This window comes from Chrysemys picta, chromosome 2, assembly GCF_011386835.1.
Source record: "Chrysemys picta bellii isolate R12L10 chromosome 2, ASM1138683v2, whole genome shotgun sequence".
In the NCBI taxonomy this organism is placed as follows: domain Eukaryota; kingdom Metazoa; phylum Chordata; order Testudines; family Emydidae; genus Chrysemys; species Chrysemys picta.
In genome coordinates, this window is record NC_088792.1 from 230,885,968 (window position 1) to 232,039,400 (window position 1,153,433).

The 1,153,433-nt window shown below is 41.3% G+C and overlaps 6 protein-coding genes and 1 long non-coding RNA gene across 24 annotated transcripts; 4 read left to right on the plus strand and 3 right to left on the minus strand.

The window, feature by feature from the left end:
* Window positions 1–7,832: 7,832 nt before the first annotated feature.
* COPS5 (COP9 signalosome subunit 5) lies at window positions 7,833–28,651 on the minus strand. Of its 2 annotated transcripts, none has more exons than XM_008175540.4 (8): window positions 28,486–28,651; window positions 27,812–28,046; window positions 22,552–22,680; window positions 19,825–19,890; window positions 17,684–17,769; window positions 13,562–13,673; window positions 11,982–12,130; window positions 7,833–9,019 (listed from the first exon to the last, which is right to left on the minus strand). In XM_008175540.4, the coding sequence occupies exons 1-8, from the start codon at window positions 28,581–28,583 to the stop codon at window positions 8,935–8,937; spliced, it is 960 nt and encodes a 319-aa protein (XP_008173762.1). In that variant the 5' UTR covers window positions 28,584–28,651; the 3' UTR covers window positions 7,833–8,934. The 2 variants fall into 2 exon arrangements, with proteins under 2 accessions (XP_008173762.1, XP_005311431.1); XM_005311374.4 differs by having other exon boundaries at window positions 28,432–28,649.
* Window positions 28,652–33,032: 4,381 nt separating this feature from the next.
* On the plus strand, window positions 33,033–173,344 carry CSPP1 (centrosome and spindle pole associated protein 1). 3 transcript variants are annotated; one of them, XM_065585719.1, is made up of 32 exons: window positions 33,075–33,161; window positions 33,855–34,081; window positions 36,429–36,592; window positions 39,386–39,497; window positions 42,900–42,996; window positions 50,467–50,567; window positions 51,357–51,380; window positions 54,578–54,658; window positions 66,904–67,005; window positions 71,736–72,181; window positions 76,417–76,508; window positions 78,339–78,432; window positions 79,725–79,782; window positions 89,286–89,458; window positions 90,877–90,995; window positions 100,324–100,402; window positions 100,676–100,796; window positions 103,753–103,900; window positions 108,557–108,709; window positions 114,644–114,756; window positions 116,676–116,825; window positions 118,272–118,424; window positions 121,331–121,435; window positions 124,500–124,566; window positions 128,586–128,706; window positions 130,540–130,682; window positions 131,886–132,026; window positions 138,843–138,889; window positions 143,950–144,013; window positions 156,056–156,165; window positions 156,915–157,065; window positions 172,338–173,344. In XM_065585719.1, exons 4-32 carry the CDS (start codon window positions 39,396–39,398, stop codon window positions 172,562–172,564), a joined length of 3,582 nt encoding a protein of 1,193 aa, XP_065441791.1. In that variant the 5' UTR covers window positions 33,075–33,161; window positions 33,855–34,081; window positions 36,429–36,592; window positions 39,386–39,395; the 3' UTR covers window positions 172,565–173,344. The 3 variants fall into 3 exon arrangements, with proteins under 3 accessions (XP_065441793.1, XP_065441791.1, XP_065441794.1); XM_065585721.1 differs by lacking the exon at window positions 33,855–34,081 and having other exon boundaries at window positions 33,033–33,161; XM_065585722.1 differs by lacking the exons at window positions 33,075–33,161; window positions 33,855–34,081; window positions 36,429–36,592 and having other exon boundaries at window positions 39,384–39,497; window positions 42,878–42,996; window positions 130,537–130,682.
* A 10,645-nt stretch (window positions 173,345–183,989) lies between these two features.
* ARFGEF1 (ADP ribosylation factor guanine nucleotide exchange factor 1) lies at window positions 183,990–354,879 on the minus strand. 3 transcript variants are annotated; one of them, XM_065585718.1, is made up of 40 exons: window positions 354,605–354,723; window positions 311,200–311,256; window positions 292,130–292,160; window positions 285,098–285,254; window positions 283,709–283,855; window positions 273,567–273,746; window positions 268,887–269,163; window positions 268,171–268,284; window positions 267,143–267,315; window positions 265,677–265,810; window positions 255,335–255,569; window positions 248,321–248,420; window positions 248,034–248,173; window positions 247,807–247,915; window positions 246,330–246,531; window positions 244,909–245,020; window positions 243,899–244,104; window positions 243,728–243,812; window positions 238,854–239,025; window positions 236,537–236,688; window positions 228,697–228,825; window positions 222,744–222,902; window positions 220,947–221,097; window positions 213,944–214,034; window positions 212,709–212,749; window positions 212,449–212,618; window positions 210,426–210,577; window positions 210,086–210,258; window positions 208,855–209,015; window positions 207,746–207,876; window positions 205,312–205,441; window positions 203,324–203,459; window positions 203,099–203,237; window positions 196,926–196,998; window positions 193,907–194,036; window positions 188,994–189,133; window positions 188,335–188,503; window positions 187,551–187,689; window positions 186,346–186,463; window positions 183,990–185,416 (listed from the first exon to the last, which is right to left on the minus strand). In XM_065585718.1, the coding sequence occupies exons 6-40, from the start codon at window positions 273,603–273,605 to the stop codon at window positions 185,252–185,254; spliced, it is 4,947 nt and encodes a 1,648-aa protein (XP_065441790.1). In that variant the 5' UTR covers window positions 273,606–273,746; window positions 283,709–283,855; window positions 285,098–285,254; window positions 292,130–292,160; window positions 311,200–311,256; window positions 354,605–354,723; the 3' UTR covers window positions 183,990–185,251. The 3 variants fall into 3 exon arrangements, 2 of the variants coding, with proteins under 2 accessions (XP_065441790.1, XP_005311429.1); XR_010598896.1 differs by lacking the exon at window positions 311,200–311,256 and having other exon boundaries at window positions 207,757–207,876; window positions 354,605–354,879; XM_005311372.5 differs by lacking the exon at window positions 311,200–311,256 and having other exon boundaries at window positions 354,605–354,879.
* Window positions 354,880–385,192: 30,313 nt separating this feature from the next.
* Window positions 385,193–494,349, minus strand: CPA6 (carboxypeptidase A6). 4 transcript variants are annotated; one of them, XM_005311370.4, is made up of 11 exons: window positions 494,021–494,349; window positions 441,745–441,820; window positions 430,796–430,920; window positions 425,253–425,367; window positions 421,520–421,621; window positions 420,512–420,616; window positions 407,034–407,144; window positions 406,688–406,778; window positions 394,671–394,873; window positions 388,330–388,414; window positions 385,193–386,688 (listed from the first exon to the last, which is right to left on the minus strand). In XM_005311370.4, exons 1-11 carry the CDS (start codon window positions 494,134–494,136, stop codon window positions 386,501–386,503), a joined length of 1,317 nt encoding a protein of 438 aa, XP_005311427.2. In that variant the 5' UTR covers window positions 494,137–494,349; the 3' UTR covers window positions 385,193–386,500. The 4 variants fall into 4 exon arrangements, with proteins under 4 accessions (XP_005311427.2, XP_023967764.2, XP_042701180.2 ...); XM_024111996.3 differs by having other exon boundaries at window positions 430,796–430,939; window positions 494,021–494,158; XM_042845246.2 differs by lacking the exon at window positions 441,745–441,820 and having other exon boundaries at window positions 430,796–430,939; window positions 494,021–494,275.
* PREX2 (phosphatidylinositol-3,4,5-trisphosphate dependent Rac exchange factor 2) lies at window positions 481,705–876,581 on the plus strand. Of its 5 annotated transcripts, none has more exons than XM_065585714.1 (40): window positions 481,705–481,820; window positions 673,253–673,324; window positions 673,400–673,522; window positions 674,992–675,096; window positions 682,921–683,022; window positions 684,492–684,653; window positions 697,096–697,229; window positions 700,241–700,344; window positions 707,876–708,025; window positions 713,064–713,208; window positions 720,451–720,551; window positions 728,684–728,787; window positions 730,226–730,275; window positions 730,937–731,012; window positions 732,639–732,711; window positions 737,983–738,125; window positions 738,227–738,319; window positions 741,398–741,546; window positions 745,302–745,387; window positions 748,157–748,293; window positions 753,266–753,383; window positions 754,405–754,589; window positions 757,803–757,964; window positions 761,972–762,194; window positions 762,635–762,842; window positions 769,679–769,858; window positions 773,107–773,201; window positions 774,275–774,357; window positions 774,732–774,822; window positions 776,611–776,739; window positions 790,659–790,700; window positions 795,374–795,591; window positions 800,098–800,200; window positions 803,041–803,184; window positions 807,634–807,748; window positions 838,234–838,300; window positions 841,027–841,217; window positions 860,545–860,647; window positions 872,124–872,191; window positions 875,953–876,581. In XM_065585714.1, exons 2-40 carry the CDS (start codon window positions 673,268–673,270, stop codon window positions 875,996–875,998), a joined length of 4,665 nt encoding a protein of 1,554 aa, XP_065441786.1. In that variant the 5' UTR covers window positions 481,705–481,820; window positions 673,253–673,267; the 3' UTR covers window positions 875,999–876,581. The 5 variants fall into 5 exon arrangements, with proteins under 5 accessions (XP_065441786.1, XP_065441784.1, XP_065441785.1 ...); XM_065585712.1 differs by lacking the exon at window positions 481,705–481,820 and adding an exon at window positions 596,857–597,336; XM_065585713.1 differs by lacking the exon at window positions 481,705–481,820 and adding an exon at window positions 596,857–597,336 and having other exon boundaries at window positions 738,043–738,125; window positions 875,953–876,133.
* A 9,990-nt stretch (window positions 876,582–886,571) lies between these two features.
* Window positions 886,572–890,976, plus strand: LOC135981160 (uncharacterized). Its single transcript, XR_010598123.1, has 3 exons — window positions 886,572–887,251; window positions 888,545–888,709; window positions 890,829–890,976. It is a non-coding gene; the product is annotated as an uncharacterized LOC135981160 (long non-coding RNA).
* A 26,467-nt stretch (window positions 890,977–917,443) lies between these two features.
* On the plus strand, window positions 917,444–1,152,647 carry C2H8orf34 (chromosome 2 C8orf34 homolog). 6 transcript variants are annotated; one of them, XM_065585723.1, is made up of 15 exons: window positions 917,444–917,996; window positions 972,875–973,022; window positions 977,061–977,192; window positions 984,730–984,858; window positions 992,743–992,771; window positions 1,003,320–1,003,492; window positions 1,012,451–1,012,617; window positions 1,076,521–1,076,656; window positions 1,102,800–1,102,885; window positions 1,107,581–1,107,654; window positions 1,123,812–1,123,932; window positions 1,130,836–1,131,323; window positions 1,139,484–1,139,577; window positions 1,144,952–1,145,011; window positions 1,151,608–1,151,929. In XM_065585723.1, exons 1-14 carry the CDS (start codon window positions 917,928–917,930, stop codon window positions 1,144,990–1,144,992), a joined length of 1,887 nt encoding a protein of 628 aa, XP_065441795.1. In that variant the 5' UTR covers window positions 917,444–917,927; the 3' UTR covers window positions 1,144,993–1,145,011; window positions 1,151,608–1,151,929. The 6 variants fall into 6 exon arrangements, with proteins under 6 accessions (XP_065441795.1, XP_065441798.1, XP_065441799.1 ...); XM_065585725.1 differs by having other exon boundaries at window positions 917,788–917,996; window positions 1,139,508–1,139,577; window positions 1,151,608–1,151,737; XM_065585724.1 differs by having other exon boundaries at window positions 917,788–917,996; window positions 1,076,521–1,076,647; window positions 1,151,608–1,151,737.
* The last annotated feature ends 786 nt before the right edge of the window (window positions 1,152,648–1,153,433 follow it).

Here is a 1,153,433-nt window from a genome sequence, read left to right on the forward strand (position 1 = left end):
ACGACAGGATGGAATTCTTGATCCGGTCCTTCCTGCATTAAAACTGCTCCCACGCCTCGCTCGGACGCATCTGTGGTTACTTGGAACGGTTTGTCAAAGTCTGGGGCCCTTAGCACAGGGTCAGACATGAGTGTTGCCTTAAGCTGGGTAAAGGCCTTTTGACACTCATCAGTCCACTGAACTGCATTTGGCTGTTTCTTTCTGGTTAGGTCTGTCAGCGGGGCGGCAATTTGGCTGTAGTGGGGTACAAATCGCCTATAATATCCAGCCAAGCCTAAGAAGGATTGGACCTGTTTCTTAGACTTTGGAACCGGCCACTTTTGGATAGCATCCACTTTGGCCTGTAGGGGATTTATAGTTCCTTGACCCACCTGGTGCCCCAGGTAAATCACTCTGTTTTGGCCTATTTGACACTTTTTAGCCTTAACAGTTAGTCCTGCCTGCTGGATGCGCTCGAAAACTTTTTCCAGGTGCTCCATGTGCTCTGCCCATGAATCAGAAAAAATGGCCACATCATCGAGGTAGGCAACTGCAGATTCTCCCAATCCTGCTAGGAGACCATCTACAAGTCTTTGGAAGGTGGCAGGTGCATTTCGCAACCCGAAAGGGAGTACATTGAATTCATACACCCCTGCCTGGGTGACGAAGGCTGACCTTTCCTTAGCGGGTTCATCTAGTGGTACTTGCCAGTACCCCTTGGTTAAGTCCAAAGTAGAGATGAATTGGGCATGTCCCAATTTCTCCAATAGCTCATCTGTGCGTGGCATTGGATAGTTGTCAGGACGAGTTACAGCATTTAGCTTACGGTAGTCCACGCAAAAGCGTATTTCTCCATCTGGTTTGGGAACTAGAACCACTGGAGATGCCCATGCACTATTAGAGGGGCAGATTATACCCATCTGTAGCATGTCCTGGATCTCCCTTTGTATAGCAGTTTTGGCATGAGGTGACTCCCGGTAGGGTGGGGTTCTAATAGGGTGAGCATTACCTGTGTCAATGGAGTGGTATGCCCGTTCGGTCCGTCCTGGAGTGGCTGAGAAAATTGGTGCAAAGCTTGTGCACAGCTCCTTGATCTGCTGTCGCTGCAGACGTCCAAGGGTCGTGGAGAGGTTCACCTCTTCCACGCCACCATCCTTTTTTCCTTCGTAGTAGACACCTTCAGGCCACTCCGCGTCATCTGTTTCCTGGGCTGTAAACTGGCAAACGTTTAATTCTCTGGAATAAAAGGGCTTAAGAGAATTAACATGGTATACTTTAGGCTTTATGTTGGAGGTGGGGGAGGCTATGAGATAGTTAACAGCTCCTAGGCGCTCCTGGACCGTGAATGGTCCTTCCCACGACGCTTCCATTTTATGAGCCTGGAGCGCCTTTAAGACCATGACTTGGTCTCCTACTTTGAAGGACCGTTCTCTGGAATGTTTATCATACCAGGCCTTTTGCTCTTCCTGAGCATTCTTTAGGTTTTCTTTAGCCAGGGCTAAAGAGTGTTGGAGGGTGCTTTGGAGGTTGCTTACAAAGTCTAGAATGTTAGTTCCTGGAGAAGGCGTAAACCCCTCCCATTGCTGCTTCACCAACTGTAATGGCCCCTTAACCTCGCGGCCATACACAAGTTCAAATGGTTAAAACCCTAAACTGGGATGTGGTACAGCCCTGTAGGCAAAAAGCAACTGCTGTAACACTAGGTCCCAATCATTGGCGTGTTCATTTACGAATTTACGTATCATGGCCCCCAAAGTTCCATTAAACCTCTCCACCAGGCCATTGGTTTCATGGTGGTAAGGGGTGGCAACCAAGTGATTCACCCCATGAGCTTCCCACAGGTTTTCCATGGTCCCTGCCAGGAAATTAGTTCCTGAATCTGTAAGGATGTCGGAGGGCCAACCAACCCTGGCAAAAATGTCTGCTAATGCCTGGCACACACTTTTAGCCCTGGTGTTGCTTAAGGGTACTGCTTCCGGCCATCGGGTAGCAAAATCCATGAAAGTCAGTACGTACTGCTTTCCTCTGGGTGTCTTCTTTGGGAAAGGACCCAGAATATCCACAGCTACGTGCTGAAATGGGACCTCAGTTATGGGTAGTGGCTAGAGAGGGGCTTTAACATGGTCTTGGGGCTTTCCCACTCGTTGGCACACCTCACAAGACCGGACATAATTAGCAACGTCCTTGCCCATTCCCTCCCAGTGGAAGGACTTCCCCAACCCGTCTTTGGTTCTGTTCACCCCAGAATGGCCACTGGGATGATCATGGGCTAAGCTCAAGAGCTTTACCCGATACTTAGTGGGAACTACCAACTGTCTTTGAGGATGCCAGTCTTCCTGGTGCCCACCAGAAAGAGTCTCCTTGTATAGAAGTCCTTGTTCTACAACAAACCGGGATCGGTTAGAAGAGCTGAGAGGCGGTGGGGTGCTCCGCGCCGCCACCCAAGCTTTCTGAAGGCTGTCATCTGCTTCCTGCTCGGCCTGGAACTGTTCCCATGATGCTGGAGACATCAGTTCCTCCTTGGACTGTGGACTGGGGCTTGGTCCCTCTGGAAGCGATGCAGGTGCTGGGGCTGTTTCCATTGACTGTGATCCACTGTCCGCTGGTGCACTATGTGGTATCTCAGGCTCTGGCTGAGCCTCTTGGGTAGGGTTATCTGCTGCTTCCGCCAGGTCAGGCTCGCTGGTGCCCTCTGGCATTGGAGTTGTAGACGGGTTTGCAAGCGCTGGACTCAGTGCTGGCAATGGTTCTGGTGCTGGTTGTGTTGCCAGTTCCGGTTCTGGGACTGGCTTTGGCTGGGTGTCTGGGATGGGATCCACTACGGCTGTTGCAGTCGTTGGCAGGGGATCCTGTTCCACCACCTTTGTCTGGGTCTCTGGTAACACAGACGGGGCCCTGGTGGACGGCTCAGGAACAGGGATGGGGGTGAAAGCTTGCTTAGCCTGGCTGCGGGTGACTATTCCCACCCTCTTGGCTAGCTTCACATGGTTGGCCAAATCTTCCCCCAGCAGCATGGGAATGGGATAATTGTCATAGACTGCAAAAGTCCACATTCCTGACCAGCCCTTGTACTGGACATGCAACGTGGTTGTAGGCAAGGTTACAGACTGTGACACGAAGGGTTGAATTGTCACTGTAGCCTCCAGGTTGATGAGTTTGGGGTCCACTAGGGATTGGTGGATAGTTGACACTTGGGCCCCAGTGTCCCTCCAAGCGATAACCTTCTTTCCGCCCACTCTCAAGGTTTCCCATCGCTCCGAGGGTATGAGAGAGGCATCTGGGTCTGGGGATCTTTGGTGTGATTGGGGTGTAATGAACTGTAATCGGTTGGGGTTCTTGGGGCAGTGAGCCTTTATATGTCCCAGTTCATTACATTTAAAACATCGCCCTGCTAAGGTATCACCGGGGCGATGTTGTTTGGTGGAGACTGGTGTGGTGGGGTGAGAAGGCGTCTGGGGTTTCCCTTGGGATGTGGGTGGGGCCTTGGGTTGTCCCCGGTGGTAAGGTTTTGTTTCGGCTTGCCCCTTCTGATATTTGCTCCAACTGCTACTAGTTTTTTTCTTTTCTGCCACCTCCACCCATTTGGCTCCAATCTCCCCCGCCTCAGTTACAGTTTTGGGCTTCCTATCTAGGATGTACCTTTCTATTTCCTCAGGAACACCCTCTAAAAACTGCTCCATTTTTACTAGGGAAACCAGATCTTCCAGAGATTTAACATTTGCTCCTGATACCCAGGCATCACAATTTTTGTCAATGTGGTAGGCATGCCGGGTAAATGACACATCGGGTTTCCACTTTAGGGCTCTGAACCGCCGACGTGCATGCTCTGGTGTTAGCCCCATTCTGAGTCTGGCCTTGTTTTTAAAAAGTTCATAACTGTTCATGTGTTCCTTAGGCATTTCAGCCGCCACCTCTGCTAAGGGTCCACTGAGCTGCGGCCTCAGCTCTACCATGTACTGGTCTGCAGCGATGCTATATCCAAGGCAGGCCCTTTCAAAATTTTCTAAGAAGGCCTCAGTATCATCGCCTGCCTTGTAGGTGGGGAATTTTCTGGGATGGGAAGTGGTACCTGGAGAGGGGTTGTTGGGATGGGCTGTTGTATCTGGCTTAGCCTTTGCTACTTCTAGTTCATGCTTCCTTTCTTTTTCTCTCTCCTCCATCTCTTTTTCTTTCAGCTCCATCTCTCTCTTGTGGGCCTCCTCTTTGGCTTTTTCTTCTCTTTCTCTCAGCTCTATCTTTTTTTCTTTCAGCTCCATAGCTCTCTTGTGGGCCTCCTCTTTGGCTTTTTCTTCTTTTGTAGTCATTTTCCTGTTTTCTTGTGCTGGGTCACCCCCTCTGCAGTTGATTGAAACTGGAAAGCTCTCAGCTCTGGCTGCTGCTGAGTTAACAGAGACTTTCTAACTAGCTACTCCCGAGGATGTAAAAAGAAAAAAAAAACAATTCAGCTTGTAAATTCCCTTTACCTTGTCTTTTGTTTGCTCATTTGAACACTTCTCTTAACAAAAGACCTTGTTAAAAAAACTTAACACCTCTGCCTTCAGGCAAGGAGAGATAAGATATGCATCTATCTCCAGCTCTGCTTTCCAAGCAGCTAGAAGGAAAAAAAAAATCTCACTGGCTTTTGGGTTTAAAATGATCCCACCGCTCTGCCACCATGTCAAGGCTGTATCCCCACTTTGAACTTTAGGGTACAAATGTAGGGGCCTGCATGAAAACTTCTAAGCTTAACTACCAGCTTAGTTCTGGTTCCGCTGCCACCATTTCAATGGATTCCCTCCCTGGGAAGCCTTGAAAAACCTTCACCAATTCCCTGGTGAATACAGATCCAACCCCCTTGGATCTTAAAACAAGGAGAAATTAACCATTCCCCCTCCTTCCTCCCACCAACTCCTGGTGAATACAGTTCCAACCCCCCTGGGATCTAAAACAAGGAGAAATTAACCATCCCCCCTCCTTCCTCCCACCAACTCCTGGTGAATCAAGATCCAAACCCCTTGGATCTTAAAACAAGGAAAAATCAATCAGGTTCTTAAAAAGAAGGCTTTTAATTAAAGAAAAAAGATAAAAATCATCTCTGTAAAATCAGTATGGAAATTAACCTTACAGGGTAATCAAACTTAAAGAGCTCAGAGGACTCCCCTCTAGTCTTAGGTTCAAAGTACAGCAAACAAAGATAAACACTCTAGTAAAAGGTACATTTACAAGTTGAGAAAACAAAGGAAAACTAACACGCCTTGCCTGGCTATTTACTTACAAGTTTGAAATAGGAGAGACTTGTTTAGAAAGATGTGGAGAACCTGGATTGATGTCTGGTCCCTCTCAGTCCCGAGAACGAACACACTCCCAAACAAAGAACACAAACAAAAACCTTCCCCCCCCCAAGATTTGAAAGTATCTTGTCCCCTTATTGGTCCTTTAGGTCAGATGCCAGCCAGGTTACCTGAGCTTCTTAACCCTTTACAGGGAAAAGGATTTTGGAGTCTCTGGCCAGGAGGGATTTTATAGTACTGTACACAGGACAGCTGTTACCCTTCCCTTTATAGTTATGACAACTACTATATCATGTTCACATGCAAAAATACAGAGGATTTCTGAAAAGGCTATATTATACTAACATTTTACATAGATATTTGTACTGTCATAGAATATCAGGGTTGGAAGGGACCTCAGGAGGTCATCTAGTCCAACCCCCTGCTCAAAGCAGGACCAATTCCCAACTAAATCATCCCAGCCAGGGCTTTGTCAAGCCTAACCTTAAAAACCTCTAAGGAAGGAGATTCCACCACTTCCCTAGGTAACCCATTCCAGTGCTTCACCATCCTCCTAGTGAAAAAGTTTTTCCTAATATCCAACCTAACCCCCCCGCCCCACTGCAACTTGAGACCATTACTCCTCCTTCTGTCATTAGGTATCACTGAGAACAGTCTAGATGCATCCTCTTTGGAACCCCCTTTCAGGTAGTTGAAAGCAGCTATCAAATCCCCCCTCAGTCTTCTCTTCTGCAGACTAGACAATCCCAGTTCCCTCAGCCTCTCCTCATAAGTCATGTGCTCCAGTTCCCTAATCATTTTTGTTGCCCTCCGCTGGACTCTTTCCAATTTTTCCACATCCTTCTTGTAGTGTGGGGCCCAAAACTGGACACAGTACTCCAGATGAGGCCTCACCGATATCGAATAGAGGGGATTGATCACATCCCTCAATCTGCTGGCAATGCTCCTACTTATACAGCCCAAAATGCTGTTAGCCTTCTTGGCAACAAGGGCACACTGTTGACTCATATCCAACTTCTCTTCCACTGTAACCCCTAAGTCCTTTTCTGCAGAACTGCTTTCTAGGCATTCGATCCCTAGTCTGTAACAATGAATGGGATTCTTCTGTCCTAAGTGCAGGATTCTGCACTTGTCCTTGTTGAACCTCATCAGGTTTCTTTTGGCCCAATCCTCTAATTTGTCTAGAATTTGTCACAAAACTTGAGATCAGCACTTACACAGCAAATTCTCACTGATGACTTGAGTTGTGTTTCCAAAGAGATATTTAGGATACAGCTAAAGAAAAATCCATTTTCTAATGTTCCGTGCTTAGTATTCTTGCTTTTTGTCATATATTGTATTCATTCTGTGTGATAAGGGTTGCATGCTAGAATGTAGAGTTTTGTGAGCTCTCGTATGGGAAACACTGGGGAAAGAATTACTTTACCCAGTATCCCAATACAGTTGCTGTATTTTTCTTTAAGTTTTCTAAAAGGGACTACATACTGTGCAGCTCTGAGCACTGTGTCTGCTCCTGCGCAACCTACCGTTGCCAGTGTTAGGTCACAGGGTAAGTCCACGAAGACACTTATGACTGACCATCTTGTGATCGTTAAAGATCCCATGGCATTTTTTCCCGACGGAGAAGAATTTATGCTGGTGCCCTGACTAAATTTAAGTCAAGTAATTACACTCTGCCTAAGCTACCCCTAAAGTTCTAATTAATTTCCTTTCCTAAAATGTTGCTCTTAAATATTTGCTACATTTTAACTTTAGAGATGCCTGAATTTTCCTCATGAGTGACATAATTCCATTTTATAACTTTCATATCTGCTTAAACTACACAGGAATCCATTTGGATGGAAAGCATTACACAAATGATAACTATTAAAAATTCCCAGACAAAAGACTGACATCAGGACATAGTTAAGGTTGAGAGTGCGTATCAATTATGTAAGGTATAAAGCTTTACAGGATGTTACATGAAGCATATTGTAAATTATCCCCAAAATAAATACTGTAAACACAGAAAATTCAGGATTAAGGATAAACTTAAAAGAAACCTAAACATCTTAAAGTATGGAAATACAGCATAAAGGCACCCAAACAAACTTAACTTAGCCCTGCAGTAACACCACATTATAAGCATACAATTATGATTAATGCACTTTAGTGTTTATAGTCCTAGATTAGATTAAATTGATTTTTCAAGACACTAATTTTTCCATCTTTTTCCCCGGCATGAAACAAGTGTATGTGACAAGCAACAGAGGGAGGGCTGGAAAAGGATAATGGTAATATTATATGGTTACATAACCTATGTATAACTAGACGGCTTAACTGCAAATTTGTTATTTGACTACTCAGCTATGTCTTACATTTTCAATTACTGTTTGGAATTCTTAAAAAGTCAAGAAACAAAATTTAAAAAGGCAACACATTAAAGTGTAAAGAAGGACACACATTCAGCCCTCTTGGAAAAGCTTTGTTTCCTAATGGTGCTCCCTCACTTTAAATGCAAATTATGCACTCAGCAAAAATGGAGGTTTTGTGCATTTGCAAGAAGCCTCTGCTTTTCCTTGTTTTTTTAATCAAATACACTTATTTTTAGTTAAGTACTTTAATACACAGTGCACTAAGTACATACAGCATAAGAGTCTTCCAGAGAGAAATTGCATGGAGATCATCTCAAGCATGATAATTTATTAAGACCTAAAACTTTTTAATAAAAAAAGAAAAACTTCACAGAAGAGTAATATTTCAACTGCACATCTTTCTCTGGATGTTTATTTTAGTTTTAGCATACACATTTTGTTTGCCACAATCTTCTTATTCATAAGGAGGTTAATGACACTGTATTATACACATATAATAGAGGTACATAAAGGCTTTCAAACACTGAATTATTGGTCTTTCGTAACTGCTGAGCTGTATGTAAAGAATAACTAAATTTTATTTTCTAATCATATCTGGATGACATTAAGGCATTGTGTACTAATAATTCTATCACTGCCCTGACTTCCATTCATTTGCCACTCTTTTTTCTATGAAACACAGTAGGATATTAGCAAATAAATTCCACTGCATGGCTGCAAGATATTCTTACAATACATGAATGAGAATAGCCCCCCATTGAGTCAATCTGCAAAAATAAGCTATTAATGTTTCAATTAGAACTTTGTTTAAAAAACTAACCTAAAGGGATTCAAGGTTTCAAAATTAAAAGAAGAGTTGGGAAAGCATATTAAAATTATGTTCTTAACAAAAATGGAATTTCTTAAATTAGCTTTATTGTCTCTCTAAACTAGATGAATTAGAAGAATTATTCTGGGGAAACAGCAGAAAATAATTAAAAGCTAGAAATAAGTGTTTACAAAAAAATCACTTCCTCATTTTTTTTTATTGCAGATTGATAACAGATATAAATACTAAAGAGCAGCATCTAATAACAGTCACATTTACTTTTCTTGTGAAACTATTATCCAAAATGGTTGTGTTTTATAATAGAAAACAAAGTTTACAATAATTTTCAGAACCATCTGTTCTTTAAAACTGGGCAAAAAGGTGGGAAAGATGATTTAAAGTACTACAAATTAGCTGAATAAGTATCCATTCTTACTTTAATTCCAAAACTGAACATGTCCAAAAGAAAGAAATAACCATGACTTTTTCAGCCTTGGAGATGCGTACCAGCTGGCGATGCGCCTCAAGCAATATTAATTTGATTAAACAGTTTATCCTTAATAACCTGAGACATCAATCCATGTATAGCTTCTATGGTGGTCTTGCAACTGAAAAACAAGCATAAATTCAACATTGGCTAAACACCGAACTGTCACTGTATAAGAAGTTATTCAGCTGTCTCAGGAGTTCGGGGTGCCCATAACCCCATGAATCTTCACAACTGTCCAGATGTGAAAAGTCACACAGCAATTTAGTTGCTGTTGCCAAAAGCTATTTGTTATCTAAAAAGGTAAACTGACAAGCTCTTTACATGTCAAGAACCGATTTTAGACAGTACTTTTTGTCCAACGGTTTAGGACATTAACCTAAAATACAGGAAACCGAATTCAATCCATTATTTTAGGTTTTAATTTAACTATAGTAAAGGAAATTTAAAACCTTGAACTCATGTAATAGAAAATCAATTCCAATACTTTTTTTTAAGCTAGTGTATATGTGAAATTTAGTATGTTTGGCTAATGGTATTAGCATAACAAAACAAAAACACCACCCTCATTTACCTCTAAAAGAGTTATAGTCTATATTTGATCAGTTCAAATCCCTGTAAAATTAGAAAGGAAAAACTACAGTACTTCACTGAAGCCATGTCACTGAAGTGACACAGTGGATTGAAAAAGTTAAGTGTTCTTTTTTGTGACCCACAAGAACTTATTCACTCTAGAGTCTAATAGCTTTTTAAGCTTGTTAATCAAAATGCTATGAAAATATGAAAGGACAATAACTATGCCAGAACCTATAATGACCACACCGTACAATAAGTGGTGGGGCAGCCATCATGCTTGCTGGAGGAAGAAATTTGAGAGGCATGGTATGATTTTTACAGCAACTTTAGAGCAGGTTAGCATGGGGACGCTGACCTATCCTTTCCCCCTAGGTGACCGGAAGAGAGGGGATACTATATAGGTCCATGGACCAGATTAGCCAAAGCAGTGTTTTTTTTCCCTGCCTTCCCCACAGCAGGTTGGCATGGAGGGGGAGGAAGAAGGGGGGTAGGGGGCGCCTTATTTGGGTAAAACATGGAACAGAAGTTAGGCTACAATGTCAGAACTCATTATGTAAATATGGGGTGCATATCCAGTGCAGGTATTCCATAGGGAATGGATACAGTGGTCAGATAAAATGGATTTGTGAAAGATTTAAAAGAGGTATTAGTTAAAAGCACAGAAATGGGGGGCTCCTATGACTGGCACAGCTGGGAACCAACCCCCCTGCCTTTATAGCCCCCACAACCCTCATTCAAGAGGTGTGTGTGTGTGGTCCCAGCTGCAGGTTGGCTGGGGACCAGGATGGAAAGGGGGGAGGGCTGACGGAAGCCCCCGGATATATATGAAAATGATCATGGAATTCCCTGAACTATACACTTTTATCTGCCGGGTACTCCCAGACTGTTAAGAATAAAGTTGTGTTCTAATTAAAGCACATCCAGTGCCTCCTGTCCTTCCAGCATAGCTGGACAATGATGAGTTCTAGGAACACTTATTTGGAGTAAATTATTTGAAATGCTTCTTTCTTACTACACAACACAGGATGACTTTTCATAGTTTGTAAAGCATCACTGTGCAACAGTTATATAGTGCCACAGATATACTTTATATGTAACCATATTGGAGATTAAATCAAGTGGTAAAAAAAATTGATTTGGTGACTGATGAAAGCTAATTAAAAAGAAACAGGTGATCACCCAAGAGCTTCACAGCCCAAAAAGGAGTTTGGGTAATTATTTAACCAATCATAGGAGCCCTTCCCCATTCCGTTCCTTTAATAAGCACCTCCTTTTTAAGTCCTTTACCAGGCCATCTATCTGGCTCCTGGATGTCTTCCCCATGGAACACCTGCACTGGACATCTGCCCCACACTTACAAAATGAGTCGTGATATAGAGTCTAACCCCCTTTCCTCTTCACCATAATAAGCCAATATGGTTGTGAAGGAAAAATTCCTTCCCAGCCTGCCTAAAAAAGAGTGACTAGCACAAAACCCACAGCAGGTCCTAACCAATATGATATTTGTCACCTGGAGGGGAGGGAGAGTGGGTGCTGCCTTGCTTGCTGCGTGGAGGAAGGTCTTCTAACGCCCTAACCTGCCTTTTTTAAAACCTTCTGCACTTATGTTCCCAGATGAATCAGTGTCGCTCACACTGACCCCCCCCCGCCCTTTTTGCAACAGCTTCTGACTTCCTTCCTCCTCCTATCCATAAAGCACTGCTACCCCTCTTTCAGCAAGCCATGACAATGTCAACCCTCACCCGGCCACCCCCATTTCAGGTGCAGTGTAGTCATTTGTGGAAGGAAGTGTTTTAAGCAAAAGATGGGAAAAGGCAAGTCCTCAGTTTTTTAAAAGACTAACCACATGGTTTAGACAGAACTGTAAAATGCTGTATAGAGAGATGGCAAAAGTCCTTAATTTAATGTATATTGATTACTTATATTTCTCTCCTCTTTCCCGTTATTGGAACCCACTTGCAAAATAAGAAATGCAATGCTCAACCTATGCTAGCCTTTTGCATTTGACAAATTTCCTATATTTTGAATGGACTTTAACATAGATATTTTTGATTAAAAACAGATCAACTAGAAATACAGAATTGGTTAACAACTTTAGTGGAGCCAACACAAAAGTTTGAAATGTCATTTTTATGATGCCCACCAAAGAAATGCCACGCTGAAGCAGGTCAAAAGTCCCTAGCATCTTGACTGGATGCTTCAGAAAAACACACAAGATTTACAATACATAATAAACCCAAAAGGATTTCTTCAAGGCTTCAGTTAATAAATAGTTTATTCACTGTAGTAAATACAAAAATTGTAATTGCCCTTGTGATGGAAATAAGAGTTATTTCTATGTTTTAATTTCTAAATTACAGCAGTGTATTTTTTTACTCTGACTCCTCCAAAATGCTTAGGAACTGGAGAATAATTCCCTACAGATCATAGTTTAAAGTATGTGAATTTAGGGTTTAAAACAGAATAGTATTTCTTACAAAAGAGAATCCAGACATGTATTATCTCACCTGTCCCTTGTTGCTTTAGCAAGTTTGTCTTCTGATTTTCTGTCATGTGTCTCTAAACCCAACATGAAACTCCCTCGGCCCAGCTGGGCTTCTGACTGTTCTAACTTTTCAGACAAATCAAAGACTTGGCCAGTTGTGTAGTCAGCATTCTGTTGGAATAAAATACTATTAAATGTATTATAGATAGAACTGTAAGTCATGTTCGTATTTATGCACAAAATACACAAGTAAGCAACCTCACAAAATACCTTTAAGTCTAAGTAGTGCTGGGCTTAGCTTGGCAGACCAGTTGGAGCTCAACAGATTATACACTGATCTAAATCTTGGAGTACCACAGATGGTGGGATATGGAGTATCTCCGAATTCACAGCTGAACAATTGAATTTAGAGTCAATGGTGGCAGCAGAAGATGGAGCCCAACACAGACACAGCAAAGTCTTGACTTCATCACTAACGTGTGAGGAAGCATTGAAGTCTCCTGCTCAACATGTAGCATCCTCCAAAATGATGGAAATTCTCCTACTTGTCCCTCCTAAATCTGCTCCTTGCCTGGTATTTCTTCCTACAGCTCATAGGAATATATAACTACATGTCTACAGACTAGGTTCCTACGGACTGCAGGAAGTATTCAGTTTTCACAGGTTAAAGTATTCAACCAAAGCCGTATTAGCATTGCCCTCTGTTCAATTTATGCAACCTCACTGAGAATAATGGAGATTATTCTGCTCTAATTTACAAACTATGCAATACAACAGACTTGCACAGGTATTACTGTGGGCAGAATCTTTTACTAGGCATGAAATGCAAGCTGGAAAAAGCAAAGTTTGACTTTCAAATCCCTATTCAAGTTTGCAGGATTGGAAGTTAGGAAAGAAAAATATTTTTATTTGCAAATGCAGCAAATTTGATTTGGAATAATCGAGAGAATAGGGAGCCTCACAATATCATTTTACAGAGTTGCTTTACAGAGTAAAAACACGTATTAAAGACTGTGTGCATTCTACCCCTGTGACTAAAATAATCACTGTGTGTTGGATTTTTATTGAAGAAAGTAAATGAGATTTTAATCCAAAGTAAAAAAGTATGTTTATAACAGAAATACAATGGATGCTAGTTATCTAGTGGTCAAGTCACAATTCCTACTTGAGGCACATGGTTACAACAACAACAAAAAGTCCCTTTTTAAAGATATTAAATATGGCTTAAAGGAGTTATAATAAAATTAGTAACACCACCAATAATATCTAGCCTATATATCTGGTAACCTTTAATGGATGCTAATTACTACTGTAAGGGGATACTAAATGTTATGAGGGTTTAAAAAATAGATTTAACTGAAACAATGAGAACAAACTAGTTAGCTTCACTTCCTGGTTATCAAACAGTAAAAACAGAAAAGTTTTATTTATATTCATGAAAACTTTCCTCTCTATTATTTGGTTTTGTAAAACCTGATGCACAGAATCTAAATCTGGAGTCAAAATTACTCAGCATTAAGCAATTTGCAGCAGAGATCCCTGCCTCTAGCACCAAGGAGTCAGAGGTACCTGCATTCTTAAAGGATATGCTATTCTACTTACAGTAAGCAAACTAGAAGAACTGAGTGTGTTCACCCAATATTTGTTCCACAATAGTTCAAGCAATTTACGATCCAAAGATGATTTGAAGTAGGAGACCTCTAAAGCATAATACCTATTTAAAAAAAACAAAGCAAATTTTTCAAAGTTAGCTACCAGTCAAAGATGTAGGGTATTTTACAATCAAATCCTCATGGTCATAGGCATCTGAAAAGGAATAAATAGAAAGTAAATGCATTTCTCAAAAATGCAAAGACTAATAGAACACCGATGTGACAAATGACAACGTTTTAGGGTCCAACAGTAACACACATTAAGATCTACACCATCTTCCAAGAATGTTTCTCTGAGGAGGGATTTCCCTCTTGTGTCTAATGTATGCAGTTTTAATAGTTATAACTAACCAAATGCTGTTTTCTTCATTCACTTAGGGTCGGTTGTAACACAAGATCTTTGGGGTCAGCTACTGTCCTTTTAATAGTGTTTGTATAGTGCATATTACAAAGAGGCCCTGATCCTGCTTGGGACCTTTGGGTGCTATCATAATATTAGTATAATTTATATATAAAAGTAAATTGAAATACTGCTGGAATGTGATAAGTGGCAATGTTGGATAGTGGTAAGCTTAACAAAGAGCCTATTTATCCCTTGTTATGCATCTTACATGTTAAGAAGACAGATTTTCCTGATATTACAGAAATCACAACTAAGGGTACGTCTTCACTTAACGGAGGGTCCAGCGGCAGGCAATCGATGTTCTGGGATCGATTTATCGAGTCTGGTTAAGACGCGATAAATCGATCCCGGAAGTGCTCGCCGTCGACGCCGGTACTCCAGCTCGCCGAGAGGAGTACGCGGCATTGACGGGGGAGCCTTCCTGCCGCGTCTGGACCCGCGGTAAGTTCGGACTAAGGTACTTCGAATTCAGCTACGTTATTAACGTAGCTGAATTTGCGTACCTTAGTCCGAAGTGGGGGCTTAGTGGGGACCAGGCCTAAGGAATAAGGAAGATAAGCTATCCTGTTTTGTTTTAAATACATGATTCCTATTGCATCTTACAAGATAGCAGTACATGTTGCAACCCTCTCTGCTGCTCAGATATTCATTATACTGAAAGTAAAAAATATAAGGTTCGGTATTTTTAAAAAATACTTATTTCTTTCATTAAGCTGTTTTAGAAATACAGATGTATATAGAACGCTTTGCCAATTGAAGAACATATCCCCTTTCCTATTAGTGGGAATTCAACCTAAATGTGTAAATCAAAAGGAATCCTCCTGCCCTCCCTAGCTCATGCCTTCTATAGATTATCTCTTTTGATGTACCCACTCTGAAGTGCTTGCAAAATGGATTGAGGCCTTCAGGAAGAGGACAAGAAATCAGATTTGTCAAGGAACAAAAAGGCTGCAATAGGACCGGGGAGAAAAGAGATCTGTTCATTTGTTTTTAAGTTTTGTTACAATTTTTCAAACATCTGTTACAAGCAATTCTCAGAAGGCTGTTGGAGGGTGGAGGATGTGATGCTCCTGAAAAAAGAAATTTCATGTAGGATTTAATAAAAGGAGAACCTGACACACCCGTAAGGTAATCTTCACTTTAAGCTATGCAAGAAGATTTCTATCGATGTACTAAAGGCATCATACTGGGAGTTGGAACATGAGGTACAATTTTTTGGGTATCAGAGAGGTGAAGTTAAGTTAAATGATTGCTAGGCTTCCTGTTCTTGTGTGACTACTACAGCATTTACACGATTTTATTTTGATGCAGCTATAACTACCACTTATACGTTATCCAATTCAAATTACTAAAACATCATTCTTTTAAAAAAAATATTGCCTGTCTTTCCTCTGTCACTGCACATAAGTTATTTTTGAATAATTTAAATTAAATTATTTAAATGGCACAGATCCACTAATCCATTAGCAATGATATATTAACCCTACTCTTGGGAGACCTGTTTGGTAAAAATCAACCATATTAGGAAAAATGCATTTATAAAGTGAAATCTTCTAATGCTGACCAATTCAACAATATAATGAGCTAGAAAGCCAAAATAATAAGAAGTGAGACGGGGGAAAGTCAGCAACAAGAGATATGAGTTATATTAAATGGTCCATTTTGGGGAGACATTTTTGACGTTAAAATTTGCTTTTACAATTAACCCCCTCGTATTGGCTTTGTACTTTTCATGTTTTACTTTGCATTTCCATAGCATCTTCCATCTGAGATGATCAGAGTCTTTTACAAAAATGGATTAATTAAACTTCATACTGTTGTGATGCAGAGAAAGATCCTTACTTTAGAGAAAAATGAGGCACAAAGGTGAATTGCCCAAGGAAATCTGTGGCAGAATCAAAATTAGATCCCTGATCTCCCAATTCGCAGGCCTGTGCTATAATCATTTGACAAATAAATTGGTGAATAAACTAGTAAAAATAAAGAAAAATGGTGCCCAATTTAAAAAATCACGGAAGTGTGTGTGTGTGTGTGTGTGTGTTAGGTTATATATCTACAAATATACAATTGAAGAAAATTTTAAAATGTAAAGTAACATGCCAAATATAATTCCTTTTAAAAAATTAAATGGCAAAAGGAGAGACATTTGCAAAAGTTTCACATTTGTAAATTTACAAGCTAAATGCTTTTTCAACATTAATTGAGGTGCTTATCATTAGGAATTGACACTTTAATTAAGAGAGATGGCATTTGGTATAATACACAAAATCTATTTAGCATGCTCTTCCTCAAAGACAACCTCTCATCTAAGTACTGTAATAGAATAGCAGTCAAAGATGAGGTAAAAGTGCACCCACTGGGACTGATGTATAGATTCATGGCTGAGAAGTGTTGGAATGCAGTCACTCCCCAGGAGGCGGGGGGAGGATTGGACATGTGTATAAGATTATAAAGCAGTAGCTCTGCTTTTCTACCCAGTGCCCACTGGCATTGCCAGCATACCAGGACCCAAACACAGAAGCTCATCATTAAGGTAGAAAAGAGAAGCCTAAAGAAACTGTCACTAAAACCAGTATTACAAGCCCTGGTACAAATAGTAGTGGGTGGAAACGACTATTCTAATCTTCTGTGGTACAAATAATTCATTCACATCGCAGGAGAAGGAACATCAGAGACACCACAGTGTTAGCAACTCCTCACCCAACAGACTAAAGCATAGTGTCTGCAATTTCAACCCCTCCTCTTTTTTCATGGCTATCCTCCACTGGGGAAGACTGGAAGTTCTCTTCCGTAAATCTTTCCATGTAGCTTCAAGAAAGAGAATGACTTAGAACAGATACTAACTAGCTATCTGAGAAGGAGACTATTATGGTAATTATGACATTTTTCAGAAAATTGAAAAATTCCATTTATCTGAGAACAGATTAAAAAAGGTAATGGTAAATTTAAAGAAAAAATCTAATGCAATGGAAATGCACAAACAATCACACTTCATCTAGAAGGTTTGCTTTATAATGACTAGCATGTAACTCATTAATTCTAGTGAGAGTTGTATGCATAAGTACCAAATGTACCTAAGGGATAATTTGCTCTCCCAAGTGAATGGGTGTAAAGTAATATTTTACATCAGACATCATAAACTGACAATAATATGAATTTATAATAATTTTGAACACTGATTCTGAGTTCAAGAGTTCTTAAATTGGGGTTGCAAACTTCAATTGGGTCATGAGGACAGGTATGGAGCAAAAACTGCTAAAACCGAATGACCTCTAGGACTAAAAGAAAGCAAATTAACAGGAGAGGAGAAGCAGCTCTTTTCCTGCCTCTTTTGATGCTATCAGCCCATTCTCCTTGCAGCAGCTCCTCTTTCCACCCCTTCTACACTCTGCTCCAGAGAAGCAATGCTTGAGGATGGCAAGATGCTAGCTGTATTGACCCAATTGCTCAGAGCATTCATCTGGCTCACTGAAGCAGTGTTCCCCAAACCATCTCCCTGCTGAATGACAGCTGGCAACACTTCCCCATAAAGCTAGCAGCTGAAGAAAACAAAGGCTTGTAGTATTTGGGTCACTGCAAGAAACCATGGCACTTCGGGCCATGGTAAAAGGTGGAGAAAGATTGAGACCTTCTACTTATGATTCAGATAATAATTCACGTGTTACTTACTGTTTACAGTGTACACCAAAGTCTTCTATTTTATTAAGTGGAATAGTCTGGTATTCTGAAGGACCTTCATCTGGAGGCTTAAAGCCCTGAAAAGTTAAAACAAACAGCAACCACCACAGTAAGTGGAAAAGTGATACATACATTTCTTCATGCAAAAGAAAGAAGTCATTTTAAGACTGCTTGCAAATGCTGTTCAAGTTCCCAATTAAGACAACAACTTCCATAGGGAAAACAGATGGCCCAGCAGACTTATGGATTTTGGAATCTTCTCTCTTGATCCCTGGTTCATCTGGCCTGGGTTAATGGTCATTACTATTTGATGGATGTGCAGAAATGTGTAGGAAGTGAGTTGCTGGTCTCAGACCAGTTCTCATTGGGCAGATATCCGCACCATAAATGGCCATATCGTTTTCTCTTAGGGCAATGATGGAAGGGGCATGGAGGCCAGACTACTCTCTTCATCCCTAGAAATGATTGCGCCAGAACAGGATTGACAAACATTAGCACAGTAGTGAGATGAACCCTGCACTACTATTGCCCACCTTGTCCCTATCCCAAAACTTCAGTCTCCAATTAAGTCAATAGCAGCTTTCACAACCACTGAATTGGCAAATACCACCCACCTGAATCATTTCCATTACTCCTCTTAAAACATTCTGCTAAAATGAATGTCTAACTGTGATTTGGTTTTTAAGTTCAAGTTACATTTCTTCTTCCTGTTTAGTGCACTGGAAGTATTTATATGAGATTTTTTTGGTTCATACATGAGTATTTGTTGTTGTCAGAAATTATTTCCTTTTGTTTAGAAAAATAGTCTATGCAGATCTGCTGTTCATTCATAACAAAAAGGTACTGCATGAATGCAATGGGGAATTTTTCACGCATATTTTTACAATTACAATGTGATGCCGGATTGGAGTCTTCTATAAGACAATAATGTTTCTACTTTCTTACAATAGGATCCACTAGCCCAGATTCTCATGTCCAAACAGAGTCCTTTTGACTTCACCTGTATTCTGCATGAGTGTAAAGGTCCATGCTAACAAATCACATTGCAGAAGTAGGCCCCAATCCTGCAAAGACATGCTTAATTTCATGCACCGTGAGCGATCCTACTGAAGTCAACAGAACTACTCATAGTACATAAGAATGTGTGTAAGTCTTTGCAGGATTAGGGGCTTAACTGGAATTCAAGAAGGTGTAATTATACTTGATTATGTATCAACTAAGTTATACTTTTATTTCTCTATCATCGATATAAAAATAAAACTCGACTTAGGAAAATTTTATTTCAGCTTTAAATAATTTCAAGTTAAAATAAATATCTTAAGCTTGAGATGTTATTATTTTCAGCTTAAAATTTCCATTTCAAAATGTGGTATTTTATTTTTTGTTTTATCCTATGACTCTGACAACATTTCTTTGAAAAGACTGTCAAAAATAAAAGTAAAAAGAACGAGGAGTACTTGTGGCACCTTAGAGACTAATACATTTATTTGGGCATAAGCTTTTGTGGGCTAAAACCCACTTCACTGGATGCATGTATGAGATTTTGACTCTTGCTTTTCTCAAAGCAATCGCAATACAGATTCCCAGGTTTAAAAAAATGTGCAGCCAAAAGATGATTTTTGCACTAAGTCATAGATTTACTATTCCTTCTTCCCTATAACAGTCCAAATTCTTATAGATCTATGCCACAGAAACTTTAGAAGTAGCACAACTATATTTAACTGCTGCAATTATGTTGCAGCTCCAATATCTAAAAATACATTTAATACAACAGGGAATAAAACTCTGTGGGAAGAAGACTATAATTCAACCTCTCTAAACACAAATAACACATAAAGAAGACTATTTAAGTAAGGAATCCTGAAACTGAAATCAGATTATTTACCAATGTTATTTTTCTTCTAAGAGGCATGCATAATATGATGATATTTTAATACTTATTGTAGGTTAGAAAAAAAATTACATCTTTTGCTGAAAAAGGAAGATACAGAATATAAAAAAGGAAAAACAGGTCAGATTATGTGCTTTTCAGTCTTAACAGTGACCCTTAAAAATGGGATCCATGCATTTAGTTATATACAGTTTAATAACCTTGATAATAACCATATACTTTTTTTAACCTTAACTTTTACCTTGGGATATGTTCTAAAAGCTCCAAGATTTACTTTTCCTGCAGATATTGTTCTTGTTGGATCAATCTGTAAAAATATAGGTGATTTTTGATATATGCAGATGGCATACTTATTGATCTATTTTAACTTTATAGTTATTACACTGAATCACTGTAACTTGAAAAAGTTGCATTATGTTCTGTAATAAAGCATAGTACTTTTGTAATTGACATCAGTTTATACGGAGCACTCATGAAAAGGAAGTGGAACATCAACAGCTGCCTATTAATCCAATTTATCTACATTAACAGAATGGTAAATATCAGTCTCAGCAAACCCTGTACTATAGTGTGTGATAAAAATGTTACCATCTGTCAGTCAATACATCGGTGATACGTATTGCTTTTAATTTTAAGCCCCCCCAATAAATTAAGGATGGAAAAGACCTATTAGATAATCTAATCTATTTTGGGGATAGGTCAGGAGGATAATGCAGGATTATTCTCTACAATCCATTTACTGGTGCATTGGCCAGTTTCATTTTACTAGTAAAACTGAAGGGGCTTCCAACATTTCCTTGGGAGACTATGCCACAACATAATAGATCTTAGTGTCCAGAAGTTTTTTCTAATATTTGGTCTATACTTTTCTAATTTAATCCCACAATCCTAGTTAGACTGCCAACTATTCCTTAAATAATTCCATTCTTTTGTTGGTGTTTACACTCTTTAGTAGAGCAAGTGATTATATAAGTTGTTGTTTAAACCAAAGGATAAATTTTTATTTCAATTGTGACCTGCAGTCCTGAGGCGTTGGAGGGCCCAGTGAATTTCCTCAGAATATATAAAAAAAGAATTGTGTACAACTCTCTGATGCCATGTCAGTGATTTCACTGATAATGCATGTTATATAAGGAATACCACAGTTTTGCCCGGTGTCCCTTACTACAGAAGTTTGAGAGAATCACAGAACTAGAGTTTTTAGGTCTAAGGCAGAAGGCTCAGTGTGGGTGTAGTGAGTCGGTGTGGCTCCCCTCCTGCCCAGAAGAGGGACCAGAGTGGGTGGGACCACCACCGCCTGTCCCCGCCCCCCGGAAGTCAAGGGGCGGGACAGGAAGTATAAAGGCCGGCCGCCAGAGCTCGGTCGGTGGCCAGCCACCACAGGGAGCAGACGTGCGGCCGGGAGCTCCCGGCCAGGAGACCGTTGAAGACCGAGGCCTGGACCCTAGCTGGCCTGAGCTACCCCGGGCCCGCTACGAGGAGGAGCCGCCGGAGCCCGTCCACGCCCGCCATTGGGAGAATCCCTGGGAACCGGACCCCACTAACCCTGAGGGTGAGACTGGACCCGAACCGCTTCGCCCCTGCTGCTATCCAGAGGAGCCGCCTGAGGACCACTGGCCGGACTTCCCGGCAGAGCTACCGGACTTGCCGCCGAGCCCGGGCAGAGAGGAGCCCATGCAGATGGACTGGCCCGATCCCGGCGCATCGAACGAGGTAGGCTTTGAGGGGGATCACGGAAGTAGCCCGGGGGTAGCCGACCCCGGTCCGGCTGCAACTGAGTGTGAGCCTATGTCAGTGTGTTGCGGTCTGGATACCCCACTGACCAGCAGCGGCAGTACCCGCTGCTAGGGCCCCGGGCTGGAACGCAGTGGAGTGGGTGGGCCTGCGTTCCCCCCGCTCACGGGTGGCAGGCATCCCCCTCACCCAACGCTCGGCTACAGAAAGCCTAGGCGTACCTTACCTGAACTGTTTATCCGCTCAGCCCCTGCATACAGGGCTCTGAACTATTTGCTCGCTCAGCCCCTGCAACAAGGGCCTGAGCTACCTGTGTTTGCCCCGCCCTGATCCAGGGCCTGGGCTTTGAACTATTTGCCCGCTCAGCCCCTGCAACAAGGGCCTGAGCTAACTGTGTTTGCCCCGCCCTGATCCAGGGCCTGGGCTTTGAACTATTTGCCCGCTCAGCTCCCTGCAAACAAGGGCCTGAGCTAACTGTGTTTGCCCCGCCCTGATCCAGGGCCTGGGCTCTGAACTGTCTGCTTGCTCAGCCCCTGCAACCAAGGGCCTGAGCTAACTGTGTTTGCCCCGCCCTGATCCAGGGCCTGGGCTCTGAACTGTCTGCTTGCTCAGCCCCTGCAACCAAGGGCCTGAGCTAACTGTGTTTGCCCCGCCCTGACCCAGGGCCTGGGTTCTGAACTGCTTGCTCGCTCAGCCCCTGCAGTCAAGGGCCTGAGCTTTAACTGTGGTTGCTCCGACTCTGCACCAAAGAGCCGGAGTTTCGGGACTAACTGACTGCTTGTTCCCACAGTAGGGAGTCGGTGTGGCTCCCCTCCTGCCCGGAAGGGTCGAGCCCCGGCTAGGACCTACTACAGTGGGCTATTCAATTCTTTGCTGAAGTAACAAGCATGATTTCTAATCTAAGATTAGAGAAAAGTTTTTAACAGACTACACCTGGAATGATGCAGTGAATGAAAGCTCTCCAGTCCCAGTGAACAAATTCGTTTGTATACCATTGTCTTGACTTTCTGTTTAGCCCAGAAAGCTTGTCAAGGGAGATATACTGATCTGAAGCCTGGATTCTACCCCCCCCCCCATAAAAAAATATACTATCAGAAGGTTATTTAACAGAATGTATAGAGATATATTGATAAAAACTGCAAGTAAATATTTTCACATCAACACAAAGAAATTAAGTTATTGGACAATTCTGTCAGTGTATGGAATGCTTAACTAATAAACTTCTAATACTTACAACCACTGCCACAAATGGTTCTTGAAATTGCTGATTAAGCATCTGAGTACTGACATCAATCCCTGAAAGCCAGCAACCATAGCCAGGGTGGCTGTGGTACCAGCCAATTGCATTTTCTAGACGACCAACCTAATGAAGTAAAGGGGAAAGAAATACACATAGTTAAAAGTCTCTGCATATAATGAAAGTGACAGATGCCCTCTTTTGGGCTTTTAGCATACTGCAGATACATTATGGGGAAGAAAAAATGCAAGTATCTACATGCACTACTATGTCAAGTTTCAAACCCATATGTTTATTAAATAACTTAAGCCTTCTCTGGTTAAAATGTTTTTAGAAGTCATATGGCACAAAGTTATAACTACACTGATACTAATGACTCAATTCCTGGCATCCAACAACTGTTTTTTCCAACATGCAATATCAGAGGTGCATGCTTTTGGATTTATACAGGACAACCAGTTCTGCCAAATATAGACCTTGTAACAAGAAACTCAAATCACTAAAATAATAATACAAGACAGGACACGCAGTGTCTGATTTGCATCCATTGTAATCAATGGATGTTTAGCCACCAACTTTAAACAGAAGCAGGATCTCACTTAAAATAAAAACATCTTTTTATTTGCTTTACAGTTTACATGCTTAATAGATAAAGATAGAAGAACAGATCATTTACACATCACTACATTCTTCTAAGGAAGAGTAATACTTTTTGGTCTTATTAACCCTACGGGTAAGATCTGATTAAATGAACACAGAAGTCAATGTCTCCATCTGATATAAGGGGACACTATGAACTTACTATCAGTAAATTTAAAAAAATTTAAACTAATTTCAGATATTACAGGTTGAACCTCTCTAGTCCGGCACCCTCGGGACCTTACTGGTTCCAAACCAGAGAATTTGCCGAACCATGGGAGGTAAATGCAGAGTGCCAGCGGGTCTCTATTAGCACGGGAAGAAAGGGTGTGGGGGTGCTGCAGCACCCCCAGGCTTTGCAGCCACCGTGGCCCCTCGCCTAGGGTCCTGACCCCTCACCCGGGGTCCCAGCCCCAGGTCTTCCCCTTCCCTCCTGGAGACTGAACGCTGCGGATCAGCTTTTCACATCGCTCTAGAAGCTCTGGGAGGGAGGAGGAGGAGTTGGTAAGTGCGGGGCCACTGGCGTGCGAGAGGCACGGGGGAAGGGGGGAACTTGGCGCCAGTGGATGCTCCGCACCAATTTTTCCCTGTGGGTGCTCCAGCCCTGGAGCACCCACGGAGTCGGCACCTATGCCAGACCACAGATGTTGCTGGACGAAGGAGTGCCGGATTAGAGATGTTCAACCTGTACTGCAAACATCCTTCAACCAGGGCCTATGAAAGCGCATGCACATGAGCTCCTCATTGAGCAGCGAACGAAAATGAAGTCATCATAGTAGTGCATGAGACTAATAGCAAAAGCGACCAACAAAATTAAGAAGCTGATTATCTATCAAAGTGTTCAACAGCACAAAGTAAACAGACTGCAGAAAAAATGTCTTTCCCACTCTGTTAAAAGTAACCTGTAAGATTATTATAAACGAATTGGCACTAATTTTTCAGATGAAAATGTAATGTTCACATTAGCTAGATTACTGTAACAAACAAATATACAAAATACTAATATTTTTCAGATACACATGCATATATTATTGACAAAACAAGCTAGATTAAAAGAAATCTCAAAATCACCTGCTTAAAATGGGATAGTGAGGTACCTAAAACAGTCTGAATAAGCATGAAGTTATATTTAAGACGGTAAGAAAATAGCATTCTGCAATTTTGTTGAGAAACCACAACTTTTAAAACACACCACAACCTGTTATAGTTACTGCAAATTTGAGTGACACTGCAACCCACTCACTCAAACTTAACCCAGATGCCCCTCTGTCACGACGCGATAACAGTGCTGGGTTTACAATGGCGCCATGGAGCCTGGCCCATGCTCAGAAGGGGCCCCTGCTCTGCTTGCACTATGCCCTGAGACCTGCCAACTCGCTGGCTTCCCCCACCCCGCCCACCACTTGCTCGTCTCTGCCTGCCCGCCGAGGACTCCTCTCCACCTCCTAGCCCCACCCGCTGGCTTCTCTCTGCCCCCTAGCCAGACCCCAGTGCACTTCCGGCTCCAGGCAGTCTCTGCTTCCCACCACCTGTTGGACCCCACCTGTCTTCCTGGAGCTGAGCCGCCTGGTACTGGTGCAGAACCCTGGCCAATCTCGGCCAGTTGGGAGGGAACAGTGTGGGGGGCTTGACTGGGCCCCCCAGGCAAGTGGGTCCTGAGGGAGGCTGGCTGGGGTAGGCCCTGGCCTGGCTTATCGCTCCACTCCTGAGGGGCCAGAGCGATTCCCCGCCCCAGGACCTGCACTGGCAGCACAGCCCGGCAGACAGTCGCGTCCCAGCAGGGCGTGGGGGAGGGAGTGTCTGGAGAGCCTGGGAGTGCGGGGGGCGGGGCGCTATGCAGGGGCAGGGAAGATGTGTGTGTGCTGGGGCACTAGGGAGTGGGGGTTCTGTGTGGGGTGCTGGGAAGTTGTGGGGCTGTGGTGAGGGGTTGCTGGGCAGGGATGGTGTTGTGCAGGGCGCTGTGCATTTGTGGCAGGGTTGGGGGGGCACTGGGCATAGTGGGTCTGGGGGGGGCTCTGGCCATAGGGAATTGGAGGGCTGTTCCAGTGTTGGGTGGGGGGGCTCTGTGGCGTGGCATGGGCCCACTCCCGAGGGGAAGGGGCATGCTGGCAGCACAGGGTTGGGCGGGCCACTGTGCAGCTGTGGTTCATAAACAGTGCCATTGCACTGGGCTGGGCGGAGCAGGGCCACCCATGCCAGGCCATGCCCCTGGCCAGCTGCTCGCTCCAGGGACCGACCCCCCTCCCCCCACACCATGCTCCATTGCCTCCATGGGGGCCCACAAATATGTTTGGCACCAGGCCCACAAAAGGTTAATCTGGCCTTCCCGACAGGAGGTGGATGAAAAAGGCAGGGCCGGGCACGCACATGGATTGGGGCAGAGATCCCTGGGGAGCTCACCCCACTCACCGCCCAGGTGCAATTCCACCTCCACCAGGTGGCATGGGCTAGGCCTAATGAACACCAGCAGCAGCTCCCGTGTGACCTGGAAGAATTCACCTCCCACGGCTGCCCAGTGAGTGGGGCTTGTACTTCCCACAGGGCCCTGTGCCCTGGGAGAGGGGAGCCTGGGTGGTGCCAGCCCCCACATGGCCTCCAGGGGTCTCTGAGCTGGGACTGGTTCTAGTGTCCAAGGGAAAGCCCACTACCCAGAGATAGGAGAAATGGAGGAGGGGGGTATCCAGCCCCTGTTGGAGGGCAACGGACCCTACTGCCAACTCAACAGCCATTTCTATTTTGGGGTTTTTTGTTTTAATGGTATTTGAACTGGCCATACCAAAACAGCAAATTAAAAAAATTACAATTTTTTTTTTACAGCCATGGTTATATTTTTAGTAAACAAAAATGACCTCTAGTGTGCATGCTCTTTTCTCATACATTATAATCTAACCCAGGGGTAGGCAACCTGCAGCTCGCAAGCTGATTTTCAGTGGCACTCACACTGCCCGGGTCCTGGCCTCCAGTCCGCGGGGGGAAGCTCTGCCTTTTAATTTAATTTTAAATGAAGCTTCTTAAACATTTTAAAAACCTAATTTACTTTACATACAACAATAGTTTAGTTATATATTATAGACTTATAGAAAGAGACCTTCTAAAAACATTAAAATGTATTACTGGCACACAAAACCTTACATTAGAGTGAATAAATGAAGACTCAGCACACCACTTCTGACAGGTTGCTGATCCCTGATCTAACCCAATTTGCAATTTATATTGAAATCTATAAATCAACAAAGTGTAAGTATAGCAGGAATTCCATAAGAATCCCCTAATCCTGCAATATGAGCTGCATCACTAACTTTAGTAGAACTCTGCACAAATGAAACTGTCTGCCCAATCACATCAGATATAGTTAACACAGTAAAACCTTTTAAGTATAGACAGGGCCTTACTAAAACTAATTAAACCAGGAGAACTGGATGAGATCTAATACTCATTCTGCACCACAGGACTATCAAGCTTTCAGTGGGAGATTAATATAAAATAAGTATATGATGTGGTAGAAGAATATAAGAGCAGCTCCAACCTGGGACAAGCTCTCCAGATCTACCAGAGATTTAGGGTACGTCTATACTTACTTCCTGGTCCGGATGTAAGCGATTGATCTTCTGGGATCGATTTATCGCGTCTTGTCTAGACATGATAAATTGATCCCGGATGTGCTCGCCGTTGACGCCGGTACTCCAGCTCAGCGAGAGGAGTATGCGGCATCGACGGGGGAGCCTGCCTGCAGCGTCTGGACCCGCGGTAAGTTCGGACTAAGGTACTTCGAATTCAGCTACGTTATTAACGTAGCTGAATTTGCGTACCTTAGTTCAAAGTGGGGGGTTAGTGTGGACCAGGCCTAAAGCTCCAATTCTGTCTGCAGTGAACCTACTGGAAGATCAAGTCCTAAATGTGAATGTAACATGGGAACTTTGTATGGGGGAGGAAAGTACAACTGTATTTCACAGTTGTTAATCCTTCTTTCTTGACTCAAACATTCATAGCTTATAAAGTGCAATTACTAGTAAACAGCACTGACAACTATATACTCCTTTATTTTTATTTTTTCTTCCCAAATGAATTTTAGAGGTTCTTTTGATGGAAAACAAAAAGATTATCCAAAAAGAATAAGCAGATAAACACTATACCTATTATGTATATGTTATATAGCAACCGGATAAGATAGTTGTGAAATACAAAGATTTAATGCTTGACACTAACATTAATTTTTATGCCACAAATAATTGTGTTAAATTTGTGAAGAAATAAGCTCTTTTGCTATTCCATTTTTGAGCAACCGACTGCACCCATAAAAACATTTCCCAGGTGATGAGCACAAATGTAAAGGAAATTACACTCAATTAATTGGTGACCTAACTCTGAATTTGAACTCAGATCTACAAAGGTGAAAGAACACTGCAATATTTAAATATGATAAACAAAGATATTAAACATACATGAGAAAAAAAAGAGAACTATCAACTTTTTATTGGTCCAGATCTTGTGCATGGATATCCTGGTGATGGGAACTTTATAAAAAACCTAGACAGACTATCTCAAAACCCAGTGTAAGTTACAACAGGATTTGTTGTTATTGTAGCGCCAATAAAACCACATAGTTCTTTTTATTTACCTGTTTTGCATTTTCTATATATGCAGCCATGTATTCATATGCAGCAGCCTGAGCATTGACTCGAGTTTCAGTGCCTTCTACCGGTAAAGCAAAGCTGTCCATGATAATCATGGTTTCCCCATCCACTTTCCCAAGCATCAGCCCCATCACTTCCAGATTGCCCCCAGACCGGGCATGCATGACCATCTTCAGCAGGGCCAGGGCGGAGATCTTGCAGTATCTGAAGTAGTGGTTGCTGCAAGAAAAAACGGAGAGATGCTAGCAAGAGGCCAAGTATCTGATCTAAACAGACACAGGAAACACATGCAAAATACAGGTGAGGAAGGGGGAAGTAGCTGGGGTTTATTATAACAGGGCCCCATCTCAACCCCCTCCCACCCCGGAGTCGCTTTGGTTCATGACCCAAAGCATCCCGGTTGGCCAGCCCCGCTGCATCCCCACCTCCCATGGGCCCCGTTGCCTCTCCGGGCCACCGCTACTTCGCCCCCATTACCCTGAACTCCCTCCCGGGGCCTCGCGTCCCAGGCCCGCCTCGCTCCTTGCCCGGGTATCCCGGCCCCGGCCCCGGCCCCGGCCCCCGCCCAGCCAGGCCCAGCCGCCCGCCCGGCCCCGGCTCTCACTCCTTGGTCCAGGGTTTGGCCGCCAGGATCTCTTGCTGCTGCTTGCGGTCGTACTTGTAAATCTCGTCGATGCTCTGCGCCTCCTGCATGTTGTTGGCCAGTTCCCAGCTCTTCTGCGCCATCCCGCTCCCGGAGGCGCCCGCCGCCGCCATCCCCCCACCGCCCCGCGCAGCAGCCGCCCGACCGGGCCGCCGCGCAAACCAAGTGCCGCGCGGGAGAAGGGGGGGCAGCCCTGGAATGTCCTAGAGCAGCTGGGGGGAGGGTCGGGAATGGTACATTCCGCAGGGCCTGAGACAGCCTGGTTAGCGCGCCCTCTAGCGACCAGCCTTGGAAGTGCCGTCCGAGCTCTGCGCAAAGAAACACGCACGGCTGCGAGCAGGGTGATGCGTAACTAACGCAACACAGACGCTCAGGTGGCTACGCAGGTGCGCTCACGTAATCACACATACAGGACTGGTGTTCGCGCACGCATGTGCAACACAGCGATGCTGAAATCTGCAAATTAAGAGTTAAGACCTGGGGTCAAGAGTTGCTAAATCTCACGATTTTTATCGTGAGTCTCCTGGTATTTGGTGTGGTAGGGCTGGTGTACGCTATGGGGGAGGGGCTCGATCGATCTAAGTTAGGCAACTTCAGCTACATGAATAACGTAGCTGAAGTCGACATACTTAGATCTACTTACCGTGGTGTCTTCACTGTGGTGTGTTGATGGGAGACGTTCTCCCGTCGATTCCCCTTGCGCTTCTCAGTTCTCAGGGCTGGTCTACACTTGTGGGGAGGGGGATCGATCTATACTCTCCTGTCAATTCCCCTAGAGCTTCTCCTTGAGGTGGAGTACCAGGGTGGACACTAGAGCGATCGGCGTTTGATTTATCGTGTCTATACTAGACATGATAAATCGACCTCTGCTGGATCAATCACTGCCCGTGGATCCAGCTGGTAGTGTAGACATGCCTTTGTTGAGCTGGAGTACCAGAGTCGAGGCTAGAGCGATCGGTGGTCGATTTATCACATCTATACTAGACATGATAAATTGATCCCCGCTGGATTGATCGCTGCCTGTCCATCCAGCCAGTAGTGTAGATATGCGTTTAGGTAAAACCCCAGCTCCTGAAATGGGAGTACATGAGAAGCTCAGCTTTCATTTTTTAAAAGTATGTTCTAGCCCTCCTAGTTGTGAAGAAAAGGTTGAAAAGATGACCCGCGTAGATCCTAAAGGATCAAAATCCAGAAGGTAAGAGAATCCCCTGCAATTTTTTTTAAATATGATTTTTAAGCCAGTCTCATCATTTGAAGGGGGCAAGTCATGAGTTTTAAATGCTTGTGCAGTTGGCAGTATTGAGGGATGCAGCTACTTCACTTATCCCATGAATTTAAGTTGCTTGGAGAGGTGTAACTTGCATGAGGTGAAAGTAACTGAAGGAGGAATATATCCCATGAGTGAAGTGGCTCCATCCCTAAACTGTTTATTTACAGACTTTCTTATTTCTGAGGCATTTTTTTGTTTTTAGGTAAAAGAGTTATTTTATGGAAATTATAAATCATTTTGTGGCCCCAGTCCTGCATTCTGAGCCTTGTGGCCAGGCTCCTATATTCCTGAAGAGCTTTGCTGACTTTAACAGAACTCCCCACAAGCACAGGGGGATACCAGTGTGAATCCAATTGTAGGATCATGGGCTTTGTGTGGTAGGTAGACTCCACTGACACATTTTCAATGTTAACTATTTCCTAACAATGGTTTTTACTTACTCATTTAAATCTCTCCTTGAACTATATTTTTAATAGGAGACTTCCATTGTTGATCTCCTATTACTCTGCTGTCATGCATCAAACCTTCAGGATTATATTGTATCATTTCAAATTAAAATCCTCTGGGTACCTATTGTGGTAGTCAGGAAACAATTGGCCCAGGCCCACCCAAAACTAAAGGCCTGCCCCCTCAATTGTGGGGGAGGAACCACTGAGCCCAGGCCACAAATGATTACTTGGGACAACAAATGAAAAAAACAGGAACAGTGGTAAAGGTCAAAGGTTAAAAATCAGAGATTCAGAAGGGCACATTAAACAGAGAATCCCCGACAGTGCTCACTGTTCCTCAAAGGTGTCTAAGGAGTCAGTGGCTATCTCTCAAAGGATTTGACAAGGGACTGGAATTAGTTCCCACAGTCACAGAGCACCCTCTGATTGAACATCCTCCCCCTGGTTAGGTGGATAACCATATTGGCCAGCTCCCGGAGGAGGTTGATGAGAAGGTCTTACAACTTTGTGGGGCCATAGCTAGGGTGTGCAGAGATAAAAAGGTGAAAGAAGATGTACAGCTAGAACCTCAGCAAGAGGTTCTGGAGGAGCCAGAAGAGGGTTGTAGCCTGATGTACACTACATAGATGTGTGCCAGGATCTCCCTCTTACTGCAGAAGGGACGGGTATCAGGGCATTCCATGAACCATGCCAAATACTTCTGTGTTCACAGTTCCATGGAGGAATCATCAGTTAATATCCCAGGTGGACTGTGGAACCAGAATGGAGTACCCACTGGCCCACCGGGTCTCCCCGCCCTCTGCAGGTGTCAGCAGGTCCTGCCAATTGGTGTCAGGGTGGGATACAAGGGCAAGAAAACAGATGGTATGGAGCACAAGCATGCAGATGTTCTCTGGGCATAGTTTGGAGGCAGATTATCAGCCTTCTCGTGTTATGTGTCTAGGTGCTGGGTGGCTTGCAGGGCATGGATCCAATGGCAAGCTCCAGAGAGCAAGGGGTGAAGGGTGGGTGGGTAGCACTCTCCCGCAGGATCTGCTTGAGAAAAAAGAGAGAAGTGGAGATCAAAGCTGCCCTCATGTCCTGGAGCTAGGGAGCCCATTCATCTGTGTGATGGGGTGGACTAGGCCCAAAGGCCTCCTGGAGGCCTCAGGGTTCTGCCACACCCATCCCAGGAAAGGAGCAGTGGAGAGATCCTCCAAGCAGGCTGGAGTGGCTGCAGGGGAAGCAGCTAAAATCAGGGCCCAGGAGGGCCATATAAAAGGAGCTGCAGAACAGTACAGATCAGTAGTTAGTTGCTGCTTAGAGCTGGAGAAGAAAGGACCGTAGGCTTGGCTGCCTGGAAGAACAGCAGGGCCAGCGACAACTCAGTGTGGGCAGGGATGGGGGAGCACTGAGGGAACTTCTGGGTAGCTGCTAGGACTGAGCCAAAGACAGTCTGCTGGCAGGGACCAGAGGAGTGAGATGTTCCTGGCTGGCTGCTAGGACTGAGTAGGGACTGAGCCTGGGGAGGGCTGCAAGAAGATAGTGTGTCCAGGGAGGAAGTCCTGAGGACACAGCCCCATACCAGGGCTGGACTATCTAAAGACCAAAGCTCAGAGAGAGTTAGAGAGAGAGACACCACCCAAGGGGTACTGAGATAGGCCCCAGGGGACTGTATACCCCAGAAGAGGTTTGTGCTAGTTAACATGCAGACAGCATGTGACTCGGCCAGAGCGCTGTGTCACTGAAAACCCAGCTGAGAACCACCGAAAGAGGTCATCAGAAGTAAAGAATGCAGACATGTCCAACCAGAAGGGGGCACTTGCGAGAGGTGGATGCCAACCCTGTTACAGTCTGGTATTAAACCGGACTGTCATCTTTCTGAGAGATTTGTCCCCATCCAGTACTAGGACAAAACCAGATGGAACCTCACAACCACCATGTGTACAAGGTCATGCGGGCAAGGGTGGGGTGGTGCACTCTTAAAGATGGCACCCCGGTGTGGTGCTCACCGACATGGTTGGCTTATGTCATTCCCAGAAATACCAGAATGACTGGTATTCCTGGAACATGTGAGCAGTTACCTTACCTGGAGCACATGATGGGGAATATGCAGGATGAGCAACTTCATGCACTGGTTGGGGGCCACCCAATCCATCTGACTGTATTCCAAAACGTCTTGGAGTCTGGTGATACAAGTCAGATCTGTCTGCCAATGCACCAAAGGGGACTCCACCACCTGCACTCAAAACTATGGATTGTGATGTAAGGATTCTGTCAGAAGGTCTTTCCCCCTCAGCATCTGCTACGGACCTGATTTCTGAGACCAGCTTCCAGATCCTGAAGAGGTTCTGGTAAAAGAATGGCAGCTCAAAGAGGGCTCTGAGGCTGCCCCTTGGGTGGAAATTAAAGAGCTGCCTATTGTATTGGAGCCCTTGGAAGTGGGGGAGGAAGGCATGTGACAGCACACTCCATGCTGGACAAAATCCTCTGAGTAAGGACTATGTCTGTTTGTAAAATGCCATGCACAGCTAGCTGGGGGGGGGGGGGGGGGAGCGCAAGGTGGAAATTTCGCTTAGGGCGCGAAACTTCCTTGCACCGGCCCTGAGAAAGGGGTCCACTATATGGAGTATCTGTGTGCAGTAGCCTTGTCTGGCTCTCTCTGTGTGTGTCTTCTGTGTGGGACTTATGTGGATGGGGAGGGAAGGGGTACCCTGTGTATGGGGTGTCCGGGGGGGGGGGAGTTCCTGTGTACGCGGTGTCCCGCGGAGTAGGGACTGGCTCCCGGGCCCTGAGCAAAGAGACACGGCCCCACGCTGCCGCTCAGGGAGTCTGGTCCCGGCTCCCACGCAGCAGGGGGCGCTGTTTGTAGCGGCTCAGGCGCGGCCCGGCTGCGGCAGGTCTCCGGAGGAGGCGGTAAAGTGTGAGAGGCGGGGCGGGAGCTAGCGAGCTGCCGCTTGCAAACCCAGCGGGTCCGAGAGCGAGCGCCAGCCGTGACAGGGGCCCCGGTCCCGGTGGCTCCTGAGGCGCAGGGCAGGGCGCAGGGACCCCCCGGCTCCCAGGCCTGCGGGGCCGTAGTTCTGCCCCGTCACCTGCCTCCTGGGGCGGGCTGGCGGGTCTCCAAGGGGGCTGCCTGTGTCTGAGGCGGGGGCTGCGGCCCCTCGCCGTGAACTGCCCCGGGACGGAGAAGCGAATACCACTGGGTTTGTGCCCCGCTGTGGGGCGGGTGGCACGGGGCTCTCTGTGCCCCTGCGGAGCGGGCTGGGGGTGTGTGTCTGTGCCCCTCGGGGGGGGTGAGGGAGGGAGGCCTCGCTAGGCCCAGGCTGAAGCCGCAGCAGTTTTTGTTGTAACCTGGTTGCCTAACAACGCTGAGTAGCGTCTTAAAGAGGCAGAGCCCGAGGCCGCCGGCGCCGCCGCTCTGTGCGCGAGGAGCGTGTCCTGGCTCGGGACTGCGCTTTATCTGTCCCCAGGCTTCACTCCGGTGCCCGGCTGCGGCTTGTCCCCTTATCGCTCTAATACACTGTGTCAGTTTTTCGCAATTTGTATCTGCGTGGTTTAATAACTCGGCATTTTATTTTTTTGTATCTCCCATCACACTGTGTCACGCAAAGTGTTTATTTAACTTTGATTGTCGTATTGCAAACAAACCCAATCTAAAGCTGCATAATACACATTTATTTTGGTAGGTTTATATGAAAGATGCTATCTTGAACTGCTTTACAGAGTTGTATAGTAGCAGTGGGAGTTGGAAATTAAGAGGTATAGGCAAAGGAGGAAAGAGTGGTTTTCAAGTGAAATTTAAAAAGAAGTGGAGAATTGGAGGGAAAAGATCCAGGAGGAAGCACCTTACTGATGGAAAGAGCTGCGGAAAGAAGAGGCTGTTCTTATTACTGTTCAAAGGGATAGAGGGGAGGCAAGTACTAACAGTTTTGAAAAATCCAGAAAGTATTGCTGAGAAACTTAAAATAACTTTTTAATGTAACAGCTCTGTGGCCATATTATCTGTAAATGCAGTGACTAAATGTGGCATCAAACTGTGGTAAACATGTTTTTTTTTTTTTTTTTTAATGTATCAGTTTTTTTCCCCTAACACATCCTCTTGGGGATATTACATAGAGTTGATGGGAATTGTGATTGTCTGTTCTCTTTGCATAGTAGCACTCTTCCTGCTGTACTGTATTAATGGCAGTATAGTATACATAAATAGAAATACAGGAGATCAGCTTGGATTTTGCTGGTCAGTTTTCTTCTTTATAAGTCTGGCACAGACTTGGAAAAAGGTGTTGAAGGGGGAGAAAGAGAGAGGGAACATGTTGGAGAGACTCTCCTTCACATAAACAATAAAATAGACACAGTGTACATGTAGGTGCCTTCCCAACATCTTAGTATAGTGAATCTTGTTTAGGCACCACTCCTGCATAGATGTGTGCCCATGCTTAATTTTAATGTGCAGTCCTATTGAAATCAGTGGGACTACTCAAGTAAAGTCAGGATTAGATTGGAGGGTTGGGGCCTTAGCTGTTAGAAGGAAAATCAGCCAGAGTGTTTCCCTTCTTGATTATTTTCTTGTTCTCTGCTCTATGTCATGCTTTATATATCTCTAAATTGCACTCCACTAGCTGACTCCTTAATTATTATTAGGTATCACTTATGCAAATTTCCTTTTTTTAGATGTTAACATGTTTGCTCTTCGGTAAACTAAATATTACATCGAGTTAGGTTTTTTAGTCAATAAGTAAACATAGCAGCAATTAACATGATACTTAACACTTACATAATGCATTACTTCTCTGAAGTGTGCGCTCTCTCTCTCTCTCTCTCTCTCTCTCTAAATAAAATAATTAGAGGCATAGATGTATGCTATCAGAAAATCATTTTTATAAGAGTATCCTTTAAATATTATCTTCTGAAATATATTTTAAAAAAATCCTTTAAAAATTAACAGGTTTTTCTCCTTCCCTGTTTTATGTTTAGAAGGGTTTTTGGTTGGGCCTGAGAGCAATACCACCAAGTATGCTCAGATCCCAACTTTGCCTTTCTCTCTGCACATACCTGGCTGGTGATTGCTGCTGCTTCATTTTTGGCTCTGCTTCTGTTACTAGTAATAATCTTCCTGAAGGGTCTGGAAAAGTTTGTGTATGATCAACAAAACAGTGAAAATGGTGATACACAAAGTGCTGTCAAAAGCACTAATTAAATGGAGGGAAAAAAAAGCTTTTTTTTTCTCTAGTGTATTTGAGTTACAGTAATTTGTGGTCCTGATACCAGAATAAGCTCTACTTGGGATCTCTGTAAACCACATGGAGCCAGACTGAAGTTAATGGAGCTCGGTGTGATTTTAGGGTCTTAACAGCCACAAAATTCTTTGCAGGATTGGCGCCTACGAGGTTACTTATAATTCTAGAAAATATTTTCAGATGAAAGTATGATTTGCATGTTGAGGGTGTCCCTTTAATCCTCACAGCATCCCTGTTCAGAAAGTAATTTACTTTGATATCTTTTGGCTAAATTCTAAATTTTTCTTGAAAGGAAAAAAAATTGAATGCTGAAAAAATGAAATTGTGTGCTTTTTCTGAGTTTTTGAACTAAAAACCAGAAACTATTAAAAAATGAGATGACCTCTATAGGTGCTACTATAGATCACAAAATTAAATAGAAATAAATCATTCACATTTTTATTAAGCATAAATATTTTCTGAACCAATGTATACAACAACCCTCAAAATGTTAATAGTTTGCTTTTGAAGAACAAGTAAACTTCGTTTTCTCCTCTTCTTCTCCTTTTTTTTCTCTCCTCCCACCCTTTTTTTTTTCCTGTACAACAAATCCTTTCTAATAATTTATTTGGCAGTTGGCCCTCATGCTTGTTTCACAGGGCTTATGAATTCATGCTCATTTTAAAAAAGGTCTACCAAGGAAAAAGGAGTGAGCTATAAAACATCTAGATATTTCCCCAGCCAAATTCTGTCAGCCATCCTTCCTTTTAGCCACGTGAAAGATAGCATCCTGAATCGACAATGCTAGTATGTCTGATTAATTTGTTTTACTCAGAGTGGAGTTTTGAGCTTTCTTCACATTCAGTTGAATACTTCTGCAGTTAAAATATATCTGAATAGATACCTTGCCTTTGTTTTGTAATTCTTCATGATGCTTTTCAGCAATCTCTGTTAAAAAGTTAAAAAAAAAATTAGTGTGTTCATATTATCTTTATTAGAGCTTACTAACATCCATTTACCAGTTTGTAAATTCTCTTGATCCAGGTTTGGCATCATCACACTATTGTGCTGTTACTTGAAACAGAACTCTTTGGAAACAATCCCAGTGTTTATACATGCTAGTCTAAGTGAAGGTCAGAAATTCAATTGCCACAGTCCAATGAGACTTCTTTTGGTGCGTGACTAGCGCTGCATTGGTATTCTTGCAGGTGAGTATGCTGCAGTGGATAGTTGGTGTGAGCAAAGGTGGAGTACTAGGGAATTTACTATGAAAAGTTACTTTTTCCATTCAAAATAACTTTTGTGATTAAGTGATCCTTCTGTAGTGTTGCAATGCTGAGTATAATGTCTGTATATGGCTGGGAACATGTTCTCTTCAGGTTACTTTTATCCTTTGACTTTATTAGTATGCAAAACTAATGAGATTAAGGATTTAGGACAATCAGATGGGGAATTTATTTCAGAATTGATTGTCCTATATCATTAGTAAGACAAATGGGTTGTCCCAGGACTGCCTCATTTATGAGAACCGCATAATATTTTTACAATGCTAATTAAAGATTAACATATAACTAAAGATATTGCTTTATGCGAAGATTTTACTGTAACTCAGGAGTCAATATTTTTTTGCTATCACATTACACTGGACATACATTTCATTTCTTTCTGCATTGTCACTTTCCAACTGTCTCTTCTCATTTCATATTTTTCTTTCCAAATGTGGTTTTTGTTTAATCGCATTGAATCTCACCCCTTAAGGCTTTGCCCATTTTTTTTAACTTTCTTGGCCCTTTGATCAGGATGTGCAGGCAAATAAATGATGGATACATGGGTAGAGCCCTGCACAGATCCGCATCTGATCCACGATCCGCAAACGTGGTCCGCGGATATCCGCATCTATATCCGTGGATATAAAGCAGATATCCGCAGATTTGTAGTGCTCTGCACATGGGATGGATTTAAATGGAATGTCACAACTTCATTAATTTAACACTGGGAAGAGGTGCTGTATCTCCTTTACCTGTGCTGACATTCCAGGCATTTAATTGGGTGCAGTGTAGGGTTAAAGGGCTCCCACTTTGTCACCAGTACTTTGGGGAGGACCTGCTTAGGCCCACTCCTAGGATTCAGATCACTTTTTATTCTAGGGATGGGACAGACAGGATGAGAGAGCAAAGCAGCTAACCTGGTCTCCTATCCCCAGCCAGTGGGAAGATGATGGATGGCGGTCTTGAGGGGGCAATCACTTTCTTGGAGCGCATGCGCTCTCACATTTCCCCCCCCCCCCATCCTTCCTTCAGAGCACTGCCTTACATCCCCCTGTTGACTGTCGGGGAGGGGGTATGTTCATTTTCTGTCTCTGCTAGTATAGTCTCAACAGTAAGCTTACAAAGTGAATTCTGTGCCATTTATACTTAGGCCCAGATACTGCAAACACTTACCCATGTGCTTAATTTTACTCCCTTAAATAGCTCCTTTGACTTCAATGGGCTATTAAAGTGATTAAAATTAAACACATGAATAATGTTTGAAGGATTTGGGATTGTAATTATCACAGTCAGTGGAACTACTTGCATGAGTAAAGATTAGCAGGATTTGGCCTTGTGTGCGGTTCATTGGCTTTCTTTTCATACTTTGCTTTTAATTAGATTGTCATTTAAATATTCTATTGAAGAATTGACTAACCTCTAACTATTGGGCCAAACTCATCTCACATGTAACTTAATTGAATTTGACCTATTTGAATTTGTATTATGATACTCCTTAGAGGCATAGGTGCTGGAACTAGAGGTGGGGGGTGCTGTCACACCCCCTGTCTTGAAATGGTTTCCATTATATACAGGGTTTACAGTTTGGTTCAATGGCTCTTAGCACCCCCAGTATAAAAATGTTCCAGCGCCCCTGCTTAGACGCCCCAACTGAGATCAGGGCTGCTATGTACTAAATAGACATTGTACTAACATGAAGTAAGAGAAGGTCCCTGCTCTGAGGCGCTTACAACTAAATGGACAAGACAGGCACTGGGTGTGTGTGGGGGGGAAAAGAGTTGGCAGTCTTCTCTTGTTCTACAAAACTTATTTTATGATATCTAAATCAAAGCAAAGTATGAAAAGAGCCAATTAATAAACTGCACTTGAGGCCAAATCCTGCTAACCTTTACTTATGCAAGTAGTTCCATTGACTTTGTTGGGAATAAGGGTTTATAGGGTATTAAGTTATAAAGCTACTTCTGCAAAACTAGTAACAACATTTTAAAAGTTGGGCACTTTGCTTATTGAACATATTAAGGTCCTAAACTTGCAAATATTTATGCATGCGCTCGAAGTTAAGTGTGTGTAAGTGTTTGCAGAATTGAGGTTTAAAGCAACAACATTGAACTGGAGCTTTATTACTCATAAAATAATCAGTTATTGGAACACAATACAATTATAATACATCATATCAACTACAGGCTCTGTAATGGGTCTCTTTCCCTACCTCTTTGGATCATGTTGACTAGTAATCTTGATGTTTTTCTCCCCTCCTTCTATAGGTGGAAAATGTGGGAGGACATGGCATTCCTGTGATCTCATTCCCAATTTAAACTGCTAAACTAATCAGTGCTAAATATTCTTTTCAGCGATTTTAGCAGTTGAAAATCTGTCATATTTAGGAGCTGCTCAGTATTGTTTTCTTACTGGATTAAATTATTTTGTTAAAGAAAAATCTTTTAAAAGAGAATAGAATAATCTATATTTGAAAAAAATTATTGGGACGGTCTTTTGGAATCTTAATTTCTCTCTGAAGAGAAATTTCAAAGGTTGCAATATTTTAGATCAGATATCTCTAGGGAGGAGGTTGTCTTTTAACATTTTTTAACGTTTGCAACTCTTAGGCAGATCAGTGCAGTAATTTGATGACTAAATTGAGTTGATTAAGGCTATTAATAGTTTAACTGATAGTAAATTTCTGCTGATACTGAAGAGGAACCATATTAGTACAATGATATGTATCTTTCCTAGAATTGAAGAAATGATGGCAAATGATTTAGACCAGTTTATTGAAGATCAAAAGGCCAAGTTGGCACACGACAAAGCAGAACTTGAAAATGATCCTCCTTATATGGAGATAAGGGTAAGACTACTACATTATTTACCTATTTCCAATAGTTTTATTGTTGGAATTTTGATTTAAGTCTGCTTCTATTGTACTGATAAGAGTTTCTTCTTTTTAAAGGTATTGTATTACTGAGTTACCTGTTGTAAAATAATTTCTAAGGTGTCTTTCTCCATCTTTGCTTATAGGGACACTGTCAAATCAATTTTGCCCCCACATTTAACTTTTTAAATAAACATTCACAAATGTGAATACCAATATAAAAGTTTTCATGGCTTTTCTAAATTCGAATGGAAGCCAACCCAAGAATTGCTCTCGTACATGAGAACCTCAAAGTGAAATTGCCTAGAAATGAATGTCTGCTTTCATTATCCAAGCTTAACGAATGCAAAAAATAAACAGTACAAATAAGTAAATAATTTTTTTATGGTCAGTTCAATAAGGTACTATTCATACCACGGGTAAGAACACTAAAAATATTAAATTTTTAACCTGATAGTTCTTTCATTATTACTAGAATATATTTTTGAGTATTTTGTGTCTCAGGTATTTACTGTTTATTTAGGAGCACACTAAACAATGTCAAATTTTTTTGCTTTATTTAAAAAATATGGTCATAGGTAAATTTTGTTAATGTTTTTGCCATGTGAAATTTATTTGCTGTTTTATTTTTGTACAAATTATCATAATCAGGGATTGTCATTGTTTATTCAAAAACTTTTCACTTAAACAATACTTCAGAATTATTTCAAAATAGAGGAACCCCCAGTGTTGTTAAGAAGTTGTAGTTAGCATTGCAGCATCGAGACTCCATGAGGTATCAAAAGTATTTTTTCTTGTAAAAAGTACCGATAAAGTCCCCAGTCTTGCAAATATTTAAGCATGTGCATAACTTTACTGACATGAGTAGTCTCATTGACTTCAGTGGGCCTTCTTAGATGAGTAAAATTATGCACATGCTTGTGTTTGCAAGAGTAGGGCTGAATTCATTGTTAGAGATGCATCTGAATAATGATATGAGCTGGAACATGCAGGTACCTATGGGAGGATGTCCAATAAATGTTTTTTTCACCAATATTGCTCAAAAGTTTCCAAACATATACAATATTTTGAAAAGGGTCAGAAAACTAATTACTTGCCTTACCCCTGTTGACACCCTTGCTAGCTCCAGGGCCGGCTCCAGGCATCAGCTTAACAAGCAGGGAGAGGGGCGGCACCTGCACCTTTAGGAGCGAAGGACCTGCCGCTGAACTGCTGCCGCCGCTCGCAGCTTTTTTTTTTCTCCAATTGCCGCTGCCGATCGCGGTTTTTTTTTTTTTTTTTTTGCTTGGGGGGCAGAAATGCTGGAGCCGGCCCTGGCTAGCTCTGTAGCTGTGCATTGGTGCTTATAATGTGATTGGATACTGGGGCTACATGTGGGAGAAGGTTCTCTTTAAAAACTTGGGCTGGCATATCCCTTGCCCTGTTTGAATGCTGGGCACCTAATTCTAAAGCTATAAAGATTTGATAATCTTGCAGATCACCTTAATTTGCTCAGTAATGGGAGTACTTACATGGAGAAAGTTTTATGCCTTCCTATGATTTCTATGACTCTATCCTAACTATTCTGAATCATGCCCTTGATGAAGAGAAGGTTTTAGTTAGTCAGCATTGTATGTCTGCACCTGTTGGTTCTGACCTATAAAGCCCTATCTGGCTTGGGGACTTGCTTACCTCCTTTGATATGTAAGAGAAGGAGTTGCTAGTAAGTCTTTCTTTGAGTCAGGTTGAGACTTTGGAATTTGCCATCCTACCTAGTCTGCATATTGACATCTAGGGCCCACTGCAAAACATATCTGGTCAGATGTTTGGGGTGGGTTGTGGTTTGGGTATGTTCGCAGATTTGTTTTATTCACAAATAAACATTCCATTATGGATGTTGCCAACTCAAGTATTGCAGTATTGCAATGCTGAAATTTGAAATAAAATGTCAAAACGTTTGTAAGCACTTTTATTGTCCAAAATGACGTGTGTTCAGAGAGAATCTTCCATTTGTTAACTAGTAGTATTTAATTACAAATTCACAGGTTGCAGCTACTGTCTGCAGAACACTGAGAAATAATCCACACATCAGCATGATAAATTTCAATACTAATTGACTGCAGTCTTGAACCAATATGCCTGGCTATAGATGCCTCAAATCATGTTCTGAGACAAGGATTTAATTTAATCTTTGTTGGAGGGGTTTGTCTCTCACTTCCCTAGAGCAGTATTTCAAATGAAGGGAATTCACTGCTTTTCACTTTTGAAGGGGGATGCAAAAATTAGTTTGGGGTGGGGGTGTTGACTGTCTTTCAGTTACCAAGTCTAATAATTTTTGGTACTTATTGAATTGGTAGCCAATGACCCTCAAATGCAAGCCCTACTTTAAAGTTAAGTAGTTTACTTCTAATTAAACTTTCCTTTCCATCTCATGCTTCCCATAATCCTGCCTGCAGTTGATTTTAGGTTCCTGTTCGCCTATCCTGGGACTCTTTTCTGGGATGGTGGGGGAAGGTTAGTCAGAGTTCCTGCTTCTAGAATACGTTTTTTTGCGGTTCACCAATCCTGTATTTATTCTTTCCCTTCCTCTGCCTGCCCTCCTCTGTTTGTCTCTTCTATTTGTCTCTTTGCTGTGTTTACTATTTCTTATTGCACCCATTATCTTTCCCCCCCCACCCCCCCTTCCTGGTGTCTCTTGCATGGTCCTCATGTTTTCTTGCGTGATTATGTACCCATGATTCTCTATAATAGCTTAATGTTCAGGGTGGTGAGAGGAGACAGGCTTTCATCTTTGCCTCCCCTAAAGTTGCTGCCTAACCTCTATTCAGAGCAGCTCCAAGGAGTGGGGTGAGATGAACAAGTCATCCCTGTTGAACTGTTTGGGTGGGTATGGGCGCACAGTGGAGACACTGGTCTGAACTTGACCCACCATGCCCAGATATTCATTTAGCACAGTAGTTTTCAACCTGTGGTCTGTGGACCTCTGGGGGTCCACAGACTAAGATTTCCAAAGGGGTCCACACCTCCAGTCACATTTTTTTTAAGGGTCCACAAAGGAAAAAAACAGTTGAAAATCACTGATTTAGCTGATGACTAGTCATGGTGCCAAGTAAGGTGGATCAGATCTCTTGGGAAAAATACCGAGCATGGATAGGCTATGAAATCCCTGTGAGTACATAATCAATTTGAAGTGGTGTTGGGGATCAAATGTAGCAGAGTAATTATTGCATTAATACAGGAGCTACTTTTTAATATCCATGAAATACACTGTCTATTACATGTATTAAATAAATAACCAAAACCTTCTGTTTTCCAGTCAACAGTTAAATCATGTTTCAGGTATGTTATGACTATTTCCCTTATCTATTCTTGCAAAGACCTACATTTTTTTCTTTTCAGAGCAAAGGTGCAGATAAGCTTTCTGAGACCAGCAAAGCATTAATCTCTATGGCTAAAGAAAATATACCACCAAACAGTCAACAGAACTATCTTCTAGGTATGATATGTTTTTAATATATAGCATTTTTAGGTGTAGATAGCGAAGTGCTATCTTAGAGATCTTTGCACAGCTAAGAAAAAATGAATCCTTTGGATTCTTAATTATAGGAGTGTCACAACAATTCAGGCACTTAGTGTTTATATCCTTTTAAACATCTTGAGTTTTTTGAGGTTGCATTTGTCCTCTGAAAGTTAAAGTTAACTCAGTGTTTTTTTTTTTTTTTTATAGAAACAAGGTGGCTGAGGTAATATCTTTTATTGGGCCAACTTCTTTTGAGCTTACACAGAGCTCTTTTTGTGTCTTGTGCTAATGTCCGTTTGCCAGCCTTTGAGAGAGGGTTTGTCTGTTTTTATTGTGTTCAGGGTTGCTGGAAGAAAACTGTATATTGGGATAGCATTTCAGGTGAATCGCCCCTTCAGCTTCCTGCCAGAAGTTCTGCATCTGTGCTTGGAGCTAGAGAAGCAAGATGCTTTTTCTGTCAGCCTCTTAGGATAAGGTCCTGTCCTGTCACCATGGCATGGCTGATAGGAACTCAAACAAATAGACTTAATCTCCTGAGAAGCCTAACAGGGCAAAAGTCATCTAGATGGATGTCAGACTTAGAACTACAGTGTGTTTCTTTGGGTTGGCAATGGCTGCTAACAAAGGAAACATTGAATCTCTGGGAGCAAGCAATGCCTCATGTTATTTAAATAACTGCCCCCCAGCCTACTATGATCAATTGCGCCCTTTTCACATTACAATTTTAGCTAACTTTGTAACCAGTTAGTAACATGGTTGACTTTAAACATGGGTTCAAGACTTTCAAATTTGGGGGCATAACTGCTCTTAAGTCAATATGTAAGCTCTTAAATAAATGGCTTGATTCTCAAAGGTGTCAAGTGCCTACAACTTCAATTGAAGATGACAGCTGAGGATGCTCATCATCTTTGAAAATCAGGCTATTTGTGTAAAAGCTTACATTTGGGCAGTTGTGTGAAAATTTTGGCTATAGTTTGTGTGTGCACACCATCTGGTTAACACTAAGTTACTAAACATTGCAGCCAACAGTTTCACCCTTGCCAGATGCCTTGTTTTGCATGTGATTGTGTTTCTGAGACTGGTTAAGAACACTTTCTTTTTGCATTATGTATGGACTCTCTAACCTTGCCTGTGGTAAGACATGTGCTGCTGATGTTGCTCTTTGTGTTTTTCTTTTGGACAGTCGTATCGCTTGCTGAGGTGCGGCATTCTGATTTCCCCAGAATGTAACAAACAAACAAGATTAGGCAGTATGTTGGATACTACATTATAATTACAATTGTTCATCCACTGCTTTGAAAGAGAGAAGCTGAAGAATGGCCAAAACTCAAACCATGTTTGTTGTAAATTGTGGTCAAAGTGTCACAAATTGGTTACAAAAACATGGTTGTAACTGAACTGTGAACTGGGCCTTAGAGTGGCACTGATGGCTTGGGCTGTGCACTCTCCTGTAAATACGACATCAGATGGGCTGAGAGATTTAGACTCTGAATAAGCATGGAAAGTTGGAGGACACCCTCAAGTTCCTGTCAAGAATGTGGAGATGTCCTTTCTTCACCTCCTTTCAGGGAAACAATAATGCTGCCATTAGCATTTTCTAATTTTTGTGTCTGAGTAAAATCAGATGTAAAATTGCTTCTTTAAAATAGAGAGCGTAAACTGCAAAAGTTCTTATTCAGTGATGAATGTTAATAACGTCAGCTATAACAGCAGATGGCACTGCTGTCAGTGGAAATTATGTCTCTGTGTGTTTTTTAAAGAATGTGAGGACTTGATAAGACCAAAAAGCCACAAGGATATTTTTAGTTTCAAAATGAAATAATATTTCTAAAGTGCCCCATGTCATGGTGTTGCAGAAATAATTAATAGCAGCAATGATAAATGGGTAAACAATTAAAACTTTATGGACTATAGTACCAAAACCACCTGAATAAAGGGATTTTTAAAAGTAGGGGGTTATGAACTTGGGAGCAGATCCATGTGGAATGAGTTTTACCCCTTAGGGCCACCACAGTCTAACATGCAGTGGTGGCATCAGTGCGTAGGTATCTGTCAAGCTGATGCTAAAGGAGGTGGTGCCAGATGTAGCCAGATAAACTGGTCTTGTTAATTTCTAAAGGTAAATTAAGTTCCCTAAATTAAACCAATATTTAGTATTGAAAAGTAATGGTGTATATTTCAAATACACATTCATATAATACATGGGATTTCTAATCTTGGCTGTAGCACCAACTCTATTTTGTGGCTTTGGAAATCACTTAACCTCTCTCCTAGTTTTCCAATCCATAAAATGAGGCTAGTGATACTTACCTTCATCTCAAAGGTGTTGTGAGGATTGATGTTTTTTAAGTGCTTTGTAGATGCAAGAGCATTACTCTCCTTTCACTCCTGTGTTCAGAAGATAAGTGCTTTTGTAATGCCCACAGGTGTACTAGAAGCTTAACAGAAAACACTTAAGACAGGCCCTTGCTCTGAGGAATTTATAATCTAAATAATAGACATGACAGACAAGTGAAATATAACACATACAGAAAAAGTATGAGGAAGGACTGTGTTCAATGTACAAGTCTCTCCCCAGCTCTTGATTGTAATGTTAACTAGTGAATAAACTATTTATATTTAATTTCTTATAGGTACTGTGTCAATTTCAGCACTGAAAAAAATAATCATCAAGCAAATTGTGATGACTCCAGATGTGTGCTTGATTGAATGATAATTTCGAAAAATAAAATGTGAAATCTTGGCCCCATTGAAGTCAATGGCAAAACTCCCTTTGATTTCAGTAGGGCCAGAATTTCACGCAGGAGTGATTGTACATAAAAGTATGGTCTGTTTAATCATGTGTTGACTTTACATTAATTATGTTAAAAGAGAGGTTAAAAAACAAAAATATAATATCTTGCCTACATTTTAAAATATGCCTACATTTAAAAACAGAGGACTATGTATTATTGTCATTAATGTTACCCTGTATGAAATGACATCATTAGGAATGACCTAAAATGACAATTAAGTGTTGCTTGTCACCAGAGGTCAAGGGTAAACTTTTGTGTAGAAGACAACAGATGAATAAGTATGTGCCTCAGATTTTTTGCCACTTTCATTGTTGATCAGTAAGTTAGTTTACTATAGTCATTAGTGTTTTATTGAGTTAACTGTAGAAACATAAAATATAGAGAAATAGTACTGGTGGACTAATTATTTTACTCTTCCTCCCCCCACCCATGTCTGTGATGAGGCCCCTTCAGTTTCACTAGATATATCAGTAGTATCGGTTGTTAATGTGCATTAATGAACTGATTAATACATGTATCCACTGGATAGATTAAGAACTGTCACAGGGCATTGTACTGATAAGAGCTAGTAAAGATTTTATTTAGTTTAAGTGTTAGGGTCTTGAGTGTTCGGTAAAGGTGCATCTGACGTATATTTCCTTTGTTGCCACGAAGCTGCTAATGACAATGATGTACAGTATAGTGATAACAGTGGAATTCCTAAATGTCTATAGATTTGTTACAGTAACAACATGAAAATAATGCCAGTGACACACTAGCTATTTCTTGTGTGAGAAAAAGAATGCAGTCCAAGTAGTGGGGTAAAAAGGTAATTTATTTAATAATGACTCAGTAATTTATTTAATAATGACCTGTTTCAGCATGATCAGAAGTTATATTTATGCATGATATGTTAGAGAAAAATGCCCACGAAGACAGTGGGCTAAAAACAAGCTCTGCCTATGATATTATTGTCACCTCTCAATATGGCATAACAGATTGTTTGGGCCAGATTCTGATCTCTCTTATACCCAAATAAATTTGGAATAACTCCACTGAGGATCATGCCAACACTTCTGGTTTAAAAAATGGAGAACAATGAAGTTGATCTGGACTTGCGTGTAGATCAAAATCTTATCTTTTTATGTTCAACAGCTGGGCCATACACTGTGATACTGGGAACTCATTTTTGTGGCTTGGTGATGTTTTGTCCCATCCTAACCCCCTCCTACCAATAGATAATTAAAAATTAACTAAATTTTAATAAAATATTACTCCCATTCCAGATACTGTAACGATAGTATAATCATACTCTTGTTAAAGTGGACAGTTACATACATTAATTCAATTAAAAAGAAACTCAGCCTCCTGATTCATTGTTGAGGCAAAGTCCCTCCTTTAGCAGAAGTAATCCAAAGAGATGATGAGAATCTTCTCTGCCATGACAGGGACTCTGGGTCCCTGTATGTGGTCTGTGATGGAATAGAGGGAAGACCTAGCGTGAGGACACTCTCTGTGGAGGTTATAATTCCAGGGGTGATCATAAAAGGAAAGAGACTAAAAAGAAGTGGAGAGTCTTTGTAGGGGACCAGAAATGCTTCCGGTCCAGAGAATGAAAGTGAAATAATTCCAGAGTTTAGTGGAATCGGCCACCTCACATGTAACTTCTTATCTTTTTTTATCAGAAATATTTCCATGATGTCATAAAGGAATAAGTTATAACATAGTGTATGTCATTGCTATTGTCATTGTCATTGTTATGCTTCATGCAGGCACAGAAGTAGTGAACTCTGTAACACCACATGACCCAAAGTGCCTTATTACTGTAAACAGTCCCTCAGATTGGTAACAAAATGTACTCACTTTGTTTAAACAAAATTAAATAATATAGATTAGTGGCCTGAAAGCTGCTTTAAACGCCAGCTAGAATACAGCTGACATCTTCAGCTCTATGTTATGCATCCCCGTCCCGTGAGGGTGATACATGGCCTGTGGGGCCATTATAAATTGATGTGATTTAGAACAGCTCTGAGGCTGCTTTAAATTGCAATAGAGGCCAGATGTAGGGGTTTTCCTCTTTGCGCATTTAGCAGTGTGTTTTCAGTCACTTGGAAAGTGAAGTTATTCAGTACAGTCATGCTTTAATAACTTACTTATAAAGTAGTAAAATATATTTGTAAAAGTTTATTTAAATACACTTTGAAGATGTGACTTTTTTTTTAAATTATTGCCTTTATTAGTTCAAAGGTTGTCCACTGCATACAGAGAAGACCTTTAACAATATATTGAGTAACCATATGCATAAAACCAACAGAAGTGAAAGACCAAGGCTGTGACTCAAAGTAGGACTCTTTACAAAATTAGTAGAAACATAGTTTTAGTATTTTTGCTCCCATAGGCCCCTCATAGTCCAAGCCTCTGTAAAAAGAAAGAGTTCTAAACGTATCCAAAACCATTATTTTCAGAATACCTGTCCAACCTGCCCCTGCATAGGCCCTCACTACAACTATTAATAACCGTAGTAAACTCCTAGGTCGCTATCCAGTTGTGATTGTTATCTTCAGAGTCTTTCTGGATGGATAATCAAAAAGATCACCTAACAAATAAAATGAAACTTTAAATACCTTCCCGCCCATTACCTTAGACTTTGTGACAAAAGACCAGATTATGATTTCTCACTGGTTTTACACTAATGACATTTCATTGGCTTCAGAGGATTTACTGCTGTAAGTGAGAACAGAATTAGGCCCAGATTCCGTAGATTTTATTTTTAAATTTGGCATTTCCAGGTCTCAGTTTTTTACTCTAAACTGCTAGTTACTCTTGGCATTTTTTTTTAAGCTGATCCAACCTTAAATTCGCAGGCAGCTGAAATTCCTTGCTGGTTGGCTGCTGTTTCTATGGAAACTATGGTTAGAATAGCTTTTAAAAAAAATAAGTGGAGGTAAAAAATTTTAAATAAAAAACACTTACTCTTACCTTATTTTTGCCAATCTGTCCCACCTTTTTATAAAAACGGAACCAGATTGGCTAATAATAGCCAGCAACTATGGATGGAAGCTCACCTGTGCAGCTCTCCTCTGTAACCAGCAACTGAAATCTGTAAATGCCAGTTTGAAAATAACAAACACAAAAATGTGTTCTGATATTCTTCTCTTTCTGAGTCCATACTTAACAGATGGCGGATTGGCTCACAAATTCTGACTGGATTGGTTATGCCCTAACCTGGCTCAGCTGGAACTGCCATAAGCCAATCATGTGCATCCTTTCATTATGCCATTTTTTTCTTGTTCTTTCTTTTATAAAGAAATAACGACAAAATGAGTTTTAGCTATCTAAAGTACAAACAGGAGAATGTGAGTCCAGGATTAGTGATTCTTAACATTTACATAATGCTTCATGTATCAACACACTATACAGACGTTAACTAATCGTCACTATGAGTAACTGAAGTGATGGAAATAAGGCAAACAGATTTGCCTAAAGCCACACAGTAAATCAGGAACAGACCTGGGAATAAAATTTTAAAATTTCTTGCTTCTAGTCCACTGGCTCACTCCAGTTAGACCATGCTGAACTCAAAATACTTTCAAGGTTATCACAGGCAACAATACTTTACAACAATCTTCCATCCCCTCCCCATTGTAACTAAAGGATGATCAATGATATAGTGCCGGGGAAGAAAATAAAAAGCTTTGTTTACAGGAGAATGATTATATTCAGCCCAGTATATAAATATATGGACTGAGAAGATAGATAAAAAAATATTAAGCCTTCAAAATTTGGCTCTAGGTCTTGGTCTGTTACTTGTCCTGTTAGTTTAACTTTGTGACATTCTCTCCGTTTTCTTCAGATGCCAAGTGAAATAATTATTAGCCTTTTGAGGCAAAAAGATATTTCTTTCTAATTTCTCAGAATCAGTTTTGATTTCAGAGGACACTAAAATATATTTGCTACACAGATTAGTGTGCAACAATTTCAAAATCCTAAAACAGTCTTGAAGCAGGGCTAAATATGAATCTGTGTCACAGCATATTTGATAGTCTAAGAAAGAGAATTCAGAACTTTAGAGTAGAATGGTTGAATGAAGAAACAGCATTGCTTCTTGTGGCCGTGAGTCTCTTCAAAATTGTGTTGGTGCCAGTATATATGAGTTTCATACTAAACAAGTAGAATGTTATAAAATACATTCTCTGAAGCATTTGATATTGCATAACAAACAGTGTGAAATATCAGGTAATAAATTCTTCGTTTCTACACTAACATTTGTCCTAAAGAGAAGTGATTTGCATCAAGATTAAATATCGAGTATAGAGATTGCATGGAGTAATGTAAAATATTGCTGTTTTAGAAATGTTTGCAAACTTATCCTTATGAGTTCAGATTGTGGTAAATTTGCTTCTAAAGCAATGAAATATAAGTACCAAAGGGGGAAAACTCTTTATAATTAGGAAAAAAAACAGGCACTACATTTTCATAATGCTTTCTGCATGATTGTTTGCAGTTGATCTTTCATAATTTAACACACGATTACTATTTGAATAATTTAGTTTTTTTCCTTTGTGTTACCTGGTAAAAAGCCAAAAATATCTTTTCCAGCAAGTAACAAAACTCTTATTTGGACTGTTTTGTATTAATAGAAGGTGAATAAGAATTGTATTAAACTTTACAGATGAATATGGCTTGAGTTTGCCTCTTGGAGATGAATATGAAAGAAAGAAACATAAGCTAAAGGAGGAACTTCGACAAGATTATAGACGATATCTTTCTCAGGTAAAACCTCTTTGAAGTTAGTCTCTGATTTTAACAAAAAACAAAACCACCATGAAAAAGCCTTTTGAGAAGACAGAATTCATTCTGAGCTGTGACAATTTCAAAGACCTGCTTCCAGAATCAAAGTGGTTTAAAATGCTAACACCATGATGGGCTATATGTTCTAGTCTTTCACAGATCCTGCTGTTTTGAGATTTCAAATTACTATAATACAACTTGATTAAAAAAAATATATATATTTTTTAATTTTGTTTGCTCTCATCTTTTTTACTCTTCTTGGGTATTTAACATGTCAAACAGGTATTTGCTTAATACATGATTACCCTTTTATGATCTTATAACTCAGGTAAGAATATTAATTTAGCCAATATAGTGCTTCAGTTCTTCAGCACCTTTTTACAGTTTTACCTATTTGATTGTAAAGAAGGCTGTTGCTGTTCTGCTTAGTACCGTGTATGAGATGCCACTGTGATGATTTAAAACTTAAACTTGTATGGAAGAAGCTTGGCACAATTTTCATTTTTGTGTGTGTGTGTGTGTGTGTGTGTGTGTGTGTGTGTGTGTGTGTGTAATATTCTAAATCCGGTTTTAATTTCAGATTTTAAATGTAAAATGAAAAAATTAAGTTTAATGTAATTTTTGCTGTGTGTTTAGTGTCATTGCTTGCCAGTTTGTTTAAAATAGATGAATAAATAGGTTTCTTTAAAAACTGTTTTTTTTTTAATTGGTAAAATCAAATGTTTTTAATGGAAGACACTTTATGAATAGTCTGTTTTCCCTGACTTTTAGGGTATTTCACAGGCAAAAAGAAAGGTAGGGTGCTGGCAATATATTTTTTCCACCCTGCCCAAATTAGCTTTTTGCTTTGTTATAATCAGGTTTGTGCAAATGAAATGGATTAAAAAATCATGATTTTTGTTTGTGTTTGTGTGCTACTGTTGTGATTAACAGTACTTGTATGCTTGCTTATTGCAAGATATACTATGCTTATTATTTCCCATTAATATAATTATACCACATTTATTGATTTCTTCTTTGCATTTGCTATCATTGCTATATCATGCTGACTCCTCAACCATTTGTTTCTTATGGTAGACAGACTTGCTACAAAGCATGCTCCCCAGTCTTCATCAATTACATTAGACAGGCACCATACATAAAGAATTTTTTAATGGAACTTTCTGAGATTAGTCAAGTTTTTGAAAGAGCCCCCAACTACAGTATGTGAAGAAAAAATAAAAGTTAATTTTCAGGGGCTTTCTGCTCCTTTGCTACTATAGATGTCTCTTCAGTGAGGTTAAACTGACAGACTACATAGTGGAACAATGGAACTGACTATGCATCAAACATTGGTGCCAATGCGCAAATTAAACAAACTGAAAAAAAAAAATCTTTTAGTTACATGTAATCTTAAGCATTAATTATAACTATAGTATGTGTGGACAGAATTGTGACCCTTTTTTTTTTAATTTTAATTTTTTTAACTTAGTGGTGTCCCTTTTAAGTAATTTAAATTAAAGCTTCTTAAATAAAGGAGTGATGAGTGACATGGTAGAAAGAGCAGCATTAAAAGATTAAATGCAATATGTGCTGTGTTCAAATTATTCAAATTACAGAATGTTTTTATGTGAAATACTAACTTACTGTTTAATATATTCAGTGTTAATAACCTCACTGGCACGCAACAGAATTACTATATAGCAGTAGCAACTGTAATTACTGGCCTTTTAATCTCTAATTTAAGTGAGCTTTTGTAAAACAATTAGTTTTTTTTTCTTGGTTTAATTTGAAATTAATATAGAATTTTAATTTAACATTCTAATAATGAAAATCTTGATTTATATTGAATTGCTTTATTTTTGTTCAAAACATCAATATACATACATTTTTATTTTACTTTTATATTTAGTATTTTGATTGCAAGAATTACTGTTTGTTAATTCCATTCCTAATTGAGGTTCATTTAGATATTAAGATTTTCTTTTGTCATACATATGTTAGCCATATTAAACTTTTCAAAGTTGGGGGAGGAGATTAGACCTTGGTCTCTAATTTCAGTCTCCAAAGTAAGGTAATACTGTGATTCTGAGCAGCTCTTGGAGTATTTTAGTTGGGAACATCTAAACTGTATGCTTATCTAGAAAACAAAATTTTCATATCAATTCTGACTTTCTGTAAGCATCTTTTTAAAAATGAGAAGTTTATCATGAGAGCTGTTTAAAATTTGGCAGTAATCAAATATTGGTAAGGATTACAATGAATTCATTAACATTTTCCAGACAAAAATATCATTCATCATTCTTTCTGTTAATCTAGCCCAATTTCAGTATCTGGGTATTTGCATATAGAACCTCAGAGTCACAAACACCAGAGTTATGAACTGACCAGTCAATTGCATACCTCATTTGGAATTGGAAGTACGCAATCAAGCAGCAGCAGACACACAACTCCCAAAGCCCACAAATAGTTTAGTATTGTGTTTAAATGCAAACTACTTAAAAAGGAAAGTTTTTTTAAAAAAAAATTGACAAGGTAAGGAAACAGTTTCAGTGCTTGTTTAATTTAAATTAAGGTAGTTAAAAAGCAGCATTTTTCTTCTGCATAGTAAAGTTTCAAAGCTGTATTAAGTCAATATTTAGTTGTAAACTTTTGAAAGAACAAACATAATATTTTGTTCAGAGTTATGAACAACCTCCATTCTCAAGGTGTTTGTAACTTTGAGGTTCTACTATAGTTAACACCGCTAAATCTATTCATTTGTAATTGTGAGGTATGATTCATAATGATATAGATTTAGACTGGAACAGATGGAAATTGTCTCATTTGTTTGTGCCTCTGGGGTTGCACAAAACTTATATACATTATAACAAGAAAATTATGCTAGTGAAATAGGACAGCAGACATGGAAACACACGCGGACAATATTTTATTAAAAATGTTGTGTTTTATAAAATAAATAGAGGATACATTGGAGATGATTTTAGGGCAATCCGAAATAACTTTGCTAAAGGAGGCCAGACAAGGTGGGTGAGATAATATCTTTTATTGGACCAACTTCTGTAGAGCTTTGTGTTGCTCAAAAGCTTGTCTCTCTCACCAGCAGAAGTTGGTCCACTTACAGATATTACCTCATCCACCATGTCTTTCTAATCTCCTGGGACTGACACGACTACAACTATTCTGCATACAATTTAGGGAGGTCACTCACTTTTGAATTTGTAAGATTGGAAGGGCTGACATAGACATTTTGGTATGCTGTAGAGTACAGATATTAGTAATATTGATATACAGAGATATTAGTAATAAAGCAGATTCCCGTTGCTGGAATAGGAAGCATGGGCATATGTTCTTTAGTTGTTGATAGTGAAATTCCTTTCTCCTTTTCGCTCATCAACAAGGTAACTTCTTGGAGGATTCTTTCATTCGCTTGTATTTTAATAGAAGGTAATAATGGCTATATGTAAACTATTTTTAAATGAGAGGCAAATTCATATAACAACCCTAAATAACTATAAAACAAAAGAATACAGAAAAGCTATAGCAAACATTCAAACTGGGATAATTCAAATTAAGGCTAACAGCCCATCATTAATACATAATATAGAGATAAAACCTTTTACCTGCAGTTTTGTTGGTTTGTATTCCAAAAATATCCTACATTTCCAAAAAGTGAAGATTGCCTTTCATTTCTCTTTTATTAAAGTGGAGCAAATTGCCCTGTCATATTCCAGAAGGTGTAATTCTTAGATCCTGTGCTGTATTTGCCAAGTAAAATTAGATACACCTCTACCCCAATATAACGCTGTCCTCGGGAGCCCAAAAATCTTACCGCGTTATAGGTGAAACCGCCTTATATCGAACTTGCTTTGATCTGCCAGAGTGCGCACCCCCCCCCCCCCGGAGCATTGCTTTACCGCGTTATATCCGAATTCGTGTTATATCTGGTCGTGTTATATCGGGGTAGAGGTGTAGTTCAAAACTTATTGAATAATTCATTTTGTTTTATACAGAAAAATTATCTGACAACAAATGAAGTAGATCCATATACTCAGGGACTATCTCTTCCTATTGGCGAGAGGAGGTCAGCCAAGGTAGGTGTGCAGGTGTAGATTCAGTAAATATTTTATATAACTAATGAATTAAAAAACCTGAAGTTTTCAGTGTTGTGCAAAAATAGACTTTCCAGTTGACAATAAAAAAACCTGCCAAACTTTTTATCCACTTCATATATGAACATATTCCTTTATTGTTAGGTCAATTTTAAATAAGGTGAAGCCTTCTAATTCTATAATAGACATTTTCTGATTGATTGATATAATTACCAAGTTTCTTTTTCCTTGGGTAATCCAGTACACTGATTTGTAGGTAATGAAATGGTCAAATTTTACTTTTAAGAAGAGCTGTCCAATTAATCGCAGTTAACTCGTGATTTAACTAAAAAAACTGAATCTCAGTTTAAAAAAACCTAATTGCAATTAATCGCACCACTAAATAATAGAACACCAAGTTATTAAATTTTTTTGCATGGTTTTTCTACATTTTCAAATATATTGATTTCTATTATAAACAGAATACAAAGTGTACAGAGCTCACTTTATATTATTTTTTATTACAAATATTTGCGCTGTAAAATGATAAACAAGAGAAATGGTATTTTTCAATTCACCTCATACAAGTACTGTAGTGCAATCTCTTTATCGTGAAAGTGTAACTTACAAATATAGATTTTTTTTTTTTTTTGGTTATATAACTGTACTCAAACAAAACAATGTAAAACTTTAGCGCCAACAAGTTCACTCAGTCCTACTTCTTGTTCGGCCAGTTGCTAAGACAAACAAGTTGGTTTACATTTATGGGAGCTACTGCTGCTTGCTTCTTATTTACAATGTCAGCTGAAAGTGAGAACAGGCGTTTGCATGGCACTTTTGTAGCCGGTGTTGCACGGTATTTACGTGCCAGATATGCTAACCATTTGTATGTCCCTTCATGCTTCGGCCACCATTCCAGAGGACATGCTTCCATGCTGATGATGCTCGTTAAAAAAATAATGCGTTAATTAAATTTGTGACTTAACTCCTTGGGGGAGAATTGTATGTCTCCTGTTCGGTTTTACCTGCATTCTGCCATATATTTCATGTTATAGCAGTCTCGGATGATGACCCAGGACATGTTTGTTTTAAGAAAATGTTCACAGCAGATTTGACAAAACGCAAAGAAGGTACCAGTGTGAGTTTCTAAAACTAGCTACAGCACTTGACCCTAGGTTTTAAGAATCTGAAGTGCTGTCCAAAATCTGAGAGGGACGAGGTGTGGAGCATGCTTTCAGAAGTCTTAAAAGAGCAACACTCAGATGTGAAAACTACAGAACCTGAACCACCAAAAAGGAAAATCAACCTTCTGCTGGTGGCATCTGACGCAGATGAGGAAAATGAACATGTGTTGGTCCGCTCTGCTTTGAGTTGTTATTGAGCAAAACCCATTATCAGCATGGACACATGTCCCCTGGAACGGCGTTTGAAGCATGAAGGGACGTATGTATCTTTAGCGCATCTGGCATGGAAATATCTTGCGATGCCGGCTACAAGAGTGCCATGCGAATGCCTGTTCTCACTTACAGGTGACATTTTAAACAAGAAGTGGGCAGCATTATCTCCTGCAAATTGTAACCAAACTTGTTTGTCTGAGCGATTGGCTGAAGTAGGACTGAGTGGACTTGTAGGCTCTAAAGTTTTACATTGTTTTATTTTTGAATGCAGATTTTTTTGGACATAATTCTACATTTGTAAGTTCAACTTTCATAATAGAGATTGCACTACAGTACTTGTGTTAGGTGAATTGAAAAATACTATTTTTTTGTTTTTTACAGTGCAAATGTTTTTGTAATAAAAATAAATGTAAAGTGAGCACTGTACACTTTATATTCTGTGTTCTAATTGAAATAAATATATTTGAAGATGTAGAATATATTGATATTATTTATTTGTATTATCATAGTGCCTAAGAGCCTTAGTAATGGTACAGACCACATTGTGCTAGGCACTGTACAAACAGAACAAAAAGAGAGCCCCTGTCCAAAAGAGCTTACAGTCTAGTCAGTTTTCAAGTACTCTGCCAGTTGCACACTTTTCCACATACATGTTTATGTATGAAGAGCAAGACATACAGATGTAGCAGTTCAGTTACTATAAATATATGAGGACATAATACTTAAGGTTTTGTATATTAGCACATTATATATCCTTTTTTTTAATGGTGAAGAATCTAAAGACTGCTAAAATATGGCAGGCTTTATAGCACTGAAGTATTATGAATATGCCATAACTGCTAATTTTACATCAACACTTGAATATCTGTAACCTCTGCCATGTGTAAAACCTGCTGGGTTTTAATATTCACTCTGTGTTGAGGTCCCTGTTGAGCAGTACTGCCAACTTTGTGTCCTCTTAAAGCTATCTCTACTTTATCTTTTATCCTTCGATAGCTGCTTGCTAGTTTTTACATTGTCCTGCTAGAAACCACAAAGACCAAAAGATTAAAAATGTAGCTGTTGTGAACATCCGCTTCATTCAATAAACTATTATCAACATGTCAGACCCATGGTGATAACTCTACCAATAAGTGGAGTTGTGAATTCTGCTTGAAATTTTACCATGGAGTGCAACTGAATGTATCTGTAGTGTTTGTATATTATTATCCATTTTGACTGTGGGAGTGAGGGAGCAAAAAATACTGCCAAAGGTGGGGAAAATCATGTTCATATGACTAGTATATTTCTTATTTTTATTTGTATTACAGTAATGAAAATTAGGATTGGGCCCCATTATGCTAGGTGCCACAAAAGACAATCCTTGTTCTGAAAATCGAGGGCAATAATCTCAGGAAAATTTTTTTATCTGATCACTGTTTATTTTCCTGCTGTTGCCTCTGGAGACTCAGTATTTTATTATCAGTTGACATATTTCCATTTATTTTAAGGTGTGAGGGGGGCTGGCCCTGACTCTTGTCACTCTCAGGAGGGTAAATCCATTTTTATCTGGGGGGGAGGGAATCGTGTTTCTTTCTTTCTCTCTCTCTCTCTCTCTCTCTTTCTCTCGTTCTTCATCTATCATACTTATATGGCTCCTGTTACCACAGTATGTAAATAGCCTCATAACACCCCTGAGAGATGTAGGTACTCTTAGCCTTGTGTCAGTTGCCCATCTGTAAAATGGGGGTTAAGTGACTTGCCCAAGGTGTGATTGGGGTCCTGGGGGGGCACCCTCAGATTGCTCAATCTGGGCAAACCCCAAATAATGGGGCAGACAATCCCTCAAAATTGTAGCTTTCTAATAAATTCTCCAAACCAACAACAAAACAGCTTCTACAATGCCTTACTGGTTACCCAGAAGCCAAAAAATACAGTTCCCTTAAGCAATCCAGCCTTGGGCTCCCATCCAGACAGCCAAATCAAATATGATAAGGTTTACTGAAAATCTTGTTCATCATATATAAAGTTGTACCAATCCCAAAGGATCGGACACATTATCCACCAGGTCAATGAATATTTTAGATCTTACACGCTTACAGCCAATTCTTATTAACTAAACTAAAATTTATTAAAAAAGAAAAGAGGGAGCGAGTACTGGTTAAAAGTTCATTACACGTACAGATATGAATAAAGTTCTTACGTCAGTTTCATAGTAGAGATGGTGAGCTTCAGTGTTGCAAAAAGTTCTTTCAGAATTCATTCCTTAGGTTATAGTCCAATGTCCAATATCAGGGTGATCCAGACAAACTGGAGACCTCAGTCTTGCGACTTAAATTTCCCTTGACGAAGCTTAAGGAGATCTGAGATACAGGATCAGAGTTCTTTTATAGAACTCTGGCAGGTTATTGATAGCCTATTGACAGCAGGTATTACTTGGGTGAAGTATTGTGGCTTTGAAGTAAAACCACCTATTTCCTATGCATACACAGGTAACTAGTTACATTCATCAGCACAAGGTAATTATCCAGTAAGAAGTTCATAGACAGTTTACCACAAACGTCAAAAAGAAATATAGACAATGATATTGTTACACCCAAGTTCCATCTAAATGTTACAATTCCCTTTTGATCTCTGAATCAATAGAATATAGTAACAGATAGGAACCATCTACATGGTTAACATCTAACAAGATATAAGTAAACAAATCCATTAGCATTTACCTCTAATTCTCTGCCAATACAGGTTTGCATTTCAAAGCTCTAGTCTCTCTAACATGGTTTTGTTAGCTATTTGTAAGAAATAGCCTTAATTACCATTTACATACAGTACTTCTCTAATATGTCTCTAAAGGTTGAATTTGGGTCATGTAGCCTGTTAGTTGCTTAACCCTTTCTGGTTCAGTGTCACATAAGGTCACCAGAGGAAGTCTGTGGAACAGCGGGTACTTGAATCCAGGTTTCCCACATCCTGTGCTTGCACCCTAACCACTGGACAGTTTTTGTGTGTGTGGGTACAGCCTATTTCTCCTGTGCTCTCATAGACTCCCTTGATGGGCCCAGGCAGCATGGAGGAGGAAGCTGTCTAATTTGAATGTAGAGGGGACAAAAACTGGACTTGCTGGAGAGTGGGGGAAGAGTAAAGTGGCGCAAGGAGCCTAAGGGGGTGGGAGCTGGAAACTGGGATTGGAGGCTGGCAGGTGGAAGAGAGGGAAACTGGGAATGAGAGTTAGTTTAGGGAGGACTGCAGCTGGCTGGGCAAGGAGATTGGGAGCTGGAGGGTGCATGTCTGGGAGCCAGTAGATCAGTAAGGAGTCTGAGGTTGGATGAGGAGCCAATGGGGAGGCAGGGATGACTTTGCAAGGAGGTGAGGGAAGAGGAGAGACATCTGAGGAGGAACTGCGTGGCAGGGTGAGAAGTGGGACTGGCTGCATAAAAAGACTTGGATAATGAACCTGTGGGGCCGGGGGAGATGCAGATAGTGGGCAGGAGCCAAAGGAAGGAGATGGGAATGTGGGTGGGGGTGAGAGAGTGATTAGATGAGGAGCTGGAACAGGGGAACTGGGACTGGCTGGGCAAGGAGACTGGGGACAAAGAATTCAGGGGTGGGGAGGACTTGAAATGGTTGGACAGCAAGACTGGGATGGGGAGCCTGGAGTGGTGAGACAAGGACTAGCTAAGCAAGGAAACTGGGATTGGAATGAGAAGTCTGAGGAGTGGAAAATGTGACTGGCTATGTGAAGAGAATGGGATTGGCATGAGGAGCCAAGGGTGGGGAAGAGACAGGACTGGGACAATGGCAGGTTGGAGGGGATAGGGCAGAAAGTCATGTTTGGGGAGAAGACTGTGACCATTAGAGAACTCTCCCCTCCAGAGCCTGGAATGGAACCCCAGATTCCAGTCTCTCAATATTCTTCTGTCAGCAGATACCTGTGAAACCTACTGGTAAGTGTCCAATCCCATTTTAGTCCTTGTCCACATAGAGCGTGATGGCTTACTACTGCCATCAGTTACTCCGTTATCTCAAGTGGCAGAGGTCTTTGTAGTCGGTCTAAAGATTCCAACCCTGCTGATGTCCCATGTAGATGTCAGTATAATGCTACATGATGGAATATCTGATTTTTTTCAATTTGCTTTCTTAAAAACATAGGAAATTACGCACAAGCTGCTTTAAAAGAACATTATTAAGGTTACAAAGTCAAGCACTGAAAAGTTAGGAAATACCAGAATCAAGGTTGCCTGTGCAAGGTCTTGTTCATCCACCAATACCTCTGTGTCAGCACTTAAAAGTAGAAAGAAGAACTGTTCCAAAGATGAACTCAGATGCAGGCCACCTTACCTAGCACCTAGCAAGAGACCAAAAGACTCACCATAACTTGCCCTGGGCTCTTTCCTTGAAAGGTCATAAGGTTGTAAAGACTTAGTTTTCTTCGAGTGCTTGTCTATATGTATCCTATTATTTATGTTCATGCACCAAGTGTACTTGAGTTCAATTTGTTTTGGCCAGCACTGTCTTCTGGGGACTATGCCTACATCCCAAATGTCCTTGTGTCTCTGACTGAAAGCATAAAGGATAAGGTGACCCCAGTCACTTCTGAGTTCCTTCTCACCATGCATGACTACGAGCTGGAACTTGGAGTGTCCAAACTTGTTTGCTCTCTGTGTGGCTCTTTATGTAAGTAGTTGTATATAATTAGGTTGTTGTTAGTCAATCTCTCCATCCAATCTCCAGTACAACTGCCTCTCCAGCAATACATAATATCTCAAAGAGTCAGTCATATCCTCCATCTGCATCCACACTCTTTGCGCCTCATGGCATGGACCCTGGCTGGGTAACATCAGTGGAGAGTATCTTAACTGAAGTGCAAAACATTCTTATCCATAGTAGAAAGGACTCTCAAGGGCATGTTTAATCTGGCAAGTGGAAGAGATTTATTGTCTGGGCACAACAACACCAGTTATCTCCATTTCTCACTTAGATACCAGACATACGGTGTTACCTTCTGTTATTAAAGAACTCTGGATTTTCAGTGAGCTCCATGAGGATTCACCTGGCAGCAATCTCCGCCTCCCATCCTCCAATTTAGGGGTATTCCACATTTTCACACCCTACAGTGGTTTGGGTCCAAGGCCTTCTGAGGGTGTATTCCCCAGTCAGAGAACCTCCCTCTCCTTGGGAGCTAAATATTGCACTGATGTGTGTTTATGTGCCCACCCTTTGATCTACTATCGACATGTTCCCTGTTTCATCTTTCCATCAAACCAGCCTTTTTGGTAACAATAACATTGACCAGAAGGGTAAGTGAGACCCAAGCATTAACGCAGGGCATCCAGGTACAGCTTTTCATAAAGATGGGGTGTCATTGAGACCTCACCCAAAATTTATACAGAAGATACTCTGACTTCCATTAGGGATGTAAACGTTTAACCGATTAACCAATAAGCTTGATGCTTATCTGTTTCAGCTAACGATTAAACTCCACTGCCACCGCTGGGCATCCCAGCTGCCACTGCCTGCACTCAGGGACCCCCACTGTTGCCTGGGCCTGGCATCCCGGGGTCCTGGCTGCCAGGTGCGGCGGCGATGGCAGCAGCAGGGATCCCTGGGCATGGCGGTGGCAGCAGTGGAGCCCTGTGCAAAATGTGGGGGTGCTGCAGCAACCCCCCACATCTAGTCCCCTGGGGGGTACTAAGAGGTCTTCCGGGGGGCAGTACTCTAAATCAGTGTTTCTTGACATGGGGCTTGCAGCTGCGAGGGTGGTCATGGAATGGGTTTAGGGGGGTCACAAATGCAGGGCTGGCATTAGGAGGTGGCAAGCAGGGCAATTGCCTGGTGCCTGACGCCGTAGGGGCCCCCCGGGAAGCTAAGTTACGTGCTTGAGCTCTGGGTGGCAGGGCTTGAGCTTCAGGCAAGGCTTACAAGTGTAAAACAGGCTCAGTATCACACTGAAATGTAAGTACAGTACTTATATTCCAATGGATTTATTTTATATTTATATGGTAAATATGAGAAAGCAAGCAATTTTTCAGTAATAGTGTGCTGAATTTTGTATTTTTGTCTGATTTTGTAAGCAAGTAATTTTGAAGTGAGGTGAAACTGGGGGTACTCAAGACAAATCAGACTCCTGAAAGGGATACAATCATCTGGAAAGTTCTGAACCACTGCTCCAGACTTTTAATAGCTTATGGAGACTGGATGAGAGGTCACACCATTTCAACATAAAGACTTTTTAACTGGATTTTTACTTGTATGGGTCTGTGCTATGAATTAGCTAACATAGATCCACCAATGGGAGTGAGAACGCACTCTGTGAGAGTGCAAGCAGCTTCTGTTACTTCTTTGAGAAATGTTCTAATACTAAAAATATGTAGGGCACCTACCTGTGTTCAGTGCACATGTTCATCCAGCATTACACCATAGTGGTAATGTCAAGGCCTGATGTTCATTTTGTTGGGGCTGTCCTAAAATAATTGTTTAGGTAGAATTCCAGTACCCACCTCCTGTAATCTAGGTCACTGCTTGTGAGTCACCATTAGTAGAGTATATATATTGACAAGTACTCGAAGAAGAAACTATTAGTTCTCTTACAGTAATTGGTTCTTCAGAATGTGTTGTCTCTATATATTTGATGACCCATCCTCCTTCCCTTTTACTGTGGAGTCTGATAACACCTGGATTCTGGTGAAGGATACTGGAGAAGGAATTGTGGGGTGGTTGGGATGTCACACCTTTAATGCCCTCATTTGGAGGCATAAGGACACTGAGGGTGCAGACACGACTTCCAATGGATACTGTTGGCCAAAATAATCTGAACTCAAGCTGTTGGGCGTATGTGCACCAGTAAAGGAGCATATATGGACGACACATCTCGAAGAACCTACAATTATTGTAAATTGAGTAATCTTTCCTTCTAGTATCCTGATACCAACATCTAAGGTGGCACTGGTGATACCATCTAAACCTAAGAACCATGCTGCCCTTGGTACCAACCCTGACACAGAGTGCTCCTCTGCACTCAGTGCTCCTCCCATACTGACTACATGTGTGGAGAGTACCCTCCACCTCTGTACAGACTACCTCTATGATACTTGTTGTGTTAGTACTGGCTGTCTCTGCACCAAAACAGTATATTGTACTGAGCAACTTGTCAAAGGGTCTGGAACTGAAGTAATTGGTGCTGGAAAGGCTCAGGGAGGTTGTTGCAATGCTCCCAGCCATAGAGTCACCGAGCTTGCCAGGAAAGGTGTCTCCTGTACCAACCTCCCCTTTTCACAGGCAAGGTACTCTGGACAGGATTGCCCTTCCATTAGAAGAAGTATACTCTTTTTCCTCTTCTGCTGAGTGCGTCAGAGAATTATTCCCTGTACGTTCTCAATCTACCCCCGTGGGCAGCTCAGTGGGAGCCAAAGAGTGATTCCAGGGAAGATTGAGAGTTGGTAGAAAGAAGTTAGAGCCTTCTAGGGACCCCACCATTTTTTGTATCCCCTGAGCTGTGCTCCAGCACACTATTCTTACCAGTAATAGCTGTGGCCATGCTGGACCCCCTGGGGTGTTCAGCCCTACTCCGGGAAGCCACCTTCATCCATTGTGTATAGGTCTAGGTCTCCCTCACCTAAGAGGCAGATTAAGCCTCCTCAGTCACCTCAGCTGCTTGAACCTTCAGCTACTTGAGAGGGGAGAGGAATAACCATTTCTAGGGAAAGAGTGTCTAGTTCTGGCTGCAATATCCTCATCTTCTCCTCACAAGCCAGAGAGCTCACATACATTGGCATCTGTGGGCATATTTAAGGTTTTCCAGCACTTAATAAAGCGGATTGTATGAATCTTAAACATTCTCCTGAAAGCTGTTCATGAGGAAAACCACAATCTCTTGGACATACTGCACTTGTCAACTCCAGGGAGGTTAACCATGCCAATACATGAGTCTGCTGGAACCTGCTAAATCCATCTGGCATACTCTGGCTTCTGTTTCTGTCACATGCAAAGGAGCAGATAGAAGATATTGAGTGTGCAAGAAGGGATCTGAATATTTTACACTCATCCTGTAGCCATCTTTCTTGTGCAAGCAGTACAAGAAAGAACAAAATAGCAGGGACCACTAAAATGGATCCAATTTAGTGGTCCCTGTGGGGGGAAAAATTCCCTCCAAATTGGTTCTTTTTGGCCAGAAGGTATACTAGTCTGCAAGCCTTCAGATGACAGTAACAAATTATCAAGTGCTGCTCTCTACATATGACTTTTTAGATGGGGGCGCGAGCTGTCTAATTGCACTGATAAATTGCCCAAGAAGCACCAGGCATTCTCTAATGTCTAAAGTCCCTAATGGCTGAAGGTCAGCCAAGTACACACACAACTTTGCAGACTTTGCTGGATGCCTCAGCAGCATGTACAATGACAACAGCAATAGAGTCGTCATGGCTTCAATGATCCCCTAGAGAGGTCCAGGCAACAATTGAGGACCTCCCAGTTGAAGGTAATAAACTCTTCAGCAGTGGCACTGAAAAAGCCCTCTGTACTTCAAGAGATTCCTGGGCAGCTCTGGTCTTTTTAGTGCTTGAGGTTTCTGAGTCTTAAGAGGAAACAGTTGAGACAATTCTATGATTAGCCACTGAGATCTTCGGAGCTACCGAGGAAGAAGCAGAGATTCTACAGGAGGTGACCTTTTGCTGCCTCCTTAGCTGCCCTGCTGTCTGGGACTTCAGATAGGTTCCTGAAAAAAGGTAGTAAGCCTGCCTATTTGAAGTCTCCATGTTGGACACCGAGGGTATGAAGATCACGGTTGCCAAAGGAGTGGGAATGGTTTAAAACAAAAAGTGTCCTCTGGTTCAAGGGCAGGGCTTTTATTCCCACTACTTTTTAATCTTTAAAAAAAAAAAGGGGCTGAGGAAGGGGGGTTGAAAGCCAATCCTCGACCTTTGTCTCAAAATCTTCATCCACTTCTCCAGATTCTGAATGATCATCCTAACTTCTGTAATCCCTTCATTTGATCCTCAGGACTGATTTGCAGCTCTAGACCTGCAAGATGCCTCCTGTCATGTTTCATATCTTCACAGTCAAGCTGAAAGGGCATATCAAGCAGAGTCCTGCAAGGATCAGTTCTGGGTCTGGTTCTGTTCAGTATCTTCATCAGTGATCTAGATAATGGCATAGAGAGTACACTTATAAAGTTTGCAGACAATACCAAGCTGGGAGGGGTTGCAAGTGCTTTGGAGGATAGGATTAAAATTCAAAATGATCTGGACAAACTGGAGAAATGGTCTGAAGTAAATAGGATGAAATTCAATAAGAACAAATGCAAAGTACTCCACTTAGGAAGGAACAATCAGTTGCACACCTACAAAATGGCAAATGACTGACTAAGAAGTAGTACTGCAGAAAGGGAGCGGGGGGTCACAGTGGATCACAAGCTAAATATGAGTCACTAGTGTAACACTGTTCCAAAAAAAGCAAACATCATTCTGGGATGTATTTTGCAGGTGTGTTTTAAGCCAGACATGAGAAGTAATTCTTCCACTCTACTGTACGCTGACTAGGCCTCAACTGAAGTATTGTGTCCAGTTCTGGGTGCCACATTTCAGGAAAGATGTGGCCAAATTGGAGAAAGTCCAGAGAAGAACAACAAAAATGATTAAAGGTCTAGAAAACATGATCTATGAGGGAAGATTGGAAAAAAAATCGGTTTGTTTAGTCTGAAGCAGAGAAGACTGAGGGAGGACATAACAGTTTTTAAGTACATAAAAGATGGTTACAAGGAGGGAGGAGAAAAATTGTTCTCTTTAATCTCTGAGGACAGAACAAGAAGCAATGAGCTTAAATTGCAGCAAGGGCAGTTTAGGTTGGATGTTAGGAAAAACTTGCCTAGGGAGTTTGTAGAATCTCTGTCCTTGCTCTTAAAAATCTGCAGGTTAGACAAACACCTGTCAGGGATGGTAGATAATACTTAGTCCTGTCTTGAGTGCAGGGGACTGGACTAGAAGATTTCTCAAGGTCCCTTCCAGTCCTGTGATTCTATGAAAACAACTGGCTCACAGTAGATACCTCAGGTTCCTACTAGGAACATCTCACTACCAATGCAAAGTCCTGGCCATCTCAAGTGTTGTCACCAAATGTCTGATGATAGTTGCAGCTCATCTAAGACGACAAGGAAGCCAGGAGTATTCTTACCTAACCAACTGGCTAATCATAACTGGTGGTCAGCTCCTTTCAAGCAATCCTGAAGTTCTCTGCCCCACCAAGTTTCAAAGGCAATAAACAGAAATCCATACTCACTCAGACTCAGAGCACAGAGTTCATAGGAGCAGTGTTACTCTAGATCAGCGTTGGCTTACCTTCCAGAAGAGAGATTTTAAACAGTAACAAACCTCATTAATCAACTTCAACCTCACCCAAGAACAAAAGTGAGGCTGCGTTTCAGACTTCTAGGATAAGGTTATCCTAGGGTTATTTACTGTACAGTAGCTGTGGTTCTTTGAGAGATGTTGTCCATGCAGATTCCATGATCCACCCTATTTCCCTGAAACTACTTATATGGTGTTCTGTATTAGAAAAAGAAATGAGGGGCAGTTGTACACACTCTGCCCTTTATGCACACACCTTTTGCATGGTGGGGTGGCACAAGGGCACGTTGGTGTAAAAGTGGCCTGAGTGGACACTGCTAACCTTAAAAAATCTGATGTCATATGCATGAATGAGGTGCATGTATACAACCCTAACCCAATGACAAACCAATAAAAACTAAATAACTTCAGGCCCTATTTGTACATCAAAAAGAAGCAAAAAAGAAATAAATTATTATTTTAACATCTCCTGCAAAGTTAAAAGCCCTCTCCCTAAAGCACAAAGTTATGAAGCACTTTCCAATGTCTGTTTCAGGAGAAACTGCGGCTTGAAAGAAACAGGGAATACAATCAGTATCTCAGGGACAAGGAAGAGTGGAATGAAAGGTTAAGGAAAATAGGAAGGAAAAACACAGAGGTAATACAGATTTTGCTGAAGTCAATTCAGAGAACTTAAATGAGATTAAGAATTTTTCTCAATGTCAGTTGTCTAATTGTTCTGGAGGTTTTACGTATGATTAGGGTGACCAGACAGCAAGTGTGAAAAATTGGAACGGGGGTGGGGGGTAATAGGAGCCTATATAAGAAAAAACCCCAAATATCAGGACTGTCCCTATAAAATCGGGACATCTGGTCACCCTACGTGTGATACATTCTAAGTCTCTTCAGAAGAAGAGCAGTAAAGAATTTGTGTTTGCTGATTAATATTCCTCCTCAACACTCACCCCTTTTTCCACAGGAAGATAATTTTAGCAATTATCACTGTTCTGGAGCCATTTTTGCTTCTCTGATTAGTCTCTGTCCCCCTAGTACCCTTGTTAGTTGTTTCTTTTTTGAGAGAAGAGGGGAACTTATTTTAAAGCAAACTGCATCAAGGTACGTGTATATTAAGTCTTTACTCACCCTTCCCCCTCTTGACGCATGTGGTATCCCTTGTTTAGACTGTAATCTCAGGAATCTATCTTTCAAGTGTGTGTGTGTGTGTGTGTAGGACCTGTCACTATAAAACGATCATAGACAGAGGAAGAATATTTCTTAGTATTTTAGGCTTTCTTTTTTTATATCTGTAGATATTGTAGACAATCTACTGTCTAACACAGCACAATAATAAAATATATTTTAAACAAGTGTGAACAATTTAATGTTTCTAACATAATATAGCCACACTGGGTAGATTGACCCCAATTTTGATTTTTTTTTCTGTCAAGTTTGCCTTATTACTGGTAGAAATGGAAAATGTGGCATAAAGTATGACTTCTTACCTAGCATGCTTCCAATGTTAAGGACACAGTTAAATATATAACTAGTTAAATGAATGCAAAAATAAATATAAAGCTATATGTTTTTTAAAAGATATACCCACACCCTTATCCATCCCTTCCAACTAAGTATGTGATCATGGGTAATCTGTGTGTTGTCCTGTAAAGCAGCCTATGAGTTTGGCTCTAAAACATGGTCTTACTGTCCTTACACAGGTTATGTCTACACTAGCACTTTTGTTGGTATAACTTATGTTGCTCAGGGATGTGAAAAAAACACCCCCCTGAGCGATAAGAGTTACGCTGGTGTGGACAGCACTGTGTCAGTGGGACATGCTCTCCAGCCGACATAGCTACCATCACTCGTTGGGAGTGGTTTAATTACGTCGACGGGAGAGCTCTCTCAGCATAGAGCGGCTACCCGGGAGAACTTACAGCGGCGCAGCTGCATCTGTACAGCTGTGCTGCTGTAAGGGCTCTAGTGTACGCAGATCCAAAACTCTCACTGAAGTTGATAGGAGTTTTGGCTAAATAAGATTTCCAAGAGCAAGTTTTATGTTTTTGTGGGATGCTTAAAAGTCTTCAAAGGGTAAAGTTTTAAATTACTTCCCTCCTGGGAGAGGAGCCTCCTGCGTTGGATTCACTTAGGGGCCCTTAGGTACCTTACATGCATTAGAGAGAGAGAGAGAGAGAGAGTGTGTGTGTGTGTGTGTGCATGCGTGTGTAAGTGACCTAATATATACACACACAGTGATTCCATGAACTTGGTAAATGTAGGAAAAAAAACTATTAAGCCTGTTGCCTGGGGAATTCAGCCCATTCTCACACTTCAAAAGTCCTTCCTCCAATAAGGTGCAGGCAGTCTGTAAGATTTCCTTGCTGAGCAGGAACACCTTTTTGAGCCTAAATGGCTTCCCTTCTCTTCCTTTTTCTCTGCAAGTAAGTAAAAATATTGCCCACCCTTCCACACAAACACTTTGTGACTAACTGTGCAGGGTCTTTTTCTGATAGTTTTAGTCAGTTTGAGAGTAAAAGGCTAGTTTGTTCTCCAGGCACTAATGATGTGTGAGATCTTTTTCTAGTAGATTTGGAAAAAAGCTGATCATCTTAAATGTGCCATACTGCCCATTTAACTATCAAGTGTTGAATAGGTTGGGTATATTGTCTCTTTTTATAATGTCTTGCTTTAGTAATCGGATAAAGATCAGCACGAGTCATATCAATGAATAACCCTGGGAGAGAATTTCCAGTATCCATCAAAGAGTCTGGTCTGTTGCCATTAAGAAAAAATTGACAGGTTATTCCCTGTACCTTATGTTTGATGTGAGAAATACTGGTTGCTGGCTGTTATCCGCAGTTCTTGTTTGGATAGTGCTGCTGGTGCTAGGTGTGTCCTTTCCTGTGAAACTTAAGTTTTGTGATCTGTGCCATGATGGCTATAGTGCAGTGTTTTTGTGGACTGTCTTTGCAGAACAGTTGAAAGGGACTCGTTTGGTGTTGAAGTTCCCAGGTATATATGGATTCTGGAAGAAAGATTTTTCTCTTCAAAAGAGGTGTCCTTCTGAGAGCTTTTTGGAGGGTCTCTGTGTGGGTATATTTATAAGTACTTATCCGCCAGTGCATTGGATGAGATTCTAGGATGAGAGTTTAGTTGAGAATTTTACTCCATCTAAAGAGATATGGTCAGAAAGGCATCAGCCAGACATCTTTTTTTATGTTGGAATCCATTATCTAGTCCTTTCTGGATTCTGAGAATTATACATGCTATAGGATAGTGGACAGAACTGAAACTTACATTGATGCTGCTGAGGCTTCAAAATTCCAACCCATGGTTCTCTAGCTGCCTGTCTCCTGGATCTTTTGAAAGACCCTGCAACAGAATTTATAGCACCCTCATCCAGTGATGACACTGCTTTGTTGTATACTTTGGGTATCTGAAAAGAAGGCATTTTGTCTTTTAGGCTACTGTAGAATCTTGTGTACAGTCTGTGAAGGGGCTGTCTCCTGTTAAAGTGTTCCCATCTTTCCAGGCTGATAATTTCAATCAAATCTATTGAGAGGATCTGAGGATTTTTTTGTGAATTTTCTCTTGGGTCTTGAGAACTCTGCTCACTTTGTTTCCACACTGGAAATATAAATAATCTTCTTGTAGTTGGCACAAAGAATTAGGCAGAAACAACTAGTCAGGGTTTCTAGGTCTGATTCCTCCATGCCTGAGCCAGAGGAATTAGAGGAATATGATTCTCTTTAATTTGCTTTTAGGGTTTTTTTCTTATTTGCTATTCCTGAAACTCTTTTTATTTATCTGGGAGAAGGAAAGGCAATCCTGGAAAGACATGCCACCTGTTCAGAAGATTTAGAAGATCTAGAAAGAATCAAAGCAATCTCTAAGAAAACTTTTGGGGTGGGGAGAAAATTTCTTCTTTAAGGTCCTCCTTCCCCTTGTGCTTTGGGAGGTGTATTTTCTTGGGTCTCTGAAGTGTGAGCACATACATGAGGACATGAAGAAAGACTTCAGGGAAATAGTGTGAAGGGGCATCTTGCACCCCAGAGGTTAAAAGGAGGTGGGAGAAAGCTGAGAGTAATTCTTGATAAATTGCTGCTTCTTTGCCCTAACTAAGGGCATCTGCTTCAGAACTGATGGGGCCCTCCATAATCCCTCCAAAGCCACGACTGGAGAAGAGGCAAATTTGCACTGATTTGACAGCCCCAATGGGCAGGCACTTCCTGGAGTTCTGGATTCTCCTGGTGGGGACAGGCTTTGACAGTGCATCTTGTACTGCTTCAATAGGATGGGCCACTGTACTGTGCTGTGGGAGGTCAAGGACTGAGTTTGTCTGATATGTGGTCCAATTGAGTGTCGCTGCTGCACTCCTTGCCAGCTCTGTCCTCAGTAGCATCTTGGCTGCAGGCAGTCTTGTATTTATTTTGAGGCTTGTCCACCATTTTGTTTGGTACTGGTAAGGGAAGGCCTCATGCACCACAGCAGAGCTTGGAGATCAGCTTAGCCCCTTTTTCTTAAAGTGACTGAAACTCTTTGAGAGATTTATTTATTCTTATCTATCAGTTGTATTTATATGGACTCCATTAGCGGCTCACTATCTTTAATGTGTTTATCATCTAATACCTCCTCTGAGGTAGAGAAATACTATTATCTTCATTTCATGGATGGGGAACTAAGGTACAGAGAAACTAAGGCTATGTCTACACTATATCATTTACAGCAATGCAGCTGAACCCCTCAAACTGTGAACAACGTAGGTTATACTGAACTAATTTGTAGTGTAAACATAGCCTTAGTGACTTGCCCAAGGTCAGCGGTGGAGCAAGGAATGGAACTAATGAGTCACAGTCTAGCTCTCTAACCATTATACCATACTTCCACTTAGTCACAGTTTTTGCAGGGAAAAAATAAAGGGTTTGTGAACCCCAAAACCATGTTCTGGTCAGACAAAGGAGTATCACAGACTGCCGGAACCTCAGTGTAATCAGGACATTTGTGCATGTGACAAGATATAAGGGTTAACAAGCACTATGGAGTCCCTCTGCCTTCAAATCGGAAGGTCATTTCATTATCTAAACTGAGTTAATGGGAAGCCTGTTATTGAGGACTGCTGGCCATCCCATTGTCAGTGAAAATAAATGATCAGGTAAGAGGAAGAGTATTGTTTTTTCAGCAAAATTTTCCCCAGCATTTAAGTCCCTATTTAAGAGGATGTTTTTAAAATCCTCATTTGGGGAGAGTTTAAAATTAGGAGATTATCATAAATGCAGAATCTAACTATTGCTGAAGCACTAATGGAAAATGTGAATTATAAAGAGATGATAAATGAAGGTTATTACTTTCTTTGTAGTTGTATCTTTTAATATTGTTTTTTCTATTAAACAGCATGAGACAGAAAGAAGTAAAAAATCTACTGCTATTACTAGAGTCCAACCAGGACTACGTTCACAAGTACAGCCCTCTCGTGTAGATTCAGAACCTCCAAAGAAAGATGCTTTTACTTCCACAGAAGCTTATGAAGAGCTACTAAATAGGAGGCGACTGGAGGAGGATCGATATCGCAGACTAGACGATGAGGCTGAACTAAGAGAGAGAATATTGCACAAAAAACTTGATGAAGAACTGGACGTTTCCAATAGAAAGCATCACAGGTTTGATAGCAAACCTGATATTTCTCCTAGAAGACATCACAGATTTGATGAGGATCGTCATTTTGATAGAAGACATTACAACTTAGACTATGATCCTGAAATAAATGAGGAAATGGACCCTAGATTTAGATATGAAAGTGACTATGACAAAAAGCCTCTGCGGGTGTTCCATGCTGAAAGGTATTTTTAAATTCAGTTTTCCACTTCTTTTCTTTACTTCCTTAATGCTATTGGTAATGGGGTTGTAGCACTAAAAACGATGAGTTAGTCAAGCCATAAGGGGTTATCGTTTAATGATACTGAGCATCAGATTTGAAATACTTAGACTCCCTTGAATCATAGATTCAAACTCTAGGAGGGTTGATTCCGTTGTGGATCCTTCTGAGGCTGATGCTTTGAATTCTGTGCTGTGTATTGTGTGTGTATCTTTTAGGTGAGACCTGAGAAACGGAGTCGTTCTCCCCCCCCCCCTTTTTTTGGGGGGGGGGGTGGATGTTAGACCCCCATGGTTTGTTTCCTAAGATTAAGGCAAACTTGACCAAAAATTTCCTTTTCCCTGCTATTTGTGTTGTGTGTTCTGTAGTGACTGTCTGCCTGATTGCTGCTTCTGCACTAGGGCGCTCGCCGGGGGGATTCTGGCGGCGCGGCGCTCGGCGGGGGGGGCGGGCTCCGGCGGCGCTCGGGGCAGGGGGGGGTTTCCGGCGGCACGGCGCTCGGCGGGGGGGCTCGGCGGGGCAGTGCTTTTTTTTTTTTTGCTGCTTGGGGCAGCAAAAAAGTTAGAGCCAGCCCTGGTAGGGAGGAGGGGTTTCGATTGATTAGGAACTGGGGAAACTTTTGGGAAAGGGGGAGCCTATACAGGAAGGATGGGCTCCACCTAAACTGAAATGGAACCAGATTGCTGGCGCTTAAAATTAGAAAGGTCGTAGAGCAGTTTTTAAACTAAGGGCTGGGGGAAAGCAGACAGGTGAGGAGGAGCATGTGGTTCAGCCATCCCTTTGGGGAGGATCTATAAATGGAGATTCCCTATGTCCTAATAAGGAGAAGAGGATGGAAGATGATAAAATACAGGTAGGATTTGATGAGAAACAGTCAAATGAAAAAAAAGTCCCATTTAATTACATCATGTAATGGCAGGCAGCTAAAAAGTGACAAGTTTTTAAAGTGCTTACACACCAATACTAGAAGTCCAAATAATAAGATGGGTGAACTACAGTGCCTTGTACTAAATGAGGATGTTGAGATCAAAGGCATCACAGAAACTTGGTGCAATGAGGATAGTCAATGGGACACAGTAATACCAACAAAATATATTGGAAGGACAGAATAGGTCGTGCTGGTGGGGGAGTGGCACTATATGTGAAAGAAAGCATAGAATCAAATGAAGTAAAAATTTTAAATGAACCAAACAGTACCATAGAATCTCTATGGATAGTAATTCCATGCTTGAATAATAAGAATATAGCAGTAGGGATATATTACAGACCTCCTGACCAGGATGGTGATAGTGACTATGAAATGCTCAGGGAGATTAGAGAGGTTTTAAAATAAAAAAACTCAATAATAATGGGGGATTTCAACTATCCCCATATTGACTGGGTACATATCGCCTCAGGAAGGGATAAAGTTTCTTGACACCTTAAATGACTGCTGCTTGGAGCAGCTGGTCTTGGAACCCACAAGAGGAGAGGCGATTCCTGATTTAGTCCTAAGTATCAGGTCCAAGATCAGGACCAGGATCAGGTCCAAGAGGTGACTATAGCTGGACTGCTTGGTAATAGTGACCCATAATATAATTAAATTTAACATCCCCATGTCGGGGAAAACACCACAGCGGCCCAACACTGTAGCATTTAATTTCAGAAAGGGGAACTACACAAAAATGTAGAGGTTAGTGAAACAAATTAAAACGTACTGCACCAAAAGTAAAATCCCTGCAAGCTGCCTGGAAACCTTTTAAAGATACCATAATAGAGGCTTAACTCAAATATGTTTACCCCAAATTAAAAAACATAGAGAACCAAAAAAGAGCCACCGTGGTTAAACAACAAAGTAAAAGAAGCAGTGAGAGGCAAAAAGGCATCCTTTAAAAAGTGGAAGTTAAATCATAGTAAGGAAAATAGAAAGGAGCATAAACTCTGGCAAATGAAGTGTAAAAATATAATTAGGAAGGCCAAAAAAGAATTTGAAGAACAGCTAGCCAAAGACTCAAAAAGTAATAGCAACTTTTTTTAAGTACATCAGGAGCAGGAAGCCTGCTAAACAACCAGTGGGGCCACTGAACGATTGAGATTCTAAAGGAGCACTCAAGGACGATAAGGCCATTGCAGAGAAACTAAATAAATTCTTTGCATCGGTCTTCACTGTTGAGGATGGGAGGGAGACTCCCAAACCTGAGCCATTCTTTTTAGGTGACAAATCCGTAGAATTATCCCAGATTGAGGTGTCATTAGAGAAGGTTTTGAAACCAATTGATAAACTAAACAGTAATAAGTCACCAGGACCAGATGGTATTCACCCAAGAGTTCTGAAGGAACTCAAACGTGAAATTGCAGGACTACTAACTCTTGTCTGTAACCTATCATTCAAATCAGCTTCTGTACCAAATGACCGGAGGATAGCTAATGTGATGCTAATTTTTAAAAAGGGCTCCAAAGGAGACCCCAGCAATTACAGGCCGGTAAGCCTGACTTCAGTACCAGGCAAATTGGTTGAAATTATCGTAAAGAGCAAAATTGTCAGACACGTAGATGAACATAATTTGTTGGGGAATAGTCAACATGTTGTTTTTTTGTAAAGGGAAATCATGCTTCACCAATCTACTGGAATTCTTTGAGGGGGTCAACAAGCATGTGGACAAGGGGGATCCAGTGCATACAGTGTATTTAGATTTTCAGAAAGCCTTTGGCAAGGTCCATCATCAAAGGCTATTAAGCAAAGTAAGCAGTCATGGGATAAGAGGGAAGGTTCTCTCATGGATTGGTAACTGGTTAAAAGATAGGAAACAAAGGGTAGGAATAAATGGTCAGTTCTCAGAATGGAGAGAGGTAAATAGTGATGTCCCCCAGGGGTCTGTAGTAGGCACAGTCCTATTTAACATATTCATAGATGATTTGGAAAAAGGGGTAAACAGTGGGGTGGCAAAATTTGCAGACAATACAAAACCACTCAAGATAGTTATGATCCAGGCAGACTGCAAAGAGCTACAAAAGGATCTCTCAAAACTGGGTGAGTGGGCAACAAAATGGCAGATGAAATTTAATGTTGATAAATGCAAAGTAACGCACATTGGAAAACATAATCCTAACTATACCTATACAATGATGGGGTCTAAATTAGCTGTTAGCAATCAAGAAAGAGATCTTGGAGTCATTGTGGATAGTTCTCTGAAATCATCCACTCAATGTGCAGTGGCAGTCAAGAAAGCGAATAGAATGTTGGGAATCGTCAAGAAAGGGATAGATAATAGACAGAAAATATCATATTGTCTGTATATAAATCCATGGAATGCCCACATCTTGAATACCGCATGCAGATGTGGTCACCCCATCTCAAAAAAGATATATTGGAATTGGAAAAGGTTCAGAAAAGGGCAACAAAAATGTATAGAACGGCTTCCGCATAAGGAGAGTTTAATAAGACTGGGACTTTTCCTCTTGGACAAGAGGTGACTAAGGGGGGATATGATAGAGGTCTATAAAATCATGAGTGGTATAGAGAAAATAAATAAGGAAGTGTTTACTCTTTCTCATAATACAAGAACAAGGGGCCACCAAATGAAATTAATAGATAGTAGGTTTAAAACAAACATAGGAAAGTATTTTTTCACGCAACACACTGTCAGCCTCTGGAACTCCTTGCCAGAGGGTGTTGTGAAGGCCAATACTATAACAGGGTTCAATAGGGAGCTAGTAGTTTCTTGGAAGATGGGTCCATCAATGGCTATTAGCCAGGATGGGCAGGAATGGTGTCTCTAGCCTCTGTTTGCTGGAAGCTGGATTGGGTGACAAGGCATGGATCACTTGATGATAAACTTCATTCCCTTTGGGGCACCTGCCATTGGCCACTGTCAGAGGACAGGATACTGGGCTTGATGGACCTTTGGTCTGACCCAGTATGGCCGTTCTTATGAAGCCCACTTTAAGTATGTGAATAGTGCAACTTCAGTGGGATTGCCTATGTGCTTTCAGTTAGTGCCTGTGATAGCTACACATGTTTCAGGAACAGAAGAATAGAAGAAATCCACATTTGATGGTTGGCCCCTTCCTTATTGTAATAGCCACCACCTGTAATGTCATCTACAATTTCACAAGAGCTTTCTCTCATAAATGGTTCACATAGTAATTTAAGTGTATGTTTTATGCTTCACACTGACTTTTAGCCAATATTTTAAGTTTTGAACATTTTTTCTTTTACAGAAATTGGGCACAAAGCAATTCTCCAACTAATGAACAGGCAAAGTCCGCCACTGGTAAAGAGGATGTTCCATATGCAACAGGGCTCATTCTTGGTATGTATAAAAGCCCAACTAATGATGGGTATATTGTGATATATAGTGCTTTTCTTCTTTGAAATGATTGAGTTAATTTATTCTTGCAATATACTCCTGATATTGGTAAAAAAGCATTGTTACATTAAAAAAATAAAACTTAACTTCACTGGACTTTCGTAGCACCTCCTCTTGAACATGCAAACAGTAACTGCTTGTGATGCATTTAGTAGAAGGGGGCTCAAATGGATTCTCAGATTTCTGTAGGTCAGTGAACCACAATGGAGATATGTTTATTTCCAAGTTTTGTAAATCTGTTAGAAATTTTACAGAGTTAAAGTTATATAGGACTGAGTGGCGAAAAAGTGGAAGATGTTTGTAAGATTTTCTTGTTTTGTTTTGTTTTTTTACCATTGGATACCTAATGACTTAACAGGTCTTTAAATTAATGTTGTATACTGTTGGAGAGCTGAAGCAAGCAGGTCACCAATTAAAGCTGTTACTGGCCCATCAGAAAGAGTAGAAGTCTTTTGGGACTTGATGTGTAAGTCCTGTACCTTGGCTAATGTCAGAGGTGGGGGTTGAGTTTCTTTTTTGTGTGTTAGTGCAAAAGTGCATTTTATGAGGCACAGATTAGAGTGAAACGGCTAAGGAATTGCATATTCTTACTCTATTTCATTTTACAGGCACACACATTGATAATTTTATTTAATTTATTAATTAATTAATTTAATGGAGATACCCTGTCTCCTAGAGCTGGAAGGGACCTTGAAAGGTCATTGAGTCCAGCCCCCTGCCTTCACTAGCAGGACCAAGTACTGATTTTGCCCCAGATCCTTAAGTGGCCCCCTCAAGGATTGAACTTATAACCCTGGGTTTAGCAGGCCAATGCTCAAACCACTAAGCTATCCCTCCCCCCATAAGATGAAATGCTTATGCATGGTATTATAATGCTTCCTGCCCAATCAATGGGGAGGGAATGCCACAGTGCCTGGAAAAAGACTAGGGGTGGTAGTGTGCGAACACATGCTTGTCAAGATGGCAGCTGGCCCATCCCCCTCTTCAGGTCCTCTGCCTCCCCATTGGCTGGGGTTGGGAGGACTGGGCTGGCTGACTCTTGTGCATCCTTTTCTCTACTTAAACTGTCTGAGGCTTTTCAAAAGCCTCTTGTCCCGGTTAGCTGCTCTGCCCTCCCTCCTTAGTTGTAGCGTAGGAGCTATGTTTTTCAAGTTGCTATGACAGACCTGTTTGGGAATCAAATCAGGAAGGAATTTTTCCCACTGGGCTAAATTGGCAGAGTTACAGTCTTTTTTTTTTCCCCCTTCACCTTTGATACAATTGACAATTGCTCCCTCTTTCCAGGGAGGGCCTGTGGAGAACTCTCTGCAGCTTTCACCAGAGACCTCCTTTAATCTCATGACTCCCAGGTAGCTTTCAACTGCCCTTTCCCTGCCTTTTTTATTTTTGCAGAGGTGGTGTAGCAGTGTCTGTCCCAGACCTGAAGAAGAACTCTGTGTAGCTTGAAAACTTTTCTTTACCAACAGAAGGTGGTCCAATAAAAGATATTACCTTACCTATCTTGTCTCTCTTCCTGACTGACCCTCAGGCAGCTGTTCCATTTATGTGGTTCAGGTGGCTTCTCTTAAACCCAATTAGGAGGCAGCTGAGGAGTCACAGGTGCACTGGTCCTGCTCTCTCTTAAATGGCCAATGTCACCCTGTGACACGCACAAATTGTATTTGTCTCTATACTTTGCCTTCTTGTTTTTATTCATTTGAAATTAGAAGGTGTTGGAAGACAAAGATGTGTATGTTTTTCATGGAATGTTTATGCTTCCTACCTTTTCATTAGGCGGTCAAGACCGAGAACTTATTCAGAGAAAAAAAGAGAAATACAGACAAGAGCTAATGGAACAGATTGCTGAGCAACAGAGAAATAAGAGACGGTAATGGAAAACCATTGTAATTTGGACAAAGACTTAGTGAAAATTAAAGTGGATTTTATGATTGTGAAATGTATGCAAAAATTTCTTTTAAAAATAATGTAAAATTATAGTAGATATCTTATCTTGTATAAAGTGCACATTTTTCATTAAAACTAAATTTAGTTGGAAGCTTCTTCACCCTTCAGAAATTTACATTTTTAAAAAAAAAAGTTCTTTTACTGTTTGGAAACTTTCTCTTTTCCCCATTTTGCACCCTGAGGTTGTTTGTACTAATACTAGACATCTCTCACTGTTGTATTTTTATGACTGTCATACAGTATATAACCTATAAACCTCAAAGGGACCACTTTAAATACTTTTTATAGCTTTGGTTCCCTTTTCTTTGTAGTATATTTCTAGAGGCTTAATGATAACACTTATTTCTCTGTTGGCTTCACTGCTGTTTGTTTTTCCTTTGTTTCTTAAGTCAGGTTCTCAGACAAAAGCCCAAGTAAATGGGCTCATAGTTGAGTGGCAAGACCACAAAAAGTCTTTTTTTTTTCCTCGCACATGGTACACATTTGATAAGGGATCTGTGATATTCTTTCCTGTTCCCCACATTGGAAAAGACGTCTTTGACTTCAAAAAGTTTGCAAATTTCTAGCGTATATAGAACAGTTAAACATAATACTTTCTTGTTTACTTGTTCTTGCTTTGCTGACCGACAGTCTGGATGTGTCAAAAGGAAACAAAAATCTTGGTGAAAGGGTGGGGAAAAAAGTTGCTGTTATCAGAACTGTGAGGACATTCCTTTATCAAATTAAAAATTTAAGAGGCAGACTAAGCCGGAGATCTGAATCCACAGTACAGTGCTTGACATTTTTTTGAATGCCAGTTTGGATTTGAATATGTTTATAATTATCTTTCATATCAAACTTCTGACTGTACTGTGCAAAAATGTTTACTCCCAAGAAGCGTTGGGAAAGATTATAGTGAAAAAACAAAGAAACAAAAAGTATTTCATTGTTCATATACCCTGGGATACTGTTGTTATGACTATGGCATTGTCTAAAGGTAATAAAACACCAGTATATTCTGCTAAACCTGCATTCTGTTAGACTTAGTCATTTTGTTTTTGAATCAGATGAGGTGTTATCTCGTGTTACCTTATCCACAATAAGAAACTCCACTTTTATAGCTAAGTAAGGTAAATTAGGTCTGATTTTAAAAACAAAACAAAACGTAAAGAACAAGTTTAGTGATTTGTTCAACAGCTCGTTTTCTGACTTCAACCTGTTAATTTTTTTTAATAGTGAAAAGGAACTTGAGCTCTCAGTTGCAGCTTCTGGAGCTCTGGACCCAGAGAAGGAGGTAAGAAATTTTAGTGTTCCGCTTTTCATTCAAACAGATCTTTTATTAAATAATATGTGTTTAACAGTGAATCGTTGTGCCGAAAGAAGGATTTTATTGTGTGCAAAAGAAGGATCAGAAAGGGATTTCCCCCCTCCCTAGTGTATTCTGGAAGGGTTTTCTTTTTTTTAATCTCCTTCCTCTGAAGCATCAACAGTCGTGGCTGGAGATGGGACATTGGCTGGCTGGTTCTTGCTCACATGCTCAGGGTCTAACTGATACTATAGTCATTTGTGGGGTTGGGAAGGAATTTCCCCCTACCTCAGATTGGCAATGACTTTGGGGTTTTTTTTTTTTTTTTCACCTTCCTCTGTAGTGTATGGGTGAAGATCACTTGCTAGGATTATTTGGGTATATTTCAGTTAATCATTTCCCTGCCATTGTGGGGGACCTTGAGCACTAGTGTACCTTGGTCTCTCCTGTTCTCTGTCTGTGGCACGTCATAGTCTAATCTCCTGTAGGTTGTAATACTTTGGTCTCAGTTTGGTTGATGGCTTAAGTGTGCTGGTGCTAGGTAGTGTTGGTGGCCTGATATATACACTAGGTCAGAGTAGATGATCTAGTGGTCCCTTCTGACCTTAATCTCTAAGACTATGATAAGAAGAAAAATGATGTCTCTTTCCTAATTTGGCATTAGTGACAATAAAAATAAACCTAAGTCAAAGCTATATAAGAGAGCTGTTAAATTTGGTGAACACATACTCTGCTTAAAGGGAAAAGTTGGTATTGGAATTTTAAGACATTTGCATGGTGGTGCGACTACAGGGAATAACATGCTGCAGGCAGTGTAGGTCATGGAAGAGACATGTTTAATGCCTGATGGTAACTTGTATAGACAAAGGTAAGTCAGTCTCCTATGGGAGTGTGAGGAATGCTGCTGACAATATTTGCACTCACCTACTTCACTTTTTAATGAAAAAAAATCCATCTATTATGCAGCTAAGTCACCTTTGTAGTACCAATTCATTGTTTCAAGTTGCAGCTGTAAATATTTTTACTAGTAAATGTAACATTTTTCATATTATGACAATGTATGCAAAATGTTATATAGCTCTACATAAAATATCGATGATTTTGCTTTAACTCTTACCTGGGTAATATGGAATTAGTGCCATCTCCATCATTTTCTATTTCATAAGCAAGATGTAACTAGTTTGATTATCACCATAGTTATTGTGCTTTGCTAAAACATTTTTGCTACCACTCAAAGAAAATGTTTACTGAGTGTAGTAGAATCCTTTTACTGGGGATGTCATGATGGATGGCTCTTTTTTCTGGTTAAGTAAATTTGATTAACACAAGACACTGTTTTCTGGGGAGCTGCAAAACTGCACCAACCCATCCCATTACTGGAGAGTTCTAGATGGAGGAGGAGCTATCTGCTGTGGGACAGAGTCTGTTATGTGCTCAAAATCAGAGGAAGGGATAGCCCATAAGATACCATGTATTGTGGTGCAGCATATTCTAGTGGCACAGTTAAGGTTGTATTAGGAGATCTGTGTAAAGGTCGACTTTTCTAAGTTCTCTTATATCAACATGCTTAGTTGGATTCCTTTGACATTTGATGTGCCTTGGGAGGGTGCTGGATACCCCCAGGAGGAAACCACATTTGGAATCATTTAAGCTAGGGTTCCTGAGATACAAGCCCCCTCACAATAGCACTTTTTAAAAAAAAGCTAGATTTGTTTTTGTTTGTGCAAAAAGCAAACAAAGCTAGAGATCAAAGTATTGATAGTAGGTCAAAATGGTCTCAATCTGTCGAGTTTTACCCAAGGTAGTGCATGGCACCACTAAATTTTATTTTGGGAGGGTAATGTAACAAAGTGTTTGGGGAAAGATTAGATATGTAAATATTTCTGAGAGGGGCTGAATACTAGAGGTGGAGGTGTTGGGGGCATTAAGGTCAGGGGTTTGGAGTTGCTTCGAGGAAAGGGGTTTATGAGGAGGAGGATAAATGGGGATGGAAGGGGAGGCGAGAGAGTTTAGGGGCTCAGGTGACGGAGGCATGGCACCCCTGCTCTGCTAGTGCACCCCAACCCCCGTGCACTCCCATTTCTGCCATAAGAACATAAAAACAGTCCATCTAGCTCAGTATCCTGTCTTCCGACAGTGGCCAATGCCAGGTGCCCCAGAGGGAATGAACAGAACAGGTAATCAGCAAGTAATTCATCCCATGTAGCCCATTCCCAGCTTCTGGCAAAGAGAGGCTAGGGATACCATCCCTGCCCATCCTGGCTAATAGCCATTGATGGACCTATCCTCCATGAATTTATCTAGTTCTTTTTTGAACCCTCTTATAGTCTTGGCCTTGACAACATCCTCTGGCAAGGAGTTTCACAGGTTGACTGTGCGTTGTGTGAAGAAATACTTTCTTTTGTTTGTTTAAAACCTGTTGCCTGTTAATTTCATTTGGTGACCCCTAGTTCTTGTGTTATGAGAAGGAGTAAATAACACATCCTTATTTACTTCCTTCAGTGTGACCAAGGACCCTGTACCCCCAGCTGTGTCAGTGCTCACCAACCCCCTGCACTCCATAGCTGTGCCAGTGCTCACCAACCTTCCTGCATCCCCCAAAGTCATAGTGGGGGGAATATAGACATGTGAATGTTTCTTAGGCGGGGTTGGTGTAGTAATTAGAGGGTGGTGGACTAGTGGAATGGGAGGGAGAGGTTTGGAGCTGCAGTGAAGGGAGGGGGATGGATGGGTGGGGAGAGAGTTGGGGGCTCAGGTGAGAGGCTTGGGGGAGTGGAGGGGTGGGACAGTGGGAAGGAGGAGTGGCAGAGGGGCTGGGGGGAGAATGGGACAGGGGCATCTGTTATCCCCACATTCTCTCCTTTTGTGTGTGTGCACCCAGATCTGTGGGGCTCTTGCCCCTCTTTGGGGAGGTCTCAGCTCCCCCCTTGCTGCCTCCCATATGTGTGATAGGATCTGGGGGGGCCATGTCCATCAGAGTTTGGACCATCCCCTCCCTACTCTCATCATGTGAGCTGAGTTCTGGGTGGAGGGGGTCTGGGTCTTTTGGGGGTCTGAGGCCTCCCATGTGAGCCAGGATGTGGGGAAGCCCTGCCCCTTTGGGTGGGGAGCTGAGAATGGGTATATTTCATGCATATCTCAGGCTCTAAAGCACTCAGGAGGGGATGGGAACACACCCACTGAGATGAATGAAATAGTTCACAGCTCTTGGAGCTATTGTATTAGGTTGTATTCATCTCCATGGGGTGTTCTAATTCAGCTGAGAACCTCACACTGAAGTAAATGAGCTACTTCATATCTTTCAGAACTTCCTGTGCTGCAGATTGTTGTGTAGAGGGCCCTTTCCCTCCATCATTCTGTCTTTCCTGATGGATATTCTAAATGCTCTAAAATCCACATGCTTTCATGGATTTTCTTGAAATTTGCCATGCCTTGTGGGAAGAGTTCAGGATCCTCAATATGGTCTCCTAGACATCCCTTCAGTCCGCCGGCTTCAGTCAAATACCATTCCCTGGTAATGTAGACATCCATCCAGGAGCCAGCTAGAGTTGGCTGGCCTACCCTAGCTACCCATGCCTCTACTGCCAAGAAGGCAGAGAAATGGTACTATGTCCCAGCCCAAGGGGCAGAATTTCTGTTTCCTCACCTTGCTCCTAGCTCTTTACTGGTCCAGGCTGTTGTGGAGAGATTTAGGCAGTACCACTCCCAATCTACCCTGACTAATAAAGAGGGCAAGCATCTCGACTTATTGGGAAGGAACGTCTTTTCTTCTTCTAGCCTCCAGTTCAGGATAGCCAACTACCAAGCACTAATGGCTAAGTATGAATTCCTGAATATTTCAAAATTTGCACACTTTACTGACCGTTTCTTACAGGAGGACAGGCCTCGCTTCCAGGCTCTCATAGAGGAAAGCAAAATGGTTGCCAGAACCACTCTCCAGTCAGCAGTAGATGCTGCTGATGCATCTTCCAGGACAATGGCCACTGCCATCATAATGCTCAGGGAGACGTGGCTCCATGCTTCGGGGTTTCCCAAGGAGGACCTAAACTTTGATAAGACTCATTTATTTAATCAGAAGACAGAGGAGTCCTTACACACTTTTCCAGGGCCACCCTCCGCTTTCTGAGCATATATACACCTGCCCCAAAGAGAAAATTTCAAGGGTAATCATACAAGCCTAAACTGAACAGCAGTTCTTACACCAGAGACTTTGTAAGCCACCCTATAAGAGGGGAGGGTTCAAAAGACTTGCTTCGCCACACCTCTCACAACAGATTCATCATCTCAATTTTTGACTAAATGTTATTTTTGAGGGAGCTTGGGAGCTTGAGAGCTGCAAACCACTAAGTACAACACTTCCTGACTCCCATGCACCCTTTAGGGAATCATCTAGCTTTCTTTTTCAACACCTGGAGTAGAATAACAGACAAATGGGCGCTGAGCGTTATGCATTCTGGCTATATGACAGAGTTTGTCTCTTCCCCTTTAAAACCCCCTACCCCATCCCTTTTGGGGGCCACTTTCACAATAACATTCTTAAACAAGAAGTGGAATATCTTTTACAGTGAGCAGTGGTAGAGCGCATTCCTCTTCAGTACTAAGAGAGTAGTTTTTACTCAATATACTTGCTGGTACCCAAAAAGGATAGTTGGTGACCTCCACCATCTCAAACACTTTATTCACAATCACAAGTTTTGCATGGTCACGTTGGCATCTAAATTCCATTCTTGGAAAAGGACATGTGGTTTACAACTTTCGACATGAAGGACACCTACTTTCATGCGGACATCCACCCTGCTCACAGTCGCTTCCTCCAATTTATTGTGGGCTGTGACAGAGCACTGTTATTAACATCTGTGTCAGTGACATTGCTGCAGCATGAAGATGGCTTCAGGGTTCAGCTATGAGCAATTAAACTTTCTGTTGGGGGATTATGAGCACCTGGGTGGTAATCACTGGGCTAACGGTGTAATTGAGAGGAACAGGAAGCAATGAGAGGTCAGAAGGAAGCTCAGAGGATGAGCCTGGGCTGAGGAGTGAAGACTGCGAGGAAGCCTTCCCTTGCTTAAAGCCTGTATTACACTGTGATAATTTGTAAGAAAAGAATAAATTCATACCTTGGTGAAAGGGCAACAACCTGGTGTGTGTTTGTGACCATGAGACCATCTGAACTGGCTAGGCAGTGAAGTACACAGGGTAGCAGTGGAGACGCCCTGTGACACAAGCTCAGACTACTTTCAATACAGAGTACTCCCTTTTGGCATTGGTACTACCCCCAAGGTCTTTACCAAGGTGTTCTCTATAGTAGCAGCCTGTATCAGATGCTGTGGTTTCGCCATTTTCCCTTACTTCAGTGACTGGCTCCTTGGCGCCAAGTCATGCCAAGTGTCACAACCAGAGCATGGGCGGTATGACCTAGGGGTTGAAGCAGGAATAGGGACTCAGGCTGGGTCAGATACCAAGAGGTCAGAAGCCACGGCAAGCCAGAGGGCAAAACCAAGAGTCAGGTGTCAGGAGGCTGGCAGTGTCAGGTTACCAGGAGATCAGTAGGTGGCAGTAGGACCAAATATTGCAGGGGAAGCAGTCCTAAGCAGGGAGAACTCGGTTCCATGCACAAGTTCCTGTTCCTGGTTTAAATAGAAGCTGGGGATCGACCAGGGCCCCCAGTGTTCCACCAATCAGAGCCTGAGACTGGAGTTCTCTGTCAAAATTCAGCTGCTATTCTGGCAGCTGATAACAGATTACTAGGTGGCAGGTCAGCACTGCCTAGCTCCTAAGAGCTCTGTGGACCAGCGTTCAAGACCCATGGTCCCTGACACCAAAAAAGCCCATGCATTGACTTTGACAATGCAACAACTCCTCTACTCTTTGGGGATCAGTGTAAATACTGAAAAATCCATCCTCACCTGAGATATTGGCCTTTCCTTAAATGCAGTCCTGGCAAGGGTCTGCCTGCTGATCGACAGGTTTCAGGCTATGAACGATATCATAAATGGGGTTGCTTATGATCTCCAAGTGCCTATCATGACTGACCTCTCTCTCTCTCTCTCTCCTATGCCATGTGGCCTCATGAACTTATGTCATGCTATTTTCATGACTCCACCTTTTGTTAGCTACAAGTGTGGCTCCAAACTGACAGTCCATGAGCACTATAGTGACTGTTCCCACCAAAGTGATATTGTCCCTGTTATGGTGGAAGAATCCATGTTAGGTATGCATCAGTGTTCCCTTCCTTGCCTCCACACCAGGCAGGGCAGTCATTACCATGTATCCCTGTTGGAACATCTCGAGAGTCCATCCAGGATACACATCTATGTTCTAGAGCTGTGAGCAGTTTGAAGATTTTGCGAACCCTTTCTCCCATTCATTCAAGATCACCATGTCCTCATAATGTCAGACTAATTCATGACTGTCTTTTATATCAACAAATATGAGGGAGGGAGATTCTTCCCCTTGTGTGTAGAAGCAGACAGTTTGTGGAATTGGTGCATCAACAATCAGATTACCCTATTGGCAATCTAACTCCCAGGAAACCAGAATGTGCTAGCAGAGTCTCTCAGGCACTCAACACTTTGGTGTTGATCATGAGTGGGAGCTACATGACTGTGTGGTGAACAATATTTATGGTAGATTGGGGACCCTTGCCAGGGACTTGTTTGCCTCCCAAACAAATAAGAAATGCAATCCAGAAAGACTTTGACAAGGTCCCACACCAAAGGCTCTTATGTAAATTAAGTTGCCATGGGATAAGAGGGATGATCCTTTCATGGATTGAGAACTGGTTAAAAGACAGGGAACAAAGGGTGGGAATAAATGGTACATTTTCAGAATGGAGAGGGGTAACTAGTGGTGTTCTGCAAGGGTCAGTCCTAGGACCAGTCCTATTCAACTTATTCATAAATAATCTGGAGAAAGGGGTAAACAGTGAGGTGGCAAAGTTTGCAGATGATACTAAACTGCTCAAGATAGTTAGGACCAAAGCAGACTGTGAAGGACTTCAAAAATATCTCACAAACCTAAGTGATTGGGCAACAAAATGGCAAATGAAATTTAATGTGGATAAATGTAAAGTAATCACATTGGGAAAAAATAACCCCAACTATACATACAATATGATGGGGGCTAATTTACCTACAACTAATCAGGAAAGAGATCTTGGAGTCATCGTGGATAGTTCTTTGAAGACCTCCACGCAGTGTGCAGCAGTAGTCAAAAAAGCACATAGGATGTTAGGAATCATTCAAAAAGGGATAGAGAATAAGACAGAGAATATCTTACTGCCCTTATCTAAATTCATGGTACGCCTACATCTTGAATACTGCGTACAGATGCGGTCTCCTCATCTCAAAAAAGATATACTGGCATTAGAAAAGGTTCAGAGAAGGGCAACTAAAATGATTAGGGGTTTGGAATGGGTCCCAGATGAGGAGAGATTAAAGAGGCTAGGACTTTTCAGCTTGGAAAAGAGGAGACTAAGGGGGGATATGATAGAGGTATATAAAATCATGAGTGATTCATACCCTTTTGACTTTGAATATAGTTGGTGTGGAAACAGGAAGCTAGTGGCCAGGAGTATTGCAGTAGTGAAGCACTTCATACTCTCTGCATGTATCACAGTTAAAGAGGGACTGAACAGTATTTGTTGTAAGAGCAAACTCTCACAACCAGCATGAGTCTGTGACACACACAGTGACCTGTACACCACTAATTCAACTGAGGGCATCCCAAATAAGTAGAATTACTATCCTCATTAAGTATGCCATTGAATATTACCGGGTTTAAATTGGCTCTGAGAGAGGTTCAGTGTTTACTGGTTAAGTAGAGTGTGTGTGTAATATGCCTACAATAGCAGGCCCTGGCCTACACTTAAAATTTAGATTGACCTAGCCACCTTGTTCAGGGGCATGAAAAATTCACACTCTTGAGTGCTGTAGTTAAGCTGACCTAACTACTGGGGTGGCGGCTTACCTTTGTTGATGGAAAAATCTTTTCTGTTGATGTAGGAAGTGTCTACACTATGTGTTGCTGTAGCACCTGTAGTGAAGATGTGGCCTAATGCATTGTTGGTTTAAAAAGTAAATTAATAAGCTGTCTCTAGGGATAGAATGGCTAACAGACTTACTGGGTCATAGCCATGTCTTGAGTAAAATAAAAGATGCTGCTGGGTTAAAATCTAGACCTGATAACTTTGGTATGGGGCTCTGGGAACACGTAGGGAACAATTCTCAACAAGCATGTTTGTGTGAAAGGCTGTTTTAATATGCCACTGATGAAGATACGAAAAGGTAAAAGAGTGTAGAACGCTTTGTAATTGATTTAAAACTAAAAGATGTATAAATGAAATCTTCTATTTGATAAAAACCTTTTGTAATTTTAAAGTTAAATATAATAAGCTTAAATTATTAAATTGTTAAAACCTATTAGAATTTAACAATTTCTTTACACCTCAATTCTCCAGTTCTGTTCATAAATAGATGAGTACTAATGTCATTGTATATACTGTCTTGCAGCTAAGTGATGAGGAGGTAAACATCTAATATATTGCTGTTATCTCAAATACTTATATACCAAGTTGGTTATATAATACCCAGTTGGTTATGTAGTATTCAACAGCTGCTGGCACAGGTTGGTCCATAAATGCATGTTTAGTGAAGCACCTTGGTGTTAAGGACCAGCAAAATTGTTAAATAAATTCAATTTTTCTTTTGAAATAGTTGAATAATCTTTACTTTCTACTAATCAGTTCATTTTTTAAAAACTATGAAAATATTTCTAAAGTGCATAGCAGCTGGAAGGGAACTGTCTTCTGGGTGTATTAGGATAGTTTTGAAACTGGCTTGCATGCTTTTTACATTTGCATGTTATCTTCATTTTTCTACTGAGGCTACCAATTATCAATAAACATTTAAAAAAAAATTAGATACAGCAATTTAAAAAATATATATATAAAACTTCTTCGTTGATTTGAAAATCTAATAAAAATATAACAAAGAATATCTCCTATTCCTTTCTCTTTAAATGCTAGTGTTCTGAAATGTTTATTGTTAAAAGTCTCAATATTTCTTTCTTTTGCAAATTGAACTGTTACAGAGCTAGTATTTTTCTTTGAAGCATTCTTTCAAGAATTTACCTAAACATAACAGGAATGAAAATGCTATCAATGTAGAAATCTGGCAATTTTAAATACTACAGTATATAGACCACTGAAAATATTTGTATTCTGGACATTGCAATCATTTATTTCTTAGAAAATCCACAAAAGTTTGGTTTTAGAGAGACACTGAAAGTGTGTAAATGTAGATTTAAGTGTATTTTTAACTATTTTGAAAATTTGTATTTATTTACTTAAAAATCATTTAAACAGATGTGTACATTTGCTTATAACTACTAGAAATATGGGGTGTTCAGGAGGGTTTGGCACTGTACACAATTGAGGTTCAAAATATTTATGGCTATGGACATAATAAATTAACCATACTTTTTATCTTTAGCCTAACAGACTGAAGCAGTTTGGTTTGACAGAAAGAGCTTCTGAAGAGAAGGCACCGCCTGAAAGGCCCAGAGTAGCTTTCCAAACTCCTGTACCTGCACCTACTATTTCACCAGTGAATGAAGACTTTCACAGAGGATTATCCAACACCTTTGGTGAAATAGTGGCTCCCAGGTGCTTGTCTATAATGTTTATTTTGTGACTGTATGTTTGATAAGTTGGTTAAATAGGACATCTGTGGTTACACGGATTATTACCTTTCAGAATGTCTGCAAAGCAGATCATTGTGGTGCTTTTCCTTTCCCTCCCAATAATTAGCTAAGAGTGAAAGCAAATATTTTCAAATTTTTATTTTTTAAGTTAGTGAAAAAAATTATCTAGATAAAATAAAATAAACTTTTAATGAATGTGCTTATTTCTCTAGACCCCATTTTATGTATTTATTTATTTACACGCACACATGTGCTTATTTGTGCGCTCTCTCTCTGCCTCTCTGACTGAGGGTTTGTCTGCACTGCACGATTAGGTCGACGTAAGCTGCCTTGCGTCAATCTAGCTGTGGAAATTTCTTTACTTAAATTTTGGCTCTTGCTGACATAAGTGCCTCTCTACACCGATATAGTAATGTTATCTCCCTGAATGGCGTAGAGTCATGGTCGATGTAATTAGGTCAATGCTGTGTCAGTGTAGACACTGCATTGCTTCCATTGATCGTTAGTGGCCTTCAGGAGCTGTCCCACACTTTCAATACAATCAGTACAAGTGCTTCTAGTAAGGATGTGCTCTGCCAACACAAGTGTGCGCCCACACAAGCAATTTAATAACTGTGGTGGCTGTAAGCTGACATAAGGTAGGCTGACATAATTTTGTAGTATAGACATAGCCGTAATCTTTTCAGGTGTACATTTTTTGTTTTCTTTTAGACATGCCTATTGATTGAGAAATTTTGGGAGGCTGTATTGATGAAAATCATAACACTTTCTTAGTAAATGTTTTCATGGAGTTACTCAGTCATGTACTGTAGATTTATTACATCTATCTAGGCATTTTCATATTGTGGGGCATTTAAGTGAGATGAGTGTATGATATAAAAATCGAGGCAGTACAGTTTCACAATTGAGGCTCTATGTTTTAAATGTGAAAGGTATATATTACTGTTTCCCTGTTAGAACACTAGACATAAAGGATATAAATCTCAAATTTAAGAAAAGAGGACTCAGTCTTGTGTTTCATTTGGAGATTGTGGAATAAACAGTCCTAATTGAGGACCAGATTGTGCATGGATCTTAAATGGTTGAGCAATATGGGGAGGGTACAAAGAACCTTCTCACTACCCACACCTGGCCTGTGTAAGGGCTAAGTAGGATTGCAGCCCTTGTGCATGGGAATGTGTGTTGTGCAGGGCCTGCTTGATTAGTGCTCTTCAGGGGTGTGCTTACAAGGCACAATCAAGTCTTCAGTGAGAAGTCTTAACTGCATTAATTCTAGAACTCTCCCATACAGTGACTTCTCTGATTTTTTTTTTGCCCTGCTTTCTCATTTAGTAGCAGAATAAAATATTAAAAAGGCCTTATTCCTTTCTTTTGATATAGGATTGCACCTCTGCCTCCACCTCCACCCCCAACTTTGACAGACAACTACAGAACTCCCTATGATGATGCATACTATTTCTATGGGGCTAGAAATCCTTTGGATCCTAATCTTGCGTACTGTAAGTTGACTGCTTGGCAGACATCCAACCAATGAACCAAAACAGAAGCAAAAAGTTATTTCCTGAATGGAAGAAGAAACAAAGGGAGAAAAAACAGTTGGAAATAGAACAAATTGTCCTGGTAGCTAAATAAAACCGATAAAATGAAGGAAAATGTCCTGTAACACAAATCTATTTACTAGTGGATTTAAAAATCAATTTGTATCAACTGTGGGGGATGACTTTCAAGTCCATTGACTTTCACTGTAAATCTCTTCTCACTGTGAAACCTAACTGCTTGTGATTTTGGAGTATTTTTAAGATAGTGATAAATACTGAGCCATTTCTTTATGGTAGAATTTTCTTTATGAAAACTTTTCTGCAAGAAATCCTGTTATGTTTGAGGCCACAGATTCTTTTAATTTTAAAAAATTATAAGCACAGTTTCTTTACATTATGTGGACGTTAAAGTGGGCTGATAGCTAAGTTTGAGACTAGCTTACTGTTTGATAGCCATTTATCTAAGTGCTCTAAAATTCACATGCATAATTGGATTGGCTTGAAAACAGCTGTGCCTCACTGAGATGGGAGTGGGGTTAGTGGTCCGAATTTGAGGTTGTGTGAGCAAGGGGCTCCCAAGATACTGCCCCCTTAAAAATCAAAATGTTATAGTTCTTATAACTGTTACATGCATGGGGCTCAAACTCTGGCTCTGATCCTTCTCAATCTGCTATAACCTGTTTGGGATTGATTTTAGCTATTGTACAAAACTCCCCCACCCTTTTGAGGAAGTTTGAGTGACGTTGATAAGCCAAAGGAAGTCATTGGTGCAAATGCAGCAGGATGAGGTTTGTTGCATACCAGAGGGTTTGCAGGCAACCTGAGGTCAGAGTAAGTGGGTGATTCAAGCTGACATTGTGTGCTCATAGAACTTCAGCAGTACCCAGGTACTGTGAGTTCAAGTCCTGCATGGGGCAGCTTTCTGAAAATGTGTATTATGCACATTAATTGCTCTCTGACTACTTTCTGCAAATATTCTTCTGGAAGATGTTCCTGAGAGCAAAGTTTCTGGTTTAAGAGCCAGTATTTCAAAGTCCAAATACTCAGATTTTATTTTAGAACGATTGCCAAGGATAATAGCTTTAATTTAGGCTATATCTACACTAGCACTTTTGTCGGTAAAACTTTTTTCAGTTGGGGTGTGAAAAAAATACACCCCAACCGACATAAGTTACACAGACAGAAGTGCTGTCATGGACAGCGCTATATCAGCAGGAGAGCATCAGCCACCAACATAGCTACTGCTGTGTGTTGGGAGTGGTTTAATTATGCCGATGGGAGAGCTCTCTCCTGTCGGCATAGAGTGGCTACATGGGACAACTTATAGCAGCGCAGCTCCATTGGTACAGCTGTGCTGCTGCAAGGTCTCTAGTGTAAACATAGCCTAAGTAGAGGGAAGATGGGAGAATCTAGTAAGCAGCAGCATTAGAATAACATAATCATGCTGCATGCCTCCTCACCCATTTCTAATACCATTTCTTCTTCGAGTGCTTGTTCATGTCCATTCCAAACAGTTGTGTGCATGCCGTGTGCATGACAGCTGGAATATTTTTCCCCTACCAGTATCTGTAAGGTCGGCCTGGGTGCCCCCTGGAGTCGCGCCCTCATGGCGCTCAATATAGTGCCCTGCCAACCCAACCCCCAGTCGGTTCCTTCTTACTGCCTGGGACGGCTAGCTGGAACTCCCCGTTGCTCTTGCCTCAGCAAGCATGTGCTTCACAGTATTGTGTGTGTTTATAGTTAGATTCAGTAGTTGTTTAGTTAGTATAGATAGTTTTCTCTCAAGTATCCTTTGGGGGTTCCCCGGCTCTGGGGTTTGCCTCGGACTTGGGCTTTAAGCCGTGCTTAGACTGCGGCAGGTTTATGCCGAGAAGTCACCTGCACACTCTGTGCTTGAAGTGTCTTGGGGAGAGTCACCTTAGGGACCGTTGTAAAATCTGTAGAGAGTTTTGCCCCAGAACCCTCAAGGACAGAGAATAGCGCCTCCGAGCGCTGCTTATGGAGGCAGCACTTTGGCCTCAGTTGAACCCTGGCGTGATGGACCTGGCCCCAGGCGCTGCCTCTTTGGTGCGCAGCACTCCGGCACCGTTGACATGTGAGCCGGTGCTGAGGAAGGACTCCTCTAAGGACCTTTGACGCCTCCACGCACAGGTCCGAGGCATTGGTCAGGCATCGGTCTCATAAAAGAGAGAAGGTTGACAGAGCGTTCTGCAACCAGGTCTAAAGACCAGGTGGCCAGCAAGCCCACATCAGGTGCCCAATTGGTGTGGCCTCCGTCGACTCCTGCCCCAGGAGAGGTCGAGTCGAGTCCGGACCTGCATCGCTCACCAGTCCGCCGCCACGAGGACCTACAGCTTCCCTCAACACTGAAAGTGTTTGAGGCAGCATCGAACTTCCTGACACTGACAGTGCCTCCCTCCCCTCCAAGGCAGGAGAGGTTGCTGGCACTGGTTCCTGGCCCAATCCACTCTGTGGACAAGTCGGTGATGATGGTGGCGATGAGGTATCATTCCCTGTGAGCCATTTCCCGGCATCGGTGGTCCGTGTGGGGGAGCTGCTCCAGTCCCCAAGTTGGCATTGCTCATTGGTGCTAATTGGCTCCGCTCCTCCATGGTCTTCACAGTCGGAGACCTCGGAGTTGGAAGTGGAGTCATCATGCTCCAGTAGGAGCAGAAGATCCCACTCCCATCATGACTGACAGCCCTACCCAGCACAGTGGCCAGGATAGTGGCAGGCTTCTCAGTGGCCCTTCTGAACACCTTGGGCCTATTACCAGAGCCAGGGTTCCGGACTGGCATTGGTGGCTTCGGCATCCTTTGGAACACCACACATGCCCTCCGCACTGCTGCAGGGGACCCATCTGGCAGCTGCACTGAAGTTGATGATCTTGGCACCGACTTCTGCGGCACCAACCACGAAGAGGGCTCCATCTGCGACACCACCAGCGACGCTGACCGTGGCACCATCCACAGCACCAGCCACGGCTCCAGTGTTCCTTGCTCCTAGGGACCCCAGAGGGGCCAAGGGCAGGGAGCAGGCTCTGGTACCGGCTGCCATCTCATCCTTCTCATCTCTGGATCAGGCACTCACTGGCTCAGCAATCGCTCTGGCCTTAGAAGACAGCAGGGTCCTACAGCAGCTACTGAGACGGGTGGCCCAGAACCTGAACATTAAACCTGTGGAGGTGGTGGAGGAGGCCGACCCGATGGTCAACATTCTTTCCCCTCCATGGCCATCCCGTATCACACTGCTAATGATTAAAACCATCAGCGATGCCACAAAGACCCTGTGGCAGATCCCCGTCCTCATTGCTGCCTGCTGCCAATATGTACAAGCGGAGATACTTTGTCCCTTCAAAGGGGTACGGACACCTTTATACGCACCCCCAGACGGATTCCCTGGTAGTGAACGCGGCCAACCAGGGCTACCAGGGGCCCTCTCCCAAGAATCGAGAGGCCAAAAAACTGGACCACTTTGGGAGAAAAAATTATTCCACAGGGGGGTTCAGCTCTGTATCGCTAATCCCCAGGCAGTGGTTAGTGGGTACAATTATAATACTTGTGGGGCCATGCAAAAATTTGCAGAACTCCTCCATATGGACTCTCGTGAGGAGTTTTTTGCGCTAGTAGAAGAGGGCATATTAATTTCCTGTGCATCCCTGCAGGTGGCCCTGGATGCAGCGGATGCGACATCTCACACCGTGGCTACCAGGGTGGCCATGAGGAGGAGTTCCTGGCTGCAGGTCTCTACTCTTCCATATGAGTTGCAGTAGACAATCCAGGATCTCCCTTTTGAGGTTCAGTCTTTGTTTTCCAAGAAGACTGACTCGTCTGCACAGCCTCAAGGACTCTTGAGCCACCTTGAAGTCCCTTGGCCTCCACACCCCTGCCACCCAACGGAGGCACTTTAGACCCCAGCCCTCTCCGAGGAATTATCAAGCTCAGAGTATGTAGGACGGGTCGCACAGGAGAAATAGGAACTCAAGGAAGAGACCTCATCCCTCCTCTGGCCAGGGTTCTGGCCAGTCTAAACTCACCTCAGGCCCAAAACTGGTCTTTTGAAGGTACACCCAGAGGCAGCGCACCAGTGCAAAGACTGAATCCATCCCGCCTTACCTTTTTGTCCCGTCTTTGTTCCTTTCTGCCATGCGTGTGCCCATATTACGTTGGGTGCTCCGCACGATAGAGAGGGGATATTCACTCCAATTCTCTGCCCTTCCATTCCCCTTCCCCGTCCCTCTTCAGGGACCCCTCTCATGAGCAACAGGAGGTGCAATCGCTCCTCTCACTGGGGGCAGTGGAAGAGGTTCCTCTGGAGCAGAAGGGCAAGGGCTTCTATTCCCGGTATTTCCTAATACTGAAAGCCAAAGGCAGGCTCAGGCCCATCCTAGACCTGCAAGAGCTCAACAAGTTCATGAAGAAACTCAAGTTCTGCATGGTCTCCTTGGCCTCCATCATCCCTTCCCTGGATCCAGGGAACTGGTATGCCACCCTCAACTTGAAGAACACGTACTTTCATATAGCAATCACACCATACCACAAAAAATACCTCCTGTTTGTGGTGCACAACAACCACTTCCAGTTCAGTCCTTCAGTTCGGCCTGTCAGCGGCACTGTCAAAGTTAGACTCAGGACTCATAGTTTGTCGGACCACTCTGTTTTATTAGCACAGCGCTCTGCTAATGCATTCAGATAATGTGATTCCCCCATGCAAGATTCAAACAGTCTTATTTATACAGATAAAAGGGTGCGAACTAAACAAAGGGACAGAGAGAGCAAAATTGTAAAATTTGCCTGGGGCACAATATGCATATCTGCTTCCTTATTAATTCTTATCGATCTAAGGCTAATACGTCAACCGCCCTTAAATGGAGCAATTGATTAACAGTTAATGTCTGCTTTCCTGACACCTGGATTGCAGCATTTCTCATTTCTACTTAAACGTACATACAGCATTCTTTAATGCGTTCTATTTCTTTAATATAATTCATTTCACTTTCACAATACCTTGAGTGTTTACCATGCATGGCAGTCATGGCTGCGTTTCTGCACAGGCACCGGGTACAGGTGTTCCTGTACCTCGACGACTGGCTGATCATGGGCCGCTCCAGGGCTCAAGAAGAGGTGCAAGTTGGATTCATCATTGCAACATTTGAAAAACTGGGCCTTCCCCTGAACATGGGGAAGTCCACTTCGTCCCCTGTTCAGAGGATAGAGTTCATAGGGGCAGTGCTGGACTCAACCCAGGCCAGGGTGTACCTACTGGAATTGAGCTTCCAGGCCCTGGGCAACATCATTTAGAGTCTCAGGCAGTTCCCCACCACCACAGCAAGGAATTGCCTCAAACTCCTGGGACACATGGCCGCTTGTACCTGTGTGGTGCAACATGCCAGGCTCAGACTCCAGCCGCTTCAGTCATGGCTTGCCTCAGTGTATCGGCCAGTCAGGGGCAGTTTTGGACAGGCTTGTGACTTTGCCTCACCTGGCCCTCAACTCCCTTCTGTGGTGGCTCAATCCATAGCTAGTGTGTGCAGGGGTCCCCTTCGTCAGCCCCCACCCGACACTCTTGTTGGTTATGGGCGCATCGGACTTGGGCTGGGAGGTGCACCTCACAGACCTCAGGACACAAGGCCTCTGGTCTCAGGCAGAGCTCGCTCTCCACATCAATATCAGAGAGCTCAGAGTACGCCTGGTATGTCAGACTTTCCGAGTCCACTTAAGTGGGAGATGTGTATCAGTGATGACAGACAACACCAGCTGATATTCTATATCAACAAATTGTGGGGGAGGGAGGGTGTGCCAGGAAGCCCTCATGCTGTGGGACTTTTGTGTTGAGCAGTCAATACACCTGCAAGCATCATACCTCCCTGGAGTACAGAACGAGTTAGCGGACTATCTCAGCAGGTCGTTCCATGGCCACAATTGATCCCTACGTCGCAAACTCCATTTTCCATCAGTGGGGCTTTCCCCAGGTAGACCTCTTTGCCACACGGCATAATAAGAAGTGTCAGCAGTTCTGCTCCTTCCTGAATCACAGCCATAGCAGACGTGTTCCTCCTTCCCTGGAGAGGCCATCTCGTATACGTGTTCCTGCCTACCCCTCTCGTTCACAAGGTGCTTCTCAAGATACAGAGGGATCGAGCGGTGATAATATTGATAGCCCCAGCCTGGCCCCACCAACACTGGTGTACATTGCTCTTGGACATGTCTGTGGAAGCCCCAGTCACTTGGCCGCTCTTCTTGGACTTGATAACTAAGGATCACGGCCATCTCCAGCACCTGAACCTTGAGTCGTTACACCTCACGGCATGGAAGTTCCGTGGTTATACCCAGTGGAGCTTTCCTGCTCGGACCAGGTTAGACAAGTCCTCCTTGATAGTAGGAAACCCTCCACCAGGGCTACCTACCTTGCCAAGTGGAAGAGATTCTCAATCTGGTCGGCACAGCATTGTTCGTCCCTGACGCTCACCTCTATTCCACTCATAAGGGACTACCTTCTCCATGTTAAGCAGCAGGGACTGTCCAGGTCATCAGTAAGGGTTCACTTGGCCACCATCGCTGCCTTCCATCCAGACGCAGAGGGCTGGTCGGTCTTTGCCAACCCTATGGTTAGCCGTTTCCTCAAAGATTTTGACAGGCTATATCCGCAAGTTCGACAGCCGGTCCTGGCCTGAGACCTCAACGTGGTCTTTTCCAGACTCATGGGACCACCATTTGAACCACTAGCGATGTGCTTCCTGCTCTACCTCTCGTACAAGGTAGCGTTTCTGGTAGCGATAACCTCAGCCAGGACAGTGTCTGTGCTCAAGGCCCTAACGTCAGAGCCTCCTTACATGGTGTTCTGTAAGGACAAGGTTCAGCTCAGGCCCCATCCGGCTTTCCTCCCGAAGGTTGTCCCCCATTTCCACATGAACCAGAACATCTTCCTCCCAGTGTTCTATCCTAAGCCACACGCAAGCGGCAGGGAGCAGAGGCTTCACTTGTTGGACATCTGCAGAGCGTTAGCCTTTTACATTGAGAGAAAAAGGCTGTTCCAAAAGTCTGTGCAACTTTTCGTGGCTGTGGCAGACAGAATGAAAGGTCTTCCAGTCTTTTCTCAACGAATTTCGTTTTGGATCACGTCCTGCATCCGAGAGTGTTACAAACTGGCAGAGGTGCCTGCCCCTCAGCTCACTGTCCACTCCACTGGGGTGCAGGCTTCTTCAGCAGCGTTCCTGGTGCAGGTTTCCACCCAGGAGATCTGCAGAGCGGCGATGTGGTCCTCCATACATACTTTCACCATGCATTATGCGATTACCCAGCAGGCCAGAGATGATGCAGCTTTTGTTAGAGCGGTGCTCCAGTCAGTGGACAACTCTGACCCCACTTCTGTAACTTAGGCTTGGGAGTCACCTGATGGGAATTGGCGTGAACAAGCACTCGAAGAAGAAAAAACGGTTACTCACCATCTCGGAACTATTGTTCTTCGAGATGTGTTTTTCATGTCCATTCCAATACTCACCCTCCTGCCTTGCTGTCAGAGTAGCCGGCAAGAAGGAACTGAACGGGTCGGCAGGGCACTATATTGAGCGCCATGGGGGCGGGACTCCAGAGGGCGCCCAGGCTGACCCTACGGATACTGCTAGGGGAAAAATCTTCTGGCTGTCCTGCACGTGGCGTGCGCACACCTGATTGGAATGGACATGAACAACAGTTACGATACTGCTAGGGGAAAAATCTTCTGGCTGTCCTGCACGTGGCGTGCGCACACCTGATTGGAATGGACATGAACAACAGTTACGAGAAGGTGAGTAACCGTTTTTTCTTCAAAAAACAATGGAAATTCACTTTCCATAAATTTTAGTGCAGTGCCTGGTACCCTTCTAGAATGCTGAATACATATATGCTTAAATCTCTGAAAATCAGAAAACAAAGGGTTAAGATGCACATTAGACCTACACCACAACCTTTACTGTGCCTTCTTTCAACCTCCTCTAAGGCTACATCTACACTACGGGGGGGGGGGGGAGTCGATTTAAGATACGCAAATTCAGCTACGCGAATTCGACGTATCGCAGCCGACTTACCCCGCTGTAGGGACGGCGGCAAAATCGACCTCTGCGGCTTCCCGTCGACGGCGCTTACTCCCACCTCTGCTGGTGGAGTAAGAGCATTGATTCGGGAATCGATTGGGACGCGATAAATCGATCCCCGAGAGGTCGATTTCTACCCGCCGATTCAGGCGGGTAGTGTAGACCCAGCCTAACAGACATCACAGTTCTCTATCCTTGCAGGTGATATTAACCGCTGAAGAAACACAGCACTGGAGGATAGTAGGAGAAACTGTCAGACCATGTCCTCACTAAGGCAAACCTTATATTTAGGGCTTGGTCTACACTAAACCCCCAAATCGAACTAAGGTACGCAACTTCAGCTACGTGAATAACGTAGCTGAAGTCGACGTACCTTAGTTCGAACTTACCGCCGTCCAGACCCGGCAGGCAGGCTCCCCCGTCGACTCCGCGTACTCCTCGCGGCGAGCAGGATTACCGGAGTCGACGGGGAGCACTTCTGAGTTCGATTTATCGCGTCCAGACTAGACGCGATAAATCGAACCCAGAAGTTCGATTGCCTGCCGCCGAACCAGCGCGGTAAGTATAGACAAGCCCTAGGACAGACTTAATGAACAACAGTTGGCTACATCTGGCTTATACTTGACCAATTCTGCTTTGCACAAACCATCCTAGAGTTTCCAGATGTTAGCACCTCTTGATCCTTGTCCTGAGGACTCCCTCTGGAATGTTTCCTGCACTTTTCTCTGCACTGAAGTACACTGTCATGTATGCTCCTAGGCTGCTACAAATCCCCTCCCAATAATAGACTATTCTGCTTCTCTCCTTGTCCAGCTCTGTAACAGCACAGAAACAAGGGGCAGTTGGAGTGCATGCAGACAAGTGAGGGAATTCAGTGTTGTGGTACAACACATAACATAAGATGGCAAATTACTTATTCCTCATGTAAGCTTATTATAGGGCTGACCTGACTGAAACATACTTACAGTACATCCTCCACCCAATGACTTTTGCCAGCTCTAGGGAACACAGTTAAGATTACAGGTCAGGACAGGATGGTAACTCTGGATTTCATGGTTTTCAGAGGTTTAAGTATTAGGTTCATTTGACTTTCTGGAAAGGGTGCTCAACCTTAATTGTGCATTTAGTTTTTGGGCAGTCAATTATATTTTCATCTACATAACGGAAATGTGTGTCCATGTCCATGCTAGATTGAAATGGCTGTCTTTTACTGTTTAGATGGCACAGGAATGCTGGGAATGCAGCCTGCACCTAATATTGAGGATCTTCCAGGGAAAGTACCAGCAGATCAGGCTGTGTAAGTATTAGCTATGTTCATTTAATATTGTTTTAACTTCTGGTGTATTTACTAACAGGGATACATCTTTGAACCAAGAATATTAAAATAAATTCTTCAAACTTCTGGTCATGAGTTTCTGAAGTATAATTTAGCATATGAATTCATAAATGGATACTGAAAATAACAGAGGCTGTGAAAAAAGAAAAAAAATTCTCAAGTTTCACTTTTGTGTTTCAAGCAGGAATTACTTTTTTTTTATTAATTTTCTTTGTATCTGTTTTTTAAATTCAGAAGTAACATTGGCCAGAGAAACACAGGTGATAGACCCAGAGGTCTAGGGATATTTCCTGAAGAAAAACCAAAGCCCTTTAAAGAGTCAACTTTATCTTATCAAGAAGAATTGCAACAGCAGGTATTAAAAAGTTTGTTTTCTTACCAGCTAGGTATGCAAATGGAGATCTGAAAGTAAAACTGTGTTCATTCTTGTTCATCCACTGTCACCGATAATAAACATTTTGCAGTTGGAGCTTAGCTTACAGTTCAGTTGATAATGTATTTTGTGGAATAGAATTCAGCCCACTCTCCCTTAGACATGTGGGTTCTGTGGTGCTTGGTAAAACTTTGCTAGTAAAATTGAACCAGATATGAGTCTGAATACAAGCAGGAACAGGTGGCTTTTGCCACTTCCATTTTCCTGACCATAACCATGCTTTAATACTTCATTGCAAACTTTCAGGTACAATGGCAAAGAGGAGACCAAATATAAATGTGCCCAGAAATGTGGTGGTTGTACTGTTTGGTGTACTATTAAAAAGCCACGTGTAACAGCAGTGTAATCAAATATGCCTTTATACCAACACAGCAGAAAAAAGATATGTTCTTATTTTCTTTCTTGACTAAGTCTAATGTGTATTCTAGATCAGTCAGACTTCACCAAAGCACAGCATCCCGTTTGGTTCAAAAGACACTTAATGACCACCAGTGACCTTTACCAACCCTTTTCTTCTTTTGAATTTTGAAAGTTTGCTTCTTCCACCATCTCTAGTTCATGACATACTTCTAACCGTCAAAAACTTGTGGTGAGGGATTGTAATATAAGTTCTTCTAATTGAAAAAAATACATCATCATCTTCTTTTAAATAATGAAGAAATTAAAGAAGAAATGGGGGAGGGAGGAAAAATCTCCCCTTTTGATGGTCTATGTGAAAAAGGTATTGAAGCAAACAGGGACAACAACTGTTTAGCTTCTTTCATCCTCCCCAAAGCCTTTCACAGATTGCATTTCAGTGCTGCAGTTGGTATACAGCCATCTCTGAGGTGAAAGATTGTGGCCAAAAGGTACACGGGATTATTATTATTCAGTCACTGAGAGAACCCAGCACGATAAAGACAAACGAAAAAGATACTGTCACTATCTTGAAGGACTTGCAATCTAAGTAAGAATATGACTGTCAAGGGGAGGGAAAAGTGTATTACAGTTACAGCAATGAGAGCCTGTGGTAATTTGGGTTTGTTGCACATATCTTGGTGGTTAAAAAAATTATTATCAATAGCTATGATTTTAAAGAACTAGAGTAGTATTGGTAGTTCCTTGGAAGGGGGGGCACATGAAAGAAGGGAAGTAGGGGAGACATGGAATGAAGGTGAATATATAAGCAAAATAAAGGTCAAGGGAGAAAAGGAAGGGGGTTTGTAAAAGGATGAAGGAGAGAGCGAGTGTGTGGAAGGCAGAGAAGGGTAAAGAAGGGCAATAAAGAGGGGTTGTGTAGTGTAACAGAAACAGAAAAGAGAAAAACTATAGAAAAGTCTACTTGTGGTGTTGTTAGGAAGCTGAGACTATAAAGGCTCTTCTCCTCATGCCCAGCTTGTGCTTGTCAAGGACAAGGTCCTTTTATTAAACTGCTTTCAGAGGGGAGCTGGAATTTTGGCTTTGTTAAGAAAAAATCTATGGAGAACACATTTATCATTAAATGGATGCTGTCAATCTGGAATTTAATCAGTTTCTTAAGGATTTGAAGTAGTTTCAGATACTGCACTTATCCTTCTGTTTTTTGGCAATATTTATTGTTTCACAATCATGATGATATTTAAAAATGTTTTCTCCCTCCTTGCTGTATGAAAGACCCATGCAAAGAGATGAAACTGACCCTCTTATCTGATTAAAGGAGAAACTGCGAGACTGGTACTGTCAAATGAACAGACTAAAAATAGAGAGAATATTTTTTCTTGAATCTTTCAACTACAGCAGTATTAGAAATAATGTGTAAACATAGTAGGTAAAAACATTTGGACAGAAGTGTGGTTTTTAAGTTGATGTCTTTTTGATCTTTCAAAACTCTGTTACACACATTTTGCAGAGGTTAGTTTAATAAGATCTATCCTGCTGTCTGTGGAGGGAAAGAGAACTGAAGCAAAGGTGATATAGAAGTGAGGCATCAGCAAACATATCACCCCATGGCTGCACTATTTTACAAATGGTAGAGTTGTGTAACTTTTTATTGGGATTTTTATTTCTATCTGGCCACTAGTAAAACCAGATTGTATGTTTGGACTGATGACAATTTAGCAAAGTTCTAAGGGACCCAGAAAACTTTTCAAAACATCTAAAATAATGTTTAGGTTTCCAAAAAAATCTATGATAAGGTCTGATAAACTAGGTCTTTCCAGGGGTTAGAAGCAAGTGCTTGGGTCCTAGTGGAATATTGGCGATCTCTTATTTTCAATGGCATAGTTTCCATTCCTATTCCTGTAGGATCACAAAATCGTGATCCTTTAATCTGTGATTGGTACGAGACAGGGGTAATGGCTGTCCTAGACTTGGAAGTTTTGTAGTGCGTGTGTCCCTGTGATCTATTTGTTATCTATATGTGTGAGTGTACCTTATGGCAAAGGTGTTTGGTAAAGCTGTACTCAGTATGTGGTTTGGAGAAGTTGGCTATGAAGTTTTTGTGACTAATTTGATGTGGATACCTAAGGACTGGTCCACACTAACCCCCAACTTTGAACTAAGATAAGCAACTTCAGCTACGTGAATAACGTAGCTGAAGTTGAAGTATCTTAGTTCGAACTTACTGCGGGTCCACATGCGGCAGGCAGGCTCCCCCGTCAACTCCGCATACTCCTCTCGCGGAGCAGGAGTACCGGTGTTGACGGCGAGCACGTCCGGGATTGATTTGTCGCGTCTAGACAAGACGCGATAAATTGATCCCAGAAGATCGATTGCTTACCGCCGGACCCGGAGGTAAGTATAGACGTATCCGAAGAGTACAAAAGAAAACAATAGCACTCAGCTTGCTCTGAGTTCTTTACTTCCAAATATATTTATTTTTATTAGAAGTTTGTGTAACTGAGTGTTATCCTCTCTTTAGATAAGAGAAAGAGAAGAACGACGCAGACGAGAGAAAGAGGAAAAGGAACGATATGAAACCAAGTTAGAAGCTGAAATGAGAAATTACAATCCTTGGGGAAAAGGAGGTGGTGGGGCTCCTCTCAGAGATACAAAAGGAAATCTTATAAGTATGTTTGAAAATAAGGGTCTTCTCTTTAAGACATCTATTGTTTTCTTCTCTTTAAGTTACTAGCTTTATTCCGACAAACATTGTTATTCTTTGTATCACATCTTTGGTGTATATGGCACTTTACAGGAAAGGAAGAACACTTGGCCAGCGCCCTTAGAAGCGTGCAATCCTAGGAATCAAATCCTGTTTGCTTTATTTAAGGGAATGGTTTCATTGGCTTCAATGGAACTATTTTCCCTAGTAAGAAGAGCAGGATTTAAGTTGTCCATCTGTTTGGGATTAACAAGAAATGACAGCAGACAAGGGGGGTATTGCTTGTGTATTAATTATTCTGATTACTTAAGAATTCCCAGTTAATACTGAGGTTTGCTAAGTTCTTGTTCCAAGATCAGACACACTGTTATTAAAATTAAAGTTTAATTGGGAACCCTGATGTGCACTGTTGCAACACACACACTTTTTGAATTTGCAATAGTTTTATTAACAGAATTAGCAAAGTTACAAACACTCCAATCCTGCAAGGTAGGTAGAGATACTACAGAATGTGCTCTGAGCATCTATATGCTCTCACTATCCCTTCCAAAAGGGTTAATTATCCTAACCGCCATCACTACCACCAGTGGTCATCATCCTGGCATCTCCCAAGAGTTACATCTCCCAAGGCACACAGGCTGGGATACGACTTTTATAATGTGTTATGCTGACACCACTATACCTAATGCATATTCCATAGGGGTTTCTCCCCTTTTCCTTATTTGTATTTCCTCACCCTACTAATGTTGGGGTGCCCTTCTCCCACAGATTAGTAATCTGTTGACCTCAAGTTTATTAGCATATAAATTAGTTACCCTGGCACTCTTATGGTCAGACATCTGCTGATGATCCTAACTTAAAATATCCCAAGCTGATATAAGCTAGCATCTTGTGATTACTTGGTGGCAGTTTAGTCATTACAGCGTTCTGTCTTGTGATATCTTATGATCTAGGGTTACTCCTTGTTAGCTACTTATGCTAAGGCTTTTGGGCCTGATGCTTTATTTGCTAAACTATTGTCTTACAGGCCTTGTAAATTCATTCTATTACTGCCTTAACTTATACCCATGCCTTACCTAGCAAATACTTATAACTATAGGCTACAGGGGCAAGAAAAGGCAACCGAAAAAGTGGAAAGGATTGCTAGATGAAAAGATTTCCAGTACGTTAGGCCCTGTAATACCTATTTGTGTGTTTGGTGTGATATACTTTAATTTTAAATGTTTCCATAGGAGCAGTACATTACAACAATATCACTTCTAATCATGGAGCCTCTACTTGGGACAAATAGACTAAGAACAAATCTGAATGAGTCCATAAAGGGAAGTGGAATATTATTTGAGCTTGCCCACTGTGATAGCCTTGTAAATTGTCATATAAAGACAGTCAGATACTAATAATATTCAGCATTTATTTATTCTTTGTGTTTTGCAAAGTACTGAGTACTTAATCATCACAGTACCTTTGTAAGAAAGAGATGGAGATAGACAAACAGGGAAACTGCAACACAGGGAAATAATTTATCCAAGGCCACAAAACAAGTCAGTGGCAGGTCTGGGATTAAATTTCAAGTTCCTAGGTCCCTATCCTGAGCTCAGTCCTCCAGATCAGGGTAGCTGAGAATGGTTGGGAAAGACACAAGTTACATTGTTTACCATGAGCTCTTGAACAATAGTTTCTGTATTAAAAAAACAAAAACAAAACAGAACAAAACAAAATACCATTAGAGGGAAAAAAAATTTTTTTGTTTGACTTTCAGCAGGCCCAGTCAGATCTGTTCACCTCAAAATAAAATGCAGTAGAGGTCAAATTCATTCCAATACAGAAGGTCTCCTATACTATTTGCTATTTGAGCCAAATTTTCTGTCTTCCTCTCACAAGACTGCAGAGCAGCTGTGGAGCCCCTTCGTAGAGGTTGCTTTATCTCAGTGGGTGAAGTAGCCTTTATGGGCTTGTATATGGTCCTCTCTGTGAGGAGAGATTGGAAGATCTGCATAGAAGAATACTACCCCTGTTTTCACCGCTCTTATTGGCCTACCTGCACACCATTCCTTCCTGCCCTCAGTGCATTATTGTGCAGGAATCTCTTACCTAGCTGACCCTGCAGCCATGGAGAAGAGGGGTGGATTTGTCTGTACAGACTTAAGTGATCCCTAAGGCTTTCTGTGGGTAAATTTTACTGTAACAAGCACTTTTTCTCAAAGAAGCCTAATTCCAACAATGTATTTTCATGCTTCTTCACCGCTTGGTCATTTAACCAAGGGGATAATAACCTGAGTAGCACTGTTAGCATCATGTCTAGGTGTTCTTGTAATGTGTAAAAACTCAAAGGTAGGGGTTTTGTATTTTTTTTTTCTTGATGCACTGAATGCCACTCATGAGTCTTCAAAATAAGTGAATGTTTGATGATTACCCTCAGGAAGGGAAAGTCGGTTCTTCTAATATAAGTAAACCTCCTATTCACTTTAATGTACAAGTCAATTCCCTCTGTTGTTTCAAGGGTTTGGGACTGCTCAATATGTAATATTGAGAAATGCCCGATGCAAAGCACAACATGGTAAAGGAAAAATTAATAGTTGTGGCTCAGAGCATGTTATCATGCTTAGTCTGAATTAGTACTTTTATAGTGCTCAAAATTTCAACTTGCAGTTCTTGTTTCTCCGTGCAAAAGTATATTGACCTAGCTGTTTGGTTTAGGTTGAATCATATTCTGTTTGACTCTAATTCTTCTTGCATTTGAAGTGAATGCCCAACAAAAAAAATGGGAGAATTTCTGAAGTCTGTGTGCATTTCATTATTATATCAAAACTTCAATATAACATTGAGTTAGAGTACTTGATGACCTCAATATAAAATACAGCTGAATTCAGGACCAAAGCAGTTTGTTTGGAAATTAAGGCTAGCCACTGTGTGGCTAAAATATAGATTTAGGAACCTAAGTTTTAGGTTCCCAGTTTCAAAATTTTTGGCCATATCCACAGCTTTGTGTGAAATGACATGGCATACCGTGTTATATGTAAATATGAGTTATTACTCCCATATATATGAGTTACTTTCTATTGTGTATTGTGTTCCTTTTTCAGCCCAGTGAAAATGTCTGACTTGGTTTGTGTACTGTGTTTATAGTAATTTCTAAATAGCTGCTTTTAAGAGAAGAATATGATTTAAAATTCTGGGAATATCCAGCCTTAAGTATCCAGACAGATTAAAAATGGTCAGTAACAACAAATGCAGCTGCCCTTAAAATTGGTTTTAGTTTAGCTATTACTCTTTTCCAGGTATATGATAGTATAACAATTGCTCATTTGTGGCATTCTCATAGCACGTGATAGGTTTCCATTTATCTTGGCAATTTCTCCTTTTTGCCTTGTAAATATTTTGAAAACCTATTAATTTTTAAAAACATTATTGGAGAGAATCATGAATTCATAGGTTGGTAGGCTGCTTTGCGGGATCCTTATCTACCTACAGATTATATTTTTAATATCTCAAATTAATTTCAAATGTATTCCTTACAGAACTGCTAAAAAATTGCTCATAGTCTGGTTAGGTGCGGAAATAATCCGTTAGCTGGCAAAGGAAAACCTGAATTAAATCTTGCACTGTTAGATAAAACTGGCAAATGTTATTAACTAGTTCTACTAGAACTTCGCTCTTTGAACTATAGTACAATAATCTCTCACTTTGAGATTTTCTGCTCTGATTTGCAGCAAGGGGACTCAAACTGATATTTGAATAAGTAGCTCTGTAGTGCTACTATATTAAGATTAGTAGAGCCTTTTGCTAGTAATTCTTTGTATTGGCAAGATTTGAGCCAAAAATATTAACAGTGGACAAGATTTGTAAAAGTGATTGATGGTTTTGGGTGCCTCCGTTTTTCTGACACACCTTACAGGGGCCAGTTTTCAGAGGGTGGGGCATTTTCACTTTCTGAAAATCAGGACTCTTTAAAGCGTGTCATATTGGGCACCCCATAATCGTCACTTATGAAAAATTATCAAGTGTCTTTGTAGTAATGAATATAGCGCCTGTAAATTATGTTGAAAAATCTGTAAAAATAATCACTAGACAAATTTCAGACTTGGTATAACCTTGAGGATACCACATATTGTGAATGTATGTTTACATATCACAAAGCAGAAGCTGGATTATTAAAGAAGGTGAGAAGAACCAATTAACATGAAATGATGTACAACATTCAATGTGCTTAGGAGAAATGAAATAAGCAGCATAGATACTTTGATTTAACATTGAGTATTTTACAACCTTTTTAACAGAGGAGTATTTTGGAAACAAACACAGTCATGACACAATGGGTCAACTGCGTCATGCTTCAAGCTTTTTACCCTTGCTTTTTGCGGTGTTTTCTGCTTTTTGCTGTGAAGGGTCATTGCTGACCCTTGAGTAAAAAGTCGTTGGTAATTTATTTCCTTGTTCAGTAAGCTCCAGGTGACCACTTTTCTCATTTGTAGCTCACATCATTGTTGTTTTATTTACTCTTTTGTTCCCGTAGTTGGTGTGTCCTGAAAGTAGACCTGGTGAAATATTTCTTGTTTTTGAAAATACACGTGCCTCTTGTGGGAATAAAATATTATAAATATCTGTTTCCCCTCTCCTTTAGCTGACTTGAACATGATGCACAAGCAAAATGAAGATGCGTATCATAACCCAGAGGCAAGACACTATCAAGATAAAAGGGCTATTGTATCGGTTGACCAAAGTTTGGCCTCCCCAAGACCTGAGAACACAGAAGCATCTACAAATAAAATAGCAGGTTTTTAAGAATACTATGTTATCAGTTATAAACATTAATAGGTTTTGATGGTCAAAATTCTCAAGCTATTGTACATCTCTTTTTTCTGTCACCTCATAAAACTGTCAATCATGCATGCTGTGTGAGGCACACTCCCACCTCTTTCCCAACAGTCCTCTTGTTGTCAGAGGCTACTGGTGTGGTGCTTCTGCTTTCTCCTGTTGATATCACTCGGCTGCGTGCGTGTGTTCCCTCTGTGTGCTGCCCCAGCTCTGCGCAGATAGCTGACACAGCAGACCCGACGAGAACCCCCAATGACCACAGAGTCTAGTAAGGTACAAAGGCACCTCGGCCAGGTTTATTGCGATCTTGGACACAATTGCAGTTCCCCGTAGATTACTTAGTCTACCGGGCATACTACTAATAGATGCCTCTTGGCAAGGACCTGGCTCAGTGGCGGGACTTTCTACTGCCCCCGTGGCCGGACAAAGACACCACCCCAGGGGTACATTTTTATACACCGGTACAAACAAGTTACACACCACTCCTGACGTATTGAGGTGCAACCCCTCTTCGTAGCAAGGTACAACCCCTTTACGTAATAAGGTGCCGCCTCGCACCTTGTACCTGTTGGTTCGATCAAAACAACTCTATCCATCATTTTACCCTTTTGCCCCTGTCATTGGGATGGGTCGGTCTGTTCCCTGTTATCTGTGGAATGTTCTGGTTATAGTGTATCTTGGTACCATGTTTATACTGTAACTATGCTAAATGAATATGTATTTCTGCAACATCAGCCCTTTCCTTGCCAACTTCTGTGAGCAGGGCCTGCCTCTTGCTCACAGCTTAACTTTGCTTCATATTAGCGAAGTCTTGACCATTACTTTAGTTCAGGCCTCATACTGGGCCTTCATTAGGCCTTTACTTTACTACATTGCCTTCACGTACTACACCTCTTGCCTTATTGTTGTTGGAAGCTGTAGTGGGTTAGCAGTGGCCCTTCCCTTCTGGGTCAGTGGGAGGCCACTCCGCCTCACTACGTCAGGGTGCGTTGCTCACGGTTGGGGAATCAGCTGAGTCATCCCCTCTGAGTCATTGTAGCTCTGGTCGGCAGTCCAGGTAGTGCGATAGGCAGTCAGGGTCCCTAGCCCGCAATCAGGACAGTGAAGGGTCGATGGCTTGGACCTATGCTCAGGGCTGAGCAGCAAACCAACAGTTCAGAGGCCAGGCCCTTAGGGCAGGGCAACAAGTCCTCTGGGCTCAGGCCGGAGTAGAGCACCTAAACACAGTGTAGGGGGGCTCGTGCAGGGTTAGGGCGGCCAAACACAGTCTTTGGGGGCTCAGGCAGGGTTAGGGCCCCCAAACGCAGTCTAGGGGGGCTCAGGCAGGGTTAGGGCCCCCAAACGCAGTCTAGGGGGGCTCAGGCAGGGTTAGGGCGCCAAACGCAGTCTAGGGGGGCTCAGGCAAGGTTAGGGCCCCCAAACGCAGTGTAGGGGGGCTCAGGTAAGAAAACCTGTCCTGGAGGCTCTAAGACTCTGTGAGGTTGGGGGTCCAAGAGCTCTGGCACCAGTCTGAGCCCGGAATTCTGCACAGCAGTGAAACAGCCCTGCAGCCCGAACCCCGTGAACCTGAGTCGGCTGGCCTGGACCAGCCGGGGGTGTCTAGTTGCTGTGTAGACATACCCTTAAAGACACTGAGCAAATTAAATGTTTGAGACCAGTGTTGTTGGCTCTTTGTATTCGGATGCTTATTGCTATGTGGGATTTCTCTGTAGTTGTTTTTTAGTCAAAGTGATGGGGGCTGAAGTTTTGATGTTCGAGGCAAGGCAGAAGCTTTTTTCATAGGTTATGGAGTAAAGAGAGACATTATGACAAAGGGAAGTTATTTAAAAGTAATTGTTTGTCATAGTCATGTTGTTTGTCCCACCCCACCCCACCATTTGCTGCTCTCTTGTATTCCGTCTTGTAGTAATATTTGTTTGGTTTCTTTGAGAGTTGTTTGGGAAATCACTAGACCAATAGAAAGCCATGAAGCAGAGTCTTTTATGTTATGGGGATGATTTCCAGTTTTTTGCCTTCCACTTTCTGGTAGATTAAATCATATCTTTTCCGATTAAGGAATAATGTCACAGTATGGGGAAAAGGAGATGATCAAAACACAAAGTTACAGGCCAATAATTTCACTGTTGATTTCAGCTAAATCCCTGTCCTGTTAATTTTTAAAAGCATGTTATTAGAGTATTTCTTTGAGGAAAAAAATTAGATTGGGTATTTTAAAAAAATCTCCTATTGTGCAAATTCTTGAGAAAACTGTTTTTTCCTGGAACCAGTAACTTAAAAACACTTTAACTCAGCGAATTTTGTTTGCTGTATATGAGATTTGAAAAACTGAGTATTTACTTTGTTTACTTTGGGATGGAAATTTGGCAGTGTTTTTATGATTATGTTAAAATGGTAAATAATAATGGCAGGCTCTTAATTGTGACAACACTGCTTGGTGGTATTTAAAGTCAAGCAAGACAATAGAGCCCTAAAGTGAAATTCTCCCATGCAGAGAACCTGAATAGTGCTAATGTACCGTTTTTGTGGGACTTAAATGGTGTATACTGTATAGGCTTTAATCTGACTTTCCACACGGGTGAATTTTCCATTGACTGTCATAGAGAAACAGGTATATTCAGTTAAATTGTGAAAAGTTTTCTGTTGCATATAGGTTCTTATATGGTGCTCACCACTGTTCCTTCATCATCACTGTATTTATGATTCCACAAGAGGAAAACTGAATATGAATTTAACATTATAATGTTTTTGGTTTAGAAATTAGACAGGCATAGGTTGTATACAAGTTTAAGGTTAGATTGTAACAGCAGCCTGTGTATGCAGTCAAAAGGGAATACATGGGATTTGACTGCACAGGAGCTACACAGATCTTGAATCTGGATGTAGGATGGGGTGTGTGCAGAGAGAGCACACAATTAATGTGGCGGCTTTGTGCTTAATATTTCCCTCACTCCTCTAAGCGAGTGGATGGGTGGGGAACAGATAGAACCATTACTCTTCCACATACTGTCAGTGCACCATTCAACTAAGCAGGCTGGATGTGAGTGGAGGAGAATGCAGTATCTGATGAAGGGCCAAGGCATCATATCTTACATAAAAACGGCCATACTAGGTCAGACCAGTGGTCCATCTAGCCCAGTATCCTGTCTTCTGACAGAGGCTAATGCCAAGTGCTTCAGAGGGAATGAACAGAACAGATAATCCTCAAGTGATCCATCCCCTGTCTCACATTCCCAGCTTCTGGCAAACAGCGGCTACGGACACCATCCCTGCCCATCCTGGCTAATAGTCATTGATGAACCTATCCTCCATGAACATATCTACTTCTTTTTTGAACCCTATTATAGTCTTGGCCTTCACAACATCCTCTTGCAAAGAGTTCCACAGGTTGACTGCACTGTGTGAAGAAATATTTCCTTTTGTTTGTTTTAAACCTGCTGCCTGTTAATTTCATTTGGTGACCCCTAGTTCTTGTGTTATGAAAAGAAGTAAATAACACTTCCTTATTTACTTTCTCCATACCAGTTATGGATATTAGACCGCTATCATATCTCCCCTTATTCGTCTCTTTTCCAAGCTGAAAAGTCCCAGTCTTATTAATCTCTCTTCATATGGAAGTTGTTCCAGACCCTCTGATCATTTTTGTTGCCCGTCTCTGTACCTTTTCCAGTTCTAATATATCTCTTTTTGAGATGGGGTGGCTAGATCTGCACGCAGTATTCAAGATGTGGGCATTCCATGGATTTATATAGAGACAATATGATATTTTCTGTCTTACCTATCCCTTTCTGAAGGATTGCCAACATTGTGTTTGCTTTTTTGACTGCTGCTGCATATTGAGTGGATGTTTTCAGAGAACTATTCACAGTGACTACAAGATCTTTCTTGAGTGGTAACAGTTAATTTAGAGGCCATCATTTTATATGTATAGTTGGGATTATGTTTTCCAATGTGCATTACTTTGCATTTATCAACATTGAATTTCATTTGCCATTTTGTTGCTCAGTCGCCCAGTTTTGAGGTCCCTTTGTAATCTTTGCAGTCTGCTTTGGACTTAACTATCTTGAGTAGTTTTGTATCATTTGCAAATTTTGCCACCTCATTGTTGCCTCTTTTTCCAGATAATTTATGAATATGTTGAACAGTACTGGTCCCAGTACAGACCGCTGGGGGACACCACTATTTACCTCCATTCTGAAAACTAACCATTTATTCCTACCCTTTATTTCCTATCTTTTAATCAGTTACTGATCCATGAGAGGGCCTTCTCTCTTATCCCATGACATCTTATTTTGCTTAAGAACCTATGATGAGGGACCTTGTCAAAAGCTTTCTGAAAATCTAACTACACTATATCCACTGGATCACTCTTGTCCACATGCTTGTTGACCCCCTCAAAGAATTCTAGTAGGTTGGTGAAGCATGATTTCCCTTTACGAAAAACATGTTCATATATGTGTCCAATAATTCTTTACTATAATTTCAATTGGTTTGCCCAGTACTGAAGTTAGACTTACTGGCTGGTAATTGCCGGGATCACCTCTAGAGCCTTTTTTAAAAATTGGTGTCACATTAGTTCTCCTCCAATCATCTGGTACAGAAGCTGATTTAAATGATAGGTTACATACCACTGTTAGTGGTTCTGCAATTTCATATTTGAGTTCCTTCAGAACTCTCGGGTGACTACCATCTCATCTTGGTGACGTATTACTGTTTAATTTATCAATTTGTTCCAAAACCCTCCTCTAATGACATCTCAATCTGGGACAGTTCCTCAGATTTGTCACCTAAAAAGTATGGCTCAGGTTTGGGAATCTCCCTCGCATCCTCAGCTGTGAAGTCAGATACAAAGAATTCATGTAGTTTCTCCGCAATGGCCTTATCGTCCTTGAGTGCTACTTTAGCATCTCGATCATCCAGTGGCTCCACTGGTTGTTTAGTAGGTTTCCTGCTTATGATATATTTAAAAAATTTTTTGCTGTTACTTTTTTGAGTCTTTGGCTAGCTGTTCTTCAAATTCTTTTTTGACCTTCCTAATCCTCTCTTCTTCTCCACCTGCTTTTGGAGAACAGGATATCCAGGGGAACTGCAACTCTGAGGGGTATGTCTGAGTCAATCTTCCTTTCAAGTGCTGCTCCTGGAGCACCACAGGTCTGAGCTAACCCTTACTTGGGGTAAGGGTTAGAGTAAACTGTCAGCTTAACCCTTAATGATATCATTTTTCAACAGACTAACCAGAATGGCTGTGCTGAAAAAGACGTTAAATTAAAAATTCACAATACAGTATGCTCGTTACAGCAGAGGAAGTTGACTTACTGAAATCTCTATCACTTGATTCTAATCTATGCATTTTCTGTAGCTCATCATCCTGTTATCTGAACATTAGTCTAATGAAGATGTGTTTTTGTGTTGTTTTTTTAAATTATGTTCTGTTTTTTAAAAATTTAGTATGTTTTAAGAACAGCTATTGAGTTATATTTGATAAATCTGTTGAATGGCAATCACAAGCAATGAAGTGTTGAACTTAGAAACTTTTTTGTCTAATTTAAAAAAAAAATAGAGCTGTAAACCCTGGTGTACATATGAAAGCAGCTGTATAGATTTGGTTGTGGCAGACTGTGTTTTTCATCATAAACATCAACATACTAACGTGACTTATATAGTCATTTATTTGTTGCTTGATATCCTAAAATCCTTTACTTATTTGAATATTTTTGTACAAACTCAAATAACTAACTCATATTAATTGAACAGTGAAACTCATACTAAATTCTGCACATAATTTGGATAATGTGTGTTGTAAACTACCATGGGAGATAAATGTTTGTGTTTCTTTCATCTGGTTTTCTGTCTCAAAACTAGTTTTGATTATATTTGGAAAACTATCTTCTTCTAGGTTTTACATTTGCACAAACCTCTCCCTATGTTCGAGGTAACATATTTGGTGAGCCACCATCTGAACAACAACTTATGCGGCAAGAGGCGTACAAGAATTTTCTTCGTTTGCAGGTGATTGCATGTGCCAATATTACCCTGTTAAGTAAAAAAACTCAGATGCTTAAATACAACTTATCAAGGATTTTATCCAATACATGCTTTTCAAGGCCCCAGTCCTGTACAGACTTATGCATGTGAGTAACTTCATGCAAATGAGTAGTCCCATTGAATTTCATGGGAGTACTCACATGCTTAAGTGTTTGTGGGATTGTGCCTGAATCTGCGAAGTCCTATAAACCATCTGGAATCAGAAAATCGATGCCATTACTGACTGACCTAAATTCTGTTGTGTTTTTAAACATTTTTTTTTGAGTCCCCAAAGTGTGCTAGGAGCCTCATAAAAACGTGAAGGCACAGGCCTGGCCCTTAAGAATGAACAGTCTAAATTCAATACAACACAAGTGAGCATCATAAGTAGACAAAGAGGAAGAACAAAAGCAGCAATAAGAACCTAGTTATTTTTAGTAATGCATGTACACAATAGTTCTGCTAACAATTTTTTTTGTTGTGTAACATGTTTTATAGTGTAACAAACCAGTGGCACAATAGTTAAAAAGAATGGAGAGGAAAAATGGGGAAAAAAAGTATGTTGTATATTATCATGTATGAAATTAATGTTGTTTGACCAATTTTAAAATTGTACCATAGTTTGGCGTGGCTCTCTGTGTGAGAAGTGATTAAGTTTTTTTGGGTTTGAAAAAAAAAAAAGAGAGAGAGCTTTCAGTGTTTTATATACATCAAAAAGGTTTAAAGACTATTCAAACAGCTAATCTAAACAAATCAACAGTTAATTGAGCCGTAGTACAGGCAGGTCCTGGAATTCCCTTGCAGTTGCCTTGTATGCTCCTTAATGCTACAAATGCAGGGTTCAAACATCTACAGAGTGCCGCACATGTAAACAAAAGGAACGAAGAGTACTTGTGGCACCCTAGAGACTAACACATTTATTTGGGCATAAGCTTTCGTGGGCTAAAACCCACTTCATCAGATGCATGCAGTGGAAATTACAGTAGGAAGACGCGCGCACACACACAAAACATGGAAAAGTGGGGGTTGCCATGCCAACTCTAATGAGACTAATCAATTAAAGTGGGCTGTTATCAGCAGGAGAAAAAAAACTTGTAGTGATAATCAGGATGGCCCATTTCAAACAGTTGACAAGGTGTGAGTAATAGTAGGGGAAAAATTAGCATGGGGAAATAATTTTTAGTTTGTGTAATGACCCATCCACTCCGTGTCTTTATTCAAGCCTAATTTAATGGTGTCCAGTTTGCAAATTAATTACAGTTCTGCAGTTTCTGGTTGGAGTCTGTTTTTGAAGGAGGTTGAAGTGTTCTCCGACTGGTTTTTGAATGTTATAATTCTTGACATCTGATTTGTGTCCATTTATTCTTTTGCGTAGCATGAAAAAAAAAAACAGTCAGAGAACACTTCAACCTCCCTGGACACTCAGTTACAGAGCTAAAAGTCACAATTCTTCAACAAAAAAACTTCAACTAAACTAAAACTAAAAACTATTTCCCCATGCTAATTTTCCCCCCTATTGTTACTCACACCTTCTTGTCAACTGGTTGAAATGGGCCATCCTGATTATCACTACAAAATTTTTTTTTTTCTCCTGCTGATAATAGACCACCTTAATTGATTAGTCTCGTTAGAGTTGGTTTGGCAACCCCCATTTTTTCATGATCTGTGTGTGTGTGTGTGTGTGTGTGTGTACTTCCTACTGTATTTTCCACTGCATGCATCTGATGAAGTGGGTTTTAGCCCACGAAAGCTTATGCCCAAATAAATTTGTTCGTCTCGAAGGTGCCACAAGTACTCCTCGTTCTTTTTGCTGATACAGACTAACACGGCTACCACTCTGAAACCTGTCACACATGTAAACATTATTCATTGGACCACTAATGAATGTTAGCTTTGTTCTCTAGATTGAGGAAAAGAGACTCAGGGAAGAGGCAGAGCGTGAAAAACTTAGAATTGAAGAAGAAAAAGAAGAAAAGCGGCTAGCTGAACAGAGGACCAGAATTCAAAAAGAATATGAAGAGGAACAGGAAAAGAAAAGAAGGAAAGAGGAGGAGGTATGCTATCTAATTTTAATGGCTTTTGATTTTTTTTCCTTGCCCCTAACCAGCACATTGAAATATTTGCATTTTGCAAACTCTAAGGAAGCTCATAAAATACTCTGTGTCAGAAACAGGCTTGTGGAACCTCACTGGAAAACTAGAATGTAGATGGGGCCCACAAGTAGTCAGCAAAATCCTTCCACTTCCCTGAGTCTTAAAAGAACACCATCAATTTGAAATCTAGTCAGATTTTTTTTTTAAAGTTGAAATATAGTCAAGTATTAAGTCTATATCTGGGCCTAATGTCAGTTTTTGTGGTCTTACAATTGTTTTCTTATTTTAAGAACATATTTTTTTCTTTCACCTGTTGCTGTGTTAGCACAGAGGAGATTGATCATACAAGGGGAATGCAGACTACTGTCAAATTCACCAAGTAAACAAACTGAAACATAGGGAAGTCTTTTTTTTCTAATCTTTTAGTTGTAGAAGACTTTGGAAATACTTGTCAATGTAGTAGGGGGAAATATTGCAGACGAAGCATGATTTTTTTTTTTTTTTAAAGTTGGCAATGTTCCTTTAGACAAGGCTGGAATACTTATTTTTGAAAAAAAGTGGTAATTTCTTGACATTTGCCCTGAAACAAGTGGTAATGAAAATTGTTATCGCGGTGTGCAATTTTAATGTAATTCAAAATAAAAAGCTTAGATGTATTTTTCAGTTTTAAAAAGCTGAATTAATTTGATTGTATTTCTTTCCATAGTTAACTTGGGATAGATAGCTTGTGACCTTATGTTATGTCGCTGTGCAGGGAAGTAACACCTCCTCTAATCCTCTGCATGGCTGTGTAAAACCTATGTAGATCATAGGCTAGGGCGTGGCATGGACCACAATCCCAGCATTCAAGATTCTGCCCCCTTGCTCCCATTTATGAGCAATGTGGTGGGGTGGGGATGGGAGTCTTGTCTCAGTCTCTCTCAGCAGATTAACTAACAGAGGTGGGCTGGTATAATGAGGGAAATAAACTGCATCCTGTAAAGTATTGTTGCAACTTTCCTCCAGGAGCAGGGAAAGAATTTTGACTGAGCAACAATTTATTTTTGAGGCTCCTGTGGGGGTGGCACAGCTATGTACCATTGTTTACTCAAGGCTGAGTTTTAAAAGCCTCTGAGCCTCAATCTAGCTCTGAATGAGACCAATGCATCCGAGGTGAAATCCTGGCCTTTCTGAAGTTAGTGGGGGTTCTGCCATTGACTTCACTGGAGCCAGGATTTCACCTCAGATGTTTTAGAGGTGTATGGCAAAAGTTCTAATTTGAAAACTTTGTTCATTAGATCATCTGCATGTTGTTTTTTCCATTCATATTTATCACTCGTATATCATTTTAATTTTTCAAGCAAAATAAAAAAACCTTTAAAAATATTGATTTTTCGTTTTTTTTCACCAACAATATTCTCTTTACAGCAAAGATTAAAAAATGAAGAGCTAATTCGATTAACTGAAGAAAGACGAAAAGAGGCTGAAAAAAAGAGGAAAGAGGAGGAAGAAAAACAGAATGAACAACTTAGACAATATTATGAGCGAGAAAAAATAGCAAAGATGGAAGAGGAAAAAAAGGTGGTACACTTTAAGGACTTTCTAAAGTCTAAACATATTGTCCTATTTTATTTTTAGTAAGACAATTGCTAGAAAAATTGACTCATGGTAATAAACTGCAACTGTTTTCTAGCAGCTGCTGAAGGCCCTGTCTTCACTAGTCCTTCCTTTATATCTACCAATACTAGCAATGGTGGGAAATTTTGACAAAAAAGTCTATTATATGCACAGAGAGACACGGTGGGTGAGGTAATGTTTTTTATTAGACCAACTTCTGTTGGTGAAAGAGACAAGCTTTCAAGCTTACACAGAGATCTTCACATCTGGGAAAGGTGCTTAGAGTCTCACAGCTAAATACAAGATGTAACAGATTGCTTATCATAAGATATTAACATGTTGCAAGAGACTATTCCAGGTGAAGTGGGCAGTTAACACCTCTGCAGTCAGAGGACAAAGGAGAGTTAGTGGGTTACAGATTATTGTAATGAGCCATAAATCCAGTGTTTTTACTGAGACCATGATTTTTAGTGTCGAGCATAGTTATGAATTTAAGCTCTTCTGCACAATGCTTTCAAAAGATGAGCCTATTTCCTTTGAGTTTGAGAACTGACAGGTTAGATGTAGAATGATCATTTTGTGAAAAGTGTTTGCTCACAGGTAATATGGTGTTTTTGTCTCTTTTGTCATTTTTCTGCATGAGTTCATTTAAGAGCATAGTGATTGTCTCGTTTCAGTCACATGGTTGTTATTGGGGCATTTTAGTGCACTGGATGAGGTACCCCACTGTGACAGGATCCCCAGAGTACAATTTCTTATGATAAGCAATCTGAAACATTCCCCCTCCCCCCCCCCCAAGCGCCGCACCGCCCCGCTGTAACAAACCCCCCTGGAGCGCTGCGCTGCCGAAATTCTCAGGTGGGTTTGTGGGGGATGAAGTTGTAGAGTCTCTCTGAGTTTTTGGGGAAGGATTTGATGCTATTCTTAAATTCCTGGATGAATTGTGGTATGGGTTCTTCTTTGAGTTCTTTTTGGAAGGTTGAGTCAGAGAGTTGTCAGTTGGCCTTGATGATATAGTCATCATGGTAACGGACTACTATACACATAGTATAACTGGTCAGAAAATGTCTCTCCTTATGAAAAAATTTGATTATTTTTTAGCAAAACAGTTGAAAACCAGAATAGCTTGATTCAGAAATACCTCCGTGGTACCTCCTGGCAGTTATAGATTGGATGTCTTGTGTCTCCAGTCTACTGTGTAGGCTAGGCTCCCTGGTCTTTCATGGTGTATGTGGTCTACCCTTTTGGTGAGATACAGATGCAAGTAAGAACACAGTAGGATAAATTATGGGCCTAAGAACATCCTTTTAAATTTGAGATTTGATTGATTTGGGTCTAAAATTCTTACCCAGTTCCTTTCCTTTGCCCTGAATGATGTAAGAAATCCTCCACATTTAATAATAGTGGACATTATCTAAGTGAAAGACAGTTGGCTTATGTCACAGATCCAGTCGGGTTCCTCCTGCCGGCCTCCCACCAAATGCTGTGATGAGAATCCAAGCCTCTGGATTCCCAGGTGCTTTAAGCCTTCTGGAGTTTGAATGGAAATCCAGCCACTGCCCCAATCTTGGAGTCCATAGGGACGCGCTCAGGCACAGGCCTGCTATCTAGCATCATCTCCTGAGAGGCAGAACCCACTGTCTAGTTAGTTGCCTATCCCCGTTCATGTGTATTGCTGACCTTTCAGACTTCCTTGACTCACACCCTACCACAGAATCCCTCCCCAAAGTGTGAGCATTCTGGTTCATAGTTTAATTCTCTCTGAAAGCATGTGATTGTGTGTGTGATCTGCTTCACAACAGATGCTTTGCCCTAAATGTAGCACATTATTGCTCTTTTAATTAACAGACAAAAAACAAGAGAGTACAGATCACATATAACACGACAAATATCCTAAACCCAATATCCCTTTCGAGCCATCTGTGTTCAGGAGGGTCTCATGCAGGCCCTGTGTACTGGATTGGTTCTCCCTTATCTTGAGCTGGAAAAAAGTGGCCAAAGACTGCAAATAAATTAGCTCCTCGCTTTTTAAAAGTTTCCAGTCTTCTCGGTCAGGTAACTCCCTTGCCAGTCTTGCCAACTTCCCCAGGAGACTCCAAGGCATCCTCTCCTGTGACAAACCAGGTCTCCTGGTTAGGAGCTATCTTATTGTCTAAAGCAATCACATTTCAGTGGTTCAACATTTTAAGTCAATGACCCTCTTTTGTTGTTTGTTTGCCACCAGTCTTTGGAATGTCATCTGAACAGGGAGGCAAACAGAGGAGGCAGAAGCCTGTACATTCAAAATTAAGTTTGGATCTTGATAAAGATACATACAGAGAGTTCATGATCTCACACAGAATTCATAGATTACACAGACAGATTCTCAATTTGTCATAGATTAATTTCATTGTGTGTGTGTTGGAGAAATATTTTACAAAAATGTGGTAGATTTGAATAGAGGGGAAAAAAGAGGATATGTGACTTAGTTAATTATAAGATTTAAAAATAAATATAACATGCATACATTTTATAAAGGTAATTTCTATAAGTACAACACAAAATGCATCTAAGAACTAATTAAAAAAGGCTGAAATCTTTATCATGATTGTATGTAAACAAAAAAAGGCAACTATCTGTGTAATATTTTTGTTAAAACAAATAGTTAAACATTGAAAGCAAAATATGTAAATGCTAAAAATAAAATAAAAGAAAGTCCAAGCAAATGAAATGATATTAAAATACAGCTGATGAATATATTAGAAGCATTTTATGAAGGATTAAAAGTTTCAGTAAGCTTTTATTTTAGCCAGCTCCTCCTTTTAATATAATAATTTATTAAGCATGAATAGGAAACTTGTTACAATCTTGTACATTTTCCTGATTTTCAGTTTTCAAGGCAACCTTCTCCTGTCATTCCTGCTCTTCAGAACAAGTCCTTACAGAAGGACGAGAGGCCTCCTTCTGTTGAAAGCCATATGTCTTATTACACGCAAGTATGATTCTTCTATTTCAAACTTAATAATTAGTGTACAAGTGGTAGTGTGTGAAAATATCAGTGACCAGTTACAGTTTTGACAGAACAGTGCAAATAATTTGTGATGCACTTGCCCTAGCAAGTGCTGTACCTTTGGTGTGCAAACTTTTTAAATATTAAAGTATTTTTTAAAAATCATCTGCTCTGTCTAAATTCTTAAATGTATTCTGGATATATTCTTTCTGAAGGGGTCAATACCACCTTTCTATTTTATGTAAGATATATAGACAATAACTGAGATGATGGAATGCCTTTATTGCTAAGATAGTGCAGCCTACTTCTGAACTGACATTTGTTGTAAGTTCTCAAGTTCTCCCTTGCATCATAGAATCACAGAAATATAGGACTGGAAAGGACCTTGGGAGGTCATCTAGTCCCTGCACTGAGGCATGACCAAATAATCCTAGATAATCCCTGACAGGTGTTTGTCTAACCTGTTCTTAAAAGCCTCCAATGATGAGGATTTCACAACCTCTGTCCCCCAATCTTCTTTTCTCAAGACTAACTATGCCATTTTTTTAACCTTTTCTCATAGGTCAGGTTTTTTTAAACCTTTTATCATTTTTGTTGCTCCCCTCTGGACTCTCTCCAATTTGTCCACATCTTTCTTAAAGCCTGTGCCCAGAACTGCACTCAGTGCTCCAGCTGAGGCCTCACCAGTGTTGAGTAGAACAGGGCAGTTACCTCCCATTTCTTACATACAGCATTCCTTTTAATACACCCCAGAATGAGATTAGCCTTTTTTGCAACTGCATTAGTTTATATACTTTTAACCTCCTGATACTTTTCAGCAGTACTACCACTTGCCAGTTATTCCCCTTTTTGTAGATATGCATTTGATTTTCTTTCCTAATTGTAGTACTTTGCACTTGTATTTATTGAATTTAATCTTTCTGAATTTAGACCAATCCTCTAATTTGTCTTAGTCCTTTTGAATTCTAAACCTGTCCTCCAAAATTCTAGCAATCCTTCCCAGATTGGTATCATCTGCAGATTTTATAAGAATACTCTCCACTTCATTATCCAAATCATTAATGAAAATATTGAATAGTATTGGACCTAGGACAGATCCCTGCAACCCCACCTATGTCCTCCCCAGTTTTACAGCAAACCATTGATAGCTACTCTTTTTAAGTATAGTCTTTCAATCAGTTTTGCAGCCACTTTATAGTAATTTCATCTAGAATTACTAGATTACTACATTTCTCTAGTGTGCTTATGAGACTGTCATGTGGAACTGTATAAAAAGTCTTACTAAAATAAAAATATATCACATCTGCAGCTTTCTCCTTCCCCATCCAAGACCAATAACCGTGTCAAAGAAGGAAATTTAGGTTGGCTGGGTATGCTTTGTTCCTGACAAACCCATGTTGACTAGTTCTTGTCATCCCACAATCCTCTAGATGCTTACAAATTGATTGTTTAATAATTTGTTTCAGTATCTTTCCAGGTATATGAAGTTAGGCATAATCCCCTGGGTCCTCTTTGCACCCATTCTTAAAGATAAGTTCTATGTTTGCCCTTCTCCAGTCTTTTGGGATCTTACTTGTCTTCCGTGAGTTCTCAAAGATAATCACTAATTGTTCCGAGATTGTTTCTGCGAGTTCCTTAAGTACCCTCGAGTGAAATTTCATCAGGTCCTGCTGACTTCAAGACATTTAATTTATCTAAATATTCTTCAACCTATAATTTCACTATTTTGGCTTGTGTTCATTATCCTTTGTTGTCAATATTAATTTATCTTTTTAGTCAAGACTGAAGCATAATAGGCATCACTCAGTCTTCTTGATGTTGTCTGTTGTTTTCTCTTCTTTCCTGCTAAATAGAGGTCCTGCACTTTTCTTCATCTTTCTCTTGCTTTTATTTCTAGAACTTCTTCCTATTGCTTTTTATAATCCTTGCTAGGTATAACTCATTTTGTACCTTAGGCATTCTGATTTTGTTCATGTTTGCTCATGCTGTTCTTTTGTACTCATCCTTAGCAATTTGTTGGTTTCCTCTTTTTTGTAGGATTCTTTTTTGATTTTCAGGTCATTAAAGAGCTCCTGATGGAGTTATATTATCTGCTCTCTCAAAGAAGAACTTGACATTAGTTTCCATGGTTGAGGTAACACTTATCCGTGGAGCGATGGTTGCTTTTGTACCCATGTGTCTCAAGGTATAAAGAGAATTGAAAGTCTTAAACTAATTCAGTGTTCAATAGAATATATTTTACATCAAGAGCTTGGATGCATATTTTCCTGTATAGATAAATTATTTCTTAACAGGTAATATCACAGTTTCCTCCTTCACATCTGTCATGGATGCTCTTGCACAGATCTGGAACAGTCCCTGGGAGGACTCTTTCAATGTGTCAACCCCGTTAGGGTCACATTCTCACTGGGGCAATCCACTTGGCTTCACTGTCTCCTGGCACCAAACCTCAGAGCCTTCAGCATCACTACTTCACGCCATGAGTTCCCTTCAGTGAGTCCACCTGAGTGGGGCACCTGAGGGAGTTACACACCCAATGGGGTGCGGAGTGACTCTCAGCCAATGTTGTAAAAGCAGGAGGGTTTATTAGATGTCTGGAACACAGTGTAGAAAATCCTTAGTTAACATGGAGAACAGAAAGTTACAGCATAGTCCATGTGGGTCAGTTCCAGAGCTCTCAGCGCCTCTTGAGTCCCAATCCAGAAGCTTCTCTAACAAGCTCTCTGGGACAGGGTCTGTCTTTTATTCATAGGTTTGTGCAGCATCTAGCACAGTTGGGCCTTGTAGTCCTTGACAGGGACTTCTAGATATTACCACAGTACAAATAAATGATGATGGTGATTTTAGTATGTATTTAAATAGCAGATTTTTTTAAGTAATAGAGATGACTAGGGACTGTCAGATTCTCATTCTCTCTCCCTCATTCTGCCAGTAGTTTCAGTATGATCAGGCACCAGATATTTTTAGGTTCAGTACTTTTTAATTTCTCATCTGTCTGAAGTGCTTACTTACTGTTAAGTATGAAAATGACATATTGTTATATTTGTTAGGATATTCCACAATCCAGAGTTCTGTCTCCTCCAGTCCCAGCTAGAAGAAACCAGATGCGTGCATATGGTTGGTATTCTCTTTATTCCATGATAGCATAACTAATATACACCTTTATATATGTTAATCTCCTGTTTCTCTGTTGTCTTCTTTTCTGATATTGACTGTAATTATCTTGTGGAGAGAAAAACTCCGACACTTTTAGATCCTAAAGATATCAGCAAATACTTTTATTTGAATTTTTTCTAACAAATATTTTTTTCACATACCCTAGTGGAAAAATTATTGATCTTTTGTTTTCAGATATTGGCAATTTATTTTGAAAATCATCCTTAATTTAAAGAAGTCTCATGTAAGAAAATGCATTTGTTTGCATGGTATTAGCACATTAATATTAATCACGCTTCTGCTTTAGAGTAGAACATGATATGAGTATAACTAGGGCTACTGTTATGAAATAAAGAAAATAAATGTGTGCTGGTTATAAGGAAATTTTCTTGGTAGTGAGATTGATTAGACCAGTGGTTCTCAACCTTTCCAGACGACTGTACCCCTTTCAGGAGTCTGATTTGTCTTGAGTACCCCCAGTTTCACCTCACTTAATAACTACTTGCTTACAAAATCAGACCTAAAAATACAAAAGTGTCACAGCACATATTACTAAAAAAAGCTTACTTTCTCTTTTTTACCATATAATTATAAAATAAATCAATTGGAATATAAACATTGTACTTACATTTCAGTGTGATACTTGGGCCTGTTTTTACTTGTGAGCCTTGTCTCACAAGTCCTGCCGCCTGGGGCTGAAGCATGTAACTTAGTTTTGGGGGGGGGCCCTGTGGTGTGGGGCCCTGGGCAATTGCCCTACTTGCCACCTCCTGATGCCAGCCCTGCATTTGCAACCCCCCTAAACCCATCCCATGACCATTCCCAGGATTGCAAGCCCCAAGTCGAGAAACACTGATCTAGATGAGTTGAGTACCCCCTGGAAGACCTTTGAGTACTCCCAGGGATACACGTACCTCTGGTTGAGAACCACTGGGTTAGACAGTGGGATTGTCTTCCAGTAGAAGGTGCTAGAATCTTTATTTGGGACAGTTGCGACTACAGTGAACATAGCACTCCAGAATTACTGTAGGGAACAGTCCTCCACTGGCAGAAGTAGACTAGACTATCTAATAGCGAGTAGGGCTTTTCATTTGTGATTTCTGTCGTTCTTGTTCCCAATACATTTTTCCATTTATAAACTGTATATTTTCTCTTCTTCTGAGTTCTATAGAATTTGGAGTCCCCGAGACAGAGTCTCTTGCCCTGCACCTTGTGCAATCATTTACACCAGCACAAAGTGGGTGTGAATTGATACTATTTAATTTGATACTATTTTACAACTAATTTGCCCTGGTGTAAATGACTTACACAGATGTAACCCAGTAGAGAATTTGGCCCATTATATGTAAGATCACATAACTCTGCAGTTGGAAGGATTAAAAATAGTTTAAGGGCATGTCTAAAATCTCTCTGAAATCTGTTTTTCTATAAAATCTGAGGCATATGTAGAGTACAAGGTGGTCTGATAAGGTTCTTGTTTGAAATGAGCTGTGTAACTCACTGTGGTTTCACCACTTGAGTAATGTGGCTGTGCCAAACTCAAGCCAATAATCACTTTATAATCACATCATTCTTTGTACATATGTACTGGGGGAATGTCTACACTACAAGTGCTACAGTGGCACAGCTGCAGCTACATTGCTGTAGTGTAGAGACTTAGTACAGTGACAGAAGGGTTTTTTCCATTGCTGTAGTAAATCCACCCCCTCAAGAGACGGTAGCTAGGTTGACATAAGAATTCTACTGTTGACCTCACTGCATCTGTAGTGGGAGTTACGTCGACTTAATTATATCACACAGGGCATGAAATTTTTCATAGCCTTGAGTGATATAGCTAGACCAGGCCTCATTCAAGAGCTAGCTCTGAAGAGCTGTGTTTTCTCTCCTTGTTTTGTCACTCCACCGTTCTCCTTTACAATTAGCTGTCTTTACTCATGTTATATATATACATTCCGTTGTAAGCTACTCGCTGCAAAGACACTTTTTTTACTTTATATTAAGAAAACAGGGCTGCATTTTAAAAGATATGTAGGTTCCTAGAGATGCAGATAGGTGCTTAGAGGGATTTTCAGACACATGTGGGTGTAATGGGGATTAGGTGCCTCTCTGTATTTCTAGGTGCCTGATCTATAGTCTTTTAGAGCCTGCTGAAATTTTTACTTTGATCAGGTCGGATCAGGTAGGCAAATAAGACACAACATAAAGAGGAAGGTTTTAAGTACTGGTTTGCAACTTTTAGTAGCTAACCATAGTAACAGGGGTTTGACTGGGTACAGTGTAGAGGAACACCAAATGAGAGAGAGTGCTATCCTTATCCTAACCCTAACCAGAAGGTTCAGCCCAGCCCTCATGTGGGAAATGAGGATACATAGGAGCTAATGTTTGTGCTTGAGACTTAATGACCATGCATCTTTGCTGCAAGCAATGTATGGTCTAGTTTTGCAGCCTTCTGGGATCCATTCTCAGATCTACCCCAAGAGTTGGGCCCTGATACCTAGCATGCCATGAACTGAACACCTCTGCATGTGGCAAAATTCCTTCCTGACCAGAAAAAGAGTTTGGCCAGATCCACAGCAAAGCAGTGTAATCACTAGACATTTTTTTGGGGGGGGGGAAGAATATGCTAAAAATTGGGTGACGAAGACCGTGACCTTAGCTCTGAAGGAGTCTCATAAATCCCAGGGGGAGACAGAATGAACAACAAGCTAATTTTGCCTGTTACCTGTTCAGTGGCAGTCCAAAAGATAGAGGCGCAAGGTCCCAGTCCTCCTGGCACAGCTTCCAGGCCCTACCTTTCACTAACCAGACTCCACACAGAGCAGGGAGGGCATGTCACGGTTAAGAAAATAGTAGTTGTCCTTTCTCCTAACCCCAAAGTCAATCAGGATGCTGGGGGAGGAACTATTGCTTGCTGGTCTAATCAAATTAGACACCCCCCCCTTGCTTATACAAGATGGGACATTTCTGATTGTTAATCTTGGATGCCTCTTACAACTCTGTAATCGGTTCCTTGGGATGTCTCTAAATATAAAATCTATACTAATTTAAAATGTATAAAAGGCTGCATCTTGACCATGTTGATATAATCACTAGTACTGTAGCTGAAAGCCTGTGCTTTGCATGGGGTTAATCATAAAGTCATATTTGTAAAAAGCCAATAATGGCTGAGAACTTAAAAATTGGACCATAATAGACTGTGAATCCCAGTGATGGGATTGAATCTGGTGATATTCTAAATACAAAGAGCTCTCAACAATGCTTGTAGCTGTTTCCCTCTCTTCACATGGACTCAACAGACATTCTAGTCTTCAGAGTGATGTTTGGGGTTATTGTATGTGCTGGTTATGTTGTGAGGGTGGTTGTGTTGATTTATGTTTGGGGGGGATAGTACTGGGACTTTTGTGTTGGCTTGTGTGCGTGACAAATAAAGGGTGTGCTGCTTGAGGGACTGTGTTTTGGGGTTATTGTGTGTGCTTGTTGTGTTGTGTTGGCGGTTTTGAAGAACTGTGGCAATTGGGCCAGGCAATCCATCATCTGTGCAGTCTCCATCATATAACCAATGAAATTGTTGCATGCAAAATAGCTGTAGAGTAAGAGTGGTTGGTTGAATTACTTCTGGTATCACAATGGTCTAGGACTCTTGGCATGGCATAGATACATGCCTTGCTGTGGCATGTGTGTAATTTGTACAGTCAGAATGACTGGGTACTTAAAAATTGGACAGTAACAGACTTCAAAACCCAGTGGTGATTGAACCTGGTAGTATGCCGAACAAGAAGGGCTCTTGACCATGCTTGTAGCTATTCCCATAGCTTTGCACTGACTCTACAGACATTTTAGGCTTCAAAGTGACACATGAACTGACATTCCTGCATTTTTATTATATGTATTTATTTTTACACTTTAGATTTCTGAAGTGGCCAAAACAAATAGTGTTCCTCTATCACTTTTTTTTTTTTTTAATTTATGTTAAATTCCAGAGGAAAGAAAGAATGTGATAAATGAGCTGTCAGAGATGAGGAAACAGCTCCGAAGTGAAGAGCGGCGACTTCAGGAACAATTGCTCAATGTAGTCAGTGATGATGATGTAGCCACTACAAGGTGAGATGTTTTTAAATACACACTTCTAAAGCCAGTTCTTGCACTATGCCTAAAGCTATATTAACCTGCCAGAACACACTTGAGCAAAAGCAAAAATATGAAAACAGTTACGGGATTAAACTTGCATACAAAATGTTCAAACTCTTTTATAATACAGCATTACATTGTTGAGCATAACACCCTGCAAAATGCATAATTTAGGGTGTTCTGTGGTCCGTGCTTACAGGATAGGGAACTCTATCCTGGGAAGCAGTGACTCTAAAAGACTCGTGGGTCAGAGTGAATAATCAGCTGAACATGAGTTCCCAGTGTGATGTGGCCAAAAGGACTAATGCAATCCTTGGACGTATAAATGGCAATATCTGGCAGGATAACAAGAGGTTCTATTACCCCTGTATTTGGCACTGGTGTGACCACTGGTGGAATACTGTGTCCAGTTCTGGTGACCAAAATTCAAGGAAGATGATGTAAATTTCAGAGGGTTCAGAGAAGTGCCACAACAATTAAACAGTTGGAAAACATGAGCTATAGTGAAAGACTCAAGGAGCTTAATGAATTGAGCTTGTCAAAGAGAAGGTTAAGGACTGACAGGATCGTAGTCTCTAAATACTAAATGTGGGGAAAAGGAAGTTTGATAATGAAGAGCTTTTCAGTTTAGTAGGCAAAAGTATAAGAAGATACCATGGCTGGAAGGTGAAGCAAGACAAATTCAGATTAGAAATGAGCAAATTTTTAACAATAAGGGTAATTAACCATTGGAATAGTTCACCTAAGGTGGTTGTGGATTCTCTTTCACTGGAAATGTTCAAATATATCTTTTTAGAAAACATGTAATATGCTCTTGTTCAAACAGGAATTAATTCAGTGAAGTCCAATGGTCTGTATAATGCAGGAGATCAGACTAGATGATCATAGTAGTCCCTTTTGGCCTTATCTATGAATTTCATTAATATATGTTTTTTCAAAGGAATTATCCAGTTGATATTATCTATATCTATTGCCTTCTAAACCTAAGATTTTAAGACGAAAATATAAGTCTCTGATGCCAGCTGGGCTCCAATTTCCATTTCTTGCAGTAAAGCACGTGTTTGCACCCGGAAAATACAACTCCAACATTAGTTCTTATGTCTACTGTTGAACATTGCTGATACTAGTTATCATTTCATCTGAATTTAAATTGAAATAATAGATTTCTCCTTTTGTATGTCTTAAATATAGAAAATACTTGACCCAACAAATAGCTTCTTGTATTTTTTTTTTTTTTTTTTTTGGTTTGTTGAGTGTTTACATTCCTTCAGACATACACTAGAATCTTGCTAATTCACATTTCACTAGTCCTTTTTCCTCAGGCCATAATGTGTGTACAAAGCCAGCAGTGTCTGTATAATAGCCTACTGCTGTAGAGAGGTATGTTGTTATGAATACTTCATTACAAAAATATACCACAGAACATTTACTAGTGTACTATATAACTATACTAACATAAATTATTAGAACTGCACTGGTTAAATAAATGAATTTTGCCTTATCCTTCTTTTATGTTTTGATTATTTGCAAATCTCATCACATAGTAATCATAGGACCATCCAGCTCATTTCCATGTCATCAGTGTGAACTTAGATACCACATTGCCTCCATTTGTAATACACAAAGAAATTTAATTATTTTTAAAACTGTGTTCAAATTTCAAATAGTTTTATTATTTGAGTGGCAGGATACAATATCCAAGTAATAGTCTTCACTTGGAGTAATAGTGAGTGACATGTTCAAATAAGTTATGAATGAGGAACTGTTAGTGAGACTGAATGTTTGGTTTACAAACTTTTCAAGCAGGAAAAGAGATAAAAATGTAATGGATGTATTTGAGATGGCCAGGCTTCGGATGCAAGCTCCAGTCAGACGACCTTCATCAAAGGGTGCAGCTGACCCTGTCAATGTTCAGAATATCAGGGAGTTCAATGAACTTAAATACACAGGCAAGTGGATTTTATCCTTTCTGATTGGAGGTTTATTTGTATCTCTTAATCATTTCCTAGCATTTAAAAGAAAATTCAGTAATCCTTCTCACAATTGCCCTTAACACAAACACTATGGACAGGGTCCTGGCCCTCACTGTATCTTCTTTTCCACTGGCATTCTGGTTTAACTAAACAATAGAGGGTCCTGTGGCACCTTTAAGACTAACAGAAGTATTGGAGCATAAGCTTTCGTGGGTGAATGCATTCACCCACGAAAGCTTATGCTCTAATACTTCTGTTAGTCTTAAAGGTGCCACAGGACCCTCTATTGTTTTTTACAGATTCAGACTAACACAGCTACCCCTCTCATACTGGTTTAACTAGTGAGCTGAGGAGTCCACTGCCTGCTACACCATGGCATAAGTAGTATGGCCAGGGAACCACTATATCCAGCTCATTCCTGGCTGCTAAAACAGCCCCTTGGAATGTTTTTAGTGGCATTGTATAACACATTCTGTGTTGTTTTTGTGGAGCATTTATATCAATTTGCAGTGCAAAATATTTTGGTTCCCCAAAATGATGATATACTTAACTTCCATTAAACAGGAAAGCATATGAATGTTTCAGCAGCTTTTTAATGCACTTGTGTGTGCAATGATCCATTCACATAAAGGTGCTGAGAGGTGTTTTTGAAAATCCCGAAGTGGCTTTGGAGCACAAGTCCCAGTGAAAGTGTACAGGATTTGTGCTCTTAAATAATTTAGGCACTTTTGAAATCCCACCCTCAGTGTCTGACAGCAGTTTACACCTGACACATCTGTGCTTTCTTATTAACCAAAAGAAGAATCACCACAATCAAAATTCACTGTGTCAACCCTTTAATTTAGTTGTTGTCATTACCATAGAATCATTGAAACTCCTAATCCAACCACTACTAACCATCCCAGGTATTTATACATTGTTACGGTCTTTGGGTTTGTTTGTTTTCTGGCAAATTGAAGTTGCTTAGTTATTTTTTTTCATTTGATACACTTTACCGCCATCTATAAATTATTTTTATGAAGTGGCATTTTAACATATTATTACAAACCATCCACTTTTTTTGCCATTATTAGTTTTGATAGTCCTAGTGCTTTTAAATGCATGTAGTTCGCATTTTTGAAGTAAATGTTTCTGAAATAGTGTTGTGATGAAATTTAAAATTCACAATCTATGCAACAGATTCAGAAACACGAGCAGACTTGAGATATATGTACCCCGACCCCCCAAAAGATGATCAAACCTTAGAGATTCAACAGCAGGCATTGCTAAGAGCGCAGCGGAAGAAACTCAACAGAATGAAAATGAGGAGGGATGCAGAAGGTAAGAAAAGAGTGACTTGAGAGAATGAAATGTATTTTTATTGGCTTTGTTTTTGATATAACTGTAATAATCCTCAATTATAGTTTTAAATTTCCTTTAACTCATTGGCTTGCTCTGAAGAATGCATGCAGGTTCACAATAATTTGTTGGAAAACAGAAAGGTAAAGCTACTGTTGAAGTTCTATATATTTTAATACTACATAATAAAGAAAAAGCCAGTCTATCTATCTGCACTTCCATTGTTAGAGTGGATGCTTCCCCTTGGTTCTTTGGGAGTAATTTTATTGTGATTTCATGATTATTTTAAAAAATATAGCAGAAGTTTAGGGCAGTTCCTGTTTCTTAAAATCTAAAGAGTCGTAAATGTCTTCCCTTTCTGGAAGATGAGTTTGACAGAAGTGACTGAAGATGGTCTTCAGTCATTAGCAGATTAGTTCTGCAAGGCAACAATACTGCCACACTCATCACAGATAGTTTGGAAACCAAGAATTATTTAGACTGAAGTTAGTATAGCTAATAATGTGTCTCTGACTTTTGAACAAGAAATATGCTGAGGAATAGTGAAGACAAAGTTCTGCTGTTTTCAGTCTCAAAACCAGCCTTACACTGCAGGTCCCCTTTTGGAGTATTGAAGACAGTGGGGCAGGTCCTTAGCTGTATGTATCTAGCGATCTGAGGGCATTCTATAGTGCCCCTCAGTGTAGTATTTATTGTCATAACTCCATTGAAATTCAATGGAGGATTTGTCTCTGTTTCTTGTTAGGTAAATTAACTTTTTCACCTTCATTCATTTTCTGTATGCAATAATACAAAATGTCTTTGAACCAATCGTCTGCCATTTCAGTACCTTGGGTCTTAGCTTCAAAGCCATCAGTGGGTTAGGATGCAGCTTCATAAGTGACCACTTCTCCATTCCATGATGCCCTAAAACAGTTGACCTTCTCTGTAAAAATGCAGTTGACAAAGCACATGAGACTTGAAATCAAATTGTACTCTGAGAAATTTTAGCTGTGGAATGAGCTTTCAGGGTCTGACCACTTTCAGGCAATGTTGCAAAATCCTCCTCTGCATAACTTGGTTAATTGGGAAAAAGAAAGAACAAGAGAAACAGATAAAAACAAAAGAGATCCCGATCAGACCTTCCTCTAACAGAGAAGGGAGAAGAGCAAAAGACCTATGAAGTACACTAGAAGCTTTGCTATACAGATCTAATTGACTTGGGAAGCAATTAAATACTACACTGAGGGGCACTATAGAATGCCCTCAGATCGCTAGATACATACAGCTAGAAAGACTAAATTAGTATAGACTTTATTTCCTGCATGGTGGTAGTTTTGAGGCTACAGCCTTCATGAAAGAGGGAAGAAGACCCTACCTGAAAAACAAGTAGTAATCTCACAAATTCTGCATCTACACCAAATCTCAACTCACTTGAAATGCCAGAATGAGTGCTGCCTGCAGTAGATTGGATACAGGTCGTCATAACATAATAATCCCTCTTTGTTTCATACTGTGGATTCAGTGACATCATCTAAATGTCATCTTTCTTACATATTTTAGTTAGTTAACATTATTGATATTCATTTCTATCAGTAATGTTCAGAGAAAATGTCCATTCAGGTGAATGGAGCAGTTCTCACCTCTGCCAGACCTGTCGTTTCAGGATCTCTGAAGACTCAGGTAGACATAATGGCATTTGCTTCACAATTTTGGAGGTTATTTTGCCACCATAAAAACTAGAGACTTTTTGTTGTAAAGAATGCTCAGATTCTGGAATGCAAGGCGCATTATCACAGGCAAGCTGTTACTTATCTATCTGCCCAAACTTGTCCAGCTCAGCTCCTGGGGAGAAGCCCTTCTCATAAAAATTGCAATTTGGAGTTTCTTGCTGACCTACAGTGCCAGTTGCTAAAAGTTTGGAATAAATGCTAGTAAAGGCTTTAGTATTCCTGCCACTTGTAGCTTTTGTTGGGGAAAAATAGTTCTTTTGCAACTGTCCTAGGAAACCTGTATAGTATCTTACTCTACAAGTCATCCCAATATGACTAAGGGTGACCAAATTGATCCTGAAGGACAAAAGTTGTGTTTATTGCGTGATAAGCTAAAAATATGTTATGCATTAATGAGGAAGATGATGAATATTTCTTGGGTTTGTTCTTTCTGTGACCGGCTTTTCTGGTGTTCATGTACACTATAACTTTTATATACAGTATATAAAAAAACAAACGTATATAAAAATACACTTCGTGTCTTAAATTGTGACCTTCTTGGGGCAGGGATCTTTTGAACTGTAATATTTTCCCAATCAGATTAAGTTTCTGATTAACAGGCCACATTGCCTTTGAGAAAGCTCTGATTTATCTGGAGGAGTGTGCTTTGCCAGCTATGAAAGACAATTTTGACTCATTCCATTAATTTGAGTACAGATTGTCAATTTCTTCTCTTGCCAATTCTGAATGGATAATGTAGTTTTAAATAACATTAATCTGAACAAAGCCAGATGTTCCCTTCTCCAGGGCAGTTTAGATTGGCAGACAAGTAACTAAACCCTGAGAACAATTCTGGGAAATCTCTTTATTTTTAAGCTGCTTCATGGTCCTTTTTTTTTTTTTTTTTTAGAATGGATTGACCCTCATTTGGTGAGATTTAGTGTTCAGGGAGTTTATGGTTCCAGTTCATATGATCCAATGGAGAAAGTCTCTTGGTCCCTTTCTCGTAGTGAAAGAACGATGTCACTCTGGCTCACGCCTCTGGGTACTGCGGGTGGCCGGTGAAGTGCTCTACTGCACTTGATCTTAGCTCACGGAGACTGGAGAAAACCAAAGCCCACCAATTCTTTGTCCTCCTTTATCTTGTGACTTTCATTGTCCATCTTCTATTTTACACTTACTTATAGTTTGTTACTGTCACTTCCTACTCTGTAGTTCTGGACAAGAGAAATATGTGTTCTTTGCCTTTTCTCTGTTAATTTTCCAATTAACCTTCCTCAGAGTCAAATTCAACTCCTTTTTCTCGAGTGAAAATGGATCAGATGCTTTTCTTGTTGTCTCATTCAAGGGAAAAAGAAATGAGTGATATAAATATATAGTATGAAAATTACACTGCTGTTGGCTCTAGAGGCAAAGACAGTAATTCTAGAGATTCTGCTAACATTGTTGGGGGAGCAACAATAAAAAAATATGTGGCTGATGCAACTCTTATAAATAAATGGAGATATACTCATCTCATAGAACTGGAAGGGACCTTGAAAAGTCATTGAGTCCAGTCCCCTGACTTCACTAGCAGGACCAATTTTTGCCCCGGATCCCTAAATGGGGCCCCCTCAAGGATTGAGCTCACAAACCTGGGTTTAGCGGGCTAATGCTTAAACCACTGAGCTATTCCTCCCCTCTTCTTTATATAAACATTTATTACTGTATTTTCCCTAGGTTTTTAAATAAGAGAAACATTTTAAATGTTAGCTGCATCTAACTAACACATTTCTAAACATATGACAAAAGTAGTTTCAAATGCTACACTTGCCCCTGACTCTTGGCAATTTTTGTCATTTTGCAATCTCTTTCCTGCTTTTAATTGTTTTCCTTTCCCTTCTTACTGTGTGAGAGTGTCATACAAACAGGAGAGCTGAGTGAATAATGGACAAGTTTAAGGCTGTTTGTGACTTTTTATACTTAGTCTCATTCTTTTTAAAGTTTAACCTTAAGTTACAATGTCCTGGCTTTCTAATATTTGAGATGTTAATAGTCCAACTTTTTTTTCCCATTCATTTAACAGTGCTTTGTGAACATTAACTCCAACTTACCCAAGTTTTTGGTCTAAGAATTCCTTTATTACTCCTAAGTTCCATTTGGCTATTTTTATATAGTAGCTATTCAGATTAGATAGATTTTAAAGCCCTGAAGTTTAAGTTTAATCCTGATGACTAATAGAATATTGAGTATGGCTATCCCTTAAGATCCTACATCTTTTTTTAATTCACCAATTTATTTTAGATAAGTAAAACATATTTATTTCATTTATGAAGAGTGGGGCAAGAAAACAAAAATATTAATATTATAGAAGTGGAAATCATCTTTATTATAACAGAATAATACACTAATTTGAGTCCTTTGGCACATCTTGGAAGGTTAACTTTCTATTTGAATTGCCAATTCAGGGTGCAGAATTAACTTAGAGATGGATTCCTTTGTTTGAGCTATATGATTAGCATATTTTAATTTAATTTTTTATATTTTATTTGCACTTGTTAATGGGAATGCTGCAGACACTGATTTTAATTAAAAGATTTGTGTAAGATGTAGTTTTAAGGCTTTAAACATCATTCTTCTTCTTATGTATATTATAGTAGTGCCCAGAGGAGCCCGGGTTAAGATCAGAGCCTTGTTGTGGTAGGTGGTATACAGACCCAGAGTTAGACAAGGTTCCTGCCCGGAAACTTGTCTGTGAGAAGACAAACAATACATTAAGAGCAGGGTAGAGGAAGACTATTAAATATTTACAATTTCTGTATACCTAAATACACTGTTCTTCTTTGAGTACCATTTCCTATGTGCATTCCACACATGGGTACTCATGCGCAATGTCTTTTGGCCTGCACATGTTCTGTAGCTCTTCTCGTGCTTCCGATTAAGAGTGTCAGAGACAGTGAGATTGTCTCTGAGTTCCATATCAATCAAAAAAATACCTGTATTTTTTCCAAAACCTTGCTTTTCCTCTGAAGATAAGAGACTTCACTCCATCAATATTCAGCATGCTCTGGCATTCTACCTGCAAGGAACCAAACCCATTAGGAAATCACCAAGACTTTTTATTGCTACAGCAGAGAGATATCATGGGCAAGCCATATCCTCCCACTGCTTGCCAATCACCCACATGTGGAATACACATAGCGATCAGCACTTGAAGAAGTGGAGGTTACTTACTGTAACTGGAGATTCTTCAAGATGTGTGGTCCCTAGCTGTATTCCACTACCTGCCTTCTGTCACCTCTTCTTCTATTGGATTTGCGGTAAGAAGGGGAACTGGAGAGGCATCCACCCACACTGCCTCTTGTACCCTCAGTTGGGACCACGAGAAGAGCTACTGCACATATGTGGACCAACAGACACTGCTTTGAAGAATTTCCAGCCTTGTTGTGCATGCATACCCATGTGTGGAATACAGATAGGGACCACACATCTGAAAGAGCCTTCAGTTACAGTTAAGTAACCTCCTGTTATATGAATGTTTGGGTTTTCTTTTCTCTTCCTTTTTTTTTTATAAATATCAACTTTTCCAACTGTCCTCAGCTTAGCCATCATGTTTCCTGAATAATTGTAGGCATCATGGTTACAAGTGATGTTTGAGAAAAGATTTGTAGGAGGGAGGGGTGAGTAGCCTTACAGATAAGTTCAGGGATGGTGTGCCATGTATTGTAATTTTAAAATAGTTAATAGCTTAACTGAATCGTTTTTGAACACCTGATATTGTCATAAGTTTCCATATGAAATTTAAAGCCACCAAACATGACTTTATAGAGAAGAACTTGGCAGGGAGATGAGTTACTCCATGGCACCCATGCAGCAAATAATACAGTTTTAAATAATGTTCTGCAGCAGGTTCTGTACTTATGGGCGTGTACAAAATTCCAAATTTTTGAGCTTAAAACCAAAAATATACCATATCTAAAACAAGCTGGCTAAGTAAAAAGTTAATTTATTATTTTATGAAAATTATATTAAATGGTGTATTCTCTCAATAACACTACCGTAATTGCATTAAATGAAGACAGTATGCAGTTCTTGTGGTAAGAAACAGTACTTCTTACCAGCTACGTGATTAGTTGTTGTTTATTATATGTATTACAGTAATACCAAGAAGTCCCAACCAAGATCACTGCCCCTCTGTCAGGCGATGGACAAACATAGTGAAAGCCATTCCCTACTCTAAAGAACTTACTGTTTAAATAGACAAGTCAGGCAAAGATTGGGAGGGATAACAGAGACATAGAGAGGTGAAGTGACTTGCCTAAGACCAGAGAGCAGGTTTCTTGGTCCTGGTTCAGTTGCCCTATCCTCTAAACCAAGCTGCCTCCCCAAAGGTTAGTTACTTTCCATATTGTCCGTTTTGATGCTCTATAATAGGAAGGTCACATTGATTGTTACTACCAGGGTTGTCAGAATCTGCTCTGAGGAACCCAGTGTAAATTTGCTCTTTAGTTACCAAATAAAGATTTCTGCAGCAGAAAGTAGGTGTGTTTCCAGAAGTTGATACAATATAACTTCTAATGCTAATATCAGATTAACCTTGAATACATTTAAAAATCTTGTTAGTAAGTACAAAAACTGGTTAGTCTGGACATTCCTATAATAATCCTTAAGTGTATTTAAATTCAACAGATGTCTTGCACAAAGCCAAGAAATAAACAAGTTGTTATTAATTTGTTTTGCCACTTAGAAATATAGTTTTGATATGCAAATATATTACATTTTGTTCTTCATTGGGAGAGACTTGTGAATACACATTTGGGGGGAATGTTTTGTATTTGTAACAATACCAGATTTCCTTCAAGAGCCGTTTGAATATTTACATTAGGTCCATCTAGTGACACTTAAATTAATATTAAGACAGCTAAAGCAAATTTTGCATCAAAATATTCCCAGTTTATTTATTAATACAGTGAATATGACTGTAAAGATAAGACTTTAATAAGGAGTGATTCATTGTGTCCATATTTGTGTAACAATATTTTGCTAAAATGTTTAAATATGTTCTTGTATAATCAGTGTTTATGTCCATTACTTTTTTTTCCTCCCTGGGCTGTGATGGCTACTATAGACCATGATGATTCTGTTCCTGACTTTAACCCACGAAACATGGGACTGGTAAGAAGAAACTGAGCTCCCCTTCCCTCCTCTCCCCAATATGCTGTTTTCATTTTGTTCAAATGTGCAGAGTGTTGTGGCTTGTAGTTATGTTAATTTTGGACCGAGTGTACATTAGAGTACTATTGAAATAGAAAACTAAATTTAACTAAGCTTGCAATCTGTCTGGATAACTGGCAAGCTAGAGGAATAACAAATAGGATACTTTATTCAGGTCTCTTTGCTGAGGCAGGAAATAAGCTCCATGGCTGTATATCTTAATATATACATATGGCTGGATTCTTCACTGCCTTTTACTTGGTATAGTCACGTACATCTGTGCAAAGTTAGGAGTAGAATACTGTACCTAGTGTGAGTTAGTGGAGAATGCTAATTTGGTAGAACTTTACACAGTTATATATGACTAAACAAGGTGCAAGGCAGTAAAAAATCAGGCACTGTTTCCAACAAGATATACAAGAGCCATGGAGCTTATTTCCTGGTTCAGTGAAAAGAACTGAATAAAGTGCTATCAAATTCCAATTCTCCACTAATTCACACTGGCCACAAGAAGTGCAATGAAGAATCAGGCACTTAGAATGTCACTTAAACTATTATCCTTGCATTGTCTCATGATGTATAGCTAATAGAGCAGTTATGTATTCAGCATAATGTTAGTAAACTTTGGTTGTAAATAACTCCCTGAAATTTTCCTTTGGAGGGTTGATTTGCAGTAAATTTGCAGTTTCCATTGTCTCTTTCCTCTTTGAACTCCAAATTGGTAGACATTATAGTGATTCTCAACACAGAGAAATCCCTTTACAAAACCAATTCTGTAATAAATTGTTGCAGTTGCCGCCATGTTGTTTATTACAAGTTAAACCTTTAAAGTATGTAATAAGGATAGCATAATAACAAATACTAAGCTATGTTACAGTTGCATAAAAGTACATTTTTTGAACTCAGTATTATCAAGGACTTGATGTCACAGGGGATTAGTAAAGGATTTTGAATCTTTCTTGTCTAGATCACTACTTTAAAATACAATCCAAAAGTCATGAAGGATATTCAGTATCTTATGTGAAGTAAATTGCCAGTCTGGGTTTAATTCCTAATGAACATGGGTTCATGTTACACAAAGAACAGTCACAACTGACACCCATGTAGACAGTTTTAATAGAGAGGATTGTTGTGGAAAATGTCCAAAGTATGAATTGTATAAGGAAAGTCTCAAATATCTTTAATCCTATTATTTTTGCCAATAGAATAAGACTGAAGCACATTTGAGAGCACTGCACTGTTTTGTAGATATAAAGAAGACTGTAAATTTCCAGTGCTGTTCAGTGTTGTTCTAGCTGTGTCAGTCCCAGGATATTAGAGAGACAAGGTGAGTGAGGTAATATCTTTTATTGGACCAACTTTTGATGGTGAGAGAGACAAGCTTTCAAGCTACACAGAGCTCTTCTTCACATCTGGGAAAGGTACTGAGAGTGTCACAGCTAAATACAAGATCAAACAGATAGTTTAGCATAAGTAGTTAGCATATATTCTAAGGGACCATTCAAGATGAAGTGGTCCGTTAACAATCCTGTACTCATAGGACAAAAAGGGGTGTTAGTAGGGTACAGATTGTTGTAATAAGCTGTAAATCCAATGTCTTTATTAAGACAATGATTTGTAGTGTCTAACAAAGTTAAGAATTTAAGCTCCCAGGCTTATCTTTTGAAAGTGTTGTGCAGGTTTCCAATGCACTAACTACTATGAGGGTGAAACCAGGAAATCACTATGCTCTCGAATGAACAGGAAAATGACAAAAGACAGAAACACCTGTGGGTGAACACTTTTCACAAAGCGATCCCTTTATATCTGACTAGTCAGTCCTCATCCTCAAAAGAAACCTGGACAACGGTTTCAAAAGTCGAGCCTGGGAGCTTAACTTCATAACTTTGCTAGATGCCAGGTCTATTCTACAGGCTTATATCGGTATAATTACTTCGTTCAGGGGGGTGATAAATCCACACCCCGGAGCAGCGACGTTATACCAACCTAAACCCTGTTGTAGATAGAGCTTCTGCAGTCAACATAGCTACTGCCTCTCAGGGAGGTGCATTAACTATTCCAACAGGAGAATCTCTCCCATTGGTGTAGGAACATCTTCATTTAAGTGCTATAATGGCACAGCTGCACCGATACAGTGTTTTAAGTGTAGACCTGCACTTAATAAAGACACTGGATTTATTGCTTATTACAACAATCTGTAACTCACAAACCTCCCTTTTTGTCCTATGACTACAGCTATGTTAAGGGGCCACTTCACCGTGAGTGATCCCTTAGAATATGTGCGTTAATAACTACTTAAGGTTTCTCAAACGGGGTCGTGACCCCTCAGGGGATCTTGAGGTTATTACATGGGGGTCGTGAGCTGTCAACCTCCACCCTCAAGCTGGTGGCTCTTTTTTGGTTCTCTCACTATGTTTTTTAATTTGGGGTATACATTTAAGTTGAGCCTCTATTATGGTGTCTTTTTAAAGTAACCATGCAGCTTGCAGGGATTTTACTTTTGGTGCTGTACCTTTTAATTTCTGTTTAACTTACCTACTAATTTCTGTGTAGTTCCCCTTTCTGAAATTAAGTGCTACGGTGTTGGGCCGCTGTGGTGTTTTCCCTGCCACAGGGATGTTAAATTTAGTTATATTGTGGTCACTGTTACCAAGTGGTCCAGCTATATTCAACTCTTGGACTTGATCCTGTGTTCCACTTAGGAGTAAATCAAGAATCGCCTCTCCTGTTGTGGGTTCAAGGACTAGCTGCTTCAAGAAGCAGTCATTTAAGGTGTCAAGAAACTTTATCTCTCCATTCTGTCTTGAGGTGGTATGTACCCAGGCAATATGGGGATAGTTCAAATCCCCCACTATTATTGATTTTTTTTAATTTTAATAGCCTGTCTAATCTCCCTGAGCATTTCACAGTCACTATCACCATCCTGGTCAGGTGATCGGTAATATGTCCTACTGCTATATTATTATTATTCGAGCATGGAATTACTATCCATAGAGATTCTATGGTATAGTTTGGTTCATTTAAGATTTTTACTTCATTTGATTCTATGGTTTCTTTCACATATAGTGCCACTCCCCAACCAGCACGACCTGTGTTGCCTATTATATGTATATCCTCACATAATATGAGGCACTCTAGTTCACCCATCTTATTATTTAGACTTCTAGCATTAGTATAGAAGCACTTGAAAAGCTTGTCACTTTTTAGCTGTCTCCCATTACATGATGGCATTGAATGAGACTTTTTTTCATTTGACCATTTCTCATCAGATCCTACCAGTATTTTATCATCATCCATCCTTTTCTCCTTATTAGGACATAGGGAATCTCCATTAATAGATCCTCCTGTAAGGAATGTCTCTGTCCGAACCATGTCCTCCTCTGCACATGTCGGCTTTCCACCAGCCCTTAGTTTAAAAACTGCTCTACAGTCTTTTAAATTTTAAGTGCTAGAAATCTGGTTCCATTTTGGTTTGGGTGGAGCCCATCCTTCCTGTATAGGCTCCCCCTTTCCCAAAAGTCTCCCCAGTTCCTAATAAATCAAAACCCCTCCTCCCTACACCATCGTCTCATCCACGCATTGAGACCCTGCTACCATGGAGGTCCTGGACTTCAATCTCTTACCTAGCAGCCTAAATTTGGCCTCCAGGACTTCTCTCCTATCCCTCCCTATGTCATTGGTACCTACATGTATCATGACCACCGGTTCCTCTCCAGCACTACACATAAGTCTGTCTAGATGTCTCGAGAGATCCACAGCCTTCTTATCAGGCAGGCAAGTCACCATGTGGTTCTCCCGATCATCGCAAACCCAGCTATCTATATTTCTAATGATCAAATCGCCCATTACTAATACTTGTCTTTTCCTAATAACTGGAGTTCCCTCCCCCAGAGAGGTATCCTCAGTGCGAGAAGATACCACAACATTGTCTGGAAGGAGGGTCCCAATTATGGGATCGTTTCCCTCTGCTCCAGTTGGATGCTCTCCTTCCTTGAGGTTTTCATCCTCCTCAACAGCACAGAGGCTGTCAGACAGGGGGTGGGACCATTCTACTGTGTCCCGGAAAGTCTCATATATGTACCTCTCTGTCTCCTTTAGCTCCTCCAGCTCAGACACCCTGGCCTTCAAAGCCTTTACACGGTCTTTGAGAGCCAGGAGCTACTTGCACTGAATGCACACATACGCCACCTGCCTATTGGGCAGGTAATCAGACATGCTGTGTTGGGGGCAATAAACTAGGTAGCCCCCACTCTGTTGCTGGACTTCTGCCTACATTATCTTTTTACTCCTGAAGTTGGTTCCTTTGTTGAGGTTTTGTTTTTATCAGGGTTTTTTTGTGTGTGGCTTACGTTTAAAGAAGTTTAAGGAATGTTGCATGTATCTAGCCCCCCACTCTCCCACTCCCCTTCTCAACTCCCTCACAAAACTCCCATTAGCTGCTCCTGTTCTCTAGCTCCTCTGGTTGCTTAGGATCGGGTTTTTTAAAGCCCTGGTCTTCCTGAGTAGCCCCGCCCCCTGGTTAAGGGCTGATGGATGCTGAAGGGCGTAGGGATCAAAGCCCTGTTAATAAGCTCTCAGCCTTGCCTATCAGGCTGCTTGGCTCAGCACCCACACGTTCAGCACACCATCCCCAAACAAACAGACCACATGGCATATTTCAGTCCAGCAGCAAGCATACTACAACAAACAAACACACACACAACAGACATCAAATTTACCCCAAGGGTCACGTAATTGCTCCTCCCTCACCAGGAGAAGTCCGTCGCAAAACTCCCATTAGCCGCTCTGTGTCGCTCAAAAGCTTGTATCTCTTACCAACAAAAGTTGGTCCAATAAAAGATATTACCTCACCCATTTTGTTTCTCTAATTTCCAGTACCGTCAATCTGGCACTTTTCAGAACCACTAGAATACTAATAAACAAACCAGCAAGCAAAAAAAAAAAAAAAAAACCCAACCAAACAAAACAAATAAAAAAACCTAGTACAGCTGAACTGAGTGTCTTCTGTTTTACTTTTTTAGTTCAGAAATGAATCCAGTGATTTCTTGAAAAATTCACTATTGGAATCTGAGAGTGCATTCATTGGTGAGTTTACTCCTCTATATTTAGCAGTATTTATGTTTATGTTCAACATGACATTTGATATGGTGGTATTGTTGTTCTCAAACAAAGTGATTATGCTGCTATTTTAAAAGTCTCAAACCAGTAGACTTTTCCAGTGGAGTTGGTAATTGTCAGCACTAATTCTATGTGTTGGGAAAGTCCTCTCTAACTTAAAAAGCGGATGTTAATGTAATCACCTACTCCTTTTTGTCCTCCTTTCTGTGCTTTGCTTTTCATCAGTGCTGTACTATATAGCTCTATTTTTACTGTAATGATTTTCAGACCTTAATGTGCCATAATAGCTTGCAGTTTTATTTTAGACATCGTATAAGAATTCTTACTTGTCCTTCAATCAAACAAGACTTTGGTAGTTGAAGTTGGAAATGGAAATGAAATGGAAACAGAACAAATAGCCTAAATCCATTCTCTGTTATATGTACTACTAATTAAGATTAACAGGGCATTCAGACTAAATTGATTCCCCCGACTGAAAGTTAGCATTGTCTTTTATAAGAGCCACATCTCTAGCTGGACCTAAATTCCATTACATTGTCTCCAGATTCTGCAGCATTGTGATGCCACTGAATGAGAATTGTCCATAAGCTTCATTTTTATAAAGAATTAAAGTTTTAAAATGAGTTAAATATTACGGCTTATTTTGTTATCAAATTCCATTTATTTTATGCTCTCCCTGCATTTTAAACTTTCAGTACATCAGATATTTGTATTGAAATTGTCCAGGTGAACCTGGATGTTTTGGCAAGTTATAGTGGACAATGGGACTTTTGGCACCTGGGGAGCGATGGGAGGCAATTTGAGATTGTGGGATAAGCAAGTTATCTGGATGTTTCTGCTAAAATGATCAGCAGTGAAATACATAACAAAATTGATAGATAAATATTCTTTTGTTAGATTTCATAGGGCTTGGTCTGCACTTAAAAAAAAATCAGGCCCTGCAGCTGTGCACCACTATAGTGCTTAAGTGAAGAACCTACCTACACTGTTAGGAGGGGCTCTTGAAGGTAATCTGCTTCCCCATCAAGCTAGTGCTCTCTACCGGGGGTTAGGTTGCTTTAACTGCGTCGCTCACTGGGGTGAATTTTTCACACTCCTGAGCAACCTAATTTTTTAGGTAGACTAGACCATAGTAACCTATTGAGGTGAATGAGGCTGTTCTGAGCTATTGTTTCATGAAGCTCCATTAGCTTGTGCTTGATTTATATTTGGAAGATTGATCTTCAAAACTAGGATGATTAAAATGTGTATACATGTGTATGTTTATGTGTATATTGTAAATGAGCTTAGATTCTGTAGCACAGTTCTTTGGCAAGGGTAGGGCAAGATGACAATTCTTCAGCAAATGCTTTATAATCATAGATAGAGGTCTACACCGTTATGCAAGATACAGAACAATTCATTCAGCAGATTCAGTTTAAAACTACAGGTCTTCCATTCTGAACTGATGTAGTACTCTAGGCCGCCCAGAGGATTCAGGGGGCCTGGGGCAAAGCGGGGGAGCGGACCGAAAAAAAGGCGCCACCCGCTGCGGTGCTTGTACTTACCGGGTGGCGCTCCGAGTCGGCGGCGGGTCCTTCAGTTGCTCTGCATCTTCGGTAGCACTGAAGAGCCCCCCGCCGACGAAATGCCGCGGATAACCTGGAGCGACTGAAGGGCCCCCCGCCGCTGAAGTGCTGCCGAAGACCCGGACCGCCGCCGGGTGAGGCGCCTCTAGCCAGGAAAGGGATTCTCAGACAGGACTCGTGGGGCCCGGAGCCTGGGGCAAATTGCCCCACTTGGCCCCCCCCCTCCCCCCCCCAGGCGGCCGTGGTAGTACTTAAAAAGTCACAATCTTGAAATCAGCAGGTCAAGAGTTCCTTCCATCAGTGTTAATGTATTTTGCATAAATGCAAAACTTGGGGATTCTTGATTTCTGGCTCAAAAGGGTTAAATAATGATGCACATGCAATCACAATTTTAAGCTGCCTAGATCAGATACAAGCTTTTTCTACTCATCATGCATCACTTATTATGGCAGATTACTTTCAGCGTTGTTCTTTAAAATGACATGCCTCCACTTGATATCTTAGAGGATTCTATATAGAGGAATATTTGTGACGCACATTAGGGTTACAGTCTAGTATGTGCTTCTTTAAACCCTTGATATCTATGTGTAAAAGTGAAATTATATTTTTCCTCTCTGTTTGTCATGTTCATTTATCACATCTTGTTTCAAATTAGACTGTAAGTGCTCAGGACAAAGGCCATGTCTTCCTGGAATTCGTATACAGAACTCAGTATAACAGAGCCCGTGACCTGTTTGGGCCTTTGGGTGCTGGCCAGTATAGCTGTCAGCAGGAATACTTTCTTGGGCATAAGGGTGCCACAAATTACCGTTTCCTATCACCAAAAGGTCAAAAAGCCTGCAACATTTATTCTTTATGACATAGAGGAAATATATAAGTTTTATGCCGGTAGATTGTTTTATGAAGCTAAGAAACCCTATTTATTCTGTATTACCCCCCACACCCAACCTATGGGTAATCACTGCCTTTGGCTCCAGGTAAGGGGGAAGAAGGGTGTCAAGTTTTTTGTCAAATGTGAATTTCACATTAGGAAACATTCAAACACATTGTGTTAATATATAAATATTGGAGAGCTTGATATAATCTGACATGAGCAGGGGCATGCACAGGATCTAATCAGTCTTTTCCATCTCTTTGATTCTATGAGTAGCCTGCACCAATCTCTCCTCACTCTAGGAAATGTTATTTATTATTTACTTATTAAGTGATAAAAGCATGCTCAGGGCTGTACCAAATGTAAATATTGAGAGTACTTGTATAGAAGACAGACATAGAAAGACAGAGCACCCAGAAAATTCTGGAACAGCCATCCAAGAGGAGCAACGGGGGCAAAACCTTTAGCTGGCTTCAAGACTGAGCTTGGTAAGTTTACAGAGGGGATGGTATGATGAGATTGCCTACAATGGCATGTAACCTATCTGCGACAGCTAGAAGCAAATATCTCCAATGGCTAGTGATGGGACACTGGATGGGGAGGGCTCTGAGTTACTCCAGAAAATTGTTTCCCGAGTGTCTGGCTGGTGGGTCTTGTCCACATGCTCATGGTCTAACTGATTACTGTATTTGGGATCAGGAAGGAATTTTCCCCCGAGTCAGATGGGCAGAGACCATGGGGCACAGATCAATTGCAGGTTTAAACTATCGTCACTGGTGAATTCTCTGTAAGTTGAAATCTTTAAATCATGATTTGAGGACTTCAGTAACTCAGCTAGCAGTTACAAAACTGGATGGATGACGTGTTGTGGCCTGCGATGCACGGGTGGTCAGACTAGATGACCACGATGGTCCCTTCTGACCTTAAAGTCTATGAGGATGCCCTGGGAAACTCAGAGGAAGTGGTCACACTTTTTAAAATCTAATAATGCTGATATGGAGATACTCTGTTTTTTGTCTCTAGATGGAGTATGTTCCGAAGAAGAATCTAAAAGTCCAGCTCAGAGCAGGGAATGTGTTTAACAGGAACAGTACACTAGATTTTTAGTTGTGGTGACATAGTTTCAAATATTAATCAATATGTGATATCTAGGCAGATGACCAGTGAGAGTGAATTTTGTGGTTTTGTTATAATCCCCATTTGTGCACATCCCAAAACCACCGTACAACAAGCAAAGGTCAGAACTAGTATGGAGGGCATGCAAGTCTTTTCTCCCATTCATCTGCACTTACCATGTCCTTATAATATTGAAGAGCAAATGCCTGTCTGCTGCGTCAACAAGCAAGAGAGAGGAAGATCTGCCTCCCTGTGTGCAGAAGTGGTAAGCCTCAGGAAGCGGTGTATCAGCAATCACATCACCGTATCAGCAGCCTGCCTTCTGGGGAAGCAGAATATGCTCACAGACTTCAGCAGACACTTGAACTCACCCACGAATGGAAACTTCACAACATGGCGCTGCACACCCCAACCAGAGAGCTATTCACTTCTCAAACAAACAGCAAATGCACCACGTATTGCTCCAGAGGAGTCCCAGGTCACCGCTGCCAGAGCGATGCGCTGCTTCTTACCTGGTCAGACCAGTTCAACTATGCCTTTTCTCCGATACTGCTCCTGCCACAAGTTCTACACAAGATCTGACAAAACATAGCAAGGCCCCCTTCTGGCCCAGACAGTTCTGGTTCCCCAGCCTCCTGTGTATATCATTTTGCCCATCTGTTATCCTCCCAATATTCCCTGGGTTCCTGACCCAATGCAATGGCAAGATCAAACACCCCAATCCATGACCACTCCACCTCAGGGCATGATATTTGGGTGGGCGGGATCCCTAGAACATTCATGTTCCTCATCTGCATGAGACATCCTCTCTAATAGCAGAAAAGACTCCACTAGGAAATGTTACCTATCTAAATGGAAATGCTTCTCATCTTGGACACAACAAAGAGGCGTCTTACCAGAGATTACAGATATTCCTCTCATCTTAGACTATATCCTATCTTCGAAGACCTCGGGTCTATCCATCAGCTCCTTATCAGTCCGCTTAGCAGAGATTAGTGCATACCATTCACCTGCTCGAGGCTACTCGATTTTCACATACCTACTAAACTATGAATTCTGGAAAGACTTGCCTGCCTACTCAGAAGAATCCACCCCAATAGGACCTGAATCTCGTTCTCTCAGTGCTAACAAGACCCTCCCCCCCCCTTGAACCTTTAGCTACTTGCTCCATGTCCCTCCTGTCCATAAAGTTCACCTTTCTCGTAGCTATTACGTCAGCAAGAAGGGTTGGTGAACTGGGAGCAATGATGGCAGACTCTCCATAAACTGTATTCTGTAAAGATAAAGTTTCTTTGCGTTATACCCCAATTTTATCTCCAAAGTAATTTTGGAATTTCATCTTAACCAATACATTAACTCACTTGTGTTCTTCCCAAAACTGCATGCTTCCTCAGAAGAACAAAGACTCCATTCCCTTGGTGTTTAATAAGCCTTGGCCTTTTACCTGTACAGAACAGTACCAATCAGGAAATCTTGGAGACTGATTGTCGCCATAGCAGAGAGCATCAGAAGGCATGCCATCTCCACCAGGAGAATCTCTACATGGGTATCTGGATGCATTCTACTCTTCTATCAGTTCTCAAACCTCCCTCAACCAAAGGCTTCTCTTCAAGACGTACCCCTCCTGGACATCTGCATAGTGGCCAAGTGGAGTTCATAGATTCTAGGACTGGAAGGTACCTCGAGAGGTCATAGAGTCCAGTCCCCTGCCCTCATGGCAGGACCAAATACTGTCTAGACCATCCCTGGTAGACATTTATCTAACCTACTCTTAAATATCTCCAGAGATGGAGATTCCACAACCTCCCTAGGCAATTTATTCTAGTGTTTAACCACCCTGACAGTTAGGAACTTTTTCCTAATGTCCAACCTAAACCTCCCTTGCTGCAGCTTAAGCCCATTGCTTCTTGTTCTATCCTTAGAGGCTAAGATGAACAAGTTGTCTCCCTCCTCCTTATGACACCCTTTTAGATATCTGAAAACTGCTATCATGTCCCCTCTGTCTTCTCTTTTTCAAACTAAACAAACCAAATTCTTTCAGCCTTCCTTCATAGATCATGTTCTCTAGACCTTTACACATTCTTGTTGCTCTTCTCTGGACCCTCTCCAATTTCTCCACATCTTTCTTGAAATGCGGTGCCCAGAACTGGGCACACTACTCCAGTTGAGGCCTAACCAGCGCAGAGTAGAGCAGAAGAATGACTTCTCGTGTCTTGCTCATAACACACCTGTTAATGCATCCCAGAATCATGGTCACTTTTTTTGCAACAGCATCACACTTTTGACTTGTATTTAGCATGTGGTCCACTATAACCCCTAGATCCCTTTCTGCTGTACTCCTTCCTAAACAGTCTCTTCCCATTCTGTATGTGTGAAACTGATTGTTCCTTCCTCAGTGGAGCACTTTGCATTTGTCTTTATTAAACGTCATCCTGTTTACCTCAGACTATTTCTCCAATTTGCCCAGATCATTTTGAATTATAACCCTATCCTCTAAAGCAGTTTCAATCGCTCCCAGTTTGATATAATCTGCAAACGTAATAAGCGTACTTTCTATGCCAATTTCTAAGTTGTTGATGAAGATTTTGAACAGAGCCAGTCCCAAAACAGAGCCCTGCGGAACCCCACTTGTTATACCTTTCCATCAGGATTGGGAACCATTAATAACTACTCTGAGTACGGTTATCCAGCCAGTTATGCATCCACCTTATAGTAGCCCCATCTAAGTTGTATTTGCCTAGTTTATTGATAAGAATATCATGCGAGACCGTATCAAATGCCTTACTAAAGTCTAGGTATACCACATCCACCGCTTCTCCCTTATCCACAAGACTCATTATCCTATCAAAGAAATTGGTTTGACATGATTTGTTCTTTACAAATCCATGCTGGCTATTCCCTATCACCTTACCACCTTCCAAGTGTTTGCAGATGATTTCCTTAATTACTTGCTCCATTATCTTCCCTGGCACAGAAGTTAAATTAACTGGTCTGTAGTTTCCTGGGTTGTTTTTATTTCCCTTTTTATAGATGGGCACTATATTTGCCCTTTTCCAGTCTTCTGGAATCTGTCCGATCTCCCATGATTTTCCAAAGATAATAGCTAGAGGCTCAGATACCTCCTCTATTAGCTCCTTGAGTATTCTAGGATGCATTTCATCAGGCCCTGGTGACTTGCAGGCATCTAACTTTTCTAAGTGATTTTTAACTTGTTCTTTTTTTATTTTATCTTCTAAACCTACCCCCTTCCTCCCATTAGCACTCACTATGTTAGGCATTCCTTCAGACTTCTCAGTGAAGACTGAAACAAAGAAGTCATTAAGCATCTCTGCCATTTCCAAGTTTCCTGTTACTGTTTCTCCCTCCTCACTGAGCAGTGGGCCTACCCGGTCCTTGGTCTTCCTCTTGCTTCTAATGTATTGATAAAAAGTCTTCTTGTTTCCCTTTATCCCTGTAGCTAGTTTAAGCTCATTTTGTGCCTTTGCCTTTCTAATCTTGCCCCTGCATTCCTGTGTTGTTGTTTGCCTATATTCATCCTTTGTAATTTTGTCCTAGTTTCCATTTTTTATATGACCTCTTTTTATTTTTTAGATCATGCAAGATCTTGTGGTGAAGCCAAGGTGGTCTTTTGCCACATTTTCTATCTTTCCTACCCAGCGGAATAGCTTGCTTTTGGGCCCTTAATAGTGTCCCTTTGAAAAACTGCCAACTCTCCTCAGTTGTTTTTCCCCTCAGTCTTGATTTCCATGGGACCTTGCCTGTCAGCTCTCTGAGCTTACAAAATTCCGCCTTCCTGAAATCCATTGTCTCTATTTTGCTGTACTCCCTTCTACTCTTCCTTAGAATTGTGAACTCTGATTTCATGATCACTTTCACCCAAGCTGCCTTCTACTTTCAAATTCTCAACGCGTTCCTCCCTATTTGTTAAAATCAAATCTAGAACAGCTTCCCCCCAGTAGCTTTTTCAACCTTCTGAAATAAAAAGTTGTTTGCAATGCAGTCCAAGAACTTATTGGATAGTCTGTGCCCCGCTGTGTTACTCTCCCAACATATATCTGGATATGTTCTATTCACACGTTTGCGAGGCATTATGCCCTGAGACATGACTCTGCTGCTGATGCCTCCTTCAGGACAGTGGTTCTCTGCTCAACTCTATCGTCCATCTCCTTGTACCCTCCTCCTACTTAGGTACTGCTTGTCAATCACCCATAGTGCAATACAATAGGGACCATCACTCAAAGAAGAAAAGGAGGTTGCTTACCTGTAACTGAAGGTTCTTCGAAATGTGTGGTCCCTATCTGTATTCCATTAACTGCCCTCCTTCCCCTCTGCTTCGGATCTTCTCTGATTCCCGGTGGACAAGGAACTGGAGAGGCAGTCGATCTGCCCCACCCTTTATCATCTTGCTCAGAGGCACAAGGTGAGCCAGGGCGCATGCACAGACCAAAGGACACTACTTTCCATTTCTCTGGTTCCAGGCGTATGGTGTGCATGCATAATCTCACTGTGGAACACAGATAAGGACCATGCAGGTTAGTAACCTCCTCTTTCAGAGCCAAAGATGTTTAAAGTAACAGGTTGTGATAAGTAGCAGAGGTGAAGTAAATGCTTCTATTCTCGGTTCTTCTGTTAAGCATGTGATTTTTATCAATATACTGTGGAAATATTTCAGAAACTAAGAATAATGGTATTGTTATGTATAGTCACCAAGAATACTGGTGTTTTTAAGGTTGACTTTTAAATGATATTTTTAGGTAGAGAGACGAGGTGTATGAGGTAATATCTTCTATTGGACTAACTTTTGTTGGTGAAAGAGACAAACATCAATCTTACACAGAGCTCTTGTGGCTTTTATTTAAGACTTAAGTTAGCTGGCTAAGTATTATGAAATCAAAAAGTAATGCAAAACATTCATAACTTATTTGTTTCAATTCTTCTTTCCATGTTGTTTGAAACTGTTACAAAATGCTAAAAAAGGTTGTGAGAACTTCAGGTATGCCTGCAACAAGGTAGTGTCTCCCTTGACATAGTGTCATCTCCTAGGCCAGGACAAAGATGCCCCTCCTATGACTTCTCCTTTTATACATTGTTACTGTCATAAACAGGCAGTTAAGGGTTAATTCCTCTTTTACCTGTAAAGGGTTAAGAAGTTCACAATACTTAGCTAACACCTGACCAGAAGGACCAATAAGGGAACAAAATACTTTCAAAGTTGGGAGGAGGGAACACAGTCCTTTTGTCTGTTCTGTGGGTGCTTTTGCCGGATGGGGAGAAGGAACCATCCCACTCCTAACGGGGTAGTGAGCAATTAGAGAAGGAATGTATTAAATTACTTTTATTTCTATTTGTGATTTCTTTTTGCAAAATAGAGGGAGAATCAAATTAGGTTTTTGTGTAACTTTAAGGTTTTGCCCAGAGGGAAATCCTCTGTGTTTTGAATCTGTTGTCTGTGAGATCATCTTGCTTTCTAATCTCACAGAGGTATTCCTTTCACCCTTTTTCTTTAATTAAAAGTCTTCTTTTAATAACCTAATCGATTTTTCCTTGTTTTAAGATCCAAGGATTTTGGATCTGGGCTCACCAGGAATTGGTGGGGGGAATTTTCTTGAGTCTACCCAGGAAAAAGGGTATAGAGACTTGGGGGAGGGAAATTAGTCAAGTCCTGCCAGGAAAGGGGGGATAAGGACTGGGGAAATATTTGGGGGAAGGCAGAGTTTCCAAATGGCTCTCCCTCAAATGTTTTTTCTAAATATTTAGTGGTGGCAGCGACTGTTTTGCCTAAGCTGGTAAAAATAAGCTTAGGGATTATTCATGCAGGTCCCCACATCTGTACCCTAAAGTTCAGAGTGGGGGGACGGACACCTTGACCGTTACAAACCAGTTGCATATTACATTCCAGATGTTGTTACCACCTTGTACCCTATAGTTCGAACAAGACATTTTCATCCTTATCTTTATGAGGAGTCTGTGTTCTTGTACCATCCTTTCTGGTCAGGAATGTGCTTACTTGGTTAGGTGATACTTAGATGTTACAATTCTGACAAGGCCTATTTTGGTTCACCGCCTTTGGTTCGTACTGTTAGCCATGCGTAGCGCTCTACCAAGGCCTACACCAGATACCAAACTTATGTTGTTGGGCATAAAAGGCGCAAACCAGGAGCCTGAAACAGGCAGTGGAGACAAGTTTCATACACTTTGTGTGTTTCAAAGCAAAGGAGGGATTGAAAACTGTTGTTAAAGGAAGACAGGACCATCATGAGAAAGACATGAAGGACATAAACACCACTTGAGGGTACATCTATACTAGTCAGAGGATACACATTTGTGACTTGATCCTGATAGAATAGTTTTGGGGGGCTTGTTAACTTAAGTGGGACTTAACATATTATTATGTAATCAGGCTAATAACTCAGATATGATCAAGAAGCCTGATTACAGAATGTTGTTAAGGAACACAATCACCCATAGATCTCCCTTATAAACAGAAATACCAAAAGCGCCAACTGGCAGAGGGCATAAGAGGTGTACAGGGGTTTACAGGGATCCCCTAGGTCTGATGTCTGCATAATAGTGAGCCAGAGGATGTTATGTGAAGTCTCTACTAACAGCTAGTAACACATTGGTCATCTTAATCATTGCAAGATGTCTGTATGGATGATATTTAAATAGTTATCTGTTGTGACAGACCCAGACCAGTGGGGTACAGGAGTCTGGTAGAGGGCAAATTTACTGGTCACTTGATGAGTAGTTTTCTGTTCCCTGAGTGACCAGAGCAGGGGCTGCACTAGTGTAATCAGGAACCTGCTAGAACCAGTTAAGACAGGCAGGATAATTAAGACACCTGGAGCCAATTAAGAAAGTGCTAAAATCAATTAGAACAGGCTATCTAATTAGGGCACCTGAGTTTAAAAAGGATCTCACTTCAGTTTGTGGCGTGCATGCGAGGAGCTGGGAGCAAGAGGCACAAGGAGCTGAGAGTGAGAAGACATATTGCTGGAAGACTGAGTAGTACAAGCATTATCAAACACCAGGAAAAAGGTCCTGTGGTGAGGATAAAGAAGGTGTTGGGAGGAGGCCCTGGGGAAGTAGCCCAGGGAGTGTAGCTGTCGTGCAGCTGTACCAGGAGGCACGCTAGACATCTGCAGTCCACAGGGCCCGGGGCTGGAACCCGGATTAGAGGATGGGCCCAGGTTCCTCCCAAACCTCCCAACTCCTGATTAGACACAGGAGGAATTGACCTGGACTGTGGCTTCTACCAGAGGGGAAGGTTCTCTGAGCTGTTACCCGATCCACATGGTGAATCTGTGAGGCGAGCATATCCGCCAATAAGCGCAGGACCCACCAAGGTAGAGGAGGAACTTTGTCACACTGTCTATATTGAAAACTATGTTCTACAGGTATGTGAGTTAAGACAGGGCACCAGAAGGTGATTTAAACAGGTTCTGTTTAGGCAGGGGGTAGTAGATGCTTATCTCTCTGGTTAGTCAAAGTGTATTTTGTGGCTTACAGTTTAAGACTTTTTACATTACTGAGCCTGATGCTAATGAAGAGATTGTGAATTCACATAAGAGAAGATCTGCAGGAAAAAACAAACACAGCAGGGGGCATCGTGTTTGCTTAAAGATAATGGATTTTTGAGGTATAACTTGTAGGTACTGAGGTACACCCAGAATCCTTCACTGAGGAGAGGAACTGTCAGTGTGTTCTGTCTTGCAAAAGGAGGATCACAGCCAACCTGGCTGGAAAACACTGCTAAGACTTTAGGTGAGCTAAACTTCATTAGACAAGACAGCATGTTGTTAATTAAGTCTAGGCCCTAGAAGGCATGTTATGATTTTATTTTGTGTGTAACCATTTGTTTCCAGTATTTCCACTTGCTATTATTTTAATGTCTAGTCTTTGTTAAATAAACATTTGCTTGATTTCAATGTAAATGTAAGTGTTGTGGGTTAAATGGAGTGGTGATCTGAAGGGAAACTGGTAAGCAGGTGTGTATTGTTCCTTTGGAAGCAACTCATCGCTCCAGGAGGATACTTGGAGAGCTCGAGGGTTGGAGTGTGCCTATCACTGACCTGTAGAGAGAGAGGAGGGCCTGCTTAAGCCTGGAAGGGAGTGCTTGTGTTGCCCTTGGCCAGAAGAATTGGGGAGCTTACCTCTGACAGGTACAGCAAGGCTTCCTCATGCTAAGGGCAGCTGGTAGCGAGGAGCCTTGCTGGGTATTCTGAGAAGTATCACACATACCCATTACATACAAGTCATTGTTATGCAGTATCACTAAGCTTAGTGGTTCCCCATGGGATGTCCTGATGAAAGGTATTTCTTTGTTTAGTGTATCTGTGTCAAGTTGTGTGCGCTATATTAGCACTGCGTGTTTAACAACTAAATGTAATCAGACTTATCACAGTGGTGATTTGATTTTCTTGAGGAATTTGTTCACTTTCCCTTTTCCAGGCACTAATGGGGAAACCTTTCCAGCTTTCGAAGAAGTTAATTTATCTTCACAGCCACCACCATCTGCAAGGGAGAGGAGACGAATAAAGAAGAAAGCAATGGAATTTACTGTATGTATGAAATGTTACTCTCCCCACCCCTGCACCTCTCTTCTGCATTTGAAGAAGAAACCTCAGGGGTTTCTGAGAAGAGAGACTAATATGAGTAGTGGTATGGAAAAACTGTTGTATAGAGAGATTGAGAAGATTGGGGTTGTTTACTTTACAAAGGAGACTAATAAGAGGGGACATGATAAAAGTATATAAAATAATGATTGGTACAGTATAGAAAAGATAGATTGGGAAGTTCTGTTCTCTCTTTTATAACACAAGAACAAAGGATCAATCAATGAACTCAAAAGGTGACAAGTGAAATCTGATGAAATCCTTTTTTTTTTTTTTAACATGATATTTAGTTAAACTGTGGAACTCATTACCAGAGGATGTCATCGAGACCAAAAACTTAGCAAGATTCAGAAAGGAATTAGACATTTATATCTACAGTTACAGTAGCTAATGCTTGGAAGAGATATTAAACCTCTTTTTTCAGGGCAAATTAATTTCTAACTATTAGGAATTGGAAGGAGATTTGCCTATTGTGGAGTTTCTTGCATCTTACTCTGAGACATTGGTATTGGCCACAGTCAGAGAGAATACAGTAGACTAGATGACAATTACTGTGTTTCTTATTTCAATAGGTGACATATTATATGGCTGTAGATTATGTGTATATACATAATATAAATGGGTTGTATACCTAGTGGCCGTTCGGCAGGAGTGTCATATTTACTGAAATCTTCCCATGTTTTCTAAATCTGCAGGATGATGTCCCTTTTAGCAAGTCACCACCACCACAGCCTGACAGCTTCTCTTTGCACTCAAGCTCCAGTCTCGATGTTGATCTGCTGAAAGCCAGGAATGAAGAACGATTACGAAGATTAAATGAGTTGCAGAAGAAATCTGTTAACCTAGGTATGACTTTGTTGGATGTTAAAGCTAAAGAAACTGATGTTAACAGACAAACTACTTGTAGACTAAACAAGAAGAAATTGGCTAAGACAGTCAAATTAGATTATTTTGACATAATTTAATACTCTACATCACTGGTTTGCTGGAAAATCAGTTGATAAAAAAGGTTTTAATTGAAGTTTGTTGCAAGTTTTGAGAGGTCAGGGATATAATAACGAAAATGAAAGGATATGTGATACCAACTCAAGACGTGTGTTGTGACTAGGATAGTGGTGTACAACCTAATATTTGATGCATCTGTGAAAAGAACTAAAACCCTTCAATAAAACCCATAATGCAGCTGGCCAATTGAGCCGTGAATATGGAAGCTATATTCTTTTTTACCCCCTGTGGAGCTCAGCGCATGCTATGAAGCATAATGTTTCATTACTCTAGTCTTGGCACAAGTACCTACAGATTATGTTGGTGATAAAATTCTCAAATTGCAGTACTGAACTCGGAGCTGCTGTCACAAAGAATTCCACAGGCTGACTTTATGGAGAAGCATTTCCTTTTTGTTCTGAAAGTGTCTGGTTTTAATTACATGTACTGATTTGTCCCCCAGTCAGTATGTTGGGACATGCTCAGTTGCGCTGAAAATACTCTTTGGCATAAGTCTCAAATCCCATCTTCGAATATAAACTAATCAACATCCTGTCTAAGCAGTTTTAAAACCAGTATTTTTTTTTATTTGACAGCCATTATTCAGAAGGCATCCCAAAATGCTTTACAAACTGTATGTATTTGATTTTGTAGCAAATGGTACTCTTACAACCAGAGTTGTTCTTGTCATCACTGGCTCACTGTAATTTTCATCCAATAGAGCAACAGTGGTGGAAAAACCCAGCATGCTTGACTTTTTGTGCTTTTACTCTGCCTTCTATTCATTTCTGTCTTCTTTGCAGCTAAACTCTTTCTAAACCCTCCTTATGCCATACAATTCAAATACATCTTCACCATATTCAGTCCTCTCCTGTCTATCTACCCAACTTCTTTTCTTGTTCAATCACACCCCTCATGGTTTCACTTAATATTGTGTGAACAAAGTTGCTATTAATTATATACAACTTGGTTGGTCTTTTTTTTTGAGCCAGTCTCCACCTTTTCTTCCTTTGCTACTTTGACTGCCGTGTCTCTGAATGAGGGTCTTCCTTCTTATTATCCATTTATGTTAACTAGTAGTATTTTACTAGATTTAAAAAGTTGGATTTTACAATGGCATTTAGTGGACTCTAAGCACAGCCTGTCTGTCTTTTAGTGATTGTCCACGTGGATTCCATTCTTGGTGCCCATGAGACTTATGCATGCGAGATCAGATTCTTTTGGCCAGCATTGTCTTTGTGACCCCCTCCCCGCTCCAAGTCATAAAGGATGGAGACGGTCCAGCCATCCCTTGGCTCCTTCTTTTCCCCTATGGCAGCAAGATGGAACCCTTGCAGTGTCCACCTGCTTTCCTAGAGATAAACACTGTCCTGTTACTGAATTGTTAGTTACGAGTAAACTGGTGTTAGTTGATAATGTAGATAAGGGATTCCGAAATTGCAATATGCATACCCCTGAGGGTACGTGAGACATCTCTGGGGACTATGGGGAAGAAATTGTGTAATGGTGGTTTTTATTTATTAATTATTTTATTGATTGCATTTTCATAATAGGCTACTCAAATGAAGCTTTAAAACTCTGTGGGAATTAGTTATATAAAATACAGTAGTTAATTTACTTCAAGATGTACCAGTGAGAACAGATACCTAGAGACTCTCACATACGGAGCCCTCACCTCTAGTCACTGTACAGTGCGTGTTCAGTTGCCCAGCAACTGTCCAGTCTAGCTGAGCTCAGAATTAGTCCCTTCTAATGGATTTGAGTATTTCTGCTCTCACCCAGTGCCAGGATCTCTGGTTGTAGATGCTGTCCAGGAGAAGTCCAAACAACAAGGACATCTCAAGCCAACAACTAGTGAGAAGGACCCTAAAAAGTTGGTCTTATTTGGATGTAAAATCTACTTATCACCCAGCCTCCAAATGAGAGTAGCTAATAATGAGGTACTTCTCACAAAGTACAGTTACTTCCACTGGGACAAGCCGTTTCAATTTACAAGCAGGTTTCCTATGGAATATAAGGAAGAGTTAGAATCTATAATGAACAAAAGGCAGCTGGTAGCTTGCATGTCCCTACATGCAGCTCTAGGTGCATCCAATACAGTGGCACACATTGTGGCCACATCTGTGGTGATGAGAAGATAGTCCTGACTACAAGCATTTGGGATACCCAGAGTGGTTTCAACCACTTGAAGCTCAGCCAAAGATATCGAAAGTAAGAGCATGCCTCCGACTTCTGGGACACGTGGCCTCATGCACCTACTTAATGTGATTTGCCAGACTTCACCTACCCTCCGTTCCAGGGTGGCTGAAATCAGCGTATCTACTCACGAGGCACCAAATGAACATGGTGGTCATGGTCCCTTAAAGCAGCCTCTCCTTGTTAAACTGGTGGAAAGACCCTCATCATGTGTGCAATACAGTACCCTTTTCTGCATCTCGACCTACCAAAACTGGTGACAGATGCCTCCAAACAGGTTGGGAGAGCTCATTGACATAATCTTTAAACGCAGGGTATGTGTTTCCCTCAGGAATCTCACCTATACATAAATGTCTAGAGTGGAGAGCCATCCATCTGGAGGTATAAAACATTTCTGCTTTTACTCCATGGTCCACAGTCCGGGTGCAGACAGACAGACACCACAGTTATGCATTTTATCAGTAGACAGAGAGGAGCCAGGTCATCTCTGCTCTGTCAGGAAGCTGTTTGACTTTGGAATTGGTATATTCATCTCCAGATCATATCACTGGCCCTGCATCTGCCAGTCATTCAGAACTCTCTAGCCATTTACTTCAGTAGACAGTTCAGATAGCCATGAGGAGTTGATCAAGGATGCAGTGTTGCAGAACTTTTTTCTCAGGTGGGGTTATCCATCAGTAGAGCTACTTGCTACAGACCAGAACAAGAAATGTCAAGTGTTCTGCTCCAGAGGGGGCTCCAGTCCTGGCTCCCTGTCAGATGCCTTTCTCATCCCTTGGATACCAGGACTGATACATGCCTTTCCCCTGATTCCCATGCTACTGAGGAAACTGAAAGATTTGCAGCATTGGCCAGACAATTTGGAATTCAGATCTGGTGAACATCTCAATGTAAGCCCCAAATACTGTGCCTGCTCTGTCTGACATAGTCTTGCAGACCAATGGTCAGATCCTGCACCTGGACCCCAATCTGTTACATCTGGCAGCCTGGATGCCAGCTGGGTGACATCCACCAAAAGCTGTGCCAAAATTCTACTCCAAAGCAGGAAAGCCTTAAACTAGACTTAAAAAAGCTAAGGAGAAGTTTTTTGTTTGGGCATCTCAGAATCAGCTCTCTCCTTTGACATCACCCATTTCAACATCTACTAGCCCTTAAGCAATCTGGAGTTTGTCAGCTCCATAAGGGTATATCTAGCAGCAATATATGCATATTACCTTCTGTAGCGAGGCGGTGGGATGCCCCACTGAGGGCCGAACCTCCCCTAACACCAACGTGGGCGGAGCCACCGGGGCCGGCGCCCACCCCTCAGAGGTCACGGTGCCGACCTGGAAGTATAAAAGCCTGCCTGCAGAGCTCAGTGGAGAACAAGCCGGCGGAGAGAGCAGACATCTGTGGCCGAACTCCCGCTTGGGAGACAGCAGCAGACCGCGACCGGCCTGCTGACTCAACAGGCCAGCCGAGCTTACCGCTCGCCTGTTACCCTGAGGAGGACTGGCCGAGCCTGCCCCTTTCCCGCTATCCTGAGGAGGAGCCGAGCCTGCCCCTTTCCTGCTATCCTGAGGAGGAGCAGAACCTACCCTTCGCTACCTACCCGGAGGAACTGATACTCGTGGAGACCACCGAGGACACCTGTTCCCTATATCACTTTCCATTAAGATTGCTGTTTTAGTAGCTATTACATCAGCGTAGAGGATATTCGCACATTCACGATGGGTACCCCTTATACAGTGTCTCATAAGGATAGGGTTACTCTGATGTCTCATCCCAAGTTCTGGAGTTGTTTGAGTTCCAAATTAACCAATGTATTCATCATCTGGTTTTCTTCCTCAAGTCTCGCTCAACCCTGGGGAAAGGAAAATTTCATACACTTGAGGTAATAAGGGTCTTGTCAAACTATCTTAACAAGATTAAATTGTTCAGGAACACACCTAGACTGTTTATTGCCTTTGCTGAAAGGATTAAGGGTGAGGTATTTTCCTCAGAGCGATTATGAAAATGGATCTCCAACTGTGTAAGAGCAGGATATGAGTTACCGGTATTTGTTAGAACCACCTGCCCACTTTAGAGCTCATACTACTAGAGCTAAGACAGCTTCTGCCACCTGTTTTGAAGAATGTCTCTATTTCTGAAATCTGTAGGGCAGCTGCGTGGAGGTTGGTCCACACCTTTTCAAGATACAACTTTTTGGTAGAGGCTTCCAGCTTGGATGCCCACTTTGGTAGAGATGTCCTGAAGTCATTGTTTAAGTAGGACTCCTACTACTCACTTCCAAGCAAACAGGTCACCACAGTTACAGTAAGGTAAGTTATCATTCCTTTTGCAGTTAGCACATCAGTTCTTCCCTTGTTAGGAAGATATAATGGATCACTTCATTTCCCTGGCGATGCAGCCAAGTCAAGGGTGGGTAGTAACAATGTTTTCTTCAAAGTAAAGCTTTTTGATTCCATGTAACAGTTAGAAATAACAGCTACAAGAAGAAAATTTGCTAAAGAAGGGCTGTCAATTGCTATTTGTTATTAATTAACAAAAATGAGTAACTGTATAAGCTTTACTGCTGGAGTGTTTTTCCTGGGAATTTAATATAGAGTAATCAGATATCGAAATCCTTTTTCCAAACTTCTGTATTTTTTCTCAATAGGTTAGTTTTTTCATCACCAGTTTCTGGACTCAATTATTTTGACCATCACTTTTATAAAGTCATGGTCAGGGTGAGTAAGTGACCAGACTTGGTCTTTTTTCCCCCTAAAATATATTTATCTATAGAAACAGATATCTTTGGAGCCTCCAGGGAGCCCTGATTTTTTTTAAGTGAGAAACTTTGTTTTCCCTCCTGAGATTTTCTTAGATCCTCAGTACAGGATGGCCGCTCTGAAAGAAAGGTGCAATGCCTGTGCTGCCTCTCCCACTTGATGCCATCATCACTTCCTCTGGCTTTGGATTGGGTGGAGCCTGTGTGACGTACCAAGAGGGTCCTTTCTGAGAAGTCTAGGCCTGATGAGTCAGAGGTCTGTGCTCTCCCCTCCTTTCAGAAGTAGGAGAGAGTTTCAAGATCAAAGGTGGAAGGCTTAATTGTAGCCAGATTACTGAGGTGCCCTGCAGCACGCAACCCCTCTCTTTCTTTGTAGGCCTGGATATAAGTAACTTGCCTCATTTCTTAGTGGGCATGACTGAGAAGATAAATGGATCAGTAGGCTAGAGACAGCATGTCTTTACTGGCTAAGATACAGGGGAACACTCTGGTACCATTTAGAATAGACAAGATATGCCTGTAATGTAAGATGAAGTAAAGAGTATGTGTGCCTGCACAGTGTGTGGTCAGAGCATGCTGTACAGGGATTGGTTCCTGCAAAGCAACCAAGCCAGTCCAGAAGCATATGATGCGCAGTGTATAGTTAAGGATGTATATGTTGTTAGTCTTGGTAAAGATGTTATATAAGGTAAAGTGCTTCTGTGTAACTTTATAGTGTGGTATGCTCTATATCCACCCCATACACTTTAGTCTGATCAACTCAGTGTAGCTTTGCTCTATACCAAATAAAGGAACCTGAGTGATAAGACTGGAGTTGAAATGAGTTCTTGGGGAACCGAGTGGAAAAGATCTCGGGGAAACCCCAACACTGTTCACTGTCACTTGGGGGCATGGGGAAATCTGTTTTTCCCTACATGATTCTTTGGAGCTGTCCCTTATTTATGGTGGTCCTATTTCCTACTCTTGCCAGGTGAACCTGAAGCAGGGAGAGAGACTAAGATGTGAGTGACTTAATAGATTCTTGTTAAACATGACAAGAATTGAACAGAATCTTTGGTTTAGAGCCTGTTTTGCTTCAGGGATTTTAGTGAGAAACAAACCCTAATAATCTATACATGTTAGATTGTATGGTGTGTCTTTCCTGCTCCCCTGGCCCCTTTGTTTTATGCAGTGCTGTTGTAGCCATGTTGGTCCTAGTATATTAGAGAGACAAGGTGGGTGAGGAGGTATCTTTTATTGGACCACCTTCTGTTGGTAAGTGAGACAAGCTTTCAAGCTTCACAGAGATTTTCTTCAGGTCTGGGAAATTCATGCAGAGTGTTAAAGCCAAATACAAGATGGAACAGATTGTTTCGCATTAGTAGTTAAGACATATTTCAAGGGACCATTCAAGGTGAAGTGGCCCCTCCAGTCATGGGGAGGGAATAAGAGCAGCTGGAGGGGGGGACTGTTCGTGTCCTATAGATTATTGTAATAAGCCATAAATCCAGTGTCTCTCTTCAGTCCATGATTTTTACTGTCTAGCAAAGTTATGAATTTAATCTCCCAGGCTCGTCTTTTGAAAGTGTTGTGTAGGTTTCCTTTGAGGAAGAGAACTGATAGGTCAGATATAGAATGATAGCTTTGTGAAAAGTGTTCACCCACAGGTGATGTGGTGTTTTTCGTCTGTTATCATTTTCCTGTGTGAATTCCAGAACTTCACTCCTCTGATGGTTAGAAACCTTCGCTTAATTTCAAGCCTGAACTTGTTGATGGCCAGTTTATATCCATTTGTTCTTCTGTCCACATTGGCGCTTAACTTAAATAACTTCTCTCTCTCCCTGGTATTTATCCCTCTACTGTATTTATAGAGGGCAATCATATTTCCCATCTGTCTTCTTTTGGTTAGGCTAAACAAGCCAAGATCTTTGAGTCTCCTCTCAGAAGGTAGGTTTTCTATTCATCGGGTCACCTAGTAGCCCTTCTCTGCACCTGTTCCAGTTCGATTCATCTTTTTTAAACATGGGAGACCTCATTTGGAATACCATGTGCAATTCTGGCTCACCAGTGCCTTGTTTAGTGGTACTAACACTTCCCTGTCTCTACTGGAAATACTTTGCCTGATGCATCCTAGGACTGCATTAGTTTTTTTCATGGCCATATCATATTGATGGCTCATACTCATCCTGTGATCAACCAATATACCCAGGTCTTTCTCCTCTGTCACTTCCAACTGATAAATCCCCATCTTATAGCAAAAATACTTGTCCCTAAATGCATGACTTTGCACTATTAAATTTCATCCCATTTCTATTACTTCAGTTTACAAACTCATCCAGATCTTCTTGTATGGCATTCCAATCCCCTCCCAACTTTGTGTCATCCACAAATATTATTAGGACACTTGTGCCAAGGTCAGTAATAAATATGTTAAATAAAATTGGTCCCAACACTGATTCCTGAGGAACTCCACTAGTAACTTCCCTCCAGCCTGGCAATTCACCTTTCAGGATGACCTGTTGTAATCTCCCCTTTAACCAGTTCCTTATCCACCTTTCAGTTCTTATATTAATCCCCATCTTCTCCAATTTAACTAATTATTTCCCATGTGGAACTGTATCAGATGCCTAACTGAAATCCAGGTAGATTAGATCTACTGCATTTCCTTTGTCTTAAAAAATCCATTATTTGATCAAAAAAGGAGATCAGGTTGGTCTGGCACAATCTACCTTTTTTTAAAACCATGTTGTATTTTATCCCAATTACTGTTCAACTCTATGTCCTTAACTGCTTTCTCTTTCAAAATTTGTTCCAAGACCTTGCATATAATTAAGGTCAAACTAACAGGCCTGTAGTTTCCCGGATCACTTTTCCCTTTCTTAAAAATAGGAACTATATTAGCAGTTCTCCAGTCATAGAGTACCACGCTCGAGTTTACAGATTCATTAAAAATTCTTGCTATTGGACTTGCAATTTCATGTGCCAGTTCATTTAATATTCTTGAATGGAGATTATCTGGGCCCCCCAATTTAGTCCAAAGAAGCTGTTTGAGTATGACTTCCACCTCAGATGTGGAAATTTCTAAGTCTATATCCTTGTTGCCATTAGCCACCCTGCCACTACCCCTAAACTCTTCAAAAACTTCATTAAAAACTAAGGCAAAGTGTTCAGGTGTTGGGCTATGCCTAGATAATCTTTAATCTCCACCCCATCATCAGTGCTTAGCGGTCCCACTTCTTTCCTTGTTTTCTTCAGATTTATATGGCTATAGAACCTTTTACTATTGGTTTTAATTTGCTTTGCAAGGTGCAACTCTGCTTGGCTTTTGGTAGTTCTCACGTTATCCCTACACTTTCTGACCTCCAAGAGGTAGCTTTCCTTGCTGATCCCTCCCATCTTCCATTAATTGTAGGCTTTCCGCTTTCTCTTAATCACCTGTTTGAGATGCTTGCTCATCCAGCTTGTGCTGCAACCCTTCCCTACAAATTTTTTCTCCTTGCTTGGAATGCAGGCTTCAGATACTTTCAGTCAAAGTTGCAGAAGCTAATTCCAACCTTCCTCCACATTTGGATACTTGAAATCTTCAGTCCAGTCCACTTCCCTGAATAATTCTCTTAATTTTTTTAAGTTAGCTCTTTTGAAATCAAGGATCCTTGTTGCAGAGATATTTTTGTTTATCCTTCCACTTAGTTTAAATTGAATTAGCTCATGATCACTCAAACCAAGATAGCCCTCTACAATCAATTCTTTTATGAGGCCCTCCATGATAGACACGCAGCCTTAGTCTTAACTAGTTATGCCAAACAATCTGTTCCATCTTGTATTTAGCTGTGACTCTCTGAGTAAGTTTCAAAGACCTGTGTAAGCTTGAAAGCTTCTCTCTCACCAACAGAAGTTGGTCCAATAAAAGATATTACCTTACCCGCCTTCTTTCCCTCTCCCTTTTGTCATTCATTACCCACTTTACAAGAAAAGCTATTGAGTAGTTATTTCTGTAACCCCTGAAGGGTGGTAAGAAATTCCTAGAACTTAGATGTAATATCCTCACAAGTGAATTGGGAGGAACAAGGAGTAATGGAAGAACTGGAGTGGGAATAGAGGAGAGAAGACAATTTGAATAAGGAGCTAGTAATCCGTTGAAAGTCCCTTCCTATAACTGCCTCTTCTTCTTTGATGGTTCCTATCGTATTCCACTGAGGGTTATACACGTGTGCCATGCATCTGGAGCTGGAACTTTTGAAAGTAGTAGTGTGTGTTGGTCCATGCATGCACCCTGGATCCGTCTCATGGTTACATCCAAAGTGATAAAGGGTGGGGTCGACTGACTGTTCCCTCGGTTCCTTCTCATCACAGCACTGTCCAAGTCGGAGCCTCTTCTGAGGAGAGGTCTCCATGCCCTTGTATTATGTCGTCTCCTCGGAGGGTGTGTTTCCCCACGCTAGACTTGCCTGCTTTGGGCCACGTTCCTGCCCGGTCCCCTGAGGCTCCTGTTGTTCCAACATTCCGACAGCATTGCATTTGAACCAACCTCTGATTTCTCAGGGTCGGAGGATTCGGACGGCGCTCAGGCTCCGCCCTTCCTGTACTGCTGGTATGACTACTCCAAGGCCCTGCCAGCTCAATGGCAATATCTTCTCTTTACACAGCACTAGGGTCATTGGTACCCTGCTCGTGGGGCCCATATCAGCATCTGTCGGAACTGCTGGGATGGCTGTACTGGGGATCGTGGCTGCAGTATCCACCACTGGAACCTTCCCGCTCTGCTCATGAAGAGTCTCCCGTCTGCCCCCTTCAGCCATCATTGAGCAGGCGTTCCAAACTGCTGTTAGAAGATGTGTTGCTTTAGTCTGACTCTGACAGTACCTCCGGAACCTGAGTGCTTCCCTTTGTCTTCTCTGGATACTACGGTGTCCTTGACTCCCTCCTCGCCCCTGGACGACTATCAACAATTCCAGGATCTGCTCCATAGGGTGGCTAGTGCCCTCAACATTCCACTGGAGGAAGTGCAAGATAAGCAGCATCAACTAGTTGATATCTTGCATACCTCGGTACTGGCCCAAGTGGCCCTACCAATCAACGAGACCATCCTTCAACTGGCCCAGACTGTCCGGCACAGTCCAGCCACTTGCACACCCACCCCCAAAGGGGCAGAGAAGAGGTACTACATGCCTCCAAAGGTGTGTGAGTTTCTTTTTCACCCACTACCCAACTCCCTCATCATTCAGGAGGGATGGAATGGGCCCGTCAGCAGCACCCACATTCCACCGCAGCAGATAAAGAGGGCAAACGCCTGGACCTTCTGGGCTGCAATGTTTTTTCCTCTGCCAGTCTCCAGTTTCGTATTTCAAATTAGTTGGCTCTGTTTATGAAATATGACTTCCTTACCTACAGCAAGCTAATGGATTTCACAGACAAACTGCCCCAGCAGGATCAAGCCCGATTCCAGACTACCCTAGAGGAAGGAAAGCTGGTTGTGAGAACAATGCTGCAGGCTACAGTGGATGCAGCAGACACTTCTTCGCGCACAATGGCTATGGGGATTGTCATCTGAAGAGAGTCCTGGATACTCCTGAGGGAGTTCCAGATCACCATTGAGGGTCTTCCTTTGGATGAGTCTCATCTCTTCAATCAAGAAGACCGTTGACTCCCTTCACTCCCTCAAAGACTCTAGAGCCACTCTTTGATTGCTGGGGATTGACACGCTGGCGCCTAAGTGCAAGTTCTACTGCCTACCGCCGACTCAGCGATTCAGAACTCCCAAATTCTTCCAACAGCAGTCCTGTGAGCCTCCTTGCAAATGGTAGAGGACCCAGTGACCCCGTCCCTCAGGTTCATCATCGTCATAACCTTCTGCATCTCGTGACCAATCTTCATAGAATTGTTATTCCTGAGTACTACACTTTGAGAGCGCTAACCATCACGCTTTATACCATGCACCTGAACCACCCCCTTTGCAGGGTGCCTAGCGCTCTTCTTAGCAACTTGGAGTTCGATAACAGACAAGTAGGTCCTGGATGTTATTCGACATGGCTATATGATCGAGTTCAAAACACTACCTCACCCACATCCCCGCCCCGACCCCACTTCGGGGATCACTCTCACGACAGTATCCTTGCCCTAGAAGTGGACTCCTTGGTGCAAAGGGGGGTGATAGAACCTGTTCCCTCAACCTGTCAGGGAGCGAGGTTCTGTTCCACCTACTTCCTAGTCCCCAAGGAGAAGGGTGGGTGGCGACAGATCCTCTACCTCTGCTGTCTCAACTGCTTTATACGAAAGCCAACGTTTTTTGTATGGTCACGCTGGCAGCCGTCATTCCTTCCTTAGAAAGAGGCATGTGGTTTACAGCTCTCGATATGCAGGGTGCTTACTTTCATGTGGATATCCATCCTATCCGCAGATACTTCCTGAGATTCATGGCAGGTCATAGTCACCTCCAGTACAGACTCACCACTGCTCCACGAGTCTTCCCTAAAGTCGTCTCGGTAGTGGCAGCCCACCTCTGGTGTCAAGGTGTCCTTATATTCCCTTATCTCGACGACTGGCTGCTGGTGGCCCGATCAAGAAAGGAAGCTCGAGCATCGACCTCTTATGCTGACCCCCAGTGAGGAGAGGAGTGTGAGCAGCATAATGTCGAAAAAATTTACTTTGGATCCCACTAAATCCCTAGAATTCATTGGGGCACGCATCAACACGATCTCATCTCATGCCTACCTCCAGAGGATAGGTTCCAGGAGCTAATTTACAGGGTGCTATTCAGTCCTTCTGTCCTAGTCAGGACCTGCCTTTCTCTTCTTGACCACGTGGTGGCTTGCATTTACATGACTGCCTTCGCTTTTGCTGCCTACAACTGTGGCTCCATAGGGTCTACTTTCCCACGCAACACTCTATGGACTTTCTACTCACTCTTTCCCATGAGGTTCTTTCCTCTCCTCCCTCCACTGGTGTATGGATCTGAGTCAGGTTTCTATTGGGATACCATTCCTTCTGTCTTCCCCTCCCACCACAATTATCACAGACGCATCATCTGCTACAGATGCCTTGTTCGGAGTGGCCCATGTGGATGAGCATATGACTCAGGAGACATGGACTGCTCGAGAGGCCCGGATGCACATCAACATCCTGGAACTTCATGGTTTTCCAGAGAGAGAGAATGTTTCTCCCAGCCATTCCTGTCACATCCTCAACATGTCAGACAACACCACCATCTGCTACATCAACAAACAAGGGGGCTTGGGATTGGTGCATTGCCCACAAGATCCTGTTGTCGGCAGCATACCCTCCCACCACTCAAAACATGATTGCGGACTCTCTCTCAGCAGGAAATTTGTGACCGACCATGATTGCGAGCTTCATGGTGCTGTGGTCACCAGCGTTTTCAACTGTTGGGTGACTCCTACCAGGGACCTCTTCACCTCCCAAACCAACAGCAAACGCACCCAGTACTGCTTCAGGGGAGGGCTTGGTGCCCTTTTCCAGGGTGATACCCTAGTCCTCCGCTGGTTGGATCAGTTCAATTACGCCTTTCCCCCTCTGTCGCTTCTGCTATGAGTCCTGCACGAGGTCAAGTGGGAGAGTGAGATGTTCTTTTCCAATAGCCCCATTCTGGCCTCGCCAGTTCTGGTTTCCCCTTCTCTGAATGTCAGTGCACTTTCACGGTCACCTCTCCCAGATGATGGAACCATGGAACAGAGAACAGCCACACTGAACAAGGCATCCGTAGCAGTCTTGCACAAAGGCGTAATGGGAAGAGAAGGTATGTACTGAGCGCCATGTGACTACCTTACATATGTCTGTAAGAGCATGTCGTGAAGCTCAGCTGTAGTTGGTTTGTGCTGTCATGGAGCAGGCCCATATCCCACAGGGCAGAGACATCCCTGATAACTGGTAGCAGAGCATAATGCACCCTGACACCTACTTCGAAATCCTCTGAGTGGAAATCACTTGCCTCTTAATGTGTTCAGTTATAGCGACAGTTTGGGGGACTTCCTGAAGGGTTTCATCCACTGCAGGTAGAAGGCCAGGGCCCTGCGGATGTCAAGGGAGTAAAGGCACCTTTCCTCCACTGAGGTGTGAGGCTTTTGAAAGAAAGAAGCTAAGTGTATAGGCTGGTTGAGATGAAAATTAGAGATAATGTTAGGAAGACACTTGGGGTGCAAGTGTAGGGAAACTTTGTCTTTATGAAATGCAGTAAATGGGTGGGGTGTCGGCCATCATGGCCCCTAGTTCACTAAGCCATCTCGCAAATGTGATACCAACCAGGAAGGCGACCTTCATGGAGAGGAGAGAGAGAGAGCACAAGGCCACAGGTTCAAATGGTGACTTCGTCAGCGTCTTCAGGACAAGGCTGAAGTTTGCTTGGGGAGCGATGGGCTGAATAGGAGGGAAGCTTCAAAGGAGGCCCTTCCAAAACCTGGAAGTCAATGGGTGAGTAAAGAAAAAATGCCCTTCCAGCAGAGGGTGGAAGGCACTGAGAGCAGCCATGTGGACCTTGATGGAGTTGAGAGGCGAGGCCAGACATCTTTAGGGAGAGGAGGAAGTCTAGAAGAGGAATGTCCACTTCCTCAGGGACAAGACCCTTCTGCTGGACCCAAGAGATGAAATGCTTCCATTTAGTCTCATAGGATCGCTTTGTGGACTCTTTTCTGCTACTCGAGAGGATGTTCTGCACTGCTAACAAACATTCTCTCTCTAATGAAGATGTCCATCCAAAACCCAAGCCCAGAGGTGAAGAGTCTGGGGATCAGGAATGCCGAATCCTTCCACCTTATTGTGTGAGTAGCTCTGGGAGAGGTGGCATTAAAAGTGGGGAGCGCGCTGACATGCAGAGAAGAAGGGGAAACCAGAACTGGCGAGGCCAGAATGGGGCTATCAGAAATGACCGTTGTGCTCTCCCATTTGACCTCGTGCAGGACTCATAGCAGAAGTGACAGAGGGGGAAACCTATGAACTGATCCAACCAGCGGAGGACTAGGGTATCACCCTGGAAAAGGGCACCAAGCCCTCCCCTGAAGCAGTACTAAGTGCATTTGCTGTTGGTTTGGGAGGTGAAGAAGTCCCTGGTAGGAGTCCCCCAGCCAACAACAGGATCTTGTGGGCAATGCACCAATCCCAGTGGTGAATTGCTTCTGTGTAGCGTGCAGAAGACCTCATGCCCCCTTGCTTGTTGATGTAGCAGATGGTGGTGATTTTAACATTTGAATTATTTTTAGCCAATGTCCTTTAGAATGCTGGATTTTCCATAAATTAACTTAGCAGTTATAATAAACTGTTAAGACTGACTATATAGAAAGCGTCTCTGTAGATTGTTTGTTTTAGAACATTGTGGATTTTCAGTTTGGGATATTTCAGTTTATTAAAATAAAGTTTCTTCACATTAATACCACCTGTTGTAATTCCTTATACTTACATGAAGTATGCTTTTTTCTTTTTTATTTCCATGTACCAATAGCAATGAGTTCCTTGTACCAGATTGTAAGAGCAAATCTTTGGGAGAGGGGAGCATGTGATGTAAACTAATAAAATGTTGTGAGGCCAGTTTAAAATATATAAAACATCGGGGGTAGCCAGTTAGGAAGGTGAGGTATAGACATAACTTCTGCATGCAGGGAAGTTAAACCCACTCTGCATCAGGCCTGAAGTATTTTATTCTCCCTCGGGCTGAAAAGAGATATGTGTATATAGGCAAAAGAAGATAGTGTTTGGCAACACGTTTGGTTTTTTTTTTATAACCTTGGAATGCTCCTTTTTTATATCAGACTCATTGACTGACTTTTCAGTGGGGTGTTTGACCCCAGTCCACAAAAGCAGGCTCACTATCAGAGAGCAAGAACAGTCCTCAAGGTCAACCATCAGGTATGGAGGAGGGCTTGTGTATTTGCAACCCAGTTCTGTCCAGTGACAGTGAGCATTTTGAGGCAGCAATTGTTCAAAAAATCCATGGGACATTGGAGAGCATCATGACCAAAAAAAGACTTTCAGTAACTTCATATCTACTGAACCTTTAATTTAATACAGATATAGCCTGTTCCTATACAGACTTGCTGCATTTGAGGCATGTCATTGATAAGTATTTGGGTGATAACAGGTCTCTCATCCTTTATATCATTAAATAAGTAGAAGGAATAAACATTAAATGTAACAAGAAGGTTGCATTGTGGTGATGGGATTATTTTAAAGAGGAAACTATAAGCCTGTTTCTCCTCCTCCACAGGTGATGATATTTCCCTGGGAGATGCTGATGACATTTTGAAGCAGTTTCCATATAAAGGTGGCAGAAGGCCCACCTCTGTTGACACAGTAGCAACAGACCCCTGGCTGCGACCTGGAACATCAGAGACCCTGAAAAGATTTATGGCTGGGCAGTCAAACCAGGCTAAACTTTCTTCTGAAAACACATTACCCTTTGGTTGGCAGGGACTGTCAACTGCACATGGTTAAATAAATCTATATTGAAACCAGCTGTGCCTTTAATCATAGAAGGAATGTTAATCACAACTGCACTTTTAACATGTTCATTTTATGTTCTCTTGTAAGAATAGTTTTGTAAATAAATATTGTGAGCTACATGTATAGTTTTTTTTAATGAAATGTTAAAGAAGCAGAAGCTGTAATGTAAATGATTTCTTTAAAAGGGAAAACAGACTCTGTACAGGATGTTTATTATACCAAAGTAGGGAAGTGGAGGTTTTTTGCACTCTTTCTATAAGTTACACTGGTCAGTATGGTACTGATATTTCCAGTCTTAGGTTTGAAGCTTGTGTGAATGTAGTATTAGATAAAAGAGAACTTTTAACATAAAAACTAAGAATCTAGAATGATTCTGCCAACATCATAGCATAAACGACAAAGCTTATTCCTTTTACTCAAGTACTTCATGTGATTTTTTTTTTTACCTCAATGCAGCAGTAGCTATTTAAAAACAGTGATAAGGGATTGTTGTTATAGCCTGTATTTGTCCAGTATTCAAGAGTTACTGAATCACTATTATGGGATCTACATGGACAAAAGATTTATAAACAATTGACCATTGCTGTTCCACTTACTAACATTTTGCTTTCTTTTCCCAATCAATTGTGTGCTAAAATTCTAATTATACATTTCTGCTTCTTACTATTTGTGTTGATAATGCAGATATTGTTGAGTGAGAATTGTTAATTTTTAATTTATGGTCATGATTTAAAACAATTGATGAAAATAAATTATATTTTATTACCAAAATTTAAAGTTTTCTCCACCTTTTTTGGAAATGAGGGTGAGAAGTCTTAAAGAAAGGCTTAGCTTCTATAGGTACACTAGCTTCTGCCTATGGCATAAAGGGGGGGGTGTCCAAGGACTAGAAAAAAGGTTACTAACTTTTTTGTAACTGTTGTTCTTCAAGATGTGTTGCTCATGTCCATTCCACATTAAGTGTGCATGCATTGCATACACATCCGCCGCAGATTTTTCCCTGAGCAGTATCCATCGGGCTGGCTCTAGCACCCTCTGGAGATATGCACTCATGCACTGAGGGCCCCAGCCAGTTCCGTACCCTCTCGGTTCCTTCTTTCTGGCTAACTCCAACAGAGGGGCAGAAGGGTGGGTCATGGAATTGGCATGAGCAGCACATCTTGAAGAACATCAGTTACAGAAGCTTTTTCTTCTTTGAGTGCTTGTCCATTCCACATTAGGTGATGCACAAGCAATACCTTAGGAGGCGGGCTCAGTTCATGGACATGCGGATTGCAACGCTGCTCTACCAAACCCCTCATCGTCTCTAGCCTGCTGAGTGATGGTGTAGTGGGATGAAAAAGTATGCACTGACAACCAGGTTGCTGCTCTGCAAATATCCTGAATTGGGACTTGGGCCAGAAACGCTGCTGAGAAAATTTGAGCTCTCGTCAAGTGGGCGGTCAAGAGGGCAGGAGGTGGGGCAGCTGCCTGCTCATAGCATATGCGAATGTAGGAAGTGATCCAGCATGAAATCCTTTGGACTGAAACTGGCACACCTTTTATTCTGTCTGCTATTACCACAAAGCGCTGCATGGACTTGCGGAACAGTTTGGTCCTTTCTATATAGACGGGGCACGCCTAATGTACATGTGGAGACGCTGCTCCTCCATATTCTTGTGTTGTTTCAGGAAGAATATTAGCAGGAAGATAGCCTGCTTACTACGAAACTGTAAAACCACCTTCAGGAGAATCATGGGGCAGGCGCAAAGTTGAACCTTGTCCTTCAAGAACACGGTATACTGGATTTCTGACATAAGGGACCGGATATGAGATCCTCCTGGCTGAGGTAATCGCTACCAGGAAAGCAACCTTCCAGGAGAAGTATGACAAGGGGCACAATGCCAGCGTTTCAAAGGGAGGGCCTGTAAGTCTTGAAAGGACCAGGTTTAGATTTCACAAGGGAATTTGGTTCACAAATCTGTGGGTATAGTCTCTCTAAGCCCCTGAGGAAGCGAATGGACATTGCGTGAGGGGGAAAAAAACTACCTACCATCCACTGGAGGGTGGAAGGCTGAGACGGCCACTAGGTGTACCTTAATAGACAAATTGGATATGCCCCAATGTTTCAGATGAAGCAGATTCTCCAGCACAGACTGGAGAGGTGTCCTAGCAGGTGAGAGACCTCATTGGGATGACCACACAGAGAAACACTTCCACTTTGCAAGGTAAGTCACTCTAGTAGATGGTTTCCTACTACCTGTAATACCTGGAGGACTTGCTCCGAATAGGCCAGTTCTGCTGGGTTTAACCATGAAACTTACACGCCGTCAGGTGGAGGGCCTTGAGGTTTGGGTGGAGCAGTTTGCCGTGATCTTGTGAGATCAGGTCTGGGAGAGGTGGGGAGGGAGTGGCATCGGGGTCATTACTGACAGGTCCCCATAATGTGTTGAACCAGTGCTGGCATGGCTATGTTGGGGCTATAAGAATAACCTTTGCTATGTCTCGCTTGACTTTGAGTAAGATTTTGTGCATGAAAGGAATGGAGGGAAATGCACAGAACAGGTGCTTTGTCCAAGGGAGCAGGACAGCATGTGTGAGCGAGCCTGAGCTGTGCCTGCATTGAGAGCAAAACTACTGATGCTTTCTATTTTGCTTGGTTGCAAACAGGTCTACAAGGGGAGTCCCCCACCACTGGAAGATGGCCTTGGCTATATCGGGGTGAAGGGACCACTCGTGGTGAGAGGAGAAAGATCTGCTGAGGTGATCTGCCAGATTGTTCTGAGCTCCCAGAAGGTGAGAAGTTTCAAGGTGGATCAAGTGCTTCACGCCGATTCCCACAAGCAAAGTGCCCCTCTCTGCCTGTTGATATAAAACATGGCTGCCATGTTGTCCGTAAGGACTCTCATAACCTTGCCTGCAATCTGGGGTAAAACACCTGGCATGCTGGGCAGACCACTCTGAGCTCTCTGACATTTATATGTAAGGAGAGTTCCTCCTGGGACCACAGACCTTGGGTCCTGAGGTGCTCGAAGTGAGCCCCGCAACCTACTTGAATGCATCCAAGATTAGTCATACTGAGGGTTCTGGAATGAAGAAGGGAACGCCAAAGCCTACCAACTGGGAGTCCCTCTACCAATCTAGAGAGGTGAGGACCTGGGTGGGAACTGTAAGCCCAGAGTCCAAATGATGACCTATTGATGAGTATGCCGAGGCCAGTCATGCTTGAAGGGCTCTGAGGCATAGTCTCGTGTGCTGTACTGCTTATGTGCACATGGCCATATGACCCAATCATCTGAGGCAGAAACGGGCTGTCATGATGGGGCAGGCCTTGACCTGTGATATCAGGGATGACATTGTCTGGAAGTGGGCCGCTGGGAGGAAGGCTCTGGCCTGGGTGGAATTGAGCACTGCACCAATAAACTATCCTCTGAATGGGGTTGAGTGTTGACTTCTGCTCGTTTATCAGCAGGCCCAGTGCTCGGAGGGTAGCTTGAACCAGGTGGATTCTGGCTCTCACCTGGGCCTTGGACCAACCCTTGATCAGCCAGTCGGTCAAGGTAAGGGTAGACTTGCACCCCTCACCTCCTGAGGTAGGCCAGCATTACCACCATGCATTTCATGAAAACTGAGGGGCTGCTGACAGGCCAAAGGGGAGGATGGTGAACTGGTAGTGGGTCTGGTTCGCGATGAACCTGAGAACTTCTGTGGCCCCAAAATATGGAGGTGTGAAAATAGGCATCTTTTAAGTCGAGGGAGGTGTACCCGTCCCCTGGATCCAGGGAGGGAATAATGGAGGCCAGGGAGACCATGTGGAACTTCAGTTCCTTGAGATAATGGTTGAGGAAACGCAGGTCTAGGTTGGGTCTGAGATCCTCTTTGGCCTTCAGGATTAGGAAATAACGGGAGTAAAACCCTTTCCCTCTCAAGCTCTGAGGTACCTCCTCCATGGCTCCTGCTCGGAGGAGGGCTTGTACCTCCTAGGCTAAAAGTTGCTTGTGAGAAGGGTCCCCTGATGGGAATGGGGAGTGAGAGGGAAAGGTGGAAATAAACTGTAGAGTGTAACCTTCCTCCACCATAGTCAGCACCCAACCGTCCGAAGTGATGGGGGCCCACGCTGGGCTGAAGTAGGAGAGACTGTCTGAAAACAGAACAGGAACAGGATCCAGTAAAGGAATATAATGCGCTTGGGTGCCAATAGCCATGGGAACATATGGCTGGCTGGCTGGGTGCACGACTCCAACTTAGACGAGTCATCCTGTGGGGACCATGGAGGAGCGGTACCTGTCAATTCCACTGGCCTGTGCCATAGGGGTCGGGGAAATGGTGCTGGAGCAGGGAAGTCTTAGCTGACATCAGCAAGGTTGGTTTCCCTCTGAATGGTACTGGAGGACCCAGTATCTAATAGGAACTTGTGGCAACATGCTCCCTTCTGCTCGTCTTCACCGCCGGTGCCGGCTCTTGTTCTGCTGGCGATGGTGGTACTGAGAGCACCTGTAAGTCCCTGTCGACAAAGAACACCTCCAGGATGGATGGCACCATGATCCTGCTGGCGCCACAATGTCCCCCCTGCACCAGACTCAACGGTGCCTGCGAGCAGGGCAGAGTTGACTGTGCAACTTATGGAGGGGGACAGGGGAGTGGCCCAATGCAGAGCACCCCCTGCTGGGCTCCCCATGCTTTTTCCTCAGATCAGGGAATGTCCCCTCATGAACTGCTGCTTTGTGTGCCAAGAGTCCCGTGCCACAGGAGGAGCACTCTGTATTGACACTAAGGTACTCGGTGCCACGTCCGACCAGCTTGTCTCCAACACCGGTCTAGGTGCAGCTTCCTTCGGGATTGACTTTAACCTAGCCTCCTTGTCCTCTTCCTTCGTACGAGGCTTGAACTCGTGGAAGATTTGACAATGCTCTTGACACTTCAGTAGCTGGAGTGTGGGTCACTTACCGGCATGGGCTTGCTGCAGGCAGCACGGGGTTTGAAGCCCAGAGACCGAGGCATGCCCAGCTCCAGGAGCGGAGGATGCTCCGTTAGACAGATGCAAGAGTCCAGCTAACTATTGACACTGACTACCAAGAAGACAAACTGAAGATACAACAAGAACCGCTGAGAATTGCCTTGCGGTCCTGTTCCAGTGACCATCGTGGGTGGTAAGAAGGAACTGAGAGGGGGTGGAGCTGGCCTGACCCCATATTACCAGCGCATGAGCACGTGGCACCAGAGGTGCTAGAGCCGGCCTGACAGATACCACAGAGGGTAAAATCTGCAGTGACTGGGCATGCAGCCTGCACACACCTAACCGAGAATGGACATGAACAAGCACTTGAAGAACCGACACATACTAAGTACCAGCAGAGGGAATGGTAGAGAGGGGTATGGTCAGGTGGGATGGCATGGATTGAGGTAGGATGTCTCAGATGGTGTCAGTTTTGCCTTTGAAGAAATCAGCAAGAGCTTCTCTTGCTGTGCACCCCCAAGCTCCCTGTCAGAGCATTGGGAAGGGACAGGGCTTAGCTGCCAGTTTTAAGCCAGCTACACCCTTGACACCAATTCCAAGCCAAACTGTGTTGTTGTTTGTTCTTGGTGTTCTAGGAGTGCTTAAAGTCCCCAACCAGTCTTAGGTAATTTCTGAAGTTTCTACCCTGAAGAGCTTCTAATCTAAGGCTATGTCTACACTATGAGCTAGAGTGTGAATCCCCAGCTCCCAGACACCTATTACCTGAATGAAAGCTAGTGCGAGTATAAAGAGTAGTGTAGCCATGCAAGTATGGACAGCAGCAGCAAGGCTGTGTATGTACCCACTGGTTTCAGGGAGGTTTGTACTTAGCATGGCTAAGCCGCGCCACCGCTAGCACTGTAGCTACACTACTATTTATACTTGCACTAGCTCTCATCAAGCTACCATGAGTATATGTGTGTGAGCTGGGAATCGCACCCCTAGGTCATAGCACAGAAGTAGCCCTAGGTAGGTCTATGTTATGGAGCAACAGCATGTTTCATTTTGAACTGTTCTACCCAACAACTTTGCAGCATGGAGACTGGGACGACAAGGACAAGTGCAGAGTCCTGCACTTAGGACGGAAGAATCCCATGCACTGCTACAGACTAGGGACCGAATGGCTAGGTAGCAGTTCTGCAGAAAAGGACCTAGGGGTCACAGTGGACGAGAAGCTGGATATGAGTCAACAGTGTGCTCTTGTTGCCAAGAAGGCTAACAGCATTTTGGGCTGTATAAGTAGGGGCATTGCCAGCAGATCGAGGAACGTGATCGTTCCCCTTTATTCAGCATTGGTGAGGCCTCATCTGGAATACTGTGTCCAGTTTTGGGCCCCACACTACAAGAAGGATGTGGAAAAATTGGAAAGAGTCCAGCGGAGGGCAACAAAAATGATTAGGGGTCTGGAGCACATGACTTATGAGGAGAGGCTGAGGGAACTGGGATTGTTTAGTCTCCAGAAGAGAAGAATGAGGGGGGATTTGATAGCAGCCTTCAACTACCTGAAGGGGGGTTCCAAAGAGGATGGAGCTCGGCTGTTCTCAGTGGTGGCAGACGACAGAACAAGGAGCAATGGTCTCAAGTTGCAGTGGGGGAAGTCCAGGTTGGATATCAGGAAAAACTATTTCACTAGGAGGGTGGTGAAACACTGGAATGCGTTACCTAGGGAGGTGGTGGAGTCTCCTTCCTTGGAGGTTTTTAAGGCCCGGCTTGACAAAGCCCTGGCTGGGATGATTTAGCTGGGAATTGGTCCTGCTTTGAGCAGGGGGTTGGACTAGATGACCTCTTGAGGTCCCTTCCAACTCTGATATTCTATGATTCTATGCTAAAGCTTTTGTTCTGAGCTTGCTGTGATAGTCATCCAACAATTCCTGGTGCCATTTTGTTCCAGCCCGTCTGCCTACTCACTTCCTTTTCATCCCATCTCTACTGGAAGCTACTTGGTTGGTGTTTAACACTTCAGTTCCGCACAGCTCTGCAAAACGCCATTAGAAGATGTCCAGCACCTGGTGTGCTGCTAGCCAGTTGGAGGCGCATGCCAAGGCTCTCGCTAACTTGTGGCGTAAGTACAGCAAACAGCATGATTTTGGGAGAAGTGTTGGAAATGTGCAGGTGGGGATAAACTGAACTGGTGTGCAGTGCAGGGAGCACCTCAAACACTTAAAGACCCTCTACTGCAAAGCTAAAGGATGGCAACAACAGTTCCAGGAACTCCCCTGCTATCTGGCCTTATTAAGAGGAGTTTGAGCAGTTGCTCATGACTGCCCTGAGCCCAGAGGCCTGCATGACATACTTTTGAATGTAGATGATCTTGATGATGAGACCAGAGGGAGAGGGATTGCACCAGAAGAGAAGGTGGATTCTGAGGAACAGACCAGTGCTGATAGCTCAGGAGCAGCCCCTGTGGCCAGATGGCATCCTGGGTCAGTTCTGCTAGGACTCGTTCAGGGATGGGCCCAGAAAACAACCTGGAGTGAGAGAGAGAGGGGAGCAGCAGCAGGAACTATATCCACAGCTAGGCAAAGTGGGTCTGCCATCTTCATTATTACCATAGGGGAAATTGTAGCAGAGGTGGGGGAGGGATTTCTGCATTATGAGTTGTTATGAAGATTACATGCAGTGTGATAGGTTTTGCTTCAGTTGAGGGTGGAAGTCACAACATTTTCCTGGTGCCACTGCTGCACCTCCCTATGTGACCCTGAATGAAAGCCAGCCAGGGGAGAAAAATGTAAACACAAAACAGATTACTACCTTGGCATTTTTTAAAAAGATGCAGGATTACAGACTGGACTAGCACATATACTGCTGTCTTTGTAACTGGCATAGCAGAGGAATGGTAGGTAGATCTTTACTAGCATTAAAATATTATCTCAGACTGCATGATTTAAGACCTAGTGGCTGAATTAAGTAGAAAAGTCCCTTGTAGACTGTCAGTAGCATGCTGTCCAGATTGGGGCACAGGGAAGGTAAGGAAGTCAGTTGTGCTTGTTTGCAATCTTCTGCATTCTTGTTCAGCATCCTGTTAGTGTTTGCCTGAATCTTCCCTCACTCCTAGCAGGTGCTGTTTGAGAATTTTTCATGCAGAAGAAACTCAAGACAGATAGTTTCTATGTAGGGCAGACTTCCAATTACTCCAGTGGTAGCTTGCCCGTCCTCTTGATTCCTTAAGACTGTGTTTAGTTCCCACTTGATGAAAAGCTCCTTTGCATAGATGGGATTCCAACAGTAGTCTGGAAAATTTAATCCTTACAGTCTGTGATTTCCAGACCAGTAACATCCCACAGCCTTCTCCAGCCTGAACTAATGTTGAAACCACTACTAATACCAGGCCCCTGATCTGACTGGGACATGTTTTTTGGAGGAGGGGTGTAGGGCAAAATTTTAAAAACTAATTAAATCTGAAATTCTTACCATGGGGTATCTTTGGTCAGGATACATTGCAAGAAGGAGCTTGTGAATAAGCAGTGTATACAGATAACAGAAAAGCATACCTGATTGATAACCGTATCAAACTGTGGCTCTGCCTGATTACAGCATGTAAAAGGGGGAGGGGAGTTATTGGGGTCTAGGCCCCATAGTCATAGCCCAGAAACCTATTGTGCTAGGTGATGTACAAATCTTTCAATTTTTACCCCATCACCCCATGAAAAATTGTGCTGGTTCATTTTCTTGGCCAGGCACTTCTACAGGATCCTCAACCAGGATGGGAAAAGGAAGAGTGTCACAGATGACCTGGAGTGGCCAAAAGTGAAGGAAGATAATGATAGTGGTTTTCCTCAAACTGACCAGAGGACTAGGCCTCAGGCCCAGATCTCCCCTAGGCTGCAGCCTTCAGTACCATCCCCCATGCAGCTACTGGAAAGCTCAGGAGCTAGGTGGGCTGGGAACAAGTCCACAAACTAGAAGAGATAGATGTATCCTGAGTACTGCACCCCCCAACAACCAGAGGTGGAAAGAGACCAGGAGGCATTCTGTTCCACAGCCAGCGAGACTGGAGCCTGGCCTTCAGTTATTTATATTATTTTACACACTTGTAAGTAGTTATTGATGGACAGACTACACCAGGTATGTCTTCAGGGGCTGTATTAATTAGTTGATTTGACGGTACAGTACCTGTGTGGGTGAGTGCTTGGCACCTGTCTGACTCTTCATTCTTTCCTAAAAGTGTCACATTCTTGTAATCCTATAAAACCAATAGCAGTGGTAACCAAATAAATGAACATGTACACAGCAGAACACACATCCCCTCACCCTGTGATGCAAGTATGTGGGCACACAAGGCATCCCTCCTTTCTCATGCTGACTTGGACTCCAATCGTACTGATGAGATGTGCTTGGCCCTCTGATAGTGTGTAGGCCTGCTACAGAAACTCCATGAGCTCATACCATGTGAAAATTCTTGCCTTTATCTTTAGATGGGCAGAGTGCAGCATCCCCCAACAGTACAGCTAGCACTGACTACAAACCCTTATCATCCTGCAACTGCTAAGTGTGCAATTAACCCTTTTTGCCAAGTGCTCTGTGGTCAAGGCAGACTCTCATCCCCTAACAGTGGGCCCAGACCCATTGATGATCATGTCAATGAAGGGGAGGAAAGGTAACCACAAGCTTTCAGCACCCTGGCATCATGCACTTTTCCAGTACATCCCAGGTTGGTGTTCATGAACCTGCCTCTATGGCTGACCAAGCTCTGCAGAACACTGTTGTGGTAATCCTTTGGCTCGATATTCACTTGATCCTTATGCTTAGCACTCCATTTGCTGCAAGCTATTTATTTATACCTACAACCCATGGGTAAAGCACAGTATTAAACCTCCATAACCCCCACAACTTAGCTATGTAACTGTAACAGGCTCAGGGGGGGAGTTTTTAGATGGCAACAGCCACCTGCTTCTGGAACAGCATTGCCTCCCTCATTTCACTGCTCCATGAAAGTCTCTTTCCTACTGTGGAACTTCTGGCCTCACTGTTGGTCATCCCATCCTGGTGTGCTAGTTGTCCTGCACCAGAAGTGTTGATCTACATGGGGAGAATCTGCATAAGCTGCAGCAATTGAGGGGATTCTGAGTCCTGCCCCTGAAATGTCATCCACAATCTTGCAGAACATCAATCCTGCTGCATAAGCAGGTCAGACACAAACAACAGCAGCTTATCCAAGGATTATGCTGGATCCATGACTTGGCCCCACCTTGAATTAACAGATGAGAAACATGTAGCGCAGGAAGTTTAGAAGTGTTGATGGGCTAAAACCACTTCCTAGAGCAGCTTTAGTTAATGAGATAATCTGGGATATACCCCAAAGACCTAGAGCCTACTCTTTGTAACTGTTTCACCAGTGTGGATACATGTACAATTAGGTATGGGTCATGTGGTGCTGCACCATGGATGATGGGAGAAGAGCTTAGCTAGTACTTGTCTGCTTGCGCATGAATTAGGACACAGCTACATACTGTAATATGGATGTGATGGTGCACCCCCAAGGCTTTATGGAAATATGCTTATTAATGTATATATGACATAACTGGAATATGTTTTATGCTACATATGCCATGTAATATCTCTGTAAAGGTTATGATCTACTGAATCTATTTCTCCTATTTGTATGCATGTATCATTTTTGTGTTTGAAGTTATGAATATTGGCTGTGTAGTTGCTTGATTTCTAAGTAACCTTAATAAAGCATTTGGTCAGCTTCTTGAGAAAGGAATGTGCAAAGTGAGTGTCCCCTTAAGGACAATCAATCTTGGAAGGCTCTAATCCACATAAGAAGTCTACCTGAGGACCTTCAGGGTAGCATGTAAACAATGGCTGCTGCCTGTAAAAAAACCCCAGAGTATGTATTAATACCTGGGGGGGAGGGGCAACCCCATTGGGAGTGGAGCATCTGAGTGTTAAAGATAGGAACACTTCTTAAATTGCTTTCAGTTAAGTCTGCAGCTTTGGGACACGTGGTTCAGACCCTAGGTCGGAGTTGGAGCAGACTGGCGTGTCTGGCTCAACAAGACAGGGTGCTGTAGTCCCAAGCTGGCAGGGAAAGCAGGGGCAGAAGTAGTCTCGGCACAACAGTTGGCAACCCCCAGGGGGTTTCTGTGATCCAACCCGTCACACTGGACATATCCTCAGAGGCAAGAAAGACAAACAACCATAATGTGTATTTCTCTTTATCCAACTACCAAACACATGCCCTTGTTCATTTTGAGTGCCTCCTTCCACTGTAACCCATCCCCACAGGGAAAAAAGCCAGCCTTATACCAGAGGGAAACAAGCCATTAAAACCCCTAAAGTCTGAAGCTATGCTCCTGGCTGCATCCCCACTCCCACTCAGAGTGATCATATTATTTCTTAGAAGTTCAGTATATTTAGCTTCATTTGTTAAAAACAGAATGAAGAGCATGAAATGTCAAGGAAAACAGTGAAACAAGTAGGTGCAGATTACACTGGTTTGATTGCACTGATGAAAGAATTCAAAAACTTTATTGACCTATAACCTGATTAGAATATGCCAGATGAGAACCAATATTGTACAGAAAGTTGTACAGAATTTTTACATAGAAAACTTTACATATCTGTACCATATACATTTTGTCCATCTGAAAAAATTTTCTACATCCACTGTAATACAGAATGCTTGACAATCTTGTCTTTAACCATCAGGGCACAATTCACAGTATGAATACATTTCCAATAAATTTAACCATCCCCAAACCATGCCAGATTTGTTACTTTAATATATTCAACATTAAATTCTGTACATAGAGTGAAATCTACATCAAACAAACAAAAAGTGACAGCAGACACAACCTAGACTGTTTGCAGTGATTCAAGTTCCAGTCCTTGAAGGATCATCATATTTCAATGGCTCTTTATATTTAAAAGCCCTAAAACAAGTATATTACAGGTAGTTATGTCAGTGGTGAGATTTTCTACCTCTGTTCTTGACAAAATTCAGCAACACTAACTTTTGGGCTACAACAAAACAAAAATCATAACTCAAAAAAATAAACCCAAACTTCTAGTGCATTTGGTAAACCATAAAATGTTATGGGTTTTTAGCAAATCAATAAGAAAATACAGAAACAAAACAACGCAGGAAGAACTGTATAGTGTTTAATAATTTATATTACAGACCTGCATCTCTGTACATTTTTCACAGAAGGATGATTACCAATGTCTCAGACCGCCTGAGTGTGCAAAAAATTTTAAGAGTAAGAATATCAGACATAGTTGCTAAATACCTTTTACCATGAACAATAATTTTCCATTCTTTTTTCACTATAAACATTTTATCCTTCAAAATCCAGCTCTCCTGAGTTGTACTTCTGGCAGAAGTTCAAACCTTTACATATATAGTTCTTTGGGTACGTTTTAATTTCACACCCGCCATAAACATCTGTTGCTATACTGCTATCTAGGACAGTAAAGGATATCGTAGCCCATGCTGACAACAGGACCGTGCTAAAAACTGACTCTATGCTCAACATGAGCCAGGAAAGAGAACCAATAGAGATAATCCATCAGAAAACTGAAAGGAACTGGAGTGTTGCAAGCCTGAATTACAGCTGTAAGTATCTGTACCATTAACCCTTAGATACATGTTGCCATACAAAGAAACCGTTTTTATGGCTATCCAGACAAAGCCTCAGGTCCTTTTAAATAGCCAAGGGATGTAATCTCGTAACAGAGCAATATTCAGTCAGCGCTTGCTACTGCTTGTTTGTTCCAGGCTCCTGCTCTGGTGGTTGGGATATCTGAAAAACTACACCAATCCGCAGGAAAAACCTTCGCAGAACGGCTCGAAGTTCAGGAATTAGGTCAAACTGCATAATTTCACACAAGAGAGGGTAGTAGAATGAGGCATGAGCTTTGAACTGAGGGGGAAAAAAATAAAGTTATTCTATTATACATCAACCTTCACAAGCCTGTTCTTTAGAGTGTAGGATTTCAAATACTATGCATCAAGGTGAGACAGACACAAAATGATGACAAATGTTAATGGAGTTCAAGTACAATTTTATAATCGGGCTGTTGGATGAAGGCTCATTGTATGTGACGTATTTTGAGGTATCCTGCAGTGGCTATATACCGTATCTACACTTTTTGTTAAACTATTGCTCATTCTGAGAAAGAAGGGGTTTTTCCTTTTCCACTTAAGATTTGTGCACCTTGTCAGCTAACATCTGCTGCATGGCATCAAATTTTACTAAACCCAAGAAAGTTTAGTGGGGTGTGGGGGCCGCGGAGGTCTCAGATGAAAGTACAATAATTACTTGCTGTACAATTGCTGAAACATTCTAATTTGTCCAGAAGATTCATTCCAAAATTCATTATTACACATAGCATAGGAGTATACAGGGACTGGGCATTATGGGAAGAATTAGAAAAAGAACATATTTATTAACCACTAATCCTTCCCTCATAGTAGCTATTTGTGGGAAACAACTTTTAAAGACAGTCCTCAAGGCAGACGTATCATGTCTTCATGTTATTTCATCACAGTATGCTCGTCCTCCCTGCCATACTCATCCTCCTCTCTACTGTCTGTCATCATCCCTCATGTACTGTCTCAAATTAGACAGCAAGTTCCTAAGGGCAGGACATTTTCTCAATTGTCTGTAAAGCAGCATGAACATTTAAAGGTCTATAATTACAAAGCCAATATATCATCTTAGTACTTTTTTGGCTTCATGTTTTCAAAGTTTTTTGAGCATACCAGTGTTCGCATAATAAAACTTGGACCCAGTTCTTATTTGCAGTACTGCTTATTTTATTTTAAAATATCTTTTATGCAAATACTTACCCTTTCATCACTTATCTTGAGGACCTTAGTCAAGAATAAGAGTAGTAGATTAGTCCAAGCTTCCCGGTGACTTTCTGATGCAAGAGTAAGGAAGTAACTTAGAGCTTCACTGCAGACACTATAGAGAACATAAAATTACAGAAGGTAACAAAGTGTTTGCAAATGCTATTGTAACCATAATCAATACTGAACGAGCCCCTGGCCAGAATAGCACCATTTTGGGAAAGGGAGTGTAAGCCTCATTAGCCAAAATAAATGAGAAGTGCCCTAAAAAATGTAAGTAGGGGAGAGAATCTCAACCCCCATCCCTGTTCCAGTTTTGCACAACTGGTACTTTTACCAGTCCTAGGACTGTAATATCAGGGATGCTGCCGATCAGGATTGAACTGGCCTGGCAAAGTGAGGTGCCTGCCCCAGCCAGTGCTATCATGCTCAGGCCTATCATATTTTCTTCAAATATATTACACAAAACAGTAGTAGCAGGCTCCCTCAGAGGTGTTAGAAAATTATAGAAGTAGAGAGATACTTAAAGTACTTCTATATTTCATATAATTTCTGGATGTGATAACAAACCTCACACAGATTTATGTGTCTTTCAGAGTCACTGTATAGTCTGTAAATCTGAGTGCTATCACCACCATATTTAAGTCCTATATTGTTCAGTCACTTGAAAGGGTTTTGTAGACTAAAATTTTTCTTCCAACAAATATGAGAGTTCAGAATAATTAATAACCAATACCCCCAAGAGGCACTGTGTGTCAGTAGGTTCCTGAAGCTCAGTGGCATCTGGGTCATTTCCTACAAGTGAGAGTATGTAGTGAATTCTCAAAGAAAAATGGTGTCTATTCTCAGATTCATGTGAAAAGTTGACCTCCTGTCCCTCTTTAACAAACAACAGCAACAAAAACTTTAGGAGCAAAGGAAATTCCCCGCCCCACCCCCACATGGCACACACCAGGGTTAAGGCTGACACCACCCTATGTTCTGCCACTTTTGCAAGGTTTTATGGACAGGGCAGAGAGAGAGCAGAGATCAGAAGAACTGCACTCTTCTACACCACATCAGGCGTTTCAGCTGTAACTTTCACTGTACTATTTCCTTTTCAACACTATATAAACGTACATATAGCAAATCAGATAGAGCACATTAATGTGTTTCATGTTTAAATATATATTTTAATGTTACAGCTATTGCAATGATCTTACTTCAGTAGTCTTTGCTGGACTTCATCCCATGCACCGGTGCGGCTTTCATCCATGTACATGCGGAAAAGAATGCGCAACCCACAGGCCAGGCTACTAGTCTCCTGTTTCAAAAGATTAGGCTTTGATTTGCCTTTAAAACCTGGAGAAATGTAAGGAATACATTTAAATTTGTTACTTTCATCTTGAACTTTCCCTTTGTACTTCTATCTTTTAAAAATGCTTGTTTGCCAGTACGCGGCCACTACAAATTACCCATTTATTTAGATCTTGCAGCAGGTAGCGCCATAGGGCAGTGCTGTTGTTTGGGGTCTCTGTCTACTACCATAATCATTTGCCAGCTGTTCGCGGCAGGCAGCAGGTACGGAGAGGGAGTGGGAGGAGTTGATTTGCGGGGCCCGCCAGCAGGCAGGAGACGCTGGGGGGGAAACTGATTGGGGGGCTGCCGCTGGGTGCTCAGCACCCACGGAGTTGGCGCCTATGTTGCTCTTGTTATAAAAAAAACAAACAAAACTAAACTATCACACATTTTTATTTTATCTTTTTCCTTTTCTGAAAGGAAAGTTTCTTTTAAAAGAAAAGAAATGTCAGATATTTAAGTAACCAACCAGAAAAAAATCTCCATTGAGCTCTAAGACGAATATACATATAGCTAAGGCTAATTCTCTAGGCGGGTGGCTCCCTAAGGTGATATAGCAAGGGAATCAGCTCAAAACACTCAACTGATTCGGTTCAAAACACAGTAACATTGTTTTCTCAAATATTTTTCTAAATGGAGGTGACCCACCTGCTTTCCAGAGAGCAGTTCTTTGTTCATTGTTTGAATTAAAAGCTTTAGCAAATCTGTGAGATTCCAGCAAACAGTCCAGCAGTTTGAAAAGCTGTTGCGATGTTAGAAAACGATACATTCCTTGATCTTGTGTGTCCACATGAACATCGAAGTCTACTGCATCTCTCTTTAAAAAACAAACTTAGAACAGTCAGACTCAGAACAGTACTGTTGGTCATGGCAGTGAAGCTTTGCGATATCAGTCATTAACAACCAATTATGCCAACTCAAGGGCAAAAGACTGTTGAAATTTGATTGTTCTATAATTTCTCTTTTAAAGACAGACACTATGAATTATGCCCCTTACCTTATTTCTAGCCATACACACACTTAAACTTAGATCTGGATAGAACAAACAAACAAGTAACAACACATACGAGGTAAGGAAATTTCATCACACACTAGTAATATCTAAATTTAAGCCTCCACAAAGTGGTCTGCCTCTGTGGGGGGAAGGCTGAATTAATGTAAGGTTTAACAAACACTTTGGTTGCTTTGTTGGAAATTATGTAATTGTTCTAAGAAACTATTAGTTGACTGAAGTCGCAAGAGTTTATGGAACTTAATCTACCAGTGAAAATCTTCCCAAAAGGCTAACACCAACCACTCAAACTTACTTGTGCTGCTGCTAGATTCTCTGCATCTTCTTTTTTACTGGTTGCTGGGAAGAACACAATGTTGTCGATAGTCTGAATAAGCTCCAGTTGTACAACACATTTGATTAACAGAGCAGCAAACAACTTCTGTTCTGGAAATTCTTTAAAAAAATAGAAAAAAATAAATCAGCAACATTACTTATTCTAGCAACTTTAACAGTTACTCAGGCAAAAAAGTAAAGTACAATTTAAATTTGTAAGTAAGTTATTTTAGTGAAGACTTTCAGGATAGACCTATACTTAAAAGAATGTAATTGCATGGATAGTTAAAACCAAGCCTGAAATGTAAAAATTCATCCACTGATTTATCACCACACACACAAAAGTTTGTCAATATATTTTATAATGGGGAAGGGTTTTTTCCCCATCTTTTCAAACCTCTAAAATTGTTGAAGGGTTTTAGTTCAGTTTATAGGAGGCAGGTGTCCATCACCACAAAACTACCAACTAAGTTCTGGCAGTATTGGCAGAATAGCCAGAACTCAACAGGCAAAGTGATTGTCACTTATAAAAATGGACCCTTTCAGACTAGCATTAAGATACATTTGCCTTCTCTATACTGGAAAATACTCGCAAGTTAAATAGGGTGATTAGTCACTAATACGTCAAGCATCTAGACATACATTTGCAACCAAGGTTCTAGAGGCATGCTTTGTAACATTTGTTAGCTCTCCTCTGGACAGGAATGAAAAAGTTTTGTTCTCAGCTACTGTTAGCTTAAAAAAAATTAAATTCAAGGAAAGAAAGATTAAGTTACTAATCTATAATCCTTTTATAAGGAGTCAAATACTGTGTTTAAGAAATCTTGCTTTAAGTTACAAATTTACTAGCAACCTAAAGCAAGATTTTTAAACGCAGGGTGAAATCCTGGCCCCATGGAAGCCAATGGGAGTTTTGCCATTGACTTCCAAGGAGCCAAAATTTCACCCAAGGTGTTTTTCTCCTTATAAAACTGTTGAATTCTTGCCCTCACCACAGAGAATTAAAAATCATATATCCATTAAATAATATCTTCAACACAGCGTATCTCAATCTTTTTGTGCTGGCGACCCCCTTTGGACTTAAAAAAAAAATTGTGACCCCCCCCCATGCTAAAACTTCAAAAAATTGTGACCCCTTACCTTAAATATCAATAAGTAAATTATGAATAAGAAACTAATATTTCAAACCTATGCAAATATGTAGAGTGATTAAAAATTAATCATGATTAATCGCACTGTTAAACAATAGAATATCATTTAAATATGGTTAATGTTTTCTACATTTTCAAATATATTGATTTCAATTACAACACAGAATACAAAGTGTACAGTGCTCACTTTATATTTATTTTTATTACAAATATTTGCAATGTAGTATATTTCAATTCACCTAATACAAGTACTGTAGTGCAATCTCTTTATAATGAAAGTTGAACTTACAAATGTAGAATTATGTAAAAAAAATAACTGCATTCAAAAATAAAATAATGCAAAATTTTAGAACCTATGAGTCCACTCTGTCCCATTTCAGCCAATCGGTCAGACAAACAAGTATGATTACAATTTGCAGGAGATAATGCTGCCTATGTCTTGTTTACAATGTCACCTGAAAGTGAGAACAGGCATTCACATGGCACTGTTGTAGCCAGCATCGCAAGATATTTATGTGCCCGATGCGCTAAAAATTCATATGTCCCTTCATGCTTCAACCACCATTCCAGAGCACATGCATCCACGCTGATGACGGGTTCTGTTTGATAACGATCCAAAGCAGAGCGGACCAACACATGTTCATTTTCATCATCTGAGTCAGATGCCACCAGCAGAAGGCTGATTTTCTTTTTTGGTGGTTCAGGTTCTGTAGTTTCCGCATCGGAGTGTTGCTCTTTTAAGACATCTGAAAGCGTGCTGTATGCCCCGTCCCTCTCAGATTTTGGAAGGCACTTCAGATTCTTAAACCTTGGGTCGAGTGCTATAGCTATCCTTAGAAATCTCACATTAGTACCTTCTTTGTGTTTTGTCAAATCTGCTGTGAAAGTGTTCTTAAAACAAACACGTGCTGGATCATCATCCGAGACTGCTATAACATGAAATATATGGCAGAATGTGGATAAAACAGAACAGGCGACATACAATTCTCCCCCAAGGAGTTCAGTCACAAATTTAATTAATGCTTTTTTCCTTTAATGCGCATCATCAGCATGGAAACATGTCCTCTGGAATGGTAGCCGAAGCATGGAGGAGCATATGAATGTTTAGCATATCTGGCATGTAAATACCTTGCAACACCGGCTACAAAAGTGGCATGCGAATGCCTGTTCTCACTTTCAGGTGACATTGTAAATAAGAAGCAGTCAGCAGTACCTCCAGTAAATGTAAACAAACTTGTTTGTCTTAGCAATTGGCTGAACAAGAAGTAAGACTGAGTGGACTCTAAAGTTTTACCATTGTTTTCTTGTTGAGTGCAGTTATGTAACAAAAAAAAAAATCTACATTTGTAAGTTACACTTTCTCAATAAAGAGATTGCCCTAGAGTACTTGTATGAGGTGAATTGGAAAATACTGTTTCTTTTGTTTATCCTTTTTACAGTGCAAATATTTGTAATAAAAATAATAATATAAAGTGAGCACTGTACACTTTTCATTCTGTGTTGTAATAGAAATCAATATATTTGAAAATGTAGAGAAACATCCAAATATATTTAATAAATTTCAATTCATATTCTATTGTTTAACAGTGCGATTAATCGCAATAATGTTTTTTAATCGCAGTTAATTTTTTTTATTTAATTGAATGAGTTACCTGCGATTAACCGACAGCCCTAATATAGAGTAATTTGTTATTGTTATTCTTTGCAGCTAGCAAATATGTATGTGTGCTTTTCAGCGAGATCTTCTTGTGCAATGGATAAATGTTTAAAGAGAGCTCAAGTAAGTACTTTGCAGAATGAAGGAGTGAAGAAAGCAAAGTGCAGAAAATATGATTGCAGCTATTTAATGTGCAGTTTTACAGCAATCAAAAAATAAACCTCATTGTGTTGTGTGTAGTGAAGTGCTAAGTGCTGAAAGCAGGAAACCTTTGAAATTAAGTCAGCATTTGGAAAGTAAACATCTAAAGTTAAAGAACAAGCCTCCTAAGTTCGTTAAAGAGAAAATGGAACAACTTGAATAGCCAGCAACCACTGATGCCGAACACAGGGAATGTCAGTAAGAATGCTCTTGAAGCTTCATATCTCATGTCACTTTGTATTGCCCAAACATGTAAGGAACATACAATAGCTGAGAATCTCATACTTCCTGTGGCATTAGACATGGTTACAAGCATGCTCAGCCATGAAGAGGCAAATAAACAAAGCTATTCCTTTATGAAATGATACAGTTTCGAGGCATATTAATGAAATGGCTGATGACATTCATGAGCAGTTGAAAGAAAAGTTAAAATGGAGTGAATTCTTAGCTGCTCAGTTTCATGAATCAACAGATGTTCCAGGATCAGCACAGTTCTTAGCTTTCCTTCGATACAATTCAGATGCTACTGTTGAGGAAAACACACTCTTCTGTAAAGTGCTGCCTAGCCACATGACTGGTGAATATCTATTTAACATTTTTGCTGAAGCTACCAAATTATTTTGAAATCGATTGGAAAAAATGTATTGTTATATGCAGTGACGGTACCAAAGCAATGACTAGCAAGAACAGTGGGCTTGTTGCAAGATTAAGAACAATTATGCTGCATGCAATTTGGACGCATTGCTTCTTACATTGGCAAGCACTTGCTGTGAAAGGAAAGCCTTCTGAGTTGCATTACTTGATGAGTCTGTAAAAGTTGTGATTTTCATAAAAAAGCCTATTTCTATCAGCTTGCCTGTTTGTGATGAAATGGGTGCACTTCATAAAAGTCTTCTTTTGCACAATGAAATGAGGTAGCTCTTAAGGGGAAAAGTGTTAAGCAGACTTTCTGAATTGCAAACTGAAGTACTTATGATCCCACAGGATCAAGGGTCTCCTTTTGCTAAATCGTTCTGGGATCATTCATGGTTTCTTCAATTGGCTTACTCAGACATCTTCAATCATCTCAATGAGTTAAACATGAGTTTTCAAGGACAGCACAAAACCATAATTGTGTTGGGAGACAAAGCAAGAGCCTTTGAAAAGAAGCTTGGAGCCTGGTCTGCTCGGCTTCAGAGTGGAAACTTCGAGTCATTTCCTCTGTGTTGCAAATTCATTAAATCAATTGCTGATGAAAAGAGTGTGGACATAAAACAATTAAAAAACATTATGATTGAACATACACTTGAACTTAAAAAGAAGCTCCAGGACTACTTCCCACCTGACGACGAAGAACACGGCAAGAGGTGGATAATTAATCTGTTCAACAAAAGAGAAGTCGAGTCTGCCGAACTTGCAGGAAGCCTCCAAGATAAACTGATCTAGTTTTCATCTGACAAAAAGCTTCAGTGTTCATTTCTTTCAGAAGATGTTTGCATGTTTTGAATGGCTTAGAAGCATGAGTATCCCAAACTTGTAACTGAAACTTTGAAAGTTTTAATCCCGTGTACAACACCACATTTATGTACATTGGGATTCTCATCAATGGTTTCTTCAATTCAACGCAACATAAAAAAATTTGCTGGTACAAAGCAAGCACAAGTGTCTCATTCCAGGACTTTGTAAGACTCTTAATTTGTAAAAAGTGAACTTATAGTTCGTTTCTGTGTAAAAATATACTGTGATTTGGCACACAAATGTTTTTTCGTACCTTTATACTTGTGACCCTCCTAAACCCATCCTGAGACATCCCCATCCCTCCCCCCCAGTTGAGAAACACTACTTTAACAAATACAAAATCCTCTGTTCTCAAGCATTCCTCTTTTTATTTAAAGAAAGACTTACTTGCTGTAGGTCTGGTTTTGCTGATCTCTTCACTTGCTGTGGACCCCACAATGGGCTGAATTTGGTGTCGATCTGAAGATCTTGGCTGGACAGTATCATGAATATCTACAGATTTCTGTGATATTGTATCCTGAAAATAAAATAAACAGTCGGTACATCAAATAAACTGAACAGAAGCTCACCAATGGGTCAACTTTCAATAAAATGTAACTGTAATTTACTGACAATAATTTTGAGGAGTTTTCTATTTCATTATTGTGATTATTTAAAAAATATAATATGCACTATAGCAGTTTTTTGGGAGAAGACCAATTCAAGTAATAAGGTTCACCAAGACAAGGATTGACAACTTCTCAAATACGTGCATGTAGAGCAAAGTAATATAATCAAATAACTAAGATAAAATATGTAATTATATATTGAAATCAAGAGAATACTTTGCACTTACAATCATTTTTTACCATTTTCAAATACTTCACTGGACCATGTACTAGCATGTTAAGTAAAAGCTTAATTCACGTTTCACTGGATTAACTAAAATATATTAACTGTAGTATAATTCTGAAATCTGGCATTGCTCTATACCTTCCTTCCAAGTGCTTTATTTACAAATTCTTAGCCCCACCCAGCGAAGCATCATTCTCCAATATATAAATGGGTGAAAAAGAGGCATAGAGATGTAAGTGGCAGATCTTGGAATGCTTCACATAGCAAGAGTAAGCGAGCAGTATAATTGAACTTTAATCTTTATTTGCTTCAAGTCCCCTGAAGTCATGAATGATCACCTCATGATGTGTGGTGGGTATAAATCACAGAAGTCTACTGCAGCAAGATGTTGGCTTGGCAGATGGAAGTATCAAGTAAATGCCCTATTAAATATTATTATTATTAATATTGTTATTTGATAGCTAGCTGCTTCAGCAGATTTCTGTGATATGTATATCAGGAATACTAAAAAAACAGGGGAGTCACAAGACAAGAGCTGACAAGATAAGATCTATGACTTGGGATGACCTGAAAGAAAAGCGGCTACATTATATGAATAGCTTCCTTATTCTTGCTGGGTTGAGTATTCTGCATACTAAATTGAAGAATTTTATTTTATTTTTTCACTATTTGTTGGTCACCATTAAGACTACTCCCTGCCTTTCATTTTTAAGTACTCTTGGGAAGAGATAGAAATATAAAATTATGTAATTTAATATAGAAATAAGAATATTCTATCATTAACTGCTGAAGTAGTTTATATAGATGTGTGATTATTATTTCTTTCAATAAGCAAATATTTCCAGTGTCTATTGTCCAGTAAATGCAATTTGAGACTATGACGATTTAAATCTAAGTATACGACACTTACAAACAATTACAGCATACCAATAATAGTAACCAGGATTGGGTATTCATCAAACAGTAGACAACTCCTCTCCTCATTTTATATGAATGCATGTTTGATTTTATACTATTGTGTATAATACCCAGCACTGTTGCACTCAAAACACTTAAGGAACAATCTCAAGACAAGAGGGCCATTCAGATGCAAAATAAAGGGAGGCAAAGTACTCTACTGGTTATGGAGGAATGGGAGTCAGAACTTCTGGATTTCATTTCCAGTTTTTGCTGATGCCTCGCTCACTGCACGAAACTGAGCAAGTCACAACTACTGTCTCTCAGATTATGCATCTGAAAACGTGTATAATACTTCCTACCTACCTCACAGGAAAACTGTGAAACAGCTTTATTTTAAAACGTTGAGTAAACTTAACTGCTGATTGATCATGAAAATCCACAAACCCCAGCAAACCATACCACAGGATCGAAGGCTACGTCCTCACTGAAAAAGGTACATTTTTTACATTGAGATACCTAACTTGACATAAATACACATTTTTTTTTTTGCAATGAAGACAAAGCCTGAGACTCTGGGCTTTTTATAAAACATCACTGTGATGCTACTTTAATTTAAAAGGACAACAGCAGCTTTTTAGTTTATTCAAATGATCAAGGACTATCCTGTGCAATATTCAATTATTTACATATTGTATAACTTTCAGCTTTATTTCTAATGATTTCAAATGGAAGTTCAAAAATACTGCCATCATCTACCATTTTATATAGTGCTTTTCACTTTCAAAGCACTTCACGCACATTAGGATGTGGCAAGTACATCTAATAACACTGAATGAGAGTATTGGCTAGAGGTCGAATACAACCAGAAATGAAACAGTTCACATTTGTGTTTTGCTATAACTAGACCCCTGAAGAGAAATGGAGGAAGTTCACATCTTAGTGTTACTGTTCTGGACCTTGATCCTGCAATGGCATCCAGATAGATGGACCTTTTCACCCATGCAGAGACTTAGGCCCCCCCATGTCCTAGGAAGATTTACCCAAGTGCTTAATTTAAAAAGCATGAGCTGTTCCATTGAAATAAATGGGACTCAAGCCCTTAGTCACATAAGTATGCAAATCCAAAGAAACAACAGCATGTCAGTTTACACCATCAAGGCTTAGAGACTAGATGGGCTACAAACTTTATTTTTAAATGAAAGTTTATATTCTTATTATGAAACACAATCTGTGAGAAACCCCCCAAAAAATCACTGAAGTGCAACGATTTTCTGTGATTATGCACTATGGATTTTATTGTGCTAGCCTAGCTAAAAAGATAAATGCACTCTTATTTAAATTAAATCAAAACAATGTTATCGTCCAAGGAGCCTGGCCACCACTATCTATGGGCGTTATCAGGAATGTGCACATGTACTGGAATATAGCTTACCTACTTCTGCACAACACAATGTATGAGCACTGCATAAACAGACTGAAAAAACACTATTTCTTGGCAACGGAATGTGTTTTTTTGAAGTACATTATCTAGAAAAGCATTTCCAACCAAACCACATCAAAATTTGGATCTAAACTAAGCACATTTTACTTGTTTCATACAACAATGTATATTCAAGGGAAACCCACGAGAGCTTTAAAAAAAAAAATTAAAACTCATTTTTATAAAACATACCAGCTGTTTCTCTCTCAAAGCAGATGGAGATACAGGGCCAGCCTCTCCACCTGTCGGTCGCCAAGTCAACAGCCTTGAAAACACAAAGAGCACACACTCAGCTTTGAAACACAAATCACACATTTAGATACTTACATATAAGACACACATTCGTATGCAATGGGTGCCCTGTGTCTAGTATTGTTAGAAATGAAATTGATAAAAGGCATAAAAAATGGAGGCAAAAATATACTCTGTTAATAGATACTTCCAGAAATCTATAATTTAAATACTGTTTTTGAAATATAGTTTGTTTCAGTTATGAGCAAGAAATAAAAATAAAAAATGTTTACTTCACACTTTTCCAACTATAACTACTTTAGTTCTTAGCTTTAAAAACAAAACAAAACAAAAAACAACCTCTGGTGTTATTTGTAAACTTTATAACTGATACAGAGCAGAAGCGACAGTAATACTTTGTACTTCCTTAACTTCCACCTTAAGATGTCAAATCACTTTGCAAACACTAAAGAATATTCTTGTGAGTTATTTGTATTACAGCAGTGCCTGGATTTCCTAACTGAGATCAGGGCCCCACTGTGCCAGGTGTTGTACATGCACATTGTAAGGTCTTCAGAGAGCATTACTACCTAACTAGACAAGACAGATAAAGGGTCGAAGAAGCAATGCGTCCAAATTGCATGCAGCATAATTGTTCTTAATCTTGCAACAAGCCCACTGTTCTTGCTAGTCATTGCTTTGGTACCGTCACTGCATATAACAATACATTTTTTATTTAATAGAATTGGAACTGAAGTCCAGAGAGATTAAATGACTTGACAAGACAAGAACGGACAAGAATTCTATGGAAGAGCTTGGAATTGAACCCAGATCTCAAAAGTCCCAGTCACAAAAGTCTTCAGGCAACACAAAGCAGGCACAAAGTTGTCACAAAGGAGTAGCTGGGAACTCTTCTGGGATAGAGGTGGCTAAAGCCAATGTAGTTGGTTTTATGCTACCCAGTCATCATCACTACCTGTGAAAGGAGGTGGGAAAGAGTGGGCCCAGAGCATGCTGCACTCTAACAATTCTCACTGGCATAATGGCCCTAGGGAGCTATTAAGTGCCTGCAGAATTTAAACTGTTCTAATTTTTGACAGGAGCCCGTTCCCAGCTCCTGGCCAGTACCAGGATAAGAGGAGGGTCAATTTTGCCTCTATCAATCTCAGCTATGCCAAACTCTGCTTTGGCACACCTGAGGGTATGGCTTCATCTTAAATAAAATTATAAATTGTACAGATTATATTATTTCTTCTGATTTGTAACAAAGACGACTTCCATCCAGGCCTCCAGAATCTGATGCCTGTGACATACTCAAAAGTGTGTGCACATGCCTGGTGGGGCTCATTGCAGGATTTTTCTACTGTCACCATGTTGCATAAGTACAGGAGCAAAGGTAGGGCAATGATTTCTGCAAAAGCAATTGAGATACTGAAGAATTAATAACCCAATGAATTTGAAAGCATGCCAGGACACCCATTTTACCTGGCTACCCACATGATTCTTCACAAAAGTGATAAGTAATTATTTTAGTTATCTAAGCAAAGAGCTTCTCAAAGAAAGACAAGTAGTATCATTTCAGGATTGTTTAATCACTTTTGAAAACAAAAAGTACATCTACACTTGGAGCTAGCGGTGGGATTCCCAGCTTGAGTAGACCGTCTCTCACTAGCTCTCATTGAGCTAGCATACAAAAAGAGTAATGTAGCATTGGCACCGGCAAGCGGCAACATGGGCTAGCCACCACACATCCATCTCCACAGAGTCTGGGTGGGTTTGTACTCAGATTGGCTAGCCTGTGCCACTGCTTGCAACTGCCCATGTTACAGTGGCTACATACTATTTTTAGCATAGTAGCTCGATGAGAGCTAGCGAGAGTATGTCTAGCCTAGCTGGGAATATCACACCCAGCTCCAAATACAGACATAGTCAAAGAGAGCCTGTCAAACACTGGCAGATTCCAGTACCATGTATGAAGACTCACCTATTAAATAACTTTTGAAGCAATCACAATGTTTCTCATACTTAGAGGGATATAAAATACAATACATAAAAACAGGTTTACTGAGTTGCCAATATTAAAAATAGTGTGAGGTAAAGTGCTGGCTGGTTCAAAGGTTACTGACAGAATAGTCTTGGGGTACGTTTCCACTGAATCCAAGACATAACTGCAGCTTGGGTAGGCATACCCTCCCTAGCTCTAATCCAGCTAACATGGCTAAAACTAGCAGTGAAGTTACAGCAGCACAGCTTCAGTGCCGACTAGCAACATGACAATGTACCCAGAAGGCCTGGCTGGGCTTCTTCACTGCTAGTTTTAGCTGAGCTAGCAAGATTAAAGGTACCTATCTGAGTTGCAATCACACCTTCATTTGCATTTTAGTCATATTCTTATTTTTAAGGCATTGGGTCAAATGCAGTCAGTTTGTATGCTGGAAGGCACCTAGAGTTAATACTGAAGTCATTACACCTGGAATAAATGCTAATTTATTAACTAACCACTTCCACGCTATTAGCAATAAAGCCCTTGCCCTTGATGCAACCATATATACCTCTGTGCTCTTTGCTTCTGCCTGCACTTCAACAAACAGTATCGGAACAAGGAGAAAGGAAGAAAGAGTATGTGAAGTTTCAGAGTAACAGCCGTGTTAGTCTGTATCCGCAAAAAGAAGAACAGGAGTACTTGTGGCACCTTAGAGACTAACAAATTTATTAGAGCATAAGCTTTCGTGGACTACAGCCCACTTCTTCGGCTGTAGTCCACGAAAGCTTATGCTCTAATAAATTTGTTAGTCTCTAAGGTGCCACAAGTACTCCTGTTCTTCTTTTTGCAGAGTATGTGAAGTTACTCAGAGCAGGGAGGGGCTGTTTTCCTCATCCCCAGGCACTGGAGCAACATCCAGAACAAGCTGTGTTGTCAGGGCTGCACTGTAGAATAGAAAGAGGAGAGAGCTGAGGCTCTTTGTACAGGCTCTTTGCTGTGAGGGCAGGAAAAGCCCCAGCCCAAAGAGGAGAGATAGGACAGAAAAATATGACCTGCATGAAGAGGAGACTGCAGGTCACAAGAGAGCTATAGCAAAAAGGCCCCGCTCCCATTGGAAGAGGAAGGAAGCCACAGGCATGGAGGGAGAAAAATAAGATAGCTTAAGGGCATAGAAACAGCAGAAAAACAGGATGAAAACAAGGAGCCTGCAAAGAGAAGTTAATTTTTGAGGGAAATGGAGTCAGTATTTCCACTAACCCTTCTAGAAAGTCTTAAATTTTGCTGAGAAGACATGGCTAAAATGAAGAGGTCATTTTGAGCAGTTTCGTGTTGCATCAGGGTTGTCAGTAACAGTGATGGGTACCAAGTAAATGTCCTCATATGCCCTGGAAGATGAGGCAGATGACATACTGATCAGAAGACTGTATGTAAAAATACCGATAAAACAGATGATGTTTCACTGGGAAGGCTGCGCATCTCCACAGAATATAAATGGGAACACAGGAATGCTTGTGATAATACAAAAATTTCAACCTATAAAGCTCAAGAAGAAATACAAAATGAAAACCTGAGGAAACTCTGACAGAAGACAGACAGGAAAAAGAGAACGGAAACATATGGAAACTGTGGTAGAAAAATCACAACATTCGTGGAAAATGTGTCCAGCCAGAAAAGCAAAATATCATAAATGTCACCAAAAGGGAAACTGAAGCATTATGCAGGTCTTAAAAGCAGATGCTTAGGCTAGGTCTACACTACGGGGGAGGGGGTCGACCTAAGATACGCAACTTCAGCTACGCGAATAGCGTAGCTGAAGTTGTGTATTTTAGGTCGACTTACCTGGCTGTGAGGACGGCGGCGAATCGACCGCTGCCGCTCCCCCGTCGACTCCGCTTCCGCCTCTCGCTGTGGTGGCGTTCCGGAGTCGACGGCAGAGCGATCGGGATTGATTTTATTGCGTCTACCCTAGATGCGATAAATCGATCCCCGATAGATCAATCGCTACCCGCCGATCCGGCGGGTAGTGAAGACATGCCCTGAGTAGACAATGCAAAAGAACCAGCATAAGAGGTCCACAACAGAAATTGTTATGGAGCAGCCAATGTCTGATTGTATGAATCCACAGAACAGTGAAGGAGCTTAGTACTTTGGTGAAAATGAAGACTTAACGCATTCTGCTAGCACAAGTTCATATTAAAACTGTACATGGTAGCTGACACAATGGGTTAGTGTGTTTGGCTTTTCACATCTGGAGACAGAGGTTCAAATGTCACTCTCGGTCACACCAACAAAAGAAACAGTGGTGGTTTCGTTCCAGCCACATCACTTCTTCACCACACAATCTGATGCTTTGATAGCATGTGAAATTTATTATTGGTTTAGCTCAAAGAGTTGTATTATTAAATTAAAACCTGAAACATCTGGGAACTGGCTGCCTTTCTGTGGATTTTGTGTTGCTATTGGGTGGCGTGTTGAAGAGGTTTCTAGCCGCTAAAGACAGGGCAGGGTGAGATATTTGTGAGGTGAAAGTCCCCCCTCACTGCAATTCCCTCTGCACTTCAGCCTGAATGCCGCATGCATCCCAGCTCCCCCACTATCAGTTCCTGATCCCTCCACTGGGCCAGGTAACATCAGGAAGACAAACCTGGGAAAGGAGAAAATGGTATTGAGCCAGCAGTCATGTGCAGGCCCAGCAGTGTTGTTACATGAGTCAGGACAGAGACAGTGAGACTTCAGAATGGGCAGGGAGTTGCACACTCTGGCTTCATCTACAGTACACCCCACTGGTGGCGGTGTGTAATGTATGTTTAGCTATTTGCCAGCGTGAAAAGCTCACTATGTTCACATTGTGGTGTGTGGCTACAAGTGTCAGTGAAAGGCTCCGGAAGCAGGGACACTGTGGGGAAAGGGTTCAGCAGCTCCTCACTGCTAGGACCATTTGTTGTGGTGAGGAAGAACTGGCAGAGTCTTTCCCCACTGTTGGCGTCTTTCACTGAGGTAGGAAAGGCTCCAGCAGTGGGAAACTACACTGCTTAATGGTGAAGGCATGGCTTGGGCAAGTAGGGAGTCGTGCAGGGCATGTACTCAAGTACATACCCACACCCTTCAGGCATTTCTTTACTCTAGTCGCCTAAACTGTGCCTCACCATCTCCACTGCTATTTATATCTCTGCTGAGGTGTTACACAGATATGGACACTACACACTGCCGAAAAAAGCCTACAGTATAGACGCATCTTCTGGGAGGGATTTGGGGTTGGGAGGTGTTGGAGGAGTTTAGTCTCAGATAACAGTAACAGCGATTTTCTATTTTTTCACACCCCATAAGCATGCATGGCATATTGTAGCTGAAGTGGCAAGACCCTTCTCCAAGAAGCTTACAGGCAGAGTTAAGATATAACACAACAAGGAAAGACAATTAAATGTATGAGGGTTGTGAAAGGTTAAAGGCCACAAAAGTGAATGACCAAGAGATTAATGCGTCACACTAAGAACATCTTGTTAATTCCTTTTGGGCCCCCTTCCCTTTATTATTATTATTATTTTGCTTTTTAAGTAAACAGATTAAAATTGGGCAAGTGTGAAGATGATGAACCAACTATTTGGCTTCCCTGACAAATTAAGAAGCTTACTCTAATACACTTCAATTAGCATATTTTATGGCAAAACTCCTGTTACATTATTTCACGTGTACTTAAAAAATTGAAAGGCCTACTGATCAATAAATAAGACAAAGAGAAGAAGCGAATAAAACCAGGAGATACAATTCTTCCTCAGTGAAGCTGTAATTTTAAAAATTTGATTAGACCTCAATAATTCCTGTTAAAAAACCTCCCATATTATATTTCAAAGGTGTTGTGTTTTTTTTTTTTTTTTTAAACACAGTTGATTAACATTTACAATATATATAAAAAGTACACTGAATACCCTTGTTATTCTGAATCAATTTGCTGTTCTAAAAGACCATTTATTTTTAGTCTTCTGTTGACAAATAAGCAACAAAAATATTAAAAACATTAAATATAATATCACAACTTTTTGGTCACCCATAGAAAATGAAATTGATTTCAAACCATGGAGCCCTTATCCAAATTATCTTCTAAAAAGAATAGCCAATACAAATTTTACAATAAAAAGAGGAATTTTCTTACGCATGGGGGATTGTGGTTTTGAAGATATCCAGCATGCAGTTGCACGTTTTATCCCAGATTTCTAGGGTAAACTTTTCACCATTTAGAATGACGACATTCTCCAAACAGTTGGTACCAGATCGTGCTAGCTGTTCATTGTCTGGAATAGAAAATAGTGCATTTGTTTGTTTGTACCCAATAGGGTAAAATGTTAGCATTGTTTAAAACAACTTGGTACAGTCTTACCTTGCTGCACACACCAGTACAGCTGTGCAAATATATCATCCAAGAGGACATCACTAAGTACTTCTAAATACTGGGTGAATACATCACATATTGCATAAAGTGCATGATTGCAAGTAGTTGTCATCCATTCAGCTTTCTAGGAGAAAAAATAATAGCGAGGTGTGTACTACTATAAAGTTTCTAATGTATCTTATTAAGAATGCGTGAAAGTCTTATTTTAACTTGTAGGCAATTCCTGTTCATCTGTGGGGGAGCTATTGGGTACTTGTTCCATCTGCACCTCTTTCCTAATTTCTATTTTTAATCCCTACTGCTATCCCTAAACTAAATTGCAACTACTATCCACAACAACATGTAATGCTGTATGGATTTGTCAGATAGGGTGGTCTAAAATCAGTCTCTCCACTTTTACCCTGCTTATTGTGAGGTTAAGAACATCAGCTTCACTAACCCATTGATAGCATAAAGGAAGAAAGCATGAAAACCTGATCCCAAGGAGAAATTAAGTAATGTAAATGTGAAGAGTACCTGATATAAGAAATGTAGCATACAGTAACTCCCTTTCTTTTTGCTACTATTTGAAAACAATGTAAAGGCTATGTAAATCATTAATGGATGCTAATATAAATTTAGTCTCACTAAATTTAGCTAACTTTTCTACATCTTAATATATTTGACAAAGAAAAAGAAAATCTGGCCTTTCACAAATCAACTCTACATATTTTCCAAAAGTAGTTGATATCTTGACCATATTTATAACCTATTATATCTGTTACCTTAGGATAAAAAGTATATGGCACAGCTGAAATGTATGAAATAAGCAATTGCTAAATTACCAGAACCAAGATGATCTTTCTTTAATGCTTTTAAAAGCAAGTGGCACCCCCCACCACCTCAGAGGTGTGGGGGAGGGTATTGTCTGGGCCTCCAGGGAGAAGAGGGCTCTTTGGTTTCTTTTAGGATCTTTCCATTTTATCCTGCTCATGGGAGCTCAGCTTTCTCATGGATTTGAAAGGTGGGATTACTGCTGGGGGCAGCATCCTAGCTGACTGGCTGCTTTGAGGGTTGCACTGGAAGCCCATTGGTTCCCATGTTCCAAAGGAGAGGGCACCCCACACTCCTAGCCCAGAACAACAGCTCCCACACCTGGGGCTTGGGGAGGACATCCTTGAAACTGCTGCGGAAGTTGCACGAGTTGCCTTTTTAAATTGGGGAAGACATTTTATTCTCACTGCCAGAATGGCCAGCAGAGGAAGAGTTTTTTGCCTTCCCTACAGCAGCTCAGGGACCTAGTGGGTAAGTTAGAAGTTGCAACTTGGCAAGTGTCCAGTGCAGGTACTCATTCGATAGGGAGTCTGGTTCCCTGATAACAGGAATTGGGAGCTAGAGAAAGGTTTCCCCTGATGAAACTAGGAATGGGATAGGAGCTCCTGAAGTCTGGTATGAAGAGGTGTCAACCTCTTTTTCTTCAGCCCCTTATAACCTTCATATGCATGCCGTGCAGTGAGATCCCAGAAATGGGCTGGAAACATGCGACAGGTACCCTCCACCAGGTGAGCAGATTATGAAGAAGGATTACTTGCACTGAACAGGTTACTGACAGATAGTTCCCAGATGACATCAATTAATAAATTTGCGGCCTAGTTCAACCATATCCCCTGTGTCTGATCTTTCTTCCTGCAATTACCAATTCCTAAACTATTCTTCCAACATGCAAAATAAGGATCTATTATAACCTAGTACATGGAATTATAATCCCTCACTATACAGATGTGGTTTACAATACAAATAAGAAGAAAGATCCTGAGTATGTTCAACAGAACAGTAATACAATTAATTAAGGTAGTCCTAGCAACAAGTGAAACATTCTGATTCACAAGACATACGGGTGTGGCTTTATGCATGAGGAACATTTTTCCCCCTAGCTGTGAATCTTATGAAAATCTCTCCCCCTCAAACTCTGCCCCCCGCTTTTTTTTTTTTTTTACCTCTGTCTGCTGTTCTGGCAGTTTCATGTTGTCAAATATCCTGAAGACAATCCTAAACAAATCCTGCCACCAGTGTTTTTCATAAGTATGGCCATATGTTTTCATTATTTCAAACATTACCGTTAAGCCCCTGCAATTAAAAAACCACACAAGTATGAGGAACCATAAAAAGAAACACTATATGCCACAGATGTCACACTGCTACACTAATAATAATAATATTCCAAACCTACATGAAACACATTCTATACATTGTTTTTATTTTAAAAAATGAGTGGTAAAGTCAACAGGTTAAAAAAATATATTTTTAGAAATTGAAGTGGCACCTGGAAAACAAAGCAAGCATTCATGAGCACTTCAAACTGAATAGGATTTTTAAGTTTAATTTCAAGGGATAGAAAACTGAGGACACAAATTTCACTGAATAAACTCTTTATAATTTTTTGTAACTTGTCAGAATTTACAGTAAAATATTATGAATGGAGGTACCCACAAGGTAAATCAGTGTATAATTTGTTTTAAAAAGTGAGCTTTTCCAAATGCTACCTGAAGCTAGGAAATATTCAAGGTGACTTGTAAAAGGAAAAAATTGGGTTGTGCCCTTTTTGATTTTCTGTGAAGAACAGACAAGATTCTACTTATTTTTTTAATTGAGAAATTCAGGTCTCATCTCCCCCCCCCAGGAAGACTAAGGATGCCTAGAGAACTGGGAATATTGTGACATGAGACACCATGCATCTGAAATCTAATTGAGAGAGAAAGTTATTTTTATTAAGATTTTTTAAAACTTTTCTAATAACACATTTAATGTAAAAATATTCCAGAAACAGTTAAGAAGAAAGTATCTAGTAAAGATTCACCACCTCTCACCCTTTTAATTAAGGGCGGGAATATTTCCAGTCAACGTCTTTGACCTCCAACAGGTCATACAGCACAAATAAGGAAAAGAAGCCTTCACATTTCTGATACTTTAAAATGCAAAAACAAGCATACTTTATTTTAAATACCAGGTGTTTATACATTAGAAGGAGACAATACAGAGCATACAGTCCCATCTTCCTGTTCAGGTCATCTTTTAGCTACAAGCAGCAGCAACTCATTTACAAACCCTCTTCCTTTCATCTATTTACATTACGAACATTAAAATTAAATGCATCCCAATAATGAGCCCTTCAAGTAAACATACAAGCATCTCTTTCAACATTTCTTGATTTTTAGGGCTGTGCCTAAATTTGGCTTTACAATTTTCTTTCCCAGTCTTTATCACAGGTATATAGAATTATAAATTGTCAAATACATTTGTATAAGTTATTTGTTACAGTTACTGGAATTCTAAACGTACTTTTTGTTACATTTGAATCTGAGTTGTTTCCTGTTAGGGACAGTGAAGAATTAACCTCAAAAATCTAAAATATAGTTTACTTTTCTATTGCATTATTTGACACAGTGTAAACACACTTCCTTTACGAAAAAGGAAATCCAAACATTTCATATACATCATTAAAAATTTCAATAAATATAAAAAAAACACATTACAAGGGCAGACTAGCATTCAATGAAAAACAATTAGATTTGTGTGGGAAAGTACTGTATAACTTTTCTCCCTTTCAATCTCTTTCTGCAATCAATTACCAATTTGCAGACCCCATTACAATATCTGCCCTGGCTTGAAAATAGTTTGCAAATACTCAAAGAAAATATGCAAATTCAAGTATTCAACAGAAACCAGAAAAGGTTCCTATAGGATTTTGTCATAATTTTCTATTACTATTAAACCTGGTTATTACACTATTTGTTCATAGTTGTTTAACAACAACAAAATAATGGGTAAAACTACCAGGGGAAAAAACATATTAATCTAACTAATTTCCTATTTCAACAAGAGTTCAGAGCATACTGATTGTTTACACAGTTGGCCTACTGTGTCAAAATTAAAACGGAATGATTCTGACTAATTTACAACCTCTAACATATGGAGGGAAAGTTACTGTTTTACTTTTACTGAACAGGCACTAAAATCAGCACTGGGTTTGACTATCACAGACTTTAAGAGAGAAACAGACATACAATAGAAGCCCATATCATAATGTCAAGTATTTCACCTATAGTATGATAATTCTAAAAGCATGTATCCATGTTCAATGGATCTTCATCAACTTAAGTAACAAAGCTAACTTAAGTCAAAAGTTTCTTCAGAGAAAAAACAAGATTTTTTTAAATTAACATTTCAGCATGTTTAAAATGTATTTATAGCACTTGCCTATCCTCCCAAAGTGATAGCAATTAAATGAAATATACAAGTTTCTGATTTTAGTCAGATCAGTTATGTTTGCCAACAGACAATTACCTCCATCTGTTTTAAAAACGTTTTAAAGGCTCATAAACAAGAAAAACAAACCACTTGAAAATTTAAATTACAAATACTGTTTGTTACCTGGTTCTTACATCTAATTTGCATCTATTGATGATACAGGATAACTCAAAGAGAATTGGGAACCATCCTCTCACCCACACCCTGTCTTCAGGAGCTACATTCATATCATCACTTGTGTATTCCTTGAAAGCCTTGAGAAGCAAATACAGGATTAATGTAGCAGAAGCATAGTATCATTTACAAGTTATAAACTTACTATTTTGGTGGAAGGTAAAAGTACTAAGATAATATTAGAGTAAATGTATTAACTAAAGCACAATTTAAGTACTGTTATGGATATTATATTAGAAAAATTGTATTCAATATTTTACAATCTGGTATTAAGGTTTATAAATGATACCACAAAATATGGCAATAAAATTTACCTTAGCAGCTATACTATGGCCAAGGTAATCTAAATGTTTTTTAAAATTATTCTTAGAAAGGTATGAAAAACAGATTTTGCAAGAAACAACTGCCTACTCAGCCACCATTTGTAACTTTTAATTTAACCTCTCAGTCTCCTATTCTGTCCTACAGAGACATCCTTGAGGATAATAATATTTTTTTAAATTGACACCTATACCTATGCCACTATATCAGGGGTCGGCAACCTTCAGCATGCAGCCCATCAGGGTAATCCACTGGCAGGCCGCGAGACATTTTGTTTATGTTGACCGTCCACAGGCACGGCCCCCTGCAGCTCCCAGTAGCTGCAGTTCACTGTTCCCAGCCAATGGGAGCTGCGGGAAGTGGCGGTGAGCACATCCCTGTGGCCCACTGCTTCCCACAGCTTACTCTGATGGGCCACGTGCCGAAGGTTGCCGACCCCTGCACTATAGGTATGTTAGCAAAGGGTGCTCCTACCATAGGAACAGATACTGAGAAGTTCCAATCCCCAACAGCTCTCATTGAAGGTCCCAAGAAAATTAACCAACACGAAGTGCAACTTGTTCAAAGCCTACATCAAGATATTTATAAACAAATGTGCAGCCCATGCCCTCTCCTGGACTTTAAAGTCCCTCGTAGAATTTAAAGCCAATTTTTTAAAGCTGGTACAACTGCACATTTTTATGTTATGAAAGTATTATTAATTTAAATACTTATGATTTAAAAAGTATGGTTTATACCTGAGGTCTGTCTGATACATATTTTGCACAATGGCGAATGAGGCGGATTGCTTCCATGCTTGTGTCTGGAAAAGCTGCATTGCATGCAAATTCAGACAAACATTTTACTGCATCCTGGAAAGAATCTATGGTGGCTGGGAAGTGTTTTTCAAATACAATTGCTGGAAAAAATACATATATATTAAAATTAACACATGGGTCCTTCAAACATTTTCAAACAAAATGTCAATTGTCCCCTAAAATAATTTTTAAAAGACCAAGATGCGAATCTAGCATAGGAAAAAGGGAAGACAAAAGTGAGAGAAATGGCTGAAGAGATTTGTGTCACTGCTTGGTTCTGTTAAATGTGTAATTATTACAAAAACCAAAAATATTCTGTTAAGAATTCATACAGAGGGCACTGTATTCTTATAATATATTTTAATTTCACACCCATTCACTGATGTAGTCTTCTAAAGCAATGAAAGCCTGCAATTAAATGAGTTAAGGCTTGATATTTAGCACTATCTATATTTAAACACATTTTTACTAAGAGTTGAACAGCATCCCCCAGGACGGGCTACAGCATCAGGAATCACTTGTAGGCCTTTCCCCCACCCCATATTTGTGGTTCAATTGTATTGGCTTTACATATTCACACTTGAGTTGTGAATCACCGAGCTTTGAGAACTTTTTTGAAAGACTGCCTGTTGCGGCTGCACAAGCAATCCCTTTTGGCATTGAAAGCTTGGAGCCAAGACAATAAAAGATCATACAGTCCCAACTGCTTCACTTCCTTCTTTTAAAACAGAACCCTACGCCAGAACTCAGAGAGCAAAGGGAAGGTGTGCAGGTAATGTGATTATGCAACATACTTGAAGAAATATATCTAAAAATTTTAAATTCACAATCAAAAATGAAAAAGTATAACTTGTTTAAAAAATTCATTCTCTCTCAATAGTTGACTTTTCAGTCTAGAATAAATGTTTATAGCTCTATCATAAAACTTATGTGTAGAGTACAAAGACAAATGACAAACATGTTACTTTATTACTTTTTGAAGTATATATTCTTAGTAAACTACAAATTTTTAAAAAAGCAGTAAAAACAGAGAAATATTGTTTTAACATGTATTTAGGAGAGTTCTGCTAGGCAAATAATAAAATTAGAGCAAACTGAAAAGAACAATGAGCTGTTCATTTGCTTCCACATACCCCGTAGTGATATCTGTAAATTATGCCTCAGTACTTACTGACAATGTGCCCTGTAGTTTGAAATGCAAGTTCCACTATACTTTCATCCTGATCTGATGCAGCCAAATGAAACACTGAAAATATATTCTTCCAACCTGAGCGAATGTTGGCAGCTTGAGAGTTTACCATCTGTGCTATGCACCGTACAACCATGTCTCGAATGGTAGGAGACCTAAATTATAAACAAAATGTTAAATAGTAACTGAAGCTACTGTACTGATTAAAAAACAGAACTTTTCTAAGGACCAATTTCATTTTACAGAAGCAATTCAAACAAAATAACTGATTCCAAAAGCTGGTGGTTATGTTCCCAAGTGATTCAGTTAACTGCACAATTACCTGTTTCTCTTCATTATGTGTTCAAACGGCCTTAAGAAGTCCTTCTGGAATCGGAAATTAGCAAGTTCTCCTTTTTCTAAGAATTTCATTGATAACTGCCTTAAGGAATCTACTGCAAAAATAGCTACATCTTCATTCGGATTGCAGCCAACCTAGGAATGTAGAAGTAGAAACGCATGTTGGCATTAAAACTGCATTTTAAGAAATTAGTCTGAATTGTCTTTACATTTGAAGATGGAAACGGAAGAGCAGAAATCACAAATTCAGAACTGAAACTTACGATACAAAGTTAAAAATACGTTATTAATTTAATCAATTCCTACCAGCAGCATGGCTCAGTACTTTACCAAATATGTTTCTCTCTTCCTAACCTATCCAACTTGTATTTTGAAGAACACATCCCAACTTTTAGAGCTCTCTAAAGATAAACGAATGAGCTCATTAGAGCTACTTCACGAGTCAAAATGATAATACAGCGGACCCTTGCTAGAATGCGCATCTATATCAGGCGAATTTGCTTATAGCACGGGACCGTGCATGGATCCCAAATTTAATTACCTTAATTGGAATCCATGGTAACGCAGTCCCCGCGTTAGCGCGGGACCGCGCATGGATCCAAAACCCCATGTTCTAGCGAAGGTCTGATATATTAAAAAACACAGAAGACAAATAAGACATTTAATTTAGAACAACAGATTAACTCAACACTGCAAACAGCCAAAGCTGAGTTAAGAAACACAAAACATTTTTTACAACACTCAATGACAGCATATTACCTCCTACAACAGCCATTTTTAGATCTATACCATGATTAGGGCCCTACCAAAGTCACTGTCCATTTCAGTCAATTTCACAGTCACAGGATTTTAAAAATCATAAACTTCATGATTTCAGCTATTTAAATCTGAAATTTCACGGTGTTGTAATTGTAGGGGTTCTGACCCAAAAAGGACTTGTGGGGGGATCGCAAGGTTATTGGGGGAGTGGGGGGGGGGTGTCGCAAGGATATTGTAAGGGGAGGTTGCAGTACTGCTACCCTTACTTCAGCTGCCCACTCTGAAGGCAGCACCACTGCCAGCAGCAGCACAGGAGAGCGGCAGCTGCTGGCCAGGAGCCCAGCTCTGAAGGCACAGCCACCAGCAGCAGCAGCGCAGAATGAAGGATGGCATGGGTATGGTATTGCCACCCTTACTTCTAGGCTGATGCATGCAGAGCTGGGTCCTCAGTCAGCAGCCACCACTCTCTGGCCACCCAGTTCTGAAGGCAGCAGCGCAGAAGTAAGGCTGGCAATACCATACCATGCCATCCTTACTTCTGCGCTGCTGCTGATGGTGGCTCTGTCTTCAGAGCTGTATGGTATGGTTTTGCCACCCTTCCTTTTGTGCTGCCTTCAGAGCTGGGCGGCCGGAGAGTGGCATCTATTGGCCGGGCACCCAGGTCTGAAGGCAGCGCCCCGCCTGCAGCAGCACAGAAGTAAGGGTGACAATACCATGACCCCCCCTAAAATAAACTTGTGACCCCCCTGCAACTCCCTTTTGGGTCAGGACCTCCAATTTGAGAAAGATGATCTCCCCCATGAAATCTATTAAGTAGAGGGTAAAAGCACACAAAAGACCAGATTTCACATGGGAACACCAGATTTCATGGTCTGTGATGCATTTTTCACAGCCATGAATTTGGTAGGGCCCTAACCATGATTAACAAGTTGGCCAATTTATACCACTGCCTTTGCATTTAGTACAGAATATATCAGCCTTGTGAACAGAGAATAACTAGCCAGGTTCAAATATGGGTTCAACAGAGCAATATAGATGGCTTTAACCCTTCTACCGTAGATTTTGTATTCTTTTTCCTTTTCTTCTTTAGTGCTCTATTTTTATCTATTCTAAAGGATAGTCAGTTAGAACTGAATTTAGGTGTAAAATTTTTCAAAATTTAGTTTTGAAAGGGTTTTAAATAGATAGGAATCATCATTTTCTGATAGTGTGAGCAATTCAAATGGTGTAATGATTAGCAAACATACCTTATTAAAATGATCTCCAATAACTTCCCAGATTCTAGACCACTGTAGTCTTATCCGACCCATGTTATAGTAAGAAATCTCTACTATCTTCTGCAGACTAAACATTCGAGGATGGGTGGCAGACAGCAGTTCATCCATAGATACGGCACAAAGCCAACGGACAAAATCCACTGTTAAACGATCAGAATTCATTTAGTATTCTTTCCAAGCTTTATCAGAAAGCTACTTTGTAGATTAAGATAAAAAGTGATAAAACTTACCAATAGCATTTCCATCCAGTCTTGTAGATCCTGTAAATATTCTGAAAAAATTCACAATTTATAAGACTTTATTTTTTTAAAAAGTGGCTTCTTTTACAAAAAATAATTTATACCACAACTATTTTGCTACTGTGTTTTTGCCCAAAACAGATTTCTAGCTATGACAAAATCTAACTGCCTTAAATACAGCATTTAAGACTCGACAGGTAAATTCTCAAAATCTGGAACACTACCAAAAATGTGAATCATGATTTACTATACTTAGTAAGATTTTAGAACTGCTGTCCCTCAGCGAACTTCAAGAGAAGGTAAAGTACACCAAGAAAAGCAGCATTTTAAATATATAAATCAGAAAGTACTTTTCATTATGCCAGAAAGATTTGGGTCAATATTCAACATTTACAAATGACACCATATGATATAATGTTGACCAAAGTATCTGGTCATAGCAAATATCCACAACTGACAACGGTCTTGTGTATTATGCCTAAATCCTAGGGACTCTTGCAGTCCTTGAAAGGAATACCACTTTGAAATACAGCTATCAATTTTGACAACTATTTAGACACTGGGGGCCTCAGACATCTCCATATAAAACAGCAAGATTTATTAAAGGTTCCTGTCTGATCCAGTTTTGAAAATAAAAACCAACATACTCCTGTAAGATTCCACTTTACTTTTAGGGAACAACTAGAACGGTAGTAAATATCAAAGACAGCATTCTTATAGATGAGTACTAGTCAGGGGGGAAATGGAAGGATTCAGTAATTGGGTAGAGAAGCAAAAGTGTTTAGTGTCAGTAGTTCTCTCTCTCTCTCTCCATAAAGGAGACAAAAATCTATACATTTTAACTTAAGTATTTATTCTTAAATTTATATAGAGAATCAAGATGGACCACACTTTGTACAGCAACAGCAGTTTCTTTTACACCCCTCAGTTTTCCCCCTGCAGTTATTACTAAATATTTGTAAACAGTTTCTGCTTCTCTTTTCCCTACCTTCCTTCTACCTTCTGCTATGATGAGCAACTCCTGCTGTGCAATAACACAAAAACAAAATAAAACAAAAACAAGCACCTTGTGACACTGCAATATGGTGATGCAGATATAGCATTTTTGTAATTACTGAGAAACCAAATAACCTACTTATTTTTTCTATCACTAATTGAATCTACTGTATTCGCGTACTGTGAAAAGTTCATGAGGTATCCAACTGGAAGGAAGTTAAATACTGTACCTGTCTACAGCAACAACAACACTTTGGGAACTAGTTTCTCCAATGGATTCCTGAATACTCGCTATCTGCTTCCAGTCCACATTTCCTCCAACTATGGGGAACAATTAAAAAAGAAAAGGGAGGGGACAGAAGGACAGAGAGGAAAGTATTTTTGTCAGTATCAAAAGAATTGAATATATTTGTATTTACAATGAAAGCAAGTAGACCAATTTTTTCCTCACCTGTTAAATTGGTCATCTCATGGAGTTGGGGTTGCTCCCCCAAACTTGCTTCAAGAAAATTCTCTCTCCAGATTCCACTTCTGTTGGAACCAAAACTCACAGAAAATACTTCCAAAGATGCAAAAAACAGCAAGAGTCCTATGGGATTTTAAAGTTACCTTTTCTGTTTTTTGCATCTTTGGAAGTATTCTCTGGAAGTTTTGGTGCTGAAACTGGATAATTAGTAATAGCGTCTGGTGCCTGGAGAGAGAATTTGAATATTCTACCAGGAGCAAGTGAACAGAGCTATCAGGATTGGTTAAGGGCTACTCCATGTGAATGATGAAAAATTAATCCCTGAAGGCAATGTCCCTAACATCTACCACCATAAAATACAGAGAAAAATAACTACAAATAAATGAAAATACTTATTTTGCGAGCTAGAAACTGTGGCCAAGATTTTTTAAAAATCAGCCCCTAAATTAAGGTTCCTAAATCCACATTTAGGGAAGTTTCTGAAAATCCTGGTGTCATAACTATAAAGGGAAGGGTAACAGCCCTCCTGTGTACAATATTATAAAATCCCTCGTGACTCCAAAATCCTTTTACCTGTAAAGGGTTAAGAAGCTCAGGTAACCTGGCTGACACCTGACCCAAAGGACCAATAAGGGGACAAGATAATTTCAAATCTTGGTGGGGGCGGGGGGGAGGCTTTTGTTTGTGCTCTTTGTTTTGGGGGGAGTTCGCTCTTGGGACTAAGAGGGACCAGACATCAATCCATGCTCTCCAAATCTTTCTGAACAAGTCTCTCATATTTCAAACTTGTAAGTACAGCCAGGCAAGGCGTGTTAGTTTTAGCTCTGTTTTCTCAACTTGTAAATGTACCTTTTGCTAGGGTGTTTACCTCTGTTTGCTGTAACTTTGAACCTAAGGCCAGAGGGGGTTCCTCTGGGCTCTTTAAGTTTGATTACCCTGTAAAGTTATTTTCCATCCTGATTTTACAGAGATGATTTGTACCTTTTTCTTTAATTAAAAGCCTACTTTTTAAAAACCTGATTGATTTTTCCTTGTTCTAAAATCCAAGGGGATTGATCTGGACTCACCAGGAATTGGTGGGGGGAAAAGGAAGGGGGGGGGGGAGAATGATTAGTTCCTCCTTGTTTTAAGATCCAAGGGGTTTTGGATCAGTGCTCACCAGGGAGTTGGTGAACGAGTCTCTCAAGGCTATCCAGGAAAGGGAGTTAGCCTATTTGGAGTGGTGGCAGCAGACCAGATCTAAGCTGGTAGTTAAGCTTAGAAGTTTTCATGCAGGCTCCCACATCTGTACCCTAAAGTTCAGAGTGGGGAAGGAGCCTTGACACCTGGTCAAAACCAATAAAAACCAGAAACATTGAATTAATATTGCCATGGTGTCTTATTAAGGACACTACTCTTAGGCACTGCAACACAAAGAGAGTGTTGAATTATTCTAAAATAATCTATTAGAAAAAGGAGCAGAGTCAGAGTTCCAAGGCCAGAAGGGATCACACCAGATCATATAGTCTGACCTCCTGTATATCACAGACCACCCAGCACCCCCCACACTAAACCCAACAACTAAAACTAGACAAAATATTACAGCCCACAGCAGACTAAACTATTATGGGCAACACGTGGAGAACAGGAGGGACTGAACTGCACCAGTACCCACAGTAGAGTATTCAATGAAAGCCAAATTTTTCCAGTTTTAGAATTTGGCAAATAGAAAATTATTTACCAGATATGTTTTTCTCTTGAGTCTCCCAAAAATTTGTCACTTGGGGGTTTCCCCTTTATGCCAAGAAAGTAGAGGCAATTCAACCGTAATAGCTTACCCATTTGGTTCCTCACTCTTCCAAAACTGAACAAGAAGCTGTAGCAAATTCTTATGTGAATATTAATTTCTTAATTTTCTATTTAAAAAAAAAATGTATATCACCCTCACTAGCTTGCACAAACTAAGTGATTTATTTGTATTAGTGAAATTGATGTAGGTCCAGATTGAGAGAGACCATAATGAAAGAAAGAAAAATATCAGGCAATATTTTCTATTCTTTCCCAAACGGTCTCCCCTCAATCTGTCACAGAGGAAGGATTAAAACAATAAATAGATGAAGTGATGAGGGAAAAACAAAAATAGTGAGAAAATAATATGGAAAATAAGGATTGCAAGTTTCGCTTAGGAAAAAACAGAGTTTATTTTGAGACCACTTAATTTCTTTAAGGTTTATTTTCCTCTGAAAGGATGTGTCTGCTGTGGTAATTGTGACAAGGTGGATATTCAAGACCAGGTGGCTGCTTTACAAAATTCCTTCAGCTGAGGCTCTAGTTGTGCGTATAGTATGTTTTTCAACAGTGGTTTGACAGCAAGTACACAAGCTTCTACAATGCAATACCTGATCCAGTTAGAGATGGAGAATTTAGAAGTTTTGGCTTCTAATAATTTTGGATGAAAAGCTTAAGTGACAATGGGGACTAACCAACCCAGTGATTCAAAAGGGAGTAGAGAAGGCTTTAAAAGAAACAAGTTTACGTCCTATGGTGGAGAAAGTTTCGGATGGTGGCTTGACTTGTTTTGCTGCCTCCAGAAGTCTTAAAATGTGGGGGAGCAATACCAGGGGAAAATCTCTACAATAAATTTGGAACCTTCTATGTTAAGGATGTGAATCTCTAAAGAGCATATACTTCGAGATACACATATTTTAGTGATACAAAAGAACTATAGGACTGGAATTCTAAAAATCTTTGAATCGGGTCACTGGGCATGTCCCTAAACCAACTGAAGTATTTTCTCCAGATTACAGAGTAGCCTTTCAGGGTAGTCAGTTCTCTGGACGTTGCAAGTGTTTCAGCCACTTTGAGAACTTGATTTGGTCAGAACTTTCCGTTTCAACATGGAGGCTGTCAGGTTTGATTAGCTTGGATTTGGGTGTTATAGAAGTCTCTTAGTGAGGAGATACAACCTGTTAAGAAGCTCTGGATGAGGTAGCAGGGACATCTCTGTCAGGTCAGAGAACCCTGTCCTCCTCTGGCACTTCGTTGTTGGATTTCTCCTTTTTAATATGGAACTTGTGGCATAAATTGTTGGTGGAAAAGAGTATGGCATGTAGTTCCATGAACAAGGCACAGCATCAATTCCAAAAGTTATAAGGTCTCTTTTCCAACAGAAGTGCAGTCTCATCTTCGCAATTCAACTTGATGGAAAGAGCTTACCTTCTGGGAGTCTCAATGTGCCCATTATCCAGAACAGAACTTTGTTTGCACAACCCCTTCACTTGATTTATTGCTTACCTGCTGAGCCAGTCACCTTCCCATTGTATATGTCTTTGTGAATACAAATTAAAAGGATAGAGGATGTTTGACCCAGGTGAAGGATATGCAGTGCCTCCCTGTGAAGGGACAAGCTTCCCATTCCTGTTTATTAATGTACAGTATGTTACTGTTGCATTGTCTGACATAATCTGGACATGGATTTAAGGGAGGCTTTCTTGGAAAGGCTACCTGGGTTAATCTGGTAGCACTTCATTCTGGCAGATGGATGTTCCTTTTCAAATCCATGCCACACATTAAATGACCCAAATGTAATGCCTGAACTGATCACTTTACTGTCTAGTAGGATGCGGCTGTGGAGTCCCCATCATACGTAACCTTTGCCCTTTGATTCCACTAATGGAGAGAGGATAGTACAGATTGTGGAAACCTAGTTCTCCATGTCTGCAGATGGAATCACTGCATGTGCCACTATGATCAGAGTGTGATCCCAATACAAGAGACCATGATCTTTGGAGTTCTAGTAAGAAAAGGATTAACGAAAGGTTGGCCCTTTAAATCTAACATAAAATGTAGCTTTTGAACTTCTGTGAAAAAAACTATGGCCTATAATGAACCTGTCTGTATTCACGCAGAACTAGGACAGTGAAAACCTGCCCCTCAGAAGAAAAAGTGATTATGGCTCTACTGTATATTCTTCATAGTAAGGAAATGATCAGGAAGAGCCTGGGCTGTTCTAGACCTCAAGAGGCTGAACAGGTCCATGCAAAAAGAAATTTATTCAGAGCAGAACTCTCCTTACTCAGGAGGCCTTTTCAGACAGAAAACCCAGGAGGTGATCTGTTTACTCCATTTGACCTGGACTGCCATGATAGGAGAAGAGGAACATGAAGAGAAAGCTCAGTGGATGGTCAACTTGACAAACAAAGCACCAGAAATTTGCCACCTCTCTCCCCCACACAAAGGGCAGAGGGGGAAAAAAAAAAAAAAAAGAGAGCGAGAGAGAGCGAGAGAGAGAGAGAGAAGGTTTTGCCTACTGTTGCCCCAAAATAAGCATTATAAATCATGACACTAATGGATAGGGCAGGAACACTTAACTGCCACTCTGTTTGCACAGCAGGAGAAGTGTCACAAGAGCAAAAGGGGTATTTGCCTCTGGTATTTGCAAGAATGAGGTTCAGTTCAAAACGTGATGGGCTGGAGGGAAGAGGTCAGCCTACAGAAAAATTCTTTTAGTTGATTCTTGTCAGAACCACCTGCCTTGGGAATGTTCTCCTTTCATAAAGGAAGCGTTGGGGAAAAAAACACAATTGTTAAACTTCTAGGATTTATTAATAAAAAAACCACACATGTCCATACATGCATACTGTGGTGCAATTTTTAATTTTAGACTTTTTTGTGGGTTACCACAGTTCTCACCTAGAAGGGAGAAACTTTTCTTAAGAGGAGAAACACATTACTCAAACTTGGGAATTCATTCTGCACTCATGCACAGATAAGGAAGATTGAGAGTCTCTACAGTATCTTATTTCTGAGTTCTCCTGCATGGGATTAAGAGGACTCAGAACTCCCAACTTTTCTCCAAGGATATGGCAGAGTATTTTCAAGTTTCTGTTTACTTTTAAACTTCTTTTCCTAAATCTAAATCTTTTATCACTTACTCCACTGGGGAGGCTGATGGAGGTCGTTCCCCGCACCCTCCCTCCCCCAATGCAGCTGGTGCCATGGGCTCCCTCCCACCTCTAAGATTCAATCAGGGATATTTATGGTATAAGTCATGGACAGGTCATGGGCTGTGAGTTTTTATTTCTTGCCCATGACCTGTCCATGACTTTTACTAAAAATACCTGTGATTAAATCGTAGCCTTAGACATAAGTATTTTTCCTTGAAAAAAACAACAACAAAAAACTATGCCTGTATAGATGTGCATACATACTAGAATATTGAACAGGAAGAATACTGCTGGAAAGCAGTAATGTCAGAAGAGACCTTGAGTGACTGTGGGAAGCAAATTAAAATGCAAGTTTGCAGTGTAAGAGAATAAAACCAAAATAAAGGTAAATTGATTTGAACTTGCATGCTTCAAGAGAGGACTATCCTGGGCAGTGAAGCTGTAAACTCTCTTTTACAGGGACTAGAATACTGTGTACCTCAACAATAGCAAAACCTATAGCAGTGTGGGGAGAGTGGATGGAGGCAGATCACAAAGGGAGCCAGGGAAAAGGATTGGCTGAGGAGTAAGGGCTGATATTGGGCTATGGAATAGACTGGGATGACAGCCCTCAGACCCCTGGCTGGGGAGCAATGCCAGGGAGCTAGTAACAGAATCATAACTGCTCCAGGAAAAGTGTTGCAAGACAGAGAAATCTTTAGCCAAGACTAAAGCTTTCACCAGACAGTGTTGAAAGCTGTTCTCATGAAGCAAGAGGGAGTCTGGCATCATATTAAAATCAGATTTAGAAAAATCGAACGTTTCTGTTTAATGGTCTGCCTGGGTGCGTGAGAAAGAAAACTGGGCATTGTAGTATCTACAACCTTCATTTGTTTCCATGGATTTACTGTTTTACTGCATTACTCCCCACTCTCAAACAGATTTCTTGAACTGCAACCTTAATTTTAATTTCGATTTTTTTGATTATTTGTTAAGTTTTTTTTTTGGTTATGGAATGGGTGTGAATTCAAGAAAGTTTTATTTTCAATTATATAAAAATGTTCCAACATGTTGCTTTTAACGGCTTTATTTATCTAACCTTGAAGATGACACATCTTCTAAAAAATTATCAGTTTGTCTAATTAATCAGAAATATAACATCCACTTTTTATCATAATGCAAAAATAAAATACCTCACTGATGGCATGAAGTTTAGCTCTCAAAACTTTACCTTTTCTATAACAAAGTAGCCACTTAAGTAGGTAACAGATTAAGATAAATAATTTAAATCAAGTTTTAAAAACTAATCATTTAAATTATTGTAATTTAAACCAATCCACCTTGCATATTTCTCACAAAAGTCCACAGGGTGCACCAATCAATCTACATTCATAAATCTACACCCCAATTTTATTTGTATGCAAGTTTGGCAAAACAGACATATATTTGGTACAGCGAATTAGCAATATTGCTCAATCTAGTAACACAATACCTTTAGTATGAAGTACTTTTGTGATCAACTACATTTTAATTTCCTCTAAGAAATTACTATAATATTAATAGATATTGCATTGAAGCCATTTTATTCCATTTTCCACCTTGTATCCCCCACAAAGAGACAATAAATCAATAAAAAGTATTCTTAAAAATATTTGAGTAAATATCTCAATCACAGTCCTGCATTTGTATTAGCAACAGCAGAAATGTTTTTAATAAATAAGAATTAAAATGACTTTTTTCCATAATTATGCCTCACTTCAATAAAAAAGCCACTGGCAACCACAAGCTGAGAACTTTATTCAAATATTATACGTCCATACGAAGCTGGATAACTAAAATACTTGGAGCATTCATATCACTCACCTAATCCCAGGCCCACAAATTCATCAGGTGCCTGATCCTTTGTTCCAGTAAAAGAACCTTCCCTGCCTCTCACTGTCCCAGAGATGTAACGTGGTTTTACTCCAGTTCCTATTAATTGTGCCAGCTCAAGTTGACTAATACATTTCAGAATCTAAATTAACACAAAACACAGAAACCACTTAAAAGTGAGAAGTGGATTTTAAAAATATTTAATATCCCTGTTCTCTTTTATAAAATTCTTTATGAATGGGCAGATTTCAGGGTTTTCAAAAATAAAATTCTCATTTACACACATACATACTACACACCCAGACTATATGTGTACACAGAATATGAATGTGTACATATAAACACCCACTCTATATACATACATACATAGCACATACATACTCAAAACCCACTGTACTCCTGAGGGAATTGTGCGCTGGGACATGGACTTGGCGGTGAGGTTACACCCAACCCTGACACAGCGCAAGGACTTGACCTTTCCCAGAAAGGGCCTGGGGCCCTGGCACACCAGGTGTGGGCAGGCAGGCTCAGCCCAGCAGGATCAAAGTGTGGAGGAGCTTTGTGTGGGGGGGATCCAGATGTGAGGAGAGAGGGTTCTTTTTGAGGCCGTCTGGGTGCAGGTGGGTCCAGGGGAGAATCTGGATATTCAGGGGCTGGTTGGTGGGGAAGGGAGAGGGGGAGTTCTGGTTGCAGGGGCAAAGGGACTCTGCAGAGGGTTAAGGTGGTTGGGGCTCAGTCGGGGGGTCTGGGTGTTGGGGGATGGGGCTTGGCAGGGGGGTCTGGGTGTTGGGGGCTAGGCAGGAGGTCCTGGTGCTGATGGAGTGGGGCTTTATGGGGTGGGGCTCCAGGTGAGGGGGGCTTCTAGGGATGGTCCCCATGCATAGGGGGTGGGGTTCATTGGGAGGGGGGATCCAGTGTGGTTGGCTCAGCATGGGGTGGTCTGGGTCCAGGGGGGTTCCGGGTGCAGTCTGGGAGCAGAGGGGGATCCAGGTGTGTGTGTGTGTGTGTGTGTGTGTGTGTGTGCGCGCTCGCTCAGCGGGGTGTGGTCTGGGTGCAAGGATGGGGGTCCGGACGCAGGCGGGTATGGCTCAGCCAGGGTTCTGGGGCGGGGGGGGGGGGGGAGAGGCTCAGTGGAGTTGTGTGTCTGGGTGTGGGAGCATCCAGATGCATGGGGGTTGGGTGGACAAGGGAGCAGCTTTCCACTGCGGTTAAGGAGCGATGGGGCAGTGTGCGGAGCCAAGGGAGATTTATGGGGGTGGGTCTGATCCAGTCCTTGCCACTCCATGCAGGGGAAGTGTGCTCCTCACCCACCCCCAGCCCAGCCAGGACTACCAGCTGCTGGGTGCAGGGAGGTGGCATTTGGCGTGTGTGCATGTGTCTCTGGGTGCAGGGGGTTGCGGATGAGGCCTGGTACAGTGGAGGTTCAGGGGCAAGAGAGTGAGGCTTGGTGGGGGGTCTGGGTATGGATGCACTGAGGTTGAGCAGATGGGAGTGGGTGTGACCAAGCCCCTCCCCCACCGCAGTGATTTACCTCTTCACTGGCTGCTCCATGCAACCTAAACAATGCACCTGCACTGCTGGGGAGGGGCATGTGGCTGCTCTTGCAGCTCCCATTTGCATCCCCATCAGAAAGTCATTTTTCTGCAGGGAAGCAAAGAAATCTGTGGAGAACATGAATTCTGCATGTGTGCAGTGGCACAAAATTCCCCCAGGAGTAACACTGTATACAAAATCAATGTACTTTCATGTACATACTTTCTTATAGTTAAGAATGAACTACTCTTGTACCTCATGCCAGGAATTTCCTAAATAGTTTCCATCTGTATGAGCCACTGTGATGAGTGTTTTTATTGTGTCAATGTTCTTCTGTTTCATTTCAGTTATGCCAGAACTCACTGTAAGCAAGGTAAATCTTGCTAGTGCTTGGACATAAGCATCTCTTTCAAGCTACAGAGGGAAACAAAAATGAGTTGTTTCTGTTAGTTTACATAACTTGTTAATGTCTAAATATCTTTTGGTTCCTTTATGGATTATGGAGGCATTTGGACATTAATTTTTATTTTGAAATCATATCTCTTATAATAATCCTATGTCCACATAGGAATGAACCAAATATATTAATACATTTGAAAAGCGAGTTAGGAATATAGCACCAGATGTTAGTTCTCTATGCCCACTCTTTGAATAATTGAATGCACCACCCATCTATGCAGTAATACGACCTGTTTGGTTTATACGGCCCATATCCCTAGCTTACCCTACATTGACATAGATTTCAACCTCAAATAGCTGGTTGCAAGACCTCAATGGCAACTACACTGAAAAGTAGGGAGACATTACAGTCATGAAATTAAATATTGATTGTTGCTAAACTCATCTACAAAATCTCTTAGCTTACTGAAACTTAAAGACAGTGGAGTTTTCAATGAGGACCTATATGTTACTGAAAAAAAATAAGGTAGGTTTCATACAGTTGAATTTCAAAGCATTATATTAACTTAGAGAAAGAGAGAGGGATGCTTTAATGAGCTATGGGATAAGGCTCTCCTTGTAAAACTGTAAACCTGGGAAGGTAAGGTGTCACATGTAGCAGTCTAAAGCATGTAGTTTTAAGTAATTTCTTCTGAAACCAGACACATTTTGTATTTCAAGTTAAGATAAACAAATATTCAAGACATCCCACCAGATGAGAGATGCACTCTCTGTAAAAAAAAAACTGTAAGGGAAAAAAGAGAACTCCCCAGCAGCCTCTCCCCAGTTGAGAGATACTATTGCCCATGCCCAAGTGCTGCCTTGCCATGATCTGCTGACAGACTTTCACCAGAACAAGTCCTCAGAGAGAGGATCTAAGAGATATTTATTAATTGAAGGCAGAGACCTACATTATGTATCTGTGTGTTCAGAAAAAGAACTACACTGCTACCTTGATATAACGCCACCCGATAGAACACGAATTTGGATATAATGCGGTAAGATTTTTTGGCTCCCGAGGACAGCGTTATATCGAGGTAGAGATGTACTATAAAATGAACTTGTTATAACCCAATTGGTGAGCTCTAGAACATCTGAGTATAGGAGCAACTCTTCCTGGGTAGGTGAGTGACTGACCTACCTTAGGCCTGGTCCACACTAACCACCCACTTCGGACTAAGGTACGCAAATTCAGCTACGTTCATAACGTAGCTGAATTCGAAGTACCTTAGTCCGAACTTACCGCGGGTCCAGACGCGGCAGGCAGGCTCCCCCGTCGATGCCGCGTACTCCTCTCGCTGAGCTGGAGTACCGGCGTCGACGGCAAGCACTTCTGGGATCGATCTGGGATCGATTTATCGCGTCTAGACAAGACGCGATAAATCGATCTCAGAAGATCGATCGCTTACATCCGGACCAGGAAGTAAGTATAGACGTACCCATACATGCAAACAGAGTAGAGCTACAAAGTACAAGAGAAGGGGTTTCTACATGTGTATAACTGATGTGTGTGGATGGCTTATTCATGTAGAGGCCAAAGGCCAGAAACTACATTCTTTGGAAAAGGAAGCTCATTACAATTCCATTTCTCATATGAAGCTATTGCAGGAAATAACTATGAGGAGATTAGAATTGATTTCACAATGAGTATTTGTGGTTATAGCTCCTGGAAAGAGGGTGTCTTATAAATCTGATTTGGATAATACCGGAGGACATAACTTTTCCCTTTATCTTTTATATAAAACATGGACCTAACCTGCAGAATTCCATCCCTGCAAAGTCAAGAAATAGATATTAATTACAAAATGCAGCAAGCTGTTTGGGAATTTATAAGGCAGGTTTTTAAATAAAAGTTAAAGAGCAAAAGAGCTGGAATAAAATGAGCTACAAGCAGAACAAACATCCATTTTGTTGAGTATAAACTAGTATCTTTTCTGTATTTGTGAAAATCCTCAGATAAGAAGTCAGCAATGGCCAATTGGTAGCAAACAGAAATTCTGTGTGGGTTGCAAGGTTTATAAAAATTCCAGTGTATATGAAGTCTAAGGACTTACTACTAAGTTATTTTATGTAGAAAATACTGGCAGCAGTATCAGACCCTCGTATAGCTAGATTTCCGATAAACCTGTGGGATTACATAATTCAATGGGCCGTATTCAATACTGACTGGCATTCTACTTTACTCTGGGCTTAGGCAGAGTGAGCACAGTTCAATCAGAGGAACACTCTCCCGTGATACAATCAGGTGAAGAGAGATTGCTGAACAAAAAGACTCAGCAGTCAGAGTCAGATCTCCCATGAAGAGAAAAGCAGTAACAGAGGAATTTAAGGCACTCTCTTCTCATGGCAGATGTTCTCTTTTCCCTCATGGAATGGGAAAGAAAAAGAGTGATGCCTTCTTCTTACGAACCACCACTACTATAGAAGGGGAGAAAAACAACAAATGAACCCACCCATCAACCAAAAAGGATAGGTGAGCTGAAATACGCAAATTAAGCACAGCCCTTGAGGACCCCAGTCTGGAAAAATCATGGCGCAGGGTTGAGATAACTGGCTCTGTGGATACGGAGAAAGCGGTGGATGTGATATACCTTGACTTTAGCAAAGCTTTTGATATGGTCTCCCACAGTATTCTTGCCAGCAAGTTAAAGAAGTGTGAATTGGATGAACGGACTACAGGGTGAATAGAAAGCTGGCTAGATCGTTGGGCTCAACGGGTCATGATCAATGGCTCGATATCTAGTTGGCAGCCGGTATCAAGCGGGGTGCCCCAGGGGTCGGTACTAGGGCCGGTTTTATTCAACATCTTCATTAATGATCTGGATGATGGGATGGATTGCACCCTCAGCATGTTCCCGGATGATACTAAGCTGGGGGGAAAGGTAGATAAGCTGGAGGGTATGGATAGGGTACAGAATGACCTAGATGAATTGGAGGATTGCGCTAAAAGAAATCTGATGAGGTTCAACAAGGACAAGTGCAGAGTTGAAGAAGCACAGAAGAATCCTATGCTCTGCTACAGGCTGGGTATTGACTGGCTAAGCAGCAGTTCTGCAGAAAAAGACCTGGTGATTACAGTGGATGAGAAGCTGGATGAGAGTCAACAGGGTGCCCTTGTTGCCAAGAAAGCTAACAGCATATTGGGCTGCATTAGTAGGAGCACTGCCAGCAGATCAAGGGAAGTGATTATTCCCCTTTATGCGGCACTGGTGAGGCCACATCCTGCGTAGAGTTTTGGGCCTACCACTTCAGAAAGGATGTGGACAAATTGGAGAGAGTCCAGTGGAGGGCAACAAAAATGATTAGGAGGCTGGGGCACATGACTTATGAGGAGAGGCTGAGGGAACTGGGCTTTTTAGTCTGCAGAAAAGAAGAGTGAGAGGGGATTTGATAGCAGCCTTCAACTACCTGAAGGGGGGTTCCAAAGAGGAGGGAGCTCGGCTGCTCTCAGTGGTGGCAGATGACAGAACTAGGAGCAATGGTCTCAAGTTGCAGTGTGGGAGGTCTAGGTTGGATATTAGGAAAAACTATTTCACTAGAAGGGTGATGAAGAACTGGAATGGGTTACCTAGGGAGGTGTTTTTTTAAGGCCTTGCTTGACAAAGCCTTGGCCAGAATGATTTAGTTGGGGATTAGTCCTGCTTTGAGAAGGGGTTGGATTAGATGACCTCCTGAGGTCTCTTCCAACCCTGATCTTTTATGATTCTATGATCTGTATAAGATATGGAGTGAAAGCCCCAAGACAGACTTGTGTTACAGCATCAGATTCACTTTAAAACCACAATAATGAAAAAAAACAGATTTTAAAAATGAGATTTTATTGTGCTCAGAGGTGAGGCTGCATGGCTCACAGAACTGTACTGTTCTGTGCAGGAAAAATCCATAAAATCAGAGAGACCCTTCCAGCTATCAATGTTATGATTTTATCATGAAGCATAAAATACTGACTGTTCTTAGAAAGTGATCTTGGGTAATAACCCATCTATAATTCTTCAACAAGACTGACACATAACATGAGAGCACCAGTAGGAAGGTGGGAGAAAAATTTAGCATGGAACAGACAACATATTTCTCCTCAAAAATTCTTATAAGGGAAATTTACCAACCATCCCTACATCCCCAAATAGTCTTGTGTCCAAAATGGGCAATACTTATCAGAATCTTGCACAACAGGAACTTCCTAGTCTAAACAAGAGAAATAAGCACAGTATCTTAGAGATCACTGAGTGGTAATTGTTGGCAAGCCATAATTATTTTAATGGCAACCAAGATACAGAACTCTCAAGAACCGGAAGGTAATATCATGGTCCTCACTTAAGAGGGAAAAGAAGCAAAAAGCAATAAATTTTCCTTTAAGACTGAGGATCAATCATCCAGATTGATAAGCAGAAATAAGCAGAAAGCCCTGAATGACAAGGAGCAACGTACAAAGTGAATGAGACAAATCCCTATGTTTTGACAGTATCAGAGGGGTAGCCATGTTAGTCTGAATCTGTAAAAAGCAACAGAGGGTCCTGTGGCACCTTTAAAACTAACAGAAGTATTGGGAGCATAAGCTTTCGTGGGTAAGAACCTCACTTCTTCAGATGCAAGACGTTTTGACAGTGGCCGATTCCAAGGAGCTGTTCCTCAGTCTATATTGAAAATTCTGAGATGCTGCTTTCAGTCAATTATTCATGGGCCATTAGTCGCTTTTCACAATTTAAAGTTATTTATGCTGACCATCTTGCCTTTCATGTTGCCAATACACTTGGTCAAAAGAAAATATGTTACACCATACGGAAGCTGCAGTGTTTTATTCTCTAATGGCAAGATAGATTCACTGCTGCCCATAATACTTTTGAAAATGGAAGACGTTGGTTTCTGCTGAGAGAGACTCCTACACACCTATTGCTAGTATGAGAAGGCAATTATTAACTGGCAAAAAAGTTATCAGGAGGAGATTCCTATTTTCAGTAGGTGATAGCGTAAATGTGTCTAGCTTAGGGATCACTTTTTTAATAATTAAAAGTTTATTTTCTATTTTCAGTGGACTCATTTAAAATTGTGATGTCAAATTCGGCCTTCATCCCAACCACCAACATATAGTCTCAGATTATGGCAGATCAGTACATTTATTGGCCATTTCCCTATACTGGCAGAATATTATGTTCAACAGCTGAGAGTTTAAAGCCCCCAAAAGAAACTGATTCCCAAGTTTAATCAGTTTTATCCACGAGAGCCAGTGAGTCTGGAATTCTTGACATCCCATTTAATGCGAGATGCATTTGTGCATTATATTTGGAAAGACATTCCCAGTCCCAGAGAGTTAAAATGATATCCAATTACACAAGTTTCAGAATAGCTATGGTATCTCTCTAAAGTTGAGCATAATGTTTCCATCAAGGTTCAGTGAACTACAAATTTTCAACTACACAATATATTTGAAAAAGATTCAGGTTAAGAAACAGAACCTTTTGTGGCAAGATTTAAGACGAAAATAAAAAAAAGTTTGTCTGTTCATCTGAAAACTCTTCTTTGTAGTCCTATATATATATATATATATATATGGAAACATGTAAAGTTTTACAAATAACAGATGAAGCAATTTAGAATTTAAAATAAACTCAATACATTCAAAACCAGGTACAGTAATAACTTCAGAACAAGGAAGTCACTGGGTATTACAGTACTTACATCTTCAGGTAATGATGTAAAGAACTTAGTGAATGTACTACCATTCCATTAACAGCACCTAAACCAAAATATTCTCATATAATCTTAACATTACCTGAATGCTGAAAATGCATGCAATCCTGATTGCACATCGTATGCCTTCCAAGCAAAGAGAAGCAACTTCTGTATCATCACAGTCTTGTAGACCCACACTGAATGCAGCTAGGAATGGTGTCCATGCCAACTGTAACACAATAAAACCACACACCTTACATTAATTTTTAATATTCAATCTCAATAAGAGAAAAAACTTCATTCCAACAGAAAAAGTAGTATAAACATCACTGTATCTCGCTGAAAAATAATAAAAAACCAAAATGCTTAATCCACAACAACTTCAGAGTGGACTTTCTACTAAAAAGAAATGGGAAGTAGAAATAGGGAAAAGGAGTAATAGTACAGTTATAAGGCAAGGAGAAGATGATTTTGAACCAACTGCAGTGTAATACGGACACACAGTTTCTAGTGACAATGCAGTCTTGTCCAGAGCATTTTTTTAAATTGTAAATGTTTGTTATCTTAGGCAGTGCCATGGGTTCTAAAAGAGAAAAGCTGTGTGTCAGTTATATATAGTGGATATTGTTTTTATATTATCTAGATAACAGTTCTCCATATGCATACATAATTCTTTGCATAATCAGAAACAAATATATATATTTGTATATAAAAGTTCTGACAATAGCCCCAAAACTTAATTGCACAGTGAAAGGTACAATTCAAATTTGCTGAAAGGTGCCATCCTGACACACACAATTTCAGAGAACTGCTCCCATATAAAGAGTCAGATTGACAAAAAGGTACCTGTAGAGATCTTGAAAAACTGCTCATGAAAATATTTATCCTAGTGTGTGCCTTACTTGTTAGGGGAAGTAAGATAGGCTGCTCTGCTCAGCATATTATTATAATGATTTTATATTATTTAAACAGCATGGCTAACTACTATTTGGCCTTTTTCATATGATAAAAAAAACCCTAACAATACAATAATCATCCCTACCAAGGTGCAAGGGGTGGAGATAGAAGGAAAGACAGTTTTTCCCCTCTCCAGAGAAGGGGATCCAGACATTCCTTCAGTGACATAACTTTCAGTACTTCAGTTTGAATTTTGAATGGATAGAAGGGGAGATTAGATTTCTATTACTTTAGCACGTCTTTTTCCTTTTCTTTTCACACTGAGATTTTCCATAATGTTTATGCAGACAGCAGTACTATAAGTCGTTAAGAGTGTTTCTAATGGGACATTGTTTGCATACTACAATTTTGCTGTTTGGTGTGTTACACATACAGTTAGATTCACATTATGGTAAATTTCTAGAATTTCTTTAAAATGTACCATTTGCTCATTTAGAATGAAAATCATCCCTTATGAAGCACAAGCCCTATTTTGAGGATTTAAGTGGTTCACAGGCCTTGTGGTGGCACACAAGCTGAATTTCATCTGTACTTACTTTTAGCATGATATACAACATCACTAGGTTATAAGTTTCACTACTTCATTAACAGGAAAAGATATGCATACAGATTTGAGAACTTTTACAGAACCTAGATATGAGGAAAGTCAGGATGGAGTGAGCCAATATTTATTCTTTACTACATTGTAATCACTACTTTGAGACGATAATTATGATTCCGATCGCTGGCTCTAAACATTAAGCTGTATTATTGGTTCTTACGATTAGTTAATGACTGGGAATGATAAAAGGATGAATGTCTTGGAACTGAGTCTAGTAATTAGAAACTCAAAGAGGAAGAGATGTATCCACTGGAAGCTCACATTACAGCTTTGGGTTTTTCTCCCTTTAAAAAGAGATGGGTTTTGCAGATATTCTTCTCTGCAAAGTAAAAAGAGGAAATTTTATAAAAATGGGAAGTTTGTTATTTTACATAAGCTATGTGACTGACTTCACATTCCTTAACTTAAATGGATCAATTTCATCTTTTTAAAAATCCTTATGAAACACACACATCCATAAATAATGTCTGTCACAGTTCAAGGCAACTGCACATGTATTCCTACTCTGTGGTCCAGCCAGGGCACCGACTCAAGGCTCCTGGCTTCTCAGCCGTCACCGCTCTTGGGCAGAGACCCACATCTCCCTCCTGCCACGCATTTATACAGGCTGCACTGTTCCCTGCCTACACTATGTTATTCCCAGTAAGCCAGACTCCCTAGACAAACCAGCACCTATTCTTTGCTTTTGCCTCAGAGGCTATAAACAGTATAATTGCCCTCGGTTATAAGTTACCACACAGATCTTTCTAAGCAAGCCTTTTTATAAGCAAGGTGAAAGCATTACAGAGACTACCTATTAAAAACAAGAAAGGAACCTATATGCATCATGAAAAGCTTATCAGAGGTCACCTCAACTCTGAGGTCTTCCAGGTGTCAGTCTTTCCAACCCTTTCTTAAGGATTTCCCCCCACAACCCGGACAGAAGGTTCTGCCCGTTTGTATGATCACAAAAAAAAGGCCCTCATTCAGTTTAAGCTCAGGGTATTTATCGGTTATCTTTGAAGAATCCAATTTGAACCAATTTATGCAAGTCTGTCCAGATGATGGTACTGCTCTGGATGTGTTAAAATCTGAGTGAATTTGCCTAATCACACTGACTGTCCTTTGCTCCTGGAGAGCTGTGAAAGCACCTTTACTTGTTAAGCTCCCCACTCCTGGAGCCCTTCCACCACTATAGGGAAACGGTCTAGCAGGAGAGAAAGGCTCTGCCAGTTCCCCACTGCTGGAGTCCTTCCTCACCACAACAAAAGGTCCTAGCAGTGAGGAGCTGCTGCACCCTTTCCCCACAGCCTCCCTGCTTCCGGAGCCTTTCACTGACACTTGTAGCCACACACCACAATGTGGACGTAATGAGCTTTTCACGCCAGCACATAGCTAAACATACATTACACACCGCCACCAGTGGGGTGTAGTGTAGATGAAGCCACAGTGTGCAACTCCCTACCCATTCTGAAGTCTCACTGTCTCTGTCCTGACTCATGTAACAACACTGCTGGGCCTGCACATGACTTCTGGCTTCATACCATTTTCTCCTTTCCCAGGTTTGTCTTCCTGACAAGCGGAGGGATCAGGAACGGATAGTGGGGGAGCTGGGATGCATGCGGCATTCAGCCTGAAGTGCAGAGGCAATTGCAGTGATGGGGGACTTTAACCTCACAAATATCTCACCCTGCCCTGTCTTTAGTGGCTAGAAACCTCTTCAACACACCACCCAAAGCAACACAAAATCCACAGAAAGGTAGCCAGTTCTCAGATGTTTCAGGTTTTAATTTAATAATACAACTCTTTGAGCTAAACCAATAATAAATTTCACATGCTATCAAAGCATCAGATTGTGTGTGGTGGTGAAGTGATGTGGATAACTGCTTGCTGAAGGCTGGAACGAAACCACCATCATTTCTTTTTTGGTGTGACCGAGAGCGACATTTGAACCCCTGTCTCCAGATGTGAAGAGCCAAAGGCCAGGTCTACACTAACCCCCTAATTCGAACTAAGGTACGGAACTTCAGCTACGTGAATAACGTAGCTGAAGTTCGAAGTACCTTAGTTCGAACTTACCTTGGTCCACACTCGGCAGGCAGGCTCCCCCGTCGACTCCGCGGTACTCCTCTCGCCGAGCTGGAGTACCGCAGTCGACGGCGAGCACTTCCGGGTTCGACTTATCGCGTCCAGACTAGACGCGATAAGTCGAACCCAGAAGTTCGATCGCTCGCCGCCGAACTACCGGGTAAGTGTAGCCAAGGCCAAACACACTAACCCATTGTGTCCGCTACCATGTACATTTTTAATATGAACTTGTGCTAGCAGAATGTGGTAAGTCTTCATTTTCACCAAAGTACTAAGCTCCTTCACTATTCTGTGGATTCATACAATCAGACACTGGCTGTTCCGTAACAATTTCTGTTGTGGACCTCTTATGATGGTTCTTTTGCATTGCATCTGCTTTTAAGACCTGCACAATGCTTCACAGTTTCCCTTTTGCTGACACTTATGGTATTTTGCTTCTCAGGCTGGACACACTTTCCACTAATATTGTGATGTTCCACCACATCTTCCATATATTTCTATTCTTTTTTTGCTGTCGGTCTTCTGTCAGAGTTTCCTCAGGATTTCATTTTGTGTTTCTTCTTGAGCTTTATAGGTTGAAATTTTTGCATCATCACAAGCATCCCTGTGTTCCCATTTATATTCTGTGGGAGATGCGCAGCCTTCCCAGTGAAATATCATCTGTTTTATCAGTGTTTTTACATACAGTCTTCTGATCAGTATGTCATCTGCCTCATCTTCCAGGGCATATGAGGACATTTACTTGGTACTCATCACTGTTACTGACAACCCTGATGCAACATGAAACTGCTCAAAATGACCTGTTCATTTTAGCCATGTCTTCTCAGCAAAATTAAGACTTTCTAGAAGGGTTAGTAGAAATACTGACTCCATTTCCCTCAAAAATTAACTTTTCTTTGCAGGCTCCTTGTTTTCATCCTGTTTTTCTGCTGTTTCTGTGCCTTTAAGCTACCTTATTTTTCTGCCTCCATGCCTGTGGCTTCCTTCCTCTTCCAATGGGAACTGGGCCTTTTTGCTGTAGCTCTCTTGTGGCCTGCAGTGCAGTTGCTCTGCAGAGTCTCCTCTTCATGGAGTTCATATTTTTCTGTCCTGTCTTTTTGTCTCTCTCCTCTTTGAGTTGGGACTTTTCCTGCCCTCACAGCCCTACAAGAGCCACAGCTCTCTCCTCTTTCTATTCTACAGTGCAGCCCTGACAACATAGATTGTTCTGGATGTTGCTCAAGTGGATGAGGAAAACAACCCCTCCTTGCTCTGAGTAACTTCACATACTCTTTCTTCCTTTCTCATTGTTCCGACACTATGTTTCTTGAAGTGCAGGCAGAAGCAAAGAGCACAGAGGTATATATGGTTTCAGAGTAGCAGCCGTGTTAGTCTGTATCCGCAAAAAGAACAGGAGTACTTGTGGCACCTTAGAGACTAACAAATTTCTTTTACTGGGGTATTGGTTTTCATAACCATTTGTCCCCATAACGTGTGGCACTGGTGGTAATACTGGGAAACTGGAGTGTCTAAGGAGATTGCTTGTGAGATTTGCGGTTAGCCAGTGGGATGAGACCGAAGTCCTCCTAGTCTGGCTGGTTTGGTTTGCCTTAGAGGTGGAAAAACCCCAGCCTTGGGCTGTAACTGCCCTGTTTTAGCAATTTGTCCTGAGTTGGCGCTCTCAGTTGGGTTCCGCCAGAACCGCATTGTCACAGTGTTTGTCTCTAAGGTGCCACAAGTACTCCTGTTCTTTTTTTAGAGGTATATATGGTTGCATCAAGGGCAAGGGTTTTATTACGAATAGCGTGGAAGTGATTGAATAATTAGCATTTATTCCAAGTGTAATGAGACCTATAGTACTAACTCTAAGTACTTCCTACTTCAGCAGGAGTTTGAACTGATAATCCCACTCCAGGTTGGTTCAGGAGAAACCCACCTTCTCAGGGAGTACTCTTCTCTGTTACCAAAGACAACTGGTGATCTGCTCTGCATTTGACAGTGTTATATGATAGACAGAGACACATTTGAATATATATTCTTAATCTGGGAGCTGTTAATCTGAAAATCAGTTTTTAAGTGGGGCAAATAGAAGATTGCTTAGATCTACACCAAGGTAAGGACAAGCAATTCAGAACCATACATTAGCAAAGATACATCTTAAACACTAACCTACTGCCCCCATTGCAAACACTAAAAAGCAAGGAAATATTTTAAGTTATGGCATACCTCTTCACTATACCCAAGAGCCCACAAATTCACAATTCCACTAAAAGCAACAGACTATTTTGTCAGAATGAACTTCCTTTGGCCAACGAACTACATACAACAAATTAAATCTCCCTTGGAATGAAAAGGAATTCTTAAGCAGAGAGCTGGGCTGTGTAACAGTTACTGATTGTCATTTGTCATTGCATTGTCATTTCCCTCCTATGCAAATCCCTTCACTCTATTGCCTTCTCTCAACAAATATTTACAGTTTCTCATCCATTCCTCATCCTTTACCCTGCACACTCTCCTCAATTTCTCTTCTACCTTTTTCCTTCCTTGTTTGAGGATGTCCCCCCTGCCATCTTTTTGAGCAATTCCTTTTTAAAGTAAAAAACACTTACTTTAAAAATACACCCCTTTTCTTCAGCTTTAGCTGTAGTAGATAAAGGGCTTCAGTTCCTCCTTTGAAATTAGGCCTTACTGGTGGGCAAAATAATGAGAGGATGAACTATTTCACCCATCACTCCCTTTTGAGGGTCCTTAAAAGAAAAGAAATGTTAAGGGGGAAACTGTCTGCAGAGGCTGTCTGATATTTGATGGCTGGGAAGCAGGTGGACTGGAAAAAGTACGCTTCACTGTCATGGCTGCCACCCGAAGAGTCTCCTGGGACCACAGGATTCAATGTAAGATCACTGGGCCTTTGTTGTCCTCATCCTGAAAGATGTTCTGACTAAATCAGGCCAAAGACCAGTCGACACTGCCACCTCCACTGGCTTTGGCTAAATCCCAAACACCACCTGGGATGTGAGATTTTGATTCCTCCTGTCACCCCTACCCCCCATCATGTAACCTTTTCCTTCTCTTTCCTACACCTCTCCTTTTGCCTTCTGTGTCTGACTTAGCCAGCCATGACTGTATATTTTGCAATACTCCTGTAAGACCAAAAAGGCAGCTAAAAACAATGCCCTACACAGCGCAATACTAGTACAAGTTTGCCAGCTCTCAGAGTGGCTGCTAAGACTGTGTGCCATGCCTGTGTTTTTCTAGCAGCGAGGCTGAAAAAAAATTAGCATCAAAGACAGAAACTGCATTTTCTATCTTTGCTGTTCTTTTCTCTCCCTAGTTGTGTCTGTGTCTTGATTTGTCTTCTAGGAAATAGAATTAAATTTTAAGAGCAGCAACAAGAGCTCTGGCCCATCTCAACTAACTTCTTCTCTTTTTCCCATAAAGGACAATTACCACCATATTTAAAACCATCTAAGAGACTGTCAAACAGGGTTGTGCTTTTCCCCCTCCTAAAACCTTTATCCAGCTAAAGGGAAAAGAGACAAGGGATGCGGTTAAAACAAAAGCTTTATTTAATACTTTACATTTCTAATCCTTTAACTGCCTTTCCTTTAGTTTTTATATCTTTATGAAAAAGTTTAAATGATTTTTAATGGTGCGCACCATGGTATAAAGCAGACCGAGGGCTCTGTATTCAGAACCCTGAACCTTGTTTAAAATTATTATTGCACAGTAACAGACCCTTGTTAATATCTTTGACTCTCTGGGCCCATTTATTCCATCAAAATTAATATAACAGAACACACAAGAATGGAAAAGGAGGGGGCACAGAGAGAAAGGAGGAGAAAGAGAGAGGACAGGTAGGAAGCTTTTAAAATAGATATTAAAAAGTTACTTATGCAAATGAAGACTAATCGTTCCTAAGCAAGATGACATTGACAGGCACAACATCTTTCAGTAAAACAACTAAATGGTGCTTCTTAATATCAACCTGGGCTCTATTTCTAAAACTGTGGCGTTTAGCCCAGGATAAGGTTAAGGTTATAAACTCATGCAGGTAGCACCCCCCCAAGTTATTTAAACACTTCTACACTTCCAGGATAGATTAAGTAATGTGAAATTTTTTTCTTTTCTTTTAAACAATTCTGATTAATTCTTTTACAAAGTGAAACAAAGTCCAATAAGATTTAGATTACTCTTCTAGAAGTTTTGAAGGACCAAACATTACCACTGAAATAATGTAGAATCCCACAGTATTTCTAACAATACCTTGCAATAACAGTATTCCAAGTTAACATTATATACCCATCTAGAATTTCAATACAGAACATGAGAATCTCACCTTGAACATTGGTCTCACATGCTCCAAATGGGTTGCACTAGTAAAAGGTGCCTGAACATGGCTCACTGCTTCCATGAGGGCTTTTGCTGTTTTAGCCATCTGTTCCATTTCCAAGTTATATAGAAGTCGTCTCTGCTTTTCGCTAGCAACATCTATAAACACATTTTTCCTTTTACATTTGTGTTTCAGTCAAGGCTTTCTCACAGAAAGTAGTAAAATAGTAATTTTGTTACATTAATCATTTAAATGCTGTATTCTGATATATTTAGAAACTAATGACATCTAAAAGTTAATGCAAATTTATCTTGTTTGTTTACACTGCAATATAAAATCAAATTACATCAATACACTAATAACAAAAGTATGTGAGTAGTGAAATGTTTGTTTTTTAAATGATAGTTTACCTTAATTTTAGTCTATATAGTGTACATCTATACTTACTTCCGGGTCCGGATGTAAGCGATCGATCTTCTGGGATCGATCCCGGAAGTGCTTGCCGTCGACACCGGTACTCCAGCTCAGCGAGAGGAGTATGCGGCATCGACGGGGGAGCCTGCCTGTTGCGTCTGGACCCGCGGTAAGTTCGGACTAAGGTACTTCGAATTCGCGTACCTTAGTCCGAAGTGGGGGGTTAGTGTGGACCAGGCCATAGAAATAATCTATATAATAAATCAAAGAAATCTTGTGACTGAACTGAAGCAATCTATTTTAAGAAGAAATACTAAGCAAGGTATATGGGCTGGATTAATTTCACAAAGTGGACAGAGATTTTATATCAAACTATCACCACAGCGAGGAAGGATTAAGTGTGGAAAGATAAATATTTATCTCTTTCTCAAATGTATTTGGCAAAGTGCCTTAACACCTTTTCATGCTGGTATTGAATCCTCTATCTCAAAGTGAGGGACAACCCAGAGAGAGTACAATAAAAAGAAATAAACACTTAAATTTTCAGGGAACATTTAATTCATCACAGTTTAACGGCTTTAATGTAAAATAAACTGCTAGACAGAAACAAGCCGAAGAGCAGGGAAAAAAAGAGGTAGCTACAGATGGAGACTTGTGACGTTGTAAAGGAGTTATGAGCAGAGTGTTCTTGGGGGCTAGTTTTAGAATAATTCATTAACTATATACAGAAAAAATGTGGGTAGCTTTATAAAAACAGGATCTTCACATTTGCAGACAATATGAAATCTGAGTGCACACAGTGAGGAACCATCAGATTCAAGAACATTTGGATCATTAAAATGATGGTCCAGAAGACAAACAGTTAAATGTTTTTTAAAATTATTTAAAGAAGGAACCAATTTAGGGAATGTGTGCTAAACGAGCAATCTTAAACCATAATGAAAACAAGATTTTGAGGCGTTATTGTGGGGAAAACTCCATTACTGCATTAAAACAAGATATTGCTATAGGTGATGAACAGGATACAAAACAAAAAGTGATACTGTTACTTTATTATAAAGATCTCATGTGGAATACTGTATACAGTATTCATCACTGTACAACAGCAAAAACTATGCTGCCAAGAAAGTGCTGTGTAGAGCAACAAAGATGACACCTGGACTAAACAATATCAATTCTGAGGCAAGATAAAGTCAGAATAAACCCAGTTTAATTTAACAGGTAAGACTTCAAGGGAGCATAACAGACTTTCAAAATTAAAGGAACTGGCAGAAGGTAATAAATATAGTCATTCAGTTACTGCAGAAGATGACATAACTGAAGCCAAAAAGAAGATGACCTGAAGAAGAGCTCTGTGTAGCTCTAAAGCTTCTCTCTCTCACCAACAGAAATTGGTCCAATAAAAGATATTACCTCACCCACGTTGTCTCAACAAAAAGAAAGGAATTGATGGGTATGGGTAGAGTAAGAAAGCGAGAATAAAATTAAATTTAAATTTAAAGAAGGCAGGAATTTTGGGAGCCAGAGTTCTTAAATATTAAGTTCACAGAAAGAATGATTTAGTACTACATGTAAGAACCTATAAAATTACTTATCATAGGTTCACTTTTTATATGATGCAAAAGAAAGGGAAAAAAAGAGAGAGAGAAAGCAAATTTAACCCCATTTCAGATTTCCTAGTGCATCCTTTCCTGTGTGTTTCTCTTAATATGTATGTTTTTCAGGGTAGGTACTCGTGTATAGTAGGACACTGAGATTACTATTGGTGCTAAACAAATAACTATGCATAGCGACATTAAACAAGAGGTTGTTAGTTTAGTACACCACATTCCTAACACTAGGAGACCACATTATGAACTAAAAGAGCCATCATTTATTCTATGATGACTGACACACTGCAGGTCCTTACTTTGTTTACTGGATTTTGTGGGTATTACTAGTTCTTTTGTTTCCTTCATAGATATCTTCTTCCCTGCTATTTCATTATAGATAGCTGACAGATACTCCTCAGGAAGGTCCTTACTGTCATTGATACCTCTGTTCATCTTAATATACTGCTCCTTGGTCATTTTGTTCTTTACCTGGAAACCAAAAAGAAGCAAACAGTATGAATGAGAGAGCAAAGGGCAAGATTTTTAAATGGATTTAGGCACCTAAACAGACAGACAGGTGCCTAAGCCCAGCAGATAATCACCACTGACATTTTCAAAGCCACATCTCAGGTGTTACCTAATCCCCCAAAGTGAGTAAGTTTCCACCAGTCAACATTTCAAAACGGTCTAAGTGCTGCTGCCACCCCACAGACGGTAACAAGGTGGTAGGACGGTTAGCTCAAGCCAAAGCCCTGGAGGCTCCAAAGCAGAATTTTTAAAGTAGGCAGGGGAATGCTTATCTTGCCAATGGGGCCTGATTAAGGTGACCAGATGTCCCGTTTTTAAAGGGTCAGTCCCATATTTAAGCTCTTCTGCAAGTGTCCCAGCTTTCTTTTTAAAAACGGGCAAATTGTCCTGTATTTTCTATCTCTCCTCCCCATCAGTACTGGTGGGTCCTGCTGCTGGCCCGATCCCTGATCACTAGCTGCCTGCCCACCAGCGGTAAATGGGGGGTCCAGTGGCCAACAATGGGGGTGGGTGTGCAAGGCTGGTGGCAGGGCCGGACACTCCCCTTGCTGGTCTGTCAGTGCAGCACTCACTGAGTGCTGGCTCTCGGCCAGCAGGACCCTGTCCCGTCCCGTTTCCGGCCAGCACTGGCTGTGGGCTGCGGTAGCTTTTGAATGCAGGCAGGCACTAAGTGGCAGCCAGTTACGTGCCTCCTCTGCTGCCCACCCATCAGCCCTTTATGTGCTCCCCCTCTCACTCTCCTCTCCTTGCTTTGTCCCTTCACACATCCCAGCCCTACTGCTCCTACATATCCTCCCCGACAGGGTGTGTTCCGCTCCCAGTGCAGTGCAGAGAACCAGTCCCTGGTTGGAGTGCTCAGCTCACCAACAGCCTCGCCGGAAGGCTCCTTCCTTTCCCCACTGCTGCTGGCTGGGCCGGCACCCCAGGAAAGCCCAAGAACCTCCAGCCCGGGGCGCTGGCTAGGAGGAGCCAAGCCCTGCACAGCACTGTCACGGGGAAGCCTTTCTGCCCCTCAGGTAAGCTCTGGAGTGGCGGGTGGAAGTGATTTCCAGCCTGTTCGCACCCCGACCCTGTAAGCTCCACAGCAGCGACCTGGGCAGAGGCTTAGCACCCTCTTCACCCGCCCCTCCCCTGCCTGGTCATGCCCCTAAGGACCGCAGGGCTGCTCCATCCCCTAGGCATCCTCCCACACTGACCCACCTCTCTGGCCGGTTAGCTGAAGCCCCTGCAGTCAGGTTCCCTTGGCCCTAAGTGCACAATCCATCCTTAAGGCTTAACCCTTCCTGCTTGTGCTGTAGCAGGGGGACAGGAGGTGGCTGGGTTATGTCAGTGGCCAGACTGGAGGTGTTAGCTACCTTTCAACACTGTGTGGGCAGGAAGGGACAAGGTGCTTCCAGCCACATGGGAGTGGGGGGGTGCGGAAAAGATGAATTCTGCCAAGACACTGGCCAGGTCATCTCTCCCCTCTGCCCCTCCTCCCCTGGAAGCAGCTCCCGTCCCTTCCCTCCCACACAGTGCTGAACGGCTGCTGCTGGCCACATTCTGGTGTGTGAACCCTGGCAGGAATCTGGGGAGGGCGGACATGTGACCCTGAGTGCCCCCCACCCCCCGTGTTGTCTCAGGAAGACGCGGCACCAGGTATAGGAGAGGCAGGTCTGTCCTGGAGATCCAGCCAGGCATAGAGGGTGGAGAGGGCTGGGAAGGGAAGGTCAATTCAGTCGGTCGCCCCCCTCATTTGAGAGAGGTATAGGTAGGTGTGTGTGTGTGTGTGTGACACCTCTTCCCGAGTGTGTTGGGGGTAGGGGCGTGTGTGTCACCTCTTGCCATATGAACCCTAACGCCTTAAGATAAGAAGGTAAATAAAAAGAATCCAACTACGCAGTATTTCTTTCTAACAGGGGCTCAGTCAACTTGATGTTAATTTGAACACTGGTACTGCATAGTTCTGATTGCCATTGAACTTGCTTGAATACGAGTAATTTTACCTGGTGTCCCATATTCAGCATAGGGAACTATGGTCACCCTAGCACTAACCCTTTATAAAACCTTTAGGCGTATACTGAGCATGTCTAAGACCTGATACCCATCAGTCTCCACAGCAAGAGAGCCAGATGCAGGCTACTGACAGGCAGAGGACACAGCACATGCACAAAAGACAGGAAAATGTAGGATGAGCATGAGCAGGACAGAGACAGACTTTCAGCTGCTGGTGGACTACCTAAGCAGCTGACTTGCAATAGGTGCCTAGTTCCAGAAGAGGGTTCACCGCTGGTGGATCCCAAGCAGAGAGAGGTGCTTATCTCTGGGCCAGACAGGTACACCAGGTTAGCCACTGAGGGTATGCCTACACTGCAATTAAAAACACACAGCTGGCCTGTGCCAGCTAATTCTGGCTTGCAGGTCCCAGCCTCAGGGGCTGTTTAACTGAAGTGTAGATGCTGGGCTAAAGGTGGAACTCGGGCTCTGGGACCCTCCCACCTTGCAGGGTCTTAGAGCCCAAACTCCAACCTGAGCCCAAATGTGTACACTGCAGTTAAACAGCCCCGCAGCCCAAGTCAGCTGGCCCAGGTCAGCTGCGGGTGTCTAACTGCAGTATAGATATATCCTTTAGGCCAGTGGCTTTAAACCTTTTTTCATTGGCAGACTCCTAAAAAATTTCAACTGGAGGTGTGGACCCCTTTGGAAATTTAGACATAGTCTGCAGCCTCCCAAGAGTCTGCAGGCCACTGGCTGAAAACCACTGCTTTTGGCACTTTAGGACCCTTTCCTTTCCCCACCTCTTTCCCTGCATTTCATTCCATTTGTTGGTGAATTGAAGAAAGTTTGTCCTCTCAAAAAAGCAATTCTCAAAACTGGTACACAGGCAAGTGCAGACTCTTCCTTATTAATTCTCTGTTAATGTACCATAATCCTGTTTTATCCTGAAACATCCCTGTGGTAACAATAGGGTTACCATATTTTGTGCCTCCCAAAGGAGGACACTCCACGGGGCCCCGGCCCCGCCCCCGCCCCAACTCCGCCCCCTCCCCAAAGTCTCCGCCCCCTCCCCTGCTTCCCGCGAACATTTGAGTCGCGGGAAGCCTGAAGCAGGTAAGGGGGAGTGTGGGGGGAGGAGGCGCGGCCCAGGCTGGCCCCGGCCCTGGGGTGCCAGCCCCGGGCCCGGCCCCCGGCCGACCACCCCCGGCCCGCCCAGCACTGCGGTCCCCGGCCGAGCACCCCCGGCACCGCACCGCCTGTCCCCGGCCCCGCCAGCCCGTCCCGGCGCCCCCGAGCCCCCGGCCCCGGCCGAGCCCCCGGCCCAGCCCCGGCCGAGCCCCCGAGCCCGGCCCCGCCGGCCCGGCCCGGCACTGCACCGCCGGCCCGGCCCCGGAGCCCCCGACCCGGCCAGGCACCGCACCGCCGGCCCGGCCCGTCCCCGCTCCGCCGGCCCGTCCTGGCCCCCAAGCCCCCGGCCCGTCCTGGCCCCCGAGCACCCGGCCCGGCCCCCGAGCACCCGCACGGCCAGCCCGGCATGTCCCGATTTTCCCGAACATGTCCGGCTTTTTGGGCTTTCCCCCTGGACGGGGATTTGGAGCCCAAAAAGCCGGACATGTCCGGGAAAATCTGGACGTATGGTAACCCTAGGTAACAATTATATTCTTAGTCATCTCTTAGATATACAGCATGTGTTGAAACTAGAGAAAATTTACTGAAGAATCCCACCAGTTCAGATGAACCAGTGTTACCACCAGTAGGAGCCCTACAGCAGATAAGACTCCCACAGCTGGACCTGTTTTTACCACCAATTTCGTTAAGCCTGTTTAAAGCAAGCATAATTGAAACCATGGTCAAATGGGTCCTGCAGCAGGAGTGTACACTACGACTCCAACAGGGCTAAACATTATTTCATCTGAACCAAAGGACTTTTTTTTAAACATTTCCCCAGCGTAGACAAGACTCCCCTCTCAGTTATATGAAATGGTAAAATTATGTGGGCATTACATGATACTGATGAACATATGCTAGAGATTAAGCCAAGATCCAAATTAGTCAATAAGCATAAAAACAAAACTATTTTGGCACACAAGTTAAACAATCTAATCTACGTTTATTACTTTTTCAAGGTTAAATCAGAGGTAGTACCAAATACTCTAATAATTTCAAATATGGTGAGTGCTGCATTTATAAAGGAGCTGCACTGACTGGGGTCTTTAAGCATAATTTTCCCAAATGGTGAAGTTACATGAATCTCTTTCAGTTTTCAAACTGGATGGAACCAAGGCAGATTTATGATAAAACAGTAGTTAGTATCTGCAAGAATTCTGGCTTTGATTGTAAAACTAGTCATTAAGGAGAGTAATACAATATAAAAACCAGTGGATATAACTCAATTCAATTAAAGCTAAGAAAGAAAGTGACATCTCACTGCAGGAATGGCCTAACTGACTTGAACTGAAAACTTCAGAAGCAAAAGAAACAAAGATTGTGTGTGTTATTTATTAATGTTAGACTTCAGGTAGTACATTAGTATAGAGTAGAGCACAAAAATATTACAAACACATTGCCGTAAAAGTTGAATGTTCTTATGTTAGAAATTTTGTGATATGCACCTAGTCATTTAAAGTACAAGAAATGTTGTTTACAAGAAACCTGACATATGAGAAAGTTCTTTATAGCAACATACCTGTGGGCTATGAAGATCTGTCGTTAACATGATAATTGAGTAAGCTAAGACATATGCAGTGTCTGCACTAGCAAAAAGGGTTTGCCTGAAAAAACAACGAAGCCACATATTACTAATTCGTACTCATTACTCAGTTTCACAAAAACATTAAAAGAAGAAAGTACTGCTTACCCTTGGTTGCATTCTAAATACCTAGCAGCAAATTTCTCCATTAGCCGATCAATTTTCTGAGCCTCTCCTGGAAGACGGAATCCCTCTAAAAACATGCGCAGAGCTGATACGAAATCCTTTCCTGAAAAGTCATGTTGGTCCACATATGCATACATGACTTCTTTGTTAAATTTATCATTGTCTCCCAGGAACTCTCCAACCTGAGTCTAAAATAAGAATGATGAGAAAGGTGGAATACCAAAACAACATGCTGCATTTACGTACAGTACGCAAACTGCCACAGCGTATTTAAAATAAAAAATTATTTATAGCATTAAGAATCCTTTCCTGCACCTAACAGGTAATGTCAATGTTTAAAATACTGTTATTTTTCCTGGCTTCTGATTGACTAAGTCAACCTAGCACAACGATCTGCACAGATACTAATTAGATCACATCCAATGAAAGCCCTTCATATTTAACGCTGCAGAACTTCCGAAGACAGGGTAGGAAAAGGTGGGCTAGCAGCAGATGAGAACTGGAAAGAGTGGCACACTGCACTACATTCCTTCACAATAAGTATTTTGTTCATGTGCAAACAAAAGCAGTTCTTTAAAAAAATATTTGTAATGTTTCTCCACCGGTCTGTAACTAGCATATTTTTATTTTAACCACACAGACCAGAACAGTGTCCCCCTGCTGCGTGCTCTTCTGTCTACCTTTTTTCTCCTCACCTATCAAAAAACCCCTTATGACAGGTCAGCTGCACTGGCCATTTCCTGTTCTTCCCCACCCAGTCTCTTCAGGGGAGGGCGTAGTAAGTGGGCATGCAATGCCCTCTTATCCTGGATCCAAACTCCAGTAGGCCACACAAGATCCAAAGTGAGGATTCCTTCTTCCCTTTACTCCTTTGTATAGGCATAGTACACTCTAGAGCATTCTAACCCTATGCGTTTTATAATTAGTGTAAACAGGTAGCAACGTAAGCACAAATATCAAACAAACTGAACTTAGCAGAACAGTTTCCTTACCGAGTCTAATCTTTCTTCTTGATGCAAGAACTGGGCAATATCTTCAGGAGTAGTGCCAAGCATTCCTTGCTCTTGCAGGTACTGTATTCCTCTCTTTGGTTTCTTATTAAATCTGCATAAGCAATGTCAATATGGTATTAATTATAGTAAACCTCTCTCTCTCTCTCACACACACACACACACACACACACACACACACACACACACAGTCTTACTCGGATAAATAGGACAGACAACTTACTGATATCATAGGTAACATAAAAATACATTTTTTTTATTTGCTAATCGAAGTTATTTTAGTTTTCTTCCTCTGCTAAATTGGCCAAAAATGTAAACAAAGTAGGGACAGGCCACTCTCTTGTCTTTTCTACAAAGATTGAAGAGGTTAGTCTTCAGTAAGGATTTAATATCTGCCCTCAACCATTCATCATGGGATGCCTTTTAGTCTTTCAAAACCACTTTCTCTTGCTAATGATTGCCAGTATTGAGGTACTGAACTGAGCAACTCCCTCTAAAGATGGTCTAAATGCATCTAAGTCCTCAAATCACTGAGCAATACAAATATTCTTCCTTCTCTTCAACCAATGGACTGTTAATGTGGTGTAATATTGTCCACACAAGTCCAGCATGCTGGACATTCAAACTGTCTGGAACAGGAACTTCTGTTCCACATAAATTCCAGAATAAAAAAAAATTCTGAAATGAAATGAAACAATGAAATTTCCCACAGAATGGAAATTTCAAAAATTAGTTAAAAAGATCAAAACACTTCATTTTGATCTTTTCTAAATGCTTGAAGCTCCTTGAGTTACCTGGAGGCCAAAGAACCTGCCAGGTAGGCTGTCATGGGGTGGTAGAGCCTCAGAACAATTTTCTTGTGAAAACTGAAATTTTCCGGTGGAAAATTTTAATTTTACTGAAAAGGATTTTTCTGTCAGAAAACCATTCTACCATACAATTCCTAACCATTTCTAGTGAAGGTCTTAACTATTCTCCAGTTCACATGAGAACAGGGCCATGAAATAACATGCAGAGAATTTCCTTCAAAGGAACTAATATGTAGACGTTTGTCAAATAAAGCATTACAAAAAGTCAATTCTTTTGACTGGTCTATTTATTGTATGAATCTAATATACGTTTTTATCCCAGTCTGGATCCCCTTCTTTTATGCCAGGAGTGTGGCAGAGGCAGAATGCTCATCCTCTCTAACCGTGAGGAAACAGGCTAACACACAGCATTGTTGGCAGCCTCCAAATGGAGCAGTGTCTAGATCTCTACTATGAGAGGAACATCTGCTACATCCAGAGGTTTTTGGATGATGGAAGGAGTAACTGAGGGAAGAGGGGAAAAAACAGGGGAGTCCTCAGAGTTCCAAGAGAGCCTGAGAATCCACCATTCCACAGGTGACAAAGTTCACTTACAAATCTATTCCTTGTTCTATTATTTCCTTCTGTTGCTTTAGGACCTCAAACTGCTCTGGGTTGTCAGTGCCAGACATCTGTGTGCTGTAACTGCCAATTCCTGATGAGGCCGTAGAGTCCAGGGAATTTAAGCTTCCATATCTGTTAATTGTCTCTGGGTGTTTGGTTTCATTACTCTCCTGCTCTGTAGGTTTTTCTTGGCCTACAAAGTGCAAACAAAGGAAACCAAGTCTTGTTTTCAAAAAGTTAAACATATTGTAAAAACTACAAAATCCCAGTTCAGAAAAAATCTGAAAAATAAATTAAGGTTTATAAAGTTACTTTACTGTTATTTAATAGAAACCCGTGCCTAGTGTATATCAAAGGACTCTCTCACAGTATTAAATGTATTTGAAAATGAAGTTTTAAGTTAGAAGTAGTGTTTCTCAATATAATATTGATGGCAGTTATCTTGCCAAAAGCAGTGACATGGATGTGGGATAACGGTCTTTGTACAAGAACTCCTGAACTCTAATCATAAGTATTTCCCCTCTGATTTCCAGGTTTGATTCCCCTCTTTGGTCTGGAACAAGCCACACTGGACAAAATTTTCAAAACTTTGCGCTTAAACTGCTTGGTTTTCAGAAGTGCCAAGCAACTGGTATTCCCACGGACTTCAATGGGAGCCCTGGATGCTCAGCATCTCTGATAATCAGACCACTTTAGGTGCCAGTGTTTAGATACTCAGTTTGAACATTCTGGCCTTCACCTCTCAGTGCCTCTGTTATCCCATATATCACACGGAAATAAGAAATAGTAATAAAAATAATGAGCATTGTTTACGGCTATTATTATTTCATGATCTGTGGCTCTGGCAATTATTACTGGGCTTTACCTTAGAAAACATAAAAAGCAGTCTCTATCCTGATTTAGTATTAATCAGTATTTAAAAATTACGGGAGATTGAAAATCTCAACTCAGAGTTTTATATAAAACAGCCGCTCAGAACTGTTTTTCTAATTAGAAGTGTATTGAAATACAATAGAATTAAGTAGCTTCTGATGTTTTACTAATTCAGGAATTGAAATAACTCAAGATCAGCAAGGTTTAAAACAAATTTTTGCACTGAAAGTTCCATAAGGAATTTAACAAATGGGACATATTGCTCACTTGTTTGTGCAGCTTCTTGTATTAATGCAACAAATAGTGTTTAAGTGCTGCAAGCTTACTAAACCACTGTGGCTAAGTAGGACGTGTTACACTTAGCTTTCTTAAGTGTTTATACAACTGGAAACATTTTCAAAAAGCCTGTATTAGAAACTCAAGAGCTTGTGCATTTTTGTGAATATTAGGTATGACTGCCAAACACCTGAACAGCACCATTCAAATAACCTGATGGATCAGGTTACCTAGTTACTTGAGCAACTATGGTGATGCTCCTGAGCAGCACATCTCCACTCAGTAAATGCTAAAGCATAAATATTCCAGAACATCTTACCAAGGGTTGTCTGAGAATTGGGATTAACATATTGATCCTTACTCCATTCTACCATGCACTTCAAGATTGATACTAAACATTCCAATCCTTTCTTTCTCAAACTTAACTCCTGGAAGAGATTTCAAAAGTTGGAGAACATTTTAATGTACTGAAAAGATTATTTAAAATATTTTATATGCATCATTTCTACAAACTTGTAACTTTATAAAACTTGCCAGAATACCAACCTGAATATTAGTCATGCCAAGTTCTTGGCTACCCCTTCCTTGAGCAATTTTTGATAGGTCATTAACCAGTCTTTCAAATATGTTTGCTGCATTTAAGTCACAGTCATAGTTTACATAAATATCCACTACACTCTGAGCATCTGTAATAATGAAATAAAATGAAATGTTGATAAAACTTAGGTAGCAATAGAAATAGGTATAAAAAAAATCAAAAATTAAAAGATATTTGCACCTGCAACTTGTCTAGTACACAAACATAAAAATCAGAACCAAGGGATTGTTAGTACCTGCACATATCCTTGTCAGTGTTTGTATAACCATCCATTTATGATCAAATGAGCTAGTAGAGGTTTCCAAGATATATAGGAAAATTTCTTTGAAGAAAACCTAGGAATTATTTCAGGAAGAGAAAAAAAGCCATCTATTAAATTTCAACCACATGCAGTTCTTATAAACACATTTTTTTCAATTACAGCTTTTGACTCTGAAGGCTAACATTCTGATCCATGCAATACTGAATGCATATAGATAATATATGAGGCAGTCTCTTGGGGTGGAATATGTTTTCACTCATGATTAGCAGGTTTTACAGTCTGCAGGACCTTAAAAGTCATTACACATATAAATGTAGGGCTCTTTCCAGAAGTAGTTATAGATTCATCAAATCTAATTCCAGAAGGGACCACTATGATCATCTAGTCTGACCTATGTAGCACACGACATGGAACTTCCCAAAAATAATTCTTAGATCATATCTTTTATAAAAACATCTATTCAGATCCAAGAAGACCAGATGCTGGCTGTATTGTGGGACAACTTAATCCAAGAGAAAATACGCTTGCACAGTACAACTGCTTAATGTTTTTTAAAATATCCATTTTCTGTAATAGACTTGCAGATCTGTTTGGGCTTGAGTGGTAGGTGGAGGGGCATTAATTCATAAAAAAGGTCCCCACTTCTTATGAGAGAGATGGCACAAGGTAGAGGAGAAGGATGAGTCCACACGATAGTTTAAAAGTAACAACTCTGACAACCTTCAGTTGAAGGGGGTTGTAGGTGTGTATTCTACAATCCCAGATTACAGATGTTGGACACTTGGCCAGAGAGCACTATCTTTGCCTCTGACTTCTGGGGCTGATGGCATGGACCCTCGCATCTCTATTCCATGAATCTGGCTCTTTTTCCTCAGAACCACACTTTCAGCTTCCTTCATCCAAACTGTTGAGGAGGGAGACCTTTGGCTTCCTAGCTCCTTTCTCTTCCTTTCACAGAGATCCATAATGGAGTAATCAACTAGAGTAGTAGGATTGTAGTACCGAGCATGCATGGCAACTAGATTGGGCAGAGTATGAGAGAGAGGACAGCCCTGAGCTGTCGTATGAAGGACATACTGATGGTGAAATATGCCAACTGAATAAGAAACAGTCACAAAGACTCACAGAACACTAGCACAAGCAGCTGCTCAAGTTACCTGGGTGTGGACAGAGCCGTTAGTTTGCGCCATCTCATAAAATACGAACTACGGCATCAAACTATCTTGCTACTGTCCACTTTGAAATTTCATCTCTCCCCCCACTGGTAGCTATTAAGATAAGTCTAATTTTGCTTTAGGGTAGAAACATCCATTTATTTTGGGAAAAACAGCAACAGTGTTCTCTAAATAATTTTGACAGTAAGCATTTTTTTTAAAGCGAGACTTGACCAGATGTGTAGCACAGATCTCCACCACACAGAGCTCTTTAGAATGTATATATAAAAAACCCAGATCAGCAGAGCTCTCTAGTTACTACTCACAGTAAAGAAAGGCCACTGGGAAGTATGGAGAGATCAACAAACATTAAGAACCAGACCAAGGACTACAGCCTTTTTGAAGTTGATTTTTATTTGATAAAAGCATTATTCAGGGCCACAATACCAAGAGTTTAAAATAAAATAAATAAATAATCACTACCACACTGAACATATCCCTTCCAACTAAGACAACTTGTTTTAACATTTACAGAATCTTTCAAATGCAATACCCACAGTGTTTCCATATTTTGCAGAATCTAAACAGAGCAGCATATATAAGATTAATTTCTTCTCAGACTGCATCCTTATTTGTTATGTATTAGCACATATCCATTGCTCCTGGGGGAATTCTGCACCACTGTGCATACACAGAATTTACGTCCCACGCAGATTTCTTTGCTTCCCCGCAGAAAAATGACTTTCTGATGGGGAAGCAAAAGGAAGCAACAAGAGCAGTCATGCACCCTCGCCAGCAGTATGTTTCGGGTGCCCAGGGCAGCCGGCAGAGAGGTAAATCACTGTGGGGCGAGGGCAGGACTGGGGAAGACCCAGCTGGTGGCTCCTACCCTTCGCCGGGCTCAGCTGCTAGTCCAAGCTGGGCTGAGGAGGACGGGACTTCCTCTTCCCCTGCATAGCATCCCACCCCCAAATTTCTTCCCGGGCTGTAGGAAGCTCTGAAAACTCCTCCTGCACCTGGACCACCCGGACGAGCCACCCACACCCGGACCCCCACTGTAGCAAGCCCCAACCAGCTGCACTTGGATCCCCACCCTACTGAGCCCCACTCCCCCAGCACCTGGACCCGACCACTGAGCCCCCCCACACCCAGACCCCCCGGTGGGACTCCATCCCCCCCATACCTAGACACTCCTCCTGCTGAGCCCCAATAACCTCCACCTGGATCCTCTCTGCAGAGTCCCATTGCACCCAGAACCCTCCCCAACAATCCCCTGTACATCTAGATCCCGCCTGCACCTGGATCCCCCACTGAGACACCTGCAACCAGATTGCTCCACACAGAACCCTCTCAACCCACACCTGGATCCTCCACACTAAGCCCCTCCACACTTGGATCCTGCCTTGCTGAGCCTTCCTGCCCACACCTGGTGCACCTGGCACAGAGGGGCAGAGCCCTGGGGCGTTTCTGGGGCAGGCCCAATCCTTGCACTGTGTCAGGGTTGGTTGCAGCCTCACTGCTGAGTCCATGTCCCCGGTGGGGAGCTGCACAGAGATCTCCCACCTTTGTGCAGCCAGTTGTCTGTGCTCCCCAATGCCATGCTGGAATTTCCATATTTATTTGACAAATAGAATTTGAAGAATTTTAAAATATTGTGCGCAGAATTTTTATTTTTTTGGTGCAGAATTTTTAATTTTTTGGCACAGAATGCCCTCAGGAGTAATCCATGCTGCTAGACAAAGAGTCTGGAAACAAGTAAATGACCAGTTTCTGAGACAGAATCAGTGGAGGTTCCAGTACTAAATGTAGGAGTCCTAAGTATCAGAATTATGGGCCCCAGGCCTGAGCTATGAGGATAACATGAACTTTGTCCTTTCCAACCTCCAGACGACTCTCAGAGGAAAAAAGTCATACACTAAATTCAGTCAATAAGAAATAAAGCTATAATGCCCAGATCTCTGTGCATCCATGAGAACAGACTTCTGGCTTTTGGATGGTCTTTGGACAAATACGTCTGGGGAGAAATTAATTTTCTGAAAATTGTGGTGACTGCTTCTTTAAGCAACCCTCAGACTGATTTTAAAGTCTATTACTTGGATAGCTGAGAGGGTGGGTTTTGTTGTTGTTGTTTTTTTTTTAAACCACCATATGAGAAGACCTAATGACAAGAAATTTTAAATACTTATCTTTGTTCATCACAGGGAAAACCTGATGGCTATTCACAGGTGGGGGGACACTGGTAATAAATCATCCGGGCCTAAACCCCATTAAGTCTCCAAGTTATTATAGCCATGCTATTTGCACAGACCGACAAAGATTCAGATGCTTTTCTCCCATCCCCAATGACCTTTTTTAATATGATCAAATTACCATTACAATGATGATTCATGCATCAGTGGAAATACATGGAATATATGGACCCTTTTAGAAAGATTGTTACAGTAAGATGAGTGAAGACAGAGAGAGCTCCCATATGTGGGTGGAAAGAAAGATGAGATTGTAACCAGACAGATTCTGATTGAGCCCAGAGGCCATTCTGGCTGTTTAAGTGCAATAAAATAGTTCAAAATGAAAAAGGATAGATGCCAATCTGTCGTATTCTTTTTAAATAGCCCAAGTGGAGAGCATCTTCCTCTTAAACAAACAGGTTTCCAAGCCTTCCAACACAATATAGTGCTCAATCTCAAAATCAAGCAGTCAGTCAGAAATTTCACATCTACGTGGAGAATCCTACCCCTGATCCTGAGACAAGAGATTCAGTGTAATAGAAAGCACAGCTTGTGGGTCTTCTTAGCTCCAGGAGCTCACCACAACTGCCAAGCCCAGTCTGGGGCTAATAATTACAATCCGTCCATGCCATTTGGACAACTTATAGGATCAGTGGTATCAAGAGTACACATAAAGGAACTCCTAGCTGAAGTCCAGGAAAAAATACATCTGTCAAAAATGCTGGCTCCTGTGTTTCCTTGAAACAGAACCAGAAACATCTCCCATTTTTCTTGGTGGCAAAAGAATGCAGTGACGATCTACCTTATTTGTGGAAAAGGGAATACAGGCTTGATTCCTTGAGATATCATGCATGGTTGTACTTGCTTGAGGAGTCTTCTAAAATGATGTATTTTCCAGGTAAACACAGAGCCATTAAAGTGATCTGATGATGGATTAATCACTCTCAGAACATGGCAGCTTTCTGAAAGGGAACTGACAAGACTGGCTTCTTTCCTCACAGCTGCTATGGCACAACACCGCAGTATTATCCCTCTCATTTGAACAGTTTTAGATTTGATTACAGGGAAGAACTTATCTATATTGTGCACTTACGGGGTCCCCATTATTGTTGTTAATATCTTTATACTCACAACAACCCTGAGAGGTAGCCCTGAAGGATTCAGCACCTGAACTGACTCCTGAGGTATTTGATTATCAGTACAGATGGTAAGGGAGATAGGGAGGGGACTCCAACATGATGTTCCTCCTGAATGTCTTGAAGAACAAACAGCAGCATATCAATGGTGGTTAAATGTACAGAGCACTTCCATAACTAGCACTGCAGAGGCTTCAGACAGTATTATGAATGGCACGGAATAGTTACCCAATGCCATAAAGCCTAAAAGTCACCAGAACCACCATATACTTTCACTGAGACTAAGGCCTTATAGAGATTACTGCTTCCTGTCTTGTCTTGTCTTAGAATCTGCTCTTTGGTAAGAAAGCTTTAATAACTGTGGTGTCTGTATGGGCTTTGATAAATTCCACCCTTGCTGCTGAGATGAAGATGGATTTCTGTATTTATACCCCAGGGAGCGAAACAGCACGCACATCATTTGAGAACGGAGGACACGGATGAAATGGGATCTTATTCAATCATCAAAATACAAGCAGATTTGTGCCTTGATGCTTGAGGAGAGTAGCCACAGCAGTCAAATGTTTTGACTTTTTCTAGAAAAGGAAAACAGCTGACATGTTTTTAGATAAAACCAAATAAACCTAAGTACCATTTAAGCCACATTTTTTATTCTAAAATTTCTTGCATAAAATACAATTATATTATATTGTACACAGTTTTTAAAATATTATGTTTTGTTTTATGCCCTATACTAGAACTAAAACTTCTGTTTGCATCACTGAACTTTGCATGACAGCAGAGTTTATTTGCAGATTTTGCCACTTCAGAATCTCATCATTATCCTTCATCAATACTGTACACAGACAATTAGAAGATTATATAATTCCCAGTTTAGAGATCTATTCCCAGATTATATACATTTTGTATATAATTTTGCATAATGTATAACATATGCATTATTTACATATAATATATAATGCATTATTACAAGGTTATGAACAGCTTTCCTTTCCTTGAAAGCTAAGATTCTACAGTTCTGTAAATATCCATTTTGATCACAAAATTACCATGTGTACTATACTGTGGGTATATGGATTTCCTATCTTTTATTAAAATCTGTTCATGTATAAAAGAGGTGAAAGTATGCCTTCCCAGAGAATTAACACACATTAACAGTCAAATATGATGGAGTTGTGTTTTTTTGTTTTTTTTAAGCAAATTTGACCGTTGACCAATAACCTGAGCTCAGGTGAGCAGGTAAATAATCATTTGTCTCTTAGAAAGAATTAAGATGATTACTAAATTAGTGCAAATGAAACTAAAGCTATAATGCAAATAAGATTAGGCAAAGAAACTTAAAGGTTATTTTATAAAAGGAGCCTGAAGCCTAGTACTTACATTGAGGCTTATTGGCAGCAATAGTTAAAAAGCCCATGTTACGCCTAATAAGAGATAGCATTAGTAGGTAGCCTTGGGTCAGAAGATTAGCAATATATATATATATATATATATATATATATCTTGTGATAAACTGTCTAGGCTGAAAAGGCTTTATTTAGCCAGCCATCCTTAACTGCATTATATTAAGAATCTTCTATGTGCACAAATGCTTATGACAATTGTCAGAACCCCAAAAATGGGTAGCAGGTATGACAAATATGACAAGAGTCCAAGATTTAATCAAATATGGTCTTGAAAATAGGTGGGTATAAGAAATAGGTGCTTAAAAAGGGAATCAACTTGACCCTCAGTGGGACCTCCATACCAGGATGGTGACAAACTGCAACACTTAATCTCTCCTTAAGGGGAACCCACAGCCCCATGGATTCACGAGTATATGTGACATGGATTCCGATTTTATTCTTATTTTGTTTTCTATATCTGTGATTTTGCTTATATTGATCATGATAGTAAAACTCATAATGACTATGTGGGGTGTTTCATCAATCAACTTCTTCATACTATCTAAGTGCTACCAAAGAACAAATCTTTTATCAGTGACAAATGCATTTTTCACTCCAAATTAATCATGCCACTACCAAAAGGATTTCCTAATAATTTCTGTGTGGTAAGTTAACGAGTCAGAGTACTAAGATTTGAACATTACATTATTTAAAACACATACATTAGAACTGCAAATTCAAGCTATATTTTCTACAAATATTCCAGAAGACTTTCCATACAGAATGTTGGCCTTTCTGCTCTACCTGAATGATGTTTCAAGTGCATTATCAGTAACAGCTAAGATACTATCAGTGACAGCTCCCTTTGTCCTTGGGGGAGAAGGGCTTTGGAGGAGTGGGGGAGAGTGCAGCGGTGGGAAGGTTCAGACCTTCTCATATTGGGGAGCTCAGACTCAGTAGAGAGAAACTTGGTGAACAGTATTTTAGAAAAATTCAGTGTTTCCAAAGTAGAAAAAACATTGAGCTACATGAATATGGTACAGTTAAAAAGCAAACGAAGTCACTGAAAATTCTATAAACATACCTCGATCTGCATCTTTAGGTGTGTCTTGAAGTTTGAGAGAAGTGTGAGGAATATGGAAAGTGAAAGCTCAAAAACTTCTGGAACAGATGAAACTCCATTCTTGGATAATGCAACACAAAGATACTGCTTAATAGCATTTATAAACATCTCATTTGTCCTGAAGACAGGTCCTGCATTCTGCAGAATGGACAGAAGCAACTGCAATGAAAGAATCTTTGATCGCAGCTCATGAGACCTGGAATGAAATAATATATACCAGGTATGAACAAGTTTGTAGTCACAAGTGCAAAACGTGCTTCTGGAGAGTTTTTGTGAGCCACACTATTATTTTATGTTTCAAATACTTGAAATAACATGCTACTGTTTAAAAACACTTTGTTAAAGAAAGTAGCAAAAAAGGTGATCTTAGTTACAAACAACATCAATTTGGCACATTTCAATCAGGCAAAAGTGTGTTTAAGCCCACAGTAGCCTTTTGCAGACCCGCCCCTCCCTCTGCCACCTACACTTACCTACACAATCCCCTCCCCTCCTGAATAGCTGTTTGGGGCTGGACATGGGATGGTTCTCCCCACTTCCTAATCATGAGAGAAAGAGAAAGAATTCTCTTCTGAGTGGTTTGGGAGGATGGGCTTTTTCTCCCAGAAATGGGGACACGGGGGAGAAGAGTGACAGTTACAGAATTCCACAAATTCTTCTTTTCTCCATATGCTCCTCCAGCATGGAAAAATGAATAAGGGATCCTGTGCAGCTAATACACTGCCTGATGTATTTAGGCTTTTTTCTCACCACTTAGCACTTGACACCTCACTTTTCTTTATACACATACATGATACACGTATAGTCAGAGGTCCTGTCATCAGTCTGCCACTTGCTCTACTTAAGAGCAGTCAAACTAAATGGCACACTAATCAGAAGTGCTGCAATAGCAAAGCAGGGTGTGTGAACAGTATACTTGCATTACAGACTAAAACTGAAGAACAATTTTGGAAACAACTACAACACCCACCCACTGCCAAAAAACCCCCAAACTAACAAACAATGAAAAGTGAAGCAGCAACCATAAGATCTCCATGAAAGCTATCCACCTTTTCAAAGAAATTTGAAAAGGTAATATTATATACCTTCTTCTGGAAAGTAGAGATGAGAGGCATAAGAGAAAAACTAATGTAGTTGCTGAAATACTGTGTGCATTATCTGGCATAGCTTCTTAGGACCATTTCTATCAGGTGCTAAGATCCAGAGAGCATGGGAAGTAATGGGGTCCACCATGGACCACCGATGCAATCACAGGAAAATCAATTTGAGAATGATACCCTCAGATAGAGCTAACAAAATAACCTTTGTTCACTGCTAAAGAGAAAAGAGATAACATACCATCACTGCCATAATAACTTGAGAAAAAACTGTTCCATGATCACAAGTTTGGCTGTCAGTTTAAACCTCTACACATTAGCAAGAATCACTGCAGGGAAGCCTCTGATCCCAGTATACCCAATGACATTTAACTGTTTTTAAAGTAGTATTTTCTTAGGAGCGAAGAACAGCACATTCTCACTTCTCAGGTAAACACACTTGACTACTAGAAAGACAAAATTTGGGCCCTGACCAACAGTATATAATAATGGAGATGCAGCTGCAGTTTAGGGAGTTAAGGGACAAATTGCAATGAGTATGAATAAATCAAAACCACTCCCATTTGGACTATAAAAGTCCTGACTGATGTGGCAATTACGTTCTGGTAATTGTCTTGGGAACTAATGCTATACACAGAGGAAGCATGCTGTCTTAAAATTAGAGGTATGAATGTCAGAAAAGTTTGATTAACAATAGACTTTTTGTGTGTGTTTGTGGGGGGAGGAGAGGAACAAGAGAGTATTTGCATCCGTAAGGGTGATGGAATCCATGAAGTGTCCTGGATTGTAGCATGCCTTTCTCTTAGGCATATGAGATTTATCCTTATTTCTGGATGTCTGAGAGAAAAAACGAGCAGGTGGCTCATTATGGAGAGCAAGAACATGAACTTGTGAAAGTATGGCTTATATTAAAGAAACATTTGTTGCTAGTTGCCATTTGTCAGATATAAAGAATACTGGAAAGAGATCCCCAGATAATACTGATCTAGGAGGTACACAAGATATGGTACAGTAACTCCTCACTTAACGTTGTAGTTATGTTCCTGAAAAACGCGACTTTAAATGAAATGTGCTAAGCGAATCCAATTTCCCCATAAGAATGAATGTAAATGGGGGGTTAGGTTCCAGGGAATTTTTTTTTTTTTGGCCACACAGTACAGTACTATAGTTGGGAGGTGCCCCGGCCTTACCCCACACAGGCACAGCCCACTGGCACTGGAGACAATGAAGCAGGCAAGGAGGCTGAAGGTGCTGTAGGCTAGGAGAAGCACGTTGCGCAGCAGCAGCAGCTTCCCCTACTCTGCAAGCACCAGGGGCGGGGGGCTCAACCCCTGGCCCGCCCATGCCACCCCTTCCCCCAAGTCCCCACTTAACCCGCCTCTTCTTCCCTCCCCCTTTACTCCACATGCCGTGTCCTCGCTCCTCCCACCTTCCTCCCCTGACTCCTGCCCGCGGCAATCAGCTGGCTTACAGCGTTCAGGAGGCAGGAGGGAGGGGGGAGGAGCAAGACACGGCGCGCAGGCTCCCCCTCCCTCCTGAACAGCTTGCCGTGGACAGGAGGCAGGGGAGGGAGCGGGGAGGTGCACTGCATCCTCGCTCCTCCCCCCTCCCTCCTACCCACGGCAATCAGCTGGCTTGTGGCGTTCAGGAGGCAGGGGAGGAAGCGGGAGCCTGCGCACCGAGTCCTCCCTCCTCCGCCCTCCCTCCTGAAAGCCAGCTGATTGCTGCGGGCAGGAGGGGGAAGGTGCTGATCTGCACGGTGTGCTGGCAGGCAGGAGGCGCTGGGGGGGGGGGGGCGCGTAGGGGAACTGATAGGGGGGCTGCCAGCTGTGGACAAAGCAGGCAGCCAAATGACGTTATAGCGAAGCATTCCACAACTTTAAATGGAGCATGTTCTGTAATTGAGCAGGGACGTAAGATCGAAACAATGTTAAGTGAGAGGACGTTAAGTGGGGAGTTACTATACAGGGTTCTATCAGTCAAACATCTGAGATCCATAACACCTCTAATTTTGTTATATTTTGCAAAGAGAGAGACTAATTTTGTTATATTCACTTTGAGAGAGACTGGTGTTACAACGTGGCCCGGTACCACTCTATGGTCACCAGTCTGTTGCAAATGGATCCAATCACTGGTTCCCAGGTGCTTCCAAGCCAACTGGAGCTGAGTAAAGTCTAGTCATTGTTTCTAGCTCTGGCACCCAAATAATTAAACTTTAGAACATCCCTGTGACAAAAGGAGGTATCTCCATTTCATTCTACAGGGAAAGAGGAGTTAGAGGTGTCAAATGACTTTTCTACGGTCATACAGGAAATCTGTGGCAGAGCTAGGAATAGAATCCAGATCTTGACTCCCAGTCTTGTGTGCTTTTAACAACAAGGCTTCCTCTCCAACAACTATGTTAATGTTCATGAAGACTTATTTTTCAGTAAACATGTTTTCAGTTTAGTTTAGTTATTTTTTTCCTCTGTTTCTCTTTGTTTTAAACATTACTGGAATTTTCTCTTGAGATATTTGCATGTCTGTTCTCAGTCTTGCTTTTTCACTACCTGATTTTCCAAAACCTTTTTTTTTTTTTTTTAAACTTTAGAATGCTCTAAAGTGAGTTTTAGGTACACTGCTAATCATTGATTTTTAAAATGTTGCAATTATCTTATCCACTACTCCCCCCACTAAAAACATGTTTGAAATGGCTGACAAGCCTTCAATGCTTTAGAACCGGAGATCAATTCCAGGCATTACTCCAAATGTAGGACATCTTTGAATGCCTTGGCAGCTGTTTCTTTTTGTCCCAAATGTCATTTCCTTCAATTTACCCTATGCAGAGAGCTTAATTGGTCCTAATTTGCATGTCAAGGACTCTATGGATTAAAAGGATGGATTCCAAGTGCCTCAGGAGCTACTGCTGCCCTCCAGGAGTAGGTTAACCCATTACTGCCTTTGGTAAACGGATATCCTCATTTCTTAATCTCAGACAGACAGTTTAACAAAAATCTTATGTCAGAATTTAAGTTTTCTTTCTGGCATCTATGCAGACCAATTCCCAAGGAGAGCGAAAACCAAACACCGTTCTCAACTGATATTCATTCCTTTACTCTACACTTCTGTAGTCCAAAATCATGGATTATTTAATTCTTTTGAATTCTTCTAGTGGAGTGTCTTCACCTTTAGAAATGGGAAAACTGCTGGATTAGAGCAAATGAAGAGCTTCTTCTGGTCAGGCACCAATAGAGAAAGTGGCTTTACAATGAAGTTGGAAACTGCTGCTTTACTCCAACTTATTGCTTTGACAGTCTGAAAAAAAATCATTTATTTCAGAAATGAGCACCTATAAATGGCAAGGTTGTTTTTGTTTTTAGAAAATAGATTCCTTTATTTTCCCCGAAAAGAAATGTTCCTTCAAGGTTCTGTCAAGATCTTCAAACTTCCTATGGCATGAATATACAAAGGCTCATGTTCTGGATTAAGGAAGACAGACTTTGCAAGCATTCATCAATTCAGGACCAAACAAACAACTTCACATCTGAGAGTAACAGGTAATTTAGCAGGCCTCATTTCCTTACTGTCCACTTCAGAAGCTTTGAGTATTCTTTAGCTTTGAGGAACATACCCAAAAAGAGAACATTCCGCTAACAGTGCAAGATCTTCTAGACACATGAAACTAAAATACATTTCTAAGTTTTAGATCCCAAAAGGGGAAGCTATATTATCTATGAATTTCTGAATAGAGAGACTATTTGCTCAGTAAAACATCCCTGAACTGAGTATTTATTCTCTGCATACACCTATAGACAGATAATCACAAAAAAGAGATAAATTTGTTGTATAACAGGTATGTCCAATAGGTATCAAAGCCTTTCAGTTGCACATACACTTCAACTAATATCATGGTGTTAGGAAGTATTTAAAATATTTTCATTCATCTGTGTAGCTATGCTATAAAAACAAGAAACACACCAACTTATCTCTTCCAAGAGAAGCATGCAGTTTTCTAGGGGACACTCAAATGCCCAGAAGATACAAAATTTATATCCAAAGCTACAAAACTGAAGTTCTGTACTAACTCAGGTCTGATGAACTCAAATATCAACACATGGCTTCCTTTAAGATTAAAGAAAACAGTTCTCTATGACAACTGGCCCTCTGAGCCAGTCTGAAAACATGGTCTTTTCAATCACCTGTGTTCATCATTTGTCTTGAAAACTTGGAATCAGACTACCAGTAATGTATTCCCTTGCCAACTAAGGTATGGTGGTCAAAGTGCCCAAACTGAACAGCAGGGCACTAAGAACACAGTATCACTGACTTGTTGCTACCAATGCCAGTTCTTCAATGTGAAGAACTTGCTTTTAGATCAAGTAAAATGAGTAATTTCTTGCTTCAACTTGAGTGTACATTTTCTCTCACTTTTTGGTTTTAGATGCAACTGAAGTACAAACAGCATCTCCTTTTGGGCAAAACCACACTGGCCACATAACTGAATCTAGATATTACTAAGAGCAAAGTAATGACCATTGAAACCATAGATATCCTGCATTCTAGCTCTCCAGGAACATTGCTAGAGAGATGAAGTGTTAACACAGTGGACTAGACTAGTTTAGATGGGAGACTGAATACATCCCTAGGGTGCTAATAATCCAGTGTCAAGTTTTACAGCAGAAACAGTGACCATGCAGTCTGGGGGATGGATAACCAGAATCTTATCGTAGAACTTTGGATGAGATAATATTGCAACCTTTTTTCTGATCCTACAAACTATTGTTCTACTTCTTGAAATCACTAGTATCCTGGACTATTCCAAGGTTATGATATCAGCGGTAGCAGCATTTCCTGACTCTGTTCAAAGGCATCTTCTCTCCCTAAAGAGCTGCATTTAGAATTCATCATCACAGGCAATCCATTTCTTTTGTACAACTTCCCTTTAAACTGAATTGGATGGTCAATACTTATTCACACTAAAGAGACATTTAAATGAGTCAATAGGATTTTGAAGTTTTGAATAAAGATAAAACTCTCTCTCACTATATTAGAAAGGATATTATTTTCAAAGAATCTTGCATGCTCACATAGTGGAGTAGCCACACACTTTTCTCAGTATGGTGTCCCATCTTCGAAGATTTATGGGTTGGCCATTATAATTAAACTATGAGAAAGCAAGGTCTGGATACACCGAAAGCCCTAGAATTTTGAAAGAGGGCTTCTGGGGTCATCCAGGGTGCACTGTCCACTCCCTCCCAGTTCTACCCTCTCTCTGCTCAGAGTGGTCCACAACTTTTGTGGCTATTTGCAAAATAAACTGAAATGGGATTAGGGCAACCCATTATGTGGGGTCAAATGGGAGCCAGGAGAATATTAATGAATACCCAAGCACCAGGCATGTGTTTCAGGTTTTGGAAAACATGAGAGATAAAAGAGACTGGGTGGTCCAGATTATTTAATATATTTCCCCCCTCATTTTTTATATTTTCCTATGGGTGAAGACCTAATCTCCCAATATAGTTAAAAAGTCTGCTCTAACAAAACTAAGTTTCTCTGAAATTGAGGGTTCACCCTATTAGACCTGTAGACACTTAATAGGTAGAGGCTTCAACTTGGGTATCTTTGTGTATATGCCCCAACCATTTAACTTATGGATTGGTTAGTTTTGTCTGAAGTAGCCTTTGGCAGCTGGTTCTCTATTAATTCCTTCCCTGTGCTATCCCCAAAGGACCATGATAATCTAGCAGGAATAAAAAGAAGGAAATTTCCTCACTAGTATATATGCAGTTTACAGTTTATTAGATAACTCGCCCTAGCCAAAATCAAAAAGGGGAGATGATTATTCTTTGGGTGGAACCAGATTGAATTTAATCGTCTCGGTTTCTGCTGGTTAGAAATTTGTTTCTGACCTCTAAAGGGAGAGGTTACTTACCCTGTACAGTAACTGGAGTTCTTTGAGATACATGTCCCTATGGGTGTTCCATGTCAGGATGTGGTGCACAGCCGTGCACTCTTGATCAGAGATTTTTGTCAGCAGTGCCTGCGGATGCATGCCATGACCAAGACACCCTCATGCTCCACTATGAGGGTATATAGGGAGGAGATAGACCCACCGCCACTCTGGTTCCTTCTGAACCAGGAAAGTCCTGCGGAAGACTCCAAGGCAGAGGGGAAGGAGAGCAGGCATTGGAGCACCCATAGAAGCATACATCTTGAAGAACTCCAGTTACTGTACAAGGCAACATCCTTCTTCAAGTGATGTCCCTATGGGTGCTCCACATCAGGAGATTGCTGAGAAGCACCTCAATTACAGAGGAGGAGGATTTAGTAAAGTCCATAGAACAGCATCACCGAAAGCCATGTCCAGCTCTGGAAGCAGGCACAAGAGCATAATGCTGGGAAAATAAGCGCACCAAAGACCAGGTTGCTGCCCTGCAGAATCTGAGCAGTATGTTTTTAAATAGGGCTACATAGGTAGATTGACCTCTGGTGGAATAAGCAATCACCCTTAGAGGGGGGCACTCCCCTGAGGTGTCTTAACAGGTTAAGATGCACCCTAGAACCCATTTGGACAATCTTTGGGTGGAAACTGGATGTCATTTCATTTGTTCTGCAATCAAGATGAAATGCCTGGATGAAGCCCTAACAGGGCCTAGTGCTGTCTAGCTATGAGGATGGCTACTAAATTTTCTTGTTTTATTTTGTTTAGCACTTTGAGCAGTAAAGGCCTTGGGGATAAGAATACAGCCATACACAAGGCCAAGGAATGACTATAGCATCTCCCATCAAGTTGCAACTGTGCCCTCCTCTCAAGCAGAATCGCCTGCACTTCAAATTGGATGAAGTCACAAAAAGCTCTATCTGTAGATGGTAAGATATAGGTCTCTGAATACCTTGTTTAGCTCCCATTCATGGTCGATGTAGATATGCCTGCTGAGGAAGTGTGCCACTGTCTTCTGTAGTCCTGGTAGATAATCAGCTAAGATCTGTATGTGGTGTGATATGCACCAGTTCCATCGTTGTATAGAGTCAGCACATAAGGACTGGGATCTGTAAGATGGTGGGAGTGGCATGACCACCTCAGCTGGTGAGGAGGAGGATTTGTGGAAGGTGGTGTTTCTTCTTCCTCAGCTGGCTCTAGCTCATGTGTAAGATCCTTCTGTGGAGCAGGACCAAAGGGCAGTGGGCTGTTACTCCTGATGTGCTCTCTTATGAGATGCGACCCTGTAGAACTGGTTACTATAAGGGGCCCACAGGTTCCAATAAGCTGACTGTGGTGGGGCATAAGGGAAGGGTCAGGACCCCAAGGTTGCCTTGCCAAGGTTGCTGGGTGTACTCAGAGCATACTTCAAGGAAGGGAGGTTGAAAGATGGACGAACCATGTATAGACACCTTAGAATTGGATGACATGTCATCCTGGGGTCTACTGGAGGGGCAAGTGGTGCCATTACCAGTGGTCAAGTCTGCCTCAGATTCTGAAAGATCCTGTAATTTCACTGGTACCATAGCTTGATAGCTGATGGGACGGTACAAGAGAATGATACCAGCTGGAAATGTCTCTCTGTACCCTCAAAGAATTTGTGTGGGGCGGGGGTCTGTATTGGCATCAGAGAATGAGTCACCATTGAAGATGGTAGGATCAGAGGGTACCTATGCTCTGGGAGGTGAGTTGGCACTGGTGGAGAGTGTCTCTCAATAATTCTCTGTAATGGTGATTCAGGCTCTTCCAGGATTCCAAAGTCCTCATGGAATAGGAGCTTGGACTATGGTGGGGATTCTAGATGGGTCCCTCAGGAGTCATTATGCCAGGTGGTACTGGAGACAGCACCGAAGTGCAATCGGTGTGCTTTTCATATCTTGCTACAGAAGATGGTGCTGATGACTATTCCAGCTCAGCGCTGGAGTCCTTGTGTTTCACAGACATGGTGTTCAGTGTTGATGCCACAGTCAATCTAGGTTGTTTACCTGACAGCTTCTCAGTACATGGCATGGTCTTCTTAGCTGATGCTGGAGTCTTGGTACCGGAGGGGATGGGAGTCTCACTGCTACCCACATTGGAATGCAAGGTCTCCTAAGACCCAGACCAAAGGGGGGGGAGGGGGAACTTTCCCCTTCTCTTTTCCCATTCTGGAGAAAGGGGTCTTTTCTTCTTTGAGGGTCTAGACAGTTGTGAAGGGCCCCAAGGACCTACTGTCATACCAAAGACAGTCACCTGGGTTCTGTGAGCAACCAGATCCAAAGTATGGGGGGTGAATCAGACCCACTGGTCTCAGAGAGCACTCCATCACCAAGTGCTCCAGTCTGTCTTCCCTCAATTTCTTACATCTGCTTTTAAGCTTGAGCAGATCTTACATTAGGAGTAGACATGAGTCTCCCCCACGCAGCGAAGGCCACTTGAATGACTGTCGCTGTGAAGGGAAGACCTATAGCAGGTCTGGCAGGGTTTGACACCCAGGGTCTTGGGCATATTCTGTCCTTGAGGCCATGGACTAAGGTCAGAGTTTAAAAAAAAAAAAAGAATGACAATGGATCCATCCCCTCCCTACACACCTTTGTACCACAGAATGAGGATGTCTACGGCACAGGCGCAGCCCTGCAGACAATACTGATGAAAATCTCCAACCAAGAGTACATGGGTTTGTGCACAAAAGGACGCTATTTGAAGAAGAACTGTAGTAAAAGTATTCCTTAGAGAATCTTATGCCCTCATTCCCAGACGACCATCTGAATTTTGATTAGTTTATTTTCCTTTCTACTGTCTGGGGAAAGCAATACTGTTCACAAGTTGCAACAATCTAGAAAGAGTAACAGAAAATAAACTTACAAGTAAAATATTTGTCTTTCAGTCACCACACATTAAAAAGTTATCAAATATTTAAAAGCCTTTAATCAAACACTGGACTTTATAGTTTGGAAGTGGTTTGTAATTAAAAAGTGATGACTTAGTTTACTGATAAAATAATGACTAGATAGAAAAGCACAGGCTTATAAGCCATGTAAAGTGGTTAAAACTTACCAGAGAACAGAGCAGAAAGAGAGATGCTGCCATTTAACATATAAAAAATACATTAAAAATAAAGTACAGCTCAGTGGAAACTTTCAGATGATGTGGCTTTTCTGTCAAAATTGCTATTTGTTTCTCAACAGCAGAAGACCCTTATCATTTGTGTCCATTTTTATTTTTTAGCGTCTAAGTATTTTCATAAAAGAAAATCATGCTGACTTACTTTGGATCTGGTGGCCCATCTGACAGCGGCTTCATAGAGAGTTTACACAGTGACCTGAATACTAGGAAGGCATCCTTTTGTAAAATGTGGGAAAACTTAGCACCAGGCGTAGGTCCTGAAGAATTTCCAGATTCCTAAAGAAGATAACATATTTCAGAATTCCATTTTGCATTAGCAGTGTGTAGGGAAATCCCCACCTCCTAGCAATGATAAGTTATGATATCGTACAAATACAACCACATTTTAAATGTAATTTAAGGTCTCCAGACTAAGTTTTAAAAATGTAGTTTGGCAATTCAGTTAAAACGGACCTGAAGAAAACATTAATAAAACTGCCAACTCGGTAAAGTTAAGTGTCATCAAATGAAGATGTAAAGTCAGAGCCAATAAGTAAAGTGTGGACAGGTCAACTTTATAGAAGACAACTGAGACTATACTGCCCTCACTCAGGGCTCCTAGAAAATAACTTTTAGAAAGAAAAGAAATGGTAACCTCAACTATAATTGTACCAGTGGGTTACATGAGAATACTTACACAGCCATAATGCCAAGGCATAATTTATAATGTATTGTTATAGTCCTTATATATGGTGGATGGCAAAAACTTTTAGAATAAAATAGTCACTTTTTTCTATTTACCAACGTCTGGTATTGCTATAAATGCTATTATTGCTTCTGTAGAGGATATGATGAGTCTTATCAGAGACATATGCTGTGCAACTAAAAGATAACAGCATCTCTTTAAACATTAAAGCATAATTAGGGTTGGAGAGACTATATTTTAAACTGGTACACATTGGTAGTAAACTGCCAATACAGACCTCTGTGCCCAAGCAGTGTGTTTTTTGAAGCCAAAGGGATTCTACACATGTGCAGGGATCCGCGCTGCCAGATCTCAATGCAAGATAGGGAGAGTTCTTTTATTTCTTGCTATTACAAAAGCTTAATATTAAAAAACTGAGGAGTGTATGGCATAGCTCAAATCATTACCATTAGGGCACACTGTAAGGTGCAGGGTTTTTGTTTGTTTGTTTTGTTTTTTTAAATGGACATTTGAAAACAACAGAGAATTGTACAGGGAGAGCTGGCAATGGGTTATATACATTGGTACTGATAACTCTCCAACATTTCTGAAGTTATTTTTACGTTATGGAAGAAGCACCCAGAACATACAGATAGGTGTCCTTTTAGGCATTTATATAAATCCAAAGGAAGTTAAATTCTGTGTTATAATTTGAGCATCTACCTTGTGTAGTGAAAATGTTTGCTGCCCTGCATGTAACTTGCTTGCAAAAGTCTTAAATAGCAGTCAAAGAGGAATACAGTAAATTAAAATAATTAATGTCTGAGATTCCTTTAATGACGATTTATTTTATACAATTGTATTAAAACACGTTGTCTACACAAATGTAAGAGAAACAGATTATTATTTTCTTTACATGCTTCAACATTTATTTCCTTTAGTACCTGAGTGTCATTGGAAGAGACAGATAACCTGTCATCAGGTAAAGATGGTGTATATGCAACAGAGATTGGAGTCCCTGGAATTCCATTTGCCTGAATATTTTCACTGTCACTGCCATCTTCTAAAGTTCCAATTGTGCCATCAGCACTTCCACTTTCAGCAGTTCCTTCTACATCTAATGGGGGAAAAAAAGGTAAAAACCAAAATATCATGCAAAAATATACAATATTCAAATTTAAAATTAGAAGAATTTTTCTTAGAAGTTCAGTGCAATAAGATTAAAAGCGGCATAGGGCCCAATCCTACAAGGTACTGAATTTTATATTACTATTTACCAAAAAAAATTCACAGTAAGTTCACCAAATTCACCCAAAATTGAATTTTTCAGAACATCAAAACCATTCAATTAATTTGAATAGAATTCAATAAAATTTCAGACAAACCCCCCCCCCCACAAAATTCAGAAATGTCAAGTCAAATCAACATTTCATTATGAAAATATCACTCAAAATTTGAAATGGTTTCATTTTGACCCAAAATAAGTTTTGTTTCTGCAAGAAAAAAAATCAGTTTCAGTTTGAAACAAAACGATTTCAGCAGAAACAAAACATTTTTAACTGAGCTATAAATGGACATTTTGAATATTTAGTATTTCATTAATGGTCTGAAGAAGAGCTGTAAAGAACTCAAGTGTAGAAACAAAATGGAAGTGGAGATATAAATGCAGTCAGAAACCTGAAAAACTGATTATAGCTGAAAATTAAGCAAACTATCGCCTAAAAAATTCCCCCTCAGTTAAGGTAAATAGTAAAAAGCCCTCCTCTAGTTCATTTTATCATCAAGTGGTACAGTTTAAAGTGGGCCAGCTGAAAGACTACCTCAGAGAGTAAACATGAAATTAAAATGGTTTAGAATTGTATTTTATTTTAAACATACACAAATGGTTAAAGGACTCCTTAATGACTGCTTAGACAAAGGTGATTGCAGAGCGAAGCTGGCAGTATATACATTTTAAAAGTGATTATGATACCTCCAACTATTATGTTCACCATTTCCTGCACAATACTCTGTACAATATCTTGTGCCTTTTCTTCACATTCATTGTTTTCTCCATCATATGTTCCCGCATCACTTTTAGACAGATCTTCCACACGCACAGACAAAAAAAAAAAAAAAGCAGGAAAAATATTATTGACAAGCACTGACGTCAATCAAAAAGGTTTTAAACACAATATTATATATTAAAAAACCCAGAACAAGACAGAAGTACTGAATGGCTAAATGTACTTTTCTTATCACAGGTAAGAAGATCTGAATATGTTTTGGTAAGGGAAGGAGAGGGGAGTACATTAGTTATCCTTAGAGATAACTGAAGTTGTAATTGTGTAAATTTGTGAAAAATACTTAAAGAATATATGTGAACATTTCAATGGGTTTAGGGTGAAAAAACAAGGTTGACACGTGTACATTTTGCAATATGTGGCTGCACATTTGTGATTGCCTGGGTGCAAGCATGCATGTAGACTGCAATGACTAGAGCAGATGTAATTTATTTGTGACTGAAATATGTTGTAAAGATAAAATGTTAACAGTGGTAGCAAAGGAAACTGATATTTGTACACTATTCTTAACTGTATTTTACTAACTGGAAACAGAATAATCGTCCATTAAGTTGCTCAGCCCTTAAATACTATAAAACTCCACATCCTCTTCCTCCTCACTAAGATCAAACCACACAGTAATTACTTTCTGCTGCTGCAGCCTGGTCAGCTTCTGTCTGTTCATTTTCTGCACAGTAAATATCAGAACCATTTTCTGCTTCTGTATCTTCTTGAAGGCTCTTGTCCACATCATTTGTGCTGTGGTCAAGTTCTCCTTCATGATCTTGGGGTAGCTGATTGACTGTCTGTGATGGAAGATGTCTCAGCTGAGGTGATTCAGGTTCATGATGGCTTAAGGGTGACTGCTGTAAATGGTGCTGTTGTCGGTGTCTTTCCTTTTCCATCTGTTTGGCTTCCTGGAGCTAGAAACAGATTAGGTATTAACCAATACACATTTTGTTAAAAATAAAATGCTGTTTGTGAATTGAAAACAAACAAACAAAAAAATCTAATATGAGCAGTATACCCTAAGTTGTGCTGGATAATACATTTTATTATTAGTAAAATAGTCAACAATGTTCAAATATTCTCTTATTGTATCTATTTACATCCTGCCATGCTACATTAGTGAATGAATCTACTTTTATTGGTAGTACATTTGCTTATGTTGTATTTGTATACCTGCTGTGACCGGGTGAGCCCGCCCTTTAAGAGAGTTAAGGCTAAGCTACACCACCTGTGCCACACTGAGCTTGCCTCCCCAGGTAGTGGAGATGAGTGCTGAAGCTATATGACAGGTAGATCAGGTGACTAAACTAGGCCTACTGGAGGGATAAGAACAGCTTGTGGCAAGTCTTGGAGCAGAACTCTGGGGTAGGACCGAACAAAGAGGGACGTCCAAGGAGAGCAGCCATGGGAGTAAGTACTCTTATAAAAGAGCCGAAGGGCTGAAAGTATAGGAAGAAGTGTAGTACTAAAAATATTTGTTAATGGTTGTATTGTTGATATGGGGATAGAATCACCAAGGGAATTCTAGCACTGGTACTAACCTCTGAATCTTAACATTACATTAACCAAGATTTTTAATACTACAGATTTTACACTAACTTACAAATACTATTTACAAACAGAACCATATAATGCACAATGAGCATGACCTACATTCTGCAGCAAGTGATCTCTATCCCAGACTCTTCCGGTTACAAGCAAAAAGTCTTCAGTTGCTAGACCCTCTCTATGGCAGAATGTGTGTTTTAAGTAATTATATCCCCTTTTTTTACTTACTGATTAAATAATTGCCTCTACCCTTTTTTTAAAGCAATCACTTTAAAAATGGGTTTGAGATGTGTCTCAAGAGTCAGATGCGAAGTGGAAGATCAATTTAATTCAAATGAAGAGAACAAACAGGAAAAGTTTGGAGAATTTAGAGAGACCCCTCGTTTATGGGATGTTAATGTAGTCCTTTCCTGGCGTATGAAGCCTCCTTTTGAGCAACTTACTGTGTGTGAAAGAGCAGGGAAGGAACATTTTCCCTATAAAATGACAGCCATAGGTGTAAGACAACACTTCTGTTTCCTGATTACTACTGGTGAGTGAATTTAACAAGCAAAGAAGTATAGGCCTGGCCCTGAGCATTGGTCCTCCATTCTCTGAAATGGGAGTGGGGGAGTAAGACAATACAAACACCACACCTACTAGCAAAAATGGAAGATGAGAACCGGAAGCGTGCCTCTCTATCGTCAGCCTGGAAAAGGAGTAAGGAGTGATGTCCCCTCCCCACTCTCCCAGCAAGGGAAAGAAAGTGAACAAAGCTCATCTACTGGCCAGTGTTGATGCAAGAAGTAAGGCCCCATTTCTCCCAAACCAATTCGAAACCCAGACCTTCACAATCCTAAACCCAACACTGGTACTGCCCCTAAATCCCAATGAAAAGGCCTCAGTCTTCAGTTTTAGCCTCTGAGTAGCATGTTCCTAAAATGTCATTCCCTGCCTATAACTACAACTACACAATTGATACCTACGAGCAAGTTCACATAAGTGCTCAACAGCTCAGCTGTTTCTTGAACAATAATATCTGACAGCAGTCATACCATGTACTGATAAGTAGTTTCTTTTCAGAAACTAATGAGCAAACTAATGAATTTAGATCACTGGATGACTCAAACACTGTTCAATCGGAAAGGAAACCGCTTGCTAATATTCACAAACTAACAAAAAAAAATACCAGTCTCTTCAGGAAAGAGCAATGAAGTCAAGCACTTCTAGGATCTGACCTTCCTTCTGTTTCCAGTGGTAATTTGCTTTATTAACTGCTTTGCTATCAGTAGCACAGAGCATGGGGCACAAGAAGCAGTAGACTCAGCTCACCACTTTCACTGCAAACCATGGCAGTACTCTGTAGGCATCTGTTAAGGTGACTATTACACACATTAAAAGAACATCAAGGGTGCAAAGTCAAGCATTCAGAAGTTAGGAAATGCCAGTATTACTGTTTGTGCAACCTTAATTTGGCCTCCTTGCACTTATGCATCATGACAGTCATTAAATATGTGATCACACTTTTTTCCCCACAAGACCCCTGCCTCGTCAGTGCACACGATGGATGGTGCTCAATTAAAGAGCAGCTATTCAATATTTTGTTTTCTCCTTAATGCATGCTCAGTTCCTGGTGCTCTGTTATTTTCCTTGTTGGACCTGTCCTGTAGTAGGTGACTGCTGGGTACTCATCTCACTTAGGGCAATTTCCACCCCACCATCCACAATTTCCACCCACCATCAACCTCAGCCTGGACCAGTCCACACAAGAGATCCATTACACCACAGTGCAAATGGTCACAAACACCACCCTATACCAGAAACCTACTGACCGCTATACCTACCTACATGCTTCCAGCTTCCATCCAGGACACATGACACAATCCACTGTCTACAGCCAAGCCCTAAGATACAACCGAATTTGCTCCAATCCCTCAGACAGAGACAAAAAACCTACAAGATCTTTATCAAGCATTCTTAAAACTACAATACCCACCTGGGGAAGTGAGAAAACAGATTGACAGAGCGAGACAGGTACCCAGAAGTCACCTACTACAGGACAGGCCCAACAAGGAAAATAACAGAACACCACTGACCATCACATATACCCAGCTCAAACCTCTCCAGCACATAGTCAATCCTAGAAAACGATCCCTCACTCTCACAGACCTTGGGAGGCAGGCCAGTCCTCGCTTACAGACAGTCCCCCAACTTGAAGCAAATACTCACCAGCAACTACACCACCACACCACAGAAACACTAACCTAGGAACCAATCCCTGTAACAAATCTCATTGCCTATTCTGTCGCCATATCTACTCTAGCGACACCATCTGAGGACCCAATCACATCAGCCACACCATCAGGGACTCATTCAGCCGGCACATCTACTAATGTTATATATGCCACCATGTGTCAGCAATGCCCCTCTCCCATGTACATTGGCGAAACCAGACAGTCTCTACATAAAAGAATAAATGGACACAAATTGGACATCAGGAATGGTAACATACAAAAGCCAATAGGAGAACACTTCAATCTTCCTGGACATTCTCTAACGGATTTAAAAGTAGCCATACGTGAACAAAAAACTTCAGAAACAGACTTCAAAGAGAAACTGCAGAACTAAAATTCATTTGCAAATTTAACACCATTAATTTGGGCTTGAATAGGAACTGGGAGCCACTGGCTCACTACAAAAGCAACTTTGCCTCTCCTGGAATTGACACCACCTCATCAGTTATTGGGAGGGGACTACATCCACCCTGATTGAATTGGCCCTGCCAACACTGGTTCTCCACTTGTGAAGTAACTCCCTTCTCTTCATGTGTCAGTATAATAATGCATGAATCTGTAATTTTCACTCCATGCATCTGAAGTAGTGGGTTTTTTACCCATGAAAGCTTATGCCCAAATAAATGTTAGTCTTTAAGGTGCCACCAGACTCCTTGTTGTTTTTGTGGATAGACTAACACGGCTCCCCTGATACTTTATGCTCTGGGTGAATGAATCAAGATTATGTACTCTATTCTGTGCACTGAATGAGGGAGGCTTTCTGTGGAAAAAAATACTATGTGACCATGTTATTAAGGACCATCACAGGGCATGTGCACAAGGCAGAGGGAGGGGAAGATTGGCATTTCAGAATCTCTGAAAGCTGGACTTTGCAACCATAACATTCTTTTTACATAGGTTTCTCTGTGTGTAATTACCTAGGCTTTTAAAAAAGCAAATTGAAAACACAAATGCTATCATGTGGAATCACACTGACACCTACATGGCTCATAAGCAGGGCTGAACCTTTTGATCCACATAAACCTCTGCCACTTGAGCTAATGGAGTAACTGATAGCAGTAGAAAGTTGTCATCCTCTGTGTAGGCTGACAGCTAGAGGAGGACGTGACACACTTTGCCAGTTGGTTTCACAGTTATTTACTGACACCAGAGGAATGTTGAGATTGAAGGAGTCGGATTCCATTCCAACTTCTGGAGGACAATGTGCTGTAGTATGTGCTTCATGGCCTGTGCTTCACTACATTGCAAAGTTCAAAATCAGTTTCCAGATTACCAAAGAGATGAGCAAAGTTTCTGCTTCAATTCTTTTAATTCATCAGCTAGTTCATATACCAAAATATCAAAAGAACAATCTGAATGATCAATACCATAAAAAAAATTAAGTAGTTATTTATTGAATGAAAAGTTACAAATACCATGCAATCTTGTAGTATGAATAACTAAACAAGTCTATATTTAAATTAATCTTTTAGGTACTATTTTCTAAAGATACTCACTGCTTGGTTTTCCATACGTGCAAATATAACATTCAGCATTTGTGTAAGAGTGGCCTTGGCTGTGGTCTGATTTATGAGATTTTTGCTTGCGAGATAGATATTGTAACATGTTCTTACAGCCTGCAGCACAGTTCCTTCATGAATTTCTATGTGTTGAGATGTTACTGCAGTGAGTAAAGCCTAAAAAAGAACATATTAAGTTAGAACCCTTCTCCTTCTTAAATGAAGCATTGAACTAGTTTAAAATATTTTCCTATGAACATTTCTATATACAAAACAACTGCTACATAGCTTCAGTTACATTTCTTGTTTACTGATAAGTTTTTCTATGGTACTCATCAAGTCATATCCAAGTACCTCACACACATTAATCAAATTATCTTCATAAATACCCCTGTGATATAAGGAAGTATCCTTGTAGCCATTCTACAAATGAAAAACAGAGGGACACAGATTTGCTCTAGGTCAAAAAGAAAGTCTGTGGCAGAACTGGGAATAAAAACCCTAGTTTTTGAGTCCAAGCCCACTGCACCAAACTACAACTATCATTCCACTCCACATGCACCTTATGGCTTTGCAAAACATACGCGACCTTTACTCAACCAGGGTAAGAGCCTTTGGTGATGAGTTCAACAAGGTTTCTCAACAAAGGCTCTTAAGGAAACTAAGTAGCCATGGGATAAGAGGGAAGGTCCTCTTATGGATCAGTAACTGGTTGAAAGATAGGAAACAAAGGGGACAAATAAATGGTCAGTTTTCACAGTGGAGGAAAGTGAGCAACAGGGTCCCCCAAGGATCTGTACTGGGCCCTGAGCTGTTCAACATATTCATTAATGATCTGGAAAAGGGGGTGGACAATGAAGTGGTAAAATTTGCAGAGAATACAAAATTATTCAAAAAAGGTAAGTCCAAAGCAAACTGTGAGACGTTACAGAGGGATCTCACAAAACTGGGTGACTGGGCAACAAATGTAGAGGAGTGCCAAGGTAATAAGTGCAAAGTAACATATATTGGAAAAATAATCTTAACTAAACATATACAATGATGGGTTCTAAATTCACTGTTACCACCCAAGAAAAAGCTCTTGGAACCATCATGGACAGTTCCCTAGAAACTTTCACTCAGTGTGCAATGACAGTCAAAAATGCTAACTATGTTAAGAATTATTAGGAGAGGTACAGAAAATATAATGTCACTATATAAAACCATGGTGCGCCCACACCTTGAATACTGTGTTCCGTTCTGGTCAACCTAGCTCAAAACGGATATAACAGAACCAGAAAAGAGTCAGAGAAGGGCAACCAAGATGAACAAGGGTATGGAACAGTTTCCATGTGAGGAGATACTAAAAATATCAAGGCTGTTCAGCCTAGAAAAGAGATTATATGGGGGGGAGGAGGGGAGGGAGGATATGATAGAGGTCTATAAAATCATAAATGTTGTGCAAGAAGTGAATATTTACCCTTTCCCACAATACAAAAACAAGAGATTACTCAATTAAATTAATAGGCAGGAGGTTTAATACAAACAAGAGAAAGAACTTTTTCACACAATGCACAACTAACCTGTGGAATTCATTGCCATGGGATGTTGTGATGGCCAAAAGTATAACTGGGTTCAAAAAAAGAACTAGGCAAGTCCAAGGAGGATATGTTAATCAATGGCTATTAGTCGCGAGGTTAGGGATGCAACCTCATGCTTTGGGGTAACCCTACACCTCTGACTACCAGAAGGCGGTAGTGGAAGACAGAGGATGGATCCCTCCATAACTGCCCTGTTTTGTACACTCCCTCTGAAGCTCTGTTATGGGCCTCTGCCAGAAACAGAATACTGGGCAAGATGGACCATGGTCTGACCCATGGCAGCTCTAATGTCATGCCCTTAACAGTGTATATCTACAAAATAATGTCCACCAAATAAAAAGCCAAGTAACTTTGGGTGGGAGGGGCTTCACACAAAAACTCAAATTTATTACAACATAATTATCTGTAAATAGATTACAAATATTCTTCTTTGCGCCATTGACTATGCTCACCAAGCAGCTACACCAGACTTTCCCCAGACGCTTGTACAATTGTACCCTTATCTAAAAGTCTCAGGTAGAAATTGTAAGGAGAGTTCTGCATACATAAAATTATTTACTATCATTCAACTTCAGGATAGGCAAATTTACATTTGGTGGCATCTTTTCTTAAGTATACTAAATCACATACAATTGTTATACAAGTTAAAACTGTAGCAATTTACAAATACCTAGAAAATACATTAAAACCTACAACGGAAAAACAATGAAAATAAAAAATATATACCTATTAGCAGCAACTTAAGAGAAAATATTAAAGAACAGTGTCTTATGTGCATAGCCTTTCTCCACCATAGTGTGAGCAAGATTAAGTAGAATTCTTTTGAAGGATTATTCCACTGATGGGGGAGCCAGCAAACTGAGAAAGATATTAAATTTATAAAGTTTGTATTTTTTATTTTATATATTAGATGTTATAAATAATTTTCTTTGGGTTTTCCACTGGATCCCTTTACAAAGCAAGATTCCTTTCATTAAATTACAACAGGATTCCTTTAATTATATCTCACAAAACTGGGTGACTGGGCAACAAAACAGCAGATGAAATTCAATGCTGATAAATGCAAAGTAATGCACATTGGAAAACATAATCCCAACTATACATAAAAAATGATGTAGTCTAAATTAGCTATTACCACTCAAGAGAGAGATCTTGGAGTCATTGTGGATAGTGCTCTGAATACATCCACTCAATGTGCAGTGGCAGTCAAAAAGGCTAATAGAATATTGGGAATCATTAAGAAAGGGATAGATAAGACATGATAGGGGTCTATAAAATCATAACTGGTATAGAGAAAGTAAATAAGGAAGTGTTATTTACTCTCTCATAACACAAGAACTAGGGGTAACCAAATGAAATTAATAGGCAGCAGGTTTAAAACAAACAAAAAGGAAGTATTTCTTCACACAACGCACAGTCAACCTGTGCAACTCTTTGCCAGAGAATGTTGTGAAGACCAAGACTATAACAGAGTTCCAAAAAGAACTAGATAAGTTCATGGAGGATAGGTCCATCAATGGCTATTAGCCAGGATGGGCAGCGATGGTGTCCCTAGCCTCTGTTTGCCGGAAGCTGGGAATGGGCAACAAGGAATGGATCACTTGATTACCTGTCCTGTTCATTCCCTCTGGGGCACCTGGCATTGGTCACTGTAGGAGGACAGGATACTGGGCTAGATGGACCTTTGGTCTGACCCAATATGGCCGTTCTTATATACAACTATATAAAGCTAATTTCTTAATATACAACGATAAAGGAAACCTTATATTAACTTACAGTACATTTTTAGTATACTAAAGAAGTGTAAAAGCTTTCAATACAGGTAATTTTGGATGCTGTAGGACACGTGATACACAAATGATTAAGCCTTACATTGTGCAACTTTTTTTTTTTTTAAGGTGCTTTTAAATGCGAAGGAATTCAGAGCTCTGAATGGACATTCTTTGCTGTTTAGTTTGAGATCTAAATAAACAAATATTAAATAAAACTATGTAGTGGCCCAATGTTGTTTGAATCAATTAAAACTTCTTTAAACTAGATAAAAATAACAGTTGCACTCTTGACGATCTCTCCTTTCTCATGAGAATCAGGATACTATACGGAGGCTGAATTCAAGTAGTCATCTAAAAACAAAACCTGAGGAAGGAGCGCCTGATTTGGGGATCTGCTCAAATGGTTCCATAAAGGCCTGTCCACTAGCTAAGGAAGGATTTCTCCCCCACTCAGAGGTCAAAGAGATGTTTTAAGGTAATTTCAGTCCTCTTCCTGAAGCCAGGTATTTAACTAATCTTTAAAAGGTGAAGCCTGAGACGCAGTTATAAACTCAGTTATTAGAGAACAACTTAGGCTAAGATGAATGGTTCAAAAATTGAAATTCAATACAATTTTCTAGACTGAAAAGCTATAGAAGTGTTGCCGAAGTGTGTATTAAAAAAAAACAAAACAAAAAAAAACACCTCGTCAGACACCTGTCAAAGAGAGGTACAATCTGTCCAAGATAAGGCTTCACAATGTATCTGGTTTTGATTGTCTCTCCATTCCTGGCAAATTTCTATAGAGTGAGGTGCCGTTTTTCCATCATTACTTTTTGATGAGAAGGACTTGTACTATTCTTGATCAAATGAGGAATTCTATCCCGCACTCCCTTATATTTTGGGCACTCAAGTTCAGTGTCTGTCTCAATCTATTCTCTACAACACTGGTCATACAACTACACCTTTGTGTGTCAATTTCCATTTCTAGTTTGTGGTCAGATCCAAGTAAGTGAACTACTGAATTTCTTATTTAAGTCTAGTATCAGAGGGGTAGCCGTGTTAGTCTGGATCTGTAAAAGCAGCAAAGAGTCCTGCGGCACCTTATAGACTAATGCACGAAGTGGGTATTCACCCACGAAAGCTCATGCTCCAATACGTCTGTTAGTCTATAAGGTGCCACAGGACTCTTTGCTGCTTTTATTTACGTCTGTTTTGTCTTTTTTGTAGTTAAACCTGTATACATCAATTTTTCTTTATAATCTTCTGGTTTCAGATGCAGAACACACAACTCCTCTCAGCCTGTGAGAGGGATGATCAAACAGGTCCAGGTAGGCTATGTAGGTTTTAACCAGGATCACATCCGGAGTCTCAAAATTTTCTTCACTGAGCCCACTGCCTCAGGATACACACAGCTTCTTTGCCTTGCTTCAGATCATTAGGTGGATACACCAAGCTGCTCCTTAGCTTCAAATGTGAAAATCACCAGAGTAACAGGCCAGAGGAGAGGCAGTAAAACAGTCAGGTTGATTGACAGCAACTCTTACACTCAACTCTGCTGGGATCAGCAGGAGAGCATCTCTTATACAGACTTCTTCAGATTTTCTGAGATATGTTGGAGACAGGTAGGGGAATCTTCAGCTATCAATTCTTATGTTTCAGATTCTCACATTCAGTTATGAACTCCATATCGTTTTCCTTTACTTTTAGGCATTTCTTTATATATAATTACATAGTACCAAATGTAACAGTTCTACAAAATTCTTGGAGCGATTTTAGCTTTAGCAAGTAAACTGCATGTTTACCACTGAACCAGTTTTAATCCAAATGAAAAATTAACATTCTAGAACTAAATATTTGGTTCTACGTTTGGAGAACTTGCATTCTCTTTTTATACTGAATGATCCACAAAAGGATATAATGCTTACGTTACAATGAAACAAACAGGGACAGGAAAAACAAGATACAAAAGTACACAAAGAAGTGTTACAATGGCAATTTCCAACCTTTAGTTTAAAAACATAAAAAGATCTGTTTGTGCTTAGTAGATTTGGCTTAATGGTTTAAAAAAAAAAAAAAAAAAAAAAAAAAAAGGACAGTTGAGGATGGTTCAAAATCTTGGACTGAATTTTTACAGGGCGAGGCTTTCTTCTCAGTGAAGCCTGACTATGCAAAACACACCAACATTGTTGGGTTAATGCCAGATTTTGTAGTCTTCATTTGGCCAGCAGAAGAGGTCTTTTCCTCTATGAGAAGTGTTATATTCCCATCGTTTAATTGTTTGGGGTATTTTCTGTCACAGAAAGGCAAGGCATAAAACATAACTAGTCCTAACCAGTATTTCTGGCACACTGGTCTTGGGAACGCAATCTGGTTTACTGTGAGAACAACTAAGAGATTATCTGTTACAGCACAATGTAGAAAGCATAGAATGAATCTTGAGTAAAGATTCTGTTAGCTAATCGGCACATTTATCTTTAGAGAAGACAATTAGCTAGCCACGGACCAACTACTGGAAGAAACTTAAGGTCACAAGAACAAGAATTTAACCCATACATAAAGAAGTGCATTGATAACATTTTGTTGATCATCAGATTGATGGCATATTTTATTTTATTATTGCATTTTATGCTTACAATCGTGTCTTCCAAGCCACATTATCCTTAGGGCAAATGGGAAAACAGAAAAATCTAGAAATGGTAAAAAGGAAGCTAACTGAACTTAGATACTCAGTTTTTAAAGAGCTCTACTTCTTTAAATGTAGAAGCACATTGCAATAATGAAACAAAGCATTTATTCTCAATGTTCTTTCTATTCAGAAAAAAGGATGTAATCACAGACACCATATCCTGGGTTCTGTCATCAGAATTCAGGATGAAGCATAATTAGTCATCTACAGAGCAGACCTCTTTCTTGATTCAATTCTGAATGTTACGTTTTTTTCTAATTTGAGTAACTTTTCAATAATCAGCAAGCTGTCCTATTGTCTTCACAAGTGAACCTAACCAGTTCATCAAGTTTCCTAGCCTCAGTCTCCCCTCATAGATGTGAAGGATTGTTCTTTTCAGATAACTGGCTGTAATGCCTCTAGGTATGTACCAGTTTCTCTTGTAAAATGGATTTAAAATCCTAGTTTGATTCTGATATCATAATTTAATTTCACAACTGAAAATTAATGTATTGTATTAAAGCCCCCAATATAACGCACACAAAATACATCTACTTAGTTTTAACAGGGGGCCTTCCACATCCCCAACTCTCAAAACTATACCCACTATGAAAAGTCATCTCTCCCTAAACTGTGATATCAGATACCACAAACTAAGTAGTGTCAGCCAGTCACTAACTTGGAAGGAAAACCATATTCAAGGTTTTCAAAAAAGTATCTAATGCTAAGTTCCAGAGGCAATGTTTAGACATCTAATTAAGTACTGTAATATTCAAAAGTACTGAGCACCCAGCAGTTTCTTTTCAAGTCAATTGAAGCTACTGGGTGCTCAATACTTTTGAAAATCAGGCCACTAATGGCTTGTCTACACAAACAGTTAGCTTTCAGCAAGCTAGCTAGAATGTAAACGTACCCTGCACTAGTCTGCTGTACATTAAATGTATCTGTGCATTCTGCTGCCATGCACTAAAACTTCCAGGTAGCACTTTGCTTTTCCCCATTTCAAAGAGGGATAGATCAAAGAGAATTATGGAACATTTAGTGTACAGCAGCAAGGTCCACACAGACATGTAATATGCAGTAGACTAGAGGTACATTTACACCCCACTTGTCACAAACTAAGTGTGCATATAGATAAGTCCTTAAGTGATGTGGCAAATGAGCAACTGAGTAGGTGGCACTCCACCCTCTCCTAGCACTGAATTCAAGGTCTCAAACTGACAGTGAAAAGCATTGTGCTGAAGTTTTATTGCTGTCCCTTCAGTTTTTCCCAATCATTCCATCTTTTTTTCTAGCTCTCAAAATTATTTTTCTATTAAAAACTAATATGAACCGCTCTGTTTTATTTTCACTCTATTATGAACGAAACCATGAAGAGTATTTTACTTTGAATCAGTCTCAAAAATTAACATACATTGACAGTAAATATTTGCTTCTGCCTTTCTCCTCCTTCAGACACTAACCATGAAGACCACAGGCTTGCACAGAGGTCATTGCATATGTAGCAGATTTAGCAGTCTTATCACCCAATAGATGCTTAGATGCTTTATTCACTCAAACTAGGACGCTGTTTCATTTTAATCTTTCAGCTTATCACTGATAACAGAAAGGTCTCTTGAAAAGTCAAAGGAAATTCTCCTAGCCATGCACTAACAGATGAGGCTATGGGAATTTGTGGCTATGAAAGAACCAAAGACACTCAGCACACAAATATCAGATCCACCCAAAAGAGAAAAGAGAAAAAGCAAGGACATCTGCTTATGGGGCCATCTTTCTTACCACTCCAATTTTCTTCTACAGACATTGATACAGTTCAACTTTTTTTGTTATGGATAATAGATATTACATATGGAAAATTACATAAAAGTGTGAATAGAACTTCAGATTTCAAAGATGAAAACATTACAGAGGCAAGCCATGAATGCTACCTTAGCCCTAGTACAGTGAGGCTGAAGACAAGGCAACTGATACACACATGCCGAGGGAGCCAGAAGGAAAACAGATTCAGAGCAGAGGACCTTCACGCTACCATAAAAAGAAGGTCAACAGGTTCCAATTACTGGAAAATTAATTATTTGCACAGACAGGAAATTATCACACTCTACGTGGTCAGTTACAGAGAGCAGTAAACTTAAAACTGCTCTCTAGACAACAGCAGAGCAAACTCAAGTCAGATTGCAGTGCTGCAACAGTCTAATAGAGAAGTTTGAACTCAAAGAAGGAAGTTGGGAGATACAGAGAGTGAATGGGAAACAAGTGACCTTTGCGGCAAAATAAGCAGGTCTAACCCTGAGAGCAGTGTCTACACCAGTGGATGCCTATGTATGAGAAATATCTATTAGGTAGCTCACATATAATCCATTCATTATTCTTTAGTGTGCCCTTCACTACTTTTCTTCATCATTGACAGATTATTGTCATGGCAGCATAGATGCTCTCCTCCAGCATCACTGTCAATGGCGCTCCTTGGATGACTATTGAAGTGATAAGAAAAGCTCTTTGGCAACCCATTTTATGCAAAATACATGCAGAGTTTACAACAACATTGGGAATAAAACACTGGACTTCCTGAATGCACAAGTCAATGACATAATCACAAAGCTGGCACAGTGAAACACATCACTAACTCTAATGCTCCTACTTGATCTCTCCCTGATGGATGCTCCAGTTCTTTAACATAACCTTTCCCAAAGCTACAACCTTGCAGATACTTTGATTTATAGATTACCTCTCCAGGAACACCTGATAGTTGAAGCACATAACACAGAGACTTTGCAAAGGGGATTATAAAATTACGCTTTGCTTTAAACCAGAGGTTCCCAAACTCCCCGCTTTGGAGATTCATGTCCCATGTGTGCCCCCCTCTTTTTAAGGGGTTGAAGGGAGGCGTTCCTTGTATCCATGGGGGCCAAGGGGAAGGGGTGCCCTGTGTCCACAGGGACTGGGTACTCATCATATGGCAGTTCTGGAAGCCTTCCACTACCTATAGTGGTCGGGCAGCTGCCAAGACCCAGCTCCCTGCCCATCTCACTCCTCTCTCATGCAGTAGAAGCAAATGGGGCTGCGCTGAAGGGCCAGAGAGTTAAAAGGGAAGCAGAAGGATGCACCCTGTGAGTATTGGCACCCCTTCAGGACAGAGCCCCCTCCTGACCATGTCCCTTCAGCACCACTCCATCTGCTTCCCCTGCGCAGGCTCTGTTTGGCAGGGGAAGCAGACAGGGCTCTGAGCCCCAAGGCTACACTGAGGAGGGAGCTCTGTCCAGCAGGGGTATAAGCACCCTGAGGTACAGCCTTCCACTCCCTGCTCACGACTTCCCACCAGTCTCCCCCTAGAGGAAGATAACTGCCAGTTGGTGACACTGGGGGAGCAAGGCAGGCAGGGAATCTGTTCCAGGCAGCTAAGACTGTCCACTGAGACCACCCACACAGACCCACTGTGACCCTAGCCCTTCATTGTGACTGTCTTTGGACCCTTGGATAACCTTGTTGGGGAACACACCCCAAAGTTGGGGAACCTCTGCTTTTGACAGCACATGAAAAATACAGATCCAGACAAAACAATGAAACACCTATATGCCCTTCCCTGTCTCAATTTCCTCACCCCACTGGAAATGTTCTTTGGGCTTATATCAAGTTCTCTGGGATGTCCAAGACCCTCCCATCTTCTCCTCCTGCATACCCTTCTTTTTGGCTTCTGGTCTCTTCTCCTTCTCTCTCTAAAATGTCTAGTGAGAATCCTCCTTTTAGAAAGTTGATGTCCCCTCAGTCATGTGGCCCACTGATCAACCTCATCAGCTGCTTAAAGTCCCCCACCTACAGCAATTCCTTCATCTAACTAGAGCTCTGTTGATGGAGTGTGAATTAAATTCCATCCAGTCGTCTGTAGACAAGGCTTCATGTCATAATCATGACTCCATATGCAGTGAGAGAGAAAAAGGATAACAGACATGTATTATCAGTATGCTAAGAATGGAAAGGAACGCCTTATGAAACACAGCTGGTGTGGGAGATGAAGAAAGCAATAAAATAAAAACTAATTGTGTTTCCAAATAAATACTATGCTTTGAATCCTCAAGGACATGCACATTTTCTTGCTGTCATTACTATAATCATTTGAAACCGCATTTGGTCAGCAATTACCTTTATTATTTGTAGCTGAACCCCTTCGTCTGTTTGAGGACCTTGAAAACAGCCACATATTGTCTCAATAATTCTATCGATTAATTTTTTGCCTGGAGCTGTACTGTCTGGAGCATTTCCAGTCAAGTGCCCATATGCTATAAGTTTCTGAAGGAAAAAAGAAAGGGAAATGCTAAATAAATCCAACCTTGCAATCGAATATGTAGATTCACATTTATGACACAAATGAAGTCAGGATAATTAGAACAGTGCAGTGTATCCCAAATCACAGTACATTTCAAGCATTTGTAGAAAATCCTTCAAGAGCATTCATGTTCTTATCCAACAACTGCAATATCACTCAGTATGAAGTTTATCAATTTAGCTTACCTAAAGCACTACAATTTACAGTCTGTAAACATTTACTCAAAATAAAAACTGTCAACAATTTTAACGGGATTCTGAGACTGACTCAAAAATTATACAGATATTCACATTACATTTTTACCTATTACATCTGTACTATACAATGTCATAATACACTTAACAGAAAGCAAGTTTACAGGATGACTTTCAAGGCTGGCAAATAAAATTGGAACCACTAGGTGTGTTTTGGTTTGCAAGCATTCACTTGTCTTTGCATCTGTGCTTCAAATCTTGTGAAAAGGAAGAGTATTCTAAAAAAACAGAATTCTGTTCTCTGAGCATTCCAGCCATGAGACTACTTGTAAGTCTCAATAACCTCCCTACTCACAATAGAGAGTAGACAGGCAGCATAGTGAGACTGTATGCCCGGTATGCATGTGCCTATGAATACAAATATATGCACTGAGTTCATTGTTCTCAGGCCACCTAGCGGAAGATGGACAGAATTTTTGGTAGACATCTTAAGCTTTTTTTCAGAACAATATTACAGGACCAGGATGGAAAGATTAATCTGCTTTACATGGGAAACATGTCATGGGCTCAAACTAGAGTATTTGTAACCTTTGACTATTTTACTGCAATTATGAAGAATATAAAAAGTTTTACAGTAATATACCTGTTCTGGTAGCAGATGTTTAGCCTTTCAGAGAGTTGTTTTCTATACATGCACATTAATACAAAAGATTGAGGTTTGGGACAAGTTACATTATATATAAATGAGTATACAATTAACTAGTTGTAGTTAATATAAAGTATATATATATATATATATATATATATATATATAGCTAGATACATTTTCTTCCTTTGCTCTTCAAAACTAGTCTACAGTTGTCTGAAAAAAATCATATACATTTTGGTTAGTATGTCCCATACAGTAGCTGAAAAAGACATTCTTCCTTAGTTACATTTACCCATCCCCTTCCCTTCAAACCAAACAAGACTTTCTTTCAGACAGTTAATAAAGCCCAATTGTATACAGACCTGTAAACAATCCAGGGATGTACTAACAATCCTGGGGCACTTAGACTGGCATGCCAATTCGAATGGTAAGAAGTACTTGTCGGCTTCAATAAAGCTTGTCTTTGATTTCACTGGTGGAAGTGTGCTTGAACCAGGCTTTGCTTCTCCATGAGGGGGACTAAACAGAATAGACGTATCATTAGAATGTAACAAGTATCTACACTTAAGAAAGCCTTCCATCACAATATTAGTTTTTCCCTCAATTTTTTCACTTGTTCTTAACCTCAAGAAGGGAAATGATATATTGAAAACTGATTTTTATTAACTGAAACTATCAGAAAAAAATGCAAGAGGATTGTAACTTGCAATAAGCAAAGACAAATCTGTTATAACCCAATAAATATTCTCACTATGAATATAAACTTTGATCTAAAAAAAAGGAATCTTTCAGGTAGAACCAGACAGGTCCCATTGATTCCAACAGTGGATCTTTAGTTGCTCTTGCTGATTTGGAGGCAGGCAAACTTGTTTTCTCTGAATGCAGGTGTAACCCACACACCTTCTGGGTGTGGTGTTCGGTCCTCTCTAGTGGCACTGAGACCACTTAGAGATTAATGAGTCTGCTCTACAGCCTTAGCTAAGGGCCATATGGCTTTTAGCTCATGCAGTTAGCTCCAGTAGTCCCAGGTTCGATCCTGCCCGCTGACTACTGGGGTCTGTCTGTGTTACACAGGCATAGCCCCTCCCACTGAAAAGTCTGCACAACAGAACTTTCAGAGCTGTGAAATACTCCTTAGAATTATCTAGAGCACAACTTGCTACTACAGAGTAAATCGTAACTCAGACAACACTGCTTCTTGCAAAGCATGGAGACTAATGACTAGAACATCATCCTATAAGATCCCTCATATCCTTTTGGCAATGTAAGCATTTGAAAGGTGAGCCAGATCTGTAGACTTTCTTGATCTAACAAAATATGCAGATGAGAACAAAAATGATTATATTCTCTTCCTCTGGCAGGTCCACAGACTATAAGAGTGGGATTCTTACAGTAGTATCCACTTGAAGGACCTTTGAACTGATTACAATAATTATATACAATTTCTTATAAAAACTGTAATTTTTGAACTATTATTTCATGTAGCACCTTCTTTTGAAGGAGCTGTCCACTAATACTTATATCTAATATTTAGTGAAAGTGGAACATTAAGACCAGCCAGTTCTGCTGCATCTCTCTTCATAAAGAGTAAGAAATGCTTATGCCAATTTTGGTTTTTGATGGAGATGTTTTCACTTTAAACTTCTAGAAGACTTAGAGGTCTTGTTGTCTCTGACTGCTGGATGGCACAGGACAAGTAAGGAGGATTTTCTAAAACTTTTGGTGTGTGCATATATCTCTGACAATTTGGACTACATCTTCTCCTTAAGGTGATTTGGTGAGGGGCAAAATGGAAGTGATCACAACTTCCCAAGTTCTGTGAAAGACTATTCATTTTTGCAGATGAAAGCTGAATTTGTCCTCACAACTATCTTAGCCTGAAGAAAAGAGCAGAACTACAAGGAAACAGATACATTTCTTGAAATGGTTCAAATTGATATTTAGGAAGCACTTCCAAAACTAAATTAAAGTACCAGAGCAGGGCAGTACACATTTGTTGTGGAGTTGTTCAAGTAGCTGCTTTAAGGAATTCCTTAATATTCGGGCAAGAATATATTTTCTTTTTACTTTATGTTTCCAGGATAGAGAACAGAGCCAATACTTTGATATCTTATTTTAAAACACAGCAGGGGCTCTAGTTATACAGGTTACCTCTGAATATATTTGACTCTTCACCAGTTTAAGAAGTGAACTGTATTAGTGGATATCTTTCTTGAACAAAGCATGGTTGACACCACCCCAAGTTTCCCTTAGTTCTTAGTCTCCACCATTCCAAAAAACCTGTCTGGTTTTAAGATTAAGCTAGATAAGTTTATGGAGGGAATGGTTTAATGGGATAACATGATTTTAGTCAAACGAACAGTGTGCCATCGCTGGTAAATAGTATCAATGGCCAATGAGGGTCTGGCTGGAGAACCTTGCCTACATGCTCGGGGTTCTACTGATCGCCATATTTGGGGTCGGGAAGGAATTTTCCTCCAGGGAAGATTGGCAGAGGCCCTGGAGGTTTTTCGCCTTCCTCCGCAGCATGGGGCAGGGGTCACTAGCTGGAGGATTCTCTGCTACTCGAAGTCTCTAAACCAGGATTTGGGGACTTCAACAGCAGAGTCAAGGGAAAGGGTTGGGATGGCTTTATGGCCTGCATCATGCGGGAGGTCAGACTAGATGATCATAATGGTCCCTTCTGACCTTAAAGTCTAGGAGTCCATTTGTAGCAGGGTGGATAAAAACAATGTTTTTTTTTGAAAACATTAAGTCTTTTTTTATTTAAACTGGATTTTTTTTTCTATTTACATTTTTTTTTTTTACTAAACCTGTTCAAAATTAAATCTGAATGTAATAGAAAGTGTTTTAAGGCCTAAACTTACTATAATCTCTTTAAATAAAAAATAAATATGCTGAATCCATGAGCCTCTATCAAAAGCTTTGAGTTAAAGGTTGCTTTTTTATATAAGGAAAGAATCAGGGGGGAAACCATCTAATTTTTGAGGTCAAACTTTATAAATAATGGTACAATAGGTTATATGCTGTATTAAGGGCTCGATTCTATGGGAGACCCATGGGCTGTGCTACTGGATGCAAAGGACTGGCAAATTCATCATAGATGTTGGGACCCAGCCTCTGACTCCAGGAGACAACATTGTTCATCTCATCAGGATATCCACTGAACCCATCTGGGTATCTCAAACTCCTATTTTATAGCTTCTTCCTGCTTGAGTTCTGATTGGCTCCATAATATTATGAATATTATGACTCCGCCAAGCACGAAAACTTGCACTCTAGCTCATGGAAAAACACTTATCTACCAGCCTTTACTTCTGGATGGTTTTGGGCACGTGAAATAATGGCCTTGCTGTCTCCTTGCATATGTCCAGAGAGAGATATAAACAGAAATCCATTAGTTTCTCAACAGCCTCTAAACAAATAAAATATTGCAGTGCAGTCTAATGTGGGTTACACAAGCAGAAGTCTCGGATTGTTATTTGGTCTTTTGTTTTTCTGGGGGTAGAGGTATGGCAGGGAATTATGTAACAAGGGAGAAGGAGCAGAATGTGCAACCAGAGAGGAGCAACACTGGTGTCAAAGCAGGACATTGTGGGAAGATGGGACAACATTTTCCAGAGTGAAGCCTCTAGTGCTGATTTCAACACCTAGAAACTGGAGAAAAAAATGTCATAGCTTCAAATCATAAAAAAAGACCCTATTTGGGAATATTTCAAGAAATTCCTGTACCTCTGGGTAAAAAAGGAACTCCTGCCAAATGTAAACAGTGCAACAAAGATACAAGGCCTGGTAGTCAGAATGAAACAACATTATGAAAAATGTTCCTCAGAAAGGAATGACTTAAGATGATGACGTGGACACATTTGAACAATCTGCATCAAATGGTTAGTAAAGAATGCTGCAAAAATAAGTAATGGACTGCTTACCATGTCTTACTATGCTAGCAAATTATATAAGTAATCAACACCGGACTAAAGAGAAATACAGAAAATATGCTGAATATAGGAAACCTATTTCCATAGCCTTGAACAAACTGCAGAAAGATTGCTGCAATATTGCTGATGCTGTTGAAATTCATAAGGAAACTTCCAGAGATACTGAAGAAAGAAATACCCAACAACAAAGTTAAATTGCAGGTAGTAAAGAAGTGGATGGATCAAACGCTTACTCCACCTCATTTTCTTGCCAATATTCTCAACCCAAAGTGCCAGGGTTGATCCTTAATGGATGAAGAAGATGCTTCTACTATGACTTGGGCATCTAATAATCACTTATCAGACATGTCAACCATAATAAATTTCAGGGCTGGGGGTGAACCATTCAAGCAGTACGTTTGCCACTGATGTTTTAAAGAGAGTCACAGCACTGAAGTCACTAGCTAAGCACCTGGAACCAGAGTTTGTTGACGTATTAATCCAGCTTTTTGCAGCAGTAGCCTCTTAAAATATTTTTTTCATTTGGACTGATTCATTCAAGGTTGAGAAATCGATTGGGAGGTGAAAAGGTAGGAAAACATCTCTCTCTTCCAGGCTATGTATAAAAACAAGGAGGAAGAGGATATCTACTAGTTTTAAAAGTTTGAAGGACAGCCTAAGTAACTTAGAAGACCATTGTTTCATTTTCAAGAGAGTTAGATGAGTATGAACTTAAGCTCCAGTCACTTTCAATTTGGCATATTTGAAAATTTTCCCAGATTGACCTGAAATAGTAAGTGTAATTCACGGACTACAATTAATCCTTCTGTTCCTTTAATAAATCATGTGAAAGTGAAACATGCTTTGTTAAGAGAAGTTTATATGTCCGAAACATTAAAGGTTTTGCTTAATAAAACTAAATTGTATTTACAGTTGTGTGTTTAATTAAATTCCAGTTAATTTCCTAAAGCAACTTGACACAAATCATGAGCAAAAAGTTAATTATCTAGTAAATAAGCAATGTAATTCACCATTTTCTACTATACTAAACATGTACCATTAAGAATCTGAAAATACTAATCTAATTAATTAAATAAATGTATAGCTATAGTATACCTTCCTAGATAGCAAAAAGATGTACCAAATCTACCATAAAGGCTGTATTTAGCTGTAAATCAACATGGTTTTAGTGGTTACATCAATCAATGAGAATTCACCTTTCTTTAGAAAATAACTGAAGTACAAATGGAAAAGTTGATTAAAATCGATAACTTCAATTGAGGCTTTCCACTTGGTGATTTAAATCATAGTTTACATTGTGGCTCTAAATCAATCCACCCTGACTAGTACCAATCTTAAATAAGGAGCATGACAGGCATTTCTTGCCCCTGAGTTCCCTGAACTGATTGGGGTCTGCCCCAACAGCAGATCAGAGCCATACAACACCTCAAAGAAAATTTTTCAAAAGATTAATCAGAATGTGGAGTTAATAATTAACTACCTAGATATCCAATGTGAGATAAGAAAAGCAGTTTAAAATGAATTTTGGAGGGAAAAAAAAAAGTTTCTCTGTCCTAATGCTCTGCAAAGGAAGGTCTTCTACCTCCTCTGCAGACAAAGACAACTGATAGCTCTTTGGTAGGAGGGGTACATCCTACATCCATAGCTAACAAGTCTATGTGCCTCCAAAGCAACAAAGGAAACTGAAGAGCCACTATTAGAATCTTTAGACATGCCTGAAAAATATATAAACAAAATAAAAGTCTATTTACAAAATGTTTCATCATAGGTAAGGATTATACGTACACTACACACACAAAAAACTATATACACTCACAAAACAACTGTGTTAAAAACATTAAGGCTGCAAAGCCTAACACTCAAAACTATTAAATGTCAGAATTGAGGTTGCACATGCAATCTGGATGAGACCCCTTTGTGCATATGCATTGTGATACAGTCTTTAATTACATGATCACATACTATTTTTCCACAGGATTCCTGCCTCATTCAATGCACAAGATGGATGATGCTCACTGTATAAAAAGCTATTCAATATTTTGTTCTATCCTCATTGTTCAATGTGTGGTTGCATATCTTAGTTACTGAACACTATTCAAATGTGCTATGAGAACAGAATTATTAATTTCCTCATGGACTTTTTTATGGTACTCATCTGAGTGCTTCAAAAACATTAATTTATTTTCACAACATTTCTGTGAGATGTGGGAAGGGACGCGGACAGAGAGAGATTAAGGTAAGAAGTGTCTACACATTTTAGATCCCAATTTGAGGAGCATAGGGTCTAATTTTTCATACAAAGCAATATGCGATACTTCATACCTTCCAAAGAACAGTTCCCCTTGCCTTCAGTTGCAGTTATGAGTATTCAACATTGCTACAAATCAGACCCTGGGGTCTCAAGATGGACATCCAGAAAACGAGGAACACACAATTACTGGCCTATGAAAAGTTTGGTTTAAGTGACTTGCATAGCATCGCATGGGAACTCTGTAGCAGAGGCCGGGATAGGATCCAAATCCCCTGGGTAGCATTCAACTGCTTTAACCATGAGAGCATTCTCTCTCTTCCCCTGCCTCATTCACAAAATACCATCCACTTTCTGCAGCAAATGAGGCGGGAATCCTACAGACAATAGCCTCCTTCACTACTCAGCTCTGATTCATCCCTAGAACACAGCTCATCCTGTGCACTGAGTGAGGCAGGAGTCCTATGTATCATGTAATTAAAGACTATCATAACAAATGCCCAGTTTGCCAGGGTGTTCACAGATTTGTTGACAGCAGAGAAACACACACTCTAGGAGCTTGGATTCTATTCCAACTTCTGGGGGGAGTGTTCTCTAATGGTCACAAATCTGTCTGCCTCTATACATTCTGCATGTGTCCCATTCAGCCTGTCCTAGATCTGTCTCCCTACCCCTGACTCCTCAACCCAGTGCCAGTTTCTTCCCTTAGCCTACCCAGTCTCTACATCCCAGTCTCCTTGCTCAGCCAGTACTAGCCTCCATCTCTGGGCTCCCCATCTCAGGTCTCCCTGGAGCTTCTCGCCCAGCCAATCCCAGTCTCTCCTTTCATTGGTTGCTCATCTAATCTCAATATCTGACCCTAGGGTCCCATCCCAGTTAACTGCCCACAACAGCCAATCCAAGTCTACCTCCCATATGGTCCCTACCCCAATCTATTCCATCCTCTCCCCACAACCCTCCAAATTTTTCTGCTCACTCTCAGTTAAACGACAGCTGCAACAGACGGGAGCAGCAGTTGCAGACAAGCTCCTGAGTATTATTCATCTCACAAGAGATGTTCAGCACCTTTCAGGATGAGTCATCATATGGATAAATGTTATAATCTTAAATTCATAATAAGTACTATACGAGTGTCTATATGAATATTTTTCCTATTTTCAAAAGACAAATTATTTTTGCTCAATAAGAGGAACAGAATTATTACATACCTTTGTTTTTCTGTTTCAGCTTTTATTTCCTCTGAAAAAGGAAACAGCAAATTAGAATTCTTATCATAAAAGCATAGTTATGGAAATATTAATATGCACAGTCACTTCTAATTTTATATTTGTTAACAGGTGGAAAGTCAAACTTCTATTTGGACTAACACCAAGTTTTTAAACCAAATTTCAGTTTAAAACAGCAAGCACCATCACGAGCAGTTCAAGTGTTTCTATAACTCATTTCTGATGTAATTTGCAACTAATATAGTTATTAATTCAGTATCAAAACCAAGATGAGCTAGATCTCTATTTTCCAAGTTATTTAATATTTAAAGTAGTGCCCTAAACAAAACCAGGGCCACCTTATGTTAGGCACTGTTTCAATATATAGTCTTTGTCCCAAACAGCTTAGACAAAGATATAAAAGGGCGGGGGAGAAGATTGCAATCAAAACAAGTATACATAAAATGTTTTTAATCCTTTGAAGACAAACAACTCTAACATTAGGCTATTTTATCAATCTATGCAATATTCCTGTCTTTGCAAGTCTGGGTTATGAATGAACAGGAAAACTACATTCATAACTTCTATCAGTTTTACCTATAAAAACTCTCACTTGTCCTCTTAAGAAACCAGTCTCATATGCCTGGATGTTACAGACAATTTTTCCTTTATGAATATACAGTTAGCGGCAAACAGCTGCTCACATTGAAGCAATGACCTGGGACAAAAACATACTCCGGTAGCATTTCCACTTCAGACATTATATTAAAATTTTAAATTATTGCAACTTAGAAATAATGGATTTCTTAGGAGACTTGAATCCTTTCCCCATCCTTCATATAATCAGGTCAATGATATACAAAAAATGCTTAATTTTGCCCAGTATTTTAAATGTCTAGACTCTAGACATTGTGACAAAACATTAAACAATTGTGTAGCTAATTTTAAGAAATGTATATATCTTCAGATACCAGACTACTTACTACTCACAACAAAGCAAACTGTAACATCTTTCATAGGAAACACATGGTGTTTACTAGGCATTAAGGAATCTGATTTCTACAGAATTTGCTCTGATTACAGATGGGAAAGACTTTGACAGTCAAATAATAAAATTATATAGGATCAATATATAAAATCTTAATAATCATCACAGAAAAAGAAAGTGATACTAATGTATCATCAGAGCAAAGTTTTCTGTTCTAATCATAAGCATTGATCAAACATGCATAGAGTACTTGGGGGAAAAAAACCAACCAACCAAAAAAAAAAACAAAAAACCAACCCTTCATTCAGTCATGACATTTTTCTTCACTTAGAAATGATAGAAAAATAAGACTGCATTACAATTTACCTTTGAACATGATCATTAACCAAGAAATGATGTAGTACTTTAGCCTCACATGCACTGAATTATTTCAATTAAGCAGCCACCCCCTTTCTCCATAAATGAAATGTATTATTCAGAAGTTGAATTTCTCAATTGTGCACACACTAAATATATACAGTTCAAAGCAAAATTTAAAATGATCACTTCTTTACAAACAGAATCTAATGCACTAAAACTGCCCAAAATACAACAAACCGAAGTTGCTATCTTTATAGTTGAACAATTCTGAGTATGTACAAATTGTATGAACTTTTAGTTTTCTCCTTTTTAATTTCAAAACAGAAATTCTGATTAGCCACAAGACATAGCTAGAGGTTTGACCTTTTCAATAATAGAAAGATATGTACTTCTTTCAAAGTGAACACTAAGATTTATTGACCAGAGGTTAATTATTGACCAAGGTAAACTTGAGGTTGATAGTATCAGACGGGTAGCCGTGTTAGTCTGAATCTGTAAAAAGCAACAGAGGGTCCTGTGGCACCTTTAAGACTAACAGAAGTATTGGGAGCATAAGCTTTCGTGGGTAAGAACCTCATTTCTTCAGATGCAAGAACATAACTCTAACTCAGGAACCAACCCATGCAACAAACCTCGATGCCAACTCTGCCCACATATCTACACCAGCAACACCATCACAGGACCTAACCAGATCAGCTACAACATCACCGGCTCATTCACCTGCACGTCCACCAATGTTATATATGTCTTGCATCTGAAGAAGTGAGGTTCTTACCCACGAAAGCTTATGCTCCCAATACTTCTGTTAGTCTTAAAGGTGCCACAGGACCCTCTGTTGCTTTTGAGGTTGATAAGCACCTAAAAAGACAATATATATTAGCATTCACTGAAATACAAATTGAAGTCAATCATAGAATCATAGAATATCAAGGTTGAAAGGGACATCAGGAGGTCATCCAGTCCAACCCCCTGCTCAAAGCAGGACCAATCCCCAACTAAATCATCCCAGCCAGGGCTTTGTCAAGCCTGGCCTTAAAAACCTCTAAAGAAGGAGATTCCACCACCTCCCTAGGTAACCCATTCCAGTGCTTCACCACCCTTCTAGTGAAAAAGTTTTTCCTAATATCCAACCTAAACCTCCCCCACTGCAACTTGAGACCACTACTCCTTGTTCTGTCATCTGCTACCACTGAGAACAGTCTAGATCCATCCTCTTTGGAACCCCCTTTCAGGTAGTTGAAAACAGCTATCAAATCCCCCCCTCATTCTTCTCTTCTTCAGACTAAACAATCCCAGTTCCCTCAGCCTCTCCTTATATATCATGTGCTCCAGGCCCCTAATCATTTTTGTTGCCCTCCGCTGGACACTTTCCAATTTTGCCACATCCTTCTTGTAGAGTGGGGGCCAAAACTGGACACAGTACTCCAGATGAGGCCTCACCAATGTCGAATAGAGGGGAACGATCACGTCCCTCGATCTGCTGGCAATGCCCCTACTTATACAGCCCAAATGTCGTTAGCCTTCTTGGCAACAAGGGCACACCGTCGACTCATATCCAGTTTCTTGTCCACTGTAACCCCTAGGTCCTCTTCTGCAGAACTGCTGCCTAGCCATTCGATCCCTAGTCTGTAGCAGTGCATGGGATTCTTCCATCCTAAGTGCAGGACTCTGCCCTTGTCCTTGTTGAATCTCATCAGATTTCTTTTGGCCCAATCCTCTAATTTGTCTAGGTCCCTCTGCTTTCCCCTCATCCACAGAGCCAGTTACCTTGTCATAGAAGGCAATTAGGTTAGTCAGGCATGACTTGCCCTTGGTGAATCCATGCTGACTGTTCCTGATCACTTTCCTCTCCTCTAAGTGCTTCAGAATTGATTCCTTGAGGACCTGCTCCATGATTTTTTCAGGGACTGAGGTGAGGCTGACTGGCCTGTAGTTCCCCGGATCCTCCTCCTTCCCTTTTTTAAAGATGGGCACTACATTAGCCTTTTTCCAGTCATTCGGGACCTCTCCCGATTGCCATGAGTTTTCAAAGATAATGGCCAATGGCTCCACAATGACATCCGCCAACTCCTTTAGCACCCTCAGATGCAGCAGATCCTGGCCCATGGACTTGTGCTCATCCAGCTTTTCTAAATAGTCCTAACCCACGTCTTTCTCCACAGAGGGCTGGTCACCTCCTCCCCATGCTGTGCTGCCCAGTGCAGTAGTCTGAGAGCTCACCTTGTTCGGTATAACTGGGTATCTCCATTATGCCTATGGATTTCATGGCATTTTTCACTTTTAAATTAACAGTCTAAAAAGAGAGTAATTCAACAGTCCAGGGAAAAAAATATTCATGACAGATGAGCCAAACAGGGAAATAGTATTTACAGATTCTTACTGATTAGGAAATTAATATTTCTCATTAAACTCACTTATAGCAAAGCCATTTCATAACTCAGTGTTCCCTCTTTTAAACAAATATTAAATTCACTTATAAAAACTATTTTAAGTCAAAAGAATCCTTCCCAAGCTAGATAAAAATTTTGTTTTCCCAAGGATTCTATTTCATTTTGTAATAAAGATACAATCACAGTAACATTAAGCTACTCTTTGTTAATTTTTATGATAAAATTAAACTGAGTTGTATATGTTTAGGGAACAGAGGGAAGCCTGCCAATGTTGAGGAAAACTTAAGGTAATGCTTCCAATAAACAGTGAATGCCAGTTTGAAATCTAATAGCACTACTTGTGTAGTGGCTGGCATTCCTTCTCTTCTCCCAATTAGAAAGCACAACTGGGTGGCTAGTTTCATTAGTGAAAATCCCACCAGAAACCGATTTAACTCTTCAATTCTCAGGATTTGAAAAGAAATGTATGAAATACATACTGGCAAAGGTCTAAACCTACTAGCCAGAGGCCAAAAAAATAAAAGATATGGGGGCAGGCTTAGGGGTAACACCTAGGAAGATGCACTAATTATTGGAAAAGGGGGATTTCTACCAGGCTGCTTTGCCTAAAGTCAGCTCCATCTTCATATCAGTCTGGACCTACAAGACGTCTGATTATTTGAAATCTCTTTCTTTTGCTGGTGGAAGGAGAAACAGCTCTTTTTTCCTCAGTCTTCTTTGGAACCTTCCATTTCTTTACCTCCACCCCCTTTTCTGTGTCCTCCTCTCTATGAATAACTAATTCTAGAGCATTCCTTTCTGCTATTGATAACTTCACCAAGAAGCTGAAAACTAATATACCTGTTACTTTGACCTCCATCTGCTGGGTTTCCAACTGCAGCAGAGAAATCAACCAGTCTTGTCAGATATCCTAATTTTTAATATGAAGTGAAACTAACCTATTAGGACAAGGGAACAAAAAAGTCAAACAGCTTTGTCTAGGTGGGCATCTGAGTGACACTGGGAAGAAGTGTAGTAGTTATCCTGTGCAGTGAAATGACAGGATAGGGAGAGATGGCATCCTGTTCAACTTGGCAGAGACAGAGACAAGATAAAATAGTTTATAAAGGCCTTTAAAAAGTTCTCTCTCTCTTCACAATTAATGTGTTTGGTTTCTAAATCTATATTTGTTTTTATGATTATGTCTAAGTCATGAAAAGAAGTTCTGACCGGTGAAGTTGTGCTAATTAACCACACTGTCATTTTATTGGTTTCAGAATTACAATCCAGAATTTTTAAACCAATTTTATAAATTACATTTCAAAAGCCAGCAGGAGGCATTTCAGTTTTGGACCAAATGGCTTAAAAAAAAGGATCTAGTCCAGCTCTACAAAACTGTTTATTTACAGAAAACAAGCTACATGATTTGTGCAGTTTTGCCACTTTGAATTTTAAAAAATCTAATAGCAATTTATATTAATGCTTTATTTATCCTCCAGAAGTTCATTTCAGAAAGCCAACAAGCATATTGTACAATACAATAACAATACATCAATTATAATGAACAGTTTGTCATAATCAGTGATATCTAACTCCTCTGATATTTTCATTAAAACATGCTTATGTCCAAACAGGGACACCATTTTCTATACTACAGGGAATCAAGATATGGAATGAGCAATGATCTCTCTCAATAAATTGTCATCTCTCCTCCCTTCCTGCTACAGAACAAAGAAGTCAGAGTCTTCAATCAATATCCAAACAAAGGTACCAAAAAGTCCTCCAAAGTGAAGTGACCCAAACCAACAGACTACGAGGACTGGATGGTAGAGGCATTGTGTCAAAGATCTAAAGAGCTTATCACTGAATACACTCTGCCTCTAGGCCCCTCCCATTAAAACTGGGGACTGTTAACTTCTTGTGCCACAGTATCCTGAGAAAATGGGAAGAAAAAGTAAGTTGTGTAATGGAACTCAACAGGAACTTTCATAAACTCAGCAGCCTTTACTCTATAGTATTTAGGCACAGTGGGTCAAACATACTTTGTCGGTTATATATGAGTAAATACCCACCACGCTTCCCAGTCAGTTATTCTCCCACAACCTAAACGTACTTTGGATAGCTGAAAATGGTCTGAAGCAGCACACAGAAAGCAAATTATGAACCCTCACTTTACACACAGCACAACTTGATCCAGATGAGTGCAGTTAGTTTCACCTCTGCATCTAATTTTACATATGGAAGGGCTGCAGAGAGAAAGTGACATAGCCTGCTATTTTTCCTACTGAGACTGCCCATGTGTCAAGCACTCATGCTGGGCTTCTGCTTTAGTAGACATAAAAATACACAATCTGTATTAGACAAAAATAGGAAGAAACTTGTTAATAAAAGTACAAAGGCAAAGAAAAAAGGGGTAGGAGAAAACAAAAAACAAAAAACAAAACAAAAAAAGAAAAGAAAAGAAAAGAAAACTGGAGGAAGAGACCAAAAGGAAAGGGGATGCAGGGGGATCCAAAAACAAAGCAAAACAAAAAAACAGGAGAGAGACAACGTAAGAGGAGATGACAAAAAGTGTTGATTGTAGAAGCTGGTCTGTATACTTGAAACAGCTTTCTAATCATGGTTAGTCAGTCTCTTTTCCATTCCTTCCTAAAAAACACACATGAATATCTCCACTTTATGTTACAGCTCTGACAGCCATTCTGTTCATTCTTTCCATTATGTAGCCTCTGTGCTGTTAGACTATGAGACCTTTGGGGAAGAAATTCTTCTTTAGCAAACTTCTCCAACTGCACAGCACAAAGTAAATAGATAAAAAGGACACAGGCAGATGGGGAAAGAAACAAAAAGAATTACAGTGAGGAAGGGAAAGAACAAATAGTAGTAGTCTCACTATGCATTGCCTCACATTTTATTCCTCAGTGAGAACAATGTAGTGTAGCAAAGAAGTGAGCTGTCAGAACTGTGTGTTTTTGTATTGCTGTAGATAACCTGTAATAACTTTTTCTCCCCTATTTAACCTAAAATAGATCTTGTAGATAGAAGGAAAATTACAGTAAAATTTTGAGACCATACAGCCTGTAGGTCTTTCCTTACGCTATTTGTCTTCTGACATTAGGGTAGGTCTATACTTACCTCCAGGTCCGGCGGTAAGCAATCGATCTTCTGGGATCGATCCCGGAAGTGCTCGCCGTCAACGCCGGTACTCCTGCTCCATGAGAGGAGTACGCAGAGTCGACAGGGGAGCCTGCCTGCCGCATCTGGACCCGCGGTAAGTTCGAACTAAGGTACTTCGACTTCAGCTACGTTATTCACGTAGCTGAAGTTGCGTATTTTAGTTCGAAGTGGGGGGTTAGTGTGGACCAGGCCTTATTGACACTTTCCTAAAATCTTCAGAGGAACTAGAAAAGTTACTATTTTATGGCTGTGATTCTACTCTCAAGCCATGATGGTAGATGAACCAGAATGGTGACCATGAGATATAAGACAGACATGCTAAGGTACAAGCTAATGAAATAAAGCTTTCCCCATGAATCTGAGTGAGATTTCCACAGTAAGGAAAAACACAGTTAGGCTGATAACAGTGAAGGGCCAGATCACCCCTTCTCATGAGGGAACACACACACACACACACACACACACACACACCCTAGGGACTGGAAAATTCTGCTAAATTATCCCCAATATAATTATAGATTTGGGAGTGCAAGGGAAGGAGGAGAGAAAAAGCTGTGGTGGACTGGGCAGGGATTCAGTTTCTAGAAGCCACAGATGTGCTGGAGGCCTGTGGTATCAGAGTAGAGGCCCAGAGCTTCTGCATCAACTCTAGGATTCCCTGCCAGCACTGTTCAGGTGAAGCTACTGAATTATATTGGAAAAACCTCTCAGAGAGTTATATTACATAGAGGGGCTCTGCAAAAAAGCCAATATATCCTCCAGTGGTATTAACTGAGCTGCACACTCTGCTGGGATGGGGACGATGGCAGAGAGGCAGAAACATACATCCCCCTCCCCATGACCCCCATAATACCCACAAATAAATCCTCTCCCCTATAGACAGCTCTAAGGCTATATCTACAGTTAGAGCTGGGGACGTCACTTTCAGCTTGCGCTGTATTTCCTGTCTTCATTAAAACAAAAGATAGCTAATACTACAGTTAATATCACAACAAAAAGTCATATACACTAAACAGAACAAAAATGGGTATACATATTATCTACTATATATAGTTTAATGACTGAACAAGTCAATATGAAAATATATTTTTACTGGTAAAGATACAGAATGATTTATGCTATAACATGGAAAATAATAGGTTAGTAAGTTTATCATCGCAGAGTATGATGCTGGAAAACATTTTCTTTATGACATTTCCTTCTAAAAATGTACATGCTTCATTTCTTCCCCATTAAATTTCAGCAGTTTATAGATGTGTCTAACTGTAGCCATGGTATTCTAGGACAGAAAGCTCCTCCTTGCTTTAAAAGGAAAGTGTGAACTGAGTCCTTGATCCGGCAAAGAGTTGCACATAGGTGCAAGGTCTCTGCATAATGTTAACTTAATATCTAGGCAAGGAAGGAATGAAAGTGAGAAGTAACAGTTTAAAAAATGCAACCTTCCTAAATATACAGAAGGGAGAACTATACAAAGCACCTAGAAAATCTAATATGCAAACAAGAGGGCTACAACCCAAGATAAGAGAGGAGAGTTTGAAAGGACAAAGCAATTCTGAGTCAGTTCTTTTGAGTTAGTGAAAGTGAATGGGTTTCCAGGCAACATGCAATGAAGAAGCATTTTATACAATATTAATAATGAAATAGTGTACATTCTGAAGTGTATACTTTAAAGCATTTGCTTGATTTAGTTGGCTTCTCTATATTTTCTCTGGTTAATCTCTCCAATATCTGAAACTGCCAATATTGCTCAAGTTGGTATGCGACAACTGTGGGAAGGAGAAATCTTTCACAAGTCACCACAGGATTTTCAACATGGGGGGCAATTTCTATGTTGTTCTTTTCATGGTTATGTATACTTGAACACTCTTGACTTGGCAGTTTCTGTAAATCCCTCTGATTTCAAGCTCTAAATACTAGGTGCTAAGCGCTGTACTACAGCTATTATTGCTGCACTTGTTTAAGAACCCTTTGAAATTCACATAGGTCATCAGCATTTAACCAAGTCAAAAACCTTGAATTTTTCATTATGTATTTAGAGACAAACTTAAATTATGCTGTTATTAAACATTTCTACTGTGGTAGTTTGTAATGGAGCCCAACCTGATTGAGTCCTTTATGCTAGGCACTGTACAAATATGTTACAGTCTCGGCCCTCCACAACTAACAATTTAAACAGATTATGCTAAATAGATTTTTAGTTTTTTTAGAATGGAAGTGAAAAGGTATCTAAACAGATACCAAACTTGCCCATTTTATCTCATCACTCTTTGCTGGTACTAAAGCTTAGCACTAGCAGAGAAGGATGCCAATATCAAAAGCCAATCTCCCTGACTAAACAGCAGCAACAGAAGACATATTAACGCTTTGAAAGGGATTCAGAGACTTCCAGGAAGAACTAAAATAATCATAGAAGATTAGGGTCGGAAGAGACCTCAGGATGTCATCTAGTCCAATCCCCTGCTCAAAGCAGGACCAACGCCAACTAAATCATCCCAGCCAAGGCTTGTCAAGCCAGGCCTTAACCTCTAAGGATGAAGATTCCACCACCTCTCTAGGTAACCATTCCAGTGCTTCACCACCATCCTAGTGAAATAGTGTTTCCTAATATCCAACCTAGACCTCTCCCACTGCAACCTGAGACCACTGCTTCTTGTTCTGTCATCTGCCACTACTGAGAACAGCCAAGCTCCATCCTCTATGGAACCCCCCTTCAGGTAGTTAAAGGCTGTTATCAAATCCCCCCTCACTCTTCTCTTCTGCAGACTAAATAACCCCAGTTTCCTCAGCCTTTCCTCGAAAGTCATGTGCCCCAGCCCCCTAATCATTTTCGTTGCCCTCCGCTGGACTCTCTCCAATTTGTCCACATCCCTTCTGCAGTGGGGGGACCAAAACTGGACACAATACTCCAGGTGTGGCCTCATCAGTGTCAAACAGAGGGGAATAATCACTTCCCTCGATCTGCTGGCAATGCCTCTACTAATACAGCCCAATATATCATTGGCCTTCTTGGCAACGAGGGCACACTGCTGACTCATATCCAGCTTCTCATCCACTGTAATCCCCAGGTCCTTTTCTGTAGAACTGCTGTTTAGCCAGTCGGTCCCCAGCCTGTAGCAGTGCATGGGATTCTTCCTTCCAAAGTGCAGGACTCTGCACTTGTCCTTGTTGAACCTCATCAGATTTCTTTTGGCCCAATCCTCCAATTTGTCTAGGTCACTCTGGACCCTATCCCTACCCTCCAGCGTATCTACCTCTCGCTCCAGCTTAGTGTCATCTGCGAACTTGCTGAGGGTGCAACTCATCCCATCATCCAGATCATTAATAAAGATGTTGAACAAAACTGGCCCCAGGACCGAACCTTGGGGCACTCCGTTTGATACCAGCTGCCAACTAGACATTGAGCCGTTGATCACTACCCATTGAGCCCGACAATCTAGCCAGCTTTCTATCCACCATATAGTCCATTAATCCAATCCATACTTTTTAAACTTGCTGGCAAGAATACTGTGGGAGACCATATCAAAAGCTTTGCTAAAATCAAGATATATCACATCCATTGCTTTCCCCATATCCACAGAGCCATCATAGAAGGCAATTAGGTTGGTCAGGCATGACTTGCCCTTAGTGAATCCATGTTGACTGTATTTAAGTAGCCCAAGCAAAAGAGAAGCAGCAAGGGAAATCTGAGCCGAAAGCAGTGCCTGCATTTCAACTGCAAGTGTGGTAATCCAAAGATTCACCATTCCCAGTGTACAGTTCTTTAAGATAACCAAGATACAGAGGACATACATATCACTGCAGTGATAGCCCACGTGCTAACCTAGGTGTTGCCCGAACCTCCCTGCCTTCCACACACAAAAACATCTCATCCAGGAATGAGGGTGCTTTAAGCCTAGGACTCAGCCCAGATTGGCAACCTGCCTACTTCATAGAGAGAAGACAGGCTAATCAAGCCTAGGTGCCGACTGTCCTCCAATCCCTTCCCACAATTCCACCTGGGCCATATTTTCGTTCCACTGGACAGAAAAATAATATGCGGCTTCATTGCTTTACAGAGATATCAATTCTAGCCCAGATAAGATGCTCTCACTGACAGTCAGTGGCATCATGTCTGAGGAGTAAGAATTTATGGGGCAAAAAGAAAAGAGGCCAGATATGAGCTGCGATAGAGATACACAGGAACTCTGCCAATAGGTTAGACTGCTCCTTGAGCAGGACAAGAAGAGCCAGGCTGCTGCTGCGAGGATGCTGGAAAGAGAGGAGAAAATGGCAAGGGACTATAATGCCCATGACCATGCCACAAGGTAGGAAGAGCGACAGTCAGAGCTGGAAGAGGAACAGCAACATAAGGAGCTGATGGACTGACTACTTGGCCCAATGGCCACAAAAAAATGCAAGCCCTTGCACTGCATACAGAATGGGAAATTAACCAGTCAATACAGTTCATGAATGGTCAAATACATGGGCAGATGTACTCATTGCATTCCACCTCCATGCGTCACAGGGGGAAGAACAAGTTCAACATATTCATAAATTATCTGGAAAAAAAGAGATGAACAGTGAGGTGGTAAAATTTGTAGATGATACAAAATTACTCAAGATGGTTAAGTCCAAAGCAGACTGTGAAGAGTTAAAAAAGCATCTCGCAAAACTGGGCAACAAAATAGCAGATGAAATTCAATGTTGATAAATGCAAGGTAATGCATATTGGAAAACATAATCCCAACTATACACTCAAAATTATGGGGTCTAAATTAACTGTTACCACTCAAGAAAAGATCTTGGAGTCACTGTGAATAGTTCTCTGAAAACATTCACTCAATGTGCAGTAGCAGTCAAAAAAATTACAGAATGTTAGGAATCATTAAGAAAGGGATAGACAAAAAAAACATAAGTATCATAATACCACTATATAAATCCATGGTACGTCTACACTTTGAATGCTGCGCGCAGTTCTGGTCACCCCATCTCAAGGCATATCTCAAAATAAATATTAGAAATGGAAAAGGTAAAGAGATGGGCAACAAAAATGATTAACGTTTTCATTCATGACCTTGGCACAAAAATGGGAGCATGCTAATAAAATCTGCAGATGAGACAAAGTTGGGAGGTATTGCAAATATGGAGGAAGACCAAAAAAGCAAACACGAAGATCTGGACAATCTTGAAAACTGGAGTAATAGAAATGTGATTAAATTTAATAATGCAAAGTGCAAGGTAACACTTAGGGACTAACAGCAAAGAATTTTGGCTATAAGCTGTGGATGTGTCAGTTGGAAGCAACAAAGGAGGAGAAAGACCTAAGTGTATTGGTTGATCACAAGCTGACTATGAGCCACTAATGTAGAAGTGGGCAAACTACGGCCCGTGGGCCACATCCGGCCAGCGGGACCCTCCTGCCCAGCCCCTGGCCCAGGAGGCTAGCCCCTTGCCCCTCCCCCCTCCCCCGCAGGGGGGGTGGGTAGAGGACAGAGGAGTTCCGGGGGGGGGGGGCGGTGTGGATTGGGGGGGCAGTCACAGGGCGGGGAAGGGGGGGGGGTCGAATGGGGGCAAGGGTCCCAGGGGGACTGTCAGGAAGGAGGGGGGATTGGATGGGGCGGCAGGGGGCAGTCAGGGGCAGGGGTTCCGGGGGCAGTCAGGGAGAAGGGGTGGTTGGATGGAGCAGGGGTCCCGGGGGGGGCAGTCAGGAATGAGAGGGGGGGTTGAATGGGGCAGCGGGGAGCAGTCAGGGAACAGAGGGGGTTGGATGGGGCAGGAGTTCCAGGGGGGCTGTCAGGGGTCAAGAAGCAGGGGGGGTCTGATGGGGGCAGGGCCACACCTGGCTGTTTGGGGAGGCACAGCCTCCCCTAACCGGCCCTCCATACAATTTCGGAAACCTGATGTGGCACTCAGGACAAAAATTTTGCCTGCCCCTGCACTAATGTGATGCAGCCGTGAAAAAAGGTAATGCAATCCCATGATGCATCGGGCGAGGTATTTCCAGTGGAGAGAAGGAAGTGTTATTGCTATTATACAAGGCACTGGTGAGATCTCATCTGAAATAGTACGTACAATTCTAGTCTTCCACATTTAAGAAAGATGAATTAAAAATGGAAAGGTGCAGAGAAGGGCTACTAGGATGATCTGAAAAATGGAAAACCTACTTTATGAGAGGAGGCTCAAGGAGCGTGGCTTGTTTAGCCTAAGCTAAAGAAGGTTATGGGGAAATAAGATTGCTCTCTATAAATACATAGATAAATAAATAGCAGGGAGGAAGAGGAGTTAAGTTAAGCGCCAATGCCAACAAGAGCAAAGAGATATACCCTGACTATCAACAAGTTTAGGCTTGAAATTAGATTATGTTTTCTAACCATCAGAGGAGTGACGTTCTGGAATAGCCTTCCAAAGGGAGCAGCGGGGGGCAAAGGCAAAAAAACCTAACTGGCTTCAAGACTGAGCTTGATTTTATGGAGGGGATGGTATGATGAGACTGCCTACGATGGCATGTGGCCCATCTACGACTGCTAGTAGGAAAAATTCCCAACGGCTAGAGAAGGGACAATAATTGGGAAGGGTTCTGAGTTACTACAGAAAATTCTCTCAGGTGTCTGGCTGGTGAGTTTTGACAACATGCTCAGGGTTCAACTGATCTCCATATCTGGGGTTGGGAAGGAATTTTCCCCCAGGTCAAATTGGCACAGACCCTGGAGGGTTTTTTTTGACTTCCTCTACGGCATGGAGCACAGGTCACTTGCTGGTTTAAACCAGAATAAATGGTGGATTCTCTGGGACTTGAAGTCTTTAAATTAGGGCTGTCAATTAATTGCAGTTAACTCATGTGATTAACTCAAAAAAATTAATCGTGATTAAAACAATTAATCGTGATTAATCGCACTTATAACAATAGAATAAACAATTGAAATTTATTAAATATTTTTGGACATTTGATTTCAATTACAACACAGAATACAAAGTGCATACTGCTCACTTTATATTATTTTTATTAAATATATATACACTGTAAAAATGATAAAAGAAATAGTATTTTTCAATTCACCTCATACAAGTACTGAAGTGCAATCTCTTTATCATGAAAGTGTAACTTACAGATGCAGATTTTTTTTGGTTACATAACTGCACTGAAAAACAAAACAGTGTAAAACTTTAGAGCCTACAAGTCCACTCAGACCTACTTCTTATTCTGCCAATCGCTAAGACAAACAAGTTTGTTTACATTGATGGGAGATATTGCTGCCTGCTTCTTATTTAAAATGCCACCTGAAAGTGAGAACAGGTGTTCGCATGACACTTTTGTAGCCTGCGTTGCAAGGTATTTACTTGCCAGATATGCTAAACATTTGTATGCCCCTTCATGCTTTGGCCATTCCAGAGGAGATGGTTCCATGCTGATAATGCTCATTAAAAAAATAATGTGTCCATTAATTTTGTGACTGTGTTCCTGGGGGGTGGGGAAGAACTCTATGTCTCCTGCTCTGTTTTACCCGCATTCTGCATATATTTCATGATATAGCAGTCTCAGATGATGACCCAGCACATGTTCGTTTTAAGAACACTTTCACAGCAGATTTGACAAAACGCAAAGAAGGTACTGATGTGAGATTTCAAAAAATTGCTATACCACTCGACCCAAGGTTTAAGAATCTGAAGTGCCATCCAAAATCTGAGAGGGATGAGGTGTGGAGCATCCTTTTAGAGGCCTTAAACGAGCAACAATCTGATGCGGAAATTACAGAATACAAATTACCAAAAAAGAAAATCAACCTTCTGCTGGTGGCCTCTGTCTCAGATGATGAAAATGAACATGCATCAGTCTAACTGCTTTGGATTGTTATCAAGCAGAACCAATCATCAGCATGGAAGCAAGTCCTCTGGAATGGTGATTGAAGCATGAAGAGACATATGAATCTTTAGTGCATCTGGCACATAAATATCTTGCAACGCCAGTTACAACAGTGCCATGCGAATGTCTGTTCTCACTTTCAGGTGACATTGTAAACAAGAAGCAGGCAGCATTATCTCCCGCAAATTGTAACCAACCTTGTTTGTCTGAGTGACTGTCTGACCAAGAAGTAAGACTGAGTGGACTTGTAGCTCTTAAGTTTTAGATTGTTTTATTTTTGAATGCAGTTTTTTTGTACATAATTCTACATTTGTATGTTCAACTTTCATGATAAAGAGATTGCACTACAGTATTTGTATTAGGTGAACTGAAAAATACATTATTTTTGTTTTTTTACAGTGCAAATATTTGTAATTAAAAATAAATATAAAGTGAGCTCTGTACACTTTGTATTCTGTGTTGTAATTGAAATGAATATATTTGAAAATGTAGTAAACATCCAAAAATATTTAAAATAAATGGTATTTTATTGTTAACAGCGTGATTAATTTGTTTAATCGCACAATTCATTGCGAGTAATTTTTTTAATCGCTTGACAGCCCTACTTTAAATCATGATTTGAGGACTTCAGTAACTCAGCGATAGATTATGGGTCTATCACACGAGGGGGTGGGTGAGGTTCTGTAGGCTGCAATGTGCAGGAGGTTGGACTAGATGATCATGATGGTCCTTTTTGAGCTTAAAGTCTATGAGTCTATATTAACTGAATCAAGATAGAAGAGATGCTGCAGCAACAGATTTCAGCAAATGGAAAAGTGTGTTTATTTCTGAAATCTAGTTTATTAGGTGTAAACACCATTTTAAAAATAAAATGCTCATCATAAACCATTGCTGTTACTTATTGTCCTAGAAGTTTTCCAAGACAACTGGTGTAGCCAGCAATGTAGGATTATGGTGAGGCTGTCAAAATCAGTCTTTTATTGACATAACCCATGGAATCTGCTGCAGTTGATGACTGGTATTATGGTAAGACATTTTCTAGTTCAGCAGTAAAAAAAAAAAAAAAAAAAGTAAGGTGCAATGTTAGATTTCACTGAGTAATGATTACTAAAATTTGACAGTGCACATTAAAAAAAATCTTGTATTTCACCAATGCAAAACTATTCAAACACAGTCTTTAGATGGCAATGGTTACTGCTTCTGCACTCAAATTTCAAAAACCTAAATCAGCAGTCTTCTGCGAAGCAGCAGTAACTTCCTTTGGGCAATTCAGGATAAGACATTTAATTACAAAGCTAACAACTGATAATTTAGATGGTCTAGAAGTTCCATTAACTTATTACTCTGTTGAATATTTAATGTCTAGTATGTTGATTAAATATAGTTTATTGTGCACTTTCTATGTAAATGACTTACACAGACTATCATACAGAGAGCAAAACATGGCATTACAAGAGGACAGAGAAGTCTAAAGTTGTAAAAAACCAAGCTGTAATTGTATTACATTTGAAAAACAGTGTATTTGTATAATTTAAAAACCTATCAAAATACATACATGCAAAAAGAGTTCAGGTTGCATATGGAACCTTAATGTGGCATTTTGTGCTTGAGTGAATCCTTAGAATTCTTTTCTTGTATTTATGGAATTTCCCAGGGTATTTTTTTTTAATTGGCAATATTACATGCATATCCTGTCAGTAGGAACTATTGAGATAGACAGCACTGGAATGACCAGACAGGTTAAAGTGTTCTCCCACTGGTTTTTGAGTATTTTTATTGAGTATTCCTGACATCAGGAATCAAAATACTCAAAAACCAGTGGGAGAACACTTTAACCTGTCTGGTCATTCAGTGACAGACCTGCGGGTGGCTATATTACAACAGAAAAACTTCAAAAACAGACTCCAACGAGAAACTGCTGAGCTAGAATGGATATGCAAACTAGACACAATCAACTCCGGTTTGAATAAGGACTGGGAATGGCTAAGCCATTACAAACATTGAATCTATCTCCCCTTGTAAGTATTCTCACACTTGTTATCTAACTGTCTGTCTGTACTGGGCTAGCTTGATTATCACTTCAAAAGTTTTTTTTCTCTTAATTAATTGGCCTCTCAGAGGTGGTAAGACAACTCCCACCTGTTTATGCTCTCTGTATGTGTGTATATATATCTCCTCAATATATGTTCCATTCTATATGCATCCGAAGAAGTGGGCTGTAGTCCACGAAAGCTTATGCTCTAATAAATTTGTTAGTCTCTAAGGTGCCACAAGTCCTCCTGTTCTTCTTTTTGCGGATACAGACTAACACGGCTGCTACTCTGAAACCTTTCATGACAGCAAATGCATAAGTTGAGTTGTATTGAGACTTTAGCCTTATCTACCCTAGGTCTCCTCCCTATGGGATCAGCAGCAGTATTCTTTTGCAAAATCCCCTAGTTTTGCCAAAGCCTCCATACAGCTCTAGTTCACTTATGTATCTGCTCTCCTGTCTGCCGACTTTCCCTGCTAGGTCCTCATTGCGCCTTCTTCCATGCCCAACTTTTAGCCTTCGAACAACCTTTCGCTTTTTGTGAGCCATTCAGCCACTCTCTCTTAAATTCCTCCTTAAACAGCCACCCACCTCTATCAACACTTTCAGAGATGATTCACATACATGCAAAAAAAATCTATTCAAATAGAAACAGAAAATTCTAAATCTGCTCAATCTGCTCTCTGATCTACATTCCCACCCCATCATTTTCTTTCCACAATTCTTCTCCCTACTCTTTACCTTCTGTTGCCTTTCATCTTGATCAGTTATAATGCTACAATACATGCATTAACACACTCTTCTTGAACACCTCCTGCCAGCCTACAACCTACCTCAGGTTCTGGTGAAACAGTCCCCACTTCATGCGTTTTCATTTCCCAAGTGTGCAGTTGGCCATGCTACTTGAATGGGGGCTCATTTTCCTAACTCAATGTTCACATACTTAATGTGGGGTGGGAAAACAGAGAATTCACTCTGCTGTGGCTCAGAAGCACTGTAGCCTGACAGGATTATAGAAGGGGAAGACGGGAAGATACAATGGCTGAAACGTGTGTATTTTGGTTAAATGGCACATGGCAACGTAAGGTCCTGTGCAAATGCACAGACCTAAAGACACCACTGTTCATGATCACTATACAGCATTCAGAGAACCAAACAAGTGATTGTGATGAGTTTAAGAAATATTAATATAAGCAATGTATAGTTTTGTATGCACATACAAATATATAATATTTGTATAATATATATACACACACACACATATATATATATATATATACAGTGTATTTGTGTATATATATATATATATATATACACACACACACACACACACACACACACACACATACACACACTTATATACATATTCCAAAAGATTTAAATTTCTAATTTTATACTAGGATACAAGATATTCAAAATTAAGAACATACCTTTAAAGAATTTTTAAACATTTAGTGCATGCTACTCAAGTTTCAAATCTGAAGCATTAGATATATGCTGCTCCTTGTCAATTTCATGCTTGGAGGCATTACAGGACTAAATGCCAAGGGAACGCAGATTGAGAACACCATACTGAGATAGGTGCCCAGATTTGTTCTGCAATTAAATGTCAAAACCTGAGATCCTTAATGATAAGTGTTCAGCACAAACATTAATTACATTTCATGGCCTGATTCCCCCCAATGAGCATAGCAAGTTGCTATAGGTCTTTTGCTTTAAAACTGCTCATCAATTTAAGTTCTAAATCATGGCTTGATATTTAGAAAAAATAAAAAAGTGAGGCAGTTGAGGAAGAGAAAATACATCTTTGAAGAGATACATAAATATTGCAAAATCGCAATCTAAAATCCAACTTCTGCAGGAAGCAGAGGCATCTTACAACAGTTTCAAATAACTTATTCAAGTTAACGGAAGTGGCACTGACAGGATGCAGGAGAGCTGTGTCCAGCATTTGTTGGCTAGAGGAAGCAACAAAGATCCTTTGAGGATGGCAACATAAGTAAAGAATGATGATAATGATGGAGCACATAGTCCGTTCTAGAAACAGGGGAATAGAATATCCTAATCTCTGCAAAAAAGAAAATTTAAGATAAAGGAGAACCCTATCGGATGATTTTTTCCCCTCACTTTTGATTTGTTATAGGGCAGAAGCAAATCCATTAAAATATATTTCATCACTTGTGCTATCCCACTTAAAATGCAAAGAAACAACGCATTTCATAATTATACACAGGAGTGTAACACTTGTTTTGGGATATATCTATATATATATAGATATAATATATTTCAACAATAGGCAATACTTACTTTGTTTTAGTAATAAATGTTGGGCTCACATCACAGAAAGTGCTCCTGAATTCTATACTAGAATAATACAAATTTATAATCTTAGTTTAAAATTAGAAATACTAATATTTATTTTAAAGAAATTTGACAACTGTTTTTTTAACCATATCATGCAAAATCGTACTAGATTTCTCATAAATCTCTCTCCATTGTTCCATAAACCTTAAAGGTTTTAGGCATCTTCTAGACATGAGAAAATCTGAATAATCTTTACAGTAGAAAGCACAAATAAGGAGGAAGTGATGCACTATAAAACTATTCTAAAAATATTATGGAACAGAACCAACACATTTCATTTGAGATGGTTTACAGACACATCATCCTATTTTATTTCAGTTTTACTGTGTTACATACAGGATACGAAAAGCCAGTGATTAAACAAAATATCTTCTGCCTTCTGTATACTCTTATTTCTTAAAGAACCAATTCCTATAGAACAGTCCATTTCTACTGGATACTAATGAAATATTAATGCTTCATTATATATTAAACAGCAAACATGATAATCAAGTAGATGCAAATAATTCATTTCTATGTTACTGTCACGACTACAGAGCAAATTGCCCCTTACATCCCTGTTAGGCCTGGCTCTCTGCACCTCACTCTGGGTGGAAACACATGATCCAACTATTCTTAGCCCTGGTTTACACTGGAGGGGGGGATCGATCTAAGTTACACAACTTCAGCTATGCTGCCGCTCCCCCATCGACTCTGCCTGCACCTCTCGCAGCACTGGAGTACAGGAGTCAACGGGAGAGTGCTTGGGGATCAATTTATCATGTCTAGACTAGACGTGATAAATTGATCTCCGCTGGACTGATCGCTGCCCACTAATCCGGCAGGTAGTGTAAACATACCCTTAGACTGGATCTCTTAGCTGCAGGCATCTGGTTCCTAATAACATTAACAACATAGTCTAACTCAGTTTGGGCACCCCTAAGGGTTTCTTTCCTCAAAAAGGTACAAAGCACAGAGCAAAAGGTAAAAGACCTACATACATGGGTATTATTTTGTAAGTTCCCCACAGCCCAGCTAACTCCAACTCAGGCAGGCATAAACTGACTGCCTCAACTGCAATTTCTACCTCTCTCCCTCTACGCGCATTTGCCAGGTTGTCAGCTTTTCACCCATGCCCTGGATAGCCTCCTCTCCCAATTGACACAAATCCCCTCCCCTTTGTACGGTTTTGGAGGGTTAGCATCCCCTCTGATCCCAGGCTTTAGTCTCGAGAAGAGCAAACCACTCCAGCTGGAATGAACCAGACAGGTAGTTTCTTCCCCATTGATGGCTCGGCCATTGTTTCCCCCAGGAGCCTTCTCTTTGTCATTCTTTCATTTCCTGTGGGGTTTCCTCCTTTAATCCCTGGCATTTAGGCAGGTTAATATCACCCAGATAATAATATTGCATGCCCCCTCAGTTTAACAAATACAGATATTTTCCAGTTCTCCAGAGTTACGTAATCACATACTCATTAGGTCTTCAGGCTGTAGTTTGTTTTATACACGTCCATTCCCTGAAGAGATCACCTGAAAAAGTTTAAAGTTATTTCAGGTTCTACACCTGCCCACATTCCATGTTAATTTTGGTGGCCTTAAAATAAAATTATCTTTTTTCAAAAGGTGTGTCTTGCTCCCAAATCGCCCTATGAAAGACCGATAGAAATCATAGAATATCAGGGTTGGAAGGGACCTCAGGAGGTCATCTAGTCCAATCCCCATAAAGTTATGGAATTTATTACCTATTTGCATACAAAAACCCCATCTACCTTAAAAGAAGATTAAGGTTGAAAAGTCAAGCACTCAAAAAATAGGGAATGCTATCATCCCTCTTATGTGTATGCATTATGATATAGTCTTTAATTATATGATCAGATATTATTTTTCCACAGGATCCTTTCCTCATTCAATGCACAAGGATGACACATTGCTCAAGGAATGAGGCAGCTGGGTCTTTTTTTTTTAATCCCCATCTGTGTACTTAAGTGACTTCAAAGCACAAGTTCTACTGAGTTCAAACTCTGAGGGAGGATAGCCTGGTCAAAATATTTCTACTCTCTTGACTTCTGGTGGTTACAAATATGGTACAGGCTATTAGCTCATGAGTTTTGTTAGACTTGGTGTTCTCCCAGTGAAGAAGTTAATGGATTTCTGGACATGTCTTTTTCAGCACAGATAAGCATTTTACACATGAAACTTTTTAGTAGAAAAATGTACGTAAAATCTGAAATTCTACTGACAATTATGAAATTAAAGAAACAAGTACAGAACATTCACGTTAGCAGTTTAGATACTCTAAAATAAAATGTAAAGAACTAGCAACAAGTAAAAATAATTTAAGAAAAAACAAAAATTATTTTTGTGAAAATTTTCTCCACCTTGATGAAAGTTACTTTTGCTATCAATGGGTGCAATTAAACAATGCAAAACAAAATTTAACTGTAAATGCAGCCAAAGACAAATCAAGTGCAGCACCACTTCAAAAACTGGGATTAAAAACTTATTTTAAACAAGGTTTTATTTTTCTGCATTCTGTAGCCTCTTTGCCTGCCCAATCACATTTACACTACCCCCACCTTCTGTTTCCGGGGTCCCCACTTCAGTCTCATTTTCTGCTTCTCCACATTCCTTTTGTAGTCTGCCTGAGCCCACACAAGGTGAATATAGGGCTAAGACCCTCCCTAAGGGCCAGCTAGCTTCAGCCTCATTATAAACAATGTGAGGTGGTACCCATCTTCACTAGGGACAGCCTCACTTTCACCTGCTAATGTCATGGGAAAATGGTAGCCATCTTGCTTGAGGCTCCAGTCCCACTAAGGAAAGTAAGGGAAAATATGAATTTGAAGTCAAGTATCAGGAAGTAACGAGAAGCCTTAAAATCTCCCAAGTATTAGAAGACTTGTCTTAAGTCACGTGATTTGGCAACTCTGGGGAGGGCAGCTGCTACTGCTGTATCTGCTGCTCCCCATTCCCACCCCACCCCCAGCCTGGAGCTCTAGCTCTGTGCCTACCACGTAGGGAGCCACGTGCAACTTGGACCATATTCAGTGCAGATAAAAGTCAGTGAGGCTATATCATGCTCAGTGTGATCTGCGGGAATAGGGCATGCTCAATGCAGTTGCCACCAAACTCAGTGGGGATAGAGAATGCTCAATGCAAAAGGAATGTTCAGCGATTCCAGCACCCAAATCGCTAAAAAAAAAAAAAAACACTCTTTAAAAAAATCATTGCAAATAGTGATCAGAGGCTTAACATGCAGGCTTGGTCTACGTTTAAAAGTTTTATGACCATAATTCTGTCAATTAGGGATGTGATTTTTTGCCAACACATTTATACTGGTAAAAACTCTTGTGCAGACACTATTATACCCAAATAAAGGTCCCTTATACTGCTACAGCTTATTTTAGTTCCCAAACCAGAATAAAGTATTCCAATATAAGCACTTCTATATCAGTATGACTATGACCACTCTAGGGAGGTTTTGCCACTATAATTTTACCGGTATAGTTAAGGCAGTAACATGTTTAATGTAGACGAGCCCTCATCCAAACAGTGATGGATTTTCATAGGGAAGTATCTTTTGTTTTTCCTAAGTCAAGAGCTACATGCCTGCCAAATTCCAAGCCCTTACTCCAAAGCATGGAGACACTAGCGCTTCTCAAAGACATTCCGATAAGAATTTAACATTGGTAAAACAATGTATTACTCCACTAACTTCATTCTGAGAAATGGCTGTACTGTTAAAAAATTCAGTTTGAGGCAAAGACCTAATATGTAAACTGAACCTTGAAAAAGTTTGACAAAAAGAGTTATAAGCAACTGAAAACAGGGGCTTATAGTTGAAAGTGTTAATCAACCTTAACTATAGGAGCCTCTGCCAGTTACACCTGTAATGTTTTAAAGATACATATCCATAAATGTATTACTGTAAAGAAAACATCAAAACTAAAATAGTGTGCAAATAGAGAGAAAATAGTCTGTTCAATTTAAACATATGACATGCCTATAACTGTAATATCTAGGTATACGCGTAAAGAGGCAATGAAAAACAATTATAATGTCTTTGAATAACAGAGACCTAGCTATGGCCCTATACCAGTGCAATAGCCTAAAACGGTTTCTTAAAAATATGAACTAAAAAAAAAAAAAAAAAAGTTAATGGTTAGCATAAAATGTTTTTCATGATCCAAGCATGCAAAAAGCACAAGAAGTACAAAAATAAGGATATTCTTATATCTTGAATTTTTTAATAGAACCTCTAGCTACCATAAGCTATAACCCACACATGCATGTCTAATCATAATTGAGTTATATGTACAAAGGTATTTATTTTTATGTGAGCATGTTTTTTCTTTCACTGAGCAATTCCAACCATATGAAAACAAAGAAATAACACCAAGGGTGATATATATCATAATACATTTAAATTCATTTACTAAAATAATCTTAGGGCAAATGAATCAATGACACTGGCAAGAAAATCCACCATGAAGATTGTTTTTTAAAATATATTTTTAAAACAACAACATTCTATCACATGACAATTACTGAACCTTGTGTTTTGTCATTTTTCATTTGTTGAATATGCTCAGCTTTATAGCATGTCTTCAAAGGTTCTTGAGACGTTAGATCACAGTAACACATTTGCTAAATCTAATTTCCAGCTATTACACTTCTTTAGCCAAAATACCCAGAGTAATCTGTATACGCTATACAGGAATCCTACAGTTGTCCATCAACACATCAAATCAGGCAGGCTCTTTATCATCATCTTGCTGATAACACTTCTAAGGAAAAGGAAATAAATATTTGGTGGATTAACAGGACACCTGTCACTTAACATCTCTGAAGATGTGAGGGGAAAATTTTTTTCCCCCTCACACTTTTTTTGTTTGGGGAAAAAAACAAAAACAAAAAGACAAAAATAACTTTTTGAATACAGATATCCGGTCAAGAGCAGACCATCTATAAAGAGATAAAAATTTAATAGGTACAGTTTTTATTATCAGCATGACCAACTGTTGAGCTTTCACCCTCTCCATGGGGTCAATTAAGAACTCTCAATCTTAGACTCTGAAATGTAGGAAGTGGAACGTCCTCATTACCACATGAATGAGTGCTTCAAAAATCAGTATAATAAATCTATAACCATTACATAATTAGCCAACTCAAAATAGAAAAAGAAGTCACTGAACAACTTCCAAACAACAGATAAAAGACCATCCCATTGTTACGGTGCTAATCTGGCACTCTGGAGACGCAAGTTCAATTCCCTTCTTTGCCACCCACATCTATCTGGGCCATGAACAAGTCATTTAGTCTTTCTGTACCTCAGCTCTCCATCCATAAAATAAGAATATCATCTCCCAACCTCTCAGGGGTTTTGAGAGGACAAATTTGAGATTGTGAGGCTCTTAGGTACTATGATAATGGGGACCATATACGGAACTAAGATAGAATAGATGGTATTTGTGACTATGATTCTATCTATCACAAGGACTGAAAAACTGACTAAAAGTTTGCAACAAGAACACTTATATGGCTTGACAATTAACAAAGAACAATACATGGGGAAGTATTGAATTTGAGGTGAAGAGAGAATATCTAATGTGGTACGTCAGTGATCTGAGTTAGTCCCAGTCTTATTAAGTATTTCATTAGTATGTCTAAAAGGAATACACAGAAAGTTAATGAAACTCACAAATGATAATGAAGGAGCTGAATAGTAGGTAGGGCAAAGAAAAACCATGAAGAGGTCTTAGACTGGAAACAAGGGAAGAACACAAAATGAAACTGAACTTGGGAAAAATCAGAGCATATGAAAATAAACATGGGAGAAACAATCCAAAGCATCTGATATTCAAGTCTGGAACACAATCATGCCAGAGACACAAAGTAATGGGCGTGACAGTAGACAGCAAGTTAGATTTGAATTTGTAAAGGGATGTGGCAGTAAAAGAAGCTAATGCAACTCTTTCCCTGCAGTATATCAACCATGGCTCTATGCCACTCGAAGAGATGATGTTACTATATCAGGATAACAGGATGCTTACATCAGTAGGAGACAAATTTAAGTGTAGACACATGCACAACTAGGTTGACGTACATTGACTTGCGTTGATCTAACTTGGCAGTGTAGACCAGCCTTTATCACGGTGTCAGATTTTTCTATTCACTAGGCTATGAAATAGTTTCCTAAAGGACATGAAAGAAGTCCTGTCACTTGGTAAATTTAAAACTGAATGCAACACTAGGGTGGGAAAAATATGTAGGGAATAAACCCGAACTAGCAGGATCAGATAACCTCTTTTCCATCACTAAAAAGCTATGTCCCGAATACTCATTATAAAAAGCATTTTAAAAAAAACTGTAAAGCTAGCTCTGTAAGGATGGATACGCAAATCAGAGAAAATATGGGCTTGGTAGAAAACCACATGTGCCCAACTATCTCATTTGATTGTTGTGGGGCATGCTTTGTTCCTTCCCATTACATACAAGAAAGTGATAAACTGAGAGTGAAAGGAATCTGAATAAGTACTCCCTACCCAGAATTTTTTTATGAAATGCTGACAAGCCTTCAGAGAGTCTCTCTCCCAACACTACTAAATTTTAGCTTCTATTGCATGTTAAAATGCATCGTAAGACCAGACACCTGCTTCTGAAGTCCTGAGTTTGAGTCCCTTTCAAGCGACAAACAGGAACTGTCCTCATAGCAGGAGCTTTAAAGTGTCTGAGGCCTTGTCTACACTTGCAGCTGTACAGCGCTGTGAGGTAAACCTGTCTTCGTACAGCTGAGTAGGGAAAAGCGCTGCAGTCTGTCTACACTGCCAGCTGCCAGCGCAGTGGTGTGGCCACACTTGCAACATCTGCAGCTGTGTTGGGAGCGGTGCATTATGGGCAGCTATCCCAGCATTCATGTGGCTGCAACGTGCTTTTCAAAACGGGGGGGGTGGGGTAGGGTGGATTGTGACAGGGAATGTGGGGGGGAGAGAGAGAGCTGACATGCTCCAAAAAGCACTCTATTTTGCAAGTTCCGAACTCCCGGCCCCCTGATCATTCATTTACTCACTCAAAGCAAGCTGCAAACTGTTTGCTTTTCTCTGTGGTACGAGCTTTGAAACCGGCACTTCCGCCTTCCTGCAGCCAGTCACAACAATGGAGAGGATTGGCCACTTGACAAAGTGATTAGTACAGCGTTGCAAGCGTTTACACTCACACCCGTGAGTCGTAGCCACTCCGCTGCAGCTGTTATTCCTCTTGGAGACGTGGAGTACATGCAGCGGTGTACCCAGGGAGATACAGCGCTGTAAGTGCCCTGCCTGTGTGGACGGTGAGTGAGTTACAGTGCTGGGGAGGCTTTACAGCGCTGTAACTTGCAAGTGTAGCCAAAGCCTCAGAAACATGTTTACCTCGTTCTGAAAATGTTGCATCAACAATACCTTTAAGCTGTCAGAAAGCAGTTGGACACTTTTTGTCCTCTACTGTTTACAAAGTTAAAAGCAGTGTTTGTAGAAAATGCCTTAATTTTTACTTTTACTATTCTGACTGGAAGATCTTCTCACATGTGGGTGATGACATTTTTTCTTCTGTGATGGATTTTTGAACACTGGATTATTTTTTGCTAATACCAGAAAAAGGAATCAGCTTCTGATATAAACAAAGGACATTTTAAATAACTTTGTACAAAATGTGTAGCTTTGGTCTGCAGGGTAACTCTCCCAGTTATGACGCGCTCCTTGCAGATGTAATTGCAACTACGAATGCTATTAAATGGGCAAAAATAGGATACACAAGATAGAGGCTGAAACAGGTTCTTGGTCAAGCACAAAGAACATAATTTAAGGTCTGGTCAGCAAAACTGCATCTTTACAGAGGTCTTTTCATATCAGATATTACAATAAACCTTGTGTCACAGGTATGCAGGGAGAGTCAAAAGGGTTCTTATCTTAGAATATATGACAGATTTACAATTTGAACTTACAATCACAGCTGAATCAACACCAAGTTACATACAGTACTTCTGGTGGCAACTGTCTTGGAAACCAGGGTTTCACTGGCTTATTCAACCTGCCCTACAAAGAAGGGAAGGAGGAAGTCATGCCAATGTTTGTTTAGTTTCTTTGTGATCCATAAAGGCAGCAAGTACTTTTTGAATGGGGAGGTTGGCATTTCCCCCCACCCCCACCAGAAATTCAGGTTCTCTCTATCCTGCTTTACTCAAAAGGGCATGGATTTCTGGAGACCAAACAGAGGTACTTAAAAAGTGAAACCTGAGTGACAGAGTGGAAAGGGATTTTTCATCAGCCTATGTAAAACCCTGTTTATCTGAAAAACCTGAAAAGAAATACAGCAGAACCACAGCAGAACCTCAGAGTTACAAACAACACAGTTACAAACAGACTGGTCAACCACACACCTCATTTGGAACCGGAAGTACACATACAAGAATCACATCAGTTTATGCCCTCAAGGAGTCAAAATCCCACAGTCAACAGAAAGACAACATATTAAAAAGTTAAGCCAATGCACCATCTTGTTGGCCAGCTACATTGCTGTAAATACACATTACTATCTTAAATGCAGTATGGATCATTTAAATATCTGTATTTGTCATGACTAACTTTTCACCAATTTATGTTTAATATTTACTTTCTATACATATTTTAATGTCTATTTATAACCAAATATAAATATGAATTATCCATTTTAATTATATTATCTGTTTTGCATAAGAATTCAAATTTTTCTCATGTAGTGTATAACTTCTGTTCTTTATACATCACACACAGTAACACCTGTTCACACATGATGGATTTTGAATTCAAAAGTAGTACAGTTTCAAATTCATAAAACAATATTTTCATTGCTACAGAATATGTTTTTATATTTTATAACATTGTTATAAAAATGATGGGCTAATGGGTTTTAGCAAGCAATAGCCTGAAGCCAACATAAAAATACTTTTTACTAAAAAGCTAATATAAGAAATATTAAAGAAAAGTTAAAATAAAATATTAACATACTACATTGTATATTACTTATTAAGGATCAAGTTAATATCCAAAGAACCTGGCAACAGATTCTGGCTTCCTGGCTAGGGAACCCTCCTCCCCTGAGTACACTAAAAAGAGTGACCAAATTTCTAAATATCCATCCTCTTTCTAGCACTTCTCTTGTGTACATACTTGGTGTGAAAGCCCTTCCTTTACAAGGACAGCCCATATTTTCTATACCACAATTCCTTAGGAGGAGGAGTCACAATTTTCCAACAATGTGCAATACAAAGTCTGAGTACCAACAAGAAATTAATTTGCTGTTTTGTTTAAAATGTAAATTCCCTTTACTGGAGCAATATGCAAGTAGGTCAGGGGAGCTCCACAAAGAAAGCATTTTGTCATAACATGAATTTCCTCCTGAAACTACCTAATTGCTGGACACAACCACCACATATGCAAGTATGTTCCTTCCCCACAACCCCTTCCTTAGATTGTCACCCTACCAGCAAAAATATGATGGATCTTACTTGGAGTCAAATACCATCTATACTGTAATTTATATTTTTTCCTTTATGAGTTACACAAATTAAAGAAGTATATCCCCTTTCCCATGTATCAATTTCTTTGTCCAAACACCTCTCCCATCTTTTCATCTGGGTCGTCTTCTTATCAAGATCTTTTTCAATCAAAATTGTATATATCTTAGAAATTAAACCTTTTGTTCCAGCTTGCTCCTATGTCAACTCCTCAGAGTGGTTAAAGGTCTTATTTGAGTTTTGTGGGATAGTCTATTGTTAACCCAACTAATTACATCTTTTAATTGTGATGGGTAATAAGTCAAATTAGGGAAAGCTATTCCACCAGACTCTGTAGGTTTATAAAGTACTTTGGAACAAACCCTTTGCCTTTTATGTTTCCATATGAATTTTAATAGCACATCCTGCCATGTTTGTAATGTCATGTCAGGGGTACCAACTGGGATACACTGAAACTGAAGTAACCATTTCGGGAGTATGCAGTGGTGTTGTAGTCTTCTTAGTCCCAGGATATTAGAGTGACAAGGTGGGTGAGGTAATTTCTTTTACTGGATCAATTTCCATTGGTGAGTGTTATGCTTTCGAGCTTACACAGAGCTCTTCTTCAGGTCTAGACATTCCTCTTTACTGAGACTACACTGCCTAGCCAAGAAATTTCATGATTTGGTCCATTCCTTCAAATTTTAGAAAATCAAAAATATGTATTCCTATATTTTAAAAAAATTCCTTTACCCATTTCAATTTATGTAGCTGACAACAATTTGTTTTGACCCTTTGGGGAATATTAAATTCCTAAAAATTCAGATTTATTGTAGTTTATTTTGAAGACTGCTATCTGCTCAAATTCCAAACTCAACTGTTCTATAATTTTTAACAAGATGTTGCCAGCATACAAAGCTATTTTGTGTTTAAAACTAAGAGCGCTTTTGATGCCCTATATAAGGGACTGTTTCTCACATTTATTGCAAATGGTTCCATTGCCAAAGCAAATATGGGGAGGACGGGGGGGGGGGATATTAGTCAAACCTGTTTTGTACCACTCGACATATTAAAAGGAGGGGATTTATGATCATGAACCAAAGCAGATGCTTGAGAATGATATATAGGGCCAATACGTCCCTATAAAACTCATTTCCAAAACTAAACCTTACCAAAATCCACCAGTCTCTCTCAGCATCCAAAAAAAGCAACACAAGGGAAGAACTGCGAGAATTAATGTTATATATCAAATGCAGAGTTCTTCAGCTAATATCAGATAGATGCCTGCCAGTAACAAGCCCAGATTGGTCAGAGTGAATATATTTGGGCAAGACTGACACTCAATCTGTCTGCGAACATGGTATAAATTTTAGCATCCACATTAAAGAAATAAATCTGTATAATGCACAATTGGTAAGCTCTTTCCTTCTTTAGGAATGACCACAATTTTTGCCTCTTTCCATGAATCTGGAATCTCATTTCCCTGCACTACACAATAAACAACTCTGTTAAAATAGGGACCAATGCTTGCTTTAGAGCTCTGTAAATCTTCCCAGAAAAGCCATTGAAGCTTTGCTGGATTTTAAATTCTTAATTACAACTTCAACATTCTCTGTAGCAATTTGGCTATCAAGATGTGATGCTATATGTTTGAATGTGACCATTTATATAATTGATATTGCCACTGTTATACAATTGCAACAAATTTCCAGACCCATGGCAAAGGATATAATAGACACTGAGATATCTCCATTTTGCCTCTTTTCTGCCCTAATTCTCTGGATTGTGGATTTACAACTAAATGGAGCATTTTGAACTATGGACTGAGGATCTTTCCAGTCTTTTGGAAGTTACCAGAGAGACTGGACAAGCCAGCAGCCTATTCCATCACTGCTACAAACCTGATATAAGAACTTTGCAATTATGTGTATGTATATGATCTATTAACCATTATTAACTCTTTTCTTTTATTATTAAATCTTTAGTTTTAGTTACTAAAGGATTGGCATCAGCATGATTATTGGGTAAAATCCGAGTTATATATTGACCTGGCTAAATCCTTGGGATTAGAAGGACCCCAAAATTATTAAATTGATTTTCAGTAACCATTCATCAGAAAGTCCAGTGTGTGGTGGTGTGCCAAAGGCTGGAATACCTAAGGAGACTGTATTTTTGGCTTCTTGTTAACCAGTGTGGCAAGAAAGAAGTTCCTTTTTGTTACTGGCTTGGTATAATCTAATGGTAAAACCACCACCAGTTTGGGGTGAGTCTGCCCTATTTCTCAGCAGTTTGTCCTGAATTTGGCATTCTCAGCGGTGACCCACTGAGGCAAGGTGACACAAGACCTTACATATCCTCTTCTGAGAGCTGAGGTAGTCTCATAGTTCTCAAATATCTATTTGCAATTTCAGGATTTGGACGTTGTGAAGCATAGAGAGTATGGAAAAAGTTAGCAAACATTTCAGAGATCTGTTTGATGCCAGTTACTAAGTTTGCCTTTTTAATTCTGATCAGAATGATGTATTCTGTTTCTTTTTTAACTTAATAAAGCCTATCACCTTTATTGCCCTCTTAAATATATTAAATAAAAGTATTATGAAGTGTTTGTTTATTGTTACCTGTTTCTAACAGGTTAATCTTCCCTCTTATTTCATTTATTTTCTTATATATTCCTTTAGATCCTGTAGATTTATGTCACTTCCCAAAACAAAGTTATTTAACCACACTTTTTTCAAGAGCTCTAATCTTTTTGAGGTATGATGATTTATAAGTTTCCCCCTTAAACAGTGCTTTTCCAACAACCCAGAGAACACTTTTATTGATCCCTCCCTTATCTCCTTTTTTTCCCTATATATTTCTGGAAACTGTCTTCCAGCTCTTGAAGTGCAAACAGGTCGTACAACCAAGCTCTATTAATATATGCAACAAATATGCACTTGCTCCTCCCGAATGCCCTGTGTACAATCGATCAAAAGTTGGATTAACTATCTTGTTAAAATCCTCATCTAGAATAATACCCCCTTCCCTAAAACTTTCTAAAATCCCTTAAAAAAAGGTTAGTAAAAAAAATATGCTTTCCCTTGATTGGGAGAATATAGATTCTATTCATAGATTCATAGATTCTAGGACTGGAAGGGACCTCGAGAGGTCATCGAGTCCAGTCCCCTGCATATACATTGGCTAACGTGAAAAGTTTGCCTTTTAAGGACCCCTTAAAAATATTTCTGCCCTCTGTAACTGAGTTGTGCTGAAACAATAAATGGGAAGCTTTAGCAATGGTATTGCTACCCCTCTTCTATTAGATTGCCCTGCAGAGACGTATGGTAGCTTTGCCCAAGTAGCATTCAGGTATTTATCATGTTTCTTAAAGAGTATTTCATTCTTTTCCCATGAGCAGAGTAACCTTTTCCTTTTGTTGGACTTGTTCAAGTCCCTTAATTTTAACAGTCATGAGATTAATAAATTCACCGGTGAGTACCAAGTCTGATCTCTCCCAGCATATTACCCCTTTCTAAAAGCAGAGAAACAAATCTAGTGGCTGAACTTTGTGACTTTGTCCTCACCCACAACTATTTCACATTTGGGGACAACGTATACCTTCAAGTTAGCGGCACTGCTATGGGTACCCACATGGCCCCACAGTATGCCAACATTTTTATGGCTGACTCAGAACAACGCTTCCTCAGCTCTTGTCCACTAACGCCCCTACTCTACTTGCGCTACATTGATGACATCTTCATCATCTGCACCCATGGAAAAGAAGCCCTTGAGGAATTCCACCATGATTTCAACAATTTCCATCCCACCATCAACCTCAGCCTGGACCAGTCCACACAAGAGATCCACTTCCTGGACACTACAGTGCTAATAAGCGATGGTTACATAAACACCACCCTATACCGGAAACCTACTGACCGCTACACTTACCAACATGCCTCCAGTTTTCATCCAGACCACATCACACGATCCATTGTCTACAGTCAAGCTCTAAGATACAACCGCATTTGCTGCAATCCCTCAGACAGAGACAAACACCTACAAGATCTCTATCAAGCGTTCTTAAAACTACAATACCCACCTGCTGAAGTGAAGAAACAGATTGACAGAGCCTGAAGAATACCAGAAGTCACCTACTCCAGGACAGACCCAACAAAGAAGATAACAGAATGCCACTAGTTGTCACCCCAACTAAAACCTCTCCAGCGCATCATCAAGGATCTACAACCTATCCTGAAGGATGAACCCTCACTCTCACAGATCTTGGGAAACAGGCCAGTCCTAGCTTACAGACAGCCCCCCAACCCGAAGCAAATACTCACCAGCAACCACACAACAAAAACACTAACCCAAGAATCTATCCTTGCAACAAAGCCCGTTGCCAACTCTGTCCACATATCTATTCAAGGGACACCATCATGGGACCTAATCACATCAGCCACACCATGAGAGACTCGTTCACCTGCACATCTACCAATGTGATATATGCCATCATGTGACAGCAATGCCCCTCTGCCATGTACATTGGCCAAACCAGACAGTCTCTATGCAAAAGAATAAATGGACACAAATCAGACGTCAAGAATAACATTCAAAAACCAGTCTGAGAACACTTCAACCTCCCTGATCACTTAATTGCAGACCTAAAAGTCACAATACTCCAACAAAAAAAAACTTCAAAAACAGACTCCAATGAGAAACTGCTGAATTGGAATTTATTTGCAAACTGGACACCATTAAATTAGGCTTGAATAAAGACTGGGATTGGATGGGTCATTACACAAAGTAAAACTATTTCCCCATGCTAATTTTTTCCCCTACTGTTACTCACACCTTCTTGACAGCTGTTTGAAATGGGCCATCCTGATTATCACTACAAAAGTTTTTTTTCTCCTGCTGATAATAGCCCACCTTAATTGATTAGCCTCGTTATAGTTGGTATGGCAACACCCTTTTTTCATGTTCTCTGTGTATATATATCTTCCTACTGTATTTTCCACTGCATGCATCCAAGGAAGTGGGTTTTAGCCCACGAAAGCTTATGCCCAAATAAATTTGTGAGTCTCTAAGGTGCCACAAGTATTCCTCGTTCTTTTCTCTGAGTTCACTTATTCTTAAATTTTTCTACCAGAGGTGTCCCTTGTCCAATTAATATACATTCTGGAATGTTTCTGATAATTCTAGAGTCAAACTTACTTCATTATTAACATAAATCACAACATTAACTATATTTTTATACGTTAGATATACTGTATCCACATTGAGTAAAATATCCTGGATGCTATATAGTCCAGCTTCCATTTAACTACATCCCTTTTCATTATAATCACATGGGTATAATATCCATAACTTATTGTAATGTCTTAGCTATATACTAATCTTGTTCTTCTGTATCTTGACTGTTTCTTCTGTTACGTTGCCTTGATGATCTTTTGGAACTATTCTGGTTTTCTTATCTCACTGATTCCCACTGATTTCTTGGTGACAGGTAGGACTGATGCCTTTGATCCCATTCACATAGGAATAGGCGTATCAGCCCAAGAACAATATCCATTCAGTACCTATTTCCCTTCTTTTGGATCTGAGATAGACTGTGCTTTAAATGGAAGGGCAGAGGTATGTCTAAATGGGAATGCCGTTTGTATTTTACATTATTCTTTATAAGAATTGTGGTCACCTGGTACAGTTCTCTTCACTTTCTAAGGGTTGAGGTTGCCCAATCTGGGGAAAAAAATATGGGCTGGTTAAGAATCATGAGTGGTTCAGCTCTCTTTCTTATTGCCATCAGCATTTGATCCTTGTCTTGACAACAGTGTAGTCAGACAAGCACATCTCTTGCTCTGAAGCCTGGCGAGGCCCTGGGGAAAAAGAATTTGTGACCCTTCTGAATGTGATCTTTTCTGTCCAGTTTTAATATGACATGGAAAATACGTCCAGCAGATTTCTCCCTTCAGTCTCCTCTAGAATACCTTTAATTAACACATTATTCCTGCATTCTCTATTTTCCATGCCCTGCAGTTTAAATTCTATTTCTTTTTCTCTTTTTTCTCTTTTTTGGACTATTTCATCTAGATTAGTAATGCAATCTGATTGCTAGTTTAATCCTGTTTCCACATCTGATATTTTCCCATTAATCTCATTAATTTCATTTTTTATATTGTTAATTTAAGCCTGGAACTCTTTCCTCATTTTCTTATTCATCTTTTCAATTTCTCACAACAGGTCCTTCAGGTCAGCCCCAATGACTGGTGCTTCTCCGCCCACCTCCATAGTTTGTTGCTGGAAGGAGGAGCTACTCTCTTTGTAGCCATGTCTGTGTTTTTGGTTGAACAATTCTTTGTACTGGAGCATTTTTTCCCCCTTCCCAGACATCTAGATCTTCTTGTCTTTCCTCCTTGCTTGTTACACCTCTCAAGATGCTTGCTACTATACTTCCCCTTCATTTGACCTTTCCAAAATGGCCACTGCCACACTCCTCCCCTCAGCCACAATAGTTCCATTTTAATTTGGAATGTCAATTAATCGCAGTTAACTCATGTGATTAACTCAAAAAAATTAATCGCATTTAAAAAAATTAACCGCGATTAATCAGTTTTAAATCACACTGTTAAACAATAGAATACCAATTGAAAAATATTAAATATTTTGGATATTTTTCTACATTTTCATATATATTGTATTCTCTGTCGTAACTGAAATCAAAGTGTATATTATTTTTTATTATAAATATTTGCACTGTGAAAATGAAAAGAAATAGTATTTTTCAATTCACCTCATACAAGTACTGTAGTGCAATCTCTTTGTCATGGAAGTTCAACTTACAAATGTAGAATTTTTTGATGTTACGTAACTGCACTCAAAAACAAAAGAATGTAAAACTTCACAGGCTACAAGTCCACTCAGTCCTCCTACTTCTTGTTCAGCCAATCACTAAAACAAACAAGTTTGTCTACATTTATAGGAGATAATGCTGCCCTCTTCTATTTACAACGTCACCTGAAAGTGAGAACAGGCATTTGCATGGCACTTCTGTAGCCACCATTACAAGGTATTTACATGCCAGATATGCTAAACATTTGTATGCCCCTTCATTCTTTGGTCACCATTCCAGAGGACATGTTTCTATGCTGATGACGCTTGTTAAAAAATTGCATTAATTAAATTTGTGACTGAACTGTATGTCGCCTGCTCCGTTTTACCCACATTCTGCCATATATTTCATGTTATTGCAGTCTCAGATGATGACCCCGCACATGTTGTTCATTTTAAGAACACTTTCACTACAGATTTGACAAAACGCAAAGGTGGCACCAATATGAGATTTCTAAAGATAGCTACAGCACTCGACCCAAAGTTTAAGAATCTGAAGTGCCTTCCAAAATCTGAGAGGACGAGGTGTGGAGCATGCTTTCAGAAGTCTTAAAAGAGCAACACTCCAATGTGGAAACTACAGAACCCAAACCACCAAAAAAAATAAAATAAAAATCAGCCTTCTGCGGGTGGCACCTGACTCAGATAATTAAAATGAACATGCGTCAGTCTGCACTGCTTCGGATTGTTTTCGAGTAGAACCCGTCATCAGCATGGACGCATGTTCCCCTGGAATGGTGGTTGAAACATGAAGGGACATATGAATCTTTAGCACATTTGGCACATAAATATCTTGTGATGCCAGCGGTGCCATGAGAACACCTGTTCTCACTTTCAGGTGACATTGTAAACAAGAAGCGGGCAGCATTATCTCCTACAAGTGTAAACAAACTGGTTTGTCTAAGCGATTGGCTGAACAAGAAGTAGGACTCAGTGGACTTGCAGGCTCTAAAATTTTACGTTGTTTTATTTTTGAGTGCAGGTTTTCTTTACATAATGCTACATTTGTAAGTTTAACTTTCATGATAAAGAGATTGCACTACAGTACTTGTATTAGGTGAACTGAAAAATACTATTACTTTTGTTTTTTACAGTGCAAATACTTGCAATAAAAAATAAATATAAAGTGAGCACTGTACACTTTGTATTCTGTGTTGTAACTGAAATCAATATATTTCAAAATATAGAAAACATCCAAAAATGTGTAAATGGTATTTTATTATTGTCTAATTAAATCACAATTAATCGATTAATTGTTTTAATCGCTTGACAGCCCTAATTTTAATTAATTTAAAAAAATCTCATTGCACTCAACCATTGCCTCTTTACAGCATGAGTGTCCAATTTAACATCTTCAAGCTTCAAGGGCAATTTTAAATATGTTCTACAAGCTGATGGCACTGGCTTCTGTTGCTTGATTTTCTCCCCCCAGAGGCTGTCCTGGGACTAGGATCTGCCAGCTCTCTTTAGCCTTCTTTTTTCTTTTCTTTCTTCTCTGGCTCCACAGGTGATTTTTCATATTTAAGGAACAGATCTGTGGATTCAGGTTGGCTTTGCTCATTTTATCTTCTTAAATCGCTTTAATTTATTCCCCCTCTATCATAGAGTGCTGGATTCAGTCACCATATTCTTTACTGATTTAGCCATACCCCCTCAGTACAAAGAGTATTACAGGGGGCAATAAAATGATGGAGAGCACTTTTAACCATTTGATGAGTTTTTCTCTGTAGTTAAAAGCATACATTTATCTCCATAATATCAAAATGCACAGACAGTTCAATATCCAGGTTTTGCAACATTCAGACTTTATACTCAAAAGATTTCTATTTCATTACACACCATAAGTTCAATAGAACAGTTATATCAAAATACATTTTCAAACAAGCGGCATGACAGCAACTAATTAGGTTTGGTAGATAAATTTTAAGTTTAAAGACACATTTAAGCTGTTGATGTCAAAGCTGCAAATAAAAATAAGTATCAGAACATCACTTTGGACACGAGACCCAAATTTTCAGAATTCCACATGACAAAGTCCATGCACAAAAATCTAACATTCATGTACAACTTCAAAGACTTCAAAAAGTGGGCACAGGGTTACCCAAAGCTATGTTCTAACTGGCCATATGGTGGTCACAGAATCATAGAAGCATAAAACCATAGGGTTAAAAGGGACTGCAAGAGTCATCTAGTCTACTCTAGTCTCATCTAGTCTAGCCCCCAAAGTCATACTTGTAAACCAGCTCCTGATAGTCCACAACTAGTACATTAACATGAAAGATCTGTAAGCAAACAATTTTGCTATGCTCCTGTATTAATTCCAGCAAGAACAGAGTTCTGCAGTAGCAGAGCGAGTCCATGTTATGTCTCAGAGCCATTTTAGGATTATTTTGCAACAGGAAGACAACAGTCCATCTGGAATCTAGTCAACCACTCCGTTAATACTTTGATTTCTCAAATATTTCCAATTTAATTTCTCTAGGAATTATTTTTCAGGTCTAGTAAGACAAAAGACTATTCTCCACTAAGACAAATGTTCTCCAAACTCCCTTTTACTCTTAAACTATACTCTAACAGAAATAACCTATAGCAGGATAAGTAATACTGGTATACTTCTCAAGAGATTCATGGCACTCATACTTCAAAATACACTGAACATAAACACATAACACATATAAGCACACATTGTAGTTTATTACTTAAATGAATGTAATTTATACATACATGAGAAAGTACCACTTGCAGTTCTGCAACAATGCCATGCTGAAAATGACCACAAGAGCTTTAGAAAAATGTTTCACTGTTTGTGTGTTCAAGAACTGATTCACACAAACATATCCAAGCAAAAAGATAAGTTAGGAAATAATTGCAATCACAACATTAAAGGCTAGGTTTTAAGCAAAACAGTGACAAATCTTATCTGATTCGACAAACATCACTTAATTTATTTAAAAACATTTACCTAAATCACACTTCTAATTAAAAGTGAAGCATAAAATTTACTTATTTCACATTTATCTACAGATTGTCATTCCATGTTTAAACTATTAACGGTAACCACAAGTGTAATATCACAGCAATGCCTACCACATGGATACCACACAGATGAATGCAATATGGATGTTTAGATTACATTTCACCTTAACGGTGATCTATGTGTATACTAAAACAAATTTAGTTGTAGAATTTACAACAAGAGTATGTCTAACACTGACATAAAAGACCTGCAGCACAGCTCTCGCTGGCCCAAGTCACCTGACTCAGGCTCATGGGGCTTGGGCTGTGGAGCTAAAAACTTCTATATAAGATGTTTGGGCTTGGGATGGAGCCCAGGGGCTCTAGGACCCTCCTCCCTCATGGAGTCCCAGAGCCTAGGCTCCAGCCCAACCCCAAACATCTATACAGCAATTTTACAGCCCCACAGCCCAAGCCTGCTGACCCCGTCCAGCAGCGGCTGTTTTATTACTGTATAGACATACCCTGAACATCTCAAATCTAGAGAGATGAGAGATTAAGTATGCAGTAGAGGCTGCTTAACTGGGATGGCCTAGGCCAGTACAAATGTTGCCAACTCCTGTGAGGACACTCTTCAGTTTAAGGTCTTGTCTATACTCGTAATGGAACCTAAGTAACTAAATCAGTTTTAACTCATATCTGTAGCTATTTCAGTACAAGTCTGTGTTGGACTCTTATTTTGGACTAAGTGTTCTATTTTGATTTAACTAGTCAATTTTTTATCTTAATTATTTTATCAAGCCTTAAAATTAAACTGGGTCAACTCTGCACACTCACAACCACCTCGTATACTAATTTAACAGCTGGTGGGGGCTAGGAAGAAATGTTGTCTATAGATAGGTTCTACTGCAAGATTTCTTGCACCATTCTCTGGAGCAGCTGGTTCTGTGTACCATCTAGTGCAGGATCCTCTCATCTGATGAAGTATGGCAATTCTTATATTTTAGAGTCCCAGAAGGCAGGACTTTCTTTCTGAGATCCACAGGGACTACAGTCAAAGATCTTTAAAGTGACATGAAAAGGGGAAAGAAAGAGACAGTGTGTGTGTGCGCGCATGTTTATACACCTCTACCCCGATATAATGCTGATCTCGGGAGCCAAAAAATGTTACCACATTATAGGTGAAACCGCATTATATCGAACTTGCTTTGATCCGACGGACTGCGCAGCCCCGCCCCCCCTGGAGCACTGCTTTACTGCGTTATATCTGAATTCGTGTTATATCGGGTCGCATTATATAGGGGTAGAGGTGTACCTCATAAAGAAGCAATAAAATAAAGGCCTGGATTGGGGGGAGATCTTTTTTGAAGGGGTGAGTGTTAAGTTTTTGCGGGGGGGGGGGGTGTTTAACCTCAGAAATACCAGGAAAATGAAGTCCAGTCTTCTCTGGTTTTGCTGAAGAACCTCTTTCAACTGAAGGGCAAGGGTATTGTAATATTTAACAAAGCTTCCTCTCCCCTTCCCCCCACTGTTTAACTAAAAAAGATTTTTTTAAAGTTTTAAATTGTGACCAAGTCATTTCCCCACAACTGGAAAGAATATCGTTCCTTGGGAAATGGCCAAAATAAGCATTTTCCCCTTAAGTGGAGTGTACTCTACTTGTGAAACACATTTCAAGATTCTATAGAGATGCAAAAGACAGACAACACTTTATCTAACCCAAGCAACATCTTAGGGCTCCGCTTCACCTGAAACATCACATACAAATGTAAACATGAATATGGTATTGTGTTAAAATTCTAATTAAAAAGCATCATCCCCTACCCCATGTCCAAGTTCAGACTCACAGGAAACTGAATAAATCAGTTCAGCTAATAATGCCTTTTAAGAAATATTGAGGATAATCGACAGATGAGAATTTAGCAACAATTTGTAGTCTCTCACATTTGTCAAACAAAATTTTTATACAGACTCACTGAGTGACAATACAATAGTAAAAGGAGCCCCAGCCCCAAACACTTTGTCTACAGTAGGATTTCTACTAGATTTAATTCCACTTCAGTTGAATATGTATTAGGAGTAACAGGAATTTTGGGGTCAGTGCAGACAAACCTGAAATGTGACTTAGAAAAGAGAGGTCCTGAAGAAAGATTCTCCAACCAAACTTGCAGAACAGAAATAGAAAAGTACGTTATTCCTAGGAACCTTTTGACTTCTTCAGTAGAAATTGATATAGGAAGTAATTCAGCCAAAGACCGTTGAATGGAAATGAGGGGAAAATAAAGACAGGATATGAATTTTACAATATTTTGAATCCTTCACAGCTAGCCTATCTTAATACAGCACATACTTATTAGATGACTAATATTACTGATACTCCTGGGGAAATTCTGTATCACTCCACATGTGCAGAATTTGTGTCCCCTGCAGTTTTTTTTTTTTTTGGTTTCCCCACAGGATAATAGATTCGCACAGGAAAGCAAAGGGAAGCCATGAGAGGGGTCACACGCCCCTCCCGAGCAGCGGTCCCGATTGAGAACATCAGTTTGGGTGTTGGGAGCAGCCAAGAGAGAGGTAAATCATCACCCGGGGGGGGAGAGGCTGGGTGTTCGTGACTCTGTCCCTCTGGCTTGTGATCACAGTGCACCCAGAGTAGAGGGACAGAGCCCCGGGGTGTTTCTGGGGCAGGTGTGGGGCAGGCCTGGCCCTTGCGCTGCATCAGGTTTGGAAGCAGCCTCGCCACTGAGTCCATGTCCTGGGGGGAGCGGCTGTAGGGCGATTCCCGACTTCCATGCAGCCAGTGGCCTGCACTCTCCACTGGAAGGTAGCCCCAGTGTGTGCGTGCACTCTGACCCCACCACTGGGCCTGCTCTGCAGGGGCATGGGACTGACAGAAGTAGCTATGGGGAAGCTAAAGGGAGCCTTGTCCAGGGGCACCATTTAGGGAGAGCGGGGGGGGGGGGGCACCTGCCCTGCACCCCCCTGAGTTTCACACTGGAGGTCTGCTCGCTGGGCATACCCCAGGAAGAGCTCTTACCTGCAGCACTGCACAGGTAGTCCCCTCCTGCAGCTCCCATGGTCAGTTTCTTTCACTGCACTAGGGCCTCTGGGAGTGGGGCTGGCAAGGAAGGGGGTCAGGTAGGGTGGGAGCACAGGGTCTCCAGTGGTGGTTGGAGCATAGGTTACCCTGTGGTAGGAGTGGATGGGGGGAGCACAGAGGCCCCGGTGGTGATGGGGGGAGAAGAAGAGGGGCCCCAGTGGTGGTGGGGAGGAGAAGAGGGAGCACAGGGCCCCTGGTCGTACTGGGGTGGAAAAGGGGAGTGAATCTCCTGGGGAAAGGAGAAGTGAGGGCATAGGGCTGTGCCCTGAGGGAAGGGGCAGTGAGTGTGGGAGGAGCAGCTATAGGGAAACAGTCCCTGGGGCAAGGATCCTGAGGGACGGGGAGCTGAAGAAAGGTGAGGGGCTAGAAGCACTAAGTAGGTCTTGGGGTCAGTTCACCCTCAGAGAAGCAGGGAGCTTCTCCCTAGGAAGATACTGGGGACAGACCCCACTAAGCTAATGCATTCTATCAACTGAGTAATCTGCTCTCTACCTTCCTCTCCATCTCTCCTACCTTAGGGCAACTTATACTTTGATACTGCAGGGAGGATTCATGTGGGCACAGGAGTTTCTTTAACTCTCTACTTCTGACAATCTTTTTTATGATCTGCATTGTTACAGACATACTTGCTGACACGTATTTTGAAATAAATTACCAAAATAATTGACACTCGTGTGATTATATTGTGTAATTTTGGATAAATAAAATATGCAGAATTTAAAATATTGTATGAAGAATTTTTGATTTTTTGGCACAGAATTCTTCCAGAAGTATATTGAGCTAACCTTTACTCTCCCACTTCTTCTCATCTTTTACATTAAGATTTCAGAGAGAATGAGTGGTTTCTACCAATCAGAATAATTATGCACATCAGTTTTAAATTAAGTCTAGCCATGAAACAGGTTTTCTTTGATTACTTGGTTTACTCACTTAATTTGAAAGCAAGCTGTAAATGCATTATAAAAGGATGACCACTCCACCTCTCGAGAGATTTTACATTTCCTGTGTAATGAAAAAGTGTTTTTCCCCCCCACCACTTCTCACCATAGAGCAGGAGAAAGACAAGATAATCTGGGCATGGATTGAGAAATTTACACCTTTGTCAGCATTTTCCACAACCAGTGTGGATAGAACTTTTAAAAATATCCTAACTGCATTACTAACTTGTGCTTTAGACCAGCGGTCGGCAACCTTTGGCATGCAGCTCACCAGGGTAAGTACCCTGGTGGGCCGGGCCAGTTTGTTTACCTGCCACATCCGTAGGTTCGGCAGATCATGGCGCCCACTGGCTGCGGTTCTCCGCTCCAGGCCAATGGGGGTGGCAGGAAGCAGCATGGGCCGAGGGATGTAGTGGCCGCCGCTTCCTGCTGCCCCCATTGGCCCGGGACGGCGAACCGCGGACAGTGAGAGCCGCGATCGGCCTAACCTGCAGACACGGCAGGTAAACTAACCAGCTCGGCCTGCCAGGGAGCTGCGTGCCAAAGGTTGCCGACCCCTGCTTTAGACTATCCGCTTTCCGGCTTTTAAACAGCCTAGGGTTTAAAGAAATGTTGTTGAACCTAATCACCATTATGTGACTGCATTTGAAACAACCAAAATTACTTCAGAGTAGTTTTCTTTTTTAATGAAAGATTGTTGCCTTATCTATAGAATTAAAAACTAAAATGTCACCTGACTCAGGCATAAGTATTTTTCACAGTTTACTACCTGTTCATACCAAAATACTGGAAGTTATTCTTTGGAAACCACAGAGGATTGATTTAAATTACCGAGTAGAAAGCCTTAATTAAATCGATTTTAATCAACTTTTCCATTTGTACTTCAGTTATTTGCTAACGAAAGGCTAACTCGTTGGTTGATATAGCCATCAAAACATGTTGATTTACAACTAAATACAATAGAACCTCAGCATTATGAAAACCGGAGTTACGAACTGACCAGCCAATCACACTCCTCATTTGGAACCAGAAGTACACAATCAGGCAGCAGCAGAGACTCAAAAAACCCCAAATACAGTACAGTGTTGTTAAATGTAAACTATTAACAAAAAAGGGAAAGAAGCATTTTTCTTCTGCATAGTAGAGTTTCAAAGCTGTATTAAGTTAATGTTAAGATGTAAACTTTTGAAAGAACAATTGTAACATTTTGTTCAGAGTTACAAACAACTTCCATTCCCAAGGTGTTCGTAACTCTGAGGTTCTACTGTAGAGTCTTTGCACTAGATTTTGTACATCTTTTTGCTAGTTAGGAGGGTACACTAAAACTATATATACATATTTCTTTAAGCAATTATATGGCTTAATATTTTCAGATTCTTATTAACTGTACTTTTTTTGTAGGTTAGAAAATGGTGACTGATATATTGCTTATTTACTAGATAATTAACTTTTAGCCCATGATGTGTGTCAAGCTGTATTAGGATGGTAACTGGAATTTAATTAAACATTGAAAACAGCATCTAATTTCTTTTATTAAATAAAACAACCTTAAACATTTTGGATACTTTAAACCTCTTATCAAAACATTTTTGATATTAACTATAATGATTTATTAAACAGAAGGATTAATTGTAGTCAGCGAATTAAACTGTAGTCAGCCTGGGAAAAGTTTCAAATATGCTTAAGTGAAAGTGATTGGAATTTAAACTCCTAATCTTGCCTAAGTCTCTTGAAAATGAGATGGTCTTCTAAGTAACAGATGACCTATTGTGCTATATTATAAGGCCTCACCTCAAAAGTTAGAAGAATCGGGGTGGGGGGGGGGGGTAGGGAGGAAAATCTTTCTTTAAATAGAAAAGCAGCCTGTAACTCAAAAGATTTTGTACAGAGACTCATGGATTCAGCATATTTAAAAGTGTTTTAAGAGATTATAATAAGTTTACACAAACATTTTGTATTAAATTCAGATTTCATTTTAAACAGGTATTTTTAAAAAGAAAAAATGTTAATTTAAACAATAAAAACCCGATTAAAACAAATATTCCATCTTGTTGGAAACTGTTCAGAATATTACTCCTCAGAAATTCTTTAAAGAAAAAAAGAGAAAACAACTTATGCTAAATTCTCTTAAAGAGAAACAGAACAACACTACAATTTGAAGTGGCATACAAACTAGAAACATTCCTTAAATCATGCTCTAGATCTATGCAGTCGAGTTTTTCTTTAGCCATGGTTATGTATGATTATTTTGGCCTAATTCTAGCTGTAGAAATAAAAATAAAGAAAAATATGACAGCACTATTAAGAGTAGATTACAGATTACTGAGAATCAACAACCTGTCACTAGAATGCAGTACTAGAATGATTAGTTTACGCAGCAAAGAGGAAAGTGGCCAACTTTCTACACAAAATCAGTTCTGATACATAAGTTCCTATAATGTGTAAATTTCCTAATGTTTAAAGAAATTGGTAGCAAATCACAAAAGTGGCCCTGAATTTGCATTTCAAAGACAACATTACCACAATTCTTATGCGCCAATTATTTCTCCAATCAGGACTTGAAAAACCCTCTCAACCTAGGGTGACCATATGTCCTGATTTTATAGGGACAGTCCCGATATTTGGGGATTTTTCTTATATAGACACCTATTACCCCCCCCCCCACGCCTCCATCCCGATTTTTCACACTTGCTATCTGGCCAACCTATCTCAACCAGACAAGTGGGTTGAGTTAAGCTGGAAAACCACTAGAGATGAAAGATTACAGAGTGGTCAAAGGAACAGTGGCACTTGGAAAGGGAAAGAAAAGGTAAGAAATACACTTTTTCCAGAAAGGGAGTGAGGAGCTACACAAGCAGAGTGTCAAAAAGCCTCTGCTCTATTACAAAAGGAGCAGGAAACAGAATGGCATAGATGCCACTTTTTCTTTAAGTTAAAGGGGTGAGTAAAAAAGCAGGAACAGAGAAGTGGAGCAACTGAATGCAGAATTCTTGATTTGAACTTAAGAAAGCAACATACAACTCAGGAGATCCAGTACATTCTTGGCACCTCCTGTTCGTCTCTAATACATCCAACAGACTGGAAGACAAAGCTGCTCCAGATCCATCTGATTGCTGACTCTCTATACGTGCTCATGTGTCTCTAAATCCATTTTCCCATTGTTATGGTAAAAAACCTGATATCAACAAAATAAAAGCTTTTAATTCCTATTGCTGGGGTAATCTCACTAGCATACATCTAAATTTGTTTTTACAGATCTACTTATAAGGACAGTAGTGCACTCAAGTATCACATCTTAAATGAAAAGAAGAAAACAACAATAAAATAAATTAAACACAGTCAAGTGTCCCAGAAGTTCAACTAAAATTGTCTTTACTATAATAAAGTTACAGGCAAGTCCTCTCTGCCCTAACATGAAATTCTGCCCATCTTTCAAACTTATACACCTCTACCCCGATATAACGCGAGCCGATATAACACAAATTCAGATAGAACGTGGTAAAGTAGCGCTCCGGGGAGGCGGGGCTGCACACTCCGGCGGATCAAAACAAGTTTGATATAACCGTGTTATAGGTGAAACCATGTAAGATTTCTTGGCTCTCGAGGACAGCGTTATATCGGGGTAGAGGTGTACCTATATAGTGTTCTACTCTGAGGGTATGTCTTCACTGCACAGTTAGCCCAGGCTATGGCCCTGGCATTGCCCCTAACTCTCCTTCCACCCACACAGAAAAACCTCTAACCTGAACTTGAGGATGCTTTAAGCCCAGCCTAGCAGGCATGGTTGAAGATACTGTCTTGAGCACAGATTTTCCTTCACCCCAGGCTGACAACCTGACTACTTTGCAGAAGAACCCATCCTAATCATGTCTGGATGCTGTTAGTCCTCCAATCCTATTCCATAATAGCACCTGGGCTATACTTTTTGTCTAAGTTCTCCTTTCTTTCAGACTTGCTTTTAACCGCATGTTTGCCTGCTCCATTTCTGCTGTACTTCCACAGCAACTGGACAGAGAAATGCCTCTCCTGTGTTGCTGGCTGGCCAGAAGCTGACACTAGCCTCCTAGTAAAATTGTGATGTGATGTCAGTAAGACCTATAAGAGCATTTCCACACAGAAGCCCAGGAAGGACATGCAAATAAATTCATAGAATGGTCCAGTTTAATATACCAGTAAGAACCACAAGATATCCTTCTAGAAATCCAGCCCAGCACACAGGCTATTATTGCACCATTGAGGATGCAGCCATGTCGGTCTGGCACAGGTAGGGCTCTGCAGTGAGGATGCTCCCCCAGACTAGACTAGCCTGGGCTAACTCTGCAGTGAAGACATACCTTAAGTGCTTGCTGCTGTCTGTTATAAAGCTTCATTTTCACCAGTCTGCAATTCAGCCATAGAAAGTTTAGTTTACTGCTATCCACCACTTTCCCAGTGTGCACATGATGCAATATAGCATTCCTTTCAAAACCTTGACTTATTAACCAAATGAGGAAAACTGAAAAAAAAAAAAAGATAATTTTCTTGCTTTTGTGACTAAGTTGTAATCTTATTTCTACAACCTATTCACCTTCTATTATCATCTGAATGTACAGTGCCATACCCAGGAGTGTCCTACAGAATGTGTAGCAACAACTGTATTAATTTTACAAACCTTGCAACAGAACTACCACATCTTTGAGAGGCATAAAAAACAAAGAATTAAGTCACCTTTGTTTAAAAGACACTGCAGTTAATGTATTTTCAATACATGCAGTAAATACCGCATCTTAGCAAAAATGGAATAGTCATATTCAAACTGTAGAAGTGCTTTCCATTTACCTCTCAACTAAAAATACAAAATAAGGACCAAAACTTTATCACCTTGCTCATACAGGTAGCCCCACTGATTTATATGTTTTACTTGTGATTAAATTCACTGTACAAGATTAAATTTAAAAACACTAGTATTAAAAATAGTTGCACAACTTGCCCATGACATTATAAAATAGAACCTATTAAACAGTTATAGTAAATGGGACCACAGGCATTTAGAAAAGGCACAACTGCGAATGCGATAAGGTGAATGCATCCTTCAACTCAAAGTGGAGTTCCAGCTAGAAGCTGCAGCAGACCTATACCAACCATCTTGACCTTCGTCTTGCCATTGGAGTTCTATAGTCGTTGCCGAGAGAGAAGGTGTAGGGCCTATGGCAACCCCTTCCTTCTTTGTTTTACCTAGGCGTACACAGCGTAGGTCTGCGCTCCATGGTGGCTTGTCCTGGTGGGGAAGGACCCATGCTTTCAGCAGCAGCTCAGTCCAAGCAGCCCTATTTAGGGGTGGCCTGCATGCCCCAACTCGGCAAAGCCCCTAGAAAAAGTGGGCTAATAAAAGCTCCCTTCCAACTTCTTCTTCCCTGGCTCTAAACTAATCATTGCTTGTTGGAATTTTCGCACTATGTTAACCGGATTTGAACTAAAAGACCATGAACTTCGGAAAACAGCCATAATTGATAGAGAACTAGATCAACTGGGAGTCGATATTGCACTCATCAGTGAGATGAGACTTTCAGAAACTAGATCATTAAATGACGTAACTACCATTTCTCCTGGTATTAGAAACCTGAAAATGAACCAAAAATATACGTGTTGGATTAGAGGTCAAGAAGTCTGTCCTCAGTGCAAGTACCGCTCCGGTATTTATCAATGACAGGCTCACGCAGCTGGATGTGAATATGAACTCAGGAACCCTGACTCTTCTGTTCATCTACGGACCAACACTTGACTACTCCAAACAGCAAAAAGCTGAATTCTATTCTCAACTGGAACAAATCATAAAGAATGTCCCCATAAGGAACGGACTTGCTGTTCTCGGTGATTTCAGTACCCAGGTGGATAAGAGCAATGGGACACATTATTGGCCAACATAGCACAGGTAGCCTCAACAAAAATGGCCAGCGTGTCCTTGAGCTTTGCACTCTTATGAGCTATAGTTTCAAATATTTATTTTGCTGGCAGCAGCAAGGAATGCCTGCTCAGGACACTGGCATCAGCTTGATCTCATCCTGATCCGTTGAAGAAACATTCACAATGTACTGCATGCTCGATCAATGCATAGCGCTGACCATGCCCTTCTCAGCACCAAGCACATCTTTAAAAGATTCATCATGGAAAGCCAAATGGCAAACCTTGCCTCCACATTACTAACATGAAGGACTGACACTTGTGCAAATTTTCAATTTGCATTTGAGCGTTTTTCTAAAAATGATCAACTTGATTCCCCTGATTCTGATGCTTTGTAGAAAAATTTCAAGAATAAGATAGTGGTTACTGCCAAAGAGGTCTATGGAACAACAACAAAAAACCAACCTGATTGGTTTGCAGCATCTGAACATCTGCTGCTCCCACTCATAGAAAAGAAAAAGTAAGGTCACCTAACTTTACTTCAACAACCAACTAAGTAGAAAACTCTTAAGTTCAAAGAGGCTAAAACTGCAATCCAGAAAACCACCAGAGAATGTGCCCAAAAGTATTGGCAAGAACTGTGCAAAAAGATTAAGACACGCTTTGAAAAGAGGGGACCTTGGTGGTACCAACGATGGAATCAAATAATTACTTGATTCAATTTGTAAAAAGAATGCAAACCTGAAAGCAAAAGAGGGTGCCATCCTGAATGGCAGGCAACAACAACTTGACCAATGGACTGAGCATTATAAAGAACTCAACTCAAAGGATGCCACCATCTGTGATACTGCCTTAGCTGCCATCCCCCAGCTTCTAACAATGCAGGAGCTGGACCAAACACAAACTCTTGAAGATGTAAAGAAAGCTATCAAAGAGATTGCACCTGGAAAAGCAGCAGGCAACGATCTGATACCTTTGGAGCTCCTAAAAGCAGGGGGAGAAAGCTTGCAAGGGATATCCACTCACTTCTCTGCACCTGCTGGGAAGAAATCCTTGAAGTCACTTGGGACTACCGGTAGCAGATCAATAACAACAAGATCCTTGAGAGAACTAACCTACAGTCTATGCAGACTTTGCTAGAGGCTCATGGGTTTCGTTAGCTGGGGCAGATGACGCGTATGCCTCAAGATATTCTCACGAAGACTGCTTTATGGCCAACTCCAAGAACTGTCCGCAACGTAGAGGAACTGTCAAAATTTCAATACAGCGACAAGGTCAAGCAAGATCAAGAAATTCAGCGCTCCCACTGACAACTGGGAGAACCGTGCCCACAATCGCTCAGTCTGGAGAAGCTAGGTTAAGGCTAGTGCAGTCATTGGGAGAGCTATCAGGGAGCCCAGGCTGAGGCCCACAGGTGAGCCAGGAAGCAGAGTGTGCTCTAAGCTCCCTCTGGCAAGGGGACCTGTGGGGAGGTCTGCCGCTCGCGCATTTGGCTCTTCTCCCACACTAGTGTCAAGCACTACTGACTGACTGACTGACTTCGTCGTGTTTCTTTTCATCTGCCAAGATGTTGCATTGCCATATTAAACAGTTAGAGTAACAAAGACCATTATTTCAATAACACCTAATTATCTTTTCTTAAATGTGTCTGGAAAGCCTATGAAACTGTTTACATCAGTGATTCTCAAACTTTCTGCAGAGCTGCTTCTGTCACAGCGATGAAGCATTCGTCAGTCTTCGAACGGTACTCCTGTTAGTTGCAGGCAAAATCGACACTCATGGTTCCCAGAGGCTGTTTAGATCAACTAAAAAATAATAATAAATAATAATAAAAAAACCCACCACCAAACCACACACGCCAAGCTGCAGCAAAATCTTTCTGCATCCTGCATTTCATGTCAGATGCTTCTTCTGTTTCTAGATAAACACATGACCAAATCTGAGAATGACACCAAAACTGGATGCGTAACAAATGTTACAGAAACAAACCGCAAAGAGATTAGAACAGTGAAGACTGAAAGCAATGATTTATTATTAATAATAAAAATATTAATAAATGAAAGATTTCTATACCAAGAGGAAATAAGTACAGATAAAAGACAGTGGATGTGACCAAGAAGCTACACTCATCTCAGTATTGTAAGGTTATTTTCATTCTCTCACTGTAATGTTATCTTAATATCTTTTCCTATAACCAAGTGCAATAGCTGACACAGTGAAAACGTGAGATCAGAAAAGATCTTTAAGTAAGCCACAAGATGAAAAGTTATCTAAACCAGTGACTCTTAAGCTATTTCAACTCAAATGATTATTACCGGTATTTAAAGTACATGAATGCCAGTAACTGAGCACTCATAAGAAATCTTTTATCATATCAGTGTGTACATGCTATACAGAGTGGGAGGAAAAATCCAAAAAAGAAAACCATGTTTATTTGAAGACAGTTGTAAACAGTAATAAAGTTTTTAAAGTATACACTTTAATACAATATTGGTTAATTTTTAGAAGTGTATTTAGTAATACTACATTTGACGCAAAACCGCAAGAATGTTTTCACAAGTCCCTCAAATTAAAAAAACTGGGATAGAAGACTTTTTTGGTTAAAAAAAAGTTACAAATATTACAAAAAAGTAAGATGGACATTATAGTCAATACTGTTAGAACAATGATATCCATTTAGCAGCATAATAAAAAATAAGAACAGAGCAAGGACTATGTGCTGTTTCACTGCAAGTAATTTCAATGCTAGCTACATAAAACTTGCTATGGTTAGAGCGTGACCCTATTTTACAACCGTACCACTTCTCCACACAAGAGAGATGGTATTGCAAAAGTGTGTGTGTTGTTATAGCTAAAGTAAAATATATAAAGGAACTAAATAAACATAGAAAAGAAGAATGAGAAGAAATGGGAGTTAAGAAGAACGTTATGGAAGTCTGATCAGTGCTACTGCTGCTGTGTGAGGATTCTTTCCATGCCCCCACCAGTGCTTAACCACCCTGACAGTTAGGAAGTTTTTCCTAATGGGCAACCTAAACCTCCTTTGCAGCAATGTAAGCCCATTGCTTCTTGTCCTATCCTCAGGGGTTAAGAAAAACAATTTTTCTTTTTTACATACTTGAAAACTATTATGTCCCCTCTCAGTTTTCTCTTTTCCAGACTAAACAAACCCAATTTTTCAATCTTCCCTCATAGGTCATGTTTTCTAGACCTTTAATCATTTTTGTCTCTCTTCTCTGGACTCTCTCCAATTTGTCCACATCCTTCCTAAAATGTGGCACCCAGAACTGCCAACAACAATACTCCAGTTGAGGCCTAATCAGTGCGGAGTAGAGCGGAAGAATTACTTCTCGTGTCTTGCTTACAACACTCCTGCTAATATACCCCAGAAAGACATTAGCTTTTTTTGTGCAACTGATTGTTCCTTCCTAAATGGAGTACTTTGCATTTGTCCTTATTGAATTTCATCCTATTTACTTCAGACCATTTCTCCAGTTTGTCCAGATCATTTTGAATTTTAATCCTATCCTCCAGAGCACTTGTAACCCCTCCCAGCTTGGTATCATCCGCAAACTATATAAGTATACTCTCTATGCCATTATCTAAAGCATCGATGAAGATATTGAACAGAACCAGACCCAGAACTGATCTCTGCGGGACCCCACTCATTTTGCCCTTCCAGCATGACTGTGAACCACTGATGATTACTCTCTGGGAACGTTTTTCCAACCAGTTTTGACCCACCTTATAGTAGCTCCATCTAGGTTGCATTTCCCTAGTTTGTTTATGAGAAGGTCATATGAGACAGTATCAAAAGCTTTACTAAAGTTAAGATATGCCACGTCTACCACTTCCTTCCTATCCACAAGGCTGGTTACCCTGTCAAAGAAAGCTATCAGGTTGGTTTGACACAATTTATTTTTGACAAAACCACGCTGACTTACATCTTCTAGATGTTTGCAAATTGATTGCTTAATTATTTGCTCCATTGTCTTTCTGGGTACAGCCATTAAGCTGACTGGTCTGTAATTCCCTGGGTTGTCCTTATTTCCCTTTTTATAGATGGGCACTATATTTGCCCTCTTCCAGTCTTCTGGAATTTCTCCTGTCTTCCATGACTTTTCAAAGATAATCATTAATGGCTCAGATATCTCCTCAGTCAGCTCCTTGAGTATTCTAGGAGTATTCCATTCACTTGTGCAATGAAGCCACATGCTTGATGCAGTACAGTAAAACTTTACTTCTATTTTTAATATAGTAAAACCTCCCGCAAACTCCTCCCCCACTACACATACTGAAGCTGCCATAAAGATAGATTGTTTCCTCCCTCAACGAAAAAAAAAAATTGTCCCCACAACAACAGTGAATATTTTTCACAGATTAATAGGTTATAAAAGCAGAAGGGACCATTGTGATTATGTAGTCTGACCTGCATGATACAGGCCATAGCATGTCCCCAAATTAATTCCTGTTTGAACTAGAGCTGGTCTTTTAGAAAACATCCAATCTTGATTTAGAAGTTTACATAAATGGAAAAGCCACCGCAACTCTGAGTAAATTGTTTCAATGGCTAATTATCCTCACTGAAAAAATTATGCATAGTTCTAATTTGAATTTGTTTGCTTCACCTTCCAGCCTTTGGATCCTGTTATCCGTTTGTCTGATAGAGTGAAGAGTTCTCTATTATCAAATTTCTATTCTCCATGTAGAGTACTGTACTTATACACTGTGATCAAATCAACCCTTAACCTTCACTTTGATAAACTAAACAGATTGAGCTCACTGGGTCTTTCACTATAGGGCATGTTGTCCAAACCTTTCATTATTTGCGTGGCTCTTCTCTGAACCCCCTCCAATTAACATCCTTCTTCAACTGTGGACATAGTATCCCATTATCAGTCACACCAATACCAAATAGATGTTACATGACTTGTGTCTTTTCCTACTCAATATTCCCCTAGTTATGCATCCAAGGATTGCCTCAGCCCCTTTGGCCAGAATCACACTGGGGGCTCATGTCCAGCTGATTATATACACCATGATCTTCAACTCCTTTTCAGAATCACTGCTTCCCAGGATAGAATCCTCCATCATGTATGTATATGGCTTATATTCTTTGTTCTGGACGCATAACTTTATGTATGGCCATCCTAAAACAAACACTGATTATCTGCGCTTCAGTTACCAAGCGATTGTGCTGTATCAGTGACTGTCCTCTTCATTATTTACCCCTCCCCCAATCTGTGTGCAGGGCCAGAAACCTGGGAAGTCACCCTGGGCATCAACTTCGAGGGGAAAGAATGGGCAGGCACTTAGCCATTTTGGGTGGGTTTTTTGGCTGTTGCCCTAGGCATCAACATCTGAGCTGACAGGTGCTTAGCTGCTCTTCCCCCTCTCATCCTGGGCCCCCAAAAGCTGCTATGCTTGGCCTTTTTTTCTTCTTTTTTTGTGCTCAGCTGCTTGGGGAGTGCCAAAAATATTTTCTACTATGGGCAGCAAAACACCTAGGGTCAGCTCTGTTTGCACATCATCTGCTAAATTTATCAGTAATGATTCTTGTTTTCTTCCACATCACTTATATAAACATTAAATAGTGCAGGGCCAAGAACTGATGCCTGAAGGACCCCACTAGAAACACACCCACATGATTTCCCATTAACAACTACATTTTTGAGATCTATCAGTTAGCCAGTTTTTCATCCACTTAATAAGTGGCATGTTGATTTTGTATCGTTCTAGTTTCTTAATTAAAATGTCATGTGGTACTGAGTCAAATACCTTCCAGAAGTCTATTACAACACCACTTATTTTTATCAACCAAATTTATAATCTAAACAAAAATTTTAAAAAATTAAAAAAAAAAAAAAAGATATCAAGTTAGTTTGACAACATTTATTTTTCATAAACCCATGCTGACTGGCATCAATTATATTACTTCCCTTTAATGAGTTCCATTCCAGCTATTCCATTATTTTGCTCAGGACTGAGTGAGGCTAACAGGCCTATAATTGCCCAGTTACTCTTTTTAAATGCTGATAAAACATTAGCTTTCTTCCAGTTCTCTGGAACTTCCCCAGTGTTACAAGAGTTATTAAAAAAAAAAATCAACATTAAATAGTGCAGAGCACTCTTTGACCAGCACTTTTAAAAATTATTGGATACAAACCACCTGAACCCACTGATTTTAAAATGTCTAGCTTTAGTAGCTGCAGGGTAACATCCTCCTTAGTTGGAATGGAAAGTATTCCATCACCACATGCTATGACTACATCACCTGGCTTTGTCCCAAATGCAGAACACTCATTGAGCACTTCTGTCTCTTTTGTATCATTACTGATAGCTACCATTTCCCTCTAGTAATGGACGAATACCAGTTAGGTTTCCTTCTTTCCTAATACAATTTAAAAACTCTTCATTGTTCTTATCTCTGCTAGCCATAGATTTCTCCTTATGTCCTTTTGCTTCCCTCATCAATTGTCTATAATTCCTAGCTTCCAATTTATATTAATTACTATGAATTTCCCCCTTCTTCTATTTGTTAAATACGTTTTTTGTTTATTTTATAATCTAGTAAAGTGCTCTTAAACAATTATTCCCAGTTATTCACATTGTTCTGTTTAATTCTCTCTCAGAACTGATTTGGCTCATAATTGTTTTCAGCATTGTGAAACTAGCCCCTTTCAAGCAGATGGATATAGATAATTGTTTTGGACTTTATCAAAATGTGCAAACAGAACCATGTCATGATATCTTGTATCTAATCTACCACTAATTTTTAGTATGTGATCAACTCCTCATCATCCATCTAGATGATTTCTAATATAGAATTACCACATATTGGATGCAACACTTTTTGAGTTATGAAATCATCTTCTATAATTTTTAGAAATTGCAATAACAATTTAGTACTGGCAGCATGAGACTTCCAGTATACATCACTCAGACTGAAGTCCCCATGGTAACACAGCTTTTTTTTTTTTTTTAACCACTCCTGTTTGTCAATTTTCATTGGCCACTGAGCAGTAAGCCAGTCATTTTTAAATCAAGTGCTGTTACAGTATTACCTCCAGTGCCGTTTTTTTCTGAAGGACTCCAGGAAAACGTGGCTCATCGCACATCTGATTTCACCAGTCAGAGAGAGAGAGCAGAGTTTTTAAAATATTCCAATTTGGAATATCCCCATACATTAACAACATACCCAGAATCAGTGCCACTATAATTTTAAAAAATGAAAATGCAGGAGGAGGTAGAAAAAGTAGATAGTGAGACTGAAGAACAAAAGGAGTAAAGATAAGAGCAAATGGGGGAGAAAGACAGAAGAGTAAGGAATGAGGTAGTAAGATGAGGAAAAATGTGCTGGTAGGGAACACAGAAAAGAAGATTTCACATTTTCTTTTTCCTAGTCAAAGATGATTCATTGTTAGAAACAGATGCAGTATAGTCACAAGACAACTTTATCATTTAAGTTTAAACATTCCAATTAGCCCTACTTCCGTTTATTATACAGCACTAGCTTCAAAAGTTGAACTTTCTGTGTTACAAAGATGTTTTAAGACAAAGAAATTTAAAATTAGATTCAGAATGTATTGAAAGTCAAGATAAAGAAGGCTTAGAGATATTTTTATATCTTAAATTGAGGATATATTTTATTATATGCAGTGTGTTGTTATAGACGTCAATTCAGGATATTAGACAAGGTGGGTGGGTAATATCTTTTATTGTACCAATTTCTGTTGGTGATAGAGACAGTAAATATGACGGATTTTATTGTAAATACAGAGTTCCAGCTGAAAAACAAAGAGGGTGAAAGTTTCCATTGGTTTTTCATTTTACCAGGACAGCAAAAGATTTGACATGTCTTATCCATTAAATTCTTCCCTACCCACATTTGATCCACACTAACTTCTTATAAAAAATAAACCTAATACAAGACACTGGCTGATCAGAGATTCACAGCCCTTAAGTAACTCTAGAGCAAAAGGAATTAGTATCCCTTTTTCCCTTCAAAGGATTAACAGTGTTATCATTCCAAACAGTCAAGAAATTCCTGAATATAGCGTTCAAGATTATGGAGCCTTATTTTCTAACTACACTTGTTTTCCTCAGTCCTGTAAATCTGGCCAACTGGTAGCACTACATCAAGTCTCAGATGTGGTAGCAAACCTGGAAGATAGTTTACTGAGTCAGTGAAGTCTCAGTGTTACTGATAAGTCTTCGGTCTTAGCAAAAGGGGAAGAGAAGAGAAATCGTAATTACACAGTGCCCCTGCTAGCAACAACACGAATATAGCAAGCTCCTTACTTGACATCTCAACTGGAAGAATATTACAACAACAAATGTTGAGGGGGAAGACAGTGACAATATTAACCAATGAGATTTTGTTGCTTCATGCTATCTGAGACATAAGAAACAATATAAAAAACAGAAGAGTCTAACCCATTTTAATAATCTAGCATTATTCTGTTTGAATCAGAAGAAGCTATTGGGACAAAATAAACCTTGCAGTTACAATTCTTTTCCTAGCAACACAAGAGTACAAGAGAAAAGATATAATACTTAGAATTACTATCTTTCCGATCAAGCATATAAGCACTCTAAAAACCTGGCCTCAGTATCTAAAAATTAACCACTACGTTTAGTAACAAGGTACAAGGTGTCATTTAAGATAAGAAGCCTGCCAGTGTACACAGGAAAAATAACTAACAACTTTGCAAGAGAATTTATTCCAGAAAAGGCACATGATCTAATTTAGAGATTTAATTTAACTGCACTAGCTTTGAAGCGGACTTATTAAATGCTCTACATATTCATGACATAGCCTTTGGTTTTTATATTGGCCATTATACCTATTACTACACATCTATCCAACTATACCTCCCATGCTAGAAGGTGACCACGTGAAAGAGTTCTACAGTGAAGAGGAGAGAAAGGAGAGCAGAGGAGACCCACCCAGCTCAGCTCTACATTCACAGCTTAAGGTGAAGGTGAGCCAACTCTACCGAGAGGTAGGTTTACTCTAGCTTTTTGTCATTTTCAGAGAATTACACTCAAATCATAATTCTATGCTGATATTTATCACTGCAACAATTGCATGATGTGGTATCTATACTAAATGGTCACACAGTGTGTGCATGTGACATGGCACAAAGGTTGAACAGACCTCCCTGCAGGAGGTTCCACAGCCATGACACACCTCACCCAGTGGGATCATAAATGGAGGCCTTGCCAACCCAGACAACAGCATGGATTTTTGTGGATTAAATTCCAGGCAAGGTTTTCAGTGTCACCAGTTCAGCAGAGCATGGAACTTCAAGCAGATGAGTAGTTCTTGTTTTGTTTAATTCTATACTGTTTATTTGGAGTTTACAGATTTAAGATGTTGTAGGGAATATGGCCAGAGGTCATTCTAATTTGTGGTTACACAAGTACTGTATATAAACCACAAATGCCAGAAGGGAATCTTATTTTCTGTGAACTCTCTCTCCAGCTATTCAGGTTCACACAGTAACTCAAAAAAGTTTAATACTAAACATTTTATTTCAATTAAAAAGTTAAAATCCTGTTAACGTGCAACTGAAAAATAATGTAAGGATACCCAAGTAGATTAGGCACACATTTCAATTTACCTTAATAATGTAATAATCTGGCAATATAGTTGAAAAACTGAAAATTACAACCACAAAACGGAAGCAATCATTTGCCTGCTCCCCACTGAGAATAATGGGAGATCTAATTCTATTGTCTGCATTAGGCAGTAAATTAACAGACCATTCAAAAGATGAACACATTCCTGCTAACATTTTAAAAGATATTGGTGCACAAATAAGTAAACAATGTACAGTTCTTTTGTCGCCTGTGTTCCACGAGAAATAGTAAAGGAGTGTGGGAAAGAATATATGAAATGTTCAGGCTTCTTAGAGGCATTACAAACAATGGGATGTAAAAAAAGGGAAAACGTCAAGACTTAATTGACAGTGTTCTGTATGAAGCCCCACACAACTTGGCACACCAAACCAGAATCCAGGTAAAAAGCTTTAATGGGGGGAGGGGGAGTAAGATGGAATGTAAACACCAGACTTAATTCTGCTGGATTAAAAAACCTTAAGAAAACATAGCTATAAATCAAATCATTTTGTGTGCAAGAAAAAAGGTTCAATTTACATTTTAATAACTGGTAAATGAAGATGTTTACATTAAAAGAACCTCATCTTCACTCCCGGTTGGAAGAAAGAAAACTCAATCATAGTTAACACCCCAGAAAATAGTTTCCTTCATTCACGCTTTTAAAGCAACACACACTACAGAGTAAGATTCTAAGAAAAATGTAATAGTAAAGAATGCCAAGCAATATGTAGGGATTAAAAGTAAGGAGTGACAATAGTCCTGTTTTAAAGGTTTTAACTTCCTTTTGTTCACAATAACACCCTGAAATCTCAAAATGTTTTCTTAGTAATTTCTTTGCTTAGCACATGAGTATGCTAAAAGTTTTTTGTTTTTTTAATCTTGTTATTTATACATGTTGGGTTCCTGACACTGACCGCATGATTTTAGAAAAACAGAACAAAAGGAAGACCGAAAAATTGTTTTTAGAAACAAAGATGTAAAATTTACAGCCAGATCTAATATAAGGAACATTAAGTAGAGCAAATATTGGACCCCACCAACCTGACAATTTGAACCAAAAAAATAATTAATTATTGAAAAAAAGCAGAGAGGCTTGTCTAATGGTGGCCACATGTACCTGTATGAAGAAAACAGTGTAAACAGCAGCTGGTTATTATGTGCACTTCAAACTCTTTAAAGATAGAGTCTATTATAATCTTACTGTTTAAGATTCACGGTGTCCCCCCACCCCTTCCTTATGCCTTTAGTTGTTCACTTTGAGCAGTAAATGTAAACAGCTGAGTAGGGACCTTCATATTATATCAGTATTGTATATGTTACACATTTCTAAGGCATCTAAGCATTTGATATTTTTAGCACAGAGCACAGTTAAATAGAAAACATAAAGAGACCAAAAGGTATTCTCTGTCCACCTCCTTTGGTTCCATGGCACACATGTATTTGTTGTTGTTATTAAAGGCTCTCTCCAAAAGGTGGGTCCAAAAACTCCTTGGCTAAAATATTTTTTAGCTTCTGTTTAATATGCAGATCTGTATTAACTACAATATATCCAGCAAAACAAGGACCCAGGCAGAACTAATATTTGGATCAGAGTCACAACGATTTTAATTACAGTATTCTTCTAATCTACTGTCAGCAGATAATATCCTATTATTATATCATTGGCACTACTGTGCTTGGGAAGATCCCAAAATAGTAATGAAAAAGCTTTTTAAAAAATTCATGAAATAATTTAACCAGATCTTCGTGGATTAACTATTCAGACTGACAACAATATTTTAGCTAATTTAAATATATACAATGCATTTTAATAACATTAGGTAAAAGCTAAATCCCATTTAACTAAGAAAAACAAAATCAACTCCTCAGCAGATCACCTGCAGTAGCTTTAAATCATTATGTAAGGCCTCACTAAAGTTTCCTTAACAATTGGTTTTAGCACTCAGCATCCAAAAATCCAAGATGGTAATGTTTTTGGTTTTAGAAGCAAGAAGTAAAAACTGAGATTTACATAATTACAATTAAAAGACTTCTATAATAATATGGAGAGGCAGTCCGAGCTGATAGGGGAATAGATTAGGAATCAGAACATTTCTAGGAATCAACCACATTCCTAGCTCTGCCACTGATGTGGTGTGGGTGAGACATCTCACTCCATGCCTCAGTTTCCTATCTGTGAAATGGGGAAAATGATATTTCCCTTCCTTTGTAAAGCATTTAGACATCTATGGATGAAAACGGCTATTCAAGAGCTAAATATCACTGTTATAATTAGAAGATGGGGCCATAAAAATGTTGAGTCCCCAAACAATCACCCATTAAGGTTTTTATTGCATCAGTCTGAACATTTTTTACAGTAAAAACACTATAATTTATTAATATCATTTGTTCGATTATCCTATTCAAAAGACCCATGAAGTCTTTATATTTTATATATTAGATAATATATACAATCTTGTATTGCCCTTATCTATCTCACCCTCCTGTCCTCTGCCGTCTTCACACCCATGTGTCATGTCTTGTCCCTATTTAGATGCCAATCTTGGAATCAGAACCACAGTTGAAGGTTTCAGTAAAGCTCAACACTGACACAGTAATCAATGGGGGTCATTGTGAGTACGGGTCTGCCAGCACAGATCAGTTTGCATGATCAGTATATTAGACTGCAAGATATTTAGGGCAAAACTGTTTATATTTTTATAGCACCTAACACAATGGGACCAACATCCTGGTAGTAGAATCTGGATGCTCCAGGGATACAAATAAATAATTCAATTTCTGAAATAAAGTGTAATTTCATGAAGTTTCCTACTGTCCAATTAATTCCACATAAGATGGTCTGGATATAAACTCCGTTTTTTTAAACTGCATGCTTTATATTTAGTTTATTTACAACTTAAATAAATTCAGTTAAGAGTAAATGCGTAATCTATCTTGTAAGTCAAATGGACATTATCTCACTTTTGTCTTTTTTTAAAAAAAAAAACTATAACTGAAAGATTAGAGATTAAATACTTTCTTCAATTTGTTTACTGTGTGTGTTTGACAGCAGCTTCTGAATAGCCAATTTCACTATGTCCAATTTCCTGTTGGTCAGAGTATATCACAAAGGAGACAAATATTTTATTTTTAAAAAGGAAAATGTGATTTTAAAGTGACAAAAGTAGCAGAAAGACTCATGAGCTGGTATAGTACATGAAACTACTTGTAATTGATTTTTTTTAAAGTAAATTTCAGGTTAATTATGTCCTTTTAATTAAATCTACTTAAAATAAACATATTACCAAAAATTCATAAGATAAAATCACTTCAACAACACTGACAGTATTGCCAATTTAAAGATAAAAAGACTACAGCCAAACAAATCAAAGGTAGATTTTCTTCCAATTAAATGACACATTGATCTTTATGAATGTGCGGTCATTTCTCAGTCCAGAACTCAGTACCTGGGCCTGTGCTCATTACACCATGATATTTAAGCCAAAATGCATGTTTCATACATCCAACCCTTTTTTCTTCTCAGTATCTCCTCACCTATACAGTCAGCTGTGTCACACACCTAATACTTCGCTCATCTTGAGCAACATAAACATCTCCATTATACACTCAGCTGTCAGACAACTAACACCTCAATCTAGAGCAACATGAATATCCCCACAATGTATCTCCCTTCACTGTGGTTGCATTAACTCTCCAATACATGAAAGAAACCCCGTTTCCTAGCAGCTATTTTTCTCTCCATACACACACTACAGAGGTTCCTTTTAGACAGCTATCGACTGAATCTCCTCCACCCTCATTCTTCCTCTCTATAGAATAGCTTCCTAATTCAACAACAGACATCAATTTTAAACGTGGCCTGAGTGTCATTGTCTCTTGTTTTCCATCATCCCCTTTTCTTTCTCTCCCCTCCCCCTTTATCGCTGCCTGTCACCTGCTCCCTCCCCGGCGGCCTTGTTCTTCCAGGTCAGCTCAGAGCACACACACCTTCTTCTCTGCCTATTCATCCTGGGCTTGTGGGGCCGTGATACCCCGCCAGTCAACCGACTGCATCCTTTCCCCTCGCTGTCAACAAGGGGCAACCTCTCTCTCTCCGAGATCCAAACACACCAGTAGTTGCTTGCAGTGTAATAACCAAAAGCCTTTGGTTCCCCCCCCCCCCCACCCCACACACACACCTCTTTTCTTCCCATCCCCAGCACCACAAACACCAGCACGGCCCCATCTTCTGCTTGATCACAAAGGCCTGTCTTATACTGCCTTTCTATCACCAGCCCCCAGCTAACCCTCCTTCTCCCTCTCCAATCCCTCCATCAGTCCCCTCCACTCCCCAATGCCTGTGGTGCACCCCCAGATCACTCTCCCTTTCCCAGATCAACGAACGGCCCCCACCGCCGCCTTGTCTCCCCCATCACCCGGCTTAGGGAAAGGGGGGCCTGAAGGGAGGGGAGTCAGCCCAGGGGCACCGCCTGCCCGCTCCCTCCCCGGCTCTCACCTAAGGCCACCTCACAGGCTTTGCGCAGCTGGGAGTGATGCGCCTTCTTCACCTCCTTGTCGGCCAGGATCTTCTCCAGAGCCCGGGTCAGGAACATGTTCTTCGTCTTCTTGCCTTCATACATGGGAGCGATCGGGGGGACCGGCCGCTCCCGCCGGGGGGAGGCAGCGGGGACCGGGCAAGGGGGGCACTCGGGCGGCTGCAAGTCCGGAACTGGGGCCGCCTGGCCGCTGGGGGCGGGGGAGCGGAGCAGGTCACCGCGCCGTGAGCGAGGCCCCGGGGACGGGCCCGGCCTGGGCGCTGCAGCCCCGCTCGGCAGGTAGCTCTGACCGCGGCGCTCTCAGCCCCGGAGTCGCCCGCCCGCACCAGCCTCCATTAGCGGCGGCGGCAACAACCTGCGCTCGCCATGTTGGAAGGAAACGACGTCAGGGCCGCGGCCGAAGGGCTGCAGATGAGGAAGCGGCGGCGCGATACCCCAACCCGGCAGAAAGGCGGAGGGAGGGAGCGGGCAGAGCCGCGACGCTACGGCGGCTCAGTAGGGACTCGCCTCCTGCCCGCCCTGTGGGTGCGCTGCGCGCTACAGGTGCGGAGGGAGGGGAAAGGGCTGGGGAGAGCGGGGCGCTGCCACCTGGGAGCTACTTCAGCAAAGGGAGCGGCAGCACCGCCCCCCTCCGGGCGGCGAGCGAGCGACCGAGCCTGCCTTAGGCAGCGCTACCCTTCACTGGGGGAGAGACTCGCTCAGGCTGCTCTGCCCCCTACCACCTCCCTCTTCCGGGGAGAGACTCCCTCGGACAGAGCTGCTCATCCCCCCCAATGTTTCACCCTGGCTACAGCAAGAGAGTCCTTCAGGGAGACTGCCCCAGGTCTCTCCCTGCTTAGGGGATAAAACTCTTTTAGGCAGACCTGCTTGCCCGGCTCTCCCCAGCAGGAGGAAGTTGGGACTCTCTCAGGCAGGCCCTCTAATGATAGAGGTATTTATGTCAATGATATGATGTATCTTCTGCGTTCATACTGTCCCAGCCTCTCAGCCCTTCACTTTGATCTGAGATATAACTCACAGGAGCAGGGGTAGGGAGTGTGTTTATATATTTGCAAATTGTGCATGATACTAATGAGGACTGAGGAGGACCACCAGGACTTTTTCTTATTAATACTAAATAATATTACTGTGCACTTCTAAAGTGGTTTTTTTTTGCCCAAAGACCTCGAAGCATTTTACAAACATTCAATCTTTCTGAACAGTTGCTTTTTCTTTGCCATTGATACCAAGATTACCCTACCCCCTTAAAGTCCCATTTTAAATATGTTATTTCACATTATTCCATCAATGTTAACATCTCTCCTCTCTTTAGTGTGCAGTGAGATATGAAAAACAAAGCCTAAACTAAAAAGCGCTGCTGTAATTTTTTGCACCACTATATGATTAAATGGTGGTTTTTGTGTTTTAATTGTTGTCTATGTTTATTTTCTTAAACCTCATTCCCCTGGGGGTAGGGATGGTATTTTCTTCATATTCTGTAGAAGCATAAGGTCAGCTCTCAACAAATGCTAAGTAACAATAAATAACAGTAAGGCCCAAATTTTGCACTCAGAATTAGTACAAATGTATCTAACGGTAGGATTTGACCCTGACTAAGTCCAGGTCTACACTAGGAGAATTTTGCTGGCATTAGTATTCCCGTATGGTGCTCGTAGTGTGGACGCAGCTTATACCAACAAAATGTACTTTTGCTGGCATAATTTATTCTTGCCCCCCGCCCCCGAGCAAAATAAGATATGCTGGCAAAAGCACACTTTGCTTTATAACTGTATATACTGTATAACTATGTCTATACTAGGGGCTTTTGCTGGCACAGCTACATCAGTCACAAATCACACCTATAACTGTCATGGCTATCCCAGCAACAGTTTGTAGTGTAGACCTCGTATAACCCCAATAACAGTCCCCTGGGGCAAGTAGAAGGTACATAGAGATGTTGCTCACAACTGAAATGTATCTAACTTTGGGACAGACCATAGCAGCTGTTTCAATAGCATACAGAAACATTACATTACAGTCCAGGGCAGGAAACAAATGAAAATACTGTATCTAATTGAAGGTGCAAGAGAAATATAGGCAAGTGGAATGTGATTTAATATATTGGAGAGTGAGCAAGATAATTAAAATGGTTAACACCCTTACTGTTCCAGAAGGCACCATGGGATCTTTAATGACCTCATACAGTTAAGGCTGGGTTTACATCTCACCCAAAGGATTGTACCTCCAGCAGCACAGTGCCCCATAAATGTATTTTGTGGAGTTTGTTAATTACACTTTTTTCTGACTCTGTGTTCACTGAAAAGCCTTTCTCGTACTAAACCAATATGGATATTCCATATGCCAGTCACTGTTTCATACACTGCAGATGTCAAAGTGGCTTTGGCTTTTCAAACCTAACAATGGTGACCAACTGTCAGGACTAAGAAGTCCTGCAGATGCCTTACTGTTTGTTTTACAGAAATCGCCTCAGCACAAATCTCCTTAGCAAAGCCATAAATGGATGGCATACAAAGTGGTATTTAGAAAAGAGAGTTTTCTATTGATTTGTTCAGTCCATTTGGCAGAAGCAGACTATATATTATCTTCATGAAATTACTATACTCTGAGACACCTTCCTTGGTCTTTTGTGTTGTCGATGTTAATGTGTGAGCAATAGCTTTGTTTGGTACAATGACATTTCTGTAGTGAAAGCCTTATTTTGCAGCATATAAGCACATTGTCTATGTCACAGTCTGCACTCTGAAAACTGTAAGTACGGAGAACATCCAGTAGTTGTTTTCTACACGTGACAATTAAATCTAGTTGGTGCCAGTTTCCAGATCTGGGGTGTCTTCATGAGACCTTCCAGTGATGACTTCCTTGGAAGAAGATGTTGGTAATGCACAGTCTTCGGTGAGTGCACAGCTCCAGTAGTCTTTGCCCATTGTTGTTCATTTTTCACACTCCATTGTGGCCAGTGCATAGTGGCCATGTCTCATGATCTGAGCCAACTCTTGTGTTTAAATTTCCCAATAGATAGAGTCGCTCGTCTAGTGGTATCTTACTGATGACGCTGTTGACTTGCTGATAGAACAAGTTCTTCTCTTCAGAAATGGAGGAAAGTGTTGGGTTATGTGTACTGATGATGTTGGCAAAGCCACCTGTGGTATATATTCTTAGTGGTATGATACTTTCTGATGTTGCAATGAGACATTCAACCAGAGCAGAAAGCAGAGAGAGTGAAGAGAAAATTGCAGCAGACCTGACGTACTAATAGTGCACTGGCTTTATCCTCAGGCCCTGTGCCTTATGTCTGTGGTGTCTCTGGCAATTTCGGCAAGGACTGTTTTTGGTTGCAAATTGGACTTTTTAGCCACTTGCAATGCTGCAGCACGACACATAGTAACTGGCCTGCTTTGACGCTTACACCATTGTCTTTCAGGATAGATGGTTTCCCTTATAGACTATGAAGAAAAAAAAAGGTAACTGCATGCAAATGGCACATGTGCATGCAGTTATCCATTTTGCATGTGTAAATGTGTATTTCCATACACAAAGGATGTGTGTGCAAATGTCACAGGTGTAATTTAACTGGCCAGTTTTTGAAAATTTGGCCTCTAGAGTTGTTGCTGAGACTGGGGGCGGGGGGAGGAGGGGAGGGGAAAGACAGCAAAAAAAAACCTTATACTGTATTCCAGCTGTGTTTCATTCCAACTTCAATATACATCCAATACACATTTTTTGTTAGGTTTGTTATATTTTGAATATCTAGTTTCTGTCTTCAGGTTAGAGCAACTTCAGCTCAATTCATTGATTTCCAGAGCATCACCCAGTTGGTGTTATAGATCAACATGCTAGTCAAAAGAAAATCACTAAAAGTCTTTGGAAACTGGGCCTTCCACCCATCCCGCCCTCCCCCCTCCCCCCCACAGAGTTTTTTTATTACTTTTAAATGAATTTCAGTTAACAGTTCTTTAAATAATAAGGGGAAAATAAAGCTGCAATTTATTTCCCTTTTATTCAACATACTGATCTGAGAAGTGTAAAGTAGGTATAACCTTTTGGTGTCCCAAGCACAAGATAGGGCCAGGGGCCACAGTGTGGTGACATAATGTTTTTAACTTCTTCAACTGAATTTTTGATTGACAAGTTTCCTCCAATTTTTGGCTTCCCTCTGGCCAACCATAGAGTATGGATCTGGGTTCATAAAAAGAGTTTTTTGAAAGAGAGCAGAAGAAAGACAAAGATGTCAGTAAGTAAAGTTCCCACTTTTCTCTGAACAGAGTATACGCATACTGAAAACTTACCCCCTGTCTTGGGTTTGGCTTTATTGGTAACTCAAATAATAACAACTCAATAAAAACTTCAACATAAACTTTTTCCACAAGCTTGGCTATTTGTAGAATTTTCCCTATCTCTGACCATTGTTGCCTCTACGAAAAGATTCAGCCCCTCTAGTATCCTGATCAGAGCTAATTGAATCCACTTGCTAGTAGGACTCATATTAGTAATTACACTGTACTTACATGCAGGATTCAAGTAAGTAATATACTCCTAGGGAAGTTCTGCACCAAAATATAAAAAATCTGTGCACAATATTTTAAAATTCTGCATAGTTTATTTGTCAAAAGAACACAATATAATCACATCAGTTTGAGTTATTTTGATAATTTATTTCAAAATACATGTCAGCAAGTATGTCTGTAACAATACAGGCAACAACGAAAAATTCAGGAAATGTTTTTTGACAAATAGATTCCTTATTAGGCATATTAACACAGAACTTTGAGTAATTCATTTAAACTGTAATACAGAAACGTATTTATTGCACACCTCAGAAGCAGTGCAAAGGCTTGGGAGAATCAGAGGTAATGGCGGAGCTGAGGGAGTGGGAAGAAATTGCTGGGAAGGAGCCTGGGAGTGAACCTGGAGGGTTGTTGGGTGTGGGTAGGAGAATTATGGACAGTTTTTTTGGGGGGGGGGAGGAATTGTTAGGGAGTTGGGAATCCCCCTCAAGCAGACCCTGGCTGACCCGTAGTCTCTCCCATTCAGTCAGGCACATGTGCCCCATCCCTTGTGTCCCTACACCGCCACTCAGCCACCCCATACCCCATCCCCATGTGGCCCTTGCACCTTCCCTTCCTCCATCCCCATGTGTCTTTCCATCCCCACTCAGCCCCTGCCCCAGTCTGTCCCACCTCACTAACCCTTCTGAATCCCAGTCTATGTGATCCCCCCCAGCAGCCCCATGTACCCTGCTCTATCTGTCCCCATATCCTATTCCAGGGTGCTGTAAGGAATGCCACCGGCTGCTGACTGCTATGGTGAGCCTGCTGAAATCTGTTCTGGTGCGACAAGCGTAACTGCAGTGCCTCTCTGGCAGAATGTATTTTCTGTGAAGCAAAAATTCTGCGGGGGACATGAATTCTGCATGTGTGCAGTGGAGTAGAATTCCCCCAGGAGTAGAAGATGCACTGCATCTCTTAGGAAACCTCAGCTGATGGACCCCTGTCTGGAGCCCCTGAGAGAAGACAGTAATTGTACTGCTACCACCTTCTTTGGGGATGAATACCTCTCTGTTGCATCTTCCCCTAGATAACATCCTGCTGTGCCCTGTAGGGATGAATCTGGCCAATTAACTAGTTAATTTTCAAAACACCTTTGTAAGGCAGGTTTAAAACGGTGCATGACTGTGCCAAGTTTTTAATATCCTTATATGAGTTATAAAGTAAGAATATTTTATTTTTAATGAAAAAAATCAATATTTTATTTATTGGGAAAAAGTTACTTGCTTTACCCCCTATATGCTAGCACCAGGCTCCCGTAGGGTTCTGTAGCTGGTGTGACATGACCAGCATAATGCATGCCAGGGTGTCTCACGGACTGGAAACTGAGTAGTCTGGATATTTTCAGCTGGAAGAGAAGAAAAAAACTTATACATTGTAACTTAATTTTTATGTGCTGAATGATTCTCTTCTCTTTGATATGTGGTGAATTTAGCACATCAATCTAAAACTGATGCATTTTTTTCAAAGTATTTGCAGGTCACATTTAAGAAGCTCATAATAACAAAAGAAAAGCTGAAAATATTGAGAACTGGAAAATGCTAAATAGGAATTTAGCAGAAAAAATCTCTGTTTAATCTGGAAATATAGTAAATCAGATTAATAACGAGGATGGTTTCAGCTGTTCTTCCCTTCTAGATATTTTAATATCCGTGTTGAAAGGCTCAGACAGAGAGGTCATAAAAGTCATGTGAATTAAGGTGGGAAGCAATGAGACTGGAGCAATAACCATTTTTAACTGCCACAAGGTGATCTTTGAATCTTCCTGATTGTTTCCTTCAGCAAATGCAGCTGGTTATTTCCTGTCAAAAATGCAATAACTGTTATTTCAACATATACATTATAAACTGGGCTTCGTGGATGAAATGAAAGTGTTCAAATATGAATAACAGAAGAGAAGGTTGCAGGGGAGCCACTTCTATTCTTGCCTAGAAAAAGATATTACAGGTCCAACTGTAGTGATTCATTCTAGTACCCTAGTTAAATATTTACTAAATGCATATTAATTAAAATCATTTTTAGAATAGTTTTTTTGGAAACACCTGTGACAGTTTTGATAAGTATAATTTTGTACTCTGCTGCTCTCTTTCAATAAAAGCTGTCATTTTAGGTCTCAGTCTTACTGAGGTAGAGATGAGGGTTGTGAGGGAGCAGTGCTGAGCTACTAGTGAGGCTACTGAGCACAATTCATTGTTATTCATGATCCAATAAGATGAAGAAAGCTAAAGAAAGCAAGTGCTGTTGGCCGGCCAAAATATTACCTAGCATACGTCAAGAGACATTGAACAGCAGCCTCTGTAGGATACTTATTTTTTCCAAACCCTCAGACGCATCTCTGTGTTAGACATTGGTTCTTGTGACTGCTCCTGTTCTCAGTGTCGACATTATGGCTTGGGCAGCAGCTCGGGCTAGCAACCCAAGCTCAGACCCAGGGAGTCAGGTAAGCCCTAGGCAAAAAAGCCCCCCACCGCCCCCCCCCCACCCTCCCAGTGCGGCAGGGGAGGGCGCCGAGCCCGGCCGAGGGCCCGCAATCCCCGACTGGCCAGAGCGCCGGGAGGAGGGCGGAGAGCCCGGCCGGGGCCCAGCTCTCCACGACCAGCTGGAGCGCGGGGGGGAATGTGGCGAGCCCGGCCGGGGTCCCGCTCTCCCCAACCGGAGCGCCGGGGGAGGGCGGCAAGCCTGCTCTTGGGCCGGAGCGCCCCACCCCGCTGCGCCGCCCCCCTCCAGGCGCCGCCCCAAGCACATGCTTGGTGGGCTGGTGCCTGAAGCCGGCCCTGAGCTTGAGAGCCCTAGCTGCAGCCTGAGCCACAATGTCTACACTGCTATTTTTAGAGCACTATCTCAAGCTGAGTTAGTGTGTCTGTCTACCTGGGCTGGGAGGCTCACTCCCAGCTGCAATGTAGACATACCCTGTGAGGCCTGATCCTGCAACCCTTATACACAGGGGCACCCCCAGAATTTTTTGATATGGTGTGTACTGTCGCTTGCCTCAGTGTCTCTCCTGCCGAGTCTACACCATGCTGTGCCCCAAGAGCGGAGACACCCCTTTGGGGCCCCTGTGGGGTCAATGACAGATTCCTGCACTGTTGACTTCCCCCTGCCACAGGAGGGAAGGGGAAGGGGATGCCCAGTCACCCTGGCAACCCTCATCTCTCACAACCGATGAGAGGAGGGGCGACAGCATCAGCCCCAGTAGCCAATTAGAGGGCAGACTCTGTACAGAACCAGGGATGCTGCGAATAACTCAGCTTTCCCTCCATGTGGCAGAGACCAGCAGGCAGTGGAGGGGAGAGAAGGTCTACAACCTGCCAGCACAACACTTCCAGGCCTAGCAACTGGCTTGTCTGTAATCTCAGCCTGCAGAAAAACCTCAGGAAGCAGGGGCGGCTCCAGGCACTAGCGCAGCAAGCGCGTGCCTGGGGCGGCAAGCCGTGGGGGGCGGGTTGCCGGTCGCCATGAGGGCAGCAGTCAGGCAGCCTTTGGCTGCAATTCGGCGGCGGGGTACGCTGAAGGCATGGGACCGGCAGATCGCCCGCAGAAATGCCGCCGAATCCGTGTGACCAGCGGACCGCCCGCAGGTGTGCTGCCGAAGGCCGCCTGACTGCCGTGCTTGGGGCGGCAAAAAACATAGAGCTGCGCATCAGGAAGGGACAATCTGCGCCCCTTGCCACCAGCTTGCCAGCAAAGGGAGGAGACGGCTCATCTCTACTGCCACTGCCTGAAGCCTGCTTGTCCTGCAGCCAGCGCACACTGGATCTGGGATTTTGGATCCAGAGACCTGAGGGTTCCCAACTTTAAAGACAGTCAGTACAGTTCCAGAAGGGAGCTGGCAGTTAGTCCCTCTCCAGTGATCCCTAGGGAGGATCTGCTTGCCTGGATCAGTCTCCTGACCGCTTAGCCAGAAGAGGAACCTGAGTGAGTACCCTGTATTATAGGTAGTTATGGTTTAATTTTCACCACATTGTATCTGTGAAAGGACTTTCATCTACCTGGATCATCAAGACCTGCACTGCCAATTCCCAGTATAATAAACTGTGATATTAACAGCATCTCTTTACAAACCTGCAACATGTCTCCAGGTACACCACCAAGGTACCTGAGATATGGGGGACAGAAAGAATTGAGTGGTGAGAAACACTTTTGTTTAGCAACATTGGGGGAGTGTGTGGTCATGTGTCCCAATGTGCTTGCCAGCATAGCCTTTAGTAATTCAAAATCATTATTAGGGCTGTTGATTAATCGCAGTTAACTCACACGATTAACTCAAAAAAATTAACCATGATTAATCACAGTTTTAATCACAATATTAAACAATAGAATACCAATTGAAATTTATTAAATATTTTTGATGTTTTTCTACATTTTCAAATATATTGATTTCAATTACAACACAAAATACAAAGTGTACAGTCCTCACTTTATATTATTTTTATTACACATATTTGCACTGTAAAATGATAAACAAAAGTGTGATATTCTATACCTGGGGGGGGGCATCCTGGAACCCCGATATTCCTCATTTTTATATAATCATGATCTTACATATAAAGCATGCCTATGTATCTGCTGAAAGTCATTTCTCTATCCATATATGTGTATCACTAATGCATATAAAGTTATGAGAATTGTGTTGTATGGCTGTCACTATGCTGTAAGTTGGGGAATCAGCCAGATATTAGCTCCCCAGAAGCAACAGCAAGGAAAGTAACCAACACCCTGGTGGGGTTTCAAACAACCTGTCAGCAACAATTGTCCAGCAAGGGAGCTACAATTCAATGATTCACCTCCATGAGGCCATACAAGGGGAATTGCTCAACCGTGCCTGGAGACTCAGCAATGCCCCCAGACATGCCTGGACTGGTGCTCCCCAAGCACATGGGATTGAGGTTATTAAAACAGAACACAGTGGCTATATGCTGGGCCTTTCTCCTTCACCCACCTACACTGCAAGCAACAAGGACACTCTGAAGACTCCAACTGAGGGGACTGGCCCAGATTTCAAGGGGGAAATCTGTGTACTATGAACTGCAGTATCCAGTGGGGTGAGAAAAACTGCTTAGTCTAGTTGTTGCCCAGTCTAATAGGGCTGAGAGAATAGACTGCGTGCTTATATTTTATTTCTGTTGATAACTAACTCTGACTTTTTGCCTATCACTTAATATCACTTAAAATCTGTGTTTTGTAGTCAATACATTTGTTTTACTGTTTATCTTTACCAGTGAGTTTGTATGAAGTGTGTGGCAAATCTGCTCAGGTTTTGCAAAGGCTGGTGTATATCCACTTTCCACTGATGAAGCGGTGAACCAATTAATAAATCTGCACTGCCCATCGTGAGAAGTGCAAGATGGTATTTTCCTGAAGTACAGTACTGAGAGCTGAGGAGATTTTGCTCTGGTGCCTCTCTCTGTGTGACTCATGAGTGGCTCTGGGAGCATTCATGCAATCTAGCTGGGTGTGGGGTCTCCACATGCGGTTGTGCTGAACATGTGTCAGTCTGCACTGCTTTGGATCGTCACTGAGCAGAACCCATCATCAGTATGGACACATGTCCTCTAGAATGGTGGTTGAAGCCTGAAGGGACATATGAATCTTTAGCGCATCTGGCATGTAAATATCTTGCAACGCTGGCTACAACAGTGCCATACGAATGCCTGTTCTCACTTTCAGGTAACATTGTAAACAAGAAACGGGCAGCATTGTCTTCTGCATATGTAAACAAACTTGTTTGACTGAGCAATTGGCTGAACAGGAAGTAGGACTGAGTGGACTTGTAGGCTCTAAAGTTTTACATTGTTTTATTTTTGAATGCAGTTATTTTTTTGTGCATAACTCTACATTTGTAAGTTCAACTTTCATGATAAAGAGATTGCACTACAGTACTTATATTAAGTGAATTGAAAAATACTATTTCTTTTATTTGTACAGTTCAAATATTTATAATGAAAATAAATATAAAGTGTCACTGTACACTTTGTATTCTGTGATGAAATTGAAATCAATATATTTGAAAATGTGGAAAACATCCACAAATATTTAAATAAATGATATTCTATTATTGTTTATTAGGGTGATTAATCGTGCAATTAATCACGATTAATTTTTGAATTGTGCAATTCATCACGATTAATTTTTTTAATCGCTTGACAGCCCTAATCATTATTAATATCTCTAATCATTTTAATAATTTTATATTTTTACTGATTGTATGTTTCTCTTTAATCAAATGCTTGCATATAGTTTATGGTTATCTTTTGCTTGTGTGAGTTTGAATCATTTGAGAGTTCAAATGTGGTAGCTACTGCCTTAGTGTGATTAACCCCTTGGAGGCACAGCCAAGCGGCTGTATTCTTTAGCAGACCAGGAGGGGGAAGAGTCGAGCACCTACCAGCAGCACTATGAAATGAGCCTAGGCAACAGAAACTTTGGAACTGTCCAAAGACTGTGAGGTACCCCTGTCCCATTTGCACATTGTACAGGTACTAAGATAGTGCTGAAAGGGGGATTATATTTATATGCTGCACCTGGAGGGGAGCCAGGACTGATAAGGACTAATTGCTGATGAAGCCTAGCTGCGGGAAGAGCTGGGATAGGATAATAAAGCCAGGAAGTGAAAACATGAGGAGGCTGCAGGAAAGGGTCATGCAGTCACTCTCTAGTGGGAAAGCAAGTTGATCAGGGACAAGGCCTTATTAAGCCATGGATCCCCTCCAGGTGCAGCATACAAGGTTAATTGGTACCTTCTGGCCTCTGTTAACCTGCTCTGGACTTGTATAAGGTGAACACCCCATCACACCAGGGTTTATATATCTGCTTGGAACCTAGGATTGTTTACCTGGCTGGGAATATAGGTTACAGCCTGGGTTTCACTTTAACGCAGGCTCTAATCTGCCTACTTTGCAGTTTTGGCTCAGGCTGAAACTCAGATTACAAAACTTGGGTTCTGATAGTACTCCAGGACCTTCCCACAATTCTCTGTGACCTGTATTTTCCTGCCTTTCTACATACTCACTACACCGGAAGTCACCTACCAGTATATATATATATATATATATATATATTTATATATATATACACACACCTGGATGGTGTTTAGACCCTATATGTCATGTGACCTGTTCCAATTCTGCACAGCAGTTGAATAAAATTTGAACAGAGATGCTATCTGGGAGATCCTCATCTCAGTGTGCTGCTAGACGGCCAGGGGCTCATACTAAGGTTCTGCTGGCCCTCTGAAGTGGGGTTGGTAAGGTCCCTGGTTTGGGGAGATGTACCCAAAATCGTCACCTCTAAGAGAGAGGCTGGCAAAGGGAGGCGGGGGATTAAGCAGATGGCAATTCAGTGCAGAGAAAGGATTAAAATCCTGAAGACCGCATACCACACAGCAAAAGACGTCAACAGCAAGTCTGAAAACTTGCCCCTTCTCTGAGGTGTGTGATGGGCAGAGCCGGCTCCAGGGTTTTGGCCGCCCCAAGCAGCCCAAAAAAAAAAAAAAAAAAAAAAAAGCCGCGATCGCGATCTGCGGCGACAATTTGGCGGGAGGTCCTTCGCTCCCAGGCGGAGTGAGGGACCGTCTGCCAAATTGCCGCCGAATACCTGGACGTGCTGCCCCTCTCCGGAGCGGCCGCCCCAAGCACCTGCTTGAGAAGCTGGTGCCTGGAGCCGGCCCTGGTGATGGGTTGCTTGGCATTACCCTGAGCACAGAGTTCAGTGTTGTGCTGGGCAGGATTTTGAGACCAAAAGGGCTTATCTTTAAAACGGGCCCAGAGGGACTGGCGGAGCTGGAAGAGACCTTGGTCGCAAAGGGAGTGGGGGAGCTGGAACAGATTATGTGGAGAAAAGGAATGGAAGACATTCTTGACTAGATTCTATGTACCTGTTCAGGGAAGGGACTGGGGAAAGAACTGGAGAGGAAGTGGCCGCTGCCATCTTCGTTGTTGTTGCAGCAGCGGTGGGGAGGGGGAATTACAGCTTAAGTGGGAGGGTTTTGCTGTTTATGACTAATGCAGTTATTGTTATGGAAGACCTTATGTGTTGTGTGGGGAGGCTGTTGTTATTGTTGAGAGCAGAAGCCACACCATTTCCCTGGGCCCCTTTTCTTCTCTCCATTCCCTCCCTCTGCTCTCCCCCTCATCAGATATGTGTGATCCAAGATGGATTCTAAACAGGGGGGGAAATTACATGCAACTACTGGTATACTGTAGCTAGAATTTCACTGATCTGTTCAGAGCTGGAAGTACAAGATAAGCAATGCCTGCAGATGCAGAGATGCATGTGGCACAAGCATACATGCATTTGTATATATATATATATATATATATGCTGCAATCTACTTTTTCCTCATACTGTAAGGAATATTGAAACATGGTATGAGACAGCCTTTTAAGTCCTACTTTATGACCTTTGGCTGTATTATGTGCCGAGTACTTTAAAAAGTGTCTTGGTACTGCTGGTACTTGGTACCTTGATACTGCTGGTCCCTGTTGGGGAGGCAGGTTGAAAAGGCAGATATGTTGTAAGCAAGCTTCTGCATCCTAGTTCAGTGTCCACTCCTGACTTACTATGCTTGAGAGCTTTTCTTACAGGAGGAACTCAAGATGGTCCAATACCACCCCCTGAGTTTACTAGCCCTCTCCTGATTTGCTGACCAGTCACTAGGCAATGAAACATCTCTTGGCATAGATAGATGATCTTTTGCCAGAGTTCTGGAAAAGTTGTTCCCTCTTTCAGTCTGGTATCTCCAACAAATTAACAAGATTTTCCAGTCTTGAAATCCTCTTCCTGAAATAATATCAGTGGTAAAAGTTCCCTGGTTTGTGGGTAGGGTTGCCAGGTGCCCGGTTTTCGACCAGAACACTCTGCAGGCTCTGGTCAGCAGTGCTGACTGGGCCATTAGAAGTCCATTCAGTGTGGGGTTGGCAGGCTCCCTTCCTGGCTTCACGCCGTTCCCGGAAGCAGCAACCTTTCCCTCCGGCTCCTAGGCATAGGGGCGGCCACTGGGGCTCCGCGCACTGCTGCTGCTCCGAGTGCTGGCTTTGCTGCGGCTCCCATTGGCCAGGAACCATGGCCAATAGAAGCTGAGGGGGCAGCACCTGCAATCGGGGGCAGCACACGGAGCTGCTTGGCCACGCCTCCGCCTAGGAGCTGGAGGGGCAGGTCGCTGCTTCCTGGCAGCTGCCTGAGGTTTGTGCCACATGGAGCCTGCACCCCCTCCTGTGTCCCAACACCGTGCCCCAGCCCAGAGCCCCCTCCTGCACCCAAACTCCCTCCTGGAGCCTGCAACCTCTCTCGCCACACTCCTGCCCCAGCCCGGAGCGGCCTTCTACACCCAAAACCCCTCATCCCTGGCCCCACCCTAGAGCCCACACCCTCATCCGGAGCCCTCACGCTCCTACACCCCAACCCTCTGCTGCAGCCCTGAGCCCCCTCCCGCACCCAAACTCCCGCCCACACCCTGCAACCCCTTCTGTACCCCTGCCCCAGCCCTGAGCTCCCTCCTGCACTCTGAACCCCTCAGCCCCAGCCCAGATCCCACTCCTGCATCCCAAACCCCTCATCCCAGCCCCACCATAGAGCCCACACCCTGCACTGGAGCCCTCACCTCCTCCTGCCTCCCAACCACCCTGACCCAAGTCAGAGCCCCCTCCTGCACCCTGAACCCCTAGGCCACACACCCCAGTCCAGAGCCACCTCCTGCACCCCAAGTCCCTCATCCCTGGCCCCACTCCAGAGCCTGCACCCCCAGCAGGAGCTCTCACCCCCTCCTGCACCCCAACCCCGCTACCCCAGCCCGGAGCCCCCTTTCACACCCTGAACCCCTCATTTCTGGCCCCACCTCAGATCCCACACCTCCAGCCAGAGCCCTGACCCTCTCCCACACCCCAATCACCTGCTTCAGAGCAGTGAAAATGAGCGAGCAAGTGAGTGGGGGGGGGGGGAGAGCGAGTGATAGAGGGAGATGGGATGGAGTGAGCAGGGGCGTGGCCTTGGATAAGGGGTGGGGCCTTGAGGCAAGAGGCTGGGCAAGGGTGTTCGGTTTTGTGCAATTAGAAAGTTGGCAACCCTATCTGTGGGTGCCACCAGAACTCCCAGGCCATTTTGATAGGTTTTTAAAATACAATTATGGACAATTTACCATTGTCTTGGTGGGCTGCTGACCTGAGATGCAGCTGCTTCTGAGTAGGCAAATATGGAGAGATGGAATAAAGGCATACCAAGGAGATAAAAATCGCAACTTGTGGCTTTATTGTGACTAAGAACATCAAAGGGGAGAAACTTTTCTTTCTTTCCCTGGTCCAGAAAATAATATGCTTTTATTGCCTTTGCAGGGCCTTTTACCTCCACTGGACTTAAATACTCACTTGTGCTTCTTGGGGAGAGGACCCTGAACAAGCAGGGGAAAAGAAAAATGGTCAGGAACAACCTGCTTCAGAACATGCAGAAAGGTTTTGGATGCAAGTCAGACCTGCAGTTAGAATTCCAGAGGCAAATGATGGAGCAGGACAGGGAAGGAAAGGGAAGTGAGCGGCTGAAACAAGGAAGGAAGATTGCTGGTAGTGTACTTTGAACATGACAGGGTGATGAGGGAGCAGGATTGACAGCAGCAGAGGGGCTGTTTGAGCAGTTGCTTAGCCTGCTGACCAGCGGGAAGCAGACCCCAGCACCCCTATCTGCCCCTACTTCTGTCCCTGCACAGGCCACTCTGGTGCTCCAATCGCCTACAGGTTCTCCTCCATGCTACCATGTCCTGCAGCCAATGCAGCCACTGGACAAGTTTGGCATGGAGTGAGGAATGAGCCAACTCATGCACTCCTGGAATGGAAATGTACATTGACAGATGTACCCTGTTTGCCCTATTCACATCTAGTGATTAGGGAAGAAGAAGTACAGTGGTGATGTGCAATTCCATTACCAGTGATGTTGACTGCATGACGTTATTGTAGGTTTTGTTTGCACTTTTCACTTCTATAACATTTGCATTCTTTATTTAGTGGCAGATGTTGTGCCCGTGGGGAAAAACAAAACAAAACAACAACAACAAAGGCAGGAAGTGTAAACCAATGCTTTTAATAAAGTCTCATAACAACAACTGATAAATTGATATGTTTATACCACAGGCAAATCACATTATTCCACATCTTCACATTTCCCCAAGCAAAGCTAGGAGGTGGGCACACAAGGTATCCTTTACTTCTGTTGCTTTCCTGGATCTAGCACCAGTGATCACAAGTGCATTTTCTGGTTGCCTGTACTGGGCCCATAAACCAACATTGTCTTCGACTCACTCCTGGTGAAAACACTCCTCCTTCTTGCATGTGTTGCGCAGCATACAGTGCATCCTAATATCACAAATGGCACTGGCATCCAAATGGTTTTATAGACAGTGACATTTTGCCTTCAGTTGGTCAAATGCACATTCTACCACCATCCTGCAGCTTCTCAGTGTTTCAGCAAACCATCTCTCAGGTGCTCAGAAATCAAGGTATGAATCAGGGCAGTAGAGGATAGGATGGGTCTCCTAAAATAATAGTGGGCACAGACATCTTTTGATATCAATATTATTGGGAGGGAATAAAGTCCCTTCTTGTCCAAATAGATAAATGCCAGATCTCCTGAGGTCCCTGGCGTGATGGACCTTCCAGTGTAACCTACACTGTATTAATGAACCTCCCTCTATGGTCAACCAAGATCTGCATACTGAGCAAGTAGTATCCTTTCTGACTGACATATTCATGTGCACTATCAGGGGGACACACTGTGGGTCCATGTACTATTGATGGTCCAAGGACAGTTTGGGAATCCCATTTTTTCCAAGCCAGCTATTATTTTAGGGACATTAGCAATGTTCATCACCCAAGAGTAAACTACAGCAGTAACTGTCTCACAAGTCTCACTCACCACAGCACAGTTGACTTGCCAATTTCAAAATGATTAGCCACCTGGGGTAGCCAGTTTCCAGAAGGCAATAACAATCCACTTCTAGATTGGTGTGACTTCACTCATTTTCTTTGTCTGGCACTGGAGGGCAGGAGCAAATTCTGCATAGCTCCATGAAGGTGCCTTTCCTCATGCGGAAGTTCTGGATCCACTGCCAGGTCTACATGACAATGTAGTCGCACTCAGTCTGTGCTTGTGGTCCTGCTCCAAATCTGTCAGGCAGCACAGGGGGATTCTGTAGCTATTAAAACCTGTATCAGCTGTCTCCACTACTCCATACATCCTGCTTGAACTACTCACCATAGCCTGCCATCTCCTCTTCAAGTTGACAAGCCACTGTGGAAAGGCTCTCCACCATGTCTCATACCCTCTCTCTGTCTCTGGTTGTGGAAATGGTCATTGCATTACAAGTGCCAACAGGTGGCACAAGTCATTGTCCTGAGTTGGATCCAGGTCTTGGCACAGCTGGAACAGAGGTTATGGACAGAAGTGAGGAGCGTCCAGAGCTTGAAGTGCTTTAGTTTACTGAGTTGGCAGGCTAAGAACACTTCTGCACAGAGGTGAAGAAAGGACAAGCAAGTTCTCCCACGATACATGGCGAAAGAATTCACAGAGTGGTGCAGCTTAATGCAGTGTGTAGAACCATGGGCTATACCCCACTTCACACACCATTTATAGTTGCCAGAATGTTCTTCTGTACCTATGCTTTTCTATACTTCCTTTTCTCCTACTCACCAGTGGTCATTTTAGTACTGGGGTACAGCACCATTTCCTTTATCACAAACTATGGATTACTGACTTCATTGACAACAGAACTGGATTCTGTAATAGCACACAGAACGGATGACAGCTTCTTATTCTGAATATTTATTATGTTTACTAATTTTCTAATTTAATTTTCCAATTTGCACATTTTTATAAATATATGAGGTTCTCAGACATTTTTTTTACAAAATGGTAGTTTTTCTTTTATGTTCAGAGGCTACCTTAGACTTACAAGCCTTTAGCGATAATATATTGGAAGTAGGAAAGAGAAAAGAAGAGGTGACTAAAAAAAGAAAACTGATCTAGGGTTGCCACAGTTGCAGTCAGCTGTGTCTCCTCAGCTGGTACACCACAAGTATAGGATATGGGCCAGCTGGTTTGGCATTCTCCTTGAGGGCTCTCCAGTTTTGGAACTCACTCCCCACAGGATGGATTTGGAGCTACCCTGTGGTAACCTATGAATACAGTATGTTGGCCTGGCTATTGACCTGTTTATTGTATGACAATATTCATTTAATTCAACGGGAGTTTGTCTGTAAAAACAGGCTGGAGGAAAAGAGAGTGCCAGTTTTCAGCAAACGCTTAAGATTTGTTAAAGGACAATGCCAGGGTTATTAGCTCTGATGATTTTGCCTGCAGCCAATCTATAAATTTGGTTTTGACCAGCACAGAAAAATGCCTGTGAACACAGAAGAATAAAAGAACTCTGGCAGGATTAAAAAAGAGAGGGAAGTAGTTATTTGGGGGCACCAGACTGACTTAGGACCCTACTGGGGGTGTTTGAAGAGGCTAGGCCTGCCCACTGTCAGGGGATGGCAAGACTTTAGGTAAGATGGACATGTGTGTCGACTGTTTGTTTTAAAATTCTTTTTTTCTCTAATGCTTTGTTCCTACTGCTAGAGTAAACAATGCTTTTGTTTTAATAAGGCTGTTCGGTCATTATACACACCACTGGTTACAGATGCCAGAAGGGAAGAACTGCAGGTGCCTAAGCTCAGTGGGACCTGATGGGTAGAAAAAACTTGATACGCAGGATACACTTGATACACAAGTCCTGGTCTAAGATTGGTAGAACTGTGAAATTCCATCCTGGGAGAGGTAAAGGCATGAGGCCTAAAACCAGAAAGGGGACAGAGGTTCAGCTAGACCTGTAACCACAACACCCCCATCTCTTCATAATAACCAAAGTTGATTGACCTTCACGATGCGATATGAGGACAGTTTGTTTTCCCCAGCTGGGAAGGAATGTGAAGGTTCAGGTAGGCAGTCTTAAAGATCTCAAGTATGTTCTTTATTGTTGGGTTATTGCTGGTTGCCATGGATATGCTGAATACTACTTGTGGCCTGTTACAGGATTGGTCTAATTTTTGGTTGTGTGTTTAAGAATCGTCAATGAATACCTACATCACTAATTTTTAACTGGTGGGTGTATCAATCAAAATAAACAAATATCAAAGAAGTAATATCCTTTTTGTCTGACAATGAATTTCTCAGTGTTTAAAGAATATTATTTATTGGGTATCTTTTTAATAGAAAAAGCCATTTTTTATCATAGATTGGAGAAACAATCTGGCTTCTAACTTGTTAAAAATGTCCCTCATACCTAATTGCAGGTAAGATGATTCCTAGTCAATTGTTTTCCATTTCATTTAATATATTTTAAATTTTCAGCCTTAACTTTTACACTGTAGTGGATGTGAGAATAGAGCAGTAAATTTAGTGTAAATGGACTTGCACAATCCTGGTTGTCATGCTTAAAAATTGACCTTCCTTTGAAGTGGTCCCACAGAAGTCTTATCTTGAGGATTCCAGTGCTGTATTTTAGTTGGAATTTATTGGGTGGACTTAATGTCACACTGCATTGCCTAATATTTATTGTATTCTTCATTGCAAATAAATCTATATATCTAGAGTATCAGCCCTATCCTGAAAACGTGAACAAAGCCCAAGCAAAAGTTTGTACACATGAAAATGCACTGCAATGCAGTGGGGCTGGGGAAAGGAATCATTGCATGGTTGTCTACTGCAGAATATAGGGAGAAAGGCAGCCAACTGCTGCTTTTGTATGTGTGTTTTTACCCATATGGATTTATTCTGACCACACCTCTATTTTGAACAGTATTTATGACAAGAAAGGTTTACTACGAAAAAAGCCAAGAGCACTGTTTTTCCTTACATGTGCTCCCAAAGTCTCCCACATTTCTACAGAAGAAGTGCATTACTTTACCATCTTCCAAATTACCCTGTGGAGCGGCACTGCAGATGAAACAACTGTATTGCACAGGCAGCATAGACTAATCTTCTATGGATTCTCAGCTGCTTTGCCTTTCTTCCTCCCTGCCACATAGCAGATATTTACCAATTTCTGCCCTTTCAAAACTACATGTATGTAGCCTCAGGACATGACCTCAAAATAGGAGGTAGCGTAAGTGTACACATTTGTGTACAGTGGGACACACAGCAAGTGAGGTGTTAGGTGATACAGCATGATACTACACCCATAGTCCCCCTTCACACTAAATATGTAAAAAATAAATTATATCACAGGACTCCTCAAGACAAGAACATCTACATGGGGCCACTTCCAAGACATGATAATTTTTAGGTATTAAAACCTTGATCATGAGATGTGAGATCCCTCATATTAAACAACAGATTCTTTTCTAGATTTTTTTGTTCCTTTAGTCTTCCTTCTTCAGAAATTAGAACTACAATAATTAATATCCATTTACTTTAAGTTCTTTAGGTTAGAGATTGTTTTCTAAGTCTCATGCAATCCTTTTAAATCAAAAATTATTATTCTTTGTTTATTTGCCAAAGTTTGTTTTCTTACTTTTGATCTTTCAGTTGGCTTCTCTGCCACTAATTCCTGTTTGTTCTCTCAGTAGGCAGTCTGACCCGTCTATCGCCTAATTACCCCTCATTATTGTTTCCCTTTCATCTTCCCCTGTATCTATTGGGTTTTCAGTTATTTCATCTCCTGCTAAAATTGTTCTTTTTTTCCAACAGCCAAAAGAATCTGACTAATTCCACTCCATTCAGTGCATAATATTATTCATATTTAATCCAGATCTTTTACACCACCACTAATTAGGCATTTCCTCTGTGCCTGTTCCTTAATCTTCTTAATAATGACTGAAAAGAGAAAACAAACCCCAAACACATTAGTTGGCATTTTCATTCTGCATATTCCCACTATGGAGTGTAATCTTTTTTTTTTCTTTCAGTTTTTAATATCCGGATATACATATAAGTATTTTACTTACTGACATTTTTTAAAAAGCTCTCAGCAGGTCACCATCCAAAGAGGATTTTCAAAGAGACACACATCCATAAGTGTTAAGAAGTAAAACCCAGAAAACTGTCTTATAGCAAACGTTTGTGTATCTTTCAACAGACAAACTAAGCAGGGTAGGGACAGTCTTGTGTAGATTGAGACCTTGATACCAGGTAATAGATGGGATTTTACATAAACATACACAGAGTAAAAAGAAAATATGTTGATTTCAACAACTTTAAGTGATAATATTATGATAACATGTTTTATGTTGAGTGTCTTCTCTGGCTAAGGGTCTGTGTTCATCAGCTGTTTACGCACATTACACTGACTGAGCCAAGTCCTCAGCTGACGTAAATTGACACAGCTCCACTGAAGCCAATAGATCTACACCAGTTTGCACCAGCTGAGGATCTTCTAGAACATGCTGGTGATATGCAAAAAATTAGTGTTTCCTCCCTCCTTTTTAAATTTTTACATTAATTTTAGTGTTTGTATAGGGTGGTGGCCTGACAGCTCTGGAGACTTGAAGTATTCTGTCCTCAAAAAAGGTACACCATGAGCCAGCTTCCCTATATTGTCCTGCCAATGGGCCTCAAAACTGACCTGGAAGAATCAACTCGGGGGATCAGAAAGTAGTTAGTTCTTCAAGCGCAATCCATCCTTGGCCTCTTTTCAAAGACAAGCAGCAAGGTGCCAATTAGTACCAACTGTGGGGGTGGATTCACTGTAATTGAGTAAGACTGGATCCACCAATTCACCAAATAGACAGCAGGATGGTAATAATTGCTGTTTACTTCCAAACTGGGCTACTAAGAGCAAAAAGCAATTTCAGAAATGAAGCATCTTCTGACACCTAGCCACGTCTATGCCAGGGGTTAGTTGGCTTAACTATGGCATTCGTGGGTGTGATTTTTTCTAACTTTTAAGTGGCATAAATACAGGCCTTAAATACAGCCAAGGTTTTAATAGAAAATATCTAAACATTCTGAGGAACCACTCTTTAACTCAAAAAGTCATTTACATCTTGTTATATATATAGTTTTGAACAGGCTTTTTCATGAAGTTCTAATGCATAGCACATTCTTCACAATTTTTCAATCTTGCCAGGTATCCTGAGCACCCTCTGATTACTTTGATTTCACTGGGAGCTGAGTATACTCCACAGCTCACAGGATCAACCCAAAGCAGAAAGGGCATCATTAAAGCAGAGACCGTCGTTTTGTGGTGTGTTTGTACAGGGCCTTGCACACTGGGGTCCAGGGCTAGGGCTCCTAGACACTATGGTAATAATAATACATTATTAATATCAGTAGCAGCTCAGCCTTGCAAATGACCTGCAGGAATATCTTGCAGCAAACTGAGGAGAGGTTTTTTTAATTCCGTATGAAGAAAATATGTTCTTGCAGTATCAGGGATCTTTAGGTGTCTGTCCAAACCAGTTGGACTCATAGGTTTACATAGTTTAGGAGATAGACACTGAGAACATGCTGGCTGCTATCAGCAACTATATGATTTGCCAAGTATTGCAGTTACACTGTTATGTAAAAGCCATTATACAGTACACATTGTACAAAGAGACATCTCATTTGTCTGTGAATGAATCTGCGTAGGTATGTGAGGAAGTTCGCATATTTGTAAGAGATTCATGATTTAAATTGGTTACCAAGGACTAGCATTTATTATAGCTTTAAGATGCCCCTGTCAGACAGTATTCTTTTCCTTTTTGAAATGGATGAAAAGAAATGGAGGAGAGAAACAGCATGATATGGCAAATTTCACCCCATAAGGTATATTCAAATACAGAATTCTTTTCTGACAGTTTCTGAGGAACAAGGTCAAATATAATTCTAAATCTCCTACCACAATAGCATGAATTCCACTGAATTAACCCTTAGGCTGTCTCCCAGGAGAATAACAGTATGTCATTTTTGACAATACTTAGCTCTGTAAATATAATAATTTATTTCAAACTAGGTGACTTATCCCTCAGAAAAACTAAAGATATACCAACTTGCATGTATTAAAACTAAGCAATTTTTGGTTAGTTGAGCACAGACAAATATTCTACACTTAGCTTTTGTTGTTTTTGTCCCTTTTAACTCAAAATCAGCCAAACCACATTTTTGGAAACTAGAAAAAAAAATCAATAACTATATCAATTACTTGGACTATGGCAAATCATGGAACTTTTCAACCTGAAGATATTATTTTTGTCAAAGTTATGACAAGTTTAAAAAAAGAAGTCATATAGACATGTAACTATAGCACTATTTGATAGACCTTACAGGTATACAGTATTTTGATGAAATATAAAAATTCTGATTAAAATTTATACCTGCCCAAATTGTCTCTCTGTATAGCTCTTCATACACAAATTGATATTCTGTGCAGAAATGATAATAGGGTTTGATTAATTATTTGTTTTTAAGAGTATAAAAACAACAATCTGAGTGATACTAAGAGAAGTACTTGTATACAAAGGAATGACATTTCAGAAAGAATGGCCCATAGTCTGCACCGAAGGCAAAAGCACCCACATTGACACCCATAACAACATCTTTTCAGACTAGACTACCTATTGGCTAAGGTAAAGTATATACTCCTAACAGCCTTGAGATAGGTTAGAATAATTTACTGTTATGGGTGTGTTCTGCACCATATCTTCTTTAATGCAAAAAAAAAAAAAAAAAAAAAGGCTGGAAAGAGTATCTCTAAACCTTATATGCACAGAATGGACATTACAAATAAGCTGTGCATCTAATTTCTTTGTTGTAGTGGGAGGACTTTCTTTGTCATGTGTAATGAATGCATTGTCTGCATGGCTTGAGAGTATGACAGGATTTTTCAATTACCATTTGAATATATTAATTATGAATGCATTCCCTAATGTCTTAATTCAAGGGCAGATTCTTCTGTGGTTGATTCAGCCATTCACCCAGGGGACAGTTGAAATGAACTGCAACCTGAAGACATCTAGATTTTCCTGCCTGTCCACTCAGTTCCTGCCAATCCAGGGTAATTAGCAAGGGACCCACGGGGTTACAGATTCACCTGTTCTCTGAAGAAAAGATAGTTGAAGTGCCTCTGTCCCCAGAACTTTTTTTTCCCAGCAATGAGTTGGAGGTGTCATCTCACTACATTCTAGTGACTGGAGTTAGGGGAGATCCCCCAATTTGTAAGTATTTAAAATAAATAATAATTTATAAGAAGAAGACTGGTAGTTAAACCAGGCCCAGAATCTATCCATCTGCCCTTTTGTGGTCATTTGCAAAAGAGGTTAGTTCCAGCCCCAAGGATGTAGAATTTCAAACTTTAAAATTTCAGCTGCAGTCTTAGGCAACAGATACATTCAGCTACAGAGTACAGAAGGTGGGGAACTCATTTACAAGCTACCTTCTGTGGATCTTTTCTTCTCATGGCTGACTAACTTCTTGCCAGGATAGGCTGGCAGCAATCGTGACTTTGTAATGCTAGTGTGGCATGAAAGTCTGCGGATATAATCAACTGGACTGGGAGTAAGGCTGCACACTTATTTCTTCTTGTATAGCTGATCTGAAGAAAACAATTAAGTCTCCATGGGTCTTACACTTTTATCTTCCATGAACATGAAAATTTAATATAAACACATTGACCATAACAAATGCTCTAAATTTTGAGTGTATTTGAAGATCTTTAAACCGAGAGATGATACGCAACTTGTGCTAATTTACCAGATGGATTTTTTCAAAAAGGGTTAAAAGTTTGGGATTCTTTAGACATATTTTAAATGTTAGTTTTTCACCTAATTCGCACTGTCTTAATTAAATGACTCAGATGACTCTCTCTTCTAGTCTGGTATAATATTTGCAGCTACAGTTAGGTGGATTTTATATTTTGAAAAGTATAGATATTATTTATTTAGCTTTCTGTTGAATTGCCTATTTTCCACAGCAGTTGGGTAATGTTAGAGCCACAAGTCTGAGGTATTATTCTGTACTTCACTGTCACTTAAGAACTAAAGGGACATGGTAACATCTAGCTTCCAGTAGTAAAAGTCAACAACATTAAGTCATGTGGCTGGCAAACATTTTTCATAATAGAATTTGATTGTTGTATTAAAATAAAACTGGAAATTAAAAAGTCTTCTGACAAAGCTATATAAGCAGCAATGAGAATGCACACAAACATTATAGATACTCTTATACAAGATAAGTAGTACTTTATTCCAGAACTGGTGCTATTGATTTCAGTGGGACCCAGAGAATAAGGTACTACTCAACATGACTAAATCAGAATCTGACCCTTAATTATTAACCTCTCAGTTACGATGGAATTTCTAAGGTAATTATTAAAAATCACTGGCATAAATAAAAGTAAACAAAAAAATTTGTTGAGGCATGGTCAGTTGGTCTACAGACCACTGGCCAGATTTTGATTTTAGCTACACTGATGCAAATCCAGAATAACTCCGTTTACTTCAGTATTGACCTAGCTGTTTCTTCCCTCTTAAAACAATAAAAAAAAGTTGGAAATCTGGAATCAGTGAATTTATTCCAGATTTACGCTGGTATGACTGAAAACAGAATCTGAATCCTATTCATACTGCTGGTTCTGGCAGTTAGGAAGGTGTCTTAAGTCATAAATGTGACATTCAGTTTGTGTGGTCATTGGCCTCTATTTCAAAAACTGATAACTCTTAAACTTATTTTGAAATATGTTTCTATATAATTCCTCTCCCCTTCTACCTGAAGCATTAACTTCAGTGCTTTTCATAAACTCTTTCTACATTATGTAGATACAGTATATTTAATTCACTGCCATTGCATTTTACAGACAAATATATGTTATGGATATTTCTCAGTAAAAACACTTGTCTGGAGACTATATACTGGTCAAGATTATTTGGACTCTCTAAAGTCTAACATTTGACTTAGTTCGATGTTATGATATAGGCTCCCATTTGATGCAAATTCTTTTGCTGAGAAGGATGGCTTTGAGAAACTTAGGAGTGTCTCCTACATATCAATTAGTTTCTACGTTTTTTTAAAATTATTATTGAAAGTTATAAGTCAGCAGAGTTGGGAAGAAATGCCACTAAAAATCATGGCTAATGGATTATTTTCAGTTTCAAAATCCGTGTAGTTATTCTGTTAGTCAACAAAATTGTCACTTCTGGATTTCACATCATTGCCGTATAGGAGATTGTTGACCACAAGATTAATAATAGCAGAATTCTACCATTGACATATTTGATGTTATCTTGGATGATAAAATATTCTCAGCAAAACATGCACAGCAAAGTAAAATCAATGTTTCCAAAGTTGGTTATCAGTCAAGTTATCTTGTACATGATAGAATGCTAGTAAAGATAATAAATAAAAAGGGAACAGCTGTAAGTAATTACTGAGGAAAGATGAAATGTTCAGCAAGCTTACATTTGTGAGTCAAAAAAGAACATCAGTCTAATTTCAAGTAGTTGATACTGAATTTATTCTTCAAGGTAAAATCTTCTATTTATAATAAACTTTTGATGATTCATCATAAAGTATCATATTATCCATTCGTAATTCAGCACATATAGCCTGGATTTTGCTAGTGACTCTCTTCAAAGATTCTATATGCATTTTAGTGCTCCTGAAATCCCTGTGGGCATGAAAGGATTGATAGGCAGTGAAGTCAGTGTAATTCCACTGTGCAGGGGGAGCAAGATGCAGGGACCCACATAGGAAGTCTCCACTCTCTGAGCACCACAGAGTTGTGTTTTGTGGGGTTCCTTCTATCCCTGTCATACTGGTGACGTGAATGGCTGGCCAGTGGTTCTGTGACTAGACCAATCCACTGAACGATCTCTCCTATGTATGTGGTGCAACAGTTTCTAAGGTTGCTGCAGATTTGAGGGGAGACGTATTACTTCCCACCTTGACCCTTGAAACTCCCAGGTGCAGGGTATGTATTCGGGCTGCTCACGTGCAGCTTCCAGGATGTAGCCACAGTAGCATAAAATAGACTGCTCTTGACATCAAACATTTTTAAATGTCAAAGCTTCTTAGACAAATGTTAAAATGTTTGCAAGGATTTTTTTTTTTTGCAAAGAGGTCAGCTGGATTTTCAATTTTAGACAAACTTATTTAGAGAAGAAAGAATACTTATATTTTTCAAGAGAATTCAATTAATCTTTCACTACTCTTCAGACCAGATGCTGTAGAGTTAAGACAGATGTTTCAGGGGGAACCATGACAGCATAACTCATATAAAATCATATTTTATCCCAAATAGTTCATTCAGACATATAGTGTACCTGCTATGTTTCCTGTGCTGCCCCTGCTCTAAAGATTATTTCATCTGAACCTTGCTCACCATGACAAAGTTCTAATGAAAACCATGAACATCTCTAAAATTCCACATTTGATCAATTAGCTTTTTAGATGCAGAATTAAGGAGAATATTTATTAAGGGCTCAATTGTGAAACCTGCTGTGTGTCGGTGTAGGGGAGTTAGGGGGTGAAAGGAGACCCCTTACTTCCCTGAGTGGGCTACCCTCATTGCCAGAGCCCGTGTGATCATGTACAGAGCATTCTGATCATTGGATCACCAATTAAATTGCCTCAGAGTAAACCTAAGGGGCAAAGCTTTGCCTAATTGATAGAATGGTATGGACTGAGAGCCCAAAAGGTTAATTAGCTCAGAAAAGGCACAGGAAGGAAGTATGGAGTGAGGAGATAGAGACAGGCAGGTTATTGAGAGTCAGAGCCAGGAGAGCTTTCTCAGGAGGGAGTTACTGTCTGTCTCCTCCCTCCTTGGCTGAGTGAGCTAAGGTGGTGGGGTAACACCATCAATAAATTGCACAAGGTGTTTCACCAGAAGAAGGCCTCAGAGCAGTCTGTGGCTAGAACACAGACAGGAATGGGATGATGCCCTGTCATACTGGGGACTTGTCTGGGAGTATAGCTGGCACGAGGGTTCAGTGGCCAGGACCCTGGAGGAGACTCTGCAGTGGCTGGTGGAACAGTAAGAGCAAGTTGCCAGCAGTCATGCCACCTGGAGAGGCAGGTATGCTCACCTGGCAGAAGCAGCAGCAGCAGCAAAAGCACCTGCAGGACTTTGTACTAGGACAAGTGAATGTGCAGCAGCAGTCACTACAAAGGGTGGGGAGTCCTGATGAGGGGGGCAGAAGTGACAATGGGGCACAGGGATGGGGCTTCTCTAAGATGGACCTTGTGGATGACCCCAAATCATAGCTGGGAAGGTGTGTAGAGAAGAAGCAGAAAGAGCTCATGACAAGGACTTGTACCCTTACTTTTTACCAGTGTGAGCAGCAGGGACACGCCAAAAGAGACCGTCCATATGTGCAGTGTGGTTTTCGCCAAGTTCTGTGGTTGGGCTGGGACTTGTTGGCAGGGGACAGAATGGAAACTGTCTAACATTTTTGTGAGGATGGGGAGGAAGTGTTGAAGGGGCCTGGTAGACATGGACTCAGCTTGCTCTGTAGTCTGGCAGCAGTTGGTAAAAACTCACTAGATGATTCCAGTTGTAAATGTGAACATTGCATGTGTCCATAGGGATAAAAAGTGCTGCCCTATGACAGAGGTACCCTTGGAAGTCTGGGGGAGGTTCACTTTGGAAACAAGTAGAGGTAGGAGATAGGTTATTCCTTCCCATTGTGTTTGGCAGTGACTGCAGGCCCTTACCTTTGGGAAAACAAGTGGTTGTTGGGGTGCCCCAAGAGGGGAAAAATATCACCATGATGCGAGGAAGTGATACCCAAGGAGAAAGGAAGAGACAAAACAGAGGTAGCTGCCTCTAGACAAGAAGACACAAGCCAAGATGAAAAGGAAGAAAAGGAAAACAAGGTACTGTAGAAGGTTTTACATTGTATTAGATGGGAGAATAAAAGCCAGGACATAAGGAGAGACCCCTGAGGGGGTTTGGAAGCATATAGGCCCAGTGGATAAAGATAACCTGGACTTGTTAATGGTAAAGATAACCTGGACTTGTTAATGGTGGTTGAGTGGCTATCCTCTCTTCTCCACTGGTGCACGAAGTGGAAAAACCTCAGGTGCATTTTGGAGGGTTAGGAGAACCAGGAACCCTGAGTAACCAGGTGCCCATGGTGTGAGGACTTGAAACAGAATTTTGGAGGCAACCTCCATCCACTACGTGTGACTTCTGCAGGTAGAGAATGGATGGACCCTATCAGGAGGGCCTGGATGATCACCCTGTAGATGGAGGGAGAACCCTGAAAGGAAGCATCTCCAGTAAGGAAGAGAGAGCATGGGGTAAGAAAAATCTTTGTCAGGTAAGGTGAGGGAGAGATGGATGACAGAGTGCAGGGCAACAGCACCTGTACCAGCATTTGGATCACCAATGAAATTGCCATGGAGTAAATCTGAGGGATGAATTTATGCCTAATTTATAGATTGGGATGGGCTGAGGAGAACCTACAAGGTAAATTATCTCAGAAAGTAGAAAAGAGACAAGAAGGAAGTGCTCAAGGGGGAAAGAGAGAAACTGGCAAATTTCTGAGAGTCAGAGCCAGGAAAGATCTCTTGAGGGAAGATACCTTCTGTCTCCCTGTCTTTAGTGAGCTAAGGACTATATGCTTGTCAATACTGAGCTGCACAAGTTTGCAATGGCTGTGGGGAAGATACTCTAAATAAATGTAATGAGATATTTGACCAGAAGAAGATCTCTGAGCAGTTTGTGTCTAGCGAAGAGATAGGAGCAGGACTATGCCCTCTGATGTGTGGCAGTTGTTTTGTGGGTGCTATCCCCCTTTCTGTGCAGTTAGATGAGGAATGGGCAGTACCTTGATTTTTGTCCCCAACTCATTGGCCAGCTGTCCCAGCAAAAGGACTGGTGAAGATTAATTCTTCTCTGGAGGAAGAGAAATGCAGGAGCCAGATCATAACTCTGACTCTCAATCTGGTTCCTTCCCTGCTCTGGGATGGCTGAGCTACATGCTGATCCTTACTTGGAGTGCATGGTAAGATTACAAGCTACCACTAATGTTGCCTCTTCCTGATTAGGTGACTTGTTCTCTTTCTCTCTCCCACCCTACTCTCAAATGTCATTAGTAGATGAACATTGTGAGCTGAATCTTGAATAACTTTCTGCAGCTGATCAGCACCATGACTAACTGGGTGGAATGTGTGCTTTTAGCATCACCATCAAGGAACCATGCACAGCAAGGGGCTGTTACTGCCTTCTCCAAAATGGTTTGTGATCATGGTCATAGGCAAGATTATGAATGGATATATATATATACACACATACATACTTCCTGAGTGCTTCTGTCCTTTGGACTCTAATTAAATCAGCACAGAAGCTTGATTTAATCAAACAAGTCTGAGCTAATATGAATGCTTTTTAGGAAGCAACTGTTAATAATAATAATAATAATTAATAATAATGAAAGTTAATTTTAACATGCAAAAATGCATCTCATGTAATTTAGAGCTTGAATTGGATGATTCTTCTAATGGAAAAATCCCAAACATAACCCAATCTACTACAAAAAGGCAAAATTAAGACTAAGTAAAGAGATTCTGCGTCATACTATAGTAATTTAATTGCAAACAGCTAAATCTAAAATGACTAAGCCCAAATCAAGTATATTCTAAGCAGCTTGAACTAAACATGAAAGGAAAAACAAAACAAAACCATAAACCAACATGGAAAGTTGCTTCCAGTCACAGAAGTGACTTTTGTGTATGTATTTTAACTTGTGTGTGTCGTCTTAATGATATTTTATCCTTAAAGTTATACAGGACTAGATTCTGCCATCCTTACTTCATAAGGATGAAATCAATAGAACTAGTCACTGAAGATGGTTTTATTCCACATGAGTAAGGGCGCCAGAATGCAGCTTCAAGTAATTTATTTGACTTTGTTTATATAACACCATAGGTATCTGTGATGCTATACAGACAAATAAGTGACTTTCTCTGCTCCAAGGAGTTTAATAACTAAATGTGATAGATCAAGGGATGACATTACAAAGAGGGGTTGGGGAGGCACATGGAAAAAATGCTTCATATGTCTGTAGATTTTTATTAACAAATGTGATTTATTTAACACTTTATGACAAATTTAAATTCAAAACCAAAATATTAAAACATATAAAATGTTAAAGATCTAGCAACAAAAATATTATTCTGAAAATACCAAAAAAACCTCTGTGCTTTCAGCATTGTTCTTTCAAATACTGTGTTTCTTCACTAGAAACCTGTCAGCTGCAAAGCTTCCACATTTTAGGTCCCATTCAGTTAAAAATCCATTATCAATGTCTTTAAAACATGTGAAAACCTTGAATAGCCATGTAGCCACAGAGCACTCACTGTAAGTACCTAGAAATAAGAACTCCGATTTGTTGTTGTTCAAGGGCCAAATCCTCAGCTGGTGCAAAATGGTGTAACTTCATTGCCCACAGCTATGTACAGAAGCTGATGATCTTGTCCAAGTCCATAGTCACTGCAAATTATTTTGTTGTTATACATCCATACAGTAGAATATTATATCCATTAATTGTTCTATTATAATTCTTTATTACAGGGAACACAACTTTTAAAATTTATATTTATGCATGATAATATGCTGGTCTCTATTTAAAAATATCTAACTCTGAATATTTAAAAGAAAACTAGGAGTCAAATTCTGGCACTATGTGAAAGAAATAGCCTCTAAAGTGCAGACACATATGGTGAAAAAATCATACTGTTTCCTGCCTGTAGTCTGGCCAGCAGCAACCATGGACCACATATACATTATTCCTACTAGGAGTACAGGGCGTTATGTAGAAGGGCCAATGCTGGGTTAGGGGACATAAGTGCATGAACATGTGAACTATACTGATCCAATGACCCCACTCTGGAATGTTCCTTTGTGGCTCCTGCAGATGCTGTGATTTATGGGAGAATGGAAGGAATTGGGTAGCCGATTGTGCCCTGTAGTTCTGGGTGTGGGTTTCCTTGCAGTCTGCAGTGTGGGGAACCTGCCAGAATTTGGCTCCAAAACTGTATTTGGGACTAGATCTTTCTCCAACTGAAGTCAGTGGCAAAAATTTCACTATTTCAATGGTCTAGAATCAAGACCTTAGTATTCATCCCTAATAAGGACAGAGTATTTAGTTGTGAACAAATCACTGATGTGATATATTAACTTAGTAGGACTTTTGCAGTGTAGAAGTGAAAGGATTTTCACCTTCCAACCCTCCAAGGTAGAATAATTACCACATTTTCTACTGTGCGTTACAGTTTTAAAATGTCAGATTTAGAATTGCAATGACTTGACAGTGTCTATTTAATAAACACCTGAAGTAAAACATTAGCTAAAGTTCTGGATCCCAAATATAACTCTCAATGACACTTCTTTAGCAAATGCATAGTTATATTTTTAACTGCTAGCATGGTCTCTGTACAAGTGGGTTTGATCAGAGTCTCAGGAAGTAAAAATCCAAAATGGCCAGTGTCACGCAGCTCAAATGCAAATGCATAGGGGATGCCATTTTTGTAGGCCCAGTCCATAGAACTACCAGAGCTCACATCTGGGGAAGAAAAAAAAGTATAATGATTTGTTTGAAATATACTGTTATCATAATATTGTATTTAAGACTCTTACTGAGTACTTGCAACTCAGGGCCTTATCTTCCAAGGTGCTGAGCACCCTCATCTCCCAGAGAAGTTCACGGGCATCCAATATCTCATGGAAGGGACTTAGCATCATATATGATTAGGCCCACAGTTAACATGGGAAAAATCTAATAATTATCTTTTATGTAAAAAGCTTTCACACCAGGAATATTTTTCTCTCTTTTCTCCTACCTCATTTACTGAACACCTATAGTATAGTTCAGAACACTGCTGTACAGAGCTTCAAGGACGATGCTGTCCCTGTCCCCAGGTGATTGCAATCTAAGGCCTCAGCCCTGCAAAAGTGTCCATCCATGCAGACCCTTTCTTTGCATGGTCCAATTGACTTCAATTGGACTCTTCATGTATTTAAGAACACATTGCAGGATCAGGGTCTAAGAAGACGAAGTAGACTAAACTTTTCCTTTAATTTTTTTTTCCAAAAATAATTTCCATCCCTTCTCTATTTTCCATGGTTTGCTCAGTGCATAATAACATTTGCAGGGATGGTGGTTAACACTGATAAACCTCACAGAAGAACTGTGTTCCTCATACTTTTTCCTTGCCTCTATATTTTAATTATCATGTATACTTAGATAAAGATTTTTATAGCCTATTTTCTTCAACGTGATCCTAACCATTAAGTCCCAATGCTATACTTGTGATATGGCAAAAGACTGTATAGTTATAACACAATCTTATCACTCTGCTGAAGGACTAAGCACAAAGAGAAAGTGAGTTGTGAGGAAAGGTGAAAAATGCTTTACTGAGCACATCTGTATCAGTAGCAGAGGAAATAAAGAAAACTATCTTGCTATATTTATAAAATGCTGTTTTAAGCCTGTCCTAACTGAGTAAATTCCGTCTTCAAATGGTTGTCAAATCAAAGGGTCCTAGTGAAAAGTTTATATGGTGTTGTAGAAAACTATTGAACTTTTCCCTTACTAACCTCCTGAGAGAGCTCAGCTGACAAACATTTTGTTAGCTAAAACCCAAGCTTTAAAGATCCTTTGCCCTTGGGGGAAGAATAAGCATTTGAATTCAATATCATTTTTTTTTTTAAAAGAAGATTTCCAAATACAGATGCACTTGCTATTATTTATTCTCAATGAAAAACTGGGATATTCTAAATCCAGCTTTTAAAAAGACCACCTCAGTTTCTGAATGAACACCATGTGCAGTGATATCTCAATTACAAGGGGAGAGAGCGAGAGCATGGAAATGTTTACTATGAATTATTTTTCTCTCAATCTCAAGATTTAACTGTTAAATATCCTGTTTTGAAGTTTTCTATTGATCTTTATGTATGCTAAAATTTACTGCAGCTCACTGGACATGTTCCTTGTCTTTCTTCTTTTCTCGCTAGAAACTGTTGCATTTATCTCTGCCATTGCAGATGGATTTAATCAGTTACATCTTCCCCTCTGCCTTCCTCACCTGCCACAATTTGATCAAAGTTCACTTTAGACAAGATTTGCTTCCTTTGTTATAGTACAGGCCGCCCCATATACCATATCTAGGTCAAAGTAACAAACCAGTTTATGAGAGAAACTTACACAAAGTGCTAGAAGCAGGGCCATATCTGTATCTTATACCATAAGCGGACTGAAGAGCATTAACAGCATTATAAGCTGCAGATTCCTGTATATGGGAGGAAACAATAAATACTTTAGATTTCACATTAATTTCTGTAATAGGATTGGAACTTCAACTACAGAACACTTACTCCTAATGCAATACTAGGTCAGATGATCCTCCTAATGCAATACTAGGTTTTATGATCCTGTGGAGCCTAAGTTACCATATTTTCAGGAGAGCTGGCAGTTTTTCAAAGAGACAATATTAAGGACAAAACAGCTTGCTATCTCACTGTGAAGGAAATATAACAAGAGGCCAATATGGCTGCTTCAGAAACTTTTCAATCACCTAAAAATCAAAATGGAACCTTGCAAAAAATGGATAGGTGGACAAATTGCTAAGGATAAGTACAAAACAATACTCAATAACAGAAGCAAATCAGAAAGGCTTTGGCACAAGTACCGTAAGTTACACCTAGCAAGGGACATAAAAGGCAGTAAGAAAAGGTCCTATAAATATATTAAGAGCAATAGAAAGATGAAGGAAAGTGTAGGTCCACTACTTTCCAGGGAAGGAGAGCTAATAATAGATGACACCAAGAAGGCTGAGGTGTTTGAAGCAAAATAGGCATTAGTCTTCTATACAAAAATTAAGTGTGAGCAGATGCATAACACAATTAATATTAACAACAAGGGGGAAGGAACACAAGCTTTAATAGGGAAAGAACTTGATAATGAATATTTAGATAAGTATAGATGTATTCAAGTTGGCAGGGCCTGCTGAAATTCATCCTAGGGTATTTAAGGAATTAGCTGAAGCAATCTCGGAACCATTATCTTCAAGAACTTATGGAGGACTTATGAAGTCCCAGAGGATTGGAGAAAGGTGTTATATTTGCCTATCTTTAAAAAGGGGAACAAAGAGGACCCAGGGAATTATAGACCAGTCAGCCTAACTTCGATACCTGGAAAGATACTTGAACAAATTGTTAAACAGTTAATTTATAAGCATCTAGAGGATAATAAGGTGATAAGAAATTGCCTACATGGATTTGTCAATATGATGCCAAACCAACCTCCTCTCCTTCTTTGTTGAGATTTTTGGCCTAATGGATGGGGGGCGGGGGGGAAAGCAGTAGATGTGATCATCTTGATTTTAGTAAAGCTTTTGACACAGTCCAATGGGACATCCTAAGCAAACTAGGGAATGGTTTCTAGATGAAATTGCTATAAAGTGGGTGCATGATTGGTGGAAAATGTGCACCGAAAGAATAGTTATCAGTGGTTCACTGTCATATGGGGAGGAGGGGTACCAGGGGAGTCTCTCCTGGGTCTGGTGCCTACTCAATATTTTCATTAATGACTTGGATGATGGAGGGGACGGTATGTGTAACAGAGTGCTGGGCAACAGCAGCTGTACTATAACTCTGATCACTGGATCATCAATTAAATTGTCCTGGAGTAAATGGGAGGGGAAAAGGTGTGCCTAATTGATAGATTCTGGGTGGAGTATAAAGGGCTATAAGACTAATTAACCCACGAGCCCAAAAAGTATAAAAGGCACAGGAAAGTAGTGCTTGTGGGGAAAAGAGATACTGGAAAGCTTTTGAGAATCAGACAGGAAAGAGCCTCAGGGGGAGTGCCCTTCTGTCTCTCCACTCCTTGCCTGAGGGAGCTAAGGATTATATACTTGTAAATACTGAGCTGCGCAAGTTTGTAATGGAGGTGGGAACACTGTAAATAAAGTGCACAAGGTATTTGCCCAGAAGGTCTCTGAGCAGGCTGTGGCTAGAAAACAGACCGGAGTGGGATGACATGCTGTTACACTGCAGACTTGTCTGGCATCTGAACTGGTGCAAGGGTTAGATGGCTTAGACAATGTAGGAGACCTGGCAATCATAGGTGCTGGAACTAGGAGTGTGGGGGGTGCTGCAGCACCCCCTGACTCAAAGTAGTTTCCATTCTATACATGGTTTAGGGTTTGGTTCAATGGCTCAAAGCACCCCCACTATATAAATTGTTTCAACACCCCTGCTAGCAATGGTGATGAGACAGCAACAGAAGATGCAGAAGACCCTGCAAAGTTTCCAGCAGTCACACCATCTGGAGAGGCAGGTGTTGCTCACCTGGCAGGAAGAGCTGGAAAAGAGTCTGCAGGACTTTATATGAGAGCAATCAGGCACAGGGACTGGGTCTGTATAAAATGGGTCCCATGGATAGCCCACGTACACTCCTGGGCACCTTTGAGAGGGTGCAGGCTGGAACAGAAAGTTGGGCACTGTGGCTAGCCTCCCTCCACTTTGATTGGGGAAGCTCCCAAGTGGCCTATGTGGCTCTAAATGACAAGCAGTCATAAGACTACAAGGTGGTTACAGGTGGCTATGAGATGGTTACAGGTTAGACAAACACCTGTCAGGGATGGTCAAGGCTAATTTGGTCCTGCCTCTACGAAGGGGGGTTGACTGGATGACCTCTTGGCGCCCTTCCAGCCGTATATTTTTATGATTCTACAATTTAATGGATAAACACATTTTTCACAGCAAAATGATTTTTGTTTGCAGCAGTGTTGTTGTAGCCATGTTGGTCCCAAAATATCAAGGAGACAAGGTGAGTGAGGTAATATATTTTATTAGACCAACTTCTGTTGGTGAAAGAGGCAAGCTTTTGAGCTGCTCTTCAGGTCTGGGAAAGGTACTCAGTGTCTCACAGCTAAATACAAGGTGGAACAAATTGTTTAGCATAAGTAGTTAACACACATTAGAAGACCATTCAAGGTAATGTGGCCAGGTAACACCTCTGCGTTCAGAGGACAAAAAAGTAGGGTTAGTGGATTATGGATTGTTGTAATAAACCATAAATCCAGTGTCTTTATTAGTTACATGATTTTTAGTGTCTACCAAAGTTATGAATTGAAGCTTCGGGACTCATCTTTTGAAGGTGTTGTGCTGGTTTCCTTTGAGGACGAGGACTGAGAGGTCACATATGGAGTGACTGTTTTGTGAAAAGTGTTTACACATGGATGATAGGTTGTTTTTGTCTTTTATCATGTTGTGAGTTCATTTGAGAGTATAGTGATTGTCTGGTTTCACCCACATATTTGTTATTGGGGTATTTAGTGCACTGGATGAGATATGCCACATGTTGTGATAGGTATGTGTAGGGCCCATGGATCTTGAAGGGTGTGTTGATTATTGTATCAATGGAGATGTCTGCAGGTTTTTGCATCTGTTATAGCAAGGTCTGGTACTGCTTTGTGTTTGTGGATCTTGGACTGTGGGGAGTTTTTGAAGGCCAGAAAATGGGAAGATTTCTTTCAGGATGTGTTCTTCAAAGACCATGGGTTGTAATTGTTTAATGATACCCCATATGGGTTCCAGTGTTACATTTTTGTGTGTGTGTGTCCAACAATAGGTTATAGAAAATTTGTTTTGGACTGGGCATGCAGTTCAGCCTATATGTTGCCTTTCACTGGAGCAGAAACTACTTTTTATCCTAGAAGAAATTCCAGTACACTAACTTAGAATCCTGCAAGTGGTCTTTTTTGGTTTATAGTTGCCTCTGTTGGTTTGTAGTGGAAGAACTGTGCTGCAAGAGGTTCCCAGCCTGTGCTCGTTTCTCTCCCAGTCCCATAAGGGGGAGAGAATGCATGGAGCTAGGAAATGAAGTTAATGCTATAATGAGCTCCTGTGGGAAATTCAACAGGTTTGGAGGTGGGAGTGATCCTGTGCAGACTGGCCATTTCCCAGCTCTGCTCCTGCCCAACCACTTACCCCAAAATACAGAGACCCCCCCAGCTACATGCCATTCTTTGAGATCTGTGAAAGAGGGTGGGGGTGCCACTTGGGCCTATTTCTCCTCTGATATGTGCTTGCAATCCACCATCTGAAATACATGTAGGGGAGTGGAAAAATGCTGTGGTTTCACATGGGTGACCTACCACTGAGGAATAATCTTCCATGACATACATCCTGGTGTGGTGTTGTAAGGGAGAAAATATTGATAATTGATATTCAATTTCAAGGTTACAAGGACCCGTATATCAAATAATGCCCCCCCCCCAAAAAAAAAACTGTTGAAAACATTATGGAGAAATTCTATTGCAATATTATTTTAAAAGTAGGATAATATTGTACTGATTCCTGTTCAGATGTGGCAACTGAGTGAAGGTCCATGGTAAATGACCATAATATGCTTCCAATATAAGGGAAACAAACACCTGGATGTAGTGAGTGCACAGTTCTCAGGCTACCAGCAATGTGTTCACTCCATCTGTTTGTGTCACACATAGAGAAGGAAGGGAACAATTTTGAAATGCTTCATATGCTATATAGGTCTGATCCTGAATGATACTGAGCAATCAAAATTCCCAGCGTCTTTCAAGAGCAGGCCCTGAGAACTTGCAATATTAGCAGATTTCAGCAAAGGGAGCTGCGAATACTGAAACAAAGGATTGTATAGAAAAAAATATGACTAGTAAATTAAACTTTAAAAAAACCCTACAGATTGAAATAACTGGTGCAGACATTTACCAAACAATAACTGAAGTCCAACTTCCCTTTAAAGATCTTAACATAACAGGTTTCAATTGAAACTTAATAAGGGAGTTGTCTAAATTGGAGCCGAATATTTATACACGTTGTTACCAATATACTGCACTTCAGTTTCAAAGCATCACTGAATAATTTACCACTTTAACTGAAACAACAGCACACTAGTGTGTAGTGAATTGGACAGAAGCATCTTTGCTTTCTGCTCAGGAATAATTAAGGACCCTATTTACACTAAATGTTCCTAACCCCTCATGCATGTGGAGGCCCCTGGAACAGCTTTCACTTGCTGGCCAACCTCAACACATGAAATCCATCTGGACCAATAAAGCGCTTTCAGTCAACCACAGGAGAGAGATAAATGGGATGGAAGCTTCATTATAATTCTGCTTTCCACCTCAGTACAGCTCTTCACAAAAGTTCAAGTGAGCTGAAATCTTACCATATTTGATTATGATAGATATTTTAAATACTGAAAATCAATACATCTTGAAGCATTGCAAATTAAATGTTTGGTCATGCTGCAACTTCTTATAATTCTAATTTTTAGCTGTTCTGGCATCTTGAATCACTGATAGTTTGCTCCACTTCCCAAGCATGACATCAGACACAGGAAATTTTCAGGAGTTGGAGCAATTAAGTCTTAACAGAAATAGTGTCAGGAAAGATCTTTTAATTGTCCTAATGCCCCCCCCAAATAAATGCTGCTGAGCCCCTCAGTCCATACTCCAGATCCATGCAACTAAGAGAATTCAGTTTGTACTGTATTATGATGGAGGAGGGGTAAAACCTAAGTGAAGCTGGTGAGTATGATAGCGCCCTATGTTCAGGATAAAAGTTAGGAGCTGTTAAGCTCCTTTTTGGAGTAAGATAGCTGAAATAATAGGAGCCACAATCCAAAAAAGAGGCATCGGGAAAGGCTGGTCAGAAGCTGAGCTATGTGGGTGCAGGGGGTGTTGTGGGGTACTAAATGCAAATGCAGCAGGTGGGTATTACTTGTGTCTGTGGACAGAAGCAGATCTCAAGACAAGCACCAGTAATATGGCCTTGAGAGAAAATCAAGAGGGAGAGATCTTTGGGCAAAGTGCTGGCTGAAAAGAGGCTTGGTACAGTAAGCAAAGAAACTGTCCCCTGTTTAATTTTATACGAAGTCTGGGAAACTGGACTTTTATAAAAGCTTTGTAAAGAAACAGGATTGCATGAAAAACCTCTGACTCCATCACCAATTTCTCCTAAAGGAAACAACCCACAAGACCTTAAATATTGGCAGATTGCTCAGATCAAAGAAGGTAACAATATTAGCTCAGTGAGCTGCAATATTAGGGGTTAGAAGCTTTATTTCTGGATGAAATTTAATAGTTGATAGGTTTCTATATTGTTAATAAGTTCAAACTTTAAAATATCAAATCTTTTTTCTGTCAAGTATTTATACCTCTTCAGTTCTTTCAAACATATAGAGATAGACTTTCAGCTAGGTGCATGGGGATTTAGTAACAGCTTCCATTAATATTTAATAATTTATGATAACACTAATTAAAACTCCACTGATTAGCCTATAAATTACTTGATAGAGATTGATGGAAGAAACTATCCCATTCTAAGTGAGTAACCATTAATTCAATTAGAGTAAAGGTTACATAACCAGTATAAGACTGCAAATAGAGCTGAAATAAATATCGCTAAATATGACATATTAGAGAACCATGTCTGCTCTCTAAACAATAACAGAAATAGCATAGAAGGGATGTAATCTCCAAGAACTATTGCACTTACCACACAGCTGAAATTTGGAATTGTTGCATACTTGTAAGAGTATGGATAGAGCAACATCTGAGCATATGCATGAAAAGACAGATAGGCTTTTATTTGTTTCCGGCGTTTGCGAAGAAAGTGAGCTACAGCCTTTACTTCAGGCTCAGACTCGGGAAAGGGACCACAGTACGTATCATCACATGGGTGAAAGGAAGCCCCCTCATCTACACATTGAAAAAGAAAAATAGCAGTGAGTGTTCACAAACCGCATGTAACAGTCTAATTCTGGTTTACCTTGTGCTTATGGAGAAGCCTAAAAAACAGCACACAAATTGCCATCCTACTTCTGAAAACACAGAGAACCTGCTACCTGAAAAGAATGAATGGAAGCAAACAGCCAAGAAATCAGTGGAATAGAATGCATTTTTATCCACTAGGCATATATCCTTGCCACAAAGATGACACAGGCCTCCCCCAGGAAACTGGAATTTCAACTGGCACATAGCAACACATTGACCAATTCAGAACTTCCATTCTTTCGCAAACTGAATTTCACTGTTTACAGTAGGATTATAAGAATCTAGGATCTTATGAGATTACCCTGTTTACTATTGGAGATATGTTTATTTTCATGATTCATTTAATGCTGTAACTGGAGATGAAATATCAAGAAAGTGCAAACTCTTTGGGACTCTGGAAAATAGCTATTTCTTGTAGCTGTAATATTTGACAAGACGTTTAGACAGGATGCTCTTGAGACTTAGATGACTTGGTGGCCATCTGCTCTGCAGGGAGCAAACCATCTGCCCTCACCATAACCACTGCATACCCACGTTTGCTTAAGTATAGCTATCTTTTCAAATCCCAGCTCATGATCTTAGCTATATTCATTTTTGAATCTGCAGTTGGGGCTGGTAACTTTTTTCCATCACTTCTGTAAGTGCCACCCCATTTTAGGTATCAAGCTGAGTAGCCATTACTATTATATTTCATGTTATTAAGGATTCCTGCAAAGCCCTGGTTTCCTTCCACTTAAAGTGAAAGACACTTATCATACAAAAGAAATTTATGAAAAAAGTACTTAAGACCCTGGCAGTAGCAAGGAATATGGTAATCATAGTGTTATTGCTCTGCAGCTCTCTGTTAAAATGTGTAGTTGTCATGTGAAAACAGACTTCATTTACCTCAGGCTAAGCCCAGAACCTGAGCTGAGGCTAAGAAGTGCTCAGTACAGCTCAGGAGGAAGGGTACAGAGGTGACTTTTGCACTTCCTGATCCTGCAGCCTCCTGGCTCCCTGGCATAAATTAGTGCATCCTGAAGGCTTGTCTCTCTAATCCCAAGGAGCAGTTCCAGAAGTCTGAACTCACTAGCATAAGGGATCCATGGACGTGGCCCTTTTTTCTAGCCTTGTCTCCCTACAATCAGGTGGGGTGGCTGGTGTAGGTGCCACTGACATCTTATTGCCACCCTCGATATTCTTGTATGTTGGGGGGAAATCCTCAAATGTCTAGCCTGGCAGGTTAGTTTTAGGCAAAATCTGTGTCCCAATTTAAAAAAAAAACCCAAACCTTGTGAAACTACTGAGATTGTTTGTTGGTTTTGTTTTAAATAAAAATACCAAACAATCTCTCTGTGAAACCCATCAAATTTTTTGCACAACTTTTGCCAAAATAGGCAATGGTAAGAAAATTTTCTTATTCAGTTCTTTACTGTAGGAAAATTGTTTTGAAGAACAGATCTACTTTTAAGGTAATGTAGATTAAAGAGAGGAACTTAAAAATGCATTTCAATAGTGCCTTGACATGACTATACTTTCATTGCCAGAGAGAAATCTTGTCCATAATAAATAAAAACAAGGTGTAACCTCCTGCTTCCAGATAAACCCATATCTATACCATAAATTAGTTTTAATAATGCCTACATGCTGACTGAACAACCCTGAAGAAGGCTCCTCCCTCACATAGAACCAGTGCAGAAAACAGGATGAAGAGCAGGTTCTAGTTTTTCTCTCTCTCTGTATAAGAATATATTTTTCTAAACTCTCTTCTTATAATGAAGTTGTCCTGTGAATGAATGACTTCAGATAATGCAATGAGCTCACTATGAGTTTCCATACTGGAAGTTCTTCAAAGTTACAGACAGAATTGGGGGAGGGGGAGAAATACAATTAATGTCAACTACTATCAAGTGTCAAAGCTACAGTCACAAGGAGAAAATAGAAATACAGTAAATGTCAACCATCTGCCTGATTTTTGTATCCTGCAGTGTTTTATTGAGACAGTCAAATCCTTCAGAACACACTGCAGATGTGCAAGGTCCAAAATAAACTGGAAATGCTGTGTTCACACAGTGTGGAAGTGTTGAAATTAATAGAGCTCATTTTCGTACAGAAGCATTGAGGTGGGATTAAGGGTGAGATAAGGAACAGTACAAGCCCCAAACTTGCTTGCATCTCCTACTTCTGCCAGTATGAGGTAATCTTCTCCACCGCCCAGCTATATAGCAGGCCTTGGGTGGAAATTCCGCCCCCAACTCCCAGCACCCTATGCTAAGTGTTAGTGAAGCCCTTTAAATTGTGTTTGGTTTATGAGATGAGGATTTGTCCCTAAGTATTTGCCTAGTGTTTTTTTTAATATTATTTATATTATAAATAGTGCCTAATGGATCTGCATGAGGATCAGGAGACCATTATGTTAGGTGTTATATGCACACATGTAATAACAGTCCCTGTCCTAAAGAGCTTGCAATCTCTACACTCTATACTTTAAAACTGTTGCCGCTTCTAGTGTTGACTTTGGTTGCCCACTCCATACTTTAACTTAAAGAAATAATTGTGTTTCCCATGAGCCACAGGCTGCAAAGTGAAATTTACTAAGATCACGGATAAATTTCCTTTTTCAGTCTTCACAGAATACAAAGCAACAGAGTAAAATATAGCATCAAAGAGCTACATTAGAAGAGAAAAGAAAAGACGGTGGCACAGCAGTGTCACGTAATTCAAAGAAGAAACTCCTGGTACCCAGCCATTTGGGTGTCACACTTGGGCAGGTACTACACATAAATAGGATTTGTGCTCACAACGTACGTACCCAGAGGCACCCATATGCATTTCAAACTCTGCCTGCAAACTGTAAACACAACCGACCCAATTAAGAAGTTTTAGAATCTACCTTATGAGAATTCACAGTGCAGAACTTTAAGCAGATCAGGACAATGTAAGCATGGAAATATGATAATCCTCTACCTCCACTTCAGTCAGAGTAGTGAGAAGACTGAGCACGCGACTTAGAGTAAGGAACTTCAGAGTTCTAATCTTGTCTCTGTCACTGACTGATTTGTTTATCCTTGGGCAAAATACTGAACTAAGTTTCATTTTTTGTTTCTGAAAAAAATATTTTCTTCAAAGGGATGTTCTGAAGATCAGTAAATTGCTATTTGTATAGAAGTCCCTTTAAGGATGGACTGGGGTCTCAGTAGGGAGCAGTCTATGTATTTGGTAGAGCGAGCAGTAGGACTGAATGAACATGGGGAATGAATTCTGACTTAAGCTATAAGCCCATCAGGGCAGGGATATGTTGGTTTTGTTCTGTATAGAGCAAAGGACATTGCAGGAACTAAATAAATAATAGTCATAATACACAAAGCAGTCCAGATAGCATTGTTATAGGGCAACAAATCCATTCTGCATAGAAAAGAAAGATTTCACTCATTCAGAAAAGACAAATGTCTTCCAGAACCAAGGAACAGGAATTTTTATTTCAGTGCAGAGGTGAGGGGCAAGGGAGTTAAGGGAAACTGAGATAGATCAATTGGGGACTGAAAAAATATGTGTGAGTATTAATAATATGATAAGATACAATAAAATATTCCTCCAACGATATGACAAGAGACCTGCCCACTCCAACGTGAAAGCAATAGTTTCTTTTGTGCACATACATTCGTTTTTCAAAATATCTGTTGCTAGTGGTCATAAATTTAAGCAAAGAATGATGCAACAGCATGGGCTGTATCTTTGGATTAGTTTGGCTTTGCATCTATACCCTAAAATTGCCCTAAATCTGAGGGTCAGTTCTGGAAATCTCTCTCCCCTACATGGGGGATTCTCAGGTTGCATTGACCTGTTATAGCTGCTCCTATACTAACCCCATCCCTGCAGCCAGTGGAGTGAGTGGTCCAATTTAGGGGTGTTCTACACTAGAATATTAGATTAACCCAGCTACATCACTCAAGGGTGTGAAAAATCCACACTCCTGATGGACGTAGTTAAGCTGACCTAAGTCTCCATGTAGACTGTGCTAGATTGATGGAAGAATTCTTCCATTGATCAAGTTACTGCCTCTTCGGGAGGTGTATTACCTGTGACAATGGGGAAACCCTTCCTGTCTCCAATGAAATGCTACAGTGGCACAGCTGCAGCGCTACAACTGTGCTGGTGAAGTGTTTCAAGTGTAGACAAGCCCTTAGTGATCCCAGAGTGGCAGAAAAGCCCTTTGGGGCCACAGGTATCCATTTAGGGCTTGTCTACACAAGGACACTCAGGAAAATTAAACCACATTAAACCCACGTGTGTATGCCCTTACTCAGAATTAAAGTGTCATCAATTAAATTTACCTTAATTCACTTCCAAACTGGAGAAAGCTAAACCAAATTAAGGCCACTTTAATTTTGAATAAGAGCATCCACACCATGGTTTAACGCTGTTTAACTTATCTACTTGAAATTCACACAGTTAGTTAATTTGGATTAATTTTCCTGAATGTCTCTGTGTAAATGAGTCTTAGAGTAGCCTTAAAGTTGCTCTAAATTGCTCTAGAGAACAGCACAGATTTGTCCAAAATCAGGGAAGCACAAAGATGGCCTTTGCCTCGTCCCTCCTAAGCACTGTCGAGTGCTTCTTTATCACAGCTCAGGACATGGGCCCATGTGTTTAGGCTCTAGCACAGGAAACAAGTGGGAAGTAACGGACTGGAATTGGGTTGGAGGGAGTGAGATGGTAAAAGCAGAAATACTAACAAGATAGGCAGTATGGGAGAAGAGGAATGGAAGCAACAGTATAAAATTTAAACAAGTAGATTTAAGGGCTCATAATATATGCAAAAGATGGTGTCAAAAACTGTAAGTGTATTTTACTGGATTTTCTAATGTTTCTGTTCTGTCCTTCCTGATTTGCCATCACTATGATTAATACTGCTTGCCCAATTTACTTTTCTCCATAAAATTTGCTAAATTATGTAGAGATAAAAATAACAAATCACTAGATGGCAGACTGTGGAGCCCTTCCTCCTAGCAACGACTGAGCATTTCCTCATGCAACTAATCTCACCGCAAGTAATGAGACTATTTTTATTATTTGTATTACAGTAGCATCTGCAGGCTCCAAGCTGGATCAGACCCCCAGATTTAGGGCATTCTTTCAAAAAAGAACTAGATAAGTTCATGGAGGCTAGGTCCATCAGTGGCTATTGGGCAGGGATGGTATCCCTAGCCTCTGTTTGCTAGAAGCTGGGAATGGGTCATTTGATGATTACCTATTCTGTTCATTCTCTCTGGGGCACCTGGCATTGGCCGCTGTCAGAAGACAGGATACTGAGCTAGATGGACCTTTGGTCTGACCTCATATGGCCATTCTTAAGTTCTTATGTTGTGCTAAACACTGTATAAATACATAATAAGAAACAATTCCTGCTCTTAAGAATTTACAATCTAAATAGACAATTCAGAAGGAGGGGAAACTCAAGTGAAGACTTACCCTTATTCTAGGCCACACAAAAAACAGGAATAGAACCCTGGTCTTCTAGGTCCCAGTCTAATGTCCTATCTACTATACCACTACTTGAATATATAGGTATGTACCCATTTACATGTATAAAGACTCTACAATCTAGATTATAAAATGCCATTTCCAGTTCAAGGGATCCATTTCTGATAATCTGCTATAATTCATTATTTTGAACTTAATCTATATTAAAGCAAAATTTAGGTCAGTTTCTGTTATAAATATTTATATAATAGAGTTTAAAATTAATCTCTATAAAATTAAAAGTAGTTTCTTTTATAAACCTCCACTAATAGCCACCTTGAACTACTAAAAGATACTTTGTCTCAGCAAGGCCAGCAAAACATCTGAAGTCTCTAAACCAAAACATTTTAGAAACATAAATAAAAAGGGTAGGAATTAAAAACAAACAAACAGATCAGTTACACCATGAGCCTCATTCACCATTGTGCACCAGCTCATTCTAGCAACACAAAGCAAGCGGTAAAACTGGCTTACTTAGCTTCTTAAAGGCCTGGTCTACACTACGAGTTTAGGTCGAATTTAGCAGCGTTAAATCGAATTAAGCCTGGACATGTTCACACGACGAAGCCCTTTTTTTGACTTAAAGGACCCTTTAAACCGGTTTCTTTACTTCAACTCTGATGAGGGGATTAGCGCTGAAATCGGCCTTTCCGGGTCAGATTTGGGGTAGTGTGGACGGAATTCGACGGTATTGGCCTCTGGGAGCTATCCTAGAGTGCTTCATTGTGACCGCGCTGGACAGCACTCTCAACTCAGATGCACTGACCAGGTAGACAGGAAAAGCCCCGCGAACTTTTGAATTTCATTTCCTGTTTGCCCAGCGTGGAGAGCACAGGTGACCACGCAGAGTGCATCAGCACAGGTAACCATGATGGAGTCCCAGGATCACAAAAGAGCTCCAGCATGGACCGAACGGGAGGTACGGGATCTGCTCGCCATATGGGGAGACGAATCAGTGCTAGCTGAACTCCGTTGCAGTAAACGAAATGGCAAAATATTAGAAAAAGTTTCAAAGGCCATGAAGGACAGAGGCCATAACAGGGACGCACTGCAGTGCCGTGTGAAAATTAAGGAGCTAAGGCAAGCTTACCACAAAGCCAGAGAGGCAAATGGAAGGTCCGGGGCAGAGCCGCAGACATGCCGCTTCTACACGGAGCTGCATGCCATGCTAGGGGGTGCAGCCACCACTACCCCAACCGTGTGCTTTGACTCCATCAATGGAGAAGCACGCAACAGGGAAGCGGGTTTGGGGTACGAGGAAGATGATGATGAAGACAATGAAGCTAGCTCACAGCAAGGAAGCGGAGAAACCGGTTTCCCCAACAGCCAGGATATGTTTATCACCCTGGACCTGGAACCAGTAACCCCCGAACTCACCCAAGGCATGCTCCTAGACCGTGAGGGTGCACAAGGGACTTCTGGTGAGTGTACCTTTGTAAATATTACACATGGTTTAAAAGCAACCGTGTTTAATGATTAATGATTAATTTGCCCTGGCAATCGCGGCCAGTACAGCTACTGGAAAAGTCTGTTAACGTGTATGGGGATGGAGCAGAAATCCTCCAGGGACATCTCCAGAAAGCTCTCCTTCATGTACTCCCAAAGCCTTTGCAAAAGGTTTCTGTGGAGGGCTGCCTTATCCCGTGCTAGGACACTTTACCACGCCAGGCCAGTAGCACGTAGTCTGGAATCATTGCATAACAAAGCATGGCAGCGTATGGTCCCGGTGTTTGCTGGCATGCAGACAACATCCATTCCTTATCTCTCTTTGTTATCCTCAGGAGAGTGATATCATTCAGGTCACCTGGTTGAAATGGGTGATTTTATTAAGGGGACATTCAGAGGTGCCCATTCCTGCTCGGCTGAACAGAAATATTCCCCGCTGTTAGCCCACACGGTGGGGGGGAGGGGTGAAGTGATCATCCCAGAGAATTGGATGTGGTGGGGGGGAGGGGGTTAGTTGGGTTTGTGCTGCATGTTAACCCGGAAACCGCAGCCCCTCCTTTTACATTGCAAACCCATTTTAAATGGCCAACCCAACGGGTGCTTGGTATGGGAAATGAGGGCGCTGCTGTTTGAAACCATTCCCACATGTTATGAAGGTTAAAAAAGCCAAAAGACTGTGGCTTACCATGGCTGCCGGCAAGCCGAAATCTGTTGCCTGGCACTGCATGAGTGATCTCTCACACCAAACCGGCAGGCCCTCAATATAAGAGAAAAAATGCGACCTTGTAACGAAAGCACATGTGCTGTGTAATGTGAACAGCAAAATTTAACGTGAAAGAGTGTACCCATTGTTCTCTAAAATGTCTTTTTTAACCACCTCTCCCTTCTCCTCCACCAGCTGCAAATGTTTCTCCTTCGCAGAGGCTAGTGAAGATTAGAAGGAGAAAACGGCGGACTCGGGATGATATGTTCTCAGAGCTCCAGATGTTCTCCCACGCTGACAGAGCACAGCAGAATGCGTGGAGGCAGTCAATGTCAGAGTGCAAAAAAGCACAATATGAACGAGAGGAGAGGTGGCGGGCTGAATCGCGGGCTGAAGAGAGCAAGTGGCAGACTGAAGAGGATAGGTGGCGTCAGATTGCTGACAGAAGGCAAGAGTCGATGCTCCGGCTGCTGGAGCATCAAACTGATATGCGCCAGCATATGGTTGAGCTGCAGGAAAGGCAGCAGGAGCAGAGACTGCCGCTACAGTCCCTGTATAACCAACAGCCCTCCTCCCCAAGTTCCATAGCCTCCTCACCCAGACGCCCAAGAACGCGGTGGGAGGGCCTCCGGCCACCCAGCCACTCCACCCCAGATGATTGCCCAAGCATCAGAAGGCTGGCCTTCAATAAGAGTTAAAGTTTTAAACTGCAGTGTGTCCTTGTCCTTCCCTCCTCCCCCACCCAACCTGGCGTTTCCCTCCTCCCCTACCCCTCCTGGGCTACCTTGGCAGTTATCCCTCTAGTTGTGTGATGAATTAATAAAGAATGCATGAATGTGAAGTAACAATGACTTTATTGCCTCTGCAAGCGATGCTCGAAGGGGGGAGGGGAGGGTGGTTAGCTTACAGGGAAGTAGAGTGAACTGGGGGTTGAGGGGGGGTTCATCAAGGAGAAACAAACAGAAGTTTCACACCGTAGCCTGGCCAATCACAAAACTCGTTTTCAAAGCTTCTCTGATGCGCACCGCGCCCTGCTGTACTCTTCTAACTGCCCTGGTCTCTGGCTGCGCGTAAACAGCGGCCAGGCGATTTGCCTCAACCTCCCACCCCGCCATAAATGTCTCCCCCTTACTCTCACAGATATTGTGGCACGCACAGCAAGCAGCAATAACAATTGGAATATTGGTTTTGCTGAGGTCTATCCGAGTCAGTAAACTGCGCCAGCGTGCTTTTAAACGTCCAAATGCACATTCTACCACCATTCTGCACTTGCTCAGCCTATAGTTGAACAGGTCCTGACTCCTGTCCAGGCTGCCTGTGTACGGCTTCATGAGCCATGGCATTAAGGGGTAGGCTGGGTCCCCAAGGATAACTAAAGGCATTTCAACATCCCCAACGGTTATTTTCTGGTCCATGAAGAAAGTCCCTTCCTCCAGCTTTTGAAACAGACCAGAGTTCCTGAAGACGCGAGCATCATGTATCTTTCTTGGCCATCCCACGTTGATGTTAGTGAAACGTCCCTTGTGATCCACCAGGGCTTGCAGCAGCATTGAAAAGTACCCTTTTCGGTTTATGTACTCGGTGGCTTGGTGCTCTGGTGACAAGATAGGGATATGGTTTCCGTCTATCGTCTTTCGCAGCCACTGGGAATCGTCCCACACCTGCAACACGATTCGGTCCCACCAGTCTGTGCTTGTTTCCCGGGCTCAGAATCGGCGTTCCACAGCATGAACCTGCCCCAGTAACACCATGATTTGCACATTGCTGGGGCCCGTACTTTGGGAGAGGTCTATGTCCCTGTCAATTTCTTCATCACTCTCGTCGCTGCGCTGCAATCGCCTCCTCGCCTGGTTTTGCTTTGGCATGTTCTGGCTCTGCATATATGCCAGGACAATGCGCATGGTGTTCATAGTGCTCATAATTGCCGCAGTGATCTGAGTGGGCTCCATGATCCCAGTGCTATGGTGTCTGGGCTCAAAAAAGCCGTGAAACTGATGGAGGGAGGGAGGGGCAACTGACGACATGGTGTACAGGTACAGGGAATTAAAATCAACAAAGGTGGCTGTGCATCAGGGAGAAACAGAAACATCTGTCACACAGAATGGCCACCCCCAAAGATAGAACTCAAAACCCTGGGTTTAACAGGCCGTTGATTTCACGGAGGGAGGGGGAAGCAAATGAATACAGAACAAATCTGGTCCATTTACTGTTTGGATCCACTCCATCTATCTTTTACATCTTAGACTGGCAGCAGATGGTGTAGCATGACTGATAGCCATCGGCATCTTCTGGGTGCTTGGTAGAAGATGCTGCATTACGATTGCTAGCCATCATCGTCAAGATGGTTCAATAGGACTGCCGGCAGGACTGAGTCTCCAGGAGACAAAACATGTCTGTCCAGGCGCCTCTGACCGAACTCACTGAGGAGTACGACGACAACGGATACCAGTCGTAATACAGCATCTGCTGCCAAAAGGCAAGGAGCTGCTGCTGAATAGCAATGCAGTCCCACGTCTGCCAGAACCCAGACAGCCGATGACGGCTACCAGTCATACTGCATCGTCTACTGCCAAAAGGCAATTAGCTGCTGTTGTGTAGCAATGCAGTACCACGTCTGCTGGCACCCAGATGATATATGGTGACGGTGAGTTGAGCGGGCTCCATGCTTGCCGTGGTATATCGTCTGCACAGGTAACCCAGGAAAAAAGGCGCGAAACGATTGTCTGCCATTGCTCTCACTGGGGGGCGGAGGGGGACTGACGACATGTACCCAGAATCCCCCACGACACTGTTTTTGCCCCATCAGGCATTGGGATCTCAACCCAGAATTCCAATGGGCGGCGGAGACTGCGTGAACTGTGGGATAGCTACCCACAGTGCAACGCTCCGGAAGTCGATGCTAGCCTCGGTACTGTGGATGCAGTCCGCCGACTTAATGCACTTAGAGCATTTTGTGTGGGGACACACACATTCGACCTTATAAAAATGATTTCTAAACAACCAACTTCTACAAATTCGACCTAATTTCTTAGTGTAGACATATCCAAACTGGGTTTACAGCTGCTTTGCATCACTGGAGCAGTGCAAAGCAATTAGTGCATACTCCTAACATTAAAACTTCTTCCTCCATTTTTACCAAATTTCCCAGATAAACTCTACCTTGGGGTGAGATGTGGCACCTGATAAACTTGGTTTCTTTTTTGAGAAGTTAGGAGGAACATTCACAATCAAGCCTACGATATAATGCAGGGGTGGCCAAACTTACTGATCCTCCAAGCCTCAAAGGACAATCTTCAGAAGTTCAAGAGCTGTGGCATGCTTGCTGGGGCTTGGGGCTTCAGCCCCACTACTGCTGAAGGCCCAAGCCCTGGCAGGCATGCCCTGCGGGGCTGAAGTCCCAAGACCCCCCTCCCATTGGGCAGAAGCCAGAGGCAATGCATGGGGGAGCACAGAGGGTCATGTGCCCCCCAAGATTTTTGCCAGGGTTTGCTGGCCCTGCTCAGTCGCATGGTGCCACAGGACCCCCTCCCTGCATGGCAGCTGCTGGAGCTGGCAAACTGGGAGCTATGGCCTTCGGGAGAGGCAGCAGCAAACAGCTGGGAGCTGCAGGGAGAGCAGTTGCTTTTGCTGCTGCCCCTCCCAGCGGAGCTAAAGGAACGGCCCCTCCCTAAAGCTCCCAGGTGTTTGCTGCTGCCTCTCCACATAGAGCTAACACCTGGGGGTTGCTGAGGGTAAGGAGTGTGTGATTTAAGCTATTTGGGGGAGCAAACCTATAAATTGTGTCTCCCACTCTAAGCATGCACCAGTCATCTCTGGCAGAAGCCACTAGCCCCAACATCCTGCTGCAGGGTAGAAGCCCTGAGCTCCCCCCCGCCATCTGGAACATGGGGAATGGGCAGGGGGTGCACCGTGAGCTGCACTTTAACGCATGTGGCTGGTGAGCCATGGTTTGGCCAATGGGACACTAGCTTCAATCTTAACTATGGAGAGGCTACTGCTGCTGTAGAATTTTCTGATCTATTCAGTGCTCTGGACAGTTAAATGCAGGATGACATTGTTATCCACATTCAGGTTATTTCCAGACTTACCACACCATTTCACTTTCCAGTTACGATTAGCATCTACACCATGGCAACGAAACTGTGAGTTCTTTGACCTTGTTTTTCTCCAAAATCGATCCTAGTTATAATTTTTAAAATAATGAAAATAATTGACTACATGTTGATAAAACAACTATGTACATATAACAAATCATCTATGTTGAAGATGCTCAGTGCAGTATTTTAACTTTCTTACAAGTCAATTATATCCTTAGGTTACATATAATAAAGTGGTGGATCAGATCATTACAGCATTCAAATGAGACTTCTGTCTATAGGCATTCCATCTTTTGGATCTTAATATATTTTCAGAAACATTGGCCGAACTACTTACATTGGTCCAGCTAAAATGGTATCCATCCACATTAAATACTGGCATGATGTAGAAATACAGCTGATTTAGCATCCTTCTCATGGCGGGATCACTCTGATATGTCTGAAGAGCCTAAAGGAGGAAGTAAAATAGAAGTAGTTTCTATAATAAACGGACTGTAGGCAGTTAGTACTACCCCACAGTTTACTTCTGTAACAGGGGCTTGGCCTTATTGCATTACTGCTATTTCAACAACTGTGCTTGAATGAAGTATTGTCTGTCCATAAATGAGACTAATAGCAACACAGTAATGAGAATATATTCAGAAAATACTTTCAAAAGGAGATCATCCTATTGTTAGTTAATTTCAAACAGACAGGAGAATACTGGAAACTACTTGCTCTAAACAGAAACAAGTGCATTGAGCATTGGTGAGATGGCTGGGCAAAGGAGCTAAAAGTCAATGGACTAGAGCCTCAGCTGGCATGAATCAGTGTAGCTCGCACTAAGTCAATGAAGCTATGCCGATTTGTACGAGCTGATTATAGCACTTAATATTGGTGAGGTCATGACATATGAAAAGGTATCAAAAGGCAAATGACAATGGTTACATCATATGTGAGACAAAAATCTCTTAAATTCAAAACCATTAACCCAAATTACTTGTCCACTTACAATTGGGCAAATCCTGTAGCCTGCACCAAGCCTGTGTACCATAGGTTGAACCAGTAATTGAAGGTGGAGGAAGCAATTCTTCCCCTCTGCCAGACGCAGGAATGCAGTAGCCCATGCATGTGCTGCATTCCTGAACAGAGTTCTGGTTGGTCTATGTATTTGCAATTCCACCAGCCCCACAGATTCTCCTCCATTGTATGCAGAAGTGTGTAATCCTTGTGTAACTACCACCATCACTGGGCATTAACTACAGTGTTAAGGCTCCAATGCAGTAAAAATGCTTAATCATGTGCTTAACTTTGAGGGAAGAAAGTGTAACACATTGAACATAGGCTACATAGGCATGCTCCCAGCATCTGGCCACCCTGTGCAATGTACCCACATCAGTTCCATTCTACTGAAGGTCCTCAAGGCCCACACAGGAGTTGTGGTGGGAAGAGCAGGATTTACTTAAAATTGATGAGAGCTAAAATTGTTACTCACAAATGCTAGGGCTACAGTATCAGGTCAGGGAATTTAATACCTATGCAGCTTGGTCCTGCAGATGCTCCAAGTGTGAAGCTCCCATTGAAGTCAAAGGATGATATTCTGTGTGATGTAGCTACAAGAATGCTCCCATAAATTCATAGCAAGGGATATTTAGGTTCGATATTAAGAAAAACTCTCTAACTGTAAGGATAAGTACGCATTGTAACAGATTACCTAAAAAGGGGTGGAATCCGTGTCACTGGAGGTTTTTCAGAACACGTTTGTCAAGCGCCTGTCATGGATAGTCTATGTATGCTTAATCCTGCTGCAGCATGGGGAGGGAGATGGACTAGATGATCTCTGGAGGTACCATCCAGCCTCTTCATTTCTATGGTTCTATAATTGGACTTGTCTGGGGACAGAGGTACTGGACACAACTCTTCCTTTATAGCAACCATGTTATTGTTTCTATGAACCATTTTTCTATACTATCTTTGTTAATATTAGAAAGCCACTTCAAGGCTCCCCATCAACATGGTTACAAATCTTTTTATTAGTGACACGGCTCTGCTGGACTAGCAAAAGATAATTTTGTCAGAATGGAAGGCTATGGTTACTCCTGCAGTGATGGCTTAGAAAACCAAGACCCTGATCCTTTAGACTTAAACATTTGCATATTTATGCAAATTGAAGTAAATAGGGCTACTCATACATATAAAGATATGCATGTGCTTAAGTCTTTGTAGGATAAGGGAAATTATAGATGCTGTAAAAGTTCTGCATTGCAATGAAACTCAAAATGTGGGTTAGAGCAACTGAGCATCTCTTCCAGGCTTTTTTGTAGGGAGAGAGGATTTAGTTGGGGAAGGGATAGACTTTTTTGCCGTCTTATGTTTTCTTCTCATTACCAAATGCTATCAAGTATGGTGGAAATCATGTCCCTATAATGAGGATTTCCATGTCAAAGATATTGAGTTTGAAATAGTCTCTAGTTTTTGTTTTCTGTATAGTGTTCTTAGGCTTCAAGTCATATACTGTGATTGTGCTCTTTTATAGGAACTGTTTTTTACCTTCGGTATTGCGATGTATATTGTATTACCAGGTTGACATAATATGATACATACTCCTTAAAAATCACACTGTAGTGCTTTTGGATGTCAGATTCTTCCTCAGCAGGGCACCCAAATAATATTTATAAAATATAAATACAGTACATAACAAAATTGTCATGAAAACTCAGAGAAAAAATTAAAAAGTAAATTGAAAAGGGTCATATGCTTTAAATTATATGAATAGTTGTAAAATGGTGACCAGCCATCTTTGCAGGACCAGGAAGCCAGGGGGTAGCCAGTCCTGTTTAAGTAGTTCCACCCTGCCACACCTGGGTTGGGTACAGGAATTAAAAAGGGGGGAAGCCAAGGAGCTGGGGCTGAAACTGGCTCTGGAATGTATGCCCAGCAGTGGCAGTCATAAGAACATAAGAATGGCCATACTGGGTCAGACCAAAGGTCCATCTAGCCCAGTATGCTGTCTAGTGGCCAATGCCAGGTGCTTCAGAGGGAATGAACAGAACAAGTAATCATCAAGTGATCCATTCCCTATTGCCCATTCCTAGCTTCTGGCAAACAGAGGCTAGGGACACCATCCCTGCCCATCCTGGCTAATAACCATCAATGGACCTATCCTCCATGAATTTCTCTAGTTCATTTTTTTTGGACTCAGTTATCAGGCCTTACGGCAATAAAAAAGGCTGTCTCCATATGTACAAATAATTGAATCAATAAAATTATATTTCTAATAGAGTTAGGGCTTCAAGCAATTAAAAGAATTAATCATAATTAATTGCATGATTAATCGCACTGTTAAACAATACGAGAATACCATTTATTTAAATATTTTTGGATGTTTTTTACATTTTCAAATATATTAATTTCAATTACAATATAGAAAATACAAGGTGTACAGTGCTCACTTTATATTTATTTTTGATTACAAATATTTGCACTGTAAAAAAACCCAAAAGAAATAGTATTTGTCAATTCACCTAATACAAGTACTGTAGTGCAATCTCTTTATCATAAAAGTTACTTACGAATGTAGAGTTATGTACAAAAAAACTGCATTCAAAAATAAAATAATGTAAAACTTTAGAGCCTACAAGTCCACTCAGTCCTACTTCTTGTTCAGTCAATCGCTCAGACAAACAAGTTTGTTTACATTTGCAGGAGATAATGCTGCCCGCTTCTTGTTCACAATGTTCCCTGAAATGGAGAACAGGTTTTCGCATGGCACTATTGTAGCAGGTGTCGCAAGATATTTACATGCCAGATGCGCTAAAGATTCATATGTCCCTTCATGCTTCAACCACCATTCCAGAGGACATGCATCCATGCTGATGACAATCCAAAGCAGCGTGGACCGACGCATGTTCATTTTCATCATCTGAGTTAGATGCCACCAGCAGAAGGTTGATTTTCTTTTTTGTTGGTTCAGGTTCTGTAGTTTCTGCATGGGAGTGTTGCTCTTTAAAGACTTCTGAAAGCAAGCTCCACATCTCATCCCACTCAGATTTTGGAAGGCACTTTAGAATCTTAAACCTTGGGTCGAGTGCTGTAGCTATCTTTAGAAATCTCACATTGGTACCTTCTTTGCGTTTTGTCAGATCTGCTGTGAACAACATGTGCTGAGTCATCAGCTGAGAGTGCTATGACATGAAATATATGGCAGAATGCGGGTAAAATAGAGCTGGAGACATACAATTATCCCCCAAGGAGTTCAGTCACAAATTTAATTAACGCATTTTTTTTAATGAGCATCATCAGCATGGATGCATGTCCTATGGAATGGTGGCCGAAGCATGAAGGGGCATATGAATGTTTAGCATATCTGGCACGTAAATACCTTGCAATGCTAGCTACAAAAGTCCCATGTAAACGCCTGTTCTCACTTTCTGGTGACATTGTAAATAAGAAGTGGGCAGCATTATCTTCTGTAAATGTAAACAAACTTATTTCTCTTAGCGATTGGCTAGACGAGAAGTAGGACTGAAAAGACCTGGAAGCAATAAAGTTTTGCATTGTTTTGTTTTTGAGTGCAGTTATGTAACAAAAAAAATCTACATTTGTAAATTGAACTTTCACAATAAAGCGATTGCACTACAGTACTTGTATGAGGTGAATTGAAAAATACTGTTTCTGTTGTTTATCATTTTTACAATGCAAATATTTATAATAAAAAATAATAATATAAAGTGAGCAGTGTGCACTTTGTATTCTGTGTTGTAATTAAAATAAATATATTTGAAAATGTAGAAAAACATCCAAATATTTAATAAAGTTCAACTGGTATTCTATTGTTTAACATTGCGATTAAAAATGCTATTAATTGCTATTATGTTTTTTAATCGTGATAAATGTTTTTGAGTTAATAGCGTGAATTAACTGCGATTAATTGACAGTACTAAATAGAGTTAGTACAGATGGGGATACAGGTAGCATTAGTTGGGATCTCAGCACATATTGGGATAACAGGGAATGAAATGGTGGACAAGGCAGCTAAAAGCACTGTAAGAAATGGACGGACTGACACAGAAATACCCTTGAGTAAGCAGCAATTCAAAAGCCTAGTGAAGAAAAATTTAAAAGAGGAATGGCCAAAAATTTGGATCAATGAAAAAAGAGGAAGAGGAATTTTTGAATTGTGTTCTAGAGTTGAGGATAAGGACATACTTCAGGGCCCTGATTGGACAAATGAAGTGATTTTGTTTAGAGTACTGACTGGCCATTATGGCTTAAACAATTTTTTTTTCTGAATAAACAACCACAAAGCTGGGCTATGTGCGTGCTGTAACTGATCACCTTTTATGTGTTTGTAAGGGCTTTGGTAAAGGAAGGGAAAAGTTACATTATGTTATTTAGTAAAAATATGGGGGAAATGCGATTGTATTAGAAAGGTGTTGTTACGTCACCTGAAAGACACAGGACAGAACGAGAGAATGTGAACTGCTAGCTATTTAGGGGAGTATAGCTGGTGGCAGCTATAGACTATCCAGTCAACGGGGGGGAAGGGGAGAAAGGCAAGGGCCGGCTGTGGAGGAGCGTAGTCAAGTTGGGTTGTGGCTGGAGAGTAGAGTAGGCTCATGAAACAAGGGGACCGACTCCAGGGAGGCAGGCCCGGGTCTGGTATTCCAGAAGAGAAACAGGGAGCAGGAGCATCAGAGAGTTCCTCAGGAGAGACTGTTAGGGGAGGCAATAGGAACCTGGTAGGGAAAAAAGGTCTCCAGGGAGAAAGCCCTGGGAAGTAGAACTCAGTCAAAAGAACAAGGAAGAATCCTGCAGGAGGCCCTGAAGCAGGAGAGAATGAAAGAGACAAAACGGAAAAATCTCCTGGGAGCTATAGCTCAGGACGTTCTGAGGAACTGTTTTGTAGTTTTGCTTATGTCTGGAAAAGAAAAGTGCCCGTAAAAAGATTTTGGGTCTGGTAGTGGGTCCTTTGTGGGCTGGGGACAAGCCAACATTTTACAGGTTTTTTTTTCTTGAAAATAAAAGTCATACTGTGACTATAAAAGAGAAATAATGCAATGACTTAAAAATGATCCCACATCTTCCTCTGCACCTTAGGCAACATCCAATTTCAAACAGTTGATAGACACAAGGGTAAATAGATTAAAAAAAAACGTGATTGGAGCTTTAAACATGTATCGATTGTACAATATTGAGTCTCCTTTACTTTTTAATGCTTCTCTGTTTTGTTTTGATGATTGCTGTCTTGTGAAATGATACTGAGAGAGGTTTTGGAAGTCAATATAGTCCCAAAGCTGTACTCTTAGAAATCTCAAGTTGAGTCTTAGAATAGACTTGAATGATTGATGTGTTTCTCTTTAAAATGTTTCTTTTAAAACATTTTAAAGGTTTATCTTAAAACTTTGTAACTATCATCTGATTTAAAACATAATGGACCTGGTATAGCTTTCTGACTGATTTAAATCAAAAGTAACTCCTATGAAATAAATAGTTACCCATGTGTAAAACTGGTGTAAGTGACATCACAATAATTTCATTATTTTGAAAAATATTTCTCTCATATACTGTTTTTCTTTTTACAAACTTAATGCTTACAAGACAAGACTGGCTGTGTATTACTGTCAAATGTTATGTCTTGATGGCATCCACAAGGCCTTTGCCATTTTGTCTAACAATCACTAAGGTGTATCATAAGAACAGCCATACTGGGTCAGACCAAAGGTCCATCTAGCCCAGTATCCTGCCAATGCCAGGTGCCCCAGAGGGAATGAACAGAACAGGTAATCATCAAGTGATCCATCCCCTGTTGCCCATTCCCAGCTTCTGGCAAACAGAGGTTAGGGACACCATCCCTATTACTATTATACTATGCTATATTACTATACTATATTATATCAGTATCATATAATGCCTTTTGTAATGTGTATCAAATCCTCAAAATAATGATTAAAGTGAAAAAATACTAAGTGTTAAAACATATATTCTCATCACCATGACAAATACAACTTTTATGTCAACCACTAGTCATTTTTCTCCATTACTGTTTGTACAATGCTTTCAGAATATAAAATAATTATATTTCATATGGCTTAATTCTGTATCCCCCAAGGAAATCAATGGAAGTTTTGCCACTGAATTCACTGAGAGCCAGACTAGACCCATAAATGCTGAATAGTATTAATACCAAAAGAGAAGATGATATAGGAATGGTGCCAAAAATCTGATGGAGAAAAAATAAACAGTGACTGATAAGAGAGGGCCACGTCTTCAGCTGGTATAAACCAGCAAACCTATATAATGATGATTAGAGCTATTGCTGGTTTACCCCAGCTGAGGATCTATTCTATATATAAACACACTGTGCCACAGAAATGCTAGAAGTCACCAAGGCTGCAAATCAAAGAGTATTGAATGAATGAATCTATGCAGTTTACAAAGGAAGGGAATTGATGGAAAATGACAAGGCAAAGAGACAGGGTTCAGAGAAACTTTTAAATTATATACATACTAGTTGGGCCTAATAACCATATCCTGTCCCACAATTCATTGTCTTTACATTTAAGGTCAAGATTTGCTATTTCTGATTTTGGATTAATAATTATTAACACCGACTTAGCCAGTTACTATTTTAGCACTGAAACCTGACTCTGTTGTCGTTTCTTCAGCAATCAGACCATAACACTATTTCTAATGATAGAGGCTTTTAGCTCCTCGCTCTGTGTTCAAACATCAGTCATAGCATCCTTATTGAAAGTAACTTAAGATGTTTGTTATTTTCTGTACATTTTAAATTCTAATCAGGTCTGGCCTTAGGCACCAAGCAAAGCAGCTGCTTGTTTGGTCCCACGTAATTCTGTACTGATTAGGTAAGTCATGGATTAGCCTATCTTCATCTCTGGAGACAACTCATAACTTAATCTGCTTTCCCCTCTTACATCTTAGGGATCTGCTTTTACTTGGAGCCCTACAAATCATAAGCCTGGTGCTTGATCTATGATTCCACATTAGGTAATAAAGTGCCACTTCATGACTCAGATAGAGATCTTAAAACATAGGATCAAACTTTCAAAAGTTGGAGCTTCAACTGTGCCTGAAAAATGTTTGCAAACAAACCTTCCCTGCCATTTTTGGGTTGTACAAGAAGCATCTTCTACTGGCACTAGATCAGAAACAGCAGCTGGAAAAATGACAAAGTATTATGTCCTCCGGGGAAGGCTTAGCAGGAACCCTATGGGAAAACTCCAAAAAGGAGAAGGACCCCCTAACCTAGGTGCCTGAGACAGGTGTAGTCCAAGGTCTAGTGTGCAGAAGTAGCCAAAATGGGACATATGATCATCCTAGCTCTCATGGAATATAGGAGTGTATTCTTCCGCTGTGCAGATGACTCTGCTGAGCAATGATGGGTGTTCTCCTATGTTTCTAAAACTAATCTGTCTTTTTATTAAGAGAGGTATTTATAGAGGTGCTGTGCCTGCAGCTAGCTCTCCCAGCGCTCTAAAAAACCCACCTCCACAAGGGCCGTAGCTACCAGCGCTGGGAGCACTGTCTACACTGGTGCTTTACAGTGCTGAAACTAGCTGCGCTCAGGGGGGTGTTTTTTCACACCCCTGAGTGAGAAAGTTGCAGCGCTGTAAATTGCCAGTGTAGACAAGCCCATATTCACTAGTTTAAAAGCCCCTGTGTGTATTGGTGTTTGAATGTCCTAGTGATGGATAACAAATAGTGATTATCACTGGGAAACTCCTTCTATAGGCACAATACAGCTGCAGTGATACTTTTATTTCATCAAAATGCATTCATGTGGTAAAAAATGAATAGCTGCAAACTGAATGAAAGTAATTTTTACCTTCACAAGAGTATTGTGGGTTGTCATGAAGAAGCAATTGACAAGTTTAAAGCACACAACAATAAAAAACGTATCTCCCTACACTAAGAAGCTGCAGATAATTTTATCTTGCTGCAGAGCAAAGGAAAAAATACTTTACACATTTTTCTTGTTGAACAGAACTGGACTCATTATGGACCAAAAGAGAAAAAACATTAAAAGCACAGGAATGCTTTCCACAGCTACTTATAAAACAATGCCTCAATCATCACATGCCTCATTGTGGTGACAGCGAAGTACTACATTTAACTTTTTTATCATTTGCTTAAGAGTTTATCCATTAAAATTACACTCATAATTAGGACACGATCCTGCAAACCCATGCTACCATGCAGAGCTTAGCTCCATGGAAATCCACTTGCACTAGTGGCTAGTAGCACATATTTGCAGGATCAGGCAGGGATACACATCCAGGGGACTTTTGAGCATTCGATTTGGCTGAGGTTTTGTGTTATAAGTACAAATTTTCAAATAGAAAAAAATATTCAGAGTAAAGCCAGAAGAGAGATCATTTATGATTATCTTCTCTGTTCTGTATAACAAAGGCCACAAACGTGTGTGCATGTGCACACACACACACATTACATTTAGAACAGCCTTTCCAAATGGAAAAAAGAACAGTATTTATGTCAAAAAGGTAGATGTGGGCCTGCACCAAATTTTTAGAGGAAAACATCCCAAACTGTGTAGTGTGGGACCAGCTTTGCACAAAGGAGACCGACTCAAACAAAGAGAGGCATTCTCTGATCAACTGCAGCTGCCTGTGGTTTCTAGTGCATATTAATATAAATAAATATCTGAATATTTAGCATCTTAAATACATAGGACAGTGTTGCTTATTCTCTAGTATTGTTAAGGACCAGATTGTGTCTGGCTGACTAGTGTAAGCAGGGCAGGCAGGAAGGGCAGGAAATCCACCATCTTATGCAGCCAGGTTCAACTGCAATCCACATGCTGTCGGTGTGCTCCATAGGGCACAAGACACCCCAAAGTTGGGAGGAGGCAGGGTCATGACCAGGTGGGCAGGGTGGACTATGCTGCAACCTCTGAAGAGGCGTAGCAGCAGTCACACTTTCCCAGTCTACTGTAGAGCTCCAGGAGAAATTCTACCTCCTTTAGGCAGAATTCCTCCGACATCTGCCCAATGCAGATATGCGCCTAATTGGCACAGGGCTGAGCCCTAACATGCATTGACTGTGACAGCCACGTTACCCAGAATTTAAGGATACATACAGAAACGTACTGAAAGGGTACCTCACAATAACGTTTTATGACATCACTTTAATACTAAAAAAAAAGATAAGAAATAAATACTTCATCTTTCATGAACACAAGTTTAATATTTGTTTTTGTTCCAGATAAAATGCGAGAGGGGAAGGCAAAAAATGGCAGATGACAACAATCTGTCTTTCTTCTATCTACAGAACAGCAAGCAGCTTGATAATGTGGAGAATTACACCACTCTATCAGAACATGACACCTCTCCCCCTTTTCCTCACACTCTGAGGAGTCATCATTTTTTCTGCTTTAGAAAAGGGAGCATAAATTCTGACTCTGGTATATCTACACTGGTTAGACTTTTTATTCATGACTTTCACCTTTTATTATCTTCAATAAGGACTTGTGTTCACTAGAAATGTAGAGAGTTAGAACATGACCTTAAACTAACACAATATTGACTACAACTTTGCTGTCACAGTAGGCAGCCACAAGCTGTATTTAATATTATGTTAATGGGTCATGGGTAAAACATGGTTCCAGTGGGATTTACTCACAACCAGCTGCATTATGTTAAACACAACTTGTCCCTGTGTTCCATGACAGCAAAGTTGTAGTCAGCATCACATTAGTTAACAGGACTCTTCAAGGTTGTGTTCTAGCTCAATGTCATTTTCTAGTGAAGATAAGTCCTTAACTGGTCCTAGAGACCCTCCATTCCACAAGCTGACTTTTCATAGCTGAGAAAGCCTGATTGAGATGCCTTCAGTACCAATCAATGTCTTTCTCAGTTTGGACACATGGGTTGCTATGGAGCCCTCCCCTCACTATGGCCTGAACTTGCTGCCTCCAGTGTTCTCAGCTCTTGAAAGAATGGAGAGTAACTTCTCAGTTTTCTGAAAAGCAAATTATTACAGGGTGACTGGCCCTCTAAGGGGAGATGGACACAGCCCCACTATCCTTGCATTAGTTGGAAGAGCTCTCCTGGCCCTTCCTGCCTGGGGTCAGTATTGAGACAGAGTGTATGGATGTCCAGAAAACTTGCCTCCTAATGGACTGCGTTTTCCAAAACTCAGATTGAACTTCGGAAGGGATGGACTGCCTGCTTCTGAGCTGCATACAATACACACTTACAGAGAGGACTTGCTAACACAAGAGAATTGCAAAGAGCTGAGAGCATCTTGAAACTTGGAGTGTTTCTGGAGCTCTCATTAAAATGGTTAATCGTTTATTGGGAAAATGACATTCCAATCCAAATATCTCAAGTTCATAATTTTTTTGGTTTTGTTTACTCTAGCCAGAAACTGTGACTATAATGGAGTCCTTTCCTGTTGTGCTTTTCTAAAAATTGGGATTACACATTGCACTGAAGAAGGGGGATAGAGGAAATGCAGCATGTGAACAAATATGATGCATGAGAAGGAGTGAGAGACACATTCATACATTCATTTACTCTAAGTAAATTCTGAGCTGTACACATTTTAATTAAGCACAGAAAGCATATGTTAAATATTTAGTGAAACAAAGCAGTCTAGTCTTCAACAGTCTCAAATAACAGGCAGAAAATTATGTATTTTACTTCCTGCTGTGGACTTTAAAAGAAACCTCGTCCTAGTTTCCTAACTGCAAAATGAATTTAAAGCACTAAATTAAAAAGACAGGCACTTGAGGGAGTGCCTCACACTGCTTATTTGCTACATCCTCTTCTCCCTCGTTTCAAGACTGGGACTTGGATCCCAATCCTGCAGGCTGCTCTGTACTTGCAAACTATTATACTAGCATAGAGTCCTATTAAAGTATGCCTTCCCTGCAGAGTAAACTCAGGTGATTGGCGCCTACTTATGAGTAGCAACACCGCAAAGCCATACGCGTGTTACCATGTCCTCACTGGTGCTGCGCTTCCTCACATATATTGCTAGGACTTCTTGAGTCATATCATATGTTTTTTTTGCGCTGCTGAACTTTTCTATAATTCTTTCCCAGTGAATTGTGGGAGAACTTGTCTGTCCTTCTGGGCATGTGGGGGAATTATGGGAAGGCACTGGAGGAGTAGCATCGCTTGAGTGGTTTAACCTGCTTTCTCACTGCCAAGTGGGTGGGTGACCAGCCTGACTGAAAGCCTCTCTTGGGCGCTAGCCTACAGCCCCACTGAGCTACCTGGTGTAGGTTGAAAGTATCATTAAACTTGGGTTTAGAGTATATTGTGTGTGGATGGGAGGGGCAAGAACTGAAAGAGCTCAAGTTAGCACTGCAGTGAATACACTCTTGAAGTTTACAGGGCTATGAATGGATGCGGGGGTCTGACTTTGTGTAGTGCCTTGCAGGATCAGGAGTTACCACAATGCTGATAGGTCGGAAAACCAGAGGCAGCTTTCCTGAGTAAGAGACAGTGTTGCTACAATGTGGGCTTAGAGGAGAGCCAAGGAAAGAGGAAAATGTGTGCGATAGGAAGACACTTGCACTCAAAGTTCCAGCAGTAGTTTAGGATAGTTTGTGTATGAAGGATTTTGAGCATTGTTTGATTCCATAAATCGTGCTGATCTAAAGTGACTAGCGTTTGGCAGGTAAGACCCTGGGCCTTAAATAAAAATCTTGCAAAATTGTCATATGTCTGAACTGAGCCCAGAGTGAGAATGAAAGTAAGTGGCGACATGAAAAAGAATACTGATATACTGGAGCAGGCAAATGAAATGCTGAATTTTAATTGGTTTAATTTCCCTGCCTCATTGTTGAAGAATGACTAAGGGAATTGGAGTTTATTTGTGAGTATGTATGTGATGTTTAGACTCCAGATAAATCAAGGGTTAAGGGAACAAAACATCGAGTGGAGTGGGGCCAAAGGGAAATTAATGAGACATTGTGTGTTCAGACAATCCAGAATTCATCATTTTGGACCACATTCATCCCTGGTGTTACTCCACTCACTCCAATTGAATTACACATGGGATGAATTTGTCTTTTTCAGGCTAAGTTTCAAGGACAAGGATATTGCCAGATTGCAATACACTACTAACAAAGGTTAGTGCTGGGCCTGGCATTGACTAATCTGGACCATTGCCAACATATCAGTCTCCATAGTGTGGGTGTTCTCATTCCAAATCTCTGCCAATACATGTAGGGCATGTTTGTGTCGTGTGCCTAGCTTTGTTTAGGGTTCCATGCAGGGGTCACGGCCCCACTCAGGTTTGGCTTGGCTGTCCCTCCATCAGGGCCGGCTCCAGGGTTTTTGTCGCCACAAGCAGAGGAAAAAAAAAAAAAAAAGCCGCGTTCACGATCAGCTCTACCGCCGCTGCTTCAGTCTTCGGTGGCAATTCAACGGCTGGTCCTTCACTCTGAGAGGGAGTGAGGGACCCGCCACTGAATTGCCACTGAAGAGCCGGGCATGCCAACCCTCTCCGTTGGCTGCCCCAAGCACCTGCTTACTGGGCTGGTGCCTGGAGCCGGTCCTGCCCTCCATTATGACAGAATGGTGGCCAGACTAAATCTGAGTGGTGCTGTGACTCCACGTGCCAGGTCACAATGCCCAGAGCGGGGAACTGCACCCAGCTTTATGTTGTGGGCTGAGTGCAGGGTGAGCAAACTCTCTAATGCTCCTCCCGCACCATGGTCTCCCCTGTGCACTGAGCCCGCAACCCATCTACAATCTTCCTGCAGTGCACTTGTGGGTCATGACCCACTGTTTGGTAAACACTGCTCTAAAGTAAAAATACTGTAAGGCATTAAAAACTTACTTCTTTTACAAACCATTGGCAGAAGGCAGGACCAATCCATTCTCTTGCATGAATGCCACAGTCTATCCAGACAGCTCTCTTGTAAGGCCGTGATCTTTTACCTAACTAAAAAAGTAAATATTCATTGTTACCACAGCAGGTCTTAGTGCTTATTGACATTTAGTGAGCAGCAATAGTAGAAATGAACATAGTTAATTAGCTACAATAGACATTTTGAACTTTTCTTGTAAACCGTTACAAAAGAGATACAGATCTGTTATTTTGAATAGGAATTCTAGGTATCATCCATGCAGATCATTTCAAGGTTACAAACTGGAGAACTGAAAAAGTCACAGGAAAAGTCAGAGCTATCAACTCCTCTTATATTGAAGAAATAAGTCCTTATATGCCACTTGGAGCAGGGCTAGGGTAATGTATTTTGGGGAGTAATTTAAAGATTTTCCTGAAATCAGCATGTCATGTGAAACCAAATTTTAAGAAATTAGTGGGAAAGGATGCAAGGAAAACATATAGAAGTACTAATTTTTCCTTTGTAGGCTTTGGCTAATTTTGAGCATTGAATCCCAGCATTTCATCATTAACAGCTCAACAAGAATTGTGTGGCACTATGTTCAGAAGAGGTCAAGGGTTTCTTGTGGTCCATCCATCCTTGAGGGTACTCATTCTATAAATCAGCTATAAACACAGAACTTTCCAACTCCCTTAAAGCCAAATCCTGCTTACCTTACTCACACAAATAATCCAGTAGATTGCAAAGAGAATACATACAGAGGTAAAGACAGCAGGATTTGACTCTTAACTTTCTAATGTGTGAACTATTTTCTCACAGGCTATTACATTGTTTATTAAGGGTCTGATCCAGGATGGTGCTGAGTTCCCGCAAATCCTGCTGATTTCATTAGGAGATGTAGGTTCTCAGAACCTCTCATATAAATATGCTGTGTGGAATAGGTATTTGAATTTGGTTTCAGGTGTTAGATATAACTGCTTTAACTATTTAATTTTTACCTTTAGTACAAACAGAGGTCTCCCTTCATATGATTTTCCAACAGAGAACATATGAATGAGATCTGAATGGGTTTTGTTCAGACGATACATCCAACTTTGAATCTGAAAATACAGACATAAAATTGCTGTCTAAGTCATTAACACTTCTGGGAAAGAGATATTAAAGAGAAGGGAGAAAAAAAGGCTAGTGAGACCTGTCAAGAATATGTTTTGTTTTCCAGTTGTGTCCTGTCTGTCACTTAGATTGTGAGCAATGTGGGGAAGGGAGTGGAACAGTCTTCTTTGTTCCATGTCTGCACAGTGCCTAGCACACTGGGGCCCGGAGCCTTTAATAGGGTTCATAGGTGCTATTTTAATCCTACTTTTACTACTATGACCCACAGTGTGTTTTTTTTATTTGGTCTTTCATTTGGGTTATCTCTGTGCTCTAATAAATGCTCTAGACCTTTTTGTCCCCCCTTGCTTCTTCAGTAACTTCAGGTCCAGTCTTCCCTCCCTCTAATTCCTCCTTGATGACACCTTACTACAACAAAGTGACAAGTAGCCTCCCCCTTAGAAATCACCAAGAATTTGGGAGGGAGTATGTCTACCTTGAAGACCGCTCCCACCAAAAAGTGGTATGGAGGAAGCAATCTAGTTAGCTTCCCCCTGTGAGGCCAACTGACATTCCCTAAAGACATTAGAAGCTGAATGGAGAAAGAAATCTCCCCTCTGGAAGATGGCACCAGGTAAAGATGGAAAATGGGCTTGTTGGGAGAAGGGAGGGGAGTGGTAGAAGACACTAGTGTCAACAGTTTCATTTTTTGCAGTGAGTAGATAGGATACTGCAACTAAACCTCAGGAGTTGCAGATCCTCACAAACTGAACTCAGTGGTTTTGTTTCTAGTGCAAACTGACATAGGTGGATTTCACAGAGTTCTATCTAACACCCTCTGTGCTGACAGCAGTAGGTTCTGTACTTGCATGCACATTGTCAAATGGAAGGATTGATTTTTCCTTCTTCCTCTCCCTACTCAATGTCTCAGGGCCAGATGCTGAAGAGGCTCTGTACGTGTAGCTTCAGAGGAGGAGAAGCAACAGGCCATGTCATAGTTTAAAAAAAACAATTTTAACAAGAAAATACGCAGACATTTTAAAACCTTAGAGTGTATTCTTCAGTTATTACTCAGAGAACATTCCCTTTGACTTCAGTGAGAGATTCATAGAATCACAGAATCATAGAAATGTAGTGCTAGAAGGTACCTAGTGAGGTCATCTAGTCCAGCCGCCTGCATTGAGGCAGGACCAAGTAAACCTAGAGCATCCCTGACAGGTGTTTGTCCAACCTGTTCTTAAAAACATCCGGTGATGGGGATTCCACAATCTCCCGTGGACAATGATTCCAGACCTTAACTACCCTTTATAATTAGAAAGTTTTTCCTAATATCTAACCTAAATCTTCCTTGCTGCAGATTAAGCCCATTACTTCTTGTCCTACCTTCAGTGGACGTACAGAACAATTGACCACTGTCCTCTTATCAGTTCCCCACACAGTCTTCTTTTCTCCTGACTAAACATGCCCAGTTTTGTAAACCTTTCCTGATAGGTCAGGTTTCTAATTTTTTTTTATCATTTTTGTTGTTTTCTAGATTCTTTCCAATTTGTCCACATCTTTTCTAAAAACGTGGCACCTGGAAGTGGACACACATTCCAGCTGAGTCCTCACCAGTGCTGAATAGTGTGGGACAATTACGTCCTGTGTCTTACATATGACACTCCTGTTAATACACTCCAAAATGATATTAGCTATTTTTGCAACTGTATCACATTGTGACTCATATTGAATTTGTGATCCACTATAACCCGCAGATCCCATTCAACAGTACTATTGCCTAGTCAGTTATTACCCATTTTGCAGTTGTGCATTTAATTTTTCCTTCCTAAGTGAAATATTTTGCACTTGTCTTTACTGAATCTTATCTTGTTGATTTCAGACTAATTCTCTAATTTGTCAAGGTCATTTGAATTCTAATTGTGACTTCCAAAGTGCTGGCAAACCCCTCCCAGATCTTGATGTCATCCATAAATGTTATAAGCATACTCTCCACTCTATTATCAAAGTCATTAATGAAAATATTGACTAGTACTGGACCCAGGACTGACTCCTGTAGGACCTATTAGATACCCCCTTCCAGTTTGACAGCAAACCATTGATAACTACTTTTGAGTATAGTCTTTCAACCAATTGTGGTCTAGGTGAAATTACTATAAGTTGGCTGCACATTTCTGCACATTGCTTATGAGAATGTCATGTGGGACTGTGTCACAAACCTTACTGATATCAAGATATAATTCATCTGAATAAGAGTGAATTTGGCTCCTAATAATAATTTAATTAATACAACCAGTGTCTATTTTTATTTCTCTATTGGTCCACTGAAATCCATGGGAGTTCTTCACATGGAAAGCTTGCAGGCTTGGGCCCTTAGTAGAGGAACCACTATCTGAATACTTTTATCTCTTTGGGCCCCATCCTGCAGACACTTAAGCATGTGAGAAAATTTTAATCACAAGTAGACCTGTGGACTTCAGTGAGACTTCTAATGTGAATAAGGTAACCACGCCCCCAGACTCTGAAGTCAAAAGAATTTAAACCAAAGTCATGTTAACAGTGACTGGTTTAAAACAAAGAAGTTTCTAAGGTAACTATTTAGAAAGGAAAAGGAACATAAGAACGTAAGAATAGTCATACTGGGTCAAACTATTGGTTCATCTAGCTCAGTATCCAACAGTGGCCAGCACCAGATGCTTCAAAGGGAATGAATAGAACAGGGCAATTATTGAGTGATCCATCCAGTCTCAGCTTCTGGCAGTCAGAGGTTGAGCGATACCCAGAACATGGACTTGCGTCCCTGACCATCTTGGCTAATAAGCCATTCATGGACCTATACTCCGTGAATTTGCCTAATTATTTTTGAGCCCAGTTATACTTTGGGCCTTCACTAGATCCCCTGGCCACAAGTTTCACAGGTTGACTCTGCATTGTGTGAAGTAGTACTTACTTTTGCTTGTTTTAAACCTGCTGCCTATTAATTTCATCAGGTTTCCCCAGCTCTTGTGTTATGTGAAGGGGTAAACAACACTTCCTTATTCACTTTCTCCACACCATTCATAATTTTATAGACCTCCATTATATCCCCCTTTAGTCGTCTCTTTTCTAACCTGAACAGTTCCAGTCTTTTTACTCTCTCCTTGTATGGAAGCTGTTCCATACTACTGGTCATTTTTGTTACCCTTCTCTGTACCTTTTCCAATTCCAATATATCTTTTTTGAGATGCCAAACCTTGAAAGAAAATATTATAAATAATAATGGATTTAAAAACAAACTTTAAAGGGTCTATATTTTTATTTTATATAAAACATTTAGAAAACTTGCTGAAAATGAATATGTATGTGTAACTTTTACTAGCATCTCTACTCATCAGGATCAGAATACACTTCTAACTAGATAGGGTGAAATCTTAGCCTCGCTGAAGTGAATGGGAGTTTAGATCAGTGGTCTCCAAAGTGGGGTGCGCGCAGGAGGAGCATTTTATTTTTTTGCTTCATCAGGCGATAGTCCGAGTGCCTTTTTTTGCTTTGGCGCGGCAGGGGGTGCATGCTCAAAAATTTTTTACTGATAGGGGGGCGTGATCAAAAAAGTTTGGAGACCACTGGTTTAGATAAAAAACACCATCTTCATTTTCAACATACTTCTTCCAGTGAGTGGTACACTTCATAGTTGTATCCTAGTACTGATCTACGATTCCTACATGATCGCAAACCACTTTGTTTTTCTATCACTTTCTGTAGATCCGATATGATGATCCTAGATTAAAAAGAAAGCAGCATTATTAAACAGCATGAATAAAATAGAGTGCAGTGCAAAATAAATATCAGATTTAAAGAGAAATACAGCCACAGTAAAATAGTGCTGATGTTACATCATCCTTTTTTATTTTAACAATAAAAGTTTGCAGGCTTATTACAATACATACTGCTAAATAAGTAGTCCAATTGCTTTGAAACACAACAGTGCTTTCAAAAACGGAGGCAGCTTGTTTTTAAGTGAATGAAACAGAATGATGTAAACAACTTAGCCTAATTTAAGTGTTCAAGTTATGCTTGTATGGCAGCACTTATAGCTTACTTTTATACTGCAAAATATGGATGCCTATGTTTTCTCTCCATGTAGAAGTGCTGAACCATACATATAGATACGGGGGGTCAGACACAAAACAACAACAGACTTGGGCACTGGAAATATTCCATCTAAAGCAAAAATGAATGTGTAAATCTTTTCCTTGGTTTATCATGTATAGTTATACTACAGTTCTTCTAAGAAATATTCATCTTGAAGTCAGTCATTTTAAAAGTGTCTAGCAAAAAATGAGAAACAAAAATTGCATAATGTAACCTAAATATACGGTCTCACACTTAGACATAGACAGCAAGAGGGGGCTGGTATTGAAAGAGAAATGCAGAAAAAAGCTTTTCTATTTTTCTGCCAAGACCAAAGAATAGCATAGAAAGATCACTAACTCATGGAAAGAAGTCTTTCCAACATGGTGCAGTGCCGTGATCTCAGACATTCAGGGCCAGATTCTGATAATACAATAGCTTAAATCAGGGGTACCTTCGCTGAATTCAGTGGCGATATGATATGTCAGTATAAAATTAAGAACAGAATCAGGTTTTGAGAATTGTGGTGCTACTCTCTTGAACTGAGTTGCTCTAGCATTGCAACTAATGCCCCCAAGCGTCATTTTTATAAAATGAGGTGATGCTCAATCTTTTTAATTCTTAAAACAGCAATGATTAATGCAGAAAAAAGAAATGCTCTATTTACTAATTTCATAAACTACTAACTATATCACTTTAATATGTAATTAGCATATCAATATGTGTATCAAAGTAATGGCTATCTATGTTCTTCAAATATATATCTCAGGGAAGTAATATATATAATTATGACTGAAGGCTTCTCTACAGTCATATGCACCGCTACCTTGATATAACGCGACCCAATATAACACGAATTCGGATATAATGCGGTAAAGCAGTGCTCCGGAGGGGAGGGGGGGGGCTGTGCACTCTGGTGGATCAAAGCAAGTTCAATATAACGTGGTTTCACCTATAACACGGTAAGATTTTTTGGCTCCCGAGGACAGTGCTATATGGAGGTAGAGGTGTATTTTTAAATAAATTCCAGGGTTATAGCCTTGATTTTCTGAGCACTCTGAGCCAAGGCCAACAAAGCACTTAAGCATGTGCTTAACTTTAAGCATGTGAGTGATCCAGCTGAAGTCAGTGGGGTTACTCACATGTTAAAGTTAAGCACATACTTAAGTGCTCTGTTGAAGCCTGTGTAGAACATTCAGCATCTTTCAGGATTAGGTCCTATTTGTTCATCTCGAAGTATGTGGATTTAAACATAACTCCCCATGTATAGATTTCTGTGTCTCAGAATGAGAATATACTATAGGGTCTCTTATTTACTTTCAGTGAGCACATACTATGTTTACTTATTGCGGCCCAGGGCTCTAACTTCAATTGCAATCGTATGTCAGGGACTGAATAGTCAACCTATACACGGCAGGTACAAGAGCCTGTCACAGGGTGACTGGTCCCTTTCAGAAGAAACAGATCCAGTTTCCCTGTGACTAATTAGCTGCTTGCAAGTGGGATCTCATAGAAGGCACCTGTATCTATAACACCTCAGGCACTGGTTAGGACCAGGCGGAAGAAGAGACAGGAAGTAGTAGTGGTGGGAGGAGGAAGAGGGAGTGGAAGAGATGAAGAAGGTTCTCTGGAGCAAGCTGCATGAACCCCTTACAGAGCAGGAGTTGGGAGCTGCTGTGGGGAAGAGCTGGTGCAGAGAAAGAACTGGAGAGCGTTGGTGGGACAGGGCTGGCTGGAGCTAGGGAATCCTAGTGACTGAAAGGCTCATGTAGCAGCCCCTGATTAAAAGGGAAGATCCGACTCAGCTAGGACCAGGCTGAACATAGAAGAGAGTGATTCTGAAGAAGCTCAGCAGGGATAGGATTCCTGGGCAAAGGAGGCCTGGGGTATGGAACACTATGGGAAGCCCACTCGCAGGAGCTATTTGGGGATCTGTGAACTGTTTCACATTGAGAGTCCTGTGAATGGATGCACTTATATTAATAAATGATGCTTGGAAACAGGGCTTTTATTAGACTCCGAGAGAGATCTCATTCCTTTCCTGGGCAGTGATACAGCCTTTAGTCTGTGGCGGAAAGGATGGGCACCTTGAGTGACTACAGGGACTGAAGAAGGAGAAATTGAGGCAGGACTTGCCTGTATTGCAGAGGTTAGCTGCTTGATGGTGCCCTGGTGTGGTGGGCCCTGTGACAGAGACTCTTCAGTAAAAGTTGATCTGGTGCATAGCCTGTTTTCATGGCCATCTTATTGCTAGCTAAATAAGAGTTTAGTAAACTCAAGGGTCAGATAAAACTATGTATTATAGATGGGGCTGGTAATACTGCCTATTTATTTGCACATTTGCTGAGCCAAACAATAGTGTTCTTAGTGGCCAAGTGGAGCTTTCGGAACCCCAGTTGAATTTGGCGAATGGGCACTCCTCCACAATGTTTATCATTGTTTGATCTGCGCAGCAGCTGCAGCTTGGGTTGTCTTGAAGACCCCAACAGTGCTGGCTGACTGCACAGAAGCCTTGCCCAGTTCAGAATCAGTTAAGAACTGAACCACTGGGCGGCAATGGATCTGCGTTCTTGTCGTGCCACCTGTCAGTATCCGGCACAGTTCAGGAAAGCTAATGATCCTCCTAGCAAGCCGAATTCTGCAAGCTCATCCTTGAAAAATCCTGGTATTGCCACCTCCGGTTATCCTAAGAATGAGCAATCTGAGTCTTACTACTAAACATTGAGGGTTTATCGACAGCCAAGAGATCAATCAGCACTCTTGCTCACTGCCTATTAAAGTCGCCTGACATGTCCCATTATGAGACTTTGTTTTCACTTGCTTATATTTTTGACAAATTTTAACTGTTCTGGTTGAAATTTTACATGCCAGGTGTCTGCCTCAGGCTGAATATTTTTAGAAAGTTTTAGCCAGCAGCTAAGCTGCTTCTTAGGGTATGTCTACACTACCCGCTGAATCGGTGGACAGCGATCAATCCAGCAGGGATTGATTTATCGCGTCTAGTCTAGGCGTGATAAATCGACCCCTGAGAGCTCCAGTGCCACAAGAGCGGCAGGCAGAGTCGACGGGAGAGCGGCAGCTGTCAACTCACCATGGTGAAGACATCACAGTAAGTCGATCTAAGTACGTCGACTTCAGCTATGTTATTAAAGTAATGGAGATATCCTATCTCCTAGAACTGGAAGGGACCTTGAAAGGTCATCGAGTCCAGCCCCCTGCCTTCACCAGCAGGACCAAGTACTGATTTGGAGGTTATAGTGGATCACAAATTGAATATGAGCCAACAATGTGATGCAGTTGCAAAAAAGGCTAATATAGTTCTGGGTGTATCAAAGGAGCATAATATGTAAGACATGGGAGGTAATTGTCCCACTCTACTTGCCACTGATGGAATACTGTGTCCAGTTCTGGGTGCCACATTTTGAGAAACGTGTGAGTGAACTGGAGGGAGTCCAGAATGCAGAGGAACAAAAATGATAAAAGATTTAGAAAACCTGACCTACAGGGAAAGGGTAAAAGAACTGGGTATGTTTAATTTGGAGAAAAGAAGACTGAGGGGGCACCTGAGAGTCTTCCAATATGTTAAGGGCTCTTTACAGTGATCAATTGTCCTCCATGTCCACTGAAGATAGGACAAGAAGTAGTGGGTTAATTTGCAGCAAGGGAGATTTAGGTTAGATATTAGGAAAATCTTTCTAACTATAAGAATAGGTAAGCACTGGAAAAGGCTCCCAAGGGATATTGTGGCATTCCTGTCATAGGAGGTTTTAAAGAACAGGGTGGACAAACACCTGTCAGGCATGGTCTAGGTCTACTTGGTCCTGCCTCAGGATAGGAGGCTGGCCTAGATAATCTTTTGAGGTCTTTTCCAGCCCTACATTTCTATGTAATTAAAAACTCTATCATAATGCATATGCAGAAGGAAGGAATTCGGCATTTCCTAACTTTAGAGTGCTTGATTTGCAACATTAATAATGTTTTTTAAAGTAGTTTTTTGATAACCATGACAACACTTGTGGATCTTTTTTATAGACTTTTGCTGAGACAAGGAACAGGCATATGAATGCAAGAAACTGGACATGTCAATTCCTGTACAAAAATGTAACATAAAAGTTAAACATAATTTATAAAAATCACATAATCATCTCATTTTTAAATGCAAGCAAAACTGCCATAATGTAGGGCCCATAGCAAAACAGCTCTGATCTCAGGCTACTAGACCTGCATACTTAATTGTTTTATATTTGCTTTTATTTTGAGGACTACAAATTTAGTAATTTGAGATCATTGTAATCTATAAGAAATAATCATACTGACAGTTATTTCCCATCAAAGCATACCACTTTGTGAACTTTACAAACATTAATATTTTATCCACACTGAGATAAGTACAATTAACCCCATATAGGACCCGATTCAACAAATTACTTAAGCACACGCTTAAGAATGTGAGTAGTCTATGGGCTTCAGGAGGGCTACTCATGTGCTTAAAGTTACATATATATAACTTAGGTGCCTGGCTGAATCAAGGCCTTAACCACAAGATCACCCTTTCTCTCTACATGAAGAGTATAATCATTTTTGTGGGATGTGATCCTTATTCAGTCTTTGTTCTACATGACCTATATTTTGTGACCAGAACAGAGAGTTATAAAACAAATCAGTGTATTCCTTTATATAATTAATGAAGCATGTGAGCTCTCTCTCATTTATAGTATACTTTTAAGCAAACCCAACCCCTGTTAAGTGTATGTACAAGCAAAACAGACTATAGAATAGGAGCAGTAATTACCATATTTCTCACAACAGATACAATTTTATATGCATTTCAGAGACACTAGTCTGCACTCTAAAGGAGGCCATTTAATTAAACTGTTTGCCTGTGGGAGACTCTGTTATTCCATAAAATGACTGTCTTGTTGTGAATATCTAGCTACCTGTCAGACAAATTGAAAATATGCTGTGCTGTAACAGTATTTTTGAAACACGCTTGGTATTATAGACATAAACCTTCATTAGAGGTCAGATCCCACATTCCACCAGGATAACTCGCAGGAAGTGAAATGGAAGCTTACGTGTATTTGATGTTTGCTTGTTGCAGGTAGGGTAGCAGAATTTGTGAACTGTTCCCTGGAACATGCACATCTGTGACTGTACCCTCTGAGATGTGGAAGATGCTGCTGGGCTGCCACAGGTCCACCTGTAGTGCAGGAACCAACCTGTAATTCATATTTATTCAGTGTAGGTGGGGAAATCCAGGAGATAGTATGGTTGTAATTTTCTTCTATGTATCTAATATGGCATGTTGTTTATTTAGCATCGCTGGAGTACTACTGCTTAGTGCACTGGTCAAACACTATTTACAGTAGTTAGAGAATGATTCAAACTTTTATTTTTGAAACAAAAATGTTTCACTTTCAGTTTAACAATTTTATTTTTGACCTCTTCTTGGTCTGAGCTACCTGGCATCATAATCCAAGAGATGTTTAAATATCCACCACTTTTCTGTATCAGATTTTTATACATTATATAGTAAATTTCTTGTCAAAATCCCTCAAAATCTTGCACATTCCCTCTGTATCAGCTTCCCTATGGTCAGCAACGTTTGTTTTCATTTTTATTTTTCAATAGGGCAATGCAAGGAAAGAAAACTGAGGAGAAATGGAAAGTGTTCAAAAATGTATTAATGTGGTATTTGTAAAATGTATGCTAAAATTCTGCAATGACATTTAGAAATAATATGTCAGAGGTACAACACAAATTTCAATGCAGAATAGGTTAGCATGGTGCTGTAAAATAGGTAAGATTGTGTTCATACTCAAGGGTTATCTATGGTTTGAGTGTATGGTCAGGACACAGTCCTAACTCAGCGCTGAATGACAATATCTAGATGGTGCTGTGCTAGATAGGAAGAGTACTACGTTGCCAAAAAAAATGTATATAGAAAGGTTACAAAATCAAAGAAAGATAATATATACCTAAGTACAAGTGTCTGCACCTCCAAATTAATCTGTAATTTTATTTTCTAAATATAAAAGAAACATAGTATATTTTATTTCTGCGCACTTTAGCACTGTTGCCTCTTTTGTCCCATGTGGTCAGCCAATATTTGGGGCCTTGTGGGATTGTTTCTTCTAGGAGGAGAAATCAAAGATGAGTCAAGTATATTCTTTGGTGCAATTATGTTTATTTACAAAGAATATACACAAAGTCCTTTTCTGCTGAATACAGTAGGTAGAAACAACAGCAAGCTGTTTCCTTCCTCGCTATTTTCAAGTCTGCCCCTCCAGCCAGTTCTATGCCCAAGGAGTTCTGTCTCTCCGCTCCCTCTCAGGGTTATGTTAATGACCACGTCCCTCCCTGCTGGCTTTTTGCTTCTAACACAAACACACACCTACCCCTTGGCTTCTGCATTTGGCACAATCCCAGGGAAATCCCTCAGACCACCTGGTTTAGCCCTGCTCTGGCTTTGCCATGTGATCCATGGCCTGGACAGCAATCTCCTTTTGTTTCCAGTTAACACTACATGAAGGGGCATTGAATTGCTCCTTCCAATTAACCTGAAAGAAAGATGCTTAACACACCAATCGGCTTTAACTAGGTCTGTGATTTGTTTTTAGATCAAAGAGCCATTTGTTGGGCACAATTAACACCTTCCAGCACAATAATAATTATAATTTACTCTTAATATCCAGACTAAGTTGTGTTTATTTATACATTCTGTAGTATATAAAGGTAATGGTTTGCTATACTGGTTTTTTAACTAATAGTTTAACTTTTTAAATGTATTGAATTAGGTGTGGCATTGCAAGTACCAAACCTTTCCTTGTCCATAAGATCATTATAGGATCTGGTTTTCCATGCCTCTGAGGAATGTCAGGTTCATAATACAACTATTGTTGTGATGACAGCTGTTAAAATGGGCTAGTGAAGAGCTTTTACTGGCACTTTTAAGCCTCTGATATTATGTAATTTATTGCCAGTAACAAAAACAACAGAGTTCCTTTCTTCTTGCTTTATTTATGTGCTCTATCAGAGTGCATGCTCATGCCCCTACACATACTCTAACCAACACTAAATTTGTTTAATACACTTTCAAATAAACCATTTCCACAGTCACTAATATAGTCAAGTCACTTCCAGTGGAATTTTAATCACCAAATGTTTTGATTACTTAACTCCCAAGAGATACACTGACTAACAGGAGGATATTTTGGATTTGCATTAACACCTTAGCGAACGGTGGGGTATTATACATGTTCAATGCTGGGAGACTGGATGTCAGTAGGTAGCAATCTGATTTCTCCCTTCTTGCACAGATGAAAAACACTAAACGATGGACACCAACCTATGTGCTAATACTCTGATTGAAAATAATAATAATAATAATAAAACAATGGAAGGCCAAGCTGCAGTAGAGGACAGAAGAAATGATTTAGGCCTCGATCCTGCCAACACTTTCACAGCTGAGTTTCCTCCCAGCATATGAGTTGTCCCACTGAAGTCAGTAGAACTACTTGTGTATGACATTATTCACCTGCAAATGTGTTTGTAGGATCAGGACAGTAGACTGATGAACATCAACTCCTCCTGTCAGGTAAGGCTTTCTAACTTCTATTATATCTGGGTGGCCAAAAATGAGGGAGCCAAAGCCATCTTCTTACTGCCCCCACTCTCTACTATGTAGAAGTGGAGTTTGGAGTTAGTGGTGAATCAGGGCCAGCGCATTTAGAGAGTGAGCACATAGGAGGCCTATGAATTCAATAGGTTCTGAATGCAGTCCTGTCCTGCTGTCCTTAGTTGCACTGATAATGGGCCAATTAAAGGATAAGAGGTATGTGAGAGAGTCTCTAGGGCTTCTGTAAGGACTTGCATGGCAACCAGGAAGAGGCAAAAAGTAATTAAAGCTTTCTTTAATATATTAGACAATAACTGCTCAATAGACTCTCTACTTTGTTTGCTTTTCAGTGAGGCTGGTAAAGAGAAGTGTTACATAGTTAGTGACTCAATCAGTTGCAGTGACCACAGTACCAATTGTAATAGAATACTAACAATAGATAGCTTGCAGGTTCAAGTTGCACAAATCTCTGGGAAATTGTAACATGTTAATGATCTTGCTGCTTTATTGCAACTGGTATAATTTTACACAAGGTTTAACCCTGTAATAAAGATATTTCTTCTGAGAGTTACTGAATAAAAATTTAACTCAATTGTATCCTAAATAAATATCTATTTTTACAGGCATGTATAAGTATCACAAACCTAAATGTATATGAAAGATTTGAAACAGGTACCACATAGGGTCTTCAAAGAAAAAAAAGTTTCTTACTAAGCTTTACAATTCAGACTTGATTCTTATTTCAGAGTTACCTCTGCACAGCACCAAAACATGGAATATCAAACCGCTGAAGCTAGTAAGAGTTTTGCCATTGACATAAAAGAGTGGAACCAGGCCCCCTCAGCATTTGGGAGCCAGCTGAATACTTTCACCTGAAACAGGTATTTCTAGTTGCTGTGTTGTATGAATGCAATGTATGTACTTTGTGGACTAAGTCTTTCCTTCTTTATCTTACACCTTCCTGTTTGTTGCTTTTCCTGCAGCAATCCTTCCCTTCTACCCCCTCACTATTTAAGTTACATTCACTTATGCTCCCTTGCACTCATTCATTCTGATTTATCACGATTTAATTTATTCCAACACCATCATGTCCCCTCTAAATTTGAAACATTGTGTGGATTTCTGATTTACCTGTGTGTAAGTTAGATCAGAATCAGGTTTGATGTCTACAGCATCTAGCTACACATGTACAAGATGCTTACTTTGTCTGGAACTCTGCTAGGGAGCTGCATCCACTCTGGTGTGAATATCTCCTTGGGCAAAGAAGGCAAAGCAGCATTTATACTGAGTGGCTTTTCAAGCAGGCATTTATCCTCTGAAAATTCATTCAGCATTTGCCTTAGGAACTGCAAGGTACCAACTGATCCTTTCCCCGTACAAGGTACTGTCTAAATTCCCTCAGCAGCAGAGCCAGGAATAGTTCAGGGATTACAATGTGAGCAGCTGCTGTAGAGGCAAGACAAATAGAAGGGAATGGGGGTGTGGCTGCTAGGTCTGTTACTTCGGCCCCTTCTGTTACCCCAGGGAGGGCCTGTGCGCGCTTGTATATTTTTGTAAAAGCTGTTGGAGAATCAGGGTAACTCCATCTGTTACACCAGAATTACCATGGAACAGCAGCTGCAGTGCTCAGTTTACAGATGCAACCCAGAATATCTGGCAAAGAAATGGCTAGAAAGTCATTGGAGGAGAGCAGCAACTGGCCTTAAAGGTTCAAATGAAGTAGTTCTTCATTAATGATATTGACCAAAAGGGTCCCATAGCAGATAAATAGCTGATGAAAGTAGGTCTGAGAATCAAAGTAAACTTCAATTGTCTGGAAAACACTTTGGAATGTGGCATTTGTTCCAATCAGTCAACTGGATTAAAACCATTTATCTTGGGCAATGGAGAGCAGATGACAGTGGACAATCAACTGAGATATGTGATGCAGAAGAATACTGGAAGGATGACAAAATGGCTGTCAATAAGCTAGATACATACTGCAAAAAAATTGTGTTTTCTCATTTGAATTGTTAAAGAATTTACTTTCAACATGCTGGATTCCCTAGTCTACTAAGGTCACTTAGTGGTGCAGAGTGGATTTAAAAGTGCTGGAAATATCCAGTGGAAAGTTCCCCTGGTATAGGGGAACTCAGCTGGGATGGAAAGCTAAAGGAGGCAACTCCACCACCACCAGCCACCTCTCTCTGCACCTCTGGCATAGGGGAGGGAGAGAACAAACAGGTCAGGTGTGTTCTAGGCAGTAGGTGTGCACAAGGCAGGGATGTGATGGAGCAGAACCCCCCCCCCACTTAATCCTTCACTGGCATATTGTCCAAGGAGCTTATACCATTGGCAGAAGTTAGAGTGGGTCCCATTCTGCTCTAGTGGGGCTGGGTGGCCAAGGATCAGGGAACTGAGGCCATCTCCCTAGTGCGAACACTTTTAACTATGTCCTACTGCAGTTCTGAGGTAATGGTGAATTAGGGGCAGTTTATTTAGGCCTCCCTTGTGCTCACTCTCTGAATAAGTTTACTAGTGGGAATATTGGCAAAACCAGGGGATTTTAAGCAAGTATTGGAGAATCTGTAGCAAGCAAGCAAGTTTTGAATTGTAAGGCTGCGCATTCTCACTAGAAACCTGATTAACAGTTATGCTCACCCAGTCAACACTCTGTAGTTTGTGTGTCCAGCCAAAGCTATCCAACTCAGTTTCCAATACTGGATACTTACAATGAACTGCTGACAAAGAAGCCACGGGCCAAACTAAAATGAATAATAAATCTGAGGAAGTTGTGATTTGCCCAAGGGCAATTCATGGTCATAAAGTTAAAATGTGTGGAATTAATTAATTGGCATGTATTATTCACTCAGTAAAAACAGTGACATTTGAATCGTGATAGGGACTACAAGCCCTACTCAGGTATTGGTCCGATTGTGCTAGGCTCTGTACAAACACTGATCAAAAAGGCAGTCCCTGCCCCAATCAGCTTCAGATGCTGTGGTTGAAACCAAGACATTTTAAAAATACACTAAAGAAAATAAAAAAGGCAGCAAACTCCAAGAGTACCCTGCTTGGAATTCTTAGTCCAGGCTTCTGTAAGCAGACATTTAAGAAAGGATTTCCTTCTTGTTGGGCTACTCTTGCCACCAAACTATTCTATTAATCCCAGATCCAGAATACCCTTTCAAAACCTGCTCTGAATTGCAACTAGCTGGCTTTGATAGCTCTGCAAGTGACCAGCAGACTTGTTCCTAGGAAAATATAGGCTGCGTCAGTGCCAACCTCTTTCTCTCCCCCCAGTTGCATTTTTTTTAATATCAGGTGTAGTAGCCTACCAGCTTGTATGGCAGCCCTGCCATCTCCTTCAACTTTCCTGTACAGGTAAACTTTTATTTATGTGTTCCTGAAACTAAGCATATAACATAACAGAGTATGCCTAAGAGTGCTGGAAAACAGTGTTCTTCTAATTCAGCAACCCACAGAGAGTAGAAGAAATGCCCAGCTTTACATTATGATTCTTGTTTAGGAAATGTCAGGGTTAAGAACAGTCATTTAAACAAACAAGCAGAGACCACATTCAGCTCCCCAAACCTCCCCCACAACAAACTTTTCCACTTCAAGAAAAATGTTTGTTTTTCCTTGTTCTTGCCTTTGTCCAGGTCAGTGGGTCATACAGGGTTTGTCTACGCTGCAGTTCGACACCTACGGCTCACTCATGTCAGCTGACTTGCACTGCAGGGCATAAAATTGTGATGTAGATGTTCAGGCTCCAGCCAGAGCTCTAGGACCCCATAAGGGGAGAGGGTCCCAGAGCCCAGGCTTCAGCCTGAACCTAAACATCCACACTGCAGTTTTAAAGCGCTGCAGCCCTAGCCCAAGTCAGCATAGGCCAGTCATGCGTGTTTAATTGGTGTGTAGACATACCCATAAGAAGGGGTAAATTTGCATTTGTTTCATGCTCAGCTCATGGATAGAAATCACAAGCACCTTTGGAATGTCTGCTTGAGATAGAAGGACAGTGCTTTGTAGTAGGACAACTAGAGACCCTGCTGTGTCCTCTACAAGGCAGTAGTGTTGTAGACATTTTGGTCCTGGGACATTAGGGATACAAATTGGGTGAAGTAATCTCTTGTATTGGACCAACTTCTTTTGGTGAAAGAGACAAGCTTTTGAGCTACTCAATGCTCTCCTTCAGGTCTGGGAATTAATGGGCCACTTAAACTTGAATGGTCCCTATATGTTTGTTAACTAGGTATGCTAAACCAGTGGTTTTCAACCTTTTTTCATTTGTGGACTCCTAAAAAATTTCAAATGGAGGTGAGGACCCCTTTGGAAATCTTAGACATAGTCTGTCGACCCCCTCTGGGGTCCATGGACCACAGGTTGAAAACCACTGTTCTCTGGTAACAACAACTTTTCGTGGACCTCTTAGACGTAGTCTGCAGACTCCAGGGGTCTGCAGACCACAGGTTGAAAACTACTGTGCTAAACAATCTGTTCCAACTTGTATTTAGCTGTGACATTCTGACTACATTTCCCAGACCTGAAGAAGAGCTCTGTGTAGCTTGAAAGCTTGTCTTCACCAACGGAAGTAACTCCACCTTGTCTCTACAAAAGAGTACACTTGCTTGAGCTGGATGGAGATGAGTCTACCTTTAATTCTGCAGGCTGTACAAGTAGGTCAGAGCCAAGTGATAACAGGTATCTGTCCCAAAGGCTTAGAGGGAGTTGGTCAGGATGAACAAAGAACATACAGGGCCCAAATTCAGAAGCCCAAATCCTCAGGGACACCAGCCAGGAATGGTACAAATGTGGCTTTAAGCCACCTTCTCTCAAGCAGGACCCAAGTTAGCTAGGGGTTGATTTGGTCCCGATGTTGCTAGAGCAACCTGGTGGCTAGGGTTCACTGGAGCACAATGTGCTTTGGCATGCCTCTCCTGGCTCAGTGTGTCCCCATCACTATGAGCTCCAGGATGGGTTCTGTAGCACTTAGGGGAAGGATGGTGCATTGGTTAAAGTCCTAGCCAATAAGTCAGGAGACCTGGGTTCAATTCTGTACTCCACCATAGGTTTCCTATTGGGCAAGCCCCTTTGCCTTTCTGTGCTTCAGTTCCCTATCTGTAAAACAGTGGTGGGGTGTTGTGAGGATAGATACATTAAACATGGTGAGGCACTCAGATACTACAGTGATGGGGGTCATACAAGTACTTAGTGTAGACAGAGCTGGCTCTGTACTAGCTGAAGGCTCCCTCATGCAGCCAATCCTGGACTGACCCTTTAGGACAGCTTTACATCCCATTTGTGCCAGACCTCTGGCCAGAATGAGGCCTTGATTACCCTGAGCCTGCACTGCATTTGGGACTGAGGGAGGGCTTTTAAGTTGTGCATACACCACTCAGAGTAGACTTGGACCCTCAGATGGAATTTTCAAAAACCCAACGCCACTCATTTTAAAGGCAATGGGAGCTTTAGCATTGACTTTAGTGAGAGCACAGTTAGACAAACATTGGATACCTTTGAAAAGCTCACTCATGCGTCTAATTCCTAAACCATCACATAACAGAGGCCAACCTGTGGCCCTGATTCAACAGCGTCCATAAGCACACTGCTAACTTTAAATACAAACTTAAATAGCTTGTTGACTCAGGGGCTAAGTGGCTATACTTTTTGTTTCATAACTTTCTGGCCCATTTCTGTCCTGGTGGTGGTGGGGCAAAACAGTAAGTAAACACTGGGTTTCTTTAACTCCTTTTTTAAAAAAGCACTTGTGTTCCTGAAATAGCTTAAATTACTTGCTAAGGACCAGATTTTAAAAAGTATTTAGGTCCTGTACACAGGCATGGCTGCCCTGTAGTGTCCCCTGCTGTCCAAGCCTCTCTCTGCTGAGGTCTAGAAGTCCAGACATTCAAAACACTCTTTCTGCGGTCCAGTTTATTAGGTCCTGTACAAAGACTTTCAAAACGGACCTCAAACCTACAGTCTTAATCCCAGTTCCAGTTGGTCCCGGACCCTCCTCCCTGAAGGTCTACTATTGCTTTAAAGTTCATTTCTTTTGCTCCACTTCCAAGGTGGACATAGTGCCTCCTACTTGGGAGTCTCTCTGCCTGAAGTTTAGCCTTCATCACAGGCCTTCCCCAATGATCTTTTCCTGCTGAAGACACCTTCTTACTCTGTGCAGATATTTCCCTAGTAGTTGTTTCCTCCTTTTATAAGGCCCAGATCCCATCCCTTCAGCCCAATTGGGCGACAGGTTATCAGTTCAGTTGCACTGGACTCTGCTCCCTCTTAAAGGGACCAGTCATCCTGTGATAGTGCCTAACTCCCTTTGATTTCAATAGGAGTTAGATGCTTAAATACCTTAAAAAAATCTGGCACTAATATACCACAGTAAACCAGGTTATTGTATCAAATACTGAAATAGTGCTGGGCAAAAATGTAAAGTTATTGGTGTTTGTAGTTATTTAATTAAAAGTGTGTTAAATCTGGAAATGATTCTGAGTTTTATTACACTGGTTCCACTTTTTGTCCCCCTCGAGGCACAGAGGATGTGAGTAACATGATACTCAGGTGATATAAATTTACAACCCAAACCAAAAAATATTCAAAGTAAATGCCTCTTAAAACACTTCTGAGTTCTTGTGTTTAAAATGTAGTAATCTGAGACTCTCTGAAGGCCAATATAAGAGAATACATAATTAAAGTAATTTGTACATTACTGCTATAGCCTACAGGTTTTCTTTTCTGTGTCTGTCACGTGTTGATGGATTTGTAGAAACAGAAATATGTCAGTGTCTTGTTTTTTCTTCTATTGTACATGAATGTTTGTTCGTACATTGGTTTCTATTTTCACTTTCTCAATGTGCTATTAACAATCTGGTCATGTTTAGATGCAGTGCTCAAGAATGAAAGTTCTTTCTTTCTAGGGTAGGATTTGTTCCTGCTCTGAGAACTCGTGCACGCTCTCTCTCCGTCTCTCTCTGAATGATAAGTTGGGGTGGGAAGACCAAGAAGGAAGACCATGGTCTGATTTTCAGAGGGGCTGACTACCTGCAGCGCCAACTGACTTCTGCTGGATTTGTGCACTTATGAAAATTGGCTATCAATTGTGGAGGGGTTTGGAAAAAGGCAAAACTGGATTAGTGACTGGTATATCCAGGACTATGTAAACCCACTGACATCCCTAGTTTGCCCCTCATATAGATGGGAAGTGAGGTAGCTGCAGGGGGAACTGCAGCCCTGAGACTTTGAAAGCAGCCAAGCTTAGCTTGTTTCCACAAGCTGGGTACAGGGACCAGGATTTGACCCTGCAGGTGAATATTACTGTATGCAGGTACATTTTCATTTTTATTAAACAAAATCTTCCTTTCAACCTTTTTAGTTTATTACATTGTCCTAATCAATCACTTTCTAATTAACCCGTCAGATTCCAGCGCACCTTGCCAAAATTGTATTACCCTGTTGTAAGAGTTACAACATGTGGTTATTCAAGTTTCTACTGCTCCCACTTTGATGGAGATGGGAGAAGAAATCACTTTCTGTGAGCCTAAGGGAGCATGTAATGAGAGAGTTGGAAGAGGTGCTTTGTGGGGATTGCTGTAGTAGAATAGAGAAAAACACAGAGGAGAACAAAATAAAAATGCAACCAGAAACCCCAGAAGTCCAAGGGAGTTGTGGAGGTTGGCGTTTGCTTTACTTATCTATTTATTGCCACTGGCTATTAAAGTTATTATTTATTTGTATTACAGTAACATCCAAAATTGCTAATTAGGACCAAAGCCCCATTGTCTGACTGGTAGCTACTGTAGAAACATAAACAGTCTTTTCCGTGCCCTGAAAAGCTTACCGTCTGAGACTATTCAAAAGAATCCACCTCCAGGTACCTATAATGCCAGTGTTCAGTGCATGTGCATGGTGGTCCTCTTCCCACATTATCTTGTGTCACAGAGGGCTGTGAGTATGGGGATAGGAGGAAGGTTCTGTGCATACCTTCATCCTTCTCTGAGACCATGGTCATTGCTGCTGGCAGAGCAGTCCCTACCCATTGTTAAGCTCTGCCGGAGAGGCAGCATTCTGGACAGTGCTCTTGTGATAAGCTGATGCAATGGCACTAGGTACAAATAGGTGAAAACTTTGATTTCCCTGCTTTTATTTTCCTTTTTTTTTTATTTTTAAGGTGGGGGAATCTTTTATTTGTAATAGTTGTAAAGAGTTTGAGCTTGGCTGAAATGGGGATTCTTGCCACTCTATTTTAGGCTGAGGCCTCCACTCTTTCTTGTGCTTCCTCTCCTTTCTCCACACGTATTTTCAGTTGAATGTAACCCAGGATTTGAAACAGTCACCCCGGGTGAAAGGCACGTGAATTAACCCATTAAAGGCAGCCCTCAAGAAGAGCACTTGTATTGAAACCACAAAGCGCGAACTCACCGTAAGCTGGTGAAATATGGCATTCAGTGCTTGTGCTTCTCTCTCGCTCTCCGGAACAAGCCGTATTACTTTATCACTGTTGGTAAGAGAACATTGAATTGAAGCTTTAAGGACTTGTTTCAACAACAGGACGCAGAAATAAATCTATCATTTACAGTCCATATTCATTTTGTCTCTTTCTAAATATTATTAAAATAACAGGTGCATCAGAAATCTGCTTTCAAACCTGACCCTACCTAACTGTGCACTTCCCAAGTCCAAGAAGTAAGCTGATTACAGGTGGGGATGGCAGCATCTATTATTAAGGTTTCCCAACACTTTTCATTATAAGACCCTGTTTTCAGTTGCTTATATTTTTGCCAAACAAACCATATGGGCTGAAATTTTCCATGATATGGGTCTGCTTCAGGCTGAATTTTTCTGGAAAACTTTAGCCAAAATGGTACAGACATTTCTGAGAATGTGGATGGGGAATAACACACTGTTTTGCTAGTGTTAAAAAAATTCTGTCAGCCTTTTCTTTGCAAAGCTCTAGAGCTCCCATTCTGCACAGCAGGGACTTGACATTTGGCCTTTGTGTTACAAATGTGCCTTGTGCCAGCCCCATAAAAATCTGCTTAAATGTGGCCCAGTTGAAAGATTGCAGTTCACACATGCTCAGTACCAACTTCTTAGATTTTAGCAGCTTAATTGCCTGAAGATTCCACCTGCACTGAGCATGCTCCAGGTTGGGACTGAGCATGACTTTTCTTGCAGTTGTTGCCCTTGGCTACTGCAGACCAGGCTGGGTCTGGATCTGCATACCTGAATTGAGAGCAGGGAGACTGTCTCTTCTGTGCTCTCGCTAACAATCCTGTTCACCCCAGACACATGGAGGAAGCAGCCTGATTAAGATGCAGAGGGGACAAGAGCTGGTCCAGCAGGGGTGAATTCTTGGGGAAAAGGAGTGGCAGGGGAAAAGGGGCAAGAGAAACTGGGAATAGGAGTTGGTGCAAGGAGGCAGGAGGGAGAGTCTACACAAGTGAGACTAGGACTCACTGTGTGAGGAGACTGAGACTGAGATGAGAGGGGTGAGGAGAATGGGGCTATTCTTTGAATCATACATGCCTTTGCTGTAATATATGGTGTGGTCTGTTTGGTGGGAAGTGTGTGATGAGCCTAGCAGTCTGCTGAGCAAGGCTGAGAGCTTCTTAATGAGACTTTGAGCCCTAATCCCTTCATGATCCACTACCCCAGGAGTGGGCAAACTTTTTGGCCCGAGGGCCACATCTTGGTGTGGAAATGGTATGGCAGGCCATGAATGCTCACAAAATTGGGGGTTGGGGTGTGGGTGGGGGTGGGGGTGAGGGCCTCTGCTGTGGGTGTGGGCTCTGGGGTGGGGCCAGAAATGAGGAGTTCAGAGTGCGGGAGGGGGCTCCGGGCTGGGGTAGGGGGTTGGAATGTGGGAGAGAGGGGGGAGTCCTCCGGCTGGGGATGTGGACTCCAGAGTGGGGCTGGGGATGAGGGGTTGGGGCTGCAGGAGGGTACTCTGGACTGGGACTGAGGGGGTTTGGAGGGCAGGAGGGGGATCAGGGCTGGGGCAGGGGTTGGGGCATGGGAGGAGGTTGGGGTGCAGGCTCGGGGCAGCGCTTACAGCTCCCAGACGCAGCAGTATGTCCCCCATCCGACTCCTATGCGGCGGCACGGCCAGGCGGCTCTGCGCACTGCTCCGTCCACAGGCACCGCCCCTGCAGCTCCCATTGGCTGCAGTTCCTGGCCTATGGGAGTTGCAGGGGCGGCGCTTAGGGCGGGGACAGCATGTGGAGCCTCCTGGCTGTCCCTACGCATAGGAGCTGGAGCAGGGACATGCCACTGCTTCCAGGAGCCACAAGGAGTGGGGCAAGCCCCCAACCCCACTCCCGGGCTCAAGCACTGGAGCAGGGCAAGCCCAGGATCCCACTCCCCGGATGCGGTCCCGGACCATAGTTTGCCCTCCCCTGCACTAACCCTTAATCAGGGGGCAGGGCTATTCTGGTACAACAGGAGTTTAAAAAGCCAGCTCCTAAGCAACCGGAAGAGCTAGTGAAGAGGGAAGTTTTGCGACGGAGTTTAGCGAGGGAGTGTGAGAGCCAGATTACACCCAACATTCTCTAAACTAAGGTCAATAAATATCCCTCCCACTGCCCCAAAAAAACAAAACAAAAAGCTGGAGTAAAAAGAATGCAGGCAGAAGTCCAGTAGCAGACTGGGGGCTATTGAGTTTATTTCACTGAATGCAGCATGTGTGATTACCTGCCTTGTGGACAGGTAGCATATGTGTACATTCGGTGCAAGGAGCTCATGGCCCTCAGACAAGACATCTAGACAGGCTTATGTGCAGTGCTGGGGATGAGCCAGTGGTCATGGTACATGGTACGTGTACCAATGACATAGGGAGGGATAGGAGAGAGGTCATGGAGGCCAAATGGAGGCTGCTAGATAAGAGACTAAAGTCCAGGACCGCTATGGTAGCATTCTCTGAAATGCTTCCAGTTTCACATGCGGGGCCAGTTAGACAGGCAGAACTGCAGGATCTCAATGCGTGGATAAGATGATGGTGTAGAGAGGAGGGGTTTGGGGAAACTATTGGGAACGGAAGGGTGGGCTCCACCTAAACCAAAATGGAACGAGATTGCTGGCATGTAAAATTAAAAAGATCAGAGAGGAGTTTTTAAACTAAGACGTGTGGGAAAGCTGACAGGTCCAGAGTAGAACATGGTTTGGACAGAGACACCCCATAGGCAGGGGTGAAAGTGAGCTGGTACAGGCCAGTACAGTGTACCAGTAAGAAGCCCATACCGGCCTACAAGCTTTAACGTCCCCGTCCCTTTTGCCTCCCCCATCAGCGGCCCTACCGGTAGGGTCCGTACCGGCAGGGCCTCCGACGGGGGGAAAGGGGCAGCAATGTTAAAGCGCTGCCGTGGCAAAGGACCCTGCTTAAAGCGCTGCCGTCATTGCCCCTTTTGCCCCCCCAGCCGCCGACGGGGTGGGAGGGCAAAAGGAGCAGCTGCCCCGGGGATGGCAATTTAAAAGGGCCTGGGGCTCTGGCCACTGCCACTGGCACTGTGGCAGCAGCTGGAACCCCAGGCCCTTTAAATCGCCGCTGGAGCCCTGGGTGGCGCAGGCCAAGCAGCGCGGATGGGCTGGCTGTGGGACGCTGCCCCCCCCCCCAGCTCCGCCTCTTCTGCCGGAGGCCCCGCCCATTCCGGGGGCCAGAGCCAGCCCTGTACCGGTAAGTCTTCGAAGTTACTTTCACCCCGCATTGATTACTTTTCACTTATCAACACTGAATTTCATTTGCCATTTTGTTGTCCACTCATGCAGTTTTGTGAGATCCCTTTGTAACTCTTTGAAATCTGCTTTGGACTTAACTATCTTGAGTAATTTTGTATCATCTGCAAACTTTGGCACTTCACTGTTTTCGCCTTTTTCTAGATCATTTATGAATATGTTGAACAGCACTAGTCCTAGTGCAGATCTCTGGGGGACACCACTATTTACCCATCTCCATTCTGAAAATTGATCATTTATTTCTACTCTTTGTTTCCTTTTCTTATAACCAGTTACTGATTCATGAGAGGACCTCTGACTGCCAGATGCTGGGACTGGACGTCAGGGGATAGATCACTTGAAAATTGTTGTGTTCTGTTAATTTCCTTTGAAGCACCTGGCATTGGCCACTGTTGTAACGCAGGATAGTGGGCTAGATGGACCACTGGTCTGACTCAGTATGGCCGTTCTTATGGGTTTTTTTTTCTATTACTTCTGCATTTCTCCCCTCGCCTTGTGTTTTCTTGAGGCGTTCCAGGATCATGTCTGCTTCCTTATTATCCAGGAAGATTATGCATCAGAGTGGCCTTTGCTGAGGGGCATTGTGGTTCCAAAGTAGATGTGAACCCAGATGCCTAACTGTAGTCTCTGGAGTTTCCCAGAATAGTGTATTCAGTTGGTCTCAGATGGGTCACCAGAGAGTGAGGGGCGGGGGATGAGTGCTGCCTTCAGAGCATGCTCCCAACTTCTGCCCAGCTCAATTGTCAGGGACTAACTTAGGTTTCCAAATGTGATGTACTGTCACTAGAATACGGGGCAGGCTTGTCCCTGCTACAGGACTGCTTTATCTGTATCTGGGTAAATAGTTATTTAACAGAAAAGGTGCCAGTTGAATATGTGGATAGTGCCTGGGTTCCATAGGACCTATAATAAGTGGTGGTGTTGTGCAGTGCAAATGGCTTTCTCTAGCTGCTCTTTACACCATCTCTTACCAGACCCCTCTTCCTGTGTGAATGACTCTTCCTCCTTTTGTCTCTTCTCTCCTTTCACCGTCTGTTCCTTTCAGTTTGTCTCTATCTCTTTGTTTCTCTTTCCACCTTTTCATTTTGGCAACATCCTTGCTGAGCATTCCTTGTACTGCGGACCCAAGTCCTGATATCCTTATTCAGGCAAAGCCCCCAGTGACTTCAAAGGGTTCTGTCTGACTCTAAGGTTTGGCCCATAGTTCCGCTAGTGCCAGTACTATTTAAAAAAATGAACCTGGCTCAGTTTCACTCTGCTTCTGTTGACACCACTGGCTCAGTGTGGTGTGCTGGAATAGCAAAGGGGTAATCTTATACAGGGGTTCTCCTGCTTGACAGTGCTAAAAATTGGGAAGAAGAGATGGCAGGGGTTTGGGAAAATTACCCAAAGTTTAACTTTCCAGACAGATGAGAGAGAAGGATATTTTACAAAGGGGTATGAACCTCGGCGTACTAGGAAGGCTGCACTGTATTAAGGGAAATACGTTTCCCAACTTCACTTACTGTATTGCACTAATTCTCTTTGCTATCACTCACTTCTTTCTAAATATCAAATAGCTATTTAAAAGAGTACTGGACAGACAGGTCTACTGTGTACACAGGACAGATTCTGTAGGACTGAACTGCTTAAAGGTTATGTGCAGAGACTGACTAAAATCTCCACTGGCTGAATATAAATTAAATAATAAACATTTATCGCTAGTTTCTGGAAGTACTGGGGAGAGGCAGAACATATGGAACAATGATTTCAAATGTAAAATAGTTAAACCTGGATTCAGTAGTTGTTACAACTCAGAGTGAACTGATATTATTTAGGTGTGGTTTTCCTTTTCTTTAAAGGACTAACATGTGTAGTCTAAACTGTCTTTTGGATCTGGCTCAGTGGCTATGTCATGCCTGACTTGATTAAAGACCTGCCAGAGAAGGGAAAATGTCAATGGTGACATGGCTGATTGTGACAGATTAATTGCTTGATACATTGCTGGAAAATTGCTGTGGCCAGGGCTTCTCCTAGAGAGTGCAAAGAAAGCACTTTAGCGTACTTCATACTGTCAGGTTTTTATGAAATGATGGATAATCCAACCTAGCAATCCAGTTTCATTTTTGTGAATGTAAGATGCAAAGTGACAATTAATTCCTGAAAACAGTATTTTAATACCAGCTTTTATAGCCAAGTCAAAAGACTCAGTAATTCTCAAGAAGCATTCCAGCATTGTCCTTCTGAAAAAGAGCACAGGTATCAGACTCTGCAGTGCACCCAATACCTACCCATCTGTAGTGGGGCAACGACTCACCGGTGTGGCACCTCCTGCTGGTCATCCTGGGAATTAGCTCTTCCAGCCCAGGGAACCCTCTACAGGCCAGTGTCTTGCCTGCCACTGGCCCCCGTGTCCCTCCCGGACCATGGTGCCCGTCTCCCAGGGTTCTGCCTTCTGCAGTCCCCCCGCAGTCTGGGTCCCCCCCCAGAGGAACCCCCAACCCTCTATCCCCACCTTGCCTCAGTGGGGCAGACTGCAGTCTGTAAACCACCCATCATCAGCAAGGAGGGTTGGACCAGCTGCCTCTGCCTATCTCTAGGCTGCCCCTCTGCAGCCTGGGGCTTTGCTAGGCTGGAGCTCCCCAGCTCTCTCTGCTCTTCCCCAGCACTGCTCCACCCTAGGTACCCTCCTCATCTTCCCAGGCAACCAGGTCCTTCTCTCTCAAGGAAGCTAGCGAAAGTGTTTTCTGCTGCTTCTGGCCCACAGCCCTCTTATAAGGGCCAGCTGGGCCCTGATTAAGCTGACCACAACTATGGCTGCTTTCCTAATCAGCCTAGCTTTCCCTACTGCAGCCCTCTCCAGGGCTGCTTTATCTCCTTCAGGCAGGAGCGGGGTGATCACCCCGCTACACCATCAAAGAAAGCAGTCCCAAGGTTGATTTTTGGCTCCAGATCCTTTGTACTAACAACAAATCAAAATGTTCTATTAAATACTTTCTATGCAGTCACCCTTACTATAACACAATGCATTTAATGTAGGGATTCAAAAGTCTACCACGCATACCAGCCAGACAACTAAATCTATCAGCCATGGGTTGATGTGGGAGATATATGGTGGATCTATCATAGGCTCATAGTCAATGCCATGGTGAGATTCCCAGCACGTACCCCTAGTTGCTGAGAAGAGGGAGGTGTTCAGGGATGATTATCTGAGTGTGATCTCTGGACTCTACTAGAGAGCTCCATCTTTCATATTGACCTCTGGAGAGTGGATGTCTGATATGTGAAAATCCTTTCCTTAGTCTGGCTGTTGGAAGAGAGAAACATCTGGTTTTTTACTTCTTTGCCCTCCTGGATGCTCTGAATCCCCTGCCTTTTAGGGGGGCAGGGAGCTCCTCTCCCCTATGAATAGTTCCAGTGTTGACCTTAGATTCCCCAAGCAACAATACACAGAAATTGATATGATTCTGGTCAGTTTCATGGCTGCACAAGAGCTTCAGATTAGTGAAACTAAACAGAGTGGTGTTCATTACATATTTGAAAATCTATGAACAAAAGAGATGCTGGAACTGTCTGCCAATTCAGGAAGTTGGCAATCCATTGAGTTATGTTGCAAGGTTATCTCTCGGGGTAGCCGTGTTGGTCTGTATCCACAAAAACAACAAGGAGTCCGGTGGCACCTTAAAGACTAACGGATTTATTTGGGCATAAGCTTTCGTGGGTAAAAAACCTCAGCATCTGAAGAAGTGAGGTTTTTTACCCACGAAAGCTTATGCCCAAATAAATCCATTAGTCTTTAAGGTGCCACCGGGCTCCTTGTTGTTTTTAAGGTTATCTCTGTAAGCATAAGGGCTAGAAACGTCTTTTTTTAAACAAACAAACAAGAAAACTTATATTTTGCAGAAATTGATGGTGTAGGACCTTACACTTACCAGGACAAGTTGTCCATTTACCAGTGGGGAACAGGCGAGTGGAATTTTCAAACTATGATTTAATGGGCTGAATTGAACTTGTGTAAACACAACTGAAGGCATTTGCATACCCTTCTAAGCAAACAGCAATACATTAAATGAACTGACTAGAAGAGACTGGTGGATGAGGAGCAGAATCCAGGCCTTTGGCTTCCCTGGAGAGTGCTCTGCTACTGAGCAAAATGAATAGCTCTGTTAGCTGATGCCAGCTCTAAACACCTTTTTTCTTTTTTTCCCCTCTCTAAGAACAGTATAGAAAATGATGGTCTGTGTTTGGACTATGTGGGATGTGCTCTGTATAGCAAATGTCTGCAAAGACAGATATTCCCCCCCCCCATGATGTGAGAGTAGAGTTATGTTGACCACTTTGAACAGACCAGACAGATTCAGTGAAATAGTACTGCATAATATACACACATGTGAAACTTTTCTGCTGGAGAGACAGGACATTAACTTCATTTATGTCATTTTCACATTTCCTGGAGGAAAATTTTTTTGTTGTTTTTTGTGTCTAGTGCCAACTCTGATCAGAGCCCCCTGCAAAACATATTTAAACAGCAATACCAGTACAATTCTTTAGATATGGTTTGAGGGACAGCATGTTATGAATCAAAAGCCTAAGGAGATATTCTAAATGAAAATAAAATCCTACTTAAAAGTATTTGTTCCTAATTGGACAACGAAGAATGATAGCTTTGAAATGATTTGGTTCTTACAAAACTACTACACACAACTGGTTATGCAAGACGGGAGGTGCAAGATTGAAAGATGCATACGAAAAAATATTTACACTATGGGAGTCTCGAAGGGAATATACACGATTCAGCTGTGATAAAATGACCAGTTGCTTCATTCCTTTTCTCCCTGTACTAAACACTTTTGCTTGACAAAATCCTAAGAAAAATTGTCTGCTATGGAATTACTTTGTATCTTTCAGTTATTGGCACAAAGAGTTTCAGAAATAGATTAGGTTTAAAATAAGTACTCTATATAACTGCTCTGTAGGAGTACTCTTTTTTTTAATCTTAATTTAATTTTAGCCCAAGGCCAGTGCTTGGAAAAGGTTACTGGTCCTAAAAATATTGGTACTGGTCCACCAAAGATTTTGCTAGCCCCAGCAGGTCATGAAATAGGGCCTTTAAAGTGTGCGTATCATCTAATTTAACACAATTCATTGCAGTATTTTTGCTCAGCTACGTATTATCAACTGTATAAAGATTCAGAAATTTCACGAAGTGTTAGAGTATTACCGTCTTCTATACCTTTGTTTCCCAAATCCTGGGTCAGCCATACACTAGTTCAGCCCCCCGGCATGAGTTAGAAAAGCTTGTAGACTGCTCTAAATTATGCTGATTGACAATGTCCCCAAGGAACAGTTACGGGAGCAAGGGATTGCAAGGATGCCTGGCTGCTGTAGCCTACCCCTTTTCTCCTGGGCTGGGCCGGCTCCAGGGTTTTGGCCGCCCCAAGCAGCCAAACAAAAAAACAAAACAAAACAAAAAAGCCGCGATCGGGATCGCGATCTGCGGCGGCAATTCGGCGGGAGGTCCTTCGCTCCAAGCAGGAGTGAGGGACCATCTGCCAAATTGCCGCCGAACAGCTGGACGTGCTGCCCCTCTCAGAAGTGGCCGCCCCAAGCACCTGCTCGGTAAGCTGGTGCCTGGAGCCGGCCCTGCTCCTGGATAGGCCCCTTTATGCTCCTTGCAGGGAAAAGTGTGTTACATAGCAGCCTCTCTATACCATTGGAGATTTCCCCATGAGGTGATTCTTCCATGACAATAAGAACAGAAGTACTTGTGGCACCTTAGAGACTAACAAATTTATTTGAGCATAAGCTTTTGTGGGCTACAACTCATTTCATCAGATGCATAGAATGGAACATGTAGTAAGAAGATATATATATACATACAGAGAACATGAAAAAGTGGAAGTTGCCATCCCAACTCTAAGAGGCTAATTAATTAAGATGAGCTATTATCAGCAGGAGAAAAAAAACTTTTGTAGTGATAATCAAGATGGCCCATTTTAGACAATTGACAAGAAGGTGTGAGGATACTTAACATGGGGAAATAGATTCAATATGTGTAATGACTATATGTTCCCTTCTATGCATCTGATGAAGTGGGTTGTAGCTCACGAAAGTTATGCTCAAATAAATTTGTTAGTCTCTAAGTATCAGAGGGGTAGCCGTGTTAGTCTGAATCTGTAAAAAGCAACAGAGGGTCCTGTGGCACCTTTAAGACTAACAGAAGTATTGGAGCATAAGCTTTCGTGGGTGAATGCCCACTTCATCAGACGCGAGTAATGGAAATTTCCAGAGGCAGGTATAAATCAGTATGTTATCAGTAGGTAACAAGGTTATCTACATACTGATTTATACCTGCCTCTGGAAATTTCCATTACTCGCGTCTGATGAAGTGGACATTCACCCACGAAAGCTTATGCTCCAATACTTCTGTTAGTCTTAAAGGTGCCACAGGACCCTCTGTTGCTTTTTAGTCTCTAAGGTGCCACAAGTACTCCTGTTCTTTTTGCGGATACAGACTAACACGGCTGCTACTCTGAAACCTTCCATTACAATCTATCTTGGCACTTGGGCAGCTTTGACCCTGCAGTGTGAGACAAAGTGGCTGCAGCACAGCTAAAGCTTTGGGACAATATTTGTACCTCCACTGTGGTTACCGCTTACAGCTAAGGCCCAGTCTGACATTACAAGGAGTTACTGTTTCTGTGTTCAAGTTATGCCAAGCTACTCCAGTTAAGTGGAGCAGATATTGGCCTTTAACTTCCCCCACTTCTAATTCAATATCTTCTGTACTCCACTTGCTTGGCTGGCATGTGGGAGGAATGCTGAGGAGGCAAAGATGTGATTGTGTGATGTTTATTAATGTAGCAGAGATGACTTCTTTGCAAAGTGAATGTGTATCCCAGTTGCCCAGCATTTCCCAACTGCTATGTGTGCATGGAGGGATGTGCCAGATTAGTGCAGCTGGAAACAGGACAGAGGAGTTGATCACTGTGGGTAGGAAACATCAGGGCCCAGATATTCCCTGACTTCTTCTTTGAACATGTGTCTGCTGCTGTGTGTAAAGCAGCAAGCAGTCCCTTGAAGGCCAACTCTCCCTTCTCCTGCATTAGGTTGTCCCAAAAAAGCTAGTCCCAGGAGCTGCTTACATGTATGTGGTGGTGATGGGTTCAGCCTGCCAGCTCAACCTCTCTTTTTGTGGCATACAGACCACCCTTGTGTAGGGCTGCCAACTTTCTACTTGCACAAAACCGAACACTCTTGCCCCGCCCCTGTCCCGCCCCTCCTCTGAGGCCATGTCCCTACTCCATCCCTTCCTAAGACCCCGCCCCCGCTCACTCCATTCCCTCTCCCTCTGTTGCTCGCTCTCTCCACCCTCACTCACTTGCTCATTTTCATTAGGCTGGCTCAGGGGGTTGGGGTGAGGACTCTGGCCGGGGGTGTGGGCTCCAGGGTGGGGCCAGAAATAAGGGGTTCAGAGTGCGGGAGAGGGATCCGGGCTGGGGCAGGTGGTTGGGATGCAGGAGGGCTCAGGGTGGGGGTGCAGATTCTGGGGTGGGGCTGGGGAAGAGGGGTTTGGGGTGTAGGAGGGTGCTCCAGGCTGGGGGTGGTGGTAGAGACGAGGGGTTTGGAGGGTGGGAGGGGGATCAGGGCTGGGGGCAGGGAGTTGGAGCACAGGAGGGGGTCGGGGTGCACACTCTGGGTGGCGCTTACCTCAAGCAGCTGCCAGAAGCAGCAGCATGTCCCCCCTCCGGCTCCTACACAGAGGTGAGGCCAGGTGGCTCTGCATGCTGCCCCATCTGCAGGCGCCACCACCACAGCTCCCATTGGCCATGGTTCCCGGCCAATGGGAGCTGCAGAACCAGTGCTTTGGGCGGGAGCAGCATGCAGAGCCCCCTAGCTTCCCCATCACATAGGAGCCGGGGGGGGGGGGGAACGGGGACAACACATGCCGCTGCTTCTGGGAACCGTGTGGAGCCATGGCAAGCTGGGAGCCTGCCTTAGCCCCGCTGCACCGCCAACCGGACTTTTAACAGTCGAAAACTAGTTCCAGTCAAAAACCGGACACCTGGCAACTCTATCCTTGAGTGGCCCCATATGGATGCCACTCTGCCTCCACACATAGCATATAGCCCTAGATAAGTGGAGGAGAGAAGGAAGGGAATTATCTGGTGACCTTGGGCTAGGGTGACCAGATGTCCCGATTTTATAGGGACAGTCCCGATTTTTGGGTCTTTTTCTTATGTAGGCTCCTATTACCCCCCACCCCCATCCCGATTTTTCACATTTGCTGACTGGTCACCCTACCTTGGGCAAATCACTTAGTCTCTCTGTGACTTAACTCACCACCTGTAAAAAGGCAATAAGAGTGCTTCCCTACCTCACAGTGGTGTCATGTGAATAATACTTTAAAGACTGTGAGGCACTCTGGTGCCAGGTAATGGAGGGGCATATAAATACCATAGACAGATAGCTGCAAATGTAACTTTTTAAAAAAGGCATGCATGGTAGGGTTTTTTGTTATGTTTCTTTTCTTGACTAATCCTTGGAATGCTGTGTACGTGTGCACAGTAGACCTTTCTGTTCACTTCAAAGGTGCTGCAAACATTGGTGGGGTGCTGTGGAGGACTTTAGTTCATTCTTTAAGCTTGTAAGGACTTCAAACTTTCTGGCAAGACTTAGGTCATGTCTACAGCGGGGTTATTAGTTGCTGAAAGAGCTACATTGATGTAACTGCACCAGGGCAAATTGTGGCTTGTATCAGTGCAGTTCACCTTGGTTTGAAACATCAGGGCCAGGTTTGCCACTGCCTCTTGGTAAAACGCTATAGAAATGTAAATGTTACCTGCTTTTGCTGTTGCCACAAAAAAAGAGGCTGAGGACCATTTTTTGCTGTAACATAATCTCTCCTTCTACAGTTTTCAGTAGTATTACACTGGTGTAATACTGAACTTGGGCAGTGGTGATTCACAGCCATTCCTCAGCTAGGCCTCACAATGCCGTTAAGAAGAAGGCAAATATCAGGACTCCTATATTGTATGTAGGGAAAATGAGGCTTTGCTGGATTAGTGTTTTAAACTGGCCACCTAAAAGATATGACTACTTTGGAGCCCTAACTTTCTTGTCAGTTTTTCCTTTAGTAAAATGAAGTTACCACCCTGCCCTACGGCCATCTTGGCTTTTTTAGTATATTTCCTTGGGACCTAAAATCAAGCCAAGTCTGTTGACAGAATATAACTTAGTACACTTAATATTGTATAAAACCGTCAAATTTATATTTATCTGACAAATGTATGATGATGTAAGGAGAGTTTATATTAAGGGATTAATGATATTTTTTGCAAAGATTTATAATCACTTATTCCAAACACTTTAAGATTGTCCATCTCTTGAGCTCATTCCTCATATACGAATCTTCAGAGGTTATAAAGAAGTTGCACAAAATTTCTTTGGATTGTTTTCCTGAAGCATAATCCATATAATGTTATACATCCTCTGAAGCTTCATGTACGCAAAGTGATCTCAAGAGGTGGAAGAGGACCTAAAATTTTGACAGCTCATTAGAAAACTTTTGAATGCTGTGCTTCTTTTCTACTGAGTGTTCTAGATGCGTACAGCCTGGAAATTGATATTTTTCAGGTATCGTGGGTTGCCAGTAGTTTTGAAAGTATTAAAAGGGAGATGAGTGTCTCCTACCTTACAACATTTGAGCTACATAGTTATCTACAAAATGAAGAAAATACAGAATTCTCTTGTTTGGTTCCTTCGTTGCTCCCTTAAGATAAAATTTAAAAACATTCTTTTTAAAATGGAAGTTGAAATTCTCCTGTAATCCCATGACTCTAGGAGTTGGGGCTTCAAGAAAAACACAAAATATTGCAAAACGTGATAAAATTGAAAGAGTTGCCATTGCCAATTACCCAGGTAATTGATTTACCATAGTGTGTTTCTTTAAAAAGTGCCTACATTAAAATTATCTTAAATTCGAATCAGGTAAGGTACTTATGATCTGTTCTATGAGACCCAGTTGTATAATACATGAGTACTGGGGCCAAAATGTTCTTTTAAGTATTGGCGGTTTATACAAAAATCTTGATTTATAGAGGATGAACGATGTTGCCTTCGATTTACATGATGCAAAGTTTTTGTATAAACTGCAAACATCCGAAGACGGGACTTTTTTAGTCTGAAAATTTGTAAATTATGTGCCACTACCCTATTATTGTATAAAATGTATCTGCCTTGTTCACTTTTCCTCAAGGACCAGATGGCTCCCAACATCTGTGTCTTTCAAAAACACCATTGGCCAGATTCTGCTACCCTTTCTCACACTGGACAATAGTTTAATATGTGTTGTTTTTCCATACACAGAGCGCATACACCCTTAAATCTTAATTACTTTTCTTTTAGATCAAGAAAGAGCAAAAATAAAATCTCCATAAGAAGAACATAAAGGGTCCCTGTTAACTCAGAAGGGGTTGTATTAAACTCAACCCAAAATAGTTGACTGTCTCTGCAGATAAGAGTCCTTAGAGACATAAACTGGTGCAGAACTTTGCATACCCTAATTTGGGCAAGATGTGTCTCCAGCCAGCTAAGGTGATGTGTGGGGAGGGGGCAAGTAAATCACGTGCCTTCTGCTTGCTGAGTTGCAGTTTGGCTTGTACTGAACATGCTCACATGGACTGAGCATGCTCAGTAACATCTGTTGAAGCTGCTGCCCTCACTCTCCCCCACCACTATTGGCAGTTATGGGTTGTCTCTGCTATCCAGCAGTGTTGCAGCATCAGTTCCCATAGAGCTTGGTTCTGTGGGATGCCTTGTGTGTCTAAACTACATATGAGTTGTCTGACAACTAAAGGTTAGCATCATGTCACTAGTTGTTTGAAGGACATAAGGCTAGGCAGACAGCTCAAACCTCCCAGAATTGACATGTCACCTTTTTGTGTATCAGTGAAACTTTTACATTGTAATACTAAAATGTTTCTTACCAGATGATATTATGACAAGGTATAACTTTAAATACAAGGCAAAATGAGAAGGAAAAAATAGGACAAATGGCCAGAGCTCATTTTAAATGCCTAATCAATTTGGCTCAACTTACACTGACTTCCCATCTGAATGAAATATCTGGTCTAGCGATAACCACAGCTGAGCCAAGTGTATCTAATCAGACACAACCTTGTCCCTGCTGGAAGGTCAGGCTAGCAACAATAGCCAAAACATTGGCCCCAAATTAGACCTAAGTGACTGGTCCTTTCATGGAAAAAGATGATCATTTGTTCCATACCAGCTGTTTCCTACACCTGCTACCACCAAACCTACTACTATCTGGGATTGTCTTTCATTTCCTTGCAATAGTATACTTCATTCAGCATAAGAGATCTGGGAGCCGAATATAGATTTGCTAGGGGGGACCGTGTATTGGGGTTACTATTTTTCCTTCAGAAAGTTGTTTTCCTAAGTAAACATCCCTTCCCTTTAGGTGGATGTCTGTGATATGGAGTGGCCCAAGTAAACCACTAATGTGACTTTATGTATAAAGAATTTTCCCTGATGAGCTACTCGACCAGTTTAGAGGCTTCTTTACAAAACATGCAACTGCTGGTCTCCTGATCTGATGGTGATGGGGTCTGTTGTTCAGAAATAATCCCGGGGAGGCTCCTGAGTGGAATTTTGCCATGAGATTAATTTTGTCTGTAAGGCAAAGCAAGAGGCCCTAGAGCAGACATGCCAAAAAACACAGAAGTCAGGCTTGGTTTTGGCTTAATTGGCTTGTGAGTTGTGTTTTGGCTAGTTTTTGGCTTGTAGCTTGTTGCTTCTGTTTTTTTGATCGGCTCCCAGCAAGCAGGGGCAAGAGGCAAGCAGGGGCAATGGGGGAGAGATTCAGGGGTGCACAGCGGGCCCACCATAGTTCCAGACTGCACGCCGGGGGGATTTAGTCACATAGAGTGTTGGGATTCTTAGGGAGTGGCTTGTTTTGGCCTTGTTTTGAAATGGGATTAGCTTGATTTTTGGCTCATTGTGAAAGTCAGGATGCTTATTTACTGTGTGAAAATTGGCAACTGTACCCTAGAGAGATGCTGTGACATACCCAGGGTACAATCCAGACTAATGAGTAGCTGTTTTACTCCTGCCCTCCAACCTGGGGTGCCCTTTACACTGCTTTGCTGCTGTAGCTTCCAGTCCTGGACTGCTCACAAACAGCCTCCTGAATGTAAATCACTCCCAGTTATGTCTGTGTGTGTTGCAGCCAGCCAGCCACACCTGGCCTCTTACTGGCCTTGTTTGTACTTTATGGTGACCCCATCACACTCCCAGTCATAGATCTCCCCCCAGAAATGTATATCCTGGACTTCCCAGAAATGTATATCCTGTACTCCAGGACAATACAGGATTATATAAAGTCTAAGTTTAATTAATAGAAATGATATGCACATGTCCTGTTACCCCAAATAGAATTTTCTAGACACTTCAATTCAAACATACTGGATTAGATAAAATAAATGTATTAACTACAAAGAGATTTTAAGTGAGTAAAAGTAATGAGGCATAAAAAGAAATGGTTACAAGTAAAATAAAGATAAAATGCAACTAGTGCTTAACTTAACAAACTACATTAAATTCAAAGCAAGGTTTTCTTTCACGTTTTAGCAGATTACTGGCCAAAGTCTTAGGTCAGGATCCCTCTCCCAGTCCAGTGCTGCTTTCCTTGTCCTTCAGGTGCCATTGATGCAGTGGGCAGAGAAAAAGAGAGAGATGCTTTCTTTTTATAGTCCTCTCCCCCTCTCTGAGAAGCATCTCCAGCTGGGAGCAAGGCAGCAGGCAGGCTGTGCGGATGGGCCGGGAACTCCATGCTGTTTATTTGCTAAAATGTAGATTTTTCACCTATGCCCCCTTTCCTGCCAAAGAATGGCCACTTAGCAGGTAATTGCCTGTTGGCCTTGAATACAACTGGCTGAGGCGTTAGTCTGCCCTTTGTCTCTGAAGAACTGGTTTGGCCCACTCCCTGCACTTGGAACATATGTCAGTAACACCATAAAGTGGAATCATAACTTGTACAATGTTGCCACACAGGACAATAATGACCAGCAAATAATGAGTTTTCAAATGATACCTCACAAGGCATACTTTGTACAGATTATTACAAGAGTTTGCAAGGGATTAATATAGGAATACAGCCTATCACAGGTGCGTGATCAATACTAATTTGCTGGATTAGCATCATAGGGTTTAAGGACGGAAGGGACTACCAGATGATCTAATATGACCTCTTGTGTATCACAGGATACAGGTACCACCCGGCACCCTCACACTAAATCTAACTAAAATTAGACCAAAGTATTACAGCCCTCAGGAGATGAGTGTTATGTGCCATAAGAGAGACTGAGGTGCACCAATGCTTGAGGGCCCTGCAATGGCAGGGAAATGACTAAGTGAGATATACCCAGATAATCCTGGAAAGTGACAGACTGCAGAGGAAGGCCAAAAACTCCCAAGGGCTCTGTGAATGTGACCTGGGGGAAAATTCTTTCCTGATGTCACATAGGAGAATCAGCTAGACCCTGAGCATGTGAGCAAACACGAGCCAGCCAAGTATCAGAGAGCATGCTCAGTGCCACCTCAGAGCACTGTCTCACCCTATCCACTGTCCCAGCTCCAGCCATGGCCATCTCTGATACTTCAGAGGAAAGACGCGGACACACACACACACACACACACACACACACAGAGGAAGAAATCCCTCCTGGTCCCTGCATGTGGCCAACTGAAGCCTTGAGGCATGAGCTTTTAGGAACATAAGACATAAACTAGAAGTAAGCCCTAGGGTTGCTGAGCCCTTCCTTCTACCATCACAAGCAACCCCATCATACAATCATATTAGTAAATTTGTTCAGCTCTCTCTTAAAACTAATTATGTTGTTTGCCCCCACAATCCCATTGGGGTGCTGGTCCAGAATGTCACTCCTCTGATGGTTAGAAACCTTCTTCTAATTTCCAGTCTGAATTTGTTCACGGTCAGTTTATACCCATTTGTTCTTGTGCCATCATTTGTCCTTTAGCTTAAATAGCTCTTCACGCTGCCTGGTGTTTATCTCCTGATGCATTTATAGAGAGCAATCATATCCTCTCTCGGCCCTCTTTTTGCTAGGCTAAAGAAGCCAAGCTCTTCCAGTCTCCTCTTATAAGGTAGGCCCTCCATTCCCCTGATCATCCTAGTAGCTCTTCTCTGCACCTGTTCCAGTTTGAATTTATCTTTCTTGAACATGGGTGACCAGAACTGTACACAGTATTCCAGATGCGGGTCTTACCAGTGCCTTGTACAATGGTATTAATACATCTCTATCTCTACTCAAAATGCCTTGCCTGATACATCCTAAGGTCACATTTGCCTTTTTCGTTGCCGCATCACATTAGTGGCTCATAGTCATCCTGTGACCAACCTATGTCTCTCTGCCTTTGTTGCTGCCAACTGCTGCTTCCCTAGTTTGTAGCAGAAATTCTTATTATTAGACCCTAAGTGCATGACTTGCACTTTGTACTATTGAATTTTGTTCCATTTCTGTCACTCCAGTCTTCAAGATCATCCAGATCTTCTTGTATCATATTATGGATCATATACTGATGCCCCCAACTTTGAATCACCAGCAAATTTCTTTAGCACACTCCTACTTTTTGTGCCAAGCTCATTAACAAAAATATAGAATAAGATTATCCCAAGACCGATCCTTGAGGAACTCCATCATATTCTCCATCAAGTCCAATCGTTCTCCTTTCAATCCAATCCATTGCCTTCTCCTCTTTAGCTAGTTCCTCATCCACTTTACAGTTCTTGTACTAATCCCCATCGTCTCTAATTTAACTAATTATTTGTCTGCTTGATTTTTTTCGAACTATTTTTGGAGTACATAATGCTTTTAGAGCTGCAGTCTGTAAAACTGTCCCATGGGCAGAAGTTTTCAAAACTACTGAAAGGATTTAGAAGCTTACTTGCTATTAAAGTGAATGTGAATTGGGTTTCTAAATCCCCTACATGTCTTTGAAAATCTTAACCTATTTTCTCAGAGGGGGAACGTGAGGTTGTCAGGGTCAGAACCAGAAAACAAAGAGGGACCAGCTGCACATTCTGCCTACTGCATTTACAGCTTTTTCTTTTCTTTTTTCATTTTTTAAAAATTCCATTGGAAACAGTTACATGTATTCCATTGCTGGGCTTGCTACCCAACCTGCAGCTTTGAAAATCTGAAAGTGAAAATGCCTTGATTAATTGTCCAAGCTGAGAGAAATACACAAAGGAAAAAAAAAGGAGAAGAGCTGGTTGGAAAAATTCAGATGAAACCTTTTTTTTTTTTTTTTTGGATTTGCCAATTCTTAAAAATCATTTTTTTTTGTTGAGACAGTCCAATTTCATTGAAATTCCGGCACACACCTGGTTTCCTGCCAGCTTGGAGCCTGGGCTCCCTAGTTGGAGACTCCTGGTCATTCAGGATCTGGGGCAGCCCAACATATGATATCCCTTTAAATCCCAGACAGCTTCTTCTTTGGCAGAGATTGCCAAATTGGATTCTATTTTTAGAGTCAATAAATGCAGCGATAGTATATTTAAAAAGTCCTAATCTCCCACCCTCTATGGAAGATTGGACACAGCATCCCCTAAAGCCCATGAATACCATATTGTACTGTATGTTTCCCAGGAAGAGCAGTCACAGGATAGTCACTTGAAATTGTCCCCTTCTGTTTCTGTATTATTAATTTGTACAGTTAGTAAATTTTTATTCTGAATGATTTGATCTGCTTGGTAAAATAAAACCTCTTTCAATGTTTTCACTATAGTTCTTGAGGATGATGTCTGCCCAATTCAAGGCAGAGAGGTTGGAGAGTGAAACAGCTGGAAAATTCTTAGGGCAAATGTGACAAATCTTAGCGGTAACTGGTTGCGTCTTCCTGACACGTCATTGAGCTCTAGGTGCAAGCTCTTATGCATGTGAGTAGTTCAATTGAGACAATGAATACTCACGTGCATAAAGGTTTGCAGGACTGGGACCAAAGAGTCTGTATTAGTTACAGTACTTGGCACAGAAATATAAATCACTGGCAAGTATGTGTGAATGGGGGGGGGGGGAGAGGGAAGGTGTAGGAGGAATTGTGTCATACACATTAAAAGAAAGTAAACGTCATGGGTTTCACTTTAGTTTGAACCTAAGAGTGATCATTAGTGTCAGTTGGAAAAAAATTCACAAATTTCAGCATGGTAGTTGAGACTTTTCAATGGAATAAAACAAAATGTTATGAAACATCATTTGTATCAAGCTCTGTGAGATGTGCTAAGCTACACAAACTATCCTGTCATGTCCAATTTACTGTCTCCTTCAGCAGGTTGATTTTGTGGTTTTTATCTCAGTGACTCACTACAAAGCATGATACACTCTATGGATAAAGGAAAAACAAGACATTTGCTTTTCCAATTTTGTTAGAGGACAGGAATCATGAATTTCAAAGCAGGTGAATTGCATCACAACATTTTATACAGCAAACCTAGTTTAAGACTTGAGTGTGGAAAACCTAGGGCCTAATTATACTCTGACTTATATCAATTTAACACACTGGTATGATGCCATTGATTTCAGTTGTTACTCCTCAATCTTGTTAGTGTTAAGGAAACACATGGGGCCCCTTTATTTTAGTTGTATGACAGGACAATGAGATAGGGAGGAATTATCCCCCGTTACAGATGGGGCAAACTGAGACACAAACAGGTTAAGTGACTTGTCTACTAATGATGTGATCTTGAGGAAGAAACTGTAGGTCTCCCTGCAAGGACTTACTCCTGAATGAACCACTCATGGTAGGAATCACTAAGGTCCCAGTTCTGCAAGTGACTGATCAGTGCACTGCCCCACTGATTTCAGTGAGGCTCTACGTGGGCACAGCAGTCACTTTTATTATTTGGTCTCAGACCTCACTTCTGTAAGCTGATATGGGTGGGTAGACCTCTACACCCAAGTGGATCCACGCTGACTGCAGTGGGCTCTTCTGCACAGACACGCAGTTCTGCCCATGCAGATCAGCTTGCAGCATAGGGGCCTATGCTCGATAGTGTTTGCAAGACTGGGCCTTTAATTCTCTGTACCTCAGTTTCTTCATCTGTAGACTGGAAATAAGATGTATTTCACATGGGTTTTGTGAGGCCCTGATCCTGCAAAGACTTACAAGCATGCTTAACTTTATGCACTGAGAGTAGTCAAGTTGAAGTCACTGGCTTCAACTTATCAGTCATTGACTTCAGTGGGATTACTTACATTTAGGGTTGCCAATTGTCTAATCGCACAAACCTAAACACCTTTGCCCCACCCCTGCCCTGAGGCCATGCCCCTGCCCAGCCCCTTCTGAGGCCCCGCCCCCTCACTCCATCCCCCCCTCCCTCTGTCGCTTGCTCTCCCCCATCCTCGCTCACTTTCACCGGGCTGGGGCAGGCGGTTGGGGTGCGGGAGGGGGTGTGGGCTCTGCTGCTTCCGGGAGCCGCGTGGAGCCAGGGCAGATAGGGAGCCTGCCTGAGCCCTGCTGGGCTGCTAACTGGATTTTGGCCTTTTAAAATCTCCCGGATTGCCTTTAATAGTCACCAGGAGATTGAGTCCGATTCTGGGAGACTCCTGGCCAATCCGGGAGGGTTGGCAACCCTACTTACAGTGTGAAAGTTAACCACATACATAAATCCTTCAGGATTAGGGCTTTAATATTTGCAATGTAGAGGTGCTGAAAAACAAAATAAAAAACATTGACAATTTCAGTTTATTGTCCAATTTTTGTTATGGATATCGCAATCCAAATTTTTCAGTATCTGGGCATTAGATGTTAATTGTAATAATAGTAGGTTTAAAAAAAATCACAGAGAAAGAGTGACTTTTAAGTTGTGTCCCTTTAAATATTTTCTTCATTACATTTTTAATAGGGTCTGAAAGTCAGTACAATAGTTACTCCAACCCAGTATTTGCTTTGATAGCGCTTCATTCTGAATGTGCTGTTCCTTTTTAAGCCTTTTAGTATTGCCCAAATATGAGGTTAAGGATTGCACCCTGGATGGAACTTGTAAGGTCAGCTGTATTTAACAGTAGGAGTGTGGAAGAAACATTGCTTATTTTGCTGCAGATGGAGTTCATTAACATTGGCTCCAGCAGGGTCTGAGTAGCTTTTGTGTTCATCTTGCCCAGCAGGAGACTTCATTTTGTCAAGCCCTTATATGTTTAGAGCAGCAGATTTAGGTTTTTTTGATCCTGCAAAAGGATCCCCATGTGCAGAACCTTCTGTTCATACCGAATCCTGGTGACGGACATGGAAGTTTGTGCAGGCCAATTCCTTTGCAGTTTTAGGGCCATAATCTACTCTTCAGTCAACTGGATCCACACTTGTTTTGTTTTTCTGTGCTAAAAGTAAGGAATTGGACAGCTTGCTATAGGGAGGTGAAATGGAAGTCTTCCAGTGGAAGGGTTAGCGGTGAGCCAAGGGAGTTCTGGCCTTGTGGTGTTGCTGTCTTGCTGTTACTTAGCAGGAAAATATATTTTTATTACTATTATTCATATTATGGTAGTACCTAGGGGTTGAACAGACACACAAAAAGACAGGATCCCAATTTGAAAGAGCATACAGTCTAAAGCATTGACCTTGCAAACTCTTAAGCATGTGTGAATCAAACTGACGTCAATGGGGCTACATACATGCTAAAAGCTAAACTGTAAGGGTTTGTAAGCTTGGGGACTAGCTTCAAACAAGGTGCCACAAATGAGTGTATAAAACGATAGCTAGGAAAGGAAGTGGGAGGGAAGAAGACAGTAACAGTAATAAGATCACAAAGTTACACAAGATTGCTGAGCATAACTTGATGGGCCCGGATTCTTTGCATTTATAGCTGTGTGTGTGTGTGTCTAGACCTCATTAGTCTGGCTGATGTTGCCAGGTATAATGGCAAAAATAGGTCATGAGTAAAGGGTAGATTGCACAATTTAGAGATGGAGATGACCTGTTGGGTCATCTAGGTTCACCTCTGTATATATCTGTTTTGTTAAAAATCATTATCTGGCCTATGGTAATAACTATATATATGGGGAGTGCACTTAGCCAGGCTGGGGCTTGGGTTTTACTCTTTAGTTGTCAACCGTAATTTGGGTGATATGAGTGGGGTCCCTCGTAAGCGTCTTGGTTTTGCCAGATGCCCTGACAATAAATGGTGTTATAAACAAAAGCTCTTCCAGGTGAAAGTGTTTTGGTCTGTTTTTCTGAATTTATGATGTATGTCTTAAATGTAGCTCGATTGCCTAAAAATAGCCGAATGCTACAGCTGCCCAATACAGCATGTGGCATTGCCATTGACTTTATCAGAGATCTATAGGAATGCATCATAAATTCAGAAAACCAGACCAAAACAATTTTCATATTTGAAAATATATTGTCAGATTTGACACTCCTTTTCAGTACATGTGTGAATCGGTTAGTGTGTGCAGTTTGTTTTTACAAGGCTTTTTTTGTGTGTGTAAAACAACCTCAGCAGATTTTTTTGGCCACCAGCCACCTTCTTCCCTTCCCTGAGCACTGTTTCTGAATGCTTGGGTGTTCCATTTGTTGGCATCCTCTCTACCACCTAGTTCTGAATGTAGACTTCATTTGCTATCTAAAAGTCATTCATCGTTCCTCTCTGATACTGCTGTTTTATGATATGTGGATTTTTAATTGGTTATACAGGTTCTCTTTCACTTGTTAAATAATATTTGACTTATATTTTCAGTATAGGATTTATAAATGACTGACTTAATCTGCTGGAAAACAATTGTCATAGGAATGTGTTGTGTATTATTCTGCATGTCAGAATTTTTCTTTATGAAGGTGGCCCCTGGTCATGCAAATACATAAGCATGTACATAACTTCACTCTCAGGAGCAGTCGCTTGGAGTACTCTCGCTGACTTCAGTGGGCAACTCACTTCTCCTGTCTGTACCTCAGTTATAAAAAGGGAAAATAATACTGACGTCTCTGTAAAATGCTTTGAGACCTACAGATGAAAAGCACTGTATACAAGAATTATTATTATTATTATTATTTTTTTAAAATGGGATGACTCACATGAATAAAGTTACACCCATTTAACTGTTAGCAGGACCAGTGTCATAATGTTTAATTCTCCCCACACTGGGGCAGGCTTAGGCTCCGACTTCCAAAGTCTTTATGCACGTGAGTAGTTGGTTGAACTAGTGGCATGTGCATGAGTCTTTGAAGGATGCGGCCTAAGTGGCAATTTACCCCCAGGCTCTTCACCTTCAATTTAGGGTGATGGTGTTTTAGAACAGGAAAGGCTGGAAAATAATTTTGCATGCACCTTTTATATTTTAATGCTTAAAGTGCAGAGAAGTGCAGCCTTCATGAATGGGAGCAGTACTTACATGTGTTGGAACCTAATGGCTTAGCCCTGGGCAGAGCCTCTTTAGCAATATGTCCTGGGGGCTTTACAGGTGTAAGATGCTTGTGGGGCGTATATAGCTGGCTAGTTTTAGGGGGTAAAGCCCAGGGAGTACATGGCCCACTCTGCTGGGAAGACAGCCAAAAAAGTCTGACAATTTGCTGTGGACTTTAATGGTGGTAGAACTAGTAAAACTCCCACCTGTCCCCCGAATAGTATTGACTCCTGTTGCAGCAGGGGTCTGGAATGGGCAGCCACAAAGGTGGACTGGGGCAATGGCAGCACAGGAGCCAGCCATGCTGGAGGGCAGAGAGGGAATGCCATAACTAGCTTGGACCAAAACTTGCTGTGGATACATGGGGAAAGTGGCCCTGTTTCCTTCTGTGAGGTGGCTGTCCTTGTTTAACTGAGGAGGTGATGCATTTCTTCTCCTCCCAAGGATATTTCGGTGGAAAGGAATTTTCAGAGCTACTGTGATCACTATATACTCAACAGAGGGTTTGCTGAAAGCTTGTTCTCAGGAAGCCAAATTCATTGTATCACAAACTGTGCATAGGCTATTACATATTCCTGTTGTCTGGCAGCTTTACTTCTGGGCTATTTGTTTTATTGGCTTTTTCGGCCGTTAAGAGAACCAAACTTCCTGTTTTATGAGTCCAGAGCTACTTGCTGTTGGGCATTTTATAACAAGCTTTGCACTAATGTTGTGCAGTTTAGTAAGTTTCTCTCTATCAGTTGAGAATGGTTTTTATTCCTATCCATCATTAGATTATATTTTACATAGTTTATATTTTAAAAATATATAATGATGATGAACAGGGATAGATAAGATTACCAGATAATAAATCAATTGGCCCGTCTTGATGATATCTCTTACCACAGACATGAAACAAACATTGTTTCTAATAACAGCACAACTATAAGGCTGACTTACCCTTTGGTAATCACAATCCATTGTTGTTAGTTAATGGTAAAAGATTCATGTTGCATATTGACATCATAATTTGTTTTTAAACTTTATGTTCTATATGGATTTAGAACTAGATTCTTAGCTGGTGTAAATTCCCATGGCTTCCTTCAAGTCAACTGAGTTATTTCTGTTACAGAAAGTGAGAATCTGGCCTTTAGGTTTTTATGCCTGCTGACAACTGTGATGTGCAGAAGTTAATGCTGAATGTTTATTGCCCTGCAATCCAGGAGTCTGTTATTGGTATGTATTTAACATTTACTCAACCTTTCACAGGAAAATAAATCTCTCTGAATTACAGCAGTAACGGTAGCATTATTAACCATGATGCATGACTGTTGGCTTTTTCTGTTCTAAAATCCTGATTTGGGGGTAAATATTGGACATCTAGGATTAGGAAGTGACTACAAGTTTGGTGCTTACTGTGATAGTAGACGTGAATGTTAGGATCATTAGATGAAGGGATACAGGAATGATGGTGTATGTGCAGGACAGTGTTATGACAATATTGCTGACCTCTGTTACTGTGTGGTGTGGGGCTTCGGCACTTGTACCCATCCTTAGTGACGCTGATACTCAGCTACTCCTCAATCAAAAATAAACGGAACAAAACTATCCTTTAAAAAGCAAGATCAGTTCCCCTAAACAAAAAATAATAATGTTTGTTCAAAGTAGGGATCTTTCCTCCCTCTTCCCTTCTTTTGTTTGTTACACTTGTGCCTTTGCTTAAATTAGGCCCAATCCTGCAAACACGTATGCATATTTAACTTTACTTATTTGACTACAGTTAAGTACCTTTGGAGGCATTTGCAGGATTGGTGATTTAGTTTGTAAAAGCACTTTCAGGCAGGGGCCATGTCTTCCTTTATGATGTGTTTGTTAGAGTTGGTTAGAACATTTTCAGTTAAATTTCATGGTGTTGAAATATGTTTAATTGAAGCTGATATATTTTGTGGTCACAGGGCAGTTTCAACGAAGTTTTCATCAAAGGCTTTTTGGGTCCACGGCTCTCTTGGGAGAAGCGGTGGGAGCGGGAATGTGTGTGACTGACTGACTGACATCTGGTGATTAGGCCACTGATCTGGGATGTGGGAGACCAGGTTCAAGTCCCTGCTGGCTGCTCCACCTGACTTGGAGGGATCTGGGATGAAAAACTTTGCTCTGAATGAAGCAAAGCAGAGACTCGAAGCTGGGTCTTCAGGCCTGTGCCCTAATCTCTCTCTTTCTGATCAGAAGTGATCAGAAAGCCCTGGACCCAAAAACCTTTGGTAATGGAAAAGCTCAGGTTTTGATTTTAAAATGGACTTTTGGATACAATTTGGTTTTCACAGACATTTGAAAGATTTTGGGTTTGTTCCAATGCGGCATGAAAACAAACGTTGAAACCTCAAACGTTGCCACAAAATGGAATTGTCCTCCTCTGGACAGCTCTAGATTGTACAGTGGCTCGCACAATGGAGACTTGGTCTGAGTGTGAGGCTCCTTGGTGCTACAATATAAATAATAAGAGAGGGGACTGTATTAGTGATTATGTGACTCCAGGGGGTAGGCACACTGAGGCTGCAGCAGGAATAGTAAACACGGAGGGGTTGCCCTGTAGCTGCTGAGCTAGGGTGACCAGATGTCCTGATTTTATAGGGACAGTCCCGATTTTTGGGTCTCTTTCTTATATAGGCTCCTATTACTCCCCACCCCCTGTCCAGATTTTTTCACACTTGCTGTCTGGTCACCCTATGCTGGGTTGGCTTAAAAGATTGTGTGCCCTTGTCCCTTATACAGCCACACAAAGTCCAGTTGTTTGGGCTTTATATGGCAGTTATGAATGTCACCTTTACATTGTATGTTAATACTGTGAAGGACTGTTTGAGAAGAATGCTATAGTGAAGCTGATCAGCAGTATCCCATGTACAAAAATGTACAAGCCTACATTTTGCTAAGGCATTGAATTTAGTTTATCTAATCCTTTTATGCCTCTTTTGTCCTTGTAAAAATGGTAAAAGCCTATCTAGTCTTTGATTTAAAAAACAATAACACATCCCCTTTCAAGCTATAAAGGAATTACTGGAAAGGTATTGCATAAAGAAATGTTAGATTCCACACTTCTTGTTAGCTAGCTCGCTTCCATAAAAGCTGAGAGTATTAAAAGTCAGATCTCCAAGTTTGCAGATGCCACTAAATTGGGAGAAATAGCCAATAGTGAGAGGGAATGATGCAGTCAATGATGGAAATTAAAGTGGCCACTCCAAAGGATGGCAAACGCAAGTTGAGTTTGTTAAATGTAAAATGGATCCAGCCTCAGTAAAAGAAGAAGAAACTTCAGATAAATGGGAAAGGAACAAGAGCATAAAAAGAGAAAGATTAAGGTGATTTTGCAAAAGAGAACTCCTGAAGGTTTTTAGCTCTGTTTTTTATAAATTTACACTGTACAGTACTTTTTTGGGAAAAAATGCTAATAATGCTGAACATTCAGAAAAAATAGTGAAAACTAAGTGTTTTTAAATGGAGGGATAAAACGCTGTAAATCTACCATCAAATGCTGAAACATCCATATATGAACGGTTGCACCAATAAAGCGTCAGTTTTTATGGTATCTCTGCTTACTGGGACTGCAAATCAAAGGCCTACGTTCTGTTCCTAACTCAGGCCATGGCCTTGCTGTGTGAGCAAGCACACTCATCTGGAAAGTCAGTGCAATAAATACTTGCCTTCCTTGCAAGAGAGTTACAAGACTTAATTTATAGTGTGTGTGTAAAAATTACTTGGAGACCCTCAGATGAAAGGTGCTATGGGCCAAGTTTGCCTGCATGAAACCACAATGATTGGGGGGCCTTGCATCTGGGACCTACAGCGCGGTTGGGATAACAGAATACAGACATACACACGGTGACAATGTATGTAAAATCTGCACTGCCACTACTATAGCCTGAGGAATGTAGTAGCAACTGTGACCCCTGAAGGAGTTATAATGGATCCATGCATTATGACACCATCATTTATTACATAATCACATGCTGTTTGTTCTAGAGCAGTGGTTTTCAAACTTCTTAGTTGTGTACCCTTTTCCAAATAATGTAGTCTGCTGTGTACCCCCATCTAAGAAAGGGTCATAATAGACCTATGATTAGATTGCCAAGTCTTACTAAATAACATGTGTTGTCCGCCATTACGGGATTTTTCTTGTGTACCCTCAAACAGTGCACAGGATGGACAGTGAACAAGGCAGAGGGTTGTAAAAAGAACAAGGAAGTTCTCTTGTGACCACAGCACTGGACTGGAACCCACGAGAGCAGGACACTGTAACTGGCTATGAAATAGATCTTCCCATGTGATGCTGGCCAGACTATTGTAATGCACATGCTCTTCAAATGTAGCTTTACCTATGTAATGCTTGATATATGTTGGCTAATTATTAAGTCAAAGTAAAGAAATTGAATTTGGCTACTTGAAAAGGAACTGCAGGAACACAAAGGCTGGCTTTGTGCATGAGACAAATCTTGTCCTCGCAGTAATGTGCTAATGTAACAAGCTGCCCCCTTTTTCTATCCCCTTATGCAGGCTTCGAAGTTGGGCCCTACTGAGCCAAAGCACGGGCCTCTACCACTTGAGCAAAATAAGAAACTTCATTGGCTGCTAACAGTAAAAGGCCATCTTTCTCTAGTGGACCAGTCACTAGAGAGTGACATCACCCAACTTTGCCAGTGTATTATGCTTACTCTGGGCACTGGACATATGAGTTCCAATGTCACTCCTGAACCCAGTGCTTTGGATAGGGAATTTTCCTTCTGTGACAACTCCAACAATAAACTAGTATGATGGTTTTTTAGTCGTTTTCAGATTGGTGAAGAGGAAATCTAAAATCTGTCCTCTTTGCCTATGAAATCTTAGAACAAATGCATGGGATGTAAAAGCGGCAACTGAAGTAGTCTGAGCAAGAACATTTAATAGTGTGTGGTTGGGGATTTCTGACTCTTCACTCCCAGACAAGAAGCTGTGAACAGTTGTGCTTAGTTTATAAATGTGAAGCTGCCAAGCTCAGGCAAGTCTATATCTTCTCTTAAATCTTCAGCCCAATTTCAATATTTTTTTAGGACTGTTGGAACATGTCTTTAAATTTCTTTAGCTCATTGGTGGTAACTTGATTCCAGTTATAGTGACTTCAAAAGTTAAAACCTGTCATAGACCACTCTTGTTATGGGGGAGAAGAATACCCCCACCACATTGCTGTCAGCTGTGACTCCGATACAACTTCTAAAGGCTTGTTTGGGTTTGTTTTTTCTTTAAAAGGGAGAGGTGAAAAAGAGATCTATTGTAAGTGAATGCAAGACAAACAATATTGCACTGAATACTAAAAGTGTGATTTTTTTTTTTAATACATGGGTACCATAGAGGCATGTGGTCATACCCTGCTAAAATAATATATCGAGCCAGATATTCCTTTGCCTTGTGCAGATATATACATCTGTGCAAATGAACCTATCCACTCACACCAGTGGTAACATTTTACACCCATTTTACACAACTGTAAATGGCTACACAAGGTGCAAAGCTGTGGAAAATAGGGGCCACTATGCTTTTGGCCAGATAATCTCAAGGAGGCTATGTTTGCTGGCTATGCAGTAAGCTAACCTACCCAGAGCAAAGACCAAAAGACTCTCCAAGCTCCATCTACACTATAACACTACCAGTGGCTCTCCCATCGGCTTAATGTCTCCACCTCCCATGTGAGGCGGTAGCTATGTCGGTGGAAGGAGCTCTCCTGCGGACATTAATCACACCCCTGAGCGACTTAAGCTATACTGAAGTAAGTTGTAGTGTAGACAAGGTCTATGACTTTACAGGTGAAGGATACCTAAATGACTTTTCCTCTCTGCTTATATCCTCCAAGTTTTTTCATTGTTTTCGAAGACAGGTAGCCCACCGGGGGGCTCAGCTTGCTGTGTCCACTGGGGAGCTGATGCCATGTTAATTTTTGCAGTCTCCTCTCCGTCATGACAGTTAAGAGGTCGTCTCCCTCACTCACTAGTTTGATGGTTTTGTTTATCTTTTCTATAAATGTACTTTCACTGTCTCTCCTTGCTCAATTTACATTGGAGACGCATTCAAGCAGATGGAACCACATTCTTTGTCTAGGGTGGGGTGACTTAAGCCCTCCTTGCCAAACACATTTTTAAGAACATATTTCCAGCACATTTATAAGTTTTTCTATATCACCTGTACATACACCCTGCAATAATATTAATGACTAGTGTGTTACCAGTTTGCATATTGTACCTTATGTGACACCTTTTGGATACAGGTTATAACAATAGTGAGTTTGAGTACACTGAGCTGGTCAGGACAGCTGAGACTCAGTACTAGATACCAGGAGCCTCTTGCCCTATGGCTCTGGGGCACTCTTAGAGTGACAACCATATCCTTGCTTAACCAGAGAAGAGGTGGGTGAAAGTATAAGAGCCCACTAGCCCAATCTGTTGCCCTTGGAGATGGGGGGAATGAGAATCTTGGGGCCATGATGGTTCCTCTTTGCTGCAAGATAAGTGTTCCCTGATTGCTTGGCTCCCCTTGTGGCAAGAGGCTGCATTATTGGCTGTGAGAAGGAGCCAATTCAGCTGCAAATAGCCAATTGGCAGCCCAGGGGTTACTTTCATTAGCTGTAGCATAGTCAACCCTCTGCAGCTACCCATCAGTCAGCTCCTTCTCCATTAAAAAACAAAACTGGGGTTCCATAGCTGTGATATTCATAAGGCCAAAAAACTAGCTCTGTTTCTTCTCTTCTTATCTGTAACACTGACCCCAATGTTCATTCAGTTCCATTATACAAATGATACATACACACAGCACAACTTAAACCTGCCCTTATTTAAGTATCTTGCTGATGATACTATAGTTAACCTTAACACGATCATTCCATTCCATTATAAGGCCCCCATACTGTAAACACTTATGCACACGAATGATTTTACACACATGAATAATCCTATTGAGTTAATACATGAACTTAGTACCATGCATAAATGTTTGTAGGACTGAGGTCTAAATCTCTTTACCTGTTGCCTATAGCTTTCTTTAAAATTTACATTTGGAATTAACTACTCCGGTCAGTGGTCTGGGTCTTTTTGGACAGATTGAAGAAAATGCACTTTTTGCACTCCAAAAAAAGTAGTCTCTCTCTCTTTCCCTTCACTTCTCCACAGACGTGGGTAACTTGAAAACGGCTAAGCTTTAAAATATGGCATGTCTGTAATCCTCAATGAAGAATGTGTGCATTGCTAAACTTGAAAATATTACAATTAGAAACTATTGTAATCTGTGTATTACTCATAATGAAATCAGCATGCTTAAAATCAATTTATTGGTATGGTCCTCCAAATTATAGCCTTGATTATGCAAATATTTACATGTGCTTGAAATTAAGCATGAGTAGTCCCACTGAGTTTAATAGAACTACTCACATGTTCAGAATTAAGCACAAGTGTAAATCTTTGCTAGATGAGGCCCTTAATGTGCACCCAAGTATGAGTATGTCTGCACATGCATGCTGAAATACATAGCTCTCCATTCATTTCAGTGGTTGCAGGTTTAAATAAATAAGTGCACGATGGGTGAAACTTACCCATATGCAGGGGGACAGTGTAAGGGTTAAGCACCATTTAACCTCCACTTTTGAAGATTTTATTAAGACTTGGTACTCCTCTGATGCCCAGAGCTGCCAGAGAAGCTGTCTTGGTCCCTGCCACAAGTTAGATTGGCCTCAAGTAAGCCAAGAGGTTAGTAGGCATCACAGATTGATTTAATATTTATACTGATAACAAAAACACCTTATCACAATAGAAAGGGTTTTACACCACTCCAAAGAAGCCTGGTAGGTATATAAAGAAACTTTCCCTATGGGCAGATTATTCCATCACTGCAGGCTTTCATGCATCTTACTCTGAAGTAGTTGGTATTGGCTACTTTGGGAGATACGATACTGGACTAGATGGCCTACTGATTTGATCCAACACTGTAATTCCTGATCTCATATGTTCCTTAAGTGATTTCTCTTTCTAATGCTGTTTTAAAATTGGTATAATACAAATTGCAAAGAACATGTTTCCTTGTGGAGAATCTCTCAAACCTCTAAAGCGGTGTAGATAGAATTGTAGAAGTGTAGGACTGGAAGGGCGATCCAGGCGAGGACCGTCTTTGGTGTCCAAGCACCTCCATTTGTTAAACTTTTCAGTACCTTTATTTTTAGTGCATTTGTAGCCCATTTCACGACTTTGATGCACGATTTGCATACATGATTTATCCCTGTCATATAAGATGATATATTTATACGCTAAGATATGCAAATCTGTATTTATTCATGCACAGCACCCCGAGCCCACTGCCCCCCAAGCCCAGCACTGCAGGCAGTTGCCTGGGTCACCTGCCCCTAAATCTGGCCCTGGGGACTTCAGTAGATCATCTAGTCCAGTTCCTTGCACTCAAGGCAGAGCTAAGTAATAACTAGACCATTCCTGACAGGTGTTTGTCTAATCTGTTCTTAAAAACCTCCAATGATAGAGATTCCACAACCTCCCTAGGCAATTTGTTCCAGTGCTTAACGACCCTGACAGTTAGGAAGTTTTTCCTAATGTCTAACCTAAACCTCCCATGCTGCAATTTAAGCCCATTGCTTCTTGTCCTAGCCTAAAAGGTTAAGGAGAACAATTTTTCACCCTCCTCTTTGTAACAACCTTTTATGTACTTAAAAACTGTTATCATGTCCTTCCTCAGTCTTCTCTTCTCCAGACTAAACAAATCCACTTTTTTCAATCTTTCCTCATAGCTCATGCTTTCTAGACCTTTAATAATTTTTGTTGCTTTCCTCTGGATTTTCTCCAATTTGGCCACATCTTTCCTGAAAGGTGGCACCCAAGACAGGACACAATACTCCAACTGAGGACTTATCAGTGCAGAGTAGAGCGGAAGAATTACTTCTCATGTTTTGCTTACAACACTCCTGCTAATACATCCCAGAATGATGTTTGCTTTTTTTGCAACAGTGTTACACTGTTGACTCATATTTAGCTTATGATCCAGTATGACCCCCAGATACCCTTCTGCAGTACTCCTTCCTAGGCAGTCATTTCCCATTTTGTATGTATGCAACTGATTGCTCCTTCCTAAGTGGAGTACTTTGAATTTGTCCTTATTGAATTTCATCCTATACAGACAATTTCTCCAGTTTGTCCAGATGATTTTGAATTTTAATCCTATCCTCCAAAGCACTTGTAACCCCTCCCAGCTTTGAGGTATCATCCGCGAACTTTATGTGTACTCCTATGCCATTATCTAAATCACTTATGAAGATATTGAACAGAACCAGACCCACGACCAATCCCTGTCGGACCCCATTTGATACACCTTTCCAGCATAACTGTGAACCAGTTATGTGCCCACCTTATAGTAGCTCCATTTAGGTTGTATTTCCTTAATTTGTTTCTGAGAAGGTCACGTGGGTCAGTATCAAAAGCCTTACTAAAGTCAGGATATACCACATCTACCGCTTCCCTGCTATCCACAAGGCTTGTTACTCTGTCAAAGAAAGCTATTAGGTTGGTTTGACATGATTTGTTCTTGGCAAACTCATATTGATTGTTATTTATCTTCTTATCTCCTAGGTCAGGGATTGGCAACCTTTGGCATGCGGCCCATCAGGGTAAGACCCCTGGCGAGCCAGGCGGGTTTGTTTACCTGTTGCGTCCGCAGGTTCGGCCGATCGCAGCTCCTACTGGCTGCAATTCGCCGCTCCAGTCCAATGGGGGCTGTGAGAAGCCACAACCAACACATCCCTTGGCCTGCACCACCTCCCGCAGCCCCCAATGGCCTGAAGCGGTGAACCGCGGCCAGTGGGAGCCGTCATCAGCCGAACCTGCGGATGTAGCAGGTAAACAAACCGGCCCGGCCTGCCAGGGGGCTTACCCTGGCGTGCCATGTGCTGAAGGTTGCCGATCCCTGTCCTAGGTGCTTGCAAATTGATTGCTTGATTATATGCTTCATTAGCTTTCCTGGTACTGAAGTTAAGCTGACTGGTCTATTATTCCCTTGGTTGTCCTTACTCCCCTTTTTATAGATTGGCACTATATTTCCCCTCTTCCGGTCCTCTGGAATCTCTCCCATCCTCCATAAGTTTTCAAAGATAATCGTGAATGACTCCGATATCTCCTCAGTCAGTTCCTTGAGTATTCTAGGATGCATTTCATCAGGCCATGGTGACTTGAAGGCAGCTAACTTGTCTAAATAATTTTTAACATGTTCTTTCCCTATTTTAGCCTCTGATCCTACCTCATTTTCACTGGCATTTACTATGTTAGACGTCTGAGCTCTACTAACCTTTTTGGTGAAAACCTGAAGCAAAAAAGGCATTTAGCACTTCTGCCATTTCCACATTTTCTGTTATTGTCTTTCCCAATGATTGAATAATGGGCCTATCCTCTCTGTGGTCTTCCTATTGCTTCTAATGTATTTGTAAAATGTTTTCTTGTTACCCTTTATGTCTTTAGCTAGTTTAATCTTGTTTTGTGCCTTGGCCTTTCTAATTTTGTCCCTACGTGCTTGTGTTGTTTTTTTATATTCATTCTTCATAATTTGATCTAGTTTCCATTTTTTGTATGACACTTTTTTGAGTTCCAGGTTGTTGAAGATCTCCTGGTTAAGATACAGTGGTCTCTTGCCATACTTCCTATCTTTCATATGCAGTGAGATATTTTGCTCGTGCCCTTAATAATGTCTCTTTGAAAAACTGCCAACTCTCTCAAACTGTTTTTTTCCTTAGACTTGCTTCCCATGGGATCTTACCTACCAATTCCCTGAGTTTGCTAAAGTCTGCCTTCTTGAAACCCATTTATCTTTATTCTGCTGTTTTCCCTCCTACCATTCCTTAGAATCATGAACTCTATCATTTCATGATCACTTTCACCCAAGCTGCCTTCCACTTTCAAATTCTCAACTAGTTTCTCCCTATTTGTCAAAATCAAATCTAGAACAACCTCACTGCTAGCTACCTTCTGAAATAAAAAATTGTCTCCAATACATTCCAACTACTTGTTGGATAATCTGTGCTCTGCTGTATTATTTTCCCAACAGATGTCTGGGTAGTTGAAGTCCGCCATCACCGGCTAGTCCTATGATTTTCATGCTTTTATTAGCTGCTTTCAAAAAAAAGCCACATCCACCTCTTCTTCCTGGTGGTCTACAGTAGACCCATACCATGACATTACCTTTTTACCCCTTTTATCCTTACCCAGAAACTTTCAACTGGTCTGCCTCCTATTTCCATCTCAACCTCAGTCCAAGTGTATAAATCTTTGATATACAAGGCAACACCTCCTCCCCTTTTTCCCTGCTTGGCCTTCCTAAGCAAGCTGTACCCTTCTATACCAATATTCCAGTCATGTGTATTATTCCACCAAATCTCTGTGAGCCAACTATGTCACAGTTTTGTATATTCACTAATATTTCTAGTTCTTCCTGTTTATTCCCCATACTTCTTGGATTAATATGCAGACTCTAAGATACTGATTTGCTTTCCCGTCTATAGTTTCTCTTGTCTCTCCTTTGTCTCTGCTATGATTGCCCATGCGCCCCCAGATTCTGACCCTTTGGGTCTCCATGTTTTTTACTTACCTGTGGGCTTTACTTACCTGTGTGACCCTGCCCTTGTCAAACCTAGTTTAAAGCCCGCCTCATTAGGTTAGCCAGTCTATATCTAAAGATACTCTATCTGGAATTGTTTGTGAAAAGCTATTTTCTCACTGATTCCTGACGAGCACAACCTACAAACAGTCTTCCTATTTTCAGGGAAGCAAAGTTTTACTTCATAATTGAGGCACACTCTGGTTTGTCTTATAACTGGTCAGGAAATGTATTTTATTTTCAGTGAAAACAAAAAAAAAAATGTTTTGTCAATATTTGTTGTGCTTTCCTGGTTTTTTGTTTGTTTGTTAAATATTTGTAATCTCTTCAGCTTTTGAAAACTGAATTCTTTTCTGAATGGAAAACTGATAAAATCTCTACACAGAAAGTTCCATTTTGTTGAAAAGACATTTTTCCTAAAATTTTGAGTGCAAGTTTTTGACGAGTTCTAGTTGGCAGCTGTTTTGTTCATAGAGAAAACTGGGTTAACAAATAGGAGTGGTGAAATCTGAATGCTAAGAAAGTCTGAACATACTCAAATGAATGAAATATGCATTGTCAGCTTTACATTAAAATTGTATGTGAATTGTTATAGTTCTGAGTGAATGCCAATTAATCTGATGGAGTATTTTCCTTAAACTTCTCAATAAAATATTTTAACAAGATGACTAGTACAGAATAGAACTTCTAAGGATCTCTAAGAGAAGAGAAAATTCCCTATAGTTAGGGATTGTAGATTTTTAGTTTAACCTTCTGTGTCCCTAATTTTTTGTTTTTTAGTTAGGTACTTAACAATTAAAAAACTCTTCAGTTCTTTAAGGATTCTGTCCCTTCTAGTATGATTCTTTTCATTTGTTGGGACTTGTGTTGGTTATATCTGGGTCACACATACATTTAATTTAAATGTCAGCATTATATTAGTATGTAGTTGTGATTGAGCTGAAATGACTGGGATTGCACTGAATGACTTTGTAGAGTCTGGAGCAGACATGCCAAACCTGTGGGAAAAAAATGCAGAAATTGGACTTCTTTTTGGCTTAATTGGCTTGTGAGTTGCTTGTTGGCTAGTTTTTGGCTTGTTGCTTGTTCGGCTTGTAGCTTGTTGCTTCTTTATTTTGATCAGCTCCCGGCAAGCAGGGACAAGGGAGGGGGCAAGCAGGGGCAAGGGGCAAGTCGGGGCAAAGAGGGGAGAGAGTCAGGGGTGCACAGCGGGCCCACCACAGTCCCAGACTGCACGCTAGGAGGATCTAGTCACAGAGTGTTGGGATTCTTAGGGATTTCCTTGTTTTGAAATGGGATTAGCTTGATTTTTGGCTCAATGTGAAAGTCAGGGTGCTTATTTACCACGGGAAAGTTGGCAACTGTGGTCTGGAGACTCATTTGTGCCTCAGCATATGCACTTTAATTCTGAAGATTCATCTTCATCTGAAGATGAAGTGCAACAAAAGAAGATACAAGGTCAGTGGCTCTTGTGGATGGGTGAATAACTGTGTTTGGATATTTGTATTCAGAGGTGCTGGTCAGGGCCGGCTCCAGGCACCAGCTTAACAAGCAAAATCAAGCTGGACATGTAAAATTAGAGACAAATTATGAAAATTATGACAAATTTTGACCTAAGTGAGCCATGTGACTGAGAAGTTAAATTTAGTATCTAATTAGTTAGAATGCTCTTGTGCATCTGTGAAATGTCCCTCTAACCATTGTTCTGAAAGCTCTGCTCAAATATCTGCAAGATTAATACTTTTTCATTGATATTTGAAAATACAGTATTCTGGATCATAATTCTTACTACATCGCAAATTTAGCATTTGATTTGCCCATCTCTGGTAATTATGTTTTGTGGGGAGAAGGAGAAGCAGGAAATGTTCTGGCCAGAAGATATGACTCTAGCTTTCTGCCTTTGCAGAAAACCTCTCTCATTTGGTATAAGACTAATAGGTAAATGTTTAAAGCAATGGCAACCAGCAGAGCATGGCACTCCAGAGGGCCCATCAGCAGTTAAAGCATATGGCAGATTCAAACAGCTAATTTAGAGCTGACAAGACAAAAGCCTGTGAAGGCTGCCAAAGAACCAGATGTCTTACGGCTGGAAGACGCTCTCTGCCATGTACTGAATCTTTGCTTCTGAGTTCTCTAATTCTTCTCCCAGGGAGGAAAAGGAATGTAATACACTGAGGCACTAACAACTTGCCACAGTCTGTGTGCTACCATGTTCATCAAAATGTTTCTGATCTAATTTTTTTTAAATGTGTATGCTTAAGGTTGCAAAAATCCTTTATTTTGGTAAAATGAAAAATGCTCTGAAATGACATATATTCTACTTCAAATGGTGCACTGGGCTTCAGTGGATTGATGTCTATTACTAATATTGTTTAATTTACAGGGAGTTATTTGCAACATGGTATCTATGAATTTTTTTGATTTGGTCTAATAAAGTTTGCCCCTGTGGCCAGATTATATATAATATAATTTGTACAGCTATGTGGTGAGGGTGAGTAACCATGGTCACAGGCTGAATTAAAATGCATACCAGTCCCATTCACTGGAGAATTTTATAGGCTTTGGATGGACATTCATGATTACAGCCAACTGACCAAAACCTGAATTTGCTGAGCTAGTGTGCCTCTAAGTAATTCACATTTTTGAATCAATATCTGCATTTTCTCTACTAGAAAAACAGTATTTCTGTGGTTTTTCAGAAGTGGCAAGAAACAAAGAATAAGTCAATAAAGCTTTTCATTTTACCTGAATAAACAGCAAAATTAGAAGCTTGACGGAAAAATAACTTTTAAAAAACCTTTCTGAGGATAAAACTAAAACACTAGGTTCTAGGTGTCCTTTACTCTTTTTTAGCTGTAATCCATTTTTGGAACTTTGTTGTCTTTGACCCTGATTCTGCATGAAGAATTCCCATTTATGTCAATGGATATCCTACATGAAAAGAACGTGCACAAACTAGCTCTGTGGGTCTTACGCAGGAAAAATGTCCATGTATTCAATAGTGTTTTGTTGGAGTGAGGACTATAGGACTGCATCTAATAGGTGTTGGAAAGTTAACAACATAATACATGTCCTTAGTCTTTCACTTTAAAAGAACCCAAACCAAACAAACACACAGCCCGATCTTAATGGCCGGTCATTTTTTGTTTTAAACCTTTTCATAAGACAAAGGTACTTGCAGTGTCAAGGGATAATAGTTTGAGTTTAAGCAGATGTGATATTCATGAGTTTACTTAGTTAAAGAAATGTATTACTAAGAAATTTTCTACATGTAGGGCCTGATTCTGATTTCACTGGTAAAGCTCCCCTGCCATATCTGCATTGTGCCCAGGTTGTCCTACTAGTATTCCAGATGGTGAAACAATATATTTGTATTTTGAAAATTACAGTTGAGATTAGGACTGAAAGGGGGCTCCAAAAACTCAGAGGGATGGAAGTCATAGATGTCAGATGCCTGGAGGCTGGCTCTTCTTCTGGAGCCAGTCAGCAGGCACAGCAGACAGTGAGAAGAGTACACAGAAGTGGAAGAACATAGCAGGCTACCTGTATTTAATTTGTTGCATCCTGGTCATTCTCAGGTTATGAACATTGTTCAAGCAACTGTGCAAACGTCCTGCTACTGCCACATTGGACCTTGTTCTTGCCTGCCTTCTGCAATCCTTATCCAACCTTGTACCTGACTCCTGCTTCACTCCTGGCCTGCTCCTCACTCCCACCTTGTGCCTGTTCCTCCAGTTCCTTCCCTTTCACCTTGCTCCTGACCATCATCTACCAATCTTGGCTCTGATCCCTGCCTCCAACTCCAGCTCCACCTTAGGCTCTGGCATTTGGTATCTGACCCCCACCTCTGATCCTCAGCTTCAATTCCTGATCCTGACTCTGACTACTCCCTGGCTCTGGTATTTGGCAGTTGACTCTGGCTCGGACCCCTTCCCTGATCTGGATGCATGCTTTGCTCCCTAGACCTGACTCCTGCTCAGATCACTAGGCCAGACCGCCTATGTCCCAGTTCCTAACAGCTATACATTTTAACTTTCTGTATGCAAGTTGCACTTGTATATGTTTTAGCTTACAATTTGGAAGGTTTAAAATACACTCTCTTATGACAAAAATATTCACATATACATCCTCTGAGGTGGTGCTAGATTCATTTTCCTCATACCTGATGTCTTCAATTATCTATAGAACAAGTCCAGTGTAGGCAACAGTAGAACTACTTTCTCCCACACTTCTGCCACCATGCCACAACCCTGACTTGGTTTAGGCATAATTCAGTCTCTGTGTCCAAAGAGTCAAATTTGGGGGGAGGGGAGAGAAGGTAATGGAGCTCTTCTAAGCTCTGTCCACAAAATAAAGCCCACACATGTGAGGTCCCAAAATGAAATACCCCTTGTGATACAGGAGGGCCAGGGAGAGTGAGAGAAGGGAAGTATATAAGACCTAGGCTAATTAAGGAGTGGTTCCCTGTAGAGTAGGGAGGGTTGCTATAGGTTAATTGGAGCACCTGTAGTCAATTAAGGCCCTGTTAGCAACCTAATAAAACCCCCTGCTTCAGGCAGTCAGAGGAGAAGGAGGAAGGACTGGAGTGTTGAGGTGTGTTGTGAGACTTGAAAGATCAGAAAACTGGAGTAAGGGAGGCCCTGCCCCAGCAGGGGAGGGAGAGTTCCTCCCCCAGCCTTTAAGGACTGAAGGTACCCCCACCCAAGGGGGAAGAGGGTAAGAACCTGCAGGGGTTGAGAGGGGCTGGGGTTTAGAGTAAGGAGCAAACCAGATCCCTCCCCTGCTTCCCTCCTTTACTAGCTTCTTGGGCTACTAGTGGGGCCCTAAGAGCAGGGGCAAGGGGTGGCCTCTTAGCCTCCCACCAAGAAAAGTACAGGACCCACCGTACTACGTTGGCCATCTTGTCACACCCTTAAAGTACAGGCATTTAAAATATGATCATGTATATGGCTTAGCTCCCCTTCAGTGGGGCTTGAAATATGCTGATGGCTCTCCTACTTTTCTGGGGCTGGTTTCTTTTCCCTCCCCAAAATCAAAAATTAAATGGCAATATCCTCTTAACACCATCCATTTGTGGCACCAAAATGAGAACTTGTTCACAGTAAATTGTGTAGATCAGTGACCCTCTTTCTCATGGGTATTGAAATTGTTAACTAACAGCACTGGGCATCTGCACTAACTTCCTTGAGATGAATGGGCATTTTACTGCTCTCAGCGCTATTGTTCCTGGCTCTCTGCTGACTCACCTCTGCATTGGTTACAGTTGGTACACATTTTCTTTACAGCCATAACCACTAAAGATCTACTTTTTACAAGAGAAAGCTGAGATTCTGGAGACTGATACTGTAGCTTCAGAGAGGTGCCAGCACAAACTGTAATCACATCCCAGCTGTTTGAATCCCATCGATGTCCATGCAGATCATCTTATTATCTCTGCTAAGACTACCAAGCTCAGTGCAAATATTAGTCTACTATCCACAGGATGGAAACCACTAACTTATTTCAGATACAATTTAGTTTCTCGTGCTCTCTCTCTTGCTCTTTTGTAGTAAGGTCCTTGTAGAGATTGCTGCTGGGTCTTTAAACAAACCGATTAGACAATTATAAAGAGATTTTTGCATAGTATTTGTTGTCTTCCATCCCACTTTAAAAACAAATTCCAAAATTGAAATAATTGGTATTAAGTTTGTCTTCTTAGGCAAAACATTGTCATTAATCAGCTTACCTCTTTTGTCCAAAATAACTATTGTTAGGGTTGAACATGATTTACTTTTATTTGTAGGGGACATAAAGGAACAAAGCCCAGTAATGCAATGCTCTGATCAAACACGTAGTAGAAAAACAGACTCTATGCCAAAGAGATTTACAGTTTAAGTTTACAACAAGATGGGAGATGGATGAGGCAAACAAATGGGTGATGACTGAGTGAATGGGTAACAATAAAATGAGCATCTTTTTCACAGCAGGCTGTAATCTCAGCTCACCACCTGCCTAGCCACTAAACTGAGAGCAAGGTCCTTTGAAAATGACAACTGAGAAAATGAGCAGAAGCCTTCTGTGAAATAATTATTGATGCAAATCGCTGAGGGAAACTACATTCCATCATTGAGATATTTGCCAAAAGCTCTGTCCTCAAGTAGCATGTTCATTTTCACTACCACTGTTGCCGGTTTCCTAGCTGATGTTATCAAAGAGCACCTTCCATGTGTTTGTTCCCTGCCTAAGGTGAAATGATGCAGTGTGTATATGGTGTGTGGGGTTTTTTTGGTAAACTGGGTAAATCCTATTTGACTTGTCTAAACCTTAAGAGGGGGAGGACATTTCACACAGAGACAATTGTTCAGGTCCTCTTATAGTATTTATATTACTCAAAGCTGTGATTAATATTCAACTTTAAGGTTGCTGCAGAATTTGTCCCATCAGAGGACAGCTGCCTTCCACATGGCTAAAGGAATATGATTTAGAAAACTATAAAATGAATATTTGGGAGAAAGTGTGCAGTAGACTTTCCACTAAAGAATAACATGTAGCAATACACTACACAATGTCAAAACCAGGCATACAGCAGCGGTGCTTATTTTCATGAATAGGTTGGGTGCTAAAGCAAAATTCAATTAATAATAAACTCCATGCATTTATTTGAATGTCCAGTTAATGTAGGCACATGAAAACATAATTGATTCCTCTGTCACACACTGCAATGCATGTGCAGAATGAATTTATTTCCATGTGCAATCATTTCAATACATAAAGGTGCAGAGGCCTAGATAACATGCATACACTAGTGTACATTTGGTAGGATTGGTACAAACTGTTAATGGCTGTGTGATCTGGGATTGCATTGAAGGACAGAAATTAAAGCTGCAGAGAGCTATTAAACCATCTAGTCCAGTCTTCTGTCAAAGGACCTTATTCCCTATTATGTCCCTAAACAAATTACCCTGATTCAAAATTTCAAGGAAAAACAGACTTTACCCTCTAGATACTCCAGATATATAAACTGTCAAAAAAACAAACAAAACAAAACTACAGTATGCATAAAAACAACCCAATTATGTAGTGATAACATGAGCTTTTATACAGTGATTTTTTTCGTCCTTCCACGTTAAAGGAAAAGTGTACTGTTCCCTGTGCTTCCATTTCCAAAATGGAAAGTGAAGTGACTTGACCAGGTTCACACAAATTTAGTGGTATAGCTAGGAAGAGAACACTGGTTTCTTAACTCCCAGTCCAGTACTCTATCCAATGGGCCACACTCCTGTCAGTTGGTGCTATTAAAAGCTAAGAATGCTGACAATTTTTAAAGGTTCCATCACAAACTCTTTCTCACACATGTTTTTTCTCTATGCAATGTTAGCAATAATGAAAAGAGAGCTTCAAAGAACTAAAAACCCCACGGGCTATAGGAAAGCAAGTCTTGAATGTATCTGCTGGTGTTTATTGTATTTAATGCAAAGTTTCTTGTTTTTACAAGCAAGAAAACTCTACTAAAAGTGAGCATTTGACTGTTCCTCTTGGGCATTATGGCCCTGTCTTGCTCTGACATTCCTTGTGTAACATCTGGTACTTTACTGCACATAGTCTAAAGATAAATACCATACTTGCAATTTGATAAGTTTTAAAAACTACCCTCTTTTAGTTTGGCCATTTATTTAGGTATCTTTGCAAGCAGTAAAGTCCTTTTTACAACAGTGAATTTTAAAAATTCTTTCTTTGTTTCTCTGACGCTTGAGCTGTTTTTTGTCTCTGAACAAGTCATGTTTCCAAACAGGATAGATGAACTATTAATTAGTTATATAGTTATTATTAATTGAGTATATCTTGATAATTATTTCTTCTGTGGTGGTGCTGCCAAAGTGGGTCATCCTGGTAACATGCCTGTACTCCCCCCAGTTCGTACAATTTTTTTGTCCGTTTTTAACAGAGACACTGATCATTTAGCAATTTATCTGCCAATATTTCAGTAACGTTAGATAAACCTGAAAGCTGGTAAATGTTATCACTAATAGGATGAACCTTTTAAAATGCTGAATCTTGCCCCTGATCACATATAATGTGACCATTTATCCTTGAAAACTGGGACTAGTTGTCAGGGCCTAGCCTAGTCAGGCTTACAAGAATATGTTTTTGTCTCATGTGTTTTGTTTTTTTATTGGAAACCTAAGCATTTTCTGGGCATATGAACTGGTGCCATTCACAGCAGGCCATGTGAGCAATGTGTGTGTCAGAATCAAAGAACTATTTTTTCATACACAGAAGCTAACGTACTTTCAGCATAGATAACTGTCTTTAGATTAGGAAAAATGATAAAGAACAAATGTTTTACAGAGCTAGAGAGAGCACAGAGTTAGTTTCTCATTCTTTATGATCCTCCATCTTGAATTATTTCACAGCACGGCAAGAGAAGGGGAGACACTAGCTGTGCAGTGTGTCCCCTGCAGTTTTCCTACTGCAAGCCCTACCTACCTCCTCTTACCCAAGAATTCCACACATCTGGACTGTGCCCATGTCTAGACTATGGGTACTATACTGGCATAGCTACAGTGCTGTGGCAAGGCTGACATAATCCCATGGTGCAGATGCAGCCTACCCAGATGGAAGGGATTTTTCTATCACTGTAGGAACACTGCCTGCTCAAGCGACGATAGGTAGGTTGATGGAAGCATTCTCCTATCGATTTAGCTGTGTTTACGTAGGGGGTTAGCATTCCTATGGTGCTCAGAGCTATGGATTAAGTGTAGAGCGGGCTTAGATGTTATCCTGGACTCCCCCATTCCTACACAGGAGTAACTTTTCTAGGGTTATGATCTTGCACATTCTTCTCATATTACACTAGTGCCTGGTGGCAGGTTTCATAGGCGTTTGTCCATTCTAGTAAAACAAAAAATGTGACATTTGGTCATCAGGGCTTCTAAAAAGTGGACGTTTCTCACCTGCCTCTCCAGTCTTCCTCCCCACTTCTATAGGGAGATTAGGGCTCTATCCTACTCCTATGGAAATGATGGGACTCTTCTATTGACTTAAGTGGGAGGGGAATAGTTTCTTTGTTTTGTTTTTAAAGTAGATTTGTGTCTTTAATGCTTTGGGGGAGAAAAATGAAGTAGCCATGATGTTTACATTTGAAATCCCATCTCTGGTACACAATTTTAGTAGGCACTCTACCTACTCCACATAATGTGTGCACAACACAAAGACTTCCTCTGTACTAAACTGTTGTATGGTCTTGTATCTGAAACGTGCCCTGCTACCTAGTTGTTACTTCAGCCATTTAACACCCAGGGACCACTCTGGTCATTAGTGCTGTCCAATTCTTCTTTAAATCAAAGCTGAAGACACATAGTTTGCCCTTCTTTCTGAGTCATTTGTGTGGCACTGCTGACTGTATTATTAAAGTGCTGGGGGCTGTTTGTAATGCCTCTTGAAGTTTTGATATAGCAAACTGTAAAAGCTGCTGCTGCAGAATAACTTTACTATTACAAACCATATGTACAGTGTGCATGTATTAGCTTTTATGTCAATAGTTTCACTTTGTAAAGCCATTTTTAGGATACAGCACACAGAAGAAATGTTTTGATGTGACAGATTATTCTATTTTTGTCATGCCCCCATTAAAAGTGACATTAGTCCTTCAAGTGTTCTAGAAGCTTTAGAAAAACAATACTGGAAGACATTATCAGCACATGTGCTATTCTTCTTGGGAAGCACCACGCAGTGCAAGAGTATGCAGTAGTGCTGAATAACTTCACAATACAATATTCCTTTAAATAAATGTACTACTGGGGTCAGTTTTTCACTATGCCCTCTAGAGGATCCTGGTTCCTCAAATCATTCAATGTGTTGAGGGAAGACACTGGCAAAAGCAATGTCTTCAGCAGTGACCCTTACTTATGCTTCAGAAACGAGCATCAGGTGTTTCCACCATGCCTGCTACCGTATGTCAGCCTCGGCCATACTCCACCCCAACTGCTCAGGCAATTTTGCTGCTGTCGGATGGTGCAAAATTTCTGGTTTTCAGTTTAACAAAATGCAGCAAGGTTGCCTGCCTTCCTCCTTGTTTGGCAAACTCAGAAGGTGTATATATTAGAATGAATGGAACATATTATCCCCCCTCTGTTTTAGTGAGCTCTGCTGCCTGATCTGAGGGCGCTTTTCATTTCAAGTCCTAAGGCTTGCATCTCCTCAGGTGCTTTGGGATCTTTGGAGTGAGGGACAAAGTAATTATAGAGTCTTCTTTGGTGATGCTCCCTTTGAGAACTCTGCATACTTAAGCCCTGCTTCTGATCTCCTTTGCACCACGATAAATTAGGAGGAACTCCATTGAAATCAATGGAGTTACACAGGTGTAACACCAATGTGAGATCAAACTCAGACCCTTGCACTCAGCTATGCTCAGTGAAGCCATTTACTTTGGCAAAACTCCTACTGAAGTAAAGAATAAATTTGCCAGAATGAGGATTGCAGGACCAGGCTTAACTGTCTTCAGAATTCTGTTCATTACAGGCCTGCTCCTGCAGATCTGAGACCAGGAAAACTCCTACTGATTTCAGTGGGAGTTTTGCCTGCAGCAGGATTTCAGGACAGATTCTGATGTGTGCTTATACAGGTGTCTGGTCTCACTTTGGCAACGGTAGGCTTCTTTGGTCCAAAAGAAAAGGATGTAGGATTCACTGAAAATTGCTTTCTGAATGAAAATCAATATTGATAGGGGAAAAATTATAGGCTAATTGGAAGGGGAAGAGGAAAAAAATGATGGGGAGGGGTTGTTTCTGGTGGGATAGGGGGTGTACACATGACTTACACTGCAGGGGAAATTATCTGTCTATCTCTTGCCTGGCAGCAAAATAAAATGTGCTGTTAGAACAGAGCTAACTATATGCTTTCAGTTTCCAGTGCTATCTGCATAGTCATAAATATTATTTTTGCTTACATTAATCTGTAACTATTTGACAGCTCACCAAACTATGACAACATTGATTTCTTCCTTCATTCTTTGCCTTTTCGTTGTGTAGATATCATTAAACATATTAAATAGTTAAAATTTTAATACAAAAAAGGAATAGATTTTTTTTTTATATTCATAGATGTAATATTGTATAAGGGATGGGAGGTGGTAGGAAGTACATTATCTAGGTATAACTTCTGCAAAATGGGTATAATGAGATTTAACTCAGAAAAAATATTGAACGCATTATTATTTGTATTTACTGTATTTATATAATACCTTTCACTGAGGATATCTATTACGAACTATAATTTCCTGCACAATGTGGTTCTAGGGCCTTGCCTACACTAGACCAATCGGTTGTTCTGTACCATGTGAAATACAAATGATTGAGGGTCCTGTTGGTACCCACCTGGAATTGGTGTAAGGTCTGCTCTGGCCTCCACATAATGGCTGCCTTATGCTGATTGTGGTGGCTGTTGTTTGCCTGAAATTCTTACATCTATAAAAACTCTGTTCATGTTGATTGTGCAGTAGGATTTTATTTCACCACAGCTGGCCAGTATACCAAACGTGTGGGAAAAAGTGTAGAATTTTATTTCCCTCTCTTTCCATATGCCTGTGTCCCAAACCCCTTGATTTCTGCAAAGAAATTTGCTCATCCTTGGGCTCTCTTCTTCCCTTGCAGGATACAAGTAACAACCATTGTCTTCAGTGGGAATTATTCATATCTTGACAGGGAGAGACTTGGACATTAGATTTTTTTTTCAACACAAACATTTATTTATATTACAGTTGGGCTCAGAATTATTCCCTTGCTAGGGGCTTGTGATAGGTGCTGTACAAACACACATGAAGATGTGGGGCAAAATTTTCAAAGTCACTATGTAATTTCGGAAAATGGGACTTAGGAACTTATCTCCAAGGTCTGGGGTATGGTTGCAAGGGCTTGACTTGGTTGTAACTGGTGCTAGTTGCTCTAGGGAAGGCCACAGCCTGCCCCCTATGAACTCTTCCTGCTGCTGCTACTGTTTTCCACAGAGGGAGAGTGGAGGCTGCTGGATTTGGTGCTAAGGGTGGATCCCTCAAGGTTGGGGGTTCTGAAAACAAGGGGTTTCTCCTTTTTAGATAATTTTAACTAAAACTCATCATAAGTGTTATGTACTTGTTTGTTCTTGCAAAAAAATGCATATTTAATTATTGTGCTCAGTACCACGCATAGAAAGTTACATTTTTAAACTTTTTATATTCCTTTTTCATATATAATTATATACATGGGACATTTGAAGAGCAGTGGGATCTGATCTTATACTTCCTAAAGAACAATTCTTTGTGGAAGACCAAATGCTTTGGGACTTCCCTAACCTACCTGCATTGTATTCTGACCAGTTATGTAAATTACAGTACAAAGCACAGCTAAAAATTCTCCAAAAGGTTGATCTAATCCAATATCTTTTTTAGTTAGAGAGGAAACATTCATGGATTAAGCATCACATTTGAAATGCCTAAACTTAAAGGAGCAAGACTTTCAAATTTTGGTAGTACTGATTCCACCTTTTATCCTTCAGGAGATAAACTGAATGCCAGGCGACGACAACGTATGGGGATTTCAGATGATGAGGCATTAAAAAAATCAGAGCTATGTTGCTAGGTGTCAGAGTGGGCCTAGAGCTCCCAGATCCCAGAGATCCAGGCTGATCTCAGAAATCTGTGGGTTTTGAGGCCAGATTTCTAGAAGGGGATGCTTTAAGTACAGTGCAAGCCCTCTAGTTGTGCTCACAGTGTTCCATGATTTAGAAGTTGTCAAAGCCACAGTATGTATGTAGCTTGTATGTTTGTGTATAGCTGGTAAACATGGTTATTTGGGACATAACTCAGCCACTGTGACTTCTTTTGTTTTGTTTTAAACGTAACAAAACAAACCACCCTACCTGCCCGTTTGCCCTCAAATTACAAAATTTGGAAAAAATGCCCCAACGGGAATTGTACGCTTCCCCTCCCACCTTTGACAACAGGATCTCCTCACACCTTTTTCCATAAGAGGGAGGAATCCCCCAGCCATTGTGTGTAAAGCACCATGAGAATAGAGGCACTATACCATAGTATATAGACTCCTTGATGTTTTTGTAGATACAGACTAACACTGCTACCCCCTGATACTTGACATTAAACTATCTGAACTTTAACTTAATGTTCCTAATTTTGCTAGCTGCTGCTCATCTACAAGACATGGTTATGCATACCTGGAATAATTAATAACACCAATCTGAAATAAGCAAACTTCATGGAATGTGATGCATTATAGCCATGTCTATGCATGTCATATTTTAAAGAGTTCTTCTCTTTTTTTTCCAAGTTCTCCTACATGTCTGCCTCAGCATCATTTTTAGACTCTGTAGGTACCTAATTACTTATGAGTCTGAGAACATATGTCATGTAGCTAGCCAAGAAAATTGGCAATTATCAGTTGCAATGCAACTGGTATGTGTGATTGTCACTCTTTTTGGGCCTCGCACTTCTATTGAAATTAATGAACTCTAGTTATAACACCCAACACCCCAGTTGCAAATTGGGGTTAAAACCGCCAAATGTTTTAGCTGATGGATGAGTTTCCTCAGCTTTACAACCCATGCCTCCATTGGGTGGTTTGAGGCAGGATTGCTGGCACTCTTCTGGAAATAACTGTAGCAGAACTCCTCAGAGCAGCATGATGGGTTGGAAAGGTAGTGTCACAGCTGCTGCAGGAGGAGGGGGAATTTGCACAAATGCTGTGTAGCAAGTGGAGGGAATAGAGATGAACTAGGAAGGATAGTGAACTGATTTTTTTGCAGAGGAAGTGGGATGTACCTTTGACTTAACAGGTCTTGACCCGCTGACTGGAGCTGATTATTTTCCCAAGTGGCAGTGGCTATTAGAAAGTCCTTCTGTTCTTTGGCAGCAACAGCTGCTCCTCTTCTACACCTGTCTGCAACTCCATTCTGTTCCCTCCCTGTCTGTTTCCCCTGACATCTTTGAAAGTGTTAGGAAAAGGAGCACATGAGAATATCAGCAGCTATAGGTCAGAGTCCCACCTGAACATCTACAATTGCCTTCCTGCCTCTTGGTGCTGCTTCTTTGAGTTTTGCTACAGCCATCCCCAGAGTAGCACCAGTGCTCCTGCCTCAAACTAAGTCTTTTTATTTTAAAAAGAGGGTTTTTATCCTCAAGCCCCAATTACGGATTTGTTACATTTAAAGCTGTGCCTATCACCTAGATACTGCAATGATGACAGGATACTATAGGTACCTGAATACTTTAGATTGATAAATTTCTTTAAAAGAAAGTGAGGGGTTGGAGGGTGGCAGCATCCCTTTCTACAGTGATCAGAGGAAAAACTGTGTCCCTTTCTTGATTGTTGCTCTTAAGAGCACATCACTAATTCCTGGCCTCTTGTTTTCTCTGGCTGCCAACAAGTTCAGTAATGATAGTCACACCTGCTCAATTGTTGCAATTCTGTATAGTTGTTTATAATCTGGAGTACAGAAAGGATCAGTGAAATAAAGCGATTCTGCCCAAGACCAAGACCTGTTGAGAGAGGCTTCAGAAGTGCAAGAGCTACCTGGCATCTTAAAGGGATCTTTTCAATTTGAAAAATCATATTTGTCTGATTTTTTTTTTAACTTACTATTGTCACAAGTAACACCTATGGCTAGTATAAATGAAAGTAGAGGGGGAAATATTTTTCTAGTTTGTTTGCTCTGTGCATTTGACAGCACTTTGTGACTAGTAAATTTCACTGTTTGTTGCGTACACCCAGATCCTGTAAGCTTATCAGTATTAGGCTGACTTCTGTATGAAGCACCATATTCCTGGATCTTGCTGTGTGAAGTAGTTTGCAGGATAGGGGCTATACGATGCAGATAGTTGTTTGTGTGGGTCTTTCAGAAAGCAACAGGAGAAAAAGTAAACAAACAAACACTTAAGAAAATGTGCTTGTGAAACCACAACAATTAGCAGAGGGAGTTAGGGTCAGATATAATACCTAGGGTTGGGTATCTCACCATTCCAAAAATATTTGGTTAACTGACCAGTCAAATATTCATCAAGTAATATAAAAATGGTCAATAGTTTTAAAGCACTAATTTATTTGAAAAATAACATCAATAAGACTTGTGGTCTTCAATAGGCTTAGCCTTAGGAAGATACTTATGCCTAACTGAAAACTGAATTATTTTAAGTAAGTTGTGTTTAACTCCATTTTATTGTGTTTCACATTTTTTGGAGTTCTAAAAAATGAAAGAATGGTGCCATGATGTACTCAGAAAGGCGCACAGCCTACATGAGGGCATTCTCGCTGGAATATCTGACAATATTTGATTATGATAAAGCAATAATAGGCAGTTAATTGACATTATTTGACTGGCTTGCCAAGCCTAATAGTACCTGAAACTACAACTTTCTCTTTTAATTGACTAAATTTCAACTTAACTGTCTCATTTAAGCCTAGAAGATATAGACAGACATTTTCAATATATTATAAATGTATACAACTGGTGCTCATGAAAGGTGCCAGATTCACAGTTCTGTGAAACTGAACTCCTCCCTAGTTATCTTCAAACAAATGCAGTATGGCCATAATGTAAAGACAATCACCTCTGTGGCTGAGGCCACAGAGAGCCATAAATCCTTCAATGAGCTCCATGTGGGTGGAACCTGGCATCCACACACAGCTTATTGTAGGATCCTGGGTTCAGAGGGGAATTCCGTCTCCCTTTCTATCCCTCTCTGATACTGCCAACAAGAGTGCTTGTTTTTTGGTGCCTGTACCCCAGGGACAATTTGCCTGAGACGGCAAAACAGCTGTCACATGTTAAGTACTTTCTGTCACTACGGGTGACCTAGAGGTGAAAGGCTTCATATCACGTTACCAGTTCCCATAGCCAGCCATTCCCTGGAGCCTAGGGTACGGCTTTTAAACTTTAGTGAATGTGGTTTCAGCAATGGAATTAATGTGCCTAGTCTGACTGTTTTAATAAAATAAAAGTGTAATACAGTTCTTAATTCCAGGGTTACTTGTGCTGATTAAGAAATTTGCAGATCAGTTTTAATGAATTTTATACTGTCTGTGGAAAATACACCATTTTGCTTCTAGTAGTTCCTATGTTTAGCAATCACCCTATTTTTGGTTAGAAATTAATGGATGATGTTACCACATCTATGGATGATAACATTATTTTGGTTAAATACTGAATAAAGATCTATTCTACAACAAGTGAATCTGGCTGTGTATATAGGCCCTTACTGAAAAGTCTAGCATAGTAAGAACACCCAGGACCCAATAGTGTCACACAGTCTTTCATTGATATGTAGACTGTATTGTCCCTTTCTAACACAGAGATCACGCTTAAATGAGGAAAGGTCTAATATTAAATGTAAAAAATGACCAAAATCTATTAAAAGCAAAATTAATCACTTTCCCTGGATGTTTTGGATTTGAGATTTTTTTTTATTCAGTAAGAAAACATGTATATTCACTTGTACAAGAAATGCAAACTTCCATTGGTTTAGAATAAAATGCAGCCTCCCCCTTTTTTTTTTAAATCCTCTGTGTAAAAGGAAAGTTCTTGTTTCTAAATAGACTGGTCATATTCGTGCAATGCTACTGCTTTGGAGGTAGCATTCTTCATATTTGTGTGTGTGTGTGTGTGATTACCAAAAAGAGAACTAGAGCATAATGAACGTAAGATCCAGTGTAAGCCAAAAAGTTAATACGGGCGGGTGTGTGTGAGGAATAGCCATATTCCTACCACTTGCATGACTAGATCTTAGAGGAGAAAGAAAAAGGCGATCTGAGTATTTTGTGGGTGGTTGTTGTTTTAGTAAGTAGGGGTGTTTAACCGCCCACCCTAACCCTTAAGGACAAGTCCAGGAGCTCATCAATCCCCGTGCAAACAGGAGGTGTGAGTAGTGCAAGGAGAGCTAGAAGCGGACTTACCCGGCATAGCGGTTGTTGTAGAGGTAGCTGTGCACTGGCACCCAGGTCTTTAGGAAGAGCAGACAAAGCGGCAGAAGAGCAGCTCTCCGGCCAGTGGGAATCACCGGGAGGTTCATGGTGCGAGGAAGCAGGGATGCAGTTAAGCGCCCCGCTGCAGCAGCCGCGCCGTGTCCAGGTGGCTGGCAGCTCCCATGCACACAAAGCAGCAACCCGTGCCGATCTCCTGGGGGGAAGGGGGAGGTGTCGCTGTTCTGCACCAGTAGCTAAACTGAAGAAGAAAGTTGCGGGTAGGAGGTTGCCTGTCGGCGACAGGAGCCTGGTTGGGCTGTGGCTGGGACCTGGGCACCAGGCACGGGTGAGGTTGGCAGGCGCCCGCCCGTGTGAGCCGGCCCCACTATGCCGCTGGAGTCTGACTTCCAAGGGGAGGGGATGCGCATCCACAGCTGGGGGGGGGGGGTGGGAGTCAGAGCAAGAGGGTGGGCTGCGGCCAGGGGGGCTGGGCGATGGCCGGGGGCTGGTGCACGGGGCGAACAGCTGCACCCGAAGTGTCCCCCGCTGACAGCCTCCCTCTGGAGAGCGAGGGGTTCCCTGGGATGTGACACTGCGTGGTCCAGGGCTCCCTCCCTCCCTCCACAGATCTAAACGGCCTCCATTCGGAGCGTGCCCCGGGGTGGTGCCGCCGATGGATCTCGTGTCCCGCCCCAGCTACCGGGGAAAGGAGCGTTCCCGTGTCACAAGCTGACCCCGGCTTTCCCCTGGCATTTGACAGTTTCACTGGCACTGCCTCGTGCGGTGCACGCCCGGGCCAGGCAGGGTTAATCCCTGGGCACATGCTTTGGAAAGCTCCTGTAGGCACGCAGCGAGTCGATGGCATTTCAAAATGTTGCTGGGATTAGAGCTTCTTTCCCGGTGAGCAAAAGCATTTGACATTTCGGTCAACGAACAACATGATCTGCTTTGTTAGGGCAACTGGGAAACCCACCAGCCGTGCTTTTATTCTGTGCCTAGTCTGTCAAAGCACCAGCCTAAAATAAATCGCCCCGAGACAGGAGTGATGTGTGGTATTATGTTACTCCGGGACAGATCCAAACCATATACTTTAGGCAATACCATGTGTTTTATAACCGGGCACGCCTGACTGCCGGCTCCCCACACCTTACTCTGCTGGTGCTGGCACAAACGAATCCAGCAATGCTCGGCCCATAAAAGAGAGACGGTTAATACACGATAAGTGTCATTGCTGGAGATTATTTCAAGAGCTTGTTAGTCCTGGAGGGGAGTTGGATCAAAGATAAACTTCCATAAAATGTCAATAGTGGAGAAAGGTGATTAGAAGTGGTGAAGGAGAGAGAAAGATGCATTGGACAGTTGTAAGTGCTACCAGAATACTTGGACTTGAAAGGTGCTGGGGTCCAGGAGAGAAACTACAGTAATAACATTAATAGAACATAGCCAGTTTTTAAATAGTTTTAGTCCTTGAGTCCCCCTGCCAAATCTTTACCATTACACTTTCCTATATTTTGAACTGGTTATTATCTCCTTTGTTGCTGTGTGAAAGACCCATGCAAACAGGGGAAATTCAGGGCAAACAGTGGAAACTGTACACACAGGGCTATCAAATGTACAGCACAAGCAAAGAAAAAAGAGAGAAATATTTTCCCCTCAAATCTTTTTCAATTATAGAAATCTCAGAGGTTTCTTGCAAAAATATTGGGTAAAAAGTTCATTGTGAAATATAACAAATTGATCGTGTGCCTTTATGCAAGTCAGTATAGAAATATTAAAGGAATCACAAAGTGTTTCAAAAATACTGACTCCCCACAGCTCTGAGGTCAGTAAGAGCTATAGGGGCTAAATAATAAAATCAGTCGAGATTTGTACATGAGAGAAACACTATTCAATTCCTGTTAATGTTTCATTGGGAAAGGGGGAACTTTTTGAAAAGAATTGTATTAAATCATGCACACTTTGTGCTCAGTGATTGAAAGGCAAGTTAACATTTTCCTTTGTGTCCTTCCATGGTGGCACTAAATCCGAGGCTAATCATATGATAGAAGTTAGAGATGAAAAAGATCTATTAGGTCATCTAGTCCATCTCTCTGCCAATGCAGGATTATTCCCTTTTGTGCATTTACTAGTGTTCATCCATTGAGCTGGCTGTAACAAAACAGTATCCTAGCTCCTGCACAAAGGCTTAGCTTCATTTCTGATGTAACTCTTCTGTTTTCAACAGTTTTAGCAGTAGTGAATTTGTCCATTTGTGTGTGTTCTCTTACCTCTCAGCATGTGATATTGCATGCCTCTCGGCTACATTACTTTACATCTCCTACAGACAAGTAGACACATTTTCTTGCAAGTCTTTGCATTCATTTGTAATAAATACACATAATTTTCTAATATGCTATTTGCATGTGGTACCAATAGGTAATGTAATTTATGCATAACCATTTTAATACAGTGTTACTTGATCATTTTATTGGGCCACATCTTGATTTGAAAAATCCCCATTCTGCTTATTAACTTTTGTATTGTAGTAGTGCCATAGACCTTAGGCAAGAGTGGTACCCCACCGTAGTAGATGTAGTAAAAACATACTCAAATACATCATCTACTCCCCAAAGAGCTTACAGTCTATTTTGACAAATAGGGACAAATTTAGAGGTGATTTATATGGTGGTGTAAATTAAATCTCAGTAAATTGGGATATCTTATATGCTGTGGAGCATGAAAGGACAATATTACAGCAAGAAAAAGTAACTCACTGTCTTACACCCTCCTGTTAGTCATTTTTCTTGCTACATCTCCTTCCCTTCCCTGTGCCACCCCCACAGAGTTTAAGTAATACACAAGTTTACCAAAGTGTAAGCAATATAACATGTTTGCTACTCATACCAAAACCTAGGCTTCTAGGGTGAAATCCTGACTCCACTGGAGTTTTGTTAATGACTTCACTGGGGTGAGGATTTCATCCCTAATGTTTATACTTTTGGAGGTATCTTTCTGCAGCACTCCCTGAAGTACAGTGGAAGAGGATATGACAGTTAAACTCCAAAGACAAATAACAGAGATGAAGTAACACTATGGGAGAATGAACATTTAAAAATTACCCCCTAGTAGCTGTACACTGCAAAGGGTAATACAATCTTGCATGTTTAACATGTATTTAGAATGTATATCTTTCAGCATTGTGGGATAGCTGGGAGAAACCATGTAGCTGAAAAATAGCAAAAGTAGCCACACTAGTGGTGGTAGTGATGGAACTATGGATCCCCAGGCTGAGTATATTCCTGTACTGCCTTCAGAGACTTACATCAGTTCAAAACCAAGTAGTGAAAACTGGAAGATGGAGCAGCTTGATGCTAACCATGTCTCCTGTCTTCAAACTGTCCCAGGGCTTGTCTACATGAGAAGGTGGCACCAGTTTAACTAAATGTGTGATTTTTTTTTTCTTTTAAACCAAATTAGTCAAAACTAATGCAGAACAATGGATGGGCACTCTTACTTGAGTTTAAACCAGGCTTGTTTAAATGGATTAGGAAACTGTTTGTTTGTTAAACTGAAATAAGGCGCTCTTAAACTGAAATAAGAGAGTCCACAAAGGGGTTTTCACTGACTTAACTAAATTTCTTTAAAAAATTAAATTAACCAGTGCAATTTTGTTTTATAGACGAGGCTTTTGTTTATTAAGAAACACAAGGGGCCAAACAGTCCTTAGTGAGTGAGTGCAACTCCCAGTTACTTTAATGGAAAAAATTGTCCACATATTCTAGAGTTGAATTTAGCCCAAAGACCAAAAAGACACTACACAGGAATGTAAGGCCAGGGTTAGTGGGACTGGAGTCAGCTGACCTGTGTCAGGGAACCCTGGGCTTGAGCAAATATACTGCATTTGAACCCTAGGTTAAGCATTTTCTGACCCATGCTCATAGGTGCGGGAACTAGGTGTGCAGGGGGTGCTGCAGCTCCACTCCTGACCCCGCCTGGGGTCCCGGCTGCCGGCCCAGCACTTACCCCCAGCTGTGGCACTAGCCTCAGCCGCTTAGCCCATCCGTGTCCCCCCTTCCCTGAGCCACAGCTCGTGGGGGGGGGGGGATGGGGAGCACAGACAGGGATAAAGGGGGGCGCAAGGTGAAAAGTTTGGCGACCACTGCTTTAGTTTCCTTAGCTGGCTTTCAGCACCCCCACTACAAAAAGTGTTCCAGTTTCCCTGCCTTTGCTTGAACCTAGGGCTCTGGCATCCACACAGCAGTGCACAAACCTGAGTCAAAGCAAACATATCCTAAAGTGCTTAGCCCCTTCCCTCGCCCCTCCAACCCTCAGTGTTGACACTCTAGCCCTAGGAACATGGTGCACTGTGGGGAAAACTCTACTTCCCCCTCCCACCCCACCCATTTCCTAACTGTGGTGGTGCTATTGTTGGACTCAGGTGCCCATAAGGAGTATATGAATAACTAAGCAGCATAATTAGCTCCTTTGGTGGCTGTCTCAGTAGCACGATTGAAGTTTGAGAAACTTTAGAAACAAATGTTATGACAGTGTTCATCAGATACCCTGTGTGTAACTGTGCTATGTCTGCACTGCAGTCTAGCTGGATCAAAGCTAGCTCAAGTAACAATAGCAGTGAAGCCACAGCTGCTCAGATTAGCTCTGCCCCCCAAGGGACCCTGGATACATGTTCGAGCAGCTGCATCCTGTGCTACCTCAGCTTCCCTGCAACTGTTACTTGAACTAGCTTAGATCAAAGTTGGCTCAGTTATGTCTACATGTGCTGCAGTTACACCTCTGGATTTGCAGTGTAGACATACCCTCGGCCTTACAAATTCTCTTCCTTAGTGTGCAGGCAAGTTTTTAGCCTTGGTGGGAATGCTGTGTTGTGGAGTTTTGTTTTGTTGATGCTGTTTCTGTGAGGGAGGTGTGGCATGCAGCAGGAGAGTTTGCTTTCTGTTTGCCTAGAGTCAGCAGAGTTGTTCCCTGGGTATTTGTGGTGCTGAGTGTTCAGAAAGAGGTTATTGCTCATGTGCCATTGTGACCACCTCTTTTCCATGAGTAGTGGACATATGTAAATTAACAAGTTGCAGTAAGACTATACCCAAACTCTGCATCATGGATTTCTCCTCCAATAAGAAGCAGACCCACAAGGCTCTGACATCTGCTACCATTCACAGAGGGTCCACGCCAATAAGGTTTCCCAGATGCAGTGTTAATATTTCCAGCCCAGTGGAAAGTCAATTTTTTCCAGCATTCAGGCATTTTTTCTAACCTTTCAATCCTAGTGAAAAAAATTCATGCGTGAAAATACCAAAAGAATTGCAAGTGTTTCTTCTACTTCCCATTCAGATCATATGTGTTTATTGTTTAACAATACTTTTAATATTTATAGCATTTTTTCTCCTGGGACCTATAAGTGCTCTAAAATCACTAGGAAACTAGGCCTCGTCATCTTTGTGAAGTTAGTATATTTGCATCTCTTTCACAGAAGGGGAAACTGAGGCACAGGGACTTACCCAAGGTCAGACAAAGTCTTTGGAAGATACAAGAATAGAATCCATGTCTTTTGACAGTCCTATGCTTTAACCACTGGACCATACAGCCTCCTTTACTTTGGAGTGGACTGTATTCTTAATCTGCAATGGGTACAAATTATCCCACATAGTCCTTTCTACAGATATTTCTTTAAAAAGACCAACTTTTGGCTGCTCACATTCAGACTCAGATAAGTTTTAACTTGATTTATTTTGGTATATCAAATGCTTCAAACGGGCCCAATCCCCCACCCCCATAGTGTCTTATGCAATCGCAAAGACTGTGCTCAAGATCTAATTTTCTTGTTTGCAACATCAGGGGATGCACTTCAGTGGGTTTATAGCTTAGTGAAGAATGGAAAATAAGGACAATATTTGCTTTGAGATACCATAAGAATTCTGAGTGACTTTTTGAACTAGTGAACATCTATGAAAGTTCCATAGAAGTTACAACGCGTAAAAGAGGATAGGTGTTGATTTTTATTTGTATAAAATAGTGGTTACCACGTGTCCATATGAAACAGGCATTTCTGAAAGAATAAATTCAATAAAATACTGTCGTGTATGACTTATCAAACTACTCATAGCTGCCAGGGTTTTTTAAGAGGACTATCATTATATTGTTGTTTGACTATTTCTAGAGGAATAGAAACATTATGTATAGTATTATAATAAAGATAGGGGAAAAGGAAATGTCTGTCAGCTACAGTTGCAGGAAAAGTTTTTTCAAGATAGTTTATCATCTGGTCATCTTACATTTGTGCTTGGAATGATACCTCTGTCCTCTTTCAAGCTAACTATAAGTAATTGGGCACCAGGCATCTCAGATTTGTACATCATTTATGTAAAGAAAAATAGAACTACATGGCTCTATCATTCAAGTTATGAAAACATGTTATTTTCCTCCTGGAAGCTGGACCTTGTGTGTGTGTGTGTGTGTTTTTTTTTTTTTTTACCCTCCAGCATGGGGCATGGATCTCTTGCTAGGATCATGTAGGTATATCTCACCTAATCAATTCCCTGCCATTGCAGGGATCTTTGGCATTGGTAGCACCTCTCTCCTGTTCTATGTCTGTGGCACACAACAATTTAGCCTATTGCAGACTGAAATGCTTTGGTCTCATTAGAGTTATTGGGCTCAGTATTGTGGTATCTGGGTGAAATGTAATGACATATGATGTACAGGAGGTCAGACTAGATGATCCAGTGGTCACTTCTGACCTTAAATACTATGAAATCTAAGCTTTCAGAGAGAAAATACTCTAAAATTTTCTGCCTAACATTGTTTCCCTCTAGTGTAGATAGGGTCTTAGTCACCAATTCGTTGTACATCCCTCAATATATATTTTTAAAAACTATAATATTTGCAGCACTGAATTTTATTTTCATGTGGATTGACTTTAAAAAACCTAAACTTAGAAATGCACATATCCACCTGTATGTTGGTGGGCAGTTTCACCGGCCAGGCAACGGAAATAAAACACCAACCACTAGTCCTTTTAAGACCCTTTCCTCAGGGCCTGTTTGATTATCCACAAAACAAAGGCAAATAAACTGGAAAACACTAGACACTAAGATAATTTCCAGGGGCTTTCCCCACTTTGGCCAGTGGGGAAAGATGCTTAGTTGCCATTTGATCCAGCTTCCCTTTCCTTTTACATTCCATCCCAAACAGTCATGTGACAGGTAAAGCTGCAAGCCTTTACTGACTGCAGCATCTTTAAAAATCAGTTTTCTAGATAGCATCCTCCAAATCCTAGCTAGTGGGTGTATTTGGGATAGATTACATGATACAATACCACTGAGTATACATCCAGATTAATAATAATTTTTATTTATACACAGTACCTTTCATCTGGAAGAATGCCAAAACATTACCATATACAACATCTAGGGATCATGATCTCAGCAGAAAAGTGCAGCCAATTCATAGAATCATAGAATATCAGGGTTGGAAGGGACCTCAGGAGGTCATCTAGTCCAACCCCCTGCTCAAAGCAGGACCTAATCCAACTAAATCATCCCAGCCAGGGCTTTGTCAAGCCTGACCTTAAAAACCTCTAAGGAAGGAGATTCCACCACCTCCCTAGGTAACCCATTCCAGTGCTTCACCACCCTCCTAGTGAAAAAGTTTTTTTCCTAATATCCAATCTAAACCTCCCCCACTGCAACTTGAGACCATTACTCCTTGTTCTTTCATCTGGCACCACTGAGAACAGTCTAGATCCATCCTCTTTGGAACCCCCTTTCAGGTAGTTGAAAGCAGCTATCAAATCCCCCCTCATTCTTCTCTTCTGCAGACTAAACAATCCCAGTTCCCTCAGCCTCTCCTCATAACTCATGTGCTACAGCCCCCTAATCATTTTTGTTGCCCTCCACTGGACTCTTTCCAATTTTTCCACATCCTTCTTGTAGTGTGTGGCTCAAAACTGGACACAGTACTCCAGATGAGGCCTCACCAATGTCGAATAGAGGGGAACGATCACGTCCCTCGATCTGCTGGCAATGCCCCTACTTATACAGCCCAAAATGCCGTTAGCCTTCTTGACAACAAGGGCACACTGTTGACTCCTATCCAGCTTCTCATCCACCATAACCCCTAGTCCTTTTCTGCAGAACTGCTGCCTAGCCACTCGGTCCCTAGTCTGTAACGGTGAATGGGATTCTTCCGTCTTAAGTGCAGGACTCTGCACTTGTCCTTGTTGAACCTCATCAGGTTTCTTTTGGCCCAATCCTCTAATTTGTCTAGGTCCCTCTGTATCCTATCCCTACCCTCCAGTGTATCTACCACTCCTCCCAGTTTAGTGTCATCTGCAAACTTGCTGAGAGTGCAGTCCATGCCATCCTCCAGATCATTAATGAAGATATTGAACAAAACCGGCCCCAGGACCGACCCTTGGGGCACTCCGCTGGAAACCGGCTGCCAACTAGACATGGAGCTGTTGATCACTACCCGTTGAGCCAGACGATCTAGCCAGCTTTCTATCCACCTTATAGTCCATTCATCCAGCCCATACTTCTTTAACTTGCTGACAAGAATACTGTGGGAGACCGTATCAAAAGTTTTGCTAAAGTCAAGGAATAACACATCCACTGCTTTCCCCTCATCCACAGACCCAGTTATCGCCTCTTAGAAGGCAATTAGGTTAGTCAGGCATGACTTGCCCTTGGTGAATCCATGATGACTGTTCCTGATCACTTTCCTCTCCTTTAAGTGCTTCAGAATTGATTCCTTGAGGACCTGCTCCATGAGTTTTCTAGGGACTGAGGTGAGGCTGACTGGCCAGTAGTTCCCTGGATCCTCCTCCTTCCCTTTTTTAAAAATGGGCACTACATTAGCCTTTTTCCAGTCATCCGGGACCTCCCCCGATCGCCATGAGTTTTCAAAGATAATGGCCAATTGCTCTGCAATCACATCCGTCAACTCCTTTAGCACCCTCGCATGCAGCGCATCCGGCCCCATGGATTTGTGCTCGTCCAGTTTTTCTAAATAGTCCCGAACCACTTCTTTCTCCAGAGGGCTGGTCACCTTCTCCCCATACTCTGCTGCCCAATGCAGCAGTCTGGGAGCTGACCTTGTTCGTGAAGACAGAGGCAAAAAAATCATTGAGTACATTAGCTTTTTCCACATCCTCTGTCACTAGGTTGCCTCCCTCATTCACACTTTCCTTGACTTTCTTCTTGTTGCTAACATACCTGAAGAAACCCTTCTTGTTACTCTTAACATCTCTTGCTAGCTGCAACTCCAAGTGTGATTTGGCCTTCCTGATTTCACTCCTGCATGCCTGAGCAATACTTTTATACTCCTCCCTGGTCATTTGTCCAATCTTCCACTTTTTGTAAACTTCTTTTTTGCGTTTAAGATCAGCAAGGATTTCACTGTTTAGCCAAGCTGGTCGCCTGCCATATTTACTATTCTTTCTACACATCGGGATGTTTTTTTTCCTGCAACCTCAATAAGGATTCTTTAAAATACAGCCAGCTCTCCTGGACTCCTTTCCCCCTCACGTTATTCTCCCAGGGAATCCTGCCCATCAGTTCCCTGAGGGAGTCAAAGTCTGCTTTTCTGAAGTCCAGGGTCCATATTCTGCTGCTCTCCTTCCTTCCTTTTGTCAGGATCCTGAACTCTACCATCTCATGGTCACTGCCTCCCAGGTTCTCATCCACTTTTGCTTCCTGGTTTGTGAGCAGCAGGTCTAGAAGAACTCTGCCCCTAGTTGGTTCCTCCAGCACTTGCACCAGGAAATTGTCCCCTACACTTTCCAAAAACTTCCTGGATTGTTTGTACATCGCTGTATTGCTCTCCTAGCAGATATCAGGGTGATTAAAGTCTCCCATGAGAACCAGGGCCTGCGATCTAGTAACTTCTGCTAGTTGCTGGAAGAAAGCGTCGTCCACCTCATCCCCCTGGTCTGGTGATCTATAGCAGACTCCCACTTCAACATCACCCTTGTTGCTCACACTTCTAAACTTAATCCATAGACTCTCAGGTTTTTCTGCAGTTTCATACCGGAGCTCTGAGCAGTCATACTCCTCTCTTACATACAATGCAATTCCCCCACCTTTTCTGCCCTGCCTGTCCTTCCTGAACAGTTTATATCCATCCATGACAGTACGCCAGTCATGTGAGTTATCCCACCAAGTCTCTGTTATTCCAACGACATCATAGTTCCTTGACTGTGCCAGGACTTCCAGTTCTCCCTGCTTGTTTCCCAGGCTTCTTGCATTTGTGTATAGGCACTTAAGATAACTTGCTGATTGTCCCACTTTCTCAGTCTGAGACAGGAGTCCTCCCATCTTGCACTCTCCTGCTCGTGCTTCCTCCCGGTATCCCATTTCCCCACTTACCTCAGGGCTTTAGTCTCCTTCCCCCGGTGAACCTAGTTTAAAGCCCTCCTCACTAGGTTAGCCAGCCTGCTTGCGAAGATGTTCTTCCCTCTCTTCGTTAGGTGGAGCGTGTCTCTGCCTAGCACTTCTTCTTGGAACACCATCCCATGGTCGAAGAATCCAAAGCCTTCTCTCCGACACCACCTGTGTAGCCATTCGTTGACTTCCACAATTCGATGGTCTCTACCCAGGCCTTTTCCCTGCACAGGGAGGATGGATGAGAACAACACTTGCACCTCAAACTCCTTTATCCTTCTTCCCAGAGCCACGTAGTCTGCAGTGATCCACTCAAGGTCATTCTTGGCAGTATCATTGGTGCCCACGTGGAGAAGCAGGAAGGGGTAGCGATCCGAGGGCCTGATGAGTCTCGGCAGTCTCTGTCACATCGTGAATCCTAGCTCCTGACAAGCAGCAGACCTCTCGGTTTTCTTGGTCGGGGCAGCAGATAGATCACTCAGTCCCCCTGAGGAGGGAGTCCCTGACCACCACCGCCACCTGCCTCCTTCTCTTGGGAGCGGTGGTCGTGGAACCCCCATCCATAGGACAGTGCATCTCATGCCTTCCAATCGGTGGGGTCTCCTTCTGCTCCCTTCCCTCAGATGTATCATCTACTCCACTCTCCGCATTAGTACCTGTGGAGAGAACATGAAAACGGTTGCTCACCTGTATCTCCATTGCTGGTACATGGACACTTCTCTTCCTTCTTCTGGAGGTCACATGCTGCCAATTTTCTTCACTGTCCCTCAGTCCCCTCTGCGCAACCTGCTCCGATTCTTCAGAACGTTGTGCCTGTAGAAGCATATCCTGACGTCTGTCCAGGAAATCTTCATTTTCTCATATGCAATGCAGGGTCGATACTTGTTTCTCCAGACCTTGAACCTTCTCTTCCAATATGGAGACCAGCTTGCACTTTGTACAGACAAAGTCGCTTCTGTCCTGTGGAAGAGACTAACATGGCACAACCTGTGCAGATTACAACAACTGAATGCTCACCTTCCATATCACCTTCCTTCTAAGAGCTTCCTCAGCTGTTGCAGCAACTCACAGAAGCCCGCGAGATGTAAGCCTAAGTGGGCTCTCCGCGAACTCCCAGGCAAACTCCCTCTCTGGGGTAGAAATTGCTCAATTATTTTGATTTTAACATAGTGGGAGCATTTGCTAGGGATACTGCAAACCTTTTAAAATAATAGCATTGCTGTCAGTACTTCTAAAGTTTGCTTTCCTGCTACAATATAAAATTAGTATACCTGAAAAGACTTGAATATATTGTAACTCTGTCAGTGCAGAGAACCTGGCTCTCCTTTGCCCTGGGATACCGAGTGTCCATATGCTGGAATTATGAACACTTTTTTTCTTGGCAACCACTGCCAACTCAATGTCCTGACTTAATCAAGGGCAACAAACGGACTTGGTGGCATATCTGAACTGATAGGGGACATACATAGCCTTTAGTGCTTATCAGAAGTATTGGTCAGAATCCCGTTTTGCCTTCTTCAGCTCGATTTATCTGTGGAGCAAAGAGACTGTCATAGCAGATTGGCTCAGAAGGACACTCCTACTTCCAGGGAAACGGAGTTTACATCCACAGATATTCTAAGAGATTTGTCAGTTAGGTTGGGATGTGTAAGAATTGGGATATGGTCATCTCCTGACCATAGGCACTGCCTCCTCAGTCAGGATCTTCTAATCCAGGGCTTGAGTCAATCTGACAACCCCGAAAAATTGAATAGCTGGAAGATTCAGCACCATCAGTTCTTAGCAAGGAGATTGCTGAGAGCCTGTCTCAGTCAGAAGTAGTTTCCTTTCACTTTTCTCACCTGGAGAAAGAGAAGAGAATTGGTATTTTCTTCACCTCCCTTCCACACATCCTCAAACTTTTGCTGTCAGGGTTCAAGAGACTTCAAGGTGAATTATAGGGAAGTGAATGTTTTGGCAGTTTCCTCAGTTACGTGGTACTGTGTATCATAGAATCATAGAATATCAGAGTTGGAAGGGACCTCAAGAGGTCATCTAGTCCAACCCCCTGCTCAAAGCAGGACCAATTCCCAGCTAAATCATCCCAGCCAGGGCTTTGTCAAGCCGGGCCTTAAAAACCTCCAAGGAACGAGACTCCACCACCTCACTGGAATGGGTTACCTAGGGTTTCACCACCCTCCTAGTGAAATAGTTTTTCCTGATATCCAACCTGGACCTCCCCCACTGCAACTTGAGACCATTGCTCCTTGTTTTGTCATCTGCCACCACTGAGAACAGCCGAGCTCCATCCTCTTTGGAACCCCCCTTCAGGTAGTTGAAGGCTGCTATCAAATCCCCCCCTCATTCTTCTCTTCTGGAGACTAAACAATCCCAGTTCCCTCAGCCTCTCCTCATAAGTCATGTGCTCCAGACCCCTAATCATTTTTGTTGCCCTCCGCTGGACTCTTTCCAATTTTTCCACATCCTTCTTGTAGTGTGGGGCCCAAAACTGGACACAGTATTCCAGATGAGGCCTCACCAATGCCGAATAAAGGGGAACGATCACATCCCTCGATCTGCTGGCAATCCCCCTACTTATACAGCCCAAAATGCCGTTAGCCTTCTTGGCAACAAGAGCACACTGTTGACTCATATCCAGTTTCTCGTCCACTGTGACCCCTAGGTCCTTTTCTGCAGAACTGCTACCTAGCCATTCGGTCCCTAGTCTGTAGCAGTGCATGGGATTCTTCCGTCTTAAGTGCAGGACTCTGCACTTGTCCTTGTTGAACCTCATCAGGTTTTTTTCGGCCCAATCCTCTAATTTGTCTAGGTCCCTCTGTATCCGATCCCTACCCTCTAGTGTATCTACCACGCCTCCTAGTTTAGTGTCATCTGCAAACTTGCTGAGAGTGCAGTCCACACCATCCTCCAGATCATTAATAAAGATATTAAACAAAACCGGCCCCAGGACCGACCCTTGGGGCACTCCGCTGGAAACCGGCTGCCAACTAGACATGGAGCCATTGATCACTACCCGTTGAGCCCGACAATCTAGCCAGCTTTCTATCCACCTTACAGTCCATTCATCCAGCCCATACTTCTTTAACTTGGCGGCAAGAATACTGTGGGAGACCGTATCAAAAGCTTTGCTAAAGTCAAGGAATAACACATCCACTGCTTTCCCCTCATCCACAGAGCCAGTTATCTCATCATAGAAGGCAATTAGGTTAGTCAGGCACGACTTCCCCTTCGTGAATCCATGCTGACTGTTCCTGATCACTTTCCTCTCCTCTAAATGTTTCATAATTGATTCCTTGAGGACCTGCTCCATGATTTTTCCAGGGACTGAGGTGAGGCTGACTGGCCTGTAGTTCCCCGGATCCTCCTTCTTCCCTTTTTTAAAGATGGGCAGAGAAATTGGATCCCATCTCATTGCAAAATAATTGTGATATATTCTTCTTTTACAACCACTTAAACACAGACCAATTGCTCTACAGTGGGAATAATTAGCTTTGATTATGCCTCCATTTGATTATACTTCATTTGAACCTATGAGAGAGAATATCCCCTGAATCTTCTTGGTTTTTAAATAAGAACTTTTAGTGCCTATGACTCTGGTCCTAGGGTGGATGAGCAGGTTGTTCCATGTCACCAACAACAGAGTTCTGTTTTGCCTCTCCCACCCTTTAATATGGATTTTCAAGTTAATGAACACATTCTAGTCTATATAGGGTTTTTATTCTGTGATCATCACTGTAGTATCTGAGCACATTCCAGTAATGCATTAAACAATGTGAATATACATCTGTCATGTTTGTTCTCTCATCCTCTCCCCAAAGGGAGAAGCACACATAGTGGAATGTCTTGTTCTGGTAGGTTTTCTTCTTTAAAATATAAATATAACAGTAACGGGGTTCACTCACCACTTTGGCGCCTCCTGCTGGCTGTATTGGGAATTATCACTGTGCCCTCGTCCGGTGGTGTCTCGCTGCCATCACTCCTGCTCTGGGACCCACATCTCTCCAGGGACCGCGGCATCCTCTTCAGCGACACAACTCTCTGACCGTGCCACCCACTGTGCTCCCCCTTCTGGGGGACCTGCATTCTGCTGTTCAGCCACTTCCCTTAGTGGCAACTGCAGCGAAAAGTCTGGCCACTTCCATGTGGCCCAAGCATCCTCTTTGCCCTTGCCTCAGGGCCTCAGCCTGCAAACCTCAGCAGCCAATCCGGTGCTGTCTCTCGCTCCCCCGGTCCCTGCTTGCAGCACTGCTCTGTCCAGGGTGCTGACAGTTCTTTCAGCCCTCAGAGACACAGTCCTTCCTCCCTGGGCTCTCAGCAGAGAACTGCCTTCCGCTGCCCTGCAGCTCCCTTTTTATATGGGCCTGCTTGGCCGCTCCCTTCAGCCCTTCCCTGATTGTCTGCTGCCTGCGTAGCCTCCCTAGGGCTCTATTAACCCCTTAAAGCCCAATGTGGGGCAGGCACCAAATCACAACAACTGTTACTATATATTTATCAGAGAAGGCAAGGTCAAAGAAATATGACTTGTATTTGGAGCAGAAAGTGGTGAGGTTTGTGATGGTCCTTAGTTTCTGGGGGCATTCATTCCACAATCTTGGACTACCTCCAGAGAAGGTTTTGTCTCCCACACGGATGAGATTTACCCTTATGACTGAGAGCTCCATTGTGCTAGAGGAGCAAAGTTGTGGACCATGGTCTTTGTTCCAGAGCTTTATATGGTCTTTTAGGTATCCTGAGCTCAGGCAATGGAGTTCCTTGAAGATAAGGATGGGGACCTTGAACTTGATTCAAAATTCTATGGGAAGTGAGCACAGAGCAGAGGACAGGTGTATTGTGCTCATGGTAGCCTGTGTTGCTGAGATGTTCTGCAGCATTTTGTACTAGCTGGAGTTTCCTAGGTGCTGAAGGCTTCATGCCCAGGTATATTGCATTGCTATAGGCCAGCCAATAGGTGATGAAGACATGAATAACTGAGGCTAGGTCTTCATCTGTCAGGAGTCAATGGAGTCTCCTAGCCATGCAGAGATGATATAAAACATTATTTATGGCCATTGCTATGTGGGAGCTCAGCATCAGCGGGAAATCCAAGAGTACTCCTAGACTATGGATTGAATTGACCAACTGTGGGTGTGAACCTTCAATGAAACTTGCCCAAACTCTGCAAAACACTTTCCTCTGCCTCCCAGCATCACCTCTGTTTTGCTCAGGTTTAGCTTCAGCCAGCTGTTCTTCATCTATGAGCTGATCTCATCCAAGCACTGGGCCAATTTAGTTGTAGTGGTGTGGTCCTATGTAGTGAAAGAATAGGTAGAGCAGTGTGTCATCTGCACCTTGCTAGCACTTGAGTCCATGTAATCTGACCAGTTCACCTAGTAGTTGCATGGAGATGTAGAAAAGGACTGGAAAGAGACTCAATCCTTGTGGCACCCACAGTGAGAGGTCTGATGGTGGAAGTGCAGTTTCTCATCACTATTCTTTGGGTGCATTCGGCAAGGATTCAAATCATTTTAGCATGTAAGTCTGGACTCCTGCCATTTCTCCCAGGTGATAAAGCAGTATCTCATGATTAACAGTGTTGAGCACTGCAGAGAGCTCCAGGGGCATGAGAATGGGTATCTCTTGTCCATCCAGGGGCATGATTTGCTATGGGGCAGAGGAGACAGTTGTGGGGATGCTGACACAACTTTGTCTGTCCCCCTCCACCAAGCTTCTCTGAAATGATGCCTCTGCCTCTATCCATTGCCAGCATTAGTAAAGCTAAGATTTTGTCATGGTTATTTTTAGTAAGTCTTGGACAGGTCATAGGCAATAAACAAAAATTCATAGAAGCCATGACCTGTCTGTGACTTTTGCTGCTGCGACTCCATGGTTTCCCCCACCACTGTGTTGTCCAGGAGCTGTGGGGTTCCCCCTCTGCCCACGGAGGCTGGGAGCTGCAGGGTAACCATATTTCCCAAAGAGAAAATGGGACACCCCAGCCACTCGCCTGAGGTGTCCCCCTCCCCTGCATGAGGCTGTCACCCGCCACTGGAACCCAGGGCTGCCCAGAGGATTCAGGAGGCCTGGGGCAAAACAATTTCGGGGGCCTCTTCCATTTAAAAAAAAAAGTTGCAATACTATAGAATACTATATCCTTGTGGGGGACCCTGCGGGGCCTGGGGCAAATTGCCCCACTTGCCCCCCCCTCTGGGCGGCCCTGCTGGAACCCTGAGGAAGGCCCCCTCAGGAGTGTGTTACCTGTCTCTGGAACTTTGCACCCCCCCATACTCCCATTGCCTGTCGCTGGAACCCTGCCAGGGCCCCACTGGCTGCCAGCTCCAGAGTCCTGTAGCCCCTAGGGCTGAAGCAGAGAATGTCACGGAGGTATCTGGAAGTCACAGATTCTGTAACTTCCATGACATAAACATAGCCTTACCCATTAGTGTCACTAAAGCAGTTTCAGTTCTGTGTTCTGGCCTGAATCCAGATTGTGCTGGGTCTAGAATGCTAGCTTCAGTTAGATGAGCTTGTAGTTCATCTTTTGCACATAGGACGAGGTGTGAAACCTTCCTGACACTCATCACCCCACACTCACCCTACAGAGGTGGCTGTTGTCCTGCAGGGATGGGTCTAGCTTCTCACTACGGCCCATTTGGCTCTTGCTGCTCACAGATTCAGAGGAGGCTGCCACAGCATCACTTGATGCGCATGTCCACACATGAAGCCCCACCCCTTTCTGATCCTGGTGCCACTGGATGTGGGGAATTCACCTGTTGAGCTGGGCAGGCATGCGGGTGGTGAGATGGCTCAGAAAATTGACTCGGAGAGGGCTAAGGCCCCTTTCTCCATAGCCATTCACCACCAGACTTTGCAACTCCCAGGAGAGAGAGCCTCTTGCTCCGGAGGTGAAGTGGTGCTTAAGTTTAAAACTTCTCTTCTCTTAACTATTTAGCTGTTCAGGAAATGCAAATAGATGTTCTTCTGCTTTGAAGTCTTTAGCAAGAGCAGAGTAGGACACAGTTGCCTGCTGGGTAGAAGTTTAATTTCTACTGAGTTATTACCAACCCAATAGGCTGCTTCTGAAGTTTGTCAAATGTCACTTCTCTTGCAACATGTCCATTGCATGGGCCTAAAGGGCTGAGGTAGCTGCCTGCTATTGGATGGACACTGCTGGGGCCAGAGCTGCTACGGGGGTTCAGGGCCTTCCATGGAACCCAAAGGATCCACTAGGTTTGTGAGTGGCTTTTCCATGAGGGGAGCTCAACTACCATTCTCCGCACTAAGATGATGCTGGAGAATCTTCATGAGGGAATTCTTGCAGAGATGCCCCAGGAAGAATCCCCCTCCTGCGGTTTTCACTGCAGAAAGGAAGGATCTCTCTCCCCATTGCCTTAACTAAGGCCTAGTCTACATGGAAATAGTATATCAGCATAGCTGTCAGTCACGAGTCTGAAAAAAACACACCCTTAGCTATGCTAACATAACCCCTAGCTGTGTGTACACTTTGCTGGTAGAGGTGACAGAACAAGGAGCAATGGTCTCAAGTTGCAGTGGGGGAGGTCTAGGTTGGATATTAGGAAAACTTATTTCACTAGGAGGGTGGTGAAGCACTGGAATGGGTTACCTAGGGAGGTGGTGGAATCTCCATCTTTAGAGGATTTTAAGGCCCAGCTTGACAAAGCCCTGGCTGGGATGATTTAGTTGGTGTTGGTCCTGCTTTGGGCAGGGGGTTGAACTAGATGACCTCCTAAGGTCTCTTCCAACCCTAATCTTCTATGATTCTATTATAAGTGGGCTTCTGTTGACATAGCTAACTTGGTTCAGGGAGGCAGTGTTGTTACCCTGACAGAAAAACCCTTCTGTTGGTGTAGCTTGTGTCTACACTACAGTAGCTATGTTGGTATAGTCTCTATAGTGTAGACATACCGTAAGCAGTAAATTCTTAACTCCCCTCAGGATTAGACATTTATGGACTGTAAATTCTTTCGGGGTAGGGATCTGTTTTAGGAACCTAGAAACTGCCATATTGGATCAGATCCTGGTCCATCTAACCCAGTATCTTTTCTCTAACAGTGGCCAATAATCAATGCTATATAGGAAGGGGCAAAAACCATGCAGTAGGCAGATCTGTCCCCTTGTATTAGGTCTCATCCTCATCTCATATTGGCTTAAGCCCTGAAGCTTGAGGTTTAATATCTTTCATACATGTAAGTTAGCTTCTGCCCACACATATGACCTTTAATAATATTTTAAAAATATTTGTGGGATATGAAGTCAGTGGGTCAAATTCCTTTGTCAGTTCAGAATAACTGTACTGAAATCAGTACAGTTACTGGAAGGTAACATTAGTGTTATAAAGCAGATTGTAGCCCTTGGAGAAACACACTCTCAGCTTTAAAAATATTGTTTAAAAAATCTGCTAAAGTAGATTCTGTTCCAGAACCCCTGATGCATTGTTCAGTCTGACCTTATAGCTGAATTTACCATGTTGCATCCAGCTTATTTAATTGGTTTAGGTGATCAAATATGAAAGCTACTCTTACTGGAAATAATGTACTTTAATTTCCTGCCATCTAGTGACAAACAATGCACTTACAGCTTTTACAGTTAGACACTGTATACTTTTGCACCAACAAATATAAAACTGTATATTGCACAGTTTAGATAGATAAACAAAATACTGCAGAGTCTGGTTTTCATTAGTGCTTAATGCCTTAGTGCAAGAAATAACATTCATGTATTTGACAAAAGATCTTTTCTTTTGATTCTCATATATGCATTAAAAATGTTTATTCACACTTCAGACTGTTGTTTCCAGCTGCAACTTGGCATTGGAACAGACCTGCAGGTTTATAACTAAGCACAAAATAGGTTAAGAAATTCCATATGATTAACCCTGGCAAGTGTACGTTTATGTTGTATCCTGATCTTACTTGGTACATTAGAAATTGCATGAAGAAAAATCCTTGATTGTAGTAAATGGAGAGTACCTACCGCTGGTTACAAGCTTTTCAACAGTATTCAGCAGCCCTGCCAGGAAGAAGAAAACCTTCAGAAACAAGTGAAGGAAATAAAAACTTTAAATTGCAGCAGAAACTATCTTTGTTGAATGATTCCACTGTCTGAACCACAGATGGCATGTTCTGGAGATGGAACAGCAGCATCACACTCTGGTGTTCCATATGGCTCTCTGGCATATTAGTGTTTGATACTGAATCTGCTGGCTTGCCAGAAAGCTCTGTGAGTTGATGTTGTGGGGAGGGAAAAAGGAGATGATCTAATGTTGCTGCTTAAGGTACCCACATACACACAGAAAGCTTTGAGGTTGCTTTCTTAAACCATACAAGGCACATTTAACTGTCTATAGTGATCTGGTCTCACTTAATTTACCTTACCATTATTTTAATCTTTGCAGAGCAACTGTAGACACCTCCCTTTTTGAAGTCCTGATTTCTGAAGGATAGTGTTGAACATTTAGGTGAATTTCTCTCCAGATTTCCCTTTTTGCTGGAAAAAAGAATTCCTTCTTCAAGCTGGGGGAAAAAATCCATACATGGGGCAAATGGGATATCTTGGCCTTGTACAACTTGGCCTTCTCTCCTCATCCGTCTTTCTGCCAGATTGGTCTCATGTCTTCAAGTGCAAAAGGGTCTACACAGAATCTGCCTGTGACTGGATGTATAAATCCTGTGCCAGGCAAGAAGGGCTTAAGGAATTGCTCTGGGTTGGAGTGTCTGCTCTGCTGAACCTGCAAGTCATGTTAAGAATGCAGGAGGAATTAAGGTGGGGGGGCGGGAGAGGGGAAGGAAGGGGAGAGCACAGCTCAGTAGCAGGCAGGTCTGTGAGGACAGCAGAGTGCTCAGCTTCACAGCTCTCAAGGAGAGCCTGGCAGAGAGCAGAGCTTACCTCCTTGGATGAGGGTGTGTCTACACTACAAGCACCACAGCGGCACAGCTGCAGCTACAGTACTGTGGTGTAGGCACTTACTACAGTGACAGAAAGGGGTTTTCTATTGCTGTAGTAAATCCGCCCCCTCAAGAGGCAGTAGCTTGGTTGACGAAAGAACACTTCTGTCAATCGAGCTGCATCTACAGTGGGGGTTAGGTCATCCCAACTGTCACACAGGGGGGTGAAACTTTTCACAGCTATGTGAAAAGCTACGTGATATAGCTAGGTTGATCTAAATTTTAGGGGTAGACCAGGTTTAAGAGAAGGTCCAAGTCCCCTGAGGTGAAGGAGGCTGTATCATATTCCTCTGCTGGTGAACCAGTGGAAATTGAGCCAAGCTTAGGCCTATCAAAGGCTTCTCTGAAGGAAGAGAGGCCAGTGGCCCATCTGGGACCGACTGTCTATTTCCTTTCCCTTCATTTATTTTCCTGCTTTTAAGTTATTTGTTTGTTCCCAGAGACCTGGAACAGGTAAGCATCCAGAAGGATTTGGCTGGAGGTGTGAGATTTCATCCCCTTCAGAATGCTACTGAGTACCCCCATTTGCGTAACCAGACCTGGAATAAGTATACAACCCTGTCAACACCCCAAGGGGGCATTGGTGAAGGCTCAGAACCATGACATGGCTATTCAGAATAGCAGGCATGTGTAATGATCAGTATAGACCAGCAGTTCTCAAACTGTGGGTCGGGACTCCAAAGTGGGTCAGGACCCCATTTTAATGGAGTTGCCTGGCCTGGTTTAGACTTGCTGAAGCCCAAGCCCCACAATCCAAGACCGAAGCTGAAGCCCAAGGGGCTTCAGGTTACAGGCCCCCTGCCTGGGGCTGAAGCCCTTGGGCTTCGGCTTTGCCCTGCCCAGGACAGCAAATCTTGGGCTGGCTCAGGCTTTGGTGCCCCTTCCTGGGGTTGTGTAATAATTTTTGTTGTCAGAAGGGGGTTGCGGTGCAATGAAGTTTGTGAACCCCTGGTTTAGACAATGCCTCCACCAGTAAATGGTACTATATCCCTATGATCTTAGTGTCAAGTTGTCTTGTATGATGTTATGTTGATCTTACCTGGAGGGTTAGCAGGAAGTCCAGTCCTGCCTGATACCTGCAATGTTCCAATAAATCCCTGTGATTCTATAAGTGAGTATTACAACTGGTTACAGCAGCGCTGTGATGGGATATACAAATCCCACATTGGGGAACAAGGGGTTAAGGGATTATTTTGAGCACAGCCAGCCCCACCACATCTTCAGCAAATGCTCCATCTGCTGGAGGAATTAAAAGGCAGGGAATTAGCTCATTTGAGTGGCAGAGTTAGAGGTGAGCAGACCTGCAACCCATAGCTGCAGCACAGCAGAGGGAATCCTAAGATCCTGACACACTTGCCCAAAGGGGCCCTCCCTGAGGGAAGGGAGGACACACCCCAGAGACAACCAGAGAGGGAAGTATCTAGCGGATCTGAGACGTTGGTAACCCGCTCTTACTTATTGTGGTTTGGGTTTCCCCACTAGGGGAAAGCCTTGGACTAAGCTGATCCTGGAGGCAGGGTAGATGAGAGGAAGAGGGCCAGGAAGGGCAGCGTTGGTTGCCAGACTACTGGTAGCCCAAAGAGCCCAGGGTTGGAGCCTGGTGGAGTGGGAGGGCTTGGGCTCCCCTCCCCACAATCCCCTTGGGAGTCAGGAGCTGCAGCCATGACCACTAGGCCACACACCCCAAGGGAGGACTATTATAGGCATCTTCCCCAGCACCTCCTCTGCTCCCTGCCCTGGTCTGGCTTTGGGGGGTGGGACCGAGTGAGCTGGAAACATGCCAGGGGGGAGGCATAGCAGGAGAAGGGCGGAGTCCCCTCTCCCTTGCACCTGCAGGTAACTTTGGCAGGGAGAGCACAGTGGCCCCAGGCCAGGTGCAGGGTGAGGGGTCGTTGGGGAAGGTGCTGGGAGATTTCCCTCTGCTCAGCCTATTAGGGGCATTGCCTGTGCCCCTCCCCTTGCTGAGGTGTTTGTGAAGGCATGAGAGCTCTGGGGAAAAACTATGTTGTGAGCCTCCCCTCCCTAGCTGGGGCTGGCCCAGTGGCACATGCTCCCTGCTTCTGTGGCCCCAGCCTCCCCAGGAGCCAGTAGGATTGAATGCCCTGACCCAGGGAGGTAAGGCTAGAAGGTTTATCCCAGAGGCAACATGTGGAAGGGTCATGTGCCCCCCCCCTTTACATTGTCACCCCCTCCCCCCCCGTATCAGTAGGCACAAGCTGTCTCTGCTTATAGAGTATGTCTACATTGCATTTTAAAAGCTGTGGCAGCAAGTTTCAGAGCCCGCATCTATAGATTCAGGCTTGTGAAGCTCATGCTGTGATGCTAAAAACAATGGTGTAGATGTTGTGGCTCAGGCTGGAGTTGAAGCTTTGAAAGCCCATCCCCCTCCCTGGGCTTTAGAGACAAGATGGGATACCCCTGCATAGTGTTTTTTTGTGTGTGTGTGTGTACGTTAAGGAGGCTGTTCGATAGGGCTCTTCCTGTGCCATCTTGTCCAAGAGATGGCTCAAATGAAGCGGAACCTACTGCACTGAATCTGGAACTGGCAATGCAGAGAGGGGCCTATCCTCAGTGGCAAGCCATGAGAGAATCCTGTATGAAAAATCAGTTTATAAATGGTTCATAACTTGCTGCTGAAGGAGGCTAATAACTGGATAAATTTATGGACAAGATTAGAGGCAGAGTTCAAAATGTGGAAGCAGAAATTGGGGGTTCCTTAAAGGTATCTGCTGTTAATTCCCAGCCCCTGGGGTGACTTCTCTATACCAGATGAAGAACTTCAAGCAATGATTGCTAGTGAAGGGGCTAAAAAAGTGCAGGTGGCGCAAAATTGGAGAGGCAAGCTATTCACAGGCATCCCTTGAGCAGATGAGTCTGTTTCCTGAGTGGGTCCCAAACTAGATGACACTTGCGGGTGATGTGGAGGCAAAAGCCATTGGAGACAGTATTGTCCACGCAGAAGGAAGCCACACCAGGAAAACTGGAAGTTGCTGATGCAGTAGGACCACCATCTGCAACTATTAGAAGGGGCCCCTGTGAAGAGCTGCCTAGATACCTGTTGCTATGTGTCTGGAGACGTCGACGTCTGGAAACCACAATGCTGTTGGACTCAAGACCTGAAATAATCTGATCCATGGTGAACACCCGGTGCTGAAAGGGAAGAAAATTTATACTGCAGGAATTAAACTGGTGACGATTAATTATTAGCCACTGCAGACAACAGAAGCAATCCAGCTCCCTCTGAATGTGGGGTCTCTGCATCTGAAATGGACTCTTGTTGTGGTGACCAGTATTTCTAGTGCTGCTATACTAGGAGTGGATTTCATCTGAAGGCATCACAAGAACTCCTGGAGTGCTAATAGAACCCACCTGTCCCTGTGAAACGCTGACAGACCCTGGTCATCAGCGGGCGGGATCGAATCTGGTACTTCTGGAGCTTAGTGCATGAGTCTCTACGGTATGAGCTAAAAGCCATATGACTCTTAGCTAAGGCTGTAGAGCAGACTCATTAATCTCTAAGTGGTCTCGGTGCCACTAGAGGGGACCAAACACCAAATCTAGGAGGTGTGTGAGTTACACCTGGAGAATATTCAGATTAGATATCCCTAGTGGATGTGGGTAGGAGGAAGTGTGGACCTTCAGGAGGAACTCTTGGAGCCTTGGAGGTGCCTCTACCATGCCTGCGGGGTGACAGGGAGGAACTGCTCCCTGTAGTGGCAAAGAATAAAGCTGCAGTGAAGGCAGGACATCGTGCAATAATACCCCTAAGGATAAAAGATTGCTGCAATTTGAAACTGCCCATATCCACTCAGGATTGTTGTTTAGCAGAACTGTGTGTCAAACATGACCAAAGGGAGAGTTTTGGGAAAAAACAATTTAATATGACTGACTAGGAAGTACAGCTAGTAAAAAAAAAAAAAAAAAAATCAGATCATGGGGATAGTATCCAGCATAGCTGGTGTCTCAAAGCTTTTCACGGGGCAGAGATCAAGAGCTGTGGAGAAGCCCAGTCATTAAAAGAACTAGGGGTTGACTTAATAGAAGCCGCTGTAGAAGGCAATGAAAAGAAGCAATTAGAACAGCCTCTCTTACAATATGCTAGTGTGTTCTCCTGGAATGATGAACAGCTTGGGTGATATGATCAGGTGCAATGCTGGATTTTGCTTTAGTCAGGGAGTGTTCCTGCAAGGCAGCCTCCCCTTCAGATTCCTCTGGCATATCAGGTCAAAGTGAAAGAGAAGCTAAATTGCATGCCTGGAGGATGGCCTGACTGAACAATTTACATTACCTTGGGCACCCCCAGCTGTAATTGGGGAAAGCCCCACAGTGGCGATTACCATGTAGGCCAATGGGGCCTGTGCCCAGGGGCCCTGGCCAATATGGGAGCCCCGCAGGAGTGCCGGCACTCTGGCTCTGCCCCCTGCTGCTCCTTCTCCCCCCTGCCCCATCCCAGTTTCTCTGCCCTGCCCCTCCTCTTTCCACTGAGTCCCACTCCTAGCCAGGCCAGAAGATGGATGGACCCTGTGTAGAGAGTGAATGAGTATATTCTACCCCCACTTTATCCCCCGGCATGGAGCTGGCCAACCCCCCTCTCCCTCTCCCTTTCCCTCCCCTGCGCAGAACTGGCCGGGCCCCATCTCCCTTCTCCCTCCAGCCCCGCTGTGCGGAGCTGGCCTCTTCCCCCCCCACCCCGCCCCCTCTCTCTTCCCCCCCACTTCCCCTCACACAGAGACGGCCCAAGTCACTTGCCCAAGCCCCCTCCTCCCCTGCGCAGGGCTGGCCAGAGTCCTGCCTATTGCCCCCCGAGCCCCTTTTTTGGGCAAAATTGGGCATTTGTCCCGTTTGCTCTTCCCAACTAGTTATCAGTTGGCAAGAGCAAATGGGACAAATGCCTAGTTTTGCCAAAAAAGTTGGGACATCCAGGGCCAAAAGGGACATATGGTTACCCTAGGCCAGAGTTACCCAAACTTTTTTGGTTGCGTCCCCTCTTACCTGGTCCGCACCCTCCTGGGAGCTTGGGCCAGAGCTGGGAGTGGGAGCTGAGGGTCACAGTGGGGCTGGGAGCAGGGCTGTGGCTGGGAGCAGGGCCGAAGGTGTGGCTGGGGCACAGCCAGAAGAAGAGCCATGGCTGGGGCTTGGGGCAGGGCTGGAGCAGACCTAGGGGCAGAGCAGGGATGGGTGACGCTCCCTCCCCATCTCTGGGTGGGGGCTGCCCCAGGCCTTACCATGCACACACACACCCTGAATTTTCCTCTGTGCCCCCCAATGGGGCACATCCCCACAGTGTTGGGACCACTGTTCTAGGCTGTGGTAAAAGCCACCCAGGGAGCCTGGGCAGTGTGGGGAGCCCATGGCCCTCCACCCGCCCTGGGCAGGGGACTGGGGTGCCGCCCAGGGCAGATGGAGGGTCCAGAGCTCCCCACAGTGGCCTGGGCTCCCTGGGCAGCTCTTACTCCAGCCCTGGCTTCTGGCCAGAATAGGGAGAGGTGCCTTGGGGGAAGGAGAGGAGCAGTGGGCAGGACCCCATGGTGGTGGGGACGATGTGGGGGACCCCAATGTTCTTTGTGCCCAGGGCCCCAGTAAATCTTAATTCACCTCTGTTTGACTACAGGAGACTTAATGCACAGATGGTTCAAGATAACTACCCACTTTCCCATGTAGCAGACACACTGGATAAAATGACAGGTCCCCAAACTTTTTTGGTTGTGCCCCCTCTTACCTGCCCCCTCTTACCTGGAAAATTTTAGTAATTTTCATTTGGTATCTGGATACCATCAGATTAAAGTGGCACCTGAGGCTTGAGGAAAAAACTGCCTTTGTTGTACTCTATGGACTGTTTCATTTCTGCAGAATGTCTTGCGGACTCACAAATGCACCAGGTTACGTTTCAGAGGATAGTAAAATGATCTAACTAATGTTTTGAGAGCTGAAGACATCCTCACATTTTTAGATGACTTCATTTGTTTCCATATAACATGGGAGGAACATCTAGTAGGAGTGGAAAGGATTCAAAAGCTTTTTAAGGAGTCAGGGTTTAAACTTGCAGGAAATAAATGTCAGTTTGAGAGGAGTTGCATCACCTTCTTAGGACATATAGTCCATGAGAATAGGTTGGCACTCCAACCCCAGAAACTGAGCATTAGAAAGGACTGGAAGGTTCCTATCAACTTAGAGGAAATACAGTGGTTTGTAGGCCTCTATGGATTCTGCAGGAGACTTGTGAAATATTTGTACAGTGAGCAGTGCCATTATAATACGTAACTAAGACTGTCTAGAAAGAGCAACACCAAAAAGCATTTGAATCACTGAAGGAAGGACTTCTAAATCATGCTGTGCTTAAGTTCCCAGATGCATCTCATCCATTCATGGTAACCTGATATTCCTCAAAGGTTGCTGTCAGATTTACAGTTGCACAAATTGATGCGCTCGGTAGGCAAAGATTGGTGTCTGTTGGAGGTCACAAGTTAAGCAGGAGGGAAACCAAGTATTTAGTTATAGAACTGGAGTGCCTGGCTATTTTGGAGGCCCTCAAGGCCTATTGTTCCTATTTACTAGGGACGGAATTCACTGTGTATATGGACTACAGTGGCCTGCAGTGGCTCCTTATGAAGCACAATCCAGAAGTACGTCTGTGGAGATGGATTCACAACCTCTCTGAATATACCTTCACAGGTCACCATAAACCTGGCAAATAAAATGTGGTTGCAGATGCTCTCAAGCTGGTGAGGGCAGTGAGAATAGACTCAGCGTGGTCTTGTGAGGACATCTGGCAAATACAATCTAAGGACCCTGAGTTATGTTCAGTGGGCCAACAGATCTATCAAAGGAGAGCCAGTCTGGGTAGGTTCTCTAAGAGTATTGCCTCTTAGAGGCACCCAGGGGGTGGTATGTAATTGTCCCAGGTCACTGGGTGGGGGCTCGAGCCGGTTTTGCATTGTGTTATTCGGGTTCTAAACAGAACCCGGCCCTTGTTGCTGCCAACTTAGATGGGGAGAAGGGTTACACATATAACTGCAGCTGGCACTCAACTATCCATTATGAGATTGTTTGCACTCTCCAAATCTAGACTTCCCTGTGACTTGGTGTTGCAAGAAATGGCAAGGAGCGCCCCACCTACACAGATGGGTGAGAAGGCAGAGTCTTATACCAATGCTGAGGACAGCATTCTAGAAGATGGAGGTACAGGTGAGCCAGAAGTGAGCATGCTAAATGCAAGATGCCAGGAAAAAGGAAAATTATGTGGCCATACAGGAAGGAGAGAAGGTGTGGTTGTGCAACTGGAAAAAGCTGCCTGAAAAAAAAAAATCACTGACACAGGGATTAAGAGACTAAATACCTAATCCTTGTTAATATAAAATGCAAGAGCTTGCTCCTTTGTCATGCATCAAAAACTGGTGCACAGATTCATTGAAAGAAAAGGGAGGGCAAACACTGAAGATGCTTAACAACCATCCCAGAGGAATGCAGAAGAAGTTGTAGAGGTACCTCAGCAGGTTCCTGTGGCTAGTAATGGAAGACCGGTTGTGAAGAAGGAATTGCTGGGATGTTCTTGGGACCTTAAGAGGCTGCTGTCTTCAGACAGTCTGTCTCCTCCCTTGAGCCCTATATTCAGTCATGAACACATCACCATAGTTGGATCTAGATTGTCAGTGAATTCAGGGTTCATATCCTCCAGGTCATGTCTGTTTCTTGTGACAAACACACAAATTACTGTACCTGCATGGATGGCAGACTTACCTGGATTTCTAGGAGTTACTGTTTAAATTCTTAGTAGTTGGGGGAGGGGGGGATTGTAATGTTTAGTGTCGATGGCACCTCCACCAGTAGATGGTGCAATATCCTTATTTTAGATTTAAATTTTTTTTTTGTATGGTATGTTGTTGATTTGACCGAGCAGGTTAGTGGGAAGTTCAGTCCTACCTGTGTGTACTGGAGTTGGTACTTGCAGTGTCCCAATAAATCTGTGTGATTCTGTAAGCAAGTATTACACATGGTTTATTAGGCTAACATACAGGGTAAATAGGTGCTTTTTGCAGGGGCTCTGAAAATGTGTTCCTGTTTTGGTGTGCATATTGTTACATGCTTACCTATTACTGTGTATATGCAATCTTTGCATACACTTGTATTTTGCAAACTTTAGCCATTAGCTCTTCTTCTAACTGTACAGAATGTAGTTGCAGAATGCATTGTTTCCCAACCATCTCAGCAGAGGTATTCCATGAAGCCTGTGAGGGTTAAGTATAGTGAGTCTAGGTAACTTGTAAGAACATCAGACTTTTAATCTGAGGGTCCAGGGTTCAACTCCTTGTTTCAGCATTAGTGTATCAAACCAGTTATTGAGCTCAATACAATGATAATAGGGTGAAACTCTGTGGCCTATGATGTACAGAAAGTCAGACTAGATAATCTAATGGTCTGTCCATTCTGGCCTTAAAATCCTGTTCATGCCCCTGACACAGGGCTGGCTATAACAGCAATGGTACTCTAGGCAAAGATGAGATTGGGTGCCTTTGTTTCTTGCACCTTCCCTCCCACCTACACGCCTATTTTAGCAACTCATCTGGTTCATTTCCCCCCCCATACAATAGCAGGGAACCCCTTTTTAGTTCAGATTTCATCAGCTGTGTTTAACTTCTAAATGTGACTCAGACACTTGCAATGGCTGCAGTTGCTTTAGAGGAGGTGCCATGCCATCTACTGCTAATGATTCTTAGTTGCCCATGGATCCACAGAAATGGGAACACGCTTTTAGAGAAGAAGCAGGTAGGCAAAAATCAAAGTGAGTAACTGCAGTAGTACCACTATTGTTCTGGTGTCCCTAAGATGTTGCCCCCACGTGGCTATATACTTATGCTTTTAAGCCACACTTGTGCTAATACTGGTATGCAAGACCTGCAGGGAACATAGTATCAAAATAGCATTTTAAAAACCCCTGTGATGATGATACTGTAAGACCATCCCATCCCAACCCTTCCCTTCCCAACCTTGCCCCCCCCCCGTGCCACGTGAGGCTGTTGCTTGGTCGCTGGAACCCTGCTGGCCCCCCTGCATACTTCAATGCTCCCTCCCCCTTCAAACCTGCCTTCCTCTTCCCTCCCCCGCTGCAGGGCGGGCATCTCCACTTGCCCCTCTGCACCGCACCCCACTTTTGTTTAAAAAAAAAAAAAGTGGGCATTTGTCCTGTTTGCTCTTGCCAACTGATCAAGTCTCCACTGTGGTGGAATGAGCAGGTCTAACCCACCACTATCATGTAGACCGGGTGGGCCTTAGACCAAATGGTGCCCCAGGTGAGAAGTGTCTTATATGTCCCTTCCTCCATTTGTTAAACTTTTGAATATCTTATTTTTATTGCATTTCTAGCTCATTTCATGACTTTGAACTATTTGCATGCATGATTTATCCCTGTCATATAAGATGATAAATTTGCATGCTGGGATCTGTAAATCTGTATTTATTCATACCATATATAAGCAAATAATTTCCTCTAAGTTTATAGAAACTTTTTAATTTTAAGAATAACTGAAATGTACTAACATCAAGAAATTGAACTGTGCACCAACATTGGGTGGACCAGTATTAAATAGTGTTACAGTAGGTGACAGCCTTAGAATGTTAACCCTAGTCCATTAGTTTAAAAGGTCACTTTTCTCACCTTTGCCCTCATTAACTGAAGCACAGCATCAGAGAGATCCATCCAAAGACTGGCCAATGGTATTTTCAAGCGATACAATAGAAAGCAATGTCAGTCTCTTGTCGGCATCATCAATCGATATGTTTTAATGAGCCTCAGCTTCAAAAAGCTGCACTCATCACTCGTGACTGTAACCGGCAGTGTGAGCAGTATCCTCAAAGCTATCCACACATTAGGAAATGTGTCCTTCAGCTCTGCATCATGAATGAATTGGAGAATTTGGAGTGAAGAGTGCTTCCTGTGTTGCAAAATGGGATCGATGTTGTCCAACTCAACATAGAGGTCTTTATCATTGATATCTGAACATTCCTCATGTGTCAGTGTTTGATGAAAGCCCGTACAATTGTTCAAGAGTGTTTTCCTGTCCACCAGCAGCTTACTAAGGTCTTACAACCTCCTCCTCCCCACCCCGGTCTTTTTATGGTGCTTCATTTGTCCAAACCTTTCTTCGATGGAGCACTCAGGCAGTCTCAACGAGCGAGCAAAAAACTTCCCTTTTGAATTTTTCTTCCAAGCTTCCTATCAGGGCCGGTTCCAGGCACCAGCCCTCCAAGCATATGCTTCGGGAGGCACCTGGAGGGAGGCGGCGCTCACCTGGGGAGAGCGGGGCCGCGGCCGGGCTCGCCGCCCTCCCCCCCGGCGCTCCGGCTGGGAAGAGCGGGGCCGCCCTCCCCGGCACTCCGGCCGGCCGGGGAGAGCTGGGCACCAGCCTGGCTCACTGCCCTCCCCCCCGCGCTCCCGGGGGGGGCGGTGGGGGGGGGGCGGTGGGAGGCTTTTTTGCCTGGGGCGGCAAAAAAGCCAGAGCCGGCCCTGCTTCCTATTGCCTCATCTCTGCCCTTGTAACCAAACTATCTCTTCTTCCGATGAACATGAGTTTCCTTGAAGACAGGTTCAACTCCTAAGTTTTTCCCACCATTTCTTTGGCATCTTCAAATCTGTTGTCTCTGTAGGCCACAACAAAATCAAGGCAGCTTCTCATCAAAGTAGTAGTGGTCGTGATGTCCATTGAGTGAGTTTGTAAGGCCTTGCTTACAATGTTTACTTGGAACAGGATATTGTGCCAGACCAGAAATTTGAAGTCAGTGATCTAGTTTGCCTGGCTTTTGCACCTTGTCAGATTCCGGTCTTGGCTTTACTTGACTGTGCCAATTCCATCAGGGCACTGTAAACCTCAGTCACTTCGTACCTTACTTGCCTTACGCTGTCAATGCGGCTCTCCCAGCGAGTGTCATTTAACGGCTTCATGGACAGATTTGTAACTCTGTACATGAGGAGCTTCTACCTTATGATGCTAAAAACAGGACTTTGCAGTACTCCGAAGAGAGAGATTGAATTTAAAGAAGATGCTGCTGCATCTGACCCAACCAGATTGAGGGAATGGTAGCCACAAGGCACAAAGAAAACTCTTGGATTCAGTGCAAGGATCCTTGCCTGGATGCCACTGGTTCTTCCTTTCATGTTCATGTCATTGTTGTAGCCTTGGCCACAGCAGTCCTGAAGCTTTATTTTATTCTCCTTCAAAACATTTATAAACAGTTCTGTTAAGCCTTTTCCAGTAATGCTGTCCACAAACTGGAAACAGATAAAGTGTTCCTTTACTTGGATACAGCCATCCTAGTCATCAACATATCTTACTGTAAATGACATCTTTTCACTGTGACTAATGTCGGGAGTGCAGTCCATTATTACAGTTAATGCTTCGATTTGCTGAGCCAGATCAATGTTATCAAGCATCTTCCTTACCATAAGGTCAATTAGTTTTGAATTGTTTTGCAAGTCTCCTTACAAACTACTCCATGTAGGTGCTCACACATGACAGCATCGTATTTCCCAAGGAGCTCTACCAAACCAAGGAAATTACTGTTCTGTTCAGCGAACAACTTATTCGAGCCCTGGAAAACCAAATTATTCTTTGTAAGGAAGAGGGTAGTTGAGATCAGGCACTGGAGCATGGTCCTCCAATGCTGGGTTTCTACATTAATAATACACTGTTTTTCTGTGTCTTTGCATTTATTCACCTTGAGCCTGGACTCTACCTCCATCCATTTGGAGTAGGCCGTAAAATGGCCGGGTGAGTTTTCACGTTGTTTCAGAGCATCAGCTAAGTTATGCCAATAATTGTACCTGGAAAGTGCAAACAACGATTTGGCATTCTTGTCAAATATTTTGCAACAAAAAGTTGATTTCAAGTAAACTAGCCAATGCTGATTCGATTTGTCACCATTCTCGAGTACTATTTCACAGTATGACTTTGAGAAGTGTCGCTTCCGCTCATTTACTGGAAACGTCATAGCCTCAATTTTACCCAGCCCATTAAAAATTGTATGATCAATATCGGCAGAGTTTAGGATCACCGGCCATAAAGCAGGATCCGATGTATCTAATTTGTAGAGTGCAGTTCTTCTCACTGCTGTTTCTGTCATCACGTAAGGCTGACTCTTCTTTGTCACTACTCTCCTTTTATACCTGCCTCTGGAGATTTCCATTACTTGCATCTGAAGAAGTGAGGTTCTTACCCACGAAAGCTTATGCTCCCAATACTTCTGTTAGTCTCAAAGGTGCCACAGGACCCTCTGTTGCTTTTTACAGATTCTGATTAACACGGCTACCCCTCTGATACTCTCCTTTTCATGCTAGCCACATTCTTCATCATCACTCTCCTTTATGCCACCAGGAAAACTGGACAATTCGCCATCATTTTCCTCACATTTACATTTCTTATCTTCAGGTAAATCTGCAATTTACTTAGAAGCATAAATGATGGAAGTCCTAATACTATTTCTTCTGTACTCGGATGATGGCTACTGCCTAAAGTCTGGTCTGTTGTCCTATTTCAGATATTTTCCAGTCAAATTTGTCCCTTGCTACAAACTAGATTGCAATTGAGCTTTTCACTTCCGATACTCAGCGCCTGAAGGCTTCTTCAGCAGCATATTTTATTTTCAACAGGGGAAAACAGCCAGTATTAGGGAAAGCAAAAGACTGTTCTGCAGTTTTAGAAAGTCATCAACCATTACGTGTTAAGCATGACAAAAGAAGTAATGGTGTTTATTTTATATTGTTGCATAGGTAGGGGTTCAATAGGTATTTCTGGCATCTCATTAAATGTATCCTTTATTAGCTTCTACTTACAGTCTTCAAGTCTTAAAACACAAGTACACTTTCACAATTACACAATAAACAAGGTTCACAATATTGCAGCTTGGCTGTCACTTCTCTTCATTCTTATATTTCTCTGACTGGTGATGCCCTTCCCCTTATATACCCGTCAGGGCATGGCTGACAACATTCTAGGAGGTTTAAGGAAAATGTAGTTGTCTGAAAGGTTCCACGAGATTCTACAAAGATCCACCACATTCTAGGAGGTTAGGGAAAAATGAATCCACATTCGGAATACCTGAAACATTTTACTTCAAACATTCTATTTCCCCTTTTGCCGCTAACAACAAAAACAGTACCTTGAGTCAGCCTCTCCCAAGACCAGCTCCCCAGGTGGTTGCCTGGTTTGCCTGCCCATAAATCTGGCCCTGCATGTAGATCAGTAGATGCTTCCATTCTAAGATATCTATCTATCTATCTATCTATCTATCTATCGATATAGATATATAAAATATTTTTGCTCTAACCTAATTATTGAGGAAATCAGGTCTCTTTCTTTCTTCCCCCCCTTCCCCCCCCCCGTCAAAAATAAGAAAAACAGAGTAAAGTGACAAAACTTTATACAACAATTTTGTTGCCCCCTTGTTTTCTTCCCCCCTACCCACTGGTTCTCAGTCCCAGTCTCCTTGCACAGTCAGTCCCAGTGTCCCCCTGGCTCCTTAACCAGTCTGTTTCCTCCTGCACCTGTTGGTTCCCAGACCTAGTCAGTCCAAGTCTTGCCCCCACCTCGGCTCCTATACCCAGTCTCCAGCCCATGCTCCCAGTCCTAATCTTTCCCCTTTCCCCAGCCAAATTGCAAAAACTGAAATTTGTCAAGGCTTACCATTTAGCCAGATTTGGATGGATTTGCACAAGGATAGCAAAAAGGCACATCGGACACACAGGCGACCTCCTGCCAAATTTCAAGTCCCTGTGTCAAAACATAGAAAAGAATGATTTAACATGGGCAAAACAATCTTCCCCTAGCCTTATTCTCAGAAAATAGCTGAGGTGTTTTGGCTGAAATTCATCATAGTCATTCAGCCTAATGTAGACATCCAGCATGGAAATTTTCATCATAAACAGTTAAAGTTTGGAAAAGTTATAAGCAACTGAGAGCAGGGTCTTAATAATAAAAATGAAGTAATGCACTATATAGTGGGACTGAATCCGCTGTTACTCTCCCTCTGAGCCTGCAAAGGAAGTGAATGTAACTCCACATGGCTATAAGGCTCTGTGTACCCTTCTTTTTGTAGGATTTAGGCCCAACACTAGTTTTCCTCCTGATTAATGTTAGTATAAGCGAGATCACACTGAGGCCCAGTATTCCTGTGCCTGGGTCCTCTGTTTCATTAGAGTTATTCTTACCAGTAACTAAGTGCAAACCAGAATATTGTAATAATACATAAACCTAAGCCCCAAGGAAAGAATAGAAGAATAGTTTCCCTGCTTAAGTTGACTGGGGAAGGGAGAGCCTCATTCTTTGTTGGCTCCAAAGTGATGGTGGGATAAAAGGAACTGAAAGCTCAAATGGTATTCTATTGAATTTGAAATTCCCTAAAGTGCATTCTTCTTCTACCTATTCTGTACATCCTTTTAAAATCTATATCTGTTTGTTTTGCTTCTAGCTACTTTTGAAAGTTAGAGTTGGGCTTTAGTGTCTGATGTGGATTAGAGACTAAAAGCATTCTTGTAAACAGAAATCCTAATCTGGCATTTTGCCCCATAAAGAATTATATTACACGGACATGTAGAAATGTCATCCTTTCCTTCTGAATGCTGGGAGTGCAGCTGTTCCCAAAAGCAAGCTAATAAAAAAATGGCAATACTACAAAGCTGAGGGCTGAGGAAGGCAATCAAAAAGGCAAGATATATTCTGCTTCTGGTAAGGCAAGAAGAAATCACACCACTGGTTTCATGCACCGGTATCTTGAGTGGTTGGCCAGTTGGCATGAGTTTAATGTTTGCAGTTCTGCTGGTTTGCATAGGGTGGAGTTGAAGCTGTATGTCAGCCAATGGGGAGTGGGAAAGGAATGAAGAGGCAGCTTTGGGGTAAGGAAGAGAGGTGCCATGGAACTGGGGAAGATGTGTGAAAAGTACAGGGCCTTAGTCCTGCAATGCAATACACTAGCACAGACCCCCAGGTAGGATTGGGATCTTGTCTATGCAGAGTGAGTGCTGTAACTCTGATCGCTCTGCTCTTCCAGAATTGCTATTCTAGTGGAGCAGTGGGATTCCAGGGTTACAATATTGTGGGGTGGGGCATGCCAGTGTTAATAGCAATAAACATTCACTGGGTTGATTTGGCCTTGTGTGGTGGCAGGGAGTATAGATTATGGGCTGGGTCTAGGGTTGCCAACTTTCTACTTGAACAAAACTGAACACCCTTGCCCCACCATCTGCCCCGCCCCTTCTCTGAGGCTCTGCCCCGCCCCTTCTCTGAGGCCCCACCCAACACTCACCCCCTCCCTCTGTCGCTTGCTCTCCCCACCCTCACTCACTCACTTTCACTGGGCTGGCTCAGGGGGCTGGGGTGTGGGAGGGGATGAGGGCTCTGGCTGGGCATGCAGGCTCTGGGGTGGGGCTGGGGATGAGGAGTTTGGGGTGCAGGAGGGTGCTCCGGGCTGGGGCCAAGGGGGTCAGAAGGCAGAAGGGGGATCAGGGCTGGGGCAGGGGGTTGGGGAACGGGAGGGGATCAGGGGTGGCACTTACCTCAAGCAGCTGCTGGAAGCAGTGGCATATCCCCCCTCTGCCTCCTCCATGGAGGTATGGCCAGGTAGCTCTGTGCACTCCTCTGTCCACAGGCACCACCCCACAGCTGCCATTGGCTGTGGTTCCCTGCCAATGGGAGCTGTGGAGCCGGTGCATGGGGTGGGGGCAGCATGCGGAGTCCCCTGGCTGCCCTACACGTAGGAGACAGAGGGGGAACATGCCAGTGCTTCCAGGAGCTGCACGGAGCCATGGCAGGCAGGGAGCCTGCCTTAGCACCGCTGACTGGAATTTTAATGGCCTGGTCAGCGGTGCTGACCGGAGCTGCCAGGGTCCCTTTTCGACTGGGTGTTCCAGTCAAAAACTGGACACCTGGAAATCCTAGCTGGGTCCTCAGCTGCATTGAACTCCTACTTAATGCAGCGGAGGGGGGAGAAGGCTGTTAAACCACTTTTCCTCCTCCCCAGATTCTGGGAGAGTCATAAAGCTGACTTGGCAACTTGTCTTATTTTACAAGCCTAATCCTGCTGCCATTCAAATATTTGGCAAAACTTCCTTGACTTCAGTGAAACAGGACTGGACAAAAGTGATTGAAATCCTAAACTCTTAGATACTTTGCCTGTAAAAAGTCCACCTGCTAACTGTATGACGGTGAGGAATGTAATTTTTCATAGAAAAAAACATGAATGTTCTCATCTTATCTAGTTTAGTCAGGATTTAAAATACTGAGAGCCAACATATGGCATATGGCAGTGTTGTGTCTGCCCTCCCCTGGTAGTGAATCATGGTTAAGAACCTGCGGCCTTTTGATTCTGCCATTCAGAATAAACATATGTTCAAAATTACTAGTAAATTCAGAAGAAGGGGGGAAAACTGGGTCCCTTTTGATTGGGCTGAACGTGATTATAAACAGAAGTTTCCTCCCATTTTTTATAGACTAAAACACCCTTTTTATAGCTATTCGTTTGAGTACATCTGATATTGTTAAAATCAGACAAAAATAAGAATTACATTAAAACATAAAGCCGGTGTTAAGCACATTGGATCCCATGTGCTTTAAACGCTGGAGTTTGAACCAAGTCTAGGCAAAGCCCCTGTCTTGAGGACTTTAGGTGCATGCTTGGGTGCTAGACAGTGGATTGGACCCCTTCTTTTGAGAGCTCAAACCTCATGGTTCAACTGCCTAGCCCCTGTTACCACTGCTGACGCTCCTCAGCTCAAACACACCCTCTCTCAGAACTTTAGCTGTGTGGCTATTTTGGGCCCACACGTGAACTCTTCAAAGAGCACATGGTAGGTGTAGCACATATCATGAAAAGACTTACTTTGTACTGGATCTGAAGACACTATTACTCTTTACTTAAGCACAAGAAATAGAGTACAGATCATATAGAAAATAACACATATCCTGCATACAATGCCCCTCGCTAAAGCTCACCCTTCCCATGGGCAACTGTCATGGGGCCATGACCCCGTTGGCTACATCTGAGAGCAATTAGGTATTCCGGGTGACATCCTTTAGTTAATTAGAATTGCCACAGCTGAATTAGGAAGAGGCTGCTATGATAGTATAAATAGGAACTTGCCCATAAGAGAAGGGAGTTCTCTGCAGTTGGGGGGTGGTAGGGAGAGAGAGGGTCCTAATGGAGGTTTAGAGTTAGCCGGAAGAGCCCCAGACAACTGTCAGAGTCCCTGGGGGAAGGGAGAGAGTTAGGGAGCTCCTGTCACTCAGTTCTAGAAAGGTGTCTGCCTCTAGAACAGAGAGGCCTATAGTCTGAGCCTGGCTCTGAGGCAGGGAGTAGGAAGGCTGATAGAAAGAAATGCCTAATGAGGGCAAGTAACTGTGAAAGTTAGTTCCCTGAAGAGGAGTAGCGAAACCAGAGACTGAACCCAGCATGGGCGGGGACCAGAGTAGTTGAGTCTGAGAGGCAAGAGTGGGTGCTGGCAAGAGACTCTGGTAAGGAAGAAATGGAAGCCTTGGACCATTTCTTTACGTTGATTTAGTGGCTATTGAAAAACAGTCTCCCCGGAATAAGGGACTGACAGAAGCGAAGCTTGAGTGAAGACTTATTTATATGACAAAAGGGGAAACCGAGGCATGGGATGGCATATGGATTAGTGACAGGGACCATCTAAATTCAGGTAGGCAGGGATCTCCTGTGCCTCAAATTGCTGCAGCAACTTCTGTCTTCTTGAACAGGTGAAAAGTGGATAAAGACCCCAAATAGATAAGCTTCTCCTCCTTTTTATAAGTGTCTAGTTTCTCTATAGGTGACTCTAGGATCAGATTCCACAGGTGATCCCAGGCCTTTACCAGGTGACAAACCAGTTCTCCTGGGCAGGAGTCAGCTTTTGCCTAACATGTCTGTATTTGACTAGAAGTCAGCCCTGTATAACTACCCCTTGGAATTTCAGTCATCATGGAGGCAAAATGACACTGGACAAGACAGAAAGGTGTGCCTTCAAAATATTTGCAGTTTGGTAAAATACATGCAGAGTTTATGGTCTTACACAAATTAAAAAAATTGCACAGACAGATTCCTTAACTCAGTACAGATGCATATAAAATAGCTGGTTGAAAGCCTTCCTTAATGATAACTCTCCAGCTATGATTGGTGTAAAGAGAGAGGTTTATGACTGAAACTGGCAAGTTCCAAACAATGAAATAGCCTAATATCAGGCACTGGGTTGTAAGATTTCTTCCCTTGATCCTATAAGGAATTGTAACTAGTGGAATTTAAAGTGTGCAATCTTGAATTTTTAATAAATATTTATCAGTGCTGAGTTAGACCCTGCTCCTGTAAATAATTAAGCATATGCTTAACTTTGGACTCCAATGGAACTAGTGATGTGCTTAAAGTTAAGCATGTATGCAAGTCTCTGCAGCCAAAGGGTCTATAAATATGAATATAATTTCTATTTAATCACCTTTCGATTTCATTTTTGACAAGAATCCACTGGAGGGCAGTATATAGCAAGAGTAATATCTGGAAATGTTTTGCTATAGACTGAGCTTCAAATTATCACATCTACCAAATAAGCAAAAAGAAAAAGTAAGAGCACACAATATTGCGACCCCAGAGCCTTCAAAAATCATGAGACAGTGCCACAAAAATAATGAGATTTTAAAGATAATATGTTGCCTTCTGGCATTTGAGCTTTTAGGGTGCTTTCTAATCACATTTTCAAACTTCTCTCTCCATACTGTGAGGGCTGTTTTTTTTCTTTTTTTAAATGAAAGGTGGGATTGTCATATAATTGCATGACTCTAGGTGCTGAGGCATTAAGAAAAGCACAAATATTGTGAAACTGTAAATAAAACTGTGACAGTTGGCAACACTGATTACAGTCGTAACAAACTTGATTTTGAATTTTTTAATAAATATTAATCACTGAATTAGGTCCTGCTCTAGCCCAGACTTGAAGAAGATTTCTGTGTAAGCTTGAAAGCTTGTCTCTCTCACCAACAGAAGATGGTCCAATAAAATGTATTACTTCCCCCAAATGGTCACAACAAAATTGTCTATATTACAACTTCACAATATTTGTAAAATGAGGTGCCTGGGAAATGGCTGCAGTATGTTTAGCTTTTGTTGTATATGTGGGCAATGCAGGTTTGAAACAGTCAGGTCCTTTTGCCCAGTTAAAAACCTGAATTCAAAAATTGTTTTAGTAACTTAAACAATTGAGCTGCTTGATTAGAATTTCTCATTTAAACCTTAGCTACGTTTTTGATGTCAGGGTTTCATTAATCAGAAATGAGGTCATCCATGCTTGTGACATTAGTACATCGGCTTTCTGTTGTGATGCACAGGGTGCACCTGATGTGCAATAAAAATTCAATATGCGTTTTTGAGTGAACTATTTGGATTCTGAGCTATAATGGATTGAAATTTATCTGTGAGTAAGGACTTGATTATTTAGCTGTCTTCCCTAATATATGCTGACTTTCTGAATACTTATAATTGAACTAATTGAAACTAAACAAACAAAGATTTCAACTAAAAGGGTAAGTGGCCCTCTGAGCATTTCATGAGCTGCATGGTGCATTTTCTTTGCTGGTATTACTTTTTTCCATAGTAGAAAGTAGCCAGGTAGCACTTTTTGACACCAGATTTATCTATAGTGATATTTTTATTAAAATCTCCCACCAGTGATAGCAAGGGTGATAATGGTATTGTAGACTGGGTGTTTAGCATTTTAACAACTGAGTTATCTAGACCTGCTCCGTGTAGAGCTAGACACTGATAAGTGGGCTACACTAGTGCTCCTGCTGATGGACTGATGCAGGTACCTGGACGGAAGACAATACCTTGACCTGGAGCAGCCCTTCTGTTGATTAAGGTGTTTATACATGATCTCCACTAAGAGTCCTATCCTGCAATCTTTCTGTGAAAGGAAGATGGCTGTGAGACAGAGAACCTTGAGGGAGAGGCTGATATTAAAATCTTTTATAGCAGCGCCCAGTGGTGGGCAGCCCGTGGGTCGCACGCGGCCCATCAGGGTAATCTGCTGGCGGGCCGTGAGACAGTTTGTTTACATTGACCGTCCACAGGCATGGCCGCCTGTAGCTCCCAATGGCTGCGGTTCGCAGCTCACAATGGCTGCGGTTCACAGCTCCCATTGGCCAGAAACGGTGAACTGCAACCACTGGGAGCTGCGGGCTACTGTGCCTGCGGATGGTCAATGTAAACAAACTGTCTTGTGGCCTGCCAGCGGATTACCCTGACAGGCCGAAGGCTGCCCACCACTGCTAGACAGAGGTAGGCACTCCCTTGTGAGGTTACCAGCAGGGTGAGAAATAGGCTGTATTTTTACTGATTAGATGTTATGGGTGAAATCACGACCCCCATTATAGTCAATGGCAAAACTCTCTGGACTTCAAAAGGGCCAGGATTCTACCCCATAAGAGTCATTGGACCAGAAGAAGTTTGCTTCAAAACATTTATGAAGCAAGAGAATTTTTATCTTTCAGTGGACATGGGCTGAGGAGGCAAGGTATGGATGGAGATTAGGTTTTGCCCAGTTTGGTGGTGGCTGGATGCCCAGATCTTGTAAACTATTCTTGCAAGATTTTTGTCTCCAATATAGTAGTTAACTTGTGGGAACAAGCTTGCCCATGAGATCTGGCCAGGGGTAGCCCCAAGCCAGGGACCCTGGAAGTCTGTCCCAAGACCTTAAGGTGCATGGCTCTGTAGCGCCATAAGCCTGGAAGCTCAGGCTCTTGGGATTCGAGCCAATGTTCTCCGGGCTTCTAGGCTCCTTGGCGGGGAGCCTGAAACCCCTGATGTGACGTGGGTGCCCCAAAGCTGCAGACCCTGGAAGCCCTGGTTCCCCAGCAGCCTGCCAGATGAGCTGGCAGGGAATCAGATTGTTTTGTGTCAGAAACCTGCCTGTGATTCAACAAAAGTTCATTGATCTCGACTCACTTTTACGAGACGCTTCAGGTCAATGAACAGGCATTTTTTGCTGAAACTTGGTTTTATCAGAAAATTTCTGTCCAGCTCTACTAATGATAAATCTTTAAGAATGAAGTTTGCTTTCTGGAAAGATAAGTTTATTAAATTTAATTCTGACCTTTTTGGTGCTTGCACAGGAAGGGTCTCTCACTCTCTGGAGGAACTGCTCACAACCTCAAACACACTCTGTCTGCCACACTCGGGTCTTAGAGGAACAGCTCCCGTTACCCAAAATAAAAACCTGAATTGCAATAGTAAAACAAATATTAATACAACATCCAACTCACTTATAACTGTGTGTTTTTCAGTGTAAAATCACTAAAGCAGTTACCCTTAAATCAATACACTAAGTGTTACACCTAGGTTATATGCCAGGACTGAACACACAGCCTTAATATCTACAGCACAGACCTCTTCCATGTCAGCTGTAGCAGTGGATCTCAACCTCTCCAGACCCTTTCAGGAGTCTGATTTTTGTCTTGTGTACTCCCAAGTTTCACCTCATTTAAAAACACTTGCTTACAAAATCAGACAAATACAAAAGTGTCACAGCACCCTATTATTGAAAAATTGCTTACTTTCTCATTTTTACCATATAATTATAAAAAAAATCAGTTGGAATAGAAATATTGTACTTACAGTTCAGTGTATAGTATAAACAAGTCAGTGTCTGTATGAAATTTTAGTTTGTACTGACTTTGCTAGTGCTTTTTATGTAGCCTGTTCTAACACTAGGCAAATATCTAGCTGAGCTGCTGTACCCCAAGGGTAGACATACTCCTGATTGAGAACCACTGAGCGATAGGAGCAGTTAGATGAGGGCAAGCAAGTTTTTGTTCTCTACATGGACCAGTTCATACAGTGAGGCACATAACATGAATTGCCAGTTACATAAATATTTGCGAGAGCAGTGGAGCTCTGAGCATCCAGGACTCTAGGTTTCTTTTTCTGGCTTTGGGAGCAAATTGTGGTCTCATGCTTAGAGATAGAATAGCCAAATTTAACACCACTCTGGCTGGGTTGTTTGTGGAGACTGAATCTAAGACAGCAGGATGTAAAAGCATGAGACTTTACCACTTGGGCTAAAGATATTGGCATGAAAGAAATAGGAGAGTGGAAAACCCAATATAGGGCCTGGGTGCTGCAGTCTCACACTGTTACAGAAGCACTTAGTTTGGAATATTCCTTCTGAAAGGCTGTGTGGAAAAAGTGGATGAGAGGTTTATTAGCAACCTGGGTAAAAATTCCTTACTCTTCTTGATATGACATGCAAGCTCTCAGTTATTTTACTCGTGAAATGAGTGAACAATAATGATACTGCAAACTATGAGATCTTGGCTCATAATAAAGGCTGTGAAAGTCAGAAATATTAGCAGTCAGTGGACTAAACAACAATCAGATGGTTTTCTTAGTTTCCAAGCACAAGATGATGAAAGTCTGGAGAAATCCATGCTCTCCTTCTAATGATAACTGGCTGGAACAAGTACAGTACATTCTGCACATTGAAAGATAGTTTGTTCAAAAATAAATGTAGATAATTTTATAAATTATGGACAGTCTCCCTGGGCTGTGCTTCAGAACTCTGAGAAATTTAGTTCACACACACAAAAAAAAAATGCCATACAGATGTAGAACCAAGCAGGAAACAAGTGACTAATTCTTTTAACCTTGGATACATTCTTGTGGACAAATAATGTTAATTTTATTAATGCTGTTTGAAACACAATTAAGGGCAAAGAAGCATAACATGAAATTAGAAATGAAATAGCGTCTCAGTTGTGATCATTTCTCTGGTTCTGTCTCTGGTTCCTTTGAAATGTTGGATTAAAGGAGAAAGGTTGACATGGTTGTTACAGAAACTCATTTTATACAGGGCATAACTATGTCTGTAATTGAAAGTCTCCTGCTTGCTCAACCTTTCCCTTTTTCTTTTTCTCCTTGAAAGGGATGATTTATGCTGTTGCAAAAAAGAGGGGTTTAGAAAAGTATACTCTGACAAGGGCTCTGATGCTATTTTATAGTGTCTCTTTAAAAAAAAAAAAATCCAACAAACTAACAGATGCCTTGAATGTTTTAAAACTTATTGGTAACCAAATAGTCCATATGCCTCATGGCTAGAGAATTGTAAAATTGGGCTTTGATCTTGATTTAGTAAATGAGTGTCATGAACTCACCAAAAGTGACAGAGATATGTATTTCAGTTTAAGATTATCCATAGGAAACACTTGCATTGTTTCCCCCTAAGATTACTATATATTGGAAAATGTTTTAAAATTAAATATGTTTAACTCTTTTTTTTTAATAAGCAAAAATACCAGCAGTGTATACCTTTGTTTGACATAAGGGTGCAATTCTGCTTCATAGTTAACAATAATACAGTCATGTGTATTTTACAATACCTAGATTATACATTTTAGGCCCCTAATCTGTTGTTTTTTTATGCACATGCTTAATTGTATTCACATAAGTAATCCCTATAAATTCAGAGGGACTACTCCTTTAAGTAAAGTTAGGAATCAGCATAAGTGTCTGTAGGATCAGGACCTTGGTTTCCATTAGATGCTCATGTACTATACTAATGGGTGGCAGTATAAAACCCTAAAACAGACACATTAATATTCTACTGCAACAAGCATGCTATAGTGTATGATGCCAGACAAAACAATATCACCAACCCTCTCCTCCCCCCGACATTCAAAAATCATGATTCGAGTCAGAAAATCATGAGTTTTGCTTAAAAATAATGGGGTGGGAGAGAGAAACTTACTTGAATTTGTCTTCTGGTTTTTGAAGCTTTAAGGTGCATTCGGATCACCTTTTCCAGCTTTTCTCTTCAATTACGAGGGCTAGAAACTTACTTTTTATTTAAATTAAAGCTGAGATTTTCTCTCTATCCCATGACTCCAGGTGTTGGGGATTTTAGGAAAATGAATATTGTGAGACTTATTAAAATCATGAGACTAGCCAGCACTGTGACTAACATACTCTTTCACATTATTAGATTTCCTAAGGCCTATATGCTTAGTAAGGCAGCATAGACAAGACACACAGATCAGCGGGAAAAAGATCAGAAAATTGCCAAAAAAACCCAACACTTTTGTTTTGCAGAAGGACTGTGAAGAGGGAGGAGTGATAAAAGAATCTATAAAATCATTAGATTAACTACTATATGTAATGAACTTAAAAGCTTCTAATATAGATTTACACTGCACATGCCTTTCAATGGTGTGTAGAGTACATACACTACACCAGAGTTTCTCAAACTGGGGTCCTTGGAGGGTACCCCAGGGGGTTGGCAGGCCCCACTGATAAACTGCTCAACTCCTCCCCCTCCCGCTCAGTGCCTCCTGCACGCTAAAAGTCCGGTGGAGCAGCGGGGCTAAGGCAGGATTCCTATCTGCCCTGGCTCCGTACCGCTTCTGGAAGCAGCCGGCATGTCCCTGTGGCCCCTGGTGTGTGTGCGGGGGGCTGGGGTCTCTGCATGCTGTCCCCACCCCGAGTGCCAACTCTGCCCCGAGCGCTGGGAACTGCGGCCAACAGGAGCTGCGGGGGCGGTACCTGAGTGCAGGGGCAGAGCACTGAGACCCCCTGATCCCTCCCCCACCTAGGAGCTGCTGCCAGAGGGATGTGCTGGTTGCTTTTGGGAGCTGCCTGAGGTAAGCACTGCACCCCTCAACCCATCCTGCACCCCAACCCCCTGCCCCAGCCCAGAACCTGCACCCCACACCCAAACTCCCTCCCAGAGCCTGAACTCCCTCCTGCACCCGAACCTCCTCCTGCACCCAAACTCCCTCCCCGAGCTGCACCCTGAACCCAAACTCCTTCCCAGAGCCCGTACCCACACCTCCTCCTGCATCCCAATCCTCTGCCTCAACTTGCTGAAAGTGAGCGAAGTTGGGGGAGAGCGAGCGACAGAGAGAGGGGGATGGAGGGAGCGGGGGGCATGGCCTCAGGGAAGGGTGCAGGACAAGGGCTGAGCGGGGAGACTTGGGGGTCCCTGAAAAATTGTAAATCAAAATGGGGGTCCTTGGGTTGCTAAAGTTTGACTGCACTACACGGTCCCCTAGCACAGTTTAGTATCAGTGTAGTTGGTGAGGCACTGCTTACATGAGTAAAGACATTCCTGATCCCTGTGGGTATGTACCCAGGTATTTATCCTACACAGCACTCTACTTGCTCAAGCAGAATTTCCTCCATCTACACTGCTCTTTTTAGCAGTGTAGTGTCCCTCTGCATCCCTGTTGTTGTAGTCTTTCCACATGGAAGGGCTCCAGCAGTCAGGAAAGGTTCTAGTTGCTGAGTCTTTCCTAACTGCCAAAGCCTTTCACTGACATGAATAGTTACACATACACTGGAGTCATTTCTTTGAATTCTAAACAGCTGTTCATTTTAACTATGTTCATGCCACGTTTTACGTCCTGTCCAAACATTCTTGCAAACAAATTTGTGTTCACATATATTTTTGGGGAAGGAGGTTCTTCCTACCGATATCCATATTTCCACGTGAACAAGGATGTTAGTGTGCAAACAAAATATTAATTTATTATTCATCTATTTAAAAAGTTCTCATTCAGTTAGGAAGCAGAAATAAAACCATTTGATTTGAGTGGTTTTTGTTGTTGGTTTTTAATACAGATTCAGTCTCTGGGCTTCTCAACGCTGAGAAATGAAGTAATAGAATATGACCCTGAGGAGTTGTGATAGCTAATGTTAAATATTCAAGCCCAGATCCTCAGATAGTGCAATCAGCATAGCCTCTCTGAAAGCTGTGGAAAAATGACATATAGCAAGTACCTTATGAGGGACAGGGACATCATTACCACTGCAGTTTTTTGTTAGTGCTTCATCTGTCTCAAATGTTATTCTATCCTACTTTGCTGTTACTAACACAATTCTTTAGCACCTGTACATCATATACATTTAAGACAGATGTTCATAGAGCATATCAATGAGCTCTTGTCCTTGAGTTTTTTCTTGGTTGTTCCCTAAGATGACTCAACTTGTCATTTGAGTCACTCAAATGTTCCTCATGAACAAAGGAAATATTTTTAGTTTCTAAACTGTGTTGGTGATCACGACAACCATTTTTACTTCCGTGGAGTTCTTTCCCCCTCTCTGGTGCCATATTAGATTCTCCACGCTTCGGCTTTTTCTCCCCGATACATTTTATGCACTGGGAAATCATATTTAAATCTTCAATAAGCTTAAAAGTAATTTCATTATCCAAAACAAGTGCTGTTCATGAGTCAGCTGTATGGCAAATTACCAGAAAACAAATAAGGCTCCATAGATTTGGAAATGGTGGTTATTAAAACAGAACATTTTTCTTTTTATCTGCTATGTGCAAGAAAATGTTAATGCATGTATTCGGCAGACACATCTGAGACTATATACAATATTTTCACAGCACGAAAACATGGAACAATTTTTTTATTTATTTTAAGTATGGCCAGGTGCCATATATTTTTACACTTCAATAGGATGACAGAAAGACTGAGGAGGAAATGAGTTGGTGGGGGTGTTGGTTGCACATACCCTGGGCCACATTCAACCCTGGTGTAAGTCCTCAGACTTACACTATATTTATTTGAAGTTAGCCTCATCAAATAGATATTATAGTTTTTAGTTTAAATACATAAAATGACATTGGCCAGAGTCTGTGAATCGCTGTTCACAAAATTAACACCTTAATTCATATTCTTTGCTGTGCGCACAATTTTTTAGTAAAATTAGAATTTTATAAATTTGAAAATTATAAGTGGTGAGTAAAACAGCACACCAATATTCTTACAATGTACATTAACATTTCTTTGGGCCTCTAAGCAAGATATGGTGCTAATTCAGCAAAGAATTTAAGCATGTGCTTAAGTCCATCCCTATTCAGTATTTTCCTAAAGTGTGATCCTGCAAGGGATGGTTTGATGAAATGAGGTCCATGTGTCTAACTTTGAGCACTCCCATTGATGTAATTGAATCCATTCTTGTTTAAAGTTAAATGTGTAGAAGGGTTTACTAGATTGGTCCCTACTGACTTTAATGAAATCTGGATTGGTTGCTTTATAGTAATAATGATAAAAACTTCAATTATTCATGCAGGAAAATACGTTGTGATTTTAGTTAATTTTTTAATACTAATGTATTTTTAAATCAATTTTTACTCTACCTCCTTCCCCTTCAAATATTTTAAAAACCTCTCACTTTTTAAATTTTGGTTTCTCATTTTTTATTAGCTGTTTCTAAAGGGCATGCTACTTATCAGCCAATGTTTGTAGGGGGCTAGGGCCATACTCCAAATCTGACCTGCTTTTCCTTGGCAGGGGAAGTACTTCCAGCTGATCACCTGGATGTGGGGCCAGAGGTCAGAAGACCTTAGGAGAAAGGAGGCAAGGGAATGGAAGGGATTACAGAGATGGTACCAGGGACTAGCCAACTGGAGCAAAAGTAGAGTCTAAAGGTCAGAAAATGGCAAGGTTAGATGATGGATGAGGGAACTGAGGGTACTGGCGCTGGAAGGGGATGGGCTCATTTAATCTGTTAATTGACCTCAATTTAACAGGTGTTATGGTCAACATGCTATTATTTTGTATTCAAATCTGTCTTTAGCTTTACATCTGAGAATTAGTTATACCCTAACATTTCATTGAATAAGGTATGATGGAGACCCTTCCAAGTAAGCAATTAAAATCAGTTTCTTCCTTGCACATTAAATTTATTTGATGTCTAAGGCCCTAGAAGGTTTACAGTGCTCAGGATAAATTAACTAAGGAATGTGGTGATTTAATATTTCTGTCATGAGACTCTACAGCATTGTGGTAGTAATCTGTACTGGTCCAATATCTAACTTAAAGATATATGTTTATATATTTGTACTGCAAATTCTGCCACAATGCTAAAGCATAGCCCCACAGATTCATATTCAAAAGATTTATGATTTAAAATGAATGATGATCATTTATTTTCAATAATTTCAATACAATGGAAACTATATTAGTTCATTCATTCATAAAATGCTGTTCCTATTCACATCCGTCATCAGAGTATTCTGTGTGAGACAGAGACGTTAAATAACTAATGGCCCTCATCTGGGGGATTTGGGAACCATTTCCCTCACCAGACATAAAACAATGCCATATTTTGCAGTGATACCACATGGCTTTAAAAGACCTGAGGTTCACAAAAAGACATGCAAGCATACTGCAAGTATAGTCACGGTGCTGTTTTATAGCCCCACTTAGGCAGAGACCAGCCAAATAGATCTGCAGAGGACCAATGTTGCTGCTGAGCATCTCCTTTTGAGGTACTGAACCCTCTAAGTTGCCTGTGACACTAATGTGAGGTGAGGATGTTTAGCACCTCAGGTGAGGCCAGCACCTGTAGGATCAGGCCCTAAATGACTAATGTATGGACACAGAACTAAAGCTATCTGTTCATTTTTGACACAACTATTTTTTTATTAGGTTGTAACATTTCTGTATACTATTTTTAGCAATGTCAAGTGATGTTCTGTTGTGATTGTGATATTTCAGCAGGCAAATGTTTTGTGGTTTTAATCAAGACATCATAACAAAGCGAACTGAGTTAGTTCTAGCCAGTAACTGAGTTAGTTCTAGCCTTTCAGAAAAAGGAAATTGTATGTCTGGTCTATAATTGATTTTTGGGGGGAACAATATATCAAAGAAGTGCAATTAATTTATTTTAAACTGAGCTGTCACATTACAGTATCTTTCTTTGTGCAGATTTATGTAACAGGCCTATGTTTTTTAAGTAACATGAAGTTTCATGGTGATTACTCAGCAAAAGTTATCTGAGATTCACATTAATCAAAGCTTCTGCAAACAGTTGACTGTCTGCTTAGCATATTACTTCAGAGAAGTATAAGCCAGAAAGAGCTGTTTGGCTAAAAAGGCAGGACACCTACTGAAAAAGATTAAAGAAAGCACATCTTTCAGATATAATCTGAGGGGATAGAGGTTCACGGCCTGTAGAAACTAAAGGGGATCTGGCCTCACAAATCTCTTTGAAATCAGGTCCTTCCAATTGTTTCTCCCTCTGAGCAGCGTAGATTCTCTCAAACAAAACGGAGAGTTGAGAAATACTTTTTAGCTGTGATCCTGAGGTTTGTCACTGTTTGCTACAATTCTATAGATCTGCCGAAGCAACTGTTGTTCTCATAAAGTTTTGCCTCTGCAGAGCCATTCTTTGTTCGGCTATGCCAAAAGAAGGACAGGAGACACTAGATATGGTTTTAATCAGGCCGCAACTTTATTATTAGATGTCTGGGACTACATGGCATATTAAATTGTACAATGCAGGTAACTCCATGATCATTCAATATCTGCCTGGGGGCTTCTGCCAGCCCCCTCTTTTTTTCATCCAGGTCCCTCAGCGAACCCATTGCTGGGATCTTACTATCCCCATATAAGGTGTGTGTGACGGGGCGGATCGGCCCTGCACTGGTACAGCGGTGGTTAATCCTTCCCTTCTAGCAGAAGAAGCCCCATCCCTGAGGCTCTGCCAGGCATGCTCCACCTGGAAGTCAGATATAAAAGGCTCCAGAGCTGCTCAGTCAGGGTGGACTGCAGGAGGGGAAGGAGGTTTGTCACTCTCCAGCAGAAGAGTGGCCACAGATCTGGTTGAATCTGAGGAAGGGGTAGGCAGTGATCCAGGGAGTCCTTAAAGGGGAATGGTGCTAAGACTGTTCAGGCCAGGGTGTTTTGGGAGGATCCCCGCTGGACCACTGGTGAGGAGAACTCGCCACCAACAGAGCCCTGGGTCGGGACCCAGGGTGGGACATGGTCCCCCTACCCCTTACACCCACCTTTAAAAGGGGGTGGCCCCACACAGTGAGGTGGTTGGACTTCGGTCGTTAGGCTGCATTATCCCAGCAGAGGAGGAGAATTAGATGGACTCTGGCCCTTGGGCAACACTGTGCTAACTACAGAGGGGTTTAGAACATGGAGTTGGGTGTAGAGAGGCTGGGTTACCTACTGCCCCCTTGACTTAAGGGGCCGTTGAGGTACAAGCCCCGCCACAGTGGGCTATAAGGAAGGGGGAGGGGGTGTTGGCTCCCTGCTGTACCAATCATTGGAGCCCCTAACATCCCCACCCCCAATCTGCTCCTTTAACAAACATCTCCTTTTTAAGTCCTTTAACAAGCCATTTATCTGGTCACTGTAAACCTTCCCTATGGAGTACCTGCTTTGGACATCCACCCTGCACTTATATAATGAGTTGTGATATATAGCCTACCGCCCTTCCCTACTCACCATAACAAAGCCCCCCCCGAATCCGCTGGGGGGAAGGTGACTCCCCCCCACTTCAGCTAGGCCAATCTGGTGGCAAGGGAAATATTCCTATCCAGCCCCCCTAGACAGGAATGACTAGCATGATGACCACACCTGGTATTTTGCCACATCAAAGGGAAGAAGGGTGGGTGCTACCTCTAGTCTGGGGGAAAGGGTTTTTTCCCACTGGGCTTGCTCCGTTTCAACTCTCCAGCCCTTCCAGTCCCTGGAGATGAGTCAGTGTCACCACGCTGACCCACTCCCCCTTTTGCAGCAGCTTCTGAGACCTTCTCCCACCCTCTGCCTGTAAAGCACTGTTCCCTCTCCCCTGGCAAGCCGGACAACAGCCTCTGCTTAAGGTGTGGTGCGGTCATTCTCCTCCTCTCTAGAATATCTTAATTTTGCAGGAGGCAAAAAGGAGCTGTTCCAGAATGCTGGATCTGAGGGGCAGGTCTCCTAATAATGGCTTTACACTTCTGAGTAGTTTTGTGGCTCATGTGGCAGGATGTGAGATCCCTACAATGTGGATCTGAAAGGACAATGGGTGGGACAAAGGACAACAATCACTTCTGCTCTGGTCCTTGTACATTGGCTAAGAGGACTGGAGTGGCAAAAAGGGCTCTTAAGTCTCTATACCTGAGAGAGGATTCCTTGGTGCCTGCACTGAGGAAGACAATTGTAAGATTGCATTCTGAGGACTCCCTCCCAATCCTGGCATAGAGGAGAGGGTGTTGGGAGGCAGTGAAGATTCCAGCCAGCTCTGTGGCCCACGGGGCAGCCTGGAGATACTTTAGTCCCCAGGGCTGTCTAATTTATCCCAGGGGAGGGTGCAGAGGTGCAAAACAGAATCTCACCCAATGTGTTCAGAGAAAATAAAACTCTGGTAAGGAACCTTATAAAAACCTCAGATCAGCAGTCCATTCCTATTCAACAAAGCACTTAAATGCATGCTTAACTTCATTCACCTACTAACATCCAATTGATGTCAATGCTTAAATGTAGTGTAATTTTAGCTGTGTTGGTCCTAGGGTATCTGAGAGACAAGGTGGGTGAGGTAATGTCCTTTATTGGAACAACTTCTGTTGGTGAGAGAGACAAGCCATACAGAGCTCTTTGACTTGACTCTCTCATCAACAGAAGTTGGTCCAATAAAATAAATTACCTGACCCACCTTGTTTCTTCAATGCTTAAAGTTACACATATTTAAATGCTTTGCTGAATAGGGCTGAATTTAAGAGCATGATTAAATTCTTTGCCAAATTGCAGCCTTTAATCCTTACTGGTGGGAGTACACCCACCAAAGTCAAGAATCATATATGTGAATCAGGTCTGCATGATCATGTCCTTATTTCCTATTTACAGTATAAGGGCTTAACTGCAGCATTTCAGATATCTCAGTGTGGTAACTATTGGCTTTTTAGTGGCAACCTTTCTCATGTTAGGAGTAACAATGGGTGAATGCCAAAGGGTAGAAATTTCAATATGGTTTGGTTAAGTGCCTCTGAACCTTTTGGAACAGGAAAAGTTGGGCTGGATCCTATTCCCATTGAAATCAATTGTAAAATGCCAATTAACTTTACTGGGAGCAGGACTAGGTCCATAATGAGAATGGGCTGCCTAGTGAGATTTCCGGTCCCTCTTAATTTTGGCTAGCTGTAAATCCTGGTATCACAAGAATAGTTTGTCTTGCAGGATTTTTTTTTCCATTTTGTGGAAATATAAGGATATTTAAAATGGAGAAAATATATTAGAAACATTAACACAATTGTTAAAAATACTGTATCAAGAACAGTTCCAGGTTTGGGTTTAACTACTTCAGGGTCTGTTCTTGATTTACTCCTGAACAGTTTAGCCCATCCTTAGCCATCATAACCTAGTAGCAGAACAACAGATTGATTTCTTAACGTTCCGTTGCACTTTAACATATTTTGCAAAGCTTTCCAAAACTGGCTAACGGTTTTGGGTGCTTCAAGTTTGGATGCTCAACTTGTTACACTGTAAAGGGGCCTGGTTTTCAGAACATGGGTGCTCAGCACTTTTGGCAACATGGGTTCCTTTAAAGTGTCTCATATTGAGCATCCCAAATCAGAAGTCATTTATGAAAATCATTTGTTTTTTTAAAAACCTAAGGATAATTTCTGCTATTAATGATTCAATGTATCTTTTAGCTTTAACATTTTAAATCAGGAAGCCAGAAAAAAGGAGAATTCAGCACCAGCAGAGGGAGCGATGCCTGTATTGAGTGATATTTCCTTTTTCTCTGTCTCTTTTCATTAGTGCTGCGGTAGCACATTGAATAGAAAAAGTACAGATGTTGTTCTTATGTGCAAGGTCACTTCTAAAATGGAGTTTTACCTCACCTTGTAGCTATAAATAGGAAGGAAATAAGTATGGTTATTTGTCAAATCAAAACTTTATTGCTTTTCTTGTTCACTATGACATTTTTTGTCTCATGAGTTACTAGATGTCTATTTCTAACCCATGTTGCTTGAACTGATACTCATTTATAGGTTTCTGTTATTTGGAGACTAAATTACTATTCTGAGTAAATCAAAATCTTCAAGTATGGAAGGAATTAAATCAAGAAAATTAGTTATGCAACTTTAAGTTACATTTCTTGCTTTCCTTGATGAGCCGTTAGGCAGAAACACATTTTTTATTTCATCTCAACCTTCAACATATTACTGAGGCCTTAATTCTGCAAAGCTTTTTGTGCTTTCTGTGTGGTGTTGAGTACACTTAGTTCTTACTGAAGAGTTTCATGAGAGCCAAGGCCACTTAACCTGGATTTGATAGGTAGGATACAGGCCTCCTTTTTCATTCTTTCTGGTTTGACTTACTGTGGAAAGGCTAGTTGTCTCTCCATAGTTAGGGATGAAGTCAGTTTCTAACAATAAACTTGGCCTTCCCTTCCATAACTTCACCAATATTAAAATGATCTATCTGAAATTTTACTTGTCTCATTTTATACCATGGTATAATAATTTTTGGGAAAGTTTGTTTCAGATTTTGTGTGTCATTTTAAAGATATGGGGATTCCAAAAGTAAAGAGGATTTCCAAAAATTGAAATCCTTCTGTTCCTTTTTTGGTGCCAGAATTCCTTCTCCTATGAGCTCTAAATTAGTTTTTTTGGCCTTACTGTAGAGAGGTGCATTTAGTGCTTCCATGGGAGAATTGCAGAGCGGTGAGCTGTTTTCACAGACATACAGAAAAATGTTAGTTGTAAACTAACCTACTATTGGTTCCAGGCTGTGTTGCTGCTGCAGCTCACTTGAGCCACATTCTTGCACAAATATTCCTGCTGTCTTATCAGTATTCCTCTGGGCCACTTGAAAGTTTACATGGCCCATCTTATCCAGGGCTAGAATTATTATCATTTTCCTATTTTGAAAGCTTTATTCAAATCGTACAAGAACTTTTATAAAGACAAAGGTTCAGAAAATGAAGAGGCTTTCAATGTGAAGAATCATTTGGGTGTGTGTGTTTTTTTTTTTTGTTTTTTTTTTTTAAAGCTGCTTGTAGCTACAAAATGGTTTGGCCTACAGACACCAAATTTCTCTGTTACGTTGGCCCAGCTACAGAGAAGGGGCTAGTATAGGAAGATGTAAACAGCTATTTTTCAAGTAAATACAGAAAAGCATGTGACGGATGCAGTATGACATCAATAATATATACAATGTTATAGAAATTAAAATATAGAGATTACAATGAAATTGTATATATTATAATTATATAATTTATATACAAACAGTGACTAGGGCAGAGGAATGCAGGAGAACCCCCTCTCTCAGGACTTTGATGGGGTGGGAGGAAGATATCTCAAGATTTCCTCAGTGGAGACTGTATGAGGGAGTGAATAACAGATGTGTTGCCTCATAGTGGGGTTTGTGGAAGATGTTAAAATTTGAGAGAAAATGTCTGTTTTAATACTGTTTATGTTGCTGTGTCTGAATTTTTGAAGATTTAAGGGGGCAAAGGTAATTGGGATGATAGTGGACAGTCACTTATTACATTAGCCAGTCCCTAACGTCACAGATATCAACAGTGTAATTCCAGAGTTGCTAGCATTTAAGGTTTATTAAAGTGCATGAGAGAGCCTTCTAAAAATAATGGCCTGATTCTTAGCTGCATTGCCACAAAGCAGCGCTGAAGCTAGCTTACCTGGCCACTTCTCCTGACATAAGGGAGTCTTTAAATGGTGCAGAACCCATGTAGAGATGCTTGTAACACTCCTTCTACATGAAGTTGGGGCAGAAATATTGACCTATGAAAGCAGAATGTGGCCTGGTGTACCTGCACCCCAGCATTCCTCAGATGCTGTAGGTAGCTGAACTATATTAAATAGCTGGAGGCTTGTTTAGTTGAGTTTTAGATATTGATGTTCTTACAGCCTTCTAGCAAAGTTGGTTTTTTTTGGAAGTAGGATAGCAAATGGTTTTTCTGCTTTATTTAGGGATGCTGTCAAATAAGTATGCGTGTATCATATTGCATATACACCCTGTATCTATAACTATATATGGGTTTTTTTGTTTTTGTTTTCTACAGGTCTCAGTGTTTTTTCCTTTTGGAAAAGGACAGATCCTGCATCTCTTTTAGTCCTTACAAATTGAGAACACAAATATTCTGTAATTATTGTGCAGGTGCAATTTTACTAAGGTACTTAAATATACAGTATAGATGATAACATAGAGAGGTAATTGAAGATTGCTTCCTCAACAAAGTTGCATCAAGGTAATGAATTTCTCTAAAAGATTTTAGGGTTGATGGATTTCTTTTTTAGATACAAGTGACTGCAGATTTTGTCTGGTGACAGTACCAGTCTCCAAAGTACCAGTCATCCAACATCTGGATGCCAAGTTTTTCTTGGATGACAGATTTCGGCATTAGTTTAATTCTCATTGCACAGTAAAACATTCTTTTAGAACTGAAAGGTACCAGTGCAAGAGAAATTACTTGAACTGCCTAGAAAATGAACAATTCCCTGCAATATCTAAAGTAAACAGTAATCATTTACATTTGACTGCACTCTACATATTTGCTGAAGTGAAGAATAAAATCTCCTAGGTCTTCTGACTTTTTCCCATTGGTGAATTTCTTTATCACAGAATGGGTTGTTGCCCTTTATTCCTGAATTTACAGGTAAGAAACCCAGATCCTGGGCTGCAGCAAAGAAGTGCTCAATGCTGCTTTGGGGTAGGGCTACAAGGCAGCTTAAATCCTCCTTGTGTTCCCCTCATCCTGGAATTGTCCAAGTATTGGTCCAGCTCCTGATGAAAATCTGAGCAGCTTTTAGGGAGTTTTAAATTTATTCTGGCTGCCAGTGGTCGCTCATTGGTTCTGCTGTCCAATTAAAGTAACAGAAATGTAGAAATCTGGGGATCACTGGAATACAAAGGCGCCGAGTTATATGCCTGTTCTCCCTTGGTAATAGTCCTTAAACTGCAGACAGGAGTGGGTCACCCTCCAGGGGCTGGATCTGCCTGTGCTGGTGCATAGTTGCTGTAACACATGCAGGAGTTTGGGTGGAGTTCTTGGAGCAATACCTTCACACTTTGGTTAGATGCATTGCTCCATTTCACCTTAATCTTCACTTATCCTTATTTTGAGTGCTCTGAAATGTATCCTCAATCAGAGGATGTTACTGGAAAAAATATATCTGAGGCTGTCTCCTCAAAAGAGAATAGCTAGACTGTAATCTACATCCAAAACAGCAGCTGAATGTAGGTTAGCAGCAGTTTGGGAGGCATTTTTGTGTCTTTGCTATTGGTCCTCCCACATAATCTCAGTACAACCCAGGGTTATATGCAGAATCCTCTGTGACCATGAGGCGGAAATCCAGTTTCCTGGCAGAATAAATGGAACTTCTGGTACAAAAGGTCACAGCGTTACAATCTCATGTAGGGATCAGAAACTCTTAGGGGAAACACTGACAAACAGATGTAATTAGGGAACAGGATCCCAACGACCTTCGACTCACTATGCTACTATAATGTTGTAACAATGATGGTGTTTTTGTATTGTCTTTCATCCATAAGGATTGCCAGGTCCTCTACAGACAATATGTACAGGATGCAGGAATCACTTAATGGAACCACCTATGGGGGTGAAGGATGGTATTTAACAGAGGCAGTGTGAACAGAACACAAGAATAGGACTCAGTAGACCTGGATGGTGGTGGTTGTGGGTGGTGGTGTTGTTTTTTGCCTGACTCTGCTAATGACAAATGGCAAGTCACATTGCCTCTGTTTCTCCTGGTACTCTTTGTATTGCCTGTTTAGATGCTAAACTCTTTGAGACAGGGGCTGTTTCTTACTGTGTTTATATGGCACATAGCACAATGGGGCTTTGCTCTTTATTGGGTCCTTTAATTAATACTGTATTACTGCTACTAATAGTAGCAGCAGTATCTGGGAATATTGCACACCATATTAGAATAGAAAATTAATACAATGCTATCCAAATAAAACGACATCCCTTTCTGTTTGGTTAACAGAATTTTAGAATGAGAGAAAATATTTATTGTGGGAAACCTAATCAAAGAAGGAGTGTTAGCTGGAGAGATTATAACTACATCACTGGAGTTTGGCCAGGACAGAGATGAATACTCCTATTTATGAAAAATTCTATGGGATTTTTAATGACCAAAGTAGGATTTTATTTTCTGTCTCATCCAGTAGCACAGTGTACCTGGCTACCACGATGGGGCATTGTCGATACTGACTCAGAAGGACAGTTCTATTTATTGAATTACTTACATCACTTCTTGCAACATCTTCTCATCTAGTTACTGAGCAGGCTTTCTTCTGCTTAGTTTATATGATTTTGATAAGATTGTAGTCCCAGGCATTGTCCTCAGGAGAGATGTGGAAAGATTCGGACCCCGCATTCAGAAATGGACGAAGTATGACAAAAGAAAAACTAAGAAAAGAACCACTACAGACACTGCCTGCCAACACTGCAGTGGAGAAAACAGTTATAATTGCAAGGACAGAGGAATATAGCTCTGAGAGGGAGGAAAAAATTTCACAGATGATAAGATCAACAAAGTGTCATATTTTGGCAGATTAATATACATACAAGCATAGCCTTTTCCCCCTTGAAATAGAAATGGATTTCCAAGGGTAGAGAACTCTCATTCTACCACAAAAATGCCAAATTTTCTCTGAAAAAAACCTCCAAAGATGTCTGCCTTAGACAAATTCACAGCTGCATGGTATTTCTTTGCTAAATAAGGGCATGCAGCAGGCAAATGGTTATTGACTGAATCTTTTTCTTGCATGTTTGTACCTAAATAAAAAAGCTTTGTTAAAGAGTTAAAGTGGAAAGTATGTTTCAGTGGAGTCCACCTATTTCTCCCCCAAATGAGCAGTTAAGGAGTTCACCTAGTTCCTATTATATTGTCCCACCATTGTTTTTAACCAGTCATTACCATATCACCTGACTTACACTAATCATCAAGGTGAAGTTTGCATCCCTAAAATATACACAAAGATCAAAATAAACTACAGTATGCAGTATGTTTAAGGGCAAATTAAAGTTTTGGTTTTCTGTGAGATGGGGTGATTGATCCACTAGTCAATGGAGTTATATCAGTGATTAATTTACCTTATTTGCTTAACTGAGGATAAATAAGGCCCTCCTGCATTCAAGAATAGGTTTGTCAGTGAATTGTTTGTATCTGAAGAAGTGCATTCCATAAGAGATCATCTTTTTGCCATTTTCACAAGAAACATTTTGCTGCTGGAAATTGCCTTGAGCTGATTTACTGATGTGCCCAAATCTTTTCATCCTGTGTTCTCCAGGTTAAATAGATTTATTGTGCACAGTCTTGTGTATAGGCAATAGATGCCTTATCAGTGCAATGCAGTGTAAATAACCAGAAAACATGGAAATGGTAATCCCCCCTCACCACTAAACTAGTTCAGAAATATTTGTGAAAACCTCAATTTTCATATATAGATACCCAGTCTCCACATATTACTTAAGTGACTGAGAAATGTATTCTGAAAGGGTAGAGGAAAGTGGTAGCTGTTTTCAGTGCTGCAGTTATGTATATGATCTCTTTTTCCATGACAAGGGTTTACTTTGAATTGTACCACAAGCATTGAGTCTTTGAAGCTTTCCTATATAGATCAGCCATTAAACATTATGGCAGCCAGAGGTTTGACTGGTCCAGGGATCTCAGACAACTTTCTTTATTTGCTTTAGGGCCACATTGTTGGTCAGCTGAAAGGAACATTCATTGCTAGTGCTTTCTTAAAAATATTAATCTTTCTGTGGTGAACCAATTCATTGAGTAAAATATGAAATTTAAAACATCATCTAAATAGTCCAATGATCTCTGTTCATGAATTTACAAGTGGTGGGCTGCTTCAGTATGTCAGCCAGGGCCGGCTCCAGGCACCAGCTTACCAAGCAGGTGCTTGGGGCGGCCACTTCAGAGAGGGGCGGCACGTCCAGCTGTTCGGCTGCAATTCGGCGGATGGTCCCTCACTCCTGCTGGGAGCGAAGGCCTTCCTGCTGAATTGCTGCCGCAGATCGCAATCGCGGCTTTTTTTTGTTTTGTTTGTTTGGCTGCTTGGGGCGGCCAAAACCCTGGAGCTGGCCCTGATGTCAGCAGGGGAAATCAATATAGCTATATCTTTTTTTTTTTTTTCTAGGAGCATGGAGGACTTGATGCTTATTACTCCTTATATTTGACTCACTGAAATGCATCTAGATAATTTGTATCTGATGCTTTCAATTTAAATAGTGTGGGAATCTGTCATTGCTTTGTCTGCACAGATTCTTGTAAATTGTATCCAGACTGGTCTAAATGGAATGTATTATTTTCTTTTGAAATGGTAGCAAAGTCCAGACCTTGTGCTCCTACACTGACGTTCTATAAAGTTGCGATGACAAGGGAGCAAAACTGTGCCAGTGACATGGTTTTTCATGCCAAAACATTTCCCTCCTGTCTTTGTGTCTCCAGTGTAAGTGACTCTAAATCCAGAATTAGAACAGTTTTTCTACTGTACTGTGTCAAAAAGTGTAATCTGATAGCTAAGTAATGATAATGCCATATGCCAACTACACCATTTAAAATAATACACTTCTGTTACATTGTTGGCACTCTTAAGACCCTCTTTAAAGTATATTATGTGTCTGATTTTAGTCATGTAATAATTTTGAACTTGTATAATATACCCAAGAATATCCTCTTCCCCTTGAGACATCATTCAGGTGTCTGGAGCCCTGTAAATCCTTTTTTTAATGACAAGGAAGTACAGAGGTTTACTTTTACCCTGACTTTCAGGATTTCTTCATAACGAACAGATTTTCATGAACAGCAATGTTAAGATTAGTAGGTGTATAGTACAGTAGCATTGATCTACTGTATGGTTATGGATACAGTATTTGCTTAAAAAAAAATCCCAACCAACCTCCTTCCCCCTCCCCCCCACCCCCCCAAAATAAGCATAGGTGGCTGGTGGCAATATTCTTTGTGGGGGAGGTTGAGTAAAACTGTCAGGTCCCACTCTATGATGTGCGTGGGTTGTTGCTTCTATCGTGGCCCAGTGTGGAGGAGAGGCCGGTGGGTGGGGGTGAGGGTGGGAGTGTTGGAGAGCCAGCCCACCCTGCACTCCCCCTGTAGTGACATCTCCTGTCCTGTCTGACTGGGCCCAGCTGCTGGCAGATTTTCTGTGGCAGGCTCTTCTGAATGAGGCTAGACATCTGACCACCCTTTGGGGAGGGGGGCAGTTTCTGCAGAAAAATCAAGGATTTAATGCACACGAAGACCAAGGTAGTGGTTCATTATTCATATTATTTAATGTAAATATTACAGTACTGCTTAGAGGCTCCGTTATCCTAGGTGGTGTACAAGCACAGAGGTAGGCATGGTCTCTTTTCCAGATATCTGACAATGCAGAAAGATAAGTGTTGAAGTGACTGACTTGTCTGTTGGGTACAGCCACTGACTCCATTTCCCCATGGTAATTGGGTAGTTTAGTCCTTCATCTAAACCAAATAAACTTCTCCCATTCTGAGGTAAACAAAAATCCAAAGAAAGTCTCAAGAACCTTCACTCATTGGTTCAGTGTCTTCCCTGCACTTGGCTTAGGGTTTCACAAGAGTCTTTTAGGATTGGGCTTCTTCCATGGCCCTTTGGAGACCCACAGATAGCTGCTTCTTTCACCCTTTTCTCCCATTCTTGTTTTCTAGCCCAAAACACCACCCCTTCTTCCCCAGTTCTTTGGCCTTCCCCAGTTACATTCCCCAGTTCTTTGGCCTTCATCTAGACCTTTTCCTAGAAACTCTCTTTAATATCTCTGCCTGCTTTCTCAGCCCAACCTACCGTTCTCCTGGGCTGAACAGGACACAGAGCCAGAGCTGCACTGAAAGGACCACCTTGCCCCAACATATAAAGGGTGGTGAAGAATTTTTATATATAATTTAAATTATCCTCTTTCCCCTAAAGCTCCAGTTTAGAGTTGAGGCATTTTGTTGGAGCGAAAAATAGAGACTTCTTGTTTCTTTTTTTAAATATATGGGAGGTGCACAGGTACTATGATGATGGGAGGCTTAACAAATACATAGATAGAGGTGTCACTTTTGTTGTTTGTGATAGATTTTTGTGAAGAAACAGACAAAAGTACAAAAAGGAAAATGTCTTACAGCTTGGATATATACCATACCCTTCACGTGATCTTCAATAGTTATGCAATTTTACAACTTGTCAAAGCTGCACAAATACAAGTAAATACAACAGATATAACATATTAGGGTCATATTACAGTCAGGGCCAGTGCAAGGATATTTTGCGCCCTACTTTGGCTGCTAACTTAGACGGGCCTGAATACCACTGCTCTGTTCTTGGCATAAGCCCACTCTTCGTAAAATCATGAGCTTGGGGAGCATTGCAGCCCTCAAGAGCCAAAATCTTTGTGGTGGAGTTAAACACAGCTTTGATGGTAAGTAATTTTTAGCAAAGGCTTGGTTGCTGAAATCAAGCACCGTTTAAACTCATGTCCACCTCTTTCCATAGCTGCCTGACCGTTAAATGGTCCCATAGTACATCCATCAAGGTCGCTCTTTCTTTATTACAATGCCAACAAATGTCAGAGAGTAAGGCCTTTATCTTGTGCAAACTCTGCCCTGTCCAATACATTTGAAATAAATTCTTTTGTCACATCAAGCGTAGCCTGAGATCCACAGAGGCATTATTAACTCTAGACTATTCTCTACCATTGGGATTCCTGTAAGCGTTATGACAAATCTCCTTCTCACACATTCACAACACTCCAGATTAATGACGTTCTTCTTCATTAGCAAAGCAAACATAGTGGATATGAACTTGGAGAATTTATGAAGAATTTCTGAAGTTCCCCATAGTTCTGGGCATCATATAGGTTTGTCACAAATCCTAGCTCAACACCACCTCATATCTAGTCACAAGGCTGCTGGGGAGGGAATCCAAGCCTCTGGGACTTGAACTGAGTCCAGCCATTGCCTCAGTTGAGGTCCCTATGCACACTCTCAGGGGTGCAGACTCTTTGTTTAGCAGCCCGTCCTGAGAAATAGAACCTGCTGTCCAACTGCCTAGCCCTACAGCACAGTGCTGACTCTTAAACCTCCAGTACTTAAATATACCCTCTCCCAGAACTCCACTTCAAGGTGTGAGCCTTCTGGTTTACAATTTACCTGTTTCTGAAGGCATGTGGTGATTGTGAAGCAGTTAAGACACTTGAATACTTTGCACAGAAGTCTAACACAATTGCTCTTTTACTTACTCATATTAAGCACAGGAGAGTACAGCTCATACAGAACACAACAAACATCCTAACCACAATACCCCTGTCATAACTATAAAGGAAAGAGTAACAGCCCTCCTGTGTACAATACTATAAAATCCCTCCTGGCCAGAGACTCCAAAATCCTTTTACCTGTAAAGGGTTAAGAAGCTCAGGTAACCTGGCTGACACCTGACCCAAAGGACCAATAAGGGCACATGATACTTTCAAATCTTGGTGGGGGGGGGGAGTCTTTTTGTTTGTGCTCTTTATTTTTGGGGGAGTTCGCTCTTGGGACTAAGAGGGACCAGACATCAATCCAGGCTCTCCAAATCTTTCTGAACAAGTCTCTCATATTTCAAACTTGTAAGTAAACAGCCAGGCAAGGCATGTTAGTTTTATCTTTGTTTTCTCAACTTGTAAATGTACCTTTTACTAGGGTGTTTACCTGTGTTTGCTGTAACTTTGAACTTAAGGCTAGAGGGAGGTCCTCTGGGCTCTTTAAGTTTGATTACCCTGTAAAGTTATTTCCCATCCTGATTTTACAGAGATAATTTTTACCTTTTTCTTTAATTAAAAGCCGCCTTTTTAAGAGCCTGATTGATTTTTCCTTGTTTTTAGATCCAAGGGGGTTGGATCTTGATCCACCAGGAGTTGGTGGGGAGTAGGAGGGGGGATGGTTAATTTCTCCTTGTTTTAAGATCCAAGGGGTTTGGATCTGTATTCACCAGGGAATTGGTGAAGTGTCTCTCAAGGCTACCCAGGGAAGGGAATTAGCACACTGGGAGTGGTGGCAGCGGACCAAATCTGAGCTGGTAGTTAAGCTTAGAAGTTTCATGCAGGCCCCCACATTTGTACCCTAAAGTTCAGAGTGGGGAAGCAGCCTTGACAACCCCTTTCTAGCTCACCCTTTCTTCGGGAGTCCTTGGAGGATCATTGGGGCTCAAGAAAGCAGGCAGGGCTCCTGGTCTCATGCAGGTCTCTACATGCTGAGATGCTTTTCTCTTCTCTTGAGCTAGAGACAAAATGTCCAAAAACACCTGATAGATCAGCTCCTCTGTTTTTTATAACATTTAGCCTTCTATTCCTATTCTATAGAGATTCTTAAACCACTGTACTATCTGAGCATCTTCCAATAGTGCATTAAGCAATGTGACTACACATCTGTCACGGTGGTTTTTATCCTCTCCTTTGGTATAAAAGTACAGAGAAATATTAAACCAGAGGGAGCAGCTTGTGAAGTGGAATATCTTGTTTTGGTAGTTTTTTTTTTTTTTTTTTTTTTTTTTTTTAAACGTATAAATATCCCAGTTGCTATGTGTGTGCTAGAGAAGACAATGTCAGAAAAATGTGCCTTGTACTTGGAATGGAAAGTTTGTGATGGTCATCTGTCATGTGATAGCCTGCTCAGCCTTCCCAGGTGACCAGAAACTCCTGCCAGGTGACTTCATTGCCAGAACAAACTCTCCCCTGTTGAACCAGTTCCCCTGATTGGGAGTCAGTCTATTGTTTAGGGCTGTTCCCTTTAAATTAAATAAGTAAATTAACAGAGATATCTCATCTCCTAGAACTGGAAAGGACCCTGAAAGGTCATTGAGTCCAGCCCCGTGCCTTCACTAGCAGGACCAAGTACTGATTTTGCCCCAGATCCCTAAGTGGCTCCCTTAGGGATTGAACTCACAACCCTGGATTTAGCAGGCCAGTGCTCAAACCACTGAGCTATCCCTCCGAACTAAGAAGTGGAAAAACATCAATGACTCTTTTTTTGTTGTTCTTTTGCCACCAGTCTTTGGAATTTCAGCCCACCATGGAGGCAAACTGAAAATAGAATAGGCAAATGGCTGCACGTTCAAATTGAAGTTTGAAGCTTGATAAAGATACATACACAGGGTCATTCATGATACATCAGTTTTCTGTTAACACTTCAAAATAATTTCATAATATCAACCAGAATTCATAAAAGTTTGTACAGAGTCTCAAATTGTCACAGGGCCAAATTGATGTTAGCAAGTATCTTAGTTATACGTACTGCAACTTTATTGAGGGTGACAGGTCATTGCACTGCTTTAGTGTTAGAAAAGGGACAAAGCCTTCATCACTGACTAGCTGGGAGATGCATATGATGGCCTTACTCAGCCACTTCTTCCAAATTTAAGGTTTGTTCCTAATTTGCAAGTCTGTGTTACCCCAAATGAGTGCTTCTGGATCAGGATGAAGTTGGTATCTCTTAACTAGGATAGCCCACACCCTTTGCACAGCTACCACTGTAGGTACCTTATCAGAATACAAGAACGGCCATACTGGGTCAGGCCAAAGGTCAATCTAGCCCAGTATCCTGTCTTCCGACAGTGGCCAATGCCAGGTGCCCCAGAGGGAATGAACAGGTAATCATCAAGTGATCCACTCTCTACTTCTTATTCCCAGCTTCTGGCAAACAGGCTAGGGACACCATCCCTGTCCATCCTGGCTAATAGCCATTGATGGATCTATCCTCCATCAGACAAAAAAGGGAGCTGAGAAGACTCACAGGCGGAATCAGGTGCATTCATATATGTACAGTTTCTACCCAGTTGGGTAAAAAGGCATGCTGAAACTAGTTTGACATCTGTGACATGATAAAAGCATAATGGTAATTTTGTCAGTATGGGAGTCTAACAACCCATCTCCCTTGTCCACAGAGAATTGATGTTTTTTAAATGATAGTTGTGGGCATTGACCAAGGCCCCAAAGGAAGACTATATTAATGCTATTCAATTTTAAAAAATAAGATGGAGGGATATATACAGGACCTTTATTATGTAAATCCTTCCCCAAACTCAGGGAGAGAGCATGCCATCTAATTGTATCACTAACTATTTGAGAGAGCACAGAATCTGAATTTATCTTCACTAGTTTAATATTTTTCTGTACTTTTATACCAAAGGTACTTAATTATATCACATTGCCTGTGGGAATTCCATTGAGATAGAGCCATACTACATGACAACTGGGAGATTTCTAATATTTCTGATATTTTCCCCCTGTTTATTTTGTAGCCAGATATCAATCTAGTTTTTTGACTTTCTGTCTTGGATATATACAAAAGGGCATTGTCTGCATATAATTTATGCTTCATGGTATTGATTTGTATGCCTTGGATATCTGAATAAGCCTGTATCGCTATTGACCGAGTTTCCAGAGCCAAATCAAAAAGTAATGGAGAAAATGGCCATCCTTGCTTCCCCTGAAGAAGTTGAAGGTATCCAAGGCCATATTGTTGGTTATGATGTGAAAAGTTGGACTAGAATATAGCAGTTGGATCCAGGAAGTAAATATGGATCCAAATACAGATTTTTGTAGGGTAAAAATACATATCTCCAGCCCACCCTATCAAAAATCTTTTCTGTGTCTAAGGCTAGTTTGTCTTGGGGTTTGGGGTCATCATATTCACTGCCATAATTTTTTATAACCTATGGATATTATCAAAGCCATGATGGCCTCTGACAAACCTGATGTGATCTGGACATATGATGGAGCCCCAAACCATCTCTATTCTCCTTGACAGAATTTTTGCCAATATTCTTAACATAATTATTAAGTGAAATTGGCCTATAATTGGAATTCCTGGCTTAGGAATGATGAATATTAGGGCTTCCCTCTGTGTAGCGGGAAGCGTGCCCTTCAGCAATGACTCATTAAACAGTTAAAATATGTCACACAGGAGTTCAAGAAAGTATTTATAAAATTCAGCAGGGAAGCTATCTGTTCCACGGGCTTTCCCCACTTTCATATTCTTCATCATCTCAGTTTACTCCTCTAACAGAGGATGAGTTTCAAGGCTTCCATGCTGGGCTGCAGTAATTTGCGGTAATGCAAGATCATTGAAAAATTAATGTAAAGCATCTGTGGATGGTTTGTGTTCAGTTTGTGCAGACCTTTGTAAAATTTGAAGAGCTCTTTATTGATATCTTTAGGTGATGTAAATAATTTACTATGTTTATCACAGATGGCTGCAATTCTGCTTGCAGAGGTCTTTTGTCTTAGGTAGCTTGCCAGGAACTTGCCAGCTTTTTCACCCAGGGAGTATGTGAAGTGGGAGGTGGGGCAGTGGACAAGCAAGGGTAGTTTGGGAGGAGAGGAAGCAGGAGGTAATAAGGCAGAAATTGCTGGTTCATGTAGCTCAGCAACCCTGCCTTAGTCTTTTCTTCTGCATTATTGTCTTATGGGGGTACAGCTGCATTGCTCAGTGTCTATGCACCTTTCCCTGGTGTCTTGCAGAGAGATGGCCCATTTCTTCCACTTCTGGCATGTGGAATGTGATGCTCTTATTTCACATTTGTACAGTGGTAGTGCTTAAAGGACACCGCCAGATAGGGCTCCATTGTGGTAGTTGATGTACAAACATTCAAATTTAATTTCTCTTTGAAAAATATTCTTCATATCTGTGAATACAGTCCCAGACTAACCCTCAATGGATCACATATTCCAAGGTCCTGATCTTACAAAGGTATATGCATGTAAATAACTATTCACGTTAGTCCCATTGAATTCACTGGGACAATTATTTATGCACATGTAAGTCTTTGCAAGATTGGGCCCCAATACGTTACCTTTCAGTTGTTACTTTGTGCAAGGTTAGCTATATCAAGTGTGCAGTAATCCCTGGTTACACAGACTCATTTCTGTATACTTGTTATGAATTAAATGCATTTCAGCATTACTATCCTTTATGAAGTGTCTAGCCAGTCAGTAAGAATTAAGGATAGCCCGTCACTAATTCTGATGAGCGTTCATGAAGTTATCATTTAAAAGGTACATATTTCAGGTACTGAAATGTCCTTTTCACTTTTGAATGAAGAATTCCATGGGAAAGCTACAGTATAATGGAATGGCAATGAAAAATGTCATATGTGTAAGGTTACATTTAGGTAGCTAGGGAGATTAATAGTCACTTGTAGCTTTAGCTATTCAGAAATGAAGTGTCATATACAGTCACTTCTTCTCTACTATTTAATTATTCCATATTTGCTCCTCCAGACAAACTGTTTCTCATGAAATGCCCATATTCATTCCTTCAAGTAAGATATTCTGTTAAATGGCATAGTAATTTTTCTATTTCAGCCTGTCACTTTAAAACATAATCATGTTGACATAGCATAGGCCCCTTACTTAATAATATGACTGAGCAAATTCTGCCTTGTATGAGGCAGATTTTTTTTTTTTTTTTTTTTAAGTTTAAGGGCTAGCTTATGGTCTATCCTGTGTGTCAATGCAAGGGAGTAAAGGGTATTAAGGTGCCCTGCTACTCCCCAGGTGGGTGCGCTGTACCACTGCCTCCTGTGTGCAGACCTGCTCCCTCCCCCCTATTGTGCCAATGAATGGAATGGGGTCCGGGGGCACAGCCTTGACTCTGTCTCCACAACGCACCTCACCGTGTACTTCCACCAACGTGTCTGGGACCATGTGCTGTGACAGCTGTAGACCTGTCACAGTTAATTTCCTCCAGGGAGCAGTGGAGAGACCAGGACTCCCTGAAACACAGTCTCCCCTTCAGGGGCAGCATAACAACACGTTGCCCCTTGCTATGTGCTAGATAGAAAATTAACCACCTGGCCCTTCATGGCAAAACAGTGGAACTCAACTCATCCCATTAAATCAAAACAAAACGGATCTGCTGACAAAGGGATCTTTTGCCATGTAACAAGGTACTTTTCTGGTATGTAGAAGATGGTTACAGAAACTCTCTATTCCCCTTTCTTTTTTCACTGCCATTGTGATCTTGATCTGGCAAGCCAGGTTCCAACAGCAGCTAACTCCCTCCTCAGTGCCGGCAGCTTCCTTGCAGGCAGCTTCTTTCCCTGGGTTCGACTCCAGTAGTAGAAGCTTAACAAAAATACAAAGGAAAATACAGATGCATACCTGAAGAAACATTAAGGAGCAGAGTGGGTGAGGCAAGACTCTGGCATATTTGCCAACATATGAAAATGTTTGCCAGAGACTATTCTTCTAGTAAGTGGGGGACCTGGAGGTTGCTAAGTTCCCAACTGCTGGAGGGTCAGGTGCAGAATCTGGAGAATTTTAGGCTATTTTCCTCTTAGAATGTCGTGAAGAAAAATACAAAATACACAGGAATACAGCCTTTCAGTGGGCCTTACCACACCCTGGTTTATTTGAAAAATTGTCCCTTGAAAACACTTTTGCTTCTCATTCCACCACTACCTCCCCTCACACCCCATAGGACCATTTTTCTTTGCTTGTAGAATTAGAGACTCCTCAACCAGTGTCCAATGCTTATTGAATCATCTTCATCAGGGCTAGGCTGCAGGAGGCAGAATTAGAAGGTGGCTGTCTGCAAACTGGAGATGAGTCAGCCAGCATTGAGCCCAGGTGAGGAGCAACTGTACTCTCAATATAGCAGCTCTCCAGCTAGTTGGAAGAATTTTCAGTTGGTGGAGACTTCACACATTATATATCTCCTTGCTTGCTCTCTGGCTATGATATGAATGCACTGTATCTCACCACCACACAAAGGTCAAGTATATTCCTTGGTCTCTTTTCCCTTTCAGGACTTGGTTCCTGAGAAGTTATCTGGCAATCTTTTTTCATTTTTGTCTTGATAAATATACACTAAAAAGTCCACTTTCTTTAAAAGTTTAGTTTTATTTTGGGTTACGACTGTGGACTTGGCAGCCTGTGTTCATGATGTAGGGCTATTTGTAAATGTCTCATTTCTCTTTTTAGTTTTAGCTGTTACACTTTGTCTTTCTAGCTTCATCTTTCTTTACCCCAAATACTAGAAAATAAATCCTAAAGTTACCCTCTAAACACACACACACACACTCACATGCGCTAATACGTAGGAAAAACACTATGATCATGTATTTGCACTACCAGTGCTCTATGATCATGTGTTACCCTTTGTACTAGCCTCAGGTGGCAGATGCAAATTACACAATTTACTGGGGAGTGGCCATCTCTCTTTGCCAGAAAAATCCCTATACAACTCCAGAATGCAGAGTAGGATTGATATTAATGACCAGGGGCTTTATATTCTCCTTGAAAGGTGGTGGTTTTTTTTGTTTTTTTTAAGGTGTGACGTGATCTCTGGTATAGCAAAGTTCCTTGCATTTTCCTGCAGGCAGATTGGTAGTATGTGGTTCTACAAGGTGATGTATTTCTACATTCATTGTACCTAGAGACCATTGTGACATATAGTAAATTGAACTATTGTAATGGTCAGAGTCCCCGTCCTTTGACTTCCTTTAAGTATGCCCATAAGGAGGCAGTTGTATAACTGGAACCTAAAGAGGTATTGTGCTGCTTTGATTAAAATATGTTTTGCTGTTTCACGTAACACCAAAAGTCCCCAGAGAGAGGAGTAATCAGTTACTGGACTCTTTTTCCTGATAACGAATAGAACGGGTTGAAATTTTCTGAGGGAACAGTTCTCCCATCAGCAAATGCAGACTTGATGAAATTGAAATGTTTTCTGGGAATGTATTGTTTTTGTTAATATTTTCAACTGGAAATTATTGAAATATTTCATTTTGACATTATAATAATAAACCATGTTGAAATGGTTTATAATAAGAGTCAACTTGTCTTCACTATAATATAGTCAAAATGATAAAATAAAAATGAAGTGTTTTGACAAGACTGTTTTCAATGTTTCTGAAGGAAAAAAATATCTCAATTTACATTTTGTGATAAGTTTTGACTCTTTGTGCCAATTTGGGATGAAAGGATATTTTTGAAATGTTGGAATTTCCCCTGGACCAGAAATTCCATTTCCCAACCAGCTCTAATGAAGAAGAAACTCTCCAATAAGTGGACTCCAGATTGAGAATGATGGCAGGATATTTTCCCTGCACATTACTAGTAGTCCCAGTATAAACTGGGCAGGGATCTCTTTCTGGAACATAATGTTCTGTATTTACTTCTTACTGAATAGCATTTGGTAAAATTTGAGTTACACACCAAACTGGTATGTGTGTTGCTGATTTAAAATAAATTCAAAAACCTTGCTAATTTCCAGTCTTCTAAATGTGATGGACAAACACGCAATATTTGGTTTGGGTTACTTTGTCTGCCAAACATACAGAATGTTACTTTGTCTACCTAAGACTGTCATTATAACTGTTTCTATTGTTAATATCCAACTTCTTTCTACCATATCAAAAATCTCATCTGTAGGCCGCTCTTCAGTTTCCCCCTTTTTATAAACACAGCAGGAACTGATCATTTAACTGATCTTCCATTTTTCTCTCCTGTCTCATTCTCTGCTATGTAATCTTTGTTGAGCAATTTTCTCCTTCATTCTCTGCCTGTTACCAGTACAGTTGAAGAACCCTTTAAAGGCTACTGAAATATCTTCTATAATTCCATATTTCTGGCCGCCTTGGCTGTGCACTCATTCATTTTCTCCTGCTAAATGTAGCACTTGCACCATTAAGTGATAAAAAAAATTTAAAATAATTATTTTAACATCTTATATATTTTAGACAGTATCTGAAGTCTCTTAAGCATTTGTTTTTTCCCTCCACCTCTTAATACATGGATTCAAATGCACAGAACTATAATTGGTTCATCCTTAATAGATGATATCCTTGAACTTTGCTCACTGCAGATTTACTACCTGGACACCTCCAAATATGGAACACTTACAACGTATCTATTTTTGAGACTTGGGTCCATTCATATCTTCATATTTGTGGGGGGGTTTTACATTAAACCAACAAGATATTTAAATTGATTGTGTCTGTGTATCAACTCCTGCTATCTGATCCACTGTCAGCATTGCAATGTGCGAACAGATTCAGTAGGACATCCAGTGAGAAGTAAAAGCAATGAGAATACACAGATAATTATTTCCCTATAAAAACACAAATACAGGTCACAGAAACTAACCTAACCGCCCTTTCCAAACAAACCAATCTGCACATGTTTTTACTTCATTGGCCTCTTTCCATGCAATCTCAGAAATGGAATGGGGGGAGTGACACATCAATGTTTTGACCCCAGTGGCAGGGAAAATTATACCAAGATCACTGCATCAGGAGCTTGACTATGCCAGCTACCCCATTCTTCACCCCAGTGACCTACAGTGCCCTAGTGGCACATAGCACTAGGCAAGACAAGAATCATGTTAATTTTGTAAACAAATAAGGAAAACATAGTAGGAAAATTTTGGAATCAGCCTTCCTTGACTTTCCATGGTGACTATCTACTAACACTAAGTGGCTAGGCAGCTGGTGTGCTGTGACCACAGCTGATTGTAATTATTGCAGCTATCTCATTGTTACAACAGATGAGGATTGTACAAGGTATTTGTCTGTTGTCCTATACTTAGACTCCAGTCATGTAAAGACTTACACATGTGCTGAACTCTGGGCACTGTGAGTAGACCCATTGACTTAAGTGCATAGGGTTAAGCAAGTGTATACGTTTTTGCACAATTGGAGTCTAAGCTTTCTGCAGCAGGGACTCTCTCTTCGTTGTGTGTGTTTCTGGTGCCCAGCACAATGTGGCCTTGATCACTCTAGGCACTACTCCAGTTCAAATATTAAATTAGAAGTTATCATTAACACTATAATATCATAGCTAGCAAAAAGTGACCCTTTTAATGTTCACCTTTCATCTATTGTCTTCTGCTGTTTTTATATTTATTAAAACAATTTGTTTAGTAGAACTGTTTTTTTTTTTTTTTGTATCTGTGGAATGGCTGCAGTGGAAGCAACAGAAGTACTTTATTCTTCTGGTGAACTTGCTAAAGTCTTATCTGGCTGGCATTATTCCATTTGCTTTATTTTTTATTACTATAGTTATGTACTTGATACCATATTTTGCTTCCAGACATTAGTCAGCCAGAGTTTCCTTTTTACTGGAAATTTTTAAATATTTCCTGAAGAGAGTTACTGCATGAAGACCATTTGGTAGGAAGAGAACTACAAAAAGTTCAACATCTTTTAAAACAGGAAATGTGTTTAACTAAACTGTGCTCATATTTAAACATGTTGCCTCTCATGAGAAAATTGTTTTGTCTGTTTCCATACAAGTTGCAGGAGAATGGACTAGACTGGATGCAAAAGGTATAGTTAAAATGGCAAAAAAAAAAAACCCAACCCACAAACCCACAAACCCAAACAAACGAAAAAACCCACTGTTATCGTTGTATAATACACTAGAAAATAATGAAATTATTAGCATAACCTTTAAAATGCTGGCAGAATAACTGGCATTGGACTGACTCTGATATTAGTCCCAGTTTAATCAATTTATTGGGGGGGGGGGAAGAAACCCAAAACTCCCTGCTTCAGACTCATCCAAAAACTATGGAATAGTTTGAAAAATATATAATATACCAATATCTTTAGTTTTTGAGGTCAGTATCCAGAGGCCCAAGTTAGCTGAGCTCCACAGTCTACATTAACCATCCAAGTACAGTTGCAAATTTTCTGTATTTCCTGATCCTCTCCACCCAAGGTCCAGATACCATTCATATAAAACCATAAACTCTCACTACCACCAGGTCCAGATTCCAAACCTCTGCACCTCCTGATTTCCCCATCCAGAGTCCACCTTTCAGACTTCCACTCTTCATTCCACTCAGAGCCAGCCATCCTTATCTTCCTTGACACAGCTGACCATGCTCTTCTTGAAATCTTCTCCTCCCTTAGCTTTCATAGTTCTGTCACTTCCTGGTTCTCCTCCTGCCTCTGTAATTGCTCCTTCAGCATGTTCTTCAGTAGAATCTCCTCATGCCCACTACAGCATTCTGTGGGACTCCACAGGACTCTATTCTTGGTCTCCTTTGCTTCTCTCAATATACCTTTTATCTCTAGGTAATCTCATCCACAAACACAAAGTCAATTATCTCTATGCTGAAAACTCTCAGACTTATCTCTTAACTCCAGACCTGACCTGTCCAAACTAAAATCTCCACCTATCTCTTTGATATCTCTTCCGGGACATCTAGATATCCGTTCAAGATCAACATAGCTAAAATAGAGATCATCATCTCCTCCTGCCCTAGCCTTCCCTGCTCCTTTCTTTCTAAATCATTATGGACAGCAACACCATCCTGCTCGTCACTCAGACCTGTAATCTGGGTATCATCTTCAACTATGGCCTCTCTCTAAATCTTCCTGGGTTTTTTTCTGCATAATATCTCTAAGATATGGCCTTTCTTTTCTGTCCACACATGAAATCTTATCCAGACTCCCATCGTATTGCATCTCAATTACTTCAATGTCCTTCCCTCTGACCTTGAGAAAACCAAACTTGTCTCACTCATGTCTGTTCAGAATGCTGCTGCAGACATAATTTTCCTAGAACATCACTTGGAACATGTCACCCCTCTCTCTTTGCATCCCTTCACTGGCTCCCTCTTTGTTATATCAAACATAAGTTATTTGTCTTCAATTTCAAGGCTCTTCATGACCTATCATCTCTCAGTCAATATTGAAAGGTCAACTCCCACTTCTAATCGCTCTTAAGTTTTCAAACAAGCACCATCATGCTTTCTTCCATGCTAAGTCTCACACTTGAGGTATTCCTAGTAAACATTTGCAAAGCTACTTGTGTGGATAACAATTTGTGCTCTTTCATCAACTCTTGTGCAGCCAGACACTTGTCTCTTACCCCAGACGGTTCCCTATTCAGAGACTTTTTGGGGCTTTTTGTCTTTTTGTAAATCTTCAAACCTGTACTTGGTCCAGACAGTAAACATAGTCTGGCTTCATGGATATCCATTGTTTTCAGTGTTGATTGAGTTAGCCTTGAGACCCACCTTGCCTTGGGTGAAAAGTTTTACATCAATAGTTTTGAAACCCAATATCCTACATATTATATAACTCTGAAGTTATTTCCTGTACAAAAATCATGCAATAACCATGACAATCATCTAGTTCTTAGCTTTCAACAGATACTACACATGACTCCCTTTAGTGAAACATTGAGAAGCTGGTTAGATACAGGGGTAATATCTGTCTGGGTATGTCTGTATGTCTAGCTGGGAATGCACAAAGCTTTAATTAGAGGGTGGGGGAAGGAGAGCATTGAAGGTGTATAAATTAAGACTTATATAGACCTTTAATACCATATGATTGGATTTCTGGGGTGGGAATTGGTTTCATTTCCCTGAAGTGGGTTCATTTTTCAAAAGTTGGGGAAACACTTTGTTTACATATTACTATTAGATTGCTTAGTCAGACCCACTTCTAATCTACTTGTGCTTCATCATGAAGTGAAAAAGTCCACTTGTCGAGTAATCTTTTATTGCCTTTCTTCTCTTATTTGTTAGAGCAAAACAGATAATACATAAAACTGAGACAACACTATATTAGGCTATAATGGAAGTGGGATTATAATTGAAGTCCTTAATATGGAAAGGGAAAAGATTCATCGATTTTTGCATTTTACACTAACAGTAACAGGAATTGCAATATACCCAGGGGGTTGACCGTGTAGTCCTTATTCAAGTAATTTCCAATGGGTCAATCTAGCATTGGTGTAAGTGAGCACAACCCTTCAGTGATGTTACTTCTGTTTATAGCAGCAGTGAATTTGATACATTGTCATTAATGGGAATTTGCTTGTGAAAGTAACGCTAGAGTCGACTCTATAAGCAAGGACGCATGAGTCATGAAGACATGTGAAAACACCACATCAGCTGTTGAGAGTTCAAAGGATACATTTTTTTCTTTTATTACATTCTTGAATGTAACATTCCTGCACGTTTACCAATGGAACATCCTCAGGACATGACCTGCATGAATGCGTGCATGCCTAACATCATGTCTTTAAGATTTACAAGAAGCAATTTCTTTATCTGATGGTGACTGTTTTTCAGTCACAAATTAATAGCTTGAATGCTGAAATACACTCATCCTTCCAAATAATTTTGGGCCAAGAAAGATTTAAATTCTGTATTACTTGGCTTAACATTGTTCACCCAGAGTTCTCAAAGCATTTTGCAAAGGGAGACTACCACCATTGCCTGCATTTCACAGGGGGAGAAACTGAGGCACAGACCGGGGAGTGACTCTAATGTCAAACAAGCAGATCACTGGCAGAGCCAAGAATAGAATTCACATCTCCTGACTTTCAGTTTTGTTCCCTGTCTAGTGGACAATGCTTATAGAACAATGTCTGTAACATTACTTTCAAGTTTTATCTTCACATTTTTCTCCAGTTACTTCTTAACCTCAGAGAAACACCTGTACAGGAAACATTCTTGATAACAACAAACAAAGTCCTAGTAATTGAATGGGAAAGACTCCTCAATGTGTATAATGTATCTAAGACTTCCACAGGAAATCCCCATCATACATTCCCAGGGTTGCTTCCTTACTGCTGTTGCAACCCTCACAGACAGACATGAACAATTGCTATTCTGAACATACCTTTACTCAGACAACTGATTTTTTTGAATGCAATAAACCAGTGTGCTGCCAGTCCCACACAAGGTGAGTGAGGAAATATCTTTTATTGGACCAGCTTGTCTCTCTCAGCAATAGAAGTTGATCCAATAAAAGATATTTTCTCACCCACCTTGTCTCTCTAATATCCTGGGACCAACATGTCTACAACAACACTGCATAGTCCCTCTTATATCCTGGATCTAGTGAGTCTTACCTCTGAATAGCACTATATTACTACTAACCTTTAACCTTTTTGTTACTGATAAAATGATGCTAAACTGAGCTAACAAACAGAGACAAGGTAATTAAGGTAATATCTTTTATTTCACCAACTTCCGTTGATGGAAGGTGAGTACAAGTTTTTGAACTAGAGTTCTTCAGGTCTGGGGAAAGAAATCAGAGTGGCTGAGCTAAATGCATGTTGGGATAGATAGTTAAGCATAAGGGGTGGCACGTTGTAGGAGGTCACTTGAGAGGGAGTGGGCAATAAGAGTTTGATTGTTCTGCTGAACAGATTTGAAGTGGGCCATTAAGGGTTAGCAGGTCGGTGTGTGTTATAGATAGTTGTAAAATGAGTCAATGAACCAGTGTCCCTTTTTAAGTCTACAGTTTTTAGCGTGTAGCAGCATGATGAATTTAAGTTACAAGGCTTGCTTTTTGGAGGTGGTGGTGTACAGGTTTCCTTTGAGGACAAATACTGAAAAATCAGATATGGAGTGATCGTTCTGTTGAAAGTGTTTGCCATGGGTGTTATGGTGTTTCTGTCTTTTATCATTTTCCTGTGTGTGTTTGAGAGCATAGTGATTTGTCTGGTTTCACCCACATAGCTGTTATTGGTTATTTGATGCATTGGATGAGGTACATCACATGTGATAGCCATGCGCAGGACCCGTGAATCTTGAAAGGTGTGTTGTGGGGGGTATTTATCATTGTTGCAGTGGAGATGTGTCTGCAGTTTTGCATCTATTCTGGAAGGGCCTGAGCTTTGAATTGGTGTGTCTTGGTCTGTGGGGAGCTTACTCTTCTGATGAGCTTGATGAGGTTGGGGGTTTATTTGAAGCCCAGAAAAGGGGTCTTGGGACAGATTTCTTTCAGGATGTGGTCCCATCACGTATGGGTTGTAATTGTTTAATGACACCCTGTATGGGTTCCAGTGTGGGGGTTGGGGGGTTGTAGGTGACAATAGAGGGTGGAAATCTTTTTTTGCATTGAAGCAGGTTGTCCTGGGGTATTTGGGTGCCCATTCAATGATGCAATCTATTTCTCTAGTGGCGTGTAAAACCGCCTTCATTAAACAAGGACACACATTTAGGTGTGTAGCCTGGATTTCCTGTTTGGAGCAAATTCTATCTGAGTGCCTGGCTCAGATTTTTTTTTTTTTTTGGTGTCTGAGGGGGCTGCTGGATCTGTTACAGTAAGTGTGTGGTGATTCGTGGTTTTCGTGTGTGTGTGTGTGTGTGTGTGTGTGTGTGTGTGTGTGTGTAGTCCTTTGTAGGGTTCCATTGTTGAAGCTAATCTTGGTGTCCAGGAAGTTGATGCGGGTATGGGAGTGTACTAGAGAGAGTTGGATGGATGGTGGTTGTTGAAATTGTAGTGGAAATTCGAGGAAGTTTAGGTCTTCTGTCCAGAGGATGAAAATATCAATGGATGTATCTCATGTATATCGTTGGTTTCATGGTGCCTTTTCCAGAAATTCTTCCTCAAGGTAGCCCACAAACAGGTTGGCATATTGGGAGCCATCGTAGTACCTATGGATGTTCCCATGGATTGGACAAAGTATTTGTTGTTAAATGTGATGTTGCTGTGGGTGAGGATGAAAGGATGAGTTTGGCAATGTGTTTTGGGTGGATTTCTGAGTGTTGTACATTACCTTGTAGGTATTTTGAGGCAGGCAGCGATGATGTCATGGTGAGGGATGTTTTATGTGGAAATAACATCCATGGTGGCAAGCATGTGTACTGGGGAGATTGTTAATGTTGTGGAGTTTCTGGAGGAAGTCAATAACGTCTTGGAGGAAGTTGTCCCTTCGTGTGTATTTATAACTTCAGATACAAAAATGATACATGCATACAAATAGGATAATCATATTCAGCAAATCATAACTTTTCCAATGACACCTTACATGACCCATCTTGCATAAAATACATCATAATTATGCTATAATCATACCATAATATCACTATGAAGAATATAGGGGGCAATGTCTAATTTCTAGCTGTGAATGAATGTGAAAATTTCTTGTATGCAATCACCCTAACCTTCCATCACATGGGTGTCCAACACACTATTTAAACCTAGTAGAAAAAAGAAATAATTACTTCCACTTTGCTTTAGGTTTGTGCAAGTTCTAAAATTCTTGTGTGGCCACCATCAATCTCATGGCTGGCTGGCTTTGATAAAAGGAGGATCAATGCCTCAGCTTTTCAATGAAGTGGAGTTCCCAGGAAGATTGTCAGTACATTTGTACCCAATTATCATAATAGGTTGAAATTTGCACTTTGCATGAGGAAAACTTAAATCAAAACATAGTAAACATATTACACAAAGGATTCAACAGAAAACCCTAAACTTACAAAAGCAGTTGAAAGAAGTTTTGGAAGAAATTGACAAGTTACAAGCTGATGATCCTACTGCCATAATACTGGTAGAAATCTAGTTTGATCTAATTATAAATAAAGAACTGAAACAGTAAAATTGAAAAATGATTTGGAGAAGTTATGAAGCTTAGCCAAAATGATTGAGCATGAATACAAAGTTTATAGGTTGAGTCCAGAAAAGGAGGGGGGAAAACGTTTGAAATACAACTGACTGACAACATAATTCTAAGTTCCTTCCTCCTTTTTATTTTTTAGTATTCAAAACTGAAGTTTTAGACTTTGACCCCAAATCTATATTTGTGAAGTAGGTTGTGTCAGAGTTAATTGTATCAAAATGATAAAGCTGTGGAAGCAAAATCATGGAAGATTGGATTCAGAATTTTGTCAATTTTTAAAGAGATCTGAATTCTTGTCCAGCATAGTCTAGAATCAATTGAATGTGTTTTGGTGCATTTGTACTGGTGTAGTTGAAATTTCATAATAGGCTAGGTGCAGAAAAAAAAAATTATAAAAAATGTATCTGTATTTAAGGCAGATGCAAATGAAATGTAAGGTTAAGATATTAGTAGAGTGGGGAATTTATTATTTCTTCCTTATGTCGTAGTTACAAAATTGCAAGCTTTTTGTTTTGGATAATGTGTGAGCCCTCTTGTGTTTGAGGAATAAATATGCTTTTCAGGTGAATCACTGTGTGTTTCATTTCAGAAAACTCTTGTTAGGAGGTCTTTATCTTTAATTATTTATGTTGGTGATTTTATTTCCCCCAGGAAATTTGGGGTGGGGGAAAAGTTGAAGGAAAATCACAACAAACCGTAGGCACCCAGGAGAAGTGACCATGGGAAGCTTGTATTTTGTGCTTGCCTTTTTCAATTATATCAGTCCACTGGAATAGGAATTTTAGTAATAATTCTTAGTATTAAAGATTGCTAATTCACACTTTACTTGACTAGATTATATAGTGGGCTAGGTCCTTCAATGAAGTCAATAGTGCTATAGTGATTTACACAAGCTCTGGCCCAGGCTCTCTTTATTTAGTGGAGAAAGCACAAAACTTTGAGTCAGGAGATTTAGTATCTATTTCCAGGTCTGCCACAGAATTATGGGACCTCAGACAAGTCAATACCTCCATGCGTCAGTTTCTCTGACTGGAAAATATCAGTTATGAAATGGTATCATCACTTAGGTGCTTTTGAAAATCTTACCCTTAATGTTTGTAATGTGGTTTCAGATACTTGGATGAAAAATGCCCTGGAAATGAAAAATATTATTTTTCAGTACTTGGGTTATTCCCAACTGACATGTAGAATCTTAGTTTGCATTTCTGATAACCTCCTTAATAGAGAAGGATTTTTAAAAGGTTCACTTTGGCAGATGGTTCATTTTTTTGACAGTAGCAATCTTGCCAATCCATGACATGGTTAGTTTCCACCCATTTATCAATCCCTTTTTAGCTCACTTCTAATGGAGACATAGCTCACCTTTTATAACTTGCTGTGATGAAACATTTATCCCAAGATAACCAAGCTGACTTCATGATGATTTTAATTTGAAATTCTTTTCTAGATATGTCTGTACCACTTGATCAGTAGTCCTTACAAGAGCCTCTGATTTAGGATAGATTTAAAACAAACTATTCTCCAGATGCTTCTCCCCTTCAGAATGACTGGAAATACAATAGCTTCTTTGGAAATCATTAACATAAAATCACTGGAGTATGCCAATTTATGTTCCATACCTTCAACTATAATCCCTGAACTAGCTCAGCTGGCTCTTATTACCTAGCCAAAGGGGTTTATGACAAGGATGATGGGAGGGGAGATAACAGGCTTACCTGCCTTATGCCCCTGTAACATCATAATTTGGACCCTGAATTTACTGTGTCTGTTGCTTTGGGAGAGCCATAAAGGGACTCGGTGAAGCTCCTCAAATCACTTCTTAAATAAACCTCCCAAAATGAGAATCCTTAAAATCAGTCAAAGGTTGCCTTTTGTCTATTTTTTCTCATCTAATGAGACATCATTCCTACTATATGTACATATAACTTTATCAGACACCTGCTTTGTGGTACCTCCCCCTACCCATCCTCCCCACCAAACACATTTGTTAGACAAAGCATGAGAAAAAGTTCTTGACAAAATAGAGACGTCACATTTTTAAAAATAGAGGCTATGGCTTTCTATTGCTTAGTGCTTAATTCTCTACTATTATGACCAGTTGCATCACTTCATGCTTTGCTGTGTGAGATGAAGCCTTGTGCTAAGTACCAGCTGCTCATAATTTAAGCCTAGAAGAGATCTTTAGCAAATTGAATAGTGCCTTAAAATCATACGTGCTGGAAATAGAGGTGCAGCAGCAACCCCTGGTTTGAAGTGGTTTCCATCAAATACAGGGTTTACAGTTTTGTTTAATGACTTTCAGCACCCCCACTATAAAAATTCTTCCAGCTCCTATGCTTAAAATGGATGTGTAATGACTATTTCATCAAGAGATTAATTGGCCATAAACTTTGTTTGTTTTACATGTTGAAAAAAACTGAACTGAAATGTCTTTTAAGCTGTAGTACTAGGGTTATTTTATTTAGGCAGAATGTACTCTTTTTTTGGAGACAAAACTGAAAGATTTAATTAAATAAGCTGTTTAGCATTTCAACTCCAATCTTGCAATCAGACCCACAAAGGTGGATCCTTGTACCTGTGCAGAGTGCCACTGAAATTATTAGGACTCCATGTGAGCACAATTCTTCCTCGAGGCAGATCTGATTTATAATATGTTAGGCCTGAGGGCCTGGTTCTCATTTTTCACCAGTGCCACTTTAGGCTGCTTTGGCAGCGTAAGAGGACTTTAAAATGTGTGTAAATGTGATTTACTGACAGAAAGGTATAAAGAGACCTTAATGTAAATGAGAGAGAGACTCTACAGTACCCAGCTACAAAAAGACGTTGGCACCTAACTCCCAGTTTAGGCACCTAAGTCCAAAATTTAAGTACCACTGCAATACCCAAGAACCCTGCTCAGTTGCCTCCTAAGTGTGGAGGCACTAAAAATCTCACTAAAAATCCCTCATACATAAAAGACCCCATGCTCCCTAAGTTTCTGTTGCCAGGCATAATTGATATAGACATCTGGGCACCCATCTCATGCCTAAGCCACAGTGGGATCCTCAAACCCCGCAAAGATAGGCATTCCCCTACCTATCTTGCCTGCAGGGTCCATGGGCCTGTCTATTTTGTAACATTCAGTTTGGTTATGAGCCAAATAAGTTATCAGTATTTTTTTAAATATTGCAGGGATGATGGTGACATGTTTTCATGTAACATTTCAGCTGTTAGTCCTGGGAACTGGTTGATCAGTTATTGCTCTTTGGTTGATTACAAATAAACCCTTGCTATGGGCAAATAAATTGCATGCTAAGTCCTTAGGGTCTAATTCTGAAAAAAATATTATTGGGCATAGTGCTTTGTACCATGAAAAGTTCCAGTGAAGGCAAAGGGAACATGATATGATGTTTCACTGCAGCTGACAAACAAGTAACATTTCCCCTGAAGATTCATAATTAGCTGCTAGCTATTACAGAAAATTATTAAATTAAACTCATAATTTGAAATAAAGCTAATGGCAGTGTGCTGTGTTTTTCTTCATGCAGGGGTTTGTTGTTTGTAAATTATCCAAAGGACAGCAAGGGTCTTATTCTGCCACCCTTCCTAGGGTGAGACCTGCTCCCAGCCTGCTCAGGAAAAAGCTAACAAGCTTCTCTGGCCTCAACTGGTACTAAATAGACACAGCTGCAGAGCCTGCTCTGCTAGGAGGAAGCAAGCTTAAAGGATTCACCTTAAAAGGGTGAATTTGTAATAGGAATCAGTGGCAACCAGCAGGATGACTGCTTTGTTCTGGAATTAGCTGACTCTTACAACAGAGCCACTGGGAGGAAGACGGCTTATAAACCTCTGCTGCCCACAGGGGCATAAGAACAAGCTGATTGCAGTAGGGAAGGGTTGAAGATGAGTCCTGACTTATGGTCGAGCCCTATTCAACCTTCATAAACAAATCAGGCTGTTATAGACTCTTTTGGAACACTGAGAGACCAAGTGCCCGTATGTTTGGAAAGACTTTTGAGGGGCAAAGGTCTCTAAAAATGCCCAAATGCTACCTAAAAAGAGCACAGCCTATCACACTTTCATACACTAAGCCCAATCCTCAGCCCCATTTGGTTCCTTTATACTGCTTTCATGGCACAGAGAGGACCATAAAGCTGTCCTAAGTGAAGTTAGGGATACCTGTCCTGGAGAAATCTCCCAGTGGAATATAAAGCCAGCTTAGCAACATGGAAGGCCTCATTATTTTTTTATTAAAGATGTTTTTAAAATAAGTTAGTTAAATCAGTGTAGCACCCTCTGTAGAACCTCTTACTTTAGTATGAGTGGTGCATGCTAATTTTTTTAAGTCCGTTCCTTGCTGACAGGCACTACACACTCTCTCTTTCTCTTAAAATAAGTGTCCATACAGAGGTTTGTACTAGTTGAACTAAATGAGTTTTTAAACCAACTTAAATTAAACCAGTCTAATGTGCTCATGAAGGTAAGGACTAAGTCAACCACTCTTGAGCTCCTGCCCAGACCATGCTGGAGGGATGCTGGTGATGTGCCAGAGACGTGGCCAGGGGAAGGGAGCATAACCACCATGCTCCAGTGATCCCTGGCCAGCATAATGACTTCTATGGCAACGATTCTCAACCGGGGGTCTGAGAGCCCTGAGCCCTGGTGCCCCGTGAGGCAGAAGCCCCGAGTCCATGGGCAGAGTTGGAGGGGAGCATGGGGGGCATTGCCCCCCCCCAACTGCAGTGCCTTAACCAGAGCAGGGAAGTCCCAGGGCGGCTCCACCCCCAACACCACCTCCTCTCCCCAAATCCCCCGAGGGCCTGGCCCGGTCAGTGCCGGGAAGCCAGAGCTGGGCAGTGCCAGTGCGGGACAGTTGCTGCTCTGGCTGCAGCCGCGGCGCTCCCCCATCTCCTCCTCCTTCTGTGGTGCGTGGGGCTGCAGCTGCTCATCAGCTACCAACCCCCTTTGACTGCTTGAGCTGCCGGTAAGAGCCACCCGGGCGGAGAGCCTTTTTTTTTTGTGAGGGGGGGAAGAGCCCTCTGAGCACACAACCTCTAGCTACCCCTCCCCCTGCACCCTGAGCTACCCCCTGCCTGCACACAGCCCCCAACTATTCCTCTCCTTGCAAACTGAGCTACTCCCCTGTCTGCACACAGCCCCGAGCTACCCCTCCCCCTGCACCCTGAGCAGTTTTCAAACGTTTTGAGCTGAGCCCCTCCCATTGATTTATAATTTTTGGTTGTGCCCCCCACCCCAACACAGACAGGCTGAGTGGCCTGCTGAGATGAGTTAGGGGGTGGAGGTGGCACTCACTCCCCTGGCCCTGCTGTGTGGAGCTGGCCTGAGCCAGGCCAAGTCCTGCCCCTACAAAATAGAAGTCAAACCATGCCTATGCCTGAGGGCCCCTCCCCGTGCCCAGCAGCTGGAGCTCCAGCACCCCGCAGGGTAGAAGCCCTGTGCCCTCTTCCCCCACCCAATGGCTGAAGCCCAGAGCCCTGAGCCATGCCCCCTGATGGAAGTTTTTACAGCATGTTTTGAGTGGGGGCAAGGAGGTTCAGAAAGAAAAAGGTTGAGAACTCTGATCTAAGTCATTTATGAAGATATTTAACAGAATGAGATCCAAGAGTGATCCCTATGGGACCCCACTTGATATATCATTCCTGCTTGACTGAACCACTGATAAATACACTCTGGGAATGGTTTTCCAGCCAGTTATGCACCCACCTTATAGTAAATATATGGAGATATACCTATCTCTTAGAGCTGGAAGGGACCCTGAAAGGTCATTGAGTCCAGCCCCCTGCCTTCACTAGCAGGACCAAGTACTGATTTTTGCCCCAGATCCCTAAATGGGCCCCCTCAAGGATTGAACTCACAATACTGCATTTGCAAGCTAATGCTCAAACCACTGAGCTATCCCTGCCCTGCATCTAGGTCTATCTAGGCTATATTTCCCTAGTTATGAGAAGGTCATGCAAGAAAGTATCAAAAGATTTACTGATATACCACATCTACTGCTTCCCCATCCTCTCACCCCCCCAAGCTTGTTAAACTGTCAAAGAAAGCTATTAGGTTGGGCTGACATGATTTGTTCTTGACAAAGCCATATTTATTGTTACTTATTTTATTATCTTCTTGGTGTTAGCAAAGTGATTGCTTTATTATTTGCTCCATTATCTTTCTGGGTGCTGCAGTTAATCTGATCGGTATGTAATTCCCTGGGTTGTCCTTATACCTCTTTTTATAGATTGGCACTATATTTGCCCTCTTCCAGTCCTCTGGAATCTCTCCCGTCTTCCATAAGTTTTCAAAGATAATCACTAATGGCTCAGATATCTCCTCAGTCAGCTCCTTGAGTATTCTAGGATGTATTTCATCAGGCGCTGCTGACTTGAAGACATCTAACTTGGTAATTTTTTAACTTGTTCTTTCCCTATTTTAGCCTCAAATCATACCTCATTTTCAGTGGCATTCACTCTATTAGCTATCTGATTGCTACTAACCTTTTTGGTGAAAACTGAAACAAAAAAGGCATTTAGTACTTTTGCCATTTCCACATTTTATGTTATCTTTCCCCTCTCAGTGAGTAATGGGCCTACCCTGTCCTTGGTCTTCCCCTTGCTTCTAATGTATTTGTAGAATGTTTTCTTGTTACCCTTTATGTCTCTAGCTAATTTAATCTCATTTGTTCTTTGGCCTTTCTAACTTTGTCTCTACATGCTTCTGTTTTTTTTAATATTCATCCTTTGTAATTTGACCTAGTTTCCACTTTTTGTAGGCTCTTGTGCCCTTAATAATGTCTCTCTGAAAAACTGCCAACTCTCTTGAATGATTTTTCCCCTTAGACTTGCGTCTCATGGGATCTTGTCTATCAATAAAGATTCAGAAACTAACATTACATTTCTGCTAAAGATGCAGAAACTAACATTAAATTTTTTTAAAGTACATCAGAAGCAGGAATTGTGTCAAACAGGCAGTGGGGCCACTAAGATGATAAAGGTGTACTCCAGGAAGACAAGGACATTGTGGAGAAGCTAAATAAATTCTTTGCATTATTCTTTACTGCAGAGGAGGTGGGGGAGATATCTACATCAGAACTATTCTTTTTGGACAACAGATCTAAAGTACTGTCCTAAACTGCTGTGTCAGTAGAAGAGGTTTTAGCACAAATTGATAAACTAAACATTAATAAGTCACCAGGACCAGATGATATTCACCTAAGAGTTCTGAAGGAACTCAAATATGAAATTGCATTACTAACTGTAGTATCAGAGGGGTAGCCGGGTTAGTCTGGATCTGTAAAAAGCGAGAAAGAGTCCTGTGGCACCTTATAGACTAACAGACATATTGGAGCATAAACTTTTGTGGGTGAATACCCACTTGAAGTATCCACCCACGAAAGCTTGTGCTCCAATACATCTGTTAGTCTATAAGGTGCCACAGGACTCGTTGTGGCTTTTAACTGTAGTATGTAACTGGTTCCTGAAAACAGCCTCTGTACCAGATGACTGGAAGGTAGGAAATGTAACACTGATTTTTTTTAAAGGGATCTGGAGGAGATCCTGGCAATTACAAGCCAGTGAGCCCAACTTCTGCACTAGGCAAATTGGTAGAAACTATAGAAAAGAACAGAATTGCAAGGCACATAGATAAACATGATTTGTTGGGGACAAGTCAACACAGCTCTTACAAACGGAAGTCATTCCTCACCACTCTATTCAAATTCTTTCAGGATGTCAACAAGCACGTGGCTAAGGGTGATCCAGTTGATTTAGTGTATTTGGACTTTAGAAAGCTTTTGACAAGATCCCTCAAAGGCTCTTAAGGAAACTAAGTAGCCCTGGGGTAAGAGGGAAAGTCTGGCTGAAAGATGGGAAATAAAAAGGAGGAATAAATGGTCAGTTTTCACAGTGGAGTAAAGTTAACTGTGGGGTCCTCCATGGATCTGTACTGGGACTTGTGTTGTTCAACATAGTCAATAATGACCTGGACGGACAGTGAAGTAGCAAAGTTTGCAGAGGATATAAAATTATTCAAGTCCAAAACAGAGTACTAGGAGTTAAAGAGGAATTACAAAACTGGGTGACTGGGCAACAAAATGGCAGATGAAATGCAATGTTGACAAGTGCAAAGTAGTGCACATTGGAAAACATAATCCCAACTAGACATATACAATGATGGGTTATAAATTAGCTGTTATCATCTAAGAAAGAGATCTTGGAGTCACCGTGGATAGTTCTCTGAAAACTTCCACCCAGTGTGCTACAGCCCTGAGAAAGGCTAACAGTATGTTAGGAGCTATTAGGAAAGTGATAAATAATAAGACAAAAATATCACAAGGCCACTATATAAATCCATGGTACATCCACACCTTGAATACTGTGTTTGGCTCTGGTTGTCTCATCTCAAACAGGATATAGGGAACTGGAAAAGGTTCAGAGAAGGGCTACTAACATGAACAAGTGTATGGAACAACTTCCATATGAAGAGAGACTAAAAAGATTAGGGCTTTCATCTAAAAAAGACAACTAAGGGGTATGTGATAGAGGTCTATAAAATCATAGATGGTACTGAAAAAGTGACTAGAGAAGTGTTATTCACCCTTTCACACAATACAAAAACCAGGGGTCATCCAATGAAATCAATGGGCAACAGGTTTAATACAAACAAGAGGAAGTACTTTTTCCACACCATCCACAACTAACCTGTGCAACTCATTGCCATGGGATGTTGTGATGACTAAAAGTATAACTGGGGTAAAAAAAGAACTGGATCAATTCATGGAGGATAGGTCCATCAATGGCTATTAGCCAAGAGGGTCAGGGACACAACATGCCTTGAGTGACCCTAACCTTCTGACTACTAGAAGCTGAGTGGATCATTTTATAATTGCCCTGTTCTGGGCACATGCCCTGAATCTCTGGTACTGGCCACTGTTGGAGAGAGGATACTGGCAAGATGAACCATGGTCTGACCCAGTAAGCAGAGCTTGTTCTGATGTAATTGATACATTGCCAAAAGGAAAAATATATACACAATTTCTTAACTGCACATTTTTGGTTCATATATATATATATATATATATATATATATATATATATTTATATTAGACATTTCTCCTAATAAGCTCTTCCAATTGAGAGTGAATTGTTATCACCGTCATTTAGATCTAAAAATGTCATTTTATATTTAATTTCATTTATTTACTTTTTCCAATCTTGGATACAGAGGCAATTCTCCAAAGTCAAATGTTAGTTATAAGAAAAATACAAGTCTGTATCTGTACCATAAACCTGTAGCAGTATGTATCTTGTGACTGGTACAACAATTTAAAGTTGTCCCATAAGCCATAGTGATGGGAAAAAATTGTTGATGATACTTTGACATACCAAGAGTACAATCTGGACTGATGAACAGCTGTGTCCCCTCAGGTCTCCAGCCTGGCAGGCCTTTTTACACTGCTTCACTGTAAGAGCTACCACTTCTGATCTGCTCACACATAGCCTCTAGCATGTAAGTTACTCCCAGTTATAGTATGAGTGCTGCAGCCAGCCACTCGTGAATTACACTGCAGAGCGACACCAGCAAACCCCCAATCCCAGACTTTCCCCCTGAAATGTACATCTTGTACTGTCTGCACCGGTCATTCCTAGACTATACAAGCTCATATAAAGTCCATCATTTTAATGACAGAAAATGATATGCACAAATCCTGTTATCTCAAGCAGAGTGTCCCAAACACTTCAGTTCAAACACACTGGTTTAGATAAAACTATAAAAACAACAGTAACTACAGAAGGATAGATTTTATGTGAATACAAGTAGTGAGGTATGAGAGTCAGAATAGGTTACAAGAAAAATAAAAGTGAAATGCATCTAATGCCTAACCTAAAAAGCTAAGTGAATTCAAAGCAAAGTCTCTCTCCCCATGTTTCAGCAGTCTTACTGGCTGCATTTCTTTCAGTCAAGATCCCTTCCCCCAGTCCAATGCTGCTTCCTTTGTTCTTCAGGTTTTGTAGATGCTGTGGGTAGAGAGAAAGGCAGAGAAAATTTGGGGGGATCTGCTCTCCTTTCTTATAGGTGTTTTTTCAAAAAGCTTCTCTAGCTGAGCTTCAAGAGATAGAAAGTCTGTGTTGATGGGAACCCCAAGATGTTTCTTTGTCAAGATGTAGATTTTTTGCCCACACCCTCTTTCCTGCTGAAGAGTGGCCATTTAAACAGGTGATGGTCCATTTGATTTTGTTGACACATGGCTGAGGCATCAGCTTGCCTTTCATCTCTGGGGAACTGGTTTGTGACTGCATCCCAGACTTGGAACATGTCTTAGTAATACCATACAGTAGAATCTTATAACTTTACATACAACGTTGTCACATATATTTTACCAGGACAATAATGATCAGCAAATTATGAGTTTTCAAATGACACTTCACAAGGCATACCTTGTACAAAATGTATCATAGCCTTATAAAAGGGGTGAACATAGAGGTACAGACCATAACAGATACCCTTGCCCAACATGTGACATTGCTAGAGGACCATGCAGTACTCTGTTGCAAAGCCTAGATATTTTCATGCACAGTTAATAATATTAAGGTATCTTAAGTAAATTGTACTTGCTTTTGTTGGCTCAACTGATAATCTTAACAGTTTTAATGCTAGTTTTTGATTTTATGATGTCACTGACAGCATTTTTTCAATGTTTGATAGTATTGTTTCCACAGCCTTATGTTCCCTGGGAACTAGTGAAACATGTTTGTTGTGGTTAATAGTAGCAGAGTAAAATAAAATAAAAAATTGGCTTTAGGGGTTGCCTTCAGATTTTTCTATATTCTGTAGAAGTAAGGATTTATTTTTAAAGTCTTATGGCTGCAAAGGTACCCCATTCCAATGTTAACCATACATTGTTAACTTGGTGTACATGCAGGCAGACTGAAGACGTGTCAGAAGACATGTTAATTTCCCTTATTTATCTCAGTAGTGTTTACAATCACATAAATGTTAGCCTCTTCACTGCTCAACGTTGTATTAAATACATCCACAGTGGATCTAAAGGTTCCAGCCATGCTGTTGAACCATGTGTGTATCAAAATGATGGCACATGAGAGGATTTCTGTTTTTTCATTTTGCAATAGAACATAAGAATGGACATATTGGTTTAAACCATTGGTCCATGTAACAGGGTCCCACTCACCACACTGGCACCTCCTGCTGGTCATCCTGGGGATTAGCTCTGCAGGTTGGTACACCCACTCCTGGTGGTGCCTCGCCCTCCATCACTTCTGCTCCTTAACCCATGTCACTCCAGGTCCTGCGGAATCTTCTTCATGACACAGCCTTACGGCAAGGTCATGATCTGTGTTCCTGCCTTCGGGGGAGTGAGTGTTGCAGTCCAACTGTCCTGCCACTTCCCCAGTGATGACTGCAGCCAATTGTCTGGCTACTTCCCCAGGACTCTGGCAGCACACTCTACACCCTTGCCTCAGGGCCTCAGCTGGCCTGGAGCTCTCTCTAGCTCCCCCTGTCCCTGCTAACATCACTCCTATGTCCAGGGTGCTAGCTTCTTTTTGCCTGCCAGGCACCCAGTCCTCCTTCCTTGAGCTCCAGGGAGTAATTGACCCTGCTCTACCATGCAGATCTTCTTCTATGGGACTTCCAGGCCCTGATTGGCCACTCCTCTCAGCCCCTCTCTAGTTGGCTGCATCCTGCACAGCCTCCCTAGGGCTCCATTAACCCCTTAAAGGCCAGTGTGGGGCCAACGTCCCATCACAGTCCATTTAACCCAGTATCCTGTCTTCCAACAGTGGCCAGTGCCAGATGCTTCAGATGGAATGAACAGAACAGGACAATTATCAAATGATTCATCCACTGTCATCCAGTCCCAGCTTCTGGCAGTCAGTGGCTTAGGGACACCTGGAACATGGGGTCGTGTCTCTGACCATCTTGGCTAATAGCCATTGATGGACCTATCCTTCATGAACTTATTTAATTTGTTGAACTCAGTTATAGTTTTGGTCTTCACAACATCCCCTGGCAATGAGTTCCACAGGTTGACTGTGTGTCGGGGAAGAAATACTCCTTATGTTTGTTTTAAACCCGCTACCTATTAATATTATTGGTGATTCCTGGTTCCTGCATTATGTGAAGGGATAAATAACACTTCCTTATTCACTTTGTCCACACCATTCATGATTTTATAAACCTCTATCACATCCCCCTCTTAGTTGTTTTATTTCTAAGTTGAACAGCTGTACTCTTTTTAGTCTCTCCTTGTATGGAAGCTGTTCCACACCCCTAATCATTTTTGCTGCTTTTCTCTGTACTTTTTTCAATTCTAATATATCTTTTTTGAGATGGGCAACCAGAACTCCACGCAGTATTCAGGGCGTGGCCATACCATAGATTTATATAGTGACATTATGATATTTTCTGTCTTATTATTTATCCCTTTCCTAATGTCTCCTAGCATTCTGTTAGCTATTTTGATCACCACTGCACATAGGGCAGATGTTTTCAGAGAATTACCCATGATGACTCCAAGGTCTCTCTCTGGAGTGGTAACAGTTGATTTAGACCCCATCATTTGTATTTATAATTGGGATTATTTTTTTCCAACGTGCATTACTTTTCATTTATCAACACTGAATTTCATCTGCCATTTTGTTACCCAGTCATCCAGTTTTGTCAGATCCCTTTGTAACTCTTCTCAGTCAGCTTTGGACATAAATATCTTGAGTATTTTTGTATCATCCGCAAACTTTGCCACTTCACTGTTCCCCCCCTTTTCAAGACCATTTATGAATATGTTGAACAGCACTGGTCCCATTACAGATTTTTGGGGGACCCCACTATTTACCTTTCTGCATGGTGAAAACTGACCATTTATTTCTATATTTGTTTCCTATCTTTTAACCATTTACGGATATGTGAGAGGACTTTCCCTCTTATCCCATGATTCCTTATTTTGCTTTGGTGAGGGACCTTGTCAAAGGCTTTCTTGAAGTCCAACTACATTATATCCACTTGTCCACATGCTTGTTGATCCCCCAAAGAATTCTAATGGATTAGGCATGATTTCCCTTTACAAAAGCTGTGTTGACTCTTCCCCAACATACGGTGTTCATCTATGTGTCTGATAATTCTGTTCTTTTCTATGGTTTCAACCAATTTGCTTGGTACTCAAATTAGGCTTACCAGCCTGTAATTGCAAAATCAACTCTGGCGCCTTTTTTAAAAATCAGCATTACGTTCGCTATCCTCCAGTCATCTAGTACTGAAACTGATTTAAAGAATAGGTTACATACCACAGTTAATAGTTCTAGAATTTCATATTTAAATTCTTTTCAAACTGTTGTGTGACTAAGATCTGGTCCTGGTGATGTATTACTATTTAATTAATCAATTGGTTCCCAAACTTCCTCTACTGACACCTCAAACTGGGGCAGTTCCTCGGATTTGTCATCTGAAAAGAAGGGCTCAAGTGTGGGAAATCTCCCTCACATCTGCTTCAGTGAAGATGGATGCAAAGAATTCATTTCACTTCTTCGCAATGCCCTTATCTTTCCTGAAAGCCCCTTTAGCACCTTGATTGTCCAGTGGCTCCACTGATTGTTTAGCAGGCTGCCTGCTTCTGATGTACTTAACTTTTGCTTTTAGTTTTGTCTCTTTTGCTAGTTGCTCTTCATATTCTCTTTTGGCCTATCTAATGATACTTTTACACTTGACTTGCCAGAGTTTATGCTCCTTTCTAATTTCCTCAATAGGATTTGACTCCCAATTTTTTAAATGATGTTTTTCTTGTTGCTTATCACCTCTTTTATTCTGTTGTTCAGCTTTGCTAGCATTTTTTTGGTTCTCTTATTTTTTTATTTGGGGTATACATTTAGTTTGAGCCTCTATTATAGTGTTTTTAAATAGTTTCCATGCAGCTTGCAGGCATTTCACTTTTGTGATTATTCTCTTTATTCCCTATTTAATTAGCTTCCTCATTTTTGTGTAGTTCGCCTTTTAGAAGTTAAATGTTACTGTGGTGTATTTCTTTGGTATTTTCCCCCCACAAGGACATTAAATTTAATTACATCATGATCTATATTACTGAGGGGTTCAGCTGTATTCACCTCTTGGGCCACATCCTGTGCTCCCCTTACAACTAAATCAAGAATTGCCTCTCCCCTTGTGGGTTCCAGGACTAGTGGCTCCAAGAAGTTCCAAGAACAGCCTCTTGTAGTACACAACTCTAATTCATCCCAGAGCAGGTCTTTCTATGCATTGAATGAGACAGGAGTTCTGTGGAAAAAATACTATGTGATCATGAAATTAAAGACTGTATCCTAATGTATTTGCACAAGAGGGGTGAATTTAGATTGCACATGGAACCTTAATTCTGGCATTTCTTAGCTTTAAGTGTTTGACTTTGCAAACTTAATATTCTTTTAATGTAGCTTTTTGTGTCTAATATAATGCAACTATATGAAACAGACATTATCGGTGAAAGGTAATGTAAGTGTGGTGTAATATTATATCTCTTTTACATATTTCCTGCCAAATATGAGCTGTATATTTGAGGATGACCATAATAGGAGGAGGAATATGCTCTTCTGTCCTCATTCTCTTCAAGACAAAATTGAGAAACCTTCCCATCCCCCAATTTATATATAAATCACATAATGGTAACACAGGTCATGAACAGATTTTAAAAAGTACCTCCTTTTATCTGTTTTAAATGCATTTCCTTTTAATTTTGTTGAGTTTCACCCTTGTTCGTATGTCAGGAGATGGCATTAGGTTGAAATGCCTGACTGGAGTTGTATCGTCATCTCTCGACCACATCTCCTCTTGCTTTTCTCTTTTCTTAACTAAACAATCCTAAACTCAGATTCTACAAATATTTGTGTGTGTGCTTAACTTTAAACACATGAGTAGTCCTCTTGGTCTTATGTAAGTGTTTGCAGAACTGGGACCTTAAGGTTTTCATTCTCTCCTCATATATTGTCATCTCTGCAAACATTTTCTCATGCCCTTCTCTGAACCTTTTCTATTTTTGCGACATCTTTTTTGAGTTAATGTGACCAAATCTATAAATGCAGTGCACCTATTCAAAGTGAGGGTGTACACTACCACCAAAATGCATGTATATATTTTTAACCAGTGTTATTCCATATCCTATCCCTTCCCAGGAAGTCAATTTGAATCATGCTGACACCAAAAAATGCAATAAAAGTAGTGCTTTTTTATTAGGATGGTGATGTTTGTCAAAACAGAAATTGTGACAAAGAGACCTTGTCAGCTATGGCCAAATGTGTAGTTTGTAACTCTTACATGGCCTAGAGTCTTACACTTGGCTGTCCTAGATGAAGCTGGATGATAGCTAGATTTCAGTTACCGCACAGTAACACTGTGTTTTGACCCTAGGTTTCAGAGGTGCTGAGTGCCCTTGGAAAGTGCTCACATATCATGGGATCTGGTCCCTTGTTTGCTAAACAAGTGGGATGCTTGAAGTGTGGGTGGCATTTGCTGAGGGAAACAGTTGTTGAAAGCCCCCAAATGGCTTTGATAGTCTTCTGAAGTTAAGGGGTTCATGAAATAGACTGATAAGATCACAGAAAAAATGGTTCTGTGGTGTGTTGGCCAGTCTATGTAGGAATATTGTGGTAACTTACAGTAATTTGCAGAAAAAACAGGATTATAGTTTTCATAGTTCTTTCCTATGCTTTGCTTTAATTTCTTAGGCTTAGTATAAATTTTTATTATTTAATATTTATATTACAGTAGTATTCACAGTACCCAACTATGATGTGGGCCCTATTGGGGTAGGACCTGTAAAAACAGAAGCAATAAATACAGTTCCTACCCTGATGACCATACAGTGTTTTGTACATGTGCGCAGATGACTTTCTCATCTACTCTAAGGACTGTCTTGACTGTTGGGCTTGGTGCCAGGGCTTGGCTCTTAATCCTTTTTCCAATGTTGCACATTATGAGATTTTATACAAAGTATTCCTCCATTTAAGAATCTTCTCAGAGTATACATGTTTAATATCGGTTTTGAGAGTCACGGATATCTATGAAGAGATCTGTCTTCTAAGTGATGATACCTGTACACAATAACAGGGATACTAATTTTGTTTGGGATAAGGTGCATTAAAAGGAGGAGGTGCATCTTTAAAGCCAGCAAAAGTTTGTTATGTCTAAATTAAAACCCTTCTTGAGGTGACTGTACTAAATGAGAGAAACAAAGTCATGCCTCTGCTGTGGTATGTAAATATATGTCATATGAGAGTAACACCATCAGTTAATAAATGATGACTGTGGCAAATTGCCAATGAAGGACAGACAGACCGACAGGACATTTAACAACAAAAGATCCAAGAACTATACAGTCTCTCCAGTAAAATTTACAGTCTGACAGGTATTTTAGGACATTTAAATGTGTCTTTTACCCCTATGGCTTTGCCAGAGCCTTTCCCTAGCTTGAATGATTGCTTCAGGGTTCTAACAGAAATCGGCTCTGGGGTAAAATTTTCAAAAAAGCCTAAGGCCCAGATCTTTAAGAGTATTCAGGCATTGCACCATTCATAGTTGCGAGGTCTAAGTTACTTAAAAGGCAAAGTCCCATTTTTAAAAGTGACATAGGCACTAAGAGGCTAGATCCACAAAGGGGATTTAGGCTCAGTGTTGCAGTGCCTAACTTTAGATGCCCTGCTGCCTATTGGAATCCACAGCCCTGAGTTAGGCTCCCAGGCCCTTTGTTCAATGTGTGGGGAGTTTGGCATCTAAGAACAGGATTCACAGAGGCCAGCAAGCTCAGAGGGAAGCTGCCTAAGCTAGCCAACAGGAAATGCCTAAACCTTATCCCCCTTAAGGAGTTTTAGGTGGCTAAATCTGGATTAAAGAGAATCCCTTTGGGATCCACAGCCATGAACCTTCTCCTGGAATTAGACACCTAATCCATGACGGTCCTTTTTCATGCTTCCCCTAGTCCAGTGGTTACAGCAGTGAGCTTGGAAGTGAGAAACCTGGGGTTAAATCCCCATTCTGCCTGAGAGGAGTTTAGTCTTAAATGTTGAACTCAAATCTGCCACCTACTAGGTAAACACTCTCATTGCAGGTTTCAGAGTAGCAGCCATGTTAGTCTGTATCCGCAAAAAGAACAGGAGTACTTGTGTCACCTTAGAGACTAACACATTTATTTGAGCATAAGCTTTCATGGGCTACAGCCCACTTCATCAGATGCATAGAAGGGAACATGTAGTAAGAAGATATATATATATCACCTACAGAGAACATGAAAAGGTGGAAGTTGCCATACCAACTCTAAGAGGCTAATTAATTAAGATGAGCTATTATCAGCAGGAGAAAAAAACTTTTTGTAGTGATAATCAAGATGGCCCATTCCAGACAGTTGACAAGAAGGTGTGAGGATATTTAACATGGGGAAATAGATTCAATTTGTGTAATGACCCAGCCACTCCCAGTCTCTATTCAAACCCAAGTTAATGGTATCTAGTTTGCATATTAATTCAAGCTCAGCAGTTTCTCGTGGGAGTCTGTTTTTGAAGCTTTTCTGTTGCAAAATTGCCACCTTTAAGTTTGTTACTGAGTGACCAGAGGGGTTGAAGTGTTTTCCTACTGGTTTTTGAATGTTATGATTCCTGATGTCACTACAGGGTATTTTGGGATGGATCTTTCTCTGTCTCTCCTGTTCAAGCTGTTTCACTTTGGATTAAAAGTGTCACAGGAGTAGGGACTAGATCCTGACTCTCCCATGTCCAATTCCCAGGTGAGTACCCTAGCCATTGAGCTAGAGTCATTTCATTGTCTGCCTGGCATTGCCATCTCCTGTGTTTTGTGTGGTGCTCAATCCAAAAGGCATGCTGGGTAGGGCAGCCCCTGAATGTGCCTCCTGGTTCAGGCCTTGCAGGCAAGATAGGTGGGGGAATGCCTAGTTTGTGTATCCTGCCCTGGCTTAGGCGTGAGATTAGCACAGGGCATCAGGATTTAGGCAGCTGTGCACATGCCCACTATCAGAAATGTAGGTGTCTATGGGAATTTAAATGCCCATGGGGTTAGGTGGCAGCTGAGCAGGGCATTTGAGGATCTAAATTTTGGATTTAAGAACCTAAAGTGGCAGTTAGGTGCCTAAACCCTTTGTGGATCTAGCCATTAGGAGCCTAAGACCTGGTCTACACTTAGTTAGGTTGGCATAGCTAGGTCACTCAGGGGTGTGAAAAAGTCACATCCCTGAGTGCCAAAGTTATGACGACCTAACCCCCAGTGTAGATCCATTTAGGTCAATGGAAGAATGCTTCCGTCAACCTAGCTACCATCACTCGGGGAGGTGGAGTTCCTACAGTGACAGAACCACCCCCTTCTGTTGCTGTCGGAAGCATCTTCACTATGGCAATACTGCAGCACAGCTATGGTTCCATAGCTGTGCTGCTGTAACACCTGTTGCACAGTCAGGGCTTGAGCCTTATTGAAAGTGAATGAGATGCAGGCTCTTAAGTCTTTTAGATGCCTTTGAAAATTTTACCCCCTAGTCTACAGCTCAGGCCTTATGTATACAACAGGATCTTGTGAATCTAGCTTCCTAGTAACTGCTGAATATTTACCTGTGCCTCTTTGTGTTAGTTTACCCTGGCCTGCTAGGCTTGATTCTGCCCAGTGGCAGTGGCTACAGTATGAGGAAGTGGCTGTTTTGCAAACTCAGAATCCTTTTTGAATGACTCTGAAAGTAAGGAAGCTGCTGTTCTTTCTTTCCCACCCAAACCAGCTCTGGGCTGATGTACCAAAAGCTGCAAATATAGCAGAACAAGTGAATAATACGCATTTTAGTTTAAAGAGAAGCAGACAAAGGCTGTGGATGGTAAAGGGAGTTAAGTAGGGAATGGAGAGGGTGGGGGTTGTTGCAGAGATGAGGTGGGGGTGGGGCTGAGTAATAAGCAGTAATATGCAGGTTGTTTTTTGTTTTTTTTTCTCCTCACCCCCAAAGCAGATCAAAGAGAGATGTCAGGAAAGAGAGGCAGAGAATGAGGCACCATTATTCCCCTCATATAGTCTATAGGCCACTTGATGTGGTAGAGGTGTCTGTTTCAAAAATTCAGGCTGATTCCAGAGTTAATCTAGCATCTCTGTGAGGCGCTAAAGGGGGACATGGAATGGATAATCTGAGGATGCTGGCCATAATTCCTTTTTTGTTGACCAATGGAGGCAATAGAGGCATAAGACAAACCAAAGAATCCAGGGTTTTGGATTACTTTTTTATTGCTCCTCATCAGCATCTGTGCTCATATCACCTTTCCCGTGGACAGGCAGAGGTAGCAGTAGATCCCACGGGAATTCTATATTATATCCTATGGTTCAGTTCCCACCCCTGAGTTTTATGGACACCTCCCATATTCCCCTGAGTTCTTCCAGACAATATAACTCTGTGAACATATTTGCATGCTGTCTGCAATGATAAGAAGATTGTTATAACAGTGGTGACCTTATATCAGGAACCCTGTCATAACTCCTTCATCCTAATGCACGCAGGACTACCAAGGCTCTTTGAGAGCAGCGTGATCCCAGGAGGTTGGGTAGGTACTGCCAGAGGCACCATATACAAGTCCCATAAACATGTATCTATACAATGGCCTAGTGTCTTAGCAGAGTAAACTCTCTACTTTACAGGAGACAGAGCCTTCTCTCTGAATGCTGGCTCATGATACAACTTGTGATGGGGATATCTAAATTGTGCACATGAGAGAGAAGAAAACAGAGAGTCACTTGTTCTTTTTTTCCTCTGCCTGTTGGCTGGTGGCTTGGAGGCTGGCTGAGAATATGTCCCCCCTAGCTATAGGGAAGACATTAATATCACTTAGTGGCTCAACAGTGTGTGGGGAGAGGGGATACTAGCTTCTCTCTCCCCCTCCCACTGATGGCAATGGGGTAGGGTGGGATGTTCTCACTAGTTCATCTAGAGGTCTATGTTATCACAACATGATGGGGAGCTGGGAGACACCTGTGATAACCTAGTTTCTGGGTAGCTGACTAAAGGATTCCTCTATGGTCAAAGGTGGTAATGGCACTAGCAGCCCCACTCTGAGCCATGGCACTGGCAAAAGCAAGCATTCATTCTTACAACATACACCTCTACCCCGATATAATGCTGTCCTTTGGAGCCAAAAAATCTTACTGCGTTATAGGTGAAAACGCATTATATCGAACTTGCTTTGATCCGCCGGAGTGCTGCTTTACCGTGTTATATCCAAATTCATGTTATATCGGGTTGCATTATATTGGGGTAGAGGTGTATATGTTCAGTAATATCCAAAATCCTCTCATGACTGTGGCTCCATTGTGCTAGATGCCATACAAACACAACAAGACATGGTCCCTATTTATTATCTCTATTTCAGTAGCACCCAGAGGACCCAACCAAGACCGGGACTGCATTTACTAGACACAGTACAAACATGTAGTGGGAGACAGTTGTGCCCCGGTGATCTTGCAATCTAAATAGAAAAGCATCTGAGAAGAATCAAGTGAAGCTACTTGTCCAAACTCACACAGCAGGTTGGGCCAGGTCTTTGGGGTCTAGGGCTGCTAACAGTCCTATATTATAAGGGGGACATCCCTTATTTAAATAAGATACTGTTTGTCCTGTACTAAATCAGCACAGGACACCTTTTATCACATATTTCAACAAGGATTCAATGCTACTCAAGTTGCTGCTGGTTGGCAACTTGACCTGATGCACAGGGTTACAAAGCCACTCAAATTTTGGCTCGGCCACCCCTCCATCATGCCTAAGTAGCCCCTGGACCTCTGGGTTTCTCCCATATTTTTGAATTACAGTGTTGGCAACCATACCTGAGTCACCTATCCACAAGAAGTACTGCCTCCCAGATGATCTTTGCTCTGCTGCTGTGTTTGCGATCTGATTTTAGACAAGCTGGGGTAACAAGTAATAGGAGGAAAGGAGACTGAGGGTGAGGGTAGGAGTAATAAAAATGCACTGTTCCATTGTTGGCTGTGTGCACAGCTGGAGGGTCCTGGATCATCTGACCATTTAAAGAATTTTTTTTTAAATTGCTATTAAATCACAAATTCAAGAACCCCTTTTACAGTGACCCATTTCCCAAGCAGACAGGGTCCCCTGGCTGCCATTCCTTTCTCTCTGGGGCTGGTGGTGAAAAGGGATGTCTTAAGCCACCCTGAGGGGAGGGGCCCCTGCTGCCACACCTGGGACGCAGGGGAGAGGAGAGCCCCATGCTGCTGCCCCTGTCTCTCTGGGAAGGGGCGGGTCTCTTTGCCAAGGCTACTTCAAGTGTGTGTGTGGGAGAGGACAGAGCCATGGAGGCCCTGTGTCATGGTGTGCCTATGGCCCCAGGTTGCCTTAATCTGGCCCTGGGCACCATTACTGAAGCCACCAGCAGATATCTGACAAAAAATGTTGCCTCCAATAGTGCCTGCCTTCCTGGCTCCGAATACCTGAGGCAGGAGTTGGGGGGAACTGCTGTACTAATGTATTCTCTACCCACTACTTGGGAGATGGGTTTTTTTTTTATGGGAGCCTTATACTCATAGACTCATAGACTTCAAGGTCAGAAGGGACCATTATGATCATCTACTCTGACCTCCTGCATGATGCAGGCCACAAAAGCTGACCCACCCACTCCTGGAATAATTCTCTCCCTTGACTCAGCTGTTGAAGTCCCCAAATCGTGATTTAAGGACTTCAAGTCGCAGAGAATCCTCCAGCAAGTGACCCCTACCCAGCATGCGACCCCTGCCACATGCTGCGGAGGAAGGCGAAAAACCTCCAGGGCCTCTGCCAATCTACCCTGGAGGAAAATTCTTTCCCGACCCCAAATATGGCGATCAGCTGAACCCCGAGCATGCGGGCAAGATTCGCCAGCCATACCCTCCTGAAAAAGTTCTCTGTAGTAACTTTTAATATCCCATCATTGACCATTGTTACTAATTACCAGCGATGGCACATTATTGACCTATTGACTAAAATCACGTTATCCCATCAAACCATCCCCTCCATAAACTTATCAAGCTTAATCTTAAAGCCAGAGAGGTCTTTCGCCCCCACTGTTTCCCTCGGAAGGCTGTTCCAGAACTTCACCCATCTGATGGTTAGAAACCATCATCTAATTTCAAGCCTAAACTTCCCGACGGCCAGTTTATATCCATTTGTTCTCGTGTCCACATTAGTACTGAGCTGAAATAATTCCTCTCCCTCTCTGGTATTTATCCCTCTGATATATTTAAAGAGAGCAATCATATCCCCCCTCAGCCTTCTTTTGGTTAAGGTAAACAAACCGAGCTCCTCGAGTCTCCTTTCATATGACAGGTATTCCATTCCTCGGATCATCCTAGTGGCCCTTCTCTGTACCCATTCCAGTTTGAATTCATCCTTTTTAAACATGGGAGACCAGAACTGCACACAGTACTCCAAATGAGGTCTCACCAGTGCCTCGTATAATGGAACCAGCACCTCCTTATCCCTACTAGAAATACCTCGCCTAATGCATCCCAAGACCGCATTAGCTTTTTTCACGGCCACGTCACATTGCCGACTCATAGTCATCCTGAGATCAACCAGGACTCCGAGGTCCTTCTCCTCTTCTGTTACTTCCAACTGATGCGTCCCCAGCTTATAACTAAAATTCTTGTTCGTCATCACTAAATGCATAACCTCACACTTCTCACTATTAAATTTCATCTTATTACTATTACTCCAGTTTACAAGGTCATCCAAATCTCCCTGCAGGATATCCCGATCCTTTCTCCGAATTGGCAATACCTCCCAACTTTGTGTCATTTGCAAAATTTATCAGTACACTCCTACATTCGGTTCTGAGGTCAGTAATAAATAGATTAAATAAAATCGGACCCAAAACTGAACCTTGAGGAACTCCACTGGTAACCTCCCTCCAACCTGACAGTTCACCTTTCAGTATGACCCGCTGCAGTCTCCTCTTTAACCAGTTCTTTATCCACCTCTGGATTTTCATATTGATCCCCATCTTTTCGAATTTAACCAATAATTCCTCATGCGGTACCGTATCAAACGCTTTGCTGAAATCGAGGTATATTATATCCACCGCATGTCCTTTATCTAAAAAAATCTGTTACTTTCTCAAAGAAGGAGATCAGGTTGGTTTGGCACGATCTACCTTTCGTAAGACCGTGTTGTAATTTGTCCCAATTGCCATTGACCTCAAGGTCCTTAACTACTTTCTCCTTCAAATTTTTTTCCAAGACCTCTCCTCTCACAATTAAGGCTGAGCCCCCCAAGCCTGGGCTGTCTTTGTCTTTTCCCTTGGGTTGCAAGAAGGGAAAGGTGGAGACACTGTGTGGGTTTGTCTCTTCACCTTTTCTTCCCTTAGGCACCAAGAGGACTAGAATCTTGGGTGGAGGGCATGGGTAGGTCCAGGGGCTCCATTTCACTCCCTCTTGTTGGGACACTGTGGTTGGAAATATACCACCTCAATGTGGAACCTAAAAAGAGGGTCTCTGAATATTGTTTCTGGTTGCAAACCTTAAGAGCAGATTGAGAGACCCAAACCTTTCATTTGTACCCACAAAATTCAGCAGGGGTGGGAGGGGTGTCTCAGATTAAAGATCTGGGTTTGACCCCTCTGTAAGTGAAGGTGATATTTGTTTACTAGATATGCACTTACATTTTAACACCCCACATCTACAGGATGGATGTGTTTGTGAAGGTTCCTGTCAGATTCCTGTAGTATCTTCATTTATTATACGAATCTGAACTTCCAAGTGCAATGAGTAATCCTCATGACCTGGACAGATTTAATAGCTCCTTTAAAACAGGCCAACTCCAACCAAACTATTGTGTATGTTTATAGTGTGCTTGGTTGTGTGTGTAATGTTGAATATAAAATATGAGTGGATATAACACGATTACACACACAGAGCCACAGGTATTTGCCTGTACGTGGCAGAATATAAAACGTGAAGCTATAATATATATTATATACATGTGTGTATAATGTGTGTGTTTATAATTATATATGAAGAGGGGGATGCGTGGGTTGAAGAAACCACTTTCTTGACTGCTTATTACAAAGCAATAAACAACCGCCTGAATCCCAGCAGTCTAGCGAGTCTGGGACATTTTAAAGTGAATTCTTATCCTCTGGAGTTGGAGATCTCCAATTAGCCTCAGACTAAAGCGCACAGCGTGTGTGTGAAACAGGCAGTTGCTGGCACGCAATCTTTCCCAAGGTTGTGCTTCCTTTCCTTTTTCCTGAGATTTGGCGCAGGGGGAAGGGGTCGAAGTCACATGGACACAAAGCTTTTGATTAATGTCCAAGCTGCCTGGGCTGCTGCTGAAGCCTTCCAATCTCGCAGTCACACAGAGCGCTCGGAGAGCAGGAGCCAGTGACCACTCATTTCCTACAGGCTGTGCCCTCTTCCTTACTGGAAAAGAAGACACGCATTTGTATTGCTTTGCTCCTCTGGCTCTCAAAGCACTTCTTGAGCAGTGGAAGAGCGAGCGAGACTGGTTAACAGCCTGCAAGCCACGGAAGACCAGCCCCCCGCTATGTAACTGAGTGGGGTCTTTTGTTGTCCCATCTGAACTTTGCTAGAGGAAACACCGAGGCAGCTTTTCCTATTGGTGGCTGCAAACAGCAGAGGAGCTGGGAGAAGCAGGAGCTGGGAGCGAGGCTTCGCTTTGGGGAACAATGACAGAAGAAAGCAAAGGGGAAGGGAAAGGGGAAAGCGGGAAGGACCTGGAGAAACAGCTTCGCCTCAGGGTGTGCGTTTTGAACGAGCTTCTGAAGACTGAGCGGGACTATGTGGGCACTTTGGAGTTCCTGGTGTCGGTGAGTTAAGTTTCACGAAGCTGGGTTCATTGGTGGCTAATGAAACAACAAGTGACTTGTTGAACAGGAACAACACCCCCTTCCCGCCCTCACAGGTTTACCAAGAGGGGGGGCAACACCAAGGAATTGGGGTTGTCGCGTGTGGGGGAGAGGGCGAGAGACCCAAACAAACGCCCTCGGAGGCAGAGCCGGGTGAAATACTTTTCCCTGAGTCAATCAGTTTATTGCAAGTAGCTGTTGTTTTGCTGTTGCTTTAAAGAGACTGAAGCGAAGTGGCTTGTAAATGGCTGGCCCTAGGTGCGCTTTTGCAGGGAATTTACCACGAGACAAACAATTAATCTGGGACTGGCATCCAAGAACAGAGTGCAGTGAGATTCAGGTACACTTTGTTCAACGATCTTTTCAGTCTTCGCTCGTTATCCAGACAGCAGCGCAGTGCAGTCCTTTTACTTACCCCCCACCAGAATACTATGTTTCAAGGGTTATTGTAACAGAAAGAGCCAAGGGGGGTTCTGATCTACAGCAGCTGTTGAGTATTAAAGCCACATGTGGCATTCACCCCTTCCTCTACCCCCATATTCTCCAATTTAAACCAGGCTTTGTAATGTAGTGGTTGGATGGAGAGTTGAAGGAACGGTTAATTTTTTTTAAAAAAACATCTTAGAGTATGTTGCAGCAGTAAGTTTTAGCTTCATTCTGTGTCTTAAAATCAGTGTTAACAACATGATTTATTGTTAGGTTCAAATCAGGTAGTTGCAGAAACTTTTGCTTTCTGATGAAGTTATCCTCTGGTAGAGCCAAAGAAAGTACTGTTTCCACTATGGAATGATAAGACAAACATCATAACATTTCTTCCCATTCCCATTTGCACCAGCATCAACAGCATCACTTTAAGGCCTCTTTGGGATAAACAAATCTCAAGTCATCATCTTAGTTTTGCAGAGGGTCTTCCATAATAGCCCTGACATTCTTTTCTCTCCTCCCCCATCCCCTCTGAAGGGGCAATCTTTCAAACAGCAAACTTCCTGCTTTGTTTTTTTGAGATCTCTGAACTTTCTGCTTATTATCATGGCAAAGGAAATTCTCAACTTGGCTGTGACAAGGAGAATAAAAGCACAGATAGTGGAGTGAAATAAGATCTACAGAGTAGCCTTTTTGTCCATTTGTTTATGTAAAATGATCAGTGGTCCAATGTATTTTGCTTTTATATTTGAATATTAAAAAAAGAGAGAAAGTGGTAGTAAAATTGTATTATACTATGCTTCCATTTAGCAACCATGCTGTGCTTATTGGCACAAATATTGATTTTGAAGTGACTTTGTCCAAGATTTGGTTTTCAGCTCTATATTTAATCTACCTCACAATAATTATAATGTTTACATTTTCACAAGTGACTGGTTATTTGGGATACTCAATCTTTGGGTATCCAACTTGAGACTCCTTATAGGGTTTTGGTTTTCAAAGAGTGGATTCAGTTCTTCCCCTGCCTGATGTGGAGCAAGGATTTGATGTTGGGCCTTCTCACTTCCAGGAGGGTGCCCTAACCACTGGACTATGGGGTATTCTGGGACAAGTTTCTTACACTGAAGCAGTTCCAGAATGTATAAATTATTAAATACCCATTGGAGGAGGGGGAATGGAATCTGGGTCTCTATATACAGTGGACCAGCTTCAAAAGAAGTGATTGAGAGATACCTTCCCCAAAATACCCCATAGCCTGGTGGTTAGAACACCCTCCTGAGAGGAGGGAGGTACAACTTCAAATCCCTGTTCCTCATCAGGAAGAGGTGGGAATTGAACCCTGGTCTGTGTGCTAACCAATGGACTAAAAGTTATAAAGGGGACAGTAGCTTCAATTTCTTCTGAGTTTTTTGCAAAAAAGGGATTAGGTGCCTATTTCCAGGAGAGGGTTCATGACTGAGAATCCAGTGGAGATAGGTGCCTCCCTCTGACCCAGACTTAGGTGCCTAACTCCCTTTGAGGGGTAGGGCTTAGGCCACACCCCACTCATATATATTTCCTATTGGTTAGCTTAGGCAGCTCTCTGCTCAGCATGCTGGCCTTTGTGAATCCCATTTTTCGGTGCCTCTCTAGATACAGAGATCTTGGGCATCTAACCTGGAGCTGTGGATTCCACTGGGTGACATGGCACAAGAACATTAGCCAATGGAAGGCTGAGCACTGTGACACTTAAGACCCTTTGTGGAGCTATCCCTCAGTGCTTTTAAAAATTTTACTGGTTGAAATTAGTAGGATCAGAAAATATTTGCCACAACTTGAGATCCGGGCCTATTTTTGTGAGGCCCACAGAATGCAATGTATTATGCTACGTTTGGAGAGGCAACTAGCTACAATTACAAACATTACAACACAAGAGTCCCTGGTGTATATGGCAAGCTAGTTTGACTAGACAAGATGATGCGGAAATTCAAGTTGTTAAGAATGGTCATATTTTCAGATATATTAAATATAGGAAATAAAAAACTAGCTTGGTAAATGAAAAAGGCCAAAATTAACAGGGAAAATTTGTATGAAAAACCTCAGTGAGGCTATTGTGAAGAAGTGGGAACAAAGACATTTAAACCATGAGAAATTACTTGATGGTGTCATTTTTCTCATTTTGAAAGTGAATGCAATGTTAGTGAAAGATTTGGGATTAACAACATTGAAGATTAGAGTCCTTTGTTTATCTGTAGAACAGGTTCAGGTCTGGGGTGGTTTCCCTGTACTACCCTGTCAATGGACTTCAATCAGGGACCCTCACTTAGGATAAGAGGGTAATTTGTTCTCCAGGCCCATTCAATCCTTGGAATTTTTGCTAAAACTGTCAAAAAGTTTATCAACTGTGCAGATGTTTTTTATGCTATTTGCATGCCCATTAGGGGCGGCTCTATGTATTTTGCTGCCCCAAGCACGGCAGTGATGTAGCCTTCAGCGGCATGCCTGCGGGAGGTCCACCGGTCCTGTGCCTTCGGCATACTTGCTGCTGAAGCTGCGGGACCGGCGGACCTCCAGCAGGCAAGCTGCCGAAGGCTGCCTGACTCCCGCTCTCACGGCAACCGGCAGGGCGCCCCCTGTGGCTTGCTGCCCCAGGCATGCACTTGGTGCGCTGGTGCCTGGAGCCGCTCCTGATGCCCATTACAAACTAGACAGAGGTTACTATCTCTTGGTATAGGCACTGTGGTGGTGCTCATCATTGTGGTATCTGATCACTATTTCACACAGGCTACTGTGTCAGTCAGTACTAACTTTCAGTCACTATCAATTTGGGCTAGATTCCGAGAGGTAAAAGACTCCATACCCCATTTTACCAGCTGCCTGATAACATTTTTTTGTTAACATTCATCGCATATGATTCTGAACAAGTTCCGTTAGGAATAACAATGTCAATATAATTCCAATACTGGAAATTAAATGAAAATATTCAACATCTATGTGGTCATGATGGTGATTTTTTTTTAACATTTTTGGCGAGCTGACCTATAAAATATTCAGGAAGAAATTTTCATGTGGCCATTCTATAACTTTTTAATCAAATGTGCCCTGTTAAGGAGTGATAACACAAGATGATTTGAGCAGCAATGTGATTATAAGGGGGAATGACTGGAATTCTGTACCTGTTATTATAAATCATAGTTCCTGACTCAGGAGGAATTGGTAAAAGAAATGGACAATAGATAACACGGGGTGGGGTTTGTGTGGGGAAATAACATAAATCATAATAGATTTATCAGTCCTAACGTAAAATTCCTTCTAATGTTAAAAGTAAAAACCTGAAAGTCTGAAGACATTGACACACATGCTTCTTCAAGACCTAGTGAAGTAATTGGACTATATACAATAAGTAGGGCCCTACCAAATTCATGGTCCATTTTGGTCAATTTTACAGTCATAGGACTTTTAAAATAGTTTCACAGTTTCAGATGTTTATATCTGAAATTTCACGGTGTTGAAACCGTGGGGGTCCCAACCCAAAAGGAGATTGTGGGGGTTGCAAGGCTATTGTAGGGGGGTTGTGGGATTGCCACCCTTGCTGCACTGCTTTCAGAGTTGGGCAGCCAGAGAGCAGCGGCTGCTGGCTGGGTGCCCAGCTCTAAAGCCAGCATCACCGCCAGCAACAGCGCAGAAGTGAATATTGCAGGGTTTGGACAGTGGATTACCATATGTCCTGGTTTTCACGGCAGCCTTCTGCCTGGGTCAGCGTTTGACAGCTGGGGTCCCAGCCTCCTGCTCGGGTTAGGGGCTGACAGCCACCCTCACTTCTGTGCTGCCTTCAGAGCTGGGCTCCCAGCCAGGATCCATGGAGCTTCCTGCAGCTGTGGAAGTTCCTGGAGGTGGGTCTGACCCAGCTCTGGGAGCAGCCCCCGCAGGGGAAGAGGAAGTCCCATCCCTCCCCAGCCCAGGCTGGGACTAGCAGCTGGAGCCTGGCGCATGGTAGGAGCCCTTGGCTGGAGCGCTTCCAGTCCTTCCCCTCCCCTACAGTAGCCAGATTTTACAGTCTGTGACGTGGTTTTCATGGCCATGAATTTGGTAGGACTCTAACAATAAGGCACTGTAGTCTTAGTATGTATCTGAATTGTAAAATTCTGCTTGCCCATTCACTGAGAATATTTTGGTTAGATAAATAAAATACCTTACTCTCTCAGTCATTCCTCATCCATCATTGTCATCATGGTAAGGAAGGGCAAGAAGACTTTTTGTCTGGGTTGGTAAATGTGTATCACAGTTTTGCCAGGCTGGTGTGTATATTAAGTGAAATACAGCAGAGGTATGTCAAGTTGGGTAAATACTTTCATTACTGAATTGGGCATTGCTGTCACATCTATATGTGATTTCTCATACCTGCCTATTTTTGGTGTTTTTAGCCTACACACATCACAGATCAACCTCTGAGAGGGCCAGATTATATTAAAATTATTCTTTCCTTTTTCTGAGTCTTCTGTGTGACAAACTTTAATAGCATGTCATATATAAATTCAGTTGATACCTAACTAATAACTGGATATTTGGCCCCATTTCAGATAGGTACTTAAGCACTTGCATAACTTTAAGCATACAAGTAGTCTGATTGCCATGAATAGGGCTAGACATACACTTAAAGTTATGCATGTGCTTATGTATCTGACTGAAACATGGCCTTTATTGTTAGAATATTTCATTCTCGCATTTGGAGTTTGAATTGGATGCCAATATTCATTTGTTGTTATAGGAAAGTTAAGTTATGGTAACTAAAGAACACTAATAAATACAGCTAACATTACTGCAAACAATAAACGTTGTTATCATCTAAGGCACTAAAGCATTTTTAAAGGACATCGTGTTTCTATAGCTAAAGAATACTTTGAATTACTTGAAGTTTCTGAGTACTACGTCACCAGCCAATTGGCATTCAGAGTTCTCCAACACTTGGAAGTACAGCACTTTATTTTGCTAATCATGCCATTTCATACAGCTCAAAGAACATTAGAGAATCCTGACTTTTCCAATGAAAGGGAAGACTGTATTTAAAATCTATAAACTACACTTTCCATGAACCCCCGCCCTTCTGGGTGTGGGGGTGGAGGGAAGATTAGTCACTATTCTGGAGGGGAAAAAAATAGGAATGATATTTAATATAATGTCATTGGGAGTTTATGGTAATGGTGCTTTTTTATTAACTTTTGTGGCTTCATCAGTGTTAACATCGGTCATGAGATGACATTTTAGAAAATACAATAGATACCCTTAATTGTCTGTGTTCATTTATATATGATACACTATGTAAAACTAAAATTGCATCTTTTGCTTTAAATATAGAACAGCAAGCTAACTAGATCTAAACTGAATAGGCTTTTTTGGAATGACTTTTCAGGACCCATGTTCCCATGGGCCCCAAACAGCTCCTTTTGGAGTCTAGCAGTGCTTCTCTACACATTAGCCAAAGGAACAAGTTGAAAAATGCCAGGAGTTCTCTCCCCTGAGGTTTAAGGCTCTGGGTGAAATCCTGGTCCCATTGGTGTCAATAGCAAAACTCCCATTGACTTCAGTGGGGCAGGATTTCACCCTCTGTGTTTCTAGCAATGAGGAGCTTGGAGACTGAAATGAGATTCCTCGAACGGTAATGCTGCAGAGTGCCATAAGCTTCCTGGGCCTCTCACCCACAAGTTACTTCTGAAATACTCTTTTACAGTTGTAGTTTGGTACAAATTTGCTAGGAAAAATATTAATCAATTACTATAATAATTAGTGACTTCATAATAGTATGTATAATTGCATTTATATTTTATAAAAGGTTTTTGAATGAATGGAAGGGAAGGATTTTGGCTGGCTGCATTTTTTTGATAAGATTATGTGATTTCCTTTTCCTCTCCTCAGTTTAACTCCCCCCTCTCACAAATTCTATGGCTGCTACATCATAAAAAGTCAAAAGGAAGTGCAAACACAATTACCATAGAAAGTCAGCATCTTTTTCCATTCACTTCCAGTTTCTGCTGTTTTTTAACTTGTCTAGGCATTACAAAGTGAGGAAAAACCTGAATGTGTTATGCTATTCTTAGTCAGGCAAAATTAAATATCAACAGCACCACCTGCGGCCTTTATTAAGGTAAACGATAAGCTGTATTAAAAGTGGTTTATTTATTTCCCCATAAAGGAAAACAGTTGAGATATTTTACAAAGTTTATTGTCAAGAAAGGTGTTTCCTATCTCAACGAGTTAAGGACAAGGTTCACTCGAGGACTGACAATAACAAAAAGGCCAAAGCTTTTAAGGGAGCTGTCTATTAAGTAACTTATTTTGCTTTGAATACACTGGGTTATACTAAACTGTACTCAGTACAGATGTCTCCTATTTTTAATTGGGTTTTCTCCTTGGTCTGTCTTTGCTGTAGACTACTATAAATGCATCTTTGTTGTAATCTGTTTTGGAATGAGAAGGACTGTTGCCCTTGAAAAATTCAAGCCTATCTTCTCTTCTGGAAAATGTTAATATGGGGGAGGAAATAAACTGACTGAATTTCTGGCCTGATGGAGAAAGGGAAATTGGATTTGAAAGCCTCAACCTCACAGAATTTGTCTTGGGTATAAGCTGAGCACTGAAAAAGATACAGAGCAAGAGGACAGGAACAGTTAACTGTATACAGTTGGCTTCTGGCGCCTTCTGCAATTACGGTGAAGTTTCTTGGTTCAGCTATCTAAATTGTTACAACCAGGGTGATAGGTGTAGTGTATCTAGGTATCTAGTTAGCTTTTTGTGAAGATATTTAGGACTGTATGCTAACTTTTTGTATTTATGCCTATGCATTTTTCCCCATCTGACCTTCAAAATGGCTGGGCAGATTCATAGGCTACACAGTGTTGAGCAAATATTCAAGAATATTCGATATCCAGGAGGAAACTCAAACATAAATATAGAGGGAATTCTTTCCTCTGTGATACATTGGCTCAACAAGTGGAACAACAGGTAATATCTCGTACTTCTATAACAGTTTCCTTTCAAAGATCTCTGAATGTTTTACAGTCATTAATAAATTAAGCCTCAGCAACCTTGCAGATGAGGAAGTTTAGGTTCATGCACCGAGAGATTGTGAATTTGGGTCCCAGAGGAGGTTGGTAGTAGAGCCAAAAATATAACTTAAATATCTTGGTTTCCAGCCCTATGCTTTAACTACAAGGCTATCTTTTTTTGTTATGTATATTTGATGCTTAAAAAAATGTTTACCTACTAAAAACATCTCTGAGAGATTGTGTAAGAATCATTTTTCAAAGCCAGTTTCATTCTGTAGAAATTGTATTGCTACCATAATTCCCTGTAGGCTATTTACAAGCCAAGTTATCCATGATACATCAGTATAGGGGCAAAGCTAAGATTTTAGAGACCGCCACTGTTCCTGCAATGAAATAATTTGAGGTCGTGACTGAACTCCTTCCTCCACTTTGTGCTCTTGGCAGCCTGGCTTCAATGCATATTGTATGCCAATCTGCTTTGAAGGAGCTCCTGCCTCCAGCTGTCATTGTCAGGTGTGTGGGTGAAGCCTGCTAGGAAACCAGCTCTGCAGGAGCATGAAGTAGAAGTACCGTAGGATTTGTAGCAGGTCATAGCAGAGGTGCAAGAATACTGCTGAAAGGTAAGTCAGTTAGCCTTGAAGAGAGCAGATGTGGAAATAGCAGAGAGAACAGGTGTTTTACTCTACACTTGTTTCATTGAGGTACAAGAGTAGCTGGTGGAATGTCTTTCTGAAAATGACAGGTTTCAGAGTAGCAGCCGTGTTAGTCTGTATCCGCAAAAAGAACAGGAGTACTTGTGGCACCTTAGAGACTAACAAATTTATTAGAGCATAAGCTTTCGTGGACTACAGCCCACTTCTTCGGATGCATACTTGGGCTGTAGTCCACGAAAGCTTATGCTCTAATAAATTTGTTAGTCTCTAAGGTGCCACAAGTACTCCTGTTCTTTTTTCTGAAAATGGCCGATGATAAACCACCTATTTTCTACTCTTTCCATGGAGGCACTTATTAACATTTTAAAGTTGGCTTTGAGCAGAAGTACTCCTGTGATCTATTAGGTTTCCTCTGGATAGATTTTCCTATATTTTAACTTTGAAATAAGTATTTTGCAATACTCATACTTGACGTTTACATGCTTCATATGTTTAAATGAAATTTTGCCTTGTAATAATAGCTGAAGAACAAGGCCAACGCTACTTGCTCAACTAATTTATGTTAAAGGCACTTTATATTTTATTCCTCCTAAAGATATTGATGGCATATTGGACTGTTCAAACAGAATCATAATCAAGCATAAATCAGTAAACAAGAATTTACATTTGTATTTCCCATTTTTTATCAGAAATAATCTTTGAAGTTTAAATGTGGAAGTTGTATGTCTGAAACAAGAAGCAAAGTAGACTGTATATAACTTCTCTAGATAAAAATACCAGATAAGAAATTAATGTGCTTAGGAAGTGCTCAACATATAAACATACAGTAACTATTGAATGATTCATTGGTTTGTATTCTTGTCCGATAAATATTCTAAATTTGACCTTATATTATTGTAATGATCATAATGAGACTCAGAAAAATGGAACGTGAAAAATATTTTTTCTCACTGCACACATTTTTTAGGATTTTCTCAGTTTCTTGTGTAAACCCAGGGAGCCATGTTTTACCTCTTAATTTGGTCCTCACTGTGGCCTTCTCATAAATTAGGTACTAAAAATGCAAAGCTATTTCATTAAAATTAAATATTGTAAAATGAAGCTGCTGATTTTTTGGACCCCATACAGGTGAGTAACAACACTGGAATATTGCTTCACTATATTATTTGGTTTATTTAAGATTTACCTTACCTAAGTAATGTAAACATACTGCTGATCAAATGGCTAGAAGAAGTGGCACACCTCACATGCTTTATGACACTATTCTAGAGATCTGTAATTTCTCAGCATTGTAAAAAGGGGCAGTTATAAGGATAGCAATTACATATGAGATTTTAATGTGGGAGAAAGCAACTGAAGATCAACACTGTACAAAGTATCCTTTCATTAGAAGGTCATTACAAAGGACCTCATGGGGTAGAAGGAAGAGTAATTGTGGCTCATATCTGAAATGTTACAGGAATTGGTATAGTTGTGTGTCTTGTCAGCTTGAATTGGATCATAAAACATTTAATGCTGTTTAGTTCCTGTTTACGCCATGTAAAAAGATATTTTCTGAGACTCATTTAAAGCATGAAGAAAATTGACGTGTTCCAGTTTTTCATAAGATGTCTCCATAGAAATGGTCATCTTAAACAAATTTACACCAATAGATACTTCTTTCCACTACAAGTAAAAATGCGTTTTGGCCTTTTTCTCTTGCAGCTTCATAACACACAAAGTTGAAAGCACAAATATTAATTTTTGGCACATCCAAATTTGTGGTTTTGAAATAAACTGAAAATTCAGGAAAGTGTAATTTAAAATACTAAGGAACACCTGACTTTGTTTCCCTATAAGAAAAGGGAAATTTTTTTTTTTCTTTCAGCATACCTCCCAACTTGCCAAAGTTCAAGTGCATGTTGCAATGTATGATAAAGACCCAAAATGAGGGTCACTAAAGAATTACCCATATAGGAAATTTAAACTGCTGTGGGATTCATTCTTTTAGTGTAAATAATTCTTTCTATAGCCTCAATTTCATGTTTCTTTATTTTTTATGTCAACAACTTTCAAAAGTATAAGTGAGGAGATGCAAAATTTATATGATGTATATGTGATTTTTGGGACTAAAATGAATGACTTTCCCCAAAATGAAGGACATTTGAGAACCTCCACCCTTGACTGTTCTTAGGTAAGGTGTACTGAGACCCTTGATTAAGGATGTACACACTTCCTTTTCTTTGATTCCTTGAGGTAGCAGAACACAAAGTAGGGGGAAGCTGTCCCTGAGCTTCAATGATGGCTAGAATCTCCTGAAAGACTCATGTGAGTGTTGGTAAAAGTAAATGTGCCAATAAAAGTGCATGGTTGAGTGGTTCATTAACTAAAGTTTAAGGGTAGAGATGACAGAATAGAGAAGATAGATCAAAAAGAGCTGAGAAATTAACCTTCTGGTGTAGGTATGTTGAAAGGCAATCTTAGTTTAGAGAAAAATATTTAAACAGGAAGGTTTGGAATCCTGATGGGTTGGAAGCAGAGATGCCTGCAGAGAGCTATAAGAAGCATCTAGTAAGAGGTCCACAGTGTTGAATGCTGCTTTGATGTCAAGAAGAGTGAGGTGAATTGGAAAAGAAGACTTCAGCAGAACTTCGTGACAGATAAAAATTTCTCTGACTGAAACCATGATTCAAATGGGTTAGGAAAACTATTGTGTACAGTAAAAGGTGATTGTAAAGACAGAAGAAAAGTTATTGTCTAGGTACACCGCAAGAAGGACAGGAGACTTGTAGGTTTTAATCAGGCCACAACTTTATTATATAGATGTCTGGGACTACCCAGCAGATAAAGTGTACAGTGCAGACAAATCTATGCTTATTCAAATCAATTCTCTGGGGCTTCCACCAGCCCCCCCTTTGTTTCCATCCAGGTCCCCCAGCCGACCCACAGCTTGGACCTTACCATCCACCACCCTCGTAAGGGGGTTAAGGAGAGCTATGAGAATGGGTGGAGGGGGGAGGGTTTGGCTCCCAGCTGTACCAATCATAGGAGTCCCCAACCCCCTCCCTCATTCTGTTCCATTATCCAGTACTTCCTTTTAAGTCCTTTACCAATCCATTTATCTGGTCACTGGCTGCCCTCCCTACGGAGTACCTGCACTGAACATCTGCCACAAGGAGGTGCCAGCAATTTGCTTGGCTGCCTCTTCCCCCAACCCCTCTGGGTTCCCACACATCTCCAAATGGCCTGTTGCCTAACAGCCCTACTAGGGAGAAAGAATCCATTGTCCCATGTGTGAGCATCAAGGGGCACCAGCAGCTGCATTGTCCTTGACTGGTACTGCAACAACCACCATCCATGGAGGGCCGCATAGGTGACTCATTCTTTGGATCCTTGAATTGACAAGACTCCTTAAAAGAAAACAAAATAAACAACTTGTAAGCTGGAGCCAAAAAATCTCCATTCCGCCGACCACATCACATTCCGAGGTTCAAGAGAGCCAACAGCATCTGCTCGGGTTCACTGCTAGCCCCTGGTGCAAGCTTACAAAATCTGTCAAATTGGAAAAGAGACAAGGTGTCTGCTATGCCATTATCCAGGCCCAGCACGTACTTTGAAGAAAAACAGATGTTGAAGGTTAAGCATTGTAGAACAAATGCCCTTACCAACTTCATAACCCTGTGCGATCTGGAAGTTTGGAGATTGATAACCTGTACCACTGCCATGTTGTCACACCAGAAGCGCACCCTTTTATTAGCCAGCTCCGATCCCCAAATCACCACCGCAACTAAAATGGGGAAAAACTCCAAGAAGTTCATGTCACGCACAACCCCATTTTGTGTCCAGGTGGCAGGCCATTTTTGTGCACACCATTTGCCTTGATAAAACACCCCCAAACCTGTGCCCCTTGCCACATCTGAGTGGATTTTAACCCCCTTTGTAATAACCATTCCTCCCTCCACAATGATACCCATTAAATCGACTCAGAAAACTTTCCCACACCACCAAGTCTTTCTTCATCTCTCTAGTGACTTGTATGTAATGGTGTGGCCTGGCTATGCGGGCTGTTGCCGCTGCCAGCCGGGCACAAAACGCCCGCCCCGGGGCAATAACCCTGCAAGCAAAGTTCACGTGCCCCAAAATAGATTGCAGTTCCTGCAGCCTGAGTTTTTTAGCCCCCAGTGCTCTCTGGAGAAACCCCGATAGCTCCTGAAGCTTATCCTGAGGGAGCCGAGATACGCCTTCCCTGGTGTCCAGCTCAATGCCCAGGTAGGTCAATGTAGTGGAAGGGCCTTCTGTTTTTTCCTCTGCTAGGGGTACCCCCACCTTTTTAGCCAGGGCCTGAAATGTGTCCAACAGGCGAACACACTCATTTGACCTGGCTCGCCCTGCAAACAAAAAATCATCCAAATAATGCACCACTTGGTTTAGTCCCGCTGACCGCACCACTGCCCAGTGGATTATTGTACTGAATTTTTCAAAAGCTGCACAGGATACTGAACAGCCCGTAGGCATAGCCTTGTAGAAATAAAATTGCCCCTCAAAACAGAAACCCAACAGGTCAAAGTCCAATGGCTGCACCGGCAGGAGTCGGAAAGCAGACGTGATATCACATTTAGCCATTAGCACCCCAGGGTCACACACCCTAACGATACGAACGACTTCATCAATGGAGGAATAGCATACGGAACATAGTGCCGGGTCTATTCTATCATTAACAGAGCCACCTTGCAGATATGACAAGTGATGAATTAATCGGTATGTCCCTGGGGGTCTTCTTGGGGACCAACCCCAGGGGGGAAACTCTCAAATGTGCTAGAGGCAATTGAGTAAATAGCCCCGCTATCCTGCCCTCCTTTAATTCTTGTGCAGTCGTTTTTGAACAATATGTCCCATCCCAGCTACTGACTTTAAATTTTTTGACATCAGATGAATTCTATTTCCTACAACAGGGATCCGAAATCCTGCTGTAAACCCCTCCCACAAGTATGCCCCATCTGCCCTGTTAGGGGAATCCCATAGGAGAATCCTTAACACATCTAGCCTAGCTGGTTTTGGAGCCCGTGCCCATTGCACCACCCCCAGCTTGTCCCCCTCCCCAGCTTGTGCTCCGTGTCCCAGACTCTGTTCCACCCATGGCAAACCTGCGGTTGACACTTGCGCCACCCCCATTCCTGTTTCCTCCCAGTGGTCTTCCCTTTCTGCTCTGGCAAGAACGGGCTGAATGGGTCCCAAAACATGTCTTGCAAACATGCCTATATCTACAGGGGTTGTGAAAACAACCACCATCATTAAATGCCCAGCAAATATTATTACATGCCTGGGGTCCCTCCCAAGCTTGCTGCGGTATGAACAAACCACTGTCTGTGTGCCCTTGTTGTCATCCACTCCAACCACAGTGTGTGATGAGGTATGTCCCACCTTATCCCAATTTGCGTTGCTGCCCTGAATCAAAACTGCTCATCATAATTAAACCAGGACATGCCCCCAAACATATTGTGTGCCCGCCTAATTATATCCATATACTTAACAAAGGCAGGGCACCTTTCTGGGTCGGCCTGTACTATAACACCCGCATAGATTCCCATGTTTTAGGCACCCTTGGTCTCTTGGGCAGCTTGCTGTTTTGCTTGCCTTGCCCATGTTTACTGCCTGTCAACACCTCCCTGTACAATAGGGGTAATATATCCACATATTCACCTCTCAGGATTTTATCTTTAGTTGTACTGAGTAGGTGAACTCCCGTCGGGTCAGCCACCCTGGCATAACTGTACTCAGGACTGCATGGAGGGAGTTCCGCAGAGCCCTCTCCCCCATAGACCCCCCGGGAGCCTCTACTCTGTCCCAGGAGGTTACCTGCCCTGATGGCTGATGAGTCCCCATGTGCCCAGGAGGCACCCTTGCTGGGGGCCTGCCCCTGTCCTGCTGCCCAAACTTGAGCCCATGCTGGGCCTGCCCTGTCACTCTGTGCAGACCCCTCACACCTAGCTGCCTGAAGCTGCTGTAGTAAATGCAAATTAGCTTGCAGCAGCTGTGTAATAGTATCAGTGCCCACACTGAAGGTGCCGCCCCTAGGTGAGTCTGCCCAAGCTTCTGCACCTCCCACTCCTGGGCCCAGAGTATTTACTACCCTGATAGGCTCACTCCTGTCCCCCTCAGGTGAACCCACTGAGTGACTGGTTGAGCACAGTCCCTGCACCTCACTGTGGCCCCTGCAACTGCCACCCCTTCCCAGGCTGGAAGGCCAGATACCACCTCTGCCTCCCATCCCCCCAACCTCTGTGTGGTTTAGATCAGACTCACCCCTGGGATCAGCATTACCGCCATCCCTTGTGTTCAGTGGAAGAGAACTTCCTGGTTCTAGGTGACCTTGTGCCCTTTAGAAGCGCTGTAATGCTGTAGAGAAAACCTCAGAAACCACTTCACTGGCCATTTGCTGCACAGCTCCGCTGACTACCCCATTAATCCACACTGCCTGCCCACCTGTATGCATGGATGCTTCCCCTCGGTCCTTTCCCTCCCTCAGTTCATGAGGCTGCCCTGAGTTATGACTTGGGTTATTAAACACATCGCCCAGGGCATTAGTAGCTCCCGTCCTTGTGAGCAGCTGCTGCTCCTGCTGCAATACTGTCTCCCTTGGGTCTCCTTCCAGCCCTTGGGCTCCATGGGGACTGCCCTGTGCTGCAGCTGCTGCCTCTTCTTGTCCCCTTTACAACAAAGGTACAGGCATCTGAGCAGCGTTTTTGCCGCCCCAAGCGGCGGAAAAAAAAAAAAAAGAAGCCACGATCGGCGGCACTTCGGCGGCAGCTCTACTGCTGCCGCTTCATTCTTCAGCAGCAGGTCCTTCCCTCCGAGAGGGATTGAGGGACCCGCTGCTGAATTGCCACCGAAGAGCCGGATGTGCCTCCCCTTTCCATTGGCTTCCCCAAGCATCTGCTTGCTGCACTGGTGCCTGGAGCCGGCCCTGGCTCTCTGGTACGTGAAACAGTTAAATTCCCTTCCCCTTCCCATGAGCTTTGATTGTTTCAGATGCTGAGAGCCTGAAGCTGCGCTGTCTCCTGACTGCAGTAGATGCTGAGCTTTACTTACTAACTCACCCCCCCATATGTCCTACTTGCAATTTTCCTCTGCTGCCCTTCCCTGCCCCCAGGGCTGGGGGGAACAGCCCCCTGTTTTCCCAAGCTCACCCTTCTCCGTGCCCCTGGAGCCATGCTGCTTAAAAAATCCTGATTGCTGCTTCCCTGGAGACAAGCTGGTTTCCTTGCAGCGCGCCTGGAGCAAAGAGGCTTGCCCCACCCAGGTTTCGTACCTTTATGCACATTCCTGGATGGGGGTGGAGGAAGAGTCATTGCTGCAAAGCTGACCACTGAGCACCCGTTTTTTACAGCAGTTTCTGACCTCCTTCCTCCCCCCCCCGCCCAAAAGCAGAGCTGCCCTTCCTTGGGTAAACCCCAGACAAATTCTGCCCCAGAAGAAAAGTTACTTTCAAAGACTCTGCTGGGAAATTGAAGCTCAGAGATAGGGCCATAGTCAGCATCAGAACCAAAGGAGGAGTTTAAGAAGATGGTATGGAGAAAGGGGCAATTTTAAGAGTTGGGGAAAGTACTAGAGGTAGGCATAATTTACAATGGTCACAGAATATAATAGGTAATGTGTGTGAAGAGGCATTACTAAACAATATGCGGGAAAAGGGAGTTGAAAGAAGAGGTCTCAAAGGACTCACTGAAGTCAAGAGTGGGGAGAGAAAAAGGGGAAAATAACAATTAGGAAGAATGTGGGAGGTGTGGAAGTATAGGAGAGCCTGTTTGCATGAAAAAAGAAGGGAAATATCTTCTACTTAGTAGGAAGACAACTGGAAGGAGAAAGACAAGCTGACTGGGTGAAGAAAGGTGGAATGGAAGAGGGAGCAATGATTATCAGCACTTCTGGCAACGAGGACGGGTATAAATGTAACTTTGAAGACCAAAATCTAAATGATGAGATTTCCAGATCTTGTTGTAGATATGTTGATGGGACATGCATCCACTGATTTTTAGTGTGTTGAGTTGTGCAGCTGATGGTCCATACCTGTATGCTGGAAGGTTGATGAAAATGTGGATTCTGATTTGGGGAAGAAGTCTAGTTTTAGACCTCCTCTTATACAATCAATTTGTGGTATGTGAAAGTGTTGTTTCTCTTTGCATAAGGATCTTCTGTTCTCATTTCCAGCTATTATACATTGAACTTCATAACCTGCATAATGCTTAGTTCTTGAGAATTATGTTAAAAAGGTGCAATATATAATCCTTCTTTTGAATAATATCAAGTTTTTCAGTAAGGAAAAAATATCTTCCGAAATTAAAACATGTACTGACTTTTGTTAAGAACATTTTGAAAATGAAAGAGGTTGTGGAGTTGTCCATCATCATCATCATCATCATACAAGTGGCATTCACAAAGATTCAAGATAATATATTAAAAATCAGAATTGGAGGAAATCTCTCAAATACTCACAACTACTGTATCTAAGTCAGCTCTAGGCCCTAACGGTAAATATCTTTGGTAGTAAGATTTTGTTGAGTAACAGCAGCAAATAGTATACTATAGCTAAACAAATAATGGGTGTTGTAGAATTGATTGGACATTGTTTAAATGTATTTCATACTCTGTCTTGGAGCATTCTATATTTGTGGCAGAGGTGCGGTAGAGTAGATGAACATGGTCCTGAAAACATAACCTTTTCTTTTCTTTCAAAGATTACTCAATATATGTATATTGTCTCCTTTGAAACTGCATGAGATCCTGTTTATTAAGAATAATGCCTGGAAGTTGGTAGTTATAGTCTGACTGTGTTAATTTCGTCCCATATACTGTAAGGCTGTACCCACAGGAAATAGGAAGATTTTTGTCTATTTTTAGTACATTCAGCTATTACAATAGTCAGACTAGCCTGGAGCGGGAGGTAGGAAACATTCCTGTTTTGTTGTTGTGCAGATACTGAAGATTTCTTGGGCTCCGAACGATAGGAAGATCATATTTTCTTCAAACATACTACGAAGTGCAGAGAGATATTTTCTTTGCTTTCATTGTGTTGAATTACTGTGATCGCTATTGAAAAAGCAAATCCCAGTAGGTAATGGATCACAGTTTCTTTCCTTGCTCACATTTCCAGACCACCTTAGCTGTCCTTGTTTCAGTACCTACAAGTAATATAATTTCAGTAGAGAAAGCAGAAACTTTCCTGTTTATTTAAAGTATATATAATACATAAATATCTTGTGAAGGTACTTATTGGATATGTGAATAGATGACATAAAATTGTATCTTACTACTGTGGTTTGCCTGACTCTGTATTATAGGCAAAATCCTGACATCTTCAGAAGGTCTGGGAGAAAGGCTCCAGGGTAGCAGAATATTAAGAGTTCTGTTGCTTATAGAGGAGGGGAAGAAAGGCTGTGCCAGGGGATTCTGTTCCTGATGCAAAGTGTGGAACTATGCTTTCTGTGGCAGTGCTGTGCATATAGGAGACTTGGAGGAGGGGATGGAAGAAAGCCTGTGGATCTGTGCGTTGGGAAATCTGCTGGTCAAATTTTTCCATAATGTAGGAATGCCAGTTATGTGGATATTACTGCAGTAGTGGCTACAGTGAGACACCTCTGGTTTTACATGGACTGGGGAAGGAGAAAGATTTGGTGCTGAGCACCCTTGCAAATAACCTATGTGTAAGGCCTATTCATTCAGATTTTGGTCCAATATATTTATAAGGACTCTCCTGCCTGTCTCGTTATGAGATAATGAAATATTCAGGTGAGTTGTTTGAACAGCACTAAATACCACAAACCACAGGTTTGAGCAAATCTTTGTATAGCCCGCATAGCAAATGAAAGCATGTATACCTGAAAGACTGAAGAAGGAGAGGATTTACAAATATATTGCCAGACATCAGCAAATCTTACTATATTTTGAATAAGTAAAAACAAAAGTTTGCTTCTCACAATAACAATGGTGCAGTCAGTCAGACATTTCATTCTATAGGCTGGATGAAGAAACTTTCCTTAATTTTCTAAATTCACAGTTCCTGTTTAAAGATATCAGTAAAAATTCTGGTTTGACTATTCCATTTTATTTTTTTAGCAGTTTATATTTGTAGTCTATTGTAGGATTTTGTATTAACGATCAAGTCAACAATACGTTCACTTGTTACTTATCCAGTTTCTCTAAGTTCTGGCAAATCAGGACATGTGCTTTTCAGTAAACCATATGCTTTCTAAATCCCTCTGCAGAAAACGTCAGTGCAAGTGATTGTTGAGAATTTAGACACACACAAGTCAGGAAATTCAATTCTGTTTTTCATCTCCATTGTACTAGTAAAGATTTTGAAGTTTGCTTTAGATCTGCAACAATGAATTACCTTTATCTAATGATAGATGATCTTATTTCCTTGTTAGTCCTATTCTGTTGTGTAAATGACATCACAACAGTTATCACACACAGTGTTATCTGAATTTACCTCAAATTTCCCTTAAATTTAGAAAAAAAATGTACTTACCTAAGTGCATGGCGTCTGTTGTCAGATGGTGACACTTAATGACAAACACTATTATGAGTAATAAAATTATTTGTGTGAAATCCTGGCCCCACTGAAATCAATGGGAGTTTTGTCATTGACTTCAGTGGGGCCAGAATTTCACACGCTTTCTGTGGTGGTAAAAGGGAATTTGAAAACAATAAGAGAGATACCAGAATTATTACATTAATAGAATTTAGTCTGTATTATATCATTTTTCAAAATGAAAATATTAGTGAATTTGCACACTTGTAAATTTCTCTTAGAACAAAATTAAATAGGTTGGATTTTCCCCAAATACTTATTACAGTATAGAAAATTAAAAATCTAAAATTACAACTTATAATACTACTTAACATACTGTACATTTGGTATAACATTTTGGATATTTTACTCTTTAGAGAAACTGAAACTTTTAAACTATTCTTAAGAAATCAAATTTGATCTCTTTCAGTACAGCACATTTACATAAATTTGAAAGCCATATGGAAGAGTTCTGACTCCTGATTGCCAGATTTTTTTTAAATGGAGCATTGAACCTTAAAAAAGTGACATGGAGTATCAAATTAAAGTCATATGGTTTTGAAGTTAGTGGTTTGTTTATGTGGTTCTAAGCTCAGAAGAATTCGGATATATAAAAAGATTAAAGAGCCCTTTCAACAATTGAGTAAACTTAAAATATAAACCAAATACCATCCAATTTTCATCATGGCCCTTTTAGTGGTTGATGCTTTTGTAGATACTCCTGCTTTACACAAATTGTAAAATGCTTTCCCGACTGTCCCTCTTTTTTTCTCAGACATAAACTGTTGCTTTGGAATTCATTTGATGTCACCATTTACTATTTACAGCTAACCTTTTAATTTCCCCCTTGCCCTAAGTAGATCAACATTTCTCACTACTGCATTCTGCTTGGGGCTTCCCCCGGTCCAGAACATGGACTACTCCACTTCCTGAACCAGGTAGCTCCACCCACAAAGGATGCATCTTTGCATTCAGCCATTTCCTTCACAGAACACACTGCTTTTTCTTTTAAAATAGTCATCTCTTCCCTACCTCCATGGATGCTCCACTTACAGCAGGATTTCAAAGCTGGCAGTTGTAATGGTTCTTCAGAAGTTGTGTAGCAGGTGGTACAGCTCCAGCAGCGCAGACCTCACTACACATCTTGCTGACTGGAGTATTCTCCTGACAGGGAGTGGTCTCTTCAATGGCACTCATCTTGTGTAGTCACCATATAATATTAATAATTAATTAATATTGATATTGTAGTACGGTCTAAAAGCTCCCATTGAACTGGGCATTGTACAAACATGAAAAGAGTAAGTTCCTGCTTGGAAGGGATTACACTAGCTAGGTAGCTCAACCTCCATAGGATGGGGCAGGCCTTAGGTGGAGACTCGCCAGAAGATAAAGCCTGATAAAGAGAGATGGATGGTCCTCCTCACTGAATTCAACTTTTAAAGAGGCTTACTGGGTTGCTCAGCCCTCCTGGAGTAGTAGGGTGAGGAGGCAATAGGATATACTTTCCTACACTGCATAAGATTTCAGTTCATTGAATTGGATGCAGCTTCCTTCTCCTCCATCCATCTTCAAAGGTAACCAACAGGTTCTTGAGTTCCACAGCTGGCAGTGTGATTCAAAAAGTTCCCTGATGGGGGAATTTTCTTCCCGGCTTTGACCTCAGCCTGATTAGATGGAGCCCACTTCTGAGAGCACCGGAGCTGTCTTTGCTCTTCAGAGCAGGGAGAATACACGCTTATAGGGAATTTATTCTCTCCCCTGTCCCAAGAATAGACCAGGAAGTTTCTACAGGGGACTTGAGGCTTTTGTGGAGGCTATGTCCATGGTCCTGGAATACCCATGGTCAGAATGCTCCAAGAAAAAAAGAATTAAATTCACCGAAAAAGGGGCTGTATCCTTCCCCCTGCCATGAGAATGCTGAAGACATAATTCAGGAATAAGGATAAGCAAGATGCTAAACCACTGGCCCTTCCTTAAGTGATGCATAGATTATTTTGACTTTCCCAAGCATTCATACTTCTTTTGTAGTGATTCTTCAGTCATTTGTATGTTGAAAATGTCCAGACTCCCAGGGGAGTGGTCTCTCTCTTGCTGAAGGAAGTTAGTAGCAACTTTTGCAAGAATCACAACATGGTCTCCACCTATATCTTGGTCATTTTGGCCATAATGCTTTGTTTAGGAATATGGCTGCATGCCCCTATGGTCTCTGATATTTCTATTACTACTACTTGGATCTTGTTATCAGTGTTTCTTATCACACAAAATGAAGAATTCTGTGACAGCACATGTAGTATACTAAATTCCCAACTCAGCAGGGCTGAACTGCAACTTCCTTCATTGGGGAAAAACTGGCTAACAAGGCTGTGAACCAAGGCTTGAAGAATCTGTTTGATGAAAAGAACTCTCTCCGTGTGAATATAATTCCTTTTGAAGTAGGACAGAGGAGGCTTTCATAGCAAGTTGCTGTTTCTGTTCAGAGTTTCATAAGTTCTTCCACCCAAAATCCTAGGAACATGAACAAGTCAGCAGACGCATCAAAGCAGACAAAAGAAACTTCTGATGCCAAAAGCTGTACTCTTCTCTTCCTTCTCCTTCCAAGGGAGGCAGGCATGGGCACTTCAGACATCAGTGAGGGAGGTTGCAGATACTGATGAATGCTGTCTCTGACCTTGTGAGGCTATTTTGTGGGGTGTGAAGCAACAGTACATGGACACAGGTGCATACCCTTTCCCCTTTTTTGCATACACCAGGAAATTCAAGTAATGACCAAGTGCCTGCTTTGTCTCCCCAAATCTCAATGGTTTCAGAGCTAGAGTGGTTCTTGGGCGTTTACTTGCTGCTATTTTTAATATCCAAGAAAGCTGGAGGTGGCTCAACATAGATGTTCATCTTAGAAAAGAGACACCTAAAGGGGAATATGATAAAGGTCTATAAAATCATGAGTGGTATGGAGAAAGTGAATAAGGAAGTGTTATTTATCCCTTCACATAACGCAGGAACCAGGAATCACCAATGATATTAATAGGCAGCAGGTTTAAAACAAACATAAGGAGTATTTCTTCACCAACCACACAGTCAACCCATGGAACTCATTGCCATAAGATGTTGTGATGGCCAAAAGTATAACTGGGTTCAAAAAAGAATTAGATAAATTAATAGATCAAACAGCAGAATATTCTCATTTATGGGGTAAATGAAACTGTCAGTGCTCAATAAATAATAATATTAAAAGTGAGTGAGCTGTGTCTTATGAAAGTGCAGATTACTGGAACTTGACAGAAAATTGTCTAGCTGACATTCATAAACAGTATGATTAGCCCAGTAGGCAGTTAGCTCACAAAGGCAGTGCAATTGGAGTACTCTACACCAGTGCTTCTCAAAGCCGGTAAAACTCCAGTTATCTTAAACAAAGCATATTTTATTGCAGGGCTTTGGAGCAGAGCCCGGAGCTGGAGTGCGGAGCAGCTCCAGAGCAGTGGAGCTGCAGGTTTTTGCCTGGAGCTGGAGCGGAGCCGGAGCACAGCTCCAAAGCCCTGTTGGCAAAGTAGAAATAGGGTAAATGAGTAAGTCTGGTGACCTGATAGGTGTAGTATTGATATTGACCGCTGGGCCGATGAGGACCAATTAAAAGAGGATAGAGGTGGTTACACCTTCTTTTGGAAAGGAAAGCCACCTGAAGAGATGCATTCAAGAGATTGGCTTTGCCATCAAAAATAAGATTGCCAGTCAGCTTTTGGGGCTTCCCATGGGGATCAACGAGTGTCTCATGGCTCTTCGGCTCAAGCTCAGCAACAACCAATATGCCACAGTCATCAGTGCATATGCCCCAACACTTGATGATGAGGAGGACAACAAGGAGCAATTGTATGGTGCTCTTGCTGCAGTCCTCACAGCCATACCTAAGGCAGACAAACTCATCCTTCTGGGAGATTTCAATGCCAGAGTTGGATGGGACTCACAACTCTGGAGCAGCAAAATAGGCAAAGAAGGGGTGGGAAATGTAAACCCCAATGGAATTCTCCTCCTCATCAAATGGGTGGAGCATGATCCACTCATCACCAATACCCTCTTTAGGCAGAGTAACAAATTTACATCCTCAGTTCAAACACTGGCACCTCCTTGACTATATTATAGTCAGAGCTTGAGATTATGCTGATGTCCATATAACATGAGCCATGAGAGGTAAAGATCACTGTTGGACAGACCATCAATTAGTAAGATCAGTCATGTACCTGCAGCTCACTCCACCCCACCGCAAACACCCAACGAGGGAAAGTGGTACAATCTAAGCGAAAGTGGTACAATGTCAAAGCACTTCAGGACCAAGACAGCTGCAAGATGTTCCAGCAACACCTGTCTGAGAAACTCTCTAACTTGCCTGATAACATCATTGACATTCAAGAGCACTAGGATCAACTTAAAAATACCATTCACTGTGCATGTGCTGAAACTATAGGATATTCCACTCATTGGCACCAAGACTGGTTTGATAAAAACAACGAGGAAATCCTAGCATTAATTCAACAGAAAAGAACTGCATTCTATAACTGGCAAAATGATTCCTCTCACCAACGAAAACATGAGGCTTATCACCTGCTCAAAGTAAAAGTCCAAAGGAGGCTATGTGACATCAAAACAAGTGGTGGTAAGAGAGAGCCTCTGAGATCCAGGGTTTTGTAGACCAGGATGACATGAGAAGCTTCTTTCACGCAACAAAAGCTATATATGGGCCAAGCTCCAAAGGCCCCACCCCTTTACGTTCCCAGGATTGCTCCACCCTCCTCAAGAACAATTCTGCAATTAAACAACGCTGGAAAGAGCACTTTGAGAGCCTACTAAACTGCGAATCTACGGTCTCTGAAGACACCATCAAGTCTATTCCTCAATGCTCGGCAATGGAACACTTTGCTGATCCCCCCACCACATCTTCTGAGGAAGTCCGGCATGCCATCACCCAGACAAAAAATCAAAAGGCAATAGGCCCAGACAGTATCCCAGCTGAGGTTTTTAAAGCTGGTGGAACAATGCTCCAACACAAACTTTGCCAACTCCTTGACAAAATCTGGAACTATGAAGAAATTCCACTGACTTTAAGAACGCTGACATGGTTACAATATTCAAAAAAGGGACAAATCTTTGTGCAGGAACTACAGAGATATTGCCCTCCTCTCCATCTCAGGGAAGATACTTGCCTGGATCCTACTAAACTGCCTTCTCCCTCTTGCCAAGGAACTCCTCCCGAAATCACAGTGTGGCTTCAGGCCATCCGGAGGCACAATTCACCTGAACTTTGTGGCACAACAGATTCAGGAGAAGTGCAGAGAGAGAGAGCAACAGCAAGAACTGTTCATGGTATTCATCAATCTAACCAAGGCCTTTGATTCTATCAATCGTGATGCCCAATGAAGGTGCTGTGTAGGTTTGGCTGTCCACAGAAATTCATTTCCATCATCAGACTACTCCATGATGGGATGACTGCCACCATTCTGTGCAACGACTCAGAGACCGAACCATTCGTCATTTACACTGGTGTCAAGCAGGGCTGTGTCATTGCTCCAACACTCTTCTCCATTTACCTTGCTGTGATCCTGATTCCCATCGGTGACTGTCTTCCTGATGGAATCGGGATTGAGTATCATATGGACAGCGAACTCCTCAATCTCTGACGTCCAAACAAAATCTAAGATCACGAGAATTGGCATCAGTGACCTTTAGTATGCAGATGATTGCATCATTCTCTCACACACACAGAGGCCGACCTGCAAAGTACCTAAATCTTTTTGCAGATGCCTATCACAGCCTGGGTCTTTCTCTCAACATTGGGGAAACCAAGGTACTCTACCAGCCCTCACCTACTCTTTGTACTCCGCAAATCACCATCAGCGGCAAACCCCTGCCATACCTTGGCAGCCACCTCTCCCAAACAGCCAGCATTGACACAGAAATTGAATATAGGATCTGCTGTGCCAGCACATCCTTTAGAAGACTATTCAAATGAGTCTTCAATGATAGGGATCTACAAACAGGTACCAAGATCTTGGTTTACAAGGCAGTTGTCATCCCCACCCTTCTGTGTGGGTGTGAGATCTGGGTAACCTACAGACGACAGCTCAAGACACTGGAGTGGTTCCAGCAGTGCTGCCTCAGGAGGATTCTTAGGATCAGCTGGGAAGACCAACACACTAACATCAGCGTTCTCTCTGTAGTCAACCTCAGCAGTATAGAGGTGCAGGTCATGCAATGCCAACTCTGCTGGGCTGGGCACTGTGCACATATGCCTGACACTCACCTCCAAATGCAAGTACTCTTTTCTCAGTTTTAAGTCAGGGAAGAAGGGCTCACAGAGGGCAGCAGAAGCGCTTCAAAGACATACTGAAAGTACATCTTAAAAGGGAGGCATCAACCCAACAAACTGGGAGGACTCGGCGTGGAACAGAACACAATGACACCACCCATACACCAAGCCACAGCTAACTTTGAGGAGAACAGACTTACTCATGAGACAGAGAAGCGACAAAGGAGGAAAGAAAGGACACAACACTCCAGCCAACAACTACAGACGCTCCCCAACTTACACAAGCATTCCGTTCCGTAATGCTTTGTGTAACTTGAATTTTGTGTAAGTCAGAAATGTATACCCAACAATTATGCAAAAAACCAAAACAAACAAAAAAACCCCCTCCTATTTCTAGCTTACGGAACTTTTTCCGTAAGTGCGGATTTGCCTAATTTGGGTTTGTGTAACCCGGGGGGCGTCTGTATGTTTCCTCCAAGATTACACCTGTCACTTCTGTGGGAAAATCTGCAGGGCACGAATTGGGTTCCTCAACCACTTAAAATTTGAGGGATAGCTGAAGAAGCAGTATTTGCTAAGTCAATCACTGAAATCTTTGCTAGGAGATCTTATGCTTAAGTTACTGAACATTGTTTAAGGTACTTGATCATCTGACATAGCAGAAGAAACGTTAGCAGTCTCCCACAGCCTGAAATTTAATTTTTTTTTCAGATGGTCAGATCAGAATTAATTCAAATGATCCCCAGGAAGTCTGTCTGTAAAACATGAGCTCCTCCCTTTATTGGGAACACATTTCTTTGCCTTCTCCTCATAATAGGGGCATCAGGTGACACATGCTCATTACTGTTGATTCTAGCTTTCTCCCCATTATATCTGTTAGACAATGCTAATGATGGGTGATCACTCATTACCGAGTATGATCATCTTCCATGGGAGTCATGGGTCCTCAGGTGGCTAATAAGGCCAATCCTTGAACCACAAGTTCTATTACAATGAGGGCAGATGTTTTCAGGCTCACCAGGAGGCTGTTGACCATGACTGGGAGCCAGTCTTTCCTTTCTTCTGCGCCTCTTGTCCTCTTCAGCTTGTCGGCAAGCAAGTTCAAAATGAAGGGGACCATCACGTAGGACTTCACTCCATTTTAAGTGATCCTGGGCAAGTGTCTCCCAAGTGTCAATGTCAATATTACACTTTTTTAGGTTGTCTTTCAGCAAGTCCTTATAATGTTTCCGTTGTCCACCCACATTATGGTACCCTTCTTTCAGCTGAGAGAAAAGAACCTGTTTTGGGAGGGATGGTCTGACATCCGGACAACGTGACCGGTCCAGCGGAATTGCTGACGGATGATCATTGCCTTAATACTGGTGGTCTTTGCCTCTTCAAGAACACTAATATTGGTGCGCCTGTCTTCCCATTTGATCTTCAGAATCTTACGAAGGCAGTGTTGATGGTGCCTCTCAAGGACTTTCAAGTGGTGTCTATATGTTGTCCAAGTTTTGGACTCATACAACACTGTTGGGAGAATAACGGCTTGATAAACAAGAAGCTCGGTGTCTGTTCGAATGTCATGCTCTTCAAAAACCCTGTGCCGTAAACAAGAAAAAGCTACACTGGCACAACTCAGACGATGTTGAATTTCTGCATCAATATCTGCCTTGATGAAAGATGACATTCTCCAGTGCCATTGATTTTGATAGATGGAGCATGTAATACCTCATTTGGAGAGGGCTGATAGAGCACTTCACTCTTCTTGATATTAAGAGCGAAACCAAGACATGCGTAAGCATTGGCAAACACATTCAAGGTAGTTTGAAGATCTTGCTCAGAATGGGCAAAGATTGTGTTGTCATCAGCATACTGAAGTTCCACAATAGATGTTGTGGAAATCTTACTCTTGGCTTTCAGCCTGCTAAGCCTAAACAGCATTCATCCATTCTGTAAATGATTTAAATGCCAGCTGTAAACTTCCCAGCAATTAGGTAAAGAATGACAGCAATAAAAACCACAAACATGGTTGGAGCGATGATACAGTCCTGTTTAACTCCTGTTGGTATTTTGAAAGATTCACTCTGGGAGCCAATGCTGCTCAGAACAGTCGCTTTCATGTTATCATGAAGCAATTTTAGGACATTGGATGTCCTGATAAATACATCAGTCTTAAAAAGTACAGTCCAGAGGGCACGTCAATTCACGGATTCAAAGGCTTTAGTTAGATCAATAAAAGCCATGTACAGTGGTCGGTTTTGCTCCTGACGCTTTTCTTGCAGCTGCCGTGCTGTGAAGATCATATCCGCAGTTCCATGACATGGTCAAAAACCACTCTGTGACTCCGGTAAAATTTCTTCTGACAGGGGCAGAAAGTGGGTTGCAAGGATCCGCCCCAGAACTTTGCCTGCAATGGCTAGGTGGGAGATACCAAGATAATTTCCACAATCCACTTTATCCCCTTTTTTGAAGAGTGACATTCAGGGCATCTCTCATTTCACTGGGTATCTCCTCCTTTATCCAGATTTTTAGGATAAGCAGGTAAACCTGCCGAAACCTGCTCTGGTCCACTGTCTTTAAAGATTTCAGCGGGGATCCCATCTAGACCTGCTGCCCTGTTGTTCTTCATCTGCTTGGTGGCATTGTGTACCTCATACAAATTGGGAGGGTCTCTGAGCTCCTCCCTAAATGGTCATTGAGGGATTTGCTCAAAGACTTCATGTGCAATCATAGAATTATGGTTAAGGAGATCTTCAAAATGTTCTTTCCAGTGAGACTTGATGGCTTCGTTGTCCTTCAGAAGTGTGATTCCATCCTTAGAGCGAAGAGGATTCATACCATGACAAATTGGCCTATAAACAGCCTTGATGGAACTAAAGAAACTTCATGTGTTGTGGATGTCAGCAAGATGTTGGAGTTCTTGCACTTTCTCAGTCCACCATTTGTTCTTGAGTTCTCTGGTTTTGCATTGTGCTTCTGCCCTCGCCTTGGCATGGGCTTCTCTCTTTATATTACAATTTATGTTGTTCTGCCAAGCACAAAATGCCATTCTCTTCTCATTGATGAGTTGCTCAATTTCAGCATCATTCTCGCCAAACCAATCCTGATGTTTTCTGGTTTGGTAGCTTATGGTTTCCTCACAGGCATCGATGATTACTGCTCTCAACTGGCTCCAATGTTCCTCAATTTCTTCCGGAAACTGATGAGAGCTTTTCTTCTAAGACTGCTTGGAAGTGGTCACGCTTAATAGGGTCCTTCATATCTTGAATCTTCAACTTGCGCCTGACCTTCTTTTGCAGCCTCCATTTGGGAGCGATCTTAATTTTCATTGTGGATCGAATAAGGCGATGAGCAGTCCAACAGTCATCAGGACTTGTCATTGCTCTTGTGAGAAGTACGTCACTATGATCTCGGGCACGGACTATGACGTAGTCGAGGAGATGCCAGTGCTTTGACCATGGGTGTCTCCAAGATGTTTTGAACTTTTCCTTTTGTCAGAAAAGAGTATTCATAATAATAATTTAATGTTCAGCACACTTGATCAGGAGCAGACTTCCATTTGAATTTCTTTTGTCAACTCCTTCTTTCCAGATTGTTCCTTTCCACAGGTCTGAGTCTCGTCCAACACGTGCATTGAAATCCCTCAGAAGGATGATCTTGTATTCTGTAGGTGTCTCTGATAAAATGGTTTCCAACTGAGACTTAAAATCTTCCTTTACATTCTCATTGGCATCCAGTATTGGTGCATAGGCACTCACAATAGTTGCCTGTTGATTTTTGGCGAGCCTCAATCGGAGTGTCATAAACCGCCCATTGATGCCAACTGTCCTCAGAGATGAACCTTATGAGCTTGTTCTGTATAGCAAAGCCCACTCCATGCAATCGGGGTTCATCTATAGATTTTTTCCTACCAGAAGTAGGTGTGTCCTCCTTTCTCCTCCCTCACCTGTCCTTCATCAGCTCTTCTAGTTTCGGACAAAGCAGCAATATCGATGTTAAACCGACTCAATTAATGAGCAATAATGGCTGTATGTCACTCTGGTCGGTTGCTGTTTGAGTTGTCCATCAGGGTACGTACGTTCCAAGTTCCAAAGTTGAAAAGTTTCTTACATTTTCGACCGCTGAGGTGGTAATCCTGCTGGATGCATCTATCCAGCCAGGAAAAACAGAGGCAAGACTATTTTTAGGGTACCTTTTCTAACCCCGTCCCCATGTGAGGTGAGCAGAGTGGATCCTAAAAAGGACTATTCAGTCGTGGGTGCAGCTGCCGAGATGCTTGACCCACCTCAATTCTCGAGCAAGACGACTGTATCACACACCCACCGCCTGTGTGTCTGTGACTAGGAGCTTCTGGATTTCACTGTCCTGTTCCCGTAGCCAATCGCCACCGGACTTTTGACTTGTGGAAGATGCCTGTGTGGGACTTCTTTTAAAGTGGGGAGACTGGTGCACAACAGTCACCACACTATCCTTGACAGATAGAGGACTTGAAACCAATGGTATGGACACCATGACTATTGGAGATCCTCTATCTGCTGCAGCCTTCATCCACCTTCACAGCCATTGTAACATTACACAACAGTTTCACCTCCATTGTGCAGTTATCCTCTCCATGGATCACCACCTTGTAGTGCTGGAGAGGCTTGCATGTCTCAATGACCCCGAGGGCAATGCTGCCTGGAGTCGTGTTCTCCCTTAGGGCCACCCATGGCAGAACAATCAAGGGCGAGGTTCCAGACAAAGTGTGATCCAAGAAGTCCCTAACGGCAGAGCAGACGGAGACACTGCTAATATTTTCTAATTAGCCTCTCTAGAACCTCTCCCCCATCTTCTATTTAGCCATCAGCTTAATAGTTCTAAATACCACTTTACAAATGGCCCTTTTTTCAATAGGCTGTCAATTTTTTAAAAAAAGGAATCCCCTACCCTCATTAGTAAAACTTCAATTCTCTGATAACTCCCAAAAGTTAAGTCTACTGTAAAGTCATACTGACTCATAACGTTAGAATTCTTGCATCCAAGCACAACTATTTGTCACACTGCGTCACAAAAAATCCCACCCTAGAGCATTAAAACAGAATTTTAACCTTCTAATTTATTCTCACTACTTACTATGTTACCTGCCTTTTATCTATGTATCATCTTGTATGATGAAAATTGAATAACCCATTTCATTTTTATCATCAGTTTCTAAACAATCTAAAGATGTTATCACTATTAACCGGGAAAGGAAAAGAACTACATATGTTGCTGGGAAATACACTGATAAAATGTTTCTAATCCTGCTCAAGAACATTAGGAATGTCTGGATTATTTCAGTTATGAACATTTATATTTCTAATTTTTATATATTCTGGGGACAAATTTTCATAAAGGTAGAGGGCTAAATCCTTGCTGAAAAGGGTGTGCATAATTTCAAAAAATGTACATGCAAACTGTGTATTAGTGCATGGAAATGAATCATAAGGCATCTAAATGGCCCCTTGTAGCTACAGATATCCAGTTTGCATGTGAAATTGTGCTTATTGCATGCACAAATATTGATGTGTATTTGTGTATAGTTGAAACTTGTAAAAGATTAGTATCAGAGGGGTAGCTGTGTTAGTCTGAATCTGTAAAAAGCAACAGAGGGTCCTGTGGCACCTTTAAGACTAACAGAAGTATTGGGAGCATAAGCTTTCGTGGGTAAGAACCTCACTTCTTCAGATGCAAGCTTCGGATGCAGTCTATTAATTGGAATTGACTGAACATGGAGAGCACTGTGCTAGGGTTACCATATTTTGTGCCTCCAAATGGAGGACACTCCACGGCCCCCGGCCCCGCCCCCAGCCCCGCCCAACCCCGCCCCCTCCCCAAAGTCTCCGCCCCCTCCCCTGCTTCCTGCGAATATTTGATTCGCGGGAAGCCTGAAGCAGGTAAGGACGGTGTGGGGGGAGGAGGCGTGGCCCAGGCTGGCCCCCCGGCGTTTCCAGCCTGGGTCAGCTCGGGCCCTGGGGTGCCGGCCCCCGCCGACCACCCATGGCCCGCCCAGCACTGCCGGCCCCCGGCGGCCCGGCGCACCCCCCGGCTCCCGGCCCGGCTGACCCGGCTCCCCGCTGGCCCGGCTCCCCACCGGCCCGGCTCCCCGCGGGCCCGGCTGACCCGACTCCCCGCCGGCCCGGCTGACCCGGCTCCCCGCGGGCCCGGCCGACCCGGCTCCCCGCGGGCCCGGCTCCCCACCGGCCCGGCTGACCCGGCTCCCCGGCTCCCCGCCGACCCGGCCCCCCGCGGGCCCGGCCGGCCCGGCTCCCCGCCGGCCCGGCTCCCCGCGGGCCCGGCCGGCCCGGCTCCCCGCAGGCCCGGCCGACCCGGCTCCCCGCCGGCCCGGCTCCCCGCCGGCCCGGCTCCCCCGGCTCCCCGCCGGCCCGGCTGACCTCCCGATTTTCCCGGACATGCCCGGCTTTTGGGGATTTCCCCCCGGACGGGGATTTGAGCCCCCAAAAGCTGGACATGTCCGGGAAAATCCGGACGTATGGTAACCCTAAACTGTGCAAGCTTGCATCTGAAGAAGTGAGGTTCTTACCCACGAAAGCTTATGCTCCCAATACTTCTGTTAGTCTTAAAGGTGCCACAGGACCCTCTGTTGCTCCTTATAAAAGATTGTCCTTGAAAGTTTGGCCCCTAACATTTACATTTAGTAAAAGGATACATTATGCTTCCAGTAACGGTATCTGTAAACTAACTGTTGTGTAGCAACATGAATTCAGGGCCTTCATTTCATATCAGTGGAGAAGGGGTGCTTAAACTTCAAAGAAAGAGGAAAAAATATGTAAAAGTGCACTATAATTTCTATGCTTAAGAAACACTGAGCAAGTGGTATCAAAACTTTGGAGACTTATGGCTAAATATGTTGCATCAAAAATTTAGATGCTACAATCAATACTTGTAGGAAGACTCTCTGTTAAGTGGCGCAAAGAAAGTGGAAATCACTGTCCAATTTTCAGTTGGGAATGCACCCCCAGCATTGAGGTGTTGTCAGCAGGTATAGAACTGTAGTAATTGGCACTTATGCCTATGTATAACGGGCTTCTGCGTCTACCACTCCTGGCAGGGAAGGGCACTGGCTGGGACATACTGGATATTTGCTATCTCCTGTTGATGTATGGTCCCTTGAGGAACAATGTCAGCTAATACAAGGTAGAGCAGCTCAGGGAACCATAATTGATGGTTAATTCTGATTCTCCTCTCCCCCTCCCCCTTCTTCTCATCTGCCCTGGATGGTTTTATGGTGCAGAAGAACCATCCCTTTCTAGCAGTTCCCCTAGTCTCCGAAAGAGACATTTAAACACTGCCCTGCTCTTCTTGAGACTCCACAGCCTTGAAGTGGAAACGGGCATTGGAGCAGCTAGACCTATTATTTACTTTCTCTTCTGTGATGCAGCCGGTTGCTGCTGAGCAGCTGCAGCAGGGAAGGGATGGCAGCTGCTTAGAGCGCTCCCAGCTCACATCAGAACTGCTCCTGGAGTTGATGGAGAGGCAGTTGGGGAGAGACAGTGCCCTTTATTTCTCTCCAGTAGTGATAGGGTTGATTCAAACAATTCAGTTTAAAAATCATAAGGTGCAGCTCAAGGTGCACGCTTACAATTAATAAGAAGAAAAATTGTAGTTGATTATCAGCCATCCTTCAGGGTTGCATTTTAGAGCTTTCAGACCCACAAGTGGTCTCTGGGCCACAGATTGGATACCCCTACTTTAGTTTGTGTTTCAGATTCAAATTTGTCTCTGTTCATCCCCAGAAGATGAGACTACCCATAAGTAAACTTTTTGTGTTTCAGTGGGGCCCAAATAGTGATTTTAATTACTCTCACCTTTGAGGTTCCATAGGTATGGAAGTAAGTTTTAGATTGCTCTTATCTATTTTATAAAATATAACTTTTGTATGTTGAATTTCTAAAATCTAGCTGCCAGATTTATAGATGAGTTCTATTAATTGGAATTGACTGACTATGGAGAGCACTGTGCAGATGAGAGAAAAACAAAATAGATACTTGAGGTCTGAGGAGGAATGTCAATCCTACCTGTCCAAAGTGAATTACATTTTCAGATTTTTTATTTTCCCTAGAAGCAGCCAAAATATCATTAAATCATAGATGTTGTATAAGGCAAGATTTTGTGTGTGTATAAACTGGAAATAAACAACCTGTCTTTTTTTTTTCTTCATATTCTCAATTTTTCTTCATATCTTTATGTATCTTCAGTCTTTTTTCAGTATCCCAAATTTCTCTGACTAGCTTGTCCATAATTTTTCATCTTGTATACATCGTTTTAATTTATTTTTCTCTAATTTTTTTTTAATTTGCTCTTTTCTCCCACTTACCTTTTTTACTTTCGGTGTGTGTGCTTGCTCGTTCACTCTTTCTCCCAGTGTGGGTGAGCTGACAGCTGTGTAGCTTATCAGATGTCTTTGGCAACTAAGGGGAAAACTGAGTTCAGTAAGGACTGTGAATAAAATATTTAACAATTTACTGTGGAAAAGAGTTCCTCACTGCCTTTAATTCTTTAAGAACCTGCATAAACTTCTGATGTATGTTCCTGACCCAGAAGAACCCTGAGAAGTTAAAATTATACTGAATTTCCAAATTCATAAGAAGAAATGTATTGTCTGCTTAGTTTAATTAAAGTATTTACTCTGGAAGTTCAGATTTACATTAGCTAAAAAGAATTTTAGTATATATTGAAGTCTATATATTTAGATAATGGACACTGGAAAATACTGTACAGATAGTGGCTAAATGTTTTCAAAATGCCACAGTTCTGAGGTCTGTTTGCTGTTTATGCTACGTTCATACTTCGATTGCTTGGAAGAGCTAGAATTCAAACCATGCTGTTTCCATCAATAGCATCGCTTCTTGCTATGGATTAGTATTCTGGTTCATGCCAACAATAGTGGAATCACTGCTATATGAAATGAGGGGAGAACAGTGAAGCTAACTGATGAATACTATGGCAACTGCTGGCCCTGCCAATAACAAATCACAAAAGAAGAGTTTGAACTGCTACAATTCTCACTTCTGAACTGAAACATGTTATAAATTTGGGTAACTTTGAATTGGCAGATGTGTCCATAGAATAACCTGCAGGAAACTTCTACAGACAGCTAAGAATTTGGTCAGGAAAAGTGCATTAAGAGTGATCTAGCTGTCTCTTGCTGACATCTATACTTCAGCATTTCTGAAGGTACAGAAATTAAATGCTTCTGTATAAGGCAAACCAGCCAGGCATATTGCAAGAAAACATTATGTGAAAAGCTGATCTGCAGTTCTGTAGAAGAGGAGAGCATAGTATGAGAGATTGTGGCAGGAATGGTGTGTGTGTGTGTGTGTGAGTGTGAAACAGCAATAGACTTTGGGAATCTGGTTAAGGATACTGTCTGGAAAACAGCAAAAGGACAGGAGAAGCTTAGTCTGGAGGTATTTATTGGGAACACATAGCCAACTGGATAAGTGAGAACAAAGGGCATTAAGCATTATAATCAGTGCTTCAATCTGAACCCCTCCCTGTGTTTGAATGAAGTGTTCTAAGCAGCATGTCAGCAAGTGGTAGCATGAGCTTTACTCATTTTAAATTTACAGCCATAGGCACTGACTCTGTGGGTGCTCTGGGGCTTAAGCACCAACTGAAAAAAATAGGGGGTGTTCAGTACCCCTGATGGGCCCGATTAATCTTTTGTGGGCCTCGGTGCCCAGACCATGGCCCCGCCTCTTGCTCCCCCCGCATTCCACCCTGAGGTGGCCTCTTTCCCCTGAGGCCCTGCTCACTGCTTACATGTGGGGAGGGGGCAGAGAAGAACGAGCAGGGGATGAGGGGGTGGAGAGGAGTGAGTGGTGGGTGGGGCCTCGGGGCGGGGCCTTGGGGCAGAATGCAGGTGGAGTGTGTGTGTGTGTGTGTGTGTGTGTTGGGGGACAGAACCACATTCCAGGCACTGGGGCCCCTTCTGTGTGTGGGCCTGTCATCATTGACGCCATTGTAAATCGTACTGAGCACCCGCAAGCCACAATGTTGCTGACAGTTCATTCAGAAAAATATAGTGAGATCTAATGTCTTTAAACTGGGACATTAGTGAAGACAGCTTGTAGATGAGTGCAATGATTTTAATATACTGTAATTAATTATAACGTAATTATGTGGTTTATTACTATTTTAATAATTAAATTAAGATACCAATGATACACATTCAAAACTAGAATGTGAAAGAAGTATATAAATATGCTGAAAATAGCCTCCTCCTCCCACCCACAGACACACACATCTCTTCAAAAGCACCCACCGGCAAAAACAAAAGTCAGAGCCTGTGTTTACAACCCTTGTATTTCATACAATACATTGTTTAAATGTATTATACCATATTTTGTGCATTTTAGAAATTAATATCCCAGCTAAAATATAATGGTGCAAACATTACATAATATGCTAATAGTGACTTTGCTCAATGTATGTATGAACCGTGAACATATGAGAAGATGTTCTTTATTAGTGAATCAATGAGGCAGAGCACATTAATTTGTAATGAACAGGTCATTAAAATACAAAGGTCGAGATCTGTAATTCAATCTCCCTGTATTACTTCAACAAAGATAGTTCTCTATTTTGTAATTGTATAGTGTTATATCCTAATATCGCTTTCTATTAGTAAGAAAGATGTACTGTAATATTCCTATTTGTACATTTTATATTTTATTAAACCAAAATACTCCATCAGGATGCAAGTCTAATATGCTGCATTTATAGTGTTGCTCTTGCTCATATTTAATTGCATAGATTAGTCTAGCGGAAGAAGTATTATAGGTAGTAGAGGTAGTGAACCTATCATTCACATTACCTAACACATTCCACTATAAGTACCTTTTTTCAGTTACTTATAAGTTTCCCAAACTTCAACTGTCCAGGCTGAAAATTTCCACCCCTAGTGGATGTCAGCCTTAGGCCGAATTCTTCTAGAATGTTTAATAAAAAATAAAATTAGGGGGAAAATATGCCTTTTCTCCATGTTCAAAAATTCGTAGTCATTTAATTGAGAAGCTCTACTACCTCTGTTCTTTGTGGCAGGGATTTAAATTTGGCTGGGGAGTTGCCCTGGTATCAGGCATATGCCTTTTGCTATTTTGTCAATATCTACCCAAAGTTGGCTAAGTTTTTAAACCTCTGAAAATAACAGTTTGCCCATGACCAGTAGAGTCATGTTAGAAGCCGGCAGCATTATTCTCCAAAACTCCATTTGCACTGAGCGTATTTCATCCCCACGCAGTTCCTATGTACTGACCTGAATGCGCCTGTGCCATCCCTATGTAGCAACTGAGCATGCCTCATTCCAGAACTGCAAGAGCTGATTAGGACTTTTCTTGCAAGTGTTCCTCTGGCTTCCAAGGGCCACTGTGGTGCCAGGCAGCAGATGTGAAAACAGGAAGAGTGTCTGTCCTGTGCTCTGAATGCCCCCTCATCCCCCAGTAGCCTGTGTGAAGGAGAAAGAAGCAACCTGGCTTGAACACAGAAGGATGAGGATGAGTGGGGAACAGGCGTAGATAGGGATTGATATGAACAGGGATAGGAGTAGAAGAGGACAGAGCCAAAAGACAGGGATGGGTGGTGGGGACAGAAGACAAGGGGAACTGGATAGGAGCAGAGAAAGGGATGAGATGGGGGTGCATGAACAGACCAGTCAGTCTCACCACAGTCCCTGGAAAAATCATGGAGCAGGTCCTCAAGGAAACCATTTTGAAGCACTTGGAGGAGAGGAAACTGATCAGGAACAGTCAACATGGATTCACCAAGGGCAAGTCATGCCTGACCAACCTGATTGCCTTCTATGATGAGATAACTGGCTCTGTGGATATGGGGAAAGCAGTGGATGTGATATATCTTGATTTTAGAAAAGCTTTTGATATGGTCTCCCACAGTATTCTTGCCAGCAAGTTAAATAAGTATGGATTGGATGAATGGACTATAAGGTGGATAGAAAGCTGGCTAGATTGTCAGGCTCAATGGGTATAATCAACGGCTCAATGTCTAGTTGGCAACAGGTATCAAGCGGAGTGCCCCAGGAGTCAGTCCTGGGGCCAGTTTTGTTCAACATCTTTATTAATCATCTGGATGATGGGATGGATTGCACCCTCAGCAAGTTTGCAGATGACACTAAGCTGGGGAGAGAGGTAGATATGCTGGAGGGTAGGGATAGGGTCCAGAGTGACCTTGACAAATTGGAGGATTGTGCCAAAAGAAATCTGATGAGGTTGAACAATGACAAGAGTCCTGCACTTTGGATGGAAGAAGCCCATGCACCGCTACAGGCTGGGGACCAACTGGCTAAGCAGCAGTTCTGCAGAAAAAGACCTGGGGATTAGAGTGGATAAGAAGCTGGATATGAGTCAACAGTGTGCCCTTCTTGCCACAAAGGCTAACGGCATATTGGGCTGCATTAGTAGGAGCATTGCCAGCAGATCGAGGGAAGTGATTATTCCCCTCTATTCAGCACTGGTGAGGACACATCTGCAGTATTGTCCAGTTTTGGGCCCCCCACTACAGAAAGGATGTGGACAAATTGGAGAGAGTCCAGCGCAGGGCAATGAAAATGATCAGGGGGCTGGGGCACATGACTTGCAAGGAGAGGCTGAGGGAACTGGGCTTGTTTAGTCTGCAGAAGAGAAGAGTGAGGGGAGATTTGATAGCAGCCTTCAACTACCTGAAAGGGGGTTTCCAAAGAGGATGGAGCTCAGCTGTTCTCAGTGGTGGCAGATGACAGAACAAGGATCGATGGTCTTAAGTTGCAGTGCGGGAGGTCTAGGTTGGATATTAGGAAACACTATTTCACTAGGAGGGTGGTGAAGCACTGGAATGGGTTACCTAGGGAGGTGGTGGAATGTCCATCCTTTGAGGTTTTTAAGGCCTGGCTTGACAAAGCCCTGGCTGGGATGATTTAGTTGGTATTGGTTCTGCGTTGAGCAGGGGGTTGCACTAGATGACCTCCTAAGGTCTCTTCCAACCCTAATCTTCTATGATCTATACATATCCTAGAGTACACTCCCCTCCAACACTTGGAATTGAACCTAGATTCCTGAGTCTCAGCATTCCTGTGCTGTTTTCAAATAGCTGTGAAATCCACTGGCAAAATGTCTCTCTTCCCCCTCTCTTAGCTGGTCCATACAGCGAATAATGGTCTAGTGCTGGTATTGGTTGTTCAATTATCTCAAGTGGTAGACATATGTGCTGTGGATAGAAAAGTCCCAATTGTGCTAATTACCTATGTGAAAGGAGATTGACCTCACATGATGGAGTTTGTTTTTTCAGTTTGCTTTATTTACAAACGTAGGAAATTACACACACATACACACTAAAAGAACATTACTAGGTTCACATACTTGGTTGCTTATGTTGCGTGACAGACCGAGAAATACCATCAAGATGAGTGTTAGACTTTACTTTGCTTGGCCAAATATTACAAACTTTGCATAAGCAATCTTAATTCTGACATTACCTTTTGAGTGCTAAACTTTACAACCTTAATATATATTTTTTTGAAACTCTGAATACTGTTTCCTCTCAATAGTGTGGATTGGCAGAAATGTTGTCATTTTATTGATCAGCAGGGATCTTAGTTGTCCTTGATAAAATAATCCAAAATTATCTGATTAAAAATCCATGTTTGTCTGCAATTAAAATGAAACACCGAACTTTAGTTTCCCTAGCCACAATATATATAGGTATCAGTTAAGCACAATATTTTATTGATATAGTTATAATTTTTGAAGCCCACCAGAGCATTTCATAAGGCCCGTGGTGGAGCTTGGGCTATCAGTCCCACATGGCAGAGCTTTGATTTCAGTCCCATGCAGTGGGGCTCCCACTGTCAACTCTGCGTGGCAGGGCTTGAGCTGTCACTTATTCAGTAAGTGACTCTGGTATTTTCAATAAAATTTAGTTAATAGATGTTTTTATTTTTTCACAAAATGTAAAAAGTAAAGATTCTTTTTAAAATTGCAAATCCACATTTTTCCATGGTAAATGGATTTCTAGGATCCCTGGTGATCAAAACAAAAGAATGACCAGAAACTCAGTAGCTTAGTATTATTTAACTGCTGCAATGACCTCTGCATAATAATTTTGGATTGGTTTAGGAGACAATTTTTTTTTTAATATACCAGAGAGCTTTATATAGTATACTGAGAACTGAAATAGCTTTAGAAAATTGGATGTTTTTGTCAAAGTTTGGTAAAGTCATATTTCAAAAGAATGACAATAAAATATATTAACCAAGATAATGTAGCAAAATTTATTGTTTTTTTTTGGTGAAATACTTTATTATCCTATTTTTAAATGAATGTTACTGTAGCTAAAATTGATATTTTGAGAGAAGTATTCTAATATAATTGTTTTGAACATTGTTAGTTAAAAAACTGAATATAAATGAAAGGCAAACATGAATATGCATATAAGGCAGCAATAGGGCCTGCCTTTTGATTATTTGTTAGTAGTTTGCTCTGATACCAGGGCATTTTCTAAAATTTCTGCTCTGTAGCCTGATTAATTTCCCATTGACTGCCGTGGGAGCTGGCTTAGGATCCTCTGACCTCGATTAAGCAAAACACTTGGGCTTAAAGTTTAGCATGTGGTTGACTGCTTTGCTAAATCAGGGCTTCTATCGCTAACTTTTTAAAACGGATAGTGTTCCATTAGCACAAATTGATTGATAGATTCTGTGCTAAATTACAGCTCATGTAACCTCATTGGCTAATAATATTTTAATTGGACATATGATAGTTCTTGCCAGTAAATGGAAAATTTGTGAACTTGCACTTTGAAGTAATTGTATGGTAGAATATTTACTTGTTGCATTTTGATAAGCATGCACCTGATGAAAAATCATATACGTTTTCTGTTGGTTGTTGGATGGAGAAACCATTTCCGATTTGACTACAAGACCAAAATATAGGGTCAGCAATGTCTTCAGTAGTACACGAAAAGCACAGAAGGGTCAAAGATCGGTTTTGGCGCCTGTTTATCAAGTACTTCTTTGATCTGACAGTGAAGGAGGGCTGTATCACTATTGGTTCACAAGCTGATTTAGAAAACAGAACCTAATGCAGCACAATGGACAATACAGAGGAGGTTTTCTTAAGTGAGCATACTGATCATGCTGGTTGCCTTTCTGGGTCATGTTCATTCCATGAACAAACAGTTGATTTCCCCAGCCTTCCCAGCAAAGGAAATGGTGAAGGCCCTGGCTATGTTGGGGGGATGGGTGTGTGTCTCATGCCATTTCATTCACAAGCACAAGGATGGCAGTAGGCCCAGACTCCTCATAGAAGTCCCCACACAGCAGCTTTGAGTCTAAATTCATGCCACTGATTAGATGCAAAAGTTCTTTTCATTCATAGCAGCCAATTCGTTCCAGTGAGCAGAGAAACATAACATAAAGTATAGAAAACACATCAAGTGCTTGCCAATTTCTAGGCAGATTAAACCTTTTTTCTGTATTTGAAGTATGCTTCCCATGTAGATTTCCCTAATCATGACTTGTTTTCGAAGTGTGAAACAATAGCACAGTGAACCCTAGTAAGCATTTGGTATGCTTTGAAATTTTGCTGCCAAGCTAATTAATGTGATTTCAGATTGGGGTGGGGAGATGATGCTTATGTTGTTGTTGTTGTTTTGTTGTTTTCATAAAGAAATCCATGTAAAATCTAGAATGTGCCTTGAATAGTAAGTGTAGTTGTATTCAACTTTTGACATTTTCAGGATTGAAAAGTATATACATGTTTTTCTGTACATCTCTAATTAGAGTCATAAACCTGAAACAAGGATATAAAAGGTATTCTTAATGACTGAAAACTCTTTACATTAATGCAACCAAAAATTGCTTCCTTTAAGCACAAAGAATATAGTAATGGGAAGAACTGTTAAAATATTTTTGCGAAGCAAAGTTTAAATTCACTAGCTGGTGAGGCAGCTCTTTACACTATAGGATGAACACAACTAGTGTGTTTGCACTTGTCACAGATGAAGTTGCTTAACAACAGTTCAGATATGTGGGACAAATTCTACTCTGTAGTACCATTGAACTTTACTGAAGTTAATAGGACTCCACAGCTGTAAATGAGAGCAGAATTTGTTTTTTTTTGTTAAAGATCTGCATGCGTCTTTTCCAAGCTTTGTGACTCAGTACATCACACTGGATATATGAGAGATTCAGGCTTAAGGTTTGTCTTGGGCTTTTATGCTTTGGGTGAAGAGAGGCCGGGAAAACAAACTCCAGTGGATTCTATCAGCTTTTTTATGGAATGAAGGAAGACGCACTGCATTCCTCATGAGTGTTTCTTAGCAGTCAATAAAGAGTATGCTTATAATAAGTCTCTTAGCTACTATGTTTCAGATTTGGATGTAGTCATATATTCAGGCTAGGACATGTTTGTGAATTAAAAAAGAAAACAATGGACCAGAATGAAAATGTGTGAGGAAAAATCCTCATGATTTTATTTAAACTAGACTTGATTCATATGTCCCTGCCTTGAAGAGCTAGGAGCCCTAATGCATGGACCTTACTAGGACTGAGCAAGGCAAAAGTGCATGTGTTGCTTACTGTCACCAAAAGAGCATTTGTCTTCCACCATCACACCAAACCCTCTGCAATTCCTTAATATGGGCAAAATAAGAATAGGTGATTTCACACTTGAAAAGTCTGTTCCGATATGTTTGATTTAGCCTTTAAATGCATGTTGATGTGCAAAAGCAAAATTCAGAGGCTCTCTCTGAATAGTGTGTATCCAATGCATAAGATATATAAGGAAAAAAGGCCTGTGTGTGTGTGTGTGTGTGTGTGTGTGTGTGTGTGTGTGTGAGAGAGAGAGAGAGGCCGGAAAAAATCAATACCTGTGACAGTGCTCTAGAAGATTATGATGACTAGACTAATATTCCTGTCTTTTTTTTTTTTTAATTGTAGGAAATGCTCTAATTATTTGTTTCAGAGTAGCAGCCGTGGTACTACAACCCACATCATCAGATGCATAGAATGGAACATATAGTAAGAAGATATATATATATATATATATATATACAGAGAACATGAAAAGGTGGAAATTGCCATACCAACTCTAAGAGGTTAATTAATTAAGATTTAGCTATTATCAGCAGGAGAAAAAAACCTTTTGTAGTGATAATCAAAATGGCCCATTCCAGACAGTTGACAAGAAGGTGTGAGGATACTTAACATGGGGAAATAGATTCAATTTGTGTAATAACCCAGCTACTCCCAGTCTCTATTCAAACACAAGTTAATGGTATCTAGTTTGCATATTAATTCAAGCTCAGCAGTTTCTCGTGGGAGTCTGTTTTTGAAGCTTTTCTGTTGCAAAATTGTCACCTTTAAGTCTGTTACTGAGTGACCAGAGAGGTTGAAGTGTTCTCCTACTGGTTTTTGAATGTTATGATTCCTGATGTCAGATTTGTGTCCATTTATTCTTTTGCGTAGAGACTGTCCGGTTTGGCCAATGTACATGGCAGAGGGGCATTGCTGGCACATGATGGCATATATCACATTGATAGATGTGCAGGTGAATGAGCCCCTGATGGTGTGGCTGATGTGATTAGGTCCTATGATGGTGTCATTTGAATAGATATGTGGACAGAGTTGGCATTGGGCTTTGTTGCAAGGATAGGTTCCTGGGTAGTGTTTTTGTTGTGTGGTGTGTGGTTGCTGGTGAGTATTTGCTTCAGGTTGGGGGGCTGTCTGTAAGCGAGGACTGGTCTGTCTCCCAAGATCTGTGAGAGTGAGGGATCGTCTTCCAGGATAGGTTGTAGATCTTTGATGATGTCCTGGAGAGGTTTTATTTGGGGGCTGAAGGTGACGGCTAGTGCGCTCTGTTATTTTCTTTGTTGGGCCTGTCCTGTAGTAGGTGACTTCTGGGTACTCTTCTGGCTCTGTCAATCTGTTTTTTCACTTCAGCAGGTGTGTACTGTAGGTTTAAGAATGCTTGATAGAGATCTTGTAGGTGTTTGTCTCTGTCTGAGGGATTGGAGCAAATGCAGTTGTATCTTAGAGCTTGGCTGTAGACAATGGATCGTGGTGTGTGTCCTGGATGGAAGCTGGAGGCATGTAGGTAAGTATAGCGGTCAACAGGTTTCCGGTATAGAGTGGTGTTTATGTGACCATCGCTTATTAGCACAGTAGATTCCAGGAAATGGAGCGCTTGTGTGAATTGGTCCAGGCTGAGGTTGATGGTGGGATGGAAATTGTTGAAATCATGGTGGAATTCCTCAAGGGCTTCTTTTCCGTTGGTCCAGATGATGAAGATGTTATCAATGTAGCGCAAGTAGAGTAGGGGCATTAGGGGACGAGAGTTAAGGAAGCGTTGTTCTAAGTCAGCCATAAAGATGTTGGCATACTCTGGGGCCATGCAGGTATGTATTTTTTAAAAGTAAGTTTATTAAATAAACAAACAAACAAACAACACACCTGAGATTTTCAGAAGGAATCTAAGGATGTTTGGAGTCCAAATCAAATGGAAATTCAATGAGAGTTAGATGTACAATTCCCTCAGCTATCTGAAAATCAAAGGACAGATGTGGCAGTGTTGCCCTGGATTTGAGGGGTGTGTGGACTCCAGAATGTAATCAAGCCAATTGCAACCATATTATGTACATTCAGCCACCATGAATTAATTAAATAAAACACCACATAGTTAAGGGTTAATTTGAAGCAGGCTTTTAGATACAAGGTCATATCTAGCTGGCAGTTTCTGCTAATCAGAATGGGAAGAGGGGACAGACAAGTAAACAACTGAGACTGAAAACTTTGGTGGTTAAAACCCCTTAAATCTAGATGCCTCTAATATTAAAAGTTTATTAAAAGTTAAAGTAATAATCCAGTAGTGGTCATTATGACCTATGTGTTTTATAAAAGTTAGTTATGAAAGATTAGTTAATAAAGTGTATTTTGGAGCAGTCCTCTAAAGACATCATAAGACATTTTTCCTGACACCCTTCTTCCCTGGCAGATGAGCAACTGGTCACTGCGAACCTGCTGTTAATTACTCAATACCATTCCAGATGTTAGGTAAATATCTGGGATGTTCTAAACCTATTGCTTATGTCTCTGTGTGTTTAGATCTAATAAACTGCAGTGTTAGACAAGAGCATGTTTACTTGCATTTAATCCTTAATCAGACAAAATTGCTGTGTTCCTATTAATTTATTCCTAACAGTGCCTAAAGTATGGCGAACCGCGGCCACCGGGAGTTTCAAGCGGCCGTCTCTACGGACGCTCAGGTAAACAAAGCGTCTCACAGCCCGCCAGGGGCTTACCCTGAACAAGCCACGAACCAAGTTTGGGAACCCCTGGACTAGATGGTCACCGTGGTCCCTTCTGGCGTTGAAATCTATTAATATAAAATAAATTGCTTAGTCCAAACTATAATATAAAACCATTTTTTTCTACGTCAACATCCTCTATACTCCAGAACAATTATATACAGAACTTGGTCTGCAAAAGCTATTCTGAATCTCAAAATTCTAGCCATATGAAAATTTAGATTTATAATAAGTCAGAACCAGAAAAACAGTTACTATAACCTTGCTTACAAGATCTTGAAGCAGTGCATACCAGTAAAATGTTTCCTTAATGTGACAGTATAATAATGATAGATAATAAAATGGTAATGTAAAATGTATGTAGAAAAGGATAGACTCATAGACTTATGTTTCAATGTATGTGATGTTAAGTGAAGCACATCTAAATTTATGGTTAAAGTTCTCTGGGTTTTGAAGAGCAGCTAGTTTCTTCTGTCTGTCCTGCAATTGGATTCAGTACCATGGAAGACAATGTCCCAATGGGTCTGACTGCAAGATTGTGGCTTTAGGCTCTGAACCAGTAAACTGCTCTGTGAGGGTGGACCCTTGTGCCCACGCAGAGCCCTACTGAAGTCACTGGGAGCTGCTGCATGCTCACACTTTTGAAATCCAGGACACTTAATTAGGAGTCTGAATTCATATTTAGGCATCTAACATTTTTGAAAATCTTGGCCAAAGTTTTCATAATTCAAAGATAGAAGAATATACATATCTTTTCTAACAGAAATTAATGGGAAACTCAAGTTCTTATGTTGAAACTGTTAGATTTTTGCTCACATCTGTTACATTGTGCAGTTAACAAAAAATTGGTTTAAAATAAATGTTATAATGTGGTTTAAAATACTGTTTTATTGTTTCAAATAGTAATTAGTGCATAATCTGCTTGTTCTTAGGCATTTACAAAACAGAGCATCAAATACATTATTAAAAATCTTAAAGTAATTATACATCTGCATGAATTTTTAGATTGTTAATTAGAAAGGGTACATCGGTAGGCAGTATGTGAAGTAATTTTTCTAAATATGATGGACACAACTGGGCAATAACTACAAGTGTTCTGTTGGAAGATGTGTATATAAAGTAGCTTTGGGACATTTTTGCTTATACATGAATAGTAATTTAACCATCAATCAATGTCTTGGTCATCATTTCTCTTAACAAAGTGCGTGTGAACTGTGTTCTATGATCAGATAAAAAAAATTCAGTCTGTTCATTATGGCCTAGTTCAGCATTAATGTGCAATTAGTGTTTTTTCTGTTTGTGTTATAATATATTTAAAGTGTAGCTCTTCCATAAAATGACTAAAATGGCATTGTATTGGATCTGTTTATTGTTTTTCAATGACTTTCAGATCAAATATACACAGCTTAAAAGTATAAAGATGCTTGTTGCCAGACCTACAAACTCAGTCTGTGATCCGAAAGTCAAATTGAGTTCTATTCTCCCTGTGTTCTATTAGATTAATAAAGGTGTTGCAGGCCAAATTCTGTCCTGAGCTATACCTCAGAAATCCCATTGTCTTTAATTTAGGCCCCTTTATAGACCTGGCAACTTATTGCATTTAGTGGATTTGTCTAGGCATAGCTGATTGCCCTGAAATTGGAATTTAGTAAACAATTCTGTTGATGCACAAGGAGTAGAATCCAGATTATTGCCTCATAGATGTGTTGGCTGTGCAGCGCTAACAGGAATAACAAGTCTGTCTCACAGTCTTACGCAGCAGATCTGCTTCTTGTGAATATTCACTGTCATATGATCTTATTTTAGGGATCAAAATAAATTACAATTTGACAAAGATTATGTGACATTGAATACTCAAGGAGCAGATTTGCTGCATAAGACTGCTCCTGTGGAAACAGAATCAAAACTAAGCTGTGAGAGGAGCTTGTACAGTCCCCAATATACCGTTTGGATCTGGCTTTACATTCTAGTTGATAGAAGGAATGCAGTAATTAAGAAACAGTTTGCAAACATCTAGAAGATAATAAGGTGATAAGTAGCAGTCAGAATGGATTTGTCAAGAACAAATTTTGTCAAACCAACCTGATAGCTTTCTTTGACAGGGTCACAAGCATTGTGGATGGAGGGGAGTGGTAGACGTGGTATATCTTGATTTTTAGTAAAGCTTTTGATACTGTCCCGCATGACCTTCTCATAAACAAACTAGGGAAATGCAACCTAGATGAAGCTACTATAAGGTGCGTGCATAACTGGTTGGAAAACCGTTCCCAGAGAGTAGTTATCAGTGGTTCACAGTCATGCTGGAAGGGCATAATGAGTGGGCTCTCGCAGGGATCAGTTCTGGGTCCAGTTCTGTTCAATATCTTCATCAGTAATTTAGATAATGGCATAGAGAGTACACTTATAAAGTTTGTGGATGATACCAAGCTGGGAGGGGTTGCAAGTGCTTTGGAGGATGGGATTAAAATTCAAAATGATCTGGACAAACTGGAGAAATGGTCTGAAGTAAATAGGATGAAATTCAGTAAGGACAAATGCAAAGTACTCCCTTTAGGAAGGAACAATCAGTTATACACATACAAAATGGGAAATGACTGTCTAGGAAGGAGTACTGTGGAAAGGGATCTGGGGGGTCATAGTGGACCACAAGCTAAATATGAGCCAACAGTGTAACACTTGCAAAAAAAGCGAGCATCACTCTGGGATTTATTAGCAGGAGAGTTGTAAGCAGGACACGAGAAGTAATTCTTCCACTCTACTCTGCACTGATTAGGCCTCAACTGGAGTATTGTGTCCAATTCTGGGCGCCACATTTCAGGAAAGATGTGGACAAATTGGAGAAAGTTGAGAGAAGAGCAACAAAAATGATGAAAGGTCTAGAAAACATGACCTATGAGGGAAGATTGAAAAAATTGGGTTTGTTTAGTCTGGGAAAGAGAAGACTGAGAGGGGACATAACAGTTTTTAAATATGTATAAAAGAAAAATTGTTTTTCTTAACCTCTGAGGATAGGACAAGAAGCAATGGGCTTAAATTGCAATAAGGGAGGTTTAGGTTGGACTTTATGAAAAACTTCCTAACTGTCAGGGTGGTTAAATACTGTAATAAATTGCCTAGGAAGGTTCTGGAATCTTCAACATTGGAGATTTTTAAGAGCAGGTTAGACAAATACCTGTCAGGAATGGTCTAGATAATACTTAGTCCTGCCATGAGTGCGGGGGACTGGACTAGATGACCTATGGAGGGCCCTTCCAGTCCTATCATTCTATGATTAGTTTGTACAGTAGTTCTAATCTAATATTTTGTGGGCTTAATGAATGGAAAATTAGGGATGTGTCACCCTCTACATCTATCCATTTTATATCAGAAGAATACAGTCTGAGATCTTGCTTTAAATATTTCTTCTGTAATGCATACAAGCTAATTTGTAGAAGTGAGCTTCAGAAATGATAATGTAACAGAAGTTTTGTCAACCATTTTGTCCCCTCAAAGAAAAATATTTTTTGTTTACTGTTTTTCATGATTTATCAACACTGGTAGAGACAGAGGGATGTTCCTGTCCTCTCTCCATTAAGCAGGTGATGACCAATAAGGACACAAGAATTTTAGTGCTCATTTCTTCCCTTCTGAGCTCCATTGTCCAGTGTCCCTCTCTTCAGAGAGAGGCTCCACTAGGATGGAAGAAGGGATGGGCTCCTTGCTTCCATCTGGATGGTCTCATCACTGCAGCTCTTTCCTCCCTTTCTTATCTGAAAAGGAGGCTGAGAGAGAGAGGCTTTACAGGAGGCACCTGAAGCATGGCAGTAGCACCTAGTTTGTAGGGTTACCATATTTAGTGCCTCCAAAAGGAGGACACTCCACGGGGCCCCGGCCCCGCCCCCAGCCCCACCCACGCCCCCTCCCTAACTCCGCCCCCTCCCCTGCTTCCCGCGAACATTTGATTCGCGGGAAGCCTGAAGCAGGTAAGGGGTGTGTGGGGGGAGGAGGCGCGGCCCAGGCTGGCCCCCCCCCCGGCGTTTCCAGCCTGGGTCGGCTCGGGCCCTGGGGTGCCGGCCCCGGGCACCCCTGGCCCGCCCAGCACTGCCGGTCCCCGGCCCGGCCCCCGGGCCCCCGGCCGAGCACCCCCGGCCCCTGGCACCGCACCGCCGGTCCCCAGCCCGGCCCTCGGCACCGCACCGCTGTCCCGGCACCGCCAGCCCGGCCCCCGAGCCCCCGGCCCGGCACCGCTGGCCCGTCCCCCGAGCCCCCGGCCCGGCACCGCTCCGCCGTCCCGTCCCGGCCCCCGAGCCCCCAGCCCGGCACCGCTCCGCCGGCCCGTCCCGGCCCCCGAGCCCCCGGCCCGGCACCCCTCCGCCGGCCCGTCCCGTCCCCCGAGCCCCCGGCCCGCCACCGCTCCGCCAGCCCGGCACCGCTCCGCCGGCCTGGCCCCCGAGCCCCCGGCCCGGCCCGGCACCGCTCCGCCGGTCCAGCACCGCTCTGCCGGCCCAGCCCCCGGGCCCCCGGGCCCCCGGCCCGGCACCGCTCCGCTGGCCCGGCCCCCGAGCACCCACAGGGCCGGCCCCGCAGGGCCGGATTTTCCCGGACATGTCCGGCTTTTTGGGATTTCCCCCCGGACGGGGATTTGGAGCCCAAAAAGCCGGACATGTCCGGGAAAATCCGGACATATGGTAACCCTAAGTTTGACCCGATGCCTGCTCACACCAGCAGCTGCCTAAAGCGAGAGAGAGGGAACCTGGAATAGTGGGGAGCTGGAGTTCTCAACATACAGGGCCCGTAGCCTAGGGCAGAAGAGGATAGTCACAGCCAGGCTACAGCTTGCAGTACCTAGTCTGCTGCGGCCTTTCTTCCTGCTTTTTTATTCTGAAGACTGAAGGCCTCAAAATATCACTTCACTCCTAGGATTCCAGCTGCTGTTTTCCTTGGAAGCAACTGGAACTAGGCCTGCATGAGTCTAAGAAGGGAAGGAGCGGGACATGAAAATTCCTGTTTTATGATTGGTCACCACCTACGCAAAGAATAGAGAACAGGAACACACCCCCACCCACCTCCAGTCGTATAGTGGTACCATAGGAAATATAATACATATATGTTACTTTTAATAGTCTTTATCCAGAAATATTCTTATGCCATATCATTAAATAAAATGTGCCAGTACTTTTTCTTGTAATGCCTTTAATCTTCACACATTAATACATCCTACTAGTTAACTAACTAATACATTCACATGTTCTTAATATTAAAATTTGTCATGTTCAGCATACAAGCCTATGAGTGGATTCACTCAATATGCCAAAATTCTGAATCGTAATTCAGTTACAGTTCAGGATCTGAAATCTTAAGTATTTTATTAAGAAACTAAAAAACAAGCCCCGGTGGTCTCATTTTATATGGAAATGGTCACCAGCAGAAAACGTATCCATGTGTTTGGGCCCAGTTCTGACTCTTACATGGATTCATTTCCATTGATTTCACTAGAGCTACCCTTGATTTGCACTAGTATAATAGAGATCAGAATTAAGCTCTTAAATTGCCAAATTATATTAACAACTCATACAGAATCCAGCTTAATGAGAAACTGCCAATTGTGGCTATCAGATGGACTTTCAGCGATTTGGTAAGTAAGTATGAAAATTGATTATCAAATCAGATTGCATCTTTTTAAATACAACATTTAAAACAGAATAAACTCCCTACATTTGCCTTCCTGGTTTACTTTGGCTTGTACATACTTTAAACTTACGTTGGTTGAAGGATCATATTCAGAGAATAAGCTGCACTCATACACTAATTTAGATTCAAGAATTTTAGTCTGTGTGTGAAAAATGAAAGCAATGACAACTAGTATGGAAATTTTGCCTCAGTATAATCATGTTAGGTATTCTTATTCATGCAAAAAGCTTAAAAATAGGTTATGAAAATCAGTGTAGTGATTCAAGCAAAATATGAAAAAGAGCATTACCATTATTATCTGTGCAAGATGGAGCTCCACAGGGAATCTGGAATACTGCCTCGACAGTACCAGTCACTGGGCTTTTATATGTTTTATGTTTTACACAAATCTAATCACTCTAACATAATATAGAGAACATATTTTAAATTAGTATTCAAGTGTGTTTATGGAAAATGTATAGCCAAAAATGTAGGAAAATGTTTTTCTTCATTTTTTAAAAATTTGGCCTCCAGCTGTACCCTTTCAGACTGAGAACTTCAGGGCCATTTGGACCCTACAGGTTGAATATGGCACTGCCTAGAATGCCAAATTGAGGGCAGAAGAGAGAAACGAGCAAAAATATACAGAACAGAATTCCTCCCCAACCATATTTGGATTTAATCTCCCTCCTAATTCCTGCATCCATAACACTCACTCAGTGTGGTACTCTGTACCCTTCTAGTGGTGGCTGGACTACAGATAGATGTTGATTTGTTTGTTACAGGTGTGGCTAACAGAACTGGGTCTTTTAGCTCAAGCAGTACTGGTTCATGTATTAAGATCCAGAGGTCCCACATTCAATCCCTGCTGCTGCTGACCCACCCAGGTATGCAGCATAAGACACCCTCCTTCTCTCTTCTGCCAGCTGGTGGGTCCAACTCCTAATTTCCTCTCAACTCCAAAACCCTCTTGCTAACTTCCATCCTCATTCCCACTGCCACCAACTTAATTCCTCCCCATTCTCAGCAGAGCCTAATCACACTCCTAAACATCCATTACAGTTTCAGCAAATTCCTGTATCTGATCAGTCCCCTATTATAGCTATTGAATGGATTTCCCCCCCCCCCTTGAAATACAGGTGTGCATTCTAAATGTAGAAGGTTTAAGAGAGCTTCTCACTCCATAGCTGTACTAACTGTGCCACAAGTTTTTGGCTTGTTCTTCTGTGAACAAAATACTCTCTTTGTATCCTTTGTTCCTTCCACCGCAAAATATCAGGTTAAGCCACAGACCCGGGAAGCTGTTGAAGGTACTAATGTGCCCTGCAGGAACAGAAAACAAAAATGTGTTCAAAGACAAAATCCAGGGCCTGAACCAAAATGGCACCTATTATCTGCAATTCCCACTGATTTAATGGGGACTCACAGGTGCTCAGCACATTTCAGGACCAAACTCAAAATGAGCAAGGAAATTGACAAATTATTTTATTCCAGTAGAAATAAACAATAAAATAAATTAAATGGAATAGAACAGAAATGAATGGGGAGTGCACATATTCAAAGTTGAAAGAACTTAAGATATTGGGCCTATTCACTTCTTGGTCAGAAGGCCTCAAAAGGAACACCTAGGTGCTGCAGATATTAAGAGACTATTCCATACTCTAAAAGTTATTTTTAAGAGAAATTCACAACACGGAGGAAGAGTTTTTCCAAAATACTCTATGCAAGAGAAAACTGGCACATAAATAATAATGAAAATTGAGACCCAGGCCCCAAGAGAAAACACCACTTATCACTGTGTTTCTTATTCTTTCATCATTAGCTTTCGAAGAGGATAGGTACGGTACAGAGGACTGGAGAAAGGTGAATATAGTACCTATCTTTTAAAAAGGGGAACAAAGAGTACCTGGAGAATTATACACCAGTCAGCCTAACTCCGATACCTAGAAAGATACTGGAACATATTGTTAAACTAATAGTAATAACCAAGAGAATAATAGGGTTATAAGTAATAGTCAACATGCCAAACCAACCTAATTTCCTTCTTTGACAAGGTTACTGGTCTAGTGACTAGGGAAGATGTAGACACGATATACTTGGATTTTAGTAAAGCTTTTGACAGTCTCAAATGACATTCTCATAAGCAAATGAGAAAAATGTGGTCTAGGTGAAATTAGTATAAGGTGGATGCAAAACTGGTTGAAAGATCATACTCAATGAGTAATTATCAATAGTTTGCTATCACCTAATTTGCTTATCTAGTGGAGTCCCATAGGGGTTTTTTCTGGGTGCAAAACTATCCAATATTTTCATTAATTACTTGGATAATGGAGTGAAGAGTAAGTTTATAACATTTGCCATGACACCAAGCTGAAAGGGGCTGCTAGCACTTTGGAGAACAGGCTAAGAATTCAAAATTATATTGACAAATTGGAAAATTGGTCTGAAATCAGCAAGATGAAATTCAATAAAAACAAGTGCAAAGTATTGCACTTAGGAAGAAAAATCAAAGGCACAACTGCAAAATGGAGACTGACTAGGTAGGAATACAGCTTGAAAAGGATTATAGTGGATCACAAATTGCTGACTTATATTTAACATGATGCAGCTGCGAAAAAGGCTAATATTCTGGGGGTGTATTAACAATTAACCATTGTTAATTGTCCCACTCTCCTTAGCACTGGTGAGGCCTCAGGTGGAGTACCGTGTCCAGTTCTGAGCACCACACTAAGAAAAATGTGGAAAAATTGGAAAGAGTCCAAAGGAGAGCAGCAAAAATGATCAAAGGTTTAGAAAACCTGACCTATGTTTTAAAAAAAACAACAACTAGGCATGTTTAGTCTGGAGAAAAGAAGAATGAGGGGGACCTGATAGTTTTCATGTTAAGGACTGTTATAAAGAGAATTGTGATCAGTGGTTCTCCATGTCCACTGAAGGTAGGACAAAAATATTGGGGTTAATCTGCAGCAAGGGAGACTTAGGTTAGATACTTGGAAAAACTTGGTAACTATAAGAGTAGTAAAACTCTGGAATAGGTTTCCATGCAAGGCTGTGGAATCCCTGTCCTAAGAACAGGTTGGACAAACACCTGTCAAGGATGGTCTCAGTATACTTCATCCTGCATCTATGCAGGGGACTGGATTAGATGACCTCTCGAGGTCCCTTCCAGCTGTACATTTCTATGATTTTATAAAATGTACTATGAGCTCAGTATATAGTAGGTGGTATTAAATTTGTGAAATAAGAAACAGAAATCTGAGTGGTACATAGAGATACAATGTGTGACACTGGCAGACCAGGTGCCAGTTCATGTCAAGGCCTCAGGCCTCACTAAACACTGACAAATGCATAGCTGAAAACAAGTCTGGCTTACCTATGTGTTAGTATAGTTAAAATAGATATTTGGGTTATAAGAATGTTTTTACTGTATACACTTTATGGAATCCTTGTAGAATGCTGCTTGTATTAATTCTACCTATAATATCTGAATACCGTAAGCTAATGTTTAAATGTTTGCTCTGTAAATATAAAAATGTTTGCTAAGACTGTAAATCCCCCAGTCAGGGGAGAAGCATTAACAAGTGTGAAATATGAGTTCACCACAACAGGTCTTATCTCCTCCCCAACACGAGAAGGTCTACAGATACCTGATAAGCTATTGTGGACAAAAGACTTTGTTGATTGCTTCCCCCCACAGCCCTGAAGAGGATACATTCCCAAGTCATCCTCCCATCACAACTAGAACGCTTGAACAGAAGGGAATAAAAATTCCTGTTAAGGAGAATTTATTATTCCTATGTTGCTTGAACTTTAAGGGGCAAGGATTTCTAAGCATAAGTAAGGAGTCTCCAGCAGTTTTGCATGGGTTAGCCCTAAAGGATATAGAGTTGCTTACTATAGAAATTTCTATTCCCTTTTTGAAGCCTGACTGGAACTCCTTTGTGCGTGTATATGCTTACCTGCTTTAACCTTGTAAATAATTCTTTTTCCAAATTGACTAACCTTTAGTTAGTCTGTTACACAGTTGGCTATGAGCATTATCTTTGGTTTGAGATCTGAATATAATTGACCAAGGGTAAGAGATTGGTCTTTTGGGACTGGAAGTAACCTGAATATTGTTCTGATTTTAGGTGTAAAGCAACCATCTCTGACAAAGTCCAGCTTACCTGGGTGGCAAGGTAGACTGGAATGCGCCAGGGAACTGCCTGTGGCTCACTATTAAGGCTGTTGCAGTGCTATAGAAGTTCACACTGTTACTGACTTGGTGAAATCTAAGTATAGAACACACAAGGAGTTTGGGGTTTGTGCCCTGCCTCTTGACAGTCTCAAGGTTGGCACTCTCAGTTATGAGCCATTCCAGGCAGTGTGACACAATGTGAAATATTTTTGTACCTACCATCAAAAGGATTGTCCCCATCTAAAGTATTGCAGGCTGAGCAACCGTGAGCTTCTGGAACTTCTGACACTGGACTAGAAAAACAGGAGTCTGAGCTGCAATTCAGTTCTCACTCTAGCAGCTGACGTAAAAAAGGGCTGAAAGAAAAATCTAGTTGTTTGAGCAAGGTGGTCTACTCTAGTAGCCTGCGCTTCCATGAGATTTTCATTTGAAGAGAGAGGTTCTGAGATGGTTAAGGTCCCTTTTTTGTACAATGCATACATTTGAGAGAAGGAACATCAGTCCTTCTGTATACCCAAGAGACAAAATAACTCCATGCCCTGAGCCTCCTATTTTAGGATGGTGTCAGGAACTGAGTCCAGGACTGCCAGCTACCAGTGTACTTCATAGGCCAGAATTCTCAGCTCTCCAGGTATTCCTCCCCAGCTAGGTCAGTGAGTTCTGGACTTATTTCCTGAGCTACAATCAGTTTTTACCCTTGTCAAATTCCAGAGTGAGGCATGTCAGATCCAATGCTTCTTTAAGGTAAAGATATGGTGTGGGAGAGGGAGCAGAGCTATAGTAACAGGATTTCAACAGGACTGAGTTCATTGTTCATTTGTCTTAATTACAGTAGTTTCACAACACTTCAGCATGTCAATGATCAGAGCATACTAAGAAGAAGGGAATGGAACCTATATTTTTGCAGGAAATGCCCCAGGGGACTTCCTATTGGTAAAGCCTGGAGAATCTGGTTAATCAGGAATAGGAGAGACTATATTAAAGATCAGCTCCAAAGTTTTCTCTGGGTTTTCCAGGATACCATTGAAGATATAGAGAGTAGACTATGAGCGCATTATCCCTGGAGTAGAAGACACTGCTCATGTGCATGGGGGAGCTGCACTGTTCCTGTGGAGGACTCATTTAAATTAACTGTATGTTGCATCAAACATTTAAGTGTTACATAAATGCTAAAGAAAGAGTTACAGAAGTATTTTTGGCCTCAAAACATTTACTGGACATTAATGCTGATGTGGGCTTTTAAGTCTCTGTAGTGGTTTCCAGGCCTCCATGCTTACCCATCAAAACCAACATCCTTTTCAAGTCATTAAAGATGTGAGGAGTAAACCCTTGTCACTTTGTGTTTAGAAAACATCAGTTTTAGTTACCATGGCAGCAGATCTTATAGCAGGCTGGACCTATGACTTCCTGTCAGCATCTGTATAAGTAGTGACGGCTAGAGTAGGAGCTTGGAGAACCAACAGGCTGTGTATGTAGTCAGCAGATATGTGGCGTCTAAGACTCCTCTAATTGGAATTCCCTTTGCTGAAACACAGATTCCTAACAAAGTTTTGCACAAGTTATTTACAAAGTAGTCAGTAAACAAAATTTGTCTGCCCCAGGATCAACTGTAGAGAGACAAGATGAATGAGATAATGTCTTTTACTGGACCAACCTCTGTTGGTGAGAGAAACAAGCTTTCAAGCCACACGGAGCTCTTCTTCAGGTCTGGGAAAGGTGCTCCCAGCATCACAGCAAAATACAAGGTGGAAATGTTTAGCATAAGTAGTTAGCACATATTGTAAGGGACCATTCAAGGCAGAGTGGCCTTTGACACCTCTGCAATCTTAGGACAAAAAGATGGGGTTAGTGGGTTACAGATTGTTTTAGTAAGCCATAAATTGAGTGTCTCTGTTCCGTCCATGATTTTCAGTGTCTAGCAGAGTAATGAATTTAAGCTCCAGCCTTGTCTCTTGAAAGTGTTTGCAGGTTTCCTTTGAGGATGAAGACTGTATATCTGATAGTCAGATATAGAGTGATTGCTCTGTGAAAAATGTTCACCCACAGGTGATATAGGGTTTTTGTCTTTTATCATTTTCTGGAGTGAGTTCATATGAGAATGTAATGATTGTTTTGTTTCACCCACATAATTGTTATTGGGACGCACTGGATGAGGTATACTACTAGTTTTGATAGATATGTGCAGGGCTGGCTCTAGGTTTTTTGCTACCCCAAGCAAAAAAATGTTTGGCTGTCCCCCCACCCCAGCCCTGGTCTACCCCCCACAGCCCTCTGCTGCCCCAGCCTTGGGCTCTCCACCCCTCCACCTGCACCCCCTGCTGCCCCAACTCTGGGCTTCCCCCTTCCCCCCCACCAACGCCCCCCCCACCCCCTGCCGCCCCAGCCCTGGGCTCTCCCCCGCCAACTACACCCTCCTTCTGCCCCAGCCCTGGGTCACTGGTAAGTCGCTCCCAGGGCGGGTCATTCAGCAGGAATTTTAGATGTACACAGACAGGATTGGTTCCCATATGGTTACAGAACTCTAATAAAGTGGAACAATTTTCAGCTTGTGTGATTGGAAGATATCTGGATGCATATTATAAGACTGTCCTCCATAAATGAGGAAAAGTTGAGGTGCCTTTATTATTCTTTTGTTCCACTCTTTCTTTCTATGGGGAATTTGCCAATGCACTATCACTGTCTTCCTTTTAAACAAATAAAACTAAATAATAATAATAATAAATGGCAATGGCTGTTGAAAATAGCAATTCCAGTCCTAATAACCACTGGGAAGCATTTCTTGCTCAATTTTATCCTACTTTTTCTACAGCAAGTTACAGTGGATCAGTATATTTGATTTGGGAGAAATGAAGTAACAGCTGCCCAAATTGAGCTTCAGCACTCCTGAATTTTGAGGTGTTCAAATCTGGAAGGCAGGTGCTAGACTCCCTTTCTGAATCTTAGCTAAATCTGGAAAGGAAAAGTCTATTTCTGCTTCCATGGCTCAGAAGTGGAAATCCTCCTACGTGCCTGGTACTGTATCTAAATTTGCCCAGGTCCAGAGCCTCCCCTCCCTTACTTTTCATTTTAAATTCTAGTGGGATCCACGTACCTCCCTTGCTAGGCTTCAGATAGAGAGGGGCACTGTCCATTTAGTCCACCCAATTCTTTCTTTGGGGGCTGCAAGGTGAGGTCACACCAGTATCCCTAATCCAGGCTGGGAAATGTAGTTCTTTCCCTGCTCCAGGGCTGGCTCTATAGGCAGGGAGCTAACCAAGGAACTACAGCTCCCAGGGCCCCCTGTTGGTTCTCAGCTCCCATGCGGGCTCTCTGCCGGCTGCCGCCCCTGCAAATGGGCTGCCCCAAGCACCTGCTTGCTTTGCTGGTGCCTAGAGCCGCCCTGAGTATGTGTAGCATCCATGGATCTTGAAAGGTGTGTTGTGGGGTGTGTTGATCATTGTAGCAGTGGAGATATGTCTGCAGGTTTTGCATCTGTTGTTCTGGCAGGGTCTGGTGCCTCTTTGAGTTGGTATGCCCTAGTCTATGGGGAGCTTGCTTCTGATGATGATCTTGGAGAGGTTGAGGCATTGTTTGAAGACCAGAAGTGTGGGTTCAGGAAGGATTTCTTTCAGGATGTGGTCCCCGTTGAGTATGGGTTATATATCCCGGACTTTCTCCTCAGAAATACGTTTCAGAGCATATTCTGTGGTTTCTGAGTGCCTGGCTGTAGATAACAGATTTCTTGGTGTGTTTTGGGTGGTTACAGTACCGATGAAAGTCAGTGTGGTGATCCAGGGGTTTCTTGTCTGTGGATCTCTGTAGTGTTCCATTGTTGAAACTGACTGTGGTATCCAGGAAGTTGATGCTAGTGTGGGAGTATTCCAGAGAAAGTTTAATGGATGGGTGGTGGTTGTTGAAGTTGTGGTGGAAATCTATGAGGGAGTTTAAGCCATCTGTCCAGAGGATGAATATATCATCACTGTATCTCAGGTATATCATTGGTTTTATGGTGCATTTGTCCAGAAATTCTTCTTTAAAGGTGGTCCATGAAGAGGGTGGCTATTCCCATGGTTTGGACAAAGTGTTGTTGAATGTAAAATAGTCATGGGTGAGGATGAAATGGATGAGTTTGGCTATGTGTTTGGAGTGGATATCTGAGGGTTGTCCATTGTCTTTCTATGCCATCATTGTTAGGGATATTGATGTATAAAGGGTAAATCTTTCAGAACAGAAAAACAGCCTGTTTATCTGGGTCTACCTTTCACAAACAGCAGAGAAATTACAGAAATATTAGGTTAGGATAGAGACACTTTTTTTCCAGGACTAAATATGGACAGGTTTTTAGAGTTCCAGAAATGAAGTAAAGATAAATCTTTGCACTGGGAAGGAAGAACTAGATTAATGACAATTCTTACCCAAGCAAGTGGTGAGACATGGGGGCATGTTCTTCCATGAGTGAAAAATAATCCCTAATGTGATGGAGACACAAGTCTAGTGTGTCTGTTAGCATTGGTGAGGGTTGTGTTTATTCAGTCTGTCTCCAGTATCCAATAATATAAAAAAACAGAGTATACCTTGCTTTTGTGTAGATTTGCCCAGCTCTAGGAATCAATCTGATACAGGTGATTGAATAGTTGAAGGAACAGTTGATAATGTTATTTAGCCCTTCTGGTAATCGTGGAAGGCTTCATAAGAACATTGCATCTAGTGGCCTCATCCTGTGGGACAAGTGCATTCAGGCTCAGCAATTTTAACTGGTTTATAGGCATGATGGTATACAAACTGAAAAAAATCCAAGCTATACAGAACTCAGCAGGCTGACTACAAGTCAGTTTCCCATTTGAGAAAAAATTGGTAGTGTGGGGTCTGGGTATATTTTAGTGTAATGTGTCTATTTACAAAATGTACAGAGCTCCTGTTCCCTTGAACAGAGGGGTAACAGACTGCTTACAGGCAACTCCCTTTTACACAGATTGAACCTAGAGAGTCCCATGGCCTGTCACCAAAAAGCAGCTCTCTTAGGTGTCTACCTCTCTTGGACTCTCATTCAACTCTAACTGCTAAAACATGTGATTCCTTGTTTCTGCCTCCACCCTTGACCAAGCTGCTTACCCAAAACTGCATGGTCTGGAAAGGTGGCCTGGCCATTAACCCTCATTTTGTGCAGCTGGTCTACAACACGTGCTGATATACTCTGTTTCTTAAGGGCAGTTCAGTTAAGAGCAAGTTTGTTGTGTTCTTTTGGGAATTCAGGTTAGCCTTCCCTTTGAATCGCTGCATGAGGCCTCCTTGTTCCATTTGTCTCTCAAGGTTGTTTATCTGAGAGTAATCTGTTCAGCGCTCACTCAGCAAGTTACAAATTCTGTCTATTTCTGGACACTTACTGCAGTTCCACTGGGACAAAGTTGGGCCGAGGACTCCACCCTCCTTGATTCCCAGAATGAACTCTGATTTTTCATGTAGTCAGGAAATTATGCTCCCTTCCTTTTGTCCATTCACTAAGATGATAAGGGGAAAAAAAGTGGATGTGCTAATTAAAAGGATAGCTGACAAACCTTCTGGTTTTTTTTTTCTTCAAAAAAACCCAAACCAAAAAAACCCCACCATCATTCTGAGGTGTATTAGCAGGGATGTTGTAAGCAAGACACAAGACGTAATTGTTCTGTTCTATGCTGTGCTGATTAGGCCTCCACTGGAGTATTGTGTCCAGTTCTTAGTGCCACATTTCAGGAAAGATTTGGACAAATTGGAGAAAGGCCAGAGAAGAGCAACAAAAATGATGAAAGGTCTAGAAAACATGACCTATGAGGGAAGATTGAAAAAATTGGGTTTTTGTTTTGTCTGGAGAAAAAAGACTGAGGGTGGACATGGACTAGAAGATCTCTCGAGGTCCCTTTCAGTCCTACAATTCTATGATTCTACGGATATTGTCCATCCCCTCAGAAAGTCAGATGTGTGTGGTGCTTCCAAAAAGAATTGTCCTCCGTCTACAACCTCACTTCAGCTATCAGGAAGGCATACAAGTAGGCTTGGAAATTTACCCTCTCTTTTCTGAACTCTCTCTCTCTCTCTCTCTCTCTCTCTCTCTCTCTGTGAAAGCTATGCTAGTCACTATCCAGAACACTAAATGGAGATGTTTCTGTAAAGGAATTTTGCGGCACTGCAGCTTGAATTTCTCTGCACTCCTCTGTCATATCTGACCAGTCAATCTGCTGCTCAGGCTTCTCCTGGGAGAAAAGTGTTTAAGCAGTTGTCATATTGCTGTGCCAGACTGTAATCTTGTTTTTGCTGCTCAGACCTATTTTTCCTGGATTTTAAACTTCTCTGGGCAGAGATGTCACTGTACAGTTTCAGATGATACAGAGAGTGAAGCAGGAATGGACATTTTCCTTTGTATAAAACAGTTTGCTGTCAATTCCTCTGTTCCAGTCTACAAATTCTCTTTCTTGTTGTTTAGCTGATTACCTTGTTAGAAGGAAGTTGTAGTTTTCTTCTTATCTTTTAAACTACTGCTATATTTTCAAAGTCAAGTGTAATTGCTGTAGAATTCATTATTCTGAGATGACACCCAATGTCACACATACAGATTTCCATTGTCTCTACTTGTTGGTTGGCAGGGTTAATGCCATTATCCCATATTGGAACAGAAGAATTTGCAAAGAACCTTTTCAAAGGTAGGACAATGTCCATTATTTAGCCAGCAGCACATTATGTTCACACGGACGGGTGAATCACAGATTTGTTCCTTCCTCACTTGGCTGGGAGGAGCTGGGAGGAGCTGAGTACTGTGGAAATAGTCAGGCTGACTGTCTAGTTTAGATTTGTGATTTCCTTGCAGCTGATTTTTTGACATGCTCCTGAGGGAACTATATCAAACTCTGATTCATTTTGGAGAAAGATAGTGTTAATGGAGTAAATAGGGAAATCCTATGAAAATGACATCATTAGAGATATTCAGAGTTCAAAATCATTACTATACATCAGCCAGCTAGAAACCTAAACCAGTACTAAAGGTCTGATTCTGCTTGTAGTGGCCTATTTCTTGGGTCCCAAAGGAGTGGAGGAGCACTCTGTGTACTACATTTTGGTTTGGTTAATGGATATCTGATAAGTGTAGTATGTTGTCTATGTGGGTGCTCCTTTCTTCACCCTCACTTAGGAGCACCTCCAACATTACTCCCTTCTAGCTGATGGATTTGAGGAAGGAAGTGCAAATCTTCTTCCCACACACATCCCCCTCTGGTCACCTTTTCTTTTATCTACAAGGGAGGAGTAGTTCTTCAGTTTATAGGCACTGGATGCTTCAGTCCCTGATCTTCCTGGAGCACATAAGCAAAACAGAAGAGTAGTGTCAGTTTGTGATGGGAGGTACAAACCCTGGTAAAGGAAGGGTTAAGGAGCAGCTCTGGGCCCAGAAAGCCACGCCCAGCCACCCCTGCTGGGCATGCTCACAATGGAGGCTGAGTTCAACAGGGAGCAGCTCAGCTCAGTCTAGTCTGACCAAGCAGGATAACAGTTGTGTGGTGCAGGCTCCTGCCGAGAAGCTTCCAGGGCCCCATGTGGCCAGACCCAGGCCCCACCCCCACTGCCAAGCTGCCACAGGCCCTTCAACCATGGAGGAGAGCAACAACGAGCCCTGAGCAAGAGAGGAAGACCCTCCAGACTGTGACCAGAGAGGATTCCAGGGGGAACTCAGAAGCAAACCAGTGGCCTCAGCAGAGGAACTAAAGCCGGGCTAGGAAGTGGCCCAGATGTAGGGCTGCCCACTCCCTGGGCTGCATATTTTGAATTATTATCCCATTGGGGCCTGGGTTGGAACCCAGTGGAGTGGGGAGGTCCTGGGTTCCCCTACCCCTGGTCATTGACTCCAGCCTCTGGATGACGTGTCCATTGGCTCCTGCCACTGGGCAATGCAACCCAGAATATCACCACTAGGTGATAGTACTGGGCATGGCCACCAAAACACCCCCTGACACAGTTACATTTGGCAAAGAATTATACCCTTATTTGGCGTTACATTCCCACTCTGAGAGCAGAGAGTGAAATGCTGAACATCCATGCAGGACTGTATGTGCCTGCTCATCAATTTGCTACAATAGTGATGAGCTGGTGAATGCATTTCCTGCTTGTTAACAAAAATGTGTTTTAAATACAGGTTTTATCATTATAATGTTAACATTTGCCAGCCGATGCCACAGAGTTACCACTCAGCTAAGGGCTGGCACTTCTCTCCTGACAAACCTGATGCCTCTCAGTGCTTTTTGGAATGTTAAGGCTAGTAAGATTTTGGGCTTATCTACACTGAAACACTACAGCGGCACAGCTGTAGCATGGCAGTTGCACCATGTAGCACTTCAATGTAGACACTACCTGTGCCAATGGTAGGGCTTCTCCCATAGGTGTAGATAATCCACCTCCCCTTGTGGCAGTAGCTAGGTTGACAGAAGAATTCTTCCATTGACCTGGCACTGTCTGCACTGGAGATTAGGTTGGCTTAACTAAGTCGCTCAGGGGTATGGCTTTTTCACACTTCTGAGCGATGTAGCTGGGCCAGTCTAACTTTCTGGTGTAGACCAGGCCTTCCTCCAACTGATAGGTGCCTAGCAAATTTCTCAAGCCATGCAGTGATCAGTGCTGCAATTTAATTGTGACTATTTTAAGGATGTGTGCTGTTGGTATTTAAGTGGCCATACCATTTTAGGATGAAAGGGGAAGGTCATACCTCCTTTAGAACTGATGCCTTAGTTGTCTGTCTGCAGAGATAGTGCTCATTCTATAAACCAGTGCATGGCTTTCTTCATAGCAGGAAGCTCTAGAAAAGTATTTTTAAATGAAAATTAAGATTTCTGAAAAACATTTGTGGAAAGTTCCTAACTCTGAAGAATTTTCAGCCTCACCTCCACACTTATCCCAGCTTCTTTCATGTACAAGGGGATGGATAGCTCAGTGATTTGGGCATTAGCCTGCTAAACCCAGGGTTGTGAGTTCAATCCTTGAGGGGGCCACTTAAGGATCTGGGGAGGGAAAAAAAAAAACTAACTGTCAGGGACAGTACTTGGTCCTGCTAGTGAAGGCAGGGGATTGGACTCAATGACCTTGCAAGGTCCCTTCTAGTTCTATGATATAGGTATATCTCCATATATTATTATTATTACAACCAGAAAAGCCAAAATTTAAGAATTTTTTTTTCCAGGGTGAGTTTCTAGAGAATAAGATTAAGTCTGAAAGACAATGTAATCTGGTTTTCTTATTGTTTCTTTCTGACAGGATTTCAGCCTGTATAGCATAGAGCCATCTCTGTGGAGTGCGAGAATGTGTTGATGGTTCCCTGCCTAGAGGCTGATTACTTTTTCTTTGTTAAACCACTCTTTAATTTTAAGCAATGAGATTGCTTATGGCATGTTTACTCTTCAACCACATCTATGGTGCCCAACAAATACAGTGTATTCATTCTTTCTCTGTGTTTGCACTCCCTAGTTTAAAAGAGACCCTGTCTCGCCAAAGTCTGTCTCTCCACCCCCCTGGTGCCCCTCCCCCCAGTTCTGGTGGAACTGTTGATGCTTCATGCCTGGAAGCATGGCAGAGAACATCCCCTCCTACTTCCACATATCCCTATTGTAGACTGGTCATGGGGGGAGGAGAAATGTAAAAGATGCTTCTGTTTGAGGAAGATCATTCTGAAGCACTGGGTCCTGCATGTAGATCTGAACATAGTTAGGCTTGAGCGCAGTCTGACTTCCTCTGCTCCCCCTGGCTGGGGTTCTACTATTGAGGTTGCTCTGTCCCCAAGAGTCTACATCTGAGTCTGTTCCTGTGTAGCATAGTTGTTTTTGTGTGACATGCATGAACAGGCAGTCTCTGAGACAGCCTGATATTGGTGCTTAAAGGGTAAGGATGAGGCTTGGTAGATTACGACTAGGACTTTGAATTCAGTCTAGAAATGAATACATACACAATGGCATTCACAGAGCACTGATATGTTCATGCCAGCTTTTATTGCTCCATAGGTAGGTAGCTGCATGCTATACTAGTTGTAATTTTTGCAATGTATTTATCTTCAGTTCCAGATTGAATAAACTACAGTAGTTTTAGCAAAGACATGATGAAAGCATGGATTGGTTCTCATCCAAGAGGAAGGAGTGCAGCCTCCCAACAACCGAAGATACTAGAAAGCATTCCTCGCCACTTTGTTACTTACTTGCTTTTTGTCTTAACTACTTCTCTTGCCTCCTCCATGTTCATCCTAAATCTCTAGTCTCTAAATGTCAGGGGGTTTGGAATGCCTATACCAGATTATTTACTTGCTTCAGGAAGTATACATGTGTTACCTTCTTCCACACAAGTCACTGTCTTCCCAACCATTTAACAATCAGATAAAAAAAAATTAGTGTCCACCAACTATCTACCAACCGTAACCCAACTTCTTTGATCGGCTATGAAGAGGGTCTTGGATACCGTGGTGATGAGGCCATATGAGTAGATATTGTGGTAGACAGATGTCTGCCTTCTGTTTTATTCTACATAGAGTTCTTCTAGGTTTTCTTTATGTGGACTCTCCACAGATAGGAGTTGTTCTTTCACATGTAGTTGGGCCCTATCCCCTCTTTAAATCATACGTATAAGCATCCTTTCCTGTTTACGGTGAACAGTAATCTGTATAGCATTTTATTATATCCTGTAAGAAGGATAAGAAAAGGTAATAATGAGTTTTGCACACTTACAATGTTTCAACAATTGATAGAAAACTTGCAACAAGAACTAAAACAGGTTACAAAAAGGTAGGATTCTGAAAAAGGGTAATCAGGTACTCTTCCTGATGATGATAATGTCAACAAAGAAATAAAAACTGGATATTTTGTGTATTTTCACAATGGAAAGTACCTTTTGAATAAAATATAAGCCATACAAAATTATTAATGAGGTAATTTCCATGGAAATTGGCTCATGATCATATATGCAGCAGCAAATTCACAGGGCAAACTTCATGACAGGCCACAGGTTCATGTGGTGTTCATTTTATGCTTGCACGTAACAATGTATTGTATAAAGATAACAAACTTTTTATTGCTTTATCTTTCTTGGGCTGTGATGAAGATAGTTCTGGTTGGTATTCAAAGTTCAGTTGCCAGGTAACTGTACTTTCTTATTTGTGTATTTTTATGTACAAAAATGAACTCTGGTAAAATGTATAAATTCTGTTATTTTAAAAACACCAATTTTGAGTTTTTGATTACCACAGCTAATCAAGTCTAGTTTTATAGAAGTAAGAAACTAAACCACTTTTGAAATATAAAAAAGTCTACTTTGGAATTTCAGACATTTACAAATTAAAAAAATTAAAATATCAGCCTATAAACAAACCATCAATCACGACCCTAATGTGATTTTTTTTGTAAGTGGGGATTCACTAAATCCAGCCCATTGTTACCAAAAAGCATTTTTAAAAACCACACATTTTAAATTGAAATTCAATGAATTATTTTAAATAATACATTTTTAGCATAAATAGACTGCTGTTTTGGGTGCAGAACTCTGATTTACTTCAATGTGATTTTTTTGAATAAAGAGGTTGTGGAATCAGATTGTTTAAATTTAAGGCCTCAGTACTGCAATTGCATCCACATGAGTAGTCTCTTGGGCTTGTGCCAAACCTCATTGATTTCAACGGGGCTGGTTGCGTGCTCTGGGGTCTACCCATGTGGATCTGAGTGAAGGATCTGGGCCTAAGTTGGCAATCCAAAGATCAATTCGTCAGCAGAACCATTTACATTTTTGAGGTTGGTTCAATAGTTTAATTTTGAATTAGTTCAGAGTGGCCAGTCTTGATCATTTGTCTAAGGAAAACAGGCAACATTTGGGTGAAACATTCCAAGAAGATAGGCCAAGGAACCAGGTTTTTACTAAAATAAGGAGCAGCTCAGATCTGACACCCATTTTGTCCAAACCACTAGGGGGCAGGAGTATTACCATTAAAAAGTATTAGTAATGACCCATCTCTAATTCCAAGATGTGCAGGATTCAACTATGTGTGAACTACATGCTATTTTGGGAAGAGTTAAACTGCCAGCCAACAATAGATGTCAATGATTTTACTGAGAAATTCCCCACAATCTCAGTTCCTCCATCTGACACAAATGATTCTAGATTTAAGTACTATCAGATGCTATTGCTTACACTTAATGCAATGGGTTTTGAGAAGAAACTTAATTTGTTTCCTGAAGATAAGGGAAAAGTACTTTCATATTTGACAATTTGTTTATAACATTCAAATGTGTTTGTTTGGCCTCCGATCACAAGATTATACTCTATTTCAAGTTCCAAGAGTTAAAACTCAGGCATTCTTAAAGAATGCTGTTAAGTTTTAACAAATTTTATGTAATTTTTAAAAAGGCTTGTTTAATTGTTTATAGGTTTACACTAACACTGTACTTATATGTTCCCAGACCTGAAGAATAGCTTTGTGAAAACTAGAAAGCTCGTCTCTCTCACCAACAGAAGTTGGTCCAATAAAAGATACCTCACCCACCTTGTCTCTCTAATATTTTATTCTGTAATTGTAGTGCAAAAGTCAGTACAATGGCTCTGAAAATGATTCTTTTTTTAAAATAGGTTGTGTTACTCTTTCTGATTTTTTCTGTTATAAGGGCATTCTTCAAATGTAGCATCTTAATGAATTTGTAGCTGGTTAAAGAAATAAAATTATAGTTGAAACCACTTTAAAGCTGTGTACCTATTTACAGAGAGATCCAATTGACATATTTGACTTACCTTGTGAAAAAGAGCTAGTTGTCCACTGAGGTCCTTCTTAAACACTTCAAACTCTTACAAAAATATGGATTCAAAGGCCTGTTATTTTAGTAGGAGTGCTCTTATTCTGTGGAGGAGGGATAGCTCAGTGGTTTGAGCATTGGCCTGCTAAACCCAGGGTTGTGAGTTCAATCCTTTTAGGGAATGGGGTAAAAATCTGTTTGGGGATTGGTCCTGCTTTGAGCAGGGGGTTGGACTAGATGACCTCCTGAGGTCCCTTCCAACCCTGATATTCTATGATTCTATGATCAGGGCAGACATACAGAGGATGTGTGGAACTTCTCTACCTGCATGTACCTTGGGGTGCCTTTATGAATGGATGCACTGAAAATGTAAACTCTGTGTAATATTCTTTAAAGTTTTTAACAAAAAGAAAACAATTATCAGAATATTCAGTGGTATTATGCATAGAGTAAAAGAATTAAAGATTCTAGAGGCAAAACAATGAAGTTTTATAGTTAACAAGTAAGACACAGATGTAACTACTGAAAAATTCAGAACCAGCTTTCAACCTTCTTGCTCCCAAATGTGTGGGGTGTTTAATCTGGGAGGTTTGATTTAAGCTGTTCTACAAGTAGTTGGGTGGAATAGTGATAATAGCACTGGTGGATTACAAAGTTAGGGAGACAGGTGGTGATAATTATTCAGAGCGTGATCCATCAGGGAGGTGCTTTTGTTCATAGACTAGCTTGTGTTAGGGCTTTTGGCAACAATGGTGGAGGAAGGGTAAGCAGTGAGGGGGCTTTGAATTTCAGGTGAAGAATGAGGCATATGAGGTTGAGACAGCCATGTAGTCATATCCTACATGAAAATTTTGGTCAGATATTGGAAAGTGCCTTTATAAAATATTATTTGTGATTTATAGAGATTTGAGTGAATATAAGATTATAGGTTGAATTTTATGGAATCAGTAGTATTGTGCAATTTTAATGTTAAGATTGAGTTCCATTTTGCATTTATAGCTGAGAATCAGCCTTTTGGACATGTATAAAAAATACAAACTTCTCACCACTTTCCACTCTCTTCAGACTTACACCACCTAGTTTTTGATCACAGAATTAATTTTCTCTATATTTATAAGTAAATCAGTAATTAGTTAAAATTAGTTTGTCTTATTAATGGCTCCAAATTGTGGAAACATTAATGCTTCATGCAAAAATATCATTATTTTGTGCTTATATATTGACCAAATCTGTAAATGTGTTTGACCCGCAAGTGCTCTATACAGTGATTGGTAGAACAGAGGAAGTATGACCTCAAATGGGCTAACAATGTCACTGCCCCTAGACTCAGGAATTCCCCTTTGCAAATCCTATCAAATGTCCTACAGAACAGGTTTCCTGGAGGTTTTATGGGGTAGAAAACTTTTGTCCCATGCTCCCCTCTGCCTGCCTTTTATTCTGGCATATGCATACATACAAATGACACCCAGAATTTGGCCCTGAATATTGTGTGAATAATATACAGTTTTTTTTACAAAACGTTTGTAATTTTTTTTAAATCCAACACACTTGAGTTCCTAATTTACATCTAACCACATTAAACATGAAGTAAGCCCATATTCACAGCTAAACTTGCGTAATGAGAAGAGAGTTTAGTGTACATATGTGTACACTAAAGCAGGATTTGGTCAGTTGTGTGTGTGAAGGAGTTAGCACTGAAATGAAACGTATTGCAGATGTGCTAATTAAGTGCAGTTATACTCTGAAAGGTGAACCTATAAAAATGGCAACTTGGGATTCCATTTTATTTGTCTGGCAGTGATTTCCATATCAAGTTTGCTCAGTTTAGAAGAAATAGTTGTTTTAGTTTGCTAGCTGCCAGCCCTACAAACTATGGACTTGATTCTGCACCTTTAACTCTAATGGGATCAAGCCCTAAACCCTGTTTCTGAAAGTAGATCAGTGTTTCTTTTGGTACATATGTCATCACCAATAATAAAGATTCTACTATTGGATCTCTGTTAAAACTTCTGTGATATGGGAGCCAGAAAAGAATCAAGCTCACTTTCGCATATCTGTGTAAACTATGCAGTGCTAAACAGGAGCAAAAGGTAGTAAAAAGTAATATTGGTTACTATCATAAGCAGATATGACTTTGAATACACATGGGGAACAGATCTATCAAATCTGAAGGTTCCATGTTTATAGTCACTTTTCTTTCTCTAATTGCACTTCAACATGAATGTATTGTTACTTTGAGAACTACTATTTATCTTTTGGGTTTTTCCAGTTTTTCCAGCTTGATTTGCCAGTAATGTGAATAAATGAACTGACTAAGTTAGATTTGTCAGTAATAATGTAGCATATTATAAATCCAGGAAACTGCTGGTTTCCTGTGATGGATACAGCAAACCTTTGTTTTGAGACTTTTAATTGTTTATTTGAATTCTGAATGATTCACTGTCAGTGTTATGAGCAATGTAATTTCTGTTCTCAGTGTAAAAATTTCTTAGCAGAAGCAGGTGATATCTGATCAGAGGCAATGTTATATATGTGTGAACAAATTTGTTGGTTCAAAATAACTCTTCTTTCACTGGAAAATCCCCACAAAATAAATACAACCAAATTTTGTCAATAATTTCCATATAATGACACATTTTTTGTAACTATTTTTCTCCTTGTATTATAGTCTTTGTTATGCTGATCAACTTCTTGATCAGCTATCATTTTGAAAGGAGAAGACCAAATCCTGATGTCTTTACTAAGATAGAACCCATGTTGTTGTTTATTTTATATTTAAGTGCTGACAGTGTGCCCAGAGCTTTACAAGACATTGGTAGGTCCCTGCCCTCATGAAGTTTTCATTTTAGAGAGATGGGGGAAAAAATCAAAATTCAGTGGCAGACTCAGAGACAATCTGAGAGCTTTTTCCTTTGTTTATTTCTTTAATAAGGTTAAAATGTGTTAGTATGAATCTCAACACATTTTGTATAAAACACAGAAAATAACTCTGCCTTCTGATCAATGGATGAAGTTCATCCCTGTGCACTGGGTCAGCACAAGGCCTATACCTTACTCAAATTCCACTTAAGCCCTCACTTGATTAAGTAGGGCTTAAGTGATATGTACACCTTCTGGTAGCCCTCTGCACATAGGTAAATTTCACCCTAAAAATCTGTTTCAATGTATTGCTGCATCTGTGAGCCAGCCTGACGTCCAGTCCCTGATTCAGCAACTCACATAAGCATGTACTTAACGTTATGTGAATAATACCATCCTTCTTCAGCAAAGCACTTAAACACATTTAACTTCAAGAATGTGAATGCTCCTATTGAAGCGAGATTTGATGAAGGTTACAGAAATCAAGACAAGATGTAAGGACACAGACAAGCGTTTTTGCCATCTGGACAGAAGAGGTTGGAAGAGATGCTTTACGATTTGGCCCGGAGGAGGTTGTTCTATCTAAACCAAGCTTAGAATGGTTTCAGTGTACTAGAGGGATGAAGGTCACATTGAAGGGATCCAAGATGAAGTAGAATTTAATGCAATGGTAGTAAACTCTGTATTCAGTTAGCTTGGAGGTAGAAGGAAGGAGGGGGAGGAGATGGTAATTGAAGAGAGAGGTAAATTTTAGAGGATGTGGGAGACAAGAACATGCTTGAATTTTAGAGGGGAAGAACCTACAGAGGGTGAGGGCCAAGGAAGTCAGTGGGTATGACAGAGGGGATGAAATGGAGTGTGCAGGTGGAGGGGTTAGAATTTGAGAGCAGGTCAGAAGCTTCACAGTCAGTGACAGGAGGAAAGTGATAAAATGGCTGCTGGACAAAGGAGGGACAGAGAAAATCAGGGAGGGAGAGTTATGACAGATCTTGTTGATCTTTACTTTGAAAAAGCCACTGTGCAGAGAAGGAGGGCAAGGATTGAAAGAGAAGTTGCCACAGGTTTCAAATAAATGATTAGGGGTCATGGTGTTTGGCAATGAATATGGTAGTATTTAAGCAGGATAGATGGGAATGAAGGACTTAGGGAAGTAAGAGCCATTTGGATGACAGAAGAAATGGACAAGAGCAGGATTTAGTCAGTTGTGTGTATGAAGGGTTAGCACTGGAATGAAAAGTATTGCAGATGTACTAAATGACATCTATTCCTTTGGTCTTATAGGCCAGCTGGGACTTGGAACAATTTAGTATCTGTGAAGGTGACGCTAGGTATTGTAGAAAGAAGTTAAGAATATCACTGACCTTGGTTGATGAATTGTGTACTGCTTACAATGCATCCAGTACGGCAGACCAGTTTGGAGAAACAGGTGGTGACTCAGCTGGTGAATTGCTAGAAGAAGAGTCTTTTTGTTTAGTATCAGAAGCCAGCATGATTAGCTGCTGCCTCTGCTGCTGGAACAGGTTAATGGGAGGAGGAAGTGAAATATGTGCAGTGATTACCACAGCTGCCAGTGCTGTCTGAGCCCTTTCTGTCAACATTATTTTTTGTGGCAAAATCAAGGCAACATGCTCCAACAAAAGCTATATGTAAGGCTAAGATTCTGTCATGGATAATTTTAGTAAAAGTCAGGGAGAGGTCACGGGCAATAAAGAAAAATGAATGGAAGCCTGTGACCTCTCGCTGACTTTTACTAAAAATATGCATGACAAAATGGGGAGCCGCTGGGGGGGGGGGAGAAGTGGGGGGCTGGGAGCTTGGACCTCCAGGGTCCCCCACCCTCCATGGCTCAGCGCTGCGGAGGCTGGTCAGGAGCTGCAGAGTCCCCCCCCACCATGGCTCCCGGCACCCCCGATGGTGAGGAACTGGGTACCACTGCCCCCCTGTGGCGGGCGGGGAGCTGCGGGGGGCCATCATGGCTGGGGGCAGCGGGGTCCCCCTGCCACTCGCGGTGGCGGGGAGTTGCAGAGTACCCCCACTGCTGACAGTGGCTCGGAGTTTAGGGGGCCCCGCCACCTCAGGAGGTGGAGGTACCCCACTGCTCCCGGCCGCCTGCTGGCTGAAATCATGGAGGTCTTTGGAAGTCACAGATTCCATGACTTCCACGACCTCTGTGAGAAAATCTTAACCTTAGCTATATGGGGTGTGTGGGGAGGTGGGGAGCTTAGCATCTGACATGCATTAATTACACTTTGCAAAAATTCACATTATTATGCAAATGTTGCCTTAATGTCTGTAAGCTGAATTAGGTATGGCAAGTAGGATTCAAGAAACACCTCTAGACCTTTTATGAGTTTAAAGTTATCTAGATCAACCTTCCCCAGGCTTGATTCTTCGTGTTCTCTATGGATGTGGTGAAAATGCATTTTGAAATAAAACAATGTTCTGTACCACTCAGCATGTCTACAGAACTGTTGGGAATGTTAAGAGAAAATGCAAAAGAAAATATTTCTACTTTGATGTGTTTTGAACTTGAGGAATCTACTATGAACCATGTTAGCTTAGGTATACTTATAGCAACCTACAATATGCATTTATTTCTCTCTTTTCTGGTTGTGTTCTTACAGTTTTTAGTACTTCGTGTTAGATCATTAATGTAAAAAAATTAGATTTTGTTCAATTTTAACATAAAAAAGTATTTCTAGCTTTATTCAACAAGTTTATGTACTGTAGATTTAGGACTTCAGATGTAATACAATGTACATACACAGGAAATGTCCTTAGCAGAAAATATATCTAGTTTTGCAAGTTTGCCTTGGCTATTACTATATCATAAGTGATAGGGTCACAACAATGTTACAGCAGTGTTGAGTAAAAGTTAAAGTGATCTTTTTCCTTCACTTTTCCCCCTTCTTCTGAAGATAAAATTAATATGTGTATGCAGGTTTATAAGTGAAATAAGATTGCTCTTTTCTGTATTAATAAAATGGCCATGTATTTTATTTGTGATCCAGCTGCTACAGTACAATTGAAGTGTTTGGTCCTCATATGCTTTATTAACTCTGCCTTGCAAGATGGCAGCTCCCCCATAGACAGGCAGTCTCCTAAGAAATGAAAAGATGCTGTAAAGAGAAAACTGTTGTAACAGCAGTTATGATCAAATATCTCATTTGATATCCCAATGATAAAAAATCATGACTAAGCCCCCTGAGTCATGAAATTGGCTTAAAAATCATGAGATTTAAGAAAAAAATTGATTTGATTCTTTTAATTTGCCCTCCAGGTTTTCAGCTGCTAAGGGCACATTCTTGAGTTTTTCTCTTCAGTCAAACTTACTTAAAATAACCCCCATAACTGAAACGCTGAGATTCTCACAGGATCATACCTAGATAATTATACCATGACCTGGAATAAAACATCGAATATTGCAATAATCATGGTACATTTATGAGAGTTGGCAACACTGTAACAGTAACGAAGTTGCATACACCACTGTGTGCAGCAGCAGTTAAAGCTTTGATAGTATGATTCATCAAAACAAAGACTTTAAAAAATATATATTGCAAAGTATTTTCAGTAAATAAATTGATAATCATGAATACTCTAACTTAGGTACTTATATGGCCCCATTCTCATAGCACCTCTTAGGGTACGTCTACACTTACCTCCGGGTCCGGCGGCAGGCAATCGATGTTCTGGGATCGATTTATCGTGTCTGGTCTAGACGCGATGGATTGATCCCGGAAGTGCTTGCCGTCGACGCTGGTACTCCAGCTCGGCGAGAGGAGTACGCAGCATCGACGGGGAGCCTCCCTGCCACGTCTGGATCCGCAGTAAGTTCGGACTAATGTACTTCGAATTCAGCTACGTTATTAACGTAGCTGAATTTGCGTACCTTAGTCCGAAGTGGGGGGTTAGTGTGGACCAGGCCTTAGTCTTTAACATCTCTATTTTCCCAACACTTCTGTAAGGTAGGCAGGTACTATTTCCCTGCTGCTACTGAGAGAGAACCAAAGCACTGAGAGGCAAAGTGATTTGCCCAAGGTCTACAGGAAGTCTGTGGTGGAGTAGGGATTGAAATTCAGGTCTCCTGAGTCACAAGCTAGTGCCCAAAACCACTGGACGATCCTTCATCTACATCACAGCCTTTATTTAAAGAAATGTGTCTGAAATCAGGGAGACTAAACATGCCTTGAATTCCAAATATGAAATAGTTGCAACAAACTGCTTGCACACAAGATCTCAAGATCAAGAATCATTCATAGAAATTATTCCAGAAATAATTTTTAATAACAAGTGTATTTGAAAAAAACTGTAGGCTGCAAGTGGACACTTTACAAACAGGAAGGAAAAAATGTTGAGTAAACTATTCATTCTGAATTATTCGCCTAGCTCCACTATATATTTTGATCGAAGGAAATATTTATTGAGGAATAAGGATCCCAGGATACTTCAAAGATGTGAAAAAACTCTTCTGGTATTAGCTGACGCCTTTTTGACAGAGATGAGTGCCAATCTTCAAATCTTCACTGTTTGGGTCAAATCACAGAAAGCAACTGATAGCTAAGAATTTTATTCCTATATAGTATCTATCCATCACCTGTGTTTTAGGCATCTCACATAAAACACAGCATGACCTCTTTTATTTCTTTTTCATCTGTCTTTTGTGTTGTAGTTGTCTTTTCTAACCTGCTCTCTGATTTATTATATGCTACATTTCTTAATTGCTTTGTGGCTAATAATCTGACATGTATAGATTATTTACTCTGAAGTCTGCATATATTTTAATATGTTTAATGCACATGCAAGTCACTCATATATTGTAGTAAGAAAGGGATTAAAGTCAGTGGGCCAAATTCTGTGCTCAGTTACAAATCTAATTAATAGAGTTAACACTGATAAAGAGGTAGAAAGAAATCACAAATGGATAGGGAAGGTGCTTGCTTGTTTTTTTAATAGTAATATAAAAATCGGCATTAAGCATTTAAATGGACCTGCAATATTCCAACTTAAGTGTTCTCTATATCTTGGAAGTCTAGGGGTGTCTGTTTCTTCATTCAATAATAAAAATATTCCTAGTTGCATAGCTTTTTTCAGTGGAGAGAGAAAAACCACTTAGGAATTAAAATGTGTAAGGCATAGCAGAGTAAAAAGGGATACTGTGAATGCTATCCTTCTCCCCTAGCAGGGTTATTTATTGCATCCTCTATGGAATTTGCACCACAGTAGAATTTGGATGAGTTCATATACAGTATACAATGCACAGTGACTTGGAGCTAAGCGGATATGAAGGACATGACATTTTGAACACTTGTGGTGCCAATTTTTTAATAACTAAAGGAGATGCACGTCCATGTGAACACCCAGTGCTTTAAGACTTTAAACTTTCAGTTTGTAAATATCTTCAAAATGTACCTTTTGATAATGAAGTTAATCTGTAGAACTTTAATTACAAACACTTGCTACTTTAAACCTGATTAAATAAATTGTGGAATGAGCCTCATTGCAGGTGTTTTTTGTTGTCGTTTCCAGTTTTTTGTCCAGACCAAATATAAGAAGTTTAAACCACAGTGCACAAGCTTGTGCACCGAGCATCTTGTTTAAATCAATTTTCCTTCCAGCTGGTTCAGCTATTAATACATCAGAGGTTTGTGCATAATTTAGTGGCTTCTTGTGGTATATTTTATGCTTGTTTATAGTAGCTTAAAACCAGCTTTGATTTAGAAATTAGGGGCTCAATTCAACTCATCTTGTAATAAATGGAAAAATTCCAGAGGGAACTGGATTGAGCCTCAAGTTGTGGAAGAGTTTTATCGATGTTAGAGTCTAACAGTTTTAAGTAATCGGAGCAATGAAAGAAAATTTTACTTCAGAGAATTTTGAATTTTTTTTGGCCTTTATTAATATTATACTATGTATTTTAACAGTTTGTTTCATTTTATCTGTTTGACATAGTTTCACACAGGTTTAAATTAACAAAGCTACTAATTAAAAGGAGTATTTGGGTGAAGTTTTGAATAGTGTTCTCATGGAATATTATTTCCATATCCCAATCATAAGAAAATTAGACAAACTAATTAAAATGTATAATGCTTTTGCTCAAGCTATCTTATTCCCTCTGAACTAACCTATATTAAAGCAGTGTACCATGTCCTCACTTGTATTGTTGTCTTGTTTCATGCAGGCATTCCTTCAGAGAATGTTCCAGTTCGCTGCCTCCAAAGTGGATAAAAATATCACAGAGGAAACAGTTAAGGTTAGTTTTTAATTGCATGCATTTTTCTTCTCTGTGTTCTCTTTTTATATTTATTTATGTTTTATTCTTTTACAGATGCTGTTTTCAAATATTGAAGATATTCTTGCAGTTCACAAGGATTTTCTGACCTTAGTGGAGGGGTGTTTGAATCCTGAACCTAATGCACACCATGAAGTGGGAATCTGCTTTCTTCACTTTGTATGCTATTCTTTAATACAACTTCATAGTTAACTTTTCTCATTCCTGATTGTCTTCATTAATTAATGCCATGGTGATATGTGTGTATATTCAGTCATGAGGACAAAATGACTTGATTGCATAATTTAGGTTCCTTTAAGGTCATTTGGAGTTTACACTCATTGCCAAAAAAAAAGAGAACCTTACCATGTCATCTCACCCATTCTTTTCACTGTAGAATAAACAAGCTTTGTTGTGTTCAGCACATTAGCTTTCAGCATCTTCTGTAGTTTTGAACTGTTAGGAATTTTCAGACTACTTGTTCTGAATTGATTTTATTTTTCATTCAAACACAGAGGATGTTTATTTAAAATAGTAAAATTTTACCCAGTGATTATAACTAACCTTTTTTTCCAACCAGGCAAGTGCGCAAGCTCATAGATACTAGGATTTCCACCTGAAATTTTCTTAAGGACCTTGAAGTTAATGGGACATGAGAACATGCTTATCTTTAAGCAGGTGTTTCAGTGTTTTGCTGAATAAAGGCCTTAATGAACACTTCTAAAAATTTGGCTGTAGGACTTTTATTTATGTTCATTAGCAAAAATAAGCCTGAACAATGAAATGCCATGTTGACATGTGAAGCACCTAAAACTCAGTCTGGAAGCAGAATAAAAAAGAGAGAGAGTTTAGTTTGCAAGAAACAATGCATTTAAAAGCATTTTAATATTAAAATTCTCATGTACATATTAATATATTTGCTTGCTATTTATTATTATTGTTTTACCTGCCTTGAAATAGAAAATGCAGAGCAGTGCCTCGGTAAATCACAGCAGATATGTTTCTGGATCTTCTGCAGCAACTATACTCTAGGAGCATTGTTTTCCTGTCTGAGTGCAAGAGCATCAATGTTACAGAGCTTTGCTAAATCAGTCAGGACTGAGCCTAACTCTTTACACACTGTCACAGACCTAAAAAAAAAAAATTGGATCTAATTGGTATCTCTGCTTGGTTCAGCCTTTGGTTGCTAAAGTCTACATTTGCACATTGTGGGACAAAAGATTAAAGGTCAGTAGAATGGAAAGGCTCACAAAAATGCTATCAATACACCTTTTATTTCTTCAAAAATGTGGATCGTATCTGCAAATGCTTGCGTGTGCCAGATAGGTAATGATGTCTGCAAATGGGTAGGTGTGTGTGCACTTTGTTGTCCTGTTTGATTTATTGTAATCCAGCCACTGGAATCTCTCCGCAGATTCTCCAGTGATGTTCACAGACTATTTGTCTTTATAATTCTAATTAAGGGTAGAATTTAAAAATTCTAGAAGTGTTGGATTTCAAACAATAATTAGATATAAAAATAGGAAAGAAGGTGTTGACCTTCCAAAATGCAGATTACCTTAGATTTCTATCCTCTAAAAGTGTTCTTATATTAGTCATTTGGCCTTAATAAAAATCTGAATATACAAAGTATTTCTTTGTCTCTACAGAAGGACAGATTTTGTATCTATGATGAATACTGTAGTAACCATGAGAAGGCACAGAAACTTCTGCTTGAACTTAACAAAATAAGAACAGTACGGACTTTTCTTTTGGTAAGTAAACTTTGACTTGGTATTCTACTTTAATATCTTTTCACTGAATTAGTGAGTTGACAGCAGTGCCTTATTAGGGTCACGTGAGAAATGATTTTAGACATCCTACGATTCATAGATTCATAGATTCTAGGACTGGAAGGGACCTTGAGAGGTCATCGAGTCCAGTCCCCTGCCCTCATGGCAGGACCAAATTCTGTCTAGACCATCCCTGATAGACATTTATCTAACCTACTCTTAAATATCTCCAGAGATGGAGATTCCACAACCTCCCTAGGCAATTTATTTCAGTGTTTAACCACCCTGACAGTTAGGAACTGTTTCCTAATGTCCAACCTAGACCTCCCTTGCTGCAGTTTAAGCCCATTGCTTCTCGTTCTATCCTTAGAGGCTAAGGTGAACAAGTTTTCTCCCTCCTCCTTATGACACCCTTTTAGATACCTGAAAACTGCTATCATGTCCTCTCTCAGTCTTCTCTTTTCCAAACTAAACAAACCCAATTCTTTCAGCCTTCCTTCATGGGTCATGTTCTCAAGACCTTTAATCATTCTTGTTGCTCTTCTCTGGACCCTCTCCAATTTCTCCACATCTTTCTTGAAATGCGGTGCCCAGAACTGGACACAGTACTCCAGTTGAGGCCTAACCAGTGCAGAGTAGAGCGGAAGAATGACTTCTCGTGTCTTGCTCACAACACACCTGTTAATACATCCCAGAACCATGTTTGCTTTTTTTCAACAGCATCACACTGTTGACTCATATTTAGCTTGTGGTCCACTATAACCCCTAGATCCCTTTCTGGTGTACTCCTTCCTAGACAGTCTCTTCCCATTCTGTATGTGTGAAACTGATTTTTCCTTCCTAAGTGGAGCACTTTGCATTTGTCTTTGTTAAACTTCATCCTGTTTAACTCAGACCATTTCTCCAATTTGTCCAGATCATTTTGAATTATGACCCTGTCCTCCAAAGCAGTTGCAATCCCTCCCAGTTTGGTATCATCTGCAGACTTAATAAGCGTACTTTCTATGCCAATATCTAAGTCGTTAATGAAGGTATTGAACAGAGCCGGTCCCAAAACAGACCCCTGTGGAACCCCACTTGTTATGCCTTTCCAACAGGATTGGGAACCATTAATAACAACTCTCTGAGTACGGTTATCCAGCCGGTTATGCACCCACCTTATAGTAGCCCCATCTAAATTGTATTTGCCTAGTTTATCGATAAGAATATCATGCGAGACCATATCAAATGCCTTACTAAAGTCTAGGTATACCACATCCACAGCTTCTCCCTTATCCACAAGACTTGTTATCCTATCAAAGAAAGCTATCAGATTGGTTTGACACAGTTTGTTCTTTACAAATCCATGCTGGCTATTCCTTATCACCTTACCACCTTCCAAGTGTTTGCCAATGCTTTGCTTAATTACTTGCTCCATTATCTTCCCTGTCACAAAAGTTAAACTAACTGGTCTGTAGTTTCCTGGGTTGTTTTTATTTCCCTTTTTATAGATGGGCACTATATTTGCCCTTTTCCAGTCTTCTGGAATGTCTCCCGTCTTCCATGATTTTCCAAAGATAATAGCTAGAAGCTCAGATACCTCCTCTATTAGCTCCTTGAGTATTCTAGGATGCATTTCATCAGACCCTGGTGACTTGCAGGCATCTAACTTTTCTAAGTGATTTTTAACTTGTTCTTTTTTTTATTTTATCTGCTAAACCTACCCCCTTCCCATTAGCATTCACTATGTTAGGCATTCCTTCAGACTTCTCGGTGAAGACCGAAACAAAGAAGTCATTAAGCGTCTCTGCCATTTCCAAGTTTCCTGTTACTGTTTCTCCCTCTTCACTGAGCAGTGGGCCTACCCTGTCTTTGGTCTTCCTCTTGCTTCTAATGTATTGATAAAAAGTCTCCTTGTTTCCCTTTATTCCTGTAGCTAGTTTGAGCTCATTTTGTGCCTTTGCCTTTCTAATCTTGCCCCTGCATTCCTGTGTTGTTTGCCTATATTCATAATTTCCATTTTTTATATGACTCCTTTTTATTTTTTAGATCATGCAAGATCTCGTGGTTAAGCCAAGGTGGTCTTTTGCCACATTTTCTATCTTTCCTAACCAGCGGAATAGCTTGCTTTTGGGCCCTTAATAGTGTCCCTTTGAAAAACTGCCAACTCTCCTCAATTGTTTTTCCCCTCAGTCTAGATTTCCATGGGACCTTACCTATCAACTCTCTAAGCTTACCAAAATCCGCCTTCCTGAAATCCATTGTCTCTGTTTTGCTGTACTCCCTACTACCCTTCCTTAGAATTGCAAACTCTATGATTTCATAATCACTTTCACCCAAGCTGCCTTCTACTTTCAAATTCTCAATGAGTTCCTCCCTATTTGTTAAAATCAAGTCTAGAACAGCTTCCCCTCAGTAGCTTTTTCAACCTTCTGAAATACAAAGTTGTCTGCAATGCAGTCCAAGAATTTGTTGGATAGTCTGTGCCCCGCTGTGTTATTTTCCCAACATATATTTGGATAGTTGAAGTCCCCCATCACCACCAAATCTTGGGCTTTAGATGATTTTGTTAGTTGTTTAAAAAAAAGCCTCATCCACCTCTTCCACCTGGTTAGGTGGCCTGTAGTAGACTCCTAGCATGACATCACCCTTGTTTTTTACCCCTTTTAGCCTAACCCAGAGACTCTCAACACTTCCATCTCCTATGTCCATCTCCACCTCAGTCCAAGTGTGTACATTTTTAATATATAAGGCAACACCTTCTCCCTTTTTCCCCTGTCTATCCTTCCTGAGCAAGCTGTACCCATCCACACCAACATTCCAATCATGTGTATTATCCCACCAAGTTTCAGTGATGCCAACAATGTCATAGTTGTATTTATTTATTAGCACTTCCAGTTCTTCCTGCTTATTACCCATACTTCTCACATTTGTATATAGGCATCTAAGATACTGGTTTGATCTTGCCTCCCAGTTTTGCCCTGACCCTCCTTTCTCTCTGCCATTATAGCCCATGCTCCCTCTTGTTTCCGATCTATCTCCCAGGTCTCTATGTTTCCCACTTACCTGTGGGCTTTGCTCACCTGTCCCCATCGAACCTAGTTTAAAGATGGTCACTTTAGGTGTGATATTTTCAGAGGTAGGGGCTGCCTACATCACACACGCAGTGCCACCTCCTGACCAGTTTACAGACTAACACTGGACAATGTGCCCTATACAGTAACTCCTCACTTAACGTCCTCCCGGTTAATGTTGTTTTGTTGTTACGTCGCTGATCTATTAGAGAACATGCTCGTTTAAAGTTGCGCAATGCTCCCTTATAACATTGTTTGGCAGCTGCCTGCTTTGTCCACTGCTTGCAGGAAGAACAGCCCATTGGAGCTAGTTGGTGGAGGCTTGGAACCAGGGTGGCCCGGCAGCGCCCCTATTAGCTCCCCTAAGTTCCCTGTGCAGCAGCTGCCCAGCAGGCTATCAATTGCTGGGCAGTTCAGGTATCCCTCCCCGCACTGCCCTGTGCTGCTCCTGCCCTCTGCCTTGGAGCTGCTCCCGGGAGCCTCCTGCTTGCTGTGCGGGGGTGGGGAGAGGGGAAGAGGGGTGCTGATGTCAGGGTGTCCCTCTCCCCCAGATCCTGCCCCCCCCACTCCTGTACCCCATCTCCATGGGGCGGGGGGACACAACAGGGCTCAGGACAGAGGGAGCTTGCTGGCAGCTGCTGTCTCAAGTTGCTGATCTACTTAAAAAGGCAGTGTACTTAGAGTGGGGTCAGTGTACTTAAAGGGGCAATGCGCATCTCTCTCTCATACGCACGGTGTGTGTGTCTGTCTCACATGCACCCCCTGGGCACTTACAAAGTGGAGGGAGTGGTACGCTCCAGTGGGATAGCGTGGGTTCATCATCATGTTCAGTTTCCGCAGGGAATGTTTGCAGCCTGTGCCATGCATCTATTGTGTCTCCTCCCTCCATTCGTGCTGCCTTGTAGAGTGTGAGGCTACATTATCAACAATGTGTTAACCCTTGAGGGCTCAGCTGAGTCCTAGTTCATCATTTAGCAGCAAGGCATTCCCTAGGAAATATCCCTCCCTCTTCCACCCTCTGACTCCTCCACCTCAACCAAGCTTCACAATCATCATTGCTGTGTACAGTATTAAATTGTTTGTTTAAAATGTATTATGTGTGTGTGTATGTATGTATGTAAACATGTCTTTTGGCTGGCGAAAAAAAATTCCCTGGAACTTAACCCCCCCATTTACATTAATTCTTATGGGGAAATTGGATTCGCGTAACATCGTTTCGCTTTAAGTACCATTTTTTAGAAACATAAGTACAACGTTAAGTGAGGAGTTACTGTACTCCCTGTTTTGGAGGCAATGCATAATGATGCCAGCCATGTATGGCAGAAGGACTGGAGAGAAAATGGGATAAATGGTGTGAGGAGGGGTATGGAAGGTAATCAGAGAACTGACCTGGAAGGAAATTTAAAGACTGACCTGTGGTTAGAGCCAGGTTTGGTAAAGAAAAATCCAGACTTTAATACTGTGGGAGCTGCAGTGCCAAAGGAAAAAAATGTTTTGCTATGGATTATATATTAGCAGCAACATACTGATTTGGCTTAAACTGAGTTAAATGAAACAGCTACACAATAAAAGTCTTTAATTTTTACAACACAATTAAGCAGATATTTTAAAATGTTAAGGATGAGAGCCCTCATGAATCTTCCATAACAAGATCAGTTTCCTTAGAAACATGGAGTTTCTCAGTGGTTGACATTATTAATTGAAAAGGGAATTTAGTATGAACTGTTTCCTGGATTTCCTCAACTCACACTATATGACACCCTAAGAGGGTTTTTTTTTTAATGTAGATAATGCTATATTAGAACTTTAAATTTCTGGCAAAGGAACATGAGGTCTGAGCTCAGATTTGGGAAATATGACAAACATTTCAACTGAAAACGGTTTAAGTTAAAGAAACTATGAACAAGACATTAGAGTAGTCATAAAATAAGTATAACATCTGAACTGTTGTGATTTTAATTTTTTAACATGGCACATCTTTTCAAAGCTGTTGCCCCACACTACCTGATAGAGTACAGCCATCATGTTTTTGATTGGGTAATGCAACGTGCAGTTTGCTCTATTATTTGAATCTATTGGCCCTGATTCTCTTGTTTCTACGGTCCCTTAACATGAACTTAATGGGCTAAGTGGGAATTTCCCTGTCATAAGGAGAAATCACTGAGTGACTTAGAGTTCTATGCCACCTCTCTTGTCACTAAGCATGTCTTTACACTCCAGTGATTTTTGGCAACTGGAACACCCTCTCACTGTGGACATCCAGCTGCCCCAATTTAAATCAAGGGCTGAAATGTCATTCCCCAACCTGCTCCCAAATTGAGGGGTGCTAACATGGCATAAAGCCATGTTAGTTCTCCCCCACACCACACACACAACTGGATCCTGCACTGAGAGTAACATGAATTGTGGACGCTGTATGTGGTGGTGCGGAACAAAATATACCTAAGAGTGAATCACGAAGAGCTTATTTTGTGAGACAGGATGTGGCTATTTGAGAGATGAGTCCAAACTGAAATCCTGGATCTCTGATCTCCACAAACAGATCTGGATTTGGATCCAGATGAAACTGTTCCTATAATGGTACTGAATCCAAACACTATATCGGAACATGGTGAAATTTGAGAAGATTGCAGAACCTGTGCAAAAAAAATGTAATAATAATCACTATCCCTCAGTAGTCAAAGAACCCCCTCTACTCAATATGCCTTAGAACTTCCCAGTGTCTGTCAAAAAAGATGTGCTGAAGGCCATGTGATTTGGGCTATTTCAGACTGGGGAGACAAAATTATTATTTTTTTAATTCTTTTTTCTTTTGGTTCAGCTACTGGACTGAAAAATAATACATTCACATAAATCTAGTCAAAACCAATACCTTTAATTCCATCTGGAATCCAATAGACAGTTAAAGTAGATCATGGTGCACCAGTGTAACATACTCAGAGAGAGATACGTCACCTAGCAAATGGGTTATCACAATCTGCACTTGGAGATATACCTATCTCATAGAGCTGGAAGGGACCCTGAAAGGTCATCGAGTCCAGCCCCCTGCCTTCACTAGCAGGACCAAGTACTGATTTTTGCCCCAGATCCCTAAGTGGCCCCCTCAAGGATTGAACTCACAATCCTGGGTTTGGCAGGCCAATGTTCAAACCACTTGATTCAGCTTCCAAATGGATTTCAGTTTTACTTTTGTGTAGAGTGCATTGAAGCAGGCCAATCTAGCTGCAGTGAATTCATAGGGAACTGGGTTTATTTAGTCTGCAGAAGAGAAGAGTGATGGGGGATTAGATAGCAGCCTTCAACTACCTAAATGGGGGGTTCCAAAGAAGATGGAGCTAGGCTCTTCTCAGTGGTGGCAGATGACAGAGCAAGGAGTAATGGTCTCAAGTTGCAGTAGGGGAGGTTTAGGTTGGATATTAGGAAAAACTATTTCACAAGGAGGGTGGTGAAGCACTGGAATGGGTTACCTAGGGTGGTGGTGGAATCTCCATCCTTAGAGGTTTTTAAGGTCTGGCTTGACAAAGCCCTGGCTGGGATGATTTAGTTGGGGTTGGTCCTGCTTTGAGCAGGGGGTTGGACTAGATGACCTCCTGAGGTCTCTTCCAACCCTAATCTTCTATGATTCTATGAATACATCTTGGTACCAGGTCAACATCCAAAAGATGCAGTTGCAGCCTCCTGAACAGATATAGATAGATGGAGAACAAAAGTCTTTGTTATTACTGTTATTTGATCATCTAAGAATAATTGGAAGGCTAACCAGGCTCCCTACCTGCCCCCACAGAGTAGCTAAAGATGGGGATACACACATTGTTTTAATTTAAATAAATCAGAGTCTGATCACGTAGGGTGCACTCTGACTTTATTGTTTGATTTCCTCTTTGAATTGTAGGGAGACCTTTCCAATATGCCTTCTGTGTTTGATGGGTAAAGAGAGACCCTACTTACCTGCCTTTTAAAAGTGTGAGCAGTTGTAGGAGTGTTATCAGTCTATATTACACTACTTTTGATTGTACTGGTATGATGTTCTCAATACATAGAGCTTGATTTCATATAGCTTTAAAGTATATCATATCACTATTTCCTCTGTTGTTCCCATTTCTACTACTGCATATACACACTCATTACTATTAGTATTAGGTCCACTTTTTTTTTATAATTCCAACAATTAAATATTTGCCCTAAAGCCATTAGCATATTTTGATTCTCTGAATGTCTTTAATCCTATATCTACCTCTCGCTGAATTGTGTTTGTGAATGCTTCCACCAAACGTTCCATATTTTTCTCTGCTTCCAATACTGTGCTCCTGGTTGTTACCTACATTTTCTGTGGATCATGGCTGAAAAAGTTTATTTAGTTTGCATAATATCAACAATCCAATAATTATTTCTTTTATTTTATATATCTAGAACAGAGTATACCTAAAATGGTTAAATGAGCTTTAGTACTGATTTATTTCTTTAATACGTTCTTTGAAAATAACACTAAACAACTGCAGTCGGGTAATTGTTTTTGTGTGTGTCAAAGTAAAATGTTAATTTACAATTCTAGGCAAGTGTTTGTGTCAATGATTTTGGGAGAACTTTTTTTTATGGCAATTGCCTATATTTTAGAACAGTGATTTCTCATAGGAAACTACAGGAAAGAGTTTAATGTAATGTGTTTCTTTCTTGAACTCTTGTAGAACTCATAGTTTGGGAAAATGTCATTTCCTCATGATTTTGTAATCAAATTAATTTTCTTGCACCCTAGAACTGTATGTTGCTTGGAGGACGTAAGAATACAGATGTTCCATTGGAAGTATATCTAGTAACACCAATACAGAGAATATGCAAGTATCCCCTCCTTTTGAAGGTACTTATATGTTTGCTACCTAGGCCTTTATATTCTGCACATAAAACTTGTTGCTATGCATATTTAAGCATGACAGTAACAACAACCTCTCCCCAGATGAATGATCCCCCAAATAAATATTGGCTTCATGCTTGCACTCATTAAAGCCAATGGCAAGTCTTCCAGGGACTTCAGTGCAAAAAAGATTAACAGGCTTTGTTGGCTGTAAAGCTTTAGCACCTCTCTAGTTTCAGCACCTCCTTTGTAGGGTGATGGCCACCTTCATCATTGTTAAGAGGTAGCCATTAATTTAAACTTCAGTGAATTTAATGAGTTTGATTTCAGTTTGATTTAAGAAGGTGCTTAAATGCTATGATAGGTAGGGATACAATTATTCATTTGCTTAAAGATAAGCATGCAATTAAGTGGTTTCCTGAATCAGTGCCATTATTAGTAAACTAAAACAAATGTCAAAAATGCTTTTAAATAGGTACTGTAAAAGCAGACAGAAAGTATTTTCAGATAACAATGAAATGACACCTGTCTAGTTCATTCTCTCTCTCTGTGTGTGTGTGTGTGTGTGTGTGTGTGTGTGAATAGTGAATGCATAACAAATTTGTGTTGGATATTGTATATCTTTTGTTAAAAAGGAGGAAATGACTTGCATTTTTGAAGAGGAAGCTGCATTTGTTAATTGCATTTTGATTATTGGATAAGTATTTTTTATAATAAACCTTTAGCTTCTAAAACATTGTCAGCTCTGAAAGAGGCACATCTCACTGCACTGACACAGAAGACGGAAGGGACACGGCTTAACATTTAGTCATTTTTTTTAAAAAGTGAGATAAATAATATTATTACTATACTGAACCCTGAGTCACCCAGCCTATTTCTGTGGTTTTACAACCACATTGTCCTATTTTGTTTTATATTCTTTCTTGCTATGTGAGAAATACACACAAAGAACAAAGGAAACTGACTAACAGATTCTACAAGAGATACTTTGAGACTAATTATACACAAAGTATTGTTAAATACACCAAGCGAAAAAACTGCGAAAAATTAGCAAAAAACAATTGACCCTCTTTCAGTTCACAGTAACCTTAGGTACTAATTGTGACAATAAAATAAGCACTTTAAGACATACAGTATGTATGATTTTTGTCATTAAAAGCTGACTGTCCTATAAAAGAGGTTAAAGGTCAACATCAAGACCAACCTTTCCGGGGGAGGGAGGGGATGGGGGGGGGGGGAGAGAGCTGAAATGGAAACTTTGTTTTTGAAATATCACTTATTCTTACTGTTGCTAGTTTGTTTCTCAGAGCTTTATTGCCTTACCAGGATACAATGTTGCAGGATGTAATAGGGTTCCATCTAATAAAAGAGGAGTTTGATATTTACTGTTTAGTTTTAGCATCTCAGGCAATATGAGCCTCCTGGTAATGTACATTTGAGGATCAAAGACTGATGTACTCTTTATGTATAAACAGGAGTTATTGAAGCGGACGCCAAAGAAACACAGTGACTACACAGTATTAATGGAAGCTCTGCAAGCCATGAAAGCTGTCTGTTCCAATATAAATGAGGCTAAGAGACAAATGGAAAAATTAGAGGTTTTGGAAGAATGGCAGTCTCACATTGAAGGATGGGAGGTAGTGTCACCGTATTTCCCATTATGTAAAACAGGGATGTAGTGATGCAGGTTTGCAAGTGGGCAATTATCAGCATATGCAGTACATTACTTTTCATAGAATCATAGAATATCAGGGTTGGAAGGGACCTCAGGAGGTCATCTAGTCCAACCCCCTGTTCAAAGCAGGGCCAATCCCCAGACAGATGTTTGTCCCAGATCCCTAAATGGCCCCCTCAAGGATTGAATTTACAACCCTGGGTTTAGCAGGCCAATGCTTGTGACCGTGACTCACAGGGAACTTCTCATTTCACTAGTAAAATCACAATTCTTACTTAGGATCTACTCTATGAGTAATGTCAATATTTTTGTCTAAGGATCATCAGTGATGCAGACACTCTCAGTGCACTAACCATCTTTCAGAAAAGACAAATTGTCTAGCTCTGGATTTAGGATATTAACCATTTACATCAAATAATAATAAATATATAAAAATCAGTCTGTGCTTTAGCTCTATGGATTACTAACTGTTGTTCTCAGGCTTTGCTCTTTTAGACACTTACTTGAATGTCCTGCCTAGTCAATGGGGTGGTTGGGTGGGGTGGGGAGAGGAATGTATAGAACATAAACTTTAGAAGAATTAACAGATAAGGGATTATCTGCAGAGTGGCAACAAATACATGTTCAGCAGTGTGAATACAACAGCCTTTGTATTTACAGTTGAGTCTCTGAGCTGTTGAGAGGAAGGTGAAAAAAAATCACCCTATCTTGGCCCGTCTGACAATGAGGGAAAAATTCCTTCCCAGTCCCATAAAGGTGACTAGCACAATGCCTACAGCAGATCAAAAACACGTAGTTTTACTCTAATCCCAGGATTAGGAGAATGGGACCTGTTAATCCAGGCATGCAATGGTGCCTCGTTGCAGGGAAAGGGCCCTCAGGCATGCAGGAGCTAGTCTGCTTCTGCTGAGCACCTCCAGCCAGTCAAACTGCTTAACTGATGCTGCCTCTCCCCCAAAATTCAGGAGGAAGCAGGCTGTTATGAGCAGGGCAGGGGAAGAGAAGGGAGAATTGCATTAAGGGGCAAAACTATTTTCCCCCTGATAGTCCAGACAAAGACTCCATGCCCTTGAGGCAGTGGGTGTACCTAATGTTAATTAAGCGTAGCAGAAGATTTGACTCTTTCTAAAAAAGAGCATAGTTATTAATTTTGTTTAGACAGAAGCATCCATCTTTGTGCAGGGATATTTGAACATATCATTTAAAGACTGTTCCTGTGGCAGCATTCTAAATAAGTTTTCTCTTGTTTCCAAAACTGGATAGGTAGGATCTATATTACTACATGTCTTCCATTACGCCTTGAGTCCTGGATTTTAGAGAGTAGTGATTTTCAAACTTCTCAATCCCAGGAACCACTTACCACATTCTGCAGATATTCACAGTACATAGAAAGAAGGAATCTCTCTAAGCACCAAGTATTATATTAATTGGTCATGTGTCTTCAACCTGATTTTACTGCATTCATTTTAGTCTCTTGTCTCAAAAATAACAAGTCATCAGTAGAAAGCGTCCAGAGAAGACAAAAATGATTAGAAATAGGGTGTAGGGCTAGGGTAACCAGACGTCCCCATAAAATCAGGACTGTCCTGATATAATTGGGACCATCCCGATATTTAGGTGTTTGTCCCGCGTCTCGACCGATCTTTGTCCCGATATTTCGCTCCGCCGGCAGCATTTTTTTTTTTGCTCCGCTGGCGGACACTTTTCCCTCCCCTCTGCCCGTGTCCCAATATTTTCTTCCTCTCATCTGGTCACCCTAAGTAGGGCTCATGCAAGGACATATTGTTTGCAGTATTTTGAAAATGAGAAAGTAATGTTGATAAGGCAAAGAATGAATGTGTGAGAGGTCCAATAGGATTAAACTTTCCCAAAGTACAAGAATAAGAGAGAATTCAAAATTAAAGGCAACATGTTTAAAATAGATTTTAGAAATACTATTTTTATTCAAAACACAATTAATGTGTGGAACTCACTGCCACAGGATACCACTGAGGCAGATTAATACATTTGAAAAATTAAAATAAACTAGATGTAGGGATATCTTCTTCAATAATACCGGCTAGCTGGAGTGGTAAAAGTGCTAGCAATCGAAATGCTTCAGAGCATAAATTGATTGTGTCAAGAGAGAAGATGCACAAATAATCCTTCTCACCCATCGCTTCAACTATGTTCCCTCTTCTCTTTGAATCTCTTCACTAGATCCCCTTTTCATTATTGTGCTTGCTTTCAAGATCCTGCATATCCAGCAGATTTCTCACCTAGATCTTAATGAGCATAAATAGTTAAGGAACACAAATATTTTTGCATCAATATTTTGTTTGTCTGAATAATGCAAACAATGCGGGGTTTTTGGCATAAAAAGTTGAGTACCATACCTATTAAATTCCTCAGTCTTTCCACATCAAATATATTGACACCTCTCTACAAATTTAAAACAGTTTTTAGAAGTTACTAACAATATGACTTGGCAGATGCTTAGAGCTTAAGTTATGGATTTAGGAACTGTTGCCTACTTTGACAAATCACATATTTAATCTTTATATATTCTTGCATATGTTAGCAAGGTAATTAATTTGAAGTTTCAGTAAACCACAACTATATAGTTTTAATTTATGTAGCTTTCTAAGAACAGATTGTTCATTAACATTTATTATTAAACAGTCAAAATGAATTATTTTAAACACTATTTTTGTGCTACATCTAGTCTAGCAGAACCATGTCCAATATATGTTGGGAAAAGTTGTTTTAATTGCTTATTTTTTGTGTTTACCTGCAGAACAGAATTTACAATCAACCAGTTAAGAAAATAAAAACTAATCTTGACCCCCACCTTACCCACTTCCCCCAAAACAGAAATGCAGAAAATTCAAAAAGTCTGTACTGAATCCCTAAAGATGTATACAATTATATGCATACCATTGTTACAATTATGCAAATATCCTAGATGATAGTGGGGACCAATTCGTGGAAAACTGAGTTTTTATACTTTCTTTACATGTTTAGGTTTATGCTTTGCACTACAAAACAGCTATTTGTTTTCCCTAATCATTTAGGGGCTTTTCCATATTAAATTTAGGAATGAGTTCCGTATTGTGTTAGTTGTCTATTTTGTCTTGTTTCCCAGGTATAATAATGTATGAGGCCATTATTGCTAGGTCTGTCATATTGTTTTATAAGGTAAATCTTTCATATTTTTTTGGTGCTATAGAAAAATTAGGGACAAATCCTGTTTACCTTAATAATTAAAACACTCCACTTAATTTAATGGGATGGCTACATTTTATTAGTCATAGTAATTTTATTGCTCATTTTAACTATGCCCAGTATGTTAGGCACTGTCCAAATTGGATCAGACAGTATCCCTGCTTTGAAGATTTTACAAATTTATGCCTTAATATTACAATTCATTGCATATGGCTGGATTGCTGTACTTGTGTGTAACTCCACTGACATTAATAGGGCTCTCAGTAGGCACAGCAGTGAATTACATGACATGGAGCTAATTTTGGCAATTACACAACATATAGATTTTGATGAGTCACGAGACAGTAAGGACAGGTAGTGGAAGAAGGACAGGGTGAATGTCTGTACAATGACTTGGTTAGTCAGTGAAGCTAGTGTCCAACCTGAGGGAGAAAAAATAAGTAAGAAAAGATAAATGGATAGAATGAATAAATATCAGACTAATCAGTCATTTTGTGTGAGTAAGGCTAGCAGATTTGGTCCTATTCCTTCTAGCAGTCCTTTGGCTACGAAAAAAATCATCTTGATGAAGCTTTAGAAATCCCTTTAATTTCAAATCACTGGACAAAATTAAAAAAAAGTTTCCAAACAAAGAGTTTCTTAAAGTACATTTCCATGTGAAAGATTTTATATTCAGTGACAGTTGCACCCACAGAGTGAAAGTTGCACCCACAGTAATTAATTAAATACAAGATTCATCTGAGTCCTGTTTGCTTTTTAAATAGTTTTTTTCCTTTAAAATATATCATTAAAGAAAAGTTAGTGGACCAAGTCCTGTGCTGTTATGCAGTTGCAGATCTGGAATAACTCCATTGTCTTTAATGGAGTTATGCTACATTTATGCCAGTGTAACAGACCAGATTTGATTATGATATGACTACAATGTGACGCCCAATCTAGCAAAGTTGCTCATTTTCCTAGAGGCATCCTCTTCATACATAAAGTATGTCTACTCCTTGAAACAGTATAAATGTCAGAGCTATTGTAGGAGGTAACTATTTTAGATAGCTCTGCACAAACAATCCTTGAATGCAATGTATGAGAGTGGGTTTAATTAAATAAACATCTGGTTTTCTATAGAGCCTAAGAATAAAGAGGCAAATGTGTTGGAGGTTTCTTACCAGAAGGAAATGTTTAACACATTGCTTGGCTTTTTCTGGGAGGAAAAAATATTTTTAGAACCCAAGGATGAAAGCATGACTTAAATTCCCATACAAGTGTCATAAAGCTAAGCTTGTGTTTATGATAAAAATAGAGATGTATGGAAAAACAGAACATCTGCTTCAAGAAAGAAGATTCTTAATACAATTACTTTTTCACGTAATATCCTAGATTGTTAAATATATTGGCTTAATTCAGAACTTGTATAAGTGGGTGTCTAAACTGGTGGAATGGCTCAGCAATTAAAAACATCTGTCAATAAAATTTGTGCAAAGGTTACAACGAGAGAGAGAAGAAAACAGGCACACACACAAAATGGTGTTTCATGTAATCAGAACACCAAGTATCCCAGCTTGGTTTCAACCCAGCTTGGTAACAGTTGAATGTGAAATTCTGCCATCTCTTAGGCTTTCCCCTCTTCTTACCACCAAAATAGCTATTTTTATAGAGATTTCTGTATTCACTGAAAGTCTGAAGCTACATCTAGAATGCACACCATGGGCTGCAGTAGTTTCATGCCTCAGTGAAAAGCAGGCCATGTCCATACTGCAGTGTGGAGATACATGAATGGGCTCTGGCAACAGGGAGGCAGCAGGGAAAGGCTCTGGCAATGGGGAGCTGCCAGAATCTTTCCCCACAGCTTCTCTGCTGCCAGAGTTTTTCCATGCTCCTGGAGTGTTTCACAGCAGCGGGGAAACAGTGGAACACTATATTGCTAAAAACAGCCGTGTAGCTGGGAGAGGCACTGCTTGGGTGAGAAGGATACATACCCAGGTACATGGCCACAGGGCTCAGGCATGTCCTTATTCTACTAGCCTAAGCACTTCCTCACCATCTACCATCTCCTTGCACCTGTGCCAGGGGGGCTTGTAGTGTCTGTACTCTACATGCCACTGAAAGGAGTGTGCAATGTAGACGTACCCTGATGGTGTTTGCAGTCCTCAGTCATGCCACATTTTTACCCCATGAAAAGACTAAATGAAGAGTTAATTCCCTTCTTGTTGAACAACTGTGTTCTGTCACAGGGTCTCTGCTGAGGTCCTGTCCATTGACTTGAATGGAATTTCACCCATTTATACCAGGTGTGAATTTGGCCCAGTAGATTTTGGATGAATAACTTTATTTCACAAATAAATATTTAAAAACAACAAATACTGATTCTGAACTTATAGTACTATATCTCAAGTGCTTTATTTAATGCTTGTAAACATTAACTGAAGTACTGTGGTACTGATGCTGTATCAAGTTGAGAACCTGCAGTCCCATTCTACAGACTAGGAATATAAATCCATGTTTTTTCATGGGACTTCCATTAACAGTGACTTTTCTTATGTTTGATCTTACCCAAATAATTTGTCCTGAACCCAAATATTTACTAAAAACCTGTCTTGCTGCTTTTGAATGATCTAAATGGGGCAAAAAAATTGCTCTAAGTTCACCTGAGGAATTTTCCACAAACTTTTTGTGCGTGGACCAATCAAAAATATTGTGATTCTAAAACTTCAAATTTTCCCTATATATAGTCCTTAATGTAGATTAGTATCTTGGTCTTGTTTGAAGGTACTTGCTTTGAAATAAAAAAGTTATTAATTAATTTGTTGAACTTGCACATTGTGTGCATTATTTTCCTTAATTTTAGGAACATGCATCAGGTTGCCTTATTCAGGGTGCTTGTAGGTGCAGGTATTTGAAAGAATCTATTTCCATGTAGATAATGAAAAAAATTATAATTAAAGTTGATTCTGTTGTTTTCACAAAAAGCATTGTTTTGGGATGAACCGTTCTTGTTAGAAATTGCCCTCAACTTTCAGTGGAGGAAGGAATGTTCATACTCTAAACATCAAGATGTTGATTTTAACTTGTTAAAAAAAAACACAACCTAAACCTACAAACCCCTGATAATTAGGAACTGGGCAACAAAAAAGCAATCATACTTATCACAGGGAGAAAAGCCTGGAAATACCCAGTATATCATAGTTTTAAATATCAGAATATTACAGGTCAGGGACTTAAAATGATACCCATGATCAGATAGATATGGAAATATTAATTTAATTTTAAAAACTTCTTACGGTGGGGGAATGTTTTGTCTGCCTGAGATTTTCAAAGGAGCCTACAGGAATTAGGAACCCTATTCCCATTGAGTTTCAATAGGAATTGGGTGCCTGCCTCCCTTGGACTCCATTTAAAAATCCCACACTTTGTGAACCATCAGGCACATACACGGCTTAGCTCCCTGAGTAGGGAGTCAGACAGCTGCAATTCTTTCCTGTTTTACTCAATGTTCATAATGCCCTTCATGTGCCCTCTCCATCCTTCCCTGCACCCTTTGGGGCAATGCGTGTCTCTAGTGGGAGGAAGCAGTCTCAACACTCACCTCAAGTGTGAAGACAATAGTACAGGGTGCACAAGGGGAGGGAGGCGCCTTTCATTCTTTTCCTCTCTCTCCCCTGCATGGATGAAGGTTCTTTTTTGAGTGATTGGATACATCCTTTACAATGTAGCTGTGTGCATATCTCATGCTCTGGTAAGGGTTGCCACCCTAAGGTACAAAAGTCCTGGACATCCGGGATGATCCTGAGCCCATAAAGCTGGACACCAGGTAGCATGTACTGAGCACCCTGACAGATTTCCCAGGACAGCTACTTCAAAAAAGTGATGACTGTGGGAGAACTTGGACAGGTGGCAATCCTAGCAGTCATGCCAGAGAATTTTCTCTTGAGGTACCTGTATTGATGGCTGCTCGGGTGCTTTGGCTTCCCCATGCTCTGAGCTGAGGTTATGAAGGGTGGACTTGCCCTGCCTATCTTTAAGTTCCTTCTTATTGTTGGTGGTCAGAGCATGTTATTGTGCTTTTACAGCCCTCGTTTCTCTGTGAGGAAACAAATCATACATAGTTAATTAGAGTTAGTGGTACTCATTTTTTCTCCTTTGGATGTCTTTATTTTATTTTGGATAGGCAGGCTTGTCTGGGGATTGCCCAGTACCAGGGGAGCTTATGCCAAAGTCCCAAGGCTTTAAGCCTAGCTCCTGGTATCCCAAGACAATGCTTATTAGAGCCCCACACACTTGCCATTTTGAAGTGCCTGAGTGAGGGTCACATTAGAGAAAGGTGTCCAATCTGCCTTGAGTTCAAATCAAGAAGAAAGAAGCAAAAGGAAGAGTGCCTTAGCTATATTCTCATGGAGGCTGTTCTTTGCCCAGCACTGGAGCCCACTTGATCAATGGAGGGGAGCTCATTGACTATTCCCTCCAGGAGTGCTCTCCTAACCTTGCCCATTGACATAGGCTAAAGGAGACCCCCTTCAGCAGCAAGCATTTCTGGATACCCTGTCCTCCAGAAAGCATAAGTGCTCAGTGCACACTCATCCTCTAAAGCCAAAAAGAAAACAGCATAGACTACTCATTCAAAGTCCTTGGTGCGTGACTCCTCTGCAGCAGAAGGACACTCTGGTACTGAAGGTAAAATGCAGCTTTTGGCTCACTACTCCCCAGTACTGTTTCACAGTGCTTCTTGTAGGACTGAACTTTTCAACTGTGGTGCTCACCCTAGGATCATCAAGGCCAGCTACCTCATCAGTAACAATAGAGGATCCATCACCTCTGCTTTCTGCAGGGCAACCATCGATCTTAGCCCTGATGCCAGAGGCCTACACAGCTGGAAAGGACCTGTGATGCTTCTTGGTACTTCCATCACTGCTGATTCAGGGTGAAGGCCCGTTATTGGTACCATTTAGGGTGACCAGACGTCCCGATATTTAGGTGTTTGTCCCGTGTCCCGACCGATCTTTGGTCGGGACGCAATTAGTCCCGATATTTCGCGGTACTCCTTTTTTTTTTTTCTGCCGGCGACCTGCGTGCCCCCCCTCCCCCGGATGTGTCCCGATATTTTCTTCCTCTCATCTGGTCACCCTAGTACCATTGCACACAGTGCAGGCTATGGCATCGGCCCTTGGTCTCAGGACTGGTACCGTCATCCTAGGCCTCTTCAGTGTGATAGTATCTAGAACCCCAATACTTGCTCCATTTCAACACTAGGTACCAATAGCCAGGAAGCCTTCAATGGTACTGCCGGTACCACAGGCTCAACTTAGATTCCAGTCCCAGTCTCTGATGTCTCTTCCTGGAACTGTACCACCCTGGCCTTTGGCGGTATTCTTACTCCTCAGTGGAGTCTGAAGTGGGTTCCTATGCCTCCCACTAATCCAATGTGTCCTTCAAAACTCATTCCTGCTCTCACAGAAGACAATCTGCAAGGAGCAGATAGAGGGACTGGTGGCCTGGCCTCTAGTACTATATCAGCCTCCCCATTGGCCTTACAGTGCTAAATAAATCAAAAGAATACTGAAAGATTCTATATTCTTGGGGCGTTGTGATAGTGTTCTGTGGAAGAGCTAGATTTGATTTCTTTGTCACTCTCCAGGGCTTCATGAATGAATACAATAACAGTTAACAAAAATCACTGACCTACAATTATACCATCACAGGTTGGATCTTGTCAAATGTTATAAGATAAGTAAGGTTATCATTGTTTAATGTTCAGAGAGATCTCCAAGGGAAAAGGAGTCCATGGAACACTTGTATATTTAATACAACACGCTGAAGCCATTTTTTCATCTTTAAGACCTCAGCCAGCAGTTTGTTTAAAAAGGAAAGGAAAAATAATACCCAGAGTAGTGATATGATGAAAACTACAGTTAATGCAGTGTTAAGACTTTAATCATGTCAGGCATTCAGAGTCTAAGTAACTTATTATTTTACCTGTGCATAAAGTAGGGCATTGGTTTTCATATTGCGGGCACACGTCCCTGGGAGGGACATGATGAGGTTATCCGGGGGAGGTGGGTGCAGGATGGGCTGCAGGCCTGTGGCTGGGTGTCAGGTCCAAGGCAGGGAATCAGTGAGGAGAGCACACAGGGAGTCCCTAGCGGTTAGTGAGGGAGGGAGAGTGAAGAGCCCCAGTCTGGTCTGTGCCACATTGCCATGGGCTCCTCTGAGGATGGAGCCAGCGGTCCTGCTGCCATCCCAGGTGTGAACCGCCTGCTCAGTGAGTCACTTTCTTTCCTGGACGGGCAGGAGTTGGAGGAATGGGCAGCAAAAAAAAGTTTGGTCAATTGGGTCTTTTGGTATATGAACATGGAACAATGAGCTTCATTATTAGAGACGTTTGGAAAATGGTTATCATCCCCCCAATAAAAATACGAAAGGAATTTTTCATCAAAATTTTCCACAGAAAAAAACAATAGAAAATTGGTGGTTTTCTGTCTAGTGGCTACAGATGGCACAGCCAGACACGTAGATTTGGCAGATTCATTCTGAAAGACAGTGTGTGTAAATGGTTGAAACTTGTCATAGCAGAGACTTGAGTCTGTTCCCAGCTCTGCAGGGGTGACGTGCTACCACTTTTACTTTAACAGTATAGTGAGTGAATGATACTTGTGTGCCTCCTAAGATTGTGGTTTGACAGCTTGTCTCCTTGGTGCATTAGTTTGCATAAAAGGGGTGTGAATTCTAGTGCTCACTTGTGTGTTGCACATTAACGGGCCCATATGGACCCTGCTGATGCACACTAACAGTTCCATAGTGTGCATTAATGTAGTTCCATTTCCAGGGCTGGCTCCAGCTTTTTTGCTGACCCAAGCAGCGAAGGAAAAAAAAAAAAGACGCGATTGGCGGCACTTCAGCAGCGGGTCCCTCAGTCCCTCTTGGAGGGAAGGACCGGCTGCCAAATTGTCGCCAAGGAATGAAGCGGAGTGGTAAAGCTGCCACCGAATTGCCGCCGAAGACCCAGCCGTGCCGCCCCTTCCCATTGGCCGCCCCAAGCACCTGCTTCCTGCGCTGGTGCCTGAAGCCTGCCCATTTCAAACAGCACACTTTTAGTGAATGCCAGCAGGGTATACACAGAGCAGTTAGTGTGCACTGGAAATGTACACCCCTGTAGTAAATATTGTTAAGTACAAAGAATTAACAACAGTTAGAGGAAGAGCTGTGACTAGAACCCCTGATTTCCTCCTGGATCTCAACTCAGAGCATCTTCCCTTGGGCCAAAGTGATGGGGTTATTGGGAAACGGTATGCATGACTGCTGCTTCTTTTGCATTCCCCCACATAGAAGCATAGAATATCAGGGTTGGAAAGGACCTCAGGAGGTCATTTAGTCCAACCCCCTGCTCAAAGCAGGACCAATCCCCAACTAAATCATCTCAGCCAGGGCTTTGTCAAGCCAGGCCTTAAAAACTTCTAAGGAAGGAGATTCCACCACCTCCCTAGGTAACCCATTCCACTGCCCTCCTAGTGAAAAAGTTTTTCCTAATATCCATCCTAAACCTCCCCCACTGCAACTTGAGACCATTATTCCTTGTTCTGTTACCTGGTACCACTGAGAACAGTCTAGATCCATCCTCTTTGGAACCCCCTTTCAAGTAGTTGAAAGCAGGTATCAAATCCCCAATCATTCTTCTCTTCTGCAGACTAAATAAACCCCAGTTCCCTCAGCCTCTCCTTATAAGTCATGTGCTCCAGCCTCCTAATCATTTTTGTTGCCCTCCGCTGGACTCTTTCCAACTATAGCTCTGTTCCTATCATGAAGGTAGCTCAGAGCACCCTAAGTGCATGCTCAGTGTAACTGGCATGTAGAGAGATCTGTGGTTATAGCATGCTCAGTGCAGACAGCATATCAGAAATTTTAGCAGCAAAGTCTTTAACAAGCTCCTTTACATGAGTATATGGTGATTTTCAAGTGTTTATATCTCACCAAAACTGCCTGGATTGTCAGGGCAGGGCCGGCTCCAGGCACCAGCCGAGCAAGCTGGTGCTTGGGGCGGCAGATTGAACGAGGCAGCATTCCACCCAATCCTAGGGCGGCACGGCCGCTTTTTTGTTGTTGTTGTTCCGCTTCGGTCGCCCTGTAGGGGGCAGCAGCGAGGAGGACGGGAGCGCCCTGCAGCAAGCCCGGCAGGGCAGTCCTCGTCCTTCCCTCCCCGCCGACCGAAGCAGAGCCCTCCTGGCAGGTGGCAGGCGGCACGGCACGGCAGCGCCCCGCTGTAGCCCTGGCCACCCCCTCCCCCCCCGCTAGCCGGTCCCCCTGCTCCCGCGCTCCACCGCAGTTTTTTTTTTTTTTTTTTTTTGCTTTCCCGTTCTGGCTGCCCCGTTTTTGTTTTTGTTTTTTGCTTGGGGCAGCCAAAAAGCCAGAGCCAGCCATGTGTCAGGGGGCAGCAAAAGATAGGCAATCTCCCAGCCAAATGTCAAGTTCCTTTTCTAAAGCATGGAGGTGCTAGAACTCTTCAAACCAACCACTGGAGAACTTTTTAATCATTGGCAAAACTACTTATTTTTCGCTAGCCTTAGTTTTGGAATAGCTGACCTATTTTCACTGATACTTGGAATGTGTTAAAACCTTCATTGTCAGCTTTGTCTATAATTTGTAATTTGATTGTTTTTGGTTTTATTTTTTTGAAAGTTTGGTATGAAAGTACATACATTTAACTATTTAAAATACATCAGAACTACTTCACTGACAAATTAGGTTCAGTAGGATAGAATTTATATTGTATGCAGTCTTCTGAAACATGGCCCCTCTAACTTCATTTTTTCATAAGAATTTTATTTTTAAAAGTATTCTTTAGAACACTGACACCATAGTTTAGCTATTTGAAGGTCATTGTTATGGTTTTTATAGCCAACCTAACTCTAACCATTTGGCTAAATAGTCATGTACATTAATATAATTTGGGAGATTTAATAATCCTCAAAAAGAAAGAGAGAAAATAAACCCCAGAACCTGATGGTAACACTGGATTAATGCAAAGTCTTCATTAAATAAACATTTCAAATCAATGTTTAAACTTAAAAGCAAGCTACTGTGGGTTTTTCTTTCTAGTAATTTAAAAAAAAGGAACTGCTATAATTGGAAATTAATTTGTATAGAAATCTGCATTCTTCTTTGTTTTGCAAACATCATCAATTTGCATGGACTAATCTGCTTCTCTTCATTTGGTTTAGGGGTCCAACATCACAGATTCATGCACGGAAATGCTAATGTATGGAGTTTTGCTGAAAATTTCTGCAGGAAATATCCAGGAGCGGGTATTTTTTCTTTTTGACAATCTTTTGGTCTACTGTAAACGAAAACACAGGTAATTTATTGGCTTTTACTGTAGAAATTATTTACATTTTTCCCATATAAACAAGTACATCATAGTGAGAGACTTTAAAAAAAATGGATATTGCCTAAATAACTACTACAGAGAGGAGGGAAACTGTTTTAATTGTGGTATAAGCCACCCAACATTGTAAAGAGAACCATGCAAGAGGACCCCTGTGCCTGCACAGATGCCCTTTACAGAATTGAGGCTTAAGAGTAATATATTTTCAAAAGTGCCTATGGGATTTATAATCCTAACGACCACTTTCAAAAGTGACATACATTTAAGAGCCTAAATCTCATTGAAAGTCAGTAGAACTTAGACTCTTAACTATAACCATCCAAGGATATCCAAAGTCAGTGGAATTCTGGATATAAATGAATGAATGACCCTAAATGAATAATTTGTAAATAATATATATTTAAGGTTGTGTGAGAAGTCTTAGAAAATGAGTGTGAAACTTCAACTGTCTATTGTGTTGATTGGGAGAACAATTCCTGTTTGAAAACTGTCAGATGTATACTTTTTAGACAGCTGTGAATAGATTTGACTCCTTATTCCTAAAAAAAATTTGTCTAGTTATTTTCTGAATGTTTGTACAGAATAAATTATATTCTTTATTCATGTTATCATATGTACAGTATGCTCTATGATTTATTTATCCCAAAGCATCAGGATAGGATTATATCCCGATGCTATGAAGATCTCTTCACCTGCATTAGTTATAGATTTTGGGAAAGATGTTCTCTAGGATCTATAGTGGCTTCTACCGGAATAGACCCTTGTGGAGGGAGTTGGGTGTGTAAGGTTTGCCAAGGCAGAATGCTTCAGTGGTGGAGATCAGCCAAAGACTCTTTTGCATTCGGAAGAAATAGGGAGCCACTACAGATCAAAAAGTTGATGGCACCAATTTTGAAGGGAACTTTGTCAGAGTGGCCAGGAAATGCACTGATTCAGCCTTCTCCTGTAATGGTTCCCATAAAAAGAGCTGGTAGGCACAGAGAGGGGAAATGACTTGCCTAAGGTCACCCAGCATGCCAGTGGCAGAGCCAGGAATAGAACCAAGGTCTCCTAAATTCTAATCCAGTGCTATAGCCCTTAGGTCACACTGCCTTGCCTGTAATCACTTATGTGATCAGATATAGAGAAAATTATAATTCAAAGAGAACAAATTGAATCCTAGTTAGTGTGTTACAGGACTAGAGATTTTAGTTTCACAGAAATAAGGGGATTCATGGTTAAGGTTCCTTTAAGAACTTTTACTCAGCCCCATAAGTGTGTTTACAGTCTGTTGTGTGAGGGGAACAGGTATCTAGGTGAATGGCTAAGATGAGTTATTGTTAGAGGAAAAGGTGCCCATCCTGGATAAAATATTGAAATTCCATGTTGAAGCTGTAAGCATTTGATCTATGACTGTAAAATCTTAAGATTCTTCCTTCTCCTTTCTTCCCCCTTATTTCCTTTCCCATCCCCAAAGATAGATGCCTGTTTAGAATGTTTGTAACTGTAGCCAATATATGTATTTCATCACTATGGCTCTGATTCTAGAAAGCATCTCTGTTCAGGATACTACTTGAGCGCATGCTTATATGTTCTTCACTCTCATTGAAGTCAATGGAACTGTGCTTAATGTTAAGCATGTACTTAAGTGTTTCTCTGAATGGGGGCCTAACATTGCTAAATCAAATATCACCTATACAAATGTAGGTGACCAAAATTAAAGAATGAAGGGTGAAATTCAGACCTCATTAAAGTCAATGCTGTTTTTAATTGCTATAATTTCTATAAAAACAATATGTGTACCAACTGGAACTCATAGCTCATACTGCCTCATCTCTGCTGTGTTCCCTGGCCTTTTGTATTTGTGTCACTCTCTTTTAATACTGAAGCAAGAAAACATTTGCATGGTCAATATACCTGTTTTATGTTTGATAAAAATGTAGTAACTAAACTGTTGTTCAGATAAGGATTATTCAGTAAGCACAATGGATCATTCAAGTTAATGCAGGTGGATATACTTGGAGTATCCTACCTCAATCAGTGCTTAAGAAGTTAAAGAAAATAACTTACTGTGCGTATTCAGCACACGGTTATCACAATCGTAAGCTATGCTGTGCTTTAAGCCATTTGCTTTTGAAATAAAGTGGAACATATTCTTCACCCAGAACTCCCTACATGGCATTTTGGACGTTTAGAAAAGAAATTGGTCTTAGAGATATCTGAGAGCCAAGAGCCTCAGAACATTTCCTAACAGTTCCAAAAAACTTCTTGTTCTGATAACTCGATAGTGGATGCAACATGCATCAATGTTTATCAAACATTCCAAAATGATTCTCTCCTGGAAGCATGAGAGGCTTCAGCCCGAAAGGTAGTTAATCAGCAAACTAGAAGTGACTGATAAAAGAGTATCGGGGGTAGCTGTGTTAGTCTGTATCCACAAAAACAACAAGAAGTCCGGTGGCACCTTAAAGACTAACAGATTTATTTGGGCATAAGCTTTTGTGGGTAAAAATCCTCACTTCCTAAAAAAACAACAAGGAGTCCAGTGGCATCTGAAAGACTAACAGATTTATTTGGGCATAAGGTTGCATCTGAAGAAGTGAGTTTTTTTTTACCCACGAAAGCTTATGCCCAAATAAATCTGTTAGTCTTTAAGGTGCCACCGGACTCCTTGATAAAAGAGGTTTAGAATGAAAATGCTGTGTGTGTATGGAGGAGGAGGGGGCGTCATCCTAACTGAACCGTCTCCACTTTCCCCACTGTACTAATGCTATCTAAACTATATTATGAGTTAACTATAATTTTATAACAGCTCTATAAGAGATCTAAGTTCTTTTTGACAGGGTCCTTTCTGATTTCTACAGCACCAGTACAATTGGACCTTGATTCTTATAGCAGCCATTAGATGCTACTGAAATGCATAAAAATAATAGTAGTTTTGGTACAGAAAAAATGTATAGTATGGTGTTTGGACAATGTTCTTATGCTTTTTCTCTTACAAGACGATTGAAGAACAGCAAAGCATCTACTGATGGCCATCGGTATCTTTTTCGAGGCAGAATAAACACAGAGGTAATGGAAGTGGAGAACGTAGATGATGGCACAGGTGAGTACATTTGCAGTGATCAGTTATAACATAAAGAAACTCATCTTTTAAGGTGCTGAGCATCTCTTGTGGAGTGTTAAGCAGTCTCAAGTGCCATTGATTCCTGAGGGAGTAGAGAGTGCTCAGCACCTTGCAGTATCAGATTTAAAGGAAATAATAAAGATCTCACTTTATAGAAGCAGATAGTGCCACTAAAACTGTGCTTCTGTGACACATCATTGATTTCAAACATTATGAGCTGGGCAGTTACTGTTTTAGGGCTGGTCTTCACTATGGGGAGATCAATGCCCCTGCAATCGATGAAGCAGGGGTCGATTTAGACCCACTAATTCGATAGCAGAGCAGTCTCCAGTTGACCCTAGTACTCCAGCTCTCTCAGAAGAATAAGGGAAATCAATCAAAGAGCATTTCCCATTGACACAGCACAGTGAAGACACCAGGATAAGTCAACCTAAGCTATATCGACTCCAGTTACGTTATTCACGTAGCAGGAGTAGTGAAACTTAGGTCGACTTACCCTGGAAGTGAAGACAAGCCCCTAGTCAATCAGTCACAGCTGACTGATTTAAACTGGTGGCAAAGTCATGATGAAATGCTAAAGTGATCTTTATTGTCTTGACTGAAATGGTGCTTTAAATTTCACTTTATAACATCCAGCATGCTTACATGGGAGATTCTTGTTCCTATAATGTGGTAGTAAAAACAGTTTTGAAAGTTGCGTCTTTTAGAACATTATCTTATTTGCTTTTATATGCTATAATTGCAACATAATAAGTTTAAAAAGAGGAAAAGGAAAAAAAAGATATTTTATTCCTTTACAATTTTAATGCATAGAGTTGGTCATAATGTTCTTGTTTTTTGTTTAAAGACACACACATGCCACACACCCTGGAAAGTGAAAACCGAAAACATTTTGTAAAAATGTTTGGGTTTCAGTTAAAATTTGCCAGGTTTTTGGAATCCAAACATTTTTACCAACACGACATGTTTTTGGTTTTCAGTTTTAAAAAAATGAAATATTTTAGAGGTTTGTTTTTTCAGTTTGGGATTTCTGCCTCACACACTGCAGCACATAGAAGGGGGAGAGGGGAAATGGGGAAGGGAAAGAAGCAGCCCATTCTTCCCCACAGAAGGAAGGCTTACTAGTGAGAGGGGTAGGAAGAAGGAGAGGGACCTCATGGATAGAGTGGATTGAGAATTATCCAACTAAATGTTTTTTCATTAGAAAATGTTTATTTGTTGAAATCGAAACTGTTCATGAAAAAGGGTCAGTTTGAACAAATCTCCTTATTCAAAAAATTTTGGGAAAAAAAGTTTGGAAATGATTGAAATCTGTTTTCAACATTTTCTAAATGCAAGGTTTCATTGTTTGATGGAAGAAGCAGATGGGTGGAGAAATCAGGTAGATGAAGGAGGGAGGGAGTCGGTAGTTGGTTGCTTTTCATTTTTTTCAAGATTACAGGATGATAATTATCTTCATAGCAAGTCAGAAGGATGGTTTTCAGTCCTGCTTCCTTCTCTAACTTTTGTTCTTTTTCTCTGCTCTTCATCTTCAAGCTGTTTGAACATGCTGTCTATTCCCAGTGCTCCTCCATTTTCTTTTTCAGTTGGCTTCCATTGAAACTTACCTCACAGAAGACGCTAATGACCTCTTCCTCATCCAGTCGAAGGGTGATATCTCCTTACCCATTATTCTTGATATTTCTATAATCTTTGGCCTCTCAACCCACAACTTATACGTGGTACCCTTTCATCTCTGGGTTTTTGTGTCTCTCATCTTTTCTTGGCTCTCCTCCAACCTTGCTGACCACTCCTTCAATATAGTCTTTAGTGAACTCTCTTGTTCCTTCTCCTCCCCTTTCTCTCTTGTGTTTGCTATAGTTTTGGCGATAGTCCTTTCATTTTCTTCACCTGACATCTAACCCCTGGGTGATCTCATTTGCTCTCATGATCTCTCATACCATAAATATATTGCTGACCTGCCCCATCACACTTCTTAATTCCTAATCTCTTCCACTGTGTTCAGGCTCACATCCTTCCTCACCTTTCATTGTCTTGTCCTGGTTATCATAATGATTCTTCAAGCCTATCAACATTTCATCTTTACTCCTATATAGTTTCCCTCTCTCTCATTTCTCTTCCCCCGTCCCAAGAAAATGCTATTATCCCATCAGTCACTTAAAAGCCTTGGGGGTTATCTTTCACTCTTTCCTTTCTTTCTGTCCTCACATCCTGATTATTATTTAATCTTGTCACTTCTTCTTCTGAAGCTTTACTAAAATCCAGTGCTTCCCCTTTTCACTGCTGCTAAAGCCTACATTCATGTTTTGGTTCTCTTACCTGGATTACTGTAACCTCCTCTCTTCCTGCATCCTTGACTCTCCTCCTACCCCCATCGATCTGTACAGAATGCTAAAATACTCTTCCTTTTCTGCTGCTTTTGCCTCCTTATGTTGCTTCACTGATTCTCTGTATGATGTTAAAATGCTTCAACTTCATTTTCAGGTCCCTGTACAACTGTCCCCTTGCCAACACCTTTTTTCTACATACAGCTCTCCCTACAACCTATGCTGCACCATAGCTTCTTACCTTGCTGCTCCTTTCATCTCTCTCTCCCACTTGCATCATCATGCCTTTTTTCACGCTGCCCCCATGTGTGTGATCACCCTTTCCCTGTGTCCATTCAAATGCCTCCTTTATAACCCACTTAATTCATGATGCTTCTACAGCTGATGTTTAACCTAGTGCTATCTGCTTCTTTTCTTTTGCCCTGTCTTATTGCTAAATGTACTGATCTATTATTTCAAGCTTCATTCACATTTGTTTTGCATATTCCTATTTGGAATTATATTATTTTCTTCCCCTTAATTATCTGTTGCCATCATTTTGTCCAGTTGTTTAATTTAATTTAGATTGTGAGCTATGTGGGGCATGGCTCTTGCCTTTGAATTTCTGTAAAACGTCACACAAATGTACTGCTCTTTTTATAAATATTAATAACAATAAAGACAGATGGAGGCTGAGTGGTGTTTCCAGATCTTCTGATGTGCAATTTTTTGGTGTGCAAGCCTTTAATGGACAACCTTTTTTTCTTAAAATCATTGGGTCAGATTCTCAACTGGTGTAAACTGATATACCTTTATTGACTCCATTGTTGTACTTGAGGATTCTGCAGGAGTGAGTAATCGAGAGAGTTGTTAGGGGAGTATGTTGATTGACAGACATAGAAAAATGCTGTTATGTCCCTCATTGTTGGTTAGCAGAAGCAAATGGTTGGGGAAAGAGGGGTTTATGTGTATGATATATTATAATGCAAATGATGTGCCTGGGGAAATTAACAATGTGTTTCCTAAAAGCTATTTTTCTTGATGAAGCCAGGCCTTGGCTGAGCATTACAATTTGTGGAAGCTATTCATTTTGTTTCAAGCATCAGGAGGCATAGTGTTGTTTTTCTTATTGTATTTATTAGAACAGAAAAGACATTGTTTTCATGGTAATGTTTATCTGGGTTTTTTTTTAATTCAGTTGTATAAATGTTATATAGAAAAGTATATTTATAATTACATACAAAACAAACTATGTTAAAAAACATTATTTAGGTTGTAAAGTCAAGCACTCAAAAGTTAGGAAATGCCAGGTTTGCTATTGCTGTGCAATCTTAATTCTCTCCCCTGTGCATCCATTACATACACTGAATGAGACTGGAAAAAAACAGTATTATGATCATGTAACTAAAAACTGTGCCATAATTCATGTGCACAAAGAGCAGAATTAAGATTGCATGAGCAACTCTGTATCTGTCATTTACTAGTTTTTGTGTGCTTTTTGATGATTTTGCAACCTACATATTTTTATTTAAAATATTTTTTATAGAATTTCCTAGTTTTTTTTAAAAAAAGGAAAAAGGAGAAAAACAAAGGCTATTACATGCAACTGCAACAAGTTCCCGTTGTTCATAATCAACAGGGCTTGAACCCCAGAACTTTGGCACTGCCCGACTGCTACCACTTGAGCTGCAGGGCTAACTATGTTAGCATTAGAAGGTTGTTATCCCTATGGAGGGGATGGGCTGCTGGTACCGATCAGAGGAAGCCTGGTTATGTCAGGCTCTCTTTCGTTCCCCTCCTCTCTGGGAGATAGGAGAGTTCCCACCTCATGTGTTCCCAGAAAGGAATAGATGGGTTCCTAGGACCATGTGCTGAGTCTGCGGATGGCTGTGGAAGGGGCCTGGCCTGGTTTTCCTACCTTGCCTCCCATGCTACAGTTGCTGTAGCAGCTCCCAGGCTTTCCCAGTGCAGTGTGTGCTGATGCTTTGGCAACAACATGGTCCCAGCCTTAGAATGTTCATGTTGAGTTGTTATTTTGATATGCTGCCAAACTTTTCCTGAGGCATGCAAGTGACAGAATAACACAAAAGAAGGGAAGTGGTGTTTTTCAAGAGTTTATAACTCATCAAACTTGAGTGGCAATACATAGGACAGTGGAAGCGCACTCCTTGGACCCAAGAGCTTTCCACACACCAAATTTCAAAGACCTGCTGCAAACAATGGAGATGTTAGAGTTCCTCAGAAAAAGGTTTCAGCAATCTCCTGTAATAAAAAATTTAGGCAACCTAAATATAGGAGCTGCTGCCAGCTCCCACTGTAATAACAGCACATAAAATATGGAAGTATTATCTTGTGATTATGGAACTGGTCTGGTAGTCTGAAGATCTAGATTCTTTTTCAAGCTCTGCAATGGACATCTTGTGTGACCTTGGGCTAGTCACTTAGGCCCAGATCCTCAAAGGTATTTAGGCTCCTAAATTCCACTGAAATCAATGTAAGTTAGGTGCGTAAATAATGTGGAGATAATAGTATTTCCCTTCCTAACATAGTTGTTGTGAGGATAAATATATCAGTGTTTCAGAGTAGCAGCCGTGTTAGTCTGTATCTGCAAAAAGAACAGGAGTACTTGTGGCACCTTAGAGACTAACAAATTTATTAGAGCATAAGCTTTTGTGGACTACAGCCCACTTCTTCGGATGCATATAGAGTGGAATAAATATTGAGGAGATATATATATATATATACACACATACAGAGAGCATAAACAGGTGGGAGTTGTCTTACCAACTCTGAGAGGCCAATTAAGTAAGAGAAAAAAAACTTTTGAAGATAGCCCAGTACAGACAGTTTGATAAGAAGCGTGAGAATTCTCTATCTTGATTATCACTTCAAACGTTTTTTTTTCTCTTACTTAATTGGCCTCTCAGAGTTGGTAAGACAACTCCCACCTGTTTATGCCCTCTGTATGTGTGTATATATATCTCCTCAATATTTATTCCACTCTATATGCATCCGAAGAAGTGGGCTGTAGTCCACGAAAGCTTATGCTATAATAAATTTGTTAGTCTCTAAGGTGCCACAAGTACTCCTATATCAGTGTTTGTTTGTTAGGTGTTCACATATTACAGTAATAAGTGCCATAGAAAAATTTGTAAATAGTATAATAAATATAATGTTATAAAAATTACTGTAAATTTCTCCTTCTCACACACTTACACTCTCTCATATACACTTTTGAGCACCAGAACAAGTCTTCAGCTGAATATTTAGACATCAGTTTCCTGATTCTCTGAACAATACATTCTGACAGTTACTGATGTTTCCCAGCTTATGTATACAATACTTGGCTGCATTCCATCTTATTAAAATACAGAGTTATTGAAAGGATACCAGCATGTCTGCTGAGATTTATGATAAATCTCAGTAAGCATTTCGGCAAAGGTTTCAGTTTTGGAAAATCCCATCTCATTATACAAAACTGGGCTGAATTATGAAAAAGGATTTGCAAAGTATAAAGCTCTGAAGTTATTAGGATGGTTTCTGGCTGGCCTTTGGATTTTCCTGCCTCTTAAAGAAAGTTAGTAATGGAGATACTGTTGACCTTAGATCTTTTTTTATTGCACAGTGGTAGTTAATTCAAGTTTTAATTTATATTTTTCATGAAATGATTTTTGTTGTCACTTGGGTTTTGCAAATATTTCTGCCCAAAGGAAAGGCAGATAATTCTGTTGAAGGATGTTCATTGTAGACAAGGACACTACTGTGGGTGTGAAAGATTGCTTGTTTAGCAGATTTCCAGATAAGATTCATAGATGAAAGTACTAACATCAAAATTTTAAAGACATGTTGTAACTAAAACGGAAGTAACATTAATGAATAATAAAATGCATAAAGCTTGTTCATAAGATAGAATATGGTAAAGTTAATAGATTTGAAAATTCAAGATATTTGAAAACAAAAGCATACTATACTGTATGTGCTAATGCTGACATTTCTGTATTTGGAAGAATGGGTTATAGGTAAGGCTACGTTCTAGTCACGGGTATTTTTAGTAAAAGTCACAGACAGGTAAGAGGCAGTAAACAAAAATTCACACCCGTGACCTGTCCATGACTTTTACTATGTACCCCTGACTAGAACTTTTGTGTGTGTGTGTGTGTGAAGGAGGGCGACCCGAGGGTTGGGGGGGTGGGCGGGCATTGGTGCATGGCCCGGAACCCCCACTGGTGCTGGGGGTGGGGGGATGTGTGGTGGGGCTGGCAGGCTCCCTACCTGGCTCCACACCTCCCCCCTCAGCAGCAGCAGAGTTTGGGTGTGGGAGGGGGCAGGGGGCTGGGGCATGGTATGGGGTGAGGCGGGCTCTGGGTGGTGCTTACCTGGGGGGCTCCCCGAAAGTGGCGACATCCACCTTGCTCAGCTGCTAGGCAGAGGCGTGGCTGTCTCCGCCTCCAGGCACTGCCTTCTCAGCTCCCATTGGCCATGGTTCCCAGCCAATAGGAGCTGCGAAGCCAGGGCTCTGGGCAGAGGCAGTGTGCAGAGCTGCTTGGCCACGCCTCCACTTAGCAGCTGAGCAGGGGATGTGGCTGCTTCCGGGGAACCCCACAGGTAAGTGCTGCCCTGAGCCCGCCTCACCCTGTCCTGTGCCCCAATCTCCTACCCCCTCCTACAACCAACCTGCTGCTGGGGTGGGGAGGGGATGGCCTGAGACTGCCCCAGCAGCATCCGGTGCGACTGGTGCAGGGGCTGCCTGAGCTGCCCTTGAGCCAGGTGCACTGGCCGCTGCAGAGGTCACAGCGGTGATGGAAAGTCACGGAATCCATGACTTCCATGACCTCTGTGACAAACCCGCAGCCTTAGGTCAAGGCACTCTGGTCGTGTAATGTGGGAAAGCTACAAATAATAGATCATCTGTGATTATATAGAGAAATTCAAGCTCCAAGGCTGTCAATCTAATACTATTCAAAAACACTAAATTCACTGAAGGCTTCTTCAGCAGGGAATACAATATATGGAAATACAACATAGCTTACAATCTGTGTGGATTTTGATTGTCAAAATTAGAAAAACAATACTTTAAATTCCTTGTTCTTCTGTTTGTTACAGGAAGAGCTGAGGAATTATGGTGGGGAGTCTAATAAAAAACAGTCATATTTTAATTCATTTCATGCTACTCTGAGAGATTTCTCTCCATTATCTATTTCCAGCTGACTTTCATAGCAGTGGCCACATTGTTGTTAATGGCTGGAAAATCCACAACACAGCAAAGAACAAATGGTTTGTATGCATGGCAAAAACTTCTGAAGAGAAGCAAGAATGGCTGGAAGCTATTCTAAAAGAGAGAGAGAGAAGGAAAGGTAGGTGAATAAACTTTACATTGCATTTCATTTCTGGCAGACCATGTTACATTTGTATTTTCATTAAAAGTACAGCCAAGTGGCAAGCTCCAGATAGGGCAGACCCATGATGTTGGGTCAAATTGTCTGTGAAGCACTGATGTAATAACAACTTGAAACACACAAACCAAATTTCAACCAGGAAGGACATCATTGCTGAATGTGACTCCAGTCATGTGTACTGGTAACTGATGCTATTGTTGCAGTGGTCTCCAAACATTTTACCTCGTGCCCCCCTCTTACCACGGTCTGCACCCCCTCTCCCCTGAGCTGGGACTGGGAGGGGGGGTGGACAGGGGTATTGGAGCCAAGGCTGGGGCCACAGATGGCGGTGTGGCCGGGAGCAGAGCCTCTGCTGGGCCCTGGGCATAGGGCCGGCAGCTGGGGCCCCGGGTGTGGGGCCAGCAACCAGTGTACGGGGTGCGGAGCTCTGGGCACGGGGCTGGCAGCCAGGGCCGGCAGCCTGGGCCGGGAATGGAGCTGGGTGGTGCTCCCTCCCCGTTCCCTGTGGGGGCTTGCCTAGGGCTCAGCTGCGCCCCCCTGAACATGTGTCTCCTCTCCCTAGGGGGGCACACCCACACAATTTGGGGACGTGTGAATTATGGGAATCTGACAGCTGCCTTGGTCTGAAGCTTGATAGTCCCTGGGGCAGATCTTCAGCTAGTGCCATTGAGGCCAGTTGAGCTATGACAATTTATACCATCTGAGGATCTGCCCCATAATATCTGCTAATGTGTCTGTATTTACTGATGCCATCCTGGGACGAGCTACCTATGCTTTTGAAATGAGCCAGCTGGCTGTATTGGGCCTTCATGCAGATGAGCCACCCTCAAGGTAATGCAAATGACACCTTATACCCCCAAAATGCTAATAAATGTGATTAGCCTCACTTAGTGTCCCACCATTGTCACTGGGAAGGCAGTGTAATTTGATACATCAGTTCTTCATGATCCTGATTTGCGGCAAAGACTATCTTCTGAAGCATAAAACCAGAACATGAACATTTTCCCCCCCTCCCGAAAAGTTACACCAGAAATACAAGTATGAAGTATGACACCACCCCTACATCCATATCACACCCCAAGTGGAGGAAGGTGAAAATCCACATTTTAGGCAAAATCATTCCTAAAAAGCTAAATGTGGGTGGAAGAACCTTAGACAAAATGTAAACCTGATTTCAAAAGTGGCCATAATCCCAGGTATTCACAGAGAACACAGTGCAGAATAGAAAACTAAGCCAATGAGAGACAACACAGCACCAACTTACATAGCACTAACTTCAGCTGCCAGCAAACATATTATAGGAAGTAACAAGTTATGGAGCCTTGATGATGAAAGGAAGCACGGCCTTGTCATTGGGGCATTGGTCTAGGGCTCAAGAGATTTGGCTTCATTTCATGTCTCTGTCGCATATTCTCTGTGTGATCTTGAGCAAGTCACTTAATCACTCTGTGCCTGAGTTCCCCATATGTAAAATGATGATAATAATACGTTCTTTCTCCCATCCTTTATCTGCCTTTTCTATTTGGGTTGTAAGATCTTCAGGGCAGGGACTGTCTCTTATCATAGGTTTATACAGCACCAAGCACCCCGATCTCCACTGGAGAATCTAGGCACTAATATATAGAAGTACTAATAATAAATATGTAGAAGTACTAATAATAAATAATGGTGAAGGGGCTTAAACCTTGAAGTACTCAACATTTGAAAGGGTGAATGAGGAAACTAGGGGGAAACCCAGGTGCATAAAACAAGAAAGAAATCCATCTGCTTTTGGTTTAGGGCCTTTCATGCAACTTGGTCAGAGAGGTTTCAGCCAATCAGGCCAGACAACCTGGGTACTATCTATCTTGATTTGCTCTGGCTCCTGACTGACATCTGTAGTTCACACATGAAAAGTGAGGCCATTTGAAAAGTGTTTCATGTTGATATGCTGTCGGTTTTTATTACCCATCTTGGTGCTATAAAATTTTGCTGTTGAGTTGCTTCCAGTAGAGAGGTGCCTGATGATGTTCAGATCCCTATGCAGGCTTCACTAGGCCAAATTGGGGATTGGTCCTGCTTTGAGCAGGGGGTTGGACTAGATGACCTCCTGAGGTCCCTTCAAACCCTGAGATTCTATGATTCTATGAAATGAAAATGCAAGATTTGAACACTCCAGAACTTTGGATTTCAGAATGGAACTTTACAATTTGGGCCCATATTGTCATGTCTTCAGTTTCTCTCAACTAATGGTTAATAGCAGTACTTTTGCCACTGAAGATATAACTACGATATAAGGAGGAAGTAAATAGAAAGAGAAAGGGGAAGGGGATGGAATAGCAGATGAAGAGATAAAGAGAGACTGGGGCAACAGTCATATTGGGTCCCAGCACAGAATCTAACAATCTGTTCCTTAAATGTTTATCTTCTGACAACTCATAAACTTGCTCTATCTCCTCCTACCCAGACAATTTCCAAAACATCTGTATAAACACCTCTTATGTGGCAGGATGCATCAACTTAATTACAAGCAGGATGTCGGATGACTCATGAACCAAACAAACATCTTTACAGAATTCAAATACGCTAAAAGTAACTGTAAACAATTTCCCATTCACCACGAATAAAAAGATGCTTTAATTCTATGTTTACTTAATGAGACATGAAACCAAATTTTTCTGTTTGATGTGTGTGCAATTCAGATGAAGTTTGCACGCACATAACTTTCTAAAAATCAAAAAGGGGAGAGACACAATTCATTTATTAGGATCATAGTAGTCATAATTTGAAAATTTGTAGTATATGCTTTTCTATAGTCCCTCTAGCAACTGTAGGATGTAAACGTCATGGATTGTAGCTAAACTTTTTCAAGCTCTTTTACTTTTACCTTTAAGCAACTTGTTACAATTCTAATTCCAATAATGAAAGAGACCTGGTTGCTTTATCTTTCCATCACAAGTTGTGCTATTGAATTGCTATAACTCCAGTCTATCAGTGTGTTGTCTAACAGCTCAATTTAGAATAAGCCTGGCTTCTTAAATGCCTTACTTAGGCAATGCTCTCATTGACTTCCTTAGAAGTTTTGCCCAGATAAGGAGGTTATGAGCAGATGCTTTCCTTTGCAGAAGGAACTAATTGACACACAACCAGGAAATCCAACATGAAATTGACCTGTGGAGAAACTCTTATAGTACAGATAATGATTATAGGAAAAAGACTTGGACCAACTAGGAGGAGAAACTGAACACAGAGAATGTTGATCTCCTGGGATGTGGATCCCTTTCAACTCCTTATCTAAACAAAAAGGACACCTTTTTTTGCTATGGCAATTTTCCCCAAATAAATAAGCTGAAATGCTAAATCAAAACCAGCTATGTGAAAGATATTGAGAGAAATTCAACCTATATTGGTTCCTGAAATCAAGGTAAATGCTACTGAGCAAAATGGAAAAGAATGCTATAGCTGAAGTATTGGATTTATTGTAGCTATTAATCTTCTAACTTGAGCTATGGACCAGGACCATTTTATATCACTATGTTTCTGGTGTAATGGAAACTCCAACTGTATCAGGAGATTTTATATAAAAAAGATTGTAATACAGTTTGTTGGCTTTTATGCAATCACCTAGGGAATGCAGGAAGATGCATTTAAACCTTCTTTATTAACTTAATAGGAGTATATTCTCATACAAGATTTATGATGATGTGCATTTACTCCTTTATTTTAAAAAATGAAAGCAAGTGATGTGAGTGTAATGCATCAGGATGCCATTTGACCCATATATTCTAAGGGCAGTATACTGGTTAAGTTGTTTTTCCCCAGGAGTGAACATACTTGTATTGGTTAATCCATTTGTCTGGATTATCAGCATCAGGTGAATGTTTAGTGAGAAACATTTCTGTATCGATGTTAAATGCTATATTTTATCAGCTTTTTTCCAACTAATGCCACTATTATCTTTGTTTTGTTTATATTGCAGATTAAAAAAATAACCTACTACTCATACAGAAGATTTCCAGTTTTTAAAACTGATAAAATCTGAAAAAACTCAGATAAATTGAGAGTATGTTTCTATAAAATACATACCAAAAATTCCACATTGTACAATTTTTGCAGAGTTCAGAACCATTTATAGAGAAAGAAACTTAGCTGTGATTTCCAATACTTTCTGGGAGCACAGGTCATCATGGGTGGTCAATACATCATGTAGTTCAAGGAAAATATGTTCTGAACAACAATAAGGCTATCTTTTACTCAAAAGAAGTAATAGTAGTCGCATAAGAAAAACAAAAAAAAATGAGGAAAAAGTTAACAAACTGAAAAGCATGTATATTTTTTTTGTAAAAACTGCGAAGTGAATAAAAATTCAAACACTAATTTCCATTTGTAGAATAGGATGAACTAAACTTGCCTTTCTACAGTGAAGGGTACGTGTGAGGATTAATTAGTCTTTGTGCAGAGCTTTAAAAAGATAAAACAGTAGTACAAGCATAAGTACAAATTATATAATATAATATCTTATATATATAATATTATATAAGATAAAGCATAAATACGAATTATTTTTTTATAACACAATAAAAGTTGAAAAATGGAAAAAGCTTTTCTCAAACATGGGGGAGGGGAGAATACTCCCTCCCCCCCATTTGAAACCAATGAAAAGCACAACACTAATATTTCCTACTGTGATATCAATGTAAGAGAGAATAAATATATGCTGTCAGGAACTTTCATTGATTGTCACTTCACTGTAGGGAGTTTATAAATAACATTCTAATATATTCTCAGATATTTTTGGAATATTTTATTGTTTACTTTTACGGGGATTTGTTATTCATATTAATATTAGCATCTATGTACTAATAAAGATAATTTAATGTGTCCAGTTATGACTCTGCTTTTATACACTTAAATATTTATTTTTTATATTTGTTACTTATATCTAAAATTTGAAAGATAATGGTGATAGCTGGGAAATGTTTTATAAATACAAAAGCGTTTTGGATTTTGTTGGCAGGTTTAAAATTGGGTATGGAACAAGACACTTGGGTGATGATCTCTGAGCAGGGAGAGAAACTCTACAAAATGATGTGCAAACAAGGGAACCTAATCAAAGACAGGAAAAGAAAACTAACTACTTTCCCCAAATGTTTTCTGGGAAGGTATGGTATGCATTTTTATCATTTGGATTTTAAGCAGCTAGAAACATGTTTTAAATCTTGTATAGTATTATCTATAATTAAGGTTGAAAGAAGCTTCCTATTATAGGCCCAATTTTCTTCCATTCCCTAAATTAACCAAAATTTAAATCAATCTGCCTGAAATTTCACAGGTATAATTTTATTCCAAGTTAGAACATTTCTGGAAGATAGATGTAAATTGGCAAAGGCACATTGGAGGTATAAGTGTATATCAGATGAAGTGGTGTCACTTTTTGAACTTGGAACATTTTCCTAACTTATTTGATTTGATTTATTATAATTTCAGAATGGCTTGGCCTCAGAACCTCAAAATTGTTTTAGCTGTCAGTCTTATGCCTTTCAAGAACTTATTGTTTTTTTGGAAGGAAGGAAAGTCAGGAGTTATTAAATTTGGTTTATTAGGAGCCCTGCATGTTGGTTTTAAGGACCTTAGAAAGTCCACTCCTGTTTGAGGTGAGCCTCTTAAGAATTCCATATGACGCAGATGGTATAATAAGCCCATGATGCAAAGTTCTGTTCCAGCCTTCATCCTCCACTAATCCTAAGAAAGATTAGCACTTATGAAACATTTACAGACATCACTTAGTGCTTCCACACAAGTACTTAGTGATGTAAGTATTTAACATTGCCCCTATTTTACAGAAGAGAAGACGAAAGCTTGGAGATGATAAATGACTTTACCAAAGTCACTCAGCTAGTAAGTGTAATAACCAAAATTAAAGCATATGGGTGAAATCCTGGCTCCAGTTGAAATCAGTGGCAAAACTCCAATTGACGTCAATGAGGCTAGCATTTCACTCCATCCCTCCTGATTCATAATGTAGTTGGCATGGAATAAGAACATAATGCTCTTTGATGTAAATCACTTGGTCCAAAATATTCAAAACTGGCCTCTAATTGTGGGCCCTCAAATTTTGGGTGCACAGTCTAAGATTGTTTAGGGCCATATATTTAGGACCAGGAAAATTATTCATACTTATTTGTTTGATAGAGAGGTTTCAATATCACTATATTACTTGCTATGATTGAGAATATCATTTGTCTGTTTTGAAAAACCATTAAATATGCACTATTGTTGCAGTAATGTATCTAAAATGTTTGTTCTTATTGATGCTGTTACTTACTGTTATAAAGAAACACACCCAAGGAAACTCTGGTTTAAATTCCTATTTAGTATAGCAATTAACTGTCTGAATCTTAAAAGCTACCAGCAGGCTGATGTTAATAGCTCGTGCCCATTTTTATTTGTTGCATGATGGAAAACAGTCAGTGGTGAAGGACATCAAAGTTAGTTTTGTGGTATAATAAAAATAGGAGAATAACATTTTTTTAAAATACATGATTTACTAAAGTGGTAGAGTAGACCAGTACATGACAGGGTTTAGGCTTCAAAAAGGAATAATATTTTAGAACTATAACTTGTGCAGTTATATGCCAAATGTGGAGATTAGACTCAATTATTAGTGTGTGAAACAGGGATTTTAGTCTTGCATTAAGTGCAAATTGCAGTTCAATCTGAAGTACAGAGCAGTATCAACACCTCCATACTATATATACAGAAAGAGGGAGAGAGAGAACATGACGGTCTGATAGAAAGTTTCTATTGATAAGATTGGGATAGTAGCTTTAATCATAAGTGGCGACAACATACGTGAGCTATGCAGATGATCCCAAACAAGTGCTGATGAACTTTTTATACCACGTTTTATACCATCACACCATGTTTTAATAGGAAAACTATTTTAGAAATACCACATTGTAAAACATTTTGATGCTATTTGCATCCCTCCACCAGTAAAACCAGATTACCATGAAACCAATTGTACAGGGACATATGAAGCCATAAAAAACTCTAAAACTGACTGAAAATAGCTTTTCTTGAAGGTCTGATATCAGGATCCTCTTTGGATAGAAGCAAGTGATGGCTTCCAGGGTGGACATGAGTTGCCCTTTCCTAACTTTCCAGCGGTATAAAGTTCTTATTTCTAGCTGTGCGAGGTGATCAAGTATGGGACCTTAAACCTTTCACTGGACTAGTAATCAGTATTGCCTGTCCTCTGCAAGGGGTCAATGTAATGTTGGGAGAAAATTCCATATTTGGGGGAATTTGTCTAGGATGTAGGTTTAAAAAAGACATGGAGATTGTTCAGAGGTTTAGAAAATTAGAAGCAGTCCCACAAGAGATGGATTAATGGGCAGTGTGCAGGTGAGGTAGCCAAAGATGTATGGTAAATTGTGAATTTTATTTATTGTAAGGTTGGTGCAACTTATCACCTGGATATCTTCACCATATGTGTTGTGTGTATGCAAGTGTGTTTGATATATGTGCCAACTAAGTAAATAATATATTAGACACAAAAATACATTTAAAACAGATTATTAAGGTTGTAAAGTCAAGCACTCAACAGTTAGGAAATGCTAGAATTAGTTTCCCAGGCAATCTTAACTAACTCTTCCCTTGTGCGTAAGAATTATGATACAATGACACGATTACATACGTTACATATTTTATCCCCAGAACCCTTGCCTCAATCATTGCACAGGATGGACAGTGTTCATTTAATGAGCAGTTAAACACTATTTTATTTTCTCCTTGTTCTTCAGTGTGTGGTTCCAGGCATTATTTACTGCACACTATTCAAACCCTGCAGTGAAGGCAGAATTATTAATTTTCTCCTGTGCTTTTTTATGATCATCACAATAGTATCTCTGTGTACTTTGCAAACATGAACTAATTTAGTTTCACAATACCCCTGTAAGGTGAGGGGGTGCTACTATCCCCATTTTAGAGATGGAGAACTGAGGTATAGAGAGATAATTAAAGTCAAAAGTTTCTGCTAATTCTGGTTGCCCAATTTAGGACAACTGAGACCTGAGTTTTCAGAATACTTGGCATTATATAGCACTTTATGTTCAAAGCACAACTCCCATTGACTTGTGAGGACTTGGCCAGAGCGCCGGGGGGAGGGCGGAGAGCCCAGTCGCGGTCCCGCTCTCGGGCCAGAGCGCCGCGCCGCCCCCCTCCAAGTGCTGACCCAAGCACATGCTTGGTGGGCTGGTGCCTGGAGCTGGCCCTGTCTGCAGCTCAGAGCCTGGGGTCTCAAGTTGGACACACAGAAAATGAAGAACATACAACTAGTGATCACCTATGAAAAGTTTGGGTTAAGTGAATTTACTAGCATCACACTAGAAGTCTGTGGCAGAGGCAGGGATAGAATCCAATTCGCCAGGGCTGCATCTAACAGTCTAAACCATGAAACAATTCTTTCTCTTCTTGCAATCCCTGCCTCATTCACTACATACTTTCCAGTTTCTTGCACAAATGGGGCAGAGGTCCTCTTGTATTAATTGAAATGGAGTATATGGATCCAAAGAGTTAAAAGTGCTAACATAACCCAGTCCCTGTCCAGCATTAAACAGTGTTAAACAAGGTTTGCAATTTGGTAAACACACCATTAAAAATCCCTTTTTTAAAGATACAGAAGAGAAGGAAAAACATTTAAAGCATTTGAAATCTAAAATATTAAGTAAGGCTTTCAGTCTAACAACAGCCCTTATTCCCTTTCTTTCTAGAGCTCCAGAGAGTCTTTAGAAGAAAAAGAACCCCTTCTTTAACAGTCTCTTAAATGGTATTAAAGATGTTAATAACTGTCCTTTTGGGGGGAGAGGGGGAGAGAAGAATTTAGTTGAGATGGGCTGAAGCTGCTGCTGTTGCTCTTGTTGTTAAAGTCCAATCCCATTTCCCAGAAGACAAAACAAGGCAAATACACACACAAAAGGAAAGAAAAGAATAGCAAAAGTAGAAAATGCAGCTTCTGTTTCTGATGTTGACTTTCACTTGCAGCTTCAGTGCTGGAAAAACACAGGCCCACACACAGTGTTATCAGCCTCCTGGAGACCTGGCAAACTTGTACCAGAATTGGGGTGTTTAGGGCATTGCTTTTAGCTGGCACTTTCAAGTCACAGGTTTACAGCAGTGTTGCAAAATATAGAGTCTTGGCTGGCTAAGCTAGACTCTTATTAGAAAGAAGAAGAAAGAGAGAGAAAGGAAAGAGAAGAAATAAGATAGGGAAACAAAAGGACACTAAGGTGGCGAACAAAATCTCACATCCCAGGCGGTGTTTGGGATTCAGCTAGAGCTGGTGGATTTGGAAGTGTCATCTGTGTCCCTCTCACCCAGTCTGGTCTGGACATCCCTCAGGATCAGAATGATGAAGGCCCCCGGGGTCCCAGGAGAATGTGGGCTCGCAGCCTTGATGATGAAGCTTGCTCCAGTAGCCATATTTTCTCTCAAAGTCTCTTTCTTTAGGGACCGAAAAAGGGGAGTGAGGGGTGGAATAGTCAATCCCCTCATTATTTTATTCATCAATTAGGTCTTAATTCCGACACACTAATTTTGGTTCATTGATTTCTCGTTCCACAGTTTTCTCTTTTACCAAGCATAATCTTTACACAGTCCTTGAGTTACACCTCTACCCCAATATAACGCGACCGATATAACACGAATTCGGATATAACGCGGTGCTCCGGGGGGGCGGGGCTGTGCATTCCGGTGGATCAAACGTGGTTTCACCTATAACGCGGTAAGATTTTTTGGCTCCCGAGGACAGCATTATATCGAGGTAGAGGTGTATATTAGTAGGCCTTTTCATTCTGGACTAGTTCAGTCTTTCTGTCTCACTTTTCATACTTTTCCCCCTTTAACATTTGTTGTTATAGGTTATTGTCACCTTTTATAAACTTACCATCACTTTTCACGGTTGAGCTCACAATTAGACGCAATTATCACAACAATCCTACAGACGAGAGACTCCTTCACATACAGCCCTGATTGATCCCCAGAGCAGGCCATGCTGTGAACTGAATAAGTTAGGGGTCCTATGTTAGAAATAGTATGTGATTACGTATTCATAGATTCATAGATTCTAGGACTGGAAGGGACCTCGAGAAGTCATCGAGTCCAGTCCCCTGTCCTCATGGCAGGACCAAATACTGTCTAGACCATCCCTGATAGACATTTATCTAAGCTACTCTTAAATATCTCCAGAGATGGAGATTCCACAACCTCCCTAGGCAATTTATTCCAGTGTTTAACCACCCTGTCAGTTAGGAACTTTTTCCTAATGTCCAACCTAAACCTCCCTTGCTGCAGTGTAAGCCCATTGCTTCTTGTTCTATCCTTAGAGGCTAAGGTGAACAAGTTTTCTCCCTCCTCCTTATGTGACACCCTTTTAGATACCTGAAAACTGCTATCATGTCCCCTCTAAGTCTTCTCTTTTCCAAACTAAACAAACCCAGTTCTTTCAGCCCTCCTTCATAGGTCATGTTCTCAAGACCTTTAATCATTCTTGTTGCTCTTCTCTGGACCCTCTCCAATTTCTCCAAATTTCTTTCTTGAAATGCAGTGCCCAGAACTGGACACAATACTCCAGTTGAGGCCTAACCAGCGCAGAGTAGAGTGGAAGAATTACCACGTATTAAAAACCTGTATTATAATCCAGACACACAAAGGCGGTGAATTAAAGTTACATGGGCAACCTTAATTCTGTCACTTCCTAAATTTTGAGTGCTTGACTTTGCAATCTCAGTAATCCTCTTTTAATATAGTATTTTGTGGGTGTGTAATTTCCTAGGTAACTAATAAAACATGTATTCCATCATGTGGCATCATATTGACACCCACATGCAATATCAGCAGGGTTGGAAACGTTAAGTCTACCACATAGACTTCTGCCACTTGACCTAATGGAGTGACTGATAATGATAGTAAATTGACATCCTCCAGATAACTAGAGAAAGATAAGACACATACTTTGCCAGTGGATTTCACAGATATTTGCTGACAGCAAAGGAATGATGAGACTCAGCAGACTTCGGTTCCATTCCAGTTTCTGCAGGGGAATGTGCTCTTGTGGGCACAGACTCTTTTGGCCTGTATCCATCCCAATCATGTGTCTTCTTCACCCTGGCTTCTCATCCTAGTCCTATTCCTTTTACCTTGCTAGTCCAGTATCCACTCCTCAGGCTTCTCATCCCAGTCCTAGTCTCCTTGCTTATCTGTTCCCAGCCCTGATTTCTTGTCTCCTCCCGCACCCAGATTCTTAACTGATCTGTCTCTCCCCTCCCCTCTCATGTCCAGTTTCTTACTCTGCCCCTGCCCATGTTTCTGGTCCACAGTAGCTCCTGGGCCTTCTCATCTGCTTTCCTACAGATGTCTCCCTCCCATCACCTCCTTTCCCCTGCTCCACTGGTTCTGAGTCCCATTTCCTTGTCCAGCCAGTCCCAACCTCTCCCCACCAGCCTCCAGGATCTCACTCCCACTCCCAGACTCTTTTTCCCAATCTATCTTGTCCCCTTTGCATTTGATTTAGGAAATTTCCTCATCCACACTGCGCCGGCTCAGCAGGATGGTCACTAAGAACCCAGGAGAGAGAATCTTCAGTCTCTCAATTCTGATGCCCCAGCCCCACCATGGCCTACAGAGCCCAGAGCTGCAATTGCAGAGAGAGTCCTGCTCTGACCCCTGCATCCGAGGCTGGAGCATGATAGAGTGTTGCAGCTAAAACTTCCATTGTCACTGAGCAAGTCTCTACTGGGCATATACAAACTGAGATATTTATATACTTATAACTTGGCCAAATTTGGGTGGATTTTCCCAGAGATGTCAAAAAACACATCCATCACACAAAGGACATCTGCCCTCTGCCAAAATTTCAAGTCCCTGCTCTAAAGACAAGAGACATTTAAAGGGTCTCAGAAAAAAAACACCATGGGCAAGACAATGTATTTTTCCTCTAATCTTGTTGTCAGAAGCAGCTGAACTGTTTCGGCTGAAATTTTCTAGAAAAATGCATCTTGTGGCAGACACCCAGCATGGAAAATTTCAGCCTGACAGTTAAAGTTTGGCAAAGTTATAAGTAACTGAAAACACGGTCTTATAATGGGAAGTATCCCTCAACCTTAATAGGAGTGACTACCAGCTCTGCGTATAACAAATACAAGTGGAAAATGAGAATATGTTGGAAATAATTCTGTTATGCAGAATATGTTGAAGAGTGTTATGTCAGTATGAATACTGCTCATTGCAGTCTGCTAAATGAATAGTGTGTGGAATATTGTACAGTATTGCTTTCTAGAGTTAAAGCCTTAAAAATATTGGAATTGTTTTGTATGTGTGTGGTTTTGTTTTGTTTTTTAACCTAGTGAGTTTGTGTCCTGGTTATTGGAAACTGGAGAAATACACAAATCTGAAGAAGGTGTTCATCTTGGCCAAGCGTTGTTAGAGAATGGCATTATCCACCATGGTAAATATATTTTATTTCAACATATGTACATATTTTCAAGGTTATTTATGTTTGTATTTGTTGTTATTTTGAACATTCTTTTCTGATTAACACAAAACTGGTTTGTCAGTACTTAACGTCGAAGGGTGAAGTCCTTCACAGGGTAGTAGCATGGGGGGACCCAGTCCTACCTTCTACTAAGGGTTCCTACCTCTGTGAACCCTAAACAACTAGGGTATCTGCCCCATAATTCAAAGCCAAACTTGCTTTCTTTCCTTCTCAGGGCCTCTTCCTAGGTACCAACCTGGCCTCCCTGGAGAGTCTTTTTCCTTGGGTATTTCTGACCTCAATTCTGGGTTAAAACGTCTTCACTCTTGGAAGAAGATATCTGTAGATCTCCTTTCTGGGCCTTTTTCTCACTTCTGGCAGGTTTCTCCAGTCCACCAAGGTTCTGATTCTACCTTAGGGGACCTCCCTGCAGGTCTCACCTCACTCTAGGCTCTCCCCCACCTGTGCCAAGATTAGTCCTTTGTATATTACCAACACAAAGCATTCAAAAATTGTAGTCAGACACCAAAAAGTCATGAGATTAAAGAAAAGCAATAAATGTAGAGTTCTTTTTATTTGCCTTCTGTTGTTGGAGACTAGAGTTCATGTTTTCAGGTTTCTTCTCTGCAGCAATGAGGGCTAGAGGTTTCTTAGAAATTGAAAGCTGAGGTAATAACACAATTGCAGCAGTTAAGGGTTTTAAGAACCCCGACTCTCAGAAAACCATGCAAGTTGGCAACACTGCCTTTGTAATGGTCAGGAGGCTGTCACTTGACTCTGGCACCTATACTTCATTCTCAACTTGGCCTGTTGATCCTCAGGGCTAGTCTACGTAGAGAAAAAGCCTGCAGTACCTGGTACACACTAGCTAATCCGCACTAACTCCCTGTGTGGCTATGAAGAGTGGCTTTGTACTCATTAGCATAATACACTTTGGAAGTCTACTAAGCTAACCTGCCTGAGTGCACTCTTAAGTGCACAGTAAGAGTGTCCACAAGGGGAGTTAGTGCGGATTAGCTAGTGTTCTTTAAATTCACACCCTAAAACTTACTGGGCACTTACTTCTGCACGTAGACAAGCCCACAGTGGAACATTGATTCTTAAAATTGCCATACCTTGGAACAGGGTTGACTGGCACAGGCCCCACTCTTCCTCTCCCTCTGACTTAAAGGGGACAGACGACTATTACATATTCCTGAAAATATTTTCCCCCCCTTCAAACATGGAAGTGACATTTCTCCAGATTAAACCCATCTAAGTACTTATAGTGCCCATATTTCAGCAGTATAGGTCTTATCCGATCCAATCCAACTCAGAATAAATATAATGAGAGTTGGATCAGGCCTTACCTGATTGCTTGCCAAGTGTTATAGGTGTAACTATAGGTAAAGTTGCCTAACACTTTCCATTATAAGACCTTGATTTCAATTGCTTATAACTTTTCCAAACCCTAACTGTTCAGGCTGATATTGTCCATGTTGGGTGTCTTCCTCAAGCCAATTTTTCAATTTTTGGAAAATTTTAGCAAAAATGTTTCAGCCATGTCGCAGATGGAGGTTAGGGAAAAATACATTGTTTTGCCTATGTTTTTACAGCTATTTCATAGGGAAGCTCTATCACCTCACTGCTTTGGAGTAGGGAGTTGAAATTTGGCAGAGGTGTGGCCTTTGGGTTAGGGATTTGCTTTTTGCCATCCCTGTGAAAAGCCACCCAAATTTGGCCAAGTTATAACCCTCTGAAAAATCAATTTGCACATGCTTACTTTGCACATAGTCTGAGTATGCTCAGTTCCACCACAGCCAACCAGACTGTGCATGCACTGTCCCCACAGAGCAATGGAACATGCTCCTGCCCTGGGGTGCAAGGACTAAATAGGATTTTCCTGTAGTTGTTCCTCCTGGTAGTGAGAGGCTGCAGTGTCACCAACATGAGAATTGAGAGCAGGAAGACTGTCTTTCCTGTGGTCTCAATGCCTTCCACCACTGCCCCCTGCTGGCATCCAGGCAGAGTGGTGGAGAAAGAGGAAGAGAATTAAATGCAATGGAGTAAGGCACAGAAGGCTTGGTTAGGTGGGAGGACATGAAGAACAGAGGGGAATGGGAGATAACAGACAACTTACTTCTGAATCTCTCCACATGAATTTTTATTGGACCAAATCAAGCCAAATACCTGTTGTGTGCCGTGGAAGATGAACAGGAGAGACTGAGGGGCCACCAATGCCTGAAGGCCCTGAAATGGCAGGGAACTGAGTAAGACGGATATGTCCAGATGATCCTTACAAGTGATCTTGCTCAGTGCTGCGGAGGAAAGCAGGAAACCCCCAAAGTCTCTGCTAATCTGACCTGGGCAAAAAATCCCCAAATCTGGCAACCAGTTTGACCCTGAGCATGTGAGCAAGAACCAGCCAGCCAAGCATCTGGGAACAAAGATTACCTGAATCACCTCAGAGCATCAGTCCACCTCGTCTGCTGTGCTGCCTCCAGCTGTGAACAGTACCTGCTGTTTCAGAGGAAGGCAATAAAACCCATAAAATCTGGATCTGGCCAATTGTGTTTCAGAAGGAGAAAAAATCCTTCATGATCCCTGCAGCTGACCATTTGAAGCCCTGAATCATGAGATTCGATAAGAGTCATTGTTTCAATGCTGAACTGCAAGATCTCAACATGGTGAGGGCAATTAAGAGCTTCCTGTTGTCACCATGGCCTAGAAGGAAGGGATGTGATGGGGAAGGGAGGGGTGCGATGGCTTTTCCAGGCACTAAAGGCAAGGATGCAGGACAGTGGTTGAGTTAATATAAATCCTGGGGATAGTGCCTTTAGTGAGCTTGGTGCCTATGCAACATAAATCTGAAATGTCACTGCCCTGAAGAGCTCATGAACTAAATAAAACAAGAGAGACAAGCAATAAAATTCCATCTGATCTTTGCATTGTGGTGTCAGAGCAAAACACATTCGCTGCGCTGTGTCCCTGTCAGGTCTGTTGGGCTTGGCTGAGGGGCTCAGATCTCTCTATCTCTCTGTCTCTGTGTACATATACACACAAACATACACACACAGGATGCTTATGCACAGATAGAAATGTAGAAAAATACATTATTTTAATAAAAGTACTAAGCTCTTCTGGAGTATTGACTGTGCTTGTCCCTTCACCATTCTGAGCCCTGGATGGGAGAGATGGCAATGGTGTCTTTCCCAGTGGGATATCCCAAGGCTACCATTGCCATTGTAGCACCCTCTTAAAATTGCTCCTGCCCGAGGACATTGCTGCATTTCAGCTGATTTCTCCCCAGACCAATATTTTAGTCTTTTTGCACATCCCCATCAACTCCAAGTAGAACTGAGTCCTTATTAGTTCCTTTACAGCAGTCATTTCCTGTTTCCTTTAGAGGGATGTCATAAAGTCATGGGCAGTGGGACCAGAAACACTCACATGGGCCACGGTTTTATTCTTTTCAGAAAAATTTTGGGCCAAGACATTTGAGATATGAAAAAATGACCCCTGAATGTGAGGGTAAATGGAACAAGGGACCCTCCACCCAAGGTCTGTCTTTTTCCAATTTTCTAGGTTTATTCAGTCCCCACATCACCTATTTTCTCTCGAGTTCCACGCCTCACTCACCAGAGACATGGACCCCATCACTCCTGAATTTAACAGGGATTTTGAATCTGAACCTGGGTTTGCCTATAAAAATTCATTAGCTCCATGTCAATAAAGAGCTGAATCAAAACTCCAGAACCAACAGTCTGTCCTTTTGGGGTGTTAGAAATCTAAATCCAGATCAGAATTCTGCATTATCTCTAATAATGGCCCATTGATCAATTTGGGATCAGGGAGGTCCTCGAGCCTCTTCTTTCCTCTACACAAAGAAAGAGAGAGTGAGCCCAGGAGAACTGATGGTCATCTCCACTAGCCCCTTTTAAGTCCCTTCAAGATGCTCTCGCTGTACTTACCTTGTGGGAGGCCATATGCTTTAATGGTAATCCCCATTTATCTGCTATGCCTCTCTGTCTCTATCCATTGCCCAGCCTGACATTGTCACCTAAGGGGCAGGGACTGGCCCTGATAGAACATCCAAGACAGATGATGTCATCAACATTGTAACATCTAATTGATGAGTCCAGCCCTCTGAAGTGCTATCCAATAAGATCTTTGAATTTTGACTGACTTCTCCATCAAAGTCCTGGCCTGGCTCCCTGCTCCCAACCGCTAAAATACCTAGAGAGCTCAAAATTGAGTGAGTGGAGTTGCGACCTGACACACAGGGTCACAGAGCCACTCAGGGTTGGCCTGGCTGCCCCCCATCATGGTGAGCAGTGCCTCAAGCAGCAGAAGGCTGAGAAGCAAGTCCTGGCAGAACCACAGCATGACCAGACCAGCCGTTGTGAGTGTACTGTATGACTGTTTGTTGGACCTGCAGCACAACTAGAACCCACTTGTGCTACATCATAGGGATTTCCTGAACCTGGGATAGGCTGAAACCCAGGTGGGATTCCACTCAGTTTTCACCTGGACCTGCCTTTATGAGGCTGTCTTCTCACAATCTCTATCATGTGTAGCAATGCAGGGTTTTGTGCCCAAGTCCCACTCTACCAGCTGGGCATCTCTTGAATCCAGGGACACAGTACATGGATACAGGCGGAGAAACTTTCAGATCAAGTCCTCAACTAAGTCAAAAGTAGTAGTTAGCTAGATTTAGTGAAAACCTGCTGGTTAGGTTGGAAGTGGTTGACCACTTCACTGCTGTATACAAACCACTCCACAGTGACCAGATGTTAGCACCTTTAACTGTAGGAGGGAATGAATCATCCCCGGATGATACTGAGAAGGCAAGTTCATAGATTCATTGATTCCAAGGCCAGAAGGGACCATTGTGATCATCTAGTATTACACAGGCCAAAGAATTTCCCCAAAATAATTCCCAGAGTATATCGTTTAGAAAAACATCCAATCTTGATTGTCAGTGATGAAGAATCCACCAAGACCCTTGGTAAATTTGTTCTAGTGGTTAATTACTCTCAGAGTTAAAAATGTATACCTTATTATTTCCAGTCTGAAATAAATTCTTTGAAGTGTGTCCCTTTTCCTTCTAGTTTGAGTATGGGTGTTCTTCCTATGACTATGGATAGGAGCAAGTCTTCTGCCAGAGCTTTAAGAGCAGTCTCTATACCTTGCCACAAATGTGACTGAGGGGACACAGAACACTGGTAGCTGACACATGGCATTGTGGACTATAGGTAGCTAGCTTCTCTAAAAAGTTTGACACTAGGCAATACTTTGTGGTGTCTCCTCTGTTGAGCAATGGCTCCTTTAGTATTGGTCTGACTATTGCATGTTTTTGGGTGAGGGATAGATTCCCCTTGGCAAAGGAGGTGTTGGCTGTTATTAGTAGGGGTCCCACATATTCTGTGCTGTTTTTCACCATCCAGGAGGAGTAGGGGACAGAGTAACAGGTGGTGGCCTTGGTTGCCATTAGTGCCTCCATGACTAATACTACTGTGAACGGCCCAAATTCTTAGAAGGAGGATGTTATTTCTAGCCCTAGTTTTGTTTTGTCGTTCTTAGTGGCTCTTGAGGCCATTCCAGTTGCAGATGATCTTTTCTGTGAAATACGATGATTTCTCACAACAAGAGGTGCTAGGTAGTTGGGCTGAGTAAAATAAATTAGGGTTTGCAGTCTGGAAAAGTTCTGCAGGGTGTGTCCTCCTTGACACAAATTTCTGAGTGAGTAAGCAGGAGTGGATTTAATAAAGTTGGCAAATGTTGTCTGGGTCATTTTTGCATTGGGCCTTTCACAGGGTGGCAAATCTTCAGCCCTGGCACTTTTGCAATACAGAGCCTACCAAGGCTACATGGGTCAGCTGGACTCTTGCCATTGTGGAAGCTTCCATTTTGTTTGAGGAGTATACATGGCTAGCAATGTACACAGCTACTCTAATTATTTTTGCACTACTTGTCAAAGCCTTGGGGACCTTTTGGATTAATTGCTGCTCCTGGACATCCAAATAACAGCAGTATGCAGAAATGCTTTTTTCTTCATCTTCCATTTAACAATGGTCAAGGAAATCTGAGGGCTTCAGGTGACATCCCAGTTCTTTACTATTGCTTCTTCAATATTCTTGGCTGATAAAGAAAGGTGAGGATCAGGGTTATGAGTACTCTGAACACATGTAGAATAAAAGGAGACAAATCCAGGTTATTCATCTCTTCATATAGTTTTTTGCATTTTAATGTGAATGATCTATACTATTTCTTCAATAATCATTCAAAATGTCAGACTGTAGTATGTTTACTACACACATAGAACTTTTGTCAGTAGAAAGGTTTTGATGCCAAAAATTCTTCTACTGATCTTTTAAATTTTATCCAAAATACACTAATAGATTCCCTCAACACAGACTTAAATGAATGTTATGTGATTTCACAATGAAAGAGTATTATATCTGAGCATGGAAGTTTGAGCCAGACATATTACTTTCATTAGTGTGTGGATCCAGCTGCGTTTCAGTGAAAATAGAATTCTTAAAATAAAGTTGAATGAACCATCTGTTTTCACGGGGTGGGGGGGGGGAGGGGGAGTTTGGCTGTTATGCGCATTACAAATGTTGAACAGGGTTTTGCTAGACTCAGATAGTCACTATGCTGGTCATTTATTTTCAGTGTGCTGGCATTATTTTTATAGTGCAGACCCCTCACTGTGCTGAACATTGTTTTCCTAGTGGATATGTAAACTCTGTGGTAATGAAAAAGTTATTTTTCTTTCCTTGGTTTTCCCCAATCTTGCTCAAAGAAGAAATTCATTTGCTAAACCTACCTAGAAGCATTGTCTTTGACATTTGAGAGGACTCATTATTATCAGTTAGTGAACTGTCTTGCTGGATCAATTATCCCTGCTGATTATAAATCAGCTCACGTGCCACCTTTGGCACGCGTGCCATAGGTTGCCTACCCCTGGACTAACTCAAGGTCATAAGGAAGTCTGTGATAGGAAACAGAATTAAACCTGGGTTTCCCAAGTTGCAGGTTAGTATGCACTAGGCCAGGGGTAGGCAACCTATGGCACGCGTGCCAAAGGCGGCACGCGAGCTGATTTTCAGTGGCACTCACACTGCCCGGGTCCTGGCGAGCGATCCGGGGGGCTCTGCATTTTAATTTAACTTTAAATGAAGCTTCTTAAACATTTTAAAAACCTTATTTACTTTACATACAATAATAGTTTAGTTATATAATATAGACTTATAGAAAGAGACCTTCTAAAAACGTTAAAATGTATTACTGGCACGCGAAACCTTAAATTAGAGTGAATAAATGAAGACTCGGCACACCACTTCTGAAAGGTTGCCGACCCCTGCACTAGGCTATCTCTCCTTTTGAATGGAACAATCTAGCTCTGATTGTTTACAAATTTAAGATGTGGGTCTCTTTTGCAAGGATGTTAATTGTAATGGGAATATTGCCAAGGCAAAGACTTCAGGAAATACTCCATATATCTCATGCATGAAACTATTTAAAAACCCCATAATCTTGCCTCCTGGAGCTCTTGGATGTGTGGAAACTATGCACCTGCTTCTTTTTGGGATGTCATTTACTCCCCTGCACAAAACTGGTCAGCTCTGCTGGCTAGTGTGGGTGGGTGACAGTAGAACTATGGTTCAAGCTCCCACTTATGCCTTCCTCCTGCTTTGAGGTGCTATGCAACCTTGGCGGGGAGGGGTGTTAGGACAGAGCAACCCTTGTGCTCCTAAGAGTGCAGGGCCTGCCATTCTGCCTGACTTTTTATGGGTCATGCAAGTAGGAAAGGCATCGTACATTCCTGTCCCGCTCTCTAGGCATCAGCATAAGGGCTAGAAACAATCTGGCCCCAACTTATAAAATTTGTTTTTCTATGTATTGTTGCTATTTAAAAAATATTGACATTTGCTTACTCAAGTAGATCTTTTCCATCTTAAATAATAGCAACATATGTTTAATTATAGATCCATGATATGTCTTTATTACTGAATGTATTTGGGGTTGTCTTGTAAGGAATTACTGTATTTGTAGCCTTAATTAATCTCCTGTCTGTGCAGAAAGCTGGAATTCTTTGGCTAACACTTGATAATTATTAGTTACAGATAAGCACCAGTTCAAACCTGAACACATGCTCTACAGGTTCCGTTATGATGATGGAACATACTATCCAAGAAGTGAAATGCAGGATGTGATTTCCAAGGTATAAACTGCTCTTATCATTAAAAATGGGTCAGATACAGAGGTCCTAGTTAAAAATCAAGCAAAATGCATTGTGTTAGGAAAAACTATGTCCCTGGACACCTGTCTAATGTGAATCAGAGTTAATTATGTATATCTGTAGGCAGATTTGGGCTCTTGGCTTATTGCAAACCATATTTTGAATACAGAAACTGATAAATATGTTTCTTAAAATGATTTTATCCAGGAGGTACTATGTTACATAAACATATAAAGGATATAATGCCCACCTTTTTGAATGACTGGAGTAGAAACAGTAGTTTACTATATTTTTCAGTCCACTTATATTCAGTGAAAAGAAAAAGAGTATGGGAGTATAAACCAGAATTTCTTTTTGTTTGTATCGGAGTGGCTTTTGGTATTCCTTTAGTGTGTGAAGGGTATATTGGCTTATCAAAAGTCACCTGATGTTTTAATGGAAATATGCAGGTTGCATGATCTCCACCCTGACACTGTACCCAAGGATATATTGAAAGAATAAAACAAAGGCAACAGCGTCATCTTTAGTCACGCTGATGTTTTTAAATTTGTGATCCTGTGGTCCTGATCCAGTGGAAAATTGGGACCATTCAGGTTTTCTCCCAGCCTACTGAGTTAGGACAGCTACTTCACTGATTCTTCAATTAGATGTTTCCTAATATAGAGTGTCTCAAATGAAGGGGATCCCTCAATGCAGACTTAGCAGACACAGCAATCTATGGCAGAGTTTCTGCCTAAACTTTACATGTCTTTTGTTTTGCCACTGTACCATGTGCCATAATCTTAATGTTGTTTTGTTAAATCTGTATATGGATAGTTACATGCTTTTAAAGAGGATTTTGTGATTAAAACGTTAGAAACCAAATATATATGACTCTTTAATAAAAGTTTTAAAACTTTTGAACTGTTTTATATCTAATTTTTATTTGGCTTGCTTGTGGATACAGTGGGTCATGTTCAATTTGATTTTCTGGCAATATTCATAAATATACTTCACTTTTCTCCTCTTTAGTAATTCAGTTTGTTTGGAATCCTCATTTGCACAGAAAGTCATCTTAGCTGTGAAAGTTTAACATATACATTTCTTTTAAACTAATGTATGTTAAAAAAAATCTTTTAATGCTGTGCTAAAGTTATGTAACTCATCTTTACATATCTCTCGGATTTCTAAGATTAATTAGACAAGCCCATGATAATTTAGTCACAAATATTATTTGTCTTGTAATCTGGAGGTTTATTACACTTCAGAAATAACTGCATGAAAACATATCTATGAAATGAAGGTTCATTTTTTCTGTTCTACTTTTTTAAAATACAAGTTATTTGCATTATTTTGAATGGATAGGTATTGTCAGAATATGTACTGAGTGGTATTTGCTTCAGTGTAAATGTGGATTTAAACATATCTATATCTTTAACAGGGTGTAAGATTGTACTGTCGTCTTCACAGTCTGTTTACTCCAGTGATAAGGTGAGTCCAGCTGGGAAGTTCTTAGTGACTTATTTAGAACAAACGTATACATTTGAATACTGTAGCTACTATATACAAACACAGAGCCAAATCCTAGCCTGTGTTTCAGGCGGTGTGTTAGTGGCGAAGAAATTGTAGAGAGATTGCTCCCAAAACCCAGAGTAGCAGCAGGATGGGATTCCAACCTAGCACTTAAAAGTACTGTGTACTGTCCCAGGCTGCTTTGAATAGACAGTGCCCCAAGTGTCATTTTCACTAAGAAAGCAGGAATCAGGTTTGTCAGGACAGTTTACTCAGGCTTTTGGAAGAATCTAGTTCATACTGGGCATGCTCAGAGGCTTACCACATATGTAGCGCACTCACATTCATGTTAGCACTATATATCTCACTTGGAGAATCACTCCCATGCTTGTAACATGATGCCTATCCTTACACCCAGGGAACATGGTTGGCTACCTAGGGACAAGTCCAGCCCTCCTCCCCACTCCTATCTACATTGTAGGCTTTGGCTTGCTCCATCTAAGGAGTTGAAACCTCAGGGCAGCTTCTGAAGTTCTATTTTTAAGGTACAGAAAACTATTCAAAAAACAACATAGATCATGCTTGTGTCAATTTGTGTGTAAAACATAGGATTTTTCCCTTCTGTGTTTTTTTTTAACAGGGATAAAGATTATCATCTGAGGACATATAAATCTGTAGTCATGGCTAACAAACTGATAGACTGGCTAATTGCACAGGCAAGTGTATCCTGGGGTTGATTTACTTTTCTGCATTATGAATTTAACTTCCTAACATGGAAAGTTGTAATTTATCACATAGAAGAAAATGAAAATATGTTGTTTTAAAGTTCTAATTATTAGAACAGAGTTAATGTAAATATCCTGTTGATTCTGTAAAACAGCAAGATTCAGCTGTCCATGGTCAGTTGCTGATCTTCCTGTGTTGCACATTGATCTTTCAATTTTTCATGCTGCTTAGCTTCTTGCTGCTTTCAAAATGCTAGCATTTTGTTTAATAATGCGTATAGTTAAAATTTATGGTGTGTGAAGCTGCAAATTACTGACTGAATGGACAAAAGGAAGCAGCAGGGAGCAGTTTACAACCAGTTTGTTTTAGGCAAAGTTGTGGTTTGTATTGGAAGAAAATAGGAAAAACTTCTTTGTTGAATCAAGTTGTACCAATATTTTCCTAACTTTGCTGCTTTTTCTGGAGTATGATTATGTTCTCCTGTTATGGAGGGGCTGCAGAATGTGAAAAGAATTAAATGTTTTCTTTGGGAATAGCATGACAGAGGGGATTTAAGAATCCTTCCTTTTCAACACTGGGATACTTGGATACCTGGGAACAGAAAGTTATGTGGATTACAAATAAAAGTTAACATGGTTCTTTGAGTAGGTTTAAATATAGATTTGAGCATATATGTTCACAAAGGTGATGAAAGAGCATAGAAATTAAAGTAGGCAATGTATGGAATGAAGAAGATAATTTGTGAAAATGAGTTTTAGAAACAGAAAAAGTTACAAAAAACGGAGGATCTCTTATGAACTTTAGTTCTGAAGATTGTCAATAAATACTCAATGTATAGAGACAATGTAATATTAACAAAAAGATTCACCATTTTATGAGAAAATGTTGTGGCTAATAACAATGGGGGCAGTCGTCACTGAGATGATGGAAAACGTGTGTTATCTAGGAGCATAATCTGCCCATGATCTTTGTGCATAGCTCTACACTGTTCCAGTGTGATTTCTGTGCATGATATGAAGATAGAATAGGTTCAATTTTTCTGAATTATTATTCATTATTGTTCATTCTTATGTTCTTATATGACTAAGGGAGGATATGATAGAGGTCTATAAAACCACGAATGATGTGGAAAAAGTGAATAAGGAAGTATTAGTTACCCCCTCACATAACACAAGAACCAGGGGTTACCTAATGAAATTAATAGACAGCAAGTGTAAAATAAACATGAAGAAGTACTTCTTCATACCACACACAGTCAATCTGTGGAACTCATTGCCAGGGGATGTTGTGAAGGCCAAAAGTATAACTGGGTTCAAAAAAGAGTTAGCTAAGTTCATGGAGGTCAGGTCCATCAATGTTTATTAGATAAGATGGTCAGGGACTCGACCCCATGCTCTGGGTGTCCCTAAACCTCTGATTTCCAGAAGCTGGGAGTGAATGACGGGATGGATTGCTTGATAAATTGCCCTGATCTGTTCATTCCCTCTGAAGCATCTGGCACTGGCCACTGTCAGACAACAGGATACTGGGCTAGATGGACCATTGGTCTGAGCCAGTAGGGCCATTCTTACGTTCTTATGCTCTTATACTACATAGTGTTTATTACGGTTTAACAGGGGGATTGTCGGACCAGGGAAGAAGCAATGATCTTTGGTGTAGGACTATGTGACAATGGGTTTATGCACCATGGTAAGTAAATTCTGCTCAACCTAAGAGCCCCAGTTTGTTGAATTCCTTCTGCATAGCAGGCAAATGGTACAGGGACCACCCCAAGAGATTAGAAAAGGGCGAAGGTAGAATCAGTAAATCATTTCAGTGTGTACCTGAAAAGAGGGAGCTGTCTGGAAATTTAAAAAAAAGATGTTTAACTAGGTTTTTCTTGTATTATTTTAGATTAAGTTAATAGTGTAGGGAAGAATACATACAAGTGTGGAGTAGGGCTTTCAGTCTTTTTTTCAATCTTTTTGAAGGATTTATGGTGGATTATTTATTAATAACCACTTAGACAGTGGTAAAAATTAATCTTGCTGTTCAAATATAAAGTAAGACTATAAGGATCAGTAGGACTTGATAGCAGGCAACCAACATCCCCACACAGCCACCTGGCAACAACTGTAACCTGGCCACTCCCTGTGATCCACAATCCAGAGGTTCAATGCCATGGGAAGTTCCACCTTGGGGAATCTGACTGATCGTGGTTTTAGTGATCCCAAATTGGCTCCTTGTCTCTATATAAGCTCATGGGGCATATCAGGAAGTGTCCAGGCAAAAATGTGGACCCCTAGCTAGTTGCCATGACTGCCCTGCTGCTTTGTTCCTGAACTCCAGGTAGTAATCTCAGCTCTGATTTGGATTCTGACTCCTGATTGACTCCTGAAACCCCAACACAGATCCTGATTCCTGGTATTGACCCTCAGCCTGATTCCTGGCTCTGTCTCTGTCCCTCAGCTTAACTCCTGACTCTGACTCCAGCTTGACACTCAGTTTGACTCTTGGACCCTGATACTGGCTCTGACCCCTGGCTTCAGTTCCAGTATCTCAATCTCCTGCTACTAATCCTGCCTCCCTTTTGCCCAGGATCCTGGACTGCCACTAACCCATGTAGAAAGCTGTCCCTGCGGGACATGGAGGCAGTGGGTTGTCCCCTACCTAGAATGTCCCAATGGGCACTAGACCACCTGGACAGGTTGACAGCCGCAGGAGGAACTTCTCATGTTGCAGACACAGGTGGTGCAGCTCTCGTCTGAGAATCAGACCCTGTGAGTGCAGACCCCCCAGCTACTTGATGAAAACACTGTTATAGGCCCAGGTGACACAGTACACCACCAAGAACCAGCTATTGTGAGAGCAGCCACTGGGTTGAGACTAGAACACTGTGCCACAGTGCACCCAGACTCTGGTCCAACAGTCCCCATCCCAGAGCATTACAATGGAGACCGTAAAAATGTAGGGCTTTCCTCAATCCAATGGCGCCTGCTGTTCCTGTTCCACCTACATTTCTACTGCATTGACAGGATAAAGTAGGATTCATAATTAGTCTCCTGATGGGAGAGGTGCTGGAGTGGGCTTCACTCCTAATGGAACAACAGAGTCCAACACTATTGAACTGGGATGTCTTCCTCCAGGCCTTCTCTATTTTTGACAACCCCCACCATGCTCACTTGGTGGAAGCAGCCCCATGAAAACTATGGCAAGGGCAGGGACCGGTTGCCTCCAAAGCTACCCACTTTAGGCAACTTATCTCCAATACAGAATGGAATGAAGCTGCCTAGCTCATGTAATCTGCATCGGAATTGATAGAAGAGATCAAGAATGAACTAGCTCTCATGGAAACCCTGACTCATCTAGATGCCTTCATCAGTCTTACTATATGCATTGACAACAGGCTGCATGAGTGAAATAAAGAGAGCAAGTTGGCTGCACCACCACCTAGATGATGTATCCCAGTACCCATCTGTGGCCAGTCCCAGAACTTATGCAAATTGATGCAGCCCATCATCATGTGACCTTGAGGAGAGGGATTACCATTGATGCCATGGCTTGTGTTTCTACTGTGGAGAATCTGGACACACTTGCCAGCTGCCCATCACGGGCTCTTGCACAGAAAAAGTAGGGAAATGACCAAACCCCGGCCCAGTAAGTGGGACCAGCCTGGTTGGACCAAGGGATATTCATCCCCAAGCTGCCCCCACGTCTTACTGAAGCATGTCCAAGGCATGATCAGCCCAGCACTTGCAACTCCAGGTTTGCCTGCATGTCCCAGGGAAAACCTTAAAAATACCCCCTAGTAGGTGCTTGTGGACTCTGGGGTTGTGGATAGTTTTATAGCCGCTGATATGGCACAAGCCTTAGGTATCCCGCTGCAACAAAAAATGGCCCCCCACCTTTTAGAAACTACAGATAGCTCGCTCCTGTCCTAAGGCCCAGTAAAACTGGAAACGGTACTCCTGGAAGTCATTATCCAGGACCATAGAGAGATCCTCTGGTTTGGAGTGATCCACTCACTACACTTCCTCATAATTCTCAGCATCTCATGGATGGCCACTCATGACCTGCATGTCCTTTGGTGTGAGCAGAAAGTCATTTTCCGCACTGAATTCTGTCAGCAACTTTGCCTGAATGCACCATCAGATGAGTCTTGACTCCAAGATGACCCCTCCATCCTGAGTTCAGGATGCTGCTGAGGAGTCTATGGGCCGAGGCTGTAGCCCAGCAGGGACCCCCATTAGAACCAACTCCTGCCCTATCTGCCAAGTACCATGACTACATGGATGTTTTTGAGAAAAAGAATGTGGCTGCTCTCCCACTCCAGCTTGACTATGATTGTCCGATTGAGCAGGAACCTGGAGCCAAGATACATTTTGGCTTCATCTATGCCATGTCAGAGCCAGAGCTGACCGCTTTGCGATCCTGTCTCCAGGAGAATTTATCCATCCCTTCACCTCCTCTTCTGGGGCCTGAGTTCTTTTTGTTGAGAAGAAATATGGGACCCTGCTTTTATGTGTGGATTTCTGGTCCCTTAAACAGGTAACCATCAGAAACCGGTACCCTCCCCTACTCGTTACAGAGTCCAACAATTCCAGAACATCAGCCCAGGAGTTTACCAAGCTTGACCTCCGTGGAGCCTATAACCTGGTGTGGCTCTATGTAGGGGATGAGTGGAAAATTGCCTTTCGAATCCAGTACAGCCACTACAAATATTTGGTAATGCCATTCAATCTTTCAACAGCATTCCAGCACTTTGCAAATGAGATATTTCATGATATTCTAGATCCAGGAGTAATAGTCTATCTTGACCATATATTTATTTTCTCAGAGAGTCCTGAGCAGCACACTCAACGCGTCTGGTCAGTTCTGGATTGGCTCCACTGACATGGCATATGTGCAAATCTTGAGAAGTGCAGCTTCAACTAGCATTCCATGGAGTTATTGGGATACATCTTGTTCAATAAGGGCTTCTGAATTGACTCCAGAAAGATGGATGCTGTTTGGACCTGGGCAGCCCTTTGGAACATCATGGAGCTTCAATGCTTCCAGGAGTTCACTAATTTTTGTAGGCACTTCATTCCTTGGTTTTAAGATCAGATATCTAGAGCCCTGCAAATCTACAGATATCCGCTTTATATCTGCAGCTATCTGCAGACCATGTTTGTGTATCATCAGATGCATATACAAATTTTGTATCCACTGAGGGCTCTACAGATAGTCCATAGAAAAAGCTCCTCTGTAAACATACCCCCTTCACCTGGTCAATGGGCATTCAACCAGTTCAAGATGGCCTTCACCATTGCTCCAATCATGATTCATCCCAGTCGAATGCAGATCTTTGTTGTTGAGACCAACACACCTAATGTTGCAATTGGGGCAATACTTTCCCAAAGATCTGGCCCCCAACAGCACCTGCTCCCTTGTGCCTATTACACTCATAAACTCACAACGGCAGAACAAAATTATGAGATTTTAGGTAAGAAGGCTCTATCAATCAAAACCACCTTTGGAGAAAATATATACAGATCATAAAAACTTGGAGTATCTCAGAAGGGTAAGGAGCTGAACCAAAGACTGGTTTGATGGGCCCTGTTCTTCACATGCTTTAATTTTACTATCACCCAGGAGCCCAGAACAAGGCAGCCGATGCCCTGTCCGGAAAAGGGGACTACCTCCCTGACCACAAATATTCCCCACACTGAGTCACCACACATCTTCAGGCCCCATAATTTCCTGGATGCCACCATTCCCCAGGACCACCTGTCCCTAATCCATTCAGTTATGAAGGAGAAGCCCCTCCCCAGCAACCTTGAAACAGTAAGTAAGGAACAACACCCATTGTAGGATTGTTTGCTTTACATCAAGGGCTGCTTATATATTCTACCAGGGTGCCCCGAAGTTCCCAACGGGAGGTGCTATAGTAAAGTCAGGATCAACGGGACTTGAACTCAGGCCTGGAGGATTATTAAGCTGCCAACATCCCCACAGTGCCACCCAGCAGCAGCTGTAACTGGGCCACTTCTTGTGACCCTCATTCCACTGAGGTTCAATGCCATGGAACATTCTGCCTCAAGGAATCTGGCTGACAGTGGTCTTAGTGATCCCCGATTGGCTTCTTGTCCCTATATAAGCTCCTCAGCTTGACTCTTGACCCTATTACTGGCTCTGACCCCTGGCTTCAGTTCTGGAATCCCAAGCTCCTGCCATTAGTTGCGCCTCCCTAGCCCAGAATCTTGACAAAGACATGATTCCTGCCCAGATGCATTCACAGTTTTCATTAGACAACACTAATGCAGAAAGACCAGCCATGGCACAAGAGTTCAGTAAAGGGAGAATGTGGGAACGAATGTGAGAAGAAAGTAGGAGGGATTGCTATAAGAAGTGAAATTCTAAAAAGCAATCAAAGAAGAGAAAAGAGGCATTTGGTGAATGAGAAAGAGGTGAGTATTGGAGGAGTGTGACCAAGTGTGAAGCAGAGAGTAGGAGAGAGTGCCCCAGGGAAGAGGAAGACAAGAATATCAGGAGAATGGTATAGAGTGAGAAGAGGAAAAAAGAGGAGTAAGAGCAGAGATATATGTAGGGTTTTGAAGTTGATGACAAGGAGGTTAAATGTGATGCCATCAGAGACAAGAAGCCAATAAAAAGATTCAAGGCATGGGTCTTCTGATTGAAACAATGGAAAAGATGATTTCCTCAATAGCATTTTAGAAAAACTGGGAGAAGTGGAAGAGGGGAGGCCTCAACTGCCCTTCAGTAATAATTTGTTTAAGATTTTTTTATTCATTTTAAAATATACAATTAGAAAGTGTAATTTATTATGAAAATTCAAACTCCTCTAGTGTAGAATTAACTCTAAAATAGCTTTGCAGCATTTAATCTATGTAAGCACTTTGCCAATATTTAATTGTTTTTAAAACATATATCCGGGAATTCATAATAAAAGGATTAATCTTTATATTTTGTATCATAAAGTCTTAGAAAAAAGTGAATTTAAAGATGAGCCACTTCTTTTTCGCTTTTTTGCGGATGAAGAAATGGAAGGATCAAATATGAAGCACAGGCTTATGAAACATGATTTAAAAGTAGTGGAAAATGTCATAGCCAAGTCACTATTGGTAAGTAAACAAATTGAATGATAATAGGATTCAATAATGTTAAATAAACACCATGCATTATTGTTTAATGGAAAGGCAAATTGTGTAATTTTATTTTTCAGATTAAATCTAATGAAGGCAGCTATGGTTTTGGTTTAGAAGACAAAAACAAATTACCAATTATTAAATTAGTGGAGAAGGGGTCAAATGCTGAGGTAACATATACTAATATATAGTCTGACATTTGGCTCTATTTTATGGTAATGTTTACAAATGTACACTTACAGCTGTATTTTGATATACAATTTTGAAAATTTAAGATAATGTAGTGTTTTAATTTGGCTGGTTTTTCAAGAAAAAAAGTGTTGTTTTTAATTGTTTTTATCATTTTTGTTTATAACCGAGCTATGGCTGTTGCTATTACTATCATTTTATTCTTACTTATGATTTCCAATATATGAATTTAGAGATACAATACATAAATTATAAATATATTTATTTTCATGTGCTACATATAGTACAGTGGCATCATTATTCATGAAGCACTGTTGAGAAGAAAATGTAATAAATGAAAATAAAACATGTGTTCTACTCCGCAGACATAGATTTGATTTATTTCCCATAAATGTGGTGTGTCAAGGCTTTTATGGTTTTTATTTGCAATAATGTAAAATATAGAGTTTGAGATGTTGAATGAGTAAGTTAGAGGGCTTGTGTTTACGTTAGCATTGCTTCAAATAGACCTCTGTGGGGTATATACAGAGTTCGCATTGACATGAACAGGACTAACTGTACTTATATAGAGAAGTGTGACAGTAAAATATTCTATCTGAGATTTTATTTTACAAAGGAGATTTTTAGAGCTGCTAAAGGCCTTTTCATCTCACTGTGGGATAGGGATTAGGATAAAAGGAGACTGAGGCTGTCAAGCGATTAAAAATTAATTGTAATTAATTGTGCAATAAATTTTTTTAATCGCACAATTAATCGCACTGTTAATAAAAGAAAACCCGTTATTTAAATATTTTTGGATGTTTTCTACATTTTCAAATATATTGATTTCAATTACAACACAGAATACAAAGTGTATAGTGCTCATTTTATAATTATTTTTGATTACAACCTAATACAAGTACTGTAGTACAATCTCTTTATAATGAAAGTTGAACTTACAAATGTAGAATTATGTACAAAAAAACTGCATTCAAAAATAAAACAATGTAAAACTTTAGAACCCAAGTCCTACTTCAGTCAATTGCTCAGATAAACAAATTTGGTTACAATTTGCAGGAGGTAATACTGCCCATGTCTTGTTTACAATGTCACCTGAAAGTGAGAACAGGCTTTCGCATGACGCTATTGTAGCCGGCATCGCAAGATATTTATGTCCCAGATGCGCTAAAATTCATATGTCCCTTCATGCTTCAATCACCATTCCAGAAGACAATGCTGACGATGGGGTCTGCTTGATAATGCTCCAAAGCAGAGCGGATCGATGCATATTCATTTTCATGATCTGAGTCAGATGCCACCAGCAGAAGGTTGATTTTCTTTTTTGATCTTTCGGGTTCTGTAATTTCCGCATCAGAGTGTTGCTTTTTTTAGACACCTGAAAGCATTCTCCACACCTAGTCCCTTTCAGATTTTGGATGGTACTTCAGATTCTTAAACCTTGGGTCGAGTGCTGTATCTATCCTTAGAAATCTCACATTGGTACCTTCTTTGCGTTTTGTCAAATCTGCTGTGAAAGTTTTCTTAAAACGAACATGTGCTGGGTAATCATGCGAGACTGCTATAACATGAAATACATGGCAGAATGTGGGTAAAATAGAACGGGAGACATACAGTTCTCCCCCCAAGGAGTTCAGTCACAAATTTAATTAACACATTTTTTTTTATGAGCATCATTAGCATGGAAGCATGTCCTCTGGAATGGCGGCCAAAGCATGAAGGGGTATATGAATGTTTAGCATATCTGGCATGTAAATACTTGCAACACTGGCTACAAAAGTGCAATGTGAATGCCTGTTCTCACTTTCAGGTGACATGGTAAATAAGAAGCAGGCAGCAGTATCTCCTGTAAATGTAAACAAACTTGTTTGTCTTAGCAATTGGCTGAACAAGAAGTAGGACTGAGTGGACTTGTAGGCTCTAGAGTTTTACATTGTTTTGTTTTTGAGTGCAGTTATGTAACAAAAAAAAATCTATGTTTGGAAGTTACACTTTCACGATAAAGAGATTGCACTCTAATACTTTTATGAGGTGAACTGAAAAATGCTATTTCTTTTATCATTTTTACAGTGCAAATATTTGTAATAATAATAATATAAAGTGAGCACTGCACACTTTGTATTCTGTGTTGTAATAGAAATCAATATATTTGAAAATGTAGAAAAGCATCCAAAAATATTTAATACATTTCAATTGATATTCTATTGTTTAACAGTGCAATTAATCATGATTAATGTTTTTAATTGCAGTTAATTTTTTTGAGTTAATCGCTTGAGTTAACTGGGATTAATCGACAGCCCTAAAGGAGACCCAACAAATAAGTGGTATGGTGCAACCATAGAGTTATATCCAGCCTGAGTCCAGCTCTGTTATCTTTCCGTAATTCCATTTTGTTTTGTCAACTGTCTAGTACTGCCCTGTTCTCAAGTGGCAATAAGACTTGGAGGATGCCTTGAGCAGCTCTGTACATCCTGCAACATTCTAGCTGGAGGTAGTTTCTTCCCTAGTTGGCCAATAGTTTGATCTTTGATCTGACATGTTGTATACTTCACTCAAAGGTGTGAAACTCAAAACTTTTGAGTTTATGGTTTGTTTTTGTAACTTATGAAATATTCACATACTTCTTAAAATATTCAGCAAGCCTCTATATTTGAAAGTAAGTTTCAGTTTTTTTAGAGAACAACGGGTAGGGAAGTTAGTTAATGTGGCAATAATAAAAGTTGGCCCAACAAGAGCGGTCACATTATCTACATTATATTAATAATTAAGACTATTGATTTGTACTGCAGAGTATCCAAAGGGGCCAGTCAAGATCAGGGCCCTTTATGCTAGGTGCTTTTGAACTTGGAGTTTACAATCCACATTTTTCCAAGTATAGTTTAGAGCTGTTTTATGCATGCTGTGTAGAGGAGACTAAAAAGAATGTCTATATCACTGACTCCTAATAGGCGTGTCTATAGGCAGACAAAATCAATACAATGTTGGTTATAAAAACCAAACCTAACAAGAACAAAAAAAGCAAAAATGCTCAAGTGTTGTTTTTTCCTCCCCCCCTCACCTAGATGGCAGGCCTGGAAGTTGGGAAGAAGATATTTGCCATTAATGGTGACCTAGTTTTTCTGAGACCCTTCAACGAAGTGGATTGCTTCCTGAAAGCATGCTTAAACAGCAGAAGGCCCCTCAGGGTACTTGTGAGCACAAAACCAAGGGAGTAAGTTGTGCTTCCTGTTTTGGGAATTTTAAAAATGATAACTGAAGTGAATTCTAGAAGGCAAATGTCTAGGTAATAAACAGGAAAGACAGCATTGAGTTAATGTTATTGCATTATTGGGATAAGGTGTACTATTGCTGAGAGGTTATTTAAATTACTTAAATGGCCCATATACACTTATCTGAGCAAGCAAAAGTATTGTTCTTGAATAATAAAATGATTAATACAATATCAACATGCCAGGCCCCACATCTAATCAATCTGCTTTCAGTTTATCTGTATTACATTTATCTGCATTACATTTATCTGCCAACAACAGCAAAGGGAAAACATCCAGTCACTTTTGACGTTCAAGTCTGTCATTTTAAATACACGTAGAAACCACAAGTATAAATGAAGTTTCTCTGAATATATAGGCAATTTTGACCCACTTAGCTGACATTCTGTTTTTAATAAACTTCCTCTGTCTAGGGACTATGTCCTGAACTCGCCTGGGTTAGACTCAATGATCTAATGGGTGTTTTGCATTTCTGGTTCTACAAATAAAGTACATAGGATTAAAAAGTAACCCTCTCAAGATCTTTATTAACAGTTGGACTCCTCGAAATACAATATTTTTGACAATTCTTACGTGACTGTATGTAAAAGAAGTAAGGAGTGCCTGTTTACTGTGCAACTTCTTCAGTTCTTTTCATCTGTGTCTAAGCCTTAAATGCATGTATTCAATAGAAACAGAGGAATGAAAGGTCTGATTTAACCCTTACGTACACCACATAGGTCCAGTAAATTTAATGGTGTTACTCCTGCTTTACACTAGCCTAAGAGAGCGGTGAATCAGGCCCAAAATTACACTAAGGACTACATTGTGACTTGGACTACATGGCTGCACAGAATAGGGGGAATCATAATCCCCCTCCAACCCCCCCATCTCTTACACAGATGCACAGGCTAACTGTAGTGTGGATCTGCACTGGAAGAAAAGAGAATTGTCCTCCCATCCACACCCCAGAGCAAGTGAGCAGGGAGGGGCATCTTGGCACTCGGATGTCCCGCTAATGAAAACCCACACAAAATAAGGGGGAAAGCAAGGGAAGAATTGTGCTGTAGAGGAGTGGCTCTCTGGATGTACTCTTGGGATGATACATTTTACATATTACCTTTTGTTTGGGACTGTGTCTGAAGGCACAATGTACCTCTACATCTTTATAATAATGTATATATGTATTTATGTGTTTGTGCTAACCTTTGGTTTCTTCCCTTTTGTTTCTTGTTTTAAAAAATTTATTTATTGCTTCCCTTTTCTGGCACAGTCTGCAAGGTAAAGGCTTCTCTATTAAGAACCAAAATTAAAGTGCAATATACTATATACAGCAAATATAATAAACAGCTTTTTTATTAAGTTTTCATCAGGCTTCTGTCCAATATTTAAGGGTTCATGTCTGAAAGCAGTTTCCTGCATTCAAGGTTGGGTATCCTATATCTAAGACAACTTTATCCAGTGACTAATGAGGGGAGACTATAGGATTGATTACTGTTTGTCTTAGCATGTGTTATGAACGTTCTCAAGAATGAGTTGTGGGATGGTTAATTGCAAAATTTACCAATCTCTGCTAAAACAGTACTGCTAGGGAGAGGCTTGATCCTGAATTCCTTATGCAGGAAAAACTCCAGTTGAAGTCAGTGGAACTCCTTGTGAACAGAAGCTTCAGGATTGAGTCCCGTATTGGTAAAATTAGAAAAACTTAATATTTGCAGGCTGGTTGGTGCACTGGGTCAGTGCTTTGGCCTTTACCTGTGTAGACCTCAGTTCAAATCTTGATAGAAGTCCTAAGTGAAAATGAATATGTCTCAACTTTTGTCCACAACACAAAGCCAGTTTAAACTAATGAGTTCTACAAGACTCAGGTCTTACATAGTTTCCCCCAGAGTGTGTGTATGAAGTAGGGAGAGATGCTTATATAATGCATTTTGTGTGGAAATTTTACAAAGTGAGATCACTGAGTTTTCCCCAGCTTTAATTAATATCTAACAGTCTTTAAAAATCTGTTTGTAAAATACATCAGTTTTTAGAGAGATGCCTGGGCTGCAAAAGGTTTTGTATTCAGGCTCTGCCTATAATTGTCTACAAGTGCCAACCATATTTTCAGCTTCCCCTGCTATAAACAAGAAGTGAAATAATGAAGCTGATTTATACTCCATGCTATATTTGAACAAATATATATTTTTTACCATATTGTGTGAACATATTTTAAAATTGCATTTATCTCTTTCCAATTCTCAAAATTATTATTATTGTTTATTACCATAGTGCCTAAGGGTACATCTACACAGCCCACAGCAGCAAACCTCCCAGCCCAGGTCGACAGATTTGGTCTTGTGGAGCTCTCACTAGTTGGGCTGGAGCTTGGGCTCTGCAGCCTAAGGAGAGTATATTTTTTCACTGGAATTTGCTGATTCACCAAAATTGAAATGTTCTCTGGAAACAGTTCTATTCTGACAAAGTTCCAACAGAACCCTGCCAGGTTTCCCAGCTCCTCGGTAGCCTGTCTAATGGACCGATGGGGAGCTGAGAACTTGGAAGCTCTGGATTCCAGGTTCTCAGCTCCTCAGCAGCCTAGGCTCCCAAAGCATCTAGAGTCCACACTCCTTAGGAGCCCAGCAGTTACACTATTCAGGAGTTAAGTATCAGAGGAGTAGCCGTGTTAGTCTGAATCTGTAAAAAGCACCTTTGTTAGTCTCAAAGGTGCCACAGGACCCTCTGTTGCTTTATTCAGGAGTTGAGGATCTCAGGGCTACCAATGTCTGTGGTTCTGGGGCAGTCCACCAGGTGGGCTACCTGTGAGCTGGGGAGTCCAGGGATTCCAGGGTTGGTGGCTCTGCCCAGAATTTTGAAATTATTGGTTTTCGTTCCAAATTGGAACAAAGCAATTTGAAATATTGAAATTTTCCATTAAATGGAATTACCTTTCTCATAACAGTTCAACTATTTAGTCTTACAGTGTCATCATGCTATTATCTCTGGGCCAAGTTTTGATGTCCTTACTGAATAAGAGCATCATGATCAGTCCTCTATCTTTTTTGCTCCTATTTGTATTTCTCTGTGGCTTTCTCTGTTATTCATAATGAATGAAATTCAGAATGAAATTTTCATTCAAATTTGGCCTTTTCTTAAAACTGGAATTTTGGGAGAAAAGTTTTCAATTTTTCTGAATTTTTCAAATATTGTCTATAGGAACGTCAAATGAAAAAGTTTAACCTGTAGTCCTTACTGACACATTTTTCATTTTTTAATAGCATCATGAGGTAAATACAGCAAGAATGTAAAACAGCAATGTCTGAAAACCAGGCCCCTTCAAAGTGTTTCATATGGGGTCAAAAACAGATGAACCCCAAATCAATAGACACTTTTGAAAATATAGGCCTTAATCTCTATTTTACTGAGTTCTCTTTGTAAAATGGAATAATATTCTCCTGCTTTCGTGGGTATTGTGAAGGTAAAATCATTCTGTATGTGAAATGCTCAAGTAGTAGGTGATGAGCACTATAGGGCATAATATAAATGAATAAATAGCTTTGGCCAAACCATCTCTCCTTTTCCTTTAGCTCTTTTTATTTTTAAAAAATTATGAGACATAGCAGGGAGGAGTTTAAGCAGATTTTTACTACCTGTTACTTTTCCCACTGTGACCAATCTTTACTTTAAAGAACAAAATGTCAACATCTGATATTTGATCTTGAGTCTCTGTTGGTATTAGGACAGTGAAGATCCCTGACTCTGCAGATGGGCTTGGATTCCAAATCCGGGGCTTTGGTCCATCGGTTGTCCACGCTGTTGGAAGAGGTAAGAAACAGGATCAGAATGGGATCATGGTAATCATCTGCCTAACATCTTATTAGGCCTAGTTGAGGTCGATCACACTTACAATTATAATTTCAGTTTACATATTCTTTCCTGTTGAGACAAACACCATTAACTCAAACTTCCTAATAAGATTTGTAATTGTTTTTACCCTTGAAAAATCTGCAGAATGTTATTTTGTTACAAGCATAACAAATGGTAAATAAGTAGTCACCCAAAATACTGTCTTATGCAGATGCTTATTTGGCTAAAATTTAGACTGTCTTTTGTTGGTTTTTACAAATATTTAAATTACCGTAGTTCTTTCACTAACACTTATATAGGTTTTAAGGTCAAATATCCTTTACAGATTCAGGAATAATTATTAAATAATTGATCCAGCAAATGGCATTTGGAAGCAACGTTCTGAAGGCTACTTAGTTATTAAATTACACATTTATAGTCTGACTCATCTGAAAACCCTTTTGAGAACATATGTGCAGTCTGGACAAATCCTTTCATACAGCTCTGGGCTCCAGTGACTTAGACCATTTTACTAACTACAGATGTTTGCTCTAAATAGTGTTTTACGTCCTTTCTCTGACATGATTGCCAAACATTTGCCAACTCTTTAACCCAATGTACTCTGGATTGCTGTTCTGACACTGATGAGGAGCAGAATTCTCTAATTCCCTATCGCTGACTACAGTAAACAATCTGTTGTGTATTGTGAAATGCAGAGCTCATTAAAACCATATTTTAGCCTATGTTGTGGCAATTTACCCCCCTGTAACTGAGAAGCCTTAAACCAAGCAGTATGATTAAGTTTGGCAAAGCAACCAGTTGAAAGAACCAGTCAATTTTGACCTGAGCTGTGGTGCCAGAAACCAGGTCTTCAAGAGCATAGAGTCCAATACACACCAGTCTGTTAATTACTTCCACACCTGGGTCTCAAGTTCAGCTGTCCATCCTTGTTCATCAAAGCATTAAAGCAAATATTTTAGTCCCATTGATCTTGATGGCACATAAGCACATGCTTAAGTGAATTGCTGAACATGGATGCGCTTAAGCATATGTTTAAATGCTTTCCTGAACTGGGACCATGGTTTTCTGGAGTCTGAATAACATTTCTGCAGTCTTGAAGGATATTATTTAATGGGATCTGTTTAAGCTTTGTCTCTAAATCCAGATATTTGTTGGAACCAGATTAGCTGATTGTGGTGTGATTTCAAGACACTTTACTCTAGTAACTTAATTTAAAATGCAGCTATAGGCTGTAAAAATTGATTGTTAAAAATCACAGTATGGGATTCCAAATTTATTTTTTCAATGCATTCCTTATCAAATTCAGACAGTTTACAAGTCAATATATGATTTTTCTATTTGCCAGCCCCTCTACTGTGCAGGAGGGTCCCAAATATTTTGTATCAGCCTGGGGGCAACATGTTTATTCTTCATTGGCATCTTTTGTTGGCAATCTCAACAGAGGATAAAGGAATGGAATATGCCTGGAGACCAAACTAACTTCAAACTCCAAGAGCCAGTCCCTCCAGAATAGGTTTGAGGCATGCTGGCAAGATATTTTACACTGACACTACCTTTGCTGTACACAGGACTTTTTCAAGGTTATCACTCTACTATAGAAACAAATCACTGAAATGTATATTTTATTTTATTCAAAGACTATTCTTCATTTTTACTCACAATGATTAAAGTTAATAAAATTTCCTATTCCAATAACCATTGACTGGTTGTTGTTTTTTTTAAAGCTGGAAGCTAGGCATTTTCCATTACAGATGAAATGGTAAAGAGATTAAAATAGAATTGAATACACAGAAATGCCCTTGGACTTGGATTTTTCACATACTGTTTGACAAGAAACTCCTGATCTGCTTTAACACTTGCTTTGAATTATAGGGAGAGTTGTCAGAAAGCTTCTGATTTTTATTTATCAATAGAGACATTTGCTATAATCAAAGAGCAAAGGCTTAGGACTCTGAATAGTTATAGTTATTTTCAAATTACAGATTTTTTTACCGTTTTACTACAAAAGTCAAATCTTCCCCAGCATTTTCAGCTAGGTGCCTGGGGAAATTTAGTAACAAACTGACCATAGGTCTTAGTTGGTAGTGTCTATCACTTTTTCAGAATTTGTTTCACAATAGAATTTAACTATGAAAGGAGGAATATTAAGTTTTTTTTAATAATTCTTACAGTAATTTAGTAATCACTCACTAGAAGCTTAACATTAAAATCTGTTTCCTTACTGAAATAACATTTCCTTAATTGCACATGCACACTGGTTTGTTATTGTTGGGTTATACATCAGTACTGGGCTGTTGGCAATATGTTATTTTTAGTGAAATAGTGCATTACATCATATTATTTTTATAAGCTATAAAGTATTACATGAATTTTGCAATCAGACACAACAAAACCAACAGAGGATATCTTGTTCTGCACTATTTTATCAGGTGAAATTTATTTTAAGACCATAACAATTAAATTGATATAGCTGAGGTTTGTAGTAGCTCTCTTTGAATAGTTTTTCAGTAAATTGTTCCACAGGATTATGATATGGTCCCCACACTGGGGATCCCTAGCAGGGACCCCTGAATCTTTGCAGAGTCTCACTGAACTCTATTGTACTAGCAACAGTCATGCAAGAATCAATAGTAGCAGATACTTATGCAGATTGAGGCACTTGGACTGTATGTTTAAAAGGGGATCTTTTAACATGGAATTTGGCAACTTTCACAATTGTTTTTAAAGGAACTGTGGCAGCTGCAGCAGGTCTCCACCCTGGACAGTGCATAATTAAAGTGAATGGAATTAACGTCAGCAAAGAGACTCATGCAAGTGTTATCGCCCACGTCACAGCCTGCAGGAAATACAAGCGTCCAATGCAGGTAGACAAGTTTACTGCTTATGGCCTCATTGCTCTATCCATTGTTTATTTTTGTTCTTTACATCCAGTTGTGGAGGGAATAAAGGGGAGGTGGCTAATTAAAATATAAAAACTGATGATTACTTAATATTTATTGCTGATACTCAAGGTCTCTTTAAGTTCTGCTTCAAAAAACTAAGCTTTTAACTAAATAGTTTTCTCATGTTATCTTTTTAAAGGATTATTTCCAGCAGTATTATAGCTCTTTGCAGAAAACACCATGAAATATATTCTCATCTGGATGGAGTGGAGTTTATACAGCTAGCTGTGTGCTCATGAGAACATAACACAAACGGTTGATCTTTTTCCTGACTTTTATTAACACTTAGCACATACAGAGCAGAGTGAATATATCCTGTCTGTAAAAGTCTCTCTACACTTCCATTACAGTGCAGTGTTAGAAAATAAATATTATTTCAAGGATTCTGAGTTTCCTTTTTTTAATATGAGCAAATAAATTATTATTGCTTTTAGTTTAGAAAGAAAATTGAATTTCCACAGTAATTGTCATGATAAAACAAAACAGCTGGATTCAGTAATGTAATCTTTCCACGTTCTTGGAAATTCTTCATAAACTGTGAACCAGTTAATTAACTTCACAATGTCTTTCAGTGAGCGTTGAAATCCAATTAAAACTAAATGTGAAATCCTCCTTTCAGACCTACTGAACAGATATGAGATAAGCAGCAGAAATAGGGGGTTGTTTCAACTGCATTATGCAAATACTGCTTCATGAAAATGTTTCTTTGGATTTCTTTGTGCTCCAGTACAGAATTGAGGCAGTTATCTCTGAATTCTGGTCAAAGGGTTATTTTTACTCCCAGATACAGTAGCATGGATTCTTTTGCCCTAAACTGGCTAAATTAAAGGAATAAAAAATACTTTATACCTGAGGTGGTTTCACAGATGTGGATTTGCTATGGAGATGGGTGGGCATCCAGAAAAGGAGAACTTAAAAATTGACTGCTTGCATGCCTATCATTAGGTGAACAATTACTGCAACTGGATGTGAATTCCATTAAAAGTTGTTTGGTATATCACAAAATTTATATTCTTCTTCCAACATACAGCATTTTCTGGTGTTTAAAGGGAAACTCATCTGGCTCAGAGCAGCATGCTGAAATTTCCAGAGACAAATCTATACAGTCTGAGAGCTGTAATACTTTGGTTTAATTTTGGTTGTTGGATTTATTGTTTGGGTGCTGAGGGGTGCTAGTGGCCTGTGATATACAGGAGGTCAGACTAGATGATCTGGCAGTCCTTTTATATAGCACTCTTGGAAAACCTGGGTAAGGATAATATATTTTGGAATAGTCTTTTGTGTTAACTTTAGTGATCTTTCTGGTTTCTGATGCATCACACTGCAATGTTAGTGACTTTCCTGGCTAGCAGTACTTCAGCACAGGGGCATCCATTATCATTTGTTTTAGTGTGGCAAATGCTTGCTGTTAGGGACCTTCCCAGTCCCTCTCAACATCCTGCCTTGTGAGCTAATGGATGGGTTTCAGTACTGTAGTCAGGTGTAGACAAAACATGGACAGAAAATTTATCTTTGCTGTGGAACCTTTTCACGTCCACTGGCGCTAGCATGTCTCTGACTGCCTTGATCTTGTTGAGATCTGCGTTTGGTCCCTCTACTATGAGTAAATGTATATGTATATTCTCATGCTGTTTGAGTCACACTTTTTCTAGGTTCAGTTTTATGTTCTTGTCTCTGCATTGCTGTAGAAACTTGCATTTTTCTGTCATACTCTTGTTCAGCTTCTGTATCATTGCTCCCTTCACCCATAATGAGGATATCATCTGCAATTATTTTCACCCCAGACAACCTTTCCAGTGCTTGGGTGAGTCTTCTCTGGAACATCTCTGGGGCTGGGATCATGCCCATCGGCTTGCACAGCCATCTGCAGGGACAAAATGATGTTGCAAAGGTTGTCAGCATACTGGACTCATATCCAGCCTTATATGTCAAAACTCATCCATCACATTAGAGACTACAAAAATTCTGGCTTTGGAAAGTTCTACCAAGAGGTTATCAATTGTGGGAAGTGGATAAAGGAACAATGCCTTGTTCACAGGGCTGGCTCCAGACTCCAGCCCACCAAGCTTGTGCTTGGGGCGGCACCTGGAGGGGGGCGGCGCAGCACGGCACTCCGGCTCCGGCTGCCGGGGAGAGCGGAGCCGTAGTGGGCTTGCTGCCCTCCCCCAGCGCTCTGGCCACCGGAGAGAGCGGAGCCGCGGCGGGCTCGCCACCCTCCCCCTGGTGCTCTGGCTGCCGGGGAGAGCGGAGCCCCGGCCGGGCTCTCCACCCTCCCCCCGGCGCTCCGGCCGGTTGGGGAGAGCGGCCCATGGCCAGGCTCGGCGCCCTCCCCTGCCACGCTCCGGGGGGCGGGGGGCGGCGGGCGGCGGGAGGCTTTTTTGCCTGGGGCGGCCAGAGCTGGCCCTGCTTGTTCAGTGGCTTTAGGTCTATGCAGATATGTAATTTTACCGATGGCTTCTTTACCATTGCCATGCTTCTTACCCAGCCTATACTGGCCTCTACTGGTGCTATGATATGCCTGCGCTGCAGACTTTCATGCTCCTTGAGTATTGGATTACATAGTGCCACTGGAATTTTCCTTCATGGTAAACTCAAAGGTTCCACTGTGGGTCTATTTCCTGTTGAAGCTTTCCTTTGAGGCACCCATTGCCTTTAAAAACATCCCTACATTCTTTTAAAATGGTCTCCATTGTCCATGGGATTTCCCTTTTTGCTTCTTGCACTCTAGCTATACAATTCTGATGCTGCACCTGATCCGACCTGTGGCTTGTATGGCTGTATTCCCCAAGAGGGGTCGATGGTGTTTATCATCCTCCACCACCACAAACTTCTGTTGGTATCATCTGTTATTTTTTGAATTAGTGATTATGAGGTCACATTTTCCTATGGACAGCATTAATCTCACATTGTACGTTATTAGATTGTGTCTGCTCTCTGTGAAAGGTATGTTTGATCATATTGCAGGAGGCCCCGCTATTCAGCTGAAATTGCATAGGGTGTTTCCCTATTAACACTCTTGCATTCATAGAGGTTGGCATTGTCCCTTGTTGCTATCTTGTCCCAACAGCTTGAACATAATATGCACTCAGACTCAAGGAGAGAATAATGATGTTATCAACACTGTCTGATGTGCCATCTCCCTCTTGTACACATCTGATTGAATTTTTCTGGTACCGTTCTCTGCTCTTGTACACATTGGTAAAATGATTCAACTTGCCACATTCCTTGCAATGTTGTCCTAGTGTATGGCACTTCTCATTGAGCCGCCCATGCTGTCTTCCACAGCTAGTGCCCCTCACTATGTGTATGGAACCCTGGCTACTTGCTCTCCTGTGCTCTTGACTGCATATACTTGTGGAGTTGTTGTGCCTCCTAGGGCTCTCATCTTTTCACTTGAGGCTTCTGCTCCCCATCTGTCCAATGTGAGAGTGCCTTTCCAGAGCAGCCACTCTTTCAGAAGGTCATCCCAAGTGCCACAGACTGTCCTTTCCCAAATCAGGAATTCTGTCAAGTCTTCAAAATTGCACGTAGTAGCCACTGTGTATAAGGCAGAAATATAGGGATCTAGCCATTTAGGGTGACCAGCTAGCAAGTGTGAAAAATCGGGACAGGGGATGGTGCTTTTGTACAGTTTGGTCTTGCAGCTTTGACAAGTTGTAAAGTTGTGTAATTGAATAATTGTATTGGCTATCCTGTGAAATGTGCAGTATTTGGTAACATAAAGAGCTGTATGTTGTTTACCTTTTTTGTATTTTTTATTGTTTCTTTATGAAAATCAATAAAAGTTTCATAAAATTTTAAGCATCCTTAATGACATATAAATAGTTCAGAGTAAAAGGTAAAAAAGATTCAAATGTGGGTTTATCTAGAGAGAAAATATGTCTTAATCCTTCAGGATATTATACTAACCATTACTTTGCAGATGATTGTATTTTACCTTAACCAAGCACAACCTGCTTTAACAGTTTGTATAGAAGACATACTCAAGTTTAACTCTTGGCATCCTTGCTTAACTTTCATTTCATCCCACTCTTTCCTCTTTACAGGCTGTGATTTGAGTTCAGTCACAATGCAGGAATATTTTTGTCATTTATTCTGCTATAGTAATTGGAGGGTGAGAGATTGATAGGTACATTGCATGTCAACTATGGGGGTGAGAAGGGTGTTCTGCCAACTCCATACAGTATTTGATTAGCATAATACATTATTAAATACATTGAAATATTAATTAGAGCTCAAAGTATCTGATTATGCACCTCCCACTGCTGGATACAAGTAAGATCAAGTTTTGTGCAACACTTCTGAGGAAAAAACGTCTGATCTGCATGGAATAGAGGCAATTCTATACTGAGTATAGGCATAAGGATTCCTACAGACACCACCAGTGGAGTTCTCCAGGTGCACATAATGCAAAGTGGGAGTGGTTTAGAGGCAAAGCGAATGTGTTATGCCCCCATGGCTGGTGTTCAACAATCAATGCAAGCTCCAGTAGGTGTGCAGCAGGTTTAGTGAGATAGAAGTTGGTTCTGTTGTTTTTATAGCTTCCTGTCATAATAAGGTTTTCAGGGTATTAAAACAACTTGTTTTAGGTATGCATTAAGGACATTTTTATTGACACACAAAACGAAGTGTAGCAATACTGCATACACTGTTTAAACAAATGAACTGATGAAATCTCTGTTATTGGTACAGTATGTTTCTCTACAGCTGGTTTTAGATAAAATCAATCTCACTCCTCTGTCATTTCCAATGTTATTGTTTGTTTTCAAAATGAAGTGCAGATAGTAATTGATAAACATCCTGTTGAGGTAGGGAATTGAAATAACTATTTCCTGTTTGAAAGCACTGAAATGAGACCGCTTTGATGATGCATGCAATTTTTTTTCTTTTATAGCAAGATTCCATACAGTGGGTATATAACAGTATAGAGAGTGCACAGGAAGACCTTCAGAAAGCGAACTCTAAACCCCCTGGAGATGAGGGAGGAGATGCCTTTGACTGCAAAGTGGAAGGTGTGATCTTTATTTTTTGCATGTCATCCTTTAGAATTTCTTCCTGTTAGCAAGGAACATAGAAATTTCTTCTTCCCACTAGGGAAACTGAAAGCAGACTACAGGTTTTAATTTACATAAGGATTTATATGCAATTGCATATCTGACACAGAGGAGAATTAAAAATACCATCACCCTATAATACTGTGTGAATTAGCTGAACAGTTCCTTGGATCCATGAGAAATTTTGTAGTATCGCACTTTCATTAAAATCTCATTCATTTGCATTCATAGGACATCTTATCCTATAAATTATCTGGATAAAATTCACAAATAATAAAATAATTTAAGGGGAATTAAAATTAATTCAAAGCTCTATTGGATCACAAATAATGAGTCACATGTTCTTCAGGATACTTTTCAGGCAAAAGTTATGAGTCTACAAGAATGATTGAGAAAATGCTTAATAGCTGACTTTCAATTAATTTCTCTGGGCAAATGCTGCCCTCAGAGTTGTATGTGTGTCTCTGGAGCAAGCATTCAGTGGGGAAGCTCAGTGGTTTGAGCATTGGCCTGCTAAACTTAGGCTTGTGAGCTCAATCCTTGAGGGGGCTACTTAGAGATCTGGGACAAAAATCTGTCTGGGGATTGGTCCTGCTTTGAGCAGGGGGTTGGACTAGATGACCTTCCAACCCTGATATTTTACAGTTTAAACAAGGGTTTTCAAACTTTCCATTCCTATTTGTTGCTACATCTCCAGCTTGTAAGAAAAGCAGAATGTCTCCCTTTACAACCAATAGGTTGTGTCATCGGATATTCCAGCAGGCTTTCTCACACTTCATCTGACCCAAGCTTTAGTCAGCCCCAGACCTGAGTTTTTCTGAGTTTGTCACCTAGTCACCTTGGGATTTCTTGATGTTCATTTCAATAGAAATTATCAAAACATCGCTACTTCCATAGGGTCTGCAGTGATTGTTCTTTTATTTTGATTTAGGTCTGAAGCGGCCAAAACAAAACTAACTATTAATTTTCTTTGCTGTAGAAGTAATTGACAAGTTTAACACAATGGCAATAATTGATGGGAGGAAGGATCATGTGAGTCTCACTGTTGATAATGTTCATCTGGAATATGGAGTGGTTTATGAGTATGACAGTACGGCTGGAATAAAATGCCATGTGGTGGAGAAAATGATTGAACCAAAGGGCTTTTTCAGCTTGACTGCAAAGGTATGAGGCCTATGTAGAAAAATTACATTTTTATGTATATTAATTTTGTATTACACTTAATTCCACTGAAGTCACATCTATCCGTTATTGATTGAGAGGGACATCTGGTTTATTTCATGTCTAATATTTGCAGGTCACCTTTGTCCCGCTGATATTTTGAATCATGACTATGTACTCAGTAAGCAAAATAAGTTATGTTGTGGTCATAAATTGAACATCTCAACTCAACAAATGCCAAAGAATTCCCTTTTTTGCTATCAAAAAAACTTCAAAGAAGTTCAGAGACTTATTGTAATTGAACCTCAAAACATTTTGAAGTGTCAGGATATGAAGTGTCACATAAAAAATATTCAAGACTCCATTTTCAAATGGTCTGTAACCTGACCTCCAAAACTGCAGGTACAACTTTCTGAACTTAAGTTTCTGTGCATACACAAAAGTAGCAAGGTGCATTGCTGGGTTTTTTTGCATATTATCTCCCTCCGAATAGACACAGGAAAATGCATCTGCAAAAACATAGATTAGGAAAATGTTGCACAAAAATTTTGAGGCTACTCTGGAAATTTTCATCTGAATACTTCCAAAGCTGCAAAAGTGGGACTTCTTATTAATAACATGGGAAAGATGTCTTAATTAGAGTTGTTGCATTTTACATCTAACTATTAATTATCAAGTATCAGGGGGTAGCCGTGTTAGTCTGTATCTACAAAAACAACAAGGAGTCTGGTGGCACCTTAAAGACTAATAGATTTATTTGGGCATAAGCTTTCATGGGTAAAAACCTATGCATCTGAAGAAGTGAGGTTTTTACCCACGAAAGCTTATGCCCAAATAAATCTGTTAGTCTTTAAGGTGCCACCAGACTCCTTATTAATTATCAATTCATGTAGGAATATAGCTTTTTATTAATTCCTGTTTCATCACTTACACAGTTACAGGCAAGGATAAATAAAAATTAAAGCCAAAACTTTGTAGAGTGAATTCAGTTTCTGCAGGTTATCTTTTCATTGATTAAATCATTGAACCATAGGGATGTTATTACTTGCTCTAATAATACAGTATGTAGAAGTGTTTGTAATTTAAATATTTTTTACTAATCTTATATTTTTAGGATTAATTTTTCCACTGCCATATTCTGACTATTTGTAAGAAAACTAGAGCTTCCAGAACACTGACTTTTGGCCTCAATTAGTACAACTACCTTATACTAAGTCAAGCCAGTTCAGGAATTGGTTGCAGATCTTCAAGGAACATCTAGGTGCTGCAGAAAGTGGTGCTGGTTAATCATTGTGTCTGTCTTCCCTCTAAAGATACATCTAAATTAAGATGGGATGTAGACTATAGACACTGCCTGCCCAGCTAGCACAGGTCTAAATAGCAGTGTAGACAGTGAAGCACGGCTTAGGCAAGTAGAGTACCCTGCATACCTGAACCCTATGGTATATACCCTACGCTACGGGACTCTGTACAGGTCTGTCACCTCTTACGCGCATTTAACATGCGCGATTTCAGCTTTACGCGGTCGGCAAAAACAAACAAAAACAAAAAGGGAAAAATAACAATTTTAATACTGTACCTGTAGTGCGGTCGATTTCTCCCACCATTCAACTCAATGTAATTTTGACTATACGCGGTTTTCGCTTTACGCGCTAACTGTGGAACGGAACCCCTGCGTAAGATGAGACTCGCCTGTATATGCTCAAGCAGTGCCTCCCACATCTGAGCTGATATTTTTAACAGTGTATTGTCCTGCTGCCTCCCCCGGGTTGAGCCTTTCCCTATTGCCTCCCTGCTGTTGGAGCATTTCACTGCCACTTGTAGCTTGATGCCACAGTGAAAAATGTGGATGCAGTCTGCCTTTTACTGTGGCACGTAGTTACATGTATAGTGCCTGTATTCTACTTGCTGCCATAAGTGTAGATATAGTCTAAGTCAGTACTGACCACTGTCTCATTATGGTATCAGGAATCACTGTGCTACTGCAAAAACTGGGCTTGATTCTTAACTGGACTGCATCTTGTGTAATTGTTTACACTAGTGCAAAATGGGTGTATAACATTACAAACTCAGAATGGTAGCATTTTACATCCGCTTTACACTGATGTGAATGACTACACCAAGTGTCGGTTAATGGAGAATCAGACCCCCCACTGTCTTTCATGTGGGATATTAAACAGAGATTATGGTAGTTAAAAATGTCATGGCACTTGATTCAATCCCAACTTGAAATTTCAGAAGGTGGTTTCACATTCTACTAACCTAAATTCCTCTGCACTTGCAGTTGGATATAATACTTTTCTTCATTTTCTTCCTTGTGTTGCTTTGCAGTATTAAATAGTTGTATATTCCTTGTCAAAGGCAGCTATGATTCAGTAGGGTGGGGAAGGGGCCCTTCTGCATTGCTTTCCTACACTACGGAGGGATGAGGCTTAATTAGTGAAAGTTTGTAAAGCAGGTCAAGGTTCTCAAATGAATGATACTATAGTAGTGCAGAGTTTTACCGTTATTACATGTATAATGAAAAATGTGATCCAAAGCTGTTCTGCAGAAGACTTGGTACTGTTTTTAAATAAACTTCATTATAGCAATAGAAGAAGCAAAGTATTTTGAAGAAGAGTTTTGAATTATTAATTAGATCTGAGGAAACTGAAATTTTTAAATAATTTACTGACTGAATACAGTGAAAGAGTTGTACCTTAATGAATATGATGATTGTCATCTCATCTCATCTATGCTGAACAAATAGTAAAAATGACTGAGCTGAGTTCTCATGTACGCTGATTTCGTGAGTCAGTATCACATAATCTGTCAACAGGTTAGTTTTATTATAAATGTTGTAGCTGATAAGTCAGCATCCCATAATTTGTACACTTAATTGAAATAAATGCTGGCTAGCAGAAAATGTATTTCAAGAAAGACATAATGGTTACGTTAATAGTGATAGAACAAGTCCATAACCACATGTGGTCATGAAACGACTGTATGTAACTTGTATAGTTGGAGTTTCTATTACTAAGACAAGGAGTTACTAAAGGGAACCCTTTCCTCCCAAAGCATCATCCTTTCTAGTTACGCAGCATACCTAAAATGTTAAGGGACAATTGATTTTCAGGTTTTTTTTGCTTGTAAATATCAGGACTGATAAGTAATGTTCACTGATAAGTAATAGTCATCTGACTTCATAATGTACTGCCATTGTCTTTATTCCTACAGATTCTTGAAGCACTGGCTAAAAGTGATGAGCATTTTGTGCAAAACTGCAACAGCCTGAATTCTTTAAATGAAGTAATCCCCACTGACCTCCAAAGTAGATTCAGTGTAATTTGCAGCGAGAAAATTGAGCATATCTACCGAAGAATCTCTAGTTATAAAAAGGTATGGATCAGAAAATGTCTTGAAAATCTGCTATTTCCTTGTTGTGGAAGAACCAACAAAAAATAATGAATTTGAATGTCTATTAAACATTTTGGTTGCAATGACAAAACTGGCGGTTAAATTTGACCCACCCAGATGCCTGAGTACCTAAACTGAGTGATTGCATAATTATATTGTGATGGGGTGTATAAACCCCACACTGATGAGGAAGGTGCCAGTAATGCTGTGCGGGCAGGGCTAGTTCCACCCCTCCTGTATAATATCATGTATGATAGGCAGGAGGCCTATAAAATGGAGGAAACTGCAGTCAGCTGGGTTGGAAGGAGCAGGACTGCTCTAGGTAAAAGACTGCTGTAGTGACTCCTGGAGCCCACCAGAGGAACACCCATCTGAGAGATCTTCACCCCCACCCTACCAGGGAATGCGGTGAGCTCCCAGGGAAAGACTTAAGAAGGCTTGCAAGGGGCAGGGGCCCCTTGTAACCAGTAAGGAACTAGGGCCTGTGCTGGAGCCACCCACTGCAAGTAACTGGGAGTGGTCAGGTTTTCCCAGCATCAGGGAGAAAAACCTCAGGAAGTCCTTTAAATATATATGTGCCCTTCATTATGCCTTTCATTCATGGGATAGGTCTTATCCTCTCTTCGTCATGTTGAACATATAGATAGTAACCAGCTTGATAACCAGAAATTCTGTGTATTTCCAATGAAAGACCAAACACTCTGTTTCACAGCATTCATAAATCTAGTGAATTTTCAGAACTTACCCGAAGTGAAGTGATATTAGTGATATTAAATTCTTCTCATATTGCATGTTAATTTAAAATATAAAGTTGTTATAAGTTAACTCCTCACCTGCAGATTGTAGTTTGAGTCAACCCTTTTCACTTTTACTACTGACAGACTGCACTGTAAATTATCAGACAACTGTTAGCTAATCGTCGAGTTTGTAAAAATGGCAAAAAGTGTATTGCATATTGTAAGGAAATGAGTGAACACATTTCTTGAGTTTGGTCTGCAGTTTCACTCTACTTCTGTGTGACTAGTTTAACTAAGCTAAGCATAAACTAATCAAACCTTTGCCCATTTCCCCCAAGTGAACCTGCATTTCTCTCCTCCTGACCCCTAGTTTCCTCCCTCCGCTACCCCAATTATTTGTGAATTGTGGGGCCAGTCTGAACTAGGTCTGATACCTCTCCTTTGAACTGTTTGCACCCTCTGTCATCTGGATCTAGGATGTGAGATTTGCAAACTGGTCTGTTGTGGGATTTTGCAAGAAAAAATTCAAAATAGAGGTGAGAGGGTTAATGTGGACTCTAACAGACCCTGCATATGAAAATTGGAGGAGGGATGGGACAGAGGTCGGGAGCAGAGGAGTTGCTTCCTAGACAGTAATGACCCTTTCTTGGGGTATGTCAGCAGCTAGGAGGGTGCTCCCTAATGAAAGTGAACAGCCCTTGTCCAGCTTGAGCTAGCACATTAAATACAGCAGTGTGGCTGCGGTGACATAGGTGGTGACTTGGGCCACCTGCCCAAATACAATCCTGCCAAACTCCCTGAGTACATATGTGGGTGGCTAGCCCAGGCTGCCACCAAAGCTGCTGTAGTCACATTACTATTTTTAGCATACCAGCTCGAGCAGAGCCACAGTGTGTCTGTCTACCCAAACTAGGAAGCATCCTCCAAGCTGCTGGGTAGACATACCTCTAGAGATTTTGGCCAGTATAAGTCTAAACATCCAGACTTTCATATGTCTACTAAAGTGAACCTCGGATTTCTTGAGATGGGAGCATCACTTATTTTAACCATTCAGTCGGAAATGTTCTTTAGAGGTTAGGTAACTAATAGCTGTCTCATATACCTTTCCTGTTTTCTACTGTGAACTGAGTATGATGCATAGTCTTTATGAACAAGAGTGCCTGGCAAGAACAGCAAGAGTTTGAGTCTAGGTTGAAGTACAATGGCACAGCCACGTTAGAAAATGTCACAGAACCTTTAATTGCAATATCTGCTTCTAGCCAGTGTGATCCACACTTTCAGAAGCCTCAAACTCACCCTCACCAAAGTCAATAAGTATGATGCAGGTTCACAGTTTAGCTCTCAATGACTGTTAGAAACACTGTTGGAGTGTTCATATTCCAGGAATAGATATGCCCTTCTTTTGGCAAGGTAAATGTAACCATAGTAACAAAAGTCTCTCAGAATGCCTTAGCTTTACTGTAAATTTCACTGTGAAAGTTTGAACTCTATAAATAGAAACCCAGTGGCTTTCTGCAGTTCCTGTTATTTCAGAATATTTTGCTTGTAATACACTTTGAGTTCAGTGCCATGGGCCCCAGATGTTTCTCAATACATGTATGAGAAGAAGTTTGGACTTGACTTATGACCTGATTAAATCATAACCAGGCATTTGGTCTCTGTGGAACAGGATGTGTGGGAGATTCAAATATGAAATATGTACTGCTTGGAGGAACATTTTTACCATTAGATATTCTTAGTGCCTTCTTAATTCTTGGTACATTCTTCAGTTTTAAACAATTCCATAATTGGACTTCGTGTAATCTCCAGGATCCTGTCCTAGATACAAATATTTAAGTATAATTCATTAGTTGAATCCTGGTTGTACAGAAATGTTTATCAAGCTTACACAGAGTCAGTAGCATCACAAGTAAACACATGTTTAAATCCCAATACATAAAGCTACCACTTTATGGGTGGTGCGGGAGGGGATATAGCTTGACTCAGTTAAAAGATACTTAAAGCCAGATAATCAGTGAAATGTACATGGACATTTAATTGGGTAAGCACTTTGAAAGGTAACTTTTAAAAAAATATTCTGATGCATGAACCTAATGATCAGCGTTGTTTAATAAGGTATGTGCCCTGTTATGTCATATTTTAACTGGAGATGAGATGTGATTAAAATACCAACTACTTGCAGGTGATGATGAATGTTCCCATTAAAATCTCCCCTGATTCCAGACTGTGAATTGAAAGGGGAGATACATGTTTTCACATAAACCCTAATCCAGTTGTGTTTCACATCATGTGGTCACCTAATCTAAGATTTTATAATGGTCTTGTCATCATGATTATGATCTAATTCTCTGAAGTAACACTTCTTGGGAAACGGGACAAGAATAGTTACAGGAATGAACATAAGAAGAAATCTTCATTGATTCAGAGGAACACTGTAGAAGTAAAATAGATGTACTGCCTGTGGGTCAATAAACGTCCCTGCACTATTTCAATCTAATTTTTCAAAGATTTATTTCTTAGAAGTCTATGCCTTATTTAACCAGTACTTCAGTTTTCAAAGTTGAGACATTTTCTAATTCCCAAGTGTAGCAAAGTTTGTAAAATATCAAAGGGGTAGCCATGTTAGTCTGGATCTGTAAAAGCAGCAAAGAGTCCTGTGGCACCTTATAGACTAACAAACGTATAGGAGCATGAGATTTCATGGGTGAATTCCAAGAAGTGGGTATAAGGTGCCACAGGACTCTTTGCTGCTTTTGTAAAATATGGAGATTGTGTTTATTTTACTGCAATTTTGCAGCAACTTCATTCTCAATGTGATAAATTCATAATTTTAGCTTCCAGTTTTATATTTATTAGAAACTAAACTAAAGCAAATATCTGAGAGTGTTTTTAGATAATACACACTTGAAAATACCGGAAATTTGCTATGTTTGTAGTTTGGGACCTCTCATACTTTCTGGAGCTCATCCTCAGAAGCACAGGACTTCAAATGAGTCTAATATTGAGACATTTAACAGAAAATAAATGGGTTAAATCCTTAATATAAATCTATTTCTAATTTGCAAAAATTACCCATAATTTGTTTTAAAAATAAAAACCTAAAATCAGAGAGAACTCCTCACCTCCTCCCAAAAAATGGAAATTTGAAAGGTTAGGTAGAATGCCTAAAGCATTTTTAAGCTTTGTTTTCCAACTGGCTACCTATGCACAGAAAACTATTAATCAGAACTTTCTTCTCTTTCTTACTTCTAGTTTTCACGAGTGTTAAAAAATAGAGCATGGCCTACCTTTAAACAGGCCAAGTCAAAGATCTCACCACTTCACAGCAGCGATTTCTGTCCAACCAACTGCCATATCAATGTAATGGAAGTCTCTTATCCTAAAACCTCAACTTCTCTTGGTAGTGCCTTTGGTGTGCAGCTAGACAGCAGAAAGCATTCTTCACATGAGAAAGAAAACAAAAATAGTGAGCAAGGTAAGCCAGAATGCCCACCTAAACTTGAACGAAGAATATCTACCAACTCTCCTAGTTTATAGTTTTCAGATTTAACCAGTTTTGGACACTGTCTCAATATTAAACATAAGGACACTCCACTAAGAAATGGCTATATATTGTTAGTATGGATTTGCTTATAAATTTATAAGAAAATCTTGACATAATTATGTACTAACTCTTTCCTTTGTGTTACATTACATGGCACATTAACATGCAGAATTATATAGCCTTCCTCTTTAACAAGAACAGATCAACTAATTTTTCCACGTTTATACTTCCAACATTGAATTTGTAAGATAAAATATGAAAAATTAATATTTTAATCAGGTAATTATTTCCCGTTATAGATTTGACTTTTAAAAGTAATTTGTGTTGAAAGATAGAAAATGTGAACTTGACTTTATTTGCATCACATGCAGGTAAACTGGGTCCCATGGTTTACATACAACATACCATTACCACCATGGCAGCCCCTTCAGGACATTCCCTAGGTCAACAGGAAGGCCATGGTCTGAGATATCTGTTAAAGGAAGAGGACTTAGAAACACAAGATGTCTATCAGAAATTGTTGGGCAAATTGCAAACTGCACTGAAAGAGGTGGAAACGTGTGTCTCTCAGATAGATGAGTAAGTAAATGATACTGTCTGTATATGCCTTTAATGTCCCATGGGATTAGGGTGACCAGATAGCAACTGTGAAAAAACGGGACAGGGAGTGGGGGATAATAGGCGCCTATATAAGAAAAAGTCCCAAAAAATGGGACTGTCCCTATAAAAACAGGACATCTGGTCACCCTACATGGGATATATTGATAAATCAAATGTGGGCATTCCAAACTATTGATGCATAAACTTGCCTGGTCTAATCTGAACCCATCTGAACGTTGTTGCATGAGATCAGCAGAAGGCAGTTCCTGTTCATATTCAAGTAGAGCTACAATGGTCCAAAGAATTTAAGTGCAGGCAATTTTGAACTTTGTTCTTTCTTGCTCTCTTTTTTTTCTTTCTTTCTGAGCGTGACATAGTTTCTACTTTGCTTCATTGAACCACTATAGCTTTTCTCTTGGCTGTGGAAACAGTAACTGTTTGGGGGGAAGATTCATAGATTCATAGATTATAGGACTGGAAGGGACCTCGAGAGGTCATCGAGTCCAGTCCCCTGCCCGCATGGCAGGACCAAATACTGTCTAGACCATCCCTGATAGACATTTATCTAACCTACTCTTAAATATCTCCAGAGACGGAGATTCCACAACCTCCCTAGGCAATTTGAGATCCATGTCATCTCTCAGACTTCACTAGGAGAGAAAACAAGAGAAAAGGAACAAAAAATAATTTGTATTTAAATTTTTTGGCACTACTGAGTGGCTTTAAATTTAAACCTAAATTTATAAAAATACAAATACTAGAAACTTTTTTTAACAAATAAATTAGGTTCGCTTAGTCAGCAAGAGCTACTATTTAATGATCTCCCAGGAGCAGAAATACTTGGGACTAGAACAGCTGCTTTCAAGACCAGTAAACTTTTCTAAGGCTTGGCCCTTGATCAGGGCTCAGGAAGAAAAATTATCAATACCTCCTTTGGAGGTAAGCAGTGATGTACATCTTGTTTCCAAACGGCTACTATGTGTTTTTTCTCCCCCCTAGATGTATGCTGTATAGTATACCAGGTTTGAAGTGGTTAAATGAAAGTAAATACAGCTTAGGGTTTGCAAAAGAATGTAAGAGATAAATCTCTACTCCCCATGTCTTTACACATAATTTAACTAATTAATTTAGCAAATCAGAAATAAAATCTTTTCATTGCTGGATGAGCACAAAAATAAAGCAACAGCATTATAATGTCTTTAAATTGTCAGTCTTCTTTAAAGTTATAAAATGATCAATACGTTTTGTATTTGAAGGCTCAATTAATATTTCAGTAGTTTCTGGTTACTTAGGCTATCATTGGTTTCCCCCCTGCTCCCTAGAGTTTGCATAAAGCCTCAGGGACTTCTGAGCTTTCTTTCATACAAGCATGAATGTGCTATCTATAAGGGTCACACAGTTGCAAACGTAAACAGTATACAAGAGTCTGGGTTAATATTTTTCTTCATTAACAGAGTCTCTGTAAATTGAACTGGTAGGAAAACCTATATAAGGTGCAAAGATTTATTTTAAAGGTTTTACACTTTACTGCCTATAAGCATCAGACTTTTCATCTTTATTCCCTGTGGACTTTGACTGCACTGCCAGAGTTTGATTGTCTTGGCGGAAAGTAGTTCTGTACAGGAAGCAGGATACCCAAGAGGCCTACTTAAAAGCTCCAAACAGGAAGAATGGGAAAGATGGAGGCCTGGATAGTCTGGGTGTGAACTGTTAATACAGTACACCATGTACTACTTACAACACAGTCATGACCATGAGTTCTTAGGGTGAAAGAGGGAATGTTAAGAAATAAAACACATAAAATAATACAAAATAATTAAATCACTCTGCTTGAATCAAAATGTGCGAATGTGTTCTTTAATAACCATGCATATATATATTTATGTACATTTAAACAAACTGATCCTTCCAGTTTACAACTACTGCAGAATTCCTGTTAATAGATTTGCTGTTATGGTGTAAAAATAAAATCAAAATCAATATTTGCTGAATTATTAATTATTTATTATTATTACTATGATTGGTTTCCAATGTACTAGGTACTGTATAAACAGAAGATATTCAGGGGAAAAGTCTGTGTCACAGCAATTAATCTTAGGGATTGAGAATGCTATACAAAAAATGATCAAATGGTTTCTTTAGAGCACATGTGTCAAACTCAAGGCCCGCGGGCCACATCCGGCCCGCCATACAATTATATCCGGCCCGCGAAATCGTTTTATATATCTGTTTTTAATGGCCCTGTGATATGACGCCCCAATAACACACACTACAAATCCCATGATGCAGTGCAATTGCCGCCAACGGCAAGCCGCGGTTCAAGTTCGCGGTCTGTTGATGTATACAACGCTAATCTCAAATCAAAGCTAGACCCCAACAATGGCCAAGAGAAAAATTGATTCTGAAAACCGAGGCTTTCAAAGCCGGTGGGAGAATGAGTATATGTTTACTGAAATTGCAGGTAAACCAGTGTGTCTCCTTTGCGGGAGTAATATCGCTGTAATGAAGGAGTATAACCTAAGACGGCACTACGAGACGAAACATGAGAACAAATTCAAAAACCTGAGCGCAGGACAGAAGCTACAAAAGGTAGAGGAGTTGAAGAAGAATTTGACATCCCAGCAGACGTTTTTCACCAAAGCAAAATCACAAAGTGAAGCTGCTGTGAAAGCAAGTTTCATTGTGGCCGAAGAGATCGCCAAATCAGGACGGCCGTTTACCGAGGGGGAATTCGTAAAGAATTGTATGATGAAAGTGTGCGACGTCCTTTGTCCAGATAAAACGCGAGCGTTTGCAAATGTAAGCCTCAGCAGAAACACTGTTGCTAATCGGGTTTGTGAGATGGCGACTGATTTGAAAACACAGTTGATTGAAAGAGCAAAAGATTTTGTTGCATACTCCCTTGCCGTGGATGAAACTACTGACGCGACTGACACTGCACAGCTGGCGATATTTATCCGTGGTGTGGATTCCAATTTGTGCGTAACAGAGGAAATACTGGACATTAAATCGATGCACGGGACAACGAAAGGAGAAGACATCTTTGGAAATGTATTTCAAAGTGTAACCGACATGAAACTGCCGTGGGAAAAACTCGTTGGACTTACAACAGATGGCGCACCTGCTATGTGTGGTGAAAAAAATGGACTGGTGGGAAGGATGCGCTCAAAGATGCGGGAGGAGAACTGTGCCGGTGAGTTGACAGTGTATCACTGCATCATACACCAGGAATCGCTGAGTGCTAAAGTCCTAAAAATGGATCATGTGATGAACACTGTAACACAAACCGTCAACTTTATCAGAGCCCACGGTTTAAATCACCGCCAATTCCAGTCTTTTCTGCGGGAAATAGATAGCGAGTTTGGCGATATGCCATATCATACGGAGGTCCGGTGGCTAAGTCGGGGAAAAGTTCTCAAAAGACACTTTGAGCTGCGAGAGGAAATCTGCCAGTTCATGGACAGTAAGGGGAAAGACTGCACAGTTCTGCGGGATGAAAAGTGGAAATGTGAGTTGGCGTTCCTGGCTGACATAACGTCGCATCTTAGCGCTTTAAACCTTCAACTCCAGGGACGGGAGCACATAATAACCGATATGCATGATGCAGTGAAGGCATTTCAAGTGAAGCTGCGCTTATGGGAGACACAAATGCACCAATGCAACTTGTCTCACTTTCCCTGTTGCCAAGTAATACGGAACCAAGAAAGTGCCACAGTTTTCCCAAATGCCACCTTTGCTGAAAAACTCAGCGCGCTGCGCACTGAGTTCGCACGGCGCTTCAGTGACTTTGAGGCACAGAAAAGTAACTTCGAGCTGCTTCGCAACCCATTTGCAGTCGATGTGGAAACCGCACCTGTAGAAATGCAGATGGAGCTGATAGAACTGCAATGTAACGGGACACTGAAGGCAAAGTACGACACTGCGGGGCCAGCACAGTTCACTCGCTTCATTCCTGAAGCGATGCCGCAGCTCCGCCAACATGCGGCTCGAATCCTGTCCATGTTTGGCAGCACATATCTGTGCGAGCAGCTGTTCTCTGTGATGAAAATTAACAAAACGTCACACAGGAGTCGCCTCACTGATGAACACCTGCAATCGATCCTGAGAATCTTCACAACACAGAACCTAACCCCAAACATAAACGAACTTGTTGCAAAGAAAAGACTCCAAGTATCAGGCTCTGACTAAATAGGACAAGAAAATGGAATGTTATGATTTGTTATGATTATACTTTTGCTTTAAATTCAATTTTTTATTTATATTTTCAGATTTTTTAATATTCCAGCATGTACAGATTTTGAATGTATTGTATTGACAGGATATTTTTTTATGAAGAGCAAAATATTTTAAGTTGAAATGTATTTATTTTGGAATGATATCCTGTATTTTGGTTCATATTAATGGTTAAAAAACATAAATATTTAGTCTGTTAAATAAATGGTTATACTGTTCGGCCCGCGAGTTTTGAGTTTTGGCCCCCTGTGCAATTGAGTTTGACACCCCTGCTTTAGAGGATCTGGGTGAAATCCTGGCCTGTTGAAGTCAATGGCAAAACATTCATTAACTTCAACAGGGCCAGATTTCTTTCTGTGTGTGTGTGTGTGTGTGTGTGTGTGTGTGTGTGTGTGTGTGTGTGTGAGAGAGAGAGAGAGAGAGAGAGAGAGAGAGAGAGAGAGAGAGATTATGTTTAATAGATAGTAAAAATTATATGCTGCTAGTGGTACAGCAAATTAACATTATAGGGATAATGTACACTCGGATATTGTGCCTCTCAATGGATGATTTTGAAACCTTTGAAGAACTACTTAAATCTCTATCAGTTTCTGAGACAATATATTATTTATGTATGCTCAAAGATTTTATGGTTTTAACATTGAGTTAGTTTTTTAAATGTTGTGTTACACAGAATGACTAAAACTATTGTGTTAGCAGAATTCTGAGTGTGAAGGAAAATATGTTCATTCAGAAAAAATCACTTCCCTATATGGCAATCAGTCAGGGTGTGCTGAGTTTGTGGAACAAAAACTTTGCAGAACAGTTTGGAATTGCATTGATTTCAAGTAGATTATATTCATCAAAGCAGTGGAGAGATTAGTAGTTTGGTACTGATGTGGCTCTGTAGCTGAACAAAGTTATTAGGTGAGTTATTATCTTTTCATTAGTGTTTAGAATTGGTATATGCTACCTTCCTCAGTTAGACCTATGCAAATCTCACAAAACTGAATGTAAAAGTTTACAGTGCTTTAATCAGAAATGTCCTTTGTTAATTTTGATTGATAAAATGCCTTTAGCATCAGTGATTTATTGTGTAGATAGAGAGTGTAAAGAAGGGGAATTCTGTAAGCTACCTTTTAAAAACCAAAGAGGATATTTTCAGTCTCACGAATACAAGTGTTTTGCAGTTGCTCTTTAGATGTAAAGATATGATGTCACCTACACTTGTGCCCCTGACATATGTTTGATCTTGGGTTAGAAGCAGAGCACTTGCCAACACTACCAAGCCAACCGTGGTGACAGCTGTTACTTAACAAACACAGTATAGGGATTCAAAGCTTTTAAACTATTTTTGAACATAGCCCGGCCACTGCTAATTTAAAAGATAGCTAGGAAGGACGTGTTGCAGAAGTCTAATGCTGCATCTAATTTTTTGTTCAGATGTTATTAATGTTAATCTTCCTTTGCAGTTTTGATTTCCAGTAACTAATAACATTGTGTGTATTCGTTTTTTCTTTCATAAAGTCTATTAGAACATGTGTTTCATGGGAAGAAGATGAATAACTATATAGTAGTATGACTTCATTGTGGTATTTGTACATGTTCAGGTATAAAAATTTCCACAGCTTTTGGGTGTCAGTTGATCACATCAAGTTTCAAATGGAGCTCTACGTAGAGGGTTCTGGATAAGTACAATAGAACTCTGTTTATCCGACCCTCCACTATCCAGCTCTCTGTATTAATTGAACAACCAGTACACACAGGTCCAGAAGTGAGTGATTTCTCCTCTGGCTGCTAGACGGCGCTGCAGCCTTGCGCCTTCTCATTCTCCAGATTATCTGAATTTTTGATTTATCCAATCTCACTCTAGTCCCAATTAGATCATATAAATGGAGTTCTGCTGTTATCAAATGAGTAAGGTATGATTCAGAGAGGTGCTGTTCATAAACATGATGGCACAACACTACCTAATTGGTCATGGCAAATCAAGTGACACATCACTTTATCTGACCACTTATGGTGGTGTGGTCATTTGGAATGTTGATGAAGGTACAGACTTTAAAATAAAATTTCCCAGACCCTTTTATTAGAATAAGGCAGAATGACACATGAAAGCTAGTAATTTGGGTACCATAAGCATTTAGTAAGTAATTACCTGTTTTGCACAGAGAAATGTTTTCTGTGGTTAATTTACTAGTTTTGCATATGCAAATATATGGTTAAAGTTTATAATTAGTCACCAAAAGGACTTCAAGGATATAATATGGTAACTTTTTTTCCCCAAGAAGAAGAATTGGTTTATTGCACGACTTACTATTTTGTGTTGCTTTGATTGAAGCATGATTTTGACTCATTAAACTTTTGTTGCTGTTTTTTACAGTAGTGTCTTTTTTTTTTTTTTTTGGCTTTAGTTGACCATAATTTTACAATGGACATGAGTCTGAATTAAAAAATAGGTTTTGTGGCCTTTTCATAGGGAACAAAATAATGGAAAAGAACAACAGAGAAATGTAGTAATGCATGTTGGATGATGATGATAATTATCATCAGCTTACTTTTGAAAAAATGCATTCATCCCGATTAATTTTGTCACATTGCAGCCTTCTCTCTTCAATAACCTATTCTCCCAAATCAGAACGTAAAACACCTGAGCCCTTAATACCAGCAGAGAGTGACAATGAAAAGGGAGAAAGGAATGGGAAAAGGGTCTGTTTCAATGTAGCAGGTGATGAGCAGGAAGATTCTGGTCATGACACCATCAGCAACAGAGATTCATACAGGTAGTTTTACTAATAATCTTTTTTATTTCAATCTTTCGGATACAGCAGCATAATGTGCAGCATTGTAGATTTTCAAAATGGCTTTAAAGAATATCAAAATACAATGGTTATTACTTCTTGTAAAGGGAGAATTTTATATTTTAGTAATCAAGATGGATTATTTGGACTTTACCAGAACTCTGGATCTGAATATCCCCAGAGGAGCATAGCCAGAACTATGGATCCATTTGCCAGGTTCTGATTCAGTGTGCTGCAGAACATAGAAACAGACAGTTTTGGCTGTGGTGTTCTGTAGTGGAATTAGGCCCCAGCAAACCCCCAAATGTTTGTATTTTGAGTCAGTTTCCAGATCTAATCTCAATCACAGTTAAAGACCTGAATAAAAATCTGAACCCCAACATTTAACTCTGGTAACATCCCAGTCTAAACATTGCTGGATCATCCTATCTCTAGTACTAACAATAATAAAAGCTTTACTATGGAATTAAAATATATAATACTTTGAAAAAGAAGTAGTATTCATAGCAACTGTGAACATTTTCCGATACTTAGAATGAAGAATGGATTATGTAAATACAGATGATGTATATTCAGTTTAACTTCAATTTGCAATTTAAACAGATTACTGGGGTCAAAAAGTAAAACGTCTCTTAGAATGGTGGAATAGTAGCAGCACTCTTTGTTATTTTGAAGACCAATTTCATGAGCTAACGTTTGATTATTGCAGCCTGGCTGATATGAACTAGCAGTTTGGTGTCTGAAGTGGAAGGAACTAAATGCTTCTTAGATCATCTGCTTTAGTCTGATCCCAAACTTCTGTAATCTTTCTAACGTGTGTAAAAAATACCCCCAAAACAAACAACCCCCCCCCCTCAGATTCCCATGCACATAATACCAATTATTAGTGCAACTGTCCGTTATAACAGTGGATATTTTAAAAATATTATCTAATGCAGTTAAATGAACAGAGAGCAAATTCCAGTAAATCACTGTAAATGCAATTGAAATAATAGAATATCAGGGTTGGAAGGGACCTCTGGAGGTCATCTAGTCCAACCCCTTGCTCAAAGCAGGACCAATCCCCAATTTTTGCCCCAATCCCTAAATGGCCCCCTTAAGGATTGAATTTACAACCCTGGGTTTAGCAGGCCAATGCTCAAACCACTGAGCTATTCCTCCCCCCGTCTCTGTGTGAGAGCAGACATTATGGGAAATGTAGGACATTTTCATTTATTAGTTGTGTTCTTATGCAAATTTCTATTAAACACTACAATACAATACTTATGCAGAAATATATGGCTAAGAAGTGGTTAAATCTGATTTTCCCCCATGTTTACCCATGTTTTATTCTTTTGTGCTTTGTTCAGTCCAGTTTTTAAATGACCCTAGTGATGAGCTTTCCACCATTCTCCCTCGGGAGACTTTTCCAAAGTCTGTTAGAGATCATCATCAGAAAATATTTCTTAATATCCAGCCAGAAATTCTCATTACTCTTCGGGACTCTATGCTAGAAACATTTTTTTACCAACATGGTTTCAGTCATTTAGTGGACAGCACCCTAAATTACATCCCCCTCATCCTATCCAAAAATGCTCTTCCCTCTTTGTGGTATTAACATATATGTAAACAATTTATAAATACACCTCTACCTCTATACAACGCTTTCCTTGGGAGCCAGAAAATCGTATTGCATTATAGGTGAAACTGTGTTATATCGAACTTGCTTTGATCCACCAGAGTGCGCAGCTCTGCCCTCCCACCCCCCGCGAAGCACTGCTTTACCACGTTATATCCAAATTCGTGTTATATCGGGTCACATTATATCGGGGTAGAGGTGTATAATAATAATATAAAATGGAGTCCTATTTTATTAACTTTGTTATGCATGGTATGAAGTAGGGCATGCATTTGGAACTCTGCAGCCATTTTAAACTAAATGCTTTTATAGAATAGAATTTAGAATCATAGAGTTTAAGACTGGAAGGGACTGCCCGATCATCTAGTCTGACCTCTTCTGTATCATAAGCTGCCAAACACCCCTCAGCCACCCCCATACCAACCCCAACAGCCAGAATTAGACCAAAAAGTATTACAGCTCTCAGGAGACTGAGCTATTATGTGCCACTGGCAGAGAATAAGAGACTGAGATGCATCAATGCCCAAGGCCCCTATAATGGCAGGAAATCGATTGAGAGGTACCTAGATGATAAGTTTCTCTTACATTCATGGGACATTGTGGCCTCCCTCTGCTGGATAATTACTTTAACACCTGAAAACTCTTACATTTACACCAAATACTCTGGTGCTGATTAGATGATATGGCTGACTTGGTTGCTGTTACAGCCTGTGGGTTCAAATCCATTTGGAAATATGTTTACAAAAAATCTTAGATTTCCCCCCCTCAGTGTGATATGGATGAATTCATTCTCACTCCTTGTACAGAAACACAAATTTGGCGTAAAAAAAAATCACATGACTGTACAGTGATCTCTGCAGTACCAAAAATAGTAGAAGTCTCCATATAATCAGATACAGGAAGAAGTAAAATCCTCACCACTACCACCTGCCCCCTACTCTATACACACAGGAGCCCTCATCCAGCAACTGGATTCATATGAGTAGACTTTTGTAGCCACAGAGAGTTCCAGAGAAGTCCACTGGGGCTTTGTGCAGGTGCAGAGGTCCACTAGCACTTATCCTATTGCACTGCCAGTAGCTCAAAGGATGGGCTCATAAACCATGGTTAAAGGGAGAAAATTGTCATTTTTAATCTTGTTTAATAGTTTAATTCTTTTCTAACCTTATTATAAATTTCAGTTTGCAAGTCCTAAGCCAGCATGATTCATCATTTATAAGAGTTATGGGGTAGGTAGGTGTACAGAATTTAAATGTGGAGAAATTAACACATTTGAGGCCACATCTCCAAAAACAGCCACTCACCTGCATGAAAAGTTACTTGATTTGTATGTGGAACTGTATATTTTCAATGTGAAACTATTTGTTCACACACATGAGGTGGGGACAACCGAAGCATCTATTCTGGGAATCTAGCCCTCTGAGTCCTATCAGAGACAAATAGTAGTTTCTACATATTTTGTATGATGTCATAAACTGAAAGTCAAGGGTAAAGCATTGTAAAAGACCTCGGGAGGAGAGGAAAGTTTAAGAAAAAGGAAAGGCACTGTACTTTTTGTGCTTTGATATAGTTCCTGTACATCAGGATGCACTATTTTGTTTTGTTTTTCAAGTGATTGCAATAGCAACAGGAACTCCATTGCCTCATTTACCAGCATTTGCAGTAGCCAGTGCAGTTCTTACTTTCACAGTGATGAAATGGACTCAGGTAAGATTAAAAAATAATCTACAAATTCCTCTATTAGTTCTTCTGGAGATAGTTTTTGTTTGTTTTATTCACAGGCATGTCTGTCTTCATCATAGTAAGTGGCAAGAGTGTAGCATTTCACTTCTGCTTAGTGTATGTTGCACTTTTACCCTTTCTATATAACAAAGCCAATTTTCCAATCCAGCTGAAAATATAGTGGATTAGTAAAAGATGTCAGAGACTCATTTTAACCAGCTTCCCACTTTGGCCTGGGCAATGCATTATGTTGCTCAAAAGAAGAGGAATTTTACATAAACAGGGAGTTCTGTCTCAGACAGGAGATAAGACTCTGAATACAAAATACCACTGTGTACAAATGCTGGGGAGAGTGAGACCTCAGAAAGACACATTCACCATAATATTCTATTCTATGTCAAGGTTGAACAAATTGAATTTAAATAATCATAGATGCAAATTCTTACCTATTTGCCACTTGATAGTTCCTTTTTCGTTTTAATGCCATATTTATCCCTCTTGAAAAATTACTGAACTATCAGAGCCATTTCATTAGCAATAGCATAAAGATTGGGAAATATTTGCAGGGTCCTTATAAAAATGTTATGTCAGTGCATTCAGTGACTGTGGTCTAGGTGGTATAAATAGCTAGCTGATATTTCAGTGATCTTGTCATTTTTCTTTCAGAGAACTGTGGTCTAGTTGGTGGAACACAGATCAGGGACACCTGACTTCTAGTTTCTATTCCCAACTTTTACAATATGGCCTGGGCATTTTGCTTAAAGTTTCTGGCCTTTAGTTTATAAAAAGGTATAAATAATACAATAGTTACCTACTTCACAAAGGGTGATGTGTGATTTATTGTACAGATGCCATTTTGTTGTTGTTGTTTACTTTTGCTACATTATAAAACTAGTCTACAAAAGAATCTCACAGATTAGTGTAAAGTGCTAAATACAGAAGGATCTAAAAGCTTAAGCATCAGCTCCTATACATAGCAGAGTAGCCCAGATCTGTATGATTTTGAAAAGTATACTGAGCCCTGAAGTTAATTATGATTTAAAATATTTTACACACAGGTGATGAACTTCCCTTAAGTGTTCGCATTTCTCATGATAAACAGGACAAACTTCATAGCTGTTTGGAGCATCTTTTTGGTCAGGTATGAGATTTTTTTCCTTAGACTGCTTAACAGTATTGGTCTATATTCAAACCATCAGAGAAAAGCTGGCTGCCGCAAGTGGGGGTTTCCTTGCTGCTTCTGCTTTCCACTGTTTACTTGAATGATATATATTACTTTTTATCCTTCCCTGGGGCTACTAACCCAGAATTACTGAAGAGAACAGTTCCTTAGATTTATCTTAGCAAATTTTCTAGTCTTGAGTTGTTAGCTACAGCCAACATTTAAATTACCGTAATTACAAACAAATATAAAGTAATCATTTTTTCACTATTCCTTTTTTCTCATTCAGAGCAGATCTTTCTAAACATTGCTATGAAAAAGGCAAGCCACTCACAGAACTTTGATCCTAACAGGTAGACTCAATTGTCAATCTTCTGAAAGGACCAGCTGTAATGAGGGCCTTTGAACAAACCAAGTTCTTCACGCCAGGTCGAGGCCTGCAAGGTAACATTTAAAACTAACTACTAGAATCAACAGGTGGTACAAAGAGATACAGGGCACATCTGTATGAAAATAGAGTATTTGATTTGGATGTTAAAGAACAACCCAATCTTTTCTGTTCACGTTATATTCTGGAATAATTGCCATTCAAATTTTTTATTACATAGATATTACTGTTCTTAGCTAGTACATTTTCACTTTCCTTGCATAAGGCATTTAGGTTTTCTTGAAAGTTAAGCTGAAATTACAGCCTCTGAATTGAATATAAAATTGCTGAGGCTTTGAAGCAAAAATCAGTTTTAATATATTACAAGTGTTTTTCTGATTCATATTATTTCTGTTCTAGCGACTGAAGCACTTTCTGCTTACATTTAACTATTAATGCCTGACCTTTTCTATCTTTGTGGATATTTTCTTCTTGTAAAATTGTACTTCATAAATAATAAGCAACTCTTTGGTGTGAATTCTTATTCTAAATATTAATTATTTAAAATAATTCTAGGTGTAATTTGAGGCCCTGATCCTTCTGAGAGTTATGTATATGATTAACTTTAGGTCTGAATACATGCTTCTATATGTGTAGGTCCAAAGTTAATCATGTATATAAGTGTTCAGTCTAAACTTAAATGTGTGTGAAGTGTTTGCAGGATTAGAGCCATTTAGCAGGATTGATACACTTTTAAAAATTGCTACTGAAAGGCTTTTTGGGTGAACTGAGTTTGAAAAAAGACTGTATGGGAGATTGGGAAATACAACTGAATGTTGTGTGGGTAATAGAAATAATGCTACTGTGAAATGCTTTGGTTTCTGAGTTAGTGTAAACATATACAACTTTCTGCAAATAAAATGCATTAATTATAGCGGGTCATTGATCAGATCCTTAGCTTTCATAAATCAGCATAGTTCCATTGAAGCCAGAGAAGTTACACCCTTATATACCAGCTTGTTATCTGACCCTCTGATGCATCATGCCTTTCCACTCACTAACCCTGCAGTGAGTCTGCCCGGAAGTTAATACAGACATAGTGAGATTTCTTTCTAGCAGCTATTTTCATTTTTAGAACCTTTAAAGTTGTTTTAGGGAAAGATGGGTATGACCCACAGATGACATTTATGCACACCAATATTTATCATTGTTTTCAGACTGAATGCCTGGCAAAATTTTCCACGACAAACCATTCAGAAAACATTATTTAATTATAAATGTGCAACTAGTTGCAAGATATGAAATATCCAATATAAAGACCCCAAAAGATATCCATTTCACAAAGATGATTTAGAACAAGAACTAAAAAAAAAAGGGGGATGTATATTCTGTGTGACAATGCAGCTTTATATAGATATACCATAATAATGTCAGGGATACTTTTAGTGATCTGAAGGCTAGTCTAGGTTAAACAGCCAAAATTTCTGTGTTAAGTAAGGAAGATTATTTTTCTGATAATTTTGGTATAGCTTATTGTCCACTATTATATGAATTCTTGAGTGGATGTGATAAAGGTTTAAAAAAGCCCTTAAACCATGAAACACGTAGTTGAATTCATGTGTTATTTAAATTACTTATTACTGATGTACTTTTTACTTCTTTACTTTACTAATTACTTATTGCTTGACTTTTTATACGTGTATTTAGTGAATTAAATTATTTGAAAAGCTATAGGTAACAGCAGTCAAGACAAAATTTCAGGAAATTGCAGGCACTTCGTAATGTTAAGACTATTCAACTCAGAAAGAAATACAGTGGGTTTCTGAGGATGTTTAAACTAAAGAGGTATTTTTTCCTTTGCTTAGCATTTCAGCAGGAAATGGAACCTAAGCTTAGCTGTCCAAAGAGATTACGACTTCACATCAAGCAAGACCCTTGGAACCTTCCCAGCAGTGTCCAAAATCTTGCACAGAATATCAGAAAATTTGTTGAAGGTCAGTAAGAAAAACGTAACCCTCAATAAACTCATAGCTAATGAGGGAGGGCGGAGGAAGGATATAACAGGTTTATGTTGTCTGTGAGGCCAGGTCTGCAGAGTAGCATGTAGCCAATAGGAAATTTCTAAATTCCAGCACAGCTTGTGATCTCAGTAGCAAGACTAATGGAGAGTAGTTTAAATCAGAGAGTCTCAAATTATGGGGTACGCCTCCCTCGGGAGGTGTGGGCCTGCAGCAGGGGAGGTGCCTGTTGCCTGTCTTTTGGCCAGGGTGTGGTGCTGCATGTCAGAGTGAATCCAGAACTCTGCTCGGGCTGGGAAGGGGCAGAAGGAGCCAGGGCTCCACCCAAGGAGCAGTGCAGGAATGGGGGCATACCAGGGAAAGTAGCTTGCAGGTGCTACTCTGCTCCACCCAGGGCTATGCTGCCCAGCGTGGCCCTGCCTGCTGCAGCGCAGCAGCTCTCCTGCTTCCCCATTTCCCCCCCCCCAGCATCACAGGACCTCTCCTGCCCCCCATTTTATTCCCATGCTGATGCCCAGCTCATATAGAGCTCCTCCATCTCCCCTGGTGCACCTCCCTTTGGCTGAAGCACTCCCTGCAGTATCCCAGGGGCTCTCCTCTATCCCCATGTGTCTCCTCTTCTCAGCCCTGCCCTGCAGTGGTGGTGTTGTGGCTCCCCTCCTTCTCCATGGTCCCCATCCCCATCCCAGCCCTGTCCTGCAATATCCTGGGGGATTCGCATCATTCACTGCAGAGCTACCGCTCATTCCTGGGCAGTGGGGCTGGGTGAACTGGGCTTACCAGAAGGGTTCTCTTTCTGGTCCTCTGAAGCTGTTCATTTCTGGGTCAGTGCCCCCATCAAGGCGGCAGCCCTTGTGTGAAGTGGGCTCTGAACTCTGCTGAGGTCGTTGGTGTCACCTTCCTCCCCATTCCTGGGGAAGAGCCAACTGGGGTCAGGATCCCTGTGGCTGTTTAGGTCAGGTCTCAGGAGGATCCGGGGCCCTGTGAAGTTCTTGTTGGGGTGATACACTCCCTCCCCCATGGTAATAGTCTAGTTCCAGCTGGTGACAGTGGTGGTCAGTCCTGGCTACTAACTCAGTACCCTCTTCAACTTCTTGCTGCTCTGGACCTACACGGAGCTCCTGGTGCTTGCAGACTTGTGAGTGCCACACTCTGGCCCCCATTCTGCCTGGGAACCCTGCTGCCTCCACATGATGGGCCACATGCACTAAAGGGGATCCCTGTTCCCTGCCTGTAGGCCCAGCACCCGTGAGACCTTGTCTCTTCATTCTTGGGCCCCAGAGAAGTGAGGGTTGGGGGAGGTAAGTAGGGATTATGATGACCTAAAATGTTTGTGCAATTTAATCGCTGCTGCGATTTGTACTCTTTGTAACAGAAGTGCAAGATAACACACTTGTACTCTTGTATTTATATTGATCAAAGCCCTTCTACTTTATTACTTGTATCTTTGCAAAATATAGGATTTTCAGTTATTTGTGTTGTCTTAATAAACTGTGGAGAGGTGCAGTGTTCTTTTTATTAGCTTAGGGAAGTTCACTATGACAAAATCTGAGAACACCTAATTTAAATAATATCTCGGAGGTAGCTAAGGAGAGATGCCAGCAGAAGCTTTGGAGGCAAATGGGAATATTGTCTTCTCTGAGTAGCCGGCGCAAGGGGAATTTGGACTCTTAGATGAAGATGCTGAGTGATTCAAACCCCTATTGAAGTTAGTGGTCCTGTTTCTGTTCCCACTGAATTCAGTGAGAACACTGACATTCAAAGGGAGCATAGAAGGCCTAATTGAACTTGAGTGTGCATTTCACAGGACATGTTCAGCACTTTTCAGGACCTGCCTTTTTGATTGTGCTGTTTGATAGGGAAGCAATGGAAAAGAGAAGCTTAAGGGATTTATAAAACTATGCAGTGGAATATTGCAACATGCATCTCTTTGTGGGAACCAAAGCCAGCTGTAGGTTGCTTCAGTTTGAGGTTAAAATTATTTGTTTGTACATTTAGCAGCTTCATTTTATTGGCTAATTTCCATGATATCCCATGATGAAACTGCTCTTCAAACTACCAAAAGAATTTGTGATATGCTTTATAAATATAAACTTTAAAAACCATAAGAATGGCCATACTGGGTCAGACCAAAGGTCCATCTAGCCCAGTATCCTGTCTTCCGACAGTGGCCAATGTGAGGTGTCCCAAATAATACCCTATGGTATTTCTAAATTTAGATCCTCTGAGGTCTTCAGACACTGGGATAGAAAAGTCCAAAACCACACAAATCTCTCCTCCATTTGGTACAAATCACTAAGGTCAAAATCTGTAAAATCTAGAAAGCCAAGTCAACAAAATACACATTTATATTGTAATGGCTGCCACAGAATCAACAGGGAACAGACTGTTTTTTCAAAAAAATCTAGTTCCTAGCAAAAACCGAAACCCAGGTACATTCTAGCATTAATCATGGATGGTTTTGAAGAAGTGAAAACTTAAGTCTTCACCAATCGTTTAACACCCTCTAAGAGTCCGTCAGAGCTCAACAGGCCATTCTGATGTGACTAGTTTGTCCATAAATGACTTAAATAAGCTTATGCCCACCTCAAAATTGGTCCTACTGTGTCCTAGGAATCTCAATAAGATCATTCAAATAAATCTTGTTTTAAGTTTATTGGAAAAGTTACTTCCTTTTTTAGAGAGTTTTAAAGAAAGGGTCAACGGGGTCCAAATGACCTCCTGCTTCTGCATAATACAGAGTTTCTCTTTTCACAACACTGTCATTAAATAACCGTGATTTTATTAGACAGATCTTTGGTGCCTGGCTGGACAATTAACAAAAGCATAGTGTGTCAAATTGACATTCTGCTGCAAAAATGCAGATTAAAAAAATCAGTTAAGAATTTATTAAATCTTTATTTTTAATGACTAATTTTAAAGTAAATGTTGTGCTTGTGAAAGATGCTGAGTTATGACATCTGAAGAGTGAAACCCTCTGTCCACACACATGCCTCTCAAGCCCAGGAACATGAGCTTCCTTATATTGCCCTACCAATGTGTCCCGAGCATGGTCTGAGGGGATAACTCTGGAAGTGAAAAGATAACCCACTCTCTGCCCATTCCGTCCTTGGCATCTGATAATTATCTAGTAGAAAATTGCAGCAACCAGCTCTCCTGTGACTTCTTTAACCAAATTAATCATTTGTTAATAAATTTAGTCACTACTGTCTTTGCCTGGATCCAATTAAACAAGTCCGTTCCCCATCGTCAGTCCCCTCAGCCATGTGCTCTAATTATTTTTTTCATTTTGAATTTGAAAAAAAAAAGTTTTAATCGATTTTTCAAAAATTATTCTAATATCTCATGAGTGTTCATAAAAAAAACACTCAGGGGATCCTGGGCAAGACCATCACTCCTTTCCTTACACCAGGTAATAGGGGTGGTGTGATGAAAAGGGGCCCAAACAGCCAATCTCCCCATGAGCCTGGCACAGGCACTGTCAGAGTCAGCCATAAGGCTGGCTTTGGAGGACGCTTTGCAAGTCCTGGTGAAGTGGGTGTGTCAAGGGTGTGGCTGCAGCACACAGTGTTGCAAGATTCTAGGCAAGACTGTGACCCCTAGGGCAGCCTGGGGAAGCTGCTGTTACTTATACAGCCCTAGGAGCCTGTCTAAGTTGTGTTGTGGGTGTCTCCAGCCCCCAAGTAGTCCAGGATCAGGAGAACACAAAGCAGGCTTAAAGCAACTTTCAGAGTCCCTTCCCCTGGGCTGCAAGTTTTGTGCTGTGCCTCTGAGTTTCATGCCATTTGTTGTCTCCACAAATGATCAAGGCATTTAGCAGACAGACTAGCCAGCCTGCAGTTCTGTTTTGGGATATTTCTGACTGAAACTAATATGAGGTTTGAGCAGCGAATTTAAAGTTACTTGACCTCTCCCTTTTGCTCTTTTATTTACCTGATTCAGAAAGAACAAAAATTGGTCCCTAATTCATTTTTATATTTTGCATTTTAAGACAAAAATTATTTCAAGCCAAAAGCTGAATTGAATTTCCTCCCAGATCTGTGTTTCAATGATCAGGCACAAAACACAGGAGTCAGTCAAAAAAAATTATTAATGTTTTTTCTATTTAGTGTTTAAAAATATTTTATATTTGCGCTCGATGTGGCTGGTTGAAAGTGTTGCCATACAACTTAGCAAGCCCATCCTTGGTTAGGCCATTAGTGTACTCTTTAAATGTGTGTGTTCAATAGAATTTCAGTTGTAAGTAGGTGAATCTTCATATTTCTACATAAACAGAAGTTAAGTGACTATATTTAATAAGGCGAAAAGAGGACATTTTTGTCTCTTGAGTCAGATTTAGGTTTCTGTGGTAAGTAGATGAGGAAGCCCTCAAAGCCTATTTGGTTACCACCTAAAGAAATGTTTAGTGGTGAATAGTGGCTATAGTGGTTGAAAACTTGTTTAACCATTATTGATGTTAACTAAGTGAATCCTTTTATTAAAAACTGACTCCAGTGCTTAGATTTTAATAGAAAACTCAGAAGCAGTTGTATTTTCTTGTTGATAGTTCTGTTGCCTTTAATAACATGCTGTATTAAATTAGAATGATTCACTATTTAAAGCAGATGGAGATGTAGGAACCCCATAAAAGACACGTTTAACTTTTACATTGCAATGTTTTTTAATTTCTGTTGTGTAATAAATAGGAAGAAAAGAGAAAATTCTTAATACCTTCAGGATGGACTTTATAGTCTGTCAATTTTATTATTATTATTGGAATTGGACGAACACGTCAAAATATCCATGAATATGTGCTCAGATTAAAAAAATGATTTTCCTGGGAAGTAAATAAAAAAAGTTCTTGTTGACCTGATGTATAGAGGTCTGGTTTATTATAGGCTCATCAATGATCTGACTAGAAGGTAATCAGGTTCTTATCCTGAAATCTGGTCACAGAATTAGAGAATGTAGAGAATTCAATAATTTGTAAGGACCCTTGGGGAGTATGCCAAGAATTAACACACACGCTGAGGACAAAGCCAAGCTTTAGAAATTTTTATTAAAATAAAGGAAAAAGTCATCAAAGCTCAAAACCATAGAATCAAAAAGAAATAATACAGTTCTATGAGTACCTATGGTATCATTCCTTACAAAAGCTACTTTAGACTACCATATTTACACCCTTTCTTGGCAACCTGGTGATGGGAGACAAAGGACCAGCGTTGTCTCTGGAATGCTAAATGAGTCTGATCGTCCAGGTTCCTCAATGGCCAAATAGGCCATTTATCTATGCCAAAGGTTACAAGCACTCATGCTAACTTGCTCTAGCTAATCATACAGGATACAGATCTATAGGTTCCTTGCATTACAGCCAAATATAATGGAGTAATGTCTATGGAAATTATTCAGTACAAAAATATAAGCCAAAATAATATAATCAATCAAACCAATAAAGAAAAAAACAGAATATATAATATAGCAGGCTAGCCCTATGGGCTACAGTCAAGATCTCTTACTATTGAAACTTTTATCCTATAATATGGTTAACTAGAAGAGGGGAAATCAGGCAGTACAAGTCAGCCTTGAAAGGCTAATAAATGGAGGGAATTTGTAGGAGGAATGTGAGACTGAATGAGGCATGGGTTCAAGAAGATATTACTAGACCCTAGGTAATTGGCTCAAGAAAAGGTGCAGACTCGCTTGTGGGAGAAAGTGGCTAGACGTACCAAGTTGGCAGACCAGGGAGCAGCAGATGAGACAAATTGTGAGCAATAGCAGACCTGTGCAGATTCTTGAAGTTGAGGAGTTTGAATTTGATGCGGAAGAGGTCCAAAGCCAATGCAAGGATTAAGGGAATAACATTATCAAAGAGGCAGAGAAAGATTAATTTAGCTGCAGCACGTTAGATGGACATGAGGGCCATACTATGAGAATCAGCCAGCCCAGAGAAAACGAAGTTGCAGTAGTCAAGGTCAGATGACTCAGATAGGAGCCAGGATGTCAGCAAGAAAGATGGAGAGTGCGGGACATTTTACAACATTATTAAGGAAAAACTGACAGGTCTTAATAGCCTGGATGTGGTGGAAAACAAAGAAAGGAATTGAATATAACAGTAAGGGTGCATGATTAGGGTCCTCAATGGTCTGTAGAGTTTTCTACAGAGATAGAAAGGGGAAGGACTGAGAAAGGTCTATGAGAAAATATTGAGTTCTGTTTTTGCATTGTTCACTCTGAGTTGGTGACCAGATATCCAGGAAAAGATTGGAAGATCAGAGAGGCTGATGCCAAAAGTTTCTGGGCCCAGGAGTCAGAGAGGCAAATGCACCAGGACATAATGAGGCTTTTTAGGCAACAAACACAAATGCTGAAGAATCTTGCTAACGTACAGGTCCAACAGTCATGTGCTCACCTTCTTTTACAATCAATGGGGAACTCCATTTTAGCAGTTCCCTACATCCCCCCCGCAACTTTCTATGTGGCATCATGGACCACAACCCTTCCTCCACCACTCCACATGGGTGGACAGTAAGGAGTACTACAACTTCACATACACTGAACTGTGAGAACCCTGGTTGGTGTACGTTTGGTTGAAATTGACTGAAATGGGGACACATATTTTCTAGCATTCTATTTTTAAAGTTCTGTTCTGTTAATGTATTTTATAAGTTTGCTCTGTATTGTTTTTTAATTGCACATTATTTTTGCACTATTTTTGTTACACAATAAATTTTTATTTTGGGAAATTTAATCTTTATTGTTTCATAACAGATGCAGCAAAATGCTTGGTGCTACTGAAAGCACACATTAATTGTAATTGAACAGGACCACAGGACTATAGGTTTCAGTGCAAAACACATAATAATTATAAATGTACAGTAAGCACCACATGAGTCATAGGTTCATTAAAAGAGATAATGTGATATTCATAAATGTATACCAAGCACTAAACAGTTTTTAGCAACTCCCAAAACTTCAGGACCTGGTAGAGCACTGTCCAGCACAGCACATTACTGTGTCTGACTGATAAATGCCCTTTCAGGACCTTCCTGAGCAGCATAGCTCCACATTGAGTTCTTGTAATGGCCCTTGTGTCTGGCTGTTCAAAGTCAGCAGACAACTGGTCCACCTCTACTCTGGTAACAATTTTTCCACCTTTGCCTCACAGATATTATGCGGGACACAACAGGCAGCTGCACCAATTGCAATGTTTTTCTCAGTGAGATAGAATCTAATAAATAAACATCTCTAGCTCCCCTTCAATCTACTGAAAGCACATTCAACTGTCATTCTGCACCTGCTGAGACAGTAGTTGAATCTTTCCTTGGCATTGTCAGGGTGGCCAGTATTTGGCTTCATGAGCCAGGGAAGCAAAAGGTAGGCTGGGTCTCCCAGGACCACTATTGGCTTTTCAACATTGCCAATGGTAATCCGCTGGACAGGAAAGAATGTCCCGGCTTGCAGCTGTCTGAACAGTCCTGTATTCTTAAAGTTGCAAGTGTCCTGCATCTTCCCTGACTAACCCACATTGATATCAATGAAGCGTCTTTGGAGATCCACCAAAATTTGAGTAACCATAGAAAAATAGTCCTGTCTGTTGATGTACTCTGTAGCAAGGTGGGCTGGTGCCACAATGTGTGAGAAATGTGTGCCTGTGATGCGGTGTTCACCCCACACAGGACTGGAAGGAGTTAACCTGTTAACTCCACAAGCTCCACCTTGTGTTTTATCCCCAGGGAGCAGGGATAGATTGCAAGCGGGCTCAGCTGGGACGGAGGAGGCGGAGCCTATAAAACAAGGAAACTGGCAACAGACTGGGGCAGCAGTCACTCCCTGCGAGAAGGGAGGTGTGTTTGAGCTGGCAAACCCAGAGAGGTGGGGTGGCCAGGAAGGTGGTAGAGGGCTCAGGAAAAAGCAGTAAGGTGTAGAAGGGAATAGACTTTGACTGCTGGCTAGAGGGTTCCTGAGCCAGAACCCAGAGTCAGGGGGTGGCCCCGGGTTTCCCTGCCAGACAATGGGAAAATTGCCTAGGACTACCGAAGGAAGACTTTGGTACCCCAGAAGGGGGAAATACACTGAGTGATCTGGCTGGAGGGCTGAGTTATGAAGAGGATGCTACGGTTCCTGGAGTGAGAGAGGGACTGCAGACCAGAGAGAGAGAGATGGAGAGACAGCATGCAACTGTGGGAGGGGCGTTGACTTGATGAGCACCACCCTGTCACAGTGCCATCTGTCACCTCACCATAGTTCAAGATCTCCATAGCTGCAAATCCATACACAATGCCCTGCACATTGCCTAGCATCACAGTCTTGCACAGCAGGTTACTATTGATGGCCCTGCACACTTGCATTTCTCCTGTGGATTTTCCAACTGTAAAATGACTTCCCACTGACTGGCAGCAATCTGGCATTGCAATCTTCCATAGTGTGACCACCACTCACTTCTCGACTGTCAATGCAAGTCTCGTTCTGGTGTCCCAGCACTGGAGGGCAGGGGTGAGTTTGGGACATAGATGCAGGAAGGTGGCTTTTCACATCTAAAAGTTCTGCAGTCACTGTTATTTCAGACCTGCAATACGAGGCAATCCCACTTGTCAGAGCTTGTTTCTAGGGTCCAAAAGTGATGCTCCACTGTCTGCAACTGCTCCAAGGATGCCACCAACCATCTTGAATTGATTTTCACTGTGTCCTTCAGCAATCTGTCCTCAAAGAAAGCATAATGTGCGTTCTTGTTGCGGTACTTCCTGTGACGCTGCAAAACCTGGAGGACCGTTAGTCCTGTGCCATGTTCATGTCAATAGTGCAGAGCTGTACAGGCTCCATGCTCCTGTCAGATGGTGGACAGCAAAAAGTGTCACATGGGTTTGTGGGATTTAAAAAACAGTTGTAAAAATTATGGGATTGGGATGGAGAAAGTTGCATGACAGCAACTTGACCCCCTAAATCCCAGAGTTCCCTGCATGACTCATTTCTGCCCCACAACATATTGCGAAAATCCCCCAAAAGGCATTGCACTGGAGGGTGGCTCTTGGCACACTGGGATACCTACCCATGGCACACCGCACTTTGCCTTGACATGAGCATTTCTTCTGAATACGCAAAGCGCCAATGCGAGCAGCCAAGTATGCACATGCAGGAGCAAAAGACTAACTGCGGCAGCTTTACACCAATGTAGCTTATGTCATCCAAAGTTTGTAGCATAGACATGGCCTAATTCCTTTGTGCTCCTATTTGGGGCAGTGTTTGCAATTAGTTTTGCAACAAGAACGTCTGGACAAGGCATCCGCTTATGGCAATGGCCATGCTTATGGCCAGGCCTTTGTGTGATTGTGAAATCATAGCACTGCAGCTTCTTCTACAATCTGGCAAGCCTGTCTCAGGATTTCTGAATCTATAGAGCCATTGCAGGGAAGCATGAGCTGTTCTGACCATAAACTTCCTCCCATACAAATCATAATTAAAATGTTCTATCGATTTAATCAGAGCTAGGAGTTCTGTTTAGGGATGCAATCATTTATTTCAGGAAAACTTAGACTTTTGTAATAATAAGCTACCACCTCTCAGGTCTCTTGTGTTCTTGTGTCAGTATTGCCCCAAACTGAAAGCATCTGTCTCCAATGTGAAAGGAGTTTTAAATCATGGATAGGCCACAACAGTTCAGTCAGCAGAGACTTTCAACCCTGGAAATGCTTCATCACACACTGCTGACTGCTGAAATGGTTTCCCCTTTTCACTCAACCAATTCACTCAATTGCAATATTGACAAAAGTGAATCGTCTATAAAAGGAGCCATAGCCCTTTAAAACATTGCACAGCTGAGAGTATCTGGAGAGTTGATCAGCTCTGTACAGCCTCAATTTTCGTTTTGTCAGTGGAGATTCCCTCCTCACTAATTATGTGCCCAGGGTACATTACCTCTTTTTGAAACAACTCACTTTTCTTTGAGCTCCATTTCAAAATGGCTGCCTTCAGCTTCTCACAGGCCACTTGTAAATTCTTTAGCTCCTGTTCAAATGTTTTAGCAGGCACCAGGATATCATCTAGGTATAACAGACAGGCTGAAAGGAGCATTCCAGGTAATACCCTTTCTATTAGCCTAAATTGCCACAAGTATCACCCAGTGAAAGCATTCCCCCCCCATCTTTTGGATACACTCCCACTTGCCAGTAGTCACTCAAAAGATCCTGTGTGGAAAACCATATTGCACCTGCTACAACATCCAGAATATCATCTATTGGAGGTAATGGATAAGAATCCTTTAAAGTGACTTTATTCAATTTTCTATAAATCCACATAGAATTTGGTGCTCCCATCCGTTTTCCAAAGGACTTGTTAAAGACTCAATAAGCCTTCCTGGTACATTGCCTCAATGGTCTAAGAACATAACATAAGAACGGCCATACTGGATCAGACCAAAGGTTCATCTAGCCCAGTATATTGTCTTCTGACAGTGGCCAATGCCAGGTGCCCCAGAGGGAATGAACAGATCAGGAAATCATCAAGTGATCCATCCCCTATTGCCCATTCCCAGCTTCTGGCAAACAGAGGCTAGGGACACCATTCCTTTCCATCCTGGCTAATAGCCATTGATGGACCTATCCTCCATGGATTTATCTAGTTCTTTTTTGAACCCTGTTATAGTCTTGGCCTTCACAACATCCTCTGGCAAGGAGTTCTACAGCTCAGCTGTGTGTTGTGTGAAAAAGTACTTTTTCTTGTTTGTAATAAACCTGCTGCTTATGAATTTCACTGGGTAACCCCTAGGTTTTGTATTGCCTGAAAGGATAAATTATACTTTTCTAATCACTTTTTCCACACCATTTATGATTTTAGAGACCTCTATAATATCCCCCACTTTGTCATCTCTTTTTAAGCCATTCTGTACCCCTGTTGATCTTTATTGTCCTTCTCTGAACTTTTTTCCAGTTCCACTATATCCTTTTTGAGATATGGTGACCAGAATTGGATGCAGTATTCAAGGTGTAGGCTCACCAGGGATTTATATAGTACCATTCCTGATGTCTGATTTGTGTCCATTTATTCTTTCTACTTAAAAGAATAAATAGACACAAATCAGACATATGGAATGGTAACATACAAAAGCCAGTAGGAGAACACTTCAGTCTCCCTGGACATTCAATAACAGATTTAAAAGTAGCCATCCTTCAACAAAAAAACTTCAAAAACAGACTTCAAAGAGAAACTGCCGAGCTAAAATTCATTTGCAAACTTAACACCATTAATTTGGGCTTGAATAGGGACTGGGAGTGGCTGGCTCACTACAAAAGCAATTTTCTCTCTCTTGGTATTGACACCTCCTCATCAGTTATTGGGAGTGGACCACATCCACCCTGATCGAATGGCCTTGTCAACACTGGTTCTCCACTTGTAAGGTAACTCCCTTCTCTTCATGTGCCAATACATTTATGCCTGTATCTGTAATTTTCACTCCATGCATCTGAAGAAGTGGGTTTTTTTACCCATGAAAGTTTATGCCCAAATAAATCTGTTAGTTTTTTAAGGTGCCGCCGGACTCCTCATTGTTATTATGAAACAGAGAGAGATTATAATAAAGAGGATAAGGGAAACTTGCTGCAGCCTGTAATTCTAGCATAAGCAGGAGAATAATATTCATAGAAACCTTAAATGCTTTTGAATTCAGAGATTCAACAAATCCCATCTGTAATGAGCTGCAAGAAATAGCCTCAACATAGCTACATACTTCAGATTATAAAATAAAAATTTCCACATACAGAAGCTTCAGTCACTAAGCAAAATGATCAGACTTCTAGACCCCAGTATATTAATCTTTAATGTGCCCTTAGGCTTCCTTTGTTCATCTGAAAATGAAGGCTGCTGAGGATGAGTTGTAGGCACATTTTCAAAAGTAGCCACTAATTCTGAGTGCCTTAGTTCTTGTGTGCTTAACCTGTGGTACCATGGGCCTGATTTTCAGAAGCGTTGAACACTCAGAACTCTCTTTGAAGTGGCTGCTCAACACTTCTAAAAATCAAGCCCTAAATCTTGTACGCTGGGCCCCCAAGTCAACAACCACTTCTTTGAAAATTGTGGCCTTTAATGTATTTACTAAGTTTACACAAAAGCCAAACTCTTGCATATCAGCTACTTCACCTAAGACAAAAGCTTTATATTTTCATTGAAATTGCCTTAAAGGCGGTGAATGGCAAGACAGTGCCAAAGATAACTCCAACTGCATATTGGTTCTAAAAACCTATCTAGTGAATCATATAAAATATAATTAATTTTCATGTTTTTTACCGCCTGGGATCAGTATTTCCAGTGTACCACCAAGTTCATATAAAGCATATAAGCAATAGTACTAAGTACATTTACACTTCTGCACTTTGCTTATACCATTTACCGCATATTGGTGGACGTAAAACCAATAGTTAGCTATACATCGACCCCCACCATCTAATTTAAAAGGACATTATTATGGCTGCAAATCAAGCACTTAAAAGTTAAGGAATCCCGAATTAAGGTTGTCCGTGCACCTTTAATTCAGTCCCTTGTGTGTTTACAGTATAATACAATTTTTTATTACATGATCACTATTTTTCCATTGGATTTTTAATAATGCTCTTAATGTCATTTTTTAAATGTTCTAGGTTTTAAAAATGCAAACTAAAAAACTACCCAGATAGTCTATCACTTGGCATCAGATTGATGCTCACATGGTGCAAGTTACTCTATGGAGATGGCAAGTATGCGGTCTGGTCAGCGCAAGGTAATGAGCTTGCTCATTGAAGATGGAATCTTTGGAGACTTTAAATTCTAGCAAGTCTTTGAGCATCTGCAAACTGATTTTTTTTCAAAGGCTTATAACTTGGCAAAATTTGGGCAGATTTCCACAGGAATGGCAATAGGCACATCCCTGATATGAAGTCCACCCTTCACCCACCCCACTGACACTGTATTTCAAGTCTGTTCTTCAAAGCATAGGCATGTTGGAGGTTTCCAAAGAAAGGTTAATGGAATTTTTTTAACATTGAGAAATAATGTATTTTCTCCAAGCCTTATTCTTAGAACTGGTGAGCCATTTTGCCTAAAATTTTCCAAAAACATTCAGCCTGAATATTCATCATGGAAAATTTCAGCCCTAACAGACTTAATAACAGGCAGTGCTACCAGCCCCACCTAAAATAAATAGGAAAGACCTTCCATGTCAAATTTTGAAAATGCAAAGGTTAGCTCAAATTTTGGGCCTGCATTACTCAATGTACTTTTGACATTACTTGACCGTAATTATTGTTGCTTACTAAAAGCAAAACATAGTTTAAACAGTTATGAAAAAATTTAAAATTTTTCTTATTGTGTTGCCTTGCTTCAGGTCATAAAAATATTTAATTCATACTAAATTGTACAACAAAACAAAAACCAAAATCCCTAAAATGGAGATTGCAATGGAATGAAAATGCTCCAGAGAGAGAGATTTCTCATGATGTATTGATATATATCATGTGAACATTGATTTTGAGATTTAAGAATAAAATGGGGAAAATGATTAAAATAGGGCTGGTCTTCTATGAGCAGAATTGAAATGAGGTGGAATTCCTTGTGCAAAGGGTTTGGGGTGTTAAGCGAACAGCGATATAGACTGACCCTGCAGCTGCCTTTGCGTGGATGGACCTGTGCCTCTGTGCAGTGCTGGTATGTGGGATCCTTGTGTCAGGGATTCCACACAGGCATAGTAATTCCACTGAAATGGTTCTCTTTGCAAGATCGGAGACTTAGAATATGACTAATTTTCTCATCAAGTGAGATGTAAAATTACGTTAACTGTTATGGAAAATGAATCTGATTACTCTTTCTGATTACTGTAAAATCAGAATCTGCACATGCATTGTGATATAAGGGATGTTTTTGACTATGTCCTAAAACTTTGTGCTTTTTTCCAGAGGTGAAGACAAGAATACTTTTGGCACTCCTTGAATATACAGGTACTTTTAATAGGCTAGTTTCAGTCTGAGGTTTGGTTTTTCGTTTTCTTTTTGAAGCACTAGAATCTCTCTTCACAGATGTTTTATATTTGTGTTATGAACCCAAAGAAGAGGTAAGTGGAATAGAGGAAGGGAAGATCCCAAACCCATTGACCACAACTTGGAATGTGAAGTTTTACTCTTATTATGTACACTAAGTGTTCCCGAAGGCAATGGCAATTTAAAATGAAAACTCTAGTAAATGAGAGACAATATAAACTGAATATTTATGTTTGGGATGCAAAATACCATCCCTCACTTATTTTGGATCTCAGTAGGTGAAATGGCTGCTAAAGCACTGAGCTGGTATACAATATTTTTGCTATCTTTTCTCCTCTGCTTTTCTACACCTACCTTCATTTTCCATCATTTCCGTTCTCCCTTTCCTTTTCTTTCCTCTCTACCTCCAGCTTCCCCTGGCCCTAGTTTCCTTGTTATTCTTGTCTTTCTTGCCCATCCCTGTCCCTTCTCTTTTTTTACCTAATTCTTCAGAATATGATGGATTTAAAAAAACTATCACCCTGCTTTTTGGAAATGGTCTGCATTTTCCACGGACTACTTTGCCACAATTTCATCCATTGTTAACAACATGAAATATGCAAATGTATTTACAAAATAGTGAGTAAATGGGCATTCAATATTCAGGCGATAATGCTCCTGGCAGAAGAGTGTACAAGGCAATCTACAGCTTTTGCAGGTGGTTAAATGCCAAGTGAAGCAGAGACATTTGACTATAAAAGCCAATTATTATCATACAGTTTAGGCAAACCACAGCATTAAATAAAAGAAAAGTAATGGTCCTTTGTTTTAAAGTTTGGGCTTATAATTATTAATAATTGTTCAAAAGTTTTAAATGGAGTGGCCAGTGCAGAGGAGTGACGTAATTGGACACCTGAAGGGCATGATTTTTAAAAACTCCTATTTTGCAGATGCAATTAATGGGAGGCACAAATGATAGCAAATAGACATCCAACTACAAAACTGTATATGCAAATCAGATGTCTACATGCCATAATTTGTGCCCACAATTAATGGAGGCTGTAAAATGAGAGGTCAAGCTGAGGCCCTTTTATGAACCCATGCCCATAATGTCTGTAAGAAATTCAGTACCGTTTTTAAGAAGAAAACATTTGATTTTTCTGATCTGTGACTGGCTGAAATCCTTCTTTGATAATATTCTGTGGCAATCTTTAAAGAACAGATAATTGCCAAAGAGGCCAGGGAGCTTTCTGAAAGAAAGAAATATTTAGTTTTACTTTCTTATAAGACTGAAAAAAATAAAAGTTTAATTTTATAAAAGAATAATTGCAGGGCTTGCAACATTTTACTTATTCTACAACTTTAGTTTTTATAGAGTCTCTCATAAAAACTGTATCACAAAGTGCTATTGAGTTCAATATTAAACACAGTGTTAAAATATATTAGATGAGATTTGAAAATGTGAGGTGTTGGTGATACAGGAAGGCTGCAGCAAAAGGCAGGCACTGCAGGAGTGAAGGATCTATGAAGGCACAGTGAATTAGCTGCTTCTAGACAAATGGAGATAGCTCAGTGGGGAGTGTAGAGAGAACAAGATCCATACGGGTGCAAATATATGTTCGGTGTTAAAAATCACGAAGGCCTGTTAGATTGTTATGTGAACTGGGGAACCAGTGGGATTATCTGAGGATGGGGGAGATTATTGTATTTCTCTATAATGAGAAAAAAAACAGCAGCAGCATTTTTTACATATGTTGGATTCTGAAGAATAGAACTTGGGGTACATCTACACTACAGGGGGGAGTCGATTTAAGATACGCAAATTCAGCTACGTGAATAGCGTAGCTGAATTCGATGTATCGCAGCCGACTTACCCCGTTGTGAGGACGGCGGCAAAATCGACTTCTGCGGCTTTCTGTCGGCGGCGCTTACTACCACCTCCGCTGGTGGAGTAAGAGCGCCGATTCGGGGATCGATTGTCGCGTCCCGACAGGACGCGATAAATCGATCCCCGAGAGGTCGATTTCTACCCGCCGATTCAGGCAGGTAGTATAGACCTAGCCTTGGAGAGGTCATAGAGAAGGAAGTTACAGTAATCAAGATCAGAAAACATAAAGGCTTGGATAATGATTTCAGTAGAAATGGTGTAAAGAAGCAGTAGCACTTGTGGACAGTATTCTAAAAGTCCTTACGGACAGGTAGGAGAAAGAAAGCAAACTCATGGTCAAAGATGTTTCCAAGGTTAGAGACAGGGGAAGCAAATGTGAAGTTTGAGTTAAGAAGGAAGATAGAGAGGATGGAGTTATGTTGAGGAGGCACCTGTTGCCCATGGGAAGCACATAATTTGTTAAGAAGGTGTTAGGATACAGGGTTATTTCTGTAGATGCGGAATTATTTTTACTGGTTACCTGGTCAGGTGAGTCCTATAGTTCCATCCCAGAGATATAAAAGGGTTTGAGCCTCTCTGTGAGAGAGGGAGAACTAGGAGCAAGGAGGAGAGGCCCTGCAGGGAGAAACCTCAGGAAGAAGCCAACTTCAGGCTGAGTTTTCTGTATTGTTATTTCAGTTAATGGAAAAGGGAAAACCCCAGAATGGGGACAAGTTTGGATACTAACCCACTGTGTTTTTACTTTATTGAAAACAGAATAGGGATCCTGTCTGTTCACGATGGGCCCAATTCACCATTGTCCTGCACCATGTGTAGTCATTGATATAAGAGCAAAATGGGTGTAAAACTATCAAATCAGAAAAAATGTTGTACAGCCACTTTGCATTCACTTCTCACACGTGAAATGACTACCAAGGTGCAAATCAGTGAAGAATCATGCCCCTCAACTTTTACCTTGTTAGAACTAAAAGGGCCTGAGTCACAAAATTAGGATCTGGATTTTGAACACCCCAAAATGTGGGGCTGATTGCAGTAGGGGGCTCACCATTTTGCTAGGCTGTCTCAAATTCACACCCTTTTGCTCTGGGGTGGAGAATCTTTCTTTTATCTTTGTGAAATCAGTAACCGGGAAGAATTACAATACACAACTATATCCCAACACCTTTATCAGCCTTCATGAATGGAGCTGTAGTGTTGATAAAAGGAACATTTTGAGAGTCACATGTAGTTAATTACCACAGGAATTATGCACTAAGCCTCAATGCAATAAACTCTAGATTCTAATAAAAGAGGTCTTACTCCATTGGTAACCAAACATCCCCAAGTGTATACCAGTCTTGCTCCCAGGTTAGGGAACACCTCTTTCCCATTGGATTGGTGGCCAATGTTTCTATAAAGGATGAGCTTACACCGGCCAGATTCTATTCCCCCTGTCATCCTCAGGGGCCTGAAGTTGTAGTTGAAGTACTAGTCAGGGCTTCTTCTCCAAGGAACTGGATCTTCTCTGGCCTGCAGTCACCCAGTCCCTGCTGGCTGCCCAGTGTTACACCTCTGGTCCCACCTTCTTTCTAGGCCTGTCTTACAGCCCTTGTGTTCAGGTTGTGGTTGGGCCTGCTGTGGTCCAGCAGCAACATCATGTGAACCCTGTCTGTAGCTCACATCATGCAGTCCCTCCCAACTGATAGGCCAAGAGCTGACCAAGTGACCTATAACCATTTATAACTGTCCCAAACTTGGGCATGGCAGATTCTCCTCTGGAGTAGCATATCCATCCTGTAATGGCAAGAGGGCTGATAGTAGGATGTTGAACATGGGTAGCATAACCAATCAACTTCCTTGGGGATGGAGTGAGGGGCCAGTTCTTCCCCTTGACATGCCCCCTAACCAGTGAGAGCTCAGGCAGCAAGGCAGGTGTTTCACAGCAATGGTGCTGCCATGTGGAGCAGGTCTTTGTTTTAGGTGCTGGTTCCGGTTTGGATACAATCTACTTGTGACAGGCAGAAAGCTGAAAAAGACAAGAGGGGAGACATTAAAGGTTGAAAGATATTTGCAGTTGAGTGATATCACGATGAGCTTGGTAAGAATTAAAGATAGAATGATGATGAGCAAAATAGAACCAGGCAGAGGGTTGAAAAATGACTTTTTGTGGGAGTCTGTAGAAGAAGGACCTATGAGCAGAAGAGAAATTGCCACCAGACAGAAAGAGGGAGGAAGGGCGGTGGGGTTGGAGCGAGAGAGATGCATGTTTTATAGGTCAGAACCATGAATCTGGAAAGAGCCAGAGATACCTACAAAACTTGTGTATTGGAAAGGAAGTTACATCGTGGCATTTAAATGAAGACTTTAATTAAATACTTCATTAAGCTAAAGGCAACACTTACTCTACTGAGTTAATTACTCAAATTCCAAAGCTTGGAATATGAGCTACCCACAGTAACATTACTGACTCAGAAAGTAAATTGCTTACCAAAGTTTGATTTCTAAATTGGGACATTTTAATGATTATTCAATGGATTGTGAATTTTAAACAGGTTTGTACGTAAAGCATATTTAACTATTTTCGCACAACTCCTTTAATTTGTTTTGAATTTTTTCAAATAAGGAGTAAAATCTCTTAGTTAAGGCTTTTTTGCAATGTGAGATTTTATTTTTCCAGAAAACAATGGCTCTTTTGCTTAAAACAAAACAAAAACTTGCTACAGTTAATTTACTGTTAATTTATTCTCCCATTTGTCTTGCTTTTCCTCTTCTGGTCTTTCCCTCACAGATAGTGAGATACAGCTCAGACGAGACATGGTCTTCTGCCAAAGTCTGGTGGCCACAGTCTGTGCTTTTTCAGAGCAACTAATGGCTGCCTTAAATCAGATGTTTGACAACAGCAAAGAGTATGAAATGGAGACTGGAGAGGCCAGCAGAAGGTGGTTGGAACAGATAGCTAATGCAGGTGTCCTCCTTCACTTCCAGTCATTGTTGTCACCTAACCTGGTAAGAATCTCATTGCAGTAAACACGTGAGTCAATATGACAGTGCTGAGTAAGGGCAGCACGAAGCAAGGTGCATTATGTTTACAGTATCCTGCATCCTTTGTGTTTAGCTCATGTATTTATTAGCTGCTATTCAGGAAGTCTGCGGTTCAAATAATTACTGATATGGGAAATTAATAATGATACTCACAAACATAATGTTATGTTTCTGTTTCAAGTTACTAGATACTGAGAAGGTGTATGAGGAACACACAATAGTAGCGATTAAAAATCCAATATGCCATTAGACACCACACAGCTATCACAGCTATTTCCCCTCTGAACAATAAGTATATATGAGGTGATCACCATAGCTTCAGTCACTGTAATTAGCAATATAAGGAAAATACAATACTCATTGCCTATTTTTAACAGAAAATCCCCACTTTCCCTTGGTAATTCAACTCTAAGGGCTAAATCTTCAGTCTCACTGAGGCTGCTTTGCCGCCATGGTGGCACAAACCAAACTGAAAGTTGATGTAACCAGCCAGTAGGAATTCAGCAGGGAATTCACAGGTAGACAATTGTTGCTCCTTTGCCACCCTTCCCACTGTTTTACCACCTGTTTAAAGTAACATGGATCATCTGTATCCAGAATGCTTGGTTAGAAAATACTGAAAAAGTTGTTCTTAAAGACTTTCCCCTGAAGTGATGAATGTTATTATTGGACTAACTCAGCACTCCTTTTTTGTGCAAAAAACTTTACAAAATTGAGTGTTAATTTTAATTTAAAATTACATAATTGGAACAATTCATCATGACTATTATTACCAGTATATGAGTACATGAAAATAACATTTAAATAATGTGGGATTTTAATTACAAAGGAACAATTTCTTGAGCCTTGAAGCAAAATCCAGAAGTTATGGTGTACCTGTGGTAACGGTTATCTTGTAACAGAACTACAACAGCTAAGAAGGTGGTAAAACAGAATTGCAAATATAGAAGACCCTATATTAAAAGGTCTCAAGCTTTCACAATAAGAAGTCAGAGACTGACTCATCAAACCAGTAGGCCCAATCCTCAGGACCAGCCATTTGGCACCTAGCAGCTCAGGGGAGGAATGACTGAAGAGGACATTGCAAAAACAGCTTTCCAGCTCCCTGATCATCAGACTACCAGATACCAGTCTAGTCCGCTAAGTGACTTAAAGTAGCCTCAGGGATCCATGCAGGCAGCCAGGATTTTAAAAAAGGGCTTGTGAGGGCAGTTATACTCATTACATCTGGATTTCAATAAAGAATGAATGAACAATTTTGTAAAGATTTCCCATGTGATAGAATGGTATTCAGATTACTCTGGTGATAAAAATTGCCCTATCTCCAGGGGGTTAATAAATTGAACCATTAGGTAAAATGTTGCAGGCATAACCCCTTCTTCATAAATACATGGGAAATACTATTTAAGTTCATGGAACAGGGAAAATTGTTTTTTCCCCTCTGTGTAAATCAGTAACATTCAGCTAATTTTCATGTTATAGGGAATATGTTTATTGCCGTCTGTTTTGTTGTGCATTTATTAACTGTTTCAATGCTTGCAGAAAGAACTAAATATACACCAGGTTTACATTTGTCTGCTTGGTAGTTTAGCATAGAAGGGACGGTAATATGAAAAATACAATTATTTTAAGTGAGTATTGATTCTGCTGTGACTGCTCTAAGTATTTACTTCCAGGCTAACTATATTGTTGGTGAATACTTCCCTTGTTATTAGAGATCCAATAAAATATCTTGAAAGGGTTATAATTTACTTCTTGAAGTTATGTGGTACGAGACTTGATTTTCAAAGGGTAAGATTTTCCATCATTTTGGTTTGAGAGTTCACAAAATCTGAGCCTGCAAAAATGAAGTACAGGTGCCAATCAGAACTTTGGCACATCTAGCTACCCAAAATTGGGTAGGTCAAGGTGAAAATTACTCCCCTATTTTCACCCACATTTGAGCTGCCCATTCAATCGTTGGCACAAAAATTTCCCCTTAAGCACATAACTGGGACTTTTGAAAATCTAGTCCACTATCTATAAATGATAGCTTGTGCTCGGGTATTTTTTCCCCCGATGTGTTTAAAAACAAAGTTTTAACTTTGTGTAGTAATTGTGATGGGACCCCTAGGGAACAACCTGGAACTCTGTGACCTCTGTGTCCCCTTAACTCTCCATCCTGGGCTGTTTTGCACAATGGTTTGCTAGTGACAAGCAGCAAACCCCTCCAGGTGCTGTTGTCACACAGCCACCAGCATGCAGCGACACGTTCAGCTAAATTGCATAAATGCTCTCTAAGCCTCTCATAAACTATAGAGGGGGAGACACTAGCAAATCCCCACCAGCCTTGCACCCCAGAAATGTACCGTCTTACACTGCTCAAGACCTTCTCTTGAACAATACAAGCTCATTAATTAGTTTGCCACTTTGTCAAAGGATATTGGACATTCACCAGCCTTTGTAATCTCAGCAAAGTCCCCATGCATTTTAGACAAACTCACTTGGTTAAGATAAAACATTGAAATAAGTTTATTAACTACAGAAAGATAGATAGATTTTAAGTGATTATAAGTGGTAGGTATAAAGATCAGAAGTAGTTACCTAAGAAAATAAAAAGTAAACACGCATTCTAAATCCTGAACTTTCAGACTAAGGAATATTTTGAATCAAGCAGTTTTTCTCACCCCACTGGATGTTGCAGGCAGATTACAGTTCTTAATACACAGGCTGAATTTCTTTCTCAGCCTGGGACCAATCTCAGTTCTCAGTCTTTGTCTTCCCAGCATTTTTGTTGCCTTCAGAGTAGGTGAGGGAGGAGAAAGGTGGTCTCATGATGCCACTGTGCCTTATTTTACACACTCAATTCATGTCCCAGGAAAGATATTGGCCCCAGACATGTCCTGGTGGGCCTTGCTGGATCATACAATTGAGCAACCCTCATTGTGTGGTGTTTACACAACTGCCTTTTACAGAATTGTAAATCTATTGTTTACAATTCCCCTGCTGGTGAATGGCTCATGATGGTTGCTTAATGCCCATTTGATGTGGGTCACCACCATTGTTGTTACTGGAGAGCTAGCCAAACTCACAACAACTTCAATAACAACCATATTGCAGAATATCATAATTCCATGTACAATGATGATTAAGGCTATGGTTTTGTCATGGACATTTTTAGAAAAGGTCACAGACTGGTCACAGGCAATTAACAAAAATTCACAGAAGGTGTGACCTGTCCCTGACTTTTACTAAAAATGTCCATGACTAAACAGGGAGGGAGGAGGGTCAAGCACCCTGCCCTGCTGTGGCTGGGAGCTGCTGCGGACCCTGCCCTGTGGCTGGGAGCTGGGAGGGACCCCCGGCTGGGAGCTGTGGGGGATCCCCCCACCGCCTGGGGATTGGGAAGTTCTAGGGGATTCCCCTCCAGGCAGGGGAGCTGTGGGGGTTTCCCTGACACTTGTGGCAGCTAGGGAGCCACAGAGGTCCTCCACATCCGCGGGTACTAGGGAGCTGCGGGGGAGCCTGGCCCACTGTGAGGACTGGGGAGCTGCAGGGGATTCTCCCTCTGGTGGCAGCAGTTGAGGAGCTCCCAGGGATCCCCTGCTGCCTGCGGGGACTGGGGAGCTCCGGGGGGTTCACCTATCGGTGGCGGCGGTGGCTGAGGAGCTGCTGAGGGTTTCCCTGCCACCTGCGGGGACTGGGGAGCTGCCAGGGACCCCTGCACCCACAGTGGCTGGAGAGCTGCTGGGGACCCCTGTACCTATGGGGACTGGGAAGCTGCAGGGGACCACGGCCACTCTGGGCGGCCAGGCTACTCTGCAGCTCCTGGCCACCACGGGAGGTGGGGATACCCTGCAGCTCCAAGCCACTGCAGACTGAAGTCATGGATGTCTGCAGAAGTCATGGATTCCGTGACTTCCATGACCTCCGTGACCAAATTATAGCCTTAATCACATATTTTGACATAACAATGATTTTCAGTAGATCATGACCTTTCATATGATACCTTGCAAGGCATTCCTTATATGAAATATCACAACCATAACAAATGATGACTAAGGAGGTTACAGGGTGCTATTTTAAAACAGTGCATCACAATAATGTAGAAGAATTTTTAAAATCTAGGGTTAGTGTCATATACATTGTAAGGTTGCCCATTTACATACACAACAACTAAAATTAAATTAAATGGTAGCTGTAATGGTAGCTGTAAATTAACTTTAGCTGCAAAATAGTTTAATAATTTCAGTTCTAATTTCAATTTTAATAATAATTTTTTTGCCAGTAGAAGAGGGAGTAGAAACCGAATAAAAACAAATCCATCATCTGTTATTCCTGAAAGTTAATTAGATTAATACTTTAATGAAGCCGGGTGTAACTTTCTGCAGTTATTTTTGATGTTCATGCTGTATATGGTTTCCAGTATGGTTTCCAGTATGCTAAAATCACATAATCTTTATTTGAGTAGAGATTTTTTTTCCATTCCAGACTGATGAACAAGCCATGCTAGAAGATACATTGGTTGCTTTGTTTGACCTGGAAAAAGTTACTTTTTATTTTAGACAGTCAGAACTAGAACAACTAGTCGCAAGTGAGTAAAGAAGTATATTTATTAGATTTATTGTTCTATAAACAAACAGTGGCATGTTAGATATGTTTAAAGTAATATAATGTTTTTCTCTTCTGGAGCATCTCAGCTCACGGGCAGATGTCTTAATTTGGGAATGATATGGGTCATGGGGCTGGGAATGGAATAATAGAGCCTTTCCTCACTAGATCTCCTGATATCCAGCAAAGGTCAGTCACAATGAAAAGTAATTATTATCTGACAGCTGTTCAGGAGCCTCAGTAAATGATTCATGGTCTCAGTGAAGCCAGTGGATAAGTGACCATTCCAGAAACAATGTCCAGAAGAGCTAGTTCTCACTAAGGAGCAGTGTGTAAAACAAGTTATCAGAGGACAGAAGAACATTAGAACATTGTTCACATCTACATCATCAGTGACACACGAAGGGATAACTTACATCTCTCAGTACCAATGAGGAGCATGGTGCTAGAAGAGGAGATTGACTTCTGAGTGGGAAGAGGCAGATGGTATTTCCTCCAGGGTTCTGTCAGTCAGGAACAGCTTTAAATTGTCAAGAAGTGTCCTCTGAGCCCTGCTGGTGCAGGCTAATGAGATGTGCTGAATCAGAGCATCCCCCATGCCCAAGCTACTCTTGGGGATGCACTGACTGCCTGCCGACTCCTGGTGGAGGAGAGGTTGCAGCTTTATTCTGCCTCTGCAGCCCCCTCCTGATGTTCAGACCCTGTGGTGAATTTGGCACAGCGAATGAAAACACACTTTTCCAAAGTCTCATAACTCAGCAGGAGGAAAAGCGTGTCTGATTAACTTCAAGCTTTCCAAACAAATACTGCCCTGGGGATAGAGATCACACAAGATAACTTTTACAGTAAAAAGACCCCAAAGCTGCTAGTGAGAGAGGGTGTCAGCACTCCCAGAATTCAAGTACCACCTTACAGCCACGGAGTGTTGCCAGGGTTCACATTTGCAGGGCTGGTGGTGAGTTAGGATTTGATCCATATACTACTTCTGCTGTGTTGGGTGAACAAGTCTGCAGGAGATTCCATAGCCCTGCTTCAACCATTTCCCATTAAGAAGAGGTCCCATTAAACCAGACATCAATCCAAGACAGGGTGGAGGGTCAGCCTGGACAGCATTCCTAGTTGGGAGCAGATTAGTTGCCTGTGTTGTGCAGTGCTCATATTGTCTCCTTCCCATGGAAAAGTCTTTCTCATATATGGTGATATACAGAGATCTTATGTGTAGCATTCAGAATTGCAACAAGCTCTATTTCAGCCTTTAATTTAAATGCCACCATCACAACGATCCAAACTTCATGGTTTCATGGAGAAGCAGATTTTGGTGGCAAATTCAGCTTTTCATTTACGGCAAAGCATAACTGCCAAAGTTAAAGAAATTAATTATTTCTTGATGCCAAAAAATAGTAACAAGTGGCAATTTAACCTCCTTTTCTTGGAGCTGCAAAATCATAATCTAAGAGCATCAATACCCATAACAGCTACAGGTTGTAGTTTTTTTTAATTTTTAATTTAAAAGTATAACTGGAAATATGCATGGATTTTTATTTGAAGTAAGCTGCTGTAACTCTGCAAATGTTAAGGTTGGGGTGTGTCTGTACTTTGATCTGGGAGTATAATGTGAAGCTTGAGTATCAGATATACCTGCGCTGGCTGTGGTGGACCTAGCATGCTAAAAATTGAGTGTCGCCATGGCGGTATGAGGAGCAGGACACTAGCTGCCCTGATTACTAGCAAATCTTTTAATATTTTCACCCTGCTAGATACGTATTCAGGATGGTTAGTCCCTCATGCTGCTTGCACCATTGTGGTTACGCTCTATTTTTGGCGCACTAGATCAGTCAGAGCTAGCACAAGTATGTCTAGTTAAGCTGGGAATTACACCCCCAGTTCAAAGTGTAGATGGACCCTTAGAGTAAAAAGGGTAAATTTTCACTGGCTTTTGCTAATGGCAGTTCTATGCTTTCTTACCTGCACAACAGTGAAAATGTACATTGGGGAATCATTGCAAATGATAGAGCCAGAGGCATTAGAAGATCTAGGAATCTAAACCAATGTGAAAGGGAACTTCCCATTTAATTCAGAGTGACATCTGGTGTGTCAGTGTGTAATGAAACATACTATTATATAATTTTATGTACTGTACAGTAAGAAATCAGTTGTCAGAAAATGAGTCTCCAATTTAACTATTATTCATTGAATGGTTCTGTAGTTATATATTCCTCAGCTTTATGCATTACAGACATTCTGATGTGAGCAGGCCATGGTTCAATGACTAGAATTAATATCATGGGACACATTCTTAGGTACACAGAGTTTATACTTGGCATCACTGAGAAGAGGGGAGTGAAAGGTGGCTGTAAGGCATCTGTCTACTCCACTGATCCTGGTCTGGCTAGAGGCCAAAGTGGGCCCAGGCATAACTTAAAGCAGCCTATGGGTTGCTTTAATTCATGCCAGCTGCTGTGATCACAAAGGGTCTGCTGTCCCAGATGAGGATCAAAAAAAGCAGTATGCACTACAACCCACTCCCTCCTGCCACTGGCATGCTTCCTCCCCACCCTTCATAGACCTGTGGGAAAGTAGGTGGTGTAGAATCACCTTTACACCACCTGAAGATTCCCCTCTGTTGCAGGAACCTGTGGTTGGCTGTTAAGGCATCTTTCTGCCTGCTTTGTGGTGGTGTTCCATTGCAAAGCAGGCAGAATTAGGGACAGGAATTTGGCTATATATAATTTTTGAGTGTAACATTCTTTCTAGTTTTTGGAAGAGAAAATATCACATAGTTGTTGGCTATTAATAACATGGCAATGTTAACTATTTTCTTAGATGTTCCAATCACATATCAAGCAGAAGGAAGCCGGCAAGCTTTGAAGGTTTACTTTTATCTTGATAGTTACCATTTTGAGCAGCTTCCTCAAAAGCTGAAGAATGGAGGAGGGTTTAAAATCCACCCAGTACTTTTTGCACAAGGTAATTCTTTTTCTATACCTTCAAATAGTGTCTGGAAAATCTGCAGTCCCATCTTAGCCCTGATTCAGCAAGGTACTTAATCACATGTGTAGCTCTGAGCACATGAATAGTCTCATTAAGTTCAGAATTAGGGCCTCAATTCAAATACTTTGTTGAATTGGGGTTCTAATTCTGAGATGAATTTTAATTTTAAGGAATGAAGTATATTTTTCATATAAACTCTTCCAGAGCATACTTCTGAGTTTAAACCAATCATACTGACACCGACTGCAGAGAATAAGTGGATCATCTTTTTGTTTGTTTTTTTGTAAGTTCATTCAATGTGGATATTAGTGGGCAATTCTCAGACCTGAAAATTCTCTTAAATTGAAAAAAATTTCATTTTCCAAATGAACAAAGCAAGAAAAAACAGGTAAAGGACTAAGGTGATATCAGCTGTGATTCTTCTTCAAAACATATGGAGAGTTAAATATCTTTTCCAGGTATCTGTAGCCATGACACCACAAACATTAGTGAAAGGATGAATGGCATTGATGCTTATGTTGTTTGTAAATTGCATATTCCCTACAGTGAGCAGTGGTGTCATTATAGTCATCAGGACCATAGGGTTTGATTCACCAAAGTGGTAAATGCCTCCTGCCAAGTGCTGATTGCCTTCAGCTTCCTTTGAGTTCAGTGGGAGTTGAGAGCTCTCAGTATGTTGCAGGAGGTCCTTGGCACACACCCGAAATGGGCTCATAAATCAAATAAATGAAGGAAAGGAAGAATTTGTGGAAACTTTTGATCTAATAAAAAGTAACTACAATGCAAAAATATTTAAAGGTGAATAGCAAACCCTCAGGCTAAAGTCAAGACAAATACATCTTTGAAAGTAAAAGGTGTTAGCTCAAATTTAAATGAAGTCCCAAAGAAAAAGTTGAATGATTTTTCATTTAAACTATTTATAGATTTAAATTCAGCCACTGGAGGGGCAATGAGGAGACTGAATAACAGCAGGAACATCTCAGCAGATGATGAGATGATAAAAACACACAAAGAATGGGAAATAGCTTGGCTCCAATATGATCTTGAAAATATTAACGTTTCTTTCCTGTACAGAATGTGCTGCAGAATTTCCAGTGTCTTTTTACACCGAATGGGGCAGTAGCGTCAGGCAACTGGGATGAGGGCCGTTAAGCCTATTGTTTGGAGCAGGCATCATGCCTAATGGTTGGAGCAGGCATCAGTGGTCGGAAGCTGTAGCCAAGAGTCAGACCAGAGGACAGGAACTGGATACTTGAACCCAGGGTCAAGCCAGAGTCAATAGTCAGGAAACAAAGTCATGAGTCAAGCTGGAGGTCAGGAACTGGAGCAAGGAGGAATTCAAGGCAGGGCAGGACAGAGACAAGACTAGGTGCAAGGCAGGAGCAGCAGAAACAAGGTAACACAGGAGACTTCACAGTAGTGGGCATGAGCATCAAGCAGTCAGCTAACTGCTTCTGCTGTCTTAAGAGCCACCCTGCAGACCCTTCCAGCCAAACAGACGTTATGGTCAGCTTGCTGCAGGCCAGCTGTACTGATGAGGCTGCCTGTGCTGCAGGCCTTGATTCCTGACAGGTGGTTGGATATTAAGACATGCCCCCTGGTCTCAGCAGACAAGTTCAGACATGGCACTAGCTGTGTTCCCCATCAGCTAGCTTGAGGAAGTGAGCAAGACACCAGGATTCCCAGAAGGCCCAGCTACTTAATAATTTGCAGTATTTAAACTCCTGAGATTTCTTTATTCACTATCCTATCAAAATGTCATTGAGAAAATCCATCCTACTTCACCGGTGAGGTTGGCTTTGTGAAATCAGCCAGTTTCACCCACATCTGTATTGGATCTGGGATCCATGTTAAACTCTACATCTTTCTGAAAAATACTCTGAACAAGGGGAGAACCAGATGCCTTGCATAACACCCATTTCCTCCTTCCTATCATCACTTTACCCAGCTGCAGAAGGTAGACATGCTATCCTTCTAGTGATGACAAAAGTCTTACTGACTAATGCATTTAACTACTGTAACTTCACTTTCGTTTTTCTTACACGCACATTGAGCTGTGACTCATTTTCACATCAGTTTTATAATGATGTACTATCAAAGCTGTGATCTTCATTTACACTGGCTGACAAGAAACTCTCTCCAAATCTAACTGAAATCTGTTCGTGATCAAGAGAGAAAATGTCATCTCTTCAAGAACTGAGCATTTTGTAGATGCAGCTGTTTATTTTTTGGAGAAAAAGTCTTGCTGTTTGAGACTCAATAGAGCCAAGCTATTTTCCAGCCTAAATACAGAGTCTACATGGTGTTGTTGTATAAAAGATTTTTAGCAGCATGAGTTTGGAAAGGGTTTTTGTTACTTGCAGGATGAATACATGAGTCAGTGAAGGTCACTTCAGATGAGTGACACTTAAATCTTCATATTACACCATCATGTGTTTTGTATTTTACAGAAGAAAAAAAAAACAATTTTAGTCCCCATTCCTGCAAATACACACATGCTTAACCTTATGCTAGTGAGTAGTCTAATTGAGTTCCAATATATAAAGTTAAGCATGTGTATAAACAGTTGTAGGACTGGGGCCTTAGAAAATTTGTAGAGAGCTTTAGAAATCTTTACCATGTCTTATGTATCCCTCTACCTGTAAACCAGACTTTTTAGAACCATGTGATTAACTATACAGATCTCAAAAGGACAGAAATGATATTTCCTTGCAGGATCAGAGCATGTGTGTATGTATGAATATGATATATGTGTGTGAAAGAGAGAGGGAGAAAATATGTGGGGATATTTCTATTGTCATAAAGTCTTCTGAATTCCCAGTGGGTGAGTTTATATCTACTGAATAAATAAGTTTAAAAAAAATCAAACTCTTTATTTCGGATTTACATTTGCAGTTGAGCTAATTAACCTGTTTAACTTTGAAATTAACATTTGTTTTTATTTTTAACATTTTTTGGCAGTTCACATTTAACCTCAGTCTAGACTTTTCTATTCTGGTTTTAAATATACAAAACAGAAGCACCTCTCTCCTCTGCATTACAATGCCCTCTTCTCTCTTTAAGGGGAGAGCAAAACTGTTCTACACAGTAAGGTCCCAATTCTGCAACAGAACCTACTAACTTGGAAACCTACAACCATGCAGATACCAATGAGAACAGTGGGCCCTCCACATGGGCTCTGTCTGGTTGAGCTCAAGACAGGCATCTTAGGAGGCAATTTGATCATTGGTCTTTACCATCTTTTTTGTACAGAAGCAAAATTATGAACCCTATAAGTACTCAGAGGAACTGTGATTTGCATGTTTTTGAACAATGAATGAATTATTTACTGACTGGTCACATTAAGAATTGTCATGAGAATTAGTTAGTATTTGGTGTGCAACTGGGGCTCGGAACCTGCAAGCTGTCCCCATAAAAATTCTGCTTATTAGATGCATTTTCTGATCGTTCTTTTGGGTAACTAACTCTTAAAATTTGTACAGTGCTTCTCCCCCACAGGTATTTAACTGAAGTCCCATTTCTATATTATGAGATTAATCTAATAAGATCAGAATGTGAAGATCTTGATTTCTCAGCTGCACACTCATAGGTCTTTTAAAGTTGGTATGACTCAGCTATAAAAACGATTTAACATCCTGACTACCTACATTAAATTGAGTGGGGGGGTTTTTGTTTTTTGTTTTTGTTTTTTTGTGTGAACTAGAAAAGTGTGCCAAAAGAATAAGGGTTAAATGATTTACCTCATCATTGTGTCATTTTTCACTTCTCCACCCCCTCCATTTAATTTAATTATAGATGTATATACATTAACTGACAGGGAGTCAGAGTAAAGTTTACATGACACTGAAAAAATTTCTGATCCCAAAGTAGAGATTTTTTTTCAGTCCACGAAGGCATTTTCCAGGCTGTATGGAAAAGTTTTTTAGTGGAGCCTGGTCCTGAGAAATACTGAACACCTGAAACTTTCGAATAAAGCAACTGGAGTTTCAGGGGCTGCACGTATTCCAAGATCAGGCCTCGTAAAAGAGAGTCATTATGTGTCCCTTCCTTTTCTGTAGCCTAACCGCTGCTACAGTATCTCATTGTACCAGAAGTTTCCAAGGTCACCTCAAAACTAAAATCTGTTCTAAATTATGCCTGTGTATTTACATTCAGAGGGCAGAAGCACTCTAATTAGAATCACAGAACTGATATTAGCCCTGTCTTTTACAGTTTTTCTTAAGGGCAAGAAATGTTTTTCTTGTAAACAAAGTCTTAGAGAAAGATCTGTAGAAATTTGATGACACACAGAAACAGCTTTACAATCAATGTTGAGGGTCACAGCCTCAAGATTAAGAAGTATGGCACTAGACTGCAGACAGGTTCTAACTGCAGAGAAAGAGTATAGTAAATATTTAATACTGATTTTTTTCCCTCTTATCACAGCACTGGAGAGCATGGAAGGATATTATTACAGAGACAATGTGTCCGTAGAAGAATTTCAAGCCCAGATTAATGCAGCGTCACTGGAAAAGGTCAAACAGTATAACCAGAAACTCAGGTAGGTAGTGAGCCAGCCTTCCCTATGGTGGCTATGTAGACTTTATATTTTAAATTAACCTTAACCAGACTTTCTCAGATTGTGGTCCATGGAGCACTGGTAGCAGGGCCGGCTTTATGACCCGCGGGGCCTGATTCCAATACCGGGCGGCGGTCCGGGGCTTCAGCGTCACTTTGGTGGCGGGGAGTCGATTCCGGGTCTTCCGCGGCACCGAAGGACCCCCCACCGGCAAAATGCCACTGAAGACCCCCAGAGCGGACCCCCGGCCACTGAAATGCCACCAAAGACCCCCATGTTGCCGGCACAGAGTGCCCGAGGAAAGCAACAGCGGGGTTCGTTGCCCGGTGTGTGTCGCGCCAATGAGCACACTAGGGTGGAGAAGCAATCAAAGTTTTATTTGAGATCTCAAAGCGGTGCAAGGAGACTTGGCACGTCTCAGATCAAGCACACCAACATAAGCAAGTTTTCTCTTTTTATACTTTACTGTAACTAAGCTCTTCCCTTTCCCCCCGCCTTCCCTCTTTCCCCCTCCCTTCCTCCTATAGTAGTTACATTAAGCAGTAGCATTTATATTTAAGCAGTTAAGTCATCTTGGCGGCTATAAGTCTAACTCTTCTGTGAACCGTTATCTTGTCCTTTTCCCTTTGATCTGTTATTTTGCCTTTCAGCCAGAAGCATGCAGGCCTTATTACAACCGCTTTATACCGGTTTGAGCGGTGTTGCAACTGATAACTGACTGTTACACATTCCATTCTCTGTTGCTGGCTTGTTAGGTCGATTAAAGTTCAAACATGGAGGAGCTTTGCTTCATTTAGGCCTAGTGCAGGAAGGCTTCATCGACACTCGTGGTCTTCCACCCTCACGAGTTGCCTAGGGGTGATGCCTAGTGACACCAACACCCGGAACGGACCCCCCAACGCCAAAATGCCGCCGAAGACCCCTGAAGCGGGGCCCTCTTAGGCACATCGCCCAATTCTGGGGAATCGGCTTAAAGCCGGCCCTGACTGGTAGTTCACAGTCACCGGCTGGTCTCATGGTTCTGGCTCTCCTCCTTGCATTGCTAAATTGCATTGAAAGACAAGTGAAAATAATGAAATTGTTTCCTAATATTTTTCCCTGTACACTATTAGTATAGTTGCTGCAAGGTTGTTATTTGATTGCATATGAGAAGGGAACAGTCTGGGTGATCACAAAAGTAATGGAAAGTGATATCTGAGCCAACCTCTCTTATAAGCACCCACATATGTAAAAATTTGAGAACCCCAATCAATACTCACAATTCTTTATAATGTAGGGAAAATGACTTAGCAAAATGTTAAAGACAAGAAATGATTCCCTTAAAATATTTTGTAACAGAACTAAAAATTTCTATTGTAATTCTGTGGAAATATTATTTTTATAAAAATATTAGGTTTACATTTGATGGTGGAGGTGCATGGGAGGGATTAATATACAGATTGTCCCACAACTTTTAAAGGTGGGTGTGAACATCCAACACTTAGTGGGAGTTTTTGCATAATGGGTTTAAATTCAGGTTAATCTCTAGTTTATTTTCTAGTAAATCTAGAAAACTATAATACCATTTCAGTGCATATACTCAAGCAATTCAAGAAATAATCTATCAGTTTCAGTTTAAAGTAAGATTGAAATGCCTCACGTAGGACAATCTAGAGTTTTTGTGCATACCAGTTAAATTAATATCTACCTTGAGATGAACACCATAAACTGGTATACTTAAATTCCCTAAAGGACACTGATAAATGCTAAATTGCTATATCATGAGTTACAGCTGTATTTGGTTAATGAATTGAAGTATTGATATCAGTATTGTTAAATATTATAAGCTAATTTTGTAGGTTTATTTACTTAATTTCTACAGAACAGGATTTAACAGCCCATGCAGTTTTCCTGGAAGCTCAATACCAGCGTGTCAACAAAAAAAGAAAAATAAACATGGGTATTTGCTTCAACTGCAACCAAGAGATATGCACATGCACTGTACAGTGTGCATAAAAAGATCACAAGATGGTGCATTCTAGTGACCACAAGATGGTGTATTCCATGAGGAAATAACATCCAGTGGAATTTTTCATACAGAAAAATTTCTGCTTTTATTTATGTGTAAAGTAATGTAACAAGCCCAGGAGAATAGATATTAGGCGTTTTCACTGCATTTGTGGAAGCCATTTCTCTGAGTAGGCTATATTTGTAGATGAATTTTAAAAAGGCTCACTGGAAAATCAAGAATGCAGTAAAATTGTGGCTTTTTGTTTTTCTAGCTTCATGAGGCTGATGAAATCTGTAATGGTATCTGGTTCCCATTAGCTCTGAGAAGGTGGGCGGCTTTTAAAAGAAGAAATGAGAAGTGGGGGAAAGAACGATGAGATAAAGATGTAGGAGAAAGGGGAAGGAGGAGGAAAGAGAACACATTCATCCTGTCCAAACTTTTCTTAAAGTGACAGTCCTTGGATAGGGAACAGTGAGCAGTATTAAAAAAAGAGTGAAGATCCCAGTATTACAGTTCCTTCCATTCACCATTTTCAAGAGAGGTTCTCTGTGCTTTTCTTCTGAAAATATGTCTAGGTGTACATAGTGTTCTTCTGTTTTACCTCATTGATGGACTTTCAGAAATTCCTTTAGGAGTTCGTAAAAGATATTCAATAAAAATTGTGCATTTCCTTTCTGTTTACTATATCTGTGTCTCTGCACTTTTAACCCAACTATCGTTATAATAATTAGGCACCCTATTGCATTCACTCTTCTCTTGTTTCATTTACTGTCATCCAGGAGCATGTTCTCAGTTTCTTCTACTGGTTCGTTTATTGTGGAAGTACTTGTGTGAAGCATGGGTTCTGCAGCTTTCTCTGACCATGGCAACACATGGGCTAGCTGAGGCCAGCCTTTCACTGAAGAAGTTCTGTTTCCAAATTACTTGGCTCTTACACCAGCGGCACAAGACAGCTAGTTGAGGAGGTTTACTATCCAAGGGCCTGACCTAAAGCTTACTGAAATCAATGGAATAAATCTCACTCACTTAATTGGCCTAAAAGTGCTGATGCTGCCTGATCCTACTTAGCTTGTGTGAGCTGGAAAGAGCACAGAACAAGGTGGCTACTGCTGTGCATTATTATGTTCTTCCTATCTTAGTTCCTGCTGCAGCTTTAATGAGATAACAGTACTCTTAAGGCCATCTTTACGCACAAACCTGACCGGTGGCCAATCTCTAGGACAATACTTTTTGAAAAAGTCATGATTAAACAGTCAAGATTTACCAAAAATTTCATAGGGGTGTCGAGTGGGTCTTTTGTATTCTCAGTATAGGAAAAAAACCATGTTATGTAAAATACTAATGTGGTAAGTGTTTGTAAGTGCTTACTTTTTAATGGTGATCATACCACATCCCATAAATGAGGGACAAGGGAGCTTCAGGAATTAACTGCATATGTAATGTAATGTGAAAACAGAGTACAAGAAATCCAGAAAAGCAGATGCTAATATTCTTGTTCTGCCAGTTGCTAATCAGAATAGGTGTTTGGCTACGAGACTCTAATAAAGTAACTATAGCAGCAAAACTCAGTGACATTTGGATAATAGTTCTCAAAGAAAACCATAAAATTGAAATTAAATATCTCATGGAAATGTATGCATGCTCCCTGGAAGTTCTGGAAGTATAACTTTTAACTCTGCAGGTAGTAGAATCTACTAGGGCTGTCAAATGATTTAAAAAAAATATTTGCAATTAATTGCAGTTTTAATCACACTGTTAAACAATAATAGAACACCAATTTAAATTTATTAGAAATATTTTTGGATGTTCTACATTTTCAAATATATTGATTTCAATTACAGTACAGAATACAAAGTGTACAGTGCTCACTTCATATGAGTATTTTTTATTACAAATATTTGCACTGTAAAAAAGATAAAAGAAATAGGAGGGTATGCTTTATTCATCATACATAACAGGAAGGTTGAGTCCATGCTTTAATTGCAAAACACAGTCTTAATGATGGAACTCTGACCAGCTTCTTCAAAATCCCACCAGTGATATAGCAGATATGTTGGCCTAGATACAAAACTGCTCTCTTTGACTCTGAGTTGGGCAGTCATAAAACTTTAATCTTTTACAGTTCTTGTTTTTAGGCTTTTGCAAGTACTATATATCAAGACGGAAACATAAATCATAGGATTTTCATGAGGAAGCTATAGTACAAAATGTGTATGGGGGAAGGATAGAACCTCTCTCCATCTTTCTTATTTAACTCAACCCTAGCAGTTTTAATCAAATCACTACTATAAGAAACTTATAATTTTAGTGCAGTGAAATATTAGAGTTGCTACAGAATTCCAGAAAAGATGCATCAACACGTAGGAAAACCTTTATCTGTGGAAAGCTGTTACTTCAGAAGTAAATAAATAAAACTATGATTTTTTTAAAAACAAATTTTAACATCTGCACCATACTCATTCTTAATGGGTGTATATTTCTTTTTCACACTGCTAGCCAGATTGCATTTATTTTTATAGTTAACCAAGTGTCGCCATTTGTTTCCCTGACACTTGCAGGGAAAAAAATTCTATTTGCAAATTGGGAAGGTGGTGACAGTTGCCAGCATTGTAAATTTATTCTGACCTAAAGGTTTCTTAATGAGAAGATGTTGCGCAACCAGAAGAAAGCAATTAAGTCAGCAAAGATTTTAAACATTTTTATTACTATATGTTTGATAACTCAGCAGTTATCTTCGAAGTTAGAGGAAGAATATAAAGAGCTTACTGTTGTTAATGCCACAGAATGCTGCTGCTCAGTGCTGCTGTTCTTGGAGTTTTGATGTCAGCTGCACTAGCAAACAGTGCTCCATGTTAATTCAGTAGAACTCAATGTTATTCATAAGAAAGACCACAGGCTCGGTTCAGTGGCGAAGGCAGTTGGCCAGTTTTATTGTTGGCAAAGCACGATACTGGTGCCCTGTCCAATGGGTCACAGGGACACTAATACACATATGCCTGTGATAAGGTAAAGGCCCACTAGGGTCCTATCCCCTTGACCTATACAAAGTTGCCCCTCGTATGACTTCTTTTATACACTGATACAAGACAGTTACCCATTACACTCCAGATGTTGTTAGTTACCACTCTTATAACTTGTGCCTGCTAGTTCGAACAAAACATCCTCATCTATTATCCTGTCATCCCATCCTTATCTTACAAAGGGTCAGTGTATTCCTGTACAGTCACTTGGAAATTTGTTTACATCGTTACTTGAGAACTCTGGGTATTCTTGCACCATCCTCTCCAGTCAGGGAAGTGCTTCCTTCATTAGCCAATTCCTGCTGTGTTACTATTCTACCAAGGCCAGACCTACTCTGGTTCACATCTTTTGGTTCACATTTTTAGTTATGCCTAAAGCTCCAGCAAGGCCTACACTCATATGCCTTAGTGATACAGTAGCTGATATATAAGTGACCTCATCCCATCTCCTGATGTCCCTAGTGCCCAGTCTTCTCCTTAACCTCTCACTTACTTCTGACTCTTTCCCTTCACAATACAAGCATATGCTAGTCTCTCCCATCTTAAAAAATACCTTGAGTAGAGCTAAGCATTTTTTCCAGCAAATAATTATTGACCAAAAATATATTTTTGGTCAAATGACATCATTTGCAAATTCAAGTCAAATTCAGCGAATAGTTTTTGGTCTAATTAAAAAAAATGAAAACAATGTTCTTCAAAAAGTCTAAAGGGTCCATTTTGATATTTTTAAATGAAATGCTTCAACTTTTTGTTTCAAAACAACATTTTGCTTTGAAATTTAGCTAGATTCATAAAAAAAATGTACACAGACAACAAAAGTGCTCCCCTCTCAGCCTATGCAGGCTCTGCTGTCCCTCTGCAGGTAAACGATAGGCATGCTCCAATTCCTGAGCCGTCCAAGCATCTCCCTGAAGTGTCCAGCCCTTGTTGCACTGGATACTCACAGTACTCACAGATTCGCTGCTCCCAAAGAAGCAGGAGACTCAGCTTACTGGCTTTGCCCAGGTCACCGCTCCTTGTAACAAACAGCACTTAGATATGTTTATAGTGAAAATAAGGAAAAGTTTATTTAACAAAGAGGAGAGATTCAAATAACAGCAAGTAGAAATATTGGAAACAAATGGTTACATATAAAATCAGAACATGCATTCTAGAGCCTAAACTTATTTAACTAGATATTTTCACATTATATAGAGCAAAGCTCTTCCCAGAGTCCTTCTAGCATTTTTCATCCAAGGCCGGCTGTCATCCTTTTTTTTATTAGACAGAATATGCTGCCAGCTTGTCCCCTGGGTAGAGGATACTGTGTCTCTTTTGGAACTCCTGATCTATCAAAATAGTACTCTGATCTTTATTAATAAACCTGACACTCTCCTGCTGTGTGTTCCTTCCTGTAGATTTCGCAGTCTCTTGTTAATTTCACAGTCTTGATTAGCTGGTGGCTCAGTATGCAAATAGACTTACATTGTGAGACACACAATGCACAATGACCAGAGATGAACTAAGCATCTACTATCCCCTGCCTGAACAGGATCTGTCTGAGACATGTCACCTCTGGGGACCTGCCTTTAATGTCCAGGCTTTAAGAACATAATTTCCAGTATAGATGCATAACTTTTTAAGTGTTATCTGTACACACGTTCCACAATGATTATGATGACCAGTGAGCTACTGGCTCTGAATAGAGAATTTTCATGACACCCTTTGGTGAATTATTGTGCATATACTTGACCCAAGGGATCCCTGTAAAATTCTGTGCCTCTCTGTGCTCTCTGCCAGTTGTCACAACGAGGTTCCTGGGTCACAGTTCAACAGAGCTCTCTCCTTGGTTCGCTTCTCTTCCCCTCTCCATGCCTTGTGTCTGTGTAATCTCATCCACAAACACAAATTCAACTACGACTCACTGATCTGACTCTATTCTAGACCTGTTTCCTTCTGGCCAAACCAAAATCTCAGCCTGTGTCTCTGATATTTCCTCACGGATATCTAGCAGTCAGCTCTTGCTCAACGTGGCTAAAATAGAGCTCCTGATCATCCTCCCGAAGCCGTTCCTCCTACCTCCTTTCTCCATCACTGTGGACAACATAACCATCGTGCCAGTCACTCAGTCTCATAACCAGAGTGTGATCTTTGACTTCGACCTCTCTCTAAGTTGTCACCGCCAGACTATGTTTAAAGCTTGCTGATTCTTTCTGCATTGTATCTTTACATTCTTCTTTGAGTGCTTGCTCATGTCCATTCCAATAGGTGAGTGTGCGCGCCGCGTGCACGATCGTTGGAAGGTTTTTCCCCTAGTGGTAACCATCGGGTCAGCTGTGGAGCCCCCTGGAGTGGCACCTTCATGGTGGTGTATATAGGACACTGCCGCCCTGCCGCCTACTCAGTTCCTTCTTAATGCCAATGATGGTCATTGGAGCTTCCTTCAGTCTCTTGCTTTGCAAGTGCCTACTTAGTGGTTACCTTCTAGTTAGTTGTAAATAGTTCTTGAAAGTAGTAGTTTAATAGTAGTTATAGTTAGCCTCTTTCGGGGGGTTCCCCCCCCCCCCCAGCTCCCCTGGCCGGGGTATGCCTCGGTCTCAGCGGTTTAAATCCTGTGAACACTGTGGGAAGCCTTAAGTGCCTGGGTGAGGGCCATCAAACAGATACGTGCTCCATTTGCAGGAGCTTTAGACCCAGGATGAAGAGTGAGTGGGACTATCGCCTCAAGCTCCTTTTAATGGAGGAGGCTCTTCACCCTCAGCCAGCACCGGAAGCGGCACTGGCGACATCGGAGCGTATTTTGTACCGGCTTCAGTACGGGATGCCTCAGCACTGAAAAAAGACTCCTCCAGGGAGCGTAGACACTGCTCCCCGGCTCACAAAGCAGGTTTGAGCATGCAGCACTACTCTCAGTCCCCAGTGTTGCATAAGAAGAAGAAGAAGGCGGACAGGGGTTGGTCCCCCATCAGGAAACAGCACAGGGATCCCAGCGGGGTGTGTCCTATGTCAGGGCACCCACAGCCTGGCCCTTAGATCTTGGCACTGTCGACTCTGGTCCTGACAGGGGCTCCATAGAGTCTGGTGCTTGTGGACTCCCCATCTTGGGAGGAGTTGGAGGACAAGATTGATCTTCCCTCCACACCAGATACCTTATTGCCTTGACGGCACAGTCCCCAGCCCTGTAGGCACGACCATTGGCACCGGTCCAGGCAGCGTTGCGAGGTCCAGCACCGGCGATGGCACAATCTACTGCACCTTTTGCAGCACTGATGGTGGCACCGCCACCCATTCAACACCGGGGCAAGCCAACGATGCTACGGCGCTGCTCCTAGTCACCATGGTACCATTCCCCAGCACCATCGGGCTCCACCCCTCCATGGTCTTGCTCAGACTGTTCGTCGGACTTTGATACTGAGTCGTCGATCTCTCAACATAGTTGGTCGGTACTGGTCTGAGTCCGAGCACTGCAGATCATGGGACGTGCTGGCACTGGTGGTATCCTGGTCCCCACAATGGCAGGGCCCGGTACGGTGGCCCTTTTGGACTCCTTGGGCCTACCATCATGTTCAAGGGCAGGGGTCCAGAGCTATGTCCATGGTGTCCACGCCCTGTGCTCCTACTTCAGCCACATCGGTGCTGCACCATACTTCCACAGCACCTGAAGACCCCCCATGTGACAAGGACCCTGGGTCTTCGCAAGTGGGTGCAACTCTTGAGCCAGCACCCCATGTGGTACCAGCGCCACAGTCCGCCCCAAATAGAGCAGATGTACCCAAGCCACACTCCAGGGAGTCTGAGGGTCAGGAGGACCTGGTCCCACAGGCCTCATCATCCTCTTCACTGGATGAGGCGGTGGCTGGCACCTCTACCACCACACTCCCTGCGATGGAAAATAGGGTGCACCAGGAACCTTCTTAGGAGGGTGGCCCAAAACTTACACCTTCAGGCTGAGGAGGTGCCAGAAGACTCGGACCCAATGTTGGACATTCTTGCCCCAGAGGGTCCTTCTAGGATAGCGTTGCCCCTTATAAATACCGTGTAAAGCACCACAAAGGTGCTATGGCAGACCCCAGCCTCCACATCTCCTATGGCCAAAGAGGTGGAAAGGAGGTACTGTATTTTGTGCCGCAGAAGGGGTACGAACACGTTTTTACCCACCCTCAGCCTGGAACATTAGTGGTGGATGGGATGAACCACAAAGAGCGGCAAGGTCAACCGGGTCCTGCCCCAAAGTCATGGACCTTTTTGGCCGTAAAGTCTACTCGACCAGGGGGCTCCAGCTTTGCGTTGCTAATCAGCAAGCGGTGCTCAGCCACTATGCCTTCAATTCTTGGAGAGCGCTTGCTAAATTCCAGCAATTGCTCCTGTCAGACTCATGCCTGGAGTTCGCGGCACTTCTTGAGGAGGCCTAAGTGTGTCAAGGACCTCCTTCCAGGCTGCCCTAGACACAGCTGACTTTGAGGTTTAGACCATGGCCACAGCAATCACCATGAGATGGAGTGCCTGGTTACAGGTTTCAGGCATACCTCCGGAGGTCCAGAACACCATTCAGTACCTGCCCTTTGACCCTGCGGGCTTGTTTGCCAAGAACATGGACTCCCGCTTGCATTGTCTGAAAGACTCAAGGGTGACATTGAAGTCTCTGGGGATCCACACTCCCGCACCCCAAAGGTAGGCCTTCAAACCCCAGCCCCACCTCCCGCTTCTACTCTGGACCCCAAGGCAGGACTCAGCCAGGAGAAGAGGCAGGAATAATAGGAGGCGCCAGTCGCAGTCCTCCTCAGGCCAAGGTCAGGTCTCATCCAAACAGCCCCCAGGGCCAAAACCTAACTTTTGAAGGTGCACCCAAGGACGGAGCACCAGGACTCAATCCAGATTCTTCCCTTCCCTTTGTGAACTGGCTATCCCACTTCTACCGTGCTTGGTCCCATATCACAACAGATCGCTGGGTTCTGCGCATGATAGGGTGGGATATTCTATCCAGTTCTGTTCCCTCCCGCCTTCCCACCCACCTTCCCCATCCCTCTCCAGGGACCTTTCTCCCAAGCAACTCCTCCAGGAGGTGCAATCGCTCCTCGTTCTGGGAGCAATAGAGGAGGTTCCTCAGGAGTTCGGGGCAAGAGATTTTACTCCCGATATTTCCTTATCCCCAAGGCCAAGGGCGGACTGCAACCTATTCTGGATCTTTGACCTCAATGCATTCATCAAGAAAGCCAGGTTTCACAAGGTCTCCCTCGCCTCTATCATTCCTTCGCTGGATCCGGGGGACTGGTACTCTGCCCTCAACATGCAGAACGCTTACTTCCATATCTCTGTTATCCCAGCCCTGATGGTTTCTTTGCTTTGTGGCCAGCGGCCAGCACTACCAGTTCACGGTGCTCCCGTTTGGGCTTTCGATGGCTCCCAGGGTGTTCACGAAGTGCATGGCAGTTGTGGCAGCCTTCCTCTGTAAACGTGAGGTACAAATATTCCTGTACCTGGACGACGGGCTCATCAAGGCCAAGTCTCAAGCACAAGTGGAGGTGCATGTGGCCCAGGCCTGCACCACATTCCTCAGTCTGGGCCTCATACTAAACATGCCCAAATCCATGCTGGTCCCTACACAGAGAATAGAGTTCATAGTGGCTCTCTTGGACTCTGTGCAAGCTGGGCATCCCTGCCCAAGCCACACTTCCAAGCCCTCAGGGACATTATCGAGAACCTCCGCCAGTTCCCCACAACAACGGCCAGAAACTGTATGAAGCTTCTGGGATATATGGCGGTGTGCACATACATGGTCCACTATGCCAGACTACGTCTCAGACCCCTCCAGGTGTGGTTGGCTCAAGTGTACAGACTCAGCCGAGACCCACTGGACAGGATAGTTACCCTTCCATTCTCGAGTCGCTACTCTGGTGGCTACGGCCGTGAGTGGTCTGTGCGGGAGTTCCCTTTGCCAAACTGCAACCTCCCATGTCGCTGGTCATGGACGCCTCGCCACTAGGGTGGGGAGCGCGCCTAGGCAGTATCAGACCTCAAGGTCTATGGTCGCAGGCAGAACTATCACTGCACATTAACGTGCGGGAGTTGAGGGCAGTCTGTCTGGCATACCAAGCATTCCAGAATCACCTTTGAGGCAGATGTGTGTCAGTGCTCACAGACAACACTACAGGAATGTTTTATATAAACAAACTGGGTGGTGCTCGCTCCTCTCTTGTGCTAGGAAGCCCTAGAGGTTTGGGAATTTTGCATCGCCAACTCGATACACATACAAGCATTGTACCTCCCGGGGGCGCAGAAGGAGCTAGCTGACCGACTCAGCCACTCGTTCCTCAGTCACAAATGGTCCCTCAGGCTGGACAATACCCTTTCAGTTTTCCAGAAGTGGGGCTTTCCCCACATATATCTGTTTGTGACACAGAGCAACAGGAAGTGCCAGTGGTTCTGCTCCTTTCTGAACCACACCCCAGGCTCCATCACAGACACTTTTCACCTCACGTGGATGAGTCACATGCTCTATGCATTCCCACCCTTCCCTCTCATACAGAGTCCTCCTCAAGGTCCACCAGGACAGGGCTTTGTTGATCCTCATAGTGCCTGCATGGCCCCACCAGGACTGGTTCACCACGCTGTTAAGCCTGTCAGTCGACAGACCCGTAACCCTTCCCTTATGTCCGGACCTCATCACTCAGGACCTCATGGCTCCAGCACCCCAATGTGGAGTCCCTCCACCTCGCGGTGTGGAAATTCCATGGTTGAACCTGTTGGAGCTCCAATGTTCGGACTCAGTGAGAAAAGTACTCCTGGGAAGTAGGAAATCTTCCACCCAAGCCATGCATCTGGCAAAGTGGAAGCGATTTTCTATTTGGTCCCTGCAGAAGGGTATCCCACAGCACCAAGTGCCAATTCCCCTCGTTTTGGACTACTTACTGGACCTGAAGCAACATCATCTATTAAAATGCACCTGGCCACCCTCTCAGCCTTCAACCCAGGGGCAGTCAGTAGATCAGTCTTCGGAAACCCCATGGTGGGCCTTGAGGCTTGGACAGGCTTTACATCCCCACACCCCCAGTGCGGCAGCCCATTCCCCAGTGGGACCTCAACCTAGTCTTGTCCGGGCTCATGGGCCCTCCATTTGAGCCCATGGCCACCTTTCCTTTCTCCTACCTCTCTTGGAAGGTTGCCTTTCTGGTGGCTATAACATCAGCCAGAAGGGTGTCTGAGCTCAAAGCGCTTACCTCCGAGCCCCCCACCATCTTTTACAAAGACAAGGTTCAGTTGCGTCCTCACCCTGCGTTTCTATCCAAGGTGGTCTTCCAGTTTCATGTGAATCAGGACATATTTTTACCAGTCTTCTTCCTTAAGCCTCATGCCACTGGCAGAGAGTGGATGCTCCATTCCCTGGATGTCAAGCATACCCTAGCCTTCTACATTGAATGCACAAAGCCATTTCGGAGGTCACCATAGCTCTTTATTGCAATCGCTGAAAGGATGAGAGGGCTTCCCATCTCATCCCAGTGCATTTTGTCATGGATCACGTCCTGCATTAGAATGTGCTATGACCTGGACAAAGTTCTGCCCCCGCCGTTGATGGCGCACTCCACAAGAGCTCAGGCTTTGTCCACAGCTTTCCTCACGTATGTCCCTGTTCAAGACGTATACAAGGCAGCAACATGGTCTTCCATGCACACCTTCACGTTACACTACGCCATCACCCAACAAGTGAGGAATGATACAGCATTTGGCAGGGCAGTCCTACAATCAGAAACCAGGTGAACTCTGACCCCTCCTCCAGAGAAACTGCTTGGGAGCCACCTATTTGGAATGGACATGAACAAGCACTCGAAGAAGAAAAATGGCTACCTACCTCTCGTAACTGTTTTTCTTCGAGCTGTTTTGCTCATGTCCATTCCAAATCCCACCCGCCTCCCCTCTGTCAGAGTCTTCTGGCAAGAAGGAACTGAGCAGGCGGCGGGTTGGCAGTGTCCTATATACACTGCCATGAGGGCGCCACTCCCGGGTGCTCCACAGCCAACCCGACGGGTACCGCTAGGGGAAAAACATATGTGCACACACATCTATTAGAATGGACATGATCAACTCATCTCAAAGAACAACAGTTACGAGAGGTAGGTAACCATTTTATTCGGCCACCTACACAGCTAAAATTCTTGTTCATGCTGTTATCTCACATCTCGATTACTGCAACATCCTTGTCTCTGGTCTGGATAAATGCAGTTTTACTCCACTCATATCCATTCAGAATGATGGTGTAAAGATAATTTTCCTAGCCCATCGCTTTGACCATGTCACTCTCTCTCTGAATCCCTCCACTGGCACCTCCTTCTCTATTGCATCACACATAAGATGCTTGTCTTCACTTTAAAGACCCTTCATAGTCAAGACACCCTCTAGCTGTCATCACCTTTCATTTGGTATTGACCAACCCATGATGTCAGCCTCCGTCACCCACTTGTTAAATTGTCAAACAAGCACCTTTGTGCTGTCTCTTGTGCCATGACTAGGACTCCTGGGTGCTGCAGTAATGCAAGTAATAAATACTGTAATAATGTTATTAAGATGTTTGACTCCTGAACACAATGTCATTATGGGAACTTTTAGGTTGGCTTAATTAATCTATTGCTAATCTTGGATAATTGAGATTTAAAGGGATGCAGTCAAGATGTATTTTGTTTTGCTTATAATTTAGGATTTTTTTTTACTGTTCATCACCTTGATCACCTTGATCGATCCGTCCTTCAGCCCTTGTATAGATTGCGCCAGTCACAACACGTCTTCCATTCTTCTCGTATCCTGGCCTTCCTTCTCCATGTGCGGCCATGTCTTTTCACAATAAAATCTTCCCATCTCTTTGGAGGTCGGCCGAGCGGTTGTTTCAGTTCCCGGGGGTACCACTCGGCCACAGTTGCAGTCCATCGATTATCAGTGAGCCTCACTATATGCCCGGCCCATCGCATTTTACTATTCCTGCTCTCCACAACAACGTCCTGCACTCCACTCTGCTGTCCAATCACTTCACTGGGGACTCAGTTGTGGATTGAAATTCCCAGAATTCTTTTTTCCATCGCCCTCTCCGTGACAGACAGTTGCTGCTCCTCTGTCTTCATCAGCGCCCATGTTTTGCTGCCATACAACATTGCTGGCAGTTCTGTTGAGATGAAGAGGCTGGTGCATGTTGCCTTGTTGATTTTTCCTTGGAGGACATCCTTGATAGAATTGAATGTACAGCAGCCTGCTTTCTTTCTTTGGGAGAGTTCACTTTTCTGATTGTGGCACATGTTAATTTCTTGGCCCAAATAGACATATTGCTCAACTTCTTCTATTTGTTCTCCCTTAATTGTTATTTGGGCTTTTGACAAGGTATCAGACCACATACATTTCATTTTGGATCGGTTAATTTTCAGTCTGACTTGGCTGCTTTTTGTGTTGAGTTCTCGCAGCAATTTCTGTTTGCTAGTATTTTCGGCTAGTTTGATAGTATTTTCGGCGATCAACACAATATTATCTGCGAATCTGAGATGGTTTACTGTTCATAATACCATTAAAATAATAATAATGATTAATAAAATTCCCCACTACTCATGTGATTTTAGTATACAGTCTACTCCTGATTATCTGAATAGTGGGGGGCAGCACAGATTTTATTGGGATAATCAGGAGTTTGGATAGCCAAGAGGCCAGGAGCCATTCAGCCAGTCAGCAGACAGGGGCCTCCTCCCTGGCTCAGTGTTGAGTCCTCCTCTTTGCAGTCCTGTCCAGGGGGTTCTCTGCTCTACTATCTGAACCTCCCTCCCAGTGCTTAATTTGTAATGAAAGAGGTGCTGGGGCTCAAGCAATTTTTTTACTTTCATAACTCACATGGCAAGCCCAGAGCTCAGCCATGGCTCAAATTAAGCACTGCTTCCTCCCCTATCACCCAGCATAAGATACATGGGGGGCAAGGAAGGGATTTGGATAATGTGGAGGTTCAGGTAATCGGGTTTCAGATAAACAGAACTATACTGTACTTTTACATCTGGCAAATACGTATTTTTCCTTTTTGTCATAGGGAGTATAAGTCAAAACAACTATCATTAACTTCATTGCATGGGACTAAATCCTATAATCCTTACTCTGGCCTAACTCCCATTGATTTTTATGCAGTGTTGCCATTAGCTGGGACAGGTTTTGAAAGCTTCTGGAATATAAATTTTCAGATTGAACGGTGTTTTTAAGCTAACGCTTTAAGAATTCCACTAACAGCAATAGGGATGTTATTCTTTACCCCCTTCCTAAAATCAGTGTAATTAATCTGTTTTCCGTATATGGCAAATAGAGTGGACAGAGATACAAACTAAGTCTGTGAGAAGAGGATAGGCCTCCTTAAATGACATTCTGAAATTGCTATTAAGAGGTATGTTGTCCTAGAAAATGGAAGTAGCTTCCTAGAGTGTGTATCTCAAGATATCTAGTAGTTTCTGTTCACTGGTATTCAGAGAACCATTGGTCAGTGCCCCAAAATACTGTAAACACTTAGGAGAAGATTTTCAAAACCACAAAGGACACTTAATCATTGGGGCCAGTTTATTAAAGGTATTTTTGTGCCTAAAGATGCATATGGACACCTAGTAGGATTTTCAAAAGCATCCGGGTGCCTAGCTCCATTGATGGGAGTTAGGTATCCAGGCACTTTTGAAAATTCCACTTAGGTACCTATCTGTATCTTTAGCTGTGTAAATACCTTTAACAATCTGCCCCAAAGTCCCTTGATGGGTTGGTAGAATTGGTGCAGGAGAAATTAAGCCAACAAATGAGTGATGATGTGGGTGGACTGGTAAGGTCTATTGGGAGGGAGATGGCAGGATAAGAGCTAGTTTGGAGTGGGAGAAGTTGGGACTAGGAGAAAACAGTGACAGGGTCACAGAGGGATAAATATTGTTTTCTCCCATCCTGCACTTCACGGTAAGCAGTGTACAGGGTAGCACCGTAAGTTTTTCATTCTGAAAGGGGAAGGTAATAAGAGAAGGTAAAATGTGCTGCTTTTTCTTCTGATCTGCTCATCAACCTTCCTTATCCCCCAATAAAACACTTTCCTGTGACATCCCTGACTATGTATAATGTCCCAGTTTTTTACTTTAAAAAGAAGAGAGTGCTAATTACTATCTCCAGCTCCACCAGCCATGTGGGTGCCAGTCATCACTCTAAAGTAATGAATTTATGTGTGCATTCAGCAGAGAAAATACATATTTATTTTCCTATTGCTTATCATTCTTTGTAATTTGGAACCATTCTTTTAAGCCAATTGTATCCAGAATTATTGACAGATAGATCTGTTCCCTTTTGTTCAGCAGAAGAGGAGAGAAAAGCAAAAACTACATGGTAGACGGAAAAGGCCTAGCCAATAGCTTTCTCCTCCACTGTGATATTCTTTTATATTTTTTAGGAGGTAAACATAAGTTACTCTAAAGAAGCAATTATAATCAGTGAATTCAATGACAAATTATTTAGCTAACTACCCTCATTACACTGAACCTCTGATTACACTGGTCTACAATTTTTGAGAAGTCGTCTGCTTCAGAGATAAAATGTTCTATTTATTATGTATTTTGATGTGCTGAATTCAAATATGACAATTAAAACAACTGATTGGCTACTGTTTCTAAGATATTTAAGTTTTTACATTTTATGTCTATGTATATTGTGTAAATAGTAGAGTTTTAATCATAAATTGTAAACCTAGTCTTTTCATGTGTTTATGGTTGCTTTACATGATAATATTTCACCTGTCCTGTTTATGTAACTCTTTAAAAATCAGCAAAAGGGTTATATAAATAAAATTTATTATGAAACAAAAGGCAAAAAACTATTATACACATAGTTTAGTCCTATTCAGTGTCTACTCGGCGCTTCTTGGCTTGTCTCTTGTATTCATTAAATGGAGCATCTCTTGTCACTGTCCAGCAATAGTCTGCAAGCATTGATGGGCTCCATTTGCCCTGATAGCGTTTCTCCATTGTTGCAATGGCCTGGTGAAATCGATCACCGTGCTCGTCGCTCACTGCTCCGTAGTTCGGTGGAAAAAAATCTAGATGAGAGTGCAAAAAATGTATCTTTAGTGACATGTTGCTACCACGGCTTTTGTATGCCTTGAGGAGGTTTTCCACCAACAACCTGTAGTTGTCTGCCTTGTTGTTTCCGAGAAAATTTATTGCCACTAACTGGAAGGCTTTCCATGCCGTCTTTTCCTTGCCACGCAGTGCATGGTCAAATGCATCATCTCGAAGAAGTTCACGAATCTGAGGACCAACAAAGACACCTTCCTTTATCTTAGCTTCACTTAAGCTTGGAAATTTTCCACGGAGGTACTTGAAAGCTGCTTGTGTTTTGTCAATGGCCTTGACAAAGTTCTTCATCAGACCCATCTTGATGTGTAAGGGTGGTAACAAAATCTTCCTTGATTCAAAAAGTGGTGGATGCTGAACACTTTTCCTCCCAGGCTCCAATGACTGTCAGAGTGGCCAGTCTTTCTTGATGTAGTGGGAATCTCTTGCACGACTATCCCATTCGCAGAGAAAACAGCAGTACTTTGTGTATCCAGTCTGCAGACCAAGCAAGAGAGCAACAGCCTTCAAATCGCCACAAAGCTGCCACTGATGTTGGTCATAGTTCATGCACCTCAAAAGTTGTTTCATGTTCTCATAGGTTTCCTTCATATGGACTGCATGACCAACTGGAATTGATGGCAAAACATTGCCATTATGCAGTAAAACAGCTTTAAGACTCGTCTTCGATGAATCAATGAACAGTCTCCACTCATCTGGATTGTGAACGATGTTGAGGGCTGCCATCACACCATCGATGTTGTTGTAGGCTACAAGATCACCTTCCATGAAGAAGAATGGAACAAGATCCTTTTGACGGTCACGGAACATGGAAACCCTAACATCACCTGCCAGGAGATTCCACTGCTGTAGTCTGGAGCCCAACAGCTCTGCCTTACTCTTGGGTAGTTCCAAATCCCTGACAAGGTCATTCAGTTCACCTTGTGTTACGAGGTGTGGTTCAGAGGAGGAGGATGGGAGAAAATGTGGGTCCTGTGACATTGATGGTTCAGGACCAGAAGTTTCATCCTCTTCCTCATCTGACTCAAGTGAGAATGATTCTGGTGCATCAGGCAGTCCTTCTCCGTGGGATACTGGGCGTATAGCTGATGGAATGTTTGGATAATGCACAGTCCACTTTTTCTTCTCTGACACACCTTTCCCAACTGGAGGCACCATGCAGAAGTAACAATTGCTGGTATGATCTGTTGGCTCTCTCCAAATCATTGGCACTGCAAAAGGCATAGATTTCCTTTTACTGTTCAACCACTGGCGAAGATTTGTTGCACAAGTGTTGCAGCATATGTGTGGGGCCCACCTCTTGTCCTGATCTCCAATTTTGCAGCCAAAATAAAGGTGATAGGCTTTCTTAACCATAGTGGTTATACTGAGCTTTTGTGATGCAAAAGTCACTTCACCACAAACATAGCAGAAGTTGTCTGCACTGTTCACACAAGTACCAGGCATCTCTGCTCATTTTGGCTAAATAGAAATGTGTCCCTTTGCAAAATCAAACACTGACAAATAAGAGAGCACGACACTGTATGATTTCTAGAGCTGATATAGGGCAATTTGTTCAGCAGAGTGATGTAAGCTTCGTTATGATTGCATCATCCATGACTTCTAGGAATAACATGATGCAATACATATCATATATGACGCAATACCAGCTTCAAATTGTATCATTCATTGTTTTGCCTAAAAAGCAAGTACTATCCAAACCCAGTCATAGATTTATTCATAGATCCAGTCAAAGATGTATTTTAGTCATTTCTGGTTTAAATTGAGATCCCTTCCCTTTATAACTCACTTATCCTCCGCCATTCCCAAGTCAAGGGTCGTATATACTGACCCAATAGCATATCTTGAAAACTAGAGCCAATCAACAATTTTAAGCATCATTTTCATTCTCAGTGACCCAGAATTAGTAACGTTTGACTACATTTATTTCAGAAGCATTTTGGCTGTAGAGCAGTGTTATGCAGTGTGTAATGGTTGTATTTTAAAAAAATATTTCATTTTACACATGTAACATCAAATAGGTTCTGCATCTAAAGATTACTGTATCTATTTTCTGGCACTAGTAGCCTTTTACAGCATGATGGTACATTTAATTAATACTTTAGTCTAGGAAAGCCTGTTACATCTCCATGTGTTTTTCATATCATTATTATTTTATTCCTTTAGTTTTTCTAGAGAAAGATAAGAAAAAAGGGAAATGTTTCTGTTTCCAGAATTTACACAAGAGCATAACAAATTGCATGTGAGAAACTTAATCTCTTTGTCCCTGTACACAGAGCAACTCCTCAGCCTGTAGGTTCTTGGCATGATAGTTTTTTTCTCCCCAAACTCCATAATGTAGTCAGGGCAGAAGATAGATTTGATGGCATTCATGACTTCTGACTGTGAATTAAAATTCTCTAATGGTTACTTTGACACAAATCATACAGGACCTATAGTCAACTAGAAGTCATTAATTACAATTTCAGATATTGAATGAAGGAAAAGGATCCCTGTCTCACTTGATAACAAATTTGATCATGTTAATAGTCCTTGCCTATCATATTCAGAAGACAGTTGACAGACTATAGTAATTTTCACAGAATAAAACTAAGTCTTATGGAAATATTTATATTGTAACAGAGTGACATATTGATGAGATGTGCAAATCCATGCCTTTCTTTACGACAAATTTTTGATATACTGCTTTCTGTTTAATTATACAACACTAAAACCGGGTTGCACCACTGTATATGCAAAGTCACTGTGTGCTTGATATGACTATATCAAAATGAAATCTGATATTTTGTAGATATTTAAGAAGTGCCCAAAATGAATTTGTTATAGATCTGTGAACTACCTGTACATGACATATTTTGATGAAGTAAGGAGATTCAGCATTAAATACTTATTCTCAAGGCTAGAACAGGAAAATAATAGTTACATTTGTCTCTAACAACCTTAATGAAAAGCATTTTAGGTCAAACAGAAATTGAGATTCTTTGCATCTAAATGAAATAACACCAAAGAGAAGAGAGAGATGCTGCTGAAAAAACTACATTCTGTTAGCATAGCTGGTATAAAAGAAATCCCCAGTGGTTTGAACAGAGTTTGGATTTTTCTTTACCAGCATTGTGCTCTTTTTCTTTAAATCTTTGACAAAGTATAATGAATGTTTCCTTATATTAGTTAATACTGTGAAACTTTGAAATGGCACGAATTGACACAAACTACCAGATTCAGAAGGACAGAGTTCTAACTCTGCAGATTCATTGATCTGAATAACTTCTTCATTCTGTTCTGGCTTCTTCAAATGCAAAGAACATAGATCTAAAGTATTTAAAGATGGGAGCTGAAGCCTTTCACTTATAAGTCACCTATTTGAATTCAGTCCAGGATAGGAGTAATAAGAAATAATTATCATCCAATAACTGTTTAGCAGCCTGTCTTTAATTATTTAATGATTTATTTAATGTCTAGTTTAATGGCCCATAAATACCCCCTGGAGTGACAACATTGACAAAAGTGGGGGATAAGGGATGGAAGCCCCCAGCAGAGGATAAGTAATCACAACTGTTTCACTTCCTCTGCTCTGATAATGGGGAGAAGAAAGGCAACTGTAGTTGGGCCAGGACCTAGAAAGGGAGAGCAGGTGGAGACCTTTCCCCTAATGAAAAGGGCTGTCTTCAGGAGATATTGGAGAAAGAGATTCAATTTCCTGGGAGCGGAAATGTCTCTCCAACTCATGAGCTAGGGGGACAAAAATCTGGCAGATGACTGAGTGCTGCTTCCACCTCATTCCATTCCACTGTGGTTTTCATCATCTCCCTTCTCCAACTTCCTAGGATCCTCTCTCTGTGTACCAGAAGGATAAGGCTTCACCAAGGTTGGGTACTAAGGGATAGAACTGAGGAATCAGATGCTCTTCAGCTAAGATAGCCATGCTGAGATCCCACAAGACTAACTCTTCCATACACCCTCCTCAGCAACTGGACAGCAGCCAATTCAGATGCTGATGGAGTCATTTTACTGCAGGATTGTGGGGGCAAGAGAAAAAGAATGGAGATGCAATCCCCTCTGCACATCTGGGATTTCACTTCCCTGTGGATCCTTAGGATTTGTGGGGTTGGGGGGCTATGCCCCAGCCCATGCCCCAAATTTATTCTACCGGAGGGGCAATTAGAAGAAAACTCCTTGAGGTGAATCTCTTGACGTTTTCTGACTCCTCTCCCACCTGCTGTAGATTTTTCTATGGGATGGAATGATTCATCCCCAGATCTAATTATTTTCCCTTTTTTCTTTTGTTTATGTTTTGCTTTTCACTTTCCACATGGTATCCCCTAAAAGCACGTTTTCCACACCATGGACTATACTGGCTTTCTATGATTACCCTATGTTTTCTTACACTTGTTATGTGGCTGCCAAAAGATGGCTTGTCGTCTTGGGTTCCAGCAGGATTGAGGAGGTGTGGGGGTGCAAGAATATCAAGTGCAGGTGGGTAGGGGTCATAGCCTTGCAGGCCAGGTGGTATTTCCTGTGATCCAGTGTCAACTGACCATGTAAAATATGCGTGAAAATGTACCTTTTGTGGTGCTTTCCACACAGCAGGTGTTTGAAAGCAATGAAATTGTTGTGCCAGGGTATTGTGTGGAGAGGGTTTTTTAATTGATTTAATTACTTATTTCTCCTGCTAAATAATATTGTACTGATGCAGAAATTATAGGACTTTGCATGAAGAATTTATGTTTATTGTGCCTCAGAGCACATAGGATCCTCCTTATGAGACAGTGGGTAAATAACCCTGTGGCTAAACCTTTGTTTGATTCTTTCCCCCACCCCTCCCACCTTTCATAAAAATTCTTTATTATAAAAAGACATGAGGCTAAATCTGATTTCTTTCATGTAGTGTATATGTGGGAAAATTTCAGAGGGGGGAATATTTGTATGTTATGCTATCAGACTGTTCCTATGTCTCGTTAAACTTTTATTGAGTACAGAAAAAAGACATCAATATACCAAATGATTATCTTAATGTATGATATGCAACAAATAATGCAATCTTGTCCTGCAAACTTACACAACTAATTAATATTTCAGAACCCTTCTCTTTCTGGACTATAGTATGAATGAGAGAGAAAGTATTGTGAAAACACTAGTAGTATGCATATGAGTAGTATTTGTACTTGTTATAATGCATTTTAAATTAAAAAGTGTTCACTGTTGTGGGTTTAAAATTCCTAAAATGTATCCTCAAGCTAGATTTTAATTCTGATTAGAGTAATTAGGTTTAGTAATTTTTGTTCTTCAGAAAGAACATTTAATACATTTGACTCCTTCAGTTGTTTGCTTTAACAGCAAATAATTTTCTGCAGTAGATTCACTTGCACTGAACAACAGATAAAAATACTTTAATTGGAAAAATCAATACATACAGTTCACCACCAGATGGCAGAACTTAGAATGCATCTAAGAGAGAGATGTGTGTGTGCTCATGCTCAGACATGGCAAATATGATATAAATGGCTGCTTTATAGTTCAGATCAAACTACTTTTACTTTGAAATCAATTGTTTTAAATTTCCCCCTAATTTTCCAAAAGAAACTAATTACTCTGAAATTTCATGTGCTATATCTAATCTCATCTGCTGCCTGCCTCCTATCTGGTCAGACCACTTCCTTCCCCAGGCAAAAATTAGAACTCTCCCAGCTGGTAGAAAAGAAAAAACAACCATGATGGATTCTTTTTCCTATTTCCTCCTCGCCCTCCCTACCCCCCAAAACCGCATCCCCAAACTCTTAGATCCTGCCAGGTTCAAAGACTACTCCAGCCAGAGGCCAGGAACAGAAGAATTAGGCCTGGTCTTCACTACACAGTTAGGTCGACGTAAGATGCCATGTGTCAATCTAGCTGTTGGAAGTGTCTTCACTTAAATTTGGCTCTTGCTGACGTAAGTTTCTCTATGGTGATTTAGTGACCCCACTTTGTTGAGTGCCATAGAGTCACGGTCGATGTAATTAGATTGACATGGTGTCAGTGTAGACATGGCATTGTTTATGTTGACTGTTACAGGCCTCTAGGAGCCCCATCCCACAGTGCCCCACATGGACAATACAATCGATACAAGCGCTCCTGGTGAGAACGTGCATTACTGACACAAGAAGCCAAATGTGCGTGCGCACAAGCAATTTAATAATTGTGGTGGCTGTATGCTGACATTTGTTAGGTCGACATAATTTTGTAGTGTAGACATAGCCTTAGTGGGTACTGCAGCCACTTTCTGACTGTAAGGTCACCGGGGCATCATCAAATGGCATGTCCAAATACTCAAAATGGCTTTACCTGATATGGAAGGTGGTCTTCCATTCATCTCCTTCTCGGATCCTCACTATGTTACAAGCTCCGTGGAGATTTAACTTTGTGAAGACACTGGCAAAATGGAGTCTTTTGAAGAGCTCTTTAATAAGTGGTAAGGGGTACAGGTTTTGGATTGTAATCTTGTTCAGAGTTCAGTAGTTCACACAAGGCCAGAGGGAGCTGTTTCTCTTCACCACAATAAAGACTGGGGCTCCTGCTGGAGATGTGAAAGGGCAAATGAACTCATTCTGCAAGTTTTCCTCAAGATAACTCTGGAGTGTCTGTAGTTTGGGTTCAGACAGGGAGTAAATGTGCCTGAAAGGAACCTCTGCTCCTGGCTGGACGTCCATAGGGGAGTTCAAGCTGTGATGGAGTGGTAGAGTGTCAGCTTTCTTTTTGTTGAACATGTTGGCATAGTGTTGATATTTAACTGGAATCCCTGCAGCTGATGGGGAGGTCATGGGGATTGCTGGGGTCACCTTTGGAACCTCTCTTTGCATCTCCAAATTCTTTGGAGGACACAGTAAACTATAAGGGGTTGTTTTATACCAAGGTCGGCTCTCAATAAACAGGACTGTTGAGGAGTCAAAGCTTACCATGCCTGACCACCACTGGATGTACAGCTCATGGATGATGAGCCAGGGGATGCCAAGGACAACTGTACTGGATGAATGTGGTACACAAATTAGCCCAAACTGGAGGATTTCTTGGTGGCCTCAAAGGGTATTTACCTTTAATGGAACTGTTTGGTGGTCCCGACAAAAAGAGTGACTCCAGTAATTTGGGGGAGTCCTAGCATTGGGTGGGGATCTTGTGTGCTGAGGTCAAATCCAGATCCATGAGATTGCCTGAGGCCCTTGAGTCCATTAGCACCTCTAGAATGGTATCCGGCATTGCAGTGTGCTGGAGTTGGCGAGATAGTTGGAGATGCGTTGGATGCTGATCGGCCATCACCAGGTTATGAGCAGACAAACACTGGTGTGGACTACTGAGGAGAGATGAAGGGTACCGACCCAGATCGGACCCCCCATCGGGGCTGGACCTTGGTGGGGTAGCTTGATGCAAAGTGTCCTGGTTCCCTGAGTATAGGCATAGGCCTGATCCCCAGTGTTGACTCTTCTCCATGTCCAGGAGTCAGGACCAGACCAGGTAGACTTTCATGCTTGCAGTCAACGGAAAAGGGACTGGTGATGGATGGGGGCAGAGCCAGCCGGGCTGTTGGGACCTGGGAGGACCATCTTTTTTCTTGGCAGTGTTCACTCAGGCGGTCGTAAATATTGATGTATAGGTCGACTGAGGGATCTCCCAAGATCTGTGAGAGTAAAGATCCCTCAGATAGAGACAAGCACCTACAAGATCTCTATCAAGCATTCTTAAAACTACAATACCCACCTGCTGAAGTGAAAAAACAGATGGACAGAGCCAGACGAGTACCCAGAAGTCACCTCCTACAAGACAGGCCCAACAAAGAAAATAACAGAACACCACTAGCTGTCACCTTCAGCCCCCAACTAAAACCTCTCCAGCGCATCATCAGAGATCTACAACCTATCCTGAAAGATGATCCTTTACTCTCACAGATCTTGGGAGACAGACCTGTCTTCGCTTACAGACAACCCCCCAACCTAAAGCAAATACTCACCAGCAACCACACATCACTGAACAAAAACACTGACCCAGGAACCTATCCTTGTAACAAAGCCCGATGCCAACTCTGTCCACATATCTATTCAAGTGACATCATCATAGGACCTAATCACATCAGCCATACCATCAGGGGCTCGTTCACCTGCACATCTACCAATGTGATATATGCCATCATGTACCAGCAATGCCCCTCTGCCATGTACATTGGCCAAACCGGACAGTCTCTCCGCAAAAGAATTAATGGACACAAATCTGACATCAGGAATCATAATACTCAAAAACCAGTGGGAGAACACTTTAACCTATCTGGCCATTCAATGACAGACCTGCGGGTGGCTATCTTACAACAGAAAAACTTCAAAAACAGACTCCAACGAGAGACTGCTGAGCTGGAATTGATATGCAAACTAGATACAATCAACTCAGGATTGAATAAGGACTGGGAATGGCTGAGCCATTACAAACATTGAATCTATCTCCCCTTGTAAGTATTCTCACACTTCTTATCAAACTGTCTGTACTGGGCTAGCTTGATTATCACTTCAAAAAAAATTTTTTCTCTTACTTAATTGGCCTCTCAGAGTTGGTAAGACAACTCCCACCTGTTCATGCTCTCTGTATGTGTGTATATATATCCCCTCAATATATGTTCCACTCTATATGCATCCGAAGAAGTGGGCAGTAGCCCACGAAAGCTTATGCTCTAATAAATTTGTTAGTCTCTAAAGTGCCACAAGTACTCCTGTTCTTTTAGTGAATAAATGAAGACTCGGCACACCGCTTCTGAAAGGTTGCTGACCCCTGCTACAATATGTGGTAACTCACTGTAGTTTTCTATCTTTTTATAAGAAGAATGGTCTACCACAGCTTATAAAAATTGAAATTTTTTTAGAGCAGTTCTAATAACATTTGGTGCATGCACGCAAAGTACTATGATTTCATTCTTGTTCACTTCAAATGGATTAGAAAATATCATCCAAACTGGGTACCATGCCAAGACTGCCATTACCTCCTTCCCCTGAAATTTGATTAAGGACCTTAACAGGCATTCAGTAATTAAGTGAAGTGCTTTGGAAATTTATATGCTGTCCACAATTTGTCATGTTCTGAGAAAAACTGAAGACAATCTTGATGAAAAACAATAAAAATAAAGCACTTGAGAAATATCTGGGACTACTAGCTGATTCTGGCTATGGTTTCATTTTTAATAGGATATCTTAGATTTGTAAAATTAATATTGTTCAATTGATTTTTTCAATTTTAGTACTTTAGGTTAATGAATAATTGACTTTATTAATGAAGCAATTAATTTAATTCTGTATCCCTTTACAATGTCCATGTTGCTTCATTTTCAGAATGGAGCTGGTTATTTTTTGTATAGTCCATTAGTGGGTATACTGTTCTATATTTAGTTACTAGTGTTTTAATGCAGCTGAATTTGCTGAAAAAATGGTATAAAGAGGATGGGAATACTGAACAGATTCTGAATGAGTAAATTTCCCTGTGGCATAGCAGCAGAAAGTAATGTAGGCTTTTATTCTGATAATGTTCAATACACGAATGGCATAATGACACTTAAATTTGTTTTTAGCTCTGCTATACAGTAACACAGAAAAGGTTGGTCTGTTACTGCTGAGGTAACTGTTATTCACTGTGGCTAGTCATGTAGCATTAATAGCAATTTTTTCCTGCAGATCTCTTGTCCTCTATTCTGTAACATCCTTTGGATGCTGAGTTTATTCAAAGTGGCATTACAGACTCACTTTAATTGTAAATAATAGAACTAGATCAGGTTTCACAGTCGTTTTTTGGGGTGAATCTACATCTTCTGTCTGGAAAAAATATTCCTCTCAAAACCACAAAACTAAATGCAGCAGAATCTAGTAGTATTATAGGGTGTCAGATTTTAACAGGGCAGTTATTACTGGTAACTCAAATATTTAAGGTTATTAAAATGTGCACTCTGTAGCCCTGACCCTGCAAACACATGCATGTGAATAGCTTTACTTTTGTGAACAGTGCCATTGAAATTAATGGGACCACTCATGTGAGTAAGGTTATGCATGTGGGTATGTATTTGCAGGATCGGGGCCCAGGATGATCCTGTCATTTGTGGATGATGCTGTAAGTGCACATCTCCTTCCTATTTTCATAGTCATACTTTACTGTAGTTTAAAATAATTCTTTAGTTACAAAGTAAACATGGTATTTCTACCACATGCCATCTCCAGCAATCCTCCACTGACAGGCTGTGCCTTCCTCCTGACGGAGACTGTCGGCAGTTCATCTTATTGACAGTGCACCGAGGTAATAAGCCACACTAATTCTGCTTAGGTGTCAGATGCCTTGCCACTGACAGAAGGACAAGTATGGTGATTTCAGCTGTCTGGTCTTTGTTTTTCGTACCTTTTAGTTTTCATTGTCTTTTAGAGGAGTAAGAAGCAGTCTGTTCCTTTATTTCATTTACTCTTTAAAGTTCATTTTTTTCTATCTCACTATGGTCCATCCTTACCACCATACTGATCTCCTATTAAAACAACTATAAACCGTTTTATTCACTTTAAGTTACTTACAATTATTTTACAATCTATAGAACTGACTGAAATTTTCAAAATTTTGATTTTTTTTTTCTTGAAAATGTTTGCAAAAATGTTCCCATTTTTGACAAGGTCCAGTTATTAATTTAATAGATTATTTTTTTGTTTGTAATAATAAACATTTTTCTGTGACTCAAAAGTAAAGCTCTTACAACAGATTTGCACTCATGTTCTCCTACCCTGCTCTGCATAACATCTTGTTCAGAATATGTTCAGTCCAAGTTCAACAGTGGCCTTCAATGACACCAAGTGAAGTCAAATATGCTGTCACCATGGATTTCTATGCAGCACATTCAGGAACAGCTGTATGAGCATCATAGAGAAATAGAACACTATGAAATTGCTCCACACAGACTTTAAAGGAAACCAGCAATTGCTCCTGATAGGGAGTCTTTAATATTAGTTTACTGACATTTGATAATGCCACATAGATGGGAAGCTGGTGATAGTGTCTGATAAGTGATGCTACTCATACATCTGTTAGAAAAATAAAAATTCTCTATGGTCTATGAATATGAGCAGGCAGATGATGAAGTGGTGCTACCACTAGTAGATAGCATGCATTGGATGTTTGTGACATGGTGAGCTGTCACTGGGGAGTAAGGAAAGGGTCATGGGGAATAATGAGTCAGTGCTTCATAACAAGTTAGTCTTCTATGAACCATTTGTACAGTATTGGGGTTCTACAGCAGGTGCTGTGAGGGGAGGCTAGATCAGAGGCTTCCTTTCCTCCAGTACTCTTAAGCAAAGTAAGCAATTATGGGATAAGAGGGATTGATAACTACGTAAAAGATAGGAAACAAATGGTAGGAATAAGTGGTCAGTTTTCAGAATGGAGAGAGAGGTAAATAGTGGTGCCCCTCAGAGGTCTGTACTGGGTCCAGTCCTAGTTAACATATTCATAAATGATCTGGAAAAAGGCGTAAACAGTGAAGTGGCAAAATTTACAGATGATACAAAACTCAAGATAGTTAAGTCCCAGGTAGTCTGCGAAGAGCTGCAGAAGGATCTCTCAAAACTAGGTGACTGGGCAACAAAATGGCAGATGAAATTCAATGTTGATAAATGCAAAGTAATGCACATTGGAAAACATAATCCTAACTATACATATAAAATAATGGGGTTTAAATTAGCTGTTACCACTCAAGAAAGAGATCTTGGAGTCATTGTGGATAGTTCTCTGAAAACATCCACTCAATTTGCAGCGGCAGTCAGAAAAGCGAACAGAACGTTGGAAATCATTAAGCAAGGGATAGATAATAAGACATAAAATATCATATTGTCTCTATATAAATCCATGGTATGCCCACATCTTGAATACTGCGTGCAGATATGGTCGCCCCATCTCAAAAAAGATATATTGGAATTGGAAAAGGTTCAGAAAAGGCCAACAAAAATGATCAGGGATATGAACAGCTTCCGTATGTGGAGAGATTAATAAGACTGGGACTTTTCAGATTGGAAAAGAGACGACTAAGGGGGGATATGATAGAGGTCTATAAAATCCATGAGTGGTGTGGAGAAAGTAAATAAGGAAGTGTTATTTACTCCTTCTTATAACATAAGAACTAGGGGCCACCAAATGAAATTAATAGACAGCAGATTTAAAACAAACATAAGGAAGTGTTTTTTTCACATAACACACAGTCAACATGTGGAACTCCTTGCCAGAGGATGTTGTGAAGGCCAAGACTATAACAGGGTTCAAAAAAGAACTAGATAAATTCATGGAGGATAGGTCCATCAATGGCTATTAGCCAGGATGGGCCCTAGCCTCTATTTGTCAGAAGCTGGGAATAGGTGACAGGGAATGGATCACTTGATGATTACCTGTTCTATTCATTCCCTCTGGTGCACCCGGCATTGGCCACTTTCGGAAGACAGGATACTGGGCTAGATGGACCTTTTCGTCTGACCCAGTGTGGCTATTCTTATGTTCTTATGTACTAAAGGAGTGAGGTTATTCAGTTTTAGGACAGAGGAGAAAAAGGATAATATGGAAGGCCTGTGAACACGAACTGAGCATACTGTGTACCATATGGAACACCAGCCTCTGTCCTTTGACAGAACACATGCTGCCTTTTTATGTTCTACAGACACTTCCTAGGCAATATTAATTTTTATTAAGCTGTTGGCTCTGGATCTGTTGGTCTTTCTCTTTCACATTGCATTTTGTTTTTATGTTGATGAACAATATTTGCATTCAATTGCTTCTTTATATATGAAATCATTTTCATATAGGTGGGTGGAAATTATGCAGAGGAGCAGTTGAAGATAGTTTGTTGCATATATAAAAATTGACACAGACGTTGTTAGTTCCGGTCATCACCCTGCTCACTTTGCTTGTATGGTGTATCTTTCCCCCACTCTTATTTTTTTTAGTTTCTTTTTATATTTTAGCCTTTCAGGGCAGTGACAATGTCTTTCTATATGTCTGCACCATGCCTAGTACATTTGGGGTGCTCCTCTAATATTATTATCTTCCATAACCAATTCCAGTTTTTCTAGTAACTTTGCAGTAAAACATACTGCAGAAGTTCTGATGCACGGTCTATACTCAGATGCACATTATTCAGTGACCCATTATACTGCAGCTTGCCAAGAAAAAACATGTTCATAATTTCTTTAAAAAGAAGAGCATTAGTGCACCCTTAACCTTCATTTTGTTCCAGCCCTTACTTGTCTCATGTCCTTAAGTCTAAAAAACCCTTCATAAATCAAAGGATGTTTCAGTTATATTTACAGTATATGTTATAGAGGCTTTTAAACAATTAACAGTTTTGTTTGTTTGTTATCTCAGGGCATTCTACCTGGACAAGTCGAACCTCCCTCCAAATTCAACATCAAAAGCTGCTTATATAGATAAGGTAAACAATAATATTAAGTGTTTAATCAAACTCTGTATGTTACACATTATCCTAATCCCTTTCTTTTGGCTTGAGTTGAATTATTTTGAGGTATTTTTTCAGGGCTCTGTTATGGCTTTTGTCCCAGCTCTGCATTACAGATGGTCTGATACAGCATTGCCCTCTTAAGAGATATTGTGCTTCAGGAGATGCAGCACATGCTCACGTGTGAAGCCGATCTGTTTCCTCTGACTTTAGCGAAGAGTAAAGGGGCAGAGCCATGGCCTGGTCTCCGCCTTATCCCTTTGGGTTCTGTCAGGGGTGCTTGCAGGCAACAATCCCTGTGCCCAGGAGAATGAACTTGGTGCACTGTCCCATAAAGAACAGGCCCTTCAGTATTTTCCTCACAAGGCTGCCCTTACAACTTTCCCATGATGGCACCCCTAAAATGGATTCCTATTTCCATTTTAAGAAAAAAAATCCTCCTTTTATGCCTAAAGCACTACCTAGCATGGCATCCGCTTTTGATCTGACATCCATGTTACAGCCTACAGTTTTATATTTCATAAAGCCTTGTCTAAACTAGAAACTAGTACCAGTTGAAACCAATGCAAGTTAAATTGATATAACTAAACATTAAACCATGTTAAGTGAGTCTATGTAAGCCGTTTGCATTGGTTTAGCTAGATTTATTTTTAAATCACTTTAGTTAAATCAGTGTACTTTTCAAATATAGGTAAATATAAGTATAAATAAGGCTACCATTTCCCTGGTGAATTAAAATTGCCATTAGGAAGTGCTTGTCTAGATTTTTAAATATTCTTTCTTTGGTTAGCAGGTTTCTCTCTATGGGAATCCCTAGGTATCTCATGAGCAGAGAAAATCAGGGCTTTGTATGACAAGAGCTGCAATGTGACTTGAGCCCCATTTCACTTTTTTACCGAATGCCGTGGGAGAGACGCTGCATTTTGTTACCAGTTCACGAAGACAGTCTTTCCTATCTTTGTGTGTGTGTGTGTGTGTGTGTGTGTGTGTGTGTGTGTGTATATATAAAAAAATTCAATATTATGCAGTTAAACTCTTTCTCTATATATGTATCATTTCAATCTGGATACCATTAGGGGTCAGCAACCTGTGGCTCTGGAGCCGCATGGGGCTCTTTGGCTGTCCCCTTGCAACTCTTTGGCTGCCCCATTGCGGGCAGCCATTTTTTGAGGGGGTGCGAGGTCAGGCTCTGGTTGGGAAGTGCATACCACAGGCAGCTCCCGGCCAGTGGTGCAGCAGAGCTGTGGCCCCATGCCACTCCCAGAAGCGTCTGGCTGCTGGCACGTCTCTGTGTACCCCTTGTGGGGAGGGCGGCTGCGGGTCTCCATGCACTGCCCGCTCCTACAAGTACCGCCCCTGCAGCTCCCACTGGCCAATGGGACCTGTGACGATGGTGCTGGGGGTGGGGACATCACGCGGAGCTCACCTCCCCCTCACCACCCGGGGCGTGCAGAAACGTGCCAGCAGCCAGCCACTTCAGGAGCAGCGTGGCGCCAGGGCAGGCAGACAGCCTGCCTGAGCCCTGCTACACCGCCGGCCAGGAGCCACCTGTGGTAAGCATCTCCCGGCCAGAGCCTGCACTTCGCACCCCTGCCCCATGTCAGAACCCTGTCCTGCACCCAAACTCCCTCCCAGACCCTGCACCTTCTCCTGTACCCCAATCCCCAGCCCAGAGCCCCCTCCTGTTTACATTCAAATTCAAATGGCAGAGGTTGCATTAAAAGTATTGGTGAGTAGTAATAACTTTAATATGTTCAATTATTATTAGCTGATAAATTCTAACTGTACAAGTAGCTTTGCGTGTGATGCGGCTCTCGAAATATTTTGGTCAAAGACAAAAACAAAAAAATGGCTCTTCTTCGTTGAAAGGTTGCCGATCCCTGTACTTTCTTTTCAGTTTTGTTGCAAAGTTAATTGTTCTTGTTTGTGGTTTCTTCACTCCTGTTCTACTGCTTACTATTATTCTTTTAGTATGCAGTGTTGTTGTAGCTGTGTTAGTTCCAGGATATTAGAAAGACAAGGTACATGAGGTAATATCTTTTATCGGACCATCTTCTGTTGGTGAAAGAGAAAAGCTTTTGGGCTTACAGAACTGAAGAACAGCTCTGTGTAAGCTCGAAAGCTTGTTTCTCTCACCAACAGAAGTTGGTCCGATAAAAGATATTACCTCACTCACCTAGTCGCTCTAATATTCTTTCAGTAGTTAGTCAGGATTAGTGAATGGCTGTTTGCATAAACATAGGACAGTTTTGTCTTACCTGTATGCTGATTTTTCTCATAGTGGTCATGCATCAGTCCCAGCACTCCTCCCTTTGTGCCTATCTTTGCATTTGTCTTTCACTGCATTATTCCTTCTTTGGAAATACTCCTGGAAGAAGGCCTGCCCATGTGTAGTCAGGTGGAGAGGGCTAACACAGTAGAGATGGGCCTGGGGTTTATACATTCAATGAAAATACCCAGATACCGATTTTAAAAAAACTGTCTTAAATATTGCCACAATACATTGTGTGCTTTGCGCATGCCCTTTCAAATCTGTGCTTTGAAAGCAGCTGGACTCAGGGTTTGGCCCACAGTGCTCATCTGTTCTTGTCTGGAATCATTAAACTCAGAAACAATTTAGTTGTCACCCTCCCAGAAGAGAACTTCACATACATCTTGATGGCAAATGTTGTCTAACTCTCTCTGTTCTCCTTTGCTTGCAGCTGATGCGGCCCCTCAATTCTTTGGATGAACTTTACCGACTGGTAGTGTCTTTTATCCGATCCAAGCGCACAGCGGCCTGTGCTTACACTGCTTGCAGTGCCTCTGGAGTTGGATTGCTGTCAGTTTCTTCAGAACTCTGTAGCAGACTTGGAGCTTGTCACATCATAATGTGCAATAGTGGAGTTCATCGGTATGGCAATTTATCCACCTGTCTTTGCTTTAGTCAGTCACTGCATTCCAGTTTGGAGAATAATTTTTATTCCATGTTTTTCTGAGTGTACTAGTATGTATCTAATGGACTCTTAAAAGATTATTCATGGTGAGATTCTGGAAGATAAAAGTAGTTGCAGTGATTAACAAAATAAGCAATATAATTTTAGCTTGTATAGTTGCAATAGATTATTCGTCTTACAAATTAGTACAAGGCAGAAATATTAAAATTTCTAAAGCATGACAAGGAAGGTTTCCTATTTGCATAATATATTGTGTATTTTATACTGAACTCCAATATAGGCAAGTCATTTTAACACCTAGTGTTCATTTTATACACTAGAGGGAATCTTAGTAGCAGTGGATCTCAAAAACTCAAATACTGCAGGTCTGGTCCAGAATAACCAGAAGCACTATATTGTGGAGTAATACTTGGCATGACCAATTTGATTACAGAAAATGAACTCAGACACTTGACATTTTGAATTTTCAATTGATTTGCTATATACTGCACTGTACTAAACTCTGAGCAACCTTAAATACTTCTAAATAACCAATTTTACAAAGGTCACCAGGATGTTAGTGAAATTCATCCAAGAAAACAGTATGTGTAAGTACCAGTGGGGTAGGGTTAGAACTCTGTGTATATTACAGCAAACATGAAAGAATAACAGTTGAGGAAAATAATCATTAGGTACGTATTCTGTAATGGTTCTTTATACAACCCAGAAGCTGATGCTAACATGATTCTTTTTTACATAGGATACAAACTATAGATTCCAGTTATCAGTCAGTTTAAAAATGGTGTGTTCATTCTCATGATTCACTGTTTCAAACTCCTTACACTATTAATTTCTGATCCTTAGCAGATTTTCATTTGAGCAGCGTCAATTACAAATTTGTTGGGTTATAACAAAAATAACTTTCTTTTTAATTTTACGTAATGTCCATCTTTCTAAAAAAGATTTCCATTCCATACGGCTAAATGCAGTGCCTTGCATGGTGTCAAGTATCAGAGGGGTAGCTGTGTTAGTCTGAGCTTCTGGCATCTGAAGAAATGAGGTTCTTACCCACGAAAGCTTATGCTCCCAATACTTCTGTTAGTCTTAAAGGTGCCATAGGAAAAAAAATATCAGACTAACACGGCTACCCCTCTGATATCTTTCTAAAAAGAACTTTGGAAAAACAGTATAGTGCCAGTCCAATGCAGAATATCAAGCATGACAAGCTGGAAAAGGTCAGCAAAGTATCAGAGAAACAATCAATAAGTGCATGTTATGAAACAGACTTGCCATCTTTATCAGCTCAGATCTGACGGTGCATTTGTATGACACTGCATTATTGGCAGACAAGTGTATGTGGCATGAAGTATACTGTCCTCTGTTTTAGAGAGACAAGGTAGATGAGGTAATATCTTTTATTGGACCAACTTCTGTTGGTGAAAGAGACAAGCTTTCAAACCACACAGAGGTCTTCTTCAGGTCCTTCTGCAGGTCTACCTCATCCACTTGTCTCTCTAGTACTCTGTTTTAGGCAGTTATATGAGATGATGATATTTTTTAATACCATCCCCTGTACCAGAGCAGGATGGTTGTGTTTATCCTTCCTTTAGCATGTGGGAACACTTTATAAGCTGGATCAGCATGATATTTTCAGAAGCCCATAAAGCCCTTATGCTTTACTCTGGCTATTTATCCAGATTTAACATTTTTACAAGTAAGAAGTTTTTGATGATTTAGAGAATCCCGTTTTCCAAGTTATAACTCCAGCTAAATCTCCTAGTCAACCAATGGAAATATGGGCAGCATTTCTTTCCTCCTTTTCCCTCCACTGTTCCGATGAGGAGCAGCATCTTCTGTCTCCTATGTGCCTTTTTCCTTGATTTTTCCTGAGAATATTCTACACAGACAAAGTGTTGATTAGCAGAAATATTTGAAAAATGGTGAATTTTAAATGGCTATTGTAGCATACTCACAGAAAATGAAATTTGAATTAGAAAAAGTGAATATTTTGTCAAAAATCTGTTTGTTGTGGTAGGTTTATAGAGTTACGCTCAATCAGAGGGCAGAAACATACCATGTGATCCACATGTCCAATCAAAGCAGCATGAATATCAAATATGCAGAATGAACAGTTAGTGCACAATTTACAGATCATGAATTATTCAGAATTATTGGGAATATAACTTTAAATAATGGGGATGTATTTGATAAAATCATAAACTTGACATCCTTGAACAGAAAGACAATTGTTTGAAAAAATGGTACACTTTGAATTATTCACTCAGCAGTAGTACCCATTCATATGCATAAATTATAAAATGTCTCATGAAGTATAGTGGCCTAAAAAGTAGTGATACGTTTTTTGCCCCTGTTCTGGTAGAATGAGATTTAATCTTTGCAAGCAATTGTAGAGGAAACCTCTATTTCTAAACCTGATAGTTTAGACACATGGAGTTCTGAATTCTCATTTCTAATAAAATATTGTATGTTAGCCCTGTGGGTAGGCTACCCTTTGAAAGAAACCTTCTTCAATGGATCAGTCCTCCTACCAGTTTAAAGGTGAACAATATGACAGTAACAGACCTTAGTTCGTGTCTCCACATGTCTGCATTAAATATGCAAACCCCAAATTTTGACCCCTGGAACTTATTTTCACCAGGTTTCCAAAGTTAGATCCTTAATGGAGCCTGACCTGAGTCTCAGTCTAGGAGTCTGTATCAGAGTTCAGGATGCTGTGCTGATCACTCCTTTTTTCTACTCTCGGGAAATGGGAGTTGAACACACCATTATTCCCATCTCTGCCAGAATTTAGTGTCTCAGGCTATATTTGATAGAATAAAAATCTGGATTTCCCATTTTTCTCTAGTTAAACTTTGTTGACTGACTACTAGACTAGAGTATACATTCTTAACATGGAGGTCCTGAACTGATGTCAGAGGGGAGGGGCCACACTGTCCTTCCCTTCCTTTGTAATGGAAGGTGGGAGAGAGTACTAGCCAGATCCCACCTAGATGGGAGGGAAGTTCTGGGACAGGGTCTCAATACGGAAAAAGGCATCCCACTATGGAAGAGTTTGAAAACCACTGGACTACAGACTTTGGCTGTACTGTCACTATCACTTATAACCTCCTCAGTCTCAGCAATGTTTTGGTTTCTAATTTCTCTGTGATCCAAGTTAAATTGCTTTTTACATTGTACTAGGCTAAAAACAGCTTGAAAGAGCTCATATTTTCATTCCAGTATCCAAGATAATATTGGGGATTTTGAATTGCTGGTGATTGCTTTGCTTTGATTTTTATGTTTGCCAATTGACATTAGAGCTAGAAATACAGTATCTATTCCAGACAGAAGTCTTTTTCAAGTATATTTCAATCAGCTGAACAAGAACCAGGGAGCAATAAGTACCTTTAACCTTCACTGTCCTTTGTGATATATGTCTACAACCTCCCCATAAATTATCATAAAATGAATCTGTTGTGCAGATTCAACATCAGGAATTACAATTAATGTGATTCTAAGGAATCTGGTTTTTATGATTTATTTTGCCTTTTTTCATCATAACTAGTTATGGTCTATTAAATTTTACTTCATTTAGTTAAAACATTGCAATTCTACCTGCCACTTAACTATCCTCCAGTAAATGATACTAGAGTTTCTTTGCCTGTATTCATTTTATTTGAAGTTGTAATCAGTCTGTACAAATGTAGATGATCAAAAGCACTTTTAAATATTGAATCATTATGCCAGTTCCTGCTCCAGAGGGAAGAGACAGACTGTGCTTCACAGATCCTAGCTCTTTCTATGCCAAAATAAAATTAGGTGCAGCAGCTGCAGAACTCAATTTGGAGACTAGTAGGAATACAAACTAAAATGAATTATTTAAAATATTCAAATAATGCAGTTTTTGGGTTTATTTATAAGTTTCTATTTCCAGGTGGATAGAAAGGCGAGTGTGTCCTTTATGAATCTTCTGGAGATACCTCTGTTCTTTATTATTTTTTCTGTATTTGATTTCCTTCTTTAAAGCATCTAATTGCTGCTCCTTTAAGCCACGGGGTTTAGGCTAGCAGATGTCCTGCTGAGTGAGGAGACAGGTTCTGCCAAAGGTTGATTGTGCTCCTGAAGGCCACCCAGCTCATGAAGGTCCAGGGAGCAACAGACCTTTCATGGGTAACAAACCCAGATCTCCCAAACAGCAACGCAGAGCTCCACTGTAACTATATTTTTGTTGTTCTCATCTCAATTCTCCTTTATACATTCATTTTCTTTTAAAAGTTTGACTAGAGAAATTTACTTCTGAAATCAATGAAACTGCTGCAAAGATCTTTTCTTGGGGACCAGTTCTGCACCTGTTACTCATGCTGAACTACTTGATCTTGTAAGTAAACCTATTGACTTCAACCGGATTACTTACAGGAGTAAGTTCATGCCAGCATGAGCATGCATTGCAGAATGAGTCCCTATGTGTCTCAATCCTTTCAAAGAGTAGTCAGCTAAACTTTGATTTCACTCTTGCTCTCTCTTTCTTAAATATTCGCTGTTTTCCCCTTCAATTTAACTATCCCTATCTCCATTTATTTTTAATATATTTTCATGATCCATTATCTACTGAGACAGGAATAAACTTTTTTTTCTTCATAATATAAATATTTAGGATAATAGAATGTTTAATACTGTGCCTGTTACAGTTCAAAGGCAGATAGAGATGTGGGAACTTGTCCTAAAAGATAGCACAAACAACACATTGAAAACCAACAAGTAATCCATAACAATTCTGATTTATATTCCCCTTCTACATTTATTTATTATTGTTATTTATTATTATTTATATTCCCTTTCTATACGCTACACATTTTTGCTTTGTTCGCTTTTAACATGCATATTAGGAATGATGTTAGTCACATACAGTTCTCTTTCATGTTTCAGCTGTTGAAACATCATTCTGCTTAGCACATAATTTTAAAAAGTGCAGAGAAATGCATGAAAACAGACTGAGTGGGATGGTTCCAAAAAGGATTCTCGTGCAGTGTTTTCCTCTTCGCTCCCTTCACCTTTATGCATTATGTAGATGTTTAACTGCCTGGGTTGATATATAGCTCCCTCACTTCAACCTGCAGAACCAAACTCTCAGTTTCCTACAGTATTTCTTCTCCAGTACTCAGGGCTTTGGAGGAATCCGAATCTTTCTTACAGAAAACACCAATATAAAAAAATCTAATAGACCCCTTCAAACTGTCTAGAAACAACTTGTGTATAAGTTCTTTTGATTTTGAGATGAAAAAGAATTAAATTGAACAATCTGAATTCTTCTACAACATGAAATAAATTAGATTGCAGTTTCCCAATGGATAACAGCTTGATTTGATCTGCCAAGGACTTAAAAATGAAACCCTTTCCTACTCATTTGAAGAAGATGCTCCTCAGACTAATGTATATGGTGGCCAAGTTTGTTCTTGAACTATCATTATTAAGATAACACCATTATTAAGCTTGAGTGGACAAGAAGCACAGGACAATTCAAACCTTTAAAAATTCTGTTCTTTCTTTCCTGACAAGTCCAACTTCTTGGCATACAAACAGTATTCAAGGTGAGGTCTTCTGTAGCTAGTGCCTACCTGCAAAATTTCCAACCACTAACATAATTGCATTAAATTTGAGGTAGAATTATAGGGTATCTATGATGCTTCTAAAAGCATTTTTATAGTCTTTGAAAAAAGGCAAAAGTTGACAGATGAGTGAGTCCTAGATCCCCGTTCTGGTTTTTCAGTTGAATTTATTTTCACTCCCCTTATCCAACAGAGAGGGGTGTTCACAAATTTTATTTCTGGAAATAGCATCTCTGGTATGGAGGGATGCACTCGTTCCTGTTAAAAATTAGAGAAAAGGGCAGTATTATCTTCAGCAGGTTTCATTGCTCACAAAAAATAGGCTAATTTTGAATTTAATGTTACCCCTTCCCCAAGGCTTGGCTCAAACCTCCCTGGTGCTTGTTACTTGGAGTGGCTTGTCTCTGCCCCTGGCATGGGTTGAGTCCTGAGTTTTTTATTTCGGTGCCTGGTGCCTTCACCCAAAGTGACTCCAATCTGTGCCTGGGAAACAAAGGTGCTGTTCCTTGGGAAATTCACAAGGACTGTAACCCAGTACCCAAACAACACAATACATTACTACAAGCGCCAATCAATGAAATTCCACACTCCAAAAGAACAATATAACACAGGGGGCTTTACTAGGGACAGGAAACAAATTCTGTAAGGAAGAAAAGGATTAAGATTAACCAAAACACTACGATATCAATAATATAACAAATCCTCCACGTCCCTGCATTCACCACTGTAGACAGATCCTCAGCTCCCTCTCTAGCAACATTCCAGGCAGATAAGAGGCTGAAGAGAAGTCCTGCAATGAGTGCTGGAGCGCTGTGAATATTGGTCAGCTTAAACAAAAAGAAAGTGGTTCCCTTACAGTCTCTTCAGCCCTGAGTGGGGCAGGGTCCCCTCATGACTCCCTGGTCTGGAGCCCTGTGGAGATCTTGGCTGGCTGTAGGTAGCTGGCACCAGGTTGCTTCTCTGCCCTTCTAATCACTGATCTCCACAGGACTGGCACTTCATGATCATGTTCTAAATCCCACAATAGCTCAAAGTCTCCCTTTGTCCAGGAGTGAGAGTTGAATAGAGACTCCCTGACCCCAAGCTATGCTGCCCCAATCTCAGCTCCAAACTCAAACTGTCCAAAAGTGAAACTAAAATGAATCCCTTTGTCTCCAAGGCTGTTTGTCCCCTCTAACTGAGAGACTGACCAGCCCTGGCTCCTCGTTGGCCCAGCACATTATCTATATAAATCACTCCATCAGAAACTCCCTATTGGCTTTTGTAGAAGTTTCCTAACTATTCTATCCCTGCTCTGGACCCTAAGCAGGCTGGGAAATGGTGTCCAGAGCCTCGGGAACCATTGCTGTAGTCCAGAGGGTTGGACCCCTGGAGGCTCAGTTCATTGTTTCAGGAGCTAGCAAACTCCAAAGAGGTTTGTACTAAAAACCTGAATAAATCTACCTATGCAGGACTGAAGTCCCAAGGTAGAAACCTTAAAGGCTACAAATCAGGGCATTTTTCCTATTTAGATCTGAAATATGACTATATATACACACCTATTCAACTCTATCATGAAATGTGTTTCTGGTTTGCAGTCCTCAATTGAAACTTAACTCAAGGGCCTTCCCTTCTGCATTTTGTTTGCTCCAAGAGTATTTATCAAGTTCATGGTGATAACTGTTTCATGCTTTAGAAAGAAAGGCATTTCCTTTCTTAGATGAAATGCTCATAATGACCATTTCTTATGAGCAAATAACTTGTTCCTCTGTAAGAAATCTTCTTTGGGATCATGTGTTTCTCATCTATTTCAGAAACTGAGTCATCTTCCCTGCCAGAGACTAGTCTAATTAGCAGTTGTTCTCTTGAAAGATGAAGCCAGTCTCCCACCCTCCATGATTATTCCATGATGCAGTAGCATTACCTACAAACACAATAGCTTCCAGAAAGAAGCATTGATAGATACTGTATTTTCATAATGAAATTAGAGGCGTTCAGACACCAAGATTATTGGACATATCTTGAAAAAGTTAATACTAATGTTGCGCTAAACATGAATGGATCAGCACCTGACTCTGCTTACAAGATGATAACAACACTTGAGGCAATTGAACTTAACCACAAAGTCCATAAAGGACCAAACATGAGTCTCAGAATTCTCCACTAGACCAATTATAATATTTTAATTCTGTTTAGAGGTTATCTTCTGCTTTGGAATTTTAATGAAATTTTCTTAAAACCAAAGCATGTCCATTGCTTTCAACCCCTTTCCCCCTGCTACAGCTATATTCTCACCAGACGCAATGGGAGGGTGAAATAATATGTTCTTCAAAAATCTCTTCATAGGATTCCTTTAAAATAATGACTCAATTTTTCCTACTACTAGTGTCAAACAGAATGGCTAACTTCCCTCACCCCCATATTTCATGTAACTACATTTTTTTTCTTTTGTTAATGGAGGGTTGGTTTACTATCTTACCTGCTTATTTCATTTCTAATAACTGTACTAACCACTGGTCCAATCCTCTCCTCGAAAGAAAAAAAATATCATGCTCAGTAAAGTTTCAGCACATGAGCAAATGAGATGAAAGGCGTTTTTTTTAAACCAAGATTGCAGCCAGCATATTTAAACTTTCTTATACATAGACTAAAAATCGTGATGCTTACATCATCCCGAATAACATATTTAAATGTGTCTAGGCTCTAGGACGGTTCTCATGGACCATTCCCTTCAGGGTGTGGCTTAGAAACTAACAAAAGCTCTGGCAATGTCTTCACATAACAGTGGAGCAAGATCCACAGGCAGGAGTGTCAACACTCCATTTTAATACATCCTAATAAGTAATGTTCTCATTTTAGGTTGATTCTAGTCTACTGTACACTTGTTTAGATAATTATTATAAATAAATACAAATTAATGTACAATCACTAGGAATTATAAAGAACTCTCTTAAAAACTTCAGATCAGAAAAAAGAAAACTTTATGCTAACATTTTAACTGCCATATTTAATAAGTATATTGGCATAATTAGTTCCTGGATAAGAGTTAACTTCAGTCTTATCAGAACAAGTAAATGCTTAAAATATCTATATTTTAAAAAGCGGTCAAATGGTTAGCATATAGTAACTATGCAAAATGTATCAAAAGAATAATGACATAAAATTTAACACTGAGCAGCAGCTTTAGAGTTTTAATTAATTAGACTAAGCAAATGTAGATCCTGTTCAAATACTTTATTCGTGTGACCAGGATATAATTCACTTTGACATCCCCAACAGCCGTAAGTGATGTGCCAAATATTACACCAATTTGTTTCATCTCATCATCCCTATTCAAGAGATGTTAGAATAATGATGAAGCTCTAAGTATAAGCTAGCCAGAACCCTAATTGAAAACTGGCAATGGATTTTATTATTTAGATTCCTTTAACTCAGGTAACGTTTCTATGCAACATGCTGAGTGGCAGCTCAAATGGTGCTGTACACAAACACCAATTGATTTTTCCTATGTGGTGACAAATTATATTAAATAACCTGTCATTGAATAGTCCATTTCTGAGTTATTTTAATCTTTCATCTTTTTCAGTAAGAGCACTATAAAAGCTATGTTGTCTATATATACAAATGTAACAAATGGGAAACAGGCAGCATGCCATTCAATCAAAAACAAATGAATCCCAGAGCTGGGGAATATTGATGATTGAAAAGGTAATGCAACCTTTTCTGTTAAGGGAGACTTGATCAAAAAGATGTTTGCAAAGTTGTTCTTCAACTATATAGAAAACATCATGACTGGGCATACCACCCACTTGGGTCGCAGGATTGTCAGGAAGACCCATGGTTCTGGTGTCGGACTCTTCTGGGAGACTAGGAGAAATAGGCAGGGGGTAGGAGTAATTGAACTTCCTTAACTTTGCAGGAAACCAACCGGAACTTACGAAAAGAGTAGAAAGAGGATGTTCTGGGCTGGGTATACCTGGAAAGCCACATTATGTTGAGGGAAGTAGGCTGCCTGCATGGGATTTGTTAGTCTGTCTTGTTTAAATGCTGAGGAAAGAGAATTTGGGGCTTCTGTTTTTCTGACCTGAAGAAAGGAGAGAAACAGATTTTTGTTCATTTAAACTCTGAGGTATGAGGATTTGGGACTTTTGCTTCCATTGACAGGGTGGGGTTTAGGTGAACTCTAAAAAGAGCTTTTTTCTTTTATTTTCTTCTTGTGATTTATCTAGTCTCTTTTCTGCTGAAGGACCAGTTGCACACAGTGGTTATATATGGTTCTGAGTTGCTTTATAACCTTAAATAAATCTTGCTTATTAACCCTTGAGCTGGGTGGTTCTTATGGTTTGCATAGCTGCTTTGGCTCCCTGTAAGATTCCAAGGGTGTGGCTGATAGCCTAGAGATCTTTGAATGGTCTTGGGGACCCTTCAACCTTGCTGGATTCTGACCTTATATGGCAACAGTGCTTTTGCCACTGAATACCTTATGCCATATATTCAGGGATACTCCTGCTGTAAGTTCCTAGTATTAATCTTTTCAAGACCACAAGGAGAGTATTCTTTGAGCAGACCCCTTACACCTGGAACTGACTGCTTTTCATATTCATTCAGAACAACATGCAAGGTGCATTTGTTTAGTTTTGCATTTGGTTCATTTTATTTTACTTGACAACTTTGTTGCTGAGATACCTAGCTCTCTAACCTATCCTTGGTGGGTAGTTTTCAGTGATGTTTGTTGTGTTTTTTCTCCCACCCCTGCATTTTTTTTTTTTTTTAATTACAGCACTTGGCTGCCATGCTGATTTTGCTTGCAACATTTTGCAGTTAGGAATATGCAGCATTTCATGGCAGTCAGCCTGCTTCTTATAAAAAATTGACTACACAAAACAAATTTTGTGCAATGCAATTCAAGCAGAAAATGAAACAATTATTTGAAATAAAAACAAATATTGGTATGTAAATTATATGCCAGGACTGGCAGAAAATTAAATTTAAATAATTGTGAAAAGGTACCAAAGTGTAAATACTGATTTATTAATGAATTAGCTCAGTGAAACATTATTAAATGGTTTATTTATAATATCTATCATACAGAATGTGTCTATTTAACTATCTAGTTATCCAACCAAAATAAAGCAATTACAGCTTTATTGCTGGTAATATGTAATAAGTTAGTTATTTTATGTCATTATTAAGGTTATGAGTTTGTAACGGAAGTCACTTAATCCATGCCTTTCCGTGACTTTTACAGCGATCAGTGCACCTGGCTCAAGGGCAGCTCAGGCAGCCCCTGCGCCATTCGCACTGGCCGCTGCTGGGGCAGCCTTGGGCAGCAGAGTTTGGGTGTTGGAGAGGGCAGGGGGTTGGGGCACAGGATGGGGTGAGGCGGGCTCTGGGTGGCGCTTACCTGGGGGGCTGCCCAGAAGTGGCAACATCCCCCTCGCTCCGCTGCTAGGCGGAGGCGTGGCCAGGCAGCTCTGTGCACTGCCTGCACCCAGAGTGCTGGCTTCGCAGCTCCCATTGGCCAGGAACCGCTGCCTGCCCCTCCTCCAGCACCAGCAGTTTTGTTTACTGCCCATGACCTGTCCATAATTTTTACTAAAAATATCTGTGACTAAAATGTAGCCTTAGTCATTATTATCTGGTTGATAAGGAACTAATGCATTAATTATTTGAGAAATAACATGAATAAATCATTTCTATTTTTATGACAACCATTCATCAAAGCCATTTTGGTGTCTCAAGAGCAAATACAACTAAATCATGCACAATCGTAAATTTTAACTTTAATAAAATTCTTTGTTAAAATGAAGTCATGACATTGTTCCAAAGATTTTAACAAATACAAGACTTAGTGGTGCTTTTTGAAAAGAAGCAATGAATATATCAAAAGAGTATGTTTATATGCATTAGTTTTCAATCTTAGATGCACGGTTACATTTTCAGAGAGGCATGTTGATAGTTAGTGCCATTCCCATTCTATTTAAGGTAGCTTTCACTGCCAATTCTCCGTGCTGTGATGAAAACGTACCTCTTAGAATTATTATTACTTTTTTGCTGCAGATATATAGAAGCAAGTCAGCTCTTCAGTTTGACTCTGTACACTTCAGGCTTACACGCCAGTAGTTACCTATCTCTTTAGTAGTCTGAGCTGTTGTTCTTCATGATGCTATTTTCTGTTTGTCCTAACTTTTCTCACTTTGGTGGTTTAATTGCTTGACCACTTAGTTGTTGAAAGGGGAGGTGTTTTGTATCCTTGCACTCAGCTGAATTGCTGTTTCAGCATTTGTCAGATGATGGATAGCTTCATCTCAGATTATTGTCCACAGTTAATTCTTCAAGGTGAACTTAATGTGGGAATTTCTGACTGAATTATGTTTCTCACATGTGGAATACATCGGGTATCTTTCCTTCTGCTTGTAACAGATACTCACGTAATAGATAATTTAATAAACAGACATGTGAAGTACTGTACTCGAGTGTATGCACTGGAGTTATACGATTTCTCTGTGAAGACAAATTACTTGGGATATGATTCTGCCACATTGAATAGTCTCATTACATTGAATGGAGTGCTTGTGGAGTAATTTGCTACTCATTGTGACAATTAGGCTCTTCATAACAGAAACAGAACTTAGAAAGTATAGTTATGCAGTATTAAACCAAAGCATATAAGATCAAAGATCATGACATATATCACCAAAGATCAATAGATTCTTGCTTCATGTTAACTTTGAGGTCAGTGTATAGAAGAAACTAGGGAATTGAACTGATTTAATTATTGAAGGAAATCACTTAGTTTCTAAATTGTGCACAAAAATCCATTAATAAAGAAAAAGATTGAATTCAGTATCTCCTTTCTAAGCTTATTATTTTGAAACTTTTACAGTCCATAAATGTACTTAGTGGTATTTAAAACTTATCACCTTTTTTTTAAATGAGTGCATCAGCTACGTGCACACATTTTTCCTCCTACAGATCTTCTGCTTAGTAGGATGATTATTTGATTGAAACATATTGTCCATGGAAGTGTGCATAATACAAGCCATGCAAAATCTTCTGGTCAGTATTTGACCAAAGGTGTATAGAAAACAAATTTTAATTATGTGTCTGAGGATTCTTTTTTTTAGCTTTTTAACATATTCGGGAACAGACACTGTAAAGGTCTATGAAGGAGAAAACATTTTATATATGCATTTTGCTGGATGCAAAGATTTGATTACTGCAGTGTGCTTTGTTTGGTGGTATACTGAAAGACTACTGAGAAACTCATTTGGTGCAGATTGCAGCTACCTACCTATTAGGTGGTGCAGCCAAACAGTATGTGTTACATTATCCAAGAAGTACATAGGCTTTGCTCAAGGAGTTGACTTCGATTTGCTAAGCCCTGTGTGGCTGTTGTCCTGGCTATCTGAGAAACCATCTTTCCACCCTTGTCTCACCATAATAGATGAGGTCAGACAGTGTGTCCAAGCTGATTGTCCCTAGTTTTTTGTCTGGTGCTGGTGCCAGAATGGTTTCAGGGCAGGACTTTTCACTCTGAAATGTACTCCCCGTGGTTGTCAAATGAGGAGATATAACTGAATAAGGTAGCAAAGGACTTGATCCTGCTCCCACTCGAGTCATTGAGGTTTTTGTCATTTGATTGAACTAGAGAAGAATTGAGGCCCAAAACTGAAGACATCTTCCCAAAAATGTATTGGGCAGTGTGGTCTGGAAGAATGAGCACAAAGCTGGGAGTCCCTGACTCACTGAAGTGACTTGCTCTGGGCCACACACTTTTCGGTCTCAGTCTCCCCATTTGACATTAGCTCTATGCCATTGTAACTCCACTGAACAGATTGGAGGATCAGGGCTGATAAATTTAATTTATGAAAACTATGTAGTGTCCCTCAGTCTTTTTTAGGGGTACTGTACAGATACAGCTAATAGTGAAGTTTGATATCATCATGGCTGCTAATTTTAAATTAAAGAAAAAAAAACCTTGGAAAGTGTTGCCTCCAGTTGTAGTTAAGGGCCAAGTCCTCCTCTCCTTAATGAAGTGAAAAAGTCTCTCTGAAGTTGCATAGATTAAATAACATCAAAGCACTTTTAGAAATTACATTGGCCAAAAGCATTGTTAACCTTTGCAATTACATGTATCAAAGCTGTAAACTGTTCAGTGTTCCCTCTCATTGTAATGTGTCCAAAAATAGGTCTATTTTGCACACAGGAGGGGCCTGGTCTACACTACAGCATTAGGTTGACATAAGGCAGCTTACGTAGACCTTATGTCTATTAAGTCAGTGTATACATTACAGCCTTGCTCCTGTTGATGTAAGTGCCCTACTACATCAGCATAATAACTCCACATCCATGAGAGGCATAGAGCTTATGTCAGTGTAGTTAAGGTGACAGTGTCCCAGTAGACACTGCATTACTTATAGCTATTGGCTCTCATTCTTGTCAATTTCATGGCTTTCCTGGAGACATGAAAGTGATAAGAAAGTCAGCTTCAGGCTCCACAGCCAGACTGCTGCCTGATCTCTGTTCTAAGCTGGGCTTCCACCCGCGTTCCCGTCTCAGGCTGACTCAAGGGATCCCCCTGGGGAGCACTGCTGTCCCCCCCGGGGTCCCCGCTCCCAACCAGGCTATCACCCTGGCTCCCCACTCCAATCCGGGCTGCCGCCAGGGCTCTCGGCTCCCCACCAGGTAGCTGACCAGATTCTGGGCACAGATCTCCCCGCTGGGAGCCCAGCTTGCCTCTGCCTCCGCAGAGCTCTCCACTCCCTGCTGAGAATGGGGCAGCTGCACTGAGCTTCTTGGCTCCCCACTGGGAATGGGGCAACTGCACCAGGCTTCTCGGCTCCCTGCCGAGAATGGCACAGCTGACCGGACACCAGATGTGGATCTCCCTGCCAGAACCCTGGTTGCCCTCAGCTGGGAGCTATGTGCCCAGAGTCTGGTTGGTTGCTGTGCTCCGGTGGGGAGTGGAGAGCCCGGGGGGGAGGGGGCGGAGGGCAGCCAGTCTCTGGGCAGGGAGATCTATGCGTGTCAGGTCAGCTGCCCCATTCCCAGTGGGAAGCAGGGAGCCAGGGGGGAGGGAGGACAGCTGGGCTCCTGGTGGAGAGCTACCCATGGATCTGAGAGCCCTAACTTTCAGCCCCCCCACACTGCCCCTCTTAAGTTGGTGGAAGCACTCCTGGTGAGGATGCACACCACTGACAGAAGAAGGGCAGTGTGGACATGAACCACCACAGTAATTACTGTACCTAATATAGGTCGACTTAAGTTTATAGTGTAGACATGTCCTATGGGCAGGTGGCGTATGCGTGCATTTGGTACAAGGAGCTCCTGGCCCTCAAAGACTGCGTAAAGGCTTTGAAGGCCAGGGTGTCTGAGCTGGAGGAGCTAAGGGAGACAGAGAGGTACATAGATGAGACTTTCCGGGACACAGTAGAATGGTCCCACCCCCTGTCTGACAGCCTCTGTGCTGTTGAGGAGGATGAAAGTCCCAGGAAAGGAGAGCATCTTATTGGAACAGAGTGAAACAATCCCATAGTTGGGACCTTCCTTCCAGATGATGATGTGGTATCCTCTCGCACTGAGGATACCTCTCCAGGGGAGGGAACTCCAGCTATTAGAAAGAGACAGATATTAGTATTATCCAATTTGATCGTTAGAAACATAGATAGCTGGGTTTGCGATAACAGGGAGAACTGCATGGTGCCTTGCCTTCCTGGTGCGAAGGTTGCAGATCTCTCGAGACAGCTAGATGGACTTATGTGTAGTGCTGGGGAGGAGCCAGTGGTCATGGTACATGTAGGTACCAATGACATAGGGAAGGATAGGAGACGAGAGCAGCGCCAGGGTTTTTGCCGCCCTAGGCAGCAGGGATCCTCCTCTGAGCATTCGGCGGCGGGGGTCCTTCCGCTCCGCATCTTCGGGGCACTTCGGCGATGGGTCCCAGAGCGAGTGAAGGACCTGCCGAATTGCCACTGAGGGCGGCAAAATGCCGCCCCCCCAAATCTTGCCGTCCTAGGTGACCGCCTAGGGTCGCCTAGTGGAAGCGCCGGCCCTGATAGGAGAGAGGTCCTGGAGGCCAAATTTAGGCTGCTAGGTAAGCGATTGAAATCCAAGACCTCCATGGTAGCATTCTCTGAAATGCTCCCAGTTCCACGCGCAGGACCAGACAGACAGGCAAAACTGCAGGGTCTCAATGCATGGATGAGATGATGGTGTAGGAAGGAGGGGTTTCGATTATTAGGAATTGGGGAAACTTTTGGGAAAGGGGGAGCCTATACAGGAAGTATGGGCTCCACCTAAACCAAAATGGAACCAGATTGCTGGCCCTTAACATTAAAAAGGTCATAAAGCAGATTTTAAACTAAGGGCTGGGGGAAAGCCGACAAGTGTGGAGGAGCACATGGTTCGGACATCCCTTAGAGGAAGATCTATTAATAGAGAATCTCTCTGTTCTAGTGAGGACGAGAGGATGGAAAATGATAAAATACAGGCAGGGTCTGATCAGAAACAGTCAAATAAAAAAAAGTTCCATTCAGTTACATTGTGTAATGGCAGACAGCTTAAAGGAGACAAGTTTTTAAAGTGCTTATATACCAACGCTAGAAGTCTAAAGAATAAAATGGGTGAACTAGAGTGCCTGGTATTAAATGAGGATATTGATATAATAGGCATCACAGAAACTTGGTGGAATGAGGATAATCAATGGGATACAGTAATACCAGGGTACAAAATATATTGGAAGGACAGAAGAGGTCGTGCTGGTTGGGGAATAGCACTATATGTGAAAGAAAGCGTAGAATCAAATGAAGTAAAAATCATAAATGAATCAAACTGTACCATAGAATCTCTATGGTTAAAAATTCCATGCTCTAATAATAAGAATATAGCAGTAGGGATATATTAGCAACCATCTGACCAGGATGGTGATAATGACTGTGAAATGCTCAGGGAGATTAGAGAGGCTATTAAAATAAAAAAACTCAATAATAATAATAATAATGGGGATTTCAATTATCTCCATATTGACTGGATACATATCACCTCAGGACGGGATGCAGAGATAAAGTTGCTTGACACCTTAAATGACTGCTTCTTGGAGCAGCTGGTCCCGGAACCCACCAGAGGAGAGACAATTCTTGATTTAGTCCTAAGTGGAGCACAGGATCTGGTCCAAGAGGTGAATATAGCTAGACTGCTTGGTAATAGTGACCATAATATAATTAAATTTAATATCCCTCTGGCAGGAAAAACACCATGCCAGCCCAACACTGTAGCATTTAATTTCAGAAAGGGGAACTACACAAAAATGAGGAGGTTAGTTAAACAGAAATTAAAGGGTACAGTGCCAAAAGTGAAATCTCTGCAAGCTGCATGGAAACTTTTTAAAGACACCATAATAGAGGCTCAACTTAAATGTATACCCCAAATTAAAAAACATAGTAAGAGAACCAAAAAAGTGCCACCCTGGCTAAACAACAAAGTAAAAGAAGCAGTGAGAGGCAAAAAGGCACCCTTTAAAAAGTGGAAGTTAAATCCTAGTGAGGAAAATAGAAAGGCGGATAAACACTGGCAAATGAAGTGTAAAAATACAATTAGGAAGGCCAAAAAAGAGTTTGAGGAACAGTTAGCCAAAGACTCAAAAAGTAATAGCAAATTTTTTTTAAGTACATCAAAAGCAGGAAGCCTGCTAAACAACCAGGGGGCCACTGGACAATGGAGATGCTAAAGGCGCACTCAAGGACGATAAGGCCATTGCGGAGAAAATAAATGAATTCTTTGCATTGGTCTTCACCGCTGAGGATGTGAGGGAGTTCCCAAACCTGAGCCATTCTTTTTAGGTGACAGATCTAAGTTACCAGGACCAGATGGTATTCACCCAAGAGTTCTGAAGGAACTCAAATCTGAAATTGCAGAACTACTAACTGTAGTCTGTAACCTATCATTTAAATCAGCTTCTGTACCAGATGACTGGAGGATAGCTAATGTGACGCCAATTTTTAAAAAGGGCTCCAGAGGTGATCCCGGCAATTACAGGCCTGTAAGCCTAACTTCAGTACTGGGCAAACTGGCTGAAACTATAATAAAGAACAATATTGTCACACATATAAATGAACATAATTTGTTGAGGAAGAATCAGCATGTTTTTAGTGGAGGGAAATCATGCCTCACCAATCTACTGGAATTATTTGAGGGGGGTCAACAAGTATGTGGACCAAGGGGATAGAGTGGATATAGTGTACTTAGCTTTTCAGAAAGCCTTTGACAAGGTCCCTCCCCAAAGGCTCTTATGCAAAGTAAGCTGCCACAGGATAAGAGGAAAGGTGCTCTCATGGATTGGTAACTGGTTAAAAGATAGGAAACAAAGGGTAGGTATAAATGGTCAGTTTTCAGAATGGAGAGAGGTAAATAGTGGTGTGTCCCCACCAGTCCTATTCAACATATTCATAAATGATCTGGAAAAAGGGGTAAACAGTGAGGTGGCAAAATTTGCAGACGATACAAAATTACTAAAGATAGTTAAGATCCAGGGAGACTACGAAGAGCTACAAAAGGATCTCTCAAAACTGGGTGACTGGGCAACAAAATGGCAGATGAAATTTAATGTTGATAAATGTAAAGTAATGCACATTGGAAGGCATAATCCCAAATGTACATATAAAATGAAGGAGTCTAAATTAGCTGTTACCGCTCAAGAAAGAGATCTTGGAGTCATTATGGATAGTTCTCTGAAAACATCCACTCAATGTGCAGCAGCAGTCAAAAAAGCAAACAGAATGCTGGGAATAATTAAGAAAGGAATAGATAATAGGACAGAAAATATCATGTTGCCTCTGTATAAATACATGATACGCCCACATCATGAATCATGTGTGCAGATGTGGTCGCCCCATCTCAAAAAAGATATATTAGAATTAGAAAAGGTTCAGAAAAGGGCAACAAAAATTATCAGGGGTATGGAACGGCTTCCGTGTGAGGAGAGATTAATAAGACTAGGACTTTTCAGATTGGAAAAGAGACGGCTAAGGGGAGATATGATTGAGGTCTATAAAATCATGACTGGTGTAGAGAAAGTAGATAAGGAAATGTTGTTTACTACTTCTCATAACACAAGAACTAGGGGTCACCAAATGAAATTAATAGGCAGCAGGTTTAAAACAAACATAAGGAAGTGTTTTTTTCACACAATACACAGTCAACATGTGGAATTCCTTGCCAGAGGATGTTGTGAAGGCCAAGACTATAACAGGGTTCAAAAAAGAACTAGATAAATTCATGGAGGATAGGTCTATCAATGGCTATTAGCCAGGATGGGCAGGAATGGTGTCCCTGGCCTCTGTTTGCCAGAAGCTGGGAATAAGCAATAGGGGGTTGATCACTTGGTGATTGTCTGTTCTGTTTATTCTCTCTGGGACACCTGGCACTGACCACTGTCAGAGGGCAGGATACTGGGCTAGATGGACCTTTGGTCTGACCCAGTAGGGCCATTCTTATGTTCTTAAGTAACTTCCAGGATGAGTGGGTTTCTTGCCTGCGCTAGTATGTACTGTATCATTGTACATTTGTGTTGCTTTCTGCAGGTTTTTAAGGAACATTTCTGTCTATATAATAACTTAGATATATGATTTTGGATTCTGATCTATACTCTTTGAGCAACCAGTAACTGTTTAGGAGATGTAATGACAACAGATACCTGACTTAATTCTTTCTCTCACTGCAGCTGCACTCTGAGTGTCACTCTGGAGCAGGCTATAATTCTTGCTCGGAGCCATGGACTACCTCCTCGCTATATTATGCAAGCTACAGATGTGATGCGCAAACAGGTAGGCCAGCCTTATACTTCAGAATGTTAACATTTCTCTATAGGAATGTCATGTGTTCAGCCAAAAAATGAATTAACTAGTCATTTTTCTCAAGAGCGATAGTGACTTAGATAATTATAATATCCAAAAACTGGCTGTCTCTTTAAATTAGTTACAAGATAATTTGAGAATGGTCTGACTTTTTTTAGACAAAGGAAATGCAGTAGATCTAATCTTACCTGGATTTCAGTGAGGCATTTGATACAGTTCCACATGGGAAATTATTCGTTAAATTGGAGAAGATGGGGATTAATATGAGAATTGAAAGGTGGATAAGGATCTAGTTAAAGGGGAGACTACAATGGATCATACTAAAAGCTGAACTGTCAGGCTGAAAGGAGGTTACTAGTGGAGTTCCTCAGGAATCGGTCTTGGGACCAATCTTATTTAACATTTTTACTACTGACCTTGGCACAAAGTGTGCTAATAAAATTTGTGGATGACACAAAATTGGGAGGTATAGCCAATATGGAGGAGGACCAGAATATCATACAAGAAAATCTGGATGACCTTGTAAATGGGAGTAATAGAAATGGGATGAAATTTAATAGTGCACAGTGCAAGGTAATGCATTTAGGGACTAATAACAATAGAATTTTTGCTATATGCTGGGGACTTATCAGTTTGAAGAGACAGAGGAGGAGAAAGACGTGGGTGTATTGGTTGATCACAGGATGACTATAAGCTGTCAATGTGATGTGGCCATGAAAAAGAATAATGCAGTCCTAGGGTGCATCTGGTGAGGTATTTCCAGTAGAGACAGGAAAGTGCTAGTACAAATATACAAGGCACTTGAGACTTCATCTGGAATACTGTGTGCAATTCTGGTCTCCCATGTTTAAGAAAGATGAATTCAAACTGGAACAGGTGCAGAGAAGGGCTACTAGGATGATCCAAAGAATGGAAAATCTACCTTATTAGAGATGACTTAAAGAGCTTGGCTTATTTAGCCTAACCAAAAAAAGGCTGATGGGAGATATGATAGCCAATAGCCAGAGACAGAACACTAGATGGGGAGGGCTCTGGGTTACTGCAGAAAATTCTTTACCTGGTGAGTCTTGCCCACATGCTCAGGGTCAAACTGATTGCTATATTTGGGATAGGGAAGGAATTTTCCCACGGGTCAGATTGGCAATTGGCAGATTGGCTAAGCAGCGGTTCTGCAGAAAAGGACCTGGGGATTACAGTGGACGAGAAGCTGGATATGAGTCAACAGTGTGCCCTTCTTACTTACAGTATATTGGGCTGCATTTGTAGGATCATTGCCAGCAGATCGAGGGATGTGATTATTCCCCTCTATTCAGCATTAGTGAGGCCACATCTGGAGTATTTCATCCAGTTTTGGGCCTCATACTATAGAAAGGATGTGGACAAATTGGAGACAGTCCAGCGAAAATGATTAGGGGGCTGGGGCACATGACTTATGAGGAGAGGCTGAGGGAACTGGTCTTATTTAGTCTGCAGAAAAGAGTGAAGGAGGATTTGATAGCAGCCTTCAACTACCTGAAGGGGGGTTCCAAAAAGGATGGAGCTAGGCTGTTCTCAGTGGTGGCAGATGACAGAACAAGGAGCAGTGGTCTAAAGTTGCAGTTGGGGAGGTCTAGGTTGGATATTAGGAAAAACTATTTCACTAGGAGGATGTTGAAGCACTGGAATGGGTTACCTAGGAAGGTGGTGGAATCTCCATCCATAGAGGTTTTTAAAGTCAGGCTTGACAAAGCCCTAGCTGGGGTGATTTAGTTGAGGTTGGTCCTGCTTTGAGCAGGGGGTTGGACTAGATGACGTCCTGAAGTCTCTTCCAACCCTAATCTCCTATGATTCTATGATTGGCAGAGACCCTGGGGGAATTTTGCCTTCCTCTGCACTAGTGTTCTTAACCAGGGGTCCGGGGCCCCCTGGGGGCCACAAGCATGTTTCAGTGGGTCCACCAAACCCTAGAATGCAGGGCAGAAAGCCGAAGCCCTGCCACACAGGACTGCAGCATGGGGCACTGCGCCCCACCACCTGGGGCTGAAGCCGAAGACTGAGCAACTAAGCTTTGTGGTGCCCCCTGTGGTGTGGGACCCAGGGCAGTTGCCCTGTTTGCTATCCTCTAATGCTGGCCCTGGCTTTTATACACAGAAAAACAGTTGCTGTGGCACAGCTGGGCCGTGAAATTTTTCTAGCATGTTGGGGCGGGGAGAGGGGCTCAGAAAGAAAAAGGTTGAGAACCCCTGCTCTGCAGCATGGGGCATGGATCACTTGCAGGTTTAAACTAGTATAAATTGTTAATTCTCGAAAAACAATTAGGAGTCTTTTGTTAGTCTCTAAGGTGCCACATTTATTTGGGCATAAGCTTTCATGGGATATAACCCACTTCATCAGCTGCATGGAGTGGAAAATAGAGTAAGCAGGAATAAATACACAGCACATGAAAAGATGGGAAACTTGACGTCTTTAAACCATGATTTGAGGGCTTCAGTAACTCGGCCACAGGTTAGGGGTCTATTACAGGAGTGAGTGGGTGATGTTCTGTGGGCTACAATGTGCAGGAGGTCAGATTAGATGATCATGATGGTTAAAGCCCTCCACATATCACGTATGCGGATATCCGTGGATATGAATCGGTATCCGCAGAGCTCGAGGGCTCTACTGGGAACCACAACGGTGAAAGCAGCAGCATGTCAGGCCACCACTCACAGGAGCCAGTGCCCAATGCAGACTATTCCTCCGGCATGGCTGTACCGCTGTTTTTCTAATAGGCTGGAGGAGGACAAGGTAAAAGGTAATCTACTGAAAGAAAGATTGGCTACAATAGTGTAATGAGAGATGACCAAGGCCTAAAAAAGCTTTTTAATGATAGGGATGGGAAGAAATGAATTCACATGATGGAGGGAAATGAATAAATATTTTGGAGGAAATAATGACTACAGTAACTCCTCACTTAACGTTGTAGTTATGTTCCTGAAAAATGTGACTTTAAGTGAAACAATGTTAAACGAATCCAATTTCCCCATAAGAATTAATGTAAATAGAGAAGGTTGGGTTCCAGAAAAAAAAATTTGCCAGACAAAAGACATTATATACATATACAGTATATGTTTTAAATAATTTTAAACAAACCATTTAATACTGTACTCACCAATGAGGATTGTGAAGCTTGGTTGAGGCACGGGCATAGCTGGACGGGGCGTTGGGACTTGCCCCATTCCGCCCACCTAGCACTCCTGCTGGGAAGTGGGGTTGGGGGCTTGCCCGCTTCCCGGCTGGAATGCCGGGCGGGCAGAGTGGGGCAAGCCAAACAACCTTATAATGGAATATTGTGCGACTTTAAACGAGAATATTCTCTATAGATCAGCAACCTAATAATGAAATAATGTTAACCGGGATGACTTTCAGTGAGGAGCTACTGTAGATTTAGCAAGACACTAGATTTTTTGAGGGGGAGGGGAACAAGAATAATTGTTTTAAATACATACACTATACAAGTATTCTAGTCAGATATTCATAAATGTTTTAGTTACATAGTGGGTACAATATACCCTCTGCCATTTAATGTATCTTCAGAGAATCTTGTAATTCAACTCAAACTAAGGGTATGTCTACACTACGGGATTAATCCGAATTTACAGAATTCGAATTTTGGAAACAGATTGTATAAAGTCGAATGTATGCGGCCACACTAAGCACATTAATTCGGCGGTGTGCGTCCATGTACCGGGGCTAGCGTCGATTTTCGGAGCGTTGCACTGTGGGTAGTTATCCCATAGCTATCCCATAGTTCCCGCAGTCTCCCCCGCCCATTGGAATTCTGGGTTGAGATCCCAGTGCCTGATGGGGCAAAAAACATTGTCGCAGGTTGTTCTGGGTACAACCTCACCCCTCCCTCCATGAAAGCAACGGCAGACAACTGTTTCGCGCCTTTTTTCCTGGGTGAACACAGCAGACGCCATACCACGGCAAGCATGGAGCCCGCTCAGCTCAAGACAGCAGTCATGAACATTGTAAACACCTCACGCATTATCGTTCAGTTTATGCTAAACCAGGACCAGAAAAATGAGGCGAGGAGGAGGCGGCAACGGCAGTGCAGCGACGAGAGTGATGAGGATGAGGACATGGACACAGACTTCTCTCAAACCATGGGTCCCGGCGCTTTGGAGATCATGTTGTTGATGGGGCAGGTTCTATCCATGGAACACCGATTCTGGGCCCGGGAAACAAGCACAGACTGGTGGGACCGCATAGTGTTGCTGGTGTGGGACGATTCCCAGTGGCTGCGAAACTTTCGCATGCGTAAGGGCACTTTCATGGAACTTTGTGACTTGCTTTCCCCTGCCTTGAAGCGCCAGAATACCAGGATGAGAGCAGCCCTCACAGTTGAGAAGCGAGTGGCGATAGCCCTGTGGAAGCTTGCAATGCCAGGCAGCTACTGGTCAGTCAGGAATCAATTTGGAGTGGGCAAATCTACTGTGGGGGCTGCTGTCATGCAAGTAGCTAAAGCAATCATTGAGCTGCTGCTACGAAAGGTAATGACTCTGGGAAATGTGCAGGCCATAGTGGATGGCTTTGCTGCAATGGGATTCCCTAACTGTGGTGGGGCGATAGATGGAACCCATATACCTATCTTGGCACCAGAGCACCAGGGTACCCAGTACATAAACCACAAGGGTTACTTTTCAATGGTGCTACAAGCACTGGTGGATCACAGGGGACGTTTCACCAACATCAACGTGGGTTGGCCAGGAAGGGTTCATGATGCTCGCGTCTTCAGGAACACTACTCTGTTTAAACGGCTGCAGCAAGGGACTTACTTCCTGGACCAGAAAGTAACCATTGGGGATGTTGAAATGCCTATAGTTATCCTTGGGGACCCAGCCTACCCCTTAATGCCATGGCTCATGAAGCCATACACAGGCAGCCTGGACAGGAGTCAGGAGCTGTTCAACTACAGGCTGAGCAAGTGCAGAATGGTGGTGGAATGTGCATTTGGCCGTTTAAAAGGTCGCTGGCGCACTTTACTGTCTCGCTCAGACCTCAGCCAAATCAATATCCCCATTGTTATTGCTGCTTGCTGTGTGCTCCACAATCTCTGTGAGAGTAAGAGGGAGACCTTTATGGTGGGGTGGGAGGCTGAGGCAAATCGCCTGGCTGCTGATTACGCGCAGCCAGACACCAGGGCGATTAGAAGAGCACACCAGGAAGCGCGACGCATCAGAGAAGCTTTGAAAACCAGTTTCATGACTGGCCAGGCTACCGTGTGAAAGTTCTGTTTGTTTCTCCTTGATGAAAGCCCGCCCCCTTTATTGACTCATTCTCTGTAGGCAACCCACCCTCTCCCTTCGATCACAGCTTGCTTTCAAAGGAAATAAAGTCACTATCATTTAAAAATCATGTATTCTTTATTAATTGATTATAAAAAGAGGGAGAGAACTGAGAAGGTAGCCTGGGTGGGGTTTGGGAGGGAAGGAAAAGGCCACTAAAAAAAGGTTAAAATAATGACAGCCTTTTGCTTGGGCTGTCCACTGGTGTATGGAGCCTTCCTCTCCCTCCCCCCCCCCCGCGTTCTTACACGTCTGGGTGAGGAGGCTATGGAACATAGTGAGGGGAGAGGGGGGGTTATACAGGGGCTGCAGCAGCAGTCTGTGATCCTGCTGCCATTCCTGAAGCTCCACCAGACGCCGGAGCATGTCTGTTTGCTCACGCAGCAGCCCCAGCGTTGCATCCTGCCTCCTCTGATCTTCCTGCCCCACCTCTCATCTCGAGCGTCTCTTCTCTCCTCACATTGGTCCCTCATGCCCTCACGTTGGTCCCTCCTGTCCTCACGTTCACTGGCATCTTTCCTATACTTTGAAACCGTGTCCTTCCACTCATTCAGATGAGCTCTTTCATTGCGGGTGGATTCCATGATTTCCGCGAACATCTCGTCTCGCGTCCTCTTTTTCTGACGCCTTATGTGAGATAGCCTTCAGGACGGAGGAGGGAGGCTTGAAAAATTTGCAGCTGCTGGAGGGAGGGAAAAAAGGAGAGAATTTTTTAAAAAGATATATTTTACAGAACAATGCTTGTACTCTTTCACGGTGAACAACACTATTCACATTACATAGCACATGTGATTTCTGTGCAAGGTCGCATTTTGCCTCTTAATATTGAGTGCCTGTGGCTTTGCTGCTAGAGATCACAGATGCAGGTCCAGGCAACAGAATTCGGCTTGCATGCAGCCATGGTAAGCCATTGTCTTTCGGCTTCTGCGCCCTCCTTTCCCACATACCAAGCAAAGCTCATTGAGTGCTGCGGTTTTCCTGTTAACCTTCAGCAGCAGAAAACAAACTAACCCTCCCATCCAATTCTCTGGGATGATCGCTTTATCCCTCCCCCACCATGTGGCTGGTATCAGGGAAGATCCCTGCTAGCCACACGTGAAAAGCTCAGCGCCAATCCCCTCCCCCCCCACGCTTGGCTTACTACAGGGAAGGATTTCTTTTCAGCCACAGGCAAACAGCCCAGTAGGAAGGGCCACCTCTGTCCCCTTAATTAAATTCCCGTATTTCAACCAGGTTACCATGAGCGATATCACTCTCCTGAGGATTACACAGCGAGATAAAGAATGGATGTTGCTTGAATGCCAGCAAACACCGGGACCATACGCTGCCAGGCTTTGTCATGCAATGATACCAGATTACTTGCTACTAGCATGGCGTGGTCAAGTGTCGTACCATGGAGGACGGAATAAGGCTGCACTGCCCAGAAACCTTCTGCAAAGGCTTTTGGAGTACCTCCAGGAGAGCTTCATGGAGATGTCCCTGGAGGATTTCCGCTCCATCCCCAGACACATTAACAGACTTTTCCAGTAGCTGTACTGGCCACGAATGCATCCCAAGTCCTCAGGGCAAATTAATCATTAAAAAATGCTTGCTTTTAAACCATGTTTTATATTTTAAAAGATAAACTCACCTGAGGTCCCTTCCATGGGGTCATGGTCTTGGGTACTGGCTTGGGAGGGTACTTCAGTCAGGCTGAGAAAAATATCCTGGCTGTTGGGGAGAACGGAGTGCTGTATGCTCTCCGCAAGCTGCTCCTCCTCCTCTTCCCCGTCCACAGAATCCTCAGGTGTGGCTGATGAGATTACCCCCGCCTCGGAATCCACGGTCAGAGGTGGGGTAGTGGTTGCGGCCCCCCCTAGAATTGCATGCAGCTCAGCATAGAAGCAGCATGTCTGTGGCTCTGACCCAGAGCGACTGTTTGCCTCCTTTGTTTTCTGATAGGCTTGTCTGAGCTCCTTGACTTTCACGCGGCACTGCTCTGAGTCCCTATTGTGGCCTCTCTCCATCATGCCCTTGGAGATTTTTTCAAAAGTTTTGGCATTTCGTCTTTTCAAACGAAGTTCTGCTAGCACTGAATCCTCTCCCCATATAGCGATCAGATCCAGTACCTCCCGTACGGTCCATGCTGGTGCTCTTTTTCGATTATCGGCCTGCATGGTTACCTGTGCTGATGAGTTCTCTGTGGTCACCTGTACTTTCCTGTGCTGGGCAAACAGGAAATGAAATTCAAATGTTTGCGGGGCTTTTCCTGTCTACCTGGCCAGTGCATCCGAGTTCAGATTGCTGTCCAGAGCAGTCACAATGGTGCACTGTGGGATAGCTCCCGGAGACCAATACCATCAAATTGCGGCCACACTAACCCTAATTCGAAACAACAATATCGATTTTGGCGCTACTCCGCTCGTCGGGGAGGAGTACAGAAATCGATTTTAAGAGCCCTTTATTTTGAAAGAAATGGCTTCATTGTGTGGACGGGTGCAGGGTTAATTCGATTTAACGCTGCTAAATTTGAATTAAACTCATAGTGTAGACCAGGCCTATGAAAATACAAACACAAACTAAGGGTGAAATGTAGCACCATGCAGAGGGTGTGGAAGGCTCTCTGCACTCTATATTAAGGATTTAGAGCAAGTGGGGTTTGAGTAGTATGAAAGGCCTTGTGCAGTCATTCTGCACAGGGCTGAATTTCATCCTAAAGCTATATGTGTTATTTGAGTTTACTTAATATAATCTGGCTCCTATTTCCATTTTATTTTGTTAGTTTTAACCAGATATTACATGCACACACCATAATTTAATAATGGAACCAGCACTATATTAAAATGCACTAGGGGAACTTGTAATACACACTAGCAGGGTCTACATGGCCCAATTAATATGCAGCACGTTAGTGAGCTTTAGAAATCACGCTCCTGTAGTGTGCATTACCCACCATGTAGACAAACTGTTAGATTAGACTCTGAATATTAACTAGGTACCTTTTAGAGCACACCAAGAGGATCTACACAGAGTGCAGCATGTTAGAGTGCTTTACAAATCACACCCCCATAGTGAGTTTGCTGGCACCGTGTAGACAAATCCTAACACATCCGAGGGCACCCATAGTGGATAATGGAGGAAACCTGCTTAAATAGGGCAACCTCAGGAAGTGGATTTTTTCCCTATTAAATTGAATAGGGCTATACTCATATGTAACACAAATGTCATAATTAATTGTCTGGGCTGTACCGTTGGAACACAGTTTTCAGTGTAATTGCCCTGTCATTTGTAATTCAAAGTCCACAAATGCTTGTACTGTAAGAATTGAGGATCAGAGCCCTGTTTATTACAGTTAATATTATAGGGATGAGTTGGAATCCACCAATGCATCCAAATTAAGTGACTTCTGCTTTTCATTAGTTAATCCAGTCTACAATAATTTTAAATGTATAAATTACTGAACAACCACCTGCTTTTACACTCTTCAGGCATGAAAATCTGTGAATGCAAATAATAGAGTCTAACACTTGGGCTTACTCCTGACAGAATTAGAACTCACAAAAAAACAGGTGACTAAAGGAGTTTTTGCTAATGCAAATCCTATCACGCTCTCACACTGTGTTAATACTCCAACACTGCATGTGTCTAATACACAGAGGAGAGGAGTCTGTGACAGCTCTTTGCTTGAGAGCCTGTCTCTCTAGCACAAGCTGTAAGGACTTGTGCTTTTAGCTCTGGAAGGGTTCAGTTCTTGGTGTTGACAAGCTGACACATGTTGCATGTTGGCAAGATTGAACATTGAGGTGTATGCTTCATACTTGCGGGGGGAGGGCACCCAGAGGAAGGAGGAGTGCAAAAGACAGACTTGATGCTGGAATGCAGGTATGCACCCTACTGCTGCAGACCCTCATGGCTGTATCCAATGTCCAGTAGTCCATGAGAGACTATATAATGTTTCAGAAAGTGAAAGGTGACACAGATTCCTTCACAGAGTTTCCCTTCAGCTGATAATTATGTTGTCACTGCAGGGCCGGCTCCAGGCACCAGCCCACCAAGCATGTGCTTGGGGCAGCACCTGGAGGGGGGTGGCGCGGCGCTTCGGCCAGAGAGCGGAGCCGCAGCGGGCTCGCCACCCTCCCCCGGCACTCCGGCCGGTCGGGGAGAGCGGGGCCCCGGCCGAGATTGCCGCCCTCCCCCGGTGCTCCGGCCGGTTGGGGAGAACAGAGCCGCGGCGGGCTTGCTGCCCTCCTCCCGGCGGGAGAGCGGAGCCCCTCCTCCCTGGGGCGGCAAAAAAGCCAGAGCCGGCCCTGGTCACTGCTAAATATGGAGGGTTGCTCTTGAAAGTACTTGCTTTCAGTAACTTTTAAATGGGGACGAAATATTTTAGACATGAAGAATTTACTGAGATACATCATAGCCTCTCATACCCTTCAGGAGGGTCAACATAGTTGAATGGCTTCAGCAGCGTGGTTTATTCCTCTGATTCCCAGGCAGGTACAGTTTCCTTTCTCCATGACTTTTGGGGCACTATCCACTGAAATAGTTTTTGTATTAAAAACTAGAAAATTAACAAACAAAAACTATATTTAATGGCTGTTAAGGACACAACCCACCCACCCAAAACCTTAAAAGCATGGAAAAAAGTTAAGGAGAAAGACATGTGCATTCCTTTCCACATTCATATTGCCTACAGCTGTGTTAATAACACACTCAAACACTCCATAAAGCTTTCATTTTCATCTCCTATCACATCCCCAAAAGCAATATGTACTCCAAATTGTCAAGATTGAATTCTAATACAAAACCTTAACAGGGACCTCAATCGTATTAATGAAGAATAACTTCCCAAATGCCTGGAATGTGTAATAGTTAGGGGAGCTGAGCTGTTGATAGATCCATCAGTGGCTATTAGCCAGATTATTCGGGATGTAACACCATACTTTGAGTGTCCCCTAGCCTCTGATTGCCAGAAGCTGGGAGTGGATGACAGGGGATGGATCACTTGATGATTTCCTGTTCTATGCATTCCCTCTGAAGCACCTGGCATTGGCCACTGTTGGAAGAGTGGATACTGGGCTAGATGGACCTTTGGTCTGACTCAGTATGGCCGTTCTTATGCAAGTGTCCTGGCAGAGTGGGTCTGTCTTTTTTTTTTTTTTTTTCTAACAACAATAGAAATACCGCTTCATAAATCAATTTACAGATCTGGTGCTGGAACTTTCTCTACCCAAAGATAAGGGCCATCTTCCATGAGTGCCCAGGCACTATTGGTTCACAGAGCAAAGAGTTCTAATGCTCTTTAACTGTGCTATCTGTTACTCCAATATGGGACTAGCAATTTCAACATGCAGATTGTTATTGGTTTAAAAATATCAGATGTGCAGAAAAAATAAAAAGCAAATTATTTCTTGAATAAAAAATAAAGTCACAAGTGATTTAGATGTAGTAAAATGGAGGATGAAGGATCACATAGCAAGCTATTCGTAATCCTGATTCCCAGCCCCCAGGAGAAAAAATGAACCTGTTGGGGGGGTGGTTTAAGTAAGGTCTAATTTGTTCTCCTAATAAACAGTATATTAGATGGATGTATAAAGCCAAAATCCTTTGAAATCAACACTTTTGATTTACTATGCTAGCTAAATATTAGGATTAATTTGTCTAGTGGGTGATGTAAATAAAAATGTTATTTTTCTTCCTCTGAAAAGGCCATCCTTTTCTGTGCTTAAACAGACAATTGCTCATAAGGAGGATTCTTGGGTGAGGGAAGGAACCTGTAATACTTACTCAGAACTCACACTGATTGTGATAGGAATTGTGGAAGAGTGAGCACTCCAGAAGAGCGAGGAATGCCAGGAAAACTGAATCAGCAGTGTGAGAGTAGTGTAGTTGTTAGCTTCTTCACAACTTAAATGTTAAACTTTTTTTGTGAAGATCTTTGTTTGTATCTGTTTTTTGTCTCTCTTTTCCTGCACCTTTATAAAATCATATTTAGTAGCGTTTATTAGAAAGTGGGTTTTTTTGGTTGAATTATTTATGTAGACATCAATTGTGAAGTTTATTTATTGATAAATCTAATCTTTGGCCTATTATACACCCAGTAGGTACACTAAAACTTGCATTAGCTCGGTGTGAAGCAAAATCTTTTTTCTTTCTTGCAGGGAGCAAGAGTGCAGAACACTGCCAAGAATTTAGGCGTGAGGGACCGAACGCCACAATCTGTCCCAAGGTAACTAAATAGTAGAATCAGTTGTTTGTGTCCGAGTCCATGATTTGTCTAGTTTGTGCCTAATCATTCTCCCAGTCACAAGCATGCAGCTCAAATTGACTTCACTGTACTTATGGACAAAGTTTGGCTTCTTAATATCCAGAGAATTACTTGGGTTTAAAACCACATAACTCCAATTACAGTAAACTAGTTGCAGAATTAAAATTTTATGCAATACTCCGAAGTTTATCTTATTGTTTACAGTCTCTCAGTTTGATTAAAATCTAATATTCGGTTGTTGAATAATAATGACACAGTGATATACTATAGATACATAAACAGGAATATATGTAGATAACAGATAATAGACCCACTGAGATGTTAAAATTCCAGTAAGGAAACAATGTAATATTTAAGAACATAAACAATGGAAAACAACAAAGCTTCATATCAGAGAGACTTCAGGATTCTGATCAATAATCAAAAGAGAAAACTGTGTGTGTGTGTGTGTGTGTGTGTGTGTGTGTGTGTGTGTGTTTTCCTTTTTTTGAGCTTAACTCCAAAACAAGTCAAATGAAATTGACCACAGTTTGATAAGTTACAAAGGTGGGGAGTTTGTTACCCAAGTGTTAAGAGCTTTGGAAGTAAAACCAGTAGTGTGAAATATCTCCTGAATTTATAGCATTTTGTGTTAGCAAGTTTTATCTTTGTTTTCCCCAAAATGGAAACATTAAAATTCATATCACATAAGCTGGAGCATGAGAGTGTTTTTAATGTGGAATGTGTTGCCATTGTTTCCCCTTAGCTTTCTAACCATGGGGAAGTCTCTGCATTCCCAACCAGTCAACACAGTATCTTCTGGATTCCCCAGCCCTTCCTTCTTAGGAACCATCTGCTTCCCCCCTCTTTCTGGCAACTCTGATTCCACCAATTTTTCTCCAGTAGGAGAACAGACCACTTAATGAGTTCCTTACAAAAATCACTTATGGAGCAACCAGGCATCACTCCTTGACAGTTAATCTCCTCTGCATTGTATCTGAGCTGCTGCTTCGAATATATGTGTCAGCAGGGATCCCACTGTGGGTGCACATGTACCTCAGACATGTGAGATCAGAGTCTTTCGAATAGCGGTGTTGGTTAGTTCCATGTTAGTGCCCTGTGCCACATTGTGCTCCTTTGCAAGGACAGAAAGGGCAGAGCAGGTGCAACCCTCTCTCAGTTCCCTCTTACTGCTTCTGGCAGCAAGGCAGAACCCACCTAGTGTCTGACCCATGACTCCTTAGAGAAAAAAGCAAATAATAGTGCCCATCTTTAAAAAAGGGAAGAAGGAGAATCCGGGGAACTACAGACTGGTCAGCCTCACCTCAGTCCCTGGAAGAATCATGCAGCAGGTCCTCAAGGAATCCATTTTGAAGCACCTGGAGGAGAGGAAGGTGATCAGGAACAGTCAGCATGGATTCACCAAGGGCAAGTCATGCCTGACCACTCTGATTGCCTTCTATGATGAGATAACCGGCTTTGTGGATATAGAGAAAGCAGTGGACATGATGTATCTTGAATTTAGCAAAGCTTTCGATACGGTCTCCCACAGTATTCTTGCCAGCAAGTTAAAAAAGTATGGATTGGATGAATGGACTATAAGGTGGATAGAAAGCTGGCTAGATCATCGGGTTCAACGGGTAGTGAGCAACAGCTTGATGTCTAGTTGGCAGCCAATATCAAGCAGAGTGCCCCAAGGGGTCTGTCCTGGGGCCAGTTTTGTTCAACATATTCATTAATGATCTGGATGATGGGATGGATTGCACCCTCAGCAAGTTTGCAGATGCTGTGGGGAGAGGTAGATATGCTGGAGGGTAGGGATACTGTCCAGAGTGACCTAGACAAACTGGAGGATCGGGCTGAAAGAAATCTGATGAGGTTCAACAAGGACAAGTGCAAAGTCCTGCACTTAGGACGGAAGAATCCCATGCACCGCTACAGGCTGGGGACTGACTGGCTAAGCAGCAGTTCTGCAGAAAAGGACCTGGGGATTAGAGTGGACGAAAAGCTGGATAAGAGTCAGCAGTGTGCCCTTCTTGCCACGAAGGCTAACGGCATATTGGGCTGCATTAGTAGGAGCATTGCCAGCAGATCGAGGGAAGTGATTATTCCCCTCTCTTCGGCACTGTTGAGGCCTCATCTTGAGTATTGCATCCAGTTTTGGGCCCCCCACTACAGAAAGGATGTGGACAAATTGGAGACAGTCCAGCGAAAATGATTAGGGGGCTGGGGCACATGACTTATGAGGAGAGGCTGAGGGAACTGGTCTTATTTAGTCTGCAGAAAACAGTGAGGGAGGATTTGATAGCAGCCTTCAACTACCTGAAGGGGGGTTCCAAAAAGGATGGAGCTAGGCTGTTCTCAGTGGTGGCAGATGACAGAACAAGGAGCAATGGTCTCAAGTTGCAGTTGGGGAGGTCTAGGTTGGATATTAGGAAAAACTATTTCACTAGGAGGGTGGTGAAGCACTGGAATGGGTTACCTAGGGAAGTGGTGGAATCTCCATCCTAAGAGGTTTTTAAGGCCCAGCTTGACAAAGCCCTGGCTGTGATGATTTAGCTGGGGTTGATCCTGCTTTGAGCAGGGGGTTGGACTAGATGACCTCCTGAGATCTCTTCCAACTTTAAACTTCTATGATTCTAAAGATATTTGAAGTTTGGTTTGGAAGTTTGCAAACTTCCCTGCAAAAATTCAGGTACCACAAAACACAAAGTGTAAGTATCAGCATCTTTCATAATACTCAAACACATTAAACATATTTTTATTTCTTGCTCTCTGGCTTTGTCAATGTCACAATCTCCTGACATCTAACTGCTTTATGTGCAATGATCACTTTATTTTGGATTCTGCCACACTTCCTCCCTGCCCTGCCAGATGCCTTAGTCTCTTCCTTTTATTATCTCTTTCTACCCGCTGCAATGATGCACTTTCTCTCAGGAAATATGTAGACTCCAGATTAGACCATTCTTAGTACGGTGTCACAGTGCTGCAGTGTGAGGGGAGATGCTGCAAAGCGATGGACATTTTCCTACCCTTTCCCATTGAACAGAAAAGTCCTCGCTACATGAGCCTCAAGTCAGAATAATTGTCCTTTATTTTTGGTATTAATGTGATGGTAACTTTACAAACATTTGTTAAAAGCCAAGCTGTGATGAAGGAGTTAATAGAAATGTCAGTGTCTTCATAAATGGAGGAGCTGACAAACACTGGCAGCACAACTATTTCAGACTGTATTGATCTTTTTTTGCATTGAACCTGTTACCTTGAGTCCTTAATTTCTTATTCTGACTTCAGTTAATGTCTCTCTCTCCAAAATTCGAAGGCTGACGTATGTAGTTGTGGTGCATCTGATGTCTGTCTTAGTCTGCTGGAACCCAAGACCAAATGGGAGCATTTTGTAGGAGATATACAAATAGAGAAAAAAATAAACAGCTAATAAAACATGTGATGGCCAGCCAGTAGGAACTGGGGCTGCAAATTGCTGTGCATATGTACTGCAGTCCTTGAGAGGGCCTAAGTGGTGCTGTCCTAAGTGGGGCTGAGGTTACAAAAGTGGAGCTGTCCTAAGTGGAGCTTCTGCTTGTTTGAGTGATGGAGAGAAAGGTCTGACTTTGCAGCTTGCATTTGTAGCAACTGGATCACCAAAATATAACTTCAGATTTAGTTTGTTTTGCCTCAATCAGACCATTTTAATAATAACAGTACTCCCAGACTAATATGATGGCTCTTTTTCATTTTGCCAGATTATACAAGCTATGCCAGCCACCACCTCCTGCTGGGGAAGAATGAAGAGAACTACCCAAGAAGTAATCAAGTAACATATTTTAAGACATTGGACTATACAGCAAAATTAAATGGCATTCTAGTAGAACGTGCCTGGAGAATTGATAAATAGAGGCCTTTCACTCAGGATAAAGAAGTGTCTTGTCCTTAATATTTTTCTATCAGCATTGGACAACTGACTTCTGGAGAAAATATTTCTGGACTCCATGCACTATGGTCTCCCTTCCATAAAACAGGAACTTTATGGGTTTTTACCTGGATATTTTACACTGGAATCAGGTTGTCTCTCTTGTGGCCAGTTCAGCAACGCAAATTACCCCATTATGTATTGGTAGCAGCATGAAAGCAAATTTCTAATGGCAAAGCCATTCCATCTGAACCATATAAAAGCTGTTCCTGTGTTCACAGAATGAGCTTGAAAGGGGAAAAAAGGCTAAAATAAATCCTCCAGAGTTTGACACTTGACACATTTGATCTCCCGTGCACTGCTAATTCCCTTCTTTCCCACCAATATTTTATCATAATTTCCTAACTTTTAGCAATAAGGAAGTTAACACTTCTGGTATATGCTATAAGTGCCTATTAAAAATAAGAATTCATCTCACAAGTAGTCCCATTGACTTCAGTCTGACTACTCATGTGAATAAATACTTACAGAATTAGCTCCAACACAGTAAACTCAGCTATGTCTTAAGGGGTCGATTGTTGTACTGGGTTTAAAGAAGCCTATTATTGCATAGTGAATTGATGGTGCTCTTTTACCCTTTTTGAAGTTGCCATAAGAATGAAAAATAAACGTCAGTTAGAGAAAATTGACATTATGGGTCCGATTTCCACCAATAATTAGAAGTTCAGACTTTGACCTGTAAAAGCTGTCTTAAATATACCTTGTTGTGCTTCTGTATTTCAGGGGTCTTCAAACAGTAGTGTATATCTTTGTACAGTATTATACATGCTATAATACAGGGGTTGGCAACCTACGGCACGCGTACCGATTCTGAGTGGCACGCAGCTGCCCACTGAGAGGAGGAGGAGGAGGGGTGGAGTGTACCGGAATGTACCACGCTGTGGGAAGAAGGGGGAGAGGGAAGTTTGGCTGCCGCAGGACAAAGCTTCTGCCTCCTGCCCCAGCAGGGAAAAGCGGTGGGTGGAGGGGCTAAGTGGGGCGGGGGGGCCGGGATCCCCTCCCCACCGCTCTCCCCTGCGGGGGCAGGAGGCAGAAGTTTGGTTCTGCGGCAGCCAAGATTTCCTCCTCCCCCGCTTCTTCGCACAACGTGGTGTATTCCAGCCCCTCCTCCTCCCAGAGGAGCAGAGCCAAGTGCAGCGTGCTGGCTGCTCCGTAGAGGAGGCAGAGAGAGGTAGGGACAGGCCTGGGGGAAGGGGGTGGAACAGGTCATATCCCTCCCAGCCCCCTGCCATGAGCCGCTCAGGGCAGGGGGCTGGGAGCACCCCCACGAGCCGAGCACCCCAGCCCTCTGCCCTGAACCCCCCAACACACACCCAGCCATTTGCCCTGCACCCCCACAGCCCCATCCGTCTGCCCTGAACCCCCACACCCCAACACACACCCATCCCTCTGCCCTGCACCCCCCACAGCCCCATCCTTCTGCCCTGACCTCGAGTTGCCCCCAACACCCAGCCTTCTGCCCTGCATCTTCACACACACCCCAGCCCTCTGCCCTGAACCCCCACACACACCCCAGCCCTCTGCCCTGACCTCGAGTCCCGCCCCTCCCCCAGGCCTCTGCCCTGAACCCCCCCCCCCAGCCTTGTGCCCTGCACCTCCACACACACCCCAGCCCTTTGCCCTGACCTCGAGTCCCCCCCCACCCCCACCCCTCTGCCCTGAATCCCCCACCCCCCACCCAGCGGGCTGAGCAGGTTGGCGGTGTAAGATCTGCATTTTAATTTAATTTTAAATTAAGCTTCTTAAACATTTTGAAAACCTTGTTTACTTTACATACAACAATAGTTTAGTTATATAATATACACTTAGAAAGAGACCCCTTCTAAAAAAACGTTAAAATGTATTACCGGCACGCGAAACCTTAAATTAGAGTGAATAAATGAAGACTCAGCACATCACTTCTGAAAGGTTGCCTACCCCTGCTATAATAGCTAAGCAGTGTACATTGAGCTAAGGGCAAACTTCTAGCTTTAAACTGGAATATTTTGCATTTTAGAGTATTTAAGATAAAGCATAGTTTTGAAGCTTAATATTTTTATACCAGCATATACAATATTTTGTCAGTTACATTTTACAGTTGTAGAAGTCGTTGGTTTTGGAGGTTGGTAACTTTATAATGTTATGGATTTAATTTGCCGCTGTATTGAGAATGTTGAGGACCATGACAAATATACACGTTTAATTGTTTTCTGGCCAAAGTGTTTTTAGAGAAAATAAATGCACCAAAATTACCCTTCACGTTCATGCACATTAAAGCAAAAACGATGTTTTAAAATATTGCTACTAGTTATAGTTAGATATTAGAGAGTAGCATATATAATCTAAATGTATAAGTATTTTCTGTACTACAGATAGTTATAGTTATGCTTTGGCACAAAAACTTTTACATCATAGATTTAGCAGATCTATATTTACTTATTTATGAATTTTCAACACATTTATTAACTCTAACTCATACAGAAATATGTCAATACAGAGTTGTACTTTGCAAAGAGTGTTCTTTATGTAGGACATACAATGGGTTTATTACTTTTCTCCAAAGGAGAAATTAATATGCCTACCTTCTTCAGTATTCTTGATTTTGCTATAAAGAACTTAATTTTGGTAACAAAGTAAATATTTTTGTATACACACAGGTGTATATGTGTGCACATATAGCTGCAGTGTGTGTGTATTCATACCAATTAAGTAGTGATCCAAGCTTAAATGTAAAATCTATTAAATTTCCTTAAACTGTGACAAAAACAAGTTACACTGAATGTTTCATAAAGTCACAATTTTCCTTCCATTCTGTATGTTTACACCCTTCTAATACTTGTTGGAAGGTGTGACTTTTTGATGCGTTTTGATAAACACAAAATTCTATTCTCATGGTAAGATATACATGAAATAGGAAAACCTAGGTTGTTTTTCTGGGATGACCCAACACTTGTAGAAAATAAAGGGTTGGGGTTTGGTTTCATATAATTCCTATTATAGTCAGAGAATCTCACAGTTTGCATATTTTACTGAGAGAGGGAGTAGGCTAGGATAATCCCTACTCCATACAGAAAGTTTCAAGAGCTCTTCAGCTTCTGCTTGGTTGAATACAAGAAATACATGGAATGCACTATTTTCTCATGCCAGGGATGGTACCACTAACTGTGTAGCACATGTTTAGTATGACGGTGTCATCATTTAGTATGAGCCCAAGTCTTCATGTGAGACTGAACTACATAACATGTTTATTTAGAAGCAAGGGTACATCTACACTACAGCGGGGAGTCGATTTAAGATACGCAAATTCAGCTACGTGAATAGCGTAGCTGAATTCGATGTATTGCAGCCGACTTACCCCGTTGTGAGGACGGCGGCAAAATCGACTTCTGCCGCTTTTTGTCGGCGGCGCTTACTACCACCTCCGCTGGTGGAGTTAGAGCGCCGATTCGGGGATCGATTGTCGGGACGCGATAAATCGATCCCCGAGAGGTCGATTTCTACCCGCCGATTCAGGCGGGTAGTATAGACCAGACCCAAGAGTGCTATCAGGTGAGTGAAATTGACATTGCTGCATGATATACCCAAGTGAAGTGAATCTGCCACATGAACATATATTATCAGGGACTAAATAAGGAGACACTACTTTATTGCTCCCTATTTTTGAATATAAACTGAGTCACATTGACAGTGCAGGAGTGTAAATATGCCACCTGTGTAATATGGTTGTTTTGATTGGCTTTTATTTGCATTTGAAAGCACAGGATAATAGATATTTATTAAACATTGAGGTCAGATTGGTATTAGACAAAGTCACTGAACCAAACTCTTCAATTAGAGTTTTGTCTGAGCAGGCATTGAAGATTTTGGCCCTGTGTTTGTGCATCTATTTTTACATTATATGCTCCAAATACCTCTGGGGTTGGGAAGACAAAAAGAGGTGAGTGCCCAGCTCTACTTGCTCTAGGAAACACATTTTTGAGGGTTTATGCAACTCTCATAGGTTCATTATGCAAGCCACTTCCACCTCTTAGAACCAATGGCCTGTGCTGTGAATGAATGTAGGTTTTAGATAATGTTTGCAAAGGCACCTAAAGGGTTTAGCTCTCAACTCCAAATGAATTTCTATGGGAATTGGGTGCCTGACTTGCTTAGCCGCCTTTTGATAATCCCCATCTTAACCATTTCAGTTGCAGACATCTTGCAGTTTGCATATTCTCACACTTGACCCCATTTTCCAAATAAATCACACATCCTAACACATTTAAGCCCCAATTAGTTCAGATTGGCATTGAAGAAGCCTTACTCTTAAATTATACATTTACAAATCTTTGTAACTGACTGTGCCGGATGTCTTTACCCCCATGGTATGTACACACACAGGATTAAAAAATAGTTTCTCATCACACACATTATGTTTATCCTCTCATAAATTCTTATGCTTGCAAGTGACAAGAAGTGATAACTTACTGGAAATGTTAAATCTTCTTTTCTTCTGCAACCAGTTATGTAGCTTATTTGTACTGCAATATATTACAGCAATTTGGGGAGGATAACTGGTGTGTGTAACTTATTTTTTCATACAAATTAACTAAACATCTGTGAAGAAAATTTAAATAAATATGTGTGTGTATATAAAAATGTAATTGCCACTGCACCTTAGTGGTAATTACAATTTTCATTCTATGAAGGATATATAGAATATTTAAAAATCTAGAAGGAAAGGTTAATAGCCATGAAATAGTTAATCCATTACAACATTCATGTCTAGAGGAAGATTATGCTTTTATTCTAGGGTAGAGCTGGAGTGACAGGGACAGTTTCTATAACTGCCATCTATATGTTATTGGCTGTTTAAAAGTCCTGGTTCTTTGAAATGAGAACTGATCCAGTCTGTTCCTCAAAATTAAGAATCCGAATAAATTAAAAATGTCATAACACTTACTATGTTGTCCTTTTAGATTTTAAATGTACAAATGTAAGATAATAAATTAATTCCAATTTCTAGTTGTCAAACTTAGTTTTTTTGCATTAGATATACACAAATGTAAGGTGTTTTTGCTATCAGCAAAAAAACCTTCAATTTCAAACCCTCTGAGACAACTTTTTAGTATATTTAGACAAACCTCTTTGGGTTTTCAGCACAAGTGCTTCAGTTTAACTTCTTAGTGCAGTCAAGAGCTGCCAGAGCTACTCTTTTGATTGTTTTGGCTCTAAACCAACAAACTAAATTCCATTAGGCACTATAATAATTATATTTCAATCAGTAACTTCATTGATTAGACTCCCATGTACAGTATAGGATTTCAATAATTCAATCAGTTTTTATTATGCCTCATGGTTCTGCTTTTACTGAAAGAAAATGATAGGTGAATGGCATCAGTTTTTGTATCACTAATCCATTGTTAGATATATTGTATATATAAGAAGACAAGTACCTGAAGATGTGAGTACCTGTCCTGTTGCATAATGGTTAAACAATAGTTCAAAATAGGAAAGTATCATTGGTTGGCTTCAAAATTAGAAGCTTTAAAATCTAAAGTTGTAGTATATTTATGCAAATATACTTTACTTGTTAATTTTGCAGCTAGGCAGGTTTGTGTCTGCCAACATAGTTGCTTATTTTCACTATTGTTGTTTTAATATGCTGTCTGCAGGATAGTTCTTAAAATTAACACATTGCCTTAAATGTTTTCTCTCTATGTGCTCGTTGAAAATTGCACATAGTGCTTTTCTAATTGTACTCCATCAGTACACCAAGCATTTGTAAATTAGATGGAAATCCATACCGATCTCAGGATATCTAGATTTTGATGTATAAAAAGATATTGAACTCACTTATTATATTTTTTGTAAACTGACTGCATTGATTTTTATATACTGTATATATTCATTAACCATTTTTCCTTCAAGAACATAACTTGTTAAGGATATTTTCGCTGCCTATAACTGATGTGGGCTTTTTTGCATATAGTCTCTGTGTGTGCCTGCTATGTGTGTATAAATGCATGTACTGTATACATAAGAGATGCGCAGATACTAATACCTATGAGCAACTGCAAATTGCCCAGTGACTGACCATGCCAAGTTGTCATTTCTAGGACTGTCCTCCAGAAAAGACAATTCCATGCTAGAAATCTTTTTTACTTAGAATTGAAATACCATCTTGAAAATTATTCCTCCCACAGTCCAAATGCACAGGGTAGTGGATTCCCAGGTTGGTACATATTTGCAATTACCCATAATTGAAAGTCATGGTTATACCCACAACATATTTAGTGTATGTATATATGTACTGTATGAATACATATTTGTCAATTTAAAATGATTACAGCAGCACTGATCCGTTTGTAACACCATAGAGTGTGTGAAGTCAATTAAGCTTGTGCAACACTTAAAAATGTTTTAATTTTTGCATTGCAGTAGATGCGCATATTTTTCAGATGAACATATTTTTGTAACTCCTCAGTAAAAGTCCTAGAGCATTACTGCTTTTAATATATATATAAATACATACATTCATACAGTGTATCAACAGTTTCTCTTTGAAAACTCCCAAACTAGCAGCCATGTGCTTAGATAATTTTAACTTTGTTAAAAATAACATTTGTAATTTAATGTTAAATCTCTTGACACGTGGATTTTCATTACATATTTTCTGGTTTGTAAAGCATCTATGTAGCAGACTTTGAGTCAGTTACTATATTGATTATGGGTTAAACTAATACTGTGTACTTTTTTAGAAATGATTTATTTTTTTAGTCTACCTATTAAAGACTGGAATACTAACAATGTATTGCAAAGCACCAGATGGTAATAAAATAAACATTATATGGCCATTGTGAATCTTTCTTTATACAGAGCATTTAAATAAATATATGATGTTTATTTTTGTAAAGACACTTTCAGTTTTACTGAACTGTTTGGTACACCACCCATCAGAATTCTGCTGGTAGAGAGTAAACGTCAAACAACAAGAATTGTATTTTTAAATATATACTATTTTTTTCAAAGAATGAAGGGCAGAATTTAGGAACTTTGGTGATGATTTGATTTTCTTTTCCAGTGCCTAATTCCCATTTAGGCACATGTGTAATATTGAAAGAGTTGGAGGTAGGCTTGCTCATGACCACTGTGTGCCATGGGATGGATGTGCCTAATTTTCTGCTGGCGTGGTCAAGGATTGTGTGTCTAAGGCCATGTCTATACGTGCAGAGCTGCAGTAGCGCAGTTGTATCCATATAGCTGCAGCACGTCTGGTGAAGATGCTCTATGCTCTCCTATCATAAAAAACCCACCTCTGCAAGTAGCAGAAGCTTCTCCCTCTGACATAGCACTGTGAACACATGCTCTTATGTCACTCAGGGAGTAGAATATTCACACCCTGGAGCAATATAAATTTTGCCGACATAAGCTGTAGTGTAGACATAAGATTTTCAAACTGACTTTAGAAGATGAAACACTTGGGATTTAGATGTGTCTCAATCACTCCTAAACCAATGGACGCAAGTGTAGGTGCGTAGATCAGCTCCTGGTTAACTGATGAGACTGTGGCTCAGCTCCAAAAGTTGATTTAGTCCAGTATCCTGTCTTCCAACAGTGGATAATGCCAGATGCTTCACAGGGAATGAACAGAACGGGTAATTATCAAGTGATCTGTTCTCACTATCCACTCCCAGCTTCTGGCAATCAGAGTGTAGGGAACACCCAGAGCATGGGGTTCCATTCCTGACCAACTTGGCTAATAGCCATTGATAGACCTGTCCTCCATGAACTTATCTAATTTTTTTTTAACCAAGTTATAGTTTTGGCCTTCAAAACATCCCCTGGCAATGAGTCCCCACGTGTATTGTGTGAAGAAGTACTTCCTTTTGTTTGTTGCCTATTAATTTCATTGCGTGGTCTCTGGTTCTTGTGTTATGTGAAGGAGTAAATAACACTTCCTTATTCACTTTATCCACACCATGATTTCATAGACCTCCATATCCACCCCACCGTAGTTGTCTCTTTTCCAAGCTGAAAAGTCCCAATCTTTTTAATCTCTCATCATATGGAAGCTGTTACATACCCTTCATCCTTTTTATTGCCCTTCTCAACACCTTTTCCAATTCTAATTTATCTTTTTTGTGATGGGATGACCAGAACTGCACAGAATATTCAAGGTGTGGGTTTACCAAGTATTTATATAGTGGCATTATGATACTTTGTCTTATTATCTATCCCTTTCCGAATGATGCCTAACACTGTTTGCTTTTTTGACTGCTGCTGTACACTGTGTGGATGTTTTCAGAGAACTATCCACAATGATGCCAAGATCTCTTTTTTTGAATTGTAGCAGCTAATTTAGACCCCTATCATTTTGTATGTATAATTGGGATTATGTTTTCCAGTGTGCACTACTTTGCATTTATCAACACTGAATTTAATCTGCCATTTCGTTGTCCAGTCACCCAGTTTTGTGAGATCCCTTTGTAACTCTTTGCAGTTTGCTTTGGACTTAACTATTTTGAGTAATTTTGTATCCTCTGCAAATTTTGCCTCCTAACTGTTTACCCCCTTTTCCAGATAATTTATGAATATGTTGAACCACACTGGTCCCAGTATAGATCCCTGGGAGACACCACTATTTATCTCTCTCCATTCTGAAAACTTAACTGTTTATTCCTACCATTTGTTTCTTGTCTTGTAATCAGATACTGATCTATGAGAGGACGTTCCCTCTTATCCCATGAGTGCGTACTTTACTTAAGAGACTGTGGTAAGGGACCTTGTCAAAGGCTTTCTGAATGTCCAAGTACACTATATCCACTGGATCACTAGGGACCACTGTGATCATCTAGTGTGACCTTCTGCATAATTCAGGCCATTGTACTGCCCTGAATTAATTTCTATTTAGATGTTTTTCTAAAATATATGCTCTAGTTCAATCTTGAGTTGAAAATTGCCAGTGATGGGGAACCTACCTCCTGTTAAAAATGTGTGCCTTTTTTCCAGTCTGAATTAAAATGATACCAATGAGCCATACACTATCTGTTAGTGAAGATCAGTGTGGCCTTAGAAGCTAGTTACCAATCTGCCTAACAAGTGGTTAGACCACAGGCAGCAGCAGGTTTGCAACAATTTAATTTTGGAGGAGTAAAAGCAACTGAAATATTAGACTTTGCTGAGCAGCTGTTCCTCTCCCCCCCCCCCCCCCATTTGTTTATTGTAAGAGCAAGTTATCAGCTCCACTGTGTTCTGAACATGGCTTCTAGGACACCACACTGATGTCTTTTTGAAAATGCTCATCCCATTAGCCAGAGTGGAACCTCATGGTCAGGAGCAATAGAGAGACCCTTTCATGGGGAAGAAGCCTTATTGCCCAGGAGCAGCTCAAATAGTGTTGCAAATGCCCTCTCTTTTCCCCATCTGCACCTGCAGTGACTGGGGACTGCTGCATCGCTCTTCTCCTTCCCTCCCTTTTCCTCATGATGTGGGGAAGGAGTAAGCTGTCATGTGCTGCATCTAGGCCTGGCTCTAGCATTTGTTCTACCCACCACTACCATTGGATGATGGGGATGGTGCAAAGCTGGGTCACTGGCTCCCATCTAGTATAGGGGAAAGGGGCAGACACAGTTTGCTTCCCAGCTGGGATAACCATTAGTTAATAAAGGTGCATCCGCTGCATTTAACCATATGATGGTCTCATTGTTTCTCTATCCATGTCAATCCCACCTCTTGGCACACTCTAATCTCCTCTCAGGCCTGGTCTAGGCTAGGGCTTAAAGGTGCAATGTTAGATAGCTCCATCTACCACCTTCTAAAACTTTAGTCAAGACAAGGTAAGTTGTAATTTAGCATATACCAAACTGGACGAGATGAAGCATCCATGACCAGTGCTTGAATGGACAAAATTTAGGCCTAGTTTTAAAATAAAAGCTGCACAATTGTAAAAATTCCTTTCTGGTGTTGGGTGGCTAGTTTTGGAAATAGGAACTGATATCAGAAGTTTTTAAAGTTCCTCCTGGAAATTGCCTTAAGAATTCAAAGAATTCAGTGGTCCTGGGGCTGTAAATGAGTATGGCTGAATAATGACCACAACAGCTCTGTGTAACATTATAGCTGTCTAATGTTTATCAACTATAAAATGCTTTGAAAAAAAAACACCACATCATAGAGAGAAAGCTCTTCACTCACAACTGGAATATAACCACATCTAGGGGAGGACTATAGCAGCTTTTCACTTTCTTTCTCTTTCACTCAAACAGTCTTTCAGGTCTAAGCTGTTGCTCAAACTTTTGTTGACTTGTCCTTTATACACAATTGCTAATTGGTATAAAGCAATTTAGGAAAGCTTGCATTCAAATGGCCTCAGGGAAAAAACACACCCAACACTTAGATTTTATGAGCTTCTACAGAATCCTGTGCAGGAAATGTCCAATAGGGCAGCAACTTCAAATTACAGCAAGTCTTGGCTGCAAAATGTTTCATTTTAATTGAATGCTGAATTACTGAGATGCAATAGTGACCATACAGACTAAGCCCTAAAGCTTGACCTGTTCCTTTACCATCCTGAGTCATGATCATCTCATTATTGATAGTGACAATCTGTAGCAATGCAGAGATGAGAAATGAAGGACATGGAATCATGAATGATTTGTGACCTCGTCCATAAATGTGCATAAATGTAATAAAAAATGTTTTGGTGAAGTTTTTTAGCTAATCAGTTATCATACAGTGGTGCCTGGAAAAAAATTCAATTACACAGAGTGTCCATGACAGCTCACATGTTAGGGGAAACTATTACTATAGTATAATAATGCCTTTAATGAGAGGTAATGGAGCACACCAAGCAGGAAGGGATTAATAGGCTACTGAAGGCCCAATTAGCCCAAATCGTGACAGCTGGAGCATGAGGCAGACTTTCAGAGAGGGGCTTAAAAAGAAGAGCTCTGGTGGGGAGGGAGATGGTGCAAGAGCTCTCATTCTGGATCATAAGGTTGGCTAGGGCCTGGGGAAAACTAATGTCTAGCAGAATTCCCAGACGAAAGGGGAGAATTTGTTTTATGTTGCTTCATGCTTGTTTTGGGCTTTGAGTGCCCTACAAGAGAAGAACTGTAAGTGACCTAGTTGGAGGGCTAAGTCACTGTAATCTAGAAGCAGTGGTGGCTGGTGGACTTTGGGGCAGATGGGGACTCAAACTACTGTTTCAAGTGGCAGTGGTAGGAGCAAAAGTGGCAGAGACTGTTGGATGCTGCAGGAGAGTCAAGCCCCCATTTGGTCTGTGGTGTGGTTCTCTGCTCTCCCAGAGTTTTTCCTCACTGAGTTGCTGTTGAGCTGCTTATGGAGAATCACTCTGGGACCTGCTTCTACTGCTGAGTTTTGTTCTTTTGCTCCTGGGGAAAGGCATGACTGTAGAGAGTGCTCACATGCTGGGCTCTAATTTCCCCAGGCTGGTGTGCTCTAGGTATCTGTTTAGAGTGTGCCAGCAGGGTCTACATGGGACAGTTAGAGCAGAACATGTTCCAGGATTCTACAGGCACCGCAGCCTGTGGCTTGGATGGTGAATCCAGCATCCCACAACCTCACTGAAATCAGCGTGCCACGCTGATGAGTCAAATATTGCAAATCAGTACTGTGTGCACGCCACAGGAGTGGCGGAGAAGAGTACCCCAGAGGCACTATAGATCTGCCATGTTTTTGTGTTAGACTTGTGAGAGACGTGTGCATGTGCATGCACACACGCCCCTTTTAAAAAAAAAATTAAAGTGTGCACTTGCTCCTTTGGTGGGGCGGGACCTTTTGCCTTCTATACGAGAGTTGCAACTGCCTAAAAGGTGCTAGAGCAGTGGAAGACCAGCAGGGATGCTAAGTCTGAGTGGCTGCTGCACCACACACACAAGACTGCCATGGGGACTCTGGTACGGAAGTCCTCTAAGAGGGAGCAACTACATATATAAATCGGAAGGCAGAGTTGACCCAATGTGTTTTTTCAAGACTAGACAAGGACAAGACTGAATCCTTGTCTTGCATGAAATATCTGCCCGATGACCTTCACTGGTGACTATTTCCTTTAAATGCTGCTCAGAATTATTAAAAAAAAAAATCTATTACTAATGTTCTCTCTCTCTGCAATTAGGATGTGCTATGTGTTTTATTTTATTATAATACTACACATGTAAATGATATTTGATTCTTTCTGTAGAATATTAATTGGCTGAAATTGTTCTCTTTTATTAATGGGTTTCTTCCTAGGCACAAGGTGTTTTGTTCTCTTGGTACCATGCATTTCTAAGAGATTATGCCACATTTAACACACCGCAGACTTGTATCACCCTTGAAAAAAATTGAATGCCTCCCACTTTTGCCGGGGCACCAAAAACATATTTTTAGTATTCTAATCCTCACAGCTGCTTTACAATATCTCAGTGCTGAGGACATCATCCTGAGAGGTACTTAACGCCTATTATTCCTGGCCAAGAAGTGGAGGAATACACATCCATCAACAAGACAGAACAGAAACTATACATAACTATATCTGAACTTAGATGAAGGAAATAACGTGAGGATGCAAGGTAAGAGGACAAGTGCTCAATGGTGTGAAAAACATGAACAAAATGTGCTGAGTGTCTGGCTTCTGCTGAAAGATTTGAGAAATCGATGCAGAGTGGCTGGACTCCGGCCACATGATATTATTGGCATACATCACTAAACAACCCTCACATTTTAAAGATTAGATTCTATTTAAATGTCTGTTCTCTTGATTCTTCATCCAGAACATGTTTAAAGAAGTACAAGTTTAGCTACAGGATTTTTTTGTGGGGCGGGGGGTTGCAATTGTACTTGTACTGTTGCTGAGCATGAAATATTTTTATATTTATACTTCCGTTAGGAAGCATCATGGCCTCTAGAAATTGGGGAGCACTCTGACAGTGTGTATATTACTGTGAGTATCAGAAATAGCAATCGAGTGTATTATCTGGTTCAGGTCCCAGTGTAGTGAATTGACAAATTTCCATTGGCTGATTGAATGAATCAGAAATACCTAGACTTCCATCTGAGCGCCTCACTAGCTGAACTCTTGTCAACTTCATTAGCTCACCTAGATTAGTAAACAAAAAATGGCCCAAGACGGACTGCTGTGATAGGATAAGGAGAAACAGCGTGCAGGCAATCCCAGGGGACTGATCAAAACCAGCCAGTCATACAGTAGGTCTTATCAAACCAATACAAGATTGCAAACAACTGAATGTGATTAACTGCATCAAATACAGTTCTGCCCAGCACCACAAAAGTCAATAACATACCATCATCAATATTAAGAAACAAATGTGCTTGTTATCTTGATCAGTGTTGTAGTTTGTCTGAAACCAGACTAAGTGGTGGTAATCTGTAAATTCAATACAACTGTTATTCTGAAACACGATCAAATATTTTAGCAATATAATAGACACTAGTCAATGGGAAAGTTGATCATGCTTTTATGCATCCTTTATTAAGAGGTGGCCTTACAATAGGTTAAATGGTTTGGAATTATGACAGTACAGACTTAAAAATTAATAGTGTGAGTAATACTTGGAAATAAATAAGTACAGAACTGGCACATGGTTGATGGACACTTGTGGGCCTGAGATGGAGAGAACAGACTGTAGACTTTTATTTCTGGACTAATTCCCTGGCCTTACTTTAAAAGAAAGCATTAAAATCTGAAACCTCAGTACTGTATTCAGTTGCCTCATGTAGATGCTCATCACACAAGAGAAAGGAAGGGATAGAGAATTTCTGATGGCCTGGATCTTAACCTTCCTTAAAGAAAAACACAACTTCTGTCAGAGGTGAAAGTAACATGCCACAAGGGGCCACAACTGTGGTTCCCTTAATAATAAATTTGTTAGTCTCTAGGGTGCCACAATGCTTTTCACTAATGCTCAGACATATAGGGCCAAATCATGGTCCACATGACTGGCAAGGAGAAATTTACCATTCAGTTTAACGGGAGCAGGATTTGGTCCATTATCTGCAGTCTTTACATCCTCAATTGCTAGGAAAGTAGGAAACAGAACTTTTGAACCAGTTAGGATATAAGTGGAATAATTACATATATTGTACGTTAGATAAATGGTTATAAAGCACTTGATTGTCCAGTTTAAATGAGGCCAAAGATGGTGCTGCAGAAAGAATAATAGAGATTATTAGTTTGCCCCAAGCCATATCCTTAACATTTACATAGGCTGTAAACCATATGAGAGCAAAAGGTCCAAGATGTGTCCTTGCTTATGCACAGGGACATTGATAAAGTTCAAAGTAGAAGCAGTGATAATGGGTACTGACAGAAATGTCTCTGTGGCTGGGAATCTGAAAGTGATAATGGTTCAAACTGGGTAGCTTGCTACTTTGTCTCCCAGGACATATTAGCATATTAAGACATAATAAGGTTGTATCTATGGAGGGAAAGGTGATAGCAACACTAATAGGTGTTCTACTGGTTGGGGGTGGGAGGGCTGGATGATTTAGGAGATAAGTAATGGGATATGGAGTGTTTCACTTCTATATCACTAGTTCACACGTGGATCAGGTTGAAAGTGAATAACAAACATTCGGAGATTATGTATATTCTGTGGACTCTGTGAAATGAATGTGTAATCACAGTCTAGTTCCCCATTCTTCTCCCCAAAAATCTTGTTCCTGGTTCAGTAATGTTCAGATCAAAGCATCATCATTACGACTGAGACCCTTCTGGCAGACTCATCAGAGGGGCCAAACAAAGAGACATGGGAAATGAATTCTACCCATGACTGAAGAAGGTATTAGAGAGGTGCCACACGTATTTAAAAGGTGGTGAGTCAAGTACAATTTTCAGTTTGTTTTCATTCTATCTTAATACAGTACATTCCATAGAGTTGGTCTATTAACTTCATGAAGTGAAGAAATATAAAGTACAGTCAGATTGTTGCAAGATTTGATAACACATCAGTTCTGCTTTTAATAGAGTGAAACCTCATTCACCTTTTGTGAAATTACGGTTTTAGTTACAGTACTGGTGCTCCATTCCACATATAGCCAACTCCCATACCTTTTAAGGAAGATTTATTCTAGAAAACACAAATATTTGCCAAACCAGATTTCAACAGAGGGGGGAAAAAATCTCTTTATACCTGTGTATCAAAGTGACGCTCTCACATTGTCCCAGTCACAGGATTCTGGCATGAAGATAGGAAAAAAACATTCATGGTATCCGCCGTGTCTGAAGGCAAAATGTACACTGTACCAATCCAATGTAACTGTTTTCATATTCAGAAGTTCTATCCTTTGGTTAGCAAGAAGCTAAGAGTCAGCCACCGGAGTAGTGCAAAAAGTTTTGCATGTAAAGCAAAATCTGTGAATGTTGATAGTTTATCAGTGTTATAAAAGAGGCAAAACAGATCATTTATTTTCTGCTATATTTTCAGACATGCAATTTGTATCCGTTGTTTATGCCAGTGAACATCAACATTAGAAAATAATTATATTAGTCCATTCTCTATTGTCCACCTCTCTACCACTTGCTACTCAAGTTAATTATAAAATGTGTGTGTGTGTATGACTACATCAATACAGCCAAGTATTAAAATGCATAAAGTCATGTAATACAAAGCTAGGAGTCCCATATCAACCATGTATTAGCTTGATTCTGCATAGTATTTTGTATTCATATAAATGATAATTAACTAGTAAAGTAAATTAAAACAACTTTAATAAAGAGATCAGTCATAACTAATCATGTTAGTAGATAATTATGGATGAAATGTATCTTTTTCTCTAAGCCCCTAAAATAGAATTAATAGAAACATATTAATGAGTAAAATAATAACACATTTTTAAAAATTGAAAGGTAACTAAGGGAGAGGGCCTCGACAACAGGAAATCTGAAAATTTGTCCAAAGTAAGATGGTCTGCATGAATGGTTGACTTTTTATTTTTGGTGACCTAAATTTCTTTAACCCAACCATTACTATAAATAGCTATATTTGGGTTCCAATCATTTTCTAGTTTTACCCAGTGATTGGATGGCCCATTGTTAACCCAGTTGATCACATATTATTATGTATCATAATTAAAAGAATAAGCCAAATCAGGGAAAGCTAGCCCTTTGTAGACTTAAACAGAATTTTAGAACTCACCCTTTGACTTTTATGTTGCCACATGAATTTTCATAGTTTCTCCTGCCATGTTTTTAATGTCATGTCAGGAATACCAACAGGGATACACTGAAACAAAAATAACTTCGGGAGGACATGCATGTTTACTGAGGCTACCCAACCTAGCCAAGAAATTTCATGTTTGTTCCATTCTTTCAAGGCCTTTATTTTATTTTATTTTTATTCCACACCAGAGGGTAATTTGCCTTAAAAAGATTTTTATGTTTCTTCACAATATTTATTCCTAAATATTTTAAAGATTCCTATACCCATTTCAATTCATGCAGCTGACAATGGTTTGTTTTGACCATTTCAGGAATATAATTGCTAAATTTTCAGATTTATTGTAGTTTATTTTGAAGCCTGATACCACCCAAATTTCAGAGTCAATTGTTCTATAATTGTTAAGGAGTCTTCTGGATCCTGCAAATATAACAAGACATCAGCATACAAATCTATTTTGAGTTCTAGTCCAACCACCCTGAATAGGTAATATGATGTAATATGTTAATGGTTTATTGTAACTTTCTCTTAATAAAAATTTTAAATAAATAGAAAGGGAACAAAATGTTCTAGTCCATACTAAAATTAAGGTCTGGATTTTTAAAGGGCCTGTATGATTTAGATGGTGCTCTGCTCAGCAATGCAACACCTAACTGACGTAGTACCCTAAGTTTCATTTTTTAAAAGTGACTTAAGCTCCTAAGTGCATTGACTTAATGAAATGTAGGCTCCTAGGTGCCTAAATCACTTGAAAACAGGACGTGGCCATCTTAGCCATTTAGGCTTTGTAATGCTGAATAACTTTACAAATCTGGACCTATGTGCATCTAAAATGTCATACAAATGAGCTGGAATTTACTGTGAGGTGGAGATTCATCCGTCTCTACATTCATGCCCTCCTCTGAATGTGGGTTATTGGGAATAGCCATGCGTCACAACCTCCCCACCCCTCACCAGCTCCTGCAATCTCTCTGAGCTTGGCTGAGGCATCACTACAGATGCTGACCCTAGTGCTAACCTCTCCACTGTGGCTGAAGGAGTGGATTAATGTCATCCCCACCCTACACACACAATCTATGTAAGGGAGCTGGCATACATCCTTAAAAGAGTGTCACAGTGGCCATGCTCCTCCTGAGTTCCTAGAAAAACAGCACCTGACAGAAGCCCAGGAGCTCCAGCTGAGGTGGTGCACCTTTGCACCACCCCTTACCATTGTCAATGACTTAAAGGCACAATGGAGTCTTAATTATTTCAGGACCATTTTGTAGACGAATCCTGTAAGAAGAGCTCACTCAGGTCAGTTTAAGCTCATGTCAATATTCTTCAGGCTTGCTGCCAGGCTGACACTTTTTCTAAAGCACTCAAAGAAAAGCTATTCAATTAGCAGATCCTATAATCCAGTTATTGAAAATTATTTCTGCTTTGCTATATACTGCCAAAATGAGCTAATAAATGGGATAGTTTATGAAAAATATGTTCAGTAATATTTATGTATTCAATCTATGCACACAGCAACTCAAGCAAAGTTCTGCATCAATGTATTCATTATTTAGAATGCCTTTGTTCTCTAAGCATGCTGAACCTTCTTTTCCCAAGTGCCTCCAAAACTCCCTAAGCCAAAGGTTCTCATTGACTTCAGAGAGCTTTGGCATAGGCCCTTGCTGCAAAAGAACGGATACAAGAAAGGAAGTGAGATTTTAATTGAAATTTCCCGGGATAAGGAGGTTATGACCTTCCAGTCCAATTATAGGCTGACCTAAGACAATTATGTCAAAATTATAATGAAGGTTTATTTACTGGCATTTTGTGTTTGATTGTTCAGAAACTATGTTGACCATAAATGGTTGTTCACTGCAGTGCTGTGATTGTTGAGGTCATTTCTGGTGAGAAGATTTCCTTTCACAGTATCTATTAGAGAAGAAAACATGTTTCAGAGTTTCTACTGTGTTGGAGGAATGGCAAGTGGAATAATTCTGTGTTTTGGAGAATTAGCAGGGAGACCCAAAGTTTCCCCCGCACCCCACACACAGTTCCCAATGCAGGGAAGGATCTTCTAGGGTGAGGAAACCATTTGAGCAACAACAGGGCACAGGTTACAGCAGAAGAGTGTTTCCCATCACAAAATCTAATTTAGGCTTTATTTAAATGTATAGCATGTGTGTCATCATTTTAAATCTAATTTTTCCGGGAGAATTATATTTTGGACATTCTTATGACACAGGAAATGGTTCCATTATTTAATTGCTTAGGAGGTTCCTGATTCTTTATATAAAAACAAATGCAGAAACCATCTTTAAAAAAATAGCTGTTCCCCATTGCATTTTACTAAGATTCTACAATAAGATGATTCAAGACAGAAAGTATGTTTGACTATACATCAGACCCATCAATTCTGCAGAATGCACACTGACAAAATATCACAAAACTCATTGATAATCACTTATTTCTCCGTGACTTTGTTCATATCTTTCAAAAAGCAAATAAATCAAGGAACTGTAAAGATACAGTGCTTAGTATTGCATTTTTTGTGGACCACAGACTCCCCCAGAGTTTTGGGTACAGAAAGAAAAGCACAATTTTGGCTGTTCATTTTCAATAGCTTCTGGGAGTTTGCTATGAGAATTGCGTAGTCCTTTCAATTTTCTCATCCCTGGATACAGCCAGTAATGTATCCAAAGGGACTCTGTATCTTATTTCTGAAAGAACAATAGATAGTGAAATGCTGTTATAGGAAACTACTTAGAAAGAACTTTTTTTTTTTTTTTTTTTTTAATGAGTGACCTTCAGTAAGTAGAGGTAATCTTAGTATAATGAAAATGTATAGAAGAGGGAGCCACTATTATTGACTGCTGTTCATTGAATACAGCTTTAATTCCAGGAAGATTAGAGTCCAGCTTCCACCTTTATGGAAATTTCTTCTCCTTTCTTTCCATACGGAAATAGAGTGAGACAAGAATGAGAAGAACAGGAGTACTTGTGGCACCTTAGAGACTAACAAGAATGAGATGCATCTTTAGGGGAAACCTAAATAACTAATTTTTTTGCAACAAAGAGAAATGTGATGAAGACATTAACAATCACTTTGGGAGAGAAGGACTACAGCAGTTGGATTATTTTGTACATGGGGTTGAAATGTTTTCCTTATGAATGAACACCGTAGATGCTGGATTTCTCATATTAAAGGCTGTCATTCAAAATTTTGTACCATGGCTGCAGTCTCAAAAGTTATTTACTTCAGAGGGGCCACACATGATAGTTTAAAAATGACTTTGTAATGGATGCTTTTTATCAGGGTCCTAAGTTTTCTGAAGTTCTTCAGCCATGTAACTTGATACAGACTGTCCTCTCTCCACTGCAGAATTGTGCTCTAGAATGCACCCCCTAAGCTTTCATAAAAAAAAAAAAGTTTCTCTCCCTTATGGTAGCAAAGAAAATCACTCCACCTTCCCTCTACAAATAGTTTGTGTGCCTTGTGTGGAGGAAGCATATGCACTATTAGCTCACAGATGCTAGGAAGATGCTGCTAAGCCACTGAGTAGCACAGAACGAACGAATCATAGAATTGTAGAGCTAGAAGGGATCTCGAGAAGTCATCAAGTCCAGTCCCCTGCACTAAGGCAAGACCAAGTAAACCTAGACCATCCCTGACAGATGTTTGTCCAGCCTGTTCTTAAACACCTCAAATGATGGGGATTCCACAACTTCCCTGGGAACCCTAATCCAGAGTTTCACTATTCTTATAGTTAAAAGTTTTCCCCTGATGTCTAACCTAAATCTCCCTTGCTGCAGATTAAGCCCATTACTTCTTGTCCTACCTTAAGTGGACCGGGAGAACAATTGATCACCACCCTCTTTATAACAGCCCTTTACATATTTGAAGACAATCAGGTCCCCTCTTTCTTCTTCTCTCAAGACTAAACATGCCAGGTTTTTTTAACCTTTCCTCATAAGTCAGGTTTTCTAAACTTTTTATCAGTTTTGTTACTCTCCTCTGAACTCTCTCCAATTTGTCCACATCTTTCTTAAAGTGTGGAGCCCAGGATTGTACATAGTACTGCAGCTGACGCCTCACAAGTGCTGAGTAGAGTGGGACAATTATCTCCTGTGTCAGACATACTACATTCCAGTTAGTACACTCCAGAATGATATTAGCCTTTTATGCAACTGCCTGATGATTTGGAGGTTTAAATCCAGTAGTTCTGGACCACGTTTTCAAGAGTCCTTCCTGAGCTAAGGGTAACTGCAAGAAAGCATGATCTTTGTCCTCTGAACCTGAGGTAATCACAGGCAGCTGAGTGGCTAGCCTCAGAATCTTGAAAAAAAGAAAAGATTTGTCTTATGGGAACAGCGACCGGATAGGAGTTGAATCAGACCTAGGCAAGTCCAGAGACATAAAAGCTACCCTGTTTATAAATCTGTGTTGTTTGTTTTGAGTTTACAGAGTGGTGTATAAATATGATTGTAGTTCTATTTTGGCTATACTGTGGGGGGAAAAACTTCCCTATAACTAAGCCTGAAACCCTAGAGATGGGTATTTCTCTGCTTAACTTGAGGCTCTACCTAAAAATTCAGGGAGAATGTTAGTAGGCAGAATTATTACCCACAATGAAATTTCACCAGGACACAAGGACTAAATACCCTACACTCGAAGAGTGCCATAAATACTTAATTACTTAGGACTAGATTATGGAGCCCTTACTCATGTGATTGAGTGTTTACTCTCTATATTAGTTCCACTGAATTCAATGGGACTACCTGTGTGAGTGTGTTCACTTACCTTAAAAAGGTGGCACAAACTAGTGTCTGTGCCACTCTTACTCATTTTGAATAGTACTTACTCCCTGTGTACTCCCATTCATTTCACTGAGATTCTGTGACTAAAGCCTCCATACAAGTGAAAGGTTTTATTAATCACTGGCCAAATACTCAAGTTTTTACTCAGGAAAAATCCTGCTGAGGAAGGAATTCTGGATTTGGCTCAATATTATTACAGACTGGGTTTTACTCTTGATTTGAAAGGGAATCTCTCCAGTAGCCCCGTGCCTTCTGACGATTTTGCTTTGGGTCACTACTGACTCACAGTAAACTGCCATTTACTGAACCTCTCACACAACTTGATACAGCACCCCTGTGCATCTTAAAAGTCTCCCATCCAAACTTGTCCCAAACTGACCTCAGTTAGTTTGAGAGATCACAGTACAACAATAAACACAATTGTTCAATTACAATTAGAAAATAATTGTAAAATAGTACTGCATACAATGATCTTATTATTCAGTGAGGGAACTTTAAAAACTTGCCAGTTACCTGAGATAATTAAATAAGTATTTCAAGTTAAATAACCTCAGTGTGAGCAGTAGCCAAAGTATTTCCCATGGTCATTATAGGGACTCACAAAGCATAGATGCTGAATTTTCCATACTGTTGTGCTCAAAGCTGCTTATGGTTGCCACCAGGGGAGGGGGAAGGCACATACCTGATCCAAAGACAATCACAGACCTTGTTAAAGTCAGTGAGTGTGCCAAGCACCCTCCTTCAGGCTCAATGCAATTAGCCTCTTAATGTAGTAAAAAGAGCTATAGCCAAATGGAGGCTGCCGCCTGAGGCACTGAGCCACGTGGCCTGGCCAGAGCTAGGGTGGGCAGATTATCAGTGGTTTCCCTGATTAAAAGCCCTGGGGCTAGGATATTGGTTTTATAGCCTGTGTGTGTTAGAGCCAGAAGAGCTGCAAGGGACAGGGCTCGCTGAAGTGACAAACCTGAGGATTTCTGATCAAGGAAACTGCTTGCTGATGTTTGTTTCTACTGTGTTCAGGGAAACAGGACTTCGTTATACAATCTTTGTAAATAAACAAGATAACATGAAAGAACATATACAATTTGTATAATTTATTTCTCCTCCTAAAGGACACAATCCTGCAATGCTCCCATTATTGACTAACGACTTGGGCCAGAGGGTCAACAGTATCTATTTAGTTTTAGGTACAATTGGTAAGTTTTTAAAGGCTGTGACTGTAATGTAGAGAGTTTAAAAAACAAACCTGCCATTCTGAGAGACAAGAAATGAGGTGAAGGAGAAACAGGCTAGGCCTGTGACAGATACGGGGTTTCATATTTTTAATCATTATGTTAAATCATGCATTCTGAAAAGGTACAGATTAAAGCTATAATTTCACATTTTCATTCTATTCATAGCAAACCACTCAAGAATTCTTTACGACATTGCCAGAACACTTTGGTGAGATTACAGCCTATTAGAGTTACAGCATCCTTATCAATGAATTTGCTCAATGAGTTTATCAATTTGTCATATTTCCTCAAAGACCATTCCCAAAACACTTTTATGCCATCCATTCTAAACATATCTTTATAGCAATCTTAAATCAGATTTATTATGATTAATCATTTTTAAGGTTCCATCAGCTCATATCTATCTTGTTCTGCTAGGTCTTCCCCCTTGGACAACATACAGAATGGCCTCTGATCTTACTTATTTCAACAAGCTATTTAACAAAACACAGCTGATCTTACTTCACAGTTCTCCAGTACTGCCACAATTGTATATACATTTTTGGTTGTGATAGAATATTTATTCTACTACTTATAAAAGTATAATTGAAATTCTTTAGAATTTATGTGCTAAGCTTTTTACAGGCCTTTTTCATCTCCAGACACAGGTACAAGTTTGCTTTCTCCTCTCACTGGAGAGATCAACATTAACTTTCTGTAAATACAGGACCAAACATTAACTTTCTGTCATTTCTGGTGAGAAGATTTCTACCCTCTGTAGACCAAATCCTGCCTTGTGTTGTATAGATCTGCTAGGGGGAAAAACAGTCCAAGGAACATCTAACTTCTCTAGTGCATCTGTGCAGCAGCTGGGTGGTATTGCAATCTAGTAGTTGATGAAAAGAAAAACAGCCCTGCTTTTGTATCTGCCCGTGCCAGGGCCCAAAAGGCCATGACTTGCCAGTTAGGAACTTATGCCCCTATCTTGCAAGGAACTCTGTGTGGGTGAACCCTTTTGCCTTCATAGACCCCTTGACTTCATTGGGAACTGTGTGAGTGCAGGGGACTGCTGTCATAGATCTCCTTGCAAGATTGGGGCTTTAGTCATTTTCTCAAGCAGTGCATATATTGCATGCACTAACACAGGGGTCAGCAACCTTTCAGAAGTAGTGTGCCGAGTCTTCATTTATGCACTCTAATTTAAGGTTTCATGTGCCAGTAATACATTTTAATGTTTTTAGAAGGTCTCTTTCTATAAGTCTATAATATATAACTAACCTATTGTTGTATGTTTACAGGGGGAGGGATAGCTCAGTGGTTTAGCACATTAGCCTGCTAAATCCAGGGTTGTGAGTTCAATCCTTGAGAGGGCCACTTGGGGATCTGGAGCAAAATTAGTACTTGGTCCTGCTAGTGAAGGCAGGGGGCTGGACTCAATGGCCTTTCAAGGTCCCTTCCAGTTCTAGGAGATGGGATATCTTCATTATTTATTATTATTATGTAAAGTAAATAAGATTTTTAAAATGTTTAAGAAGCTTCATTTAAAATTAATTTTAAAATGCAGAGCGCCCTGGACCGGGATCAGGACCTGAGCAGTGTGAGTGCCACTGAAAATCAGCTTGTGTGCCGCCTTCGGCACGCATGCCATAGGTTGCCTACCCCTGCACTAACACATTGTTTCATTTGGAACAGTATTAAGATGCATGCAACCATGCCTTTCCCCACCACTCTGAGCCATTCGGTGTGCAGGCTACCTCCAGTGTGGTCCTTTAGCTCATGCTACTTCTTTAACACTATTCTCTCCCATCATACCCTGCAGGATTTTTTAAAAAGTACATTTCTTACCACAGTAATTTTGATGTATATAACCTTCCCTTTCAGCATCCTCCTAATTACTTTATCTCCTCATAAAGAAAACTACATTTACAGTCCATTTCCTGATTTAACTAGTACCTATACCCAATTACATTATATTTCTTTTTAAACAAGTTGAATATCTTTGCATTTCTGCTGTTGTTTTTCATGTTCATTTTATTTGCATAGAAACCAAATTACATTCTGTGCTGTACTTTCTTTTCTTTTAATATCTCCATCTGCTACCTTTTCTCCATAGGACTCTTATTTTTAGCTTAAAAATACTTACCTGGCAAACCCACGGACATGGCAACTCTCCAGCTGGTAAGCGGGAGGGCTTTGAAAGTCTTCCAGAGATGACTTTGAAGTACTGTATTATGTATATTTTCATTCATACTGGAAATTTGGAGAGGATGCCCAAACACTTACCAGCTGAGAACTGCATAATATCTGCTTAAGACCCTTGTCTGAGTGAAATGAGGTGCTCCAAATACAGAGGTGCTGATTGTCAATTTAGGAATCTGACCAGACACACAGAACAAACAATTATTGCCATATTTATCTTTATGGTAAGAGGGGAAATTCTATTCCTCAGAGTGAATTTTGTTGTGACACGCTATATAGTATCTTGTTGGCTTACACCAGTGTATATCCCTGAGTTTCTGTTGGCATGGGACTCAGTAGAAAAGAGCTCACCAATTTGGATCAGCTAGTCATAACACAGTAAAGGAAACATTATACATGGCGTCCTTGCTGTATTGCATAATGGGACAATCTGTAAACTAAAGAGAAACTAAAGTTTAGTGGTGATAGTGTTAGGATATAGATATTCAGGCCTGTCTGCAAAGGCCTATACTTTAAGAATTTAGGTGTATTCTTATCATTAAGCTAGTTATAGAGGTATAAAAGAAAGAATCAAAATCACTGTCTGCCAGTGTAAGGGCCTTCTCTTACTGTGACAGTCTGAGGCCCTGTTCTTAGGCTAAGCAGCAGAGGCCAGCCATAAGCTGGGAAGTGTATGGTCACATCCTTACATTCCAAACTAGTCACATTGAAATTATGTGCTATTGGGCTGTTAGGAATACAATCCTGTCCTAATATTCCTATCACCTCCAGAGAAAGGGAAGAGCCCAGAAGATGTAAAAGAAAACTTAGTTTGACAGCATCCTGTCTGACAAGAACTCGCTTATCAATAGCTGGGATGTGAAATCCTCATTTCTGTATTGTTCTATCACTGTAGTCTCCACTTCCCCATTGTTTGTCTGTATAATCTCTGTCTGGTTCTGTGATTGTTTCTGTCTGCTGTATAATTAATTTTGTTGGGTGTAAACCAATTAAGGTGGTAGAATATAATTGGTTAAATAATCATGTTACAATATGTTAGGATTGGTTAGTTAAATTTCAGTAAAATGATTGGTTAAGGTATAGCTAAGCAGAACTCAAGTTTTACTATATAGTCTGCAGTCAATCAGGAAGTAAGGGGGGAATGGGAACAGGGACACAGGCAAGGCTCTGTGGTGTCAGAGCTGAGAAGGGGAACACTGAAGAAGGAAACTGGAATCATGCTTGCTGGAAGTTCACCCCAATAAACATCAAATTGTTTGACTTCGGGTATTGTTGCTCTCTGTTCATGCGAGAAGGACCAGGGAAGTGAGCGGGTGAAGAAATAAGCCCCCTAACAGATACTTCAAAAGAAGTGACTCAAAACTAGGGTTACCATATGTCCGGTTTTTGGTAATCAAACCCCTGTCCGGGGGGAATTGCCAAAAAGCTGAACATGTCCGGGAAAAATACCGCCGGCCGGGCACTTCCCCCCCCCCCCCCCCCCGCGGCTGCTGTGCTCATCCCCTGACTCTTCGGCTCTGTTTAAGAGCCGAGCTGCCCGAGCGCTACCGGCTTCGGGCAACCCCCTTGCCTCCAGACCCCAGCCGCCGGCCGGGCACTTCCCCTCCCAGGCTCCAGCGGCTCAGAGTCCGGAGGCGTGGGGGTTGCCCGAAGCTGGTAGCGCTCGGGCAGCTCGGCTCTTAAACAGAGCCGAAGACTCAGGGGAGGAGCACAGCCGCCGGAGCCCGGGAGGGGAAGTGCCCGGCTGGGGGCGCAGGGTCTGGAGGCATGGGGGCTGTCCGAAGCCCGAGCGCTACCAGCTTCACGGTTTGCTGGGCAGCCTCCAGACCCTGTGCACCCGGCTGGGCACTTCCCCTCCCGGGCTTCAGCTGCGCTGGGGAAGCACCGGCTGGGGGCGCAGGGTCTGGGGGCTGCCCGGCAAACCGTGAAGTTGGTAGCGCTGGGGCAGCCCTTTTCGCGTGGCTGGGAGGGAGGAGGGGGAGTTAGGGCAGGGACTTTGGAGAAGGGGTGGAGTTGGGGCGGGGCCAGGGTGGGAAAGGGGCGGGGCCAAGGCCCCGTGGAGTGTCCTCTTTTTTTATTTTTTAAATATGGTAACCCTACTCAAAACAAACATTTAATAATTTGTTTAAAGTTTCCAGATAAGTGGGGCAGTTTAATCAACCTTCCTCCATGGACAATGTGGGGAAGAGAATAGAGAGGACAAGTGCAGTGGCTGGGGAGGGAAGTTTGTTGCTAGGAGGATGAGAGAGAGAAATAAGAGGGCCCACAGAGTTTCGAAAATTAATGAAGCAGTTTTGAACTGGATTCAGGGATAAAATGGAACTGAAGATGATAATGAAGAGCATCTGTGGTATGGTCCTGCTTCCCTCAGTGATTGCAGTGTGGCGACAACCTTATTAAAACCCTGAAAGTAAGTATTTGACGAATTAGACTGTAACAGGAGGAGTTACTATGCTAGCACAAGATCACGACATGAAGAACAATTTCAGCACAGGTGGAGTCAAAGGATGAAATTTTGAGCTACTCACTTTTTACTTAGCTTCAGTCAGGCAAACTCCTACTGAAGCCAGAGGGAGTTTGCCCAAGTAAAAACTTTGCCAGGATATCAGATTTGTGTCCCTAAGCTAGATACATTTGCAAGATACATTTATTAGGAATGTTCCAGTGGCAGGGAAAGGCTGTTACTGTATGCAGACAAAGAAGATTGGAAAGGCAAAACAAACAAAGCCTGAAGTAAAAAGAATAAGAATTCCAGCCTTAGGACCCAAGTTTGTATTTGAGGTAAAAGTAATTATTGAGGTCCCTTGGAGATGAGAGAATTTTTTAGTGAGGAGGACTGCTTCCATCTTTAAAGCATTCAATAACAGAAATTTGTGGACGAGCCAGGAGATAAGTGAATATGGTCAGATAGAAGGACCTGAGGTGTAGAATTGTGCATTTTGCTCAGAAGTAATAACCAAAGATGAGATAGCTACAAGGGGCTCCAAATGTGTGGGACATTCCCTAATTTCCATATGGAATTGTGGCTTCTGTGTACACTGCTTGGCATTTGGGGTAGAGAGATTAAGGGTATGGGGGGCCCTAAAGACTATCCTGTAAATAAGAAAGCTAAGTGGGAGAAAATAGAAGAAGACGAAAAGAGTGTTGCAGAAGTAGTAGTAAAAGGAAGACAAAACCTCAATTAGATATGAGAAAAGAGCCCTTAGAGTTAAGATTTGTACCAGAAAGAGAAACTTGTTTCCTGCAGAAGGCATTCCTGAAGAACTGAATAGTAAATGTTTGCTCAAGTGGGATAAGAAAAGAGAGGGATCTGATTAAAAGTGCTGAGATCACTGAAAGTGCTCAGGCAGATTGTTCTGTGTGAGGTGACTGGTCACTGAAGACAAAAATCTCAGCAACTTGCACTTCTCTTTATTTTTTCACTCATATGTTGCACTTTCAGATACACCATCCCAGTTAGGAATGAGCAAAGTAGGTCTTGAACATAAGAACCTAATTTAAACCCTGATTCCTTTCTCTGCACTAAAACATATTGAGTAAGAGAGTAGGGAGTGCAAGGGGAAAGTTTATATGGTGTAGTTTATATGGGGAAGTGGAACAAGGGAGTACAGAGTCTTTAACAGTCCTGAGGGCTGGGTTGCTGTGGAGGGGCTTATTTTTTACCCAATTGACCTTGGACTTGTGGATGATTATTCAAACTGAACTGCTAAACCTTCTGAGGCTTGCCAATCACTAATGCATATAATCTAATAAATATTATCTACGGCTCAGTATTAGCAACTGACATATAGAGATGCAGTTAATATGTGGTATACATCTCCTCCCATAATATACTTCCTCCACCTCAAACGGACCCACTTAATAATTCCCTCATTTATTTTAGCCCTATAATCCAGCTCAGTGCCATAGCCTTTTATCTTAGCCAGCAACAAATCTGTTTATTTCTATTTTCCAACACATACAGGAGTTTCTTAAACCTTTCTCCAGAGCCTGGGGTCCTTCTTTTTCTTTTGCCATTTATATGTAGATCTGTATCTCATCCTGCTTCCACTTAAGGGAGCAAGACCGGGTCCACTAGATGAAATCCATGTCCCTTTGCTATCTGTGGAGTCGGCTCACCTTTCCTTTTCTCATTGCTCTTAACCACAGCCCCAAGTAAACAAATCCCTTATCTATGTTCCCTGTCATGTTGACAAACTGACAGTGCAACATGGGACAGTGCCTCTGACAATCATCTTCTAATAAGCTCAGTTCTTCTCTTCTTTCTGGTCTGTAGTCCTTTCCATTTCTTTCAGTGCCTTAATCTGTTCAGCAAGATTCCAGCACTTCACTCCTTCCCACCATTCTCCTTAAAGTTAACCAGTCACTCTTATTGTTTCCTCTTCCAAGACTTTTCCATCACTTGTTTCACTGTGCTTCCTTAAATGCTGCTTCACATTTGCATTTGTCATCAAAAAAGTTGTGTTCATTCACCTTCATGAGTATCCCCTGCTGCTCCTTTCTTCAGCTATTTCTCACCTTTACTATTAGCTTTATCACTACCAAAAGCCAAACAAATGTAAAAATCTTTCCTTTGCTTATATCTGATAATGCAGTACTGTTCATAAATATCACAGCCCTTCTTTCTCTAACTTGTTTAATAATGCTTATCTCTCAGTTATCTCTGATTCTAAATCAGTGGTTCTTAAACTTTTGTACTGGTGACCCCTTTCACATAGCAAGCCTCTGAGTACAACATGCCTTATAAATTAAAAACACTTTTAAATATATTTAACACCCTTATAAATGCAGGAGGCAAAGCGGGGTTTGGGGTAGAGGCTGACAGCACGCGATCCCCCCATGTAATCTCGTGACCCCCTGTGGGGTCCTGACCCCCAGTTTGAGAACCCCCCGTTCTAAAGATACAGTGCAAGAAAAACAGTGCAAGTCCCTATGCTGACTGACTATAGTGGATCTGGGGGAAACAATTACAATATAATTCTAAACGCATTTGAAATAGCGTACAACTCCTATCTACACTTGGCATAAAAATTTACTGTAGAATGAACAATTCAAAATCCATTCCATAAACTCAGTTACAATAGAACAGCCACAATCCAATTTGTTCATACAAATACACTGCAAAGAGTTAGAGAGGGTCAGTCAATAGTTATTGCAACATGAAGGCCCTGATCTTTGAAACATTTACACATATGCTTTATCCATGTCTATAGACCTTTTGATTTAAACTTGAGTAAGTACTTCCATGATTGGGGCCTAACTTTTCTTGCTTTAACACCTTTTTATGAGGTTGATCATTCTAATTATTTTCTGTACTTAGAGTTTTGAACTAAATAGTGGATGGACAGAAATTTAAAATGACCAAATAGATAGGAATTTCTATCTAAGAGCCGGATTAAATCTGAAGTATTTTTATGAAGTAAACAATATATTCCTCTAAACAAAAAATTCCCAGCAAAACAACTCCCTACATCTCTTATTAATAATTCAGACACATAGGAAATCAAGCACATAAGTAACCTACTGTCCAAATCCTTTCAGTTTTATTACAGAATATAATCCTTTGTTTAGGACAATGCAGTTTATGAAATGTAAATTGTTCTATCGAGAGCTTGAAAATTAATCAGTTAAAATTAATTTTAAAAATGTATTAAGGATGTCATGTCTCTAATTATAAACCAAGCTTTTCCCCCTATTTTGAGATAGAAGACAAATTCAATTACCTTTTTGCTAACTGTCTGAGGCATGTTCTTATTGTGAGGCAGATCGTGTTAAGCATGCCACACTCTCTATTACCAGTGGGAGACAGCTGATGTTAGGGAAATAAGCTGCAACTTTAATAAAATTAAATGGCAGCAGGAATTTAAAACTGCAGATAGTTAGGTGGCAGAAATATCAATCTCTCTTTCCAACTAAGCAAATCAGTTAGGATGGAATTGCCCTGTGCCCAGCATTTTCTAAGAGGCACAGCCCCTTAAGGGAAACATCCCATACCAAATACTGCCCCCTCAGGAAGAATCAGGTGTGTGTTGGTATATGGCTTTAACACTGCTAACCATGTCCAAACCAATACAGTCTAAGATCCTGGTACTCTTCAAAGATTGTAATGGACATAGGCTCAACTGTCTTAAGGACTTTCTCTACTTTCACATCACTCCTCAAATATTATGAGCAATCAGAAAAAGCTCCAGCTATCTGAGGACAAGGAGTGGAATTCACAAAGCTCCTAAACCCTGCTTTAGGCACCTAAGTCCTAGTTGTAGGTGCCTAAGTCACCTGGAGTTTTGTGAAACTCCAACAGAACACTTTAGGTGCCTAAACTTACTTGGCAGTTAAGTTTTTCAAAGAAAAAAATCCCTAGGTACTTACATTTCTGCTTTTGGGCATGCTCCCTGCTGCCTCCATCTGGACATCCTGCTGAAGCTCCAAAGCCCTTCATGAACCAGGGGAAGACAGGTGTTGCCTTGCCACCTAACTTGCCCAAGAGGCCTGATCCAGTAGACGTGCTCTGAGAACACCTACCAGAACACCACCTGTGACCGTCTGTAGCCCCGTGTTCACCTCTTTTACAGGACTAAGATAAATTTTGTACATAGTTTGCCTTGTGAGGTATCATTTGAAAACTCACAACATGCTATGTTGTTGTTGTTCTGGTAAAATATGTGGGGCAACAATGCATGTAAAGCTATAAGATTCCTCTGTATAGTATTATGAGATGTATTCCAAGTCTAGGGGGAGCAGCCACAAACCAGTTCCCCAGAAAGAAAAGGCTAGCCAACGTCTCAGCCAAGTGTCAGCAAAATCAAATGGACCATCACCTGGTTAAGTGGCCATTCTTTGGCAGGAAAGAAGATGTGGGTAAAAATTTACACTTTGACAAAGAAACAGCTGGGGGTTCCCATCCACGCAGACTTTCTATCTTCTGAACCCCAGCTGGAGATGATTCTCAAAGAAGAAAAAGTATAAAAATGGGGAGTAGATGCCCCAAGTGATTCTGCCTCTCTCTCTACCCACGGCATCCGCAACACCTCAAGAACAAAGGAAACTGCTTTGGACTGGTGGAGAGAGCCAGGAAGACTGCTAATATGTGGTGGTTTGCTTTGAATTAGGCATTAGTTGCAATTTACTTCTATTTTCTTGTAACTAATTCTGACTTTTATGCCTCATTACTTGTAATTACTTAAAATCTATCTTTATGTAAAAAGCAACAGAGGGTCCCGTGGCACCTTTAAGACTAACAGAAGTATTGGGAGCATAAGCTTTCGTGGGTAAGAACCTCACTTCTTCAGATGCAAGTAATGGAAAGGTATAAATCGTTATAACGAGGTTATCTCCATACTGATTTATACCTGCCTCTGGAAATTTCCATTACTTGCATCTGAAGAAGTGAGGTTCTTACCCACGAAAGCTTATGCTCCCAATACTTCTGTTAGTCTTAAAGGTGCCACGGGACCCTCTGTTGCTTTTTACAGATTCAGATTAACACAGCTACCCCTCTGATACTATCTTTATGTAGTTTGTAAAGTTGTTTTAATGTTTTATCTAAACCAGTGTGCTTGGACTGAAGTGTTTGGGAAACTCCATTTGAGATAACATGATTTATGCATATGATTTGCTATTAATAAAATGATAGATTTTATATGAGCTTGTATTGTCCAGAAGAGGCCGGGGCAGTACAAAACACACATTTCTGGGGAGCATCTGGGACTGGGAATTTGCTGGTGTTGCTCTGCAGTGTAATTCAATAGTGGCTGCAGCATAATTCAAGAGTGGCACTCATATAGTATAGCTGGCAGTAAGTTACATGCTGGAGGCTGTTAGTAAGCAGACCAGGAGTGGTTGTTCTCACAGCAAAGCAGTGTAAAAGGCACCCCAGATTATAGAATTGAGAGGACACAGCTGTTCAACAGTCCAGATTGTACCCTGGGTAATGTCACATCCCCATTCAAAGGCTGGCTGCAGCAGTGGCAGTGCCCACCTTATGACTTTTAGCCCAGTGATTTGAGTACTCATCTTGGATGTGGGAGACCCAGATTCAATTCCCTTCTCCCTGGCAAGGGGGAGAAAGGATTTGAACAGAAGAGTGCTTAACCACTGAGCATATTCTGATGTGGGGTTTCCTCAGTCTCTCCTGCTAAAGCGGTTGCACTCTGGATACATAATGAGAGAGTGATTTGGCTACTGAGAGAGCGTGAGTGTGGGAATGACTCTGTAGTGTGGTGGTTCAGACATCCTCGTGGGGAACAGGAGACTCTCAGTCAAGTCCCTCTGCTCCAATCACTCTTTCACTATGAATCAGAAAATCCCGTAGTTCAGTGGTTAGAACACTCTCCTGAAAGGTGGGACAACCCTGTTCAAATCCTTTCTCCCATAATTAAATTTGGGTCTCCCACAACCAGAGCCATCCCTAGGGGACAGTGAATCATGGCAACTGCTCCATGCGCCACCCTTTGGGGGACCCCGCGGGCGGGCGCGATTGGCTGGTGCCACATGGGCAGCGGGTGAACTGCTGGCTGGGGGAGGCTACCTCCAGCCCCGCATCTTCCACTCAAGGGAGAGTGCATGCCCTGGAGCGCCGGGAGGGAGAGTGCGTGGTGGTGGCACTGCTGCCTCCCAGCCCTGGAGCGCGCGTGGCACTGCCGCAGCCTCCCCGGGAAGGTGGGCGGCGTGGCTCCAGCCCCCTGGAGCCAAGCAGCACAGCCGAAGCAGAGCCTGGGGGAGGGGGGCGGAGTGTGGGCAGGGCCACACCTGGGTATTTGGGGAGGAACCCCCTCCCCTAGCCTCTCCTACCCGCCCCGGCGCAGTCAGTCCCGGAAGTGACGTCATTCCATCCTGGGCCCCGCACCCCACTAGGGACGACCGTGCCCATAACCCAGTGAGTAAACTTTTAGCCCAGTGGTTAGAAATCAGGTTGGCACTGGCACCTCCATCTCCTCCTTCTCCTGATGTTGTGTGTGGAGAAAGGCAGGCACCTTACTCATTCCCGCAGGAAACTACGTAGGTGCATAAGACAGGAGAGGTTTTCCCATTTGTGTATCACTAGCAAAGCTAGGAACCTCCTTGCAACCTAGACTTAGGCGCTTATCTTGGAGAAAGGGACGGGTTTAGAACATCAGTGTCTCCCACTGGCTAGCTTGGCCAGTTCCCCGCCTAACATGCTGGCTTTTAAGGATCACGTTCTTAGGAGCCTCTCTCTCCCCATTCATTTTATAGGTTGTGAGCCTAGGCACCTAACTCAGCTTTGTGAATTGCTCTGTTGTTCCTGTGACTTTTCTAGGCACCTAACAGTTAGGCATTGTAATGCTGAGCATCATGGTGCCTAAGTCTCTTTATGGATTCCACCCAAAATATTCGTCATGTATTTCTACTTCAGGAAATCAGGATGACTTCATCTCTTGCCTCCTTTGGAACACAGTGCAGAATGCATCTCTCTGCATGGGCTTTCACATGGTAAAGACAAGGACCTTTAGGTTGGTAAATGTTCCTTCCAACTGCTGCCCCTGGGTAGCTTCTCCAAATTCAACTCCATTAAGATTGGAGCAGATAATATAGCAGTGTTTTCATCTCTCTTTTTTTTTTTTTTGATTACCAGGCTTGAAATGTTTAATGTTTTTCTCCAGCTGCTGCAGTCATAATTACATGAGATCTCAGCTTTTGTTTAAAATAAAATAAGCTTCCTCGTGGCTGCAGAGAAAAACTTGAAGAAAATATGAACTCTAACAGCTTAAAAACCAAAACATAAACAACGGGAACCCAAATTACCTTATTTTTTAAACCTCATAATTGTAAAGCTAATGTCATGGTAATGCCCTGACGTATGATTTTTGAACGCTGGGAGTTGGCAATACTGTTATAGACCTTCCAGGACAAGACTGATTCTTGGGTCTGCCTCGAGCAGTTAAAAGCAGCCAGAAAACCAATTTAATTGGCTCTCCCTTTTGTTAGGAGAATCCTAGAGTAACATTAACACTTGCTGTTGAAGTAATATAATTAAAAATAGGGGAGACAATGTTTTACTTTCTATATGCACTAAGAACAGGAGTACTTGTGGCACCTTAGAGACTAACAAATTTATTAGAGCATAAACTTTCGTGGACTACAGCCCTGAAGTGGGCTGTAGTCCACTACTGAAGTGGGCTGTAGTCCACGAAAGCTTATGCTCTAATAAATTTGTTAGTCTCTAAGGTGCCACAAGTACTCCTGTTCTTTTTGCAGATACAGACTAACACGGCTGCTACTCTGAAACCTGTCTATATGCACTAAGTAATCTGAGCATTAGCTAAGGCCCTGATCCAGCAAAGTACTTTAACATGTGCTTATCTTTAAGTATGTGTGGGCTCATTGAAGCCAATGGGATTACACACGTGTGAAGCTAAATACATGTAAGAACTCTTGCTGGATTAGGGCCTAAATAATAGACCAGTAAAATTAATGAGGAGGTGCCTTTTGCAGTTCTAACACTGACAATAGCTATTTAGTTAATATAAACATATTTTCCATGTACATAGACTCTAAGGTAACCTTAGTATAGAAGCATAATATGCATTCATAAAGTTGTGGGAATAGAACCTGAGTTGAAACTGCTAGTTGATAAAGACACAGCACTTGTTTATAGGAGGTCTGAGCCTGAGGTTTCTTGCACAGAGCAGCTTGCAAATGTAATCCACACCAGCATGTGACTCTTTCCCCCCCTCTAGTGGCTGCCTGATCTACATAGGACGCTAAGAGCTACAATTGCCAGCTAGAACAGTGCTTCTCAAAGTGGTCCGCGAACCATCGGCTGCTGGTCCGCAGCAAGTTTCCTCATAAGAGTGTCGAATAGGATAATAATATGGCATATTGGGGGAAAAAAGTGCCGATTCCCCACATCAGATAGCTTGAGAAGCACTGAGCTAGAACACTTGTGCCTTTTTAAATCCAGGTCTCTACTACAAACTTCTGCCAGCATAGCTATCTTGGTTAGAAGTGTGAAGTGGTGTGATCCCTGACCAATAAAGCTGTGCTGGCAAAAGCCCCTACTGTAAATGCAGTTATACTGTCAAACTGCACTTTTGGCTGGTATTGCTTATTTTGCTCTGGGGAGCTGGAATAAACTATACTAGCAAATCTACAGTTTTTGTCAGTATAAGCTGCATCCACACCAGTATGCCAAGACTGGTAAAGCACTCCTAGTATAGACATGGCCTAACACAACCCAGGCTGAAGGGTCTTAGTTCAGTCCCTGTTGACAATCCATGGGGATGGGGCTTCTACACAAACAAATATTCACGCAAAGTGGTATTAGTAAGTAGGCAGGAAGAGTTGCATGCAGGAATCTGATTTTTTGCTGCTAATGTTGTTTGTTTAATACTGGTTAATAACTGAATCAGCCTGTAGAAAGAGGAATATAATCTTCAATTTACATTACAAAACATTTGTATTTACAAAAGTTATTAATTACTAGGAGCCTTGAGTGTCAATATTGCTGAACACAAAGGTAGCCTGTGATAGAACCTAGACTTTTTAAGCAGTGTTTTAATAAATGCACTGTAAACACTGCATAGTTAAACAGAAGGAACTTAATTTGAAAATGCCTAAACAGGTATGGGAGACATACCTTAGAAGCCACTGTTTATTTCTAAAGTTGCTGTTTGCAGGCAAAAGGAGGGCTGAAATTTTCCACAATCCATTTTTTCCTCAAGCTCCCCCGTCCTCCCAACACACACTGTGTTCAACCCGTAAACTTATACAGGTAAAAACTTTTAATATACTTAATAATAATAATACCTAGCTCTCACATATTGCTTTCCATCAACAGGAAATGTTCCCTGTGTGAGGGAAGATCATGCATTTCCTCCTATAACTAACCTGAAATGGCCTAACCTATACTGAATTAAATCAAGTGCATGAAAAACTATTTTAAACAAAAGAATTAAACATTATTACATTCTAATGGCTGGATTGGTAATATGACTTTAACTTTATCTACCTGGCAAAGTTTATGATTAGGTGAATTTCCCAGTGCAGAAAAACTGTTTGCTGAAAAGAACTGGAAAAAATTATTCCCAAGCCAGCCATTGCAAGGAGTAAGGTGAATATGAAGAAGAAGGAAAATTGTGTAATTTGCATCCCAGCATAAGAGGAAGCAGGACATTCTCTCCCAGAGGCCTAGCTACTCATCCCACTGAAAGCACATTATTGGTTTCTGAATCCACAGTTTCTTAGGGCTTCATTCTTGTCCTAGTTGCATGGGTCCCAGAAGATATAAAAGTCATGAGATTCCCAAGGGTTCTTGTTCTAAAGGTAATAGGATATGTATCACAACAGAATCCGAGCATTAGTGATCAGTGTGAGGTTTCAGTCACAATATGCAAATTAAGTTATAAATGTAGATCAAAAGATATAAAGAACCAAATTCAGCCTTGATGTAAGCAGGTGGGACTTCACTGAAGTTAAAGGAGTCCTTCATATCTACTCTGAACCCCTCCTGCACCCTGAGCCCCTTCCTGCACACCGCACCCCCTCCCACACCCTGCACTCCCTCCTGCACGCAACCCCCAGCCCTACATTCATGGCCCTGCATATAATTTTCCCACCCAGATGTGGCCCTCGGGCCAAAAAGTTTGCCCACCCCTGGTTTAGCAGAATACTAAATAAGAAACTAGATGACAACATTCTAGGTCAAGAACTGCTAGACCGCCATTAGTTTAAACATCATGGGGGAAAAAAGGTCGTAAACTTGCGAGGGCATGGTTTAGGGATGAGGAAGGGTACCATTTACATAAGATATAGGTGTTTAGAGATGGAATCTATTTTGATTAAGATAACTCAGAAAGAAAGGAACGGGGAATAAAAATCTATCTAAATCACTGGGAGGTTTTCTTTAAAAGCATTTAAGTTACATTTTTGAAAGCAAAAGCAACATGCACAGTTAAAGCCATTGTAGTTGACCATTGCCTGATGGCTTTCTCACCTCTTCTTGATATAGAAACTGACTTTGCATAAAAAATCCAACTCTACAGAAACAAACCATAAAAGTAGAGAAGTAAAAGGTAGAAAATAGAAGTAGTAATAAAATGCTTTTTCCCTCTTCCTTTGGATTCTTATGAAGAAGGTGGTTTTAGTTTTTGTTTTTTGTAGCAAATATTATGTATCATTGGTTCTTTATAAGCTTATAGAGTATCCTCCTGTGTAAAATTATTTCATATTAAAGATAAAAATGTGACCTGACAAAGTGAACCCTAATTTAGGAGCTGGAAAAAATTTAAAAAATCTGATAATGTTGGTTTTTTTTTAATGTGCCCTCTAGTAATGTTTGTTTTGTTTTCTAATTGCGTTATAGATGTTTTAGTAAGGGATTTCTGGTTACAATTTTTGATAACTGCAGCATACAGTACTTATTGGGAGCCTCAAAGCTATGTGTATCTCTGTGATATATGTATTTCCATATTTCCATATTTCCCTTTTATGTAATGAAGGCTCTCTCACACTCAAAATGCCATCTGGAAACAAGCTTCATGCAGAGCATATGGATCAACTTTTAGCTGAGAAGGAAATTGTTGGTATTTGTGACCCACAGGGTGTCTTTACAGACAGCCGAGTCATCATTTTCCTTTTCTGCTAAGCAAGGCCTGTTCCACTCATTCTGCAGAATACTTGTTTTTTTACATCTAGGGCCTGATTTTCAGAGAAGCTGGCCCCTACAACTCCAACTAAAATTGATAGGAATGGCAAGTGTTCAGCACCTGTTAAAATTGGGCCCTTAGTGTTGGAAATGCAGTGAATGACTTATTACTGAAAGATAGGCACCACCTCATTGAAATTATATAGAATATTATTATGGTAGCTGGAATTGTGCAGGGAAGTCCCTGCAACCAAATGGGTCAAAACAAAAAACACCCTATTGAAAGGAGACACTCTATTACACACACTTATTCCCCCAGGGAGAGGATGAGTACACACACACAGTGCGTGACAGATGTTAGACACATCACTTAATGCACTACTGGTGAGTGGTCTGAGGTGAGGAGCATGGTATAAGAACCTGAATAAAATAGAGTAGGGTCATGGGGTTATGAGACAACCTCTGCTTTTTCTGTCTGCTTCCCAGCTTTTTCTTCTGTTTTCCACTATTTACTTTTTGTGGAAACAGTGATACCTTTCGCTTTCTGTGTACTACACCTCTCTACTTCCCTGAGTGAGGATTCCTGTAACCATTTTGTTCTTAGAGATCAGTGAAGACTATTACATAGGAAACACAGCCTGTATAATCTTCCAATAACAAATCTCATTCCCACTAAAAATGTACTGTTTATATATGAAGAAACATAAGCTTTTTTAAAATTGCTGTTAGATATCTAAAACAGCACTAAATGAAAGACTATTATATGGTTTTGTTGAAAAGTAGCCTAGTATACAATTCCAAAGCCTAGTATACAAAACAAAATGCTAGAATATAAATGATACATATTCTAAAATCTATAATGCTTCATTAAAATTAATTGACAATCAATTTTAAAAGGAGCTATTTTAGGGTCCTTAGTTTTTTAAAAGCTTGTTTAAAATTTACTTTTTTTAAATGTTTCCCTAACAGCCACCTGAGACAGACACACACAGCCAAAGCTCTGTGCTTATTTACAAATTGCAGTGACTTATTTTTAGAGATCTTAATGTTGCTTATACCAAATAGCTGATGACTGTATTGTTTGAGCTCTGTGGGATAAAGTGAAAAAATGTGCTAACACTGAAGCTTCTTGTTCCCACTCTATCATGCCACTGAGCCTACACTCTGCAGGAAATACCTGTACTCCTACACTTCAGCAGCAGGCAAGCTTTCCATTAGAGCGCTATGAGAAACTTTCAGCCAGAAAATAGTAACATGCGGTCCACTCTGGATAGTAACTTTCAGGCTCTTGGTAAGGAAATATCTGTGATTATGTCTCCCTGTAGTGTTTGGTCCACATAGAGGCTATGAATCTGCTACTTACAGCTAAGAAAGTTGTTCCATGAGATCATAGGATGCTTTAGTTAACAAAGATAGTAGTTGTGCTTTTGGTGCTGTAGGCCCTGGGCTCTGTCCTTGGTGATGACCCCTCCTGGTTTTGTTACAATAGCTCTGTCAATTGGGCTCTTTATGGTGGATACTAAACTAGAAAGTCTGAAGACTAGTTTACAGCTGAGAGTGAATTAATGGTGGAGGAGAGAGAAATAAGAGACAAAATAGCAAGAGACATAAGAAAACAAAAAGATGTATAAAACTGAGGTCTAGATCTTGGGGTGCAATTCTGGAGGGGTGTGCAACCATAGTTTAGATGGGTTAGCCTATTTTATAATCTTTATTACAGCTGTTGTTTTATTTGAATTGTTGCCAGAGCACTTTCTTACACTCCTCTCTTCTGACCTTTATGGAGCAGCAGTACTTTGCACAAAGCATCAATAGGATCAGCAATCAGGTCCCTGTGCGCTGTTAGAGCAGCCTAAGAACTGCTGTAATTTATGCCAGCTGTATTGGCCACAAGATGCTATAAAAGTACATCCATGCCCCTTTTTTCTCTTACACTGAGGTGGAGTAAAAGCCTCTATGTTGATTCTGCACCACTGGTCTTCATCCTCACTGGGCTAGTTAGAATAGTTTTAGTGCCAAATTATTCTAGCAATGCCATGCATTCTAATTGGACCACACTTCCCCCCCAAAATATGGGCTGATATGAACATAGAAGGCTTGAGTGCCAACAAGAACTAAAAATCTCAGAATCCTAATGTAGAAAGACCCTGTACCACTGGTGGCTATTTTAGAAAATAAAATCTGTGTGTTGCTGGTTTTGGATATCAGTGGTGAAAACGATTGTGCCTCAGCAAAGAACACTGCACGTCTCTCTGAACTCACAGGTACACAGGGGCCATCACGCCCACTGCTGCACTAATGCAAAAAGGGTGCAGTATAAGATGTATTCATAAAAGGTGCTGATACCCGACCTTCTTCTACAGCAAGGGACAAGTCTTTGAAGTGAACAGCAATATAAACAGTAGTCAATAAATGTGGGACCAGAACTCATTATTCAAAATTCACCTTCCTCTCAAAGCAAATTTGAATCAGGATCATCTTTTGCTCTTGAATTTGTTGGAAATTTGAGCCTTGCCTGACATGGTGGTGCAATGGACTAGAAAACCTGATTCAGCAGATATGCTGAATGTTCAGCATAACTAGGCACACACTTCATAGCTCTTTGTTTTTTTCTTGTAAGAGAATTTAAAATAAAAAGAGAACGTTTGTTGTTAAAATGGTTCAAAATTAGATGGTGAATTCTGACAGAGCAGAACTAATTCTTGCTGATGAATAAAAACAGGGAATGCTTAAATCTTGAAAACTGTGTTTTGTTAAAATATTATTTTTTGAAGGGAAGAAGGATGGTTATGACTCTGCTTTCAGATAAGGTGAAGAGGTTCAGAAAGAATAAGTTCTGTTTTCTTGGTTTCGACCCTAATCCCAGCTTCCTCTAAAACCAGGTGAATTTTATGTTGACGTTAATGGCATTTGGATGAGGGCCCTTGGTTACTGGGGTTCAGGTAACTGGTAGCAGGGAAGATCTATATATTTTTTAAACTGTTTTATTACCATGAACAGTGCCCTCAGCACATAGACAGCTGGGAACTTCATAATTACGAAGAAAATAATTTGAGGCAGAATAAAACGAGGAAGGAAGGGGAAGAATTGGATACACCCAACACCCCCACCATAGCGCATGTGCCAAACAAATCATTTACTAGCCTCTCTCCCCCCAGCAGAAGTTTGATCTGTTCCTTTTCAATCAGTATGCAAACGAGGGGTGTGAGGATTGTTTGTACAGCCCCCACCTCGCCTGGATATTAACCGTGGCTGATAAGAGTCAGTTTCCCTCAGCTCATCAGGAAACTTCAGCCAGCGGGGGAAGCGTGTTACTGTGTGTCGCGGTAGCAGCAGCAGCAAGGAGCTGGCAGCGGGGGAGCCCGGCGCGGAGCAGGGAGGCTGCGGGCTTTGGTCCCGTATGTGCGAGCGGCAGCTGAAGAGCCAGCCCGCCCCCGCGCAGCCAGCGGCGCTGGGGGAGCAGCACCGACCCCGCGGGCTGCACTGTCGCTAGGGAGGCAGCTGGGCGAGGCGAGCGCGGTGGCCGAGGGAGCGGAGCGGCTGCTCCGGTAACCAAGGAGCCGACCCAGACACACGCCGGCGCCGCTCCCTTCTCCTCCTGCCTGCCCCGCTCCGGCCAGTCCCTCGCCTGAGGGCAGCCGCGCTCCGCCCCGCCCGGCGCGCCCCCATTACCTGAGTTGGCTCCGTCCCTGGGACTTGGGCTTTCGTCTCCCCCTGCGGGGCCCTTCCCACTCCCGCCGCCTGAGAGCCCCGCGCCTGAGGGAGGGTGAGCCGGGCCCCCGCCTCGGCAGCTCGGCTCCTGATGGCGGCGCATCAGCAAACCAGGATCCAAGCCTACCTGGAGAAGAACAGGATCGGGCCCCTGTTCGAGGTGAGGCGGGGAGGGGGGCGCGAAGGTGGGGGGAGGGGTTGGGCTGCCGGGGCACAGCAGGTGCGAGCTCGTGTGTGACCCACCCGGGAAACGTCACGCGATTCCACGGGCTGCAGGCGCGCGCCTTGCGCCCCCTCCCCCATGCCTCTTTCCCCCTCCACGGCACCGGCACCTGCACCCTCACACGCCTGGCCCTGCTCTCCCCGACACGCAGGGGACGCCGCCGCCTCACGCGCAGGGATTCCCCCGCACGCAGAGCGCACGCCCCCAGATTGGCCACAGCCGGGGGAAGCCCCCCGGGTTCCGCAGCCCTTGGGGCGTGAGTGAGGCGAGCAGCGTGGGCAGCCGCCCTGGTTTGTGTGTGAACGGAGCGGGAAAGCGTCCCGTGCGTTGCTAGGGCGAGGGGAGAGCGAGTGACTTTGCTCCGCCCGGCCTGAGAGGCGTCCCTGTCATTTCCATGGGAGCGCTGGGAAGGGCTCCCGAAGGCTCGCTGGGCAGCGGCCAGTGCGACCTGTGCTGACAGTCACACACACACAGAGCTGCCACATGGGAATACTTCCCTGGGCGTCCCTGTGGTTCAGGGCGAAACATAAAGGCTATGGGAAGACCTAGGGGAGGCAGGAGAATGGAACAACTCCTTCTGATGGGTTAGAAAGAAATTCAGCATAGCGAGAAATGAATGTGTATTTACAGGGAAATCACCGCACTGGGCTGGGAACATAATACTTACCAAATCTGCCTACTCTTTAAGGAATAACATAGGTGCTGCCCCACCCCCTGGCTTGAAGTGGTTTCTATCATATACAGGGTTTACAGTTTGGTTCAATGGCTCTCAGCATCCTCCCTATACAAATTGTTCCAGCACCCCGAGAAATGATTTATTGCAAATACAGATGTAAAATACAACACTTGGCCACAGGCTACATGCAGTATTTTGCTTTAATATGAACAAGATCTACAAAACCTAAGTGTGCGTATGATCATATATAGTACCATTGTGAGACATGCAACTCTGTTTTTCATTATTTTCCTTATCCTTTATCAATCTTAATATGTCTGATTCACCTATTAGTGTTCCTTATCTGGAAAAAAATAGTTTGATGAATTCTGTCTCTCCATGTTAGGAGGCATCTTCAAACCCTAATAAAAAAATGATTCAAATTTTGTTAGAAAACAAGTTGATACGGGTCAGTTGTTATATCTTACATGGACTAAGGCTGTTATGACAGAATACCTTGGTTCAGATTCAAGGAGGTGGATATTTTCATTCTTCAAATCTGTAATAAAAACTCTATTTTTAAAAAAAATTCAAAGTAGATACTAAGGAATACACCAATTTTAGGTATTTCTAGATATTTTTTATCAAAACCAAACTTCCCCTTTTTGAAGTTAATGAAATGTTAGATTTTTATAAACATGGTTGCTTGGCAACTATCATGAAAAAATGACTAATTTGTCTCCTCTTGACCTTTCACTAATAGACCTGCCTTTTGTATACTAAAATAAAAAAACAAAACACCCTACCTGATATCAACTTGTTTTCTAGTCCATAAAATAAGTGTGTGCCTTTTTACCCAAAGAGGCTCCTGGCACTTCACCTAGATAAAGCCTGGCTGCTCCTGTTTTATGCGGGTGATGTGAATTTCATAGAAGCATAGGACTTGAAGGGATCTTGAGAGGTCTAGTCCAGTCCCCTGCACTCAAGGCAGGACTAAGTATTATCTCTAGACCATCTCTGACGGGTGTTTGTTTAACCTGCTCTTAAAAATCTCCAATGATAGAGATTCAAAAACCTTCCTAGGCAATTTATTACAGTACTTAAACTTCCTGTCAGGGTGGTTTTCCTAATGCCCAATCTAAGACACCCTTGCTGCAATTTAAGCCCATTTCTTTTTGTCCTATCCTCGGAGGTTAACAAGAATAGTTTTTCTCCCCCCTCCTTGTAACAACCTTTTATGTACTCAAAAACTGTTGTTATATTCCACCTCAGTCTTCTCTTCTCCAGACTAAACAAACCTCATTTTTTTTCAATCTTCTCTCATAGGTCATGTTTTCTAGACGTTTAATCATTTTTGTTGTTGTTCACTGGACTTTGCTAGTGGAAATGTCCATTTTTCCTAGTTTGATCGTGACATCCTTAGTCAAGGAAAGCACCTTTGAAGTCAGTGGGAATTTGTCTTGCTCAAAGACCACAGGATCAAGCTAATAAAGTAACTACGCTTGTTATATAGAAAGATATAGTATATTGGGAGCACAATGTACACACAATCAGTTAAATTGAATAATATTTTATAGTTTATCATACCTACAGGTTTTGCCATAGTATAAAATAAAACAGATACTTGGGTTTCAGTGAAAGGTGGATAAAATCCTCTTCATATTCTTTTTGGCTTTTTTATCCCATTTCATAGAATCATAGAATATCAAGGTTGTAAGGGACCTCAGGAGGTCATCTAGTCCAACCCCCTCCTCAAAGCAGGACCAGTTCCCAACTAAATCATCCCAGCCAGGGCTTCATCAAGCCTGACCTTAAAAACCTCTAAGGAAGAGATTCCACCACCACCTTCCTAGGTAACCCATTCCAGTGCTTCACCACCCTCCGAGTGAAAAAGTTTTTCCTAATATCCAACCTAAACCTCCCCCACTGCAACTTGAGACCATTACTCCTTGTTCTGTCATCTGCTACCACTGAGAACAGTCTAGATCCATCCTCTTTGGAACCCCCTTTCAGGTAGCTGAAGGAAGCTATCAAATACCCCTTCATTCTTCTCTTCTGCAGACTAAATAATCCCAGTTCCCTCAGCCTCTCTTCATAAGTCATGTGCTTCAGACCCCTAATCATTTTTGTTGCCCTCTGCTGGACTCTTTCCAATTTTACCACATCCTTCTTGTAGTGTGGGGGCCCAAAATTGGACACAGATGAGGCCTCACCAGTACCAAATAGAGGGGAATGATCACGTCCCTCGATCTGCTGGCAATGCCCCTACCTATACAGCCCAAAATGCCATTAGCCTTCTTGGCAACAAGGGCACACTGTTGACTCATATCCAGCTTCTTGTCCACTGTAACCCCTAGGTCCTTTTCTGCAGAATTGCTGCCTAGCCACTCGGTCCCTAGTCTGTAGCAGTGCATGGGATTCTTTCATGTTCTTGTTGAACCTCATCAGATTTCTTTTGGCCCAATCCTCTAATTTGTCTAGGTCCCTCTGTATCCTATCCCTACCCTCCAGCGTATCTACCTCTCCTCCCAGTTTAGTGTCATCTGCAAACTTGCTGAGGGTGCAATCCACGCCATCCTCCAGATCATTAATGAAGATATTGAACAAAACCGGCCCCAGTACCGACCCTTGGGGCACTCTGCTGCCAACTAGACGTGGAGCCATTTCCATTCCTGATGCTAATTAGTCACCAGGTGGCATGGACAATTGTCCTTTGCAATGTGTACAAACTCCATGGTGCCCAGTCAGTACAGGGTGAAGTTAGATGGAGCTCAGTAAAGGTTATATTTGGTCAGCAGGTCATGGCTATTACTGTCAAACTACCACTATACATGGTTCAAGGCAGAAGCTTTAAGGAAGTGCCTAAGTATTGCTGATTAATAGTGAGTGAATGGAAGGGTGCCACAGGGAATGGGCAGAGAAACAGTGAATTGAAGTGAGGAAAGCCAGGGATGGAAGTGAATAAATAGAAACATGTCCAACTATGTAGATAAATGAACAGTACTCCGTAGAAAACAGGATTTTGAATTCCAGAGACAATCGTACTGGCATAACAAGCTGATGTCTGAAATGCCAAACCATATTTTTTTTTAATGACCAGTAGTTCCCTTACATGTTAGTCTGGGTGGTTGAAGCTGTTGGTCAGTGCATGGTTTGTCCTGCCAAATGTGCCAATTACTTATGGTTTTGTGTATGACAGTGTAACTGTCCTCCTTTCTGTCCTGTATTATCCTGTACCTGTTGCCTCCATTTCTGCCCATTATTCTCCCTATTGTACTGTATTAGTAGTGGCCAGATCTGAACACCAGCTCTTATGGTATTCAACTTCAACAATAGCAACACATGGTATACATGGGGATCAGTAAAGTTGCAGTTGTTTGGGAAATCTACACTTATTTGTAATCCCAGGTTAGGAATTGTTGAACCTTGGGCCCCAACCTGGGGCTCTAGCATCCATACAGCATTATGTGAGCCATATCTTAAACTTTTCTTGTTTGTCCTGTTGACAACTCTGTCATATATATGAGTCATAGAGTTTAAAGCAAGAAGGGACCACCGGATCATCTAATCTGACCTCCAGGATATCACAGGCTCTCACGCCACCCAGGACCTACACACTAAATGCAAATTTCCTGGCAACCTCCCAAAATGTGGCCACTCTAGCCCTTTGTTTGTGGTGTAATGTGGGAAAACTTGGCTGTTCACCAAGCTTGACTGTCCAGAGGACAAAAAAAGTCAGCTGGTAGATTGTGGAATACTCTTGTTGGACTCCCAGAGCATGAGTCCTGCGGGGCTGCGTCTACACCAGAAAACAGTACCTGAACCCTTGGGCCTGGATTGTCTCAGGCTCAGACCCTCCTCCCTGGTAACATGAGATCTTGGGTTTGAGCCTTGGGTTAGCACCATTTGTGTGTAGACGGAAGGGCGGGGGCTAGACTCTGTTTAACAGAAATGTTGATTGTGGAATTATTTCTGCAAAAAACAACAGTGAAGCTTCACAGTGTGAACAGGACCTGTGTACATATTGTGCATAAAGCTGGCTAGGCAATAATATTCTGAATCTGTACCCACTCATTTCTCTCCAATTGAAGTATTGACTCACTGTGAATTCCCAGGACCCAATTCTAAAGTTCCTTTCTCATGCAAGTAGTTCTCACTCATGCTAATAATCCTAATAAAGTCAAGCTCCTCTGAACACTTGGAAACCAGGACATTACTCTTTTAGGATCAAACTGCTCCTATTGAAGTAATTGGGCATATAGCTATTAACTTGAATAGGAGCAGAAACAGTCATTTAAAAAGAGATTGCAGCAGACCTATAACAGTTCTGAGACCTATGTAGTGACTTGAAGATTTTCTAATGTATAGAATTAAGGGTTGAAAAACTAATCTGTATGTTGTTATACAAACCAGAAAACAGTTAATTCCTTGGACTGTTTTTTTTTTTTTTTTTTTTAAATGACTATACCTAAGATCTGGGCTCTGATCACTCTCTTATAAAGCAATAGTGGGCCCTGAATTTGTGGTCTTAAGTTGACTTCAGGGACAGTTTTGCTTGAACAAAGGGCTGCAACATTAGGTTCACTTTGCCTAGAGTTAACTAAACTTGTCCATAATTAAATTTCTAGCCTCTGAAAAACAAATATTTTTCAGTCTTTTTAAAATATGCTTTTAGTAACAGATGTGCAAAACTACATTTTTCTTATCAAAGCTGTTGAGGGAACTTGTTTGATGTGTGTTCTAATTACTCAGTCAAGCTTTGTTGTTAGTTTGAATTTTTCTTTAGGTTTTAAAAGGGCTAGTTGAAAAACATAATATCCCTGGTTATTTCAATCCACTGTGTGTATCAGATGAATTATGTATGACACCATAAAAAGAATTATTTACAGAATCCTAAAATGATTATCTTAACATTTATAAGTATATTTTACATATTACTTCACCTCCATTTATAGAACAGACCATCTCTAGACACATTTACATTAAAAACAGCAAATAATCAGCCAACCACCATTGGTTAAAAGAACCAAAATAAATGTCTTGCTAAATCAAAAATAACCCTAAACCTGAATCTACTCTTCAGAATATTGTTATTCATTGAACAGCTATTATACCATGCCTGCTCCCTTTGTTGGCCTAAGGCTGGAGTGAATTCCAGAGTTGTGTGCCATCTTCTGAGAATGGTGTGCCCTTAGTCCTTAAATGTACAAATTCAGGGACTGTTAATTTGAGCATCTCAGATGTCAATGTATACTATCAAAAGATAGAGTGCAACTTTTAGGATATAAAAATCATACTGATTGATCTAATAGCCTCCTAGAGATACTTCTGTCTAGGCTCTTCAGAATTATCATTTATTTTTGTTTCAATTTTATGGCTATCAGGACACATTCTGTTCCTGGGATGAAAAGTAGTGAATTCTGGGTCATGTGAATTTTAGACTGAGAAATGTTTAGTTTCAGACAGCTAGGTGGAGCCTTAGAAAGACAAAGTTCTTTCAGTACTTGTATTTCACAGGCAGAATTTTAGATTGCAGCATTCATAGGATTTATCATACTGGATCAGACCTGTGTAATTGATCTAGCTTGGTATTCCCTTTCTGAGAGTAGTTAGAGTACCAGACGTGTCCATAGGAAGGTGAAAAACCTTTATGATGGACTACTATATTCCAGGGGTCAGTGTTTTCTTATCCACACACAATTAGTGGTTGGTTTGTATGCTGAAACTTGAGCGTTTGTATCATATACAGTTTTATCCTATCTAATATACCTCCTGGATTTTGTTTCTGCTAAGTATGTCTAGCCCTCTTCTGGGATACATTTATATATATTGATTATTAATGGGGACTATCCTAGGGCCCTGATCTTAGTATCTTTATACTTGCAAGAGTAAAAGCTACTCATAGATAGCGTAGTCCCATTGAAATCAGTAGGACTATTTACATGGGCGATGATTACTTATGTGTGAAAGGGTTGCCAGTTCAGTCCTCTATTAGCTTAGACCCATATCTTCAACGGAGTCCACTCATTTTGGGTGCCTCAGTTTTTGAGTGCCCAAACTGATTTTTCAGAAGTGCTGAGCTCCAAGAAATCCAACTGAAATCAACTAGAACTTCATTTTTGGGTGTGCAGAGACTACGTGTGATAGTATTCAGACTTGCATCCCGGCATCTGAGCTTGCAGGAATATACGCTGTCAGGTATAATTTTGAAAATGTGACTCCCATGCTTCTATACACTCTTATTATTTAGAACTACATTATGCTCCCAGCGTAAAGTATGAGGTGGAGACTCCCTGCCTTAGGGAATGTCTTCCTAAACCCCCAATGCGTATGGAGGAGTGGGACCACTAGTACACTTCCTTTTGGGACACTAGGTGCCCCGGGAAGTAGAGATGGAACATTTCCTTCACTGGGACTGCAATTATGCCTCATACTTACACAGACTGCACGTGGTAGGGTACAGGGGATGGTTCTTTGCACATTGTTTCCATTACGTACCCATGTAAAGATCAGGCAGAATCTGGCTCCGAGTGAGAGCTAAATTTTCAAATACCATTGCTGAAGTTGTACACTCTCCGGCCTTAGGTACAAATATGTATAGATGAATGAACAATCAGGTAATTGAACTTGCGCAAACTCCATATTTGCTCTCTTGAAACAGGTAATTATGTGTGCAAACGGGCCACACTGCCTGTTACTTACACATGCAAATAGGTAGTTGTGGGTTTCCTTTGCACAGTGGGTGTATACGCAGTTTTTATTGGCACAGTTTAAATGGTCACTTTAAAATATTTTTGGCCCTGAATATTAAAGAGATATAGTGCAGGTCCAGAAAAGAACACTTGTGTGCCTCAGTAGTGCAGATCTGTACATCCTGACAGATACATAATGAAAAGAGACATTCCTCAAAAGTCATAAATGATGATATAATTTTCTGTTACCATGCTCTTGTGGGTTCCCCTGGTAGCTTTGATATAACAGTGGAACAGGAACCAGATAGGGCAACTTCAGGGAGGCTAAAATAAGGTGGGAAAGGTGTATTAAAATAATTTAGAAGTAGAATGCAGGGTTGCCTTTTTATATTTAAAATCTTAGCAAAGTATATTTAAGACAAAACAAAGAAGTCTGAAAAAAGAAATTAAGGACAAAACCCCCTTTTTGTTAAAAACGTTTGACATTACTGAAAGCATTGCTCTTACTCCTTTTAGGTAGCTGCTACAAATTTAGCCATAATGTTTTATATCTGATGCTGACTTTGATTTGAAAGTGTAATTTTCAAATACCTTCTTGACCCAAATGAAGAATTGTAAATTGCATTTCAGGGGTGTGTGTGTGTGTGTGTGTGTGTGTGTGTGTTTAGGGTAGCACAGCAAAATTAAGCCTCGCCTAAAATTAAAGTTACAAGGTATCTTTTTGTTATGTTAACAAGAACATTCATAAGTGAGGTTAATTTTGTGTGTGTCTGACGGTAAGCTCAGCTATTTCATAATAAAAATTGAACATACAGAATTCACAACTACTGAAACAAAGTGGGGGTTTTAGGATTGTGAGATGTTTGAATAAGTTCATATGTCCATTCTTGGGGCTTTCAGTGACTCTCATAACACATGAAAATATGCTGTTGGTTTTTTGGAAGCAGTGAAAAAAATATTTTTAAATTGTGAGACTGAATATTTCTATCGGCTAGTGCTTGTATAACTATTATATATTACTATTTTATTTTTATATAGCACCTTTCAACTGATGAGCTGAAAACACTTTAGAAAATACTGATTAAGCCTGACAACATCAATCTCAATTTGTTAATCATCATTCCCCCATATTTGCCTTGCTTTTCCCACACAGTCTCCAAATTTCTCTGCTCCCACTTTTCCAGCTCCTTTAAAGCAGTGGCTCTCAACCTTTCCAGACTACTGTATCCCTTTCAGGAGTCGGATTTGTCTTGCCTATCCCCAAGTTTCACCTCACTTAAAAACTTCTTGCTTACAAAATCAGATATAAAAATACAGAAGTGTCACAGCACAGTTATTGAAAAATTGCTTACTACTTTTGTCTGTATAAAATTTTAGTTTGTACTGACTTCGCTAGTGCTTTTTTTAGTAGCCTGTGGTAAAACTAGGCAAATATCTAGATGAGTTGATGTACCCCCCTAGAAGACTTCTGAGAACCCCCAGTGGTACATGTACCCCTGGTTGAGAACCACTGCGCTACAGTCTTCTGCACCCCATATTCCCTTTCAATCCCTCAGATTTCCTTTCTGCACCCCTCAATTTCCTCTTGCCCCCACTTTTTCCTGCGCTCTCTTAGTATCCCTATAGACTGAAAGGGAAATGTGAGCCATCTTTACTGAGGGTAACCTATGGTTTCAGACTCATTGAAAGCAGTTGAAGCATTTGATATAAAGACAGAAATTCCTGAGTTTCATTCCAGGATTTAGACAATCATGAAAACTGTATTTTAAAAATGACCCTCCTCACCCCACCCTACCCCAAATCACTCAGAAAGCTTCCAAATTCAATGAGGTTTGCAATTATACTATATGGAAACATCTTTAAATCATTTGTGAGCCCTGCAGTAGTGCTTATTGTATTCTGTGTGTTAGAAGCCATTAGAATAGTAGTGAGTATGTAGCTAGGAGTTGCATGTTGTGTATATTCAGTAAACACTGTTATTTGTACCTCACTATGCCCAGGTGGTTCCTTTGTGTTACATTTGTTATGTGAAGAGCAAAAGACACAACAGTGATAAAACTACAAGAAGTGGCAATTCTATCTTCTGCCTTAACTGCTATTACATGGTTATGTCTGCTTTTACTTTTTCTTCCCCTCTGGGGGCATTGCAGGCTGCTTCATTCAGCCTCTTAGCAGGAGTGAGAGGGCAAGCAGTGTGGTGCCAAAGGTACCTAATCTCTACCATTTGGCCAAAAGTTCAATTTCCAGCTCTGCTACCCATCCTTCCCTGTTGGGTGTTTGGCTTTTGGCTGGCAGGTAGGGTCAACCAGGCCTGGTTTCTGAGACTCCCTCTCCTCCTTTCCCCACCAGCCTATCAGGCTGCCTCCTTGCCTTCACCTCCTCTCTTCTCCTCCAATATGAGACCTAGAGGAAGCTGGGGGAGGAATGTATGTCAAGGTAGGTACCTGATGGGAAGAAAAATCAGAGGAAGGGAGAAGTAGCCACTGGACCCACATGTATTAAGCAAGGAGTCCAGCCCAATGTTTGTGTGAGGGATGGATGGCAGTGGGGAGAACCGAACAACTTGGGGTGGGTTTCTGATGGATTTGGAGGACAATGGGGCACATTAATACAGTGAAGATGAAGGGGAGGATTGATGGAATATGGGGTTAAGATTGAGGCAATGTTGGAAATATTTTTTTTGCAAGTCTCTTGATGTTTAGTGTTTTTTCTTAAATCCCAGCTCCTGGAATCAAGGGATTACATCAGAATTCCAGCTTTCTTTTTTTAATTAACTTTCTAGCCCTTATAGTTGCTGGGAAAAACTGGAACTGAGTGTATTCTAAAGGCTCAAAAAACCAGAAGGCAGATGAAAGGCAACCCTGTGATGATTCCAGTATTTTTACTGTGAGGGCTGACTCATGATTATTTGTAACGCTTGTGGTTGGCAATACTGTGGGGGTGAGGGAGACAGTGATGGTGGTTAGGGGTTTGTGTCTAGTGATGAGCCCACTTCAGGACTTTAAAATTTATATGCAGGATTTTTTCCCTGTTTTAAAAATTATTTATTTTTGCTGCACAAATGCAGGCAGGTCTGCCCTGTTGTGTTATCAGCTGCATTCTTCCTAAAAGTCTACAATAATGTAGTCTACAGTAATGGGCGAAACTTGGTGGTCAGATCTTGGGGATGAGTGGTGTGACATCTGGAGCAATCTTAGGGGAAGAATCTCTGGAAGCAATCATGGATGGGTGAGTAGAAGAAACAAATTGGAAGAGGCAGATTCTATGACACAAGGGTGGGGAATCTGCTCGGGGGTGGGGGGGAGGAACCACCTGGGGATCAAATCTGGAAGAGGAGAGAGAGGATCAGTCTAGGTCTTGGGTCAAAAGAGGAAGGATGACACACAGGGCTAGATTTTGACATGCTTGAATGTGGATGTACAAGACAGGAGGAAAGTGAAAAGATCCTTTCCTTCCTCTGCCACAATGCAAGGGTCAAGAATAATTGCAATCCTTGTACTCATTTGAGCACAAGAGCTGCACAAGTCAAACAGCATTAGTCATCCTGAAAGGATGAGTGATCATGGGAAACCATGCTGCATCTTCTTAAGGGGTTTTAAACCCCTTTTGTGGTAAGGAATCCTGGAAGGTACTGTGTTTTCCTGAGTCACAGTTGCCTTCTAGTGCTCTGGCTTGGGCAATGTACCCGATTTATAGTACAGGTCTGTCACATCTTACGCGCATTTAACATGCACGAATTCAGCTTTACGTGGTCAGCAAAAACAAAACACAAAACAAAACAAAAAGAGAAAAATAACAATTTAAATACTGTTCCTGTAGTGCGGGCGATTCTGCCCGCCATTACACTAAATGTAATTTTGACTATACGTGGTTTTCGCTTTATGCGCTGACTGCGGAACGTAACCCCAGCGTAAGATGAGACAGACCTATAGTGCCTATAAGGCACTGTTCAGCCTAGTATGTAGAGGAGAACAGATTGGAAAGAGATTTGGAGAATAAGACACAGAATGTAAGCAAGAGGAGACTTACCAGTGCGGAGGAAAGAGAAGAGATATAAAGAAAAGGAAACAAGGTAACAAATAAAGAAACAAAATTATCACTTAACTTTTTACACAGATTATTTTTTCTGTGCTGTGAAGTAAAAATACTGAAAGAAAAGGGAAAACAAGGAGAGGAAGAGAACCAGAAACAAATAAGAAACTCGAGAGAACATTATTTTTCTTCTGATTCCCAATAATATTCTGATTCCCAATAATAGGAAAAAGATTAGAAGGAAGGAGTTAGCCAAAATAAGGAGGAACTCAAAATTAGTTTGGAGGAATACTGAAGAAAAGTATAGGGAATTAAAAAGGAGACCAAGGAGGGGGGAGGGGAGGGAGGAGCAAATGGAGTCTACTGGATTGAGAATCAGGAGACCTGACTTCTATTCCTGGCTCTGTCACTGATGTCCTGCTGTGTGTGGCTTGAACATGCCGCTCTACTTCTCTGTGCTTCTATTTCCTTTCCAAACCACTTGTGTGTCTTGTCTACTTAGACTACACACTCTTCTGTCCTTCACTATGTATTTGTACAGTTCCTACCACAATGGAGTCTGATTTTAGTTGGGCCTTTGGGCACTATTGCAGGGTGGATTGGTTTAAAACAAAGCAATTTAAATCACTGATTTTAATCACGATTTCAATCGGCAAGCAGCAAACCTTGATTTAAATAATTGATTTTAATCATATTTTGCATTTGTACTTTTTTACTTGTTTTTCTAAATAAAAGGTGATTCTCATTGGCTGGTTACCGATAAAATGTGTTCATTTGCAACTAAATATAGCCTTTACACTAAATTTGGTGTTGCTTTTTACCAATGAAGAGGATACACTATACCTACATACATTTATTTAAGTAATTATATAGCTTAATTTACATTTATTTAGATCCTTAATATTTTTGATTATGTTAGAAAATGGTGAATGATGCCGTTCTTATTTACTAGATTAATTTTTTACTTGTGGTTTGTGGCAAGCTGTACTTGGATGGAAATTCAAATTCAATGTAAATGAACAAAACCAGCCTTTTATTTATTTTTATTAAATGTCCTTAAATATGCTGGATACATAAGAAAATATTTCTCAAAATGTGTTTAATTTTAAAACTAACCGATTTATTAAACAAAGGAAGATATTATCTGCAGTTAGTGAATTGAGATGATTGTTCTGGTCACCATGTCCTTTAATATTTTAGAAGTAGTAGATCTCCTCTTCTCACACTTTGTTTTGCCTCTTCCAATCTGGGAATAAAAACTAACTTTTCTGCTTTTCAAACTTTTCAACTCCCAATTGGTTTCTTAACTTTAAATGAATTAGTTATTGAACTGAACTAGTTGAATAAACTAAAATTAAGAAAATAATCTGTCTGAACCTGCAGAATAGGCTACTGCTGTCAAAAGTTGCTTTAATACTTCAGACTCTGGATCCAAGTGCTTAGCCAGTGACTTCCAGCAGGTCAGTGGTTTGACTTCTTTAAAACTTGGCATCAAATATGTACTTCTTAATAATTTTTGTATTTAATTTAAACAATTTGAATAGATTATTAGTTTAGACCTTAACATAAGTTGTCATAATTCCAAATGTAATTTTAAATATGTTTATTTTTTAAAAATAAACCTATATTTAATTTAAATTTTAAAAAATCCAATTTAAGTTTAAAAAAAAATCTGTTTTTATTTAATATTTTTGAAGCATTGATTTTTTTTTTCCCCACCGTGAACTGTAGTAATACAAGCAAAGAACAGGAGGCACATCAAGTTTTGAAAATACTGTAATTCATCCAGTTTAAGTGGTATCAAACATTTGCGATATTTTTTCCCCACTTTGTTTGCCACAATGGCTGGTTAAGATTGGAGAGGCCTGGAGGCTGCAATTTGATCCATGTGAGCTAGGGTTGCCAAGCATCTGGTTTTCGACCAGAACACCTGGTTGAAAAGGGACCCTGGTGGCTCTGGTCAGCACCGCTGACTGGGCCATTAAAAGTCCGGTTGGCGGCACAGCGGGGCTAATGCAGGCTCCCTGCTTGTCCAGGCTCCGCGCAGCTCCCGGAAGCAGCCAGAATGTCCCTGTGTCTCCTAGGCGGAGGGGCGATCAGGGAAGCTCTGCATGCTGCCCCCGCTCCCCAGTGCCAGCTCCGCAGCTCCTGTTGGCCGGGAACTGCGGCCAATGGGAGCTGCAGGGGTGGTGCCTGCGGGTGCAGGCAGCACGCAGGGCCATCTGGCCCCTTCACCTAGGGGCCAGACGTGGCAGCCACTTCTGGGAGCTGCACGGAGCTAGGGGAGGCAGGGAGCCTCACTGCGCCACTGACTGGGAGCCACCTAAGGTAAGCAGTGCCAGGCCAGAGCCCACACCCCATCCCAGTTCAGAACCCCCTCCTTCACCCTAACTCAGTCCTGAGCCCCCTCCTGCACCCCAACCCCCTCCTCCCTGGCCCCATCCCAGACCCCACACTCCCAGCTGGAGCCCTCACCCCCTCCCATACCCCAACCCTTTGCCCCAGCCCTGAGCACCCTCCTGGAGCCTGCACCCAGCACCCCCTCCTGCACCTCAACCCCTCGCCCCTTCTCTGAGCCCCCTCCTGCACTCCAAACCACTCGTCCCTGGCCCTACCGCAGAGTCTGCACCCCAACCTCCTGTCCCAGCCCTGAGCTCCATCCTGCACTCCGAATCCCTCAGCCCCAGTCTAGATCCCCCTCCCGCACCCCAACCCCCTGCCCCAGCCCAGTGAAAGTGAGTGAGGGTGGGGGAAAGCGAGCGATGGTGGGAGGGGGGATGGAGTGAGTGCGGACAGGGCCTCGGGGAAGGGGTGGGGCAGGAGCCTTGGGGAAAGGCAGGGCAGGGGTGTTCAATTTTGTGCAATTAGAAAGTTAACAATCCTAATACGAGCAGATCTGCACCCACAAAGAACTCCGCTGAAGTCAATGGGGCTCTGCATACATTCAGGGCCTGCCCATGTAGATCCAATTGTAGGATTAGGGCCTTAACTTGTAACTAGGTGGACTTGTCCTTCCTTTAAATACTAATCAAGTCATCAGAAAACTGTAAAGTATCATGGTTGGCAAGCTCAAAATATGAGCATTTTTTTCCTTATTGCCCGTGTAAAAAAGCAATACAGTATTTTGCATGTTTTTTCTTAAAAAAAGAGGGGAAAAATTGGAAAAGGAGTGCTAGCAGCATCTTGGCTCTTTTATTTTAAAAAAACAAACAAACAAACAAACAAAAAACCTTTCCAAAACTTTAATTCTTGGCAATGAAGAACTGACCTGACCCTATCCTGGAAGGATTAAGTGTCTCAGTAACTACTGTCCTTAACTACAGCCCCATGGGACTACTTGCATGCATAGTTTCTCACATGCTTACGTTTTTGTGAATCAGCTCCTAAAACAGTCAATAAAAGTGTTTTTAAATACTCTATGTAATATTATGCCCATATCCTATTAAGCATAGGACAATGCTGTATGTTTCAGGGTGTAGTCTTCTAAAGGACCTGTTCCTTTTATCTTTTTAAAACATAGCTTTTCCCTGGACCAGTTAGTCTCTCGTGTTGCTTAGTGAGGGCATATTGACTAAATAATCCATGACATTTACATTGGGGGAGATTTTCAAAGCACAAAGGGCAATTGCGCCTTTGAAAATCTACCCTGTTGTGTTTAAATGCTGAAGTTGTTTTGCTTGAACTTGGAAGCGATTAAAAAAAATTCCTTGTGAGATGAACATTAGAGGGTTTTATGATATCCCCTTTTATAATTATCTTGATTGTTTTTCATTTTTATTTTTTGCTCTCAGGAAAATACACACTTCTTAGTTTACATATTAATTACAAAGAGCCCTGCTTTCACAGGTTTTTATCTTCATTATTGCGTATCTATTATATTTGAGTCATAAAATATTAATAGTAATAATATTATAGTTCTATGTAACCTAGTTAACCTATAACTTATAAAGTAGAAAATACATCCAGCTTATGTAAGCTGATATTTATTTAGCTCTCCCCATTATCTCAGACCTGCTTTACACGGTGGCCCTGATATGATAAGTGTCAGTGTTAAGCCTGTTCAACCTCTGCAGTTGTCTTCTTAAAGGCCTCACAAAACTGTCTTGCAACAACCCCTCATTCAAGTTCATTTATGCACTCAATTGCTGGCATATAAATATTTCCCAGTGAAGTTTGCAACCATGCCTTTAATATAAATTGCAGACGTGTTTTTTCAGATTGTCTGCTTAGGGCTTGTCTATCCAAACAGCTAGTGGGTGGCAAGCTGGGCACCCTGCTGCCATGCACTAAAAGTCCCCTATTGTGCTTTGATCTACCCCGCTTTGAAACGTGCAGTAAAGAACTTTTCGTGTGCGGCAACAGGATACACATAGACAATGCCTGTCAGGCTAGTGCAGGGTTGCACCGCAGCTTATTGTGCACTAATTGTTTGTATAGACAAGCCCCTGGGAGTTGATCTTGCAAAGATTTAGGCATATGAGTAACTTTCCTCATGTGATTTGTACCACTGGGACTTTCTTCATGTGAGTTGTCCCAGTGGTAATAAAGTTTCACACATGCTGAAAACTTCTGAGAATCACTAAATTTGAGTCTAAAGGCTTTTGGTGAAATCCAAGATTTCATCTTTTGAGTCTAAAGAAGTAAGGAGGGGAGTCTAAAGGAGCAAGGAGAGAGGACTGTAGTAAGGAAAAGCAACTATTAGCAGGCATAAGATGGTAGAAGTTAAAGTAGGTCAACTCCTACGTTAACTTACACGTTATACCTTTCTCTAGTTCCTTGGAATGTAAGGTACAACATCTTAGATTCCCTTTACATTTACACACTGGTGAGTGAAGGGAATGAAACTGACCCCACCTCACATCTCTGAGTTTGGTTATCTGTTTCTGTCTTTTGAAACTGGTAGTGTGAAAATCAGTGCACTTCTGGTGTGTGGGTGTGTGTTTTGTACGATCAGATTCCTCTATTACTGTTAGCTGGCAGACCTATTGCATGAAAGTTAAATGATCTTTGGTTTCCTTTTATTCCAAAAGTCTTTCCATCAATGTGAAACTGGTAGTATTTTGGGGTTTTGGAGATACTGAAAGTTATATCTTTTGGGTTTCATTTCAGCTACATCAACTACAGATTCTGATGTAGTTTCCAGCTACCCCACTATAAAATGTAGGCAAACATATTTCAATTTGTGCCCTAGTTGGCCTCCACTACTAATATAGAGGACTACAGATCATCTTTTTCCTATTAAATTCCACTTATTCGATAAGTGTTGTAATGTTCTTTGACTATTTTAAGTTTGCATCTGGCTTAAAACTCTACCGTTTTGGTGGGATATGACTCTGCTGTAGCATTCTCGCTACTCAACCTAGGTAGAAGGTACAAAGTAGAGCAGGTTGGCTATTTTATGTTGAAATGACTAGTCGATACAAAATGCAGTTTCTGTAAAATTGAAACTTTCCAATTTTTCTATTGGTTTAACCCATTTGGTCAGTTTAACCCAAATTAAAATATTTTGAACTGATCCAACACTCTTAATAATGAACTGATTTGAAACAAAACCTCATTTCCCTAAGATGATTTATTGCCTTGTGGTAGTTATAGTCCAGGTGTCTCATGCCCTTTGGCTGAGCTCCTTGGCTGCACTACATCTCCCATGATGCAACTTGGTTCTCCCCCTCCCGCCATGTCCAAGCCGTGTGGTGCAGCATGGGAGTCACACGTCTAGGGGTGCATCAGGAAGATGTAGTCTACCCATGGAGTCAGGCCCATTTGAGGGAATGGGACATCAGGCATCTGAACTACAACTCCAATGAAGCACTATAGGGAGATGCAGTTTAACGTTGAACTGCTCAGAATTAAATGTCAAGTCAGTCCACCAAGCCAAAATTAAATATTTTGATTTGGGAATATCAAAATGTTCTTTGTTTTTTTTTTGTTTAAAAAATGCGGAAAGGAAATGTTTCTGAATAGACTTTTTGGAACTTGTTCCAAAAAAAATTTCAATATTAAACTTTTTGTTCCACTTCAGAACAAAAACAAGTTGAACGATTGGGCTTTCCTGTGGGATGGAAATTCCCATTTTTGCTCAGCTCTAGTGTAAAGCGTAATCTCTTAAAAAAAATGTCTGTTCCCTGGGTATCTTGTAGTTATTTTTTCTTATTTCTAATCATTCAGCTAGACTTAAGTAAGCACTTTCAATTGCTCACAAATTCAACCAAGTAAAACAACCAGTGGGAGTTCCTGTGTCCGGAACACAATGGAAAAATAACTTCTCTCTTTCTTGGCTGGTTCCTATTCCTCTTTTCTCTGATTTCCCTGTCCTCTCTATCTGTTTCCTACCTTTCTCCCTTTCCACATGGTTTTTCTCTTTCATTGTTCTTCTCTATTTTTCTTCTTTCTTCTGTTGCTTTTCGCTGGTCTTTTCTATTCTCCCCCATCTTTGTTTTCTTGCTTTTCTTGTTCTTTATATTTCATTTCCAATTTATCTATCTGTTTTTTTTTTCATGAATTTCTCTGTCTTTCCTGTTGCTGTATCTAACCTATCTGTTTTTACCTACCTTTTATCTTTTCCATTCCTTTTGTCCTCTCCCAGGGATTGCCACACCAATCATCTTGGTTCATCTCATTCTAATTGGGGAAAACCTTACAAAGCTAATTTGAAACTCTGATGGTTTTCCACATGGAGTTTCCATCACATGATGAGGCACTAGTGGGTGGGAGATGTCCCCTGCAGAAAAATCAGGATGTTCAGCCCCACAACCCGGCTTGTAGATTTTCCAAACTCTGCATGGATTTCAAGGGAGCAGTTATCAGCTAATCTGTCAAAGGTCAAACAGCGAGTCGTTTAGTGTGATATGTTCTTCAGAAAGAGACACTGACTGGGTCGGCCTTTATCTCATGGCTATCCCAAAGGAACTGCCTGTACACTCAGAGCTTGAGAGAGATTCCAAATAATATAGACAAGTAAACGTTTACTAACCCAACCTGTTCACCTGGATACCTTTAAAGAGTTACTGTCTCAGCTCAGTACCAGGTTTACCATGACGCCAGGCCCAGGATCCAAAGGGGCCCCTGTCTGGCCTGCTCTTTTCTGCCCCCCCACTCTCTCCTCCGGATACCAGCATGGACTGGTGGGGGCCCTTTGGGGGTGGGAGCTGTCAGTGTTAGTGCACAGCTGATTTCACATCCATTGGATTCACAGAAATCCCTCTCCGGTATCCCCCTCCACCACTGTGATCACCCCTTCGCTAGAGATGTGAAACTTGATTGACATATGTGATCGCTCTGATCAACAGCTGTATGTGGAGAGGCTGGGGTCTCCCCCACCCCACACTCCTCTCCCCTTTGTGTTGAAAGGGGACCTGGAGCTTAGTGCCTGTTGCATTCCACAGGTGCCGGGGAAGGCAGAGCAAGCTGCAATGTGAATTAATGTGATTGCTTTTAGTCCACCGCCCCAGCTCTCCCTGCACGCTGGGCATCAGTGTAATTCTTGCTTTCCCCCAGGAAGATCATACCCACTCCATGTGTCCGACCCCACAGGAAGCAGAGAAATCAGAATAATGCAGAGGCCAGAAGGGATCATAGAGATGTAATCTCATCTGCCCTCATCTAGACCAGCCTAGAGACCTCCCCCCAAATCATTCCTACCACAAGGCTTTTAGAAAAACATCCCATTTTGATTTAACAATGGGCATCGAGGGAGAACCCTGGGTACGTTGCTTCAGTGGCTAATTACTTTAAAATATAAAGGCACTTGAGTTTGTTTTCTTTGTAACAATGTTTTTGTCACCATATCCAGGCAGGCAACTAGTGGAGTGAGACTGGAATACCCAGGGGAAGAGGCATATGAGCCAAAGCAGCCAATGGCTTATACTCAGGGCTGGCTCCAGGGTTTTTGCCGCCCCAAGCGGGGGGGAAAAGCCGTGATCATGTTCGGCGGCAGCTTCACCGTGCCGCTTTCTTCTTCAGCGGCAATCCAGCGGTGGGTCCTTCCCTCCGAGAGGGACCAAGGGACCCGCCGCCGAAGAGCCCGACCTGCCGCCCCAGACAGAGACAAAAGGGGACAAGCGGTTTCCCCCTTGCTCTAGTTAGTAAATCCACCCTCATGAATGGCAGTAGCTGGAAGAATCCCTCCATTGACCTAGCTATATCTGCAGTGCAGTTATGCCAACTGAACTACAGCACGTGGGGCAGGACATTTTTCACAGCCTGGAGCAATGTAGCCAAGCCGACCTAAGTTTTAGGTATAGCCAAACCTACTGGGGTGCCGAGCTTGATTGGGGCCTGTCGGTGCCACAGTAATAAGAATAGCGTCAACAAGAGTCAGCCCTAGAGATCACTGCTGCTTGGATGCCATAGTGATGGGGGCGGGACCGGAGCCTAGCAGACTGGGGCTGGAGTGGCTATTGAGAGATCTGTACAAAGGCACTCAGGTGACTCTCCTCCACCCAGAGAGCCCATTGCAGTGTTTGACACTGAGGAGTTGCTAATATTCAGAGCAGAGTTCGTGCCACTGTTTCTGTAGCATCCCTCACAGCTGTCAGCCTGCTCCAGCAGTGGGGGCTCTCAGCCATGCAGCGAGAGATGGAAACGCTTGGGGAGATGTGCAAGGGGCAGAGGAAGAGCGAGGAGCAGCTGGGGAGGAGAACGGCTCTTCTCGCCAAAAGAGGAATTGGAGGCGGGGGGGAAGGAAGGGGTGGGTTGAGGAGGAGATGGAGCGGTGGGGAAAGGACATGGGATGGGGAAGAGAAGGGGGGAAGCTGGAATCCAGCATGCGGCATCCCCTGGGCAGAAGCTGGGGCTCCCCTGTTAAGCAGGCCTATCAAACCCTTACCCTGACAAGCCCCACCTCCCTTGCATCTGTACCACCCCAATGAGTCCCCCCAGACACCCTCCCTACTGAGCCCCAACTGCCTGCACCTGGACCCCCACCCAAATGAACCCCACCTCCCCTGCACCTAGACCCCCTGCTGAGCCCCAAACACCTCCAGCCCGCCCTTCACTCTGGAGACTGACCATCTGGCTCTCCTGCACCTTGCCCCATGGGGCCAACAAATATGTTTGGCGCCAGGCCCACAAAAAGTTAATCTGGCCCTGTCTCAGCTACCTTTGCTGTCACCTGATTCCCTGAATCTTCTCAGGGGCATATTCCAAAACATGAATGAGGAATCTGCCTAATATCCTGCAAGACCAGGTGTATGAGGTAATATCTTTTATTGGACCAACGTCTGTTATTGAGAGAGACCAGTTTCAAGCTTATACAGAGCTCTTCTTCGGTTTAATACCCTGTGAGTATTAAATTGGGCCAGGGTGGATTTGATTTAAATCACTAGTCAGGAAGACTCGATTTAATCATGGATTTCTACATAAAAGTGCATTCTTGTTGGTTGTTATAACCTTAATACATATTCTTCACAACTCAGAGATAGATGTAGGTGTCATTTTTAGACGGTACACACTATATATTTTTAAAGTGATTCATTTTGAAAACTTTTCAGATTCGTTTTACATCTATATCAGAAAATGAATGATTGTTCGGTTATTTCATTTACCAAAGGTAATTGAAGCAGATATTTATGAAGTCATTGGGAGGTGAGCTATCTCCAATTCAACAGGTTAATCATTAATATTTGGAGGACTTTCTTGCTATGCTGTATAAGGAGGAGAACGTCACCAGACAGACATTTAAATTGTTTGTTTTAACTAAAACAACAACGTTATGTATTCTTTTTTTTCTTCAACAGCAAACATATAATATTTTAACAAAACAAGCATATGAATTTTTGAATTTAGTTAAACATTCAAGTTTTTTAAAATCAGGTTTGTTTTTATTAAAATTGTTTTTAACTAAAATAGTTAAATGAAATATTAAAAAAAAAAAAATTAAATAGACTGTGTCAGCCAGGTCAACATGAGAAACTTCAAATATTGGCTTCTGCAGCTAACTCAGTTGTCTTCACCTTCATTTTCCTGTTTGTTCATAATCTGGAAAAGAAAAACAAGCTTTCCTGCTTTTTCAGGTCTCAAACGATTTCTCAGTTTGGAATGAATTAGTCTAAAGGAAGAAAATATTCTTTCTACACCGGCAGAAGAAGCAACTGCTGTTAAAAGTGAGATTATCACTTCAACAATCTCGAATCCAAGTGCTTAAGTGACTTCCACCAGTTCACTGGTGTGACTTTCTTTAAAACATCATCAGCAAACATATATTTCTTGAATGGTTCTTTTTCAAACTGGGTTTCTTTTATGGCCTTCTGCCATTATAGGTTTTCTCTTCTAGTGAGAGAATGGTATGATATAGGGTTATCAAACGTCCGGTTTTTCCCGGACATGTCTGGCTTTTTGGTAATCAAACCCCCGTCCGGGGGGAATTGCCAAAAAGCCGAACATGTCTGGGGAAAAATACCAGCTGGGCACTTCCCCTCCCGGGCTCCAGCTGCTGTGCTCCTCCCCTGACTCTTAAGCTCTGTTTAAGAGCCGAGCTGCCCGAGCACTCCGGCTTCGGGCAGCCCCCTTGCCTCCGGACCACAGCCGCCAGCCGGGCAATTCCCCTCCCGGGCTCCAGCTGCTCTGCTCTGGCGGCTGGGGTCTGGAGGCAAGGGGGCTGCCCGAAGCCGGTAGCGCTCGGGCAGCTTGGCTCTTAAACAGAGCCGAAGAGTCAGGGGAGGAGCACAGCATCTGGAGCCCGGAAGGGGAAGTGCCCGGCCAGGGGCGCAGGGTCCGGAAGCATGGGGGCTGCCCAAAGCCCGAGCGCTACCGGCTTCACGGTTTGCCGGGCAGCCTCCAGACCCTGCGCACCCGGCTGGGTGCTTCCCCACCCGGGCTCCAGCTGCGCTGGGGAAGCGCCGGCCGGGGGTGCAGGGTCTGGGGGCTGCCTGGCAAACCGTGAAGCCGGTAGCGCTCGGGCAGCCCTTTTCGCCTGGCCTGGAGGGAGGAGGGGGAGTTAGGGCGGGGACTTTAGGGAAGGGGCGGAGTTGGGGCGGGGCCAGGGGTGGGGAAAGGTGCGGGGCCAGGGCCTGTGGAGTGTCCTTTTTTTAAATATGCTAACCCTATAGGATAGATCTCAAATCAATGAAGGCTACACTCAGGAAGACCTCAAGACTTCTGGAATATGCTGCTCAAACAGTTTTCATGACTGGCCAGGCTTCGGTGTGACAGTTGTGTGTGTTTCTCCTTGATGCAAACCTGCCCCCTTTGTTGATTTTAATTCCCTGTAAGCCATGTCGTCATTTGCCTCTCCCTCCGTGAGAGCAACTGCAGACAATCATTTCGTGCCTTTTTTCCGCGCAGACGCCATACCACTGCAAGCATGGAGCCCGCTCAGATCACCGCGGCAGTTATGAGCACTGTAAACACCACACGCATTGTGTGCGATGGCAGTGCAGTGACGAGAGTGTTGAGGACATGGACACACACTTCTCAAAGCACGGGCCCTGGCATTTTGGACATCATGGTGGTACTGGGGCAGGTTCATGCCGTGGAACGCCGATTCTGGGCCCGGGAAACAAGCACAGACTGATAGGACCGCATAGTGTTGCAGATCTGGGATGATTCCCAGTGACTGCAAAACGTTCCTATGCATAAGGGCACTTTCATAGAACTTTGACTTGCTTTCCCCTGCCCCGAAGCGCAAGAACACCAAGATAAGAGTAGCCCTCACAGTTCATGAGCGAATGGCGATAGCCCTCTGGAAACTTGCAATGCCAGACAGCTACTGGTCAGTCAGGAATCAATTTGGAGTGGGCAACTCTACTGTCGGGGCTGCTGTGATCCAAGTAGCCAACGCGATCACTGAGCTGCTGCTATCAAGGGTAGTGACTCTGGGAAATGTGCAGGTCATAGTGGATGGCTTTGCTGCAATGGGATTCCCTAACTGTGGTGGGACGATAGACGGAACGCATATCCCTGTCTTGGGACCAGACCACCAAGACAGCCAGTACATAAACCAAAAGGGGTACTTTTCAATGGTGCTGCAAGCACTGGTAGATCACAAGGGACGTTTCACCAACATCAACGTGGGATGGCCAGGAAAGGTACATGCCGCTCTCATCTTCAGGAACTCTGGTCTGTCTGAACAGCTGGAGAAAAGGACTTACTTTCCAGACCAGAAAATAACCTTTGGGGATGTTGAAATGCCTATAGTTATCCTTCGGGATCCAGCCCCTTAATGCCATGGCTCATAAAGCCATACACAGGCACCCTGGACAGTAGGAGCTGTTCAACTATAGGCTGAGCGAGTGCAGAATGGTGGTCGAATGTGCATTTGGACGTTTAAAAGCATGCTGGCGCAGTTTACTGACTCGGTTAGACCTCAGTGAAACCAATATTCCCATTGTTATTACTGTTTGCTGTGTGCTCCACAATATCAGTGAGCGTAAGGGGGAAATGTTTATGGCGCAGTGGGAGGTTGATGCAAATCACCCTTGCCACTGATGACGTGCAGCCAGACACCAGAGCAGTTAGAAGAGCACAGCAGGGCATGCTGCACATCAGAGAAGCTTTGAAAACTAGTTTCATGACTGGCTAAGCTACGGTGTGAAAGTGCTGTTTTGTTTGTTTCTCCTTGATGAAAACTCGCCTCCTTGGTTCACTCTATTGCCCTGTAAGCCAACCGCCTCCCCCCCTTTGATCACCATTTGCAGAGGCAATAAAGTCGTTGTTTCAAATTCATGCATTCTTTATTAATTAGTCACACAAATAGGGGGATAACTGCCAAGGTAGCCTAGGAGGGGTCGGGGAGGAGGGAAGCACTGGCTGGGGTGGGGTGGGGGAGGACAAGGCCACACTGCTCTTAAAAACTTATTGAATGCCAGCCTTCTGTTGCTTGGGCAGTCCTCTGGGGTGGTGTGGTTGGGTACCCGGAGGGCATCCCTCCGCCCCCCCCCCCGGCATTCTTGGGCATCTGGGTGAGGAGGTTATGGAACTTGGGGAGGAGGGCGGTTGGTTACACAGGGGCTGCAACGGCAGTCTGTGCTTCTGCTGCCTTTCCTGCAGCTCCGCCAGACGCCGGAGCATGTCAATTTGATCCTCCAGTAGCCTCAGCTTTGCATTCTGCCTCCTATCATCTTGCTCCCGCCACCTCTCCTCCCGCGCATCCCTCCTGTCCTTGCATTCATTTTGTGCTTTTCTGGACTCTGACATTGTCTGCCGCCACACATTCTGCTGGGCTCTTTCAGTGAGGGAGGACTGCATGAGCTCAGAGAATATTTTCATTTTCATTTTTTTGAGTGCTTTCAAAGGCATTAAAAAAATTAATTACTGATGCTTCCTAAAGCAGGAATCGGTATTTGACTGATGTTGAGTTATTGACCAGGGCTTGGAAAACACCAGCAACAGTGGGCTATAATAATGCCCACAGCTATAGGCTGTGGTTTGTTTCCTTCTGGAAATCACCTCTTTAGTGCAATGTGTTATAACTTTTCACAGAACAAAAGATTTTTTTTGTCTATGCAGATAGTATTTAGTTATTTCAAGAGTATTTTGATACCCTATTTCTATTAAGTAATTCTTTTCTCAGCCAGTTGTAGAGATACTACTGTAATTAGTTCTTCTGCCCCTCCTCCCACCCCAGTTTTTAAAGGTTAAGTCCCTTCCAAACATTTGTTTTCACTTAGAACATTTTGAAACATTTTTCTGGTGCCCCACACAAGTACATCAATGTATTTTGTTTTTACTCTTTACCCTTTTTTTTTTTTTTTTTTTTCCTACGTTGTGTTTTGAGCCTAAGGATATTGTCTGTAATATTGCACAAAGTGTGATACAAATATTAAGTCTCTGATTTAGGATTTTTTTTGCCCTAAATATGGTGCAGCATCAGAATTATACTTTGGTTAAGGTTCTCTGTTTTAAGACAAAAGCTTATATTACTCTGCCCCCTGTCCTGCCCGTCCTCTGAGGCACTGCCCCGGCCCCACCCCTTCTCCGAGGCCCTACCTCCACTCACTCCATTCCCCCTCCCTCCGTCACACTCTCCCCACCCTCACTCACTCATTTTCACCCAGCTGGCTTAGGGGGTTGATGTACGAGAGTGGGTAAGGGCTCTGGCTGGGGGTGCAGGCTCTGAGGTGGGTCCATAAATGAGGAGTTCAGGGTGCAGGAGGGGGCTCCAGGCTGAGGCAGTGGGTTGGGATATGGGAGGGGGTGAGTGCTCTGGCTTGGGGTACAGGCTCTGGGTTCGGGCCAGGGATGAGGGTTTTGGGGTGCAGGAGGGGACTCTGGTCTGTGGGGTGGAGCTGAGGGGTTTGGAGTATAGGTGGGGGCTCTGGGCTGAGGCAGGGGGTTGGGAGTGTGGGTTCCAGAGTGGGGGCAGAAATGAGGTGTTCAGGGTGCAGGAGGGGGCTCCGGGTTGGGGTGCAGGGAGGTGTGAGGGCTCCAGCTTGGGGTGCAGACTCTAGGTTGGGGCTGGGGATGAGGGGTTTGGGGTGTAGGAGGGTGCTCTGGGCTGGGATTGAGGGGTTTGGTGGGCAGGAGGGGGATTAGGGCAGGGGGTTGGGGCATGGGAGAGGGTCGGGGTGCAGGCTCTGGGTGGCGCTTACTTCAAGCAGCTCCCGGATGCAGTGGCATGTTCCACCTCTGCCTCCTACATGGAGGCGCAGCCAGGTGGCTCTATGCGCTGCCCTGTCCACAGAGGCTGCCCCCGCAGCTCCCATTGGCTGCGGTTCCTGACCAATGGAATCTGTGGAGCCAGTGCTTGGGGCGGGGGCAGCGGGCCCTGGGCTATCCATATGCATAAGAGCTGGAGCGGGGACATGCTGCTGCTTCCGGGAGCTATGCAGAGCCATGGCAGGCAGGGAAACTGCCTAAGCCCTGCTGCACTGCCGACCGGACTTTTGACAGCCCGGTCGGTCGGCCGGCGGTGCCAGTCTTGCAAGTTGGTCATTGGTACTTTAGAATACTATTGAGCAAATACTAGGTCAACAGATGGCCCTGATTCTGTAATGCGATCTGCATGAGGGAACTTGGGGGTCCATACGGACACTTGCTGAAATAAGTAGGACTCTGCTTGAGTATTAGGATCTGCCCACAAAGTGCTTTGTAGGACTGCCCCTTTTACAAACATGACCCAGTTCAGACAACTCTGGATTGTTAAAATTACAGGTAACTTGTGAAAAAGTGAACACTTAAGAATTTCTTACCAGATGGCTGATTGTTGCGTGTGGATTACATATGTACTTATTTTGAAAACAAAAACTGTTAAAATAATGAAATTATGAAATGCCATATTTACAGTACAGACATCTAGTAGAAGACCATTCCTGCCTCAAAGGTCTTACAGTTTTAGTTTAAGTCCATGCACAAGAGTAGGGGGGAAAATTACTCCCCTCACCACCCGTGGTGGGGTGTGGGTTTTTTTTTTTTTTTTTTTTTTTAACAGTAAGGTGAGTATGTATGTTCATAGACTAGCTCTGTGCACATCTTGCATGTATAGAACATCTTTTTGTTTGTTAATGGAGAGAAATAATCAATCAGTAGTAGTCTGCCACCTGCCTATGTATGATCAATGAGCAGTGTTCTGTAGGCCTGCACCACCACTAATGTAGGACTGTGCTGAACAGGCAAAATAGAGTTCTGAGTTATTAGTTAGCTGTAATTTTTAAATTGTGTTAAAAATATGGTAGACCAAGAAATATATTCCTTTATATGGAAGGATTAGCAAAGCATCTTGGGAAGCTAAAACTAGGGATTTTGCAGATGTGTCACTCTGGATTTTAAAGGGAGATTTAAGTTCTTGTATCAGATTCATGCATCCTTTGACAGTTTGTGAAAAGGGTTATTTCACAAGCAACTTTGGAATAAACTTGCTGTCTCCTTTCTTGGTGGCACAGTGAATTCTGGGGATTCCAATATTCTTTTTATTGGGAAGGAATGGGAATAAAAGGTGTGCCTCAGTGATGTGATGGTTTTTTAAAAAAAAAAAAAAAGGGGGGGGGAAACAAAATAATATCTTTCAATACAGAATTATCCACTGTGTTCTTAATTTGAATATGTAGGCAGCTTCATTTTCTGAAACCTCTCCCCTTATGTGGAACAAGTAGTTTATTTGATTTGAAAGAAAGAGCTTATCCTTGTAAAAAGCTGTCACAACTGTGAAAATAAACATTAAGAAAGATCTCATTATTCTTCATGTAAGCAACTTCTCTGTGGAAAAGGGCATACTAAGCAACGCTATCTTAATAGTTTGCTTTTGGTGATGAGCTTGGCAAGGTTGGGGAGTTGTTTGAAGGCCAGAGAAGGGGGTTCAGCAAGATTTCTTTCAGGATGTGGTCCCCATCGAATATGCTTAATGATACCCACCTATGGGTTCAGTGTAGGGTGATAGGTGACAACTAGGGGTGTACAGTCAGAAGGTGTGTGTGTGATTTTTTTGTTTGTTTGTTTGTTTGTTTTTTCCCCTTCTTCTCTGTATTGAAACAGGTTCTTTCTGGATATTTGAGTGTCCCATTCCATGATGTGATCTATTTTTCTAATGGAGTGTCCTTGTTTGGTGAAGGTGGTTTCAAGTCTGTTAAGGTGTATATCCTGGACTTTCTCCTTGGAGCATATTCTGTAAATAACAGATTTCTGGTGTGTTTGGAGTGGTTATTGGTTCTGTGAAAGTAAATGTGGTGATCAATGGGTTTCTTGTACATACTTGTCTGTAGGGTTCCATTGTTAAATCTGATTGTGGTGTCTAGAGACTTGATGCTGATGCACCCGAGTGTTCTAGAGAGAGTTGGATGGATGGGTAGTGGCTGTTGAAGTTGTGGTGGAAATCTATGAGGGAGTTTAGGTCCAGAGAGTGAAAATACCACTGATGTATATCATAAATTTCATGGTGCTTAAATTCGTAACTTTATTAGACATTAAAAATTATGGTGTTAATAAAGACACTGGATTTTATGGCTTATTACAACAATCTGTAAACCACTAACTCTGCTTTTTTGTGCTATGACTACAGGGGAATTAATGGGCTACTTCCCTTGAATGGTTCCTTAGAATACACCTCTACCCCGATATAGCGCTGTCCTCGGGAGCCAAAAAATCTTATCGCGTTATAGGTGAAACCATGTTATATCGAACTTGCTTTGATCCGCCGGAGCGCGCAGGCCCCCCCTCCCCCGGAGCACTGCTTTACTGCGTTATTTCAGGGTAGAGGTGTATATGTTAATGACTTATGCTAAACCAGGGGCTCTCAACCTTTCCAGACTACTGTATCCCTTTCAGGAGTCTGATTTGTCTTCCATATCCCCAAGTTACACCTCACTTAAAAATTACTTGCTTACAAAATCAGATATAAAGATACAAAGGTGAAGCAGCACACAATTACTGAAAAATTGCTTACTTTCTCATTTTTACCATATAGTTACAATATTTATATTCCAATTGATTTTTTTATATTTGCATTTAAGTGTATAGTATATAGAGCAGTACAAACAAGTAATTGTAATTGTATGAATGAAATTTTAGTTTGTACTGACTTCGCTAGTGTTTTTTATGTAGCCTATTGTAAAGCTAGGCAAATATATAGCTCAATTCATGTACCCCCGGGAAGACCTCTGCATACCCCCAAAAACCACTGTGCTAAACAGTCTGTTCCACCTTGTATTTAGCTGTGACACTGAGTACCTTTCCCAGATCTGAAGAAGACTTGTGTAGCTTGGAAACTTGTTTTTTACCAACAGAAGTTGGTCCAATAAGAGATTTTCCCCGTCCACCTTGTCTCTCTAATATCCTGGGACCAACATTCCTACAACACTGCAAAAAATAGTGGGATATTCATAATAGTCTGCCTTTCCCAGTTGCTTCAGAAACTTTACCCATGGGTTTATGATGTGTGTGTCAGTATAAGTCACTTAATTAACAATTCCAGTATCTTTGCATTATGGGAACCAATGCTATATTTTTTTTTTAAATAAAACTTAGTTCAGGTAGAAGTACATATACTAGCAGCCTCAAGCCAAAAAAAAAAAAAAAAATCCCACACAAATGAAAGAAAAAGTATTTCCAGTCAATGTGAGAATTTAAGTAGAATAGTAAGAGACAAGCCCATTCCTATAATATTCCTGTGAATGGAAAGAAGCACGCAATATTAGTGGTGTAGAACCAAACTGAATTCAGTCATAGTTGCATGTTTTCATAAGCATCTGAGAATTACCAGAGAGACCTGATTATTCTGATGTGTTTTGGTCAGAGATATTGCGTATCTTGCATTATCTGTAAAAGGCAAATCAATATGATCTTTCCTGTGTGGAAAAAAGGTTACAAGTGAACATCAGCTCAATCAAGATTGATTTCATGTTTAAAAATATATATATATATTTTAAACATAGAGAATTAAAACTAGCTAGATCAATATGCATTAGTCTTCCCTAAAGAGCTCCCACTCCACACTGTTTAGCCAAATGTAGATTCTATAAATATACAAAGAAAACCTTCTGGGTGTTTTTTTTTTTTTTTATTTTTATTTTTTTTAACTCTGATGAAAACTAATTTCCATATTGTTCTAGGTCAACAGATTTTGACCCTTCAGTAACACTAAATTCAGTGTAGTCCTACATAAAATCAGACTACAAAATTTGAGTATCCTATCAAAGTATCTCAATCTTTCATAGGTAAATAATAAAAAAAATAAGATGCAGATCATATTAGAGATTCACAGTATGACTTTAATTATCACTTATTAGCCTGTGTTGCATATACTAGCAACAATGTGTAAGTGCAAACCCTTAAATGACTTAACATTAAAAATGCTGAACATCCAGGTGTTCCTATCCACTCCATTGGCAGTTGCTGGGTGCTCAACGCTGCAGAAAAATCAGACCCCACTTATTTAAGTGCCTAAAGTTAGGCTCCTAAATCTGTACTGAGGCACCGCTTTTTTGAAAACTCTTGATTGAATTTAGTGCATGGAAATAATACATAATGTTAAAAAATAAGGACTGAAATACCTCACCTGGTAATCTTAGGATCCAATAGAGAGAGAGAGAGAAGTATTAATAACCAGAGCCATAACAGGGCATTTTAGCGCCTGGGATGAGCAAACATATTTGCACCCCCACTAGAGGCGATGCGTGGGGGGAAGCACGCAAGTTCTCCCTTGGGCACCCGACGCTGCCCCTTTTTCCATCTTCCACGGCGAGGAATACTGTTTACAGTTTTGGTCTCCCATGTTTAAGAAAAATGAATTCAAACTGGAACAGGTGCAGAGAAGAGCTAGTAGGATAATCAGGGGAATGGAGGGGGCCTGTCTTACAAGACCAGTCTAAAAGAGCTTGGCTTGCTTAGCCTTACTAAACAAAGGCTGACAGGGGATAAGATTAATCTACTGACAGACAGCAGGTGGGATGAAGAGCTAGTTAAGCTAAAGGACAATGTTAGCTTGAGAATAAATGGGTATAATCTAGCCCTGAATAAATTTAGGCTGGAAATTGGAAGAAGGTTTCTAACCATCAGAGGCACAAGATTCTGGAACAACCGCCCATTAATAGTTGTGGGAGCAAACCACTTAATTAGTTTTAAGACAGAACTTGACAAATTTTTGAGTTGGATTGTGTGACAGGGTTGCTTGTGATGGTGGGGGGCAGTGCTCGGCAGTCCTGGAGCTTCCCTTCTGGTTCATGTCTTGTTTCTAAAATGTCATGCTTTGGGACTTCAGCTGGTGGGTTCTTGGCTGGTGGGTCTTAGATCCTAAGCATGTGACAAACTGACAGCCATATGTGAGGTTGGGAAGGAATTTCCCCCAGGTCAGATTGGCAAGGACCATGGGTCCCCCCCCCTTCTTCTGCAATGTGGGGTGTTTCAGAGCAAAGCACAGGGACTGAGAGGCTTGTGTCTCCCCTATCCTACTGCTGCTCGGGACTGGAACAGCTCCTGGTGTGAGTTAAAGGAGTCTTGAGGTGTATCCTGACTTCTACCTAAATTGCAACTGCCACCATGGGGCTGTGTGATGGGCTGTATAAACTCCACAACGAAGGACTAAGAGTTAAGGAGCAGCTCAAGCAAATATACATTTATTTGTCCTGCAGTCTGCAACGTTTACCTGTAATAGTAGGTATGGATTCTCCCCCCCCCCCCCCCCTATCTCCTCCTGGTCAACCATCTTCTAGATTGGTGATTGTTTTGTTCAGTCTTCTTAGCAGGTGAGAGAGGTTACTATTCTATGTAGTGTGAAGGGAAAGCCCAGGATTTAGCCTGCTGTACGGGTATATAATCCGGACACCCAGATGTGTCTCATCAATATGAATGGGAATTACATGCCTAGAATAAGCAGGGAGAAGGAAATACAACCAATAGTAGTTAAAGAGAAATAGTAAAAGCTTGTAGAAAATCTGGCTTTTAACTGCATTTAAAATGTTAATTGTTAATATGTATAATTCATTTTATATTCTGTCAGGAAAACTAAATGATGCGCTCTCAAGAAAAAAACACTCTGATTGAATAAAATTTCAGATTACTAACATAGAATCATAGGACTGGAAGGGACCTTGAGAGGTCATCTAATCCAGTCCCCTGCACTCATGGCAGGACTAAGTATTAACATAACTAGGTCCATCATTATTTTTTTGTTACATGACTCGTCAACAAAATTTTGACAGGGTGTTTAAAATGGCAGAATACAGACTAGGGAATTTTTAGATTACTCATTCAGAACATCAATATTTTATAGATCTGAAGTGCTATTTTATGTTATGTGTAAACTGTTTCAATTTGGTGAATAGTATACATGAGAAATTAATGGGCTATGTAGTATTCCTAAATTCCAATGTGACTTTTATATTCAGCTAAAATTTTAGGACATGATACAGTACCATGTATTAAACAAAATTTGTTAACCAATTTTATAGCAAATGAATTCCATTTCTTTGCTGCAAAAATTTGTGTGGGTTTAAAAGCACTGTCTGGTCTGGATATTATGAATGATTATAAATTTACCTAAGTTGTACAGCCTCCTTCATTTATTCAAGAGGCTGCATTAATTCTAGTTCCCAACTACCACCATTTCATAATTATTTCCCACATATAAATCCATAATAGGAATACAGATACTGCATATATGCTGTACATTCAATATGTGCATTTTATGCGCTCAGACACACACATGCACAGAAGGGATTTTCAAAAGCATGTAAATGATTTAGGACTAGAAAATTCAATAAGAAGCTAGTAGTGACTCCTACTCCATTGTCTGCAACAGGCCTTTGAAACTCAACAGGGACAAAGGGATATTTGTGACATGGAAATCTTGGTCAGGTTTGGCTGAATTAAAAACTGTTCGTTTTAAAATCATCCTTTCTTTTTCTCTTGCTTCTGGCATTAGCAGAATTTTGGCAGCCTGCCAAAACAAAAAATTCTTAAAACCTCTGACCTGTGCTGCCACCACTGCAGCTCACTCAGTACTTGGAACACCTAGGAGTGCCAGAGCAGCTGTAGCTGCAGGAGTGGGGAGAGCCAACTGAGACACCCATCCCAATCTACAGTCAGAGTCCCCTATCCCCTGACACAGTACATTGCATCAAAAGCCCATCCTTTCTCTCTGGGAGCACCACATGGACCAGTACGCCACTCCCCAGTTACTGGTGTGGGAAGAGAGGATCAGGCTGGGCTCTCCCAACCATACCCTGGACCCAGCATATGGTGCCAAAGTGGAGACTTAAGTCTGATTCTCCTCATACAGTGGGGTAGATTGAGAGTAACTGCATTGAACATTCTGGAGTTATAAGCAAGATCAGAATCAGGCTCTTAAGTCCTAAACCAAGTTTATCAAGGGCATGGCTATGATATTGTGACTGTTATTATAGTGGGCCTCTTCTTGAGAAAATAACACATTTCATTTCATAATGAGTTTTTTCTTCGCATTGGGGGGGAGGGGAGAAATTCAGTTTAATTCTCCTTATTCCTGAAATGGGAACTGAGAACATTTTTGGGATGAGAAATGTGTAACATGCACTTCTGCTACTGGTGGCTTCCTCTTTTCCCCCTCCACCCCAGGTAACTAATCAAGTGGTATTGCCAATATACAATTCATTTCTGAAGCACTTATTTAAAATTGTAACATTACTTGATTAAATGTTTCAGTGGAAAAAGCTGAGATGTTGTTTTCAAAAATACTATGTTGTGAAATAAAATGTCATCTTGTTTGATTTTGGGTCCAATTCAATATATTAATCTTTAAAACACTTACATGGTTTGGGTCTATCAAAACAAGCATTGTAGAATCTCACCAGCCCCACAACAAAACCTTAATTTAGCAAGGCACTCAAGCATATTCCTAACTTTAAACATGTGAGTAGTTCCATTGACTTCACATGCATAAAGTCAATCATTATGTGCTTATGTCTTATGCTGAATCCAGGCCTTAATGCATCAATTCTTTTTCCAGTACAACCCTCTCCTTCCCCTTATCCCTCAAAAGAAAACCATCAATATCTCCCAACATAGCAGGCCCCATAAAAGAAATCCATCATTCTTCTTGCTAACCCAGCCCTTTGATAAAACAAATCCATCCATTCTGGATGGCTGGAAGCCGATGTCAGTAAAGGTCAAACTAGAAATAAGATGCAGATTTTTAACAGATCACAAAGGGATGAGGTAAATTCTCTATTGTATGTAATCCTTAAATCAGGATTGGATATCTTTGTGCTCTAGCTCAACCACAAGTTATTGGGTTAGATACAAGAATCTCTGAGTGAAATTCTATGGCCTGTGTTTTTCAGAAGGTCAAACTAGATGATAGTACTGGCCTCGCTTGGCCTTAATGTATGAATTTATTCTCTCCAACATAGATCCCATGAACTTTCCAAAACCCCACAGTAGTTATTTTAATTCTTATCTGGTTTAAACTGTATTGTGTTTTGCTGACAAAAGTGAAATTTCAGTGGCTGGACAAAAGGTGAATATTTTTTAATAATAGTTTTGGTTACCTTACAGTGTTTCTGCTTTATAGTGAGTAAGCATTGTTTGATAAATGCTTGTTAAATTCAGATAGTGACGTGATTTAGGTAGGCACAATCCTACATCTGTCAGTTGTCATGCATGGATCTAATGAGACTGATAAAAGACAATGTAAATTTATCCCGTGAATTTACCTGTAAATAATCGATGTGAGGCAAAGACTGTGGAAGAAGATGATCTTGTAATCTCACAGATATACCAGCAGTGGTGACATGTTTTTAATCTTTTATTCTTTTTATATGAATTAGTTAACATACTTACACTATAGTAGAACCTCAGTTATGAACTCCTTGGGAATGAAGGTTATTCATAACTCTGAAACATTCCTAACTCTGAACAAAATGTTATGGCTGTTCTTTCAAAAGTTTACAATTAAATATTGACTTAATACAGCTTTGAAACTTTACTATGCAGAAGAGAAATGCTGTTTTCCTTTTATTTTTCTAATACTTTGTTTAACACAGTATGGTACTGTCAGGGCCGGCTCCAGGTTTACTGCCGCCCCAAGCGGCGAAAAAACAAACAAAACCAACCCAATTGGTGGCACTTCAGCAGCAGCTCAAGCGCGTACCTCTTCATAGTTTGGCGGTGGGTCCTTCACTCCCTCTCTTCCTTTTCGGCGGCACTTCGGTGACAGCTCAAAGAGGAAGAGAGGGACTGAGGGACCTGCCACCGAATTCCCGCCGAAGACCCGGACGTGCCGCCCCAATAGCGGACGGACTGCCGCCCCTTTGTATTGGCCGCCCCAAGCACCTGCTTCCTTAGCTGGTGCCTGGAGCCGGCACCGGGTACTGTATTTGCTTTGGGGGAGGGGGTGCGGGGGCGGGGTGTCTCTACTGCTGCCTGATTGTGTACTTCTGGTTCCAAATGAGGTGTGTGGTAGACTGGTCAGTTCGTAACTCTGGTGTTTGTAATTCTGAGGTTTGTAGCCTATAGAACTAAGCTGCTTGGTTTATTTTTATATATACTTTTCTTGTAGTTTAAGTATTTGGTTTATTGTAATAGGTTTATAGATTTATATTAAAGTAAGTTTGGCTGTAAGCAAGAGACCTACAGGCCATATCCTGTATGTTAAGCTAAAGCAATGTTAGCATATCTATTTCCTGTGCCCTTTTACCCAGAAAGCAAAGTTGACCTTTTAATCTCATTTTTCCTATATCCAAATAAAGTACCTACGCCTCTGACCTTTTATTTAGGCCAATAGACAATGGAGAATCGCATAGGGGGTTTTTCAATGTTGTACCCACAGACTTAACAAGTACACCACAAGAGACTGATGTGCGAACATACCTGTCATCAATACACACATATACATGAACCTGTGGGGTAAGTGTATCCTAACATTTCTGTGGGTGAGGAATGAAATTTGGGCATAAGAGTAAGGATTTCTGACACTTCGCCCTATAAAAGAGGTAACCCACCTCAATAGAGTACTTCATTTCTCACTTTACTCCATTCTTACTTACTCCATTTCTGTTTATCTATCTACAATGACTGCTGCTCTTAGTATGCTATACTTGTTCTTCTTAAACTTTAAGTTTCAAAGGAACTAGGCTAAGCTTGGTTTCCCTAAGTTTTATTCTTTGTTTATTAGGTTTTGATTTTAAGTTTAAGTTAGTCAAGTAAACCCTAAGTTCACTTTAATAGCTTGTAGCATTAGTTTCTTCTAAGCACTGCATCCTTCACTCAAGAATTGGGAAACCTGAACCGCAAGGCTGTTCCTGTGTCTCTTACCACCAAGGAAGGGTGTGAGTATATTAACCAAAGCTTTGTTGCATATAATACTATATTATCATATGTATCTTTTGAATAGCAGTAATGTAATTGTAACTTTGTAACTCTGGTTATTTTACCATATGCTTGCTATTATTGATTTTAATAAAAAGTCTTTAAGGCTATCTCTGTCTCAGTGTGAACTTCCTGTAATACCCCCGAGGATCCTTTGTAAATTCTGTGGACCCTGATCTGGGACAAGAACTTTTATCTTCTGATCAAACAGATTGGCGAGCCTAAAACCCATACTATTAATATTAATGTAATTATTATTAATATTGTTACTTAAATTAAATCAAAATAAAATTAAATACATTAAATTCTTATATTATCCAAATTAATATTATGAGTACACCCTAAATCAGGCTACAGGTTCTACTGTAATTGATATTGATGTTCCTTTTGGCAGCTTCTTTGTCTAAAATGATTGCTCAGAAGAGCATTAGAGGAAATCTTTTGAATCATAAGGCCCCCAAAAGATGTTTGATTCCACCATGATTACGGGGGGAAAAGATAAATGTATCCTTCTGAATTGGATCTTAAACTGTATTGGATTTCTGGCTCTTAGTCCCTCTTTTGCTGAAACAGTAACACATGGTGTCACCTGGTATAGGAGGTGTGGATGTGTTGAGAGGGAAGGAGAGGAGACAGGAGTAGAGCTGTGCCAACAACAGATATTTTGGTTCACTAACAGTCTGGAGATTGGGGGCTTCTGTCAGCTCCCGCCCTTTTCCATCCTGTTCCCCCACCAGCCAGCTGCTGGGATGTTACTATCTTCTCCTCCCACTATCTTCCCCTTTGAATGAGGGTTAAGGTGGGTTATAAATGAGGGGGTGGGGGGTAGTTCCCTGATGTGCCAGTCATAGGTGCCCAACCTCCCCACCATTCCGCTCCTTTAACAAACAGCTCCTTTAAATCCTTTACCAAACCGATTATCTGATCACTGTGTCCCCTCCCTACAGAGTACCTGCACTGGACATCTGCCACAAGGAGCCACCTGGAATTAGTTGGCTGCCTTCCCCCATATCCAACTGTGTTCCCAGATATCTCCTAATGCCCCTTTTAATGCTGGCCAAAAACATGTCTGCGCCCAAGTCTGAGATGAACCCCATCCTCCCTGAATAATTCTGGTGCCCCATATGCTATGTCCGGATATAAAATTACCATTCTCCCATAATCCCCATGAATTTGGCCACTTTCCTATTCACATACCTCTTAGCCTTGTCCATCCAGGGGGCCTACACAGCTACCTGCATTTCAGTATGTCTGACCATACAATTTGTACTCCTGGAAAAGTTCCAGGATCTGCCTTGAGTCCATCTTAGCTGTGAGCTTTACACATTCCCAAATCATTTGCCCCAAGGTGCACCACAGTTATATTATATCTGGTGCCTGCTGATGAGCCCCCATAGTGTACAGAAGTGGCATCAGATAGTCCCATAACATGCCCCTCCTTCCGTGCCAGCTTAGGACTGTTTCAATACTGAACCCCAGCTGTGAACCCTCAGACAACCTGGATGCCCATCTACGTAAACAGTACTCTGCCCACAGACTTCTACCACCGTCTGTCTGGCCCATCTGCCCATATCTGGAATGAAAACACAATGGAAAATTAACACTGATTCCCCACCTGCTGTCTCATGTACATTCTGTATGCTTCAAAATGTCAATACCCAATTGCCTGAACAGCTCTAGCCCCCACACCCAGCTGTGCAACGAGTGGGAACAAAATTCATGTGCTGAGAGCCCCTATCTCATCCGACCCCCATCTCAACACTGTAACAAACTGGTATGTTGTGAGGGGACTCTCATCACCATGCATAAAGATGGGCCCATCCCTCCCTGGTCTTATTGCCATGTATGCTCTCAAAACCTCCACAGGGAAGACTTTGGACACACCACCCTTCCATGGGGATAATGGATTCACCCCAGCCTCCTTGATCCATCATTGACTTTCACAACTTTAATATAACTGCTGACCCCTCCCAGTGTATATATCTCACCGTTCCAAAGCCCTTCCAGTAGAGTCCCTACAGCACCCAGATACTAGCTCGCTGATCCTAAAAGCTCAAAAAAAAAAAATCCTGTCCTGAACAAGGCCACCTTCAGTCCATGACATATGGATCTGCACCAGATCCCTAAGCATATTAACTGTGATGGGATGATGCGTATCCTCCCTGGAACCAGTGGTTCGCAACTACCCCAGTAGGAGCCTTTGAACTAAAACTGCTGCAAGGATCTGGATAACCACTCAACCTACTGACAAATGAAAGGCAATTGGAGATGAGGATGCCAGTAGTCGGGTTGCTAACGACACCATGTGATGCAGGATATGTTCTTCTGTAATAGGCAATATCGGTGACTGGCCTTCCAGATCCTGAAATTGCACAAAATTATTAAAACTTCTCTCATAGCTCTGCCATGTTTGGAGAGCTACCAACCCCTGTGATGCACTGATAACCATTGTACGCAAAGTGACAGGTTTCAGAGTAGCATCCGTGTTAGTCTGTATCCGTAAAAAGAACAGGAGTACTTGTGGCACCTTAGAGACTAACAAATTTATTAGAGCATAAGCTTTCGTGGACTATAGCCCACTTCTTCGGTATGCATCCGAAGAAGTGGGCTGTAGTCCACGAAAGCTTATGCTCTAATAAATTTGTTAGTCTCTAAGGTGCCACAAGTACTCCTGTTCTTTTTATTGTACGCAAAGATTTCACAGTGCTATCATCATCCACTTGGGTTCCTTGCTGGCTCCTGGTGCCAGCTCTCGAAATCTGTCCATCTAAAAAGGAGACAAATGCATCTGCTATGGCGTTATCTATTTTGGGCATGTACTTGGAAGAAAAGGTGGAGGGCCATTGCTGTGCACACTACCTGCCTTGGTAAAATACCACAAAACCCATAGCTCCCAAAGCATCCAAGTGGACTTTTAAGTCAGCCTCCAGTAACCATTCCTACTGCCATAATGACACACCATTGAAATGACTCTGAAACCATTCCCACATCTCCAAATCCTCCTCCATCTCTCTAGTAACTCTTATAAAATGGTGTGGTCCTGCTACGCTTGCAGTGGCTGCTGCCAGCCAAGTGCAGAATGCCCACCCCATGGCTATAACCTGACAGGCAAAGTTAAGGTACCCAGTAATAGAGTGCAGCTCTAAGAGTGTAAGTTTCTTGGCCTCTATACCTCTTGTAAGCAAGCCCAGTAACTCCTGAAGCTTATTCTGAGGAGTCACAATATGCCTGGCCTGGGGAAAAGAGGGCTTTTCCTGATGGGCTTGCCCTTTGTCAACTCCCTTCTTTTCCGGTCCCCTTCTGCAGCAACTATCTCAAACCCCGCCACAAGTGGTATATCCCTTCCCCCAGCAAGCCAGACAATCCCTGCCCACCTTAAGGTGTGATCATTTTACCTTGTTTAAGGCACCATTTGTTCTCCCTACATTCTTCTGGATTCAAGAAGGGCTACTGTTAGAAAAATAGTACTGCTGTGAGGGTACCCAGTAACACTTATTTAAAGTGGAATATCTGGAGATCCATCTGGAATTAGTGCACTAGCGGCATACCATTTGGAAGTCAAGATCCTCAACTTTCTAGTAGTGTAAATTGTTTACCTCTCTGCCCGAGGAGTTCTTATGATACTGGCTGCTAAATTCCATACCCGAATTGATGTTGGGGAGAAAAATGGAAATGGGTAGTGTCAGCTCAATGGCACCTGTGAATTTCCTTTCATTGGAGGAAAGCCCTGGCTGCTCAACTAGGGCTGAAGTGGCAGAAAAGGACAGTATCAGGGAAGAGTTGACCCATCAGCTTGTGAATGAATTTCAGGTGACTCTCTGATTTTTGGGAACATTTAAATGGAATAGGACCATTAATGCTTCTTAGGCTTGCTTCTAACTATTTTTCATACCTCTTGATTAGTTTGGGCAGGCTGGTGCAATGCAAGAACCTGAATCTTATTTATACATAAATGTTCTGTGTTGAATTTTATTTCATATGGAGAATGGTGTCAAATTAATGATTTTAATGTCATGAGCACTTACAATGTATGGGTAGTTTTGTTTGGTGTGTGGTGTGTTACTTCTAAAACATGGATGTCGCTTACTTTTTTTTTTAATTCTGGGATGCTCAGGCAGAAATGGGGCTTAAAATGCTTATGTTTTTATTTTTGGTTAATACAAAATAATTCTAGAGCCATTGATGTTTGAAATGTGAACACAGAGGAAAATTTGCTAACAATTCCTATTGTTAGTATAAATAAATCAGCATGTTGAAAAGTATTTCCCATTTATTAGAACTGCTACTGCATGAATTGTTAAGGGAATACTAGAAGACATGTTTATCACTTAAAACAGTCTCTTCTCCATTAATCTTCGTTTTCCTAAATATTTGTCTTGGTTTGTGTATTAATTCCATTAAGGCCCTGATTCGCCACTCTCTCTGTCACCTTGCATTTTCATTTTCACCTGTGCAAAGTGGATGTAAAATGCTGCATAAAGAATTATGCAAATGATCACACACAGTGCCAGGCAGTGGAGAATAGGGTTCAAAGTGTTTGATTTCTTCCATTTTAATAATTACTTGAGAAATTTCCTTCATTAAAAGTTGCTCATCTGAGAAACAGCCTGCAAAACTGTCTTAAAGCATTAAATTAGACAAAGTGCCAGATTTTCTGCTGCACGCAGCCCACTCTCTACACTGCTGCTTCATCTTCAGCAGTTTTCTCACTGCCCTCCTAGGACTCCTGCTTCATCTCTAGGAGGGAAAGAAAGTCTACCTGGCCTGGACCAAGTAGCTTGGCTGCCCAATTAGGCCTCCGAACAACTCGGTGAGGTGGGTAAATATCTTTAACCTATTTCTTACATATGAGGAAAACGAAGGCTCATTCAAAGAGATGGAGTGAAGTGCCCAAGATCAAAGAGCAAGCGAGTATCATAACTAAAACTAGAACCCAGGTCTCCTGACACAGCCTTGACTAATGCACAAGATCAAATAGGGAGATCTGACAGAGGTAGTGCAGTCTCCTGAGCTCAGTTGAGAAAGGAAGAACAGGATTTAAGTAATGGGTTCAGAGGACATGGGAAAGATTGCAGCATCCCTTGGGAGTCCTCTTTGAATACTTTGAGGCATTTTCTCTCATCTGAATCCAGCTGTAGCCATTTGGGAACATACTATCTCCAGAAAGTGCTATTTGTATTAACACTGTAAGCCCTCCAGCGAATCAGGATTTTTGACCTTGCAGAAATTTATTTTTGGGGCAGTAATCCTGGAAAATATGATGAGGAACATAGTATCTACCCCCAAAGTAGACAGTGTTCAGAGATACTTGAGTATGGGTAGATTATAGTCCCATCCTCTTGATTTGGTCTCTCGAGGGGTATTTTAATGACATAGCTGCTAAGAACTGGACTTGAAAACTTTGGATTTAAATTTATTAAAAACTAGTGTAAGGTTCCTCTCGGTTTGTAACTGGGCTTATGTCTGTTGAAGTTTGTATTATAAAGAAAGAGGTGGTCTGAAGAATGTGTCAGGAATTTTAATATTATTTGTGGGGATTTCCATTCCTCCCCAAGTCTAAATTCTACTCAGCTCTGTTCATAGATTTAATACTGTGATGTTGTGCAGTCTATATGGTTTTATAAAAACATAAGTGAATATAATGTAACTGGAATATGCTTCATGCAAAAGGTCTCTTGTAAGGTATCATTACAAAGCTTATCATCTACTGAGTGTGATCATCCTATTTGTATAAATGTGCCACTCTTGTATCTAAAACTACAAATATAAAATATAACTGAGGGCCTATTGTAATTATGCAAAGTGTGGGCCATTAATAGTGGTTTGGAATCTTGATGACTCCCATTAACCAGGACCATTGTCTGCAGGTGGCTGTGTTTTATCTGCGAGTTTTCCTGTATATGTGTGTGCTGGCAAGTGGGTAATGAAGTCTTGCAGTGACGTGATCATGTCACCTGAACTGGAATCCATCTTTAACCTGGTGCTTTTCCAGTGAGGGGGGTGGAAACTCAGAGGGACAAAGGGTTCCCACCTTATGTAAAAGATATATAAAGGGGTGGACCAGGACAAAGAGAAGAGAGAGGAGAGCCATCATGAAGAATCCCCTAGCTACCACCTGAGCTGGAACAAGAGCTGTACCAGGGGAAAGAATTGTGCCCAGGCCTGGAAGGTGTCCAGTCTGAGGAAAAAACTTACTGAAGCATCTCTAAGGGTGAGATTATTTGTATTTAGTTTGATTAGACATAAATTTGCACATTTTATTTTGCTTGGTAACTTACTTTGTTCTGTCTGTTACTACTTGGAACCACTTACATCCTACTTCCTGTATTTAATAAAATCACTTTTTACTTATTAATTAACTCAGAGTATATATTAATACCTGGGGGAACTGTGCATATCTCTATCAGTGTTATAGAGGGCGAACAATTTGAGTTTACCCTGTATAAGCTTTATACAGGATAAAACGGATTTATTTGGGTTTAGACCCCATTGGGAGTTGGGCATCTGAGTGCTATAGACAAGCACACTTCTGTGAGGTGTTTTCAGGTAAACCTGCAGCTTTGGGGCAAGTAATTCAGACCCTGGGTCTGTGTTGGAGCAGACGGAAGTGTCTGTCTCAGCAAGACAGGATGCTGGAGTCCTGAGCTGGCAGGGAAAACAGGAACAGAAGTAGTCTTGGCACAATAGGTGGCAGCTCCCAAGGGGGTTTCTGTGATCCAACCCATCACAAATACCCACTGTCAATGTCAGACACAAGAAGGGTAATTTAACATAGAAGCTTTGGAAGGCAAGTTAAATAATGAAATGATGGCACAGCAGATCAAAAATCTCCATATGGTGTACCATAGTCTGTAGAAGTATATAAGGTGGAAAACAAAACCTGAGATTATTCTGTAGTTACTGTTATCAATTACAAAGCAAGATAGTCATTTAAATAACTTCCTACGTGATAGGTACATAGCTAATTAGAGCTTTCTTGTAATTGGCCTTATTATTATTAGACTGTGAAGACTGTTCCATTTGTATTAAAGGTATGGACAGTCACAGAAAGATTAGAATTTGAGCCTGCATTGAATAGATAATAGAGCACCCAGGGAAAGGATAGAACAATAATGAAAAAACGTTCTCTTTATAAAGAATTCATGTAATTTGCATTTAGGTCAAGAAATATTTTTCCAGATTGTGCACATCTTCCATAACAAACAATAAAAGGATTCTCCCCTATATGTGCATATGAAAGACATGTACAATGCATTTTCCTAACAGTATCTAATCTTAAGTATAATGTACTAAAACATTAACATTGTGGGAGTAATTATTGGGACAGTGGGTAAAATTTTGGTCCCATTGAAATCAGTGGAACTTTTGCCATAGACTATAGCTGGACCAGAATTTGCCTGAGTGTACATACTCTGTAACCCTTGTTCTTGTTAGTAGTTCAGTAGCCTATTTTACCCTTCCCCAAACTGAACACTAATATTAGAAGAAAAATGTCTTTTCATTCTGCAAAAAATATCTGCAGATGAGCTAGTATGTGCAGCTTGTATCTGTTTATTTCTGTAAATAATTAAGATTATATCAATATTTTTTTAAAAGTCTGAACTTAAGTGTGCAAATGTATCCCCAGAGAGTAGACTGCAAATAGCTAGCTTTATATCTACCTTGCAATGACATATAAATCTATCCTAGAGAAGTTCGTTAGTTTAGAGCGCAATCCCACAATCATGCCCATTCTTTCTCACTCAAGGCGGGGCAACCTGTGCAGGGTAGTACAGTGGAAGAGGCAGCAAAAAAATGAATCTGCTCTCCTTATTGCTGCACTCTCACGACACCCATTGCTGTCCTGCCAGCCTCCTCCCACTACTATCCCATCCCTATCCTTTGTCTTACAGACATTCTCCCATTCTTTCTGTCTGTTGCAATCTCTCCACTGGCTGCAGGGTGGCTTCAGACCTGGTAACCTTTGAGTATCTGGATTAAACACTTTGCCCTTGAGACGACAAAGTTGAAGTTGTTCATTTTCTGGCAGCATGGAAGCCCTATCTGTCATGTGATTCTACAATCTATGATACTGTTATGTATATTCTCACATGTTCAATGTGGTCTGCATTTGAGAATATGATATTGTAGACAGGACACCTTAATGCTGTAAAAATCATCCACAGGCAGTATTTTCATAACGAATTGAATAGATTGAAAATGAAAACTGCTAGTTCTTAAGACATCTAGATTTAAAGGGGTATTGTCATCCTGAAAGTTTTAAAATAAACATATTAAAACAGTTTTATGTTTGTGCACCCTTTAATAGTATGTTCTGGATTAATTTTTAAGATTGTTTTAAAAAATGAAGGGTTTTCTTCCCTTGTTGAGTTCCAGTTTTGGGGCAAGTCAGAGAGCATAACCATCAAACACATGCTCACCTGTCTGTACCCTTTGGCTTCTTCTGGGTAGTTGCCTGTCTGGCTTCTGCCACTTCAGTTTCCTGCTGCTGTTACTGGCCTTTTGCAGGAGCTTGGGAAGTTCCTGCACAGGGGCAGCTCTAGGCACCAGCAAAGCAAGCACATGCTTGGGACAGCCCATTTGCAGGGACGGCAGGGATCCAGCATGGGAGCTGAGAACCTACAGGGGGCCCTGGGAGCTGTAGTTCCTTAGTTAGCTCCCTGCCTATAGAGCCAGCCCTGGAGCAGAGAAAGAACTACATTTCCCAGCATTCCCTTGGCCACTACCAACAGGAAAGAGGGGGAGGGAGGGAGGAAGCTGAGACATGCTGCAGCCTGCTGTGAATGGAGAGATGCACTGGGAAGGGCAGGGATACCATATTTTAACATTCAAAAAATAGGACTCTCCACGGGGAGGGAGGGTAGCCCCACCCTGCCACCATCCACTCCCTCCGACTGCCCCCCACAGAAACTCCAACCCCCCTGCTCCCTGTCCCCTAATCACCCCCTCCCGGGACCCCTGCCTCCCAGGACCCCATCCCCTATCTAAGCCCCACTGGTCCTTGGTCCCTGATTGCCCCCTCCCGGCAACCGACCCCCTATCAAAGCCTCCCTTCTCCTTGTCCCCAACTGTCCCCTCCTGAGACCCCCCCCCCAACTTCCCCCCAGGACCCAACCCCCTACCTGTCCCCTGACAAACCCCTGGGACTCCCATGTCTATCCAACTGCAGCCTGTCCCCTGACTGCCCCCCCAAACCTCTGCCCCATCCAACTCCCCCTGCTCCCTGCCCCTTGACTGCCCCCCCCGGAACCTCTTACCCATTCTCCAACCCCCCAGCCCCCTTACCATGCCACTCAGACCAGCGTGTCTGGCTTCGCGCAGCGCCAGACACGCTGCTGCATACATGCTGCCGTGCTCCCCTGCGGAGCCACAGCCCCCTCCAGCACCTGCCTTCCAGATTTGAACACCTCAAAATTTAGGAGTGCTCATGCTCCGTTTGGGCGGCTGTTACTTCATTTCTCCCAAATCAAATATACTGATCCACTGTAACTTGCTATAGAAAAAGTAGGATAAAATTGAGCAAGAAATGCTTCCCAGTGGTTATTAGGACTGGAATTGCTATTTTCAACAGCCATTGCCTTTTTTATCCGTTTGTTTAAATGGAAGACCGTGATATTGCATTGGCAAATTCTTCATAGAAAGAATGAGTGGAACAAAAGAATAAAGGCACCTCAACTTTTCCTCATTTATGTAGGACAGTCTTATAATCCAGATATCGTCCAATCACACAAGCTGAAAATTGTTCCACTTTACTGCAGTTCTGTAACCATATGGGAACCAATCCTGTCTCTGTTCTGTGCACACCTAAAATTCCTGCTGAATGACCTGCCCTGGGAGCAAGTTACCAGTGACCCAGGGCTGCGGCGGAAGGAGGGTGCAGGTGGTGTGTGGGGGGGGAAGAGCCCAGGGCTGGGGCAGCAGGAGGTGTGTGTGGGGAGGCAACGGTGGGGGGGAGCCCAGAGCTGGGGCGGCAGGGAGGTGTGGGTCAGGGGGAGAGCCCAGGGCTGGGACGGGGGGCAGCCAAAATTTTTTTGCTTGGGGCGGCAAAAAACCTAGAGCCGGCCCTGCTCCTGCATGTGAGTTGCTTGCCACAGAGTTGGCAAACCTGTTGTACACAAAGTGTTGGCAAATGCAGAAAATGAATGAACTGGATATAACAGAATATTTTTACTATAATCTCTTTCAAGTATTGTAGTTTTAGAGATTACTTATAACAATAGTGGGTACAGCTTTGTCAAAAGGAAATTAAGAGAGAACCTTTAGCTGCAGTCTTAAAGTGACATCCAGGAAACTTGTGTACCAAGATCCCAATCTTACATCAGACTCTGCTAGTGCAGATCCCTGTGCCTGTCCAGAGTTCCACCAAAGTCAATGGAATGCCACACAAGTGCAAGGATCCATTCTACTGTATCCGCCACAATGCAGGATCAGGATTTATAATGCATTACCAGATAGGGTTGCCAAGTATCTGTGTTGTGTTTTTTTTTTTTTTTTTTTTTTTTACTAGAACGTCCAGTCAAAAAAGGAAGCTTGCAGCATCCGGTCAGTAACCAGCCTCTGCCACAGAGTGCGGGTGGGGTGGGGGGGACAAGAAGAGCAGCAGCTGCTGCTGGAGCCTGGACGAGCGGCTCTGCTTAGCCAGCCTGATGGGGAGAACTGGCTGGCTCCCAGACCAGGCTCCAAAGTAGGTACCTGTGCTGTCCGGGGGCGGGGATTAACCTGTTTTCCCCCCCACACACACCCCACTGTGCCCTGATTTCCCCTCCCTGCCCCCTTGCTCCAGGAACCAACCCCCCCGCTATGCCCCAGTTTCCCCACCCCAGCCCCTCGGGACTGCCCCCCGCCACACTGTGCCTCAATTTCCCCACCCTGCTATTCCCCAATTTCCCCACCTCAGCCCCTCACCCCAGAGACCACCCCCTGCCCCACTGTGTCCTGATTTCCAGGGACCGATCCACCCTGCTCTGCCCCGATATCCCCACCCCAGCCCTTCGCTCCGGGGACTGACCCTTGCCATGCCTTGTTATGCCCTGATTGGGCAGGCTCTGCATCAGTTCCTCCCAGCCTGGCGCTGCAGGTGAGTCCCAAGGGATAGGGGAGTGAGCAATGGGGGTGGAGAGCGAGTGACGTAGGGGGGACAGGTGGGGTGGGACCCTGGAGGAAGAGGCAGGAGTTATGGGGAAGGGGCGGGGAAGAAAGGGTACTGCAGTCACTTACATGACTATCTGGTAGCAAAGTATGAGGGATCTTAATTTGTGTCCTAAATTTGGTCTTTGTTTTCACAACTGATATGAGTTGCGGGGTGGGGGAAGCACTGAATGAGTCTCTCCTTGCTTCTCTTGTTAGACCCTTTGTGGGCAATGCTTTGAATGAAGTAAACAAGACCTGGAGGGCATTCTGTACAGCACTCATCAGCTGGAGGGAGGGGTTCTATGATGGCTAGGGTGGAAATAAAATAGCCTCCTGGAAAAAAATATGAAAGCAAGTTTTTTAGGGTTAGATTTATGCTCATATTTTAGCAATATTAAGTTAATCTTGCTCTATACCAGGGGTGGCCAACCTGAACCCGAGAAGGAGCCAGATTTTACCAATATACGTTGCCAAAGAGCCACAATAATACATCAGCAGCCCCCATCAGCCCGCCACCCGCAGCACCTCCTGCCCGCTGGCAGCCCTGCTGATCAGTGCCTCCCCGTGCCTCCTGCCTGCCGCGATCAGCTGTTTTGTGGTGTACAGGAAGCTCTGGGATGGAGGGGGGAGGAGCAAGGGTGCAGCAGGCTCAGGGGAGGAGGTGGGGGCCTTGGGATAAGAGGTGGAGAGTCCTGGGGTTGAGCAGTGGAAAGTTGGCACCTGTAGCTCAAGCCCTGGAGTCAGCACCTATGCAAGGAGCCGCATATTAACTTCTGAAGAGCCACATACGGCTCCAGAGCCACAGGTTGGCCACCCCTGCTCTATACAATATGGGCTAGAACTGGAAGTAAATAAAATAGATAATAATTATCAGGGACAGTGACCACATAATGTGTTTGCTTATGCATGTAATAGCTTATTGAAGTTTGCCTGTATAACGGGTAATTGTAACAGCACAAAATGTATCTCACTCAATAGCTTTAAATTGTTTTGGATCATCTTGTGATTTACTAGCTATGCTGCTGAATCAGAGAAGGTTTTGTTGAGACCGATTGTTTTGTTTTGCACTTGGGAATCGTTGTCTACTTAGCACATTGTGTCTATTTCTATCAAAGCATGCATAACTCTTCAAAATCTCAGACATAATTCATACCAACCATAAAAGGAATTTGTCATTGTAACATTCTATACACTTCAGATAATTTATGTATCTGTGCCACCAATAAGCAAGTTGATTCCTTTCTTAAAGTAAACCACTTTTGTGACCTTTTCAGAACTACATTAAAGTTTTTCAAGTGTTTTCTTCAATATTTTGCTATTAAGATTTCACCTAAATAGCAGATGAAAACGTCTAAATCTTAGAGAATCTGATCCATGAACTGAGCTAGACTCTTATGCAATACAGCATCTTTACAACACTTGAATGGTGTAAAAGAGCTGGGATCTAGTTGCAACTGTGAAGCTGAGAATTCCCAGTGGTTTGGAATTCTCATCTGGCATGGTATAACACTTATGCCAGTTTCATTATCTACCCTGTATACAGAGTTTCAGAGGCAGGGCAAATCCAAGTTCTTCTGTAATCTGGCAATTCACAGCTGATGAATAGTCTCCAGAGTGCTCTGACATCTAGGCTGGAGCAGCTTGAGAATTTGAGAGCCAGAAACAGCTCCCTCAAACCTCTCTTCTCCACCCCTTGCAACAAACATACCTCGGCAAAATAAAAATTTTACCCGTAATCTGGAATATAGTAGCCTTCCATAAATAGACTTTTTTGTATACTTATTTTAAATTTAATCTGCTTTTAATGCCATCTGTTTATATTATTGAGGCAGGTCAACTTCAACTCTTCAGAGAGTTTAGCATGTACATTTTGTTGATACTTACAGCCAACAGTTTATGGTGACTCTGTAGTTCAAGAATCCTCATTTCCTTATGTTTTAAGAACCTGTGATGTTGGTGCAGCCCATTCATTAACCTGTATAGGCAAACGTCTGTTTCTGCAACTGTTCTGACTGTTTTCTAGACATTCTGACAGGATGAAACTAGTTCCTGTGCAGAGTACCAGCACAGGTTTATGCATAACTTCATTTACCAGTTTCCATACTTCAGTTTACCGAAAAACAAACAAAAACGTTGCTGTGGCTGATGTGCCATCTCCAAGTAAAAACCCATGAAGTGCTCTAATTTGTTTACAGCCTTCTGGGTAGAGAGACTCATTTAATCTTTTCCCTTTTCTGTGGCATGGGCCTTCCTTCCTATGACACATGTACACGCTGCTGGAAGACTTTCTGGGTGGATTGATTAAAAGATAGGAAACAAAGAATAGGAATAAATGGTCAGTTTTCAGAATGGAGGGAGGTAAATAGTGGTGTCCCCCCCCCCCCCCCCACGGATCTGTACTGAGCCCAGTCCTATTTAACAAACAATCTGGGAAAAAGGGGAAAACTGAGGTGGCAAAACTTGCAAATGATACAAAACTATTCAAGATAATTAAGTCCCAGGCAGACTGTGAAGAGCTTCAAAAGGATCTTACAAAATTGGGTGACTGTGCAAAAAATGGCAGATGAAACTTAATGTTGATAAATGCAAAGTAATGCACATTGGAAAACATAATCCTAACTATACATATACAGTGATGGGATCTAAATTAGCTGTTACTGCTTAAGAGAGAGATCTTGGAGTCATTGTGGATAGTTCTCTGAAATCATCCACTCGATGTGCAGTGGCAGCCAAAAAAGCAAGCAGAATGTTGGGAATCATCAAGAAAGGGATAGATAATAAGACAAAAAATATCATATTGCCTCTATATAAATCTGTGGAATGCCCACACCTTGAATACTGCATGCAAATGTGGTCGCCCCATCTCAAAAAAGATATATTGGAATTGGGAAAGGTTCAGAAAAGGGCAACAAAAATGATTAGGGGTATAGAACGGCTTACGTATGAGGAGAGATTAATAAGACTGGGACTTTCCAGCTTGGAAAAGAGGCAACTAAGGGGGATATGATAGAGGTCTATAAAATCATGAGTGTTGTAGAGAAAGTAAATAAGGAGGTGTTATTTATTCCTTCTCATAATACAAGAACAAGGGGCCACCAAATGAAATTAATAGGTAGCAGGTTTAAAACAAACACAAGAAAGTATTTTTTCACTCAACGCACTGTCAACCTCTGGAACTCCTTGCCAGAGGATGTTGTGAAGGCCAATACTATAACGGGGTTCAAAAGGGAGCTAGATAGATTCATGGAAAATAGGTCCATCAATGAGTATTAACCAGGATGGGCAGGAATGGTGTCCCTAGCCTCTGTTTGCCAGAAGCTGGGATTGGGTGACAGGGCATGGATCACTTGATGATAACCTGTCTGTTCATTCCCTTTGGGGCACCTGCCATTGGCCAGGATACTGGGCTTTATGGACCCTTGGTCTGACCCAGCATGGCCCTTCTTATGACTTTCACCAAAGTTCTGCTCGTTCTACATTCAGTTCCTTTTGTGATCACAGCTCATTCAGCAGCTGTTCTTGTTCCTCTGGATTTCTGTTCCAAAACCAAAGATATCCCTATTGGCTTCTTATTAAAAAAATAACAGGTCATGGACAGTCCTCTTAATTTTTTTTTAAAGCCATGAAACCAGATATGTTTTCTCCATTTTGGTTTCTTTAGTGAAATGTCTTTTTTTTTCCATCTAGGAATCTGTTTGGGCCTGTTCTTGCTCACACTTAAGCTTCTACACCACTCTGGCTGTATAAAAGGGCCTTGAAGTGAATACAGATAATTTGCTCTGCCACGTACCGCTGCTAATCTTCAACTGACCACCTTCACGTACCCTTTTACCAAACTGTCTTCTTCCAACTCAACCCACTATTACGTCAAACATCGACAACTACTAATGTTGGGGAAAACAATTAAGTAAAGGAATGTGTGCAGAAAGGCTAAAAGGAGGGTAGAGTTAACTTGTGGTGTGTACCGTGTGGTATATGATAGTTGCTGTTATAAGCACACACCTTTCCACAACTTTAACTTTTAAAATAAAGGGAGGGCAGAAGTGAGGAGAAAGCAGTGTAGGAAGACATGAGCCAAGAGAAATTAATTAATTCTGTGAGGTAATTTTAAAGTACAGGCAGCAGCAATGAGTTTAGCAAGGAGAGAGGACATAAAGGAAAAAATTGACCTGTATGGAAAAATATTTGAAAAAGCTCTGAGAGGGGAGTTGGGTTCAATGGATTAGAGAAGGGGGACTGAAAACCTGGCTCAAGGAGAGTGGAGGTTGCTACCTGCTACCGAAAAACCTGAATATGGACTCCCAGTGCCTATTGCTTTTGTCTGTTTTCAGAGAGGTCTGCTGGCACACCCATGCAAACAGCAGTTAACTGGCTATGTGCCACAGAGTGAGCACCCTTTAGATCTTGTGCTTGCTGCACCCACTCAGCTTTTTCCCTTTTCTCCTGGTTACGCTGCATTTGATATTCCTTGATTGCATCTCTTGCATCCTACAAATTGCATGCAAAGGTGGTTTTTAAACTATGAACACTCTCTAATTGCCGTTTTGACTCTGTTCTGCTCCTTGTCTGTATTTGTTTTCCGCTAAATCTTTTATTCTACTGTTTAAAGCTAAGCAAGTTAAATAGAGCCCTTGCATAGCCATACTCTTTCAATCCTTTTCTTTCCCCTTTTTACTTTGTTTTCCTCCATTTCTGATGTAAACAGATTACATACATGACCACAGGGGTCGAGGTTATTTACAATATCGAGCCAGAATGATGCACCTCTGTGTTTATTTATAAAGTGCATAATAAAGGATTATAATGTGTCCTGTCTTTCTCTTTCATTAGCCATGTCTGTGATTTCTGTATATGGCTTTTACCTAGGAAACACTTTAATTCGTGTGTGTGCGTGTATAATCATAATCTCACACACCCACACCCACACACACTTAAAATGTAGCTTTTTGCCCAGGAATTCCTAAAGTATTGGCATTTCACCTAAAGTGCTGTATTATGCACATCTGTAAAACTGGTTACTTTTAAAAGGCATTTCGCCATAGTGCGCTTATTATTAAAAATCACAGCAGCACCTCCTGTGCATACTGGAAATGTCTGAAAGCTTATAACTCTCTTTGGCTTGGCCAGCTGCCTGCATGTACCAGAGATTCACAAACACTAGTGTCCTACCACTTGCTGAGTAGGATCCCCTTTCGAGCAGTTATGTCATGATCACACACTGCTTGGTTTGACTGATGATGTGGCTAGATGGCTCCTGGCTGGCTTGCCAATTTGTTGATAAATTGTATAGTCAGTTGCTTCACCACACTATTTTGGAATTATTCCATTATTTCATAATGGAATATTTTCATATTCCATTATGAAATATACTCAACACCAAATAACCAGTCAAATTTATTAATATGGTACAGGAAAAGGGTTCTATACAATACCAGTCTCTGAAGAGCAGTCCCATGCAGCAATGTTACATTCACCTTACACAAAACATGTGCTCCCCAAAGTTACATCCCTAAAGCCATCTTTTTATACCCTATTTGTTTACCACTACAAAGTACTATATATATCACCTGAAACTGGATTCAATTAATCATCTTTCTACCATGTTTATTTCTGGTACCATGGTGTACCTCTTTATCTTTTGTTCTTAACCCATGCATTCCAGGTACTAATGGGCGTGAAGACACCTCCTATGCCAGTACCAGGATAAATAGGTTTGTGAGGGTAACTCCCTTTCTATTGCTATAAGGAAACAATAATATGTCCTGATTCTGATAGTTTTTCTATCTACTTAAGACAAAGCTTACCTCAGCTAATCCACGGTGTCATTGGATACTTAGCACAAGTAAACAGGATTATAACAAAGGTACAGGACAATTTGGGCATTATAACAGCTATATTAGTGCTTAATATGTGTACTTAAATGCTTATAATATATCTTGTGGATAACATTATCAGCATAATATATATGTATGCTAGCCAGTGTGTGTATTAGTCAACACTGTGCATGGAAGAATACTCTTTGTTAGCTTCGTTTTTCATTTCTTCCTTGCATTTTGTGGGTTTGTGTCCGGTATGTTGTGGGTGTTGCAGCCCCAAATGCTTTACAAGAAAGTGTTTGTATATTTTTTTATTAGTTTTGTACTTGGTAATAGGGTGGCTTGCCTTTTAAGGGCTAGAGACCCGGGGGCAGCCAATTCGGATGACTAAGGCGGCACATTTGAGCAAGGATCACCTGGTTCCCTCATAAAAGGCAGCAGGGAAATGGTTCTCAGGGAAAACAGAGATTGTTGGTAGCAAGGAGGATCCAACAGAGAAACTTGGGAAAATGAGACTACAAGCAGGAAAAGCTTGAGACAATGGATGGACTTGAGAACTTCATTTGGAATGTTTGTTAACTGAATAAAGCAGAATGCAAGAATGGACAAAAATGTTTGATTGTTATTGGAGAAGCCCCTTGAAGGGGGAAATTGAGTCAGGGGGCCATTTGCAAGGCTGCCCCAAAGCCATGAGAGGGCTCATGGGAGGTAGCTACCACGGACAATTAGCTTAACCAGAAATGCAGAATCAGAGGATAAAGTGAACTACACAAAATGTGTTGGTCTGATGATTAGACGATGTGATAAATCATGGTTTCTGACTTTGGCTTGATTCACATGTTTTTGTATACAATATTTGTTTTACATTCTGCCACCTGGGCTAAAATATATAGTACCATGTATGTATTTATAGCTTAAATGAATAATACTACATGTGGTTTGCAAGAAAAATGATTGATTTAAATGGGCATTGTGGGTACTCAGCATCTCATAACTGTATGCTTTTTTTTATATTGTTGGACTGTCAGAGTTAATTTACAGAACACATACCACATAAACTGCCTTTAATTATTGCCTTCATTGGATATACTGGGAAAACTCCGAATGCCTAGGGTTAGACTACATTAAAACTGAAAGCTAGTTTAATTCACACAGTTGCATCCTCTGACAAAATTTTGCAAATGCATCTGTGTATAACTATATTTCATTTTGCAAGCTCCTCAGTGAAAACACATACAACTACTCCCATCTACAGTCAATGGGAGCCGTGGGTGCTCAGCAGTTCTGAAAATTGGACTCTTGGTATTTTCATTCCTGTAACAAAATCTGTATGATACATTGAGTTTGTGGGCCAGATTCTGGTTTTACACTGGCGTAACATTGATGTCAATGGTATTGCTCCTCCTTTGCAATCATGCAAAGAGAGCAGAATCAAAATGTGTGTGTGTGTGTGTGTGTGTGTGTGTGTCTTCCTGGAATGCTTGTATCATTGTGGCTGTATCACTGGATGGAATGCCAGACATGCTCAAGTGTATGTGATCAAGTGTCTTCAGGATCATTACGGAGGACATTCTGAATGACTAGTAGTGCTACACACATGTGAATGCTCTACAGATTAATAGTAGTAATGGTTAATAATTTAACATGACTGACAACTCAAACTTTCCTCACAAATGTTGACAATAGGCTTTGACTTAATTAATTACAGTTATTAATACTCCTTTATTTTTTGGTCAATATAAGGTACAATGCTGCACTATGTTTTTTCCCTTCTTTAAGGAACTGATGACCAAGCTGATAACAGAGACTCCTGACCAGCCAATCCCATTTCTCATTGACCATCTTCAGTCCAAACAAGGGAACCGGAGTCAACTACAGAGAACATTGTCTGGATCTGCTGCTCTCTGGGCAGAAAGTGAGACATCAGGTAAGTGGGGAATATTTGTATGTTTTGAGGTTTTAAAAAAATACTATTATGCCAAAGAAATAACATGAAGAAAACAGAGGTGAGTATAGTAAAATGAACAGAAACTAATATTTCTTAAATAGATTTTATTTATTCTTTGTAGCATTAAAGAAATCTATATGATAGAAAGGAGACAAATCCATAAGGCATATAAGGCCAGATGTTCCCCTAATTACGTTATTCCCATTTAAGGGCAAGAAAACTCGATGAATTTTGATTTGTAACATTCCATTTTCTGTCCTTTTCTATGCTCCCTATTTCATCCTTCTGGGTACTCAGGGGGTTGGATATTGTTTGATGGGGGTATGTGTGTTTATGAGCAAAAGAAGTTGGAGAACAGGCAGAGAGAGAAAGCATATTAAGCACGCGCAATGTGACCCTGAGGGAGAGCCAAGAGAGAAGCCTTTTGGGCAGAGTGCTGTCTGGAAAGAGGCTTAGAACTGTGAGCGAAGGAAGTGCCTCTTGTTGTTTGACAACCTTGACTCCATCAATTTCTCCTCTTAATGGAAACAATCTGAAAGATCCTTCTATTGACTAATTGATCAGGTCAAAAAAGGTAACAAAATAATTCAAGATATACAAACTGTAAGAGATCTTGTAGCGGGGTGAGACTCAACAGTGCAGCGCCTCCTGTTGGTTTTCTGGGAATTAGCTCCTGTCCAGCCCAGAGCACCCTCTGCAGGCTGGTGTCTCACCTGCTGCTGGCCCTGTGTCCCTCCTAAACCCCAGTGCCCTTTACCTCATGGTTCTGCCCCAGTAGTACCTCCACACTCTAGGTCTCCCTTCCCAAGGGAACCTCAACCCTCTAAACCCACCTTGCCTCAGTGGCTACTGCCAGTCATCATCTAGCCCCCATTCACTGGGGCAGACTGCAGTCTGTAATGGTCATTCATCATTGGCAAGGGGTTAGGACCAGCTGCCTCTGCCTATTCCCAGGCTGCACCTCTGTAGCCCCAGTACCATTGTAGGCCTTCACCAAGGCCTGCAGCCTGGGGGTTTACGAGGCTGGAGCGCCCCTTGCCTTTCCCCAGCACTGCTCTACCTCTGGTGCCCTGCTCCCAGGCAGCTAGGTCCTTCTTTCTGCATTGATAGAGACTGCCCAGCTCCTGGCTCACAGCCATTTTATAGGGCCAGCTGTTTCCTAATTGGGTGTGGCCCCAGCTGTGACTGTGTTCCCAATCAGCGTACCCTATTGGCTCCCCAGGGCTGTTTTAACCCCTTCAGGGCTGCTACAGATCTACAAAACAAATATAGATGAAATATACAGTGGAGCTATAGGTTGTAGTTAGTCTTTATTTAGATATTTAATAACACATTTTAACCACCCTTCACCTCAACACTTTACAGGAAGACGCTCTTACTGTTGTATGAACCCCAGTGTGACAAATTTATGTTTTGAGATTTTAAAACATTTGCAATAGCAAGCACTCTGACTTTAAAATAGCAATTCCCACATTGATAAACCAGTAGATTTTGGTACATATTCATCCATAACAGTGTTTATTAAAATGTTGGTTTTGTGACAAAAGTTGACTGAAAGTCTGTAGGAACGTACCAGACCTCCATCAGATGCATAGTGGTTAATTTTTAATTGTATGGTGAATGTTTTATTAATATGCAATTGGCATTTACAGTTTTGAGTATAAGCACTCAACTTCTTTTCAGAACCACTGGAAATTGGGGTAGAACATGGAGGGACCTGAAAGAGGCCAGGGAGAGGGGAGTCAGACAGGAAGCGGATGTGCTCTGACCTCTGATGTGGAATAGCTTTGGCAGCTTGTTGTCGTCAGTTATTTATGTAACTTTAAAGTGTAATTGATTTCCATAATCTTTTCAAATAGTGCAGTACAGTAATATGATTAAGGCTACCAGAATCTGTCCATTAATTTTTTTAATGCTTGTGTTTAATGGTAGCTCTTCCCTTGAATTGCACTTAGAAACTGATTGTAACTTAACAAAGTTTTGTCTTGTTTTAAGTTTTTGTGGGAATTAACAGGCAGGTGTAAAGCACTCATTAATGAAGGAGACCAAGCTGAATGTTAACTATAAAGTTGGAACATATAAATGAATGCTAAATAACTATTTCCATTAACACTCTGTTGAGGAATAGTCTCAAAACAGGGATTGTTTTAATACATCAAAAAAGAAGGATATTCAAAACTAGACTTCATTTGAAGTCCATACCTGTATAATATATGCCAGGTCCTGCCCTCCACTGGCACAGAGCTGCCCTAAAGTGACTTAACTGTTCACAGGATGCTCTCCCATGCAAGGGGGATATTTAGGTGGTGTAAATCTGCTGTAAGGACTTCTGCGCTTCCCACAGGCTTGTGACTGGCACACAGGGCATGGCCTGTAGGTATGGGCATTCCTCCACCCTAGTGATTCCTGGCTGCAATATCCAGCCAGTGCAAGCTGGAGCAGCCTTCTCATTGCTCCAGTTTGTGCTTGTTTTCTGGCCCATCAGAAAGTAGCCCTAGTATTGGGGAAGTGCAAAGGATGCTTAAAGCCATTGTTTCCTTTCTCCTCACCCCACTTCTCAACTGTGTTGAGGGCTTCGTGGTCACAGCTAATCTCCTGCATTTTTAATCAAAGGCACGTCCATACATTTCTCAAGTTAGATGTGAAAGGAAACAAGCAGTAGTTTGTATATTCTTGTGCCATGATCTGAAATTGTGTTTGGCATAATTCAGCAAGGGGAAAAGGAAGAGCAGCTGGCCTTATGCTCCTAGACTGATACCCAGTATATCCAGGCAACCCAAAGTATATTTTTATCTGGGGTGTGACAGTCAGACCTGACAGCTATGAGAGAGTGGTCCTGTTGGGTTCTGGGAAGTGGGCAGGTGCAAGCCAACCCAGGGCTAAAGGACCCTCCCCCACCCTATAGGAAGAATCCATTAAGCCTGGAACTCAAATAAATACGGGGGGACAACAGAAGAAAAAAAGGACAGGGTCAAAAGGTGTGAGGGTTAAAGGGGGCACTGAGCAGAAAACCCCAGACAGCGCCCACTTCCCAGAGGAACTCTGCCTGGATACATGAGCAGAGAGTGGAACAGTAATAGGCCTCACAGTTTCAGAGAACCCCCCTCAGCCAACATCCTCTCTATGAGAGAGTGGTCCTATTGGGTTCTGGGGAGGTAAGTGGGCGCAAGTCTGCCCACAGGTAAAGGAGCCTCCGCCAGCCTACAACAGAAAAATAACAAGGATCGGTGTAAGGGTCCGAGGGTCAAAAGTAGGGAACTGGAAGGGGACACCGAGCAGAGAACCCACAGTGCCCACTGCTCCTCGAAGATGTCAAGGGAGCCAGTGGATGCAGCCCAGAGGAACTCTGCCCAGATGTGTGAATAGAGGGAGGATCAGAAATAGGCCCCACAGTCACAGAGAAGCCCCTGAGCCATAGAATGGAGAAGGCCCTTTTCCCTATGAACTGAAAAGAGGTTACCTCAGGTTAATTAGAGATACCTAATCCCAATTAAGGGCTGCCAGTGACTTTTAGAAACCCCTCTTCTGGTGAGAGAGGGGGAGAGAGAGACACACACACAGACAGGAGGGATGCAGTAGCTGCAGTAGGGTAGGGGCAGCAGGGAGAAAAGGTTTCTTGTAGATGGAAGGCTGCTCTCCTCCTTATATGGGACACAGTCATGTTAACTTCTGTTTGGGGAAGGACTGGCAACCAGAAGCCAGCATAATAAGACAATGCTCTGGGGCAGGGGCAGAAAAAAATATATTATTTTGTGTTGTTAGTTTGATTTTTGCATAAGAGAACTGCTTGGGCCTACCCTGAGGCCCACATTGTAAATTTTGAAAAAATAAACCAAAGCAAAGAATGAAAACCCCCTGCAGTAGGATTGTTGCACTCCAGGCCTCCACCGCCAGAAAGAGAAATGCTGAGGCTAACAAGGTGAAGGAGGTGCCTTGTCAAATTGGGTTTATCATGTAACATAACCTTGAAAAGTGACCATGCAAATGTAATCACCTGAGATTTTATTTTTGCGACAGAAAACAAAGGAACAAGAAGAGATTGCAGAAGTTATGATAAACCCTGGCAGGTAAATGCAAAGAAACCTAAAAAGTCAAAGAGTGACCTCGCTGTGTCCAACATTTCTCCACCATCACCGGAATCCAAGTCATGTAAGCAAATTTCAATGCTTTATTAATCAATACACCCATCAGATTGTACTCAGGGTTGAAATAAAATGCAAAACAGGGCTGTCCCTTTAGTTGAAATGGTTGGATACACATCTTAATAGACTTCAGTTCTAGTTATACTTTAATGCACACCATAGACTGTTAAGAGTATTGTGCTATCATATATGAATAGGATTACTTTAGAAAAAATAATTTTGAATGTTATGTACTGTTTTATGTTTTAAAATGCTGATTTTGATTGATGTTTCAATTACTAACACATACACAAAATCTATTCTCTATATCCTTAGTGCTAATAATAGCAGAGGTAGGTAGTTTCTTCAGTGGAATCAATCAGTACAAACAACTTATTGATAACACATCTGGTTTTAGACCCAAGTAATGTCAGGAAATAGGAGGACTATTTTGAGACTTGCTAGGAAAGCCTAATTATATATTAAAGGAAAGGAACAAGAGAAATTGGATGACCGAAGAGAGTATTGACAGTGACCTCTAAGGTGAAGTAGTAAGAATGGTGATAAAGGAATTTTAATGAAGTGCCAATGAACACATTTATGGTATCAAATATTAAATAAACTTATTTTTGAGCTTAGATTTTATTAAGTTTTCATACAAGTAAAACAGATGCTTCACAAATCACTTACAACATTTCCCAAGATCTAAAACACAATGAAGCCATCCAGCTGTATTTGGAGGACTTGGATGCACTCCTACTAGGTCACTATTGAGGAAAAAGCTGGTTATAAATGTGTCTATAACATTTTAAAGTTAGGCCCATCAATAGAAATATAGCTACATTAATACTATCCCTATCAAGAGCGAGAATTCAGAAGGAAACAGTTTACAAAGAAAGAGAAATTACTAAATTTTGTGTAAGAGCAGAAATGTACAGTTAGGCGGAGCACTTCATGTTCATGTCTGATTCCTACTTCAGAAAAATAATGGGGTCTGATTCTGATCCTCAGTTACGTAGATGTGAGGCATGCTCTAGCCTCTTGTTGCCATATAACCCAGCTACACATCAGGCTGACAGATCCTAGGGAGTTATCAGTATTGGGAAACGAAGTGGTGTTCAATAGCTACTTCTAGGCACCTCCTGGATTTGTTTAGGTGTTTGCCACATGAAACTCAGTGGTACTACAGAGTTGTTGCAAGCTCAATATGACTGTAGGGAAAGGAGTTGATGGAAAATGTGCACATTTAGGCTTATACACAAGATATGCTCACTAGAGCTGATTTTTACAATTTTCCTAGGGATATACAACATAAGCAGCAAGGTGGCTTCTATGAACCATTAATCTGCCAGTGGCCTAATCTCCACCACTGAAATGCCACTTGATTAATGCTCAATGCATTATAAAGATGGAGTCACACTGCAAACAAGAGGAATACACATCAGAAGTCCATCTATCTTGACTCAAAATAATCAAAACTGGTACTTCCTTTCCCATTGCAGACACATAAGAAAAGAAAGGTGTATAGCCACAATACTTTCTAAAAGGTTCACTGCATGCAGTTCCATAGATGTTGTGAAGGGGCATACCCTCATTCTGGTGGAGAGGAGACTAACGAGCTGTTCTGGACTCATTCAGCCCTAACAAGGCACACCTGTAAGGCGTGCTCTGCCGGGGTGGAGATGCTTAAAAAGAGAGAACCTGCCACAGGAAAGGGTGATGAACAGGAAGAAAATTGCTGACCATAGAGACTGATCAGCCAAGAGGGAGACAATCACAGGCCTCGCCGTCCTGATGCTTCAAGGGCCAGGAGTAATGCACGGTGCCCCAAGAGTATGGGCTGAAGGTAGACATTAATTAGAGACAGTAGGCCGCCTGTGAAGGTGCTTCGGAACTGCTCTGCTCCAGCTTTGCTGTGGCTCATCCCCAAAACTGCTTGTTCATTCAATATATGGTACCTGTAGTTAGTTTTTAGTTTAGATAGAGTGCCATGCCCTGGGTTTTAAGTCGTGCGATACTTGTAGGTGATCTATGCCACTGAGTGATCCGCGCGTGGACTGCCTATGCTGTTTGGGGGAAACCCATCTCAGCGATTGCTGCAAGCTTAGCAAGTTGTTTAAGCCTCGGACCAAAAGAGAAAGGGACATTAGGCTCCAGGCTATTCTGTTGGAGTCGGCGCTGACCCCGGCTCCGGCGCGCCGCTCTGAGTTAGCAGTGGGCACCGCGGTGTTGGTGCATGGGAACCCTTCAGCGCCATCGACTAGTCAGCACTGCTCCCAGTCCACAGGGCATGGCAAGAAGGCTAGGAAGAGGCCTTCTTCACTGCGGCACTGGAGTAAACCTGGGACAGAGGCTAGACCCATGTCGAGGAGTCCTCGATCCCCACTGGCCTCTAGGCCTCCAACTTAAGTCAAGCGGAGTAGCCTGGCCTATTTGGAGCAGACCTCCCAGATGTCTGGATGCCCTCCACACCGGAGGCCCTGCAAGCGGCCCAGGATGTTATGTCCATATTGGTACCAGGAGCACCGCCGATGTTGGCCCCCCGCTCCAGAGGCAAACAACCGCTGGGATCACCGCAGTTGCCCCCAGCTCGGTACCGGTCTTGGTCGAGGGAACGTTCCCGACGCCATTCGCTGCCCAGCGACTGTTCGGGGCAAAATCCACGTGGATCACCCTCAACGCCCACCAGGCTGTCAGGTTGGGTTCCGTCTGATCGAGACTGTCAGCACCGCTTCGCCTCAAGGAGCGAACACCGACAGGACCGAGGCAGACGACACCAAAGGTCCTTGTCTCGGAGGGGCTACCGCTGCTGGTCACAGCATGAACATCTATGTCGTTCCCGCTTGGCGTCCCGCTCCAGGACCCCGCCATGGCACCGCCCCCACAGCGCTGGGCATCGATCGCTGGCGTCTCGCCAACACGAGTCTGCCCACCAGAGCTGATGGTGGAGCAGCTGTTACCGACGGTACTGGTCCGCCACGTTGGGATCGCGGTCCTGTGGTCGGCATCACTTCTGGCACTGCTGCTCCTCCCGGTCCAGGGACAGCGGCAGGTCGTATATCAGCCTGGCCTCCCTTTGTAGTCGTCCATTGATGGGCCAGGCCGAACAGCCGGCTCCACCAGTGCCACAGCAGGTGCAGTGGCACTGGGCCCTGTGGTTGGCCCAATGGTACCACTGGGCACTGTGGCCCCCGACGCAGCCCCCGGTGGGGGTTCGCTCGGTGGCTGGAGCCTCAGAAGGACCATCGGCCTCCTTCTCCAGACCTCTGAGGAAGGAGTCGGTGGGACGTACATCCTCGGCACTGTGCCCGGAGAACGACCAGGTTTTGGATCCTCTGGTGCCCGTAGACGCATTGTTCCAATGGTTAATTATCCTCACTGTTAAAAAAATAAAAATTTACACTTGTAACAGGATGGCTTGCCTCATTAGCTGGGAGAGCCTGGGACTAGGCCAGTCCTGATTACAAAATAAGCCCCCACTGGACTAGTATCAGGTAGTTCAGATATAAACAAGCAGGAAGCTGCAGGAATGTCTAGTTGAGAGAGACTAAGAAAGCAGGGCCAAGGGGCTGACCATTAGCCAGAAAGGGCTGGGGACTGGCGGCTTCAGGTGGAATTGACTGAACGAGAGAGAACTGTAATCAAACCAGCCCTTGACCTTCTTTGTTAAGCTAAATATATTGAGCTACTCGAGATTGTCGCTGTAAGGCATGTTTTCTAATCCTGTAGTCATTCTCATGGCTCTTCAATGAACTTTCTCCAATTTGTCAGCATATTTCTTGAATTGTGGACACTGGAGCCGGACGCAATATTCAGGCAGTGATTGTACCAGTCCAAATACAGAGGTAAAATAGCCTCTCTACTCCTACTTGAGCTTCCCCTGTGTATGCATTAGGTTTGTATTAGCTCTTTTGGCCACAACTTTGCACAGCAAGCTCCTGTGCAGTTGATTTACCTGGACAACCAAATCTTTTTTTCAGAGCCACTGCTTCCCAGGATCGAGTACAAATATTAACAACCTGAAAGTGTTGAATTACTCCCCTTCCAGGAATTGAGAGTATATAACCAGAGTAAGTACAGGAAATAAGGGCTAGTGCTTTTGCATCCTTTGGGTCAAATCCTGCATCCTTTAAAAGGGCAATGGAAAGCCTAAAAGGCAACAGAACCAGCATGAGTCTGTAGTCTATTTGTCAAGTTGTACTAGTAATGGAGTGGTTCTGTCTCTGCTTTCCCTGCCTGTGTCAGAGGAGTCATCCATGCCAGATCTCTTTGTGCCAAAATGGAGGTGGTTTTAGGGTGAGGTTAGAATGGGAGCAAGTCCAGTGGATCTGCAAGTATATATAGGAGAATGGATGCTACTGGTCTCCTGAGGCTCCTTGGCACTGCACAGCCCAAACTTCATGAAGAACCCTGGCCTATTGATTCCATCTTAGGCCTTTGAATGTCACTTGCAAATATGACTCTCTCTTTAAAAGAGAGTTTGGAGGATGTGGTGGTAAGCCATAAAGAAATGACTGAAGAAGATGCTAGCTACACTAGGCAAATAGTCAAGCTGTAGAATTTACTGCTGCAGTAGGTTTCATAGATTTATTTATTTTAAGGACAATTATCATTAGCTAGTCTGACCTCTTGCCTAATTTAGTCCATATAATTTCACTCAGTGATTCCCGCATCAAGCCCATAACTTGTGGTTGAATGACCGTTTACTTTTTGAAAGGACATCCAATCCTGATTTAAAAGCTCCAATTGATGGAGAATTTACATTTTCCAATAAGCTTTTTCCAATGATTAATTATTCTTGCTGCTTAAAAATTTTCTTATTTCCAACTGGAATTTGCTGACTCCAATTTCTGCCCATTAGATCTTGTTAGGCCTTTGACTGCTAGATTAAATGTTATCTATTTATGTTTATAGAATGCTTGTATCGAAGACTGTGATCAGTTTGCCTCTTAACCTTTTATTTGATAAACTAAATAGATTGAGATCCTTTAACATCATAGTAAGGAGTGTTTTTTTTTCAGATGACAAATCATGCTTGTAGCTCTTCTCTGAACCAGGTATAATGGAACAATTTTTATAGTGGGGGTGCTGAGAACCATTGAACCAAACTGTAAACACTGTATATAATGGAAACCACTTCAAGTCGGGGGTGCTGCAGCACTCCTCAGAATCCTAGTTCCAGCACCTATGCTCTGAACTGACTCCTCAACATCCTTTCTAAAGTGTAGACACAGCATTTCAGCAGTGATCTCACCAATGCCCTATGCAGATGTAATATCTCCTTATTCCTGCTTCGTGTTCCTTTGTTTATACATCCAGGGATCATGTTAGCACTTTTTGCCTCAGGGAACTAAAAGATAAATGTTGTTGTTGTTGGATTTAATAAGGGGATGGGTAATTTTATGACCAATAATGATGTCTATAGTTATGCACACTAAGAAGTATATGCTACCTGAAAAGACAGTTGTGTGTATTTAAAAAACAAAATAATCTCCCTCTAGAAAACTGATTATTCTTTTAGGAACAAAGGTTTAATTAAGAGACTGGATGCATCTGTTGTAGGTGTTGGGAGGGAAAAGGAGAGAGAGAAAATGGAAGCTGGTGGCAAAGGGACAGCTTTCCGAGATGTAGTGTGAAAGTTGCAATATCAAATAGTGATTTCTGATATGAAATCTCAACTTTATAAAAGGGAAAAGCTAACTAGCTTCCATACAAAAATGCTATGAATGTCATAAATTGTAGGTGCATCCTTTCAAGGCAAATATTGTTTATATATTTGGAATAATACACAAGGATGATTCAGGTAATATGATGGGGATTTAAAATGCTGACATATTTTGATGAATGACTGAGCATAATAAAACAGGAGAAGGGTAGGAATATTACTAAGGGGCTATACTAAATCTGAAGTGAGAAATGTATAGGTTTCACTGCATATCATTTCTATTCAAGAGATCACTTAATTGTGAAAAATAAGCCAAGACCCAAATTCAAAGGCGTGGATTATCTAGGTTTTTTTCTGATAATTTATTGTAATATAGAAAGTTAATAAATGCTTATGAGGGAAATTAGTAGAAGAAGCAACACATGATTTTTGACTTCAGGAAAGAGAGTGGACTTTTACTTTCTATTCTAGAATATGTGGGAAATAATCAATATTTCTATTTTTTTCTGCAGTGTATCTGAGAAAAATGAATTCTGGTCAGGTCTAATAAGGAAGGCAGTTATTCAGAGTAGTATAAAAATCATAAATAAATAAACATAAAATAATCCTAATACAGGGAATGGGAGAGCACTAAAACAAATGCAGTAATTAAAAGGATGACTAAAGCAACCTAAAAAAATGGTCTTTTTCTCGCTGTGCATGTGATTCCGATTGGCACTAATGAGCTACATGCTTATAGAGAGAAAAGAATAAGAGCTTTCTTTCTATTCATCAGTTTGAATAAGTCTCTTTTTAAGCAGGAACCCTGCAATTCCATATAATTTCAAGTACCAGTTTGTGCTGCACAAGATATAGAAGTCTGTAAATTTTTTATGTATTTGGTGCAGATGTAGTTTGTAAATAGTGAGTTGAGAGTTAGTGAAATCAAAAAAGATGTCACAGCTGTTTAAATGAGGTGAAGCAGTTCTCATGTTCTTGTTTTCTTATAAATTATTTTCATTTGATTGTGGGGCAGTGACATTAACTATTTCTTTCCGATAGGAATGTTACTAGCATCACCCAGAATTTTGTCACTTCCATATAGTGTTACTGCAGTGTGTATTGCATAAAGCTATGGCTGAAGATAACTCAGGAGTTGCAGCTTGATGCAGAATGCAGCAATCCACTTACATAGCTTTTGACATGCGGGAGCTTTCTATCCTCTGGCAGAGCAGTTGAGGTCATCTTTGGAGTTGAGCTAATGTTCTCTTAAGATAAAATCTCTTGGGTGTAGTAATGCAGACTCAACAGAAGAGTATGCTTCCCAAGAAGCCATAACGTAAGGGAACAGAATAAAAGCTCGTATGCTTACACAGCCTTTTGCCTGGTGTGTAATGGATATATATTTTGTTTAATTGTTTCTTTTGCTTTTCTGTTAACTGAATTGAGACAATGGCAGGAGTATTTATATAAATAAAACAAATTTTGTATTGTTTATGGTAAAACTAATAATAAAAACAGAAATAGGAGTTCTTTATTTCCATTTTGTCTTCTTTCCTTTTATTGGCCAATAGGTACACATTTCATTTACCATGTAGTGGTTTCACTTACAAAGCAATGTGTACATGGTTTGTTTGTTTTTTTTTTTTTTTTGTCTGAGAATTCAGTGTTAGCTGTTCCTGGTGGTTAGTTGATTTGGTCACAAAGGTCATTTGAAAATTCTGCCTCTGGACTTTTTTTTTTTTTCTTTGGAACCACCTCACTAACTGAAATAAAAATATATCCAGTAAGTGTTATAAGAAGGGGAAAACTGATTTCAACATTATGAGCATTCTTGATCTTGTAGACTCATTGCACAGCTTGTTGCTACTGTAGCTTTCTGAATTATGAAATCTAATCTTTATATATAAATTTTACTTAGTGCCAAGGTCAATAGAGCATCCTAAATGGGACTGGCGGAGAAAACCGGAGAGCCAGGAGTTTGATGAATTAAATCATATTCTTCAGGAGAGTAAGAAGCTGGGGAAAGCCCTTGAGAATCTCTCTCGCAGTAAGTTGATTTTAATTTTTTTAATGTGACTGTGGAATATTGATCTTACTAATATATTATAAATGTGTACTAAAGGTGGTGGTTTTTCTTTTACACTGGTGTCATTTAGGAGTAACTCCACTGAAGTCAACAAAGTTAAACTGGGTAAGTTAAAGGGAGATCAGGGACACGGTTTTCTTAAAATAAAATTTTTAATAAAAAAACCAAGCCATTTTATGGCTTTGATCCCAATAAACAATCACTTACTTACGTAAACCAGCTTAAGAATTGTAAATGATATCGGTTTAAACAGAAAAAAGTAATTTTTTTTAGAGACGGTGTAAACGGCGTGCTACGAAGCACATATGAAATTTTTGTCCAAATGGGGCCATGAAGTAAAACAAAGGCAAATGGAGCATTTTTTGTCCCTTAAAAGACACCAGTTGTGAGGTGTTTTGTTTGTTTGTTTTTTAATTTTTTTTGGGGGGGGAAGGGTGCTATTACAGATATATTTCCCCCCCACACAAAAAAAGGCAGGTCTTAAATCCGTTCTTTTCTCTGGGATTTGTCATCATGGTGGAAAAACAAATTAACCCAATGTGGCTAGAATCCTAGAGCTGAAATATAATCACAGGAAAAACTAATAATTTTAACAATCAATTAACCAGTTAATTGTACCAGTAGTGCCAGTCTAACAGTTGTACTATGCCAAGTCTTAAAGAAAGCAAATTGCCAATGTGTGAAAGTTGACTTATTTTAAAGAGTGATAACTTGCCACTTCAGTGGCTGGAAGGGACTGCAGGTGTGTGGGAACCACATGTCCTCATGGAAACTCATATAGGATGTTCCATAGCGCAGTTCTTTATGTCCCCAAAAGTCAAAGCTTTCCAGATGTTTCTGCGGTTTGATGTAGTGTGCAGGTGTGTCCTAAGAGTGAACGTCTTGTCTGGCTTTTGGAAGGAGAAGCACACCGATCCCTGGCCCCTTCCGCCCTATGAGTCACTATGGCCATTAGCCATGAATGAGGAGGAAAGAAATCTGAGGCTACTGTAGGAAGCCACTAGTGCTGTGTGGCAACTGCTACTCTTCTCTCTTTCACAGCTACCTGCTGTGCTGTAGAGGTAAATAGGAAAGAGTGCAGGGTGGGGCCAGTAGTCTGATGTGTATGTAGGAGGCAGAAGTAGGAAACAGTTCCATAATGCCTGGGGTCCAGATTTAGAGGCTGTGCTTTAATAAATAATAATAATAATCTCCACAGATGCCTGATCCATACTAACCAACATTCCCAAAGCAGTGGGTGACTCTGGAGAAGATAGTCATTGACAGTGAGGAGGCAGTGCCTCTCAATAGCTCTCCCAAGGAAGAGCTGGCATGCACATGTGTTCCTGCTGTGTAGGGAGTGTTGTGTCATGAACTACTTAAATACCCTGAGAACACTTTGAAATGCAAGAGAAAGAGCTTTCATAGACACATTACTATCCTCTCTACAGCATACACAGGGCCGGCTCAGCCCCAGGCAAAAAAGCCTCCTGCCGCTCCCCCAGCGCGGCAGGGGAGGGCGGCCGGAGCCTCGGCGCTCTGGCCGCCGGGGGGAGGGCGGTCGGAGCCCTGGGAGGAGGGCGGAGTGCCCGGCCGGGGCTCCGCTCTCCCCGGCGGCGAGCCCCGGCCGGGGCTCCGCTTTCCCCGGCAGCCAGAGCGCTGGGGGGAGGGCGGCGAGCCCCGGCCGGGGCTCCGCTCTCCCCGGTGGCCAGAGTGCTGGGGGGAGGGCGGAGTGCCCGGCCGGGGCTCCGCTCTCCCCGGCGGCGAGCCCGGCCGTGGCCCTGCTCTCCCCGGCGGCCGGAGCCGGAGCACCGCACCGCGCCACCCCCCTCCAGGTGCCGCCCCAAGCACAAGCTTGATGGGCTGGTGCCTGGAGCCGGCCCTGAGCATACACAGTGCACAACTGAGAGTGGGAAGAAATGCAACACATACCTATGAGAGAACGTTGAATATGCCCATTAAAACCAGATATTTCTGACAGTCTAACTGAAAACACACAATTGTGTGGCATGCAGCTAGATTTTTATCAGTAATGTCACACTGGTTACATGCTTAAGATGTAGTACTTCTTTCAGTAATGTACAGTTGTTGATCTGAAACATGCTGTAGTCATTAAAAATGATTTACCCACGATCAGTTACACATCTAGTCCTAAATACCAGTGTACTGTGGTCTGCTAATTGAACTACAGTACTAGCCATCAGCATTCTGGGATGGTTTCTCCTTTTTTTCTGTTCAATGTTAACTTTCAAATCATGTTGTTCTCGCTTGAGATCAATGTTTGGGATTTTAATTTGAGATTGACGTTTTTAGATAAGTTCAGTCAAACCTGTAAGGAAGATAAAGCTATCTCCGTACTGCAGCTGCTACATGATATATTGCCTTTGCTTATAGAATCTGTTTACTTTTAGTGTGATGTAGAAAATAATGCTATTTGCTAAGATTTAAAAAAGAGGAATCTGCACATAATTATTTCTATTCAGTTCTTAAATTAGGGTTTTCCTTACACTGAGAGAACTGTGGCCTCAGTTGTAAGTATCCTTTTCCTATGCTCTTTAAATTTTTAATTACCTGTGCTGAACTATTTGGCATTTTATTCTAACCTGCTGTAAGTTATAAGACCACATCCATTTTTGAGTTACAGCCCTTTGCAGAATAGGAATTTGGTCCTGCAGCCACTGTACATGCCAATCTCCAGAATAGTTAGACAAGTATTCTTTCTTTGGGGACTTAATTTTTTTCCTCTTAAACTCATCTTTTGGACTGAACACTTAAAGATGGTCCTGTCTGCTCAGCAAGGGTAATAAAGATTAAAGCACTTTTCTCAAGAATGGGATTTATCCAAAACATCGCCCTCCCTCCTTGCTGGACAGGATACTATATACTGGTATATTGCTGCATTGCACTTTGGAGGAGACTGTTTCAGTGGTGTTGTGTGGGTATAGTTTGTAAAGCACTTGAGCATCATTCAAGATGGAAGTCATTATAGAAACATAAAAAATAATTGTGATTAATAATAAAAGGGACAGACACATAGCATCAGACTTTCAATTCAAAGTGTCTTATGGTTATTGAATTCTTACTGGGGAAAATAAAATTGTAGTAATGTCTTGTGGGTGAAGTGACTCAATGGAACATATAAGACTCTAGGTAAGTTAAACAAAATTGGGAAGTCAATTCTTGCTTTTCAGGCTCTGAATCTCAGATTTCATATCACTTCCCTGTCAGAGTGGTTGATCAGGTTATTCTGTTAACACTGGAACTATTTTTCTCAGATTTTGGACAGAGCCCTGGTGCATGAAAACCAGAATGCTTTACTGAGTAGGAGAAAAATTGGCTCTTGGGAACTCTATGGCCATCTTCTGGCTGATTAGGAAAATGCAACAGTATATTTACATTCACTCTTAATGAATACTACATGAATGAATTACAAGTTGTATATCTTGTCCTAGAATATGGTATACACAGCAACTTACCAGGCGTGCGTTTGATGGGGTGCGCATTTACAGAAGTGATTACAAAAAGGAAAGGAACTGGCCTGAACTAATAAATGACACACATTATGTTCTCTTTCAATATTTTAATTAAAAATTAGTCCCAATGAGGGCAGATGATCATAGATCTCCCTGAGTTTTGAGAGTAATTTTCACTCAGCTACCTTGCTGTTTTAAGTTTTTCATTGTTTTAAATACATTACATTTTCTTACTACATATAAGTCTATTAACTAGTGTACCATTCATCAGAGAAGAGGTTTTGCATTGCAGGGTTTTTGATGCCTTGTTTTAGGCTAGGCCTAAGCTTGTATATCCCCTAGTGTTTGTGAAAAAGAACTTGTTGCTGTTAAATTTTTGACACCGGATGCTAAACGTTGCTCTGTGAAAGGTTGTAGTCACAGAGTGAATGAAAGTTAAAATACACTATACTGTGTATTAACGATATTTGGTTTTATTACAATAGAGCAGTATGAATTATACTCTACTACAAATGACGACTACATATAAGAGCTAAGAATTATTATTAATAATGTATACCCTTTCTAACATTCTCCTTTAAAAAAATATTTTGAAAGTGCACTTATGTTCTCAGCATATCAAAGTTAGAGAAATCTGCCCAAAGACAAATTTGCTTTCTTTATTATGGAAGATATTATTCCTAGATTGAATGGAATCAACCTCTATTCATTACTTCATGCTGGAAATCCATTTTAGGCAGAGGACCCTGCCTCCAGACACTGGCACAATGAACACGTTTATTTCTTCACTCTGACAGTACTGTTACTATAGATTGCCACAAAGAAATCTCCAATCCACAACAGAAAATGAGAGAACAGCTTAGAGGACAAAGAGGTGGTATATTTATGGGCAGTATATTAATCTATGCTGATATAAAAGAAAAGCATGACAAACAATTGCCCAGTATTCTAAATGTAAAGGAGTTGGAGGGTGCATGTAACAGGGTGGCTTGTCTCATTCTTAGGGCCCTACCAAATTCGTGGTCCATTTTGGTCAATTTCACAGCCATGGGATTTTAAAAATTGTAAATTTCATGATTTCAGCTCTTTAAATCTGAAATTTCACTGCTGTTGTAATTGTAGGGGTCCTGACCTCAAAAGGAGTTATTAAGGGGGTTATTGTAAGGGGGTCGCGGTACTGCTACCCTTTCTTCTTCACTGCTGATGGTGGTGGTCCTTCCTTATACTCCTGCCTTGGTCTCTTCTGTTCCTGCTTAAGACTGAGCTCTTCCCTAGGGCCTTGCAACATAACCCCTCCTCAGGCAAGTAGGAAGCCCTTCTGCTTCTTGTTTACCTTACCCTCCTCGCAGAGCCTGTGCTAGGCATAAGCAGATTAAGCAATTGCTTAGGGCCCCACACAGCACCAGGGGGACCCCTATTAGTTATTAGTATGTGTTGTGGGGGTGCAACAGTATTCCTGTTTAGGGCCCCAAATAGGCCAGCACCAGTACTGCCTCCTAGGCATAGAGTCATCCTGGGCTCTGTAATGATTCTGCTTCTTTTGTGACTGCTTTTGCCCATGAAAAGAAGTCCATCTGCATTGCTTTCAGATGCCACAGATGCAACAGTAGTGACTGGACATGTGAAGCAGAATAGGGGACTTAGGGTTACCATATTTTGTGCCTCCAAAAGGAGGACACTCCACGGGGCCCTGGCCCCACCCCCAGCCCCGCCCCCTCCCCCGCCCCAACTCCGCCCCCTCCCCAAAGTCTCCGCCCCCTCCCCTGCTTCCCGCGAACATTTAATTCGCGGGAAGCTTGGGCAGGTAAGGGGGGGTGTGGGGGGAGGAGGCGCGGCCCAGGCTGGCCCCCCCGGCGGCTCCAGCCTGGGTCGGCTCGGGCCCTGGGGTGGCCCCCCCGGCCGACCACCCCCGGCCCGCCCAGCACTGCCGGCCGGCCCCCGGCGGCCCAGCGCACCCCCCCGGCTCCCGGCCCCGGCGGCCCAGCGCACCCCCCGGATCCCGGCCCCGGCGGCCCAGCGCACCCCCCCGGCGGCCCGACCCCGTGGCCCAGCGCACCCCCCCCGGCTCCCGGCCCAGCGCACCCCCGCGGCCCAGCGCACCCCCCCCCGGCGGCCCGGCTCCCGGCCTGACCCCCCGGCCCAGCGAACCCCGGCGGCCCGGCTCCCGGCCCGACCCCCCGGCTCCCGGCCCCGCGGCCCAGCGCACCCCCCCGGCTCCCGGCCCCGCGGCCCAGCGCACCCCCCCGGCGGCCCGGCTCCCGGCCCGACCCCCCGGCTCCCGGCCCCGCGGCCCAGCGCACCCCCTCGGCGGCCCGACCCCGCGGCCCCGGCCCGGCACTGCGCCCCTGGACCCCGGCCCGGCACTGCGACCCCGGCCCAGCCCTCCCTCCCGATTTTCCCGGACATGCCCGGCTTTTGGGGATTTCCCCCCAGACGGGGATTTGAGCCCCCAAAAGCCGGACATGTCCGGGAAAATCTGGACGTATGGTAACCCTAGGGGACTGCTCACAGGGCAAAAAAATTGGTTAAAAAAAAAATCATTGTAAGTTGCTGAGAAGATGTAGAGTGTCTGAATAGGTAGAGCATAACATATGTGGTTGTGAGCTGGATTAGCTTTAGTTTTCCAGAAAAAAAATCAAATACTAAGGAGAGCTGGGTTTTGGAAATCCTTACTTAGGTTTACAGGGCTGTGCAGGGCAAAGAGACAGCTAAATTTAATTTTCACTCTTCTGTGCAGCTGCTTTCATTTGCATACACCCACACAACACGGGGGTGAGGGTGAAGGGAGGAACAATGGATTTCATGGCATATATTAATCAGATTGGGACAACTTCCTGCTCCACATACTATATAGACAGTAGTGTAGTTATGTACTAAATAAAAGCCGTAAGGTATTGAAAACAGATTAATTGCTGTGGTGGTAGACAAAGTGTATTTTGTTGAATTTAATTTGCTTACACTGAATGACTGAGAAAATGTTCCATTAACGTCTGTTTATTTTTCATGTATTGATCAGGTCCTAAAATGTTAATTACAGTTCTGTTTGTATTTCACTATGTTTTAAAAACAAATCAGTAAAAGGAAGCCATCTAAAATGAAAAATAGCAAAATGTAGGTATGATTGAAAATTGATTTTTTTACTTTATTGATAATACAGCTACGGTATAAGAATAACATGCTGTTAACTGTCTGCTGTATTATTGGGAATAAGTTTAGACTGAGCTAACCCTAGGGTAAATTTACAAAGATAAAGAACTATTTTAGCTCTCAAATTTGCTCCTAGATGTATAATGCGTAGCTTATAACATGAGCTCTCGTACACTGGAGTACCGGATCGCTTTATAAGTCTTCGATGACAGTCATAAGAATGGCCCTACTGGGTCAGACCAAAGGTCCATCAAGCCCACTATCCTGTCTTCCGACAGTGGCCAGTGCCAGGTGTGCCCTAGAGGGAATGAACAAAACAGGTAATCATCAAGAGATCCATCCCAAAAATTTTTGGTTAAGTTTTAGAGCAAAATCGCTCTATGGCTTCAGTGGAATGCCAGGAGAAAAGGGTGCAGGATGGTGTTGCAAGTGACATAGTGAGGCAGGATGAGCAACATCCTGTTGGAGCACATGGGGCTGTACTAGCAGCTATGCACGTCTACTACACTGCAGCCTACACCATAGTGTAGGGTGGAATGATTTGATGTAAATGGGTCAAAGCGAATCCTCAAGCAGGCCACTGTATATGTTGCTATCAGCCAAAAGTGTAAGTCAGCAGAATATCAGGTGCCATGTTGTTCTTGCTCAGGATTTGGAACAGCTGCCCTATCTAGTAGCGTGATGTTCCCTGGGAGACACTGGACCTAATTCTCTTCTTACAGGTTTAATTCTATTGACTTTCGTGGAGTTATTCCTGCAAGTGCAAAGTAGAGCAGAGTCAGGCCTATGTTGCATTTTGATGGCAGCCAGCTACAATATATATAGTGTGTGGATTTACCACACACACACACACACACACACACACACACACACACTATATAGTTTGTTGGTCAAAGCAGGATTTGCATCATAATCTGCTCAGACTAGAAGTATTAAATTGCTTTTTTAATTTTAGAAAACAAATAGAAGCAAATTTTAGCTTTTCACCAGTCTATTACCACAGCTGCAAATTTCCAGAGTTTCATAATTGTTTGAAAGCTCAGTTTGATTATATTGCCCCTGAAGAAAATTACAGTACATTGCATTTGGTCAATTTCACTAATGGAACAAAATATAATAACAGACTGCATTTGCAAGAGAATTATGCAAGTTTCCAGATTAAACATTTGTTTTACTTACTATAACAAAATACATTTCCACAACGAATGTTTCTCAAATTGCTTTTTAAAATCTCCTTTGTTTTCAGGCATTGCTATTTCTGATGAACGTGAGAAGGTAAGAGATATTGTGTACCTAATGAATAGTGCAAACAGGCAGATCTTTATGGTAGTTTTAGGCAGTGAGAGTTCAATCTTGCAGTCCTTGCGCATACACTTAACTCTTATTCAGTTCAGTGGGGAGCTGGTTACCTAAGGGCTGTTGAAAGGGCTCATATGTTATGGGCCTGATCCAAAGTCCACTGGCATCAGCGGAAAGTCTCCCATTGACTTTAATGGGCTTTAGCTCAGGCCACGTAAAAGCTATTGAGCTGTACATCTTATTTTGCTTAATTTTGTCTATAGGGATAATTTAATAGGATACCTAAAGCTAAATATTTCCTATAAGTATAATTATTTTTTATTTGAGATTGTATTTTTGGGTAGCTCCTATTAAATTTAAGTTAAGGTAATTATACTGTTTGTGAACATCTTTAGGAGGATTCTTTGGCCCCCAAATCTGATTAGGTATGCACATGCCAGAAAAACAACATGAATACTAATTTCGCAGTTGCATGCAGTATAAAATGAACTCCTCAATTCTGGCCACTTAAAGTGCTGGAGAGACTTCTCCAAGATAGGGGTTTCAGAGAGGCATGATGGATCTTGCCAAGGAGTCATGTGGGATATGGGGCTGCTATCTACAAATGATGGTGTTTACACACACCTTGTGTGTGTTTTGGCACTGAACTTTCTAATGCTAACATGCATTCTAAACTCAAGTAATCCTGTTAATTATGTTAAGCATGTGCTTATAAGCATTTCAGGATCTGGGCCTTTATTCTTACTTTTTACACACATCTAGAACTGTGTCCAGTAGTAGTTGTTAAATGTAAAAACAAAAGACCTGCTACTAGAACCCTGACAATGTGAATAGTTTGTTTTGAAATGAGTGAGCCAGTCATAATTGTTTTGCCAGTCAAACCTTTGAAATGTCTTTTTTTGTTGAATAGAAGCATTTTGAGTGAAAGAGAATGTTATCCCACAAAATTATTTTTGAGGAAGTATCTAAAAAATATTTACATCAATACATGATGAAGACCTGTTTTTGCCTCAAAACATGCAATATTTTGAAAAGTTATATTTCAATGTGAAAATCACCATGTAATGGGAAGCAATGTATTGATGACATTACTAAGATACTGATTTGTTAAATAAATTTCAGCAAAGACCGTTCATTTGCTACTGTACTTAACTGCTTATTTTGAACATTCTGAAATTATTTTGTTTTAATCCTTGTATACTTTTCAATCATGCAAACGGTTTCACATTTACAGTATTGCATCTGCTTTATCATATGTTTGAGGAAAATAGGTAAAGTGAAAAATTAAAGAGAAACCATCACTTTGAAAATTACATTAAAATTTTTATGCAATGTAGTTGTAACTGGGTTGGTCCCATGACATTAGAGAGACAAGGTGAGTGAAGTAATATCTTTTGTTGGACTAACTTCTGTTTGGCGAGAGAGACCAGCTTTTGAGCTACACAGAGCTCTTCAGGTCACCAAAGTTTGTCTCTCACCAACAGAAGTTGTTTCAATAAAAGATATTACCTCACTCACCTTGTCTCAAATTCCTAAAATTACTATAATTGAAACATTAATTTACATATCTTCTCTTTTTTTTGTGTATAGTTAATTTTACTGTTTTGTTGATGAGACAAATCCTTTTCTAGCACCTGCAAGAGGTTTTTTTCCCCCATAAGAGCAGGAGCAAAGCTGACACTGAAAGCAAAGAGTCAGCAGGCAGAGTGTGCACACAAAGAAACTGAAGGAGAGGTCTTGTGATTCACAGATCAATAGATTTTTTTAAGGCCAAAAGGGACCATTATGATCTTCTAGTCTGACCTTTGAACTACAGGAGGAGTCACCCTCTAACACTGAACAGTAACTGTATTAAACATAAAACAGTATTATCCTTAAAGCTGCTCTGTCTCTGCAGCACTATAAAACCTCTCCTGCCTGGCTTAATTTTCATAAAGAAACAGTACACACAACTTCACAGGAGGAGGCATGAGCCTGAGCATGTTCGCTATTATAGATTTCACAAAGGACCCTGCTCAATATAATAAGGGAGCATAATAAAACTGTTTTAAAGAATTTTTAAAATTCAAGATACACTATTTAAAGAATTCTGTATTAGAAAACTGTTCTTTTAATTAGTTATTTAAAATCAAGTTGCATCCTTTCCTGAAATGTATAGCCCTGGGTAGGTTTACTAAAGGTAATTAATAAATATTGAAAATATTTTCAATATTTATTCATAGCTACATCCTAAATGTGAGACACTCAGGTTAAATAGCAATGTTAATAGTAGGGTAATGGGTGGGTAATAGGCAAACACTAATTGCACATCTCTGTTCATGTTATTTCACACACAGCCTTGCAAAGGCTAGGGCCAGTACTGCCCAAAAGGGTTCCTGGAAGTATGATTAGTTCATGCATTGATTCGCCAGCTCCTCCAATGAGGGCTGCTGCATTCTGGATGCTGTTTACATTTTCCACTAGGAAAGAGTAGCTTGAAATGCAGCCTGGACTCTGAGGATGTCCTGCTGGCTGCCCAGAAGAATGAGTTGAATCAGCTTTTAGTACTTTGGTTCATCCTCTCCTGGGTCAGAACCTTCCACTTTGGGAGGGCACTGCTAGCTCCAGACCCTCACCTTTATGGAATACAGGTTGCAGCTGCAACTGCCTTCAGGTATACTTGCTCCCAGCATGGGGCCCCTCTGCCGGCCATTGAATTGCCTCTGGAATACAAGTGCCTTGTTTTAGCTTGCATCAGAGCAGAATGTGGCCAAGTACATTTACCATGCAGAGATTTGATGTTGGTCTGATATGTTTACAATGAGTGTCTAATTTCAAATGCAGTTTTATGCATATGAGATGTAATAGTCATATTGCTAACCCCACGTTTTCAAAATGTAATGAGTAAGACCAAAAATCTCATGACTTCTGAATCTCTCTTGTGATGTTGGGAACAATAATATATTGGGGAGTTTTATTTGCCTTTTGTTTTTTGACCCTTTAGGGGACATTTGGGTCACATTTTCAAGCTTTTCTTCAGAAATGTAAGGGCTATTTTTAAAAATAGCCAACATTCTGAATTGGAGGCCTCCAGAGATTGGGGCTTTACATAAAACTCCAAATAAAGTGAAATTTCAATAATATTGTGAGATTTGGCAACAGTGCCTAGAAATTCCTTTGCTTCACTCACTTTTGGCAGGGACAGTTAGTAATTGGAGAATGCCAAAGAGTCAGTGATTCAGGATTACACAGGGATGAAGGTGGCCCAGTAAATCATAGCAAGTTTTGACCCCCTCTCCGCTCCCCCCGGCCTAATATTAAAATATTCAATTAGGAGTTTTTTTTAAGATGCTTTTCCATCTGTTATCTCAAAGATATTTTCATATTCTAATCCTGTAAGTACAAACATACTGCACCCATAAATACGGGATCCATTAAACTATAATCTACAGAGGGGAACAAATCTCAACTTTAAACAGGTGAGTGCTGCACTCGAGAAGTGGCAGAACGCAAGTACCAGAGACACTGAGATGCTGTTCTGGCTCCCCAAAAAAGTGCCAGAACAGTGTCCTGGAGCATTCTGACAAGATTCAAGCAATGACTTTAAATAATCAAATTGGACACAATTCCCTCTCCTCCTCCCCAATCTTATGGAAGACACATGCATATGGCTAAGATTACAGACTGAATCTCTTAAATTCCTACTTATCCTCTAGAAACTCCAGGACACACCATTCTGTGTTCTGTTTGTCCTTTAAAGTACTTGTCAGGCTAGCATTCCAAGGTTTAAATGGGAGATGCAGGTGAAGACCTGACTGCAAATTAAACATTGTATTTTAATTTACTCCATCATTTTGAAGGAACGCTTCAAATAATGCCACGATGTTCTCAATACAATCTTCTCTGACTTCCTGCTTACCACTTACAATGAGGGGCTGTAAAAGTGAAAGGAAAGACATAAATTAGGTCACTGAAGTTTTGATGTGTTGATCTAACATGATTTTAAAATGGAAGCAAGGTTGGCAAACATGAGGCATAACATGACTTGTTAAACTTCTTTATTAAATTGAGCTTGAAAATGCTGTGATACAAGATGGCCCAGTTCCTACAACTGTTTGAATGTAAGTCAGCATAAGAAGGGCAAACAGCATTCATGTGCTAAATAGTCATATGCAAATTGCACAATGTATGTTGCAGACAGGGCCAGGAGAAAGTTGGTATGAAAAAAGTGTGGATTTTTCCTTGTATGGTAATCCACAAATTTCAGTAAAATTTAAGGCAACAGCTAAAACCAATTTGTTAGCTAATTATAAATTACCCCTCCCCTTCACTCTGTCTCCTTTGGCTAAGAGCAGTTGGAAGTGTTAGCAAGCACTTCAGAGGGGTAAGAGAGGCCATGAGGCTTCTCAGGGAGCTTCCTGTTTCCTGCTGCTTCCCTGAACCCACTTGAGGAGAACAGGCAGTGAACTGAAGTAGTAGGAAACAGTTAGGCCCTTAAGACGCTGATGTCTTCCCTCACTCGGGCCCTGCTACCAGCCTGCTTATTTGTCCCCTTCAATTGAGTGTTGAGAGCCACTATAGCTGGCACAGAACAGCAGTCATGAGTGAAAGAAAAAAATGCCCCTCTGGGGCAGCATTCAGAAAAAGAAAGAAAGCAAAGGAAGCTTTTCTATCTAAGCAGGAAGGAGCTTTCCTGAGATACATAGATACAAATGTTCATGGTGAGCCTTCCGGCCCCAGTGAGGATGTGAGTGATGAGAAGATTCCTGATCTTCCAGTTAGTCAGAGTGCAGGTGACCTCGCAGCTACTGCAGCATCCATATCTCCATCTCAAATGGATGTAACCATGCACATTCCTGAAGAAAAGTGTAGATCAGAGAAGAGTGTGGTGGAGGCACAAGAAACAGCTGCTGCTGAGTTTAGTTCCTTAAGTCTAGATGATCCAGGACTGTGGACCCACTTGAGCAGTAGCCTGAGGGACTTCCTTGTACTGCATGGGCCACAGCAAGTGAAAAACTTCATGTTTCCCAAAGACAAGGAAAATAGAAGTTTCCATCCAACACATTACTGGCATGAAATCCCCAATGGTGACAAAGTGGAGAGGCCATGGCTTATGTACTCAAAAACCCAGAATGCTGCATGCTGTTTTTGTTGCAAACTCTTCCCGTCTAATGTTCGAGCCACATTGGGTTCTACAGGAATGAAGGACTGGAAAAATCTGGCATGCCATGAGAAGGCAGCAAATCACCAGAGAGCATTGCATAGGTGGAAAGAGCTTGAGATGAGACTAAGGTTAAAGGCCACCATAGATGATCAGCATCAAGAGAAGATTGCATCAGAGTCTCTTTACTGGCAAAATGTTCTGAAAAGGCTCATCGCCATTGTGAGAATGCTTGTGACCCAAAACCTAGCACGGTGTGGCATTTCAGATCAGCTGTATGTGCCAAACAATGGAAACGTCCTTAAAACTGTGGAGCTGATGGCTGAGTTTGGTGCTGTACTCCAGGAGCATCTAAGAAGAGTCACTACCCAACAAATGTGTACACACCATTACCTTGGAAAAACAATTCAAAATGAAATCCTACAGATACCAGCAACAAAAGTCAAACAGAAGATTGTGGCAGAAGGAAGTCAGCAAGCTATAATTCTGGACTGCACACCTGACATCAGCCATACGGAACAAATGACTTTAATGGTTCATTTTGTAACAATAGAATCTAGTGAAAATGTCCCTACAATGGTGACTGTCAGAGCATTTTCCTAGAATTTATTGACATTGATGGTACTACAGGAGCTAGTGTGACAAATGTGCTTCTTAAAAAGCTGGAAGATACAGGAATTGCGATAGCTGACATGAGAGATCAGGGCTACGATAATGGTTCCAATGTGAGAGGAAAGAACAGAGGAGTGCAGACACGGAACTGAGAGTTAAACCCTCGAGCTTTTTTTGTCCCATGCAGTTCTCATTCACTGAACTTGGTGGTCAGTGATGCAGCATCAGCCTCTAGTGAGGCTGCTAGATGCTTTGAATTACATTAAAAAATTTGTGTATTTTCTCTGCATCAACTCATCGATGGCAAATTTCGAAGCAACATCTGGGAACATCCTCTCTGACCCTGAAACTACTGAGTGCCACACGATGGGAAAGTCGAGTGGAGGCGATAAAGCCTATCAAACTCCAAATTGGGAAGATCGATGATGTCATAGTTGCCATTATGGAGGATAATGCTATGACAGGAACTGTTCATGAGAGAACAGTGGCAGAGGGAAGTGGAATCACCAGAAATATACATAACTTCAAATTTCTATGTGGCTTAGTGTTGTGGCATGACACTGTTTGAAATAAATGTTGTAAGCAAGAGACTCCAGGGTGTTGACTTTATATATCTGGAGCAATGGAACAACTGGACGAAGCAAAGTCATACCTACAATCTTACTGGTCAGATGAGGGATTTCGAAACGTTCTGAAGAGTGCACAGAAGTTGGCAGAGGAACTTCACACTGAAGCTATTTTCCCACCCATTCAAGAATACAAGAGTCACCGAAGAAGACGACATTTTGATTACGAGGCACAGGATAATCCCATAAGAGACTCCAAACAACAATTCAAAGTTGAATTCTTTAACCAGGTGCTAGATTGTGCCATACAGTCAGTTGAATGTTTCATGCAGCTCAAGGAACACAGCAATATATTTGGGATGTTGTATGATATTCCAAAACTCTTCACTATACCTGAAGAAGACCTACACCAGCAATGCAGGGCACTAGAGACAGTGTTGACACATGACATGCGCAATATTGATGCGAGTAATTTAGGTGATATATTTCAGCAGGATCAACTCCAAAGGCTGTTCTGGGATATATGTGCACAAATAAGATGAGCACCCTCTTTCCAAATACTTTTGTTGCTCTGCGCATACTTCTAACACTTCCTGTAACAGTTGCCAGTGGAGAATGCAGCTTCTCCAAGCTGAAGTTAATAAAAACACATCTATGCTCCACAATGACACAGGAGAGGCTGGTCAGCCTTGCAACCATCTCAATAGAGTATGAGCTGGCCCAGACTGTGGACCTTCAGGAAGCAGTTCAAATCTTTGCAACTAAGAAGGCAGGGAAAGCACCACTTTGATTACTCAAACAGATAAAAATGCCAGTGTTTACTATGCAGACAAGAAAAGTAACATTTCCTGTTCAGGCATTTGAAAGTTAAGTGTTACTTAAAATTTTTGAACAAGGCATTTTAAGTTGTTAGTTCTCCTTTATTGGGGTAGGTAGCAGAGCAGTACCATGAGAGGAGTAGAACAGGAGGAAGGCAGAATTGAGACCTTTCAAAGTTTTGGCCCAAGCGAGGGAGTATGGGGGTATCGTTTGAGCTCCCCGCCTCAGGTGCCAAAATGTTGTGGGCCAGCCCTGCCCCCTAGTCACATGACATGGGTCAGGATTACATCTATCAAGTGACAGGGACCAGTGTCCCCTGATTCCTGTGGTGACTGTTATGCTACCTGACTGCTTTACAACACAATTCCTACAACTAAAAACCATTTTCCACAAATTTCTGAAAAATTTAAGAGTACCACACAACAAAAATGGCAGCAATCCTAAAATGTGCTAAATCACTTCGTTTTCCCCATACAATTTTCTCCCTTTTCAACTACTGGCTTTTCAATTTAAAGATAGTTGTCAGTATTGCTATAATGTCATCTCAACTTTGCAGTAAAATGTCATCACCTAAATAATGATTTCAGCAGGCCTATAGCGGAATGCTGAACAAAATTAAACTGACATGAAAAAGACACTGACAAACATACGTTACAGGAGAAGTATAGGGTAAAACAGGGGTAGGCAACCTATGGCACAGGTGCCAAAGGCGGCACACAAGCTGATTTTCAGTGGCACTCACACTGCCCGGGTCCTGGACATAAGTCCGGGGGGCTCTGCATTTTAATTTAATTTAAATGAAGCTGCTTAAACATTTTAAAAACATATTTACTTTACATACAACAATAGTTTAGGTATATATTATAGACTTAGAGAAAGAGACCATCTAAAAACGTTAAAATGTATGACTGGCACACGAAACCTTAAATTAGAGTGACTAAATGAAGACTTGGCACACCACTTCTGAAAGGTTGCCGACCCCTGGGGTAAAAGGTGGAGTGAGGGAATGTGGTGAGGTGTTATGGTAATACAAACAACCACCAGAGAGCAAAAGAGATTAAGACCCAGATTCTGCAGCTGACTCTGCATTGGGGAAGTTAATGGGTGGAATGGACAGAAGCCAACTGCAGGGTCAGCACCACAGTAGGATGGATACATAGATATAATACAAAAACAGCCCTTCCCATATAGGGTCAGATTCTGGCTCATTCTAAGGTCTTTTATGCCACTCCAAGTGGCCCTAAAACAGCCCTGAACAGCAGAGCCGGCTCTACCATTTTTGCTGCCCCAAGCGAAAAAAAACCCCCAAAACCGCTCGGACTGCCCAAACCGCCGAAGCGCAAAAAAAAAAAGCTGCCCGGTCTCTGCCGCCCCAAGAATGGATGGAATGCCGCCCCTTAGCGTGTGCCGCCCCAGGCACGTGCTTGCTCTGCTGGTGCCTGGAGCCGGCCCTGCTGAATAGGTAGCTGAGGATTTCCTCCTACATAAGGAAAATCCTAGACTGGTGCACAGTCAGACACCTGTTTATGTGAACAAAAGTCTCTCTCTCTCTCAAGGGATATAGGATCTGGCATTTGAAATCTTTTCAATTTCAAGTTTTATCTTTTAACTCCTACATTTGGCTTCCCCATGTTAATTGGATAGACATTATTTACAGATTTCAAACACTATAAACACTTTGATGGTTTTATATTATGAATAACTGCTAATATTTCAAACTTTGCATTTACTATAATTTAAAGTAGTCATCCCAATTATTTAGTGTTCCTTTAAAGATCATTTGTTATTGAGGAGGACAAAAACATATGGTTGCTAATTTAAATAATCATCCTCCTGCTGCTTCTCCAGATGCCATTTATTAGGACTGTGTTGTTCTTACAGTAGGAATATTTCATGGGATGTAGAGCCAAATAACAGCCATAAGAATTGTCTTTCGTTACAGATCAGAATATACAATATATCTTAATTAGGAGCACTGCATTTTAAATTTCCTTGCTGTCCTAGAAATGGCATTCAATGAGAGCAGGATAACTCTCTCCATCACATCATTTCAAAATGGCAATTCTGGAGCATAATTTTCTTCAAATTATCACTATTCCACATCAACTCCCAGTGTATGTATAAGCACACAACACCGAGAAAATTGGAAAGGCTTATGCAGTACTTTTACACAAACTCTTTATGTAATCAAATGAGCTATTTGTTTCTGTGTGATGCTGTGAAACATCAGTAAAGTTTTTAAAATGCCCAGGTTTTTTTTCCGTCTCCTACTAGTTATTCCACCATACATCTTCAAGCAAATTGTCAAAAAAAAAAAAAAAAAAAAGACTTCCAGCTTTGAAATTGCAGTTTATCACAGTGGCAATATATGATGTACATTATTTGCCTATTGTAATACACTGAATGTCTGCCAAATAAAAAAATATATTTTAATTGTGGATTTGAAAATATGACAAAACCAGCAGGATTATTTTAAAATAGTTGATTTCCCTACTCAGTAAGATTTTCACACTGAATTCATAATGCAAAAGAGATGATATTAAATCGAAATATACTATCTTCTGTGTTCTTCAATATTCAAGTGACCTCATTCATTACTTAACATACTTGAAACATTGGTGTTTCCAATAGGAGGGGGCTTATTAAGAATGTATAGTTTTAAAGCCAAATCAGTAGTGATGGACACCTGCCACTCCTTTTCAAAACTATTGGATTTTAAAGGGAAAAATGAGGAGAGGTTCTGAGTAAAGCTGGATGAAATTTTTCAGACAAGTAATTAGTTGCTGAAAAATGCAGTTTTGGGTAGCCCAAAACTATTCATAACTTCAGGGAATAATTATGGCCAAAAGAGAATTCTTTTTAAAAAAATTTGAAACATTTCATAACAATTTAAAGTACGGCATTTAAACTTTATTTTGAAATGACATTTTGAAAGTTAGCTAGATTTATTTTTTTAAAGAAGGGTAAAAGAAAAACCTGAAAACAAAATGAAACTAAAAAACTAATAAACAGAAAAATTATTATAGGCGGAACAAAACATTTTGTTCAACCTGAAAAGATTGTTTTGTTTTGTAGGCTCAGCAACTGGGCCAAAAAATATTTTATTTCCTCAGCTCTAGTTCTGAGTATCAGGATGGTGAACACCTCTCTGGAGTTAGGGCCTAAATCCAATGTACATTGAAATTTATGGGAGTCTTTCCATTGATTTCCGTGGGCATTGGATCAGGCTTTTGACTTTTTAATGTCCTGTACTATTTTAATAAGGATCAATATATGAGATGAAGCAATAAGTTAGTTTGTTCCCTGTTTCCAGTTTATAAACATCACTGAGAATGAGCAGCGTAGAGGTTTGTTTATTTATTTATTTAGGCTTTTGTTTCTATTCAGGATGCAACAGGTTTTAATACTCCTCTTCTAAGACCTCGTGTGATTGGAGAATGGGTTGGTCGCGAGGAGAATGATGCTGATCCATTGGCTGCGGAGATGTTGCAACCTCTAGTACCAAGAAGTAAAAATGAACAATGGGATAGTGAAGATAGCAGCAGCAGTCCTGGAGGAAGGTGAGGTTTTGCTTTTATAGTTTAATGACTCCTGAAAATCTCATTACATAATTTTTTAAAACTTAGAGATTTTTTTGCAATGTCCAGTTTTAAGGATCAAGAATGTGAGGTGTATTATTTTCCATATACAGTATACCACGAACCAGGAAATATGTAGTAGGGATTTAATGATATTGGGCACAATACTGTAGATGCTTATGCACATGAGTAGTCCCATTATGCACATAAGTAAAGTTAAGTTAGGTGTATACAGTAACTCCCTACTTAACGTCCTCTCGCTTAACGTTGTTTCAATCTAACGTCCCTGCTCAATTACAGAACATGCTCCATTTAAAGTTGTGGAATGCTTCACTATAACGTCGTTTGGTTGCCTGCTTTGTCCACAGCTGGCAGCCCCCCTACCAGCTCCTCTATGCCCCCCCCATAGCGCCTCCTGCAGACCCCGAGGATCAGTGCCTTCCCCCTCTTCCCCCCGCCTCCTGCCCGCAGCAATCAGCTGGCTTGCAGCCTTCAGGAGGCCGAGGGGGAAGATGAGCCAGGACTCAGCGCGCAGGCTCCCCCTTCCTCCCGAACTACGCAAACCAGCTGATTACCTCAGGCTGGAGGCAGGGGAGGGAGGGGGGAGCCTGCGTGCTGTGTCCTCCCTCCTCTCTCCTCAACATTGCAAGCCAGCTGACACATTCCCCATTGCTTTATTTTGCTATAGGAAAAGGAGTTGGCTGCACTCAGGGATACAGGTTCCTCTTGCTGCAGCAGCTGAGTGAGAAGCAAAAGCTGCTTCCTGGATTCTTGGGACTTGCCCTGCAGCAAGCTGAGCCTAGCCAGAGTGCAGCAGTGCTTCTATTGCCAACTCTTTCTGTGGCTGCTTCTCCTATATTGTGGGCTGTAAGGGGAGATGGACTAGAACTGTTCTGGCATCTTTGTATTTCCCAGAGTACCTCCTATTCCCTTAGCCTCTGGAGGGGAGAGGGAGGGGCTAGTTTCAGCTAGTTTACAGTCCCTTTGAACTGACAACGTTTGGAACTGGACCTGTAAAACGTTGGTATTTGAAAACGCACATCTCGTATAGTCAACTAGTTATTTATAAAAAAAAGCATAAAAAATGCTTGGTGGTTATAAAAAGCAATATCGGTTGGTCAAAGTTAACTCATGTATAGTTCAAGTCAAAGATATTACACAATTAACTTTTAATTAAACATACATATAATACATCAATAAGTACTGGGAGCAGCATGCTCTGAATTTATAGGGCTAATTAGAATTCATGAAATATTAAACTATTAATCAGTGTTTTGTTGACTGCAATATCTAAATTACAGTAAATGACTATTATTTAATTAAAACTGTTTGTAGCCTAGAGTCATTTGGTCACATTTTACTTGTAACTAAAAAAAAGGAAGCATTTCATAATTCGTAATCTCAGTTTCTGTATAAATCTGGTAAAAGATTATTTATAAACATTATGGAGTAATTTTAAGACAAGTGTAAAGACAAATATTTTTGATAGTTTATTGGCCATTCATTACCAGTGCCTACATATGCTAGGCTTGTAAACTAATGCTGTACAGTAAGAGGAAAGTAAAAACTGCTGTTGTCCCAATATTTCTCCCTCACATAATTCTCCCCACCAAAATAGTGAAATATTCTGAGTATCTAGAGGTTTAACACTTGCATATTTAGGCCCACATTGTCAGAGATGCAGGCTTTTTCTCAGCTCCTCTGATCACTGGGAGGAGGATGGCTGTCATTGATGCTACCTTCCACTGAGTGCCTCCCCAGCTGAGCGATTCTGCTGACAGTTCAGATTATTATATGAGATATACCTATTTCATAGAGCTGGAAGGGACCTTGAAAGGTCATTGAATCCAGTCCCCTGCCTTCATAGCAGGACCAAGTACTGTCCCTGACAGATTTTTGGGGGGGTGGGGGGGGGAGGGGTGCTCAGATCCCTAAATGGCCCCTTCAAGGATTGAACTCAAAACCCTGGGTTTAGTAGGCTAATGCTCAAACCACTGAGCTATCCCTCCCCCCCCCCCCCTCTGTGATTGTGGTCACCGAGTGTAGGGGGCAAGTTGTTATTGCTTAGAACAGTTTAGGAAGCTTTGGGAATGGCATTCTTTAGGGGAATGAACAAACATCTAGAATGGCTGGTTCTTAGGTCTTGCCCTTCTGTTGCTACCACACTTCCTTTTTTGGTACTGTCCCTTTCAGCATAAAATAGACTGTAGAAAATGCTAGTGGACATGTGGCTTGTAGGATGCTATGGGTGCTATCCTGTGTGCTACCTCTAATCTCACTTTTAACAAGCTTTCCCTAATTGTGCTTCTCTCAGTATTGTACAGTGGAAGGAAAACATATTATCCTTTGTTAAGAATATGGAGCCTGGTTTTCAGAGGTGATAATCACCTATAACCCCTACTGAAGGCAATGGGAGCTGGCAAAGACTCAGCACATTTGAGAATCAGGTCTACTTATTTAAAAGGAAGCCGGAGTGATTTTTAGAAATTGACAGGGAGTGAAATTACTAAAAAGATTGGGAAAGGTAAATTAATCAGATTCAGGTAGGTTAGTAGTCACTGGTTTGTAAGTTTACCCCTTGATGGAGATCTGTGTTGCTGGTGTGTAACAGGAGATAAGACAATATGAAAGTACTGGTGACAGTTTTGTTGGTAGCTGGCTCAGCTTCAAGAATTCACTTTGCAGAAATAGGATTAAGTGCAATCCTGGCCACTTTCATAATTTTCAGCATGTCAAAAAATTTCTCTGGGATAGTTCTAAGATAGAGATCTGGGGATTTCCACACCAGGGTGTGTGTGTGTGTGTGTAATTTGTGCACGCAGGAGGATTTTAGGGGATTTTAATGAGAATCTCAGTTCTCAAGAGTTAAAAGCTGGGGACTCAACTAAGTAGCTAGAACCCATGGAGGCCCTATCTATACACCAACCACCACCTCTCTCTCTCAGAACCTGACCTATTTTACCATTATTTATGTGCCTCAGGAGAGGTTGAGTGGTCTACATCTGTCTACTCTACACCTATATTGAGGGAGAAGCAGCAAGCCCATTTGCCCCTGCCGGGATAAATGGTGATATGAGGCATCTCCTACATTCTCTCCACAAGGTGGTGGGGAGGGCCTCAGATTTCTCTTTTATGGTGTGTCTCCTAGGGTCTGAGTGGTTTGGGGTTTCCCCCATTCCCAAGGATCCTCTCTTAGGCACAGCTGCCAACCAATTTGCATCTCCAGGCAGGGCTCTGGAGCTGTGCTCTGGCTCCAGGCAAAAACCTGCAGCTCCACTGCTCTACACTCCAGCTCCAGGCTCCGCTCCAAAGCCCTTTTCTCCAGGTGCCTGCCTGACTCCTAGGTTATGGATACAAGTCCTTGATCAGTAACAAGGATCATGAACTGCACAGAAATATTAACACCAGTCATTGGAAGAGGAAAGACTAAAAAACAGTCTCCTGGCTTTCAGTTCAGTGGAACCTACCGTGGGTTAAAGGGAAATTGTGCCTTTCACACAAGATGCAGAATTCTTGGTGGGGTCTGCTTACACAAACTTTTGCCTGTTCCTTGCATGTTCCCAATTCCTTGAAAAATCAGCTCCATACTCCCCCACAAATGAATGTGGTCTCTTTCATACTGTTGTGATAATTGGACCTATAAATTTACCCTAATTATTAACTCAGCTGTGAAAAGTGAGTGAAAGTTCATAAAGTATCACAATAACTTGTAACAACAAATGTTGAGGGGAAAAACTTCAAAGGGGAGACAGACTGACTTATTCCAAACTAAAAGGCCTACAGATAATTCAAGGACTGTGTTAGGATCATGCTTGGTAACCAAGAACAGTGTGAGACCAAAAATCTATCAACCAAAATTGGTGTGTCAGAAATTAGGCTTAATTAGTGGACAAAGTAATGAGGGGATGGACTGTTCTGCCCACCACACCCTTTGTGGGGACCTTAAAGAAATACTGGAGGGAGCTTCACCATCATGGCGGCCATCCCTATTGTTTCCTGGGATCCCAGAACCTTCCTTATCCTGATACTGAAAGAGGTCCTTAATAGATTAGGCCAGAAAGAGGGAGCCAGATGACATGGCCAGAAAGAGGGAGCCAGATGACATGGCCAGCTCAGTCTGAACCACAAACACCACCTGAGATGTGAGAACTTGTCTCCTCTCCCACCCCCAAATGTGTCCTTTTCCCTTCCTGTAAACATGCGGGACTTACCCATGTGGCACCTCCTGCTGGTCATCTCAGAGAATTAGCTCTTTCCAGCAGAGAGCACCCTCTGCAGGCCAGTGTCCCACAGCCCCCATGTCCCTCCCAAACCCCAGTGTCCCTTTTCCCTGGGGCTGCCCCCTGGCAATACCCCCACCAGTCTCTGGGTCTCCCCTCTCTGGGGAGTCTCCCCAACCCTCTAATCCCCACCTTGCCTCAGTCTGGGCTACTGCCAGTCATCACCAAGCCTCTGCTTCCTGGGGCAGACTGCAGTGTAAAAGCCACTCATCATAGGCAAGGGGGTTCAGACCTGCTGCCTTCCTCGGTCTTCCAGTTCCTCTATGGGCCTTGGACCAGGCCCTGCAGCTTCGGGAGTTGCCAGCCTGGAGCGCCCCTGCTCCTCTGGCTCTCCCCAGGCCTGCTTCACTTCTAGTACCCTTACTGCAGGCAGCCAGGCCCTACTCTCTCCCAGCCTAGAGAGAGACTTCTCCTGGGTCTCTGGCTCACAGCCTTTTTATACAGGCCAGCTGTGGCCTGATTGGGGCATGGCCCAGCTGCGGCTGTTTCCCCAGTCAGCCCAGCTTAGCAGCTCTCAGCCACAACCTTCTCCCAGGGCTGATCTCAAGCCCTTCAGGGCAGGAGCGGGTGACTACCCCGCTACACTTCCTTACCTTATTTTTTATCTTTCCTATCCTAAGAGTCTGGCTTAGGTAGCCAAGACTGCATATTTTGAAACACTGAAAGAAGGAACTAAAGCAATGCCCTAAACAGCCTGATGTTGGAACAAGTTTGCCAGGTCTCAGAGTGGCGGAGCAGACCATGTGCTGTACCTGTGCTTTTCCAGCAGTGAGGCTGCAAGTGAAAGTCAGCACCAGAGACAGAAGCTGCATTTTCTGTTGTTCTCTCCTCTCTCCATTTGTGTGTTTGTCTTGTTTTGTGTTCTAGGAAATGGGATTGGACTTTAATAACAACAGTAACAATGAGAGCTCCAGCCCATCTCAATTAACTTCTTTTCCTCAAAAAGGACAGTTGTTAGTCTCTTAGATGATATTAAAGATTATCTCAAACAAAGGTTTTTTTCCCTATTAAAAGCTCTCTCCAGCTAAAGGGAAAGAACAGGCAGTGCTGTTAAAATAAAAGCCTTATTTAATACTTTACATTTAAAATGCTTTAACTTGTTTTCCCTTTTTTCCCCTATGTCTTTAATAAAAGTTTTACAAGATTTTTAATAGTGTCTTTGCTATAGTACTAAGCAGGCTATGGTCTCTTTCTATCAAACCCTGAATCTTGTTTATATTGTTGGACAGAGACTGGGTTATGTTAACACCTTTGGGCCATATATTCTATCTAAATTAATACAATGCTACCCCTCCCCCCAATTAATCCCCATAGCTATAGCTATTCCTAATTTTGGGTTAGAAGTAACAGGATAGTCTAGTCATTAAAAAGGTTGCTAGGTGTTCCTGTGACAAAGCTTTGTATGGGCATTATGAGAGGATATTCTAGATCTGTAGTGGATTATCTCCATATAAATCAATATTACCTAAATCCTTACCACATGTTTTGCATGTGCCCAATTAAAATATTTTCTTTTATGCAGTATTTTAATATATATCTTTACTTTCAGTCACATGTAAAAAATCACATAGCAACACCACCCAATTTTGGATATCTTTTTATGAACTGGGCCCATAATTCTTTTTTAGGTCGAAAATGTGCTTTTTTGTTTCTCATACTCAAGTGAGTAAAAATATTATGGTGAGGATCATGAGCCATAAAAAATATTTTCGTGTCTTAAGACACATCAGTCATACCGGCAAGATATTTTATATTCCATTCTCTTCTAAGCAAATACAGCTGAGCTAAAAATTAAAATAGAAAAATATGTATTTCTTTTAAGCTTGTTAAAAGAAAACATTTTTATTTACAAAACAAGTAATATCGTTTTTTTTGCCTTTTTATCGGGGAAGAGGCTTTCTATCACAAAACTCTGAAAACAGAGAGACATAAAAATGATGTGGTTATGATGATTTAATCATACACTGCGGGGTTCTAAGCTTTCACTAGTGTTGCCAGTTGGGAAACTGCCATAACAGCAATAAGACATCTGTAACTGGCTTTACTGCTAGTATGATTTTTTCCCCCAGTTTTATATGTAAATAATTTATGGCCTGTTCCAGTGCCCTTTGAAGTCAATGGGAGTCTTTCCAGGCCATTGGATGAGACCCGTAGGTAGGAACTAAAGGGTAGGCAATTGTACAATTTTTTTTTTAAACGGTGTGTAGGATTGCACTGGAGACTACTAGCCATCAGGGAATCCGTGATAAAACAGCAGGGGTATAAATAACTAGGCTGTGGAGGGATAGTAATAGCATATGATAAGACTGACAAATGTTTGACAATATTTGTGGAGCAGTGAGTAAGAACAAAACATGAGCTTACAGGAAACTGCAAGTGGGGAAAATATATTAGGTAAATAACCAAGATCCACAAAGTGTGCCAAAATATAAAAAGGCTTGATATTTAAAGGATGCTTTTTGTGAGTATGTGGTCAATTAATTGGGGATACAAATCCCACCACTCAGATGTCACAAATATGTGCTTTCTTGGTGTGGTTTGGTACTTAAGTGCCTACATAGTAGGATATCATGCAATTATCCACAAACAAAGAGACCAGTGCAGAAAATCTCCAAAAATTTAAAATTCATATGCCTGAGCCTGCAAAGGTCCATAGGTTTAGTTCTATGAAAACTGTTTGCCTCATGCATGATTTCCCTGACTTGAGATATAGTTACTGTGTCACCTATATCATGCAATATTAAATATATATAGTCAGAAGGAGAAGATTTGCTTTAATGTTCAGTCAATTACACCGACTTATGTTGTTGTTAATTATTTGTATTACAATAGTGCTTAGAGGCCCCAACCAAGTTTGGGAGGCCCTGTTATGCTAGGTCGGATGCATCCGACGAAGTGGACGTTCACTCACGAAAGCTTATGCTCCAATACATCTGTTAGTCTTAAAGGTGCCACAGGACTCTGTTGCTTTTTAGTAAAAGATAGTCCTTCTCCTCTTTGAGTTAACAGTTTCAATAGACAAGACAGAAAATGGTGGGAGGGGAAGTCGATGTACATCTACAGTGCAATAAAAAATCCATGATACAGAGTATCAGAGCCTGAATCAGCTGTCTTGGGCTGTAAAAATTGCAATGTAGACATTTGGGCTCAGGCTGGAGCCGGGGCTCTGAAACTCTCCCCACTCATTGGGTTTCAGAGCTCAGGCTTCAGCCCAAGCCCGAATGTCTATATTGCTATTTTTAGCCCCACGGCCCAAGCCCTGCAACCCAGAGTCAGCTGACCTGGACCAGCTGCAGCTGTGCTGTGGGTCTTTTATTGATGTGTAGATGCACCCATAGAGGTGAAGCACCTAATTCCAGTTGATTTTCAGTGGGGCCTAGGCTCCTGTGATAGAGAAGCTTTTGAAACAGGACTGAGGGTTCCAAATCTTTGAAAATTTTACTCAAAATGACTCATCTGTGGTTATATAGCTAGGAATAGTCTCCTGATACATACAAAATAGGAAATGACTGCTTAGGAAGGAGTACTGCAGAAAGGGATCTAGGGATCATAGTGGATCACAAGCTAAATATGAGTCAACAGTGTAATACTGTTCCCAAAAAAGCTGACATAATTCTGGGATGTATTAGCAGGAGTGTTGTAAGCAAGACACGAGAAGTAATTCTTCCACTCTACTCCGTGCTGATTAGACCTCCACTGGAGTATTGTGTCCAGTTCTGGGCACCACATTTTAGGAAAGATGTGGACAAATTGGAGAAAGTCCAGAGAAGAGCAACAGAAATTATTAAAGGTCTAGAAAACATGACGGGGAAGATTGGAAAAAAATGGGTTTGTTTAGTCTGGAGAAGAGAAGCCTGAAAGGGGACATAACAGTTTTCAAGTACATAAAGGTTGTTACAAGGAGGAGGGAGAAAAATTATTCTCCCTTATCTTTGAGGATAGGACAAGAAGCAATGGGCTTAAATTGTAGAAAGGGCGATATGGGTTAGACATTAGGAAATACTTCCTAACTGTCAGGGTGGTTAAGCACTGGAAAAAGTTACCCAGAGAAGTTGTGAAATCTTTTTTTAAGGTCAAGTTAGACAAATACCTGTCAGTGATGGTATAGATAATACTTAGTCCTGCCATGAGTGCAGGGGACTGGACTAGAAGACCCCTTCCAGTCCTACGAGTCTATGATTCCCACTCCAGTGGCCTAGCCACAGGACCATGCTGCCCCTCCCCAACTGACATTAACCTAAAGTTTTAATATTAAGATCATGATGCAGGGTCCTCAACCTATGTTGTTTAAGAGCTGGGCCTTGCACCGTGAACTTAATATTGATAGACTAGTCAGACCAATGTTGGAGTGAATTTTAGTCTTTCACTTGCAGTGCCTTAGCAACATCTCCTTGATGTTTAAATTTGTGGTCAGGTAGCTTGAACTCCATAGCTGATTGCAACAGCTACTGCTGCATGTAAGGGGAGAGGCAATCTCTCTGGTATTTAAAGAATAAGGCAAAATTTCTGTATGGATGTTTATAATTGCAGAAGAAACTGAAAATAATTAGTCTATTAATTAAATGGTTTCATTTGCTCATTTGAATGAAATGGCTGCTGCAAAGGTACTTTTTTGTAGCGAGAGTAACAATAAAAGGAGGTTATGATTTCCCCCACCCAGTTTAAAGATGGAGCCGAAGACCAAAGGATTAAAACAGCAACAACAGCAACATAAGAAGCTACTGGCTGCCATGCTTTCCCAGGACTCTTTTGATTCTGTTCAAAGCACAGCTCCCTCAGTGACAGAAGAAGATATTGACAATGAGGATGATGCCATGGAACTGCTAGGTAATTGAAAAAGTTAATTCACGCAAGTATTTTTTCCATACTGTTTCCAGTGTTGTATAAAGTATAACAAGATTGAGCCAAATTCTGCTTTCTGGAATACAGATGTAAATCTGTAGAAGCATAGAAGTTAAGGGAGTTATTGCAGGCTTACATCAATAACTTAAAAATATATATAGGAGAGAAATACTAACTCTAAGTCTAAGGGAGCACTCTAGCTGCAACTGTCCATTGTAAAATACCAAAGGTCACAGGTGTTTAAGATAAGGTAATTTCTTTCATTTTCTCTTCCTAAAAAACATTTGAAAGCTTTCATTGATAGAGGTACAAGATACAGTGGACAAGTCTGTTTTACATGCTTTCTCTGGTTAATTTTTACCCTGTCAGATCACAGTCCTGTCTTCAGTGGGAATTTTGTCTGAGTAGTCTAACTAGCTGCAAATAGAGGGGAAAATGTAAATTTGACTTATTGCACTGGTTTTAATTATACTTTTCCAGTAGACTGGATTGTGTTTTAAATGGTATTTTAGGAATCTGTGTCCTTAGCAGGGGCACTGGAACTGCAGGCTGGGGTAGGGGGCCATGGCCCCACAACTTTTTATGTTCCTTAAGGGTGAGCGATGGGGAGAGGGAGAAGAGATGAGAGAGCAGGGGGAGGGGCCATGGTTCAGGCACCAATGGGGGTGTGTGTCCCCCACTTCTAAGGAGTTTCTGGCATTCTTGGTCCTTAGTACATCCCCCCTCCCTTTCTGGAGTTCTTTACTGTCAATCAAGTGAAAGAAGGGAATAATACAAGACAGTTAGTTACTCCCTTCCTTCCATTTTTTTAAATGCTTGATCTTGAAACGGTCAAAAGGAACCATTGTCTTCAATATTTCTATATGCTTCATTTTACATAATAGACCTTTTATGAGGGATCAGAGTAGATGAATAACGTTACCTTTTAAGGATAGCTCAACCGTATATTTTAAAAGCACTATAATGAATTATTTATTTAGGAAAAAATCTGAGCTACAGAATAAAGCACAGAAAATAAAAGGACAAGCAGCACTTTATTCTATAGACTGGCTCCATGATTACATGATTGCTGTATAAATTATGTTGCAGTTACTTAGTTTTTACATTGTGCACATTGCATGGTAATTTAATGTATAATTCCCATGTACTGTAATTTCTAGTTTTGTTATCACTGTACCATTTTAATTTACAAGGGAGACAGTATTAATGGGCTTGATTACCCCAGCTCAAGGAAAACAACGCAGGAATGGGCTAGGCACATTGTGGTGTTTCCACCAAATCATTCTATTGTGGATGTGGATTTGCTGCTCCATGGAATGGGTAGGTGGTTCCAGCACTTGTGTTGTGAAGGATCTGCTGAAGGGTAAGTATGAAACCTGGATAGATACAGCAATGAAGTAAACACTCAGAGAAACAGAAAATCCTTAAAATGAAGAACTAGATAAAGCTTTTAGCATCGGGTTGTACGTTTTTGTGACTTTCCTATGGAAGGTATTTATTCTCCATTTCATATATGCACGAACTACAGAAGCACTTTTAATTCAGGATTCTGTATTTTGTTTTAGGCATTTTTATGCATTGGTGTTTGATTGAAATACTTTATTGTTAATTATATATACACTGAAACTTCATGCATCTTGGAAGCACAAAATAAAACACAAATAAGCTGCCAAGTGGTGGGAGAAGACTTTTCTTTGGCATCCATACAGTGTTAGGTATACTTTTTTTTTTAAATATTTCTTTTCTATAATAGCCCTGTTACCTCAACAAACCTAATTCACTATTGATAGGGCCTGATCATCTTGTTAGTTGGCTTGGGAGATGCATAAATTAATCATCTTGCAGGATCGAACTGATAGAGGGAGAGTTTTGAAACAATGGTTCCATATTCCTTATACCAGCTTTCTGTTTTAATTCTCATTTTGGGTTGACAGGACAAGTTTTAGATTAAATATAAATGTAGGGATTACATTGCTGCAGAATTGCTCAAACTTTGGGACTGTGAAAAAATGTCATGCTGTAAAAAGCATCTTATTTTATTTTGAAGCTAACGGCACAGAGTTTAAATTTCTATCAGCAAACATAAGTATTTTTCATTGTTGTATTTTCCAAATCAGTGACTGTACAATAACAGGAGTGAATTTTTATATTATATTGTGTATTAATCCATTAACTGCTTTAATGCTTTTTACACATCTAGCATAGCACCTTTCCAAGCATGGTTTTCTGCCATCACTCAGTTCCAAAACATAGTTTCATATAACTGACATATTCCCTTTACAATTCACTCTTTGTTGCTTATTCATGCTCTTCACAAAAATTACAAAACCTTATGCCCCACAGTTTACATCTTGGAAGAACAACTTCTACTACTAGTAATAAATTACTTAAAACAATATCCTGTTTATAATGTAGCTTTTCAGCTGGACAGTTGGTGACCAGAAAAAGGATCAGTCTTTACTCATTCAAAACTCTCATTGAAATCTGAGAATTTTGACAGAATGAACTCTGCAGGATTTGGCTTAGACTTTCTAAATGTGGATTGGCTGAGATAAAGAATATTATTGTTCAAATGTACTGGTCTTCATTTACACATGGTTAGTAAAAGTATGGGATTGTTTGTTACCCCAAGAACATACTGAAGGATCCCAGAGTAGCCCTTCTATTGCTTACTTCCAGGTTCCCAAGACGTTGGCCTATTAATCTGTTCCTGCAAGGTGAAAGGAGGGGGCCTGCCCTTGTAGAATTGCTTGGGTTTACCAAGGGTCTCCTTCTGCCCTTCAGGAAGCTCTCCAGAACAGACTAGATCTGGTCACCCTTGGGAGAATACGGATACAGCCCTCCGCTCAAAGGATTGACACCGAGGCAGTACTTTTCCAAAACAAAATGTTTTCTTTATTTAGTTTAACCAATCTTTCCTAATACAATTAATCTAAAGCTAAATTAAAACATAAACATAAGTCCCTTAGTACAGGTATACAAGCTAAAGCACCCAATACTGTAATGTTATACAGTTGGAATTGCTTAAGTGATTATGTTCTGCACATGGTGATCAGTCACGTGCAGGATACTGACCGTAATCTTAATAAACTTTAATCTTTATACATAGTCATATAAACATACACACCACAGACACTCATCTTTATTATCCCAAGCATATACATTCATTAACCCTATTTCTATTCTATATCCTATACTATAGCTAGCATGCTGTAGGCTTCTCTTCCTCTGTTCTGTCAGGGTCCTTCTGCTCTGTCCCAGCAGCGCTGCTGCTGCTGTCACCCTGTGGTTGCTTCTTCTGATTCCTTTGCTCTTTTAGGTTTCTTTTGATCTTTTTTCTGGTTCTCCTTCTCCAGCTCCTAACTTGATTGACTTCTTCCTGCTTGCTCCATCTTTTGTTCAATTTTTGGTCTGTTCTGATTGGTTATTATTGAGATGAATCTCAATTCTCAGGCACTTAGAACTTACTCCATATGATACTGAGTTTAAAACAAAACAAAACACCCAACAAACTATAAACTAACAATGAGAAACATCTGAAGTTGAACCCTCTTCACATGGATTTTGTCCTCAACTCTTTTACCATTTGCTCCATTTGTTCTCTGCGTTTTAGCCAGTCTTTATTGTGCACAGAAACCTTCAGCATAGCACAGAGGAGTGGCTGGAGCTGTTAGAGGGCACAGCTGGCCTATCAGCAGTGGAAATCTCTAACTGGATTTCATGTTGTTCTGCATAGCAGTGAAGGCTGACATTATAGTCCTTAGATGACTCAGCCCTTAGCATCACAGTCCTCGTTATGTTGGATTGAGATAAATGTGAAAAATTTGGATATTCCCAGTAGGACTGGAAGTTTTAGCAGCCATGCAAATAAAATGATGTATGTTCTCATGTTTTCTACATGGATAGTCTTTTAAACCTTATACCCAGACATCCAAAACAAAATGGAGAGCTCTTCAGTTTCTATACAGACCTTTGTTAGGCTTCTAATGACAAATTGTGTGTGGGAAAAGTCATCCACTTTTGGCCGTTCTATTTGTCTAGAATTCTTCTCATCCTCCTTTTTAAAGTAGATTTCACCAGCTCTTAGCCTTTTCAGTTCACTTTTATCACAGTGGACAGTATATCACCCTAGATGCTCAAACCATTATTAATTATTAGAAAGGCCTCTCATTAGTGAAAATAAAATGCATACATTCTCAGGCTATTTGTATTGTTGTAGGTTATTTTTGTCCTTGTCGTACTATGACCCCGTTGTGCTAGGTACTGTGCCAATGCATAAATACACTGTGTTACCAAGGGTGATAAAAAGAATTAAAAAAATACACCATTGGCTGAAAAATAACTAAGCCCCAATGCTGCACTGATAGCCAAGTGGATGGACCGTTGTTCTTACACGGAAACCCATAGGGCCCACCTGTGCAGATCCAATTGTAGGATCTGACCTTAAGGCTGGACCATAATTATTTGTGTTATTAAGGGAGGTTTAAAAAAAAACCTAGTATCTGATTTTGAGAAGTTGTAAAGAGACAAGCAAGGTTGTGAAATTTGAAAGGAAATTTGAAATTTTTATTTAAAATTCATAATTTTGGATACTTTAAGTTTTTATCTGTTCTATAGTCTACAGTAAGGAGCTTGATGTAACTAATAACTGCCATTAAATCTTTAGGCTTTTTTTGCTGTTTAATGAAATAAATTAAGTGTTATGACTTGGATCAAGCAATTACTAAAGCAAATAGTGATCTTTTTATGCTAATATGGTCTGTATGTAAATGGCTAAGATGGGTAAATCAGTGGGGTCATTCATCTTTTGTTTCATGTGTAAACAGGTAAGGTGAGAGAACATCTCAAAATATAACTTTTGACCTCATATAGTATTTCACTGTAATCTTAACTATTCAATTGAATGTAGTATTAATAACACCTGGCACCAACACATTAGGTTTCGAGACTGGTGTTTAAAGGTATGCCATCCGCTTGGAAAAAAAAGACTAAATCTGCCACTCAGTATCTGTGTGAATATTTGAGATTTAACAACCGCCTATTCCCATTTTTTTTTCTTTTTCTATTAATATGTAAAAAAACATTAAGGCCACAATCCTGAAAAGACCCACACACCTGGTTACTTTTATTTATTGTGAGTAGCCCCATTAATTTAAATGGGACTATGCTGGGCTAAAAGTTAAAAGTGCATATAGATTTGCTGGATTGAGGTCTAAAACAGGGGACACGAACGAGTAGCCTTATCCAAAAAGTTCATTGAATTCAATAGGAATCTTTCTATTGACTTGAGTGGGCCTTGTCTCAGGCACTAGCTGCTTATACAGGGGAGACAGTGAAAGGGACTATATACAAAGTAGAACGTAAAAAAAAATTGAGAAAAATTATGTTTTCTCTATCTTTCAGTTATAGTAATCTTAAATGTTGCTTGTAATAACAGGCAAATTAGGTAAATTCAGATGTACGATTAAGTTGCCTGTGTCCCTCTACTGAGTTAAGAATTCTGTCTTTTGGGTAAGAAACTGTAAGCTTTAGAATAAATGTATTTATTTAGATTGTAATTTACTGCAACATTGCAATTCACTCACTGAATCATTTCTGGGTTGATACATTAAAATGGATTGATACTGAAGTTGAATTTTCTGCAAGGTATTGGGGCAAGGGGAGGAAAAAAGGAAAAGAAGAAAATCAACAAGCTTTCTTGGTAGCTAAAGTTCTTAGATTTTCTTGAGCTGAAATGAATTATGCATGAGTTGATAAAAAGATGGAGAACAATGAAGATGATTGCTTTTCCAGAGATATAGGTTTGTTTGAAAACAAACACCAAAGCCTTTTTTTTTAAAAAACAACAACATCTTTTGACAACGAAGAGTAAAATAACTGCAAGATCAGTTTGCTTCTGTACTCCTTAGATAGAAATCCTGCATCTTGGCAGGGGATTAGACTAGATGACCCATGCGGTCCCTTCTAATCCTATGATTCTAACTCAAATCCTAAATTGCATGTGCTTTCACTTTGCTTGATAGTATTCAGTTTATCTCAGGAATTTTTATAAGGCACCAATTCATGTGATATTTAAATCTCATGAGTTAATGTCAATGATTTCTCACAGGCTGTGATAGTACCAGGGATCAATGGTGGGGAGGGAGTTCTGCAGAAAAGATAATACAGCCTGAGGCTCCCCCCCCCCCTTTTTGCGGGGAGCATCACCATGATGGGGGAGGATGTGGTTCTTGCAGACAATTCATTACTGCTCCGAGTCTCCATCCATCGCCTCACACCTTAGGATGGAAGAATCCCATGCACTGCTACAGACTAGGGACCAAGTGGCTAGGCAGCAGTTTTACAGAAAAGGACCTAGGGGTTACAGTGGACAAGAAGCTGGATATGAGTCAACAGTGTGCCCTTGTTGCCAAGAAGGCTAACGGCATTTTGGGCTGTATAAGTAGGGGCATTGCCAGTAGATCAAGGGATGTGATCATTCCCCTCTATTCGACATTGGTGAGGCCTCATCTGGAGTAAAGTGTCCAGTTTTGGGCCACACACTACAAGAAGGATGTGGAAAAATTGGAAAGAGTCCAGCAGAGGACAACAAAAAATGATTAGGAGCACATGACTTATGAGGAGAGGCTGAGGGAACTGGGATTGTTTAGTCTGCAGAAGAGAAGAATGAGGCGGGATTTGATAGCTGCTTTCAACTACCTGAAAGGGGATTCCAAAGAGGATGGACCTAGACTGTTCTGAGTGGTAGCAGATGACAGAACAAGGAGCAATAGTCTCAAGTTGCAGTTGGGGAGGTTTAGGTTGGATATTAGGGAAAACTTTTTCACTCGGAGGGTGGTGAAGCACTGGAATGGGTTACCTAGGGAGGTGGTGGAATCTCCTTCCTTAGAGGTTTTTAAGGTCAGGCTTGACAAAGCCCTGGCTGGGATGATTTAGTTGGGAATTGGTCCTGCTTTGAGCAGGGGAAGTGGCTAGACAATAGACTGCAGTCACCACTGATATAAGTGGCTGGACAGGGATTGCAGACGTGTCCCCCAGAAGGGGGAAGCACAGAGTGTGGTGTGGTCGGAGGGTTGTGTCACTGAAGAGGACACTGCAGTCCTTGGAGTGACATGGGGCCAGGAGCAGAAGAGATGGTGGGCGGAGCACCACCAGAGCAGGGTGCACTGGCTACAGAGCTAATTCCCATATCGGCCACGAGGCGGCGTCAGAGTGGTGAGTTGCACCGTGTCACAGAGCCTGAACCTTGTTACCATGGTTTGTGGGGCAATCACCACAAAATTAGACAACTGCAATGAGCTCCACATGAGGTTACACCTTAAATCAACTTGGAAATGGAAGCTGGTGGAGAATGTAGTACTGTAGCTCTTAGTTTAATGATGTGTCTCCGTAGAGGAAAATTATTCCAGTGCTCCAGTTTCCAAGTAGAGTTTGTGGTGGTGGTGTGGAGGCTTTTGCTTTTGTTTTTGTTTTTTTAGTGGAGCCTAAAAGGCCTTAAGTGTCCTGTGACCTTCTTGTGAGGGACTATCTGCCACCCCATAGCATTCTGCTGCAACTGTGGTCAGCAAGTATGTGAGCTGGAATCTTCTCGGTTTGAGATGGAGCAGGATGTCCTTTGTTGAGGGATCCATATGCTTGGAATTTCCTCCATAGCTGTTCCCCCTGGGATCCAAAATAGCTCAGTTGGCATTCAGTGCACACTGTAAAGGCTCACTTCACTTAAGCTTTTGGACAAGGATTGGCACAGTAACAACTAGTACTTGTTTGTGTAATGGGGTTATCATGGTTACATTTGACTGGATTGCTATCTGTGGTATGTTATCTTGGTTTCTGGACTTGGAAAAGCTGCTGGTTGTTTGTTGTGTTTTATACATCATTGATCATCCAAGAGCCAATAATGAGTTTTTCTTCCTCTTCTTTTAGTTATCAATCTCATAAATAGGGATGGTTTGCTAGTTGCAACGCTGCAAAGAGGAGAGAATCTGTCACTATCTACCTTATGGGGAATATCCCAGCATGAGGGGGGTCTCCAGTAATCATAGATCACTATCACACCACCCTCTCTGGTAACCCCTGGCACAGGTGATTCAAGGGGTGGGGAGATGTCATGGCAGTCTGCGTCTCCTCAGCTAATGGATGCTCCTTCAGACTGATCTAATCTGTGTTGGGGCTGGGCAGAGAATCAGAAAGCCACAATGGCTCCTAGCTCCTGCTTACCCCTACAACCTAATCTTTACCACACCAAGCAGATCTCAGCTGCAGCAGAGAATCTGGCCCATAAAGCCTTTTTGATTCCCTGGAATGTTTGAAAATTCTTTGCTAAACACACTTTATTTCCTCAAGTTCTCCATCTCAGCAATTAGCATAGACTACCTGTCATATTTGCTATGTTTGTGGGATGTACCTGGCCTTCTCAGCTCTCTACAGGTTTGCAGTCCTACTACAACCCGCCCCAAGATGTAGCAATGTGGATAACAGCACAATGAAGTTGGGTCCTTCAGGACTGCCTAGAGAGGCCTTTTTGGAGCAGCCATATTGGAAACCACAGAGATCTGGTCCTCCAAGGAGTAGAGGGGCCAGCAACAGCCAATCAGGGCCATGCTGGCCCAGATAAAAGTTGCTGCCAGTTCATTTCTTGGCTGGGACCAGAGGAGTGGAGAGGGGTTCTCCCTGCCCAAAAGAGTCTGATGACTAAACAGAGTTCATGGCCAGCTGAACTTAAATAGCTGGGGTGGCAGATAGAGACACTGGCTATGGGATAGGGCTGGAGATAAAAGGGTCTGGTAGGAAGAGGCATAGGGAAATAGCAGCAATTGATTGGAGTGATCTGTATGTGGCTGCTGGGTGTAGGGTCCCTGGGTAGAAACCTGGAGTAGTGGGCAAGCCCAGGTTCTCACTGGCTTCAGGTAAAGTGGCATAAACCTTGAGAGGGGTCAAGGCTTATTTTGGAGTCTGAACAAAGTACTGAATTGAAAGGGCCCAGAGCCAGGGCTGAAGACACTAGTGAGGGCAAACAGACTGTTCATTAGACTCTTTAATACCTTAGAAGGGGTTCTTTTGGACTTTGTGGCTCGGCCCTCCAGCCCGGTCACTGAAGACCTGCCAAGGTTGGCTGGCAGCTTTCAGGGGAAACCAGGGGCAAGAAAAAGACTGTTCTGCACCCAACTGCTCAGAGGTCCTTGAGGTGAGTGCACCTTGATAGTATCTCATTGAAAAAAACTGCCCAGATAGCATCAAGTTGGTATTAATTGGCTGTGGAGTTGGCTATATTCTATTCCTCTTTTACTCCTGAGGGCATTCTGCACCAAAAAAACTAAAATTCTGTGCACAATATTTTAAAATATTGTCAACTAAATGTGGAGACTCCAGCATGGCATTGGGGAGCACAGGCCACTGGCTGCACAGAGGTGGCAGCTTCCCTTCTCCCCACCAGGACACAGACTCAGCATTGAGGCTGCACCCAACCCTGACACAGTGCAAGGACTGGGCCTGCCCCAGAAACACCCCAGGGCCCTGCCTCTCCCTGCCAGGTGCACCAGGTGTGGGCAGGCAGACTCAGCAATGCAGGATCCCAGTGTGGAGGGACTTAGTGTAGGGTGGGGGATCCAGGTGTGGGTTGAGAGGTTTCTGTGTGAGGCAATCTTGGTGCAGCTGGCTCAGTGGGGGAATCTAGGTACTGGGGGGGGGGGCGAGAATCTGGATGGATAAAGGCTTATTGGGAGGTTCTGGGTGCAATGGAAATGGGACTCTGCAGGGTGGTCCAGGTGAATGTGATTGGGGCTCAGCGGAGGGGGGTCTGGGTGTGCAGGGGGATAGAGCTCGGTGGGGGGTCTGGGTTTGGGGGGGCTCAGTATGGGGTTCCAGATGCTGGGGGAGTGGGGCTCAGTGGGGTGGGAATCCATGTGCAGCTGGTTGGGGTTCAATAGGGTGGCAATCTGGGTGTAGGGATCTGGCTTGTAGGGGTGGTCCCGGTGCAGGGGGGAGTGGCACTCGTTGGGGGTGGGTGAGGCTTGCCAGGGTATGAGGGGGTTGGGTGGATGGGGGAGGAGCTCCCTGTACAGAGATCCCTCCCCCTGCAGCTGAGGAGCAGTGGATGGAAGAAGTGTGGGGGGAGGGAAGGGGGGAATTTGCAGAGCTTCCTACAGCCAGGGGGGAAATCAGGGGGTGGAGTCTGATACGGCCCCAGATGCTGTGCAGGGGAAGAGAAAGTCCAGTCCTCCCCAGCCCAGCTGGGACTAGCAGCTGAGCCCAGGCCAGGGTAGGAACCAGCAGCCGGGTCTTCTCCAATCCCGCCCCCTGCCCCGAAGTGATTTACTGCTGGGGAGGGTCGTATGACTGCTCTTGTGGCTTCCCTTTGCTTCCCCGTCAAAGTCATTTTTCTGCAGGGAACATAAATTCTGTACATGCACAGCGGTGCAGAATTCCTCCAGGAGTACTCTTTGGCTACAAGGGATGGATTGGACCAATGTGGGGCCCTTTGAAGGAAAGAAATAAACTTGGAAAACAATCTTAAGTTCTTTAGAGATTCTAAGTCTGGTAAAAGAGAAGACTGAGAGGGGACATGATTACAGTTTTCAAGTACATAAACAGTTGTTACAAGGAGGAGGTAGAATAATTGTTCTCCTTAACCTCTGAGGATAGGACAAGAAGCAGTGGGATTAAATTGCAGCAAGGGAGGTTTAGGTTGGACATTAGGAAAAACTTCCTATCAAAGTGGTTAAGCACTGGAATAAATTGCCTAGGAAGGTTGTGAGATCTCCATCATTGGAGATTTTTAATAGCAGGTTAGACAAACGCCTGTCAGAGATAGTCTAGATGATATTTAGTCCTGCCATGAGTGCAGGGGAGTGGACTTAAATGACCTCCTGAGGTTCCTTCCAGTCCTATGATTCTATGAAAACTCTCTTGCTTTTTATCTCAAAAAGGTTTCTTGCTCTCCATCTTTTCATAGATTCATAGACTCATAGATTCATAGACTTTAAGGTCAGAAGGGACCATTATGATCATCTGGTCTGACCCCCTGCATGCTGCAGGCCACAAAACCGTCCCTACCCTTCCCTTGACTCTGCTGATGAAGTCCCCAAATCCTGTGTCTTGGTGACTTCAATTGGCAGAGAACCCTCCTGCTAGCGATCCCTGCCCCATGCTGCGGAGGAAGGCGAAAAACCTCCAGGGCCTCAGCCAATCTACCCTGGAGGAAAATTCCTTCCCGACCCCAAATATGGTGATCAGTAAGACCCCGAGCATGTAGGCAAGAGTCTCCAGCCTGACCCTTGTTAGCCATTATACTATTTACCTGCTATTGCTCGGTATTCCTCAGCTAATATGTTTTACCATTAAACCATTCCCTCCATAAACTTGTCTAACTTAATCTTAAAACCAGACAGGTCCCTCGCCCCCATCTTACTACAGTTAGAGGTGGTTGAAAATTTTTCAGTACAATAGTTTTCCATTGAATAATGCAGTTTCATATACTAAGCATTTCAATTTGAAGTGTCAATTTTGATTAAGCATTTGACTAGAAAAAGTCCAAATGTTTTATTTCAACAGTCATTTCACTCATTTTGTTTTGACTTTTAAAGTCAAATATTAATGTTAATATCTTTGTATATTTAAAGTGTCAATTATATATGAATATAATTTAAGTCGAAATGAAATGAATTAAAAAATGACAGCATTGAACCAAAACATTTTGGAATTTTCATTTTATGGGACATTTCAGCCTTTTGTTCCAAATGGGAATTAATTTGTCAAAATATGGAGTTTCCTGTGGAATGGAAATTCCAGTTCCTGACCAGCTCTAATTACAAAGACAAATTTTTCCACACTGTCACACTCAATTTTCTCTTTCATAACACCACATAGTCTTGACCACCCACATGGTGTCTTCAGGTCTGACTGCTGCTTGCTTAATCTTTTGCTGTTGGTGAAAGAATATAATCCTCTCCATCTTCTTTCCAAGTGGAATATTATGTAAACCACAGTAGGTAGTAACATATTTGTTGCAGGAAAGATATTTTCAGATTTACAATTAAGAGCTGTAGGAGAATTATGAAGTTCTAGTACAAGTTAGTGGAGAGTGAATCAAATTCCAAAATAAGATTTACTAAAATTGAAATGTTATGAACTCAAGGAGGCAGTTTGAAAATCCAGTGTATCATAAATAAAAATGAAAATTAAGTATGATCATTTTAAAGTACTTTTGAAATATTGTGTAACAGTTTCTGCCTTTCTGTAATTTCTCCCTTTTTTATTTGTTTGCAGTAGTTGAGTTTGTCATTCATAGCTGCTCAAATTATGTGCACTGGGTTATTTGTATCCTATTTTTAATTAACAGATTAAAATGAGTAGTTGCTGCATCTGTGGCAAATACTTATCTAAGATTTACTCAGTATGTGAGACAGATTAATTCTTTTTCTCCCTAGCACTGATATCCAGCCCCCATGACACTGGCTACTCACAGAAATCCAGGTCCTCTGCCACCAAGGGACCAGTTTAACCTTAAACCAGTGTTTCTGTATAACACAAAGCACTAGCAATGACACAAAAGGTTTATTCTTCTTCGAGTGCTTGCTCATGTCAATTCCATTCTAGGTATGTGCGTGCCCAGATACAGTTGTTGGAAATTTTTGCTTTAGCAGTATCTGTAGGGCTGGCTGTGGCGCCTTCTGGAGTGCCATGCTCATGCACTGGTATATGAGGTGCCACGGCCCTACGCCCTCTCAGTTCCTTCTTACCGCTCATGATGGTTGGTCAGAGCACCTTCTTCTTGCCTCCCAAGTGGATAGCAGTTTTCCTAGTGCCTACTTGTCTTCCCTTTGTATACAATTGTTTACAGTAGTTAATTAGTAATTAGGTGTTAAGTTGTAAAAGTTCGTTAGTAAGTTAGTCTCCACAGGGACATTGCCCCAAAGTGGGGCATGCCCCATTCTCTGGGTTGCAAGCCCTGTTCAGCCTGTAATAGGCCTATGCCTATTAGAGACCCCCATAGCAGCTGCCTAAAGTACTTGTGAGAGTTGCATGTTAAGGACAAGTGTCGAATTTGTAACAACTTTCAACTCAGAAGGAACGGGACATTCATTTATGAGCCCTCCTCATGGAGGCTGCTCTTCATCCGGCATCGGAGCCTTTCCCTTCTGACTCCCTGTCTAGCACCTCTGCGTCGGTCAGGAGTGCAGTGCCAGCACTGAGCTCTGTCTGGCACTGCTCTCCTTCGCCGGTGCCCAAGAAGCACCTAAAGAAACAAGGCTTCCCGGCACCGAGCAAGGAAGGTCAGGAAACATTGGCCAAATGACCCAGTTCAGGCAGCCCACCCACTCCAGAACCTCACGGGGATATCTCTCCACTTAGACCGCCTAGTCCGCCCAGGGATCTGCCTCTAACTCCTGGGAGTGGTAGGTGACCCAGGCACCCGGTACTGCCCTCAACGTCTGAAGGCAGCTAAGAACCAGAGAGCCACTCTGAGGTTGGAAGTGGCTAAGGCTCCACTCACTAAGGGGAAGCTGGCCATGAGACCACCTTAGAGGGCAGTCGAACACTGTTGGTCTCCGAAGCAGAGGCAGTGCTCCCTGACTCCACAACCAGGGTCACCAACTCTCCATCCTAGGTCCCTGATCAGACAAGCCAGGTCACTGGCACCACAATCCCGGTCTCCACCAATGTGGCACGGATCACCTGAAGTGAGTCAATGGTCTTCATAAACCTGGCACCGATCTGCCTCTCTCCAGCTGACTCCCTGGCGCAGGTCCCCCTCTGTGCACCATTCTTCGCTGGTACAGGACTGCTCACCTTCACGGCACCAGTGTCCATGCCTCTGGCACCACTCCTCAGAGAGGCATCATTCGCCTTACTCAAGACACCGCTCCCCCATGCCTGGGATCAGCTGCCAAGCATAGGCATCCGCAGCCCTGCCTTGGTCCCCAGAAGGGGACTTGTCAGGGTTGGAGTGAGACTTTAGCCACGCTGAGGCAGCACCAACCCCTGTGGGCTCTGGAAACAGTCTTGGCTCCCATGGCAGCAGGGTCAGTGGCCAACCCAATGGCCCTATTGGAATGCTTGGGGCATGCCGATACCCTTCTCGCACCAGTCCTCCCTTGCTGCTTCAGAGAAGCAGCCCCCTGCACCGATGGTACTGGGATGGTATGCAGCGTGGATTCGAATGCTGGGGCAGAGGAGCAGGTGCCCACTGCAAGGGAGCCCTCCCCTGTGGAGGACAATGCCCTAGGCCAGTGGTTCTCAAAGCCGGTCCTCCGCTTGTTCAGGGAAAGCCCCTGGCAGGCTGGGCCGGTTTGTTTACCTGTTGCATCTGCAGGTTTGGACGATCGCATCTCCCACTGGCCACGGTTCACTGCTCCAGGCCAATGGGGGCTGTGGGAAGTGATACAGGCCGAGGGATGTGCTGGCCACTCTTCCCACAGCTCCCATTGGCCTGGAGCGGCGAACCGTGGCCAGTGGGAGCCGCGATCGGCCGAACCTGCAGCGATGGTCCACTTTGTCCAACAAATACCCAATGTGTTACAATAACACTGAAATTCAGGGTTCAGTCAATGAAACCGTATCATAAATAACATATCTTTATAGATAAAATTTACATCCAGTCAAGCTACCTGTGGCCCTCTGGAAGTAAATGATGCATTATGCTGTCCCCGTATGTGCTACACCACAATAAATGACCACATTGTTAAAGGTAAACAGCCTAGAGCATATGTAGAGGGACCGTGAAGTGTAGAATGAGACAACCATGCAATAAACTGCTTTTAAACCTCTCCTCACTTAAAAACATACTACCGGTGTCATGGGGCACATTACTCACCACTGGTCTAGCACCCCCTCCTGGTTACTCTGGGGATTAGTTCCAGGTCGGTACCTTTCCGTCCATGGTTTGCACACTGTCGCGCTCTCTCCCCGCTAACTGCCTGCAGCCCCTCTCACAGCCTCAGGAACTGCAACATCCTCCTCATGACTTGGTTCTCCAGCCATGTCACTATTTGCGTTTTTCCCCTTTCCAGGGGTTAGTATTGCAGTCCAAATTCTGCCACTTCCCCAGTGGTGAGTGGGGGGGGGACCCAGGTCCACCCACTACTCTGGGTTCTGACACAGGGATCCTATTGATAGCAGCCTCATGCTGCAACTCCTTAACTTCTCACCATGCTGCTGTCTCCCTGGGCCACTTACCCAGAGCCTCTGCACCTTCCTCGCCCTTGCCTCAGGGCATGCAACTACCCAGTACCAGTGGCCAGCCAGGAACTTCCTCTTGTTCCCCCTGATCTGGACACACAGATCCATGCACCCTTATGTTCCTATCTATGAACCACCCAGGGACTCCTGGTACCACTTCCCATGGGGCCCGCCAAGACCGGTGGATCCCTCAGACTGGTCCTACTGGAGCCCATAAGATCTATACCAGAGACATCGAGCCATTGCAAGGACTCTACCATGCTTCCCCCTCGCACCATCCTGCAGCATTGGTGTACAAAGAGGAAGATGTTGAGTTGGTACCACAGGTCCCAACTAGGGCCTCCTCATTGCCTGATGATGCAGTCATCTGTCTCTCTCTGCTGGATGATCACCGGCAGTATCACAACCTGCTGCAGAAGGTGGCTGCAGATCTACAGATCCCCTTGGAAGAAGTCCAGGACCCACAGTATCATCTCCTGGAAATGCTCCAGCCACAACCACCTTCCAGGGTGGCTCTCAATAAACAAGGCCATCCTGGAACCAGCCTGAACAGGGAGACACAAGCCAGCATCCTGTGCCACACTCCAAAGAGAGCTAATAGACACTATTTCATGCAGGCTAAAAGGGCTATTTTTTTATTCACACACCCGGCCCCTAACTCACTGGTCCTCCAGGGAGCTGCGGAATGGGCTTGGCAACAACTGCAGTTGTCCATGCCACTTGACAAGGCCTCCAAGTGGCTGGACCTCCTGGGCAGGCAGGCCTTTTCCTTGGCAGGCCTACAGTTCCACATCACGAATTGTTCAGTTCTGCTAGCCAAGTATGATTTCAACATGTACAACAGCCTAGCAGAATTCAAGGACAAGCTCCCTACAGACGACCAGTTCCAGGCCTCCATAGATGAAAAGAGATTGGTGGTGAAGATGGCCCTCCAGGCTGCAGTGGATGCAGCTGATACCGCCTCTCACTCACTAGCCACCAATCTCGTGATGCACAGGGACTCATGGCTGCAATCCTTCAGTTTCCCTGGGGTGGTCCAAAATACCACTGTGGACCTTCCTTTAAACAAGGCCAACCTCGTCCATGAAAAGATGGACGAGTCCCTACACTCTCTGGAAGACTTGCAGTACACCCTGCAATCTCTGGGCCCCAGCTACACCCCAGCTCCCAAGAGAAAGCAGCAGCCCTTTCAGCCACAGCCTCACCCGATTTACTGTCCTACTCCCAGCATCTGCCAGCACCCACACAGAAATGCCAGAAGTCCTAGAGGCCCTGATTCCCAGCCCCTGCCACTGCCATTTCCTCAACTCTCTCCCAGGTCAAAAGTCACTTTTGACATACCAGTAAAGACCTGTGAACCATCTCTGATGCTTACCTCCTCACCACCACTTATCTTTGGCAGCTGACTTGCCCTGTTCTTCCACAATTGGGGCATGATGATCACGGACAGTTGGGTGCTGGAGATCATCCATCACGGATGCTCCATAGAGTTTCTCTCTTTCCCACCTCATTGTCATCCCACCAACTGATTCTTCAACAAGAATCCAATGCCCTGCTCCTCAAGGGTGCGACAGGGGGCTTACTGTCCCAATACTAAGGGAGAGGCTTCTACTCCTCTTCCTGAAAAAGGGCGGTGGGCAGAGACTCATCTAGATCTTCACGTTCTAAATATATTTATCAGGAAGTTAACATTCTGAATGATGATCTTGGCACTGATCATTCCCTCCTTCCAACAGGGAGTGTGGTTCACGGCTCTCGATATGAAAAACACATTCTTCCATGTATCAGAGGGGTAGCCGTATTAGTCTGGATCTGTAAAAGGCAACAGCGTCCTGTGGCACCTTTAAGACTAACAGATGTATTGGAGCATAAGCTTTCGTGGGTGAAAGCTTTCGTTGCATCCGACGAAGTGGGCATTCACCCACGAAAGCTTATGCTCCAATACATCTGTTAGTCTTAAAGGTGCTACAGGACTCTCTGTTGCTTTTTACATTCTTCCATATCAACATCCACCCATCTCACAGGAAGTTCTTCTGTTTCATGGTGGGACACCAACATTACCAGTTTTGATTCCTCCAATTTGGCATCACGACAGCACCACGAGTATTCATGAAGGTATTTGCCACTGTAGTGGCCCAGATGAGATGCCAGGTATACTGTATTTCCTTATCTAGATGACTGGCTCCTGGTAGCACAGTTGTGATGGGAAACTGTCTCTGTGATCCAATCTCTACGAACCCTCCTGGCCTCCCTGAGGATCTGTGTGAATGAAGACAAGTCTGGTTAGTCACTCACACAGAAAATAAACTTTATAGGGGCAAGACTGGACTCAATTGCAGCATGAGCCTTTCTCCCAGCCAACTGTTTCTCCACAATTAAAGCCCCGATTGTCCGCATTTGCCACAGACCATGCACCACAGTTCGCCAATGCCTCTCCCTCTTGAAGCACATGGTAACACCCCTTGCAAGACTCTATTTGCGATGCCTGCAAGGTTGGCTCCACTCCACCTACGAACTGACCAGGCATCACATCGACTCCAGAACCATGTCCCTGTGGTTGTGCTGGCCTCTCTCACCTGGTGGTCTGATCCATCTAAGGTCATGATCAACATTCCTTTCAGCCTTCCCACCCCACTGGTCACCATCATGGTGGATGCCTCCCTTGTGGGCTGTGGTGCCCACTTAGGCCACCACATGGCTCAAGGCACGTAGACTTTGGGAGAAGCCAGATTACACACAAATGTCGTGGAACTCAGGGCAGTGCAATCTCCTCTGAAAAACCTTCCTTTCCCTCATATGTTCCCTTCACATAGAGACCCTATCAGACAACATCACAGCAATCGTCTACATCAACATGCGGGGGGGAAACCAGGTCTCCCTCCTCCTCTTCAGAGTTGATCCGCCTGCAGAACTGGTGTGTCAGGCACCAGGTAATCATACAGGCCATGTACCTGCTGAGTGCCCAGAATTCTCTGGCCTCACACTCAGCAGGACTCCATAAATAGACCACAAATGGGAACTGCATGACACAGTCCTAACCATCCTCTTCACAAAGTGGGGTGTCCTGTGTGGGACCTCTTTGCCTGTCAAACAAATTGGAAACTCCCCTTTTGTTGCTCCAGGGTGCCATAGGCTGAGACTCTGAGGGACACTCTCCTCCTTCCCTCGACCAGGCAACCTCCACTATGCCTTTTTCCCCCCATTCTCCTGATGCCTCAAATTCTCTGCAAGGTTTGCTGAGACAGGGCAACCATCCTCCTCATAGTGCCTACTGGCCCCAGCAGTTCTGGTTCACTGACCTCCTAAAGCTCTCCACATGACCACCCATCAGACTCCAGACATTCCCAGATCCCCTCGCACAAGACTGGGGCAGCCCAAACCTGGCTTTTTCCACCTCACAGTCTGGTATTTGGATGGGCGCTTAACTTAGACTGTGCATGCTCTTCCCCAGTCTGGCAAATCCTCACCCAGAACAGGAAAGAGTCCACCAGAACATGCTATAGGATGAAGGGGCATCGCTTACTGGCGTGGGCCCACCACAACCACCATTCTGTGGACACAGTGACCATCCCAGCCATCCTAGACTACCTCCTCACCCTCGAAACATCGTGCTTCACTCTCAAGTCTATCCAGGTACATCTGGAGGTGCTTAATGCTGTCTTTCCACCAACAGAGTGCAAATCTGTCTTTACACACCCTACAATGGTGCACTTTATGAAAGGCTTGCTCAGAACTTTCCCACTGGCCATCAAACCTGTACCTCAGAGGGACCTTAAACTTGTCCTCTTGGCCTCATGAGACCGCTCTTCGAACTCATGACAACCTGCTCCATGACTCACCTTTCCATGAAAGTGGCATTCCTGATTGCCATCACCTTGGCCAGAATGGTCAGAGAGCTCGCAGCCATGATGGTGGACCCTTCCTACAGTGTGCCACAAGGAAAAGGTCTCATTGAGACTACTCCCCAAATTTCCCCCCCGCCCCCAGAGGCTGTCTGAATTCCATCTCAACCAATCCATACACTTGCCTTTGTTTTATTGAATGCCACATGCCTCCCCTAGTGACAGAACCCTGCACTCTCTCAACATCAGATGTTCCCTAGCATTCTACCTATACAGAACTAGACCCTTTCAAAAATCACGGAGACTCTTGATCGTCACCACAGAGCATTCCAAGGGTCAAGCCATAGCCTCCCAAAGCATCTCTAAGTGGGTCTCTGACTGCATACTGGAATGTTATAAAGGTTCAAACATTCCCCTCTCCCAGGGCTGTTACCTCTCGCTGTACACGAGATCAGGCAACCTCCTTGGCCTTGTTGGACGTACCATAGCAGGACATCTGCAAAGCCACAACGTGGCAATATGTCCAAACATTTGCAACACCCTAACTCTTGCAACAGCCACTGATACATCCGTGGGTCACACTGTACTACAGAGAGCGCACATAGGGACCATAATTCAAAGAAGAGGAGAAGGTTACTTACCCGTAACTGGAGGTTCTTCGAGATGTATGGTCCCTATATGTATTCCACTACCTATCCTCCTCCTTCCCCTCTGCTTCAGATCCTATTGAACAATGGGTAAGAAGGTAACTGGAGTGGCGTCAACCCACACTGCCCCTTATGTCCTCGGAGCACGAGAAGACACATGTGCAGGTCAAGGGACATAGCTTGGAAATGCTTCCAGACTCAGGTACATGGTGTGCATGCGTACCCACATGTGGAATACAGATAGGAACCACACATCTTGAAGAACCTTCAGTTACAGGTAAGTAACCTCCTTTTCTGGAATGAGTTACTAAGAAATCAGAAAGTGACAGAAATTAAAACAAACAAAAAGGATGAGCAAAGAAGAGTTTTGAAACCAAAGATACAGTGCAGATGACAAGACCTTAAAAAAGATATGTTCAGCTAGCACTGCAGAATATTGGAACCAGAGAGACTTCAGTGGGGATCTGCGCAAGGCCATGGGTCCAACTATACCCATCCCTTGCAAGATGGAGGGAAATGTTTGTGAAAAACAAATCTGCCGGGTGGATGACATTATTTATATTTTTCTTTATATCCACGATGAAAAATATCAGTGTACTCTCGAGTACAGTAAAAAGCAACAGAGGGTCCTGTGGCACCTTTAAGACTAACAGAAGTATTGGGAGCGTAAGCTTTCGTGGGTAAGAACCTCACTTCTTCAGATGCAAGTATCACTTTTGAACAATGTGATGATACAATGATACAACAAGTATCGCTTGCATCTGAAGAAGTGAGGTTCTTACCCACGAAAGCTTATGCTCCCAATACTTCTGTTAGTTTTAAAGGTGCCACAGGACCCTCAGTCTGAATCTGTAAAAAGCAACAAACACCGCTACCCCTCTGATACTTGAGTACAGTATTTACTTTAGGGAGTAAACTTGCACTCGTAGGTGGACTGGTGAAATCCTGTGGGTCAAATCCTGAGACTTTCTCCATTTTGAACTCCTTTCTTAGACGAGCAGGTTTCCACTAACTTCACAAAAAATAAACTTCAGTGGTGGCTTGTCTTCACTGCAAAGTTAACTCCAAGTTATCACTCAAGCTTGAATGTTGTCCCTAACACGAGCCCTGTCCAACCACAAAAACCCTCAACTCGGGCGTAGTGGTGAGTTTAACTATAGTCCTATCGGGGTATGGACTAAATTCAAGTGTGCACAACTTGTCAATTGCTAACATCACCACTCTGTAGTGTGGGCACAGGCTAGCGCCACTCAAGTCCTCCAGTGCCTTCCCACAGATCCTCCAATGTGCCCAGAAAGGATAGACAAATTATTCCACAATTAGCAGTTAAGCTTATTGCAACCCTAAGAACCATAGGATGTGCCCCTTAAAATCTTAGTGCTGCACACAAACAAGTACAGTTCGATTGTGAATACTGCAACTTGTGTGTTTCACAGTGTGACCAGTCTCATTTGAGCTGGGCTACCTTGAGAGGCGTTACTCCAGTGTAGATAACCCAAGTTAACTCTGCTGTGAAGATGCACTCTAAATAACGACTGAGTAAGGAGTAACTCATTTTGGCCTACTTGTATCTTCTATGATAGATTAGCAACTTCTTCTGTATTTTAGTGGTCTGGTGATATTTTCATTGTGCATTGTGTTTTTCATTCTCTTAACATGGAATCAACTAGATACTGCCCCCTCATTTTAGGCAGTTCCCATTGACATCAATGGGAAGTTTGTGCAAGTAATGAGTTTGGGTCTGATAAACGTATATTCTCTCTCTCTCTCTCTCTCTCTCTCTCTCTCTCTCTCTAATATATAAATAAAATAAAAAGCCCTATTTTAAAACATCTTTAACAGTACATGTTTCTTGTGCATATGCTTAGGGTCTAACCCTGCAAACAGTCCTATTGACAGCAGTGGGACACATCACACTATTAAGTAGTATACCTAGTCATAAATATTTACACACAAGTCTGAGCTCAACATTCACTCTCTCAATTTTAGCTTGTCTTGAACATTTAACCAACAAACCAAGTGTTAATTACTGGTTATGATTACTTTCGCAGGAAGGTTCTCTTTTTAAATATTGTAGCTAATATAAGGAGATAAGCACATTTAATTATAGGCTATGTTTGTCCATGAACTGAAGAAATGGTGTGTATTTGTGAGTATAAATGTATGCAATTTTGGGGTAAACTAGAGACCTCTTTGAATCCCTTACCAATCTAGTCCCATTAACTACTGATTACATAAGATGGTGTGCCTCTTTTATAAGAGAACTAAACACAATTATTTATAAGGCGGACTTTTTTTATGATACTACAGAGTAAAATTTGTATATGGGAGACTTTGTTTTCAAAAGCAGATTGTTCCCACTAGGGGGCACTAATGTTTTTTCTTTATATTTTCATCAATCTAAATCTAGACAAGATTAAATCTGTTTAAAAGGCAAAACCATTGCAGAAACAAAATTGCTCCATTTTCTTGTACCTATAGTATACTGTTATAAAGTAAAGCCAAAATTTACTTTTTATTTTAAAAAGTTAAAAAATTTAAAAATTATATATGGTAAGAGACATATACACATTTAAACTGCTGCAGATCATATGTGACTCTTTTATAGCTACTAAAAACTTTTTTAAAACACCAAAAGTTCTGCAGCTCACTTACTAAAAAACACTGGCTTATTTTACAAAGTGTACAAATTTTAAACACTTTTATTTGTTTGTTTGGTATATTATGTAGGACAAGTCTAACATGCAGAAGACACAAAGAGATATAAACACACTCTTTCCCCACTAAAGTCAATAGTAAAATTCCATGTCAGGATGCGAACAGCTTATTCAACTTTATATGTGATCAAGAAATGTGTAGATGACACACAAAACATGGTTATTCAAATATGTATATGTTATGCATTGTTTTAACTGTCTTTAATGCTATCCACGTTTGTCCTCTTAGAACAAAATGAGCTGTACTGAATCCTTTTGCCTAATTCTCAAAGCTCTGCACAGTGGACATACAAGTATTTATTGCATGGCTCACCTGATCATGCAAAATTCTAAAACTGTCTCTTTTGGGATATGCCATCACAATGAAGATACAGGCATATAGATGTGAAGAGGAATACACTTGTCAAAGGGTGGCAAAATACCAGCATATTCATAGTTGAATGTGAAGACTGCTGCTAGCCAGTGCTATAAATAATTTATTCCAAATTTCAGAGAGTTGCAGATCTGATGGCAAAAGAGCTTTTGTAATTTTTATAACTTAATACAGTATTACTCAGGTATGGAAGTTATGGTGGGAGAGAATATATAGGGCAGAGAAGAGATGGGCATTCTTTCAGCTACTGATGTTGACTTTGATGCCTGACATAAGTGCTGAAATATTTTTTGTTGTGAAGTACTTACTTACAATTCTTAGTTTAATTGTATAGCATTTTAATCATCATCTAATTAGTGTTAGATTTTTACATTTAGATATAAGTGGATAATTAAATTTCAGAATCAAGCCCATGCTTTCTATACAAAGTATCATATGCTTCTCTGAATATACAGTGGATTTGCATGTACAACAAAACTACCATTAATGCATGTGGGACTTTGTGCAATAATTTGGATGGACCAAAGGAGAGGGGACAGAAAAGTGTTAATCAGAATTTGGTTCAGTGAGGTTTAAAAAAAATGCTAATGATTTAAAAAAAAAGGGCTTTAAAAATAGTTTCTGAACAAAGGCAGAAATAATAAACCCTGTGAAAGAGAAAAGTGTAGAAACTAACACAAAAAATTGACTTAACACCTCCAGTTTCAGTTATCCAGATTTCTGAATTATATAGAAAGCAATGTTTTGCTTTATCTGGATTCCTAGTCATTTGGAAGAGTTTTACAGTTTGACCAATAAGAAGGGTGGTGTAGAAGAAATAAGCTTTTGAAACACAAAATGCATTGGCTTTGGGCTTTTTTTTTTTTTTAATAAATATTGTGAAATGTAGTGAAGTTCGTGTGATTCTATAGAAATATATTTATTATTCTAGAGACTGGAAAAACTGTTAGTGATACATCTGCTGTCTTGGGAAATACATATTTTTCCCCCTCAAACAATAACATATATAAATAGTTCTCAGGGCATTACTGCTTCTCTGAGTTTGTATGAAGCCTTGAAAATTTGAAGTGTTTGAAGATGATATGCTAATTGAGGCTTCTGGCCAGAGAGGCCTTAGATACGCATGCGTCTAAAAGAGGGAGGGGCTTCTCTTACAGACAAACCTTTTATGAGCACTTTCCCTCAGGAGAGCTGAGGGAAAAAGAAGCTAATAGTGGGTCCAAGTAAATGTTTTAATTCTTTGTAGCTAAGTTTAGAGACCAACTATTGATACATTCAATAGTATTAATGTATGTAAGTTTATATATATATTTTTTTAATGATTTTTCTTTCTTTGTAAAATTGTCATTGTTTATGACCACTCTATTAGAGTGTTAGAACTGTTAACTAGAAAGTGCCTGGGTGCTTTCAAAAAAGAAACTCAAATCTCTACTTGTGCGAAGTAAAGCCAAAAGTAATTAATTGCTTGAGAGCAAAGTCTAGGGCAAAATGTGATTTGCAGTCTGTCTCAGACCATGATAGAGAACAGCTGCCCTAAGCTAGTTTGAGCAAGGGAAGATCTGAGGAAAAGGGCATGGGTATAGCTTTATAGTCAGAAACTGCGATGGATATTTAGGGAATGTTGATTTTGGAAAAATGGCAAGATCGGACCCATATGCAGCAGTGGTCCAGAGAACAGGAACATTATGAGCTATGTGATCGGTGACTGGGTTATCCACTTTATAATACATACTATGAAATTACTAAAAACAATTTTTAGAGAATGTTAAGGTTGCAAAAAATTAGGAACTGCTGGATTTAGGGTTGCCTGTGGAATCTTTATTTGGCCTCCTTGTGCATATGCATTACAATACAGTGTTCAGTTACGTGATCATTTTCTTCCCCCCTTCTCTACTCCTTCCCCTTTTTTGCATTTGAGTTGGGTACTACTTCCTTCTCCTCCTATTGCCAAGCTGTCATCAGGGGAACACTCCTGTGCTCTCAATGCTCCCTTTATTTCAGCTTCTCCGACCTGCCTTGGGATGGAGCATGCTCAGTCACTTTGTGGGGTTAGCACATGCACAGTCTAGTCAGCGCTTAGATGCTCTATGGGGATGGAGCATGTTCGGTGCAGACAGAATCTTCAGAGAATTTAGCTGCTAAACTCTAACAAGCCTCTACTGAGCATTTGTGAATGTATAAATTCAGAAACTTATAATTTGAGAAACTTGAGTAGATTTCCATGGGGATGGCAAAAGGCACATTCCTGACTTAAGGGCCACTTCTTAACCTCACCCACCCTTGGCAGATTTCAAATTCCTTCTCCAAACCATTGAGGCACTAGAGCTTCAGTGAAACAATTATAAGGATTTTTTAACATAGGGAAGAATATGCTGTTCTGCCCTTTTTTGTTCTTGGAAATGGCAGAACCATTTTAGCTGAAATTTTCTAAGCAATTCACTCGGAGGCAGATACACAGCATGGACAAATTTGGGCCCAAAAGATTCAAGTATAGCAAAGTTATAAGCAACTGAAAACTGGGTCTTTTAATGAGAAATGTCAGTCAACCATAACCATTGGCGTCACCACCAATGTCTCTGCCTAGAATGATTTTATTGAAAGGACATCCATTTGGAGCTGCAATTCATGGGTTACTACTGACTTGCAAGTAATTATCTAATATTGACAAATGCATGTGGAAGGGGATAAGTATTGTATCATAGGAACATTTCCTTTTATTGAACATTATACTTAGCTTTCTTCCACATGAAGGCTAGGACATTGAAATAAAATGACCTCAAATAATGTTTGTGAATAGATCACAGTGTAAATATAATGCATGTACCACTCCTTTCTGTGATTGTATGCAAAAATGTAATCACCAAATGGAGGCTTCTTTGAGGGGAAAAAAATAAAACTACAGCTGCAGTTTTACTTTTTATTCCTCACTGTCTCCTTAAATATAAAGCTTTAAATGTACTTTATTCATAATATAGTAAATTGCATAGAATCTACCTTTAGTGGAAAAACTTTCCTGCTGCCTTGATGACATTTTGACAGTTAGTTGCATATGTTTCTTTTTTCTGTATACTGAGATCAGTTACATTCATGGATTATTATCTTTCTTCAATCTAATTTTGTAATTGCAGCTTTTACAAATCAATAGGGCTACAGATATTTTTTTCCAAAAAGGAGGAAGGCAGGTATACATTGTTGAAGGCAACAAAATTGTATACAACAAATCATGCTTAGGTGCTCCTGTAGAATCTATTTTAAATTTAAATTAGGAATATTTTACATTTTTTTTAATGTATATCGGGGGATGTTGAGGCTGGGTAAGTTAATATAAACATTTGAATCTAATTCTTAAATCCAATAGGAACAGGATTGACCCACATAACTCCCTTTTTCATATTAGTATTCAACAGCACATCTACTGACTGCAGGCACAGAGTATTATTCAGTGACCAGAATCTGCTACATAGTTACGTTTCAAGCTTTACATTATAAATTGACCTTGTGCTGACTTTTAGCTTTGCTGCTAGAGTTGAACCAGAGGTGGAAGGACTTTGTTTGGATATAGAAGATTTGAGGGGAAATTTGGTGGAACAGACATGTGAAAGGGGAGCATGTAGTTGGGGTGAGGGATGAAGAGAGGGAGGGAGTGATGGACATTGACTGGACACATGCAAGAATGGCACAGAGCCAATCCTCCAGGTTTTGGAACAGGAATGTGAGAAGAAGAATATGCTCACTGAAGGGGAAGGAAAAAAGGAGACACTGATATGTCGGGGAAGGAGGCAACAGCTAGCAGATAGAGATGAGACCAGACCCTGTTGTATGAAGGGAGAGAAGTGTAGCAGTGCTAATTGGTGGCTGGAGGCAGAAACTGCAGTACTTATGTGGAAGAAAAAAATAAACTGTGATCAGTCAGGGGAGCTCTTTGTTGGAGGGACCAACTGAGAAGATGTCACCCCTTAGGGAAGGTAGCAATGTCCATCCTACCTGAAGTTAATTAACTGTGGTAGCAACAGGATCCAAGTCTGCTGATGTATCAGTGGTAGCAACCACAATTTATATATACACACACACCATATAACTGGAGAATAATTAATGTCATTCCAGTTTATATTTCAGAAAGGGGAAAAGTCATCCAGACAATTACAGACCTGTTAGTCTGAATTCAATAGTATGCAAGGCTTTAGAACAAATTGTGAAGCAAAAAATAAATAAATTCATGGATATAAATGGTAACGGGCATATAATGCAATATGGTTTACCAAAGGTAGATGATGATGAAGTAACCTGATTTCCTTTCTTGAGAAAATACTTTTTTTTTTTTTTTATAGGGGAAATAACTAATATACTCGGACTTAAGTAAGCATTTGACATTGTACTATATGGGGGAATTATTAGTTTAATTAGAGAAGATGGGGACTAGTACAAGAATTGTCAGGTGGATAAGGACAGGCAATGCATTGTGCTGAGCTTCAGGGCTTTACCAGACACCTGCAGGGTCAGGAAGGGATTGCCTCCCCCACATATTTTTTTCCAGTCTCCTGTCTCTGAAGTATCACAAGTAGAGATGGAGTACTAGACTGGTCTAATGCTCTGAGGTGGCATCAATAATTCTCTCTCAGCTGCCTGACTGGCTGGTTCTTGCTCACATGCTCAGTGTCTAGCTGATGGTTGTATGGGGGGGCCACAAAGGAATTTCCCCCAGGTCAGATTGGAAATGACTTGGAGGGGTTTTGCCTTCCTCTGTAGTGTGTGGGTGTGTGTCCCTCACCAGAATTATATGGGTGCATCTCACTTAATCATTCCCCTGCCATTTCCGGGACCTTGGGCATACGTGTACCTTGGTTCTTCCTATGGCACATAATAGTCTAATCTCCTGTAGGCTGTAATAGTTTGGTCTAATTTGGGTTGTTGGATATAGTGTGTGGGTATTGGTGGTCTGTGATATGCAGGAGGTCAGACTAGATGCTCTGGTGGTCCCTTTTGCCCTTAAAACTCTATGCCTATATGCTGTTCTCCCCAAAAGGGAAGATTGGGCACATGAAAATAATTGGTGAGCATCAAGATATATATATATTTTTTTTGAGCATGGATTCAAGTGCTCATTTGTGGGAAACTAATAGTCTTTCCTACTATAGGGAGGCATTAGGAAATATCAGCTAATGATGAGCAAAGCACCTAATTCCCTGATTTTTATAAGCTTTAAGAGACATGGGTCCAAATCACAGGATGAAGTTTCTGCAGTACTTCTAGATTCTAAGGAGAGCTGAAATTCAAATGGCACATATGTTGCATTTATCTCTTCTAGTCACATCTCTGTCCCTATGAAGGCAGCCTGCCCAACATGAATTAGCTCAATCTTGGCTGAGAATTTAAATATAGACCATTTCTCACAATGCATAAAGCTGGCTGCCTCAGAGTAGAAACAGCTAAGATTTACCAAGCCATTAAACACAAAAGAGTTCTAATGATTTAGACTATATGATTGCAATGGAGGAGGAGAAAAATATGTTTACCTGTACCACTTCCACAGAATAAGACTTCAGAAACTTTGCCACAATAAATTAGACTTCCCTCATCAACAATCTAACACCCATTTAATCTGTTGTAAATTATCTAAACACCAAGATGAATGATCAAGATGGCATACAGGGAGAAGAAGTTTAAGAATCTGTAAATTTGTGACGTGACTGATCATAGCAAGGTTTTTAAAACTTTTTTTATCAGTATAAATCAGTAAAAATAAATATGCACATGCACCCTCACAGAGCCATTGCACTGATGGTCAAGGACTATAAATATATCACTGTTAATGCATCAGATTTGAGACATGGGAAAACCATAGGCTACATTGTTAGCTGGTATAAATAGTCATAGGTCTATTGGCCTGAACTGATCAGCTGAGTATTTAGCCCTAAATAGATTACTTGATCTAGTAGTTCTTGTTTATAATACAAAGAGTCCAACATTTATATACATGTTATAAACACAGATAGGAAAAAAAGTCTCTGTTATTGAAGAGGGTACGTTTATTTTTATGACAAACTTTCTATCAAAAGTAACCCCTCCTTCCTTTTAGCTTTCTCTTGTAAAATTGATGTTGTATCTGTTCTGCACGTTTATTTTGAAGATTCAGTTAATGTTTGGTTAGTTACTGGCTTCAGTGTGGAAAAGTAGACATCAAGTGAACTGTTGCTTAAACAGTTCCCATTGTTTGTAAATTTTTGTGGGAAGTAATTGATTATGATGTGAGCAACAATATGCATCTTGATGCTACAGCTGGCTGGGTTTGAATAGTAAACACTTAATCCTTGCTTTCTCTTCTCTCCAGATATTCAATAAACTGATTATTTTAATAAAGGGGAAGAGCATTCCCTAATTCCTCCCCCAGTCTGAGGCTTTACTGAAGGTAAGCATTGCATAATGACATCAAGATGAATTCTCTCCCTGTAAAGCCGTATTCATAAGACTTTGAATGCAGCTATCTTGTTTTATAATTATGATTCTCTGAAAGTGTCAACAAAGTTTTGGATCAAGGAATGCCACTAGGTTTAATTTATTTGAAGTTTAAAAAAAATACTTCTTCAAAGTCTCCCACAGGAGGATACTAAGGAAACTAAGTAGTCATGCAGTGAGAGGTTAAGTACTGTCCTAGATTAGAAGCTAGCTAAGAGACACAAAAAACAAAAGGTAAATGGTGGGGTACCACTAGAATTCATGCTAGGACAGGTGTTAAGTATATTTATTAATTTTCTCAAACAAAAGAGGAGTAGTGAGATAGTAAAACTTGCAGATGGCACAAAATTATAGAAGTTAGTCAAAACTAAAGACAGTGAGGGACTTCAGAGAGATTTAACTAAGCTAGGTGAATGGGCAGCATAGTGGTGGATGAAATTTGTTGTTGACCAATGCAAGGAAATGCACATCAGAAGGAATAATTTGAACTACTCATCTATGTTGCTGGGTTATAAATTAACTAATCACATAAGAAAACTCTTAAGTATCTCTGTGGACAGCTCAGTGAAAAACCTCTGCTCAATGCATGTTCTCAGTCAGAAAAAGGAAACAAAATGGTATGATGACAAAGAATAGGATACAAATTGATGTAGAACATATATATCTTTACATAAATCAATGATGTACCCTCATTTGGAATACTGGGTTCAGTTCTGGTCACCCAGGAGGTTCAGAGATTTGTGAAGTAAATAATTAGAAGCATGGAGATATTGAAAAGATTGGGACTGTTCAGTGTAGAGTAGTGAGGAATAAGAATGTATATACTAGAAGTATACAAAATCAGTGGTTAGAGCCTCCTCTATTGGGTGCTCCTACTGTCCTTTTTCATAATACAAGGACAGAGGACCATTCAATGAAAACGAAGTGGAACAACTATTGAAAACTGACAAAAGGAAATACATTTTTATCCAGCATAAAATTAACTGGTGGAACTCCTTACAACAGTGGTTCTTAAACATTTGTACAGGTGACCCCTTTCACATAGCAAGCCTCTGAGTGCGACCCTCCCCCCTTATAAATTAAAAAATCTTTTTTATATATTTGACACCATTATAAATGCTGATGGCAAAGCGGGGTTTGGGTGGAGGTTGACAGCTCGCAACCCCCCATGGAATAACCTTGTGACCCCCTGAGGGAGTTTGAGAACCCCTGTCTTACAACAACATACAATTGACACCAAGAACGTACTAAAATTTGAAGTAATAATAATTTCCACTATGGGCTGCTTCCTTTTTTGTAATTATCCATTGTGGTTTTTTCCTATCTTTCTCTGAAACCTCTGGATATTGGTCTGGAGTACTGGTCTGATCCAGTGTGGCAATTTCTATGTTCTTATCATTGAATAAGATTGTTACATGTATCACTAAAGTCACAACAACAACAACAACCAAAAAAAAAAAGCATTAAAGTTACAGAATGCAGTGTAATTTCAAGGGGAAGCAGAGCAGTAAAGAAATACTACCAAATCCATTAGAAAATTAAATATATTGTATGGTCTTCATATTTCCAGGCAACTCTTACCTTCTTCTCATATGGATCCAATTGACTAAACATGGATGTATTAAAAGACCCCCTTCCCCAGGTTCTCCTGAATTGTAAAATCAAATTTTAAGTAGGAGGGACAATTTATCACTGATGTATAATACTAGTGCCATTGAAAAGAAAAGGGGGGGGAAAAAACAAAGCATGTGAGGAAGGGAAAACACAGGGAAGAGAGCAGAGGGGAAAGAGGAGAGGAAAGGATGGAAAGGAACTAAATGCCAATTTAAGAAGGTAACAATTATGATCCTTAATGAAAATTGCAGTTTTAAATAGCCTGTGGCAAAAAGCTCTATTTTTAAGGACACATAGTAACCAGTCTTGCTCCCGATGAATTCAGTGTCAAAACACTGTCATGGGATGAGAGGGAAGGTCCTCTCATCCATCGATAACTGGTTAAAAGATAGGAAACAAAGGGTAGGAATAAATGGTCAGTTCTCTGAATGGAGAGAGGTAAATAGTGGTGTCCCTCAGGGGTCTGTATTGGGACCAGTACTGTTCAACATATTCATAAGTGATCTGGAAAAAGGGATAAACAGTGAGGTGGCAACATTTGCAGATGATACAAAACTACTCAAGATAGTTAAGTCCAAAGCAGACTGCAAAGAGCTACAAAGAGATCTCCCAAAACTGGGTGATTGGGCAACAAAATGGCAGATGACAGTGTTTGATAAATTCAAAATAGTGCACATTGGAAAACATAATCCCAATTATACATATAAAATGATGGGGGTCTAAATTAGTTGTTACCACTCAAGGAAGAGATCTTGTAGTCATTATGGAAAGTTCTCTGAAAAATCCACTCGATGTACAGTGGCAGTCAAAAAAGCGAACTGAATGTTGGGAATCATTAAGAAAGGGATCAGAAAATATCATATTGCCTCTATATACATCCATGGAACACCCACATCTTGAATACTGTGTGCAGATGTGGTTGCCCCATTTCAAAAAAAGATATATTGGAATTGCGAAAGGTTCAGAAAAGGGCAACAAAAATGATTAGGGGTATGTAACAGCTTCCACATGAGGAGAGATTAATAAGATTGGCCTTTCCAGCTTGGAAAAGAGATTGCTATGGGGAGATATGATAGAAGTTGTGGAACTATTAACTATGGTTTGTAATCTGTCCTTTAAATCGGTTTCTGGACCCAATGACTGGAAGATAGCTGACATAACGCCAATAATTAAAAAAGGGCTCTAGAGGTGATCCTGGCAATTACAGACCGGTAAGTCTAACGTCCGTACTGGGCAAATTAGTTGAAACAATAGTAAAGAATAAAATTGTCAGACACATAGAAGAACATAAATTGTTGGGCAAAAGTCAACGTGGTTTCTGTAAAGGGAAATCGTGTCTTACTAATCTATTAGAGTTCTTTGAAGGGGTCAACAAACATGTGGACAAGGGGGATCCAGTGGACATAGTATACTTAGATTTCCAGAAAGCCTTTGACAGGGTCCCTCACCAAAGGCTCTTACGTAAATTAAGTTGTCATGGGATAAAAGGGAAGGTCCTTTAATGGATTGAGAACTGGTTAAAAGACAGGGAACAAAGGGTAGAAATATATGGTAAATTTTCAGAATGGAGAGGGGTAACTAGTGGTGTTCCGCAAGGGTCAGTCCTAGGACCAATCCCATTCAACTTATTCATAAATGATCTGGAGAAAGGGGTAAAAAGTGAGGTGGCAAAGTTTGCAGATGATACTAAACTGCTCAAGATAGTTAAGACCAAAGCAGACTGTGAAGAACTTCAAAAAGATCTCATAAAACTAAGTGATTGGGCAACAAAATGGCAAATGAAATTTAATGTGGATAAATGTAAAGTAATGCACATTGGAAAAAAATAACCCCAACTGTACATACAATATGATGGGGGCTAATTTAGCTACAAGAAATCAGGAAAAAGATCTTGGAGTCACCGTGGGTAGTTCTCTGAAGACGTCCACGCAGTGTGCAGAGGCAGTCAAAAAAGCAAACAGGATGTTAGGAATCATTAAAAAGGGGATAGAGAATAAGACAGAGAATATATTATTGCCCTTATCGGTCTCATCTCAAAAAAGATATACTGGCACTAGAAAAGGTTCAGAGAAGGGCAACTAAAATGATTAGGGGTTTGGAACGGGACCCATATGAGGAGAGATTAAAGAGGCTAGGATTTTTCAGCTTGGAAAAGAGGAGACTAAGGCCTGGTCTACACTACGAGTTTAGGTCTACTTTAGCAGCGTTAAATCGAGTTAAGCCTGGACACGTCCACACGACGAAGCCCTTTCTTTCGACTTAAAGGGCCCTTTAAACCGGTTTCTTTACTCTACCTCCGATGAGGGGATTAGCACTAAAATCTGCCTTTGCGGGTCAGATTTGGGGTAGTGTGGACGGAATTCGACATTATTGGCCTCTGGGAGCTATCCCACAGTGCTTCATTGTGACCGCTCTGGACAGCACTCTCAACTCAGATGCACTGACCAAGTAGACAGGAAAAGCCCCGCGAACTTTTGAATTTCATTGCCTGTTTGCCCAGCGTGGAGAGCACAGGTGACCACACGGAGCTCATCAGCACAGGTAACCATGATGGAGTCCCAGGATCGCAAAAGAGCTCCAGCATGGACAGAACGGGAAGTACGGGATCTGCTCGCCATATGGGGAGACGAATCAGTGCTAGCTGAACTCCGTAGCAGTAAACAAAATGGCAAAATATTCAAAAAGGTCTCAATGGTCATGAAGGACAGAGGCCATAGCAGGGACGCACAGCAGTGCCGCATGAAAATTAAGGAGCTAAGGCAAGCCTACCACAAAGCCAGAGAGGCAAACGGAAGGTCTGGGGCAGAGCCGCAAACATGCCGCTTCTACGCGGAGCTGCATGCCATTCTAGGGGGTGCAGCCACCACTACCCCAACCGTGTGCTTTGACTCCATCAATGGAGAAACACACAACAGGGAAGCGGGTTCGGGGTACTTGGATGATGATGATGATGATGAAGACAATGAAGATAGCTCACAGCAAGGAAGTGGAAAAACTGGTTTCCCCAACAGCCAGGATATGTTTATCACTCTGGACCTGGAACCAGTAACTCCTGAACTCACCCAAGGCGTGCTCCTAGACCCTGAGGGCACACAATGGACTCTGGTGAGTGTACCTTTGTAAATATTACACATGGTTTAAAAGCAAGCGTGTTTAATGATTAATTTGCCCAGGCAATTGCGGCCAGTACAGCTACTGGAAAAGTCTGTTAACGTGTATGGGGATGGAGCGGAAATCCTCCAGGGACATCTCCAGAAAGCTCTCCTTCATGTACTCTCAAAGCCTTTGCAAAAGGTTTCTGGGGAGGGCTGCCTTATCCCATCCGCCATGGTAGGACACTTTACCACGCCAGGTCAATAGCACGTAGTCTGGAATCATTGCATAACAAAGCATGGCAGCGTATGGTCCTGGTGTTTGCTGGCATGCAGACAACATCCATTCCTTATCTCTCTTTGTTATCCTCAGGAGAGTGATATCATTCACGGTCACCTAGTTGAAATGTGGTGATTTTATTAAGGGGACATTCAGAGGTGCCCGTTCCTGCTCGGCTGAACAGAAATGTTCCCCGCTGTTAGCCACACGGTGAGGGGGAGGGGTGAAGTGATCATCCCAGAGAATTGGGTGTGTGTGTGTGGGGGGGAGTAGTTGGGTTTGTGCTGCATGTTAACCCGGAAACCCCAGCCCCTCCTTTTACATTGCAAACCCATTTTAAATGGCCAACCCTGCGACCTTGTAATGAAAGCACATGTGCTGTGTAATGTGAACAGCAAAATTTAATGTGAAAGAGTGTACCCATTGTTCTCTAAAATGTCTTTTTTTTTTTAACCACCTCTCCCTTCTCCTCCACCAGCTGCAAATGTTTCTCCTTCGCGGAGGCTAGCGAAGATTAGAAGGAGAAAATGGCGGACTCGAGATGATATGTTCTCGGAGCTCCAGATGTCCTCCCATGCTGAAAGAGCACAGTAGAATGCGTGGAGACAGTCAATGTCAGAGTGCAAAAAAGCACAATTTGAACGAGAGGAGAGGTGGCGGGATGAATCGCAGGCTGAACAGAGCAAGTGGCGGGCTGAAGATGATAGGTGGCGTCAGCTTGCAGACAGAAGGCAAGAGTCGATGCTCCAGCTGCTGGAGCATCAAACTGATATGCTCCAGCGTATGGTTGAGCTGCAGGAAAGGCAGCAGGAGCAGAGACCGTGGCTACAGCCCCTGTGTAACCAACAGCCCTGCTCCCCAAGTCCCATTGCCTCCTCACCCAGACGCCCAAGAACATGGTGGGGGGGGCCTCCGACCACCCAGTCACTCCTCCCCAGATGATTGCCCGAGCATCGGAAGGCTGGCCTTCAATAAGTGTTAAAGTTTTAAACTGCAGTGTGTCCTTGTCCTTCCCTCCTCCCCCACCCATCCCGAGCTACCTTGGCAATTATCCCCCTAGTTGTGTGATGAATTAATAAAGAATGCATGAATGAGATGTATCAATGACTTTATTGCCTCTGCAAGTGGTGCTCGAAGGGGGGAGGGGATGGTGGGGTGGTTGGTTTACAGGGAAGTAGAGTGAACTGGGGGGGGGTCATCAATGAGAAACAAACAGAAGTTTCACACCATAGCCTGGCCAGTCACAAAACTGGTTTTCAAAGCTTCTCTGATGCGCACCGCGCCCTGCTGTACTCTTCTAACCGCCCTGGTGTCTGGCTGCGTGTAATCAGTGGCCAGGTGATTTGCCTCAACTTCCCACCCCGCCATAAATGTCTCCCCCTTACTCTCACAGATATTGTGGCGCGCACAGCAAGCAGCAATAACAATGGGGATATTGGTTTTCCTGAGGTCTATCCGAGTCAGTAAGCTGCGCCAGAGCGCTTTTAAACGTCCAAATGCACATTCCACCACCATTCGGCACTTGCTCAGCCTATAGTTGAACAGGTCCTGACTACTGTCCAGGCTGCCTGTGTACGGCTTCATGAGCCATGGCATTAAGGGGTAGGCTGGGTCCCCAAGGATAACGATAAGCATTTCAACATCCCCAATGGTTATTTTCTGGTCTGGGAAGAAAGTCACTTCCTCCAGCTTTCGAAACAGAGCAGAGTGCCTGAAGACACGAGCATCATGTACCTTTCCCGGCCATCCCACGTTGATGTTGGTGAAACGTCCCTTGTGATCCACCAGGGCTTGCAGCAGCATTGAAAAGTACCCCTTGCGGTTTATGTACTCGGTGGCTTGGTGCTCCGGTGACAAGATAGGGATATGGGTTCCGTCTATCACCCCACCACAGTTTGGGAATCCCATTGCAGCAAACCCAGCCACTATGACCTGCACATTTCCCAGAGTCACTACCCTTGATATCACCAGGTCTTTGATTGCCCTGGCAGCTTGGATCACAGCAGCCCCCACAGTAGATTTGCCCACTCCAAATTGATTCCCAACTGACCGGTAGCTGTCTGGCGTTGCAAGCTTCCACAGGGCTATCGCCACTCGCTTCTCAACTGTGAGGGCTGCTCTCATCCTGGTATTCTGGCGCTTCAGGGCAGGGGAAAGCAAGTCACAAAGTTCCATGAAAGTTCCATTACGCATGCGAAAGTTTCTCAGCCACTGGGAATCGTCCCACACCTGCAACACGATGCGGTCCCACCAGTCTGTGCTTGTTTCCTGGGCCCAGAATCGGCATTCCACGCCATGAACCTGCCCCAGTAACACCATAATTTGCACATTGCTGGGGCCCGTACTTTGTGAGAGGTCTATGTCCATGTCAATTTCCTCATCACTCTTGTCGCCGTGCTGCAATCGCCTCCTTGGCTGGTCCTGGATTTGCTTTGGCATGTCCTGGCTCTGCATATACTCCAGGACAATGCGCGTGGTGTTCATAGTCCTCATAATTGCCGTGGTGATCTGAGCGGGCTCCATGATCCCAGTGCTATGGCGCCTGGTCTGAAAAAAGGCGCGAAACTGATGGAGGGAGGGAGGGGCTACTGACGACATGGCGTACAGGTACAGGGAATTAAAATCAACAAAGGTGGCTGTGCATCAGGGAGAAACACAAACAACTCTCACACAGAATGGCCCCACCAAAGATTGAACTCAAAACCCTGGGTTTAGCAGGCTGTTGATTTCACAGAGGGAGGGGGAAGCAAATGAATACATCTATTTTTTACATCTTAAGCTGGCAGCACATGGTACAGCATGACTGATAGCCCTCGGCATCTTCTGGGTGCTTGGCAGAAGATACTGTACTACGACTGCTAGCCATCATCGTCAAGACGGTTCAATAGGACTGCCGGCAGGACTGAGTCTCCAGGAGACAAAGCATGTCTGCCCAGGTGCCTCTGATTGAACTGGAATATGACGATGACGGATACCAGTCATAATACACCGTCTACTGCCAAAAGGCAATTAGCTGCTGCTGTGTAGCAATGCAGTACCACGTCTGCCAGCACCGAGATGACATATGGTGATGCTGAGCTGAGCTGAGCAGGCTCCATGCTTGGCGTGGTATGTTGTCTGCACAGGTAACCCAGGTAAAAAGGCTCGAATCGCTTGTCTGACATTGCTCTGATGGAGGGGGAGGGGCCGGACGACACGTGTCCAGAACCCCCCGCGACACTGTTTTGCATCATCAGGCATTGGGATCTCAACCCAGAATTCCAATGGGCGGTGGAGACTGCAGGAACTGTGGGATAGCTACCCACAGTGCAACGCTCCGGAAGTTGACGCTAGCCTCTGTACTGTGGATGCGGTCCACCGACTTCATGCACTTAGAGCATTTTATGTGGGGAGACACACAACCGACTGTATAAAACCGATATGTATAAAACCGGCTTCTATAAATTCGACCTAATTTCGTAGTGTAGACATACCCTCAGGGAGGATATGATAGAGGTATATAAAATCATGAGTGAAGTGGAGAAAGTAGATAAGGAAAAGTTATTTACTCATTCCCATAATACAAGAACTAGGGGCCACCAAATGGAAATTAATGGACAGCAGGTTTAAAACAAATAAAAGGAAGTATTTTTTTCCACACAACACGCTGTCAACCTGTGGAATGTCTTGCCAGAGTATGTTGTGAAGGCCAAGATTATAGGAGGGTTCAAAAAAGAACTAGATAAATTCATGGAGGATAAGTCCATCAATGGCTATTGGCAGGGATGGTGTCCCTAGCCTCTGTTTGCCAGAAGCTGGGAAGGGGTGACAAGGGATGGATCACTTGGTGATTAGCTGTTCTGTTCATTACCTCTGGGGCACCTGGCATTGGTCACTGTTGGAAGACAGGCTAGTGGGTTAGACTGACCTTTGGCCTGACCCAGTGTTGCCATTCTTATGTTCTTATTAACTCCTATTAACTTCAGTAGTGTCAGGAGCAAGCCCATACTCCTTTCTTTCAACCTGTCCAAAAATATTTTCTAGTAGTTTCTGATAATGTCCTTGGAATTATATCATACAGTATTATAGCTGCATCTTCCAAGAAAAATAAAAGTAACTCGTTACTGTGACTAATACACTTTTTTTATTTTCTGTGATGGTTATTTATGGTGGTATCCACTGTACTGAATTTAGTGACCATATATATGATCCCTTTTTAATTTAGCTGATTCTGCATTGCCTGGCACTGATTAAAAATCAGCTTTAAACTATTCCAGTTGCCTAGCTACAATAGACCAGCTCAGGGTGAATTGTGTATATTCAAGTCATTTATTTCATCCTCTGTATCAGCATTCATAATTTACTGGAGATTTAAGTCTGTGTCAAGGAAAAAATTAGAGAAGTGTGTACTTCAACAGGCTCAGAGGTTTTATTTGGAATGGGAGGCATAGGCTCACTGATCTGAAGGCAAAATTTTAAAAGTCCATCTTTTTCCTCTTCTTTATGTAATTGTTTTATGCATATGTATTTCCTAAAATAAGTAAAATATAGAGGTGAGTGAAGACATAAAGTACTATATAGTGTACTTTAAGGATTAAAAGTGTGGCTCTACTCTGGAAAAATAAATAAATAAAAACAGAATTGTACACTTACACATTCAGGACCAAACTGTGACGTTTAGCCACTGTCCCAAGGATGAGTAGTATTTTTTAGACTCCAAACCAGAAGATGGAAGAAGGCTTTCCTGTATATAGTACAGCATTAATGGCACAGTGTATCCCAGGGAGAAAAACATTTTGGGGGTTAAATCCTGGCCCCACTGAAGTCAGTGGGAGTTTTGCCATTGACTACAGTGAGGCCATGATTTCACCCTAGGAGAGTATGATCATGTGAAGAGAGTTGGTGGGTCCAACTTGGAGGAATATATGAAAATGAGGGTGGAACTACTTATTAATTTTTCATTTCTCTTCCAGCTGTTTGACACCTCAATTTTTCTAAGGATGTGTGTGATGTTAAATGCATAAAGTTAGATATATTCCTGGACTGAGGAGATGAGGTCAAGGGAGAGAGAGAGAGAGAGAGAGAGAGAGAGAGAGTGAGACAGGGAAGAGGTTTGAACATGGACAGAATATCAAAGTTATTGATTTACAGTTTCCTAGGGAAAAAACACAGACCCAGCCCTAGTTTAGTCACTGTATGTAAACTTTATATTTAAAATACCCACATGCAGGTGTGGATGAGTACTTACACAGTATCAATGACAAGAGATACATGAATTAATTCAGGTGTTTGTAATTTTCTCCAGAACAATTGTTTAAAATTCTGCTAACCATTAAATATAAATAAATATGCAAATGCATAGGATTATTCAGTTTTAACATTTATGAAAATATTTCTAGCTCTACAAAGACAAACAAATCCAACTGTGGCTTCAAAAAGTTTTTTTCTTTGTTTTATTAAAACCATAAGTTATTTTAAAAAAAAGTCTTCTTTTTCATGTATTGAAAATATAAACTTGTCAAAAGATGTTGGAAACACAACAATCGTAATAGAAAATTGTTCTTAAAGGTACAGTAAATAATAAAATGCAATAATCAGTTACATATTTGTTCTTCTTACGAGAGAGAGAGCGAAATAGAGTATTCTTTCATTTCTGTCCAAAACAAATCCGGTTTATTGCACTGACATTTTTTCAATTTTATTGTGGGTTTTCAAGTTTTGCTATGGAATGAAAATATAAATGGTACCTACTATATAGCTCTAAACCTGTATGTAGTAATCTTTTTTTTAAGTTCCACTTCAGTTTTCAAATTCCCCAATCATTACTTTTATATCAGTGTTTTCTAATTCAAGGGCGTTCAGTAAATTAATAAAGTACCACGTTGAGCGAGAAAAGTAATGGTTCTGAGACTTGTATAAAATAATATAACCCTTGGATTATTACTTTTGTTCTAACGAAAGATTTTCTAGCTAACTAAACATTTAAAAATACCAAGCTTTTGAACTGAAAAAAAATCTGCCACTTCTAGGTTTTGGTTTGGAAATACAATTTTTATGGGGTAAAATTTTTCATTGCTTGCAGATTTCTGAGTACCAGAAGGTAGGTCAGTCATTTATTTTACTTTGAATCCTCTGCTTGCCTTTCCTATTAGTTGTGTGTCTGGCCTTCGGACAGGCTTTGGAGACTGGCACTAGTCCTGTACATGGTCAGTTTGTAGCCAATTACTACAATAGTTCCATATATAGTCTACACTTGTGTGTGTTCTTGAGTAAAACTTTCCTTCTCCAGCTGCCTAACCCTGACCAGAGTCCTCTATTTCCCTCTAGCTGAGTATACAAAGAACATAATAAATCTGACTGATTGTGTACCTGCCAAATTCCTTCCTCTCACTCACCTACTATATATCTAATAGATTACCTCAGCACATCAAAGCCAACTTCATACTGCAGTGTTTCCTTTTGATAAATGGATCTGTTAGATGCTTAATTCGTGATACACAGAAGATGATAAAAACCTGGCAATCTCTAGTTTACACTTACAGAGGTGCCTCATCAACACAAGCATTTGTTTCAGACTTTCAGCCAATCACTGCAATGTGGGACCAAAAGAACATGCTAAAATAAGGGTCGTTCCTCCAGATGTTACAAACTTAACTATTTGGTCACAAGCACATGAAAGCAGAAGACATGAGTAATGCTTGTGATAGAGAAGTTTCCTTGTGTATTTGGCAAGGCGTTTGACAATGGCTTACAGACCACTTCCCCATTTGATCGCTGAGTGAGGGGTACCTTTTCAAGGGATGTTACTCAAGAAACTATCTGATATTTGTATGTCTTCATACTATGAGCAGAACCTTTTAGCATTTTGGCATATTGACGCGAGAAACACATTTTTCCTGTTATGTAGAAACGCATAAGAACTGGACTGTATCCGTCTCAAGTGGCCAGCCTGAATTTGTGGGCTGTAAAAGAACAATATTTTCCAGGGTATATCCATGTAATAATCTGGAATGCTAACACTGGCTTTGTGAACTTTGCATGTTTTGATATATGTGCAGCGAGGCATACACATCATCCTTTCTGATAGCTATTGGGCATTAGCTATTCCTCCTTAAGAGATGGAATATCTTTTGTAATTGATTACTATTGGCTTCTTCAAAAAGCTAGAATGGCTGCAGAGGAAGCAGGCAATCAGAGAGGCTGCAGGGAGCAGCCAATGAGGGCACAGCAGGCTCATATAAAAGGAGCTGCAGGGCCTGAGTAAGCAAAATCTGCTTGCAGGGACTTGGGGAACAAGAGGTGCTCCTGGCTGGCAGCAGGAGCTGAAAGGACCTGGATAGATCAATCTGCTAGCAGGGAAAGGGGGAGCAAGAGGTGCTCTAAACTGGCTGCAAAGGGCTAAGGCAGGTAGTTGCTGGCAGGGAGTGGGGAAGCGAAGGGATAGCTTCTGGCTGGCTGCTAGGACTCACTTAAGATGGGCACAGGGAAGGGACTGTGGAACTGTTACCCCCCAGAAGGGGGCTGATCTAGACTGCTCTCCAGCTGGGTCAGAGGACTAAAGGGCAGGTGAAGAGACCCCAGAGCAGGAACCTTCACATGTAAACTGGCCAATTAGGGTACTGAGATAGGCCCTGTTGGTCAGGTAAACACCTGGAAGCCTCTGCAGAGTCCTATTGTGCCTGCACCTGGAACTCCACCAATGAGCCTCTCTGCATCCAGATCCCCACACCTACACTCCCCCACTGAGCTGTCTGCACCCAGATTGTCCCACACAGAACCCTCTCACCTCACACCTGGCTCCCCCAACACTAAGCTCCTCTACACTTGGATCCTGCCTGGTTGAGCCTGCCTGCCCCCACACCTGGTGCACAGAAGGGTAGGACCCCCAGGTGTTTCTGGAGCAGGCCCAGGCCTTGTACTGTGTTAGGGTCAGGTGCAGCCTCACCGCTGAATCCATGTGCTGTGGGTGGGGAGGTTGCAGGGTGATCTCCCACCTTTGTGCAACCAGTGGCCTGTGCTTCCCACTGCCATGCTGGAGCCTCTGCATTTATTTATTGGCAAATGAAATTTGCAGAATTTTAAAATATTGTGTGCAGCATTTTAAATTTTTTGGTGCAGAATGCCCTCAGGCGTAATCTATATATTGAGAATAAATATACTCACTCACACTGTACTATATATTAATAAGATATAGTTTAGGTGTGCGGGTAGAAGAACTAGTAACCCTTTAACACTTTATTTTGAAATCAAAATATGAAATTAACTGAATTGCTTATAAAATGCTAAAAAAAGAAGTCTCAGTGGAATGTGAAGGTACTTATTGAAAATGATATATTTAGTGCGTTAGGTTTGAATGTTATTCCCAGAGTATGTTGGTGGCCTCTTCAAACATTGTGATAAGTACAAGGGGTTGTAATTTTGTAGATGCATAGACTATGGTCAGAAGGGACCATCATGATCATCTACTCTGACCTCCTGCACACTGCAGACCACAGAACCTCACCTACCCACTCCTGTAATAGATCCATAACCTCGGGCTCAGTTACTGAAGTCTTCAAATTCTTTAAAGACTTCAAGTTACAGAGAATCCGCCATTTCCCCTAGTTTAAATCTGCAAGTGACCTGTGCCCCATGCTTATTTAAGGAGCTGCAAATATAGATAAAGATTCAGCCGTGATAAGTCCACATTTGTTAGCAAACATTTTAACAGTCATGACAGAAAACCAGAAGTCATGACTTGCTTTGTATTGAAGTATTTCATGGACTCAAAACCAGGCAAAGAAAGATGGCAAGATCAAAAAACATGTTTTGATAGCAGGAGTGTAAGATCCTAACCTCTGTTGTCAAATCTCAGCTCATTACAGGTACCATCACAATAGAAGATATCAGCTTCATGTATTATTTAGTTTAACCACTATAGGGAAAATAGAAATGGAAATGATTACTTGGTAAGTTAATGAATTTTTAAATTGAAAACTATGATTGTATTTCTTGCTGTAATACATACTATTATTTTTAATGACTTATTAAGATCCATTTCCTCATATCTATCTTCTGTTAAGATACCATTTATGCAGGTTTTTCATTTCTGTGCCTTGAAATAGGAAAAACTTTGTTAACTCTTAAGGTCCTGAGGGTCGAATATGAGCCTGGCTTCCTATTAGTAAGTACACACCAAGTATAAATGTTGTCCTTGGAAGGCTCAGGTGAGATCCTTCTTATGGTTGCCTCTGGCACTTCAGTAGTTTTTCTTGGGTGCTTTAGTGTCTTGAAGAAAATTACTCATGTTCTGTGCTGTGCTTAGATGCCTAACGTCTTTGTACACTATTAGTTTTCTCTGCACCTTAGTGTCTTTATTTATTAGCACCTTGGTGCAACTGCTGCAATACTCTGGCACCAACTTTGATCTCAGTGCACCATCACTGAATTAACAGTGCTTAAGAGCCATAGGTATTTTTAGTCAGTCTTGATGCTGAAGAGCCAGTGGCGCTTGTCTTCTCTGTTCCAACATTTCTTTCAATGCACTAGTACCCTTTCCCTTTTATCTTGAAAGATCTTACTCTTTATATTATTAATGCTAAATAAAACTCAAACAATGAAAATTGAAAATCTTCCCTGTTCACACTGTTAATTTTGCCCTTGTTATTGCTGCTTGTTGCAGCTTTAACTTCACTTTACTTTTGAGATATCCATCAAATGTCTTGCCCTCCAGAAATGAGAATTTTACACAGATGGCACCTTTTGAGAAGGGAATACTACTTAATTTCTATGAAGTTCCCCTATGATAGGATTTATATTCCCCTATGTACTCCCCTTCAGAGACTGGAGAGTACTTTTAAGGTCTTGGTTTTCCCTTGCACCTTACTTTTGAGATTTCTCTAAGGCACACTTTCTGTCTTATGTTGATCTGGCTTTTCTTTCTCAGAGTTTCTCCCACTTAGACAAAGGAACTGACTGGAATGTTTAATCAGCTGCATTTCTATTCAGCAGGGGATGACATATAATGGCCACCAGGGCACCTGGCTCATGCACTATCCCATTGCTATTCACCTCAAGATTAAGAACATCTCAAGATCTACAAGAGCTGTACCAGTCTTACACTAAGGAGTTAAAACCCATGTGTGAAAATCCTGGGCCCATTGAAATCGGTGACACTCCGTGTATCTTGAGAAATAGAACTGTCAAGTAATTTTCTCTGTCTGACTTCTGCATGGGATGGATTTATGGCTCTTACAAGATGTCACTTAAGAAATGGATGGTTTCTACTGCTTATCTGGGAAATAAATACAGTGCGTTGAATAACAAGAAACACTTTAGTTTTCTAAGCTATGTATCCTATTGCAGCCATGGGTTACAACTATAATAACTTATCCTGCAACAAGTAATCCAGGTTTTATGCCATTATCTTGTACTGCATTATTTGATAAAACTAGAGTAGTTACTGTAGTACCACATATGTTATGCTATGTATACTGCTTCTGTAGATTTTGCTCTGCAGCATCTCTCTCTTTTTGTATTAGTGTGCTTGCACCAACAGTTTGGGGGAATCCACATACTTTTTAGAGAGAGAGAGAGTGAGACAGGGAAGAGGTTTGAACATGGACAGAATATCAAAAACCAAAACCATGAGCAAATATAAATCACAAGCCCAGTGAACCAATAGGTTACACAAACATTCTAGCAGAAGTAGAGCGGTTATAAAATATCATTAACTATATAGTTTTTATGTAAACCAAATTTTTTTGAAAAAAATCCCCTCCTTTCAGTAGAAACAATGGAATTTTATTAGAAACCATTCAGTTTGGAACTCTGTTGCATGAGCCAGCATTCATGCTAATGCCATTAGATAGATATACTGGTGGATTTTGCAATAACTATTAGCTCAGCTGCTGGACACAGCTGGAGTGGATGAAATTGTGTTTAAATAGATTTGCTCTTTCCTTTACTGAAAGATCTAACAAGTACAGGTGATCCCCAACTAGGAAAGATGATATTCTGTGGGCTATTATGACCTATCTTTCTTTAAGTGCAGACAGTGCAGTGTTCCAACTATCCCAGTATCTGGCCGAAATAGGAAGATGGATGTAAAACAGATAGTTCTGGCTCAACCAAGGCAAAGCAGAGACGAAGGTGGCTGCTAGGACACAAATTGAAGAACTGACAGATACCATGACCTTTTACCCTAGTGAGGCCACCTTCCCCTGATTGTCAAGGTTGTGTGCCACAGTGTGGTCCTTCTGAACTCATCTTGGACTCCCAGATAGCAACAGTAGCCAACATGACAGTCATCCATCCACAGCTAGGCAGGAGTTTGAGGAGCAATTACAGTGATCTACAAGCTTGTCTCTTCCTACCTCTGTCTATCTTGATACATATATATGGCTACTATCAGACGTCTTTGAACATTGAAGCTATTGGAATGCATCTGGAGTTGACCATAAAGATTGACCAGAAATTAATGCTTATACAGCATGCACTGGTCCTCTGCAAATCATAACAAATTCTCACTGCTTTGCCATCTTAGAGTTCTTTTAGTCTCTTCACTACTTGCCTGAATTGTCCAATTCAGAATACTTATCTTCATCTACAGATCCTTAAATTAACTGGGGTTTCTGGCTCCATGCCCCCAGAACCACAGATAGATTCAAGTTGGACACTTGGACTGACAGATCCCAGGCATACCATACAGAGACAGAGAGCAGAAATTCTAGTAGAGCTGAACAAGAATCTTAACATCTTAGTGTGTTGAAATACCCCATCTATATGCAGACTCTTTTCTATAGGACAAATGTGGTCCTTGACTTCACCTGGAAATCCAGTTATTTTATTAAGAGACTGTGAAGGAAGAAGAAGGGTGGGGGGGATGGAGAGGTTTGTGAAAGAGCATATGGATGCTATAGTGACTGGCACTTTAGAAATGCTTGTAATTTTTTTTTTTTAAAGAAAGCTATTGGGAAGTCCACTATAATGTACTGCTGAACTGAAAATGTTTCAGATAGGATTTAATTTTTATGCTTTGCCTTGATTTTCATTATTTTTACAGTGAAAAGTGTATAAATTTCCACTGGCTACTTGACAACCAGCAAAGGTAAACCTTGCCAAGAAACTGATAGAATAAACGAAGTGGATACAAAGAAATGTGAATGTGGCTCTCCTACTAGCACAAAAATTAATTTACACAAATTAAACAGTTTGCTGGAAGCTTGCTATGTGGCTGAATATTTACTATATAGCTGCTTTATAATTGTGGGTAAAAGGATGGATATTCTATTAACTCTATAATGCAATGAATTTAATAGTAATTTATCTTAGCTTCTCAATGAAGAGGGTTTTTTTTAAATGTGCATAGGCAAACTACTAATCTCATACAAAGAGGGTTGGTTGACCAGCATGTCATGTGAACTGAAATATTTTGGCTGTATTTTAGGAAACTTGTGCAGAAGTAACCAGATGTTTCCAAAAATATTATGGTCCTTTCTGTAAGGAATTAAAAAAACAAACATCTAATGCATGCTTTTTTCTCCCATTTTTTGCCTTTTTTTAATATTTTTGGTAATTCTTGATGTTAAGACCATTAATTTAAATACAAAACATTTCTAGTATTGTTGCACTACAGACACTTCCTGCTGAATGTGTATTATTAAAGAATTGCTGAAAGACTCTAAGGACAGCCCTAAATAGCAAAATAATTTTTAAAAGTTGTGCATAAGTACTGCAATTAAGTCAGAAAGGTCTAGCTGAGTAAGATGAGCAGGATTTGGCCAATATAATTATGGTTTGTTTTAATGAATATCAAGAACCTGAGGAAAGAGAGAAAGGAGCAAATACTGACAACTTGAAAATTGGAGAACTGTGGATACAAGTCAGAGCTTAAAGTTCAGTTGAAAATAAAGTACAAACAATAGAATATAGTCTTTCCTTCACTCTGATCTTAGCAAAGACAGATTCATTAGAAATGAATAGGATGCATATGGCAATATGTATTCCAAGCCATGGTTTTTTCCCTCTAGCATTTTCTTTACAGTAGCACTCGTTACTTCTGACCTCACACTCGAGTCTGGTAGAAGGCCTTCCCTACCACCCAGAGCAAAAACTTAAGAGTATACGCTAAACCCAGCTTCTAAAGCTGAAAATTCTTCTGCATGCATTCCTAGAGAAGCAGTATCACAAGGCCATTCCTACTTTCAGGCATTAAACACTAGAACATCATCTAGTTTAGAGGTTTTTATTTCCCTGATGGCCATGCTTCTTGATCATCATGAAATTAATTTTATCTAAATTGCACATACACCTATATTCATTCAATTTAACTCTTGTTAAAAGAAAGAACAGAAGTTGATATTAATTCAATAAGCTACACTCAGTGGATGCTTAATTTGCCCTATTTCAACTAAGTTAGTACTTCTGGGAATTGGAGGAAAAAGCTGGCAAGTGCTGACTTTTCACCTAAAACAAAAGACCTCTGCATGTAGAATCAGTCATCTGTGATAAACATTATGTACATCACCAAAATATATTAATAAAGTGTTCTTTAATTTCACTAAAGATCTGTACAAATCGGACACAAACCTCTCCACAGATGCTCTGGTTCACTTTTTCAAAAATACAACTTTACCACAAATTGCTGCAGCCCAGTATAGAAACCTTGATATTCCCCTAACCGAGGAAGAGTTTATTCAAGCCATTAAGAATATGAAAATCAGGAAAGCCCGTGGGCCAGATGGCTTCCCTGCTGAATTCTATAGACACTTTCTTGACCTCATGTCTAACGAGACGCTTAAAATGTTTGCGCCTCTCCTAGAGGGCATGCTTCCCCCTATATTGAGGGAAGTCATAATATCAGTTACTCCTTAACCCTGAGGAGATGCCAAACTATGTTCCAACTATAGGCCAATTTCACTTAGTAATAGTGATGTCAAAAGTTCTGGCTATGAGAGTGGAGAAGGTTTTGGGTTCTATCACAACCCAAATCAGGTTTGTCACCAGCCGTTATGGCTCAGATAATCTTTGACAACTTATTGATGTCATAACAGTGAAATAAGATGACCACAAGCCGTATGAGCATCAGATATAGCAAAGGCTTTTGAGAGATTGGTCTGGGGGTATATGTTATACTTTACAAACATTTGAATTTGGACCCATATGGTTCCTGCATCCAACTGTTATATTCTTACCCAACCTCTTGTATTACAACCAGCAATGTAACCTTGTGTACCTAGTGATACAAATAGGTGCCATCCTCTCCCTAAACTTTGGGGGGAGGGTTAATACAATAATGCATTTTTGGTATAGGGTTCTCTGTAGTCTAAGCAATCTACTTGTATAAAGTCTTCCATTTTATTTTAGAAAAGTTAACATTATTAGAGCCTTTTTGTATGGTCCTGGTCAAGGCTCATGACTATCACTTAAAAATCTCCAGCTCCCTGTAGGGAACAGGGACTTCCCAGACCTACAAAATTATTATGCTTTTATTATGTCACAGCTGTCAGATTGGTTCCAGCATGCTAACACCATTATGCCCACATGTGCAGAAACTGAATGGGGTTAATGCATCCATTTCCCCCGTGGGTCTGCTTGGTTCCTATTTTGTTCGATGGAGAAAAATAAGGGTCTGCCATGGTGGTTGCATGAAGGATGTGGGCCGTCTTAGCAAAGAAGAACCAATTTCATTCTCACTAGCATGCAAAAGCCCTTTTTTGGGATAACCCAGACTTGCAAATTGGGGAACTGGGGGGACGAGCCTGTAATTTGGAAGAACTGGCTGGGCCAGGATATCATATAAATTCCCTATTAGTCAAGCAGGAGGTTTAGTGTGTTTTGTAACACTAAAGCAATGATTTGACCTGCCATTCTCAACAGAGTCACAGTACTGAACTTATAACTGAATCAGTTGCTAAAGTAACAGTTTGGTCCAGAGGCCCCAGAGCTACTGGGAACTTTGGACATACTTCATAAACTCCCCAGGCCCATGTCCACTATGTGTACTTTGCTAATGAAGACTAATGCCATTGGTCAGGAGTTCTTTGTGAAAACATGGGAAAGGGAGTTATCATAGGCCTTAAAAGAATCCCACTGGCAGAGCATATTTTGTAATGCTTCTGTGGCTATGCCTAATATAGCAAAATATTCCATTCAAAATCCTTTGGATGCCACAGAGGTAGTGCAAACTGTGGGGCCTCGTCCACTGATATTTGGTGGCACTCTAATAAAGAAAAAGGAACCCTTTTGCATATGCTGTGGAACTATCCAACAGTCAGGCCACTGTGGAAAGAGGTGGACACAAGAATGAAAATAGTGCTTATCTTCAGCAACCAAACCTCAGCTGAAAATTGTATCTTAGGTTCTGTATCTTCTACATTGGGTTTAACTCTACCACAAAGACTTTGGATCTTGAGCGCTACAATGATTACCAAGCACTTTATTGCACAAAAATGGAGGAGTAGATTTATGCCCAGACTAGAGCAGTGGTATTCAGATGTGTCTGAGTGAGCAGCAAAAGAAAGAATAGCCTATTGATGTAAAGAACAATTATATGAATTCAAAGAAATTTTGGGCCCCTTTCTTGAGATGTGGATAAGGAATTCTGAGATAGTTCAAATAGTCTTCCATTCCACCTCACCTCTTGGCATTTTCCTTCCCCTTTTTGTCTATCTGTGTATGTTTTTTGTTTGTTTGGTTTTTTTTTAATTGGGTGACTGAGCAACAAAATGGCAGGTGAAATCCAATGTTGATAAATGCAAAGTAATACACTTTGGAAAACATCATCCCAACTATGCATATAAAATGATGGGGTCTAAATTAGCCGTTACCACTCAATAAAGAGATCTTGGAGTCATTGTGGATAGTTCTCTGAAAACAACTGCTTAATCTGCAGTCAAAAAAAGAAAAACTAACAAAGTCAGGAACAATTAGCAAAGGGATAGATAATAAGTAAATACCACTATATAAATCCATGGTATGCCAACATCTTGAATACTGCGAACAGATGTGGTCGCTCCATCTCAAAAAAGATATATTGGAATTGGAAAAGATTTTAAAAAGGGCAGCAAAAATGATTAGGGATATGGAACAGCTTCTGTATGAGGAGAGATTAAGATTGGGACTTTCCAGTTTGGAGAAGAGATGACTACAGGGAATGATATGATAGAGGTCTATAAAATCATGATGGGTGTGGAGAAAGGAAATAAGGAAGTGTTATTTACTCCTTTTCATATCGCAAGAACTAGGGGTCAGCAAATGAAATTAATAGACAGCAGGTTTAAAAGAAGCAAAAGAAGTAGTTCTTCACACAATGCACAGTCAACCTTGGAACTCTTTGCCAGAGGATGTTGTGAGGGCCAAGACTATAAGAGGGTTCAAAAAGAACTAGCTAAGTTCATGGAGGATATAGGTCCATCAATGGCTGTTAGCCAAGATGGCCAGGGATGCAACTCCATGTCTGGATGCAGGGCCAGCTATAGGATTTTTGCCGCCCAAAGCAAAAACAATTTTGGCTGCCCCCCCCTTATTTAATTAACCCATCCCTGGCCCCGCCTCAACTCCGCCCCTTCCCCAAATCCCCAGCCCTGCCTCCTCCTCCCAGGCTCTCAAGCCTAGGAGGGAGGGCGGGAGGGAGGGGGAGAAGCGGCGCCGCGCCTCGGCCACTCGGAGTCTCCCCCTCCCTCCCAGGTTTGAGAGCCTGGGAGGGAGGGGGAGACGCCGAGTGGCCGCGGCGCGGGCGCCGCTTCTCCCCCTCCCTCCCAGGCTCTCAAGCCTGGGACGGAAGGGGAGCAGCGGCGCACGAAACAGCCGCTCGGGATCTCCCCCTCCCTCCCAGGTTTGAGAGCCAGGGAGGGAGGGGGAGAACCCGAGCCGCTGCGGCGCGCGAAACAGCTGATTCGCGCGCCGCTGCTCCCCCTCCCTCCCAGGTTTGAGAGCCTGGGAGAGAGGGCGAGTAGCGGCGTGCGAATCAGCTGTTTCACGCGCCGTGGCAGCAGCAGCGGAGGTGAGCTAGGGCAGCCGGGGCACATTTTTAGGGGCGGCATTCTGGCGCTGGCCATGCCGCCCCTAAAAATGTGCCGCCCCAAGCACCAGCTTGTTTTGCTGGTGCCTAGAGCCGGCCCTGTCTGGGTGTCCCTAGCCTTGGACTGCCAGAAGTTGTGAGTGGACAACAGGGATCACTCAATAGTTGCCCTGTTCTGTTCATTCCCTCTGAAGCATGTGGCATTGGCCACTGTCGAAAGACAGGGTACTGGGCTAATTGGACCATTGGTCTGACCCAGTGTGGCTATTCTTGTAATGTTCTTCTTGTTGTTACGCTCCACCCTAACCCCAGCAGATTTTGTATTGTGTGGTCTTTCAGCTGTGATGAGTTGTAAAGTTACATAATTTTATTGGCTATCATGTGAAATGTGCAGTATTGGGTAACATATATGATCTGTAAATAGTTTACCTTGTGGTATTCTTTATGAAAATTAATTCAAAATTAATCACAGAAAAGCATATAATCTAAACGATCTGCATGATGAGGAAGATACAGCAAGCAATTTGGATTGACCAATATTCAGTTTCTCATGTTCTGAGACTGATCTTGCTTCCACTGAAATAAATGGTAAAACTCACATTGACTTCAGTGATGCAGGATCAGGGCCTATAGCCCCAAGCTCCTTCTCTATATTCCAACATTTTATTTTTCCTTTCTATATGAACCACTAATTGCCAATAGTGGCAACAGTTTCAGCTATCAAGGGTGAATTTTATTGGATGGTGCTGATTTGAATAAGCAAATCTATCTAAAACAAGAAACGGCTGTGTGGCAAGGTGCTGCTAGAGATGCTTTAATCAGCATCTGCCACTCCAGCCCCAATCATGGGGCTTAGATTGGGGCTGGGTAGATAGCCTGATGCTTGCCTGGTAACTAACCACACCTGCCAGCCTCGTTAGCAGGAGCTATAAGGATGGGAGGAAGTGAGAGCAGAGACTAGGAGAGGGAAGGCTAGACTCAGCTCAAACAGAGATGGGAGTCGCTTAGTCTGTTGCTGGCCAGGCCAAACTGTTGTAAAAAGCCTGTATATAGTTAGAAACTGGTGGTGGGAACTTGATTACAAATAAGAGCATGGGTGTTGCACCAGCCTGATGTGTCCCTGAGTCTTAGAGAAAAGGGGGAGAAGGGTTGAACCGGAGGGGCATGGTGTGTGCCCCATTACACGGGGAGGCTTGTCCAGGATACAAAGCCACCACCAGGGTGTAGCTACCCAAGGATGGAGGGAATCGTGCAGTGGCTAGCTAAACAGCAAGAGGAGCTGCAGAAAACCCTGCAGGCCTTCCAGCAGTCCCACCAGGTGGAATGGCAGGCCTTACTTGCCTGGCAGGCCAAATAACAGGAGACCCTCCAGGACTTGATCAGGGAGCAGGCCAGTGTACAGCAGCAGCTCCTGCACTGATTGGTGAGTCCCCTGGGAGGTGATGGCAGCCATGCGCCAGGGTTGAGACTCTGTAAGATGGGCCCTGACAAGGACCCCAACACTTTCCTGTGTACATTTGAGTGGGTGGCCATGTGTGCTGGATGGGCTATGGATGGGGCCCTCTGGCAAGAATGGAGGGGAGACCCTGATGATGGGAGGGGAGAACCCTAGACCTGGTGGACCCAGGTTGGGGGGGGAGGACCCAGGTCCCCAGAGGACAGGAGAGAGACTCTAGAAAATGGAGCCAGAGTGAAGATGGGAGAGAAGCAGAGGGCGAGGTACAGAAGGAATGTCCCATTATAGAACCCCTTGGGAAGGGGCCCAAGGCCAAGAGAAGGGAGGGCCCCAAGGAATGCCTGAAGGTGGAGTCTCCAGGCAGGGAGTGCCAGGCCCCCCCCCCCCCCCCCCCGGGCCACGTAACTGTACCTGTGGCCCTCAGTGGCCAGGGTGAGGTACAGACCCACCCGGTTCCCCTGCTGGCCAAAAAGGGGGAGCAGCCGGGAGGTTGACTGCGAGGCTGTGACTGGTGTGAGGACCTGTGGGGCAGTTTGTCCCCTACCCAGTGTGCCTTTTGTGGCTGGAGGATGGACCAACCCCAGATGGAGGATCCCTGGGACCACCCCGTGGGCAGCAGCAAGCCTCCCCAGTGCAGCCTCCTGGGCAGGGGAGAAGGGGCTGGACCAGGCTCCCTAGCAGAGGCTTAAAGGGGGAGGTGTGTGGCAGGATGCTGCTAGAGAGACCTTAATCAGCTCCTGCCACTTTAGCCCCAATCAGGGGGATTGGATTGGGGCTGGGTTGATAGCCTGATGCTTGCCTGGTAACTAGCCACACCTGCCAGCTTTGTTAGCAGGAGCTATAAGGCTGTGAGGAAGTGAGAACGGGGTGGAGACCAGAAGGTCAGGCTCAGGGGGAGGCGGGAATTGGGAGTCTCATAGTCTGTTGCTGGCCAGTCCTGTGGTGGGTCAAGCTGTTGTAAAAAGCCTGTATATAGTTGGAAACTGGTGGCGGGGACTTGATCAGAAATAAAAAGCACAGATGTTGCACCAGCCTGAAGTGTCCCTGAGTCTCTGAGAAGAGGGGGAGAAGGGCCAAACCGGAGGGGCATGGAATGCACCCCGTTACAGGCTGGTTAAGTGTCTATTAAATTGCTTACGATATGACTCCAAATCAGAAGAGATTCTTGGAACGCAAAAAGAACAGTCATCAGCACAAGTATATTTTATTTATTTATGTATTTATATGGGAGTAATGGAACATATTAACAGCCTGGGCTTCAGTCAACAATCCATGAGAAATCCACACTATGCAGGCAATCAATCAGTGTCTATCATGGTGGAAGAATGCTGCCATGAGACAGTCATAGCTTACAAGGAAGATTCATTACTTTACTGGTGGACCAAAAATAGCGGTTGGCCTATAATAGCATAAATCAGGGTTCATTATCTCAATTTCCCACTTTCAAAGGAAAATATGCTGTTTTTGGCACTATATTGAACTGAAAAACTCCTGTGTATACCACAACACGTAAATGGTCTTAACCTTTCCAAAGATGGATGATGAAAATTTCTAGCTTTATGCCTCATCCTTCTTGGCTTGTTTCAATATTACTCCATTTAGGCAATTACAGTATATATTACAGTGTAGGAAGAAGGCAGAAATAGTGAAGAATGTCAACTAATAGGTTGAAGGGTTTGATCTGGCAAGCTCTCTGCTCATGGAACTTTCAATACATCTTAATGACAGTCCACACAACAAGGATTTCGGTTCCAACGCGGTTGCCATAACCAGAAGGGGTTGGAGGCTATGCCAATAACACACACTGCCACCTACTGGCCCACTACACTAAAAATATTTAGCACCATCATCTAGTCCATAAAAAAGCATAAAACAAAAAAATCCCATTTAAAAAAAATGTCTAATCCTGCTCTCTCTGTCGGGCTATCCTTGTGTTTGGCTGAAGTAGATACGTTTTTCTCCTGTTCCTTTTTGTTCTGGAGCAAAAGTAATAGAAAATGGATTTTTATCTGGGCAATTATCAAAATATCTCACTGCTGGCTTGTAGCTATTTAGTGCAGCATTGTTATTACACCTCTACTCCGATATAAAGCTGTCCTCGGGAGCCAAAAAATCTTACCGCGTTATAGGTGAAACTGCGTTATATCGAACTTGCTTTGATCCACCAGAGTGCGCAGACCTGCCCCCCCCAGAGCGCTGCTTTACCGCATTATATCCGAATTCGTGTTATATCGGGTCATGTTATATCAGGGTAGAGGTGTACTATAAAAATTATTTTGCACTATTCTCTGCATGGTGCCTGTGGTGTACATCTTACTTGCCAGTGTCTTCATATAGCAGTGGGATTTAATTTTAGATTCAGATCCACAGAGGGAGAGTCCACAGTAGGCACAGATTTTCAAGCCATAATTACATTTGGAGCTCAGAGCCCACACAGTACTGAAACATGACAGGAAAAGGAATAGTCATATGCAAACACACACACAATTGTTTAATTGGCTTGTTCTGAACTCTGAATTCTAATCTGTCTAAATAAAATGATAGCAGTTGCCAAGCAGTGTCACACATTACATTATTTCAAACCCTATATATAGAAGTCACTATAATTCAGTATTTATATACTAGTAGCACCCAGGATTTTCAAGGTCTAATGAGACAAGTTCCCTCCTGAAGGAATTTGCTATGTAAGGGCCTAATCCTCCAAACATTTTTCTGTGGTATTACTCACAGTAGACAGCGCTATGCTCCATATGTATTTGTAGAATGGGGCCCAAAATGCATACTGGACTGGTGGAAAAAATAGGGGAAGGAATGCAATAAAAAGTAAAGTGGTGAACTTCACAGCTCAAACATGTAGAATGGGACAAAGATATGAAAGAACAGCTAATCATGGAGGTTGGGTAGAGGAAAGTGGGCAAGGAGCAGGAAGAGAGAAGAACAGAGAGAGTTCTGGAGTGAGATCCTGGCCTTGTTGAAGTCAATGGGTATTTTCTTAGCTTCTGTATGATCACATGGAGGTGAATCATGTTATAGTGTAGGAAAACAAAAACAAAAACAAAGACAAGGCTGCAAATGTAGCCCTTGAAGATTCATCTGCCATGGCAGTGAACTCTTGTTTTCCATGAATCATTAGATTTTATTAGTATACTTTTTCCCCAATTCATTTTTGTATTCAGTGTCATCTTTGGTACAGAAGTATTTTAACATTAAAGTATTTGCTGTGGGAAATTGGTATTTCTGCTCCATAATCAGAGAATGGGATTCCTCACAAAGTCATACACTTGTAGGAAAAAGGCAAAAAATCATAGGCCACATTATTTTAAGTAAAATATAAATTATTTTGCACAACTAATTGTTTAAATCTATGTAATATTCAACTACTTGCTTTTAGATCATTTAAAATTGATAATCATGTACAACTAAGGACTTGTCCATACTTACCACAGTGCAACGGTGCAGCTGTATCAGTGCCACTGCTCTGTTGTAGTGCTTAGTGAAGACGTTACCTTCAACGACTGGAGAGCTTCTCGCGTTGGTATAGGTACTCCGCCTCCCTGAGAGGCAGTAGCTATGTTGACAGGATAAGCCTTCCTGTTAACATAACGCTGTCTACACGGGGGATTAGATTAGTATAACTACGTCACTGGAGCGACATAATTCTAATGACATACATTGGGCATGTAGACCAAGACCAAGTTTGTTATGAGATTGAGAGAGGAGTCTTGCTCAGTTACAGCCTGACTGAGGTGACAGGCCATGACTTTTTAATGATAAAATGCTAAAAGCTGGAATTTTTTGAAGTGATAGCCTTGACTAATAACCTTAACATGAGAATGCTATTGAGGATACTGGTGTTCAAATTTTGAGTGCTGAGAGGCAATTTTTCCTCTCATTTATACAGGGAGATTACATGAGAAGAAAATTATGTGGAAGGAAATGTAGCCTATAATGACAAAACAAAATAATTTACTTAAAGCAGCATCCTGTGTTCTGGTTCCTGGGTCTGGTCTGGGCCTCACTGTAAATGATAAGCCACCATCAGAACAAAAGTAGATGGAAGTTGTGTGGAGATATGAGAAACTTTCCAATGGAGGATGGGTGCTCCCTTCCTCTGACATGAAAGTGTCATCCTCATGGAGAGTGAAACTGCCTTTTTTCTTTCTTTTTTTAACACATTTTCTTTTGTGTCCTCTACTTTTGTCAATGACTTCTCATTGCTTTCAATTAATTCATGCAGTAATTCAGCTGTATTATCAATATTTAGTCTATCAAGGGAAAACAAAAGGAAAGGAAAACTCAGTGTTCCAGGAAGTACCAAGCTGAATGAAAAGCTTTTTAGCTACTGTTGATGTTCCATGGCATTATATAAAAGCAATTAAACTCTTTCATCTTGAGATTCAGATTTTTTTTTTTTTTGCAAAGGAGCATAGTTACACTAATTTGTATCCATTTTAATACTAGATGCTTTGGAACCACCATTTATAAGCAGTTGTTCTTCTTCAGAATATGTATCCGTTGTTGAATAATGTTCTCTTGGAGAAGCTTGATATTGGAATAGTGACTGTGATGCGATGCATTATTGACTGGATTATTAGTAATGACTGTGGATGTCAGATGCAGGCTAAAATCAGCATGGAACTCAAGATCTGGTATATGCTTTTTTATAGAGGGGGGCTATGATAGAGGTGTCTCAAATCATGAATGATATGGAGAAAGTGAATAGAGAAGCGTTACGTACCCTTTCACACAATACAAAAACCAGGGGTCTCCCAATGAAATGAATAAGCAGCAGGTTTAATACAAACAAGAGGAAGTACTGTTTCACACAACATACAATTAACCTGTAGAACTCATTGCTGTGGGATGTTGTGATGGCCAAAAGTATAACTGGGTTCAAAAAATCATAGAGGCTAGGTCCAACAATGGCCATTAGCCAAGATGGTCAAGGATGCAACCCCATGCTCATGGCAACCCTGAACCTCTGACTGCTAGAAACCAGGAAGGCAAGACAGAGGTGGATGTCTCCAAAATTAACCTGTTCTGTACACTCCCTCTGAAGGTCTGTCAATGTTAGAGACAGGATATTGAACTAGATGGACCATTGATCTGACACAGTATGGAAGTTCTTATTAGCACATCCCAAAGCTTCAGAGAATTGAAGATTTGGAAGATTGCCGGTAGATTCTGATGACAGCATGCAGGCTCAATAAAACTATGGACATCCAAGCAACTTAGGCAAGTTCAGTTAGGGTAGCAGGAGAAGGATGTGGCATCTGCACTCCAGATTTGAGGTTTGCAACTGAAGACACAAAGTATTGCTGGGGAGGCACGGTAAATCTTGGGGGACTATCATATTCCAGAGTGCAATCTAGACTAGTGAGGGTTTGCATCACCATTTTCCCTGCAGCCTTGGGTGCCTCACAATGCTTTCCTGCAGTAGCTCCCAACTTGGGCTGCTCACAAACAGCCAAACAACATGCAGATCACATTCTGAGTGTCTGTGTAGAGCTGCAGCCTGCCAGCAACACCCCAGTCAGACTCTGATTTCCACCAGCCTTGGTTACCACTTGCAGGGTGACCCCAACATACTCCCAGTTCTGAATTTTCCCAAAAACACGTGTTGTGCACTCTTCAGCTCTCTCCTGGACAGTTCAGATATAAAAGGTCTATTGACCCTATAAAGGGGTCAGTATGCAATAGTTTGCTACTTTAACTAGAGTTACCCAAACAGTTCATTTTAAACACAACACTGGATTAGTTTTGAATAAAGAAGAAAGCAAGTTTATTTAATTACAAAGAGAGAGGCTTTAAGTGAGGACAGGTGTAAGACATTAAAGTCAGAAATGGTTACAAGAGAAATAAAGGTAAAATGCTTTCTAGTAACTAAAACTTAACAAACTAGACTTAGTTCAAGGTAAAATCCTTACCACATGTTCCCAGCAACATTTCTAACCAAATTTTCATGTCAGGATTCCTTCCAAAGTCAAAAGGCTGGTTCTTTTGTCACCTTAGGTGAAAGAGAGAGAGAGAGAAAAAATACCTGGGGCATTCTTGTCCAGTCACTCTTTGGAATGAATTTTCCTAAGGGTCAGGGCCGGCTCTGGCTTTTTGGCTGCCCCAAGCAACAACAAAAAAAAATACGGGGCGGCCAGAACGGCAAAGCAAAAAAAAAAAAAGCAACCGTGCCACCCTAGGATTGGGCGGAATGCCGCCTCATTCAATCTGCCGCCCCAAGCACCAGCTTGCTCGGCTGGTGCCTGGAGCCAGCCCTGCTAAGGGTTACCCCTAGATAAAGTTCTTTCCTGCTGCGAGGATGAAGGCTCATGGTGAAAGAGGTTCCATGTTGTTGTTTGTTAAAATGCAGATCAATCTGTTCCTGCCCCCCTTCCTTGCCAAAGAATGGCCACTTGACAGGTGATTGCCAATCAATGTTGACACCGGGCTAGAGGCATCAGCTTGTCTTTGAGGAACTGGTTTATGCCATCCCCAAACTTGTCTGGTAAACACATTTCAGTTATATTTCAGCTTATGTTCATAACTTTACGTATAATGTTGCTACATACATTTCACCAGGATATTATAGACCAGCAGGTTATTAGTTTTTTCAAATGATACCTCACAAGGTATGTTTTGTACAAAGATTATTACAGTTGTGTGGAGGGTGTGAATACAGGGCTGCATTCAGTCCCAGAGACACAATCAAATGTTGTGTTTTAACAAGTGTTTTCGTTAAACAGGATTTGGCTAAGTGGGATTATGTTTGTATTTCGATTTGGAATGCTGATGAATTTGCACACAGCTGGCAGGATACTTTCTTTTCCCCTCCAGCATTGCATTAGGTAAATGAGCATTCTTTGCAAAAATCTGATCTTGCGAGTTGCGTTGTAAATATTATGCATTTCAGTATAGATTACAGCTGTTTGGCTAAAAGAATAGGACGATGACTTAACCCTATTTAACATTTTGCATTTTTTTCCTGTTTTGGGTACTACTAGACACATCTCTGACATCTACCTTGCTAGTATATTTTGCAAGCTTTGAAGCAGAAAGTATCTAACTTCATTTACTATTGTAAGGAAAAGGCCAGAGCAGTAGCTAATCAAATTTAGTACTAAGTAAAAGTGAGTGACACACATCTTGTAGTGTAGGGATATACATTTAAAATTTATGATGGTTGGCACCTTATAATATAGAATTACTGTACCTTTCTATGTTGTCAGACAGCCAAAACTTAATCAAGCAGAGAATTGTTGGAAACCTCACTTACAGAAATAACAGCTGCTTGGGGAAAAAATGAGGCATAAGCTGCCATTTCCTTTAAAACCTAATCCATCCAGTAGTTTACAGCTGTTCAAAAATTGTGACTCTCTTCTCTTTAAACAAAATTAAACTCCGTGTGTGTGTGTGTGTGTACACACTGTGGTTTGTGTACGATATCCTTATGTATTGATTGGGTAACTCTTGCCGGATGTAAATAAATTTGGTTTAAAACATCAGTTCATTTGATCTAGTTTGCATTGGCAGTGCTAGCTATGGATAAAAATAAAAGGAACTGATCCTTAGCTGGTGTAAATTGACTTCAGTGGAGCTGACATTTTACACCAGATGATGATCTGGCCCAAAGAATTTAATTTTTTTTATTTTTCATTAGGCAATAAAAATATTATTGTTACTACTGCCTTCAACCAGATCTAGATTAAGGGTGCCATTCAAAAAAATGTTGTTCAAGTTTACTGTTACTTCTTCAGGCTTAAAGTTTATATCTTATTACTCTGTCACCTTGTATGTGTGTTGTTTATTAAATGCCCCCAAAAGAGTATCTCCATGATAATGATGAGCACGTTTTTAGGGCAGTGCCTAATGGGGCCCCATTGTGCTAGGCACTGTACAAACAGAATAGTAGATGGACCCAGCCCTGAAGAGCTTACAGTCTAAATAGGCAGGGCGGACATAGAGTGGGGGAAGGGGTAGAACACAAGCAGAGTGAACAATGTGGTGGGAACAAACGTTATGTTAATTCCATGATTCTGGGGACAGTGCAGTTAGTTTGGAGGGGAACAGCTAAATGTAAAGAGAAGTGAAGGGAGGGGGGACATTGAAGGGAAGAGGGTTGAGGAGGGCAGGGAAGAAGAGAGTAAGAGGGATAGGAGTGAAACTGAGGGGAAGAGACTGAGATAGGAGGCGGGTTTGGAGCAAATGACCAATAACAAAGGGCAGGAAAGTCCAGTGAGACTTATAGAAAGCTCTCTGAGTGTCTGAAAGCTCCTGCTTTTGCAGCTGCTTGCTCCTACTGGCTAGTCTGAGGCTGGTTCCTCCCTGCACTTTCCCCCAAGGCCACATGGCAGAGTGGAAGGTTAGAAAGGTATCACCTGTGTCTTATGCCCCCAGAGGGAGTTTTCTGCTGCACAGTTCTGGATTTTGGAGGAGGGGTGCTGGGAGAAGGAGTGGCCGGGGCCCCAGCTGGGCCCCATTTCACCCCCTTCCCCTTCTGTGCAGACATTGCTGCTGCTTCCTACCAACTGAAGTTTCTTTATCTTTGCTACTATGATCAAACTCTAAAATGCAGCTATACAGCTATGAGCCGTGATCTCATAGGATACCATAAGCAAGCTCGATCCTTGGCCACGGTTAAAGAAAACCAAAAGTGCTTGTGATTCCACAGGTGGTACCTCATCTTTTCATGTACACAACAAGGAGACTTATTGCTTCAACCCATATCTTCTCTGACTCCCCATTTATTTTAGAATCCATTTCAAAACTGCCTGTATTGTTTATAAATTCGTGGAAACTTTCTCTTCCCTCCCTCGCTCCCTTTAATTTTTCTTTATATCCTTCTTAACCCCCTCAGCTCATCTACCATCAGCTGCCTTTGGCTGTTCCTTTAATTTCTGTTTATCTTTTGACCCTTTGAAATTGTGCATTAGACATGCATTGTAGAAAAACTGAGTTTACAGGTGCATATATAAGTAGGGCCCTACCAAATTGACAGCCGTGAAAAACATGTCACGGACCATGAAATCTGGTCTCCCCTGTGAAATCTGACTATTGTAGAGGAGACCAGATTTTACAGAATTGGACAGCTGGAGAGCGGTGGCTGCTGGCCGGGAGCCCATCTCTAAAGGCAGCAACACTGCCAGCAGCAGCAGTGCAGAAGTGAGGTGGCATGGTGTGGGGGGGAGGTGTCACTTCAGGGGGGGCAGGACTGGCCTTACAGGTGGGCAAATGGGTGACCACCCAGGGCCCCATGGTCAGGGGTGCTGTGGTCACCCCTCCTCCCCCCCCCCACACACACACAGAGCCAGCCCAAGGCCCCTTTAACTCCCAAGTGGTCAGGCTTCAGCTGCAAGTCCTGGAGGGGCTAGGGAGGGACAGGACTTCCTCTTCCTCTGCATGGGCTGTTCCTGAGGCCAGGTCACACGCATTCCTAGGAACCTTCTCCGGCTGCAGGAAGCTCGATCACTGGCTGGGAGTCCAACTCCGAAAGCAACGCTGTTCCCAGCAGCGCAGAAGTGAGTGTGGCATGGCATGGCATGGCATGGTATTGCTACCATTAATTCTGCGCTGCTGCTGGCAGCTGCCTTCAGAGCTGGGTGCCCAGCCAGCATCTAATCGCCAGCTGCCCAGCTTTGAAGACAGCAGCACAGTAGGGAGGGAGGGAGGGGTGTGATGCTGTTCATAAGAAAAGTGGCCATTTATATCACTGTTGTTATCAGTTACACAATTACCATAAAAAGCAACAGAGGGTCCTGTGGCACCTTTGAGACTAACAGAAGTACTGGGAGCATAAGCTTTCGTGGGTAAGAACCTCACTTCTTCAGATGCTTGCATCTGAAGAAGTGAGGTTCTTACCCACGAAAGCTTATGCTCCCAGTACTTCTGTTAGTCTCAAAGGTGCCACAGGACCCTCTGTTGCTTTTTACAGATTCAGACTAACACAGCTACCCCTCTGATACAATTACCATAAATCTTGTACAAAGTATGTCATGTAAGCTATCAATAGAAAAGTTGTAATTTGCTAAGTATGATTATCTTGTTTCTATGCATGTATCATATTTGCATCTGAAGTTATGAATATTGGCAATGTACTTGTATTTTAAATGTGTCGTATTCCTGGGTGACACCCACCAGATAGCTGTCTAGCCCTGATGTAAATCTATGTATCGTCGGCCCATTAGGAACACTCAGCTCTCATAATGGGCCATTGAAGAAACTCATCTCACTCAGTAAGTCTGCCTGCAGATGCCTCAGACAGCAAGGAGCCAATTGCCAGCCCCTGTGATTCAGCAAAACATGCAGGGGCATGTGATATGCTCATGTGACCCTAGACCCCATCTTGGGCCAGTCATTTTCCATGGACAAGGGCTATTGGCTCTGTTTGGGAAAGTAAATTTCCATGCACGTGGCAAAGGATATAAAAAACACCTGAGACACTTCCTCTACCAATCACACTACTTACATATTTGAAGGGTGTTGTAGTGGATCGGGCACTGGACTGGGAATCCGGAGACCTGGTTTAAATTCTCAGTTCAGCCAGTGACTTTGGACAAGTTATTTAATCCATCTATAAAATGGGAATTATACCTCACAGGCTGTTGCGGTGATAAGTTCATTAATGCTTTTGAGCCACTTAGATACTACAGTGATAAGGGTCATATAATTACAGACATTATAAGTGTGTGTATGTATATGTAATATGTGTATGTAATAAATAAAAATTAATAAAGCATAATATATTTTCCAGGTTAAGCAGAATCTCTTTGATTTTTAAGAATACATTTTGCAGTGCTAGGTAACAAGAAAATACAAATCCGTAGCAATCATGTCAAGAGAAGATGCAGCATATTCTCCCAGTAACTGAATGTCCCTTTGGATTGGGTCCCTCACTCCCTACAATTAAATTGAATAGTTGGTCACCATCTTTCCACAGATAAATTTGCAAACTTCTGGTAAATGAATTGGTGAAACAGAACTTGAAAAAATTGGCAACACTGTCAGATATAATGCATATTTTTTCTTTTATACTGTGTCATATTTCTAATGTCCTCTAGCACAATATATATGTATGTATGTATGCCAAATCGACTAAAAATAATGTTTCCTTTTTTGTGAAAGTAATTATATCTGTCTTCTTCTGAATGTTCAGTAGCTGTTTCACTTCTAACATTTCCTTATTGACTCTACAGGAGAAATACCCTTAATTTTGCAAAATTTTCTACAGCGTAATTAAGTTCATCCACTCATTTTGTGTTGTTACAGAGGATCTTGATGATTTAAGAATGGAAGGAGTAACCAGTGTGATGACTTCTGGGAGTAAATTTAATCAAACTCGAAGCGCACATCCTGCTGAACCTCAGGCAAAGGTCACGTTGAACATCTGCGCAAGGTGTGCCAGGTAAAACAATAGCCAGTCATAATAACAACTAGATTCTTTTCCCCAGCTTTTTTAGATAACTACTATGCTTACTTAAGGGTCAAGAAGTGACCGCCCCTTTGCTAAAGGAAAATAACTTTGCTCCTAGCTATCCTTTGGCCTATTTTGGCAACTGAGTTTTGTGTAATGTGTGATACAGTTCACATCAACAGTGAATCAGAGTATAGGTAGTCTTGAGCCTTACTTCACAGCTTGAAATTATTTTAAGCCTTTCTGAATTTCATTAGTTATCTGAGCTTCTGTGGCTTTTCAAGAGATGAATCAGGGAATTTAGCAGTTCAAAATCAATTTAAAAGCACCTGTATAAATGGAGGTTTAGTTGCACAGGTGCAGTTCACGATTTCATAAAGTTGCATCTTAACACTTCATAATCTCATCCTGTTTCACCTCTTAGAAATACTTTAATCAGTTTGAACCCTTTTTAATTTTGGTAGCTGGAAGTAATTTTTGTATTTCCAGTATGAGGGCATACAAACAGCTTGGTATTCCTGAAGCCAAGTCAACTAAGAATGCAACACTAGTTGAAATGCCTTAAATTTTAGATTTAATCTCTCTGTGTAGACACAAGATCATTTAGAAGAAGGATTTAAGCCTGTTTAAATGGCAAAACTAGTCTTTTTACCCTTAGGTACATGGCATAGATTAACAAGACCAATACAGAGGTTTGCTAATTTTCTCTTCTTGCCTTTGCCACTGGCTGTTCTGTGTTGTTTTAGAGGGGATTAGCTACTTGTATATAGAAATAACCTGTGGTGAAATCAAATTGGTAGTTTTGGCGTGTGCCACCCTAGTTTTGTTTTTTCCGTTTTAAGATTATCGCTTTTTAAAATGACACCTGTTTAGGGATTGTTTGCACTGTTGTAACCATGTTGGTCCCAGGATACTAGAGAGACAAGGTGAGTGAGGCAATATCTTTTATTGGTGAAATAGACAAGCTTTCAAGTTTACACAGACCTCTTCTTCAGGTTTAGGGATGTTGATTTGAAAACACTTGCTGGTACTCCTAATATACCCACAGGCATGCTAAATCCCCATGCTGTACCACATTGTCTGCACTGTTCCCAGGATGTGATACCTGTGAGAATTACATGGCAGCATTGTCAACACAGCTGTGTCAACACTGTGAGCTGTAAAGCCTGTAATTCTCAAAAATTTTGCTTTTGGTGGCGAGGTGTTGTATCTTCAGAAATGACTAAAATATAGTACTGTACTCTAGGGAGGAAATGACTAAAATAGGGTACTGATGACCATCTTCCTAAATCATAGGGAATAAAATGCTAATATTGTGCAATATTCTTCCAAACAACCAAATATGTAGTAACTTACATTTTCTCAACTCAGTGCTCATCCATATGTTAAAAGTTGGTAACAAGTAAATTAGGAAGGTTTGGGTTTTCTATATGTAGATGTGTACAAAGATTTAATACAAATACTTTATATGGATCTATTTTTAAGGAGTGAGGTTAAACCTACCTTTGGATTGATACATTTGGTGTCAATGATTGCATTGAATTAATTGTTGTTGTAATTTCATATTACCTTTCACATCTCTTTATTATTTTAAGGGTTAAAAATGAATAGTTCCATGTCCTGCTTACCATAGTGGCCGTGGCACTCTTATGAGGCAAGAAGTCATTCTAGGAGCCATACAGCTGTTGTTTGGCCACCAAATCCAACTCACCCCTATTCAGTGGGTTGAATCTTTGAGCCAAATCTTGGCCTACTCTAGGGCCCCTCTGCACCACTCTAATGGTGCACATGGACCTTTAGAACTGCCTTAGATGGGCAGTTGAAGATTTCCCTGGTGAGGTTTTCCCCCGGAGGCTAATTCAATGCTGACTCAAAAAACTGTGGGAGGGGACAGTTGTGAAGGAGGGTTATAAATGCAGCTTTGCTGGGCCCCATGTGTGCCAAATAGTGCTCATATGCACCTATGGGTTGATCTGTACACTTCCCTCTCCCAGCCCCATTTGATGATGGCAGAGAGTACCTGACTGAAAATTTATGTCTCCCCCATACTCATCACCTGAGTATCTGAACACCTGCCTCCATTCCTTTGGCTCTTGCTGCTGTTCATCAGCCTCTTTAAGCTTCCAAGGAACCATAGACCTTTCTGCCCCAGTGCCATTGGGGGAAAGCTCTAAAGTTAAAGATGGGAATTGCCATTCCCCTCAGTGTTGAGGGGACTTTATCTTTCTCTTCAAGAAGGTACGAGGTGCAGGGATACTACAGGAGCTTCAGCTGCTCATGACACCGTAGTTGGGAAGAAAGCCACTTTTCTCCTCTGTACTTGGTGAAGCAGTTGCCTCCATGTCTTTTGTTTTCTCCACAATGGACTGCTCCAGTGGGTTCTACATTCAGCAGCCCAGCTACTGGGTGGAGTGAGCTACAGGAAGCATACTATGCTAGTACTCTAAAGACTGCTTTAGTTTCCTATTGGTTTCCAAGTGCAATTCAGTATGTTGATACACGTCTTTAAAACTTTTGTCTTGAGTCCTAGCTACCTGGCAGACCACTTCTCTCCAGAAGCTGGTCCAGTAAAAGATATTATCTCACCCACTTTGTCTCTCTGTTTTCCAGCAAGGCCGTTGAAGTCTTTCAATGAGTTGTTGCAAACATTCTGTGGTGTTTAGTGGAATTTAACTCCCTTGTCAGTATGTCAAAGCCTATGTTTATTTGCCTTCAGGGCATGCTGTGGTGCATATTTCTGTGTCTGAGTTTTTGCTTAAGGTTTTGGGATGGGTATTTTTATTTTCTTATTTTATCTTTTTTTTTTAATTAATGTTTGTATTACTACACCATGAAACTTTGGGGTTCACCTAGACCAATAAGGGCTTGTGTCACCACCTATCCTGGGTGCTTCTGTGCTGTTCAGCTTTAACTCAGAGTTCTGATATCACTAGCCTGCTTCACAGCACAATGCCTGGTTACTCCTTGCAGAGTGATACCAACAGCCCTTCCAGTCCCAAGTCTCCCCGAACCCGTCTCCCCTACTGTGCTCAGCCCCTCTCACTATAGCACTCACAAAACCTTATCAAGTTCACTGCTCCTTCAAAGAGACAGTACACAGCACCAGCCTGTTAGTTTGGCTGAGGATTTTAATCTTCAGTTTGAAACACTGCACTGTGAGGGGTGTGTAATAAAACAAGGTTAAGTTTATTAACACAGAACAGATATTTGTGATACCAAATAGAAGGAATGGAAATAGAAATGGTTACAAACAAACAAAAGTAAAAGTATGCTTCTAAGACTAAAACCTAACTTAACAAACTAGAGTCTTCTGTTCAAGGTAGATTTTTTTCACCACAGTTGCTCTTCCAGTATGGCAGTGCTTAACCAGGATCCAACTCAGAGCTCAAAGCACTTAGTTTAATTGTCTCTTCAGATGAAGGATGCCCAAATGGCTTTTCCTCCCTGCTTACATCCTCAAGGTTTTATCTTTGTTTCAAAGTCAGGAAGCCCTGTTGGGGGCTCAGCTTGTTGTGTCCACCAGGGAGCTGACGCCATGTTAATTTTTGCAGTCTCCTCCCCCTGGTCAAAATAGTTAGGAGGCCATCTCCCCCAGTCACTAGTTTGATGGTTTTGTTTAACTTTTCTGTAAATGTACTTTCACTGCCTCTCCTTGTTCAATTTACATTGGGGACACATTCAAGCAGACTGGTCCACATTCCTTAGTCTAGGGTGGGGTGACGTAAGCCCTTCATGTCAAACACATTTTTAAGAACATATTTCTAGCACATATTTATATTTTTTCCTTTATCACCCGTACGTGCACCATGCAATAATACAAATGGACCAGTGTGTTACCAGTTCACATACGATACCTTACGTGATATCTTTTAGATATAGATTGAGACAATACTGAGCTGGTCAGGACAGCTGAATCTCACTGCTACATACCCGGGAGCCCCTTGTCCTCTGGCACTGGGGTGCTCTTAAGGTCACATTGACCTATACTGTGTTTATAGATATGCACCCTGATCATGGTAGTGGGGCCCTTTGTAAAAAAAAAAAAAAAAAAAAAAAAAAGGAGGGGGGAATAAATACAAATTAATATGTTATTAGAACTTTTAGATACAGTTAAATGGTAAGCGTGTTCCCCTTAACTTCACCCATTTTATGGCTTGTAATAATGGAGCTGTATAAAGTGACTTAAAGTGAATACTCCCATTTAATTTCAGTGGAAGTTTTGTAGGTAGGAGACTTGTCAAATCAGGTTACCTTTTATCACAGGTATTTTGGCTGCTTGTAGAATGAATAGGACTTCTTCACTTATGCATTTTTTGCTTAATTGGCAGAGATTTAAATATTGGAAAATGTGCATCTTGGCTCAGACAAAAATGTAATTTTACCCCTGCATTTGCACATCCAGGTCCTTTCACCCTCCTATAATTTTAAAATGTGCCCTGCTCCAATTCGACTCCTAGGCCAAGGCACTCTCTGATGCTTCTCCTAGAGGTTTCCAGTCTTCCTAAGAGGAGGCTTTGTGACACTGCAGAACTGTTCTGAGAGGGATTTATGTAGATGACTTCAGGAGTTCAGCAGTAATGCTTTTCAATAGTAGCCTTGTCATCATTAATTCTTTTGATCTGATTGTGGATATGATACACATTTTTATAAAATTTCTACCATAATTCTTTGCCATAATCATCATCTCATTTTATCCACTGTGTAACAAAAGATTGCCCATAAAGAGCTTCTTTTTCAGTACATGCTCCAAGGTCCTGACTGCTCTCTCAGGAGAAAGTGAGAGCTTTCTTAGGAAGTGCAGGAAATAGGAGTCTAGAAATATCCAGGCATGGGCATAATTTGAACTAACTGCAAAACGTTCCTTCTTAGATTGATGAATGTGCAGGTAGGTCTTTTTTTCTAAACCTCAAATGCTGATAATTTCCCTCATTAATCCTCTTCAATTGATAGGTATATCAAGGCTAAGATCAGTACTATTAATAAAAGGTAACATTCTCCTCCTAGAGATACGGACGATAGAGGTGTAGGTCTCATTCAAGTTGTCACACCAAATTGCTTTGTAAAATTTTATGATACAAAAGAGGGGCTTAAATCTTCAGGGTGATAAAGAAGTTTGTTGACTAGAATACAGACTAGAAACAGAGAGCTTACTGCTTTGCATATAGATGTTTCACACTCCGGGAGAGAAATGCAGATGTATAACAGCTTAAGAGTGTTTTCAAACTGGAAAATAGTAATAGAACAATGTTTTTCCCAGAACTCTTCAAAAACTAACCACAGTGCAAGTTAGGCATCATATCAAGTCATTTGAACAAAAGGGTGACATAATTCAAAAGGTGAAACAAACAAGGTTCATAGATTGCAGAAATCAGGGACATATAGAAATATCTGTAGTTTGAAATGTTTGTTTTCTGTGGTCACAGAGAAGAGAATTAGCAAAGGCAATTTTAGATAGGGAGAATAAATTTGATTTAAAACTTTTGAGTAAAATGTTTGTCAACATTTATCTAATAAATAATTGCATTCCATGAAATGGCATAAATCTCTCAGCTGACTCACAAAATGGTCTGATTCACTTTACAACAGATCTTATAACTACTGGTTCATGAATTTTAGTTTTAGCTGATGAGTCCTAATCAGACATCTCCCACATGTAAGGAAAAAAAACATACGGGTTCAATATTTGCCTAATTACAGATTAGCAGAGAAGCATCTATGTTTGTTACATTTTGTGACTTGCCTGTTGTTTCTGTAACACATTCAGTAATACTGTGAAAGAAATTGACATTTACTCTATAACCTGAAGAAGAACTGTGTGTAGCTCGAAAGCTTGTCTCTTTCTCCAACAGAGGTTGGTCCAATAAAAGATATAACTTCATCCACCTTGTCTAATATCCTGGGACTAACACAGCTACAACAATACTGCAAACAATGTACTCTATAAGGCTTTTGTTGATCAGGTATAAGATAAAGCCAGTGTACTTCACTGAGCAGCCATTTCAATGGAGTTAAGGGGCTTTTTTTGAAAGACCACCCATTAGCCTTATATGCCCGCTGCCATGCTCAAAAGTTAAATCTTGTACTTGTGGAATCTTGCCAGTACATTCCTGGAAGTAAGACGCTTTTTGTTTTTAATAGTGCAAGGGTGCATTCATTCTTCTTAACATCAGTAGCACACAAAAAGGGGTTGCATGTGATTAAAAAAGAAATGGGATTATAGAAAACATACCCAGCCACAAGTTTGAGGGATTCTGAACAAGAATGTCAGAAGAGAGCACTGGTTGCATACAAATGTGTATTTCAGACAATAAATTTGCTCCATATTTTGATCTGAGACCAGCTGGACGAAGAGCACACAGTTCTCTCCTTGGCTGACCAATAAAAATAGTGAATTGTTTGGGAAATAAAATACTGTACTGTTAATCTTACTTGAGCATTTAAGAATGTTATGGAGAGAGAATCTGTATGCAGCAGTATTATAATATCACAAAAAGACACTAGTGGGACTTGGGGTCATTGAGAAACCACCTATTGGAAAATTTGATAATGAGCTATATAGACAACAGTTTACAAGCAGAAAAGGAGATGACTAATCAGAAAAGAGATTGATGCCATGCTACTTTATGTACTGTACACAAATAGTACTCTGTTACCAGGCAACAGAGAAATTAGCCAAAACATTTATCTACATTAGGAGGAATAGAGATAGAAACAAAAGAAAGGAGGCTAAATGGAGTTGGACCCATCTAGGACTTCCCACCCTTACTTGTTGCTGTCTTTTGGGGGAAAGATGAGATGGCCGACAATACTCCTTCAGCCTTCACTTCAGCATGCAGTTGGCTAGCCCTCTTTCTTATCATTTATGTGGTAGTGGCTGGCCTGCTCTGATCATTATGTTTCTAGAAAGAGAGGCTGATAGGATGGGCATTTGCCTCTCTGTGGTGCCATTTGCTCTGTTGGAGTTGGGCAGGTCCCTCACAGGGGAGATGACTGTTCATTGGGCCTTGAGTGCTCTCCCAAACCAGATTTTTGCATAGGTTGGATAAGGCTCTTCTCCTTTGAATTCCTGTCTGCAGATGATGGAGCCAATGACATCATTGTCACGGGGGAGTTCCATGATCAAAGGGATGGGGTTCCTTTCTATCCCTTTTCCATCTCCGTGCTTCCCTGTCTCCCGTATGCTGTTTAGGAGTGAGTGTGGGATGGATTATTCAGCCAAAGGCCCTTCTCTCCCTGGCTGAGCTTTGTTTTGGGGATGGCAGCTAATCGGAAGCATTTCAAAGAATGCCCCTTTGAAAACTCTTCTGGGGTTGACTGGCTCTTAACCATATAAGAATCTTTTCTCCCTTATTTTGGACTAAGTATACTTAATAGTGTGTGACCATATGTGTCAGGCTGAGATGATAAAGAGACCATGGAGTTAAGTAGAGGAGTGCCTGGCCACTGGGGATGTGAAGTGTCTTCTTCCCAACGCTGGCGCTTTTACAATTTTAGTTATTGTATTCCTCCCCCCCCCCCCCCCCCGTAGCTAAGATCCTTGATATGGTGTTTCTTACATTACTAGAAATTGGGGAGAGCAAAAACAGCAGTCCCACTAAGCCCTGATCTGCATTTTCCTCTCTTTATAAAAGCTGTGATAAGATCATGTGATAAAAGTAGGTAGAGTCTATTAGAGAAATATCAGAATTTCTTCCCTAAACCCACCTTCATTCTGCATCAGTATGATTCCCGTTTGTCTGCTAGATTCATTCCCTGCAGTGGTAACTTTCTTCAAGCAATTGAAAGGCTAATTTATCCATATACAAATTTAAATGTGTTTTATCTAATGTGCAACCTTTTATGTAAATCTGTAAAGGGACTGCATCTTTGTTTTCTTTTATAAAAGTAAATTTCTAGCCATTTCCTTGTAAAGATAGCCTTGAAAAAGTAAACTGCTTACAACAGTTTAGAGGAACAATCAGCTTGACTCCACTTCTGCAGCAAGAGTGTTAGAGACCTAAAGATAGCCCCCTCATATACATTTGTATCTATAATTACTTGATTAAATTAAGTGTGTAGTGCAAAGAATAATGATGCAAATCCTCCCCATAATCATGATGCTGACCCTGGTATTGTGTGTCGGGGGATATATATGTTAATGTTCCTAAACTATGGGGAGAAATGGCTTCGGTATAGCAGCAATGAATTTATTTCTGACTTAGTGGTTGATATTGAGTTAGTTTGGTTGTGGGAGAGGTAATCTGACTGCGATCAGAGTTTTTACTTGGAGTGTTAACTAACTGTGAATCTTGCTTCTTCAAATGATATCAAGACCTTTGGTTGTGTCTGTACTTTCTTGCCTTGCCATTACCTAATTGGGTTTATGTTGATATGTAATAATTTTTAGTGCTTATCCTTTTGGAATGGAGGATGCTGAGCATCTCAGATGACATATCCTCTAGGCTTCTTTTTTGTAATCTTTTCAGATTATTGATCCTTGGATTTAATCAGTATCTTATTTTTCCTTATAGTAATTTTTGTAAACCTGATAGAATTTAAGTGGTTGGATCTTATAATAAAATCCCCAAACCAGAGTGGTTAATAGCATTATCTTTGAAAAGTCATGGAAGATAGGAGAGATTCCAGATGACTGGAAAAGGGCAAATATTGTGCCAATCTATACAAAGGGAAATAAGGATAACCCAGGGAATTACAAACCAATCAGCTTAACTTCTGTACCCGGAAAGATAATGGAGCAAATAATTAAGCAATCAATTTGCAAACATATAGAAGATAGTTAAGGTGATAAGTAACAGTCAGCATGAACAAATCATGTCAAACCAACCTGATGGCTTTCTTTGACAGGATAACACACCTTGTGGATGGGGGAAAGCGGTAGGTGTGGTATATTTTGACTTTTGTAAAGCTTTTGATATTGTCTCACATGACCTTATCATAAACAAACTAGGGAAATGCAACCTAGATGGAGCTACTATAAGGTGGCTGCATAACTGGTTGGAAAACCATTCCCAGAGAGTAGTTATCAGTGGTTCGCAGTCATGCTGAAAGGGTATAATGAGTGCGGTCCTGCAGGGATCAGTCAAGGGTCCGGTTCTGTTCAATGTCTTCATCAATGATTTAGATAATGGCATAGACAGTACACTTATAATAGTTGTGGACCAAGCTGGGAGGGGTTGCAAGTGCTTCAGAGGATAGGATTAAAATTCAGAATGATCTGGACAAACTGGATAAATGGTCTGAAGTAAATAGGATAAAATTCAATAAGGACAAATGCAAAGTACTCCAGTTAGGAAGGAGCAATAAGTTACACACATATAAAATGGGAAATGACTGCTTAGGAAGGAGTACTGTGGAAAGGGGTCTGGGGGTTACAGTGAACTATAAGCTAAATATGAGTCAACAGTGTAACACTGTGGCAAAAAAAGTGAACGTCATTCTGGGACGTATTAGCAGGAGTGTTGTAAGTAAGACACAAGAAGTAATTCTTCCGCTCTACTCTGCACTGATTAGGCCTCAACTGGAGTATTGTGTCCAGTTCTGGGCAGCACATTTCAGGAAAGATGTGGCCAAACTGGAGAAAGTCCAGAGAAAAGCAACAAAAATGATTTAAAGGTCTAGAAAACATGACCTATGAGGGAAGATTGAAAATATTTGGTTTGTTTAATCTGGAAAAGAGAAGACTGAGAGGGGACATAACAGTTTTCAAATACATAAAAGGGTTGTTACAAGGAGGATGGAGGAAAAAATATTGTTCTTAACCTCTGAGGATAGGACAAGAAGCAATGAGATTAAATTGCAGCAAGGAAGGTTTAGGTTGGACATTAGGAAAAACTTCCTAACTGTCAGAGTGGTTAAGCACTGGAATAAATTGCCTAGGGAGGTTGTGGAATCTCCATCATTGGAGATTTTTAAGAGCAGGTTAGACAAATACCTGTGAGGGATGGTCTAGATAATACTTGGTCATGCCATGAGTGCAGGGGATTGGACGAGATGACCTCTCGAGGTCCCTTCCAGTCCTATGATTATAATGGAACTTTTGTACAGATCTAGACATAGCAGACATCTAAGCAGAGACTGTGAAACTTGCTGAAATGCTACAATGGATTTCAGAGAAGTAAAAGTGCTTTTGTTTAAAGAGAGAGAGTTATCTTTTTATTTTAAAGTTTTAGTTCTAGAGCTAGTTTTAAAAGTCTGCTTTCTCCCCCTGGGAAAAAATTTAAATGAAGAATTGGGATTCAAAATGTCTTGTATTGTTTGGAGTTTATTTTAACATGGGTGAATTTTGAGATCATTTAAAGTTCTTTAAAACTGAAATTTTGTTTGAAAATTCAATATTTAGGATTTTGGTTTTCCTTTGTTTGCCACTGAATGCAGTAGCATGAAAGATATCTAGATTTTTCCACACTTCTTTTCTTTTTCCTTTTACCCCTTTGTAACTTTTCAAAACATCTCCAACTTCACAGAATGACAAAAGGACAAATGAAACTCTCTACCTCTGCCATTCTGTGATTTTTCAGTTTCCTCCAGCTTTGGAAAAGTTACAAAGTAGCAAAATTTGTTTACCATTATTGTTTTGTCACTCCTCCGATTTCTGAAAAGTTCTAAAGTTTTGAAAAGTTACAGAATAGAAAAAGGAAACTTAGGGATGGAAGGACAGAGGGGAACCCTAAACATCATTTATTATATTGCATTCAATCGCAAAAAGGAACACATTTTTAAATGTTGATAATAATTTTTTTTAAAGTAATGAAATGAAAATTTCGATTAGAAATAAACCAAAATTTTAATTTTGTTTCCAAATTCATTGTTGAAAAAATTCATCCAAAATAATATTTTCTCATAAAAAAATTGGTTTTGGCAAAACCTTGTGTTTTGACAGGAAAATTTTTCAGTCAAAAAGTGTTGATCAGCTCTATTCAGTTCAATTTGGGCTGTGGTTCAGGACTGGTTCTTTGTTCTGCTCCAGTTTCCCAACCTCTAGCCATGAATGACCAAAACAAGGGTATATTGTTGTGCCTCCTTTGGCTTCACAGGCATCGTATATGGCTTAAAGAAACCACTTCATCTTTTCTTTTCCCTCTCTGGAGTACTCCACCAGTTTGGTACCACATTTGCTGTCCTAGCAATTACATTATTTGCTTGTGTGAGAGGTTATTCAGTGTCCTCAAAAGAAGAGAAACACACTGAGGAAAAACATTAGCCCAACAAAGGTTTGACTGGTTCTAGCACTCATCGCAAATTATAAACATAAAGTAATTCTGAAAAATTAGTTGATTAATTTGCTAAAGTATTGAAGTGTTGCTCTTTTACTTTTTCCTGTCAGGATTGCTCACTTTCTCACTATCATGGGTGTTGCCCTTCAATATCTTGCTATCTGTAAGTCAAAGGGTATAATCTGTACTTTCAAATTATTTTAGAGTGACTTGAAAAATGCACCAGATACCATAATCACTTTCAATCCTATGCTTCAAAAAATTTCATGGGGAATTCGCTGTGAACTTCCCTTTTTAAAAAAAAAAAGGGACTGGGTCTCTCTATTTTCAGAACCCTACCCATATTCTGGGAAAGAAACAATAAGACATGAGATTTATGTCAATGGTTCAGCCAGAATCTCAGGAGGCAGATTTTTTTCCCCCTAGTCATTACTAGATTTTCCCACTGGATAAATTCAGCAACTGTTTCAAAGCGCTGAGAAGTTCCATGAAATGATGTGTTATCAGGAATTCTGTATGCTGTCAAGAAAACTCTGTTTACAGTTGAAGCTTAGATCTCTGTAAAAGGGAAAGGGGATCAAATGGGGGGAGTGGTGGTTCATGTCCTTGTATTACATAATATTTTCAGAGGTTAAACTTTTCCCATTGAGTTTGTCTTACTATATTATTTAATCTGAAGCTGAGCATGCGAGATATAATTGTTGTTTTGGGCAGAAATAATTATCAATCAGTAAGAGAAAAGTCCAAGGATCCTTTCTTTTGAAGGGGTAGAGGTGTGTGTGTGTGTATATGTGTGTGTGTATATGTGTATATGTATATATTAAAAATAGAAAATGAATGTGTGCATGTTGAGTTCAACATCTAACATCATAAAAAATGAGGCACTAATATGGTTATACAAATGGTATAAAATTCTCACTGTATAATTGGGGCAGTTAGTGTTGAATCTTCAAAAAAGGTATATTTAAGTTGCATTTGTAAAAGTTGCACTTGTGCAAATAGGTTGTATGTGAAGCACTTGTAGTCTGGACAATTACTTAATTGTGCATACACACATGTTATTATTAGGTGGTTATTTTTGGAAATTTGACACTTAATGCACTAAATTCGCCTCTGAGGGAACTCTACTGTAACTTTAATGACTGCAGATTAGTTCCTGGCTTTGACTGTTCTCAAGGAACATTACAACATACAATAATGTGAATAAATATTTCCTTACAATATTTTCTCTTAGCCACTCTGCCTCACTTAACAGGTTGACTTATTTAAAATGAAAAAAGTGGTCATCCCTTTACCCCATCTTTCTCTCAGGTGTAGAATTCAAAAAAGACACTCCTCTTTTCTCCCCAAAATCAGAAACACATTTCCAATTTAAAAGGTCGAGCCCTCGTTATGTGTCTTGCAAGCTAATTCTTCATGCCAGTGTCAGTGGACTCTTTCAGTTTGGTGCTGTATTAAAGCACTCTAGTGATGAATATCCGCAACCTCAGTGTGTCTGCTGGATGCAAACCATCCTTGGCAAATGGCACAGAGCTCCCAAGCTTGGAGAGGTATGTTTGCTAGAATCTGAATCACTGGATAACAGTTTCATGCAGCTCTTAAAAAAAAAATCACAGGAGAAGAAAGAGTGCTAAATCTGAAAAGACTGACAAAGATTGCAATTTTTCTCCTCGGAGATAATGGTTTGAAGCCAGAAGCAAATAAGATTGCTATTAGAAGGGTTAATTCCCCATCTTGTAAAAGGATTAGATAATTCACTCTCTTTATGGATTCCTTACTCTGGGAAATGTATTTCCACTTTTGGTTCTACTCAGAAAGAGCTGCAGAATGTACTTATTTAAATGCACAAAGAACCACATTCATACATTTTGAAGAGGCAAATGGCATACAGAAAAGGTTATTTTTCAGACTGTGTCCATGTTTAACTTTGCTCAGCAAGTTGAATATTCTAGCTTTACCAACATTTATGACTCAGAATAAAACATTGATAGCATGGAAACGTATTGTCCACACAGATCTTTGAAAAATTGACTGAAAAATAATGTTCTTAATTTGTAAAAAGAGAGCAGATTGCAAACAGAGTACTTTTTAATGGTTATTTCTGTGAATCAGTTACACCACTACAGTATATGCTGCAAGGCAATGTGAAACAACCCTCTTTAAAGTGTGTGTGTGTGTGTGTGTGTGTGTGTGTGTGTGTGTACCTAAAATCAGCATCGAGCTCAGAACGTGTGTACTCTACATACCGAATAGTTCTGCTTGAAGAACCTATAGCAGCAATAACAGCACTGTCTCTTCTGCTTGAGAATTTTGCACCACCTATTTAAAAAAATTACAAATCCCTATCATAATATCATAAGTAGTAGCCAGGGGCTAAGCTCATGTTACTGTGTGTATATTAATCTCCAAAATTCTGTTAGCAAACTATTGTTAACCATCTATACAATTATTTTTCTAGTCTTGCAGCTAAACATTAGAAGATCTTGCATTTGTATTAAGTGGCCTGTATTGCTTTAATCCAAATATCTTTATAATCTGTTTTATAATAGAGCTATTTCCTGAATTATGGCTTATAATGAAAATAGAAGATATGGCACTGTTTTTATTGCAACAATGAAGCATTTTGTAGCGTTTCCCACTGGTGACTCAGTCTTGTGAGGTGTCAAGTGCTCTCAATGCTCATTAACTTCACAATTCTGTACATCTATTTTTTGCCCTTATAGTTCTAAGACCCTTTTCCTTATAGTTTGTTAATCTTCAATTTGTCTGTGTTAATGTGAAGGCCTTGCCTGCACTAGGAAAAGGTTTGCCAGTATAGCTATACCAGCACACACCCCTAGTGGAGACGCAGCTTATGCTGACAAAAACACTTTGCCTGTATTGCTTATACCAGTTCTCCAAATGAAATAAACTGTACTAGCAAAAGGACTTTTTATAACTGTGTTTACGCTCAGGCTTTTGCCGGCATAGCTATGTCAGTTAGTGGCATGATTTTTTTCACATTCCTGACCAACATAGTCTGATAAACTTTTAAATGTAGACCAGGCATAAGCCATTCTGCAGGCAGTGTGACCGTAACCTAGAACTTTGTTTCTCCCAAAATAATCATATCATATCACTCAGTATAACTGCTGCATCATATTTTACTAAAGTGAATTTTACTTTACTTCATTATATAAGCTAATAGAATAAACAGAGTGGGTCAACACAATTTGCTGACATTTACACTGATGATTTCAGTGAAGTTGTTCTGGATTTACACCACAGTAACTGAGAGCAGGATTTTGGAGATGGTTTCACCAATGTAAATGAGATCAGACTGTTTTTAAAACAAAGAAAACAAAGCTTGGCATATTATAGGCAAGTCAGTATAAGGAATGAGTAGCCTGGAGCAAAGTGAGTGGTGCGGTAAGGTTGGTTGCTAGGGAGAGGTATAAGGAAATAATGTGTGTTCTGAACACTTTTGTTCAACCTAAAATTAGAAAGCTTGGGCTTTAAAGACCTTTGTTCCATGATCTCTGCCCCATGACCTCCCTTGAGTGATGCGTGTGTCTGCCTCAGGGAAATTCTAATTCAACACTGCAATGTCCAAGAGAGAGCGAGAGAGAGCGAGAAATGGCAAATGAAAATTTAGACTGTTTAAACCTACAGAAAGGAATCAGAGGAGAAAAAGAAACTCTAAAGCACAGGTTTCTCATTCATAGCTAAACATCTTTGAATGTCTGTTGAAATATCATCATGGTATGTATTATGTCTTTAATGAAAAGTTTCAGAGTAGCAGCCGTGTTAGTCTGTATCCGCAAAAAGAAGAACAGGAGGACTTGTGGCACCTTAGAGACTAACAAATTTATTAGAGCATAAGCTTTCGTGGACTACAGCCCACTTCTTATGCATCCACGAAAGCTTATGCTCTAATAAATTTGTTAGTCTCTAAGGTGCCACAAGTCCTCCTGTTCTTCTTTTTATGTCTTTAATGTTTTCCTTTTTTGTTGTTACACTCATAAAACTTCAGCGCCTGTGCATCCACATAGAGCAGTAATGACACACCCAAACATGTGACACCATTTCTGACAAAATGTAGAAGAGCTTGGAATATTGCTGTATTGATTTTGGTTTAATTTAAGAAGATACTTTATAGGATCACAGTCTCTTTTTTCACTCTTTCTATGGTACCTAAGGTATTCCATCAATCTATCCATTCTTCTAATATATTGATATAGCACCCATTAGATATTATCAAAGAGCAGTCTAAATGATGTTGTATAAACAGCTGTCCTATTAGATACTGGACACATTTGAAAACAGCATGGCTATATCTGACACTTCAAAAGAATAGAATAATGCAGCGTAGCAGGGGCTAATATTCTGGAGCTGAGTACAGCAAAAAACAATGAATTCATCTGGACTTGGCAGACAATACTGATCTATTTTTCCTTCAAATGTGACAAGTTCTGAGGCAAAGTGACAGTAAGAGAAAGGTAGCTAGTTCCATCACACAGTCTGCTATCCCCAGCATTGACACTAGCAAATGGAAAACTACAAAGACTAAGGGGTAGATTTTGGGTTTGCCACAAACCTTGCAGATGAGGTAGTGTAGCATTGCACTGTCCCAAGAGCAGTGCAGAGAAAGAAACACCTGTTATGCATGCCATCTCTTTCCACTCCTGCCTTGCTCAAAGTGGGAAGTAGTCTGCTACTGGCCTGTACCAGCAAGTACAAACCCCACACAAGACAGGAAGGAGTTACGGAGTTGCTAAGGGCCCAGGCAGCTCCACTCTGCCACACCTGCAAGGCATGCACAGGCTGGAGGAGAAGCTTAAAAGGGGAGCAGAGTAGCTCACTTGCAAGCAGACAATGGAGGTAAGCTGACAACACTCTGAGCTCCTGAGAATGAACTCTTGCTACGTGAGGTGTGGCTTTAGTGACCTGACCAACCCTACATAGAAGGGACCTGTGACTCTCTGAAGTTTAGTTACTTTATCTTTGTGTTTAATTCTTTCTTTACCCTGTGGGAACAGAGGGGACTGATAGAAAGTGATCCGGAGGGCAGCTACATAGCACCTGATCTGCCTACCAATGGACCCTGGATTGGAGCAAGGTGGAGAGGATGAAGTGATAGGGAGGGATAGCTCAGTGGTTTGAGCATTAGCCTGCTAAACCCAGGGTTGTAAATTCAATCCTTGAGGGGGCCATTTAGGGAACTGGGGTAAAAATCTGTCTGGGGAGTGGTCCTGTTTTGAGCAGGGGGTTGGACTAGATGACCTCCTGAGGTCCTTTCCAACCCTGATATTCTATGAAGTGGTCTAAGCTCCCCTACCCACTCCTAAAGTAGGACAACCATGGAGGTCTGTCCCTTGGTGGGGAACTTGCTTGGGGGAACACCTTAAAAATACAAGAGTCTGGACCATAAGACCCTGATTCAAGGGGGAAGACCTGGATTGCTTGCTTAATCCCAAAGATCTCCATGTTATGGGACTCTTTATATATATGGATTTGAAAACATGACCTGACTAGAGGGCTAAGTCACTGAAAGGACAGACCACTGCAGGGTGCAGAGAGGGAGTAAGAAAGGGGAATACCCAGGAGGAAGCCAACCTGCCACACCCCTGCCCAACCACTAGGCTGCACTATAAAATCTTGACTGGTGTGGAGAAAGTGAATAAGGAAGTTGTGGTTAGATTTGGGGGAAGGGGGTGCCCTCTGTGTGCTGCCCCAGTCCTGTGCAGACAACTGGCACGGCAGACCTTGAGCGAACCACCCAATGACCACAAGATCCATTAAGGGATGAAGGCATCCAGCCAGGTTTATTGTTGACAAAGCACAATACTAGTATCCCGCAGACTCTATCGGATATCACTAATACATGTATGCCCATAACAGTGAACCAGCTCAGTTAATGGCGGGACTTTCCGTTCCTCCCTAGGCCAAAGATACTCCCTCTGAGATACATCTTTATACCCCAATACAAACAAGTTAGTACTGCCCCTCTGACATAGTTACTGTAGTTACTGTCCCCTGACATGGCTAGTTATTACTCATCACCTTGTACATGTTGGTTTGATTTAAACATTTCTATTCCATACTGTCATCCTGACCTTATCTTTTTGGAGGGGTCAGTGTGTTCCCTGTTATCCTTGAAGAATGTTTTTGTACCATCCTTGATATTGGGATGTTCTGGTATCACTTGATATTGGGATGTGTTTGCATGAGTACTCTGTGACTAGCACTTCTTAGGAACATGTATTTCTGCAATATTAGCTCTGTTCTTGCCAGATTCGGTGAGCAAGTACTGCCTCATACCAGGCCTCTAATACAAGGGCTTATGTCTCAGGCTGTCTTCCTATTACAGAAGTGTTATTTAGTCCTTCACATAACACAGGAACTAGGGATCATCCAATGGAATTAATAGGCTGCAGGTGTAAAACAAACAAAAGGAAGTACTTCTTCACACAATGCACAGTCAACCCGTGGAACTCTTCACCAGGGGATGTTGTGAAAGCCAAAACTACAAAAGGGTTAAAAAAAGAACTAGATAAGTTCCTGGAAGATATTAGCGAGGATGGGCAGGGATGCAACACCATTCTGAGTGTCCCTAGCCTCTGTTTCTGAGATGTTGGGAGTGGATAACAAAGGATGGATCACTTGATGATTGTCTGTTTTGTTCATTCCCTGGCATTGGCTTCTGTCGAAAGACAGGACACTGGGCTAGCTGAACCATTGGTTTGACCCAATATGGCTGTTTTTATGTTCTTATGTGGAGTAGTGGGCTGCCCCAGGTTCTTCCATGGGCCACAGGTAAAGTGGCATAAACCTCGAGAGGGAACAGGGCTTATTTGAAAGCCCGAAGAAATGGCTGAATTGAAAGAGCACAGAGTCAGGGCTGTAGACCCTAGTGAGGGAAAATACTGTTTTATTTATTGGGGTACGTTTATACTTACCTCCGGGTCCAGCGGTAAGCAATCGATCTTCTGGGATCGATCCCGGAAGTGCTCGCCGTCGACGCCGGTACTCCTGCTCCGCGAGAGGAGTACACGGAGTCGACGGGGGAGCCTGCCTGCCACGTGTGGACCCAAGGTAAGTTCGAACTAAGATACTTCGACTTCAGCTACGTTATTCACGTAGCTGAAGTTGCATATCTTAGTTCGAAGTGGGGGGTTAGTGTGGACCAGCCCTTAGACTCTAATACCCCGTAAGGGGTTCGTTTTGACCGTGTGACCCAGCTGGAGGGCCATGGCCTCTGACAACCAAGGTGGTTAGGTCGACAACCTACAGCGTGCCAGGAATGGGCAAAAGATTACAGTATCTCACCCATCTGCAAGGAGGTGCTCAAGAAGTGAGTGTTTCCTTTACAAGCTGTCTCGAAGTACCATATTTTTGGGCACACTCAAGTATCAAGCACTAAACATCAAAATTTACCTAAACTGTCCTCAGAAGTTCTGAGCACACAAAAAAAAGGAGGCTACTGTTTATAATCAAGACTGAGATTTTCAAAGTAGCATATCAGAAGGTGTGTGTAAATCCTTAAACTACTTTGAAAAATCTCATTCTTGGACTTTAATCCTGGTATGCTGAAGCCCTACATGTATTTATTAAAATGATAATTGATTAGTTATCATGTGCTGCTGACAGCGTGGTCATTGCTGTACCCACACTTAGAAAAGATATGATTCAAGAAGTTTGTAATGTAATTAAAGCAGACTGCAATTTGGAAACAAATGATACACTGGCTGACTGTTCAAACTTAAAACAAAATAGGTCTCATGGAGTGATCATTGAACAGATCTGCAGAAGAACTTTAGATGTAAAGGAAGGATTTGAAAGAAGGGAAGATTGTACTGTAATGAACAATCCTGCTCTTGTAGAGGCAAGGGTTAGATTACAGAATAGGTCTTTTTGAAAAATCTAACTTTTATTACTGAATTCTGTAGTGTCTTTTATTCAAAGATCTCATAGGGATTTAAAACTGTCGTAATAAATATGGGCTTGCACAATAACTTACCATATTCTAAATGAACATTAAATTAGTTTATGTACAGTACAAAGATAAAGTCTTTTCAGTTTTCTAGACAGTAATCAGTTGCCTTTCACCCACAATGACAAAGTTCCTCTGTCAGAGCCATAGAAAACATTCATAACAAAGATTTGAGGGATTTGAGACATGAAATTTACACTAAAATATAGGTATTTGAAAACACAAATTATAAAAAGGACTGTATTCAGAATCTGTAATTTGTAAACACTTCCCTGATAGGAAGAAGTGTGATAGACCAGTAATATAATAATAATAATAATAATAATGCTTAACCATTATTAGATCTTGAGATCTTGGCGTCATTGTGGATAGTTCTCTGAAAACATCCACTCAATGTGCAGTGGCCATCAAAAAAGTGAACAGAATGTTGGGAATCATTAAGAAAGGGATAGATAATAAGAAAATATCATTGCCTCTATATAAATCCATGGTGCGCTAGGGTGACCAGACAGCAAGTGTGAAAAATCAGGACAGGTGGGTGGGGGGATTAATAGGAGCCTATATAAGAAAAAGACCCAAAAATCGGGACTGTCCTTATAAAACGGGACATCTGGTCACCCTATGGATCACTTGATGATTACCTGTTCTGTTCATTCCCTCTGGGGCACCTGGCATTGGTCACTGTTGAAAGACAGGATACTGGGCTAGATGATACTTTGGTCTGACCTAATATGGATGTTCTTATGTTCATTATAGAGTACTATAGTTCATACATGTTCTGTACTTTGAAAACATAATTAGTCCTCACAGCAACCTTGTGACATACATAAGCATTATTTTACAGCTGGGCAAGGTACTCGTGGGAGCTGAACAACTGTGAAAATGAGGCCATGTACTTTGGTACCTAAATATGGATTTAGATACTTAACTTTAGGCATGCATGACAGAACCAGAATTAATGCTCAAAAATTCCTGTATAGCAGTCTCATACTCGGTCAACTAGACTATGATGCTTCCCTCTAAAAACCGATGTCAAGGAAACATCTCAGAAGTGTAGACTCCAGAATCCCAGATCAGGTTCTCTGTGAAGTCAGGCCTTAAAGCTAATATGAAAAATGAGGAAACTAAATCCCTCTGCAAAATACAAACAGCCTTCTGAATTTGTCTGACAAAAAAGGAAGAAGTCAAAGTTCACCCCGTGTATAAAAGAATACCATTCCCAACACTATGTCAGAACTGGAAATTAGATTGTAAGAACAATTCTCAAACTGGTGACTCATGTGATGGCTGTCAGAATGGTGGTTCATGGGGAGCTGACTGGTCATATGGCGGTGGCTTTCCTCTTTCTTTCCAGCTGCTACATAACAGTAAAACACAGATTTCATAACGCATTAAATGTTTTCTTGTAACTTTTATATTGAGAGACTTGATGAAGCTCTCCCTGGGATGTCATTTGTGCATTGGCAAACAGGATGGGGGGGGGGGTTCCAGGTGATCCATGAGCCAATCTCTCTAGTAAGATGTTTACACTGAAAAAGTTTCAGAGGACCCTTGGATTGGAAGATGTTAGAAACCCCCATTTTAGAGTAGCTCAGTGACAAGGGAAGTTTTGATTCTTGTTGGCGATTGGATGTTCCATTAGCAGGAGATGTTTTCTCTTATCTCAGCCTCCTTCGGCTGGGCCAGCACACTATATTCAGCTAAAGAGGCATGGATCTCATCCAATAGAAAAGGGGAACCGTAAATCTAAATTGAAGAGTGAGTTATCGCAAGTGCATATTCATAATGCCCCCACTATCTAGGCCATTAACTAGTTGAAAAACAAAACATAATTTAATATCTGTGAAATCCCCCTAGTATATCCTGCCATCTTGCGAATGGCACTAAGATGAAATATTAATTCCCCATTAGTCTATCTTATTTTCCTTTTGGTTTGCAACAAGGGAACTAAAGTAGCAGTTTAATATCTGATGCTTCTTAGGGGACTGGCTCCTGTACTTGTAAGGAGATGAAATCAATAATTCTATGAGGTCTTTTCCATCTCTGACGTCTATCATCGCAGGAGTTGCAATGTGACTTTTGGTAGTTGTGATATCACAGAACAATGCATTTTGGGATGTTTCTGCCACACAGGAATTGCCAGTGAGATTTCATAGAAACAATAATTTTGTATTATATTAACCAAAACTAATTTCTGTGCAGAATACTCCCAACAGTCTCATCTGTAGGAGTGTTTGCAATATAATTCAAGGAATAACTCCGTTTTTCTTTTAGCTTAGCAGTCCACATTTGAGCAGAGGCTGCATCTCAGGCAATTGCACCTGGTCAGTTTAATATCCAACTGCACTCTGTTTTGATAACATGAATGCTCCTATTGCAGTCTATATCTTAAAGAATTTGAACCTAAATTCAGAGTCTCCTATTCAGCAAAGCATTTAAGCATGCACTTAACTTTAAACATGCAAATAATTTAATTGATTTAAGTGCTTTGCTGAATCAGGGCTATAGTGTGGAGTTATGTGTCACCTCCATGGTTGTGGTGATTAATTTTTCACTTTGTAGGGTAATTTTATATGATAAGATTAAAAAAAAAAAGTCTTGCTTGAAGTAATCACGTACAATTTTAGTGTGTTAGTCAATGCCGAGAGAATAATTAGCACTGTAGGTAAGAGGGCACCTATCTGCAAATATATTTTCAGCATTTCAGCAATATTACACACTGTGTAAATGTCAGAAACATTTATAGAAAGTATCACCTTTTCAGAAGATAGGAAGTCAAAAGAAATATTTTCGTAATTGGATTTTAAAAGGAAACTCATTTCTCTCGTTGTTTACATTAATCACTGCCATTTTTCAAATACTGAAAAATTTAGATTATTTATTTTATTTTTAGGAGTGTGAAAAGAAGTTTTTCAAAGTGGTGGATAAAAAGGTGCTCTAATTACAACCTTGGACTTAATGTTTTGAATTGGTCTTTCCTTCCTCTGATGTGGACATGGGGGATTTTGATAGAAGTGTTTCAATGAGGGAATGTAGCTAACATTTTAACTTCTGGTTTTTTATCACCTTATTTTCTAAATTTGCAGCGGAGGGGGGGGGGGGGGGGCTGTATTGCACTGATTCACCTTCATGCCTGTTTGTACTCATGTATCTAGTGTAACTCTATCAGGCCTGATCTTGTAGTCCTTATTCAGGCAAACCTTAATCCTGGAATCCATGGAACTTTTGCTTGAGTAAGTACTGCAGGACTGGGCCCTTAGCTGTACATAATCTGAGAAGTAATAATTCTTGTATACTTATACAAATTGCTGTATACGCTGCAGTTCAGAATTTTTTACAACTTCTCAATAAATTCTTTGGGCCAAATCCTGCCCTGGTTTACACCATCTGCAGTTGCTCAGCTGCATCCGCATAGGGGCTCCATAGGAGTTAAGCTTAACACAGCAGTTTGGCATAGCAATAACACTGTAATTTCTGCACAGAAATCTCCAGGCTGGCCAGGGGATGTAGCCATAGAGAATAGGGACTCCCACTCCTTCTTGCCTCCAGGCTAACTTCCAGAACCCTTCCTCTGCTGGGTTCCAGGAGAGGCAGGGGAGATGGTAGCACCAGGTTGGTATCATCTGGTTCTGGATAGATAAAGATTAGAGTAAGATGCTTAAGGAATGCCTCCCCCGCCTCACCGCCACATGCTTTAGCAGAGACAAAAACTGGGCCCAAAGAAATGGTATTGCGTGGCTAGATACAGTAAAAGTATCTACATTTTTCTCTCTAGGAGACCCAAATGCAGATGATTTCATGAAACTATAGCAATCACCTCTACTGTAGGAGATCACTGTTCAGATAGTGTGGATATGGAAAAATATTGGATATTAGGAATCAAGTGTTGACCCACATTAAAGACAACAACATGTAACACTAGAGGGCAGCCAGCTATTTCAGAAAGGTCTTGTTACTTGAATTAAATTTAAAGGGACACACTGTCAGATAACCAGAATTTTCAGAAGTATTTACTATTTTATATCCTCTTTGCACTGGTGTAAAAGACTATGCAAGATGAAGGGCAAAGGAGAATCAGGGCTTAAGATACCTAGTTCTGTGTGGAATCAGAGTCAGTGGAACTGCATTCAAAATCAAGGATCTGTGCACGCCAATGCCTCTGCAGTATCAGATCCTAAAGAATTAACAGAATTCTCAGGAAATAGGAATTACTACAGCCCTAGAATTAGGGGCCCAGATCTTTGCTCTGATCAGCCTACCTGATTTAGGAGCCTAAGTCTCATTGAAAGTCATTGGAACGTAGGCTCCTAAGTACCTAAGTCACTTCTGAAAGTGAGATGTAGGGCCAGATTTTCAAAAGTGAGACATAAGGCTTGTGGGATTTTCAAAAGTGCTTAGGTGTCCAACTCCTATTGAAATCAATGGCAGGTAGACACCTAGGCTTTTGAAAAATAATAATAATAAAAAAAACACATTAGACACCTATCTGCATCTTTAGGTGTCTAAATGCTATTAAACATCATCCTCTCAGATTCCTATCAGTTAGGCATTGTAATGCTGAGTGGAGAAATGTCTAAATAGCTTTAAAAATGTGGGTCATAGTGATTACCCTTATGTGATTCCAGCAGGGAAGGAGAGGGATGGACAGGCTGTTTTTCCGTTTTTAATTAAAAAAAAAGAAATCAACTAAGTGAAGTTGGGGACCCAGGACATCTTTCACTTCTGGTCCCTGGTGGGTGGAGATCCTCCTGATCAGAGTGCATGACTAAAGGGTGTGTGGATGGTGAGTGTCAGTTTTTGATGCAAAGAGAGCTGATGCTTTTGTTGACGGATCAATCTTTTCCCTGATTATTGTTGGGAAGGCATACTTCTCCCTGGCTGAGCACCATCACAAAAGTGGTGCTCTTCAGCATCTTTGAACTTGTTCCTAGTTGACTGCCAGCCCTGGAAGAGCTGCCCTCTAAGTTAGGACGGGAGAGTCACTTGAGCATGCTTAGTTCCTTCTCCTGTGTCAGTAACCAGAGTCTTATTACCATTTAGTACAGTCCTGCAGGATGGATTCATACATGGTTAGATTAAGGCATAGACAACCTAGGCACATGGCTAGCTGGAGTGGAGGGGGGATAGCGTGAGTGGCGTTGTGACCCTTTGCGCCAGATCACAATGCCACTCCCTCAAATGTGGTCTTGCTGCCATCCCCATCCCCTGTCATGATGGAGGGGAGGCAGGGCCAAATCTGAATGGGTAGCAGGGCACCAGCTCTGCTCCTCCATGCTGCTGCCATGGGGCTGGCTCCTGCAACAGTACCTAAACCAGAGGACTAGCCAGAACTTCACCCCCCATCATCCAAGGCGGTGAACAGGAAGTGTCAGTGAGTGCCTGCATGGGGGAGCCAGCCGGGAAAGGGGCAGTGGGCACGAGGGAGTTAATAGGGCAGCATCCATGCAGCAGAAGCCAATTACTTACTGACCTGGATAGGAGAGGGTTAACTAAGCAACATCCAGTGATGGGTTAATTGTTCCAGTGAGTTAGAATGTTGTAGTTCATAGACTCTGCTAAAGTCATTCAATTTAAATTTGTTTTTTAATATTCTCCATGTTCTAATAAACATCACTATTTAAAATGAACTATAGGTAATTGACATTTATATGAGATTAAGTGCTGCTAATCATTATCCAAGGATGAAAACAAGACTCAGGGTTCAGAGGAGCCTGAAGAGGGCCAGTGGGACTCATCTAAGCATTTGATTAGAAACATAAGCAAGAAGGGCATTTATTCCTAAAAAGTGCTGCTGAGACACTGATTGCAGTCTGTAGAAGAAGAAAGCATAGGGAACTGAAAAAAGAAGGTGCTTTTACACACATTTTCTCTTCTGTAAAAGTATAACTGAAAATATGCAGTGGTGTTGTAACCATGTCTGTCCCAGGATATTAGAGAAACAAAGTGGGTGAGGAAATATCTTTTACTGGATCAATTTCTGTTGGTAGAGAGAAACTTTCAAGCTCTCACCCACCTTGTCTCTCTAATACATATAGAGAGATGCTTTAATTGGTTTAAATGGGTTATAAAAATAACAAATTCACATTAAGCACTTAGTAGCATATCAAGACATTTGAAGGCAAGATCCTCAGCTAGAGGATATCTCCATTGGACCCATAAATATTAGCATAAGTCTTACAAAATTATGTACGGTAAGTTTCAGTTGAATCTTTCCCCACTGTCGGTTTCTTTTATTAAACATTTGGGTATGTGTGCTAGATGGGGCTACTCTGTAGTGTTCCCTTTAGGGACATGCATTGCATTGCAGGCACTCCCTGCTTTAGTCTACAAGTTTTGGCTGCCTGCTTGAAGCCGGGTGGGCTGTGCCATCAGTTTGGCATCAATCTCTAACCAGTCAAGTAACAAAATAATAAATTCTTAATTTGGCTTTCTGTGCCTTTAATAAAGGAACAAAAAACTTAGTGGTGGTGCTTGAAGGCAAGGCTCTGACCTTGCCCCTGGGTTAGCACTGAGGAGCTCCTGTTCTGTCCCACATTCACTCAGAACTTCCCCCCCGAGAAGGCTTCTTAACTGGCCAGCTAGCTCCCAATTGTCAGTGTCTCCTCCTGGCCCTTTGAGGCTTTGGAGGACTAAGTCTTGTTGGTAGGCAGTCTGAACAGGTTTTCCTTGCACAGAGGAGTCAGGGCACCGAGAGCACAAGCAGGGGGCAGAGAAGGCCTGATAGACCCCATCACAGAATCCTATAATGTTATGGGTAATGAAAGTTTGCATGTTTGAATCATAAATATCTATTTTCTAGCTAACCTTGTCCTTTAATATTTGGAATGTTAGGTGGTTGGATATGGCCAGGAATAAACTACCTCAGTCTCATAGCCACAGGTCAATTCAGAAAGAACAATTCAGAAATCTATATTATATAGTGTTTACATACATGTTTTTCTTCATTTAGACTGCAAGGAGATAACTTGGCAGAAACAGCAGAGGATGTCTCACTAGTGTCTCAGACGACCGAGCAAGCGGCATCAGATTCCAATGGTAAGTTATACAATATATGTGCCGCTGCCCTTCACAGCAAAACATAATAGTGAAGAAATAGTGGGGTCAAATAATATATTGTAGTAAAAAAAAAAAAACCTAAATACATTTAGATTTAAACTCCACACCAAAGAGAGCTTGTCCAGCACTGATCACCCTTGACAATAAAAATAAGTTGTGCAATAACTCAGAAGAGCAGTAGTGCATCGAGATCATGCTAATCAGCAGGCAACCTACATTTTCCTCCAAAGAGAAATCCTGCCTCCAACTGTCTCAGAAATCCTGCCTCCTCTAATTCCCACACCAACATATGGGCTTTGTGATGTGCCCGGGGCAAGTTTGGGCTGGGATGGGGAAAATGCCTGTGGAAATGGGCCGCCTTGTGAATGTTCTGCCAGCAGGCCTCTCACTTTCATACCAAAGGGGGTCTAGCTTGATCTCAGCTACAGCAGTTATGTCATGGGGAAGGAGGTAGCCTCTCAGATTGCAACAGTTTTGGGTACAAAATGTCTAGATGTAAACAACTTTGATGTGGATCTTTTGGGATTTTATCAGTGACCCACCAGTTAAGCCATTTTTGAGCCTGGAAATAAAAACAAACTGAACTACTGTGGACTGTAACAAATCTACTTTAATTTATTTCACTGAATGTCTGCCCTCCTGGAGACAATAACCTAAACCTTCTGCTGGTATTTGGATAGTCTTAAATTATTGCTCCATTCCTCACCCTCATTTTGCAAACAGTGAGTGTCAGTGTTTGTAACTGAGTATGTGTCACTAAATAGAAAATTAAGCTTTTGTTTGAAGGTTAGCCCTTCTCCTCCCCTCCCAAACACCCTGTCCCAACAATAATGCACTCTGCCATGCTGTCGCAGAAGGATATCTCCATTGGACCCATAAGTATTACAATATTATCTACAGTAGATTTCAATGGAGTCTTTCCCCAAAGTCGATTTCTTTTATTGACCATTTTGGAAGGTGTGCCAGGTGGGGCTACTCTGTAGTGCCCCTTCAGGGCCATGCATAGTGCTAGCAGCAGAAGGTGGGCAACATGGACTTTCATAACTCAGTCAATGGTTATGGGTCTATTATAGGAGAGGGTGGATGAGGTTCTGTGGCTTGCAACATGCAGGAGGTCAGACTAGATGATCATATTGGTTCCTTCTGGCCTTAAAGTCTATGACTCTATGACAAAACACTCCTGCTATGTGATGGAGACTCCTGCATCTGATGGGCATTTGGAGGAATTTAGGACATCCCCAAATCCTGTGCTTCCTCCCCAAAGATACTTAAAAGAGAGGAGGGAGCAGGTTTCCTCAGTAGTAGGCAGGCAAGTGGGGCAGGGACCCCAATCTTACCCCACACACCTCTGCCTCTTATGGCTGAGGAGCTGCACACTAACAACCCGCTACCCAGATAGACAAAAAATATAGCCTCCAGGGAAGAGGAGAGATGGCAGCAGTGATGTACTGCCAAAATTTTAACAAGGGGCTCTCTCAGAAATGTTCTGCCTCATGTGGCATTCCCTGGGCAAAATATTCCCTTCTGAATTTTTTTTCTTAAAGTGTTGACGAGCAATATATTTTGATTGAAAAATGACCCTTTCATAAGTAGGCACAATCCAGAAATAGGCATGAAACTCATAGCTGCCTAGCCGATCAATCTTTACTATATTTAGAGTACAGCCTGATTTCTGTACATCTTATATTTCCTTGCATTTCGGTATTGCATATGTGGTGATATCATCTCCCAACAGTAGAAAAATCTTTTAAATACTGTTGGAAAACTCCTGTAATACCAAGCACAGCTATTCTATTACATTTCCAGTTTTTAGTTACGTCCTATGAGAATGCATCATAAGATAAACGTTTGATAGTTTTTTTTTTTTTTAATCAGGCATGTCCAATGTAATTTGAGTTTATTCTGTTCTTAGTTATCACTACTAATCATGCTGTACTCCCTGCTGAGAGAAGATTTATATACTGAGAAATGCTGATAACCGTTGGTTCAGAATACACAAGCACAGTGCTGATGCTTAGCAAAATTAAAGTGCATGCCTCTGTTTTTGGATAGTGATCTGCTACTTAGTTAGTGGGCATGATGTTAAATTATTAGATCTGGAATACGTCTCTTGTGCATTTTAGAATGTATTGGGTTCAGAATTACTTAGCTAAATATCTGGTCTAGCAACCCATATTCATGAGTAATCCTGGATCATGCAATTCAGCCAACTGAAGTCAATGTGATGATTCGTGACAGGATTGCTTGTGAGTAAAAGCTGCAGCATCAGGCACTAAACTAGGTTCTCAGAATTCAGGGCCTAATTTTGATTCCTACTATGTGGGTTTTACATTAGTGTAACCCTGTTGAATTAATTGAATTCATATCTGATCTAATCTAATGAGAATGATAGAGTAGAATCAGACCCTCAGTATTAAGATTTTAGAATACAAGACTTTTGTAATTTGTTATAAATCAACTCTTTTCTTTACATGGTACCATATATCTTCACTAAAAACGATAAGCAGAGGAATTTAATAGCTCAGTACCAAATACTGCTCACAGCAAACAGCCTGAGTGTCCCTAGGTTATGTTACAGGAATTTCCATGGAGGTTAGGGATGGGGAGAAGATCCCACCCCCCCCCACAGGTCTGTCCTGTCCCTTACCATGGATTCACTACCCCAGCCTCTGCTCTTTCCTTGGAATGTATCCAGCTGGGGTCCACGGTGGTAAAGACACTCTGCAAAGCATCCCTCATCTGCCCTGCAGCAGGACCACATGAGTCCCATTGCTTTCACAACACTATCTGCTGTTGGGGGAGCAATATTCCATTCCCCCTCCCCAGCCTGTGATTTTTCAACTTAAATACTGAGGAATAATAATAATAATAAATGGAGATATCCCCTCTCCTATAACTGGAAGGGACCTTGAAAGGTCATTGAGTCCAGCCCCCTGCCTTCACTAGCAGGACCAAGTACTGATTTTGCCCCAGATCCCCAAGTGGCCCCCTCAAGGATTGAACTCACAACCCTGGGTTTAGCAGGCCAATGCTCAAACCACTGAGCTATCCCTTCTCCCCCTGCTGTAAAATGCTGCAGCAATTTACAGCATTCACTTAACTAACTGCTCCTGGCCCCTTCATGTAAAGAAGTGCACCTTACTCTTCAAGAAGCCCCCATAAAACCAGGGAGAACAAGCCCTAAATGTGAAAAGTGTAATGAAAAATATTATATTGAATTGAAACATATCTTTGCAGTCAGTGCATGCTTTCACAGGGAATCAAATACAAAAGTTGTACTACAGAACAAATTGCTAATGTGAAAACAATTCATGCTCTTTATTTCTATGGGCAGCATCTAGTGATAAAACATTGCTGCAGTTGATACAAGTATAATGTAAAATGAGATTCTTCATGATATGGCACTTAGCTGCATAAATGTCCAAGGTACAGGAGGGAATTTGGTAATTTTAACTGAAAGACTCTGAAAAGAACAAAAATAATACATACTGTGTATAGCAACATTTATATGTGGTATTTATAGGTTTATTGTGTTAGGGGTACAGATTATGTTGTGTGATATAGTGTAATTAGTGAGTTTAATCAACTTTAGCTTGTCTATTATACAAAGAATTCTTTGTTGTGAAAATTACAATTCCCTGTTCATATAGATTATTGGTTTCTATTTTCTTCTCTATGTAATTAACCAACAAATGATTTCTAACTAGGAGTGTTTAAAAAGGCTATAATGAATGTTCCATAAACTTTTCCTGTAAGCAGTAGATATTAAAAATTTCCAGGTTGGCATTCTGATGTATTGGAAAAAGTATTTAAATGAGGGATGTTAATTATTAGCATAAGTAGGATAGCTGTGCTTAGTTTTAAACATGTGCATACTATTTCATCTGAGACTGTTAGGGCCAAATTCAGGGCTGAAATTAATGAAGAAGAGAGGAGTATGTGGAATATAAGTCCATGCAGAATTCAGCCTATAATTTAATTTCTAACGACACTTGTGTCTTAATAGAAAACAATTCTTATACTTTGAGGTTGCTGAATGTTGCCCTCTAAGACTGCTAGCACTTCTGTTTTCCCAGGATGTTTTGTTTTAACAGCATTCCAGTGGGAGTCTAAATTGGTTTAATTAAATTAAAGCTGCTTAACTGTGCTACTGTACACACTAAAAGACAAGCAGGATTTTGTTTTAATAGTTAAACTAATAATAAAAATAATAAGCTACAGACATCTTGGCAGCTGTACTTAGTTATTTGTCACCCTAATCCATTTAGAAATACTCCCACATTCTACCAAGCCATTATTCATGCACAGTAACAGAGCTCAAACCTAAACACGCATTAAAAATCTATACAAAGTACACCTACCCCGATATAAGATGACCTGATATAACACAAATTTGGATATAACGCGGTAAAGCAGCACTCCAGGGGGGCGGGGCTGCACGCTCCGGCGGATCAAAGCAAGTTCGATATAACACGGTTTCACCTATGATGCGGTAAGATTTTTTGGCTCCCAAGGACAGTGTTATATCGGGGTAGAGGTGTATAACTTCTGTAGTCACATTTACCATCCTGGCAGTTAATTTACAGGTTTTATTTTCTGATTTTCTATGAGATTAATTATGCTCTAATTAATTAGATGAATGTGCATTACTACTTTTCTACCTTTTTGGAACAGCTTCAGTGCCTGGGGTGGAAACACTGATGGAGGATGCTGATGAATTTGAGAGTGCATCTCAAATAACAGGACCTGTAAGTATCTTCATTTACAGAGGGGCCAATCTGCCAAAACAAGCTGTTGAAATAAGACTTTATATAAAGCTGAAGGGTATACATGAAAAATAATACCCGAATGACGAATTCTGTGGTAATGTTGATTCCTTCAGTGGGGCAGGGGAGGTATTACCTTGAAACTATTTTTGTTTCCTGCACACTTGGAACCATACACGTCTCAATGGCAACATAGTTCCTGTTGAGAGCAGTGGAAGTTCCACACATGGATCCAAAGCATTGTATGCAACTCTGCTATTAAAGAAGGTCAAATAACTATTTCAGTAGTTTGGTAGTTTTTGCTTTATGCTCTATTGATGACAATAAATTAATCTAATTCTAAATTTAGTTATGAAATTTGCATTTAACATCTCTCGGACAATTTAGGCTATTTGATATTGGGTGCTAGGAAACCAATAGAAAAGTGAAAGAGGTACTTGTTTAAAGTATCTGATTTTTTTTTTTTAAATGATTAAATGTTAACTCTGATAAAATTTGAAACAAAGTTCTTATTTTGGAATGCAGTAGAATGTTATAAAGGTTGTAGAAAATATAGTTAGAGCAAAAACTATTTGAAGTCCAAAGTGGCCATGTGTAAAGACTGAGAGTAGAGTATATGCCCAAGTAAATTACTATTTCTCAAGCAAAAAAACAGAAACTAAACTAAAAAGTAAACAACTGCCTCCTACTAGTGAAGTTTAGAAACTTACTTCATGATATACTAGCATGAAGCTTAATTAAGTAATAAGTGCTGCTCAGATAACAAAATAGAATTCCTGTATCTCCCTTAAATGCAGATAAGGTTTAATGAATCCCTTTCTCCAAATGAAAAGTAAGCCAATCCAGTTGTTGTTTGAGCTAAGGAAAGAAGGGCCCTATTGCTAAGAATTAACATATCTGTAGTCTATGATCATACAACCACTTAAATACTAATAATACTAAATGATATTTAGCTTTTACAGTGCCTTACATCCAATGATGTCAGAGCAATTCACAGACTTGAACTGATTTTAAGCCTGACACCACCTCTGTAAGATAGATAGGAACAGAGATGTATTGCCAAAGGAATAGGAGAATTTTGTGGGTTGGCTTGAGGCTCCTGTTAATTTCCCCGGTTATGCTCTTCTTCACATAGAGCTAACAGCAAGCACTGTAATACATTCACTTTCTATTTTTTTCGTATTGAATCGAAAACCATGACACTCACTTTTAATTTTTCCACCTTGGCAAAAATTATAGCAGGTGGTGAGGAGGACAGGCTTCCATGGCCAGCGTTTTTTTAAATTTAATTTAATGAAGGAGAGAAGAGGCTGGTGCCCCCTGCTGGTCGCTCCGGGAATTAGCTCTTGACTGCTGCAGAGCACCCTAGACACGTGGTAGCTCGCCCGTTATCTCCGTTCTGCTGTCCTGGGACCCGCGTTGCTCCCTGCTCAGCGGTGTCCTCTTCAGGAGGGTCTTCATCCGCTTCAGGACACTGCCCTCCGGCAGTGCCCACTACTCTGGTCTCACCCCATTCCGGGGGGGGTGTGTTGTTAACAACAGTCCTTCTGTTTGCCCCTGCCTCGGTGGCCAGCCACAACCCTAGAGTCTAGGCCCTAGTCTTAGGGGCGGGTCACGGTCTGTCTCGGTCCCTCTCCTCGGTGGCCAGGGGCAATGCCAGGGTGGAAGGGGGGACCCAGGCCCACCTGCTACTCTGGGTCCCGACCCAGGGATCCTCTAGTGGCGGCTTACCTCTGTCATCCTCCTCTCTGCTCTTGCCCGCTTAGCTTCCGTGGGCCACTTCCCCTTTGGCCCTATGCACCTTCTCGATCCCTTCTAGCAAGGGCCACAGCCTGGCAGGTATCCGGGCTGAAGCCCCGCTCCTCTTCCCCAATCCTGCCCAGCACTGCTCTGTCCAAGGTGCTGTTCCTTAGCTCAGGAGCTAGTCCTTCTTCCTCACTAGTCAGGGATTAACTGACTTCGCCTCTGCTAAGCAGCCTTTATATAGGACCCAGCCTGGCCCTGATTGGCTGCCTCTTTCCCTGCCTTAATTGGCTCTTCCCAGGCCTTGGCTGACTGGCTGCTGGTCTGCGCAGCTTCTCGGGCCTGGTTCAGCCCTTCTTCTCAGGGGGTGGGGCACCACTCCACCACACTCCGCCAAAGACTTTCTTTTGGTAAGTTACTCACTGTGACAGTTCTTTATTGGAACAATATGGTGATAATGCTTACCAGGTGTGTTGAGGACAAATATGTACATTAAATAATGTAAGGCACTTAGATACTTATAGGATCCCCTTCACCATAGTATAGGGTTGCCATCTTGGTAGTATTTAAAAACCAGACACTCCAGCAGGAGTGCCGGAACCTCCCTTGCCCTGCCTCTTTTCCCCAAGGCACCACCCCTCTCCTGCCCAAAGCCCTGTCTCACCCCTTCCCTGAGGCCCTGCCTTTTCCTCTGAGGCCCCACTCTGTCCACTCCTCTTCTCCCCTCTCCCCATCTCTCACTACTTTTCCTCTCCTATCCCTCACCCCCCTGCCTGGTCAGGAGGATCTTGCCTTTGGAGCCACAGCTGGAAGCTGCAGCCACCTGACACAGGTAGGAGGTGACCCAGGCTGAGTAGAGGCTGGCGTGTGATGACCCAGCGCCTTGCCACCTCCACTGCCCTCAGTAACCGGACTTTGAGTGTCCGGTCAGTAGATCTGACCGGACACTGTGAGGTCCCCTTTTCAACCGGACTTTCTGGTCGAAAAACCGGCATCTGCCCACCCTACCATAGTACCTAAGATAGATTAATAAGTGAGGATAAAAAATATACAGTAACTTCAAAATCATCTATTCAGAATATACACACTGATTTATTTCCACATAAATAGCCTTAAAACACTTATACATATAATGTAAAAGCTGAGGGGGGCAGAGAACAATAACTATGTTAATCAAAGACTTCCCAGAAATTGAACCATTTTTTCCATTATAGTCATGCAGTTGGATATCCACACACACAAGAGTGACTAAATCTGCTAATCCAGTTCCACTCTTGCCGAATTTAATGCTAAGAATGTCTTCAAATGCAGTAATATGACTCTTTCGGCATTTAAACTGGTCTTTAGCAGAAATTTCTCTGGAGCCTTATTTGTATTTGACAAGTTTGTTTTAATTCCTCCTCCCCTAATAAGAATGACCTGTTGTGGGACAAATTAACCAACATTAGGAAAGAAGGGTCTTTGGGCAGAGAGTGGGAACTAAGAGGAGAGCTAAAGGAGTTCTTTTCAATATCCACAACTTGGAACCCACACTTCAGCCTTTTGCTTTGGACTTGCCTAAAGCAATGCCCATGCCTGTACTTTGAAAATCTTGGGGTAGGTCTCAGCTGGTATAAATTGTCATAGCTCCATTGAATACAATTTACACCATCTGAAAAACTACCTCATTATGTTTTTGTTGGACCCTTAAAGGGATAGGATAAATTATACATTTACATTTGTTTTACAATAAAGAACATGACTAACTTTCTAACAAGCTAGTAATAAACTATTAGTATTAATGTTTTAGGTTTTCATCCCTAATGAATTTTCTAAGAGTCAAACATGAAGTACTCTGTTTAGTCTGTCAAGACTGCTGTATGTCAAAACTGGAAAGGGCATATTGTAAAGTGAGATATCTAAAGATTACTGGTCTCTCTCCTTCTCTTTGCTCTAGAATTTTACCTAATATCCAATCACCAGAAAACAAACAAGAAAGTTAATAAGTTATCCCAATCTCTGAATTTCCCAGTGCATCCCATATTTTGTCTATCTGTTGGGGCTCAGTCTTGCAAACATTCACTTCTGGTGATAGGACCTGAGTATAGTCAATATAAGACTAGTGTGACTTCAGTAGGGCTGCTCACAGTAGTAAGTACTATTCCCAATAATAACTGTTTGTGGGACTATAAACTTTTGGGGGACAGATGGACTTTATTTTATCTACTTACAACATTAAACACACTGGTGCTAAGCAAATAATAAATACTAGTGACAAGTAAATTGATGTATTTTAAGCAATAACGTGATCTTCTCACCATTCCAGTTTTCTGCTGTTGTATCTAAACTAAAATTGAATTTATTTAAAATATGCCTAGTGATCTTTCCCAGTTTATGACCTCAGCTGGAAATTCTCATTCCTGACCTCTTTCTAACACAGCTTGTATATACATTTCATATAAGAAAGATACCAAGGTGAAATGCTTGGCTTTTGCTTATGTAATTTTGCAGTGAGACAGGTTTTTTTTTTTTTTAACTCAAGATAACAAAATTCTGCAAAAATATTTCACCTGGCAAACTTTAATTCTAGCTCACTGACTTATTTTTAATCTAGAAATTAAAAAATAAAATATCAGATGACATGTACTGATATAAAATGGGGCACATGAACTGGACAGTTAACACCATATAATATGGTAGTTACTTTTTGTTTCAGAACCTGGAACAAGCAGGGCTTGTGATTATTTTTGTTTTTCTTGCAACTCTTTGTACTCACTCAACTCTATCTTGCATGCTGACATAAAAACATTTTTTCTTTTCAAAAAAATGCTTGTGAATTAACCCAATTCAAGTGTAACAAATGAAAAGAAAATCATCCAACTGCAAAAGGCAGTTTTTTGCCATTTATTTCGTACTGTGAAAACAAATACCCAATAAATTGTTTTATAGAGGTTTATTGCTTTAAATATTTTTTTCTCCCGTTTGCTCTTTTAGTTTATTGAAAACACACACACACACAGAGTAGATTTTGTTATGGTATGTATAAAAAATCCTTAATGGTAATTAAGTTTGTGGAACTATTTGAGGCTTGATTGTACTAGGAAAAAATAAAAGTTTAACACTTCAATGTGCATTAAATATGACTACCATATATACTCTATCATAAGCCGGTTCATTTATAAGCCAACCTCCCCTCCCCCCAAGATGGATAAGTAAAAATGGAAAATTTTTATAACCCGTTCATAAGCCGACCCTATAATTCAGGGGTCAGCAAACTTTGGCTCCTGGGCCATTAGGATAAGCCACTGGTGGTCCGAGATAGTTTGTTTACCTTCCGCAGCCACGGAGGAAATCTAAGTAAACAAAGTGTCCCGGCGCACCAGCTGCTTACCCTGACGGGCCGGGGCAGCAACTGGTGGCTGTGCTGCCTCGGGGCTGTGTCCCACCTCTCCCTCTCTTTACCCATTCATAAGCTGACCCCTGTCTCCGGTGCTTCCCTTTTTTACTAAAAAAATTTGGCTTATGAACAAGTATATACGGTATTTCCAATGCTATATAACTTAATTTGATTGCAAATACTTTGCTATTCTTTTCCACTATTTTCTCATGAGGCTCAGTTCCCAAAAACACTTAAACATGAACCTAATTTTAGGCATGTTAATAGTCCCAACTACTCATGTGCTCAATGTTCAGTACTTTAACATAATGCTTAAACCCTTTGCTGGATTGGGTCAGCATCGAGCTGGATTGGAGCCTAAAATAAGAACTATTCTTAGATCCTGATCCTGCACTGCTAATAGCAGTGGCACATCCCTGCACCTGTGTGAACTGAATGGACTATTATTTATGTAGCACCATCAGTGTACTAAGACCAACTTTTACAAACCTGAGTACCTGCTGAAACCAACAAGGGCTCCAAATGCTTCACACCTCTGAAAATTAATTCACTTTCGTAGGTGACTAAACATGGATTTAACTGACAAACTTTAAGCACTCGAATCTGAATTTTGGCTTTAACATTTCAATCTCTGTGTCAAATCTAATTAATATTATTACACAAAACAATTACATAGCTATTACGTCCATCAGCTATTATAGTATCACTTCATTTCTGTTAGATACTGTAAGACACAGTCAAGGTACAAAACAAAAATGATCCATTAATAATAATATAGCTAGTACACAGTCAACCATTTGATGTGAAGTTTTTATATACAATGGCTCTGATTCTATATATACTCATGTGGGTGTTTGCAGGATAGGATTCTAAGGGCATTGGGTTTTGGAGAGTGTCTCTAGGAGAATGTGTATGAGATATTGCCTGATTGGTAAAATTGGAAGTTCCACCAGTCTCCAAAAGCTTTCAAATGCTTTACTTTTATTTTCTTAAAACCTGGACAAACTCTTTTTTGTTTTTCCTTCATAAAAGCGTTGTGCCCAAACTGGACCTGTTCAAACTCCTCTGTGAATTTTCTTGCTTAAAAAAATAAGCAATGGGGCAGTTTCATCTTCCTTAACGGAATAGTGCTATGATTTTGTATTTTTTCAGATGTTTGCTTCAAAATTGTCATGTCATATTACAAAAGGTCAGAGAAAAGACATATTTAAAGTCTCTAAAGTTCATCCTTCAGTTGAACACTTTGACCTAAGCTCTGTGGCCAGAGAGTGAAATGGACAGATTTTTCTAACAATGGTTGTCTCTTGTCACGTTTTGCTGAATATGGATACCATTTCGTGGCAGTGACACTGAATTTAATTAAGTTGCTTACTCCATGTGCTGACTCTTGTTCTGCTCAAAGCAGAGAAAGCAAAGAGAAACCAGACTCTGGAACATCTGCCTCTTTCACACCTCTGCCTTCACCATTTAATGAGTTATATGGGAAACACCATGATTAAAACGTAAACATTTGCCTATTTCTCACTTACACATTTGCCAAACATTGGCAAAAATTAAGATGTTTGTACACCAATGCGAGGAGCCTAGGAAACAAAATGGAGGAACTAGAGTTACTGGTGCAGGAAGTGAAACCAGATATTATAGGGATAACAGAAACATGGTGGAATAGTAGTCATGACTGGGGTACAGGTATTGAAGGGTATGTGCTATTTAGAAAAGACAGAAATAAAGGCAAAGGTGGTGGAGTAGCATTGTATATCAATGATGAGGTAGACTGTAAAGAAATAAGAAGTGATGGAATGGATAAGACAGAGTCTGTCTGGGCAAAAATCACACTGGGGAAGAAAGCTACTAGAGCCTCCCCTGGGATAGTGCTCGGGGTGTGCTATGGACCACCGAGATCTGATTTGGATATGGATAGAGATCTCGTTAATGTTTTTAGTTAAGTAAATACTAATGGGAATTGTGTGATCATGGGAGACTTTAACTTCCCAGATATAGACTGGAGGACAAGTACTAGTAATAATAATAGGGCTCAGATTTTCCTGGATGCAATAGCTGATGGATTCCTTCACCAAGTAGTAGCTGAACCAATGAGAGGGGATGCCATTTTAGATTTGGTTTTGGTGAGTAGTGAGGACCTCATAGAAGAAATGGTTGTAAGGGACAACCTTGTTTTGAGCGATCATGAGCTAATTCAGTTCAAACTAAATGGAAAGATAAACAAAAATAGATCTGTGACTAGGGTTTTTTATTTCAAAAGGGCTAACTTTAAACAATTAAGAAAATTAGTTAGGGAAGTGGATTGGACTGAAGAACTTGTGGATCTAAAGTTGAAGGAGGCCTGGAATTACTTCAAGTCAAAGTTGCAGAAACAATCAGAAGCCTGCATCCCAAGAAAGGGGAAAAAATTCATAGGCAGGAATTGTAGACCAAGCTGGATGAGCAAGCATCTCGAAGAGGTGATTAAGAAAAAGCAGAAAGCCTAACAGGAATGGAAGATGGGAGTGATCAGCAAGGAAAGCTACCTTATTGAGGTCAGAACATATAGAGATACAGTGAGAGAGGCCAAAAGTCATGTAGAGTTGGACCTTGCAAAGAGAATTAAAACCAATAGTAAAAGGTTCTATAGCCAAATAAATAAGAAGAAAACAAAGAAAGAAGAAGTAGGACCGTTAAACACTGAGAATAGAGTGGAGGTTAAGGATTTTTGTTATAAGCTGGGGACGCATCAGTTGGAAGTAACAGAGGAGGAGAAGGACCTTGGAGTAAGGACGTGTTAGTACCATTATACAAGGTACTGGTGAGACCTCACCTGGAATACTGTGTGCAGTTCTGGTCTCTCATGTTTAAGAAGGATGAATTCAAACTGGAACAAGTACAGAGAAGGGCTATTAGGATGATCTGAGGAAAGGAAAACCTGTCTTATGAAAGGATACTCAAAGAGCTTGGCTTGTTTAGCCTAACCAAAAGAAGGCTGAGGGGGGATATGATTGCTCTCTATAAATATATCAGAGGGATAAATACCAGGGAGGGAGAGGAATTATTTAAGCTCAGTACCAATGTGGACACAAGAACAAATGGATATAAACTGGCCATCAGGAAGTTTAGTCTTGAAATTAGACGAAGGTTTCTAACCAGCAGAGGAGTGAAGTTCTGGAACAGCCTTCCAAGGGGAGCAGTGGGGGCAAAAGACATATCTGGCTTCAAGACTAAGCTTGATAAGTTTATGGAGGGGATGGTATGATGGATGGGATTGCCTAATTTTGGCAATTAATTGATCTTTGACTATTAGCGGTAAATATGCCCAATGGCCTGTGATGGGATGTTAGATGGAGTGGGATCTGAGTTACTACAGAGAATTCTTTCCTGGGTGTCTAGCTGGTGAGTCTTGCCCACATGCTCAGGGTTTAGCTGATCACCATATTTGGGGTTGGGAAGGAATTTTCTTCCAGGGCAGATTGGCAGAGGCCCTGGGGGTTTTTCGCCTTCCTCTGCAGCGTGGGGCACGGGTCACTTCCTGGAGAATTCTCTGCACCTTGAAGTCTTTAAACGACAATTTGAGGACTTCAATAGCTCAGACATAGGTTAGGGGTTTGATACAGGAGTGGGTGGGTGAGATTCTGTGGCCTGCGTTGTGCAGGAGGTCAGACTAGATGATCATAGTGGTCCCTTCTGACCTTAAAGTCTATGGTTCTATGAAATAGTCCTGTGTGGAAATGCAGGTGCAGTACTAAACAAGCATTCTGGGCTCTGGGAATATAAAGAACTAGCTGGAAATGAAAGCGATGAATCCACTTTCCTCCCACCAACAGCCATGGCCACTGGGCTAGGCTGCAGGTTTTGTACATGGAATCACCTGTCTGAAAGGGCCCTTTCTGGCATTGACTTGATGGTGCCACAGGTGTCTCCGTCCCAGCTCCCATGCTCCAAGCAACACAGAGGCCTCCTTGGTGTGGACCTTCCTTGTCCTTACCCTGTTCACTCCCAGTTTGTCTTTCCTGCTGTCTCCATGTCCCATTCTTTGACCAACATTGTCTCCCTGAACTGAAGTAAACTGTTAGGCTACTTAGTATAATGTCTACACTCTTTTGCAAGGGTCAGCATGTGAGTAGCAGAGCTGTGTGTGTAACATGGCTGCTTTTGCGCTGACCAGGCCTTTTCCTCCCATACCATTGGTCTCCAATAATACCAGCTAAGTAGGATGTTCATGTTTTTGCATGCCTGCCAGCATTTGGGTGCTCAGTGCTTGAATTTCCTTTTCTTTTGCCAATTATTTTAGAGACTGGGAATTCAATTCTGCAACTCATGTGCTGCCCTGACTGGAGCCATGTGGAGCTCAAGTAGCTGGCAGGCTGAATATAAGCCCTTGCTGAAAGTGCCCTGTGGAGCTTAGAAGCTTGGCAGTGTCCTGACTTTTTCTGTTGAAAATTCCCTGAGGAGCTAAAGGACTCTGTAGGGTATGGGCCCCTCAATAATAATACCTTGAGAAGCTTATGTCTGTGTGTCCTGGCTGCTTGCCATTAAATAATCTGCTGATTTTAGAGGCTTAAGGGTCCATGCCTCTCAGTTTACCCTCACTTTCAACTGCTCTGCAAATCTTAAACTGTAGCCATGCATGCGTTGTAAAGAATGTAATCAGCCATGCACACTGTTAAGATTGTGCATTACTCCAATGCATATTTTCAAAAGCACCTGTCCTCAATGTTCCCTTCTCTTTATCAGTACCATACATATCTCAAAATCACCATAACTGCTTCACCTGAAATTTAAGACACTTCAGGGTTAGTTTTGCAGAAATTATTGAGGTGTCATAATCGGGTATTATAATGTAAAGCTGGTTACAACCTTAACTATGAAGAGACTACTGTCTCTCCATAATGCAGGATGGGAGCATGTCTGACTGAGGGCTTGTCTATAAGAACACTTAACTGACGGCAAGCTAGAGTATAAATCTGTCTTGTATTGGCCTGTGCGCACTAACTGTCCGTGTGGACTTTGCTGCCACAGACTTAAATTTCCCTACATGGCTTTCATCTACTACTGTTTCAAAGCAAGGTGGGTAAAAACACTATACGTACATACATATACATATATATATAAAATAAAACAATAATACCTGGCCAGTCATTTTGCTGTGAGAATAATTATTTTATATATATATAATTATATAATTATTATATATAATTATTCTCACAGCAAAATGACTGTCCAGGTGTTATTATTTTATCAACTACAATTGGTTAATAACATAGTAAAAGCATCCTGATTGGTTAATAACTTAGCTTGTTTAATAATTAAATCACTCACTGTTTTAATATCATAAGTTTTAATATCAAGTGTTTTAATATCATAAATAGCAAAGAGCTGCAGGAGACACATTAAAGAACCTTAATCTGAACATCACTGCTATATTTTGATCCAGGTGAATGGCATTAGGAGAAATATCATTTCATGTTATCCTACCACTAGATTTCCAAGGCATGCCCAGTTCTAGAAGCGAACTAAAGGCCCAATCCTTTAGCTCCATGAGGTCCTACTGAAGTCTGTGGAGGCTGTGAAGGTGCTTAGCATCTCTGAGGAGACATTCAGCACTTTGCAGGATTAGCCGTATAATGGGAAAGGTGGGCGCATCCCTGATCCCAAATAATCTTAATTAAAAAAGTCTCAAGATTTTTTTTAAATTAAAGTTTCCAAACATTTTCTCTTTTTAAATTTAATTTTAAATGTAGGAAGGGCTACTCCTTTGCCAGTGATGATCATAGTTTTAAGACTTTAATATTTTTGGCAACACAAATCCAAGATTTCCACCCCAAAATAACAATGATTAAAAGACAGCCTGAATCATCATGAAATCAATCTTCTGCTTACATTTCACATGCTGAAGCACGGGTAGTTCCTTGTTGCCCATGTATTTTATTTCTGTAAATAGGAAAGCTCAATAATTTAGCTCAAACCTCAATGTCGAAAGGACTAGCTCAATAGTTTTTTTATTTTTTATTGTACGTTTGGTATACAATGTGCTAGCAGGCTGCCACGCGGAGCAGAAAGCTTGTAATTTCAATTACATGGCATTTCAAGTAGAACGGGCCCTAATGTTGAAGATAGAGATTAGAGGTGATTGCCAATATGCAACAAAGCTTTGAAGAGGATTATTATTTTTAAATTACCTTAAGAACCGAGTTGACTAGCTCACCCTGTGTGCCTGAGCAGATTGTGGAAACTGAAAGATTAAACAGTTGGTGAACTCTAATAGAAAAATGAATGTTGTGTGAAAAACCTTTACACAATATTGTGCAGAAAGATTAGCTGCTTGAATAACAACCATCCTTCTCACCTTCCTGGTCAGGATTAATCACAAGTGCACACTCACAGATAATTTGTTGAAAAATGGAATTATTTGACTGTATTTGGAGGCATCTGTGACAAATGTTTCTATTTAAGTTTACTTTTATATGTATTGGTGAATTGCATATGAGAAAGCTTATGAGTGTTTTTCTTTGTTGTGGTATTATTTCCTGAAGCTTCTAATAAAACTTTCACTTAATGGACAAAAATATGCATAACATAAAGTTTAATAAAAAATTATTTATATTTCCAACTTGTCAGGAACTAATTACTAAACAAAGAATGCAATCCTAGGCAAATTCTAATATTTTTGCATTTTCCATTTAAATAACTTGGTTTTATTGGAACCAGACAGTTCCACTTGAAATTTTCTTTCTTTTATTTGTCTTCTATGCTCTTATCCTCATTCAAAAATTACTCATTGCAAGCTGCTCTTGGAGCCAATTGTTCTTGACTGCAGGGAAGCTGGCAATCTAAGGCAGGCTACCTCCACATCTTAAAATCTCTTCTTATTCTATGAATTCAGAAGGGATGCTGTGGTCTAGAATGAAAAATTTTCTCCCTGAAAATCACAGGTTAAACTGCTCTATATCTCTGATAAAAGGGATTCTTAAAAGATGAAGGAATGCTTTCTGCTGGAAGCCAACTTCTCCTCTTGGAGTGTCCTACATTGTTCTGGTAAAGCAGTTTATATTAGAGGTTGAGAATTCTTAGGCCTTGATTCTGGCATCTGATCATTTCACCTGAGCAGAACTCCATAGATGTCTGTGGGACTTCACATCTGTGTGAGGGTCCATGACAGTACATTCAATTGCAGGATCAGAACCTTAATGTGTATCATATTTCTTCCAACAGGAATATCATCAATGACTTTTGGCACCAAGCTAATGTGCTGCTAAAGTCTGAAGCATGAACTATGACATCTAAAAGAAACTCTTGCTAACATGAGCAATTTATAACTATAGCCAATTTCCCCTAACCCACTCCAGCCCCACTAAGTTACAATATTCTTCAAAAATGCAATGAACTAGTTAAGGCCCTGATTACATTTTGGCCTCTTCCTTTGTATTTGTTGGCTAAGTGATCTAAGTAAAGAATACAAAAATAAATATATTGTATGTGAAGACATAATGAAGATGTGGAAAAAACCTTAGCAAAATAGTGACATATGGCTGACCTTAAAAGTTGGCACATCTCTTGACAATATTGATTTAACATTTTTATGATGCTATATTACCTCACCATGCCTTGGTTCAAAGTTGGTGAATGGGGCCCAATGTGATTTCCATAAGAAAAAATGACAAGGATGTTTTTTCAGTAATTTCCTTTTATTGAGGTGTAAAACTCCTTGTTAATGTAAACATCCATTTGTAAAATGTAATGAAACATTAAACATAAGGCATAGTTTGGAACCATAATGGCAAAGAAGATATTAAATAAACTAAAAGCATCCATATTTATATCCAACACTGACCCAACCTACCAGGTTGAAAGGAATAAGCTGGATAGGATCTACCATTGTCACAGCTGATTAAAATTTGAATTAACTGAAGTTGTAATGTTTGCATAGAAATAATCTGGAATGTGTTTTTAAGGAGATCAAGAGGCTATATTATAGCACTAGTTGGCTCCCCTATTGTTATGCTTCAGAGTAAAGTTACACTATGCTTGCAAGTTTGTATTGGTCTGCTTGTACTATACCTGGCCAAAAGACAATAAGACTAAGTTCTGTAAAGTGGCACAGGAAGGTGTAAATTACACCTTGCTATACCAGCAAAAGTGCCTCGCAACCCTGAGGGTTTATCTTAACTTACATAGTGTTACTGCTGCTGTCTGCCCTAAGGCTTTGGGAGGAGCAGCTTTAAATCATGCTAGAGCCATGAATCCGCATACTTCCCAGCCACCATGGTCATGCCCCCTTTTCTAGGTATCACCATCCACTTTTCAAGCTATCCTGGCTCCTCAGCATATGGAACTGGCACAGCTGTGTGATGGGAACACTAGGGACCCTTAGCAGGGTTTACACTAATGCAAACTCCGAAGTGAATGTGGGCCTCAAAACGTAATTCATTTTCATCCAAAGCCATGTATGAAAAATCGGTATCCCTGCTCTTCCTCCTAAATGATTGAAACCTACTTTGGTATGTCCCTGATATGCACAGAATCAGAGAATGATCACAAGAGTCACAACATTTTATTATCATAATAACCTTTGGCTTGTTTGTGCTGGTTTTCATTCTCATTCATATCATTATCAAATGAATGTATTTATATGTTTATGGTCATTTACAATGTTTGTCACTAAATTTCAAATATATAGTACCACATGTATTCAGTAAGTAATGATGCAGTATTGTTTTGGCCTTTGGCGCATTATGGCCTGACTTGTAGTTACTGATATTTGTGGTGCTGCATGTACTCTTGATCTTTTCATCAAAACATGACAAAGTGTAATACTGACAGACCCTGGTCGTCGGCGGGCAGGATTGTACCTGGGTCCTTTGAAGTTTAGTTCATGAGCCTCTACCACATGAGCTAAAAGCCAACTGCCTGTTAGCTACAGCTGTAGAGCAGACTCATTTAACTCTAAGTGGTCTCGGTGCTACTAGATGGGACAGAGCACCACACCCAGAAGGTGTGTGGGTTGCAAAAGCATTTAATAAACTGATCACAAACTGTGGGATAGATTCTACCCTCAGTTATTTCATTGACTTCACTGGCAGTTGAAGGAATATGTTGACGGAAGAATTTGGATAAATGAAAATGTGTATGGGTATATACTGAATGCATGTAAATATATGGGTGTATATATTTTAAGTCATACATATTTGTCATTTATATGTGTGCTCACATAAACGGTGTATGTCTTCATGTAGGAGTCTGTGTGCATAATTGTATGACATCTCCATAGTTACAAAGACATATACTGTGTGTGTGTGTGTGTCTTTGAGTACATACATAAACATACACAAACATATACATGGACATTTATATAAGGAAAAATATATCTAAATAATCAATATAAAAACTATAACATAGGGCCACATTCTGATCCCTTTCCCCACAATGAACACACGGACTAGCTCCTAATGCCCTGGGTAGCCCTGTTGCTTTTAACTGAACTGCTCATAAAATAAGGTGTTATTCAACGTAAGTAAAAATATTGGAATCTGCCACTAAATAACTATGGTCTTGATCCTTCAAACATTTATTCATGTGAGTAATTCCATGCATGTGAATAGTCCTAATGAGTTCATTGTGTCTGATGCTGAGAACTCACAGCTGTCACTGAAGTTGCAGATGCTCAAAACCTCTCAGGATCAGGACCAATGGTGGCTATTCATCTGTCTGAAATTAGCAGGATCAGATCTAAATGTGTATACTTTATGGTCTTCTCCAGATATTCTACTTTAATACCTGGGACCAAATAGGAATAATTTTAATTAAAATGGGAGTGCTATGGAAGCAAATTTGCAAACTGAAAATGGTACCATCATTCCAAAAATCACATCACTAAATAAATATGCCAATTAAAATCTTGAACAGCGTTGATAGTGTTGATTGATATGATTTAATATAAGGCCAGTTTCTCTTTTCTATGCAAATCTGGACCTTTACATTTTAGATATTTTTTTATCAACATAGCATTCTAAAGTTGTATGGTCAAATCTAGCAAAGAATTTATGCTTCACAGGAGTTGGATACTTAAAAGGTGGTGTTGATTGTTTTGAATAGATCTGAAATATAAAATATTCTGTATAACTGTATTTTAAAGAATATATTTATTTCTTGGAAAAATAGCAAAGGTGACTACAGTACATATAACTAGTTTTTACTGTTTAAAAAAAAACGAGGTCTTTGGATGAAATATTTTGGCAATGTAATAAAGTAAACTCTGTTCTGATATGTTTTAATTGAGCTTTTTGCCCATTGTTTTTATGACTAAGTCCTGAACATCTGGTCATATATTTTAGTTTATCTCAAACAAACAGATACAAACTTATCAAGTTTATCTCCATAGTTTTATATTTTTGAAGACATCTTTTAAAAGCACGTTGAACAGTTCCAAAAACCTGTAGGTAACTCTGAATATCACAGTGTTCAATAGTCGAATGACTGGGTAGATATTTTGCTTGCCAGGATCCCTTCCAAACTGCTTATAATGCTGCCATGATTTAGTTATCTTTCCTGAAAGGAACACTTCTTGCAGTGATACAACAGTATTGGAAATGTTGGTTAGGAAATGCAGAGATATTCCCAGAAGTGCTGCTTTGCAGAGATATTGGACCACATTTTATTTTGATTTAAAGTGAGTGCAATGCCACTAAAGTCAGTGGGACTACACAGAATGTAAATCATTGAAAAATTTGGCCTGATATGCTGCCTCAATTTGAGCACCAGTTTCTATGCAGGTATATCTTTGCTTAAAACTACTAGATATTTTGAATCTAATCCATCTCTTACCCATCTGTACCTTAAATTAAATAGAGTTTCACAATGAATATTTTTATATAAAGCTAACATTTTTATTAATTGCACTTTAAACTTTAAAGCGCCATTTAATTACCTAAATTAGGAGAACATATCATTCCAACTTTCTTTTACTTTAGATATAAATGTAAAAATACATTTAAAGATTCTAGTATTCCCCTTTCTTTTTACCTGCATTTAGCATCAACCTGTTTGGGACCTGGATGTCATGTGCGCCAGAAATGGAGGGTCCCCAAGCCAGAAACTCCTGAAAGACTCCTTAGCTGCAAAAGAACTGCAGACCATGGAAAAACATCTAGCTGGTGCGTATAGTGACAAGGATTGATAAAACATCAAACCCTATACACCCAAGTAACCCACTGAAATCAGTTGGACTACTCATGTGAGTAAGGAGAGGAAACATTGGCTGAGACACTGACAAAAGTAGATGAGAAATTGAATTGTAACCTCTCTTTCTCTTCGTTTGCTATTTTGTTGAACAGGAAAAAAGACATGTATTTGAAGCCAAAAGATTTTAAACTTGACTGTGTATGGTAAGGTAATTAAAAAACTATCCTGACAATTTCATTACATATTTATTCCCATAGCTCAGTAATACCTCAGGTGGTAGTGAATTATTGTTGCTAGACCTCCAAGGTATAAATCTTCCAAAAGACTTCAACAGACCAGTGTATTAATAAATAAAAGACTGGCCTGAGGGATAAGCCAGCGAGGACCTCTGTGAGATTTAATGGGAGTTCTGGTTGATGAGGATTAGGGCCATTGTGTATAATAGAATCTCTGCTACAGTAGTGATAGTAGTAATTTTTCAATGAGTACAATAAAGTAAACCAAAGTTTGGGTGAAAGTATTTTCATTGTTTCTTGAAAAATGCATTGGGAAATTTAGAATACAGTTTCCACTTTTTTTCATTGTAATGAGTATTTTCTTGCTTCAGCTTTAAATATTTTATGAATGATTCAAAACATTCACCCCTTTAGTTGTAAAATAAACTCCATTTTACTCTGAATGATTGGTTAAATTAAACAATGAATAACAGGAAAATATTTTTGCAGTATTCATCCTTTTAAAGGGCATACGTACAGCCCTATGATATACGTGCTGCATGTCATGCCACTTCATGACCACACCATAGAAAATAATAAGCCTGCCTTTTAACAAATGTGACATTGGAGGCATGAAGATGTGGCACATGCACAAAAAGGTAAGTTATGATATAAACCTATTTTCAGATCACTTTTTCCTTAGTAACCACAGAACTATAGGATCCGAATACTCTGCTGCTTCTGCAGGTTAGAAGTGAGGAAATAAATACAGGCATCCTGAGCTTAGGGGTGAGGAGTTCCTGAATTCTAATCCCAGCTGTTTAACTGGTTTACTATGTAACCCTGGATAATTCAATTACATACCTGCCTCCATTTCCCCTTCCGTAAAATATACAATATCATTACAGTCTCAGGTGATATCACACAATGCGTTTACCCTTTGTAGCACTGGACTTAAGTAAGCAAATGTGAAAATCCCTACAAAGAGTTGTAATTTGCATTTGTTTCATCCAATATCTGACACATCCACATGTATAAAAGTCTTTAGCCTAATTAAATACCCTCCCTCCCACTATACCTGCATTTACCTGTCTTTTTTTGAGGAGAAGCTTAAAAACGTAGCACTCCTTTAATTGAACTTCTAGGTGCAGCCGGGGAGCCCATTTAGCAACATTTGGGACTGCTGGTATGCCTGTGTTAAGGTTCCTTCCCCACTCTGAACTGTAGGGTACAGATGTGGGGACCTGCATGAGAACCTCTAAGCTTAACTATTAGCTTAGATCTGGTTTTGCTGCCACCACCCAAATTATTTATGAGTTATTTGGGAAACTCTGTCTACCTCTCCCCCAGAATATCTTCCTCCCAAGTACTATAACCCTTCCCTGGGTAGCTTTGAGAGACTTCTCCATCAATTTCCTGGTGAACACTGATCCAAACCCTTGGATCTTAAAACAAGAAGCAATTAACCATTTCCCCTCCTTTCCCCCACCAATTCCTGGTGAGTCCAGATCCAACCCCCTTGGATCTTAAAACAAGGAAAAATCAATCAGGTTCTTAAAAAGAAGGCTTTTAATTAAAGAAAGAAAGGTAAAAATCATTTCTGTAAAATCAGGATGGAAAATAATTTTACAGGGTAATCAGATTCAAATAGCCCAGAGGAACCCCCTCTAGCCTTAGGTTCAAAGTTACAGCAAACAGAGGTAAACCCTCTAGCAAAAGGAACATTTACAAGTTGAGAAAACAAAGATAAACCTAACATGCCTTGCCTGGCTGTTACTTACAAGTTTGAAATATGAGAGACTTGTTCAGAAAGATTTGGAGAGCATGGACTGATGTCCGGTCCCTCTTAGTCCCAAGAGCGAACAACCCCCAAAACAAAAAGCACAAACAAATGCCTTCCCCCCTCAAGATTTGAAATTATCTTGTCCCCTTATTGATTCTTTGGGTCAGGTGTCAGCCAGGTTACCTGAGCTTCTTACCTTTTACCTTTACCGGTAAAAGGATTTTGGTGTCTCTGGCCACGAGGGATTTTATAGTATTGTACACAGGAGGGTTGTTACCCTTCCCCTTATAGTTACGACAGCCTGCTTCCCCCAATGATATCTTAGGCCAGGAGGTTTCCTCCCCATCATGATTGTCAGAGTGCCCAAAAGGCCTTTTCTGCAAATTCTTGGGGCATCTTACCTTTCTATAAACTTTTGGGGTTGAAAGCACGCCTGCTCCTTCCCCCTACTTATTGGGGGCTGGCTTGGTGTAGGTCAGCTCATACCAAAAGCAAAGTTAGCTTTTCCCATTCATCCACGCCTTTGTGGAACAGTGGAATTTAGAAATCTTCCACTTGATCCTGCTGCTTCTGGTGATGTGATAATGTACCATTGACATGGCTTCAGGCTGAGCTGCGCGTTAGACATCTCCTTTTTATCTCTCTTAAGTGCACCTCTTGATGGCTCTCTTAAGTGCACCTGGCTTCCTGCATCTTTCTCAAGGGTCAACCATGCAATTCAGCTACGTTGGAACTGGGCTCCAGATGGCAGCCCCTGTGATTCTTGACCCTGTTAATATGACAGGCCCACCTGTGTCTAGCCCCTGTAAGCACTTTTGCTCCTGGAGCCTGTGACAGCAGCTGCTTAAAGTAGCTCAAAAACAGCTTCCTCAAAACAAAACATTATGTATTCACCCAAAAGGTACAAAACATGCAGAGCAAAGAGTTAAAACAAACAAAAACAGAAAAGACCTATGTACCTATTTTTCCTTACCTAAACTGTAAACTTACCTTGCAAGCTTTGGTAAGTTCCATTCAACCCAGTTACTCCCACCTCTCAGTTGGGAGAGGCAGTCTGCTTGCTTCAGTTTGTCTCCTTCTCAGTGTCTCTGTCAGCATCTTCTCCCTCAGCAGCTCTTGACAGTCCACTCAATCCCCGTTCTTGTATAGGCCAGCATTGTCAAGGTTTTAATACCCACTTTGATCCTAGGCTTAGGTCTGGGAAGGTCTAATCATTTCCCCATTGTTTCCTCAAGGACCCTTATCTTTGTTGTTGTTTTATATCCTGTTTTCCCCCCTCTAACAGCCTTCTTTGATTTAACTCCTTGCAGTCAGTCAGGATAATATCAAACAGGTGAACTGGGGTATGTGTTTATAAAATAAAAATACGTGTAACTCTCTCAGACTGCATTGCAGTTCTCTGGCACCAGCACAAAGGGTAATGAGATATTCTGAAATGTCTTATCTGTCCTCACCCAATTGTTTGGGTTGTTGGGAGCTGGCACTAGGTTGTAGACTCCTTTGATAGTCTTTTTCTCTGTTGCTGGATATACTAGAATACAGAATCTTTCTGGTCAGTTCACCATGGCCAACCTTCTTCTACTACCTGTACTCCAGGGATAAGGTACAGGGTCACAAAATCCTCTTGACTGGGACTCCCTCATGTCCAGCCCTCCCTCTGTTTACCATGCCCAAGTGTTGGGCATGTCACTTCCCCGCCCTGTGCCTCAGTTTCCCCATCTGTGTAATGGAAATAATGGTATTAAGCTCCTTTGTAAAGTGCTTTTGAAATCTACAGATGAAAAGTGCTATATGAGATCTAGGTATTTTATTTTATTTTATTTTATTTTATTTGAGAATGGTTCATCTGATTTGATCATCTGTTTTCCTGTGACTGGTTTTCTCCATTTGTCTGTGTATCAGGAATGGGGTTCTGGAATATGTAGACTTGCCTGGGCAGTTCTCTTTATTTACAAAATATAAACTTGCAGTATTTGGTTTTGGTTCAGCAGATGTGAATGCAACATTTTTAGCAGGTTCAAATTTTCACCTATACAGTGCCCCCATCATTCCCTGCGGACTGCACCGTAATACTTTCATCTAAATGCCAGTCACATAAGTTACAGCTGTCCAGTGGCAGCTTTATATTATACACAGGGTGAGAGGCTTTTTTGTTGGTAGCTAATTCAGGCAACTTTTCTGTTTGGTTTGAAGGAATAATTCTGTGGTCACTGCCCTCTTCCTGAATGTGTTTTATCACAAAAAGAACTTTTTAATGCGTTAAAAACCTTATGAATGTGTTGTGAATCAAACTGTTGTTCTGGTATTTCTGATATATAAGTAGGATACCCTTGGATCACTCTGTTACCCACAGTTATTTTCATTTAAATAACATTAACAGGAGGTTTTCTGACAAAATCCCAAGTCGTGTCACAGTTACAGTATTTGATGTGTATCAAATAATACTGTAGGGTTGGAAATTCAAAACTAGGTTTATTCATTTAGTTGGAAAAGTTGATGTTGCAGTAAAATCAACAGATGTGGTATGTATTAAATAAAACTGAACAGTTTTGTTGTGGAAATCTTTTTAATTATATATGGAGAAAGTGATTAAAATAGCTTTTTTCTGTAGAATCAATCACTAATTTAAAATCATGGAAACATGGACAAAGAATAATATGTTTATAGAACTCTTACTAAAGCATGGATATCCTAGATCAGTTTTCCAGCATGATCTCCTCTGAATCAAGGCGAGGAAGTTAGAGAGTTTTTCAATGATACAGGTTAATTTTAATTTAAAAGAACACATACCACATTTGGTTTAAATTATGAAACTTACATTATTGCTTGTTGACCCCTGAGATTTGAACCAGATATCTTACAAATTTCAAAGTGACATGTATTGATTTTTTTTAAAGCATACAGTAATTATTTCAAAAGGTAAAATGAAAACAACTGCTTGATTTTAATGAGGTCAGTGTTTCATTTAAATTACTTTAAGTTTAAAGCAACAATAAGAAATATCCTTAACTGTCTGCTAAATATATAAACAATAATGAACCTTGTAAATTTGCTAGTAGGAAAACATTTGTTCACTAAAGAGTCTGGATAGTATATCCTTTGAGATTTCACTGACAATTTTGAGTCTACCTTCTCTAATACCAGTCTTCTAACATGTTGAATACCTTATTTTAGACTAGCAGACACAATTTGTTTTTTATTTTTTTAAAAGTAAATGAGTAAAATATTTAATAAAATATGAGCACATTTTAATGCAGACCAATTCTACTTGTGTGTACTCATAATTTATAAATGTATAGTATAAACATGGTGCATTTTTGGTAAACACAGGTGGAAGTGGATGAGAATAGATTCTAAATTATAGTATTGGAAAATCAGGTTTGGGATTGCTGTTGGATTTCTTGTATACTGAAGTCTTTGCTGTCAAGTCACAAATGCAATGCAGATTTTCTGTGGGATGGAGGCTTCATTATACACACAGAGCTTGTAGTCCATGGGGCTATACCAGTTCCCACCTGCTGAGAATGTGGCTCATACTGTTTAAAACAAAATGACACTGCTGTTGGTTCTAAAGGAAACTGATTGTGTGTCTCAAAACAAAGTTAAATAGAGTCATCTGCCAGTGAGGGTGTGAAATTGACAATTGTGGTGAAACATAAACTAGATGATTCAATGAATGTCTTGTCAAGTTCCTTGACATGTTTACTTGTGAGGGTTTTCATTTTGCTAACATAGTAAAGTACCTAACCACCATTACTTTAACTTTGTTGGACACACTGTAATGATATAATTTACCTGTAAATTAGAAACATAAATAGCTTTTGAATGAATTCAGAAGCAAAGATTCTTCAGTAACACTCAATTGTCCTGGCCTAGATAGGGCTTTATTTTTTTTATACCTCAGAAAGGGAAACTCCCACTGAACTGAGAGTTTGGCTTGTGTAAAGCTGAAGCCCCTTTATGGACCAAATTCTACTCTTGGATTTTAATACATGGCTTCTGCTAAAGTTAGTGAAGCCTGTGCATTTTCAAACTGTGTCTCCATGGAATTAGATGCTGAGATAGATTGGAGCCCCAACATTCAAATCCAGAATATGTCAAAATTTCAAACACACCAGAGTTCAAGCGTGTTTGGTCACTTATAAGGTTAGGATCCAGGAGTAAAATTCAGATTGTGAATCAGGTTTAGAGTCCACCCTCACAAGAGGTTTGCTCAGAGCCAGAGTTTTGCCCGGTCTTTATTTGTTACTAAAGAGAAACCTCATAGAAGTTAAAGGAATATAACTTGGGAGAAATAATGGAGGTTATTATTGGTTTTAATGCCTTTCATATCAAGAAAAGATAATTACAAAGTGATGTCATATTCCATTTCCGAGGGATGAACTTTGAAGGAGAAATGGCTTGCAAAAACATATATTTTGGATTGTTAGTTCTGTCTGTCTTCCATTTGCAGGGATGGCTGAGAGATGAGTAGGTTTTCTCTCCACAACCTCAAGCTGCGTTCACCATTCATTCATACTTTAAATCAATTTTAAAATCATGAAGAAGAGAGATTACATATGTTAGGCTTCTCTACATGGACAGACAGTATACATCTGCAGCACTTTAGCCTGCTGTGCTTAACTGTCCATATAGACCCTGCTATCATATACTAAAAATGTGCTTTGACCTGCTGTTTCAAACAGCAGAACATCAAAGAGCCCTATGGAACTTTTAGTGCGTGATCACAGGGTCCACATGACAATTTAGTGTGCAGCTGGCTAGAGCACTGTAAGTTCGGACCCTGGCTTGCTGTGCACCAAGTCTCCATGTGGACACGTCCTCAGTGTATCCTTCTTTTTACTTTAATGTTACTGTTGTCTTTTTTCTGTGTGCAGACATTGAAAAGGACCTAGCACTCTGGGAAGAAGCAAGTAGTAGTCCACATATTAATTTAGTTACATCACATCAACCAGGAAATCTTCAAGCCACACTAGGCCAAAATTCAAGGTCTCAAGTTCCAAGTCAAACTGGGAAAAATATTCAGCTGCAGCTGCAAGAAAACAAATCACCGCTTCCTACTAACAGCAGAGCGCAGGTCTCCAGTACCTCAAATAGTAGGCCTCAGACTTCCAATATGCAGAACAACAGGCCTCCAACGCCATCGACTCCAGGAAGCAGACCTGCAACCCCAAATAGTTTGTTGCCAAGACCTCATACCTCTAGCAACCAGGGAAATAAGGATGGAATCCTTAGTATGCAAAGAAGCAGATCCTTAACGTCTAAGAGTCAAATTGGGAGGACTCTTGGCACTCCTGCAGGGCTAGCTGTACAAACGAGTGGAGATATTATAGGAACTGTCCCTCAAAGAATCAGTTTGTCAGAAGTAAGATTTTCAATATATTTATTTTTTTACTAATGCTTATGTATGGAATTTTAATCAAGATTTTTTTAGAAATATAAGGGTTAATTTTTTGTTCACAGAGCTGACTAATCTTACTTTTATCCAACAGAAAAGCCACTCAAATATTTGACAGATAATAGTGATTACTTACGTTTTGAATTGGTAGATTTGCTTCATAATATCACAGAATTACTTTGAAATGAGAAGAAAAGCTAACATAATAGAGCCAGTAGCTAATAAGTTTAATACTGCTTTGCAAACTGGGCTGATTCATAGCATTAAAAAAAGCCTGTTTCTTACATAGTAGTGGGTTTTACATAATTAGTCTGCGGTGAAAAGAAAGACAAGTTACTTCGGAAATTTAATTACTGAATTTAGAACACTTTTTTTATAGGTTGGTTAGTACAGAGACTGTAATGCTATTTTTGCAGAGTTATATTAGCATTTCCTTTAGATGAGATATTTCTGAAAGCATATTACTGTCCTTAAAATGGGTTTGGAAATGACATAGGGCATAAAAGATGTCAAATCAGGTGAATTATTTTTAGAGCAAAATTTTTAAAAATCGCTGTTGTTTACAGAGTTGTAGGAATGAAGAAAAATAGAGGTTAGTGTCTGATACTTTTATGATCCAATAAGCTCTATGAGGCCTTGACTATGCTGTGAAGATGGGTAAACTTAGGCAAAAATGACTCCACAGCTGTAGAAGGTGGGGAGCCAGGCACTCCCATTACATCTGGCTGGAAAACTGACATCCCTTTCCACTAAAAATTTTGCATTTTTGAAATGGACTGAAATGAAATGCCACAAACATGAGATTTTTTTTTGCAGAAAGGGTTCTTGAGGGGAAAAAAAATCATTTGTGACATTGACGAGAGCCTTCCAGCCCAGCTGCCAGAGAGAGGCAGAGCCTGGCTGCTCAGCCTCCTTCCAGGAGCTCCCCACTCCTGCAGCTGTGTGCATGCCCAGACACTGACATTTAGATGTCTTGGGGGGTCTTTAATGCCATAAACTTAAAGACCTAAGGAGTTTAGGCACCTACAGGATTAGACAGTAGCTGAGTAGGGCTTTTGTGAATATCAGTGGTGCCTAAATGTTGGACTTAAGCATCTGCCACTTTAGGAGCCTAAGTGAGGAAGCACTTTGGGTGGGATTCACAAGGTGTTCATGTTTTCCTGGACCTTTCTACAGTGGAATTCAGGGAGACTACTCTCCATTGGCAGCATATTTGACCATGCTCCTCCTGCCTGGGAAACATACAGCCTTAAAATGGTCCAGTCCTGCTTGATTTTAACCAGCAGCTTCTCCATACCCTGGAAACTCCATCCAAATGAGTAAGGCTTATGTCAGGAGCCACCTGACCATTAACCTTGTCCACTTCAAAACCTAGCTGTGTTCCTGTCTGAGAGGTGGCCTAATGGATAACACTGCATCCCACAATTCCTACCTTCTTAGAGTCAAAATTGTAAGGTGAACTAGGAAGTGGAAGAAACTTTAATATTAGGAATCCCCATTCGTATTAAGTAATTCCTGATGTATGGCATAAAACGCCCCAATCTCCAACAGTCAATGACTGCCTTCTCCATCCTGGTGATCTGCCTGGCTATAGTACAGGCACTTCCTATGCAAAAAGAATTAGCAATGAAAAGATGTGGGATAACCCTAAATGTGCTAAGGACTTCCAGGAGATAACCAAAGTCTGGACTTAAGGGGAGCTCTGCCCATGCAATATCAAACACCCCAACTTTTAAGGGTGGCAGGGTAGGTGCAACACTCCATAAACATACACTGAGCATATGAGCTCCATCAAGTGTCATCTTAGGGTGACCTTCTCACCTGCTTTCTTCTGATCTGTTTTGAAATATGAAGGGACAACTCAGACACCTGCAGGCCTCTGACACCTGCAGCCTTGTTATGGTTGTAATTGTGATAGTCTTTGATTTTTGATCTTCCCTTGCTGTGGCACTTGCTCAAATTTTGGTATCTCCCTCCTCATCCCCAAGCAGTACTGGAAGTCCCTCATAACCCTGCCTGCCTTCTCTTCATTGGCTTCTGTTCCCAGGTGGTCTTCCTTTGCTTATTGGGGGCAATGTAGCATTGGCTGCCAGTGGCCTGGCCACAAGCCCCACTTGTCACTCGCTAACCATGTTCCTGAATAACTTTCTATTACTTTGGGGAGTCACCTTGGGGATATCTACTGGGGAAGGCTGTGAGTATAGGGAAAAGCTGTGGTGGCAACTGCACAGTCATTTCCCCTTGCCCCCTAATTGAGGAAAGCAGCCCATGACTCTCTTACCGACCCAGGCAATATGGGGACAGAACCTGGCCACCAGAGCAATGTGACCTCTGCTATCTTTGTGATTGGGACACGACCCTGTTAGCCATGGGTACTCCTTTTTGGTTGTCTGGCCTGCCTTGTCTCCTGGATGCTTAGAAAAGGAGAGGTGGGATAACCCTAAATGTGCTAAGGACCTCCAGGAAATAACCAAAGTCTGAACATTCCCAATAAGCATTTCTGCCCCATGACACTTGGTGCAGCTGGGAGAGAAATGCAACATAGCCCAGTGCTTTCCCAGGCAGCTGTCTACAATGGGAAGTTCTTTCTTTGCTTCAGTCTTCACGGCTGAGAATGTTAGGGAGATTCCCAAAATGAGCCATCTTTTGTAGATGACAAATCTGAGGAATTGTCACAGATTGAAGTGTCACTAGAGGATGTTTTGGAATGAATTGATAAACTTAACAGTAACAAGTCACCGGGACCAGATGGCATTCACCCAAGAGTTCTGAAAGAACTCAAATGTGAAATTGCGGAACTATTAACTATGGTTTGTAACCTGTCCTTTAAATCGGCTTCTGTACCCAATGACTGGAAGATAGCTAATGTAATGCCAATATTTAAAAAGGGTTCTAGAGGTGATCCCGGCAATTACAGACTCGTAAGTCTAACGTCAGTACCGGGCAAATTAGTTGAAACAATAGTAAAGAATAAAATTGTCAGACACATAGAAGAACATAAATTGTAGGGCAAAAGTCAACATGGTTTCTGTAAAGGGAAATCATGTCTTACTAATCTATTAGAGTTCTTTGAGGGGGTCAACAAACATGTGGACAAGGGGGATCCAGTGAACATAGTGTACTTAGATTTACAGAAAGCCTTTGACAAGGTCCCTCACCAAAGGCTCTTACGTAAATTAAGTTGTCATGGAATAAGAGGGAAGATCCTTTCATGGATTGAGAACTGGTTAAAAGACAGAGAACAAAGGGTAGGAATACATGATAAATTTTCAGAATGGAGAGGGGTAACTAGTGGTGTTCCCCAAGGGTCAGTCCTAGGACCAATCCTATTCAACTTATTCATAAATGATCTGGAGAAAGGGGTAAACAGTGAGGTGGCAAAGTTTGCAGATGATATTAAACTGCTCAAGATAGTTAAGACCAGAGCAGACTGTGAAGAACTTCAAAAAGATCTTACAAAACTAAGTGATTAGGCAACAAAATGGCAAATGAAATTTAATGTGGATAAATGTAAAGTAATGCACATTGGAAAAAATAACCCCAACTATACATACAATATGATGGGGGGCTAACTTAGCTACAACTAATCAGGAAAGAGATCTTGGAGTCATCGTGGATAGTTCTCTGAAGACATCCACACAGTGTACAGTGGCAGCCATAAAGCAAACAGGATATTAGGAATCATTAAAAAAGGGATAGAGAATAAGACGAAGAATATCTTATTGCCCTTATCTAAATCCATGGTATGCCCGCATCTTGAATACTGTGTACAGATGTGGTCTCCTCATCTCAAAAAAGATATATTGGCATTAGAAAAGGTTCAGAGAAGGGCAACTAAAATGATTAGGGGGTTGGAACGGGTCCCATATGATGAGAGATTAAAGAGGCTAGGACTTTTCAGCTTGGAAAAAAAGAGACTAAGAGGGGATATGATAGGGGTATATAAAATCGTGAGTGGTGTGGAGAAAGTGAATAAGGAAAAATTATTTACTTGTTCCCATAATATAAGAACTAGAGGCCACCAAATGAAATTTTATGGGTAGCAAGTTTAAAACAAATAAAAGGAAGCTCTTCTTCACACAGTGCACAGTCAACCTGTGGAACTCCTTGCCTGAGGAGGTTGTGAAGGCTAGGGCTATCAGGGTTTAAAAGAGAACTAAATAAATTATTGGAGGTTTAGTCCATTAATGGCTATTAGCCAGGATGGGTAAGGAATGGTGTCCCTAGCCTCTGTTTGTCAGATGGTGGAGATGGATGGCAGGAGATGAGCACTTGATCATTACCTGTTAGGTTCACTCCCTCTGGGGCACCTTTAGTTGGCCACTGTTGGTAGACAGGATACTGGGCTTGATGCACCTTTCGTCTGACCCAGTATGGCCATTCTTATGTTCTTAAGTTGACTGAATCCTCTTGGCCAATTAAGAGGCCCCTTTGTATCCTAGAGGCAACCAAATTGTTGTAGATTTGCTGGGAAGGGTCAGGAAGCCCTAACAAAAATTCCATGGCAAATATGGCCCAGCTCTTCCTTTTAAGTTTGCATGAGAGGTCAGGTTAAGTTATGACGTGAAAATGGAATTTTACATTGGAAACTGTTTTGCAGCCTTTATAACTGATAGTGGTTGTTTCCACTCCCATTTCAGTATATGTGCTATGCAAAGAAGAGGATAAGAGGGAAAAAGTTACATTTGTTCCTTGTAGGCACTTGTCATGAAAGAAGAAATTCCATTAGATGAGAGTGCACCATAGCTATACTGCATTTACTGTACAGGATGCTAGGCTGAAAGCTTGAGAAAAAAGAAAATGGGCAATCTGCTCTTCTCACTTACCCGGCTGTAAATCAGGAGTACCTCTACAGAAATAATAGTTAAAAGATGATTAACTAATTCAGTAAACACTATTTTAAATAGATCTGTTAATGCTCTAAGTACATTTCCTGTACAGCTTTTAATGTGGATCAAAGTTATGTAAGGAAGGACTGAAATCTGAAAAGAAAATACTACTAATAAATAAAATCTAGAGAAATTATTCTTTGTCTTGTGACAGAGACAATATTCTAACCAGGCTTGGTTTAATGGTGTTAGAACAATTCTTGAATAATTTGGCAAAGATTTAAAATGTCAGCTGTTAAGCTTTTTAAAAATGCCCAAGACCTTAGCTTTTTGATCCCCCTCAAAAAGAATTATAAGTTACCTAATGATCAGAGTACTTCAGCATATGAATGCCTGTCTCTTGGAATAGATAACACCTTGCAGCACCAGCAGGTGTGTTATATTACCAGCTCTGTTCAAGGGCAAACTGAATTATAACACAAAAATGTTACCTGAGAAATAGCTTTTATTATCTCTCTAAAATTAATAAATCGAGGTTTTAAACCCTTTTGTACATACCTTTTTAGGCATTTAGTTTTTCCTTAAATATTTTATGTAGTTTGATTTAAAAAAAAAAAAGCTGAATTCTGTTTCTCTGTTCAGGACAGAATCCATTAGTGTCTGACACAGTTCATTTATAGTTCTTATGAACTGGTGTTGAAGGAAAAGAGCCCCATTGACTTTCTTGTTTTCAGTTTCATTTCTTGAACAAATGGAATTTTACAATCAGTTTACACGTCTGAATAACTCAAAGTTGTTTTCAGTATATGTACATTTTTGTTTTAACGTGTCTGTTAACAAGAGGAAAGTTTAACTAGTTTAAGTTTACCATAGAGTGAGGCATTAAACCTTAAGGGACAAATTCTGCTCTCAGCTAGCCTAATGTAAATCCAGAGCAAGTCCTTGACATCAGTGGACTTACTGTCAATTTACACTGGTGTAACTGAGAGCCAAATTGTTATCCCTTCTCAGATCCCTTTACCTGGGTAAGAGGGCTGGAATGGCATAAAGGGGATCTAACACGCTGGTTCTGGAGAGGGGTGGATTCTCCCCAGCACAGGTGCTGGTGTGATGGGGATGGAGGGGCAGAACCACAGTATACAGATGTTAAAAATGCAATAAAGCAGTGAGATCACTTACTGATCTTCCTGCTAATGAAGGATTGTTCCCTATGCCACATTTTTGAAGTGAGTTGAACAAACTAATTTGTTTATAATTTTTCTTGGGAGATTGCTACAGCTGGTTCAAAAATTACATTTATTCACTTTTTTTAGTTGCCCTTGTTCTTTACTGTTTGCTGTTGTCTGATCACTTACGGACAGATTCTAGAGTACTGTGTGTGCACATGACCACTCCTCTACTAATAATAGCACTGGGACTAGTAATGGAATTTCTTGAGAGAACGTTGACTATAGCTGTATCTCTACTTGGACAGCATGTGGTCTCTTCCCTCTCCTCCTCCCATCAAAAGTATCTCCCAGGCTCTTGCTGCTTTCCTTCAGTAGTGGTGGTGGGGGGGGGGGGGTGCGGAAAAGAGGAAGAGGTTTCCAAGCAGTGTGCTGGGGAAAGGGGCAGCTACACAGAGTAGAATACCTCTAGGCAGCTTTATTATACTTCCATGGCAGAAACTTCATATGTGGCAATAATAAGTGGGACAAATTTAAGAACTAAATTCATCCATGGAAGCTCCATGCATGCCTCAATGCACTCTCTTCCACTTTTCCTCAATACCGGCCATGTGCAGTGTCCTGTTTCTTTATTAAAGGAATCAATTAATAATGGACAATGCATGGACAATTCTACTCCAGAATCATAGGAATTCCATATATACCTTCCATAGTATCTCAGGCTAGTGAAGAAGTGTAGGACAGAGTTCCATATTCATGTATTTTATGCCATGGGGGATCTCTTTGTGAGGTATTCTGAGTCTGTTCTACAGCATTGCTTTGAACAACTCTCCCTTTTCTGTCCTTATGCTTTAGGAAAATTGTGGAGTGACCAGATGATCAGAAGGGCTAAAAAAGTGGACTAATCAGTGTGATAGCAGCATAAACAATGCCCCCATGCTGCAGGAATTCTGCTCCATAAACCAGAACACTTTTGCCCAGCTCTGCACTACGGTCACTGCAACTAAGAAAACACAATAAAAATAAACACTCATAATGCTAAATTTTTTGGACCTCAGCTCTGTGCATAGCAACTTTCACTGTTGAACTTTAAGTTTTGTTAATAGATGACTGGTTGAGTAAATAATTTACTCCAGAAAGGTTAGATCTTGTCCAGTCAGTCTTGTCTTCTGTTTATTGTAGCTGTATAACACAAGACATGATTATGGTTTAAGATGGATTATCTGATTTTTTTTTAAAGCATTCCCTATTCATATGTAATGTAATAATTCCGAGTATTTAGAGCGAGATTCTGAGGATCTGGTTCATGATCTTCATAACCTTTATTTTCAGTCAGACTTACCACTATGCCCTGAAATTCTGAAATGTTAAGACCATCTATTTACATTTGGTTGCTATACTGCCCTTCCCCGTCTCTCTCTGAAACCCAAGAATATTCTAAAGAAAGTTGCCATTGTATTATTTTATATTAAGAACTGACTGTAAACAGTTTAAAAAATAAACATGCCCAGTCGTCTCTTAATAAAAATAGCATTTACACTTTGATGCCAATCAATTGTTCAAAGCCCCCCAATAGCTTTGTGATATGTTGGAGGTAAAAATAAGTTTAAAATAATTCTTCATGGTCCTGCTCCTTCTCCCACTGAAGTCAATGGAAAAATTTCCATTGACTTCAGTAGGCTTTGCGTAAAGTTTTTGAGTTTTGATCTTGCACTATAGAAGTCAATGGGAGTTTTGCCTTTGACTTACATGGGAGCAGGATCAAGCCCCATTGGAACAAAACCTGTTCCCCTCTTATTGCATGGTATCTCAGGACATGGTCCTGGTAATACTGGGATATATGGAGTACTGACATTCAGAAGATGTTTCCACTGGGTTTTGTATGACTGTATTTCCAAGATAAGTGTACAGGAATCCATCACAATATTAATTCAAAAACGAATCCTTTCTCAGATTAACAGGAGAAATAAAATGAGCCCCAAATTTTCTTGCCTTATCTGAAAACCATTTTAATTGTGGGTTATTTTGATGAGGGAGTGCTGGATTTTATTGAGGCTTTCATATGTCCAATTAACTGAGATTGAAGTGCTTGCTTCTATGTAATTTATCTAAAATATATCTGTTTATGACAGGATGAATTCTTACATCAATTTCAGCTTGCCCACCAACCATGGATATTGCCAAGTGACACAGAGAGTGAAGGTGTGGAAGCAGATCAAGATAAATGTGAGTATGTTTGTTGGGAGCTGATGGTGCCTGAGAGAATATATGTAAAAAATGCTCCCCTCCCCTCATTTTCATAGGGCCAAATCCTGCACCCCTTATTCACAGAAGTAATCGTTACTCCAGTGGGGCTATTCTCATAATGATTACTCACCTGAGTGAGGGTTGAAGGATTGCACCTGTAATACTTCTTTACACAAACATTCCTACAGTCAAGATCCTGCAAGTTCTTGAGTGGCCCTTATAGTAGTATATTTTGCCAGAAGCTGGGAATGAGCGACAGGGGATGGATCACTTGATGATTACCTGTTCTGTTCATTCCCTCTGGGGTATCTGGCATTGGCCACTGTCGGAAGACAGGATACTGGGATAGATGGATCTTTGGTCTGACCCAGTAGGGCCATTCTTATACTCTTATAGGAGCATAGTCCCTTTGAAGGCTGTTGGTCCAATCATGTTAGTAAAGGTCAACAGGATTATGACCTAAATGAGAGAACAAGTAAAGACAAGTAATGCACACTATGAATCTTAATACATTGAAGCTTTAACCAATCATATCTGGTTATGCAATTCCTATAAATAATCTTATTGGAAATGTTAAATGTTCTGCAAATTGAATTTATTTTAAGCATAGCAGCTTGTGATCTGTCAGGCTGAAAATGTATGCTATTTCCTAACCTATTTTTGGCTTTATGGTTATAAAAAAAAAACAGACTGTTTAATCAGGTGCTTAGAGCACTTTGTACATGGAACTAGAACTGCTTGAACAAACAGCATTACAGTAAGAAATGCCAGGTTCCTACAGGAATAGTCACTGGAGAGCAATGTATAATTAATGAAGATCGTGTCTGATAAACAGAATACATTTTTCAAAATGATGTCACTTGAAAAATTGAAGAATTACATCTGCTCACGCTGATATTGCAAGTGCACAGTTAGCCTGTGGTTTGACTTTCATGTTAGAATTTACACATTGAGATTCCCAAAGTAAAAAAATAGGTACCCCTTCCCTCTCATTGTTACACTTTTGGCTATTTTACCTTTGTTAGCCTGTATCCTATAGGCCCAATTTGTCAACCTTTTGTGAACATGAAATTCTCACTTATTCAGGTGTTCTGTGTGTGAAAAGCACCCCTTTGTAAAGGCCCAGATCTTCACAACTAAGGGTATGTCTACACAGCAGCTAGAAGGATGCTTCCCAGAGCAGATAGACAGAAATGCATGAACTGTGCTGGAGCTAGCACTCTAAAAGTAGCAGTGTGGCCACAGTGGCATGGGTGGAGGTTTGGACTAGCATCCTGAGTACAGTCCTACCCAATTCCCTGGATATGTACTCAGACAGCTAGCCTGAGCCCCCACCGGTGCCACTGCAACCTGCTATTTTTAGCACACTAGTTTGAGCAGAGCTAGCGCACGTCTGTTTACCTGTTCTGGGAAGCACCTTGCCAGCTACTGTGTAGGTACACCCGGCCTGTTCTAAGAGGACCCTGTGCTTGCCCTCTGTGCAAGAGTTAATTTCACTTTGGGTTCACAAGTAATGCCAGACCAGGTGGCAATTAAATTCAGCCCACTGTGAATCTATTGCAAAATCTTTGACACCTCTTTGACACTTATCAACACAATTAGTTTTAACTAGAACTTTTGACAATGAGAACAGAGAAGGAAAAATATATAATTGTAAATAATAGTTTCCTTTATGAAAATGATTTCGGCTGTAACATGCTCTCATCTTGATTTTATGCCTACATATCATCTTGCATAATGACCTATTGCACTATTTAAGTTAGGTCATTCTTTGTACTAATATAGGTAGAGAAAGGAGAACAAAAAATGTTTGATCTAAGCAATGTTACACTGTATGTGACATCTGAGAATGGTAGATTGGGTTAAAAATCAGTTTTAAAAAAAATAATTATGTGGTAATAGCAACCATCTGGAGATGGAATGTTAGTGTTGTAGCCAAGCCCACGGTTCAGAACTTTAACTGCTAGAAAATAGGACCTGCCAAAACCCAGGTGCTGAAATGGCTGTAAAGTGAAGAGCCAATGGGAAGCCTGGCATACCTAATGATACCAGTTTTCAGTGCTCACTGCAGGTAGTGCAGCTGGCAAAGTATGGACAGATTCAATTTCATTTTTTCATTCTAGAGTAAAGTTAATAAATGACACTTAAGTCTGCGTGGACACTGTATATGTAATTTAGTGTTGAGGGGCCTGAAAGCTCATAATTTATGGGTCTGAACAGAAAAGCTGCTGAATTAATCTTTACAATAGTAACACCTGTTCTTTGACTCAGCTTTTAATAAATTACATAAGGATAATATTTTCCACATTCTTTGGCTTCTTTGAGATAATAGCACCCAGGTGTAAAGCTAGTCTTGGGTAGTGGGAAAATTCCTCTAACAATACAAAAAGTTAGGAGACAAATGATCCAGACACCTTGTGTTCTTTTATTTTATCTTCTAATGAGCGGTTCACTGGGTAACATTTACAGAATCGTCAGCTTACTTATGAGTCTAAAAGAAGACTTTCACAGGCAAAAATAGCAATTTAGTGCCTAATTTCCATCAATTTTTAGTGGGAAATAGGTGCCTAGCTGACATTCGTGCCTTTGAAAATCTCCCCCTAACTAAGTCCCATTTTCAGAAATGACTTAGGTGGTTAGAAGCTGAAGTATTATTGAAAATCAATGGGTCTTAGGTTCCTAAGGAACTTTTGGAAGTTTGAGTTAAGTGCCTAAGTCATTTAGGTGCTTTTTAAAATGTTACCCGTAGTTTGTAAAATAGAACAGGAAGAACCCAAAACAATTGGAAATAAATCCTTTTTTTTAACGGTTCAAATCAGTTAGAGCAGGGATCGGCAACATTTGGTACGCGGCTCGCCAGGGTAAGCACCCTGGCAGGCCGGGCCAGTTTATTTACCTGCTGACGCGGCAGGTTCGGCCAATCGCAGCCCCCACTGGCCGCGGTTCGCCGTCCTGGGCCAATGGGGGCTGCGGGAAGCCGCAGCCAGCACATTGCTCGCCCGCGCCGCTTCTCGCTGCCCCCATTGGCCCAGGACAACGAACCGCGGCCAGCGGGGGGCCGCGATCGGCCGAACCTGCTGCATCAGCAGGTAAATAAACTGGCCCGGCCCGCCAGGGTGCTTACCCTGGCGAGCCGTGTGCCAAACGTTGCCGACCCCTGAGTTAGAGCAAAGTGAAAATGAGTTTTCTTTGACATTAAATGCCAGGATAGAGACTTCTGGAACTCATTATTTATTAAAAGAAAAGACAATGGGGGAAAAGAGAAACTTGACAATGAAGAAAAGAAAAATAGTCACCAACATGGTTGCTTGGTACCTAAAACAATGTTTTTTTCCTTTCAGTGTAAATATCATCCATTCATGATTTGTGGCCACAGTCAATAGATATATCATGTGAGTGTAGTAGTTGCCATTCTAGTGCCAGTCTTTGAGTCTAACTCAACTCTCCATATTAAAAATATAACTAAACAAAAAAAAACCTAACCTGCCCTTCTCCCCCAAAAGAAGAACCCTAATCTTTACCTAACCTTTACCCTAGTGTGGGTTCAGAAGAAAGTGTCATGATCTCTATAGCAATTAAAACTCTTACAGCTACTGGGTTTATTCTCCCTTGATTTTCTGTATACTCTGAACTCCTGATGATTGCATTAGGTCTGTGTGCTACATTTGCACAGAACCTTGAACTTGCACAAGATGAAAGACTTGAGATTCTCTTTTCATTTCAAATGGCACCCTAGGTCCACCAAAAAATCAGCAGCCATGGGCTGATGCGTTTTTCTCTTCAGATGCCACCATAGAGCCCCTCCGCCCCTTACCATTGCTGTCTTCAGATGCCTGGTGGCTTGCTTTTCTTTCCCCTGTGACTTCAGAGAGTGCATGGTGGCCACTCCCTTCTCAGAAGGAGAGGTGATAAGAAAAAAGCTTCCAATTCCTTAGGGTCTCTGGGTCTGGCAAGAAGCAACTTCCCCTTCAGAGGGTAGCAGGACCGGGCTATAGCATCTCACAGTAGCTAAAAATCCCTTAATGGAAGAAACGGAACCTCCCAGTGAACCTGCAGAAGTTCATTCAGTGCTTGACCCTGAAAACAGACCCTGCACTGCCTGGTTCATATAGCACATACACATTAAAGTAAATACTGCAAGGTTGGTTCATTATTATTTGTGTTGTGGTAAAGGCGGGGATGGCTCAAGTTACCTGTGCACAATGTAAAGATGGCACCTGGCTGAAAGAATTTGCAGTCTAAGCCCTGTTATAGACCTCAAACCAAGCCTGAATTGAGGGACAGAAGAGTTAGGGGATTTTCCACCACATTTTTACTCATATTGAACTTGAAGTCAATAGAAGCTTTACAATTGACTTCAGTGGGCATAGGATGAAGCCTTCTCTCACCGATTCTCTTTTGGTTCTGCCCTGAGTAGCAGACCCAGCAAGTCTCAGCCCAAGTTTACAAATACAAGAAGTTCAGATTTTGTTCGAGAGAATCTAATTTTGGTGTCCTTATTCACAGGTTAAATGCTTTTATAAAAAGTCTCTGATAAAGATAATTTCCACATCTTTATATGGCTAGACTATTCTTTTTCTAGCTTGATTTTGGAAAAAAAGTGGCTACAAAATTTGGGAGACAGTCATCAACTCTGATGAAACAAAGCAAAGGACCCAACTCTGCCAGCTTTACCCATGCTGAATAGCACCAAATAAGTAGCAAAATAAATGTGAGTATTCAACATGAGTGAGGATGACAGGGTCAGACCCCAAAAGAGCAAAAGAAAAGACACATTAAAAGGGCACATCATTACATTTCTCACTGAGCGCTCAGTTCTGCCACTCTTATTCATGCTGAATAGTACCTTGCCCCATAAGAAGCCCTACTGATTGAGACTATTGGCAGAATGGAACCCCTCGCTTCGTCAGATACTAGAAAGGATTGGGCCCTTACTTCTGAGAATTGGGTTGTGCTATACAGGTATGTTGGAGCCCTCAATTAGTATCCATTCAAATAAATAACTCTAGATATGCCATAGTGAGACATGCCAGCTGCTTGTCAGTCATTGGTAGAAAAAGCGTATGACAGTTCTCTCAAGAAGTTAAACATTTATGCTGGCTCAGGATGTGTTTTGTTTTTTGTTTGGGTTTGGGGGGGTTTGTTTTGTTTTTGTTTTTTAAACCTTCCTCTTTTGAAGGTACTCAGCAAGAATAAGAGTTGCAAAGCTAGAGTCTCAGTGAAAATTATTGATTGCAATATTTATTACATGAACACAGACGCTTCCTTTGGTCAGTATCTTTACTCTCCTGTCACGTACACTGCTGGGGGAGAGTAGAGCAACACACCTTAGCATCACATTCTCTTCCAATAGGTATGAATTTAAGGCAAAACCAGTCTCTGCTGCCTCTATAGGAAACAATCTGGATGTAAGGTATGTATGCAAAGCAGTTCCTTAACCCCTGTGTGGCATAAAAATTAGCTCCATAGGCCCCTCCATGGCAGTGTACAAGATATAGGAAGCGAGGAGAGCATGGCTCGGCCAGGGGAGAAATGTCAGTGCACGCACCTCTCATCCACACTGTCTCCCTATGGGGAATGAGTGTATAAAGGCCAGCACAGCCTATTCTAGTCATGTTGGGCAGGAGGAGGCTCAGCAGAGCAACTTGGGGGAGGCATAACCGAGCCCTTAGTTGATATCCATACTAATAAATACCACTCTTTATGTGCCATTTTGAGAGATGCCAGCTGCTTTCCCAGGCATTGCTTGACAGTCATATGTGGAATGAGACCATGACATAGTGATCTCATAAGAGTCAAATATTTATGCTGTCTCATTTTTTTTTCTAAAGCTTCTTCTTATCAGAGTTCTAATGGACACAGTCAAGTGAATTGTAAAACTAACACCAGTTAGGCAGACATTACATAGTGTCACTTGTTGAAGCAGCATAATTTTTTCCTGACAAACTATTGTACTGCAAACACTAAAGCATGTGATTATGTGCTTGCAGGACTGGGGCTGGTGGTTCTGTGGTTGCAGAGCTCATCCTATTGTTATCCGTGCCAGAAAACTTTCATAATCTTTGAAATATGAAATGGGATATTAAAAGTTCTTTTTGGGGGGCACCAAATGTGCCCCTGAATAAATGAATACAAACATTTTTAGACATTATATAAAACGAAGCTGGGAAAGCAATAAATGAAATTTATCAGTTAAAAAGATGATAGTGAGGCTATCCATAAAATCCTACACATAAAAAGATCCCTCATTACTCCAGGTTCCTGTCACAGTTTTATAATTTTGTAGATTTCAAAGTGCAAAATGAATTCATCCTCATTGAAACTATACGAATATCCATTATATTAACTGCCAAGAAATACCGTAACATAGATATAAATGTTTGACTTCTAGATTAGACTTAAAAGGTTTCCCTTTATGTTCAAATAAACATTGCAAATGGGATTCTAGGCTTTTAGGAAAGATTTGCTGGCCAGTCATCATTTCCTGTAGTCTACAAAATTTTACTTCATTTATAAACCAGAAGAAAATATATATACAGCTAAGTTTAAAAGATAACAATGAATTATTATTTATTTTGGTTGTTTGAAAAATGCAGTTTGTCATACTAAAAAGGTTTGTATCAGAAGAAAAGCACAAATATAAAATAAAGTGACCTATATAAGTTATAATAAAAATGTGACCTATATAAGTTATAATAAAAATGTACTATATATTAATAAAACAACTCTGGGTTGTATCTGAAGAACTATCTGGTTTGAGTTACTTAAATGTAAGTTGTTTCAACAACATGTTTATTGTTAAATGATTTATCTAAAATGCTAATTCATCTAAAAGCAAAGCTTTTGAGTAAATTAAAGTAGGTATAATTTTTTTAACTAAAGAATTTAACAGAATAAAGTAATGTTTTTACTGACTTATTTAGGGTTAGTCACAATTAGTCAGTTAAAAAAGGTAGCCAATGTGACTAAAAGACTAAACTTTCCACAAAAACACAACCAACATTCCTTCAAATTTTGACTAAATCAAGTGGATGCCATGCATAGGCCTTGATTCACCAAAGCACACACTTAAGGTTAGTCACATGGTGAAAGGATTTTTTGAGTAGAGATGTACTTAACACTTAATTTTAAGTACCTACTTTAAACTCATTAAGTGCTTTGCTGAATTGAGGCCTTAGCAAACTTGGCTATTCTAACTAATGCCCAGGTGGCTGTGGCCCTGTGGCACCTGTGAAGATTACAGCCATGTTAGTCTCAGGATATCAGAGGCACAAGGGTGAGGTATTACCTTTTATTGGACCAATTTCTGTTGGTGAGAGAGACAAGCTTGTCTCTCTCTCCAATAGAAGTTGGTCCAAAAAATGATATTACCTCACCCACCTTGTCTCTTCAATAAATCCTTTACGTGAGGACTGGAGGCTGCAGAGAGTATTCCCAGCTGGGGAGATCTGGCAGCTTTCTAGCTTCTTTGCACTACAGGAGCAGTGCAAAGGGATCAGTGCAGAGTTAAGTTTGAGCCCTATCTGTCTAGCTTTCTTGGTTCTTATATGACAACCATCACTATAGTAGCAGAGCACTGTCACAACAGGCAGAGATGATATTCTGTAACCTATTATAGTTTTTGTCACATATTCTTAACTTTCCTTCAGTTATGATCACCAAGGGCTCAGTTCAAGAAACCATGAACCTCATTCTCTTTTGCCCTGCACATTAGCACCTGTACAGAGCGAGTGCAAAGTAGATACCATTCTGACTTGCTAGCATTTCATAACATCCTACACCCACTTTGCACCGGTATAAATGACTCCATAAGGTGGATGGCAGGGGAGCATCAAACCGTGTATGCATACCCTTCTGCACTGCATAAGGTCTGGACAATATCTTGGTTTCACAGCTGGCTGATTGTTTCAGCAGAAGGGTCAGATTGCCACAGAAACCAGGAAAAATTTAAAATACTTTGTGATCCCAATGTACAGAAGTGACCAGGAGGTGAAGAGTTCATGAAAAAAGAGCTGATTTCTTTCTGCGGCCCTTAGTATGCTACACTAGTGGTCTCCAAAGTGGGGAGCACAAGAGGATCCTTGGGGGTGCGCGTCAGGAGGAGCATTTTTGGGGCGGGAGCTTCAGCAAAAATGGTAGAGCTGGCGCGGCGGGGGTGCGTGGTCAAAAAAATTTTACTGATGGGGTGCGCGATCAAAAAAGTTTGGAGACGACTGTGCTACACTCTTAAAACTTTAAATCCCTCCAACATCTGTGTAATACATTTTACAAGACTGGCAGTTATTCCGACTCAAAGCTGCAGTAACTCCCTACAGCACAAAGTGGGAAAGGCTTACGTTTAGGGAGAAAGAAGAGTTGGGAGGGGTTATGTTTATATATCATATATATAAAAGAAATAGTTGTGGCTGAGGAACCCCTTTAGTGGGAAACTTCATGAGCTAGCACTGTTGAGTTGTAATCCCTGATCTATGAAATTGGCTCTCTATATGGCCCATGAGTAAATCACTTTCAGCTTGTCTACACTATCCACAGTCTATTTAGCAGGAGGGTGAATTGCAGTTTGCATTAAAATGTGCTGTAACTACTCTTTAGCACAAATTAAAAAGTATCTAGTTCATGTTAACATAGTTCCCTTTTAAATAGGACTATGTTAATGCAAACTAGGTACCTTTAGTTTGGGCTAGGAGGATCTACATGGGGCAGTTACGGTGCAACACTTAAGTGTGTGCTGCAATTCACAGTGCAGAGACATGTAGACAAGCCCCTAATCTCTCAATATGCAATACTAATGTGCCTATCACTGTGGTGTCTAAATACCACCTAACTTCTCTGTGCCTCATTTTCCCAGTCTGTAGAATGGGAGTAATATCATCTGCCAACCTCACAGTAAAATTGTGAGAATTAGTTAGTTAACGTTTTGCATATTGCATTCCAAATAGAGCTCCTGATTCTGATCTTATGCTACTTCACCAACTTCAGTGACTCATAATTTTTATTCTGGTGTCCTGCCACTAGTCAATGGAGAATTAGGCCCACTAGGTGCTAGCTGTACAAGCATTAAATTATTGTCACCCTCCCTTATATTAGAAAATCAGACTCTTTCAGTAGCTTTAGTCAAGTACCTTTCCAAAGCTGTTTCCTGCCTGAGTGACCTGATGGCATCTAAGGAAGATATCACTCTCTGTTGGGTGTTTGACAGTTTTTCAAGCATAGTATTATAGGAATAGCCATGCTGAATCATCTTGTACAGTATCCCATCTCTGAGAGTGGCTAGTGCCTGATGCTTCAGAGGAAGGTGTAAGAATACACATAATGGACAATTAAGAAGAAATTTGCCTTTTGAACAGGTTATTCCATAACCCTTGGCTACTAATGGTAGGTAGGTAGGTTTATGCCCTGAAGCATGAAGTATTGTATCCCTTATATCTTATTGTCCAGTAACATTCATATAAATTCATTCATATAAATGTGTAATCATGTTTCAAATCCTACTTAAGTCTTGACCTCAGTAATATTTTGTGGCAGCAAGTTTCAGAGATTAATTATGCATTGTGTTACAAAAAAAATTGAATGTTGTCTTATTCTTGTATTATGAGAGTATATAGGAGTCCCCCACTTACGTTCTTTATGCCATTCATTATTTTGCATATATCTATAATGACATCTTCATTGTAATCTCCAAAAACTGTACAATCCCAATCTTTTCAATCTCTCCTCATGTAGAAGTGTTTCCATACCTCTAAAAACTTTCATCATCTGTCTCTGGACCCAGGGCCGGCTCTGGCTTTTTTGCCGCCCCAGGCAAAAAAGCCGCCAGCCACCCCCACCCCCCCTGCGTGGGGGGAGGGCGGCCGGAGCCCTGGGAGGAGGGCGGCCGGAGCCCTGGGAGGAGGGCGGCCGGAGCCCCCGCTCTCCCCCCGGCGGCCGGGGGGAGGGCGCCAGGGGGGAGGGCGGCGAGCCCGGCCATGGCCCCGCTCTCCCCGGGGGCCGGAGCGCCGTGCCGCCCCAAGCACAAGCTTGGTGGGCTGGTGCCTGGAGCCGGCCCTGTCTGGACCCCTTCTATAAGTCTCCTATCTTCTTTGAGATAGGGTGTCCAGAGCTGGGCCTGGTATATCAGGTATGTAGGTAGGTAGATAGATATGATGGAGTAAAATCATGGAAATAAGTGACTGGAAAAAACTCACTGGGGCTTTTGGTCACTACATCATTTCCCTCATCCTTTACCCTGCCATTGCAAGGCATGAAAACATTTCAGTTCAAACACAAAAGTCTTGTCTTGGCAGGCAAAAAAGGTGTTAGCGCAGTTGTTTGTGGGGAGCCTAGGCTACAACACAGCTAATACACATTTCAACCACATTAGCTTGCATCTTAGTGGGTATTAAAAGGGCTTTTTAATCAAGTTAAGCAATTTTAATTGCGTTAGCATGATTGAAAACCTCACATTTTATGTTTGTCAAGACAGGGTCAAAGTATCTTGGTAATCATAATAATAATCAGTGCCAGCAATATACTAGGTATTTCTGGAAACAAACCTAGCAAAGATTTTAGTAGTGTCATGGTATCTGGCTACATTTTATTAAAGTTGAGTCTGATGGGTGCTTCTAAGAAAAACAGTTTCCAGCAGTTCTCAAACTGTGGGTCGCGACCCCAAAGTTCTTTTAATGGGGTTGGCAGGGCCAGTGTTAGACTCGCTGGGGCCCCGGGCTGAAGCCAAAGCTTGAGCCCCGCCTCCGGGGCTGAAGCCAAAGCTCGAGGGCTTCAGCCCTGGGCGGCGGGTCTCAAACTTCAGCTTCAGACCCTGTGAAGCAGGGTTTGGGTTGTGGCTTTAGCCCCAGTCCCCAGCAAATTTAATACCAGCCCTGGGACAGCAGGGCTTGGGCTTTGGCTTCAGTCCACATGGCAGATGCAGGGGGATGGGGCCTGTAGTAATTTTTGTTGTCAGAAGGGAGTCACGGTGCAATGAAGTATGAGAACCTCTGAGTTCAACTTAAAGATGAAAGGAATTAATGAAATAAGTATAAGGTTAATGTGCGGTAAGGACTTAGCTAGTATTTCACGGGTGTTATTTCTGTTATGATGCATTCTGTTGAATACTCATGTACAAAGCAGGATAGAGTCATGAGTAAAATCCAGACCTACTCCTTGGGAAAGAGAAACATAAACATCTTGTTACAAGTAGATCAGGTTGGTTATCTCCAACTAAAGTCGTTTGTTCGTGTGGCACTTCCTTGGGTCCAACAGATGAGTAGTATATTTGTGCGTGCTCAGAATAATTGGATAAATATGAAATCAGTGTACTTTGCTAGTTCTCGTTGTGCTTAGTAGAGTTGGGAGAAGGCTGGTAAAAAAAAAAACCTTCAGGGATATTTCCTCAAGTCTGCACGTGAATTTGGTTTGGATGTCTTCATGTCCCTTTTATGGGATGGAGCCTGCCACTGGATCTTCACAAGCAGATCCACTTGCAGGAACACTCCTATCTTTGCTTTCTGTGAGCATCTCTGTTATTCTTTTGTTACCAGCAATGTTTGCAGAAAACAAATATCAAAGTTGCATGGACATGTAAGTATTTGTGGAAACTGAATTTTAAATTTGCACTGGTAAGTATTCACCCTGCAGCTGCGTGGTGGTTGCTTATTCAGTCAGGAACAGAAATATTGTCGTATGATTTATCTGATTAATTGCAATTAACCAACTCATCTCAGGCTTCCTACACTGCATGCTTCTCACGATTCATCAATAACTTTAAAACCTTGTTAAATGCTTTCAAATAATGAATAAAATCATGTAAATTGTCATCTGCTGATGGATATTTTAGTGATTAGACACTGAATTCATCAGACACATTATTTGGTCTCCATGGAGTGGTACATCACTTCATTTTAGGTCACAGTATTCAATGTGGAAATATGGGAAATCCTGCACAAACACAGTAAAGGATCGAGATTTCTCATTCTGTTTTGTATATAATGGTTTCAGCATTACTTTCTTGTTTTGTGTTTATTTTCACAGGTTTGTGAAATCAGTGGGAATATTGAAGAATTTAATTAAAACAAAATCATAATTATCAAACCTACACCTGATCTGTTTTAGTTTACGTATAATAATTTTAAATAGTTATTTTTATAATATCAACAATACTTAAATGGAATTATTCTGTGTAGATGCTGTAATGCACCGAATCAGATTACTAACTATGGCACAGTGTCCTTAGGTAAAAAAGGTTTACTGTCACTTTTGAATACATAGTTAGTATAATGTATTTTGTTTAGTTTATATCCCTGTTATTTTGGAGTGACATTTGATATATTAAACTTTGCCTGATCAAAACAAACTTTGCTTAAAGATTTATGTATTTTAACTTGTCTAAGGTTTTCTACTCCTTATATTTTTGTAATCTTTTCTCATTTTTAGATTAATAAACATTAAAGCATTCACCCACATCTACCAATATGTATGTCCTGTTCAAGTCTCTCAGAGAGCTAGTTGCTCACCATAGTCACCTGGAGAGAGGGGTAGGTGGGGGAGAAAGAGAGGGGGTAAGGAAGGGAGGTGTAGCAGAAACAGGTGTTGCCTATGTCGCAAAGCTTTGTACTGAGTTTATCTACTTTGTTCTTAAAAAAATAAACACAGACTCTGTTAAAATGGAATACACACATGAGGAATGAAACGTGCATGCCAAAAATAAAGCACTAAGGGAATTTCATGTAGAAAATGAATTTTATTTACCCATATAAATTACCGAAACAAATTATCTGTTTTAAACAAGTTAATTGGTGTAAGCTGCTTGTTTGGAATTTTAAGATATGTCTGTGAACAAATATCAAATTAAGGGATGTGATGATGAGTACATTTACTGATCTCATTTAGCTGTTGATTCTGTTAAGCATATTTGCAGCTTGTTTTCTTTTGTCTTCAGTTAAGTTCAGTTGTTTCTGTATCTTAGACATAACTGTATAATGAAACTGCTTGCAACTGTTACGAAAACAGACTGTAACCACCATCAGTTTGTTTAAGAAATAAAAATGAATTCCCTATCCTGAACACTCAAACAATGTGGGTATATTGGTTGTTGTTTTTTTTCCTCACTCAAAAACACTGAATGCTGGCAGGTAACCATTTACACCAGACCACATGGAAGAGCATGCTAGAAAATGTTCCTGACTCAGATATTTTGCTTTATGAACCATAATACCTCTGGCCCCAATCTTGCACTGAGCTATGCACAGGTAGACTGATGGCCCAATGGAGTCTACCTCCCCGGCGCTCATTGCAGGATTGGGACCTTTATACTTATCCCTAGTTCATGAAGAAAACTTGGTTACATAGCGCACACTTGAAATATGCTTGAAAGTGTGTGTGTGTGTGTGTGTGTGTGTGTGTGTGCTCGTGCGCGTAAGCGCTGATTCTGTGGGTGTCCCCTCCTGCCCAGCACCTCCTGTCTGCTAGCAGCTCCACCGATCAACTCCTCCCCTCTTGCTCCCAGTGCCTCCCGCCCACCACGATCAGCTGTTCCGTGGTGTGCAGGTGGCACTGGGGGGGAGGAGCAGGGACAGGGGGCGCTCGGGAGAGGGGGCAGAACTTGACAGGAAGAGGTGGGGCAGAGGTGGGGGCTTGGGAGAAGGGGTGGGGGCAGGGCCAGGGGTGGAGGGGTGGAGGGGGTTGAGCACCTGTGTGTGTATGTGCCTGGAATGGTCTGGGATAACCCCATTCCATATTGATTCTTTGTGCATATCCTGTTTGCCCATTACACAAGTCAAAACCTAACAAGGATTTGGTTATTTTTAGGAGGTGGTGGGAGGATGATGACAGGATTTCACCCTCCTTATTCAGAACCT

What these genes read in the sequence shown, in the direction of transcription:
- CSPP1 (XM_065585721.1), top strand. Translation starts at nt 39,396, where the DNA reads ATGATGGCAAATGATTTAGACCAGTTTATTGAAGATCAAAAGGCCAAG. An exon ending in AAGAAGAATTGCAACAGCAG is followed by an intron (nt 100,797 to 103,752) that starts GTATTAAAAAGT and finishes TCCTCTCTTTAG; the next exon opens with ATAAGAGAAAGAGAAGAACG. An exon ending in AGATGGAAGAGGAAAAAAAG is followed by an intron (nt 118,425 to 121,330) that starts GTGGTACACTTT and finishes CCTGATTTTCAG; the next exon opens with TTTTCAAGGCAACCTTCTCC.
- ARFGEF1 (XM_005311372.5), bottom strand. Translation starts at nt 354,728, where the DNA reads ATGTATGAAGGCAAGAAGACGAAGAACATGTTCCTGACCCGGGCTCTG. An exon ending in AGCCTGTGAGGTGGCCTTAG is followed by an intron (nt 292,161 to 354,604) that starts GTGAGAGCCGGG and finishes TTCCTTTTTCAG; the next exon opens with AGGAAATAAAAGCTGAAACA. An exon ending in ATTTGTGGGCCTGGGATTAG is followed by an intron (nt 214,035 to 220,946) that starts GTGAGTGATATG and finishes TGTTCCCCATAG; the next exon opens with TTGGAGGAAATGTGGACTGG.
- C2H8orf34 (XM_065585723.1), top strand. Translation starts at nt 917,928, where the DNA reads ATGGCGGCGCATCAGCAAACCAGGATCCAAGCCTACCTGGAGAAGAAC. An exon ending in GGATCGGGCCCCTGTTCGAG is followed by an intron (nt 917,997 to 972,874) that starts GTGAGGCGGGGA and finishes CCCTTCTTTAAG; the next exon opens with GAACTGATGACCAAGCTGAT. An exon ending in TTTCTGATGAACGTGAGAAG is followed by an intron (nt 992,772 to 1,003,319) that starts GTAAGAGATATT and finishes GTTTCTATTCAG; the next exon opens with GATGCAACAGGTTTTAATAC.
- COPS5 (XM_005311374.4), bottom strand. Translation starts at nt 28,583, where the DNA reads ATGGCGGCGGCGGGCGCCTCCGGGAGCGGGATGGCGCAGAAGAGCTGG. An exon ending in ATATAGAAAATGCAAAACAG is followed by an intron (nt 22,681 to 27,811) that starts GTAAATAAAAAG and finishes TTACTTCATTAG; the next exon opens with GTTGGTCGTCTAGAAAATGC. An exon ending in CTTTTAGAACATATCCCAAG is followed by an intron (nt 17,770 to 19,824) that starts GTAAAAGTTAAG and finishes TTAACTTTTCAG; the next exon opens with GGCTTTAAGCCTCCAGATGA.
- PREX2 (XM_065585712.1), top strand. Translation starts at nt 597,196, where the DNA reads ATGACAGAAGAAAGCAAAGGGGAAGGGAAAGGGGAAAGCGGGAAGGAC. An exon ending in GTGAGCACAAAACCAAGGGA is followed by an intron (nt 741,547 to 745,301) that starts GTAAGTTGTGCT and finishes TGTTGGTATTAG; the next exon opens with GACAGTGAAGATCCCTGACT. An exon ending in AGCAACAGAGATTCATACAG is followed by an intron (nt 769,859 to 773,106) that starts GTAGTTTTACTA and finishes TTGTTTTTCAAG; the next exon opens with TGATTGCAATAGCAACAGGA.
- CPA6 (XM_005311370.4), bottom strand. Translation starts at nt 494,136, where the DNA reads ATGAACCTCCCGGTGATTCCCACTGGCCGGAGAGCTGCTCTTCTGCCG. An exon ending in CCATATTTCACCAGCTTACG is followed by an intron (nt 430,921 to 441,744) that starts GTGAGTTCGCGC and finishes CCTGCACTACAG; the next exon opens with GTGGACCTGTGGCAGCCCAG. An exon ending in CAAGCAAACATCAAATACAC is followed by an intron (nt 425,368 to 430,795) that starts GTAAGCTTCCAT and finishes TTTTTAATCTAG; the next exon opens with GATCATCATATCGGATCTAC.